Source organism: Equus asinus, chromosome 21 (assembly GCF_041296235.1).
Source record: "Equus asinus isolate D_3611 breed Donkey chromosome 21, EquAss-T2T_v2, whole genome shotgun sequence".
NCBI classification, from domain to species: Eukaryota; Metazoa; Chordata; class Mammalia; order Perissodactyla; family Equidae; genus Equus; species Equus asinus.
In genome coordinates this window covers 20,248,535-21,401,967 of record NC_091810.1, presented here as the reverse complement: position 1 = coordinate 21,401,967, position 1,153,433 = coordinate 20,248,535, and the positions used below count along the sequence as shown (strand labels likewise).

Genomic DNA, 1,153,433 nt, shown 5'->3' with positions numbered 1-1,153,433 from the left:
TGAGAGGAGCTTCCTGCACAGATCCTGTCATGACTTTAATGGAACCTATGTGTGTCATTCCCACACAGCCTGTTGAGTATTTTCCCCCGAGATATAGTGATTAAAATGAATGATTAGCTTGAATTAAAACACTCTACTCTTTGGTACTATCTGTTGGGAAACACTTGCTGATTCTAGCCTTGGTTTCCCTTATGAAATGATTAGACACTTCCTGAGGAGCCACTTCCCTGAGGAGACTGAAGTAATGGTGTCCTTTCACGATATAAAGCTCGTTAGGTATGTGGAAGAGCCCAGGGCATAAATTTGGAAAGGATCACCTTAGAGTTGTTAAAAGAAAATTTTCTACAGTTTACTGATCTAATAACTTTTATTCAGTAATTCATGAATGGGCAGCATCCAACCTAGATGATGGAAAGGAGTTCTGAGGAGCTGTACAAAGAGAGAGATTTTTTATAGACCAAAGTGAGCAGGAACAGAAAGTCATACTGGGCATTTGCTGATTGGTTAAATCAGGATTATTTTCCTTGTATGGAGCAAAGGGAAGTCTTGGAGCTGTGCTAGGTAACTTGTGCTGAGCAGGCAAGCCTGGTTGGTTAGCCGAGGCCTTCCTTTTCTGAGAGAGCTGAGCATAGAAACTTAGTTTTGGTTTGCTGACGTGGGACTTAGCATGAGCAACTCCATCTTGGACCTAATCTAGTTACTTTAATAGAGTCCTTTGTCTCTCAAATAGTCTTGGACTATGCAAATAGGGCAAGTCACTTAAGCATTTTGAGCCCTAATCTTGATATCTTTATGTTGAAGACAATACCTACTTTTCAGCAGTGTGGCAAGACTTTAGAACGTCTATCACAGCTTCACCGCTTACCAGTTCTGTGAATGCTGTTATGTTCTGGAATATATTGTGCCTCAATGTACTCATTTGTAAAGTGGGGAAAATATTATCTGCCTCACAGGATTTTTTGAGAAGTAAATGAGTTAATGCCTGCAAAGCACTTGTAATAGCATCTGTCACAAATGTTAGCTATTATTAATGCTTATTGAGTTTTTAGCACAGTGCTTGACACCTGGCAATCATTCAATCAATGGTAACTATTCTTAATACATTGTTGGGTATTATTGCTAGAAACAAAGAAAAATAAGGATTTATGGTGAGAGAGAATCAAGTAAATGAGCTATGAAGGTCTGCTCTTGCCTAAACCAACATACTGTTTGTGATAGTGGTTAGGCTGGGTGGAGAGCCATCAGTCAAAGCAGGAAGGATGAGGCAATGAAGAAACCTTTCAGTAGATATGTGAATAATTATAGTGAATTTGATGATGTTTTGGCTGGAGCCATAACTTGGCAATAATTGAGTACTCTCAAATAATGATATATACTTACCTTTACTGTTAACTGGTGGCATAAATTTCCACTCTAGATATTCTGCACATTTCTTTATCCAGTTGCAGGGTTAAACTAAATCAATAGAATCCTTCCATCCCATTCATTTCTAATCCAACCTGTGTTGCTACCACAAGTAGCAAAATAAATTTCTTTTCCTGTACCTCTAACTCACAAAGCAGGGAGAGAGGTATTTTGTGATAGATTGTTTAAATGAGGAAATGGAGATCTGGAGGTTAAGTGGTAGATTTAATGACAGTGATGCCTCTTGTGGCATATGATTTCATTTTCCAAAATGTATGCTTGGAAATAATCTCCTTGGATCTATACAACTAAATAGAAAATAAGCAAGATTATGAGACTATTATCTCCATATTAAAAATTAGAAAGCCGATGTTTGTCTATCTGATGTACACTCAGCCTAAACTGTAGTCAGCCATTCCAGCTCTCACTGCTATGTAGGGCAGCTTCTCTTACTATCAGTGTTAAACCTAGAGTATTCCCCCCGCATGGACTTTAATCTGACCCCTTCAAAATAAACTCCTGCTGGTCTTTCTTGAATTAGATGCTAACAGACCTAAGAAAATAATTCTGCCTGTTCTTGCTCATTCCCCTAAAGCTAACCATCCCTGAACATCTTCTGAGTTACTCTTTTCTCTAAATCAAACTTCCTCTCAATAGATATGAATCTATCTGTTATGAATTCTAGAACTTTCAACTCATCATCCTCCAAAAAAAAAAAAAACCCAGAAATTTATCTATTTCCCTGAGGGAAGAAAAGTATTAATTCATTCATTCAACTAGTATTGACTGAGGCCCAACAGTATCAGAATCTTTTCTGTGTATTTATATGCAGCCATGAACAAGAAAGATAAGATCCCTGATCTTAGGTAATTTGCATATTAGAGCAGAGGAAATAAGTGATAGTCAAGAAATTAAATAATTTTAAATTTTATTCAGCAATAGATTTCCTTTTTCCCTGTTTTTTTTAGGTGTACATCATTATATTTCAACTTCTGTGTAGACCAAGAAATAAATTTTGCATAAAGAAGATTTGAAAAATAAAAGTTTCCTGGAGCATTATATTACGTTGAATGGGGCAAGAAGTCTTCCTTGAGGAAGTTACCTTTGAATGACAGAAAAGGAGTCAGAGCCAGACAGTCAAAAATCTGGGGCAAGAGGGAGCCAAATAAAAGAAAAAGATAGTGCAAAGCAGGAGCCAGTCTGTTGTGTTCAAAGGATAAAGGAATTTCAGTAAATATGGACTAAATTGAACAAGGCAGAAAATGGGAAGAATGGAGTTAGAGACACAGGCAGAGACAGATTTTATGGGTCCTTCTAGTGTGTAGGGAAAGATTTGCATTTTATTCTAAATCCTAATGATATCTATTGGTTTCAAGCATGGAGGGAACTTGATCTGATATGCAGTTTTAAAAAGATTTCTTTGACTCGCTTTATGAACAATGGATTGTAGGAAAGCAAGAGTAGAGTTGGAAGAGTAGAAACTAGTGAGGGGTTATCCAGTAAACCAAAAGAAAACTATAATTTTCAAAGTAAGGTTGGTATAGGGGAAATTGAAAATAGATCAATTAAGGATAAGTTATTCAACTGCCAGAACTTGATGATGCATTGCCCTTTTTAGAATTGGGGTGTATGGTGACTGAAAGAGAATTACATGCTTCCTAGTTTGGGGATTTGAGTAACTGGGTGGATCTTATTGTCCTTACCTGAAAAATGAAAGACTCAGGGTAAAGCTGACAGTCTTGAGGCTGGGGTAAGAATAGATAGTTCTGTTTTCAAAAATTTACTTCCAGAGTTCACATTTTGCTTTAGGTGTGTTCTTACTCTAGAGCTCCCTTACAGTACAGGGGGACTATAGTCTCCCTTGGCATGAGCCCTTCTTTCTATTATATCAGTCTGAGGTTGTGGTTGGTTGTTTAGCAGTGATATGTAGAGAAAAAAATTGTATTCAGTGGAAAACTATGCATCCTCCTTCGGTTACCCTTCCTGGTTATCAGATTCTAGCTCTATTCACTGTCTTTGGGCTATTTTGTAAGTCTTTGCAAGTTGTAGGTAACTGATAGATTTTTAAATTCCTCTGTATCCAGTAGTGATTTTAATTAACTTCCTCTTTTCTGTGGAAAAAACAGTTTTGTCTCCATTTGCAATTCATTTTAATATTCCTTTACTCCATATGAATTTTTGCTCTTTTGACTTTCCCTTTGAATCAGAACATCTGCCTGGGTCCCTCATATCATATGAGTAAAATAAAATTTTTAACACATGTTCATTTTTATATCTGTATGAGAGTCATGGTTTTATCTTTTCCTGAAAGTTATCTGTTAACTCATGTCTCACCAACGTCTCATACTGCTCTCATGGTCAAATGAACCCCCATGCCTTTTTCACACGAACTACTGTCAAGTTGTTTCTCCCAAATCCTGTATTTAATAACATGACTTTAACACATTTCATTCCATATGACACCAATTCCCCTGAAAAATTCTGGACTCTTATGCGAAACAACTAGAGTCAATTTTGCCAATACAATTACAAATTCAAAAGTCAAATGATTCATATTATATCTCAGCACCAAGAACATTATGTCTTCCAGGTGGAAGGGAAAATTTCTTAGCTGTTCTAATCATCAATTTTTGAGCTTCTACAAGCCTTTTAGTAAAATTTCAGACACTGGTGCACAATAGAATTGGTTTGTCAATAATGAAAGATATCAATCAGTGTTTCCAAGCAAGTTCACATGTTGCCACTGTTCTCAGAAGTGTATGCGTTAGTGACTAAGGTTCTGAGAGATTGTAACTCATTAATTTTTAGAGGAAACCTACTGGAAGCTATATTTTAAAACTATCTTTCAAAAATGATTAGCTTCTGACTCATAAATTGGAGTGGTTCACTTTTTTTTTTTGTCTTTTCAAGGAAGAAGAAAACAGACTTCATTGACAAGGAAAAGTAAACATTGCATCTTGGCAAAAATGCAGTTTAAATATTTAGAATATTGTGATTCATTGTTTAATTAAGGTAATGATCTAATATTTCCAGACCAGTATCTGGGCAAGCTCTTTTCCTACTCATACAACATTAATTGATTATAGAGTATCACATTTGTTGTGTAAGTTATTAACATTTAAAATATTAAATCATGAACATTAAATAAGACACAATTAATTTACAAAGACTAAATTAATCTACCATTTATTTTGTGACACCTTTTAAAAATATTATGCCAAGCCTGCCAAATTTAAACAGCTATCTTCTAAAGTAATTTTTGAACATGACTATTTTAGAGAAGTTATAGATGAAAACAGAACTCTGATTGTAAAATGGGAATCTTAACAAGAATCATAGATTTAATAATGATATACCTAATGTACTTAGCTGTGAGAACCATGTACATAAATAGACTCATGAGATGTATCAGTGATCACCCATTTTGTTCTAACGTTATGATAATGCAAGCTCAGATGTTACACAAAACTTATGAGTTGAGGTGTATGATGATTGAAAGAGGAGAATTAGATGCTTCCTACTTTGAGGATTTGAGTAGCTGGCTGGACACTATTGTCCTTACCTGGAATAGGAAAGACTCGAGGTGAGAGAATCTTGGGGCTGGGATAAGAATGGGTAGTTCTGTTTTTAAAAATTTACTTCTAGAATTCACATTTTGTTTTAGGTGTGTTCTTACTCTAGTCTCCCTCACAGCACAGGGTGACCATAGTTTCTCTTGAACACGAGACTTTCTTTCTATGATATCAGTCTGAGGTTGTAATTGTTTGCTTAGCAGTCATGTGTAGAGAAAAAAATTGTATTCAGTGGAAAACTAAGCATCTTCTTTAGGTTATCATCTGAAAAATGCCTACTTTAAAAAATTTTAGTTAAACTTGCTTTTTCCAGAATGGCTCAATATTTTTGGTATATTTTAAACAATTCTAAAGCCAAATATTTCACTGGTCATTGAGAGATTATAAACTAGACGTGGGGAAATGGGGAGCTATCCTCATCAGACCTCTCATTTATACTTCCTCGTTTGTGAAAGAGAAAGTGTTTAGTTTCCGGAAACTTGGGGCTGCCTCCCCTCTTTATGTTAGACTACACTTTGAATTGACCTTAAATTCCATTCAAATAAAGCACCAAGCAATAAATGGATGTTTTCCTACTTCTATAAACTCTCTGCTTGAAGGAGAAATCCTTTGTAATATTATCCATTTTAGCACTAAAACCTACATTGTTCTGATGATTGTTGGTAGATATCAGAGAGGTGTCTTTGCCTTACAGGGGAGTTTTGTATGTCTTATAGGGTACAGTTCCAAGGTCAAAAGGAAAGTGATGGAACCCCATTTCTAATGTTTCTTAAGGACCCTTAATAATAAAGAATCACAACTCTCTTACCATGTTTGGTATCCTAGGAGGCATATTTCTCTTTATCCTGTATAAGAAATATTTTAAAAGGAGACAAACATCATTTCTAATCAAAGAGAGATTTTTCAAAGGATTTCTACAAAACTCAAATGTTCTTTCTCTTTGGAACGATACATGAGATCTATCTTCTAGAAAGGTGTACCCATGTCAAAACATGTGCTTCTTCGTTAAAGGAAAGAATGTCATGTTTGGTCATTCCTATTTGCTTTCCATGAAGAAAAGTTAAATCATTGCTTGGAGTGTCCAGAGTGTCTCGACCCCATAATGAATATTTTGTGGAGGATTTCTCACAATTGAAGATTGGACTGAGTGATGTCTAGTTTATGATTCTATTTCAATTATCTCTACCAAGCGTATTTTTAACCTGTCCCACCAATAGGGGTGATATAAGTTGACTAAAGTAACATAACAAAGATGTTATATTTGGAGTATTTGGGAAAAGGAAGGAATAAGAAGTTTTTTTCACGATTTTCTCTTTTGTTCCCAGCACCAGTCTCAAATTTTAGGACAGTCGATGGATGATGAAGAGGAGAGGAGAGAAAAGTGCTTGTTTCCCTAGAGGTCTCAGTCTTATTGCTCCTTTGGAAGAGAAGAGATATAGCTTATACAGACTAAATTTTGGGGACGATGACATGGAGGGTTTGTGCAAAGTAAATGTCTTGGTGCTACTATCAGAATACAATAGATGTTTGGTTTGTGACATTAGATATCTCTTATGTTTGTACGCCTTTTGCGAGGAAAGGCTAAATTTCAGCTTCCTTGTCGCCCAGCACATGGCCATAGGTCAATTACCGCTGATCTAAATTAACATTTTTAAGCAATATTTTTTATTGGCATTATTTAGAGCATAAGTAGTTAATTAGAACCAAAATATACTTAAAGATGGTTTGTAAATATAAAAAAAAAGGATTTTGACTATGTACCCTAAATATAGAACATACCTAATGAATGTATCCAAAAGTAATTTTAATCTTCACAGGAGTGAAGTGGCCCAGGGTTAATTTTAGCAATGAGAAAATTAGAACAAGTTGTATCCAAAGAGTATTGAAGAAATCATTGAATATCAGTGTTTTCGTCGAGATCGGTGTAGTTTTAATCAGTTTTCATTAGCGGATGAGACAGAGACCAAAAAAATCAAAGAATAATTATCAAAAGTATATATACCACATCTTTAAATTTTAACTGAACTGAGAAAACCTATACTTCTCAATAATTTCCCAAATGGCAATGCTAGGACATATTGAAATAACCCAATGTATTATAGGTACAATTCTTTATCTGAATAACTTAAATCCAGAAATCTTTGTTTATAAAACCCAGATTTCTTAGATCTTGTAACCTAATGATTTATTAATCTTTTAGAGAAAAGAGAGTAGAAAGTGACTTGCACCAAGATTCTCCATAATCTCCTCTCTAGCCGAACTGATATTGAATACAAAACCATGCATTTTAGAAGAATTTTTTAAATCTTTAAAAAAAGAGTCTCAATAGATCTTCACTGTTATCTGAAGAAGAAAAAATCAGTATGACTTTTTGGCAACATTTTCAAATTTCAATTTAGAACACTTTTTATCAACATTCTGAAATAAATTCTTTTTCTGTATCTTTTGGAAAATATGTTTCTAGTAACCAAACTGGGATCTATAATTCATTACCATAATTCCATCAGTGGACATCAATTGATTACGTTTTGCTGCTCAGGTTTGGAAAAGCTTACCTATTGTACTTTCCTCTCCTGTAATAGGAGTAATTAATATTTAAATAGTCTTTTAACTGTGCTGGAATATTATAGATGGCAAGGTACAAGAGGAAAATGAAGTTCAAAAGTATACGTGCCATAATAAAAGCACACTTTCATTAATAGTTCATATTTATTTCAAAAATAATAATAATAATTAATGATAATAAGTTGTCAGACAAGAATGAGGGTTAACCATGAAGTAATCTCAAACTGATTTTTTGGTAAATGACATTGCTTGAAGTATAAAAACTGGTATGTGTTGAAACATGAAACTCTGTAGGCAATCATTGATGATGACAGCATTCCTTATAACTTAGTAATTTTTAAAAATTATTATTTTAAAATACTTCTGTGCACCAAAAATATCAGTTTTATATTTTATCACTATTAAAAAAAAGTCTTTCTACTAGTTTTCCTTTGGGTTGTCATTTTTCCAGGGCCAGAAACTGTGACAAATTATCCAATTCCACAAAACCGAAGCTAGTCCACCGTCCTCTCTTCAATCGAAGGTACAATTCATCTATAACGTGTTCGCATTGTGTGTTTCATGTAGAGAAAGAAACTAATATGTGGTAAATGTGCTGCAGTTATTTTCTGTTTCTTCTTGTTTCTGCAGCAATAAAAGGAGAGAGAGAGTTAAACATTTATTTACTTGTCAGACTGGACAAAATTCTTCAAAAAGAAAAATTATATGCTACCTTAACCACTTTAGCAATTTTAGCAATCTAGAAGAAAAAAAATGATTGATTTCTGTTTAGCCACTTTATTTTTTTATTCTGTGGGTAGCACTGTATTTTTTTCCTAGACATTTCCCTCCCTCAAAATTAAGGTGTTATTTTAGAACCATTTTATAGTGTTTCTTGAAAAACTAAAGTTCTCTAGGAGACTGCCTATTCTGTACTTGAAATATACAAGCACTGGCTATGTCTGGAGGTTTGAGATAATGGGTACATTCTAAGTGCTTCTTAGTGAGTTGATATTCTTAAGCCTGTAAGATGCAGCTACAAAGAACATGTAAATGACTAATTCACTCTATAAGCCAGAGAGAGGAGAAATAATTATCTTTTTTGGCATTTATAAGGTATAACATTGTGTTCACCTTTAAAAAAAATCTATTAATCACATATAATTTGGAGAATAAAACACTAACTTTAGAAGCAGAACAAAGAAAAGGCACAGTGCCTCCCTTTTAAAGCATTCACTTCTCTAATGTGGAGAATAACTAAATCAAAAGAAAAACAAAATTTGGACACGAGCCGCAATATCTTTCATAGCTAGCAGTGGTGATGAGATGTTCCGGGGAGGGGTTCTTCTAGTTCAATGAGCCTCTTTGGGCCTACAGGAAAATGTCCTTTTCTGTAGACAATTTGCATTTTTCCATATTTTCAACAACCTATGGAATGTGGGTTCCTGGTGTTATCAAATGTCAGGCTTTATTAATTGGGCCATTTCCTACAGATTGCCATCTGCAAACACAACACATCTGCAACTGGGTCGACATTGTATTGATTAAATTATCTTGACTATTTTCCTCTTTAAACATGGAAGGTGAAGACTCAGATTTGTGGGAGTATCCAAATTCTAGATCAACATGATCCAACATATCATTTTCAAACTGACTATGAAATAGAATTGGTCATTGCTTTGTAACGTAGAATTTCAAATGCAAAACTATATTATCCATATGTACCAGTTTTCTTCAGTGAGGCAAAGAATAACAAATCATTTAAGTGTTCACATCAATAGTGTTAGTCTTATGTCAGGAGTAAGGAAACTCTGATCTGTAAGCCACAACCTATTTTCCTGTAACTTGTAAGCTAAGAATGGTTTTTACAATTTTTACAGGGTTGTTCCCCTCCCAAAAAGAACCCAAACAAACAGAAAAGAAAAGAATCTGTGACTGAGACTTTATGGTCCACAAAGCCTAAAATATTTACTATGTGGCCCTTTAAGAAGTTTGGCTGACCCTTGTTCTATCTGAAGGTATTTATAGACTCAAACCTACAAAGTGTTCTTTTGTAACTCTCTAATTTTCAGTGCCTATAGTTTTTGCAATAAGCTTGTAACCTATTACCCTTCTCTTGTTTTTGAGCTCTCCCTTTTGCGTTCATGTACATAATCATGTTCTTCGATAGTACACATTAAGAGGACTCTAAAATGACATGTGCCACGGGCACTAGAGAGGAGCGTGTTGTTTGTTCAAATGAATTTAAATACAATTAATATCTGCTCTTTGTTTTTCATTTCTCTATGTTTGTTAACTTAGTGATCTTCGTGATTTATTTCATTCATTCTAGCAAGCAAATATTAATAAACTATTTATGTACAGTGAATAAGATACAGCCCTTGATCTCATATGCTTGTAGATGATGATGAAGACAGAAAATTAAATAGGCATTACAACACGCTATTAACTATTCCATACTACTCTGTAACATAGAGTAGGTCATAGTAGAGAGACAAAATCAAATGGTGAATATTATGGAAGGTGTTTGGGAGACTTGCTCTCTGCATTCTGAAGGTCTGCTTGAAATTGTCAAAATGTCAGAGAAATATAGGGAGAGGAAGTTGCTTATGTAAAGTTCCAGGGGTAATAGAGAAATGATCCATTCTAGAGTAAAAATGATGTGTGCTTAATTGGAAAGTTGGCTGTTTATACCCAAATTTCTAGCTTCATGGAGCTTTAAACAGGGACAATGTGATTGTCATCCCAAAATTTTCAAGAAAATTTAAATAACTTTCTAGTAGTTGTGGCCCGTTATTACTTTAAACAAAGAGAGAGAGAGAGAAAGATAGTGGCAAAATATATTTTCATGACAGCTAATCTTTAGACCTTTTGAGGAGCCCTTTTAACTAGAAAGCAATTGTTCCATTTGAAAGTAAAGCTCACTGGCAGTGTCATTTTGAACTTATAAGCAATGTCAGTTTTCTTTTCTCAGGGAGTAAATGGTCAACCATGCAGGTCTTGGCAGTAACGAGGCACTTCAGACACGGTAACCTGGAGCCCAGAGTGGAATTTAATTTTTTTTTCAGTAGGTATAACTTTATTAACTTGAAAATGAAGGCTAAATATTTGGTTTCAGTTGGCTTACTCTAGCTGTGTTGTCCCATTCTGTAGCCACTTGCCACATATGACTATTTAAATTTAAATTAAGTTAAATTAAAAACTCGGTTCCTTAATCACACCAGCCACACTTTAAATGCTCAAAAGCTACAGGTGGCTAGTGGCTACTGTATTGGACAATGGAGATATAGGACATTTCCGTCATGACAGAAATTCCTATTGGAAAGGACTGACAATTGCATTAATCACAGTAAAGTCATATCTATTAAGTTCTCTAAATAGAAATTATTAGTCATATATCCATTCAGACAACTTGTTTTTGTAATTTCACTTTAAGGAATAAATCTTTAAACTTGAGTTCTTCTTGCTTTAACTAGATATGAACTCTTCCAAAGTTTTCTTCAAATGGGATCCAGATCATGCAAAGCAATTGTAACCCTATTTACCTCTCAATACTTAGATTTTAGGTGTATCTATTGAAGTTAACATAGATACAGAAAAGTACATGTAGCTCAGTAAATCATCTCAAAATGAACATACTCATGGACCCTCACCAAGGTTAAGAAATAGAACATCTTTTATCATAATTTTACTTATTGAGTAATAAGTAAAAATTTCATAGAGTAAATTTTGGGTTGTTCAAGAGATATTTAGACAATTTATAATTCATCAATTTCATTTTTCTTTCTTATTTTCCTCCTTCGTGATGTTCATAATTTTGGCCTCTTTTGTTAATTATACTAATTCTCCCCTTTCCCCAGCTTCACTTTGGAAATGTGGATGGAGTGGGTGGGGGAGGGGGATAACCAAGGGCCAAATAACCAAATTTGAGGTAACTATGGCCCATCATTTGGTGCTTTGACGGTCACTTTTTACTGGCATCCCGTATGCTGAAAATCTGAACCACACACTAAATGATAGTGGCCATATTATTATTTTTTTAGAGTAATCTTTTAATTGTAGTATAACAGTCATGTAGAAAAGTACACAGTTGGAAATTGATGACTTTTCACATCATTAAATATTCTTCCACATTAATTTTAAAAGGCTGCGTGATATCCTACCCATAGATGTACCATCGTTTAGATAACTGACTCCTATTGTAGGATTTTTGGCTTTTTTCTAGTCTTCTTACTCTGCCCTCCACAATGCTGCAAAGATGAATTTAACTATATTTAATATTTTGTGCTCATTTTCAAGTTTTCCTTAGAATAATATTCCTAGAGGCAGAATTTCTGGGTCAAAAGCCATATGCAGTTTTAAAAATAAACTTTTTAGAATAGTTATAAGTTTTTTAAAAAAATTGCTAAAGTACTACAGACAGTTCCTATATATCCCACACTAAGGGTCCCATATTATTAACATCTCACCATACTTTAGTACATTTGTCACAATTAATGGACAAATATCGAGACATTATTATTAACTAAGGTCCATACTTTGACCAGATTTCTTCAGTTTTTACCTAATGTCCTTTTCCTGTACCAGGATTCCATTCAGGGGACCACATTACACTTAGTTATCATGTTCCCTTGAGCTCTTCATAACTGTGATAGCTTCTCAGACTTTCCTTGTCTTTGATGACCTTGACAATTGTGAGGAATACTGGTCAGGCTTTCTGTAGACTACCTCTCAATTGGGGCAGTTCCTTTGTCTAATTTTTTTCTTTTTTTAATTGAGACATTATTGACTTAAACACTGTATTGATTTTAGGTGTACAGCATAATGATTTGATATATGTATATATACTGACACGGTTACCACAATAAGTTTAGTTAACATCCATCACCACACATAGTTACAAAGTTTTTTCTCTTGAGATGAGAGCTTTTAAGATCTACTTTCTTTTAGCAACTTTCAAATATACAATACAGTAATGTTAACTATAGCCACTATGCTGTGAATTACAGCCCCAGGACTTATTTATGTCATAACTGCATGTTTGTACCTTTTGACTTCCTTCACTCATTTCCCTTCCCCCTCCCCCCAACTTCTGGCAACCATCAGTCTTTTCTCTGTATCTGTGAGTTCAGCATTTTTTTTCTTTTAGATTCTACATATAAGTGAGATCATATAGTATTTATCTTTCTCTGTCTGACTTATTTAGCAATATGCCCTCAAGATACATCCATGTTGTTGTAAATGACAGGATTTCCTTCTTGTTTATGGCTGAATAATATTCATATGGATATATAGATATATAGATATATATCTCACATCTTCTTTATCCATCCATCTGTTGATGAGCCCTTAGGTTATTTCCATATCTTAACTATTGTGAATAATGCTACAATGAACATGGGAGTGCAGATACCTTTTCCACATCCTAGTTTCATTTCCTTTGGGTATATACCCAGAAGTGGAAGTGCTGGATCATACGGTAGTTCTATTTTTAATTTCCTGAGAATCCTCCATACTGTTTTCTATAGTGGCTGTGTAAATTTACAACTCCAAAAAGTGCACAAGGGGTCCTTTTTCTTCACATCCTCATCTATATTGTTTCTTGTCTTTCTTTGAATTCTATAGCTTTTCTATTTAAGAATATAAGGTTTGGTTAATATGGCTTTGAAGATAATTTCCAAATCTTATATCATAAAATGTATTAATAGATATATTATGTGATGTGGGAAACAATTGTATTTCATAGGATTGACACCTATGATTCAAATTTTGAAATACCTGTGTCCACTAACTCAGATACATAAGTGCTCCATAGCAAGTCCTCAATTAGCGAGGTATTAAAGATACACTACTGAATAGACGACCTCGTCCAAATTCATTTAGCTTTTTCATGTGTTTCTTTTTTGTTTAAGATTGGCACCTGAGCTAACAAGATTGTGGCCAATCTTTTTTTTTTTTTTTTTTTTTCTGCTTTATCTCCCCAAATCCCCCCTGGTACATAGTTGTATACCTTAGTTGCAGGTCTTTCTAGTTGTGGCATGTGGGACACCGCCTCAACGTGGCCTGACAAGCGGTGCCATGTCTGCGCCCAGGATCCGAAACAGCGAAGCCCTGAGTCACTGCAGTGGAGCGTGCGAACTTAACAACTTGGCCATGGGGCCGACCCCTCATATATTGTTTTCTGTTTTCTCTTGTATCTTAGGAATGACAAGATTCTATGTACCTGGTGAGGATGAGGTAATGAATATCTTTCCTTTTTTGAAAGCAGTATACTTTTGTTTCTAAGAAACTATATTTAAAATAAAATTTCACTGAGTAGGCCAGTTTTAATTATCAGGTGCTTAAGAGCAATGCTAGTTTAATAATTTCAAGTAAAAATTGATTGCAACTAATTTCTACAGATATTCATCATAGTTTAACTTATTGTAGACAAGGTATCCTTAACTGAGTATTCATAGAATCTTAGGATGAGCTTTAAAATACTTAAACTCTAAAATGGTATACAAAACCTTGTGGTTGAGTATATATTGGGATGGTCCATATATTTGATCATGTGGATTAATCTAATTATTTTTTGAATTTGTCCTTTTTGCTAGATCCCTGCTACCACTGCCCTAATTAAAGGCCTCAGCATCTCTTACTCAAACTCGTCTTTTGGATCATTGCTTGTCCTACTAAGCCCATCTCTTATGTGTCCATTAGAGAGCTCTAGCAGCTATTTAAAATACAAGGTGGAGATGAATAGAAGCATTTGACTTGGTTATCTTGTCAATTCCTTGTAGTGGCTCACATCTGAACTCTTTAGCAGGTAAACAAGGTTCACTGTTGTCTGATCCAGCTGGCAAAAGTCATCTCTTGCCTCTCTTCACTTTGAACCCAGAGTGTTCATACTTGTTGGAATGTTCTTTTTTATTCATTTCCACTTAGAGAACTCTATTTGTATTATATAATTTGTTTAGTTATTCCCTTCACAGGATGGATATGTTACTTTCATTTATGCTTCTCTATTACCTGGGCATATCACTGCCATTATAATTACCACAACGTACGTGTCTAACTTTAGGGGGTGTGTGTGTGTGTGCAAGATATGTTTCACTTGACAGTGATCTTGAAAGTAGAGTATATGATATTAATTTTTTTATCCTTAGCATCAAACACAGGGTCTGGGATACCAGAGGTACTCAATAAATATATGGCAAGTGAGTAAATGAATGAATGAAAAAAGAAAGATTTTCAGGTCTGGTGTTTAATTAAAAATAATTCATTTCAACTGGAACTTGTTTTCATATTTACCCACATTAAACACCTGATAATTTTAAGTAGGTTAATATAACTTCTGAAATTATAATAACTTTATTAACTTGCTTGGCAAACATTTTTATGTTAAGAACATGAAAACCATACAATTGTATCAGGCTGGACCACCGTCACCAATGTATTGACCACTCTTTCACCAGCAACTCTCTAACAATTTATTATATTTTAGACTAGCCATCTTTAAAGAGAGTGAAAACAGCCTCATCACCCTTCATACACTAGGTGGACCTTCTTCTTGCACTTCTGGGAAGTTTTTGAGAACTTGACTAGCTATTGATTCCCTCCTGAAGGGGATCCACCCAACTGTGGTGATATTTCTGATATCAGAGAGGGAAACAGCTGTTTTTGAATTGATGAAGCTAGTGGCTGAGACGGTTGCTCTTCGGGTATGACTCGTCTTCTTTGAGAACTCGAACAATGACAATCAAATACAGTAGACAAGCTTATGTCTATGTGTAAACTGATATGTGATTATCTTTTTCGTACACTCAAAGCCTTGTTTATTTTGACTATATTTTACGGATGCTGCTATCCACAGGGTTCAGAGAAGATGCTATATAATGTATCAACCTTGCCACCTCAGTAAAAAGAACTCATTTGCTCATCATATTGTACATATTGGGCCACATTTTCCCAGAGTGTGAATTTCTCCCTTCCAGGAAATTTCCTCCTTGGGAGAATCATTAACTCTTTCAGGGTACCAGCAAACCAGTTAGCAAGTCACCCCTTTAGTGAACTAAAATTTTAAATCCAGAAGGGAAAATGAGAATTCTGTATTCTATCTCCCTATCTTTGTATGGGGTCATCTCAATAAGGAACGACTAATGGTTTGATTTCTAGGGAGGAAATCCTGGATTCAAATCCTTTTTCCACAAGGTATAAATCTCCTCTGTGCCTCAGTTTCTTCATAGGTAAATAATATCTACCACAGAGGTTTATTGTGAGTATTAAACGCATTTATACATATTAAGTGATTAGAAGTTAAATACTAATAAGCCCTCAATAAGTCCTAGCTATTATATCACTGGTGTTATTATTATTGTCATTATTAATTTCATGAGCTTCAGAAAAAATTACACATTTGTCTTCCATGCTGTTGAGACCTGAGTGTCCCTCTAAAACCTGGTATTCTCTGAAACAGTAACTAACCCTGGGAAAATCCTGTTAGTGGAGAACAATTATGGCCATTGCCTTTTTTTAAAGTTCAAAAAAAAAAAAGAAGAGCAGTATAGATAATTCCACTTACACAGTTTTTTTCTTGTGTCATTCCATTCCACTTCTAAAACTTTATGTGTAAAGTTTTGTGTCTTTAGTCTCCTAGAGTAGTAAATTGTTTAAGCAAGAAAATAGCTGCATTGATAGGGTCCTGAATAGCTTATTGACATTTAGCTTTCTGGATGCAAATGCTGAGCTAAGACTTAGGGAAACTGTGTTCAAGATCAGCTCTGCCCCTTAGCAGGGCAACTCTGAACTACTCAGTGCCTCTACTTTTCAGATTCTTATCCATATCATTGGATTTAGTAGTCTGTGAGATGCCCACAAGAGATCTAATGTCCTGCTATCGATTCTGAAAGGAATAATGCTTTCAAGAATGGGGAATGGGTTCTGCTCTCAGTTCCTCAGGTAAACAAATTATTATGGTGTAATAAATTGTCAGTTTTACTTGCCACTGCAGAGATAAGCCATTGCAGCATTTCAGGCGGGGTATGGATTGTTTGGACAATACCACAGACCCACTGCTGGACTAGATCAAGTAGCCTATATAACAAACTAATAATACAAAATTTTATCAGAAGTGAGTTAGCCACATAGAGAATTGGCAGATGCAGCCAATATCAGCAAAGCTTAGCTTGGTAAACAGCGTTCCTAAAGGGATCACCTACTTGGCAATGCCATTGTCTCTGCAAGGTCGGTCTCTAGCTTTGAGAAACTCATTTCAGTACAACCAAGCTCTTTTATATTCAATATGTCTACCATCATTTGAGAAGAGCTTACACTATAACCTGTCATGTTCATCTCTGTGACTTTATAATATTTGGCACTTTCTGGTTCTTAAAACAAACACAATGTCAACAAGGTCATTTCTTCATACAGGAGGAAAAGGTCAGACTGTTGCCCAGATGTTGTTGGTGAATAGTGCCTCTGCTTCTAGCTTTTTAGTTTCCTGATATGCCTGTGTTTACCTTGAGAACCAAGACATGCTGGTTTAACCTCAAAGATTACTCTTATCCCTGCATCTCTTGGTTTGTTGTTACTTATGAGTAGAGACAGTAGAGTTATCTGAACCTCGTTTTTAAAATGGAACAGTATTTTGATTGTCCATTGACAAATTGATTATAGTGGAGCCGTGTCTGACTCAGCAATTAGGGTTTAAAGTCAGCGTTTAGGGTGAAAACCATGTCGAGTGAAAATTGCCTTTAGAAATCCATTAAGTTGGACATAAAGTGCAGTATAAATAGATTTGTGTATACAACTTTATGCAGTAAAATATATATATGAAAAATGCATACCTTTCAACTAGAATTGCACTCTGCATATACTGCAAGATAATCACATTGAGAGAGGTTCCCGGGAACTGATACCCATTGTAGGCACAGATAATTCTTGTCTTCCTGTTCATGACCCTTGTGATAATATCAGTATATGGAAGGGCAGGCAGTGTTATTCAGACTACTTAAATTCTTATTTCTCTCCTCTCTGTCGCCCCAAATGCGTACACTTCGAATATTGTGCATTCATTGCACAAATGATGTTGTTCCTCTGTAATTAAGGTTAGCTCTGTATTCATAGAGGGACGAGATAAGTGGAAAGATGTTTCAGTGATAGGCTGCTGCAGAAAATCAGTTTAAATTACTTTTTGAGACATCAAGGATCATTTACTAAGTCCCTATGTTATGGACTGAATGTTTGTGCGTCCCTCCAAATTCACGCTTTGAAACTCTAGCCTCTAGCCTCTAATGTGACGGTATTTGGAAATAGAGCCTTAGGGAAGAAATTAGGTTTAAATGAAGTCATGAGGGTGGGGCCCTTATGATGAGATTAGTGCCCTGATAAGAAGAAGAAGAGAGAGGAAAGTTCTCTCTCCTCATAAGCACATACCAAGGAAAAGTCAATTGAACACACAGCTAGAACATGGCCATCTGCAAATCAGGGAACCACTCTCAACAAGCACTGAATCTGCTGGCACCTTGATCTTGGACTTCCCAGCCTTCAGAACTGTGAGAAATAAATGTCTATTGTTTAAGCCACACAGTCAATGACACTTTGTTAGGGCAGCCTGCGCTGACTAAAACAACATATCATCTGCTTGATGCAGACTTTTTTAAACCAGGAAAAGAGTGTTGTTGACTGCATGTGAATGTAAACATGATGCATTGTAGAGATGGCATTACAAATCAGTGAAGAAAAAAATAGACTGGTAAATAAATAATCTGGAGACACTCTGTTATCCATATAGACAAAAATTAAATCCATACCTTTCAGATATACAAAAATCAATTGCATGTAGGTTAAATACTTAATTATGTAAAGCAAACATTAAAATTTTAGAAATCAAATGTAGGATAATTTTTTATAAACTCAAAATAGTGAAGGGTTTCTTTAATGAGATATGAAATTACAAACTTTGAGTAAAAAGAGTTGATATATTGGTCTACATTAAAATAAAAAAATGTCCCTTTCAACATAAAACAATACAGTCAGTCATAAACTGGGAGTAGATATTTGCTACATATATAAACGACATAGGATCAGTATTTCAAATTTGTAAAGAATTCCTACAAATTAGCACAATAAAGGACAATGACTAACAAGAAAATGGACAAAGGATTCAAGCAGGCTGTTTTCAGAAGAGACCAGACTAGCCTGATGGATAAATAATTGACAAAATGCTCAACTTCACTAGAAATTGGTGAAATGTATATGAAATAATGAGATAACATTTCACACCTATGAGATTGGTAAACATTTTAAATTCTTACAATACTAAGTGTTGATAAAGATGTCTAGAATGGGAAATTGTTAGAATATATTGTCATCTGTGTAGCTTGTTAAACCCAATTTGCAGAACAATTGGATAGTATCTATTCAGTAAAATTGTAGACATTTTCAAACTAGTGGTTCTGCTTCTAGTATGACCATGGGCACTCTGGGACCAGTTCAGCTGATCCCATCTCTTATCAACAGAGTGATTAGGAATTGCCTTTCAGAAAATGTGCAAAGTCACAAAGCCAGAGCATGCTCAGAAGAAGAAATCTTGACCTGATAGGACTGCAGAACCAAAAATCCTCCCCTCCAGCACAGAACCAAAGGACAAGGACACAACTGGAACTTGAAAGTCAGGCTCTTATCTGAAGTGAGCAGTCCCTCATTCAGGAAGATCTGGTGTTAAAATTCCTTCTCCACCTCATCATAAATGTTTAGAACCCTATCATGAAAGTTGAGAACCTCATCATAAATGCTTGAAGGCCATCAGTAAAAACCTATCCTGCCAGTATTTCCACGTGCCAACCTGTTCTCCCTAACTTTTTAAATTTTGCCCCAAATCCCGAATAAGGGAGACAGACCTGAGGGCACATGCCTCCTGTCTCCCAGCAGATCAATCTCACAGAATAAAGCTGATCTCTTTTCCCAAAGGCTGATGCCATAATTAATTGGCCATTTATGTGCATCAGGCAAGAGAACCCGAATTTTATGCAGTAACACTAGATGTGACTCAAGAAAAACTTCCTAATATATGAACAAGGAAACATATACAGACTTAATTATGGAGTTATTTATATTAAAAAAATTAAATATAGCACACATGTTTATTAGAAGGTCTTTCTCTTACTTGTTTTTTCATTTATTTACTTATTTATTTGGTTTACATAGTGTGCACATTTAATCACTTTAGGATCTCTAACATTATCTCATGTCCGTTAAATAAAAACAACAATGTTGGTCCTATTTAAATTACAAGGAAAAAAACCACTCTACACCAAGCTAGTATTTTACAAAACCAATAAACAGGTCGCAAGAGGTGGTAGTGGGGGGTGCACCCCTGAGCTAGTGGCTGGATAACAGGAGGAGCTGGGAGAGAGAAAGAAAAAGCTCTTTCAGACAGGAGTGGCTTGCATGTGGCATCCTCATCCAATAGAGCCCAATAATAGAGCTAAAGTGAATTAATCAGAACTACATGTATCAACATGCTAAATATCAGATGTTATGTCAAGAGAAAAGAACACATGTGATATGGTAAAAAAATAATGTTTATTGGGTGCTTATTCTGTGCTGGGAATATTGTAAATGTGATTTATATAATGTTTAAAGAAACATGGAAAATTTTGCTATATGTTGTTTAGGGCAAAATATTTTTGTAAATAAACAAAATATACATGATAATGGTAAGCACAAAATTTAGGAGAGGGAGCACCCGAAAGAGGGATGGTGGGGGCTGGAGGAGAGGAAGGAGATTTAGCAGCAGTTCACAGGAAGCTTCAGCTGTATCTGTAAAGATCTAGTCCTTAAAAGAAAAAGCTTTTCAAGAAAATATGGCAAAGTGAAGCTATGATGTGGTGAGTATATGAATATACATTACTTCTTTCCCTAGATAACTTTTGGTATATTTGGAATCTTCCAAATGTGTAGAAATTTGAAAATTTCCATTGCAGTTATTTTTGTAACGTATTAACTCAGCAGCTCTATGAAATGTATGACAACAACAGGGTAAATTACCCTATACTTAATAACTCCAGTGATAACAATGCGTAATATAAAAATTTGAACCCAAATTCGCCTTCATAAACTCTGCAGTAGCCACATGGTTAAGTTCAGGACTTTTATATTGATCAACATGGCTTTGAATATAAGTCAAAGATTAATGCTAGAGGAAAACACATCTGTGGGAAGGCTTAGTAAATTAAAAGGACTCAGATCATTTATAGATTCTTTGCATATTTACGTTTTTATTTGTTTATAGCAAAAAGAAATTAAGCTGCACAATAGAAGCATTAAGAAATATGCTTAGAACTTCCTTTTCAACAAAAAGAGCTATAAGCAAGCTAAGTCAAGTTGCATAGTGATTTTAAAATCAATAAAACTGAAACCATTCTCTCCATTTTCTTGAGTTTAGTTAGGACAGTTTGAGCTGCTTGATATGAATTTTCAGACTTAAACTGGAATACAGAGAATCAGTGGAGAATACATACAAAAAAATTAAGAGGTATCTTTTTAAAATTTTTCTGTTTTCTGTGGTTACATTTAGGTACCATCTTATGCAAAGAAAAAAGCAAATACTTAGAATGGAAAACAAAGATTTTTCAAATGTGAGAACTCACAATTTTATTAATTAAATAAGTATTAATTCAAGCAATAGTTCATGTATTGAGTACCTGCCCTATGCCACGTGTAGTTGGAAGTGCTGAGGAAAGAGCAGTGAAAAAAAGAGACAAGAAACCCTTGCCCTCATAGAGTTTATGTTCTGTGGGGGCAAGTGAGGAGTTTACTTTCTCATCATCTAGTGCCCATGTCCTCAGGCAGCCTACTAAAAGGTAATTGGGAATATTTGTGGCTTTAAAAAGAAAACAGAGGTCCACTGAATAGACTGTCTTTGGTACCTTAATGTAAGTTAAGAATTACAGAAAGAAAACACAAATTGGCTTTTCATGTTATATAAATAAAAATGTTTATAGTAATTTTACTGAGAATGATAGCCTCAAATGTTTTAAAGCCGAAGAAAAATAAATGGTCAAGTCTGCTTTTCAACTGTGCTAAGACTGCTTGTTGAACTATTTTTCTTTGCCAAGTCGATTTAGCTTATTACATGATTGATAGATTTCCTTATTCTTTCTTTTTTTTTCTGAAAGAGAAAATTATTGTCTTCATTCAGTAAGGAATCCAAAAAAAATTTAAAGCACTGTTTTATTCAACTGACTTTACTTTTTTATTAAGACCTTCTACAGGTGTCAGGCATGGATGCAGGATCTGTGTGTTCAGAGATGCACAGCCCCTCCTCTGAAGAGTCTGTGGTCTAACAGAGCCAACTGCCAATTGTCATGTAATGGGATAGGTGCTCTTACAGAAGTATAGACACAGCTCTGAGTAAGCAATTCCTTTCTACCTGAGGTTAGAGAAGCTTTTTAGTTGGATGTTATATTTTGTTGGGCCTTCAAAAATGAGTAATGAAGTGTAAGAGGGGCATGCCAAGCAGCTATTAACAATCCATGATTCATATTAATCATCCAATGCACTCACTGCTTCCATGTTTCATAACTTTTGCATGCCATTCATTCATTTGGTCATTCATTTATTCATTAATTTATGCCATCAAAGTTAGCATATTTATTACATGCCCCTTGTGAGCCATTTGCTAAGCAATGGTGAAAAGTATAAGAAAGATAGATGCTATGCTTACCTTCATTTTAGATGTCAGCACCGGTGGCTAGAGTTACATTCACATAAGCATTCCAATCCAAAGGTTTTTGAATTGTAAAGTATTTGAGTTATTATAGTTGGATGGGTAACTGTAATAGTTACCCATATATGTAGTTGGATGAGTTGGTTTTAAACGAAGTTACTTTTCTAAAGTAAACAAGAGCATTTGGAGGTTATATAATGTTTTGGATCATGGTATAGATCCTGATCAGAAAAGCAAATAAATAAAACAAAATTCTTCTGGAGCTTGATTTATATACTTGTCTCCACACCATCCAAATAATTTCCATACTACAAGTTTGGGGAGAACACGACACTATACAAAGCACTTTTAGATATGGCGTCTCATTTAGTCCTGACAGCATCCCTATGAATCACCAATATAGATTCCATGACTCTTTCAAAAACATAGGAATGTATGTAGCAGAATTCTAACTAGAATCCAGCATTCATTCCACATGCTCTAGTGCAGTTTGAGAAAGCTCTGGAATTCCTGGATGCCTCCCAGACTTCTTTTTTTCCTCTCTGATATATCTTTTTATTATTGTAAGACAACTTCTTATTCAGCTTTCCTTTAACTAGAGGGCAAGGGTTTTCTTTTTCTCTTGTAAAATAAGTAAAACAGTAGGGTAATATAGCTACAAATATAAAGTTTATACTTCCAAAATGTGGTAGATTTGGGCAACTATGAATGTAACCGTTTGTTTGTGTGGAAATATAGTTTCAATAAATTAGATTTAGTCACAAATGCAAAATTATATTTTTAAATATATTGATATTTCACTTCATCATATGATATAACCAAGTGCTGGAAAGGAAAACAAATTTGGGATTTCAAAAACCCACAAAAATTAGAATCTATCAGTGGTCCTAATTCTTCCTTCTTGGTGAATGCCACCCCTTTAGGATATTTACTTTTTTAAAATGACTAGACTTAAGGTGTATCAATGCAAAACATAAGTGAAGATTTCAGACAAACTTATTTTCCCCAGTGGAACATATGGGGAGTGGAGATCAAGGAAGCAGGGAGCCATTGATAAACGTTAGGTGGAGTTAGAGAGGGCCTTAATGTAACTTAAGGGAGATGGGCTTTTAAGAAAGCTCTGAACTCTGGTGAGTGGAAACAAAGTAATAGAGAACTGTGAGGAAGAGTCAACAATCATTTATTAAACTGTGTCTCTGTGAGAGCCAGGGCTTGGTGTTGTGTATCCAGTGCAGTTCTCAAGATTCTTGAGGTCTGGAAAAACATGATTTCATTGGATGAGGAGATAAGAAGAGCTAAAGAAGAGGTGGGAAAGAGAGCCTAAAAGGTGAAGTAGAAATTTGAAATTTAGAATATTATTGTTAATGCTAGACTATGGGCAACTTTTTGGAGAATGATTAGGACAAGAAAACACTTTTTGTTTCTTTAAGAAAAACTACTGTAAAGAAAAACATAACTGATAACAAACTCAGAGCTAAGCGTAACTCTTGGCATGCTATCCTCTTACCAGAAAAACCATAAATTGCAGGTAAGGGAGAGCAAAGATGCTAATCTTGTCAACTTCAAAATGCCACAGCAGCTGGCAAACACCAATAGTACCATGTATCATTTCAAGCAAACCCATCTTGACTGTCTGACCAGAGTATTCAATTTACGTCAGTGTTAGTTCTTTGCCCTAAGGGAACACCACACAAAGTGTTTTGTTTCCTTGTGACTGAAGAACAGATTTATTTCAACTTGCTTTTGTTGAGCATCTACTGTATGAAGAAAACAATATCTAGTCCATAAATCCTAGAGTTCTCCACAACCACAGCCAAAACCACTAGAGACTGCTGATGTTTCAATTTGGGGGAGTTATGGGGAATCAAGGAACCCACTTACAACACACCAATTGAAACAATGAATCTTTAGAAGAAAAATAACCCAGGCAGTAAAGGATTTCTGGAGCTAAGTTACTTGTTTTATTGATATATAATTTATATCTAGTGAAACGTATAGTTGAGTACTCTCTTCTTTGTGATTTTTTTTTCTTGAATTCCACAAAACCAAATTGCCCTGATCTTTCTCCTATATCTCTGTTCTTCCTCTGTCTTCATTGTGGATACCAATCACTTTACTAAATGTTGATATCCCTATGTCATCTGCAAAAATTTCTTTTTTCAGGTTACATATTCACCTTTTGCTATATTGCTTTCAGTAACCATTTGTATGCTCATTAGCACCACATCTGCATATCTAGACTGCATCTCCCAATTGCCCCATTCTTACATGTCCAATAAGCAATGGGACTTAGTGTGCCAATAAGAACTTTAAATTTGTCTCGTGCAAACTGAACTCATTGCCTCGCTCTGTCTACAAATATGCTTTTAATTATGGTTTTTTTTAAAGATTTTATTTTTTTCCTTTTTCTCCCTAAAGCCCCCTGCTACATAGTTGTATATTCTTCGTTGTGGGTCCTTCTAGTTGTGGCATGTGGGACGCTACCTCAGCGTGGTTTGATGAGCAGTGCTATGTCCGCGCCCAGGATTCAAACCAACGAAACACTGGGCCGCCTGCAGCGGAGCGCGCGAACTTAACCACTTGGCCACAGGGCCAGCCCCCTTTTAATTATGTTTTTATTGTTGGCAGTAGTACACGCTATTTAAAACAGTTCAAACAACTGAGCACCTTTGCGTGACAAAGGATGTGCCAAATATTACAGATTATGCTGTCCTGTTTTGGGGAAACTAATAGTTTAGCCATTTATAGAAGCCAAATGTGGCCATCCTTCTGTTGTTTTCCTTCTTCCTCAATGCACCCATGCAAAATCCCCCCAAATTCCATCTCCCCCTAAGCCATCATGGCCCCTCGATTCTTCCTCTGGAATCTCTCAAATCTGTCCTTTTCTTAAACCACTATTGTCTGAACCCTCACTTTCCTTCCAGGATTCCCACACAGAAAGAAGAGTGGTTAACAGATTCAAACTCTGTACCTTGGGCACAGAGGTAAGGGAGAGATGAACTCTGATTGGAGACTTTACTCATCAACCGTGTAACGAGTTTCTGTTAGGCATAAAACAAATCTATTAAAGTATCAGGGCATAAGTGTAATTGAACAATAAAGTGGATAATTCATTATGGGAAAATCTAAATAATATCTATTAAATTCATAAATTTTCCTTTTGTGAGTTAATTCTATACTAATCTTCTAAATAGACTGTTATTTGAATACTCATTTCTGATTCTCCTTGAATCCTGTCTCAGGCTTAGACTCCCCTGAGACTATTATTTTCCCGGTTTTAGGCTATTTTGGCAGAGACATTTTCCAGGCTGCCTTTTCCAGCTGCTGTTGTCTTATCTGTGTTTTTCTCTTGTTGATGCCCGCCTGCCCACAGGCCCAAATTGCAGTACTTGAAAATCTCTTCACCCTAGTTAGTATAAATTAAAGAGTTTGCTTTATTTGGCTTTTCAAGCCCACTGCATCACAAAAATCTGAGTTAACAGGAAGTTTGGAGGACATCTAGTTACATTTCTCAGCTAACTCTGGGATTGCTCTGAGCCCTATCTTTCTGTTAGCTCACATGACAAAAGAGGCAAAAATAGCTGAATGATGCAGCTGGAAATGTGTTTAAATCACCTAACTCCTCAAGGGCACTTGAAATAAGCCTCTACTTTCTCTGATGTTCTATTTCCCTGTTTGTTCATTTCCAGAGTTTCTTGTCTCATATCATTGTGGAGAGCGGTAAACTTAGTACCTCCTTCTGCATGTTCTCATGGAAGGGACAGGATTTTCACTCTTTCCTATTGGATAGAAAGCATCTGATCCCTGCCTTCTACCCCTCACATGTTTTCACTATTAGAAGAGGAATAATACTGGTGAGAATCATTCAGTGGTCCCTCTGAAGTTACTTTCATTGGTGTCCTCAGTCTCTTCTTGTCTTTACTCTTCATGATATCAACATACCTATAGATAGGCTTGATTCAATCTCATGTCCTTTCCTTTCCTGCTGATAGAGTCAGGCCAAAGTCTTCCAGGAAACTTCACATCCACTCCTCCAGAAAGAAATCCCAGGATTCTGGATTTGAGGGTAAAGAAAAAGCAGCAAGCCCAATTTTGGCCATGTTCCTAGGTGCATTCTCAAATACAGCTTTATAGGTAGTGAAGTTCCCATTTTGAAATAGGACACTATCTCCCTGTTACTCATTGTTTCATTTGAAGTGGGATTCCAGGGGAGTCTAAGCATCACTCCTCCCCTCCAGGTTTTGAACCAATGTGGCCTGTGGGAAGATAGGCAATGGAAGAAAGAGTGAGAGAGAGAAAGAGAAAGGGACAGAGAGAGAGAGAGAGAGAGGAGGCAATCAACCAAGGTAAAGATCCCTACATGCAACATTACATCAAACACATTAACCCATTTCAGGTTGGGACCCATGGATGCCATGTCCTCAATGGTTTATATTTATTTAATTACACTTATCTGAACAATAACTCCATGACAAGCCTTGTGCCAGGCACCAGAGATTCAACAATGAACACAAGAATACATTCCCTATTTTCATGGGGCTTGTATATTTATAACCTAAAAGGAAAAATAAATAAGTAATGTAGAAAGAGCTTTACAGTCAGCCAGATCTGAAACCAAATTCTGATTCCATAAGTTATTAACTATGGTAAAATATGTTTGGTTGGTTATTTTCTTAATTATTTAACATGATAGGTAGCCATGGACATTTTATGAGTACCATCTCCTGCTATAGAGTCAGAGCAGAATAGTAGGAAGAGCACTGGATTAGAAGTCAAAAGACTTGAGTGCTAAGTGAGGACCATGAACTATTTATCTTTTGCCTCTGTGAAGGTAATTACTTTTTCTGAAGCTTTCTTTCCTTGTCTACATTTTGGAGAAATTCACAGTACTCTGGTAAAGATCACAGGAGATCGTGAGAGTAAAAAACCAAGTCTTGGTGTACCCAGCTGTGTAATAAACATCACTACCATCTTCCTTCTCTCCACCAGCCCATTGTAATATTTAGTCCTCACCCCTCTTACCACAACTGCCATTGGAATCCTCTGGACTTTTCAGGAAAAGGGATAGAGCATAGAGATGTGATGCATAGAAGCCTCTAAGTGATTTTATATGGGTTGCTAATAGGGGGGGAAATAGAACCATTTTCCATAGGGAAAAGGTCTCGTGATGTCTTCTACTTCCATTCACATGCCTGATAATGTTTGTCTGTCCACAGCTTCTAAGATCATAAAATATAAGCTTTGCTGAGATTGTTAAGATACTTTTCAAACAGTAACTCATATTTAAACTAAATTTACCCAGTCTTTGCAGAATGCAGGGAGTGTAATTTCATTACCAAACTATTTGATATTCTAAATAAAAGAAGATATTTCTAACACGTGAATTGCTGACATTTGCCAATATATTTGCAAAGTGCCAGTGCACCCAGAGGGAATTTGTCTAAAAAGTTTCCACACAGTGTTCAAATAATGAATTCCTTGTGTGAGCAACTCTAAAACAGTTACTTTCAACTTGTAGGATCCCAAGGTTTTGCCTATCTGTTTTAACAAAAACTTCTTGATCCCCAATGTGGAGAGAGAAATATGTCTATTTCAACTGGAATTATTCATGATGCTCACCCAATTCATAATTCAAAAAGCCTATTGAGAAGCCTATACTTTCAGATATAATAGAACTTTATCTTAGGTATTTCATAATTAAGTTATAAAGATATATGCTTGTTCAGATCTTCCCTAGCACTCTTAAAATGATAGTTGTTGATAATTTTTTATATTCCAGACCTTGTTCTAGGGTCTGTGACATAATTTACTCCTCCCAATAATCCTCATTTTGAAGCTGAGGGAATGCTCACGTAATGAGTTAAGTTGGGTGACCCAAGGTCGCATGCGTGTAAAATAGCAGAAAGAAGGTAAAAATCCTAAATGCTAAGCTTTTTTTGCCCACTGTATCATGTTGCTAAGTATAACAACGGACCCCTAAGGCAAGTCAGACCTAGAGGTCAATTTAATTGTAAAAAATTCAATTCAACAAAACTATGTACAACTTACAATAATCTCTTTCCTCCACTCTCTGGATGCTCATTGATTCATTCTAAGAATTCTATCAGTACCCGTAATGTGCCAGGGAGATAAAGGATGCACCTGAGACACAGGTAAACAAAACTATGTTTGATCTTCAGCATTCACCATTCTTGCCCCAATCACTGGATAAACAGATATATTCCAAAATATGAATCACGTAGTATTAGTGAACATAAGGAGGCTACCTCTTGCTCTTTTAAATCACATTTTTATTAACTTTAGAGGGGTACTTTAAGGAAGTTTATTTCTTGTGGTGAAGAATATTTACAGCTCAGCAATTGCTTCATCCTCTCTTCAATATCTTCTTTATCTGTCAAATTCAAGCAAAAGTAAATTTACTCTGAAACTCTGTGGAATGACCCCATTTTTATCTGTTTGACTCTCTTTGTGTCTCTATTTATTCACTACCAATTAATCCATTCACCACCTGCCCATCTATAAATACATGCAATATATAAGTAGATATATTTATTTCCATATTTGCATAAGCAAGATTTGAAATGTTGTAAACAATATTAATAATTTTTAAGTGGAGGGACTATTGTTTTTCTTACTTTTTCATATTTTTATGATTATGATTATTTTTTACTCAAGTATTTTTACAAACGAGCTAGTTTTTCAAAAAATACATAAAAGCTATTTCTAAAAAATTCCTATAATATTTATTTTTAAAAAGTGTCATGGGTCCACACTACATGGATAAATACTTTAAAGATTAAAAAAATCAATTCAAAATTATTTTGAAATCTTTCTGAATTAATGACACATGTATAATGTACATTTCAGGTATAATACAAAAAATTCTTAAGATCTGAATGGACTATAAACTAGGTTAGATGTAGGTAGCATGTGCAAAACAAGACAAGTAAATAGAAAAAGTACAATCTAACACACCCCAAGTAGTACTATAGTTTTAAAATTTTTGTGTTGAGTTGAGATATTTTTTGTTATAATGAGCAAATATGTTCCACCAGTGGATTGAAATGATGTTCTACTAAATTAAAAACTAGGCTAGTACTCTAGCCTCTACTGAGGCTTTTGCTTAAGAGAGAAATCTTAAATAATTTCAGAAACCTTTTTCTCCCACTCAGAGTAATGCTGATTGTATAGATGTCAAAATAGTTCTTGTCAAGTTGAAAGGAATATCTACATATTTGTTCTTAATAATCCCTCCTATTTATCGAGCATTTGCTAAGTGCTAGGCACAATGCTTCACATTTTATTTTATTTATTTATTTATTTATTTATTTATTTATTTATTTATTTATTTATTGAGGAAGATTAGCCCTGAGCTAACATCTGCCGCCAATCCTCCTCTTTTTGCTGAGGAAGACTGGCCCTGAGCTAACATCTGTCATCCGTGCCCATATTCCTCTACTTTATATGTGGGACACCTACCATGGCATGGCTGACAAGGGGTGCCATGTCCACACCTGGGATCCATACAGGCGAACCCAGGCCACGGAAGAGGAATGGGCGAACTTAACGGCTGCGCCACTGGGCCAGCCCCCACAAGGCTTCACATTTTATAAGAACTCTCTCAATGTAATCTGGTCATCTACTCTACCATAGTGCATTCCCATTTTCAGATGAGGAAACAGATTTTAAGAGTTGTAAACTATTGATTTCGAATTATACAAACGTGAAAACTGAAGAGCAATCTGAAGCCAGTGTTTGCCCTAGCTCTAATCTAATCTCCTTTCAAAACAATGATAACTCTCTCCTAAGAGTCTATGATGGTTAAGTTTTGCATCAACTTGGCTAGCCTATGGAACCCAGTTGTCTGGCCAAACAAGATTCTAGATGTTGCTGTCAAGGTTTTTGTAGATGTGATTAACATCTCTAATCAGTTGTTTTTAAGTAAAGCAGATTACCCTTTTTTAGTGTGGGTGGGCCTCATCCAATTAGTTGAAGCCTCTACAAATAAAAATTGAGGTTTCCCAGGGAAGAAGGAATTCTGCTTTAAGATTGAAGCAGAAATCTTCACCGAGTTTGCAGTCTGCTAACCGGCCCTACAAACTTTAAACTCAAGACTATGGTGTCAACTTCTGTCTGAGTTCCCTGCCTGCTGGCCTATCCTATGACCTTCAGACTTGCCATCTTCCACAACTGCATGAGCCAATTCCTTAAATTTCTTAGAATACACACACACACACACACACATCCCTATTGGTTCTGTTTTTCTGGAGAACTTTAACTGTTATAGAGTTTATACGGTATTTTTTATTAAGGTAGCTTTTTTAACTTCCTCAAGGTATCATTTTACTAATTGGTCAAAAATGGTTAATCCGATTTTATTTATAGATGTCATATTTGTACAAAGTGTTGTCTCATTTATTTCTGTAATAATCACATGTAGTCACTTTTAATGAATGGTTACGAATGGGTAAAGGTATAGGAAATATCACTCTCCCCCATTGAAAACATATATTTCGTGCAATTTGGTTATACACTTCAAGCTAGCCTCTGAACAATTTTCCCAACTATTTTATTGCTAATTGAATTGTTACATATGTATTTAAGTTGTAATTTTTTTGAGCTTTGTAGTAATTTGTGCCAAATTATTGTAACAATAATTGATTGATACACTCTAAAATTTGGTTTTAAAATATGTGTGGGATATGTGGTGACAAAAAAAGTGTTGTTCACATTATCTTTCACTGTTTAAAAAAATTTTTGGAGGGGATATTGGCTTTTAACATTGTGTATTTTTCAAGCGTACATTATTATATTTCAGTTTCTGTATAGATTGCGCCTTGTTCACCAGCAATAGTCTGGTTTTTGTGTCACCATAGACATGTGACCCTTTACCCTTTTCTCCCTCCCTCCACCCCCTCTTCCTCTGGTAATCAGCAATCTATTCTCCTTATCCACGTGATTTGTATCTTCCATATATGAATGAAATCATATGGTATCTTTTGTTCTCTATCTGACTTATTTCACTTGGCATAATACTTTCCAGGCCGATTCATGTCATCACAAATGGCACGGTTTTGTCTTTTTTATGGCTGAGTAGTATTCCTTTGTATATATATATAGCACATATTCTTTATCCATTCACCCATTGATGGGCACTTGGGTTGCTTCCATGTCTTGGCTATTTTGACTAATGCTCAATGAACATAGGGTTCATAAATCTTTTTGAACTGTTGATTTCATATTCTATGTATAAATACCCAGAAGTGGAATAGCTTGATCATATGGTATTTCTATCTTTAGTTTATTAAGAAATCTCCATTCTGTTTTCTATAGTGGCTGTGCCAATTTGCATTCATATCAGCAGCTTATGAGGGTTCTTTCTTCTCCACGTCCACTCCAACACTTGTTATTTCTTGTGGTATTAATTATAGCCATTCTGATGGGTGTGAACTACTAATTGTAGTTTTGGTTTCCATTTTCCTAATAATTAGTGATGTTGAACATTTTTCCATGTGCCTGTTGCCTATCTGTATATCTTCTTTTGAAAAAATGTCTTTTTGCATCCTCTGCCTGTTTTTTGATCAGGTTGTTCATCTTTTTGAGTTTAGTTGTATGAGTTCTATATATATTTTTGAAATTAACCCTTTGTCAGATATATGATTTGCAAATATTTTCACCCAGTTGGTGGACTGTCTTTTTTCATTTTGTTGATGGTTTCCTTTGCTTTGAAGAAGCTCTTTAGTCTGATGGAGTCCCATTTCTTTATTTTTTCTTTTGTTTCCCTTGCCTGAGTATACATGGTATTTGAAAAGATACTGCTAAGCCCTATGTCAAAGAGCATACTGCCTATGTTTTGTTCTAGGAGTTTAATGGTTTCAGATCTTACATTCAAGTCTTTAATCCATTTTGAGTTAATTTTTGTGTATAGTGTAAGCTACTGGTATACTTTCATTCTTTTGCATGTGGCTGTCCAGTTTCCCCAACATCATTTATTGAATAGACTTTCCTTTCTCTATTGTATGTTCTTGGCTCCTTTGTTAAAGATTAGCTGTCCATAGGTGTATGATTTTATTTCTTGCCTCTCAATTCTATTCCACTGATCTGTGTATCTGTTTTTGTGCCAGTACCATGCTGTTTTGATTACTATAGCTTTGTAGTATATTTTGAAATCAGGGAGTGTGATACTTCCAGCTTTGTTCTTTTTTCTCAGAATTGTTTTGGCTATTTGGAGTCTTTTGTTGTTTCATATAGATTTTAGGATTCTTTGTTCTATTTCCATGAAGAATGTCATTGGGATTCTGCTTGGGATTGCCTTGAATCTGTAGATTGCTTTAGGTAATATGGATATTTTAACTATGTTTATTCTTCTAATCCATGAGCATGGAATGTCTCTCCATTTCCTTATGTCTTCTTCTATTTCTTTCTATAATGTCTTATAGCTTTCAGTGTATATTAGTATATATTATATACTATACTATATAGTGTATATAGTGTATATTACTTGATTCCATTTATTCCTAAGTATTTCATTATTTTTGTTGCGATTATAAATGGGATTGGATTCCTGACTTCTCTTTCTGCTAGTTCATTATTAGTGTATAAAAATGCAACTGGTTTTCATATGTTGATTTTGTATCCTGCAAACTTTACTGTAGAAAACTATTTCCAATATTTTTTTTGGTGGATTCTTTATGGTTTTCTATCTATAGAATCACGTCATCCACAAATGGTTTCACTTCTTCCTTTCCAGTCTGGATTCCTTTTATTTCTTTTTCTTGTTTAATTTCTCTAGCTAAAACTTCCAGTACTATGTTGAATAAGAGTGGTGAGAGTGGACAGCCTTGTCTCGTTCCTGTTCTCAGAGGGATGGCTTTCAGTTTTTCCTCGTGAGTGTGATGTTGGCTGTGGGTTTGCCATATATGGCCTTTATTATGTTGAGGTACTTTGATTCTATACCCATTTTGTTTAGAGATTTTATCATAAATGGGTGTTGGATCTCATCAAATTCTTTCTCTGCATTTATTTAGATGATGATGTGATTTTTATTCTTCATTTTGTTAATGTGGTATATCACATTGATTGATTTGCGGTTGTTGAAACATCCCTGCATCCTTGAAATAAATCCCACTTGATCGTGGTGTATGATCCTTTTAGTGTATTGTTGTTTTCGATTTGCTAATATTTTGTTGAGGATTTTTGCATCTTTGTCCATCAGCAATATTGGCCTGTAATTTTCCTTTTTTGTGTGTTGTCCTTGTCTGGTCTTGGTATCAGGACATGTTGGTCTCATAAAATGAGTTGGGAAACATCCTATCCTCTTCAATTTTTCAAAATAGTTTGAGAAGGATAGGAATTAAATCTTATTTGAATGTTGGGTAGAATTCACCAAGCTGTCTGGTCCTGGACTTTTGTTTTTTGGGAGGTTTTTGATTATTGTTTAAATCTCTTTACTTGTGATTTGTCTATTCAGATTCTCTATTTCTTATTGACTTAGTTTTGGAAGGTTGTATGAGTCTAAGAACTTATCCGCTTCTTCTAGGTTATCATCCAGTTTGTTGGCGTATATCTTTTCATAGTATTCTCTTATAATCCTTGGTATTTCTGTGGTGTCCATTGTAATTTCTCCTTTTTTATTTCTGATTTTATTTATTTGAATCTTCTCTTCTTTTTTCTTAGTGAGTCTGGTGAAGAGTTTGTCAGTTTTGTTTATCTTTTCAAAGAACCACCTCTTAGTTTCATTGATCCTTTCTATTGTTTTTTTAGTCTCTATTTTGTTTATTTCTTCTCTGATTTTTATTATTTCCTTCCTTCTACTGACTTTGGGCTTTGTTTTTCTTTTTCTAGTTCTTTTAGGTATAGGGTGAGCTTGTTTATTTGAGATTTTTCTTTTTTGTTGAGGTAGACCTGTATTGATATAGTTTCCCTCTTAGTACTGCTTTTGCTGCATCCTGTAAGTTTTGGTATGTTGTGTTTTTATTTTCATTTGTCTCTAGGTGCTTTTTGATTTTGTCTTGATTTCTTCATTGATACAACACTTGTTCAGTAATATGTTTCTTAATCTCCCCCTATTTGTCACTTTCTCTGCTTTTTGCTTATAGTTGATTTCTAGTTTCATAGCATTACAGTCAGAAAAGATGCTTAATATGATTTCAGTTTTCTTAAATTTATTTAGGCTTGCTTTGTTTCCCAACAGATGGTCTATTTTTGAGGATGTTCCATATGCACTTGAGAAGAACGTATATTCTGCTGTTTTTGGATGGAATGTTCTATATGTATCTATTAAGTCTAAGTCTGATGTTTCACTTAAAGTTACTGTTTCTTGTTGACTTTCTCTCTGGATGATCTATCCCATGATGTAAATGGAGTGTTAAGGTCCCCTACTACTATTGTGTTGCTGTCAATTTCTCCCTTTAGGTCTGTTAGTAGTTGCTTTATATACTTTGGTGCTCCTGTGCTAGGTGCATATATATTAATAAGTGTTATGTCTTCTGGATGGAATATCCTTTTTTTCATTATGCAACGACCATCTTTGTCTCTCATTATCTTTTTTATCTTGAAGTCTGCTTTGTCTGATATAAGTATGACTACACTCATTTTCTTTTGCTTGTCATTTGCCAGAAGTATCATCTTCCATCCCTTCAGCCTGAGCCTGTCTTTGTCTTTAGAGCTGAGATATGTTTCCTGGAGGCAGCATATTGTTGGCTCTTGTTTTTTAATCCATCTAGCCACTCTGTGTCTCTTGATTGGTGAATTCAAGCCATCTATATTTAGAGTGATTATTGATATATGAGGGCTTAATACTGCCATTTTGTCTTTTGTTTTCTGGTTTTTCTGTATTTTCATTCTTTCTTTTCCCTTGTATTTCTGTCTTTAATTTCAGTTTGGTGTTTTTCTGTGCTGGTTTTCTAAGTTTTCTCTTTAACTTGTGAATTTTTAAAGGCTGGGAGTAATAGAAATATCTACCACTGCCTCCCCATACCTATAGCATAATTTACTTCACTTTGAGCTCTACAATTTCAAAAATAAGCTAATTCATTTATAATCTAGTTCAGCATTTCCCAAACTTCATTATATGAATACCGCTTTACATGTTTGGCCATAAATATAGCCACCTATACTCTCATTTACTTAATATTTTAAAATCATGTCACATTTTATGCAAATAAACTTATATAAAGAATAAACTTTATCTCACTCTCATAAACGAAAATTCATAAAGATTTGCTGTAAATAAAAGGTAAGGATGAAAAATGAATATGAATGTAACAAATCAATGTAATTATGTTCTAGTAAATTACAGTTATCCATTAAGCACTCATAAAAGAGCTTGTTTGTTCTTTAACACTTCCATCTTTTCTACCTTACACTTTCTCACATGCCATGGCACCCCTCTGTTTGTTGGATTCTTATGCACATGCACTGCAGCCTTCATAATGAATACCAAAGAAGCTAAGAAGAGCAACTTCCTCAGCAAAGAGAAATTACTTTAGGAGATAAAAGTTAAAGTTAAAGAAGTTTTTTTTTTTGTCTTTCCCTTAGAAGAGACTCAATTTTTATTGCTTTGGTAGTGAGATTTTTAAGACTATTATTTTAAGAAGAAGCAAAATAATAAACACAAAAAGGTAAAAAAGTACTTATGATAGGAGGAGAAGTAACATGGGCTAGCAGGGGATATGATAATATTTGTTTCTCTGGAGTAGATACATCTTTGCTGTGGTGAGTGAATTTAGCAAGATTTAGTGCTCAGCTCTTGCCACATAGCCTAGTAAAGAAATGTGCAATAAACTGTTGTTGAATGAACACATAAAGCCTAAAAGACTCATCAGATGAGTTCGATTTTTACTTAATGAAGAATTTTATAATTTCCTTGTGTGAAATACTCCTAAACGAAATTATCCTGTTGAACACAAACAGACAGCCTAAAGAAAACCAAATTTGGTACTAAATTGTTTGTATATATGTGTAGTATATATAAAATTTATATAAAATTTTAAAGACAGGATTTCTCATGGATGAAATAAAAAAAATTTAAGTTGGGGGTCATCATTAATTAAAAGTTCTTGTAGTCTTACAGGAAAGGAGGAAGAGAGGCAAGGAGCAAGGGAAGAAGCAAGGAAAGAGGAACAGAAGGAAGAATAGAAGAAAGGAAAAGATGGGAGTAAGAGAAGAGAAAAACTATTCTTGTTTGTTAGACAGGCACATCTATATATAAATTAGATTAAGAACACTAATTATAATTCAAGGACATTCTTTCTCAAAACATGAAATATAAACCTTGATATAGTGGATGCTGGGAAGTTGATACAGGTGAAGTTGCATGGCTATAAGAAGATAATTTCTGAGGTAAATCTCTAAGGAATGATTTGTTTATGGTTTTAAATACCCTCATTAATGTATATAATTAAAAACATCGAGTTAGGGGCTGGCCTGGTGTCTCAGTGGTTAAGTTCACACGTTCCACTTCTTGGTGGCCTGGGGTTCGCCCAGGATCCTGGGTGCAGACATGGTATCACTTGGCAAAAAGCCATGCTGTGGTAGTCATCCCATGTATAAAGTAGAGGAAGATAGGCGTGGATGTTAGCTCAGGGCCAGTCTTCCTCAGCAAAAAAGAGGAGGATATGCAGTAGTTAGCTCAGGGCTAATCTTCCTCAAAAGAAAAATTGAGTTCTGGTGATGACTTTTAGATACAACATCAATAGCACAATCCGTGAAAGAAATTATTAATAAGCTGGACCTCATTAAAATTAAAAATTTATGCTCTGCAGAAGACAATGTCAAGAAAATAAGAAGAAAACCAAAGATTGGGAGAAAATATTTGAAAAAGATATATCTGATAAAGCACTATTACCCAAAATATACAAAGAACACTTAAAACTCAACAATAATACAAAAAAAACAATTAAAAATGGGCCAAAAACCTTAACAGACACCTCACCAAAGAAGATATACAGATGGTAAATAAGTATATGGAAAGATGGCCCACATCACGTCATCAGGAAAATCCAAATTAAAACAACAAGATACTAATATACAGCTATTACAATAATCAAAATCCAGAACACTGACAATGCCAAATGCTGGTGAGGCTGTGGAGCATCAGGAACTTTCATTCATTGCTGATAGGAATGCAACATGGTAGTGGCCCTTTGGAAGACAGCTTGGCAGTTTCTTACAAAAGTAAACATAGTCTTACCATATGATATAACAGTCAGGCTTATTAGTATTTACCCAAAGAAGTTGAAAACTTATGTCCACACAAAACCTGCACACGGATGTTTACAGTGTCTTTATTCACAATTGCCAACACTTGGAACTAATCAAGATGTCCTTCAGTAGTTGAATAGGTAAATAAACTGTAGTACACACAGACGGAGGAATATTAGTCATCACTAAAGAGATGAACTATCTATTAAGCCATGAAAAGATATGGAGGAATCCTAAATAGATATTACTAAGTGAAAGAAGCCAATCTGAAAAGGCTACATACTGTATGATTCTAACTTTATGATATTTCGGAAAAGACAAAACTATAGAGACAGTAAAAATATCAGTGGATGCCAGGGGTGGGAGTGGGGAGGAATGAATAGTTGGAGCACAGAGGATTCTTAAGGCAATGAAAATACTCTGTATAATACAGTAATGATATGCGTCATTATATATTTTTCCAAACCCACAAAATGTACAACACCCAGAGGGAATCGTAATGTAAACTATAGACTTTGGGTGATATAATGTGTCAGTGTGGGTTCATCAATTGTAACAAGTGTACCACTGGTAGGGAATGTTGATAGTCGGGGAGGCTTTGCCTGTGTGGGGGTGAGGCAATATGGGCAATCTTTGTATCTTCCTCTCAATTTTGCTGTGAACCTAAAATTTCTCTAAGAAAATGCGGTCTAAAAAAAAATGAGAGCCTTATAATTTGAACCACAACCTAATTTTTCGGTTGTGTTTTTATTCTAATTATTTGGGCCAAATGAAAACTAGGTTTGTTGACCTATTTACTACTTGGTAAGTACATAAATACTGACTTGATGTGTAGCATTTTGTCACGGGATAGAGGATGATAATCACTCTGCCTTCCCTTTGGGTCCTAAGCAATTGTGATATCAACATAAGGAGTCACGAAAAATGCAGCTGGTACCTGTGGCTCAAACAAGATTTCCTATACATACCTTCTGTGTTGCAAATATCCAGCATTCTCCATAGGAACCTATACATTTGCAGGTAGAGACTACACAGGCTTTAGACACTCTCTAACACAGACCACTCTACTTCCCATAAGGCAGAGGGCTCTTCCACTTGGGGATGAGATCTGTTCTCTCGGTTTCAGTTAGTCACATTTTATATGTCATGACAGCCCTCTTGTTAAATTTCTATGCATGTGCACTATAGCCCTGGCTTAGGAGGGAAATACAAATCCTGATCATAATCATTTTCTTAGTATTCGTCTGTGTTGCAGACATACTGAGGAAAAGTAGCATTCTTATTAAGCAAGGCTGGTTTCTACCAAGGATACAGATTTTCAAATCTGATTAAAGTCAAATATTTCCTCTCTTTGGATACCTTGAAAGAATCTTAGTAGGCCTTCAAAATGGGGAGATCAGTAGGGGATTTAGAGGGTTTGCTGTCTAGGTTCAAGTAGCTTAAGGCAGTTGTTTCAAGGTGTGGAACTAATTAGAACAGGATAGAGTTCATAATATAGTAGATTACTGTTGGTGATCACAGCAAGATGAGAGTTTTGAAGTGAATTTGACAAATGAGCTGTTTGTCCACATGAACAATCTTATGTCCCAATAGGAGAACTATTTGCCCAGAAGAACCAAGTATTTGTTTAGTTATATTGGTTTGTAGCAATTTACCCTAGAAAATAGAGAAGATATCTATTGGTTTACAATCTTGTGTTTCTGGGCAACATTACCCTGGAAAAAATGGTTAAGTTAGGTCAACAGAAGTGTCCTCAGTTCTCAGTCCTGTTAGTTAAGCTTTGTGGATACGGGTGGCTCCAATTCTCATAACTCTGAAATTTCTTCTCTAACCCTTACTGTTCCCAATCCGACAAAACATTTCTTTTTCTGTTGAGAGATGACTCTTTCCTTTGTAACAAGTTTCTTATCTTCTTCTTTGTGGTTATACTCACTTTACTCATTTGTCAAGTATAATTAAACTTAGATTGTGTCTTCTTACAGGATGGGGATAATGATGAATTTTTCTTTTTATCTCTACCTTTTAGACCAAAGCTCAACCAACTTTCCTCAAAGTTTTTCTATTGCACTTAAACTTGGTTACTTGTTTTGCTTCTCTGTGAGTCCCTTGTTTTGTAGTTATTTCATATTCCTAATCTGATCTTGCTTTAATACAACAAATGTTTCCTGAGCATCTATTTTATACCAAATATTATGTGAACTCAGATGCTCTAAACTTGAATTCCATTTGACTCACTTTGAGAGCTTTAAAAATAAAATACTAAGGAGCTTTAAAAAAGATACTGAGAGCGAGGTCAGCACCCAGGGTTTCTGATTTAAGTGATCTGGGGCATGGCCTCGTCATCAGGTTTTTTACATCTCCCCAATTTATTTTACCTTTCATCCAAGATTGAGACCATGTGCTAGCAGAGGAATCAGTGATGAAAAAGACACGTGGCTTCAGGGAGCTTAGTGGAGGAAGAAACACGTTAACAAATGCAATAATAATTGAATAAAGTTGTGATAAGTGCTATGAAGGAAAACTTCAGGGTGTGATGAGAGCTTCTAGCATAGTTACCTAAATTTCTTGTTAGGGATGTCAGAAGAAGATGCCCTGGGAAAGACACATTTAGGGTGAAACATGAAGGATGAATCAAAATTAACCAGATGATAAAGGAAAGAAAGAAGGAACATGCCTTGAGACTGAAAAGATCTTGATGATTTAAAGGATCAGAGAGAAGGCTAGTATGGGTGGAGTCTAGCGAATAAAGAACTGGTTGCAGTATAATGATCCTGGGTAAGTCAACAGGGGCTAAATCAGTCAGGGACTTGCAAGGCAGTGAATGATTTTTTACTTCATCCTAAGGTAATGGGAAGGCATTGAAGGTAGATACTTGATCTAAAAGTACTTTGGAAAGCTGCTACTAGCAGCAAACCATAGAAAGGATCAGTTTGGGGTAGGGGAGATGTGCAGGAGGGCCTGTGGGAGCTAGGATAAGAGGCTATTGCAGGCCAGGTGGCAAATCCCAAATTTAAACAAGAGCAGTAGAAATGGTGATGGAGACAAATGGAAAGATTTTAGATATTCTTTGGTGATGTAATCAACAGGACTTTTCAATGGCATGAATATGGCTATCTGTTAATAATTGAACAGATAGTGTCAACACCATTAATTCTATTAGCATTCCCATTCCATAATTATATCACTTTAGTTTTGTCTGTTCATGATGGGATTAGCATCCTCTTAAGAAGAGACCAGAGAGCTAGCACTCTCTCCTCCAGGAGAAGATTCAACAAAAAGTGGCCATCTGCAAACAGGAAGAGGGTTCTTACCAGGAATGAAATCCACCATCATGTTGATCTTGGACTTATAGTCTTCAGAACTGTGAGAAATAAATGTCTGTTGTTCAAGCATCCCAGTTATGATATTTTGTTATAATAAAAAAATGCTATGAGGATGAATTTTTTCAAACCTACATAAAATCACATCACTTTGCTGCTTAATATCCTTCAATCTTTGCTTATCTTCTTCTAAACTCATTGCTGTGCCATAAAGGTTGTAAATGGTTATGGGAGACCAACAATTTTCAGAGATTTACAAGGTAGACTCTGAAATGACCAGTTTTTATCTAGGACCTGCCAATTCCTGCCTGTGGTATCTGTAATAAGCTTTCTCTGCCTCAGTTTCCTCATTTTTTAAATGAAAATAATAATACTACCTAACATAGATGCCTGTTATGGTGGTTGAATGGATGAAATATATTGGTAGATTGAAAATTCTGAACACAGAGTTTGGCACAGGGTAAAGTCTCAAGAAATATTAGCTGCAGTGTCATTTTCATAATGTAGTAATGTAATGTAATGTTATTTTCATAATGACCTTGCCCCTGCCTCCTCTCCCATCACATGACTGTTCTCCAAGTTCATATATCATCTTATCTCTCCATTCCTGGAAGAAGTACACTTCTGTTATGCCTCTCATCCTTTGCAAATGTTCTTCTCTCTGCCTGGCATGCCCATTCTCCTAGAATGTACTTTTCCAAGCAGTTTAAATATAATTTCTTTGGAAAATCTGTCCTTAACCTTCCATGATTATGAGTCCCTGTCTAGAGCTGCACTGCCCAAAATGTCTTATTAACTGCTAAACTTATATATGAGAGAAATAATTTGTTAAATCCTTCCTCTAAAATGTTCATTCTGGCAAATTATCCACAGAGTATAGAGTCTTTCTTCATCTGAGTTCCTTAGAGGCAGAGCCTAAGGCAGAGATTTGGGTGCATTATGATTACAGTCATGAGTCACTAACAACAGGGATATGTTCTGAGAAATGCGTCATTAGGCAATTTTATTGTTGTACAAACATTGTAGAGTGTACTTACGCACTAGATGGTATAGCCTACTATACATGTAGGCTCTATGGAATAGCCTATTACACCTGGGTTACAAACGTGTACAACATATTACTTTACGGAATAGTGTAGGCAATTGTAACACAATGGTATTTGTGTATCTAAACATATCTAAACATAAAAAAGCACAGTAAAAATATGGTATAAAAGATTAAAAATAGTATGCCTGTATAGGGCACTCACCATGAATGGAGCTTGCAGGCTCGGGAAGTTGCTCTGGGTGAGTCAGTGAGTGAGTGGTGAGTGAACGTGAGGGCCTGGGACAGTACTGCCCACTATTGTGGACTATGAACACTGTCCACTTAGGCTGCACTAAATTTGTAAAAAACCTTTTTCTTTATTCAATAATAAATTAACCTTAACTTACCATAGCTTTTTTACTTTATAAACTTTTAACCTTTTTTTAACTTTTTGATTCTTGTAATAGCACTTAGCTTAAAACAAATACTGTACAGCTCTACAAAACCATTTTCTTTCTTTATATCCTTATTCTATAAGCTTTTTTCCTTTTAATATTTAAAAATTTTTACTTTTTAAACTTTTTTATTAAAAACTAAGACAGAAACACACACGTTAGCCTAGACCTACACAGAGTCAGGATCATCAATATCACTCTTTCTCCTCCCCATCTTGTCCCATTAGAAGGTCTTCAGGGGAAAAAACATTTATGGAACTGTCATCTCCTGTGATATAAGTGCCTTCTTCTAGAATACTTCCTGAAGGACCTGCCTGAGGCTCTTCTTGAGATGTCCCTCTTTTCAGAACTATGTCCATAGAGGTTTGTTGATTTATTTCTTTTTTTAATCATAAATTTGCTTGTAAGCAGATAATGCACCACAAATAGTTCTCTCTGTTAATGAAAATCTTTTGGTGTTGGGGTCCATGTTTTCAAACTTTTTAAGAAGCTTGTGGAGGTCTGAAAAGGCTTGTGCTAAGCTTTCATTGTGAATTTCTTGGAGTTTTTTTTTTCTCCTGCAGTTTCCTTTTCTCTTGCCTCTTCTTCAGCTATGTGCTCCTGTTGCAGTTCCGACAACTCTTCATCAGTCAGTTCCTCAGGAACCATCTCTAATGGTCAATATCAGCCTCATCCACACCCAGGCTCAAGTTGTTTGCCACAGCCTTGCTGATGGGTACAACCTCCTCATCCTTGGAAAATCCTTTGAAGTCATGGATGAACCTCTTGAGTGTCTTCTTCAAAGGCCATTCTTACTTTCCTTGGTGACATCACCCTAAGCCCAAGCAATGTTCTCGATGCAGTCATAGATGTTGTAATCTTTCCAGAATTGCACCAGTGTCTTCCTCAATTGCAGCAATAACCTGGGCAAAGCTCCTCCTCAGGTAGTAGGCCTTAAAAGCTGCTATAACTCCTTGATCCATTGGTTGGACCAAAGAGGTGATGTTTGGAGGGAGAAACACTGCTTTAATAAAAGATTAAGAGCACCCATAAAAAAAGGATGTTCAGGAGCATTATCAACAATAAGCACAATCTTGAAAGGTATGCTATTCTCTAAACAGTACTTCTCCATTTTGCTGGCATAGCAATTCAGGAGGGTGTCTTGGAAGAGAAACTGGGTCATCCATGACTGCTTATTGCTCCTATAATATATGGGCAGTGTGTGCTTATTGATATGCTTGAAAGCCCTGGGTTCTCACTGTGCCAGATCACAAAGGGTTTCAAATTATAGCTGCAACATTGCCCACAAGCAAGACTGTTCTCCAATCCTTAAAAGCTGTAAAACCTGGCATTAACTTGGCCTGCTTATGGATGAAAGTCTTTTCAGGCAACCGTTTCCAGAATAGGGAGTTTTCATCCATATTGAATATTTGCTCTGGCAAGTAATTTTCATCCACAATCAGATTATCTAGAATTTCCAAAAATGCTTCAGCTGCCTTCACATCAGCACTTGTAGCCTCACCACTCACTTTCACGTTATATAATGAATAACATTCTTGAATTGTTTAAACCACCCAGGGCTAGCAGTAAATTCAACATTATAGTTAGCTCCAGCCTTTTCTTTCAACTTCAGAAGCAAACGTTTTGCTTTGGCTGTGATCATCATGGTGTCGAGAGGGATACACTTCAGGTCATCAGAAGTTTCTCCATATCTGATATAGGCTATTCTCAAACTTTTGTAAATCTTGTTGCTTTCAGTGAAGCTGATCCTTTAACAGCTTTCATCACTTTGTTCTTGTTCTTCAAAATTTTAGCTATTGTGGAATGGGAGGTGCCTGACCAGCGAGAAATAACTATCACTGATTTTCCATCTTCAGAGTCCTTAATCACTTTAATTTCATTTCCTGATCAGTCACCTGATGTGGCTTCTTGCTGGCAACATTAACAGTGGATTTTGTATGCTTAACTGCCATGATGAACAAAACAACACAAGATTAAATCAAGCACAAGAGAAAATGATGCAATCAAGAGACACAGTAAACACAAGATGTATGAGGCTGCTGGTGGCATAACCCAGCATACTGTTTTACAATAAACATTTTTGTTATAAGTAGAGAGTACACTCTAAAATAATGATAAAAAGTATAGTATAGTATAGTAAATATGTAAGCCAGTAACATTCATTTTTACATTCTGAGTATTACTTGCAGGTCATCTGGAGAACGAATGCACTTATCTGAAAAGAGCATCTGGACAGAGCGCCAGACATCTATTAGAGCCTTTTAACTGGAGAGCATCTAAGCCCCTCCAATTTAATACCTTTATTTTACTGCCAAAGAAATGAACATCTAGAATGATTGAGTGATTTGTCCAGATCCAACTGTAAATTTATATCTGAGCTGGGACTAGAACCTAGTTCTTCTATTTTCTAAGCAGGGGAGCTCTTTCCATTATGGAAAAGAACGTCTACTTCTATTGAATTCCTATCAATGGATGGGACTGCATATCCATTTATTGATTGCCATGACTTTGCCCACACTCTGCATCCCTGAGGCATGCCGGCTGACCTAGTTGGAAGATACAGACTCTTATCATGACAAGGAAATGAACGACTTGATTTAAATGAGAGTTAAGCTCACAATGCACTTGAAGGATAGTTTTAACTTTTCATTCCAAGGTTAACACTAACCAGGTTAATGAGGTCAAAACTGCATTTGTTGGGTCAGAGAATGAAGTGGTGTTTAGAGGAAAAGAAAATTGTTTAAATTGACAAAAAGAGCTAATGATAATGAGGTGCTTAATGGTGTGATGGAGGAGAGAGACAGCAGTAACACTCTCTTAATGGAAGTTCAAATCGTTTTTGCTGAACTTTCTCCTAACTCTTTTGCTCTTGTGTTATGTATGATTTATCACAGCTAAAAACTCTGAGCACAGTGGATAAACCTGGATTTTGACATATACCTTCAGGCACTTTTTAATCAGTTTTGCGGTTTTGTTATGCACAAGATCCTTTTCCTTTTGGAAGTAAACATAAGTAGTACTCATTAGAAAGTACGGAGGGAAATGATATTAGTGGAAGAAAATAGTGGAAATGACAAATCCTAATTGTTGAGCAAATTATTAGATCCATTGAAATAAAAATAATCACTTTCATAAATCATTGCATTGGTGGGAGAAAATATCCAAAACCAAACAATATAATATTTTTTAGAAGAGTCTTATTGTGTCTTTCTTCTTCATAAAATGGAACAACCTATTGCTCATTCTCATCACCACCACCCCACCCACATGAATTTTTTCTTCTGACGGTGTTTCTTTTAAGAAACCAGCATCCCGTGGTATTTAAGTACTCCAGAATCAGGGGTGGGTTGAACTCCTGTCTGTGCCACATGCTACATGTTAGCTGTATGACTCTGAAGAAGTCACTTAATTTCTCTGACCCTCAATTTACCCTTTTATACATACATAGACCAAATCTGCATCTCAGTATTGTAATGAGGACTAAGTGGGTTAGTTCATGACAGTTCTTAGTACATAGAAAATTTCAACGGTTTTGAAAGAAAATAATTATTAATACTGATTTAAGTGTAAAGTGTAAAATAATACTGGTATTAGGAAAAATGGGTAAATTCTGCTTTAATCTTGGAGGGGCAAGAACTGTCTAATTATGAGTCAAAATCAAAAACAATAAGAGAAAAGACTTAAGTTACACTTTAAAATAAAAGAAATAAACTTTGCTTGGCAAAAATCAACATAATCAAAATTAAAACAAACCAACAAATGAAAAACTGACAAACTAGAAAAAATAATTCTTGTCAGGGAATATGTCTAGCCACATGCTTCATTCCCCTTTACTCAGTGCTTCCTCCCACATGCTTCCCTCTTCCCTCTTCTGTTTTCCAGGAACAGTCCTGTGCATTGTATTTTTCTCTTTCTTGAAAAAGGTTTTTACAAAACTACATTGGGAGCTATTTTATAAATGGCATACCTTTTTCCCTTGGCTCAATAAGTTTCCAGGAGTATGACCAATCTATGTCATAACTCCTAGTCATCAGGGATTGTATATCTTTCCTCTGATCCTGACCCATCCTTGCATAGAAATAAGACCTTTTTAGAGCTTTGACAAGCTTCTATTGGTTAAGTTTTAAAAACTAAATTCTTCATTTTCTGCTGTCTTTGGTATTTGAGCAACCAAAATCTGACATGATGAGGTGAAGAGCAGGTGTTAGATCTTGGGGGCAAAGTCAGCATATGATTATTTCAAAGGACAGCCTTGCATTGCATAAAAATGGTTGGAGGAAAAGGGAGATAAATCTTAAATATTTTTCCTGGAAGCCACAAGAATCCATATCTCTCCAGAAACGGAATTTCCTCCAATGAGAACCTAGACCAAATAGCCCCCAGGTTGGGTTCTAACAACTGTTTCCTTGATCTTGGTTGCTCATCTGTCATCTTCCTGCCTCATGGGATAACATTAATTGGGGGGTCAGCTTAAACACCAGTCAAATAACACTCGTATCCATCTCATTTTAACTTTCTTTTTTCAGTTTATCTTCCCATTTCAGATGTTCATTTACATTCATATTCCAGCATGACTGTCCCTTGAAATAATCATATGCTGCCTTTGACCCCAAGATCTAATGCCGCTCTTCACCTCATTATGTTGGATCTTGGTTGCCCAAATACCAAAGATGGTAAAAAATGAAGAATTTAGTTTTTGAAACATAACTAATATAAGCCCGTCAAATCTCTAAAAAGAACTTTGAGGGAGAATAGAGAGGAAAATAACATTTATTAACCATTTATTTGGTTAGGCAAATAAAAATATTATTTTAATGTGTAGAAAACTTTGTGAGAACATATTTTTCTATCCAATTTCCAGATTAAAAAACTCACAGGGGCCGACTCCATGGCCGATTGGTTAAGTTCGCACGCTCCGCTGTGGCGGCCCAGGGTTCGGATCCTGGGCGCGGACATGGCACTGCTCGTCAGGCCGCGAGGTGGCATCGCACATCCCACAACTAGAAGGACACGCAACTAAGATATACAACTGTGTGCAGGGGGGGTTGGGGGAAATAAAGCAGAAAAAAAAAAGATTGACAACCGTTGTTAGCTCAGGTGCCAATCTTTGAAAAAAAAACTCACAGAGATTAATTTGCTTGATTATGTAAATCAAATATTTATTGAGTTCCTATGATGTGCTAGGCATTCGTCTAGTTGATAGGAAAATATCAGAGAACCAAGCAAATAAAACTATCCTACTTCTGTAGAGTTGTAATATAGTGGAGAGAGGCACAATAAACATAATATTTACATATTTATTAATATTGTGTAGGGTGTAAATGTGGTATATGCTAAGAAAAAAAAAAAGGAAAACTTAGAATAGAATAAGGGAGTGGGGTGGGACCAGGTTGCAGTATTTAAAATGGTGGTCAGGAGAGAACTCAATGAAAGGTGAGACTTAAGCTAACACTTGAAGAAGGTGAGGGAGTAAGTCCTGTGACTGTGGGGAACATAATTACAGGCAGAATCCATCAGGAAAGAACAGGGTAGCACATTTGGGCATGGGTGGAGAGGCATGGGCAAGGAGGAGGATTTTGAGAATAGACTGTGGAGTGAGGGCGAGAATAAAAGCATAAACAGAGGTTAGAAATCAATTAGGTAAATTCTCCATGGCACATGGCAAGAAGGTAGCAAAATTGGAATTCAAATCAAGGTTTTCCTGACTCTCAGAATTCAAATCAAGGTTTTCCTGACTCTCAAACTCCAACTCTTTCCACAAGTTTGGATCATAAATTCATTATTGCTCTTCTGTGCCAAGGATTTTTCAGACTCAAGGTTTGTAGTGTTTGAGGTTGGGAAAGGATGGAAATACTTTCCCACCAGACTGAACCTGCCTCCTGATTCCTTTTCTCTTATCTTCCTGCACTCTTCTCCTTGTCTGGTTTGATTTGAAGGCTGGACTATAGAAGTCTCTGAAGTTGCTTCTAAATGTGTAAAAGATTATGCCACAAATAAGATCTTGAGTTCAATTATCTTAGTCCTTCCACTTCAATCTGTGCTTCAGATACCCGTCAAAAATGTCCCCACCCTGGAGCTGGCTTGTTTGCATAGCGATTAAGTTCGTGCTCCACTTTGGTGGCACAGGGTTTGTGGGTTCAGACCCTGGGCACAGACCTACACACTGCTCATCAAGCCATGCTGTGGTGGTGTCCCACATACAAAATAGAGGAAGATTGGCACAGATGTTAGCTCAGCGACAATCTTCCTCACCTCTCCCCCAAAAACAACCTCACTTGGCTCTATATAATTATGTTTTTATATTAAAGTGTTGAACTTTATTATCAATCCAATTGATTTTGTGGAGCCAAATCCAAAGATTTTTCCCAGTGAGAGAAAAACAATCTGACTGGTATCTGGATCACTTCTTTTATTTTCCTTCGTGTTATGAATTAATTTAAAGAGAGATATAGAAGATGTTCAGAAAGAAAGCATGAAACAATTAACTTCAGCAGAACATCTTTAATTATGGCATTAATTGTAATGGAGTTTTGACTGAATTCTAATATAGCTTAGATGTGAGAGTTTCCTAATAGGATATATTCAACAGAGGAATTCTTAGAGCTCATTCGTACTTATGATAGTAGGTGGTTCTTAACCTTTTTTGTATTTCATGGACCCATGGGCCACAGATTAAGAATCAACCCTAGGAGATAAGTTCTGGAGAGGCCACAAATGTCCTGTGCAGTTTGATATGAGCTCCCTGAAATTAGGTGAAAATTTCAAGTATGTATATACTCAGCATTTTGAGGGACAAAGTCCACAGATTTCATTAGTTTCTTGACCCCAAATAAGGTAAGAATCACAGACCAAATAGTTTCCTTATGAGACTGGTTTGTGAAAAATAGTATTTTAGATTTTTGTAGTAGTTCATGGTTTACAAAAGATCAATAGGTATTTTTCCTCAGTGTTCAAAGAATCCTGTTCAGATATTACATGCTAAGTCTTTTGGAGTGGGGCAAATTATAAGTAATATAAGAAAAACTTGGCTACTTAGAAGTTTTGTTGACACCGAAACGTTTATGTCAGTATGATTGGATTTCCTGAAATAGAAAACTAGACTCAAACAAGTTTAAAAACTGAAGATAATTGGCTCATATAACTGAAAACTGCAGAGATAAGGTTGCATTTAGGTGTGGTTTGATTAGAACTTTATTATGTCATTAGGGCTGCAGCTCAGCAATTATTTTGGCTTTGCCACCTCTGTGGGTCAACTTTGTCCCCAAGCTGGCTGCTTTTATGGAAGCAAATGGCCATAGCAGTTCCGTACATCATGTTGTCTCAGCACAGTGAAGAGTAAGAGAACTTCTTGATTGAAGCATTGCAATCAAGGCTGACCTAGTCAACCCTGAGATTCATTCTGTTGAGTTAGAATATTAGTTCACATGCCAACTAGTGAACTCAGTCGTCGTGGCCAGAGGGCACGATGTGTGCTGATTGGGTTGGCTTAGTCACATACTCTTCTGGAGGAGCTGAGAGTAGAGTCATCTTCCCTGAGGCCCCATGGACACCAATATGGAGAACTAGTGGTCCTGGAAAGGGGAGAAAAGGTGTGAATGCTGGGAAAGTGGGAAGGTGATCACTACCCTGAGACTGAGGGCACATGGAAAAGACAGAGTGTCAACAGCAAGGACATGGGACAAAATCCAGTGACATAAGTAGTAGGCAATTTAAAATGAGGAAACAGAAACCAGAGAGTTGGAATAGCAGCCTAAATGCATACAACTAGTAAGTGGGAGAACTGGAGCTCAAACCCAGAACTTCTAAAGCCAAATCTATTGCTCTTTCTAGTATATCCTATTACTTTTACAGAGAACGAAGTGCTTAGTGGATAATCGGGTTTAGCATAGCAACTTTGGCTGTATCTCTGAGAGTAAACTTCAGGGTAATGTATGGCACAGACCAAAGACAGCTGCTAATTTTTGTTTGAGTTCCACATAGAAAGAGAGTTCAGTGAATGGTATAGCTTTCACTTGCAGGGCATAGTAATGCTTCGGACTGCTCAGATGCGTTTCAGCCAAGACTGTCAAAGGTCTCTGGAGAGATGAATCATCTCCTACTCAATAATTGAGGAGCCAAAGGCAAAGGGTGGCAAATTATCCAAGCCACCCCTTAAGCTACCCAGATGGCCTTGGACGCCAGTGAGTGGTTTATGGTTCTTTTCTACTATAAATAAGTATACATACAGGAGCCTGAGAGTCCAAAGACCAAGGGTGACCTAGAGAACCTGTGATTAACTTTTCTGTGGCCAGAGAGAGAAAATGGAAAATTTCAGCAGCAAAGTAAATTTTTACTAACATATTGTTGAAAAGTACCCATGACTCATACCAGCAGATTGAGTTCTGCACTAGTTCAGGAAGAATATGACCTTGGGCATATTACTATTCCTCTCACTTTAAGATGAGGTGTCTGGACTAGACCACCAGAGAGACCCGTTTCAGCTTTAACAGCTTGTGTTCTCTGTTTTGGATCTCTGCTCCTATCTTCGCAACTGGGGTATGGAACAAATGATGATTCAAAGCCCAGTGAGCAGTTCAAGGGCATTAGATCCGTGCTTCTCATAGCTAATGTGCAAACAGATCACTCAGGAATCTTGTCAAAATGCAAGATTCATCGTCTGATTCATTGGGTTTGGGGGTGGGCCCAAGAGTCTGCATTCCTAACAAACTCCCTGTTGATACAGTGCTGCCCATTCCTAACTCATACTTTCACAATAGAAGTAGAAAGGATTTAGAGTTCAGTATGTTTCCAGCAAAATCCAACCGGAGAAAAGAACAGAAGATGAGGAAGGGGATGGAAAAAGTCATGACTCTGTCAATACAAAATCATAGCAGTTACAAGTCAAGTAAGAGTTGGGACCTATGGATTAAAAAACAGAACAAAACTGTACTTTGATTAAAGCATAAATCCAAACAAAAACATCTATAGGATTCAGTTAAATGAATTATGAATGTCTTCATAGCTGCTGTAATTATAGTTTATGAGGAGAAACACATCTGGTTCTCCTTTAATTGGCACAAATGTTTGAGAAATAAGAGGCAGATTTTAAAGGCTCCCGCCACTGGACAGATGAGGGCACTGAGGGTCAGAGGTTTTCTTTCATGAGTGACTTAGGGTTGTACTGCCAGTTAGAGATGTATTGGAACTTCCACCAGGATCCCTAATTCCTGATGCAGGACTGTTTCTATTACATGACGCTGCTCCTCAAACTAAGTCAATTCTTCCATGATCTACGTTTTTTCTTTTCTTTTTTTTTCTTTTTTGCTTTAATGGAATCGTTATATCCCTGCAATGAACTGCAAATCGTCTTCCTGTGAGTAATACCATGGTGATCTTGAAGCTCTTTGTGTTGGCACCCTTCATTTATCTTTCACCATAATTTCAGTAATGAGCATGAAAGGATCTGACAAAAAATCTTTGTGGAAATACCAACACAAGATCTAGCAGTGACTCATTTCACAAGCCATATTTTATTTCCCCTATTCTTGTTCCCTAGGTCACTGGTTCACAATGAACCAAGCCACAACCCTTGCTTCCTATGTTCCCTCTTGTATGGGTCTTGATAATAATAATTAGAGCTTAAAATAAATGCATATCCTAGAAGAATGGTCTATCCTTTATTCACCAGACTGCAGTATGATTCAAGATTCTCAATTTCTTCATCACCATTTTTATTCTGCACATCCTCTTTGTTCTCTGCAATGCTTTATTGAACCCTGTCAGGGTGAAAAGAAGCAGATAAGACAGGCAGCCAATCAGGAGCTAGGAAGTATGTACTATGTGATGCCACCTGGCTCTGGAGGAGAAGTGGGCTGCAAGCCTGGGCATTGCTCTATCTCTTCTTTCAGTAGATTGCAAAAGTACATTTGGTTACTTGTTGACTTATAATAAAATCACCCTTACCCCTTTAGGAAATAGGAAAGTCATGCTAGTGGCCATCTTCAGGTATCCTGGTTACCTATTCCAAGTCTATTTGATTCCAGGGGAATAATTTTTTGGTCCTTAAAAGCCATTATCATTATAAGTCATAGGAAGATGGTTGGTGGTTCTCAAACAGCTAAACTCCTTAAGTACATGTGTATTATTTAGCCCAATCCCTAACAATAACAGTAATAATAATGGTAATGATAAAAGCTAACATTTATTGAGATTTTACAATACCAATTATGTAGTTAAAAGTATTGTCTCAGTCTTCTCAGTGAAACTCTAAAGCAGTTATTATAATTCTTCTTCTTCATCATCATCATATTATTATTATCCCTTGTCTGTAGTTGAAAAATATCTCAGGGAGATTAAGTAACTTACCAAAAGTCGGATATTTATTAGATATGTAGCCAACATTGAAACACAGCTCCAAAAATCATGCTCTTAACTCCTATATTTTGGCTTCTTTGGTTTGAGCTTAGTATTGCTCATTGTATTAAATATCTTTCCTCATTCCAGGGACTCCCTGAGAACAAAGACCCTGACTGTCCTGTTCCCTGTAGTGGCACCAGCACTTAAAACAGTGCCTACCACATAGCAAAGACTTAACATCTAACTGGAGACAGAGGGAGAGGTTCTAAGACAAAGGGAAAGGAAAGAACAGAGCAAGAAAGGAACCAAGAAAACATGTGAAGTCTTGAATGGCAGGTTAAATTGTTTTTTGCTAGATCTGAACATTCCAGGAAGCTACTGAAGGGAGGAAAGAAAGAGAATATGATAATGATAATATCTGAGGAAAATTAAAATCAATCTGGCAATACTGTGGGCAAAACTTAATGCAATAATAGATTTAATGCAAAATGACATTCAATGAATATTTATTTAAAATCTGTCACCTTAATTGGGAGGATATCTCAGAATGCTTTATGTGTGATTATTAAGTTATATATATTAATAACATCAAGACATTTTGATTGATTTATTTTTTAAGAGAGTAGACAAATGTATGTCTTCTGTAGTTGCAATTTTTGTTTTAAAAATATAATTAGGATGAGAACTAAATAAAGCTATTTTATGCAACATAAAAGAAGTTTTATCATTTGATCAGAATAGTCTCTGCAAATACTTTATCTTTTATTTTTCATTTCTCTTTTCCTTCTTTCTTTCTCTCTCTTTTTGTTTTTTTGGTAAATGCTTCTAGTGTCAATGAAAAAGATGCTGACAAAAATATTACTGAATATAGTATTTAACAATACACATTATATATCATTAAATTATAATTGCTTCTTACCTCTCTGTTTCTCTTCCTCCTCAACTCTGAAATTCTAAGAACTGTTCTAGGGAAAAAAGAATTGGATTTACCATGACCCAAAGCAAAGGACAGTGAGCCTGTCTATAATGATCCAGGAGCTTGGAGAGGGGAATGGAGATAAAGGATACACACTTATGTATAAAACCGTTCTCTTTCTTATACCATTTAAATGTAATCTTTTATGTTAAATTCATCAGAGGGGGTAATATTAGCTTAGCTTCTCTCCATCTGGGAATGTGATTTCCAGCTGTGTTTTCATGACAAACTTTTATCACAGCCAACACTCCAGATGCCCTAAACATTTAAATGTAATGGGATTTGATCTGTATCAATTTTTAATAGTGTATTCCATATTGAATATTTAATTCCCCCCTCCTAAAAAACATTGGAATGTACTTCACCTTATCTGACTTTTTTTCTAAGCCACTGTTTTGACACACTGATAGAGGAAATTACTCATCATGCTTTCATTAACATGGATCTATACTCTGTTTTGATTACCACAACCAAGTGAAAGTTTTCATCAGTAAGCCTTGCTAACTGAAAATTTTTAAAGGCCTCCAAAAACCGTATGCATTCGACTGTAATTCTGAGCTACAAGCCACATACAAAGTCAGACTAAGATAATGCAATATAAAAAATGAAGAACTCGAGTTAGCTGGTGAGTTTGAGCTCGGAAGATACCTAGTTCTGCTAACTTAGGACAAATAGGACGTAATAGTTTGTATTTTGATTCAACTTAATCTTTCATAGTTCAACAAATTTTCATTGTTCTGAGTGCCAGGAACCCAGCAGTGAATGGAAAAGAAAACCCTGCCTGCCTAGAGCTTACGTTAATAGTATATCTTATCTAAGTATGATAGTGTATATCCTATAGGTACTTATAATTATATATATGTACTTACATACTTAAATATATTTATAAACTTATATATGCTTGTAAGTATAATAATATAATTATATATACTTAATACACTCCTGTGTGTGTATGATCAGTATAGAAAATTTGTACACACACACACACAAATTCCTTTAATCTAAAAATCTCCTTTGTGTCTTCAGAGGATTTTTGAAATGCAATTCTTAGTAGAAATACGATTTCCAAAACTAACTGTTGGAAAACAGATATTTTTCCCTCTCATTTGTCAGTTAGACAAAAGAGCTGTAGGGTTATGGGAAAGGGAAGGAAAGGAAGATTTGATGAAACTCTACAAGTGAACATAATTTGAGGAAACTCTCTTGGAGGCTTTATTAGATTTTTATTGCTGCTGCAACAAACTACCACAAATTTATTGCTTGGCAACAAGAGGAATCTATTCTCTTACAGTTCTGTAGATCAGAAGTTCTAAAATCAAGATGTTGGCAAGGCTGTGTCCCCACTGGAAACTCTAGGGGAGAATATATTTCCTTGCCTTTCCAGCTTCTGGAAGCCACCTGCTGTCCTTGGCTTGTGGTCCTTTCCTTATATCATACCAACCTGTGCTTCTGTGGTCAAATCTCCTGTGACGCTGTCCTTCCTGCCTCTTTCTTAGAAAGACCCTTGTGATTACATTGGGCCCACCCAGAGTATCCAGGATAATCTCTCAATCTCAAAATCCTTAACATAAGCACAAGTGCAAAGTCCCTGTTGTCATGTAAGGTGACATATTCACAGGTTTTGGGATTGAGACATGAACATCTTCGGAGGCCCATTATTCAACTTAGCACAGTCTGATGCATTCTATGAAATATTGAGTTTCTGACTTGAATATTTGCTTGTTTGTGTGGTGCAAGTTTGTAGGGATCAGGGATGCCATCTCTGGAGTTTCAGGCTCCCTAGGGCCTATAAAAACCTTTTTCAAACTACCCTTTGCTTGCATTGTTGCAGATGGCATTATGATCAGGGAAGAACTTCCTTGTTTTAGCATGAGCAGGGAGGCCATACCATTCATCAGTTAAAATCAACAGATGGTGTAACTTCTTTACTTTTGCCATTAGGAGTCATATCTCTATTTGTAAACACACACACACACACACACACATATATTTTTTTTTCTTAAAAATCTTTTCTATGTAGCCCTTACAGGTAGTGCTCCCAAATGAAATTTGTTAGGTTGCTTACATGTGGCCATCTTTTAGAATCAATTAGAATTGCCAGCATTATAGGAATTAATTGTAGTGTATTTTATATGGCACATTAACTTGTTACACAAGTTCTTGTGCTTTCTTGTTCTTATGTCAAAATTTATCGCCTCACTCGTCTGGGAGAATAAAATACATACAGAGTTACATTGTAACAAAGTTAGCTGCTTTTTAAAAGAACTTTAAGATTCTTCATTATGGATTTAGTTACATGAATGCCTCTTTGTCTTGACAACCCTAAAATATGACGAAAGTGAGTGGGAAAAGCTGGTGCTATATGGTTTCCCCTACGCCTACTTACATATCATGTTTACTGACATTCAATTTTAAATATTCAGAAAAATTTAAGACTGTTTTCCAGTGTTTTCTTTTTCCTGAGGAAGATTCTCCCTGAGCTAACATCTATGCCAATCTTCCTACTTTTTAGTGTGTGGGCCACCAGCACAGCACGGCTGCTAACAGAGCAGCATAGCTCTGCACCTGGGAACTGAACCTGGGCCACCGAAGCAGAGCATACTGAACTTAACCACTAAGCCTCCAAGGCTGGCCCCAGAGTGTTTTTGAAGAACATATTATGGGCTTATTAAAGTAAGGGCAAGATGGTATAGACCCATTTCTTCCTAAATTAAAAATTGTAAGTATAAGTAAATACAATTATAACCCTGGAAATAGCACATGAGGCAACCAAAGGAGATCTCTGAAAAGTGGTAAGAAGGTGAACTGATTAGGGACCCCAGGACTGGAGGATAAACACAGCCACAGAGTGTCTTATCACTCCCATCTGACAGAAGAGAGAGACCTAGATTCAGCATTTTCTGACCCCCAACCTAGGAAGAGATGGCAGCCCAGGTAGGCCCATTCTCCATGCAGACCGAACCAGAGCTCCATGGAAAACACAGAACTGGCAGGACTAGCAAGAGGATCTATTTGGAGGTCCACTAACAATAAACAACAAGGAAAATACTCTCCTTCTTATCAGACCTGAGACTCCTTCCTCTACAGAGAGATGCTAAAGCTGTTGATGGCATTTTCAAGAGAGACCACAATAAGCAGACCAGTTTGAGAAGCCTCCTTGTCACCATGGGCCTGAAATACCCTCTCCCAATGACACCAGGGCAAATGTGGGCACATCCCACCACCTGGTCCAGGAAGTACTCTCTATGTCTCCAAAGGTAGGGGTATCCTAACACAGCAAACTCCCAACAGGGATGCCTCCGGCAGGCCTGAGGCTTCCTGTCTGCACTGGGAGATGCCAGTGCAGGGAGACAGAACTGGCAGGAGGGACCCAGCCATGGAAGGAATCCTGACCCACAAGTCTCTTTTTCACTGTGGGCCTGAGATTTTCCTCTTCAACCCGGAGAAGAGACACTGGGGCACCTGGATGTGGAGGAGCACCAACAGAGGGATCCGAGCACAAAGAGGCATCTGGCCACAAACATCTTCTCTTCGTTGGACCTGGGAATCCTTTCCTTCCCCAGGAGATAACCAGTGGCCCCACCTGAGTAAGCCTCTTAGATTCCTCCTCAGGCACCAGCAAGAGCCAGTGGGTGCCCCAGGGGCAGCAGACCAAAATAACACTGCAACTGCTCTGAAAATTAAATTATTAAGGAACTCAGCCCATCAAGTAGACATGGACCAGTGTGTTACATCCAAACAAGGGAACTACTTGCTCACATGAAAGATTTAAATAGGGTCTAGAGTCTGCTAACACAATAGATAGTATGTCCAGGATACAACTGAAAAGCACCCATCATACTGGGAACTAAGAAAATGACAACTTGAATGAGAAAAGACAATCAATTGACAGACATGAACACTGAGTTGAATCACACGTTGGAATTATCTGATGAGGATTTTAAAGCAGCAGTCATAAAAATCCTCAACAATGAATTACAAAATCTCTGGAAACAAATGAAAAAAAATGGAAAATCTCACCATAAACATAGAATTTATTTTTTTAAAGAACCAAACGTAGATTATAAAAAGGAAAAATACAGTACTAGAAATAAAAAGCTCACTGGGTAGACTCGCTAGTGGAGAGGAGATGACAGAGGAAAGAATCAGTAAACATGAGGACAAATCAATAGAAATCGCCTAATTTGAAAAACAAAGAGGATAGACATAGGAAGCAGAAGCAGAGGAAGAGGAAGAAGAAGAAAAGAAGGAGGAGAAGAAGAATCAATCACTATAGTCCCTCATATCAATAAACTGAAAAGAAAAAAATCATATGATCCTATTAGTTGACAGAGAATAAGTATTTGACAAAATTCAACATCTACTCATATTAAAGACTCTCAGCAAGTTAGGAAAAGAGGGGAATTACCTCAACTTGATTAAGAGCAGCTAGCACCATACTTTTTTTTTAAGTTAATTTTTACTGAGTTTATGATAGTTTACAATCTTGTGAAATTTCAGTTGTACATTATTGTTTGTCAGTCATGTGTAGGTGCACCCCTTCACTTTTGTGCCCACCCTCCACTCCCTTTTCCCCTGGTAGCCACTAGTCTGTTCTCTTTGTCTACATGTTGAAATTCCTCATATGAGTGGAGTCATACAGAGATTGTCCTTCTCTATCTGGCTTATTTCACTTAACATAATTCCCTCAAGGTCTTTCCATGTTGTTGTGAATGGGATGATTTTATTCTTTTTATGGCTGAGTAGTATTCTATTGTACATATATACCATATCTTCTTTATCCAATCATCAGTTGATGGGCACATAGGTTGCTTCCGCGTCTTGGCTATCGTAAATAATGCTGCAATGAACATTGGGGTGCATGGGACTTTTGGAATTGCTGACTTCAAGCTTTTTGGATAGATACCCAAACAAAAAGTAACAAATGTTGGAGGGGTTGTGGAGAAAAAGGATCCCTCATACACTGCTGGTGGGAATGCAAATTGGTGCAGCCACTACGGAAAACAGTATGGAGGTTTCTTAAAAAATTAAAAATAGAAATACCATATGACCCAGCCAGCTAGCACCATACTGAATGGTGAAAGGCTGAATACTTTTCCCCTAAGATTGAGAACAAGCCAAGGATGTCCATTCTTACCACTCTTTTTCTTTTTCTTGGTTAGAAAGAGGGTCCTGAGCTAACTTCTGTGGCCAATCTTTTTGCTTGGGAAAGATTGTCCCTGAGCTAAAACCTTGCCAGTTTTCCTCTATTTTGTATGTGGGGCACCACCACAGCTTGACTTGATGAGCAGTGTGTAGGTCTGCACCCAGGATCCAAACCTGTGAACCCTGGGCCACTGAAGTAGGGCATGTGAACTTAACCACTACACTACCAGGCTGGGCCCCGTTCTCACCACTCTTATTCAATATATTGCTGGAGGTTCTAGTCACTACAACAGGGCTTAGACATCAGAAAGGGAGATATAAAAATACCCCTGTTGGCAGATGATGTGATTTTCTATGTAGAAAATCCCAAATGAATTAATAAGGGAGTTCAGCATAAAAGATCAACACGCCTAAATTAATGGAGAGACATTCTCTGTTCAAGGATTAGAAGACTCAACATAGTAAAGATGTCAGTTATCCCCAAGTTTTTCTATAAGCTTAATGTAATCATAACACATTTTTTTATAGGCATAGTTAAGGTTATTCTAAAATGTATGTGGAAAGGTACAGGTCCTGGAATAGCTAAGACAATCTTAACAAAGAAGACGATAATGGAAGGAGTCACTCTCCCTGATATTTAGGACTATTATATAACTACAGTATTTAAGACAGTGTGGTGTTGGCAGAGGGACTGACACATAGATCAATAGAACAGAATACAGAATTGAAAAGTAGACCCACACAAATACGCCCAGCTGACTTTTGACATACATGCAAGAACAAATCATTGGAGGTTGGATAGTCTTTTAAACAAATCTGGTTAGTGTAATTGCACAACCACAGAAAAAATAAACCTCAACCTAACTGTCACAACTTATACAGAAGTTAACAAAGAATGGATGGTGTACTTCAATGTAAAACACAAAATATAAATCTTTTTAGAAAAAATAGGAGAAAATATTTATGACTAGGCAAAGAATTCATAGACTTGGCAAAAATCACAGTCAATCAAAGGAAAAATTCATAAATTGCACCTCACTAAAATAAAAAGCTTTTCCTCTATCAAATTTCATATGATACACATGAAAAGACAAGCTATAGACAGGGCGAAAATATTTGCAAACCACATATCTGACACAGGACTAACATCTATAACATAAAAAAGAACCTTCAAAAGCTCAAAATTGAACCACAAGGAAACAATCAAGTAGAAAAGAAGACATCAAGAGATGTTTCACTGAAGAGAACATGCAGATGGCAAGGAAGAAATGAAAAGATGGTCAACATCATTAGCCATCAGGGAAATGCAAATTAATACCACAATGAAATATCACTACACACCTAATGGAATGGTTAAAATAAAAAAGTGACAACAACAAATGTTGGCAAGAATGCAGAGAAACTTGATCATTCATATATTGCTGATGGGAATGCAAAATGATACAGCCATTTTGGAAAATAGTTTCTCAGTTTCTTATAAAACTAGACATGTAATTATACAGTCCAACAATTGCACTCTTGGTGTTTATCCTAGAAAAATGAAAATTTATGTTCACAAAAAAGCCTGTACACAAATATTCATAGCAGCTTCATTTGTAATAGCCTCCAAACTGAAAATAATCTAAAAGTCCTTCAGCAGGTGAGTGGTTCAAAAAATCTGTGGTACGTACATTCCATAGAAAACTGCTTAGAATATGAAGGAAAGAGATCTTGCTCCAAATAACCAAATAACTTAGATGATTCTCCAGGGAATTATGCTGAATGAAAAAGGCCAATCCCAAAAGGTTATAAGATTACATACTATATGATTCTATTTATATAACATTTTTGAAATGACAGTAATTTTTAAATGGAAAAAAATTAATAGTTCCCAGGAGTTAGAAATGGAATGAGGAGAGGGACAGGAGGGAGAGAGGTGTAGTTATAAATGAGCAACACTGGGAATCCTTGTGGTAATGGAACCATTCTGGGTCTTGACTTTGGTGGTAGATACACAGATCTACATAAGTGATAAAATTATATAGAATTAAATATAAACATGAGTATAAGTAACACTGGGGAAATCTGAACAGGATTGGTGAATTGCATTGCTGTCAATAACCTGTGATATTCTACTATAGTTTTACTAAATGTTATTGTTGAGGGAAACCAGGTGTATAGGCAGAAAAATGGCCCTTTAAAATTTCCATGTCCTAAATCCTGGAACCTCTGAATATGTTCCCTTACATGACAAAAGGGACTTTGCTTATGTGATTAAGTTAAGGATCTTGAGATGGGAAGGTTATGCTGGATTATTTGGGTGCATCCAATGTAATCACAAGGGTCCTTATAAGGGAAAGAAGGAGCCCAAAGAGTCAGAGATCAGGATGTGATGATGGAAGCAGAGGTTGGAGTGATGCAATTACTGGCTCGGGCCATGAGCCAAGGAACGAGGGCAACCTCTAGAAGCTAGAAAAAAGAAGGAAACAGATTCTTCCCTAGAGCCTCCAGAAGGAACACAATCATGCCATCACTTTGATTTTAGCTCAGTGAAATGCGTTTTGGACTTCTGCCCTCCAGAATGATCAGGTAATAAATTTACGTTTCTTTAAGTCACCAAGTATGTGGTGTTACAGAAGCAATAGAAAATTAATATACTGGGTAAAGTACATATGTTCCTGTATCAGTCCTCTGTATTATTCCTTAAAACTTCATGTCAATCTACAGTTATCTGAATAAAATTTTCAATTGAAAATATTATTGGGGCCTGCCCAGTGGTGCAGCAGTTAAGAGCGCATGTTCCGCTTCGGCAGCCCGGGGTTCGCCAGTTGGGATCCCCGGTGCGGACATGGCACTGCTTGGCAAGCCATGCTGTGGTAGGCATTCCACGTATAAAGTAGAGGAAGAAGGGCATGGATGTTAGCTCAGGGCCAGTCTTCCTCAGCAAAAAGAGGAGGATTGGCAGTAGTTAGCTCAGGGCTAATCTTCCTCAAAAAAAAAAAAAAATTATGAAACTGATCCCTGATATGAGCAATGCTAATCTGAGTTGTCTCAAAGCACGAAATCAAGATGGAAAGATAATGAAGGGGAAGAAAAGAAATTTCTTCTCTTGTTTGATGATTTATGATAATATCTAAGCTTTTTTTTTTGGAAAAAATACTTATTAATGTCACTTTAACTTCCTTTCTATGGCACTTCCTATCTTCCTCCTTCTAGTACAGAACAGTGATAAAATGTGGGTTCTGGGGTTCCAATGCCTCAGTTAATATCTCAGCATCACACAAGGGCTGTGAAATCTTGGGCAAATTCCAGGTTTTTCCATTGTAAATTGGAAATAATAAGAGTATCTTCTTCAAAGGGCAGTCGTAAAAAATTATTTCTGGAAATGTAACTGTGGTATATTGGTACGTAGTTTTGTGTATTTTCCTAAATTCTCCACCAAGATCCCCTCAACCACTCTTTTTTGTCTAGCCCGTGAACCTCCAAAATTTATCTATCCCTGTAATAGAAGGCCTTTGAAACGGCTCTCAATGATCCTGCCTTCTGATATTCATGTCGTTTTGTAAACCGCCACCCTAGGGTGTGTGCCAGAGTTAGTGACTTGCATTTATTGAATAGAATACAGCAAAATAATGAGATGTCACTTCAAGTATTAGGTCCCAAAAAACTGGTGGCTTAAATCTTGAGTGCCCTCCCTCTGGATCTGTTCACCTGCTTGCTCTGCTAACTCAAGCTGCCATGACATGAGCTGCCCTGTGGAGAGGCCATGAGGCATGGAACTGAGAGCAGTCTTCAGCCAGAAGCCAGAGACCACGTGAAGTCCTCAGTCCATAAGGCATAGGGAACTGAATCCTGCCAAAAATCCTGTAAGCGAGCTTGGAAGGAGATCCTTCGCCCCTGGAGCGTTAGGATGAGGCAAGAGCCATGGCCTACCCCTTGATTGCAGCCTTGTGAGAAATCCTGAGCCAAAAGACTCAGCTGAACCACAGTGAGACTGCTGACCTACACAAACTGTAAGATATTACATGTTGTAAAGAAACAATCTGAATGAGTCACCTTTTTTCCTGTCTAGAAGCTGGAAGTGTCAAAAGCCTAATGAAGTGGCATGAGTAGGTGAATAAACACCTGGTAAAACTGCCAGAGTATTTTTTTAAGAAACTATTTATTAACCCAGATTGATCTATTTTTGGTGGAATTGTATTCAGAGTAACAAAATAAAATAAAATATTTTAGGTAAGGTCGATGATTCAGAGAGATGTGAGGAGTAAATAGAAAGATTGCTGTATATTTACAGGTCTGCCCAGGACAAGCCCCTTTAAGCCAGCTTTCTTCCCATTTTCTCCTTTTTTTTTTAAACTTCTGAAATAGATTTTTCAAGAGGATAAAGTACTTTTCCTTGTGTGTGGCAATAATGTCTGTATTGGGCATGGGGTGTGGGATGTTCCTGAAGCAAGAGCGATGGCTGCTGTAATTTTACAATGCATACTGGAGTTACATTATTTTCTCAGTGATGTAAAAATGTGCATTCTTTCATGTCATTGGCTATATAACAAGACTTGCCACTGAAATACCTATTGGCATTTGCTATAGTTATGTCCTTCCTCACCATCTTTGGGTACAGAATAAGGAGACATTTTTAGTTGTCTAAATTACTGTGATTCTGAGTCCTGATAGACCACTCCTGCCTCTCCAGCAACCCAAAGACTTAAGTTTGAGAGCCACGCAGGGACCACTCCATTCAGTGGAGTTCATTTTGATATCTACTTCCTTCCTAAAAAATTTTACAAAAAATAAAACGATATTATTCCATCAAAGATCCTTCTTTCTTTTCTGGTGTGGTTGCTGTAGCACTGATACCACTCAGCAAGGTCTCCCTTGAAAATAATAATGCCCACCAGTGCAGCAGAAGCCCCTGACTGCAAATACAGAGATGGAGATTCTGAAGAAGGCTTAAGCTAATCATAATTTGAGTTGCCATATAAATGTGGCTCTGTGCCAGTGGTAAGAAATATGCAAGCAATCAAAGACAGCCAGTCATTGGTTGGTCCTGTTCCCTCGTCTATTCTCAGTGTTTCTCTACAGCCCAGGCAAGTCCCTAGCCTCTCACCTCTTCCCTTCTTGGAATAATGCATTTGTTGGCTTAAGTCACTGGATGCCATCACGAAATTTTGTGGGTGAAAGAAAAGAGTGTCTAAGGGGAAACAATCATTTCTTAGCATTTATACAATTATCCTAAGAAGATATATACAAACATCATAAACAGCAAAGTGGGTAATTGCTAAGGGAATTTAGTAATAAAACATCTCCATAAAATATCTCCTATGGCATAGGCTTGGAACTGACACACTATCTTTTATGCCCATGTACCATTGGCCAAAGCAGATCACAGGGAGAGAGCAATCTAAAAACTGAATCTGGAGAACACAAGCTAAAACTCACTTTTCCTCCATATTTGATGGTTGGATTTATGGGAGTCTGAAATATTTGTACCATTGTATCAACTATTCACTGCCTACTTGCATGAACCATAGGGAAAGAAGAAAAAAATTGACAGTAGTGGCCAAAATGACATTTGAAATTATATACTAATTTTATTTATACCTTGTCACAGGTAAATGGGACTGCTTCCTCAAACTCCCAAATTTGATAGCAGCCTAAATGGGTAAAGAAAATTTTCTAAATTGCCTAATTTATTTTCGGTGCATAGTCCATAAACAAGAGGATCTGCGGTCTTGTTTGAACAGCATTTTCATTAAAGGTATTACATCACAAAAATAAAATGGTGTATCAATGATATTATGAAATTAACTGCAATTTAAAGCCAGTTAACTCTGTGAAGGCATTTTGTCAATGAAATTAATGAAAATGAAAACAGATCCAATGTAAGTTAATTAAAAATTATTCATAAAAACAGTAGTGCTATCTTCCTCTAATTTAATGTTATCATTACCATCATATTTACCTTAAAGATATAATCATACATAAATTGTTTGGAGAATCCTGTGCGCTCTTAGCAATGTGTATTATGAGGCAGTGGAAGATATTTATCCATTCAGACCAATGGACTGGTGAATCATATCCAACTTTATAGTCTCTACAAAATATTTTACAAATTGAATTTTGTCACCATCTTAATACCACATGAATGTGAAATGATTACCATTAATATAATAACAGCACATTAATATACAATGGATTAGAGACTTACTTACTGTTACAAATCTACAATTAATCTTAGAACCATTCATTTCTCCCCTTCTAGTCAGCCAGGGTATAATACAGATCCCATTGAAATGACACTGAATTTGAAAATCAATGTGGGAACTTAACTGCTCTGCCACCGGGCTGGCCCCTGCACTGATTATTTTATTTGCATGGTGCCTTCCATATATTAGGCTCTCAGTACTTCAGAGGTATACAGGGGCCGGCCCAGTGGCACAGCAAAGTTCGCACCTACCACTTCAGCAGCCCGGGGTTCGCAAGTTTGGATCCTGGGTGCAGAGCTATGCACTGCTTGTCAAACCATGCTGTGGTAGGCGTCCCACATATAAAGTAGAGGAAGATGGGCATGAATGTTAGTTCAGGGCCAGTCTTCCTCAGCAAAAAAAAGAGGAGGATTGGCAGCAGAGGATTGGCTCAGGGCTAATCTTCCTTAAAAAAAATTAAAAGTAGAAAACAAAGAGGTATACAGATCCACTGACTTTATTCCCTCCACACATTGCTAATTACGCGTAAGCTATATGACCTGTTCTTTCTACAAAGGCAATAATGGAAGAAACTGAATTTTTGCATAGTGTTGTGTTGGTCTTCAACCTTACTTCACTACTGGGAATCATTGTCAGGGATTCAGCAGAATTAAAATGTGTGTCCCATAGTAATTATTTATTGTCTGAATTAATGAATTCACAGCACAGGGCCTGTGAATTTCTTTTTTTATTTAGTTATTATTAATGTCTATCTATGATGTACAGTTTAACCCGTTTACTGTATGATTATGAATTTTGATGATGGAGAGTAGCAGGAAGATGCCAAAATAGAACTCATTTACAGTAACTGCCTCATGACTATACTCATGACTTTATTCTCATTAACACTAACCAATCTGACTTACAAAGATAAAAGTAACTGTTTCCATTTGCATACACTTTTTTAGCTCTCTTTCCCCCTTGATTTGTTGGTTGTGGTTCCATGTCCACAATAATTTATAGTTAATTTACAGGTCTTGTAGAGAAGTACCCGGGTGAAATCTCCACTCACAGAGACTTCAACTAGTCTCCTATGTACTCATCCAACAAAAGAAGAAGAAGAGAAAGTACTTAGAGATGTTGAGGTCAGGATTCTCTTATTTGATTTTTTCCAAAAGTACTCCACGTTATCTTTCACTCATCCAATATCTTATTGTTGACCCACTTATAAAGGTTGACAAATTTGAGTGACTATGCTGATGCATTGGAAAGCTTTAAAATGAAACAAAAAAGTAGATAGAACATTAAATTTTGAGGAGAAAATGGACAGTTCATTCTGTGTACTGGATGTTTTGAGGTAATTGGATAAATTTTTAAATTAGTAGGAGATTAACAATTAATTTTTGTCATTAAAGTGTTAGTCTAGTGGCCAAACAATTAGGATTTTTGGAGGCTCAATAAAACATCAACAACACAGAATATCCCAAAATATCAATGACTTTTGATTCTTTTTTCAATTTTTCATAGTTGTCCGTACTTGTCAATTCAGACACGGATGTACAAGTGCTTGAGAAACTTTGTGTCCTACATCGTTCAAATTCTTTCCTTTCCCTCTCCTATAAACCTAATTTCAGAAAACGTATTACTTACCCTGGCTTAGCATGAGATTAGACCCAATATCATTAAGACAGCTGTTTGTTGAACTAAAATAAACTTTGTAGAAATTACAGGTATAGATCCTCCAATTAAATTCCACTGTCTACAAATACTATACCTAGCAAGTAATATGATCAAAGAGAGATTTCCACCTGGTTTTGCCTTCTTCCAAATCAAAAGTATATAATTTATACCCTAAATATTTTAGGACCAGAAAGATGGGTACAGTATGCAAAAGGTTGGCTTGCTGGGTAAGATAATATTCTCAAATAGAGTTTTGTACTATTTGAGCAAATTCATTTCTGCGGAAAGTTGCTGTGGCATAATAATCTTGATAAATAAGCAGGTTGTGCTTGTACGACTTGATCTTCAGTCCCATCATTTTATTGCACGCTTCTCGTTCTAAACCGTGGCAGGGACCGTGCCTTACTTATCTTTGTATCCTATGCATTCAACAGTTCCTGGTATATAAAAGGAATCTAAATAACTTCTGTCTAAGAGTAAGTCTAATAGTCTTGTGTTACTTTCTAACTTATTTGACTGCTTTGTACCTAAAACGTTTCCTTGCTCCCAACTTACCTTTTGGCAGAATCCTAATTTGGTTCATTTCTGCTAGATTATGTGACTGGGAAAGATGGTGGATCTTTATCAACTTTAAGTGAATCATAAGTGAAATCGATTCTCTTTACTGTTGATTGGTTTGGGAATAAGCGTTTGACTATGTCATGGCCAATGAGCAAGGAAACAAATTGAACATGAGCAGTGGGGGGAGTGTGTCTGCGGAAGAGTTTCTGTAAATAAAGGGAGACAGAAATGAACCAGGCCTCTTTTTCCACCGGCATGGTTATGTATACATGCTATGTCTGGAACCAAGGCGTCTGATGGCTACTCTCACATGTTGACGATGGCAGAGCAGAAATTTTGCAGAACTTGAATGTGTGCCATTTTTAAGCTATTTAAATAAACAATTACAGAACTGACCTATCTGCAATTTCTATAAAATTCCTTATGATTAAATTAAAGTTCTTCATTCTTCAATTTTCTATGACATTGAGTGTGCCCAGTCATTCTAATTCGTTAGTTTCTGCTTTCCTCTGTGTCTAATGGTTTGTTTGTAGACATTTCTCAAAGTTTTCCTCTTGGTCCCTTATTTTCTGCAGGGGGTTCTTGGTGATTATATTTAGCTCACAGATTTACTTACTAACTCTATTTTGATAACTACTAAATCTTTGCTAACGTTTTGACTTCTCAACTTAGCTTCAGGCTCAAATTTCTACTTCTTATAAGACACTTTTGCTTGGGGTTTTTATAGATTTCTTCATATAAGAACTCATGATCTTTCCAGCTTCATCTTCTTGTCTTGGAGAGCAGCCTCCTGAGTATGTTGGCTCAAAATTTTACAGTTGTCTTTGGTTCCTTCTTCTTTTTCTCTTCACTTTCTCCAGGTAAGGAGCCACCAAATTCTGTAATTTTACCTCAACTGTTTCCTGAATCTATTTCAATTTCATAACTGCTGGTGCCAGCAAATGGGAGTTGCAGATTTGCACAGTATCTGGGGTAGAGCTATGATATAGTCTGAGATGAGTTTAGTTTTCTTGCTTTTGAAATTCAACTCTATTTTCTCAGATGTTTTTGAGGTCCATGAGGTATTCGGAAGTTTCTCTATAATGCACCTAGATTTGAATTACTTTTTGTTGTTTATGCTTGAAATGTGTTTTACATCCGGAATCATAAAATACAGTAGTCCTGTCTTATCCACAGGGAATATATTCCAAGATTCCCAGTGGATGACTGAAACCGTGGATAGTATCAAACCCTGTATAGACTATGTTTTTTCCTACACACACATAATTGTGATCAATTTTAATTTATAAATTAGGCAGAGTAAGAGATTAACAACAATAACTAATAATAAAATAGAACAATTACAACAATATACTGAAATAAAAGTTACCATAGATCTTAGCATACAATTTTTTTTCTTTCCTCATTAAGTCAAGAATTTTCATCTTTTCACTTAAAGGAAGCACTTTGTGGTTTCTCTTTGGCATATCACAATTGCCAGCATCACTACTCTTGTGCTTTGGGGCCATTATTAAGTATAATAAGGGCTACTTGAACACACGCACTACAACACTGTGACAATTGATCTGATAAACAGGACAACTATAAAGTGACTTAGGGCATAGATGGCATGGATTCCCTGGACAAAGGGATGATTCACTTCCCGGGTGGCAGGGAGTAGGACCGTATGAGATTTCATCATGCTACTCAGAATGGTGCACAATTTAAAACTTATGAATTGTTAATTTCTGGAATTTTCTTTTAATATTTTCAGACCTAAGTTGACTGGGGGTAACAAACTGTGGAGAGCGAAACTGCGGATAAGGGGGGACGACTGTACATATCTTTCATCGATTCCATAGCATTCTTGTAATATTTGCTCTTCAGATTCTTCTTCCCTTTCATTTTTTCTATTATTTTCTTTTTGAACAAGATGACATTTGACATTTTTTCCTTTCTACATACCACTGTTCGAGTATCAACTTAACATTTTTCTCACAGTAATTGCATTTTACTTAACTGAAGGAAATTTATAAAAACCTACCGCAAATGGAAATGTGGTATCAGGAGCCAAAATAGCAATAGCTCTGCCAGGCACTGCTCTAAGTATTTACATATGTTGACGCATTTTATCCTCACAACAGCCATTTGTGCCACTGTTGTTATTATCCCTGTTTTATAAATAAAGGAAATGTGGCACAGAGGGGTGAAATAACCTGTCTTTGGTCATCCAGCTCATAAATGGTAGAATCAGCATTTGATTCTGAAGCATAGGCTTCAGAATTTATTATTTTTAAATAGTACATTCAGTGGTTACACATCACACCATCCCAGTGTGTTCCTCCTTCAGGGTTCTCAGATATTTCTTTGTGAACTAAAAGAGATAATTTAGTACCAGAATTCAATCTTATTTAATTCAAAAAGTACAATTGAATGCATAGCAGTGAGCTAATGAAGAGGTTTGAAGAGAAATTGGCTCAATAAAAATAATTAAAAATACTACTCAACCATAAAAAGGAATAAAATCGTCCCATTCACAACAACATGGATGGACCTTGAGGGAATTATGTAAGTGATATAAGCCAGATAGAAAAGGGCAATCTCTGTATGACTCCACTCATGTGAGGAATTTCAACATGTGGACAAAGAGAACAGATTAGTGGCTACCAGGGGAAAGAGGGGGTGGGGAGTGGGCACAAAAGGTGAAGCGGTGCACCTACAACATGACTGACAGACAATAATGTACAACTGAAATTTCACAAGATTGTAACCTATCATTAACTCAATAAAAATTAACTTAAAAAATAAAAATAAATTAATTAAATAAATAAAATAAAAGTCTACATCTAAAGTGAGGAAAAGAGATAACTCCAGTTAATATATAGTTGTTTCTTTTTATCAGTGTTTTAGGATGTTTTCTGCTTTGGTGTCATTAGCACCCAAGCACACAGAAAGAGCAGCATCTCCTGCCCCTCCAGTTGGATTGTCCAACTCAATCGAGTAAGGAATACATTTTAGCACCTTTATATCTAAAATGTAAACATCATTGTGAAGTACAATTGAAGTGTACTTTTAAGCTTATTAAAAGTCCTGTGGATTGCTGAATCTGATAAGCGATGTTAACATGATGCTACGTTCTTCTTTGAAAATGCAAAATCATTTTCCTGCTTGGAGAAGGTGGAATGGGAGCCCCGGTTCACCTTTATATAATTTTTAGAAGATCAGGCACTTCTGCTTCTTCTATTCATAAGAGAGGTGGTAAGCTGATAGAAACAATTGCTTTTTATTTACTGGCCATTACAGTTGTAAAATACTGCAGACATGAGCCTAAATAAATCAGCTCCCCTCAGATGAATGTGCCTGAAAAGAAGCTTTCTGCCAAGGTTTCTTCACCTCGGCAGTATCTCTCTGGAGTACTCTTGCTTTGTCTTTGGCAGCTCTTCTGAATTTCTTTTGCTTTTAATTCTGAGTAATTCTCAATGAGAAGACAAACGGAGGCTCAGAAATTTAGAGTGGAAAGCGAATTTGGCGGTTTTATCAGTTAGGTCATCTGTATCAGGATTCTTTCTGCTGCAAGTAACAGAAAACATGATTCAAACTCACTTAAGTGGAAAGGGAATTAATGCTCTCTATAAATTAGTAGTCCATATATAAATCAAGCTTCAGGAAGGGCTTTACCTAGTGGTTCAACTTCTCATTAAGGACTGCACCACTTTCCATTGCTCCACTCTTTGTTTACAATATGTGTTTCATTCTCAGGTTCTTTATGGTTCCCCTCACAAGGAGTTGGAATGCATTGACTTACTTTAGTCAACCAAAATGTATTCCTTCATTTCGCAGTACAGCCAACACCACCCAAACTACATGGCTTCTCTTCAAATGGAGATTCACAACTCTGAAAGATGTGGGGAAAATAGATGCTGGGAAAGAAGCCAAAGAATATTTATATTATCAACCCCATTATTTTACAGATGAGAAAGAGACAACTCTGAACTACAAGATGGAGGAAAACCATCTATTCCACAACTAAATTTATGTGACCAGAAATAAATGTTAAATTTATTAAGCCAATGAGATGTCAAGGTTTATCCCTAACAGTAGGGAAATGCAGATTTTGTCCATTCAATCATCTTTTCAATATGCATTTTGAGTTTCAGTCATTGAGCTAGGTACTGGGGATGAACATACTCTCCAGCTCTCTCTCTTAGAGAATGCATGCTTTGACTCTTAATCTCTTTGATTTTTAGATTTCTGAGTGACTGACTGAGGTTTCTACTCAGCAAAATGGGAGCAATGAGGAATGTATGTGATGATGAAAGAAATCATTCACTGATTAGTTAGCTAGCCCATGCAGACATGGAGCTACAGCTCCATTTTCTCCTGGGCTGGGAACATTGCCACATTGCTTCTTACCCACTCCTTGAGGTAGTATAAAGAAGGCTTTTTTTTTTTTTTATGAAGATCAAAGTAGAATGGCGTCTTTTCAGACTGCGGACTCACCCTCAGGAAGATGTTAACTAGTATCTAAAGCTGTCAGCCCTTTTGCATGGAGCTCATTTACTCTATAATCTTTATTGAGGGTCTGTTGCACGTCAGGTGGTCTTCTGGGTAACTGAAGATGTAGTTAACAAAACAGACATATATGCCTGCCCTCATTGTATTTACATTAGAATGGTACAGAAAGAAAATCAGCAAATAAATAAAATATATAGTAGATCAAATGGTACGAGTGCTATGGAGAAAAATAAAGCAGGAGGGGGGAGAAGGAGGGTGGTATATGATAGATTTGTGTTATGGTTAAGAAGCTAAGTGACATAAATTTTCAGATTAATGTCTGGTTCAGTTGTATGATTCTAATTCTGGGACATAGTCTTCCTTAGTATGGGAACAGAGCCCAACGAAATGAGAGCTTAAGTGTTGGAATGTCTCTAGGTAACCTTGCTTCTTAAGAAGATACCTTCATGACTTCCTCCCTCTTCCTCTTCAAGTCTTTGTTAAGATGTCACTATTTCAAGCTGTGTGTGCTGACCAATTTATTTACAATGGTATTACCTGCTCACATGCTCCTCAGTCCCCTTCCCTCCTCCAGTTTTATTCCATACTGCTTATTACCTCCCCACATACTACATGATGTATACGTTTATTATGTTTCATGGATATTTTCTCTTTCTTCATATAAGTGTTAAAGTTTCACAAGACAGGGACTATTTGCCCCTTTTTATCATTGTATCCCCAGCATCTAGAACAAAGTAGGCACTCAGTAAATATTTGTGGAAGGAAGAGAAGGGAGAGACAGAGAGGCAGTAGAGTAGAACGGTCAGAGCACACATTTTGGAGATTGACAGTCTTGGTTCAAGTATGACCGTAGTCAGTTGATACAAGCTCTTTGTGCTTTGGTTTATTAACACTATAAAATGAAACTCAGTAATAATGTTTTCCTGAAAAAAATCATTGTAGGAATGACACATAATAAGTATGTAAAGCTCCTACCCTATTTCGTAACCTAAAGAAATAATAGATGCAGCTGTTGCTGTTGATGGCATTCTGCTAATGCTGTTTCATTATTTGACAGATATTCATTGGATCCCTAATAATGTACTAGGCACAGTGCTAGGCTAATGCTGACATCAGCAAATTGCCAGACCCTTTCCTCTGGCCCTATAGTACTGGAGCTCCATTCCCTGTTCCAGAGTTTTATTTCCAGTGTGGAATCTTCTAAAGCAGCGAATCTCAAATCTGGTTTTGAATTGCACGATCTTAGAGGATTTGTTAAATACAAAGACCCAGTGGGCTGGAGAGGCCCACCAGCAATTCTTACGGATCAGGTCTGGAAGGGAGAAGCGTGAGGTGTACTTTCAACATTCAACAGTTTAGGGAAGATCTGTTTGTAAAAGTAGGTGCTTTTAAAGACAGAGTTTTAGCAAACACTATCCTAAAATATATCTAACGATTGTCTTAAAATGGTCCCAGAAAGATACATTTTCACTCTGGTCTTGAATTTCTGAGATTCAACACTTATCAGAAACAAGGAATCAATCTTTAAGAAGACAAGAAGTGGTAACAGGGGGAGGTTTTTAAGGAGGCTATAGAGCAGGGAGAAGCAAGATATAGCCAACTTTCTAAACCCCTCAAATAGTATTTGATAAAAGATCACCTTCTTCTGACATTTATTGTAGGTCTAGTCTATTAGTGGACACAATTACACAACTGATCGCATTATTCTGGCCATATGTGTAACCTATTAGTGGTGACTACATCAACTTAGGCAACACAAATGATAGTGGGGTTCTAGTCATTCTGTTCAGAGGTATGGTCAATATAATTTTTCTTAACTTCCAAAAAAAAAAAAAGATCACCATCTTCTGTCTACCTGGGAGTTAACTATTGATGCTTTTCCCAATTTTTAGGGTTTTTTTTTTCCTCTCAATTAAAGGAAGGAATCTCTAGTCCCTGTGACATTGTGAAAAGAGTTTGGAAAATGCAAACCTTCCCGTTATCCCAAGTGGGAATGTTTCATGCTTAGGCAATTTGGCTCCAGGGCTGCAAAATACTTCCGGAAAGCCCTTCTGGAAAGCTCTTGAGTGCAATGGACCTGAAGGGTGTTGTCTTTACTTTTGATTTACTGGTCTTTGCACAAATCAGCCTTGGGGCAAAATATGTCATAGTCAACTTGGAGGTTTTGGCCTTAACTTTGGTCTCTGCTGAAATTCCACGTCAGAAGAGACTCAACAGGATATTTCTACTCAGTTAAGACTTTTATCTAGGAAAACTACCTTGTAGGAAATATTAGCTGAGAATTCTTTTTTTAATTATTATTTTAAGAAGAAATTATTTATGTAGCTAGCTAGTTAGCTATCTGCCTACCTACCTATAGATATTAATATTAAAGTTGGTTATCACCTGATGGGGGAATGTGGTAGTTGGGCACTCAGCTTCCTCAGAGGCAGGAAAGAGGTAATTTATGGATGGGACAAGTACCCATGAGTAGAAAAAAATAAATGAATATGAGGATTCTCTCTCCACAAAAGAAAATGAGAACTTTCAAAAGAAAGATGAAGATGACCCAGGTGATGAGGAAGTTAGGGAAACTGACTTGTAACGAGATTACAGAACCAAGACAAATCCCATAATTGAGAGAAAAAAGAATCTATGAAACAGAAATCTGGCTGACATTTAGAAGATAAAAGCAAAATGCCAGAAAGATAAAGAAAAATCTAATCATCGTCATCATGTGTGAAGGATTTGCTGATGATAAACGTGATGCCAGTTTGGAAAATGGTACATACGCTGGGAGATTATTACACTGTGGAGCTCCAATAATAAAGTTGTGCTGTATATCCAGAGATGAAATTACAGACCTACCATCTGTTTTCCTGGTGATTGGGATTCATTTGGACATTCCAGTTTATATTAATACTGCACATTTGCAAGATAAGAGTCAGTGGCTCCTGTCTGTTTCCACGGCCCACGCCAAATTATGCATGAGTACAGCTCAGTGTCCAGACAGAAAACTAGAAACGCTAACTTTGGCACTTTATTTGTTGTGTAGGTTTAGACCAATGGTTCTCAACTAATGGGCGTTTTTGTGCCACACAGGACATTTGGCAATGTACGGAGACATTTTGGTTTACACTACTTGGGGAGAGGGAGGTGCTACTGGCATATAGTATGTATGTGGCCGGGGGTGCTGCTAAACATCCTACAATGTTCAGGTCAGCTCCTCACAACAAAATATTATCTGGCCTAAAGTATCAATAATGTCAAGGTTGAGAACCCTGATTCAGACTAGTGGTTTAATTTTTCTGAGTCTTTTTCTCCCATCCTTATGTGAAAATAATTTCTTACAGGGTTAATGTAAAGAATTAATGAGATGACATATATACATTGCCTGAAAAGTGGTAGATGTTTACTGAATTTTGAATATGAACATTTAAAACTGTTTGTCTAGTTATAAAGTGATTCTAAAACCTGTGAAGTAGGATGGAATAGTTTTGAGTATGACAAATTGACTTCATATTATAAGTGACACTGAACGGCACCATTTGGGGGAGGAGAACTGTATATTTATTTTATGTATTTTATATCATTATATATTTATTTCCTACTCTGTACCATGGGCCAGAGCTTTATATAAGAAGGGTACATCAGGGGCTGGCCCCGTGGCTGAGTGGTTAAGTTCGCGCACTCCGCTTTGGTGGCCAGGAGTTTCGCTGGTTCAGACCCTGGGCGCGAACCTGGCACTGCTCATCAGGTCATGCTGAGGCGGCGTCCCACTTAGCACAACCAGAAGGACCCACAACTACAATACACAACACATGTACTAGTGGGCTCTGGGGAGAGGAAGAAGAAGAAGAAGAAGAAAAGAAAAAGATTGGCAACAGATATTAAGTCAGGTGCCAATCTTTAAAAAAAAAAAGAGAAGTGTACATCCATCTCCCATCACCCCTCAAATTATCAAATATGTATCAACAGTTTAACATAAGTAGATTTATATCATTGGAGAACATCACATTGTTTTTAATAAGCTAACATGTTCTACATATGTTGGAGAGAAGATGTATTTTCTAAAAGCTCTTTGGCCAAGGCAGCACTGTTTTTCAAAATCTCTTAAGATTCCATATTAAAGTAAGTTATTTGAAAATAGTTTGGGAAATGCTGAGGTGAAGGAAGGAAAGAAGGAGGACAGGAGAGAGAGTGAGAGAGAGAGAGAAAAAAAAATCTATATACAAATATATATATATATTTGTATCTCCCCTAGGTGAAATGATCAGGATCAAATGAAACCTTGTAACAGTAATTGTTGAGGCATAAGTACCTGTCATCAAGAGGGTGGACAGCCACGATCTGGAATAGGAAACAATGACAAGGTAGTGAGCGGATATTTGATCCAGAAGACCTAATGCAGACAGGTGCTTAAATTGCCCTCACCTTAACTATGTTGGCCTAATTGAATGAAACACTGAGAATTGGACTTGAAAATGCATTTATAGTCCGGAAAAGTTACTCATCACAGCTATAATATTCTTTTTTGTGACTCATATGCACATTCAGCCAAGCTGCTCTTTCTGGTCATATTCTGCAGTCTTGAAGTCTTTTCTCAAACTTGAGTCAGAGAAATCTGAAGGGATTGGAGTAGAGGAGGAAGTCTCCCACTCTGCTTAGTGCTTCTCAAACTTAGCTGCACATTGAAATCACTTGGGGATCAATAAACAGTACTGAAGCCAGTTTCTCTGCCCACCACCACCATCAGAGATTTTAATTTAATGACTCTGGGGCCAGACTCGGTACCAGAAGTTTTATATCACCCCAAGTAATTCTATGGGGCAACAACCTAGTTAATGCCTCACCAAGAATGCATAAAAATTAAAAAGCAAAGAGAGAAGACTCATCTCTCTCTCTCCTTTTGTAAGGCATGCTAAGAAGCCATGGGGACATCATGAACAAACTGGATGGGAGTAACTCCTGAATAAAAGTAGTCATAATGAAAACAAGAGCTAACATTTACTAAATACCTACCCCTTTCCAACTTTGTCAGTGTGCTTTACCTTCGGTAATCTATTGAAGTCCTCCAGCAACTCTGGGGCAGATTTTGCGACGCTCATTAGGGAGATCTGTTACCTGAACAGACAGGTTAACTAACTTGGCAAAGTCACTCAGTAAGAAGCACACCAGTTTCTGAGCTCGAAAAAACTAAAACTAAGCTCTTGGGTACACCAGAATCCGGTCTTGTTAGAAAAGTCTAGTGGTTCTTTATTCTGGATGAACACTAGAATTTCCTAGTGAACCTTAAAAAAAACTCATGCTGTTTTTTAGGGTAGTGAAAACATTGTGTGATATTTTAGTGGTAGATACTTGACAATATGCATTTGCCAAAACCCACATAAGTTTACAACTCAAACACTGAACCTTAATGTATGCCAACTTAAAAAATCAATTAGGAGATCAGGGAATCCCTAGATGGAAGGTAGACTAAAGAAATAATCTTTTATGAATGTGTACTTTCACTGAAGGAGATGGAGGGAAAAGGGCTGCACTAAGTAACTTTGGGATTGAGTAGAGACTAAAGACTACAGGCAACAGGAACTGCACATAAGAACTGCACTCTAGTTGAAGTTATTTTCTACAGAGGCACAGGGTAACAATTCTGAAACCACTATACATGTAAACTGAAGTTGAACAATGAAGTAAGTAGATGGTGAATGGTTGGAGCCAAGGTTCTCACTGCTGGAGGAGGAGGTTGTAGATAAGCAAGGGAAGAAGTCTAGAATGATTCATGGGGTAATGGATTAGAGTTGGAGACATCAGTGTGAACTCGTGTTTAGTTTAATATAGATACATGTGTATTTATTGGTTAGTAATATACAGGTATATTTTCTAGCTCTGTCCTCTGAGAGGGCCTAGAACCAACAACACCTTGGAAGCAATGGGCACACTAAGTTCCCAGATATTGCCTTCTAATCCCATTCTCCAACAAAGGGAACAAGGGCGTCTTGGAGAAGTGGTTGATTCTAAGACTGGGGCAGGGAATACGCAAGATGAAGCTAGATCTCCAAAAACAAAATGATAGGGGTATGTAAAGAGAACACAGAAGCCAAATAAAAGAGCTCTCAATAGCCAATCTTGCAACAACTTGAACAGCAAAATAAATAATATTGGAGTATAACACAGAGTATAAAGTAAATATCCAAGAGTTCAGACTGATATAAATAAACAATTGAATAAATAAATACATAGTAGAAAATAAACAAATCTCTTGATAGAAGAATTTCAAATAATTTATGGAGTTATTCTTCCCTCGAGGAAATGGAATATAACTACCTTCCCCATAAGTGTGGGCTGCACATAGTGACTTCCTTCTAAAAAGTGTGGTAGCAAAGGAGGAAGAAATTGTACTTTTACAGTGGAGAGATCTGATAAACATTACCTTAGCCAAATGACCAAGGCCAATATCAACAGTAATGTCATGTTGATGGCATGTCCTCTTGATATGATATGATGACAATGGCACTTTACCCCTGCAGTTTTTCTCCCAAAAACCCATAACATCAGTTCAATCATGAAAAAAATCAGACAAATCTCAGTTGAGGGACATTCTACAAAACACCTGACCAGTCCTCCTCAAAACCGTCAAAGTCATCAAAAACAAGAAAGTTTGAGAAACTGTCACAGCCAAGAGGATCCTAAGGAGACATGATCTGTAAATGTAATGTGGTATCCTAGATGGGATCCTGGGACAGAAAAAGGAGATCAGATACAAACTAAGAAAATCTCAATCAGGTATGGGCTTTAGTTAATAATCATGTATCAATTTTGATACGCTAATTATAACAAATTATCATATTAACGTTAGACAATATTAGAGGAAATTGGGTCTGGGGCAGATGGACAGTCTCTAAATTACCTTTGATACTTCTTGTAAATGCATAGCTATTCTAAATTTAAAAGTTACGGAGACAAACAAACAAAACAAAACACCTATGTCTTGGGAATACCTTTAGCGCCTCCGATTTAATTTGTCTAAGATGGATCTTGAGTACATGTATGTTTCAAAAAAGCCCAGGTGATTCTAATAAGAATCAAATGAGGATTGAAATCCATTGAATTAGACACTTCCATGGTACAACTTTTTCTTTCCAACAGGTCCTAAAATTTGCCTCTTAAGACCAGAGATCTACACTCTTCCCCATAGGTTCTTGCCACAAGTGATCAGTAAAAGCATCTCTTTTTTGGATCAAAGTTTTTGAAAATACAAGCCTGAGTGCTTTGATAAAACTCAGACAATATTTCTAAATTTAGTAGTATGACCTGATGTCAATTAGCAAAGAAATCATGTAATCTCTTAAATTAAAAAAAAATAAAATTTATTAACTGAGATTACAGTCTAGAAGTTTCATTCAATTCAAAGATGATGGTGCCTGAAAAGTGACAATTGAAATGACTGCCTGTTTAGTAACTTTAGCAAACTTCTTTTTTTCTGTGCACAAGTTTGGTTTTGAAATCACAGGAGATCAATATAAAAGACGGCAATTAAAAGGACAGAATCATAAACCTTTGAGATTATCCAGTCTAGTGATTTTCCTCTGTGCCACATATTTCTTGGGAGCCTTTCTTGGTTGTTTAGATGAGTTCTATAACTCCACTCTTCTTCAATCAGAGTAACTCCGATATAACCAATTTTATTTTTTCTGATGTTTCCACATAGTATTCTATTTAAGAAAAGACTTCTGTTGCTAAGAAAGAATTTAAAGCCACCAAACTAGTCCAGGTCCCTCAATTTGCAGATGAGGTATCTGAGGCCCAAAAGAGTCAAAGACACTTGGTTCTGATGTCCAGTTCTGTCTATAGTATACATGCAATGATGTCTAACCTTGTCTCAACATGAACATCAATGATGGCAGCAAATCCAAACCTTGTAAGGTCTTGTGTCTGGGGCTGTTTGATAACCAGACGAGCTCAGTTTATAAGCTCAAAAATATTCAAATGTGAACACTAAATTCTGTTATTTATGTCCATCTCTCTTCCTTCTCAGTATCATATATGTTGGCATTCCTTTTATTTTTCTTTTAAATTTTATTGTTTTTGAGGAAGATTGGCCCTGAGCTAAAACCTGTTGCCAATCCTCCTCTTTTTGCTTGAGGAAGATTGTTGCTGAGCTGACATCTTTGCCAATCTTCCTCTATTTTATGTGGAACGCCACCACAACATGGCTTGACGAGTGGTGTTATGTCCATGCCTGGGATCACAACCTGTGAACTCTGGGCGGCCAAAGCAGAGTGTGTGAACTTAATCACTATGCCTCTGGGCTGGCCCAGGCATTCCTTTTAAAGGGCAGGTTCCATTATGTTTCTTTGGCTTGACTTTCTGTTTCAATTGGATGTTGACCCTAATTGAAATAAGACACACCTATAAATATATGAATCCTGTATATCTGACTGTGCAGGTTCCCCCAGTAAAACACGGCCTGAAGTCTTTCTAGCATTGCCTGAGAATTGGTAGGGAGTGCTGAGCTCAGCTTATATTCTTCTTCAATAAAGGAAAGTCTTTTTACTACCACTTTTTAAGATCTCTGACTAGACCTAAGCCATTTGGTTTCAGAGTTGCCAAAATATATTGCTGAAAACTCTGGGTAAATGGCTTCTTAGAAATATTACCTATTCAACACAATAAAGTTTGAAGCTAATCAACTCCAATGAGATGATTCAACTCCTTACACTCAAGAACCCCCTTAGCTTTTTTTTTTTTTAAGGAAGATTAGCCCTGAGCTAACAGCTGTGCCCATCTTTCTCTACTTTATATGTGGGACACCTGCCTAACAAGCAGCGTGTAGATCCGCACCCAGGATCCGAACCAGCAAACGCTAGGCCTCCAGAACGGATTGCATGAACTTAGTCACTATGCCACTGGGCTGGCCCTGCCCTGAACTTAACTTTCAACAAACATACCAATGTACAAAGAGCTTTGGCCCGTCTGGTAGGTACACTTCTAAAAGCATTAGTGCTTGAAAAACGCTCAGCTACAAACACAGCCATGCTTTTGTTATTACCAGTTTCTGAATATGGCTGAGGAGAGAAAACACCACTGTTTTTTTTTAAAAAGCCTATAATAAGACAGAAGTATCAGATAGGATATGGCCCTGAGGTGACTTAACTGTATAACTCTTTCAAAAGTTCTCAAGACTGAATTACCGTTAGTCTTTGACTCAGCATTTTACAAGCTAATGCTAGAACATCTACTTTGGCTTTATTAAAAACCCTTGAGAGAACTGTAATTCTATTTATGGAAGTTTTTTAAGGAATTTAAAATTTCTGGAAAGAAAAATACTGGGTACTGTAAGTACATTTTGCTGAAAATGTCATTTAATTGACTCAACTGAGTTGAATTTAACTTAGAGGTAAAAATTAGTGGGAGAGTGGAGAGAAACAGCAATGCTTCATTGATTAGAAAATGTGTACCCACATGTGTGGGTTTCCTAGATAACTGAATCTTGCTCCCTTATGCATTTTTTAACCCCCATTATTTTGTAAGGACGTCTGCACACTTTCCTGCACAGAGGGCATTAATCATAATTATACCATTAATATGTTGAAGGCAGGCTCTCATCTCAAAATGTCTGGGTTCGAATTCTAGCTCCGTAACTTGCTAACTCTGTGACCATGGGCATATTACCTTCTCTGACCCTTAGAATTCTCATATATAAAATGGAAATAATAATAGTATACCTCTCTCACAGATTTGTTGTCAGGATTGGAATAAAATAATCCATGCAAATCACTTAGTGCCTGGTATATAGTATAAAAGAAATATGTAGTATTAGATGTTATTGCTCTTGCTATTTTTATGGTGATAATTTAATACACAGCCCAATTCTATCTTTACGTGCCTGTCAAACTGTCAGCTACTGCTTTTCTAGCATTTTCCACCATCCCCCTGCCACATATCCCTTCCCCAAACCCTTCTATTTTCTGCTCCTTATTTGCCATGGGTTGGAAAACTAGAGAAGTTCAATGATTATAATAAACTACTGAAGATTTAATAGACTCTAAGTAAGAGAGTTAAACCTTTAGCTTTAACATAGGAGTTTGGAGAAGGTCTTTTGGCTCTGCGTCACTTTTTATTTCAGATTTTGGGAATTTGTTATATGGAAGTTGCTGGAAATCTGATTTGTTGTTAAATGTGCATAAATTATACATATACAACTTAATTCTACATGCTTTCTCATTACATCATAGTCTGTACATTTTGTTTTAGCAATGTAAAACCAAGCCCCTCATTTTCTTTTAATATATAATAATTACTTATAGATTTATGACAACTGTCTTATACAGAATTAGCATATTTAGATTTTTGAGTAATATGACGAATAGAGGTAATTTTTCACATAAAATCAATATTCCAAAAACTCTTAAAATGACTTGACAAAACAGAGGAAAGACCTCGCACTAATTTCGTCATTCTAATACATGGATTATTGCTAGCTTTGTACATTCTCTTCTAGTTCTTATGCATAAACACACAAACTCACATAATTTTGATAAAAGAACATAAATTTATAAAAGCTAAAAATATCATGTTTTTCTCACCATATTTTTGTCTGAAAAACTTTCACGTGGACATTATAGATCTGAAAATAAAGGATTCTTCTCAATAATGAACTCAATACTTAGCCAACAAGGAAACCAAGATGTTCCCTTTCCAATGGATTTGTTAGTCAATTCCAGACAAAGAACAAAGCATAAGAAATACATATGCTAATTTATAGATGATAGTGGTAAATATTTCAAGTGAAAGCATTTTCAGAACCTTTTCTCTCCAATTATTCTCCTCTCTACTTGTGTATATTTTAACCACATATTGACCCAAATTATTCGATGAAAGACCAGAAAATCATTTTTCTTGAAGGTTATAAGCATCATACAGTATTTAATCAAACAGTGAAACAAGATTCTGGAAAGTGATTATAGTCGGTTAGCACATATACATATGTGGATTGGAACACTAGAAATTTAAATTGGGTCAAGAATTTTTTTTAATCTCATAGACTTCTTCCCTGGCCTGCTGAGAACTTTTTTTTCCCCAATGGTCATAGTTTATTGTCCCTGAGTTGGGAATTGGTTTGGCTTGGGTAATTGTGTTCAATAACGTTCTCTCTGAAATACTGGATGTTCTAGACTGAGCTAGAAATTCTCATATGTGTATAAAATGGAAAGAAAATGGGCCATACTGGTATTTTAGTGTTAGAGGTATATGTTTTTAAGAACAGGAGAGGGAGGAAGTCTCATTTCTTTTCAAATCTAGGGGCTTTCGTAAATAATTCATAGTTATTAAATGAAAATAATTTATATGAAAAATTATGAATGATTCAGAAGAGCTATTAGCCAAGGTTGCATCATATTATAATTAGCCATGTTTAAAATAAATAAATAAATAAATAAGCAAGCTCTAAACATTTTTTAGACATGATATCATTTATATTTGGAATATCATTTGTTCTTGATTTAAATATGTTTGTGTCTTTAACATTCAGTATAACAATAGGTGGGTAATACAGATCATCAATATGATCTGTAATTCCACAAATTGCCAATGTCTCTGCCATAAGTGTTCAAGAGTTTAGTGCAAGCACATTGAACAGTCATCACTATTCAAAGAGAAAAGCTGCAGCCCCTCCCTTTAGCGAATTTCTTCTTTAAATGGGCCATAAATCTGCTTTCTTCTTTCGATAATAAATGACATAAAGCCCACTTGTATCCCTGAAGCTCACATCAGTGATTCTCTAGTCCAGCTGAAAATGACTCTCTGGTTCACCATGATAAATCCATTAAGCAGGCATATTTCAGGTCACAACTTTCTGATAAAGTGAGTCCATGATGAAAATATAATTAGAGTTGAATTGTTCGGACTCCTGAGCCATCCATAAATATAAAATAGCTCCTTTTCATAGCTCCCAGTCCCCTACCTTTCCATATTGGAATTAACAGCTGCCATACAACCTACAAATGAAATATCCAATTTTTGATAACACCTATTCTTTTGGGCTCTGACCAAAGAAAGACTCCATTAAGCATCACCATTGGCTTGGCACTTACAAAGGCTAATTTGATCCTTTCTTCCAGGTCATTCTGCATCATCTCATCTCAGTCTTGATTTGGAGGTTACCAGAGGAATTAAAGGAATCAAACTAAAGTTTCTCTCCTTCACATTTTATTGTAGAAATAGTGGTTGCCAGCAGTGATATCACACATCTATCTCATGATTTCTTTCCATCCCAGGGACTTAATGATGCAGATTTTAATGAACTTTACTCTGTTGTAGCTTTTTGGCCATTGCTTTTATTTCCCATCTAACTTCTCTGCCTACCACTTCTTGGCATTCTTTATGTCAAGACCATTTTACATTCATTTATTATACATACAGTTTAGCTAGTGCCAGGATAGGGGCTCATCCAGAGATGGCAATACAAGCCATGACTGAAGCCCAGAGAATAAATGAAGTTACTGTGTTGGAGAAGATCACTGACTCTGGTTCTCAGTCTTAGAGACCAGCTAGGTACATGGAGCACAGTTAGGGGAAAATGCAGCCGGGGGAAATAATCAGGTGAAAACCTGGCATCAGGAAGGTGTGGCATGAGTGGTAACAAGCAAATCACGGAGACTGGGTTTGGAGGACAGACTTTTTAATTTAGATTCAGCCATGACAACTTTGTAGGAGACTGTAGTTTCTCAGAACATAGTGTCAAGATAGGATGTTAGGCATGAAATAAAATAAAAAAAGAGTGCCATGTGGGAGACTGGTTATAAAAATGATCACAATTATTTCTGCCTCCATGCTGTCTGCAGTGTGACTCTTCTTCACTTTTCCTTTAAAGAAGTAGAGTCCAGGGGCCTGTCCGGTGGCGCAGGGGTTAAGTTCCCACATTCTGCTTCGGCTGTCAGGAGTTTGCTGGTTTGGATCCTGGGTGTGGACCTCGGTACCTCTTGTCAAGCCATGCTATGGCAGGCATCCCACATAAAATGTAGAGGAAGATGGGCACAGATGTTAGCTCAGGGCTAATCTTTCTCAAAAAGAGAAAAAAAAAAAAAAAGAAGTAGAGTCCATTTCCCCATCTCTTGAATCTGGGCTGGCTTTGTGGCTTGGGACTTGATTTTGGAAACAGAATATGGCTGAAGTGACAGTGGGCCTGTTCTAAGCCTAAACATCAAAAGATCTTGCATCTTCCTGTTGCTTTCTTGGATCACTGCGTGTTATGAGGTGAACAAGTCCAGCATATCTTGCTGGAGAGTGAGGGACGATGTGGAGAAAGGGAAGCTGTCCTTGACCAAGTGGTCCTCAGCTGACCTGTAAGCTTATCCTGTAACCATCAGTAAATCTAACCAAAACTAGAAGAACCACCTATTCCAAATTTCCACCTTGCACAATCATACGCTTAATAAATTATGCCTTTTCTTATGTTTAATTAGTGGTCACTAAATTCTCTAGATATGAAGATGGTATTATAAATCAGTAGCTAATTGTTACAACTCTATTTACTGAAACAAAGATTGTACAGAGTTTAGATTCCATGTTAGAAGGCAAGATCCATTCAATATCACTAGGAGATCAAATTAATATTGACCAACCAAGATATTAGTGCAGAAGTTCATTTCTTTTTCCAGAGTATGAGACTGGTTCTAATTTTAGAATGGGAGCCACAGTTTAAAAGACACAATTCTTGACTCTAGAGCATGGAATAAATCATAGAGATTGTTACTGGAAGAAGTATTTTGAGAAAACCAAGTCAGTTAAACTACCCGCACTTATTAAACACTATATGACAGATCTCATCAAGATGACGGTGTAGGGAGACTCTGAACTCATCTCCTCCCACGAACACAACCAGGATACAACTATTTTTGGAAAAACTATTAAACACTATGTTTAGGAGTTAAATGGTTGAAACTTTTTCTCTGAGATTTTAAATACGAGTTAAGGATTTTGCTCATCAAAAATTTTTATAGAACAAAAGATAGCAAGTGTTGGCAAGGATGTGGAGAAATTGGAATGCTTGTACACCATCCTCGGGAATGTAAAATAGTGGAGCCACTATGGAAAATAGAATGGGTATTTAAATTTTAAATTTTTGTTGTTGTTGTTGTTGAGGAAGACAGGCCCCGAGCTAATCTTCCTCTTTTTGCTTTAGGAAGATTGTCGCTGAGCTAACATCTGTGCCAATTTTCCTTTATTTTGTATATGGAATGCTGCCATAACATGGCTTGGTGAAAGGTTTGTACGTCCACACCCAGGATCCGAACCCACAAAACCTGGGCCACTGAAGCAGAATGTGCAAACTTAACCACTATGCCATGGGGCCAGCCCCTAGAATGGGGATTTTTTTTTTAATTAAAAATATAACTACTATATGATCCATCAATCCCACTTCTGGGTATATGCAAAAGAATTGATATCAAGATCTTGAAGAGATATCTGAACTCCTGTGTTCATTGCAGTATTATTCACAATAGCCAAGATATAGAAACAACCTAAATGTTGATTGACAGATGAATGGATAAACAAAATATGATATATGCATAAGGTATATACAAACCATGTGGAATATTATTCAGTCTTAAAAAAGAAGGAAAGGCTGCTGTATGCCCGGCATTGATGAACCTGGAGGACATTATGCTAAGTGAAATAAGCCAGTCAAAAAAAGACAAATATAGCATGATTTTACATATATTGGGCATCTAAAATCGTCAACCTCATACAAAGAGAGAGTAGAATGGTGTTTGTCAGCAGAAGGGGAGAGAGGAAAATGGGGAGCTGCTGTTCAATTGGTATAAAGTTTCAATTATCCAAGATAAGTTCTAGAGTTCTGCTCTACAATATTTTGCTTGTAGTTAACAATAGCGCATTGTGCACTTAGAAATTTGTCAAGAGGGTAGATCTTATGTTAAGTGTTCTTACCATAATAAAAAAATTGCAAAAGAAGATCAATATGAACTAATATGATTTTCCGCTGACTTCTTTCCACATTAACTTAGATATATGAGATTTAACAATTGGAAATACTTTGCCATTAAATTTCAGAAGATAAAAGAGTCATAGAGATTATGTAGTACTGTTCTGTCATTTTGTAAATGTGACAAAACATCCTGATTATGTCTTATAAATAGTAAATGGTAAAACTTACTGTAACATTCACTCATTTCTCCTCATCTGGTCCTTTGCCTATAAGTCTAATGAGTTCTTTCAAAAGTTAAATTAGTAGAGAATATTTATCTCCAGGCCAAAGTAAAAACAGATATGGATTTAATTTTACACAAATTGTCTACCTTGAAATTTCTTCCCATCTTTCTTAGCCACTGTTATTATTGCTATTCCAATAGCATACACTATTGCTAAGACATTTTTCCCCTACAATATTTTTAAGAGCCTCGAGATCTATTGTCTACTAATTGGTAAGAAAGCCACAACTTAGATTAGTCTTGGGAAGAAAGAACTGAGTGAAATGCTGTTACAATTTTCATTTTCAACATAAAGAAGAGAAGGCTGATGGAGTAATTTAATAATGTTTCTCCAGGTCATGAAGAGTTTATACATTAGAACTGGTGACAACAGTTTGCTCATTTAGCACAGTCTTAGGCACAAAGAGGGTAAGAAAGGAAGTATGAGACTTGCTTAATGCTCCCTGATAACTTGTAAGTCAGTTAGTTGTGGCATGAAGACATAAACACAGGAAATAAGTATGCTATTGTCTTAGTTTGGGCTTCCATTAAAAAAAATACCATAGACCTGGTGGCTTAAACAACAAACATTTATTTATCACTGTTCTGGAGGCTGGGAAGTCCAAGATCAAAGTGCCGGCAGATCGCTGTCTGGTGAAGTCTGCTTCCTGGTTGCAGACAGTCATTTTCTCCTTGTATCTTCACATGGCGGAGAACAGTGAGAGAGGAAGTCAGCTCTCATGTCTCTTCTTTTTAGGTCATTAATCCCACTCATGAGGGCTCCACTGTCAAGACCTAATTTACTTTCCAAAGGCCCCACCTCCTAACTGAGGGGGTTTGGGGGTGGGTAGGATTTCAACATGAATTTTGAGGTGGACACAAACATTCCGTCAGTTACAGCTACTGCATATAGCTTTATATGTAGAAAATCTAAAATGCTTTATACAAACAAAAAATGCAATAAGACAACATAAGATTGATATGACCTAAAATGGCTTGGGAAATACTTTTTTAAAAAATGGGAGCTGAGCTTGAAGGAAAGTTGGAAAGGAACTGTAATTAAGGAATAAGTATCAGAACACGATTCCATTAGAAGGGAAAAGTAAATACAAAAGTTTAGTTTGTCACGGCTGAATTTTCAGTGACATAATAGGGAGATCCACTTGATTAGAGCAGTATAAGGAGAAATAAAGTCAAATTAGCCAGAATGGATAAGGTTAACAGGACTATTTCTATGCCAGTGTGACGAATTAGAATATTATTCTATAAGCAAACATAATCTGACCAAATGGACACTGTAAACAAAATTAATGTAGTCATTGGCAGACTAACAATTTCTCACCACCTCTAACATAGCCCAAACTTTACTGATATTTCAGTCATTAACTGTGGAAGACTGTGGCAGTTGTTTTTGCCAGCTACCCTCATCAAACCAAATCAATCTAAGTATGCTAACCCAATAGAGAGTCATGGCTCCACGGGTAACTGGCATATAGACTAGTCATACCATTTCCCACTGTGGACCATGATACTTGCCATGACAGAGAGAATTCCCTCTTCTAAAAGGCCCCTGGTGAAATTCCCTTAATTTGGACAAGCTCTCGTCTTTGTCGGCCTAGGGAAGCAGCCATCTCATTTTAGACTCTCCAGATATTTCATTGGCACTTCCATATATTTCACTGACCTGTCAGTTCTTTTTATTTTAAATGAGAGTTTTGCTTTTAACTCTAGCATTGCTTGTGATACAAAGGAGATACTCAAAGTGCTGAATAAATAAATGAGTGAATGAACTCTGTTGATGATGCTTTCATAAGAGGAGCTGCAAGTAGTAACAATGGGCTGAATGTAAGCTGCTTGAGGCTATTACTACTTCTGCATTTTCCTGGGCACTTAGGATATTGCTGCATAGATGGTAAGAGCTTATCTGATACTGGTTGAACTGAATAGGTTCAGTGACCATGGAATGTTAAAATGGAAGAAAATAAAATTCTGACCTTCTCCTTAAAGAGTTTTAAAAATAGTATTATGCACAGGAGCATCATTATATATTTGTCTGAATAAATTCCTATTATTAGGTAAGTGCTGAATAAATTATCTGAAGTATGTGAAGAAATATCATGGATATTTATCTCCTGACTATCTTTGTCTTAACTCTTTGAAACTCTCTGCATTAATTCATAAAACTGCAGGAACAACTTAGTGGAAAAATGCAGTTTTTGTTGAGATAAAGCCAAGCAAGCCCAGAGTTTTGTTGATAGTTGGCCTTCCTTGAATAGTCTCTCCACTCTGTGCCCTGCACATCTTATTGCTCTCTCTAGACTCATGAGTCAAATGTTCTAGGTGATTTGGGGTAGCAAATGACTCTCAGTTTCTGAGACTACTCAGGCGCAGCTGAGCCACCTTCTCACATTATGTCCCACAAGCCATAAGCCCCAGCCTACAAGTAACAATACCAAGCTAGGTTCACTATGCACCTGGCAGTTAATATTCACTCTTGATCTGAGAAGAGTGGTCAAATGATGTAAACAAAGAACAAAGCCTCCCCTGATAGCCCTGCGTGGCTTCTGCAATGATATATAATGATCACAACTGCCTGGTTTTTGTCAGACTTTTTGGAGGCCACATTACAAGCATTATCTTATAGTCGGGAGTATTAGTGTCACAGTTAAAAATGGCAGCTCAAGAGTTAGACTGTCATTAAAACTGGATTCCAACGTAGACCAGTTTTATGACCTTGGGCAAGTTATTTAAATCCTCAGTTTCTTTATCTCTATAATGAGTATAATAATAATATCAAGCAAATAGCATTGTTGTAGAGAAAGTGTCTGGCATATATTAAGCACACCATAAATACCAGCCAATCCTGTTTTTATAATTTAATCCCTAATTAAAATTAATAGGGCTTTAAAGGCAAAGAGGCTCAGGTTGCTGCTATTTTTGAAATTTGTGACCACTTTTTACACTGATAAGCACAGGCAATGGTCAGTGCTAGTTGTTTTGCATACTGTTACCAGCTCTGAATTAGACATGTACATGTTGCATGGTGTTATTAGAGTGAATATTTTAACCAGGCCACTGGATGTGCAAGTAGCGGATATTTACATTCAGCATCCATTCAAGTTGGTCATTGCCCATGTTGTACTGATTATTTCATAGTTCGAATAAGACATTAGTATCAAAGTACTTTTTGTTGTTACTGTTGTCATATGAGTAGAAACAGAAAAATTCAACAAACTTCAAAGGAATAAAAAGTTAGCGTGAAGGTAGTCATAGATAGGAAGCTTCAGAAACTGGCAATGCTAGGAATCAACTATTCTCTTCATTTGCTTCTCAGGACACACATAGATCCTTTCCATGGAGTTCTTTTCTCTTCTTGACACTCTACCTGCTTAGCAGCGCCTCAGAATTTTTCTTTTTTTTTCTTTTCTGGCCAGGAGTATTTTGTGTTCTCTCTTCTTCCTTCATGGCTTTCTCTTATTATTAATTGTTCTGATTTCTTTGTGTTTTTTAGTTCAGTCCTGAGGAGGTGATCATATCAGCCCACCTCGTTTCTTTTAGATGATGGCTAATCCGTAGGTGGCTCATCTTTTGTTACCTGCTCACCTCGGCTCTGTAGCTGAGGCCAAGGAGTGGGCTACATCACAAGATGCAAAACATGGCTCCCAAATATGAGGAGGAAGGGCGGGGCAGTTTCACCTAAAGTCTGTCTGGCTGGAGCAAGTGTGATGACATCTGTAGGTCGGTGATGATGCCCAGGGATGCCATGACTTAATTTTTTAGTTGTTTGACATTTTAGTAGTTTACTTATTGTGGCAGTTCTATTGAAGAGAATGATTGCTGACTCTTCTTGAGGCTTGGATATTAGAATCTAGAAAACAAATTGAATCAAGCTCTGTATAAATGGTCCAGTCAGAGGAAACATCAAAAGAGAATTTGAGCCATTTTTTTAAAAACACTGTTACATTCAGTGGAAAGAAAATATTGCTCCAAGAAAGTGCCTTTTAAGTCATAGTGGTACAGTGTCATTGCTATTTATGGTATGGTAAACAAAACAAAATAGACTGAACGCACAAAGAATTATTAGGATATGCCCTTAAATGCCACAATTTTCACCTGCATGTATATATTTCCTGATCATTAAAGAACGTTTTCAATTGTCCAGAAAGATTTAGCTGCAATCTTGTAGGGTGTCTAGAAGATGATTTTTCTTTGACCGTAGAAAAGAAATGCTGCTATAGTCATATGCGAAACACCATGCAATAATCAGTGGTTTGAAACATTAATAATGAACGCTAACGAAAGAAATATTGTTTAAACCATGGAAGAATGGGAACTGATTATTCCATTCCTGTATAGTTCCTTGGGCTATGCATAGCAATTTGTTAACAAATTTACTTCTTTATCTTTTTTTAGCTTTAAATAAACTATAGTCATCAAAGTGAATGTTTGGAATTCATCAGAATACTAAACTCCCCTCTTCCACTTGCCAGAATTCAGCAAGGCACCAAGACAGCCTCATGTTGTGAAGTTAATAAATGAATAAATAGCTCTATATTTTTCAAATATGCGTAGTTAGAAACATGTAGATTCCTTGCATATTTAAATACTATAGCTAAGGCCTAATGCCCCTGAAGCAGATGGAAGAAAATTATATGTTCTATTCACTGTGTCAAATTCTATAGCTCTTGGCCATCACTGACCCTATAGTGATGATTTTTTTTTACCCTTTTAGAATTTAATTTTCAATTATTCTAATGATAGTACTTTATAACATCAATATTTAAGATGAGCTTCCTTAGCGTCAAGGACTGACTTGAGTTGTGTCAGACTCAACACACACCCTTGGAAACCAGCACAGTGAGTAGAATCATTTACCTATTCAGATCACAGCTGATTATAGGTAATACTCAGTTGTTTAGTAGTTTTTGTGTTCCACACAGATATACAAAAATATGAGTTTACTTACACATATTAATTTTGAGAAAAATTAAAATTAACAACAAAGAGGCTTCAAACTAGTCTATTTTTATATCTTAACAACAAAGCTTTATGTACATTTCAACTTTCATCATAAATACTACCTTATTTAACATACACTTAGCATTTTGTCTGTTTTATTTGACTTTTTGGAAATGTTATTTTAATTTTTTGTTACCTAAACAAAAAATGTATTAAATTATTCTTAGTCTTTATACATCTGCTGGTTGAAATATGAAATATTTAAGGACTTTGAAATGTTTTAAGTAAAGAAAACATCTGGCCTGTGCCATAAGGATCACATGAGATCGCTGTGTGGTTATAGTGCTGGAGCAGCAAGGGCAGGGTTAGTGGGGTTAGCAAAGGCTGGAAGCATGAAGTACAGTCAAGAGGCTTTTTTCAGACATGATGTAGTTGAGGTTAGTTAGGGTTTGAAATAGAGTGAAGACTCATGAATAGGGAAGAAGTGAGGATTCTAAGTGTGTGTACAGAAAATTTAGCATAATTTGCTGATAGTTTGCATAGCATGACTGAAGGGCAGATAAAGATTGCAGACATCTCCAAGATTTCGGTTTAGGGGAATCTCATGCATCTCCCAGTAGGCATTAACCCCTAAACATGAGGTGTGTGTGTGTGTGTGTGTGTGTGTGTGTGTGTACATGACAAATGATGAAAAATATTACCATAGATAAATGCTTAGCTCTGTTAGTTGTTATGTTTAGACTCTGGTGCTTGGGGATCAAAGGAGAAGTGTGTGACTTGAGCTTGACTGAATTCAACAGGATATGCATAGTGTGGCCAATGCTCCATAAGGTGACCATTAACGAGTCACACTCTTGTGTGATCCTTTCTTTTGAGAGTGAGCAGAACCTGTGACATACTTGCTTCCAACTCTTAGGATATAGAGAAGGTGATGAGATGTCATTCCCATAGTAGTCATATATATAGGACCCTGAGCAGTGCAGACTAGAGTGAGATGTGAGATTACTGCCCTCCCTTGCTGGCTCTGAAAAAGGGAGCTGCCATGTTGTGAGAGGACCTGTGAGGGGGTCACATGGTGAGGATCTGTGAGTGGCCTCTGGGAGCTGAGAACAGCACCCAGCTGACAGCCAGCAAGAAAAGGGAGACCTCAGTTCCACAACTGAAAGGAAATGAATTCTGCCAGCAACCGCATGAGCTTGGGAAAGGACCCTAAGCTCCAATAAGGAATGCAGTCTAGCTAACACCTTGATTATAGCCTTGTGAGACACTGAACAGAGGATTAGTCTAAGCCATCGTTGGACTTCTGACCCATGGAAACTGTGAGATAATGTGTGTTGCTGTAAGCGACTAAATTTGTGGTAATTTGTTAGGTAGCAATAGGAAACCAATATAGATGGATGGAAAAAAGATGAGTATATTCTAGATGTGTGCAGCCACATGCACTAAGGTGCAGAGGTCAAAATAAAGTTGATTTATTCTCCATCTATTCCTATATTGAATAAGTATTTCCTGAGTGCCTACTGTAGGCTAGAGTCCTACCAGGAAACCAGTAGGGGAACTGAAGTTAAGACAGCTTAAGTAACTTGCCCAAGGTTACAAAGGAGAATTGTGTAAGAATACAAGAATTCTATGCAGCAAATGAAGCCATGCTTGTGTGACACCATGACCAGTAGGGTCTCTGAGTACTTGATCTGCCTCTGTGGGTACGTCTTGTTTTGAGTTGTTTCCTTCGCCTTACAGTTACAATTTTGTATAAGGTTAGCCTGAAAGCACTTATTTTTCTCTAGTGTTCAGGGATGCCCTAGAATAATTCAGGAATAAATAACTGGGATTATCTCTGGAAATATTTAGAGTTTTCTAAAGCAAAGTTATACCATTTCTCTGCTAAGTTTCCCAAAGTTTAGAGAAGAATGCTGAAAGTTGAAAAGAGAAATAGATCCTGAAGAAAAGAAGAAAGGGGAACTGAATCACCGTATTCACCTTACAACTGGAAAGTCTAAGTCCGTAAAATATTAAGAACTTGGAACTTTGGTCTCACTAAATTTGAAGCTGTTAAATTATTACTTCTTTCTGGGAATTCCTAGAAACATTTCTGAACTAGAACTGCTGCTCCTGCAGCTTTGTTCGTTTATAATTTTTATTTTATTTATTTTTTTGCATATAGTGCAAGAATAGGAAAGGACATTTGTTCAACTCAATATTTTGAACAAATGAAGAAGTATTTGTAAATAAAATAAAACCCCTTTAAAGAGGATACTGCTGGTGCTCTGCCCAGATCTCCTGAGATCCCTTTTTCTCTTAGGGTGCTTCCCTTGCCTGCCTTGTTTGCTTTGCTTCTAGGTTGCACCTGCACTTCTCTTAAGAAGCCTGCCCAGGGGTGGCTGGACTCCCTTTCCCCACGTGCTGCAGAGTTCCTGGGAGTTTTCAGCCTGCCTTCCCTACCCCCTTCCTCCAGCAGTGACTCTTAGTCAACGAACAACTGAAAGCCCAACCACCTTGCCTGGAGTTCGACAACTCAGAGTTTAGTTTATGCACCTGCGAGCACCTGCAGGAATAGACAGGGGAGCTCTGGAGAGGCATTCCCTGAAATCCTATCCTTGTTAGGCTTCCTTCCCTTTCCTGCTCTGCTTCCCTCCCTGCTCTGGTTCCCTACGGGTCTCCATTGGGAGCACTTCTGTAATCAATCACTTTCACCTGAATCCTAATCTCGAGGTCTGCTTCTAGAGTAGTTGACCTAAGACAACTTCTTTCCTGCTTCCTTAAACATAAACTTGGTTATCAATTCAGAATTACCAAAGTAATAGGTACAAAGAGAGATATTTAAAAATAGGTAGCTGACTTGTGTTTTTGTCACATTAATAACGTTTTTTCTAGATAACAAAAGTAGTGATATTAATTGCTGTTACAAATAAAATGAAGTAAATTAAATTATCCATAGCTGCTATTCATATCTTTGTAAATTTGCCCCAAAACTTCCCCCACCCCCATCTGCAGCCAAGACTAAATCTTTGAGTTTTTCTTAAAATGGTGATTCTAATCAACATACAGAATTACATCCTGCTTTGTTGTACAAAGATGGTTTAGTTAGTTAATATATTTTAAAATAAAAGCAACAACTTTCATGTTTTAAATTTTAAAAAAAGAAAGAAAAACCAATCAAAGGAATGAACAAGGTCAAGAGGTTAAAATAGAAGTTTCTCCTTTCCATTTTCACCTCCCAAATGTAATTACTGTTAAAAGCTTGGTAAAGATCATTCTAGATTTTATATGCACATGCACATGTGTGTGTGTGTACAAATATAATGAGTTTTTACATTCTCATTTTTTAGGAAATTTGTTTATACTACATGTACATTTCCACAACTTGCTTCCTTTAATCTAGGAACACATTACTGAACTATTCACATTAAAGCATGGAGCTCTACTTCAATTTTTGTACAGAAGAGGTGAATGCTATTTTTCCTGTTAAATAGTACTTCACTTCATAGCCTGGTGCATCTCTCTGTGAGTATGTAGGAATATTTCTTCCGTATGATAAAATCCTAGTAATGAACCTACTGATTAGTGAGAAATATTTAAGTCAGTATGTAACCAATTGCATTTAGAAAAATTTAGCCTCTCTTGAATGCACATTCCTGGTTTCTCGCAAATACCTCCCTTAACATTTCTGCTTCTTTCTCAAAATATTGTCTCTGTGTAATCGGATCGGGGTAGCTTATGCATCCTCAATTAAAATGCTGATTATTACAAACAAATTGCCCTATAACAAGTTGCACTAATATATATTCCAACTAACAGTTTATATCACTGGGTACATCAGCTTTTATATGTGTAAATAATACACCAGTTTGCCTTCAATTTCAAAGTTGTTTATCGTGTTATTTGCCATATAGGAGTTTAACTTGGTTCCTAAAAACTTCTGGATTTTAGCTGAATTGAATTCTAATATTATTTAATTTTATTTAATTCCTTTATCACCTGGTTTTCATTTCATTCTTGAAGAAGTACACTTTCTCCAAATATATTTTGGATGTTTTCTTCCAGTATTTTAATTTTTATTTTTGTTAAGTATCTTTTCTTGTAGTATTTTAAGTTTTATTTTCTACCTTTCGATCCTGAATTCATCTGGAATTTGTATACATCGGGGAGAGGGTTACAAGGTGGGCATCTAACATTTTTTCCCCACAAAATGGTAACCTATTGCAGACATTCATTGTATTGAATGGTCCATTCTCTACCTATTGATTTTGAATTATGTATTTTTCACATAAGAATATATATGTGTGTGGAAAGTACATATATAATTGTGGAAATTCATATGTATGTGTGTGTGCGTGCATGTGTGTGCGTGTGTCTATTCTGGGACTCTATTCTGTTTCCCTGATGTCTCATTTCCGCTTCAGTGCTATACTGATGTAATTGCTGCAGCTTCATGACGTGTTTCTCTATGTTGTTGAGCAAGATTTCAGTCATTATTCTGCCATTTCAAACTTTTTATAAGCAATCTCACACATTTATCTTTCCTTCCTGCTTCACTGGCTTTATGAAGTCCCAGTCCTTTTGGCAAAATCCTCATGATTTCTAGCTTGATAATCTGATTCTAAAATAAAAATATATTTGGAGATGTTTTGCAAACTCTAGGAGACATGCAAATGTAAACAGTGCATACCTTACAGGTAGTTGCATTTCTCATATAATTCTTACTCATCTTAGGTACAGGAGGGAAAAATGCAATTTTTGTATATTGTCTGTAACTATTTGTATTTGCCTCCTCCAATCCAATCTGCAAGTTAATAATAAAAAATTATCCAATACATATGTAATCTAAGACATTTTAAAATTGTTTATATTGCTTGAATATAAATCCCTACTCTCTCTCAAAGACTACTCTACCTCAAGCATCCCGGGGCTTTTTTCCTATAGGTAGTATCTGGGTACAAGAGGAGCAGGTGTTCATGCTTCCTCTTGCCATCCTTCTCTTACCTTGGCCTCTACAACAATGCCCTTTCTTCATCTTGGAGCTGTCAGCCCTGCTGGCATTAGGGAATATCTTTTGATAGTCAGCATCTTTTCTCTCAGTAGACAGGGTCATGTGATGCTTTCTGGCTACCTCAGCATCACTTGAGCTCTTGTGTTATCCACCCCCTTGATTGTCTGACTGTGAATCCCATTTAGCCTGCAGCCCTGAGAGCAGATCCTCTAAAGCCAACTCTTCTGCCCAACATCCCAGCCAAATGTTGAGCCTCTCTGGATATGCCTTTGCCGCATCAGACCCAAAGGCAACCCAGGAAATTAGCTGTCTGCAGCCTTCTGCTTTCATATCCCTGCCCTCCACTTGGATGTAGGAGCAACCTACAAGGCAGCCTCCTATCAGATTAATAAATTGGTGACAAGGCAAGAATCCCCTCCCTCTATGATTTCCCGAAATATGGAATGTGCTTTCTCAACTGGGACACCAACAACTGTTCAGGCACTCCATGCACTCTTCTTTCCTGGCCTTCTCTCCTTTGCACCACCTTAGTGGCAGTGAAAATTGTTTTCCTTGTACTTCCCTTCCATCTTTTGTTCCTTCTTCTGCAACTGACTTTAATGGGCAAGAAAAATATCTCCTTGACCGTTATTCAGATTGTATTCTGTGTAATGACATCCTTGGAGAAAACTATTGAATGCAGTGAGGATGGTGCTTCCTGGACTTGTGCTGCTTGGAGGCCTTGATCTCTACACAGTCAGGGAATTTGGCTATGAGTCCAGCTAGGTCAGTTGCACGAAGTTAAAAGAAGAGAGAAAATAATTTAGCAATCTCTTATGAGGACAATAGCCTGGTTTTCAAGGCTATTGTCCTATTGAATTTTAAAGTCAGTAGCCTTGTTTTCCTTTTGGCATTTCTTCTGGAGTAACTTCCATTGGGCAGACAAATACCTAGAAAATATTGGAAATAAGAGGAAAGCCAGGTGCTGTAAAAAGCGTAAGAGGAAAAATTAAACAATTTTTAAATGTTACCCTCGTTATTCATATAGAACATGTATGATGCAGTATTACTATGAGAAGGAGAACATCTTTCTCAAAGTCATTGTCACCAGAGCCTCAGGTTTGGTATATAGAAAAGGGTATAATAATGCCTCTTCTAACTCTTCACAGGATTTCAAAATGAGCCTGAAAATCAGTTTAAACTCTAAAGGGCCTGTACCATTAATAATATCTATAGTCACTTCCTCTTCCTTTTTGCATTTCATCTCAGAGACTGATTTTTAAACACAAATAAAGACAGCAATGGTGCAATTAAGATCAATTCATATTTCTGCAGCCAGTAGAGGTTAGAGAGTGGCAGGAAAAAAAGGAAATTTAACAGTTTTTGGAAAGTTGAATAACAGACATGGTACTTATAACTTTTCTTATATTACCTTGGTTAATATTCACAACACCCATCTCCATTTCACGGATGGGGAAACTGAGGCTCAGAGGAGTCTGGAAATTGTTCCAGCTCACAAACTATCAAGCAGCAAAGATAGACTTGAAATGCAGCCATGACGAGCTGCAAAACTATTCCTATTTCTGAGGCACTTTGTTCTACCAAGAGAACAAGTTTCAAAAAATTTAAAAAGGCACCTCCTTGCTTGTAAAGGGTTATGTGAATACGTCAGAGATGTGTGGGAATGAATGTCATGCTGCTCTGTGGTTCAGTGTCAGTGGTTTTTTTGCCATTTAAGTTCCTGTGGGTTTTGCCATAATAATTTCAAGGTGTTAGGTGTAAGAGTAACACAGTATGTTAGACTGTGTTTTACAAGAGTAAGATGTGCTGGTCTCTTAACTGTGTCTTACCGCTGCCAAACACCACATCTTCTAATCTTCCTGCCCTCATATATACACCATACCACAGTTTAAATTTCATGATGCCCATGTTCTCACTTTATTTTTTATTTAACCTTGGCTTAGATCTTAGTTATTTCCAGGAAAAAAAGTGACACGCATTTTAGGAATACCTAGATAGATTTAGGAATGATATATTGCACGTTCAGCCTCATTTAACATTCAACTTTACTTCCGATTTAATTCCGCTGTCACTTCCAAACACTTTGGGGTGACTAAGACTATGCAATTTGTGTGTTCATTTCACATTTTATATTGATCCTTCTGACCTTATGTATCATGCTTCATGTTTTTATTACATCTTATCAGACCCAATCTTATCATAGGATGTTTCATTTTCTTCTATAACTAAGATTTACTGTGCCCAAGGGTTCTCAAATTTTAGAGGCTATTTCATTTTAATTTTGTGTCATTTTTTGAAATGAGCTCCATAATATATACGTAGCTTTGCCTTGCCTCAAATTGAAGTTTGTCATTAATTTCCTTTCAAAACTGGGCCCAGCTTATCTGCCACCAGGTAAATGGTTACTTAAACAGTAAATTGGAATGTTTTATTTGTGTGCTAAAAGCAACACCTTTGTTGTCAAAAAAAAAAAATTCTAAGTACCGAAGGAAATAATGTTTTGATGTTAGCTGGGGTCATGTTCTTTAAATGAAGCAGAGATTTCATTTTTATTTTGAATTAATTATTATCAGGTTTTTTGGAGGACAAGCTTTTTCATTGGCTTCTGAACTCCTCTGAGCCAGAACATGGCTCTTCCAAAGTTTAGGAGTTGCTGAAATGAAGCTATTTATAGATTTAATAGATATATTTGTGGAATATTAAGACCGTTGTGGAAATAATTTCCAGTGAAGGTGCTACTTTTGAGCTAGCATAAGGAGCCATAGAGTCATCTGCTTTAAAAACAATGGAAGATTTTAAAAATAGATAAACCAGAAGGAGAAATAGTCTCGTTAACAACAAGCCTTTCCCCATTTGACCTCGAAATCCCATTCCTAGGAATTTGACCTAAAGAAATAATCAGAGACACAATGATGTATTAAGAAGAATGTTCATTGTGGACTTTTTTTATAATAGCAAAATCTTGAGAAAAAGTCAAAGTATCCAACAACAGGAAACTGAAAAAATATGGATTTTTCCATAATAAGCTCCACAGTCCTGAAAAATTATGAGTTTGATGATAAGAAATGACATAGGAAAACGTGCACAAAGTCAAGTTAAAAAATACAACATTGGGGCTGGCCCCGTGGCCGAGTGGTTAGGTTCGCGCGCTCCGCTGCAGGCGGCCCAGTGTTTCGTTGGTTCGAGTCCTGGGCGCGGACATGGCACTGCTCGTCAGACCACGCTGAGGCAGCGTCCCACATGCCACAACTGGAAGAACCCACAACGAAGAGTGCACAACTATGTACCGGGGGGCTTTGGGGAGAAAAAGGAAAAAATAAAATCTTTAAAAAAAAAAATACAACATAAAACAACAAAAGTAAAATCTGAAAAAACAATTAAAACTATATTTAAGATGCCAATTAAAAAAACCTATTTATTATTATACAGAGAACAAAAAGAGACAAAAACATCACCTCAAAATGATAGTAGTGGTGTAGAAAGGTTGGTAGAATTAGGGATTTTACTTTTTTGAATTTTTATAAAATTTTGGAAGAAATAATTTCTAATTTTTTAACAATGAGAAGTATATAGTAGGCACTTCCAAAAATCAAGATGACTCCGTTCTCCAGAATAGGGTTAATTCTTGGTTTAAAGTAAAAAGGACAGAAAACAAAAGGCTAAGAGGACACCAAAAGGTTGTAATATCACACCTCTATTCTTTACTCAAAATAATACTTATTTCATCCGTTTATGAGATTTCCCTCCACCCCACCACGCGCACACATTCTAACAGATCTGAATCTCTCTTTCCCTAAAGAGAATCAGATTGTGCCCACCATGGCACAGTCATTTGTGTCAGAGAGGTTAGGAATTTGGGAGTGTTAAACACTCATTCCATGGGTTAATAGATAAATAGTGGTGACATTCAATTGTTAGTTCATTTAAGGCTGCTCCAACAGGCAGGTCCTTCCCTGTACCTTGGCATCATTCATTGAACAGTGAAGTGGCGTTGTTTGTGAACCCAGAGTTCTTACAAACCATGAAAGTATTATTAATTGTATTTGCTACATAAAGTGAAATTTAAGTATTTAAGAAAAGTATACACAACTCCTGATGCAACTTCCTTGAGAAACTTTGTAAGTTCTAAGCCATTAACATTATTTTTCGGATCCAATCTTCCACCCCTCTCGGACCTCCCAGTCTCTTCCACTGCGCCTACTGGGACTCACTGTCCATCATCGGCAAACTTGCCTGTTGTGTCAACCACACTCACTCTAACTGCAATCTGCTGGCCCCTGAGCCTCTCTGCTTCCTCTGTAGCCCACTTCAGTGGTGGCTATTTTTCCTCCTACTTCTTTCAACTTCTGAAACTGGGATGAATATGCTCCTTGCCTCTAATTGACGCTAGACCATGTCGCCCTCTCTCAAAACTCCTGCTCCTCTTGCTTTTTTTGTTTGTTTGGTGAAGGGAATGCAATCTGTCTACAGCACCTGCTCCATCTCCACAATGTTTCATTGAAGACTTCAGCAGTTGCTCTTCATGCTTTTTCTCTCTCCTTTTCCAGTGTAGATTTCACGGCCCATCAGAATAAGCATTTCTTTGCACACATCTGCAATTCTCTTGCACCTTTCTTTCTCTGTTGTGCTCTCCTAGCAAGATCCCAACCTTCATTACAGCTAAATTTATACTTACTTCATGTCTACATCTGAGCGGTGAACAATTTGGCTGACTGATGCCATTTAAATTTCTACCCACGGATCTCAAATGGGTCCTTAGCTGTCTTATCACATTTTTCGGATGATTTCCTGCTGTCTCAGAGGACAAATTTATATCTTCTCTCTCCTCCTTCTCTGACTCACTTTGAAAGAGAAGTAGTCATTTCATCCCATATTCTATGTCACTTCCTCCACTTCTACCTCACTGTCTCTTTACCAAATCTGCCGATGCAGCTGCCTCCTCTTCTGTTATAATGGATGGCTTTCTCCTTGCCCCCAAGCAAAGCCAACATTAATACATTTCTCCTACCCCATTGTGCTTATTCACGGAAAGCCGTGGATTTTCACTCTTGACAACTTTTCTACTCCCATCAACATACAAACATAAAAAACTTGCTCTCATATTTAAAAATAAATACCATTTTAAGCCACATAACCCCTTCCAAATACTATCCCATTTCCCTGTGTTGTTTTATGATAAAGATCCTTAAAAATGTTGTCTCTACCTGCTATCTCTACCCAACTCGCCACTTCTTTGTTTCTCAGTCCCCTCCAGACAAGTTTTGGCCTTTCCCGCTCTACTAAAACCATTTTTGATCAGGTTAACAAATGAGGGTTTGGTTGGTTTTTTTAAAAGAGAATGGGAAAAAGTGTGACATGGAAACTTTGTTTTTAAATGGAGTCTGTCCAAAGGTCTCCTGAAACAATCCTTTCTTTTCCTTTTCCTATCATTGTGAAGAGAGAGTCAACATATTACAAAATTAATATTTTACTTGACCTTCTCAAGGCAAAGTAAATATGGGTGGCTGGTGCTCATTCGTTTTACGCCTTCAGTTTGGTGATAGCAATCCAGAGAGGACGATAGTGTACAATGTAAAAATTACTAAAATTTAAAATTTCCTATCACATTGACAATTTTTAGGCAGGGATTTCTGAATTTCAATTTTATTAGTAATTTATCCAGATTAAGAGATTCTATCTGCTGAGAGATGTTTCTTCCATCAGAAAATGATTAGCATATACAGTCTTCAGACTTAGTATTATGATTTCTTAGTCTTTTCATTTTTCTCTAAATCCTATGACTATGATCTTAACATTTGATGGTTATTAGTGTATAATTTACTGTGTCAGTTGTTTTGACATGGTTTTTTTTGTTAGGCAGCTAGGCTCAGTGAAACAACTAGATTTGGGCAGCTTGATTGTTTTCACTGGTTGATATGGTCGAATATGGCCTTTATCCAAACTTTAAATAACTGTACTATGAAAAGGCTTTAGGAATTAGCAGTACTGAGGCAATATCCTGAAGCGACGTGTATATTTATATTAATAACTTATTTCCCTATTGATTTGACATTTTTTCTTTATTCTTCGTATTGATGGTTGCCCACTAATTTTTAATCTTAGTTTTAAGAAGGCTCCATTTGTAAATGTATAACAGACATATATACATTTTTATTTAAAATATCAAAGACTATGATATTTCAACAACACTTTTATATCACCATTCATAGTTTCTTTTTTGTTTTTAGGATTATTTCGTTTTTAGTTTAAACATCTGTAGTTGCCAACTTAAGTTTTGACAAAAAACCTGGGCATAGAACTCATTTAATTTTGTTGCAATTTAAATGTGTGTGAATATTATTGGAAACTCAGTTATGAGTTATATTTAACACCATTTTCTCCTTTTGTGTATTATGAAAGTTTTTTTACAGCTTTGAATTATTTCACTTGATTGTAATTATTATTTACTTATTTTTTTCATTACTCATATTTGGAGAGTGAAAGCCCTTTTGAAATTAATTCCTTTGTTCTTTTACCACTATTTCCATATATATTTTAAGTCACCTTTATTTAATTAATGACCACAAATTGTACCATGTCCATTTTGAATTTTTATGCATCCTCAAAATTTCTCAGAGCTCTAGTTCTTTCATTGGTTATTAGTATACAAATTTTGATCTGAATAATAAGTATGTACATTACATTGTTTCCTATGAGCATTGGGAGCAGACCGGGTGACACAGAGGCTTCTAACAAATTTAGTGACAGAACAGGACAAAAAAATTACCTTTTTGTTGTTTTTGACAGCATGAGCCACATACACTTTTAATTTATCTAAACTTTACCAAGTCCTTTGGTCTTTTTTTCTCCTTTTTCTGAGCAAATTCTCTCTTTTCTCTTTTCTGTTATGTATGATCTGTATGTCTATGCTGTACATTGTCACATGTATTATGCCACAAAAAGTCATATTGCAACAAAGTACATGCTACAAGATAAGCAATGAAGTCTTATAATTTTAGAAAAAATAATTTCCACGACACAATTGAATCTTACTTAAGCCAGATAAAGTAATGTCATTAATAAGTAACTCATATACTAGAACATTTTAAAGTTCAGTAAAAGGAATCATGTGTGTAAAACTCCACAAGCAGGATATACGTGGGGATTGTCTAATAACTATGTAGTCTTTTAAACATTTTGTCTACCCTAATGACTAGGAGTTATTTTTATGGTATATATACCCAGATAATTGACTTTAAGCTATTAAAAGAAAAAAGTGAATAATGGCAGGGGTATGGTAAAACAGGGCCTTCAAACTGTGTTTGTAGCAGTGTGAATTGGTAAAATATTTTTCATAAACAACTAAGAAAAATATACCAAATCTTTAAAATTTACAAACTCTTTGGTTACTTTTGACAAAAATGCATATATTTTTATGTGGATAAAGTTAAGCAATAATTTGTCCTCAAGTTTTGTGTTCATGGAGGATTGCAATTATAAAATTGTATCTCCTGGCCTCAAGAGTAACCATGGGTCCAAGTTGTGTGAATTATACAACTTTACCTTCACTGGCTATGCTAATTTGTCCAGGGGATGGACATACAACCCAAGACAAATGCTGAAAGGTTTTTCATGCTGAAATAAGCACAGGACATTTATTTCTGTTCTGTGTAATGAGTTCTTAAAATGGGATCCTATAGTTCTTGCCACATGGAAATCATGAGAACAGGCAGCCTGAGAGGCAAAATCCAAAAGACGGCAAGAAGCAGTAAGAAAAGAAAGCAGTCCGAGGGCAGGGAGACAATGAAATGGAGACAGAAAAGTCTGATGGTGTTTTGTTTCTGAATCCAGTTTCACTCTGTTCTTTCTGCAGTGCAGTACATTAACCAATAAATTCTCATTTTTGTAGAAGCCAGCTCAGGTTGGGTTCATGTTCTCTTGAAACTGGAGTGTCCTGACTAATGCAGACTTATAAGGACTTACATGGTAATATTAAAACTACCCATAATAGAGAATTAAATATAAAAATCATGATGCAACATCTTAATAGAACATTATTACAGACAGCCTAAGAATACAATAAGAAAAATGTATACATATACTTAAAAAAGAAGGAAACATATTAAAAGATGAAAAATAGCTATCTTTGGGTGGTGAGATTAAAGGGAATTCATTTTTTGAAAGTTTTCAGGTTTTCTATCTTGTTTCATATTTTAGAGAGCATATTAAACTTGTTTGAAAAATAAACTTAGTAGACACAATATAAAACTTCTTAAATTATAATTTTTATTTTAATAAAGAGATTTCCTAAAGTAGCAACACAAAGGAGAATTCTCTGGAGGGAATAAATTCCTGGGCTCCACCCCCAGTCTACTGTGTCAGAAGCCCTGGAAATGGGGCCCACGGATCCGCATTCCTTCCAGGGTTCCAGAATGAGAACTTCTGGAACTAGACACACAGGTGGTATAATATGATGGCTGAGAGTGTTGGGTTGGGTATTTGACAGGCGTGGATTTTGAATTTCGGTTCTGCCTTTAGGAATTGTAACTGGATATTTGAAGAAGTTATTTGTTCCCTCTAAGCCTTGATTTTTTTGCCTCTAAAATGAGGCTAATCGTTTCAATTGTGAGGCTGGATGAAACAGTGCTTGTGTGGCGCTTAGCACAGCAATTAGGCATACTGTACCTGCTCAAAAATAATAAATTATTTAAAACAAAAAGAAAAAATAGAAGGTAAATAACAAGAACTAAAATAAAAAAAATAATAAATGTCATCACTAGTATTATTAACCTTGCATGATGATAATACAAATCAATAGAAAAAAGATTTAAAGTGCTCTAAGTTAATTTGTACACAATTTTAAGTTTCCTGCCATTGATGGGGAAAAATTCTCTATCATCTTCTGCTCTTTAGGGCATATTTCCAAATGGCATGATTTTCTGTCAGAAATCACTTCCACTTTTTGTTTTTAATTTCGGTAGAAAAGGGATTGAATTTCAGAAGTCACCATGGCTGTACTGCTCTAGAAAACAAAAACAAATAAACAAGAATCACCTTGAGTGTTGTTTGAAGGGAAGAAGACAGACAGAGATGATTAAGGTTGAATTAGCAGGAACATTTACTGTCAGCCCAGGTGCCTAAGTCAGGCTTGACCTCCATGAGAGGACAACAGCAAAACTTAGTGCAGGGAACTACAAGGAAATTTCTAGAGGTAGACAGGTAGCTTCACAGACAATCTAAATTCCAGCCAGCCTTTTACCTGGCAGGAAAATAAAAACAATAACAGGCAAACAAACCCTTGTTAAACCATCATAGGGATTTCTAAACTAGGTTTTGTATTTATAAGTAACAAATCAATAAAGTGTATTAATATCTGGTATGAAAAATTTAGAAGATACATATTGTAACTATTTAAAAACAGGATGATTGAATATATTTCTTCTTTTTCTAAAAGCATTATTTATTTGCTGCTCATCTCTTATTTTATGATTTTCCTCTCAGGAAGAAATAACACAATTTTCAAAATTCTTTGAAATTTACTTTTAAGTGGAGAATTGAGTCACGAGATTATATATTTATGGTTTTTATTTCAAAGATGGATTTTGAGGAGATGAAATTGGAGTCAGGGATATTAATTTGGAGGCTATTACGGTGTTTTGGGCAGACTAGTCTTGGTATGGGTGTGTTTGTAAATTTTTCTTTATTGAAATTATATTTTATGCAGGCTGAGTCAAACATGTAGAGTGCAGAGGGCATAATGTATTTAAATTATTTTCTTATCAATGTTAATTAGTCATTCTCAGTTCATGGGGAGAGGGATATGGTTCAGTTTTCTTTTATTTGTCTTTTTCCTACTGCTCTGCTAGCAGCAGCTAAAGCAGTGCCTGGCTTAGAGTAAGCTCTCAATAAATATGTCGGGCATTGGACCTAGGACTGCAATAAGATAATGTATACAATGGCAGAGCGAAGACACCTCCACCGTTTTCTTTCGGAAACAACTCAGACAACAAAAGATACTGAAAAGCAAACTAACAGACACCTGAACACCTCAAATCAAAATAATCACAAATTATTACTAGAGTGCCATGGGAAGAAAGTATCTGATGGGGTGCAAGAAGGCACTAAAAAGAATCATTGTTGCAGCAGAATGTAGCAAAAGCCAGCAAGGTACCAAGCTTCCAAATGCCAGCGCATACCCAGAGGCCAAAGCACCAATACAGTGTTTGTAACAGATCAAGCTGACAGCTTGATACACAGCTCACTGCAAAGCTTCCTGGTTTGGCACCTTGATACCATAGAAGTGCAGAGATTGGAGGGTGGCTTGAGTTGAATTATGTTGCACAAGTCACTTTTTGCTGTGAGTAGTCCCTGAGGTAAGGTCTAGAAGAAAGATTCAGAATTGTTAGGAGATGTGAAGCTGCAAATCTCTGAAAATTAGGGATAAACAAAGACTAACGTTCCTCTCTATATCTCTCTCTTTGTCTGTCTCTTTCTCTCTCTCACACACAGACACGTGTCATAAGGACATCCACTCTGAACCAGAGAGACATATTGCAGCTTAGACTTCTCTCCACTATAAAGTCCAGAAAATAGCTGGCCCAGGAAGGACTCATCTAATTCAAAGTAAACATTATTCCAAAAGGAACCAGCATATCTATGTAAAGATAAGGGGTGGGGTGGGGAAGAAGAGGAGGAATGGATCTAGAAAAGCAAAGAGCAAACAGAGAACACACATCAGAAAACTGTTGCCATGGACTGGATGAATATTGTGACCCAACTCATTGCCACGGATCCAAATAATTTAAAGAAATAATGGTAAGTTAAAAAAAAAATTGATGCAGAGATATGATTTCAAGTAAGAAATTATATTTATGCTCCAACAGAAACAGAAGAAAACTGAGTTGACAGAGCTCAGTAAGGAAGCGGAAGAGAGAAACAAAACCATCATATAAACAAAGACCCTACCCATAAAAGCAAAACAAAACCAAGCAAACAGAAACCTCAGGGACTTTTTAAAACACAATAAAAATATGGAAGGCAAGACAGATTAAAGAAAGTGAGCACATAGACTGGAAACTGATAATGAATTAATTAGAGTCATGTATGTGGATACTGAAAACAGACAAAGGAGTGTCAATATATGTTTAGCATCCTTGAATAAAAAAACTTCCCACCAAGATGGAAACTGAAAACATATTCTAAAGTTCCACTAAAGAATACATTCTAGAAATAAAAGATTTGAAACCACATCATGCCTCAAGAAAATTCAGTAAGGAATGGTTAAAAGTGAAACACAATCTAGTAAAGTTATGAATTTTAAAGCTAAGAATATAATTCTTTGGGCCTTCCAGCAAAAAGATCAAATAATTTGTAAGGGAGAAATATCAGGCTGGCCTTACAGTTTCCAACAATACACATCATTAGAAAACAGTGGAAGGATAAATGCACAATCCTCCAGGAAATAAAGTGTGAAAAAAATGTTATAACTAGACAAATTAAGATAGAAATGCAACAGCAGGTACTTTTGATCATGCAAGCAGTAGGAGAATATATTTTCTATAAATCCACCTTGAAGAAACCCTTAAAAGATAAACCGCAGTTGAACCCTGGTTGAATAGAGGCACTGTAACGAAAAGACAGAGGTGAGCCTAAAATCCAATTGCCTTTAAGAAAGAAATAACTCTTAGACTCACAGTTTCAGTATGTAATGTGAATAGAATGACAACGAAGACAAGATATAACTAGTAAAAATTCTGAGAAGAATTAGTTGTGTAAGAATATCAATTCATCTTTTATAATTAGAAGTCTAAATGTCTTGTTAATGGCTGATAATGAAAACGGTTGGGGTTTGAGTATAGTTGAAGGTGTAGCATAAGCATTAGAAGCACTAATAATTATAGCAGTACCTACTAAACTGGTGTTGGAGAAAAGGAATTGGAGATCTATCCATACATCATTGTTCCTAGCATTTACAAAATAGAAGATTAAGTATACGAAATAATGTTTCAAGTATAGAATAAATCATGAAAATGACACAAAACAGGAAAGTTTCCAAAGCATAGTAAGCTACTCAATCCACACACAACAAAGCCAAGAAATATACAGAACATAGAAAAAATAAAGCAATAAAAGACAGAACATAGCATAAAAGATGATGCAGAAATAAATATAAATCATATGTTTTTAATATAAATGAAATACACTTATTGAAAGAAAAGAGCCTCAGACTATTACAAAGCAAAAGCCAGGCAGTAATGTATATACGTGGTAAATCTAGAGCAGAAAGATTAAAAATAAAAGGACTGTAACAACATACTGAGCCCACACATGTAAAAAACAAGGTTTATGCTCCTTATATAGACAAGGATAAATCAGGGCAAAAAACATTGAATATGATAGAGAAGGTGTTGTGGGTTGAATTGTGTCTCCCTAGTAGACATATTCAAGTCCGAACCCCTGGTACCTGTGAATGGGACCTTATTTGTAAATAGGGTCTTGCAGATGTAATCAAGTTAAGATGACATCATACTGGATTAGGGTGGGCTCTAATCCAATGACTGGTGTTGTTATGAGAGAGAAATTTGGGCAAAGACACAACAGAGGGAAAACTGATATGAAGATGGGGGCGGAGATTGCAGTTACGCTGTCACAAGCCGAGGAACACCAGAGATTGCCAGCAACTGCCCGAAGTTAGAAAGAGGCCAAAAGCATCCTCCACAGAGTCTTTAGAGAAAGCAGAGCCTCGTTGACACCTTGATTTTGGATTTCTAAACTCCCAAATCAAAAGACAATAAATTAATTTTGTTCTAAATGACAAAGTTTGAGGTACTTTGTTACAGAAGCTCTAAGCAACTAATACACTATGGAAACAAAATTCCAGTTAATGTAGTTCATAAACAAAAAAGTACAGTGAATCAGTGGAAAATTAGACAAAACGCATTGGTCACAGGAGATAGTCATTTACTTATCTCAGGCCATGAAAGATCAAGTATACCTTTTGTACACAGAAAACTAAATGGCAAATTGGTGAAGTAGATGTAATTTAAATACATCAACACCTATACCTTGAAAGAGAATGTACGTAATTTTCCTGTGCCAATTAAATATTTATTAAAAGAATAAATTCCAAATATAGTAATATTATGGACAACCATATCTAATCCCAATGCAATGAAACTAGAAATTAAGATCAAAATTAGAAATCATGCCTGACCACTTGGTAAAATAAACTAGAGAGAGTAAGGGGGAGAGAGAATACATAGCATAGATAGATATAGATGGGTGGAGAGAAAGAGAGAGATCAGGTAAGCACATTATCTTAAATTTGGATCAGCAAAGAAATCAAAGTAAAAATTTCAGGTTATATAAAAAATAATGATAAAGGAATGTTACATAATGGAACTTATGACATGCAACTAAAAGAGTGCTCAGAGAAAAATATATAGGCTTAAACATATACATTGAAAACAAGTGGAATGAAAATCAATGGTTTGAATATGCAATTCAAAAGATAGAAAATTAATATATCCATGTGAATATTCCACTAAAGTCTATCTTTGGCCTAATGGACAAATATTATAACTTTCCATCGAAGTTGGGAAGAAAACAAGGATGTTCCCTCTCACAAATATATATGTGGCATTAGTAATTGGAAAGAAGAGGATAATATTATCACTATTTGGAAAATATATGTCATAACAGAAAAATGCAAGAAAATCAGGTGGGAACTTACTGTACCAAATAAGAGAACTCAGTATGATGACTGGTAACAAAATTAATATACAAAAATCAATAGCCTTGCTGCATACAAACAACTATATTTTAAGTGACAGAAGATATTCCATTTTAATGGAAATGGAAAGACACAATGCCTGTGAATAAACTAAAAATATTGGAGACATATTTATTGAAAAAGCTGTAAAAAGTTTTAGAGGACAATTGAGTAGAGAGAAAGGCATATTGATTCTGGATAGATAGACTCTATACAATGAAGATTTTAATTTGCCCTACATTAGTCTATAAGTTTAATGCAATTCCAATAAAAATGCCAACAGGATATTTTTCTCTCTGGAATTAGAGAATCAGACTCAAAATCACGTGGAAGACTAGTCATGTGATAATAGGTATAGAAATTCTAAAAAGAAGAGTAGAAAGATATGGGAATCAGTTCTCCCAATCATACTACAGATATTATCAAATTAACTAAATGTCAAATGCATTATTGGAACATAATAGAGTTCAGTTATAGACCAAAATACATAGGGTACTTTTTTATATTTCAAAAATGGAGTGTCTATCAAGGAGGAAAGGATAGATTATTTGATAAATGCCATGGAGAAAACTGAGTGAAATATAAAAAAGATATGAGTGAAAACATGAATGTACATGATGAAAACGTGGAAGCATTACAATTATTTTGGAGTGAGGCAGACTTTTCTTAGCATGCCTCAAGTCATAAAAACAATACCAAAAATTGATAAAGTCAACTATGTAAACATCTTGCCTTGGGGGGAAAACATCATAAGCAGTATCATAAGACAAGAGAGCAAACTAGGAAAAGATTTCCAATAAGTACCGTAATATAGCTAATAATCATTTTTACTACATGAAGGGCTTTTTATGTATCAGAAAACAAACCAATAGGAAAAAGTGGGCATAGGATAAAGAAAGTTTACAGAAAAATATAATAAAATAAAATATGGCTTTTAAATACTTGCAAAGATGCTAAGCTCTACTTATCACATAGAAATTTATATAAAAACTACATCAAGACACCATTTTTCACTTATCAATGGAGAGCGTAGAGAAAGAAACATTCTATTTTATTGTTGTAAGAGTCAAATTGCGAAACTGCGGAGGTCAGCTTGACAATAAATTGGATAATATGTGTCAAAACTTAAGATGTAGCTAGGTTTTGATTTAGAAAATTTACTTCTAGGCATTTTTTTCTTCACGTATCCTAAAATTTAATAGGTATACACAAAGGCATAAGTATGAGAATAGTCATTGAAACATTAGCTGCAATAGTCAGAAATACTCAACAATAGAAAACTGAATTCAGTATTATGATGTAGCTTGATTATGTCACCATGTGTTTGCTGGTGCAGGTTTAGGCTCTGTCTGGAAGAATTCACACGAAATGGGTAATAGTGCTTACCTATATGGAAGGAAACAGAAAAACAAACAAGTGGGGAAGAGAGTCTTACTTTCCCTATATGTGCATTTATAACTTTTGATGATATACCGGGTACATGTATTACCCATTCAAAAAATAAGTAGAAAAAATGGTAATGTAGGTGAAAGGGTTGTAGGAGGCCCTTCATAAATATTGTTTATACTAACTTATCCTTAGTATGAAGATTTTCTTCAAAACTTTAATGTTGCATTATTTTGCATGTTAGAATAGTTCCATTTAATTTTTAGAGGTTAATATATATATTGAATTGTTTGCTTACATGCGAGCTTCCAAACTATTTAGACTAAGTCAGAGCATAATCAGTTCTTCCACCATTGACTCAGTGACCTCTTTATGCTTACTAAGATATGATGAATTCAAGATGAAATTTTTTCTAAACTGCAGTTATCAATCACATGTCCTGCAGGCTTCCCTATTTATATTTGAAACAGAACGGTTGAACTCTCTCCATTTGCATAAGTCAGTTAATAAATCCTCCAGATATTTAATTTGTATGCAAGATATATCTATCTCAGAGGTTCTGATCTATGTTGATTTAATTTGATACTCTATTTCTTTATTTTAGGACAGTCTGAATATTTACTACAAAGTTTGTAGTTTCCATTAAAATTGCATCATAGGCCTTTTTGTTCACTCAACAAATATTTACTTAAGCTTGGGTGTTTGTGATATGGGTGATATTTGTATAGAAGATAGTGGAAGAGAGAATTACATGTAAATGTCATGTTCTGAAGTGCCTTATAAGCTTCTGATATTTTGATGTAATGTAACCGTTATGTTCAACTTACACTTACTGAATGGCACACATTGGAATATAAAAATAAGTGAGCCGTGGTCACCAGTAGTATAGTAGAGAGATATATGAATGATTATAATATAATGTGGCAAATGAATTTATAGAAAGGTTTACAGGAGGAAAAATGAAGAACATATACCCCAAAGTGGAGAGTGGAAAAGAGGGAATCTTGCTGGAGATGGTGACTCTGACTCTGAAGAGATGAATCGAACTTAATTAGGGCAAATACAGAGAATATGGCCTAGCAGTGGGGCACAAGTTTTGAATCTCAGAATCTAAAACTTTCTAGCTGCATGACCTTGGGCGAGTTATTTAGCCTCTTTGTTTAAAATGGTAGTTATAACAGTCCATGACTGTCATCGTTGATTGAGGATTAAATGAAATGTTTAGAACTGTACCTGGAGTGTACTAAGTGCAGTATAAATATAAGCTATTATTATTTTTATCATTAATTGGGGAAGAGGGGGAGGATAGGGAAAAGCCTCACAGACTAACAAATAATATGAAGGAGGACACAGAGGCAGGAAAAGAAACATAGCTCTGTTACAAGGTAAAGTTCAAAGGATGAATGACAAGAGATGATGCCAGAGATGTAAGCAGGCACCAAATCACGTGGCCTGGAATGTCATCCTTAGGCACTTGGAAATCACGCTTATGTGGGGACATTCTTTGCAGGGGGAATGTTGTGGAGAGGTGGGGGAGCCACGGGTACATGGATTCCACTTGAAACTAGGTTTTTATGGTTATCAGCAAAGAAGAGAACATCCGTGGTAGGGAGAAGATGATAAGTGAGAGAGCAAGAGCTAAGTGACATTATTCACTACCCCATTCTCCATTTTTTGAAATCCAGAGTCTCTCTTTAAACAGCTAAGTCTTTCAACTTGCTAAAATGTCAGCCCAGTTGCGCATTATGGAGAATAAGGAAGTCTAAGAGTCTCCCCTGACACATTGTGCATTCTCTCTGTTGATGTAAATGCTCCTTTAAATCACCCTTAAATTTCTCCTCCATTCCTGAGGAACTGGTTGGGAGCTGAAGCAGGCTATAATAATTTAATCTCTGCATAAATTCATAAAATGGAAGTGACAGGACAAAGTTTCACCCTACTATACTCTGAATGTTCACATCTCGTTTCTGGATACCACTGAATCTTTATCCTTTAAAAGAACATCAGATTCTTAAAAATCTAGTAATTTTCTTCTTATTTGATTGGTTGTGGCATTCTGAAGAGATTCAGGACATTTTCCATCTCTACTTTTACACATTTGAATTCTATATAGATGCTTTCAAGGTCTTAGTTGCTGAATCTGCATTGTTGAGATGAAATCATGAGCCTTTTGATTTAATGTGAGAGCTTCATTACTCTCAGCTGTGTCGTTTGGTGCCTGTATCCCTGCTGCCTGAAAATGCCATCAGGATTCATCAAAACAAACAAAATTCTCTTAAAATTTACTTTGTGTCTGAGAACAATAGGAAAAGTAACTGGAAGGGTACAAAGAACTCTTAAGAAGATACACAATGTAAGTGGGGATTAAATGAGAATAAACTATGTACATATGTTTCCTTTCAAAACTTTGTCTCATGCCAACATTTTGAACATTTTTGGTAAATTCAGAGAACAAACCCCCATTTCCTTCCCATAGAAGAAGAATTCAGATTAAAGATGCTTGCGTAGTTTTTTTTTTCTTTTAGTTTGTGTTTACTTTGTATTTCACAAAGTTGAAAGAGATGCTTATTCCTATGACATTCATATCTTTATTCTTATGTGCTCTCTACAGACAGATCAAATTTCGTATATCAGAGAAGATGGAACAAGCATCACTGTACTTCCGAAATCAGGCTTTGAAATACAAAAATACTATCTTACCCATAGCAAGATCTTACTGTTAAAGTACCTCAATGTAAAAAAAATATATGTATTTTTTGAGAGAGCCTGAGATATCACTTAAGTCTTATATTTTCCAAAGTGGGGATATATACCACTGGTGCTAGAGTAATACGATTAAATTATGTGGAAGCATAAGATAAGTTTCCTGTTTCAATTCCCTTTTGGTATGGATTACTTCATGGCAGTGGCATGTTGAAGCCGACTTGTAGGTGTCACAAGAGTTGATAGTGTGCATCTCCCTCATTCATGTTCATAACACCATCTTGGGAGCTTGGGGCCTTGTAGGAGTATCTACACCTCAGAAATGATGAAAGGAGTCACTCTTCTCCCTTGGGCCATTGTGAAGCATCAACCCAGCCCTCACCAGTGAAAAGGTAGGACTAAGTCCTCTTTGAGGACTGGGAGCTGAGGTGCTGAGCCTTCTGTACATGGGCAGACTCTCTGAACAGCATTTCCCTTTCGTTGTCTTTAATTTTAGAGTTGTCATTATCTTACACCAGGTGATACTGGTTTTGTCTTTACAGTAATGATATGAAGTGTCTTTCTGTAAATATGTTTATTTAAATCAATTCAATAAGAAGAATGAGCCCAGCTAAAAAAATGGTAATAATATAGATGGTATATAAATAAAGCAAAATCAGGAAAGTGGTACTGGTAACTCTAAACTTGGGGGCACACTGCTGTGGATAATTTTCTAGTATTTATTACTGTGCAGTCAATGGGTCTTAATTCCCAGTCACAATTTCTACCTGACACACTGGCCTGGAGGAGTCAGGTCAGGGTATTAAAGAAATTTGCCTGCTTTCTCTCTCTCTCTCTCTTTCATTTTCTCTCTTTCTTTGCTCTGGTGCAAGTTTCTCTGAAAACTAAAGTGGAGATTTCTCTTTTGTTGAGGCTGGCCCTCTCTTGAACGGTTCCGTTTCATCATTTGTGTTGATTCTGTAGTTGTCTACTTAGACATAAAACTCTTTCCTTCTGGTTCCTTGGTTAGATTCTGGATGTCTTCCCAGTGCTCGGGCTGTGAGGGCTGTGGGAAGGATTGATGGATGGGGAAGGGAGATATGTAAGAAACTTTGTAGCTTGAGAGGCTTTATCTGTGGCTTGTTTTCCTATTTGTTTGTGTGGAAAGGCAAGCAGATGGCACGGGGGTTGGAGACTAGACTGGCAAGTATACTGTCTCTATAATGTTGACTGTGATTGCCTCCTTTTGGCCATTTTATCGATCTCCAAGATATATAAACAAGACTAACTTCTTTCCATAACTCAAATCAACAGCTGATTTATATTGCACTATATAGTCTCTTACTGACATGAGCATCAGTAGCCTGAAGGAAATGTGCTATTTAATCCCTTTTCTGACTGTCGTTCTCTTCAAAGACAGTATTTCTGGGACGATATAGAGGTGAAATGTAAGAAGATGTGGAAAATAGCTTTAAAGTTTGTCAATGTTCAATATTTAGAACTCAGGAATTAGTTCTTTCTCCTTTCTGAAGACTTTTCTTCTTTGGTGTTTAGTCTCCTAGACAAGCCCAGAATGGAGACAAAATAATTTTAGAAGGACTGAAATAGAGGATAAGATCAAACCATTGTTGGACAGATTTTTAGAAAGCAGTAAATTGTGCTCAAACATTTCACCTTGATTTCCGTTTTCTCTTTATATAAAAAGAAATCTAGGTAGATAGGAGCTGAGTCACCATGCAGACATAAGACACTTTACATTATCTTTCAAAACCAGTCTCTATTGTACTGACAATTATGCATGTAGAAAATGCTCATGTTGCCTTTTGTCCTTGTTTAGCAGACAGCTGTTGTGTGTGTGCATGTGCATGTGTGTATATGTGACTGTGTGTGTATTACAGATACCATTTGCTTTTCCATTGTACCATTCCCTACAATCCTCTGTCTTTAACAAGAAAAACTTCTATTTCAAAATAAATATTTTATGATCAAAATTTTTTAAAAATATGAATGTGGAGAAATCATAAGTAGTCATAATTTTCAGAGACCCAATATTTTTTCTGAAGCATTATACAAAATTCATATGCTTGGATAAGATTTTTATTTAGGAAAGAAGGAATGGAGACCAAGCAAGAGGGAAAGAAAAAGGAAGGAATTAATACTTTATTGCTAGGATCATTAGATGTTACAACTTATTTCTGATCTTGTCCTGCATAACAACATATTGCTGAAAGGATATTAGGAAGTCATAGATTCCTCCTTTTACCGAAGAGGATACTGGCATCCAGAGCAGGAAGTGACTTGCCCAAGGCCACACAGCTCTGTATGGGCCTTGGACTGGAATCCAGTTTTCTCATGTTCTTTCCCTTTGGGCATTTTGCAACTCCTACATGTAAAACAAAAATTTAATGTGACCATAACAAACATCAGGTTGTGTTTGTTACTTAGTCATCAACAAAATGTATTCACTGTGAATATTTATCTACTAAGGCAGAAATTTATTCTTTTTTACTTTACAAACTTTTGCATAAATGAATGCCAGTCAGAACATATTTGTTAAAAGCTGCTTGCACTGACTCAGACACATATTAGATGTTTAAAGGAATTCATGCACTAGGGTTGCCTGTTGGCCCTTTAATTTATGGAGGAGTCATAGCAAGTGTGGACTTGAAGGGGCATTTCCAAACTGTGCTGGTGTGGGCCCATGTTCTCCATCTGTACATCTTTGAGAAGTGGACAAAAAGGAACTGAAGATGAGGTAGGTCTGAACAACATCTTTTCCCAGCCACTCACCACTTCTTCATGTAGCTACTTCTTTCCCAAGCGCAATTGTAATTCCCTTGGGACACCTTTTCTGACCAAACTAACACTTTCCTGTGCCTAAATCTGATGTATTGCAGTGAACTAGACTATAAATTCCTTGAGAATGCCCCAATACCCACTACAGCTCCTGACACAAGGTGAAGCTCAGGTAAGTGTTGACAAAATGATTATATCCAGACAACTCTCCCCAATATAAAACATTCCCATTTTCTGCCATCTTTTTGTCATTACCAAAGAGAGAGTGACATGCACTTCCAAGCTTGATTGCTCAGTATCCATTGTTTAATTAAATGATATAATTTTAAGGTACCTAAGATTCAAATCTTTGTTTGAATTATTATGCTGAATTTTTGCTTGTGCCTGACTGCATCAAGTAGAATTCAAAGCCCCAAGCTAACAGAAACACAGGTTCTAGTGCCACAAAAGCCTGTTTTGTTATTTAGGATCAGCTGCTTGTTCTCCCTGAGCTTCAGTTCCTTTACACGTATAACAGAAAAATTTGTTCTTTGCCTCATAACATTGGAGTGAAATACAACATGAGAATTTTATTAATAGCAACTAGTATGCATCAAGCTGTTACTCTCTACCAGTCACTGTTAGTTTCTTTACACATATCATCTCATTAATCCTCACAACAAAACATATTCCCAGGTTAAACAGAGCCAGGACTAAAACTGGAGCATTTTGAATCTAGATCTCACACTTCTAAACTACTGTCCAATACTGTTTGCCCTCAAATGGGATAAAATATGTAAGCATTTTGAAATATAGCAAAATGACACAAATATGAGGCCATGATGGTGCACATACTTCATGTTGCTGAAACAGATGCATAGCCTGAATCTTTAATTAAGCAAGAAAAGAGCTGAAATGGGGAAATCCAAAGAAATTCAGGAAATATATTCTCCCCACGGAAGGAGGAAGAAAAGTGGTCCAGAGACATATGTGAAGCAAGTGGCGTTGGGAGGTGCGATCGGCTCACAGAATTACATCCTCTGTTACTTACCTTGCTTTACTTAAGCTGGTTTCCTCAACCTAGAATTCCAGTCTCAAGCCCCCATTCTTCTGCTCTCCCGACATCCACCTTTCACTGCCTTCTCTAACCTGTTAGAAATCTTCTTGTCCTGGAAGGTTCAGTCCAAGAACCACCTCCCCCTGATTTCTCCTTAGGTTTCTGAATTACTGCCTTACAAACTAATAATTTCTTCTTCTCTGTTCCCACAACCCCCTTGCCTGTACCTCTATTTCAAGGTTTACTAGCTTTGGCTTTCTTGACAATTTGGACTAGACAATTCTTTGTAGTTGGGGACTGTTCTGCATTATAAGATGTTTAGCAGCATCTCTGGCTTCTAATCCTCGGATGCAATAGCACTCCCTTCCCTGGTAGTGACAATCAAAAATGTCTCCAGACATTGTTAAATATCCCCTGGGGAGCGAAATTTCCTCTAGTTCAAAGATACTGGTCTTTTAGCTATCTAACTCAGTTTTTAAGGGGAGCCCCATACCTGAGCAAATTGTGCCAGTTTTTACTTTGGAAAATATTCTTAACTATAACAGTGTTTCTCAAATTTTATAAGCATTAGAGTCACCTCCGGGGGGTGGGGGGGAGGTTGTTAAAACACAAATCGCTGGCTCCTTCCCCATTCTTCCCCAAATTTCTGATTCAGTAAGTTTGGGTTGGGTCCCAAGATGTTGCCTTTCTAACACATTTCAAATGATGTTCATGCTGCTGGTCTGGGGACCACATTTTGAGAATCACTGTCAATACCACTACACAGCATTTCTGCCTCAGCTTTTGCTGCTTAGATGCCCATTAGGCGGGACCATACTTTCTTTGTTCTTTCTCCTCACCCCTACTCTGTGCTTTGCACGTAGTAAGCCTTCATTGATTTGAACAAATAAATCAATGAATCAGAAAGTGCTTTGCAAAAGTTAAAGGGATTCACAGACATAGAGTGTCATTAGTAAGGTAATGGGATATGTGAGGTTTTGGGGTCAGGTGGAGAGGGTTCTGTTTCCAGAAGCATTTTGACAAGAGCACTAAATGGAATGCCTCCAGTGAATTTGAATTCTTTGTAAGTCAGACAAAGGGTTGCTGTAAATTATTCTGTTGTCATGGCATATCAAGGAAGTTGATGGATAAAAGGACATACTAATGAGACTCTAAGTGACAATATGAAATGGAATCAACGGTCTCTAAGAGACGTCTCTTGAATGCTGGGAAGGCATCTATTCTCATCATTGCCGATTATCAGGATCACTAAGCTTTTTAGGAGGTGCATTAACTTGAAAAAATCTTGTCCTTCTAGACCATAGCTGCCTGGATATTGGGAAGAAGAATGGTGAGAGACCATTTGGGGAGTGTAAAAACTGAGAAGAATTATTATTTTTCATGTTAGATTTTACTGTTATGCATTCTCTAGCCACGTTTATATTTTCTAAGCACTTTCATACCTCTTACCTTCTACAATCCCCATATAACTCCTTGAGGGTAAGTATGACAATGATTTTCCCCATGTTTTAAGTGAAAAAGAGAAACTGAGGCACAGTCTTTAATTAAGGGTAAAAGCAAACATAAATGAAACATAGCTATTTAAAAATAGATCTAAGGTGAGAAAATACATGTCTTGATTCTTAAAGAGGCATCTTTCTAAAAAGGCCACAGCGTGAACATCGAGTGCATCTTCATTTCTCAGTGAAATCACCCCTTCTTCGTTTGTTCCTCCTGTCTATTCATCAGGAACGTCCCTTCTAAAGAGGCTGGGCTCCTCTCGCCTGACTTCTCCAGGACTGCTTCCTTCCTCTTCAGGTCTTTGCTCAGATGTCATCTCTCCCAAAGGGCCGTTTCCGAGGTCTCTCTTTTAAGTTACACCCAATCCTCTCAGATATATCACCCTGTTTATTTCATTCATAGAGTTAAACACATTTGTTATTGGCTTCTGAATTTTTCTCTTTATTGTTGGTCTTCTTTCACTGGAATGGAAGCTCTTCAAGGGCAGGGGCATCCTTTGGCTTATCTACCCTACTGACGGCATCTTAGTGCAATGCTTCAACGTAACAGGCACTTAGTACACATTTGTTAAATGAATGGATTCATCCTCCTTTAATTAAGTTCCTGCCATAGGTCAGGCACCAATAATACTATTAAACACATTTGTTGTCTCTAAGAAGCTAATCCTTGATGCCTTGAGATCGTTTTCCAAGCGGGCCAATCTCTATTTTCCCCTTTCTGCACATTAGTCTTTTATTGGTCCTGCATTAATAATCTCGCAGCAGCTAAGAGATACCAATGACCAATAAGATCAGTTAATTTAATAAGAAGCAATAGAGCAAAATGATTAAGAGAATGGATGATGGAGCCAGATTGCCTGGGTCATTTCCTGGTTTTGCCATTTAATAACTGTGTGGCTTTGGATATGTTACTTAACCTCTCTGATCCTCAGCTTCCTGATCTGAAATGGAGATAATATCATCCATGTTTGTTCTAAGGACTTACTAACTTGATATATGTAAAGTGCTTAAATAGTGTCTCCTCTATACTAAGGATAATATGAATGTAAGTTATAATTTTTATATATGGCCACAGATGAGAGTTCCACTCAAAATCAGATTCCATATAAATCAGATTACTGAAATTCAGGAGATAACCCAAAAAAGTTGTGACTGCCATTGAGAAATATAAGGGATACAGGATGAGGATGTCTTAGACATATAAATGTTAAGCTAATATATTTTGCCTTTACTTTACCCTCAGACCCATTTAGATTACCTATTAAGAACATATTTCAATTCAAGGTAAACAGAATGAACTTAGGGAAATTAATAGCTTTTATAAGATGTCGTGTAATAAAGCATAAAGCCACTTTAATAAGTCTGTGCTGAAAAGGGTGATGTATGGTCCCATACATGCCAAGCATACCTTCATTTAAAGATAATGTTTCAGCACAGCTCCAACAGCCGAGGGAGGAATAAACAAAGAGAATATCAAAAGCACTGCCTTAGCCGCAATAGCATTTGGCTCAAAGGATTACACTGGAATCACTCAGTCACAACTGAACAGAGATGAAATCAAGTTAGGAATTCAGCATCTGAGGAGAAAGCAATTGAAAAGTTTAGGGAAAATGCACAGCAAGAAGACTGGTCAGTGTAAACCCTAATAATCCATACAAGCAAGAAATGATTCCATGTGAACAACCCCGTTTAAAAAAATAGCAAAAATTGTTTTGTATTTCCTTATTTTGTTAATGCATCACTTCTGTCATGTCAAAATGTTTGACATCTCTAACTAAAAATTAAGGATCCTGGAAAAAGATGATAATGCAATAATAATTTAGGTTACACAATACAATAAACATTGCATTTGAAATGTATATCTTCACATTAACCAGAAAATAAGTTTTCTAACCTTAATTTTACACACAAAGTATCTGTCTTTGGTTAAATGTTCCTCAAAACCTTTTCCAGCTTGTTAAAGAAGCCATCACACAATAACTTGAGCTATTTAATCTCGTTTATTTTCTCTTTATATAGCAGCCACTAACTGTTCCCACTATCTAATTTCCAGAACTTTCACAATTATTGCCACGAAGCATATCCATTCCACTACTCTGTTGTAATTTCGCCGCTTCTTCTTTCATTATACCGCTTGATCTCATTCCAACTCCTGTGCAATCCAGACTGTTAATCTGCATCTTTCAGGTGCTCTATTAACCTACAGATGACATTTTTCTCTCAGCTTCTTCTAGACTTCACCATCTACCCATTCAGGCTCTCAAATGTCATCTTCTCTTGCTCACTAAAAATCCCATACTTGCCACTTCTCCAGTAATTTAATCTAAAAGTATCCTAATTAATGGCTCTTCTGTATTTCCTTGTTTATTTTTTAATGGCAAAAATCTCACATTATAAGTTCTTTGCATGGAAAGATATCAAAGACCTAGTGTTAAAAAAAAAAAGGCAAGGCCAGCCCAGTGGCACAGCAGTTAAGCTCACATGTTCCACTTCAGTGACCCCGGGGTTTGCAGGTTTGGATCCTGGGTGCAGACTATGCACTGCTTGTCAAGCCATGCTGTGGCAGGCGTCCCATATGTAAAGTAGAGGAAGATGGGCATGGATGTTAGCTCAGGGCCAGGCTTCCTCAGCAAAAATGAGGAGGATTGGCAGCAGATGTTAGCTCAGGGCTAATCGTCCTCAAAAAAACAAAAAAGGCAAAGTGTTAAGACATTATGGAGAGTGTGATCCCATTTTCTTTAAAATAAAAAAGATATACTTTGTGCATAGAAAAACACTAAAGATTATATCAACCTACTCATTGATTATCTCTTAGGACTAAGATTTTAGGGAATTCTCAGTTTCTATATACTTTTTCTTTAATTATCAATATACACTGGTTTTATTATCAGAAGAAAAAAATACGTGTTTTTCTATTGCCAAAAAAATGTATCTATTTTACTGAAAGAAAGGAGATAACTGTGAGATATGTTATATGGGTTTAATGGTGATAACCATTTACCAATTATGTGTAAGATATAAGAGTAACAGAGTAGAAGGAAATGAGATAAGACTCAAACTTTAAGGTGCTTGACATTAACCTACACAATGCAATAAAAAGTCATAAAACCCTATTTATTTATTTACTCAAAAAATACTGGCGCTCTTTCTAGTCCATGTCAGGAACACTTCTTGGCATGGAGATGTCCTCTGAACTATCAAATCCTCATAATTTTGCAGTAACATTCTAGAGACAGCCTACCAACAAATGAATATACTATCCGGCAAAAATAAATGTTATGGAGAAATATAATTCAGGGTAAGAGGAGAGAGGGTAATAGAGTAGTGATGTTCAGATAGGGCATTAGAGAGGGCCTTCTCTGAGGAGGAGACATTTTAGCACAGATGTATGTGACATGTCTCTCTCAGAGAACAGCAAGGAAAGCACCAGTGCAAAGGCCCTGAGGCAGAACACATGAAGAGCCTTTGAAGTGCCCCGAGAACTAGTGTGGCTGCAGAGTGAAACTCAAGAGGCAGATGATGGGGAATGAAATCAGAGACATGGGGCAAGGTGGGAGATGAGTCATATAGGATCTTATAGATCAAGGTAAAAATTTTGAATTTTATAACAATTGTTACAGGAAGCTATGGAAAAGTTGAGGGAAATGGAGTGAAATAATCTTATTTACATTATAAAAGAATTACCTGGCTCTCATGAGGAGAATAGAGTTGGAGGTCAAGAAGGATGAAAAATGACCTGTTTGTTGAGAGATGATGGTTTAGGCCAGCAGTGGGCAAACTATGGCCTACAACCAAATCTAGCCCACTGACTGCTTTTGTTGTTTAGCTGAGAGCTAAGAATGGCTTTTACATTTTTAAATGGTTACATTTTAAATGGCTAAATAGGTGTCTCCATAATATCCTCGATCTTGCCTCTTGACCTACAAAGTTTAAGATATTTACCATCTAGCCCTTTGAGGAAAAGTTTGCCAACTTCTGGGTTAGACAACAATGCTAAGCCTTAGGTTCATGCAATTTAATAATTTATTATTTCTCTATATGAGTTTTATTCTAGAAAGGAGAGGGAGAGAAATTATAATTGACAGACGGAATGAAGGGCAGAATGTGGGGAAGAGTGAAGTAGTTGGATTCAGGATGTATTTTAAAAGCCAAGTGACAAGACTCACTTATAGATGGAATGTGATGTGTGAGAGGAGTCAAAGATGGCTCCAGGAGTTTTGATTTGAGTAAACTGGGTGGGTAATGATGCCAATTTCTGAGCTAGTAATGACGGGGAAGAACGAAGTTGGGCCAGGGTAGGGCGAATTGAGAGTATGTTGTTTTGAACATGTTAATTTTGGGATTCCTACTAGATATCCTTATGGAGATGTCTTCTGAATGCCAAGAATGTGATGCAAACAATATGTGCTATGGAATTTCAGAAGAGGGCTTGGGAAATGAGGGCTGCTGCATAGTGTAGTTGGTATATGAGTAAGACTGGTAATTATAAAGAAGACGGTAATAACAATGAATAATAATAAAACTTTAATCTATTTGAAGCATTATGCAAAGTACATGGCAGCCATGAGCGTGCACCTGACAGACCTCCAATTACAAGGAGCATAACTGATCAAGGGCCCCAGCTGAAATCCATTGCTGTGGTTCCACTGAAGCCACACTCACATGGATGACCCCCAGTGAAGCACGGAGCATGGCAGGGATTCTAAAGCAGATGGGACTTCTTTAATGGCTGACTGTGGCTCCAGGACACTCCCTCAGTCTTGCTGAAACTTTGTTAGACTGTTAAGGGCACTTGCACCCAACCTTCCTTCCAGAGTCAGACTTGCATCAGGGTCCAATGATTCCACTTTCCCAGGTCCCATCTCTTTATCTCTTACACCAGCATTTCCCCTAATTAAATCCTTGCAAGTTTAATCCCATCTGATTTCTGCTTCTGACACCCAAACTAAATCCAGTAACTGAAATCTATTATCTCATTTTAATCCATTAAAGACATTCAAACAACTCTTTAAAATGAGTTCTTTGTTATTCTCATAGTGGAGATCAGGAAGCTAAGGATTGAAGAGGTGAAAAGACTTTTATAGTTTTCAGCCTTTATTTTCACAAGATATTGAATGCCTGCTATTGTCAAAAACGAGATAGAGCTGAATTTCTAACTCTGAAGCATATGGTTGACCATTATGTTACAGTCATGATTCTCAGTTGGGGGCAATTTTCCCAGGGGATATTTAAAAATGCCTGGAAACATTGAAAATTGTCACAAGCGGGTGGGGGTGCTGCTGGCATCTGGTGGGTAGAGGCCAAGGATGCTACTAACCATCCTACAATGCACAAGACAGTCTCGTCAACAAAGGATTATTCAGCATCAAACAGCAACAGTACTGAGGCTGAAACACCATGCATGACACCAGTAGAATCTTATAGAGATAGAAAAGGAGGTAGATTCCCAATATTTATATGAGTAATAGGAGAAAGAGGACAGTGCCAATAGGAAAGTAAAAATAAATAAGTAAATAAGTTCTGTGTCTAAATAAGGAGGGAGTAGAAAAAATAATTTTAGTAAATTAAACGTTAAATGTCTACTGTGAAAAATCACACACTCTGCATGGCCAAGGAGAGTAGAAGCCAGAAAAAATAATTGGTTTGGCCTAATTTTTAAATCGGTAGACTTTTGCTGAGCAAATACCATTTGAACACTGCCTGGAAAAACAAAAATAGTTTACATATGTACATATTTGTATGCTTAGTTATGCGCCAGGAATTTATGCTAAGCATTTTACAAGATATATGCTATTATTGACCTCACTTTAAAGATTAGAAAACTGAGACTTTGATCTACAAAGTAGTTGAACCAGAGTGGAACCTAGAGACTTGTGCTCTAAAACTTTATTCTAAAAAGCCTGTAAGAGATGGAAATAAGTCACTTGTTAGTAAGAACATTCTTCAGATTTTAAGAGAGTTGTTAATAATTCACAAGCAGACATTTAGCTGATAACTATGCATTACTTTGATTTGTCTTTATACCACCATTTTCTTTCACTTATTTTTGTACACAATCACAGATACCTCTTGTACTTGAATGTAGGGTTTTATTAAAAACAAAAAAGCGATAAGAAACAAATCCCAGTAGTTTTCTTTATTTTGGCATTCATGTGTGTTGTATTTATTACATATGAATAATAATATACTACGGGTTAAGATGGTACTAAGTGTGGTAAAACCACACTATGCTCGTTAAATTTACTTTTTTGTGAAAAGATTTTGTACCACATAGACAATATGGATTGACAATTATTCTCATTTTCATTTGCAGATATCAGTTTGTTAATAACAACCTCACATTTAATTTATTACTTTTGTAGAGATATGCGTGTTATTGACTGAATCTGTGCTTAAGAGTTTCATGAAACCATCATTTTCTGCAGGAAACAGTTTTCCTAAAGGGTTCTAAAATTCTACTTTTCATAAAAATAAACAGTGGCTTTGTCATTTCTTGTTATAGTGTTTATATAGCATTTCCATTGTATAGGGAACTTAATGATCATTAATAGAGATATTTGCCAGGACTTTCCTGGAGAACTCAGGAGCCATTTGATAAAAATCAATATCAAGCAGTGAGGGAAATATTTTGATCATTTTCTTTCTGGATACATTTACCCCATTATGTTGGTGCTTATTTCTCTTTCATGAGTTTTACTGGATGTTGTGCAATTAAATCCTCATGCACATTTCTTGGAAAATACACACTGTTTATGTCTTTATATGTTTAGGCCCATGCAATTTATACATGTAATGTTTTTTTCAGACTATTTTTTTTCATTTTGGAGAAGAAATGGAAAGAAATGAAGACTGGCAAATTATACAAAGGGCAGAAAATGTTTTTTGGAAATTTCTACTATAGGCTATTTATTTATTTAGAAGTAGGCTAGATTGAAAATGAATATACTAATAACAATGGCTAAAATTTATTGAGCACTCTCTATGCTAAGCGTTTTGTCTTTACTGAGTCCTCACATTACATACCATAAGAAGTTGGTTCTAAATTTCCCATTTTACAGACAAGGAAAAAGATACATAATTAGGTTAAGTAACGTGTCCAGCTAGTAAGTGGCAGAGCTAGGTTACAAATTCAGGTGATTCAATTCCAGATGGGAAGATCTTGACCAAAAGAACTGCAAACAAGTTCATCCTTTGTGTACTGTGTCTCTCATTGAACCTCATACAGTGACCTTCACTTAGTAAACAAGTGGGCAGAATGACACACACACTAACTATGTGTAGCGAAGGATTCAGTTGACTGGGTTCTAGCCTAGAGGATTAGAAATTTTGGAGGACAATTAAGTCTGCCTCTTTGGGTCTAAGGAACTGCAACTGTAGAACTGAATGGGCTACATTATGTAATCTCTGAAGTCCTTCCTCACAAACTTAAAGATACTCCAAAGGAAAATGTCATAGGGTTCAGTCATTCTTCATGTCTCTTTTAGGTACATTCTGAATGCATAGATCTAAAGTTGGCCTTTGAAACAAAAGTGAAAAAAATGTGATGTATGAAGAGCTTCTCTTATAGATGGGGTGCTCTTCTGTGCCATCTTTTTAGAAGCACAGGAATAAAATTAGATATCTGCTCTGTTTGGGTCTCACATGGTTGACCTGATGCCAAAAGGATAAATTAAATGTCAGTTAACAGAGGCAAGGCCAATAAATTTAATTTATTCTCAAATAAACTATTCCTATTTCTTCATGATGTGTGTAAGGAGATTAGTGTCACAGAACGTGAATTAGGATGGCTACGGCAAAAAGTCAGATTTGTCACGTGAGAGAATCTTCATGTGCTGGATACATCGATCTGTATTATGGTGCAGCCACATTTTTACATAATCTTACTTTATGTATACATTTGAATAAGCAAAATTCCCCCAAATGAAAAGTAATTAGAATCTTGTCATTCAAAAATTGGTGATTCAAGTACACTGGAAAGTGACCATACCTTCCACATGGTGAAGCTAGTTTAGCTGGTAAAAAGAAATACCTGTCTTACTGCCTCACAATTAGCCTTGATTTATTTGCCATCATCTGGACCACATCCCTCTCTCATAAGGTGATAGTTTTGTCTCTCCTTCACTCAAAACATGAGCCCCTGATTCTACGTCTAGGGCTCTTTTATGAATATATCATGTTTTTTTTTTCATCTAACAAAGTACTAGTGTCCATCTATAAAGGAAATACCTTTGGATTCACGTATGTGAGCATGAAGCTTATGTGTGTAGGATTTAAATCAAACACCTGGCATAGTCCAAACTGACAACTTGCAATTTCTTTCGAGGCTGGTACAAGACATTACTTAAACTTGCAAATGATTATCTTAAAAGCCAAAATCTTACAGGTGAAAACTGAACTACAATGTGGATTCCTTTTTAGGCGTAATGGTGGATAAGCATGTTTCAAAATCACATAAAATTGTTTAGTAAGAAAGGAATCCCACAGGAAAATTCTTAGACAGTTCAACCTATCAGAAACTTTTCTTTGAGGGATGTGCATTTATCAAAGTATAGATGCTTCTATAGAAACTACATTCGCCTTCAAATGTAACTAATTAAAAAGAAAGTAGAGATTTAACTTGCTATTTTTTTCCATCTTCGATATTATTGGCATCAAAAAAATCATTCAGAATGCTCAGGAAAGTCGCTTTCCATGTTTCTTATGACTAAAAATAGTTTTTCAGCAATTGGACTAATCTCCGTTCTCTGAAACATTTGCCAGAACTCTGAGATGAAAAGAGAAACATTCTTATTGTGCTCCCATCCTGAGAGAGCAGCAGAGGCAAGATCTGAATCCAAAATTATTCATTTCAGCTTCAAACCTTTCTTGAAACCTTTTCCATGGCTGTGATGTGCAAGAAATAGCTAGAGAATTTTTATCTCCACCCCCTCAAGTAACAGAAATCATCTGTTGTCCCCCCTTTTTTTTTTTACAAACATGAAAAAGGGAAACTGTCCATGATGATTTGTGGAGAGTAGGTGTGTGTGAGATCTGCTATTTCCGTGCTTAGTTCAGAAGCTGATGTCACGATTGCTTCCTACACAACAATATGGGAAACCACATTAGCAGGAGGAATCCCAGTTGGCAAAATTGTTGGTTGTACCTGTTAAATAGACAGTGATTTGGAGGAGGAATTCTCAGGACACCTTAGAGAAATCAGTCAATGTTTTATTTAGAAATTAGAAGCTCCTAAAATGGGATTATATATTTCAAAAAGTCTTTAGGAAGTACAGTGTGTCACAACAGTGCGTTGTTATGCTATACCATTTTTTGTTATTACAGTCTTTTAACCGTATATAAGTGTTTGAACAGATACAAATACATTTATCAGGAAGTAAGAGCTTTATTGAATAGGAATGAATCTCAATTTAAAAATTAAATTCAACATTTCAGAAGTTGCCTTGAAAACAATTTGGGGTAGAAAATGGTGACTTTGAAGCTAGATTAGAAAATGATCACCTGAGATTCTGAGGGGATCCAAGATGACTGTGAGCATTACTTAGGTAGGGGGTTGTTTTATCATTATGGTATCAAGACTGAAATACCCACCCCCAACACCTGGTAATATACAGACTGAACTATTTGTATTAGTGTGAAAGCATCAGTGTCACTAGTTTGAACAACTCCAGGAGCACTATTCATCTATTCATTTATTCCATAAAGTACCATGGAATAAAGATGCTAGAAAGAAAGAGCAATTTGGAAAGACCATCTTGAGAGATTCTTCATTGATCAAAGATGTTGTCTACAAGGTATGCATTGAGATCAGTGTCATTTTGTCCTTGCTCTCATAACGCTTCTATGTAGATGTCTTTTCTCCTTTTTTCTACTGTATTAAGACATCAAAATGGACCTTCCAAGGTGTCACACTCCCCATCACTGTTCTTAATTGTCTCTTCTGAGAAAATTGGCATGTTGTTCTGACCCAGCCAGTTTACCTGTTGTAACAATAAGTTATCACTAAATTCAACTTCCAGGTTATTAGTCAGGTATTTCAAGTGTTGCCCAGTGGTTCCCTTGGAGGCCTTCCCTAGAAATGAACTTGGCCTGAATGTGGGAACTATTCACATTCCAAATATAGTGGTTTTCAAACTTTTTCTTGACTGAACAATCCTTTGTGCAAAGAAATATTTACAAAGATGCCCAGTAAATAAAATAAAGAAGAGCTGTTATTGCTGAGTTTGGGAGCCTGTCTTTTCCTTGCCTACATCCACCTGTTGCCTTTGCTTGTTCCATAGTCACTGAGGGAATTTCATTGATCATCTAGGGGTCTGCCATATCCGGTGGTAAAAACACTACTCAGACAAAATTTATTTCATTGTCTTTAACTGAATTTCTGGAGGTCTATTTTCAGTGTTGTTTGAAAATATTCCCTTCCCCACTCTAAAAATAATCTTTGATTCTAACTCATAATCTAAAACTAGCCCTATAATATTGATTTATACCTGTAGAACTGTATTATTCAAGAGTCTTTGGGTTGCAAGTGGTAGGAAACCCAACTCAATCTGACCTAATGGGGTTCTATTAGCTGACATAATTGAAAAGCTTAGGGGTAGCACCAAATTCAAGCACAACCGGCCTCCAAAATGCTAAGAAGATAGGCAATTCTATCTCTCTTTTCCTGTCATTACTTCTCTTTACTGATACTGGCTTTGTTTACAGGCATGCTTTCTTCATGTGATAGCCCCAAAATAGTCTTTAATATGCTTTTCTTTTCCAGTAATTCTAACACAGTTTTTGGAATTGTGATTTATTGAACCAGTTGTTTTTAATTGATCGACTTTATTTTTTTTTAGAGCAGTTTTAGGTTTACAGATAAATTGAGCAGAAAGTACAGAGTGTTCTCATATACTCTCCCTCCACACAGTTTCCCCTATTAACATCTTGCATTAATGTGGTAGATGTATTCTAATTGATGAACCAGTATTGATGTATCATTATTAGCTATTGTCCATAGTTTACATTAGGGTTCACTCTTTCTGTTATACAGTTGTATGGGTTTTCACAAAAGCACAGTGTCATGTATCCATCATTACAGTATCATACAGAATAGTTTAACCACCCCAAAATAGCCCTGTGCTCCACCTATTCATCCTCCCCTCCCTCCTGCTGAAAGTGGTAACAGGTGATTGCTTTGCTTTTCTCAGAATGGCGTATAGTTGGAATCATAGAGTATTTAACCTTTTCAGACGGCTTGCTTTCACTTAGTAGTATGTATTTAAGCTTCCTCCATGTCTTTTTGTGGCTTGATAGCTCATTTCTTTTTCTTTTTTTATTTTTTTTGCTGAATAATATTCCGCTGTATGAATATACCACAGTTTGTTTACGTTCAACTAGTGAAGGACATCTTGAATGATTCCAAGGTTTTAATAAGGTTACTATAAATGTTTCTGTTCAGGTTCTGTGTAGACACAAGTTTTCAAACTGGATAAATACCAAGGAGCATAATTGCTGGATCATATTATAAAGCTATGTTTAACTTTGTAAGGAGCTGCAAGATTGTTTTTCAAACTGGTCATACCATTTTGCATTCCCACCAGCAATGAATGAGATTTCCTATTGATCCACATCCTGGCCAGCATTTGTTGTTTTAGTGTTTGAGATTTTAGCCATTCTAAATGCATGTAGTGGTGTCTCATTGTTGTTTTAATTTGCAATGCCCTAATGAGATTGGGCTAGTTTTCATTAGTGTGCATCCGTGAACCAATCTCTGTAGTTAAAGGGATGGAATATGTTGGCTAGTCAGGTCTGCGCCTCAGGCCTATCACTCAAGCAGGGACCACAAAGAAAGGTAGTGATTTGCCATTACCAAATTCACAAAGGAGAAATGATTTGCAGTTATCGAAGAAAGAGAATTGGATGTATACTGATAAACACATCAGATATCCACAAAAAATTTATAAAACTTCCTGACAAAAATATCATAATTTTAGAAAGTGTTCATATTTAAATCATTCTCAGATGAAAAACGTGGTATATTTCAAAGGTCAGAAAAAGAGGTGGTATACATATGAATTAGAGATTGGAATAAGTGGCAGTGGGAATACTGAGCTCAATTTCTACAATTTAAAGAAAAGTAGAATAAAATAAATTTACTTTCAATATTAATTCTTTGTTGTGCATATTGATTCATGAGTATGTAAAGATCCTTCCTGTGTGAAACATATCACATAGTGGAGATGAAATAAACAATCCACTAGAGGTCTTTTACAATTTAAATTAAGCTATTATTCAATGTAATTACTAGTCTGAATGTTTTAAAGTTTCTCTAAATAAGAACTATGGAGGTTGTTTACCCTACAAGATGGTTTATTGCACAATTATGAATAATCAGCAATGACTGTAAGTTGATGATTATAGCATATGTTTTAGTTGAGAACATATTTTTGGCAATGAATATACAATGCCTATTAATTCAATCAAAGAGCTTTTTATATATCTTGATTCAATAAGTGTTGTTTGAAAATGAATGTATTGGTCAAGTAATAGGTCACCACTCTAAATCTAATTGATGAGTTTGAAGCTTGCAGTAGGAAGGAGTGAGCATGCATTAAATGTAAATAAATATTGGCACAAGTTAGTGATGTGACTTCTGGAGAAAATAAGGGAGTTAGTGTAAACATTTCACAGTTTTATAATGATATTTTACCATGATTGATTCAATCTTGGGATTGATCATTAGCAAAAGTATAAGCCATATGGCAACTGACATTTACAAATGTGCTTTTATCAGTCAGTTTTATCCATTGAGGACAACAATTTAAAAATTCAACATTCTGCAAGTTTTTTAATGCAGTGTTTGGAAGAATTCATTTGGTAATAACATAGTATTGAAAGATTCTACTGTGTAGAATCTTTGTAGTATGGAATAATAGTGTTGGAAAAGAATTTAAGTTGATGATAGACCATTTATTCCATTCAAAGACCTGTGTTTATTTCATCCAGAGTCCTGATAACATCAGCAGTTGGTGTTTTCTGGAAATGCACTGGGAAAAAATAGAAAATAAGAATATATTTAAGAAGAAATATATTTATATTTATAAATATAAATATATGTTTATAAATATATTTAAGAAAATAAGAATATATTTATATTTTAATATATCTTATTTAAGAAGATACAGATTTTTATACACCCTGTCACGCTGTTTTTACAACCTAAGTCAAATGGCCAAGGAATGATGGAGTTTGCTAAAAAGAGAAAATCCTATATATTTATACAAATTTAATTGATATCGGTCTTTTTAAAAAATATATTGAGATGATAGTATTTGAGAAGGAAAGTGACCAATTTAGCTACCCATTCCACTAAAACCTGTCACGGTAGCTATAGGTCTAGTCAGCTTGCCTTTGTATTTGAAAGGAGACAAGCTATTTTTGCTTCTATAACACAGATATAAGACAAAGGATCATATTTCTTGACTATGAATTGAAGAACTAAGTTTATTCATTCATTCAAGTGATTTAAGATTTAATCTAACTATGATTTAAGATACTTAACTATCAACTTCCAATAACGTTAGAATTTATCATAACATTCATTTCATTATCATTTTCATTATCATAACTATTGCTGTTGTCATCGTTATCATCATTTCATTTCCATAGCACTTTATAACAGTAAAGTGGCACACTGACCGAGATAATCAAATCAAACATGGTGCCATATTTTGGTCAAAAAATGTTTTTGGTTCTGAACTTACAGGAGGAGAGATTGAAATGAATGGATTGAAATAAATGGATTCAAAGATGGAATCTATCAGAGATATATAAAACTGCCAGAATAGTTCATTTGGATCACTGTGTTTTACTGTAGGTAGAACACTGGACTGAAGGTAGAAAAGTATGGCTTGATTACTAAATTATTTTCCAAAACGCACTTAGTCATTCTGAGTTTTTATTTCCTCAGCTTCAAACTCAGACAGCAAAGTAGAACTTTAAGTCAATACAAATACTTCGCTTATGTAGCCACTGTCTTTCAAAAAATAATTGAACCGTCTCAGTGGAATGTCACTTCACTTCTTCCTAATATCTTTATCACCTCTTCAGTTTCTGAAAGAGTTGCTAAGTCTCTACCCAGCTCTTTTCACTTTACTCTGGGTTATGCTTCTCTGTCCAGAGCAAGATCAAAATTTCTTCTTGGGTATTTTATTTTATAAGATTCCAGCTATGGAAAAAGAAAAACAAATATAAAAAGACTAATGAGATATTATCAGAATATTTTGTTAAAAATGTCTTCAATCAGAAATGTTTCTAGAAAAGAGTGCTCTTAAAACTTGCTGCTGGCATTTGCCCAGATTCATTTATTCAGCTTGGTCCAGAAAGGAGGGAGGTTGTTATTTTAAGAGCAAATATAGGGCTCAATATTTCATTTATTCAGAAGGGGGCACACTTGTGCTTTTAATAGCAGATGTATTCAGATTTGCTAGTACATGAAATTCATACATAACTTTTAGGAAATGACAGAACTATTCCTTTTTATCAGGGATTCTTAGAATATGTAAATATATACACCAATTTGATACTTCTTAATAGAGAATGACAGAACTCAACATGCAGATTTCTTTTGGCGGAGGGGCTTCTTTTTCTTTAGTTCAGTGTCTTATTAAGTTGAAACCTTTCTAATTTGGTCGCATTATTTTAAATGATCAGCTTTGCTGTTCATGAAGACTTCTATGACCATGAAAATAGCACACTTTTGACAACCTCTGATAAATTTTAGTTCAGTTTCTGAATTTTGGCAACCTTATGGCCTTAAAAAATGTTTTCCCCACTAATCTTCATTAATAGTCTGTCAACTTTTGTATGCCAAGATGACACTGGCACACATGGAGGAAGAAGACTTATGCAGTGAGGAATCTTTCCACTAGTAGGCTTAATTGTCCTGAGTCATAGTTGTCTTTTTCTGGGAACACAAGGTGGACCTTGGTATGGTGTTTGCCTAAGATTAGGAGTTCACGCTGAAGCTTTTACAAGTCATGCCTAACCCCCACAACTTTGACCTCAGTATTGGTATGCTCTACGTAATTTAAGTATTTGGTCAATAATGATAAAGCCCAAACAGTTTAAATCGTACAGGGATATCTGAGATAAATACAGAAAATATGAGACAATAGAATATAATTAACTTTTGCTTTCAAGTTTTCTTAAAAATTACCTTTGTTGTAAGCTATAAGACAAAGGGGAATGTCTTTGATATATAAAGAGCTTTTAAAAATGATGAAGAATATTTAAAATAATTCAGTGGAAAAATGGAGAAAAGTAAAAGATGGTCATTTGGCAATTTACAGTAAGAAGGATGATGGAAAATTATTATTATATATTTAATGTCTATAGGAGAATACACTTATTTTATATTGTCATCTGAAAAACTGCATGTTATACAACGAGATTGAGTTTTGGATCTGTGTGAATCACTAGGATTATTTTACTACTAATAAGTAATGTTGATTTACATTTGAATAAAAGAGTATATGTGTAAATGTCTATATACTTATACATAAACACATATTATAAAGTAAAAACATATATCTTTCATTTTTGTTGCAATCAAGACTTTTTAATTAAATATATCGAAAAAAAGAGAGAGAGTGAGATTTCTTAGCTTTGGGTTCCTCACTGAATATGAGCCATACTTAAGTAATCTCTCCCTCCTTTTCATTTCCCTGGGCTGGTATTTATCACCTCTCTCCTTCCTTCAACATATTCTCAATCTTCTGCCTTCACAAAATTTTCTGTCTAAGATGGATTATGTTGATGCAGGTGCAAATTAGAACTATCTCTCTAGATGATAATCTGGCAGTATATATCACCAATTTCAATGACTATAAACACTTAACTAGTCACTCAACATCTCTCTTAAGGAAGTAATTGGAGATTTTAAAGAGATAACTGTACAAAGATGTTTATTTTCACTAAAAGTAGTGAGCAGTTGGTAACCACATAAGTGCCCATCAAAGCGAATTAGTTAAGCAAATTGTGGTGAAATCCTTCAAACAAATATTTTGTAACCATTAATACTGTAAGAAGGATCTATACATGTTGATTAAAAAATTGTCCAAATCTTTTGGTAAATTGAAAAAGTAGATTAAAACAGAGATTATGGAGTGAATCTAATTATATAAGGGAGAAACATGTGATTATGCACATATAAAATAAATACCTGAACTACATACTTCAAAATTCTATTAGTAGTGATTTTCTTGACATGGCAGGATTACGTATGCTCTTTATACTCTATTTTATAACATCTGATATTTAAAAAAATATGTCCCTAACTTATATTCAGAAAATATAACAAAATTATTGCTAAAAAACAACTAATCTTAAACTGAAATTGCTTAAAGTTTAATGTTGAGAAAAACAGACTAAAAAATTTAACTTTGTGGTGACAGGAGAGATGAAGAGAATAGCAGCAAGAGAGATGAGAGCAAACAAGGAGGTAAGAATTTAAAGACACAGACTCTGGACAGTTTTCCACCATATGGTCCCAAATTTCCTCTAAACTCCTATAAAATGAGAATGTTGGATTACATGATCTCTAGGTTCCTTTCCAGTTTTGACTTTTGATAATTCCATGTATAGACATTAGTTTAGATCATGCATCTTGATCATCTGGATGTTGTCTTTTATCTTTGAGAGAAGGAACTAAAGATTCCCTGTAGATGAGAACTGACATGTTTGATAGCCATAAAATATAAGGCATTCATCTAAATCTTTTAAGTTACCTTATTAATGCATTAGAGGTTTCAAATATTTTCTCTTTTCCTATATGAAGGCATGAGGAGCAACCTCAGCTGAGGTTAAGGGAAAAGAGAAAAATTGTCGATAGGGGACATCATAGATTGAATCTTCCAGGATGCTTTCTGAAGGAGTTTGTCCATTAATGGGAAAAATTTGAAAGTCTTAGGGCACAAGCAAGGTGGTACATATGATCTAGATCAGTAACATTCCAGCTATTGGCTTATTTTGTCTTTTCCAACCAGGCTACAAGGTCCTTAAGGGAATGACAGTGTCATATGCATCATTGTCTCTCTCACCCTCAGCCTCCAGTACTTAGCACACTGTGGACTAAGTAAGTATTCAGTGACTGCTTATTGAAATAATAAATAAGTGAAAGATTGAATGCACAAGTTAGTGAATGATTCATTGGATGGGTGGTTAGATGGATAAGAAGATGTATGAGGTTGTTGTATACTAAATGTATCTAGTCACTAGTTAAGGCATTATCTTCTTGTGTGTTGCAAAGTCACTTTCTGCTCCAGAACTTCAGCTTCTTCACATGCAATATAAAAATACATAAATTCTAAGCTGTCTTTCAGTTTTATGATGAGAAGATTCTATAAATATATGTGTATAAGGCACTTTTTCTTATATATTTTCTTTTCTCTCATCACCCACAGCCAGCCCACTAGCCATTTCTTATGTATATATTGGATCAGAATACTTCCCCCCACTGCCACCATCCCAGTCTACACCACCATCACCTTTCACCCGAACCCCAGCAGTGCACCTAATTGGTTTCTCTGCAGTGTTACATTTGCTCCTACAGAGTCCATTCTTTACATACATGTTCCACAGAGTAGCATGTTTTTAAAAACAGCTTAGAGCATGTTACTCCCATGTTCAAAACCTTCCAAATTACTGATCATGACAATTTGAATAAAATGTGAATTTCTTAACCTGGGCTGTAAAGTCCTATATGATCCGGCTATTGTCTAACTCTCTCTTCTCATATTGTTCACCTCATTGTTTATAGCAGATCTTCCTGATAACTGGATGTAGTAAACTAACTCCCACCTTGGGGTTTTGTGGTTGCTCTTTCCTCTGTCTGGAAGTCTCCTGTCTTAGGACTGTGCATCCCTCCTACTTCCAATCATTCAGGATAAAGAGTAAATATTACCTAAGAAAATCTTTTCCTTTTCATCTTAGCTGTAGTATCTACAAGACACCCCCATTCCTTTATATCCCATGACCCTGTTTTATTATCTTTATGGTGCCATTGCCATCTCTGAACCACCTTGTTTATCTGGTTTCCTAGTTTGTGGTCTTTGTCCACTCTCACTCACATATAAGCTTGCAAGAGCAGGGGCGTGTTTTATCGTGTTAATTGCTCTATCCTTATTGGGTAGAGAACAGTGATAGACACATGGTACGTACTCAGGAAATATTTGTTGCATGTTAACAAGTAATTTTCCCTTCAGACATAACCAGTCTTAAATGAGAGTTTTTGACTGGGGCAATAATTCATATTTACCTCTGTGGATTTGTGTAATATCATTATGAAATGCTGCCAGATGTGTTATCTGCCTCACAGGGATTTAAGAATGTTATAAGGATTAAATGAAATAATGTGTGTGAAATTTACTTTGTTAAAGAAAAAAAACTATAGTAGTATTTATTATCACTATCTTGATTTCACAGATGAGGAACCTGGAGCCCCACTGGGGACATAACCACCCAGGTTACACATGTGAGCTCTTCTGTCTTCTGGAGAACATCACAAAGGTGCTTCTACATAATTGTTTTTTTTTCTTTTTCTTTTGGGCTGAACATCCTTTGCTAAGAGGTCATAAGAATCACAAGGATGTCTCCTGAAAATTAGGAAGGAGGAAATAATGCCATTCTTTAATGAGAAAGGGCATAGAGATCAGTAAACACAGCCAAAGGGAATATAAGAATGAAAAATTCAGGGCAGAATTTGGCCTACTGGCCCACATGATAAGGGAATAAACTACTTGTGATGTTTATTGTGAAGCTATAGAAAAGTTAATAGGTTTGTGAACAAATGTCCCAAACTCTCAGCTCAGGGTATGATTTCCCAATTCAAGAAACTTTTCTTCCCTGAGGGTAACAATTTTTACTCAGCTTTTGTGCAAAGAAACTGCCACTATTTCATATTTTCTTTTCTTTTCCTGTTTCCTTAATAAAAACATTCAGTATTACTTGGCAGAATCAAACCCTATTGTTTGATATCATGACACTTTCTTCCAGGCAGTGCAATATCTTGTCATTGGGAGTCATTGGTGCTAACCAGAGCAGTGTACGATACCAGGGAGTACGCTAGTCTATTGAGTTGTATCTCATATTCTTGTATAATTCACAAACCAGCTATTTAAAAGAATTCACTTTCAGAGTGATGTGATTTCATTTGCAGTAGACTTAAGTCATATTTCATTTTTAATTTGATATGTGCTCATTAAAAGCATAGATTCTCTTACTTGCTTTAAGGTCGTACAACGAGTAAGTGGAGGAACTAATTTCCCAGACTTCATCATTTGAATTTTTAAATCCTTCAGCATTTATAAGAGGACAAACATTATTTTTTCAGCTACATCATCAATTTTTGCCCAAATGAATATACCAATGTATTCTGAAGTTGTGTAGTTTTGATTTGCCATGATGTAGCAATGTAGCAACACCTTGAATTGGATTTAGGATTGGTTATTATGAATCCCCACAACTTGATCAAGTTCTAAGAGAGCTGTCCAGAGCTGAACTTCCACAGGGATGGCCACTGAGAGGGGAGGCATGAGAACAGACTCCTAGGCTCTGGATATTTGATTTTATGCATATGCGGTCCAAGCTTCTAATTGAAGAGTCCTAATTGTAGCTTCCTGGGAGAATTTGCTTTCCAGATTGCAAATACAAAGGTTCAAAGGAATCTGGCTCCATTTAAAAAGCCTGCATGAAAAAATAAGTAAAGTACCTTGAAATTGCCAGTGAAGAGGTCACCCCAAAGTCTATACAGTAAAAAGGATAAGCTTTAGAGGAAGAAAATGTGTTTTCTAATAAGGAAATATCCATTGTAGCTTCTTAAATACCGTTCATTCAGAGAAGGTAAATCAACAGGAATGAAAGACCTTGAACAAGACTCTGTTTCATGTCCATTTAAATAAGAATTTTATTCAATTTGTGGTAATATTAAATAAATTAAAATTTGTAGTGGTATTTCTTGTACCCAAATATGTGAAAATAAATTTTTATGTAATTTGTTATGGTTCATATTGAGGTGGCTCTGAAATTGTGAATACTCTCTAATACTTTTCTCTAAAATATTAGTATATTTATACTTATTTATTCTTAAACATTCAAATATTGTATTAAAATAATGTCCATATTATCATCTAGAAATTTAGAATATAATTTTCCAAGCTTGATTTTAATTCCAATTACATGAAAACTAAGAATATAAGATTATAATGCTTCTTTTAGATTTTGGGTTATTTTAAAAAAAAGCCATTCACCTGTTGAATCATTCAATAGATAAATATTGACACATTCTAAGTTTTGGTCACTTGGTTCCAGCCTCCATTAAATCTACAGTGTAGTGGAGGTAAGGTTAAGCAAACTGAGACTTAAAGTGCAGTCTAATAAGTGCTATGATCAGGTCAATGCAGCGTATAATAATCACACATTGCAGGATCCTCTTATTTGAACTCAGGGGGGTCAGAGAGTTTCGGGGAAAGTGACTTGGAAGTTGATACCTGATGTATTAGTAGAAGTCAGTCAAGCAAAAAGATGGAGAAAAATCCTTCAGTCACATCATATGTGATGGCATAGAGGCAAAAGAGGATTTCATGTTTTTGAAGAAGAAAGAGAAGTACGATGTGACTAAAAGTTGGAAATCTTGGAAGATGAAATAGTGATTGGGAATAATAAATAAGACTGAGGTGGTAAGACAGGATTGCATCATAGAAGTCCTTTTCATCATATTAAGCAATTTGACCTTCTTTCTAAGATCATTGGGATTCTTTGTCAGGTTTTAAATAAGGAAGCAGTCTGATCAGGTTCACATTTTAGAAAAGTCGTTTCAGTGTGAAGAAAAGATCATGGACATACGAGTGCAGCAAAACTAGAAGCTGAGGGACTCATCTGGAGTCTCCTATAGTGGTTCTCAGCCAAAGATGCTGGTGGCCTCCACTAGGATAGCACTAAGTGGGGATGGAGAGAAGTAACTGGAATCATCAGATTTTTAGAAGATTAAATGGACAGGGCTTCAGAGATGTTTGGAAGTAGAGGAGAGTGAGGGTGAGGGATGAAGGAAGCTAACTAGATTTCTGGGATCTGAAACAGTGTTGACTGCTTCCACTCCCAAAGGTAGAAAACACAGAATTTTGCAAGTGAAGGTGATGAGATCATATGGGGACATAGAACATTTTATGTTTCTGTAGGACTCCAGATGAGATGACTAGCAGAAATTTGGACCTATGAATTTTCAAACTCAGGAATGTGATCTGAGTTAGAGATGTAAATTTTGGAGTTTTCAGCAGGTAGATGATAATTGAACATATGGGAGTGGATAATAATACCCAGAGAAGATATCTAAAAGAGCAATTCTCAAACTTGGGAGTCAGATGAATTGCCCAGGAGACCTATAAAATTCAGAATCTTGGGTCCTAACTCCAGACTGTCTTATTGAGTAGGTGTAGGGTGTAGCTCAAATCTACATTTTTGACAAGTAGAGTCCCATCCTGTGGTTTTGGTATTGATGATCCTCTGATCGCACTTTGAAGTAAAAGGAGAAGATCTTGCATAGAAGGCTCAGTAGTGTCAGCACATAAGAGATGGGCCAAGGAAAAGGAACCCAGAAAGAAGGCTGTGAAGAAGTAACCAGAGATATTGAAGGAAAACCAGGAGAATCAAGTATCACAAATTCTATGGGAAGAGAGTGGGTACAAGAGAAGGAATGGTTGACAGGTCAAAAGTGTTGAGAGAGAAAGTAAAGAGGAAGGCTGAAATACACCCACTAGATATAACAAAAAGGAGGTCATAACAAAGTTGGCAAGAACAGTTTCAGTAGAAAAATGTGGGCTGAAGCCAGATTGCAGTGGGCTGAGGGTTGAATATGAGATGAGGATGAAGAGACATGAAGCAGAGAGGAAAATTTTTTAAAATAAGTGAGGCTTAGAAGGGAAGGAGGTTGCTCCAGCAGAATGTAGGGCGGAGTGTGAATATTTCAGGAAGGAAACAACTTGAGTAAAAGTCTAATTCCCACACCTGACATGCTCCACTTCTAATATTTTTGAAGTTTTTTTTAAACAGATTCATTGAAGTATAACTTACATATAAAATTCATCCATTTAAAGTATGCATTTCAATGGCTTTTAATGAAATTACAAAGTTGTGCAAACATCCACACCACAATCCAGTATTAAATAATTCCATTGCCCCAAAGATATCCCTCACACCAACTTACAGTTAACCCCCAGTCTCCCAGGCAAACACTAATGTACTTTCTGTCTCTATAGGTTTGCCTATTCTATATAACTCACATAATACATGGTTTTTTGTGTCTGGCTTGTTTGACTTATATTGTTGCTGAGGTTCACCCATGTTGTAGCATGCATTAGTATTTCATTCCTTTTTGTTGTTGAATTGTATTCCATTTATGGATATACCACCTATTGTATATCAATTCATAAGTTGACGGATATCTGGATCATTTCTACTTTTTGACTATCATTCATGAATGGTATTGCTACAAACATTCGCATACAAATATTTATGTTAATGTATGTTTTCATTTCTCTAGCATACTTATCTAGGAGTAGGATTGCTGGATTATGTGTTGTTTATGTTGAAATTTCTAAGAAACTACCAAACACTTTTCCAAAGTGGCTGCACTGTTTTATATTCCCACTCTCCCACCCCAGTCCTACTAAAGCTGATACTTTATTTACATTTATAACTGCATTCATTAGTTAGCCTAGAAGGAAAAATAAGCTGTGCTCCCTTCGGGTAGTGGGGAGCAAAGTAAGGTGCTGCCTTGTGTTTTGTGCCTTACGGTTACACCACAAACTATTGAAATATGTCTGAGTATCAGCCTGCCCCCTAGTGGTGGTCTAGATCCATGGGGCCACACTTGGAAATGAGTTTTTTCTAACCTTTCCATCATATGCTCTGCCACTCCACCTCTATCCTTTTTTTTTTGAAGCATAATTGACATGCAATATCCTATTAGTTCCAGGTGTACATCATAGCGATTTGATATTTATATAGATTATGAAATGATCACCACAAGTCTAGCTACCATCTGTAACCATACAAAGTTATTACAATATTATTGACTATATTCCCTCTGCTGTACGTTTCACCCTCATGACTTATTTGTCTTATAACTGGAAGTTTGTGCCTCTGAATGCCCTTCACCTAATTTCATCCACCCCTCAACTTCCCTCCTTTGCAGCAACCACCAGTTTTTATTCTGTATCTATGAGTCTGTTTGTGTTTCGTTTTCTTTGTTCGTTTGTTTTGTTTATTAGATTCCACATATAAGTGAAGATATACAGTAATTGTCTTTCCCTGACTTATTTCACTTAGCATAATACCCTCTAGGTCCATCCATATTGTTGAAAATGGCAAGATTTCATTCTTTTTTATGATGCAATACAGTGAAGCTTCTCCTTTCTCCTTTCATTTTCTTTTTTTAAAGATTGACACCTGAGCTAACAACAGTTGCCAGTCTTTTTTTTTTTTTTCTGCTTTATCTCCCCAAATCCCCTGGTACATAGTTGTATATCTTAGTTGCCGGTCCTTCTAGTTGTGGCATGTGGGATACCACCTCAACCTGGCCTGACGAGCGGTGCCATGTCCACGTCCAGGATCCAAACGAGCAAAACTCTGGGCCACTACAGCGGAGTGCGCGAACTTAACCACTCAGCCACGGGGCCGGCCTCTATCCTTTTTTGCAAATACATAAGAGCAGACAACTGGTTTAAATGCACCCAAACACATTTAGATGGTGCACTGTGGGTCCCAGTGGGGCAGGAAGATGGAAGTCTCCACATGCTGCTATTTGAGATTTCAACGTCTGCTTTCTTATCTCAAGCATCACCAGCTGGAGGATTTGGGAAAAATATTGAACTTCATTTAAACTCAGATTCCTCATCTTTACAATGAAGATTATAAAGACCTACTTTAGAGGGATGATGTGATGATTAAATGAGATCGTATATGTAAAGCAGCTAACAGTTCAGCTCAGAGTTAGCATTCAAGAAACAGCAGGTGTTCATATTTTATAATGATAAAATGATCAAGAGTGCGGTCAAATACTACGATGCACTTTCACTCATGAAATTTATTTGTTTCATCTGGTTCTTCCCATTTGCTCATACCCCATGTTAATGTTCTCTATTTCAGATCGAAACCTCTTTAAATTTAGAACTAGATGGTTTTTATTTGATGTGGATAAAAATCACAAATAGTAACAACAATAATGTCCTCCATCATTTTAGAGTAACAATATATCAGGACATTTTCTAAAATCTTCCTTATGAAAAATTTAACAGTAATAAAGTTTTCTGAGGTAGGCAAAGATCTCAGATGGTCTGTGTTGGAGAAAAGATTTTCAGCTGTCTCTTTCCCACTCCGGCCCCACATCTTGACTGTTGTGCTAGCCCTGCTGATGGGAATGACAATGTCAGTTACAGCTGGTTGATATTGAGAAGTACAAAAACTAGAAGAGCTCATGAAATGTGGCTCAGAATCGGTATCTCATGAACTTTTGTCGCTCTGGCAAAGAGAAGAGACAAGACCAGGAATGCCCTATATCTGATGATTATTACAATCAGCTATTCGGCAATTCAGGACAGTTGCATTCTCCTCCCACCTTACCCCAACACACACATACTACCCTTTTCCCTTTAATAGCTAAATTTTGCCCTGAAATAGCCAAAGATTACTTTCAACATTTTGTCCATGTGGATTAAATGCATAGGCTTTCTCCATTTATCTCTTAAAAATACTACAAACTATATTTGTTTGGGATTTATTCTCTGATGGCAGTTAAGTTGCTCATTTTACTGGGGTATTTTGTAATTTGAAAGAGAAGGTTCTGCCCTAAGCAGAAAGCAAGTCTCTAATATGGAAATTAGGTGCTGAGAGAGAACTGTTCACAAAACACATTGGACAGCGCATCATAGTGTTCAGACACACAATTCCTGCATGGAAAATAAGAAAGCATCTTCTTGACCAAATGTGATCAGCACTATCCAGGCTTACACCTCACATGCCTCACGGGGCCTGAATTCTCTTCAGTATTCAGTTATTTTGTGAGGGAAATGTGTAAATTAAAGAGGCAACAATCATGTTAACATATATGTTAGGCAACGAAATAGATGGCACTGATGCACGCAGTGTTACAAGTTGTATTTTCAACTTGGGTCCACATTTAGAAAATATTTCTACTATTTCCTTCAATGTCATCAATTTTAATGGCTTCCATTCCATCTAACTTTCAAGCTGTAAATATATTCTAGTATTTGAAAAGAAAATCAAAGTGATCCTTAAGGCCGGAGGCTGAAACTAGTTTGGTATGACAGCAAAATTAGTCTTCAGCCTATATGGTTCTAAATGCTCAATTCTAGGTCCCCAAATCCACACATAATTTAGCCGGAGTTCTTTAATTAATAGAAACCAATGTGAGAATGTTGATTTGTCTCATACGAGACAATTTTTTTAAAAAAAATCTGTAAGCAAGCATTTAAATATCAGGAGATGTCATATAAAAATCTTCATTTGGGCTTCTGATAAGTCAAGGATTTTGAAATGCTTTCTTAGACCTGAGTGGGACTGTGAACAGGCGATACACACTTATACTCTCCTGTTTGTCTGAGTGCCTCTGGACACTTCTGGCTTTTGCTTGATGTCAATGGTTATTTAATCTACTGAAACATTTTAATCCATCCTTCCCTGTAGAAAATTAAACCTAAATTTAGAGGGGCTTTTCTAATGCAATCCAAGGCAAAAGGTATAATTCATTTTAAAGTTAATTTTGGGACTAGCTTAGAAGTGTGTAGACAGTATGACAAACATTTATGTAATTTCCTATGCTACTGTAGAAATGATAATACATAAGAAATATTAATTACTCTATGTCAGATGCTGTGGTTTACATATATTATCTCATTTAATTCTCACAAAACACCATAAAGTAGGTGCTAAATGCTATTATAGTTTAACAACCTGAACCTTAGCGAACTATGTAGATTGCCCAAGGTCACAAAGCTTTCAAGGGGTTGATCTGAGAAAATTCTTTTTCTAAAACCCACATTATTAACCTCTTACTCTCTTACTCTGACACACGTATTTTAAACTACTTTTTAATGTATTTTTAAATGTTTTAACATTGTAAATATAGACACTTAAAATGTACAACTATATACATATGTATATTTATATAAATAAGGGTTTGTCCTCATACTGAATAAAGCGCTCCAGATAATCTCTGTCCCCCATGTCCCCTTTTAGGTCACAGAGGATCCTCTTTTTATGAATTGCCCATCAAAGGGGTCAGGGGTTGGGTAGCATTCTTCCCAGTATTTTTTCTTCCCTATTGTAAATGAATTATGTATACACCCTGAAGTAATTAGCAAAGACGCTGTTGTTCAGCTGAATTTTAAACTAATTAATCTGACCTAATTCCTGTCAAAAATAATTAGGATAAAATATGTCCTCCCTAAGCAACTCTTTCAAGCTAAGATGCTAAAGTGCGGTATCTCCTGTGTGTGCACTGTTCTAAAATTCAGAGGGCTATTTATTTAAGGATTTTAGAGGACATGCTAAAACGCTGCCTCATGAATTGCCACCTAGACATCACCTCTTCAGTTTTTACATCTGAATAAAAATGAGAAGCTAACTAACAACAGAGATTCTGACAAGAGCAATATCAATGACCCCTTAACCTATTGTGGTTTGCAATTAAAACTTAAAAACTAGTCTCAGCCTCTTTCAAAAGCCTTTCAAATGAAGATATGTGTCCCATTTCTCAGCCCATTCAATTTTCTTTTCTTTTTCTTTTTTTTTTTTAAAGATTGGCACCTGAACTAACAACTGTTGCCAATCTTCCTTTTTCTTTTTTCTTCTTCTCCCTGAAGACCCCAGTACACAGTTGTATATTCTAGTTGTAGAGCGCTGCCTCAGCATGGCCTGATGAGCGGTGCCATGTCCATGCTCAGGATCCGAACCAGTGAAACCCTGGGCCACCGAAGCGGAGGGCACGAACTCAACCACTCAACCACAGGGTCGGCCCCTCAATTTTCTTAATATAAAAGCTATTCAACTATCTTCTAACTTTCTCCCTCACTCCCTACCTGTCCCTTTCTAAGTTTTACATTTTAACGTCCTGAGGGACCTAATGAATTGGGGAAATATCTCATGTAATAACCAAATCCTAAGCTGTATGTTTCTAGGAAGGTAATTTAGGAAAAGTAAATAAGCAAGCTTTACCCACAGATGCAGTTCGTCGACAAGTTAAGAAGATCTCTGCTTGCAATGACTGTGGGTTGGAATAAGATGGTGTTTGCTATCAGTGGTTGCCTGGAGCCTTAACCCTGCCCTGTCATTCTACAACAGCCAATTCTGCATGTCCTCTAGCCTTGCTCTCTGGTATATTAAGGAGTTCTGGGGAGAGGAGAGCCCTGTAGCACATATAGATCACAGCGCCAAGCAGTTCAGAGTGAATAATTTCCTTATTAAACCTATGAACCCTTCATGTTTCATAGTCCCCTCCCTCCCCAACCCCTTTCCAAGTTAGTTTCTAGGCAACCAATAAGCACTGAATCACATTAAGCTCTTTATTTCAAGGCTGCAGTTCAGGATTTTGCTGCATATTTGTTGGCTCATTTATGGAGACTGCAGCATAAAATTCATTAATTCTGTTTAATCTTCAGTACTTCAGTGATTTGGTTCTAAACCACATTACCTGTATCTGTTTTTTGTGTTTAAATGTCCCCGGTGCTGTGATGCTATTTTATATGTTGATTATGCCAAAGGTTCTGTGAGCTCTAATTGGGAATCACAGAAGGAGAATTTCCACAATTAAGTTCTTGGTGATCATTAAAAATTTCAAAATCTCCCCTCTTGAATGGCTAACATGTCTATGGCTGACTTTTAATAAGAAAGACCATCCAGTTTAGGAATAGTCTGAAAATGTAACAAGCATTTGCAAAAGGTAGGATACTGTTTGCTTTAACAAATTAAGGTTTTGATGTGAAAGAGAGGCTTTTATTCCTTTATTGGTGTGAATTAAGGAATAGAGTTTGTAATTTCAAATTTTACCCAACACTATGTGAGAAGGAAGATTAATCTTTCAGCAGAACTATTCTCCGTTTTGAGTGTTGAATGTTTTGAGACATTCTCTCAAAAACTCTGAGCAACCCCTCGTGCTCTCTCTTTCTTCTCTTTCTCTCTCTCTCCCTCTCTCTCTTCTCTCTGTGTGTGCACATACATTTAGGTCCTCACAACAGAGCAAAACATAAATCAAATAATTTGTTCACTCTCTAGTTTCTTAAAACAACGTAGTCATCGACATCATCTGACATGACGTCCGTGTGGTCTCCCACGTGTCTCTTTCTTCCCCCTCTGCCAATTGGATGTCAGTAACCACCAAACCTGGGGCCAAATTAGATGTCTCTGCAGAGCCTCCATCACCAGTGACCGCATGAGAGCACTACCTCTTCAGACCTTGCAAGTAAAACTGCTATTAGTCTCTGAGAATTTGGGTGTTTGTGTTCCAACAGCTGATATTAGTTTAACTTATAAAAAGTTAAATCCCTTAGAAAGCCGCAATCCCTGTGATAGCATGACTTCAGTCAGTAGAACCACAAACACTCTCGAGTGCTGGCTACGCATCGTACACAGCAGTTTCCAAGGATTCAATGGTAATCAGGACAAGAGTGGGTGCTAACCCGATTCAGTTGTTAGTTGCAGGAAAAATAGACATAATTCAAACTATTGCAATGAATCCATTAATTATATGAATGTAAAGAAATGCAAAATAGAAATGGAGTGGCTATGGAGCACATAATACAGTAAGATCGAAACTACTCTAGTATTGACAAATATTATTTGTTTATTAATTATTATTTCCAAATGTTAGTTTGGACGCAAATGAGCCTGGATTTCACGTTACACTCAGGGAACTGAGTCCAGAGCAGACTGGTAGACTCAGTAGGTTAAACTGTTTCTTGAAATAGTTTGGTGTTTTTTTCCTATGAGCTATAAGGACACTTCGAAAACATTTCACTTAATCCTTCCTTCCACACATGAGGGGAAATGTCTTTTCCAAGCTAATAATACCATCTGCTTTAATAAATGGGATATTTAGTGTGTGCCAGGAACTATGCTATTCTCTATTTTGGACCAATATTTTTATTGTGAAATTTAGCATCCATAGAGATAAGTCTGCCATAGAAGATATATGGGTCAGTGAGTTATCACAAAAAGAAATCCATGTAATGCCTCTCAGGTCAAGAAATTAATAATTGCCTGCTCCCTACAGTTGCTAAACAGCTCACTCTAGTTCCTGCTGTTTTCCTCACTACCTCCTTACCCCTTAGAGTCACGACTATTACCTCACTTTTCTTTTTTTTTTTCTGCTTTATCTCCCCAAATCCCCCTATACACAGTTGCATATCTTAGTTGCAGGTCCTTCTAGTTGTGGGATGCGGGACGCCGCCTCAACGTGGCCTGATGAGCAGTGCCATGTCCGCGCCCAGGATCCGAACTCTGGGCCTCCACAGCGAAGCGCGCAAACTTAACCGCCAGCCATGGGGCCGACCCCTCTCATTTTTCTTTATAGTTTTAGTATATTCACATGCATACAAAAATGATGTTTTTTAAGTCTATTTTTAAGTTCAAATAAATGAAATCATAATAGTATGTATGCTTTTGTGTCTATCTTCTTTCACTCACCTCTGTATTTGTGATATTCATTCATGTTCTTGTTTGTAGCATTACTTGGGTCATTTTTATTCTATTCTAGAAATATGTTACACTTTACTCTACTGTATAAATATCCTAAATTGTACCCATTTTAGAATGAATGCATTTTGTTGTTTGACTGTTGTGGATAGTGCAGCTCTAAATTGTCTTGTACCTGTTTCTTGGCACAAGAGCATATGTTTCTATCTCCTAACTCTAAACTTTGTTTGGTGTTATATTATATCAGGTACTCATGCTTCTGTAGAATTAAAGATATTTTCTTTTGAAGAAAAAAGTTGGGGAGGACGGGCCAAGACAATGTAATAGAACCAGATATACTGAATTGGTTACGTGAATGCAGTCTCACAGATTTTTAGCTCAATATTTAATGGATTAAGCTGAGTTCCATCATGCATCATTGAAACAAATGAATAGAGAAAATAGATTATTACTGTCTTCTTTTAGGAATGTCATTATTCATTCTTTGCTTAACCTTTGGTAACATGGGTGAGATGCAGTGCTGCCTTCTTGCTCTAAAGTTTGGTTTTACCATTTTTATTGCATTATTTCTGTCCTTTTGTCGAGACAAGTTTTTCCGACATCATGGCATATGCTTTCCCTTTGACTGCAATGTTCTTATTGCAAAGCTTTGTGTGGCTGGCTCCTTTTCTTGTCATGATAGTTTCAACTCAAATCAGAAGTCTTCTCTGACCATCCTACCTGCCTCCAGTCACTCTCCATTACATTACCCTTTATAATTGCTTTTAGGGAATTCATCACTATCAATGGTTATCCTGTTTATGCTTTATTCTTATTTTTCTTTTCTGGTCCTTTCTTTCCCTGCCTTCCTGAAATATAAACACGAGAAATCTCATTTATTTTGTTGAGCAAGCTATCTTCAGTGTCTGGAACAATACCTGGTTCATAATAGCTGTTCAATAAACATCTAATGAATAAATGAAAGGAAGGACGGAGGGAGGAAGGACAAGGAATAAAGAGGCTATCCACATGATGCAAAAATTCTGTTATTCTGCATGACAGGGGTAAATGAGAGGAGGTTTGTGGACTCCGATCTCATAAGGAGTCTGCAAGCAATCCAAAATGTACCAAACCATTAAAGGTTAGAAAGAATCTGGGAGCCCAACATTTCCACACAGTGAGGCAGACTGAAAGCAACAAGAGAAACCAAAAGCTCAGGACAATGTGTGACCGTCATTCCAATTTTCTATATATATCTGTGCCAAGCTGTACTTGGGTTCCTAACTCTCTGACTAATGTTCATCTCAAAGCAAGAATCTGAATCAAAAGTGACCTCAGGGTTACCGGCCATGGAAACAGAGGAGGGAGAGTGTGGTCATTAGATGCTGTTGTCAAAGAACAAATGAGGGACAAAAAGAAGAAACCCAATAAGCAACAGTTTGGTATTCTCCCACATTCATTTGGAGGAAATTGGCTGACAGCCAAAGTTTAATGTGAGCAAGGCAATTGGGTAACCCTGGGAGAATGAATCGTCTCGGCAGGCTCTGCAAACTTGCTTGTGTCTATCACTATTGTAGTAACAGACACAAAGGGTCAATATTTACAAGGGTCCATAAGGAAGTGTGGTAAGGAGTGGTCCTCAGGAAATTACAGGGCAGTAAGGCTCACAGTAGAGGTATAAATTCCAGGAGTTGACCAAACTGTTAGCAAAAAAATAAACATATATTTGACACATAAAGAGAAGAGAGGCAAGTACTACTGTAGGTAGAGTCAATAGTAATAGCGTGTAATACTTGTGGTTATAGACAGGGAAAATGTTTAAATATCTGTAATGTCAAACTGCCGTATATTAACACTTAATAAAAAACGGTTTCTACTCATTTAAGCTGTTTCCCTTCCCCTCTAAGATGCCAACTTTAATTTTACCGTGTTAGTGAGCATGGGGAATGACTCATTTTGCAGACAAGTTGGCAAGAATATAAAGTAAGAAAAGGAGGGCATGAACTGTGTCCTATAGATAACAAATTCCTTTCCTAAAGTCATTGCTAAGGAAATAGTAAAATAGAACAACCCAGGAAGCCCAGGAAAATTATATGGGGGACTAGTCAATAGATTGCAGAGGGGAAAAAATGTGAGCATTTCTGAGCCAAAAAAAAAAAAAATGACTTTGATGTGATGACTATGACACCTAAATAGAGCAGAGAATCTGGGACAGCAATGCACGCCTCTCGTTTGTGAGAGCTCAAAGGGGGAGAGTTGCGCTGAGTAATTTTGCTTGGCAATGAACTTAATACTGTCCTCCTCTTCCCCCAAGTAAAACAAAATGCAAAATTAGTCTAGGTAACAGAGCTAGATCGTCTCCCTCCTAAAGCCGACTCAGCATTCCACAGCATTTCTATATCAAATTCCAAGAACTCTGATATAAAAAATTGAGTTCATTTTTCTTTTTTTTTTTTTAAGAAGATTAGCCTTGAGCTAACTACTGCCAGTCCTCCTCTTTTTGCTGAGGAACCCTGAGGTAACATCCAAGCCCATCTTCCTCTACTTTCTATGTGGGATGCCTACCACAGCATGGCGTGCCAAGCAGTGCCATGTCCGCACCCGGGATCCGAACCAGCGAACCCCTGGCTAGGGAGAAGCAGAACGTTCGAACTTTGCTGCGCCACTGGGCCAGCCCCCTGGAGTTCATTTTTCTACCTTGCCAGAAGAGCTTCAGCTTCTCATTTCTCTTACCTTGTGGTTCACATGGTGAGGAGGTCCTGGATAGGTTGTCCCTGAGGCCCTAAACAACCCAAAAGAGTGATAATGGCATCCCAACCCTGACCTCTGTCTGTCCTAAGAACTGCCAAGCCCAGTGGGCCTTGAGGACTTTTCTATTTCCCCATCAATTGCTAGGAACAAAGGTGTGATTCTTTCACCTGAGTGTCTCTCAAGGATCCCAAGTGTATGATTTCACTAAAGTAGCACAGGAAATCCTCAACGCTAAGAGAAGGAGAAGCCAGTCTTAGCACAACCCTATGAAACATTTATTATTTTTTAGTCTGGGGATAGGCAACATTGAATGAAAATTCAGAGTTCCGGCTTCACTTAGAGGTAGTTCAGGTCAGAGAATCATAGAATTTCAGAGTCAAAAGGAATATTCCTGACTCTCTACTGTAACCTCCTCATCTTCCCACTGAAGATATTATGGCCCAGGGAGGAGAAGTGACTTATGTAATTTATTCCTTCATGCGTTTGTGTAACATCTATTTACTGAGCGCCAACCACACATGTGCCAGGCACTTCATTGGTGGGTATACAGAAAAAGTAGTGACTAAGACTTGATTCTGGCCCTCAGGAACTTGCCATCAGTTGAGTAGTTAAGATGAGTAAACTGAGAACGGTAGGTATTGCCATAGCACAAAAGAGAACTGTACACAGTGGTTAAAAGTGCAGATTTTAGATTGAGGCTAATTCAAACACAACACCACTACTCACATATTGTATGGCCTTAGGCAATGAGTTCACTTCACTATACTTCAGCTTTGTTTTCCAGGAAATGTTGATAACGTTAGCATTTATCCTATAGAGTTGCTTGATGATTAAATGAGAAAATATGCATACAGTGTTTAGTAAAATATTTAGTAATTAGTAACTGATCAATACATGTATTAGTAGTAGTAGTTGTAGTAGAGTAGTAGTATCATTGTCATTATTGTTTGTATTATTGTATTATTATTGGAATCCAGACCTAGAAGTTTAAAAGAAAGCTTCCCAGCAGTGGGATGGATGAGTAGGTCATGACTGTATTAAAGTTTAGGAAGAGTGTTCTGGCAAAAGGAATTAAATTATTTTCTGGGATTCTGGTTCTGGTTTCCTGGACTTTATCTCTGACTTTTTTGAGGCTTTCTGAATGCCAGCTTTTGGCCTGGGCCATAACTGCACTACACACACAACTCTAGGGGTACCTCTCATGCTCATGATGATCCTAGAGTTCTCTCTCACGTGTTCCAGTAAATGGCAGTGAAGTTCATGAGGAAGGTGCAGCTCTTTCTAATTCACACAAAGGTGTTGTTTCAATTGATAGTGTGGCTTTCTGGGGTATTTGTTCTTACCAACTAACCCAAACATGATGACTGTATGAAAACATTGTGTATATCACAATATGTAATATAAATGTAAGTGGAAAATTTTATATCTTCCACTATAGGCTGTAAGTGCTATGAAGTCTGGGATGTATGAGTTATCTATTGCTGAACAACAAATCACTCCAAAACTTAGCGATTAGAACAATGGTAATTATTGAATCTGCAGTTTGTGCAGGGCTCAGTGGGGATGACTTGCTCTGCTCCATATAGTGCCAGCCGGGTAGTCTTGACTTGATGTCGGGGATCCACTTTCAAGATGGCTCACTCACATGGCTGGCAAGTTGGTGACAGCTGTTGATAGTGAACTCAGCCAAAACTGAGGGCCTCATTTCCTGCTGACTGCTTATTTGGGCTTCCTTACAGCATGGCTGCCTCAGGGCAGTCAGACTCTTTACACAGTAGCTTAGGGCTCCTATGTGAGTGTCACAACAGAACCAGGTAGAAACTGTGTGGTTTTTTTGATCTAGCTTCATAAGTAAAATAACATTAGTTCTGGTATAGTTGCAAGCCCATGTAGATTCGTGGAGACAGAAAATAGACCCTTACCTCTCTGTTGGAGAAATGTCAAAGTTACCTGATGAGAAGAGCTTGTGGGTGTGACCATAGTGAAACATACAATTTGCCAAAAATGCCATTCCTGTTTTGCCCACCACAGTGTCCAGCATAGTATCTGACACAACATTGGCACTTAATAAATATTTGCTCATTGAATGAATAAATTCAGTGAATGAAAATAAATGAATAAATCGATATTATTGCCCTAGCTCCTGCCCCTTTCCAAATTACACTCATTTTTAGTATAAAACTTGGCTCCTAGCTTGAAATTTACTCTTTAATCTGGGCATTTACATTTGTATGTCTACACTTGATATTGGAGCCTTCAACTCCTTTGGGAAATAAGGAAATGATTACAAAGAAAGATCAATAGGGCCTTTGAAGAGTAGTAATTTGAATAAATGAGGTGGAATTTGATGGTAAAGATTTATCAAGTCATCAAAGAATATTATAAGAGAGGAAAATAGTTCTGAAGGAGGAAAATAATTGATGATGAACCAGTGTGGTTGCGATGAAGGACACCATGTGATGACAAGGGATCCGGCAGCTTCTGGAGGAACAGCAGCCAAAAGAAGCATCAGCGGAACTATGTTTAATTAATGAACAGTAGCAGAAGAGGGTGCTCTAAAAAGATTAGAGATAGCAATTGAGGCTGCGCCTCCTGGGAATTATAGGATGACTGAAGTACTTCTGTGTGTGATGTGATTAAAATAATCAACGAGAATGTTGAACATCGAATCATGAATTTAAAAGATTTAGTGTTCCTATCTAAAGCTGTAGCAAGCATCAAACAGTAATTTCTGATTAATCTTGGAGTATGGGGAAGATCACCAATGTAATGTCTGTTTTCAGAAGTCATAGTGGAAATGTCTTATCCTTTGTCCCTAGCAATCTGATATATTATTGTCCATCAAGATTTTAGCTCTGTGCCCTTCTTGTAAAACTTATTCAGAGCTGAAAATTGCAACTTGAATTGCGTAACTTAGCATAAATTACAGATTGTAAATTTCTCCTCAGTACCGTCTATAGTTATCATTTTTAATGAAAATAAAGAAAAGACTTTGTCCAATCCTGTTAGTAAATGGAAAACCTTCAAAATTCAGAATAGAAAAAATAGAATGCTGCTGATTATGTCACTCTTGATCATTTCACCAATTTCAAGTGTTTCTTGGATTCTTCCAGAATGGCTGACATTTTCCCAACTTTGAGTGAAGTTAAGGGAAAAGGAATTTGCTTTCTTTATTTCCTTCTGACCATCCTTTTCTAAATTTTTGTTATAGGAGAAGAGTCACACAGAGATTTAGCTATTAGGCTTCTAAGTGTCACGAATTAATAAGAGAAAAGTATCATCTCCATATCTTTGGACTGGACCAATCTGCCTACTGTCATGGTGGAAATGACTGATAATTATATTATTGATTTTTTTTGTCCTTAGTTCACTTACTACAATAAATACATGATGTAGCTCAATGAGTTTGATGGAAAACATGCTTAAGTATGTGATGAAATTTCTATTTAGTTACGTATTAATTGTATAGGATTTGGACGTTGTAATGATATCACTGGCTTTAAATAATACTTACGGGGCCCAGCCTGTGGTGTAGCAGTTGAGTCGCACGCTCCCCTTCAGTGGCCCGGGGTCCACTGGTTAGGCTCCCGGGCTTTCCCTACGCAGTGCTTGTCAAGCCATGCTGTGGTAGGCATCCCACATATAAAATAGAGGAAGATGGGCACAGATGTTAGATCAGGGCCAATCTTCCTCAGCAAAAAGAGGAGGATTGGTGGCAGATGTTACTTCAGAGCTAATCTTCCTCTAAAAAAAAAAAGATACTTAGAATATTCTTCATTAGCTTCAGATTTGCTATGAGAGATTTAAAATATAATATGTTCTAAATTCAATGGCTGAGTAGTCAAAGAATTATTTAAAAGTTTTCTCATATACTTTAAATCATACTTGAATTGATGTTCTTGCTAAGTAGAAAGTTAATTCGTGTTTGTTGTGTATAAAGAAATTGGAATTCAAAAGTAAATGTATGTTTTCATTGGCATAATTCAGACTCTTGCATTAAGGTATTTGAAGCTGGCTGGGTCATGAGTTTAGTGGCGGAGATTCCAGATATGGTAAATATGGTAGACCCTTACAACATATCGAAACACTGCATACAAATACCCCTACTATCTCTTCAGAATGACACCAAACATTACCACATAGTTTGTGAAGGTGATCATATAAGAGGGACACAAAAATTCAGATGCAGCTGTGGCTACACAGTGAGACACTGACCCACCAATGTAAAGTTTCTCTTCTTTATTCTCACTAGCTCCTCACTTCCCACCACCACCATTGATTATAATCCTAATCATCACCTGTAACTAGATGTTTACTTGTGCATTAATGTGCTTACCATCTTTCTCCCTCACATGTATGGGAGTTCACTGATGGAAGACTGTGGGTAATTTGTGTTTCTCTCAATTCCCTGTGCTTAGTCCAGGGCATTACATATAGTAGGCACTTCAGTTAATTTTTATTAAAGGACTACAGCTGCCATTTTGGGAAAAGGATTTCTCATTTAACCATAATCAGAGAAGCACCAGGATCAGTCCCAAGCATAGATTTCAAGGCCTCAATTTGTACTCAAATGTATGTGAAGTCACCAGCCCTGCCTTCTCTCTGGTGACAGTCATATGAGTTTAATTTAGGATCTGTTCTCTTCATACCTGTCCCACAGAGATGTTGCTTCTTTAGGTAGGCTTCATATCTCAAGGTGACGCCCATGCTGAAAAGTCCTTGATAGAGTCTTGAGGCATCTGGTGGAAAAGTATGACTAAAATCTAGCAAAAAAAATAAAACCTAGCAAACCATCTCATCTTTCAGGTAGTGGCACATAAAGAGTAAAGAAAGAACATTTGGTTCTACCAGGCTGTCAGTCAAAAAGAAGGAAAATGGCTTTCTCTGTTCACTATTTTTCTTTCTTTAGAGACTTCTGACTAAGGTAAGACTAGCTGCACCATTGCTTGATTGTGAGTTACTTTTCATGCCCCTGTGCATGTCCTACAGCATCTGGTGTGGCACGTTGTCCATTGAAGGCCTTCAATAATGTCTGTTGACTTGATTCAGCAACTCTTTTTAGTCATTTGATGGCAGGTGGTGGTGGAGATGGAGGAAAAAAGGAGTAATGGAGTTAGAGTTTCCGCTGTGCAACCTTGAGGATTTCGTGCTGACAGTAGCACTTTTGAGCTCTGTAATCTTGGTTGAGTTGCTTGAACTCTCAAAATCTTAGTTTCTTCATTTACAATATAAGATTGTTGTGTTTGACAACATGATGGAATCTTTGCAAAACTCTTAGAACAGTGCCAGCAGAGTGTATGAGCATGTATACTCACCCTCCCACAAATAATAAATGCATATTTATTAGCAAATGCAAAATAAAATTTAACCCTCCAAAATAATCTCCTAAAACTTCACAAACTGTCAAAACCAATATGATCATAGTACACTAAACTGCCCCATGACTTTAACATAAAAAGGCCAAATATCAGATCTGGTTTGATCCGAGTCACAAGAAGGTTTACCAATGACATTAAGAGAAAGATCCAAATCAGAGCCCCTTGTTTCCTGTAATGCAGTCTTACTTATCCTGAATAGCACTGTGGAAAGACACTAGCCTATTTGGCAGCGCTCAGGACTTTGTCTTAAAAGGGTGCTTTAAAAATGTCTTTTTAGCAATACACATAACACGAGAGAAGGTGAGACTCTCACAAGCTTAGCAGGAGAAATATATCAGAAACTTTTTTTTCTAAATAAAGATCTTATTTTCATGGTGCCTGGTCTCTCTGACCTAAATTGCAGTAATTCAGTGTGTGTGAAATTACCTTTTCTAGGACGGGAAGATCATAGCAAAAAAAAGGGAAAAAAAATGATGAGAGAAAGAGAAAAGAATATACACTACAGGCAAAAGAACAGGCTGCCTGACAAAGAGGCTGGGACTAATAAGAAATGAAATAGTCATAACAAGGAGAACTTAGACAGGTAGCTACTAATAAGAAGGATGAGCAGTTATCTCCACTGGCAGCCACGTTTAGGGGGTCAGGAGGTCTTCTAAGAACCAAAATAAAATGATGTTGAGGCCAAAGAATGGCATCTAATTGAGTCCTCTATTTCTGGGGTTTGTTTTATTAAACTTTTTTATCACTCTCAAGTTCATGGTGATGGCAAAGCAGATTTATTTCTGTAATTAAATGGATTGTTATTTACCAGCAGAAATAAAGCTGGCATAAAAAACACACAATCAGTAACATGTTTCAGACTTTATGAATTATTACTTAGGGTTGATGAATGGGATCATTATTTCTTTCAGTACAGGTTGGCGAATTGTGTCTCAGGTCTGAATGCTGGAGGCAGATCAGTAAAGGCCAGTTACCAGTAATTCATGACCATTCATAGTTCTTGTTTTTCTCCCCCACCCCTTGGCTTTAGAATAAGTCATAAAAATATCACAAAATATAATCTTTTCATAGTGCTGTGGTCAGCACTTGAACAATGTGAGCTACAGTCATAATATTATCACTGGCAGGTGTTATATTGTGGGTTGGATTTTGTAAACCAGGATTTGATGTGTGGGAGCTTCCAGCTTGGTGTTAGAGCTCCACATGTTAAGGGTGGGTGGTATATGAACAGACAGGTTCTAGATGAGTCAGCCTGATACAAGCCTGGCATTTGTGTATGGTTGAGGAAACTTGTCGAAGAAAATAATGACTTGAAAACTCTAGTGCTCAAGGATCTCAGGATTATTACATCTAGAAGGATCTCTAATTGAGCTGAAAAGTATTATGAAATGGACTGCGGTCTTCATGGCAGGAAAGGGTGATCAAACAGAAGTGCTGGGTCCAGCAGCCACAATAAATCCCTGCTGAGGTTTTACAGTTCACGTACATCTTTGGAGGATATGTTTAAATGATACTGCTCATGAAATCTACCCAGATTGACCAAATTCAGCTTAAGGATGAAGGATAAAAAAACATTCAGTTTTCAGTTGGAAAAGTTTACTAAGCCTCTAGCAAATTGTGTGTAGAATAAGATCAAATATCTCTCTTCCTTTTTTGTAAGAGCTGTAAACCAGTGGGAGTAAGCCTTTTGAGCTTTATATACAAAGAAGAGTGAAGATAAGAACAGACTTGTTGCTAATACAGTAAATTTGCCAATATAATCTCCATATCAGTCAAGGTGGGTATGTATGTTTGTGCTGTGTTAAAAAATATCCTCCAAATCTCAGAGGCACAAAACAACAAATGTCTTTCTCAGGTTATATATCTGTCTTGGGTCAGTGGGAGTGTCTCCTTCTCATTGTCTTCACTAAGGGACAAAAGTTGATGGACCCTCCACTATTTGCAATATCATTTGTCACCTTCTCAGGTGCAAGGAAAGGTGAAGAATTGTGTGCCACCTCATAAAAACTCCTGCTCATCTGTTTTAAGTGCAAGCAAGTCACCTGCAGGCCCAACTTCAAGTACAATATGACGGTAAATCCAGAGTGAAGAAAAGTGGAAATACTTGGCAAACAGCCATAGTGACTACCACAGCTTGAGACTCATCTTTCCTTGACTAACAATGTTCCTCTGGAAATATATTTTACTATTGCCCATTCTTCCCCTTTTTCTCCCTTACTATTTGAAGTTATCCCAGAAAGCATCCCTCGATTGGATGAAAGCTATGGTTTCAGAAGCATTGAGTTTTGGTGTTAGAGAGATCTTAGAGAATATGAATATTTGATCCATCCTCTCATTATATAGATAAAATCAATGAAGACAATGTTACCTAGCTATGTTAAATTACTAACCTAACTGCACAAACTGAGTTAATGTCAAAGGCGAGTTCTGATTCTCAGTTGGCCTCTTTTTACCAATAACTGAGTAACTGAAGTTTTTGAAGAATTTCAACAGGGATTTCAATATTTTACATAAAAAGTAATGCATTTTCATTTTTTGTTTTTGCTAATGCGTCCCATATGTCTATATTCTAGCACTTACAAACCCTCTTTGGCATAAGATCATGAGAGCGGGACATTTGTATTTCATTAGCTATTACATTCCCAGTACGTAGAACAGTGTCTGGCACATAGAAGGTTGAATTAATATTTGTCAATTTTTCATTTGTTTGTTCTTTGCATATCCATTTACCCTGCTATCTAGTGAGGTTAAGAGGTGAAAATTGTTTTATTCGTTCGTGTAGGACTGGTGCTTAGCAAAATGCCTGAGGAACAGCATGTAGTTAAATTTTGTGATGAATGAATAAATGAAAGGAATAGTAAGATATTAGTTTGAGCTAATTATGAAGACTAGAGGACAAATCTCAATTACTGGAAAGGCTGAACTAAAATATATTTTTCAAAGAAATTTGATTTTATTTAAGTTCACATAAATGATAACAAAGCTAACAGTATCACCCAAAGTATTTCGTTTCCTGAAATTTATAGCTTACATGCAGAAATTTACTGCCTATCTGTGAAATGGAGTGACGTTCTTTTAGATTATCTAATAAATCTGCATTTAAAAAGTTTTTATCCTTAGCTCAGCTCTGAATTAGTTACCATAAGCATCATTTTAGATGTTTTTAAAGAATTTGTAATGTTTAACCAGATTGACCATCAGCTTGCAAATGTGCAGGTGGACGTGATTTGAATTTATTGGAGTTATCATATCAACACTTGTCTTTAAGCTGCTGATTCATACCTGCGTTGTATTCTTAAATATTTACTACAATTCCCTTTTCAGTATTCATTTTAGTTTCCAAGCATGTAAACTGCTCATCCCTTCTTCAGCAAAACATTCAGACTCTTAAGTCAAACAGCTCAAGTATTGGGTTGACATGTACACAAAAGATTAAAATATAAGTGCAAATCTCAAAGCAAAAACTCCCTTTGGATGAGTCTTCCCCACCCCTACCTCATTTTATTTACAATTTCTTTGATATCCAGTGGATTTTATGTGAAAACTCTAATTGTGTTTCCTGACCAGCCTGGTCCCTCTAGGGACATGTTGGTTTAGTATTATGGTGTACTGAGATTTGTGTGTGTGTGGTAGGATGGAGGGGGTGTGAGGAGGCAGGGTGATTTAGTACTTTTTATTTCCCAGTTGAGGAACATTAAAAATCAAAAGAGCTGATATAAAAGGCGCATGAGCTTGGCTTCCACGGGACTGCCTGGAGCAAATAGTGCTGTTAGCATCTATAACTAGAATGTGACAAGCTCCTCTCTCACCACCTTCGGAGAAGCAAACCTCAGCACTTTGACATATCCTAGGAGCAACCAACTCAACATTATATTATAGAGGCATGGATTTTTTTTTTTTTTACTGATGGTTTCATGAAGACCACCAAAGACCATCTATATCAGACACTCATAGTCAAACTTCATAAAAGCATCCAAATTTCCTTCCGATTTCCTCACTCTCTTACCTCACCTCTACACAAACAGTCCTTTTTTTCCCTTTCTCTGCAGCCTTTGTAGTCAGCCAAACTTGTTTCAGATTTCTTTACCTTACCTTCTCTCTCCTCCTCCAACACACACACACACACACACACACACACACACACACACACTGCCTGTTCTTATCTCAAACAAATTATTTCTGTCTTCTTCAGTAAGGATTCTTATCCTCACTCAACTCAGAAATATGAAAGATAGGTTCTTTCAGGAAGCAAGAGACACAGTCTATAACAAAGAAGGATTTTTTTTTCCCTCTCACTCATATGGGAATTGGTAATCTGTTCTGTGTCCAACTTTGTCCCGCACTTGAATTAACATATTCATTCATTTAGTCAACAAATATTTATTGAGTGGCTACAAGGGCCAGACATGTTTCAAAAGATGAGCTCAATATTTAACAACGATTTTCAAATTCATGATTTGTTTGACCAAAAATCATTCACGTCTTTCTCGGTAAATATTTACTGTGTGGTGATGGTCTCGGAGCGTTATCATAGGTGGTATCGGGAGGAGGAAAGAATGTTTATGATGCTAAGGAAAGGCAGCCAGTTGTCTTGGACCTATGCAATTGATAGGAGGAACTTTAGCGTAATAAAAAATAAAGCCTAAATGGCCACTTTTGCCATTGGATACTTATTTCTGGCCTGAAAGCAAAATTTTACAGTTTCAAGGGTGTCAAAGAGTAAATGAATGAAAGCATCAGACTAAATAGGAATTAACAGGAGGTCAGAGTTGGAATGGACCTAGAAGTTATATACTGTCCAAAGTGTTTATTTGAAGTTTGATAAAACTAAAGAGCACACAGAGAGAAGGCAATATTCCAAATCTTGATAAGACTTTCCACTTTTGGAACATGCAATCATGGCTTCTCTTTGGTTATTTAAAAATCTATTAGCAATATTATCAATCACTTTTCCAGGTTGAGCACAAATGTCAACTTTTTTTTTCAATAAAGCCTTCGCTCATCTTTCCCCACTGTCACAAAGCATTTTGAATATGATGGTACTTCAATTGTTATATTATATTATATATTATATATATTGTCAGCCTAGAACAAAAATATATGTTGCTGTTTGGCTTTATTCTTTTAAGCTGCCAAACGTTGAACACTTTATGTACTAGGTATTGGAACATTGTAATTTTATCCTTATAACTATCTTTTGATGTATGCATTTACATCTCCATTTTGGAGATGAGGAAACTGAGTCTTGAGTAATCTGGTAATTTGAACAAGATCATACAGCAAGTGGAGGCATCAGTAGTTAAACCTAACTTTTTCTAATGCCAAAATTTGTATGCTTTGTCATAATCTATACTTGTTTATACAATGACTGAGAAATGACTTGGAATTAGTATTTCATATATATGTCTATATACATACATACACAGAAATAATCATATACATACATATAAGTAACTATATATAATTGACATTAAATATTTATATGTAGAAAGATAGTTTATTAATATAAATACCTTGTATTAATTTGTTTAATCTTCACATATACTCTTCAGTTTCAAACGGGATGTTTGGTGGTCTTATCATTCTTTTTGGACATCCAGTAAATCTTCTTCCTAGACTTAGGGACACCACCTACCCTCTGAGGTGGAGCCTGCCTTCCACTCTTGCAGCCAGAACGTCCAAACACAAGCTTTCCCGGCTTACTTTTCAGCCAGGGGTTGGGCAGCTTGACTTTAGGTGTCATTCCTAGTGTTACAGTCACTGGCCTGGATTGCCAATATCCTAGAAGTTATGGAAGGCTCCTAACATTCTCTTAATAAGTCATGTTCTACTTAAATTAACCAGAAAAGTTTTCTGTGGTATGGACTTCGGAACCCCAAGCACATGGTATAGTGGAAGGAGCATAGACTTTGGTGTCAGAAAATCCTCTTACTTTCCTAAATCTCAGCGTTTAAAATTATGGAAATCGAGATAATAATAATTACCTCATAAGGTAAGAGTCAGAATTAAATGGTGTGACAACTGTAAAGTTTGAAGTGCTATATCCGGCAACAGAAATAGAGCTACATACAACCCCTACAACCCAAGGAATTCGTGAAAAAAAATTAAAATAAAAGATTCTTTAAAAATTTCCAGAGAAAATAAAAATTAAACACTGACTTTATTTGGAAAGCAATGGATTACAAATCTCTTTCTTTCTGACAAAATCTGCTTTCAGGAGAAGGTCTACCTTAGGACGCTATCCAGCACCTCCCAAGTAATTTTCTGTACTTCTAAAAGGTCGTTTCTTAGTCAATAGAATCATAGGGTAGAAATCAAGAATTAGGAGCATTTATTGAACATGAGGGCTGTACCGTAAGTTTTACATATGTTATTTCAATCAATCCCTAAATCTGGTATAAACTTGCTTAAAACCCCCATTTATGAGACTCCAAGAAGTAAAATTGTCTTGCTGAAGTTTGTAAATCTGGAAAACAAGGCTGTTCAAGGCACTATCTTCTGATTTAGGTCCAGAATCCTTTCTACCTTTGCCTATGATAATGAAATAGATATTTTGCTCCCACGTCTTTCCGTTGTTTGGTGAAGATATCAGCCTTGTCAAATTCCTGATAAGTCAAAAACAAGAAGCGGGTGCTATTTCACTGTGAAATACTGTACAGGTTCATCAGACTATTTACTAGTGCAGTAAACTCAATATAAGCCAAAGAGGAAAGGATCTTTCCTGTACATTTCAATTAAAAGTGAACCTTAAGTAGAAATGTTTTTGATACATGGAGTTTCCCTCTTTCACTATAGCTTCTTGTATTTTACTGACACTTTATTAGGCCCATATAAACACCATTTTACTCCTAACAGATAAGCAGATTAGCTTAAATCTCAACTCCTCCAATGTCTAGCTGTGTAACCCTGGGCAACTCATTTAAACTTTTTGTGCGTTGGTGTCCTCATCTGTAAAGTGGGGATAATGTCAGCAGAGACCTCATACAGCCGTTGTAAGAATTAAATACTACAAACACTTCTATATAGTACAAAATATCCACAAAGCACATAGTACTCAGATCATGTTAACTTGTATTCCTAGAAAGAAAGTATTACCTGCTTTCACAAATCATAATATAAGTGTTAAATATGTTTAATATATTTAATCATATTTATTTACATAAATTTATATTTTTATGTATTTGATATATTTAATCATATTCATTATATATAATACATAGATCTTACAAAAGGAAAAACAACCCTGTGGTGTAAACCATATAGGGCATCCATGGCATCCTTCTAGGGTCCACAATAAATTTGCTTCTCTGATTCATAAACTACGACTCTGATGGTAGGATCATTTGTCTCTCAGAGTACATGAGGTCTGTAGTCCGTCACCATCCAAAACAATTGGATCTTGTTAGAAAGCAGATTCCTAGGCCCCAACAAGACCTATCAAATTGGAATCCCTGGGATAAGGCTTAGCAATTTTCATTTTTCACAAGAACTCAGTGATTATTAGGTACACTTAAGTCTGAAATCTAAAGATTTTTTTCCCTGTTCTTGCTCTACCAGTTGCCTTGGGCAAGTCATATAGCCTTTCTGAGTCTTATGATTTGTTGAAAAAAAACTTTGGTCTTGGAGATGGAGAACCATAGTCTCTGCACATGGACAAATTTAGCCTCATTTTTATCATATGTAAAATGGAAATATTAACACCTGGTCAGCCTAACATACTGGTGTTATCAAGATAAAATTAGATAATAGAAGTGAGCAAAATTTGCAAACTCTAAGGCCTACAGAGATGAGAATATTTTTCTTTTCTGTAAAACAGAAGATAAAGATTTCACAAGTGTAACGTGAGGACAAATAAGATTATTTAGAAAGTGTTTTGAATGTTTTTCAAAGTTGGGTGTTTCCAAAAGGAGCATGTAACTTGGGTGAATTACTTCTAATCCTTTTAGGTTGTATTATTTTACGTGGGACGATGGCAATAATTCACTAAGTGGTTCAGAATTCTCAAATGAAGAATATTATAAATATCCTTATGTTTCCCTTATAATTATATCCATAATTACTAAATGCATAATAAACGGTATTTTTTGGTATAATTGCCTGTTAATGGCACTGCAATTTTTATGCAGACTGAATAAAGGACAACCTAAATGTTATTATAATTAATAATAGCTTGAGCTGATGAAATGATAAATTCTATTTGCACATTATTCTACCCTCTTCCTGCCTGAGCTTGGCACAGGGCTGGAAGATTGTGGGTTCATTTATCAAAATGAGATCCAACTCAGCAACTAATTCTAAAGTTCTCTAGAGCTAAAAACTATTTTCTCTTCTATTGTTCTGGAGATTTAACCAGATTACATAAATAATCCTCTAATTCTATTATTTATACCAGCAACTTGTCTCTTGATTCACAGAAGTCTTTTCTCTCAAAGTTACTGTTTGTGCGATGGATGGAATCACAAAAAGGCACTGAGATGCTCAGAAAATAGGAGCTGATGTCCTTACTACCTTGATATTATCAGCTTGGCCTCTAATTCCATACCCTTTGCTAATGCAAATGGTGAAGGATCCCAGGGCAACAAGGAAATTCAGGGTAAGAAAATCTCAGTTCACCCACCAGAATTCATCTGAGATACTAACTGTTGTTGGGGAACTAAATAGCACTAGGACATGAGAGTTAATAGCACCACACTTGTCACTTAATTCATGCTCACAAAAAATTATTTTATTTTTCTTTCCTTGAATTCGCTTTTCCCTCCCGTCCTCACCCTATTCCTTCTTTCTTTCCACTTCCTTTTTACATTCCACTCCTTCCTTTCCTCATTAGCAAGACAAATTCTAAATTGCATTCTCAGTACAAGTATGTATTCCCTTGGCTGAAAAGACATAATGACTTCAATTCACTACATGGTATAAATGATTGCTAGCAAATTCTTTTCAGAGGGAAGAATTTTTCAGGATATTTAGCAGGTGAAGGGGAAGTACAACTTGATTAGAAAGGCAACTTTAGAAGAAACACAAATAAATTCTTCCAGGCACTTTTCTTGCAAGAAGAGAATATTTTTTAAGTTGATGAGTGATTATAAGGTCTGTAACTCAAGTACACCTGGATTTATACTTTTTGATCCAAATTGTCATTACCTTTGGATCACCCTAGGAAGAAGTTCCAATGATATTTTCCAAATTAATTTATCGTATAAAAAAATTTAGGATGGCTGCCCATTTCTGGTGAATAGTGAGTTTTCCAGTTCTTAGTGGAAAACTATGCACAAAGACCTGGCTATGCCTTTCAATAAATGAAGGGAACACACTAATTTCTTAGCTCATCTCAGGATACTTGTCAGAACCATGAATGAAAGATCAGAGTTTTGCTCCATTCAGACACCAAATGTCACTTTATCCTCAGTGTCATATAGCCATGACACCTCGATCTCCACCTGCCTATCTTGACTTCAGCCAACAGATAATTGCTTATATTCAAGCCTAGGCATACAGTACACACTGGCATCCTGTTGGGAACCATACTCAGAGAGACAGTGTTAACAACTGCAACCTCTGGTTCCAATGTCGCTTTTTGTGTTTGTGTAATTCTTGACACCCATAATTGTAATTTTCGGAGTTAAGAATCCACAGCATAATTTATTAGGAGCCTTCTGTAGAGACACCTATAGATTGTGGGACAGACAAAAATAATGCATGTAAAGGAGAAGCATACTTGCGGGGCTCAACGTGCTGTTTGCTCTGTTTGTATTCAATTTATTGCTACTGGAAATTTCAAGAATATATTCTTCATGGCATACTTGAAATGAAATTATCTTAGCTGAATTCACCTTAACTAAAGCTTTGAAAATAGTTTAAACAAAACACTTGAAGGAAAAGTGGGGATGGGGCGCAGAATGTGTTCAAAAACTAAATGTCTCCATTAGAAGTTATAGCTACCTCACTCATCTTTTAGTATGCTGTAATCTGACCTAACAAAATGAAAAATAAATAATCTAATGAAATATTGCTAAACTTCTGTGGTTGTTAAATATAAATATGATTAATGAATACAAAGGACTTTCAAAGCACATTATATTTCACAGTTATTTATAATGGTAATAAAATAAAGATAATGAAAACATTGGATGATTGAATTTTTATTAATTGTAAGATTTTATAGTGTTTGCAGTTACTGTGTTTTGTTTTGTTTTTCTCAGAAACAGGTTCAAACCTCTAATTTATTTCATTAAATGCCAAATTTTGCAAAAGAACCTATGAACTCATCAGGATTTGCCTTCCATTAGAATTTTGTATATTTCTCAGAAATGAATTCCACTTAAAACTTTCTGATTAACACAATTATTTCTGAGTGTTCTTGGAAATAGTCTAATTTAATAATCTCTGCTTTAGAAAAGTGAGATTTGGAAAAATGAATAAAAGTAAAAAATGATTAACAGAGTTTAAAATAGGTTTGTTAGTTTATCTCAAAAAGGGTGGGAGATTGGACCATAGACTCAGAGTATGTAATAGAGGAAGAAGAGAAATATGGGAGTAGACATTATAACTATAAGAGTAAAACAGTTGTTAGAACCCATGGCCTGTGACTATTGTGGACCACAAGAAGGAGAATGGCAAAGTAGATCCGGGAGATGGGCCAGTTATATGTCCCAAATAAATCTGTTAAGCTGTATGTGCCCAGACTCTTACACCTCAGAACATTCTCATTCTTATTGGAGAAAATTATATTATTGGTTGGAAAAAAAATACACTTTACAGTGCTTATACTATGGGTATCTTTGCATTATTAGGAGTTGATGGTAGGGGTGGCATCAAAGCTAGACAGAGCAGAGAAGTGTTTGTGATAGGAAGGATGCTACCAGTTTAAAAGGCAATTGCCATGATAGAATTCTTAAATCATAACAAAGAACTCATTACTTTTTCCCTGCTGGACATTTGGTATTTCAAAAATGAACAGCTCTTACGTTTTTGCAATTACAGCAAGGTCTTCTCACGACTATCATGTCCTGGCTACTGACCAGTGCTCCAATGTCATCTGTTGTCACTTTCTGCCTTGCTTACTGCACTGCAGCTACAGTGTTCTTATATTAGTTTTTCTATGCTCCAATCTCTTTCCCAACACCTAGTTTCACATTTTACCTCAGATAGAAGCATCATTCTTCCTTCCTTCCTTCCTTCCTCCCTCACTGCCTCCTTCCCTTCTTTTCCCTTCCTTCCTTTCTCCTTCCTTCTTTTCTTTTTTTCCTCTTTCCCTTTGGTAATTAGTCCCCTTCTCACTTTCAGGTCCCTCCTGATATGTCACTTACTTAGAGATGCCTTCCTCATCTAAAATAGGTTTCCCACCTCATCTAAAATAGATTTCTCCATCTCACCCTCAGGTATTATCTCCCTAAATATCTCATTTTCATCTGAGATCTATTAAAATGAGAAATTATTTCTATTTATTGTGTACTTCTTTTTTCTCTCTCCTCTACTATAATGCAATTTCTGTGAAAACCAGAAAAGTTTCCATTTAATTCAAAGAGGAATTACCACTACATAGTAGACATTGAATATATAACTACTTGAAAAAAGAAAGTCATTGGATTAACAGCTAACATGGGAACCAAATCAATACAACATGCCATAGTTCTGTACTACTACAGTGACATCATGGGAGATCATGAGAAAATGTAGTATTAGTGAAAGAGTAAACCTTTATTTCCACATTAGTTCAGGGAATAAAATGTCTCTGGAAAGAAAATCAAACTTAACAAGAGAATGCTGTATCTATTGTTGTCTAGAAAGATTGATGAGAATGTAAAAGAGAAAAAACAATTACTTCTAGCAAAATTAACTTTGTTGGAAGAACTTTACTCCTTTTGGATTTTTCTGGAATTTCCACTTATGCCTAATGGGTATAACTGACTCAAGGTTACGTATCTTCTAGAAAATAGCCAAGCACTATTAAAATGAAAGATTTGAGGAGAAAGTGATCATAGCCAACATATTCTTCTTAAAGAAGAGCATATCTCTACAGTTTCTGAATTTGTTTCAAATTCACTGCTACATTTCTCTCACAGTATCAAATGGGGACTTTTTTTGGAAAACAATGGGTAATTTAAGAAAAAAAGAAAGCAAAGTTGGGAACTTGAACATGGAAGATTCTACTCTTCTGACACTAAAATAAAATTTGCCACTTTCACTTTCAGATAATAAAGGAAAAAACGGGAGGAATAAAAAATCAGATTGGTTATTTTGTACCATGATGATAAAGTTGTTATTTGCTAAATATTTGGTTCTTTAAAATGTATGTTAGTGCTTTCATGAACACAGAGTCTGATTCATTAGGAACATGTTATACGTTTCATCAAAAACAGAACTTTTCAATAAAATGCCTCCCTATAACATAGTATTATTCTTTTATTCTTATTAAATGTATTGACCTGATTCATCAGCTATGAGCTTTAAAAAATGATAATATGAGACCAAAATTAATCTCATACATAAAATAATTCTCCACAGCTCTAGTATTGCCATATGTTTTTAGGCTATTGATATTTACATATATCAGAATAATTAACTCAGAGACATGAATTCTTATGACTGTCTAAAAACATTTTGAGGGTGCATACTAAAGAGTTTCTATTTTTTTGAACTGCTCATGAATCATTTTAGTAAGTAAAACAAAAACGTAAACTACACATTTTCATTTGTTGCAATTTCCATAGAATCAATGGAACAAATACAGCTTTCTCTGTGAAGAGATCAACATGGTTTTCCTCCCAGATACTTCATTTTCTATTCTTAGATTTATATGTTTATATGTTTGAGTGTGTGTATGTGTATATGTAAATAAAAAGCATATACTCCCACTCAAATGTGGAAAGAATAAAATAGAGCTTCCTTATTTCTCCATAAATGAACGTCAGAAAAACTTCAACTTCCTAAGGGAAAGTAAATCATTATGAGGTGAATATTCAGTCACGTTACTATCAAGATTGTTGATCCCTTCTCAAAGGGTGTTCTATCAATCCCCTTCCCAATGTGTGTCTACTCTAGGTGCACAGAGATACCTGTCTATATTCATAGATCTGAGAAAGGGTCCACTGGTCCACATACTTTTTTCTTTCTGGCTTCAAATAAATTCTAGATGAGCCATAACGCATCTTAACTCTAGACTCTGAGTCTTGGCTTCACACTTTGCTTGACATGCTGTTGAAGCGTCTTGAGGGTGGTATAACTCATGATATGTTCAGAACACAGTGGTTCCCTTTCCCAGTAACTTGACTCCATCTTAGTTCTCAATGTTCTCAGCTTCAGATCTTCTGAGTCTCAGAAATGCCTGCCATCTAGCCTCTAGCTTAGACTACTCATGTCAAGGCATCTATCCCAGAGAGGTGTCAAGATGGCAGTGTAGGCAGACTCTGAACTCATCTCCTCCCACCACCACAACCAAGTTACAGCTATTTTTGCAAAAATTACTCCTAAGAGAGAACTGAAAACTGGATAAAAAGAACCCCTGCTACAAGGGATAGTCGTTACTGAGGTGGAAGAGGCAGAAATTCTTTTTTGGAGAGAAAAAAGCTACCTTCACAAGCCCTGGTGCTTCATGGCTGGCCAGGAGCAATCCTAAGGTGCACAGCCTTTCCTGGAGGAGTGGGTCACCTGAGCAGGAGAGTGTTACCACTATAAGTATCCTTTGGACTCATGACAACCTAGATGAGTCTCATAATGTCTGCCTTTGCTGGCTACTAACAACAAAGGGGAACAACACCAGAAAAGCTATTGGACGTAAGGGAAAAACAGCCAGCTTTTAAAGGGCCCATGCACAAATTCACCCGATTCAGAAAGCAACCTAAAATCACCAGAAAGAAAGGTGCAGAGTTCTTTGGTGAAAAGGGACTCACCTGATAGGCTCTGGGTGCATCTCAGTGAGAGGTGAGACCTCTCCAGGGACTGAGACATTTGCAGTAGTCATTATTGTGACATAGTACAGGTATGCTCACACAGACACTAGCATACACTATTGGAGTTCTTCCCCTGGCCTGTTAGCTCAAGGTCTACCCCACCCACTAGAGCACTAATTTAATTCAGCTCAGCCAGGACAGGCAGCCTGCACTAGAGACTGCCCCCACACAACAGCAAACCCTTGGGCAACTCGTAGTCCTGCATAAGCTGAGTGCCTGGATCCTCTGCGTTCTGGCAAGTGAGTCCACCTCTGCAAGGCAGGGAATATGAGAGTAGTAGGTGGAGTGTGGGGGGCCTCTGCAGGGGGACGACTCAGTCCACTTCAGTGGGTCAGGATTGCATGTGGGGAAAGACTGTATTGATGGTGCATGTGGCCCTGTGGGCAGTAGGACTTGTCAGCTGCAAAGACTTGTGCTTCTCAAACAGTGAAATAGGGGATCAGCCCCACCTTCCAAAGCCTGAAACAATTGGATGCTCCCATGCCTGGGGCCAGCCTTTCTCAGCTACAGTCCTGAGAGAGATGACAACAGCCTTGCAGGCCTGAGGCCTACAGCAGTTGTAAGCCCCTGAGCCTAGCGACTAGTCATGCTGGGGGCCAACTCACTTAACAGAAAAACTGAAATGGGAATGTGCTATTAGACCTTGCAGCTAACTGTGCTGTGGATCGCCATACCTGATAAAGTGGCTGAAGGCTCCATAGCAGTCACACACAGCTCAGAATTACAAGCAGCTGGCCAAGGGGACACCCTAGACTCCCTGCGCACCTGCAGCAAGAACAACCCTGCCCCAACAGAAGGACACACATAGTCCACACAGGGATCACTCCTGGAACATTTGGAACTGATGATGAGAGAGAAGCACACTGCTGGGCCTCATAAGTCATCTCTTACATAAGGCCTCTCTCCAAGATCAGAAAGTGTAGCTGATCCACCTCATACATAGATACAAGCACAGAGAAAGAAGCAAAATGAGGAGGCAAAGGAATATGTTCCAAATAAGGGAACAGGACAAAACCCCAGTAAAAGAGCTACATGAAACAGAAATAAACAATCTACTTGACAAAGAGTTCAAACCAAAGGTCATAAGGATGCTCAGTGATCTTGGGAGAAGAATGGATGAACTCAGTGAGAACATCAACAAAGAATTGGAAAATATGAAAAAGAATCAATCAGAAATGAAGAACACAGGGGCAGCCCCATGGCCAAATGGTTAAGTTCATGCACTCCACTTTAGCGGCCCAGGGTTTCACTGGTTCGGGTCCTGGGTGTGGACATGGCACTGCACATCAAGCCATGCTGAGGTGGCATTCTGCATAGTACAACAATAAGGATATATAACTAGAATATACAACTATGTACTGGGTGGCTCTGGGGAGAAGAAGAAGAAGAGAAAAAGAAGATTGGCAGATGTTATCTCAGGTGCCAATCTTAATGAAAAAAAGAAATGAAGGATACAATACTGGAAATGAAAAATTCACTAGAGAGATTCAATAACAGAGTAGATGATGCAGAAGAATGAATCAGTGAGCTGGATGAAAGACTAGAGGAAATCACCCAAGCTGAACAGATAAAAAAATTAAAAAGAATGAGAACAGTCTAAGGTACCTCTGGGACAACATCAAGCACACTAACGTTCATATTATAGGTGTCCCAGATGGAGAAGAGAGAGACGAAGGGGCAGAAAATCTATTTGAAGAAATAATAGCTGAAAACTTTCCTAACCTAAGGAAGGAAACAGGTCAAAGTACAGGAAGCACAGAGAGCACCAAATATGATAAACCTAAAGAGGCCCAAACCAAAACACATTATAATTAAAATATCAAAAAGTAAAAATAAAGAGAGAATCCTAAAAGCTGCAAGAGAAAGGTAACAAGTGACAAACAAAGGAAACCCCATCAGTCTATCAGCTGAGTTCTCCACAGAAACCTTACAAGCTAGAAGGGAGTGGAATGACATTCTTAAAGTGCCAAAAGAAAAAAACCTACAGCCAAGAATATTCTACCCAGCAAGGTAATCATTCAGAATGGAATGAGAGAGAAAGAGTTTACCAGATAAGCAAAAATTAAAAGAGTTTATCAGCAAGAAACCAGTTTTATAGGAATTCTAAAGGGATATATTTAAGTGGGAAAGAGAAGACCACAAATAGGAATAGGAAAATTATCAAAAAAAGAAAAAGCAATAACATCACCGGTAAATGAAAAAATACAGTAAAGATAGCAGATCAACTACCTACAAAGATAATATGAAGGTCAAAATACAAAAGTACTAAAATTACCTGTTTCAATGATAAGAGGGTAATGGATACTCACACACACAAATAGGTTATATATGATATAAAAAACCATAAAATATGGGAGGAGTAGAGCTTTTAGAAAGAGGTCAAACAATCAGATAATCAACTTAATACAGATTGCTATATATATAGGTTATTATATATGAACCTCATGGTAATCACCAACCAGAAACCCATAATAAATACAAAAAAATTAAGCAAAAGGAAGCCAAACATAACATTAAAGAAAGACATCAAACTACAAGGGAAGAGAGCAAGAGAAGAAGAAAGAAACAGAGAAGGAAGCCAAACATAATATTAAAGAAAGACATCAAGCTACAAGGGAAGAGAGCAAGAGAAGAAGAAAGAAACAGAGAAAAATTACTAAAACACTCAGAAAAAAGTAACAAAGTGGCAATAAACACATACTTATCAATAACAATTTTAAAAGTCAATGAACTAAATGCTCCAATCAAAATGCATAGGGTGGCCAATTGGATAAAAATCCAAGACCCATATATATGCTACATACAACAGATTTCAGACCTAAAGAAACAGAAACTGAAAGTGAGGGGATGGAAAAAGATACTCCATGGAAATGGCAATAAAAAGAAAGCTGGGGTAGCAATACTTATATAAGACAAAATGGACTTTAAAACAAAAACTGTAACAAGAGACAAAGAAGGGCACTACTTAATGATAAAAGGAACAATCCAATAAGAGGATGTAACACTTGTAAATATCTATGCACTCAACATAGGAGCACCTAAATATATAAAGCAATTATTAGCAGACATCAAAGGAGAAATAGACAGTAACATAATAATAGTAGGGGACTTTAACACTCCACTTACACCAATGCATAGATTATCCAAACAGAAGATCAATAAGGAAACATTGGCCTTAAATGACACATTAGACTAGATGGACTTAGTAGATATATACCAAACATTCTATCTCAAAACTGCAGAATACACATTCTTTTCAAGTGCACATGGAACATTCTCCAGAACTGATTACATATTAGGCTACAAAATAAACTCAATAAATTTAAGAAGATAGAAATCATACCAAGCATCTTTTCTGACCACAAATGTATGAAACTAGAAATAAACTACAGGAAGAAAATCAGAAAACCAGAAATATGTGGAGATTAAACAAAATACTACTGAACAATTATTGGGTCAATGAAGAAATCAAAGGAGAAATAAAAAAGTACACAGAGACAAATGAAAATGAAAATATGCCATGCCAAAATTTATGGGATACAACAAAAGTGGTTCTAATGGCGAATTTTATAGCAATACAGGCCTACCTCAACAAACAAGATAAATCCCAAACAATCTAACAGTGTACCTAAAGGAACTGGAAAAAGAAGAACAAACAAAGCCCAAAATCAGTCTGAAGGTAGGAAATAATAAATATCAGAGTAGAAATAAATGAAATAGAGACTTAAAAAACAATAGAAAAAGTCAATGAAACCAAGAGCTGGTTCTTTGACAAAATAAACAAAATTGACAAACCTTTAGCTACACTCACCAAATAAAAAAGAGAGAAGCCTCAAATAAATAAAATCAGAAATGAAAGAAGAGAAATTATAACAGACATCTCAAAAATACAAAAGATTATGAAAGAATACTATGAAAAAAGCTATATACTAACAAATTGGATAATCTAGAAGAAATGGATAAAGTTTTGGAATTATACAACCTTCCAAAACTGAATCAAGAAGAAATAGAGCATTTGAATAGACCAATCACCAGTAAAGAGATTGAAACAGGAATCAAAAACCTCCCAAAAAATGAAAGTCCAGGACTAGACAGTTTCCCTGTTGAATTCCACCAAACATTCAAAGAAGACAATACCTGTCCTTCTTAAACTCTTCCAAAAAGTGGAAGAGGAAGGGAAGCTCCCTAACTCATTCTATGAAGCCAAAATTACCCTTATAAGAAAAATTAGACAAAGACAACACAAAAAAAGAAAATTACAGGCCAATATCATTGATGAAACTTCATGCAAAAATCCTCAACTATCATACACCATGATCAAGTGGGATTTATTCCAGGAATGCAGGGATGGTTCAACATCTGGAAATCAGTCAACATGATACACCACATTAACAAAATGAAGAATAAAAATCACATGATCATCTCAATAGATGCAGAGAAATCACTTGACAAGATAGAGCATCTATTTATGATAAATGCTCTGAATAAAATGGGTATAGAAGGAAAGTAACTCAACATAATAAATGCCATATTTGACCAACCCACAGCTCATATCATTCTCAAGGGAGAAAAACTGAAAGCTATCCCTCTCATAACAGGAACAAGACAAGGAGGCCCACTTTCACCACTCTTATTTAACATAGGATTAGAGTCTTTGCCAGAGCAATCAATCAAGGAAAAGAAATAAAAGGGATCCAAATTGGAAAAGAAGAAATGAAACTGTCACTATTTGCAGATGACATGATTTTATATGTAGAAAACTCTAAAGAATCCACCAAAACACTTTTATAAATAATAAATGAATACTAAAGTTGCAGGATACAAAATCAACATACAAAAATCCTTGCATTTCTATACACTAACAATGAAGAAACAGAAAGAGAAGTTAAGAATACGGTCCTATTTACAATCGCAGTAAAAAGAATAGAATACCTAGGAATAAACTTAACCAAACAAGTGAAAGATCTGTACACTGAAAACTATAAAACATTGTATAGAAAGAAACTGAAGAAGACACAAAGAAATGCAAAAATATTCTGTGCTCTAGGATCGGAAGAATTAACATAGTTAAAATGTCCATACTTCCTAAAGCAATCTACAGATTCAATACAATTGCTATCAAAGTTCCTACAACATTGTTCACAGAAATAGAAAAACAATCCTAAAATTTACATGGAACAACAAAAGACCTCAAATAGCCAAAGGAATACTGAGAAAAAAGAGCAAAGCTGGAGGTTACACACCCTGATTTCAAAATATACTACAAAGTTATAGTAAACAAAACAGCATGATACTAGCACAAAAACAGATACACAGAACAATGGAACAGAATTGAGAGCCCAGAAATAAACCCACTCATCTTTGGACAGCTAATTTTCCACAAGGGAGCCAAAAACGTATAATGGAGAAAGGAAATTCTCTTCAATAAATGGTGTTGGGAAAGCGCACAGCCACATGCAAAAGAATGAAAGTAGACCATTATCTTACACCATACACAAAAATTAACTTAAAAGAGATTAAAGACCTAAATATAAGGCCTGAAACCACGAAACTTCAAGAAGAAAACATAGGCAGTATGCTCTTTGACTTTGGTCTTAGCAGCATATTTTCAAGTACCACATCTGACCAGGCAAGACAAACAACAGAAAAAAATAAACAAATGGGACTACATAAAACTTAAAACCTTCTGCACAGCAAAGGAAACCATCAACAAAACAAAAAGACAACCTAATAATTGGGAGACGATGTTTGAAAATCATACAACTCATAACGGGTTAATAGCCAAAATACATAAAGAACACATACATTTCAACAATGAAAAAACTAACAACCCAATTAAAAAATGGGCAAAAGATCTGAACAGACATTTCTCCAAAGAAGATAAAAGATGGCGAACAGGCTCGTGAAAGGATGTTCAACATCATTTATTATCAGGGAAATGCAAATCAAAAGTACAATGAGATATCCACCTCACTCCCAACAGAAAGGCTATAATTACCAAGACAAAAAATAGCAAACGTTGGAGAGGAACTCTCCTACACTGCTGATAGGTGTGCAAACTGGTACCACCACTATGTAAAGCAGCATGGAAACCGGAACTACCATGCCATCCAGCTATTCAACTGCTGTGTATTTATCCAAAGAACATGAACACATGAATGTGTGAAGAAACATGCACCTCTATATTCATTACAGCATTATTCACAATAGCCAAGACTTGGAATCAACCTAGGTGCCCATCAGAGGACAATTGGATAAAGATGTGGTGTATATACACAATGGAACACTACTTAGCCTTAAGAAATGATGAAACCCGGCCATTTATGACATTGATCCACCTTAAGGGTATTATGCTAAGTGAAATAAGTCAGAAGGAGAAAGTCAAATACTGTATGATCTCACTCATAAGTAGAAGATAACAATTACAGAGACAGAGATTGGATTGATGGTTACCAAAGGGAATGAGGGGAGAGAGGGAGGAGGGCAAAAGAGGTGATTAGGCACATGTGTGTAGTGATGAGTTGCAATTAGTCTTTGGGTGGTGAACATGATGTAATCTACACAGGAATCGAAATATAATGATGCACACCTGAAATTTATATAATGTTATAATCCAATGCTACTGCAATAAACAAGAAATATGTAGCATATTTTACCTATGTGATTTTTTATGATTATTTTTCCTGTCAGAAATTAACATTTTTCTTCAATAAATATTTTTTTTCCTTTTTTTTTTAAAGGCATCCATCCAAAGGCTACCTCTTGCCTTACCACAGTGGTCCCAGCCTCATGGCAAGCTTAGCTTTCAGTTCTCAGCTCTTCCACTGGAGGCATACCAGAACTTCCAGATCCTTCTCCCATCCTGTGCAGACCTGACACTATTTCACGGCTACTGCCTTCTTAGACATAGCAAGCCACTCTCTCTCCTCGGCTACAAATGACTGCTAGCAAATCTCTTTTTAGAGGGAGGAACTTTCAGGGTGTTTAGCAAGTGAAGGGGCATCATTACATGATTGAAAAATCAGGCCTCCAAAACAAGAGAATTTTGTGCGAACCTCTCTTCAAGAGAGAATTTTTTAAAGGTTATCTATAAGTGACTATGAGGCTGCTAACTAAAATACACCTAGTTCTTATATCTTTTAGTCTAACGCTGGCTTCTACCTTGTCGGTTACAAGATCCATTGGAATTTTGAAATTCTTATGTTGCTGACATAGTCAGGGTGTAAAGATAACTTTTCCCTATGGGAAAAAAGTAAGTCAACATTGAGACTTGAAGCCAAACAGTGACTGTGTTATTCCGGGCAGAACTTGACCTATTTTCACTTGAGATAATAAACTCCATGGCCAAACCTTTATGATAGAATGGATACAAAGAAAGAATTTGGCTTACCAGTAAGAAGAGGCGCTGGGGAAGTGTTTTAAAAATAGACATACAGAAAAAAAAAAAAAAAAGACATATAGTATCACGTATTGTGCTCGGTTTGGATAGAACAGGGGTCTTCTATTTACCATGGTTGGTCTGACTGGTCAATCAATGATAAAAATAATTTAAAGAGGGGAGTCATTTGAAAATGTTTAATATAGATGCACTATTTTAATTGTCATTCATTTTTCATTATTTTGAAGTAGGGCAATATTTTGTTGTCGTTGTTTATTGTTTTTGTTTTATTTTCAGCATGAGTTTGCTGACTAAAGGGCTATGTTCCTTATCTTGTATAAACTATACCCATAATGAATTGTCTTTTAAACCCAAGTTGTTTGTCTTTTTTAAGTGAGATGAGGATTCAATCATGTTTGCGAAACAATCCAAGAGTAGAAAGAATCCTCATAGATTTTACATTCCTCTGCCCAATCTTTTTTATTTCTGTTTTTCTATCCATAATTCGAAAACTTTTTTGCAACTTGCTTAAGTATTTTGAAACCACTAGGCATAGTTTTCAAAAGGACTGCTCTCTTTCCATGCTCATATTCCATTAGGTTGTATAAATAATGAAAGAAGTAATTAAAAAGTACACCTGGAAAAAAGGGCAGATTTGGGAAAAAAATTTTTCTTGGTAAGCATGCAACTTATTTGGTGGTAGCAGAAATGAGAAAATATGAGACCATAATTTAGTAGCCTTTAGTAGTCCTTGGGTGATGAATATAAGTTATAAGTTTTGCAAAGGAAATTGGGATTCTTAATTAATCCAATAGGTTAGTTAAGTGGAGACTAGTTAAAAGGGCTTCTACCATATTTACACACTTTTTCTTGGTATAGTAGTATCAATCATGCTTATATTATGTGTTTCTTTCCTCTTTTCTTTCAGCTTAGTCAAATTCAACAGCCTTCTGGAGCACCTGCTCATGGACACATACTCAACTGTGTTTTGGGAATACCAAGGTGAACGAAGACTTGACTGCACGCAATGAGGGTCTAAACGGGGGATAACAAACACTCATGCATATTTTATGTGTTAAATCCCACTGAGCACAAAAATTAGAAGTACACGGCTTCACCTGCTAGAAATAGGCTCCCATCTCATTTATTTTTATGTCAGTTGTTCTTCCAATACTTTATGTAATATATTACTGCATAATTTAGATCAAGACTTGAAGACATAAAAAAGCTGGATAAAAGTGTGTGTCCTCATCGCTAGTTAGTTACTGGTTTTTAAAATGTCCTTCCTCCAGTGTGAGGAGGGTTAAATTGAAATCCTTCTCAATCTCCTGAGATTTGATTCATATATGTATCTCTGAAGTACCGTGAGAAGGATGGCGTCCAGTGCTTTTGCAGGTGGTTTTTGACTCATGAACTGGTATATACCATATGCCCCGTTCATAACTTCTCAACTCTGGTAATGAGTAGATGTCATTATTTGACCTTCCAGAACTTCTGATCAATATTAGGCCAATATTATTTTCTCTCTGGTTTCCCTTTATCTTTTTTTAATTTAATTTTATTTATTTGGGGCTTTTTTGAGGACAATTAGCCCTAAGCCAACATCTACCGCCAATCCTCCTCTTTTTTTGCTGAGGAGGATTGGCCCTGAGCAAACATCTGTGCCCATCTTCCTGTATTTTATGTGTGGGATGCCTGCCACAGCATGGCTTGATAAGCAGTGCGAAGATCCGTGTCCAGATCCGAACCCGCCAACCCTGGGCTGCCAAACCTGAGCATGCGAGCTTAACCACTATACCACCAGGCTGGCCCTCCCTTAATTTTTAAAAAATGTATAGCAAACACAAAATAAATAATTACTTACTTGTTAACACAGTACAAATTATTTTTAAGGAAGACTACCTTCTAAGTCTTTGCAAGTAGGATCAATTTTATTATAAGTTTCAAAATTATGAAAATATTGCAGCATAAAACATTTCTTTCTACTGGTTCCTTTAACGATGAATTTATGTGGTTTTCAGGTCACTTTCCAAGCTCTTTCTGGTTTCAATTAAGATCTCATGGAATGTATACATTTTAAAAACATATATAAATGAATAGAAGACTTTGAATGGAAATTCAAATAACACTTTTTAGAATTATTTTTCTGCTTATACCCAGTATTTTTTATTCATCTTAATAAAATTGCTAGCCTAGTGCCTGCCACATGTTTAGCACTCAGAAAAGTTTATTGAATGAATGCATTTGAACTGAAATAACATAACTGCTTAGTTATGACTTCTCTTGTTTTGTGTTTTTTTTTACAAGATGTTTTCCATTTTTAAAGAGAGATTATAGAGAATTTTAGAAAGAGAAAGGTAATGCTAATAGGAGCCACAGCAATTATCTAGTCCACCTTCTCCAGTTTTCACATGAAACTGACACCCAAAGAAATTAAGTGATTTGACCAATGGCAAGTTAACTGACTTGAAACTTTTAGATGTATTACTGAGTCACGTAGTTTATTTGGTTCAAAGATTTGATTTAACAACACGTATTAAGTATGTGTAATGATGAAGGAATGCTAATAAGTGCTGAGCTTTAAAAAAAAATGAGAAGTGAAACACAAAATTCCTACCCACCAAAAGTTTGTAAACTGGTATTTTGGAACTATTGAAATTTGATTCTCAGGGTCAGGATTGCAGTCTGAGCTGGAGATTGATTTGAGAGTCATTAGCATCCAATTGTTATAACTGAAGGCATGTAGTGAATGAGATCACACAAGAAAAAGAAATAAAAGAAAAGAAATAATAGAACTAAGGCCAGAGTCCTGGTGGAGACATTTATAAGATGATACAAAGAGAGACAATGGGAAAAAAAAGACATAGGAGGAGAATCAGAAGATAATATTCTTATAAATCAGGAGACACAGAGAATCTTGTAGTGAGGGATGGGTGTATTCACATACATTGCAGAAAACCCAATTAGGATGAATACTTAAAAGGCTCCATTGAAATCAGAAATTCGGAATCACTGGAGATTCTTGCAAAAGTGCTTTTGCTACTAAGGGAGTAGCACATTAAGGGCCACAATGCAGATGGCAAAGGATTTTGAAAGGAAGAAAAGAGAAGGGAAGGAAGATATAAATCAAAGACCAACATTTTCCAGGATATGTTCTGCTAGCTTCATGGATTTTAATAGTTATTACTTGAAAAATATAAAGGAGAAGGTTGGGGCAGAGGTCAGTTTTGAAATATCTTGGGGAAACAATTCGAAAAGTTAATTTTGCTACAGGACTTCTCAGAAAATTTATCTGGCAAATGAGAATTGAGAATATCCACAAGAGAGTATGTTTGGTCATCTACTTTCTAAGAAAGAAAAAACACTTTTGGGGACTAATATTATACATTAGTCACTTGGGAGATTTTGTATTGGAATAAAAAGAAAAAGCCAAGATATTTAACACTAACAGAAAAAGGGAGAAGGAAAGGAAAGAGCAGGAAATTTAAAAAAAATTTTCCCCACCTTTATTGAGATATAATTGACATACAACGTTGATAAGTTTAAGATGCCCAATGTGGTGATTTGATCCATTTATAGGTTGTAAGTGGCTGCCACTATAGTATTAGCTAATGCCTCCATCACTTAACTATCATTTCTTTTTTGTGGTGAGAACATTAATATACTTTCTTAGCAATTTTAAAATATATTAAACAGTTTTATTAACTATAATCACCATGCTGTACATTAGATCCCCTGAACTTATTCATCTTGAAACTACAAGTTTGTATTCTTTGATCAACATCTCCCATTGCCACCACTCCACTGCCCCTGGTTACCACCATTCTAGTCTCTGTTTCTATGAATTTGGCTTATTTAGATTTCACGTATAAGTGATATCATACCGTATTTGTCTTTCTCTGACTTATTTCACTTAACGTAATGCCCTCAATGTCCATCCATGTGATAGACTGAAAGAAACCTTGTTTGAGTTGAGGTCTGAACCCCTTCTACTCCAGGATAAGTTTGATCAAATTTGAAAGCCAAAGTATTGAAACTTCAACACATTTAAAAGTTCAGTGTGAATAAAGCAATTCTGAAGTCAAGCACACACTCAAATACTGACAGAGCCAGGCAATAGAATTTCTATTCACTTTCATTTTCTTCACAAGGACATCAAGAAAAGATGCAACAAAGAAAAATCTAACAGAAAATCTTAAACCAAGTATAACTGCTAAGGTTGATTACAAGAAGAGAAAGCATGAAGAAAAGAAACATAGTAAGTAGTTTTTATCCAGCTTCATCGAGATATAACTGACATATAACATTGCATAAATTTAAGGTGTATAACATGTTGATACATGTATATATTGTGAAATGATTACCACCACAGCATTAGCTGACTCCTGAATCATGTCACATAATTTCCATTATTTTGTGTGTGTGGTGAGAACATAAAGATACACTCTCTTAGCAACTTTCAAGGATATAATATAGTATTATTAACTATAATCCCTATGCTGTACATTAGATCCTCAGAACTCATTCATCTTAGAACTGGAAGTTTGTACTTTTTGACTTACATCTCTCTTCCCCCTACCCCCTAACCGCTGGTAACCACCATTTGACTTTCTGTTTCTACAAGTTTGATTTTTTTATATTCAACATACAAATGAGATCATACAGTATTTGTCTTTCTGTGTCTGACTTATTTCATTTAGCATAATGCTCTCAAGGTCCATCCATGTTGTCACAAATCGCAGGCTGTTCTTCTTTCTCATGGCTAAATAATACATATACACCCCCATCTTCTTTATCCATTCACCTATTGGGGACACTTAGGTTTTTTTCCATATTTTGGCTATTGTGAATAATACTGGAATGAACATGAGAGTGCAGATATTTCTTCAAGATCCTGTTTTCATTTCCTTTGGAAATATACCCAGAAGTAGGGTCGCTGGATCATATGGTAGTTCTGTTTTTAATTTTTCAAGGAACTTCCATACAATTTTCGTTAGTGGCTGCACCAATTTACATTCCCACCAACAGTGCACAAGGGTTCCCTTTTCTCTACATCTTTGCCAACACTTGTTATCTCTTGTCTTTTTGATGATAGCCATTCTGACAGGTGTGAGGTTATATCTTGCTGTGTTCATTTGCATTTCCTTGATGATCAGTGATGTTGAGAACCTTTTCATGTACCTGTTGGTCATGTGTATGTCGTCCTTGGAAAAATTTAAGAAGATTGAAATTACATCAAGCATCTTTTCTGACCACAGTGGTATAAAATTAAATTAATTACAAGGAGAAAATTGGAAAATTCACAAATATGTGGAAATTAAACAACATACTACCGAACAACCAATAAGTCAAAGAAGAAATCAAAAGAGAAATCAAAAAATATTTTAAAACAAATGAAAATGAAAATACGACATACCCAAACTTACAGAATGTAGCAAAAGTAGTTTTAAGAGGGAAGTTTACAGTGATGAACGCCTACACTAAGAAAAATGATATCAAATAAACAACTTAACTTTACACCTCAAGGAATCAGAAAAAGAAGAACAAACTATGCCCAAAGTTAGTAGAAGGAAAGAAATAAAGATTAGAGCAGAAAAAAATGAAGTGGAGACTAAAAAGACAAAAGATGAAACTAAGAGCTAGTTTTTTGAAAAGATAAATAAAACAGACAAACACTTAGCTAGAATTATCAGGAAAAAAGAGAGAAGATTCAAATAAATAAAATTGTAAATGAAAGAGTTGACATTACAACTGATATCATACAAATGTAAAGGAACATAAGAAACTACTATGAAAGAATTATACACTAACAAATTGGACAAATTAGAAGAGATGAATAAATTCTCAGTAAGTACTTTTGCTAGTCTTATATTTCTGCTCATTTTCTGGCATTCTAAAATCTTATTTGCAAATTGTAATGTAAACTTTGTTAGAAAAATCTACTGCTTAACAAAGAAAACTTTGTTTTGTAGGTTTTTTTTTAATTCAGAAGGATTTTTCTGTTCGTGAGACTATTTTTACCTATATCAATTGAATGCTAAAGGGAGTGATCTTCCATCACTTGTCCCCGTCTCTGGAACATGGTTTGCTCTGTGGCTTGGCATTTTAGAGCTGTCCTTTTTACGCAAGTCTTGAATAAGCCATCTTCTCACATAATTTGACAGAAGCAAAATGGTACCCTCACCTAAAATGTCACCTGCACTAAATTGACGTTATGCTTGAAATTATAAGTATTACAATAATTCCCAAAGATCGCTCTCTATGTTTATGTCAGAAATGTTACTACATGATGGTATCTAATAGGATAAATTTATTTTATTAGGTTGGAATTTAATCCTTGTTAGAGAACAGCAAAGTATTATGAAAATTGGGCATAGGAAAGATAAATTTTGCTACAGTCCTTAAACATTAGAGCTAGAAAGGAAAATAGAGCTCATTGAATTCAGTGGTTAGTAAAATGAATTTAGAAGAATCTCCATTCCAGTACCATTGTGAAGGAAGGTAGTGAGCTAAATTAGTAGGATTCCTCGTTCTTCTATTTTCTTTCCCTCTATAATTCTTTCAGATTTCTTTTCACATTGTGGTCTTCCTTATTAGATGAAAAATTTATTTTAAAACTGATTTAATCTAAATATTTCATATTGAAAAGGTGGAAATTTAGTTTCTAAGGGATTAAATGATTTTTCCAAGGCCTAACTTTAGTAAAAGTTGTAACTGGAACTAGGACCATGGTTTCTTGTGTTTTAGTGCATTGTGCTTTTTATTTCACTTTTCTATCCTATTAAAGATCTAAGAACCCAATTGGAATACCATAATAGGACATAATGGCTTGAAAAAAAAATAGAAAGAATGAAAGAAACATGTCATAAAGAGGCTTGAAATCATCAATAATTATCCTTGCCTACTGACTTTTGCCTTCACATAATTCTTTCCCCAAATGTATGAGTATATTATGGATATTGGAAGTGATAAAGAATATAAATAATAAAATAAAATTTTTTCCAAAATCCATGGGGTTATTAATTGATCAAAGTTTCTCAACCTTAGCACTATTGACATTTTGGGCTGAAATTCTTTGTTGTTTGCTTTCCTGGCCGTATGTTTAGCAGCATCCCTGGTCTCAACCCACTAGATATCAAGAGAGAGCTCTGAGTCAGGACAATCAAAAACGTCTCCAGACAATCCCAAGTATACACTGCGGTGCAATATCACCCCTGATTGAGAACCACTGATCTAGATAATGTAGAATCCATACCAAAATTGAGACATATAACTGAAGATATCTTACCATATGTTAGTTATTGTGTGTGGACATTTGTTCCAAAATTTTAAGCAGTACAATGAGATATTTTAGAAATTCTAGGGAAAATAATTGGTACCGTAGGAAGTGAGGCAGGAGTGGGAGTCAAGGCTTAATGTAAAGTGGGCCACATGTGAGTTGACTATATGCTTGGTGGGTGTGGTGAGTCAACAAAAATATTTAATATTATAATCTAATAGAACTCAGTTCTTGCTAACTCCTTTATGTGGCTCCACAAGTAATGGACAGTAAAGAGTTAAATTTTTGTCTTTAATGTCTGGGCAAGAGGTCAAACTCTAGAGTTAAGCATGGTGATGGTGATGGGGTTCCTTAAACTTGCCACTTTCAGGACCAATGTCTTGACTGCCAATGCAAAGAGCCTGGTAACAACAGGAGAGAATAAAGCCAACAAGCAAAGAGGTAAAGGACAAATGCACTCTAAAAGACAAAAAGCCCCAAGACTTCTTTAAGCACCTAGTTCCAGCTATATCTGAAGCTATTCTTTCCCCTTGGACATCCAGCAACATGAGTCAACAAAATTATTATTTTTTTGCTTCATCTAGTTTGCGTTAGGTTTCTATCACTTACCATTGAAAGAGGTCTGCTGAGTACAGTGAATGTTTCCATTGAGAAAACACGGGCTATGAATTGTAAATGCAAAGAGATAGCAAAGTGACAGCTAAAGAGATGAAAGACCAACAGTGTAACAACAAAAAGCCCCTTGAACTTTAATGCAGCAATAATGAACAAATTATGAGTGAGTGTGTGAATTATCTTGCAAGCCTGTTCCTCAAGGACAAACAAGCCATCAGAGAAAAATGACCTCATAACAGATTGAAATAGAGACGATAATGGAGGAGGAAAATGTCCAGAATCAAACCAGAGTCTTTGTCCTTCTATTCACCTACTGTTTGCAACTTACAATAATGGAAGACCAATAATTCCACTCACCTGTTTAAGAACTATGTAATTCATTTATTCAACCAACATTTACAAATCATCATCGTAGAGGAAGGGGTTCTAACTAGATAAAGACCAAATCTCTGGACTTCAGTCTTTATCAGAAATTTCAGTCTAGGGAAGAAAGAAGCAGTTCAAGAAATCAAGCACAGTATAATAGCTATTGCAGTGTAGGCAAGCACAAAATGAAATGAGAAATTCATTATATTACTTGTGGCTTCTTCAACTGTAACTGACAGAAAAAAACAATTCAACTAGCTTAAGTAGGGAAAAAAAAACCTGCATGGGGGACGCATTCAGGAACAGCTGGACCCAGGAGTCCAAACCATGCTACCAGAACTCTATCTCCTTCTTTACCTCTTAGTTTTGTTTGCTTGTTAGTTTGCTTATTCTCAGAGAATGTCTTTCCACATTGTGGCAAAGAAGACTCTTGAGAGCTCTGGGTTAACGTTTTTAGAGGTCATGAGTACAAAGGTAAAAGTTACCTCTTTCCCAAATGACACTGATTGACTCTGCTTTAGTCTTCGGTCCATTTCTGGACCAATCTCTGTATCTAAGAGGATGTGCTTCAGCCTTGTCCATGTTCCACTTCTGCAGCTGGGTTCTGGGGCCATGAGACTGACAGGGGGTTGTATGACCACCACCGGGTTAGGATGAAAAACAAGATGATGCATTAGTGTAGAGGATTCGGTGTAATGACATAGGCGTGTTGAGGCAGAATTCACTAATGTTTATATATGCACAAATACTATCTACCATTTATTGAGTATTGATTATGTACCAGGCACTTACTAAGCAAGCTCTTGAATTTGATCTTCTCGTTTAATTTTCTCAAATTTTATGAGGTAAATATTACTCTCTGAAACTGCAAACAATGCTCAGTGAGGTTAAATAATTTACCCAACTAGCACGTGGCAGAGATTGGACTGAAACACAGGAAGAGTGCAACAAGAACTTGAATATTTAATATGACTTTGTACTTACGATGACCATACATCTCATTTTATGCCCCTTGTCCTGATATAATCATTAGTAGCATACCCTTCTACTTTAAAATATGTCCAGATTTAGACAATAAATTATATAATCACCATAACACTGCCTCCCTTGTGGATGTGTATGAACTCCCATATATTTTGTATGCATGTCTTTCATTCAAAATGATTTTAATAAACTTTATTTTAGGAGAAGACTTTCATATTTAAAGAGAAGTTGCAAATATATTACAGAGAGTTCTGATATACTGCACACCCAGTTTCTCTTATTATTAGCATCATAAATTAATTTGTCACAAGTAATGACCAATATTGATACCTTATTAACTAAAGTCCATACTTTATTCATATTTCTTTAGTTTTTACCTAATGTCATTTTTGTGTCCCAGGACCCCACCCAGGATACCACATTCTGTTTAATCATCATGTCTCCTTAGTCTTCTCTTGGCTGCGACAGTTTCTCAGGTTTTCCTTGTTTTTGATGACATTGTGACAGCTTTGAGACATACTGGTCAGATGTTTTGTAGAATGTCTCTCAATTGGGATTTCTCTGATGTTTTTCTCACAATTAGAATGGGGTTATGGTTTTTTGGGGAGGAAGACCACAGAGGTAAAGTGCCAAATTTATCACATCATATCAAGGGTATACACTGTCAACATGGTTTATCACTACTGATGTTAAACTTGATCACCTGGTTGCGGTAGTGTTTGACATGTTCCTCCACTGTAAAGTTACTCTTTCAAAATGGTTATTAACCTCTTCAAGGTATGTTTATGTCGAGAAAATGCACACTTTTTAAGTGTATGAGCCCATTACTTTTGATAGATATATTAACCCATCTAATCACTATCCCAATCAAAATGTAGAACATTTCCATTGTTGTTTTAACTTCTCTGAATTCAATCTTTTGATTTCATAGAATCCCTAAAGAATCCTTTCAGTTATCATTGTGTTGAAAGTGCCTCAATTCTAACAGATATATCGCATAATTTTTAAATTGCTCTGGAAATAAATAGCCAGGTTGTTCACTATACAGCTCCCCATACATCTTTCCTGAATGGAGTAACTAGGAAATGCAGCCTTACTCTCCCATGGACTTGAAACTTTCTCCCATAAGTAGAAACACGACAATGAACCTTGTCCCATAAGCAGAAACATGAGGATAAACAAATCTCCTAAGAAAGGTTTACCAAAAAACCACAAGGAACCAGCAGCTTCCTTCATACTACTGAGTCTGTAACAAGATGTGAAGAAGCCTGACATGACTTTGACAAATCTGGCATAGAGAAGACTATTTTGGATAAAATCATTTGGATAAAACCATCTTCTAAAGAGCAACGAGGTAAAGGAAGAGAATTAAATGGTACTTTATATTCAAAGATTTCTAAGAAAATAGTGGACCTGAAGTAGGAGTGAGACAGGAGTGATCTTAACATCTTAAGTAAGACTTCATCAACGTTGGAAAGAGACATTTCTAAAGTGCTTTTATCAATATCTTTTTGAAAGTGTTAGTTATAACATTAACCATAGTTAGATTTACGGGAAAATAGTGTTTTACAATAAGCAACACAAATATAAATGTAAAAGTTCATGAAGAGACATTATGCAAGTTTATATTTTATCAAAATTATAAAAATCATGGCATGTAATTAGAGCTGAAAGAAATGTTAAGACTCAGAGAGTCTTGAGCTTATAGATTATAAAAATGGATAAGAGAAGTGTTGAATAATTTGCCCAGATCATGGGATTTTTTTAATCTTTTATATCAACTTTATCAAGGAATAATTTAGATTAACAAAAATGCACAGATATTAAATATATAGATTGATGAATTTATAAATATATAAACTAGGCATAAAACTTTACATAATAAAAACCACCACAATCAAGATATAGAACATTTCCATCGCCCCAAAAAGTTCCCTTACATCTCTATTTCATCAATACACCCCCATTCCTAGACCCAGGCTGATCCGCTGTCACTATACATTAGTTTTGGCTTTTCCAGAAGTTCATATAAAAGGTGTCACATGGCACACATTCTTTTTTGTCTTTCTTTTACTTAGTATACTTAGTATAACATTTATGAGATTTATCTGTGTTACATTTATCAGTAGTTTGTTCCTTTTTATAGCTGAGTAGTGTTGCATTGTATGGATATACCACCATGTATTTGTCCTTTTGATGAGCATTTGGGTTGTTTTCATTTTACAGTTATTTTGAATAACACCACTATAAACATTTATACATAAATCTCTGTGGACATACATTTTTATTTTCTTGGGTGGAAGTGGAAATGTTGTATGGTAAGCTTATGTTTAATTTTATAAGAAACTGAGAAAGAGCTTTGTCATGTGGTTACACCATTTCACATTCTGCTAGCAGTGTATGAAAGTTCTAGTTCCTTTGCATCCTTGCTAACACTCGAAATGGTCAGTCTTTTTTTATTTTAACCATTCTAATAGGTAGCGGGATCTCACTGTGGTTTTTAATTTGCTTCTCTCTGATAACTAGTGGTGTTGAGCATCTTTTCATGTGCTTACTGCCTTCTGTATATCTTCTTTGCTAAACATATATATTCTTTATTCTCTGCGTGTGTATATTATATAATCTTATATACAATTCTTTATCAAATATGTTTTGTGCAATTTTTCCACTTCTGCTCCCTTCTCTTCTATTTTTTGAAAGAATCTGTTAAGATCGATATTTTTCCTTAAATTATTGATCAAATTCACCAGAGAAGCCATCTGGACGTGGAATTTTCTTTGTGGGAAGGATTTTTAATATATTATTTTATTTATCTTATTACAACAGCTTAATTCAGACATATTTTACTTATAAATTCCACCACTTTCAAGTGTACAATTTAATCATTTTTAGTAACTTTACCAAGTTGTGCTACCATTAACATAAATCAGTTTTAGAACATTGTAATTCCCCTAATGAGATTTCTCATGCCCATTTCCAGGTAATCCCCACTTCCACCACCAGCCCCAGGAAATCATGGGAAGGTTTTTAATCACAAAGGATATTTAACAGACATAAACCTTTTCAGATTTTCTCTTTCTTTTTGAGTCAGTCTTGATAAGTTGTGTCTTTCAATGAATTTGTTTCATTTAGTTGTCAATTTTTTTGATGTAACATTTTTCATGACATTTCCTTACTATCCTTTTCATGAGTCTAGGATCTAGAGTGATGTTTTTTCTTTTTGTATTGGTCATTTCTCTCTTGTTTCTTTTTCCTTAACCTGTCCAGCTAGACAGTTTCACTTTTACTGATCTTGACAAAGAACAGCTTTTGGTATTATTGATTTTTCTCTCTTTTTGCTCTATTTCATTGATTTATGTGCTTTATTCTTTCTTTCTGCTTACCGTGCATTTAATTTATTTTATTTTTCCAGTTTCCAATGCAAAGTTTAGATGATTGAATTAAATTTTTTTCTAATATAAGAATTTAAGCTATAAATATCTCCCTAAGATCTGCTTTAGCTAGACTCCACAAATTTTGACAGGCTGTTTTTCTTATCAGTCATTCAAAAATATTTTCTAATTTATCTGGATTTTTATTTTTTATTGCAGTAACAATAGTTTATAACATTATATAAATTTCAGATGTATATATTTATATTTCAACTTCTGTGCAGACTACATTGTGTTCACTACCCAAATTCTAGTTGCCATCTGTCACCCTACATATGTGCCTCTTTACCCTTTTCACCCTACCCCCATCCTCCTTCCCCTCTGGTAACCACCACTCTATTCTCTGTATCTATTTGTTTGTTTATCTTCCACATATGAGAGAAATCATAAAGTATTTGTCTTGCTCCATCTGATTTATTTTGCTTAGCATAATACCCTCAAGGTCCATCCACGTTGTTGCAAATGGCAAGATGTCCTCTTTTTTATGGCTGAGTAGTATTCCATGATATATGTATATATACACCACATCTTTATCCATTCATCTGTTGGTGAGTATTTAGGTTGTTTCCAAGTCTTGCCTATAGTGAATAATGCTTCAATGAACACAGAGGTGCATATATCTTTTTAGATTAGTGTTTTCATGTTCCTTGGATAAATACCCAGAAATGGAATAGCTGGATCCTATGGTAGTTCTATTTTTAACTTTTTGAGGAATCTCCATACTGTTTTCCATAGTGGCTGCACCAATTTACATTCCCATCAGCAGTGTTTGAGGGTTCTCTTTTCTCTACATCCTCACCAATGCTTGTTACTTCTTGTCCTTTTAACAATAGCCATTCTGAAGGGCATGAGGCAAAACCACAAACTCATTGTGATTGTTTTATTTGAATTGTGAGTTATTTGGAAGTGTGTTGCTTAATTTTCAAATATTAGGGGATTTTCCACATAGAATTTTGTTATTGATCTTTAATGCCATTGCTAACAGAATGAGTTCAATACTTTTGAATAGTATTGAGACTTGTTTATGGAACAATAGATGGTCTGTCTCGATCAATGTTTCATATTTCTTCAAGTTCATTGAACTTTTCTTTTTCAGTGTACAACTGCTGTTACACACATGCCACAAATTTCAGATAATGTATTTTTCAGCTCTAGACACTCCATTTGGTTCTTTTTATATTTGCCACTTCTCTCTTCATTGTGTTCGTGTTTCACTCAAATTTTTGAACATATTTACGCTAGCTGTTTATATTCATTTTCCATTGCTGTGTCACGAACTACCACAGATTTAGTGGCTTAAAACAACATTTTTATCTCACAGTTCTGTAAATACTCAGAAGTGTGGGCGGGCTTGGCTGGATTCTCTCCTGAGGCTCTCACAATGCTGAAGTCAAAGTATCAGCTAGGCTGGGCTGTTATCCGGAGTCTCTGGGCAAGAATCCACCTCCAGGTTTATTCAGGTTATTAGTAAAATTCAGTTCCTTGCAACTGTATGGCCGATGTCCCTGTCCTCTTTCTGCCTGTCATCCAGGGGCAAGCCAGCTGCTGGGGGCCACTCGTAGATCCTTCCATATGTCTTCCTCCCTCAGCAACAGAGAATGTCCTTCATGCAGAATCTCCCTCACACTTCGAAACTCTGACTTACTCTTTTTTTGCAAAGAAAAGTCACTGCATTTCAAGGACTTACGTGATTAGGTTATGCTCACCAGAACAACCTCTCTCAAAGCCAACTGATTAATAACCCTAATTACATCTGTAAAATACCTTTCACCATGTAATGTAATATGATCATGGGGTTATTTTAGAATTCTATCACACTGTTTTTTTGTGTTTGTCTGCTGATTCCAAAATCTGTCATTTCTGTATCTGTTTTTGTTGACTAGTTTTTCTCCTGCCTTTTCACATGCCTTATAATTTTTATTGGATTCTGTACAGCATAAATGTGACATGATTAAGTGTCTGCATTTCACTATCTTCCTCTAAAAAGTGTGGAATTTTGTGATGGCAGACATTAAGTTACTTGAAGGTCAGCTTGATCCTTTCAAGGTTTCTTTTTAAGACTTTTTAGGGTGAATGTTTACCCCTGCTATTAAAGTGTAACCTTTCTGGGTTTCTGCTAAATCCTCTGATGTTTCAACAAGATCTCTCCCCTCTGGAAAGTCAGAACTCCAAAGTCTCCCAACCCTGTGAGCTCTGTTACAGTTCCCCAATAGCTGTTATTTTCCTGCAGTCCCAGCTCCTCATCCTATGTTTTCAGTTTGGTATTGAGCCAAAACTCAAGGGACCCCCTTAATGATTTCTGGTCCTCTTTCTTTGTGTAGCTTCCTTCTTTCTTGTACTCTTCTTTGAAAATTACAGCCTCCTTAGCCTCCCTAAATTCTCATCTCTGTCTCCTCAAATTAGCCAATCTACCACACTCAGCTTGGGTCTGAAAAGTGGCACCAGGGAGAAAGTCAGGACATTCACTGGGCTCTCATCATTTGTTCTCTTTCATTGAGGATCACAGTCCAGAGCTGATAGTTGCCCAATGTCTTAAAAGAGTTGTTTAATATATTCTGTCTAATTTTCTAATGGTTGGCAGTGAGAGGGAAAGCCTGGGGCCAATTATTCTATCATGGCTAGAAGCAGAAGTCCTCAGTCAAGGTAGATTGGCTGAAATGAATGTCTACAAGAGCCTACCTCCTAACTTCTTCCTACAGAAAAGAAACTTGATCCAAGTTCTTATGCTGTTGCTTTTTTATTGGTGGCGGAGGGTTTCTGAGGGACTGAAGAATCAAAATCTTTATAGGATAAACAACTTGTATGGCTAAGATACTAGCATCAACTTGTGTTACATAATTTCAAAGCAGATATGACCATGAGAAATGGACCCACATCACAAAGAATCAAGGCCTGAAAAGAACATGAGCAATTACCCTAAGGAATATTGTTTGAATATTAAATGAAGTGTGGATATCAGACAACATGGTAGATAGTCTCAGAAGACATACTTAGACATTCCCAAAGGAGAACCATCCAATATTTTGAACACTTTAAAAATAGATCTATAATATCTCTGTTGACTGTGTTGAAAGACACAAAAGATCATTTGAATGGCCATGTTCAGGTACTGTGAAAATAGAGGAATTATAAAATAATCAAATCATACCTGCGTAGTTGGGCTAAAGGATACACTAAGTCATGTGCTCTTTAACGATGGGGATGTGGTGTGAGAAATGTGTTGTTAGGTGATTTCATCGTTGTGTGACCATCATAGAGCATAGTTACACAAACCTAGATGGTATAGCCTACTACACACCTAGGCTATATGGTACTTATCTTATGGGACCACTGTCGTATATGTGATCTGTCATTGACCAAAACATCATTATGCAGCACGTGACTGTACCATAGCGAAAGGGATACTTGGGCACCAGGAAGGAAAATATACCCTTGGCTCACTCCAAATGAGGTGTTGAACTTGAACTAGATTTGAGCAGCTGGTACACTTGGAAGTTTTAGGGTTTAAGGGTAGGGATCCATCTGGTTGCGAGCAGCAACTCAGTAAACTATAACAGGACAGGACACAGGGAAAGAGTCCTGACAAAGACAAGACAGCTTGTCCAGGGCTGTTAGGTATAGTAGATTTGTCCATAGCCACATGTAGCCCCAGATGGCTGATTGAGAACAGACACATCCTACCTCTTGTATGGAGTGTACACATGAGTGTGGGAAGGGACAGAAAGCAGATCTTAGACAAATGAGTCCCTGTGATTCACTGGACCTGCCCTCAACATGCTTCATCCAGGAGGAATAATTCTGGAAACACTCTGATGACAGTGATCAGTGTCCAATAAATGGACAGGCAATAGAATGTAGTAGTTAAAAGCATGGTTACTGAACTTAGACATGGGTATGAGCTCTGCTTCTGTATCAGCTAGATGGCAGAGTGGTTGAAACATAAACTTTGGAGATAGATTTCCTGGCTTCACATCTGAGCTCTGCTACTGCCTAGCTTTATGTCCTTGGCAAGTCTTCTAAAAACTCTGTGCCTCAATTTCTTCATGTGAAAAATAAGGGTGATAATAATAATACGTACCTTATATGTGTTGTGGATTAAATGGATCCTCAGTTTATGATGAGGATTAAATAAATCAACATGTGTAAACCATTAAAGCAGTACCTGGGATATAGTGTCAGATAAGCATAGCTATTATGATTATTTCTTGTGTAAAATTAGGGTAATAACAATAATAGGAACTCTTTTATAGGGTTGACACAAAGATTAAATGAGTCACTGCATATAAACAGCCCATTCTAGTGCCTAATAGACAGTAGGCACTCAATAAAACAGAATAAACCTCACACATTTGTCATGGTTGATTCAAGAAATCCATGAGGCTCAACTGGCAGGTTCAAATGCCTCTATTGCCCAGAGATAAGCAGGTCTGTAGAATACAAGGATATGATTCTTCCAAATAATAAAGCAAACTCTACTGCTTTGGAATTACTACTAGCTTTAAATAGATACACACTCTATATATCTAACACACATATACAAAAACCTATACTATTGCTACATTTTTTATCATGAGATGAACATATAAATTTTTTTTAAAGATTTTATTTTTTTCCTTTTTCTCCCCAAAGCCCCCCAGTACATAGTTGTATATTCTTTACTGTGGGTCATTCTAGTTGTGGCATGTGGGACACTGTCTCAGTGTGGTTTGATGATCCATGCCGTGTCCACGCCTAGGATTCGAACCCACAAAACACTGGGCCACCTGCAGCGGAGCGTGTGAACTTAACCACTCGGCCACGGGGCCAACCCCTGAACATATAAGTTTTTAAAAACAATTTAAAAATCTATCATTCATACTTAAACCTCTTAAGTTTTAATTTTAATTCCCACACAACTGGTCATTTGAAGTCACTGTCATTTGGAGCTTGATATCACGAGCTCAAGGTGTGGATTCCTGTCAAGAGCTAACTCTAAGACTACTGCATTCTATGCAGTAGAGTTCTAAACTTTCTACAGTACAGTCTCACGGGAATCTAAGAATCTTTAGCTATTTTGATTTTAATTATCTGCTTATCTTTAAGCAGGAACAATCTAAATTAGCATTCTCAATTTTGAGAGCCCCGACTCAAACAAATTACTTGCTTAAGCAAAGGATGAAATATGTTGGGCGACAAAATGGAATGTTCAGAAACAAATGCTTCAGGCCTTGCTGGATCCAGGGTCTCAGATGACCTCATCAGGGCTCTAATTTTCAATCTATGTCTTTGTTGTGCTTCCCTGTGTGGGTTGCTTTTATTCTCAGACAGGCTTTATTCATGTGGTGGAAAGACAGCTACCAGAAGCCCCTGTTTCTATCTTTATAGATAAGAAGTCAAGAAGAATAGATTTGTCTTTTTTAGGTATCAATATATCAAACCTAAGGCCCTTTACCTACCGTTGAACTCTTTAGCCTCAGCAGGGGAAGGGAGAGCTCAGTTCTGCCAACCCTGATGCATGCCCACACCTGAGTTTGGATGTGTGAGACATCAAGATTGACAGCTCTGTCTCAACTCATGGAGATTGAGAGGGGTTCTTTACCAAAGGAAAGGCTTATGATGTTACCGAAGGAACAGCAGGAACATTCCATCCCTTACCAGCTTAGGATGTGTACAAAATCAGAGTTTCTTTACGATGAGTTCAGGAAATAGATGCTGAATAAGTGACACAAGATGTCTGCTACAAATAAATATGACAGGAAAGTATAACAGATAGAATAAAATATCTTTTTACTTTCCCTCTCTCTCCAAGAAAAAGTTGACCTCCTCCACTCAGTAGTGCAATACAAATGTAAAATTGTGTAAAAAAGAAAAGCTGTGGAGGAGGACCTCCATGAAGGATGGACGAACAGCCAGAGTATGTTAGCAGCAGCAGCAGGAGTAGCAGCAGGTAGCTGGACAACTTTGTAAGTTACAAATTGGATTTAAACAGAGAGGGAGTTGGAAGAGGAGACATTATTTTCTGCAGAAGATGATGGGCGGAGGAAAACAACAAAGAAAATAAATAAAATTGAGATGATTAACAAAACACAATGCTAAGAATGTAAATTAGGACTGAGCCCTTAACTTAAGTTACACATTTTTTATTAATCTCTGGGTGAGAAAAGATTAATGACTACACAGAACCAAGCCTGTGAACACATTTTATAATGTATGATCTTTGTGCCTAAAACTAGATTCTTCTTTAATTAAATATGACACTAGAACAATAACTGGCCTAGTTTTAGATTAACCATTCTCAACACAAAGATTTTCCATTCATATAATCTCAAAAAAGCAAATACTCTGTCATCTATTAAGTTGCAGATCCTATGCACTGTGGCTAAAGATTTAAAGATGAATTAAGTACTATTTGTACTGGGTGTCTGTAGATTTTGCAAGCTCAGCATCACTTTCCTGTTTCTCTAATAACAGATCACGCATTTCATTCGGTTTAGGTGGTGTTAATGCCTAGCTTCTGACTATCCTCAACCAGACTATGGCAGTAGCCCCAGTTATTGATCCAGGAATGAACACTTGACTCAGGAAGAACCAATTAAAGCCTTCCTTTAGAGTTGATCAAGACCTTTGAGGTTCGAGTATTTCAATCTGATGCAATTTTTGTAAAACAAAATTATTTCAAAATCTACTAATTATCCTTTAAGTTCTAGAAACCGCATACTATGACTAAGAGGACAGCAATTTATCTGCCATTGTTTCTGCTCTGCCCACTTTATGTTTCAGTCACTGTCAAATAAACACAGTGGGGAATGGCAAAACCACTTCTGATTCATTCAACACATGAGCGCTTCTTGGGTACAAAACACCATTCTAAACATTGTCCAGGAGAAAAAGATAAATAATAATACCCAGCCCTTACCCTCAAGGATCTTACAACTTGGCAAGGGAATTAAGACACACACACAGATGACTGCAGTAAAAAGAAGATAATGATTGCTGCCAGATGTTTGGGGAGAATGAGCAGAGCAAAGAGAGAACACAGAATAACGCAACAATCAATAGTGAGCCAAGAAATATTTATTGAGCAATCACAAGTTGTGAAATGGAAATGGGAGAGTAGAAAATGGAGTGAGACATGGGCAGGCAAAAATCAGGTGACATTACTTGTTACCCAACTCTCCAAATAGTCTTTTTGTCACCAAGTTGCTAATAAATAGCCTTAAATTAAAAACTAAATAAGGATATAGCCTCTGTACAATAGAGCCCAAGATCCTGATGCTTAAATGCTAGGATCATAGTACTTATGTGAAGGATGCCTTCCTATTGCTTTGTCTCTTTTTCCTTTTCCAAATGAACTGATGCAACTTTAACAAGATATCTATTTCAGCTGCCCCACCCTTTTTGCGCCAGTGTATTAGAACAGGTGAATTAGAAGAGGATCCTTTTGCCTTCAAACAACAGAAAGAAAATACTATGTAATTGAAAAACTCCAGAGGCAATCTTTCAGGCATGACTGGATCCAGGAGTTCAAATGTTTTAATCAGGCCCTTATCTAGCTCTTCCCCCACCCTTCTGTCTCTTTTCCTTTTCCCCTCTCTTGTATCTCTTGTTCTGAGATTTAAATAGTTCCCTGTTCATGTGGAAGCTCCTGGTGCAGCTATAGGCTTATATCCTCATAGCTCCAGGATTGGCAGGAAGGATCGGGGTCCACCACAGTATAAGGTTATTCAAGGTGTGCACTTACGTAGCAGGGCATCACATCTAAGAGAGATTGATAATCACACTGTATACAAGGTAGATTAGTATATTAATTACAGCACTGTTTTCTTGAAGATGGCAGCAAAATGTTCTGTTCTTACAAAATCAGAATAGTATAATGTTTTCCAAAAGATATACATAAAGCATTTTGAGGAAGGGGCCCCTCTTTTTTGTTTCCAATTCACACACAGATTGTCTATTGAATAGCGTTGACTCTGTGTTACTACCCTAGTTACTGCTGTGAAAGTCTAGGGTTAGCCCTGGATGCCTCTGCTAAGTTCCATCTTTGAACTTATCACTATAGGCAGAAGGATCCCATGCTCTGACTATCCAGGCCTGAATTATAGAAAGTGTGATCTGTTCTCCCTAAGCCATAGTATTGAAACATGGAGCAGGGATACATCCAAAAAGAAATTGATGGACTAGGCTGTCCCTAGAAGGAAGAGGAACAGACGGTGAGCAAGGAAAAAAAAAACTCCTCTCTACCAAGAAGTGTTTGTAATGCTCTTTGCATATCAAGAAACTGGTCTCCTACATACAAAGCAACAGAGGATATTGGCATAAAAAGAGCGCCATGGCCAAAGGGATGTGGCCTATTTTTACAGAGGATTTGAGAGTTAATAGATAACTTGGCAAGCATCCAATTCCATCTCATCATTTTACAGATGGGGAAACTAAAACACAGACAGGGGAACAGAGGTGCCAAGCACACAGAGGAAGTTGGTAGCAGAGACAACCAATTGCCTGTCTTCTGACTTTTTGGGTTTTGTGTGTTTTGTTTGTTTGTTTGTTTTTTGTACAAAGACTTGTTTAGTACATTAACAACAACAACAAAAATTACAGTCTTGTTTCAGATTTCTCTCCACCCTCAAATCCGTATAATAGAGTTTGCTGCACTCCAAGAGAAAGCCTCAGCAAGAGTTGAGCTCGCCCTCTGAGTCCACTGTGGTGCCAAGGACAGTGACATTACCCTTTCTAATACAGAAATTAGGGCCACTTGTTGCTTTAATGGACCAAATTTGGGCTGGGCCTGCAACAGGGGACACCTTTGAAAACCACCTTCTTGATTGCACTGAAACCTGCTCTGGCATCCTGATTTTGCCCCCAAATATCCAGCCACAAAAAGAGAGAAAGGCGTCCTGGATCAATGCGGAGACTTCTACCTGCCCCTCTTCCTCCTACTATCACCTCTTTCCTGCTGTTTCCTCCCTGCGAAAACCTGTCACCAGCCCAGAAGCCTCTCCGAAAACGGGTAGGAGGGAGCCTTACACCTGTCAGCACCAGAGAAGAAAGTGCGCTCTGCAGAGTTCTCAGTTGTTCCATCTCTTGAGAGGAAAGGAAGAAAAGGGTCTAGTCTGAGGTTTCCGCCACAGACTTGCTGGAGAACCCAGTTAGTTCATCCGGCTCTGGCCCCGGTAACCCCTGAAGACCAAGGAAGCTCCTCCATGCCTAACGTTTCTTTTTGGGCGTGTTTCCCTACAGGCTAGCCCAGCGCCTGGCCCAGGAGAAGTCTCTGGGTAAAGATATTGTAAGTCATAAATCAGGCTCCTGTGTGTATGTGTGTTTTTCTTAGGAAAAACTGGCTCAGATGGATCAGCAGTGGAGACTGAGGTCTCCCTGCTCCCGTTCATCACTGGCTCCTTCACCTTGCTACTCCCTCGCATTCTCCCGAGGTGACAGTCGGGGCTCCGGACCTCAGGGTCGGGAGTAGTCGGCACCAGACATCCCCGCCCCATCCCGGGGCTGATGGCACCCTTGCCTAGACTGTGTGTGTGGATGCAGGCGGGAGAGCAAGAGGCTGCTACGGTGAGGAGCAAGAGCTCAGCCTTCGCCTGCGTCCTGCAATCCCTAGATCCCTGGGGACCGCGAAATTCCCAGTCAGAGGCACTCCCCCCAAGCAGCCCACCCACGCCCTCCCCCCTTTACCTCAGCACGCAGCCCCTCCCTGCGTGATGATGCAAACCGGTGGGGAGGGCGGGCGCTGGGAAGGGTGGGGAGAGACAAGAGCTAGCGAGGGAGGGAGGGAGTGGGAGGAGGAGGAGAGGGAGACGAACGACCATTTAAAGCGATAGCAATCCGTGCCCTCTCCCCAGTGCTGGGCTGTTGGAGAGCTCGAGCGGCAAGCCAGGGAGAGCGAGCGTGGCACGCCGGCTAGCGAACCCGAGAGCGCACGGCTCCCCAAGCTGGCAGGCGCCGCGGGACCCCCCACCCTCTCTGGCCGCCCCTCCCCGGGCTCCCCCACGCTCCGTGCCTGCAGGAGCCCCAGGACTTCCCCGGAGGAGCTCACCCCAAGGGGCCCGGACCCCGGCGAGCCCGCCACCGTCCCCTCCAGCGCCTCCGCCACCACCGCAGCAGCCGGAGCAGCATGGTCCAGCTGGGGAAGCTGCTCCGCGTCCTGACTTTGATGAAGTTCCCCTGCTGCGTGCTGGAGGTGCTCCTGTGTGCGCTGGCGGCGGCGGCGCGCGGCCAGGAGATGTACGCCCCGCACTCTATCCGGATCGAGGGGGACGTCACCCTCGGGGGGCTGTTCCCCGTGCACGCCAAGGGTCCCAGCGGAGTGCCCTGCGGCGACATCAAGAGGGAGAACGGGATCCACAGGCTGGAAGCGATGCTCTACGCCCTGGACCAGATCAACAGCGATCCCAACCTGCTGCCCAACGTGACGCTGGGCGCGCGGATCCTAGACACTTGTTCCAGGGACACTTACGCGCTCGAACAGTCGCTCACTTTCGTTCAGGCGCTTATCCAGAAGGACACCTCCGACGTGCGCTGCACCAACGGCGAGCCTCCGGTTTTCGTCAAGCCGGAGAAAGTAGTTGGAGTGATTGGGGCTTCCGGGAGTTCGGTCTCCATCATGGTAGCCAACATCCTGAGGCTTTTCCAGGTAGGGGGGCGCTCCCTCCGGGGCAGAGCGCGCCTTAGCTCCCCGCGCTCTTAATCCTAATGCTGGCTTGGCCTCTAGGGGTGCGGGGTCAGGTCAGCCTTAGCACATTTCCACCCTGGAGATCCTACCGAATCCCCCCTCCACCCGACCCGAGGAGGTATCTTCCCTGCTTGGTTCATTTCCCTTCCATCTCTCCCCTGTCCGCGCTCCACTCCATCCGGCTTGACATCCTGGATTTATGGCCCCATTTACAAGAAGCAATCTGCGAAAAACAAGGCGATGATTTAAATGAGTTTGCATTAGAGTGAAATATGGTCCGAAAACAGGCTTATAAAAGTGCCGGGGCTCCTGTGAAAGCCAGTTAGGCTCATGGAATACGAAAGATGAGAAGACTCCTCGAAACTCGGCATTTCCCAACTCCCCAGCTTCCCAGCCCCAAGGCACCCGGCAAGCCGCAGCTCCCTTGGAAAATTTCGGGAAGAGTTTAGGGAGGCACTTCTTAAACCGAAGGCTAGGTCTTCACCTGCATGTGGATGTTAATTGCCCATCTCTGGTTGGCTTTCCCGACCTGTAGCCTGTCTCCGAGAGGGCATGGGTCGGAAAGGCACGGGGACGCTCCCCAAGTAGGGAGATGCCATCCGCAGACGTGCCCCCCAGGCGATTTGCTCTAGGCAATTGTTTGCACCATTTAAATCGCATTTGCAGTCCGGCCACTGGCAGGAGCTGGGCGATCAGTTTTCTACTCCTGCCACTTCAGAGCCCAGAGATGAGCTCATGCTAACTGCGAAACAAAATCGCTTTCGCTGCTTTCTCCCTTCGCCTGTTCTTTCCCACGACCTCCCTAACGCAGCCCGCCAATCCCGGTCCTCGGCTCCGAGGACGATTCCCGAAGCCAGGCAAGAAGAAGCCTGGAAGGAGGCAGTGGGGTGCGCTGAGCAAGGCCGGGCGATCCTCCTGCTCTAGGCGCCGAAGGGCGATGAGGGAAATGGGAGGAAGGCGCGTCCGGGGCAGTTGAGCGGTGGGTTCTACCGCAGTGCTCTCTTGCCGCCCGCCCCCGCAGCCTCTGCCCGGTGGCTCTTGTGCTGCATTGGGTATAAATGGGTGGCTTTTGGGTCAAGAAATTGAGTTTCAGGGTCTGTGTGACTGTGGGTGGTTCCCTTCTCCTGGATTCTCCGTGTTTCTCTCTGTATGGCTCTTTCTCTCCTTCTTTCTCCCTACTCTGCTTTTTTTTTTTTTTCTATTTTTTTCTCCCCTTTTAATTTCTGCCTCTCTTCTCCCTCTCCACGTCCACCCCCAAGTTTTATGTTCGTCTCTATCTTGAGATGATCCTTTCCTCATGCACAGCTCTCTCCCTGCCTGGTGGTGCCCAAACCCAACCAATCCTTCCTCCAGATGTTAGGGCTGACTGGTGCCGTTATGCTCCCCATCTAAAGAATCGGCTCTGCGCAGGGGCTTTCCCTAAAGGTGTTGGGTTTCTGGAGGGGACTCCTTGTGGAATTCAAGCTGTCACCACATCAGCTAGCAGGAGTGTGAAGTTTGTGTTTGCACCAGAAGGAGGGGTGCCTGTTCAAGGCTGCAGTTTGGTTGGCCTCTCTGATCATCTGAGGATCCCTGACACCTCCTGAGAATGCCATCATGGAGATCCCTAGATGTTTGCAAACCCAAAAATGCTTTGGGGGCAGCCTTCACTCTGAGCTGATGCTTTCAGGAAGAGCCTGGGTTATCCTAAACAAAGCCCAGAAGTGCTTCTTTCATCTCTGAGCTTAAAGGTAGACAACCTGAGGGGGCAGTGCTGCAGGAGAGGGTGAGGTCAGAGATCACCTGGGAACCACTGGAGTGACTCTTAGCATTTTCCGGGAGCCCTGGGGGTTGAAGGCACATTTGGTGTTTCACATTTTTAAATTATTTTGCTGCCTGTTTCTCTCTTCACTCAAAGCATGGGTCGTGCTGCAGTTGGGCCTGTCTATCTGCAAAAGAGCGAAATGTTAAAGTCAAGAGAGGGATTGCAGACTAGGCTGAAGGACTTGTGTTTGCTGAAAAAGATACCAAAGGGAGCTGATTCTTCCTCTGATGTGTGAAGCCAAGCACTCGGGAGGGAAGAAAACGGCTTGCCTTAAGCTTAGTTCCCCCCATTCCCTGGCTGGGAAGGAAGGGAACCGAATGCCAGTGATAGCAGTGTGGGCTGAGACCAAAACCATTCAGAGAAAACACTGTCATTTTCCTCTAATTTGCAAATTGAAGCTATTCATGTTGGTTTGAACAGCTGAGGGAAGAAGAGCCCCCAGTTTTCACCTGCATTTATTGAGAAGAGGCTGGTAGTAGAAGGAGTGCACCAACTTGTAGCTTGTGCTGCAAGCTGGATATAACCATTGGTATGGGCATCCTGGGTAACCATTGCCCTTGTGGGAATATATGGATATATATAGAGAGAGAAAGAAAGAGAGAGAGAGAGAGAGGGATCTGTATATTCCAACAATCTCTTCCAGAAGGCTTTTTTTTGCATGTGAATTTAGATGCTCCTGGCAGGCAAGTCCAGTCCCTCATCTCCCAGCCTCTGTAAGCCTGCAGAATGAATAGAGAGAATAGTGGTACACAAGACTCATTGTTCAAAAGCACAAGCAATTTAGGGAGAAAGGAAAAGAACGGTAGGTGCATCTTCTCTGGGATTGCAGTATTCAGCTCAATTAAGATTGTCCTATATAAAAAGAAACTCCTCTAGATGATCGAATTCTTAGCTCTCCAGAGATCTGAGTTTTCTTTTCCCCGGTCCCTGTGGGTTGCTGTGGGGACCCTGCCAAACCTATCATTTGAGATAAAAATTTATGGTGAGATAAGCTTCTAAGCTGGGAGAAAGAATACTCCCGGACTTAAGTAGGGGGTGCCAAGCACTGGGGGGCAGGAAAGAGTAATGAGATAGTACTAGATGTAAGAAATGCTGCTGCCGCCAGCAAAGCCTAGAATGAAGTTCCTTCCTGAAAATTAGGACTTAGGCAAGAAGGAGTACTCAGATGTAAATTGTGTCTATGACTTTGAGTTTTCATTTGCCTGCTGGTGTACCAGAACAAAGATATGAGCTGAGCAAGTCCCTTCTCTCTCTCCTGTACATGCATGCTGAACTGGTTAGTAAGTAACATGTCAGAGGACAGGAATCGTATCCAGTGGGTCTTTCAAATCCAGGAATTTGAGGCTAATGAAATTAGCATGTGGCCAGGGCTCTGCCAACTGGAATTAAGTCATTGCAACTGCCCTGCATTGCATTTTCAGCCTCAAAGAAGCATCAGGGAGGAATTTCTGGAGATTTGTTTCTGAGCCTATACGAAATAATACTCTCCTAATGCTAAGAAAGATTAAATGTAAATTAATATTGACTATGAGTAACATATTTAAAAAATAATCACCGAGTGGGGATGGCTTAAAGTAGAGAGCTTATATAATATGGTATCCAAGGGATAAATCTCCCCTCATCACTGTTTTATGGGCTATAAGTAAGATATATTATAGTGGGAGGTAATGGGAATGTTTTTATTCAAGGATTCTCTGTTATTGACTTGAGAGCAAACACTCAGAGTATAAATTACTCTTGCTACGTCCTGACATTGAATGAACAATATTTCATGTGCAGTGACATGATCTAAGCTGTAGACTTGGAATGGAATGGCATCTTTTCCAGTTGTTTTGTTCCCTCAAAAGCAGCTAGATGGAAAAAGTGGTCAACCTGACCCATGTTGGAGCATATTGCAAATCTAAACCTGTGGATTTTGTACCATAAGGGAAATACATTGGTAAACTTGTGAGTGTTTTCCTTCTGTTATTGAAGCTTGAATATAATCTCCAACTTTGGGGGCAACATTTTATATATAAGTACTTAGTTTTCCTCCTTCTCTTTCTCTCTCCCTACCCCGCCATCTTACATTATTGCATAGAACTGGGCACATAGGATGGTATGGTTTTACTATCATGGGAAGTTTTTTAAAAAAACAACTCTAACCTACTCTTCTTAAAATTTCATAGTATAGGTGTTAGTGCCATTGGAATAGTCTCTATAACAATCTCTGCCTCCACATTTACTGTGTTTCAGGAAATTTACCTAACAGATGGTGAGTGGGCATTATTTAAAGGGGCAGTTTTTAACAGAGCAGAGAGGGAGGAATTGAGCCAGGCACATTCTCTATTTGAAGATACCTCCACGTGTATTTTTGTAGACATACCCATACAATTAGGATGTCTTTGGGCATCTTTCTCTTCAAGGATAATTGAAATAATGAGTGCCTTTTCTTCAGTTTCACAAACATTTAACAAATCATAAATGCTCCATTTCTTATGCATCTAAGTTGTGTCATAGATTTAAAAGACCAAAGCTGGATTACATAAAGTGCACTCTAGTCTCAATCCTACCATTAATTAGCTGTTACCCTAAATAAATAAGTCACTTAATTTTTCTAGGCCTCATTTTCCTCATCTGATTTTTTCATTTTAAAAAATGTAGTTTCCAGAAGTCTCTAATCTCTTTGTGTCAGTTTAGCTCGGAGAAAACCTGCTCTTATCAAAACTCTGTGACATTTTATTTCCAGCTCCCACTTTGAACTTTGAATGAGTTTGGGGAACTTTTTAAGGGCATTCTCACAGAGCTATCTTAGTCAATCCAGCTGATTTCCCATATTCAGACTTTTTTCCTCATTCTTTACCAGTGTGCTCCATAGTCATATATATCAAGGCTGGTGGTAAGGAAAGTGACCTCCTTGGTCAGCTTACCACGTGGTCATCAGACGCAAGGCAAGGGGTGAGAACTGTGGAGTTCACCGTAGCAGATATAACTTTCATTATCCAGTGTCTTGTTCCTTTTCATCTTGCAAAAACACCAGGCTTTTCTTTTGAAAAACTGCCAGAGAATGACATCCTGTCTCCTTCCAGGCCCCACGGGTGAGTCACCTAACTGAGCTCAGGCAAAGCAGGTGATTGGCTCAGGTAGAGGCATCTGACAAGGGCTGGGCCTATCAGAATCCTCCCCAAGACTTTTCTGGGGGCGAAAATTATCTCTTCCTTCTGAAATTTCTACAATGGAGAGATATCTCTCTCTGGGACTCCCAGTGGCCATCCAACAGAAGAAGAGACTTTCCATAGAATTCAGTCATGCAGAAATAAGCAGGGCTGAGTGAAGGAGAGAGAGCCAGAGCCCTGTTGATATTCTGGAGCTTCCAAATGAACTATATCTGAATCTAGCTGCATTCCTGAATTTCCAGCACTTGTTATTTTTGTAAAAAAAAATTCCTTTCACTCTTTTGAGCTTGTTTTCAGCCACGTGCAATTGAAAGCATCATGGCTAAAACAGCTGATTTCCAACATTAATGTAAGGTTTGCAGCATTCAATAAGTGGAAAATAATATATGATATCTTCTTTGCTATACTTATTTTATATGTGTGTGTGTATATATATATATATATATATATATATATATATACTTACTATTATATTTAAATATAATCCTTCCAGCCTAGGTTTAGGATATGCAAAACTTAACATCCTTCCCCACCGTTCCCAACATTTACTGTATTAGCTTTAAGCATTTGTGATCACATCTTTCTCATCTTGATGCAGTTGAGAGAGGGCAAAACAGCCTATAGGCCTCCTGTCTGGAAGCTTTAGAACCATGCTTGGTTCCTTTCATTAAAGCAAATCTTTTGTTGATGTCCCCAGGGCACAGATGCATTTTCATGGCATAATGGAGTACAAAGTACATTAAACTCCCGGGTCACTCTACAGTGAGCATGAAGCCCAGCTCTACTTCTCACCCCTCTTTACTTTCAGTTGACAAAAAAGAACAGTCACAAACACGTTTCCCCAGCAACTGAAAAGCATACATGATTACTATTTAGAGGATGTTTGTGCAACACATAGTCAGACTGATTAATTAATGGACCTTTGCCAGTTGGTACAGTAAGTATATATGTTTTATGCACTTAATAAGAAACGAACAGTAAAATCTTTTTTACAGATAAATGTTTAGCTGAGAAGAGTATTTTGCCAGCACACTTAATATTATTGTATTTCCACGTTTGTCAAGTAACCTCCTTTCAATTATATTTACTGCTAAATATTTCTGGAATCAAGTTATAATGTCAAAAATAAAATAATAAAGTTACAATGATATAGGACACATGTCTCATTTTATGAGAACAGAAATTCTAATTTATTTTCAATAACAGTAGTGACCACAATAATAATTTGAGTCCTTACTCTGAGGCACTCTATTATGTACTATAAATATTTCATATCATTTAGTTCTTACAATACAATACAAAGGGCATATTATCATCCCCACTGTACAGCTGAAGGAAGTGATTCTCATAGCCCAAAGTCACATATTTGGTAAGTGACAAAGTCTAGATTAAACTTAGATTTGTCTGGCAATAACCAGGTTGTTAACTACTATGCATATTGCCCAATTCTTGCACAAATGCAGAAATGCTTAAAATAATTATAAGTTTTCCTACCCTAAAATTGTAGTGGTTTAAAGATGTCAAAGTTGCTGATTGCTTTTACAGAAAAAAAAAATATTTTATTTTAGTTCTAAAACAAGATTAATTCTGTAGGTCCATAGAAATTTAAGCAGATAAATCCTTATCTCCAAATGAAGATGCTTGTTCCCCAGTATTCAACAGGTAGCCCTGTACACAGGCAATAAATATACAGTAGACTTTTCATTCAAATAAATGAGAAAAGATGTTTCTTCTTGTGCTCATTCAGTGCCCATCATTATGGATTATGGCTCTTCCTAAATTTTATTTGACTCACTCCACTCTTTCTACAAACCTCAAGTGGGGAAATCCATCACTCAGCTATATGTGCAAGGTGAGAGGACTCTATTAATACAATTGCTGAAAGTCAAGTTGACAGAGCACAGGAAATACATCCTAATAAATGCAGCTTTAATGTTTGTGTGGACTGTGGAGTGAGGGGTAGGAGAATTTTCAGTTTAATGGATTATTTTGCCTCTTGCTATAAAAGTGCTGCAGCTTAATAGTTTTATAATTGGTCATTTACAGAATTCTCTCTCTGGGTGCTTTGCTTTCTCCATTCTGCGGCTGCTGATTCTATCTCTTGTTCTTGATGGAAGGTAGCAACAAAGTCACTTCAAAGGAGTCAGCCTGCTTTTCTGCATTATTGTTTAGATGAAAATATTTCCATTTGTTAAAGTACCATTTAAACATTTTTGTCATGTTTTAGTTTTTCTGTTTTGCTGAGGAAAATTAGCCCTGAGCTAACATCTGTGCCCATCTTCCTCTACCTTATATGTGGGACGCCTGCCACAGCATGGCTAGATAGGTGGTGTGTAGGGTTGCACCTGGGATCCAAACCGATGAACCCTGAGCTGCCAAAGAGCACACGAACTTAACCACTATGCTACCAGGCCGGCCCCATAATCATGTTTTAGATTTGACTATGTTCTGAACGTATTAGCACAGGCAGACATAACGGTCAATGTTTTCTGAGAGAAAACATACTTTTATCAAAAGACCTATCAGAATTTTCATGTAGGGGTTAAGAATCAAATTCTGGAGTTAGACAGACCTGAATTTAATTCATACTCACCACTTACTATGTCTCGCCTTGATCAAACAGGTACCACACTTCAGATCAATTTCCTTATCTTTGAAATGGAAATAATAACAGTATACCTGTCTGATAGAGTAATTCTAAGTATTGCATAAAATATGCATGAAAATATTTTAGCATCACGTTTAGCGTGTGATGAGTGTTCAATACACTTAAAAGCTATTTTATTATTATTATGCTATCGTTAAATATGACTATTGCTTAAATGTCACTATTACTAAATTTGCTGTAAAATGACCATGATAATCCATGTTGGATTCCACTCTTCTTTGTTTCTTTTGTTTAAATGGAAAATACATATACAGAGAAAGAGAACAAACACTTTAGTGTTACTCTTCAGTGGGATGAGATTTTCCATGGCACCAATTAAAGTGAATCATGAATTCCGTGCACTTAAGATAACAGAGAGGCTAAGATCAGAGGGCTTTGAAGCTAACCAGCTCCAAGTTTGAATTCCATTGTACCTTTCTCTAGCTGCAGAAACTTTCAGAAGTTACTTAAACTTTCTGAGCTTTACTACTAGTTTATTCATCCATATGTTTTTCCAGAAATATTTATTATGCATCCACCTTGTGTACTGTTCTATGTGCTTGGACATACCATGAATAAAATAGGCAAGAGCTTTCCCTTTCTCTCTCTGTCTCTCCTGTGTCTTTCTTCCTTTCTCCTCTCTCCACTCTCTCTCTTCAGCTAACATTCCCTTGTGGAAACAGATGGATGTTTTAAATAAATCCTGCAGCATGTTGAAGTTGATGAGTGCTATGGGATAGAGAAGAATGTGAAGCACATTGAAGGGTGTTGGATAGGGAGCAGTGGAGGGATGTACAGGTGGGTTCTATTTTTAAATAGGATAGTCAAGGTGGATTTCATAAGGTGACATTTGAACAAAAACTTGAAGTGGGGGAGTTGTCAGAATGGATTAGGGGGAGACCACTCCTTGGGAGCAGGAATGACCAGTGCCGAAGGCAGAAACATGCCTGGCAGGTTGGAGGAATATCGAGGAGGGCACTATGGCTGAGTAAGTCAGTGGGGAGGAAGGTGTAGCAGGAAGGCTTGAGGTCAGAGATATGATGGGATAGATTGGGCAAGCCCTTGGAGGCCGTCACACACATGTTGTCTTTTGCTCTGAATGTAGGCAGCCAGTGGTAGGATTTTAGCAGAGATGTGACATGATTGGTCTCTTGTTTTAAAAGAATATCTCTGTGGTACTGAGGATAGAGAGAAAGCGTGGAGTCGGGGAGGATCTCAGGAGGCCAGCACAGGTGTCTACAAGATGGATGTTGTGGCCTGTGCCAGGATGTTAGCTGCAGATGTTCCGAGAAGTGAGTCGTCTGGAAGATTGTGACAGTGTTTCCCGGGGGACTGAAGGTGAAATGTGGAAGAAAGAAAGGGGACAAGAGTGAATCTGGGATTTGGAGCCTGGGCAAGTGGAAAGGTGAGGTTACTATCACCTGAGATGCAAAAGGCTTGGGGTGGAGCCTGTTTGGGGGATTAAAGATCAGTTTTGGAGATACAAGGTTTGAGATGTTTTCTTGACATCCTAGTAGAGATATTGAATACACAATTGGATATACAGCAGTTCTGAAGAAAGGTCTAGACTAGAGATATATTTTAATAAAATGGGGGTATTAAAAATAATTACATGGTAGTGCTATTTTAAAGATTAAATGATGTAATGTGATTAACATTGTGTGTTATCAAAATGTGTAATAACTATTAGCTAAAAATAATTATCTGAAATAAAAAAGAACCCTATAGTTTGTTTTTGCAGTAGAGGTGAACAAAATGATTTCACCACTTTTTTTGCTGAGGAAGGTTTGCCATGAGCTAACATCCATGCCAATCTTCTACTTTTTAGTGTGTGGGCTGCCAGCACAGCATAGCCTCTGAAAAGCGGTTTAGGTCTGCTCTGCACCTGGGGACCGAACCCGGGCCGCTGAAGCAGAGGGCACTGAATTTAACCACCAGGCCATGAGGGCTGGGGCATACAATTATTTTAATAGCACTTGTGACACCGTTATTTTAGTCAAGACACCATAACTACAAATATTTAAAATAAACATTTCAATCTCCTGCCTTTCAGTCTATTGTAGTTGTAACCGTATTTTGTAAGGTTTAAGTTAGTTGTGATAGGGTACTTCTTTAATTAGAAGTAATTCTGAACTATCTAGTTCAGTTCAATTTTATATATGTATATGTATATATATACAAGTATTATTTTGTGGCTCATCAAACTCATTTGGGAATTTGCATCATTGATAGACATGAGAGTTTAAGCAGTTACCCCAGTAACAATGCGCTTGTCTTATCATATCCTTATAGATACCTACTTTGAATGGTTTCACCAGACATTTCACATCTTCCATTCACTTTCCAATTGAAAACATGGCTGGGGAAATTTGATCTTACTGATTTTGAGCTCCCTTTAGGTATTTGCAAATCCTTAAACAGCCTGTGCAGCTTAACTAAAATTCTGTTCCTTATTCATTCAGCTACCAGATATTGGTCTAAGCGTGTACTTACACTAAAAATGCATGACGACGTTGTCTCTACACATCTATAATTTTATTTTAACACTATCATTATGTAAGCTGCATTTTAATTGTAATTATAACAAATTTTATATCAACACATATCCATTTCTAGTGTTCAGGGGGAAAGCAGCATGTAGTAAATTTTATCAAAATATAGCATCTGAAGAACAGAACAGAGGGTAATTGTGTAATTCTGTATTTACTATAATTAAGTTCAGTGCAGTTGGCATAATAGAATTAAGATAAAAAAAAACATTGAGGTACCATGGCTTCTCTCATAACACGCCCTTCTCACATCAGAGAGACCAGACTTAAGAGCTTTCTGTACAGAAATGGAGGAAAGAAGAGGCCAGAAGATGAATGACAGGCATGAGAAGGGTGGAACTCTGAGAAGTGACTTGAAAATGAAATATTGCTTTGGGGTTTGATAGGTGGGAAAAATCTACTAGTGTATATTCCTACTGAGACCACATATTCAGGAGCAGTTAAGCCTAATGTCAAAAATGCTGTCCACCTTCCTTATAAATAGGGACGTACTTCTACTCAAGTCTTTGCTTCCTGTTTCTTGATAATTGATTGAGATTATCACAAGAACTGTATCTATGAGCAAAGTACATTATTTTGAAATGATGGCCATTCTTCAACCTTACTCTCTCTTTCTCTCAGACTTATTTAAGTTTGGAGTGCAGGAGTGGGTCATGGGGAACAATTGCTGGAAATTTTTTATTTTCAAGAGGCAGTATAGCATAATGGTTAAGAATGTAGGCCCTGTTCATAGTTCAAATCCCTGCTTTTCACTTGCTAACCATATGAGCTTGGGCAATTTACCCGATTACCTGGGCCTCAGCATTCCTGTCTAAAAAAATGATGATAATAATATTCCATCCTCATAGAACTGTTTTCAAGGTTAAATGAGGTTTACCAATACCAAGTGCTTAATACAGTATCTAGAGCACAGTAAGGTCTATTTATTATTATTATTATTATTATTATTATTACTACCACCATCCAGGTGCTCTCTTTCCTATGCTTTGTTCTATTGTCCCATGCCCCCCATTCCCATATGTTTCTGTACAAGGATAGTGTTGTCAGGGAGCATTTGCTTCTGCTGGTATCTGACCCCTAGTCAGCAAGGTGGCTGGGCCAGGACACAGCATTCATTGCTGCTCATTGAAACTATCTCTGTTTTAAGAAGGAAAATTAGATGTTGAGGACAAGCAGGGTCAAGGAGAGGGAATTTTCTCTCTTCTTCACTCAGTGGAATAAGTGAAACATTCAAGCCTCAGAAGGAAAATCAGATAGAGCAAAATGCTTAATTTCATACTTTAGTTATTAAGAACAACTCAGAAAGACTAAATTTGAACTCACTTCGATCACATACTGAAAGTGGGATCTTAGGTGCTTATTGTAACTGTAAGCTTGAGTCTATACCTGAAAGAAAAGAATAATAATATTAGGACTTACCGCATAATATTGTTGTGAGTAGTAAATGGATAAATCCTTTTAAAACATTCAGCATGTTGTTTGACATATAGTAAGCACTTAATAAATTTCAGTTTCCATGACTACTATCACTACTAATATTATTAAGTAGTTGAGCAAATCTGAGACCCTTCCCTTTCTTAAATTGCACACAATCATTTGGGCAACCAGCTTACATTTATCAAGCATCACTTGTACGTAAAGCCTCATGAACCCAGAGATCCTTCAACTCTACGCCCCATCAGAGCCAGTTCTGGGGGGTGGAATCAATACCATCACCACCACTGTCATCATTGCTGTCACTGTCACTCAACTAACCATACTGAGCACTTTCTCTGTGCCAGACACCAAACTTAGCCCTGGATATGCATCGTATCGTTTTGTTTGCACACTCAGGGAGGAGACATTATTATCATCCCCAATATACACATAAAGATACTGAGGTGTTACAAAGATAAACAACTTGACCTACAGCAAGAGATGGAACCAGAAGAGTCAAACCCATGTCTCTCTGACCTCAAAAGCCCTTAAATATTATATACTACATCCTAGTGAGAATGTCTGCTTCCAGCCACTCTGGTAAGAGTGGAGAAGATTCTCAGGCCCCAGATTCCTTTATTCCCTGTGTGTCCCTAGCATTAATACTAGAGGAAGAGAAGGGCCTTCTTCAAAGACCAGTCAAAGGGAACCTACTCTCTTCACCCTTTCCTGAATCAATCAACCAATATTTTATTTCTTTCTTAAGAATGCCCACATGTTCCTTCTGTTACTCACCTTGACCTTTTAGTATGCTTACATTCTGTACATGACTCATCCACTCTGTTTAATGTTAATTTATTTGAGGTCAAGTATAGGGTCTTACTCATCCTGAAGCATAATTATCCCCTGTGGCATCTAACTCTACACTTTTCTTTTTGTAGGACTTGCAGATATTTATTTGTGTTTTATTCAATTGTGCTCATAAATTGTACATTAAGAGTTACACAGAAAATTCTTTCTTACAAGGAAAACCTTCTAAATAAATTTTTAGCTGGTTATTTTTTATAGAATTATTGTGGAGGTTATGGATCTTCAGGCAATTTTTTAAAATTAAGAACTTCATATTATTGTACTTTAACATATAATGATAAACCTGAATTTTCTCTATCAAAGCTATGAGGCTTCACTGGCTTTTAATTTAGCTCATTGATTGTGTGTTGTTGAATTTTCCATTTATACTGATATTATTTGATCATGGCAGGGGTGGGGCTGTGTGGGAAGTTGCATCTTAGAGCCATAAATTGGTTTTCTAGAAAGCTAACATAAATAACTAGAGTTCTTTCATATTTCTGCAGAACTCAACAATTGTTTTATTTTTATAATTCCATTCATTCAGGAAGTATAAACTATTTTTCAAAGTATTTATCCTAATTTGTTCATCTTCTTCCCCTTGGCCTTAATGGGAAGAGGGTAAGCTGTAAGAAAGAAAGTCATCCCTGAGTTTTGATTTTGTCTCTTCCCTATTAATATCAGCTAATGTCTTGAGTGCTTAGTAGGTGTAAGGCACCTTGCTGATGATTGCAAATGGATTGTGCCATTCAACCCTCTGCTAATCATACAGTAAAAATATGTATTATTATGATCCCCCATAATGCACACTTGGAACAGAGCCTCAGAAGTAGTTATTTGCTTGTTATAATACGGTAGAGGTAGGGCTCGAACTCAGGTCTGTTTGACTCCCAAATCAGTGATTTTTACCACTAAATGAAAGTTGTATAACCCTGTGAGAGTGGACTAGATAGTTTCTATAATTTCCTCTGCCCTAACTTTTATAATTGTTTATCTGATCGCAAGCTTAGAGGGGGTGAGGAAGGGTAGGGAGGAATTCAAGTCTATTGAATGGTAATTTCCTCAGATAAGTATGAGGTCTGTTTTACAATACCAATTCATTCATTCACTCAACATATATCGAATATCTACTATGTGCAAGGCATTTTAGGGCACATACATCATAGTAGAGTGAGCACTCCATTCATACTCTCCCACAGCAGTCAGAGAGGCCTTGGACTGGCTTGCCTAGTACAGGGAGGGGTTTGGTGCTGAGAGCCTAGCTTGTCCCACACTGACAAAACCAAGACATACTCGTATTAGTTTACAGGTATCTTCATGCTTGGTATAGTGGCACACGTGGGTCTTACTGTTTTTGTCTGGGGTTAATGATATAAAGGCTTTGGGTTTGGATTTGGAAAGTAGGCGCAATCATGGGCTTGCTGGTCCTACATATATGTGGACATCATGTATCATCAGCCTGTAGCTACTTGCCATCCCCCACTACTCCTGGCTTTTACCAATGAAACAAGTACCTTCTTATCTCTCCTATAAATAAGCTCTTGACAAAGGCACCAGGACCTAGCATCCCCAGTAAGGATGTTATTGGCTAAACCAATGGTTTTACAAATATGCTCACTAAATGACCCTTGAGGTAGATTGACATTCCACTGCTAAGAGTAGAAAATGGTGTTCCTTTGCAATTCATGGGAAAAAAATAGACTCCCAGATATACTTTCCTCAATTTAAAATTGATCATATATATATGAATAATTGTTATATATTTATTTGTTCATATATATGTAAACAATTTTAAATTGAGGGAATATATATGTATATTTAAAATTTGGCTTCTGATAGCAAGTAACAAATGAAATTATTAGCAGATCCATACACATGGCAGAGAAAGAGCTGATCAGATTTAACTCAATAGCTTGCTTTTTTTGTAGATTTGTAGTTATGATTTTCTATCTGCAGATATATTTGCTGAAGAAAATATTTCTCCCACTTTACCCAAAATTAAATTTGTTTAACACCAATACAACATGTGCCAAATGTCTTAGTACAGTTTCAGTCTTTAATAGCATCAGAAGTATGGAGTTGCAAACATGCAAAAGAAAATCACTTGGAAGTTTAATTATTTAGATTTCCCTTATACCTATTTACTTTTGTGAATTTTTGAGAAATAAATGTTTAATTGTATTTATCTGTTTCTGTCTCTCTGGTTGAAGATAGCAAACACTGAAACACAGTTAAAATTAAAAATGTATTATTCAAAATGATCAAAACTAAGTAAACAAACAAGAAATTCAGAGACTTAGGCTTTTGAAGCGTGCTTTTTTGTGAGTGTGCAGTTTCTTCTTCTGAAGGCATTAATCTTGAAGCTCTGCTAAGACTTTTGGGATAGCTGTTTAATGAGCAGCTACTTTGTGCCTCGGACTGCCCTATGCACTAGAGACTGGAGATTCGCACAATAATTATAACAGTAATATTACAAACAACAGATCTTCACAGACCTTCTTTGAAAGGAAGCAAAGTCCACTGGGAAAACAGACAAGCGAACCACACACTAAAAATGTCAATGATTCTCAAACATTAATGTGCTGAAGAATCATATGGCAGGCATGCTACCCAGGCCACTCCCTGGACCCCTTTTCCAGTTGGACAGATGTAAGGTCCTGGAAACTCTATTTTTGGTGAACACCTCCAGGAGAGTCTGAGATGGATGTTCTTGGTTGTCATCAACCTTTAGTGTGCGTCAGATTTGCCTGGGAGTCTTATTACAACACAAATTGCTGGGCTCCACCCCCAGAGTTTCTGGATTGATAGGTTTACAGTCGTAACCAGTCTCCAGGTGTTGCTGACATTGCTGGCCCAGGGACCAGACTTTGAGAACCACTTGTTTACAGAAGACACCTTCTGAAACTCTGCAGTGTGAGACAGTATGTGTCATGAATAAGACATGAACAGAGAACTGTAGGAGAGCAAAGGGGCTCTACCCTAAACTGGCCAAAAGTAACAATAGTAGCTAGAATTGATTGACCCAAGCAAGATTATAAGAACTTGTCCTGCCTTCACTCATTTGATCCTTTCAATAAGTTATGTAGGTGTTATTTAGTGTCCCCATTTTAGAGGGGAGTGCAGACAAGTTAATTAATTAGCCCAAGCCCTAAACCGGTAAGCAGAGTTAAGAATTCATATCTAGGAAGTCTGGTCCAGAACCCACACTCTATTCTGCTTGTAGAGAGGAGTAAAATGTTTTCAGTGAAGGCTTCCCAGAGGGACTGGCTTCTGAGTATAGACAGAAGGATGAGTGGACATCAATATATTATCCATTTTTTAATTTTTGGGAAGAGTAACAGGGCTTCCAGAGGGACCAGCCCTCCCCACACATCTACCCTAAGCAAGTCTGATTATCAGGGGTCTAGAACAGGAGTGTGGCTATGGGATACTGGGAAGGGTTCTAGAAACCTGAGGTTAGAATTCCGTATCTCTTAGTAATGAGTTTGGCTGAACTAATTGAAGGTGAATAAGGGTGCCTCACCTTACTTTTCATATGTAACAAGAAGTTTGGAGATAGTTTCATCGCGTTTATTCAGCTGCTGAAGATGTCAGTGAGGGCCTAGGTTCCTTCTGTCTTCCAGCTCCCACATCTCTAGCATTTTGCTGTGATTCCCATAGTTGCAAGCTGACTGCTAAATCTCTAACAGTGTTCTAACTATTCAGGCAGGAAGGAAGAAAAGAAAAGGAAAAAAAGTAATAAAAAACGAAAACAGCGTCTAAATCAGGGAGCAAATTATTTGCCAAAAATTGTCAGCAGACTTCCACTTAGATCTCAACAGCTGGGGCCATACACCTGCCGCCTTAGCCTCAGGATGTTGGAGTCTCCTAAACCAGGGCTCTCTGGTCATAAGGAGTAAGGAGAGAGTGGTTATGGATTAAGCAACTAGCAGTGCCTGCACAGATTTCCTCCCCTCTGTCCCAAACAAATACTCCCAAACTCCATTTCATTTCATATGTTTTACTTTAAAGAATGGTAGGGAAACATTACTTATCTGTAAATAGTCTCTCAGAAAGGGTACAATTATATAATTATACAACCCCCTAGAGAGCTTCTTTCTTCTAAAAACTCTTTGAAAACTGTTCAAGGTTGAGGACATTTTGATCTTAATTTAGTAACTTGCAGTTGATTATCCTGGAATGACATCCTCTCTCTGCAGGCTTTAGAAAATTCTGGAAGAAGTGGGCAGGGAAGTTGTACGGTACATATCTAAGCAATATGAATCTCTTTGAAATAAAATCCATTTAGGGACCAAAAGGCATTTCACGTCATTGCTGTGTTTTCCTTCTCTCTACATTTTCACAAAATTTCCTTTCCAAAATACCTTTGAACAAATCTGTTAGATATCAGCCATCCACTTCTCCTGTCTGAATTCTTTATTACTAAACATCCTTCAGCATACTGTCTCTTACTCCTCTTTGTCAAAAGCGTTTCTCTGGGTCCTCACCCCCCTATTCTCACCTCATATTTGGAAACATATCTCAAACTGAAGGAACAGTCTGCTATGACTTCTCCATAACTTGAAGAACCTACCTTTGTGCAAAAAAAGTAGAGTTACTGATTCACTTAAAAGGCAAGCAATACATGGAATGTTTCCGAGAATTAGAAAATAAGATAAAAAAAATAGAAGCACTGGAAGAAACTTGAGAGTTGATGCCATTCAAATATGTCATTTAAAACACAAGGCAACTGAGACCTAAAGAAAACATGAGTTAGTTAAAGAAATACTGGGCGATAAACCTTAAGCGTCAATAGTGTGACACATTGGAAGTTCATTTCTCACTCACAGTAGTTCAGTGTGGACTGGTGGTTTAGAGGTCGGTTTCCTGCTTAGTGGTTCAGGAACCCATCACGTTCAACATGTGGCTCTATATTTGTCTCAAAAGGGAAAGGAGGGAGGAAGTTGCAAACTCAATTATCAACTCATTATGCTTCAAAGAGAAACTCTTCATGTCACTTCTGGTCACATTCTTTGGGAAAGAGCCAACCGGTAATGGGGCCACACCCAGATGCAAGTGGAGATGGAGAATGTTGTCCCTGGCTGGGTTCTAGTTATGCCTCTACAACCTGGAGGAGCTAGCTAAAAAGTCTTTAGTCAATACTGGTCCTTTCTGCCAAAATGAGTGATTAGCTTAAGGACATGAAACGTGTGTGTGTGCGTGTGTGCGTGTGTATGTGTGTATACATATAGAGAGAGAATATATGTGTATCTTTCAAGACTTTTAAATGTGAGAGAGGTGCACACAAACACGGTGCAAGCATAAAATGTCTTTAATTGTTAGATCAAAGTGTAAAATGATTTTGTAACATTCTACTCAGCAATATAATAGCAGGATTCCTTATCACCTAATAAAAATCTGTCATAACTTTTAGTGGTTGAACAGCATTCCATTATTTATTTAACCAGTCCCCTACTGGTCAATATTTAGATTATCCTTTTCCTCTGTTTTGCTACTCTAAACAATAAGAGAAACATCCTTTTTCCTACGTCTTTGACCATTTATTCATTTATTTCCTTAGGATGGAGTTCTAAACTCAAATAGCTGCTTGTCAATTTGGATACATACTGACGTATTGTCTTCCAGAAAGGTTTTACCGCTCTGCTTTTCTACCCCCAATTTAGCATCCTGTGTTGTTCCTTACACTCTCGCCAATGCCAGTATTATCTTTTGTTTTAGTCTTTATCATTCTGATAAGTAAAATATGAAAAATTCTTTTAATTGTTTTTCTTTGATTAGTATTAAGGATGTTGAACATGTTTTCATATATTTATTGGCCATTGACAGTTTTTCTTCTTCTTGTTTTTTTTTTTAAAGATTTTTTTATCCCTTTTTCTCCCCAAAGCCCTCCGGTACATAGTTGTATATTCTTCGTTGTGGGTCCTTCTAGTTGTGGCATGTGGGACGCTGCCTCAGCGTGGTTTGATGAGCAGTGCCATGTCCGTGCCTAGGATTTGAACCAACGAAACCCTGGGCCGCCTGCAGCGGAGCGCGCGAACTTAACCACTCGGCCATGGGGCCGGCCCTGACAGTTCTTCTTTTTGACTTTAAGACCCTTACTCATTTTTCCTCATTGATTTATAACAACTTTTTAGGTACTAATGTGTTTATTTTGTCATATTGTTACAAGTGCAGTTTCTTTTAATTTACTAATTTTTATTTTATGTGTGTAGAACTTCTTTAACATTGTCAAGTCTATTCAAAAACCCTTAATGAACCCAGACATGAGGAAAGTCATCAGTCACTGTCTTAGATTTTATAATCAATTTATTCTCTTTTGGGCAGTCTGGAAATGTAAATCCTTATTTCATGTTACGGTTGGAAAGAATCTATCCTCTCTGAAAGGGATCATAGCCTCCATGATGCAGGAAAGGGAGAGTTTATAGGGTAGATGGGGTGTACAGAAGAAAAAGCCGTAAGTCACATTCCATTGATGGTTGCCTTATTCATAAAAATGACATTTGAGGTTGTATGCTTGCCATCAGATAAGCAAAATTAATTTTAGTACAAAATGCTTGTATTAGCAAGAACAGCCTAGGATAGCCTAGCAGCAAGAAGTGAGGTGTTATGGGCAGAGGAGATAACCTCTGTTCCCTCCAAAACAGCTAGGACTTTAAACTCTGGGACTCCTACTTGGGATGGCTTGATCCAATCAGCCTAGCTAGTATGTGTTGTCAGGTACAGTGAGTAGACTGGGAAGTCCAAGAGTTCATCCTTGGTGCCCTCTGGAAATGAGCAGAGAGTACTGTGTCAAGCAAAGGTGAGCAATCCATGGTCTGGAGACTTAGAGCTTCCCCTATAGTCCTTAAAGTCAGTGTGAGACAAAATGCCAATACAAATTGTATAGATGGCAGTTATCAATGAGCTGACATTTAGTCCTTTAAATGACCCAACATGTTTTTGCATTGCTCCATCCATTGGTAAATGGGCAAAGTCATTTGACAGATCTGTCTGGTACAATGAATGAACCTGACACTCACTTTTTGAAAAACTGAAATTGTATCCATTTGTCAAGAACAGTGGCTACTTGTTCTGCTTTATTCCCCCAGGTAGAACTAGATGACATTGTGGGCAGTAAGATGTTACCACATTTCACCCCTGGAGCTGTCTGAAAATTGAAGAGGCTGCCTCATCAGGTAGTGAGCTCCTTGTCACCGAGAATATTAAAGTAGATTTGTGTGATCAGCAAATTAGACTATTTATAATTTCTACAACTATTATCTTCACTAGGGTGTCCAAGTTATTCCGAAGAAATCCTAACAATATATTAGGATATTTTTCAATATTTTTGTTTGATTAGCCATCATCTTCTAGTTATAGCATCCATCACCATTTTGACCATTAAGATGTGTCCTTATTCTCTCTTGTAGCCTAGGTGGGTGGTCTTGGGCAAGTCTCTAACCTGCTTGGATACAATTTTCGTTTATATAAAATGGGAACAATGTTATATGCTTTGAAGGACTGCAGAAAGATAAGTGGTAATGTTTATAAAGTGTCTAGTGTATGGCCTTGCCTGTCATAGCTACTTGGATAATTGTAGATGTTGTTGATTTTATTTCTAATTTTATTTCCAAACATTATTCTTTATATCTGGAACTCTAAAATTTGTTCTGACAGTGGAGCACTTTCGTAACTCAGAAAGCTATTTGGAATCCTCCAATACTGTACGTATATACACCATTTCTATTCCTAGGTCATTTATATTAATGGAATAAATGATGCTTGATATGATGATTCCCAATTGATGAGAAACTATGAAGGTTGACTATACACCAGGAAATATGGGTGGATTTCCATGCCCAGTGCACATGTGGGAAAGGCATTATTTGCACATCATAAAGGAGATGATATGAAGCCCTAGTATCTTGAGGAGACTGGGTTGGGAGATGAGAGCACTCATCTCCTGTCATGTTTACCCCAGAACCCCCACAGGGTCTTTTAAGTTATGTAGCATGAATTCCCACCTTATACCCTTGTAGTTAGGAGTAAATTATGCCATATAACTAATATCTAGTGATAGTTAAAAAAAAATACCATTTATTTAATGTTTCCTTTGTGTTAAGCATTTTACTATCATAGCATATTGAGGGGTACTATATTGGAATGGTTAAGAGTATGTTTTCTTGAGCTAGGTAATCCTGGGTTGGAATCTTCAGGTAATCCTGGGTTGGGATCTTGCCTCCATTACCTCTTTTTAAATATTTTTCAGTTATATTGAGGTATAATTGACAAACAAAACTGTAAGATATTTAAAGTGTACATTGTGATTATTTGATACATATACATTGTGAAAGGATTCCCCACATTGAGTTGATTAACACTTCACATGTTTCCCTTTTTTCTTTTTGGTGAGAACAGTTAAGTTCTACTCTCTTAGTGAATTTCAGTTATACGATACAGTGTCATCAACTACAGTCACCATGGTATACATGAGATTCTCAGACCTTGTTCATCTTACAGCTGAAAGTTTGTACCCTTTTACTAACCTCTCCCTATTTCCCGCACCTCTCACCTCCTAGCAACCACTTTTCTACTCTCTGTTTCTATGAGTTCAACTTGTTTTTTCTTCCAGATTCTACTTATAAATGATACCATGCAGTTTTTATCTTTATCCATCCAACCTGTTTACTTAGCGTAATGCCGCCCAGGTTCATCTATGTTGCAAATGACAGAATTTCCTTCTTTTTTTCTTTTCTTGAGGAAGATTAGCCCTAAGCTAACATCTGTCCTCAATCTTCCTCTTTTTACTGAGGAAGACTGGCCCTGAGCTAACATCAGTGCCCGTCTTCCTCTACTTTATATGTGGGACACCTGCCACAGCATGTTTTGACAAGCAGTGCATCAGTCTGCACCCGGGATCCAAACCAGTGAATCCTGCGCCACTGAAGTGGAACCTGTGAACTTAACTGCTGTACCACCCAGCTGGCCCCTAGAATTTTCTTCTTTTTTAAGGCTGAATAATGCTCCATTACCTCTTAACTGAGTGACTTTTGGTATGTTGTTTGCACTTTCTACGCCACAGAAGGCTTTTTCCTTCTCTAAAAAAATATACTAACAGATTATTTTCTGATATGTGGAGTATTTGTTGAATCAACAAATGCTTAGTTGTGATAATAAATGTGACACTTTGCACTGTATTAACATTTACAGCATACCTCGTTTTATTGCACTGTGCTTAAATGTACTTCACAGATACTGTGTTTTTCACAAGACCCTCCACAGCAAAAAGATTACAACTCACTGAAGACACAGATGATGGTTAGCATTTTTTAGCAATAAAGTATTTTTTACTTAAGGTATGCACATTGTGTTTTTAGACATAATGCTATTGCACACCTAATGGACTTCAGTATAGTGTAAAACAGAACCTTTATATACACTGAGAAACCAAAAAATTTGTGCGACTCATTTTGTTGTGATATTTACTTTGTTGCAGTGATCCAGAACTGAACCTGCAGTGTCTTCAAGGTGTGCCTGTATTTTTACATTCCCTGTTAATTTTTACAACAAATTATGCAACCAGTAATAATAATACTAATAGTAATTTTGTAAAATGCTTAGTATGTGCCAGGCACTTTTCGTGTATTGTGTCGCTTGATCTGTAACACAAATGTTGACAGATGTCATCTTCCACATTTTTTTCCTTTAGAGGAAATTGAAGCTCAGCAAGATTGAGTAGTTTGCTCATGATATGAAGTCAGGTCTCCATCACTCCAAATATATCTTCTAACCACTCCCTGCTTATAATTCCACATCTGAATTTGGTTGTTGTTTTTACTTCCAAGCATCTGATCTGAAATCCCTTTCTTTATTTGGGGAATTTTCCACTTTGGGAATCTTGGTGAGAAACAGAGACTTCCTCCCACTATACAAGCTGAAAATACCGGATATGTTGTTTACACCCTTTCTCAGTCTCCATTACAGCTGGAAGACAGTCAGGCGACCTAGGGTTGGCCAATTACGCCCATGTCCTAGATTTTGAATTAGAAATAAATAACGTAAGAAGCAAGGACAGCACTGCCTGGATCAGCCTCCTGTATCCTGTTCCTGCTGGGTCGGCAAGGCAAGCTGGGACATATAACATCACTTTGGCACAGTTCTATAATTTCAATAGCATACCCTTGGTTTCTGGTTGTTTAGTCTGCTTGTAGTTGCTGAGACCTAACCAATAACCTCTCAAAAATTTTATTTTCTGCTCAGATCAGCCATATCTGGTTTGTGTTGCTTGCAAATAAGAACTTTTGTGATATACAATGGTAACCTACTTATCTAGTCAGATGTAACATATTCTTGTCAGGAGCAGAGGGCAAGAAAGCATCTGAACGTGGAGAAAAAGATCTAAGAAGGAAGCATTGAAGCCAATTCTGTTTGTGTTATAATTTTATCTACAGCTGCCTCTGTTTCACAGATCACATGCAAGTCCCTTCACCTATTACAGACAGGCGAGGTAAACCCAGGGCTGCCAACCCAGAGGCCCACTGAGATACACCATGGACAGTCTAGGATATGAAAGACTTCACTCAGTGTCTTTGTCACTTGACAATACATTGCTTCTTTCTTTGGGGAGCAGCTTCTTCTGTATGTGACAAGAGTATGCTTAACTAAGACATAAAAGGACACAGGTGAAAAATGCCAAAATTAACTACAGAAAAAAAACACAAGGATTTATATTTTCTCTTGTTTGACAGTGTAAGGACCCCATCATATAATATGAGTCATGGAAAGGAAAAGTGTGTATGACCCAGGGAATATGAATTTCCATGTGGCAATATGTCCTTAATCTATCATAATGGTGGTGAGGATGAAGATGATGATTATAGTATGAATAATGTTTATTGATAGTTCCTAGGTGAAACACGTATCATCCTAATGAACTGCTATCCCCACTACAACCCTGTGAGGTAGGCAATATTATTATTCCAGTATCTTCAAGGTTCAAAAAATTAAGGAACTTACCCTGGATAACAATTGGGTGGTAAAACCATGACTAGATAGCAGCCAGCTCTGCCTGAATTCCTAGCCTGTGATCTTAGCAATTGTATTGCATGATGCAGAGTCATTTAAGTGTTGCCAAAGCAATGAAATATGTACCTACTTCTGACAGATTCTAACTCAGAAGCACTGGGGTTATGTGCAGAGCCATTGAGTGGTGGAACTAAGATGTCTTTATAGACAATAGATAACATAAAGGAAGTTGTTTTAAACTATATTGGCGTATGGCACTACACTGTCATATCCATGGTTGGTTACCTACCAGTAACTCACTAGAATCCTAATCTGATCTCTAATCTCACTCATCTCTTATATAATATTTGACATAATTGAGGCAATTATCTTTGTTCTTTCCCACACACACAAACTGAATATCCAGAGCATGCTGACTATCTTGTGAATATGTTCCCTTAGTTATTCAAGTGCTGAGTAAGAGTGAGAGAGAAAAAAGACACAGGAATAAATATGTCAGCTTATGAAATACAGTCATCATCTTTGAATTTCATTCACAAAGCATTTTTACATATGGCTTATTATTTATATTCCGTTAGTATAATAACACTAATAATTATGGACCATTGACAAACATTTCACTTTCATTCACTTTCATTCTTAAATCACAAAAATAAGGTGAAAAGTGGAAAATCTACATATATCTTTTCATTGGTGGAATGAGGAGCTAACCTTAATGTCATTCTTTTAGCATTTCCTATTAAATTGTGCACTCTTTTCTTGGTGCATATGAGTGACTTCCGTTAGGGGAATTAACAGTTTTGAAGGCAAACCTAGAAGGGAAAAAATTGAAAACTTTTTGGTAATGGTAAAAAATTGACTTTACTTGACTGAAAAAAATTTTTCAAAAACTTCAACCACCATTTCCATGGTGAAAATCTTTCCACATATAGATATAACTTCCCACAACATTCTGGGAAATTTTATTAATAGAGAGTGCCGAATACACCTATTTCATTTTTCTCTGCATTTCCCACCCCCTTGCTACATTGACATTAAAGTCTGTAGTGGAATCACATAGTCTAGGAAATTGATATGACATTTGATCTATATTTCCAAAGTAAATTTTAGATGAGGATGGCAAAGTAAATTTTAGATGAAAGTCACATGAGGGAAAAAAGAAAATCTAGAAATCTTCTTTTGCTATCAAGCTACTAAAATAACAAAAGCAAATTTTATTTCTAGCTAATGAAATATCATTCCTTAGGTGATGTTATATTATGGCAGGAGAGAAATTTTTGCATCTACTCTCTCTATTCTAAAAATGCTCATGAGTGGGGACAAATGAACTGAATTAATTATTTTGGATACAAGTTGTAGTTTTTAGTAGCCATCCCTCTTAGTGAGTTTTCTGAAGTAAATGTAGGTTGCTTATCACCACTAAATATGCTATTGTATAGATTTACAATAAATACAGTCTAATATATGTATTTAAAATGATTTTTATAAATGTATCTATTCATCTAATTATTCTGCCTGAATAAATCAAAATGTGTTATACACTATGTTCATCCTCTATGGCTTAAAAAGGAAATAGATGTTCAAATTCATTCAAATATTTATTAAGTGTATATATAAGTGCCAAGTACTGTACCAGGTAGTAGAGATTTTTGTATCAGAGAAGGAAAATGCCCTTTGCTCCAGAACTGATATTACTGTAAGAGAAATACTGGGTCAAACTAAGTCAAATTGTTTCCTTGCTACAGAGCCTCTTAAAGAGTCTTGTGAATTATGAGTCTCTGAGAAGGAGATGTGGTGGACAGCAGGTCCCAAATTTGTCTGAAATGGATTCTTTCCTTCATGGACTTTTTCATAAGATTTCTGATCCATTGAACATGCTTTGAGATATGCTAGTATTCTGTAATGGCTAGTTAATTATACTCTGTTAAGCAACTATGTACTGAATCAATGATATTATTGCGGATTTTTTGGAGGATACAATGACATATAAAAGCACTGCAATTATAAGGGAGTCCAGTTTAGTTAGGAAGAGAAAACACAGAGTTATAATTTGATGTACAAAGAAATACTCACACACATACATATGTTTATACATAAAATACAATTTGCATGGTACACAATGTCTTCTAAAGAAAGTAAAGTTATTTTCAACTTGGGTGCTTCCAGTATGTCTCACAGAGAAGGTAGGATGTGAGTGGGTGAGATTTCAGTAAGTTTATTTGGCTTTGATTGTAGGATGAGATCAGTCATTTCAACCGGTCAGTTTGACCTTGATGGAACAACATTCTCTCTGGAGGGAATAGTATGATCAAACATACTGTGGCGGAGATTGCCAGATTGTAATATTCCAGTAGCTGGAAGGCTTTGAAACATCTGCTTTCTTCATGGTCTGGAAAGGCCAATCTCAAGGGAAATGCAAGTATAACAAACAGAGCCAATTCTCTTTGCTTTGCACACTGCTTTGATTCTGTAACATGCAAAAACATAGTCATCTGTTTAAGATCGTCTTTATCCAAGAGGGTTCTTAATAACAGGAGTGGAAAAGAAAGGCCTGTCTTTCTGTGTTTCTGCCCTCTGCTCATGAGTCAGACAAGATGCCGACATCACCCACCTTGTCACAGGTACCTAGAGGGGGATGTCAACACTCATTCTAGCGAAAGGTAATTCAAAGTCCAAAGAAGGACCCCAAAGATATGCTACAAGTTCTGTGTACTTTTATACCCGGTACAATAAAGATGTCACTTCAGTGGGCCCTTTCCCTAGAAATGCCAGTCTGGTTTTTCAGTGTGTGGCGGAACTTTAGAAATAAAACTGGGATAAGGGTGGAGAACAGTCTTAAAATTCTAGCTCCTCGAACAGGACCTAAGAAACAACAAATTTTCGATAATATTAACAACCATACTCATAATAACAACCATCAGAATATCTGCTCTTTTGTGCCAAAATACATTGCCACATTTATTTCTTCAGCTTCACAACTTGGACTCTATTATGATTTCTGTTTACATGTTAGGAAAGTGAGGCTCAGAGATGATAAGTCACTTGGCCAAGGTCACACAGCTAGTAAGAGGTAAATCTGCATTCTTTCTGTCAGATCCTACAGAACACAATTCAATTCTTTCAAAATATACTTCAGAACATTTGAATGAGTTTAAATAAATCCTCATAGTCAGACTGACCAGATCATTACATTAGGTTCAGCAAAGTGGAGAAATGGCATAATGATAGTTGGATAGTTAATACATGGATTTACTTCCATTGAATGATCTAAGTGATGTTTAGCTGATGGCTTCATGATTACAACCATTGACTAGAAATGGGCATATTTTGGTGTTTGGAATAAGATCTCACATCGAGTAAAATATGTATTTATTCCCAGACCAATATGATATGAGGAACAGATGACATTGAGATGCCATCTAAAAGTGCTCCTGTGTAGTTCATCATGTCAGTCCAGCTAATAATTTTTAAATGTTCACAGTTGATAATATATGCAGCCATAAAGAATATTTCTAATCAATGCAAATAATATTTTTCCTATGCTAAACCCAGAGTTAAATTATAACACACAGCATAAGATTAATGGGCCATTTTTTCATTGTCACTTTGTTAAATTACTTAGTTTGGAAACCACTCAGAAGGATGTGAATTGGAGCTGTGCTGAGCAGTTGGAATGAGATTTTGCCTTTGATGAAAGTAGTCCCCCCCGACCCCTACTTCTAGCTTCCTAGGAAAGAAGGATAAATTTCTTCTTTAAAAAGTCAAATATTTTTAAGCTGGCTCATGTAATATGTATGGAGGAATATTATGTCTTCTAAGCAAAGCCTATCTTGGCATATAAAATAACTTTACCTACTATTTAATAAAATGAACACCTATTTGGAGGTGAGGTCTTTTGCTGTTTGACTCCTGGATGACTTTTGTGCATATATTTTGCTTGAGACTAAGTTTGAACCCAATATATTATCCGTAATGCCATGTATCTAGCTGATATGCATATTCTAAAATGCAAGCTCCTTGAGGGTAGCACTGTGTCTACATCATGGGTGTAACCTGATGCTGAGCTAAGTGTCTAGTGTTTAGGAGATGCTCAATATGCTCATATGGTGAGCAAAGGTTGGCTTCCCCCTTTAAAGAGGCAGAGTATGCACACTTGTGTTCTGTGAACTGGGATTCTGGAATCTTGCTACCTCTCCTCTTGTTTTCCTGGAGAATAACTCTTCTTCTTTAAATACTTAATACCACTGTTGACTCCTTGAGATGGAATTTATTACCTCCCCACAAAGAGAACTTATGTGTCCCTCTGCTGTGCTCCACTGTTATATATATATGTGTGTATAGACTCTATTCCAACTGCTATCATATTGCATCATACTTATTTGTTTACTTAAGGTTTGCTTGATCAGAATGAATTCTTACTCTACACAAATTACTCTAACACCTACTAAGTGCTTATAAAATGCTTGCTGAATTGGATCACATTGTATTGATGATACATAGACAATAATATCCCTTTGTTCTTCTGACTTCCAGCTAAGAATTCAGCAGGAAACCAGCCCTAAAATTTTTGTACTTCACACTGTTGAACAGCTTCTTAAGTCATTGTGTATAAGAAGCAGTATTGCCTGGCCTAGTGGCTCCCAAAGGATGGTACCCAGACCAACACATCAGCATCACCTGGGAATTTGTCAGGAATGCAAATCCTTGGGCCCTACTCCAGACATACAGAATCAGACACTCTAGGGGTGGAGCCCAGTATCCATGTTTTAACAAGCCCTTCGTGCAATACTGATACATGGCTCAAGTTTGAGAACCACTGGCTTAGACCTACAGCTTAAGTTTTAGGCTTTGGAGTCTAAAGCTCAACTAAACCACTAGAGTGACCATGAGCAAGTTACTTCTGGTACCTGCTTACCAGCTTTGTGCCTTGCTTAGCTCATTGTGATAATTAAGTTAGATTAATGTATACAATGCATTCAGGAGAGTGACCAAAACATTGTATGTGTTCAATAAATTCTAGACATTACCATTATCACCATTCAGAGATTATGGACTTATCCTGAAGGCACTCTTCTAATAAATGCAATAATGTGGATTGTAACATCAGTGGCTTAGAAGAAGCATATCAAGAAGTTCATCAGACAGTGTCTCAGCAGGAAATCAGGGGTACACCAAAAAGGATAATTTGAGCAGAACATAGGGAAATAAAACACAGTGCAGCACCCTGGGTTTATTAAAAGCTTGGCTACCTTATCACTCTAGGCCTAGGATGGGAAGGAGAAGGGGGACATTGCTGGAGAGAGAAGGCCTCCCCATAGAAACTGTGACCCCCCTCATAGAAGCTGTACATTAGTTGAGCAGTCCAGCCAATCCTCAGCAACTTGGCAGAGAGGGAGCCAGAGGAATAAACATGCTGACTTCACTCTCCTCCTTCATTCCCTAACATCTCCTATTGGTCCTCTCCATTGGTGAAGCCAAAGAGAAGCCAGAGTAAGGAATCCTTAAGGCAGGCCATGCAAGCCATTCATAGCACAGAGTTGGATGGATAAAGGACCTGCAAGGGCAAATAGGATATATTTGCTACATGTAGTGAGCAAGCTGTAAAGTCACTCATCATTCTAACATAATTACCACTGTCGAAGCATGGAGGAACAAGTGGTTAGTTCTGACTTGGCAGATCCAAGAGGCTTCAGGGCAGAACTGGTATTTGAGTTGGGCTTTAAAAGAAGACTTGAATTTTAATGGAGAGTATGGAGTAAGAACTGGTGAAGAATCAAGAAAAAGGGAGAGATTCATTCCAAAAGAAGAAAAAACAATGGCATAAAGACAAGAAAAGCCAAGACGTGGTAGAAACAGCAAATATTCTATGTGCGAATAGAGCAGAGAATAAGTAAGTGAAGGCTGGAAGTTAAGAGGTCAGTATTTGAATAATATTAGAGTTCCCTCCTTTAACTTCAATTTGCACTTTCTACTCCAATCACCAAGGCTGGGAGAATAAAAGTGAACTTGACAGGAGTGAGGGCAATGGCAGCATGAAGAAAAGAGAGGAGAATAAGATTAGAAAAATTAGTAATACTTTTGGGAAGCTTTGGTGTGATCACAGAAAAGAGTGGGCAAGTGGTTGTGACAGGCATACAGGCTCAGCTCTTGACTATATGGCTTATATTGACTGCATGACTCAAGGTATTTAAACTCTCCAGTCTTCAGTCTACCAATCTGTGAAATGGGGATAAAATGTAGCTCCTCAAGGGTTGCTGTGAGTATCCAATGAGAAATGGAAGTAAAAGTTGAGTCCAGTAATGAGTTCTTAAAACACAAATAAGTAAAATAAAATAAACAAATGTGATGACAATGATGGTAAGAATAACAGCTAACATCTACTGAACACTTGTAATGTGCCCAATTCTGTGCTAGTTCTTTTGCTTATCTTTTCTCACTTAGCTTTCTCTCTGTCTATAGGCAAGAAACAATGGATGACTCAGTCATGAGGAAATTATCAGAGGGAACATGTACCAGAAAGTTAATTCTTAAATGAACCTGTCAGCCTTATAAAACAGGGCATCTAAAATGTGTGACAAAGACATTGGGCATAAAATACTCAATCAGACAACTTTTGATAAAGTGTTAACTTAATGAAGAGGCAAAAACAGGTTGGGGATTTGGGGAGGGTACCTGGTAATATTAGTATTGGTGTGGCGTGATGTCTCTTGAAAGTTCTATGGTCTCTGGAGGTCAAAAAAAAAAACCAGGAAAGGGTGAAAAGCTCTCTCTGAAAGCTCTTGGGGAAGCCAAGTTGCTAAGACCCCAAAAGGCAAAATCAGTCAGAGGCAAAGTTACTCATAGGCCTTTTAGAATGAGTTCATGAGAAATATTTACAATGATTGGATGCCAGAAAAAAGGAAAACACTGGCTTCATAAATGGTCATTTATTTTAGACAAACTGACTGATGATAGAAATAATGACAATATGATGGACTTTTGAGAGTTTCATTGACTAAACTGAGACTAAGGAGCATAAAGAGCAAGATGCTCATGCTTTCAATCAACTCACTTTGGAATTGAGCAAAGAGAGCACCTTAAATGTTACAGAACTTTATGCAAGATCACACAGTTGTTTAGTGATGTATTCGGGACATAAACCCATTCCTAAGATTCTCAGGCCAGTATTCTCTTAGAAGTCAAAGATTTGCTTGTTGAAAATAGCATGAACTTACTTCCAGGAAAGATGGCTGAGAACAAAACAATATGAGCAATAAGGGATACTGACGTAACAGCTAATTTAAGGATCCAAAATAGAGGTAAAAAGTAAAGCAATTATTGGTTAAAAGAAGGTGCGAATTCAGCTGGAAACGAGAGGATATGGTCAAACATGGCAATTTGAAAACAGTGAGTCATCAAAAGTAAAAGTTAAGGTTACCAACAGTTTGAGGGCCTGCAAGGGGGATTGTGTAGATTGAACAACAGCACCAGTTAAGAAGAAAATATGAGGCTGACGTGTGGACAGCAGCCTAGAAAGACAGGATCACAGAGAAGCCACATTAGTCTAAACTTATATTTCTGTACGTTTGAACTTACTGGAGAGCACTAAAGCGGTTGTTTTAAAAGCACGTGACTTAATTCAACCAGCTGGTGAAATAATACGAGGTAATTTTGCGTTTACCTTAATTTATGTCCATAAATCCTACTGCAAGGATGAACAAAGTCCGTAATCCTGATACTACTGTAAAGAATAGAGGGGCCGGCTCCGTGGCCGAGTGGTTAAGTCCGCATGCTCTGCTTCAGTGGCCCAGGGTTCGGATCCTGGGCGCGGACATGGAACTGCTCATTAGGCCATGTTGAGGCGGCGTCCCACATGCCACAACTAGAAGGACCCACAACTAAAATATACAACTATGTACTGGGGGGATTTGGGGAGAAAAAAGCAGGGAAAAAGAAAAAAGAAGATTGGCAACAGTTGTTAGCTCAGGTGCCAATCTTTAAAAAAAAAGAATAGAAAGATAACCTTTGCCTTGTGAAGGCAAGATAAAGATGAGGACACAGAAATTCATGGAGATAACAGTTTTGGAAATGTTATATTAACATTTATTAGCTGCTACAGTTTTGAAATATGATTATTTAAAGAAGGAGAAGTAGACTATTGATTTTTAAAAGGTAATGTGTTGGCTGAAAGAGAAGAGAATCTTGTAGAGACGTAAAATGTTCTTTTAAGGGCATATTTCAATGTCATTTCAAAAAATAAACACATTTCCCATAACAATGCAGTGAGGTTAATGGAATAATGCAGGTGAAAGCTCTTTGGTCCAACAGAGTTCCATCAGGGCAAGGTATTCTTGTTTAACACACCATGACCCAGACCTGTGAGTGCCAGAACGGTGGCTATTTTTATACAGTACAGTGCAACATTCACAGCATTTCTGGCCTTAGCACCAAGCAAGGCTGGTTCTGCTTGCATCCTCATGATCGCCTCCTCTGCTGGAACTGGATAACTCCCTCAGCTCCTAAACGGGGAAGTCATTTTCTCCATTCAATACAACTAACATTTATTCTCCAGACTGAGCCTTTCCAACTCTTAAAGCTCTAAAATAAATTATATGGAACATACTATATTTGTGTTTACTTTTGTTTAGGAGTTAGGTAAGGTGATTGATGTAATTAAACTTGAGTTGCATGACAGTTGCCAAAATAACTAAATAATCAGCAAACAATTTTTCTTTTAAAATCATACATATTATTAAGAAGATCCACCTAAGAGTCAAAAATATAAATAGGTATAAAATTCAATTGTTTGAGGAGAATTTTTCTTCCTACTACTTTAGCAATAAGCAGTTAGTAGGACAATTTGGGGGGGGAGGGTTTCAGCCTTTAACAAAACTTTTGTTTTAATTTGTGATTTTATGACACCTTTTGTGAAGCCTTTGGTAATGCGGCAAAATTAATGGATTTTTAACTTTGCATTGACTTGTACTTTCATTGTTTTTAATTTTTTTCTTCCAGCCTTAATCTTTAAAATCTCCATTTACTTTTTCATTTAGAAATAATTTGATTTTTCAGGATTACAATCTCACTGAAATCCTCTTAAGTTTCTATTTGTTGGGCTTTTCCTTAGACTACCTCTTCATTTTTGTCTAGTTAGTACATTTCTAATTTTCTATACATTTGATAAGAACTTTTCTATCTAAAGAACTCTTTATACTTTCCCCTTGGAGACAAGATTTATGGGGATTTCCTTGAGCTTAACTAGAAATAAAAACTAGTTCTTTTTTTTAATTTCAGTAACGTTGGGTTATAACATTATATAGCTTTTGGATGTACATCATAACGTATTTCGAATTCTGTGTAGATTACATCATGTTCACCACCCAAAAACTAATTATAGCCCATCCCCTCACATGTGAGCCTAATCACCCCTTTTTCCCTCCCCACCACTTCCCCCATGGTAACCACCAATCCATTCTCCGTTGCTATGTGTTTCTTTGTCGTTTTTATCTTCTACTTATGAGTGAAATCATATGGTGTTTGACTTTCTCCCTCTGACTTATTTCACTCAGCATAATACCCTCAAGGTCCATCCATGTTAACACAAATGGCCGGATTTCGTCATTTCTTATGGCTGAGTAGTAGTCCATCATGTATAAATACCACATCTTCTTTATCCATTCGTCCCTTGATGGGCACCTAGGTTGCTTCCACGTCTTGGCTATTGTATATAATGCCACAGTGAACATAGGGGTGCAGGTATCTTTATGTTTTCAAGTTCTTTGCATAAATACCCAGCAGTGAAATAGCTGGATCATATGGTAGATCTATCCTTAATTTTCTGAGGATACTCCAAACTGCTTTCCATAGTGGCTGTACCGGTTTGCACTGCCACCAGCAGTGAACAAGGGTTCCCTTCTCTCCACACCCTCTCCAACATTTGTTGTTTCCTGTCTTGTTAATTATAGCCATTCTGACCGGAGTGAGGTGATAGCTCATTGTAGTTTTGATTTGCATTTCCCCGATAGCTAATGATGTTGAGCATCTTTTCATATGCCTATAGGCCATCCGTATATCTTCTTTGGAGAAATCTCTGTTCAGATCTTTTTATATGAAAAGGTAAAGGCTTGATTACAAAGTGAGTTAACATTATATGTAGGTTTGAAATAACTTACGCACTTCAGCCAGACCACCCAGCTCTTAACCTCCAGAGTAGCATCTACCACAAGGCACATACTTTCAGTATATAGCATTGCCTTGCATTACTGCACACCCAAGGGAAATTGTTTTGTCTTCTAGCAAAAGGAATTAGCTTTTGCACATTTTCTTTTTAATGGCAGCTATCAAAAATGCAAGCTGAACGCTTGTATATAAGGACAGAAAAGGAAAATTTTTAGGCAGGTCCAACGTCTGGTTATACGTTTTGGTCACTTAGAGAGAAAGCTTAGACTCCAAAGGCCACATTCGTAGTTTTTTGGGCTATTTTAGTATGTCCCTCTAGTTTATAGATAAAAAGTTGAGTTTTAGAAATCCCAAGTTAAATTAGCTCAAAATCTAGAACTGAAATTTCACGGCCCCAAAGTCTTGGGCAATCTTGTTTTGTAAACTCTTGGTTACAGCTGTGGTATGCATTCTACTAGTTGCAAAATGCTCCAGTTAGTCTTCCAATGCTACTAAGAAAATATAAATTTATTGTGTCTAAAAGCATAACATGATTGACAACAAGATCTGCAAATTATCTAAGAGTTTGGAAAGCCACCCAAGAGGCATCTACCTGTTTCCTTCTGACCTTCTCATTGACTTCCTCAAGAATTATTATAATACAATAAGGTACACAGAATGTACTCTTGAGTTTATTGAACATAGACACACACACACACACACACACACAGACACATACACACACAGACACCAGTACACAGCTACTCTAGAGCCTAGAATTTTAAGTCAGAACTTTTTATGTGCTTCTGGACTAAGATGGACATGTATTTACTCGGCATGCTAATTAGAAACTCTATAAACAATTTAAAACCAGTTTCTTAAAATTCTGTTTTGAAGAAATGCTGTTAAATATTATCCTGAAGGGGTTCTACTCTGACTTTTCAAATTGATTTTTCTCCCTTTGCAGGTATAAACAGTTGGGGTCTTCTGTTTGTTTTTTATCTCTTACTGTAAAAATTTCTATCTTAAAAGCTGATTGCTTGCTGTGTCCTTAGCATGGATGACATGGTGACAATGATGATATTTCATCAATCTTGTTTTTGTTTAAGTTGAAAGGTTATACGATTCTACTATGTCTTGCAATAGTGCTAGATATTTTTATAATGCTTATAAATCTTCTGATTTTTTTTAGGTTTTTTAAGGCACTTAGACAAAATGGACTATATGCCTCAATTCATGTCAATTCATTTATCATCAGTGTGTATAGTCCCTTTACTTTCTAATATTTTATGATTTTTTTAGTCCTGACAGTCCTCTGCCAGATTTCCTTTCTTCCTCTCTATGTAGCACCGCTTGAGTCATTTAATATGCAGTCTCCTAATTCATCTTTCATTCTTATTTTAAACATATATTTTTGAAAAACTGATTGGATTGTTTTGTGTTTACTAATTTTTGCAAAGATAGTATTGACTACAAATCACATCCTATGTCCTAACTTTTCCCCTACAGAATTATAGTTTTAAAATTTATCTATGTTGCTTCATGTAAATTTATTTATTGCTTCTAGCCACTGTCTAATATTTCACCACATGTTAATACCATGTTTTGTTATCCACTGGTGATGAGTTCTTAGGTTGTTGTCAACACTTTACATCCATGATAAAGCATCGATAAATTCATCCAATGTGACCCCTTGAGGAACAGGGCAGAGTTTCTTTAAGGTTTACACTCAGAAATGGAACGGTTTAGGTAGAACTTGTATACATACATTATTTTGCAGATTACTCCACAGAATAGCTGAACCATTTACTTCTCATCAGCAGGACTTGAAATTTTTCTCTCACCATATCCTTAGCCACTGCATGATATTAATTTGCGTTTTAACTTTTGGAAAAGTGGCATGTGTAGATTCATACGTAATATTTGTTTCAATTCTTCACTTTCCTGATTCTAGTAGGATTGAGTCTTCATATACTTTTTTGCTCTTCATGTTTCCCATTCTGTGACTTGCCTACTCATGACCTCGACCCATTTTTCTATTTTGCCCTATGTCTTTATTTAGATTTTTATGAGTTCTTTTGTATTCAGATATGACTCCATTATTGATTTTTACATATTTTATATGTCTTCTGTCCATCATTTGTTTTTAACTCTGTGTCCTGTATTGTACATAAATCTCTCATTTTAATGTATTCAAATTCATCAGTTTTGTTTTATACAATACATGCTTCTGTTTTTTCTCCAAAGATCTATTTCATTCCTACCCTGAAATCACAAAGATATTCTCTTGTAGTTTTTTCTCATTCTCTCTAGATTTTACCCTTCAACTTTAGTCCTTAAACTATTGAATTTTAGTTTTATATATAGGGGATTGCATAATATAGTGGTTAGCAGAATGAGCTCTGAGGACAGGTTGTATGGGTTTAAGTTCCAGCTCTGCCACGTACTTTCTAGGCTACTCACTTTATTGTTTGTGCCTCGGTTTCTCACCTGTAATGTGAGGATGATAGTTTACGCCTCATAGGATTTTTTGTGAGGATTAAGTGAGCTATATAGAACTGAGCGCAACATAAGTGATATCATTAGGTCAGTATCCAATCTTTTATCTCTTTATGTAATGAGGCTGTTTCCCCAAAAGTTATAATTCAACTTTCTCCCCAGGACTATGATGCCAGTTTTTTGATGTGCCAACTTCCCACCTGTATATGGCTCTATTTCTGTGCTGCCTGTTTGGTTGTGTTTTCTTATTTGCCATTTCTTCTAACAGCATTACACTGTATTTATCCATCATGACTTCTCAATATATCTTAATGTCTCATAGGGTAACTTCTCTATCTTGGTCTTATTTTCCAAAACTGCCTTGGCTGTGTGGAGAACTTTATTCTTCCAGATATAGTTTAGAATCACTTTTTAATGCTTTTCCTCAAAAAAAAAAGGCTTAGATTTTTGTTGGAAGTGTATTTAATTTACAGATGAATATAAGGGTATTGATACTATTAGAATATTAAGTCATCTAGTCAGTAGCTGTGGTGTGTATTTCTTTTACTCATGGGTCCTCTACTAGAGAGCTGAAGTTTTCACTGTGACAATTTTCTGCATTATTTATTAGGTGAAGCAGTATATTCTCTATATGTTTTGTTGCTATTGCAAGTGTATCTTATATTCTATCTGGTTATCGATGCTATTGGCGAATACAATTGATTTTGGTGTATTAGTTTTTTTATAGACACTTTGTTGAGTTCTTTTCTTAAATTTAATAGCTCGTTGGTTTTCCTGGATTTCCAAATAAATAAATAATCAAAACAATCTATAAGTATTACATTTGTCTATATTCTTCTAAACCTTCTCTCTCTCCATCTCTCTCAATACACATTGTTTTATTTTGGCCAGTTCCAATAGATCATGTTAAGAGGAATCAATAATATTGGAAATCTTGAACTTGCTTCTCTCCTTAAAGGAAAATGCTAATGTTTTTTAAAAAATTACTAATATGATCATTTTCATTAGTGTATATGTGTGCCATGTATTTTTGGTATATAGTTTTTCAAGGAAAGATAATTCTTTTTAATTTTTATTTATTTATTGAGGAAGATTAGCCCTGAGCTAACATCTACTGCCAATCCTCCTCTTTTTTCTGAGGAAAGCTTGCCCTGAGCTAACATCTGTGCCCATCTTCCTCTACTTTGTATGTGGGACGCCTACCACAGCGTGGCTTGCCAAGCGGTGCCATGTCCGCCCCTGGGATCTGAGCTGGCATACCCCGGGCCACCGAAGCGAAACGTGCTAACTTAACCACTGCGCCAGCAGGCTGGCCTGCAAAGATAATTCTTATCTGGGCCAATTTCATAAAATTTACTTCACGCATTCGGTTTTGAACTTCATCAGGTCCTTTTTATACCCTACATTTAATAAAATGATCATACAATTTTCTTTATTTAATATAGTGAATCACATTGATTGATTTTCTGATATTTAACTAATCTTGTATTCTCTGGGATAAACCCACTTGACCACATTATATTATTATGTAAGTTAGCTTTTACTGCATTACAAACCACTTTGAAACTGAGTGACTTAAAATAGCAATCACTTGGCAATTTGGGACTAAATTCATCTAGGCAACTTTTTCCTTCTGGTTTCAACTGGGCTCATTCATACAGTTTCAGTCAGCTGGTTTATCAGCTGAGTGAGAGCTGGTCAAAAAAGGCCTCACTCACATGTTTAATGGTTGGCTTGGGCAATGGCAACGGCTGTTCCACTAGTCTTCAGAACCTAGTAGCCTAGTCCATGGCAACTGAGAGGTTAAACTCTTTTGCAGTTGTCTCATTATCTAGAGCAAATTGTGTGCCAAAGTTCAGAGTCAGTGATGAAGTGGGTGACCTAGGAACAAGGATGCAAGAAGGGAATTATGCCATCATTTTTATAACATCCTATCACAATATTTTTAATACAGTTTAAAATTCTATAGAATAATATATTCAGTTTTTGGCTTCTATTTTATAAGGGAGACTTGACTGTAATTTTTTTATATTGCTCCTATTTAGTATGATGCTTTTCTTCCACTCCAACCCTATCATTCTAGCTTGGGGTACTTACATGGATTGAGAGGAATAGAAATGAATGCTGAGTCTAAAATCTCATATTCTTGGACAAGTGGTTCTCACCATGCCCTGAGGATGTTCCGAAGGCTCTGCTCCCACAGTGGACTCTTGAACCCATACGTACACCAAGCCTTTTCAAGGGATGTAATACACAGTACATCTGATTTATTCCTTGCTAGCATTTTTCCCTCTGTTTTCAGGTACTGTACAAGAAACTGAAATTCACTGAACAGTATCGTTAGGGTTAAAAGAAAGGTTTCTCCTAATGTGTATTAGGTTTTTACTTTGATTTATTTTTTATAATCAATAGCTACTAAAAGTGGACTAAAGATGTGCATACTTCTTGTATTGTGTACTTTTTTGTTTAATCAAAAAGTAGTATGTGCTTGAAAAAATAAAAATGCGGACAAAATAAGAAGAGAAAACTCCATCACCTCAGTCTCCCACCCCCACAAAGAAAACTACTATAAAGTTAAGAGATCAATTTTAAAATATTTACAAGATGAAAATGATTCTAAAAGTCCTTGGGGACATTTGACCATTGAAGGGTTATCTTGAAGAAGGTGAGTAAGTTTGATCTCCAATCCAAAAGTTATTGGCAAGAAGTAGAAGTGGTGCTCTAACAACATGGTCTCAAATCAAAAGCTATAGTTAGAACTAAAGAAAAAGTTAGAATCATTGAGTTCAATTTCACATTTTTCGTCTGAGAAACCTGAAAATCATGAATCATTGAAGGATCTCTAATTACTTCTAGGTAATTCCAGAATCTATTTTCCCCTTGTTTGATGATGATGAAGAATGGAGTTAGAGAGAGGACTGAGAAGGAATAAGGCCATTTTCTAATAAGGAATCGTGGAGAGATGAAGGTTATTCCTTTTATAATTTCCTGGAAGATAGAGTTCTTCTGGAATGGGTGTCTCAGAGGGAAATAGAGGACATTATCTAGAAAGTAACATCAATCCACTTCCAGTTAATCTCTTCTGGGCAAACCGATCTTTAACTTCATTTGCATTAAAGAGTATTTGAAATTATGAAATGATTTTGTCTTCTCAGGTCAGTTTCTTTTAGCTGTGTGGGTTTGTTCTCTTTCTATCCCTCCCTCCTCCTGTATCTTCCTCTCTCCTTCCTCTCTCCTTTGACCCCTTTCTATTAGTGAATTGGAAAGAGAATTACTTTACATATGCTAAACTGTGCCACATATTCCTTATAGATGCTAAACTATGCAACAGCAAAACCCCAAAATATGAATAATATTTTCTAAAGAAGACAATAACTAAGAACATTACAGCAGCAGAATCTTGGGAAAGTGGAAGGAACTTTTGGGTACTTTCTGTCTTAAAAGTAAATTCTAAGCTCTCTTTTCTAATTCAGGGATGCTAGTTGAGCATTTATTTTGTTTCCAAAAGAACATCAGCTTACACGGTTCTTTTACAAGGTTATCTTCATCTTTGGAAATTAGTGATGATGAACAGAATATGACATACTTAGGTGGTGTCTTCTTTTTTACTCACAGGTTCAATGCACTTCAGTTTACAGCCTTGACCTGTTTAATTCTCCAACAAGCCTGAGAGGGAACAAAGGGGCAGATGTTCTTTCTCTCATTTCACAGATGAGGAAACTGAGGTTCAAAGAGGTTAAATGATTCAGCCAAGGTCATTGTTTAAGGTGATGCTAAAGCCAGGAATAGCACCCCTATCCTCTTGTCCTCTCTCATGTGATTCTCTACCCATTGGTCTGCTCTGACTTCAAAAATGCACTGCACCTGTCCTCACTCAGTCCCTGAAATATCCTTTTATTAGGACACTAAGACAATGACAAGACTGACCAGACACAAAGAATGCTGTAAAAAAGGACCAGTTTTTTTTGTTGACTCTGTCCCATAAAATTCCATAGTCATACTGCATGAGAAACATGAGACATCCATTAAGATCATGTTCCCATTAGTTCTAGCTAGAACTAGATTTTGCAGAAATTAAAGATACATCTTGTGCCCTGACAGCTAAAATGAGTGCCTCGGGAGTCAGAGATGCATTGCTGCTCAGGTAAGTCAAGAATGCCCTTTGCTAATTGTTTCTCCTCCATTTCTTAGAGAATTTAAATGCATGATCGGCACCATATATTATACTTTCATACTATTCATCATCCATCTTGCACATATTTGCAGGAAAGGAAGTTGCCCAAGTCATTAAATCCTCCTATGATTCAAAATCTTATGACCTTAGGTGGCAGCCTAGCAAGTAGCTTACTAGATGCATTAAATCATCCTTGTTACAGACATCCAAGAACATGACCTCTGACTTACCAAGCTGGCTCTTCATGAAATGAAAATGGAACTGAGAGATTAGGGAAAATTTTTGAAAGCATCTGGCTCTTATAGTCATCTAATGAGGGTCCTCATTTCTAGTTGCTAAACCTGCCCTTTGATTGGTGGTTACTCCCAAATCAGTGATAATAAAACTGTCCAACTCTTTGGAGATATTTTTCTCTCTGTTTCCTATCCCTCAAGTACTGGGTAAAGCAAACCACCCATTTGGCCTATTATTTTATGTCAATTACTATTCAGGGATAAGTTAAATCTTCTTCTATGAGCTCCTTCAGGAAAAAACTGAGGTCTTGTTTTCACTGACTTTCAGGCAGATAGCACAGCCCTTGGCACACATTAAGTACTCAAGAATGTGAGTTAGATGGGTGGATGGATTGTGTCTTGCAACACGTGAACAACTAAACTAATATGGTGATTTTTTTCCATATGCAAAGAGGAAATGACCTCGGTCAAGGAAATAAATGCCTAGCACATATGCCACCACTTTTCCCTTCTATGTGCATTTCAGTACTTGCTAATCCATCATGACATTCTTTTCCTTTGGGTCTATTCATGACCTCAGGATCCTTATGTACAGGATAAACCATCCTTTACTTTTTATTTGAGTTGGGACACAGGAAGAATCCTATTTTCCACTCATGAAAACAGCTTATTTTTATGTAAAAGTATAAATTTGTAGAATAGGAAAAATAGTTTTCAAGAAGTGACCTGGTATAGACTTCAGGAAGAAAATATATGTCTAATTTATTATAGAAATTTGGTTTAGTCACTCTGCTTCCTCCCTCAAAAGTCATTATTAATTTTAAATAGCATATGGGGCCAAGATATAGCTAAACAAACTATAAAACTTGCAGAACAGAGTGCTTCTAGTTATGATCTCTTCATGGCCTGATCCTCCAGGATTGTATGTACATAGAGAGATAATATCACCTTCCTTATAGGGAAATTGGGCTGGAGGAAGAGATAGACAGAGAGGTACAATGGATAATTCTAGGCTGGCATACTCATCAAGAAGCAGTACATGAAAAATAATTTCTGGTAAGTAGGGTAAATGGACAATGAGAAATGGAGAGGGTTGGTATTGAGTAGACTTATCACTGGTCCATGGTTATTCCAATGTACCAATTTAGCAATGAATTAGTCAGAGTGATCAATGCTAGATGCTATAATAAACACTCCTTAGATCCAAGTGTCTTCACTCATTAAATGTTTATTTCTGATGTCAGAGACTAATGTGGATCAAGTAGTTCTTTCTTAGCAGACTGCCTTGAAGTAGTGAATCGTGAACCCAAGCCCCTTCCATCTTGTGATGTTGTCTTAAATAAATGACCTCCTAAATTACAGAAGAAGGGAACATGGGCAATAATGTATAAGGTCTCCTGGCTAGGCCTGGAAGTGGTGGACCCATATCCTTTTGGTCAGAATGAAAAAATATGACCTCCACCTAGCCACACGGAAGCCTGGAAAAGGTTAACTGTTCTGTGTGTCTAGCAAGAGAAAAATAAAATGCATCTCACCGTCTCAGGCACAGTTGAAGATTGGTGACCTGTGACAGAGGACAACATTTGCAGATGGTGATGTGGGAAGATTGAGGAAGACTGATTTCTTAATCATTGAGGAGCACTGTCCCATCTAACTGAGTTCTGAATGGTGATAAAATACATCATCCACTGAAAACTAACAATCTAGCTTGCATGCTAGATAGCAGGAATTATAGTCTTATCATTTATTTAATAGACCAACAAATATTTACATCTACCAAGCACTGTGCTGGCAACTGTACCCTACCGTGCTTCCTTCCTGGGCCCTGGATGATTTCCAGTATTTGGTATCAGGATCCGAGCAATTTCCTTGATGTGACCTTAGCCATCTTGTAGCCCTCTTGCAGGAGCCGCTAATCAGCCTTGACCAAAAGCAAAGGAAAGGGGGAAGATTTACTGCCAAGCTTATCAGAAAGCGCCTCCTAAAATCTGGCATTTTTCTGGCTACTTTCTAATAATTCCTTCTTTCTTCACATTTCTTAGCCTACTGAACACTATAATCAAATTCTCCTTCTGCTTTCTTTTTGCCAAAATATACAACTACATTTTCTTCAGCCTTTTCCTTAAACAATAATTCTTTTATTTATAATAAGGCCACATATTCAAAAATCACATAATCTAAAAAGATAAATGATGCATATTCCTTCTGGGATTTTTGTCCCCTCATCCAACTAATTTTAGAATGTTACACTCTTTCTTAACAACTTTTATTAATCTCTTATGTGTCCATCATAAGTTTTTTTGTGGACATAGGCAAATGCACATATGTATGTTTCAAAGATTATTGTATCATGAATTCAAAGAAGCAAGAAACTGGAAAAAGTTATTAGGGGGTCCTGAACACCCTAATTCCAATGGGAGTGTGTGGGGGTTTCCTCATACTGTCGCTGACTAGTTACCCAGAGGAACACGAGTATGGGTTTGGATATTTTTAATTGTTTTTCCAAATTGTTCTTTTTCCTTTTGTTCTGTTAAGGAGATGTAATCACCAACTACCCTAAACCAGACCAAGCCTTACCATGAGAGCTACACCTATGACTTTTGCCTGATTTTTAATGCTAAGATGTCTCCAGGAGGAGCTTAGGCCTTATGACCGTAACCTACAGTGTATGTGGAAGCATGATTTCCAACTGAGTCTGCACAAGCGAATACCCACCTCTCCCTTTTGAATGTTCATTCCCCATCCAAAATAAATGTCTCTGCTTCCCTTTGTTTGGCTGTGCTATGACTCTGGGAATGATTCCTCATGGCCTTCTATTTGCTGCAAGTATACAACTTCCTTTCGGTGCACAGTCTGATTTAACTCGCCAGGAGGGAACCCACTTTGGTTTCAGTAACACCACCACCAAGCAATTCACCAATACCACCTGCATGTTCTACAATTCAACTCAGTTCTGACACTGTCTACCTGGAGGCATCATCAGATTCTATGTTGAAGGCTTAGTCCCACAAGACTGCACTCCCGCCTATTTTGGAGGTCAGTCACCAAATCCAGATTGTCACTGTGCTTCTGACCCACAGGCTATAAATCAAAAGTTCCAAGATCCCCTATATGGGTTTGATTAATTTGCTAAAGAAGATTGCAGAACTCACAGAGACATTTTACTTGCTAGATTAACTGGTTTATTGTAAAAGGATGTAACTCAGGAGTAAGCAGATGGAAGAGATGTATAGGGCAAGGTATGAAGAAAAGGCATAGAGCATCCATGCCCTCTCCAGGTGCCAGCTCTCCCTGGATCTCCAGATGTTCACCAATGAATGCTCTCTGAACCTTGTCCTTTTGAGGTTTTATGGAAGCTTCATTACAAAGACACGATTGATTAAATCATTCGCCATCGGTGATGGAATTCAACCTTCAGGCCCTCTCGCCTCCCCTGAGGTCAGGGGATAGAACTGAAAATTCTAACCCTCTAATCACATGGTTCTCTCCACTGGCAACCAGCCCCCATTCTTAGGTTCAGTCCAAAGGTCACCTTGTTACTGTAACAAAAGACATTATTATTGCTGTCCTCACTTAGGAAATCTCAAATTGTTTTTTTACAGTGAGGTAACATGGGTTCATAGGGTTTTAGGAGCTGTGTGCCATAAATGGGGATGAAGACCAAATATGTATTTCCTATTATAAATTACAATATCTCAGTTATCTTAGCAAATGTTTGTACCACCCTAAACAGGTGGTAGTCACCAGGGAAAATAACCTAATAACCAATCTTTGCTATTTACTTTTTAAGTCAGATTTAAGAAGGAATTTTTTTTTATGGCTAATGAAAACTTCTGCTTTAGCTCTTGACTATTTCTACTCCTTATTTCTTTTTTAAATTTAAGTTAGTTTTGAAAATTGTTTTTAAGTTTTTTAAGGTTAGAACAAAACCTTCCAAGGTTTAGAAAAAAAAATACCTTTCCTAAAAGCAAGATTATTTCAGACTTAGTGAAATGGGTATGATGCTAGGGAACATGTGACAGTCATGCATACAAATTTTTTGAAATGGTTTACATTATGTCAGCTATGTTTAAGTCCAGCAATGAGCAAAAAACCAAAACCTAATAATGAAGGCAACTTTGTAGATTGATGGCACTAGATTATTAAATAGGATGCCAGTTTAAACCAATTTTTGCCCTAAATAATCTGAAGAATACTGGTTTCTTGGTCATTCTAATTAGTCAGACAGCCATCTGAGTATTTAGTGCCTTCACTACCATGTTACAATTTTTGAATATCACTTATACTTCCATGGGGCATTAGTTGATGCTAAGTGAAAGAAAAACAAAAGGTTTTTGGAATAAAATAAATTTGAGAAATGCTTGATTTGATAAAATTAAGCATGTTTCTTGACCAGAGGACTTCTAGGATGTGGAGTAAGCTATACTGTGCCCTGTGAATCTCCATGTTAAGTAGAGTTTGGTGTGAAGTGTTTTTAAACTTCATTTGGCTATACAAACCTTTGTCGGTGGGACATTTTGAAGGACTTTAGTTTCCTACAACTTTGGAAAATGCTGTTCTAGTCTCAGTTATGCTGTTGAAATCTGAGCATTTGGAAGGAGGCCCATAGACAACCTCATCCAATTTCCAACACAGAAATCTACACTCTAGCTGTGCTATAAGCTTACTTGGCTGTGGATGAATATTTTGATAACAAAATGCTCACTACCCATAAATCAGCTCATTCTATAGTTGGAATGCCCTTCTGTTAGGAAGTTTTAACTTTTTAAGTGCCTTTTACTATTAGAAAATGTTAACTTGTAAAATTTTGTCTATCAGACCTAGATCTGACCTCTGCATTAAGATAAATCCTACTCAAGTAAAAGAATCTTTACTTTTCAAGGGCAATTTGTACCTAAAATCAAAACCAAAAACACTTAAACTAACCTATAAATAGTAACCAATTATATGTCAATTATGTCTCAATAAAACTGGAAAATAACTAATGACCAAAGATTAGTTGGAAATAATTTAAATAATAGTTTCGATTTGAAAATTACATTGAAATGTTGTCCTTAAATATAACTAGTAAATTTTCTCTTGTGTCTAATAAAAGTTAAGCTAAATTTTAATTATGTGTAATTGCTAGAATGAAAAACAGAATTATCTGTGGTTTTGAGTGATTATTCCAACAAAACTGGATTATAGCACAGTACCATACCATGCCCTTCATTGCACATTCAATATTAGCAGCTCAATCAACAGGATAATTCCGGTAAAAATTCCTCCAAGGAGTTCATCAATTTTCCTGAGAACTTATTTTAATTATTTGATATCCAAATAAATATCTTTTAAAGCCCTTAGTGTCCCTTTCTCTCCTCAGTTAGCTATAAATTATTGCCAGATCTCTGATATTATTTGTAGTGGCTTTATGATATTCTACCTGCAAGATTTAGAATCTTACTTTGCAGTTTATTTGAATTTTATTTCTATTATATATATGGTTTACATGGCATTATGTTTATATCATGCATCCATCAGTGAGTAATTGAAGGAAACAAGACAGGTAGGTTATCAACTTAGAGGGGATGGTGTCTATGGGCAACTTAAAATCATGAGGATGAGGATAATGTATACTTGGATGACAAGAAACCCGTGTTATATGAAAATAGGTATAATAAACTCTCCAAATCTTATCTTCTCTATTCCTACCTTCCTCCAGTCCTTAAGTCTTGAGTCTTTAGTTCTTGAGTAGTTAGTTCTCTAGTCAATACTGAATTCTTAACTATTTGCAGGCCACCTCACCACCTCCCTATTTCTAGGTCCAAGTTTGATGAACCTTTATTTGTGAAGTGGTGATTCTAGTCAAGTAGGAAGGTGGTTCCATTCAAGGGTTAAAGTTTCAGTAGTTTCAGTAGTAAGGGTAGGGATGGGGTGCTCTCAATCAGTACAATCTTCTGCCCAACACTTCTTCTTATCGACTTCTTGCAATAGAAAGATAGATAACCAGACTGAATGAGTGAGTCCACAACTATGACTAACAATTGACTTCTCAATCTGGGCTTCCTGGGCATGCCATCCTGCTTCTCAAAAATAGTCTGCCAGATGAAATCTCAATTACTTAGCTTGGCATTCAAGATACTGCATATTCTAAACCCCCCAAATCCATGTCTAGTCCTACTCCTCACTTCTTTCTTTCACACACTGAATATCCATTCACCTGAACTACATTCAGTTATCTGGAGCACAACTTCTGTTTCTTCTTTTATGTTCCAATGTATCATTGTTTCCTCTGCCTAGAAAGTGCCTTCAAGTTCTTCATGGTCCTAAATCCCACCTGGCCTTTACTTTACTACCTTTACTACATGGCCTTAAGAAAATGTTATCCCTTCCAGGATTAATAAGTCAATCAATCAAGAAACCATTAATAGGTTCATAGGTTGCTTCAGTGAAGTTCTCCCTCTCAATCCAAACAAAGTCAACTTTATTAATAGGAGCTATAGTGCTCTCTTAGAAATGTATTTTAACTCACTTATTTGACTTAGTGCTATCTAAAATGATAGTATAATATTCTTCATTGTGTTGTTTTTTTCATGTTTTAATGTCCCTATGACAGTATCAGCTCCTTAAAGCCTTAAAGTATATGTTATCCACTTTTTCAACCCCCTAGTATCCTGCCTCATTTTACACTTAGTGGGTTTTCAATAAATTTGACTTTGACATTTCAGAGAATGAAGGAAACTTCCCCTACTTCTACCCATCTTTATTCAAGACAAGTGTGGGCACGTTTTCTTTGTACAACATTATTCCTTTGTAGCAGCTCAGCAGATGTATTTGACAGAAATGCAAGAAAAAATTCTCCATGTTTCAAGACCTAAGCCAGTATGCACAGTGATATGCAGTACTTATTCAGCATCGTGAATATATTCTTAAACATATACAAGGGAGAACTGAAATTTTATGATTTTGTGATGAATCACATGCAAAATAGTTATCAATATTTTTAAATAACTTTTCAGAGCGCAATTCTTTTCAAAGTTTTATTTTTTATTCCCCTGAATATAACAATTATTTCACAATTAAGAGGAACCAAATTTTAAAGTTTTTGTTTGTTTGTTTATTTGTTTTATTCCATATTGTATCTTATCATGTCGGCGCTGCTTTTACTTATATTCTGTAGCAGTCTATATGCACGTTTTAAAAATCTCATATATAAAAACTGAATTTTACTGTCACCTGGATGGAAGATATGAAGAAATGTGATTCATGAAAATGTTTCTAATTTCCTGATTTTAAAATAGGAAGCACTTTCTCAATGTTCATCCCCTCACACAGTCATCAAGTTTCCTACTTTAACAAAAGTCACTTGGTTCTATGCATGCCAATGAACTTGAATGTTAAATTTACTAGTTCATGCTAATGTATTCTCTGCTAAATTTGGGAAATTTCTTTCTGTGTATCCATTCATATTTCATCATTCATCAAGGTGGTATAAGTGCTTGGGTGAGCTTGACCTAAAGGCATCCAAATTCATGGAAATGAATGTGAAAATGGGACAATAGAATTAAATATCACAACTAATGGGCTTGATGTTCCTATTTCATTCTTCACCCAAACGTGTTAAAAGTAGATTTTTTAGCTAAGTTTCAGTTCTATAAATAGTTCAGCCAGCAGCAGAATTATTCCTGAAACAGCCTGTCTTTCAACTCAGCCCATCAGCTTCAGCCTATATGTATAAAGGCAAAGTCAGACCTTGATTTGGTTTTTCTCTGTTCCAGTCAGCAGTGTAGACAGCAAACAGGAACCCAGTTTCAGAAGAGTTCTGGGTATAGACCCAGAGTAAATTTTTAGTGTGGCAATGTTGTTTATGTTAGGATCAACAAAATTTATTGATCCAGTCATTCATTTATTCGTTCATACAAAGTCCTGTTTTCATTCGCTCAGCACATTTCCTGAATACTTACCATGTACCAAATACTGAAGCTACAATGTTGAGCAAACCAGACATAGCCAATGCAGTCATGGATCTTAGATTTTAGAACTCACAACAGGACCTGAAGTGCCCATTGGAAGAAGAGATTCATGCATTAATTAAATAATCACACAAATATATGTGAAATGAATAATAAACATATGATGTATGAGAGTGGGTAAAAAAAGACCAATATTTTCAGGAGTTCCAAGAAAGACTTCCCTGTGGCAGTGCCATTTGAACTGAGGTCCGAGGGATGCATTAACCAAACAATGGCAGTGATGGGGGGGTCAGAGAAATGAGCAATGCAGGGAGATGAAACTTTGTTAATTAATTAATTTATTCATTCAGAACTTACTATGTGTCTATACTATTCCGAGCCCTGAGATGTAAGAGGAAAAGAATGATTCCAAAAAGCTGGGGTGGCGGCTGGGTAGAGATAGGGAATTTTGCAACGTGAGGCTGATTCAAGGTAACCGCTGTAAGTAACCCTTAGAATTTTTCCCAATTCAGACATAGTTGTCTCCTTTTGACTGAGCAGGTGGCATTGCGGATACTCTTAATGACTCTATTCAGGAGAATCCCAGCTATGCCAATGATTAGTTATGTCACCTCAGGCAGATTACTTAACAATTTATGCCTCAGTTTTCGCATCTGTCAAATGGTAAGGTTAAGTACCTACCATATGGGGTTTGGTAAGGAATTGATACGCGTTTAGGACTATGTCCAGCCCACGGTCTCTACATAAATATTATCTACTGTAGTTATAGGGTATTTTTGCCCATAGTTTGCCAAATTAGAAGTAAATTGAAGACAGTAAATGTAAGTAAATAATGGTGAATGTTGACATCGGACTTATTCAATGCAAATTGCAAGTGATAAATAAAAATTTCCATACAAGGTTAAAATTCAGATAGGGATACAAGGAAAATGTTGAAAGATGCAAAAATGACAATATAAATGGATTAAAATAGATACATTATAAAGTGACACCTAGGAAAACTGGAAATCAATGAAGTTTTGTTAATTGCTATATTTTGGAAAGGGGTGATGGGTGTTTGCAATAAACTTAGATGAAAAGATTTTTAAAAATGATTCCCTGGCAACACACAGGCACAAACAAATGCTCATGGTTTCGTGGCTTGGGCTGAAGCATTTCTCAAACGTCCTTGAAAGTTCCCAAGGACAGTCTTTCCTCAGGAAAGTATTTCTTCTGTGAGTAAATAATGTTCTTGCCTAGAAATGAAATGCAGTAATATATTACATTGCAACGGAACTGATAGCTAGACTGGCAGCAGAAGTTCAGGGAAAAAATGTCACATTGCAACCTAGAGTTTGAGGCTCTGTATCCAAACTTCCATAACTTCTTAAGGGATGCCCTTCGTATTAAGTCAAAATAGTCCAGAAAAGAATTTTGACTATTCTTTGCTTAGCCATTAGAGGGATTTATTCGGAATTATTATTGTATCCTGAAAGTCCTGCCTTAAATGTTTTATGGTTTAGCTGCACAATTGATAAGCTATGGTTTCTCTTCACTATAAAAAGACTACTGTTAAGGAGTCCTATAGCAATGACATTTAAAATATATGCTTGCTTTTGAAGAAAGCTTCACACCTTCCAAGGTGCTTTATATATGCATCCCTATGAGACAGATAGAACAAGTCCTGTCAACGGTATTTTACAGAGGAGGAAATGGAGGCTGTAATGAAAAGCTGCTGGCTCAAGGTCATTCAGTGAGTTACAGCAGGACTGCATCACAGGTATACTCCAAGTTCAGCAGGGAAGCCGGCAGGGAAAGTGTAAGCCTTCAGTTCATCTTTACACAACTATCTTTTTGTGTAAATTTGTCATTTATGCAAAATGAAGTGCATTGGGTACCTAGTACCTCCCTCATATTACTTGGAGTATAGCAAGGGATTTAGGCTGGACGTATACTACCCCGATGAAAATAACTCAAACTGTTCTCAGGGCTGATCACATTGGCTTTAGAATCTGAATTCCAGCTCCATCCCTTACTTGAAACAAGTTACTTAACTTCTTGGAGCCTGTTTCTTCTTTCATCAAATGGCATTTTTAATAGCTTATATGTTTATTCATTCATTCATTCACTCAACAAAGCACCTACTACATGTCAAGCACTCTGCTAAGAGTGGTTAAACTTCTCTAGAAAGCCAGAAGGCATCTTTCAGTGGATAGCCGAGGTCAGGACAGGTTAGAGTTGAGACTTCAGTTGACCTTAGGAGAAGATGAAAGACTCAGATGACAGGAAAAAGAGAAAGCACTATTCCACAGGTCATTGAGGTAGGCCTGGAGACATTTGAAGTGATGATATGTTGTGACTTTTGACGCACCACACTTCCAGTCTCAGTTTTCACATCTTGAAAATGGGAATAATTATCAAACATGCCTCACAGAGTTCGCTTGGTGAGAATTCAATGAGGATTAAATAAGCGTGGAAAGTGGCATAGAAATTTAACTTATTATATATGAGTGTGTGTATAAATAAAATCAATCTCCATAACCTCTCTCTATACCATGATTACAGCACTTTAATTTTTTAACTGAGTCTGGACATGGTCTCGGAACTTTATTCAGCCAATGTGTCAGGCATCCCTTACCCTTTCAATTTGTTGGAAATTCTTGCTCCTCTGCTATAATGTAATCTAATTATAATTTTGGTTCTTTAGGTATGTGGGCATAAACAGAGAGAAGCTTAAAGAAATCTATTTCCAACTTTTAATTCAAAAATATAGAAAACCATTCTTTTATTGTCATTTTACCTTTGAATACATTGATGAACTACTTTTTCCTCTGCACTCAGGCAAAAGAGATTCTGAAGAAAACATTTTAAAAATTTAATTTCATATATAATATAACAAGAGTCTCTCCCTCCTGGATTTCAATGTATGCTAACTCTCATCTTTGGGGGAATATTATAGATAAAGGTAATTTTTAGAAGATTCCAAATTATTTAATTCCTGATATTATATTTAGCCATAATAAGAGATAAAGCTTTTACTAAAACGTCCATCTTTTCTCTTCTTGTACCTTAACTTATTCATAGAGGACTTGTGGCTGTTCCACTTTGACTTTCTCAACCAGTTGAGTTGCTAAAATCAGAAGTGAATCTTAGTTTCTGCAGATTTCGTCTAGCCAAATGAAATTGTGATTATTCATCAAATGTTTACCATGCCTTTTTAAAAAAATATTTTTAAAAATATATGATCTTATTTGCTCACGTTGCTGGGAATTTTTACATAAATATGTGTTTATTTACTTAAAACAGTTTTAGGTCCACAGTAAAATTGTGCAGAAGGTACAGAGATTTCCCATACACCTGCTGCCCCCACACACACATAGCCTCATCCATCATCAACATGCCCCACCAGAGCAGTACATTTGTTACAATCGATAAACTTACACTGTTACATCATTATCACCCAGAATCCCTAGTTTACGTTAGGGTTCACTCTTGGTGTTGTGCATTCTATGGGTTTGGACAAACTTATAATGACATGTATCCAACATTATAGTATCATACAGAGTAGTTTCACTGCCCTAAGAATCCTTTATTTTCTGCCTATTCTTCCCTCCCTCCCCACTAATCCCTGTTACCACTGATCTTTTTACTATCTCCATGATTTTGCCTTTTCCATGATGTTATATAGTAGGAATTATACAGTATGTAGCTTTTTCAGATTGGCTCCTTTCACTTACTAATATGCATTTAAGTTCCCTCCATGCCTTTTCATATCACACACTTTTCTTGTTTATTTTAAATGTATTCATACTCTTCATTATTTACAGAAGATATTTGAAATTGCTAAACTATACTTAGTGAAATAGCAATAATAAATTTTTATCAATCCTCAAATCAAGAAAAGTAGACAGGATGACTTTCCTCACTAATTTGTAGGATAACGTCTCTACAGATCAAATCAAAGTAGTTTACTACAGCCTTTCATGAGTTGCCAAGTTTAATGGCCAATTTATTTCATTCACTCTAGTACTCACGATTCCCATCACTTGAGGCTGGGCCTACTTCTCCCTTTGGGTTCCCAGTCTTTCCCACGCTGCTGATATGCATTGCCCTATTTCTGAGAAGCAGCTTCTGTAAAAGCTTGTTACATTTCATTTTTCATTTCATTTTGCCTGATTGGATCCAGACATGGTCTCAGAATCATACATTCTCAAGAATATCATCAGCATGTTTCTAGCCAATAGGAAGAGCATAATCTAAAGATACTTCTTAGCTGATGGAAGCTTTAGAAAAGTCTGAAGAGGCAGATAATTTTAAAATAGCAGCATATAACTTCAGGAGAGTGGCTGACATTTCCATGTGAACCAGCATGAAAATTACTTCCAAAGGCATCCATCACCTTAGCGTGGAGGAGTCTGTTCCTTCAGCAAGTGTATTAGCCCATGCTGCACCCTTACTTGGGCTTATCTGTGTGGTTCAGTTCTAGCTCCCAGCAGGAACAAGCTGCTGAGAGGCAACTTGTTTGGCTTGGGATCCTGCCCAATGTGAAAAGTTTGCAGGTGGAATCAGAAAGAGCAGCTGCAGGAGGAAAGATGGGGGTAGATGACAGCTAATGATTCAGAAAGCAATTTGCATGAGAGCCTTCTGCTTAACAGGAGGCAGCCTGTGCCTGGGCAATGGTTTACCATCCACTGCCAAGCTGGTTTATACACCCTGAGTCCTCATTCAGTCAATACCTGTGTCCTGAGGGAATGCCCAACCAACAGCTTCTCCTTACCTGTATTAGCATGACCTGCCCTCTAGAATTTCAAATAGCTTTGCATTTATTAGAACACATGTATTTATTTTATTCTGAGGCTCAGGATGCCCAGTCCCTCACAAACTGGTGTAACAACAAATGTTTAAGTACAAATCCAATGCCGTCTAATATTTGTTGACAGCTTACTGTGTACCAGGCTTTGCACTGTGTGCTTTGCATACTGTATCTTATTTAATAACAGACCTCCGAAGTGTGTGTTTAAGTTTCCTGCCAAAGACTCTGTATGCAAGGAACGACAGCCAGAGAAGACTAAAGTCTTATTTATTAATAGTGAGCCAGTCCCTGTTACCTCCTTTTAGAATTCTAAATGAGGCCCTTTGCCTTCTCTCCCTCCCTTGCCCCCAAATCGCAGATGCCTAGATCACAGGACAAGCCTAAGCTAACATGCTTTATTCTCTAAATCAAAGGCTGAGATACTGGAACACGCTGAGTGACATATTTGTCACTTTCCAATGCAATAACTCTACTCACTGCTCAACAGATGTTTTGATTATTGACCAAGAACATTAGTAATTCTTCTTCCAGGAATAGGAGGGAGGGGTAAGGCATCACATCTCCTGTTCCCTCCCAAACATGAGAAGGTGAAGCATATTGGGAGAGAAGTGTATCTCTTTATACCATGTTTTATTCCCTGTTTTATAGATGTGCAAACAGAAGATTGGAGAGGCTGAGTAACTTGTCCATGTCACCTAGCTTCTGCCTTTAACTTTTCTATTATTTGCTTCTCCTTCCTCACCTGCCAATTTGCCTTTTATACTGATGTCCTGAGAAACGGACCACAGTTCAAGATAGAAACTAACCACCGTAAATAAGATTGAAATGAACTTAGATTTCCATTAGCTAAGATAGTCACTTGTGTCTTTTAAGAGAAGTCTTCCACATTTTTAGCAGCCATGAGTAACCAATGATGTCCTTCAATTGATAAAATAGATAAGAATTCTCCAAGTATACTACTCCATAGAAGAATCATATATTTCTTTAAGCCCTGTCTATGCTTCTGAAGTCTAGATTCGAAATTAAATAGGTTTCTGTTTTTCATAAAGGAAATGAATATGGGATTTCACTTTGTAAATTTATCAACCTTTTTTTTTTCCCTAGCTACAAACAGTGACTATTGTTTAGTTGTCGGACATGGTAGAAACATCCGTATCCTGCAGAAAATGATAAATTTTAGGACCTCTAGCATGCATGTAGCTCAGAACTATAACAAGAGACTGAGGAAGACTAACATTCTAGAAAGTAAGTTACAAATCAATACTGAAATAGAGCTTAACTCATAATTCATTTGGAAAGAAGCTCAGAACATGATTGCCACTTATTTACTATTCTGCTCAAAGATGATGGAAACACTGTTGAAGCATGGTATTCTGACTGCCATTGGAATGGTCGAATTTCAAACAGCAGTGCATTAGATGTGCTCAAATGGGTAAAGAATGCTGAATAATTAAGTGAAGAGGAAATAGGAGACATGCATTCTAATCTTCTCTTGGCAACTGACAGGAATAATGTTGATTTTAAGCCCATCACACAATCATTTACTGCCTTGGTTTTCTCACCTACAAAATGAGGGAATGACTGTAGTTCTCTAACAATCCTTGGTGATTTTTAGTTCTATGATTCTAGAAGTATCTTGATTTAATACAATCTGAGGATTTATGCCTAAACTCTAGCAAGAAGAAAAATGTTCTTTTATTTCTAAAATGGACTTGACATTGCATTAACATAGCAAATGAAATCTTTTGAGAATTGTTCAAAGAATCACCAATTTAGAATTCATCTCCACTGTTGGTTTTTATTGTCTTTTTAAGTTTTACTGGATCTGTAATAGGTTTTCCCCCCTGCACCTGGACTGGCAGACTGGGTGTTTGGAGAAATACATCAACATTTATTTTAGATACTGTGTTATCAGAGCCAACTCTGTGATCTTTGCTCTGTCTATAAATTATTTATTTAATTTGATGAGTTTTTCCTGGATTCATAGAATTTCCTTTTGTCATGATGTTTCTTCCCATTTATAGGTCTGTAAATACAGCTGATTAAACTGCTCTAATGACTGAACACATTGTCAGCTCTTTTGTGAGAAGGACGCTAGCCGTTTTCCTGTTCGTAGGCCTACTATATTTTCATTCATTTGCTTTTTTTCTGTTCACCCATCACAGTAGTGACTGTGGAGTAAACAATGATACTTAATGCTTATTTAAATTGGAGTCAGAAAACTTGAACTTTTCCTGACTTTTTAAATTTACCAGCTTCAAGGCAATGTACAACTCTCTTCCTTTCTCTGAATCTTGTTTCACCTTCTATATGGGAGTAATTATGCATACCACACAACATGGTAAACATGAAATAAATTCTTCCCATCTGCTACCATGATGGGGAAAATACTTGGACTGATTTTTACCTGATTTGGAGGTGCATGTTTGTAGTGGTCTATTTGCAAATATTGACTACATGCTATACAGTGGGACACTCTGAAGGCATCTCAAAGAAGTAGACAAGTATCTCCCAGAGCATCGACAAATAAAATAAAGTGAGAAGCATTTTGACTTTTCATCAGGAGAGAAATGATCTATGATATTAGTGTTTCTCAACTTCGACTATACATTAAAATCTCCTGGGGAGCTTTTAAAAATCTTGAAGTCTAGGCTGTAATTTATGCCACTTAAACATAAATTTCTGGGAGTTGGACTGAGGCATTGGTATATTTTAAGGTTTGCAGAATCTGATGGTCAATTTTATGTGTCAACTTGACTGCATCATGGGGTTCCCAGATGTTTGGCTAAACATTATTTCTGGGTGGGTCTGTGAGGGTGTTTCTGGGTAAGATTCCCATTTGAATCTGTAGATGGAATAAAGCAGATTGCCCTCCCCAAAATAGGTGGGCCTCATTTAATCTGTTAAGGGCCTGAATAGAAGAAAAAGGCAGAGGAAGGGAGAGTTCGCTCTCTGTGCCTGAGTGCTTGAGCTGGGACATCGGTGTTCTCCCGCTCTTAGACTGTGACTCACACCATCCATCCTCTCCTTCTCAGAGCTACGCCACCAGCCTTCCTGGGTCGGCAGCTTATATTTTATATATATATTTACTTTATAATATATATTTAATATTAATTGCATATATTAAAGTAATTGCATATATTACCTGTTATACATATATATATAAAATTATACATATCTCCTATTGGTTCTGTTTCTCTGGACACTCCTGACTAATATTCAGGATGATTCCAATACTCAGTAAAGATTAAGAACTGCTGTCTATGTTAAAATACTGTGCCTGAAGTATCACAAAAGTGGATGCTCTGATAGGGTAGGTCTGCCGCTTACATGGGCAACTCTATGAAAATGAGTAGCAATGTGGATCTTTTTCTTTTTAAATAGTGGCCAATCATATATATGAAAACACTCTGGGAGGCTACAAGACACTAATTAACGGATCTTCTAGTATGTTAGCATTAAAACTCACTTCCAAAACATTACTCAGTAGAAGGGATTCTGAGCCTGTAATATGGAAACCTCCACACCTGGATCATCTAGAGGTATGTAGGGAAGACCCCAAAACTGTTGAGATTTTCAGAGAACCCTTGTAACCCTTTTGGGGGTCGTGATATCAGGACTCATTGGTCCTTGGGTCTAGTTTTGTAATCTTAGGAGGGACTCACAGTTATACAGGAAGTTTGACATCTGAGACTTCTTTTCAGCTAGAAGTGGAAAAGACAAATGTCTTTCACTGAAGCAAGAAATAGAGGTGTAAATGGGAAAGACCGAGTCAGGAAAGAGAAAAGCAAAAGTAATCCATTTATAGAAGACTTGCTCTTGGGGCAAGCCCTAGACATATAATCATCTATATTTCCTATTTCAGGTTACATTGTATGCTTTGCTATATGGAAATATTTAACAATTTGCCTTCCACATATTTTAAATTCCATTAAAGAGATTCACTTCTGCTCATCTTTTGTTCCGTGAGATCCCAGTCACTTAACACAGTCCCAACCCCGGTATTTGTTGAATGAATGAATGAGTCAATGAATAAATGAACATGACCTCCAACTCATTACCCTTCCCAAATCAATTACCTGCTTTATACCATAAGTGAGAAGATTATGCTGTCATCTTGTTAGGTCTCAAAGCGAAATATGATCTCGATTTTAGAATTTGAGGTCATCTCTTCTATCAACTCACCCAATGTAAGAATTTGCTCTATCAACCCAGGTTCTGGTCATCTAGGCTCAGTGTGATCACTTCCAATGACATGAATGCTCTACTGGTGAGTGAAGTCATCCTGTATGTGAACAGCTGTTATCTCTATAAGGGGCTTCCTTGTGTCTGCCTCCCTGAAGTATCCCACCCATTAGTCTTAGCTTGACCTGATGGAACTACAGAGAAAAATATTTCAATTTTAAATATGCATCTTAGCACTTTAGGTATTTGTAGCCATTATCACACCACTGAAGTCTTCTTTCCTTCGGGACAAACATCCAATATTTTTTCCTATTAATCCTTGAAAGTGTATCTAGGCCCTTCACCATCTTAAACTGCCAGTGTTTGCACTTGCTTTTGTTTTAAAACATTGCTCCAAAAATGGTAGTGCTCAGAAGTGGATCTAGTGCTCCTGACCTGGATCACAATAGGACAACACACACACACAAAAGGGAAACTATATTTCTATTAGGTGTAATTCTTATATCATAAAATCTACACATGCTCATTTCAAATACATATGGAATAGTATAAAAATATAAATATTTTATGTTAGAATATAGATGTAGAGTAGTATAAAAAAAGAACACCAAAATCATTTAAAATAACCCTTTACCCAAAGAAAAGCCCTTTCAGATTCTTTCAGATCTGTTCATCTGTTTGCTTTTTTCTCTCCCTATATTGTGTCTGTGTTCATTTGTGTAAACATCACACAAACACATATGCAAACGTGGTTTTACCTAAATAAAGATAGAGTATTTTAAACCTGTGTTTTAAAATATAAGTACTGCACATTATTATATGGCTATAAATTTAGTTCTACATTAAAGTTTGCAAACTTTTGGCTAATGGGTAAATTCAGCCCATACACATTTTACTTCCCCCCTGGGCCTGCACAACATTTGGAAAGCCTGCATCTTTTGCAGCTTCTCTGGGACAATCTTGTAACATGGGTGCACAGCCGTACATTGATGTGGTGGAAGCTGAATGGCATGGGTTACCTTTACACTGGGCCTTTGCTCCTCAATGGGCTTAGTCATCAGTGTTGCCTGTTTTTTACGAAAAACCTATAAGAACAGCCCCTCTAGGGTTGAGTTTGCATTTCCTGAACATCATCATTTTAACAGCTATAGAACTATATGGAATGGATGTACTATAATTCATTTCATAAATCCCCTTTTGGTGAACTTAATGTTGGTTCTATGTTTCTCCTGTTGTAAATAGTGTAACAAAAATCTTTGTGGAGTGTGATCACCCTCTTGCTTGATGATCTTATGACAAACTTCTGTTCTAGATGTGGAATCACTGGGCCAAAATAGACTTAGAGCTTTTATAACCCGGGTTAATCTTTGAAACATCATCAGGCCCACAAAAACAGCCAGTGTTTTTCATTTGCACTGTGTTAAGCAATAACTTGACCAGTTCATTTGTAAAAACAAATTAAAAAGATAGAATTGTTCAAAAAGTATAGTAATTAAATCAATATTTTATTGTAGAAAAATGGTAAATACAGAAAAATGTGAAAGAAAAAATAAACATACATGTATTTCCAGAACTTTGAGATATTATCTTTTCAATTTTTGCATTTTTCCCATTTATATATGCATATATATTTATATACACATATATATTTATACGCACTGATATTTTATGCACACGTGTAATAACGTTAAGATAGACTATTCATCTAATTTGTATTACATTATCACCTAACATTATGTCATGATATTTCTTGTATGATTTAATATTTTTCACTTGGATAATTTACATGTTCCTTAATATTCCAACATATGGGATCACTTATTTAAATAAACCCCTATTGTTGGACACACAAATTGTTTCTAAGTTTTTCTTTTTACAAATAATGTTCTACTTAATGCCATTGAACATAGATTTCTGTGACTTCTTCTAGTTACATCCTTAGAACAAATTTCTAATATGTAATCACTAGGTCAAAAATCCAACTTGTACTCATTCAGACAATTTTTTAAAAAGTCTAAATTCGGACTTTCGCATTGACAATTGTATCAATTATGTTTGTTTTACTTGTTTTGCTCTTTTATTTTTACCCTGTTGATAGATAGATATTTATTTTAATTTCATACATCCCTCATTGATCTTGTTGTCTCCCGTCTCTGCCTCTGCTAAACGCTTTTGCACAGTTTTGGCATTAACTGGGAATTTTGCCAAAGAGTCAATTCCAATTTCCTCAGATTGTTGCTCAGCACTGCCCCCTCCTCAGGTACTGAAAGATGCAATTCTAATGATTTGTTAACATTTGTTAGTATAGGTAAGATTAAGCCCCACAATTTTCCTGTGAGAACTTACTATTTGGGGTTGATTTCACTGGAATATCACAACACTACTTGCACAGTGAAGCTGTATCGCTATTCCGTATGTGCATCACAGCATATGAGGAAGCAAAATCTGTGAAAGGATTTAAATATGAAAATAATTATGTAAATGATAAATATTATTTATTATTAAGTATAATTAATAGTTGTCAAGCAGATCCTTTTCTGCCAAATTGCCACATACCTTTCAGAGTGAATGCTTGTAATTAGTGATATTTCGATGGGGAAAAATGAGTTTTTCTGAACTTTTCCATCATAGCCCAGATATTCGCAGGCAAACAACTTGATAGAATCAATGAAAGCTTGGTTAAGCAGGTGACAATCTCTTTTTGCCCTCCAATCTTTCACTAAATGGCTTTTCCATGGATTGCAATCATTGAAAGGTTGTAATTGTAGCCTTCTGCTATATTTACCATTAGAAAATTTCCTTTAAAATGGAGCATGCTGCGCTAATAAGTAGGGGGTTTGTTGGCACTTGTTTGTCATTCACAATGATTAGTTTCCCCCATATTAAAACTGGTGCATAAAATGCCAGTTATAGTATTTTAAAGTAATTTTTCTATCTGCCTTTCCTGTTAGAAGCCTTGTTTAGGTGTTTGGTTAATGTCTTGCACCACCTAGCCTCTGCTAGAAACTGAAAGAGCTGCATAGGACACCCACAGCCCACTGAGAAAGCTGAGAATACATTGGAAAGAGATACTGTTATTGGCAGCACTATCAATCTGTTCTATTCAGTGTGATATTGTTATTATAGCACATGCTGAGTTGTCAATAAAAATCAGAGTCAAAGCATTCAGTGTAGTTTAAGGAGGTGTGGTAAAGGGGTCATTTCAGTTATATGAAGATGGTGCATCTGGTTGGCAAGACGGCCCATTGTCATCTTTAATAAAGCACAGAGCTTCTGTTCTCCTTCCTTGTCCCCATTACTAATCTGTTTAGGTCTCCATGCCTTCCTGACCACCTCCCCCATCTTACCAGCTGCTCGTCTCTGTACTTGTTTTGGAATATCTGCTGGAGACGGCAGTGAGAGCACAGGGCCTGATCTCTGAAAAAGTGAATCAGTCTCTTAGGACCTACACAGAATAAAATGAGAATCAGGAAACTAGTGAAAGGGTATATGAGCTAAAATTGAATAATTATACCATGGTATCCTGTTTATAAAGATGATACATCAGACTTCCTGCCACATTATCACCAGCAGGTGTGCCGTTTTTTTTCCAGGGAAGAGAGAATAGATTTATGTCAATCTATTCATGCTTGGGATTCACAATGCACATTGTCTATAATTGTGAGCTAGAACCAGGGGAGGATACCAGTGGAGTATTTGGCGTCAGCAAGGTGGATTGGAACAGAAAATGCACTCCATATCTGGCTGTGTTTACAAAGAGAGGCTTGTTAAAATGAGCATCTACAAGAAGATAAATATTGATTTGAATCGTAAGTGGCCATAGGGAAGGTGGAAGGTGCTGTTAGGGTGATTGGGGGGCTGTTGGAGGGTATTTGAGTCCTAGATCATTCTAGCTTCAGCTGGGAACAATTCTCTCCCCTAAAGATAATCCACTCTTACTCAACCTTTTTAAAAGGCAGGCCCCTACAAATATGGTGTCTGGAGTAATCTCATTTTCTCCAACCCCTGTGTGGCTGTGGAATGAAATAAAGCTAATGTGCAGGCAAACAAAGGGTAGTGAAAATGACGAGCTCTGGAGTGAGACAGAACTGCATTAAAATCCCAACCCTACCATTTACTTAGTTATGTAAATTGAACAAGTTCCTTAAATTCTCTGAACTGCAGTTGTCTTGTCTGTAAGGTAGAAATACAGTCACTCCTTGCTGAGTTATTCTATGCATTATAAATAATATATGTCAAAGCCCTAGCATAGCACTGACATAAAACAGATACTCAAAGTGATGACTATTACTATAACTAAGGAAAAATACTCTATCCAATGTAGGCAGTCCTAAAGTAAAACAATATATAATAAAAACTTATTCAAAAGAACTTATAAGTAGGCAAGGGTTCCACTGATTACATGACTATATCCTGTGGCTAGGTCTCAGTACATCAGTTCATGTCCAAGGAGATTCTCAAAGCGTAGTATAGACAACTCATCTCCAATTAATGTCATCATAAGAACTAAACCTTTGTAATTCTTTGGTTTCGAAGTGTTTTATTTTTCAACCTTAATGATGCGTTAGAGTACTTCTTAGTTTAGCTTTTACTGAATTATGAATGCTATCGTTTTATGTCTAAGATACATAGTCAGTCACTCAATGCAGGTGGGGAAAAAATAAACACTTTAGACTGGCTGACTCTGGCTTGCTGGGGTTTTGGTCTCAGTACACAGATTAAGTGGTGGAGTCAGTAAAGCTGATGGGTTGGTCATTTCTAAATGTACTAGGATTAGATCAAGGTGCTAATGTCCAACTGCATATACCCCTTCAGACGGTCTTTTTGGCTTGAATGTAAGGACATTTCTTCATCTGTATTCTAGAGAAGATATTAGCTCGGCTGTCACAAGTGAAAACTGTGAAGTTGTTAAAGGGCACTCAGCGTTTCCCTCTTGGTCACTTCTCTCACCCTCAGGAGTAGCCTCAAATGCTAACTCCCATCAGTTATCGGGATGCTCCCTATAATGATCCAGGCTTCATATCCACGTACAATGCTCACTGCTTTATATATATATATATATATATATATATATATATATATATATATATATATATATAAACTCAATTTTCTAGCTCTTCTCTCCTTCAAACAGCTATCAGATCCTTTCTGCATTAGGTAAAAACGATATTAACCACTTCAATCAGGAAGGGCAAAACAGCATCATCTTGAGTGTCCGTTTTGAATGATTGGTAGTGGCTGCCCAAGTACTGAGTTAAGAAAAATTTCAAGGCTCTGTCTAGCCTTGGTGGGGAAGAATGCCATGATTGATTAGCAATGTCTGCCTTGGGTGAAAGAAGAAAGAAGAGAAATAGGATGAGTGACATGGGACTGAAAGGATGGTGATTCTAAGGCTCACTTAATTTCCTTGCTCTTTATAACTTTCTTGGAGACAAGGATAATGTTTCCACCTTCCATCATGTTGCTGCCCTGTTCATTTCCAAATCATTCATTTATTCCTTCAATCCTCCATTTGTTCCTTCTGAGTTCTCCCTGACTCAGAAACTTCACACCCTCTGTTTCCTCAGCCTGGATGCTCTGCTGAGCTTCTCATACTCCAAAGTGGCCTCTGCAGGGTGGCCTCCTGTTTATTCTAATTCCCCCAGATTATGGCATGTTGCAACATCCTTCTCTTTTATGCTATCGAATCTATATGAATTTGTAATTATTCGTTGGAATGTTTACTTGTGTGTTTATCATTTCCCTCACTGAACTCTGAACTCTGTGTACTCAAGAATCATCTCTCTCTTTTGACCAGCCATCCTGTACCCAGCACATACATCTTGGAGAGAGTAGACATTTAATACATATTTGTTGAAACAATGAATGCACTAAACTTTGGAGATTCAAAGTTAATAAAACAAGGATCCTGCCTTCAAAGAACTCATATTCTAGTGAAGAAGAAAGTTGATTAAGTAAATGATTATCATGCAGTTGATAAATGAAATACAGGTATAAGGGATTATCACTGCTGAGTGAGGGAACAGGTGTTGGGGAAGCATCCCACAGGTGATGTTAAGATTGGGTTTTGAAGAATAAGAGCAAAAGTGGACCTCAATAAAATTACTAATTAAGAAAAATCAAATCATGTAACTGTGCCATCTTTTTTAATGATATATTCCACCGTTAAAGTTTTTTTTAAATCAAATGCCAGATACATTGACATATACCTGTAGTATTGCCCTAAAACATTTTAAAAGAAATATAATGGATATCTTGCCTACAGAGGGCACAATTAGGCTTTTCTCTCAAGGATATTCTTGGCCTTAACCCTTTATCCTGCTTTCTACTTGATTTATCTGCTAATTGTTCTGACTCAGTGGCCTTGATGGAAGCTCTCTGTCCGTTTGCTAAAGAGTCAGTGGGGATTATGTGAGCAGGAGTTTTCTGGAATTTTAATCATAAAATGGCTCAAGCATCTCCAACAGTTAGGGGACGTGTGGTAATAGTGGAATAATTTTGAGGAGTGAGATTGCATTTGTCTTTTTAGATTTTAATATACGACTTGGGGATAATAAAGGAAAAATCGTTACTAGTACAGCAAGGGATATTTAAAATAAAAGATGGTTTTAGATACACCACTAACTTTCTTACATCTTCAGTGATAAATTGTTAGGTATTATACAGATGGTAGCAGGAGCTAACATGCCCCTTTGCAATTGAAGAGTTTCTAGAAATAAGCTGGAGTTTTTTGGCTTGATCTTTTTTTTAATAAGTGAAGAGGAAAGAAGGAAGCAACGGATAAATTCAGTTCATGAGTTGAGGTGAATTAAACTCCGCCTCAACTTATAAGGTGGAGTTTAATAAAATATAGGAAAGAAGGCTGAAAGGCAGCAGTCATTAAAGGAAAAAAAATGGCTTTTATAATTACATTATAGCACCTTAGAGAGCTGTAGTGCCTTGCGTAGGGCTCGGAAATTTCTCCAAAACATGTTCCTTCACCTTGACTCAACCATGTGCAGAGAAGAGCTTCCTTGTTGTGTTGGTAAAGCAGGATCATATCTGGGCTTTAATTAGATCCAAACACCATTGCAGTTCTGTGTGAACTAGTATGTCATATATAGATAGAAGCAGAAACAGTGTTTAATCAAATGAGTGCTGCTTAATTTAAGATGAAAGCTATCCAATAAATCTTAAATTAAAGTGGAAGAATTTATGCAAATCAATGCCATCTTCAGCCCCTATTTTCTTTGGACTACAGGAGGCTGCTGGTGTAAAATGTGGCTTGCAACTTGCTTAAGTTCAAACTAAAATAGGAGCAAGGGGAAACAAAGTAACTGCAAGATCAAACCGGAAGTGTTAGTTCTCTTCTCAAAAGAATGAAGATCAATTCTGTGTCTGAAACCTGTTTTGTAATCAAACAGGCCTCATTTTACCAACTTTGTCTTTTTAGGAAAAAATGGCAATAAACAAAAGTTTTGTCAGTCATTCTCAAACTCAGGTATCAAATTGTGCCAAAGTCATACTCAAGAAAGATTAAGCCAGAATAGTCACTATTTTATTAGTCAATATAAATGGCAAGAAACATTGACTTACAAACTTTTTTAACTAAGTGATTATATAGAGAAAGAGCTGATAGGATTAGGGTGAAAAGTTAAATAAGCCCAAGATCGGGGCTAAATGGGGCAAGCTAAGGAGTTTTCAGAGCTAAGGCAGGACAAATGAGTGGCTGGCAAACTCACTCTCTGTGTATGGGAAGGAACATTCTTCTTCTTCTTCTTCTTTTTTTTAAAGATTAGCACCTGAGCTAACAACTGTGGCCAGTCTTTTTTTTTATTCTTAAAGATTGGCACCTGAGCTAACAACTGTTGCCAAACTTTTTTTTTTGTTTTTTCTGCTTTATCTCCCCAAATCCCTCCTGGTACATAGTTGTATATCTTAGTTGCAGGTCCTTCTAGTTGTGGCATGTGGGATGCTGCCTCAACGTGACCTGATGAGCGGTGCCATGTCCGCGCCCAGGATCTGAACCAGCGAAACCGTGGGCCGCCGCAGCGGAGCACACAAACTTAACCACTCGGCCACAGGGCCGGCCCCAGAACATTCTTCTTGTCTGTCATTAGGCACAATGGGCCATTCTATCAAAGCCAGGATGGGCTTGACCACTGATATGTCCTAGCTTGACTTTAATGTATTACTCTTTCATTCACTAGGATGCAAGATCTTAAAGCTTCTAGAGTGGTGTCTAGGACATAAGAAACACTCAAATATCTGTTTAATGAATGAATGAATGGACCATAAGAAGGTTTATTTGCTAAGAGACATGCAGTGATATTTGTTCATTCCTTTCTTTTTCATTTATCATTCAACAAGTATTTTTTGACTATCTGTTCCATGTCAGGACTGTGCTGGGCAGGGATACAATAGTAAGCTACAACAGCAACTGCCCCCTGCCCTCTTGGAATTTAATTGAATTGGGAGAAACCAATACTGAAAAAGAAAACTAACCAGTGATTATGTGATTACAGTCTGAGTTTGGTCCATATTAAAGATTGTGGTACTTATCTTAAAATTAATATGAAGATGTGGAAGGATTTTAAGTATATAGGAGTACTTGTAGGTCTCTGCAGGGAGGCCTGACTGGATATGTCTTTGGAAGAGATTTGACTGACTGTAGGTGTGAAGAACAGATTTGGAGGAGGAAAGAGTGGATGTAGACATCACTAGGTTGTTGCAATGCAGGTGAGAGATAATGTAGTCTAGATGAGGGTGGTGAAAACAAAATTGAGAGATACACAGATTAGAGATAAATTTAGAAGGGAGAGATCAATAGTACTCAGTGAAGCTTGGATTTAGTTGTAGGTTTTCAAAGGCTCCTAGATTTCTGCCTCACACGATGTTTACATCATGATCTGAGAAAAAGGAATATTGAAAGATGACCAACTTTTTTAGGGTAGAAGTGTTGATATCATTGGTTTTATCTTACATGTGTTGAGTTTGACGATTGTTTGAGATGCCTCAAACTTTGAAGATATTGAGTAGGTAATTGGATATATTATGGGTATAGATCTGAGATTGCTCTGAAGATAAAAATTGAGTCTTTGATATACAGATGAAACTAAAGTTGTGGTCATGGATAAGATTACTAAGGAAAAAACAAAAGGGCCAAGGGCTGTAATTTGATGGGCTCCAACAATTAATAGCTGAACTACAGAAGTTAAGCTTGCAAATGAATATTAGAGAGAGTAATTGAGAAATAGGAAAAAAAATAGAAAACTGGAAGAATGTGGTGTGAAAGATACCAAGAGGAAAGTGTGTTTCTTGAAAGAGGGAGATGTCAGCAATATAATAAACATATAAGAGGTCAAGAAGATGAAGTAAAATTCCTATTGGATTTGGGGTGTCATTTAAGACCTTAGTGATAGCTATTTGATTCAGTAATAAGTCTAGAAACCAGATAGAGTGAATGGGAAGTAAGTAAAGGGAGTCAGTAAACAGAGAGGAGGAAGGTTCTTATATTAGTCAGGATTCTCATTATTTTACCTTGGATCAAAAGAGAAATTAAAATATAAGGATACAGAAGGTATCTCAAAAACCCAAGGGCAAGGCTGCAGCCACATCTCAGGAACTTACAGGATCCAGGGAGAGGGGCATACTTAGAGACCAGGAAATCCTGTCTCCATTTCTTTAATACTCTCTCTGCATATCTGCCTCACTCCTACACTGAATTTCGTTGCCTCTTTGTGCACAAGACAGAAAGTAGAAACTACTGTCACTTACGCGTTTACTCCTCCTTTCAGAATAACAACCAGACTGACACTGGAAACTCTCAGCCCTACTCCCAAGTTCCCCAGGACTCATTATCATTGGCTCAGCTGGGTCACACCCGATTACCTGCAGCTAGAGGGCATGGCGCAAGTACTGCTGTGCACACCGTAACCATGCAGATAGAGGACAGGGAGAGTCAGGTCCAATGAAAGGTTATCAGGCAGACATGTCTATATTTGCCTGCTGTGGTGAAGAACTTTTCAGAATTTGTTCCAAAGGCCCATTGCATCAGAATTGCTGGGTGTGCTTTCTAAAAATGACAGCTATCAGAATCTTATTCAAGATCTGCTCCAACAGAACCTCTCCAAGTGAAGCCCTGGCATCTTCACTTCTAACAGGTCCCTTGGATGGCTGTTAATTCACACTAAAGTTTAGGAATCAGTGCTCTGGAAGAAAAATCTTGGTTTTAGTGATTATCCACCACCTTCAGATATCACACTTTCTTAAAACCTCCACTTGTGTCACATCTGTTTCAAACCTGTGGCACTAATCTGGAATTTGAACTCTGAATTACCTTTTTCCCATGTGTGGAAAAGCTCCAAGCTGAATCTATTAGGAATGTGGAAGACGTATCTATAGTCAAACTTTCTGAAAATAGTTTGAACTGTTCATAGCTGAATGTGATATTGAGCATAGAGGCTTTATATCCCTTGTATAATTTTTTCTATGCCATATGTAATATTAATAGACAGACTTCCCGTCACAAAGTTGGCAATACTGTAAGCAAGTTTCTTTTCTATGTTCTTGTCCATCTACTAGGCCTTAAAAGTTTGCCCACTTCCATCTCTTTCATGTGTCCTTACTCAGCCTCTTTGAATATGTCGTACCAAAGAATCCATACCCACCCTTTCTGCATACTTTCTATTTGAAATATAGCTAAAAGAATAGTTTCAACTAATTTAGGCCAATTAAACTGCTTTGTGGCAGTTTCCTTTATGTTTCCTCCACTGATTTAGAGCGTCATTCCTTAAAAAACACTTAACCTTGACGTTCTTGCCCCTGAGTAGAATTAAATTGAATATGTCAATAGACTAATCACCCTTCTTCAAGGTTCTCAGCGCACATTAGCATTTTAAAAATTCTGAGAATCTCAGTAATATGCAAACCTGTCCCCCTTTGGTTCACTGATCATCCCATAAACTTATTTAACCTTACATCAAATCCCCCCCGTCAAAGCACTAACTAACACTCCTAGAAAATACATTAAACATAGCTGATTTGGAGAAGTAGAACTTGATCCACATCATTCTTCCAGTTAGAGGGAATGTTTTTGGTAGTAGAATGAAAGAGAAATTGGTAGAGACAATTGAATGATCCCTTTTTCTTGATTCCACAAAATGAGTAAGACTGATTATGTCCTTAAACGTGCAGCATCCACATCGCACGGTGCTTACACTTTATGCTGTAATTAAATATAAAGTAAAAGTTATAGAGTGAATATTAAGTTTATTGAGTAGCTGAGTGATAGTTTTATCTGTTTTTTACAAAGAGAATCTATTTATTTACATTTACATTGCAGAAATATGGCAATGATCCAAGAAAAATGTGAAATTAAACTTGTAATCTCCCACCTGAAGAGATCCATTATTAACATTTTAATATATATTCTCTGTGCCAGGTTTTTATTTATTGCCTCTCAGCTCTGGATTCATCCCTTTTACCTGCTTTGTGAAAATAGATATGAGTCCTTGGCCCGCTGATGCTAGTGTGATATTGGGCTTTACTAATAGATGGCGCTGGATGGACATTACAGAAGGAAAGGTTTTTCTTCCTGGTTCAGGTGTGCCTGCTTGAAAGGCTCCTGCAGCACCTGTGACATTCCTAGTACCCAGCTTGGCAATGCATGCAATTTCTCTAGCAGTTAGGGTTTCTCCAGCACCCAGCTCGTGCAGCTCTGAGGGCTTCCTCAATGTCCTCCTGCTCCCACAGTGCACACGACTTCTCTCCTAGCTGGGTTCCACGGTACAAGGCAGCCAACAGCTTCCCCTACCATCTCCTACCAAGAACTTTTTGTAGTGAAGTGCCTCCAGTAAGAAACCTCCCATGAATAGCTTTCCCTGGAACCCTAAAAAGTGGATTTCCAGCAAGTTACAGAGGGCATATTTCCAAAAAGTTCCACCATGAGGCACCCCGCAACTTCTCTACCAACCAGTGAGCCATGGTCCTGCTCTCTCCAACTAGGTTTGAACCTCAGCCCTGTGGGTGGGGACGGGGGCTTCTTTCTCAGCTGGATGGTTGGTGGCTATTCCTTAGCTCTTCTATTTCTATATATTTTAGGGTTCCCTTTACTTGTCACTAACCATTCCCTCACTTTTCCAATGCCCTGTCATAGATAATAGTTTTTTCCTTAAACTTTCCATACTCAAATTACTATGTGGTTTTTTCCTTTAATTATTATTAGAATAATAACTAAGTTCCCTAATTTAGTATTGGTTTATGCATTATTGCTTTAATTTTAAAAAGAATCATGAACCACTTTGTTTTACAACAGTCTATGAGTTTCTACGTCATTATTTTAGTGTTGCATAGTAGTCCATATGGTAGCAGATACTTCATTTCTTTCTACTATCCCCTATTGTTAGATGTATATACTGTTTTCACTTTTCAAAATTGTACACAATGCTCTGATGAACATCTTTCTTCGCATCCTCTACTCACATCCATGATTATTTCCTAGCAATTAACTCTTAGTCACTTAGACATTTTACTCAGCGGCAACTGATGAATACAACACATAAAGTGCTTTATATATTTCCAGGGGGGGTATTGAACAGATCATTTAGTGGTATAATGAAACATCAGGAAAAAGTGAGTCTTCTGCAAAACTTTCATAGCAGGATTCTGAGAAATCCTTCATGTAACATAAGAACTAAAACTAGATATGAGATTGAGCCATTAAATATCAATTATCATAAATCATTTCTAGCTGCTTCTCTGATTAAATGTTTTCCTTGTGTTTTACAATTGGGGAATGCACCTCATCCAATGAGTGGTAAGTGGGAAAGGAGTAAATTATTCAGAACATCTTGGTTGTTCTCAGAAGGGAGAGCTTTGAGAAAGCAAGGTGTTAACCTAAATATCTTAAACAGGTTAGGCTTGGCTGATTTCTTGCACTTACAGAAAAGAATCTCTGTAGCTTCAGCTGGAAACCCTGGCTCAGTGGTTGTTTTCCTGACCTGACTGCATCCCTGGTATAAACAGTCTCAGATATTGAGCTAAATGTACTTGAACTGCTGAGGATCTTTCAGGTTTTTTGAACCAACAAGGGAATGATCATTGAAAACTCTCTCCTACCAGGAAGTACACGGGGACAGTCCCTTCGAGAACCAGGCATGCTTCAGAGACCACTCCTGAAAGTGGTCGTCTTAATTCAGTGTTTGCTCTGATTTGCTCAGATATTTTCTGAATGAACTGGTGGAAATACTAGTATTTGGTGAGCCATTTGGTGGTTTGCAAGTGAAGCTGTGCAAATTTCAGAATGAGGAGATAATCACAGTATAATTATAAAAATAGACATACACATGGCATCATTGTTGTCATGGTCATTATCATCAACAAAGCAATCACTATCACTTATTGAACACCTACTGTGTAGACAACAAGCCTCTTATTCAGGGATTAGTTTAGTTAATCTTCACAAAGCTCTTAATAAGTAAGTACCAGCAATATCCCCATTTTACAGAAAAGGACACTGAGGAAGAGAAAAGTTAAGAATTTGTCTGTGATTACACAGTTATCCATCTGTTCAGCCAGTGCACAAATTGGGCCATCTGACTCCAAGATCAGGTGAGTACAGTGGCCTGAGTATTATGCTTTACTGTTCCCCCATATTTAGGAGCTAGAAGAAATTGAATAGCGGAACTTAAAGAGACTCTTCCTCCACCTCATTCAACTTGTTTCATCTTTCATTTCAGTGAAGTCTCTGAGAGACTTAATGTATCATGTAGTATTATCAAGTAACTGCATTTTCCCTTTAATTGACCATTTTGAACTGAATTGCTTGGATTTATCAGATGTTTTATAGTGCAATGTGGTCTATAGAGGCTAGCTAATATCAACGCCTTTTCCACCATCACCACACCTGACAAATAAAGTTCATATGTATGACATTCTATCATGTGCTTATCCAGAATTAATATGTGAAGCTGCCTAAGTAAAAATCTGTAGTTTTTGCACAGTTTCTTCCAGGTCACCTGTAACTCCATTCCTTTGTGTCCCACTTGCCCCACGGTCTGCAGTTAAGGACCTAAAGTCTAGAGAAATTGAGAAAGATGCATTGGCTTGACAGATCTATCTTGAGCACCAGTTAAGTGCAAAGAGCTGGATCACTGTGGTAGGCTTGTAGGGGATTTAAAAATAATAAGACAGCCTAGGAGAGACAGGCATCAGCACCATTGACAAAAATCACTTCAATCACAAGGGAGTGAAGAAAGGAGGGAGGCGGGCAGAGGAACATGTCAGCAGCGAGGGCTGAGTGTGGCCCATCTCAAGTTTCTTAGTTGGAATTCTGCTGTTTGAATTTAGGCCACTACTGGGAAATTCCCTACTGTGAAAGTTTTGCTTAGTGTTAAAAAGTCTGACAAAAAATGAAGGGAACTCTAAGCGATAGGAGATAGAACAAGTAGCAAATCATAAAGTTGCGTCTAATCAATAGGGAAGGCCAATGCAACCTCCCAATCCCCAAATCTATTGGTATCCCATAATATTATAGAATCCCAATCAGGCCACTTGCTGTTTACTTATTAATAGGCAGCTTGGCATAAAATCACAATAACTCAGTGTGTAAACTAAACTTTCCCACCTCGTGTTTGAATTTATAACTAAAATAATTACTGCTAGGATGCTATACATTTTGTTATTTTTTTGCTGAAATGTTATACAGGATCACAAAATCACATGATGCTCAAGGGAACTCAATAAATATTTAACGCACCTCTTGATTCTAGAGATGAGGAAACTCTAGCTCAAATAAGAAAAGTGACTTGATCCGTACTCAACCAAAAAATCTATAAAGGAGTTATAATCAAAATAATGCACTTGTCCTAGCTCCTAATTTGTGATCCATCCACCTCACCATCAATAAATAAATCTTATTCTTCAAACACAGAATATTTTGGTTTGACTTCATAGGGTAATATTTAAAAAAAAACTGAGTGATGGAACAAATAATAGTAAAAATTAAGTAAATCTGGGATTTTTTTTTAACCATAGTTATTCCATTGTTATTTTGGGCTTGGAGCAATAAATTGATAGCACATTTAAATGGAAAGGATATCTTTTCCTTTACAAATCTTTAGATTCTGCATGTGTCATGAAAAATGTAAGTAAGCCTTACAATAGTGAGCTGTATGCAATTAATTTCTATTCTGTGTCAAAAAGTTCCATGATAGGCAATTAATGCATAAAACACCAGCAATTGCTCCCCTAAGGGCTGCATTGCCAGATGAAATTACAGATCTCAAATTCCATCATTATCCTAGTATTTATTTTTCGTTTATGTGGTCTAGAGAATATATAATCTTAAATTGAATATTTACCTAACAGGCTAAGAATCTCTTCTGGTTTCTGCCCCTTTCAAATCTATAACAAAATATTTAGTTGTGAACATTAATGTGTCACTCATGTCCTGGGGGTACTCCTGCTTACTATTTTGGCAACATGGGACACTTACAAAATGATATTTATATGCCACACGGGGTAAACTGGAGGGGATCTAAATGGAGCTTGGTAAAAATTGTATATCCTTTTTTGTATTGTTAATAAAAATAAAACAACTATGATATAAATAAAAATAAACATAAACAACTATAATAAAAATATAAAGTATTTGGGAAGATATTAAATACTTAACTTACATAAAATTTTAAAACAACTTTTTCATATTTTTTAATGAGAAATTTGTGCTTGCTTCCACAAATGTAAGTTTTTCTATCAGATCTTATACTCTAAGTGGTAACTACAATTCCAATTAAGATGTTTTAATAGTATTATCTTCCAATTTTTGATAATCACATTCGACAAGAAAGTTTTAATCATTTTCCAACCATTCAAAAATTTATGAGTTGATCTTTTTCAAAGAATCCAGTTTCTCTTTTCTTTTCTTCTCATGCAAAAAAGTCATTAAAATACCTTCTGACAATATGAATGAGACTGAATTCAATCCAAGTTTGTTGCTGCTTTTACAAGGATGTCACAATAGTGATGGTAGAAGGCACTAGCTGTTAGAGCCCCCACATCCACTCGCATTCATCTCATCTCTACATGAAGACAGAAACATGGAGCAACTACCTAAAACCATGCTGACCCATTCTTCCTGAACTTCCACTCCTGACCTGCTGTACCTATGCCCTGGAACATGAGTTCTTCCAGCAATCCTAGCAATCTCTGTTCACTCTGAGAATTGGCATACTCTGTAGCTGGCTGTTGCAGAAATCGATGCCCACTTGGTTAAGTGGTGAGCAAACTGTGATGGATCCATTGGTGCAGCATTTTTCATTGTGCCTGCCACCCGTGACTACTTTTGACCCTCTATCAAACTCTCTCTCTTGAGTCACCTTCCTGAAAGACCCCAAAGAGGCTCCTCATGGCTGAATGTGAATGGCTCCAGGGTTGTTGTAACCCAGGCTTCACCTGGCAGCCCCAAAGGTTGAGTGGATCATTATCTCATGTTCCGCTTATAAACATTAGATTCACAACTCTGTATCTAAGCAGATTGGTTGGAATCCTCTGCTTTAGGTATATGACTTAAAATAGCCTGGAAGAACTTTGAAAGTAATACCAAAAATGATAAACTTCTCTATTTCATCTTTTCTTTATCTAGACTAAACCTGCAGCCTCACAGGAACTGAAAACAGACTTTTCATACTGAAAACATGCATTTATTCTTTGTCTTTCATTTAAGACAGTCAGCATGAAGGTAACACACTTTGAACAAAATAGAGCAATACGAGTTAGCTCGGTGCTTGCCTCAGTCAGAATTGTTTATGGAGAGATATTGATGTTGATAAGCAAAATAGACAAACTTTTTTTTTAACCTCTAATTTCTTGACTTAATTCTATTATTTGAATGATTTTGAGTTGATTTAGACACACGAACATTTAAATAAGTTCCAAAATGCAATCTAAAGTCAAATAGAGAGTTTTTCAAGTGGTCCTGATGTGGAAATAATGGTTTCATTCCCGGTAGACTGTGGTCTCTCCAGTCATTCATTCATACCTATATTCATGTATTCACTCGTTTACACATGTATCATTATTCATGAAGTATTTGTTAATGTGGGCTCTATACCTGGTATCAATCTAGGTGCTTGGTGCTCATGAGGGATACTAATCTGTATTTATCTTTTTATGGAGTCCCTTGTTTTCCCCTGATTTTGATATCAGCATAATACTGGTTTCATAGAATGAGTTAGGAGGTATTTCCTCCTCTTCCATTTTCTGGACTTTGTGTAGAATTGGTATTAATTCTGTCTTAAATAGTTAGTAGAATTTACCAATGAAGTCTTCTGGCTTAGAGTTTTTATTGTGAAAAGATTTTCACCACAAACTTGATTTCTTTAATAGATATAGGTCCATTCAGGTTTCCTATTTCTTTAGTGAGCTTGGCAACTTGTGTCTTTCATCTAAGGTGTCAATTTATTGGTGAAAATGTATTCATAATATTCCTTTATTATCCTTTTAATATCTGTAGAATCTGTGGTTGTATACCTCTCTCATTTCTATTATTGTTAATTTGTGTCTTTTTTTCCTGATCAGTGTGACTAGAAGTTTATCAATTTTATTGATGTTTTCAAAAAATCAATATTTAATCTGATGGATTTTATGTATTTTTGTTTTCTTTATTATTGATTTCAGTCTGATCTTTATTATTCTCTTTCTTCAGCTGATTTTGGGTATAATTTTCTCGTTTTGTTTTCTATCCTCTTAATGTGGAAGCTGAGGTCATTGATTTGAGATCTTTCTTCTTTTTCCAATATAGGCATTTACTGCTAGAAATTTCTTCTTAAGTACTGCATTAATGGCATTCCACAAATACTGATGGGTTGTGTTTCCTTGACATTTAGTTCAAAATAGATTTTAATTTCCCTTTTGATTTCTTCTTGGAGCCATAGATTATTTAGAAGTATGTTAAAGTTTACAAATATTTGGAGATTTTTTTTGCAGAGACCTTTCTGTTATTGATATCTAATTTGTGCAACCTGAATGCTTTTAAATATCTTTAGGCTTGTTTTATGGCCCAGAATATGACCTCTATTGATAAATGTTCCAAGTGCACTTCATTATGTGTACATGTGTGTGCATGTGTAATTCCACTACTGTCGGATAGAGAGCTCTATAAATGTCAACTAAGTCAAGTTAGTTAATAGTGTTGTAACAATCTAATATATCCTTACTGATTTTTCTATCTACTTATCCTTTCAGTTATTTTCCTTCATGGTTTTTGTAGCTCTTTGTTGTTGTTGTTTTGCGTAGACATTTAGGCCTTTATGTCCTCTTGATAAATTGATTGCTTTATCACTATACAATGATCTTTTTTATCCCTGGTAATACTGTGTGCTCTGAAGTCCATTTTGGCTGGTCTTAATATAACACCTCAGCTCTCTTTTACCCATGATTATTGATATCATTAGGTTTACAACTATCATCTCGCTATGTTTTCTATTGCTTAACTCTATTCTTTATCTTAGATTTCCAATATTCTTGAATTTTGTTCTGAGATGAAGTTATGTTACATGAAATAGTTTCATTCTTTCTGGTCTCACTTTTAGGTGTTGTTAGGAAGGACCTGAGTCGTATTTAGTGTAGGGCTAATTATTCCACACAACCACAACAAGACCCTTCTGAGCCCTCTACCCCATGTCCTGTGAATTATGAGGTTTTCTTGTCGGGGTTGTGGGCATTGGCACTATTCGAGGCCCTGTGTGCACCAGGCTCTGGTACCTCTAATCTTTTTGAACTGTTCTCTTCTTGCTTTCTGGTGGTTTCTTCACATGCATGCACTAATCATTACTCTGCTAAATGCTTGAGGAGGCCCCTTGCAGATCTCTGGAGTTCTTTCTGAATGCAGCTCTCTCCTTTCTGATTTTCTGTCCTAACACCTCTAGCAGCCTGGATCTCTCCCCCAGGCTCCGTCTCCTCAATTCAAGGAGGCTGCCAGGCTCTGCCTTCTTTCCCTCCCTGCATTGTGGCCTGCACTCTATCAATGCTGTAAGTGTAGGCAATCGTAGGGCCCACCTCATTTGTTTCCTATCTCTTAGGATCACTGACCTTCATTGCCTCATACCCAGTTTCTTGAAAATTTGCTTCATACGTTTTGTCTTTTTGGTTCTTTTTAGTGTTTCAGGTAGGAGGGTAAATCTAGTTCTCATTATTCTATTTTAGCTCGAATCACGAGTATGTGAGCATACAAAATTGGATTAATGGTACCATATGACTTTCCTTCCTACATTACTCTATTACCAACATCCTCATGGTTAAAATGAAGTTTCACAGTCCCTGTGGATTTCCTCAATGTAGTCATGATGCGAAATTGCAATGGCAATGGATAATTGACTGCACAATACAACATCTGTTTTAATGAAATAAAGAAGATTCCATTTCTACATTGTATTAGTGAGAGTAACGTGAGCTGCTATAACAACAAATCTGTATTTGTTAGTGACTTAACATATGTTAGTGACTTACCATAAAAAACAAAGGTTTCTTTCTTGTTCACATAATAATCTAACATGGTGTTTCTGATTTCCTGAGGGCTTTTCTTCATGAAATGAACCAGGGATCCGGCTTCTTCTATGTCCCAACTCTACCATTTCCTAAGGCCTCAAAGCCTTTGGTCTATAGCTGGAAGACAGAGAAGAGGCTATCGAAGGCTCTGTTCTTAATCACCTCAACCCGGAAGTGACATTCATTACCTCCATTGGCAAGATCTGGATGCAGGAGGTGTTGGGACACACAGCCCTGGCAAGCCGACATCTGACAACTTTACTCAAAGGAAGGCAAGCAAACTCCTTGGTGAATTCCTCGCCATCTCTTGACAAACATAAGGATATTTGCGGCCTTTGCCCTCCTTCTAAAATGTATGTTTCATTTTTTTCCCCATCCCTCCATCTCTGATCATGGACAGCAGTGTAAACATTTCTTTAGTGTTGCATCCACTCAGGCTGTCAAGGGAGACCTCTTCTTTTGCACAACAAGAGCAGCCCACTAGCTGTCTTTTTATAGCGCATTTCTCACATTTGGATCAAAACCGTACGTTGCATCTTGCCAGGTGACTGCTGAATAATCTCAAAACTGTGGTGTTCCTATGAAAGGAACAGATGATTAGCTTCCGAGGCATTTGTGCTACAGGATTGCTCTGCTCCCTTTAACCAGGTGGGTTATAGTACCTACTGGAGTTTTTCAGGCTTTGTAGACTGCTCCCTCGATTCGCATGAAGAAACCATAGACTGAATAGGTTGGTTGTGAGGATTAAATGAGATATTTTATGTAAAGCACTAAGCATGGTCTCAGGCACATATAAAAAGCAATTCATAATTGAGGCTTTTGTAATTATTAATTAAAGATAGGATATTAAGCAAAAATTTAAGTATCCTTTTTGTGGAGGGAAATAATATATTGAAAAATTAAAACGTAGTATTTTCTGCAACTAACTTCCAATAAAGTTTCAATGGGTGCTTGCTGTCTGATTAATTAAGAGAATAGATTTCCCCCTCACTTTACCATGTAGATAACACCTGAATAAGGTCTGAATACCTGTACGTGAATCCACTCTTAGGATTTTACCACACCATAAGAGACAGGAAAGTATATTAATAAAGAGCTTTCATTCTAAACTCAGAGCTCAAAGCCCAGCTCCATTACTTACCAACTGTGTGAACGTGAGCAGCCTCTTTTTTTGAATCTGTGCAATTGAGCTTGTAATATTCCTTCACAGTGACATTATGGTGGGAATGAGATAATATATATAAAGCACCTAGCAGAAGACAAGGCATATAGCAAGTGCCTAATAAATGTTATCATAATCAATGAAATCATAAAGAAGAGGCAGTATAAATTAGTAGACAGAATATTGGGATTAGAGTTAGATGACATTTACATGCATGTTTTGTTACTTTTAATCTTGCTGAGTTTCAGTCTCCTCATCTATTCAATGGGGCTAATAATAATCTCTTCACAGAGCTGACATAGTGATTATAAGGTCTGTGAAAGTATATCGAACCTTACCTAGAATCTTTAAAATGCTAAATACATGTTAAAATTCTATCCTCTTATTTGCGGTGTCTGTGGCCCTAGGCAAGTTGATCTTCCTGCCACATCAATATGCCTTCTACTTGGCTTGTTATAGTTAATACTAAAAAGAATAACTTCAAGGGGCCAGCCCAGTGGCACAGCAGTTAAGTGCGCACGTTCCGCTTCTCAGCGGCCCGGGGTTCGCTGGTTCAGATCCCGGGCGCGGACATGGCACTGCTTGGCACACCGTGCTGTGGTGGGCAGCCCACATATAAAGTAGAGGAAGATGGGCACGGATGTTAGCTCAGGGCCAGGCTTTCTCAGCAAAAAAAAGGAGGACTGGCAGTAGTTCGCTCAGGGCTAATCTTCCTCAAAATAAATAAATAACTTCAAGCAACTGTAAAGAATAGTACTATATATAACATTATTATTTAAGAGCAGAATGACATCTTTTTCATGAAAGATTTGACCATTGGAATTATGAAGGAAGACCATCGCTGGATTTGTGTGGCGACGTTTCAGAAACACATGGTATGGCATGGATTGCTTTCATCACAAAGTAGGAACATATTAATATCTATGATTTTATAAGCCCTACCCCAGGTTAATTTTAAGATCATTTGTAAAGACTAATTCCATTTGGAAATGTAGTACCCTGCTAGAAGATCTTTTATGACAAAAATTTTAAAAAGCATAAAAATAAATTCAGAAACAGTTAAAACTAGTCTATGCCATTGAAGACCTTATTCCCAGGCAGGCCAGGTCTGAGGTCCACAGTCAAAAGGATTTTAGTTGGTAAATAATGCTGCGGTGAGTATTGGTGGGAGTGCTCCCTGTTTACCCTCTTCTGGGAAAGTGCTGGTGGGCACTCTGTCCTGACGTGGTTTCTAATTCAGATTAGACAATTATATCATTTTAGAGAAGCACTGCTACTCTCAGATGCTTCTCTCTGAGGCCTTGGATAAACTCAGGCACTGTAAGGTTTTATTTTTTTACACGAGGAGGAAAATCTGAGAGCTTTCTATGGCATCTTGTGCTCTTTCTCATGTTCTCCTATGTGGATGCCCTTCCTCTGTCTTATGTCACTTCCTTAATTCTAAGAATTCTTCAAAGGTAACCTCCAAGTCCATCTCTTCTCTGGAAAATGCCCTGCTCAGTACTGCTTACACAGATCTCTCTTCTTTCTGAACCCCTTGAAATATGATTCATATCTTTCAGTTGACCATTAAATCGCAGAATTTCTTTCATGCTATTTAGATATGTTATTATGTCTTATTCAAGCAGCCCAGGAGCCAAGGAACCCTATTTGAAGGGAAAGGCTAATACTGGAAGGCAGGCATTGATTATATCTTAAATTACAATTTACAACCCTGTGGTACTGAACACATTGGCTAAGCGAGTATAAATTCAATTAAAATGACATGCAATGGTGGCTTTACAAAGATGCTGTTAAGAATAACATCAAACTGAATATCTAAAAATAGCCAGATGACTATTTATACGCATAGATATAGTGCAAGGGTTTGCCCGCTAGGATTGTATTTTCCAGGGGAGGTCATTTCAGATTCCTTAAGTGACCCTACGAGCATCTTTTTAAGATTTCCTTTGGACCCTAGTGTTATATCTTGGAACTGCCACCATGTGCAATCCTAAAATTTTCCATAAAGGTTCATTCTTGCTTTTATTTCACAAGCTGTTTCCATTTAGTTAAAATTAATCTCTTGGCTACAGGAATATCTCTCAGGACTCAGAGCTTTCCATTCTCGATTAAGGTCTCTAACCTGCCAGCTTGCTGAGGGCATTGAGCTCAGAACATAGCTGGATGTGAGCGGAAGCCCAATGTGATGCGTGACATTGCTTCATTTCAAAATGGGTGTTCCCTGAGGGCTGCATCTAACATATGCACAAAAGTCTCCCTTTGTACTTGCATTTCCAAATGTAAGCGCTGTTCTTTGGTGTCCCATAGGCAGCACATCCTCCATAGGATATTTTTAAATTGTAATGCACCTCCGCGTAGATTATTTTTACTGGTTTCTCTGTGTGTCTCAAGTTAAAGCATTGTTTCTGGCCTATCTCTTGTCCACTCCTGTTTACTTGAGTACCAGAGCACAGTAGGCAGACATATTTCCTTGTACCCTATTGCCCTGTCCTCAGAGGACCCAATTTAACAGAAAAGAAGATTCATTTCCAGATATTTACCACACAAGTGAGGCCATCAGTGTTTCATCCACTCATTCAATGTACTAGGCATTGAGGAAAGACAATGAACTAGAGGGGTGTAATCTCTGTCTGCATGCAGCTTACCATCCAGAGAGGAAGAATTAAGCAAATAGGTATGCACTAATTATAGAAGACAGCTGGATGCATTTTACAAAGGCCAAGGGTAGGTTGTTATGATAAGACATAGAACGGAGAATGTGAGCTCACTTTGTTTAGAAGCAGGTTGTCAGGGGGCAACGGGTAGACTTTTTCTTATAACTTTATTGATATAGAATTTATATACAATACATTATACATATTTAAAGTATACAAAATAGTATGAATTTTGCCATACGTATACACCCACAAAGCTGTTTTCACAATCAAAACACTGAATATGTTATCACCCCCGATGTTTTCTCTTGCCCCTTTGCAATCCTTCCTTCTCTCTCTGTCTGACTCACTACCTATTAGTTTACATTTTCCAGAATTTTATAAAAATGGCATCACTCTCTTTTTGTTGGTGTGACTTATTTTACTCGGCACGATGATTTTGAAATCCACCCATGTTGTTTCATCTATCAATTGTTTCCTCCATTTATTTACTTATTTATTTATTGCTGAATAGTATTCCACTGTAAGAACATACCATAATTTATTTATTTGTTTACGTACTGATGGGAATTTGGGTTGTTTCTAGTCTTGTCTATTAGAAATAAAGCTGCTATGGGGGCCGGCTCTGTGGCCGAGTGGTTAAGTTCGCACGCTCCGCTGCGGCGGCCCAGGGTTCAGATCCTGGGCGCGGACATGGCACTGCTCATCAGGCTATGTTGAGGTGGCATCCCGCATCCCACAACTAGAAGGACCTGCAACTAAGATATACAGCTGTGTACAGGGTGGGGGGGTGGGGAGAAAAAGCAGGAAAAAAAAAAAAGATTGGCAATAGTTGTTAGCCCAGGTGCCAATCTGAAAAAAAAAAAAAAAAGCTGCTATGAATACTTTATCTACAGGTCTGTGTGGACATTATACTTTCATTTTTCCTCAGTAAGTATCTAGGAGTGGAATTGCAAGGACATCATATCAGGACTTTTGATTGATGCGCGAAGTTGAAGCATGCATAGAAATGGATCTTTGAAGAAGGAAAGTTGGGACATCTGGTGGTCCCTTCCCAACTGGATAGCTATATAGAGCTCAAAAAGATACCTCAACTTTAGCAAGCTTTGAGTCTCAGTTCTTGATCTTCTCTTTCAAATGTAGTCCCCAGTCAGTATTCTTTAGTTCAGTGAACAGTACCACCATCTGCATGGTTGGGCAACACCTAAAGCTGGCCTTGACACCTGCCCCTTTTTCACTCCCTTTATTTTATTTGTCTTTGTGTCCTACAGTTTTCCCTCATGCAAATCTCTACCTTTCCACTGCCAGTGCCCTAGTATAGGCTACTGTGATCTGCCACTTGGACCACTGGGGCAGCATCCTCACTGGGTCCCCTATCCCTTAATCTGCACTTGTCATCCATTATCTGCCGTTAAGACCAAATGACCTTCAAAACTGTAAATCTGAGTAAATCACTCCACAGATTATACCTTTTCATGCCCCCTCCATAATATTTGAATAAAGCCCAAAATCTTTACCCTGGTGTACACAATCTGCATATCCATGTGCCTGTTTAATGTGCACTCTAGCACAATGACTCAATTTTATTTTATTCTCCTGTTCCATTTTAAGTTTCACCTGTAATGAGCTTTATTCAGGTCATCAAGTTTTCCAAGTTCTTTCTTACCTCTGGAACTTTGCACTGTCAATGTCCTTGTCTTTCTTCCCATTTATTTGTCTAACTCTAACTTTCTTGCTTAGTTGTTAGTGCCGTCAAGTCAATTCGAACTCCTGGAGACCCTGGTGTGGCAGAGTGGAACCCTGCCCAGTCTTTTTGGGCCATCCTCTCACCTTCCAGCTACAGACAATGCTCCACTGCTTTTCATAGGGTTTTCATGGCCAATTTTTTTGAAAGTGGGTAGCCACTTCTTTCTTTGTCTGTCTTAGTCTGGAAGCTCTGTTGAAACCTGTTCACCATGGGTGACCCTGCCGGATTTGACATACTGGTGGCATAGCTTTCAGCATCACAGCAGCACGTTGCTGCCACAGTATGACAACTGAAAGACAGGAGGTGTGGTTCCTTGACAGGGAAACGTACCTGGGCCATGGTAGTGAGAGCACGGAATCTTAACCACTAAACCACCAAGGCTGGCTAACTCTTACTTAACCAACATAAATATCATTTTCCCTGGTAAGCTCACATCTAGGTAAAATAACTTTTTCAGCCCAGTACTCTATACCAGTCTTAAGCTATTACGATGGCCAAGATTCTGGTTGGCCTCCCTAATTAAAGCAGTGCCTAACTCATTACTGTTGCATCCCTAATACTTAGCACAGCAGCACATCTTGAACGAATTAAGTCCTCTAACACATTTGATCACTGAATAAATGGCTATGACAGGGATCTAGACCTTATATGACAGATGCTTTACAAATATTTCGCAAGGGAACCTGAGATAAATTAAATTCAAGAAAGGTTTCCCAATAACCAATATGGATGTCACCAATTTCATAAACTAAGATTCATAATTTTGCTTATAAGAGAGGCCCTCCAGCTCTCATTCAAGATCTATTTTATACTTACTTTATACAGCTCTAGTAAATTCAGTTGCTAGGTTTCTTATACAAGAGCCTATTAGAAGCAGAAAATCCAAGGGTAGAAGAAAATTAATGTAGATGAGTGTAGGCACACACAGAGCAACAAAGAGTGCAGATATTGAAAATATGAAATTATAATTCAAAACCTCAGTAGTCTAGGGCAATTTTGTCCAGGGTCATATGTACTAATGGCATCATTTGTTTAAAGTAGAGGCAAATTTTGATGTTACTAATTAAAATGCTGATCTGATCAGGCCACTGATAATGATAGGAGCTTGATTGTGTTCTGTGTGCCAAAATCAAAGCTAAGCTCTTTCTATGCATTATCTCATTAATTCTTCTAAAGACTCTACAAAATAGGTGTTGATATATTATACAGAGGAGGAAAGGAAAGCTAGGAGAGGTTAAATATCTTGGCCTTGGTTACATAACTTTTAGTCATGACTCTAGGTGGCTTAGTCTAAGTAATCAAGAAAAGATTAAACTATGTCCTTTTTACTTTGTTTAAAGAAACAGTAAATTTTAAAAGAATTTAATCAAAAATAGAGTTTTTTCTTTAAATTTTGGATTCTCTATCAGGGTGTGTGACTTGTCTAAAATAGTACTTAAGGTAAAAGCATTTATTTTTCAATCATGTCAAATAAATGAAGTTTTTCTGTAAATGCTTTCCAATGTTCACATTACATTTCATGATTATCTGTGAGACTATGAAAAGACTAGCAAACAATGTTTCCTAAAAGTGGCAAGAGCATGATGCTAATACTAGACAATGTATTACCCCATATGGGCTCATTAAGGGGCCCAGTTATCATCTTTTGTGGCAAAGAACATATATCCTTCAAATGAATCCGTAGTCTTTTTTAATAAGAAGTATCAGAAGTGTAAATAGAATCTATCACCAGATCCATTTAGACTCAATTTATCTTTATGACTATATGTGTTATGGATCATCAGCGCATGATTGTACAGACCCCATCAACGCTCATTTTCCTTATGGCAAGTTTAAAATGTGATGTCTCTACTAGGAGATTAATTATTTTTCACACTTGAGAGTGATCGACTCTTACATTCCTAAACACGTTTTGCTCAAAGTAATTAACTCTAGTACTACATTAGGCAAACATCTACTCCCAAGATCTCTCTTTTAAGGAGTGCTTAGCTCCAGGCAGTGACTCAAGGTCAGCCTACCCCTAATCCATTCCTCTGCTCTCTCCAGCCTCTTCATGCTGGCTAACTCTCAACCTCCCCTCTTTTTGATATCTTTCATTCTCCTGGATTTAAGAAAGGCTCAAAGAATTCTCTATGGTCCAGATATAGGCTTACCCTCTGAAGCCATGACCTCCCCTGAGCACTTTGGAAGCCCACTGAGCATGGTGTATAACCAACACTCCTCACCAGTGCAAAGCAGCATCTCTCAACATTTCCTGTGTTCTCACTGTTGATTCATCTTCCCCCAGAAAACCAGAAGGATTAATATCCTCATGCTTTTATTCCCATTTTAATTTGTAATTACCAAAAGTACTAGCATCCAGGAGCTTTAAATATTCAGGTTTTATCCCCCAAACCTCTTACATCTCTTACTCTGACATACTCTATCATCTCGTTCCAATCCCTCACTCCTCAAATAGTTTCTGTGTATCCTTTGGAGTATATAGTTTGGCATTACCAAAATTCCCAATCTTCAATATTTTCTCTTAATGTTTCCTTCATCTTCTGGCTTGAATAATAAACTGACTTCTCCTGATGACGCAGCTTCCCTTATAGTCCCCTAAGGAAAGGACACCTTTTCCTCCTCCCTGCTACTGATTGCAGAGCTTAGAGACTAGATTGACATTCTCATTCTCCCTCATTGCTGATTCCAAGACATTTATCCTAATTAAAAAAAAAAAAAACTCGTCTTGTTTGAAGTAAATGTCAACAAACTGTACTATCCTGGTTGTCATAATCATCTATTAAATCTCATTCATGTCTCCTCATTTCCTGAATATTTTGCTTGCAGCCTTCTGTCTTTCTGTCACTATTCTTCTCATTATTTTTGGAGATTTCAAAAGTCATTGGATCATCTGCCCCAAATCCCCTTCTCTCAATTCCTTGGCCTCTGCACACTTGGTGATCTTCTCTTTCACCCTACTTCAGTCACTCATTCCTTTGGACATATCCTAGAACTTGTCATTATCAATAAGAATGCTATTTTCAAAATCTTAGTTGCTAGCATTTCATATTCTCACAGCTACCTCCCATCTTTCCATATCACACAAATAATCTCACTCTTACAGTTTTCTCAATCCCTTTCAGATCTCCAATAACCCCCATTCAAGTCAATTCCCCCTTACCCAGTTTAATTACTACAATCCTTGTCATAATCACTTCTTTCCTCATACTTTCAACTCCTTTGCCCCTTTTCCATCTGTTCCACTCACCTGGCAACCCCATTCTAACTCTCCTCCTATGAAACTCCTGAACCTCAACAGTAGAATATGGTTTGAGAAAAATGCACACGTGTTCTGACTGGTCTCACACTAGTGTCTCAATGGACCTCCACACTGAACAGAAGTCCTACTCCATATCGTACATCAATCCTACCTTCTCCTTTCAACTTAAATGTCCAGCCCACCCATCCTTTTTTTTTTTTTTTTAACTCTCAGTGATTCTACTTCATTCTTCACTGAAAAATAATGTGGACACAACCAGAAAAGAACTGCCTTATCTTCCCACTACTAAATCTCCTAACCCACTTGCATCTTGCCATGGCTGGTGTCTCCTTGTTCCTAAATAGGGCCAACCATCCACTGTGTTCTGTGTTCTTCCCCTCTGTCCCACTTCAGCACTTTGCTTGTGCAGTTATTTCCCATTTCTCACTGTCAGTTTACTGCTAAATGAGTCATCCCAGCTCAACTATCAGTCTCCACTGGATTGTCCCCATTGGAATACAAACGTGCTGTATGATATATCCCATCTAAAAAAAAAGAAACAAACAGAAACCTAACTAGAAACTTCATATAGGTATGGTCCCATATCTCTTTGTCTCTTTATAGCAAAACTCCTCAAAAAATGTGTCCAAACTCCTTCAACTCCCAGTCTTTCCTCACTTCATTCTGAATGAGCATTCACCTCCACATCTTCAACTTGCCAACATTTCGTAGTCAATTGTCATTCACCATCTGATGCACCTTCTTAAAATTCTCTGAGCTAAATCTCCCTTAGCACTTATTTTGCTGTATTATTATTATTTGTCAACTCCCACAGAACTTTGGGGACATTAAGACTACGTCATATTTGTTTCTGTGTCTGCATAGTCTTGCACAATCTCAGTATGTAGTAAATGCTGAACAAATTTTCACTGAATAAATGCATGACAATATAAAATAAGTTCTCCTGTTGTTAGTGATATCTATAAAAATGATGTTTATAAACACCTGATCCAAGAATTAAGGAATAAGAGAACATGAGAAAGTGAAGAGAGCAGTATGTTAGAATTGGTCAAAAAGATGGAAAAATAGGCTCAAATAGATGATGAAAGGGAAAAAATAGCTAGAACTATAAAGATAAAACCTGAAGAATGTGAATATATTAAAACATCCCTCACTAGTCACTGAGGACAAAAATAATACTAAAATGGCTAGTAATAATAACATATATTTATACCCATCCCGTTGGCACATTTATTGCAAATGAGAAGAGGTTAAACATGATAAGGTTCAATTAGTACAAGTAATTTGAGTAGGGTCACATGACTAGTAATGTCAAGTTTGGGATTCAAACCCAGAACTGACTAGAATTTTTGCTCTTAACCACAGTCCCATACTGCAGCATGAATTATATTCCCAAAGCAGTGCAGGGGGATAGTTCCAGGTTTCATCAAAAAGACTAACAACCCCATAAAAGGACAAACTGGAGAGGATTTCTTCCTTGGGGGGAAAAAAAAGAACGAATGCTGTAATCATTTTACTTTTTAAATTTTAGCTGCTTACTTGTCTCCAGCTATTATCAATCATGAAGCGATTGTCTGGAAGTATACTTCAAGGTTAAATGCAGGGGGAAAACAGGCTTCCTCTCTGGAAAACTGCCAAAGGACTCATGCTCATTTCGTTCCCCTGCAGTATGTAATTGCAGCTTTTATAAATAAGATTTAAAAGAGCCTTCATAGTCTATGGGAGCCCTTATTTTCTTTGGGGATGGTTTTCAGGTGGCCAGTGTTCTGCAAAGTGGGTATAGCTGCTGCTTCAGCATAAACATAAAGCCTTGCAATTTTGCCAGGAGAGAAGTAAGTTATTTGCCAAAATAGGGCCATGTAGAAAACTCCGAAGTTGAAAGCTCTTAAGAACTTTTATTGACTTATATTCCCACTTTCTTGAGCTCAGCAATACCTAATACCTACTTTATAATTTAAAACAACATCTGTGTAATAGTACTGATGGAATCCAGATGTTTCTGGAGCTATATTGTGCACAAATGAAATATATCCCTCCTAATGATTTACAACAACATAAAGTGGAGAATAAGAGTGGTACTCCTAATATTAAATTTCATCCACATACACATTGTAGCATTTCTGAAATCAGGGTATAGCTTTACAACTGTTGTGGTTCATGTTTAATTGGTAGCATTTTTTCCTTTCCGATGTAAAAGAATGGGTGGGGTCCTAATTTCAATAAAATAAACAGTAATATTAGGAATATTCTTGGTATGAATAACAAAACATAAGCTTATTTTTTAAAATCCATTGTGCACATCAGATTTGTCAAATTGAATTTCTACTGAAGTTTTCTCGCCTTTACAAATGTTTGTTTTTGACATGTCAGTGCCTTCAAGCATCCACCTTCATTCTACCACTTAATTTCTGTAGAAGCCCATCTATGTTTGCCGCCTCCATGTTCTCACCGCTGACTCCCCAGCCCCACCTGCACTTCCTCATATAGTACTTAAATGAAGCTGCTCTTTTTAAGGGCAGTAGTAGCTTTTTAGTCACCAAATGTAAAAGCCTCTTGGTAGCTTTTGACACTACTGAGTATCCTCTCCTCTTCAAACTTTCTCTTGTCTCTCATGGTGATTTGCCGAACTTTCCCAACATATCTGGTCCATTCTTCGCTGACTCTACTTCCTCCAAGCGCCTCCATAGTATAGACGTGTCGTAAGATTCAGTCTTCAACTCTCTGCTCTTCACCCGAAAATCAACAAACATCCCATGTTCATATGTATTGTCTATGCAAACAATCCTGAAAGATTTGTTTCTATCACTTGTCTCTCTTGAGCCCTGGTCTCTGATGACCATTTTCACATGCTTTTTTTTGCTTTATATGAGCTAAAAATCAAACTCGTTATGCCTTTTTTACACCAGCTGCTCTTCCAGACTTCTTGGTATCAAACAGTAACACTATCATCAATCTTCTTGTCTCGTAGCTATGTTCAATAACTCATTGTCAATTTTGATTGTCTTTTTTCCCTTTCTTTTGATCTTATGTCAGACTATCCATTTGGTGTCATGGATGCTTTCTTCCAAATGTCTATTTTATCTGCCTTTCATTTTCTGTTTTCATTGGTAACACTCTGGCCCAAATCCATGCTTCTGACCAATTCATCATTGAGGGATATTTGAGTAACAGAGAAGCAACATGGAGCTCCCCATGCTTGACCATTACTAGCCAGCCTGTGCACTCCTTGAGGTCAGAGCCGAAGCTCCATGTTTAGCATGAGTCACTTGATACCATTTGTCTAATTGAATTGAATTGTGAAAAACCTGAAAACCCACAAAGAGTGAGGATAACTGGGAGACAGGGAGAATGATGTTGGTATTGCAGTCAGATACCAAGAAGTCTGGAGGGTGAGGTGATGTGAAAGAATCAGAATGAGTTTGACTTTAGGTTCAGATGAAAGCAGGAAAAACGTTGTCATCAGACAATGGTCTTGAGTCACAGAAGAATTGGACCCTAAACTCTGCAAGAAATTCACCCCTCGCTCTTGTTTTCTCAGCCCTGCTAAAACCATTTCCTTTTTAATTTCTAGATGCCAAATGTGATTGTTTAAAATATCAGTGTGTTTCTGCTCCAAGCCCTTTCAGGCTTTCAGACAACTTTAAAGATATTTTGAGACAAGTTTATGAAAAAAGCTCTATATTTGTAGTAAAAGACATGAGGTTTCACTGTCAGTCACAAGCTAAATATTTAATGTTATTTCAGCTGAGCCTCTTTTAATGTTTTTCCAGCTTTATTGAGATATAATTGACAAATAAAAATTGTATATATTTAAGGGGTACAACATGATGTTTTGATATACATAAATATTGTGAAATGATTACTACAATCAAGCTAATTAACACTTCCATCACCTCACATACTGATCTTTTTTTAATGGTGAGTATGCTTAAGATCTACTCTCAGCAAATTTCAAGTATACAATAGCATTATTATTAGCTATAGTCACCATGCTGTACATTAAGTACATCCTAACTGAAACTTATTCATCTTATAACTGAAAGTTTGTACCCTTTGACCAATGTCTTCCCAATTCTCCCATCCCTCAGCATCTGGTAACCACCATTCTGTCCTATGTTGTTATGAATTTGACTAATTTAGATTCCAAAAATAAGTGAGATCACACAGTATTTGTCTTTTTGTGCTTTCCTTATTTCACTTAGTATGACGTCCTTCAGATTCATCCATGTTGTTGCAAGTGGCAGGATTTTATTCTTTTTTAAGGCTAAATAATATTCCATTCTATGTATATATATATATATATATATACCACATTTTGTCAACTTCATTTAATTTATCTTTAAAATGGAGATGATAAAGCACACCATATCTACTTTGTAAGGTTGCTGTAAAGATCTCAGTTAATATATGTAAAAATATTAATCTGATTTCTAATTTCACTTTTTCTACTTCAGAACCCTATCCCATGAGAACTGTCAAGCAGAGAAATTATTTATTGTTTATTGAACAATTTGTTCTTCATTTTTTTACCTCTTCTTCAAGACCCACATGAAAACACACAATGCTGACATGTTTTCTTTAAATTAGCATCCAAGCCAATGATTATTAACCTCTCCCCTCCTTTCTTCCACAGATATTTCCGATGTCCCTCTACCCTTGGCTTCATAAATACCCCAATTCAGTTATGAACGAACTCTTATCTAGGTGGCATTGGATGAAGTGAGCTGATAAATTAGTTCATATTAAACATCAGTGGATGACTGCCAAAATGATCCCCCAAGAGATATATTCGCACGAACATTTCTTTTTGTTTAAAGGCAATATATTAAAGAGAATGATTGATAAATTTACGAATCTAAATGTCAAAAATTGGCCCATTTCAAAAAAATTTTAAAAATGTCATTTCTAATTGTAGCATAATATTCCATTATATGGAATTAATTCCATTTTATAAAACCTAATAGTCAGAAAGAAGGGGACATTTCTGACTTTTACATAGTATTTCATTGTATGAAGTTATTTCCATTTTATAAAACTTGAGTTCAGAAAGGGGGATTGGTTAAATGAATTCCTTATAATGGAATACTATTTAGTCAGTAGAAATTATGATGCATATCTACGTTGACTTGGAAAGATGTTTGTGAATATTATTAAATCCATAAATTGTTTATCTAATATGATCTTTGTGTTGTCTATGTATATGTGCTTGTGTTTATCTAAAAATATATGCATAAACATTTTAATAATTGTTATTTAAAGTGATCAAATTAGTTTTAATGATTATTTTTTCTCTGAATTTTCAGATTTTCATGTAATACTCAAAGTCATAATATTTAAATTAAGTTAAACATCATGTAAATGCCATAGGAATGTTTTGCTAATGAGGGAAGAGATTTCATACATGATGACAGGAGGGCATAGGAAATATTTAGAGGGAGTGATTTTACCTATTTTAACATATCCCAATGATTTACTTATTCAGTCATCTGCTATTTTTTGAGCATCTGCTATATACTGGGAACTGTGCTAGGAAATGGAGAAATAAATGAGCAAACAGTTGCTTTTCCTACTTTTGTGCATCCCATTGTTTAATCGAGGAGACCAATATAAATCAAATTATTATACAATGTACAAGCACAGATAGTAAGAGTTATAAGAGAAACGTAAGAGAGCTTCTATCTCCTATTTATAGCTCTCAAAAACAAGGATGGGATGTGTGTTTAAAGAAGGCCTCATTAACAAAGGGGTATTTTGGCTGAGATCAGAGGGATATGAGTAGGCATTGACTGATGGAGAGAAAGAAGAAGACTCTTCCCAATGGTGGGAGCCCCCTGTAAAAGACCCTGGGTGGGAAGGAGCATGCCACTTGTCACTTGAGAGGAACTGATTGAAAGCCGATGTGGTTGAAGCACAGAGAGGACAGGAGAAAGCTGCTGGAGAACAACCCTGGTTGTCTTTGTCGTGATGCCTTTGGCTTATAGACAGCATCTTCTTGCCTTTAATTTCTTTAGCAGCACCTTTTACTTTCACTTCCTACCTGCACCTGATAGCTCACATACGTGCTCTAAGGAGATTCCTTTTAAACTTAAAATCCTAGGCTCTTCTTAATTTTCCTCAATCCAATTTCTCCGTGTGAACAAGCACTTTTCAGTGCTTTCTGGGGAAGAAGTGAGCACTGTTCTGCTTGCATCAGTCAAAGTGTCTACTCATAATGAACAGGTGGGGGAAGGAAGTTAAGCAACTCTTCAGCATATCCACAAATAGGTCACCCTCAAGTTGAGAAACACTGTCCATACTGAATAGAAATAGTGTTTTGATTATCCACGTCACTGCACCCTACCATTTGCACCAAGGTGATCTGAAAGATTTTCAAACCTGAGAGGAGAATTATTTTGTGGGAATGTTTTAGACAGAATGCAAATATCATTGGTGGATATATTAAATATTCTTTAGGTTCTCCTCCAGCCCAGGTTCTTGTGATAGTAAGAAGAATTTACTGCGATTCTACCAGTACATACCAGATTCAGGGAATTGTTTATATTTCTAGAATTTATTTCATATATTTTGATGGCATCATTTTAATCTCCTCCCCTTTCAGACCACATAATTCGAGGAGGTAGGAGGTGAAAGAGTTGTGACAATATAATCCTCTTTCATAATTGGTTGTCCTCTTTAGCAGATCAAAATAGGATAAGCTTAAATAGGAAGAGAAAGGTGTAAGGATGCAAGGTTGGACCAGTAACATGGAGACCTCCTAAGCTGGGGCTTTTCTGGGGGCTCCAACTATAAGGCATCATAGTTTTTGCAGTTTGCCTTTTGTGCAATGAATACATATTCTTAGAGAGCAGAGATGGATTTTACTAACTGGTAAACTTTCCAAAGATCGATCATTAGCTTTGATTCAATCAAGAGTTCATACAACTCTTTCCCTATCTTCTTATCCTCACCCTGCAGAGACACTTCTAATATCGAAACCCCTGTTTAAGTTCAATATATGTGAGAAATCAGTGCATCTATTAGAAAGTTCCAAACTTTGGCATAATGAAACATGGATCAAAGAGAAGGGTGACATTCTTAAAGTCAGATACAGAAACTGTGGCAGTAACAGATCAATGAGGCAAGAAAGTTTCTGTAATTGCTAATAAACAAAATAGATGGAGCCCAGATATTGTGGTGAGAGTAGGAGTTTTGGAGTAGAGGTGGGGGGTGTAAACTTTGGCCTTGCCATTTATAATTTATGTCACTCTTGGCCATGAGGCTTAATCTCTTTCATCTTCAGGTGTCTCACCCATAAGGAGGAATAATAATAACTTACAAAATTATGAGGAGGATTAGAGATGATTAAATGATATCGAGTATGTGGTTTCTTGTAGCAAAGCGGCTGAGGGAATTTACTTGCTCTCAACCAGTATTAGTAACCACGATAGGCATTGCTTTCACTTGCTAAACTTTAATAAGACCTTGATAAGCTCTCCCTGATTTCCTGTAATTAAGCGACTCTATTGTTACACACAAATGTTATCTCACTTCATTTACAGAAGTCGAAATGAGTTTGTGTAACTATACATTATAAATTATCATTTTTATCAGTCTTCATTGAAAGGAATATAGTTTTTTGGAGTATCTTCATAATCAATTAAGACGGACAGTGTTAGATACTGAAGTAGAACAAACGTAAAAGAAAAACTCTTATGTCCTATGTAAAGTGTGGGATGTCAGTGCGTTACCTCAGTGCCAGGCTTGGGGCCAGGCAGACATGGGTTGGGATCCCCATTCTGCCACTTCACACAGTGGTTCTCCAACCTGGCTGCATATCAGAAGCCCCCACGAGTGTCCCACCCCAGGCCAGTTAAATCAGTACCTGAGCAGGGAAGTGGGGAGGGTAAGGAGATTTGGGCATTGATGCTTGTTAAAAAACAAAAACAAAAACAAACTCATAGCAGCCAAGTTGAGAATTTAATAACTATTTGAGTTAGAGCATTTATTTACCCTCTCTGATACCTAGTGTAATAAAGCTCTACAGACTGGGTAGATCAAATACCAGAAATTGATTGTCTCCCATTCTGGAAGCCAGAACTCTGAACCCAAGGTGTTGGCAGGCAGGACCAGACTCCTTTGAAGAGGGAAGAATCCATTCCATGCTTTTCTCGTGACTTCTGGTAACCTTAGGCATTCCTTAGCTTTTAGAAGGCCATTGTCTTTTCCCTGTATCTCTTCAATCTTCCTCCTTCTGCGCATGTCTGTCTCTGTGTCCAAATTTCCCTGTCTTATAAGCATGCCAGTCGTATTGGATTAGCCCACCTTAATGACCTCATTTTATCTTGGTTACCTCTGTATAAACCCTGTTTCTAAATAAGGTCACATTCTGGTGTATTGGGAGTCAGGACTTCAAATATCTTTTTGAGGGTATACAATTCAACTCATAACACTTAACACTTAGTATATATGTTTGGAAAATGGAGATAATAACCACATCTCTTTCATTTGTGTTGTTCAGAGAATGAAGTGGTATCATTAGAATGCTTGATGCAATATCCAGCTAAAAATAAGCAATTTGTATGTATGATCCTGTATATCAAGATCATTTATTGTGATATTTTGTTCTCATTGTTATTTATTTTGTCCTCCCTTATTTTTCTCTTCTCTATTTAAAGAAATAGGCAAGAATTTGGGATTTCTCTGGCTCAGGGGAGGTTTTTATTGCAAGGACAGAAATAGAAACTGACTGAAGACAATTCTCCTCCCTATCTTTTGAGGCATCGTGAAAAGTGTCCCAGAGCAGAAAGCCCAATCCTGCTACACAGTCTGCACATTCACCAAGAAACAACTGCTGTTAGGTGGGATATGGGCCCACGTTGCCAAATTTTCTCCAGTACACCAGAAATCCACTTTGCAGTGAAATCTACCAAAAATTAAATATTGGCAACTAATCCTGTCTCTTTTCAACTCAAATGTCAATGACGTCATGTTGGTAGCTTGAAATTGGCCTGGGTGGAGGTATTTATACCAGTGAAATCAGCAAAAACTACAAATCAGAGGTTTTGGTTTTTGTTTTGCTTTTGGTTTCTGGTGAGCCAATAGTTAAAGCTTCAAGCATACTCCTTTTTTGGTGTTATTGTTTTTGTTGTTTAATTTCTGAAATTTGTAGTTTTAAAAGTTGACCCCATCGGCACAGGCTACATAGTATGTCATAAGAATTCTATACCTCCTCCTGACTAAAGTAGATCATTTTATATAAGTGTGCCCCCTTGGCAGTTCAGAGAAATATTTGTACTATACAATCTGTTTTCGTCCTCAAAATAGCCATGGGTGGTAGTCACTTATCTTCATTGTATAGATGAAGACACTAACTACTCAGAGAGGTTTTTAAACTTCCTGAGGTCAAACATTTAGTGAATGGTGAGTGAATTTGTGAATATAGACTTGAATCCAAGACTTCTAAAAACTCTCCGTCCAGTGTTCTGCCTGCTGTGGCTCATTTCGCATTTAGGAGATTTTAAAGAGCAATGGGAATGTCATAGATTGTGAGACCTGTATTTCTGACCTGGCACAGTAGGTCATGAAAGAATGAATGAATGGGTTGGGGAAAGGCACGTTCATCCATTCTTGAGAGCTCGTGGAAATCTCCGCAACATCATCATGGTTTCATCCTGACCACTCCATCTCAGAAAGCTGACAATTTCAACCCATACCCAGGGCTGAGCCCTACAAAGACAGAGGGTAGCGGTGGTTGGTTGGGGACACAGCAGGTCTCCATCACCAAACAGACTTGACACATTGTGTTTTTCTAGAGCGTAAATGACTTACCAGGAAATAGCTAAGGATTTGGGGTTCTTTTGACTCAGAGGAGGTTTTTATTGCAGGGACAAGAAGTAGAAGCTGACTGAAGACAGTTCTCCTCTCTGCCTTTTGAGGCATCATGAAACGTGTCCCAGAACAGAAAGCCTAATCCTGCTACACATCCTGCACACTCACTAGGAAACAACTGCTGTTACTTTGAGTACTGGATGTGACTGGAATTGTCAACTCTTGTTTCCTCAGTGCCACCTTCAGAACTCGTGAAGGAGAAATGCTTGTGTCCTTTCCTAAGAAGCGGAAGCAAGTTTCTCCTGCCTGAGGTGTGAAGGAGCACAACAGACACAACAGACGCTCCCCCTGCATCCCCCAAGCCTCAGAAGAGAACTAGGCTAGAAGTACCTTCTTTTGTAAAGTTACAACTCTAGATAGATCTTCCAAAGAGAAATTTCCTCTGTTCCACCTAGTTCCTGGCCAAAATGACTCACGACGTCTCCAAGCTCAGAAAGCCAGCCTCCTCCTCTGAAACCAGCTCCAAGACTTTCCCTTCTGATCTACGGCTGGAACTAATGTCTCAATGACCATAGTAACCCATCAAACCAGAGTTTGCTAGTCCTCCTAGCTACATCACTGTGTTCAAACTCACTATTTTGTCTTCAGAGTTAATTGCTTGGAACTAAAAAAAACCAAACATCAAAAATAGCAATAAAATGCTTTGCTAATTGGTCCTATTAAATTGGATATATAAAACACATTAGCTTAAAAACTATAAGTATCAACAAAAGCAAAGTCAAAAATTTGGTTGACTTTTTAGCTTTTTCATTATTTTGAAACAATTATGAACTTACAGAAGTTTAGAAGAACTTTTCCTGAACCATTTGAGAACGAATTTGCCTACCTAATGCCCATCATCCCTGAATAGTTTAGCGTGCATTTCTTACAGATAAGACATTCCCCCTAAAAACCTCAATACAACCATCAAAACCAACAGATTGACATCGCTGCATTACTGCTGTCTAATCCTCAGACCCAATTCAAATTTTACCATTGTTCCAAAGGGGTCCTTTATAGGAAAAATCTCTATGTCAGGATCATGCATTACAAAATGTTTAACTTTGGTACACTTTAGCCAGCAGCTATTGTACATGTTTACATGAGTGTATGTTTAGCCCCAAATTCTACGTTTTTTCTTGGTACACATTTCAATTTATCCATTCATTCCTTCACTTCATTGATATAAAGTAGGTTAAGAAACCCTGTAAAGCAATGAAAGGAAAATGTTACATTGAATAAAATAAAAGTAGCAGCACATACATCAAACTCTACAGCATTCGTCACAGGTATTTTACTAAAACTAAAAGTAAAACATAGAAGTATGGATAATTTTTAAAGGACAGTTTTTTATTGTATTTATTTTAATGTACAAATAATAATACCAACTAATATTTATTGAGCATTGTTCTAAGCTCTTTGCAATGTATTACCTCATTTAATCCTCACACAACCTAACTGGTAGGCGTTATTGTTATTATCTCTGTTTCACAGCTGAGATATCTGAGTGTCTATTTGTCATCATCTCCAGCTAAATTTGTAAAAGGGAGATCTGTCGCATCAGCACAAACTTCAGAGAGATGTGCGACTTCTAATAAATGGTGTTTTTTCACCTCACTGATGTCAGAACACGCAGTGTCATCTCTTTTGAAGTGTCTGGCATCCCGGGGCAGAAAGACACTCCATTTATAAAAAGCCTTCTGTGACTTTTCTCTGAACTAGACTTTGAATACACAGACCCTTCCTCAAATTTCTGCAGTCCTGGCATTTTCCATATTGAGAGACTTCTGATTTTCCATGTCCTTAAGTCTGATAGAAAGCAGGAGATGCAGGTGAGGAAGGGAAAAAAAGTGTCCTTCTTGCAGGGTCGACCAGAACTATATTATAAAGCATACCTTGTGAGGTCCCTCACCTCCACTTGCTTTCGGTCCAGCGCCATCCCTAGCATGCCCTAGGTATCATTGGTTGGTATGTGCTGGTTTGAATTTTCTGGGAGGTGGATGCTGAGATGACGATAGTAGTGCAAAAGGTTTATTGTAGAGGAATGTGTGGGAGGAAAAGTGAGGAAGCAAGACTGGGCAGAGGGAGACATTAAACCATAGTTTAGATCTAAGGAACCCCCTGCTAGCCCAACAGGCAGCTCTGGAGCGCAGGCGGTCCCCTAGAAGCATCTTGTGTCCCGCAGAAATGGTTAGGCCCTTGTACCACAACCTTGCTCAGTGATTGGCCTCAAAATAGCTTGACCTCAACTCAAAAGCTGACGGGGATCCTGAGGAAGCTAACAGCAAGGCTATTAGCTAATCATACTCCTTGCAGCTAGGCAGCAAGTCACTTCTTGAGGGGAAATCTCAGTGTCAGGTTTCTGTATCTGCAACAGGGTGATGTATTTATGGGACATTTCAGGGGGAACTAGAACTGGAAGTATAGCCAAGTAATACGGGAGTTAGTTTGATTTCTCTGTATAGTGGCTATGGCACTTTGAGCCTTATTTTCTGCTGTAAAATGGGAACATAATGTGTATCAACTCTAAAGAGGACTGGTAAGAAAAAAATGAGGTAATTAATCTGCAGGTGCTATTCTGGGATATACAAATGCTTTGAATTTTTATGATCATTGTTTTATTATTATTTCAAAACTGCATTCATTCATTCATTAAACAACTCTTAATTGTGGACCTACTATACAATATGTTCCTTTTTAGTGCAGAAATTATGGAAGTGAAATAATAGGGCAAAGTCCTATTCACAAGGAGTAAGCTTCCCAATGGGAAAAAAATAGTCCATAAAAATTATAAATATATAACATATCAGGTGATGGTAAGTGCCAAGGCAGAAATAAAGCAAGGTAAGGGGGAAAGAATAAGAGTTTCATGTTATATATGATAGTCAAGGAAGAGCTTACAGATTCAGTGATATTTGAGCCCCATAGGAAGAAAGTGAACATGAGTCATGAGACTATTTGGGAAAGGAACTGTTATACAGAGAGAATAGCAGATGCAAAGGCCCTGAGGTGGGAATGTGCCTAGAATATTCAAGGAACAGCAAGGATTCAAATGTGGTTGGAATGAACGAGCAGAGGGAGTGTGGAGGAGATGAAGTCAGAGAGGTGGTGAAGGTGCAGATTAGATGGAGCCTTAGCAACCAGAGTAAGGACTTGGGTTTTGATTGACAAGAAGGGGAGCCATTGTAGGAATCTGAGCGGAGTTGGGCATGATTCAAAAGGCTGATGTGCTAAGAATAGATTGTATGAGAGGAGGAACTAAAGAGCGAGACCAATTACGTGACCCCTACAATTCAGGAGAGATGATGGTAGCTCAGACCAGAGCACAAACTTTAAATTTTAAAAGAAGTGATTGGATTCTGGCCATGTGTTTAATGTAAAGTCAACAATGTTTACTGATGGAGAAGATGTAAACCATGAATGTAAAAGAGGGGCAAGGACAACTCCATAAAGTTTTAACCCTGCACAACAGAAAGAATAGCCATTTGCAGAGATAGAAAAGATGATATGAATAGCATATTTGAAGGACCATTGAGGAAGGATCAGGAGCTCAGTTTGGGACAAAATTGGAGATGCTCTATTAGTCATTCTAGTAGAAATGTTGAATAAGCAATTGAGTGAAAGGGCTCTGCAGAGCAATTTGGGAGCTGCCAGGCTAAAGATAGTATTTAATGCCTGGAGAATGCAACTGTTGAGGTTATCAAGGGAGTGAGCCTGGGTTGAAAATAGAAGTAATCCAACGACTGAGCCTTGGACCTCAGCATTTAGCAGTCTGTAAGATAAGGAGGAATCTGGCATATTGAAGGATGCTGAAAAAGAGCCTCCTCTGAAGTAGGAATAGAACAAGAGAAAGTGGTGTCCTGGAAATCAACTAAAAGTGGTATTTGAAGGAAGAGGGAGTAATCAACTGTGTTAAGAGCTGCTGCTGCACCAAGTAAGACTGGGACTGAGAATGGCTCATCAGCTGTATCATAGTGAGGTTATTTTGTGACCATCACAGAACTCACAAAAGTGGAAAATAGGGGGAGAAACCTGATTGAAAGGTGTTTTTTTAGAAAAGAAGAATTAGGAATCATGTAGAGAAGTTATTCAAGGAGTTATACTGGAAAGGGGAAAGGGAAAAGAGGAGTTTTACATTCATTGAAATGTGAATGCTTGGAGATGAGTAGGCGCAATGAGAAAATATGTGGTGAATCTCTGATTTCTTCTGTTTTTCTCAAGCAAAAATTCATGAGCAGAGAATGGGGGGTGGATGAGGTACTTGAGATTTGAGAAGAAAAGAGAAATAGTCCAAATAAAATCTCCCAGAAGATCTGAAATCCTAGCCTGAAAGATCTCAAGGCAACAGCTTTAATTATAGTTCCTCTTTGAAAGAAGATTCTACCAAGAGAATTTCAAGGAGTAGAATGTCAATTTCAACTTGATTTCCAATTCTCTCACTTTCTAGCTGTGTCAGATTTGGAAAATGACCTCACCTCTTTAGGCCTCTGTTTCCTTGTGTATAACATGTAGGAATTAGACAAAATCAGGGCTTTCACATTTCTTTGACCACAACTCTCCATAAGACATTTTTTATCATGACCCACTAAAGACACACGCTGATGTACACACCTGTATTTGCAAAACCAAAGTTTAAAAAGCAGTGTTTAGCTTTCCTATATATGATGCTTTCTTATATTTTCTATTCTGTGCTAATCTATTTTGTCCTATGTGTTTTAGTTTAGTTTTTTGTTTGTTCGTTTGTTTATTCTTAAGCCTGGCTAATCTGACAGTGAAATAGGTTTCACAACCCACTAATGGGTCATAATACACAGTTTGAAAAGTACGGTTTCTAAAGATACTCCCTTGGGTGCCTCCTAATCTGTAATTATGACATTGTGTGAGCTTTTAGAGAGAATATGAGGGATAAAGTAATCTGGATCACAGCAAGCATATTAAGACTATGTGGTCAGAAACTGGAACTGGACTATAGGCTGATTTTGTTTAAAAAAAATTAGTTACCAAGATTTTAAAATGGAGTAATTCTACAATTTAGATTTCTAACTCTAAATTAGAAACACCAGAAGAATTGGCATGCCTTTCCTTAGTCCCTCCTTGAGTTCTCTCCCTAAGCTTGACTTACTTACCCTTCATTCAGGGCACTACCCTTAACACACAGGCATGTGAGTTTGCAACCCCTGCCGTAGTTTAAGAACAATATTGGGGCTGGTCCAGTGGCATAGTTGTTAAGTTCGCCCAATCCACTTCAGAAGCCCAGGGTTCGTGGGTTCAGGTATCAGGTGGGGACCTATGCACCGCTCATCAAGCCTTGCTGTGGTGGCATCCCACATACAAAGTAGAGGAAAATTGGCACAGATATTAGCTCATTGACAATCCTCCTCAAGCAGAAACAGGACTATTGGCAACAGATGGTAGCTCAGGGCCAGTCTTCCTCACCAAAAAAAAGAAAGAACAATACCAATTCAGGCATCTCCTTAACTAAATTTCAGTAAGTACACATTTACTAAGCACTAAAATATGCCCAGGTAATTATGCTAGAAGTTGTATAGGAAAGAGGAACTTTTAAGTGAATTCCTTCAGAGAGATTACAGTCCACTTAAAATATTTTAATAGGGGCCGGCCTAGTCGTGCAGCAGTCAAACTCGTATGTTCTGCTTCAGCAGCCCAGGGTCCACCAGTTCGGATCCCAGGTGCAGATATGGCACTGCTCATCAAGCCATGCTATGACAAGCATTCCACATATAAAGTAGAAGAGGATGGGCACAGATGTTAGCTAAAGGCCAGTCTTCCTCAGCAAAAAGAGGAGGATTGGCAGCAGATGTTAGTTCAGGGCTGATCTTTCTCAAAAAAAAAAAAAATTTCAATAAAAGCATAGACTTCCTATAGATAAACTAGAAATAAGGCACCTACCTGAAACTTAGATGCCAGAAAAATAAAACTGACTCTAAGTAGGGAGGCCACACATCTCACTTTTCCGAGGACCTTCTCAGTTTGTACCTACTGTTCAAGTGTAATTTCTAGTAATAACACCCTTTTCCCTCTTAAAAGTCCTGGTTTAGGCAACAATTTATATGGTCATTGTAACTACAGATTAATATTTTTATTTTCTTTTGGGGGCACTAACTCTGAAATCAGTAGTTGCGGATTTGGTCTCTCTTTTGAGCAGTTGGCCAAAGGAACTTTCCTTATGATCACCATCAGTTCTCCATTTATGTCCCATCTTCTAAAAATTTGAGGTCCTAAGTTTATTAATTTACCGACATTCTCATCCTCATGTCCCTTGGGTTAACTCTTCCACTTATAAGTGTGTTGAAACAAAATCTACTATCCCCACCACCATAGACATAGTGAGCTGAGTTATAATACTATTTAAAAGGATACTGGTAACAGCAGGAGTCAGTTCGAGCATGAGATCGCCTTAGCCTTTCAGGGATCAGTCCTTTTACCTTATGCGTCCTCTTTGTCCCTTTCAAAGGTAGATAATCTAGCCCCTAGAATGCTGTGCAGAAGCTGGGGCTATGATGTGGAGGGACTATGACCGAATTTACAGTGCCTGGCTGGGCAATGGCTACTCAGAATGACTCCTGGCCATTTATTCATTGATCTATCCAAGCAGCAGGATACATTTCCTCCTCCCATTGTTGACAAGCCAGGAAGCAGTAGTGAAACCAACTGTTGGCTGAACAGGAGGCTACAGGGAAGGTCGGAAGTTAGCTTCTGTTGTTTGCTGCTTTAGCTAGCATCATAGCAAGCAAGGGAGATTAGAGTTAAGTTTACCAAAAACAAGTGTGCTTTTAGTCTACAATTTACCCTTCTTCCTTACCTTGTGTTGAGATACTTCTCCCATACCTATAGCATCAGATGCTAAGTAGGTGTGTGTGTGTGTGTGTGTGTGTGTGTGTGTGCGTGTGTGTGTGCACATGCGTATGTTTTCTTATGGGATGAATGATTGAAATAGATCTTTAAGATAATTCTATTCTATGATGCATTACTATACCCTCCTAATATGTTCTCCTCTCCAATGTCAGGGGTCGCAGAAAGATGAGGCATCTGAATTTAAATTCAGCAATACCAACCCACCATTAAGTGGAGAGAAGCAACCAACCCACAAACAAAAGCAAAGTCAAGCAAAGGAAGCAACAAACCAATCATAAATATGATTAAAAAAACAATTCAATGTTTATTTTCTATATTGTGGGTGAGTACCTTGGTAGATTTTACTAGAATGAACCAAGGTAATAGACTGACAGAGGAGATATTAACTTCACTGAAATATGTGGACATTGCCAAATTCTGGGCTCAAGTACAATTTTGGTGAGTCAAAGAGTTATTATGAGTTCTTGGAAAAGTGTCTTTTAATGTAGTCCTACCTGATACTATTTTGGCCAATGATTGAGTGATTCCAGGAAGATAAAATACTTTTGTCTAAAAATAAACTGAGAAAATAAAGTTCTTCTCTCATCCTATGTTATTAAACTTATTAGGTTTTAGTTTAAAGGCCCCAGGGGAGCAAGAATTGAAGTGGGTTGATGGTGGCTTCCCAAGGTATGTCCATGTCCTAACCCCCAGAACCTGTGAATGTGACATTATTTGGAGAAAGGATCTTTACAGACATAATTAAGCTCTCAAGATGAAATCATCTTAGGTTATCTAGATGGGCCCTAAATCCAATGACAACTATATTTATAAGAGAAAGGCAGAGGGAGGTTTGACATCACCAGCAGAAGAGACACACAGAGAATAGGAGGCCAGGTAAAGATGGAGGCAGAGATGGAGTGATGTAGCCACAAGCCAAGGAACTCCCGGAACCACGAGAAGTGGGAGGAGTCAAGGAAGCATTCTGCCTCAGAGGCACTCGAAAAAATGTGGCCCTGTCAACACCTTGATTTTGGACTTCTGGCCTTCAGAACTGTGAGAGAATAAATCTCTATTGTCTTAAGGCACCAAGTTTTCGGTATTTTTTTGTGGCTGCAAGAGTCGGAAACTACTACAGCAAGGGCAATGAGAATTATTGTTTTGGTCCTTTTCTCCCCTATTTGATCCAACAATTAAATTGGTATTGGGTACTGATCTCCATTGTTTTCCAGAATAATTTTCTGCAAGCAGAGACATTATTTAGTCAGATGAATGCTGAGTTAGGTAAAACTGCAACAAAAGGCTGTTTTATCTACCTCTTTCCCTGATAGGAGTGATTTGGGGAGAGGATGACTTATCTGCTTGGTTTCCATTAGAGAAGAACAGAGTAGCATGGCAGGAAATGAAAAGACCTCTTAGAACATTTTTCCTTATTAAAAATAATGGGAAAGACACTGTTAACAAGTGGAAACTTATTAACCTAGAGTTCATGCGTCTGTAATGCATTCATTTAGTGTTGTTCTTGCAAGTTGGGAAGGTAGGCTTCCAAATACTTCCAGAATAATTATTCATCCTTTATAGTGGCTTAAAATAAAGGAGGCCCTAGAGAGAAGACGTACGGATGTTCACACAGCTATTTTTTTCTTCTACCCAGGTTCTCATAGGAAGAGGTTGCTGGGAGAGTGTGTTCATGCTTCAGAGTAGCCTCTCAGCCAAGTAGTAAGTGAGGAGATAAAAACGGATTATTTCAACATACCTACTACATTCTTGAAAAACACTTTCAATTGATTAGTAAGTATCTGCACTAAAATATCTCCCAGTAAAATCAACCAAAAAGATTCGCCGTATGACATAAAATTTCCTAACAGCAAATTTCCTAATGTTTTCTATTAATGATAATAAGGAAAGGAATCTAAACATTAGCAAGGGAGTACTTTCTACAGTGGTACATGTCAGTAGTCATGATCTCAAGTCACGCTATGTTCAATAGACATTCAAGGCAAGAAGAACTGCCTGGACCGTCCTGAGAGCTAAGGTTTTCCTGCCAATGAGTAGAGGAGGACACCTGATGTCTCTGATGTTCACCAGGCGCCTCAGAAACTTAGCGGCAAATGTATCAACAGCCATATTCTTTGCAAACTTTCTGATCCAACAAAAACATTTCCCAGACTAATGGTTATCATGGTGATGAATGCAGATTTGTCTACAAGGATGTTCATATCAGTGATATTTATTAATAGCTAAAAAGTCAAATAATTTAATGTCCCAATGTAGAAATTAAATAATTGCCCACCAAGATCACAGAATACTCAACAGCAATTGTAAAGGATTACAAGGATCTATACTTATTGAGATATTGAAAGGGAAAATTGCAAAGCATTATTTACTGCATCATCTCATTAATGTTTAAAAATATGCAAGTGCAGAAAGTAGACTAGAAAGTTAGATTCTAGATTATGTATGATTATGAGTCTGGCCAATTTTGAGTGATTGCCACCTTTTTCTTTTTGTCCAGTATATATTGATGTGCATGTGGCTCTGGGAGTGGTAGCATGTTCCACTTCAAAAAGACATGAGAATGAAACACACAATTATTCATTCTTGTTGAAACAACCCTGAATCTCAGCAAGGCTTCTTTTGTTTGGCATTCAGCTTCTAGCATTTCAGAATTAATGCTTTGTCAGGCCAAATGTTGAAAAGGAATATATTTTGCTAACTTCAACTCATAATAAGTTATTTATTTCTCTGAGTTCTAATGAAGAAGAAGCCTTGGGAAGGAAAAGCAAATACAACTCTTACCTGAATAATCAGATCACAGTATTAATGGTTTATTCAATTATACTTAATACTTTTGGGGTCACAGACCCTTAGAGAATCTGATGAAATCTAACGATCTTTTCTCTAGCAAAATGCACATACACAAAATTTTGTATACAATTTTGAGGAGAAGGTGATGTTCATGAACTGTTTGAAGCCCACCACAAATGATCTCCTGAGTTCAGGTCAGGAACTCCTAGACTAAATAATCTTTAAGATCCTTTCTAGTTTTGTTCTTCCAAACCAAGAAAAGTCTCAGTATTGTATCTCTACCTGTCTATGGCACTAATCCCTTCTTCTTTGTCTTCCCACCAAATCCTTATAGTATAAGAAAAAACTGAATGGAAGTTCTTCTTACTTATTTCACACTCAGGAAACTTGGATCTGTAGCTCCACCTGAGTGGGATCCAGCTAACTAACTTATGAACGAGACCGATTCTCCACATGTGAGAACTTCTATGTTTGTTTATAAGTATGTATTATATGTGTGGCATATATATATATATATATATATATATATATATATATATATATATATGTGTGTGTGTGTGTGGCATATATATATATATAAACATACATATGTGACTAAATACTTTAAATACCATGCAGGGCAAGCAAACACATACCCAACATTTAATAACATGTTCAAAATTTTCTTAGGCACTCATATACAAGTTAGAGAGACAAGTTAGGAAAACTCACCCACCAGGCCCTCAGTGAGCTTCCCTGCTGGAGAAAGAAAAGAGAACTTGTTTATTACTCCAAGGAAATAAGAGAACAGGGAAAGAAAAGTGTGAAGCTGGAGAGATAGGGAAAGTCTGTAGATTGGGGGAGATGACCCCTCTCCAGTGTAAACTGGTGAAATTATTGAAGTTACAAAATGCTAAATTAGGAGGGGATTTTTCCCTGATGCAAAGCCTTGAAGGAGTTAGTCTTTATCTTTAGCCTACCTTGGGGCAGAACTAAGTTAGAGAGAATGGATACAGAGGTGAAAAGAGGGAGTCCTAGCAAGAATTTTCAGAAATGTGTAGAGGCTGTGGAATGGAATTCATTTAAAGTTTCACCAAAACTCTGAAGGATCTTGAGAGCTGACTGACTTCTGTATTGTATATTTTTAATATTTAAGTTATAAATGTTTGATTCATTTATAATTCAGATGTGTTCTTTCAGAGAAAAATATCTTGGCTTTAAGAACTCAAATATAGTTATATGCACAGTCTAAATTTAGGCATATTATGTAATTCACCACAACTTCTGGGCTTTCTTTGCTGTGGGTGTTTTTCTCCAGGAGTTGAAGGTGAAGAAGGGACTTGAAAGAAAACAATGGAATCTCCCCACCCCTGCTCAAAATTGTTTAAACGAAGCTGCAGAAGTGTCCTTGGTTCTTCTTGTAAATAATTGTCAAAATCTAGAGGCTGGTGTTGGCTCAGGCCTGTCCACCTTAAGTGTAAAAATTGCCCTGCAGGGTAATTGAGTAGTATCCTACCATATCCCTTCACTGGGGGACGTCATCTCCCTCACAGGGGATTCTCTGGCTGCTCAGTCACTCTCAAATTGATAGCCCCTGATTCTGGTTGTTCTAGCTTGCAGGAGAGGACCACTCAGTTTCTATTGAAATCACATTTTGGTCTGTCAGCATGGATGGCACAAGAAAGTCAGTGGGGAGAAAACAGGATATAGAATACCAAAAATAACTGTAAGACATATAGAACTTTTTTCTCTAATTTTACTTTTTTTTTTGAGGAAGATTATCCCTGAGTTAACATCTGCTGCCAATTCTCCCCTTTTTGCTGAGGAAGATTGGTCCTGAGCTAACATCTGTACCTGTCTTCCTCCATTTTATATGTGGGACATCTCCACAGAATGGCTTGATAAGCAGTGTGCAGGTCTGTGCCCAGGATCCAAACTGAAGAACCCCAGGCCGCTGAAGCGGAGTGCGTGAACCTAACTGCTGTGACACTGGGCTGTCCCCTTTAATTGTACTTTTTAAATTATCACGTAATAAAACTGACTTTGTTGTACAATTCTATGAATTTTAACACAAGTATAGATTCATGGAAACATCACCACAATCAGGATACAGAACAGTTCTGTTCTATCCCCGCCCAAAAGAACTCCCTCGTGTTATTCCTGTTATAGTCAGATTTTCACCCAGCTGAGAACCTCTGGCAACCATTGATCTATTCTCCATCACTATAGTCTTGTCCTTTGGAGAATGTTATATACATGGAACCATACAGTAAGAAACTGGCATGTTTCCCTCAGCATGCTCTTGACATTGATCCACATTGTTGTGTGTATTTATAGCTCATTCTCTAGTATTGCTGAGTAGTATTCTACTGTAAGGATATACCACAGTTTGTTTCTTCATTCACTGAATAAAGGACATTTGGGTGGTTTCCAATTTTGGAATGTTACAGATGAAACTATTAGGAACATTCACATACAGGATTCTGTGTGAATGTACATTTTCATTTTTCTAGAGTAAATACCCAGCAATGGAATTGTTCGCCTTGACTTTTTTGGGGAAAAAAGTGTAATGGGTAAAGATATTGTCTGAGTATCTCGAAGTATTCAATCCTCTCCACTTTCCCTTTAGAAATCCTATTTTTATTAACTTTTACCTTTGTGCTCAATATGCAAAAAATGAAGGATTGCAACAAGATAGACCATAAAATTCAGGCACAATCACAAAACAATAAAAAGTCACACATATCTCTGACTATCCAAGAATGTTTGGGGAGAAAATGTGCCAAGCTAATTATTGCAGGGGGGATCAGTAAAAAAGGAATAATTTTAATGAATAGTAAATAGTTCAGTTTCAAAAAAATGGTAAATAGTTTTATTTTCAAGAAAAAATTAGGCCTGATATTTTCAACCTGGAGGAGAGAAGGAACTCTCATAAACCCACTGAGGAGAATTTCTAGGGTTTCTGGATTAGGAATCCTTATGCTGGGCAGCAGGAAGGCTTACTTTACTTAGAAAGTTGATTTTTTTAAGAGTAATAAAGGGAAGCATCAATGACACTTGTGAATTAGATGTTTACTGAGGGTCTCTTTATTATTTATCATAGATTTCATACATAAAATGAACTCAAGCTTTATTAAGAAGACAAATTTCATGTTTTGCTAGAGCATGACAAACTTGTAAATTATTGTGGGATATTTCTGTTTTCTGGCTTGACATTGAACAACGCAGTTCATCTACAAGTTAAACATTGAAGAGCCCTACTTTTACAAAATTCCTACTTATAGACGTAAGGGCATTACACGTTTTTCTACAATCCTACCCTCAAGTGACATCTTATTTCCTTTTTTATTTACTTTTTAGTTTTCTGAGTGCCAAAAAGTTGATAGATTTCACTAAAGAGGTCATCCCATTTCGTTCATAAAACAACCAAAATACCCCTTGCTTGGTTTGTTTGCTTCTGTCTTCCTCAGACAAAGAGCTTAGACCAGGCATAGGACACTGACAGGTGGCCACTTCCGTGGAATAACCTGAAGGAAAAATCAAAGCTCAGCTGCTGAAGAGTATTTCTCCCACTGCTCTACCACATTTGGTAGTTGGGGACTTTTAGGCGTTCTTTGAATTAAGACACTGTGTCCTGTTAGCTCCTGTTAAAATATACGTAGATTCCTTGGTACATCATCGTGGAGACAGTAGAGCCTCATGGTTAAGAAGGTGAACTGTAAAGTCAAGAGCTAAATGGATGTAACTATATTATTATTATTATTACCTTTATCATTTCACCAATTAATATCTATCTCATGACAAAAAGCAGAGCACAAAAGAGTTGGGGAGAAAAAATAATTCATCAGTGAAGCTGAAGCGTCTTTCATTGATAATCCTGCTGTCTAATATGTATCCCCCAACACTTTTGAAAGCTGATGCATTATAATGATAGTCCTTACTCAGGATTACATAGATTTCATTCCATCAACATTTGTTAGACTCATTAGTAATCTAGTTTTTCATTAGTTATTGATTGCCAGGTATTTCATAGTAATCCCAGCAAAAGGTGCCATATCTATACTGCAGAAATTAATTTGCTTTTTCTTCATGAATCTTTTATTCCCCTCCCCCGCCCCACCACACACACACCTGCTGTGAACAATGTAGAAGAATTTGTCTTAACATGACTTATATCTGCTTCTGTCTTTTGGTGAAACAAATGTTCTTCTGGATATCACAGTCACCCTGAATGGATTTTTTCAGCCTTTCTGAAGGGAAATTGTCAGGCCACCCTTCAGGCACATTGTCACATCTTAATGATGGTTATGAGGTCAGAGCTTGCCCGAAAAGGAAGTCCAACAAAAGTGAGGTCATAGACTGTTGAGAAGCTGTTACTGGAGTAGAATTAAAACTTTTCCCATTGGGACATAGTAAGTAGGCTGCTGACTTAATGTATATCATTACGATGGGTATGCATGTGCCAGAATAGTTTGTGTATATGGTTAGAGTGGAAAAGCAGTCCATTTCAGTTCCTCACCTATTTTCCTCAGGTGCAGACAGCTCACGGAGGTTGAAGCCACTGCTGTAGGAAAGGCTCACACCTCTCTGTATTTCTGTCATTCGTCATATTTTCAATGTATCATTTCCAACCATTTTCACAAGCATTATGTTATTTAATCTCCACAACACACTTGTAGGCATGCTTTATAGATCCCATGTTATGGATAAAGAAGCTGAGGCTCCAAGGGGTTGAATGACTTTCCCGATGTCACATGGCTAATATGAGGGAGACCCTGGATGTGAATCTGTTTTCTGACTGAACTCCATTTCTCTTTTCACTATTGCATAGCTGCTGGTGCTGAAGTGGTGAGAAAGGGATGCAGGCAGATGTAATTTGGTCTATAGGTACCAAGGGCATGTTGCTAACTCTGGGAATGGGCTTGACTACAAAGGAGATAAATTATAAAGATATGTATGGTACCTTAATATTTTCCTAGAATAATGTGTAAGAAGACCTTGCCCAACAACGTTAGTGAGACTCAAATTCACCGTTTGAAGGCTGTCAAAGCTCCGAGCAACTCCGCCATATGCATTAACTTAGTTCCTGAAATGTATTCGTTTTTTCCCTAACTTATTATGATCACCCTCTTGAGGTTCATACCTGGCTTCTGCCTCGTATCCTGACTTGTTATTTCATGATCTTGGAATTAAACCATGGTGATTTTCTAAACTCTCTCTGCCTCTTCCCCTCTGAGCCCTCTCTCTGGAATAGACTCTTGCTGTTTTTCACTTGGCTAATTTCTGCTTGTTCATTAAAATGCCATTTTTCCTGGAAATCTTCCCTGGCTTCACCTACGTTTGAGAGTACTGGCTCCTCTTCTGAGTTCCACAGCCATTCCTTGCATATTTCCATCTTAGCATTCATCAGCCCTCTGTCATTCACTCTTTCTTCTCTCCCATGAGTGAATGAGTTGCCGGATGGGAAGTACTATGCCCTTCTATCTCCATACCTTCAATTCTCAGCATAGTTCCTGTTACTTAGTAAGCACTTAATGTTAAATGAATGAATGAATAAATTATGTGTTTTTCCAAAATTTGATCCTGGCCTCTGTTATTCAATTCAATCTTCACCCATTCAACAATTGTTCTGAATCCTGCCCTTCTCTCTTAAACTTTTTCTCTTCTAGTTCATTTTCCCATCTGTTTCTTCTCTTCCTTTCCTTTCAATTCTCTTCCCTTTTATCTCTCTCCCCATTTTCCCTCCTCCCTTCTAGACTTTTATTTTGCCTTACAGACAAGTGTTTCCTGGGCACTCACTATGAGGCAGGAACAGATATGACTTCCAAGAGAAAAATGATGAAAACTGCAGACAATTTCCACACATTCAGGATGCTAACATTCTAGTGGTGGGGGAGGCAGACAACAAACAAGCAGTAAATAAATATAGTTTTAGAACTTGTTTGTGCTGCAAAAAAAAAAGTGATACATTCATGGAAAGTAGCTGACACTACTTTAAACAAGGTAGTCAAAGAAGACTCCTCTAAGACAGGGCCATTTGAGTTGAGACATGAATGAGTTGAGTCAGGAGTGAGATTGAGGTGTTCAAGGAGCCGACAGGAAGGGAGCAGAAGTCTATTGAGGTGAAGTTTGAGAGCTCTTCTAGGCTAGATCATTCTAGATACTTGTAGCCACTATGTTCTAAATGCAATGGGAAGCCTGTAGAGAGATTTGACAAAAAAGTAGCACAATCAGATTATCATATTTAAAAGATCACAGTGGCTGCTCTAGGAAGAATGGAGTATTAAGACCCAATGCTGGAAGATTCTGGAGGCAAGGAAACGGAGGGTGGCTATGGACATGGTCCAGGGGAGACCTGACAGTGGTTTGGGCCAGGTTGGTAGCGACGTAGGTGGAGATCATCTCTTTGACACCGTTGCTCCTTTCCAAAAGAACAATGTATCCTTACAGGAGAAACTCAGGCCCACAGACCTAGACTCTTTTCCTGCATGAATTGTCCCTCAGAACCAGTCTGGCACTTAGGGAAGCTGCAACTCCAGCTTTCTCAGGTCATCATGGACCACTCAAGAATTAACAACTGGAGTTGTTGGGTGGCCATCAGGAGTTCCAGCAGGCACCAGATGGACCCAATGTTCTCCAAGAATGCTGTTCAATCACTAAGGGAATTATTTTTCTTAAAGCACTACATTTATTTTCCTACTGACTGAGTCTCATAATGACAGGTCTTAATGTTATCTTTGTAATTATTAACTCTAAAAGCTTAGAAAATCAACACTTCTCAACTCCAGCTTAGGCATACACTGGAAAATGTGCTTACCAGTTTTTCCATACCAGAACTTCATGATATTTCATATCGTTTTTTTTTTCCCAATTTCACATGACAGCACTAGAGATTAAGGTCTTGAAATTTAATTTTTATTTGTAAATCTTCCAAACAGCATGTACTCATCCTGTGCCAAATTTTCATTTGGACTGTAAGTTCCAAATCATTTATATTTTCTGTCTTTGAATTGCAAACCACCGTGAAAGTTGGAATTTATTCACTCCATATACACCAAAGATAAGATTATTCTTAGGACATGTAAATAAATGTTCCTAAAGCCATGTTTCCCAAAGGCTCAAGTGGATTCTTGAGATATTAATAGGAATTGTCAAATAAAGCTCCTGATTTCCTACCACATTTTAATAGTAGTTTAAACAAAATATTTTCTGTAGGATGGAATTTTTTAAATCTTTCAGAATGCAAATGTGTTCCCTAAGTGGACAGGGGTGGGTAGAATGTACCACATTTCTCAGAGTAAATTGACAAGAGATTTTTCTTTTACACAAAGCTTCTAGAAGTAGTGGTCTGTAGAATACACATCAAGAGATCCCATTTGAGGGCATTTCTATGTTCAAAAAATAGTGTGAAAGGTTATTCTTTGATCCAAAAGAAATAATATTCCTTCATTCTTTCATATACTGCATGTATTTTAACACATTGGCTAATGCTGTTAGCACTACTTAGATCAACATAGGACAGTAAATCTATGAAATCTGGAATTTTTAAAGGCTACTCTCAGCTTGCAAGTGAGAAAACTCAGAGCCAATTAGAGTTAGGTGAATGGCCTACGGTGACGTTGCTGGTTAGGGGAGGGACCCAGTATTCTATTTCTGATTCTGTACTTTTAATTGCTATGTTCATGGCTACCATAGATGAATGGAAAATCTACTCCTATCCCAGACTTCTTTCCTCTTCTCAGAACCCCTCTTCCTTTTTCCAAATTCTCATTATGGACCATACAACTATGAACAGCCATGATGACAAGTACATAAGATATCTGAATCTAGGACCAAGAAGTGTTGACAGAGAAACTGACCAAACCTAAGAAGCCAAGAATGAATGTGGGTAAAGGAAAGTTCCAACTTTTGGGTTTGAACAGTCGATAGCTCATATGACGTGAAGAGTGTTATTGGTTAGAAGGATGTAGGAGTCTTAATTGATCACTCACTCAACATGAATCATCAGTGTAACAGAGCTGTGAAAAGAGCTAATGTCTTCTTGGAATCCATGAACAGAAATATTGTTTCCAGAGTAAAAGAGGAAGACTCATACATGCTAACAAGTCTTCTCCTGGAACATTGGCTAAACATTCAGAAATGTCAAGAGTAATTGCTTCCATTTGTCTTCAGAACTCCTCTTCCCTAAGTTGCTCTGATTCTGTGAGTTCCAAGAGCACACCATGCCAGCTGACTCTATTTCCTCTCAGAATTGCCTATACCCCTCCATTCGTAAAAGGCTATTTCTAACAGAGCTGTTTGTACCAATTATTTATGCAAATAGGGGCTTCCTGTGGACTTTCCTGGATGCTAGATATAAGTAGCCTTCCCAGCTTCCCCTTTTACCTTGAATTACATGAAAACTGAAGGTGGGTGGTAGGATTCTAGATATGATAGTTATTTTGCCAAAATCTCTGAATGATGCTGGTCCTCTAGTCAAATATTTTAGTCCATTGCTTCATTAATACTTAAAAGTTCCATGAAAAGAAAATAAAAAATTAAAAGCAAACAAGCAAACAAACAAATCTAATGGTACAACTTCATGGACTCTTTCAGGGGGCCCAGAAGATGAGTATCATTTTACTTTTCAAGGACCATAAATTCTGGATTGGAAAACTGTAATTAAGAATTATATATAAATAAAAAAGAAACCTTTTTGTTCATTTTTTTCCTTAGTGAAACACCAGCATCCAAGGCATTTAAAAGATACTACTATTATCTCTGTTTTCAAAGTTACTAGTGGGGAACATAGACATGTTAATAAACATTTGGTTTCCATTATTTTGCCACTTATGGGGAAACTGGAAGAGGGTTCCAAGATAAGGGAACAGAAAGATAGAAAGGAGGTATCGTTGCAGAACCAGAAGTTGTGGGAGGAGAGGAGTGTAGCCACAGACTGAGAGGTACGATGGTTTTGAAAATGGGCGTTTGTCAAGAAAAATTGCTCTTAGTGTTCCGCCTCTGCCTGTCTGTTGTGCTGTGTACTCTTTGACAGGATTTACTACTATTAGATAACTCAATTCAACAAGTATTTATTGAGTCTCTACATACGCCAGACCATGCGTTGATTATCTGGAGTCTGCAAAGATAAATATTTAAACTGGAACCACTTACAGTCAAGTGTAAGAGATGCAATATATATACAAATAACTGAAATGCCTTGTAGAAATGGACATGGTTCACAAAAATAGGAACAAATTGCCTTTGGGGGCTCATAAGTAATGTCACCTTTCATATCAATAAAGCTGCCAACAGGGAACAGAATCCAATTTGGATGATTAAAAAAACTTTAATGAAGGAACTATTTATAGAGGTGTGGATAGGTTCAAAGGAACTAACAAGGGATGCTGAGGTTGCGGAGGCTAGCAATCACGGGAAGCTGTTAGCCCTAGATGGGCCAGGAGAGAAAATAGTTTACTCAAGCCCAGTAAGGGACTGAAGCATGGAGGAGAGCTGCCCCACAGGAGCTGTAATCATCAAGAAAAGCAACCACTGCCAGAAAACACGGCATCCAACAAGGAGAAAGTGAGGAAGAAATACCTCCAACTCGCTCTCTTCCCACCCTCTTATTTCTTGCTGCTACATCCCATTGGCCAATCCAAACTCAAGGTCAGCTGATGTGGGAGGCAGGATAATGCAGTCAATGGGGTCAGCCTCCCGGAATACAGATCAGGGCGGGTAAAGATAGAAGAGAGATCTAAGAATGAGGGAGCAAATAAAATCTCCTTGTCAGAGGTATCAAAAAGGAGTAGGGCACATAACGATACAAGCCTTGGAGCATAGATGACATGGTTTACATCAGGGGGTGCATTCTGAGGGGTCTGAACAGACTGAGAAGAAGCAAGGAAGTGGAAAATCAAAGACGAAAACTCAGATTTGACTAATACATGGCTAATGCATGCCATAAAATATATGGCATGTGTTAAGAAAGCGGTCTTGAGGGGGACATGGAGGAAAACCTTAGATGCCTAGCTGGGTGATTTGTACTGTGGTTGGTAGTCAAATGGTTTTGACTCAAAAAGAATAGCATGTAGGAACAAGTAATCTAATGTCAGAAAGGACTTTGGAGGTGTAGAGACTCTAAGCAAAGTAACCAGTCAGGAGCACATTGCAGTGTTCAAAGTAAGCAATTATTTGTTCCTAAAAGAATGTTGGCAGTGGGGAGGAAGCAGGAAATTATGGTTCTAGGCGCTATAGGCTTTAGCAATGGATTAGACATGGAAGGAAATATAAAAATAAAGACTTTGAACCTGGGTAATCTGTGTTATATTGTAGCACAAGAAAGGAAGTCAGCAATAAGTAGAACTGAGAGAGGAAGTGATGAATTCATTTTCAGCTACTTGTGCTGGGAGGAGAAGATTTGGGAGTGGATTATGGATGAAAGTTGTAGATTTGAGAGTCAACTGCATGGAGATGATGGCTGCCTACTTGTGAATAGGGTTGCCAAGAATAGAAAATAATAATAGGTTTATTAGCGGAAATTCAATGAATAACACCTTAGATGTGATTATATAAAGAGTTTAGTACAAGATGTAGAAAGGGATATTTTGAGGTAAGGGAAGAAATGGAGAACATACTGCACCATTAGAATCATGGAAAGAAGCATTTTTGAGGTAAAATATTTCAAAAGAGAATTAGGACTGAGAAAAGACTGTTGGATTCTAATTACATAAATTAGTCTTCCGCAGACTTTGATGGCCAAGGAGCAGCATGAATGGAGACCATATGCAGAGAGGCAGCAGGGGAAGAATGTGCGGTTTTTTTTTTCTCTGACAGAGGAAATCTGAGCATGTTTGCAGGGAAAGGGGAATTAATTCGCTTATTCTCATATGTTCTGTCTGGTTTTGTATAAATGAAACAGTATTTGTTGTCCTTAAAAAACTTTAGTAACAATATGCTAAGAGTCCACGGGATGGAGACGCTACTTTCTAAAGTGACCCAATGAGTAATTTAGGCAGAAAGATATAGCACTTTTTTTCTGTTAAAACTTTTCAAAGGAACATTTCAAAGAATGTTAGTAGGACATTCATCCTGGACATGTTAATTTTTTCCTTTAATCTAAAATATCACAGTTTTTTGGTTGTTTTTTAAGATAATTTACTCTTGCTATTACAATTTCTAGTTTTGTGGACCTTAGCCAGTGATAGTAACATAAAATAGTTTTGCTATCTTTTATATAGTCATATCCCCTAGTCATATGATGGGTGCTTAAAAATAATTTTTAGTGTTTTTCTGAAGTCATCTATGGTGAAATTGTATATTCAGATAGCTGGGTTAAGTTGGGTTTTGTATTTCTGTGTTTAAAAGGAGATTTTATTTAAGGATGTGCCACTGCTATTTCTGATTCTCCTCACCCAGAGCACACAGGTTACACGCCCCCTCATCGTGACATTAAAGACGGTCACAGCAGTTGCTTTGGCTAATAAAAAGTAAGTAGAAGTAATATACTTAACAGTTAGTGTACAGTTCACCATGCTCTCTTCTCCTCCTTTGGTAAATCCTGGTTGGCATTACAAAAGGACAGAGATTCGCTTATCCTGGAATCCTGCATGGTCCCAAAGAGCACAGTCTCTCTCAGCCAACCTCATGTTCTTCATGAGATATATGTGCAAATAAAATTTGTTGCTATAAGCAGACATCATCAACCTTTTTCTGAAAAGGACAGGATAATAAATATTTTTGGCCTTCCGAGTCATATGGTCTCTGTCACAACTACTCAACTCTGCCATTGTAGTGCAAAAGCAGTCATAGACAATAAGTAAATAAACAAGAATGACCCCTATGTTCATCGCAGCATTATTCACAATAGCCAAGACTTGGAAGCAACCTAGGTGCTCATCAAGGGATGAATGGATAAAGAAGATGTGGTGTATATACACAATGGAATACTACTTAGCCGTAAGAAATGATAAATCCAACTATATGTGACAACATGGATGGACATTGAGGGTATCAAGCTAAGTGAAATAAGTCAGAGGGAGAATGTCAAATACTATATGCTCTCACTCATAAGTAGAAGATAAAAACAACAACAAACAAACACAAAGCAACAAAGATTGGATTGGTGGTTACCAGAGGGCCCCTGGGTGAAAGGGGTGATTAGGCATATGTGTGTGGGGATGGATTGTAATTAGTCTTTGGGTGGTGAACATGATATAATCTACACAGAAATTTAAATATAAATGAATGTTATTGCAAGAAAAATAAAATAAAATAAATGAGCATGGTTGTGTTCCAACAGAATTTTACTTATAAAAGCAAGTAGCAGCCAGTTTCAGCCCATGGGCCATGCGTTATTGCTTTAAGCCACTGAGTGGTTGGGGTTGTTATGGCAGCATAACCTAGCATACACTGTCTGATATAACCACTACTACACTTTGCAAAGGGAGTTGGTTTGAGAGCTGAAGAGATGTAATGGCAATTTGTGCTCCTCTATGAGAATGTTTGTGAAAATTGGACCATGTAAAATTGATTTGGGTTCAAATCTTTATCTAATCTCATGGAATCATATCAGGAATCAAAGGAATAAGGACATAAAATCTACTTAGGACAGCTATTTAAGAAAAAGTGGGCCAAACATTTAGAGATTTTCCTCAAAATTGAGGATGCAGGGAAAATCACTGAAAGAAAGCCTCTTTGAGAGAGAAATAGTACCCAGAGAGGAGGTTATGTCTAAGCAAAAATCCATGGGAAGAGGTTTCTGACTTCTTCCATATCACTTAAACCCTAATACAAATGAAAATTGAGTTTGAATTATAATTATTGAGGTTTAGAAATTGGCAAAAGTAGGCTTCTGGGACATTAGTAATGTTCTATTTCTTTAGTTCAGTGCCACTGGCATAGATGTGCTCACTTTGTAAAAATGCATCCAGCTATGTATCTGCAACATGTGTCCTTTCCTGTGTGTGTGTTGTATTTCAACAAATTTTTTTGTAACTAATTATTTAAAGAATTGTCAGAGAGGAGAAAATTTCCCCCTACCCTTCTTGGTTCTTTTGGCTGGCCTAATAATTAAATTGACACAAGACAGATTATCAAGAGAAAAAAACAAATTTAATTTGTGGATATGGAGGTCCCATTAGATATGAGACCCAAAGTAGGCAGCTTTTATACTTTTTAAACAAATAAAACATAAATTTATAAGGAATTGATAAGACAAAGAAACTTAGACTTAGGTACTAATTGGTGAAGACACTAAGCAGAGTTTGGAGATCAGGATGTCTCTGTACCTCTCGGTTCAGGGAGGGTGCCTTTCATATGAAAGATTTATTTCCTGCTTTCAGGGAGCCAAAGGATGGTTAGAGTGTCCTTTTGTACCAGCTGTTTCTTAGGTAACTTTAATGCAAAATAACCAGTATGCCAAAGTGACATATTTTGGGATGGCCTGCCCTGAGCCCCAACAGAACTAAAGTGAGGGAAACCATTTCTGAAATGTTACATAATCAATGCACAATCTGGTTTTAAGGGTGATTTGTAAAGCGTGATTGTCACGTCAGTTAACTTCAGCTTTCCATAAAACAGTCAACGGCTCTCTGGGCAAGGCTGTATTTGTGAGTAGGCTCCTGAACTCCCTCATTGTCTAAGAAAGTGCTTCTCTTAGTAAACTTCACAACTATGAGAAATCTCTTTGGTGAGAAAAGTCACTAAATTTTCTTCTCCCATTAGCGGTGAGGGCCATCTCAGCCAAATTTATTACATCCCTCACATTTTCTGTCTCAAAGGCAGAGGGTATCTTCCTTCCTCCAGCCTTTATGTCTTATCTCCTGTCTGTCATTCATGTGGCTGATTTCCTGTGCAAATAGAAGCTTGAGCCAAGGATTCCTTGTGGGAGCTGAGAGGGTCTTATTCACCAGAATCAAATCTCTGGCAAACAAATCCAGGGAAGAGGAGAGCACAGAGGCAGTCTGGAAGGAATACTCTCCACCCAGTTCCCTGACCTAAGATCTAAATCCAGATGAAATGCTTCAGAATGAAAAATGATCATGTGCCTGCAACATAATAAGAACTTGTGGTTAAAAAACAAAAACAGATTTGTTAATAATTTTAGAATCTTGTTTTTAATTATTATTCTTTTTAGCTCATTATGTGACAGTAAAAATTGAATAGGCGTATGCTTAATTCATTATTCTATAGATCTTTTGTTCTCCTGCTTCATTTTTTTTCACTTTAAGCTGATTTTATTAGCTATATTGGACAATTAATATTTTCTTGGTTAGGTCCTATGACTGAGGTTGCCTTTCTATAGGGATAATTTATTTTATGTTCTTTTAATAGAAACTTAGGCTTAATATTTTAATATTTTAAGTGAATATGATTACTATATTTAAAATAAAAGGTATATTAATTTTGTTTTCAAATTAAACTTCAGAACACAATATGGCTTGTTCTACACTGGTTTCATTACATGCCACATGAACATAGTAGAGTGGCTTACATGATGCTTTTCAAGGTTTGTTCTCTCTTATGTTAAAGTTTTTATAAGCATTTTTTCATCAACATGAATGCAGCTGCAACAATAATGATATAGGGTTTAACATTTTGTAAAGCATATTCTGAGCTTCCCAAGTGTATTAGGAAAAGCATGGACAAGAAATGGAGTCCATTAGAATTACATGTAATTTCCATCTCTACCACTTGTTTGCTCTGTGATTTGGAATAACTTAATTTCTATGAACCTCAGTTTCCTTATCTGTATAATGGGTACAAATTCCTGCCTCACATAGTATTGTCTGAATTAAATGGGATAATAGACAATCAATAAATGGTCATGTTTCTTGTGTTTCAAAAATTTTATCTCATTTGGGTTGCACAACAGCTCCATCGGGAGGTGATTGTTTCAGTCCAAATCTTTAACAGCAATCCTCAAATCTTAGTGGATTACAACTACAGACATATGCCAAATATATCAGCAGATGTGGACTGAATGATGCATTTCCATATCTTTTCTCTTTCTGGTGCTTAGGCTCAAGAGTTGACCACTGTTTGGGACAGCATTCTCACGGAGTGGGAAAAGCAAGAGACAGATCAAACTTCTACTTGAACATGGCCTATGGCACCCCTAGTCACATTCTGTTGGCCAGAGTGGGACACATGATAGAGCCTAACAGTGGTGCAGGAACGTGTACCCTGACTGTACACAGTCCTTCAACACGGGCTTCAATATGTCAATGGAGAGGAAAAGGGGAAACGATGATTGGAGATAATGTAATATACCTCAATGGTATTGCTGATCAGAGGACACTCAGTGAAGTAACGGCTTTTTTCAGAAAGTTCTAGTCAGGTGATGGGGGTGACTTACACCCTAGCCTTCCAACATCACCCAAAATGAAGTAAAAAGTTAAAGTAATAAAAGTTTTTTAAAAAAACTATTAGGGAATTTATATTCATGCAAAAGCTTTCTAAAGGCTGTTTCTGTATGTTGGTGAATATGGTATAGTTTGGGGGGCATACATATATTAATTTTATGTATGTCTAATTTATAGATGAGCTAGTTAATTATGAACTTATTTGTATATCAAGACCAAATGAAAAACATATCTATTCGTAAACTGGAAAATAGGCTCTTCCTACATATAAAAAACAACGTTTTTCAGAGTTTAAAATATATTAAGGTTAACTTTTAAATTGAGTTGAAAAAAGAGTAAGTTACAGATAAATTGAGTTACTAGAATGGTTTCACTTTTTAAAACTGAATTAAGGGCTTTGAAATTAATTTATTTTTGAACAAAATGCGCTCTGTGTAAGTTTTGTTTATTAATTTGTCTTTGGACTGACTCTTTTGAATGAAAAACAAAGTTATTTTAAAACCTTACTTTCACATGTATAGCCCTGCATCAAACTTTTTTCTCTGTAATAAACATGAATTATACACCACCTGCAGCTGGAAGCTCCACCTGCCCATTGATTCACATTGCATGGAGTTAAGATATTTAGTTTATTTTAATCTTTAATTACATACTTTTGATTAATGGTAGACATAATCTTAAGTTATAGCCTCGAAATTCCACTTTAATTAATGGGAAACCTTCTGGACAATTTGAGAGACTTCCTTACATATCTATTGTTTTATGTAAAAAGAAATCAGAACTATGAAGACAAATAATTCTATTTGAAGACTGAATCATTAAGAATTATGAAGGAAGGCTAATACCTTGAGATTGTAGTGGTTAGGAACACAGGCCCTGAATCAGACAGACCTGCCTCATTTCTAACCTCACTCCACAAATGTCTATATTTTTACTTGAGGAAGTTCGCATAGGATTTATTAGACTCATGTTCCTCATCTGAAAAATAAGATAATGATAGGGTTGCTCTGATAATTAAATTAGGACTAATGTGCCTAGCAGATAGTGTTACTCATTAAAGCATAGCTTATATGTTATGCACCATTAAACAGATTACATGATATTCAAACATACAGATTACTGACAAAGAATCACTAATATACACATGTAAGATAGTTAAATATATTTTGAATGCATAAATGAAAGCACTATTGAATACCTACTTTATCCCAAGCACTCTGCTACCCCCTGGGAATATAGAGATGTGCAAAAACTGGAACAGTCCCTAGCCTAATGGTAGAGTTATCAAGAATTACAGTGCTCTGCAATGAACGTATGCCATAGACCACTGCAGCACAATGATTTAACATTTTTGGGTGGTCCTCAGAGGATCATACTACATAAAACTCTGAGAGATTGCTAGGAAACTACTATGAATTTTACTCACTCTAAGGCTCATACGTGGCAATGAGTCACTGAGCTAGTGAGTGAGTCTAGGTCTATGTCAAGCACATGTTTCAGTTTTGCTTTATTTTGCAATTTTAGCTAAGTGCTGAGTGATTGTTACTACAGTAGTAATTAATGCAATGTAGTACTGTAATAGTGATATAATGCAATGATACATCTATCCCTGTTAATAATCTTCCCCTTAAATGTAGCAGCTTAAAGCAACAACAAACCTTTATTATTAATATTATTTCATCCAGTTTCTATGAGTCAGGACTAATTAGAGCTGTTTAACTGACTCAAGGTCTCTCATGAGGTTTTGTCAAGATGACAACCTGGGCTGAAGGCTCAGCTGGAACTGGAAGATCCACTTCTTAGATGGCGCGTTCACATGTCTAGCAAGTTAGCACCGGTGATAGGAGACAGGCCTGAATTCCTTGTTATATGGACCACCCCGTGGGGAAGCTTGACTGTCTTTACATCAAGGCATTCCCCCAGGATGAATGATCCCAAAGGGTTCAATGCAGAAGCCACATACACTTTTATGACCTAACCTTAAAAGTCACTCTCCATCATTTATGCAATACCTCATGGTTATAAAGGTCAAGCCGTATGCAGTGAAGGAAGTGACTAAATAGGAGAATTGATAACAGAAGGTGAGAATAATTGGGCCAATCTTACAGACTCGCTATTATAGTAAAAATAAAAATAAGAATTACATGTATATAGTGCACTGAGATGAACTGGAAGGATTTGAAACTATACAGATGAGGTTTGGTGAAAATATTTATTTTTTTATATTTTATATAACTTCGGCTAGAATTATAAAAGTAACAAGACAAATATGAAACATTGAATTAGATAAAACTTTTAAATAAAATCTGTTTAAGTTATTATTAATGAGAAACTTGAACTTCCCTTTGAGAACAAAACTATTTTTAGGAACTAGTTCTATACTTTGAAATGGTTATATGAAATTTCTGATCAAGACTTTTTTATTTTGATACCTTTAAATTCTTGAAAAGCATCTTTAACAAGAAATTTCATTCACCTAAGTAGATAATGAAAGAACTAAAATAATTTTATACCCACTTAAAAATTATATCGTTACGTTTAAAGATTTTAACAGCTTTCTTTTCAACTTATTGTGATAATGTGAATGGACTCCAATCAAATATTTTCCATGTCAAGTGCTTCCAAATAACGATGAAATTCTAATTTACAAAATGCACTGCGTTGTTGGATTAGGGACCCTACAGCAACCTCAGATGCCCATAAAAAACAATCAGATAAATGCCTCTAAAAAACACATCAGACAGTGGACAGATGAATCAATATGTAAGGGGACTTAGAGTTCAGGCTTCTGGCTGGGGTTGTGGACACCAAGAGCCCCTGATTACAATCCCCATGCACAGTGCCCTCTACAGATTGCACTTTGGCTGTGTGCCAGGCTCTGTGAGACGCTTGATACTGCACTGTGCCCATATGATGAAGCCCACATTCTGCAGCCAGCCGGCTGTTGAGATAGAGGTCCGGGTGGTAGCTCATGTCAAGTCAACACATGATGGAACAGCAGATGCTAGATATTTTTCACCATTTTCACTGCCAGTAAGGACTGTGGGCTTTACCGTTTCACTCAGTAGTTTCTCTCGGGACTACCTTCTGCAGAAGCCTGAAGACCTCTACATACAAATGTAGGTGACTATCCCAGTGGCTCTGTCCAACTAGACGTTGGTTGACTCCACTTCCACCCTCAAGCACACGGGATCTCTATTTCTTGCCAAACCTACAACTCATTCATAGCACATGAGTAACGTATTTTAAGAATCTGATAAATGAATTTCATCCTATAATCTAACCCTGGCATCTTCAAAGTTCAGAAAGCATCTCAAAGTTTTCAGCAATACTTATTGCATTTTATGAATGAACTTATATTTAATAGTAATGTATGCAAATTTGGATATTTGCTGATGTATTAAGATGTGCTTCTTGAGAACATTTTATGCAGTGTTGTTCTAACTTGGCTGATCGTGAAACTCACCTAGGAAGGTTTGTTTGTATGATTTAAAAATACTGATGATTAGGTAGGCATTGTTAGTTATGACTCTTGTAATACCAAGTATCAATAATTCAATTTAAGTTAAAATTCCAGGATTACTTCAGATATAGAAAATCCAGGGGCACCAAAAATGACATCAGCATATTCACTGGCACTCCACATTTCTCTCTGCTGGCTCTATTTGTTGGCAGCAGCAGACTTATTTCCTGTCTTCATACTAGGCTTAGCATATACAGAGTGCCTCTTTCCTAACAGTTTTATCAAAAGGCTCAGTACGGAATCTCATTGCCCTCTTGCTGAGCCAAGCAATGTGGTCAATGGAGAGGAATGCTTTGACTGGCCAGAACTGTACCACGTGCCTACTCATGTAGCAAAGGGTATAGAGCCAATTCCATTCAAACAATGTCACTGAGATACTGGAGAGGCATGACTCCTCAAAGGAAAAATGGGATGCTATCATCAGAAGGGGAAATTGGCAACCCTCCTACCCTCCCCACCCCCAAATCCGTTATAACTGTTAACCTGAATTTCAAAGGAGTGGGGCTTTGAAATTTATTTATTTATTTTTGTGTGAGAAAGATTGGCCCTGAGCTAACATCTGTGCCAATGTTCCTCTATTTTTTTATGTGGGATGCTGCCACAGTGTGGCTTGACGAGCAGTAGTAGGTCTGCCCCCAGGATCCCAACCTGTGAACCCTTCACCACCGAAGCAGAGTGCGCACACTTAATCACTACACCACTGGCTGGCCCCCTTAAATCCTTATTTTGAAAGAGTTCCCCAGGAGTTTAGGAACCCTGGTCTACTGTATGTCATAGTCTTTATCATTGCTGCATAGATAGGATAACAGATAGAAAACTAATTGGATCGTTAATCCTTAATGAAACTCAGTATATATCCTGAGCTTCAAATTCACACCAATTAGATCACCAGAAAGTGTATGAAGAACATGTCTCCGTTTGCCATGAACTGCAGTCTAAGAAATCCAAAGTGTCATTCAGCGCGAATGTCCACTGGAAAAATTCCTGTTAATATCATTTCTTGATGACTTGATGTGCTTCTTTCCATGAGATCATGGAGATTGTTTATCTGATTGTCTTTGCCTTTTTACTCTGGATGCAAGGAGGTGCAAAGGAAAAGCTGTTGTTTTGCCATGGTAATAATAGTAGTCTTTGTGGCTATTATATCTTTTCTCTCCTTCATGACTTTGTTATTCAGTGTCTAATTTTACAATAATAATGTGAGCCACACTAGATTGTGTTGGGATGAGAAATTAGAAAATTTTTATTAAATTAATTTTCATAATTAGAAACCTAATTCATAAAAATGTAACATTACATATAGTCATCCATGTGTGTATGAGTAAATAAGTCAATATATATATATACTTGTTGTTAGTGCCTTGGGCTCAATTCCAACTCCTGAAACCCTGTGTACAGAAGAAGGGAAGCCTGACTGGTCTTCTTGGGCCATCCTTTCACTTTCTGGTGCTATATCAGACAATGCTCCGCTGCTAATCGTAGTGTTTTCATGGCCAATATTTTCAGCAGTGGGTGCTCACGTCCTTCTTCCTAGTCTGTGTTAGTCTGGAAGCTACACTGAAACCTATCCACCATGAGTGACCCTGCTCATATTTGGAATAGTGGTGGCATAGCTTTCAGTACCACAGCAACACACACCTGCCACAGTATGACAATTCACAGAAGGACAGACAGGTGGTGTGGTTCGCTCACCGGAAAATGAAACCGGGCCGCGGTGGTAAGAGTGCTGAATCTTAACCACTAGACCACCAGGGCTGGGATATATATATAAATATAAGAGGTGGCTGTCTTTCAAAATAGTTGACGAATAATACTGATAATAAGATAAATGTAAATAACTTGGAACAATACAGAATATTTCAAGGAGTATAAAAGTGTCTGTTTATTAAGAATAATAGCAAAACGTGACAGGCAACTTGATAGAATTAATTTGGCTATTATTTTTGGATAGATTGAATATACTGATCAGAGGTATTTCTACTTGGGTCTCTAGCTTAAACCATATTTTTTAAATGATTAGTGACAGTGTAGCTAATGAAGAGAAAGCTAAGAACTGGGGTTGGTGACCTTCTCTTGACTTTTGACCCTGCCATTTAATAGTTCCTGTGTGTCCCTCAGCAAGTTCCTTTGGCCCTTTGAGCTTCTGTTTCCCCATCAATCAAATGGAAATGATAGCTACACCTAATCTGTAGGGTGGTTGTAAAGATTAAGTAGAAGAGTTTATCTAAAATGATGGAAATATCAATGCAAATATTAGTTATTGATATTATTGGCCTTGGAGGTCCTCCTTGTACCACTAACTCTTCCACAGTACATATTATATCCCCAAAATAGAGATAATACTTGTTATCTTGCTAACTCCCAGAGATTCAGAGAAGGCTACTGGCAAAAATCTCTCAATATTTGGAACCATTCAAAGTCTCTAAGCACAAATTATCTCACACTCTCTTTATTTTCCCAATTCCCGGCTGCTGCACCTGGGCCTGGAAGCAGCCTCATGGCCTAAAATGAAAAGTTCTGAATTACAAACTCCTGTTTGAGTTTGCTGTGCCCTGGGAAATCTGGCTTGTATTTTCCTTTTATTATTATATGTTATTTACGAAAGAATTTTATGTTATCTGATGCCACAGGAAAAGTTCAAGTTCACCCATAGATGTTACTTTCTTGAGGCAGAAAACACTAAGTATGCGACTTACAGTAGTTAGCAGCAGCTTCAAATTAAATCCAACCTGAAACTGCACACAGGTTTGACAGACTTCAGTGTTGAAAAATAGGCCATTCACCCATTAACTGACTGTTGTCACCAAGGACATTTGGTCCTTGGCCCAACTGTCCCTGCAGAACTAGGAACACAAGAAATGTTCAAAATACTCCCTCTTTTCCTGTCCTGCATTGAAATTAATGTAAATAATAATCTTTTCAAAGCCAAAAGTCCCAACATCTGACAAGGAAATGAAAGATCGTACAGACGTGCCTTCTGTTGTAGAAAGATGGAACATTGTTCATTTGGATGGTATCTATAAACAACAATGAGAATGCAAATGTTTTAAAATAAGCTATACTTCTGCCTTTTTATGAGGGTCACTTACAATGGATGGATTCTCTTCTTGTGACAAGGTATCTCTTTGATCCAGGAGTTATAGAGCTAATTGGCTCTGAAGCATCTAGGAAATACTTGGTGCACCAGTGGAAGCTGTCTTTCCAATAGTCTATTGTTTTTGTTAAGAATGGCCTTCTTAGACTGTTGTTGATTCAAGTTCATCTTTTGTTTAGGGCCTGGTCCTTAAGGAATCACTTGGTATTCAAAGCAAACACTCTTAACTGATGGGGACTCTGAGGACAACTTGCATCATCATGGGAGGCCTTTAGACACTTACTACAATGGCTTGCCAAATGTGTTTACATTTAATTAAGCAAATTCTCCTCAACCAGGAGAAAGTTGCTAAATAAGAAACTCAATTGTTTGGAAATCTGCATCCCTTCCAACAGACAAACAAAAAGAAACAAAACTGAAATACCGTTTTGTTAGAGGGAAATGGTTTGCAAAGAAAGAAAAAACCTTCTGGATGATGATTTGTGTTTCCCTCAAATGCAAGTTTGTGTCTACAATTTTAAATGAAGTACTCAGTTGTTTTCCCCTCATTTTAGGGCTAGTAGTGGCCTTCAGAGCTTGAGTAGATGTACCCTCTGGTCGCCTCTATGATCCTAGTCTGCTCTTCCTCTCCTCTTCCTCCCACCCTTACTTCCCCCTTTCCTTACCCCCTTTCTTCCTTCCTTCTTTCCTTTCTTGGAATGAGCTTAGAACAAATGAATAGGATTCAAATTCTGCCTGTGCCACTTATTAATAGCTTGAATTTAAACAAAACACCTGACTTCTTTCAAACTCAAGTTTTCTTATCTGAAATGTGCAGGTGACAATAACAACTAACTCAAAAAACTTATGTGCAAATTGGATGAAATAATGAATATGAAAAGACCTTCTCCAAGACTGTGTCTTTGTTATTAGAGTCTAGTGACTTCTTTAAAGAAATAATTTCAATATTCACTTATTCTTGCTGTCATGAAGACCTTTATTTATCCCAAGGCAAATAGATTCTGCTTTATTCAGTTAAGCCAGTTTCCTACCATTCTATCCTCAGAAATAAAGCAACTGGTGCCTAAACTCCTCCTCATCCTTTTCCCTCAGTTTTATTAGGGTTTATCATGTCATAGTGATAATAATATCTGTGTCGCCGTATCTTTGCCATTTTGATAGCCGATATTGAGCATTTACTGTGTAGTAAGCATTGAACTACATAATATAATTAATTCCTCCAACAACTGTGACACAGGAACAATAGATAAAACCACTTTAGAAATGAGGGAATTGGAGTTTGAGGAAGAACTTGCCCAAGGTCATACAGCTGGTAAGTGGTAGAGCCAGGTTCAAACCCAGTTTTGTTTGCCTGATGCTGTGCACACTGCCTGCCTGCACTTGTTAGAAATGATTGTCCTCTTTTGGACACTGTACACAGGTTAGTCATAAGAGAAAGAGTTCTTAACTGAGGGTCCATGGGTTTCTAGGACATCCTTTGCATGGGCTTTGGGAATCTGAGAAATCTCTGGAATTGAATACAACATGTTATAGTAGGTGAGAAGCTTACAGATTCTCAAATTGGACTCCAAAATGCTAGGACTCAAGAAGAAACTCTAAATGACATCTGGCAACTGTGATTTTTATCAAAGGGAATCCTTTCCCTAGACTCAGCTTTGAAAACAGCTGTCTTTCCAACTACACCTGCAAACCCAGACCTGCAGCGTGGGGTGGAGAGCGGGAAAGCAGCAATAAGGCTCATTCTCCTTTGCAAGGGACTTACTGGGCAAGATTATGGATATTTGAGAACATGGAACTGCCAGAAAAAGAAAAAAAATTTCCCTGTGACATTGAACAGTCAGGAAAATGATTGCAGATTGCAGAAGTAGAGCCAGGGGAGCAGGGTCTTCCAGACCCGTCAAATCACATGGTTGATACCAGATTAAAGAAAAAAAGTGGAGTGGATACAGGTCAGGACTTTAGAGGCATAATGCTTCAGTTGGTGTCCTGTTTCCCCTTCTAGTTAACTCTACAATTGATGAAAATGGTAACCTATCACCTTCGTTCTCCAAGCTGACACAATGATGAGCAAGAGAGGATAATAACCATAACTAATTTGTAGGATTGTTTTGTGAATTAAATGAGATGATTTATACATATGCCTAGAACGCTACCTGGTACATATATTAATGATAGCAATAATAATAATTATTATTAATGTGGACATAATTGAAACCCTGTATATAAAAGAACTATCCATAAATACAGAAAAATAAACTTTATTACCATTAGTTATTTGTAAATCTCTGCTCTGACATTCTTAGTGCCATGTTTTCTTGTTAAAAGCATTTGTAGGTTGTTCCATTACATATATTAATTTTTATTTTTATTTGCTTATTTTTTGGTGAAAAAGGTTGGTCCTCAGCTAACACCTGTGCCAATCTTCCTCTACTTTGTATGTGGGATGCCGCCACAGCATGGCTTGAGGAGCAGTGTGTAGGACCACTCGTGGGATCCAAACCCATGAACCCCAGGCCACCAAAGCGGAGCATGCAAACCTAACCACTACAACACTGGGCTGACCCTAAATACCTTGATTTTTAAGTGAGTGTTTTATATTTCTTCGGTGGCATATCTCCACCGTGAGGTGGTTTTTTTTGGCCATTTTTAGTCTTTGTTTGCATTTTCCCCCAGTTTAATGCAGAGAACAGAGCCAGGGTAATCTCCTGTTTTTCATTTACATAGCTATCACTCAATGCTAGTGGTTTTAGCAGTGCAAAATCTGTTTTATCTAAAATGGAATCCATTTAATAACACCGTGAACTTATTCCCATAATTGACTAACAATTGAAAGCAAACCTAGAAACAGAGAAGACAGAGTTCCCTATACTGAGAGCCAGGTGTATGATAATGGGAGTCTCTTTTCTTAAGTCTTGAAGGATTAAAAAGAGATTTTAATGTAAAGTGAATTTGTAATAGAAACAGTAGGAAAGGTATCATTTTATATTTGAGCTTCTACAAAAGCTCTAGGAAAGAGCAGATCAGCCATTTGGGTGTACCTGGCTCATTTTTATTCCGTCTTTTGTCTGGCAAAGGAGAGTTCCTAGAAGAGAGCTTTCTTCCAAACTAAAGCTTTTGAATTAATCGCACAAAGAGGTTAAATGGCTGAAGCAGATTAACCCTGCCTCTGAGTTTTTTCTTGGACTGCATTTTCTTTCCCTGCCACTAGAGTACTTTAGCACCCTCTTCGTTTCCAAATGGGGCTGCAGAAAACTCTACTTTCCCTAGAGGTCAAATGCATTGAGTGCCCAGGAAAATAAATGTACATGATTGAAGCTGGTCAAGCAAATACAATAGGAAGTAGTGAGAGCCATGGTCAACTTGAGACAGCATGGTCTATCTAAAGGGGACGTCTCAGCTCTCAGCTCCAATTCTTTGTTGTCTGATGCTTGGATTTTTTTTTTTTTTTTTAGGAAGGTTGGCCCTGAGCTAACATCTGCTGCCAATCCTCCTCTGTTATTTTTTTGCTGAGGAAGATTGGCCCTGAGCTAACATCTGTGCCCATCTTCCTATACTTCATATGTGGGATGCCTGCCACAGCATGGCTTGCCAAGCTGTGTGTAGGTCCAGACCCATGATCCAAACCGGCGGGCTGCTGAAGCAGAACATGCGAGCTTAACCACTGCGCAACTGGGCTGGCCCCCTGATGCTTGGATTTTAAGAGGATGTGAGAACCAGGAGTTTTATCTGAAATCTCATCATTAGAAAAAACAGTCCTTTATTATTCCAAACACATATAAAAGGAGAAGATAGTATTTAATGAAATTACATATACATATCACTGAGCTTCAGAATTTATCAGTTTGAGGCCTTTCTTCTCTCTCTCCCCCTTGCCTTGACTGTTTTGAAGCAAGCTCTAGATATCGTATTACTTCATCTGTAATAATTTCAGTAGATTTCTCTAAATGCCGGGGACTTTTTTAAAAAACATAATCAAAACATCATAATCCCTAACATCATCAAGCATGTAGTCAGTGTTCAAATTTTCCCAGTATTTTCATAATTTTCTCTAATGTTTTAAATATGTATCTATTTTTATTTTTTCCCTCTCTTTTAAGAGTTTGCTTTAGGTGAGAGCTAAATAAAAGCAATACGTTGCAATTGGTTGCTATGACTTTTAAGTAAGTCTTTTATTTTTTAACCTATTAATACACGCTTCCTTTTCTTATTTATTATTTTACTTGCAATGAATTTGTGGAAGAAACTGCATTGTGTTTCCTGAGTATTTTCTCACTCTTTGGGTTTTGCTCCTTGTGGTGTTAATGTATTTGTCTCTTCTTTGAATTTTCAGTATATTGATAATCATATATAAAAGTTTAATCAAATTCTGGTAGTTTCCCCCGTCCCCCAAGAATATGTGTACAACCATCGTGATTTTGTATACTTCTGTTTGGATCCATATGAGGTCTGGATGCCTGTCCTTCAGTGATATTACGTCCCTGATAATCACTGCCTAAATCTATTAATTTACTAGGGGATTAAAACAAGCAAACAAACAAAAAAAACCTTGGGGTGCGATCATCCCAAGCTAATGGCTCTGCTGTAGACTTTCTTGCTTGCCTTGAACTTGGAGAGGGAGTAGACACAGTTTGGCTCCGTGTGATTAAACTGGAGAAATTAGCATATCTTTGAAACATTTAATATTAGCTAACATTTTACTTTATTTACTGTGTTCTACCTCAAGTCACTTAGATGTTTATTGAATACTTATCTTTATCCTCGCCTTTACTGTAAGCTCCTTAAGGAGAGGATCTGTATCACTTTCAACCATTGTATCCCCAACATCTAGAAGCAACATCTGAAATGTTAGAGTAGATTCTCAATAAATATTTGATAGGTAGGTGGATGGATTTGAGAGTGAATGTGTGATTCAATGAATAAATGGATTAATGCATGCTATTCCAATCTATGATAGTCCAATACTATGCTTTCAGTCTATTAGAGAACACAGATAAGTAAACAATGTTTCAGTTATCTCTTTCTGCACAACAAATTAACAGAAAAACTTAGCAGCTTAAAGCAACAAAAAATTATCTTATAGTTTCTATGGGTAAGGAATTCAGGAGAAGCTTAACTCGGTGGTTCTGGCTTAGGGTCTCTCCGGATGTGGTAATTAAGATGGTGGCTGGGGCTGTAGTCATCTAAAGGCTTGACTGGAGCTGGAGGATACACTTCCAACATGGCTCCGTCCTGTAGCTGTTGGCAGAAAGCCTCATTTCCCCACCAGCTATGGGGAGAAGCCGTCGATTCCTTGACGTATGGACAGCTCCATACAGCTGCTTGAGTATCCTTCCAACATGGCCACTGACTTCTCCCAGAGCGATCTAAGAGCAAGAAGGAGGCCACAGTGCCTTTTCTGATTTAGTCTCAGATGTCACACACTGTCACTTTTGCCCTAATCTATTCATTAGCAATGAGTCACTAATTCCAACCCACACATGATGATTAGGCTATACCTTTTAAAGAAAGTGTGATAGGATTTTTGGACATATTTTAAACTACCACAAGTAGTAATCACCATGAAGTGATTACAATCATTGCAACAGGAATTGAGGATAATGTCATAGCCTTAGAGGCCCAAAAGTAACTATATGGGAGGTAACGACACACCCAAGGTCTGTCTTTAATAGTCATATTTCCCCTAATTGACGTGGGTAAGATGTGTTATCTAGACAGGCTTTGCTAGTGATTTTCTACCTGTTGTGCATTACAATCACATGGGAAATTCCTAAAAATACTGATGCCTTGGCCTGTCCTCCAGAGATCCCGACTTATTTGGTTTTCAGTGAGGCTCCATTACGAGAATTTTTTAAAAAACTGCCCATTTGGTCTAGTTTGCAACCCGAGTTGAGACCATTGACCTAGAGAAGTACTATGAGCTATGATTTGTCTTTGTTCTTCCTGACTGCTTAGTTAATGCTGGTTGAACAAGCATGAGTGGAGATAAAATGAAAAGTTACATGGTCACCTCTTATCTATTATCCTAGTAGATTTGCTCATTAGGTCCCTCGGTTCCAAGCACCCGAGCCGCAGGAAAGTTAAACAAAAGGAGGGACGATTTTCTGGAAGGATGAAGGATAGCCCACAAAGTTGATGACGTGCTATCCAACATACATGTGAACCACCTAATTTTAAATTTCTAGTAGCCATGTTTTAAAAAAAGGGAAAACAAACAGGTAAGATTTTAATAATATATGTTGTTTAACTGATGAAAGTAAATAGTCTTCTTTTTCTGTATTCTCCTCAATATTTCTGATATTTGATGTGTGCGGGTCTTTCCCACACCAAGCAATTCTCCAACACACTAACCGCTTGGAATTAGCATAGACCCCACAGTTTAAGGGGTCAGTCCCACAAGACTGCTGTATCCCCCTCTCCCCGACTTTAGACATCAATTTCAAGTCTATTTGTCACCTGTGCTTCTAACTAAAAGACTAAATCAGAGATTTCCAGAACCCTCTCCTCAGATTTGATAATTTGCTAAAGTGGCTCACCGAACTCAGGAAAACAGTTTGCTAAATTACCATACCAGTTTATTATAAAGGCATACAACTCAGCAACAGCCAGATGGAAGAGATGTGTAGGTAAGGGTGGGTAAGAGGTATGGAACTTCCATGCACTCACCAGATTTGCCACCTTCCCAGCACCATCCTGTGTTCAGCAATCCAGAAGTTCTCCAAACCCTGTGGTTCAGGGATTTCCATGAAGGCTTCATCTCATAGGCATGATTGACTAAACCGTTGGGTGTTAGTGATTGAACTCACTCTGTAGTCCGTCTCCCCTGCCAGGGGATGAAGACAGTGGGAGACTGAAAGTTCCAACCCTCTAATTACATGGTTGGTTCCTCTGGCAACCAGCCCCCATGGGAAGTTATCCAGGAGTCCCCTCCTTAACTTAAATGAGGTGTGGTTGAAAGGGGCTTATTGTAAATAACAAATGACTGGCTTTTCACCTTTATCACTCTTATCACTTAGGAAATTCCAAGGGTTTTAGGAGTTCTCTCCCAGGAATGGAGATGAAAACCAAATATATATTTCTTTTTATAAATCATAATATCAAAATCAAATATTTCCAAAGTATTATTTCAACATATAATCAATATAATAAATTGTTAAGAAGATATTTACTTTTTTTTGTATACAAAGTCCTTTAAATCAAGAGTATATTTTATATTTACAGAACAACTAAATTCATACCAGCCACATTTCATGCCAGTTTATTTGGGAAGTGATTCCAGAAAGTCGGAATAAGTGAAAGGGTAGAATTACAGAGAAAGTGGCAAAGACGCATTACCAAGTTGGCCATCCCTACAGGTCTCTGGTGTTTGACCTTCTGAGGAAACATTTAAATATGTCTGAGAACTGTGTACCTGGGGATGAAAGGAGAAAAGTTTTATCATCACTGTTTGGACAAGGGTGGCCTCGTTGCATTCTGGGTTGCTCATGCCTGCCAGCCAAGCAGGTTCCACTGGGGTCCGTTACAGCAATATCTTGAGCCTGCACCACATGCTTTGGGTAGGAAGTGAGTGGGGATGTGGTGCAGGCCCAAGGCTAGGTGAGGGCAGCTAGTCAGAGCCGAGAGGAAGTAGTTGCTGCAGCAGTGGTGGAGTAGGGGGAGGACTGAGATGCTCTGAGTGGCACAGGAGATGTCCCGTAGTAGGTAGTGCCAATTCTATGAGAGGTTAATGTGTTATTTAAAAAATAAATTTTGTGGGGGCCAGCCCAGTGGTACAGGGATTAAGTTCACACATTCCACTTCGGCGGCCCAGTGTTCTCCAGTTCAGATCCCAGATGCAGACCTGTGCACTGCTTGTCAAGCCATGCTGTGGCAGGTGTCCCACATATAAAGAAGAGGAAGATGGACACAGATGTTAGCTCAGGGCCAGTCTTCCTCAGCAAAAAAGAGGAGGATTAGTGACAGATGTTAGCTCAGGGCTAATCTTCTTCAATAAATAAGTAAATAAATAAATAAATTTTGTGAATTTAAAATTGTGGCAATGTGTTGCTTGACTTGCCACAACTTCTAATATAGCATACTACAGTGTATTGTGAGATTTTCAACAGTGAACTATAGCATGCAGCATTGAAAATGTTTACTTGTCCAAGAAACACTTTTGGTGAGGTGTATCTTGTAAGACTAATGTATCATGTATCACATTTTAGGAAGAAATGCTATACATCTTTGCTACTCAAAGTGTGTTCCATGGAGCAGCAGGTGCAGCAGGCATTTATATATGTTTCCTAAATGCCACTGGGAACATACAATGGAGATAGAGAATTCATCAATGTAAGGGCCATACCTGGAGCTTTTTAGAAAGCAGAATCTCAGGCCCACCTGAGACCCACTAAGTGAGAATGTGTACTTTAACAAGATCCCCAGTGATTTATCTGCACGCTGAAGTTGCAAAAGCACTGCACTGCACCATGATTTACTCCATTAAATGGTTTGTTTAAGATGCTGTCGTGATCATTAGTTCACTGTATAAAATAGATATATTTCTAAAAAGTGAATCATAACCAAGATGTTCAATCAAATGCACCATGGGAGATCTCACTACTTGGAACAGTATTTCTCAAATTATGTATCAGACATTTGACTTTAATTTTCAAATGCACACTCCTGGGGCCCACCTCATACTTACCAAAATCTTAATTTCTGAGGCTAGATTCCAGAAGCCTAAATTTTAAAAAACTACCTACATAATTATTATACTCATTAAAGTTTGAGAACCACAATTCAAAAGGATGAATTGTGAAATCTATTGTATAAAGCTTCCTTTTATAAGCTGAATACAACACAATAAATATCGTCCTGATGATCTTGTATGTAAATGTGGAATTTTAGTTTTTTTTACAAACAAATGTGTGACCCTTAAGTTGATGAATTTTGTTTCCCTTATATATTCTCAGTGGCATTTATACAATGTATATAAATGCAGGTGTTGTCCAACTGACTCAAGAATATGTTCCTATAATATGCAGTCGAGCACTTCTCTCTTAATGGAGGAGAAGCCATTGATTTGACCTGATTCTTTCTTTTTTTTCCCTGGGGTGGGAATAGGTGTAGCCTGCTCATAATTGTCCACTTAGTGCGTCAAAAAAGAAATTTAAATGAATGAACTTTAAGTTACACTAGACTTTGAGTGATGGAAGTGCCTTTTTTACCAAGAAAAGGTCAGTGATGTGGTAATTGCTAGAGAATCGAGAAGCTCAACATCCAGAAACACTGTGGGGCATCATTTTCACATCTCGGTTCTGCACGGTATCAGTCAGGAGGAAGAATATTTCTGACGAATGAATTAACAGGGTAAACCTTGTCTAGGAAGTCTTAGAGCAAACCTTGGCTTAAAAGATGTTAAGACAAAGTATGTTTCAATGTCTTAACTTTTCTTTTCCTTTTTACATGTTAATGTGATCAGTGAACATGTGTGGAATGTCTACCATTCACTATATATTGTATTGGTAGCATTTAGCACTGCTTGGCACTAGGTGTGACCTCACGACTGCCAAAGGTATTGCCACACAAGGGACTTTCATATAGAAATAAATTACACACCATACTGATTACATAGTCAATCAAAGGTACTAAGATCTAAAAGAAAACTATAAAAAGGATATACGAAGTATATGTATTATATGGAGATGTCATTGACCACTGTCCCAGCTCAAATAGCTTCAGTCTTGTTGGGCTCTGCAGCAGCCAGGACGGACTTATTCAACAGATACGATAGACACTATGCCTCAGGTCCACAGTATTTCTAGGGACCCAAGAGCATGTTTTAATTTCTTTTAAAAACAGAAGGAAAAACTGAACTTTTAGGTTGAAGAAAGTGTTTGAATATATAATATTAATACATTAATCTTTATTCCAATGCAGTTATAATTTTTAATATTTTGTGTGGAAGAAGAGGCCCATGAAAGCAAAAATGCCTTGAGCCCATGAAGGTCATCATGCAGCCTCGGCAGCAGAAACAGGAGGCTTCCCCACCGCTACCCAACTAGGTGTCCAAGGCTCTCTTCTTCTTTTCTTGGCTTAAGACTGCCTCTGAAGGATTGTGTGTTAGGGTCCTAGGGCTGCTGGAACAAAGTACCACAAACTAAGTGGCTCAAAGCAACAGAAACTTGTTCTCTCACAGCTCTGCAGGGTAGAAGTCTGACATCAAGGTGTCGGGAGAGCTGGTTACTTCTGAGAGACAATCTGTTCACTGACTCTCTCCTAGCTTCTGGTGATGACCCACAATCCTTGGTGTTCCTCGGCTTGCAGCTGCATCACTTCAATCTCTGTCTCTGTTATCACATGGCATTCTCCTTCTGTGTCTCTGCCCAAATTTCCTCCTTATATAAGGGAACCAGTCATATTGGATTAGAGTCCACCTTAATGACCTCATCCTAACTTGATTAAATCTGCAAAGATCCTATTTCCAAATAAGGTCATGTTCGCAGCTACTGGGAGTTAAGACTTCAGTGTATTTTTTGGAGGGACACACACATCATTTACATGGGGTAATTAGCAGGGGACCAAACAAAATGGGTGGTATCACTCCTGAGGGCAGACAGGCCAGAGGCTGATTATAGAGTCTTCATGGGGTTGTTGATGACGGAGGCCTAGCATGTTCTCTTCTGGAAGGTTCTGTGATCTTCCAGCAATGGAGGCTCCAGACTAGGACTTTTTCCCAGGGCAGCTGGCCCGCTCCCTGCTGAACAATTTGTTCAAATAACCCTGATAACCTCTCTCCTCCAGTCTCTGTTTAGTTCTGGGGAAATTTTACTGCCTCCTCTTATTTTTTTCAGGGGTGATCTCTCCTCGAATCTCTCTTTTGTCCTCCTTACAACAGATCTATTTAACTCAAAGGCTGCAACTTTAGTAATGGAAAAAATGGTTCCCTCTTATCTAGGTCAGGGAAGGCTTACTGTTTAAACCTTCCCCAGGAGGGAGGGTTAATATACACCATCCTACTATGCAGCAAAGGTAAAGAAACTGACCCAAACCAACCAAACCGAATGCAATCATTGTGTTTCCAAAGTAAAGCAAACCAATCACATACCCCTTGACAACAGCATCATGCCACATAGGAGGGAAAAGTTAATTTTTCCTAAGAGGGAAGATGGTGAACATAGATGGCCTCATAGACGAGGTGGTGTTTGAAATGAGCCTTCATGGAAAAATAAGAGATTACTGGACACAGAGAGAGAACTGTTGGGGAAAGTGGGTGGGGAGAGCATTCCAGGCAGGGACTATAGCATGAATAAAGACCCAGAGTGTGACATGTTCACAAATAGCAGTTCAATGTGGCTACAGGTCTAGAGTGTGTATGTGGGGAGAACAAGAGTTGAGCCTGGAAAAGGCTAACTATTTTTTAGGAGTAATTTTATTGTGAATCTAAATGGAGGATTATCGAAAGTCTCTCCTTAGAACTACCTCTGCCACAGGAAACTCACAATATGAGATTGACATTATAATGCAGAAGCTCATAAGTAAAAGTAGGAGTGTGTTAGTTTTCCATGACCACTGTAACTAATTACCACAAACTTATTGGCTTGGAACAGCATAAATTTCATTTTATGGTTCTGGAGGTCAGAAGTCAAATTAATCCCATTTAGCTAAATCAGGATGTTGGCAGAGCTGTGTTCCTTTCTGGAGCCTCAAGAGAAGAATCAGTTTTCTTGCCTTTTCCAACTTCTAGAGACGGCCCCCATTCCTTGGATCATGCTCCCCCTTCTGTCTTCAAAGCAAACAATAGCCACTCCAGACTTCCTCACGTTGCATCACTCTTTTTTTTTTTTTTTAAGAGCTCGAGGGGCTTTTATTGACCTGTCCAACCAAATATTAGCATAATTAGATATTTCTTGCATTGCCCCCAGCCTTCCCTTTGGAGGAATTGCCTTTTTTCTTTTTTAATTGAGGTAACATTGGTTTATAACATTAAATAATTTTCAGATGTACATCATTATGTTTTTGATTTCTGTGTAGATTACATCATGTTCACCACCCAAAGACTAATTACAGTCCATCACCACACACATGTGCCCAGTCACTCCTTCCACCCTCCTCCCTCTCCCTTTCCTCTCTGGTAACCACCAATTCAATCTTTGCCTCTATGTGTTTATTTGTTGTTGTTTTTATTTTCTATTTATTAATGAGATCCTAGGCATTTGACTTTCTCCCTCTGATTTATGTCACTTAGCATAATACCCACAAGGTCCATTCATGCTGTGGCAAAGGGCAAGATTTCATCCTGTTTTATGGCTGAGTAGTATTCCATTGTTTATATATACCACATCTTCTTTATCCATTCATCCCTTGATAGGCAGCTAGGTTGCTTCCAAGTCTTGGCTATTGTGAATAATGCTGCAATGAACATATATATATATATAGGAATAAATTTAACCAAAGAGGTGAAAGACCTGTACACTGAAAAGTACAAAACATCATTGAGAGAAACTGAAGAAGACACAAAGAAATGGAAAGATATTCTGTGCTCTTGGATTGGAAGAATTAACATAGTTAAAATGTTTTTATGTCATAAAGCAATCTACAGATTCAATGTAATCCCTATCAAAGTTCAAATGATGTTTATCACAGAAATGGGACAAAGAATCCTAAAATTTATGTGGAACAGCAAAAGACCCTGAATATCCAAAGGAATCCTGAGGAAAAAGAACAAAGCTGGAGGTATCACACTCCGTGATTTCAAAATATACTACAAAGCTAGAGTAACCAAAACAGCATGGTACTGGCACAAAAACAGACACACAGATCAATGGAACAGAATTGAGAGCCAAGAAATAAACCTATATATCTATGGACAGCTACTTTTTGACAAGGGAGCCAAGAACATGCAATGGAGAAAGGAAAGTCTCTTCAACAAATGGTGTTGGGAAAACTGGATATCCACGTGTGAAAGAATGAAAGTAGGCCATTATCTTACACCATACACAAAAATTAACTCAAAATGTATTAAAGACTTGAATTTAAGACCTGATACCATGAAACTTCGAGAAGGAAAAATAGGCAGTAGGCTCTTCAACATCGGTCTTAGCAGCAGATTTTCAAGTACCATGTCTGACCGGGTAATAGAAACAATAGAAAAAATAAACAAATGGGACTACACCAAACTAAAAAGCTTCTGCACAGCAAGGGAAACCATCAACCAAACAAAAAGACAACCTAACCATTGGGAGAAGATAGTTGCTAACCATGTATGTGAGAAGGGGCTAATATCCAAAATATATAAAGAACTCATTCGTCTCAATGACAAAATAACTAACAACCCAACTAAAAATTGGGCAAAAGATCTGAACAGATATTTCTCCAAAGAAGATATACAGATGGCCAACAGGCACATGAAAAGATCTTCAACGTCACTAATTATTAGGGAAATGCAAATCAAAGCTACAAAGAGATATACCTCATGCTCATCAGAATGACTGTAATTAACAAGACAGAAACAATAAGTGTTGGAGAGTATGTAGAGAGAAGGGAACTCTCATACATTTCTAGTGGGAGTGCAAACTAGTGCAGCCTCTATGGAAAACAACATGGCAATTCCTCAAAAAATTAAGAATAGAACTACCATATGATCCAGCTGTTCCACTCCTGGGTATTTATCCAAAGAATGTGAAAACACGAATGTGTAAATATATATGCATTACTCTCAACACTCTCTCTCTTCTGCCTCCCTTTTCCACTTAGTAGGGCCCTTGTGATTACATTGGGCCACCAGAACCATTTAGGATAATCTCCTCATTTCAAAGTCATCTGATTAGCAACCTTAATCCCATATTAATTCCCCCTTGCCATGTAATAGACATATCCACAGTTTCCAGATATTAGGGCCTGAACACCTGTGGGAGAGGGGCATTACTGTGCCTACCACAAGGAGGTAGTAAAATAGAGACTTAAGGCCAACACATCTCTTCCATGCGAAGAAGTTAAAGGATAGTTCATTTTAGGATTTAATATATAGCAGGAGTGGGTGACAGTAGAAGTTCCCTATTTATACAGAGCTGGAGGTAGATGTTGAGAAGTGTCTTAAAATATGACATCCCCAGGACTCCTCTCAATCATCTCTGTAAAGGCTGGGACACCTACTCCCTGAGTCCTGCATTTGAGCACATGCGTACATTTTAAGAATTGGATTACCGGTACACTCCTCTGTCCTCCCTTTCTCTCTCTTGTATCTTCCCTGGTTTTTCCACTTGTGGCCTTCTTACATGTGTGGTTTGCTCAGCCTACATCTTATTTTAACATCAGCCTCTTGTGCTCCTTTAGAAGCCTCATTACCCAAACATCTAGTTAGAAAAGATTAGCAAGTGACCATGACTGAGAGGATGGCATTTGCAACATCTTCATTTAAAAAGCAAATCCCACTCTGCACCAGGGACCTACCATTTAGTTACAAGTAGTAGGAGTCTCCAGAATCAGAATTAATGCACTGATGTATTTATATCCCTTATAGCTCATGACACCTACCTTGCAAAGCCTTACATGGCTAAGAGAATGCAGCTAGGTGACTACCTGTGACTATTTATCATCCCCCAACCCCCTGCTAATGACTAAATGTCAGCTTCTCAGGGCAGATCACCTACTTTATACCATAAGCAAAAGGAGGTGGAAGCAGATGAAATGGATATGGCACTGTCATATCAGTCATATCAGAGAGCATGATGGGACTTGACATAACCCGGTAATTTGGGGAACATGACTCATGCAGCCTCACTGAGACAAGCTGAATTCTACGATAGGCAGCAGCTGAGGTTGTTACCTATCAGGACCACCTCCAAGTTTTCCAGCACCTTCTGGCCAGTAGTAGGACCAGGAGTGATGACTCAGTACTTGACAGATCTATACTGTTTAGAAGAAATACCATCACATAGATGGCTTTAGTCTTCACAGTCAAAGGAGGATGACTGAATCCTGAATAACATGCCTATATATTAGGTCCCTATCCCTTACTCCTGCTTATAAATCTACTGAGACAAGAGGATTCATGACATTGAAAGTTCAGGGCTGTTCTAACCCTGGGAGTTTTCTTTGCTTTTGAAAAGGACGTTTTTGAAAAGGAGGTTAAATTTGCCTTTAATAAAGCACTTTGGAATATTTATCACCATGGCACCTATGTAAAAAAGAAACATCCTCTTGGCACTCAGGAGAGGGGAGAAAAAAATGCTCCTTTGTGAAAATGCATGCCCAGAAATTATGCTTACACAAGAATAATCGCTGATGATACCAACTTGCCCTTCATTCAGCGAAACAACTAACGCAATGGCTGCTAATAAGGCACAATTGTTGAGTCACTACTCCTTGACTGTATCTCACCAGAAAATATGGGATTTGATTGCAACGTTTCTGGATTGAATTCCAAAGCTGCCCAAGTTAACGTATTTGACCCCAATTTACCTTTCCAGCTTGATTTACTTCTGCTCCATTACCAAACTCCTGGTATTTGCAAGTTGACTCATCTTCCCCCAGCACGTCTTGGGCTTTCAAAACTCCCTGCCTTGGCTCATACTGTGCCTTCTCTCTAAATGCCCTCCCCATTTTGTTCTGACCCCTTAGAACACATAGCCTTCCAGGATCAGCACAAATCCCACCTCTTCTGTGAAGCCATTCCTGATCCCCATCATCTATCTCGTGGGAGAGCTTTTCATCTGTGGAAATCACAGCACTTAACATCCACTCTCTTTTCCCAGGTACGTACACCCTGCCTTTATCAGTTGATATCAGGGACTACGAACTGTTGGTCCACAGTATTAACCTATCCCTCAGACATTTCGTGACATCCATACAGTATTTTAGAATTGGGATATCTTAAAAATCTAGATCTCTGGACCCTCAAAAAATTATAACACCTGGCAACTTGAGCCTGTCTTTAAAGTGGCAGCAGTTGGCTCAACTGACTGGCAGCCATTGTCTATACATAGGAATATATTCTTCAATTTGCTAAAGATCACACTATTCCCTCTTAATGATATCAAGGCAGCTTTACTTATTTATATTCTGTTGTTATTATCTCTCTGAAGACTTTACAGTAGCCCACACACTTGCCTTTAACCTTTTTGTATTTCTTTTATTTATTGTTCTGTCTCCCTACCATTCGCTCTCCACATAGAAGCTGAAATGATATTTTAAAAAGGAAAAAACAGAATGACGAAAAGCACATAAGAGGTTATCATCACTCCATTAATTAGCCCCCTGCCCCCGATGACTTTCCACTGAATTTAGAGAAATTCCATATTCCTCTGATAGCCCTCCCCACCTGAGACCCCGTTCTCCGTTGCTCATTACATGTCACCCACGTTGTCCTTCCTCCTCGTCCTTGCACATGCCGAGTTGCTCACTCCATACACATTTGCTTTTCTTCCAAATCTTTTTCTTTCAATTTTATTGAGATATAATTGACATACAGCACTGTATAAGTTTAAGATGTACAGCATAGTGACTTGACTTACATATATTGTGAAATGATTACCACAAGTTTAGTTGACCTCCATCATCTCATATAAACACAAAAAAATAGATATATTTTTCCCTTGTGATGAGAACCTTTAGGATCTACTCTCTTAGTAACTTTCAAATACACCATATGGCAGTGTTAACTATAGTCATCGTGTTGTACATGACATCCCAAGTCCTTACATATCTTATAACTGGAAGTGTGTACCCTTTGATCACCTTCATCCAATTCCCTCAGCCCATTCCCCACCTCTGCTCCGGTAACCACAAATCCGATCTCTTTTTCTATTTTGTTTGTTTGCTTGCTTGTTTGTTTGTTTTTATATTCCACAAATCAGTGAGATAACACAGTATTTTCTTTTCTAGGTCTGACTTATTTCACTTAACATAAGGCCCTCTGGGTCCATCCATATTGTTGCAAATGGCAGGATTTTCTTCTTTTTCATAGCTGAATTCCATTTTCTTTATGCTGCATTTTTTTTTATCCACTCATTTGTCTGTTGATGGACACTTAGGTTGTTTCCATGTCTCAGCTATTATAAACAATTCTACAATGAAGATGGGGGTGCATATATCTTTTTGAATAGTTATTTCATTTCCTTTAGATATATACCCAAAAGTGGTTGCTGGATCATATGGTAATTCAATTTTTAATCTTTTGAGGAATCTCCACGTTGTTTTTCATAGTGGCTGCGTCAATTTACATTCCCAGCAGTGCATGAGGGTTCACTTTTCTCCACAACCTTGACAGCATTTGTTATCACTTGTCATTTTGATGTTGGCCATTCTAACAGGCATGAGATAATATCTCATTATGGTTTTGATTTGCTTTTTCTTAAGGATTAGTGATGTTGAAGCTTTTCTTCCAAATCTTTGCATGGCTCATTCCTTCCCATTGTTTAGGTCTTAGGATTATCTGACTACCTCATTATAAAGTCACCCTCATTCTTCCTCCCAAATCATATTTGCCCCATTATCCTATCTTATTTTCTTCTACTGTTTATCTAACACAATCCTATTTATGTATTTGAATACTTGTTTTCCCTATTTCCTTCTACTAAAACGTAAACTCCAGGAGGGCAGAAACTGCATTTGTCTCATTCACTGCTGTTTTCCTGGTGTCTAGCATAGAGCAGAGCAAACATGGGTGGACAACAATTACAAAGTCAGCTTACTAAACATTTGTGCCTGCCTAACTCCTGGCTTATAATGTCACATAATAGATATTTGTGCTTCTTCTGCCCAATGAGTTTGTGAGTATCTGGTAAGTGGACAACCGTATTTACTAGTTTTTTGAAAACACTAAAAGTACAAAGCAGTTAGCTCTTCATAGACATTTAGTAGATATTTGACATAATGTTTATAGATTGATTCAAGAGTGGATTTAAAAGGCCAGGATGAGGAAATGCGTTAATTATGTTAGTTTTAAAACTTTCAGATAATAACCGCTTTAGCTCAAAAATAGTAAATTCAGACTTCCACCTCAAGATAAAAGATAAAATAATAGGTCCCAGATTTAAGCTCTTGCCTGAAACAACCATTTTTTTAAAAAACAGACAAACTATATGAAATAATGCTTTTTAAGACACCGAAAATCAGGTGACTAAGGACAGAGATTCCTGAGGGATGTTAAACAAGCAAGGTGTGATACCTATGATTGTGTCAGCTTACTGCACAAATAAATGAGTGGAAAGATGCTCAAAGAATTAGTCATTAGGGAAATTCAAATTGAAACCACCATGAAATACCACAACACACCAATTACAGTTGTTAAAATGAATAAGACTGACTATACCAAGTGTATGCTTTGATACAGAGAAACAGGAAGTGCTAGGCAGAGGTATAATAATATAGTCATTTCAGAAAACAGTTTGGTAGTTTCTCAAAAAGTAGTCACTCAGGAGAAAATGAAATTCTTATACACTGCTGGTGGGAATGTAAAATTACAACCTCTGTGGAGAACAGTATGGTGGTTCCTCCAAACATTGAAGACAGAATTACTACATGATTCATCAGTTCCACTTCTGGGTATAAATGCCAAAGAATTGAAAGCCAGAACTCACGTATTTGTATACCAATGTCGATAGAAGCACTATTCACAATAGCCGAAAGTGGAAACAATTCAAATATCCATTGACAGATGAGTGAATAAACAAAATGTGGTGGGTGAAATTCTGACGTGTGCTGCAGCATGGATGAACTTTGAAGCATTATGTTAAGTGAAATAAACTAGACACAAAAGAACAAATATTGTACGATTCTAGTTATATAAGGTCCCTGGAGTAGTCAAATTTATAGAGAAAGCAAGCAGAATGGTGGTTTCCAGGGCCTGGGGTGAAGGAATGGGAGGTATTTTTAATGGTTGCAGAGTTTCAGTTTGAGAAGATGAAAAAGTTCTCGAGATAGATGGTGGTGGGTTGCAAAACAACAGCGTACTTAATACCCCTGAACTATATACTTAAAAATGGTTAAAATGGTAAATTTTATGTTATGTATATTTCATCACAGTAAAAATAGGTTAGATATTCACTTACAATATGATCCAGCCATTCCATTCCTACGTTTTTACTCAAGAGAAAAGACAGCGGACATCTACACAAAGACTTGTACATGAATGTTCATAGCAGTTGTATTCGTAATAGGCAAATACTAGGGATTATCCAAATATCCATCAACAGGTAAATGGATCAGCCAATTGTGGTATATTTATACAACAAAATAATGGTTAGCAATAAAAATGAACAAACTATGAAGGCACACACCAACACTAATGAATATTAAAGTAATTATGGTGAGTGAAATAAGTCTGGTGTACACTATGATGCCTTTTATATAAAACTTTAGAAAATGCAATCTAATCTAAAGTGACAGAAAGCAGATCAATGATGGTCTACAGAGTTTTGTGTGTGGTGTGTGTGTGTTGCTGGGAGGTGAGAGCGACAGCAAGATAGGGTGGGGTAGAGGGATTCCAAAGAGCCATTAGGAAACTTTTGGAGGTGATGGATATGTTCATTATCTTGATTCTTCTGGTGATTTTTTTAATAGATATAGACATGTCAAAGTTCATCAAATTGAATACTTTAAATATGTGAAGTTTATTGTATGTCAATTACACCTAAATAAAGAGTGTTAAAAATAGTAAGTCTGAAGCCGGCCCTGTGGCCAAGTGGTTAAGTTTGCAAGCTCCACTTTGGCGGCCCAAGGTTCTCTGATTTGGATCCTGAGCGCAGACCTACACACCACTCATCAAGCCAGACTGTGGCAGCATCCCACATAGAAGAACTGGTATGACTTACAACTAGGATATACAACTATGTACTGGGGCTTGGGGAGAAAAAAAAAGAGAAAGATTGGCAACAGATGTTAGCTCAGGACCAATCTTCCTCACCAAAAAACGAAACAAAACAAAACAAAAAAACACCACACAAAACAATAAGTCTAACACAATAGTAATTTAACAATATCGGCATGTATAGGCTGGCCTTCTGATCCAAAAGCCATTGTTATTTACCAAGGGCACAAGCCAAGACCTGGCTCATATTCACAGTAATTTGATCAAATGGATCCTGGAAATCATTGACTTTAAGAGATGGAATGTATTTGGTGTCCATGCATCTTAATGAAAATTAATGGTAATGATTTGGAATTTAATAGATTCCTTGCAGTCTTATTGAAATTTAGTAGAAAATGATATAGTGTAATTTGAAATCAATTTAAATTATCCAAATGAATAATTAATATGTCTGACATAAAATTGTCTAGCATCTATTATTTAAAAGCAAATGATTCAGAATCAGACTTACCAAAATCTCTAGCTCTCTTGAAGGGTAATGTTAAAGCATCCTCTGCCTCTCTTGGCCCTCCTGACAATTCTTGAAATAGTAGAAAGAGTAGACTTTGTTATACTTGTTGAAAACATATGTGTGTAGTAAGAAAGCCCTTATGTTGTATGACACTTGTATAAGGCATATTCATAAACACTATCACATTATTCCCTAGGTAGAAAATATATATAGTTTATTTATGAAATATATACCAATGTCCTCATTTTAAAGATTCAAAAATTTCAGTATTTGACCATTAAACTCAGGATAAAAAAATCAATCCCTGCATCCATCGTGTCTCTTCTCATTTTTTGCACTCTGGCATGCTTGCCTTCTTTAGCTTCCTTCAAAATGCTACATTTCCTCCCACCTAAGACTCCCTGGATGCTTTTCCCTGGACTTAGTTTGCATGTACTTTCATGTCCTTAGAGTGAACTTCCTCAAATTCCCCTGAAATCTGGACCCTCATTTAGAATGTTACTCCAAACCCTTTTTCTTGATAGATCGCTAATACTGTGTTAGCCATGCATTAATGTGTTAATGTTAACATGTTAATATATGACTTTATTTAATTTCTGTCTTCCCAGTAGACCGTATGCTCTGTTTCCATTTTGCTCACTAATTTATCCCTACTGTATAGCAAATGGCCTAGCACAAATAGGCATTTAGTAAATTTATAATGAAAATAAACAAATAAATCAACAGAGAAGTCAGTGACATGGCCAAGGAAGCACAGCTGAGAACACTAACACAATCTTCTGACCTGTGCTCTCTCCATTAACCCACCTAGCCTCTAGCATTGACCAGGCATTGAGGGAAATGATAATCAATGCTTCTATGTCTCAGGGAAGGATTTGCAAATGAATATTACATTTGAAGCATCTGATCTCCTAAAATATGTAAAAGACATCTCACATAGATGTCAGCCGATATGGGAGTTAATTTGGTAAGCCAGCTTGTGGAACAATATGTTCTTATAATTTAAATGATGATTTTGCTTTCTAAAATGTTATGTAGGCCTTCTGCTAGAGAGGAATGTGGAATGTATACTTCATCCTCAAATGCATGACTGATTAAGTAGCTGTGGGAAAATGTGGCTTTCAGCCCAAACTGTGCTTATGTGCTCTGGAATTTATCCTGTGAGTTTCCAGTTAGATATGAGTAGTACAGGTAGGCAACTGTATAATAATTCCTTTCAATTTCATAAGGTTGTATGAGGAAAGGAGACAACAGACACAAAGCACTTAAGAGAGTAAAACCTAGTAAGTGCTCAATTAATGGTCATTATTATTATTACTCTCATGCTTAGGAGAAAGCTAGAAATAAACTGTGGCCATGCCTAGGCACCATTCAAAGGGCTTGTGGTTTGAACCTTTCATATAATAGTCATGTTCAATTTGACTGTTCACATCTTGTTCTCCCTTAAACTGAAGAACCGTACAACAAGATATAGGAAGTGGCCCAGGGTAGGCTAAGGGGAAGGTTTTCTCTTGGGTAAGATTCTACCAGGTTCCTTGAATGATCCCATTCTATCATTGCCCATTTGTTCCTAAATTAGGCTCATTATCCAAATCACTTGGGGAACATTTTGGAAAAAAAAGATTTTCTGACCCCATCTCCAGAAGTTTGATAGGTCTCTGATGGGGATTAGAAATCTGTGTTTATCAAAAGCTACCCCAGGTGATTCTGATAATCAACCAATTTTGGGAAGAACAATTAAGCCACTGAAATATTTGGCTTATATTTGAATGATCAGAAAAGAACCATCCCCAAAGCATCGACTGGGCAAATAACTCTCACCAGTAGAAGCATCACTATGGATTTACAGGTCTTCTAGAATAAAGCATAATAATAATAATAAAACTTGAATATTATGGCTTCCTTTCAGACTTTAGTAGACATGTAATTTGAGGACTGTGAGTCCATTACAAATTATGCTCTTTCCTTAGCTGCAGCAAGTATAAACTCAGGGACCGGGAACAGATGTTTGCGATGAAGGGCAGTAGGGAGTCAAATGATGTGTGCACAGTGACCAAAGCAGTTACAGGTTGACCGGCTAAACCCATTTCAGCTGGACACAGTTGGGGTCTGTACGGATTCCCTATTCTCTCCTAGCTCAGGAGGGAAAGTGTTGTGATGGTGGCTGGGGGACAGTGTGGCAGTGCGGAGGGAGATCTCAGACTTCCAGAAAAGATAAGCCCCTGGAGAAAAGGAAAGGAGCCAGAGGATACAGGCCTGGACGAGTTCAGCTTGTACAGAGAACATGACTTCACCAGGGTTGATCTTTGCTGGGTTCTTGGTGAGGCCTGTGGGTATGGGGTTGGCCAGGACTGGAAGAGCAGGCGGAGGTGTGGGTCTTAGCAGGGACTCCCTCTTTGAGACTGAGCAGCTGCACCCTCTGTGGGACCGTGGGTTTGCCATGTGGCAGGAGGGCAAGGGCTTCTTGTGGATAGAAGATTCCTCTTTGATAACAGAGATGGGTAGTTCCTGAGACCCCAGAGCTGGGAACTACTGAAATGGCTGCAGAAAAGAAATGGAGGCGGAAAAAGCCACATTAGGGTTTCTTACTCAGTTAGGAAAGAGGGCATTTCAGGTACTTTAGCCAGCAACATAGAAATAATCCCAGTTGAAATAAAATGTAGTCACATTAAGGTAGGGAAAGTGTGAAAGGCACAGAGGGAAATAGAGAACAGAAAATGTTATTTCAAGGCCTGTACGAAGAGCTGCGTAAGGAGGCTGCTGCCTGCAGGAAACAACCTGAATGGCGTTTTCCCTTTTAGATATAATTTAAAAGGAGATATCAGACCGTAACAAGGATCCACCTTCCCCTGAACCCATAGAATGCGAAAGTGAGGAAGTCTCAAGGACGCGGGGACATTCGAGAGACCAGTCCCACAGCCACCTTCTCAGCCCCTTTGTCCTGGAAATATTCACAAATTCTTTCAGCCCACCTAAGACACAGATGTGGCTTAAGTGTGCATTTGTATTTTCTTTTCTTAATTATTTATTTATTTACTTATTTCTTGCTTGAGGACGATTGTCCCTGAGCTAACATCTGTGCCCATCTTCCTCTATTTTGTATGTGGGGACGCCACCACGGTGTGGCTTGATGAGTGGTCTGTAGGTCCATGCCTGGGATCCAAACCCACAAACCCTGGGCCACCAAAGTGGGGTGTCTGAACTTAACCACTACGCTACCAGGCCGGCTTCTGCATTAGTCTTTTCTGTTTGCTAACATTTTATTGAGCATATACTATGTGTTGGGCTCTGTTGCTAAAGTTACGACTTTCTAGGGGAGGAAAAATAATTTTTCCCTCTACCCTTCTGAGTTATTAGCTGAGACCTCTGTAATAAAAAAACAGATTAACAAGAAAAAAAAAACAGAAGTTTGTTAACATGCACACTTCATGTAGATGTGTGAAATACCCAAGAAAAGTGAGTAACTCTCAAAGAAGTGGCTTTAGAATTCAGGATTAAACGCCATCTTAATAGGGAAAGAGGAGAAGGGATGTATCTCTCTTGGGGACAGTAAATGATCCTTAGGGAAGATGAAAGAGTGCTTAGAAGAAGAGATGGGAGGTGTGACAGTTTGTGACAAAGTTTGTGTGTGATCTTCACTTCTAGTCTCTTCTTCTGTGATAAGAGTCAATCCTCCCTGGTTGATGAAACCCCTGGAGAGAGGATTTATGACGACTGAGTTCCTTTTGGAGGATTTATCTTTAGGTGGTTAAGGGGAATTCAACGAAAGCTTTCCCTGCTTTTGCTGTTTTTCAAGTGCCTACAGGTGAAAATAATCTATACACCAAAGTGACATATTTTGGGGTGGTGTGTCCTGAACTCCTACAGTCGTATTTTGGGGTAGCATGTTCTTCTACTCTTCAACTTGCATCGTTTTGCTTATTCTTACAACTAATGATAGTGTTTTTATTCTTCCCATTTTACAAATGAGGAGACTGAGACTAAGAGATGAATTACGGTCAGGGAGCCAGAGAAGAACAGAACCAGGACGTAAGTCTAGATCTACCAAACTCCAAACCAGTTGATTGGATAGCCTATGCAATAGAGGGTATTGTACTATGATTTATGAGACGTGTAATAAATATCCCTGAAAAGGGGAGATAAAGAAGAGGCTGAAAACTGAGTTGTGGCCATTGACTTGGAGTAGGGTTGAGAAGAAAAGGAAAAAGTAAGAAACACACTACAGCACAATTACATTAAACTGTAATTTCCATGGCTAATTTTATATGTGGGTCTGAATTTACTTTACTTGCTTTGTGGGGTGAGAATGTGCCTCATGTTACTTGACCATGGCCTGAATGATAATTTTGAAAATGAGAAGAGCTCTGGAGGTCATAATCTTCAGAATAGCATCCAGACAACCAAGCTCAGAGAGGTTTATGGAATCTCTAACTTGTACATCTAATTCATTAAAAATGCCTTTTGGGAGAGGGGAGAAGATGGAGTATAATCCAATTAGAGTACAATGAAAAGCTAATTGAACTCTAAAATAGACATTTTATTTGGGTGATTTTTTTGCTTTAAAATCTTATATACTTTAATTTCACTGAATGACTAAAAAGGGTTTCTTATTTAATACAGAAATTACACTAAACTTCATTTTCTTTGTTAGTGCCCCACAATTTTGCAGTTTAAATCACTGTTCTTCTAAAGACTTGGGAAAATCTTTATGGCTTTATGGCTTTTTAGCACACTAAATAGCAGTTATACACTCAGTCACAAATTGTGAATAAGATTCAGGCAAATCATGAACTATTCTGTGTTTCAAATTGCTCCATCTACAAATGGATCTGGCCACAGTGGTTCCTGGAATTTATGAAATGGATAGGGCATGACAGAAAGAGTAGTCTGCCTTGAGTCTCAGATTTCTCCATCTATGACTACTCTAAGCACCATGACCCCTGAATTATCTGAAATAAAAGATGGCAGGGCAGCATGGATAATCAGTAGAAGAATGGCTTAGGGTGTTGGAATGTTTATTAGTGTTTCTAACGATGCTTCACCAAGTACCTAGGAATACATTTGGCCTTGGGTGAATTCCTAGAAATATTTCAAGGGCTGTATGAGTTTGTCCCAAACCAGAAGGAAAGATATCAATGTTTTCCTTGTCGTTTACTAGCTGACTCAATTGATGGGCTGCTCATGGGCTTTCCATTGCCTTCATTTAGAACATTATGCTTATCAGGTTGGAAGAAACATATCCTATACATTGTGAAGTTATGAAGGAGTCAGGGTACCAGATTGCATGGGTTTAGAACCTGGTTTCGTCACTCACTGGCAGCGTATCTTTGGCCAAATTACTTAAACTGCTTGTGTCTCAGTTTCCTCATCTTAAAAACAGGAATAATGACACTACATCCTGGGCTTGTTTTAAGAATTAAGAAAATTTAATGTACATAAAAGTTTTAGAATAGTACCTGGCACACAGGAAGTACTAGATAATCATTAGCTGTTTTACTTTTCACAGCTTAATTGGAATTGAGATGCCTTTCTACAGAGATAAAATATTTTTCCACACCTCTTGAAGAACTGAAAAGAACTTTAAACATACCTTGTCTGATTGAATGAAGGAACCAACAAGCATGCGGTGTATTTGATATTGTGCTAAATGCCTGTAGGAACAGGGAAAATATATTTGGTACAGATATTTTAATTTCCTCAAGAAATAGAACCTGTTACTGCAACAACAGCTGCACGTCTGCTCAAATGAGTCATAAAATAAAGGGAGAATCGTCATAGAGACCACAAAGGGGAACTTATACAATAAGCAGATTTCCAAGTTTCTAGTTATTAAATAATAAACTGAGACCTCATAAACATGGAAATATATTCTAAACATAAAGTACTCAAACTCTACTATACTAATTTAACTAGCTTAATTGCTTTCCGTATTAAAGGGATAGCCACTTTTTTTCAGCTTGCCACTCTTTTCTTCTATGGTGAATAATAGTAAATAGTATCATTTCAGTCAATAAAAAAGGCATTCAAACTAATAAAAGTTTTCTTTTCATGTATGGAAATGCCTCTGTTGATGAAATCTGGGTTAATCCCCGCAGCTTCACCATAGTTGATGCCTAGTGCCCCTACAACATTGTTGAGAATATATTATTTGTTTTAAATCTTAAACTCTCTGGAATCATATTTAGGAAAGATCTTTGCTTAAACAGCTTCCACTCTATAACCAGCCAAGAAAGGAGACTCCAAGGTACTCATTAGCACACAGCCTTACCGGTCAGTCTTTTTAAGAATCTGGACCCTGGGGCCGGCCCCATGGCCTATTAAAGTTCAGTTTGTTCCACTTCAGCTGCCCAGGTTCAGTTCCTAGGCACAGACCTACACCACTCCTCAGTGGCCGTGCTGTGGCAGTTACTCACATACAAAACAGAGGATGATTGGCACAGATGTTAGCTCAGAGCAAATCTTCCTCAGTCAAAAAAAAAATACAATCTGGATCCTCCCTCTACCCCCAAATCCTTGTTATCCTGCAAACTATTGACAGATTTGCCCAATTCTCCTTTCCTTTTCTTTTGGCACTGAACTCAAAACAGATTTTATCAACAGATGAGCGAAAACAGAAGCAAAGCTTGTGGACTGAACTGCTGCCCAAGAAAATCCTAAGCTTTGAGGGCCAGAGCTCACAGATAGGGAGGGAGAAGCTTTATAGAGTGAGGAGCTAGGAAAATACTCACCTGGTTACAGGACCTAGGATACCCTTCCCAAAAGGCTACCTACGTCTATAATTAACTACTATTAATGATAATGACTTGGCTAATGTTTGTTTAAGCCTAGAGCCTACCATGCAATGATAAATTTGTTACAAGCACAATATTCTATACAATTTTCTCATCAGTAAAACAACTGATACAATTATTATTTTTTACTGATGAGGAAGCTGAGGCTTAGGGAATTTTAATAACTGGCTCAAGGGGGTTGTTGACAGATCATAAGGTGATTAATAAAGACGCAAACCCTTTTTTTTTCTCATACCAACACCCATGTTCTTAACCTTTATGCCAGTGGTTCTCAAAATGGGGTCCCCAGTGGGCTGCAACAGCATTTCCTGGGAATTAGAAACGCAAATTCTCAGGCTCCATTCCCAGCCTGCTGAATTAGAAACTCTGGGGCTGGGCCCCAGCCTTCTGTGTCTCAACAAGTTCTCCAGGTGATTCTGATGCATGCTAAAGTTTGAGAACCACTACTTTATGCCACACTGCTTCGTGCTAAAAGGTTTTCTTTTCTCTTAGTTCAAGTATCAGAAAAATGACCTCATAAACCCAGCTAAGTTTTGCTGGGTTTCTTATAGGCCTGTGATTGTGGAATTTGCATGGTTACTTTGAAGAAAGAACAAGTTGTCAAGAAAAACTTGTGGAAAACCCAGGACTTTTGAATTTTACAAGTTCCTGTCATGCTGTAGCATGATACTTAGATCTTAACCACACAGGAAGGCAGATGATGTGGAGAAAATTGGCTTAGTCTTAAACAAGAAAGTGTTTTTTATGTTTTGTGACAAGTATTATTTGGATTAGGAAATTCCATTTATGTCTTTATTTCTCTAATGAAGTGCACTGAAGTAAAAAGTAAGCTTTATCCTGAGCATTTGTGACAGTTTCTTCCCTTTCAAGGGATTAGAGCAATGCATATGGTAATAAATCTGTAGCAGCATCATTTTGCCTGCAAAGATGACAATACAGAAAATGCAGGTTACATGTATAATATTGGATGTGCCATGATAGGAGAAAGCAAGACACACAGTTTCCACCCAGGAACTGTCAATCAATACAAAGTTGAAATTCACTTGAATTATTCTGGCACAGTAACAGAAAAAACACTTTGAGAATTCCTGGATAAACTAGAGTCTGTTCTACTGACTATGGATTTGATCTGTTGTTGCTAATCTATCTTTCATGGCTAAAAATGGCTGTCGTGAATAAGTAAACTGGTTATTTCTTATGTTATTCAACGTTTTGGAATGTTTATGAGAAGAAAAGCATATTCGTCTTGTCTGGTCCTGTTCGTGACATTTTTAAAACAATGATTTTACCAAGTTCAGGAATGCCAGTCTTGTTTGTTTACTGCATCTCCTGTACCAGGCACATAGCAATTGCTTAATAAATGTCTGTTGGATGAGAGGATGATGCTTCTCTCACTAGCGCAGCTTTTCTCTAGCTCACTGCCCTTGTGTTCTCATGAGACCAGTATACCCTTTCCATGGCCACATTCCAAGACTGTTAGTTTATAAAGCTTATTTATTTGAACTTCAAGTTTAGTGAATCATCTAATTTTAGCATTGGGAGAAAGCTCAGAAATATTCTAGTTCCAGCCTCTCTACATCATGGCTGAATACTGATGACTCTTTCAACCCTTCTTCTAATAGAAACCTCACTGTTTCTGCGTGAAGTGTGTTTCATGATTTGACTTTCTTTTCTGCCTCCCTAAAATCTTAACCTTATTGCTTAGTGATATTGTCTGGGTCCCAAGCATCACTGTGGTCCCTTGCTACTTAAAGGATTGTCCTGGGACCAGCAGCATGGTTCTCACCTGGCGGTATGTTAGAAATCCAGACACTCAGGAACATTCCAAACCACTAACTCAGAATCATCATATCAAAAATCATCAATTTCATGAAATAATCTCTTCTGCACTCTTTAATATACTCTTAATTCTATCCAGAGTATTTTTCATCTTGGATATTATGGTTTTCCTTTCTAGAATTTCTATTTACATCTTTTTTTTTCAATCTTCCAAGTCTCTAATTAACATGTACAATCTTTCTTCCAGGTTCTTAAACGTATGAAATACAGTTTATTGTAATTATATAATTATACACCTCTCTTCATTAGAGAAATACAGACATAAATGGCATTTCTTAATCCAAATAATACCTGTGACAAAACAAATAATACTTGTCACAAATTAAAATAACTGTTTAATGTTCTGCTGTATTAATTCTGTTATTTATGTCATTCCTTGTTTGATTTCAATTGATTGATTTTCCTCCTCAATCACTATAGGTCATATTTTCCTTATTTTTGCATGCCTGGTAATTTTTGTCCCACTTGTTTATTTGTGATTTTGTTGCCTTTGCTTTGGTGTCAAATCCAAAAGATCACCTCCAAGACTGATGTCAAGGAGCTTACCCCCGTGTTTTCTTCTAGGAGTTTTGTGGTTTCAGATCTTATGTTCAAGTCTTTAATCCATTTTGAGTGGATTTTTATGTGTATTGTAAGAGAGTGGTCCAGTTTCACTCTTTTGCACGTGGCTGTCGTTTCCCCAACACCATTTATGGAAGAGACTATTCTTTCCCCGTTGTATATTCTTGGCTCCTTTGTCCTAAATTAATTGACCAGATATGTGTGGGTTTGTTTCTGGGCTCCCTACTCTGTTCCATTAATCTGTGCATCTATGTTTATGCCAATATCATACTATTTTAATTACTATAGCTTTGTAATACAGGTTGAAATCAGGAAATCTGATGCCTCCATGCATGTTCTTCTTTCTCAAGATTGCTTTGGCTGTTTGGGGTCTTTTGTGGTTCCATGCAAATTTTAGAAGTGTTTGTTCTATTCTGTGAAAAATGCCATCAGCATTTTGATAGAGACTGCATTGGATCTTTAGATAGCTTTGGTAGTATGGACATTTTAACAATATTAATTTTCCAATCTACGGGCATGGAATGTCTTTCAATTTATTTATGTCTTCTTCAATTTCTGTCTTCAATGTCTTGTAGTTTTCAGTGTATAGGTCTTCCACCTCCTGGTTAACTTTATTCCTAGGGTTTTTTTTTGTTTTTTGATGCAATTGTAAATGGGACTGTTTTCTTAATTTCTCTTTCTGATAGTTCATTTTTAGTGTATAAAAACTCAATTGATTTTTGTATACTGACTTTGTATCCAGCAACTTTACTGAAATTATTTATTAGTTCTAACAATTTTTTGGTAGAGTCTAGAGTTTTCTATATATAATATAATGTCATCTACAAATAGAGACAGTTTTACTCCTGCTTTCCAATTTGGATGCCTTTTATTTCTTTCTCTTGCCTAATTGCTCTGCTTAGGGCTTCCAGAACTATGTTAAATAAAAGAGGTGAGAACGGACATCTTTATCTTCTTCCTGATCTTAGAGGAAAGACTTTCAGCTTTTCAATGTTGAGTTTAATGTTAGCTTTGGGATTGTCATGTATACCCTTTACCTGGTAATTTTTGATTGACTATCAAAAATTGTGAATTCATCTTGTTAGGTGCTGGATATTTTTATATTTTTCAAAATATTCTTGCGCTTTGTTCTAGGATGTACTTAAGTTACTCGAAGCCAGTTTGATCCTTTCTCATCTTTCTTTTAAGTTTTGACAGGTGGCACCAGATTGGTGTTAAGGAAAGAGTTAATTTTTGCTCCACTGCTGAGGAAACCCTCTTCTGAATACTCTGTCTGATGCCCACGAATTGTGAGCTTTTCCAATTTGGCTAGTGGGGACAGGAACTAGCTGTGAGAGCTGCTATTATCCTCTCAAATACTTTCAAGTGGTTCTTTTTTTGGCTTCAGGGAGTGATCTCACACTGGGGAACGCTGAGAAGATCTTCAGACTTCTCTTTCTTCTATGGTACTCTGTCCCAGGAACACTAGAAGCCTTTGTCCCCCTGACTCTCAGCCCCATCTCCTCACTTCATTTAGTCTTGTGGGCTCTCTTTACATTTGCCCTCTGTGTCACAGCTTAGAAGCTCTTTCCATCCAGTAAGCTGGGACAATCACAGGACTCCCCTCATTTACTTCCTCTCTCTCCAAGTTCACTGTCTTTCATTGCCTGATGTCCAAAGTCCTAGAAAAAAGTCCTTTTCAGATATTTTTTTCTAGCTTTCAATTGCTTCAGGTGAAAGTGTAACTGGCACAATCCAGTGTCTGTTACTCTATCTTGGCCAGAAGCAGAAATTCTGCATTTTAAAATTAGAAGCACTGCTCTTCCAGGTGACATCTCTCCTGCCTTCCCCGGACCTTTTCTTCTTTAGCCTGAACATCCCCAGATGATGCATTGGTGTTCTTCTGGCATGATCCCTAGGCCTTTGTGCATCTTTTCTTTCAAATTAAAGAATGCTCAGCCACATCACCTCATTCAGTGTCCTACAGTTGTTTTTCAGAATCCAAGTGTAAACTTTTGCATTTATGTATTGATTAGTTGTCATCTCATTTGCTTTAGTTCATCATTCAAAGCAGTCAATACCTTTTGAATAAATATGCCATTATCTTATTTTAGAAATTACTTCCAATTCCATTATGTCTGAAAATACAATAGGTAGCTGACTCCTATCATCATCCAAGTCACTGATAAAAATATTGAGCAGAGTCATGCAGGGGACATTCCTCTGAGTTCTTCCATACTGACATTGACCCATTAATCAATATTTTGCATATAGTCATTTAACCAAATCACCAATCCACCATTTCTGTTTGTTTATAGAGATTTCTTGAATCTTTACCAAAAACCTTAACTGTATTCAGAAATACTTTGTGGTTCAGTGCATAAATATGTAGATTGAATGAAATTGCTGATGGTAATTGTCTCCTGAAAGTGGGATGAGAGATGATCTGTATTTTTTAATATTTATTGTCATTGAGTATTTTTTCCATGAGAATATATTTTTATAATATGAGAAAAAATATATATATAATACTTCAGTTTCACTAACTGAGACTGGCCAATTTCTATTGTAAGATCTCAAAAATTCCCAGAGTGGATATCACCTGGTAAAGGTCATTCATGCTCATGAAAATCCTGATTTCTTCCCTGAACATGCATTGATATTTATTTTGCTCAGTCCACTTTTTAGGTTGTTAATTATTATTATTATTATTATTACTATTATTTTTTGACAAAAGTTTTTGAGATGAAATCCGTTGAAGCATTTTATTTCCATTCTGTTGATATTTATTATTGAGTCGCTGTCACAAAGGCCTATTTTTCTTTCTCTTTCTTGTTTTTAGTGTAGAAGCTCACCTTCATACAAAGAGGGGAAATTTCTTAAAAGCTATTCGCAAGTGTGATTGTGATCACTAATGCTATGTGTTAGTGTGGGAAAAGGTGGTGTGCTTTTGATGTGTAGCCTGCCCTTATTCATGACTGTGAAATGTTGTTAGGGTGAGTTTTATAAGTTGTTATGACTGTTAATACCAGCTTTAATAAATTGCATAAAATCTCCATTATATAATATCAAAACATATACAGTCTAATCAGACATTTGACAGACAGCCTTCCATGTGAAGTTCCTTCTACCTTGTGGTCTTGGCATCTTATAGGACTTCTTGCTGAATCCTCTGAATTTGCGTGAGCAATAAGCAAAGACAGAATACAAGGAGTGTCAAATTTCCATCTTACATGGAAGAGAGACTGGAACTCCCTTCTTTAAGGCCATGAGGAAGACAGAAGACCCAATATAATATCTGGCCAGATTTGATGACAGGAGAGCAGCCTTTTGTGGTTGGCCTTACTGTTTTGAACATGTTCAAGCACACTGCTAAGAGTTTCTAACAAGTTTATATTCATTGGTTATATTTGCCTGCCTCCATCCATTACTGTTTCTAGAAGTTGATAAAGAAGGCTTACATTATGAATGTATAAGTGGTCCCTTTTGTTTAGTATTTGACATGAATCCCTTACAGTTGGAGAGCTGTTGCATGGTGGAGTGCTGTGTTCACAGCTCTGGAATTCTACTCAAAGGTGGTTTAATCCTTAGTAATAACAGACCTCACTATATGGCAGACCCATTGTTTAAAGAACATCCTTGCAGGGACTTTTGGGTCAGCATTATCACAAACTTGAGTGATCTTTCAGAGTATCTTTATTGATTCCAGGGATGATTTTGCTCTCAAAAGTCTCTATCTTTATTCTGGAAATTTCTATGAGACCTCAAATTCCCAATTCTACTAATATAATTCAGATCCTTGGTGCTTAATTATATTTCTTTTAACTGCACTTTCTTGATGATAAGTATTGGCAGTGTGAAGATCTGATGTTAAATAACTTCCTCTGATGTGAACATAATGCTCCTTATTCTGAGTTCAACACCACCATGAAGTGGAACACAGTGAAATTTGTGCATCGAGTTCTTGGAATATTAAAGTTCTCTAAAAAGTTTGATTTCCTATATTTTTAATTATCGCTGACTTACATTGTCAAGCATAAGAGATAAGTAAAGTAACAAAATATAGTGAGAGTTTTCCCCTCCAGGTCCAAGCATAACTGAGTGATTGCCTTTTTATATGTCAGCACACATAACTCAGAGTGAGGGTAGCATCTGACATGAGAGAACTGAATAGATTTTTCACTCTTGTTAGTTGTGATTTTGTCTATACTGAGGTGTACACACAAAATCAATACTTTGTCATTAAAATCAATGTCTGAAGTGTTCACATTAAATAATAGTTAATTGAAATTTATGATAAATTGATGTTTATATTTTTATTTTCATGACAAAAGGAGGTACAGGGCATCATGTTTTTTTTAAAAAAAAAGAAGCATTGGGGTATATTAGCTTAATTGTAAGCAAGTGAGTTTTACAGGTTTAGAAAAGCAACCTTTACTTCCCCTCCATGCTTTGTGTACAATTTTTTTCCCTTAAGAATTCTATTCCTCAGATAGATAAAGGAATGTGCATTTCTGGAAGTGAAAGAAGTGAAATGTCATAGTGTTATTACTCAGGGATTAAATAAACATTAAAATCTTGAAATGAAGAATCACACTCATCCATCTCGATTCGTTCTTCCCACACTTATTCATTAAACAGGGATTTGTTGGGAGTTCGCTATGTTCCTGGCCTCTTGAATAAGGCCACCACTTGAAATAAATGGTGAGCCAAACCACACAATATCATTGTTCTCTTGTAGCATGTAATAAAAACAATGAGAGAGGCAGCTATTAATAAAATAATACCCCAAAAGAAATGTAGAATTGCATCCTGAAAAATGTGTTATGGAGGAAACGATCATGGTTCTATAGTTCTGTGAAAAATCATGCAAAAGAAATCTGACATAGGCTGGGGATTTAAGGTCTCTTCCCGTTTTCAGAGTTTATTTGAGCTGAGAGCCAAGTAATAAGTAAAGAGTTAAATAAGGGTATGTGGAAGACAGGTTGAGGGAGTGCCCCATGAGATGCCTGTACAGAAATTCTGTCAGGGAGGGACCATGGCTTCTTCAACAAATGAACATGAACCTAGTTCAGTATATGAGGAAGTAGACACAGAAAATAGAGATCACACCATACAGAAGAGTTTGGTCTTTACCCTGGAGCACAGCCATTGAAGAGTGTAATTAGGGAAATAGCATAGCTCTATTTGAGATTTGATAATACATCTCCTGCTGCTGGGTGGTAATGAATTGGAGCAGGAGTAAGATTGGAAGGATACAAGGCTATGAGGAGATCCATGTTAAGTGATATGTACAATGGGAAGTCTCTTCATGCTCCACACTTTCATAACTAGGAAGTTTTCCACGGACTTCACCTCTGTGACCTTTTGTGAAATGTAAGACTCCTCTGTTTTAATGAAGGAGAAAGAAAACTAATACAAAAATCTGCTCTAAACCAAAAGTCTTTTGTGCATCAAACTGTTCAATGTCAACCTTGCAAATGTATCATGAGGGAATCCCATTCTACTCATGAAGAAATCAAGCTGTACAAAGCTTCAGTGACTCTCAAAGTCACACAGCTTCTCAGCATGGGAACAAAATTTAAATCCATGATAGTTTACCTTTCCTCCCTTGTTTTATCCAAATAGTCATCTCAGAATCCTCTGTTAATGTAAATATTTCAATAGAGATCAATGACCTAGTAGATTATTTAATAAAATCTAATGAGGTTCTGGAAAATAAATCCATCTATTTCTTTTCAGAGGTACAGTTAAGAACCTCAGAGGCAAATTAAATGATGAGCTATACAACTGCAGGGGGGAAAAGCAACAAAAGTTCATTCCAGTTTATTATCCAGGTGATTTGTACAGCAATGTTTTGTATTGAATATTGCTTGTGTAATGCGGTCATCTGCCAGAATTGGGAATTGCATATATAGTCACGCACTGCATAATAATGTTTCAGTCAATGATGGACTGCATATACAATGGAGGTCCCATAAGATTAGTACCATCTAGCTAGATGTGTAGTAGGCTATACCATCCAAGTTTGTATAAGTCTATGATGTTCTGACAGTGACAAAATTGCCTAATGATGCATTTCTCAGAATGTATCCCTGTCATTAAGTGACAGCTGTATTGAGAAGCACCCATAGTGTCTTGTTGTGACAGTAGGATTCAACTTATAAATGCCTCCTCCTTTCCCCATAGTATTTGATTCATCACCAATTAGATGCCAGTTAAAAGAAACTTTCAGTTGCTTTGAAATTAGAATTTTATTTGTCTTATATATGGCTAAATGTGTTCACATGTGAAAGCTCCCTGGGAAAGTGTGGGTAAAAGTATTAGAACTTTATTTTGCCTTATTTTTAAAAGTTCATATAAATGTATAAAATACATACATTCATACATACATACACCCACACACATGATTTCTTAGAGTTTGGAGATCACTGCATTAATTTAAGGTAAAAATCTGATGGGTATTTGGAATTGAGGAAACATGCGGTTTACAATACAAGGTGTACAGAATCAAAGAATTCATCTTGTAGAGGAAAGTTGGTTATAAAACATCCTTTAAACTTTACAAAAATACTCAAACTCTTTACTCATTCGATCTTCACCCCAACCCTGTGAGACTGATCAGTTAATAGAAATTAATAGTTGGCTTGAATTTGCAGGTGGTTCATCTCCAATGAGTAGAAGAATATAAATTCCTGCTCAACTGGACAGGATAGTGGACTTCCCAATGAATTGTAAGGGCAAATAATTATGATCCTGAATCCAAATGGAAACCTATGAGAACCTCACTCCCTTTTCTGTCCCTCTGGTAGCATTTCTCCAGTCTGAAGAGAATTTAGCTGCTGAATATATAAGCAATTGAGTTCTGGATGAGTTTTTCCTTTTAACTGAAACTACTGCTGAAGGAAATCCTTTGAAAAATTGGTCCAACCCCACTTGACTGTAAAGTGTCCAAAGGAATTAGGCAACCATGAAGCTTTCTCCTTTTCTCCCACCTCCCATGCCCGTAATTTAAAAGATTGTTTCAGTCTTTTTAGAGATTCAAATGAAGTCAGCAACTCAAAATGCCTTTTAAGGTGCAAGAGCATTTCTTGTATTCTGCAATAGTTCCTATTGATTTCAACCAGAACAACAGTTTTAGAAGGATTCAGCACAGGAAGGCTGATCCTGAAAACAGGAGGAGAGGCTTATCTGCCAGATCAACCTGTAATCTCTACATCAATGGGAAACTTTATCTAATAGTTTAGAAACTAAACAAATCTAATCTAATGAACTTGTTTAGCTGTAAAAGATATTTATGCGAATTAATTTTTAATTCTTTGTGCTGGAAGGCGAGATGATGCTTCCCTCTCCTTCACAGAAGCGCAGTCAGAGTCTTAACCTAGAAAATTAATATATCATGTTAGGGAAAAGTCATCTCATTGCTTTAGAAATTCTCTTTTTTTCTTATACTTTGCTCCAGGGGTCTAATTTTGGAGTTTCCAAGTTACAGAGAAATTACATATTTGGACTAAGAACGTATTTATGAATGAAGGCTTATTTGCCTTTGAGTTTGATTGCCTTGATTTTTAATCTGGGAAATTCATTACCTAAGAGATATCACGTGGTCAAAACTATTTATCCATCCTGTTCAGTCCTCTGCTTAACCCCACCTCCCAACAAAAGTTTCATGTAATAGTTTATTCATTTGAATCTTTGAGAATTGTCCAATCATAGGCATTTAAAAACAATTAATTTTATACATTGATTTTTTCTTCTATTTTTATTAGTTTAATTGACGTATAATTTGCATAAAAAATCACCAACTTAAGTGTACAATTCTGTAAAGTTTGAAAATCTAAATTACCACTAGAATCAAAATATAGAAATTTGACATCATTCCCCAAAATTTCTTTGTGTTCTTCTCCCTTTAAATTCAGTCCGCTCTCCCACCCACAGATCCTAGCAACCACTGGTCGCTTTCTATTGCTACAGTTTCGCCTTCTCCATAAATGAAATCAAATAGTATACAATCTTTGTGTCTGGTTTCTTTCATTCGTTTTAATGCTTTGGATATCCATCCATGTTACTGCAAGTATCAGAAGATTGTTTCTTTGTATCACTGAGTAATGTTACATTGTTTAGATATACCATGGTTTGTGTATTCCCTAGTTGATGGGCATTTGGATTCTTTCCAGTTTGGGGCTATTAAGAATAAAGCCGTTACAAACACTTTTGGACAAGTCTTTCAGTGGACATATGTCATATTTTCTCTTGGGTAAATACCCACTAGTGTATTGCTGGATTTTATAATAAGTGTATGTTTTAGTTTATAAGAAACTGCTAAACTGTTTTCCAAAGGGGCTGTATCATTTTGTATTCCAACCAGCATTATGTAAGTATACCGATTTGCTCCATATGCTCAACAATGCTTGCTTTTTTTCTTTCTAATTTTAGTCATTCTAGTTGGTGTCTGGTGGTATTTCATTGTGTTTTTAACTCATATTTTCCTAAGGTTTAATTATGTTGAGAATGTTTTCATGTGCTTATTTGCCATTCAGATACAGTAGTCCCCTCTTACTAGTGGGGGACACATTCTGAGACTTCCAGTGAATGTGTGAAACTGTGGATAGTACCAAACCCTGTATACTATGTTTTTTTGTATACATATATATTTGAGGTGCAACAGCAAAACTCAGATGGATTTCTTTTTCCTTCTTCACTATTTCATGGATATAAGATTCGTTCTCACTGTAGATCTTAGCACCTCAGCATATGATTATTTTTTCTTTATTAAGTTGAGAACCTTCACCTTTCACTTAAAAGGAAGCACTTTATGGCTTCTCTTTGGCATATCCGAATTGCAGCGTCACTTCTCTTGTGCTTTGGGGCCATTACTAACTAAAATAAGGGTCATTTGAACACAAGCACTGTGATATTCTGACAGTCAATCTGATAACTGAGATGGCTACTAAGTGCCAAAAAGGTGGGTAGCATATACAGCATGGACACGCTGGACAAAGGGGTGATTCATATCCTGGACGGGATGAAGCAGGATGGCACAAGATTTCATCGTGCTACTTAGAATGACCTGCAATTTAATATTTATGAATTGCTTATTTCTAGAATTTTCCATAATATTTTCAGACCATGGTTGACTGCACATAACTGAAACCACGGAAAGTGAAACCGCTGGTAAGGGGAGACCGCTGGTAAGGGGAGACTACGTATCCTTTTACTGTCTCCGTTGTTTAACCTTCTCCAGAATCATTTAGTTGGAATTATACAGTATGTAGCCTTTTCAGATTGGCTTATTTCATCTAGTAATATTCAATTAAGTTTCCCCCATATCTTATCATGACTTGATCGCTCATTTCTTTCTGGCCTTGAATAATATTCTATTGTCTGGGTGTACCATAATTTATTTATCCATTCACCTACTGAAGGACATCTTGGTTGTTTCCGAGTTTTGGCAGTTATGGATAAAGCTGCTATAAACATTCTTGTCCTGGTTTTATGTGTGCATAAATTTTCAACTTTTTTGGGTAAATAGCAAGGAGTGTAACTGCTGGATCATATGGTAAGAGTATGTTTAGTTTTGTAAGAAACTGCCAAACTCCTTCTGAAGTGCCCCTAGCATTTTGTATTCCCATTAGCAATGAATGAGTGTTTCCATTGCTCCACCTCTTGCCAGCATTGGGTGTTGTCAGTTTCCCAGATTTTGGTCACACACCAGTAGATGTGTAGTGATATCTCATTCACATCTTCTTTATCCATTCATCTATTGATGAACATAAATTGTTTCCATATCTTGGTTATTGTGAATAATGCTGCAATGAACATAGGAGTGCAGATATCTCTTCAATATCCTGTTTTAATTTCCTTTGGATATACACCCAGAAGTGGCTGATTATATGGTAGTTCTAATGGTAGTTCTATTTTTAATTTTTTGAGGAACCTTTGTACTATTATCCATGGTAGCTGCACCAATTTACCTTCCCACCAAAAGTTCACAAGCATTCCCTTTCCTCCACTTCCTCAACACTTATCTCTTGTCTTTTTGATGATAGTGGTTCTAACAATTGTGAGTGATATCACATTGTGGTTTCGATTTGCATTTCCCTGATGATTAGTGATGCTGGAACCTTTACATGTAGCTGATGGCCATTTAGACATCTTTGGAAATATGTCTATTCAGTTCCTCTGTCCATTTTTTATTTGGATTGTTTGGGGTTTTTTGTTATTGAGCTGTATGAGTTCTTTACATATTTTTCATATTAACCCCTTATCAGATATGTGATTTACAAATATTTTCTCCCATTCTCTAGGTTATCTTTTTATTTTGTGGATGGTTTCCTTTGCTGTGCTGAAGCTTTTTAGTTTGATGTAGTCCCACTAGTTTATTTTTGGTTTTGTTGCCTTTGCTTTTGGTGTCAAGTCCAAAAATATTTGCAAAGACTGATGTCAGGGAGTTTACCACTCATGCTTTCCTCTAGGAGTTTTAGGTTTTCAAGTCTTACATTTAAGACTTTAATCTGTTTTGAGTTGATTTTTGTGTTTAGGGTAAGATAGTGGTCCAGTTTCATTCTTTTGCATGTGACTATCCAATTTTCCCAACACCATTTATTGAAGAGACCCTCCTTTACCCATAACAATTGACCATAGATGTGTGGGTTTATTTCTGGGCTCTCTATTCTGTTCCATTGATCAATGTCTGTTTTTATGCTAATTTTATACAGTTTTGATTACTCTAGCCTTGTAACACTGTTTGGAATCAGGAAAAGTGATGTCTTCAGGTTTGTTCTTCTTTCTCAAGATTGCTTTGGCTGTTAGCGATTTTTTTGTGGATCATACAAATTTTAGGATTGTTCTATTTCTGTGAAAAGTGCATTGGAATTTTGATAGGGATTGCAATGCGTCTTCAGATTGCTTTGGGTAGTATGGCCATTTTAATTATATTATTTCTTCCAATCTATGAGCATGGAATATCTTCCCATTTATTTGTGTCTTCTTCAGTCTCTTTCATCAATGTCTTACAGTTTTCAGTGTACAGATCACTCTCATCCTTGACTAAATTTATTCCTAGGTATTTTATTCTTCTTCTTCTTCTTCTTTTTTTTTTTTTTTTTTGAGGAAGATTAGCCCTGAGTTAACATCTGCTGCCAATCCTCCTCTTTTTGCTGAGGAAGACTGGCCCTGAGCTAACATCCGTGCCCATCTTCCTCTACTTTTTATGTGGGATGCCTACCACAGCATGGCTTGCCAAGCGGTGCTATGTCTGCACCCAGGATCTGAACCGGCAAACCCCAGGCCACCGAAGCAGAATGTGCGCACTTAACCACTGTGCCACTGGGCTGGCCCCTTTTATTCTTTTTGATCTAATTGTAAATGAGATTATTTTCTCAGTATCTCTTTCTAGTTCATTATTATTGCATAGAAACACAACTGATTTTTTGTACTGATACTGTATACTGCAAATTTTCTGAATTTCCGTATTAGTTCTATCAGGTTTTTAGTGGAGTCATTAGGGCTTTCTATATATAGTATCATGTCATCTGCAAAGAGAGAGAGTTTTATTTCTTCCTTTATGATTTGAATGCCTTTTATTTCTTTTTCTTGCCTAATTGCTCTGGCTAGGACATTCAGTACTATGTTGAATAAAAGTGGCAAAAGTGGGCATCCTTGTCTTGTTCCTTATCTGAGAGGAAAAGCTTTCAGCTTTTCACCATTGAGTATGACGTTAGCTGTGGGGTTGTCATATATGACCTTTATTATGTTGAGGTTTGTTTGGAGTTTTTAATCATGAACGGATGTTGAATTTTGTCAAATGCTTTTTCTGTATCTATTGAGAGAGTCATGTGATTTTTATCCTTCTTTTTGGTACTGTGGTATATGGCATTGATTGATTTGTGGATGTTAAACCATTCTTCCATTCCTGGAATAAATCCTACTTGGTCATGGTATGTAATCCTTTTAATATAATGTTGAATTCAATTTGCTAATATTTTGCTGGGGATTTTTGCATCTGTGTTCATCAGGGATATGGGCCTGTAATTTTTTTTTTCTTGTGGCGTCCTTGTCTGGTTTTGGTATCGGGGTAATGTTGGCCCAGTTTGTTTGTTTTCTTACTTTCGAGTTTTAAGAGTTCATTCTATAGTTTGGATAACAGTCCTTTATCAGATGTGGATTTTTTTTTTTTTGCGAGTATTTTTTTCCCTGCCTATGGCTTATTGTCTCATTCTCTTGACATAATCTTTCACAAAGCAGAAGTTTTTTTAACTTTAATGAAGTCCAGCTGGTCAATTATTTCTTTCATGGATCATGCCTTTGATACCGAATCTAAAAAATTATCACCATACTCATTCATCTAGTTTTTCTAGATGTTGCCTTCTAAGAATTTTATAGTTTTGCATTTTACATTTAGGTCTGTGATCAACTTTGATTAAAATTTTGTGACATTGTAAAGACTTTGTCTAGATTCCTTTTTTTTTTTCTTTTTTGCATTTGGATGCCTAGTTGTTCCAGTACCATTTCTTGAAAAGACTATCTTTGCCTCATTGTGTTGCCTATGCTCCTTTGTCAACGATAGGTTTACTGTACTTAATTGGTGTATTTCTGGGCCTTCTTGGCCCTCTGTTCCGTTCCATTTATCTGTTTCTCCTTTCACCATTCCATGCTGTGTTGATTGCTGTCACTTTATAGTTTGTCTTCAACTCAAGTAGCATTAGTCCTCCAACTTTGTTCTTCTCCTTCAATATGGTGTTGGCTCTGCTGGGTCTTTTGCCTCTCCATACAAACTTCAGAATCAGTTTGTCAACATCCCAAAATAACTTGCTGAGATTTTGATTAGAATTGCATTGAATCTATAGATCAATTTGGAAAGAACTGGCATCTTGACAATATTGAGCCTTCCTATCTATGAACATGGATTATCTCTCCATTTATTTAGTTCTTCGATTTCCTTCAACAGAGTTTCATGGTTTTCCTCAGATAGATTTTGTACATATTTTATTAGATTAATACCTATTTTATTTTTTGCGGTGCTAGTATAAACGATATTGTGTTTTTAATTTCAAATTCCACTTGTTCATTGCTAGCATATGGGAAAGCGATTGACTTTTGTATATTAACCTTGGATCCTGCAAACTTTCTATAATTGCTTATTAGTTTCATGAGGGTTTTTTTTTTTTTTTATCATTTCTCTTGGATTTCTACCCAGATGATATGGCATCTGTGAACAGAGACCATCTTATTTCTTCCTTCCCAATCTGTATAATTTTTACTTCCTTTTCTTCTCTTATCGCATTACCCAGAAATTCCAGCATGATGGTAAAAAGGAGTGGCGATAGGGGACATCCTTGCCTTGTACCTGATCTTAATAAGAATGCTTCAAATTTCTCATGATTAAGTGTAATATTAGTTATAGGGTTTTTGTGGGTATTCCTCATCAAGTCGAAGAAGTTCTCCTCTATTCCTAGTTTACTGAAAGTTTTTATAATGAATGGGTGTTGGATTCTGTTGAATGCTTTTTCTGCATCTATTGACATGTTCATGTGATTTTTCTTTTTTAGCGTATTTACTTGGTGGATTATGTTAATTGACTTTTAAATGTTCAACCAGCCTTGCATACCTGAGGTAAATTCCACTTGTCATGATGTATAATTGTTGAATTTGATTTGCTAACGTTTTGTCGAGGATTTTGCATTTGTATTCATGACAGCCCTTAGTGTATTAATTATAGTTGTTTTAAATTCCTTGTCTGATCATTCCAACATCACTGCCATGTCTGGTTCTGATGCTTGCTCTGTCTCTTCAAATTGTGTTTTCTTCATCTTGGTATGACCTGTAATTTTTTTCTTGATTGTTGGACATGATGTAGTGGGTAAAAGGAACTACCGTAAATAAGTTGTTAGTAATGTGGTGGTGAGGTGAGGGGGGAGAGGAAGCAATCTATAGTCCTATGACTCGATCTCATTATTTTAGGGTTTATTTATTTTATTTTGTTTTTAGATGTAGGGATCTTCAGGGTGTCTATTCTTGAGTGAGTTTGGTAGTTTGTCCATTTAATCTGTTTTCTGAGCTGTTGGCATAAAGGTGTTCATATTTCCTTCTTATACTTATTTTATTGAGATATAATTCATAAAGCATGAAATTCACTCTTTTAAAGTTTGTAATTCAGTGGATTTTTTTTGTATATCTCGTTACTCTTGTAATGTCTGTAGAAGCTATACTAACCATTTATTAAAGTAAAATATTGGCTATTTCTGTCTTCTTTATTTTTTCCCTGTTCAGTCTGGCTTGAGGTATATCAATTTTATTGATCTTCTCAAAGAACAAGCTTTACTTTCATTAATTTTCTCTATTTAAATTCATTGATTTCTGATCTTTTTTACTATTTTCTTCCTACTTTTTTTGAGGGGGAAGGGTGACTGTTTCTTTTTTTTCTTTCTAATTTCCTCAGGTGGAAACTTAGATCTGTATTTAATACTTGTCTTCTTTTCTAATATAAGTGTTTAATGCTATAACAATTTTCCCTCTAAGCATTCATTTATCTGCATGTATCCCACAAATTTGCCAATACTGTGTTTTTATTTTCATTTAATTTAAGGGATTTTTTAATTCCTCTTGCGAGATCTTGGTCGGCCTTAGTATCTTTTTAGAAGTGTGCTGTTTAATTTCCAAATAGTTGAGTGTTTTCTAATTATCTCTTTCTTTTTTGTTCTAATTTAATTCTTATGTTTTCAGAGTACATACTTTGTTTGACTTCAATCTTTTCAAATATACTGAGATCATTTTGTGTTAAACATTCAGTTACCTTTTGAAGAAGTTTAAACAACAAAAAACAAATCTTTTAAATTTCCTCTCACATTTACCATTTCTAGCACTCTTTATTCCTTAGTGTATATCCAAATTTCCATATGGTATCTTTTTATTCTGTCTGGAGGACTGTCTTTAATGTTTTTTGAAGTTCAGCCCTGGAGAATGAAATCTCTCAAATTTAATATGTCTAAAAAAGTCTTTGTTTTGCCATTAGTTTAGAAAGATATTTTTACTGGGTGTAAAATCTGCCCTGTCTCTCCAATTTATGTGTTTTAAAGATTTCACTCAGTAACCACCTTGTTTGCATTGTTTCTGAAGAGAAATCTACTGTCAGTATTATTTTTGTTTTTCTGCACATAATGTACTTTTTTCTTATTGCTGCTTTAACAATTTTCTTTTTATCAACAGTTTTCAGCAATTTCCTGATGATATACTTTTTTTTCCTCTTTGTTTATTCTGCTTTGCATTCATTCAGTTTCTCGGATCTCTGTTTTATAGTTTAGATCAAACAAAAAATATTTGATTTTTTTCAATTTTTTTTCTTGCCCCCACTCCCATCTCCACTTATGAACCTCCAATTACCAACATCTAGACTGCTTGATATTTTCCCACTGCTCACTAATACTCTGTTTACTTTTTTCAAACCCTTTTTTCTCTTACCATTTAATTTTGGATAGTTTCTATTACTATGTGTTCATTTTCATTAATCTCCTCGTGTGCTTTTAATTCCATCCAGCATCTTTTTCATTTTAGATATTGTAATTTTTATGTGTAGAAGTTTCAGCTGGATGTTTTTCTTATTACTTCATTTCTTTCATGGCATGGGCATGCTTTCCTCTACCATCTTGAATATATGGAGAATACTTATAATAGGTCTTTCTTTGTATTTACAACAGGTCCTTACCTGTCTTCTAGAATTTGTTTCAGTTGATTTTTTCCTCCTAGTTTTGGGTCAAGGCTTTCCTTGTTTTTTTATTTTTGTTTTTTAAAATTTTCGTTGGATGTTGGACAGTGTGTATTTTATGTTGTTGGTTGCTGAATTTGTTGTTGTATTCATTTGTGGAGGATTTTGTTCTGCTGCACAATAAAGTTACTTGAAAGCAGTTTGACTCTTCTGAGGTTTGCTTTTAAGCTTTATTAGGTCAAGTCCCATGTAGCCTTAGTTTAGAGCTCATCTGGCCTCTCTGCTAAAGCAATACCTTTCTGAGGATGCTACTTGATGCCCTGTGCAGGCGGGAACGCAAGTTATCCTCAGTTCTATTATAGGCTTTGAATATTTTCCGGTCTACTCCTTCCCTGTACTTTCCACAGCCTTGCTAATTTCCCCACATACATAGACAGATCATTATGTGGCAAAAGACTCTAAGAGACTCCTTTGTGGTTTTCAAATCTTTCTCTCTGTGTAGCTCCCTCCTTTTCAATGCCAACTTCTCTCTTTTCTTTCCTTAAATTGCTAGCCATCTCGGGTTCCTTAAAGCCCAAATTCTGATTCTTCAACTCAGAAAGCCCACTGGCCTCTGGTTAGGTTTCTCCTCCCTGTGCTATGTCCTAGAATCTCTCTCTAGGCAATGACATGGGGTGATTACAGCACTCATCTAATTTCTTTTTTATCTCTCGGGGATCACTGTTCTCTTCCTGCCTGTTATCCAATGTAGCTATATGAATACAGATGTACATATGTGTTATATATATGCATGTGCATATTCAGGTACAGTAATGTGCTGCATAATAACATTTGGGTCAATGATGGACTGCTTATAGGACAGTGGTCCCATAAGATTAGTATCATATATGATAGGTGTGCAGTAGGCTATCCCATCTAGATTTGTGTAAGTACACTCTGTGATGTTTGCACAATGACAAAATCGCCTAATAATGCATTTCTATGAATGAGTATCTGTCGCTAAGCAATGCATGGCCGTATATTCACACATATTTATGCAAATTATATAAATATATAGTAGTTTTCCTATTGTTTAAGGTGGGCATATAAAGTATAAATCTGGTCTCTTTCATCTCATCACAATCCAAAAGTAGAAGTTCAGTTATTGGTTTTGTATTAATCTTTTTTTTTTGCCTTTTGTGGCTTTTTATTTGTTTGTTTTTTGCTTAGACCAAATACAAATCTTCTATAATCTTTGAGTGATGTTTTAATTCATTCTCTAGGGTTCTAGTTAATGTACCAAGCAATATATTGGGATTTCCTTCCTTCCTTCCATCTTCCCTTTCTGCCTTCCCTCCCTCCCTTCCTCCCTTCCTTCCTTCTAGGGAGGGTCATTGCTTGTCATTAGCTATTTCTCAAAACTGTTTTTTTATACCAATAACTACTCTTAGGTTGCCAACCAAGCTGGGTGCATCCTTATTAAAATCATTTCTTTTATAGGTGAAGCACCATTTTTTTGAATTTGTGCTAATGATCTCTTTTATGCATTAAAATCAAGAACTTATATGTATTCTGCATTTGCACACACTCCACACCCATTGTCCTCTCATTATTGATCAGGAGAATCATTAGACTTTGTTAAATAAAGCCCCACTGCTACTCATCTTGGAGTAAATATGTCCAGTTGTTCAAGTGAGAAGCAGCTCAGGAGTAGATCTGCTTTTGAAGGGAAATAGGAAGATGACTGCTTGTTTCCTTGAGGTCTATTTACCACTTCAACTCAATAATTATGGAGTCTCCAAAGAAAACTTTGTGTGTACAACATTACCTATATTTATTAGGTAATGTTAGGTATTTATTTATTAGGTATACCATCCTCATTTACTTAAAATCTTGCACTTCTTTTCAAATAGTGGGATAACAGAGAAAAGTTTTAATTATTTTCCTATGCAAATCAGTATAATATTTTATCACATCATTAATTTGATAAATTACATTCATTGTTATATTACATTAATATTATAATTTAGTCCTTGATTTTACTATAGACCTCATAGATGTTCTTATTAGTTATAAGATTCTGAAAATGTCATTTCATTTTTCTTATCTGATTTAATTTTCTAAATCATTCTGAAGTACAATTAAACATACCAATTTGGACTTTGTAGGGGAAGTCTGTATAAATGTGATGTGAATTAATGAAAATATTAAAGGAAATTCAATTAGGTTAATTTTAAGAGCATTTGGTGTGAAAAGCTAGGCTGACTATGTAAGTGTTGTCTGTGATAGATCCCTAGGAACTTGTTTGAATTAGTAGATTGGAATGATTTTCAATTAACATATGGGTTGTTTCTATGCAAATAAAGGTTTCTCAAGTGCTTAAGGGGATGTTTGAAAAGATCATTTAATTATAAGAGTTGTGAGATTACCTCTGAAATGTGCTTACCCCTGTATTTATACATATCTTTGGTTTTATAGATGACCCTTCATTTCAAGTAACCTATTCTAAATTAGTATAGTACGAAGTAATGCAGAAGTTATCTCTAGGTGGTAGGAATATGGATGATCTAAATTTTTTTCTTTAGATGTTATTTTACTCTCATTTTTATATGTTTAATAACCTTTTCCCCAAAGAATTAATCTCATCCACATTGCAGATAAAAATGCCCAAGAGCTTCCTTCCTTCCTTTCTTTCTTCTTTTATTTTTTATTTTTTTGGTAAGAAAGATTGGCCCTGAGCTAACATCTGTTGCCAATCTTCCTCTTTTTTTTCTCTCCCCAAAGCCCCAGTACACAGTTGTATATCCTAGTTGTAGATCATTCTAGTTCTTCTATGTGAGATGCTGCCATGGCATGACGTGATGAGTGGTGTGTAGGTCCGCGCCTAGGATCTGAACTGGAGAACCCCAGGCCGCCAAAGCGGAGCATGCAAACTTAATCACTCAGCCACAGGGCCAGCCCCAAGAGCTTCCTTTCTAACAAACCAAATATTTTCTTTTTCATAATTGAATTGTGGTAAGTGATAACATTTGCAAAGGAAAAAAATATAGTGATATTTCTAGAGAATGTATGACCTGCAACATACGTGGTTTAGATTACTAGAATGTTTGAGTTAGATGAAGTGACCTCTAAAATCTTTTCCAATGTGAATTTTCCAGTTGGAGAAATTGAGGTTCATCAAGATTTTAGGATGAGCAATGTAGTTTAATGCTTCACTGTGCCATGATTTAGCACCTCCTCATATGTTAGGATGACCTCCATCTCTACTGCACACTCTCTCTCTATTGCTTAATTCCTTATTAGTTGATTGACCTGCTCAGGCAAGTGAATAATACATAGTAAGGCCATGGATTCATCAAGTATCTAGATATGATGTGTTTTGTATAATATGTGCCTTTCAGTTCCTGGATATTCTATTAGTGTTTGGCCAGTTCCCCCTCTGTGACTTAAATTTCCTGAGGATATTTTCATAGCCTCATTTGAATCAGTGTCAATCACTCAGACTTTAACTTTTATGAGCATAAACATGAAGCATTCTACATTTTGTAAATTCAGATGCCCTTTTATTGAAATCTAAAAGCCGAGCTTTATGGCCTTTGTGAGGTGATTGACCAGATCAAATTTTCTTTCTTTAGGCTACCTATAGTTGTGGGTAGCTGGCTCTACAAAAATCTATAAACTTATTCTAGAAAGTGTCAACTAAACAATTTTCTATTTACATATTTATATACTATGCATTTTACAACTGAAAATGTTCAACACAAACATTGTATTAAAGCTTTCTCTTCCATATTAACTAGTTAATTTGGAAGATCACATTGATTAATATTAAATTTTTAGGTTTGGGAACAGTTAGTTTAATTTTCTTCCACTGAGTTTTTTATTTTTTGTGTCTTTATGCTTCTGGGTGCTGAGGGCACTGAAGTTTTGATTGTTGGCAATGCCACCATTTATTGGTTAGAGTTTATCTTAATTTATTAGCATTTCAGTAATAAATATATTTAAGTATAAAAATGTGAATCCATACAGGACTAAGAGACTGAGGTTTTGATTTTGAACATTCCAAAGCACAAGTTTCCGTAGTAATGAGCCAGATCTAAAAAGCACTATAGTCTACCTCTTTTTACACTATCCCTCCTTCTCCTTCATTCCCCACCATTGTTTAATTCACAGATTATTATAACTGGGAAGATGTGTAGAAAGCTTTCTGTTCAATCTTTTCACTACAAGATAAGAAAAAGGACATCTCTAAAGATTCAGAGATTTGCCTATATTAGCTCTGTTGATCATTACTACTACTGTATCTTCCACAGAAGATGGTAAGAGTTCTTGAAAGGTAACTTAAAACTTCCTAAAACGGTTTGGTTTCCATTCTTACAAAGGGCTAGAGGGGACACGTGCTGGGAGAAATCCAACCACAATTCCTTCCCTGTGTGCTGTAACTGTCTGAGGGGAAAAGAAGGAGGAAAGGCAGCTTCGAAGAAGATGGATCAAAGCTGCTTAGGGGGTCCTTCCCACTTGGACTTTATTTCTGTCCTTTAGAGTTAATACCTTTAAATGATTGGCCAGACTCTTAGGTTCATAGTTACAAGAGTATCTCCTTTAGTGTATTTAGCTGATGTACCTGTGGCAGAAAGAAATCAGTGTCTAGCAAAATTCAGGCTCCCTCTGCTGTAGTTTGCTATAAAGCCATTGGAAAAGGCTGTGCAGCAGGGTCCTGTCTTTACAGGTGCCACCACTGCCATCATCCTTGCATTTGGGTGGAGTTATATGACTAGTTTTCACCAACTGAGTAAGATGAGAAAGGAAATATCATTGCGGGGGCAAAATGGTGAGAAACACATATACCTTCTCTATCTTTCTCTACCTTCACTTTCTCTCTTTATTGACTGGGATGCAGAGGAATCTGTGGCCACAGGAGTCACCAATCTACACAACTGAAGGCATTTTGGAGAATAGAGCTGCCCATGAATCAGGAACATCCTTGATGAATTCTTACAAGAATGATAAATAAATCTTTGTTATGTTAAGCTACTCCAGTTTTGGTGTTTATTTAATATAGCCACCAACATTACAGTGACTCAGATGACTTTTCATATTAATCATGTCAAATAAAAATAACATGCTTATTCGTTTTACTGCATGGATATGTTTCCCTATGTCTATAAATGAAGAAATAGCCTTATTTTGGTTGTGAAGAGTAAGAAAGAAAAAAATGTTATGGGGAAAGATAAAGGTGGTGTCTTTGAAGCATATGTTTATCTTTATAAGGTATATCATTGTTTATCTCTCATGCAATTTCCCCATCCCACATGAAATGTATCATCCCTTTTCACAGTGCCTACTGTCACACTGGGTGACTGATTTATAGAACACATTGCCATTGAATCCATAAGTCTTCTCCCAAGCTATTTCCATGACTGTAATATAATGCCCTTTAAGCTTTATTTGGAATTCACTGTCGTGTTAGTACAGATATTTTGTGATGTGCTTTCATCAAAATAATAAGATTTATATGTGAGGCAGACTCCTGAAAATCGTGTCCCTCATGTTAGGACTTGGGGTGTGTAAGATAAATCTCATAAGGCTGTGTATGAAAATCCAACATAATATGGATGTATTCCTTTTATACTGGTTGAATTGTTCTTAGGTATTTGCAGGGTGGCTGTTGGTTAGAAAAAATGGCAAAAATAATATTCCTAACTAACAATAATAATAGCCAGCATTTTATGAGCCTTTCCTATGTGTCAGATACATTCAAAGTTTGTAACATATATTAACTCCTTTAATCCTTATAGAAAATATACGAGATAGGTTACTAACATTACCCTCATTTACGGATGAATACAGAAAGGACAGAGATTTTAGGTAGCTTGTCTAAGTTTCCACAGAAAGCAAGCTGGTGTTCAAACTTGGAGTTGATCGTTGTTATCCACTGCACTACTATACCTCCCAATTAAGACCTGGGAATTGTGTAGGAAAGAGTGAAAGTTTTAGATCTCAGTCTTTCTTTACTGGAATAACTAGGTGTACACATGAACTAGACACTTCAATATGGAAAATGATAAAGCATAGATTTAATGGGAAATAGTGACATTTGATCTGGGTGGTAGATGGGCTAAACAAGATTTGACAGAGAAACAGACGAACAGGAATTAACATATTGAGCCCTTTGCATATTCAATCTCAATACTCTCTCCTCCCCAAAAGGCATTCAGCAAAATAGTTTTTCTCGTTGAGTTTTAAAGCAAGGCAGCTGAAACTCAAGGAAGTTAAGTAACTTTCTCATCAAACTAAGAGTAAATGTAAGAGCTGGGATTTGAACTTGGCTCTTTGAATACAAAATAGCAGCCTCCCCCCATTATTGTCTATTAAGCATGCTCAAAGGATCTTCCAGGAAGGAGAATGGTAAGGAAACTCTTATGGAAATTAACATGGTGAGAATCAAGTATCTTGGATTGTTCAGAGTACAAGAATCTTAGAAGATGAGGGAGAAACGGCATGGAAATCAGGAGGTGGGTAGTTAATGGACAGGAGAAAGTATTATATTAATAGCAGTTAACATATTGTTTATGTTCAGTGGACATGAAGGAAACATTGTACTGCTCTAGGCCAAGAGTAGAGCTGCAATTGAATTTGAAAGCCCTCATCTACAAATGAAGGAAGAAATGAAGAGCCAAGAAAAAAGAGGAATTTCATTCTAAAAAAAGAGAGTCAGAATAAAATAACCAAGAAATATAGTACCTACTATATGTGCAACATTAAGCTAAGGTTTAGAATAAGTACAAAGAAATATAAATTGTAGTTTCTGCAATTCAGTACCTTTAATTGTGCCAATGAAATCTAGAGTGTTTGCCATTTTGAAGAAATGTGGCCCAGATAATGGGTCAACCCAAGGCATAATTTGATAATGACAACGAGCAATAGAGAATTTCACGTAAAATGTTGACTTTTAACATACTTGTCTAATTCTGTCTTCTCACATCTAAATTCAATTAAATTACTAATCTATGTAAAAATGGAGATAATCTATGTCAATATTAGATGGTTGTCATCAACGAACTTAAAAATTTGGGTAATTTCTTTCAGACATAGTGCATAAAAGGTTGAATTTCACCAAGTGTTTATTTCATCTATGCCTCTTCATAGAAGAATAGCTTTATCAGAGGAATAGCTTATGCTTGGCAATGTCCCTAGAAGAACTATACCAAAACTTCTAATTGAAAGAAGTAATGATTGTCCGAGGGACCATCTGATTCCTACTGGTGTTTTGGGGACTCAGGATAAACACCAGAAAGCCACACTGAGCAAAGAACACTTAGAAGCATTTGTTTCCTGTCTCCCCTTCACAAAGTAGCACAAACAGACAGTCCAGCTGGCTGCCGTTTTGTTCTAAACATACCCACTATTGCCTGTCTTAAACATACTCCCTGACGCATGAGTATGTATGTGGCCCAGCCCTCTCCAGCCAAGACTCATTGGTCTAGAGAGTAACACATCACTAATCCAAGGGCAATGAAGACCTAATTAAAGCTTAGTATACAAGGTTTACTGAATCAAGGATTACTTTAATTTATCAGATCCATTCATATCCATTCATTTTTCTTCTGTCAAGAATTTGATCTCAGAGATTGTTGTTCCATCTTGGTGAACGTTGGGTTGGTGGCCATGCTGGACCATAAGCCTAATGAGCAAGCAGGTGAAGCTGGTGGTTAGAGAAAGGATGGGATTGACATGCAGGAACAGCAAGAATAAAACACCAGCTGCACCTCAGAGGCAGTAGATTCCTCAGTTCCTGACATATCCTAATTCCTTCCCACAAAGTTCATTCTCCAAGAATTCTGTAATATTCCATATACCTTAAAATAATTCCTTTTCTGTGTGAGATAGTTTGGGTAGCCTTATGATCCTTGCAACCAAAAGTGCGTTGGTTAAAACATGTCAACTGAGCAAAGAAACTGGTTGGCATGTAGGTGAACCTTCCTGCTTCGACAGCCCCCAGATTGTTCTTATTCACTTAAGTGCTGGATTACTTGCGAAATAACACAAGAATTTTAAAAATTACCTTTTATTCCTCATCTGGGTCTGCAGTTTTTGAATAAGAACCTAGATGACTTCTATCAGAAGCTCTACCTATTAGGTAAGACAACAAAAGCTGCTATAATAGGTGAATCTGGAAGACTCTGTGACTTGACACAATGGAAGTTTGTTTCTTATTCTTGTAGAGTAAAAAGCGGTGGATGTGTAGAGTGGGAGCCTCCGACCCACCCGGTCATTCAGGGGCCTAAGCTGGCAGAGGACCTGCCATTTTAATGCATGACTCCCGAAAATACTCTGATCGTTGGCAGGCAGCTAAGAGACAAGGGGAAGAGAGAAGTGGGAGGCTAGAAAGAAGCCTCCATGGTTCGAGTCTGGAAAGGTCATATATTACTTGTGTCCAGAGTTCATTGGCCAGAATTTAATTGTAAGGTCATACCTGATTGGAAATAAGCCTGAGGAATATAGTCCAGTTGTGTGCCTGGAAGGAAAGGAAAAAAGTTTGGTGAACAACCAACCAGTTTGTGCCATGATATCTCAACTCCTAGTATTAGATTACCTTAAAATACCCCCTCTGTTAAATGGAAATATAATACTGATCATATAAATATATTATGAATATACTATCTTTCAGTTAAAATAAAGGTGCAACTTAACCCACACCCCAGCATATTCAGAACAGCTGCCACCCTATGGTGTAGTTATTACAAGAAATAGGAGAACATTTTAGATATCTTTTAATGAGTGGTGTATAAAGATATTGCATCTATGATGCTGAAGCAAGAAGTCTTTATGACAAACCTTCTGAGACTAGGAGATTCCATGGAAATTAAAAACAGATTCAGACGTGTTTTTAAAATACTTAGAGGTAATTACTGATAAAATAAATGCAAAACGTGCATCTTTCTAAATCACGGTGGAATAACTGAGCAAAGAAAAAAGATAGCTGTATAGGCCTACGGTCTGTTCTGGTACAACACATGCTTCTACAGTGTGAATTAACCCATATGTTATTTGTAAACAGGATAATGATGTCAGCATAATATGGAAGTCTCATTGACTTATACACTTTTTTCCCCAACCCATTAAGTTTTTTTGCCACGAAGTAATAGGAGTTAAACACAAAGTACACTAACCCAGCTTACTGCAGTGAATTATGGAGCAGTATTCTAATGTCCAAGATACCCATACACTCCACCATCTTCTATGAGGACCACTTTTGACTATTTGCTCTACCAATAGTGTTTTGTGCCGTATTGCTCACTGTGGTTTATTTATATTGGAAATGTGTCTTTTTTTTAAAAAAAATGAGGTGGTATTTTTATGAAGATTATCTTTGTGAGTGAGATACAGAGTTGTAGTTGTACAGGTTTTGAATGCTCTGCCCTCAAACCTATTTTTCTCATAAACCCTATTATTTTTATTGATGTTGCAGAATGCGAAATTCTCAGAACTGCATATATTACATTACAGAAGATATACCTCTCTATTCAGTTCTAAGTGTCAAAAACCCAATCGAAACTACCTCAAAGAAAATGAAAATGTATTAAATCATATAACATTTAACGCTCAGGGGTTTTGCTGGCTTCAAGCACACCTGAAGCCATGACGAAGAAATAGTTTTTAGATATTCATCTTTTTCTTCATCTCTTAGTTCGCCTTTTCTCAATGGGTTTTCGTTTGAATGCAGGCTTTCTCTACAGGGCAATTAAGAGGGTATTTTCAGACTAAGGCTCATTCTCACGGTGTCATGATATTTATCAGTCTGGAATACTTTGCAGGAAAGAAATGGTATAGTCAAATGGGTTGATTAAAGAGACTTTGAAAAGGAAGCTATTTGAGAGTTTCAGGCAGGTTAAGAGACAGTTAGAAGGGATAATGAGGCACTCCGTGCTGGCATGGAGAATGGCTGCACTCCTAGGCTGAAGGAATAGGTGGAAGGACAGGTTACTAAGCCAGAGAGTACCGCAGCTATAAGAGAGGGACACTGCGCTGGAACTGAGGCCTTCAGTAGAAAAACACAGCCACTGGCAAACTGCAGCCCAGAAGGAGAGAACTGGGAGAACAGATGCTCCAACCTCTCTTCCTTCATTCTCTTTCATCTACTAGTGCCCCCATTGGCCAAACCCAACTGAGTGTAAAAGAATCCAGTTAATGCATGCCCTGGCGGTCAGCTCCCAAGGGTACGGAGCGAGCTGGGAGTTAAGTATTAAGGGAAAAATGGAGAATATCCAACATGCCCAATTTAACTACTTGAGTAAAAAGGTAGTTTTTCTTCCTGCTATTACATGTGATTTTTAGGGAAATTTCTCATTGGCCCTACGTGGACCATTCATCCACACATGGTGGCCAGGGACATTTGGTGTTCTGCTTGTATAACTCCGTCAGTGTGGGTGTCTGGATAGAGTGATTAACAACCCAGCCAAGAGTGCATAAATGGGGGAGAAGTTTTAAAAAAAACGCTTTCATGGATTCAAGAAGCTGCAAAAGTATGAGAACAACATGGTGGACCCTGTGTCTGGTTTTGAGACACAAACTTTCCCCTACTGGTGACTTAGCCCAGTAGATTCCAAGTACTTTGCACTCACACCAATCAGATGATTCCCTTTTCCACATAGAAGGAGGAGGAATAAGTACCGATGCTGAAACAGCACATATTAAACACAGTATTTTCCTTTGGGAAGATGAGCTAAGTTTCCTTTCGGGAAATGCATGAAACCATGATGAAGGAAGAGAATACCTCCTCACACTTCAGAACATATTTATAACCTCAAAGTTATTATTATATCCACAAAATACATGACCATTTTATAAATGTTTTATAACCATTTCCACTTTGGACTAGAGTATTTCAGTCTTATAAAGAGCCAAAAAAGAGTTGATGGAAATGAAATAGGTGGCATTTTTCTGGCACTGTTGGGATAACTTTTAACACCTCTCAAAGGAACATTTAAGACTAAGAGATCCAACTGGTTTCATCCAGACAAAACTTCCAGGTTCTGCCTCTCTCATTAAGGAGGAAAAATACTCTAGCCATTCCAGAGGTGAGGAAACACTTTGTTCTACTTTCTAAACATTCTTACTGAGCTTTCTTTGTGTTTTCTCATCAACTAGTGGGATAGTCTAATGACTTACTATCTTTGCATTAGAGTGAACAATGCCTAAGAGAGAAATTAAAAACTGTTGTTCCTCACACTGAGAATAGAGAGAAGTGTCACAAAAGGAACCATAAAACAGGAAAGAATCTTCTAGTAACGCTAGGTCCTTTGTAATAAGTATGTAAAATATTTACTGAGTCAGAGTCACATCAAATTTACTTTCTTGACAATTATTGCATTATCTTTTACATCAATCAGTGACTAAAGAAAATGCTACTACAAATAAGCTGATTTGTGAAGCTATTGTCGAATTCCTGTGGGAGTGAATTCTATTTGGTTATGTTAAACCTATAGTAGCATTACTAATGATTTATGATAATACTTAATATTTATTCAATATCCTTAATCTCAGAGAACTGTCTACCCAAAAAAAAGATACTTGAGTAAAGTGTTAAATTCAGTCCCATTGTTACCATGACAACTACAAGGCATGGAAGAAGTCTGTCTTCCCCTTTCATGGATAAATTCACATTTTGTCTCAGTATTTCCTTCTCCTGGTAGTCCTAGATCACTCTAAATGACAGTAAGATGCTCAGTTCCTATATCACGGAGAGATTTTTCCATGGGAATAACCTGCCGCATCTCTTGCATGCGGGTAGGGTGTACACGTATGATCCCTTCCCCTCATGCTCCATTAACGATCCCAAGCTCTCACAGTAGAACTGGAAAGGACAGCTGTCATAGACAGGGTTCTGTGAGCCCAAGAACCCTTCACAATTTTTGGTAAGTTATCGTCTGTATGTTCATTTAGCTGCTGATTTATGTCATATCTAAACTCTTCCCCTCAAGTTACTGAAGTTGTAAGATGTCCCCAGCACTCTGTGTCTAGAAGCTCTGTGAAAGGATATTGATGCTCTTAAGATTCTAAAATCTGTTTCTTTATTTGAGGGATTGCTATTTTCCTGAATCATTCCTCCCTGGCTAAAGTCTAAATTTAGATCATGATACTGCGCACTCCTCAATGTTCATGCTGTCCTATTGCTTTCGTAGAGGACCTGTAAGAAGGATTTAAGGGTCAGAAGTGGGGATCGATGCCCCTCTATTAAGTAAACTTTCAGGTAGTTTATTTAGTGAGAATGAGATATATTTTCATCTGATACTAGGGACTACAGAAAATCTTTTCATTTTATATTTTTTTTGTTTCCATGTTAACAGATGGTCAAGTGCAACTATTTTTATATTAATGACAAATATTCAAAATACATGACAATGAGATAAGGATCCTGGCAGATTGATACGGTGATAACATAGTTAAATGAATCCAAGGTATGAAGAATACACTTTGAAAACTTTACCTCTTATATCTCAGAATGATTCCTCTTTGTGGCACCCCGTTTCCTTATCAAAATGGGTGGTAATTAGCTAATGGTAATACAGTTTGAAAACAATGGTTCATGTACTCGAGTAAATCCTTGGAGCTGGAAGGAATTCATAAAGAGAGTCTGATTAATCCCCTTGTTTCAAGGCAGCACTGTGCTTTAGTATTACAGTCAAGTAGGATGTCTTCTTTTTTATTTGAAGGAAAGAAACAGTTGTAATCTTCCTTTAATAGTTGATTTCAAGAAATCTTTGATTCCCAAATGACGTTTGGGTAGACTAAGCATTTATTGGAGTAAAAGAAACAAGGCTATGCTTATCCAACATAAAGAACTTATTTCTGTTGATGAGTTCTGTCAAACTTATGTTAGTCCATTATAAACAGTTCATGTGGAGATGTCCAGGTTTGACAGGTTATTGGGACTTTCCTTTTGTAAGCATTTATTGAGCTTTTACTAGGTTTAGGATGTATTAGGTAATTCTAATTAAGGCGAAGAAGATGCGCTCATGGTTTCCTGGCCCTCATGTACAAAGGACTGGAGAATTAGATGTGTCCTACCTTAGACAAGTGCTATGGGAGTGTCTTGAGGGGGGTGGAAAGGAAATGTCATTGAGATCAAACACTCCATAAATGTTCGTTCCCTTTTTTAAAATTTTTTTTTATCACAAAGATGTAAATAAGAATACAAATTGTGGATGTTTAAAGATCACTAGACAGTGTTGACATGTAAAAGTACTGACAGACTTTCAGGCAGCACATATGGTAAGAGGAGAATGATAAGGATAAAGATATTTTTGGTGTCGTATTTATTATTAAGAGTAGCAACAGGGCTGGCCCCATGGCCAAGTGGTTAAGTTCAGCGTGCTCTGCTTTGGTGGCCCAAATTCATGGGTTCAGATCCCAGGCACAGACTTATACCACTCATCAGCCATGCTGTGGTGGCAACCCACAGAAAAAAATAGAAGAAGATTGGCACAGATGTTAGCTCAGGGCTAATCATCTTCAGCCAAAAAAACTGATTTATTAAAAAAAATGAGTAGCAGCAACACAAATCTGAGAGTTTCCAATGTACTAAAATGAATTCTAAGCATTTTACACGCATTGACTCATTCAGTCCTCAATATAACACCGTGGAGTTGGTTCTGTCATTATCCCAATTTTGTAGCCAAAGGAAAATGAGGCTTAGAAGTTGAAATACTTGCCTAAAGTTGCACTAGTGGTGAGTGGTAGAGCTCACATTCAGATCCAGTAAATCCTGTAAACATTAGCATAGAGTTAAATTAATTTTGCTTCAATCGTAAGAAAGGGAGAGGTTACCAATAGGAGCTGAGTGGAAACATTCTTCGTGGGCTGTGGCGTGTAAAACACTGCTCTCAGATCTGTGTGATGTAGAGAGCACTAGTCAAAGTGTGATCCATAGACTTCTTCCAATTGTGTTTGTTACTATTATGTGGCAATATAAATACAAAATTTAAGAATCAGCACTTCAAAACTTTCATGACAATGTGACAGTGATTTTATGTCTGTTGAATCTAATAACTGAAAAAATCAGGCTTGTATTTTACTCTTTTTTTCTTTTTATATTTCTAGGACTTTATTTTTAGTGTGTTCTATAATTAATGATCAATAACAGATTGGAAAATTTAAAACGAAGACAAAAGACCCTGATATTTTACTGTAGATAGTTTGAGAACCACCAATGTTGAAGAAAGAACATCCGGTTTCTATTTATTTCAATTATCTCTTCAATGGGTTTAGTATCTATTTCGTAAGATTGTTGCCAAATTTAAAAGCAGGAGCATATTAGCTGGCATCTAGCACTGTGGTTAGCACGTGGTCGATTTTCAAAGCCAGCTAAACGTGTGACCCTAAGAATAAAAACCTAGCGTTGCTTAACAGCGTTTACATTGCCTCTCTCTCCAGTGAGCATTTTGATCTGAGGAAGAGGACTGAAGCAGAACCTCTTTTTCTGGCAGGTCCTCCTTCAGCTAGTCTGCTTTTGTAATTTGATCCTAGGGGAAAGAGGCAAATGAGATGAAAAAGGCTCACATCAAGGGATTTATGCAAAAAAGAATTTGCAAAGAATTTGGAGTCTGGGTGGACTCAGATCAATCCTCTGCAGTAGTTTACAGTGGAAACTGATGCTTTAGAATGATGACTTGGGCACTCAGAGAGTTACAACTGTTCAAGGTAAGGCCCTGGTGCTCAGTGCCGGGAACCTCCCCACCAAAGGCAGTCAGGGAAGGACGTTGAGCAACAAGGAGGCAGCGTTAGCTGCTGCCTTCAGGGATTTCCACCTGCTGTGCTGTTTTGCCATGTTCATCTTTGAAGCCTTCTTCTCCATAACTTCTGTGCCTCTGAGGCCCCTTCTCTATCCTCCTTCAACTCCACCTGGATAGTTTCCTCTTGATTGCTTTTCCCTCTACAAAACTTCCTGCTTCTAAGACCTGAATTTCCACATTTTTCATAGAATATTCTAGAAAGGGTCATAGAGTATTCTGGGCCAAATGCCAACCTATTTCAACAATCCTCTGTGCCACATGCTGGGAAGGTAAAATTTTCCCTTCCCTGTTTCAATGACTTTTTCTTTTCTGGCCATATCCGTCCATCCCAGATTCTGAAACCTTGATGAAAGTAATCACATCTAGGCTTTTAAAGTAAAAACAAACGAACAAACAAAAAAAAAACTTTACTAAATGAATGAGTGCTTTGCAAAGATTTACTTTGTACATGCTATATACAAGCCACTCTGCTGGCTACAGGGAGAGTACAAATATGTGTCACTTAGTTAATATTTATTGGGAATGTCACTGTAATACACATTAGGAATAATCCTAAAGCATATACAAATATACAAATTTACACAGAGTAAGACAAAATACAAATAGAAGTTCTGTTGTTTTCTTCTTGCACTCCAGTGGGCCATCTGGAACCCTCTTTAGGTAATTGTATGCCACTCTAACGACTAATGGTTAAAGGTGAGATCATGCAGGTATTAGGTAAATACATCACAAAGCAGAAAATTATGCATCATAAAACTTTCAGATGAAATGACATGGAGTGATAGACGGGAGCTGTTATTTCAAACTGAATGGATTCTAAGCATTTGTTTCACAGCACTCTCTATACATCCAGCTCTGGGCATTAAAAAAACAAGTTAACATGACAATATAGTGCAACAATTAACAGCACAGGTCAGCAAACTTTTTCTAGAAAGGACCTGATAGTAAATATTTTAGGCTTTGCAGGCCATATTGTCTTGGTCACAACCATCTCAACTCTGCTATCAGAAGTGAGAAAGAATGCAGCCACAGGCAATACTTACACAACTGGGCCTGGCTGTGTACCAGGACTGCCAGTGGGCTGTAGCTTGCTAAGCCCTGATTAAGAGTCTAGGCCTTGGAATCACACTGGGTGGTAATGTGCCAGTGATGTAAACTCTGAGCGTTGGTTTCCTCAGTGAAATCCCAGTGGGCATCACCAAGGAACTAGTTAGAAATGCAGAATGCCAGGCCCTCCCCATGATCTATAGATTTAGAATCTGCATTTTAACAAGCCCCTCAAGGTATTTGTTTCCACATTCTAGCTGGAGAAGCACTGGGGTGGATAATGGTGATGGCGACAGTGCCTATTACATAGGCTTGTTCTGTTGTGTGGTTAATTGAGATGATATTCTTAAAGTACTGACTGTAAGGCTAGGACTAAGATAATCACTCTCTCAATTTTTTCTCACCCATGCCTGTGTTAGGATTTCTCAGAGAGCTCAGAGTCTGGTGAGATTTAGGTAGACTAATTTGATGAAATTGACCTTGAATGATGAGTAGGATTTTGTCATGGAGTGAGAAGGGCTGTAGCGTACTAGGGTCACTGCAGATGGTTTAAGCAGTAAGTCATAGCTGTACACTCAATAATGAATTAGTCAATGGTTTTGTGAAATCAAGTAGTAGGAGAAAGAGAGACTTACCTCCTGTTGGCGTTTTCTTAATCCTTTTGGAATCCTGAGGATTTTCTTCATTGTTCGGCTGTGGTAATTAGAGTTAGTAGACATTATCAGAATGGGATAACGGCCATCTCTGAAGTGAAAAAGTTATAGAGATGTATTATCCTGTTTGAGAAACTTTTGCTTTAAAGACTTAAACCAACAAAAGTATTCTTAGTTAATCAGAATTTAAGTAAAGGTAAATGTTGCATTCTTTTAATATTTGTTATATGATTTCTAATAGTAGTAATAAAGTGAATTATGTTTTCTATATTAATTTAACCTTCTGATTTATGTTAAAGTAATAGTGCAAACCATCACTTAAATAACTCTTTTTCCTAGAGGTACACATTTTATAAAGACTTTTACATTCTTAGTTTACTGCTACGCAAGTGTGTGAGGGAACGTAATGTGACAGAGTCACTTTACCTTCTGTGTCTGTTTTGTCAGCTGTTAAATGAGAATAATGCCTGTTCTTCTACAGATTTGTGAGGACAGATGATAAAGGTCACCAGGCTCTTTGAGAGAATGGCACTGTATAAATCCAATATAGCATTAAAATTGAAATATCTTATTTCAACCTTCTAAGCAGGCAGCAGTGACTATTAGAAGCAAAAATGGAGAATTGTCTAAATGACTGGTGAGTTTGAAACAGTTCACATTTTTTCTTTAAAAAGTTAATCCAAGTTGACTTGCGATGTCTGGGTAGATGATTAAACATTACACCTAGTAGGCATTTAGTCAATGTTTGAGTGAAAGTACCAAGGAAATCGCTGTGAGTGGGCAGGAGGAGAATCTAACTGGCCTAGAGAGCTGGATTAGGATAAATCAGCATGTGACTGTGGGGTAGTTTAGCGGGATGCTAGAACAGGAGTTTGGAAATACATGTTGAATAGAGACTCTGGAAAGTTTAACTTACAAAAAAGTCATGACAATTATGTTATTGTTACTTAATGGTTTTGATGACTCTACCCATGTTGGGACGTTGTCAGAATTTCAGGTGGTCATATACATGAGAGAACATTGCGTAATTCCTGATACCGAGCAAGTGCTCAAAACACGTTTATTCATTTGTTCTTACGGCTGGCAAGTCTGATGCCAGAGTTCATTTAATGAATGGCGTGTATGTGAAACAGAGTTACGAATCTCCTTAATATGGCCACCCTCATTCCTTCTACCCATTACAGGCAAGCTTGTAAAAACAATAGCTCAGCCACATCTCTAAACAGTCCTGTTATCATCTGTTTTATGGTGTCTCTATTTCTTCCCCTCCCTCTCATTCCACAAATTTCTTCAAACTGCATTTTTCTCCACAAAACTTCAAAAAATGTGGTCACCAATGACTCTTGTGTTTTTAAGGTCAAAAGACATTTTTTTGGGAGCCTAATTGTATTGTCACTCAGCGTTTTTGACACTGCTAAATATTTTTCTCTTCACAAAATACTTTTGCTTTGGACTCTGTTAAACCTCTGTCACATTTGGTCCTCTGTCTCTTCACTATGTACACTTTGCCTTGGAAATATTCACAGTCATAAAGTTATTGACCAACTATCCTATGACAAGTCCAAAATGTAGACCTTTCAGTCAGGTTTTCATTCTGAGCTTCACACTGATAGGCAATACTACTTACTTGGCATCTTTTCTTAGCTATTTCATAGGCAACTGAAATTAACAAGTACAATCTAAATTCCTGAATATAGCATGATACTCTTTGTTATATTCCACACTCTCCTAGGACTATAATATTCCATTTTAGCTGATAAGGTATCATTTGAGCATGCTGAGGGAATGTATCATGCCAAAATCTGGAGGGTGAGTATTGCAGGCAGAACCATCAGCAAACCAAGCAGTATTGAGTTGGGAATGTGTTTGGATGTTCGTGGAGCATCCTCCAGTACAACTGGAGAAGAATTAGTGATTTTAGAGAGGGAGGAGGTGATGTCAATGCCATAAGTTTTTTCAGATCATCATAGGGAATCCAGATTCTTCTCTGGGTGAGATGGGAGCCGTGGGTGGGTTTTAAGCAGAGGAGTGACATAATTTTGCTGAGATTTAAAGCAGATCCTTTGGCCTACCTGGAGTAAAACCCCAGGGGAACAAGGGCTGAAAAAGGGAAACCAGAGAGGAGTATATGAAACAGTCTAGGCAAGATGTAATGGCAACTTAGTATAAGATGGTCATTCTCAAGGTTGGATCCCGGAGCAACACTGACATGACCTGGGTCCCACCCCAGACTTTCTGAATTAGAGACTCTAGAGGTAGATGGGGCCCAAAAATCTGTATTGTATCACGCCTTCCAGGTAGGGTGCTGATGCTCACCATGTTTCAGAACCACTACTCTTGGAGGCTAATAGCTCTGCAAGCTGTGAAGAGTGGTCAGATTCCTGTATGTTGAAGCTAAAGCTAATTGGGTTGACTGATGGTTTTACAGGAGGTATGCATGAGAAAAGGGTAATAGTGAGGGTTTTGAATTAAGAGACTGGTGGAATCAAGTCACTACATGCTGAGAGAAGATCCTGGGAGGAGCAGTTGGAACGGGGATCACTTTAGTGCTCGATATATTCGTTTCCATGTGTTTATTAGGCTTGCAAGTGGAGACGTTGAGCAGGCAATTGGATATTCAGGTCCGGAGTGCTGTTCCTCTTCAACAAATCTAAGTTGTTATGTGGAGACTGATAGATTGCTATTCTGAATTTTTTTTATTCAGTAAGTGAAACTAGAGGAGGACCCATAGAGATTAAAGATCTATCTAAGGCAGCATTTTTTAAATTAGCTCAAAAAGAAAAGTGACTTCTCAGATTTTTCCCAAGACTCATTTCTTCAACTTGTCATATGCTGTAGATCACCTAATAGAATCTCTTAAATGACTAAGTACATTTTAATGAGCCCAGAAATTAAAATTATTCCCTTATTACTTTGAAAGACAAAGGTGTCATGAGCATTTCATATCCTCAGGTAGTACTCTATATATGATTTAACAGCTTGCTGAGGGGCTGGGTTGCTTTAGAAGTTCATAGAGTGGCACTTTTATGGAGGTACTACCAAGGATCCTAATAGTCTGTGAAATCTGTTTTACATAGGACCTTTTCAGAATCTGCTAAGCCTAATTTGCACCAATCAATTTAATTTTGAACTGCCCAGGCTCAAAGTTATATTCGCTGCTGATACATCATTTCTTCTTTTATAAAATTCAGATACCTGGGGCTGGCCCCACGGCCAAGTGGTTAAGTTTGTGTGCTTCACTTTGGCGGTCCAGGGTTTCGCTGGTACAGGTCCTGGGTGCGGACATGGCACTGCTCATCGGGCCATGCTGAGGCGGCGTCCCACACAGCAGAACCAGAGGGATCTACAACTAGAGTATATGACTATGTACTTGGGGGCTTTGGGGAGAAGAAGAAGAAGCAAAAAAAAAAAAGATTGGTAACAGATGTTAGCTTAGGTGCCAATCTTTAAAAGAAAATTCAGATACCTGAATTGTATATTATGTTATCCAATTTCCCTTTGTTTGAAGTATAATAGATTTTCCTTCTATTTAAAGAATCAAATGTTTATTATTTTTCAACTAACAACGTGCCTGCATTTATAATGGCATAATTAGTTTTATCTAGACCTGCTATAGAATTAAGAATCTAAAGTACTGGCATTATTCTCCACCTAGTTGCAAGCAAGAGTAGTGGCATAGTTCTGTCCTGAATTATGGTTTTGCAATATTTTGACGCTCCAGAGTTCAGTAGGGGCAAACTTAGGGGAAAGTGTTGGACACTAGAATAAACTATAGGGCTCCTTGTTCTAGGTGTCTTGGAAAGTGAACAAAGGTTTGTTCAGTTCAACTAACTTTTTTGCCGAATACCTAAGTAGGAGTTGAGTGGTTGGCATCGTAGGTGGTAAACATTAAGTTAAAAATCCTTGGAGGGCTTCAGCAGCTCCTTTAAGCCTCTTACTGAGGACATATGTACTAGCCGAAACATCTACCTCCTAATCTGAATGTGGAACCTACTGAACACCCTGAAACATGGATCTTGTTCAGCTGTTTGAAGTCATTAAAGGCTATTCAAACCCAACAGAAATGTAGCATACTTTAAAAATGGAAATGTTTAAATCAGCTATAAAAACAATATGTGATATGCATAATTAATAAAATAAAGCACGTGCTAAAAATTGTTAGGAAAAACTCTGAGCTATAATGACTTGACTTTGCATGGGTAATGATAAATTTCCTTCCTGGTTGAAGATTTGTTAAAATTGTTGCTTTGACAAAAGACCTGCTGATCCTAACGTGTTTAATAATTGTCAGTGGCGTGTGCTCATGGATGTTCATGGTAGCTGGTTATCCTGATGTGTTCTGAAACTGTGTTTCAATGTGTCCTATAATATTTTCATTCACATTCAGCTTAGCTCAGAGCTGCTTCAACTTGACATTAGCTGCTTGGACATGCAGGTGGCATTCTGGTTCATGTGTTGCAGAGAAGATCGCTTCCATGCTGCTGGGCTGGCTCTGTTCGCTGACTCTGTCCTGTCACTCAGTGTGCTGTGAGACTCAGAAGTGGCGTTTGTGAAAACGCGTCAGGTGATGGATGTGTTTTCCATGCCTCCTCTGCAGTCTCCTCTGCTTCTCGGGACATGCAAAGGCTCAGTTTCAAGTTTAGATGGAAATGTGAACAAGGGCTATAGAAGGAGTGTTTTGTTTCAAAGTGAGATATCAAGATGCTAATCTCTGCTGCTTTAGGTGGAAGGTGTGGTTGAGCACCGACAATGGGCTGTGGAAATTTTCTGCTGTTTCACAAACATCAAAATACCCAAATGTCAGATGAGTTTTAAAATAGTGATATACTATTAATAATAAATCTTCAAAAACAGAGAGTGGTATCTTATATTGGATTCCTTACAAACTCTCCCACAATGCAAGACTCTCTCTTGATTTATTTATTTAAAGAAACAAAGCAGTGTTTAGAGAATACACTGCAGCCTGAAATTACTTGAGTCAATGTTCATTTTGGATGCTTATGGAGATTATATACCAAAAACAAAAGTTAGAAAGAAAACTTAAAATAGATTTGGTATATACTCATGAAAATATTACCCCCAATTACAGGTATTTGGTATCATTCTAAGCATATCTTCAAATTCACTTTACAAAGTAGTAAATTGTTATCCTGTAGAAATCATGATTATACATTTATGGGGCAAATATAAAAAATGATGCATTCTAACATTATGGAGTTTTGTGTTTCAGTGTGAGATAAAATTTTCAGGAATAGTATTATAGTCAAATTGAATAAAGATCATATTTCAACAACATGGAAGAAAGATAATTTACTTCAGAAAAATGTATTACAGCACATGCTGTAGTGAAGATAAAGTGGCTAATGTTGAAAGCATAAATAAATATTTAATGTAAAGTAAAATTGTTTCGTGAATCTTGGGCAGGGAAGTAGTAAATGTATAAATAAATCTATAGATAGACATACAATAAAAAATATATATTTACGTATATTTTTGTATGATATATATTTCAAAACACAACTTTAGCTAAATAAATATTATAAATAAGAATCTGACTACTTCATATATAGTGTGCATGTGCATGCATGTGTGTCCGTAGTGTATATAGTTGACGTGGCTAAACATAGTTTGTTTTATTTTATTAAATTTGAGCTCAAAAGGAAAAGAGAATACCAGTTTAAAGTTTGGGTGATTTCTTTTTTGGCACAGATGGTGTTTCCTTATGCTCTCCACATTTCATCTATCAGTATATGTAGTTTACACTGCTGTGTTCCTTTTTGAAAATACTCGTGTCCCTTGGGAGGACAAACATAGACCGGGTTATCCTTAAAAGCAATGTGTTTTCTTCACTGTTCAACATTCAATTGAACAGTGAATATGTTAGTTTTGGCTGGTCTGGTTAGTAAGGGGATACATGATATTTTTGGAGAAAAATAAGGAATTGAAACTAAGTATTAGCTTGGCCACTGTAGAGTTTGGGTCCATCACTATTGCTGTTATACTCTCTTCAAGTGTTAAATGAGAATGAAAATCCAAGCTCTAATTACCACTGTTATTAGGAAAATACAAATAGATATACAATTATAGAATCTTAGAAATGTAAGAAACCCTACCAGACCATCTAGACCAATCCTGTCCAAACATCTTCAACATTCCTGACATGTAGTTGGCAAGACATCTTCCTTACTATTTCCAGTGTTGAGGAACCTACCTCCTGAGCATCCTGTTTATTAGACAAACCTTTACATTGAGTGAATGCATCCTTCTTTTTAACTTCAAGTAATTGGTTCTAATTATGCTCACTAGGGTCATGCTAAGTCTGCAGAATCAATGTCTCACATTTTGCAGCTGCTTGCATTTTGAATTTACCTCAAATGACCATCCCAAGTGGCTCTATATCAGGATAAATAAATATGTGTGTGTATAAATCTATATGTGTTTATAAATGTATATCTTTAAAACACAAGTTAATATTCTTCTTTTTAACCACAAGTCAGTCACACTACGTTGGATTTTAGCATTCAGGAGTTTTGTTAAAGTAGAGGAATACAGGAGAACATTGCATTTCAAGAAGGCAAAGCGAGGGCCATATAAAAGGAAGGAAAATATTTCCTGAGGAATATTTCACACACTTTGTCTTGGTTTTCTAATACCCTGGTGACTTCTGTGCAGATAGCTGTTGATATGAAGGTCTAGTGGTTGGGGCCTGGATGTTATTCTGCTCTTCAGCACTTTGTTCATTTTCCAAAAGAAGAAGCTCCCAAGAATTCTAGCCAGCCAGAACAGAAAGTGCAAGTCTTTACCACATAAAGTAAAAGTATATGTAATGGGTACATATGTACTTATATGATACATATTTTAAATATACAACTTTAGTTAAATGAATATTATAAACAGAAATCTAACGGTTTCACATATGTGTATATATATACACAGTGTACATGTGCATAGTGTATATAGTTGAGGCGGCTAAACACGTTTTGTTTTATTTTTTGTTTGTTTGTTCATTTCTGTCAGTGAACCGAAGGAAATAGAAGGTTTGTCTTGTTTTCGTCCTTTCTTATCATACTTGTGTAAGAAAAAGATAAAATAATAGGAACAGCAAAGGTCCGGGCTCAAGAACTCAAAAGTGTAGCTTTGCTTCACGCAGAAGCCACTCTCTGGCTGTTGACTGTGGTCAAATGAAGGAGCCCATGCTACTATTTCTGCAGCTAAGCAGGATTTTAGTCAGTGTAGCTGCCGTTTTGGCGCTTCCTTCTGAAAGTAAATAAGGACATGAAACAGACACATTTCCTGGAAAAGGCGATGAGTGCTAAATAAAGACAGACATTACAGGAGACCAAAATGAAAGTACATACAAAAAAGTGGAAAACTCTCACTTTTAAGTTTAGGAATCATTAAAAAATATAACTCCAAAATATCTGATTGATAGTCATGCCTTTTCTTATGATTAAGAGATCTGTTTAATGATTAAGTGATTTAGTTTGTCAAGAGAGATATTCTAAGTTTGCTAGATGAAATAACCTTCCTGAGAGATTAACCTCTGTGGAACATATCCTTCCCCTCCTCCAAGTAAACAGTTCTCTTAATTTCATTAAGCTTTTGGATACAACTAATGATTATATCTGATGTATGCCAAGCTCTCTGCTAAGTGATTGTATATTTCTATTCTGGAATAGACTCAATTTTCTCACCCTAACTAAAAAATGATTTATAGCTATCATGACCTTGATAAGTTGATTTACAGAATCAAAATTTTAAACACTATTATAAGGCAATACTCTATTCCAAAGCCCTGAGTATAGAGATGGAAAAGATTAAATGAGTGAATGAATGATCTCAGAGCTAAAAGCTCCCGAGGGAAGATGTTTTATAGATGCAATACAAGGACTCTGTAGCATTAGGGTTTCTAAATTAATCTCTTTTTCTTTAACATACAAATGATACTTTGCCTACCTATTTCAAAGGTTGTGGAAATTAAATGATTATATAAATGTGAAATGACTATTAGTATTGGTATGAAAACACTCTACTATTTGGCCAACATTGGCTAATACTTATAAGAGAGACAACATGGGTTAGTGGGCAAAACACTGGAATAAACTGTTAGTTTTGCAGTCAGTCAAGTCTGGGTTCTCTACTGCTTAATAGCTATACATCCTTGAGCAAAGTAATTAGCATCTCTGACCCTCACTTTTCATATCTATTAAAAGAATGGCAACCCCTAGTTAACAGTCATACTAGGAAAATTACCGTGGAGCATCTAGCAATAAACCTGTGGGTGATCCATAAAGCTTAACTGTTATTGCCATTGCTCAGTCCCGTCGCCAAGGGTTCAGCACCCTTTCCCTGTTCCTGGGGCATAGACCTGGGCTACCCTACCAAGGGGACTCCTGCTGGAGGAAACAGTCAGTCTTTCCTTTCTTCATGATCGCCAAAGTCTATAAAGTGTGTGGCACTGATTGCCAAGAGGGATCTTGACTCAAATATACCTTGAAGGAGAAGCTAAGAAAATTTTCAAAACATCTGTAACTAGGAATCTAACGTGGATTATGACATCAAGAATTTGAGATTTATATGGAATTAAAAATTGGCAAAAATGGTGCATTGATTGTAAATGGATATTTACCTAGAATAAGTTTCTTGTGCTTTGTGTAAATGACTACAATTGTGCCAGTGATAATAGAGACAGCAATCCTCTAGAAGTGTGGCCTCAGAAAATTCATGGCTACAGTCTGCATATTTAAAAATTAAATGTAGGTTATTGAATGAATCCCTTTGTTCATTTTTTCCACATCTGAAAGTCACCAAATCCACAGTGGATCCCACAGGTTTACTGATTTCTCATTCCATAGGAACACCACTGGTGCCAGTAGGCATGCTAAAAACAGGTGGTTCATGTGACAAACCCCCCCATTGCCCCATTATTCTGATCCAAAGATTGAAGGATTGGAAATTACTTCTTAAAGCAACGTGTAGAGCATGGAGCAGTGGTTTTAAAAAGAACTTAAGACTTTTCTAAAAGCTCTAAATTTATTATTTGGTGAAGAGGACATCCTGAGAAGATATATTTCAGTGTGCACATATACCTGCCCTTTCTCTTAAAAGCAACAACCTATACAGTGGCTAATTTCTTATTGCTCTAGCTCAGAAAGAAAAGGCCAGCTTTCCCCTAACCAAAAGCAAATGTCAATTACAAAAATTGTGTGTGCTCTTTTCATTACTTTTGGTTTAACCTCCCAGTTTTCTAATGGTTTTAGTAAAAAGTGTATCTTTTGGGAAATTCTAACTTCCCTTGCTAGAGTTACTTTATTTCAAAGTATTCACCCAGTGCCTAACAGAATTCAATAGAACTAGGGATAGCATAAAATCTATAGGAGAGAAAATAAGATAAAGAAATATTATAAATAAAACGTCAAATCATAAAATCAATGAGAAAGGTATATAAAAGTATAGACTTACGATATTATGTAATTTTATTTCAGTATGTACAAATTAATTGATGCAAATTCTTTAGCTCTGCAGAAGGGTAGAGGAATTTTACGGGTTTATAGGTATCCAAAGGATTTATTTGTGGGTCCAGCAGTGACCTGACCAAAAGACCTATGATGAAGCAACCAATGAATTTGTTAAATGTTGACAACTAAAGGCACTTTCTTGGGACTTAAATATCCTCTAAGTTTTTCCAGTGACATAAAGAGATACCACAGCAGGTAGCGGGAGCACAAGACATCATTTCTACCATTTCATAAAAGAGGTTTATTATTTTCATCAAACACAACAAATAAAATACCTTATGAATGACTACAGAGCACATTATGAAGTGCCTCCTGGTGCGATTACACTCGTCCATTTTGAACATTTCCCTTTGCTACAGGCATCAAGAAATGACCTTTTTGGCAGCATCTGCTCCCTTTTGGATTTGCGCTCTCATCCAGAATCCCATTATCTCATTAAATCATTTATGTGCAAGAGGGAATATGTGGTAGTGAACAGCAAAATCTCACAGTTTGTTTTTTATATGTTCTGCCTTTTTAACAAACACGTTTGGAGTAAAACTTGTATAAATAACAATTAAAGTCAAGCATTTAATGTCAGGAATGAGTCTTTTTGACAGAATTGTACAGACTGAGTTTAAAAATGCAGAATAGTTTTGGAAACTCTGAATGGTGTAGTAGCTGCTTAGTACTTTATGTGAAGTTTTTGCTTTAGCACATTGTTAGCAAACTCTTTCCTTGATAAAACTGATAATATTGCAATTATCAAACTCTAAGGAGTCACACGGTGTCACTTTGCTACCTGGAACTGCATTTTTCTCATTTGTAAAATGGAAGAATGTGTTGAATAAAAAAAGTTTCTTTTAAGCCATAAAATAAAGGAATTGATAATATGTTAGATCAGATCAGAATCTAGCTCGAAGTTCCTGAATCAACTTTTTCCATGGCTAATTAGCCACCTTTAGGGCCGACCTTCTGAGTAAATATAGTTACTTATTTGATCTTAAATTAGACACATTTGTTGTTCTACTCACAATGTTAAGAGCAAAGGTTTTAGTTATAATACCTTGGTTTAATCTGGGATCCACTACTACCTGGTTTCGTGTTTTTGGACAATTGACAATCACTTTGTACCTCTGTTTGTTTTTCCATAAAATGGTTCATTGGAAGATTTACGTAAGATAATCTATGTTATCTGACCTTTAGTGAGCATTCAAACACTAGGTCCTATTGTTTACTCTTTGTGTTGATGTCTTCGGTTGCAACAATCTTCTTCAAATATGGGCTCATAAATCACTTGGGATCCCACAGTATCTTCAAGGGATCTGATAACTACTGTGCCTGAGTCAAAGGGCTGTTAACATTTGTAACAAAGGTGGCAGTCATGTTTACAAAAGCCCTACTAGAATATTTGGAGCTGACCAAAAGGTGGGCCCTCTCCTACTGTCTCCCAATATTAAGCTTCAAAGAAATTACTTAAATTTTAAACTCTGGTTTAGGAGGGATGCATAGAATATGGCCAGTCACTCTCCTTCCCTTGGAGACTTCATGCAATTAAAATATTTTAAATTTTCTAGTGAGGCAACTAAAGCCCTGTTTGGTTAATTGACTTTCCAAAGTTACACAGACAGACAATAACAGAGAAGGTAAATATTACTGGGTTGATGGCACGGGCCTATGTGCGCCTAATTGTTTCTGTGTGTGTTGGGAAAAAAGAGGAAACTCTTACACTCTTTGTTAAAGTTTTGCTTTTTAAAATTTAAGATATTAGAACTAGGTAGAGAATTTTATGTGAAGTTTCAAGGAACCCCTATGGAGTACCTACTGTTGTTGTAGATGTTATCACCTATGTTATCCCATTTAAAGCAATATGATTAGTGACTAGCAACCAGAGAACAAGCTGTTAGCCAAAATGTAAGAGTTAGAAAACTATATTTGCGGGATAAAATTGTGCTGTATACTAATTAGACAGTTTATTTTACCACCTTTCTGTCTTGTTATTGAATTCTTTAACCATTATTTTTCATTCATTTATTCATTCAACAATTTATTGAATGTGCACTGAGCACTATTCTAGATGCCAGAGATACAGCAGGAAATAGTTTAAATAAGTTCGTTGCCCTCAAAGAACGTTCATTCCAGTGGAAGAGACAGCTTAAATAAATACTAGATGACTAATTTAATGTCAGATAGTAAAAGATAGCTCTGAAGACAAGTAAAACAGGCTAAGAAAAGCACAATTCTTAAAACAAAGAACAAGAGTGGCAGGTTATTCTGTTCAATTCTCTACATCCAACCTAGATAATTGACCATACAAACTATTTCATGCATGCCAGGATTATGTCAGATTATGGCATAATATCTTTTCACATAGGAAATGGCTTTTGCTCAAGAAGGATGACCCCAGAACAAGGAGACACTTAGGAAATCTTCCAGGCCATTCTTTTTTCTTTTTGTTTTTTTTTGGTGAGGAAGATTAGCCCTGAGCTAACATCTGCCACCAATCCTCTTCTTTTTGCTGAGAAAGATTGTCCCTGAGGTAACATCTGTGCCCATCTTCCTCTATTTTATATGTGGGACGCCTGCCACACCGTGGCTTGACAAGCACTGCATAGATCCACACCTGGAATCCAAACCTGCGAACTCTGGGCCACCAAAGAGGAGCACACGAACTTTAACCACTACGCCACCAGGTCAGCCACTTCCAGGCTATTCTTAATTTAGGGATAGAAAGCTAATAATTAATTTGATCAAGACCAAAGAGGTAGGTAATGGCAGAACTGGGCTTAAAATATGTCACCTATCTCCCAGATATAATATTCTTTTCCCCACACCAGATGGACTCCCATCTGGGCTATACTTTTGCCTAAGCTTAATTATCACATGGAAATACTTTAAATAGATTTTGTAGGCAATATAATTAAAACTTTAGACTACAGAGTTTACATTTTGGCTCTGCTACTTCTTAGCTGTGTAAATTGGGGCAAAACAATTAACCTTGCTGAGCTTCCATTTCCTAATTTGCAAAATGGGAATAATAAAATATATTAGACATACTATAAATTTTGGAAATTAAATGAGTTCGTACATGTAAATCACTTTGTGCAAAACCTAGTATAGAATAAATGTTAAAAAATTATTAGACCTTTATTTAATCAAGGGCCTCTAATTAATAAATACATTAGAGTATTTAGCATATAGGGGACATTTGTTTACGTTTGATGAATAAAATAGAAAAGTGGTACTTCAGTGGGGACCTGAAAAAAATATATATTTATGTTTTAAATCTGGAGAGTCTGCCCCATCTCTGTTGCTTTGATTTCTTGTCCATCCCCTGTGATATGTTCTTGAGTTGCTGTAGCGGAATCTTTTTCTCTAGCGTTCATTTACAGTAATGCTTAACCTAGTAAATGTAAGGGAGTGATTTGCTGAAAGTACACGGGGTTTTCCCTCTCAATGTACTTCAAGAAATTAATTGATTGTCCCTAAACCTCTCCAAAGAAGGTACATAACTTTAATTATCTGACAGATGGAGAAATGGAAGAAATGAGTCCCCAGATTCTGTTCTTTTGCTCAGATTACTAAGTGGAATCACTTCATCTATAAACTCATTAATTTCATACATCCTACTTTCTTTTTCAATGCACCCATCAGTGAGGAATTTATCATCAAGTTGATGACCTTCCTTTAATAAACTTTCAAGTTTAATGTCTATCCTTTTGCTCTTTCTCTCATTGCTTTGAATATGTTTTTTTGTTTGTTTTTTTTTTTTGCACAATAAGAACTCATTCACACCGAGTGCACACATCCTGGGGAGCCTGGGACTTTGGGAGATGCAAGACAACACTCTTTTCTGCTGATTGCTGGAAAATTAGTTAATATTTTCTACTTTATCTGTGATAAACATTTTTCACATTTTATATAGAATATATTCTATATTATATACATGAAATACAGAGATGAGATAAAAATGCAAAATGTCATAAAGAATGGGACCAACATTTTGATTTCAAAAGGACTCTTTTGTATCCAGTTAGCTATATTTCTTTTTGGCTGTTGGTTAAATTTCTTGACCAACTTTTCTTTTGATCCTCTAAGTTGCTCAATTTCTCAAGGAAAAGTAGCAGATATTAAAAATTCAAATTACTAGTAAAAGAAGGCTTACTTAAAAGAATAAATAGTGTATAATTCCTTTTATACAAAGCTCTGGAATAAGCAAAACTGGAAAAAAATCAGAATAATGGCATTCTGGGGCTTTAGGTGGAGGATTATTAATGTTGGTGTGATTGTAATGTTATATATCTCTTGGATCACATGAGCATATGCATTTGTCAAAACTCAATGTCACTTAAGATTTGTGCTTTCCAATGTATATGAATTTTACTTAAATTTTTAAAATATTGAACACTAATTATATACAGTTTGAAATATTTAAAAGAAAGTGTACTGATGTTTATAGGTTGCTCTGACATGCATTAAAGTAACTTAGATTGATATATGGATAGACGGATGAGTTTGTGATAAGCAATCTAATAAAATGCTAATAGTAGAATCTAGATAGTGGATATACAGGTGTTTACTGTGAAATTTTTTAAACTTTGCTGTATGTTTGAAAATGTCCATCATAAAATGTTGGGGATGTGTGGAATAAAACTGGAGAATAAGGGACTTACAAGGGGTTGGATTTCAAGAGGACTTTGGATTCATAAGCTATCTATTCCAATTGTTCATTGAACTTAAAAAATTGCTTGATAACGGAAATGGAGATTTTTAGATTTTTGGCTGCTTGGCAAAAAACCCACTCATTTATGTTTAGGGACTTCTAAGCCATGTGAGTCTTCCTTGAAGGCAAAGCCAAACTTCTGTTAACGAAGCCCAAAGAGCTTCCCTTGCAGTTTGGTTGAAGACCCTTACAGTTTGACGACATGAGCTCAAGGCTCAGCCAATCAGACTCATTCAATTCTAGGCTTTGAGTTGCGAGTTCACGAATCAAAAACACAGTGCTGAGAACTCATTTTTAGCAGCAACAACCAGTTTCCAAGGATAGTTGTGGCCATAGTGATAGGCAGCTGTGTCCTACCTATGCTGGTGTAAGATGTTGTTTACAGATATCGTTAGCATTCCTCATGGGATAGATCTATGCAATAATTTTGACATAGTTCTGACAGTTCATTTTCTAAACTCTGCTTACTGGCTTTCCTGGCATTTCTGAAAGTACTTAATATCCTATGCCCTTTGAGAACATATGTGTGTGCTACATGTAGGGGTGTGTGAATGTATGTGTGTATATATGTGTGTGCATATATATAATACACATTTTATACACATGTATATACATATGTAATATAAATAGTAAAAATATAGATATACTATATGTACTTTATAGATATAAAGTCTTTGTGTGTATATACATACACACACAAATATATGCTGTATTGCTTCTATTACTTGAAACTAAGAATCTTGAAAATAATATATTAAATGTACAGTTACATAATCAGTTGTCTTTTTGGATCTATTACAAGTATCTTCTCTATAAACTTCTTCTATCATAACTACAAAAATACTCTGGTCTTTCCTGTCCTAAGGGTCCTTCAAGCCAGCTGGCTCCTTAAGGTTCTATTGTGTACCAACCCCACTGGCCAACGTCAATTGGATGTACTATAGTGCAACTCTGATGCTAACCACCTGGAGATAGCACAGATGCCATAAGTTAAAAGCTCAGTTTTCCACAAGACTGCCTTTACTTCACATGTCAACAGCACCTGAAGGGCCTCCAGATCACTCATGCTTCTGATGTACTTGCTATAAATTTGAGGGTTCCCGTACACCCTTTAGGTTTGATAATTTTCTAGGATGCTTACAGAAATCCAAACAGTGCTATATTAAAATTACAGTTTTATTATAAAGGATACAGATAGGGTGAGGTCTTAGAAGGGAACCCAGAATTTCTATGCTCTCTTCCATAGAGTCAGGGTGCATCACCCTCCAGGCACATCGACATGTTCACCAACTAGGAAGCTCCACTGAGGCTTGATTTCCAGAATTTTTATTGGGATTTCATTGCATACGCAGGATTAACTAAATCATTGGCCACGTGACTAACTCAATCTTAGTCTCCACCAGGAGATTGAAATGGTCCAGAGTTCCAATGCTCTCATCACATGCTTGGGACTTTCTGTTGTCCAACCTCCATTCGGAAGCTGTCTAGGGCCTGCCATGAGTGATTTCATTAGCATAACAAATATACTCTTATCATTTAAGGAATGTCAACGATTTTAATGCTTTTGCTAGGAACCAGGGACAAAGATGAGATATATTCTTTACTATACTACAGATACCTTCTAGCATGTAGTTGGGAAATGAAGGTAAAAATAAGTGAATATTAACAGTGGAATTATCGTGTACCCTCCTTTCACCTCTCCTTCCCTCTGAATTGTAACTGGTGAATAAGAAACACAGAAGGCCTAAATGTGGAGCAAGTGAGGATACAATATGAATCTGGGGCCGAATTTAGTATTCTCACACCTTCTCCCTTGTTTTGAAGCTACCCATGCTTGCAGGGCAAAACCAACTCTATCATTTACCCAGTAACAGGTAAGAAGATGGAAAATGGTAGATAGATATGCCCTAGATGTTCAGAACCCTATCCCCCTCACTGCTTAGTTTGGTAATGGTGGTAAACATTACGCCTACACCTACACATGCCTAAGAGGATGTGAAACAACCAGAAGTAGGTTACTGCTGTGTTTTTCAATGTAATAACAAACTACCCTGGCAAAAAGTATGAATCTTTGGATGCTAGTCTATTTTTGCAATTGGATTCACTGCTCCTATAACCTCGGCCTGAAAGAAGTATTATATGGAGGACTATAAATAGTCCCTAAAACATCTCTTTATTCTATGAAGTGGTATCCAAGTGTCCTCCACTCAATGAAACCTTGAGAACAGCAATGAACTCATCCACTAATAATTAAGTGTCAGTAGAGTGGTTGGTATGAAATATAAAAGAATTAGGATTGTTAAAAATGGATAATGGACTAAAGCATCTCCCATCCACTTTATTAGATATTACGAATAAATAGAATACTCTCCCCTGCTTCCCTTCTTTCAACATGGAGCTTGATCTCTATATTCTTGACACTGCTAAAAATTTCTTTGAGAGGTCATCAGAACTTCCCAACTGGAAAATTCCATAGCCTGATCTCACACGTCAAAATCCTTGACTCCTCTGCCACATTTAACATTCACAACCACCTCTTCCTTAATGGAACTTTTTCTCTTTTAATTATTACTCGGCATTGTTTGAATTTGCCATACCTATGACTTGTAGAAGTTGATAGGGAGCCATTGAATCTCTTTGAGGGATAGATAACTGATGAAAACTCCATACATTCTATATTCTCAGCTATTATACACCAAAGACAAACATTAAAATGGCAAAGGGACAAAAGCAAAATAAAGACTGAAGCGTGTGGATTCTTTGTTTGCAAAGCAGTTGTTAATTTACAAAATTGAAACTGATTACCCAGAATGATTTTTAAATTCTTTACAGAATTCCCTTATTTCCCCAGTAGCAGCTGTTTCTGTCTTCTAGTGATTCAACTTTGTGTGTCATGAATGTTGAAATGATATGCCAGGGAATGTAATCCATAGCACTTTGAATGACTTGACAAATGAATTAACTATTTCAAATCTAGTATATAGTTATTTGTTGGGTCCTTTTCATGTTATAACAATAACAGGAAAACCTACATCTGTAAATCCAGAAGCATAGGTTAGCCTACCTTGAAAATCTATCTCACTGTTCATAACACATAACACAATTTCTTGGATTAGCTGGTAGTTTCCAGGGTCACTTTTAAGCTACCAAACAAATGAAGATGACGTCATTAAGAAATGTCTACCAACCCTAAAATTTAGAATCATATATGAATTTTTTTCTCACCTATGAATTAATTTCCAACATGATATGTCCCATATATCTATGTAAACAGAAAGGAAGACATTAGCTAAAGAAGAACTTCAAGGTGAAATGATGTGTCCTTAAGTTTTGGTTTTACTCTTCAGTAAGACTATAATTATACCTCTGGTGGAGAAAGCTGTTAGGAAATGTTTTTAGGTGTCATTAAAAAAAAATCTAAGATGAGTAATAACCATAAGATGGATTTCATTTGTTTGTACTCCAAGAAGGTGCCACAATCTGTTTGGGCTCCTTAGGGTGATGAGCTATGCATATGATGCATTTTCCATTTAAGGAAGAGATGAGACTTGGTATGCATACGTGTTAGATGAACAATGCTTTATTTCTCCCATTGATAAATAGTATACAGGCACAAGCATACTTAAATAGCTGTGAAATATACTTCTTGATGCTCATGGGCCTTTTTTTATTCCAGGTCTTATTACCAAGTCTAGTATTATCTTTTTAATTATCCTTAACTGCTATTAGACTATGAATTTCTTAAGGCCAGACCTGATCTTATTTGTGCTTGAACTTGTTTTACAGCTAATGTTCTTTTATAGTAATAGTTCAGTAACTCTTATGATTGAATGAATGAATGAATGCATGCACATGGAGTGAAGAAACACATTGGGTGCAGGGAAGTTTACAGATTGCAAGTTTACAATTGCAAAAGAAAAAATATTCTTACTTTCTCTGCAGAAGGTCATAGCCACTGACTCAAATCTTCAGTGTAGATATAAAAATGCAACAGAAAAATGAGACAGAGTTAAAGAACCTAAACTTTTATAACATGCTGACTTCATGAACTTTCATATTTTTGTGTACTTCTTGTTTCTTTTAGATGACTGTTGAAATATCAGCAACATCGTGTATTGGGGACAATGTACTTGGTAATATGGGAATGTCTCTCTGGGATTTAAGTTCAGGCACTTCCTGAAACTGTGTTAATTGGCACTCCTGAAGTTTTAAAGAGCTTGATGCAGCTTCCCAAGGGGATCACTGCTTTCTTCTCCCATGGAAAGAAAACTGTACGAAGGGAAGATGTTGCTATTCAAAATAAACAAAAATAAGATAGTTTTTCATAAGCAGAAACCACCAACCTAAACCAAAGTCTAACATCCCTGGCACAGTTTAATGTTAATGAGTGCAGTGTGGAATAGTGAAAAAAGCATGAGACTTGAATTTAGATGAGCTTTAAAATTCCAGCTTTATCATTATTTGGAAATGTGATTTCTCTCATTGAAGAAAAATTTACATACAGAGAAATTCTCAGATCTTAAAAGTACAATTGCATGAGTTTTGATAAATGTCTATAGCCACATAACCATTTTTCCTATCAAAGTAGAGAAACACTACTCCCATCAAGATAGGAACATCTCCATCAACTCAAAAAACTTCTTTGTGTCCTCTTCTGACCAATCCCTACCCCAAATGCAAATCATGTTTGGTTTTCTTTTTTACAATAATTTTGTTTTGCCTGTTCTTGAAATATATATAAAGGTAATAATATACTATGTACCCTTTTGTATCTGGCTTATTTTGCTTGACATATGTTTTGGAGACTTATCTGTATTGTTATGTGCATTAGTAGTTTGTTCCTTTCCATTACTGAGTCATAACCCATCTCACATATATACCACTATTTGTTTACCCATTCTGCGGTTGATGGACGTTTATGCTATTTCTAGCTTTGGGTTATTGTGAAAAAAGCCATTGTGAACATTCCTGGACAAGTCTTTTTGTGGACAATGTTTTCATTTCTTTTGGGTAGATACAAGTGGAATTACTAGACCATAGGGTTAACTTTATATTTAACTTTATAAAAAAAATCATCCATCACTCTTGTCCAAAGTAGTTGTACCATTTTTTATTGTGATAAACAATGAATGAGAGTCCCAATTGCTCCATAGCTTCTGCAACATTTGATGTTACCAGTCTTTTTAATTTTAGCTTTGTTAGTGGTGTTAGTATTTGTATTTCTTTCAGTTTTAATTTGCATTTCTCTGTTTGAAGACTTCTGGATATTAATGTAGCCTACCAGCTTTCTTATGTTTACTATTTGCATGATTTATCTGTTTCTATTTCTTACTGTACCTTTAGATTTAAAGTTCATGTCTTGTAGACAGCATATACTTGCCTTATTATTTTGTACTTAGTTCAGTTGAGCATTAAGTACAGTTATATGTAATATAATCATGGATATGGCTGACTCTACCATCTTCTTATTAGTATATTTATTCTATATATTTTTTTAATTTCCACTTTCCTCCACCTTCTTGTGGATCAATTAAACATTTGTTGGATTGTTTTCATGGCATTTGGCTACAACTTTTTGTGGGTGTTTTTTCGTGATTTTTCTATGAACAGCAATCTGCATCCTTAATTTATCACAGTCCATTTAGAGACAGTATTGTATGACTTCACATAAAATGTAAAAGACTTATAAAATTATAAATTCATTTAACTTGCCCCATCCTTTGTGATATTTTTTGTCAACTATTTTATATCTACATATATTACATATCCCATACACCAATGTTAACATTTTTGCGTTAAACATTCAGTTATCTTTTCAAACAACTAAGTAAAAATAAACTTTATTTACTCACATATGTACCATTCCTGTTTCTGTCCACTCCTTGTTGCTTTCAGTCTGAAAAAACTTGTTTTGGCATTTCTTGTATGCAGTTCTGCTGCCAACCAACTGTCTTAGCTTTCATTTGATAATGTTTTGTTTTGGTTGTTGTTGCTGTTGTTTGTGTGTTTGTTTTGTCTTCCTGTGGAGTTCTTTTTTCTGAATGTGGAATTTCACATAAAAGCTTTTGTTCAGCACTTTAACAATGTTGTTCCATTGTCCTCTGGCTGCCATTGTTTCAGATGAAAAGTCAATGTGCCTTCAACTCTGTTCATTTGTATATAATGTGCTATTTTTCTCTAGCTGCTTTCAAGATTTTCTTTTTATTTTTGATTTTCAGAATTTTAAATATGATGTGCCCAGGTGCGATTTCCTTTATATTTATCTTGCTTGTCATTTGTTGAGCTTCCTGGATCTGTAAGTTAAAGTGTTTTCCTTAAATTGGAGAATATTTAGCTAGTATTTCTTCCAATATATTTTTCTATGCCATTCTCTCTCTCCTTTCTTTCTGAAACTCTAATTTTGTACGTGCTTGACTGTTTTTGGTCTGGTTGCTATAGGCTTTTGAGTTACAACATTGGGTTCTTGTGTTTGCTAACTTCTCCTTATCTTCTCTTATCTTCACTTCCATAGTCTAGTGTCTTTCCCCTTTTCTTATGTTTATAACATTATGCAGACTGGTGGCTTCTTCAACTGTTATTTATTCCCTTCCTTCCAAGAATCCTCCCTCTCTATTTTCTAGGCATTCTGGTAGCCTTAACTTCCATTTTCCGACATCTCTAGCTGTTCTTCAGTGTAAATTGGGTAGTATCATTAGATGATAAAATGTATCAACAAATGGTCTCAACCAGTGTAGTTCTTTTCTTTCAGTGGTGTAACATTCTCCAGTTTCTATCTGGTTTGGGTCACTCTCTAGTATAGTCAAATAGTTTTTTCCTTAATATTGTGACCAGATGTTATAATTGTTATCTGTGGAGGCTTTAGTCCAACACGAGCTACTCTGCCACCACTGGAATAGTATTTTTGAAAAATCAAAATCTCTGTGCCTCAGCTTTGTCATCTGACAAATCCTTAACAATGCTCAATGGTTAAATTATATAATTCTGTTGCAATTAATGTTATTATGCATGTCTTTCCTGAGATGACTTGTTAACCTAGAGACTGAACTTTTCAATTGCTGTACCTCCTTAACTAACCTCACTTTAATTCAGCCTTTTGTGATCTCCTAGGGCTTTTTCTCTTCATGTCCTTGCCATTATCATGGATACTTTAAACATTGTAGGCATATCCCTTTTAATGAAAGGAAATGGATTCTTGAACATCCCATTGCAGCTGAACCAACCTTATAAGAGTCATTATGACTTAGTCCTTCTGGAGATTAGTTGCTGACTACTCTAATTACTAACACGTGCTGTGCAATTAGCCTATTAGCCCATATCTTTATTCTCTTAACTTTCTGAAAGTGCTTTTGTGGGGGAAATGGTTAAACTCAGAGCATAATTCTCCTATACTTGATGCCTGCCAGCTCAAGCTTCATTCAGCTTTACACTTTCACAAGTAAAATAATCCCATGTTTACTTATCCTTTGAAAGAAAATCAAATCACTTGTTGAGACTGAAAAGACCTTCAGCCAGGAAAAAAAACGACATTAATAAATCAAAGAGAAGTCAAGACCAAGTTTAGGAAATTTTTTTTAAAAAACCAAAAACCAAAAAACAGATTAGAGAGACAAAGTTTTAAATAGAGGCAAGTCCATTATTGCTTGTAAGCATTCAGGGCCTTGGAGCACCAATGGCCTATCTCTCTTGAGTCTGTGATGAGCAGTCCTATAACAAACCATTTCTCTAGGGGGCAAGCATAAACTAGGTAAGCCTTTCCCTTCACATTCAGCTTTCTATTCTGTGCCTCCTTAACCAAATATGTACAAACATTTAATTGTCTAGCTTTTTCACACCATGCCTATGTGATGATCCTTAGTTTTGGATTTTTTTTTTTATTTTCTTTTTTCTGAGAGGTGGCTATCATTATAATTAGGTCTGAGAATCCAGAGCTCACCAAATCCAAATTGTTTGTGGCTGGTGTTTTCAATATGTCCAGTCATTGAACCATTGTGATTTCTGAATTCCAACATTGGTTCTTATCTTTGTCTAACTCACAGATTCTTCTGTCTCCATGCTATGGACTGAATTGTGTCCCCTCAGAATTCATATGTTGAAGCTCCAACCCCAAGGTGATAGCATTTGGAGATGGGGCCTTTGGAAGGTAATTCATGTTAGATGAGGACATGTGTGTAGGGCCTTCTTGATGGGATTAGTGTTCTCATAAGAAGAGACACCAGAGAGCTTGTTCTCTCTCTCTCTCTGCCAAGGAAGGACATAGTGAGGTTACTGTCTGCAAGCCAGATAGAGAACTCTCACCAGAACTAAAATATGTTGGCATCTGATCTGGGACTTCTAGCCTCCAGAACTGTGAGAAAATAAATTTCTGTTGCTTAAGCCACCCAGTCTACGGTGTTTTGTTATGGTAGCCTGAGCTGACTAATACACTCCATTTTCATAATCTGGTTGCTTATCAAATTTATTCCTTTTATAAAATGTTATTCTGTCAATCAGGTTCCATTGATCAGTACTGTAGAAACAACTTCCAAATCTTGGTGACTTAACATCACGATGCTACAGGATTTATTTCTTGCCCATCCAATGCATGTAAACTGGGATGAAAGGCATTTAGAAGGGATTAATATAGACAGAATATTTTACCATCCTTTAGGTTCTAAGAAGGTTGGTTGCCGATTACCAAGGAATTGGTCATTTTTCTGATGACTGGTTATGCCAGCATTATTTTCTAGATAATGTAAAATATAATAACAGGGAGATACACAGACACAGGGCAAAGGCAAACTCAGGCTGTATTTCTGCAAAACCTACTCCCTAAATCATTATATTGACTCATTTAACACTTGCTTGCATGTAGTTGCTTATTGTTAGCAAAATATTTTGTGTTTTATTTTTATAATAAATAATAATTGCTAGACTTTTTTTTTGCTAAACATTTTTGGATTATGTCTTGTTTCATCCCTGACATTCAGCAACCAACCATATTGTTGTTATCTGCCATGAGCATCAATATATTCATTATGTGTCATCGTGCCCAGTGAAAAACATTAATTCATTTAATCCTTACAACAACCCTATGAAATAGGAACTGTTATATTCACTGCTTTACAGATGGAGCATCTGGACTCACAAAATGAAGCAATTTTTACAAAGTTAAACAGGTAAAAATTGATATATCTAAGATTCAAAGCTATGTCTGGTCCAGAGTCCAGAACTTTAATCAATGTAATATAATATATGATACGATTGATATAATGTAATATAATATAATATAAATTTATATGACATTATTCATGTTCAATACATTGTTGTAAGTGCATAACATGTTTTCATTTAATAATGTATGGTTTCACAGTCTGTTCCCTGAACATGAGGACATTGCCTTATTCTCCTCGAATAATAGACACAAAAAAGTCCAGTAAATACATATATATTTCATTTTACTCAGGGCCAAATTTCTGAAATATCCAGATGTGAGATCCTAACATATTGTTTGTCACCTTAATATTCTTCATCATAACGTAGCAATGAAAATAAAATGGCTAACATGTATAGAAAGTGAAGACTCTTCTTAGTTTAGGATACTCAAGAAATGAACTGTTGGCCTAGAATAAGTTACCAAATTTGTCCTAGGGCTTTGGTTTTCTAGAATGAATGGAAATCACTGACATCCTACATCTGTAACCACCTATCCAGCTGCAAAGTTTAAAGACTTGGTGGCAGCCTTGCCTACTCTGAAGTCTGACTACTGGCTCTTAACCCTCTTCCACATCTTGCAGCACAATTGGTTGCAACGTGACCAAGTCATATTTTAGCAAGTTTCCTATGTCCCTTTCATAGAAGTTTTGTTGATTTGTTTTAGAAGTGCTAGATCTTTCTCCATGGTTTTCAGTGGTTTTCCTGCCTAGTTTAATAGACTAAGTTAATCAGACATCTACAGTGGTAGGGACCAATAATCTCTGTCTTAAATTTTTCCAAGATTTCTATTGTGAAAATTAGTTTCTTCCTTATTTATTTAAATTTTTTGTGAGATCTTGGAAATGTTGATAATTCTCATTCATTGATTCTCTCAGCTACCACATCTACTTTACCTTCACTTTCTTTGTTGGCTTTGAATTCCTTCAAGTATTTTGTGCAATGAGTGGAATTGTAAAGTTAGGATAAAAATTTAGAATGGAGTGTGGGGAATAAACTTAAATGATTTTCTTTATACAGTATTTGAAACATTTTTAAATAGAAGATTTGGTCAATATTAAGTGTGCTTAGTAATATTTAAAAACCATTATTATAAATATTATTCTATTCAATAATAATATTGGAATAACTTGAATTTGCTTTCAATTGTCCCCATTTGCAATCTATATTGGTATTTATTGGTATTTTTTTCTCATAATTCAAATTACATGGTACAATTCTGCCTGGAAAATCATTAACTTCTCAAAAAGTCTATTTGGAAAATGTGCATAGGTTTTCTGTTGCCCACTCAGCTAATTCCTACTTAATTCAGTTCATTTGCTTCTTTGTTTATTCATTCATTCTACTAATGTTCACCAAGTGACATGCCTTTATATGAAAAATGGCAATTTATATCTAAAATAAAAGTATTAGGTGTTTTCTTGAAAATTCCAATTTCCGAGAAAATTAAATTAGAAGAGAAATTGGAGAAGGTCAGTAACAACTTTAATAAAGTAATTAAGATTTTTTTCTTCTTTTTGTTCTTTATTGGAACCATTCTGCTTCCTTATTGACCCCACTCATGGTCCAATTCTTTTTTCATCAAATGCCTGAGTTTTCAAACTTCTTGGACATTGCTATGTTAGGCAGCTACCAAAAAAAATCCAAATGTGGGTGATAATTTTCAAGAAAACAAAGCTCTAAATGAATGGGATGCCTGTGCATTTCCAAGAATGGGGCAGCAATCAACAAATGAATAATGGCAACAGCTGAGTTGGAACAAACACGGGATGCTCCAGCTGAAGCAAAGGCTACAATTGGATTAATTTGGCACTAGGTCCATTTTAGTTCTGGCGTTTGGACCACATTTGATTTCTGCTAGTGACCTAGTTCCACCTGCATTTGTCACTGTTGTTTTCAGATGCTTGACAAACTATTTGTGGGGTGAAGTTGGAATGGTGATCTGGACTAAAGCAAACACATATTGTGTTTTCTATTTACCCGTGTACTAAATGGCTTTGAGGAGACAGATTGTGTATGTCTGACAGGTGAGTAAGTTGCCCAGTATTGCCTGCCCAAGACAATATCCAACAAATGACAAGAGAAAATCACTCCATTCACTGAACAAATGATTTGATGTCTGGTGCAATGTCAGGTGGTATGCTAGGGATATAATGCTGACCAAAACAAACCATCAGTAAGGCACCGAGCTAGAAAAGAGGTACCCTTTGAAACTCACGTAGGGCCCGTGGGGCTATGATATACAGAGTAAGGGACAGGATAGCATGAGTTGAGACTGGTGGGATAGGACAGGCTTAGATCATGCAGCATTTGTTTTCTTTTGTTAAACAAATTATTACTGGGCACCCATTAGAATAGAGATACTCTCCCAGGCACTGAGCAGACAGTGGAGAATATAACATACATACGTGGTTCCTATTCATTCTGGAGTATGTAATCTAGTTCTTGTACCAGTTAGATAGATGCCTGGTGCCTAACAGGAGTTTGATAAATATTTGCTGAGTGAATATTTATGTAATGGATTCTATAGAAAAGTCTCTACCAGTTTTCTCAAGTGGTCCTGTCCCATAAATCTATTATATGGTTGAACATTCTTTATTTTTTTATTTCTTATTTTTTTGAGGAAGATTAGCCCTGAGCTAACTACTGCCAATCCTCCTCTTTTTGCTGAGGAAGACCGGCCCTGAGCTTACATCCATGCCCATCTTCCTGTACTTTATACGTGGGATGCCTACCACAGCATGGCTTTTGCCAAGCGGTGCCATGTCTGTACCCAAGATCCAAACCTGTGAACCCCAGACCACCAAGAAGCAGAACATGTGAACTTAACCGCCTCACCACCGGGCCAGCCCTGGATGAACATTCTTTAAAGAAGCTTGAGAAGGGAGCTTCTCAAGGATAACAAGCATGACAATTACCATGTACTTTATCATGAGTGATGTAACAAAGATGTGTACCGGACAGGACATTTGCCACAGCAGAGTCCAACCCTGGAAAAACAGTGAAATAACACTGATCATACATAAATATGATGAAACAGATGCTGAGTTCAAAGTTCCAGTAGAGCCAGTGGCTTTGAGGTTTTACGTTTTAAGGAGAGATTCCTGTGAAATCAGTTGTCAGTGAAGTTTAGTTCATAATACACTTAATTGCAAATAGATTGGCAAGAATTGTTTGCAAAAAGTTAACAGTTCTTTGGAGGGTTTCAAATGAGAAAGGGTAGTCATGTTTACTATGCTACATAAAGGTCAGCAAAGATGGGAACTAAAGACTTAAAAACTAGATTTGGTAAATTAGGAATGACTTGGCCTTTTACTATGCTAGTTGAAGTGGTGAGATATCGCCAAAGACTCAATTTCAGAGAATTGCGATAAAAGACAAAGAAGGAAATAGGACAGGTGTATAAGTCACTGTCACAAGATGTTTGACAGTGAAAGCAAGGTGGGCAGAGAGAACAACAGTTTGAGTACAGGTAGAAAAGGGATACATGTGAGCCTTTAGGGGAAAGTAAATTTTCCAATTGTTATTCATGGTACTAAACAGTAGGGTTGTGCCATTTTCAGTGGAGGTGGTATTTGTGCTATGATTGGGGCTGGTTTAACTTTATAAGTGCTGCTTGAGATGGTGTTCAGCAAACCATGCAACCTAGAGTCTTCTACAATCTGTGTTTCAGAGTAAAAATAGACTGTCAGCAGCCATGTAAGGGAAATGTATTAAGCTCTGTCTGATTGCAGGAAGCGATATGGTCAGGTGGCCTTAGGTAATGGGGGTTACAAAGGAGTCAGGCTCATGTATGGTCAGGTTCTGCAGAGAACTGGAATGTTACTGATTCATTATGAAGTAGAGACCCACTACTGTGGCTCTGAGGAACCAATGATTTTGTATTCCATTGGAAGCAGGTGTTTGCTTGTACTGTGACTTTCCTGCCCCTTGGACACAGCCATCCTTTTCTCTTTTTGCAAGGAAAGATTGGCCCTGAGCTAATGTCTGTTGCCAATCTTCTTGGTTTTTCCTCCCCAAAACCCCAGGGTGTGGTTGTATATCCTAGTTGTAAGTCCTTCTAGTTCTCCTATGTGAGCTTCTGCCACAGCATGGCAACTGACAGACAGTTGGTGTGGTTCTGCAACTGGGAAGTTAATCCTGGCTGATGAAGTGGTGAAAGAGCCCAACTTTAACCATGAGGTCATCAGACGAACACAATCACTCTTATTTTCTGCTTTTTTCTTCGCCTCTTGTCTCTTTGAGATCTCTGCTAATCGTTGTACTCTTTTACTCTGTGTCTAGAGTTCAACATAATACGTGAGGAAAGGTTGGTGCTGTCAGTCCCTATCCATTATGAACTAGCCCCATTTAATTTATTATGTCAGGCAGATTAGAGGCGACTGCACTCTTATAGCTACTTTGGACAAGGAGGTGGCTTCCTGGTCCCATCCAGTATGACCAAAAAACTAGAATCACATGCCACCAAAAAAGGCCACTTCTGTGGAGGGAACATCCAGGGTTGTTTTTCTCAGAAGAAGGTCTCAAACATGTCCAGTACTTTGTTTCAATGCAGATAGTTTCCCAAGTTTCTACAATGTGATAAGATTCAACATAGTAGCAGAATTCATAAGCAGATTTGTGTCAGAGGTTGCATGCTATTGGAGATTTCATAATGTATTTTTGTCCCAAGAGTAAAGTTAAGTTTTTTTTTAATTTAGAAAATTCTCTCAGGGATTAAGTGATGAAAGTCTGGGTAGAAGGAGCCCTCAGGCAAATGTCAATGGCCAAGCACTGAACACAAGAGAGGCTGATATGGAATGAGAAGGAAGCTACGCTCTTCTTTTCCTTTCCCATCTTACCTTTTCCTTTTGCCGAGACACAGATGCGTTCACTTTTGCTTGACCATAATGTCTAATTTGAACCAGAACTCAGCAGAAAGGTTGAATTCAAGGAAGTGGTTACTCTGAAACTTCATCAGCAAGAAAAGCTCTGGGGAAAAATAAATGTAAGAAACATCAGAGGCCAAATACTATTCTTTCTTTTAACTTTGTACTATTTATGTGGTGTTAATGTTGTTATAAAGCTATTGATTTCACCAAATCCTCTGCCATCTCTGATGCATGTCTTGTGTTTCTCCCTCCACTCTACCAAACTGTGGTCCACAATGTGAGTTTAAATTAAATCTCAAAAGTTTTTGGTTATTTTGTTAGCTAATTTCTTGATTTTCCATAGGAAAAAGAATCATTGCTAATAAACCTTCTGACCAGGAATGGGCAAACAATGGCCCAAATATGGTGCTGCTTAGCAGGAAGATTCTCTAACATTCTCATCTGCTGTTCCAGTTCAGCATGCAGGAGTTGAACTCTTTTCCATTTCATCTGCTGTATTCAATTTTACATGCTAAAAATAAAGGCTTGATATACAAATGAGTCAATTCACTTGCCAGTAAAAGGAAACTTCCATCTGTATATTTCTTTGATTTTTTTTGAAATAGTAAGCAGGTAATACGAATTTAGAGAAAAGCAATACCATTGCAAGCAATTATTACATTTTCCCCATTCTACCCACCGTTGTGAAGAGCATGTCTGTGATTCCATTATAAACGCAATCTTCTCATCTAGAATTGATTCTTGTTTTTTTATGTTTTTATCTCCCACTTTTAAATTAAATCTGTTTAGCTTTCCTTAAATTAGATGAGCAAAAATCAAAGCCAAATTGTTCTATCTACAAATATACTTCAATGCTTCTCTGACTGTAAATAGCAATATTTTAGAAAAAAATTGTATGGGACATGAGGTTTTTCCACCCTAGAGACTAAATCTGATTATTTATTTTAAACATTAAAGCTATAAAACTTCAATTCATTCACTGTGGAAAATCATTTAGTGGCCAAGTACTTTAACATATTACTTAAATCTCCAACAGGTTTTGATTATGGTGAAAACTTTTAAAGACTTTAATGCCAGATGTTCAACCAATTCATATTATATGAGTATTGATTATGTATTATTCCTTATAGGAAACTATAATGTAAAATATAACACTGATTTGCATAAATGAATAAGAAACATGCCAAAAATCTCACAAATGCGTAAAGTGAAGTTAATTATATTAGCTTACGTGGCTTCAGGTTAACCACTGCAATTAGATTCTTGCTAAAGGCACCCTCCCATTTCACTGAGTCCTTTGGCATTCATTTCAGTTCATAAAACATTAACAGATCACCTACTAAGTGCCAGATGCTAGGTTGAAAGTGCTAGAATGAATAAGATATATAGAAATATTTGTTGAATAGTCTGGAGGAGACAAGGACATGTAAATAAGCAGCAACATGGTATGACAAAATCTACAGGAGAAGTGTTTACATGGTGAAAGTGAACACAGATGAGGTACATTCAACACAGCATGAGTCGGGGGAGTCCTGGAAAGACTCTTCCAGAAGATGATGTCTGAGATCCATGTTGCAGTACAAATAGTGAGCCTGGAGAAGAAAGGATGGGAGGATGAGTGGGGGTTGGGATGAGGAGAAGAACTGTATTTCAAGTTGGTGCAGTAGCTTGAGTAGAGGCATGGGATGGAGAAACGGCCTGGTATAGAGGGAACCACATGCATCAGAGGTTAAAGTAAAGGCAGGGAGTGACATGGAGATAGACTACAGTGGTTGATCATAGGCCCCTCATGGAGGGCCTTTTTCCTCCTGCTTACGTGCTGAGCCTACCCAGGGATGGGTCACCAAAATAGGGTTTTAAAGTAGAGAAGATACATAGCCTGACATGCATTTCAATTGGTTACTTCAGGATATGAGGTGATGAAATGGATAGAAAGTAGGCAAGACTGGAAGCTGGAGTTGCTCTAAATGTTATGTTGCAGAAGTCCAGGCAGGAAGTTATGAGGGCGTGGTGATACCAGGAATAGATCAAAGGGGACCACATCAAGATGATTTACAAAGTAAGATCAGCAAGACTTAGTATTTGATTCAAGATAGGGAGGGGAGGGAGAACGGTAGAAAGTATCAGGCGCTCATTTCTAACATGAGCGGTTCAGAGATGGCTTTGTCTCTAACTGATAGATTTGGAGGAGCAGAGGTTCAGTTTAAAGAATCAGTTAGTTATGACTGTATCTGTGATTAATGTTGGATAATAAGGTAAACTCAGTATTGAATTATTGCCATATATTTTCACCTGTATTTTTCTTCAGAGTATTTCCAGGCCTTTTTGCTTATTTTTGGTTTATTTTTAACTTTTGATTACAATACGCATGCAGAAAAGGGCACGTGTCATAGCAACATCATTGTTTTTACTTTGTGAAAAACTTACAGGGCTGTAAACTTAAGATTGGTACACAGCTCCAATTTTTTCTTCTCAAGTGAACTCACGTATGTAAACAGCACCTTGGATCAGGAAGCAGAATATATTACCAGCCATCCAGAAAGCCCCATTTGAGGATCTTTTAAAGTTAAGCCTAAGATTGAACTTCGGTAAAAATTATATTTCTCAGCCTACTCAGCATTTTTGGCAAGGGGCAAAACTGATGAAGTTGAAATTTAAGTTGACAGGAGCGCAAAAGGCAGGAGATTTATCAATGCTGTTAATACTGTATGTGGCAAAGATCAGATCTCAAAGAAAGCAAGAACTTTCTTTCTTTCAATTAGTCCACAAACTGACAATAGTAGGGACCTGGTTAGCCATTTTTGTGCAGGAGATGTGCTACTCCTTAATAGTTTTCCAGTTGAGATTTCATATTTTATCATTTTTAAAATGCATTTTTTTCATATTTTTATGTCTCTGACGTTGAGATGTAGCGTAAACTGATGCTGAATTATAGCCACCATCAGCCTGCTGTGTGGCAGCTCTCACTCAGTCGTCTTTGCCCCCAAGATCTTGTACCTGGTCTCAGCTATGGCTCTCATCACCTCGGTTGAGTTATGTGTGTTGCTGGTGCTGCACATGTTGCCTTATACTAAGCAGTGCCACCAAAGGCAGAGGAAATTGTCCCATCCCTCAGAATAAAAGAAAGAGATGTCAAAGTCTCAAGTGACTGTGTGACTGATTCAGCAGGACTGCTGGTCACACATCAAACAATAGGAATACAACTTCCTGCTGACTTTGAACAGACGCTCCTTCACTTCCAGTGGCCTGCGACTCAGTAGAGGAGGAGACAAACCCCAGCTTGGTCAGGAAGACAGTGCTCGCATCAAAACTTACAAATGAGCTTGGATGAAAATTCTGTAGAAAATAATGGAGCACAGACATTGATGGTTCCCAGGGGGAAAAGTGATCGAGAGAAGCTGGATCCTGAAGGTGAAGTTTTAGGAATACTGTAACCACTTCATTTTTTTTTAATAGTATAGAGCACACATAAAAAATTACATGATTAAAATGTTTGTCTCAATAAATATAAAAGAATTCTTTATATGAATGCAAGAGAATTCTAAATAAGAACACAATGTGGGATAGTTTAAATTGTAGTGTTTTAAGTTGTTTTATTGTTTTTATTTTGGTGGTATGTTCAATAATTGTACATCTTACAATGGACAGTGTCAGTATCTTCACCTCCAACTCATGAGGCATCACCAGAATCCTACGCAAGCCCTCAATAGTATGTTGGTCCATGATGATGGCAAAAGGCAAAATAGCAATTGACATTTGAGGACTTACTATTCATCTGGTATTCTAATAAATGATTTGCATGTATCTTTTAATGCTAACATCTCTATAAATTATCTTATTATCCTCATTTTACACGTCAAGTAACTTGCCAAATATTTGACAAATCTTCAGTGTCACACTCGGATTTTGAACCCTCATCTGTCTTGTTCCAAATGCCCTGAATTTAGTTACTATGCATGTTGCCACTTAGACAGTAAATACCAGAATCTTTTCTAATCAGCTGTGTCATAGCAAATGTGAGCGTCCAACCTAGTGGAAAGAAAAGCTTAAAACTTTGGGAAAAAATTCAGAAAGTCAAAGAATTTTATAGCACTTGGGCTGCTCTAGCTCAGATGTGAACGTCTCACTGGAGGGGGAACTCACCTCTGGCTGCCTAACATTCTGATGGTTTAATGAGCAACAAGGTCATCACACAAAAGCTGCTCATTCTGAAGATGTCCAGTTCCTTCACATACTTCACTCCAAAGCCTACTTTGTTGATAATAATAGTTAATAATAATACAGACAACATTCTACTAAAACCTATTTCCCAGTGTGTGGCTAGGGTTTCTATGCTCTGGTTTATACGTTCACATTTAGTGGCCCCAGATAAACTTCGGAGCTTTGTTCTAAAACTCAGCATAATAAAGTTTTTATAATAAATATTATATAAATAAAATTTATCAATTTATTTTATATAAATAAAATAAAATCTAATGTGCATACCTAGAAAATGCAGTCTCCTTCTGCAAAGGAGCGGAAAGATTTCTCCTCTTTCCTCTAATAAGTCCAAAAAGAGGATCAGTCAAGCTAATTAATCTGTTGTTTTGTATCAGCAAAAAAGGTCAATTGATAAAACTCCCCAACCTCCCCTGCAAATTACCTAGTTCTATGGTTGGAATCATCACAGAACTGGTGTCCTTGGCAATGTTTAAACTCTGCAGTTTCGGGAATCACAGAGTGTATTGCTAATTGAAACCAATTGTGAGTATAAGACCAAGGATCTGGGGAAAAAGTCAGAATCAGGCTTGGAGGAAGTCCTATCAGTTTCCAAGGACTGTCTCCGGATGGTGTCTTTTCCTGGCTAATCTCAGGTCCAGCTGGAAACCATGCCTCTCTCCAGCCCATGTTTCGCCCTCTCCTGGTGGTGGCACGCTGTCTCCTCTTGCTTCTCTGTAAGTGGCTGTTCGTGAGGAGGTTGGATGAGGTGTGAAAGCCAGCATTTTGTGAGCACTTGCTGTGTGCCAAGCACTGAAAGAAGGTGATTTGAGCGCATCATCTTTGTTATTCTGTGATTTAGTCTCCTCATCCCAATCTACAAGTGTGGATTCTAAGTCACAGAGACGCTATGTCATTTATCCCAGGTCATAGAGCAAGGACATGGCCCAAGGGTGCCTTGAACCTAACTCTCTCAGGCTCCCAAGCACTTAATTTTAACCACCATATTGTATTTGATGAAGTGTGGACTTCAGGACAGTCCTGGTTCATAGCCTGCTTCAGCTTCTCACTATGCTTCTTTGTGCAAGTTTCTTAACTGTTCTATGCTACAATTTCCATATCTGTAAAACTAGCAACAACAGCCTTACGAAAGTTTTATAAGGAACGTTCAAGACCACACACGCCAGGCAACTGAACCAGTGTCTGAAACATCCTAGGTGGGTAGGACATGTTAGCTTCTCTCCCAAGGCCCATTTCTCCTGTGTAGTTCCCCAAAGAAACTTATCATCTTTAGAGCTAAGACATTTTGGCACCTCATGCCAACAACGAGTTTATAGATGGATGATAAGAATATTTCCAAGTCTTTTTCTCATGTTAGGGTCTCTGAAAGGCTGATGGACGATAAGCCTATGTCTGTTTTCCAACCCTAGGGAAGGGCTAATCTGTGACAAATGTCATTCTTTCCTGGAGATTGCTATGGAATATTGTTCAAGGCAGGTAGCCAAAACATTGTCATTCAGGTCACCTAATTAAATGATGCCTGCCCTGACTATTCCTGGGGACAGCTCAGAAGGGATTGCAAAATGCCTATCCCATCCCAGATAAATTCCTGATTATTCTGAATGAATGGAAAGTTGGTAAGAGAGAACTTTAATCAATAAATGTACATGTGTCAGAGGGTTGAAATGAACCTTTCAACTTCCTAGAACCATCTAGCTCTTGCAAATTAATAACCTGGGTGTTACTTCATTTAGATACAAAACAGGGACCAAGAAATTATCTCATTTGTACATTGTCTTTCCAGTGTCTCATCATAGCCACTGTGAATACTTAGGTTCTTCCAGAGAACTATTATGCAATGCTTCTGGCAACAAAACTGCAGACTTTACAAGTAAGGATTAAAAGATGTTATAAGTCATGAGGTTTGTTCTTCTAGATTTATCAGCATATTCCAAGGGTACATTCCTCTTTGTTTGATAGGGATCCTCAAAGACTGTACTGAGAGAGTGTGGTGATGGTGGCAAAAACCATTCCTCCCTTTCAGAACTGGTAGCTGTTCTCTTGGCGACCACTGGAACAATTGTCTAATTGGTCACTTTACTCTAGGGGCTGCCAGTTTTGCCATAAGCTGAAAATCTAAATCACAACATCTGAGGTGCAACTAACATTGATGCAAGACTTTATGATGTGCCTGGCACCATTCTAGACGCTTGACTTTTATATCTGCTCACTGAATACATACAACATCTCATCATGCCCTTATGTAGATGAGGAAACTGAAGCACAGAGAGACTCAGGGGATAAGTGGAAAAGCCATAACTCGGCATCCAGGTGGTCTGGCTCAGCAGCTAAAATCCTTAACCACTGTCTCTTACTATCCTGTTTATACCCTTATTTAAAAAGCGATCTGCCATTGTATTTGTAAAGCAGTGATATGGTTACTTTGTCACTAAAAGAAGACAACAGCTTTTGAAGCAAATAGTAAAGGGTTGACTTGGAATAATTCAACTACAGTTATTGTCCTTCGCCGACTTTGGTCACTGGGAGCAAAATCTAAACCTTCTCTTTTCAGATGAGCCTCTATTTTATTTCTTCCCTTTAAAAAATGTCAAGGTTTATTTTGCTGTAAAATAACTTCATCAATACAACACAATACTCATAGTTTGAGTAACTTTTGAAAAAGAAATTGGGCAATAAATGAGTGTTCAAAATTTCCATTGCTTGTCATTGTGGAAATAGATAATTCGCTTATCCAGCAATATTTGACCACTTGCTATATAACTTTAGGCCTTGAACCCAAATTGGAGAATAAAGCTTTGGCTCAGGCATTTTATTTTTTGCATGTGAGGGAGTAAGAAGGAATTAGGAGTAGATGGGATAGCAGTGAAGATGACCACTGCCTTTATCACATACCAGGCAACCTGATCAACTCTGGAGATACAGAGAGAAGCAAATCCCTGGCCTGAAAGAGCTTGCAATCCGGTTGAGGAGGTGGAAGAACACCACAACAGGCCTGTAAGGAAAAGAATCATAGTGTTCAATTTGGTGCTGTGTTGAGCATTTCCACTGGGATCTCCACCATCATCTGGAATCTTCCACACTCAGATGTGGAAGAAACAAGTTTAAGTCAACATGCCTGATCTTTTCCCTTTCCCTTTCGTTTCTAACAGTATCTGAAAAGAGGAAATAACGACACAGTTCTTGCTCCAAGAGGCCCTTGGAATCAGTAAAATTCTAAACCAAGTCTTTTACCTTCTGTTCTTTTCTTTAAAATCGTGTAATAACCCACTTGTATCTATGACTCTAGGGACCACTTAAGAAAACACCATTTCCCTGTGTAACTGGCTCTAGGTGAAGGTGACATTTTATTTCTTCTTCAGTGGCTTAAGCTATACCCTAAAGATATAGTCCTTCCAGTTGTTAGAAGACCTTAAATTGAGTCCAATGCCCACCACCAATTGTCCTCATTTTCCCCCAATCAGTTCTTCAATCATTTCAGATCACAAAGAAGAAAAGATACAGTATTTCAAACAAGAAATCCTAGTTTAAAAACCCGAATTACACCCTTCCAACTGTGTGAAGTTGGGCAAATATTTGGTCTCTCTAAGCCTCAGGGATGTCATTGTGAACTAGAACATCAGAAACCACTTACATGTTTGCACTAAAGAGTGCATGAGTTTTCTTGAAAAACCAGGCTCATAGAACTTACCCAGGAAATAGTCCTTTCCTTCTTTTTCTCCTAAAGTTAAAACCCTGTTTCCTGCCATCTGCAAACCTGTAGGACCATGCTGATGCATCTTCAGATCCCAGAAGGACTTGGGCCTCATAAAAAACATTAATATGTATAGGAAAGACACTTAACTATCACCATGGATGACAAAAATAGAAGAAAATTTTCTGTCAAAGGGAAAAATATTCTCTTCCTGCTTAATTATCTATAAAAACTCAGAGAGGACTTCATCACCATTAAACCTTTTTGAAATAAAGAATACACTTTAATCTAGTCCATCTTTTTGCCCTCTCCCACAAAAAATAAATTAGAGGAAACAAGAGGGTTTTCTTTTTTTTTTTTAGGCAGAGTATCCCTGAGCTAACATCAGCTACCAATCCTCCTCTTTTTGCTGAGGAAGACTGGCCCTGAGCGAACATCTGTGCCCATCTTCCTCTACTTTATATGTGGGACGCCTACCACAGCATGGCGTGCCAAGCAGTGCCATGCCCACACCTGGGATCTGAACAAGCAAACCATGGGCCACCGAAGCAGAACGTGGGCACTTAACTGCTGTGCCACCGGGAAGCCCCACAAGAGGGTTTTTTTGATATAGCATCAAATGATATTGTATGTGGTTAATTTGGGTATTGGACCAAGTCAATCCTTCCAATTTTTGTAAAAAAATAAACAAGAGGATGAAGAAAAACTGATTCCTCCTTTCTAACAGTGAGGTAAAAAAATCTCATCTTTCCAAGTGGTTTCTGTGATGCACTACTTGATGATAATAAGCCAGTGCCTTTGGAAACTTCCGAGAGATAGTTTCTGGCTTTTTAAATCCTAAAACACTGAAAATAAAACAGTAAATGAGTTTTTTTTTTTTTTAAATCACAAGAACGTCAATATACCCGCCTCCCCAAATCTTTGCACATCTACACTGCATCCTACCTAGGAGATTACACTTACGCCTTGGAAGTTTAACATTTATAATCATATTTTGGCTTGCCTTAAAACAATAATTAATCTCTCTTTTCTCCTCTTTTAAATAACTAGGAGCATTCCAATTTCTCTGCTTTAATACCTAGCAACAACTTTCCTACAGAATCTCGTTAAAAAAAGTTAGTTGAATTTCCCAGCTCTTCTCTGTCATTTATCCCTTATTAGAAATTCTGTGTGTGTGTGTGTGTGTGTGTGTGTGTGTGTGTGTAAAATGTTTGGCCAATTGGATCATTGTGGCATTCCAATGCTATATATCCTTTTGTTTAACATCCTCCCAGATTTTCTGTAAAATTCCCTAGTATTGTTTTCCCATATGATACGTTCACATTTTAAGGGATGGGTTTTGTCCATAATTTCTTTTTACTTCCCCAGAACCTTTCAAAACTAGTCTCTTTAGAAGCATCACATGATGACTTTACTGAACACGTTCTACTTGAAATCTTATATCTGCTAGGTATCAATAAGCTATTCTTGCCTGGCGACAGCAGTCTATGGTGCCTTCCTGAGATTTCACACACATGATTAGACTAGTGGTGCATGTGCCTTGGAAACCTCTCAAAGGGTTGGCTAAAAGGAAACAGTTAACTCTCAAATATACACTTTGCAGTTTTTACCATTATTAGATATTTGAGGTACAAAGTGAATGTTTTGGATGGATCATTTGAAATGCACTTTAACAAAATCTGGGACTGAATATTTCCTTGTAGTCTCTCATGTTACGCCAAATCCTGTATATTAAAGGATTAGCCTAATTGCTTCCCTGAGCTTTTCTTCTGTTCCTGTTAGAATCAGGAATTAGGTGTCTAAACACAAACACAGTTTCATTATTTTATAGATGAATTCAGATTAGATTTATTCCAAGTAGAACAAAATCAGGTCAACATCTTAGAAGATGACTTCAGCTCACATTTCAAAATTATGGATGCTTCTGATTTACATAGCTCATTTCCTCCCATTGTAAAATGTGTTTACATGACATTTGTCTTGCTTTGATTTAATACGTTTTTTCCTTGTAAGGCTTTCTGGAGAGGACAATCTTTCATTAAGGTAGCAAATGGAAAGATTTTTTCCCCCCAGTCCTGCAAATAAATCCCAGGAGATTGAGAGATAAAATAAGCAAGCACAAAAAGTCTCTGATAATATTGAAGAACACTGAAGACTTTGAGATATTTGGCTTTGGAGGAAAATCGGAAGAAAAGGGTAACCAAATCACTCGGGCTGCAAAAAGCTGATATACACAGTGACTGAAAGAAATATTCGTATACCAGAAAGCCTAAAACAAAAACAAAACCCCTGAGTCAAGAATGGAAAAGTCGAGATTTTGTATAGGAGACTAAATTCTGCATATCTAAGATCTCAAGCTCCCAAATCCACACTTGAATGTAGTTGTCAAACTCCACCTTAATTTACATTACATGATTAGGAAGTAAAAAGCTGGAACGATTTGTGGTGTTCATAAATATAGTCATATATTTAAATATATAAATATTACAAATATATCATAAATATAGTCAATATTAATTTTAATCTTTCCCAGAGTATTGCACAACTTACTTCTCTTGCTATAGAAGTGGCTAATACCCTTAGGTACCAAACATTTTCTATCAGGCATTTATAGTTTTGTGGGAACCTGGTAAGATCTGTGCAATAATCAACCCCATGAGCAAATTATACAAGTTTATACTAGCATTCTACCGCATGTATTTAGATGTATTGCAAAAAAAGTTATACTTCACATTAAATACACAAACATTTTCAACAACACGCTTGGACTAAAGGTCATTTCTCATGTCTAACACCAACCAAAATCTCAAATCCATAAACTACTTGAATCAAAAGTATTTGGTCCATAACATTAAAAACTCTCATAACATTGAACATGACTGCAGCCAGTTTTACACTTAGGCCACAATATGGTTACATTTATACATTTCTAGAGTAATAGTTTTTATTTGTTAGGACGGTTGGAATTATAAAAGTCAAGTAAAATAGAATCGTAAATTGTCACCAAGCTCTGTCATAGCTTATGTGCCATCTACCATGCCCCCATTAACAGTCTGCAATTACTGAATCGTAACACTCATCACACTTTGTTACTGTGACTTTTTTCCTTCTCTGTCCAAATCCAGAGATTAAGCCCCTTAGCCATCCCATGTTCCAAGCCCTAGCAAGGTTCCTGACACATACCGATCTCAATAAATATTTATTGAGTTAAACTATAGGTAAAAAAATTTTATCATAATGCCCTTCTTCTACTAACGGTAACATTCATTTGAACGTTTGAATGTAGCTCAAGAGCTCAATATAACCTATAGCTGTTTTCATTAAAAGGAAGTGACTAAATGACCACGAGTCCCAGCCACACTTATAGAAGGCAGGACTATTTGACTTTTGCTATAATTTTAGATTTTCTGTGTGATTTTTCCATCCATTCATCCATTCATCCATTTTAAAGAATTATTTTTATGGTATTTTGCCTGTCAGATAGTATATTTCTTCATGAATGTGTGAATACCTTCTTAAAGCCATTATGATTTACTCTTTCTCAAACCTATGCCCCATTCTAGTGTAAAGTGCTGTCTTAGTCCATTCAAGCTACTATAACAAAAATGCCATAGACTAGATTGTTTCTTTCTTTATATTTTTTCATCTTTTTTATTTCTCAGTTTTGGGAGCTGAGAATTCTAAGATCGCGGTGCTGGCAGATTTGGTGTGTGGTAAGGGCTGCTTGCTTGTTCACGGACGGCCGTCACCTCACGTGGTGGAAGGGTCAAGGGAGCTCTGTAGGGTCTCTTTTATAAGAGCACTAATAACATTCATCATGGCTCTGCCTTCATGGCCTAATCATCTCCCAAAGGCCTGAACTCCTAATACTATCACATTGGGGTTTTGATGTCAACATATGACTTTTGGTAAGGGACACAAACATTCATTCTATAGAAAGTATCGAATTCAGGCATGGATTCAACTTCCCAGAGATTCTTACAACAAAGACTCCAAAGTGATCCACTCTTCTTCCTCCTTCTGATTCTTTTCTATGTCCCACCCGGTCTCAGTGAAAGAATAATTCATCCCAAATAGCAACTGAGCATGCACTGAATATCTAAGGGCACCTACAGCTACCATTATGTGAAGACTCATGAGGGAGCAGAGGTGGAATTTATGGCTAATGCTGAAGACAAGACCAATATGTAGTAACCAAACCTAAGCTTGTGTCATGAGTGTCGTGAGTGGCTGTGGGTGTACATGGCTGGGAGGTGAGTTTTGGCATCCCATTTGCAAACATCTTGGCAGATGTTTCTGCAGTATGATCTTATATTTACTAAATTTTGCCCAAACATATAGTTCCTTATTGTGACTAAAGTAGTAAAAATCTATAAAGAACAAATTACAGAAATTTTGAAGACTAACTAATGATTTAAAATGCGCTGAATACTGTATGTAATAAATACATAAGTTGTCAAAACAGATTAAAAAAAGAAACTCTTATTCTGAAAGATAAAAATGACTAGCAAGACATATATAAGAATTAATCAAAATATTAGTATCTGTGTTTTAATATGATTAGCTCTTCAACCTGTAGAAACTTATTTTATAAAACTACATATTTCACCTCGATGACTTTTACAGAAATTGGTGATAAAATGCTTTGAAAACTGTGGCTAACTGACCTATACAGTAATTATCTAATTTATATTCTAGTTTGAAAATACTTGTGAGCAAAAGCTATTTCAGTGCTAAAACTTTAAATTAGTGAAAATAGTGAGAACATTTCCTGCATCTAACACATGTCATTCAGCAAACATCTGTCAGGGTAGATACCTGCCATTAGGTGTAAATTACCTTTCAATAATACTAGTTAGCTTTTAATTCTAAGATAAATCAAATAGCGAAATCAACTAATAAGCTCTCAGAAAGGATTTTATCGTGGGAAAGGGCATCTGCTTAACCTCGAATATCAGCAGTGGAAACAACTTGGTAGCTATAAACAAAACATTCCTGGGAATTTTGGAAAAGTTTCCATTGTCACTGTTGACACACAAATGGAAATTACACACCCATGCTCAAAGTGAAATTGGTAAATCAGAATCACTATAATCAGAAACATCTCATCCAGGGCCCGCCCGGTGGCGCAGCGGTTAAGCGCGCATGTTTCCCTTTGGCAGCCTGGGGTTCTCTGGTTCAGATCCTGGGTGCGGACATGGCACCACTTGGCACGCCACGCTGTGGTAGGCATCCAACATATGAAGTGGAGGAAGATGGGTATGGATGTTAGCTCAGGGTCAGCCTTCCTCAGCAAAAAGAGGCAGATTGGCAGCAGTTAGCGCAGGGATAATCTTCCTCAAAAAAAAAAAAAAAAAAAAGGAAAGAAAGAAAGAGCTCATCCTTGAATATGTCAGTAATGAGTGCACGATTCCCACAAATGATTTGCCCGTTATTGTGTTCATCTCCTTCTTCTTCCTCTTCTATTAAAAATTTACTTCATTTATCATTACAATAATTTTTAAACATGTTCTGTTCTCTTTTCTGGCTGTTCAGATGAGGATGACCAACGACGTAGGGAAGCTGGCACATTTGAATGGTGGTGCCAATCAATTACCCTAACTGAATGGCTGTCATGTGCTCTTCTTAAGGAAGTGGGATGCTTTGTTGTTCTGGAACATACAACATTAGGGATAATCTTTCTGATTAACTCACTACCCACTCCAATGGGGGCTTCTCAATAATTCTATCATCAGCTTTGGGGGTCAATGATTCCTTAGTATTGACTGACGTCTCCCTTTGCTTCATCAATAAAACCTTTCTTGGCCACTCAAATCTTGTCTGGTGTTTGGTCCTTTGGTCTAGTCATCAGTTCCTGCAGATCAGTTTGCTATCTTGCCCCACTGCCCCTGAGTTTGGGGTCTCTATTTTACTCAATTCTATTTTGAGTATATTCCTGGTCCATTTGTTATGGAAAGTTTGGTCTCTGAACACAGTGCCAATCTGAATAACAAGAACAGAGTCTTGGATGAAAAGGAAAAAACAGCATTACTTGCTTTGCCAGGAAGAGGGAGTGAGCAAGGGCTAGTGTCTTAAGAATTGCTGGCTCCCCATTAAGAGGTGGGTAAAGGATTTTAAACGTTTGCTGCTTGTAGTGACAGGGGGAGCCTGTTAGCTTGCTCGTCAGCATTTTCCCCCAGGCTGCATTTGGCCTTGTGAGGCTGTTAGCAGGGAGGAGGGTGACAAGATAAGGAATTCCACAGGTGGATGTCTCTGGTCCTCTGTCTCCATGGTAGATTCCAGCACCTGGAAGGTGAGGAGTTGGGGCTTGGGAAGCTTTACTTTCTTCATATTCTCTGTACATCAGTTTTCCTGTAATAAACTTCAAGGACCTATAATTAACCAAAACTTTAGTGTAAGCCCAGCGTGAGGCCACCTGGGCTTTAACAATTTGTAACTTTTATTTGATTGTAAAGCTCAGGGAGTCAAAGGTTAAAGGAACAGATATTTACATATGAGCCTAACTAAAGAAGCAGTGGAAGGGGATGAGTGCTTTTGCTGTTAACCCCATATATGCTAAGTTTAATGCAGGTGAACCAACATCAGGGCCAGTATTAAGTAAAAGCCTATAACACATTCAAAATGGATTGTATCCTGGACCCAATCCTATTCTCGAATGTCTTGCCCTTATCTTGACCTGTTGCCTATTCTTATCTAGCAATTTTGCAGCGTCTGTTTTTCCCCTTTCTCCACCCCCTCAATCTGGTACTGCTTATCCCCTGGTGGAATACGTAAACACTTCTGATGGAGCTGCCATGGATATGATTGTTTTTATGGTGTTTGAAGGGGGTAATTGAAACAAAAGATATTATTAAATCAGACGTTATAAACTCTGATCAGTAACAGTACTCACTAATTCTGGCAATATTGTGATTGAAGAAGCATCCTAATTTCAGGAAAGTTAAAATGTGAAGTATAGAATGCTTAGATTTGAAGAAATATGCTAGTGCAGGGCCTTTTACTTCTAAGGACAAGGTAGATAACCTAGAAATATATGGAAAAATCTAGACTTGGGGTGGGGTTAGAAACAAGATTTGGAACCTGTTTAATCCAGAATAATTTTGATTAAAATTATCTAATAATTGATAATATATTCATTACTTTGCCAAGGTAGATACAAACAAAATTTAGCTCTTTTTCAGTTTCTCGGATCGCCAACTACTCTTTTCCTTAAAAACAGAGAGGTGATTCAGTTATTTATTAATAGACCCACTTCTTTCCAGGGTTCTTCCCCCAAAATGAACAACTTTTGTGAAGAGAAAGAAAATAGGTCCAAAAGAAAGATAATATTTTAAGATAATAATTAAATATACCCAGATTACAGCCCCACAGACTAATCTAATGATGCCTTTTGTATCTGAAACATACTGTGCTAGCCTAAAATTAATATTCTTTCTTACTTCTAACATGTCCTTTACTTTTGGTTTCATCTCACTCCTTGCAAATGTGTTTTGTTCCCTTGGGTTTCCATAGAGCATGTGTAGAATAAAGATTGCCCATTGTGGGAAAAATTAATCTGAGATTTGAAAAAAAAATCTCTTCGGTTAACAGATTTTTAGAGCTTGCATACAAATGACTAAAGATAAGAAGGTTATAACATCTCCATAATCTATTATGAGCTAAAGTCTCCTACTGAGTCTGGGCTGTATAAATATTCCCACCACCAGCTACACATTTGCTTATTTTCTGCCTTTTGAACACTGGCACTCATTTATCTCTGAGTGCCCTGTTGGGCTGCATTCAACGTGCTGACATGACAGCTTTTAGTTAGCCTTATAAAGGGTGTTCTGCAAAACGGCTGTTTCGCATCTCTCCATACCATATTAGAGACACGTTGGCAGTGAAAATATTTTTTCAGTGAGCTCTTCTTTTTTTTTTTGTTCACATTTTCTGTTGCTGTTTTAGTTGCCCTCATCTTCGTGACTGCTTCCTTCTCAGGGCAGTGGAGCAGCTAACAACAGAATCCCCTACACATCTGTTTTGAGGGTGAGAGGCTTGCCTTGCTTATGTTGATAGAAATGGGATTTATCCATGAAAATTGACAACTGAATTGTCACCTTACCCTCAGGTGGTTTCCTAACTATAATTTGTTCTGTGCAGTGTCAGGAAATAGAATAATAGAAAAACGGAATCACTTTTACTGCTCCAAAGCAAACAGGATCAGGACAGCTTGGGAGCCAAGGAAAGTCACACTGGAAATAGCTGAAAGGTGCCGGCCGGTTGTGAAGATGTGCTGTCTGGGAAGGTTACTCAGGTGGTTCAAATTGCTTCTAGCCTTAAGTGAACTTGACTAATTTTGGATTCAGTGATTTCTATCCCCAAATAGGCTGCTGCTCTGGTACTTTGTTAAGATTTGAAATTACCTTTCTGAAAGTGCCATCTATTATCGTAACTGTACTCAAACTCCCATTTTTAAGTAGTCAATGGAGGTCAAATATTCAACATTCAGACAGAGGGCAATGAATTGAAAATCACCCCGAATGTTTTAATTGCCATGCTCTAACCAGCATAGTTTATTTTAAATGGCTGTGGTTAACCACTGGTCACATATGAAACCCCGATAGTTTGTTGACTTTGACAGGGGTATGGTTTGGTGGTTGAAACAATGATTAGGCTTGGAAATGCCTGGGCATCTTGCTTGTCAGTGTTCTGTTTCATATGTAATCTTTTACTGTTTCTGGGACCATGTGGAATTTGGAGGGGAACTGAGTTAATTAAAAGAATCTTTAATTCACAAAAAGTTAAACATCCCAAGATAAAAGGCATTGTCTTTTAAAAGATCATTTGGGCTACCCCCGCCACCATTGTCTCTCTTTCTCCCTCTTCTATCTTTCTTTCCCTCTGTCCTTCTTTCACTTTATCCTCTGTTCATCTTTTCATTTTCCACTGTCAGCATATCTCTGTCTCTTTCTCACCTCTATGACCTTCCTCCGTGTTTTCATAGGGCCAGGAAACTTGTAGTTTGTTTAAAAAAATGCACTTGGACATCATCTCTATGAGATATTGGGAGCAAGACGCACAAAGATGCCTTTAAACAGGTTGAGTAAAGTTCATCTTAAAAGGAGTTCCTCACTTCACTAAAAAGTGATGTCAGTTGTGAAATTATCCAACACTCTGGCATTCTACTGGGAAGGTGTAAGAAGGTATTTGGAGAGATAGTCTTCTATTTGCATTTCTAGAGAGTAGTCACGTTTACTACATATTTACAAGGACATCTTTCTGTCCCTTAAATGCCTGAAGAGCCATCACATCTCTTTGTGTCCCTGACATCTTCAGCAGGATGGCTCCAGAAAAATGTTCAGTGAACGGAACTGATCAAAATAGGATCAGACCAGTCAATGTGGGTAGATACACCATCGCTACAAGGAAAATAGATCAGTGCATCTAAGTCCAATGACAGTGCTGTATCTTCTCTTACAAAGTAGACAATGTTTCAGCATCCCTCTTCCCTATCACCAGTAACTGTTACATTCAAGGAAGCTGTCATCTATTCCAATGTTAGTAATCTTGAGAAAAGCTTCCAGTTAGATTATTCCTTAGGATGTATAAAGGTTTTTAGTTTTATTTTTCTTAATACTAACTAGGAAGATATATCCTTTAGTTATATATACTATATATAGTATTTATGATTAGTAATATATACAGTATAGTAATAGTAAATGTTACTTGTACTGCACACACATGCACACATACATAAATGGGATATGTATAAATAGTATATTTCAAAACCTAAGAGAAACTAGCTTGGAATTTTCTCACATTTTTGTTACTTCCAATATTGTTTACCTAACCCAAATGACTAGTTTTCAAATTTGGAAAGATTTAGGTGAATTCTCTATTAGCAGTGGAGAAGTCAAAGCTCCTTAATATGCTTATTGATTTTACTGTGGTAATAGATTAAGATCAGAATGAGAGGTGAACTCTTTTCTCTGAGACATCATAGCGCCAGGCTGGGTAAATAGGATTCTTTTAAGTAGGAAGCACACACAATATAATTTTAGAGAGATAAAGGTGAAAAATGGCTAAGAGAAGACTAGAAGAGTTCAAAAGTAAATATATGTATGGAGTCCTTTGCTTTAAAAACATCTAGTAGATGTAAAACGAAATGACAGCTATTAGATAGAAATTAGAAGAAGTTCTTTACCTGGCATAATAGTTCTTCCACTTTCCAGAAAATAATTAAACTATTGATCTCCTTGAGTCCATTTAAAATCCGATTGTGACTTTTTTTTCAGAGTATATTCTTTCAATGTAAGAAATGAAATGCATCTTTATAGCTTTACTTGACATTTTAGCTGGGAAAGTATCTTTCATTCTTTCTACTTTATTTTCTATGTATGAATATAAACATGACTTATGTCTGACTGATGGAAACCAGACACCTAACACCCATAGCTCGCTGCTCCAGGATGCATGGACTGATCATAGTCACATTTGGAACTCTCATGGGTTCTTCATCTGGGATGATGGTCTGTAACTATAGGTGTTTTCTTGTCCTTGGCAGCAGAGAAATCAAGAATTGTAACTTAATTGATCAAAGTGGGGTAGGTTAAGGGAGCTATCTTTCCAACCCGTGGAGGAACATTATCGCTAAAAAGAACCCAGGAACCTGAATAAACTATCACAAAGTTACCTTTATGCTGAGGTTGTGAGAACAACTTTTTCGAATGAATATTAAACTTGCCCACATTAAAAACATTTAAAAAGAGTCTTAGATGACAGAAAGTTGAATAGTTTTAATGAAATTTCATTGATGATCATAGCAGAAGAATTGGAAAGTTATAAAGGCCATGCAGTTAGAAGCACATCAATTTAGTGCCTGGAATGTTTTCATGTAAATAGGAGTACTGTTTGGGGGTCATTATAGATAATCCTAATGGAAGCGTACTCCCAACATCATTTATCACCTGTGGTTAATATATTGGCTAATATCCTTTTAGCAAATTCTAGGCCATTGACTTTGTCTTCTTTGGCTTGCACACAATTGTTTTAAAGGTTGATTTAATCAGACCTAACTTATCACTTGTATCTGCTTACCAGTTCCCTGGCCTAGAGATGTACATGGCCAACTCTCATCCATCCTTCAAGATTGTGGCAGTGATGGCTGCTCTTTCTCTATTCCTTCTTCTTTAGTAGTAGACCTCAGTTTTATTGGGGCAACAATGTACATGGCTAAAAGACTACATTTTTCAAAAATCTTTTCTTGCAACTAGGTGTGACCATGTGACTATTTTGGATAACTATATTTAGGTGGATATGATGTGTGCAAAGCTTGGAAGGTACTTTGGAAGGACTTCACTCACTGGAAAATGTGCCCCTTTCTTGTTTCTACATCTTCCATCTTGCTGCTTGGAATGAGTCCATTATTGCTGGACCTCCAGCAGCATCTGGCACTCTGAGTGACATTGAGGATGGACTTGACATGGTAGGATGGTAAAGCAGAGAAACACAAAGAACCTGAGTCCCTGGGGACCATGAGACTGCTCTGCCAGCTCTGGAATGTTTACCTATCAACTTATTTTAAGCAAAGGAGAAGTAAACATATATTTAAGCAACTGCTATTTTGAGTTGTCTATTTTTACAACCAAACCAATTCATGATTGGTATTGCTTAAAAATCAAAATGAGTCTTTCTTATTTTGAAATGTAATATACAGATGAACTGAACACTTTGAACAGTATAGAATTTTGGAAATATCACCATAGGACCTAGTCAAAATATGTGACTCTAGTCATTTCTCAGTAACATTACGGCAACGAGACTTTTGGTAAATTGTTTTTCCTAAGTATTGTTTTCCTTCTGTAAAAGTAGAATATGACTCCATAGCACCAATATCCCATCCTTGACCATTTGAGATACCTTGTCCTTGCAATCTGGCATCTAAAGCATAAGATCAGGAAGAGGACAAAATTCCCAAATCCAGCCAATACTTGCCACCAATAGGAATCCATGCATTATGGAGGGGATTAGCAACTCCATCTCAAAATCTTTCCTGAGGCAACCCTGTTAAAATACAGCTAGTGGTGCTGCCACTGATGACATTCTCTCTCCTCCTCAATCTCCACAGGAAGCAGTCAACCTAAAATGTAATTACATTTGAAAAAATATGCAATCATGGTAATTGGAAGATGATATGGTGGCAGGTGATGTGATAGCAGAAGTTGCAAGATATAGGGAAGGAATATTAAAAATGGTAAATTCTAAAGCAAATCAATATTTCCGACAATGTTCAATAAAGAGAACCCACCAGGCTACTTCAATCTAAAAAGGATCTTGGAAATTTTGCAGGAGGTAATTTCTCACACGCATATGTAACCAAGGAACGATCTACTGAGTCCAGGTCCCAAACTCTGCAACTAAAATAGAGATGGATGTGTCCTGGCCATTGAAAGACATGAGTGCAGAAACCAGTACAACCTCTACTGGCTTACAGTTTACAGTTCTGTTTAACATAAATTCAAATATTTCATAACAATCATATCAAGACCTATTAACCCTGGAACTTACCCAACATTTTGGACATCTGGCTAAGGCTTTATTCTTACAAAAGCTTTCCCATTTGTTTTTCCTTTTCTATTCTTCTATGTCCCCCCAGGAACTTGGATGAAAGACTGAGTGAGAAAAATAGACAAATGTTCAGCTTTGCTTCTTCCAGCAATCCCTGTGATCTGCAGGCAGGGAGATCCTCATTAACAAAGTGAGGAAATTCCTTATTCCCCCTGCCAACAGGGAATAGCCTCCTTCAGACACCAAATGAAACCATGAAAACCTTTTGCCGCAGAGATCTTATTGAAGAATCAATGACACTTTCTCTAATTGAATCATTGTTGAGTGATGTTGGTATTCCAGTAAAGGAGCCTCTTCACTAGTTATTACATTGGAGATTTTTGAGACTTAGTAACTCTTACGATTTCTGTTTCTGTTTATGTATCACCTAACTATTCCTCCAAGAGTGCAATAATGGGTGTTAGAATGATTTTGTATTCTTTATTAGTCTCTAAGAGTAATCATTATAATAGGAGAAGAAACAAAATAAATTTAGATAGGTGTTAATTCTACTTTATCATCTTGCCCTATCCTTTTCTCTAGCTGTAAATCAAGTGAAATTGTAGATTCTACCCACAAGCCATACAAGTTTCTCTATTTTCTTCTAAATAACCCCATGTCTTAGCTACTCTACACATTTGTTTTTACCATTCTCTTCCCTGGGAAAGGCTTTCTTTTGCTCCTTTTCTGAGGATATCTGCCTCCTGTCTTCTGATGAGCTTAAACAACAACTCTTGGTCATATCTTCTCCAAACTTCCAGTTTTAAATAGTTGTTTTATCCTCAATGAGCTTTCAGTATTTGATTTAGACCAGTTTCCCCCACCAAAGTGGTTTCTGGGGAACAATAATCATATAAAACTAAAATAAATATACTGGGGGCAAAAGGATTGTGAACCAAATACACTTTGTAAAAGCCGCATATTATGTCCCTACTTTTGGTGATAACAATGCATGAATGCACCCATGGAGTTATTTATGCATTCCTTAAATAATTATTTGATACCCACAAGCATATCAAACTCATATTAATTGGAAATGGTGCCTACATAGTTGCCACGGAACGGACATATTTACTTGTCTGCCAAATAATCATTTACTTACCTGTCTTCTTCCCTGCCAAGAGAATCCAGATTTTTTTTCTGGTAATAAGAAACCCATCCTCAAAGGTTGAAGCATAAGCCAATCATGGCAATCTTGTTTATTCTTGCTAGCGTTTAGAGTAGGGATGATAATGTGATGCAGTTCCGGCCAACGAGATGTAAGGAAAATATGGTGTGGAATGGAACATTTCATAAAAAAAAAAAAAATTTCCTCTTTGATCAAAAGCCATGTGGATAATAAGAGAAAGCCTTTGTCTACCAGACCCCTTCCTTCCTCTTTTTAATGATGTCATGTGAAGCATGATGCATAGAGCACCAGTACCCACTTTATGAAGCCAAGCCAAAGGCTAAGAGAACTTCAGAGAAACAAACTACATCTAGACTTATTTTGTGATTTTTATTCTCTCAGTCACTATTAAGTGAACAACATGTTACTTACAGCCAAAAGTATCCTCAATATGATTTTTCAAGGACTAATAAAACTCCAACATTTGTATAAGCTTACAAGGTACATGGTGTGATCTGATAAGATACATAACAGAAAACTTAGACATAGTTTCTTTTCTCAAGGAGTCTGATAGCATACAAACAATAGAAATATAGGAAGGAGAAGAAAGCTGAATAACAAGCAGCAGAGTGATGAGGAGCAAGAAGCGATGACCCGTTGCTTAGCTGGAGAGAATCAGGGCAAATTTCCCAAAGCAGTTTGCATATAATCAATCTGGATAGTGAAGAAGTCCTAGGATTTAAATAAGCAAAGATATGAAGCAGGTACTTGAGGCCTATAGAAAAACAAGACAAGCCCACAGAGAGGTAAATATGTTTGTCCTATAGAAAGAAGGCTGGTGACAGCTTGGTGGCACAGTGGTTAATTTGGCACGTTGTGCTTCCGTGGCCCGGGGTCCGCCAGTTCAGATCCCAGCTGTGGACATGGCACTGCTTGTCAAGCCATGCTGTGGTAGGCGTCCCAAATATAAAGTAGAGGAAGATGGGCACGGATGGTAGATCAGGGCCAGTCTTCCTCAGCAAAAAGAGGAGGATTGGCTTCAGATCCTAGCTCAGGGCTAATCTTCAACCAAAAAAATTAAATAAATAAAAGAATGAAGGCTGGTCTTATAAATTTGGTTACAGATATACTTTGGAGTAACGGAAATGGTTTTTGTGTGTGCCTTAGGAATTTTTGAAGACTTTAAAATGCTAATTTATACTTAGTTCAAATTTTACCTTCTGCCTTATCTATAGTACCACCCTAAGTCATTCTCTCATTAAACTATTTTGTTTTCTTCATGGTATCTGTCTATCAGTATTTATGTGTGTGTATGCATGTGCATGTATGTATGTATTTGTATATTAGATGGTCATGTGCTCTAAAACTGGTCTATCTCATTAATTACTATATCTGCATTTCCTGAATTTTACAGATTAAAAAAATGCTAGACGTACATTACTGGTATAGTATTAAATTATCTGAATTAAATAATAAATAATTATTTACTGTGCAGAAATTTTAGGAATCATTCTTTTTGTATTAATAAATAGCCTCTAAATGCTTATTTACTTAGAATATAAAATAAACAGCGTAGCTTTCCTTTTTTTTATAACGGAGAAAAAGTAAATAAGGAGTTTTCGTTAAGTAAGCCTCTTTCAGGGAATCAAAGGATCAGCACAGATTTCACTTCACCTTCTGGAACATCTACATCTGTAGTCTTATACAATGAGAATTAACCTGCAGCCCTGCCAGACCCCAAAAGTGGATTCTGAATCATGAAATGAGGATTGCATCATGTTCAGTAACATTCCTGTTAAGTGCACTTTACTGTGCTCTTTTTGAAAACTGGAATTCACATAGAGCATAATGCGTAGTTTGCTACACTATTCAATTAACTATAACACTCCATTTTCAACCATCCTGAATAATCAAGATTTTTTGACTGTAGCACACTTACAAAGGTGGCAATGGTCCTCGGAGGGAAAATAAGTTTGGATTTAATTTCGTCCTCTCCTGAAAAAGTCTTTCTTCACTGTAAAAATTTCCTGGCTGTGTCCATGTAAAGCACTAAGCATGTCAGCAGCATTGTCATTGCACAGTCTACTGGGAGACCGGCTGACTGAAGGGGTCTGCGAAACACATCAAGCTTTGATAACTGGGAAAGACAGGCAAGTGGAAAGGAAAATATATAAAGTATTGCAAATATGTAAAATATGTAAAGTATAAAGAGAGTCTACAAGATATTAAAAAATCTCCTTTCGTTTTCACTTTGTGACCATGGTGTTATGACTGCAATTGTCCTTTTGCACAGACAAACCTCTAGATCAGTGGTTCTCAACAGCGGCAATTTTGCACAGCCTCCTCACTCTCTGGCACACACATACAAGGGGATAAGAGGATACTTTGCATTGTCTGCAGTCATTTTTGACTGTGATAACTGTGGAATTGCTACTGGCATCTAGTGACAGAGGTCAGGAATGCCATTAAACATCCTACACTGCACAGGATGGCCCGTCTCCCCAACACCACAAAGAATTTTCTGACTCCAGATGTCAACAGTACCAAGGTTGAGAAACCCTGCTCTACAGAGATTTGACATTAATATTACTAATGGAACACCTCAGAATGTCAGCCTTTAGTGTTTGGCAAACCAAACCTCTAGGCATGAGACTCTGGCCATGGGGGCCTGAAAGAGACCTAAGATCATTTCTAACAAATATGAGAAATGTTAAAAGAAATACCAGGGCCAGCCCCGTGGCCCAGTGATTAAGTTCGCTCACTCCGCTTTGGTGGCCTAGGTTTTCGCTGGTTCAGATCCTGGGCGCAGACCTAGCACCTCTCATCATGCCATGCTGAGGTGGCATCCTGCATAGCATAACTGAAAAAAAGAGCCTACAACTAAAATATACAGCTTTGTACTGGGGGGCTTTGGGGAGAAGAAGAGAAAAAAAGAAGTACTTTGGTTACTTTTTATTTCTTAATATGTGATTGTTTAGAGAGATACTAGACAGAGATAATTCACAGACATGTAGGATTAAGCAGGACCATGAAAGGTCATAAAAATCATTTCCTCCTTTTTCTTCTCCCTATTCCTCTAGCAAAGTGTATGCCAATGATTTTGGTGGTGCCATGTTGGGAGGGAAATTATACTTTGTACTTAGTCATTTTCTTCCGTGGAGACATGGTGGAAGCATTTCTCCAATCTACAGAAAGCCTCACAGAGACTATTTACAAGCTACACACACATGACAACCCCTCTCACACTTTTAACTAGGATGCCTGTCTAAGCAAATAGCTCTGGACAGCACAGCACTGCACGTGAGCGTGGCACGTAAGATTTTCATTTTGTAGATGTCCCACCTTTGCCCTGTGATGTAGCTTGGGCTCACATGACTAACCTCATTTTGTGGATAGAGAAGTAATCCTGGAGAGTTTGTCTAGCTTGATGGGAGCTACGTGTATTGTTGCTGCTTTGGCTGCTATTAACCACCTAAAAGCCTCAGCTTTCTCCTGATTTTCTGTTTCATAAGAAATGAGGCGAGACAAGTTCTGTGTGACATTTTATCTCCAGCTCTGCTCCTAACATTTGCCAACTATGAGATGGGTGAGATATTTAGGTTGCCCCACCTTTGCCTGGAAAAATCATTGCCGTCATTTTCATCATCATCAGTAACCACAGACTTATGTTGTTTCCTCTCAGACATTTCAGTAAGAAAAATATTTCTTTTGTCTACGGATTTGGACATTACCTTCATCTTGCATCTCACTTGTTCATGTTGGTCTAGATCAGGTCATGTGATTCCCTTTAAGTCAATCCTGTGGCAAAAGGAATCTTGTGTTTGTTCTGATTGGCCAACTCACAATACATGTGCCAACATTTAGATCCTTAAGTACAATCATCTCTACCTAGACCATAGGAACTCAGAGATGAGGAAGGCAAAACAGTGAATATTTATGACAATAATTTTTGTACCTATTACAGGTTGTCACAAAAATTCATGCGATTATATGTAAACTACTGCATATCCCTAAACCCAGTATATAGAGATTGAATAAAACAATAATAAGAAAAATAACAAATAGCATTCTTTGAACTAGGTATTATACGAATTTGAATTGCAATTCATGCACAAAACTACTTGGTTCTGAAGAAAATGGTTATTACCACTCACGGAATATTGAAGGTATTTTGTATTATGCAATTTAAGAAATGAAAGGCAAAGAGAAAAAGAGTTGCAATACTTGATGATAATCTCTGTTATGAGTAATTTAAAGTTGAGTGAAACTCCAGGTTTTAAACTAATTCAAAATTATTAGTCATTCCTCAGTACTTTGAAACAAATAAATACCAGCAAAAATCAGAATTGCAGCCCAACAATCCTAATATGAGCAGAGATGTTATCTGAGGAAGAGATAAGTACAAATCGAAGTGAGTGATGCTTCAAAGAGTGAGCCTGAAAGTATTATTCAATCATTTTCCCTTTTTTGGGATCCATATCAATAAAGCTTAATAAGAACTATGAGTGAAACTACTGCTAACTGTGAACTTAATAATGCCCCACTGGGAGTTCATTAATATCTCAACAGGTACACCGAAGCATTATCTTAATTGCATGTGATACTTCCAAAAATTGCGTTTTACAAGTTTTGTGGAAATTGCCCTCTGGAACAACTGTTAGTACATTTTGTATTGCCTTTCCTAGCTGTGCAAATTCCCCAGGAACATGGGACTTTGCAACTCATTCACCTTTCCAAAAATAAGAAGTTCCCAGGTGACTGATTTTGTCATAGGCACAAAGGGGAAGAAGCTCAAAATGCATGAAACCAATTTCAGATCTTTCATTTTTTCCTGAATAAGTGAAATGGTTCCTTTCTTTTTATAAATTTTTAGGAATTTACTTTGATGAAAACCAAGTGTGTGTTGGAGTAGTGGTGGCAATTTGGATTTTTTAAATATTTACATTAATGTGGCCCACATCTGGACTTTGATCTTCATTGTGTCTGATGTTGACACTAAGATGATGCCTAAAGAAATAAATGTGTTTCCAAGCCCATGGAATCCCTTTGCCTAGTAGCATTCGACTTTGTAGTGATTATGGGATAAAGTTAAATCTAGAATTCAATCTTGTCAACACTTGGAAAGTGAAAATGCATCACACTTTCATAATATTTTATTTTTTTGGTATTAGAAATAGAATTATTTTCTCTAGATTTTAAAAATATATTCCTTCTTTTCCTTTATTTTTTTCCTATTTTTATTTGATAATGGCAATGTTAACATGAAATAAAGGAATTTAATGAGAACTAAAGGCCCAGGACCCTAAACACTGTATCCTCCTTGCATCTAACTGCTAAGCCTGGTTCTGGAGGACAGAAAAGCTGAGGAGACAGCAGGGCAGAATCACTCTGTTTAAAATGATACATCCAAGTGTGTCCTGCAGGGTTAGACTGAACTCTGGGCACTGTGGTATATGTTGCCTGGAGTTGTTGGGTCTAAGGAAAAACAGAGTGGGCAGTCTCCCTAATGATTCCCTGGGTCCCTTTACCTTTGAACTGCCATCCAGTGTCAGCTTGTCCAACATTCCAATGGTGAGGAAGAAACTCCCAGGGAAAAATGTGCCAAGGAAAAGAAAGGGAGAAGAAAGAGTGTTTGTTCCCCTGCCTAAACCTACCCATCACAGCCCCACGCAGGACAGGGATAACGTGCAAGTTCTGTGGGGCCCTCTGGCAGCACCAACCATGCGATGGGGAACTTTGTTCTCTTAGGATTACTCCATTCATTCATTTACTGGCTTATCATTCCTTCAAAAAATACTTTCCGGTTCTTATCCTATTCCCAGTGCAGGCTATCCAATGGAGATGAAATGATGAACAAAGTCCTTGCCCTCCATGAGGGTAAGTACTCTCCAGAAAAGGAGAGAACGATAAACAGACAATTATACAGATAATGTTCAATGAGAGTTGTGACATTTGTTACCAAAGAAAACTACCATGTTCCAGAAGAACTCATCAATTGACCTTCGTATAAACTAGTGCTTGTAGGGCAAACGTTGGAGAGGTTAGGAGAGGGCCTTGTGCGCCTCCTAGTGATTAGTGTGTGCCACTAATTAGATATAATTTAATTTTTGATTACTTTTTCAGTCCACCGGAAGAATTGTCTCCACAATCACTTGTATTAGTGAGGTATGAATATTGATGACTTGAATGTTTTTACAAGGTGTAGAGAATGTTATTTAAATGTCCATTTTAATTACTCTTGAAATTAATTTCCCCCCAGCTTTGTTTCTCTTAGATTTATGTGAATTCTTAGAACCTTAAATGTGCATAAATATTTTAAAGGTTAAATTAGGGACTAAATGAATTGGGCTTATTTTTATATTTTAAGAATAAGATATGAGCTTGGGAAATATTACATCTGATGACCTGAAGAATGATGGTTTTTATTCTGTTTGCTTTTCAATATTTAAAAAGGGTCAGGAAAGTTGACTTCTACATAAATTTTAAATGATGACTTTGAGATGTGGAAACTGCTCTGTCACAAAGACTTAATTACATATACTTAAAATTCATTTTCCATCTTGTGATCATTGTCACCTGATTCATACCTGGGGAGAAATAATTGGAAAAACTGAGGACATATTTTTTAAAATTTTATTGAGGTCGTAATAGTTTATAACATTGTGAAATTTCAGTTGTACATGATTATTTGTGAGTCACCATGTATATGTGCCCCTTTACCTCTTATGCCCACCCTCTAACCTGCTTCCCCTCTGGTGATCACTGACCTGTTCTCTTTGTCCATATGTTTATCTTCCACGTATGAGTGAAATCATATGGTGTTTATCTTTCTTTGCCTGGCTTGTCTCACTTAACATAATACCCTCAAGTTCCATCCATGTTGTTGCAAATGGGACGATTTTGTCTTTTTTATGGCTGAGTAGAGTTCAATTATATATATATATATATATATATATATATATATATATATATATATACACCATATCTTCTTTATCCATTCATCAGTTGATGAGTACTGGGGTTGCTTTCACATCTTGGCTCTTGTGGATAATGCTGCAATGAACATAGGGGTGCATAAGTCTCTTAGAATTTTTGATTTCAAGTTCTTTGGAAAATACCCAGTAGTGGAATAGCTGGGTCATATGGTATTTCTATTTTTAATTTTTTGAGAGATCTTCACACTGTTTTCTGTAGTGGCTACAACAGTTTGCATTCCCACCAGCAGTGTATGAGGGTTCCCTTTTCTCCACATCCTCTCCAACATTTTTTGGTTTTTGTTTTGGTAATTATAGCCAATATAACAGGTGTATGGTGATATCTCATTGTAGCTTTTTTTTTTTTTGCTTTTTTCTCCCCAAATCCCCCCAGTACATAGTTGTATGTTTGTAGTTGTGGGTCCTTCTAGTTGTGGCATGTGGGATGTCACCTCAACATGGCCTGATGAGTGGTGCCATGTCCATGCCCAGGAGCCAAACTGGTGAAACCCCGGGCCACTGAAGCAGAGCTCGCAAACGTAACCCCTCAGCCACGGGGCTGGCCTCTCTTTGTAGTTTTGATTTGCATTTCCCTGATGAGTGGTAATGTTATGCATCTTTTCATGTGCTATTGGCCATCTATATATCTTCTTTGAAAACAATGTCTGTTCATATCCTCTGACCATTTTTTGATCAAATTGTTTTGTTGTTGAATTGTACGTGTTCTTCATATATTTTGGAGATTAATTCCTTCTTGGTTGCATGGTTTGTAAATATTTTCTCCCAGTTGGTGGGTTGTCTTTTCATTTCATTCATGGTTTCCTTTGCCTTGCAGAAGTTCTTCAGTCTAATGAAGTCAGATTTGTTTATCTTTTCTTTTGTTTCCCTTGCCTGAGTAGACGTGGTGTTCTACAAGATCCTTCTAAGACTGATGTCAAAGAGAGTACTGTCTATATTTTCTTCCAGGAGATTTATGGTTTCACGCCTTACCTTCAAGTCTTTAATCCATTTTGAGTGTAAGCTACTGGTATACTTTCATTCTTTTGCATGTGGCTGTCCAATTTCCCCAACATCATTTATTGAAGAGACTTTCCTTTCTCCATTGTATGTTCTTGGCTCCTTTGTTAAAGATTAGCTGTCCATAGGTGTGTGATTTTATTTCTGAGCTCTCAATTCTGTTCCATTGATCTGTGTGTCTGCTTTTGTGCCAGCACCATGCTGTTTTGATTAGTATAGCTTTGTGGAATATTTTTAAGTCACGGATTATGAAGCCTCCAGCTTTGTTCTTTTTTTCTCAGGATTGCTTTAGCTATTTGGGGTCTTTTGTTGCCCCACGTGAATTTTATGATTCTTTGTTCTATTTCCGTGAAGAATGTCATTGGGATTCTGATTGGAATTGTATTGAATCTGTAGATTACTTTAGATAGTATGGACATTTTAACTATGTTTATTCTTCCAATCCACGAGCATAGAATACCTTTTCTTTTCTTTATGTCATCAAAAATTTCTCTCAATAGTGTCTTATAGTTTTCTTTGTATAGGTCTTTCACCTCCTTGGTTAAATTTACTCCTAGACGTTTTGTTCTTTTTGTCCAATTGTAAATGGGATTGTATTCTTGAGTTCTCTTTGTGTTACTTTGTTATTACAGTATAGAAGTGCAACTTACTTTTGTAAGTTGATTTTGTACCCTGCAACTTTGCTGTAGTTGTTAATTACTTCTAATAGTTTCCCAATGGATTCTTTGTGGCTTTCTATATATAAAATCATGCTGTCTGCAAATAATGAGCGTTTCACTTCTTCATTGTCCATTTGGGGAGGTTTTATTTCTTTTTCTTGCCTAATTGCTCTGGTCAAAACCTCCAGTATTACGTTGAATAGGAGCGGTGAGAGTGGACACCCTTGTCTTGTTTTTGTCCTCAGAGGTATGGCTTTCTGTTTTTCCCCATGAGTATGATGTTGGCTGTGTATTTGTCATATATGGCCTTTATTGTGTTGAGGTACTTTCCTTCTGTACTCATTTTATTGAGAGCTTTTATCATAAATCGATGTTGGATCTTGTAAAATGCTTTCTCTGTATCTATTGAGATGATAGTGTGGTTTTTATTCCCCATTTTGTTAATGTGGTGTATCACCTTTATTGATTTGCAGATGTTGAACCATCCTTGCATTTCTGGTGTAAATCCCACTTGATCATGGAGTATGAGCCTTTCGAAGTATTGCTGTATTTGATTTGATTTGCCAATATTTTGTTGAGGATTTTTGCATCTGTGTTTATCAGTGATGTTGGCCTGTAATTTTCCTACTTTGTGTTGTGCTTGTCTGGCTTTGGGATTAGGGTGATGTTGGCCTTGTAAAATGTGTTAGGAAGTGTTCCATCTTCTTCAGTTTTTTGGAATAGTTTGAGAAGGATAGGTATTAAATCTTTGAATATTTGTTAGAATTCTCCAGAGAAGCCATCTGGTCCTTGACTTCTATTTCGGGGGAGGTTTTTGATTACCGTTTCAGTTTCTTTACTTCTGATTGGTCTATTCAGATTCTCTCTTTCTTCCTGCTTTAGTTTGGGGAGGTTGTATGAGTCTAAGAATTTATCCATTTCTTCTAGATTGTCCAATTTGTTGACATATAGTTTTTCATAGTATTCTCTTATAATCCTTTGTATTTCTGTGATATCCACTGTAATTTCTGCTCTCTCATTTCTAATTTTATTTATTTGAGACTTCTCTCTTTTTTTCTTAGTGAGTCTGGCTAAGAGTTTGTCAATTTTGTTTATCTTCTCAAAGAACTTGCTCTTAGTTTCATTGATCCTTTCTGCTGTTTTCTCAGTTTCAGTTTTATTTATTTCTGCTCTTATTTTCATTATCTCCCTCCTTTTGCTGACTTCGGACTTTGTTTATTCTTCTGTTTCTAGTTATGTTAGGTGTAGCTTAAGGTTGCTTATTTGAGATTTTTCTTGTTTGTTAAAGTAGGCCTGAATTGCTATGAATTTCCCTATTATGACCACTTTTGCTACATCTCCTATGGGTTGGTATGGTATATTTTCATTTTCATTCATCTCCAGATATTTTTTGATTTCTCCTTTAATTTCTTCAATGATCCATTGGTTGTTCAGTAGCATGTTGCTTAGCCTCCACATTTGTCCCTTTCTCAGCTTTTTTCTTGTGGTTGATTTCTAGTTTCACAGCATTATGGTCAGAAAAGATGCTTAGTATGATTTTAATCTTCTTAAATTTGTTGAGGCTTGCCTTGTTTCCCAACATATCATCTATCTTTGAGAATGTTCCTTGTGCACTTAGGAAGAATGTGTATTCTCCTGATTTTGGATGGAGTGTTCTATACATATCTATTAAGTCCATCTGGTCTAGTTTTTCATTTAGTTCCACTATTTCTTTGTTGACTTTCTGTCTGGTTGATCTATCCATTGATGACAGTGGGGTGTTATGATCCCCTGCTATTATTGTATTGCTGTTATTATCTCCTTTTAGGTCAATTAATATTTGCTTTATGTACTTGGGTGCTCCTGTGTTGGGTACATATATATTTATAAGTGTTACGTCCTCTTGGTGGAGTTTCCCTTTTATCATTGCATACTACCCCTCTTTGTCTCTTATTGTCTTGTTTATCTTGAAGTCTACCTTGTCTGATATAAATATGTTAACATCTGCTTTCTTTTGTTTGTCATTACCTTGGAGTATTGTCTTCCATCCCTTCAGTCTGAGCCTGTGTTTATCTTTAGAGCTGAGATGTGTTTCCTGGAGGCAGCATATCATTGGTTCTTGTTTTTTAATCCATCCAGCCACTCTGCCTCTTTTGAATGGGGAATTCAATACATTTCCGTTTAGAGTGACTATTGATATATAAGGGCTTAATGCTACTATTTTATCATTTATTTTCTGGTTGTTCTGTATTTCCCTTGTTTCTCATCCCATGTATTTTAGACTGCCAGTTCAGGTTGATGGCTCTTTATGCTGGTTTGCTCAGCTTTCTATTTATTTATCATTTGTGTCTCTGTTCTGATTTCTTGTTTAGTGTTTACTGTCTCATAAATGAGATATCCCATTTTCTTATAGCTTCTTATTCCCTTAGTTTAAGGTTCCATCCTTCTCCTCTTCCCCTTCTAAGTTATTATCATCACAACTTGTTCTGTTTTGTGTTGTGAATTTGTGGTTAAAACGAAGTTATTACATTTATTCTTGGTGTTTTCCTTCCCTTTATCGTTAATATTATAAATAAGTGTTTGCTAATCTGTTCTGATAGAGAGTTGCAATTTTCTGATTTTGTCTGCCTATTTATCTCCTTCCTCAAGGCTTTGTAAATCTTTTTTTTTTTTTTTTTTTCAGGTATGAGGAACTTCTTGATCATATCTTGTAGGGGCATTCTTGTACTGATGAACTCCCTCAACTTTTGTTTATCTGGGAAAGTTTTTACTTCTCCATTGTAGCTGAAAGATATTTTCACTGGATAGAGTATTCCTGGCTGAAAGTTTTTGTCTTTCAGAATTTTGAGCATATCATTCCATTCTCTCCTGGCCTGTAAGGTTTCTGCTGAGAAATCCCCTGAAAGCCTGATAGAGATTCCTTTGTAGGTTATTTTCTTCTGCCTCGCTGCCCTTAATATTTTTTCTTTGTCATTGACTTTTGCTAGTTTTACTAATATGTGCCTTGTAGAAGGTCTTACATTGATGTAGTTAGGAGTTCTATTAGCTTCTTTTACTTGTAATTCCAGCTCCTTCCCCAGGTTTGTGAAGTTCTCAGCTGTTATTTCTTTGAAGAAGTGCCCTGTTCCTTTCTCTCTCCCTTCTCCCTCTAAAATACCTATAATCCTTATGTTGCATTTCCTAATTGAGTCAGCTACTTCTCTCAGAATTTCTTCTTCATTTCTTTTTTGTCTTAGTTCTCTCTCCTCCACCTGAAACATTTCTATATTCTTATCTTCTAAATTGCTAATTCTATCCTCCATAATATCAGCTCTGTTATGTAAGGACTCCAGATTTTTCTTTGTCTTTATCTCATTCGTTGTTTTCCACCTCCAACATTTCTGATTTGTTTTTCTTTATAGTTTCAATCTCTTTTGTGAAGAATTCTCTCGGTTCATTAATTTCATTCTTGATTTCATTGAACTGTCTTTCTGAGTTCTCTTGTAACTCTTTGAGTTTTTTATGGTAATTATTTTGAATTCTGTTATTTAGATTATAGATTTCTGTGCCTTCCGGATTGATTTCTGGGTGTTTGTCTTTTCCCTTCTGGTCTAGAGTATTAATAGACTTCTTCCTACTATTTGATGGGATGGATTTGTGCCTTAACATAGTAATAGTTCCGGTTGCAGATTCTACCTCCCACCACTGGGGGGGAGGGACAGGAGCTGTGTATTCTGAACTGGCCACAATCCCTGTCAGCTGTGCCTTTCTGAGCCTTGGCCACTCCTTTGGACTACAGTGGCAGTGTGGGCTCTCCCACTGAATGGGAAAGCAATCACATGGGGGTTCAGGGCTGCCACTGTCTATTCTCACAGTCCCACCAGGATATATTTCTCACTTTGGGGCTGCAGCAATTCTCTCAGCATTAGTGGCAGCCAGGCACTCATTTGCCCAGGTGTGCAGATTGACCACCATCTTCTCCTAGGTTGCACCAGCTGTTGTGCTTGGTGGGTGGAAACTTGAGGAGACTTTGCGAGAAAGAAACTTGGTGGAAGGAGATGCTCTTCCAGCTACTTGAAGACATTCATAGTATTATGAATTCTAGCTAAGACTATATTTTGGCAAAATGAAATTTTAACTGATAATCTTAAATCTTCATTTGATTATAGATTTCTCAAGATAAGACATTAGAATAAATAGTAATGCATTTTAAATGCTGACTGTTGAGAAATAGGAAAAAGGAAAACTGTTTTCACCACTATCTTTCTTGTTTCCCTGGAAATTCTAGCTGATGTTAATTAGAAAAGAAAACTAAATAAATCCTTATATTATGACTTGCTTACCTGCATATTCCAAGAAAATAAACTGAAAGTTATTAGAACTAATAAGAATTTTAAGAAGGATGTAAGCCCAAAGTAAATATACAAAAATTAATAGATTCCTATATACTAGCAATAAATAGAAAATAAAATGAAAAATTTATATCATTCATAATGCAATAAAAATAATAATTATCCAGAAATAAAGTTAATAACAGGTATCTAGAAATAAAGTTAATAATGTGCAAGGCCTATATGGAGACAATTGTAAAATTTTACTAAGAGAAAAGAAAGAACAACAAAATAGATGAAAATAGATATTTTCTCCTAGAGAAAAAGAAAATATTGTAAATAGATCAATTATTCACAAATTAATTTACAAATATAATGTAATTCTCATCAAATCATAATGGAACTTTATTGTGAACTTGAAATTATGCTAAAGTTAAGCTGGAAAATTAAACACATGTGATTACACAAGGTCATTTTTAAAGTAATAGTTATGAAGAGAGAATATGTTCCAACTAATATAACCCTAAAATACTCTAAGTTTATAAGAACTAAAATAGTAAAACAGTGGCCCAAGACTTGGAAGACAGAGAAGTGGAATAGTAGAAAATACACCCCAAAGACCCAAGGGTATTTAAGAATTTAGTATATTACAAGGAATGGTCTTCCTATCACCAAAGAATGAGTATTTAATATACGGTGCTGGGGCAATTAGTTAACCATTTGGAAGAAAAAAAAATATTGATTGTTGGTCTACCTTATATAACAACCCCCAGTAATTTCTGCATATGGAAATATTTAGATGTAAACCTCATATATTTCTGTCAATTTGGTGGGAAGAGGTGCTTGAACAGTATTCTAAGAAAATACTCCTGAATGTCTACAAAGGGTTGAATTAGCTCTGAGAAATTTTGTTTAACTTTTAATGATAGTGAAAACTTGAAAAATCTGTAAGCATTTAACAATGAAGATTAGATTTAGGTTAGATATAGCTCAGCAGAGTATTATGCAACCAGAGAAAGAGAGAAAGAGAAATGAAAGGGGAAGGAGGGGAGGGGAGGGAGGGTGAGATTAAGACTCATATTTTCATAATTAATAATAGATATGTGCATATCCACATGCACACACAAATATGATAGAGATATAACAAAATCTTAACAGGGATAAAGGCATTAAAGTTGTTTTCTTGTTTTTGTTTCTCTATTTTTCATAAAGACTATAAAAGTACAAACTCTTTATCAACAAATAGAGTAGGGTATAGATATTTTTAATCTTATTTGATTATCATCAACAAAACCATGTTTGTGTGATAGGCAAATTTTTTGTGAGTAAAATTTACTAAAATATAATTTTTACAGTAAAATATAATTTAAAAATTAAGATGAAAATGTATTCCTATGATAAAGATTAAAAGTGTTTTAGTTTCTTAAATTGGAGAGAGGACGGCTCAAAGAGAGATGGAATATCTATTTTTATATAGCTGAAGTGTTATTACACTAAATCGTCTTCATCAAAAGATCAGTTCTGGGGCCAGCCTGGTGGTGCAGCAGTTAAGTTCACATGTTCCACTTCAGCAGCCCAGAGTTTGTCAGTTCAGGTCCTGGGTGCAGACCTATGCACCACTTGTCAAGCCATGCTGTGGTAGGCGTCCCACATATAAAGTAGAGGAAGATGGGCACAGATGTTACCTCAGGGCCAGTCTTCCTCAGCAAAAAGAGGAGGATTGGTGGCAGATGTTAGCTGAGGGCTAAACCTCCTCAAAAAAAAAAAAAAAAAAAGATCAGTTCTGTATTTCCATAGAAGACTGGCAAGAGGGGAGGATTTCAAAAGCAGAAAGAGAAAGTATACCTAGATATCAAGGAGAGTGTGGAAGGTAATCAGCAAAAATGACCAATAATAATTTAGTCAGTTATAGGTACCAGTCATAACACACACTTCAAAATAATTACTATGAAGGCTTACACATCAGTTTAAAAACAAGTAACTAAATATACAGCATGATAGCTAAATAAGTATGTGGCATCATAATTCATAGGTTACATAAATTCTTGCAGTTGTTCGTCTCCCATTGCTAGGAAGGATGTCCTTATGTAGCCATATCTTTATCTCAGAAATAATATCCGTTTGGTCTTTCATTCCTTGTGCTAGAATCATTATATGCATAGTGTAGAAATAAGTACCATTGAACATAGGTTGTGTGCATGATCCTAAAGGGACATATGAGTCTTAAGCCAGAAGATATTTCTTATTTATGATGGAAGGGATAGACCACAGATAGCAACCATTTTTAAAGGGTGCATAGTAGCTAGGAAAGAAATCTGCTTCACCTGGATTTTCATTATTCAAGTTTAGGACACAGTTTAAAACATGCATTTGCATTGGGGGCACTTCACAATTCTCATGTTCTACAGCAACTGTGTAAATGCGAATTCAACTGGAGGGCTGGATGTATCTTTATTAGCACTATTCAAAAGTAGAAAGGGATTTTGGCAGTGAAGATATCTGTGCAACGGCACAAGGCTTTTACATTTCCACAAGTTGCAATTGATGGAAATGTATTGACGTGGTTGGCTTCTTTCCTTTATATTTCTTTTAAGAAAATTCTCTCTCTCTCTCTTTCCCCTCCCTATCCCCCCCCACTTTATTTTTCTGCCCAAAGCTTTTATTCAGTTGCTGTTTTCTTTACCTAAAATTTATAACCTCAGAACTATAAATGAAACATAGGGAGCTCATTGTTTTAAGATATTTGTATGAGCTTTAACAAGGCATTTAAATAAAAATGTTTGAATAACAGTCTGAGAGTGATCAAAAAATAACTGGCTCTACAGTCAGTGCTGTGGACAGAAATTGGCCTGGACTCCAATAATCTGCCCTTCCTTGTTTTATGCTTATTATTAAAATATCTTAGCAACAATTCAGCAAAGTATCACAGTTAGGACTTCAGAAGTTCACACTCGGCAGCTTCAGGTTTGAGTACTGCTATCTTGCAACTTTGTGAATTGAAGCAAGGTCTTATTCTACTTCCAAGCCTCAATTTTCTCTTTTGTAAAATGAATTAATAATGGTATGGTATAGTATAGTGAAGAATGTTTACTAATGGTTAGATAAGGTAATGTATATGAAACTTTTAGAACATGACTGGCACGTAATAAGGAGTTGGATAAATAGTAGGTATTATTTCTAAAGCAATAATGATAAGAATATGCAAAAATATTTTCATGCCTTAGGACAATGAGGAGAATGTCTGTGATAATGTATCACAGAGAACTTGGGAAGTCAAACGTGGAGAATAGGTAAGCTTAGTAAGGAAACATATGGTGTTCTCTATTTGGATTATCATTACTCCCATGTATTAAGAAACCACTCTGTCACAGGTATCATGCTAAGTAATGCACATTTGTTATTCTTACCCCTCAAAACCACCTTTTAATAATGATGCAACCAACTCATTGAGATGAAATAACTTCACCAAAGTAAACACTAGTGAAAAGAAACATTAGGCTTTGATTCCATATCTTGTCAATACCAAATCCCATTTTATTTCCACTACACCTCACTCCCCCTGTAATGGAGGAGTTGCTCAAGTAAAGACCCATGAGGAGACTGAGGCTTTCTCACAATGGCTTTGGGCTTTGAGTCAGGGACAGAAATCCCACCCCCAGTGTTCACAGAGCAGAACTGTGTCAGGGATGGGCTGCATGGAAGATGGTGGGCCATCGACTGTCAGGGCTACATGACTTGATTCTAATGCTGACCTGGAAAAGTTGGTGGAGAAATGAGCTTTACAGAGGTGGTAACCAGCTTCAAACAATGGTAAATGGGTATACTTTAGGCAAACTGCACTGGAAGGAGAGAAATGGGTTAATATCAAATAGAATTTTCAGGGCTCAAAGAGTCAACTCGCTGTTAGGCTTGGTCTGAGCAAAGATCAAAACTGGCCTTGAGATACTTGAGAAATCCTTATGATAAAGGAGAAGTAAGTCCTGGGAGAGTGTGCAAGCATAATTTTGTAGGAATTAATCACTCTTGTAGGTAGACTAATTGCACCAATCACAGCCTACTGCATGCTAGTGTTAGGAGAAAGAACTAGGGGGTAGTACGTTGTAAAAGCGACTAGCATAGAGGTCCTGAAGTTACGCCATAAGCCAGGATCCTCATTTATGGCTATTTCAGGCCTTCCCTAGGGTATTTAGAACCCTAGGCAAACATTGTTTGCAGGGCCTCTTTCCGTATACATAATTTGATTTAGCTAAAATATGTATCTCAGGACTACTCTGGCAGCCTAAACTCATATGATCCTAAGAAATGAATACTATGCCAGCCAAGGGGTACAACCTTCTTGTTAGGCTGCCCTCCTGGAACCAGGGTCCCGCTATGGGGCCCTAGGATGATTCCTTTAGGCAGAAGTTCTAGGGCTCCTTGGGACATCTGATTGATCCCATGTGAAGTAGAGGGTCGGAGAGTTCTCTAAAGGGGAAAAATGGGAATCAGAGGCAGAGAGCTCCACCCAGACAGGACTGCCAGCCCTCTCCCACCTCCCAAAGGGGAACTGAGAAAAGTTTGAAGAAGGCCCTCCAAAGTGCAAAGACTTTGGGGTGAGGTGAAAACACAAACAAAACATAAACCCCTTTGCCTGGGTCTAAAGGTGTTACTGAGCTACCTCCTAACATTCTCGTGAAGAATAAGTGAAACAATGTATGAGGCTTGCTTAGATATTCCCCAAATCACAGATGATCATCTCTCAATAAATTTTAGATGGCTAATGACATCCACCAACATTCACGAGCTGCATCAACTAAACCAATCTCTATATACACTCCAGTTAGGCTGTTGTGTTTTCATTTCTATTAGTTTGTGAGAAGTAAAGCCTGTTTCAAAAAGTTAGCCAGAATGGTTATGAATTCTTTTCTCCTAATCATGATGACCCATGTAATTTCCATGCCATCCTCATTCCCTCTCCCAAGAAGAGAACATAAAAAGGCAGAAGCACAAAAGTGGGTGCTTCTGTGCTGTCAAGAAGTGGTTGGTTGCCTTTAGGATCTATAGTTACATAGTGGTGTTTGGCAAAACATGCATCCTCTTTGGAGCTCAAGCCCTGTATCTTGAGTAAACTGTCATAAGTGTAAATGAGTCTCTCGCATCTTGATGGTGTGCTCTCATGTGGTGCTTTCTTGTCTTTTCAGATCCCCCAGATTAGTTATGCATCAACGGCACCTGAGTTAAGTGACGACCGGCGCTATGACTTCTTCTCTCGCGTGGTCCCACCCGATTCCTTCCAAGCCCAGGCTATGGTAGACATTGTAAAGGCCCTAGGCTGGAATTACGTGTCTACTCTCGCATCTGAAGGAAGTTATGGAGAGAAAGGTGTGGAATCCTTCACGCAGATTTCCAAAGAGGCAGGTAGGAAGAGACTGCACTGGTCAAGATGACTCTCTTCAAACGTCGGTGGCTTGTAGGGTTCTTTTCAATCTTTATTAAACCAACGCTATAGATAATCACTGTTACTCTACTCTCACATTCCCCATTGCCTGTGAAGTAAATCTGGAAAGTCTTCATTTATAACACTTTGTTATTTTTGAAGAGAATATTTTCAAAAGTGTGAAACTGAAGTCCCTAAAAGGACTAGTGGAAGAAACGGAGAGAAGAAAATATGTACTCAAATTTATATCTTACTTCTGTGTAATGGATGATGGTGTAGATTACAGCCTGTATGTGAAAATCTGAGAAAATGTGGCTAAATGTGCATGCAGGCTCTTCCTCTCTGCCCCTCTCCAAAATGGAGAGAATTGTTTAAAATTATGAGAACCCAATCACAGTGGCACTTTGCTTTCAAGAGGAATGGCGGTGATAGTTCTGAATAACTTGGCCAAAACAAATAAATTATCCAGGCAGTAGAATGTGTATAGACAAATATTCTTTGAAATTTTAGATTATTTTTAGAAAGACAGTTCTATTAAGTAGCACGTGGAGAAGATTCTTTTATGTTTGTTTGTTTAGCTCAAAATGGAAGTAATGGGTCCAAATATTCAGCCAGCTGGCTTTCGTTGGGCAGATTTTGAAAAATGAGACAAAATCTTCACACTTAGAAATCCTGACAATAATATTCAGTCTTCTCCATGTGGAAATGCTGGATATAGTAAACTTATGTTTAAAAAAATTCATGCTTGGATATTCCTGTAAAGTTCTTACGCTGAAGTCATGTCCTCAGTTTTGGTTGTAAGAATTTCATCTAATCCAAATTGTTATTGACCAGAAAAGTTAACCATCTGTAAAGGCAAATACACAAGCAGAGCAGTAGAAACAGAGGTCCATTTCATAAGGAGAGATGTCATAAATCCTGAAGACATGGCTTTAAGTATTTGGCTGTCAGACTATGGATATACTCAGACATATAATGCTTCATTATATAGATGGTATGTCTGCACCTGGCCACTGAAAGAAGGGAGACAAGACTTGCTTGTCAATCCCACGATTTTAACTCGGTGCCTCATCATTAGCTCTAATTTCAAAAACTCACTGGAGAGCTATGTCCTTCTTATACTCTTCCTTCTGACTGAAATACTCTTGCTCTTAACACCTTTGACTAGATAGCTCCTAATCATTGACAGATCTTATCCTATGTTCAACCAAATATAAACACAATACTTTCTTGGCTCTGTTGACTTGGCTTGTGTTTCTAGTATCTTCTCCCACAGCACTTATCACATGTTTGTATGATTTGTTGTTGTTTTCTCTCTTGTCCCCTAGACTCTAAGAGCAGATCATGTGTGTCTCATTCACTACTGTAGTCCCAGCTGCTATGTTTCTAAGCGAAACTTTTCTAGTATAATTCAGTTAGCAACTTGCCGTTTAGGAAAGAAATCTTAACTTTGGGCTTGTGTCATGCATGCTGTGATTTATAGGACTCATTAACAATTGACTTCATGAATCTCCAAAGAAATACCTAACATTTTTGATAACTATGTTTTTATTTCTTTCTTTGTTTCTTTGTCGCCTTCTTTGACCAAAATAATGCTAGAGGCTGACTTAGAGAAATATCTAAAATATGACCATGGAAACCAATGTGTAAGGCAAGACGAGGAGAAAATATGGGTAAAATAGTAAGCTAAATCTCAGAGATACAGTTCAGATACCAGCTTGCTCTACATAGTGGCTCCAAGCAGGTCTCAAATTTAATGCTGGACTTTGTACTGGACAAAGCAAAGGACACTACCCATTTTGATACAAAATTTGCAGTGTTCATAGGTCAAAATCATAGTGATTGTTTAGTAAAAGACAGGATCAAGGCAAATGTTTTCTTTAGTCTTTTGTACAAGACTATATTCTATAGACAGATTGGTAGTTTTATATGGTTGTGTATTCCTGGTATCACTTGATGAAAAATTAAAATATATTATCAGAGTTGGGGCCAGCCTGGTGGCAACAGCAGTTAAGTTCACACGATCCACTTCTTGGCAGCCTGGGTTCGCCCGTTCGGATCCCGGGTGCAGACATGGCACCACTTGGCAAAAGCCATGCTGTGGTAGGCGTCCCATGTATAAAGTAGAGGAAGATGGGCATGGATGTTAGCTCAGGGCCAGTTTTTCTCAGCACAAAGAGAAAGATTGGCAATAGTTAGCTCAGGGCTAATCTTCCTCAAAATAAAATATATATATATATATATATATATAATCAGAGTCTACTATATAATGAATCTGCAAAAAGGAAACATCCTTGTAATATGGTCTGAACTCCCCAGCTCATAATTTTAGCTAATCATACATTGAAATAACTTTGCTCAAAAGTAAAGATTGTATCATTGACAGCCATTTTGGATGAAATCTTTTGATTTAAGACCCTTTGAATTTGGGGATGACAATAATTAAAAAGCCAGCTGCAGAAATGCCAGAAAACATTGAGGGTTCAAGTAATGTCTCATCGATCAGTTCTTCTTCTTCTTCTATAAATATTGTGATATTTGACATGCATTTATATAATAAGTTTCATTGGATCCATAGCATATGTGCAACTAATTTAAGTGAATTCACTTACGTGCTTAGCAAACACCCATATCCCCAACCCTCTAAAAAAAAAGAAAACAAAAGGAAGCAGGTAAAATTACAATTTAAATGGTAGGTAGTATGTCTACTCGCTCAGTGTGTATATTACTTATAGAAAACCTGAGATGGGAAACATGATTCTGTTGTTTGTTCAATCCGTTTCACTTTTGTGAGCCTCTCATAATGTGAGCATCCTGCTCCCCCAAAGGTAATTCCAGTACATAGAGATACATATTCATATGCTACCACCTCTAAGAAGAAGTCAACTGCTTTCTCTGATGTTCAATCAAAGAAACAGCAATGTGTTCTAATTCAGAAACATAGAAAAGAAAACAAAAATTTGCTTTATTTGAATTTCCTGGAAGTACATATCTTAGGGATTTTTTAAGGGTAATTTTAAATGTTCACTTGTTTCCCTTGCCTGATCACTCTAGAACCTGATCCTCAAGAAAGAGACAAGTCCACCTGTACGTGTAGTAGAGGGGGTGTGACGCAGAGACAAGTAAGCACTATGGGGTCAGAAAGATGTGGATTTGATAGCAGACTCTATTACTTCCATGCTGTAACACTTTTAACACAGGATTTAACTTTTCAAGCCTCAGATTCCTCACGTAGAGAATGAGATTAATGATGCCTGCTTCCTCAGGTTGGTAAAACAAATAAGATCATGTATAGGCAAGTGCTTAAAACCCAACAGTACCCGGCTATTAGTGCATCACACCAGTTCCCTATAAATCAGCAGAGTTATTGCTTGAGTTTGAAAATAACCCGAGTGATAGATGACATTTACTTTTAGTTATAACTACAAGGCTATTTAAATATAAATATAAATATAATTATATAAAGTATATAATATAATCATGTGCCACATAATGTTTTGGTCAATGATGAACCGCATATATGATGGTGTGCCCATAAGATTATAATGGAGCTGAAAATTCCTACCACCTAGTAGCAATAGCCATCATAATGTCATAGCACAACGCATCAGTCACGTGTTTGCAGTAATGCTGGTGTAAACAAACCTACTATGCTATCAGACATATAAAATTATAGCACATACAATTATGTACAGTACATAATACTTGATGATAGACAGCTATGTTTTTACTATGAATTTACTATACTATAAGGCTAGACCATCTAGGATTGTGTAACTACACTCTATGATGTTCACACAACAATGAAATCTCCTAACAACAACTTTATCAGAACGTAACCCCACTGTTAAATGACACATGACTGTGTATATAATTATATATTATATACATATATATAACAGCTAAGTTGCTATTCTTGCTAATATGCTTTCACCATATAAAAAGAACAGGAAGTGAGCTATTCATGTTGTCCTATGTATGTGGTGTGTGTGAGTGAGAGAGAGAGGCTGAGAGAGTTTTAGAGAGAGCACAAGCTCAATGATGTTATTTCCATTCACTGCTGGCTGGCTTGAAAGAGTTATTTCCATTCTTGCTGACCAGTTTGACTTGGAAGATTATGATTCCTCTCCTTTTTAAATGTCTATAAGAGTTTCACCCTTTTAGAATACTTTAGTCCCCAAATTTACGTTAGACTCAAGTCCTCAGGCAGAGGCTACTTGTAAAAACAGAGCCTTAAGTATCTCTACCAGGCACATAGTCATAGAACATGCATGAGCTCTCCTTTATCGTACTCTAATAGAACAAATCAAGGCAGCGATGTCAGAGGAAAGAAGCCACCCTTCAACAGGGGGCCATGTCATTTGTCTGCAACATGGAAGCCTAGACACAGTCTCTCTAAGCTTTCAAAGAAAACCTCAGTAATTCTTCTCTCATGTAAAGTCATGGGACATTGAAATATGCATGGATGCTGCTCCTTGTTGAACTTGCAGAGAGGACTGTAACATGATTTTCTCAGATGATTAGATTTTTGTGAAATAGTTATATTTGCATAAATTTCCCTGTTTATTTGAATGGATGCACACGCAATATCAACAAAAGCAATTTATTGCTTAATATCGCAGAGTATGAGAGAATATTCACTCCCAACATGCTTTAAAATTCAGGTCAACATAATAAGCTAAATAGCCTAAATGAGACATACAGACTCGTCTTTCTAAGTGAGGGTAAAAGTAAATACTTATGATAGCATCTGGCGCTAGTATATTCCAGATCTTTTGAACCAAATTTGATTCAAAAACTGTAGAAGTAAGGACATCATATATGACTCATAGTTTGCAGGACAATTTTCGGGAGAATCCCATGAGTATGGCTTCACAATATGACACAGATAAGGAATGATTTGTTACTGCCATGGTATCCTGATACATGTCAACTTTTTAAAATCTAAAAGAACATTTCAGTTATTTTTGTATTTCATGTGAATCACTTAATACAGTTATTTCAGTTGTTCTTATAAAGTAATTATCATTAATATTCAGATAAACTCTAGAATTTCTGTGTATTTAATACTTTATCTTGGCCTAGATATTCTTTCTTAGAATAATTAGGTGAAGAATTAATTGACTATTATTAACTATCATTCAGCCTTTAGTTTTTTAGACCTTGGGAACTAGTTGGATTTGCTCATTATGGGATTCTATAGCACCGTGCCCCTCTCTCCTTCAAAGATGCAATGTTCCCTTTCATTGTATGCATTGATCGTCAATCTTCTTCACCTTATTGTAAGCTTCAAGAGGTCAAGGACTTTGTCTTGTGGCTCTATCACCTAGCGTAATTTTTGGCATGTAGCAGGCATTCAATGAATATTAAGGGGAGAGAATATTAAGGGAAGGAGAGAAAGAAGGGAGAACTGTATTTTCTTTTCCTTTAAGAAAAAAGAAAATATGTAAAAGAAGCTTATGTGATATTTAATTTTGCTTGTGGGCCACAAAAAATTATATCCTAGATCTGTTTGATGTGGTTTATTACAGTTGTCCTCTCTCTGAATCTACCCCATTCTTCCCTCTTACCATCCCCGCACAAACTTACAGCAGTATGATGCAACAAGGCTGTAATTTCCAACACAGTCGTCTATGTTGAATTTGAGGATTTTCCCATTTTTTTGTCTCTGTCTCTCTCATGGTGAATATGGAAAACTCTGAGACATTTTAATAATTAGTTAAAGTGTTTCCTTTATGAAATATTCAGTGGTCCCAATTTGCACACAGATATTAAACATTCAAGGACGTGACGTCAAAACACGGAGTCACAAGAATGCTCATGATATCATTTATCTATAATTGTGCTTAAAACTAAATTGTAAGTTCCTCAAGAAGAGGCTTTATATTTTATTTTGTTTTTTGAAACCTCAGTGGTTAGTGCAAAATTTTAGGTTTTAACCCATACTCGATTTGTTAGCAATTCTTGAGTACATCCCTTATCCTCATCATCATTATAGTTACTTTAGTTCTGTGACCCATTTTATTCACCTTGATTCATAGCTACAGTCATCTATGCCTCCAGATTAGCCTCTTCAATATAGTATCCATTCAGCTATGATGATAGTCTTTCTAAAATACAAATAAAACTATTTCATTTGTTGTCCCTGGCTTCACTTTCTCCAGAGGATTAAGTAAAAGATGTCTAGCATGGAAGAAAATGTCCTTTCTGATCTGGTGTCTGCTTTAATCATGAGTCTCACTCCCATGCTATCCCTATCCTCTAATTCCCACCTCAGGCCCTCATATACACACTCTTTGCGCCATCACATTCAATCTTCTGTGGGTATCAGAATGTCCTGTGTTTTTGCAAATGCTTTGCTTTCTGCCTGGACTGACAGCTAACTCCAATTTATTTTTTCAAAACTTAACACCTTGGAAAAACCTATCGCTCACTTTGTGTTCCTTCGTGGTCCTATTTTGGATTCCAGTTTGTTTGTGTGTTTGTCCTTTTTACCAGCACAACATTTTTAAGTCCATCTCCACGAATCAATTCGTGGATAATGACCAATTGCACAAGTCTGGATGAGAGAACAAGCCTGCATATCACTGTAGAGCTGAAAAAGTGATATGTTCACGTCCCAACCTCCATTAAGGCTAGGACACAGTCATATAACCCAATATCTTGGCTAATCAGATGTACCCACCAAAGACGAATCAAGAGCTAGAGACACAAAGAAGCAGGAGCAATTGAAATCCATCTTGTTGACAGAGCAATAGTAATATCCATTTTCCAGGGGGAGGTGTGGTATCCTGCAGGTGTTGGCTCACTGGTACAATCTCCTAGTTCCTGTTTCCAGGAGTAACAGCAGCAGGACCTCAGCTAGCTTGGGTCTGTGGCTTTTTTGGGCATGGGGCTTTAATTCTGACAGCCTAGTCATTCTTTGTTTCAGCTCATTTTCTGATTTTGGTTCCCTGGCCTCCCAGTGATTCTGTGAATTATTCAGCATAATTTAAATAAATTATTTTCCTGATTAATCTCGATAGACTTTAGTTAGATTGTTTGGCTTCAGCCTCCATTAGTGTAATTGAGAATGTTCTTCTATGATTCCATAAACCCTTGTGTATAACTCTATCATAGAATTTGTTGCATATCATTGTAATCTGTCTAATTATCTTCTCCACTAGAATGTAAGTTTATTGAGGACAGGCACTGTGTTGTATTTAACCTTCAACATTCTATTCCCAAGATAATCTCCAACTAGATTAGGCTCATTAAATGCATGTTAACTTTTAAAATGGTTTATTAATGATATAAGTGATGATGACCCCAAGGTGTAGTTGATACAGTGAAACTGTTGGAGGTTTTTCCGCTTCTGACTTTCTAAAGTAATCATTGATCTGTTGTAATAAACAGACTTTTTAGAAGAAAAAAATGAGATAAGAAATCTGGTGATATGCCTTACACTCACGTGATGTATGTCTAGGTACTTTTTTTGTGTCAGATACTGTTCCAGATATGATAAATAATAATTATAGCAGTAACAACAACAAGACATAAATAATCTCTGCTGTCTAAGAGTAGAAATACGTAAGTAGAGCAGTGAGCACAGCCTCATTGGGGCATGCTGCAAGGGAGGACTCTGGAAGAAGGTAGATACCTAACTAAGCCCCAAAGGTAAGTACGAGTTAGCTAGACAAGGCTGATCTAAATGGGGTGGTGAATAATATTTTAGGGAGAGAAAATCACGTTAAAAACCCAAAATAAGGGGCCAGCCAAGTGGCACAGCAGCTAAGTTCGCATGTTCTGCTTCAGTGGCCTGGGGTTCCCTGGTTCGGATCCCAGGTGTAGACCTACACACCACTTGTCAAGCCATGCCATGGTAGGCATCCCACATACAAAGTTGAGGAAGATGGACATGGATGTTAACTCAGGGCCAGTCTTCCTCAGCAAAAAGAGGAGGATTGGCAGTATTCGTTACCTCTGGGGTAATCTCCCTAAAAAACAAATTAAAAAAAAAACCAAATAAAATTGGTTAATGGTAATTTTTTTTTTTAGATTGGCCCAAAGTTAACACCTCTTGCCAATCTTCCTCTTTTTTCCCCCAAACCTCCAGTAGATAGTTGCATATCCTTGTTATAAGTTCTTCTAGTTCTTCTATGTGGGATGCTGCCACAGCATGGCTTGATGAGCTATGTGTAGGTCCACGCCCAGGATCCAAACTGCAGAACCCTGTGCCACCAAAGCAGAGTGTGCGAACTTAACCACACAGTCATGGGGCTGGCCCCAGTTATCTGAATTTTTAAATGGCATAAAAGAAATAGCATTGCTTTGAGAAATTTTATGACTCTTGAATTACTGTGGTGTAAAGTGCTCTTCCACACAACATGAGAGCTATTGCCAAAAATGCTCTGGTTTTTGAGCCAAGAGCTTCTGGTTCTGGGCTTAACTCCTGCAGTAACTTGGGAGCCAGCATAATGCTTCTTTGGGTTGCAAAGTCATCACATATTTATTGAGAAAATTAGTCTCTCTTGGTTCAGACAATTCTCAGATGCATATCATCCTGATTGCAAAGGATGGGATTCTCCCAGGCAATAGACTGTCATTGTTGATATGGGACTAGAAATAGATGATGACGGAGTGTTTTTGCTGCATGAAGAAATAGAAGTGGAAAAGGATATCTCAGCAATTCCTTCTCATCTCTTCCCCTTGCCTTCATTTCAGCTAAGCAACATGGAGGAATCTGAAAAGATCTAAAGATAAAGTGAATTACTCCCTTACTCGCCTACTTGGGTGTGACTACCAAACGTCTCATGTGCTAAGGAGAGAAAGGACATGTGATTCTAGCATTGAGGTTTAAGATGTAGTAAAAAGGAACATAGATCATTTTTAAATATAGGGATAGAGACTCAAATATAGAGAATTCTATTGAATAATAGAATTTCTTGGTGAGTTTGGAGGGAGGAAGAACATCGTTGTTCTGAGATAGCTTACTTTGGAAAGTAACCATGCTTTTGTAATAATATCACTACAACTACTAAACTTTAGAGGTAGAAGGTTTGACTTACTTTCTCTATTTAATGACACTGCATTCAGGCTTCAAGTGAAGCTATCTTTTCCAAGTCTTTACAAAAATGTTCACTGAAAGATACTCCTAGTTTTGAATCTCATAGGTTTTCATGGATGTCAGCAAGAGAGAGAAAATTTCAGTAGAAAAAAATTGGAAAGAATATTAATTAGCTTATAAAACTGGAGAGAATTATAGAGAACTAAGTTCAAGTGTTTATGGGGCATGCCTATGTTTTGGTTGTGGGACAGTGGGACACTTTGATTTTGAGTCCTGCTAAGGCTGGCCCAGTGAGGAAGAGGTATTTCCCAATGTAATTTTGGTGCCCTAACCAAAAATTGGGGTAGTCACAGTTTAAAACTTGCCATCTTTTTGATTGCCATTGTCAGATGCTTCCCAGTGTTCCACTCCACTGGAATAGGCAAGTAAAGGGAAGGGGGTCTGAACTATGCCCACACAGGAAAATGCAATATTCATCAAAACAGAGGCAAGGAGGTAGGCATTGGAATCAGTCAAAGGGACAATTCTGAAGAAAAGGCAAATACTCCAATCCAAGAAACATTAATATTTAGTTGCTTGCAAAATATCTATTTACTGGACTTCAAATGCTTTCTAAATTGTTTTGTAGTTTGAACAACTTGATGAGTATAAGTGTATCCTCTTTGTGAGACTTGTACAAAGGGATCTGTTTTCCTTTTATTTGGCAAATGGATCCCTGCTGTTAAATCTTTCAAGAGATTATAGGAAATTCTACAAAGCCCCACATCAATTGCATTATCACTTTCAGGCAAACTGAAGGACAGATGGTCAAAATCTCTGACAGTAAGGTGGTAATAGTAGCCATCCTAAACACATACAGCATTGACTGACTTTGCAAGACTTTGACCTTGTGTATCGCCAAATTTGCCTAGTTCCAATTTTCACATTTCTTGTTACTCTTTTAGCTGTATGTCTTAAATAGCAAGCCCTTAAAACATATTTCCAATAGTCATTAGATATTATTCCATTGCATTAATATTTTAGAGTTGACATTTGGCTTTTTAGGTAGGTATTACTGGAATGTCAGTATATTCTATAAGACATAGTATATGGATGTCCTTTCGGAAACTAGTATATAGGTTACAACATAGGCTTTTACATACAAGGAAAAATATTAAATTTGAAGTCGTCATAAGAATGCTAAAGGTCTTAAGAGAAAAATTAGAGGCATATTAGAAGGGTTTAAAAATAAAAGAATACTTACTAAAAATGTCTGTGTACAAAAAAGCTTTATTTTTCCTAGGGTGTTAGTGACACTTTGGATTTAACTAAATTTTAAAAATCAACAATACAGCCACATTCCTTGTATATTTCTTATCAAAGATGATAAAGTCTCCTGGGAAAGATGAAGTTGTCAGAACTACAACTACAGAAATTTTGATGAACAATTATTAGTTATATACAAGTATGCTGTTTTCAAAGTCTTAATGCCAGGGGGTACAAAATCTGTAGGGTACGGAAATTATAGACTCTTCTACTCAAATATTTTTTGGCATAAAGGTGCTTAATACTTGGTTCTATATCAGGATCATGAGTGTTATTTTCTAAAAACCTGCGTATAGTGATGTACTTAGTACCTATTCCGCTCTTCATACTTTTGATTAACTAATGTAAATTTTATTTTCAGTTTCTTCTTATCAGTTCTTTGTTCAACAGTAACCAGAGAGTAATTGACATAGGAAGTATAAGTTAGAATAGTTTACATTAGACTCTCAGATTGCATCCTGCCCTAGGGTTTATATCACTTGTCTGTTAGGATCCTACTATATTTTTTCCCAGCTTTATTGAGATATAACTGGCATATAATATTATGTAAGTTTAAGGTGTACAATGTGATAATTTGATATACATATATTTAAAAATAATTACCATGGTAGGATTAGTTATCATGTACCTGACATAATTACCATTTCTTTCTTGTGATGAGAACATTTAAGATCTACTCTATTAGCAACTTTCAAGTATGCAATACAGTATTGTGAACTAGAATCACCATGCTGTATCTTAGAACCCCAGAATTTGTTCATGTTATAACTGAAAGTTTGTACCTTTGACAAGCATCTCCTCTTTACCCAAAACCCCCAGCACCTGGCAAATACCATTCTACTCTGTTTATTTGAATTTGGCTTTTTTAGATTCTACATATAAGTGAGATCATACAGTATTTGTCTTTCTCTGTCTGACATTTCACTTAGCATAATTCCCTCAACATTCATTCATGTTGTTGCAAATGGCAGGATTTTCTTCTTTCTCATGGTTGAATAATAGTCCATTGTGTGTGTGTGTATATATATATTTATCACACATGATAACACCTATATATCTCATTTTCTTTATCTGTCCATCCGTAGATGGACAGTTAGGGTGTTTTCTTATTTTAGCTATTGTGAATGAACCTGGAAATCTCTTCAAGATTTTATTTTCTTTGAATATATACCCAGAAGTGTAATTGCTGGATCCTATGGTAGTTCTACTTCTAATTTTTAATAACCTCCATAGTATTTTCCATAGTGGTTGTACCAATTTACTTTCCCACCAACAGTGCACAAGGGTTCCTTTTTCACATCCTTGCCAACATTTGTTATCTCTGTCTTTTTGATAATAGCCATTCTAACAAGTGTGACATATCTCACTATAGTTTTGATGTGCACTTCCCTGATGGTTATTAGTGATATTGAGCACCTTTTCATGTACCCGTTGTCCATTTGTATGTCTTCTTTGGAAAAAATCTCCTATCAGTTCCTCTGCCTATTTTTCAATCAGACTTTGTTTTTTTGCTATTGAGTTGTATGAGTTGCTTATATATTTTGGATATTACCCTCTTATTGATATATGATTTACAAATATTTTCTCCCATTCTTTAGGTTGCATTTTCATTTTGTTGATTGTTTCTTTGCTGTGCTGAAATTTTTTACTTGATGTTGCCCCACATTTATTTTTGCTTTTGTTGCTTGTGTTTTTGATGTCATATCCAAAAAAATCATTGCCAAGACCAATGCCAAGGAGTATTTTTCCTATGTTTTCTTCTGGGAATTTTCAGTTCAGGTCTTATGTTTCATCTATTAGTCTTTAATCTATTGTGAGTTAATTTTTGTGAGTAGTGTAAGACAGGGGTCCAATTTCATTAATCTGCACTGATTATTCAATTTCCCCAACAGCATTTATTGAAGAGATTTTCCCTTCTGCATTGAGTATTCTTGGCTCACTTGTCAAATATTAGTTGACTGTTTAGGTAAGGGTTTATTTCTGGGCTCTCAATTCTGTTCCATAGGTCTATTTTATGCCAGTACCGTATTGTTTTAGTAACTACACTTCATAATATAGTTTGAAATCAGAAAGTGTGAAGTCTCCAGCTTTATTCTTTTTTCTCGGGATTGCTTAGGCTACTCAGGGTCTCTGTGATTCCAGAGGAATTTTAGAATTTTTTTTACATTTCTGTGAAAAATGCCATTGGAATTTTATTAGGGATTGCATTGACTCTATACACGTGTTTGGGTAGTATGGACATTTTAACAATATTAATTCTTTTGGTCCATGAACATGGGGGTATGTTTCATTTTTGTGTGTTTTCTTCAGTTTCTTTCATCAATGTCCTATAGTTTTCAGTATATAGACTTTCACCTTGATTAAATTTAGCCCTAAATATTTTATCATTTTGGATTCTATTATGAACGGGATTGTGTTCTTTCTTTCTTTTTCAGATATTTTGTTTGTGTGGAAAAACACAGCCAATTTCTGTATATTCATTTTGTACCTTACAACCTGACTGAATTTGTTTATTAGTTCTCTCAGTTTTTCTGGTAGAGTCTTGAGGATTTTCTATATATAATATCATAACATCTATACACATAGACATTTTACTTTTCCTGTCCTGACTTGGAGATCTTTTGTTTCTTTTTATTACCTGATTGCTCTGGCCAGGATTTCCAATACTATGTTGAATAGGAGTGGTGAGAATGGGCACACTTGTCTTGTTCCTGATCTTAGAGGAAAGGCTTTCAAGCTTTCACCATTGAGTATGATGTTAGCTGTGGGTTTGTCATATGTGGCCTTTGTCATGTTGAGGTTATGTTCCTTCTATACCCAATTTTTTTAGAGGTTTTTTTTTTTTCATTGTGAAAGGGTACTATAATTTTTTCAGATGGTTTCTTTACATTTGTTGAGGTGATTACGTGATTTTTTTTATTGCAGTAACATTGGATTATAAAAATATATAGCTTTCAGATGTACATCGTAATATATTTCGAATTCTGTGTAGTTACATCATGTTCACCACCCGGGAACTAATTATAGTCCATCATCACACACGTGAGCCAAATTACCCCTTCCCTACTTCCCCTTCCCCTTGGTAACCACCAATCCAATCTTTGTTGCTATATGTTTGTTTCTCATTGTTATCTTCTACTTATGAGTGAGATCATATGGTATTTGACTTTCTCCCTCTGACATTTCATTTAGCATAATACCCTCAAGGTCCATCCATGTTGTCGCAAATGGCCAGATTTCATAATTGCTTTTGGCTGAGTACTATTCCATTGTGTATATAAACCACATCTTCTTTACCATTCATCCCTTGATGGGCACCTAGGTTGCTTCCAAGTCTTGGCTATTGTGTATAATGCTGCAATGAACATAGGGATGCATGTATCTTTGAGCATTTGTGTTTTCAAGTTCTTTGGACAAATACCTAGCAGTGGAATAGCTGGATCATATGGTAGATCTATTCTTAATTTTCTGAGGATGCTCCACACTGCTTTCCATAGAGGCTGCACAAGTTTGCACTCCCATCAGCAGTGTATGAGGGTCCCTTCTCTCTACATCCTCTCCAACACTTGTTGTTTCCTGTCTTGTTAATTATAGCCATTCTGATGGGAGTGAGGTGATATCTCATTGTAGTTTTGATTTGCATTTCCCTGATAGCTAATGATGTTGAGCATCTTTTCATGTGCCTGTTGGCCATCGGTATATCTTCTTTGGAGAAATCTCTGTTCAGATCTTTTGACTAGTTTTTAACTGGGTTGTTGGTTTTTTTGGTGTTGAGATATATGAAGTCTTTGTATATTTTGGATATTAACCTTTTATCTGATATATGGTTTGAAAATATCTTCTCTCAATTGTTAGGTTGTCTTTTCGTTTTGTTGATGGTTTCCTTTGCTATGCAGAAGCTTTTTAGTTTGAGGTAGTCCCGTGTGTTCATTTTTTCTTTTGTTTCCCTTGCCCAGTCAGACATGGTACTTGAAAACATGCTGCTCAGACCGATGTCAAAGAGGGTGCTGCCTATGTTTTCTTCTAGAGGTTTCAGGGTTTCGGGTCTTACATTTAAGTCTTTAATCCATTTTGAGTTGATTTTTGTGCATGGTGTAAGGGAATGGTCTACTTTCACTCTTTTGCATGTGGCTGTCCAGTTTTCCCAACGGCACTTATTGAAGAGATTCTCCTTTCTCCATTGTATGCTTTTGGTTCCCTCGTCAAATATTAGCTCTCCATAAATGTGTGGGTTTATTTCTGGGCTCTCGACTCTGTTTCATTGATCTATGTGTCTGTTTTTGTGGCAGTACCATGCTGTTTTGGTTACTATGGTTTTGTAGTATACTTTGAAATCAGGGCATCTGATACCTCCAGCTTTTTTCTTTTTACTCAGGAATCCTTTGGCTATTCGGGGTGATTTGTTGTTCCATGTAAATTTTAGGATTCTTTGTTCTATTTCTGTGAAAAATGTTGTTGGAAATTTGATAAGGATTGTGTTCAGTCTGTAGAAACATAAGCGATTTTTGTATGTTGATTTTTTATCCTGCGACTTGACTGTATTCATTTATTATTTCTAAAAGATTTTTTACTGGATTCTTTAGGGTTTTCTGTATATAAAATCATGTCGTCTGCAAAGAGTGGCAGTTTCCCTTCTTCTTTTCTAATACGGATCCATTTTATTTTTTTTCTTGCCTGATTACTCTGTCTAGGACTTCCAACACTATGTTAAATAAGAGTAGTGTCAGTGGGCATCCTTTTCTGGTTCCTGTTCTTAGAGGGATAGCTTTCAGGTTTTCTCCATGGAGAATGATATTTGATGTGGGTTTGTCATATATGGCCTTTATTATGTTGAGGTATTTTCCTTTGATACCCATTTTATTTCGAGTTTTTATCATAAATGGATGCGGTATCTTGTCAAATGCTTTCTCTGCACCTATTGAGATGATCATGTAATTTTTATTCTTCATTTTGTTAATGTGGTGTATCACGTTGATAGATTTGTGGATGTTGAACCATCCCTGCATCTGTAGAATGAAACCCACTTGATCATGATGCATGATCTTTTTAATGTATTGTTGTATTTGATTTGCTAGTATTTTGTTGAGGATTTTTGCATTGATGTTCATCAGTGATATTGGCCTGTAATTTTCTTTTTTTGTGTTGTCCTTGTCTGGTTTTGGTATCAGGATAATGTTGGCTTCATAGAATGAGTTAGGAAGCCTCCCCTCCGCTTCAATTTTTTGGAAGAGTTTGAGTAGGATAGGTAGTAAGTCTTCTTTGAATGTTTGGTAGAATTCACCAGGGAAGCCATCTGATCCTGGACTTTTATTTTTTGGGAGGTTTTTGATTGCTGCTTCGATCTCCTTACTGATGATTGATCTATTCAAATTCTCTGCTTCTTCTTGGTCCAGTTTTGGAAGCTTGTATGTTTCTAAGAATTTATCCAGTTCTTCTAGATTATCCAATTTGTTGGCGTATAGCTTTTCATAGTATTCTCTTATTATCTTTTGTATTTCTGAGGTGTCTCTTATAATCTCTCCTCTTCCATTTCTGATTTTATTTATTTGAGCCTCCTCTCTTTTTTTCTTGGTGAGTCTAGCTAAGGGTTTGTCAATTTTGTTTATCTTTTCAAAGAACCCGCTCTTGGTTTCATTAATTTTTTGTATTTTTTTTTAGTCTTTATTTCTGCTCTGATTTTTATTATTTCCTTCCTTCTGCTGATTTGGGGCTTTGTTTGTTGTTCTTTTTCCAGTACCTTTAGATGCACTTTTAGATTGTCTATTTGGGATTTTTCTTCTTTGTTGAGGTAGGCCTGAATTGCTATAAACTTCCCTCTTAGAACCACTTTTGCTGTATCCCACAGATTTTGGCATGTCGCATTTTCATTTTCATTTGTCTGTAGGAATTTTTTTATTTCTTCTTTGATTTCTTCACTGACCCAATCGTTGTTCAGTAGCATTTTCTTTAATCTCCACATTTTTGTGGCTTTTCTGGTTTTCTTCCTGTTGTTGATTTCTAGTTTCATACCTCTGTGGTCAGAAAAGATGCATGGTATTATTCATTCTTCTTAAATTTATTAAGACTTGTTTTGTGGCTTAATATGTGACCAATCCTGGAGAATGTTCCATGTGCATTTCAAAAGAATGTGTATTCTGTGGTTTTTGGATGGAATGTTCTATATATATCTACTAAGTCCATCTGATCTAATGTGTCCTTTAAGGCCAGTGTTTCCTTATTGATCTTCTGTTTGGATGATCTATCCATTGGTGTAAGTGGAATGTTAAAGTCTCCTACTATTATTATGTTATTGTCTATTTCTCCTTTTATGTCTGTTAATAATTGCTTCATATATTTATGTGCTTCTTTGTCAGGTGTATAGATATTTACAAGTCTTATATTTTCTTATTGAATTGTTTCCTTTATCATTATGTAGTGCCCGTCTTTGTCTCTTGTTACAGTTTTGGTTTTAAACTCTATTTTGTCTGATATAAGTATCGCTACCTCCACTTTCTTTTCTTTGCCATTTTCATGGAATATCTTTTTCCATCCTTTCACTTTCAGTTTGTGAGTGTCTTTAGGTCCGAAGTGTGGCTCTTGTATGCAGCATATACATGGGTCTTGTTTTTTTATCCAATTGGCCACTCTGTGGCATTTGATTGGAGCATTCAGTCCATTGACGTTTAAAGTAGCTATTGATAAATATGCATTTATCGCCATTTTGTTACTTTTTTTTTCTGAGTGTTTTAGTAGTTCTTCTCTGTTCCTTTCTTTTTCTCTTGCTCTCTTCCCTTGTGGTTTGATGGCTGTCTTTAGTAATATGTTTGATTTCTTTTGTCTTACATTTTTGCTTACTTATTATAGGTTTCTGATTTGTGATTAACATTAGGATCTTATTTAATATTCTATGTATATTACAGTCTATATCGAGTTGATAGACTCTTTAGCTTGACCTCTTTCTGAAAGGTCTACTTTTTCACAAAGCTCTACTTTTTCACTCCCTCCCTCCCACATTTTATGTTTTTCAAATCATAGTCTCTTATATAGTGTGTGTCTGTCCATTACCCTCTTATCATTGAGAGGTGATTTTAGTACATTTGTCTTTTACCCTTCATATTATCTTCACAGGTGGTTGATCTGCTCCCTTTATTATATTTTTACCTTTACAAGTGATTTTATTGCCTGTTTTTTTTTTGATAATTTTTTTATCTCTATTTGTGGTCAGTGCTTTCCTAATTAAATAAGTCCCTTCAGCATTTCTTGTAGAATTGGTTTCTTGGTGATAAACTCCTTTAATTTTTGCTTATCTGGGAAGCTCATTATCTCTCCTTATATTCTAAACGACAACCTTGATGGATAGCGTATTCTTAGCTATAGGTTTTTTCCTTTTAGCACTTTAAATATGTCATGCCATTCTCTGCTTGCCTGTAGGGTCTCAGCTGAGAAGTCTGCTGATAGCCTTATGGGCTTTCCTTTGTATGTCACTTGTGGCCTTTCTCTTGCTGCTTTTAGGATTCTCTGTTTATCTTTAGACATTTTAATTAATATGTCTTGGCATTCACTGTATTCTTAAGCTCCATAATTTCTGTTTGATTATTTCTTGATTTATATCTTTTTGTTAAACTTTTCGTTTGGATGATGTATTGTTTTCTTGATTTCCTGCATTGTCTTTTTGAGGTTCCTCAAAATAGCCATTTTGAATTCTTTATTGGGTAAATGTCAGATCTCCATGTCTTTGGGATTGCTGGTAGTCTCCCTTGTGCTTTCCCAAGAGTGGAGTTAAGCTCAAGTTTGTGGTTTCTCCCTGGCCCATAGACTCATGTTGACTTTCTGTGCATGTTCACTAGATGCGTGCCAAAGCTCATGCTCGCCACTGTCAGGAGTTTGCATACAAAGCCAGCTTTGGAGCAGTGTATGGGTGAGGTACATGGAGCACTGGGGGAGTCTGTGAGCCATTTAAGGGGATCTGTGGACAAAGTGTCCCCAGGGTCTCTTGAGTGGGCTTCTAGATGGAGTCTGTGACACAATTGGGATCTATATCCCTCTAATGCCCTCTGAGAGTCCTGTCTACCTCTCTCCCAGCCTCTTCCTACCCCCCCATCAGGAACCTCATGACTTAGTACTCTGGATGAGATGAGATAGAAATTGGTCTCTTTGGCAATGTCCCACACAGATGGGGAAGATGAGTACACGTTCTCATGCTCTCATTTTCCCCCTGTAAGAAATCTCGGGTAGAGAAGGTCTTACTTGGTACTGAATTGTGCCTACCCTCTTCGATGCATCAAAACTAATATTTTCTTTTGCTTCACTGGTGTACTGGAACTTTTGTACTGAAAACCCAAACTTCCACAAGGGCATCTTGTCTATGGGTGATTGTCTAAGACAGTGTTCTCCAGGGTCTTGTGGACCATAGCCAAGAGGGGTGGGAGCCAATTCATGTGCCACTGCAGGGTCCATGTCTGAGTGCTGTATACCTATTACCCAATATATTGGGTGGGTGACACACAATCTGGGTCCCTTGACCTATATTGCTAGATGTCACACCTCCCACAAAGACACTTTTATCTGTGGATGGATGACAAATTATTGTTATTAATGAGGGCTACAATGAGGGAGGTTTTATTCAGCCATGTCGCTGAGGTCACTTTTCCCACTATATATATATTTTTTTAAAGATTTTATTTTTTTCCTTTTTCTTCCCAAAGCCCCCTGGTGCATAGTTGTATATTCTTCATTGTGGGTCCTTCTAGTTGTGGCATGTGGGATGCTGCCTCAGCGTAGTTTGATGAGCAGTGCCATGTCTGCGCCCAGGATTGGAACCAACAAAACACCGGGCTGCCTGCAGCAGAGTTCGCGAACTTAACCACTCAGCCATTGGGCCAGCCCCTTCCCACTATATTTTTAAAGAATAGAATATGAGTTATACTTGGGAATACTAAATCTAAATTAGAAGGGAAAATATAGAACAACCACATTTGGTAATGAAAATAAATATGTTAACCAACTAATTGCCTTTTTAAAGAATTGGACCGGTTCAACTTCAACATATTTCACTGATGTTCTATATATTTCGCTAAATCAATATAAGGCACTCACCCAAATGGTAATAGTCTATCCCAAACATTTCTAAACTACTAAATAAAATCTCTTTCTGAGAAGTCAGACAGAAGAGCAGATGGAATATGCTTGTTGGAGACTAAGCATTAATGGTGAAGATTACTGAGTCAAGATCACAGGATGGTAAGAATGAGGAGGAAGGCCCGGGGGCATAGCATAATCAGGAGATGATGGTCCCTTGTTAGAGACTTTTCTCTACAAGTTTTTTTTGGATTACAGTATTTTCCAAGGTGCTCCCCTAATACTATTGAGCAAATATAGTTTCCATTTTCCTATACAGGGTGGACTAAGGTTTGACTGTAGCTTATTTTCTCTGAACAAATTCACTCAAACTTAGATTACTGCATTCATATTAGAGTAATGTCTTTGGCTGGCAATCTGGATCAATAGCATAAGACACTTCTACCCAGCTGTCTGATTCACTGTTGGACTGGCTTTTGGCTGCTAATTATTATTTGCTACTTGGCTTGTGTCTACTCCTTATACAGAGGGATCTCATTTTCATATCTATTATGTGAAAACATAAAAACTTCTTTACAGTTGTGTGTACAGAAAACAATTTGAGAATTAAAGTCAGTCTCTTAAGTATAAAATGCATGACTTAGTTCATAGTGAAATAATGAGTACATACATTTTTTTTATCATGATCTTGTCTTATGCCCTAGAAGGGCAAAACTGGTATCAGGAGTTGGGATAGTGGAATTTATAATTATTTTGGAAGATATTCTTAGTCAATGTGGTTTTATTGTTGTTTTATTCAATTGTTTAATCTTTATTAGACGTTTAAATCATTTGATCAAAAAATTTTGAGAATTACCAGAAAAGAAAAGAAAAAAAAGAGTTTAAGGAATATAAACCAACTCTGGGTACTTAAGGAAAAAAAAAAGGAATTCTTTAGAAGATTATGAGGCAGCTAAAGGAATTAGAAGACAGACCAAATAATTAAGCTTAGAATAGACAAGAAAAAACGCTACTCTAATAACCCAGGCAGCAGGAAATGAAAAACTGTCTCTTCAGGGACACAAATAAGATGAATCAGCTCCAACTCCATTTAGACTTTTAACTCTGTCCTCCAACTCAGAATCCAGAGAGAAAGCATGTCATTGCTCTGCCATTGATCATGTGCCCATCCCTTGACAGTTGATTAACAATTCTACCAAACTGCTTTTTGGAACTATTATAGACATCTAAGATAAACATCAGATCCTAACATCCAAACAGTAAGGGGTAAGTGGCGCTGGTGACAAATGTATACTGCCAAATGTGATACAGTAGATTTTCTTCTCAATCCGTGTCCTGTCTTTCCATGCATATTTGAAGGAAAAGGAAGAATTAATAGCAATGTAAACTGTTCCAGCTGAACATTTAACAGAACAGTTGCAGTTCTGTTAAATTTCTGAAATAAAAGTATTTTTCTTTTTATTCTTTTTTCTCTTTAAACAAGTCCTCAAAAGAAAGCATCATGACTCTCAACACTTGTAGAAGTTTCTCCAAACTACGAGCTTTCTAAAGAGAAAGGGAATGCAATTTTTGAAGATTTATTTCTACGACCAGATTTAGTAAGGGCTAGATTTCACTCATCGAGTGATCCAATTAGGTCTATTTTACCTCATAAATTAAGATATAAAAATGAGAGTAGAGGGGAAATTTATCACCACTTACTAGAAAATTCTATGGTATCTGAGTACTCATTCTAACAACAGAGGGTCAAGAGGAGCAATTTTACATGATGAGAATGGCTTTTGCTCCTTTGTTCTGAGCAGTTTAGACAAAGAAATGCTATTTCATTTTTTAACAATCCCAGAATTTCTCTAAGCCAACATCTGTGGCTATGAGTTTTTGATTATAGGAGTAAACAGGCCTTCCTTGAAATGTGGAAGTGGCAGTACACAGGCCTTGTTCCTGCAATCTTCCCTGCAGGGGCATGAGTTTAATAAGGTGGCTGAGCAGTCTGTGTTGAAGCCCAGGAGAAATGAGACTTCTTGAGAAAGAAAATGACAGGAACCCATTGCCTGCTGAACAGGGATGAGGAGCTTCTGGTTGTGTTTGTCATGGCACCTAATGAAACACTTCACGAACTGTGCAGGAGACAATTGTGACAGAAAAGTTTTTAGTAGAACTAGCTTTATAGAGCCTGCCATTAGTTGTTCAGTTGGGAAAATGTTAACTCTGTGAAAGAGGAGTATTTAACACATCTATCCACTTTTCCAAGATATGAATAATCACAAGGATGTTAAGTATAGAACTGAAAGGCAATTACTTAGGTGTAGGTTGTTATTCTAAACAATGTTATTATTCGAAACAAAGTTCAATGAGTAGGCTAAACAGAGAAAGAGGATTGAAGACACTTCATTCTGCTTTAAATCCATTTTCCCTTCTCTCAGCTTATGTTTGACCATTTGGTTAGTTTCCCTTGTCCTTTATTTTCCTTGAACAAGCCAGTCACCAAACACCAAACATTGTCTCCTTCTAGGTTTTTATTCAACTAGTTTCCTCTGCCTGGAAATCCCAAGTTAAGTTGCCTGGTAGACCCCTCCCTTAGCGAAGTTTCTTCAATATGTTCTTTTCTCCTGATCTCCACTGCTGTGTATTGTTCCTAGAACTTAGACATATATATCTGTGGCAATACTTATTTTATTTTGTCACTCTTATGACATGAAAGATTATGAACTCAAGGGCAGCTACGGATATTAAAATGGTAAAGGGGAGCTGACAATTCTTGGACAGTTCCCCCAGTCCAGGTGCTAGCCAGAGCTTATAACACAGTCCTATGGAAATATTAAATATTGAATATTAAATAAACACTTGTTTATGTAGTAAAATTCTGGTATCTAAAATCCATAAATCTACTTGCCCTTTTCATTCAAGTCTTTCTATGAATCTCACCTCTCCAGACAGCCTTCCATGCCACTCTGTATACTACCAGTGACAAGCTGCTATGGGAATCTGGTGGAGAAACACATATTCTTTAATTTCGTAAGATTGATTTAGCTGTGAGTTTATGATGGATTAGAAAACTAATACAATGTTAACACTAGATTTAAGATTGTAACATTAGTGATTTTCTTTTTTTCAGTAATGTTGAGTTTTTTAAATAAGACAATCTAATTATGTTTTAAAAATGAAGCTTAAGCTACTTCTACCCATAGATTAAAAGATTTGTTTTATGCATTTAATTCATGAAGGAGATTGTCATAGATTTGTGTGTGTGTGTGAGAGAGAAAGATTAGTATTAAAATAGAGAGACAACTAATATATGGTTAGAACCAGAAAATAGTTGGTTCTATTGAGTTGGGAGATCAAAAATGAGTATTTTTCCTAAATTAAGAAGAGCTATGTTAACGTGAGAAACAATAAACCACTAAGTTTCAGGTGAAATACATATTCCATAGGGCAGAACTACTACCTGGTTCAAAATAAATTTGCTTTAGCTTTTGCAGGATTTGAGGTCTGTGTAGATTCATCAGAGAAGGGAACGAGAGGGCTAATACTAACTTTCTTTTTCTTATATTCTTTCAAATTGGATGGGATCAATCTCGGAGAAAGACCAAACTTCATTCTAGGTTTTTGGAGGAAGACAAAGATTACCACCAGAAGATGGGCGAATACTCAGTACTGGCATTCATTCTTGCCTCCTTCCCCCTCTTCCTTCTTCTTTCCATTTTTTCATCCTCTTCCCAAACATCGATAGAACACCTGAATATTCCTGTTTCACAATGGTGAAGAGCATAATTGGAAGTCAGACATATCTACGTTTAAAAGTTCTCTCTACCCTTTATAGAACTGTGTGAGTCACTTATCCTCATAAAGCTTCCATTTCCTTGTTTATAAAACAGAAATAAATTTCCTTAATGCCTTTTGTGTGAAACAAATGAGATAATCCAATGCATAAAATTGTTTACCACGGTACCCATTGTAAATACTCTATGAACATTAGCTGCTGTAATGATTATTACTCTAATGATAATCATCATCATCATCCTTCTTTTCTTACTATTTCTATTTTTGATTTATTCAACAAATGTTTATTGAGTGTCACTGGTTGTCAAGCACAATTCTTGATGCCAGAGGTGAACAAGATACATCTAGACCTTTCCTGTATGTTCTAGAGAGACAAGCGGATAGTAAACAAATAGCCATATAATATTGGGTATATGTCAGTGAAAAGCCAATACAAAGTCCTTTCATTTTTTTTTCTCATGCATAATTATTTTTATGAATCTCAAATTGAAATTCACGACTTCATTATTGCAAATGTGGAAAATGAACCACAGTAGTAAGAGCAGTTCTGGTGACTTTGTAACCGATAAAAGTCACAGATACTTTCATATCACAGTACAGCTATTGCAGATACTGCAAAATATCATTTACATGGACATCACTACTTTTAAATGATGAGAGTTATTTGATACAAAAATTAACGTTGTTAAAGTCCCTTCATTTTTTATACTGACATTATGGTAGGGAACTAGATGGTTTGAAACAGGATGGATGGCGATGAAATGGTGACAAATGCTTGGTTGTGTTTTCAAGGGGGAGCCAGGAGAATTTGTGAATTACTTAGCAGTGGCATGTGAGTGACATTCAGTATGACTCAGAGGTTTTCGTTGCGAACAACTAATTGGATGGTGATTATTTTTACTGAAGTGTGGGGAGCAGGTTTGGGGAGTGGAGTGGAAATTAAGAACCTTATTTTGTTCACACAAAATTTGAAATACCTACAATATACCCAAGTGGAAAGGCTGAGTGGGCATTTGGATGTAAAAATCTAGAACTAAGAGGAGAAGTCCATGATGGAGATTAATTTTGAGGATTCGCAAGTGTATAAATGGTACATAATGCTATGAGATGGGATGTAATCACTTTAACAGAGAAGATGTCAGAGGATTGAGCCAACAGAATATTTAGAAGTCTAGATTCAGAGACGGATCCAGCAAGATGAACTAAGAAGTGCCTGAATAGGTGGCAAGAAAACCAGGAAGCATTGTGTCCCATAGATGAAGTTTAAAAAGTGTTTCAAGAAGCAGGGATGATGAACTGAAAATCAAGTAAGATGAAGTCTAAGAATAGATCATTAGATTGAGCAACATGGAGGCATCAATGGCTTTGAAAGAGACATTTTGGTGGGATGGTGAGGCCAAAACCTTAGTAGAGTGAGTTCAAGAAAGAATTGGAGGAGAGGAATTGGACCAAATGAGTAGAAAACTGAATGGGGGGATCCTAACAGAGATGAGAGGGGCAGCTGTCAGAGCTATGTGGGGTCTGGGAAGGCATTCTCAGGAAATTTTTTCTTACATTCACCCACCATTCTCTTACTCCCATTTTTCTTCTTCCCCCTCTTCTAATTCTTCCCACTCCTTTCACCCCTATTCTTCTTCTTTTTTCTCATCTTCCTCTCCCTCCAATTTGCTGCTGCTCAGCACTATATTGGATTAAGGATACAAATATAAAACTACCCAGGCCTGTCTCTCAAAAAGCTCATTATCTAGGTCCAGACTATGTAAATGGTGTAACAGAGTTTATTGCTCTGGGACAGGCTCACAGAGGTGTCAGCAGAGGTGGCTAGACAGGGTCCCCAAATGTTGCAGCCAGGGCATTTGTTTCAATATTGAGGAATGCTTGCTTCCTGAGTTCTAGTTAAATGGGAATGTAAAAGAATCTTGCTCAGAGAGTGTAACCAGCAGCTCTTCCTTTCTCTTGAAGAAAACAAGTACAGAACTCAAAAAAGAGAGACAGATTTTCATTTCATTTACTCATTCACCAAATATTTTTGAGTAATCAGTGGTAAATAGTCGTTGTCCTCATGGAGTTTACACTAGTAAGCGACGACAGTAAACAATAAGCAAATAAAGCAAAGGAAGGGGAGATAGTGAAGGAAGTGTGTGTTGGATGTTATTTTACATAGGATGGTTGAGAAAGCATCTCTGAGAAGGAGATATTTTCACAGAGAGATGAATGAACTGAGGGACTGAGCAGGTGAAGATTTGGGAAAAATTTTTCTGGGCAGAAGGAACAGCGATGTCCAAAAAGCTTGAGGTAGGAATGTCTTATTACCTTCAAAGGAAGACTCTCATAGTGTGGAATGATTTCGTTGAAATCATGCCTATGTCATTGTTTAAAAAGTTCTTTTTATCCCTTTTTAAGATGTTTATAGAATCTTTGAAACAAGAGTCTAATTCTTGGGGCTCTCATATAACATTCCTTCCAATGCACAAGTCATCTTGACAGCTATCAAATGGCTTCCTTATAGCTGCTGTGGTAAGAATTCAACCGGCCACCTCTCAGATCATCCACTTTCTTGTTTATCAGAAATTAAAATCCCAACCTAGACTCAAAATTAGCCTCCTTATAGCTCTGGATGCTAGTAGTGATGATGAAACAAAAAATTCCAAAGTTTTCCTCAAAGCTGTACTTCTACAGTCAAAGACAGCACCTACATCCCAAGCCATCTCATGCGACATCCCTAATTCTGTCTCCAGCATCACCAGGAATGGAGTCACATTTTCATCTCCCCCTTCCAAGTCCCATTAGTTGCTAGACCACATCCTCTTCCATTGATGTTGCCACAAGAATCAGATAGAATTTTTCATCGCAAGCAACAAAAAAGAACTATCACTAATTTGAATATAAAGAAAAGTATTAGACTCAACAGGAGTGAAGTAGCTGATAAGAACCTGAAAGTGTTAGTAAAAGTCTCCCACTTTTTACTGGCCCTGCTATAAGAATGAATAAATTCAAACCTATCTTCAGTCCTTGTAACACTTGACTCTGAGGCAAAATCTAGGAGAGAGAGTCCAGTTGGGCCCACTGGGTCCCTTGCCCGTCACCAGGAGATAGCAATGTAATATGAGACCAAACTGAAAAAAGAAAAGAAAAGCAAAGAAAGAAAAAGGAATTTTTAGGAGTTGTATCATTCCCATAGAGGGAAGATAGACATCTGTATTTATTGCCCCACCAGCACTATACGTTGTCCCATAGAGATATCAAGGTGCTTTTAGAGATGGGGAGTGAATCAAGCAGACAAACATTACTTACGTCCACTTTAGATTTTCTTTATTCCCCACTGGCAATACTGAGATAGCATTTCCAGGTTTCTGTTTCCATTCTTTGCACCTTCCTCACCATCCCCAACTCTGTTGTCTGATGAACCACCCACCCCATGGCACGTCCCAGCAACTGCATTTCTTGCTTATATATCTTCAATGTTTCCAGAATTAAGTGTACTATGCAGGGCAATTGTAAGCTGGATTTGTTTCTAGAGGGTCAATCTCTGGTTCCCTAGTGGTACTATGTATGACCGGGGAAGAAAAATTAGAGAGAAAAAAACTGAAACTATCAGAGTAATTTAGAATCAAGTGTTTTATTTCCTACGGTCCATTCACTTTACTGTTTGAGAATACAAATATATTTTAATGTATATTTTTAATTGGACCATGCTTGGTTTACATTTTTGATTCAAAATTCTACAATATTTTCCATAATGGATTTATGATACACCAGAGGGGAAGAAAATCTTCCACTAACATAGGTAACATTGAAATTGCAGTGTATACTGAATAATTTCAATATAGTTTGCTTAGTAAATTCAATGCCCACAAAGCTTTTCAAAATACAAGGACTTAAATACTTGCTATCATGACATCAGGGAAAAAATTATTGGTTACCACAATTCTCCTCAGGAAATTTTACTTAACATATATTAGTGATAAACTCTTTTAAAGTTCTATTTAAATGTTTAAAACTTCAGTTGAGCTACCTGGCTTTCCATATTTACATTCTAATACCAACACTTGTATTATTTATTTGTCATTGCCAATTAATTTTTCATTCTCGATGAACTTTCTCAGTAATTACAAATTGTATTTTCTTTTAAAGTAGTTTTAAATTCTCAAATATTTGGAAATATATTCTTACTATGTCAAAGAGGAAAACTTGACAATCAATATGAATGTTAACTTTTCTTTATGTTACTATTATTTATAATATGTTATCTGGAAAGTTCATTGATTTGGCTAAGGGTTATCATTATCCATTCTAGAATTAGAGACACCGGGGCAGAGACATTTTGTATAATTTTATACTTAGCATTCTCTCCACACTCAGAGCAAAGTACCAGAGTTGTTCTTTAAACTGTGAACTTATTTCCTGTAAGAAAAGGAGCTATCCTTGTGTTTAAATAGGGAAATATTTTTCTTGTATTTCTAATAGTGGCATAGGTGAATTCTTGTCCCTATTTTTATGCCGGTAACATTGTAATATTTTTCAGGACAGGGGAATTATGTACCTAATAGCCTAAACAAGCATTTTGGATAATAACCATTGATGCACTTCAGTTGCTAGAATTGTCCTCCACATTAGCTGATGAATGAATAATCCAGTAGTTAACAGGAGATGTCTTCTCTAGGATGAAAAATTGGTGTGACCCCTCCCTTGCCCCACCCCAGCCTCTGCCTCCACCCAAATTAGGAAATTGTTTTAGTGTCACGTGCCCTCAATTTCATTCCAAGGCAGCCTGAAGCCACAGTAAGAGACCTGGGACTCTAGCCCAGAAACACAGACTCTTAGCCTTCTATTCTAACCACTAAACCATGCACACTGAATCCCTGCATTTTCTAAACCAATTCCAGGGCAGCTGCTTATTAACAAACAGATGTCACTCGATGGCACTGACATCCATCAGAGAAAATGATTCTGCTTGAGTCAGTCTCTGGGCACTGCAAAAGTCACTACTGTAATCATTGTCCCAGGATTCCTGCTTACTGCTTTATTAATAATAAATGCCCATGTTGCCTTGGCATTTATCTGGCTTTAGGAAGTGAATAAAATTGTACTATTTGTGTTTAAATGAAGTGTCTTGTAAATCATGACAACCTTTGTATTTTATTATATTTCAGTTATTATGAAATAAGGTAAGCTTTGCCCAGCTGGATGGGATGGAAGCTCATTATACCTTGAATAAAATGATAAAAGATAGAATAGTATTTTAATAACACAGACAACATGGCTTTTTGCATTTAAATATTCACTAATCTATTGGTAATGGAGCCTTAAGAATGTGATTATGTTTTCAATCAATCAAATATTTCCTTATCAGCACTCTAAGCAAAAATACTGTAGCAGCTGCTCTTTTATTAGTCCCCAAATAAGAAACACCATCCCTAATAAGTGTAATTTGCATTAGCCAAGCACAGTAAGCATTCAGTTTTGAAACTGTTTGGTTTCTTATGCAGCCTGTGACATGCTATTTCTAATCAGCATACCATGACGATAGCTTCCCTTTTCCTAGCCCAACGTAGATTGAAGATCAACATAGTTTTGTGCACATCCCTACATGTGCCTTTGCAGAGTGCCATTTTGTGGTGAGTTGAGTCTTTTGGTTGCATGGAACAGGTTGATTCTTACTAGCTTAAGGGAAATGTTGAATGTATTGAAAGGATATCTGCCTATGTCACAGCATTCAGGGCAGACTAGAATAAGCAGCATCTGAAAAGATAAGATCGAAATATATCAGACCCATTAGTAATGGGTTCTCAAGAATCTTCTTTCTAGACTCCTACAATTTTATTCCATTGACACTAACAGTGTCTCTGTCTCATTTTTTTTTTTTTAAAGCAAGCTCCTGAGAGAATCTGGCCCAATTAAAGTCTGATACTCACTCTTAGCTCAGGCTCCTGGTGGCAGTTCTGAGGGGAGGGGAGATCATTGTGAGCTAAGCAGTCAAACCAAGGATGCCTCTTGTAATCTGCCCCTTTAGTTTCTCAGCATATATGCACACTTTCTTTTCATATAAAAACACTTAGCACAGTGCCTGGTACTTTGTAAATGTGCCATTGTTTCCATTAATATTTTAGTAATTTTTATATAATTTTCATTGTTGTCATTATTCACTCCATTCAAATATGTTCCTGTTAATGTGATCCAAATATCCCATACAACACTAAACATTTATTTGCCTTTTTTCCAGTGTGAGAAAATATGTGGTTATTTGCAGACATTGCATTCAGAAGTGATGACATGGAATAACTACCTGGGGGTAATGGCCAACTTCTTCATGGTAGGATTTCACCTTGTCCTGATATTCAGCATACAGTGAAAAATCTCCAATCTAATCACCTCTACATTACCCATATAAAATAAAAGATGAAAAGAGTGAGAATAGAAAAGGGAAAGTGTCTGCGTTCTTATATGTGCATGGGAATGCACACGTACTTTTTTTTTTGTCTAGAGATGTACATGTATTCAGAGGCTTTATAAACCACCCATACAGCATGTCTTGTATTCAGGACTTCACCCTCACCCCACCTCTGCCAGGACACATTCTACTTTCCCTTTGATTGATGTTTCACCTAGTTCTATTTATTTGCCTAGAGTTTAAGTCAATCAAAGCTTTCCTTCTTTAGAGAGTCTTACCTATATAGGGATGGGATTATTTTCTGGAGGACTTTCTCTCTGGGAATGGAAGTACACAAGCACCATAGAGTTTTCCCTGGTTTCCATCCTATACCACAGGGCATCCATTTTGTAGAAGTACCTTTGTGTCTGTTAATAAAGATTACTCATTTCAATAAACACTATGACTAGCTCTTTGCCCACCTAATCACCTGGTGTTATGAAGACCCAAGGTAGCCAGTTGGCATTCTCAGCTTCAATTCAGTGGTTCTATCCTGGGGCTGCTTAGTGGAAGCATTATTCACATGAATCCTTAAACTTTCAGACCAATAAAAAAAAAAGCACCGAAACTTGGATGTGGGATAGTGTCGAGTACTGTGAAAGTTATATCATCACATGAGCTCTAGAGCAACGTTAACTGAACTTTGACAGTTGAATAAGGCAGTAGCAGATAGCAATGAAGGTCGGTAGAATCTCAGCTGCAGGTTAGCTTCATCTTACATAACAGTTTTGACTCCTGCACCATTGTTACGTGTGTATTGTCCTTCGGAAGAGGCTCCACTGTTGTTCATCCCCTTATGACGCAAATGTGGTAGACAGCGTTCTTGGGGCAGTGATTAGCCCATTTTGACAACTAAATAGGAGAGTAGAGATGTTTCTTCGCCAATCATTAAACTATTGTGCCAGTCCAATCTAAATACTAAGGATCTAAATACGAATGGGATGGTGGTTCCCCCAAGGAGCTCAGAGTCTGATAGGAACGAATACACTTTTAACACCTGGTAAAATATTAAAAATAGAGGGATATAACAGACAATGGTTTTCAACCTGTAGTCTGCATCAGAATCACCTAAATGACTTGTTAAAATGCATATTACTAGGCCCCATCCCTAAAGTTTCTGATTCAGTAGGTTTGGGGTAGAGCCTGAGAATCTGTATTTCTACTGAGGACTAAACTTTGGGAACCAGTGACACAAGACCCTATGAAGGAATGATGGAGATCTGTTCTCTCAAACCCTGGCAGTGATTAGAGAAGCAAATCAGTTGTTAGGTTTCTTAAATATAAAAGGCGGATTTTAGCTATTTAAGTAGAAACAGGATATTAAGTGGATATTGAGTGGTTCATGGGGAATCACCTTGGAGGTCAATATTCCAGGAACGGGGACCAAACCACACCATGCAAGTAGCCTGGTGACTAACTAGTTAACAAGACCTGAACAAGGGATACTTGTACAAGTTCAGAACTGCCAGGGACATCACTTTGCTGCAGTGGTGACTGTGCCAACATCAATGCTGCTTCTTAAAACTGCTCTCATCCCTGAAGGCCAGATTGTTTTCCCCACTCTCGGATTCCACATGGGGGCTTCTTCCTCAACTTGTTTAATTTTGAAGCAAATTGTCACAGAATTGAATCTGATGGGTGGATCCTTGTCATATACTTAAACATTAAATGCTAAGGAAGCTGGGGAAGTGACACTAACATTGACATATCTTTATACATAGTAAGGTTATTCAAAAGGGACTGAGAATACAGAAAACATGTCCACTGCAGGGAGTTTTTACAGACATTTGGCTGCTTCCACTCAGAAGAAAAGGATAAGTGTAGTCTGTCTTATGGACTGGGAGAAGATGTGAGAAAAAGATTGAGCTACAAAGAAGAGCCTTAATGAGACCTACACGGCCCTTTATGATTTGGCTTCAACATGCATTTCTAGCCTCATCTTGCCTTTCCTTTTCTCCTGGTTGTTAAGCTCCAGACGTGCTAGCTGTCCTTCAGAGTTTCGTATATGCTGAAGCATGTCTTATATAATGTTGTGCCCTGCTCCTGGAGCATTTGTCCTTTATTTTTGCCTGGTTAATGCTCAGCTCTCAGCTCAATTTTCACCTCCTTTTGGAGACCCTCCCTGACCTGCCTCATGCCATAACAAAGTCCCACAGACTGGGTGCTTAAACAACAGAAATATATTGCCTCACCATTCTGGAGGCTGGAAGTCTGAAATCAAGGTGTTGGCAGGGGTGGTTCCTTCTAAGGGCTGTGAGGGAAGGCTTTATTCCAGGCCTCTCTCTGTGGGTTTTCCCTGCTTCTCTTCACACTGTCTTCCCTCTGTGGGTGTCTGTCTCTGTGTCCAGATTTCTCTTTGTTGTAAGGTTACCAGTCGTATTGGATTAGCACCCACCCTAATGATGCCATTTTAACTTGATTACCTCTACAAAGATCCTATCTCCAAATAATGTCACATTCTGAGAGACTAGGGGTTAGGACTCCAAGATATCTTTATTTGGGGGACACTATTCAACCTGTAACAATAGGTTTCACAGCACCATAGATTTCTAATTTTAGAATATATTACACTTATAACGTTACTGTTAATCTATGCAGTGATGTGCTTGTCTATCCCAGCAACTCCATCACACTCCCTAAGGAAACAGGGTCAGCACCTTGGAGGTGCCAGTGTCTATGTGTTAAACAAACAAAATGCAAGAGCCCCGCATACCAGTCTAAGTCAGTTGGTCTTGGTTATGTGGGCCACAAGATACAGGGGCATGACGTTGAGAGCTCTGATTTAGAAAATGGGAACACCACCCCCTCCCTAAACACCAACACCAAGTAAATGCCAAGTGCATCACATGTTGATGGGCGAGGGTTATGTGCAGTCAGGAAAGCTTCACAGTTTAAAGCACTTTCTCTACAGCTTCCCTTAGTAAAATAATACATCAGCAAGGAAGTAAAAACAGCGTGCAGTGTTCCCAGTGCACTTATACCCTGGCTGCAGAAGCAGGTTTAGAATACATTCTCACTAGATATATGTGTGTATTTCAGCACTTATGTGAGTAAAGGACTTCCTTGCTGGTATTTGAAATTGTCAGTGTGTTCCATTTCTACATACATGCTTTTAGCACAGGATTTTCAAAATAATACAATGTCAGTAAGAGAGAAGTTGTTAAATTTCCCAAAGGGACATATGAGATGCTTTCTGGGCCTTGAAAGTGTAGGTCTCTACTTTCTTCTTTTTTTAACTTATAAAATTGAGAACTAAATCTTGGGGGGGTGGGGAATTAGCAAAGTGATGTGATAGATACCTAAAATTATCAAATAAAATAGCTGTATTCACATTCCCCTATCATTTAAACATTAGCTACAGTCTTTCTAAAGATAAAGAAATGAACTAGATGATTTTCCAGTCATCTTTCTGTGATTCTGTGGCCCTAACTCAGACAACAGCAATTTCAATAATTTTTGCTGATTTTCAAGAGCTGAGCTAGTCTATTTCTTCTTGCTAGAAGCTTTCAAAACAATGCTCACATCTTCTGCAGCTCACAATCCCCAAGACATCAGTGAAAGTCAATACATAGTCTTCTACCACACATTATGTGATATAATGTTACGTATTTATCCCAAAATTGCATCATTGGCCTATAAACTTAATTTCTGATGTTATATTTTGGGAAAGAGTGAGTTCTGGGTATTTGGTAACATAATAATAAACATTTGGAGTTCTACTTGAAAACTGATACTTCTTTTGAAGGATTACACCCAATGGTACCATTAGACTGAATTTTAAATAACTGAGGTATGTGGTAAACTATGAATTTTTAATAGACATACATTGATTCTCTAATAGATGCAGATACCATGCTCTATGTCAGTCCCACCCTTAAGAAAATAATTATTTGCTAGGGATAAATATATACATATCTATGCTATAATAGTAATAATAATAATAAATACACACATATACATATGTATGTACATATATATACAGATATATATATAATGTTATCATCAGAACAGTCTTATAAGCTAGATACTATTAATTTCCCCATCTTCTGGATGAAGCTACTGAGGTATAGTAACTTGTCCAAGTTCACAGAGCTAGGAAGTGACAGAGCCAATATTTGAACACTATCAGCTGGTTTGGCTTCCTATCTCCTGTCTTAATCACTATGCCTCCCAAAAGTGTGACTAAATACCTCAGGACTAAAGCCAACTACATTTAAATTATCATCAAATTCTTTTTCCCTTATTACTCAGAATCTTCTTGGATTCAACAACTTCTTTCCTTTTCTGCTGCCACTACCCTGGTCCAGATTAATGCAATGTCTCACATTACATTGGACCACAGCTGCTTTCTCCATCTCCTCGCTGACTCCTATCTATCTTCCATATGGCAGCCATAAAGGTCTTGTACAGTGCATTGCATACATCATTCTTCCCTAAGTCTCTCCAGTGGTCTACCATTTCTTATTAGATGAGGACCAAAATCCTCAACATGTTTTCAAGGTTCTAAATTATCTGGCTACTGCCTAGCTTAACACAGTGTCTTGTGCCCCTGTCTATGTTGCTTTTTTTGTTGTCCCAGCCATACTGGCCTTTTCTGTTGCTCAAACATGCTAAGATGCTCTAGATTTGTGATTAAACACATCTCATTCCCTTTGTCTAAGTTACTCCCTCCATCTTCCCCCAGTACGCTCTCCCTGGCGTTTGCCAAGAAATTCCTACCTATTCCTCACAGCTTGACTTAAATTTCACTACCCTATGGATGTCTGACTTCTTCTCCCAAACTGAGACACATCTCCCTTTAACCAGTTCACATAGAAATCTCTATTCCTCTGTTTGTCTTTATCCCCATTGCTATTAAACCTTTTAGTTTTTGGTCTTTGATTGTCTTTTTCCTCTAAAATGCAAACTCATGAGAATAAGAATATTTTTCTGTTTATTTCCTGCTGTTTATTTCCTTTCTGCCCAGCAAAAAAATTTGTGTCATTGAATTTCTGTTGAATGACCAGAGTAAGAGAAATATTTCTATTGAGGCAGAAAGGGAAGCAGCATTGAGAAGGTGGCATTTAATCTCTACCTTGAAGAGAGACTAGGATCTAAATAAGATTAGGGGTGGGAGTCGAGGAGAAGTCTTTCCAGATGGCAGAAATCACATGCAAATCTTAATGATGGGAAAACATAGTGTTTTTTAGGTGGTGAATAGTGTAGATTTATTCAAACACAGGATGAAAAATGTGGAGCATCAGAAGATGATTTTGAAAAGTTAGGCTCGGTTAAAATTGGCGAGCCAAGACTCGTACATTTATTCTCTAAATAATGAGAAATCACTAAATATTTGAAGAATGGGAGTGATAATACAGTGGTTTAGGAGGAATTATTGGGCAAGAGTGTACTTAACATTTAGTGTTTTAGAATCAAACATGTTAGGTTTCAAGCCCAGCTCTCATCATTACGTGCTGTTTGACCTTGGAAATTATACTTAAACCCTGTATTAGTTAGGGAAATGCTTTTTATATCAAACAAATCTTGAAGTTTCAGTAGCTCAATGCAATGAAAGTCTATTGCTAGCTGTTGTTCAATATGGAAGCCTTGGTCGTAGTCTTTAATCTTTGTTCCTTGTATCTTGTGGTTCTACAATCCCCCTAAATCTTTGGAATTTTCTCTGTTCAGTTGGTAAATAGGGAATGAACTAGGGGAGAAGATCTATGTGCTTCTTAAAAGCTCTAGCCTTACCTTCTGTGGGTGAATACTTGTCACATGGCCATGCATGGATGCAAAGGGTTCTGGGAAATATAATTTTTGGCTGGATATCTGCCTCTCAGGACAAATTTACACTATGGAAAGAGGAGTCTGAAATTTGTGTAGACAGTCAGCCAATTTGTTACATATTCTAAGTCACAACTTCCTTTTCAGTAAAATGAGAATGGCAACAGTAGCTTACATATAGATATATAAGGAGGAATAATGATATGAGAAATGTGCCCGCATAGTGTCAAGAACATAAGTGATCCACTTCTTTGGATTAAGAAAAGAGAAAATTAGGGACTAAACACCAATGAAGAAAGTAAAAAGGAAAGGGATGGAAAGAAACCAAGAAAAGTGTGTGTTAAACTTGGTTCTAAATTGATGTTTTCAGCTTTGCTTTTGGAACATGTGTTTAAACTCTGGAGAACTTGAATGAAAATGACAACTTTCCCACATTCAGCTAGAGACAGCTCTGCCAGGCAGCCAACAGCTGCTCCCAGCAGTCCTATTCTATGCAAATGTCGTAGTCCTTCATCTATCAAGCTAGCACAGTACACTATTCAAAGATTGCTGTGATTTTATAATCTTTAATAATTTTACATTCTGAGTTATTTATTTTTTGAGATTGGCTGACACTGCTGTAGTGTCTCAATGAAACAAACATTATTGGATTTTGCTTGTAGTGTGGAAGAGTTTATTATATCACTTCTTAATTTAGTGCTTAACACAGTGTACTGAACAAATATGAAAACAATTTAATGGTGGTTAACAACTTGAAATTTCATATTTTACCAATAAATGTCAGCAAAAGTAAAACAAAAATCCTGCCAGTGAAGTCAGCACAAAACCGTTGGAAGTAAAAGTGATATCTTCATTGTTGGCTAATCTTTGTTTATCTTTATCTATCTATTTATCCATCCACATTCATACATTTGGAAGAGCTTATACTTGAATTATTAGATAGATTCTTTTCTATATAATTTCTGATTTTGACTTTGGCTTGACTAAAATAATACCATGTGCTATGGAAAACTTAAAGAGAGATGGATTTGTATTTGCAGATCAGGTCAAAAAAATCAAATAAATCCACAAAAAAGGATGAGAAAATTGTATATGAAGTATGTGATACTTCATATATAATTTTCTCATCCTTTCATCTTTATCCTTTCAGAGAAGAAAATAAATGCAAATTGACCTGCTAAATTTACCTGCAAACACTGAATAATACCCTCTTCTTTTAAAGAGTTATTAAATATTAACATTTTAAGGACTCCTAGAAAAATAAGATAAATAATAAAAATGACCCTCTCAGGAGCCCAAACTGGAAACCTTACAGTTGTTTTCCATTCATGTCTCTTCCTTGTTTCTTTGAGCTATTTTAATGATCAAGGCTTTAAGTTAATTGTATCTTGGTCACACCCCATCCTTCTGTCCTCACACTCCATCTTTATTGGTGTCCTTACCTCAACTATTATAATAGCCAATTTGCCCAAACAGAGTTCCCATTTACACTTGTGACTGAATGAATCATCTTCATTCATGCCACTCAAAGTTCTGTGACTCACTGTTACCTACAGAAGCTAACCTTGTGAACAATCTTTACTCTTGTCCCTAACTTTTCAACCAGACCATTCAGAGAAATAAAAGTTTTAGCCAGAGTGAGATTGTCACTCCTCTCCACAGGGACCCAAAGTTTTCCTGAACTCCTTTGTTTGCTTATTCTGTTCTCCTGCTCCTTGACTTCTAATCCCTACGAGTCAGAATCCAACCACTTCTTCAAGTACTGGGGAATCAGTATTGGAAAAAGTATATAGATTCTTAAACTGGATCCCCAGAATTATGATCTCAAAGTTGCTTTTTTTTAAACAAAACATTGAATAGACTGTTTAAAATTGTGCAGCCTTGGCTTTCTCATTGTTAAAATAGGCCCCTAAATGCATAGCCTTCAGGGCTCTTTGAGGTTGAAATATTAAGGTGGAAGTAACATCTCTTCCCTCTGAACAATCATGGCACTTTCTATGTTTTCCTAAAATGGCAGGTACCACTTTATATTTACTTTACTTTTACACACTGGTCTTATCTCTACTACCTGAACATGACCTGTTTGAAGATATAGTAATTATGTTTAAGTTATCTTGGTATCTCTTTCACTCCCACATTTAATGACAGAAAGACCAGTATCTGATTCATCTAGGTTTCCAGTTTATGTGAGTTTATATCCAAGATTGTGCTTATTAGCTAAAATAAATAGAAGGAAGGAGAGAAGGAAGGAAGGAAAGAAGGAAGGAATGAAGGAAGGAAGGAAGTGTAGGGGAGGAAGACATTTCCTCTTCCCAAATGTGGGTTCGTCTGGCTGGAGAACGAATTAAATTCACATGAGACAGAATAGCGAGAGAAAATTAAACAAAGCTTTATGAGGAACCATGGCCCGGGGCCTTTCTTCCCGAAAGAAGAAAGGGCACAGAAGAAGTGGGGTGCACAGAGCGGTTATATACCCCCAAACAGGGTGTTTCACATATGATTGAAATGTCCCTCCCACAATAGTCACAAGATTGCCCTGTGGACACAGAGTTTGATGGACACAGCAGGTAGTGGGTCTGCTATCTCAGAGGGCGTAGCAGGAGGCAAGTCTATTGTCTTAAGCTGGGTGGTCACAGGTGAGCTAAGCAATCAGTTCCTAGCCTGAGGAAAGATGCTTAATCCTTAAAGAAATTCCACTGTTGGGAGGGGGAGGGAAGTTAGTTACAGGAGGTTACCAGACAAGCACAATAAAATGCAGATTTAAGTCCTTGCCTTTGGCATTGATTAAGAGTTTCTGGAGAGAAGGTCATCTCCTTTCTTCTTCCTGGTACAGAGAGGGGGGCACCTTTTACAGACAGAGATTTACCTTACAAATGTAAATGTGTCCTAACAAAGGGCAAGTTCCATTCCTCAGAGCCTCCTTCCCTGTCCCAGTTTATCAAAAGCAATCAGCCTCAAATAATCCTTATGCCAAAGAGACATATCTTGGGGTGGCCAATTTCAGGTCCCTACAGAAGAAAAGAAGGAAGGAAGGAAGAAAATAATGCTGTTTTTGTTTTTAAGTCTTGAGAAATGTGGACATTTAATGTTTTTAATACTGCTACTTATTAAACCACTTGTCTTAATGTATGCTCTTAGGACCCCAGAGTGATACTTTTCTTATCATTGCTTATAATTCTCTATTACTTAATTAAGTCCTCAAGTTCAATTAAATCCTATCACAAATGAAAATACCTTTAAAATAGAATTCTTCATTCCAATAGTAATGTCCTTTTCCTCCCAGAAATAACTCCTTTTACATCTTGTTCAAAATATACAGTCCTGTGTTAAATGTTAAAGTAGCTTGCTTTTTTGCTTAATTTCTTTCTTGCTTCTGTTCAGGGTTGCTCATTAATTACCTTCCTTATTAGCAGATGACTCTTTAATGAATTTAACATTTTGATTAAGCATATCTTTCAGCTGATGGGAAAGCAAGGCTTCTTAGAGAATAATTTCTCTGTGTTTTATTGAAACCAAAGTTACATCATGGCATCAGAAAGTCTAGACAGAATGTCTGAGAACACTTACAGTTAATTGAAATTACTCTAAAGGCAACACCTCTGATGTGCTGCGCGAAAACCAAGATAAAAATTGCTTTAGAAACCTTCTTCTTTTTAGTCTTCTTCAATGCCTTATTTCCACCATTCTCTTCCTGACTTGTTACACATTATTTATTTTACATTGTATCACTACATTTTGCCCTCTTTTCTGCACTTTGAATGGCCCAATGATCTTGCTCTTCTGTTAGGTACATCACATTCATGTGGATCACTGTCTACATGTGAGCTGTATAATGAGAATAGCTCAGTGCTTAGCCCTTATGCTCACCCCAGCGCCAGCTCTGATTCCTCTCTTCTAAGCCTTTAGTTCTGTACAGGCATATAAGCTAAATATAATGGCTAGGTTCAAGAATCAGCCCATGAGGCAGGAATTGCACATTGCTGAAATCATCCCTGAGAATTCCATACAAAAAGACAAAATTTGCAGATGGACATATCTTTCAATTGGTCTAACACAGTTGGGTCTTTCCCTTCACTTTGAAACAGGTTATCTATTTCTTCAATTGAACACCAAATAACTGTGTTAAGTTTTTTTCAGGGATGTTATGTAAAAAACATAGTGTCTTGATACTCTAGAATCTATCTTAGTATAGTTCAAACTCACTGTGCACAGAAGCAGTTGGTATCTCAAGTCTACAAAGGGCATGTCATATTCATGTCTCCCTCAATCCCCAAGCCCCATCAACAGTCACACAAAACATTAACCACAGGGGATGAGCAAGTGGAAGTGTTACTGAGCAAGGGCTCTCCATCTTATGCGCACAGAAGCCAACTCTGTGGTACACCAGTCTTTGAGAGAAGAAGCAGTTTATTACGCAATTGATTGGTAAGGAGACAGAAGGAAAGGCTCTCAACTCTGTCTCCCTGATCCAAGGTATAGGGTAAGGTTTTAAGGGATCAGGGAGGGCAGGCAGAATGAGTTTCCATTGGCAGATCAAAATTTTCTCTTCTGTGCATGCTTCTGTCTGGCTCTCCATCCCTGAAAAATAGCCTTAACATTCTGTTGTTAAGATGAGGTCAGCACAGTAAGCAAGGGTAAAGTTGTTATGTAGATTTAAGTCATTGCCTTCTCTACTGATGAAAGTTTCTAGAGATTTAGTCACCCTCTGGCACAGAGAGGAAAGCACTCTTACAAATGGAGATTTTTCTTATAAATGTAAATTTCGCTTACAAATGGATAACTTCCACTAGGTTTTCAGAGCTTTCCCTATATCTGCTGTTTCTTAAAAATCATCAACCTCAAATAATTCTTTTACCAAAGAGGCATATTTTGGGGTGGCAGATTTTTTTCCTGGACCTGTGGTTAAAGAAGTATCAGCAATATTTAATTTTCACCCTCTCCCAATCATTTTTGTTTGTTTCTAAGAATACACCTTTAATTTATGCAAGCAACTCTCCTGTATCTGAAAAGTAATGACTAGATCCAGGTTTTCTATTTGGACAGTCACAGCTTGCCTATGTATTGCTTTTTTCTGAGATTGCCGCTGTTAGAGTACAGAGATCAACCACTGGTTCACTTTTCTACTCTATAATTTAGACTCAAAATAGCCACTTCAGTTGAAGAAGACTCGTGTTCCTCGAAAAATGTTGTTGGTTTTATGTACTTGTTTAACTGAAGTGGTAACAATACAATAGTTGGTAACAATTGTTGGTGGAACTGTTCTTCCCTACAGACACCATGTCACTTGCCTCTGCCTGGCTCAGCTGGTGACTTTGGGGTTATAATAAATCTAGTACTGAATAAGAACTCTAAGGCTCATCTTAAACTTTATACATGGCTGTGTCATATTTAAGGGAAAACAGGTTTATCTAGGGATTAGGTTCGCTTTGTGCAGAAAGAACCAAGTAATAGAGGAAAATACACCCTTTATTTGCTTTTTTTCTTTACACAAAAAAATGAAAGTTGAAGAAATCTTCTGAACCTTATTCCCTACTCAGAGTTTCCCTACACATTAGCATATTAATGGCTCTGAGAAGTCCTGAATAGAAACTCTTTAAGTTGGTTAACAAGGCAATTTCCAAACTTAATTGCCTTTGGAATTCCTTTCCTCCTAGTTTTATTTTTTTTTGTCTTTTTTTAACCTCCTATAAATTAACATCTTCTGACTCTCATAGAACACAGTTTGAGAAATGATGGTCTAGAAACAACGAAAAAATTAATCAATATTTTAAATTTTTATTGTGGTGAAAAATGCATAACATAAAATTTACCACCTTAATCCTTTCTAAGTGTACAGTTCAGCATTGTTAAGTATATTTACATTGTTGCGCAAACGATCTCCAGAACTTTTTGACCTCGCAAAATTGAGTCTATACCCATTCAACAATTCCCCATATCCCCTTCCCCCAGCCCCTGGCAATCACCATTCTACTCTTTGTTTATATGCATTTGATTAATCTAGGTATCTCATATAAGTAGAATCACACAATACTTGTCTTTTTGCAATTGACTTATTTCACTTAGCATAATGTACTCAAAGTTCATTCATGTTGTAACCTGTATCAGAAATTCCTTCTTTTTTTAAGGACGGATAATATTCCACTGTATGTATAGACTACACTTGGTTTATCCATTCATTCCTCAATGGACACTTGGGTTGGTTGCTTCCACTTCTTGGCTATTGTGAATAGTGCTGCTATGAACAATGTTGTGCAGATCTCTCTTCAAGATCCTGCTTTCAGTCTTTTTGGAATTTAAATTCCAGAAGTGAGGTTGCTGGATCATATTGTTGTTCTATTTTTAATTTTTTTGAGGAATTGCCATACTGTTTTCTATAGTAGCTGCACCATTGTACAATCCCACCAATATTGCACAAGGACTCTAATTTCTCCTCATCCTTATCAATACTTGGTACTTTCTGGTTGTTTTGCTGTTGTTGTTTTTTAATTTTTTCATAGTAACTATACTAGTGGGTGTAAGGGGATATCCTATGATGTTTTTAATTTACACTTCCCTAATGATTAATGATGTTTAGCATCTTTTCACAAGCTTGTTGGTCATTTGTATTGATATACAAATGTCAATTTGTTGGAGAAATGTCTATTCAAGTCCTTTGCCCATTTTAAAAATTGAGTTCTTTTCTCGTTCTTGTTGTTGAGTTGTGGGACTTCTTTACATATTCTGGATGTTAACCCCTTATCAGATATGTGATTTGCAAATATTTTCTCCCATTCTGTAGGCTATATTTTCACTCTGTTGATTGTGCTCTGTGACACACAGAGGTTTTAAATTTTGATGAAGTCCAATTTGTCTATTTTCACTTTTTTCCCCAGCTTTGGCATCATATCTAGGAAATCCTTGTCAAATCAAATGTCATGAACCTTTCACCTAGATTTTCTTCTAAGAGTTTTATAATTTTGGGTCTTGTGTTTAGGACTTGATACATTTTGAGTTAATTATATGTGTGTTATAAGGTAAAGATCAAATTTCATTCTTTTGCATGTGGATATCCAGTTTTCTCAACACCACTTTTTGGACATAACCAATTGATTTTAAAGCAAATTGTCATAGAAATTAGTTTGCAGCAACTTGCTGGTAGTAAACCAGACTGGAATCTGGTGACCACCACTTTTCTTTCAAAATGCTTATAAATTCTCTACTTGTTAATTTGTACTAGAATCTTGGACAGAATTGACATTTAACAGCTTCTGTGTCACTTTCTGCAAAGAAAATAATGCAATCACCATGCATTATGTTCTTACTGTGTGTAAGAGGCTTATATCTCTTATGTATTTTACTTTTCATAATAACCTAGTGCTTCCCAGACAACGGTCTGTGGCTCTGCACTACACTGGGTACGTAAGAGTACAGGCTAGGTCAGTGTACCACAGGACAAGTTTAAACTGACCCCATTTTATCAACAGAATCTTAAAGTTTCCTTGCAGAGGCAGCAAGCCAGAAACTGCAAGTCATGTCATTGGAGCATGTGCAGAGGAGAAAATTTTAACCTGAAATAATATCCAGAACCAAAGATTCTCCATCCATGGAACCAAAGGACCAGGACAAGACTGGAACTCGAAAGCCAGACTCTTCAGAAACGAGGGGTTTATTCTCTAGGAAGATCCTTTCCATAAATGTTTAAAGACTTCCAACTGAAACCTGCCCCACCAGCACTTCTGTGTATTAGTCTGTTCCCCCTAACCTCTTAAATTTCACTCAAACTCTGGATCCAGGAGATAACTTTGAGAAACTTCCCCCTGTCTCTTTGCCAAATGACCTTGCAATAAAACTTTTTCTTGTCTCAAAAGCTGGTGCCATAGTTTTGACTTTCTATGCTCATCAGGCAATGGGCCTTCTTACTTGGTAACAGTGGCACTCAGGATGACCTATTTTTTAATGTCCTCCAGCAACTGAAATGTAGTTCAGACACATGACACAGTCACCTCTAGCAGGTGTAATTCTCTCTCATCACAGCTTCTAATTTGAAGAGTTGGAGTTCAAATCCAGAGCCCCAAATTCCGACCTGAAAGTTCATGCTCTTTTTCTAATAGACTCCAAAGCAAGTTAAGGATTTTCCAGATACTTCTTTTAGCAAAAAAACGCTTTAGCGATAGTTGACAAGCTTACATCTTCCATTACCCTTAAGTCTGTCTTCTATGCCAGTCATAGAGTAAAAAAATGTTCAATATGACTAGGAATCTGCAGCTAACACCTTTTGGCTCTTACCACTTTTATTGAACTTTTCCATCATATTTGTTACCCCTGAGTTTTGAAATTTTAAGCCAGTTCATTTTATCCTTAATGCATCTACTACTTGTCCTCCGTTTCTACAAGTCATTTTTTTTGAATAGGACAAAACATTCCCATGATCATTTTTTAAAAATGAGTTCCATTCAGCAAAGTCTTGATGATTGCTGGGATTATTTTCTCCTCTGTTACTGTCTCAGTCTCTACTTATTATCTGTGTTTTGGGTATGGATATACAATCATAGAAGATCTTAAATCTTATTTCAAAATTTATTTTCAATCTTCCATTATAAATTACCATAAAGCTCTTAAACTAATACTCTTTCCTTCTTGCCACTCCTGGTGGCCTCCATAATGATTGGACATGCATCCTGCATTTATCATGCTATGGTCCCTCCATACATTTTTTCAGGTTTAATTTAGAGGCCGCTCAATTGCATTTGTCTCTCTTCGGTATAGATCCATTCTTCCCAGTCTTTAAGTGCTCTATTTTCCTATCTGAGAACCCATAGTTTTGGAATCTTAGCCAAGATTTAGAAATCCAGATGCCATTTTTTTTTTTTATCTTAACTGCCTGGACAATTGTTAATATCCTCTATTCTCATGTTTCTTAAAAAGTGTTGAAAGTAGCAATGAAAGCAAAACTCTATGTTTAATAAGCTGGGCCCTGCCATTTCTTAAAGAGGAAATATGTTTCACCCCAGCTTTAAAAATAATATTGAATTACACAAAACGAGAAAATATGTAGGAATTTAGTCTAATACGTATACGTGTATATAAATTCAATTAGCAATGGCCTTGGTACAATGTCAGTCTGTTATTTTCTTTTCCAAGTTCATGGCTAAAGAGTAGCACAGGTCAAAATTAGTGTGGTCTTGTTCCACTTATAACTGTTTTCTCCTTTGACATCATTTTTTTGCACGTACTCCATCGTCCTTGTTCTTACAAACCTTCAGCATTCAAGTTCAGAGAATTATGTAGGTAATAAAAAAAAAACTCCTCTCAGAATTTACTGATAATGCAAAAAATAACTATTTAAGTAAAAGAACATCCTAATATCTTTTAACCTTTAGAAAGCCTCAAGCTTTTCACTATTTAATGTGCCATTATCCAAGCATTTTATAAAATTGACTACCCTATAATTAGCTGTTTTGTGTAGTTTGCAGATTCTCCTCTGTTTGGTATTTTTTCTGATACCTCTTAAACGTTATTGCTTCAATAGAAATCTTTTGGAAAGGATTGCTTTGTTTTTGTGTGTTTTATTTATTTATTTATTCATTTCATTTTTTACCTTTTGTTCCCCAATAATAAAGGAAGAGAGACTGCAGGGAAGAAAAAAAAAGAAGATGAAGTTATAACACAATAAACTCAGCAGTTTAGGTTCTGCTCTTAGCTCTTGTTGAACATCAGGTTGAGAAACAGCACCAACTCCTTCAAAGTGACTTTGTATGTTTCAGTTCATCCCCCTAAATCCTCAAGTAGGAAAGGTTCAATTAATTTTAACAAGCATTTCTTTTGAAGAAAAATCTTCCCTAATCTCACCAATAGTAAAAAGCCATGTCAAGGGTAAAAGTCGATGGGAATTCTTTCATTGAAAATGTCTTCCATAATTGAAGTCAACAGGGAAATGGACTATTTTATGCAATAAGATATGATTTTCTGTAGCAGATTTTGTTGTGACTCTACTATGTACTAGGTATTAAGTATGGGGTGAAGGAGAAAATGTTAAAAAGATGAAATAGATAGAGATATTGAACTTTTAGTGGTTTTCAAGCAGAATATAGTAAGCTTATCACGTTAGGGTGAGTATAGCAGAATACAATAGTGGGGGTGACTCTCAAACAGGCTGGGTGTCAAAACAAATTATAAAATTAAAAAACAATATGTTCTTGTGGGAAAGAGGAATGAGTAAGTGGAATACTAAGGATTTTTAAGACAGTGAAAATGCTCTTATACCATAGTGATGGATACACGTCACTATATATTTGGCCAAACCCAGAGAACACCAAGAATGAACCCTAAGGTAAATGATGGACTTTGAATGATTATGATGTGTCAGTGTAAATTCATCAGTTGTAAGAAATGTAGCACTCGGATGGGGGATGTTGGTAATAGGGGAGGTTACGCATGTGTGGGAACCGGGTGTATAAGGGAAAACTTTGTACCTTCTCCTCAATTTTGCTGCCAGCCTAAACCTACTCTAACAAAGTAGGCTTAATTTAAAAAAAAACAATCAATAAAAATGATAGGCTTAGCTCAGTGGGGAAAGTATGGGTAATACAATTCATCTGAATCTTGGTAAATTCTAACCAGTCAAATAGAGCTATTAAAATGTTTCAATAACTTCACATATATATATATGTGTGTGTGTGTGTGTGTGTGTATTCATATTCTTGCCCTTGCCTTGTTCCAAGAGATTCTGATTCACTAATTCTAGATTGTTCCTGAGTATCCATATATTTGAAAGTTCCACACTTATATCCAATGAGCATTCTAGGATAAGTGTCAATGTCATCGTCAATAACATCAAGGACTCCACATGAAAGAAGAACCCATAATTAAGTCCTATCTATTATACTACCTAGTTGTGTAGCAGAAAGAAAAATATTTCATGCCTTTAACTCTTGATGCCTTGTCTTTTAATAAGAATAGGGAAAGCAGCGATACATGGAAAACTCTTGTCAGTGGTATGGCACAAAATAAGTGCCCACTAAATATTAATTTCTGTTTTTACCATTGTTTTAGTTGTGGTTGCTGTAGGTGTTGTTAACAAAACAGACTATCATAAATGGTACTCCAGATGTGTGGACACACACACAGTGTTGTAAAAACTCAAAGAAACAAAACAATTCATGTTGGAGACATTAAAGAAGTCTTTAAAGAAGAAAAATTTAAGTTGAAACTTAAGAGATTGCATTAAGACGAACAGATAGAAAAATAATACTTTGAAGACAAAGTATATTTAGTCCTGAATGCCATGTTCAGAAATGTGGCCCTGATGGAAGATACCACTTAAAGAAAGGGACATCTGTCAATGGATGAATGAATAAAGAAGATGTGCTATATCTATACAATGGAATATTATTCAGCCATGAGAAAGAATGAAATCCTGACATTTTGACAGCATAGATGACCTTGAGGACATTACACTAAGTGAGAAAAGTAAGACAAAGAGAGATGAATACTGCATGCTATCACTTATACTAGGAGTCTAAAGAGATCTTGTAAAACAGAGAGTAAAGTGATGGTTATAAGGGGTGGGGGATGGGGGAGTGGAGACAGGTTGTTTAAGGGTAAAAACATCCAACTAGCTGATAAATAAATCCTGGAGATCTACTACAAAATATGGTGAATATAGATGACAATTTTTCCTACCACATAATTATGTGAAGTGATAGAGGTGCTAAGAATGGCAATCATATCATAATATATAAATGTATCGAATCAACATGTTCTAGAACTCAAATTTACACAATGTTATATGTCAAATATATTTCAATAAAAAATAATTTCACACACATACAAAAGAAATAAAATAAACATATATGGCAAAAAAAAATGACATCGAATTTGTGTTTTGGAATGATTGATCTTATGACAGTGGGTTTGATGATTCAAGAGGAGAGAGAGAGCATATGAGAGACCAGAGACAGAAAGAACCATTTTGTTAGGTACATAATGTACAATATAGTGCACTTTTCTAGCAGAAAGCACAGCTTTATATGGAAAATAATCTATTCCCTTCTCTGAAAAAGTAAAAAACTTGTGAGTATAATCTCCATATATCCTGTGCTAGAGAACTACCCCTACTGTGATCTGTCTGTTTGTAGAGCTCCTTGTAATAGCTATATTAATCAATTTTACGTACCAGTTTCCAAGATAGAACTGCTTTTATTGTTTTTCTAAATAAAAAGCAGTATATTTCAATTGTAATATATATATTATGACAGATATATATTTATATTTTTATAACAGAAAAATATATACTAGAGAAAGTAAAATATATTAATTATTCCACTGCTCAATGATAAATACTATCAACATTGTGGTATATAGATACATTCTGGTATAGTTTTTTTTCTGTTTTCTCTCTTCCTATGTGCATCTTTTTCTGTATTTTGTAACTATTTTCTGTTATTTTTTCCACTCAATGCTTCATGGTACCTTTCTGTATAAATAAATTAGAACTACATCATCATTTTTAATGACTGTATGGTATTCTATCACATGAACTCTAATATATTTAAGCAAACTGTTATTCATGAATATTTATATATTCAAATACTTTTGCCTTTACAAACCATGTTATGATGTATACCTCTTACATTATTCATTTGAGAGTCTTATTCTGTCTTGGTGTCTCTGTTGTTTATCCATTTCAATTTTACTCTCATGTTTATGATTTTTGATAACCTATGCTTTCCCAATTGTCAGTAATAGTAATAACAATCTGAAGAATAAGAATATTGAACATTTACTGTGTATTGGTCACTATACTGAGTATTTTACACATTCTGTAATTTTTTTTAAATTAAGAGAAATTTTTTACAGTCACTTTAGATTCACAGCAAAATTGAGAGGAAGGTATAAAGATTTCCTATATACCCCCTCTCCCACACACGCATAGCCTCCCCACCCAATTATCAACGTCCTGCACCAGGATGGTACATTTGTTACAACTGATGAAACTACGTTGACACATCATAATCACCCAAAGTCCATAGTTTACATTAGGCTTCACTTTTGGTGGTGTACATTTTGTGGGTTTGGACAAATGTGTAATGATATATATCCATCATTAAGGTATTATACAGAGTATTTTTCTGCCTTAAAAATACTCTGTGTTTCACCTCATCATCCCTACCCCCAACCCCAACTCCTCAACCACTGATCTGCTTATTGTCTCTACAGTTTTGCTTTCTCTAGAATGTCGTATGGTTGGAAACATACTGTATGAGCCCTTTCATATTGGCTTCTTTCACCTAGTAATATACATTTAAGTTTCCTCCATGTCTTTTCATGGCCTGATAGCTCACTTCTTTTCATCACTGAATAATATTCCATTATCTGGATGTACCACAGTTTATTTATACATTCATCTATTGACGGGAATCTTGATTGCTTCCAAGTTTGGCAGTTATGAATAAAGCTTCTGTGAACATCTGTGTACAGGATTTAGTGTGAACATAAGTTTTCAACTCCTTTGGGTAAATAGCAAGGAGCACAATAGCAGGATCAGATTGTAAGAATTTTTTTAGTTTTGTAAGAAACCACCAAAACATCTTAGAAAGTGGTTGTACCATTTTGAATTCCCATCAGCAATGAATGAGCGCTCCTTTTGCTCTGCATTTGGTGCTTTCAGTGTTAGGAATTTGGCCATTCTAGTAGGTGCATAGTGGTATCTCATTGTTGTTTTAATTTGCATTTCCCTGATGACAAGTGATGAGGAGCATCGTTTTAGATGTTTATTTTCCATTACCATATCTTATTTGATGAAATGCCTGTCAGGTCTTTGGCCCATTTTTTGATCAGATTGTTTGTTTTCTTATTGTTGACTTTTAAGAATTCTTTGTATAATTTGGATAATAGTCCTTTATCAGATGTGTCTTTTGCAAATATTTTATGCCAGTTTGTGGCTTGTCTCCTCATTCTCTTGAACACATTATGTAATTTCATCACCCAAGAGTGATATGAGTTAAGTGGCATTAACAGCATTTTACGGGTGGGGAAACAGAGGCTTTGAAAGTCAAAATAACTTGCCCAAGATGATATATTTAGTAAGTGCTGACATCAATACCTACACCCCACAGTCTCTAGCCTTAATTACTAAGTCATGCTATAAACAAGGAAAAGAAAGCAGCTTGTACTTTTATCCTCTGATATTCACTTCTTCCAAAATAGACCTCAACACCTTCACAGGGAGTTTGGAAGAACTAGTTTTATGCCACAGTGCCACTGCATGTAGGAAGTTGAGAAATGATTTTTGTTTTCTGGCCTTGCTTGTATTATTTATTATTATGTCCAGAAGTTCATGTGAGCCTGCTAGCTGATTAAAAACCTCAGGGAAGAGCATGACATCTATGCCCAAAAGAATATAATCATTTTGGCCAGGTTTCCTCAATTTTCAGGTGAATGCTACTATATAACTCTATTTGGACATAAGACATAGATTTCTGTGACTATTTTGCAGCTAACCAATGTGGGTGAGTTGATTAGAAAGCAGTGATGTTCAATATGAGATGCTGTCTAGGTTCCATTATTCAAGGAGCTCTCAAGGTGTGGTCCCCAGAGCAACAATATCGCCTGATGTTCTGTGAGAAATGCAAATTCCTGGGCTTCACATCTTACCTAGTAACTCAGAAACTCTGGGGATGGGGTTTAACAATCTGTTTCAACAAACTCTCTAGGAGATTCTGATACGTGCGAACATGTGAGATCCAGTGTATTATGGTTTATGTAGCCAACTGGCAACATCTGCTCTTAAAAATGCCAAATCATGTCAGTGCTTACATTTCTGGGGCCAGATCCAAATACTTTACCAGGAAATTGAGCAAACTGTGTTTGTGTGTTCAATTTTGGCCTGCCCTTTGCCATTCATCTTCAGGTGGAAGTGACATGGACTTCTGTCTAAGCAAAAATATGAGGCAAGATCTTAATTTTCCTAACAAAATGTCAATTTTGCCACGGGCATGTCTGGTTGTTCTAGCAGACGTGTGTCTTCCAGCAAGAGGAGACAAAGCTTGTTCTAGTCATCCTGCAGTGGGCTGGCTCTTGAAACAACTGCTACTCAGAACATTCTAGAAACCTTCCTACATCCATTCGAAAGAAACAGTGTAATGAACTAATAATCATCCGTATTTCAAATTTTGTTTTGTTTTTGGCTTTTTGCTCTAACCCTCTATCAATTTAAATCAACAAAAAGTTGAGTGCTTGGCACACGTGCATAGCTATTTTTTTCCTTAAGAATTTCAAGTACAGACCTGTATGCTTTTCTTCTAGAATTGATTAAAAAGTGTTACATATGAACATTAATATTCCTTAGGTAAGTATCCAGGCAATAAATCTTGTTTAAAGTTTACTGCCAGGAAAATATTGTATTGATTACCTTGGTGTCAATCCCAGTTGTTCATTAGACAAACTATTCCGTGTGTGCTTTCCATGCTGCTCTCTGATTCCCTTTGGTACACTTATTATCTTGTATTGTCATTACCTGCTTATCTTTCTAGTCCTCCATAAATTTCTCCAGGGAAGGGCTGTGATGTAGGCCTTGTTGTAGTTTCAAGGCCTGGTACAATAACTGGCACAGAGTTGATTATAATATATAATTAAGTGCTATACAGTGTGAGGCAGATTCCTCTTTCAGGAGTTCAGAAGAAAGGCAAACCCAGGAGGATTAGAGTTTTCTGGGGAAGGTTTATAGAGAAGGAAAGACATGGCACCGTCATTGACTGACTGCTCTTGCAGGAGCATAGAGAAGGACTGTACAGGAGATGTCTGCAACGGGCCAAGGGATGCGTGTGGAATAGGGAATGAGGAAAGGGACTTGTTTTGGTAGTAAGATGGAAGGTCAGCATTACCAGCGTGAGAAAGAGCCGAAAATGTAGGAGAAAACTTTATGGCTGATAAAATAGCAAGTGTGGATCCAGAGAGCTCTGTGAGAGAGCATGTGATATAATTTGTAATTAAAATTTCAGTCTGACAATAATACTCTAGGTCAAGTGTTGGCAAACTATGGTCTGCAGGCCAAATCCAGCTTGCAGTGTGCGTTTGTATGGCCCTTAAGGGAAGAAGTTTTTATGTTTTTACATTTTTAAAGAGTTAGGAAAAATAAAGTACAACAGTGTGACCTTTTATGCCCTTCAAAGCCTAAAATATTTACTATCTGACTATTTACGTTTCCTGGTCCCTGAAGGTGAAAAAGATGAATATTAATGAGTAAAGATAGTGGAATAAAGGGTTTACCTGAGTGTGGAAGGGTAGGAAAGACTGGGGGGTGGGCAGTCGTTTCTGCCTCGCCCATGTAATGGTCTCACGGTTTTCTTTGGTGGGCACATTTCTCTCACGTGATGATTTTGGGACGCAGGCTCCTTTCTTCCTGTGGCCCTGACCTTCTACAGAATCTCATCATCATTGCATCCCAATAGCGAAAAGAGAAATACAGGGACAGAGAGACACATTTGCTTCTTTAAAAACTTTCGTTTTTAAGTCACCGGCATCTCTTTTCATTTGCTTGCTATTGACGATAGATGGCCGTGCAGCCTCATCTAGAAATGGATGTTTTGGAGTCATACTTCCTGGCTGAGCAGCCCCTTCCCAGTCATAGCTCTATGCTATGGCCACTAACTCTGTGCTGGCCATTTCCGCCAGAGGGAGCGGGGAGTGGGGCAATTACCTTGGCTGGGAGATGATTGTTTCTCGTAACAGCAAAACCAGAAGCCACATAGATCAACTCTCTATATATTTGAATATATTTTTTAAAGATATGTATATGTATGAAGAAATATATTTTTGAAAATATATACATAAAAATTTTAAAAATATAGGGCCAGCCCAGTGGTGCAGCAGTTAATTTTGCATGTTCTGCTTCAGCGGCCCTGGGTTTGCCGGTTTGGATCCCAGGTGCGGACCTACACACAGCTTATCAAGCCATGCTGTGGCAGAGTCCCACATATAAAATAGAGGAAGATGGGTATGTTGTTAGCTTAGGGCCAGTCTTCCTCAGCAAAAAGAGGAGGATTGGTGGCAGAAGTTAGCTTAGGGCTAATCTTCCTCAAAAAAAAATAAAAATACATATATGGATATATATACATATATACATATGTACCTATGTTCACACACACATATGTACACACGTATATATGAGAAGACAATGAATCACGGGGTTTGGAGACGAACAGCCTGGATCTCTCCTGCTTTCTACTTTCTGGGTTTCCCTACTTTCTTCTACAACTGGCTCTCCTACATTCCAGTTGTAATATTGAGCAAAGTGTTATCCTTTATAATGTACTTTTATTTTCTCATCTATCAAATGAGAGTTATCTGGCTGTTGGCTTTGTAGTGAGAATTAATGCTGTGAAGTTCTTAGCTCATCACTTGGCATATAGTAAATGCTCAGTAAAATCTGTCTGCTGTTGCTGCTGCTATCACTGTTAGTGCTGTTATATGCCTAAAATATTCCAAAAAATGTTTATGGGGTTTCACAACAGTCGACGATGGTTAGATGGAAGAAAGACACGAAGCATGAAGACCTCAACCTTTTGTCTTATATGATGAGATAAGGGACCCATGGAAGATGGGACGAGTTAGTTTGCACGGTAAATTTAAAATATGTGCCCACTAGCAAGGCAAAGACAGTAATAAAAATAATTCTTGTCACCTATATTCTTCTCAGGGATTCGGGAATTTAATGGTCACAAATCAAACATAAAGCATCATAGAAATGTCACATTGCAGAACTAAGGGATAAAAAGTGATTGCTCCAGCACTCTATTGGAATAACTAAACATTGCCTCTTTTGCTAAGACTATTGCGTTGCATATCACACACACACGCATACATACACAGACACACATTCCCCAAACATACAAACAACTTTCATAGTAAGAAAATTGTTCTTTTCTGACAGGTTGTCGAACACTGCAGAGTCCTCATGTCTGCATTGGTTCTGTCTCATTGCCTAAGCTGGGAGTCATGGTCATGATGTGATTATATTCTTGTCAAGTAACACCTCCATTGCCGCTATTTGCAAATATCTACTCTGTGTGCTTTCTTCCTTTCTTTTTCTTTTTATTTTTTTGCTGAGGAAGATTGGCCCTGAGCTATCATCTGTGCCAATCTTCCCCTATTTTGTATGTGGGACGCTGCCACAGACTGGCTTGACGAGCAGTGTGTATGTCCACACCCAGGATCTGAACCGGCAACACCCAGGTGCTGAAGGGGAGTGTTTGAACTTAACCACTATACCACTGGGCTGGCCCTTCTGTGTGCTTTCTTAATAGTCTTGTGTAGAATGCACAGTTTTAGAAGCATGTTGATTGACCAGAGTAGAGCAGGCATTTTGAGCTTATTTCACATTAGTGAGCCTGGTTATTCCTTGACCAACTTAAGACCATCAGTTATTTATTCTCCACATACAGCGTCTCTTCTGGTAACGTTCCCAAACAGATGTTTAGTTAAAAATAAAGACTCAGAAGCAGATTTCAAAATAAATATGTGCTGGTTTTAGACACATAGGCTTCCTGGGCCTATTTTTAAAGCCAAGGGAGATTCTAAAGTGTCTTGTTTGCTCCGACTTGCAAGCAACATCTGACAGCCCTTGATCCCGTCCCTCTTCCTTCCTGAACAACTTGCTTTACTCTATTAAGTTGTTCATAGAGAGCTCAACTCACATGAACACAGTGCTTAGTTTCTGCTAGTTCTTCCGATTTCTGGTGTGGGGCAAGGACCACCATTTTGCAAGTTCCTTACTGTTCTGTTGCTGCCTCTCCCGAAAGCAGTTTACTGCTGGGTTTTTTTTCACCGTGGGATCCCCTAGGCGGAGCACATGGGCATAGCTGAGTCCTCAGTCAACACATGCCATTGACTTGAGTATTCTGTTAGACTTGGGGAAGACCAGGAACAGCCACTGGCTCACCCCAGCCAGAGGTAAGGCAGGCATCCTACACAAGCTGCACCAGTATATGAGAAATCTATTTCCCATCATCCCCAAACCATGACTTCACCACATAAAAAATGATTTAAATGCTTCTGAACTCATCTCCTACAGCTCTAACAACTTGCACTATTACCCACTCACCTCCTCTGAAATAGCCATACCCTCTGGCCCTCAACATACACACATATACATGACCCTTCCTTTATTTCTTCACCAAGCAGTCATTGACTGCATGCTATATGCTAATCTTTTGCTGTTGTGGTGAACAAAAATATGCATGCAATATTTTTTTACTTGATTTAGATGAGTTATTGCTTTAGAGGCCATGGGGTTCTATAATATTAGCCATGGCAATGAGAGGAGAAAGCAGTCCTTCCATATAATCATACCAACCTTGAAGTGGAGTATGTTGATATTCAACCCACAGTCAACACTTGCCCTGTGAGCCCCTGCCCCTTGTCCCATCCTTCACTCCTTTGTAGTAAGTGTGTACACGTCCATATCTTTACTTTGTGTTGAAGGGCATTCTGGATCTTATTCAACTTTGTGAGAATCCTTCTACATCTAGTTAAAACTTCATCTTATACATAACTCTGCTCAATAGCTATTTGTTAATGAGTTAAGAAATCATCCTTGTAGAAATTTCACTCCTAGCTGTTTGCACTAAAGAAATGAAGGCTTATGTTAATACAAAAATCTTCACATGTGTTCACTGCAGCATTTTTCATAATCATAAAAACTGGAAATAACTCAAATGTCCATCAATGGGTAAATAAATAAGCAAATTGTGGTACAACTATATATTGGAATACTAGCCAGCCATAAAAAGGAACAAAATATTGATAAAAGGCACAACTTGGATGAATCTGAATGGCATTATGCTGGGTGAAACAAGTCAATCTCAAAAGGTTACCCACTGTTTGATACTGTTTATATGACATTCTTGAAAGGACAAGACTATAGTGATGGAGAACAGGTCAGTTGTTGCCAGAGGTTAGCAATGAGCGTAGAATTTGACTTTAAAGCACAAAGAAGATTTTTTGGGGGGGTGATAAAGCTGTTCTAATGGTGGTCGTGATTATACAAATTTATAAATGGGCTAAAATTCATTTAATGGGACATTAAAAATGTCAATTTCACCATATATTGATTTAAAAAATAAATTAAAAAGTCACCTCTTGTGAACTCATACACCACGTTAATCTCCCTTACCGGGTTCCATCACATCTAAACTTTAGATCAGCGTTCTGAAATCTGACTGATTATCCAAAACATCCGGCCTCTCGTTAACAGTACAGACCCTCAGAACCCACTGTTGAGGACATGGATTCGATAGATCTGGCTGAAGGCTAAGAATCTGTACTATAACAACAGCCTAGGTGATTCTGGGGATTAAGAAAGTTTGAGAAACTGCTCTTGGTCAGTGGTTCCAAACTTCAGTGAACACCAGAATCAATTGAGAAGACCTAGTAAGGTCTGGAATGGGGTCCACAAATTGGAATTATTGGCAAGGACCCCAGGAGAATTTAATTCAAGTGATCCATGGGACAGACTTTGAGAAATGCTACTCTAAACTAGCTAAACACTATCAAATAAGTGTTCAACTCAACTGACTCTTTTGTGTCCACTCAGTAATTCCGGACGTCCTTGATTAGCCTCTTCTCCCAGTCTCCAGCATAAGTATTTTGTACGGTACCAGCCCCCACAAATTCTCTATCCCACTCAGTAGTTAGTTGAACTTTGCCTTAGTCACCTAGAAAAACAGTATTTTTAGATGAGCTCCCCTTCAGCTTTCTGTTCTTATACTTAACAAAAATGGAATTGCATCTAATTCCATCCCTTTTCCAGGGCCTGAAGAAGGGGTGTGTCTTATCTTCTATGTATCTCTGCCTCTGTGCTCTTGATCTGAGTGTCTCTGGACCCTCTGTTTTCTCTCTCCCGCATTTCCAATTTCTCCCCTCTGGACCAGCTCCTTCCGTACAACTCATGAATATGCTCGTCACCTCCATCTTATATTATCAATTCTCTTTGACCCAGAATATCCTTTTATTGGTCATCCTTTCCATTTTTCTTCACAGCCAGACTCCTCAAGTAGATAATCTCTGATTACAGTTTCTACTCAGTGCCTGCCTTTCACCTTCCAACCCACGGTAATCAGGCTTTTATCTCCGACCTAGCACTGAGATGTCACAGGTAAAACTTGCCAATAACCTCATGGGTACCTAACCCTCTGCACCCATCTAGTCTTCATCTCACTGGGTCTTGCTGAGTCCTCCTTTCTTATTAAAAAGTTATATCTTTTCTGTTCTTCTCCTAATTTTCTGACCATTTATTCTAGGTTTCCTTTCCCAGCTCGTAACTATTTATGCTTCAATGTTTGCATTATCCAGGGGTCTGTTCTGGGTGCTCATTTCCTTTTCACTGAATTATTTTTTTTTTCTCTGGGAAATCTCTTCCATGCCCGTGACTTCAACTACCACCTATAGGCTCATGAGACCTGTAAACTGTGCCTCTCGTTAAGATTCTAGGCCTGGAATTAATAGGTGCTCAGTAAATGTTTGATTAGAGGATAAATGGGTGACTGCATGGATGGAGAAATAATGGAATTAATAGCTAAGAACTAGAGAAATACCACAGCAAAAGAAAGTAGGTCACTGATGTCTGATGTGTGGGTTTGTTTATAGGCAGAGATAGACATTAAGTAGTTTATTCACTCTTGATAGTCCTTTTGTCAGCACTTAGGGATAATCAGAGTATCAAATTGTGTTTTGCTTAGAAGTTCCTTCATGGAACATGGAGCCACTTTGAGAAGGCCAAGGATTCAGTGGATGTCTCATTGCCTGTTTCTTCTGAGGATCTGATTTCTACTGTGCAAATTAAATAAGCAAAGCTCTGAATTAATGGAGTAATGAAAGAAAATACATGGGCACCATGTCTTTGAAGCATCCATGATGGCTAAGATGTTTTGTGACATACTTATTCCTATCCATTCTATGTATGTCTCGCTCTCTCTCTCACTCTTTCTTATCCTCACTCCCTCTTGATCTCATTCTCTCTTTCTTGCTCTCTCTTTCTCATTCACTCACGTAGACCTAAGGACAGAGGTTAGGGTAATTTACCCAACTGAGTGGCAATATTTTCAGAAGGATCTTAAAATATAACTCAAGCTACTACAAAACCATAGGAATGTTGCACACAAATAAACAACCAGATATCAGACAGCTGAGAACTGGAAGAAATTTCAGCACCAAGGTCACTGAGACATCGACTGTTAGTATGGATCCAAACTCAGGACCTTGGGCTGCCAGCAGGTATCTTGATTACTTCAGGTTTAAAAATTATAACCCACTGGCTCCAGAAAGCACTAAACACAGTGCCTAATACAAAATAGACACTCAAATATGTCAGTTACGTTCTCCTCCATTCATTTTCAACAAGAGATGCTCTCTCTGCTTTAGATGTCCTCCAGTAAGCCAAATATTTCATTTCTATCAATTAACAGAAAATACATTTTTTGTATAAAATATACTTTCTGTCCATTTATGTCACTTTTCCCCTTCCAATCCATGGTTTCCAGTTTACTCATCTATACAATCACCAAACTTTTCCAGAGTCTGTACACAGGACCACCCCTTGTCTTTTGCTGACTCCTGACAGGCTACCATTTCTGAGTCTTTGTTTCTTCCACTTTGAAATAGGGATGTGTGACTATCCCATCGAAAGAAGACCCCTAGTGCCTTCCTCTTACAGCCACCAACATGGCATGGGAGTGAAGAGCATACACTGGAGTCAGAAGGCCTGGAGGCAAATCCTGGCTCTACCTAATTTCAGCCAAATTACTTACCCTCTGGATGACTCAAGGTCCGGCTCTATTAAACCTCTCATAGGGTTGTTGTGAGGGTAAAAAGAGCTCATAGGAGTAAAGTGTTTAGTACAGTTTCTGGCAGAAAATATATGTTAAGTGTTTGTTCTTTTTATGGTTATAGTCACAGCACTTATTACTTTCTGAAATTATCTTGCTCAATTATCATATTATAGTCTATCTCACCCTTCTAGAATAAAAGAGGATCCAATGGAAGGGGGAAAGATCCATGTTCCATCTTTCCTTGTTCACTGCCAGATCCCCAGAGGCTTGAACAGGGCTTAGCATTCTTCATGTTTTTTCGTTGAATGAATGAATGAGTGATGTATGCAATCAGTCATTCAATCCTCAATACTTGGCCTAGCACATTGTACATTGTATGTTATCAAAATAGGTTTGATGATGATAAAACGCAAATATCATTCACGGTTTTTTAAAAACAAAAGTCATGCAGGCATTGCATAGTCAGAAAATTGAGAACTATAATTGCTCTCTGAATTGTGTGAATTGTTCGAGAAGAATTCTGACCTCCCCCCATGCTTTAGTGAGCCAGTGCGGCTGACTCTGTCTCACTTGATTTACTTTGGTGGCTTCCTTTGGATGGGAGCTATGAAAATAAATTACAAGAAAATCCCCTACCATGTACCCCAATTCAAAGAAAGTTCTTCACAGGTTTATTTCTAGAAAGGAAAATAAATTGATGTTTGTCTTAACTTCAGGATCTGGGCTGAATTTTTCTTGTCATTTAAGTACGCTGCATGCAAGTTGTAGAAAAAGAGAAAATTGGGACTTTGGAATTATATGCAGTTGGTGTGCTGAGGGCCATGGGGTTAAATTGGCTCAAAAGCTGCTTTGTTTTAGTGAGTTATCCAGGAAACTCGTTAAAGCAGGGAGATGTGGAACTTTTGAGATTGGATTTTATTAAATAATGGGGGGAAAAGAAAAGGTATAAAATACATGACAGCGAATATTAAAGAGTTAAAGGGGCTATGGGGAGACTGTGAATCTGGTAGTCCATTCTAGAAGTCTATACTGAGATACTAGGATAAAAAGTATCTATAAAAGCTAAATACATAGTGACCAAAATTTGCTAAAGTTACTTTTCTGCAATGGCTTCCCATTCTAATATTGGGCAAAATAAAATGTCTAAGATTTTCAAGGCGTGTTGCATTAGTCAGTGTTCTCCAGAGAAACAGAACCAGTAGAATGTGCATATATATACAGAAGTCTGGCAAGCCAAAAATTTATGGAGTAAGTCAGCAGACTGGAGACCCAGGGAAGGGCCAGTGTTGCAATTCAAGTCCAAAGCCATCTGGCAGAGTTTCCTCTTGCTTTCAAGAAGTAGTCTTTTGCTGTTTTCAGATCTTCGACTGACTGAATGAGGCCCACTCACATTATGAAAGGCAATCTACTTAACGCAAAGATGACCTATTAAATGTTAATTTCACCCCAAAACACCCTCACAGAAGCATCCAGAATAATGTTTCACCACATATCTGGGAACCACGGCCCAGACAAGTCGACACATAAAATTAACCATCACACTTAACCATCACACACATAAATGCTGTTCCCTCTGCTTGTAATGCCCTTCCACTCACACATGGCCTGGAAAATCTCTTCCCATATTTTCAGTCGCAGTTTAAGTGGCATTTCCTTAGTGGAGATGTTCCTGACCTCTAGTTTCAATGAGGCCTACTTATTAGCACCCTTGCCTCAAGCTCCCTGATTTCTTTCATTATACTTGTTGCAATTACATAGTTTGGCATATTTGTAATTACAAATTTGTTTTCTGTATTCATTAGTTTAATGTCTCTTTTCCCTTTTAATTTGGATACTGCATGAGTTGAGGGACCTGACTCATTGTGTTTACTCCGTGTCAGTACACATGGTAGCTTCCCAATGAATATTGAATAAATAAACAAACAAATGAATGGAGCTTCTGATAATTGAAAAAACGTTCATTTTCCATATTAAGCTTAGAAATCCAAAGCATTCTTTGAATCAGGGACAATTTGAAACACTTTAATACACTTTTTGCTATCAAAGGTAGACATTTCTTGAGTTAACAGAGGTCTTAGATCTTGACTAGACACTTGCTCAAAAATGCATATTCTTAGCCACCATGTCCCATGTGATTCAGTAGGTTAAACTGTGAAGCTAGAGGATTTTGTTTTGTAAATGTGCCCCAGTGACTCTGATGCTTCTGGTTAACAAATCAGCAACTGGGAGCTCCATATGTTAGACCAAACTTTGACCTAAGTCAGGACTCCCACCTCTGGTGATGAGAGCTCATCGTCTGCTGATGTTGTTTGCGCCTCATTGACACTCAGTTCTAGACTAACTGCTGACTCAAATAACATTCTTTCAAATAATTAAAGACATCTTTCTTCTCCACTGTTCCTTCAGGTTCAAAATAAAAATGCATAATTCTCTCAATGATAATTACTCCTTTCTAGACACTTGGCCTTCTCCGATGCCTTTAGTCCTTTCAGATGTGGTAACTCCAAGGCTGGGATTATTAAATTCAAACAATACTCTTTTCCCCGGTATATTCCTAGTGCAGAAAGATGATTAATTCTTCAAGATAATGTAGTCACATTCATGCAGACCTCTGTTCAATTGTTTTTCTGAATTTCTTCTATTTTACTCATTCATAATCAATTTGTATTTTTGAAACCTCAATCAAGTTTTAAATTTTGAGAATTCTTGCTTCTAACTGAGTTACTATCTCAAGGAGCAAATACTTTCCACCTCAAGATCTTTTCCAGTTTAGCCAGAAACAGCTTCAACTTTCTTGTGTTATGATATCTCTTATTGACCAGTTGATGGAATGTATAGTTAATACAGTATGTAAAAAGCCAAACCAACTCAAGTAAGCAAGAAAAAATCAAAAATAAAACAGGACCGTGGGATGAGGTCCATTTCTCCTTTCTGGAACCCCAGTAAGGTTGAATGAAAATACGGTAAAAGTTAAGGATTAAGTGGGACCAGTTGGGTAGTCTAGTCAGTGAGTAACATAAGATTGGAAAAATAGATAGATATCAGGTGGTGGAAGCTGGATATTTAAATTTTATCTTGGAAGTAGTGGAGATCCAAGAGCTGTTGATAAATTTTCATCAGAAGATCTGCAGAATCAGCTTTTAAAGAAGACTAACGTAGCTGAGGAATAAAAGATGAAATGGAAGAAAAAAGATGAAATGGAAGGAAAAAGATGGAAGACAGATGCACCAGTTAAAAGGAGGTAGAAAGGGTCAGACTATATACAGAAAGACACAGATGAATCTTCCAGATATGATGTTGAGCAAAAGAAGCCAAACACAAAGGGGTAATAATATTCTATGATTCCTTTTATATGAAATTAAAAATTAGGCAAAACTAATTTATAGTGATAGAATTCAGTAGTTACTTTTGGATGGAGGTAATGACTGAGAGGCTTCTGGGTGCTGATAGCCTTCTATGTCCTGATCCAGGATGTAAAAACTCATATAGATCTACAATTTAGTTATGTATACTTTACAATATGTATGTTGTACCTCAAAAGAAACCCAAAAGTGGGGTAGGGTAGAACGGAGGCAACGGAACTGGGATGCCAGAAAAAATTCTCTCCACAATGCATCTTTCAGAAAAAAATAAGTCTAGTAGAATGCATAACAGGGTATGACCTCTCTGTTGTTTAAGTGCACTGTATATGCAAGACTCATTGTGGTAAACAGTCTCCAAAGACGGCTGCCATCAACCCCTCCCCTCCTGTAAGTTCGTAGGGTCTGTGTGCCTCCCCTTGAATCTGGGCTGCCCTTGTGACTTGCTTTCCTCCATAAAATGTGTAGGAAATGGCACCGTGACAATTCCAGGACTAGCCACTAAGATGCCTGGGAGCCTCCGCTTTCTTTTCTGGAAATCCAGCCATCATGCTGTAAAAAAGCTTGAGTTAGACTGCCGAAGGCTGAGACATCGTGTGGACAGACAGAGCTCTGAATGACCAGATGTGTGAGTGAGGTATTCATGGATCTTCCAGTTCAGCTGCTAACGGAAGGCAACTGAGGGAGTGTCATGGGCTGATGCCACGTGGAGCAGAAGAACCGCTGAACCAATCTTCCCCTGAATTCTTGACCCATGAGAGAAAGTACGTTTGTTGTTTTAAGCTCCTAAGCTTTCGAGTAGCGTGTTACACAGCAATAGATAACTGCAACAGTTGTCTTCTCCTGTACACCCTCTGTCTCAACAGAGGATGGAAGGATTTTGCCTCCCAGGGGACGTTTGTCAATGTCTGGAGATATTTTTAATTGTCACAACTGGAGAGGCTGCTACTGACTTCTAGTGGGGAGAGACCAGGGGCATTGTCGAACATCCTCACTGCACAGAATAGCCCCCACAACAAAGAATTATCCTGCCCCAAATGTTTATATTGCCAATGTTGAGAAACCCTGATATAGAACAATGACTCCTAACTTAGGTAGTGCCCAGGAATTCTTCTCCAAAGCCGTATTTCCTAAACTTTCCTGATAATATTTATTACAAGATTCATGCTATACATATGAAATCTTAAAATCACCCCAGACTTTCAGAATCAGAATCTCCAGAGAAGAAGCTTGGGAAGTTATATTTTTACTTTCATGGAAGTTTGAAAAACACTGCCTTAGCCCAGAGTTTCTCAAATTTTAATGTGCATAGAAATAATCTGGGCATCTTATTAAGTTGTAAATTCTGATTCACCTCGACTGGAGTGAAGCTCAAACTTCTGATTTCTAACAAGCTCCCAGGTGATGCCCAAGCATTGCTTCTTGGACCACACTTTGCATAGCAAGACTCTAGCGCAATGATTCTCAAACTTTAGCATGCATCAGAATCACCTAGAAGGCACAGATGTGCTGTGGCTCACCCCCAGAGTGTGACTCTCCAGGTATGGAATGGGGCTCGAGAATTTGTATTTCCGGTAAGTTCCTACATTATGTTAATGCTACTAGTCCGGGAATCACACTTTGAGAACCAATGTCCTAGATTATTGTTTTGCACAGCTAAACGTACATAAAAATTTATCTCAGGTGACTGCAAAAGCTGGAGGTTCTCAGACCTTTCCTCACCATATTTCTTCCTTCAGTCTGCGTTGGAAACCAAGTAATTTGCATTTTAATAAATTTCCTCACCTAGGGTGATTCCGACATTAATGGGTTAGGATCACACTTTATCAAACACTGTCCTGGGGGACCGTGTAGACTATCTAGAGTTTGAGGGAAGGGCGTGGGTAGTTTGGAAAAACACATTTAAGTTTATAATTGCTTTAATTTGCTACTAATTGTCATCTTGAATTTATTTTGAAATATCAAATAATATTAAGGGAGTAGAGGAGATTTTATGCTTCTCAAAGTTGGCCATAGGTCATATACTAGAACCAGAGTAACGCTCTCTTCCTGGGTCAGTCACTCAGTTCTTTGCAAGTCCATACGTTTACATCCTTTGTAGCAGCTATAGGTTGGAGGCTGCTGCCAATTTAGAGACAAGACCTTAATAGCAGTGACCACAGTTAAACTTTCTAGAACTTTTGCTCTGGAGGCATTATGTAAATACTTCCCAAATGTTATCTAACGTAATACACTATATAAACCCTTCATAAGCAGGACCTATTGTCCCCAGTGCAGAGATGGGGAAATTAAGGCATACCAAGTTTAAAATGCTTGCCTAAGATCGTATAGCTAGTTAATATCAAAGTCAGAATTTTCACCTTGTCTGACGGATAATTGATAGATGGATAAGAGATAAAATAAGGGCATCTGTATTTAAATACGACTTGTTTTTAAAAAACAAGAAGAATTCTTATTTAAGGCAATGGTTCAGACGCAGTAAAGGAAATATTTGGGAATGAGATTTAATATATCGCCTCAACAGGATGTGGCAATCACTGAAGTTTTTACTATTTTCTACTATTAGTTACATTGCCTTTTTTTTTAACCTTATTATAACTTTAATATATTTTTCTTACCCTTCTGTTGGGATCTGCGGCTTTTGGTCCTATACATTCTCTACTAGTGTTTTTCGACTTGTTGACATGGTTAGTTAAGAACTTTTACAGGCATTTTGCCTCAAATCAGATGTAATTTTCAGGGTTACCTTGTTCTCCACTCTATCATCTAGGTGGGAGATTTATGTTTTCCCTGTCATCTGTTATCTTCTTTCAGTAAATACCTGCATTCCCGTAAAGCTTCAAGCAGCCTTTTGCTCTCGCTCTTCCTCAATTTCCTGCTCCCAGGTCAAACGTACAGAATATTTTAAAACAACAGCACACATACTAAGTTTCTTTTGCTGCTTTTAAAATGTCACTCCTGATTCTCAACTCACTTGAAGATGGAATCACCTGTCTTAAACACAGCCCAGACCTAGTGAGTGAAAAGTCTCCAGAGAGGAAGTTTAGAAACCTGCTTTTTACCTTATGGAAATTTGAGCTTCTGTATTAACCTCTATTTTCACAATCTGGACTTTGAGCTACAGCTGTTTAGAGGGCCACTGGCATTTTAGAAACTGATTCTTATTGAAGTCTTCTTTCAAGATGTGTTTGTTTTCTGGGGTCCATACTTTTTTTAAAAAAAAACTTATGAACATTCTGAGTATATTAGACATCATATCATGTACAAAAATATTTTGTACTCATATACACAGGAAATAGATGCTCACGTGTGTCCATGTCCTTACCACTGTACATTTGGATATTCGATGTGAGATTGAGTCCCAGCTGAGCAGGAAAGACCTGCTGGGAAAGATGAAATTAAACTGTGGTAAGAGAACATAGGTAATTGTGAGAGGACAGGCGTTTGGTTTTTTTGTGTGTGTGTGAGGAAGATTGTCACTGAGCTAACACCTCTGCCCATCTTCCTCTATTTTGTATGTGGGATGCTGCCACAGCATGGCTTGACAAGCAGTGCTAGGTCCACACCTGGGATCTCAACCTGCAAACCCTGGGTCATGGAAGTGGTGTGCATGAACTTAACCACTACCCCTTGAGGCCCCTCTGGGGCAGGCTTTTTAACATTTAGAGGAAGCTGGATTATAATATTTGCGAATGGAGAGTATTTCAAACTGTTTGGGTTGTGAATAATAGGAAAGAAGAAAATTCAAACTCATTTATGCAATATAGGAAATGTATTGCTTCAGTGAAAGGAGAAGTTCAGATGTGCGACACAGGTCAGGCCTTGTTTGCTCAGGACTCTTGCCCTGTTTCCCTAGCTCACCATTCCGCCACATGGCAACCTCATCCTCAGACCAGAGAACATGGTTCTGGCATGTCTAGGCCTCATGTCAGTATTTGAAGTTCAGAGGAGGAGAGATGATCTCTTCCAACGGTTCTCTCTTAGGAGCAAGGAAATCCCTTTTTCAATGACCTAAGCCTGAACCCATTAAATTTTATTGCCAATATTGGGTCACCTGATAATTGTTTAACCAATCCTTTCAGTAGGGAAAATTTCATGAAATCTATTTGTTTAACACTGCATCCCTGAGTCCATCCTTAGCCTAATCAGGTCTGGATGTTAGGTCAGCTCTCTCTGGAGGATAGAGACTACCTCGTAAGAAAGGATGGACACACATGAAAACGCTGGAGAAATGTGTGCTGGGTGGGTAAATAACCACTCTAGGAATAGGAAGAACGACCTGGCCGAGTGTTAGAAGTGTTCTTCACTACACCAAATGTCACATTCTGACTTCTCCATTCTGAATACTGGACAATCTGTTGCTTTTTAACAAAAATGAAAAAATACTGGACCCAATGTTGTGCTAATTGTAGAGTAGTATTTTTTGTTTTTTCCACTTGGAAATGTGTGCATTAATAATTACTCGTATTAAAAATAGCTTTGTAAGAGGAAAAAGATGTGACATTTATATTCTGGGTCAATATGTTGGGGATTTCTGAGCTGTTTTTCATTGGTAAGTAAGTAATTCAGTGAAAACTAAAAAGTTTGGCTCCAGATAAGTAAATAATTAATAATCTTGCTTTCTGGGTGATTTATTTAAGTATTATTTCTAAAAATAAGGAAAGAAAGAGGATAGCAATGTGGAAGGGTCACTAAGTATGTTCTGTACATTTAGATTGAATCATGAGAATATGAAGACTAGGGTTTTAGACTCCCAACAATGTCAGTTTATCTCTGCTTTTTCATGATGTAAGATACGTGTTCCCAGACATCATGTATTATCTTTATAAATTGATGTCAATGTTCATACAAACTGAGTCAATTGGTCTTGGTTTTCATAATATATTAATAATAATTTAGAAGAGGCTGAAGATCTGGAGACTTTTGGGTTATGGATGTGCATTAGATTTAGTGTCATCACTTTCTTGTGCACGTTATAATTTCAAGTTAATCATTTGGGAAAGATCTTTGGGTAGGACCATAAAATTGTTCACTTCAACTCCGTAGCTAGGTCAACCAAGTAACATACACTCCTGGTGGCATCAGGGAATGGAAAGTCTGCCTTCAAGGGCTATCCTTAGTTCAGAGGCACATAATTCATCCAGAAACATACACAAAGTGGGATTGTTAAGCTGTGTTATTTTTGTTTAATACTCTTACATCATGTTTCCTTTTGAAATTGCTTTCCAATATCAAGACTCATTGACTTTAATATTCTCTCAGATGCTAAATCTCTATTTGAGGATGGATTCAATATTTGAAAATACAACAAAGCCATTCCGTGTAGTGTGTGGTCAGTTACGTGAACGTGGTGACCCACTGTGGGGAGGTAGAGAAGGCAAAATCAAGATATGAATACAGAGTAACAATCATAATTTTCACGTACGGCAGATAAACTTGTTGTGAAGATGATTTTTAAAAAAGGATATACATTGATAATCTTCTCATTTTAACCACATCAGAGAAAGACTCATTTGAAGGGCTTAAATTTTTATGTTTATTTAAACACACTGGTTAAAATAGAAATGAATAGAATTGTTTATGTGTCCTTAAGTCATTCTTAAATTTCCCCCGGGTACCTCAGTGTATTAGACGTGCTTGTCTTTGTTCATGACATTGTATCAGTACTCTAGTTCTAACTCAAATGTACGCTGAAGTCTTATAATAGAGAAAGGAGCCTCTGACATGGTGGTTATTGGCATGACATGGTGAATAGGGATGGAAATGCACTTGATTCTATGTTTCTTAGTCTTTTTGCTTCTATTTTTTCTTTTTCACTGCCTCTTCCTGGCCACTTCTTTGCTCATTAGATCTATCATTAGAAGGCAAATAGGGAAATGAAAAGGTAATGAAACTTAAATCTGCTAATTTTGCAACTTGTTAGCAGTTCCTATTAAACGTTCAGTGGGAGAAGACGCTATCATTATTAGCTGAAAGGAAGCTTAGGGAAAATCTATGGAATTTATTTATCTGTTACTAATTCATTAATAATTGATCATTAAATTAAGCCAACCAATTTATTGCACAACTAAATTATATCAAATGTGCTTTTCCTTTGCTCATGGTTAAAAAATCTTCTGGAAAAGAAATCAAGTATTGTATATTTAATAAAACAAATTTAATAAAGCAAGGTCCATGACCTCACAAAGTCAACCTCCTTTATTTTCTGGGGTGTGTCACAGTGCTAATAATGGCTACATTGAATCATTCTGGACAAGGAAAAAAATAATCCTGTTGTTTCGAGGTGCAAGACAGGAGAGTCTATCTATATATCTGCTAAACCTTTGCAAGAAAAGCAAAAAGAGAGATAGTATCTGAGAAAATTCAGAGGTGTGGGTAGATTTCAGGACCCAGCTTGTGACAGAGCGACTATAATTGGTTTAAAGAAACAAGGCTATGTAAAGGAAATTGGAAGCCCTTTCAGCCTCCTTTTATCATTTGATGTGCTGTAATGGATGCTTGCTTCCAACAGCTGGCTTTGTAATAGAATCAGAATCCCCTGGTTCTGAGGGATGCTTAAGTGGAGGGGATGCAAGAGAAGGATTTTGGTTGAAAATAAGGACAAGATATCCATGTAAAATGAAGTAAGAGTTTTCGTTAAAGATAATTTGCATATGGACTGTTTGGATGGAGAGAAGGTCATAGCAATGAAGAAAGCTGACCTAAGAAATTAAATGTAACTTGAAAGAGAAATAGAAGAAAATAAAAGGGAACAAAAGCTTCACTAGGGAGCATGCTGAGGATGAAGGAACACATTTATCACTGCTCAAGTGAACTGCTCTGACCCCGCTTTCTAACAGCTGTCTGCATTAGAGACATGGAACGGTGGTTCTCAACCTTGGCTGAACTTTGGAACTACCTGAGGAGTTTGAATATATACTAATGCCTAGTTCCCACTCCTAGAGATGCTGAGTTCATCGATCTAGGGCAGGGCTTGTGCGTCAGGAGTTTCTAAAGTGGCCCAGGAGATTTTAATATATAGCAAAGCTTGCCAACTACTGCTCTGGAGTATGAAGAAGTCATTTAATGCTTTCCTTTCCATCTACAGGCTCACTTTTTATATCCTGTCCATCACCCTATCCCCTCCATATACATCATTTCAGTTACAACAGAAACATAAATAAAATGATAAAATATCCCAACATCCAAGCCGTGTAAGCAAATTCTTTTTTTTTATTGAGGTCATAATAGTTTATAACATTGTGAATTTCACTTGTGCATCATTATTTGTCAGTACCATATACATGTGCCCCTTCACCCCTTGTGCCCATCCGCCAACCTCCTTCCCCTCTGGTAACCACTAATCTGTTCTCTGTGTCGTTGTGTTAATCTTCCATACAGTGAAATCACACGTTAGTTGTCTTTCTCTGTCTGGCTTATTTTGCTTAACATAATACCTTCAAGGTCCACCCATGTTGTTGCAAATGGGACGATTTTGTCTTTCTTTATGACTGAGTAGTATTCTGATGTATATATATATATCACGTCTTCTTTATCCAATCATCTGTTGATGGGCACTTGGGTTGCTTCCACATCTTCGCTATTGTAAATAATGCTGCAATGAACATAGGCGTGCACACGTGTCTTGGAATTGTTGATTTCAAATTCTTTGGATAAATACCCAGTAGTGGGATAGCTGGGTCATATCGTATTTCTATTTTTAATATTTTGATAAATCTCCATACTGTTTTCCATAGTGGCTGCGCTGGTTTGCATTCCCACAAGCAGTGTATGAGGGTTCCCTTTGCTCCACATCCTCTCCAAAATTTGTTATTTTTTGTCTTGGTGATTATAGCCATTCTAACAGGTGTGACGTTCAACATCACTAATCATCAGGGAAATGCAAATCAAAGCAAAGTCTTTATAACAGCATTTCCATCCTTTCTCCTTGACTTCAGCTTTGGACACTGAATGTGTAGGATGTTAAACTCTGTAATAGGAAACAGGAGAATTACAGTAGATATTTAACATTTTTAAGACACTCACAGCATAAATTTCAGAATATGTTGCCATCTTTCCAAATCACACTGGCTTTGCTATATTGTTTGAAACATGATGAAAATGGCACATACTATCTTTCAGATGCCTCTGCAATTATCATCACAAAAATGGGATTTATTTACTCAAAGCTGTTCCTTTTTAAAAGAAATATCTGAAGCACAAAGGAGGAATGTTATTAAATAAGTCATTTAGGTATACTGAGCCTTCTACATTTAGTACAGCTGCCTTAAAGTCAAATGTGGCAAGCTAAGTTGAGAAGGGCTTAGGAAAAGGCATTGGTACTTTGACAACAGCACATTCAGCCACAATTACTCCTCAGAATCAGAGAGGATAAACATATCCCGGCCCCCCCAACCCCAATTTGATCTCTCTACAAAGATTCATTCATTTGTGTATTCATTCATTCACTTACTCATTTACTCAATGTTTTCTCAAATGTCAGTGATACTAGAAGAAAGAACAAAATAGACACTGCCCTGACCTTCACTAGAATTAACATCTTCCTAAATGGTGGCTGGTGATAAGGAGACACAAAGAATGTGAATTCAGTGCAGTAGCCTGGAGGCTGGAGTGGTCTAGAGCTACAGTTCTCAAGTTGGCATTGCTAGCTTGCACTTGCTTGTGTGCGACCTTGGGCAAGTTATTGAGCTTCTCTCAGCCTCAGTTTTCTCATCTGTCAGGTACATATTTATTTACCAATTCATTTATTCGGGCACCGTACCAAGTGATGAAGTGCAGAAGGGCGCAAGACAGGAGGGAGCCTTGCTCACGGGAAATATTTTTTACACAGCACCTACTGCAATAAATTCTAGCTGTCATTATTTTATCATCACAGCACTGTATTGGGTTCTGTGGGGGATTCAGCACATCAAGGATGATTACTGTTACATCTGATGATAGTTCTACAAATCAAGTTGTTTTATTTTATTTTATTTAACCAAATTGTGGCATCACTCCATACAGAAGAGCATGTGTGTCTTTTCTAGCGGCACTCAGGATCTGGATGTAAGAGCAAAGATAAGGAACATTTGGCATGATCCTGAATGGAAATTTTCTAGATAGATATATAAGTGATCAAGTGATTCAAGGATTCAGCACGAGCGTGTAATTTCCATTAAGTGTACTTTCCACAAGTCCAGGTATCTTGTCTAAACTATTTAGTGTATTCCCAGGGAAAAGTAATACTCAGCAAACACTAAGAAGTCTAGAATTAATTGAGTGAATGAATGAATCAATAAAGGATCTAAGCTGGATAGATAAAGGAATAAGGACATGAGAAAAGGGGACCCACAGAGTGAGTGAAAATAGAGAAGTCAAAAATCCTGAATCAGTGTGCTCTGGTGAGGGAATGTGAGAGCTGGAAGTAAAGGAGGTCACTGCCAGAGGGCCAGGCATTTGTTTAAAGCTTTAAAGCATGGCACAATTCAGAGAGTGTCAAGAGCCAAGCAGAGATGGCACTACAGCAGGTATAGCTAATGTAGAATGTACAGAAAAAGCATATGTAACTAAGGAGCTTCCTGTTGACTAGGTAGCTCAAAGGCATGTGAAAGTTATCCAGGGGTGAGGGCTTAAGGTTGCAGAGGAAGAGTATGAACCAGATGTAAGGTGTTCAAGGAATGTAGAGCTGACCAGGTTAGCCAAGAACCACAATACAGGGCAGAAGATGAGGTGGGTGAAAGCAGAGGAAGGTATAGCTGGTTGGCATGAGCCTCAAAGGATAATTTTTGGTTTTGTTTTTTACCTGAGGGTAGAGGAGCAATAGTTTGCATCTGGCAGGAGAGATGCTCATCTAAACTCTCAGGGACAAGGGGTGAGAAGAGTGAAGATGAGGAATGAAAAGACCCTGACACAAAATCTTTTAAGCAAGATAGACTCACAACACGTACTAACTCATTACCATCCTTGCAGAGAGGATGTTTAAAGCATAATTAAATGTTTCCTTTTAATCTACTTAGGAGCCTAATCTTCATCAGCTGTTCACAGTCAGATCACAATAAATTACCTCTTTGCATTCAACTATTGCCACGTTCTTCAAGGTAATTGGAAGTGGCTTGGGTACTGAGTCAAGGAATCCCAGCTAAGGAACTTCACACAGAGCTGGCAAAAGTATTATCAGCTTAAACAAATGGAGGATTTACTCAGTTCTCATCTATTAGCTGCAGCGGCTTCACAGCCATTAGAAATGTACGTGAAGAAGCCTTCTCACCACTTTCTTATGAAACCATAGTGTGCCATTCAGCATACAAATGAGGCTTGGGGTATCTTTGCAGGATTTATTATCTTGAAAGTAGAGCCTTAATATATATTTTTTTAAACTGATAAGCTTTAGGGAGTGCAAGGATGTGGAAGCATAGGACCAAGTATTACAGAAGGAATGTGTTTTTAAGAATCAAGTCAAGAACAGAAATGCTGGAAGCACCACGGATGGGATTTTAATGGCATTTTACTTCTAATTTAAGATCAAACTCTCTCCAGAAATATAGAAAATATTCATGAAATGTCCTATGAAAGAAAATATCTCGAAATCTCAGCATCAAAGTGGAAACTAAAGACAATACTCACCATGAAAGCCTTCTGTGATCATTCTGCCCTCTGCTCACGTGCTCCAGGCATATGATGTGACAAAACGAAATGATACAGCCATAGGGACAATTAGGCATATGTTGTGTATTGGGTTTTTTAGGAATTATAATGTTCTGTTTTGTGCCTTTTAAAGTTGAAACTGATGTTGCATTGCTGGAAGCCTGGTGTGATGAATAATTGAATAAATAAGAAATAAAATAGGGGCTACACAATATTAGAAATGAAAACCACTCTCTTATTAAATGGAGAAGCATCTACCTCTAAATCATGGAAAGTAATGTTATCCACCAGTTTTATTCCCAAGTGAAAAGACAACTCCTCAAATAAATGAATGAATAAGCCACTAGGTGTTTATTATTGTGTTTATTACTGAGGTGTTCAGACTTTTTCACAGTATAGTATTAAGCCTGAATAAGAAAAAATACTTTTCTTCTTCATGTTTGGTTAAAATACCTCACTTTTGATTAAAATATATGTACGATTTGACCAAGTTTTCTAAAAGGCAAATGCAAAAGGGTGAATTCTGGACAAATTCCAATGTTGTTTTGCAAACCATGGCACGCAACGAGAATATCTGAGGTGCTTTGTCACATCTGAAGAAGCTCCGATTGGACTTCCAAATTAGATTCCTTACAGGTAAGGCCCCGTCCCTCTCAGATTCTGATGTAGGTGGGAAGAGAACCATTGAGAGAAATTGGATTTAGTGATGGTCATCTTGGGTTCCTGAGTGGGAGTTCTGGAGCCTTGAACCCTTAATTGGTAAAGCTTTGCTTTGGTTCATACCAGGTAGAATGAGATAAACCCATCACCTATTGAGTTTCAGCGGATAGGATCTATTTTGAGGATTGAATTTTACATATACCTATAAAAAGAGCCCCAAAATTCCCAGTATTCCAAATTAGCCTCTGTACTCCCAGAAAAAGAAAAGCCACCCCAAAGAAGAAAAGCCTTCATTGTGCATGTCAACCTAGGAATAGCTATAAAAGGCAAGGATGAGCAAGAATTCATTTCGAATTTCAGACTTCACATTGGATTTAATAGCACAAATTATTAATGAGGAGTGTAAGAGAGCCAGCTCTTTTCCATGACCCCTCTGCTGCATTTCACATCACTAATCATGGCTACTTTCATTAAAAATTTCCCAGTCTTGACTTCCTTGATTCAGTGTTCTTCAATCCCTCTGGCTCTATAACCATTTTTTGGCTGGCTGTTTTGTTTTGTTTTGGTTTTGGCTGGCACCTCTTCTTTCCCAATTAACAAATGTCATTCCCTTAGGCTCAACTCTTTCTTTAAATAGGATCCACTATTACAGTCATGCGCATCCCCTCCTAAAGTACTTCCCTAGTCCTAACTTCAGTGAGTCCCAAATTCTATGCAATTTCCAGTTGAAGAATCATGTTTGTATGTCAAACAACGGAATTAATCAACCCTTTCTAAATGAAGCTCAGTTTTCTAAACTCCTCTTTAGCATCTGTCATTCTCTTGGATCTTTGTTGTTTTTTTGCACTGAAATTTAGATTCTCTTCTGCTTTTTCATTTCCACTCAATGCTAGGAAAACTGAAATATCTACCTGGTTTCCCTGATTCTTCTCCCTTCTGTTCTGTTCTGTTCTGTTTTCTCTTCTCTTCTCTTTTCTTTCTCTCTCGTCTTTCTGTCTGTCTCTCTTTCTGTCTCTCCATTCATTCACTCAGTATTTATGCATCCATTCATTCATCCATCCATCCACCTATTCCATAGATATTTATTAAGTGCCAGCTATGTTTCAGACATGCTAGTTTTCAGAAAAATAATGAAGAACAAAACAAAACAAAACAAGAAGAGAGAAAGAGTCCAGCCTGTATGGGACTTTAAAGACTAAAGATTAGTGCAATAATCACACAAATATATAATGTCAAACTTTGATGAGCACTAGGAAAGAAACCTCCATAATACTGTGTAATCTATAACTGGATAATCAGATCTCCTAAGAGTGCAGGAAAGGATGAAGGAAGATATTTCTGAGAAAGATACCTCCCAGCTGAAAGAAAAGGAGAACTTAGCTAAAGCTGAGTACAAACAAGAAAAGAACACTGTAAAGTTTTATTTACAATTTTATTCATCCATTCATCTACCAACTAATAACCAATTATTTGAGTGAATATTTTGTGTCTGGTGCTGACTAAAAATTAGAGATTTAATGGTAAGCAATACTTTCAACAATTCAACAGATATTTACCACATGTCCATTATTGCCTGGCATTGACAAGATACTGCATGTTGAGTTTCCATTCCTCAAGCACACATTTGTACATACCCCTGCAAAGACACTCACCTTTCCTCTGATGAAGATCTTACAGAGTCTTCATTGTATATCCAAACCAAATTTTCCAGAAGAGCCTTCTTGGGCTACCCTAATCATACCATATTTGATTACTCAAATCCAAATTTTTTTTTCAGTTAAGTAAATCAGTTTATGATCCTTCATGACACACATTAACTCAGTCTTTGTGCTTTTTCTCTTGGTGTATTTCCTTGCCCTGGAAACTCTGCCCTCCAAGAGACAGTGTAGCTGAGTGGAAGGAGCAAGAGCAGTGGAAGCAGATGCAACTTAAATCCTAGCTGAAGCAGTAAGTGATATTGAATCTGCAGTGAGTTCTCTCACCCGTTGCGCAGCAAGCCAATCTCTGACACGGGTGTGGTGGAAGAAAGCAGGCATTTTATTATCAACAGCACTGAGCAAGGAGAGAGGGCAGCTAACGCTGAAATCCCAAACTCCCTGAAAAGCTAAAAGTAAAGGTTTTTATTTGAGGTTTTAGGTGGAGGTGGGGAAACATATGACCTTGTTGATCAGAGCTTTCCCACCAACCTGTGTTTGGCCTTGAGACTACTTGCAGAGAGGAGGGAGCCCATGACCTTGCTGGTCAGCAGCTTTCCCACCAGCCTGTAGCTCCTTGGTGGGGAGGAAGAGGAGATAATTAATCCAGGTGGTTATCCTTGGCCATTTCTCTCTAGGGAGGATAGTGGATTCTGGAGCCAGGAAGCCAGGGAGTAAGTGGGGAATGAGTGTTTTTGGTTTTAACCCCATATATGCTGGGTTTAATGTAGGGAAACTGATATCAGGGCTGGTATCATAAGTAGTCGTGAAACATCAACTTAGTGACATAAGCTCTCTGATTCCATTTTTATCATCTCCAAAAATGGAGAAGATAATAAGCTTGCCAAGTTATTGTTCATGTTATCTAGGACTAAGTAGAAAGACTGGCACATAGTACATGTCCAGTGAATGGAGTTGGGGGGTGAGGAGGCTGTTAGTAGCATCATTGCAGCTATGACTACTGTGGCATTACAAAACTTCACTCAAACCTTTTAACTATTTGGAGGCCCTTTCAGGTTTTCACCATCCTGATCCTGCTCCATTTTTATATGCTTACTTCCCAATGCTGTCACTGAGCTCCAAGTGAGATATTTACTGGCTAGTTCTGTCAATTCCTGCTCAAGGCAACAAAGACTCCTTTAGATACCAGCTAAAAAAGTCAGAAGCAAAATTCTGAGAGCATTCTCTTCTAGAAGACAAAGAAAGAAGGTATTTCTCTGTCATCTTGATAGCAAAATTGAATTTGAACAGTTTTATCCAAATATTCCTCTACAAGATTGGTGTTAATCATGCTTTTCTTTCTTTTAAACATTTATGGAACTTATCATTCATTTATCTCAGGATAACAGTATTGAGTAGTAGAATCATACAACTTTGGAGGTAGAAAGGCCCTTGGAAATCATCTACTTCAATCTCTTAATGTTACAGGTAGAATAAAAATGAAGCCCATGGATGTTAAGTGACTTGATCATAGTTATGCAACTACTATATGTGCCTTAATATACAGTTGGATTCTCTGGGACATAGGTTATGAAACAGAGATGTGTGTGCGAGAGGTTTATTGGGGAGAACTCTTGGGAACACCTGTGAGGGGGTGGATGGATCAGGAGGGCAGAGGAAGAGATTGAACACCCATGCAGCCACAACAAAGACCTTAAATGATCCCACAGTGGACTCTGGGCTGGGCTGGCCCTTCAGAGTTGTCCTTCCTTGAGGCACAAGGACAAGTCACCAGATGAGCTGCACCTGGGAAGAGGGCTTGATCTTGGACAAGGGTAATTCTAGGAGAGACATCAGCTGCCAACACTCCTAGCAGCTGGTGGAATGAGGGTCTTGATCCTGAGGGGGATCTAGGCAGCTCCCTACAGCATCCACCACACAGGATGAGGCTAATTTCATAAAAATTATCTCCCCATAAAGAGGGGCAAAGAGCCTTATATTTGATTCCTTACTAATCGTCTCATTTCTGAGTGGTATTTAGAATACTTTATTTTAAACAAAAAGTACTATTTAAAGAAGGTACACTTGCCTGAAAACCTAATTCAACGTTAGTTTTGGATGCTCATAGAGGTCATCTGAACTGATCAGCAAAAAAGGAGGAAAAGAAACTTAATTAAATGATGATGCTTGGGGACAGGACCCCACAATTAAAGCATCACATACCTTTAAACCGAGTTTTTGAAAGTCATCTACAAGGCAATACAATGAATATACATGTTGCAAATATTCACCTACAGGAAAGTGAGAAAATAGTTCATCATTTCTAATAACAGACTGATAATTGGATTAAAAAAACATTGTTTCTCAAATTCTTAATTCAACAAATATTTATTGAGCCCGTGTCTGTCCCAGGTGATATTCCAGGTGATTGAGATTCAGCAGCAAACCAAATCAAGTCCCTGCCCTGAGGATCTCACCTCTTACAAATCATTCTATTGTCTTCTCACGTCTTTCCCCGGGTTGTAGATTTCTGGAGGATGGAGCTACATTCCATTTTTATTTATATCTCTCATGCCTAGCTTTGTGCCTGGCATATCAATATTTGCTGAATGAAACAAGTAACAAACTCTTCTACACATGTAAACAAGCACTTGAACTTCAAACTTCACACCTCTAAATATTTAACTGCCCAACAAATATTTCATCTCGAGCCAGATTTCAGAGATCTCATAAATCTTCCTGAGGTGGACTAGAAGGAAAGGCAACTCTGACAGGTCTGAAAAATACACACAGAAGAAAAGAGTATGATTTTCTAGTCACTGGAAAAATAATCTTGGCTTTGATTTTTTTGTTCTCATTTTCTTGGCATAGTTACTCAGACACCTACAGACTTTTCCTGAGAAGGTTGCAGGGTTGTAACATTGGTTCTTTATACACTCTGGGATTTTTCCGACATTAGTGTTCAGAAAGAACTAGAAGCCTCATTTGCAAATAACAATATGACCCCATTTAAACCTCTTTCAAAGTGAGAAAATACATTTTCTATGTTTCATGAAATTATATATTTTTTTATTTTAAAAAGTGACCTTCACAAAAATTGTCAAATAATTTAACAAGGTGGTAACATATTTCTTCACATAAGAACATGACTTAGGGAGTTTCCTAAAAAATACTGTTCCCTCAAGATTTATCCCCTGAAACTCTGGTTTAGAAAATCTGGGGCAAGACCTTATATTCTGGCATATCTGAGCATATAAATGGTTTAATATCTTGGAAAGAATAGAGATTTTGGAGTCAAAAGTGAAGTCTGTGTGTCCTGACTCTGACACTTACTTCATGCCTCTGGGCAAAACCTTCTGCTTCTCTGTGCTTCAGTTTCCTCATATGTTTGAAGTTATATTGAAAATAAATCTTCTTTCTACCCTCAGAGGGTCGTTAATGTGTATTTAAAATGAGTATGCATAACAGTGTCTAAACCTTAAAGGCTAGGCAGATGTCCTTGTGAATGAAATTTTTAAGAATTAGACATTTTGTCCCTCTTAGTCACTACCTTCAACACAGCCTTTGGAAAATTAGGCAAAGCTCAACTTTCCACCATGTGAATGCTTGGTGTCTCCTGGGGCATTCCAATCCAGTTGGCTCTCTTTGGAAAACCCTCCTGGCAAAGACATCTCATGTCAGAGGACAAGAATAAGAATTATCATATATTCACCATTGGAAAAAAACACTATAGCTTTATCTCTAGGTAAAAGTTTTTAAATACCCTGATCTTTTAAAACTAATAAAGTCAATGTTTTCCAAGCTCTGTTTTTATTTCCAAGGCATTTTGGAAATGCCTTGGAAATTACCTCTTTTCCCTAATCCTTTCACTTCGCAGGAACATACGTGATTGAACAGGTGGTTTTACGCCTAAACTTTTGTGATTTACAAGCTAGGGAAAGCAAAGGGTGTGAATTTTCATATAAAACATCTTTGCATTGTTATCATATGTTAGCATAATTATGTAAGCAATGAGAGTGCTCTACTGTTAATTGGTAGGGAGCGTGTGTGTGTTTGTGTGTGCATGTGCTAATGTGCATGCGCGCACTTGTGTCTATGATAGGCTTTGAGTGGAGAATTTTTTTTTTTTTTTTTTTTTTAAAGATTTTTATTTTTTCCTTTTTCTCCCCAAAGCCCCCCGGTACATAGTTGTGTATTCTTCGTTGTGGGTTCCTCTAGTTGTGGCATGTGGGACGCTGCCTCAGCGTGGTCTGACGAGCAGTGCCATGTCCGCGCCCAGGATTCGAACCGACGAAACACTGGGCCGCCTGCAGCGGAGCGCGCGAACTTAACCACTCGGCCACGGGGCCAGCCCCTGAGTGGAGAATTTTTAATAGAGTTCGTAATTTTTATTTCCTCAAAAAATAAAAACACACCTAAACACATGACAGAATATTTTAATGCTATCTGTCAACACTCTGAAGAGATGAGATTGTCTTAGTTCTACATAACACATAAAAATTGGAGATTGCTATAGAGGCTTATTTAAAATTGCAAACTAACACATCTTTTGCGGCCACGTCCTTATACATGCAGGTTGCTAATAACACTGCTCTCATTCTCCCTGAAGATACCTCAATTAATGCTTCTCTATTAATGCAGACATTTATCAGCAAATGTTTCTGTTACTCAAGTTGAAAGTGCACATCTGAGGAATGTTTAGGGTTTTTTTTAGTGTGTGTGTATGTTTTGTCCTCCTTGCTGGTGTTGCTTTCATTGGAAACACAAGTAACCCAGCTGACAGCTTTATGGATGATGTTGCATGTGCCAATATTAAATTCTGCTACATCAATGCATTTTAGGGTATTTGTGTAAGTGCGGGCATTCCTGTAACCAGCTAAACGGAAAGTTTCCTTGGAATTTATGTAAGCACATCATTTAGTTTTGCATCTTGAGGAAATGGATTCCTTTCTTCAGGCTGAACTGGTAAACTTCTAAGGTCATTTGTCTACTTAACTGTTGCTGAAATTGAAAGAAAGGGAAAAAGAAACAAAAAGGCAAAATGCCTTTCTTAAGAGAAGAGAACTAATTTGAAAGAGGAGTAAGGGATTATGATGTTCAGATTGAGAAAGGAAGTGGTGGGTACCATAGGATTGCAAATGGGCCACCAGGGAGCCTGCCAATGCGACTCAGGCAAATTCCAATTTTGCTCCACTAGAGTATTGACTTAAAGGTGTGCTGACTGACCTAATTCCCACTCATCTAGCAGGGTATGGAGTTGTCATTGTTTCCTTGTGGCTTCCCGGCTGTCCTCTTCAGCTTTATTACCTACAACTGATTTTTCCATTCTGGTTCAGGTTCTTACTATAGACTTTTTAAATGGAAATGATTATCCAAACCTAAAATCTGAAGAAAAAATTTACAAATCATTAAGGCTATTATGCTCTTTATTTCATTTAAGAGACATTTCAATAATGGTGAAGAAAATTTTGAGAAGAGCTGTCACCCATAGTCCTTGATTCATGCTTTACTAAGTTTTTCTTGCCTGCACATACATATATATCCTAGTTGCAAAAGCAGTATGTGCACACTGTGAAATCTTTAAAATTCCTATAAGAAAGTACCTATAAGATATAAATATTTTATAATATAAAAGTCATGTTTAATATGTTAGAATTTCTAAACTCAGAAATAACCACTGTTCGTACGTACACAGGGATATATATGTACGTGCATACGTATGTATGTATGTTCTCTCTCAAAAATAAAACTCTACATCTTGTAATTTTGTGATTTTCTTTTATCATTTCCGGTACTATGTTCACCCTCCCGTATCTTTATTGATGTGGGCTCAGTGAGCCGAGGAGTCGAAAGAAAGATTTCTTGGACTCTCAAGGTCTAGTAGTGCTCTTTTATTCAGATAATAGCGTGGGGACGGGAGCCATGGGCAGTGAAGAGCTGCAGGCATGGGAACAGGACCCATGCACAGTGAAGAGCCGCAAGCATGGGGGCAGGACTCCTGGGCAGTGAAGGGCTGCAATGTTTTGAGGGTAGGGTTAAATTTATAAGGCATAGGTATGTGAGTTATTTTTGCAAGACAAAAGAAAGATCATGTAAAAAGGTCATTAAAATGGTATCAGTACAGGTGGGTTCTGGTTATCAGGTGGTCGAATAATTTTGGAAACTTTGGATAGGAATCAGGCCAGGACGTCCTATACTTCCCTGAGGATGATATAGATGGGCATGTAGGCCAGGATGCCTTCGGCGTCTCTCCCTGGGGCAGGCTTGATCCACATCACTTATTATTCAGGATTTTGATTCTTTTAAGTTTGGGATTTTAGTACACTATAGTATTACATTTATTATATGGCTTTATCAAGATATATTTAGCCAACCCTTGTTGAATGACAAGGTTCTATCCTACTGTGAGCATGTACTGACTGGAATATGACTAACACTGTAGCAATCAATCTTATAGCTAAAAATCCCTGATTATTTCCTTAGTAAAAATTCCCAGAAGTTCAATTGTTGGTTAAAAAGCATGTATAATTTAAATATTTGATATATATTTTCAGATTCCTACAGAACGCTCTTACTCACAGTCAAAATAGTACAGGTCATACAGTTTTGTTGATCATTATCAATATTTTCCAGGACTAAAAATGTCTTAGGCAATACAAGATATTGCCTTAATTAACATTACTTTGATTTCTAGAGAAATTAAAAATGCTTCATATATTTATTTTCCATTTGCACTTTTTCTTTTGTGAATTGTCCATGCCTATATTTTACTTTTATTTCTAATTTTTAAAATAAAAGTAACTTTGCTTTTCTGATTATGTAAATAATATGTATTCGCTGTGGAAGAGGATCAGATGGTATATGAAATTTTAAGGGAAAAAAGGTAACTGTATCAATTTTCAGTTTCTATCCATTCATTGGTATAAAGTGACGCAGAATTTTTAGTGCATTTCCTGATTATTTGGGAAGGTTGAGCATCTTTTCAGATGTTTTTTAGCTATTTGAATTTGCTCTTCTGTTAATTGCCTATTCATACTCTCTATCTACATTTCTATTGTGGTGTTTGTCTTTTCATGTCAATTTGTGAGCTTCCCTTTAAAATTATAGATATTGATTGTGCCATATGTTTTGCAAATATTTTTCAAAATTACCTTTTGGCTCTTAACATTGTATTTTCTATTTTTACCATTAAAAGAAATTAGTGGTGTTTGTGCTAATGATTATATGATATTTTTCCATTAGTGGTATGACTCATATTGTATTTTGCCCATTAAACGTATGTATATGGTCACATGGGGCTTTTTTTCCCATTTAAACTCTTTAATCCTTCTGAAGTTAATTATTGCGTACAGATTGAGAGGAAACATTATATTTTTCCAGCGCTTGTATTTCTCTAAATCTAGTTTGTTCATATAATGTCTCATGGTTTCTTCTTTGATTTATGTTATTCTTCTTTCATTCACTCATCCATTTATTCATTAATTTATTGAACACTGTAACTTGGGGATCTTTTCCAATCAGAATATATAGAAACGATATAATATCTGCATATGGAATAAATTTATTTACTTGGTCACCTATTAATGGTTATTTTCATATTTTGACTTTGTAACAGTGCTACAGTGAATGTATTTGTTCATATGTAATTTTATACATGTATGAATTGGTCTGCATAATTGAAACTGTTGAATGTGCATTTTTTATTTAAAAGATATTTTCTTCACAGCTGGAGGAGGAGGTTACAGATAAGCAATGGGAGGAGGCTGAATTACATATAGAAATGTTTATAGATGTTGGTATGTACATGAGTTAGCGGACATACATATTTTCTTGCTCCGTTAGTGTCAGCTGAGAGGATCTAGAAGCAACTACATCTCAGTAGCAACAAGCACAGCTGGCACCCAGGTCTTGGTTTCGATACTATTCTCCAAGAAATGGAACCAGGACTCCTTGGAGAGATGGCCAACTTTATGAGTAAGGCAGGAAATATGCAAAATGAGCCTGGGATATCTTATAGTTTCAGAAAGTAAAGAAATGTTCAAAGAGGAAAAAAGCCATAGTGATTGAAGTACATCAAAAAAGCACAGGAACGAACTGAAAGAGTTCTCAATGGCCAAGGCTGGAAACATTTGAGCAAGAACATAAATACAGTAAAAATAAATATCCAGGAGTTCATACTGATATAAATAAATGACTTAATAAATAAAGAAATGGGAGAGAATAGGTGAATTTCCCATACTAAAGAATTCCAGATAATTTCTGTAGATATTTAGTCTTCAAGGAGTTAGAGTATTATTCTTCATTCCTCAAATGTGAACGCACTTAGTGACATCCTTTGAAAGAGTACAGCATGGAAAGTGGCAGGGTAACTTTATAGTGGAGAAATCCAACAAACACTGCCCCTATCAGGTGATCCAAGTGAACATCCATAGTGACAGTCATGTTGATAGTACATACTCCGGATATGCCATCATGAGAATGGCACTTTAGTTCTGTTGTCTTTCTCCCAAAAACACATACTGAGGATAATCATGAGAAATACGCCGGACAAATCCCAATTAAAGGACACTCTACAGAATGCCTGACCAGTACTGTGAAAAACTGCCACAGTCATCAAAAGCAAGGAAGGTTTGAGAAACTGTCATAGCCAAGAGGAGCCCTAGGCAGCATGACAACTACCTGTAAAAGTGTTACCTGGATGCATCTGGAACAGAAAAAAGACATTAGGCAAAAAAAGGAAATCTTAATAATGTATGGACTTTCATTAATAATAATGTATTAATATTGGTTCATGGTTTGTGACAAATGTGCCATGCTAATGTTAGATATTAATAATGGGGGAAACTGGCTGTGAGACCTCTGCAATTGTCTTCACAATTTTTCTGTTAATCTAAAACTCTAAAATAAAGATTCTTTAAAGAAAATAGACATTGTGCAATCACCCTCCATTGAGGTTACATGTGTTTTAACCAGGAGTGTAAGAGATGTTTCCTTTACAAAATATTTAGCAGATATTTTGTATTTTGCTACTCTGATAGGTTAAAGATAGAATCTCAGCATAGTTTTGTTTTTTATTTTTCTTCTTATAAGTGAAGTTGAATAGCTGTTCAGATCTTTAAAAAATATTTATATCATTTTCTGTCAACCCTCAATCATATCCTTTGCTTATTTGTCCATTGGTTTGTTTTTTTCTTTGATTTGTAGGGCCATGCAGCAAATAATTTTCCACTCTATTACTTATTTTTTGACTTTGTTGTTTCCTGATATGTAGAAATATTTGATTTCTGTTTAGTTGGTTTAGTCAATCTATTCTTAGTGGTTTCTGCATTTTATATCGTAAGGACTTCCTATTCCGAGGTTATTTAAACAATTTTCCACACTTTCATCTAATACTTTTATAGTGTCTTGCACTTATTTTTGCTTACTCTTTCTACTGATATTATTATTCATTTTATTTTTCTTTATTTTTTTCTGTTTAACATGTTTCCTTCCTTCTATTTTCCTTTGCTTTATATATTTTCCTACATAGGTTGAGTTCTCTTTTTTCTCAAGTGATTTGGAGAAGATGCATCCTATTTTCAAATTTCTTATTAATTACCTATAAGATTAAAAACAAAATCTTTCTTTAAAAGCAGTCTTCCCTAGGGCCATCCTGGTGGCGTAGTGCTTAAATTCGCACACTCTGCCTCAGCCACCTGGGATTCGAAGGTTCGGATCCCGGGTGCAGACCTAGCACTGCTGGTCAAGCCACACTGTGGTGGCGTCCCACATAAAATAGAGGAAGATCGGCACAGATGTAAGCTGAGTGACAATCTTCCTCACAAACAAAACAAAACAACGAAGAAAAAAAGAAGTATTCCTTGAAGTTATATTTATGAATCGTTACCAAGACATGACGTTATTTCTGAATGCCTCTTTTTCCAAGGGTGGGAGGCAGAATTTCAAGCTGTTTCTCCCTAAGATTTCTGTCCCCAGATTATTTAATCAAACAATAATCTAGGTAGTGCTGTTGAAGAGATTTTCCAGATGTCATGAGATGATATTAAAATAGGGAGATTATCCTAGATTATCTGAGTAGGTCCTGTGTAATCACAGGAGCCCTTAAAAGTAGAAGAGGAAAGCGGAGGAGTTAGTTAGAGAGATGTATTTGGAAGGAGAGGGAAGATGAGGCAAAAGGAAAGGTTAGAGAGATTTGAAGAATGAGAAGGACTCAACCTGCCATAGCTGGTTTTGAAGAAAGAGGAACGGGTTCATAAGCTAAGAAATGAATGTAGCTCAAGATGCTGAGAATGATCCACAGCTGACACCAGCAAGGAAACAGGACCTGAGTCCTACAATCATATAGAACTTAATTCTGCCAACAGGCTGAGTGACTTGAAGCAGATTCATCTTCAGAGCCCACAGAAAGGAACCCTGCTGACAACTTAATTTCAGCCTGTGAGACTCGAAATGGAGAAACTAGGTGAGCCTACCAGTCTTCTGACCTACAGAACTGAGAGATAATAAACACATACTGTTTTGAGCCATTAAATTTTTGATAGTTTCCTGTGGCAGCAGTGGAAAACTAATACAGCAGGCAATGATATTAGCTCATCCTCAATTTCCCCTTACACACCATCCTATCCTAGATTTGTTGGTGTGATCTTGAGATTTGCATTACATTTCACGTGTTAATTAGCATTAATTTTATCTTTAAATTATTTCTTTATTCAATTCCAGTGTTTCAGTAATTTTATGCAGTTTTCTCAGTACTTGAATTTGTAAGAATATTTATCTCTTGCCATCAACATAAATGACAGCATATCTGGATAGTGAATTCGTAATCACACATTTTCTTTCTCATATTTTTATTCACATTACTAAACTAATGTTGGAGAGGAGACAACGTATTTTTTTTCTTTTACCTATGCTATTTTTCTATTTAGATATTTGTTCTCAAAATTCACATGTTGACTGAATTGTATGTGACTTTTTTTTGCTGTTGATCTTGCCAATTAATTGATGAGATCTTTGCATTTGTACTCAGAAGATTTTTCTATATTAGACTTTAAGCATTGTTTGATTTCTTTCCATTCTTATCTTTGAGGATTGATAGTTATTTCAGTTGTTGTTTTGTTCTATTATCTATATTACAATTTCATAACTCTTATTTTATTTACCTTTTCTTCCCTCCTCCCCCTGAGCACTAGAACAGTTCTTAAGCTTTTATGCCTTAACATTACCACATTGTTTTTTTTTTTTTCACTGTTTCTGTGGCTACTTTTAGTTCTGCAATGGCATCAGTAGATTTTGTCTTCTAGTTCCTCCTTCTTTTCATTTCTGTTTTATATCTAATTTTATTGCAATCATGCAGCATATTTTCTCTAATATTCTTTTTTTTCCCCTCAAGAAATTTTTTTCAAAAATAAGCTCTCTTTCTCCCTTTTGAGTTGTATGTTCTCTGTTTTTAATAGAAACTTTTCATGTTTTACTTTGGATATTTTCTGTTTATTCATCTGTACATAAGGAAGTCTACTCTGGCTTGATCTTTTCTACAAACATGGTGAGAAAATTCCCTTAGCCTATCATTGTCCATAAGGAGATTCTTGAAATTTTCTTGTTGAACCTTAATCTGGCTTGCTGGATAATAGAAATATATGTGGCCATTCTCAGAATTTTCCAGGTAGAAGGCTGTGAGGAGGAAGCTACAGCTGCAGGCTGCTGTGCAGAGGAATTTGATTTCTTCATGGTTTCTTCTTTGTGTTGTTGAAGTGGCTGTATCATCTAAGCTTTTTACCTTTTCCACCTGGTCCCCATTTCTTTTATGCAATATTTCTACTCATGATCTCTTTCCTATTGCTTTTATCTGTTATCTCAGGGATTATCCCAAATATTTATTGGATGTCTCTTTGCTATCTTTTCTGCCTTTGATCATCCTAGGGAAGCTACATTCAAAAGCTGTTGTTCTAGAATAGGAAACTTATTTCCAAGGCAGTGGTCCTTGTAGATTTCATAGCTAACCTTGGTGTCCTGTATTTTATTTCCTATTTAAGAAATATAAAAGTAGAAGAGAGCATAGTGGAGGGTATTCACTGAGAAAATTATATTTCTTCAAATTAGTTCTCCAAACCACTACTCCTAGCAAAATTTCCAAACTTTGAGGATAAACTTGGCACATACTTTCATTTCCAGCATTTATGGAGGATCTTTTCTCTCTTTACATTTCTTTGATCATGTTTATAAAGTTTTGATAGGATGATAGTTATGTGTTTTGTCGAGTATGTGTATAGCGGTGGTGGGGCAGGTCAGACAAAGAGTTAGACACACATCACTAAGTTACCATCCATTCCCAAATACCAAACATTTCATAAATCCCATATTCAGTAGTTTTGCTCATTGTGTTGTGGCTTTGTGTTGTGCCTCATATATTTCATATGTATACTAAAAATTATTAATGTTTTTCTTTAGTTTTGATAATTATGTTATAGCTATTTAATATAAAATTCAGTTATCTTGTGTACCATAATATACTAAACTATTTCCTGGCTGACACATTTTGGTTGTTTACTCTTTGCTGTCATAGAAATTATTGGAATGAATGTTTTAATTTTAATGTTTGTTTTGACTTTTTTATTATTATATATTTCTAGGAAGAGTAGGATTAATGTGTTGCAGAGTATGGACTTTATCTTCAAATTCTTCACTCATAGTTTTCAAATTGCTTTTCTAAAGGTTTATACCAATTTACAACATTTTCAGTAATATGTGACTATATCATTTTCTACTCAAACTTAGCAGCATTGAGTATAATTTCTTCTATATTATAAATGAATTAATTAACTAGAAATAGACACATGCAAGTTGCCAAAGTGGTTATTTTCTTGGTGTATTATGACTCTGCTTGTACATTAAGTGCATATAGAATAATTTTAAAGAATTAATACACATATTTACTTTTCTCATTTACAAGATAGTTATGTCCCATAAACTATTTTAAGGAAGACTCTGAATTCCTGGAACTCAAACACTAGTCTGCTTATGGTACCTGAAATATCAGTCTCACCTGATAATCCACTTGTAATGACTGTTTATGTGGGTCTTTATGAGAATAAAAAAATCAGTTGCCAGCAGTTTAGAAGGTTGATATCATGCCCTCAGATTTTCATGGACTTTTGTGAAATAAAGAGCATCAGTGCCTTCCATTGGTAAGGTATTATTCTCAATTCCGGCTTCAAAAAAATGACTTTCACTTAATTAGTCAGTAAATATTTACTGTATACCTATTATATGATGGGTCCTAAGAGTCATCAAATATATAAAGAACATGAATTTCAGAGCAAAAATTGTATTGGTTTTCTACCACTCTGTCACAAGTCACTGTAAATTTAGCAACATAAAACAACACACATTTATTATCTCATGGTCACTATAGGTCAGAAGCTGCAACTTGGCAATCATGGTTTCAGCCTGGCTCGAGTCTCATCTGAGGCTTGACTGTGCAAGAGTCCACTTCTAAGCTCATTTAGGTCGCTGGCAGAATTCATTTCCTTGTGATTGTGTGACTGAGTGCCCTGGCTTTTAACTTGCTGTCGACTGAAGTCCCCCCTAGGTCCTAGAGGCCTCCCACAGTTCCCTGCCATGTTGCCTTCTCTATGGTTGTAGCTTCTTCAGGGTCAGCAGAAGAGTCTCTCTCACTCCCATCTGCTAAGATGGAGTCTTATGTAATATAACATAATCACAGGAGTGATATCTCATTAACTTTGCCATATTCAATTGGTTAAAAGCAAGTCACAAGGTCTACCTGCACTCAAGGGGAGGGGATTATGTAAGAATATGGATCATTGAATCACCTTAGGGCATATCTACAGCAGAAAGTAATCAGAAAAGTCTGAATTTTCTATTTGAAATTGTATAAAACAAGCATCCTGCCCTGTTCTTCATTATGTTCAATTGATTTCCTCATTTATCTACTTTGCTGTTGTGAAAGTCTTCGTGCTGTGTTACACTCTATAGTCTGCTCCTAGGGAATTTGCATGATAATAAAACTCTGTTTCAAGGCTTTTCATTATTTCACTGCAAACATTTGTTTCAGGATCAAATCATACAAAGCCTAAGAGTGGCATTGCTTTAATTTGTTCCCAAAAATAAATTTCACTTACCATTAAACATATTCAAAAGTCATTCTCAAGGGCATTCTGATTTAGTTAATGCTTGCTGGAGGTTAAAGAGTTAACCAGAGAACAGAAGAAAATAGATTTCAACTGGAATATCTGGTATGGTTTTTATTTAAATTATTTTAATATTAATTAAGGTATCTCTTGCAATATTTAGCCTGTTTAACTATAAAAGTCTTACTTAGTCATGTATTAATCATTTTCTATATAGATATAATTTATTCTTGGATTATTTTTTCCATTTGTAATTTTACCACTTATATGAATCCATGGGAAATCACAAGGATTCAATTCATGTTGAATGATTGTTCATAGGTCAGCATTTAGAAAATAAAGGACAATCATTTATTCTAGAATAATTGGGCAACTGTTACAACATGGTTATTAGAGTTCTAGCAGATAATAGAGTAATTGTTGCCTCTGGAATGCCTACTCTACTGTATTTGACGTCCCTTTTTAAATTAATTCACTGTGTTGTCCCATAGAAGGCGGAAGCATTGAGTTCACTGAGACCTAGAATTGTGTCCTATGCCCTCCTCTTTCACTACAACTTTGGGTAAAATACTTAAACTTTCTCTCCTTTGATTTTCTCATCTGCGAAATAGGAATAATACACTACCTTCCTCGTGTGGCTGGTATTTCTCTTAAAATAAAATCACAAACATAAAATACCTATCACAGTAAAAAAACACACAGTAAGAACTCAACAAATGGGAGTTACTTTTTAAATTACAGTTATCCCTAAAAGGCATAGAGGGGCAGCATTACTGCCATGTATTGGTTAGCATCAGAACCAAATTGTGAGAGGAATTTTTCTGGCTTCATATTGGATAAGATACTTTTGGTTGCAAGTGACAGAAATATAACTCATAAAAAGAGAGAAATAGGCGACATAATGGCTCAGGTGATTCAAAAGTCCAAGATGGTTCCTAGCTTTAGGGATAGGTGGACCTTTGGGTTCAAGCACTTTGTCAGAATTAAGTCTCTTCCACTGTCTTGTGTCTACTTGAATATGAAAATCATTCAGTCGCCGCCTCTCTCAAAGTGAGCAGAAAGGTATCCCTTCCCAATTTGTTTCAACAAAATATCTGTGATTAGCTCTAATGTTACCACCTTATGTCTTGAACACTTAACTGAGCCTATAAATGTGACGAGGTGAATTTAATGCTAGGATTGCCCAACCCCAGCACGTATGCACGAGGCCAACCCGAAGTGAGGCAAATGGACTGAGAATGGATGAAGGCAAGTGCTGGTATCATGAGGTGGGGAGGATAAATGCTAGATATTATATCAATAAAACAGCAGATGTTCGATAATGCTGTATGTAAGGTAAAGGCCCATGTATGTATAAGTTATAGCTTTTTGGTAGTAAGAAATAGATGCTGATTTTGGCTAACACTAACAAAACACAAATTCATCTGATGGATGGAAGATCAGAAATAAAATCCAAGAAAATAAATGAGGGAACAGGATTCAGGAATTTCAGGACACAGCATTTTCAGGAATTCAATCTTGGGCCCTTGCTTAGGAAACATCTGAGAATTTTCCCCAAATTTGTTTGAAAGAAGAATTAAATTTTAGGGCAAGAGGGAATGATTTGCCTAGTTTAGTTATGTCTCCACCCTTTGCACAGGAGTGGGGAGAATTGTGAGGGTACCTTGTACAGCAGTCCTACTAATAATGTGTCCAGTAGGAGAGCGGTAGCTTCCCAAATCAAAATCTGAGGAGCTATTACCAATAGAAGTGGAACTGGATGTTTAACAGGCAAGAATAACAGGGCTCTGAAACCATGTTCTCCATTCTCATGGTACAGTCCCTTCCAAAAGAAGTTTAGCAAATTTGCAATCAAATGTTCCGGGTTTTAACCATGGCTCTACTTTCAAGTATGTGATATTGAACATATAACTCAATATTTCCATTCCTTGCCTTTCTCAATGTGAATAATATTGGTACCTACATTTTAGGTGTCTAGAGTGGGAAAGGATAGTAGCTTTGATAATGATATGATGAAGATGTGGTCACCCACCAGCTGAATGGATGAGGTGTAAATAGTTTTATCAATAATTTGACAAATATTGACATAGTAATGAATGTGTATTTTTACACAAAAAGGTAAATCCAGCTTTTTTTTTTTAAAGATTTCATGGCATCATGCAGTGGAAACAATCACGGAGCGAGAATAGGTAGATTTGAGTACTTTTCCTCATGTCCACTGTGATTGACTGTATGACCATTTAAAAGAAGTCACTTCATCTTCCTGACCTTAGATAAGGAGTAGTATGGATCTTGAGTTTACCTTCCAATATCAACATTCATGAGGAGAAAACAGACAAAAGAGAGAGACAAGAAATGTTACTCTACAGAAATATTTTTATCTTTGGATAGCTTTTTGAGCATTTACTATGCAGCAGGCACTGATTTAAGCATTTGCCTGTATTAATTCATCTAATCCTCACAATGATTCTATAATGAAGATAAAAAGGTAATGAAGAGGTATGCTCTTTCATTATTTCCTTGTTATAGCTGGGGAAACCAAGGCATAGAGAGTTAAGAAACTTGTCCAAGATCGTACATCTAGGAATGGCAGAGTTAGGATTCAAACCCAAGTGCTGCATGAGTATTTTGTTAAAGTATCTCTCATCTACATATGAAGATACTAGTCGTTTATCCATTATCCTGTTTAGTAGACTCAATAGGAGTTTGAAAAATGCTGAGACAGTTTGAATATTGTGCAAAAAAATTTGAAGAGTAGCTGGATTTTAATGGGAAGTATGCTTCTGAAGAAGAAAAATGACAGTCAGAGAGACAGAAAACAAATGAGCTTCCCATCCCCAACTCAGCTCACCCTAGAAAATTTTTTCTGGTTGACAGATATTTAATGCTTTTTATGTTTATGGACTTTATGGATCAGCAATTTCTCATCTTCTACTTGAACCCTTATGCAGGGAAAAAATAACTTATGCAAGTAGATTAGATTAATAGTGAGATAAATATATGTTCACAAATGTTTTAGAATAGAAACAAATAGAATGTTATACACAACACTTGGAAGGAATTAAAAACCAAAATAGCAAAGACACCATGGAGATGCTTATCACTTTGAAGGAATATGTATTTTAAGAGTAAGAAAGATCATATAGTGCTGGCTTTCATACCATCTGTCAAGGGTCAAGGGTAAAAGTTACTTGAATTCTAGTCATCTGATTATGTACCAGCAACTGTTCCTTAGTGTTCAGCTCTGAGTGGAAGTTCAATTTTTCTTTTAGTAGGAAAGGCATTTGGTGTAACTTTGATTCTTTTCTTGCAAATGTCCAGGATTCCTCTGAAGTCAATGAGAGCAGCGTGGAAGGTATGGAGAACCTCAGACATGGATTAGAGGTTGGATATGGGCCAGCAACTTGAAGAAGATTTCAAAGAGATTTCATTTGTATAAGAACAGATTTTTTTTCTGAACAGCATTTGTGAGTTGACAACAATCTGGAAAGGCTTAAAATCTGATGTGTTAAGAAATTTTTGCAAATAGCATTAAGCATGCCACAGGGAAGAAATAATGGAGCGAATCAGGGCTGTGAATGTGAGAGTATTTCTGGGAAGCAGCTATTGCACATGACCCTTTTCATATATTTATGAATCTCGTAGAGGAGGAATAGTGATATAAGCCATTACCACTTCAATTGGACTGCAAGAAACAGCATTCACACCCACCCATCCATTCACTTATTCACAGAAGCACTGAAAAACTGCTCACCCAAAAGGCTTAAACTCTTAAACTTGGAGCTATTACAAATAGTGTGTGTGTGTGTGTGTGTGTGTGTGTTATGGGGAGGAAGGTGGGGGGTAGGAAGACAGCAGAGGAATAAAAGAGGGCCCTGTTGGGCAACTCTATTTGGTGCAGATGTCACCCCCCCACCCCGCTGCCTTGAGAGGCTCTGAGAGCGAGCCCTGGGCACTGAATTAGGCATTTGCCATGTGAGTTGGTGATTCCTAGACTCTAGTCAGTTTTCTTTTTGCACACATAATCCATCCAAAGGACATGTGCCCCACAAAGATTATTTGAGTAAACTCAATACCCAATCAAAAGATGTCTAATAGTACGATGTCAGCACTTAAATGTTTTTCTTTAGGATTTTATCAAATTGGCCATCTCCAACATATGAACAGATGGCATTCTAAAATATTTTTATCTGAAATCTTTTTTTTTAATTGAGAGTGTGTATATGCATATCTCTTTATTTTTTTCCCCAGAACACTTTCTATATTGGTCAAGTTCCAAGCTAACCAATATAAACATCTTTGCTGGGATGTTCCTGGGCAGGATGTGATGGACCTGTAGAGACAGATTGCTATAACAATGATAACGACAACCATCATAACACCTGACATTGGCCTAATACTTACTATGTGGGAGGCACTGATCTGAGGACTTTCCGTGCACTGATATTTTTAATCCTCGCAACATCTCTATGAGATAGATTTGTTGTTGTTAGTGCCATCAAGGTGATTCTGACTCCTAACGACCCTAAGTACAGCAGAACAGAACCCTGCCCCATCTTTTTGCACCATCCTCTCACCTTCCAGTGCTGTATCAGACAATGCTCCACTGCTATGCATAGGGTTTTCATGGCCACTTTTTTTGGGAAGTGGGTGGCCAAGTTCTTGTTCCTAGTCTGTCTGAGTCTGGAAGCTCCTCTGAAAACCCTACCACGAAAGTTTTCAGAGATCCCCACCATGGGTGACCCTGCTGGTATTTGAAATACTGGTGGCATAGCTTTCATGATCACATCAACACAAAGCCACCACACTATGACAACTGAGGTGGGTGGTGTGGTTCCCTGACATCTGGGCCGCAGCAATGAGAGTGCCGAATCTTAACCGCTAGACCACCAGAGCTGGCCATGAGACAGATATGGTTATCTATTTTCAGATGAGGAAACTAAGGCATTTAGTGTTTGAGTAACTGCCCAAGGACCCCAGTTAGGAAGAGGCAGTTCTCGATGTAACCAGGCAGTCCAACTCTAAATCTGCCTCCTTGACTACTGCCTTTCAGGGGCACAGTGCTGCAGTTCAACAATTATTAAGACCCAGTTCATGCTGGGCACTGGACTAGGTGCACATGATACAAAGGAATCCCGGCTCGTGGGAGCTGCTGGACGAGAGGGATGGGAAGAAATAAGTAGACACAGTGTGCTAAACAGATGTATATCAAAGATAATCAAGTAGGACAGAGAAATAAGTGATTAACTCATTGAGAGGAAGCATGAAAGGATAGGTTCTACAGATGCTGTAACATCTGAGATGCCTTCTGATGTACGAGTAGCAGCTTTGACAAACGACGGGAAGGGATGGCACAGAAGGGAGAAATAGCACATGTGCACTGTACAGGGGCAGGAAACAGCTCTCTCCTGTGTATGGGAAGACTCTCTTCCAGCATCTCTTCTCACTTAGATCTTGTAAAAAAATCAAATTCACAGTGTTCGCTCTGGATTGACTCAAAACGTAAATCAATTTTTCCCAAAACATAGGTCAAATTTTCAAAGTCAGACTGAGCTTTTCTTTCTTTTTTTTTTCTTATTTTATGAATCCTTAATTTTTTAAAGGCTTCTTTTTTTTGGAGCAGTTTAAGGAAGGTACAGAGATTGACAGAAAACTACAGAGATCTCCCATTTACCCCCTGCCTCCACACATGCATAGCCTTCCCCATTATCAACATCCCCCACCATAGTGGTACATTTGTTGATAATTATCACCCAGAGTCCATAGTTTACTTTAGGGTTCACTCTTGGTCTTGTACGTTCTATGTGTTTGGACAAATATGTAACGACGTGTATCTTTCATTACAGACTGAGTTGGGACAGAGAGATAATACAAAACAGGAGGATAGACTGAGCATCTGAGACGCTATATGGAAGTAGGAGAAAATGAACTGAAGTATCCGATGATAGGCGGAGAAATGTTAAAAGGGGAAAATTTTTCTTGGGGTCAGATTGTATGGCAGAGATGTAAAGTCAATCAACATCCTTTCGAACTTCTTGCAATTCTTGAGAGATAGATGAAGGGCTCTTGCAGTAAACAATGAAAGACTGTTTAATATTTGGGGCATTGTGCTTTGTAAACTTTAGTTAAATTAGCTGCACAACAACCTGATTGCAGTAGCTACTTTTATTAGCAACATTTTGCAGATGAAGTTTACACAATTGCTAAAAAGCAGAGCTAAATCCTAACTCAGGTCTGATAGACTCAATTTTGCATTGCTTAAGATGAATTTTCAGGTCCCCTGACAGTCTTATTATGCTCCCTTCTTGGTGGCTTCCTTCTGTGGATCTGCAGATGATAGTGAAGAATGGATCTTTTTGGACACTTATGAGTATCCTAATGGGAATGCCCAGTAAATCAAGAGCCTGTCTGAATAAGGATTCTTTTTTATTTCATGACTAGAAAGAGAGAGATTTTAAAATAGTTCTTTGTGTTGAATGAATTTAAAGCTGTTACCAAGTTTTGGTTTGGACTTTTTTTTTTTTTTTTGCTTCAAAAGCTGATTATATGTTCTTAAAATAAAGAATAGAAAATATATGTCCTAGTTTAGACTTCTGAAAAACTTTATAATTGAAGTTACAGAATTACATTTTGAATCAAGAAAGCCCAATTTACTTAATCTGCTTACTGCAGCTTTCCAAGATAAGATTTATCAGAAGGCCAAAGTCTTCCTGACTACTGGCAAGTTCTTCTAAATGGGCACTTTGATTCATTAGGATCCTTTCACCGATTAAACATCAGTGACTAATCCTCTAATATAGTTGGAAGTAACCCCTGCTCTAATTGTTGGAAAATGCAGGACTAAGAGTGCAGCGAATAATATGAAGTTATGATTATGATATTAGATTGTACCAGCTATTGTAACTGAGGTTTCTTAAAGCCTTGCAGTTTCTTTAATCTGAGCAGGAAAAATGAAAATCTGTAATAGCTATTTTGCAAGACTATATTTGCACCCACTATGAGCAATATAGCAATAGGCATTTATTGACTGTCCACTATGTCTGAGACTCTGTGCTGGAGGAACCAGTGTCGGATGACTGCGACTTTTCTATTTAGTTTTTGCACAGACCATGACTTTTGAACAGGAAAGAACCCTTCTTTTAAAAATGGCTCTAAACTCCAGTGAGTAAACCCAATTACTGAATCCCCATGGAGTTTCTAGGTTGGAAGGGAGGCCATCCAATCCATCTGCTCCCCAACGATTGTTGAATACCTTCTCATCTGCAGCATTCCTTCTGAGTGGCTGCCTCGTCTTTTCTTGAAACCTTCCCACCATAAATCATTTGCTCTATCCTGAAGCAGCTCATAGCATTTTCAAGTAGTTTGGAAAACTAAGTTTTCTTCCCACAACTTCTACCCATTGGTCCTAATTTTAATTACCCCATACTTTAATGCCTTTAACACAGTTTTAGATGTTTAAAATATAAACTTTTATAAAAGTCAAAGAAAAGGAATTCTTAAGCAAATTGTAATAGGGTTTCAGAAGATGAAATTATGTCCCGTATTTACCTAGAAACAATGCTTCAATAAAATACTGAAAAATATGGTAACTTTCAAAAATGAAAACAAAATTAGATCTTTTAACTTAGATTCTGAGGTTCACTAGAAAATCTGTACCCGCCCTTAATTGTTACCTTCACTTGGGGAAAGGATAGTGGTTAATGTGGATTCCAACTTCATGGTTTGAATTTCCATCTCTACCACTTACCAGCAGCAGCACTTTTGGCAAGTTCCTTACCTGTCTGGTCCTCAATTTCCTAACCAGTAATAGCACCCACATAATAGGATTGTTGTGTGGTAGTGATAAGATAATGTTCATAAATACTTAGCAATGGGCCTGGCCCATAAAAACACATAAAATCTTCATTCAACACATGTCCATTGATGGAACATGTATCAGGTATCTAAGGAGTGATTCTACATATAACACTGGGTAATAAACCTTTCTAGAAAAATATAAGATTACACTTTCCATGTATTTTTTTCTGGCAACACCAAAAGAAAATAGTTTCTTTATGTTTTGGGGAAGCAGTCATTAGTTTACAAAACGCTAGTTGCAAAACACTTTCATTGAGGGGTAATTTGTTAACATAACACTAAAGATAAGGGAAAGATTTGTGACATTTTTCCAGCATCTACTCTCCATTAGAGATGATGCTTTGCTTTCTTACTTAGTATTCCTCACTGGTGCCAGATCAAAGATTCCTTCATTAAACTCATTAAAGTTGTTTTCTTTGACCCATTTTAGGACTGGCCTCTGCAATCTGACCTTCATCTATCTTTTTTATTGTCTGTAATGAGACTGAGCCCTTTATAATATTTATTTATGTCACCTATCGGTAGATCCATTTTGATACCTAATTATTATCTAAGCACCTCCCTCGTTAAAATAAAGTTTCCGATCTTGAAGTTGGAAAACCAGGTTGTAAAGATCTTCTCTTTAAATCTATATTACCTTGCTAGTTAACACTAATCAACAAGACAATAAACAGCAGGAACAGCCAGTGCTTTCCTTCCTTTCTATTTACATGTGGATGTCCTGAGTATTTCTACATAGTCCTTCATGCATTGTGCCTCTGCAATTTTCTGCTCCTGTAAATAGCATTTTTCAGCTCTTGGTACATAAGCCAAGTTGCTCATTGTATCTGGTACAGCATTTTCCGTGCATGAGTGGGTGCAAAGTCTTTTGCTTCTTAAGCTTCTCTGAAGAGATCTATTTAGCCTAGTAACTTGGCCATCACCTATATAGATGAGGAACTGATGAGCACCTTTGCACTTCCCATCATGCTCAAATATTGACTGGGCTTTGTCTCCAACCCTTAAGGACTGTGATGCAGAGTTACACCAACACCTGCAGCCATTTGACCTAAGCCACCAAGCAGCTCTTTCACGGTGAGTGGCAGCACATTCTTCATCATGCATTTCTGTCTTGCTTCTCTATTTAACACATCACAGAAAAGATGCAAATGCATTCAACTCACAACGAAAAACATCCTATTTTTGAGCTGCCTACACAGATAATATTCATCATTTCTAAACTAGATGCAAAGTATATAACATACACATAATTTGTTCTTCACCCATAATTAAGTCTATCTTGAGTTTACTTTTTCTTTGAAAGAAAAAATGCAACCTGTGAAGAAAATGTTTGATAGAATTATAATGCATAAATTGGATCAATACAGCAAAGGCATGATTTACTGGGTGCCTAGGATGTACCAAACAGTGTTCTAGATCTTTTAAGTGTTTGTCTCATTTTATCTTTACCACAGATGTGGACAAATATAGTGTTTTCTCTTTTTGCAAAAGAAGGACGTGTGATAGATTGACTGTGGTCTTAATTTTTCACGCCTTCCTATATCCATGGCCTGTGCAATGTGACTTGAAGCAACTCTTATCAAGAGATAGAGTTTTTTCCCACTGCTCGAATGTGGGCTGCCCTTGTGATTTGCTTTGACTATCAGAATGTGGTGGAAATAGACAATATGCCAGTTTCTAATGTGGCTATCAAAAGGCCTTGCCTCCTTTTGCTTTCTGTCTTTGAACTCTGCCCAGATGTCATGACAACAAGCCTTGGTTGGCTTTGTGGATGATAAGATATCCAAGAGCCAGACAACCAACAGACACATGAGTGATACCTTTCCTAGAACACTCAGCTCCAGCCTCTGACCCAGCTGACTACTGACCTATGATCCAGCCCTAAAAGATCAGCTGAACCTGACCCAGATCAGAAAAACCACCTGTAGATTCCTGAGCAACAATAAATCCATGCTCTTTCCAACTGCTGTCTAATAGCTGTCCCATATGGGGGGACTCTTCCTTTTATTTACTCTTCCTTCTTCGGTCACCCAGTGCACTGATGCTGTTAATAAATAAAGGAAAGAAATTATTAAATGTTTCTTGATATTCAGTTCCATGAGGACCAACATAAATTCATTTAATCCTCAACGAATTTCAGAGGAAAGTATCTGATCTCCATTCACAAATGAGGAACCTGAAGGTCGGAAGAGGCACCTTGCACCGTCACTCAGACATCAAGTGGCAGTGCCATAATTTGAGCATAAGACTAAAACTGATGCTCTTCCCTTTTTGATATGTCTCTTGTCCCCCATCCCTTTCTGCTGTTGATGTTTAGCGGTTGTGTTAAAAAACCCTCAACTTCAAGCATCCTTACTATTAGATGCTCTGGGAATCCTACAAAATGTCTGGTGGATGTTACTCTTTTTTCTTTCCCTTGCATTTGAGCCTACCCCAGGTGGAAATAAAAACACAAAACTCCATTTCTTCCCTTCAAAATCAAACCCTACAGCATTAAGGGATATATTGCACACACTGTAGGAATGGATCAAAATGATATCAGTAACAGCACTCTTCAAATTATGTGAACATAATTCTGAATAGCCCTTCTCATTGCAGCACAAGTCTTATCCAACTCCTTTGCCACCCTCCCTTATCTCAACTCCCACTCTTCACCCTCTTGCTCACCATGCCCTGGCCACACTTACTTCCTTGTAGTTCCTCAGTTGTGCTGCTTTACGTTCATCAATTTGCCATTCCCTCTGCCTGGGAATAAAGCCAATCTTTGTGGGGCTGATGCTTCTTGTCACTCAAGTCAAAGTCCAAACCACCTTCTCAAGGAAGCCTTCCCTGTTTAAAATTGACCCTCCAAAACTACTCTCTACCACTTTACATTGTTTTATTTTCTTCAGATAAGTTGTCACCATCTGACATTATCTAATGAACTTAATTTTTATCTTCGGCCTAATAACTCCATTAGGGCAGGGTTCTTTTCTGCTTTATTCACTGCTTCATCTTCATTGCTTACAGTCAGGCTTGGCACAAAGGGGAAACTCACTCAAATTAGTTGAAGGAATTGTCTAAAGCATTTTGAGTTATTCAATGGCAACATAGGAATTTGCTGAATATTACCCGTGTTTCTAATGAGATACGGTAAAAACACCTTGGGCTTTGAAGAAACATCTGACCTGTTGGTTACTATCTAGGAGGCTGTGGAAAGTTGCTTCTTATTGAGGCCATAGTTTGCTCATCTATAAAGTATAACTAACTCTACCTACCTTATGGAGTGATTGTCAGTATGAAATGAGGACCTTGTATCAGGTATGTAGCACAGTTACCCAGAATATAACAGGCTCTCAATAAAATAAGTTTTCTCCTATCACTTTCTCTTCTCGTTCCTGTCCAAATTCAAGCCAAACAACTACCTGAATAAAGGTTTGTGTGGACAAACTTTTTCTCAAAGGGCCATAGAACTTCTGTTACAGCTACTCAAGTCTGCTGTTGTAATACAAAAACAGCCATAGTCTATACCTAAATGGATGGACATGGCTGTTTCAACAAAACTTTATTTATAAAAACAGGCAACTGCCCTGTGGGCCATAGTTTGCTGAACCCCTGATCTAGAGTCTGACTACGTTACTGGCTGTCAAATCAATTTTGCCATTATTCTAGCTTCCTACTTCTTTGGCTTGATTTCCAAATTCTGTGGAGCTCAACTGGGCTGAGCCTACCGGAGATTTAACCTTCTATTTCAACTCAGCTCTCCTCTCCATTCCTACCCCTTACAGTTCCTACAGACGCTCCTAACCGTCCATAACTCACCACTGTCTTTTAAGAACAAAATTTCAGGGGCTGAGCACTATGGGTGGAGGGAGGCAGTTTTGTTTGGGAAATTTTCCTGAAGACTATCAAAGGATACTGCTCATTTCACTGGATTTCTGAAAGTGAAGGTCTGGGAACAAGAAACATAGGGGTTAAGGCTTTGTGCTACTTCTTTCAGCATCAGGGTTTTCTCTCAAGGCTTTAATTCACAAGTTAGTTCTGCCCTTCTGAAATCAGGGCACCACGCGCTGTACCAAGTGGTCTGGCTGTAAGTCTTGATCACATTTTCAACTATTTTTGGCTGCAAGCAATCCCCCTATTTTAACAAGCATGCTAAGAGTAAAGGCACTCTATCATTTCATCGATTAATTCTCCATCCCCTACTAGACATAATATCCAACGATAGCAGATAGCCATCTCCCTAGTGGATTTCCATCGAATATCCAGGGGTTAGGAGTGCCAGCAATCTTTTAGTGTGTGTGTTTTTTGTTTTTGTTTTTGTTTTTTTCTTGTGGTTTGATTTCATTCTGGTTTGGCAATCTATTAGAGACAGTGGAGTCCGATCTAGGTGGTGTGGGATTGAAATTGATTCAATGTGGTGGTGGGAGGCCTCTTTAAATGTGTATATATATATATAATTAGGTACAAGACATTGCAAGGACTTGTATCAGTGAGAGTCCCTGAACTAAAGCTTCATTAACTTTGCACTGCATCATACTCATCTAGGGATACATTAGAAATCTGTGGATGTAGGGCAGAGGTCACACCATCCTATACCTGGAGGGGCTGAGCCAGTAATGTGAGGACACCATATACGTTAAGTGCATACACACTCAAGGAGTGAGTGGAGGGACACTGTCACTCAGAGAAGGCAAAGCTTTTCTAAAGAAGGCAGCTGCTCTTCCTCTCCAGCTTACTGTGGTCATGCAGCAATGAGCTCCCCAATGGCACAGCTTGCAATTTTTTAAAGCATCTAGACATAGGGTATTTTTTAAACAAGAAAGCTCCCAATTTTAATATGCACCCAATAAACATGTCTATTGGGAGTAAATTCAGCTCACTGAAATAGTTCGTGACCTCTAGAATAGTTTTTATGTTTGCAAGAAGATATTTAAAGTAGTTTGAAATATGAATGAGGGAATTATGTAGCTACTAACATATAGTTACATTATATTGTTGGCATATATTGAAGGTCCAGCTTGTCAGAAGAACCATGTATTTCACTCAGCCCTCAAATATGAAATGTGGATCAGCAACCCAAATCTCCCAGTGTTTACAATGATAGAGGATTTTAAAATTCTGTTTGGTTTCTTCACTGCTTTTCAGGAAAATTTCCATCTTTCTCCTGACTACTTCGTTCTTTACTTGCTCCCTTGGCTTGTCTCTCACTTGGCTCTTAGCACAGTGCTTAGCACATAAATAAGCAACCAGTATGTGGTCGTTGAAGTAATTGAGTAGGTAAAATGTAATTTAGCCAAAGTTTGCTGTAACATGGACCTTCCTTGCTTGATCTCAAATTTAGGAGAGCCTTAGTCAAAGGTCAATATAGCACATGACTTCATTGATCAAAAATGCTTGATTTTGATTTCTACGTGGATTGTGAATGCATGGTCTACATGGATTACAAACATCTAAATAGTAATAACAGTGGTACTAGTAGTCATAATAATAATAACAATAGTTAATGCTTATATATGCTCTATGCACTGTTTTGTGTTTTATACACGTTAATTCATTTAATACTCATGATTGGCATTGTTATCTACAGAAGAACTTAATTTTTAAAGTTTAAATTAGGAATTTTTAAAAATTGTGAAATAATTGAATAAGAGCATCCCACAAACCTGAGGTCAAGCAAGGAAAAGGAAAACTTACAGGAAAGACAACTTACTTTTGTGTTAAATAAATTTAATCAAGATACATCAGTTTCCCACTATGAGCTAGCCACCCAGCTAAACGCCAGCCTACATACTTGAGTGAGCTAGTGAGTGAAGGCGGGAACAGATGAGAATCTGGTCCTGAATTTCCAAAACCATTCCCATCTTCTATCAGCATGAAAAATGGGAGACTGAGGAAGCTGGTTGTCCTTCAGTTTTGCCAACTAAGTCACATGGTTCATCTAAACAGCTTTCCAGGGCACCTCTCCAGATTTCTATTCATGCACAGATGTGTGTTGGTTGTTAGGACGTTTCAGAGATCTGCCAGCTTTTGAGGGTCCCAGCTCTGTCATCACACCCAAGGAGCAAGTTTCTCAGCAATACTGGCATACAGTGACAATAGCTACACCTGTTTTCCCTGTATCCCCTGCTGAAATTCTTGGTTTTCACCTGTGTAAGTTTTTTATAGCATCAATAAAATGGGATGGAAACAACATCTTTATCTCTGAGAAAACTGAACAGGCACTGGTACCACCAACTGAGCCGTTAACTTATAACCCCTTTTTGTGCTCGATCTTTTTATCTGATTCCCTGCAGGATATATCTTAGCATCAGGAGAAGATTAAACAAAGATGTCAACTTAAATAATGATTCTCTGACTGGCTAGAGCTAAATGGTCCAGAGAAATAGCGCATGCTGTTTACTCCCCAGGGAGCCCAGGGGCTCACAAGATGGGATCTCTTACAGGGTGTGCACCTCAAATTAGATGACTGTGGTTGAGTACAATGTGGCGAAAGAACCTATTTAGTTCATTAGGAAATGATCAGATTTAGAATGGCCTTTCTCATCTTTAAAATGACAGAGTTGGACTAGAGGATGAGCAAGATCCCTTCCAGCATAATGCAGTGTATCTTTCTTTGTGAAATTTGAAGTGCTCACATTCGAATTATGCCTTGCCTTATGCAACAGACTGTTTGAATGTCGTTGCCATTTTTTTTTTTTTTTTTTGCAATTTCAGCTAATTGTGTTGCACATGTGAATGTGATAGCAAGTTAGTGAGTATTGTTCAAGTGATGGAAATGTTAATGTTGCTAGGGCCTTTAGACTCAAAATCTATATTTTGGAATTTTTCGAGTTTTTCTTAGAACTGGGTGCTACCACATACCATCTAGGTTTCAGATGCAGGGGACCTGATCCATTTTGAAATTGTTTTTATGCGAACTCATCTCTCGTACCTCTTTGTATTCCAGGTTTGTGTGTTAAGTGTCTCTCCATTTGTTAATTGTGCCTTTCTATTTGTTTCTTTCAGTGTTGACATAACTCATTTTCCCTTATGGCTGTACAATATAGTTTTGGACTTTGCTATTGGAATTTTGCAGCCAAAAAAGAAATGTGGAGTCCTAAAATGGTATAGATTAAAAATCCGTTAAAGACACCCTATTACAGCTTTCTCACTTGTCAAATGATAAAAATTTAGTTCAGAAATATTAATTGGTTTTCTTAAGGCAATGTTTTCCAAATATTTTCATAGCAACACACAAATGGAAGATAATATTATGTGTATGACAAACTGGGGTAAGCTTTTGAGGCTGTTAGTGGCTACAGCTGACCAGCCCATGGGCGCCAGTGACTATCGAACTTTTCTGGCCTTCCTGAAGGCTGAGAGATTAAGATCTAAGCACATTTTTCACTCATTATGGCACATCCCATAATATGCCATTTGCAAAGTTCTGGCCTAAATTCAACTGGCATCAGAACTGCCAGTAGCCTAGTCTCCATTGGCTTAAGGTAAAATGGCATTTATTGCTTCGTGCAACATAGGTAAAGTTGAGGATTGATGCAATAAGTGAAATTTCACTTGAAATATCTCCATTCCTTTGTTTAAATTGTCTCCAGTCTCCCTCTACTTTGACTCCATTTTCAGGAGGTTGATAATCTCATGATGGCAAAATGGTTTCAGCAATTCCAGATTTTTCAGACTCCTTGGCTAAAATCCTACAAGAATGAGAAACTCCTTCCCAGGATTCCAATAGAAACTCTTCTGACATCTCATTGGTTCTGAAAGGAACATGAACCCATCCTAAACCTGTCAAGGTCCTCAGGAGAATGTAATTCACTGATTGCCTCAAGCTAAAGTCATGCGCTTTACTTTTGAGTCAGTGTGAGGCTAAATAAAACAGGAAAAAGGCAACTCCCCAAAGTAAAACTACAGTTACCAAAAGAAGGGAGAACGGATAGCTGGTAAAAATACCAGATGTTCTCTATATTCTAAAATCTACGTTTTCTGATCTCTGTATCACTATGATTTTTTTATTATGTTGTAATCAGGAAGATATGAAAACACACAAAAAAATGACTAAGTGGAAGTCCAGAACTGAAAAATGCAAAATTTAAAGTCACAAATTTATTAGACGGAATTAACAGCATGTTGCACATAGCAAATCCTTTGATCAGTGAGCTTGAGGAAAGGTAAATAGGAATCATCTAACTGAAGCTCAGATTGATTAAAAAAACTGAACAAAACCTCAATAACCTGTGGGATAGCATCAAGCAGCGTAACATATTCTACTTGGAGATCCAAAAGGGGAGGAGAGGTAAACAAACACAGAAAATATATTAGAATAAATAATGGCAAAAATGTATTAAAAATGGTGAAAAACAATAACTTTGAGATCAAAGAAGCTTACTGAATAATAATAAAATAATAAAAAGAAAACCATATCTAGGCATATCATAATCACGTTGATGAAAACCAAAAAAAATGAGGCTTTTTGAAAGTAGACAGAGAGAATAGAGATATTAGAAAAACAAAAAGAGGGAAAAATGATAAGCAATGCCTGACTTATTGCGAGAAAAAACGAAACATCCTTAAAATGCTGAATTGGAAAAGAAGAAAAGAAAAAAGATTCTATATTCAGGGAAAATATCTGTGATGGTTAATTTTTTGCTTCAGCTTGACTGGGCTAAGCTGGTAGCTTGTGAAACATTATTTCTAGGTGTGTCTGTGAGGGTGTTTCTGGAAGAGATTAGCATTTGAATCAGTAAGCTGGGTGAAGAATATCCTTCTCACTAATGTGGAGGGGCATCATACAATCCATTGAGGACCTAAATAGAACAAAAAAGTCAGAGGAAGGGAGAATTTGCTTTCTCCTTGAGCCGAGACATCCATCCATCTTCTCCTGTCCTTGAGCAGTAGTGCTCCTGGTCCTCAGGCCTCTGTACTTGGACTGAGGCTTGCGGTCCCTTGGTTCCCAGGCCTTCAGGTTTGGACTGGAACTACAACACTAGCTTTCCTGGATCTCCAGTGTGCTGGTAGCACATCATGGCACTTCTCAGTCTCCGTGAGTGTGTAAACCAATCCCTCAAAATAAAACTCTTTCTATATACCTATATCTATAGATATGTAGACATCCTGTTTGTTCTGTTTCTCTAGAGTACCCAGGCTAATACAATAGCCTTCAAAATTAAGATGAAATAAACACTTTCTCAAATATGAAAGTTGAGAGATTAATCTCAACAAAACTGCACTAGAGGAAATGATAAAGGAAATTCTATAAGCATAAGGAGAATGATAACTAATGGAAATTTGGATGTTTGGAAAGGAATGAAGAACACTAGAAGTGTAAATACATGGGTAAATTTAAATCATTATTTTTTTCTGATTTTAAGTTCTTTAAATTACAATTACCTATTCAAGGAAAAAAATCCCCAATATATTTGGGGGCTTATCATGTATAAGGAAATAAAAATTGTAGTGTTAGTAAATGGAATTGTTGTATATTTCTTAAGTTGAAAACGCCTTTTGAAATAGCATCAAAATAATTAATAGTAAATTGAACAAAATATGTATGTGATTTTACCCTAAAATTTTTAAGACTTTGCTGAGAGAGATTAAAGAAAATATTAAGCAACTGGAGAAATAGAACTTGTTCATAGTTAGAAAGACTTAATATTACTAATTTGTCTTTGAGTGTATCTTTAACAAAGATACATGAGATTCCTCATGAGAACTGAACTTGATCTCAAAACAGAGTATATGATCCAAGATTAGCATATTGCATCTGCCTGGGAAGTAGCATAAATTCCTGGTGACCCAGATTAGCATATTGCATCTGCCTGGGAAATAGTATAAATTCCTGGTGGGAACCCTTAACTTTGGGCTTCCCTTTGTGAGTTGAATCCTATATGTTGACATAGTTCTTGCAGGAGCCCTAGAAACTATCATCTATGAAGTTGTTACAAGAGATATTGGCCCCTGTGTGCATAGGGCTTCTAAGGAAGGTGGACCTCAAATCCATAGTGGGGATCATGTCTCCTCTCACCTCAGCTGTCATCACTTGGTAGATCAAAGACAATAATTCCTGGATGGCTATTTAGACAGGTAAAGTGCTACTTCAATTTAGCAGGAATATCTGACTCTACCTAACTGCCTAGTTCTTATTAAATCCTTCTGAGTAGACTGATACCAGGTATGGCCTATTTGGGCTTTACAAGTCTGAGTAAGACATGAATAGAAGGCTCCCTCATAGACATCTCTCTGTCAATTCTCCAATTGATCTATAGATTCAATGCAATCCCAATCAAACTACCCACAGGATTTTCATGTAGAGATTTTAAATCTAATTCTAAAATTTATACAAGTGATGTAGAACAGCCAATAGCCAAAACAATCTTAAAAAAGAATATGATGGAAGGATTTACAACACCAGATTTCAAAACCTACAGTAATAGCTACAGTAATCAAGACAATATCGCACTGGCATAAGAATAGAGAAATAAATCAGTGCAATATAATAGAGAATCCAGAAATAGATCCACACATGTAAACTGATTTTCTACAATGGCACCAAGGTAATTCAATAGAGTTAGGAAAGTTTTTTCAACCTACGTTTCTTGAGCAACTGTATATATTTTTAAAGAAATGGACCTCAACCTTTACCTCTTAATATATGTAATCAGAATCGTAAATATAATTGTAAAAGTTAGACTATCAAGCTTTTAGAAAAAGAACACATAAGAGTATATATGTATGATCTTAGGGTAAGCAAGGATTTCCTAGGACATAAAAAGCACTAATTATAAAAGAAAAAATTGGTAAATTGGACTTTGTCAAGACTAAAACTTCTGCTCACCAGAAAGGTAAGTCACAAACTAGGAGGACAAACATAAATATATATATTCATTTGTGTATATATAAAACCTCATATAGGTGGTGTTTTATATACAAAGAATGCCTACAAATTAGTAATAAAAAGACAAATAATCCAATGAGAAAAGGTCATAGACTTAATGAAAACTTCACAAAAGAAAATAGGCAAAAAGGAAATAAGCATTTGAAAAAGGACTCAATGTCATTTATCGTCAAGGAAATTCCAAATAAAACTGTAATGAGATGCCACCTTATAGCCACTAGAACGACTAAAATGAAAACTAAAAGTAAAAAAAACAAAAAAGCTCATGAAAAAAACTGACAATATCAATGTTATCCACAAACTAGAACTCTCGTATATTACTGATTGAAGTGTAAAATGGTGCAGCCATTTCAGAAATATGTTTAGTAGTTTCTTCTAAAATTAAACACACACTTGAGATGTAACCCAGCATTTCACTCATAGTTTTTATTTAAAAAAAAATGAAAGCATATGTCCACTTAAAGAGTCACTAGAAGTGACTCACATATTCATTAAGAGCAAAAAGGATAATAAGAATTGTGCTATATTCATACAATGGAATACTATTCAGCAATAGAACGGAATGAATTACCAACACATACCAGTGTGGATGGATCTTGAAAACACGTCGGATAAAGGAAGACACACACAAAAGAGAGCATACTGAATAATTTCATTTCTATGACGTTCTTGAGTAGTCAAAGCTAATATGTGGTGATGAAAATGAGAACAGTGCTTGCCTTTGGAGGAGATAGGTTAACCGGAAAAGGAATGTTTTGGAGTGATAAAAATCCTCTTTGTCTTTTGTTGGTGGTTACACATTTGTCAAAGCTTGTTGAACCTTACACTTGAAATATGTACAATTTATGACATGTAAATGATTCCTCAATTAAAAAAGAAGTTATTGGGTATGAAATTAACCTGTATGGGTTAATTTTATCCAGCATAATAAGGTGGTTTTGAGTTTTGGCTCCATGTTAAATGTTTAACTTCAAATAATAAATCTATCACTTTCTCTAGGAGACCTCGAAAGAGTGATACAAACTCTTTATGCTTCAGATATGCCATTTGTAAATCACTTATAGAAGAGATTTATTTTGAAGATTAAATGAGACAAAAAGTGCTTAGTACCTGAGGCATAGGAGGTCATCAGTACAGGTAGTTGCTTCTCTTATTGTTTTTATTATCACCTTTACCATCATTCATAAGTGGATATCAGATGGAGAACACAGTAGTTTATTAAACACTAAACATATTAAAAATCCAGGAGAAAAAAATAGAGAGTCATAGCTACAGATATTTATATCAATCTCAAGCATAGGTGTTTACTCTGGAATTCACATATGGTCTTGTAGAAGTCTGTGATGTGACTTCACGGAGCTATATGTTAAATGCACGTGTATATTTATATGTACATTGTTGGGGATGGAAGTTCCATAGCTTTCTTGAGATTCTCAAAGAAATTTGTGACCTCCCGAAAGAGATTAATTATATGTATTGATGAAATTATCTTTCATGACGTACTTTTGTTCCAAGCAGTTGCCTAGCTCTTGAAAGTGAAAGCAATAGAATTCCAGAGCGCATATGTAAAAGTTAGTCTGCCATCTGTAGATCTCCTTGTATTCTTTTCTTGGGCTTTGTTTAGCTTTCATAATTTCCCCTTATTTCTTGGAGTGAAGTTAAATGAGGACGGAGAAGGGAGTATTTCTCAATATTATTTCAGATAGGATAATTTTGTGTGTTATCAGCCAGATACCTAGAGGCAATTAGGAAATGTAGATAGGAAGCATTTTGAAAGCTTATCTTCGAAACCACACTGTTGTGTGATTTTAAAAATTAAATATGAGTTAATAACATAGAAACTGACTCTGACAAGGGAAATAAAATTAGATTTAGAGGTAAAAAAGAGCATGACTAAACAAATCAGTTTTTAATCACCAAAATGAAACATGTTGGCATAGACAAGCCACCACATTAGAATAGGGTTGTTTCCTGAATCTGCCGTGTGAAAAATCTGTGGAAATATACAAGGATTGATGTTTCTGTATTTTTAATACTATAGTTATAGCCGTGTGTGAGAGAGATCAAAAATGACATAAACAAAAGAGAGACGTGTATCTCTGTCTCACTAATGTCTGGGTGGCTCTGTCTGCAAGTAACCAGGGGCCCAAACTAATTCTATCTTCTCTATCATGCCAAAGGCATTAATCTCACCTGCAAGAATCAAGATGGCACACTACCATGTCTGCATTCCAACAAGGAAAGAGGAAATGGGAAGGAAAGAGAACACTTCCTATCAGGCATGGCAGGAAGTTGTAGGCATCCTTATGCTCATATCTCATGGCCAGACGTTAGTTGCATTATTCTTTTTGACTAAGTGCTTAACTAAATATTACATAGAAAGAGGGAACATTATATATTGATGGAACAACATATCTAAAAGTAGATATCCTAAAGAATCAAAGCTACAAAGAACAAAAACAAAATGAAACTCGGAAGATTCCTTTTCCTTTATGTAATTTCTTTCAAAGGATTATATTATTCCTTGTAATTGGTAATGACCCTTATTGGGAGCCAGAGCATATATTTTTTTTCTTTTCTATTTTGGTAGGAAGTAGGTAAAAGAGTAAACTTATTTTATAATATCAGTTAACTGCTAATGAATAAATTAAACAAACAAACAAACATTCCTGTAAAAAACTAAACACTCACCAATCTTTAAATATTTAAAAATAATTGGCAGACTAGAAAAAAAACTTTCAAACCCTTGCATGATAGGCACTTGAGAAGTTTTGAGTAATTCTAGTTCATTTATGAATGCATTAGATAATGTACTTGATTACAAAGGAGAGCAAGCAGCTTAAGGGAAGCTTAAGAGAAAGAGGGATGGAGAGAGAACAGAAGTACGGAGTAAAGGTGGAAGATGACAATGGTGGACAGGTTGAATTGGGTTAGATTAAGTCCCTTCTAAAGCTGAGTAAACAGTTTGGATATTATTCTGTAGGCGTTCGGGAGACATAAGGTGAATGTTATGTAATTAGGTCTTCACTAATGATGTATTGAAAACGATGTAGCCATAGTTGATGTGGTTCAACAAGGGGCTACTAAAAGTGTGAAGAACCAGGAAAAACTCTAATGCTTTCAAAGCAGGAGAAAGGGGAGCGGTTCATTTACTGAGAAAAGTGTACTGGGCTGGAGTCAAGAAAATGAAGTTATTCTCTCAGACGCCTGACCTTAAATCCATTATTTTATAGGGTTTCAGTGTTACTCTGAGGGTATTGTTATCTTCACAGAGATAGCATGGGAATGTAATGAAAATGCATGAAAAAAATACCAAACGCCATTCAAATCCCATTCTTGAATAATGTGAATCAATGCTATGATATCACTATTATAGAGCAATAGTAGATAATAACACTAAAGTACTGTGCTGGGCTATTAGGATCCTTGTATTTTAATTGTGATACTGGTGAGACACAGAATCTTTATAGGCCACTATTTGGTTCAGATGGTGGCAGTGTAAAAATATCCAAAGCACAATGGCCACTATGCAGTTTGGTTGCAAGACATTCAATCCTTTCAGTGAACTCAACCTGTATGTCCAATCCTGTAAAATGTCCTGCAAATATAGTGACTCCCTCAAAATATCCCCTGGCTACTAGAATTTAGGCCTTTAAGTCCCTTATATGCATTAAAACTCGTATGGATAACCTGTCATTGAGAACAAATTATCAAAGAAAGTTATTACTATTCCATTTCTGCTGCTAGAAGTGAGAGGCCCAAAATGGATGAATAAACTCCATTAGCTAGAGGACAAAGCCTTTTTTCCCATTATCAGAAGTAATATATTTCAGCTGGGGGTGGGGATATAGGGAATCCACTCTCTACCCTCCCCTTCCAAAGAAAATCCATGAGAAATGGAAGATATCTGACTTAATTTCATATTAAATTATAACTCTTTCCTGTGTTGGCCTGTGATAGTGAAAGAGGGAAGAGCAGATTCCAGACAAGAAACCAAAAAGAAATAGAATTCTTCATACAGAGGCAAGTGCATTAACTCCAAGCTCCCCTGTGCTATAAGGCTAGTTTAAGATGGTTCTGATGTTGGCAGTAGAAATGGCTGCCTTGAAGAGGACAAGTTTTATTTCTCTGCTCACCTCTTATCCCCAATGCCCTTGAGTCCTTTTGGATGGTGAACTCTACAACTTCTCAGGAGACGTTCCAAAATAGAATGGTCTGCCCTGGACTGAGAAACGTTGATGGTCCATTGATTGTCTAGCGTGGGAATTCTTATCCTTTTGGGGGGCTTACCCTCCTTGAGAATCTGATAGATGCTACATCACATAGTTTGCAAAATGTTTGGCTAAAGGATAAGGTTAGATATTGTTTGACCTACCCACGTTATTTAAATGAAATTGAATTCTTTGTCAACATTGAACACTTGGGAGATTTCCTGCAAATATCGAGATTTCTGATTTTCCCTGAAAAAAAGAGAAAGTCATCTCCACTGGAATAGTACAGGCATGGCCACAACTGGCTAAAGCTGAGTGGTAGATTGCCATTTGATAAGGCATGCATTCCTCATTTCAGATACTGCCCACCACTCTTTATTTTAAAATACCAACTTAATTCATTTATATAAATCCCTTGTTAACTTACGCTGACCTAGGTAGATATTTTAGTTTATGATCTCTTGCTTATAGCTCCATCCACAGTAAATAACAATAACAATGATGATATTCAAACTTATATAGTATTCAGCATTTGCCAGTTGTTGTTCTAAGCATTTTACACATTTAAGTTCATTAATCTTCATGGCATCCCTACGAGTAAGTGCTATTTCTATTCCCACTTTACAGCTGAGGAAACTCAGGCACAGAGAAGTCAACGGACCCACCCAAGGTTGCAGTGCTAGGTTGTGGTGGAGTAAGGATTCAGGCGTGGGCATTTACACTCCAGAGGTGGCGCTGTAAACTATCCTCAATGAGCTCTCAAGCTTATGTCCGTGGACTTTGCTCACCATTTCAGACTATATCGAGGAAACTTTCCTCTTCAAGGGACCCACAAAGATTTCCTGGTCACTGGGTTAAAGTCCTCTCAGAGAATGCTTTAGAAATGCTCACTTCAAGTTCATCATGAAATAGATATTCATGGAAACTGAAAATTGAGTTGTTTCATCATCCTATTGTGTGATGATTGATTAAATCAGAATGTAAAAGCTGAAATTATTTAGCATTTATGTAATTCAACAAATGATGGCTGCATAAGTATTGCTTAGAAAGGATGACGAACAGTGAGTTAGTGCTGCCGAATGCAAGGAACACAGCTCTGCACACTGTGAACCTCTGTGGGATGCGATCCATGTGGATGTCTGCACAGCCTTCTCTCCTGTCCCAGGAAGCCACCTAGGTCTGGGAGTGCAAAGAGTAGAGTGTCCCTTCCTTATGCATCAGGATTACGGTGTCGGGCTCTTGGGCACCATTGTTTCACAGCCTGTGTCAGCAAGGCTATATAAGGAGCAGGGCCAGCTTCATGGGCATGCCACCCGTGCAGTCCCACAGGGCTCCATGCTTAGAAAAGGCCCTTTGCTTGGCTTAAAGCTCTGCTGATGCCATCTGGAAAGTATTTCTTTTTTGATGAAGGGCCCCCATTATGATTTTGCATTGGGCCTCACAAATTACATAGGCCTTCTTGATCACGAGGGAGCATACCTTAGGGTGGAGCTCCTTGAGGGCAGGGAACTTTTTCTGTTCTATTTCCTGGGCCTCCCACACCCAGAACTGTGTGCCCCACATTGTAAGCCCTCAGTAAGCATTTCTTAAAGACTGTTAAGAGTACAGGCTCTAGGGCAGCAAGCTTTTTCTGTAAAGGGCCAGATAGTAAATACTTTTGGCTTTTCCAGCCATATGCTCTCTTTTGCAATTACTCAACTCTGCCATTCTAATGCAGAAGCAGCTATGACAATAGAGGAAGGAATGAGCTTGGCTGTGTCCCAATAAAACTTTTTCTAGATACATAGGGAGTGGGCTGGATTTGGCCAACAGGCAGTAGTTTTCTGATCCTTTCTCTAATGTCAGACTGCACAGATTCAAGCTCTGACTATACCATTTACTCTGTGACTTTGGGCAGGTTGCTTAACTTCTCTGAGCTTCAGTTTATTTTTCTGTAAAACTGAGATAATAGAAGTACTTCCTCATGGGGTGGTTTGTGAGGATTAAATGAGATAGTGCATAAAAGACACCTAGTACAGCTTAACATAAGGTAACTCCTTGCAATACTGTAGATATTCTATAATCATTACCGTCAACTGCTTGACTTTCAGAGCTTTACACATTGTGCAGATGATAAACACATACGAGACAATTTCATCAAATGCTTTCCTGGATCAGTCTTGAGGGAGGAGCAGATATTCTGGTAAATATCCCAAGTAAACAACCCTTCTCCACTTTCCTTTGCAAATCTTCAGGATAAGGAAGTAATGGCTTTGGTGTTCATAGAGGATCCATGTTCACTGGAACTAGTCAACCAGGAGGCAAAAGACCCCACTTATTCTCTTTAAAGGATCTTTGAAGAGATCTGTCTTTGAACTTCAGTTTCTCATCCATAAAATGAAGGAGTTGCACTAGAATAATGTCCAAGGTTCTTTTTAAATTAGAGAAGTCCCAAAATGTAGATATTAAATGCTTAGACTCTGGAACTATGTCTGGTTTTAAATTCTGCATTTGCTTGTCTCTAGCTTGTGATGTTCAGTTGAGTCTCAGAGGGGCCACTTCCTTTCCAGCTCCTAGAGTAAATGGTCTACCCACTTCCTTCTCAGCTGTTGGCTTCCTCATGCATACAATTAGGAATCAACACATTACTTTGACAATCCAAACTTTTGACGACTTTGAATTAGAACTGATGTGTTACAAAAGGGCACCCAGAAATATTCCCATTTTAATTATATGCTTTAGCAACACTGTTTATTTGCTTCAATATTTTCAGATAAGAACAAAAATCAATTTTGGCCTAAAAACGATCATTCAACTCATTCAAGGTATTTAAACCATATACCTTTTTTAAAAATAAAGGATGATGGAGAGAAATTGGTTGGGTGAAATTTCTAGCAGTACTAGCTTCCTTTCTGCCTCGTAGACAATGTTGATGAGAGCTGTGTAACTTTCATATAGTTAACAAAGGCTCTATCTGGATTCCACAAGGCACACCAACCAGCCATAGAAAGTCATCCCCAACTGGATTACTGTGAGAGCCTCCTAAGGGCTTTCTGTGTTTCCTCTCTTGCTTCCCTACAGTCTGCTTCTCCAGGGAGCTGCACAAGTCATCGTATAAAACTGTAAATCAAACCATGCCACTGCCCTGATTAAATTGCTCCATTAGCGCTTAGATAGAATGCACATCTCTCACCAGGTCCCAGGCCTGATACAGATGTTCTTGCCTGCTCCCCTCTGTCCTCATTCAGCGACTGGCCTGTTCTCTATTCTTCCAACGCACCCTGCTTACCCCCTTCCTGAGCCACTACCTGGCTAGTTTCTCTATTTACAGCATTTGCCCAGAGTTTTGCATGCCTGTCTCCTTGTTACTCTTTAGGGATCAGCTCAAACTTCAGATAACACGTATTACTCTAGGAAATTCTCTATTGTATTCATTAGTGTATGGTTTCCCCTGTTTGAAGGAAATCACTATTAACTAGGAGATTGTCTTATTCAGTCCAGTTCCTAGAACACTGCCTGATGCATGTAAGGTATTCAATAAATACATATTTATTGAGTTAATAGATGAATAAGAAAGATTTCTTTTTGTAGTTGGTATGGAGGAACATGTTTAAAAAGAGGAATTGCTTGCCTGCTCACCATTTTATCCTTCTAGTATCAGAGAAAATGCTGGATGGTGACTGCAGTGCTCTGCGGTTTTCTGTAGTTATGCTGGTAAGAAACTCTGGGAGTTTGTATAGTGAGGTGACCCCTTTGAGGTAGTACGGTGGTTATTTTATCTGTGAAACTGTAGACTTCCCATACACACACTCTCAAATAAAATAAGGGGCATTCAGTCCCTGAAAAAGGATGTTCAGTCACCATTTACTAAACACCCACTATATCTCAAGGAATATTCTAGGCCTTGGAAATGGAAAGATGAATACGCATGGCACTTCTCTTTGAGGAATTTATCATCTAGTAGAAGAGAGAGGCAGTTCAAGAAATAAGTTGCGATTTGATAAACTTTACCGTGGAGACTACAAAAAATTTCTGAGAGGACCTAAGAGCAATTAAGTTTCCCAAGAGTCTTTGAGAAGCCTTGACTAGGTAGCTAGGTCTCCAAAGGTGAGTAGAGTTTGCCAGGCAGAAAAGAGGAGAATGCCATTTCAGACAGAAGGATCTGCTTAAGCAAAGGCTCAGAAGTGTGAATGTGGGTTATACGTGGAATTCTCTCTCCCATTCGGAGTAAAGAAGGGCACCCCTCAATTAATCCTCAGATTCTTTCTTTTTTGGGATCCCAATCAAGGGAGGCTTGTAAGGTAGGGGCAGATTTGCTTGAGAGACCTTATAAGATTTTCGATGGAGGGCCTCTCTGCTAGCAAGTATGTGTTTCTAGAAGACCATATCCCTCTTATTACATCTTTGTCTGCACGTTGGCCATTGTATCCCGCAATCTCACTCATAAAGGCATTCTCTGGGGATAATTGGAACGCTCAGGATCAAAAAATTATTTCTGATAAAGAGCAACCTAATGTTTTAAGTAGCAGAGGTAATCTCTCTGAGTGCCCAGTAATATCTGCTTACCCTGTGCCAAAGAACTGTGGAAGCTTGATACCTTATAAAGATGGAGCTACCTAGAGAGCAAAGCTGATTTTGATGTAATTTAACTTCTGCTCCTTTGTCTTTCTCCCACAAGCATATTATAAGCATTGGGTCACGAGTATAGTTTTCTCACATCTATTATATGCATTTATTTATTCACATCCAACTGACCTTGGGTAGAAACCTAGCAATAGCAAGTAAATTTTATTCCTAACTCATAATTACCTAGGGTAATCACTGCTTTTGCAAAACTGTTCCTATTTATGGCTCAGGCCTTCAGCATCTCACGTGTTCCCCTGTAGCCTCTTCCATAAATCCCATCACCATCATGTGGACTTTTATTTAAGTTTTATTCATTGGCCCTCATAAGAAATTCCAATAGTGAATGGTTCATGTCTGTGAAATTTGTATTCTCTGTCTCCACTTCTTTTCCTAATTGAGTGACAGGCCATAAGAAATTGCAGGGGATATTTTCCGGGCAACTTCTTCTCACTCTTTCATACTTATGAGTTTCCAGCGATTGAGTCATCCATAAGCACTTTATTTAATTCTTAAACTCCAACCCTAAAAGTGATGTAGTATTTGCATCATATTTTTTCAAGTTCAGGCAACTCATGCCCAGAGAAATACGATAGTTCACAAATCACATCCAATGGGTGCCTTAGTTGCCTGAATCCAAATTGCATTATTACTCACTATGCTCCATGTTTCCTTGCCAGCTTCCTTCTCTAAGCTTAAAACTTATTCTCTTTCTCTGTCTTCTCATTGCCCTATTTCTTAGCTAGCTCTCTTTCTTCTCACTCCATTTGTATCATATCTTCTAGGGTTATTGGAGATTGCTTAAAAGTAGAGTATAGCGACAAGGAAAGGGTGATCAGGTTGAGAAAGTCGACTTTATGCCGAAATTAAAAAACCTGAAGCACTTTGATCTAAGTAGGTAATATTACCAAAAAAAGCAGACAGGGTATGAGAACAGTAAGAGCAAGGGCAGCTGGAGGGTACACATCCTTGTTAAAAAGGAAGCTGCTATTTAGCCCTGGACAAATGCGACTACTGTGGCTAAATCCTCTGATTGTCCAAGGAAAGCCAGAAATCCAGATTCTTATGAGAAAGTTCCATTTTTTTTTATATGGTGGCCACTAATTTAAATATTTTAAAACAAGGTGTAAAGAAAAGGTTTTTGCAGGCTAAGTTTGAACCAGGGGCCACTAGTTTACCTCCTGAGTTTAAACTGTAGGCCTAGGGATGTTTGCCACGATCCATCATATCCTTATATCCTTTTGATTTATTTCAAGGAAATCTGTGTTGTAAACTCTAAGTGCATTCTTACCACCCTAATAGCTTGTAAAGAATCAGAAGGAAAGGAAGATGACAAAGGTAGTTGGAGGAAGGTGGTTGTGGTGATCATGTACACAGGTGCTGGAAGAACAGAAAGGAAAGGATATGTAAATGTGGCAATCCAAGCTGAGTGTGGGAAAACCCAAGGGTTTTATAAAACTACTTTATGAGAGTCATTTAAGGTATGTGTGAAAAGTGTGTGCACCCTGCAGTAAGTTCCAAATGAATGCACTGGCCTTGGTCTACTGCTGGGTTGGAGTCAAATGGAGCAGTCAGAGCTGACAGTGTAAATGATCTGTTTGTGGTCACAGCCTTTCATACACTCGTTTGGAATCTTCTATCTCTTTTCTGCTAGAGCATTTGGCCGGAAAGCCAGCGCTGGTTCATCAGAATTCTAAAGCTCACATTCACTGCTTGATGGCCATTTTTAAGGAATGTTACTTAATTTGTGAAGTATAGGTCTTGAAAATAAGCCATATAGAGGAGCCGTATGCCTCATATGATGGTTGTAAACAAAGTGGATATGATAGAGAAAGGTTGTGGGCCACAAATCTGTGGGGAAGTTGTTGGGGGGCGGTGTTCGATAGCACTGTTCCTTCATAGCTTTACATGGAAAATGTTCTGGTCAGTGATTTTGATTCCCAGCAGTCACAGAACATTAGCTCCCACAAAGGCCTCTTGAGATCCTCTGGTGTGTTCATCTCATTTTGCTGGTGAAGAGCTGAGACTCAAAGAGATTAAATGAGTTGCGGAGAATCTGGTTCTCTGCATTCCCAAGGCTGTGGTCAAGTGCATGCTCTGGTTATAAATATCGTAAGCATTGGAGACATGGAGACTAAAATTCAGACTCAACCAGTTACTAGTTAAGTGACTTCTTGGAGTTAAAAATGCACTCTTCTATGACCTGAGGATCTCTCTGAAGACTGTGTGAATAAATGAAAAGCACTTAACATCAAGTGTGTGTCAAAAACATATTAAGGGGTCGACCCATGGCCAAGAGGTTAAATTTGCATGCTCCACTGCAGCGGCCCAGGGTTTCACCGGTTCAGATCCTGGGTGCAGACATGGCACTGCTCAGTCAGGCCACGCTGAGGCGGAGTCCCACATACCACAACTAGAATATACAACTATGTACTGGGTGGATTTGGGGAGAAAAAGCAGAAAAAAAATAAGAAGATTGGCAACAGTTGTTAGCTCAGGTGCTGATCTTAAAAAAAAAAAATTAAGCCCATCCCTTTGGGTTCAGCATCCTCACCTGTGAAATGATGGTAGCTCAAATGAGCAAATGTATTTAAAGCAGCTTGCATTAAACCTACGACTGAGTTGATAGGCAATGAATGTTTAGTTGATTATTAGTTAATCTTTAATAAGTTTGTTTATTTTCATTGGATCTGTAAGCATCTTTTGCAATGGGGATATGCGTTTAGTGATTGGTGGAGAGGCAAATACTTAAACTTAACTTTCAAATCACTAGAACACTTCTTAGCAGGCACCTTTTCTGGGTGAGTGGGCAACTGGATATTTGCGAATTCTTTCCCAAAAACTAGGGCCACATTCAAATTTATCCAATGGTAGAAAAGACGTCAGAAACAACACAGCCCAACTCCCTCCCTACCAGCCTGTAATGTTCTAACTCTGGACATATTTTGAATGGAAACCTTTTCAGTACAGGCTTTTTGTCTGATTTGACTTTAAATTAAGGGCAAAAATTTGAAGAAAATATCCATTTATGTAATTTACTTATTTGAAAAACAGGCACAATGCTTACTATGTGCCAGGCCCTTTTTCTAACAGCTTTACAGATCATAGCTCATAACAATCCTATGAGATGGATATTATTAGTATTCATATTTTACCATCAGTGGCAAAGAAAGGTTACTAACTTTGTTTTTCTGTCATGAAGGAAAGCAATTTCATGACCTTAAGAGAGGGCTATGGGAGAGGTCATGATTCCCCCATCTAAAGCTATTTGGTCCAAGAGAAAGGGACAAGATTTAAAGTTACATGCACAAGAATGCAAATAAAGGCACTGGAGAGAGAGAACATTTCCAGCACAGGTTCTACCAAGTCTGGCGCTGTGCAAAATGCTTTCTGGACGTGTGGAGGACAGGCAGAGTTTAAGGAGGCTGATCGGAAAATGTCCTCTCATTTCCTGTTCTGTTAGAGCTGCGCTTTGCTTTCTTTCTGCCTCGGTACAAAGCGTGCCAGGCTACCTCTCTTTCTTCCTTTCTAAGCTTGCTGAACTCTCTTCTTTTCCATTTTCCAAAGATGGCCCTGCTGAGCGAGTGCAAGTCTTTTGATGGCATTATCTCCTAATCCTCCTAAATGCTCTGGGAGGCCAGGTGGGGTTGCAGGAAAGGGTATCTGGCCATCTGATGCTTCTTTGAGACTGTTCATGTTCAGCAAGACAGTGGTCCGTGCTGGGCATGGGGCTATGTCTTCCTCCTGACTCCGGGGGAGCTGTGTGATTCCCTGAGCCCACAGCGCCTCCATCTCCAGAACAGTGAAGTCAAAAAATAGTTTAAAAAAAAGTGAGAAAAAAGCTCTGATATTCCTCACCATGATGAAATGACCAAATGAAGGTGTGATAGGCATAATAATACACTAGAAGAAAAAGAAATACTATTTTATTGTTCACCGGAAAAAAGTCTAAAGTACAGGTTAAAGCTAGTGCTATTAAAACTCACTTTTTCTGGCTAGAAATTGAAGCATTCAGTATAGCAAAGTATTACTTTTCAAAAGAAAGCATTTAGTTTGAACACATCATGCTTGACAATCACCTAAATTACTGCATGAAATTACAAGGACTGGTCCTGAAAAATAAAATCATGTCACAGAACGTGGAATTTCTCAGTGTAGGTAGAGGTGGCTGGAAATTGCTTTTTTCAAGGCAGCCTAAGTGACATCAGAAAGGATTGTTTGTGTGTGACCAGAGCTGTACCCAGAAATTACATGCAACAAACAAATTTCTGTGAATTAGCAATGCTTGAACACAGTTGTTACTCACCCTTGAAACCTTATATAGGGAAAACAACGCACCTCTTTACTTATTTATTTTATAACCAAACAAAATGAGTTCTATTTTATTTTTCAACACAGCAAAAAATATTCAGCTTGGGATTTTTGGTATAAATTCCATGTAACAGAAATATGTGTTTGTTTTATGACAAGCTAAACAGAAACTATGCATTGTATCACATTTCAAGTTGTGGAATCTACTTGAACCTATAATCATAGAATCATATTTGTGTTTTAAACTTGGATGCCTCATTTTTTCAATATAGGTAACTAAACAAGTATTCTAACATAACTTTTCATTTTATAGTTAAATGTAACTTTAATTTATTTTACATCCACTGGACTGGCCCTTTGACTTTGGGATTGCCAGGAGGCCCCTGCAGTATTTTGATAGGCAATTTATTTAATTTTGTAATAGGGGTTGGTAGTTTTCCGTAGAGAGTGGGGGTGTTTGCTGATATTGTTCTCTGGTGCATATATCTGTTGTTTCAGGAAACTCATCGTAACAGTTACTGTGCATTTGGAATTTGTGGTTAACTGTCTTTTCTTTGAGTCAAAAAATCAAAAAGAAGTTGGAAATTACTTCTTTGTGAAAAATTGAAATGCGCTGATTGATACTGATTACGGGAAGTTTTAAAAGCTCCAAGGTGAAGTTGTTATATATTTTGATAACTATTGATTAGGCCCAATTCACTATCTTTGGTTGGCAAGGAGAAAAGAAACCTAAAACTTTTTTTTCTCTATTAGCCAAAAAATCGGATAAGAGGAAGAGTATTCTATCTCCCTTTGTGAAATCATGCTGTTACCACAACACCTTCTTGAAATATTGTTGATCTACTGGAATGGATTAATGAGAAAATTGTATCAATTGGCATTCTAAAGAGGAGCTGGAGGCAGGATGTTAGGATTGTTCTTTTGTGATAGTTTAGTTTTGCAGACACAGGGAAAGATGGGAGGAGACACCCACTTAGTTACTGTTATACACTCCCTTGCTGCTTGTCATTAGTCCCAACAGAGAGACCCGATAATGACTCCATATCTCTTAAATGTCTCCAGCACTAAATTCAGAATCAAGGTAGTGTTAAAATATAATTTTTCAAGAAAGGTAAAATCACGATTCTCATACAGATAAAAAATGAACCCATTAAAATTTTTAACTAATTATTAATAAAGGAACTGGGGAGATGTTATAACAGGTTCAGAAGAGAATCCAAAGAACAGACACATTTATAGATCAGGAATATTGAACTATACTTGCAAATGGATTGAAAATTGGCTCACGGTGGGGGTGGGGGAGTGTAGTCAATTGAACCTCCACCAGACAGAATATATTTGCATGTCTTCAGACAAGAATTATCTCCCATTGCTATCAGTTATCTACACCTCACAGAGCTATAAAATAGCTCAAAGTCAACGAAAGGACAGAGCCCCCAAAGAATCAGAATCAGATAAACTAGAAGGAAGGGTGTTCTCTAAACAAGGCGTACTGTTCCATGGAAGCACACGGTTTGCACTACCTTGTTGGTACAGACTCATCATTCATGCTGCTCATGAAAATGAATCCTACAATTTAAAACAAAAGCTTTCCAACGTAAACAGAAGGGACTTGAACTAGAAAACCAAAATGGACACTCCCATGTTCTTTCCTGCCTCAAGCCTCATCAGAGAAATTCCAGAACCATGACTTTGCTGACTTGTTTTTCAAACTTTGGGTGCTCAATCAACCCTTTCTGTGAGTTAGAACCAGCTGGGGAGCTTTAAAAAGTCTGACGCCTAGACCCAACCCCCGAGATCTAGTTTAATTGTTCTGGGTTTACCTCCTGCATCTTATATTGTTAGAGCTCCTTTGGTAATTCGAATATGAGTGCTGAGAACTACTGCACTAAAGAGCTAGGTACGCTTCTCAGCCACTTCTGTGATGACTTAGCCAAGGCTGCAAAACCAAAGGCCTTTGTGGGCCAGGCTGATGGATGTAAATACATGAAGACCCTGCTCCTCCGGCTCATTCAAATTAAAGCTGATTTTTCTACTGGCTAAGGCAGATAGGGGTGTGAGCAAATTCAGTCTCTGAACTGCCATTTCATGATCCAAGATCTCTTCCTGTCTCTTTAACTAGGGACACCTTCTCACTTCTCTCATTCTAACCCTTTCTCCCCCCCCCCCAAATCTTTTGCTTATTAACTCCTATACCTCCCTTACATTAATATTTCTCAAACTTCACCAAGCATCAGAATCACATGGAGGGCTTTCCAAAATGCACCTACTGCTGGGTCCCACCCCCAGACTTCCGAATCCAGGAGGTGCAGGGTAAGGCCAGAGAATTTACATTTCTAACAAGTTCCCAAGTGATGCTGATGTTGCTCATCTGGGACCACAACTTTGAGAACTACTGATTTAAACCTTAGCTTGTTGTCATTTCTTCTTTGATGGTTTTGATAACAGATTAGCTCTCCACTAGAGTCTACCTAGATTGGACCTCATTGAAGACAAAGATGGACTTTTATGTGCCATAGTATCTTGAGCATTTATATTGAATGATGGACAGATAAGTATTGAATCTTGTATAAACTTTTTTCTTATTAAGCATTCAGCTTAAAATGTAAATTTTTTTGGCACCTCCCCATTTTCTTCGAATTAATTTTTCTTAATTCACAATGTATTATGTTGCCTCCTAGCCACCCAGAGATCTTCTATGTGACATCTCAGCTTGACTTAAGAATGGATCCCTCTCCAAATTCTTTGTCTTCAAGTGAGGTTCGAGAACCAGCAGCTTCAGCATAACCTGGAGCTTGTTAGAAATGCAGATTCTCGGGCTCCACCCTGGACTCAATGAATCAGAATCATATGTTAACAAGGTCCCTTGCTGATTCCTCTGCACTTTAAAGTTCAAGACTCACTCTTCTTTCCACCAGGCTGAATGCATCTTCAGTCTATCCCGTCTTTGTATTAAGAAAAAAAAATCACTTGAGATAGATGCTTCCCGTTTTCTCAGGGCCTTCTTGAGCTGAGTGCCTATAGAGTCTTATCAACACATTTGTGTTGCACTCTTGACAGCTGATAACTGCTTCCTGTATCCTTCCTGGGAGATCAGCGTTTCTGTTTTAACAAGGTCTTTTCAAGTCCCATCGGAAAGAATTAAGGAAACAAAAATGTTAGATTTTGTGACAGATTGATGGAGGAGAAAGACCTATCAGGGAGTTTTAAATCATACACATATTTTATTGAAGAAATCCATTTCTGTGTGGTTAGGATACAATCACTTATTCTTACATTCCATCTTCATCTTATTTGTCAGTTGTCATCGTTTTGGTCTTTCTTCCCCTTCTCTTTCCTCTCTCGCCTCTATGACCCTTCTGCCTCTTGCTCTCATATTCTTAGGCATTTGTGCAACGTTATTTTGAAATGTATACCATCTTATTTTGATTCTCAACTTCCATATGATGCAAGTCAAAGAACGTGAAGGCTCATTTTCCAAATGAGTAACTGAGACTAGAATAAAGCAGGCTTCTGAAGCCCAATCCAGTGATCTTTCCTCTATTAATGGTTTGATCTAAGCTCCCTATGAGTCACTGCTGAGCGTGTGTCCTCATGAAATAGGGCTGTATAGGAATGCGTCTTTTAAGTGATTACAGAAGACTATATACTGCCACAAATCTTTCTCATTTTAACTAATACTTCTTAAAAGAAATACATGTATAAAATTGTCCCTTTATTGTAAAAACATTATCTTGATCTAAGAGAAAATGAATAACCTCTAAATTTTAGTATCTAAATTTTAGTATCGCCCTTCCAAAATTGTGACTTCCAACCCCAACCCAGTTAATTGCAAAAGGCTAATTTTTTAAATTCTCCCTTGATACCCCACCTAGATACACAGTGGCTGCTCAAAAAAGCATTGCGTGACAGTCTCCTCTATACAGGAGCCTCTTTAAGATACAGGCAGGACTTAGTCTTTCGTGTACTCTCTATGCCTGACCCAGCCTAGTACTTAGTACTAGTGCATGCTCCATAACTATATTAAATAAATATCGTTGCAGGATCAATGGCTAATATAGAGGACTAGAATACACTCTTAGAATTCTAATTGTGAGGTTCTTTATGGCGTAATTTTTAGACTATCCCAAACCAAGAGTGATGCCAGATGACCACTAACTCATCTTTTCAATCGAGTGAAATACACCCCTAGTTAGGGATCAGTCACACCTAAGTTTACTTCACCCTTTTTTGTCTGGTTGTTTGTTTATCTGTTGTACTGTGAGAAACATATGCACAGTATCATGTATAGAAAAATGCTTTGTTGGCACAGTGCTATAACAGATTAGTTGTTATTGTTGTTATCATTATGCTCAATGACAGTTGGTTTATTGTAAAAGCCCAACCATTTCCCAATTTAGAGTTAGGTTTTGTTACACAGGTTGGTTATCTTGAACTTGAACCAATTAAAAGCAATGTCATAATTGGTAGTTAATCCAGTCAAAGAAAGGATGCTTAATATACCATATGACCAAACTCATTATTGATGCTTTGTTATCTGCTTTATCCTTGTGTTTGGGTTCTCCAGAGAAACAGAACCAATTTGATTTAATAGATAATTCATAAACGTATAAATTATATAAATGTTATAATATATATAAATTTTTTTGTATATATAAAAAGAAATTTATTATAAGAAATTTCCTCACATGATTACGGAGGCTGAGAAGTCCCATGATCTCCCTTGCAAGCTGGAGGCTCAGAAAAGCTGGCCGTATAGTTTCAGTCCAAGTCCAAAGGCCTGAGAAGGAGGGGAGCAGATGGTGTAAGTCCCAGTCTGAGTCTGAGGGAGGAGAAGAACAGTGTCCCAGCTAAAGGAGTCCGGCTTCTTCTCTGTTTTTTTCTATTCAGACCCTCAATGGATTGGAGGAGGCCCATCTACACAGGGCTTGCTGGGGAGGGCAATCTGCTGTATGGAGTCCACTGATTCAAATGTTAATCTCATCCAGAGGTATTCTCACAGACACACCCAGAAATAATGTTTACTCTGGGCACCCCATAGTCCAGTCAACTTGGCGCATAAAGGTAACCATCACAATGCTAGAGTCCAGTTTTAACCTCAAATTTTCTTTCTCACAAAGAATTTATCCCTCCATAATAAGTGATTTCTACAATGTTGGATTTCATGGACCCGATGGTTTTTTAAGAAAACAAAAATGTGTGAGTCAACATAAGATTGCCGATGCTTTATTTTGCCAAGTAAGACCATTAAAAAAAATCCTTTTCTATGTTCTATCCACGTAATTTAATAAAAGAGGGAGTGCCTCTTATTGGCCATATTTGATCAGGATGGCCATTCTAAACCAATCAATGGTGGCCTGCGGTAGAGGCTCATATGGCATGGATCTGGCTGTCTTGACCTACATCTATACATTAAGAAGAAATGATTGTTCCTGTACATTACGAATATTTTCATTGCATTGTCTGTGTTGTTACAGTTTCCTTTTAATAAGATATGTTATAAAGGAAGAGGATGATAGAGAATCAGATGAAAACTAAAGAAAATGGACAGGAAGGTGTACTATTGGCATGTTTTACATTTTCAAAGGCATTAGCTAAGAAAGATGGTTGTGGCACCCATTTGTTATATTTTGAATGTATTCCTTCCTTGGGTCATTATGAGACTAAGTAATAATTGATGAGTTTTCAAGATATTAAGAATTTTAAGTCATATATTATTGCTGAGGACAAATACTTCTTGCTTTAATATCTTGTCTTTTCAATATTTGCCTTTCAATTGCTGTTGAATATCATTTTGATTCTTAAATTACATTTACAGTAGCATTTCTATATTATGGGGAGTTTGATTTAGCTAGCATAAAAAATTCTTAGCAGTGATAAAGTGCATAAAAGCTCTATTTAATATACACTTAAAACTATAAAGCTGTATTTAATAGAAGATGCCTTCAAGCAATTTCTGAACACAAAATCTTAATTTATTAAGCATTAATGTTGAGTCCTCAGTTTTATTTTGTCTTTGACTTTACTTTTATCATGGGTAAACTAATATAAACTAAAAATAAAAATTCAATAAAGTCCAAACTCTATGATTTGTCTTATTTGAGCAAATCAGTGCTCAGATAAATGAAAATGTATATTTAATTAACAACTGAATAGTAGGCTTATATTTTAAAAATGATGTCATTGTTTTATTCATCTTGTTAAGCTACTTGAGAGAAAAGACCATCTTGTGTCTTCTACTGTTCTTTCCACCTATTCATTGATTATTTAATGTGTCAATTTTTTGATTCATTTATTCATTGAGCTGATGAACATTCATTGAGCACCTATTTACGCTAGGTATTTACTTGGTGTTAAGGACATACTGATGAGTAAGATGTGATTCCTGCTATCAGGCACTCACTATCCACTTGGTAAGACAAGTACATAAGCAAGTTCAGAAAGTATGGCAAAAGCTATGATAAAGTATAGGATTGAAAAGCCTGAGGTATAACACTGTGCTTGGGATACAGGGAATCTTCAGGTCTTTGCTGATTGGATTAGATAAAAACTGAGTCATTTCAAAGCAAATAAGAAACATCAAACACAATTATCACTTAGTTTTTCAGTAGGCCTGAGATTAGAAATTTCAATATTATCGAAACCTCATTGTTTTGGTCTCAGGGGAAAATGATGTCAGGTACGATATAGATGATTTCTGTAGTTCCTTTTCAAACTAAGAATTTATGATTCTAATACCCACTTTGGTATAAATATTAAATATTGTATGATAATGCTTTAGTTTTTAAATATAGGTAAGAAAACATTATAGTATAGATTTCCTTATAACTGAGTTGAAATCAGGGATGTGTTGAGGTTCATCAAATATTGGAGTGATTTGTCAAGGTAAAGGTATAAAATCATATTATCTGCAAGCCTTAAATCCTAAGCAAATCTCCATTTATTCTAAATATTATGGATGTGGGCATACCTGGATCACTTTCAGTGTAATTGGAGTAAGCAAATTTTGGCATGGCCACATTACCCACATCTCCTCTTACTTCAGCCATCATCCCTACTGGAGGAAGTCTGGATAAAAATATCTGTTGCAAAGGGTGCTCCTCCTTTCCCTCTCTGTACTACTGATTGCATAAGGAGTGGACATTTGACCAAACGATATGATACAGTACGAGAGACAGAGCCAGTTAGCCTTGGTGTTGGCTCTAAGAATTGGCACCAAGCCACCAGTGTATGTGTAAAAACTAAAGTCATGAGGGAGCAGAAACCATGAGAAAGCAGAGAAAACTCTCTGTGAAGAGTAGAGTACAACAGATGAGTGGAGGTAACAAAGAAAGAGATCAAGCAGCCCTAATGTTAAAGTGTAGGTGAGGAGTAGCTGCCTGAGGCCTTCATGCCTTTTCAGCTCCATTTCCATAAAACCCAGCTGAACACTGTTTCCAGGGTGTGCATGCTTCTGAAGGACACCATACATATCTGGTGTGTGTGTTTGTGAGTGTGTGTGAAAAAGAAAGCTTGAGTTGGTTTATGTTAATTGAAACCAAGAGAACCCTTACTCTGAAATACTGGTTGAGTCTTGGTTATAAATTTTCCTGCTAGGAGCCAGCTTTGCCAAGCATATGGCTATATTTGGACTGTTCCTGCTGGTTCTGAAAACAGTGGCCCAGGCCCTTCTCTATAAACTCTCACCATGGGCTGGGTGTGAGGAAGGGAGATTGGTGACTGCAGGGGAACACTGCCAGCCTGAGGTTCTTCCAAGATCTGGGACATGTTCTCATCAAAAATGGAAATGCTTGCTTTGTTAAAATAAAAGCTAAATTATTGTTTAATTGGAAAGGCAGAAATATTTAGCATTTTATATCCTCATTAATCATAAAAGGGCTTACCTATTCTTTATTCTTAGGGGCAAAGTTGAGTCTATCTATACTAGCAAAAGTCAGTAAAAGGTAGCATGTTGAGTTAGTACATCAGGACCAGTTGGAAAGTCCTTGGTACTGTCTGAGGATGGTATAGCTGCATTCAAATAAGACTTTTTGCAACATTTGGCATATAATGCTCCCTGGGTATCAGTTTCATCATTTGGTAAGTGCAATTTCTACTTGGAATTGTAACAATAATTGCATTGTATAATTGTTAAATGAGTGAACTCTGGAACCAGTCTCCTAGCTTCAAATCCTGGCTCCTCTACTGATTAGCTGAGTGACCATAGGCTACATACATGATGTATGCGACAAATTTATGCTTCAGCTTATGTATCTGCAAAATTGAAATAACAGTGGTACATATTTATAGGCTGTCATGAGAAGTAAATATGATAAAACATATAATCTACTGATACAAAGCCTGTTATATAGTACGAGGCACATAGGCACATAGTAAGAGTCAGAGGAGTGTTTACGGTAAGTGTTTACTATTATGAAGTGCTTTGTAAATTCTACAGCACTGTACATACGTGGTGATGTTCAAAGAAAGGTTTCAGGAGGAACAAAATGATGTATTTTGAGTTAATCTTCAAAGCACCTATAATTGACAGCTTGCTAATGGTTTAGTCTGCAATATCTATCTCCTTATATAAAGACCAGTTAAGTAGAAATGGTGTAGAAATTAGCTCTCCTGTGGGACTGAGCAGGTGTATGGAAAAGCTTTTATCGCCATTGTCGACTTACAGCTAAGGAGAATGTGGTCGCTTCTGGGGAGTTTCACTTGGCACCTCTCACGGACACTAAATTTACTCTGAAAAGAAAAAAGAAAAAGCATCTGTTCTTTTTGTGCCAGCAGAGGAGACAATGGTTCTTTTTGGCAGCCTCAAATTTGCTTAAGCTCTTTTTCCTCCCCCAGGCAGGTAAGGGGTAAGATAATTGATGAGGCTGTCTGCTTCCAAGCACTCGGGTGTTTCCAGAACAAGTGTGAAACATTGGGAAAAACATTTGTTTGAAAATGTAGTTTTTAAAAGAAAACAAGGCAGAAATCTCCAGATTCTTTTTTTAATTTATCATTTTATTCTATGTAAATCTAATTCTTTTTGCATTTCTAAAACAAGTATTTTATATGACTTTGTGATCAAATCAAGAATATTTGATATAACCTCCTTCCACGCTTCCTGCCTTTTCTGTCTCACTAGTGAGGCAGGTTGTTTCTATATTATTAAGTATGAGAAACCTCAATGCATTGTGATTTTTCTCCTGTATCCCCTTTTCTTAGAAAGGTTTCTGTGTCATAAGTCCTGATGGATGGAGCAATACTTGCAAATCTATTTCCATGATCATTTATCTGTAGCCAGACATTTTCTTTTTGGAACTTCATGAGATTCCTTATACTGAAGTTTTCCTAAGAAAGTTGGAGATTTTTTTTTAGGTATTCTTTAAACTTTGCCACTCTAAATGAGAATATCTGACCAGCAGCATCAGAATCAGCATCACCTGGTTTATAGAAATGCAGAATTTTGGGCACCACCCCAAACCTACTGAATGAGAATCTGCATTTTTAAAACATACCTATGCAATTCCTATGACCATTAAAATTTGAGAAGAGCTACATTAAAACATAAGAATTCCATCTTCCCTCTGCTTTCAAGATGTGTCTCTTTAAGCCAGAATGATGGACTAGATCAATATTTCCAAAATTAAATTTCACAATGTGTTACAAGAAAAATGGTGTATTAGTTTCATATTTGCTGCTATAACAAATTGCCTTAAAATTAGTGGCTTGAAACAATACAAAACAAAACGTATTGTCCTATAGAACTGGAGGCCCAAAGTCCAAAATAGGTCTCATTGGTCTAAAATCAAGGTGTCTATAAGGCTTTATTCCTTCTAGAGTCTTGTGAAGAATTCATTCCTTTTATTTTCCAGGTTCTAGAGGCTGACCTCATTTCTTGGCTTAAGGCCATCTTACATTTTCAAAGCAAGTAGTGTAGCATCATTGAATCTCTCTCAGACTCTGACTCTTCTGCTTCCCTCTTTCACTTATAATGACCCTTGTGATTACTATGGGCGTGCTGGATAATCGAGGATAATCTCCCCATCTCAAGGTCGGCTGATTAGTAAACTTAATTTCATCTGCAGCCTTAATTTTCCCTTGCTATAAAGCGTAACATAATCAGCATTTCTGAAGATTAAGGATTGGGCATCTTTGGGGTATCATTGTTCTGCCTACACAAATAGGATCTGTGACCTAATAGACTTGGGCAACATTGATTAAAAATAATTAAGAAGGTGACTTTTCTGCAGAACTTCTTGAGTCTTTAATATATTAAAGTCACATTATGAAACACTGAGAATGAGAAATACTGTGCACAAGTCTCCATATGTATTTGGCCACAGTACTCTTTTATTAACATCTCCCAGAAGAGGGGATTTCATTTGGGAAATGTGGACCAGAAGAATTTACATCCTTCCTTTCCATTGTATCCAAGGATTAAGCAACACACAATGGAGCCCTGGGCTTGGAGATTTAGGGCTGAGTTTTCATCATTGCACCTAATCTTAAATTACTTTAAATTGTAGGCAGATTGCTTTACTCTTCTGTTTCTATTCTGATTGGTTTATTGGGAAACCGATATTCTTATCTTGAACCTGCCACTTACTGATTATGTGGCCTTGATTTTACTCTCTCTAATTCCAAGTTCTGAGTTGTGGGAAAAGTTGAGAACATGGGTCCTAGACTCAGAGGCCTGGGTTATAAGGCTAACACTGCAGCTGTGTAACCCAGAAAAAGATATTTAACCTCTTTGTGCTTCCGTTTTCACATCTGTTAAATGAAGGCAAGAACTGTCGACCTCATAAAATTGTGAATTTAAATTAGATAATGCACATAAAATACTTGATGCAAAGCCTGGTGCACACTAAGTACTCAGTACAAGTTTGGAGGGGTTTCTTTTTTGGATATTATTATTATTATTTATAGAAAATAAGTATAAACACCAAAGATCTGTGCAAACAAATAAACAGTGTGAGAAGGGTAAACCTCGTTCCTCATGGGGATGTTGATTTAATGGATATGAAAGAGTACTTTTGACTCTAAAAATTTGAACAAATTCTAAGTTAAGATTTACTGTTAAATGCAAACCAGGGAGAAGAGTTTGCAGAGGCATTTGGTTGGATAAATAGAAGTTGAGTTTCAAGACTTGGAGGCATTCTATGGCAGAAGTACTTTGATCAAGAGTATCATTTCAGATGAAGAGCTACACAAATGTAGCCCGCTGGAGCCAAATCACTGAGAGAGTCTTCAAAGTTCTACGCATGGACTTTTACTGGTAGTTAAAAAGTTCACAAAGAAGACTTATTGACACATAAAAATCTTCAGAAAGTTTCCTTAAAGAAATAAATGGGGTTCCTGACCTGATATTTTATTTTAAAATGCTAATAAAACCAATTTTATATGAAAGCTGATTCCAGCAACATATTAATCAAACCAATTCAGGAGATTAGGACTTGTAATTAAAAGTGCTGTCTATACCTTTGTAAAGTGACAATTCAGATATAAGTGGAACTGCAGTGTCATATCTTTCCTGAGAGAGAAAAACATAATCGGGAATCTTAATTTGTCTCTATTGCAGCCTAATAACTCAATTAAGTTGTGATAGAAAAATGAGCTTTGAAGGAAATTGAGAGAAACACACTAATTTCCTCAGGTTTAATTAGCTACGTAGAAATCACAATACTCATAATCACTGATACATATAGCTACAAAATGCTGATTGCCAAAGTACTAGAGTGTTTGGCTTCATGAGTGAGAGGTGTGTGGAGTATGGTGTGTGTGTGATGTGTGTGTGTGATACATATGTGTGTGGTATGTGTAGGGGGTGTGTGCACGTATGGTATGTGTGTGTGGTGCATTTGTGGTGTGTGTGGCCTGTGATGTGTGTGGTGTGGTGTGTGTGTGTGGAGCATGTCTGTGTGACGTGTGTGGTATGTGTAATGGTGTGTTTGTGAAATGTGTGTGTTGTATGTGCAGTTTCTCTTGGATCTGCACACTAGTCAGAGGGCAGATACTAACAGTCAAAATGGACAGACAAATTACAAAACATCAGCGCTACGTCATGTAATTAATAGGATGGAATATGTCACCTGTTTTGAAAAGGGACATCTAGTTTGGGAAAGGTTGGACCTGGTGAACTACAATTTGTGACCCCGTCTGCCTCTTTATTCCAATCTAGCTGTAATCAGCTCTCAGTAGAGCACCGTTAGCTTTTCATGTTCTAACTCAGGTTTACTGCAAGTCATGGCCATTTTTAAATTCTGTTTATCATGACATCATAAGATATTTGCGCTATATAATTAAACCTAGTTTTGAAATCAGGCTTCATTTACCTCCTGGCTCATCTTGGGCAAATCACTTTCACACTTTTTCCTCCATTTATGAAACAAAACTATTATTTACCACAGGGGCACACTTCACCCATTTGACTCTCACAGTAAATCAGTTTCAACAACTGCTTCCTCTACGGGACGAAATTATTTTCAATAATAATCATGAAATGAATTAATAATAACAATGTGAAAAAAGAAATGCAAGTGTAAAAATCTTATTTCATTGCATTTCATATGTACATTCGTATTTATAATAAAATTATAAATAAATAAATAGAAATGGAAATTACAGTATTGGATAGGAAAATGGTAAGAGATAAATTTTAGATATGCTATTTTTTTTTAAAAAGAGGAAAAATGTATGCCTCCATATTGATTGGCCTGTTGCAGTAACAAATAATAACATCACAGTTTCTATTTGGAGGCTTTTACTTCTGTAAATTTGTCAATTATTTTGTAAAAGTCAATCTTTGTATATGCATGTTCAATAGACAACTTGGCCTTAATTGCCAATCTGTATTTGTTCAAAGTTGATTAAAGAACACTTACTAATTTTATTTCAAAAAGTTTTTTTTCACAAGATGCAATAGATATACAAATAGGAAAACTCTTAAAGATAAGCATAAGTTTGGCCAAAATTTGTGAAAATCTTATTTCATCATAAATTGCACAAATTGCCATAACACCCGTGTCTTTATTTCTTTGGGATTGAATTTTGACATGTCTCCGCATTGGGAAATTTCCTAAAATATCTTTGTCAAAATATTGTTCTTAAAAATCTATCATATTTTGTAACACCTTCTGAAGTTTTCTTTTTTCTGCAAAATTAAATAAAACGGTGACTGATACTGATCATTGACATTAATCCATTGTTTTAGAATAATTAACTGAACTGAAGTATTTAGGGTTATGTTTTTCCATCCTTACAATCACTGTGCTATCCTTGATTATTGTAAATGTACTGTTTAGATGAAAGAATATGCAGTACTACAGGAGTTGGAGGCGTGAAATATGCCTGACGTGAGCCAGAATGACTCATAACTGTTATGAACTTACTCTTGAAATGAGTGTGTGTAACTAAATCTGCATTTTCAGAGGCCCACTATGTAATTTGGGATTCTCTGAGTTCACTTCCATGTAGAATATAAAGTTTGTTAAAGGATAAGCAATAAAAATGGTGCTGATTTGAAGGTTATGTATTTATTATTAAGACTCAGCAATAACCATAGCAATTGTCTAGAACTTGGACCAGGGGGTCAATGAATTGACCTTCAGGCAGAATTTGTCCAACTGCCTATTTTAATAATTTTTTTTGAAATGACGATTTTTTTACATATCGTCTAAGGAAGTTGGCTGCTCTCATGCTACAACAAAGTTGAGTAGCTGCAGCAGAGACTGTGTGGCTTGTAAAGTCTAAAATATTTACTATCTGGCCCTTTACAGAAAAACTTCACTCACTCCTGACTTAGATCAATACAAGATTTTTGAGAGAAGAATATTTTTTACCTGTTCTTCTTTAGAATTTCCATCCTATGGTTCTAATAAAAAGCAGAAAGTTTCAGTTTGTTTTTTTTAATTCCCTACAATGCACTTTATTTTGCCTGGCCATTCCCGCTCCCCTCCGCCATATGCCTCTGATTCCATTTATAGTGTTATCGCATGATCTTATAGAATGGAGATCATACATGAGTACCAAATAGGGTCTAATGCACAGTAAATCTTCCATGATTGTCAGTGTGCTTTCTCTTCCAAGAACACAGAACCATAGATTATAAGAGGAGGTGGTCCAAAAACATACAGATATTAGAAGAACTGGGGGTAAAATCTTGTATGGCGTGGTGTGCAGACCCTCACAACATCCATGTATACCCCAGAGGGCCAAGCTGGACTGAGTGTATATTCTAGGGCCTGCTGAAATTTCAGATTCCTCTACTTTCCAGATAGTACTTTGCCTTTTTTGATTGCAGTGTGCTGTCAATCCCCTATTGATAAGACAGCTCTAACTTTGGTCTGAGAGGAAAAGAGTGTTGTTGATTCTTTATGAACGCTCACCTTTCTAGTTGCCATCTTTCCTTAAGGGATTTTCTTCTTCCAAGGTATCTCCTAGAGTAATCCCTGAAGTCTAAGGGTGATTTTAGTGTGGATAAAGCTTTTAAAGCATAAGTCCATATAGTGTCTTTAGTATGTAACATGGGTTGAGTCCACACCATATATGAATATAGCAAATCACTTTAGATGTTGGTGAACATGTGTGTTCTTTTGATTCCTTTAACTCACAACATTGTCAAAAAGGTAGTAATCCAGATCTGATCTTAATCTCTAATTAAGGTATTTGAATGAGACAAAATGTGTACCTTACCCTCTAGGGAAGGAAATTTGCCAGAGCTAGCTTGATGCTCAGAGCTCACATAATCACCAAGGTGATTGCTTAGTTCAACCTAAATTAAAACTCATATTCATTGTTACAAGATTACGTGTATTTTCTTAATATTTTGCATTAAATATTTAACATCTGGTTGATTAGACTGTATTTTGTGTAATCACATTTCAAGACGTAATTTGTCATTTGTCGGGCCAAACAGTAGACCTCAGGTTCATGTCATTGCTGACTTATTATACTCTGGGTAGAAATCATGTGATGTCTACACATATTCATTCTATCACATTCTTTCCTTGTAGATGGTGCTCTGAGACTAGCCTGGAACTCAGTTTATCAGAAGCAATAGATTTGCAGGCCCAGCAGTTTTGAAAGCATTGGTTTTATTTTTAAGCATGGTACATAGCCTTCTAATTAATTTTTATTTCATTTACTCAATTTCAATAACTCTTTGAAAATGCAAAGAAAATGATGCCCTATCCTGTCTTATTCTTTTTTTGTGTGGCTCAAAATATAAAGCCTTAAAAACTGGTCTTGTTTTATTTAATCACTCATGTCTCTTTCTAGGATTTGAGGATATTTGCATGCATGTCTCTTCTTCTCTTCTTTCAAGACTTGCAAATGGTTGATCAAATTTACAGTGAGGGCATTAAAGGGGTGATTTTATTTATTTCTCTTTTGAAAATACTCTGAGAACAAAAACTCTTTCATTTCTATTATCAAATCACACTAAAAATGAATATGTCACAAAAGACAAGTATGTTTGCAAAAATGGTGAGAAAAAATGTCATCTTGGTTTAATACTAACAGTTAGCATCTTCTTAGAACAGGACTTCAGCTTTATCAGGTGCAGCTTTGGGTAAATCACTTGGGAGAAGATTGTAGTAGCATCTGTTTCCTGATTCCCAGACAGAGAGCTTGCACCCTCTCCAGAATCAGCATAGCTGATGCTGTGGAAGGAGTTGAATAAGGCTGATTTTCAGACTAATCCTGTCAGTAAGCCCATGTCTAATTTGCAAATGATACACTAACCTGTCTGGAGACATATACTGCAATAAACTCTTCAAACTCTTAAGTGACCTAAGAAGTCAGAAAGTTTTGAATTCCCAAACTTGATGATCCATATTATGACTTGACTTGTGGGAATTCTCTAACAGAAAGAGGGTGAGCAAGACTTCTCCAAGGGCAGACCAGTAAATCGAAAGACGGGGGGATCTACTCCAAAGGTCGTATTCAATCCAATACTCTTGGAAAACTCAATGAACACTTTGCTTCTTACTGTTAACAATTCATTCAATCTCCTGGGACCTGGGATGCATTTACAAAAAGCCACCTGCTTTAGTCACATAGATGAGGACTTTGATGTTAACCAGCATTTTTGTTTTCCTACTGTGCTTAAAGAAGCATCAGCTGGCAGAAAGCCTTAAACACTACACTTCTCAGTGAGCAAGGGGAAGAATTTCTCTGAGCTTGTTAAAAATGGTGAGGGTATCATATTTGCAAAGCCACTAAATGTGGGATTCAGTCATTTCTACTTCTTTGGTTTGGGACATTGACACTGATAAGTAGCAAAGTTTCTTTAACAATAATAAAGGCCCAAATTTTTAAAAAATGGCTTTTATTGATATGTGTACTCTTTTAAGTCTTAAGAGAATAATAGTTTGCTGCAGTACTGACATATTTTGGCAGAGACACTAAAGGGAAGAAGGAAGAGAGCTGCAGAAAAAGACTGAAAAATAGCACAATTCTTAAAGTTAAATTTAATTTATCTTTTAGCATGCAGAGGTCACTATTTCAATGACAACTATTTATATTATACAATTCTAATTTTGATATCCAGTATGGCAAACTGTTATCCAACTTGATAGTGTTAATTGTATGAAAGTGGTGCTTTCTTTATATTTCTTTACAAAGTTGAATTCTATGTATTTATACATTCCATTAACCATGCAGAAGAAGCCTAGAGATCAGAGTACGAATTATCCCCTTCCTATTGACAGGATGAAGACTGAATCATTTTTGTCCTCTAAGGCAAGAAATATATGCTTGTTTTTTGGAGAGGGTGAGTTAAAATATCTAGCACTGATTCATTCAATTAAAAAATACTATTACAAAAGAGTTAACAAAAATGTTCACTTCACCATAACCTAGAAGTTCACAGGGTTACAAGCATTCCATTGATTCTGTTTTATTGATTCATTGAGAGAAATGTGATGGAGGAGAGAGTACGGAGTGGGAGGTGGGGGAAATCTCATCAGAATTCCTGAGTGCTGGTAGGGAAATAGCTCTGGTTTGAGGGTCAGGGGTTCTCAACTTTTGTCTTTAGCTGTGTAGTGTTTGAAAAATCAACTTTAGCTATGTAGTGTTGGGCAAATCAGCTGAATTTCCAAGCTTCTGTCCCCTCATCTATAAAACGGACCAGTACCTCCACCTCTCCCCACCTGTGGTGGTACTCGGTGGTGTTCCAATAAGAAAGAAGGAATTAAAAAAGCTTTGGAATACTGCTTTTATGAAAGAACCAATGAAGCATGACATAAATAACTTATTAATTTATTCAGGGAAAATAATAGTATGGAGGTGATTTTTAAAATTACTCTAGTATAGTACTGCAAGAAGTGCACACACAAATTACTAGAGAATTCAGAAAGGTAAGAGTATATCTTTAGAACCACTGCCCCAGAAATATAATAAAACAGTTTTTCTATATATATGTATGCCTGCCCTACACTCCCATTGAATTTAAATTCTCTGAATGAATTCCCACACAGACATGATATCCTATTATCCCCTAATTTTCAAGATTTAAAATGAATCATAAAATAGGCCTGCTCCATTTCCCCCACACAATCCAAGTGAGAATTGACTAAATGCAAACAGTAGTCTGGAAATATCCATTTTAGACTCCGGAGTTGACCTCCTTTTTATTGTCCAGGGATGCATAGTGGGACATCCTCACAGAGTTGCTGCTTGGAGACAAGTGACAACTGATTCAAACTGCCGAGGCTACTCAAGCCACAGGGAAAACCAGTGGCCGTGAAAAATCAGCCAATTTCTTAGTCTCATTCAGGGAAAGAAACAGCTTGCCTTCCAAAGGCTTCCTGAATCAGAGCACATTCTTGATTAACCCACTCACGACCTGCCAAGATACCAGCTGTTGAGAATAACTTGATGCTCTGTGTTGGGATTTTGGTTGTAAGCTAAACTTGGAGCATTCACAGAGGCCATCACAGTTTTGAAAGGAAATTAAAAAGGAAAGTTGCCTTATTAGTATGGATCCCCATGTGAGTGAGTAGGATGTTTGTCTTTTACGTTGATTTCTATATCCCCAGCAACTAAGAGAGTGCTTGAGACATGGCAGATGCTTAGTAAATATTTTTTTGAATGAAATGAATGTAAGGATGTAAAAATAACCAAGAAAGTAACTTGCAGTGCAACATCACCAGCTGAAAGAATATCAAATCAGAAATTTAAAGAAACCCAACAATTTCGGAGCAACAGCTCTGAAGCTGAGTTAGTCGGTCACTTTCCATTCTAGACCATGGGCACCATCTTTAAAATGGGAGGGTTGTAAGAAGAGGTATTTCAGTGCTTAGGTTCTAAGATCAAGTCAGCTAGAATAAACATGGCACTGTTCAAGGTTGCTTTAGCCTCAACATCTCCCAAAGTATGATGCAAATTCTTCTCAAGTAGAAGGACGCCCCTGAAATTCCTGAACACGCTTAACTGAGATTCATTGTCCAACGTTTCTTGACTGAAAGATATGATGGATTAACCTTTTATTAGCATGTGCAGATAGCGCATGAGCTTTGTTCTCAATGAGAGTCATGGTTCACACTGGCAGGGACACATCAGAAAGTTTTTCACCCAAGTATACAGTTTCTTTTGGTTTGTCTTACAAAGTCTTGTACAATTCAACCCCAACCCCACCTGTCTAACTACTGCTCTTTCTTATACTTTGCTGCAGGCAAGCTCATCTCTCCATGCTCTTCCAAATGCTATTTACATTCTGGCTGCTGAGTATTTTCTTGAGGTGTTTACCTGTCCTTGCTTCTCGCCTTTCTCCTTTCCTTTCTCTTCCCTCTCAATCCAGAAGGGAATATGAATATGTCAAAGATTATGCAGAGAGTTAGTGGCTAAGAAAAATCAAGAACCCTGAACTCCAAACTTCCAACAAATGTGCCTCCATCACCAAAATCTTTGTTCACCCCTCCTCCAACCCTGGGTACTGTTTCTAATTTCCATGTGACTACTTTACTCTCTTCCACTTTGTCTCCCTCTCCCACACAACTGTCTTGCCCACAAATCCATGCAGGTGCCAATCAGTCCCTTCTCCCAGCATCCCCTACTACAGTCATGATTCCTGGGCTCTCTTCTGCTTTGTACATTTCCTGAAATGTTTTACATTCTCAGGAATTTTCTCTCCCTTCTATATGGGGCTGTAAATTCTTTAAAGGCAAAGATAAATTAAGATTGTGTTCAACTGCAAGTAGAGAAAACTGACTGCTGGTAGTTAGATAAAAAGGCGGTTTGTTTTCTTGCATATCAGGAAGTCCATAGGTAAGTGGTCGCTGGCACTATTTCTTCTGCTCATTCACGTGTGACATCAGGGACTCTCGATCTTTCTATCTTTCTGGTTTACCATTTTCAGTGTATTGATTTTCATCATTTTGCTTGTGGCCCAATGGTGCCAAGAAGACAGTAGGAGCTCTATACATAGCATCCACAAGGCTGGAGGAAGTGAGGTGCCAGCCTCTTTCTTTCTCTCTCTCTCCTGAAAAGAGCAAGTTTTTCCATAACTGTCTCCAGCAAACCCCTATATGTTTCATGGACAACATGGTCATTCCTACCGTGAAAAAAGGCTGGGAGATTGGAGAGCAGAATTGACCCCTTTGTCTGTGATCAGTGACAGGCTCTTGCTTGGGACTGGACTTCTCACCACCCTGAGCAAAACCAGGAATCTATTAGCAAAGCAGGAAGGGAGAACAGAGGGTTGGACAATCTTATGCAAAATGTCTTTTCCAGTTTGACCTCTCTCTTTCCTGCATTAAGTATCCTTCTACTCACTCCCTACACAGATGTGAAATGTCCCATCTGACACTGAATTTCTTCCATAAAGCCCTTGGTGATTCCTCTAACAAGACGTATGTCCATCTTTTTCTGCTTATATAATATTTGTCCTCCTCTCCCCTTGATTTGTGAGGTACATGAGCACAAGAGTGCTATCTTGTTGTTTAGCATGAAGAATGGGAAGGATGAAAACCCTAGTACTCCTCTGACATTAAATTCGTGACTTGGGGTGAGTTTCTGAACTTCAGAATTCCTCCATTTTCTCCTGTCCAAATGGAAATGTTAGCAACCCTGCCTCAGGGTTGTATGACCATTGAATATGTCAATAGATAATAAAGCACTTAGAGGGGTATCTGACACACACATGGAACTTAGTGATTGCCAATCCTTCTACTATGATTAACATGATCTCTGCTACACTCTCTGGACCTCAGCTTCCTATTCATAACAGAGAATTGGAAAAGGTCATTTCTAAGGCTCTTTCTACTGTTTTCATATATTATTCCTTTAAAAAAATCTTAGCTTTTACATAATAGAATCTTGATAAATATTTGCTAAATTGAATTGGCATGTCTAAATAATAGACCAAATCATCAGTAGAACTGAATTGTGTATAAGCTGTGACAGGATTGAGTTGCAAACTTTAAGTGCTTTCCTACTGCAACTGCTTATTAGATGGAAAAGAATCTATAATCACTTGAGGGAGAAAAGTATTTTTAATGGAAACAATCTGTGGTCTGACTCCTGAAGCTCCTCTTGCTGTTATAGATTGCCAGCTACACAGGCAGATAGAAAACTGACCAGTTTTCAGCTCCAAATAGAGAAGCAGATTGATTTCTGGGACTCTGAAATTCTTTCCGTTACCTCAGTGGCTTGTATCTCCTCAAGCTGCTGACAGTGGGCTTTCTCAGTCAAAGCTGAGATGTCATGAAAGGAGTTGTCCTGTCTGTGACATGCCTCTTCATCTGCAACATTTATGATGGTACTGTCTAATTTTTCCTACCTGTTTGCTCCCCATAGAGCTTTGAATTAATTGATAGTTGCAATGCCGACTGGCACTGTCAAACTCGAATTAGTTTTCACACACAAATGAAATGCCCCTCAAAAGTTAGATTCTTAAGCTCTTGATGTTGAACCAATATTTTCTCAAATATAAGTTGCTCATGTACTGTAGTGACCAAATAATACCAGAGATGTAACAGGTAAGCTGAATCCACTGTGAGGGAGTCAGCTGGAACACAAACCATAGAAAGTTTGCATTCAATAGGGCAGTAGCTTGGCGTAAAAAATGGCTATGTCTCAGAAGAGAATATAGTTTGCTGAGTTATCACCATTATTGAGAAATAAGTTAACTGGTAACTGAACACCAGGTGTGTGTGTGCATGTATGTGTGTGTGTCTGTGTGTGTGTGTGTGGACCACTCCATTCCTTGCTGGCAGACACATGAGACCCACATTATTTTCTCACAATGACATATTTCTGGCATGACATGCTTAGTCTGAATTGAATGCTCAAGTTGAAGTCATCTGTGTACACTCTATGTAAATGTTTAAACCTGTTGCATTCTTTTATGGATCTAAGGCAAAAGAAGTGACTATCTTTCCAGCAGTTACCACTCAAGACTTCCAAGAGCAGAAGATGAAAACAACATGTTTATCTCTTATTCTTTGTTTTCCAATCTTCTTTTCTTTTTATATTTTAACTTTATGAACGTGTTTATTCCCATTACCACGTTAATAGCCCATTTGTCTCTTCTCTTGAGTTGTTGATTTTGCTCACCTGTGGGCAGTTCGCTTCTCAATTCTGCAATCATGAAACTCCACGCGTTGGTTCCCCTAGTAAGCACTGGGTGAGCCCTAAATCTGTGAGGGCAGAGCGCCCCTCCGCTAATCACATCGCCAAATGAGTTTGCTCTCATTTGCTTAACTACTCAGCTGTAATTGAATCCTGATGGGAAACTGGGTTCCCATCTAGAATTATTCCCTTTCTCCTGCCGAGAAGGTGGTGAAGTAGCCATTTCTTCTCTCCAGCAGCCCCAGGATGGTTTACAGATGGTCTCATCCCTCCAGACTCCGTGATGATTTCCAGACTTGGAGGAATTATGGCCTTGAGACTGTAGTCGCCTTTACCCAGGGATGTTTTTCCTGTTACTCTCTCTTTGCATCATTGTAAACTTTATAACAAAGCATAATGGCCCATCCCTTCCTTCCTTCTCCCTATCTCACCATCCTGAGAGCCCCCTAAAAAGTTTGGCTAGAATATGTATGCATGAATCCTACTTCCACCTGAGCTGGCTGCACCAATTTGGGGAGCCCAAGTGAGTATTTCTCAAAATATGCTCCCCTGGCCTCACAGCATGGTCCCCAGACCGGATGTCCCTCAATTTGGATTTTTCTGACACCTTCTTGTGATTTAGATGAAGGTTATGGATTTTGAGGAAGAATAAAACATAAATGAGCTTCCCTTATCATCATATTATCAGGGGGCACATGAAATCAACATGACTTATCAACAGTGATGTTAACTTAGTGATCCAGTTAAAGTCATGTCTGCAAGGTTTCTCTGCTGTTAAGTTACTCGTTTTCCTTTCACAATTCTTCAGAAGCAAGTCACTAAGTCCAGCCTACACTTAAGGGTAAAGGAATTAATCTCCACTTCTTCAAAGAAAGTATCAAAGGAATTGTAGGCATATGTTAAAACTGCCACAATAACGAGTAAATATTTTGGGGGAGATACTTTTAAGCCATACAAATGTTCAGTGTCTCCTTATAGTTTGCCACGCTAAGTTTAGCCTACATCAGCGGATCTCACGTGAAGCAATCATTACTACGATGTTCTGTTGGGGAGATTCCATTTCCCTCATTCCTTGCACGTTTATTCTTTGTAATTGTCCTGAGGGAAGATTCCTCCTTTCTCTTTTATTTATTTAGTGGTTTATTTCTATCAGTATGGATTCATAAGTGTGTATTGTATTCTTTGGGTAATCATTCCATATCATCACTATTTATTTTATCATTCATGTTGTTCTAGTTTTGTTCATTAGACTCTCTTTCAGGTGGCTCCTGTGTTGTTTAGACATACCTCCATAGTTCTTTTCTTTTCCTGTGTGTACTTCTTACTTTCCGACACTGTGGGCTCATCTTGTATACGCACTGCCCCAGCCTTAGAATAAGCATTTTTCCAAAGAGATTTGTTTTTTTTTTTTTTCTGGAAAACGGTATTTTAAAACCAACATCTGGGCACTAGGTGTGCTGGTTCCGTGAGGTGTCATTGCTTCTAGGCTCTCTCTGTGGAGAAAGCTAGGATATATATGTATGTGTACTAACCCATGGACGCAAGCATCTCTCTCTCTCTCTAAAGCATGAGTTTACACCGAGATTTCTGACTCCATCTAGCACCACACAGTTCATTCTAGCTTTTCTCTTTTGCTTACGTATAAATTCTTTCTCTGACAGTGAGACACCTGGCTCCCATTATCTACAATTTATTTACTGTTTTGTTCAACTCAAGTATGGAAAGCAGTTCCAGAATTGCTAACTCACATCCCCGTGAAACATCTACAAATCAGAGCACCATTTTATGTATAGTTCTTTTTTCTTTAGACTTAGCATTTCCAGTCAAAGCGCTATGTTTTAAGTTACTCAGGTCAACTTCTTTTCCTCTCATCTTCTTCAGTGAAATTTCCTTATATGGCTTGTAATACAGTTCGGTTCATTTGTCACAGTATGTATTCCATTTTAGAATCCTCTGATATCCTGGTTTATTTTTTAAAATTTGCATACAGTAAAGTCCAATTATGTGGTGTGTTGTGAAAGGTTTCAACAAGTGTATGGAGCACTGTGTCTACCACTATGGTACCATGCAGAGCATTTCCGTTACCCCAAATTCCCTCCGTAGTCACCCCTCCTCCATCTCTCAACTGCTGCTATCCACCAATCTACTTTACAGCGCTATGGTTTTGCTTTTTCAAGAATATCATATGAATAGAATTATAGAATATGTAGTCTTTTTGGTTTGGCTCTTTTTACTAAACAAAATGAATTTAAGATTTATTAGTGTTCTTCCGTGAATCGGTAGTTCCTTTTTGCTGCTGAGTAGTATTCTATTGTATGGATGTACCACAGTTGGTTTATCCATTGGCCTATTGATAGTTGTCTTAGCTGTTTTCATTTTTAATGATTATGAATAAAGTTGCTATAAACACTTGTGCTCACATTCATGTGAACGTAAGTTTTCAATTCACTGGGATAAATACGTAGGGTTTGAACTCCTGGTTGATATGTTAACTCTATGTTTAGCATTAGTGCCAAACTGTTTTCCAAAGCGGCTATAGCATTGTGCATTCCCACCGGCAATGAAGGAGCATTCTTATTGCCCTGCATCTTCTCAAGCATTTGGTATTTTTAGTTTTTTGTTTTTTGAGGGTTTTTTTGGGTAACCTATTTTAATAGGTATGTAGTGATATATTGCTGTGGCTTTAATTAGCATTTCCCTAATGACTGCTGTTGAGCATCTTTTCATGTGCTTATTTGCCATCTCTACATCTTTTTTGTAGGTGTTTATTAGATGTTTTGCCTAGTTTGAGTTGTGTTTTTTTTTTAATCACTGAGTTTAAGAGTTCTTTATATATTCTGGGTACAAGTCATTTTTTAGATATATGATTTTCTCCAAGTCTCTGACTTAAGTTTTCATTTTCTTAATAGTATCTTTCATAAAACAGAAGTTTTAAATTTTAATAAAATCTAATTAATCAGTTTTTTCTTTATGGATTGTGCTTTTGATGTCATATCCAAAAACTCATTGCCAAACCTAAGGTCACATAGATTACCCCTTTGTTTTCTTATAAAAGTTTTCTGGTTTCATATTTTGCACTTGGGTCTATCATCCATTTGGCGTTACTTTTTGTATACCTCATGAGGTATTTGTTAAGATTCATTATTTCTGTGTGTGTATATTAGATATCCAATTGTTTCAGCCTCATTTGTTGAAAAGACCATCATTTTTCCATTCATTGCCTCCGCATCCTTGTCAACCATCAGTTGATTATGCTTGTGTCAGGCTATTCCTGGACCTCCTTTCTCTTCCATTGATCTAAGAGTCTATCCTTTTACCAGCCCCACACTGTCTTGATTACTGTAGCTTGGACTTGGGTAGTGAGTTCTCCAGTTTTGTTCTCCTTTTTCCAAGGTGTTTTGACTATTCTACTTCCTTTGGCTCTCTGTATAAATATTAGAATTAGCTGCTGATATATACAAAAAAAAATCTTGCTGAGATTTTGATTGAGATTACATTGAATCTATAGATAAAATTGGCAAGAATTTATTTAAAAGTTTTCTGATTTTTCAGCCATGTTTTATAGTTTTCAGCTTATGGATTCTATACATATTTTGGTAGATATATAAGCACCACATTTTTGGGTGATACTGTTAATGGCACTGTTTTTAGTTTAAAATTCCAATTGTTCATTGCTGATATATAGGTATATGATTGACTTCTTTATTTTTTGGGTAAAAATCCTATATAAAATCCTGCAAGCTTGCATAACTCACTTTTTAGTTCTAGGAGATTTTTTATAGTTTTTTGGGGCATTTCTATGTAGAGACAATCCTGTCATCTGCAAATAGAGACACTTTTACTTTTTTCCTTTGCAATTTGTATGCCTTTTGTTTCTTTTTCTTTCCTCATTCCTCTGAGAAGGATGTCCAGTACAATGTTGAATAGGAGTGGTAAGAGAGTAGAAGCTTGCCTTGTCATTTCTTAATATTAAGTGTGATGCTTATTGTAGGTTTTTTGTAGATGCCTCTTTTAGGCTAAGGAAATTCTTCTCTAATCCTACTTTATAGTTTCTATCATGAATATATATTGAATTTTGTTAAGTGCTTTTTCTGCGTGTATGGAGATGATCATATTTTTTTTTCTTATTTAGTCTGATAATATGTGAATTGTAATGAGTGATTTTCAAATAATGAATCAGCCTTGCATTCCTTTCATGAAATCCACTTGGTTAATATGTATTATCCTTTGTTTGTATTGCTGTGTTTATTTATTTATTTTTTTTTAGGATTTTTGCAAGTATGTTCATGAATGGTATTGGTCTTTCTTTTTCCTTTTCTTAATATCTTTGCCTGATTTGGGTATTAGGGTAATACTGACTTTATGAAATGAGTTATTTTCTCTGCTCTTCTATTTTCTGGAAGAGATTGCACAGATTATATTTTATTTCTTCATTAACTGGTAGAATTTATTGGTGAAGCCATCTGAGCCTAGATCTTTCTTTTTGGAAGTTTTTTTAAAACTGTAATTTGGTATCTTTGTATATATAGGACTATTCAGGTTATGGAGTCTTCATTCAGTTTTGGTAATTTGTGTCTTTCAAGGGATTCTTCCACTTCATTTAAATTTCTGAATTTATTGGCATGAAGTTGTTTATAGTATTCTCTTCTTTCTCTTATTTCTTAAAATAGAAGCTTAAGCTGCTGATTTTGGATATTTCTAATTTTTGAATATAAGCACTTAATGATATGTAATGCCCTCTAAGCGCCACTTTAACTGTAATCTATACATTTTGATACGTTGCATTTTCACTTTCATGTAGCTAGAAATATTTTTAAATTTTCCTTGACACTTCTTCTTTGATCCAAATGTTATTTAGAATACTAATTCAGGAGCTACTCTTCAGTAACAGGTGGAATAGTGGGGAGTACATCGGTTGCTTAGTAAACTGCTGAAAATTTCCCTATCTTGAAATTCATAATGTCAATTAATATCATAACAGCTTTGAGAGGTCTTTAGTAAATGAGTCTATTTATCTCTTTAATCCCCTTCTTTTCTAACATAAAACGGGCAATACTAATTATCTTACAAGGTTTTTAAGGTGAGATAACACACGAGAAACACAACTGTGGCTTGGGCACATAGTACATGGTCAATAAAAATTTGTTACTCTGATTTATAATAGTTGTTGTTGTTGTTGTTGTTCTTTTATTTTTAGATTTATCCCATTGGCTCTGAGTTTTAAAAGTTGGGAAGGGTATGAAAGGGAAATAAAGTCCAGGGAATACAAACTCTAGAAAACTCTCAGAGTTAAACATGAGCTTTACCTGTTCCAGTTTTGGGTTTTTTATTGTAGTTTATTTATCGTAGTTTTCTTGTAGTATATTACATTCATTTTAAAAACCTTCTCTCACCTACATGGTCAAACTAAACCTACCTACCCAGAATCAATATCTTTTGTCTCCCTGGGCATAATTAGCATAATTAGCAAGTGCATTACAAAGAGAATGAGGCTATGCAATACCATGGAAGGTGCCCCACATATGAACAACTGCTCAAGACTCAGCATAACATCTTAAGCCTTCCTCATTCAGCAACATCACCAAGGAAGTGCTGTGCCCTGAGAATTCAAAATTTCCTCCTCCCCAATTACTTTCCTTTGTTCCTTTGGTATCTTTGCAGGAACTTTATTGACACTCTGCTTTCTTTTCTTAAACAGGTGGGCTCTGCATTGCCCAGTCCGTGAGAATCCCCCAAGAGCGCAAAGACAGGACCATTGACTTTGATAGAATTATCAAACAGCTCCTGGATACCCCCAACTCCAGGGCCGTCGTGATTTTTGCCAACGATGAGGATATAAAGTAAGGATGACTGATGAAATTCATTAATGTGCATGTTGCAGCAGAAAGATCAGGATACTGGCAGAGAAAGGGGAAAAGATAGAGAAGAATCAAATCTATAATTATATAGTGACAAAGCATGTACAAGCTTTCTACCCCACATACGTGGGTAGAGAGAACCACGGAAGCCACAGCATTTTGCTGGCATGTATTTCCCCTCTATTAGCAAAATAAATGTATTCAACTACTTATAAAAAGAGAAAACCACTAGACCTTTTAAAGATTCTTTTATTAAAAATGTATCCAAATGTAATAGACTTTTATCCAGAGAATTGTTCCTCTTAATGTAAAAGAAAAATGTCTTATAATTCTGTCTGTATTGCTGGTGCTTTAGACTCAATATGTTCAAAACCAAGCTCGTCATACCTTTACATTCTCCAATTCACTTTCTCCTCTCTCTTTGCTTACCTTGATCCTCCTTGGAGTCAAAAATCTGATTGTAAGCTTGACTTCCTTTTTTGCCTCATTCTTTACATTCTTGGCTAAGCCATGTAGAGCTAACCTTCGAAATGTTTCTAGAACACAAATAGGCTCTGTTTTCTTTTCTGACCACTACTACCCCTGTCCAGAATCTTTATTTATTATTATATTTTAGAATAAATCGTTATTGCACCTAATTAAAAACTCAAAAACTATAAAAAGATCTAGGTGAAAAAATAGTTCCATCCATCCCGTCCCCTAGCTGAGAGTTCTCCTTTCCAGATGCAGTGGCTAATTACGAGTTTCTTGTATGTGCTTCTAGAGACAATTTGTAAATTTTGGCACAAATGGTAGCATACTATGTGCCCATCTTGTTCTGCTCCCTGTTTGCCTCTACTTACCATTTTGTCATGGAGGTCTCTGAGTTCAATACCTACAGATTTACTCAGTCTTTTTAATAGCCGAGCAGAATTTCATTTTATATCTGTACTGTAAATTACCCAACTGCTTCTTTATTGATTGACATTTGTTTGATTTTAGCCTTTCACAATTATAAATAATGTTGCAGTAAACTTTCTTTTCCACAAATCTGTGCCTAAATATAAATATGCAAATATATAATATTAATACATAATTTGTGGATATATAATATTAATATAATCCAAATATAGAATATTATACAAGTATATAATTTTAGATATTTATTTTATAAGTATTTATAACAAATTCCTAGAAAAGAAGTTTCCAAGACAAAGAAGTGTCCTTTCTTAAAAAAAGACGGAAACTGTCTTTCAAAGAGATTGTATTAGTTTATGCCTTCGCTGATGTGAAAAAGCTGTGTGGGTTTTTAAAATCGTTGTCTTATACTTCAAAATAATATGTCATTTAACTTGAAGGTGACTATCTTTTATTAGGGTAATGTTGAAGGGTCCAGGCCATTATTATATCCTGCTTGGATATTGCACTGTCACCATCACCAGCTTCCCTGTGCTGTCTCTCCCCTCTGCACATATCCTATATGCTGACTCTGAATCCCCCATCTTCCCAGTATTAAGATCTGATTGTGCGTGCCAGAACTGTTAAATGCAATGCTATTAAACCTGAAGTTGGGATACTTGTGGCTTTTTTGCTACTTAAATGAGCACTGTTTCACCTTGGGCAAGCCACTCCCCACCCCATCCCACTTCCTAACTTCTTAAGGCCTCAATTCTCCCATCAACATAATGAAACCCTTCTGAGGTCTTGATGATCTGGCCTTGTCCTACCTTTCTAGTCTTATTTCAGTCCATGCTTCCTCACGTTTTGTGTACTACATCACCGGGGCCATTTGTATTTCCTCCCTCCTAGGTCTTTGGACGTTCTTTTCCATCTAGCTGGAATGCTTCTCCTCCTCTACTTCATCATCCCAAACCGTCTCTGGAGTTGCTCTCCGAGGGAAGATTTCTCTAAGCAAAGTAGCTTTGGCAAGCTCTCCATGATAACTCAATTTCATAGTTTACGTCACTGCTGTAATTTTACATCGTTTGATCATTTAATTAGTGTCCGTATTCTCCATTAGACTGTATGCTTCAATAGGACAGAGATGATGCCTCTTTTGATTTTCTTTTATATTCTCAATCCCTACCACAGTGCTCAGTACATAGTAGATGCTCAATGAATGGCAGTGAATGAATGAATGAGTGAAATGTCTAGTCTAATGCTCACTATTTAATAATTTAAGTACAGGCTTCTCTCTCTGAACTTCATCGTGCTTTAAAATGTGATCCTAGTTTAGCCTTTAGACCACCCCTCCCCTCACCCAGTTCTCCACCTGAAATGCATGACTCTGGTCCTCCGACATGTCCTAATCCCTCCTCCATCACGGCCTTCGCTCGTGGTTTTCTCGTCTTCTCTACTGTTGAAATTGTGTCTGTTCTTCAAGGTCTATTTCAAACGTGCCCTTCTCCTTGAAACTGTTCTGATCACCCCTGTAAATGTATTATTTCTCTCCTGGCAAAATGAAGCTAATCCTAGGGCAGTTTTCTCCTACATTCTGTGTTTTAGTATTTTAAGAGATTTTGTTTTCAAAATATTACTCGACTTTTTGCTCCAGTTGTTTTTCAACTCTAATACCCTTTTTAACCATCCCACAAATCTTTTCCATATTTTCTGAACATGTAATACATTATAAGGTGTGGCTTCGTGCTTATGTTTGGATACATTGTACATGGCACTTAAAAGATTTATTGCAAATAGCTATGGTGACTAATCAGTTATCATTCTCTTGACTTGCAGGTAGTGTGAAGTTTCATTTGGGATGTGAAAGTGTATATAATCTGATCAATAGCTATGCTCGTTCTTTTTGCATTGAGGTTTGTTTGTGTGTTGGATATTATTGTATTCTGTGATTCATGGAAGTGACAGCAGTAATAGAGCACAGAAATAAAAGTCAAGTGCATATATAAATTTCTTCCAAAGCATGATCTTAAACACACTGATGTCTGAAGAGTACTGATAATCTATGATGTTCTATTTCTTTTTTCAGAAGATTTACACTGTAGATGAGAAATTTTGAGATTTCTTAGAACATTAACTTCAAATACTTTGTCAGAGAAAAGCAGTGAGAAGAGAGTAATATCTAGATTTTGAAGCTAAGTGCTAAATCTGTCATGGACACTGGTAATTTGGATTTTAGACCAGTGGATTTTTTTCTGAGATACTTTATTCTGACTATAGAGGTAATACATGGCTATTGTAAACCCATTGGAAAATATGGAAAAGATTTTGTTGTTTCTTTTTAATAAAAGGAACCCTTAAGTTTACTCTGCACCCTGATTATATAGAAAAATTAAAGGTAGAGAGAATAATCAGAAACAACAATTTTAAATAATTTCTGATAAAACTTGTAATCTCAACACTCAGAGATAAACAAAAACACAAGTAAAGTTTTTGTTTAATGTTCAAAATCATTTTTTTCTAAACATACATAAGTTTTCCCTAAAAGAATCAGGATTACATAGAGTTTTATATCCTACTTTTTGCAATTCACATTTTACTTTTCATACCATAAGCATTTATAAATGGTTTAATCTTATTTATCTTACTAAATACATTCATACTTTGACACAGACATATTAAAGTGAGCATTTACTTTTTGCATTTATGTCAGTTTTGCCTTTCTTTCCTCGTTTTACTTGGCTTCTCCCCACCATTTTCATCCTCTTGATACCTCATCAGCACTTTCTCAAGAAACTGTTATTGTGAACAATGAATTGCATATTATCCTTATTTTTCTGTGTTCTCATATGACTTTATACTTTCAACTTTATATATCTCATGTAACTTTATAAAGTATATATATACTTTTATACATATACTTTATATGTATATGTATATATACATATATTCAGGCAATTTTTGGCCATCTTTCATTGTATAAGAATTAAATAATCTTGTGAAGTGTTTTTTTTCATTTTGACTCTTCTTTTTCAACAATACCTTGTGGAAATCAAACTAAGTCTGCTTTAATTGCTCTCTAATCCATCCTTTGGATGCACTGTTGTTTCAATAACCAGCTCCCTATTGCTCTGCATTGAGGTCATCTCCAGGAATGAACAGACGTTTTTGACAGCATGTTTGATCATTTCCTTTGGGTAGGTTAGTACAAGTGGTATCTCTAAGTCAAGAGCATAAATAATTGACTGTGTTCGTTTTTATGAAAACAGTAAACGTACATATTTAAAAAAACAAAATATAACTAAAACACTGTCAATGCAAAACATTAGTCTCCTGTCCCATCCCCCATGCTCTCTGGTCCTGTTCTCTTTGAGCACTTAGCTTAATTCCTTAAGGTATTTCTTCTGATCTTATCTGCACAATGTGCCTTTACTGCAACTTGGTAATGATTAATTTTAAATATTATCTATTAATTCATCTTAGGTAAAATTTGGCTCATTTACACGTCCCCTGTCTTCCCTACATCGTTCTGTCAGATTTTTATTTAATAAAAATCAGAGTTTACATTATTATTATTATATAAATATTATATACTACAGCTTCAAGTATTTCTTCTATGATATGATATGATTTTGGGAGGAAAACTTTTTCTTTTTCATTGAGTTAATATGACAAATTATTTACTTGCATAGTTATCTTTAATATTTCTATTATTAATGTCATAGGTCTATCATTTTTTCCCATACGCTCATAGAGAAAATAATCTGTGAATTCCATTATTTTCCTGGGCACTTACCTCCTGAAATCTCCATCTTTCTACTTTATAGACTAGTCTCTATCATTTTAAGAAATTTTTTCTTTCTGTTCTGTCTCTTTCATTTTTATTCCTGGTGTATTTTCCTCATTTTGCTGGAGCACACCCTCCAATACTTTTCAAAAAAAAGGTTAAATTAAAGGAAAACATTTTTGTGTTCCATGCCTAAAAATACTCTTATTCTGCCTCTACACTTAATTAGTAGTTGGGAATGTAAGGTGTGGCCTCATATTTATTTTTAAATACCTCACACTTGGCACATCGATGATTTACAGCAAATAGCTATGGTGACTAATGAGTTACAGGAGTCCTAGCTTGCAGCGAGTTTGAAGTTCTAATTTTGGATGGAAAATTTTGTAAGATCCACTGGACATATATGCTAATTCTATTTGTATCAAGATTCTTTGTGTGTTGAATATTAGAATTCTAGATTATAAATAATTTTTCTTCACAATTTTGGAGGCATCGCTCCATCATCCATCATCTCTGTTTTTTGCTCTAGAGAGGTTGGTGATATTCTGCTTCTTACTTCTCTCCATGTGTCCAGATTGTCTCTCAGAAACTTTTAGGATATTGTCATTTTTTCCAAAAGTCTTAGATTTTGTGACTTGCTTGATTTTTTGCTATTATTTTGCTAAGTCAGCCTCTTCAATCTGGAAACTCACACTTTCAATTTCTTGGATTTTTCTTCATTAAAAAATATTATCTAAAAAATTATTTTCCCTGTAGACTTGGCCTGGAAATGCTATTAGTTCGATGTAGGCATTCTTGGGTTTATTCCTTAAGATACTTAATCTTTTTCTGTGTATGTTCTACCGTTTTGTTGTTTTGCTTTCTGGAGAATTTTCTTCACTTTCTTCATTATCTCTCCTTACATAATTTTAATTTCATATTTTTCATAACTAAAAGCTATTTCTTGTTGGTTTCTATCATGTTCTTGATCGTAGAGATGATAATTATCATTTAATTGTAGTGTTTTTTTGTGTGTGTGTGTATTTTCTCTGCCCCACCCCACACCAGTTTCCTTTTCCTTGTTAATTTATGTAGTTTCTATTTTACTTTGGAAATTTTCTGCAATTATGAGTGATTTCTGGCAGTTCTTATTTGAGAAAGACACTACAGTATTCCATGTACATGGGCAGAGCTTGTCAACTGATAGGGCTCTCAGTGGACTGGTTAGGCATCCAATTGGCCATTCCATTAGAGGATCTCTCTATGTTAATATGTAGGATCTTTTTCCTGGGGTGGTTCAGATTTTTCCAGAAAAGCTGTTTTCTGCTTGGAGCAACACACCCTTCGTCTCCAGCATTCCATAAGCAGAAGTGTAAATTTCCTAGAGGGTCTTCTTACCATTTCAACTCTTACGGTAACTTTAACTTCTTCCTGCACCCCATCCCTTACCAGCACACTCATATTTAATTCACCATCTCTAATCCACAACCTTCTGCTGTTTGGGTGTTCACAATATCAGAACTTATTTCTTAAAATTTTATTAGAAAATTACCATTCCATTTCTTGCCTGGAAGAAAGAGAAGGAAATCTGGGGTATTGCCATGTCATATACAATCTTTCAACCAATCCTCCTATGTTTACCCATGCACCTCGGTGCTACCTGCCACCTCCAAGTCCTGAGAGGCAAACAAACCACTTCTCCTGTGGTATTACCACCAAAGGAGTTTTAATTGTAGCTTTCTCTGTTCTTTAGATGCAATTACCTCTTATCTATCCCCTGTCCTTCCCAAAACATTACTGTAGTAACTTTTCCATGAGTAACTAGCTTCTCTTTTTCTTTCTTTTATTTGCCCTTCTTATTAATATACTATTTTTATTTATAAATACAGGTTGTATACTTTTCAAGCTTAATATGGAGTTCTGTTCATTTTAATAAATAATTTAAGGACTTTCATTTAGACTGAGATATTGCTTTCCAGAAACGATACATACCACCAGCAGTGAATGAACAGTGCTCATTTCTCCGGCCCCCTGCCAAAACTCACAACACAAAATAAAGCAAAATAAACATTTTGGCCAATACAAGAAGTGAATATGACATCTTGCTCTAATTTACATTTTCCTCCTTTCTAATGTATGTGAATGACTAGCTTATTGGTCATTTATATTTCTCCTTTTATCTTTGACTTTTAATAATTCTTTGCCTGTTGTCTTCAAGCTAATTTGATGATTTTTGTTACTAGTTTACAAAATTTCTTTATAAATTAAGGATACAAATCCTTTGGCTTACTTTTTCGCCATCGATTATATTTTGAGAAATAGTAGTTTGCTTTTCTTCTGCTTGATTCCTAATATGTAAGTGTTCAACAGCTGCTCTTTATCATTAATATACCTTTTCTTGTTCCTTTCCACAGGCAGATCCTTGCAGCAGCCAAAAGAGCTGACCAAGTGGGTCATTTTCTTTGGGTGGGATCAGACAGCTGGGGATCCAAAATAAATCCACTGCACCAGCATGAAGATATTGCAGAAGGAGCCATCACCATTCAGCCCAAGCGAGCAACCGTGGAAGGTATGAGTTTTGTCAGTAGTGTGACATGCTAAGACAGTGATTGGTACTATGTAGGGTGGCTAAAGCATGTGTCTCTTTGAGGGTTTGTTGTTTTTACGTAATTTATGTGGGATAGCTTTAAACTTGTGGCCGTGCAATACACATATCTGGTCTGTTCGTTTAGTTGCTATTCCTCTTTTGAAGAGATCATGTTATTTTCATAATAATATCAGGATTCGCATATATTCTTTTTTCATTATGCCGCAGGAGCTTTCTGAGAGAAGAGCGTTACCATTAATAAGAAGTGAAATAATAATACAATCCAAGCGTATGTAAGTGAGCTGCAGTTTCTGAGAGATTATTTGCCTTTGTAACTTATCCATTATTTCCCCAGCAGGGTAACTACGGGGATTGTTTCCCCCATTGTCTCTTGGAGTCTCTTTCAGCCCAGGGAAGCCAAGATCACACAGCACACTGCCCCTCTCAGGCACCCCTTCACCTTGGCTTCCTGGGTCTCGTTTGTTCTTGCTCTCCTCGTCTTTCTCCTGCCTTCCTAAATTGACACTCCTTCCTTTCACGTTGCCTTTCTTGCTGCTACAAAGACTCTTTGCGAAGTAGAAGGAGGAGAGGGCGTTTATTGGCATCCTTCTGATCTAACAAAAGTTGCTGATTATAATTTATGTTCTCCTTTAATTTGAAAAGAAAAGTCATTTCTAAAAGAAGCCACCGGAAAGGAAAGGAACTCCTCCACTGGTGTCCTGTTTTGTATTCCTTTTCTGATGGGCTGGTTCTCCAAAGATTTCCTAAAACATGCTTTGAACATTAAACAGAACTCTATCCTCTCACTCAAAAAAAGATCAAATATTTGCATTTCTTTCCATTCTGTCTCCACTACTGTCTAATTAATTATTCTCCCCAGAAGGCTGCCTGGCCCATGTAAGCCTTTTTAAACAAGCCAAGTTGTGGTTTGTCCCTTTCTATGTTATCTGGGGGAGATAAGATCCCACAAGTCACCCATGTGTTCAGTGGGAGGCTTTGAATTAATTTCATTCCCCAATACATGTCTGGAGAAGATTCCTATTTTACAATGCAGATCAATACATTTGCGGATGGGTTGTAAAAATGAAAGGCAGCGTTTTAACTATCTCTACTTGTTTCACTCAAAAATTTGAGTATGTACTGTGTGCCTGCTCTGTGCTGAGTTGAAAAAACAAGATGAGGACAAAATCCTTGCCCTCAAACTGCGCAGAACTGAGTGAAAGTGTTAGAAAATAGCCAACGACTTTGTAACTTAAGAATCAGCATAAGCGCTGTATGGAATACATGCCACGGGGCACAAAGGAGATGCTGTGGATGGTGGTGGTGATGTTGTGACTGGGGAAGACTCCCTAGAGGAGGGGAAACATGAAGTGATGACTTGGAGCTCATCAGGCAGACAGGGAGAAGAAGAGCCCTCCTCCCAACATAGGAGATGGGAACAGAAGAGTCAAGGAGAAGGGCACATGGGCCAATTGCAAATAGTTTGTTGTGCAGCACAGTCCTTCATTGTAGCCATCTTAAAGTTCTTCCAGTTCTTTAAGAATGTTCCCATTTACAGGACATTGGGAAAGCGCATCTTTCTCCCAGGGTACCATTCACTACACTATTTGCCTCCTTGACCCCTTTCTACCCTTTGGGTCTCTGCTTAGATATTAATTTTCCTTGGGAGCCATGTGACCATTCTACCCCAGCCAAGTCTGAGATAGGAGCTATTTTCTATTGCGTCTACAGCATCCTATATATCCCCTACCGTGTAGAACTCTGTACATGTCGCTATCTGGAAATGTATCTGTTATGCACCATTGTACCCGCAGCACCTACAACTTGGCCTGGATATGGCAGGTGCTCAAACATATTTTTAAATGGTTGGATGTTTGAATGGATGGGGGAAACACAGATCACATAAGGGCCTGGCACAAAATATGGCTGAGAAGTGGGCCAGAGTTAGACTGTGAAGTTTCTTGGAAACTACACTAAGGAATTTGTACTTTATTCTGAAAGTCTAAATAGCATCTGATGATGCAAGTGGGATGTGATTAGAGGGGTTCAGAAAGTTCACTCAGGTGACTCTATGGAGAGGTGAAGTGTAAGAGTTGGGTGAGAATCAAAGCAAAGCAACACATGACGGGATCTACTAAGGTCCTCTCTTCTTAAGCTGCAGACGCCGTAAAGACATGAAAGCCCATACTCCATGGTTACTAGCCCCAGTTTCAAGATATTTTAGGAAATTACTCAGTATCTCAAACATTTTATAAATTCTGGAAACAAAAAATACTTTTTTCATGTGTATTTAGGGATTCACAGAGTTATTCAATCAGACACAAAACCACATCCTGATTGTACTGGAAAAACACATGGTCCCCAACAATGAAATGGGGGAGAAATGTTCTTATCAATAAAAATATTACTGGAATGTGATGGAACAGCAACTCTTCATGTAAAATTCTTCATTTCTGCCCAGATAAAATATTAGGATTTTCTTTTGGCTTTTCAGAAATGTTGTGACTTCTCTCTAGCTATATTGCTTTCTATATTACTATAAAGAGCATCCAAGAATTATTCACTAACATAGAAGATGGAACATCAAGATTGTGGGTATGCATTTACAGTGTCACACTCATAAGAAAGTGAAAAAAGAAATGCGTTCAATTGCACCAAGTTTTCTGAACAAAGCTATAAAATATATCAAGTGAAACTATAAATGGAGCATATTCTATATGAGCAAGTAAGTTTTCCTCTCTTGTCTAAATTTTTTCTTTTTCCTTTTTGGTGGATGTTCCATATGGACTCTACTGGGGTGGAACATCCTCTAAATATTCATAATACTGCTACATCCCTGTATCTTTGACTGTGTTGTAAAATGTTGTGCCTACAAATGTAAACAGGAAAAAAACATCAATAATCAATATTTTTTCTTTAGATCCGTATTTTGAACATGTTCAGCAAACATCTGAATTTTTGGCTGGTCTTCTCTGTATCTACATGAACAATTAACAATAAATTATTTTAGGTCAAAGTGCTAGCGAGTACACATAAAAGTAGTATTCATCTTCTTTTATCTTGTATCTGTATTTATTCTCCATTTATAGAAAACAGGACCTGAGTATTTTCTAGCTAAGAGTGTCATTTTCTTCCCTCTTTCAATTTGATGATGATAGGAACTGTGCCCGGGAAAGGTCAACAGTGGACTGTGGGCCCGCTGGCTGCCCAGTGTTCACAGGAGATCTCAGAATGTCTCCAGAACTTGGCAGCACTCCTCTGGCTCCTGAGCCAAAACACTTCTGTAATTTTTAGTTTCTCTGCATTGTCTAATGAGCCAAGGGATCCCTGGCATTTTTCTCTCTGCTGTTGCCCCAGTAACTAGGATTCTCAATCATCCTCTCCAGCCCCCAACAAGTCCACAGAGCAAAAAATGCCCAACTCGTCTCCAACTCTTTGCTCTCCAAAGTGCTCTGCTTCTGTGAGAGTGGGGTGTCCTGTGCATCCTCTAATTATAGCCAGCAAGGATCATGGACCAGCATCTTTTCATCTCTGCCATAATCATTAACACTAAGGAGTTAGTGTAATGAAGGGTGGATTTTCAAAGCTAACTATAATGACTCTGACTATTGGCGACGATTTTCAAATGGGTCTATAGAACAGCTTGGTTCCTGAATTAAATCTGTGATATATGTAGGAAAATACAAAAAGTGTTCTGAACATGGCATTAAAAAGTTGGTTATTTCATACTTTTTTTACTCAAGATTAAAATGAATTCTTTCTTTATTTTTCCTAAAACCAGAAAGATCAAAGCTATGAAAAGCTGAACTAAAATGTTTATGGCTCCAATTTAGATATGCCCTACTTTTCCCTTCCTTGATAACCTGGAATGTTCCACACATGTCACAAGGTTTTGCGAGGTGAATGGGAGAAAAGGCCAAGAAAGAAATATTGCCTTGAACCACTATGGTATTACTAAGCAATATATATGCCTTTCAGACCTATAACCTTGTTTAAGAAGAGAACAGTTAGGATGTTGCATGTTCAATATCATGTCAATTTCTTTCATGAGTCTTTCATAAATGTTTATAAACTCTGGCAGGGTATCAGGCACTGATTTAAACATTGAGAGATATATCAGGTAACAATCTAAACCAGGTCCCTGCTCTCATGGAGTTGCTATCTTAATGTGAAAGTGACAGGTGATAAAGTAGAGTACACAAAAGAAAATATGATATTAAGATAATTACTATAAAGCACATTTCCTTAAAGACCAGCTTGTAAATTACAGAGATGCATCGGAAGAAGAAGAGAGATCAGGCAGCCAGGATATAATGCAGATCAAAATAAAGATTGGGAGGATGACGATGCGGGCCAGTAGCTCAAGCTTCAATAGCATTTTCTAGATTCCTAGAGCATATTCATATTAGATATTTTCACTGCCTAAAATCCACCAAAGTCTCCCATTTCCCTATTTCTTATTGATCTGGAAAATAATTATTTTTCAAGGTAGATCAAATCATTAATATTTTTAAAAGACTTCCTGCTTTTCCCAGGAAGAGTTAGTCTACCCTGCAAAACCAAACTCATTGCTCCCCTGGTCCAAAATGTGCCACGTGCCCGCTTGAGAGTGAACACCAATCATACTCAACATGTTCACGTGCAGCACCCACACTAGAACCTGAACCTCGAGGGCGGTGCCCACAGCCTGTGGGGTCCCTGTGGTTGTCCATCTTTATTTCTGCACCCTTGGCATTTACTAGAGGACCTAGCACATAGTAAGTTCTAAAAAAGATGAATTTATCTTTTCTGTCTATTATATCTGAATGTATCTATAATACCTGAATATGCAAAGGATTGCATATTTACGTGAATTTGAAGTTTTTCTCAGGATAAGGAAATATTCATTCAAAATAGTTTAGAGGCCAGCCCAGTGGTGCAGCAGTTGAGTTGTGCGCTCCACTTTGGTGACCCAGGGTTCACCAGTTCAGATCCTGGGTGAGGACCTATGCATTGCTCATCAAGCCATGCTGTGGCAGGTGTCCCACATATGGCACAGATGTTACCTCAGGGTCAATCTTCCTCAGCAAAAATAAGGATTGGCGGTGGATGTTAGGTCAGGGTTAATCTTCCTAAAAGAAAAAAAAAAGGAAAATAAAAGAAAGAACATGATATCAAAAAGGTTTATCTCTTTGACCTTTTATTCTAAGACATTTAGTAGAAAGATGCACATAACTCTCCAATTCAGGATCTCACCAAAAATGTCAAAAGTGGGTTTGCACAATTTTCCTTTTACTTTCCTTTGGAATACCTCTGACCTTCTTTGTTCATCTTGTCTTTCTTTTCAAATCTGGAGAGACTTCCTGTGGAGGCCTGGCATGCTGGCTCAATTAGGTGATTTGTTGAGATGTTACAAACATGCAAGGCAAGCTCAGCTCTGACTCCACAGAAAATAGAAAGTGCAGACAAGGCTGCCTCCATTTGTCTCAGACATTCCAAGGTGAACTTCCTTTCCAGCCTGTACTGCTTCTGCTAATAGGACGGACTGAGGAAGGGAGGGCGCACAGATCGCAGGGTGAGAAGAATATCTGTGTGAAGAATAACACCATCTTATTTTTAATTTTGTGATGTTTAAAGTGGAGATTATTGGCCTTGAGCAATGGGTAAGAAATGAAAACAGAAAAATTTGCTACCTAGATACCTAAGGAGATCTGAGAACAATTAACTTTGAGTTGCTTTCTATGTATAAAGTCCCAAATTTTGAGCCATTCTCTCTCCTGTCTTACAGGATAGATGCTCTCTTAACTGACTTCACTTAACTGGTCACCAATCATTTCCTAAACAGCAAATACATAAACCAACAAGAAAATATCCATTCTGTTTGCAAGATATACTGTCTGATGCCCCTGTGCACTGAACACTCACAGCTAATAATCTGGTCTCTAGTGTGTCCCACTGATTGAATTTTTGGCTACCAAGAACTAGCTATTCTAAATCTATTTACTCCAGTAATATATGTTACCATAATTATTTAACGAAATCAAAAATTATATAAACTAGTGAAGTAAATAGAGAGAGAGAGAGTAAAAGAGAGAGAGAGAGGCTATTTCAAAGAAAATAAATTTGAATTCTTTGGAGAGATTTGGTAAAAGTTTGTCACAGTTAGTCGTGGGTAGCACAATAGTAAATTTTGCAAAGAAATCATAAACACTAGAAAAATAGTGCACTTAGATTAACTTACTTTGAGTTTCCATTTCACTTTAAAGACCACAAAACTGAATTTTATTATAGTTGATTTCTTTTCAGGATTATGAGAGAGGGGCCAATTGGACAAGGCATATTCACAAAAAAATACCTTGCTCCCACATCAGAAAATTGACAAGTCACTCTCTCCTTCTCTCTCTATATGTGTGTATGCATGTGTGTGTGGCTTTTGAGTCAAAAGATTTAATGCATTTATGTATTTTTAATAATTCGTTGCTAAGATAGAAATTTTTGATTAACTGATCAATTTTGGGTCCCAATCATATTTAATTATAAAGTTTCCAATATACTTTCATTCCGGCTTTCCCTTTCTAGGGCTTCATTTTCTCACCTGTAGATGAAAGGTTTCAACTAGATTACCCCTAAGGTCTCTTCTAGGAGGAACATTCTAGGAAGGATTATCTGTTATGTCGGCCTACCCAGCATCCATTCCCTCCTCTTATTACAGCCCCCACATTTTCACCTGGGGAACCCCACAATCTACTGTCAGACACTGTGGTTCAGGTGAGGCTCATTCAAACCCTTTGCTCTGGGAGCAGGCAAAGAGCTCATATCACACTCCTGGCCAGAATGAAGATTGTTTCAGAGCTAGGACATGACCCAAGGCAGACCATGGTTGTGTTATCTAATCCCTAAAGCTTTACTACAACATTCAAGAAAGACACACTCTCTCTCTCAAAGTTACTAAGTTGAAAGAGTATGAACTCAGAGCTTCTGGAGTCCACTTTCATAAAGAGAGTCTGCATGAAAACATCAGAGACCTGAATGCTGAAGAGGAAAACATCAAATCCAAAGACAGCGCTGACCTTCCTGAGCCCTCCTGAAGCTGAAGTCTGGATCTGGACTTCTCATCTCTACAAACTTACAGACTCCTGTTTCTGCCACTTGTAACAAATAACTTAATAAATATGGTTGAAAATTAGGATCTCCTTCTAGGCATTTCTTTCGACCTTTTGTCTTATCTGCATTACATCATTTCCATGTGCTATTTACCTCACAGAGACGTCCCTCTCTTGCTTTTTCTCTCTTCTTTCTCCCTCTCCCATGAAATGTATACATCCTTCAGGCCCCACCATAAGGCTCATGTACCCTTTGAAGCATTCCTGCCCTCATCACCTCAGCCTCGTTCCTAATCTCATCCTCTCAGGCATACAGAGTCTAGTCTGCTTATGAAGTAGTTTCACATATAATCACTTATTATATTTATACATCAGGGGAATACTAACTAGAATTGAAGTGACAGATTTAGATATACCTAGGAAATGCAAATGAACTGTCAGATCACCCTCCAGAAAGGTAATTGTTTGAGAATTGACAAAACCTTAAGAGAGAACTCCTTCTAAAGAAAGGATGACAATATGAGCCTGAATTCATACATGAATTCCATAGGGTACAGGCAGATTATTCATAAAAATGGATCTTAGTCAAAACAGACTAAGCTACACTGTGATAACAAATAAACTCTCAACAGACTAACACAACAAACAAATGTTGCTTGTCCATGTAAAATCTGCAGTGGCTCCAGAGACATTCCAGGACAGTTGGCCTCTATATATTTGTTCAGCTTTCTAGGCTGTTTCTCTTTTATGGTGCCTGGATATCAATGCATTCTGTGTGACATTCCAAAAAAGAGAGTGGCAGATTCACATACAGTTCTTAAATGCTTTTATCTGGAAAGGATGCACATTATTTCTACTTCCATTTCATTGGCCAAAGCAAGTCAAAGCAAGTTTTCTCTTCAAGGGAGCTTGTGCATGGCAAAAAAGGTGAGCCGAATATTGGTGAACCTAATTCATGTCTACCTTAAGCTCCAATTGACTAAAGCCTTTGTCAGCTTTTAGGACACTAACAGCAATGCTTTGGAACTTTCTAACAGTGCAACATGTGAAGAGAGTGATATTCTCCCCTACTTTGCCCTAGACATCTGAACAGCTTTGACACCAGGAGTAGTGCCTTGGCAGCAATGCAAAAGCTGGGGATTTCAGTGTCAGTAAAAAACATGGTGTTTGGCAGAGCCCTGGCAGTGCCACTGTGCCCAGAAGATGCCCAGAGGTAAACAGTGATTCCTAGAAAATAGGAAGTTACTCAGTAGGCTTGCTCATGAGAACAAATGCGTATGACACCCTTAAGTAGATGCTCTGCATGAGCCATGTGGAAAGTGTCTGTGAGGCTTTGGAGGACGTAGACAACATGATGCCACTTAGTCCTGCAAGCAACTTTCGACTGTTCACCCAACAGCCATTCTTTCACACTTCTTTTTGGTTAGCAGAAGCCGCCTCCTGCTATGAAGTTTGAAAATGTCAAATTCTCAGTTAGCGTAACTTCCCTGGAGTTGAGGATGAGCAGATGACTTAATCCCAACCACTGGGACCCATGAGGACATTTTCTGAAGGAGCTTCTTGGAAATATTTTCCTCCCTTGGAAAAAAAGAGTCATGTTGCTGAAGCATCTACATGACTTGTTAGCCAATCCAGGACACCAGAAGTAAAAGATGGAGTAAAATGAGATTGTCCCAGGCAAACCAAGGTATGTGGCCACCTTTCCCACCAGAAGGAAAACCTCTGCCTTCCTCTTTTCCTATCTGTGTCATGTTATCTTGTGAGGACAGGACACTTGGAGCTATTGCAGTCATCTTAGCAATTAAGGGAGAGAAGGCCAACAACAGAGGAAAGCAGAGAAGACATATGGAAAAGCCTGGGCCCATAATGATTTGCTTAAATTGTTGAACCAATCCTGGAACCATCTACCTCAGAATTTCGTCTTATGTGAGAAAGATTGCCATTTATCTTTAAGCCACTCTCAACCTAGATATTTTGTTACATGTAGCCTAAGATATCCTTAATGATATATCCATCTTATTCACGTCTGTATACCCAGCACTTAAATAATGCCTGTAAAATTATAGGCTCTCAAAAAATATTTGTTGAATGAATGGAATTTACAAAATAATGCTATTTTTAAGACTTCTTTTTTAGAAGTTTAGATTTTGAGTTTACAACAAAATTGAGAGAGAGAGAGATTTCCCACATACCCCTTAACCCACACATGAATAGCATCTCCTATTATTAACGTCACTCACCAGAGTGGTACTTTTTTTTTTTTTACCAAGGATGAGCCTACATTGACACATCATAGTCACCCAAAGTCCATAGTTTACGTTAGGATTCACTCTTGGTATTCTACATTCTATGGGTTGGGGCAAATGTATAATGAAATGTATTCATCATTAAAAGATAATACAGAGTATATTCACTGCCATAAAAATCCTCTGTGCTATGCGTGTATTCATCTCCACCACCACCCAGGGCTGTGAGAGAAAATCTGTTTCATGTCTCTTGTCTAGACTTTGATGATTTTCAGGAAATCTTCGGTGTTCCTTGGCTTGCCTTCATCTTCACCTGATATTCTCCCTATGCATTCTCCCTGTCTCTCTGGCCCAATTTTCCCTTTGTATAAGAATAATAGTTATATTGGATTAGGGCCCACCCTATAAACCTCAACTTAACTAAGTACATCTGTAATGGCCCTATTTCCAAATAAGGTCACATTTGAGGTACTAGAGGTTAGGACTTCAACATACAAATTTTGATGGGGACTCAGATCAACACATAACACTCAGTCTTTGTGGATTGTCTCTATTCTAGTGCACTCCTTCAACACTTGACCAGGCTCTTTACAATTCTACCTTAGCCTTCATTTACTGCTTATGCTGAGCCTAGAGATTAGCCAAAGAAGAGAGGTTATGAGCTCCTCAGGTCTTTTCTGAGCATCCATCCTGCCCTAGGTATGTGTTGGCAGAGTTGAATGTCCTAATTTCCCAAAGAAACTCTCTTTTCAGATTTTCCTCCTAGACTTTAGGCTGTCTATTGTGTGTTTCAATCATAATCTTTTGCTCCAGGTGGTTTGTGTTTTTCATTCACCTTTCACCTTATAATGTTTGTCAACAGTGCTTGCCTCTTTTCCACTCTGAATGAGTTCCAACTTAGGCAAAACAGAGACAAATATGTCGATCTGTTTTTTTTTGTTGTTGTTTTTGGTGAGGAATACTTGCCCTGAACTAACAGCTATTGCCAATCTTCCTCTTTTTGCTTGAAGAAGATTGTCTCTGAGCTAAGATCTGTGCCAATATTCCTCTATCTTGTATGCGGGATGCCACTACAGCATGGCTTGATCAACAGTGTGTAGGTCTGCACCAGGGATCCAAACCTGTGAATCCCAGGCTGCTGAAGTAAAGCGTGCAAACCTAACCACTACACCACTGTGTCAGCACCACAAGTATGTTGTTTTAATCCTCAGGTCATCTCAGGAAGGTTAGAATACAGAAACGTAACACTTTTCTAATGAAGTCTGCTCTGCTATCTCCCAAGAAGCAAGTACTAGGGTCTCACCCTTGGAACATGGGCTGTAGTCTTCAGGTTTTCTCATTGAGATAGAGAGGTGGTGGAATAAAAGCAAATAAAAATGCCACAAAGCTTTCCTACCGTTTTCAAGTTGCTTTTTTCTTGATTCAGCATTCACTTGGTTACTGTAAATCTTTTACTGTTTTCCAGAGTTCTAACAAAATTTGTTTTGACATTTTCTGATTGCTTTTTTAATATTTCTGTGGAAGGAAAGACTTTGGAGCTGCAATTTTGATGACATCACTCTTGGCAAGTGCTATAAAGTAAGAAAAAGTAGAGCAAATAAGAGTGATCATCAATGGTGATTGGGGTGTTGCAGTTTTAAATAGAATGGCCAGAGTAGGCTTCATTGAGAAGGTGACTTTTGACAAATAATTTAAAGAAGTGAAGGGACTATCCAAGTATATATCTGGAGAAGAATGTTAGGAGCATAGAAAGCAGTGCAAAGGTCCTGGGGCAAGAGCATGCCTGGGGTATGTGAGGAACAAGGAATCTGATTGGGCTGGAACAGGGTGAGAAATAAAGAGATTAAGCCAAGAGGTAATGGGAGAGTCAGATCACAAAGGACCTTGCAGGCCATTGTAAAGACTTCGTAATTTATTATAAGTAACGTAGAAGGCCTTTGCAGAGTTTGAGCACAGGAATAACACAATCACTTCTACATATTAAAGGACAATATTGGCTGTTAGGTTGAATATAGAGGAACAAGGATGAAGTCTAAGAGACTGGATGTGATGCTATTACAATAATCTAGGTGAGAGATGAGAGTAGGGTGAATCAGAGTGGTAGTAGTGAAGATAATGAGAAGTGTTTGGATTTAAAATATAATTTGAAAATAAAGCCAATAGGATTTAGGACAGAAAAAAAGAAAAGTCAAGAATTATTGCGAAGTTCTTTACTTGAGTGTTATCAGCTGAGATGGGGAAAGCTGTCAGTAAAGCAGGTTTTAGGAGAACAAACAACAATGTCAACTTGGGATGTACGGAAATGGAGATATTATTAGACATTCCAAGTAGAGATATGAAGTAGGCAATTAGGAATATGAATCACGAATTTTAGAGAGGCTTCTAGAAACAAAATTTAATTTCATGGAGTCATTGAAATATATGTGGTATTTAAAGAAGTATTATGGAGAATAATAGAGGACCAAAGGGTGATTGATAGAACATTCTGACATTGAGAGGCTGGGAAGAGAAGAAATTAGATTGACCAGTGAGGTAGGATAAAAATGACATGATTTCTTGGAACCTAGGTCAAGAAAATGTTTCAGAGTGGAGGGATTTCATCAAAATACTGCTGCTTAGTCAGGTAGAAGTACTGAGAATTGACAGTTGAGTTTGCCAATGTGGAGTTCATTGGTGGGTTTTGACAAGTTGTTACATTTGAGTGGCGTTTTTCAAAAGCCTGCTTGAAGTAAGTTTAAGAGTATTGGAGAAGTGTGTCTATAGTTAATAAATATCATCCCCCAGAACTCCCACAAAACTCTCCCCCATTTTTATACCACAGACCTTGAGGAAGGAGGATGTGGTCACCTATATCTTGTGAGTACCTTCAAAGGATGTGCCGTTGGAAATGGCAAAAGGACATAAACATATAGGACAGATAATAATCCTGTTTCCAGAATATCGAGCTAATTTTGCATATAAAGTCATGTCACAACATATAGACAGAGGAAAACCCTGGGAGGAACTTAACAAGGCAGGTATTTACTGTCTTAACGACATGATGAGTTTAGTTGTAGGCATTTGTTTCATATAGTTGTGCTTATTTGTATTTTGGCATACAGAAAATGTGTGTGTGTGTGTGTATGTATGATATAATCCCCACCAACTATATTGCTAGATACCGAGACAGTGGATTTGGATAGGGAGCTAATCAACATCAGTTCTTGTGTTGTGTCACCAACTAGCTAGGGTGCTAAGTAGGTATGGGAAAATATGTTTTCTGCCACTCCAGTTTTCTTATATAGAAAATTGAGTGGGTAGGATTAAAGGATTATTGAGAATGTTTATAATCCTAGTGTTCTCTGGTTATCTATTGCCAAAAAAAGTGTGTGTGTGTTTGTGTGTGTGTGATGTAGACAAAAAGAACTAGAAACACTGCTCTCAAGAAGAACAGGTAAGAGAATAAAGAGATGAAATCAAAATTATAGTGAAGCCTGGGAACAGGAGTAAAATAGATTGCAAAAATTTTTGAAGATACCCATCTTGTTTTTTTCCAAGTAGAGGGCACATAGAAAACAATGAAATTGTTAGAGGAGAGGTTGAAGAAGAAGAAAAACAAGAAAGGGAACCAGGGAGAGGTGAAGTCTAAAATCGGAAGCTGAAAGAAAGGAAAAAATACACAAATTAAGTAAGAAGGGAGGGAAAACTCACAAAGATCTCACCACGTTGAAAAGCCCTATCCTTGAAATGGACCTGTCCAAAACTACTTTTCTTCTCTTTTCAGAACAATGGCTATTTATTTCCTTACCACAAGGAAAAGGAAACAGTTTTTATCTGTTTTCCCCGTTTAGGAGAGTGTTGACTTGGTCCATTGCCCGGAAGAAGGCAGTTAAATAGAGACTGAGACAGAGGCTTCCCTTCTTTGCCAGCAGTAGGTCCTCAAACAGGATGACCACGAACTTACCTATGGGCTGTGAAGAGCTGCACCTAGGGCAGTTCAAAAGTGTAATTAGCTTGGACTGAGTGTGAACAGTAAGAAGCCCTTGAAACTATCAAATGCAGGGCTGACTATGAAAGCAAAGCAGTAGTGAGAATTTAAAGGGCCATTAAGTTAACCAAATGGATGTCTGGAAGAAAAATCGTTTATAAAAATGGAGAGGTTGAAGGGGCTTCGTTAATGTTCTTTAGCAAAAGTTAGATGCTTGTTAATCTCTCCTCATTTGGATAAGAGGGAAAAAAAACCCTCTGGATCAGAAATGGGGTTTTTCAGGCTCAGTATACTCATGATATTAGGTGTGTGCTCTTAGGTTAATTGGACTTTTAAAGTTAAAATATCTGCTTCTAATTTTAAATGGAATTTTTTCCTCAGTCCATTGTAAAAGAGGATATTTTGCACACTGTTTCCTGAGCCCTCAGTCTAGTGTGCTATTTGTAATTTGACTCAGAAAATTACCTACCTAACCCCTAATGCTCCATCCTCTTTAATGTTGCAAAAAGAGCTGAGGGCTTTTTCTTAAAATTCACAATTCAGATAAAAAAGTATCAGTTTGTCTTGTTGGATTTTAGGAGGTTTTGGCACAAGACATTGGGTGTTCCCAACCTGTGTGAGTTTTTGAAGTCCCTTCATTTAACATATCTTCAACAAACTCTAGTTGAGTACAGCCCACAAATTCTGATAGGTTCTAGGAATAAGAGATAAGATACCATCCCTATATTAAAGGAACTCATGGTGTATTTGAGGAATAAGACAAAAAATATCAGACCATAATAATGTCAGAGGATGAATTATGATAATAGAGATAAGCCCAGGGCGTTGTGTGAAAACTGATAGGTAGAGGCATTAACTGACAATAGTAGGTGAGAGTAGAGTTAATCCTTAAAAAACTAATAGTAGTTGATTATTAAATAAGGAGTGGAGGGGTTCCATTTAGTGAGGACAGCATTAAGAAAGGGCCAAAAGTAGCAAACGGTATGTCAATATGTGAGAACAAACTAGGGTGTGTGGAGGACTTGAGATGAGTGATAGAGAGATTGGCAGAGACCAAATCAAAAACAGCATCCCTGGGGCTGACCCAGTAGTGCAGCCATTAAGTTCACACATTCAGCTTCGGTGGCCTGGGGTTCACTGCTTCAGATCCAGGGTGCTGACCTACCCATCTCTTAGCAAGCCATGCTGTGGCAGCATCCCACATATAAAGTGGAGGAGGATGGGCACAGACGTCAGCTCAGGGCCACTCTTCCTCAGCAAAAAGAGGAGGATGGGCACAGATGTTAGCTCAGGGCTAATCTTCCTCAAAAAAAATGAAAAGAAACAGAAACAGCCCCCTTGACATGATATCTTGAAGACCTGTAGCAAAATGGACCGATCTGAACCTTTGGAATATTGATTCTAGAGCAGAGATTAGTTTTTCTTAGATTTCTAATGGACCCCAGAATTTATCCTAAGAAAACCAGAATGCCTATGGTGGAGCAAAAGTGTCCAAAACTGACTTGCTATTTAAAAGGATTTAGGCCCAGCCAGCTTGAAGCTGCTAGTAAATTTTACAAAAAGACAACAAACTTCCTTAACTTATCCTGGCTACAGAAAAAATTGAACTATAATACACCATTCTTGTTTTCTTACTGTTCTTTAGATGCATTTCCTGATTTAAAAACTGATTTAGTTCTCATATTCTGTTTCCTTGTTTTTTATTTTAATTTTATTTTTAAACCTTTTTATTGGAGTATAATTTGCATAGATTAGAATATGTAAATCTTAAATACACTACTCAGTGACTTTTTACATATTTGTACACTGAAGTAACCACTACACAATTCAAGACATAAGATAGTTCCATCACACTAGACAAATTCTCTTGCGTCCATTTCCTGTCACCAATCCTCTCATCCTCAAGGAGGTTAATGCCGTCTTCTCTTTGACTTCATACAAGTAGAATTATTTGTTTTTCTCACAGTCGATCAGTTTTGTCTATTTTTGAACTTCCTAGAATTGTACATGAGGTATGGAATCATGCAGAGTGTGTGTGCATGTGAGTGTGTGTCTGATTTCTTTCACTTGATGTAATGTTTTAGAAGTGGATCCTTACTATTCCATACAACAGTAGTTTCTTCTTTTCATTGATATGTAATATTCCATTGTGTGAACACACCACAATGTGTTTATTCATTGATACATCATAAGCATTTGTTTTATGGTGCTCTGCCCATGTAATTTCTGACACTTTGGATTCCAAGCTGAAAGACTGTCTAAGACACAAATATCCCTGTTATCTTTTATTACTTCTTGAATAACATGTCTTACTGGGTAAACTCATATTCTTATAGATTTTTCAGCTACCATACCATTTTAACAAAGTTTCCTGGTGCTTTTTTCAATCATCTTATATCTGACTGCCATTGAGCCCTCTTAGTGAGCTTCAGATGCAGTCATAAAGAAAAATCACAAAGAAAAGCAATAGATATATAAGGATGGAAGGCAGTGGGGAAGTCAGAGAATGCAGAACAATATGGCTATATAATGCAGGGAGTGTTAGAAGAGAATTATTTATGATCTAAACCTGAGTTGTCACACAAATATTATAGAGTTCATGAGGTTCTGAGATTAATGATGATACCAACAGTTTTTAAATTTGGACGAGATTTCTATTTGTAGTTCTGCCCATAAACTTAATTGCCTCATGACCTGTGTGTATACATAGCAATATATGTTAAGTAGTGAGTTCAATTATTTGGTCAGTTTGATGAATATAGAAACCAACCTCTGACCAGTCCCCAAAACTAGAGTGATTAATCATACAATTTTCTTTCTTAGGAAACAAATAACATTTTTGTGATTTACAATCTCTCTGCTATATTTTTCTTCTGTCTTTACACAACAAATCATAGTGGGATAGAATTTCTCTTTTCCTATTTTGGTACATAGTTTAACACTCGGGTTTGTAGCAGTTGTTTTTCTAAATCAAATACCAGTTTGCGAAAAGCCAATCACTCTGACACTGACATTTAGAGCACTAATTTATTCCAACCTCAGGGAATTTGCTTTTTAGGAATAAATTGAGCATTAAAAATTTCTGTCTGATGTTTTTAAAAGGTTTTATGGAATTTCTTGTATATAAGCCAAGTGATGCACAGCATGTTGACACTTATCCAATACTTTTCGGTAGCATGGGATTCCCAAAAATGTTCTTGTCTTGAATTGATTGTTTCAACTATTAACATCATTCTGCAGATGCTGGTGACTTATGCTATGGTTAGGTTATATCTGGCCTCCATCTGTCAATGTCAATGTGAATTGCCTCCAGCAAATTAGTGTTTGATTCCAAGAAATACCCAAGAATATTAAGGGCATAGTCAATAGTGAAATAAAAACAGTATTCCCTTGAAATTAGCTGTGTAAGTAATAAAGAAAAGGAGTATATGGAGGTTTCGGGGTTTTTTCCCCTCTATGGATAGGACGATTAGATAATTATTTGGAACCATTTGCCATAATGATGATGATGGTGATGATGATGATTATAACAAGAGTGATGTTACTGGTGAACTTCTGTTAAAAACTTGTGATATGCCAGGTATGATGAAATGCAATCTTGAAAGTAAGAACTGTTTTTATCCACATCTTGTAGAAGAAAAAATGTTTGCTTAGATTGGATAGCTTGCCCAAGGTTACACCATATAGTATCTGCTGAAACTGGGATTTTCCCACAAGACCCAACTTTTTCCTAACACTTTTTTCTTAACCACTATTTTATACTCTATTTAGTGAAGGGGGGATTTACCAGTTGGTGTATAAAATTTATCATTGTATTTGAAAATAGGAGCTTTGGAAAGTGCTGAAAGTGTCCTTTGGATGTTAGGAATGTGCCCATTTTAATGGCTCCATCATCTTAGACTGAGTTCTTTAGAAACAGAGCTTAAGTCAGGGATTCTGATACTTACTTTTCCTGAGGGAGTGCTCACAGGAGAAAGGAGTGAGGAAAGCAGGGTAGGACAGGGGAAGGCACTAAGTAAGGACATGGCCACCACTGGAATCTAGATTCAGCCTGATCTCATGGAAATCTCTGGAGCATGAATTAGCCCAGAGAACTGGTCCCACTACAAAGCAAGAGGGATGGACATTTGCATTCCAGGATCAATCACTTACTAGCTTCAGGCTGCCCCTAAGAAGGAGGTATAAATAACTTCATGGACGCAGCTTCTGTTTAGCAAAGGAGAAGGGAATGAGCTGTGGATTATTAGCAACCTATCACGTATCTTAGTCCATTTGAGCTGCTATAGCAGAATACCATCGATTGGCTGGCTTATGAACAACAGACATTTATTTCTTAGAATTTTGGATCCTGGAAGTCCAAGACCAAGGCACTGGCAAGTTTGGTGTCTGGTGAGGGCCCACTTCTTCACAGTTGACCATCTTTTTGCTATGTCCTCACATGGAGGAAGGGGTGAGGGAGTTCTCTGGGGTTTTTTTTTTAATAAAGGAGCTAATCTCATCCCTCCCCAAGTCCCCACCTAGAAATACCATCACATTGTGCATTAGGATTTAACATATAAAAATTTGAGGGGACACAAATATTCAGTCTACAGCATGATACATTGTGAATCCTTTATAGGAGTAAGAGAGGGCAAGACACAATAGCTGTTTTCTTACTTTGAAGAGTTGGTCTTGACTATCCCAAACTACTAAATTCCCCTAACACTTTACTGACATAGCAGGACTGTCAATCTTTGTAATGTGTGTTTCTCACGATCTGGTGCACGTCTTCTTACTAAGTCATCTGGAGTACTTGCCGCTTATTGCTCAACATGTCTGATTAACATATCATTAGTATAGTGACCTCATTTTATTTTAGATAGAATGTTGACAATGTTGAAATATACTGTGGCTGAGGGTCAGAAAATTATCATAACCCTGGGCAATATTAATGTATACTGTTGTCCCTCACATGTGAAAGCAGACTGCTTTTGACACTCTTTCCTTTTAGGTGTTAGGGGATTAAAAAACAAACGAATTTCCCAGATCAGTAGCCACATACCACGTACCAGTTTTATTAATCTGCTCTAATATGACAGTCACATCAGAGGCAACAGCTGCAATTTGAACTACAACTTGGTTTAGTTTTTGCAGCAGTCAACTGTCATCTGCCCTGATTATGCTGGTTTTGCAAGGGCCAAACAAGTAAAACGAAAGGAGATATGATGGGTATTGTCACCTTTGCATCCTTTAAATCTTTAAGGGTGGCATTAATCTCTCATGCCCCTCCCCAGAGGCAGGACAGTTCCTTCCAATTATATATTAGGAACCACCACTACCACGTGGGTTTACAGACCACACGTGAGACAAACCTGGGCCAAGACTCCATTTATTACCTGATCCATAGCTCCTATTTTCATGTATTTCAGGAGAATGGTCGTCACGGCGGTGCTTTCCCTCCCTTCCTGGGTATGAGCTTCAACTCAAACCCTGTATAAAAGGAGCCCTTGAGAAATCTAGTTACTCCCCTTTCCCTTGTTTTTGAAGTAAGCAGCATCGGTTCCTTTAAGGAAGAAGCAGGAGAATCACTTCTCTCTTCATTTATAATATTGCAGGGTCCTACCCACGGGAAATTGGCGTTTCCTTCAGTCAGTGAGTTCTGAGTCTAGAAACTGGGCAAAAGATCATGACGTTTTGTTAGGACAGCTGACTCGAGCCCGGTTTTCTGTAACAATGTCTGCTGCTATCAGTCGCAATTCATGAAGAACACCCTCTGTTGACCTTCTCAGTGAGTATAGATTCCTCTCAGCAGCATATTCCTTGTCACCAGGGTAAAGGGAGTGTCCTCCAGGCTCCCTTGAGGAACATGGTCGGTCACTGGGTTTCCTGGTCTTAGCAGACACATTCTAGCAAGTCTTTTTTTCTCTGAGGATCTTTCTCTCTGCTTCCACTCTCTGCTACTGCATTTTGGCGTCTCGACTTCCAAGAGCCATGCCAACACTGTAAGCATCAATCCCTAGAATCTTTGTCAAGGTGTTAAATATGGAGTCCTAGGTGAGTACCCCATGTCAGCAAATTCTCTCTGGCCCAGCTTTATATTCTAGCCCCTTCTCCCTTGACCCAGCCAGCACCCTGAGGATCTGCTTCCAAATATACTCTCCTAGCTCCTAATAGTATATATCAGCTGGGTCTTGCTTTTCCAACATACAATTCCTCTCCTCACTTAGCAGACCAGAATTTCCCCCGTCAGGCTACCTAGTTATTTTCCCAGTGACCAGGAAGGGAGGAGAAGAGGATTCAATGCTTGAAGGAAACCAAGTATTGTCTTGTAGGCCATCTGCCTCATTCTATGCCTTTTCAGAATCCTCCAGAATTCTGTATATTCAATACTATGAATCTACATAGTATTGAAATAACCATTCTAATCAAATGTGATTTATTTCAGAAGAGCATTTCTACAAGAATCTCCACATATTGAATCATTTAAATATTGGTAGCATTAAAAAAAGTAATAGAGATACTTTTATTCTTCCAAATAATATAGCAATGAAAACTTTGGGGGTTTCTGGGCTTTCTCTCTACTTCATTAGTCTAGAAAATAAACTACCCCTTCTATTCTCCCAAAAGCATGAGCGCCACCTGATTCTTAGTAAAGTGAAAAGAGCTTTGGACTTAGATTTAAGTGACAACTACAGTAATTAAGGGTGCCGCAACTGTTGAACAACAATAGGCAAAAAAAAAAAAGGTCACTTTTTTTGAATAGGAAACAACAGCTAATAAAGTGATTTCATACAAGGAAGCCTACTTAAAAATTCAGATGGTAATTATTGGATAGGAGTCTCCTTTCTGTCAGTGTTGGTCTAATTTTGTCTTGAGAACTTATTAGATGTAACTGCAAGTAAGTTATTATTATATTCTTTTTAACTGCAGATAGTGACACATCATAGTAAGTGACTAGCATTTTTCCTTTAAAGAGCTTAAAGTTAAAGGTGTTTCCGGGTGACATTTTTTTTAGTTAATGTCCATATCATTAGATAATGAGGTTTGACTGAGCACTGTGTATCAAGGAAGAAAGGAAGAGATGTTGAGGAGAAGTAAAGACATTTAGGGGCAGAGACTGACACTGAGTTCTGGAAGATAGGGTGACTGATGGAGGTTGAGAGAGCAAGGTCAGGGGCCAGGAGGCATGGAGGATAGCTACTGATGGGCAGATGGAGAGAGATACTGAGAGAGAGAGAGATGCATGAAGGAAGAAAGAGAGAGAGAAAGAGAAAGACAGAAAATAAAGAGACATGGAGACAGACAGATGGAAAAGTAAAGACAAGCTCCAGGACTGTGCTCAAAGTGGTGTGAGGTGGGAATTGGAGGTAGAGGAAAGACGGGTGTGTGTATGTACGCATTGAAAGAGGGAGGAACTTTTCTAGGTGAATATACCTTATACACCCAGTCACAGACCAATATAATCAACAAAGGCAAACCACTAGCATGGAGAAACAATGCAATTTATTTTTATCGTTAATGTCAAACCCAGTCCTTCCTGGCTAATGTGAAACAATTTGGGAGGCTGAGATCGTATGAATCTTCCCTCTCGTGCAGTTGCCTTGCTGTATGAGACGCTCCTTTAGCTCGGTCCTGCTGCTTCACAGTGGTCTTCAGAGGTGGCACTGCTGCTGTTTCCCAGGCAAGAGGGATCCAGTCCCCCATTAGGCAGAGAGATGGGTTCCTCCAGGCAGCTTTACAGGAACAATACTCCTGTGATCACCTGTATTTGTGGAGGGAGGGGAATTGGAAAGTATTAGGTTAGTAGTTTTTCTTACCCTCCTTATGGTAAAAACCTGCTTGTTGGAGTTTTTTAGTTTAATGTTCATAGATGGAAAGCGCCTGGCACATAGTAAATACTCAGATGGTATTTTTATTGTTGCAGGTACCACCACTGTCACCATATTACACCATGTTTATCCCTGCAACTACTTGCCTCCACCCACGCATTCACCCATCCTTCTAACCTAACCGTCCTTTATTTCTCTGTGCATTTGCACATCTTTCTGAGCATCCTTTGTCTCTCTCTTCTCTGTCTCTCTGGCTGGTGTGCCAGCATGTATCTTTGTACACACACTCAGAAAATAGCATTTGAAATACACTTTACACATTCCATATTGGGAAATTTTTGCCATTTCTTTCACTTTCTCTGAAGGGGAAATATTTTTCCTTCTTTTCTATAATCTGTATTATGTTTGATTTGGGACATGAAAGTCACTGAGAAGAAAGGTATCAGATTTTGGCTCCTTCTCACCTGAGGTCAAAAGAGCCCCCTGCCTGACTTGACCTGCTTCCTCTCCGGCCCAAATATAGCCTCTTTCTCTCTGGATTACTGAGCTCTAGACACGCTGGCCATCCCCAAAGATTGCAGCTATTTCCTGGTTCCAGTAGAGCTTGTCTTCATAGTTACACATTTGTTTTTTGGCATTGGTTTACAGTGTTCCCTTCGACTTCAATGTTTCTCTCAGCTCTTTTGCCCACCCCTCCTTGTTATAATTTCTTAAAGGGATCTATATGCTTTCTTCACCACAATTATTACAGTTGCACTTAAATATCTGTTTGCATAAATATTTGTTAGATGTCTGTCTGTGTCCCTAGAATTTAAGCTTCATGAAAGCACATATGGCATTTCACTTGTTCACTCTTGGCATGGTGCCTGGCTCATAATAGTGCTTAAAAAACTGTCGAAGAAATTATTTGGTAATTAATTAAAATGCTTTTCTTTACCAGCCAATATCTCTGGACCTAGGACTAATCCTGACCATGCCTATGAATACATTGTTGTTTTTTTAAAAAAAAATTATTTATTTTTAAATTTTTTTTATTGTGGTAACATTGGTTTATAACATTATATGAATTTCGGATGTACATCGTTATATTTCGCTTCCTGTGTAGATTGAATCATGTTCATAACCCAAAGATTAATTACAATACATCACCATATACATGCACCTCATCACCCCTTTTGCCCTCTTCCCTCCCTACTTCAACTCTAAGCACCAATCCCATCTATCTCTCTATTTGTTGTTTTTATCTTCTGTTTATGAGTGAGATCATATGGTAATTGACTTTCTCCCTCTGACTTATTTCGCATAATACCCTCAAGGTCCATCTATGTTGTCACAAATAGCCAGATTTCATCCATTTTTTTATGGCTGAGTGGTATTCTATTGTGCATATATACCATATTGTCTTTATCCGTTCGTCCCTTGATGGGCACCGAGGTTGCTTCCAAGTCTTGACTATTGTGAATAATGCTGCAGTGAACATAGGGGTGCATATATCTTTAAGCATTCGTGTTTTCATGTTCTTTGGTATATAACCAGCAGTGGAATAGCTGGATCGTATGGTAATTCTATTCTTAATTTTTTGAGGAACCTGCATATTGTTTTCCATAGTGGCTAAACGAGTTTACACTCCCGCCAGCTGTGTATGAGAGTTCCCTTCTCTCTAAATCCTCTCCAACACTTCTTTCCTTTCTTTTTAATTATAGTCATTCTGATGTGCATGAGGTGATATCTCATTGTAGTTTTGCTTTGCATTTCCCTGATAATTAGTGATATTGAACATCTTTTCACGTGCCTGTTGGTCATCTGTATATGCTCTTTGGAGAAATGTCTGTTTAGATCTTTTGCCCATTTTTTAATTGGGTTGTTAGTTTTTTTGGTGTTGAGATGTATGAGTGCTTTATATATTTTGGATATTAACCCCTTATCAGATACGTGGTTTGAAAATATCTTCCCCCAATTGTTACTTGTCTTTTTGTTTTGTTGATGGTTTCCTCTGCTGTGCAGAAGATTTTTAGTTTGAAGTAGTCCTATTCGTTTATATTTTCTATTGTTTCCCTTGCTGGGTCAGACATGGTACTTGAAAATATGCTGCTCAGACCGATGTCAAAGAGTGTATTGCCTATGTTGTCTTCTAGAAGTTTCATGGTTTCAGGTCTTATATTCAGGTCTTTAATCCATTTTGAGTTAATTTTTGTATATGGTGTCTACTTTCATTCTTTTTGCGTTTGGCTGTCCAGTTTTCCCAACATCATTTATTGAAAAGACTCTCCTTTCTCCATTGTGTGTGCTTGGCTCCCTTGTGGAAAATTGATTGTTCATAGATGTGTGGGTTTATTTCTGGGCTCTCAGTTCTGTTCCATTGATCTGTGTGTCTGTTTTTGTTCCATTACCATGCTGTTTTGATTACGATATCTTTGTAGTATGTTTTGAAATCAGAGAGTGTGATGCCTCCAGCTTTGTTCTTTTCTCTCAGGATTCCTTTAGCTATTAGTGATCTTTCATTGTTCCATATAAATTTTAGGATTCTTGTTCTATTTCTGTGAAAAATGTCATTGGAACTTTGATAGGGATGGTATTGAATCTGTAGGCTGCTTTAGGAAGTATGGACATTTTATCCATGCTAGTTCTTCCAATCCAACAGCACGGAATATCTTTCCATTTCTTTGTGTCTTCTTTAATTTTTTTCAAAAATGTTTTGCAGTTGTTTTTTGTTTTTTGTTTTGAGAAAGATTAGCCCTGAGCTAACTACTGCCAATCCTCCTCATTTTTCTGAGGAAGACTGGCCCTGAGTTAATATCCATGCCCATCTTCCTCTACTTTACACGTGGGATGCCAACCACAGCATGGCTTTTGCCAAGCAGTGCCATGTCCACAGCTGGGATCCGAACAAGCAAACCCCGGGCTGCCAAGAAGCAGAACTGCAAACTTAACCGTTGCACCACCAGGCCAGCCCCTGTTTTACAGTTTTCAGTGTACAGGTCTTTCACCTCTTTGGTTTAGATTATTCCTAGTCATTTTATTCTTTTTGTTGCAATTGTAAATGGGATTGCATTCTTAATTTCTCTTTCTGATACTTTGTTGTTAATGTATAGAAACACAACTGATTTTTATATGTTGATTTTGTATCCTGCAACTTTACTGTATTCATTTATTATTTCTAAAAATTTTTTGGTGGATTCTTTAGGATTTTCTATATATGAAATCATGTCATCTGCAGTGACAGTTTCACTTCTTCCTTTCCAGTTTGGATCTGTTTTACTACTTTTTCTTGCCTGATTTTTCTGGCTAGGACTTCTAATACTATGTTAAATAAGAGTGGTGAAAGTGGGCATCCTTGTCTCTTTCCAGTTCTTAGAGGGATAGCTTTCAGTTTCTCTCCATCGACAATGATATCAACTGTGGGTTTGTCATATATGGCCTTTATTACATTGAGGTGCTTTCCTTCTATACCCATTATAGTCAGAGTTTTTATCATAAATGGATTCTACATCTTGTCAAATGCTTTCTCTGCATCTATCGAGATGATCATGTGATTTTTATTCTTTGTTTTGTTAATGTGGTGTATCACATTGATTGATTTGTGGATGTTGAACCATCCCTGCATCCCTGGAATAAATCCCACTTGATCATTGTGTATGATTTTTTGCTTATTTGTTTATTTTTGGTGAGGATGATTGGCCCTGTGCTAACAGCTGTTGCCAATCTTCCTCTTTGTGCTTGAGGAAGATTATCCCTGAGCTAACATCTTCCTCTTATTTCTGTGTGGGACAACACCACAAGCGTGGCTTGATGAGCAATGCATAGGTCTGCACCCAGCATCTGAACCCAAGAACCCTGGGCCATCAAAGTGGCATACACAAACTTATCTACTATGCTACTGGGCTGAGCCCTGTATGATCTTTTTAATGTCTTGTTGTATTTGACTTGCAGTATTTTATTGAGGATTTTTGCATCAATGTTCATCAATGCTATTGGCCTGTAATTTTCTTTTATTGTGTTGTCCTTGTCTGGTTTTGTTATTAGGGTAATGTTGGCCTCATAGAATGAGTTAGGAAGCTTCCTCCTGTCTTCAATTTTTGGAAGATTTTGAGAAGGATAAGTATTAAGTCTTGTTTCAATGTTTGTTAGAATTCACCAGGGAAGCTGTCTGGTCCTGGACTTTTATTTTTTGGGGAGGTTTTTGATTACTGTTTTGATCTCCTTACTGGTGATTGGTCTATTCAAATTCTCTATTTCTTCTTGATTCAGTTTGGGAAGGTTGTATGATTCTTAGACTTTATCCTTTTCTTCTAGATTATCCAATTTGTTTCCGTATAGGTTTTCATAGTATTCTGTTATAATCATTTATATTTCTGAGGTGTCCATTGTAATTTCTCCTCTTCCATTTCTGACTTTATGTATTTGAATGTTCTCTCTTTTTTTCTTGGTGAGTCTAGCTAAAGGTTTGTCAATTTTGTTTATCTTTTCAAAGAATGAGCTCTTGGTTTCACTGATTTTTTTCTATTGTTTTTTTAGTCTCTATTTCATTTATTTCTGCTCTGATTTTTATTATTTCCATCCTTCTGCTGATTGTGGGCTTTGCTTGTTCTTTTTCCAGTTCCTTTAGGTGCACTGTTGGATTGTTTATTTGAGATTTTTCTTGTTTGTTGAAGTAGGCCTGTATTGCTATAAACTTACCTCTTAGAACCACATCTGCTGTACCCAATAAATTTTGGCATTTTGTATTTTCATTTTCATTTGTCTCCAGGTATTTTTTATTTTTCCCTTGATTTCTTCATTGACCCAATCGTTCAGTAGCATTTTGTTTAATGTCCTCATCTTTGTGGCTTTTCTGATTTTCTTCCTGTAGTTGATTTCTAGTTTCACATTGCTGTTGTCAGAAAAGATTCTTGGTATTATTTCAGTCTTCTTAAATTTACTGAGATTTCTTTTGTGACCTAATATGTGGTCTATCCTGTAGAATATTCCATATGCATTTAAAAAGAAGGTGTCTTCTGTGATTTTTGTATGGGATGTTCTGTATGTATGTACTAAGTCCATCTGGTCTAATGTGTCAGTTAAGGCCAATGTTTCCTTCTTGATCTTCTGTTTGGGTGATCTCTCCATTGGTGTAAGTGGAATGTTAAAGTCTCCTACTATTATTGTGTTGCTGTCTATTTCTCCTTTTATGTCTGCTAATAATCTCCTTACATGTTTAGGTGCTCCTAACTTGGGTCCATAGATATTTACAAGTGTTATATCCTCTTGTTGCACTGATCCCTTTGTCATTATGTAGTGCCCTTTGTCTCTTGTTACAGTTTTTGTTTCGAAGTCTGTTTCCTCTGATATAGGTTTTGCTACTCCAGCTTTCTTTTCATTGCCATTTGCATGGAGTATCTTTTTCTATCCCTTTACTTTCAGTTTATGAGTGTCTTTAGGTCTGAAATGTGTCTCTTTTTGCAGCATATATATGGGTCTTTTTTATCCAATAAGCCACCCTATGCCTTTTGATTGGAGCATTTAGTTCATTGACATTTAAACTAGCTTTTTGTAAGAATGTACTTATTGCCATTTTGTCCCTTTTTTTCTGGGTGTTTTAGTAGTTCTTCTCTGTTGCTTTCTTCTTCTCTTGCTCTCTTCCCTTGTGGTTTGATGGCTTTCTTTAGTATTATGTTTGGGTTCCTTTCTCTTAATTTCTTGTGTATTTATTATAGGTTTCTGGGTTTTGATTACCATGAGGTTCATATATAATAACCTACATATATAGGAATCTATATTAAGTTGATGGTCTTTTTAGTTTGACCTCTTGCTAAAGTCTCTTCTCTTTTACTCTCCTCCTCCCACATTTTATGTTTTTGATATCACATATAACCTCTTTTTTTGTGCATATGCATCCATTACCCTTTTATCATGGATACAGATAATGTTAGAGCTTTTGTCTTTTGACCTTCGCATTAGCTTCATACGTGGTGGATCTGCTACTTTACTGTATATTTGCCTTTACTAGTGATTTTCTTGTTTTGTTTTGAGATAATTTTCTTATTCCTATTTGTGATCTTCTCTTTTCCACTTAAATAAATCCATTTAGCATTTCTGTTAGGGCTGTTTTCTTGGCGATAAACCCCTTTAGATTTTGCTTCTCTGGAAAACTCTTTATCTCTCCTTCTATTCTGAATGACAACCTTGAAGGATAGAGTATTCTTAGCTGTAGATTTTTTCCTTTCAGCACTTTAATTATACTGTTCCACTCCCTTCTAGCCTATAAGGTTTCTGCTGAGAAGTCACCTTACAGCCTTATGGAGTTTCCTTTGCATGTAACTTGTTGCCTTTCTCTTGTGACTTTCAGGATTCTCTCTTTATCTTTAATTCTTGACATTTTAATTATAATGTGTCTTGGTGTGGGCTGCTTTGGCTTTATCTTGCTTGATGCTCTCTCTTCTTCCTGTACCTAGATGTCTGTTTCCTTCCTTTGGTTAGGAAATTTGTCAGCTATTATTTCTTCAAATAGATTTTATGTCCCTTTATCTCTCTCTCCTCCTTCTGGGTCACCTATAATATGGATGTTAGTGTGCTTGATGTTGTTGCAGAGGTCCCTTAGACTGTCCTCATTCTTTTTAATTCTTCTTTCTTTTATCTGTTCAGCTTGGGCAATTTCCTCTAGTCTTTTGTCCAGCTCACTGGTCTGTTCTTCTATATCATCTACTCTGCTATTGAGCCCCTCTAGTGAATTTTTCATTTCCAGTATTGTATTCTTCATTTCTGATGGGTTCTTTTTTATATTTTCAATTCTTTGTTGAAGTTCCCACTGAGTTCATCCATTCTTCTCCCAAGATCAGTGAGCACACTTGTGACTATTAGTTTGTACTCTTTGTCAGGTAGATTGTTTATCTCTGTTTCATTTAGTTCCTTTTCTGAAGTTTTGTCCTGTTACCTTACTTGGAACATATTCTTTTGTCTCCTCATTTTGCCTCTTTCTCTGTGCTAATATCTATGTATTAGTTAGGTCATCTACATCTCCTGATCTTCGAAATGCCTTATGAGGTCAAGCAGTGTGCTTCCCTCTTGTCACCAGGTCCAAATGTTCCAGGAGTGTCCCCTGTGTGAGCTACATGTGTCCTTCCATTGTGGTGGGGTTGCTCTTGCTGCGGGTACATGGGGAGGCTAGGCTGTACCTCTGCTGGGCTGGTTGTAATGCTCAGCTGTGTGTTGCTGCTATGGTCCCTTCAGTCACTTTATCGTATGTGGGGACCCCCAACATAGTTGGCATCAAGATCTAATAGCACATTCCTATTGCAGTTTTTCTATTAAGTGAGTAGGCCCCAACAGTGGCTGGTTGCTAGGCTCAGGGACTTACAATTGCTGTAGGCCTCCAGCCTACAAGGCTGTTGTCAGCTCTCTCGGGATTGCAACTGTGTGGGACCAGCCCCAGGCCCAGGAGCACCCAATTGTTTCAGGTTTGGAAGATGGGGCTGATCCCCTATGTGGCTGTTTGACAAGCACAGGTCTGCTGCAGCTGACAAGCCCCACTTCCCACAGGGCCACACACCTGATCAACACAGCCTGGCCCCATGCACATGCCCTGACCCACGGAAGCAGAGCCAGTTTCCCCACTGCAGAGGCCCAACACACTGCACCAATGCAGACCTGGCCCTCATGCATGCCCTGCCCTACAGAGGTGGATCCATTCACCCAGCTGCAGATGTTCCAGGCACCCCACCTATGTGGGCCCACAAGTTGCCTGAGGCCTTGCTGTTGAGTGAGGCCAGTCCCTAGGGAGGGTTGCCTGCCCTGGCTGAGCTGGATTGAATCAGTGCTCTAGTGGGTAGGGCAGACCTCTGAGCTCACAGACCAGGGAAAGAACTCCAAAGGCATCTGCCAGTGTCTGTGTCACCACACCTGTACTAGGTCACAATAATGGCTGAAGACAATGTCTCACTCCCTGGGGAGGTAGTCCCTGCCTGGCAGAGAGGTCTCAACTCTCACCAAGATGTGCCCAGAGCCTATCAAGTGAGTCTCTTTTCACCAAAGGACTGTGTACCTTTCTTTCTGGTGATTTTAGGTTACTTTCCAAAATGGGTGAATTTGTGCATGGGCCCTTTAAGAACACAAGGTTTTCCCCTTATGTCTGATAGCTTTTGGGGGAGTATTCCTCGTTGTAGTTAATAGCCAGCAAAGCCACATATTATGACACTTGTTTCATTTGTGCTAAGTCCAAAAGCTGCTTGAAGTGGTAACACTTCCCTGCTTAGATTCCCCACTCCTCCATGGACGGATTCATACCTTAGGATTATTCCTGGCCAGCCATGAAGCACCACAGCTAGAAGGTGGCTTTTTCTCTCCAGAAATGAATTTCTGCCTCTTCCACCTCAGTCCGTACTGTCCATTGTTGTGGGAGTTCTTTTCTTCCAGTTTCCTGTTCTCTCTCAGGAGTAATTGTTCCCAGAGTAGTTGTAAGTTTGTTGTGTCCATGGGAGGAGGTGAGTTCAAAGTCTACCTACAGCACCATCTTGACACTATCAATCTGAATTCAAAGTTAGTTGCTCAAATTGTATATTTCAAAATAAGAATAAGCTCATCAAGGAAAAGAATCCTTCTATTGAGTATTTTAAAGATTGGCTCAGAGTTAATACCCATGAATTTACTTCTTCATTGACAGACCTCAAGTGTACACTTCCTCAATATTATTTTACCAATAGAAAATTCTGGTAGTTCCCCCCTGCTTCCTATGAGAAAAAAAGAGAGGGAGGGAGGGAAGGAAAGAGAGAGGGGAAGAAAGAAAGAGAGAGAGAGACAGAAAGAAAGAAAGAAAGAGAGAGAGAAAGAAAGAAAAGACAACAGTATTGTAGATCTTTTTTCTCAGTTTGAACATGATTCAATAATGCAAAATTCTCTTGGGTCTACAAGGAAAAATTTATTATAAACTTCAAGATAACATATTCATATTTATATTTATTTATATATTTAAAATATAACCTCAAAAATCTTCTTGCTATTCCTTGTAGAAAATATTCCTACAATCAAAATATAGTTGGACGTCTCTATTTTTCACACCAAGCTTTAATCTCCATAGAAACTTATTAAAAATATAAAGATGCCCAAGCCCTATAACCTGAGATTCTGATTGGCCATATCTAATGGGATGTCACAGTATTTGCATTTGTAACAAATCCCTCAGGTGACCCTGATGTGTAACCCACACTGACACTAAACTCACATCTAATTCCAGAAGCAACCATTTACTGAGCATCTGCTTTGAGCTGAACACTATTCTAAATAATATGTAAGAACTTTTTAAATCCTACAAGAAACTTAGGAAAAGGTAAGTGATGTCTTCTCCATTTTGTAGATGGGGAAAGCAAGGCTTTAAGGGGTTGTGGTTTCCATCAGGGCTATTAGCTACCAGGCGCCAAAGACAGGATTTGAACTTGGGTCTCTCAAGTGCTAACACCGATGCTATGCTGACAGCCCTTTTCACCTTGACCCCTCTCTGTGCCCTACGTGTAGACGTGATGCCTGGAGCTGCCGTCTTTCATCTGTTAGTCAATAAATCAACATGGTAAAGATAACTGAGCAGAAATTTAATATAAACCTGGGTCTCTAATGACATTGTTGAACCTCAACACTGGCCCTAGACTTCATGCTATCAGAATACTTATTAGGAAAGAAAAATACACCCTATCTGTTTATGTTCCTGTTAGTCATTAATTCTATTAGTTTTAGCTAAACGCATTCCTCTCTGACATGAATTTTGCTAGGTGTAGCAAACTACATGGTAAATCTCTCACAGATCAGGTTTATTGTTTATTCCTACAGCGCCTAGAACTGAGCTTTTCATATGATAGAAACACAGGGAAGTTTTTGTGGGGATGCATATGTGTGATGTCTGTTTTGATGTTTCAGCATGTTTACCTGCTCTTCTACTGGGCCTGTTAGTCTCTTTGCAGATGCTCTTCCTTCTGAACATAAATTAAAGTTCTCTGAGAGTTAGCTTTGATAAAGAACCTGAAATAAAACCAGATTCCAGGCCCCCTTATATTTATAACCTGGCCTGTGTTAAGGATGTTGGCTCTGTGACATTACTATTAATCATAACCTTCCTTCTGTCACAAAAGACATCATCAAAGTATCCAAACCAAGGCCACGAGTCACTCGAGGAACATTCTGATGACAAATTCTCTCCTAGACGTTGCTACTTTGCTACACTTCCACTAGGATAGAAACAGGTTCCCAAGGCATTCATTCTAACTGGGACAGCTAGACTGAAAACTGCTCCATCCATCATTCAACAAGCAGGCCCCTTCAACCATGCCTCACCGTAAGTTGCTTTACTCTGCCACGCACTTGCATTGGATCTTGGTGAAGTAGCTTGACCCATGATGGGGAAGACTGCATCACCAGTAATTGAGAAATTGCAGCTTGATTTATTCTTTCTGACTGAGTGTGTGCAGCCACCTACCACTTGGCTGCTCTTCTCCTTGCCTTGCTTTGATCAATTGAGACAGGATTTTCAGAATAAAGCTAAGTGAATCAATTAGACCATAGTTTTTGAAAGGGTGATATGGACATCATCAACGAAGTGATTTTAGGTGTACACAAATGAACATTTAAGATTTTTAATAGTCACGAATTTTAATATAGTTTAAAAATATATCTAGCACATCACATCTATGATTTCGTGGATACTCAGTAGTCTTGTGTGGGTACATAGATGTGTGTTTATGTTTCTCTTGAACATGTGTTTACATATGTGTAAGAATGCATATGTATACATGCATGTACAGTCATCTGTTGCTTAACGACAGGGATACTTTCTGAAAATTGTGTCATTAGGCGATTTCATCATTGTGCGAACATCACAGAGTGTACTTACACAAACCTAGATGGTATAGCTTACTGCATACCTAGGCTATATGGTACCAATCTTATGGGACCACTGTCATTTACATGGTCCATTATTGACTGAAATGTTTTTATGTGGTATATGACTGTTTACACACATGTAAATGTATGTAACCATTTCTCTTTAAAATATGCTTAAGTAAAAAGTGTTTTGTTTTAGAGAAATAAATTATTTATTCAATGGTACAGATGACATATGGATTTAGCAAAAATTTTGAAGGCGATGCATGAATGACTAGTGTTTGGGAAACACTGTAAAGTACCAATTACTGAACTCTAAGAACGTCACTAGGAGAAAGAAATGTAATTATGCCATGCAGAAGATAATGCTAACATTACCCAATCACAGAGGTCAAGACATGGAGAATCCACTTCCGATAGCTGGAATCCTTCCTAAATGAATTCAAAAGGTCTCATAAATTTTACTTCAGAATCAGCTTGGCAACTATATATTGAATTCCTACTATTTGTAAGACTTTGTCTTAGTTTTTTAGAGGTACAAAAATGTCTAAGATACACGATGTTTTCAATGCTTCTATAAGGGTATAAGGAAGGACCTTGCACGAAACCCGCCAATGACTTCTCTCCAACTTGAAAGAAGACCTAAGTTTCTGACCTCTTTATAAGTGCTACAAGCTGACCTTCAGCCTCATCTCCTAGCCTTCTGCAATCTGTCCTTTGTACTAGCCATGCTGGCTTCCTTTTCTTTCCTCCATTATTCCATGTTTGTTCCCACCTTAGAATCTGGAGACAAGATGGTCCTTCTACCTGGAATATTCTTTCTTTTATTTCCATGGGGCTGACCAGGAAAAGGTCATTTATCTCTTACCTAAATGACCTCTTCAGAGAGGGCCTTCCTGAATACTTCATCTGAAGAGACTCCTTCTACCCCAGGCCCAGGAAAAAGCTTACTCTCTATCTTATTTATTTTGTTGATCTTCATCACAACTCTTACCACTATCAGAAAATTACCTTATATATTCACTTACTTATTATCTGTCTTCCCCAGAAGAAAATAAATTGAACAAGATCAGGGACCATGTCTCTCTAAGTTAACACTATCTTCTCTCTGAACTACAATGTAAAAAACAAGATCTGGTACACATTAGATACTCAATGCATATTTTTAAAGGAATGAATACAAAGCAGCCATGATGTTTCATGGCCAAACTACAAAAACTTTATGTAGTGAAGTGAGCATGGCTGATGAGAAAATATTTTATGATGGAGAAGGAACTTGGCAGAATTTTGACAGGAAGAGATAGAAGAATGGGGAATTTTCTTGAAAAGGAGAATCACATGATCAAAAGTGTGGGTGAAAGAATGAGACAAATTGGGGGAGATTCTGAAAATGCAGCAGGAGCAGGGACTCCGAGTGGACACTCCATCGGTTAAGTTAATGTGTTAAGAGCCAAAATATCACCCTCTGAAAGCAAGATACATTTTTTCCTCCTGTAGATATCCAACCAATCTCTACGAGACAGCAGCATGGATTCTATAGCCAGAAGTCCCAGAAGACCTGCAGCTTGAATTGTAGATGTGTTGACTTCATTATTCCACATCCTTCCAGGTGCTTTTGCTGTGTTACAGAGCAAGGTCCCTCATGTTGTAGTCCAGTGTTATGCCTCGTAATTCTTGTATGGCATAGAGAGGTCTCTTCTCTCACTGAGCCTCAGTTTCCCCATATGTAAAAAGTACAGAGTTAGCTCTCTAAGGTCTCCATTAGCTCTGGCATTCAAGAACTAAGGAAGAATCAAGGAATTAAATGTTAGGAATGTTTTGTGAATGTTCTCCTGCAGTACAACACTGACAAGCAGACCAACACAAAGCAATCTCATTGGGTGTGTCTGGAAAAGGATGTTAAAAATTAAAGGAGGTAAGAAATGATGGTGCCTCAGACTAGGGTGGTAGCGGAGGTAATGGCGAAAAGTGGTCAGATTGTAGATATAGTTCAAAGGGTATCCAATAGTAATTTTCCTTTTGACTAGCGTAGACTTCACATCCTTGCATCACTAAGTAAAATAACGGTGACTCAATGACACGATCAAAGTGAAGGTCAACCCAGTTGTCCCATGTGTTACTGCTGCTGAGTTTACACATTTGTTTGGAGCTCACATAGCCCCTTCCCACTCATTATATAATTTGGTTTTCCCAACAACTTTGTGTGGGGGGAGGAGATGAGGAGGATACACAGTTCATCTAATTTATAGGGAAAGAAATAGAACTGAGATCACCTGTGGTTAATAGTGAGGATTGGACTTGAATTGCAGCCTCCTGTTTCCATACAGTCTCTTGGGACAGAGGAGGCTAAGCTATGGTCAGACAATCCCTCTTGAGACAGACGATAAACTATCTTCACTGTATCAAATAGTCTGTCTAAGTAGCATAAGTAAGCTTTGAAATCATAGATTTATTTCTTTGTCTAATTCCCCTCGGGGTCATATATGAATCTATAAGCCAATCAATAACAACCAAGTCTTGAAAGCTCTTTTTCTCCAATTAAGAAGATATTTCCCTCATACAAATCTTATGTGGTAAGCAGCTATGGATGCTACTTAAGGAGTCTGAACAGCATTTCATGACTACATGGAGAACATTTGCCTTTTGAATTACACAATCATGGATGCTTTATGAAAATGTCTGCATTACCTGGGATCACAGGTCCACAGGTATTAAAACTAGCAAACTCTCTCCATTTGATATCATGATTGTAGAAATAACAATTAGTCATTGTCAACTGAACAAATCTATTGAAATCAGCAAATTCTCTCTGTTTGATTTCATGATCATAGAAATAAATTTGGCCTATAAGCTTGTCCTTCTACCAGCTGAACCCTGCACTTGCCCTTATTTCATAAAGGGATATTCCTCTCCAGGCCAGAAAAGCTCCTAACTTATTCCATCACCCTATAATATTATCTTTTCACATCTATCTCTTTCAAAAAAACATCAGAATTTACAAAATAACATTTTAAAAATAAAAAAACCCTCAAGCCACAGAAAATGGTATTTGATAATTTGATAATACAAATTACATCATAAGGGTCATATCTCAAACATGTACTGGTCAGGGATGTGTTAAATAGTTGAAATCTCTCTAAAGAAAAGCTCTGGAGAAATCTATTTCATCTTTTATGAATTGCCAAAGTGACAGTGTTTGTTCAAAGGCCACTTGGGTAACATGGAGACCTTTAATGGATTAGAAAGCAATCAAAAGGACAAAGATCAAGGCAGTTAGTAGGTGCCAGCTCTCATGCTCCGTTTCTAGCTTGCCACCTTTTTCCTTTCTTAAGCAGGCTTGAGTCATGTGGGGAATATATCTTTTCAGGAAGTATAGTAATTGACCACAGGGTCTAAGCTTTCAGATGAAATGAGCATTTCCATAAATACAGTGTCTTAAAAAGTTTGCTGGTCTCTGATAGAATCTGTAACACCCCCCGTTGAGTGAGGAGAATGTTAGTTTCCAAAAGACACTCTCAGAATTTCAGTGGCCTCCTGGAGCCTCTAAGCTCCAGCCCCTTTAGGCTTTTAGAATCATCTGGAACAATAGTTAAGCAGACAATGCCTAGAAAATTACCATGCCTGAGGCACAGTGTCCATGTTTTAAAGGAATTGACTTAAAGGAGAAATGAGCTACTTCATGGCAAAGAGAAGTCAGTCATATCTCAGTAAGGATGGGCTAGGTGAATTGATGAATTTTGCTGAATACTCCCTAGGTATTCGGTAGAATGAACTGTAGGGCTCTTTTTCCTAAACAACTGGGTAGTTCAAGTTGGCTCAGCTACCTCAAAGAACATATTCTACCAAGAATGAAATGACTCCAGTGACTGCTGACTGTTTGTTTCCATTTGCACAGCAGCAGAGGAAAAATATAAGCCAGAAAGCAAGACATTTTTAGCTCTAAAGATCATTAACCAAGAGTCTGGATCCTTGTGAAGCTGAGAAATAACTTTCCGAAAGATAATTTTAAATATTCAGGGAAAAGGTAATATGATTATATTTCTTCTAACATTCAAACATTTAAGACACTTTTATGTTGAATAAGTTGGCCTCAAGTTACAGGCACTAGGACAGTTTTTTATCTTTCTTCTATAAAATAAGAAGCTCCTTCTCAGTAAGAATGGTGTCATATTCATCTCTTTTGAATGCCTTACAGTGTCCAGAGTCAGTGCCTTCATGAATATACTACATTTTTCATAAAAGTCTGTTAATGTACTTTCATATTTCCTCCTAGTTAGAAGGAGGGCATTTCCAGAAGCGAGACCTCTTGCCTTCAACCATGATAATATCTCAGCTTTAGGTCAATCACTTATGCTGTATTATTCAGGAAAAAGGGAAAAATAAACATCCATGATGATCAACAGAACTACTAACTGCCAATCTCTGATCAAGAGTTTTAGCGAAATCAAAATTCTGTTGTAAAATCCAACCTGAATTGTCTTTGCAGTGAGCTCTGACAGCTCAAGGATGGGAGTTGTGCACCTGTATCAAGACTCACAGGGTGGTGAGAGCTGATATTTACTGCCTCCTCTGTGTGTCCCTGGTACCAGCAGAGGCAGACTGAAGCTCCCACAGCTTTCTAAGCTAAGAAAAAACATAACCGCAACTAAAGGTTGGAAATGGAGGAAGATCACACAGACAGATGCTTCTCTTTGTTCTTAAGCATTGTTAACTTTGGCACAACTTCTGGCTTGGGGAAGAGAGTTTTAGAGAAGAATGACTTGCTTAAAAGATACGTTGTATCTCTGAGTGAAAGCCAAAGGCCATAGTCAACTGATGGTACAGGAGAGAACATTTCCTCAGATTTGAGAACACTTCCAGAGATTCCATTAGGGGGTGAAAATGCAGTGGATCTAGTTTCAAGCAACGATGAACTGTCACTTAAACGAGACTGTGTGTCTGTGCATGGGTTGTGGAGATAATATTACAAATGATGGTAAAATTCAGGTCATTTTTTTCCTTGTTTATTTAGCAAATGTTTATTCAACACTTGCTATGGGCTAGGCCATTGCAAAGGCTCATAAAATAGTGTCTCTCTCTTACAGGAGCTTACAATCTAGTAGATGGGGGTAAACTTTTGTAAGCAGTGTGGTCTGCATATTGATTAGATCAGCATAACTGCTTTAGCCAAAAGTTTGGGTCTTTTTGGCTCCATTCCACTCAAAGAGCACTTGGCAGAGGCCAAAAGATTTGTCTCTCCCAGCACTGAACTAATTGTCTAATTTAGAAGGCCAACATTTGAGTGTTTACTATGAATTTGACAAGGCTTTTGGATAGGACCTCATATGGAGGGAACTAAAACTTAGAGGAAGTTTAGTAACCTGCTCAAGTTTGCATAGCAAGTTACAAAAAGAGCTGGGATTCAAACCCAGGCTTTCGGAGTCAAGAACCAATGCTCTGAACCATTAATCTCTTTCCTCTGTTATTGATGAGTCAAGGCTATGTACACAGAATGTAAATTTAAAATTATAGATTGTATTGATAGGAGGATCATTCAGGAAAAGTAGATCATAAAAAAAAGCAGGCACCATGCTTTCCTAAGCAATAAACAGATGTGAATATGGGATGTAAGAGAAACAGCATTCCTTTATTACACCCCATTGTCCTGAATTCATAGCCCCCCAACTCAATTTCCTGCAGAGCCTGTGTCCTACCTCCCTGAGAGGCACAGGAATCAATTGTTTGGTTTAAGTGACATTGCAATGACTCAGTGACCCAAAGATGATATTTTCTCTGACTCCCTTGCATGGTGATTTTCAAAACAAACTATGAGTTTTATTCACTCTAACTTCGGTTGCTTTTCTTAGATGGGCCCTCAATCCAGACCTCTACATTTGCCAACAAACAACGAAAGTGTCTAGGTCCTAGATTCTTTACTATCTCCACAGGGTGTAAAGGATGCAGTCTGCATACTGCTCATCCATCCGTCCAAGTCCGAGTCTATGGTAGACATCATCACAACTTTTACATTTGGCATGAGAGACGTAATTTTGTTTTCTACCTCAAGAGTTTATTGAGGGCAGAACCTGTCTGCTTGAGTCCGTCCGCCCTATACTAGTGATTCCCAACCTTTATCCCACCACAAAATTACCTGCAAGAATGTTAAGTTAAAGCAGATTCCTGGGCTCCACTCCCTAGTACCCAACTCAGTATGTCTGAGCTGGGACCAAAGAATTTCTATTTCTAACAAGTTCCCAGGTGATGGTGATGCTACTGGGCCAAGTACCACACTTTGAGACCCATTGCTGTTTAATTGGTAATGCTGTGGTTGAGATCATGGGCTCCAGAGCCAAATTGCCGGCTTAAATGCCAGCCCCGCCACTTATGAGGTCTGTGGCTTTAGACAAGTTATTAAACTTCTGGGTGCCTGCAATTCCTCATACGCAAAATGTGATGAGAGTAATGTCCCCCATGGGGTTATTGTAAGGATTAAGTGAGCTCAAGTATATTAAGTTCTTAAAACAGAACTAGAACTTAGTAGGTTGATTAAAATGTGTTGGCTAATATTATTTATTCATTGTGGTTCTTGTAATTGCAGGTACTCAAATGCTCAGTTTATTGAAATTAACACCCAGAATTATAATAATGTATCTGACAGGTGGCCTCTTTAAGCAGCAGGCGGCACTAAGATGTAAGAGGTTACAGCAGTTTACAGCTCTTTTAGGAGGCCATTTTTAGTTGCAATATTTCTTCATAGACTGTATTACCAACTGTTTGGGTTTTTTGATTATCAAATTGATGCATGTACAGAGGTAGACTATTGCAGAGTTATCGATGCTCAGAAGAAAAACCTAACACTTGTCATACAAAAGACAGAAAGAAAGACTGAATCTTCTTCAGCATTGCCTCTCGTTAAAGGTAGAGCAGGATGCTTCTTTTCCGAAACACTGGGAGAGCTTTGAAACAATTGTGTTGTCACTAGACCATGGCTTGGTTTTATGACTGGCATTTCTCATGAGGATGATTGAAGTCTGTCATCCGAATTACTTGTCTCTTTTCATTATTCATTCACGTGTCCACAGTCATGCAGTTGCCGTGATACTCCTTCTGAGCCCCTCAGCTACAAATTGCATACAGCACACAGGGAATGAGAGACTTAGGAATTTGGCGCTCTGATGCAGAGGCCACACCTAAAGGGTTAACTATTTGTCTGAACCTAAAATCAGACCACTCAAATCATCAAAGCTTTCTTTGCTCTGACTTTTCAGGTCATTCATTTACACACACACACACACACACACACACACACACACACACATATATACACACATAAGTTTAGCTGTATATTTACCAAATCATGTTTATTGATAAGAAATATGCATAAAATGGGGAGAGATGAAAAAAATCCAATGAAAAACACAATAATGTGTAATTATTGTGGAGAGAAATCGATCTACTATAAAAATAGCATTTAAATTTTCCATTATAAATCAAGTCTGAACTTGATCTGAACTCATACTGTATGGGGTTTCCTATAAAGTAACGATAATGTTTTCCACTTTTGACTTGTGGAATATGTCTCAGGTCTTCATGATTATTCTGACTTTCTGATGACCAACAGAATTTTTTTGCAACCTATTTTATGCAGAGTGTCTCACACATAATAAGTGCTTGAATAAATGTCAGCAGTTCGATCATAGCATAGGGCTAGCCACTCTGCCGGGTGAAGATCAACGCTGCTTTCAGCTCTTACCAATTTTTCATTCCTGTAGTCATTGAGTGAAGTTGACACTGGCAGGAGGCTGGGGTAAGATATGTTCATCCACAGAGCATCTCAAAAAGTAAATCAAGTTCAATTTGGACAAAGATGTTTTTAAATCTTAAAAATGTTGCTGTATTAATGTAAGGTATAGTTGCAGCTTTCAGGCAGAGTGTAAAGACATTGTGATTAGCAATATCCTTTCAGAGAAGTAAGTATAAACTATGAATCAAACCATACAGCTCTCCCCCAAATAGATTGACCACATATTGCAGGAGCTACAAATTAAGAGGTAGCCACTAATCTAGCCATTTATGTACCTAGCAGACATGCAGCAGACTCTCATTATGTTTTATTTGAATTACATAATGGTGACAATAGTTGAGAGAGAACATGCTTATAATACCATTTTTGTCATCCATGGTCTGTGTGCCTGGGTGATTTCAATACTGTGGAAGCACCAATTTCAGATTTTAAGAACATGTTTGTCTGCAACTCGTCTATACCCTATTAACTCTGATGTGTTCCAGTGTGACCTGTAGCAATTCTAATAACCTATCTTTGTTTTCTGAATGGTGGATTTTGTGAATTTCAAGAGCCATCAGAAGGTCTTTATGTTTTCAGTCTGTGTGGAAGCTAGATGACATGACTCTCTTCTTTAGAACTAAGCCAACAGTTGAAATACTAACAAAAAGCCCATGAATTTCATTGAGATTGCTTGTTTGATTTCTCCAGTGAATCATTTCCTTGTGAGAAAAATCATATTCTGTGGGGATTCTAGGAAAACAATTACTCCCAGGAATGTCTAGATACAACTGCAATGGTGTGGGAGAAAATTTCTCCTCTGGAAATGCGTAACCATAAGATTCATATTTTCCTTCTTCTCCCTATTCTTGTCCTATTAGTAAGTGAGCAATAAAAGCAGCCCCTGGTAAATGTATTACCAAGGAGCTCAGGGCACAGTAAATATTCCCTTTTAAAAAATATCCTTTCCAATTCTTTGTGATTTCATTAGCTATCAGCATCCTTTATATCTAGTCTGATGCTTTCTACTAAGATGGGAATTCTAAGTGAGGTCTGGCACCAGAAAGACCGTAAGTCTAAAACATGAAATCTTAAACCTGTATGACAACGCCTAACACCTACCTTGAGACTTTCGACTTCAGCTCAGATCTAGTGAGATGTCATGCTATACCTAGACTCTCTCAGAGAAACCAGACAGATAAAATGGTCAGGCAGATGGCTTACGGAGGAAAAACACTGTATTAAAAATAAACAGGACATCCATCAGGGAAAAATGCCCTTGAGGAACTTTTAGTGTTTTAAGCTTCTCCAAGTTTTCAATCAATCCAGGTCACTTAGCGAAATCAATAAAATGTCATCCCAGTTCCAAAGAAGCCTTCGAGTGTGTTTGGAGAGAAGGATGGCTCTGAAATTTAAATGGAGTGTTGTTGCTACAGTGAGATCACAACACTTAAAAATATTTCAAGGCTGCTTCTTACAATGCTTGAGTTTAAGATAACTTGCCTATGTTAAGTTGATGGTCTCTTGAGTTTGAACTCTTTCTAAAAGCTCTACTCTTTTATTCTTCTCCTCTTACATTTTCTGTTTTTGATATCATATCTAACTTCCGTGTGTCTGTTACCCTCTTATCATGGAAATGGATAATTTTAATACTTTTGTCTGTTGACCTTCATATTATCTTTGTAGGTGGTTGATCTACTAACTTTACTGTATTTTTGGCTCTACCAGTGATTTTATTGGTTTTTTAAAAATAATTTTCATACTCCCATTTGTAGTCTTCTCTTTCCCATTTAAATGAACACTACTCAGCCATAAGAAATCATGAAATCGGGCCATTTGTGACAACATGGATGGACCTTGAGGGTATTATGCTGAATGAAATAAGTCAGAGGGAGAAAGTCAAATACCATATGATCTCATTCATAAGTAGAAGATAAAAACAATAACAAACAATCACATAGAGACAGAGATTGGATCGGTGTTTACCAGAGGGGAAGCGGGGAGGGAGGAGGACAAAGAGGTGATTAGGCACATGTGTGGTGAGGGATTGTAATTAGACTTTGCCTGGTGAACATGATGTAATCTCCACAGTAATCAAGATACAATGTTGTACACCTGAAATTTATATAATATTCTAAACCTATGTCACTACAATAAAAAATAAAAGAAAATAATAACAACAACAAAAAAGATGACATGACTATATCTCTGTCGCACCTTCCATTTTCTCGTGTAAATGGGTACTTGGCATTTACTGTACAGCCATAGATTAATCCAAAGGTGGATCTTTTGGATCACTTTTGGAACCATTCTTTGCTCACCTGCAACATTTGCAGATACGCCAACAAGATTTGCTTGGTAATGAATCATTTTAACTCGGGAAATATTCTTTCCAATGCCACAAATTAAATTCGGTGTAAATCTTCCTATTATTGACCCATCCAGATTGAACCCACGCAATGAGTTCTTCTTCTAAGTAAGTATGCCAATTACAGCATGTTTTTGCCATAGTCTTTTGGAGATCTGTAGTATCCAAGCATCCCCACAGCTCATTTTGTTCAAGGATTTCCACAAATCTACCTTTGACCAAATGTGAACCAAACATAGAGGAAAAAAACAAAAAAACAACACTTCTTCCTATCTTCACCATTTCTATCTCCAATCCCACTCTTTTCAGGCATCCTAGGGTATAAATCTTTTTTTTTTTTACTTATTTTATTGAGTTCAGATTGGTTTATAGCATTGTATAATTTCAGGTGTACATTATTATATTTCAGTTTCTGTGTAGACTGCATCGTATTCGCCACCAACAGTCCAATCTTTATCCGTCAGCATATACATGTGCCCCTTTACCCCTTTTGCCCTCCCCTCACCTCTTTCCCTGCTGGTAACCACCAGTCTGTCCTCCTTATCACTGTGTTTGTTTGTTTATCTTCCACATATGAGTGAAATCATATAGCATTTTTCTTTCTCTGTCTGACTTATTTCACTTAGCATAATGCCCTCAAGGTCCAGCCATGTTGTAGCAAATGGCATAATTTTACCTTTTTTACAGCTCAGTAGTATGCCATTGTATTATAGACCACATCTTCTTTATCCATTATCTATTCATGGTCACTTGGGTTGCTTCCACATCTTGGCTGTTGTGAATAATGCTGCGATGAACATAGGGGTAGGTTAGAAATCTTAATCTGAGTCTTATTTACCCCTTCTCCAATACGTTACTGGTTACAAAGTCCTCAAAGTGCTTCTTTGATATTGTGCCTTGGATTTATTCTTTCCTCTCCTTTTCTTCTATGTTAATCCTAATATTATAGCCAATAATTACCGTGGGTTTATAGAAAAGCATTGTGCTGAATGCTATTCATACACATTTGCATTTAATCTTTATAAAAAACTCTGGAAGGCCGTTATTCTTATTTTACAGAGGAGGAAATTGAGGATCTGATTGATCAAGTGACCTTGTCATAAGATCACCTTGATAGTAAATCTGTACAAGTCTGAGTGATGGTAACAGGCTTCTACCTGGCCTCCTGGGCTCCCCATCCGCAGCCTCTAATCTAACCTTCAGGCAATCAGTCTTTCAAGCAGTGACTTCTATCAGCCTGATTAATCTCTTGCTTAAGAACTTACTTTTTTTCTTCTGTTTCAGTTAAATACCTACTCCATCTGGCATTCTAGGCCATATTACCAGGGACTCCATTTTATATGTGGAGACTTAGATCCCCATTATTTGCTGTTGCTAATCCTTTTCTCCAACTGAATCAGTCTTCTTATCGACATGTCCCAACCAAACAAGGATCGCCATTTTCACTCTCACCTCTAGTTCATCCCTTCTTTTTCTTTCCTACAGCTAATGTCTTCCTTATATTTGTTCTTCCACAAATTTGGAGGAACAAATTATATTTGTTCACATATTCCTGAAATATCTTTTCTTCCATATTTTCCTCAAGTCCCTGTTAAATGCTCATACCATCCTTGAACATTCCTTATTCAGTTAGTCTCTCTATTAATTAGTGTAATGATAGCTTCTCAAACAAATGTATAAAGTTGCAAATATAATAAAAGCACATATCCATGATTAGCAGGTGGCTTTCATCCACACAGTGATTCTAGAACCCAGACTCCTATTATCACATGGCTCCTCTATCCCTCAGAAGGTGGTCTTCATATAACAGCAACATCAGCATTACTTGGGAACTTATTAGAGATGCAAATTATAAGGCTGTATCCCAGACGTACTGAATCAGAAACTATGAGGACAGGTCCCAGAAATCTGTGTTTGTACAAGCCCTCCAGGTAATTCTAATGCACACTAAAGTCTGCAAATCACTACCCTACAGCCTCATAGTCATCTACATCCAGCCTGTGGAAATTCAGAGAATGTGGACGAGAACCACGTGCTTCTTAAAAGCATTGTCCCCAAAGTGATGCACATCACTTCCATTCATATCTTACTGGCGAGTGCTAATTAAATGATCATGCCTAATGCAAGGGAGATGTGAAATGAGGTCCCTGTAGTCCTCATTTCAGTAATATATAGATAGACAAATGTGAGCACGGTCCTTTTAGGAAACCGTCTTCCATCCCCTGGTTTTCATAAAGTATGCTTTAGAATGCAGTCTGACAGGTTCTTAAAGTCAATTTCAATGCTTCTGTCAGCTCAGTTTCTCAGAATGAACATTTTTATTCCTTTTTCCTCTTCGTTGTAGTTCGATTTTCTTCGTCATTTTACTTGGTTACAGCTTGACGTAAATGTCTTTCTCTATTCATTAAGCGACTGGCCACTGCAAACCTTCAGTTGCAGGTTGCTGTAACATGTCAGCTTATTTTCTATCAGTGTAAAGTGGCCCAGCCGATGGGCTTGTCATGCAGAACTCAGGACACAATGGCTAGCTGTTCCTCAAGCACAGTGTGAATGTTTCTAATTTTGAATTTGTCTTCTCCGCATGTATTCTGCACTGACATTCTTTGGCACTCAAGTCATGAAAGTATTCACGAACAGGAGGGGATATTTTTTAGCTCAAGGTATCAAAGTTGATGAAGTGCAATGTCCCTGTGTGCCCTAGTTCTGTGCAACTTAGCAAGTCAAGTTCATTACCTTGACTGCACTCAGACCCTATGGAACACTTGACAGTATAGAGAGTGACCAAATCATTTATGGAACCAGATACATTACTCATCCCTCAATATAAAACAATGTTTCATTTTCCCTATAGTAAGATTCAAAAACGTTTATTTTTGGCCAATTATATATATAATTGTTAAGGATGTAGATGAAATAGTCAAATATCTATTTATACACTTTACTAATTTCATTCTATACACATTTTTAATTCATATAAAAATGGCATAGTTTAGAATTATCCTTCTTTTTCTTTTTGTAAAATAATTATGTTGAAATATTTCATAAGAATCTTCAAGTCCAATTCCTTTGTCATCTCTAGAGCTACTTTTTGAATTATCTTGTAGTTTTCCCGAGCATATTATCTTGACTTCCACTTATCTTCTTGGAAACACAGCCCTTATTCAATCTGCGTAAGAGGCCATAGCTGAAATTGTTGATCCTAGTACAAGTACACAATCACAAAACAGAAGGGCAATGTTATTTCGTATTGTCTAAAGTTTACTTCATTCTTTAAATGTTCATGGTGTTCCTCTACAGTGTAGCTGGGTACTGTATTGTTTTCTAAAAAGACTTAGAAGAGGTTACTTTTAAGTAACCTCTTACTTGCTAATAACCTCTTGCTAATACTTAGCGCTTTTAGCTCATATCGCTAAATAATCCATAACTATGTGTTACATTTCTTTACCCCAAACTAGCATTGGTTGAGATTGTTACAGGTTAAAGACTTCCCTGACGGTGTTCTCATATTCCAAACAAAGTAGACCAGAAAATGCCTAGTGATATGAACAATTTTGTATGGATTCAATTATAAGCAAACTGTCTCTGGTAAAAGGCATAAAAGTAAAAGAGAATCTATGATCAAATGATAAAGTTTGAGGGGTAATTTCTGAGGTCTGTAGGACATCAGATTAAATTCTTATCATTGAAGACGCATGATTTTATTTATTCTTGTATCGACCCTGTGAGATGGGCATTTGTCTTCCTGTTTGTCATGAGGAGACTGAAACTCTGAAACTTAAGTGATTTGCACAGAATTCCCGTTCAGTAAAGAATGAAACCAGGATTCAAACCCAGGTTGGTCTCTCTCTAAGACCCATGCTATCTTCTCATAGAAAGGAGATCTTAATGCAAACAAACTCCTTGTTTCTGGCAGAGAAAAGTGATGTTTCCCCCAAACGTTATTGGACATCAGAGCAGATAGAGGACATTTGTCTTGTGTCACAGAAAGCTCAAAACATGCCGGGGACTACAGGCTGTCTTCTCACTACCTGTAGGTTCCTTTTCCCCAACATTCACTTGGTGCCTTATAAAATGACCCAGCGCCCCACCATCATAAATATAATATCTTTATATTCTTGCAACCCTACTGAAGCTGTGACTCACATGGTCCAACTAGGCAAAAATAAATAACAAGGAATTTTATTCTTTTTACACATTGTCCTTAAAGAAGACACGGAGATGCAGTTTATGAAGTTCTATGGCACTACTGCCAGCCCGGGTGTTCTAGTGGTTACGATTTAGTGCTCTCACTGCCACAGTCCAGATTCCTTTCCAGGTCAGGAAACCACACGGCTGTCTGTCGGTTGTCATACTTATGGCAGCCATGTGTTGCTGTGATTCTGAAAGCTATGCCACCTGTATTTCAAATACCAGCAGGGTCACCGATGGTGGACAGGTTTCAGTGGAGCCTCCAGACTAAGATAGACTAGGAAGAAGTGGCTACCCACTTCTGAAGAAACTGACCATGACATCCTATGACCAGCAGTGGAGCATTGTCTGAGATAGTCCTAGAAGGTGAGATAATGGTGCAAAAAGAATTGGCAGGGTTCCCATGTACACAGGGTCACTAGGAGTCGCAATAGACTTGATGGCACTAACAGCAATGACACTACCCTCTCTCCATTCTTGCCAGTATTTTTTCACCCCAAACACTTTAGAACTTCTTAAATACAAAAATTTTTCCAAGATTCCCCTTCCTACCCGGCACCATAAGACTTTCATTTCTCCTCTGACATTTTCAACCTGAAGTCTCCATCTTACAGTCCCTATAGACATGTTCTCTTTTCCAAGGTGCTACAAAAATATTGAGACAATATTTAAAAGCTAGAGATTTCCCATAATATCTGAATATCTGGCATCTTTTAAAATAAAATCAGAAAGTCTTGCTACGCTGCCTGTTTTCTTGGCTAGTGACTGTTACAGCCGAATAGCTTCCTGCAGCAGAGAATACCATCTTCGGTCAGGGCATGCATCCTCCCCACCCCCAGTGCATCACAGTCCTTGTCTTTTATGGTCCTTCTGATGTTCAAGTGCACTGGTCACCATGTATCCTAGCTTTTGCACGCTCATTTTTCCCCATAGTAAGGAAACCTTTCTCTGTGTTCATGTCTTTACCAAAAGGGCGAAATTGAAAGACTGACCAAGAGGATTGCAGGTAATAAGAAAATTGGTTATTCGTGGCTATAAAAAATTATTGCTTTGAATCCAATAAGGCAATACTCAGACTGGTTAACTCATGTCAGTTACCTGCCGGGCCCCTGTAGGCATGTGAAATTATGACCACAATATAGATCTACATAATGTTTTCTACATCCCTCCCCGCTCTCTCCTTCTCCTTTACTCAAGTCCTCCTTCCATCTATTGTAAAGTTACATATTACGACAACTCTTCTCAGAGGGTTGGAAGTTGAAAATCAGATTAGCCATTTAGGGATGCTATTTGGAGAGCTAGGGGAAAGGGACAAATCTCTCAAGACCCCCCAGGAGTAAAAGGAAGAGAACTTTCAGATGTGGGGGATTATGATTCTAGAGCCCAAGTGATGGTAAGGCAAGAAAGGACAGACTTCAGGTTATTACCAGAAGTCTAGTTAATTAGGTTCACAAGCAAGAATGCACAGATTGAGTCCCAAGAGGTTGCTACCTACAGTCATTTGACTAGTAACAAATATTCTTAAAAGTTGAAGGAATTTAATGATCATGTGGACCAGAGTTTCCTAAGTATCTTTCATAGACCACCACTGTTGAAAAACTCTACTGAAAGGATTCCATGGCCAAACAACTTTGGAAAATTATTTATGTATGTTACTATCTTTTTCTGGAAGATTCACAATGTATTTTCATACTACAAAGGCTCTGAGAGGTCCTGCAATAAAGAAACCAATTTAACTTTAACCCAACGCTTCCAAAATTTATTTCACTATGAAACTCTTCTTTGCAAATAACAATTTTTAACTTCCTATGGAATTAATGTTGCACTTATGCCTTTCATGATAAGCTTCTCTACTGAATACAGATTATTTTTATAGGTGCCGCCTCTTTTATCATATTTTTTTATTTATAAGCCTGTCCTTTCCTATATTGTGCAAGTGCTTTATAAACTTGAACTTAGAGAATTTCCTTAGGTCTGTATATTTTATTTTAAAGTGACTTTGCCTTTACCATTTTACAGGGTGTGTATGCATGTGCATGTGGCAGTTTTATACTAAAGTATTCCTTTCTACTAGACACTCCCTAAAAATAACTGAATGTCTCTATCTAGGGAACGTACATTTCTGTTCTTTGACTTTCTTTTTTGTAAACCAATTTCCTTAAGTTGACTTTGCATCCTCATAAATCACTTTAGCACATGGCACATGATGGGCATGAAGAAAATGTGGAACTATACTGAGCAGATTGTAAATTTCGTAATAAGCAAGGCACTTACTCTCGTGGTTCTTGTTATTTTCCCATTATTTGCCATTTCTTCTTTTTTCAGAATTCAGTCTCGAACAGGGATTCTCCGTGAGGTTTCTTCTAACCACTGAGAAGTGAGTTAGTCAGGAAGGCAAGTAAAGTCGTTATTAGTTGCCGAGCTTTGGGGCAGACATGAATTGACAGCAGAAATGTGATGGTTGATAGGAAACTGTTTTACCATGATTAATGTTCCACTCTGATACTGGGGAAAACTCATTTTTATCCTGAAATTTCAATTGCCCAATGCTGGCAAGCATGAGGATGCCTTTGTATTTGTTTGCATTCGTGTGCGCGCGTGTGTGTGTGTGTGTGTGTGTCGAGAAAGAGAGAGAGAGAGAGAGAGAGATAATAGATTAATGAATGAATGTTAAGTCTTTGGCTCAACTTGCATGTGTTTATTCACAAGTCATTTTTATCAGGGAAGAGAGTGATATCAGCAAATATTCAGAAAATAAGACCTGAAATCTACATTTAAAAAGTCTTCATGTATTTAGAGTATTTGAAAAAAAAAAGGAAATTAAAATTAGTAAAAACTCATAAAAATATACAAATATGCTCTCTAGGGAAATAAGACAGAGTGGATGTTGTGAACCGCGCTTTAATACATACGGTAAAAAAATATTCGAGATTCCCATCAAAATTATAATTTTGTCAATTGCTTCCAAAGTTCTACAAAGCAGTATTTTTTGTCATACATACTAAATATTTCACTACCATTGCTCCTCGCCGACATCTTTATTATTCAGTTCCTTTGTTTAGCTCAACTGTAGGAATTCCAGTCCATTCATGACAAATAATATTCTAGCCGAACGGGGTTGAATAAACCATTTCTCCACATAAATGAGTAAAGGTGTGACTGCATTGCAGGCTATGCGGGCTATTTTAACCAATCTGTGATGTTTCCTGGTGGGATAAAATGTCATGGGATGTCATGACGACTTGCATACCTAGAAGTATGTAGGCTGATTATGGATAAATCATCATCAAAATGTGATAAACAAAATTCATTCATAACGCACTGGATGGAACTAAATCACTAGTCCCCAGAGATTTTCTTTTCTTGTTTTTTTGAATTTTCCTTTCTCATAAGATCCTGTATTTTGAAATATCAGACAGTCTCTGCATTCACGTTTAAAGACGGCCTCATCCTGGGCATCCCAGGAGAAAATGGGACAGCTCCCAGGTCTAGGAACTAATGGATATTTTCTCCTGGCTGCTGATACATACCTTCCCTGAAATGGGTTCTCAAAAACTTATGTTCATGGAAGGAGAAAATATTTGGATAGATATTACTTATATAGAGCCCTAGGGTCCAGAGTTAATTTAAATTCAGAACCATAGAATTGGAGAAGATTTACGGAGGATTTCTGTTGGCTCTAAGGCTTAAGGAGGCTCTGGTCAATGTTCATGCATCAGGCACACATCAGACCAGTGTTGGACAACTAGGTTATTCAAGCCTAAAGTCTCAGCTTTGATAGTCGTATTATATTGCAACACTTTCGTAGTTCATACTGATCTGGGAGCTGAAAGGGTAAAGTTAGAATTGGAAAGTGGTATCACGCCACTGTATTTGAAATACCTTTTTAAAACAGTACATTTTTTTGGGGTCATTTGTAACAGCATTATTAATGTGATGGGGACACGGATGAGTGAAAGTTGAAACTGTATCTGATCAGCAGTCCAGTAGGAGGCGAGGAACAAAGTAATGATAATTATTTTGGACAATTTTTAAACACAGCATAGCAGGTTCCCATCATTAACGATATGTTCTAATTTTTAACAGTCTACTGTCAGAAATTAAAGAGTTTAAATATATGTGTAACTTTTGTCAAAAAACAACATGGGGCAAAATGACCATGTTTGAAAATAATTGAAGTTGAATGTTGAAAATATTGAAGTGAGATGTAAAATTTTTAAGAAAAATTGGGAAAATATTTCTTTTTTTCCACAACCAATTATTTTAAATTCAATGTAATTCCTACGTGGACTGCCTCTCATGTGCTCGGTTACACATCTGGTCTAATTAATAGACATTGGTGATAGTCACAGCTATTGATCTATCACAACTCCTCTTTAGGTGTCAAATTCATTGAAAAAAATAACTAATTAGTGTTTCTTTAAAACTTCTTTGTCGGTAATATGAATAATAACCCTAAACATATACTTCCAAGTTTAAGTGTGGTGTAACAGAAACATGTGTTAGTTCAGATATCAAGTCTACTGTTTGCTACTTGTGTAACATTAGTCAAGTCACTTCATTCGGAGCTTCTATTTCCTATATTTGAACATAGTGGTAGTGATACAGTATGTCTCGCAGAGTCATTGTGATATTTAAATAACTTGTACCCAAAGGTGAAAAAGCACATCTGCTATGTGACCGTAATTCCATGAAGTGTCCTGCGCTAACTCTTGAGGAGGTTATGACATCACAGGAGGCCACCAGAGAAGATGGAGATCAAGATAAACAAAGGTAGAGAAAAATGTACTTTATTTGCCACTTGGACCAGCATGACAAAAAGAGCAAGGTGTTCAGTGCAATGAACACTATTAAATAACCAAAATGGTGGGAGACCTTAGGAAATCCAACCACCCTCTAAACTTTCTCCTTGTTTGTATAGTAAACTTTCCTCATAATCCCCTCAAACCAGAAGACCAACTACATCTCCTGATGTTAACTTACAAGGCATATTTTTCTCTACATTAAATTAACAGAGGGTGTATAATGAGCATCTCCTTCTCCCCTCTACATCCATTCCCTCTTTCTCTGTAACAGCACCTCTGTTTTTCTCTGGAAAACCATCCCTGAAAAGTAATCAATAGCACTAAGTGGTGTCTGGCCTGCTCCTCTGTATCTTTACACTTAAACATATAGTAAAATCTAACATAGATTTAGATTGTATGTATATTTTTGAACTATGTATATCATTTGTGCGTGCTTTTTCTCATTCAACATTATTTATCAGGGATACATTATGTTCCAGAGATTTAGTTTATCTTAATTCGCTTAGTTTCAGTTTATTTATTTTAATTATTGCTTATGATTATACCTCCCCTTATCGGAAGGACATTTATTATTATTTATGCCTCCCCTTATTAGAAAGACATTTAGTATATTCTCAAATTTTTCTTCTTACCACTTAAAAAGATGATACACATTTTTGTGTACACATGTGAGAGTTTCTCTAGAGTAATTCACATAAAAGGGAGTAACTGGGGCTCACCCAATATGGGCACCCTCCACCTAATTGATGTCAAGTGAACTGTCAACTGATTCATCCCACCAAAAGCCAACGAAAGTTCTGCTTATTCTGTATGCTCACCAACACTTGACACTATTAGATTTTTACATTTTTATGAATATGATGGACAAAATTATTACTATCTTGCATTGCCCTGATTATTAGCATACTTTTCATGTTTATTTGTCATTCTAATTTTCTCTTCTGCAAACTGACAGTTCATATTCTTTGCTGATTTTTCTGTTGATGGATTTCCCACTCATGATTGGAAAGAGTTATTCTCCGATCGTTAAATGTTGGGTTCTACATGTCTTGAGGATAAAGCTTGTTAATTGTATCACTCAAACTTTCTTTACCCTTAAAAGATATCAATCTGTTTAATCTGTATGTTTCTGAGAAAAGTGTATTAAAATATCCTACCATGATTATCTGTGTATGTGTGTGTGTGATCCGATCACTTTTACCAGAGAGAGAGATTGATTTCCTTGTTCTCTGTGGTGAGTTTTTCCTTTCATAATATTTTAATGCCTTCTTTACTCTTGTTAAGGATTTTTGCTTTACATTCTTTTTTGTCTCATATGTAGGCTTTTTCAGTTTTATTGATCCATCTCTCAATATTTTTGTTTGTTATTATGTTTAAGGTAGGTCTCCTGTAGGCAATGGCTATCTAGATTTCTAAAAATTCATTGCAGGACCTCTGTCCTTTTAGTAGTGAGTTTGTGTTCTCTTTATTGTGATTATTTGGATTTATTTCTACTACCGTCTTTTGTGTTTTCTATACTATACAATTTTTATTTGCCTTTTTCTCCCTTTCTCCTCCTATTGAATTAAACTTTTTTTTCCATTCCTTTTTCTTCCCTCTATTAGGAAGCTATACAATTTATTTCTCCTTCTTCACTGGTTCTGCTGAATTTATAACATTCACTTTTGACTGAAAAACTTCAAATTGGTTGGTGTATCATTTCTTCTCTCAAAGAATACTAAATTTTTTGAAGGCTGTAAACTTGCTTACCTAATGCCACACTCCATGGTTATGTCCACTTTTGTTAAATCCAGTGCTTATAAACCCCTTAATACTTGAGTTATGCAGAGGCGATGTGTTATTTGTATTAACCCACATGAGAACAAATTTCCTTGCTCGTCATTTCTTTTTGCATCCTATTTGCTCATCTGCTTCCCTCTCCTTTCTTCTGGAGTATAGCTTTCAGAATTTATTTCTATAAAGGTACATGAGTAGTAATCTTTGTCCAAACTTTCCCTTATTTTGCCCATATTCTTGATGAACAGTTTAGTTAGGTGTGGAAATACGAAATAACAGTTGATATTTTTTCCTCTCAGCACCTTTGAAGGTATTATTCCACAGTTTTCTGGCTTTTCTATTGCTGGTGATTGGTTTGCTGCCCAATTCTTTTTCGTTTTAAAGTAATCTGCTGTTCTTTCTGATTGTTTTCAAGGCACCCTCTACCCCCACTTTTTTCCTGGAGTGATTTCTCTATGGTAAAGATGTATGTCATTTGTGTGTATGAACTGGTGTTTTCTTTTAAATGTAAATTGATATATTACATAAAGTCAAAACAAATCTCAACCATTTTGTCTTTGAATATTGACTCTCCACTCTTCTCTAATTTTTATTTTGGAAGTCCTCCACCATTTCTCCATCTCCATGCTTGGTAACATCCCTTTCATTTTCTCCTCTGTTCATCTCTTTGTGCTAAATTCTGTGAAATTTTCTCAACCTGTCTTCTAGTTCACTTATCATCTGTTGGTCTGTACCTAATCTGATATTTAAACCTTGATTATGGGTTACTTTATTCAAATAAATTTTATTTTCTATATTTGCCATTTCAGATAACTTGATTTTCCCCCTTTAATCTATCTGTCTTGGTCCCCTGTAGTGCTCTGAATTTTTGTGATAGTGTCTATATTTTCTTCTACCTCCTTAGTAGTTTAAACACAGTATATTATAGCCTCTTTTACATGGCTTTCTTACCTGATTCATAGGGGACACTAGCAGAGTGAATTTAGACTACAAAATAGAGTATCGTGCAAGCTTGAGATGTTTTTCTTTTGTTATTTTCTGGACTGGAGAGGCCTAATTGCTTTGTTTTACTGTAACAAAGGGGACTACCTTTCCTGAGGACTAGCTTTATGCTGAGGTCTTGTTGCTTTCTATGGGCCCAAAGTCATACTTCCATTCCCAAGAGGACTTTAACAGCCAATAGCCCATACTCATTATGGCCTATATCTGGGCACCGCTACCTTCTCTGCCTCTGTCCTCTGGCCTCTGTGGCATTATAGTTCTGTCTTGAATTTTCCTCTGTATTCTTGACTCCTGGGCTCTTTCTTTCGACTCTCTCAAATTCATCTCTGTGTCTAAAAAATGTTAAATTTTGTGTCATCCACACTTTCTAAGTGTCTATTTTTAATGACCATCGGAAAGTTAGTATTTCCTTAATCTATCATAAAATAGAAGTATAGTTCTTTCCACTGTCTTTATAATTTTTGATTAAAGATCGTCCTTAATTAAGATTTAAGAAATAAATTTGGGAAATAGTATTTTCTTAATCATTTTTGATGTTAACTATGATTGACAATTATCTAAAATTGCTCCCCTTATTTTTCTATAAGTGCACACCATTCAATAACCCTAAATCTTTATTTGGTATTGAATGTACCTAAATCTTTATTTGGTATTATTTGGTACTGAAGGTTTTCGCAGTGTCTCAGATCTTCCATTTGCAACATCATTTCTCACTCTATAAAAAGGACGAGAAGATTGAGAAAGCTATGTGAGAGATGGCTGCATGGGTTCTGAATCACAATAACTAGAAATTTCTGTATAATATATAGCATCACTCAACTCTTTTATCATTTGAGTCTTTCTCCTAAAAATAATATATTAGCAAAAGCCATGGATAATTGAGATTTCTATTTAATCAAAATAAATTTTAATAGAAACTGGTCAGATAAGTTGTAATGTTTGGTTATGTTATACTTCTTAGTAAGTTGTTTTAATTAATCTTACAATTATCTTGGAAGTACATTTTCTTCCTCTTAATATGAATCTTCCTAAAGATTCTTACAGGAATATAATAAAAGCATGTTCTAAGTGGCTTACAGGTTTCTTCTGCAATTGTGCTGCTTAAGGTTTCCCTGGGGTTGGTCTATCTTTTTTGTATTGTGTGCCTCTATTCTTACTCCAAGGCTATCGATGTTTTTCTTCTATATACTTTCTAGACAAGAATCCTAAAATCCTGTTGAAGAAGGGTCAGGAATATAATGTATTATTCTTTTCCCCTTCATAGTGCTGTTTTTTTCTATTTTTTCAGCATGTACAAAATCATTACTATATATCCAATGATATTTGTTGCCCATAGTTCATCTTGAAAATGGATTTTAGTATCACTGGGTTCTTTTTTGGAGGGCATTTTTATTTGTAAGAACGGTAATGGCCTAAAAATTGAATGCAACAAAATGAACTTACTTTATATTCTAATTTCATTGCTGAAATATATTAGGAATTCCTGACAAGATGCTAGAAAGATGTTTTTAGTAGAATATGAATATTATTTACCCTCACTCTTTTTCTCTTGTGTTTTCTTTATACCAAGTTGAACTCCTGCAGGAGAACAGGGGTGGGATGGGGAGAAGACCCTGAATAATAACCATATCTGATTCCAAAAAAAAAACAACTCCAGTATCTTCTCACAAGACCCAAGTATATTTTAACACTGCAGTGTGGAATGGTTGCACTAAAAGAGAGGAAAAAGGAAAATGGTAGTGCTCACAGTTGAAAAAATTCTGAAAAGAGTCTGGATAGTAAATCCCCTTGTCGTCTTTGTTAACCATCTAGATGGGGCCCTGTGGAGAGTTAATCCAAACAGTCGTCCAAAACCTCACATTCTACATTATTCCCTCTGCCATAATTGTTCTCCAAACTTGACCATTAAGGGAAAACGAATGTCAATCCTCAAAACAAAAAACAAACACAAAAACTCCAGAGATGTAAACAATGAATAATATAAGAATCATAAAAAGGCTTAAGAGAATCCAAGAAATAATGTCTACTTGGAGAAAAGAGAAGTGTAAGAGACGCACATAATGTACAAGACCATTACATCTTTAGAAAATACCTGGGTGGTCTTATCTTCCTGGAGATTGGCTTAGAAAGACTAAGAAGACATTGCTGGGAGTTTTGCTCCCTGGGATATAACAGTAAGATTGCCAGGCTACAACTTATAATTATGCCACCAATTTAAAAAATGGGGGCTGGCCTGGTGGCGTAGCGGTTAAGTTCTGTGCTCCACTTCAGCAACCCGGAGTTTGCTGGTTTGGATCCCCGGTGTGGACCTATGCACCACTTATCAAGCTATCTGTGACAGCCGTCCCACATATAAAATAGAGGAAGATGAGCATAGATGTTAGCTCAGGGCCACTTTTCTTCAACAAAAAGAGGATTGACGGCATATGTTAGCTCAGGGCTAATCTTCCTCAAAAAAAAAAAAAATGGAGCGATTTGCAAAGCTCCAATGATATGTGGTTATATTTTCTTAACACCTCACAAACTGAGCCACAATTTTTCTTTATATAGAACTTATTTTTTATGTTTTTTTTTAATTTCAGTAGTTAATTTCCTAGAGATTGTGAGTTGGCAACATGTAAAATGGCATCCATATAATAGTTTTGTTGGTAGTAATGGATAATTTACTTTACATAATTCTTTTCTTTTCTATTCAAAATGTAACTCATTCCTTTGATTGCTTTAGCACTTTCTGTTGAAAATAGGGATTACCTATTTCCCACTTTGTTTTATGGTATTCCTCAGGGAGTTGAACAATTTAGTTGAGAGAACGTGGGCCTTAACAGCAAACTAGCCAGATTTAGATCAAATGACTAAAAAATTCTCTGAGCCTGGTGCTCCTAATTTGTAACTGTGTGATGATAATAAGCACCACAATTTGGATATAGAAGGATCAGATGGGCAGTGCACAGGCCAGAACTGCTCTTGGTGTAGAAGTCCCTTAACTTGCCAGCCTCATGCTGTCAGGGACTGTATTTATTCTCTATCCCCATTTTATCGCCAACATCAAACACAATGCTTAGCACAGAATAGCAGTCTGGTAAAAATGTGTTGAATGAAAACATGAATGATAACAATCAGTGTTTTCCATACTCATTCCAAATTCATCTATCTGATCTCACTACTTTTGAAAAATTCTGCTAAGTTCCAATCATCTTTAATTCTCACTTATTTTGACTTATCTGTCCTAGCGTTCCCCCTCCATGTTGCACAGTGCCACTGGAAAGATCTTTCTAAAGAACATACATAAGCAAGTTACACATTGATCTTAAGGGAAAGTCCACATTTCTCACCTAGCTTCAGGATCCGATCTGGCACAGCTCTCATATCATAGTCCAATCTCCTCTTTCACCATAAGCTTCTGCAAGCTCTATTTTCCACTACGCTGAAAGTACCCAGAACCTGGTAAAATGCCCCAAGCTATGTTATATTAGTTAAGGTATATCCTAAGCTGCTGTAACAAATAGACTCCAGAATGAGGTGGCTTAAACAAGGTAGGCATTTATTACTCTGTGTACAGGGTAGAGGTAAGTAGGTGGGATGGGTGACTCTGATGTAGTCAGCCTGTGTCTTCCATGTCTGGGTGGTTCTCATGCTCAGTCAGGAAGAAGGAGGAAAGAGGTCCAGGCAAGGCAGACATGCATGCGTTCCCTTCCAGAGTGGCGGTCTTCACTTCACATTCTCTAGGCCAGAACTTTGTCATTTGGCCACAGCCAAGTAGGGGAAGCTGGGAAATGTAATTTTTAGTAGGCAGTCATGTCTATAGCTAAAACGTGGGAATCTTGTTATTAAAGTAGGGGGAATGAATGTCAGAGTACAATTAGCAGTTATTGTCCTATGAGTTTTCATAATTCCCTCTGACATCTTTGTTTTCTCTGAATAACGTTGTCGATTCATTTTGTTGTTTTTTCCACTGAAGTCTAGAGTTTTTGAGGACAGGAAATATGTTTCATTCATTATTATATCACTAATGCTGATCATAGTCCCTGATAAATAGTAGACACTCAATTAATATTTGTTCAATGAATCAACAACCCCAGGATTAAGACAGATCTCTTAGAGTTATGTGTTAAAATAGCATATTTGTTTAAATAGCAAAACTGTGCTCTGGTTTACAGTTTGTTTCCTCCCGTTCTCTCTGTCTTCACTCTGAATGAACCGAGGGTCCTATAGGTAAAGGAAATAGCTGAGAAGATATGAGCATTCCTCATAGGAAGTTTCTCTGGGAAAAATAAGAGGAAGGCAAGTTTTGGTTACAGCCACTCTGCCTGGCATAGTCTATGGGATGACTGCATAATGTATGAGATGAATTCCGTCAAAACCCCTACTTTCCTGGGTTAAAAAAAAATTTCCAATTAGCTGTCTCAGATAACTAAAAGGTTTTTTGGCATCTGAAGCCAAAACTTAAATACCTGATGCTGAGAGAATTTTTTTCTCCAAATTAGTTAATTAAAAGTCCTTTAATAAGTATCCCAATGTCCATCAGCGTCAACTGTGGATGTAACATCTCCCTAGACCTATTCCTCATATCCATAAACCCTTGAGGCTTGGGTGATTTGGGTCCAGGTTGAAGGAATGGAAAGGGTTAGGGATGTCTCCAGAAAGATCCAGAAACTGAAGGACAAACAGAATGTCTGCAAATATGACCAGAAACAATTCCCCTTGCTCTGTTCCTTCACCCCATACCTTTCCTCATAGAAGGAATCGTGTGCATCAGCATTAGGGTTGGCACTTGAGCTAATATGTTTGGTCTCAGAAAAATTGAAACCAGAGCTCACATTTCCTCTTCCATTCCTCAGGCAGTGGTGAGGTAGTATGCCTTACATGTGTTAGAAGATGTTCTAAAATTAATTTTTAAAAAGAGTTTCTGAAATTCAGGACTCAATAAACTAACCTACGCTTAAATAGCCCCAAGTCTGGAATTTGATTTCAGAAGCCTGATTCATTGGCTATTGGTATATGCTCCTGACCCGAACAAGAGCAGAATTTCTAAGTAAAACACCATTTTGAATATTTTTTCTTCATTCAGCGCCCCTTAAATATTCAGTGAGCATCTACTGTAGGTCACTTTGTGGGCTACAGTTCTAGGACAATGCAACTCAAAATCTGTAGTAAAGGACTATTTTAAAAATAATAATTTAATCTATTGCAGACCAAAACTTCTGTAAAATCGGATAAAAATGTAACCATGGCACATTGCTATGAAAGCTTTTAAAAGCTGACAATTTCTGAAGCCATCTCACTGTGGCCCCCAGTACCAAGCATTCTGCAGACCACACTTGGTGACCACTGATCTAGAAGACATAAAAAGAAATCCTCTCAAGTTGCTTACGACTTGGTCAGATACTTAGGCTTAATTAATTCATAACTAAAGTAGGTGATAATTGTAATAAATGGTTTATAACACTTGACCTAAGATGAAAGAAGACATCAAAATAGAGACTGGTTATGCTAGATGTGATCAGTAGTAATAGCTAATAATTCTTGATTGCTTATGATGTACTAGGGGCTATACTAAGTACTTTTTGCATGTATCAAGTCATTTCTTTGTCAGCAATGCACAAGGGGGTAGATGCTATTGGTAACCCAATATCATAGAAAGGAGATAGACATCTCTCCATCTCTGTCTGTCTATGAACTTCTCTGTTTCTCTCTCTGTCTGTACCTGTCCCACACTGCCCCCTTTCTCTGTCTCTCTCTCTCTCCCTCCCTCTCTCTCTCCCTTCTTCTCTCTCTCTGTCTCCCTCTCCTTCTCTCTCTCTCTCATAAACACACATACACATACTGATAATTAGCAGATCTGGGATTTGCACCCAGGTCGATCTGTCTGACTCAAACAAACAGCCTATGGGCTTAACCTCTTTGCTATAATGCTTTGAAGGAATAACTGAATTTCGAAAAGGGAAGAAGCTTCTAACAGACTTAGTAAACAGAATGAGCCAAGGTATGATCAGTGAGTTAGTGGCCTCGGTTGGTGTAGATCAGTGTTCTGGAACAGAGGACCCTGAGCATATAGTTGGAGATAATCTCAAAGAAGTAGGAGATGCTCCAGAGGGAGGGAGAAGTGTTTGAATCCGCTAGAGGAGGGGCAGATGTGGAGAGATGTCAGAGTTAGAAGGAAGAGTTATCCAGTTAGATATCCTGTGGCTGTAGCTAAGGGCCTCCTCACTATAGAAGCTATGAAAGTACAGGAAAGGTGGGCAGGAGTGTGGGCACTGTTGGAGGAAGGAGCTACTGCTAACTAGGTAAGGGATAACTAGGCAAAGAGGAGTGGTTTTGGGGAGAAGGCAGTGCTCCCATTAGGGTTTGCTGGGTTTCAAATGTTAAGTAAGGGAATCATGCAAAGATGCACTCATGGATTTGCTCAAACTCCTAATACATGTAGGACACTCCTGGGTGCTGGAAATATTCGTCTTGTGTCCTCAGGTTGCATACAAGCTAATGACATGCAGGAAACATTGGAAAATTCAGATGTGGAGTCCAAAGCAAAGTTTGATCTTTACAGCTAAGCAGGCTTTAGAACCAGAATTGTAGAAAGTGGCCTGCATGCATAAAACAGGTCCCCAACTAGCCTTGGGGCTACAAGCGTACAGAACACTTTGTAGTCCTTAATTGTGTGCATTCACTTTGCACACCGTTTAGACTCTAATATTTCAACAATTAATCACCTTTCGCACATGTAGCAGGATGACTCAGAATAAAAGCTCCCAAGAGGTAGCAGGTATTTTCAAATTCTGCACTTTGGGACAAAACAGGTAACTGTTGATATCTGTAATTTTCATCAGGGAGAATGAATATTCCATCATTTTATTTTAGGTCATGTTATATCTTACCACAGCAATGTTGACCTGCAGCCGATTTTATATACTGTGTGTATGAGAGGAATGTGTTGAAGGAGCAGACAGAGGGGAGGAAAGGAAACAGCCAGCAGAAAACATTTTTTTTTTTTTTTTAATTTTCACAGGAAACGTGTCCTTGGCAGCGGAGGACAGTTAGGAGATATTTTCTCTTTTTATTTAATATATTTTTCTTGCAAAAAGGAAATGCTTGTATAATGTACCACTAAGCCAACATAATTCAAATTGCGTTTGGAAAGCATAATTAGAGCAGCATATTTGAAATCTTTCTGGAATTTGGAATTATGACCCAGCCATTTTAGAAATGTGAAGGCACTCAAACTGTTTTATTCTCTCTCAAGGACACTCCGCATAAAGTCTCATAGGTCAAAGCTGCCACTATCTGCCTAATACTTTAATTATTTGTGGTCCCTTATCTTGGTTACCACTGATACCTGGCTTCCTAAATCCTGTTTGCCAAGTTTTTCTTTCAGAATCACAAGTTGCTTTTATGCTTGGTACACAGAAGTTGGATAGCTAATTTTTCAGAACTGCCTAATTTGGTTAGCCCGAGATTATTTGTGATATTATCCCAAATGATATTAGTTTGGCTAATTTTATTTCTGTACACATGAGCATAAAAAGAAATCAGATTATGTGGATGCTTAGACTAAGCTTTAATCCCCCATATAGTGTCTGCTAGGTCGACCTTCTTTATCAGTATTCTTCAGTTAATCTCCAGTTTCTGTTAAACTACATTAATAAACATAGCACCAGGAAGCCAGTCCTTTACAAGAAAAGTCCAGAGCATCTTTGCTTAAGCTCTTCTTTATTATTCACACTCTGATTTCTCCTTGTTTTAAGGTAGAATTCTTGTGTGCACAAATGGGTCTCTGTTATGGAGGGATGAAGAGAAAGAAAACAAAATGGCAGCTCTCCCCCCTTGTCTTTGAGTTTGTGACACAAAACGTCTGCTCTGAGTCTTCTACTTTAACAGTTTTGGAATGTGGCACATGTCTTTGGGATATTATATTCTGAAGCAGCCCCACTGTTTAGTAGAACTTTCTGCCGTGATGAAATGGTCTCTCTCTGTGCTGTGCCATATGGTAGCCACCAGCCAAGTGTGACTATAGAACACTTGAAATGCTGCTTATGTGACTGAGGAACTGAATTTTTTATTTTAAGTAGCTTAAAGTGAAATAGCCGCATGTGCGCAGTGGCTGTGATGTCAAGGGAGTGCAGTTCTGAAGAATGGTCATCTCAGTGGCATGTTCTTTGGGAGTGGTAGCATGGTATAGTGGGAATCTACCCTCTTCCATTTTTATCTCTGGGTCCTTGGGCATGTCACATACACCTCTGAACCTCAGTTTCCCCACTAGAAAATATCTAAGTAAAAACACTTCCTTGCATGAGGCATTAATAAGATATAACATGGGTGAAACAGGCTTTCTTAAGGTCCAGCACTTGTACACACTCTGTAAATGTTAGCTAAAAAAGGAGGCCAGCCTCAGTGGCCTAGTGGTTAAGCTTGGGATGCTCCACTTTGGTGGCCTGGGTTTGGTTCCTGGGTTCAGACCTATACCACTTGTCTCTCAGCAGCCATGCTGTGGTGGTGGCTCACATATGAAAAAAGGAAGATTTGCAGTGGATGTCAGCTCAGGGAAAATCTTCCTCAGCAGAAAAATAGCATAAAATGAAATAAAAACGAGACCATGAGATAGAGGACTTGAGTTAAACTTGAACAGCTGTATTTGCGATAGTGAACTAATGACTTAAGATTTCTGTGTTTGTTACCTCATTTGTAAAATGAGATGATAATTCCTGCCCTGACTATTTGAGGGGATGTCCAAGTTCTAAAATTGTTACCTCCTAAGTGTTTCTTGAGTTTGTTTCTTTTCCTCCTTCCTGCTACCACTGCCTCATCTCTCTGTGGATGGCAGAGCAGCCTCCTCTGAGCTCCTCCTCTGCACTCTCCTCAGATATGGACTGTCTATCATGACTTGAGTTTTGAAATTTCACCACTGTATTCTTCATCATCTAAAGTATTAAGTTCATACCCTTCCAAATGGCAACCAAGAACAAACCATGAACTGGCTCACACTTAAACATCCATTCATTTACGCCTCCTTCTCCAAGTTTAATCTCAGGCTTCCCCTCAGATTCTTGTCATTCCCCTATCACACGTCATGTGTCCTGCTGTTTCTCACCTCCACGGCTTTGCTCTCCCTGTGCCTGCAATGTCCTCTTTCTCTCCACCTCCTTTCCAGCCCACTCCTGGGTTGACTAATTCTTCATATGACCCCTGCTTCCTCCCCTCCCTCCCCACCCCTATTTTTAGATTGACTTCTCATTATTTTAGCACTCAACTCAAGCAAGACAATTTAGCAAAAAACCCCTGACCACATCTTCTCTTAGCCTCACACGCAATTCAGGCTGTGTCGCTATTGTCTTCCAGAAGAAGATCTCATTCACTGAACACGTCAATGTTCTGTTTCTCTCTCTGTTTTCCCCACTGGACCAAAATCTACTGGAAAGAAATGCTCAAGTCTCACTTGCCTATGTAACCCAGATATCTGTTAATTATAGCTCAGAAAGTTTTACTGACGAGATGAGATTGTCCCAGAGATCCCGTGAAATAACGTGAAATAAAGCATTTTCAAAATGGCAAAGCACTCCAAAGATATAAGGTGGTACTCTTTTAATTAAACTGTCCTGCTGACTTGGTGTCTGTATCATGCTGACCAGCAAAGAGCTCACAGCCCCTGGTTCTAGCTGTTGGGATGTTTCTCACCATGTGGGCCAGACAATTCCATTTCAAACAAGATGTTTCCTCTCCCCTCTGATTCCCACTTGCTAGTTCATGGACCATTGCTGCAGGCACTCTGCTGACGGTCCACTCTTATAAACACTGTAATCCTCAGACCAGGTTGTTCTCCTAACAAATGCCATGCACATATTTCCCCCCTCCTATGCAAAATGGCTTTGAGTTGCTTAAGGAAAATGTAAGGAAGCATTTCAAATGAGCCAGGAATTCCCGATACCCTGAGATGGGATGGTTGCCAATCTAAATAGATTCTTCCTGAGAATACATGCAATGAAGACTTCAGCCACCTTTGGGCTGCAGTTAGGCAGTTTCATGGACACTCGAGTCCAGAGGTTTGTAATGTATGGCTCTCAGAACAAATCTGACCCAATTCTCTGTAGACTTACATTTATGTAAATAAAATTTTGGGGTTTTTTTTTTTTACTTTTTTATTTTGTTTTTGGTGAGGAGGATTGGCCCTGAGCTAATATTTATGCCAATCTTCCTTTATTTTGTATGTGGGATGCTGCCACAGCATGACTTGATGAGCGGTGTGTAGGTCCACAGCTGGGATCTGAACCTGTGAACCCCCCACTGCCAAAGAGGAGCACGTGAACTTAACTACTACACCACCAGGCCAGCCTCTGTAAATAAAGTTTTATTGGAACACAGCCACATCCATTTGCCTATGGATTGCCTATGGTTGCTTTCACCCTACAATAGTAGTTAATAATAGTTAAGTAGTTGAGCTGGAGACTACCTGGCTTGGAAGGCCTAAATCTTTACTATGTGGCCCTTTACAGAAAAAATTTTCTGACCTCTGTATAAAGCAGAGTTTATTTTTTTTCCTTAAGTTTAATTTTCCAGTTTTACTGAGATATAATTGACATGCAGATCTGTATAAGTTTAAGGCATACACATAATGATTTAACTTACACATATTGTGAAATGATTACCATAATAAGATTAATTAACATCTATAGTCTCATATATATCCAAAAAAAAGAAAAAGTGAAAACGTTATTTTTCATTGTGATGAAAACTTAGGATTTACTGTCTTAACAACCTTCACATACACCATAAGGGGTGTTAACTATTGTCATCATGTTGTACATTTCATCCCTAGTACTTATTTATCTTATAACTGGAAGTTTGTACCTTTGACCACCTTCATCGAATTCTCCCTACCCCCAAAATTTGGTAACCACGAACCTAATCTCTTTTGCCATGAATTCTTTCTTTTTTTTTCTTTCTTTGTTTGTTTGTTTGTTTCTTTCTTTCTTTTTCTTTCTCTATCTCCTTCTTTCTTCTTTTATTATTCTAAATATAAGTGAGAATACATGGTATTTGTTTGATTTATTTTACTTAGCATAATGCCCTCAATGTCTATCTATTGAGTTACAAATGGCAGGATTTCCTTCTTTTTTACGGCTGAATGATAGTCCATTATATATATATATATATGTATATGTACCACAACTTCTTTATCCATTCGTCTATCCATGGACACTTAGGTTGTTTCCATGTCTTGGCTACTATAAATAATGCTGGTATGAACATAGTGATACAGATATCTCTTTGACATAGTGTTTTCATTTCCTGTGGATATGTTTTCAGAAGTGTTTTTGCTGGATCATATGGTAGTTCAGTTTTTAATTTTTTGGTGAAACTCCATATTGTTTTCCACAGTGGCTGTACCACCTTACAATCCCACCAACAGTGCACGAGTGTTCTCTTTTCTCCATATCCTTGCCAGCATTGGTTATCTCTTGTCTTTTTGATAACAGCTGTTCTAACAGGTGTGAGGTGCTATCTCATCGTAGGTTTTGACTTGCATTTCCCTTATGATTAGTGATGTCAAGTACCTTTTCATGTGCCTGTTGGCTATTCGTATATCTCCTTTGGAAAAATGTCTATTCGGGTCCTTTGCCCATTTTTTAATCTGATTATTTGTCTTTCTGCTATTGAGTTCTTTACATATTTTAGATATTAATTCTTTACTGAATATATCATTTGCAAATTATTTTTCCCATTCTGTAGGTTGTTTTTCATTTTGTTGATCATTTCTTTTGCCAGACAGAAGTGTTTTAGTTTGATGTAGCCTCACTTGTTTATTTTTTATTTTCTTGCTTGTGCTTTAGGTGCAATATCCATAAACGTTATTGCCAAGATCCATGTCAAAAAGCTTTTTTCCTGTGTTTTCTTCTAGGAATTTTATGGTTTCTGGTCTTAAATTTAAGTCTTTAATCCATTTTGAGTTAATTTTTGTGAGTGATGTAAGATAGGGGTCTCATTTCATTCTTTTACAAGTAAATATCCAATTTTCCCAGCACCATTTATTGAAGAGACTGTCTTTTCTTGACGGAGTATTCTTGGCTCCGTTGTTAAATATTAGCTGACCGTATATGCATGGGTTTGTTTCTGGGTTTTTGATTCTGTTCCATTGGTCTATGTGTCTGTTTTTATGCCAGTATCATACTGTTTTGATTATTATAGCTTTATAATATACCTTGAAATCAGGAAGTGTAATGCCCTACACTTTGTTCTTCTTTCTCAGGATTGCTTTAGCTATTCAGGATCTTTGCAATTCCACATAAATTTTAGGATTTTTTTCCACTTCTGTAAAAAGTGCCATTGGACTCTTGATATGGATTGCATTGACTCTATAGATGCCTTTGGATAGTATGGATATTTTAACAAGGTTAACTATTCCAATCCATGAACATGGGGTACTTTTCCATTTGTTTTTGTCTTCTTCAATTTATTTCATCCATGTCTTGTAGTTTTCAGTGTAGAGATCTGTAAACTCCTTGGTTAAATTTATTCCTAAGTATTTTATTGTTTTTGATTCTATTATAAATGGGATCACTTTCTTTATTCCCTTTTCAGATAATTCATTGTTAGTATATAGTCAGTTTCCTATTTTTATCCTTTGACTGAAAGTTCGGGTTAACTAATATATGTGGACTGGCAGCATGGCCATAAAGTGTTGAGCACAGCCTGTGGCATCTGTAAGAACTGAGTTTAGATTTGAACCTTTTCAACGTACTAGCTCTATGCGTTTGGGCAAATTACTTTGTTTCTCTGAACCCGAATTTTCTTATTTGTAAAATGTTGTTAGGATTAAAGAAGATCACATTTTGATAAAGCACTTAGGACAGTGCCTGGCATCTAGAGACCACTCCAAGAGTAGCAATGACGAGAATGGTGGTGGAGAAGGTGGCACAGAAGGAGGAGGAAGAGAGCTAGGAGGAGGGGGAGGAAGAAACTGGTGTGGGCAAAACACCACTTGGGGTGATAGAAAGAAATACTAAAACCAGAATGTGCTGGGGTTGAAAAAACATTAAAGGGACCTCAGATGTTGGAATCCCTGCTACGCTTGTGTGTTTGAAGACAGTGCTTGCATCCCCTGCAAGATGTGAGCTAGGTCTTTTGATGAAAGATATGGTCCAATTCTTTAAGCAGCTACTCTAAGAGACCAAATAGAAATACTTACATAACAAGAAATTATATAAGAAGAGTTAAAAATACTGAATAGTAGTTGTGTTAATAGAACACAAAAATCTTGCATTTAGAGTCTCAAAGACATCAGAAGTTGCTACTTAAGTTAACTAACAGTGCTAAAATTTCTTTGCAAAAAATCTCTGATCTTTCTGTATATCTGTGGAGGCTAAAATGGTGGTTCTTAGTTACATGGAATGACTATTGCTTTCATTTCCCACCTACTTTTATCTAGAAGCTCTATTTTTATCTAGAAGTCACCTATTTTTATCTAGGAGCCCTCCTCCCCCATTGCAATCTGTGTAGTTTTAGTGGAGCTAACTGTAATCTCAATTCAAGGCAAAAGCACACGATGTCAAGACTAAGCATTGCACACAGCCTCCTGGTGACTGGGTGTGGAATGGCTGCACAACCCAGATAGAGCCAATAGACATAGATTTCTAGAGAAAGAGATTCTCCCTTATATCTTCTAGTCCTGATACTTGCAAGGTTGGAGAGGTTGGAGTTGTCATCACCGTCTTGCTACCATGTGAAGTTCAAATCTGAGACTTCAGAATAAAAGTTAAAGACGAAAAATAGAGAGAAATTGATCCGTTTTGATATTTTGTGCTCTGAATCCCCCAAGCCTGGAAGTAAGTGGCCACTGGGACATGTAAGCTTACATAAAGCAAAATTTTTTGTTTGCTTAAGTCAGACCAGAATAGATTCTCTACTCCTCGAAGAAAGAAGTCCCAAGTATTACAGCAGTCACTGGAGTTAAGGGGTCCTCTGCCACCCAGATGGATCAACTGCTAAGAAGAGCCTCTCCCTCCTGTGTTTTTGTTTATAGATAATGTCATGTTAGAATCCATTCCATGTTAGAATCCTGTTTGTGATGAAAAGGACAGTTAATATTTTAAAGGCATTTAAAAGCAGGTTGTATATTTGAATAATATTATATTAGCTGACATTAACTAAATATTAATATAATAAAATATAACATATTGTAATGATTCTGAGCACCATTCCACTGTGTGGGTTTTTTCCCGTACCACCAAGCAATTCTCGGACATTAGCAAGGTGTCCTACAATTTAACTCAATTGTGACACTATCTACATGGAGATAGCATCAGATCTCACAGCTGATGGGGCGAATCCCACAAGACTGCCCCTCACTCCAGATGCCAATCTGAAGTCCAGGTTGTCAACCTGAGCTTCTGACTGATCGGAGGTTTCAATGACCCCCTCCTTGGGTTCGACTAATTGGCTAGAGCGGCTCACAGAACTCAGAGAAATATTTTGCTTACTATATTTCTAGTTTATTATAAAAAGACAAAACTCAGGAACAACTAGACGGAAGAGATGCACGGGGCAAGGTATGGGGAAAGGGCACACAGCGTGTATGCTTTCTGGGCATGCCACTGTCTCCAAATATCCACGTGTTCTCTAACCCAGAAGCTCTCTGAACTCCATCCTTTGAGTTTTTATGGAAGCTTCATTACTTAGTCATGATAGATTAAATCATGAGACATTGGCTATCAATTCAACTTCTAGCCCTTCTCCCCTCCGTGGAGGTCAGGGGTGGTGGTACTGGAAGTTCCAAGCTTCTAATCACGTGATTGATTCTCCTGGCAACCGGCCGCCATCTTTAGGTGTTTTCCAAAAGTCACCTCATTAACATAAGAAGACACTTTTACTTCTTCCATCACTAAGGAAATGCCAGTGGTTTTAGGAGCTCTATGCCAGGGAAAGGAATGAAGACCAAATATGTACTTCTTATTATAAATCGCAATATCACATATTGCAATATAACACAATGTAATATATTAACTAATAATAACTAAACTTCTATTTTTATTGTGAAAATTATACAAAGTCAAAAATGGAGAGAAGAGTGCAATAAGTTCCCATATATAAATCACCAGCTCTCAACAATTATCAGGATTTTGCCATATTTGATTCATCTGTCTTCTTTCTTCCTTACTTAATCATTTCAAAGAAATTTGAAACATCACACCTTTTCTCTCTTAAATGTTTCACTATGCTCCTCTAAGAAGTACAAATGTTCTCTAACATAACTGCAATGCTATTCTTACATCTAACAGAAATAATATCCAGTTCATTATCAAATTTCACTGATTGGCTAAAAAATATTTTTGTAACCTGGCTTTTGAATAAATTATATTTATGAAACACATATTATGTGTGAGTCATCTTCTGGGCATTTTACATGTGTTTTCATCACAACCTCTGAAGATTAGAGATGTTTGATCACTTGCCTAAGAACTGTGAAACTAAATATCCTAAGCCATAGACATCTAACAATACCAACTCCTTTATTTTCCTGAACCTTTATTAGTAAATTTCTTCTTTTTAAATTTCTAAAAAATTACAAGAATGAGATTATTTTGTTTCTCTTATGTGGGATGCCACGAAAGCATGGCTTGATGAGTAGTGTGTGGGTCCACACCCAGGATTCAAACCAGTGAACCCTGGACCATGGAAGTAGAATGCACGAACTTAACCACTACACCACTGGGTCAGCCCCCCTCTTCCATATTTTTGCTTCTCCTTTTGGTGTGAAGTTGACCAAATGTTTTATAAATCTGCAAAATATACAAGGATGTTAATTTTCAGGAGGAAAGCTACCCTTGTTGGAGATTTAAAATTTAAAGCAAACCATTTTGGGGAATATATTTTACATATGTTCCTTTTGCACCTAGGAATGTAAGGTCTCCCTACATCCTTGTTTGGCATCTCCTGGTTGGTCCCTTCTTGCTTCCTGTATCTTTAGTCTCACAGGGCACAGTGTTTCCATAAAGTCTGAATTTTTCCTTACCTGCTTCCTAACTGCAAACTCAGACACTACTGCTTTCCCTTCTGTCATCTCCCTGGGTCTCCAATACTCCAAACCTTCTTGCCCTTGTTTCTTTTCCACCGACAGAAGACTCTGTGCAAAGGCAGCTTGCACCTAATTTTTGTTCCCACTCTTGCTCTAAATAATATTTCAAAACTAATCAAAGCGATTTGAGAAACAAGCAGGGAAAGTTGGCATGACTTGGAATGTGGGAGCCCACATTCATCTTTTAAAAAACATGAATGCTGGTAATACTTTAAGAGAAATAAAGAATTGTTCAGAGAAGTCTTGGATGTGTCCCACGTGAATGCAGGCAATGGTTTGAATGACCTAGTTTGGACTCAGCCTTAAGAAGTTTTAACATTCCTCTGTGGAAGACCTGTGCTGCTGAGGTTAGGAGGTTAGTTTGGAACAAGATCCAAAGAGAAAATGTGTAAGCTGTACATTATGTTCTGTTCAGAACACATTATATTCTGTTCAGAAGATATTTCATGTCACATAGGCATCAACTAGAGTTGAAATATTGATGGATTAATTTCCTGATCGAGTATGAATTAGTACATCATCAGGTTGATTCTGTGCATATTTGTTCTCTCCCAACCTCTCTGTTCCTTCTTCTCTGGCTTGGGATGCAGCCCACATCGACAGCATGAACACCTGCTTTATAAATCAGTGAATTATTAACTGTTTGACTCTGATGTGTTGCACCACAGTGAGGAAGAAGGAGGGGGTAAGGACCACAGACCCAGTCTAGCCTGCCTAGGTGGTGATATTCAATCTTTCAAGGCCTGCTCAACCTTGAACCTACCAACTTACCTGAAGGTAGCAGAGATGAACATAGCTAAAGGAGTGTGTCCTCTGCCCTGTTCCAGCTTAGGAAGATTCAGCACTGAGGGTCAGAATTTCACTATGCCCCACTGGAACTACTCAGCCAGATCCATTTCTGCTTATTCTGTTTATGTTATCCTTTCCAGTACATAACACTGGGGAACTGGTGTTATCCCATTGTAAAGTCCAAAGTCTCTGTGAAAGCTTTCTGTTAAGAAATGTGAAAGGAAGGATGTGTTTTCTGAGGTCATAACATAAGGTGTGCAAAATGGTAAATTATAATAGAGGAGGTATAAGGTAATAGAAAAACTCAAATATGAAAGCAGAAGTAATTCATCATTTCTCTCCCTTAGCTCTGGCCAATGGAAAGCACAGAGCCAATTTTACTTTCCCCACATACATTTCTGTGTTGTGTCTATTGACTTCACTGGCTTCATTCTATTATTTAATATATAGATATAGATACTCAATTTTATTACTCAAAATATTATATCTTTCATTTTTTATATGTTTTATCACTTCATTTACAGTATGTGGGGCTCTGGGAGCATGCAGATCTGGACAGGAATCCAGGTTTTTCTACGCAAAAGCTACGCAAATTTGGACAGATTCATTCCTAATTCATTCCTTCTTTTACCTGTTCATGACTTATTCTGCCAATGTTTATTGAGTGATAACTAAGTCCTACATAATGTACAAATAATGGGGTTACAGTGGTGAACAAAACTAATTAAGGTCTTCGTTCTTGGAGTTTATGGTCCATTGGGGGAGGCATTAATCCAACAATCATACACAGGGGTTTATAAAGATAAACTGAGATAAGTTCCCTAGAAAAAAGAAAAAGAAGTGATAAATCACTTGGTTTTGTGAGAAGATATATCCAAAGAACCTGACCACATTGAAGTATTGGACAACTTGATCTCTTCGAGCCTTCATTTCTTTATCCACAAAGTAGAAATAATAATAGTAAATACAAAATAGGTTTGTCTTGAGGATTAAATGTGAAATCATAGATAAAGCGCTTAGAATAGTGCCTGGAAAAGACTAGGGTCTCATTAATTTAAATATTCACTGCTATTGTGTTTTATTACATTCTGTTAATATCATCCTAAAACAATAATAATGAGATAGACAGATATTTTAGAGTTGGAGGAAACTTTAAGATTATCCTGTTGAGAATAAGTGGACTTCAGAGGTTGGCAAACATTCAAACACTGCAGTGTTTTATGAATGTGCATTTATTTCTAGGATGATAATCCATAGGTTATATCAAAATCTTTTAAGTCTATAACTCAAAAAATAAGTTAAAAATCATTAAACATAATATTCTTCACCAGATGGATAAGAAAACCAAGAGTTGTTCTTCAATAACGTTTTATGAACTTCTCCATAATGAACCTTCATCTCGCTTTCTCTTTTCAAAGCATTTTTTTCTGGTTATCTTATGGCTTCTTTTGCTGTTGTAAACTGGATTTTTATTGGGATTTCTATAGTGTTTTACTGATATACGTGAAAGTTGTTATTTCTGTACCAAGTTGTCGATATTTACCACGTGCTCGTGTGACCCCTTATTGCCTCTAGATTATCACGGGCTTTCTATGCATATAGGTATATTGGAGACAAAACATGATGATTTTGTCTCTTCCTTTCTAATCCATATGTCTCATTTCTTTTCCTTCTTTTGTTGTGTTAGAGAAGCTCTCCATCGTGGTGCAGAAGAGGGCAGTGATGGTGTGTATCTTTACCTTATTCCTGAACTTTACTGGAAACCCTCCTCCAACCATTGGGATTTTATTATTACAAGCTACAAAAACCATTTCTGGCTTCTTAAGGAGAATGTAAACTCTACAGGGCAGAGATTTTCATCTGTTTTGTTCACTAATGTTTGAGTTAACTCTGAACAATGAGTGGCACATAGAAGACACTCAATAAAGGTTGTTTAGTGAAAATGGGAACAAAAAGCAAGAGCAGAGGTTGATATCAAAAAATAAGTTAATCTGAGAGTGGGTGTTTGTGTATCGTTCTTCGTTAGTTTGGAAGTGAGCAACCTAAAATGACATGTGATGAAAGTTGCAGACCCCCTCAGTTACATTAAAGAAGCCCTTGAAGAGGGTGGGATTTCGTTAAGTCTAAGTAACTAAACTACAATGCACAATCTCTATTCACCCAAGAACTTGGGAGAGGGACATTCACTCTTCACTTCACACATATTCCATGTTAACACACCGATTGCCCTGCCCTTACCACCCACAGACCGTGACTTCAAGGAAAGGAACTTGACTGGGATTTCTAACCATGCCGAGTCAGCAATGTGTTTGCATTGACTTTTCTTGTGCTACTCATGAGTAGTCTTGAATATCAGAACCACCCAGACCCAGTAGCAAGACACCTGCCCCACCCCGCCCCCCGCCACCACCAATTTCAGAGTGAAGCTATTGGTTACCAACACGTTGATTCTGAAGAAAATATCATATCCTCCTTTTTCAGGGCTTTTCATGAAAAATGGTTTAAGGTGTTTCTTTTAGATATATTAAAAAGCTGAGTGCTTACAACTGCTGGCACATTTCCTGACACCTAAGAGGTGCTCAAACTGATGAATAAGTGGCTGTGTTTCTTCTTCTATCTGGCTTTTTGGTTGGTTTGTAGAACTGTGGTAGTTGAGGGGACATAGGGAAAATAGAAATGGGTGTGAAGATGATTCATAGAGGAGTGGAAACTACAAACCATGTGATCTAAATAGATAAAAAAGAAAATGAACTTTTATACCGTTCTCATGTTATTAGGAAATAATATCTTGTGTATATAATCATACAAAAAGGGGCACAAATTCAGTTACTGTTTATATAGGTACTTTTCTATTAAATTTTTTGCAGAGTAGTATTTACCTATCAAACAAGATGCTCTGAATCCCAAGAAACTTTAGTAGATAATTTTGAGATACACCATCAAGAAGCAGTTCAGTGTGAAATATCATAGATTCCTCCAGAGACCACTTCAACTAATCTTTTGGTTTTCTTCACTACATTGAAGAGCAAAGATATACAAACAGAAACATATTTGCGTTTAAGTCATCCAAATATTAACCCAATGAAATATACATATGTATGCCCATACCACAGTGGGAATAGACGAAGTCTACTTCAAGATTCATTTTAATTAACCTTAATGTTTATCTTTGTAAGTGGAAATTTAATTTCCCTAGTCTCTCTTTAGCCATGTGAAGTTTATTTTTTATGTCTAAGCATATTAATAATTCTCACTAGGAATAAACTTAAATCTAGAGATTTTAATCTAAGTGTAAAAATGAGCTTTTTATGACATTATAGGCCAAAACACTAATTATACATTTATATCCATTTGAGGATATTATGAAATAAACATATGAATCTAAAAAAAATCCATGAACTTTCGGAATATTTTATTTTGTTGAAGATCTAAACTAGTGCTGTCCAATAAAAATACAGTGCAAACATATACATAATTTTATATTTTCTAGTACTAATAAAAATAAAATGAAATAGGTGAAAATAACTTTAATTATATATTTTATTTAACCCAATATATCTAAAATAGTTTCATCTCAACATGCAATCAATATAAGAAATTATTAATGAACTATTTTACTTTCTTTTTTCTCATAGTAAGTATTCAAAGTCCTGGATGTATTTCCCATTTAGAGCACATCTAAGTTGGCTCAGCCACATTTCCTTTGCTCAGTAGCCACATGTGCCTGGTGACGACCAAGGTGGGCAGTGCGGGTGTATGCCTAGTCAAGGAACAGCTAAACTGGAGCTGCCCTGCAGGTCAGCAGCAGCATTTAGGAGGGTGGCACCTTGGCTCATCAAAACTTTTGATTGCCCCTCCCTTCTTTCTCTCTTTCATCCAGTAAGTGTCAGAAACTTAAGTAATGTGCTATGGAGATCAAATTTCTTACAAATATATTTTGAACAATACATCTAACTAATAATAATAACAATAAAAAGGCCTTTCTCTTTCCTGTGTAAACTTCTTTTGAATGGAACCTATTTCATCTGTAAAACCTCCAAATAATATTCAGCGCTCACATTTCCTCTTGGGGCTAAAGGAAGAAGTTAAAGCCTCCCTTTAAAAAATGCAAACAATACCTTAAAAATCCTTTCACCTCAAAATAAAGGAAAACACATTTCCAGGAAACTAAATTATGTTCTATTTGACCATGTAGAATATGACTTTTATTTATTTAAAAACAGATTTTTTTTGAAAGGAATGTGTTAGACATGTTGATAAAAAAGCACTTATTTGTGGTCAAGGTATACTGCTGCTCCTTGATTCATACAAAATATGTTCAGCTATTATCATTAAGGTTTCTTGAATCTTATTTCTACCTATATGTTTATATACAGAAGTGTCAAGGAGTAGATTTAACTGGCATGAATTAAATTACATGTGCTTGGCAATGGAAATTAGAAAAATAATTTAAAGTAAGTTCAATATATTTTTCATGAATACTCTTCCACATGCACACAAATGCACTGCAGACATGAACAAATTATTCATAGCATCTTTGTTGCCAAAATCCAGACATTGGAAGCATCTTAATTATCCATCAGTAATAGAAAGAATAAAGATGCTGAGACACATTCATATCCTGGAAACCATAAAACAATGAGAATGAATGAACTGTAATGGGATGCATCAATAGGATTGACTGTTCATATTGAAACAAAATGTTAACCAAAAGATGCAAAGCACAAAGTATATCCAGTATGATTTCATTTATATTAAGTTCAAAATATTAGACTATACTGTTTAGTGGTGTGTACTTGTGATAAACTATGGAGAAAAATGTGGAACTGATTATCCTAAAAACCAGGAAATTGATTACCTAGTGAGAGGCAGGAAATGTGATGGTAAAGGGATAGCTTCTGGGGGCTAGCAGTGTTCTCTTTCTTGACCTGGTTCTTGGTTGCATGGATCCTTGCTTTATAATTATTCATTCTACTATGCAACTAGGTTTTGCATACTTTTCTTTATGTGTATTATACAGTTAAAATGGTTTTGTGTGTATGCATATTTGCTCCCCTAAATTTCATTTCATTTATTTCAGACTACTGTGTCTCCTATCACACTATTAGCTTTCTTCTACATTTCGGGTTGTATAGGGATTTGGTAAATGTATCAACTAAGTCTTCCTTCAACAAGTTGTTGATTAAAACCATGAAAAGACCAGGACTGGGTTGAAGTCCCTATAGCACACTACTTAGATACCTCTCATTAGATTGTAGAAATAGTAGTAATATTAGTATCAGTAATGGTCATTATAACAATAATCAGATGGTAAAATTTCCTCAGCTTGGACACTCTATGTATATTTTACATATGTGATTTTATATAATGTTACAGATCATTATTATTGTAACTCCTTTCCTAGTCATTATTGTTATCCCCATCTTGGAGGTAAATAAACCCAGCCTCAGAAAATTTAAATAACATGCCCAAGATCACACAGCTATGAAGGAATAGAACCAGAATGTAAACCCAGATTTGTCCGATTCCAAAAACTGTGCTCCTTTCTCTCTCCTGTCTTGCCTTCTTCCTGTGTTTTGAAGCATTATTCAACAACGATCTTTAGTTCAGTCAGCTGTAAATCCACCTGCTCAGGGCTCTCCAAATGATAGGCTCCCACAGCACTTCTCTGGTTTCTTCACAGCATCTGTAAAAGACAGTAATGAAATAAACAGGTCCAGTGAGGTCATGAAAAGTGTTCCAGATTTTTTTGTTTGCTCATCTAGCCTGGTCACAGAAAGAGTAACTTGATGTCACCTTGTTTTTAAGACATGTTAGCTCTTTCTCAGTGATCAATAAATTCTTTCATTAAATATGTTCACCTACCATTTGTTATATAAGTACATAGAAAATTCCCAGAGAATAGCATCAAGGTTTCCTATAGTTCATCTTCCTTCGCCGTCTCCTTTTTAAAATAGAGAAAAAAAATTTCTGTCTGAGATCTTATGGTACCACTCTAATTCTTGCAATTCTCACTGATTTCTGTCTTCCTTCAGTCCTACCAGCAAGGTCATTCTATAACTTGCTTGGGCCTGAATTTGAACTCGTTAAAAGTGACAAGATGCCCTCTTGCTCTATCCTCATCTAGTTGGAGATTTAGTTCTCATTTTATATTTTTTCTTCTTTTTTCCACTTTAAGTATAATTTTCTTTGAAAATAGGGTAGTCATTTGTTTTCATAATAAATTTAAAATAACTTTTCTTGCTTGTCTTTCTTCTCTTCCAAGTCTAGTATAGAATTTAACTTCAGATAACATCTCTTCTCCACGTTTTTCCACTCCCCCCCCCAAATTAAACCCAAAGTATCATGGTTCCTTTTGATTTATGATTCTCATCTCTGAGAGGGCCCATCTTGTCAAAATTATATAAAAGTCATCAGTGAGACTCAAGTAATCTTGGGGGGAATTTTTGGATAAAAAGAAGAATTTCCCAGTAATAACTTTAAAAATAATCCTTATAACCATGTATTGGGTTTAATATAATCTACATTTACAAGCTGTCATGGAATGAAAGTGCAACCACACAAACTAAAAAGATGAATCTGAGGAGAGATGTGTGGGGTAGTGAAAGAAACCTATCTCTTTAACTTACTTGCTATTTTGTTTTTACTTTCTTTAAAAAATATATTTTACAAACTGAAAAGGACAACTGTTGAATCCTTACCAGTTAACCTATCCTAAAATTCAATACATTTTCATCTTTTGCATTTTGATTAACAAATTGGAGACTTTCTGATTTATCTACATTTTACTATGTTTATTGTTATTATTTTGGCATGAATGTCTATATGAAGCTTTTGGAAATGCATGAACAGTGTCTCATGCTATATATTTGTTTTTGGTATCATCAAGACCAAAAATTAGTAGTTGTTTAAGAAACATGTTTTGGATGAATGAGTGGATAGATGTACAAAAAGAACTCAGGTTATGGGGCCGGCCCGGTGGCGCAGCGGTTAAGTTCGCACGTTCCGCTTCTTGGCGGCCCCGGGTTCGCTGGTTCGGATCCCGGGTGCGGACATGGCACTGCTTGGCAGCCATGCTGTGGTAGGCGTCCCACGTATAAACTAGAGGAAGATGGGCACGGATGTTAGCTCAGAGCCAGGCTTCCTCAACAAAAAGAGGAGGACTGGCAGTAGTTAGCTGAGGGCTAATCTTCCTTGAAACAAAAAAAACCAAAAAACAAAAGAAGAACTCAGTTTAGCGGTCTGTCTATTTCATGAGAAATGCCCAAGTCACCTTGTGTGTGTCATCTGACGCCAGTGGCACCACTTTTCCTTTCTAGGAGCTACTGTGCTTAACATAGCTACTTCTTCATTTTAAATGATTTTTTTTTTAAAGATTTTATTTTTTCCTTTTTCTCCCCAAAGCCCCCCAGTACATAGTTGTATATTCTTCGTTGTGGGTCCTTCTAGTTGTAGCATGTGGGACGCTGCCTCAGCGTGGTTTGATGAGCAGTGCCATGTCCGTGCCCAGGATTCAAACCAACGAAACACTGGGCCGCCTGCAGCGGAGCGCACAGACTTAACCACTCGGCCACGGGGCCAGCCCCAGCTACTTCTTCATTTTAAAGCACTACTCCTAGTTTATTGTGTCAGCTTGTTTTTCCTGTATATATAAAAAATAGTTTGGGGTCACAAAGTAGAAGAAGTTCATGGACTCTAAATTATTCCCATTCCCTATAAACTATAGGATATGGGTTCTTAGAAAAGAAAGGGGGAAAACACAGAATCCCCATGAGTTTGTCTCATGAATCTTCCTAGAATGTGTCTATACCCACAGGCTTCATTTCCTTACCACCCACATATTCATCATTTGATTTCAAAATTAAAACACCAGTTTTCTCTGATTATAAAAACTATTCATTCTTATTGTTAACAATTTAAAGAGTCTTGAAACTGTGAAGAAGTAACTAAACCAAAAAAAGAGGTATAAAGAGGAAACTAAAGCTCATCCCCCGGGGAAGTTTACCATATGGAAATTTTGGTTACTCTCCTTCCAGGCACCCTAATATCCATACATAACTTAAGGAACACTGTGTCATACCCTACACACTATTTCTATATTTATTTTTCAATATGATTAAAAGAAAACCCTATAATTCAGTGAAGCAAATACCATACATCCACTTAAAGCCATCATGAAGAGTTGTTTCACTTTATATCACTGGTTCTCACCCAACAGTGATTTCACCCCACAGTAGACATTTGGCAACGTCTGGAGACATTTATTTGTCACAATTTGGCATGGGGGAGGGGAATCCTACTGGCATCCAGTGGGTAGAAACCAAGGATGCTGCTATACAATACACAGGACGGTCCCCCACAACAAAGAATTATCTGGCGACAGTATCAATAGTGCTGAGGTTGAGAAAACCTACTTTAAAGTGACTCAAAACTTCTGGAACATACCCAAGTTACAGTTGACCCAGGTGATGAGGAAACTTCCTACCTTTAACTTTAGAGAAAGTTAAAGAAAATGAGAAGATTCTGTGAAGCATGACCATTGCCTTCTAAAAATGTTCAGGATTACCATGTGGGAATCAATTTAAATTTAAAATGACTACATATTCAGAAATCTTAAATTGGGTGGTTCAGCCCATAAGTACATTTTAATATCTTTTCTGAAAGTGAGAAACAGCCTAGGATATAAGGTCCACAATCATTTCAATTCATTAATATTTACTGAGTTCCTACTATGTGCTAACCACATTCTTGGCAATTGGCAATGAAGAGTTTATGGGTTTTATGGGACAAAGCGTTCGAAATCAGGCAAATCATGAAAGTTAGAGGTAACATGGCAGCACAATTATATTTATACTTTGTTTTCTTTAAGAGTAGAACCAAGATGAATAGAAATTATAGAACAACAGACTTTAGCTTACTAAAATAAGCTTATAGGAACGAGCTCTTATAGGAAGAGCTTCCCAAAGCTTATATATCTGTCTGAGAACACAAGAGCCTAACCCCAAAATACGTCAAGTTTCTTTTGATTGTATATATTTATGGAGAAATTTGATAGTCTATGGGTGGGAAAATTTGAAAGGAAATTTTATCGTCGAGTGGAGAATTGGAAAAGGTGACCCTGAGATCTTTCTAGGACTGGCTGTGTATTTTTGTGGGGCCCAATGCAAAATAAAATTGTGAAGATCCTGTTCAAAAATTATTAAGAATTTCAAGATGGTGACATAAGAGCATTAAATCAAAGTATAGGGGACTTCTAAACTTAAAGTCCTCTGTGAGTCTCAGGTTGCATGCCAACCAAGATGACCCTGGATCTTACTGAGTGATGGCATTCTGCAAGTGTGCTTTGATCTCTTTCTATTTTCCTAACAATTCTCCCTCTATATCCATTGATGGCTCCTTTGTTTCTCTTTGACATCCTTAAATACGGGTATTTTTTGTGGCTCATCTCTTTATGTACTATTCTCCTTTCTTTATATATTTTTCTCTCTTTTTTAAAATTTATCCTTTTTCTCAGTTCCAAGCATTTCATGCATTTGTTTGACTTCTGAATCTATAGCTTTACACTTCATAGCATTTTCCTTCATGGTTCAACCATCACCTAAAGCTCGGTGATTTGGAAATCGCACCATTTTTCTATTTTAAAAAATGAAAATAAAAATAAAAAAATCATTTCCTCCAGCCTTTCTTGAATCCACCCTCAACTTTCTTCCTCAAACTCTAGATCCAATGACCAAGTCTCTTTTTTTCTCCCTTGAGATCCTTGTTTTCAATCTACCCTTGACTCTAGTCCTCATGCTGATTATTAGTGAACCGCTGCTGTAATTGAGAAGCTCATAGCCAAACCATGAGCACAGGGTCTAGAGCCCGAGAATCTGGATGAAATCTCATGTCCTCCAGTAATTATAGAATGCTTTGTCCATCTCCACGGGCAAATGACCCATGCTATCTCTGCTTCGCTTTTCTCATCTGAAAAAATGAGGGTAGTGTAGTTCCATTTCAGGTATGTGGAAGGTTAAAATAGGCTTTTCATTTTAACCACTTAGAACATAGAAATAGCAAATGTTCAATAATGTTAATTTTTGGTTTTTTTGTGGGGTTTTTTTGTGAGGAAGATTGGCCCTGAGCTAACATCTGTTGCCAATCTTCCTCTTTTTGCTTGAGGAGGCTTGTCATTGAGCTAACATCTGTGCCAATCTTCCTCTATTTTGTATGTGGGGTGCCGCCACAGCATGGCTTAATGAACGGTGTGTAGGTCCATGCCCAGGATCTGAACCCATGAACCCCAGGCCAGCAAAATGGAGCATGCAAGCTTAACCATTACACCACCAGGCCAGCCCCAATTGTTAGAATTTTTATCATAGCTTTGCAATGTCTCTTTGTTTAGTGCTTTTCAATTCAGGTTGAATTGTTAAGAGTATGAGATTTCAAGTAAACAGACTAGGACTAAAAATAGTGTGTCTACCTTTTCCATTGAGTAACCTTGAAAGAGGCATCTTCTCTGACATTATGTATGGACATGTTAGTTACTGCATTTCAAGGTTTTATAAAAATTATGGTAGACCACATACATGAATGCTTCTATCACGGTGTCACTCAACAGATAGGAACACTGCTCCCAGTCTTGCTAGTATGTTCTTCCTCAAGTACTTCTCTTATCATGGTATCTATTCTTAAGAACCAACCCTCAATGACTTCACAATGCCCATAGATAATATCCAAACTCCTTGTACTTAAGACCCTCCACAAGCTGGCTCCATCATACCTTTACATAAGGTCTCCTTTTCGTAAAGCATCTATTGTACTCAAATTGGTCTATTCATTACCTAGAAACACACATAATACGACCACCTCACCCCTCTATTCTTTCTATTATCCTCCTCTCTCTTTAGTCCTTCCCATCTATATGAGCTCTACATTTTCAAAGCTGAACTCAGATCACAGCTCCACCATGGTATAAATGCACATAACTCCAGCCTAGAATTCTTCTCCATCCCCTAAAATCCTGTAACATCTATAGAGTGCCTTTGAAATTCTTATATGGCTTTGCTCTCTTATTTCTTAGTGCATTGTGGTTAAGAGCTTACCCTTTAGAATCAGGCAGATTGTGTTCAGGTTACACTCATTAGGCATGAGCCTTTGGGAAAGTTATTTACACTATATAACTTTCACTTTACCCATTCACCAAATGGGGATAATAATGATGGTTAGCTCATAGGATGCTTGTGAGGATTGAAATAACACATTCTTAGCTCAGTATAATGATTAAATTTTTTCAATAAATATTTTTCGGTATTGCTGTTATCATTATTGTTTGTATTTTCTTATCTACCCCCAAAGACTGAAAGTGCCTTGCGGGCAGGGGTTGTGTATCATATATTTTCATAATCTCCCTACCAAGGGACTGCTTGCTTTAATTAATTTCTGCTGTGATTAATTGCTCTATCATGCCATTTTCTGATTTCATCCAAGACACTTGAAATTTAGATGACAAAGAAGCAATTCCTGGTGACTAAAATGAGATTCTTTCTTTGGATATTGTCACTGACCTAGGTAGCAAGCATAGGCTCTGCCAACAACTGTCACAAAATTCTCCTCTGGCACTCAGTTTGCTGCCTGTTCCTTGGAGGAAGAAAACTTTGTCAGTAGGGCTACTGGTGCAAACAGCACTGACCACATTTTCTTGTTGGAAACATCATGTTCAAGACAAGACCATATTCATTATGTGGCTGTATGGTTTGAATACCAAATCCATCCTATTGCTCAAGCTGAAATTCAGAGCATGAAGCTCTCCCACCAACAGTGTTCCACGTTGAGAGGAAAAACAAGGATTTCTGTGTCTGAACCAAATGGCAACAAATTGAATTTGTATTCTTGTAACACAAATTACCTAGAAAAAATTGAAAGAAAAAAACAAAACATTGGTCATCATTCTGGACATTTTCATATACATTGATTATAATATCACTGCTCTGAAAATCTTTTCTGATCTCCCTTCTCCAGAGCCAGGAATGTTTGCTTCTTCCTGTGAAAATGTCTATCTTCTCATCTATATAACTTCTGAGACTCTCTCCCTTTTGTTAAAATTATCTGTGTGCATCCTACTTCTTGTCAATCTCCTCGAGCAAGATCCATATCTGACTTATCCCCACATCGATATGAGTTACAACCCTTATGGTTGCCAATCAATGGCAGACAAACCCATTGGGATTTGTCTAAGCATAAAAGAGGGGGGATGATTTATTGCAAATAAAGAGATGTCTTATAGAACCCAATGGAAAGTAACATATCCAGGTCTTAGAAACTACTTGGAACCAGGTACTTGAGCCCTGTATAAAATGTAAGACACTTTTTTTTTTTCCATGTCTCTTCTCTCTTGTATCAACTCATTCTTCTTTGCCAATGCAAACCAAATTTTTCTCTTCTGAGTCTACATTGCTACTATCAGCAACTCCTGAGTTTACAACTCTACTATTAAAGTGAGCAGTCTGGGTTGAGAGTGAAGTTTCATTACAGTCATGAGCTGCATAATGATGTTTTGGTGAATGATGGACTGAGTATACAGATAATCCTATGAGATTATAAGGGAGCTAAAAAATTCCTATTGCCTGGTGACACTATCCTAGCCATTGTAATGGTGTAGCACAATGCATTACTCATATGTTTGTGGTGATGTTGGTGTAAACAAACCTACTGCACTGCCAGTTGTATAAAAGTATAGCACATACAATTATGTACAGTACATAATACTTGATAATGATAAATGACTATCTTACTGGTTTATGTTATATTCATTATACTATACTTTTTATTGTTATTTTAGAGAATATCTTTTCTAGCTGTAAAAAAGGTTTACTGTAAAACAGTATGCCATGTTATGCTGGCAGCAGCCTCATAGATCTTTTGTTTACTGCCTCTCTTGGTCGCATCATTTTCTCTTGTGCTTGATTTAATCTCATATTGTTTTGTTCATCATGGCTCCTAAGCATACAAAATCCACTAATAATGTTACCAGTAAGATGCCATGTCGAGTGATTGACCTGGAAAGAAATTAAAAGTGATGAAGGACTACAAAGGTGGAAAATCAGTGACAGTTATTTCTCACCAGTCAGGCATGTCTCATTCCACCATAGTTACGATCTTGAAGAACAAGAACAAAGTGATGGAAGCTGTTAAAGGATCTGCTTCATTGACAGCAATGAGACTAACAAAAATTCAAGAAGGGCCTATATTAGACATGGAGAAACTTCTAATGACCTGGATTGAAGACCAGACACAGACGCGTATCCCTCTCACCGCGACAACAAGCAGAACCAAAGCAAAAAATTTGTTTGCGATGTTTAAAGGAAAGACTGGATGCAACTATGATGTTGAATGCACAGCTAGCTCTGGGTTGTTCAAATGATGCAAGAATCGTTATTCATTACATAATATGAAAGCGAGTGGTGAGTCTTCGAGTGCTGATGTGAAGGCAGCTAAAGAATTTTTGTAAACTCCAGATAAGCTCATTGTGGAGGAAAATTACTTGCCAGAGCAAATATTCAATATGGATGAAAATTCCCTATTCTGGAAACCAATGCCTGAAAGGACTTTCATCCATAAGGAGGCCAAGTCAATGTCAAGTTTCAAGGCTTTTAAGGACAGGATAACATTCTTGCTTAGGGACAGTGTTCAGGCTACAAATTAAAATTCTTTGGAATCTGGCACAGTGAGAACCTCAGGGCCTTCAAGCATATCAATAAGCACACGCCACCAGTGTACTGCAGGAGAATTAAGAAGTCATGGATGACCCAGCTTCTCTTCCAAGATGCCCTCCTGAATTTCTATGCCAGCAAAATGGAGAAGTACTGTTTGGAGAATAGCATACCTTTCAAGATTGTTCTTATTGTTAATAATACTCCCAGACATCTTCCTTTCATTGGTGATCTTCATTCCAATACCAAAGTGGTGTTTCTCCCTCCAGACACCACCTCTTTGATCCAACCAATGGATCAGGGACTTATAGTGGCTTTCAAGGCCTACTGCATAAGGAGGACCTTTGCCCAGGTTATTGCTGCAACTGAGGAAGACACTGAGAAGACACTGCTGCAATTCTGGAAGGATTACAACATCCATGGCTGCATCAAGAGCCTTGCTTGGGCTTGGGGTGATGTCACCAAGGAGTGTATGCATGGCATCTGGAAGAAGACACTCAAGAGGTTCATCCATGAATTCAAAGGATTTGCTGTGGATGAGGAGGTTACAAAAGTCAACAAGGCTGTGGTTGAGATGGCAAACAACTTTGACCTGGGTGTGGATGAGGATGACATTGAGGAGCTCCTAGAGATGGTTCCTGAGGAAGTGACTAATGAGGAGATGTTGGAATTGGAACAGGAACTCACAGCTAATGAAAAGACAAGAGAAAACGCAACTGTAGGAGAAGAAAAAGAAGAATCGCCCCCCCCCACCCCCGAGAAAATTACAGTGAGGGATTTGCAGAAGCTTTTGCAGAACTCAACAAACTCCTTAAAAAGTTTGAAAACATGGATCCCAACACCAAAATGTTTTCATCAATAGAGAGGAATGTTCATAATGCATTATCAGTTTACGAGCAAATCTATGATGAGAAAAAGGAACAAACTAAGCAAACCACCATGGACATATTTCTGAAAAGAGCGATGCTTCCTCAAGAAGTTCTTCAGTAAGTATTGCAGAAGATGGCATTTGTTATCACAAGAGAAGACATTTCCATGTGTGTTATTGCTCCTGAAGACCTTCCAGTGGGACAAGATGTGAAAATAGAAGACGATGATATTGATGATGACCTGAACCTGTGTAGGCCTAGGCTACTGTATGTTTTCATCTTAGTTTTCAACAAAAAAATTTGAAAATAGGTAAAAGAAATTTAATAGAAAACAAAGCTTATAGAAAAAATATTTTTACACAGCTATACAACGTGTTGGTGTTTTAAGCTAAGCGTTAGTACAAAAGAGTCAAAAAGTTAAAAAAATTAAAAGTTTATAAAGTTAAATGTTACAGTAAGCTAAGTTTAATTTATTATTGAAGAAAGAAAAATGTATTTTTATAAATTTGGTGCAACCTAAGCATGGTGTTTATAAAGTGTACAGTATTGTACAGTAATGTCCTAGAACTTCACATTCTCTCACCACTCACTCACTCACTCACCCAGAGCAAATTCCAGTCCTGCAAGCTGCATTCATGGTAAATGCCCTACACAGGTGCACCATTTTTTATCTTTCACATCATATTTTTACTGTACCTTTTCTATGTTTAGATGTGTTTAGATACACGAATACTTACTATTGTGTTACAATTGCCTGTAATATTCAGTACAATAACTTGCTATACAGGTTTGTAGTCAAGGAGCAATAGGCTACACCATAGAGCCTATGTGTGTAGTAGGCTAAACCAACTAGGTTTGTGTGGGAACACTCTATGATGTTCACACAATGACAAATCACCTAACGATGCATTTCTCAGACTGTATTCCTACCATTAAATGATTCATAACTGTATTTCTGATTTCAGGGTCCCCAGGAAGGAGATTTGATTGACTTAGATTGGGTTAGGTGCTCTCCTCCAACTCAGCCAGTCAACATCTAGCACAACCGTATCAATGTGTAATTGGATTCCTAGAAAATAGGATATAGTTGCTCAAAAACAGAAGAGAGAAGAGTTCAGAACAAATAGTCTTTCCTATTACAGCACCTCACACAATGTCTCCACCTCAGAAATATCATGGTAACTTGGGTGGTAAAAGAAATGATCTGAATTTGCTTCTTGATCTTGTTCCTTACATGAAGACATTTATTTACATGAGACATCTATTCTCAGCTTGTTTTTACACTTCTGAACGTATGATGTCTTCATTAATGTGTCAAATAATACATGAAGAAATGGTATACGTCAAAATAACATGCTTTAGTATTTGCTGGAATAGGGATCGAAAAGCCGGGATGTTAGTTTTAGTCAAACCTGAAAATATCCCAAAATGAAAGCGACTTTTGTCATGAAATTATTAGATGATATTTTAAATATTAATTTAAGCTTTTTTCAGTCCCCCAAAGTTTGTCTTCTTTTGATTTATATTTCCATGGGAATTGAAATAGTAAATGTTCACACACTTAGAACACTGGCATTATTGTTTTTCAAGGTTTTCGTTGCCCTTTTTCCCCTGAACTTTTATTTTTCTCTCAGATCTGCATAACTAATGTCCTTCCTTCAAAATGCTAGTTAATATTTTTCACTCAGTCTCTAGGCAGTGGCTGAATCTGTGATTAGGAAGAAAATGAAATGTCATTTTGGTAAAATTCCTTCTGGATTGTTATAGATGTTTGATTATATAAGTTTAGGTGTTGAGCTCACTGAAAACTTCTGGCTGCTGAGACATTTTTAGATCAGAGTACAAAATGAAGATGGTAACCAGGCAACGTGGTTCTTCTACGGTTATTAAAAATAAAACGTGAAGCTTCCACGATGCAGAATAATTCTCTGACAAGTTTGTCTGGCTTTCACTTGTTCTTGTCTAGAAAAATAGGTAAGTTCCATTTGTTGAACTGTCAATACTTTCTATGGGTTAAATTCATTATTTTGTAAGATTCAATTGTTGGAAAATTATATACACAAATGAATATAATCATGATAATTTAGTATGATTCAAAATTCTCAAACATTTCTGCACAAAAAATTATATATTACAAATGCTCATAAAATTCACTATGGAAACATAAGTCTGACCCTACATTCATTAGGATAATATCAAGCTTGAGTAAACATGTGTATCCTCTATACATAGCAAAATATTATTAATTAAAATTTTTGAAAGCTTTCATATAGTGAATAACAATTTTCAAAGAATGGCACTGAGATGCAGTCAATTGTGGGCAACACACTTCCATCCTTATTTGATGTTTCAGAAGACATTGGAGCTTGTGATATTATCTGAGTAATCATGATACACACAGCAAGAATAGATATGTTCAAGTCAAGGGACGTTAACTTAGCATCATGATTTTTATATTCATTGTTACTGGAGAGGAAAGAAAGATACGGAAATTTGGGATATCTTAGAAAAATAACAGTATAGATGGAGGAAAGGGAAGGTGAGGAAAGCACGAGGGCAGGAAAGCAAGAAATTATAGTAATGACAGTAAAACACCCAGCCCAAGAGTAATGCCATAACCAGTGTGAATGATGGGTGCTCCTGAGGCAGGCCCTATACCAGAGTTCTACACAGAACACTTAACCAGCTAAGGCAGGGTTCAAGTTGGGCATCATAATGAAGGCGAGGTAGAAGCAAGGAGAGCAGGAGCCTTCCACCACACCCTGATCCATCACCTTTTCCACACTCAGCCTGAGGCCTCCTGGTAGAGAGCTCCTTCAAGTCTCACCTCCAAAAGCATCCACTAGAGGGATGGCATCTTATCTTCCATCTCTGCTGACCTGTGCATCCTGAGCTGCCCCAAAGCAACATATATTCAGTCTATTAAGCTCACATGGCTGCACATGGCATAGGATAACAATAAAGGGCTTTCAAGGATGGAAGGTGGTTACTTTATAGGGTCTCAAACTGGTATTAAAACTGCATACATTAACAAGAGGAAAGGAACCTGCATTTACTCAGCAACTTTAAGATATTAGTTGGTTTAGCCTTAAAATTTTAAATCTTAACATTCATCTGTTAGGTAGATCCTACTACCCTCCTTAGATAGATGAGGAAACAGAGGGGCCATTTTAAATATCTTTTGGAATAAGTGAATGAATGAACGAAAAGATCAATAAGCAAACAAATACACAGTTCAACAACAAAACACAAACAACAGAAACCTAAGTGATCACCTTAACATAAGATAAGTTACATAAAATAGCTAGGGCCACCAATTGACCAAGTGGTTAAGTTTGCACACTCTGCTTCAGTGGCCCAGGGTTTCACCGGTTCAGATGCTGGGCACAGACCTAGCACTGCTCATCAAGCCATGCTGAGGTGGTGTCCCACATAGCAGAGCCAGAAGGACCTACAGCTAGAATATACAACTATGTACTTGGGGCACTTTGGGAGAAGAAGAAGAAGCAATAAAAGAAGATTGGCAACAGATGTTAGCTCAGGTGCCTGTCCACACAAATAATCCACAACCAATCTATAAACGAAAATTTGGGTGAGTTTATTCTGAGCCAAAATGTGAGGACCATGGCCCAGGGCCTTCCTTCCCTGAGGAAGGAAGAGCACCAAAGAGGTGGGGTGGACAGAGCGGTTATATACCCTCAAAGAGCATGTTTCACATATGATTGAAATGTCCCTTTTACAGTAGTCATGAGACTGCTTAGTCAGTACAGCAACTGATGGACACAGCAGGTAGTAGGTCTGCTGTCTTGGTGGATACAGCAGGGTGGCAGCCCTGTTGTCTCAGGCTGGGTGGTCACAGGTGAGCTCAGCAATCAGTTCCCAGCCTAGGGAAAGATGCTCATCCTTAAGGAAATGCCAGTGTGGGGGGAAGATGCACCTTTATCTTAAGGGCATTTGTTCTTACCATAGGAAATGCTTAAAGAGGATATGGCTTTGTCATGTACTGCAATATATCCTATTGCTTGCCATTTCTATTTGTCATGCCAATCTTTAAAAATAAAATAAAACTAAATTAAATTGAAATAAACTAGCTAGTTTGTTGGCAGAGCCAGGATTCAAACTCAGGTCCCTCTGACTCCAAAGCCAGGATCTTGATAGCTGAATATTTCATGCATTGCCCCTAATGTTAAAGTGCAATTTCCTAAAATTCCTCTTGTCTCTTTCTCACCTTACACGTGTGTCTGTGTTCATTTTCTTTTAATTTAGTTAATATTTATACTCTTACTATGTGCTATACATTGTTCTAAACACTGCATATGTTCTCACATGGAAGCCTCACAACAATCCTGTCAAGAAGATATTATAATCACCCCATTCTACAGATTGAGAAACTTAAACTGGTTAGGTCATTTGCTCAAGGTCATCTAGCTAGCAAGTCACAAAGCTAGGAAGTGAACCCTAGACTTCTAGTTTCAGAGTCTGCTTTTAACCATTTTAACAAACTATCAGTTTAACATGTAGTTTTTATACCCATATTCATTCCAATCTAAGTATATTCAGATTTCATAAAATGCCCTTCTGTTTCCTAGGCAGTTTAAAGGAATGAAAAATGGCAGGCATTCTAGCATTATATAATATGCAACGGCCCTTTGGAGGCATTTTGTGGAATAACATTGCAATCATTATTCCCTCTACCTCATTCATAAACACTTCCCATGAGATTTTTGTTCTTTGTGGAATAATTTCCATTGCAATAATTCTTATTTGTTTTCTCAAAAATAATGGCTGGTTTCCACCACTCTCATCAGTAGATACAGCCAGCAAATTTGTGGGTGCTTCTGCAAGCCTAGATTTGTCCCACTAGATCAGTAATGATCTTCGTGCCAAACTGATTTACATCTCCAACTTCAATAAATGTTTACAGGAACTTGAATTGGGAAGGCGGAGACAAGTAGAACAGTCTTTGTCCATGAGGAACTTAAAGTTTTGAGAGAGAGGCAGACAAGGGACTGACCATCCACAGAACGGCACAAGTGCAGGCAGGGCCACTGCAGAGAGTATCGGGGACCACCACGCACAGCACTGGAACCCACTGCAGACATCCTGCAGCAGGTGGCCTCAAACTAAGGGTGAGGGATCCCCAGTTCCTACAACTGTGCAGAATTCACCCTATCGTGGAAACTGGAGACCCCAAATTCACTTACTATGGTTAAATCCATGCAATGCTTCTCAATAGTTCTTGTGGGTTAATACAATGTTAAATTTCTTACCTGGATGCAATTTGATCACTATCCGGTTATATTGGAGGAGGTCATCAAGAGGACATGACCTCCTCCGATTGACCCTCAAGCTGGACTCACAATCAGAGGCTCCTCATTCACTCCCCTGTCTTTGGAATGTGGGCTCTGCCCACAGTTCCCACAGTGAGGGCCATTTTCAAGGTAGCTTTAAGAGGGTAAGGTGGTGTTGAGGACATCTAGATGGTATGCGTGACTGAAATCTCTTAAGGCATCTATATAAACTTTTAAGTTTCTGGTGAGTGGGCCCAGTGATCTACTCCTCTTGCACACACCTGAGACAAGCCTCATAAGTTCCCTCGCTTATTTAACCTGTCACCTGCCAATCTGAGTGGTCTGCACCTTTCTTCCTTCTCTCTTTGCCTTCTGTATTCGGGGGGGCAGTTTCAGACTTTACCCAGGAAATTCTCAAGTTTGCAAACCAACAATTATCCAACCAGTGGCTATTTGCTTATTATTAAAAGGGCAGTATGTCCCTAGTGACTTGAAATGCTACCTTTATTCTCTATTATATGAAATTCCCATGTGCAATGGGGTCTGTTTCTGGACTTTCTATTCTATTCCAGTGGGCCATCAATCTCCTTATTCTTGTGTCAGGACTACTTTTTTGAATCATAGAGAATTCACAATCTGTTGTTCCAATCTCTCACCTGGTAGGATTTGCCCTCCTCTTCCTCACTCTCCTGCCTCAACACCCCCAAACACTCAGGCACACAGGCTCTTCTTTTTCAAAGTTCTCCTCATTCTTATATTTTTTCCATATGAACTTTAAAAGCAGCTAGTCTTGCTCTAGGAAAAGAAAATGTTAATATTTTTAATAGGATGACATAAAATTTAAAAATTAGCCTCAAGGCAACAGACATAAGGGAAGCTTTAAAATTCTACTGAAAGACAAAAGTCAACCTGATTCAATGGGAAGATACACTTGTTCTTGGATAGGTTTTTTTTTTTTCTTTTGTAGCTATTTTAATTGTGGCCTTCTCTCCCACTACACCTTTTCAGTGATTGAGTTTGTGTGTATGAAGAGAGATGATTTCTTTGCATCAGTTTTATACCATGCTGTTTTCCCAGCTTCCCCATGCTTTTAGTAGCTTTTTCAAGGATATATTCCTCAGGGCCTAAGATAGTATTTCTCATTTCAGTGGAGTTTGCGTATCACTCAAGTTGCAGCAAAGGTGTTAGAGGAAGAGAGATGCATGTCTCGGTGGTGACGCTGAGCCCAGTGTCTGCCATGACAACCACGCACATCTCACAAATGAGAAAAGAGGCCCAGGTTGAAACTGTCAGAGGTGGTGGGGACATACTGGGAGCAGATGAGCTCAGGCCTACCTGAGAGGAATCCACTTGGGAATGGACGCTGTGTTCTCAGATTTTTCTAACTTTACAAGTGAAGCCAGAAATCTGGACTTACAAGTGAAATCTCCTGATGTTTAAAATAGTTTTAAAACTACTCTGGGGCGAAATAGCGGGGACAAGTCCATAGGTCAAATGTATTCCACAAGTCCTCAGTTTGCAACAGCTGAGCAACAAATGTTATTCTTCAGAGAAGCTGCAGAAAGGTACACACAAGAATAGGGTTTTTGCTTATTATGAGTGTATTTGTTTCCTGGGGTGCCATAACAAATAGCCACAAACTTGTGACTTAAAACAACAGAAACATATTCTCTTACAGCTCTGGAATCCACAATTAAGGTGTTGACAGGGCCATGCTTCCTCTGGAGGCTCAAGGGAAGGGTCCTTCCTTCCTCCTCCAGCTTCTGGTGGCTCCAAGTCATTCCTTGGCTTGTGGCTGCATCACTTCAGTCTCTGCCTCCATCTTCACATGACTTTCTTCATAGCCTCTTCTCCTTGTGTGTCTCTCCTCTGTGAGTCCCTTATAAAGATACTTGTCATTTGGATTTAGGCACCATGCAGCTAATCCAGGATGATATCATCTCAAGATCCTCAACTAGGTTTGCAATGTACTTTCTTCCCCTCCCCCCTCGCCCTCTTTCTCTCATTGCCTCTCTCTCTGTCCCCATGTGTCTTTTCTCCTCTTCTTTTTATTCATCAGTTCATTCATCTATTCTGTTAGAATCGCATCCCTATTATGTACCAGGAGCTGTGTGTTTCTGAATCATGAGCACATCCTTCCTGAGTCAGAGGCAGACCAGGAAGAGCTAAGAGCCTCTCCTTTACTGGCCAGGGAATGAAGCCTCAGGTGCTCCCTGCCATTTAGGCTGACAGAGATGTTCTAACTTGCAATACATGACCTATGTGAATAAGGCAGCAATCAGGGCTACTGGTCACTTTCTGAGGCTGTGTGAAACTCCGTTAGTATCTGTCAGCCTGCCTTCACCCCAGCAGAGCAGGCAGCTGTGTCCTCTGACCCCCTCTTAACACTGATAGCTTTCCTTTCATATCACACACTTGTGAGAGCTTTCTTCCTTCTCAGCTGGAAAGGTCACCTCCCAAACATACCTCCCGGGATGAATTATGTGTCTATTGATTTGCACACTCTTGTCTCAACCACAAATTTCAGTAGGCGTTTGAGCATCACCCCAGACAAAAGAGGAGAGAACCAGAGAAGTGTAGTCTAATGCCAGCTGAAACTCTGCTCATTATTTTGATTTTTTTCTAAATTTACTTCCAAGATTATAGGAATATTGTTCAACATGTACTCAGTGGGAATTTGCTTTAGAATCACTTGTGGATTAATTTCTGAAATTAAAATCATCTGTCCAACAAAAGGAATAATTAATACTAGGAATTTCATCAGCTCCACATAAAAGAATGACCTTTCTCCTTAAGGTAATTCTTATTCTGTTTTCTGTGAACTGAAAGCCTAGTCTTGGTGTCTTGGGTTACATTTAAAAATTGTTAATTTAACTAATAATAAAGTGATATGTGTTTAGATCACTTTTCTTCTGAGCTCTAGGAGGAATGAGAAGAAAATCTCAATTCTGTGACACACGCAGACACACACATACCCCTATGTACATATATTATTAGATTAGATTATTAGAGTTATTCTAATTTTGGCTTCTATTCCTGACTCTGTTGCACCTTGGTGACTGTACATCTTATATTAAATACCCTGTTCCTTAAAAAAAGATAGCAATAACCACTAAGCTGCATAAACAGTAATGACAGGCCAAGCGTGATGGGTCAGTCACTGCGGCCAGAGGGGAAGCTTTGGACCACCTCGTATCAGAAGCTCCTTGTCTGTCAATAAAGCAGAGCTGGGGTGTGTGCCTAACCCAAAGGACTGCGGAGGACATTCCAAGGCATTGTGAGTACATGGCTACAGCAAGGTCTCTTCTAAAAACTTGAGTATCTCACGGACAATTTTAATCTTTGTGAATGAGAATGGATAGAGGGAATCTGTAAGACAGTTTATCTTTTGTCACAGCCCAGCTAAAGAGAAATACACCAATTGTTAGTTCCTAAGAGAAATCTGACTCAGCTAAGGTGAAGTAAATCAGCAAGGATTCACTAAATCGAATGACATCTATTTGACCTCTGCTTCTGCTTCTTTGATTTGTCTGAGAGGAGCTCTGTTTTCTGAAAATGGCTTTTGCCCCAGCACTGTCAGCCTCTGTTGCCAGTTTTATACCATTTTGATTGACTCACCCATTCCAACACCTGACCATGTAATTGTTTTGCTCTTCCACGTGTTGAAACACCGAGTTGCCTAGTGGAATTGATGGCTGATGTAGTAATTTGGTGATGGGGCCTCTAGTTGAGAGAGAGGAGAGCTGGTGTGGTAAGTGGGCTGCAGCAATGCTCCATAGCTGTGGTTCTCAATCTTTGGTGGATACGAGAATCTCCTGGGGAACTTAGGAAAAAACAAAATCCAGGGCTGACTTACCTCACTGAGCTACATCTCTATTTTTTCAATCATCTGTCCAGATTGTTGTGATATCCACCAAAATGTTTGAATCACTGCTTTATGGTATGGAAGGCAAAAACAAGGGTCTAGAATCAGGCTCATGTGGGTCCAAATTCCTCTCTGAGCCTTGTTTCTACTTGTAAAGTGAGGATATGATTAGTACCTGCTTCCTAAGATTTATGTTACACAATGAGACAATGGATACAAAATGCTTATTATTTTTCTAATTGTAACTATTAGTGCAACTTTTTATTGGACCAAGTAGAAATCTGCCTGACATCAGGATTTTTGACAACTACTTGGAAGACTAACTTATTCATATTGATCTATTCATTCATTGGATAAATGTTTATGCCACTGGTTTATTAGAATTTTAGTAGCAATATGAGATTACATGTACATAGAAGATGGTCCATTCATATTTGTTGATTTTGAAGACTAGTGGTCCTGGGATATTTGGTAATGCTGGAAGGACTTCACTATTCCTGAGGCCCAGCACATGCTGTTCCATCTGGAAAAATGTCCAACTTCTGCCCCTCCCCCACTCCCCATTAAAACCTGTTTTTCCCTTTTCTCATCCATGTATCTACTCCCTCCAGGAAGCCCTCTGATTCCGAGACAGTTCTCTCCCCCTCTGTGCTCCCCAAGCACCACGTACCCTTCCTGCACGGAAACCATCATTGCGGTAATTTTATACTTATTTAAATGATACTTTTTAAGTCTACCTTTCCCACCAGCCTGGCTATAAATCCCACGAGGGGCCACATGGGTTTTAATCCCAAAATTTTCGAGTGCAGAGAATAGTGCCTGTCACAGAGTAAATGCTCAGTAAATATTTAATGGATGAACATGTTTATTGAACAACCAACTGTTAATATTTTACTTGATCAGACACAATGCTGAGGACTTTACAAATAATAACTCGCTTAACCCTCACAACAACTCTATTAGGTAGGTAATAAGATTAACCCTATTCTATAGGTGAGGAAACTGAGACACAGAATAGCTGAGTAACCTGCTCAAGGTCATACAGGTAGAAAGTGGCAAAGCTGGGTTCAAGCCCACGCATTGGAACTCATGTCTATGTTCACCACTACACTCTGTGGCTTCCCTAATGACAGGAAGAGAGTGCGGATCTCATACAGGCTGGCAGTTCAAGTCTCTAGGAAACCACTCAAAAGCAAGTATATGCTATCTTAGTACCTGGCCTAGGGCTCTGGGTTTGCCCTTTAGGGCATGTGGAGCTTCAGAAGTGGTAGAGAAGACACAGAGCTGTTTCAGGTTAGCTTCATAGAAACACTGAGTCACAGCACCAGCGTTGAAGTTCTGAGGTAGGGAGCCCCGAGTGATAACAGGAGACCCAGGTGAGGACTTCAGTCTTTGGAAGCTGCAAAGGGGCCAGTGCAACTATGCTCAGGGCTGCATAGATAGAGTGAGCACACCAGGAAAATTCATGGACAGGTAATAGAGCATGCTCTGCCTGCCCCGGGCTATCTGCAGGCTATGGGATGGCAAGGTAGGGCTCCTGTCATACCCAGCAGGGTACTAAGCAAGTCTCAACTACAGAAGCAAAGTGAAAACCCTCTCATCTGACCAAGGCAAAAATTGGAGGATGAGAGAGTGACAATACTGAGACCCTAGCAAGTTGGGCTGGAACGGCTGAAATCCCACCTGTCGAAGTTCAGGATTTGCTCTGGAGTCCCGCTTTGCAGAGTATGACCACCAGGAGTATCCTCTGGGCCTTGTTAAAAATGCAGGATTTGCCTTAGAACCCTGCTTCTTAAGGGCTGGGCGGCATGAACACCACCTGGGGCTTGTTAAAAATGCAGCATCTTTGGTTCCACCCCCGACCTCCTGAATCGAAATCTGCATTATATGAGATCTCTAGGAAAGTCATATATAAATGCATTTGGGAAGCGAGAACAGCGCTCAGCCTATAGGTGAGGGTGGCCAGCAGCCCCACTGTAAGAAGGAGGAAGCTGGGAAGCAGCCAGATATGTTAGTGAAAAGGTCAGAGGATTTGCTAGGAAAGTCCATGCCTCGTCCACTTCCTGGCACAGTGCACGAAGACAGCCTCTGTAGTGCTTACATTCTTTCCACAAATCTGTTGGTTCTCACTTAGAAGAGAGGGGAGAGGAAGTGGCTGCTGCTTTCCCTTCCTTTTCTTCTCTTCCAAATGTTCCACAGTTACCTACCTTCACGTTCTCCAGCTGCAAACTAGTCCTTCCTTCATCAACATGCTTTTGCCTTCCCGGCAGACACAGGTTGAAGAGAGAGGCTTTTGGAAGCAACAGACTTTCTCAATGATGACGTTTCCTCTAAATATATTTTCTTCTGAGCTGCGGAATGTATTTATCTGTGTTACAAATTGAGCCATTTGAGTAGTTTCTACTATGAGTTTGGCTCTGGGTTCAGATCTGTGGCATGTGGCTGAAGAATTTGTTTCTGAAGCCCTTTGTGTTCTGTTGAGGATGCTACTTCCTTAAGAGGGCCTTGTTGTTTGGCTGTTGCACAGAGAAGGGCTCAGGGTGCTGCAATAATGAATGAGTGTTTCAGTTGTCTGTGGCTTCATAGCAGACCACCTCAAATGTAGCAGCATAAAAGAAAAATCAGGGGCCAGACCTGTGGCATAGTGATGAACTTCAATGTGCTCCGCTTTGGTGGCCTGGGTTTGTGGGTTCAGATCCCAGGCGTGGACCCACACCACTCATCAGCCATGCTGTTGCAGCTACCCACATGTAAAGTGGAGGAAGACTGGCAATAGATGTTAGCTCAGGGCTAATCTTCCTCAGCAAAAATAAAAAGACAAATCACCACACTTCTGCAATTGGGGCTGGTATCAGCTAAGTGATTCTACTGCAATCAGGTGAGGGGCTGGAATGAGCAAAAAGAGTTTGCTGAGAGGCTGGGTCTGGCTGGGCTCCTCTTTCCACATGACCTCAGATCCCTCAGTCAAACCTCTCAGAACATGGCAGCTGGATTCCAAGAATAAGAATTCCACAAGGACGAGCCACAGTGGCACGGGGTTTCCCAGCCTCTGCTTGCCCTGTACCTGCCACTGTCCCATGGATAAAGACGCAATATGTAAAAGGGGACTATGCGAGGGTGTGAAGCCCAGGAAGCATGGTCCATCACAGGCCACCAATGTCACAATCTACCACTGTTGATCTGGGTTTTTTTTTTTGCGGGCAAAGATAGAGAGAAAAGTGAAAGATCGCTAGTCAACATGTGTGAATGGCTATGTGTGTACTTAACCAAGTGTGTACAGGTAGTGATCTTAAAAACATGGAGGACTCATCTCTCTTTCCCCCAAAGTTTCCCCTTTATTTAGGAATATTATATTATTCTACTGAACAGTCATGTGGAGGCAGGGATGAGGGGGAACAGTGAGGCAGGAGGAGGACTTGCAGCCAGACAGATTAATCAGTCAATATTGATACCAGAATGAGATCAGATGCTACAGCCAGGATACTCTCCAGTCAGTTAAGGCAGTGGCTAGAAAAGGGTAGTTGGCTGGGTACCTGGTGAGGACTATCATGTTCTGACAACAGCCTGGAAAATGACCTAAGAGATGAAGAATATTATTTTTATTTTCCCTAAAATGCTTTGTAGTCTCCTTTGCTTTATAGCTTTCTTTTTCCTTCTTTTTTTTCTTTCACTCTGTCTTGTTATTTCCAAATTTCTATTTATAGTAGGCTCACTCTATGTCCACAATGTCAGACTATGAATTCCATGCTGGGAACGTAGTGGTGAATAAAATTAACCCGACATGCTCTTCTCACACAGTTTATGGTCTGAAGCTAATTTTTTTTTAATGGCCTTAAAGTTAAGGAAAAACTTTGAATAATTTAATGTGAAAGCAAGTCCATCTTTTTCTATGATTCTTGACCTTAAAGTTTGTAAGTTTATAAAATCTTCCCACTGCCACAAACAAGACACTGTGAGGGAAGGAGGTGGTGTCATCTTTGCTTTTACAGATAGATGAAAGGAAGACTAGAAAGGTTAAGTGTGTACTTGCTCCTGTTTCCACGACATAGTGACATTAGTGGAGCTGGTATGATTCAAGCCCAGGTCTTGTGATACTGCGTCCACCTTGATTCTGATTCTCACAAGACCTTATGGCTTCATTGGAACAATGCTGCACCATGCTAATGAGGTAGCTAGAGATTTCCTGGGGACCTGGCCTCTTGGATCTCTGTTCATCTCACACTGTTTGTGAACAGCATTGAGTTTATGTTCAGCTCGGTTTACCTATGGCTCTTCGAAAACTTCCATTTTGACTAGAAGGCCAATTCCATAATGGAGCATTACTAAATGAAAGAGGTCTTAAAATGATATTCACAGGTCAGTAGCTCATGGTTAGGGGATGCAGAATATGACGTAACGATTGACCTTGGGCACATTATTATTTCATCTAAGGCTCTATTTCTCACTGGCAAAATGGGAATGATAATAACTACCACATAAGTAGTTGAGATGAGTAGAAGAATCTATGTAAAGCACACAGTCTGGTCCATAGTAAGCACCGGAATTATCAATTATTATCTTGATCATGATGATGGTGATGCTTTGTCCCTGATCTGGCTTACTGGAGATGCAAGACATATTGTGATCATCGTGTCATCCCTAAGGTCTCTAATGCAGATTTCATTGTGAAAATGTCATTTATAGGCCACACATCTGTCTGACAGATTGAACTAGAGATTTAGCCATATGTCAGCATTAAAATATTTTTTTCTGTTGATAATTTTTTTAATTGTTTGATTGACACAAAAGAGCATGCAGTCTGCTGAAACAAAGAAAAACCATCACTGGTGTTTTATTGCCAAATGTTCCAGCAGTGCCGACAAGCCATGACCTTTTCACTTAACTCTCTTTAGGGTTTGATGCCTACTTTACATCCCGCACACTTGAAAACAACAGAAGAAACGTGTGGTTTGCCGAATACTGGGAAGAAAACTTCAACTGCAAGCTGACGATTAGTGGGTCAAAGAAAGAAGACACAGATCGCAAATGCACAGGTAATTTCACTCTTGTTGTCCTTCTCCTGTCACTCTGCATGACCAGCATTGAAATGTCTGTGTAGCTGACAGAAGGAAGCTTGGCTGGAGACGAATTGAAAAAGTAAATTGAATTTTACTGGATTGCTCGGAAAATGGAACAGGAGCATAAGTCTTGCAGGACAAGAGAAGTACAGACAAGATTATATTCTTTTCTGCCCGTCCATCTAGCAGTAATTGACATTTTCATTGATTCTTTGAATCCAAAAGGTTTCATGTTGCTTTGAATGCTCTCCCTGGTAAATATTAGTTCATGTTGCAACCAGGAGTATGAAGTCATTTTCGCATGGACAGAAATTCTGACAAATTCCATCTCAGTACTGGATTTAACTGTTACCGTGGACAACATTTTTGATTAAGGAAATAAAGTATTGGGTTTAGAGTAATGAGAATTCCAATTAATTTTCATAATGTCCAAGTTAATGAGTCAACTGCTATTTAAAATATGCTTAAAAATACTCACTTAGCCTCATCTGTGACTTTGCACAAGTGTTCCAAATGAAAAACACTTGTGTGTATGACATGTATATGTATTTATAAATATATGAAGCAGTCAGAAGGCAAAAATCACATATTTATTCATTGATTCATTCACAAATACTTCCTGAACAACTCCTTTCTGCTAAGCTCTGTGCTAGACATTCGCAATCTGGTGGTGAAGAAATCAGGTAAGGACTCTGCTTTCATGCTGACTCAAGTATAATGGACGAATATCAACATTATTCTTGTGCTCTCTCTATGAATGCACAATTGTAAACTTCAATAACTATTCTGAGGGCTATAAAGACACATAACCAAGGAATATTACTCATGTGGGAGGCAGAAGCTATCTCAAAAGACCTCCTTGAAGGATAAGTAGGCATTGACCGGTTAGGGCAGGAGAAGGACAGATTGAAGAATTTCTGATAGAATAATGTGGTGAAGGGCTTGTAGCAGGAGGAATTATGGTGCCTTTTAAGATGTGAAAATCAGGAAAATGTGACTGAATTACAGAGAATAGGACAAATGTGTGAGCTGAGGCTGCAAGTGTAAGATATGGACCAGGAATAAACCACGTTGGGACATATGTGGAATGTGGTCTTTATCCAAGAGTCCTGGAAATCATGGGAAGGTGTTATACAAGAGTGTGACATGATTTACCATCTGATCACCTAGCCCTCTATTTAACAGGATTCCCCAATTCTATACTTCGGTAGCTTTCAATTTTTGTAATGATGACCTTGAAGTACCACAAAACCTAAAATATCTTCTGTATAATCAAGAAAAGCACGTTCATGTTGGACACAATTCCTGTGTTTATCTTTGCAGTATAGCTCTTTGAATATTGGTCATCCAGGTATTAAATCTGGACGATCAGATACACCCATTCGAAAAGCATCTATCAATTAGCAATAACGCATGTAAACCATGATACTAAAAACACCGTGAATGGTGAGGATGCTTCAGTTTAGGCCTTTTCCTCAAGGAGTTTTCTGTGAAGTAGAGAGAAGATATAAACAGAGATGTGAGGAAAAACAATGAGACAAAATCAATATGATGCATAATTGAATATATAACTCAGTTAACTAGAATATCAGATTAACCACATTCTCCAGACCATGGTGTGTAGCAACAGAGTTTTCAGAAATGTGATCCTTCTAATGTTGGGGGAAAAGGAAAGAATTAATTCAATGTTGACTAGACCTATATGACACAAAGCTTTCAACTGGAAACTGAAAAAATTAGTTTGACATCTGGATAATTTGTCTATATGACAAGGAACATCCAAGTGTACTAGAAGCATCTAAATGATTGATGACAGTTCTTTCTGACGTTTGATGTTCTATAGTGTGTCTAGGAGGTGGAATGGATTGTCTGATGGCCATTAGGATTGTTCTGTCTAAGGCCAGCCTCCAGTCTTTTTCTATGCTCCAACACAGGCTGTTTTATCCGTAGTCACATGATAGTGCTGATCATCGAGAATTTGGGGTTAAAAAAAACAAGTAAGCTCCTTATCCAAACTACCACATTTCAGAAATGGAAATAGAAGTGTTTGTGTTTTCATATCATGCTCCTTCCATGTAAAACAAAAATCTATGATCATATTTATTAAATTGTCTGTGGCTCCAAATTATTTGTATGTTTTCTCCTCTTTCTTTCCTTCCTTACCATTTCTACTGTAGCAAGATGTGCCATATTGAGTGGAGGTAAATATGGTACCCCCATCGTTGTGTCTCTTGCTCTTACCATCACTGTTTGTGAGAACATGTGTGGTCATGTGTTTGTTTTTCTTTCTTTTACTTCCTTTTCCAAATCTAACTAAACTTGTATTTTGCTTTGCAAGTATTCCCAATATACTCTTTAAAATATCTTGACATTTAAGTACATCTCAACTTGGAAGTGGAGAAATGGGAGAAAAGTCATGCTGAGATTTGCTGGACTGGAGGGAAAGAAGTGATAAAGAAACGTGACAGATTGAGTTGTATTAATGAGAGTTCTTGAAACTGTGGTGAGAAATTAACTTTTAATGAGGGAAAAGAAAGCATGGGAGAAGGAAGCATTGATGGGCTTAAGGATATGGATGATATAAGGGAAATCTGCGTTGGTAACCAGAATTTGAAATGTTAAAAGAATGGGCACATTAGGAAGAAGCGACCAGAAAGGAGGCAGGCTGAGTAGTGTGGCATCGCAGATAGTGCAGACAGTGGATATGTTGATCTGAGGACTGAAGAAAGCAGCCCACTTCACAGATCTCTCTCTCTCTGACTGAGCTCTGCTAAAGAGTAAGAACATCTTTAAATATTTATTCCTAGGATTCAGGTACAAGTTAAAAGGAAAACTTTGTTTCTGGGCAGTATAGCCTCTTAAGTCATAACGAGCTACTTATTATATATATTAGCTCCAAGTAGATCATCATTGAATCAATTACCTGGCCAGACAAGTTCTGAAGATGAGGCATGGGACTCATACCATTTGGAGAGAGCAAACTTCTGCAGTCAGGGGATAATAGTGAGTTCTAAAAACCCAAGATGGGAAAAAGTCATGGAAGGAAGAGTAATTGTTAAAGAAAAAATATTTATTATTAAACATGAAATAAACTGTGTAGACTTCATAATTTAACTTGGGGCCATATGTGCACGGATTCTTATAGAAACTTACCTGAACAACCATGTAATTCTTATTTCTATAAGTTATCCATGTGCATTAAAAATCACCTTCAAACAGAAAATGCTATTACATTCTTCAGTATTTAAAGAACATTTCAATTTTCCAAGGTCTCTCAACCCTGAGAGCTAGACACTCTTCATCCCACCTTCCCTGGTTGTTGTCTATATTGATATAGATTAAGGCTTGCCAGAGACCCATCCTGCTCATGGATTATCTTGCTGCCATCCCACAAGAGGACACGCAGTTGAGCCAGTTTATTGGTGGTGTAAGCTTTCACAGAAAACACAAACTCTACTTGACAGGTACTCATGCCATTCATGCTACTTCACAGTAGAGCTACATTTTCTCATGGAGACAGTGCTAGCTGCATAGACAATAAAGTAAGCCCTTCTAGCCAGTTCACCATAGACTGCTTGGGTTTGTGGGCAGAAAGATCAGATGTGATTTTCTCAGGTTATGTTTATGCTCCCTCACCCCCACCCCACCGGCTGAGTGTGTTCACCCTTAACACTTGCCAGTATATCACTAACATAAAGACCAGTTTACAATATGATCTCTTTGGGAATAGCATGTTCTTGTGGAGATACCCAGGTCAAGGAAAGAAGGGAAGTACACAGGGGAAGTGATGTCTCTGAAAAAGAGATTGAGGCCTTCTTAGAGTCAGGAAAATCATTCTACCAAAGTGGTTAAGAAACCAGCAGTTTTGGCATGAAAGAGACCTGAGTTTGTGTTCAGGGCTATCCCTGAAGACCCCTGTAGGAGATTGGGCAACACTATTTAACCTCTCAAAGCCTTTCCTCATCTTTGAAATGGGGATAATAAACTTTATTTACATCTAAAGTTGTGGGCATTAAATTAGATGATTCATGTTATCTAAAGAAGATCTGAAACGATACTGATATCTAGTAAGAGCTCAGTAATGGTGATGGTTATCTGGTGTTCTGGGCTGAATGCAGTTGCCTGTGAGGGTTTCATGAAGATCATATTGTCTTATGTCAGTCCTGTGGAAAATCAAGATATATATAAAATTCTAACAGGAAAATAAAGCCAGAGATTTGAATAGGCACCTAAGTGTAGAGAGGAGATTTTCACTGGGATGCTCACTACACAGTGAATTATTGAGGTATCAAAAAGCTTGTAGACAGATGTAACTTTATACTATGAATGGAATATGAAGCTCAAGGCTTGAGGAATGTCAGCACCATAATGTAGAGTGTGTGTCCAAGCATCATCGGGCCTTGGACTTGCCGAACACTCCATGTCCCAACTTTTGTACCATTTTATCCCCACTGTTCTGTATCCTCATGTGGTTAGTAGCATCCCCAAGGTCTTTGCTCCTAAACCCATTCTTTAAACTCAGAAGGAAGTTCTGCGAATCTGAATGTGCTTGCCTATGGCAGCCCATAAAAATTATCACTCTGTCATATCTTATGGCTTACACAGAACATTTGTCTAACCACATTCCTGTTCTGCCAAATGCCACTTTGTGAACACTGACTCATCAGAGTTACCTCTTTGAGGCAAAGAAGGAACTTGGCATTTAGAAATCCATCATCCCGTGAAGGGGCAATTTGACTTTCAGAGATTTGTTTTCCTTTTGAGATGACAGAGAATGAATAAATTTGTGACAGTTTCTTTAGTAAAAAGCCATTGTATTCCATTACTACTGCTTTCAAGTCACACCATAAGCAAATTCAGTTTTGACTTGAGCCCCTAATCAACCAGTGTTGACTGTGGAAAGATATCAGGGCCTAAAAAGCATACTCTGGTGAATGTGCACATTTGGGGAGGTCAGAATCCTTAAGCTTTGTTTTTCTTTACACGTCACTTCTCAAAGCTAATAGTTTAAGTAAAGGTCACTTTCTTGGTAGGGCCAAAAAAGCTGTTGAGAAATGCCGTTAGTGAATAAACCATGTATTTCCCAAGTCTTTTATTCTCACCTGGCACCCAGGCCCATCAGAGCATATATAATTTGTTAACAAGAATATCAAGACAAAGGACTGACACTTAAGTAAGTCAAATGCTTTGACAATATACGTGCAGAAAGAATTTATGACTATACTAATTGGTTTTCCTTGTCATTTTATTACTCTATCCTGAATTGACCTTTAATTGTTATATAGATGTTGTATTGCGGCACCTAATTTATCCAGCATGATTGAGAAATCCACTTCATAATGTTATGGATAAATAACGTCTAACCCTTTGGTGCTGTAAGACTTTTTGAAGCCCTTTTGGTGAGAAGCAATGTAAAATGCATTTTTACACCTTTCTGCTCTCTAAACAGAGGTTTGATGCAGATTAATTATGATTGAATCTACCTGGAGCATCCATTATGGGATCATGTGCTAATATGGTTCTTTGTTAAATTTTTGATTCTCTGACTCATCTCTAGAGATTAAAATCTTGATTGACATTTCTCTTGCTACCTTCACTCTTAAATCTTCTTGTGCCTCCCTCCTCAGTGGCTGGTTTCTATCTGTGCAGGAGCTGGAAGCATATGAGCTAAATTATTAAGCACCTTCATTTGTTCATTCATTCATTCATTTAAAAACAAACGTTGAACAAGTATTAAATGTCTCAGAATGTTCACAGCAAAGCTAAGGTATATAACTCGGTGGATCTAGCACAGCATTTTATAACAACTATTTGGGTGAATTTACTAATAGAATTTAGCTAGATGAAATACTAATTAATATAATAATTATACTATATATATAATTATAGTATTAATTATGCTAATTAACATCGTATCCCCAAATTAAAATTATCTGTATGTCATATCAGAAGCCCTCACTGTTCTTAGAAAACTTCTTTAAATTCTTTTCAGAACAAGACTATTGAATAAAAATCCTATGTCCTTAAAAGATGATTGTTTTTAGACATTGGGTTCCCAAATATAATAGTCAAAAAAGAGGCTTTAGTGTAACATTAAATCATTAAATGTCATACTAATTCCATGGTTTTGCTTTTAATTCCCTTATATATGAACATTTGTCTTCTTGTATTATTTTAAAATCAATAGTTATCTTTTTAAAGGAATTTAAAACCAAAAAAATAGCTTCCGTTCAATGGGCAGGGTATCTCCAGCTATGTCAGTTATTCCACTCGATAAATTTGAGAGAAAGTAAGCAAGATGATGACAGTGCTTGATTCTGAGAGCAATAATTAGTGTAGTCTTTCCCATGGTTATCTATTGTAACAGGTACAACTCTGGTGCCACAAAACCACTAGTGCAAAAAATATAACTTGCGATAGTTTTCTATAACTTTGCATTATTTTCAAGACTCCATTCCAGTGGTTTGTAAAAATTTAACTGGTCTTTTTAGAGTCCTTCATTCCACCTCATCAATGGAGTTGAACTTTAGCTACAGAGGGCTTTTCTAAGATCCGGATATTGGAGTTATTTGTGAGGTCCCTTTGCTCCGGGCTTTTGGCATCTGTCTCTGAGTTCTTAATGTCCACGAATCTATCTCCAGGCATCTCCCTTGTCTATGCCAGCACTTTGTAGTGGAGGTGTGAAGGTGACTGCAGCTTGGCCTCAGGGCTCCTCCAGGTTCAGCTCTGATTTTGATACCTCCATGGCCCTCCTGTGACCCTAGTTGGGGAGGTGGCAGTCTCGGACCCTTTCTAGGGGCATACACCAGCATTTAACTTTCACACATCCCCTCAGCCTCTCCTTTCTCATCTTCCATTCCTGGATGTCTCTACTAGAGGCTGGGGGAGGAGACTAACTTAGATCCAATCACATTCTTCCAATTCTTTTGTCTGTGGCATACACTGTAAGTCCTGAATCCGTCAGGACTCCGACTTTGAAACTCAAAGCCTGGTACTAACCACATGATACTGACTTTTAAAACTCAAAAGTTAACCTTTTTTTTCCCCTCTGTTTTCCTGTGCTCCGTTATAAACTTCCTAAAAGCAATGAATAAGAACACTGTACCTTCCAAGGCTGAGGGATAGAGCCCCAAGATTATATACATATATACATTCACGGAGGTTTTCTATATATATAAGCAGAGGTTTTTTGTATATATAAAAAATGAATGACACATTCATTCATGTAACATATTAATATACAAGAATGTTACCATCCAACACTATATTAGCACAACTAAAGTAGAAGAGTCATGGACGGCAGGCCAGGTCCTTATCTTTACTAAGTAGTGCAAACCACCTCTAAAATCATAAAGCTCATTTTCCCAAATCTTGACCAGATACCCAAGGCAGGGGCTGGCTGTGTTTAGCCTTCTGAAATAGATGTTTATAGATGGACCTTGCAATAGATGAATTCTTCTTTCTACCACCAACTCTACAAAGCATAAAAATTAGCCTCTACTGCATACCAGTTTTCTTCAGGCCACGTTCCCTCAAATTCCTCTTGCCATACAGCACACCAAGGCATCTGCAGGGACTGTGTTTAATTTTGTGCAGAATCAAGCCAGGCAGTGGAACACTAAGTTGAAAGCCCAGGGGTATCCAGGCAAAACTGGCTCCATAAATGCTAAAAGCCATAATTATTTGAGCTATGTGTCATTTCTTTCTCGTTAACTCCAACAGGCAATGGCTTTAAAAATGAGAGTTATGGCCTTTCCATATTTGGAAAGTCTGTCAGGCTCGGCAGTTAATGAGAAGGAATTCCCAAACTAAGGGAATTAATGCATATGTGTCTTCTCAGCAACAGTCCTTGTAAACAAATTGCCTCTTATAAGCAATATAAGTATCATAAATTGGATGCTTAGAGTCATTTTAGTAGGCATAAGGAAGGGCCGTTGAATGACTTATCAAGTATCATCAAGCAAGTTCGAATGGAATATAGCTTTCCTTCTAGCAAAGAAGGTTTTCTTTTCTTCTTCTTCTTTTCTCTCTTCCAAAGAGAAATATGGATACTAAAGGCATTTTAGGTTTTTACAGCATGTGCAGTGTCATATTCATTTTTATACAGAATAAAAATGTGCTCACATATACAAACCCAGATAAACATTGTCTGGAGCTACTCCTGACTTTGTCTCACTGTTTCCAGCAACAGTAGATCCAGGTATGTGGATGAACACATGAGGAGGCTTCCCATTTCCTCCTCCCCAAATAGCAGACAGGTTTCTGGGTGCAGACAGCTCTGTGCTGGCGTTAAGCATGGCCTCTACTATGTAGAAACACGGTGGTCAAGCTGCCCGCTGAAATCACACTAGTTGACTCAGGAAAGAATTAAGACTTGAGGAGTCAAGTTGCCTAGGTTTGAACCCCAGCTCTTCCACTTACTGTATCATCGTGGGCAAGTTACTTAAGCATTCTCAGCTGCTTCTTTCCTCGTCTGTACAATGGGGAAAGCAATAGTCCCTACCATGTGGGATGTTCACAAGCATTAGATAGAAGAGTACCCAGTGGGTGTAGTGACTGCTCAATGGGTTTAGGTGCCATCATTGTGATGGTGGTTGGAGGTGACTGATGCGGCCTTTAGTCTTCGTAAAGAACAACAAAAATAAAACTCCTCCAGGGCTTAAATCACCTGCCCTTCCTTTACTTTCATCCAGCCTTGTTCTTCCTTTACCTGATGTGTCCTTTACATTTTATAGTGCTATGTACATATCAATACACTCTTATGTGTTCATATCATCTAATTTGATCATATCAACTTTGTGAAATAGACAAGGCAGATGTCATTCCTCTTTTACAGATTGAAACGACGCAAGACTGAACTTTGGAAAAATTCTGTAACTTATCTGAGAGCATGCTTGCTAATGAGAAAAATATAATAATCCCAACAACAAATGACATACATTAATTTTCTCATACATTCTGTCCCTCATTTATTCACTTAACAAATGTGTGTTGAGCAGCAGCCCTGGGCCAGTGCTTATGCTGGACGTGAGAACACAGGCATGGTTTTTGTTTTCAGGGAACTTATGTTCCAGTATGGGAAGCAGTCAGAAAGCCACAGCAGATAAATAATTACAAATTGTGATTAGTGCTGTGAGAGACAATTAAGAAGCAAGACTAGAAAACAACAGGCGGGGCCGGCCCGGTGGCGCAGCAGTTAAATTCACACATTTCGCTTCGGCGGCCTGGGGTTCGCTGGTTTGGATCCCGGGTGTGGACATGGCACCACTTGGCAAGCCATGCTGTGGTAGGTGTCCCACATATAAAGTAGAGGAAGATGGGCACGGATGTTAGCTCAAGGCCAGTCTTCCTCAGCGAAAAGAGGAGGATTGGCAGCAATTAGCTCAGGGCTAATCTTCCTCAAGGAAAAAAACAGAAAACAACAGGAAAGAATTGTTCTAGGAAAATAGAATCAGCAGAAATGATGACCACAGCCCTGATTGTCCGTGAGGGGTTATTATTCCCATTGTACAGATGAGGAATCGTGGCTCAGATGGATCAACCAAATGAGAAATGCAGCTTATTTCTCCCTATGCTCTCTCTCCTCTGATGCCTAGTTGCCATCCAAGAGCAATGTAAATAGGCCCTTTCTCCTTTTGGGGTAACTTCATGATTTTGTTTATATAGCAATTTCCTCACTCTGTGACACCCAGCCACATAAGGGCTCTTAGGAGAACATATTTGATAATGATCCTAGATTGATCCCTTTGGTCCCTACTTAGAAACAGCTGCAGTGGTGAAGCGAGTTGACCTCATTTCTTCTCTCCTCTCCTGAACTCAAAATAGGGCAGTATTTTCTAGTTTAGGCTGAAACTTTGTTATATTCATGAAAAGCTAGTAGCTTGTAGGAAAGAGAAAAGTCATAGGACTCAAACTCCTTTTCTCATAGGCAGCATAATTAGACAACAGGGAATTGCAGCCAGCACTCTAAAATTCTCTCTGAGTGCATCTCATCCCCATGGGACACCCTGTCCTTTTAGGGTGGGGCAAACAGGCCAGCAGCCTTATGGAAGCAGATGGTGGAGACTGAAGTAATGAGAAACCGAGGCAGCACAAAGCCGTACCTGTAGGAAAAGCACACTATGTTGGAGGGGCGGTTATAAATGGAGCTCCCAAAGTGGTCTGATGCTCGGGCAGAAGTGGGCAATTTACTATGGAAGGAAAATGTTGAATCACAAGATGCTATTGCTTTTTCATTTGAGAAAAATGCAACTGTCACAAGCAGGTTTCAGGCAAATTTGTAACAAATGGCTACATTTTCAAAATAAATTTTTTGAAAAACACAAAAAAAAAAAAAGAAAAAGAAAACTCAGCCAAGAGCCAAGCTAAAGCAGTTCCCCTTCGTGGATACAAGTGCACGAAAATCTTTAGGACGAATAGTTATTGGACTTCAGATGTCTGACAGCCTGGCTGCTAACATGACTACATAAATCATGCCTCCAGCACAGACTAGACTTCAACAGATTCTCTCTTTCCTTGGACAAGTTTTGATATTGCAGAAGCGTTATTGAATTTCAAGAAGTGCTCAAAACCTAAATTGATGGTATTTTTAGCAGGCGAAACTAATTCTGTTCCCCTCACTATTTAAGACATTTCAGTGACCATACACTGTTAATAGGAAGAAGGCTGAAAATCTCAGTGTGGTCTCTAGGGCCCCTGTGGCAGGACCTCATCTCACACTGCTGTGGCTCTGACTTTCTTTTAGTTCTGTAAGGCACCTGGATTCTCCCTACCACAGGGCCTTTGTACATGCTGTTCTCGCTGCCTGGAATTCTCTTTCCTCAATACAACTTTTGATTAGTTAACACTCAATCACCTTTTGCATCTCAGTGTCACCTCTTTCGGAAAGCCTCTACTCGTGCTCCCACCATGATCTAGGTCAGGTTCTTTGCTCTCTGTTCCCCCTCCTTCCTTCCTTCTGAACTGCATTTGCCTTTGTTTGTGATGCTGTCCTCACCAGTGTGAGCATGTGGTGAATGTTTCTTTCCTGTACTCAGCTGCAAGCTCGGTGAAACCAGGCACTCGCTTCTCTGTCGTTGCCTTTCTTCACAACCCCAGCCCCAGCTCAGGTTGGGCATAGAGTAGGAGTTTAACAAATAATTGTTGAGGAGTTAATTTTACTCTCCACACTTAAGACAAAAATCTGCTTTGCATAAAACATTTCAGTGCAATTGATCAAACTGGGAGAGAGGGGGCAGGCGCTGTGCACCTGTGTTGGCCTGAAGGCGCCCGACTTGCTGTGTTTCCAAGCGCCGAAGCAGAGTCTCATTCGGAGAATCAGCCTGGGCGAATGGATGGAATCAAGGCTTGGGAGGATTTATTGGGCTGCATATGTTAAATGTTTCATAAGCCCGTTACGTTGTTTTTTGGAAGACACAGAAAGAAAATAGCAAGATCTGCATTTATTTGAGTTGCCAAGTGTGCCATTTTAAGTAAAAAGGTGAAAACACCCAAATCAAATAAACTATAATATATAAGCCATTCCTTTCTTAAGGAAAAAAACAGGAACAGAGGACTAAGGAACACGTCAGCCTCCCAGCTTTGACCATATCCTTCCCTCTATTGATTATGTTATTTTCATAACTGAAGAATTGCTGCATTTTTTATGTTATAAGGAAGAAATTAGATCCAGAGCTAAAACCACAGTAATAAAAATAATAAAATAGCCAATGCTTATTACGTACTTTCTTAAGTGACAGTCTCTCGTCTTACAAACAAGTAGGTAAATACAAATCTAAATGAACAAAAACTTTAGTTTTCTTCAAGTCTTACACTTACGATTAATCAGAGCATCTTTTAAAAGATGATTACAAGTAATATTTATTGTATGCTTGCCATGTGCCAGCCTCTAGCTTAAGCACTTTACAGAGATGATAATGACCCTCATAATGGGTTTTACAGTTTTATCCTCAGTTTTCAGTTGAGGAAAATGAAACACATTTTAACTCTTTTAATCCTCACAACAACCCTCTGAGATAGCTGTTATTTTCACTGTTGTGTGAACGCAGAAACGGAAGCACAGGAAGGCACAGCGACTTGCCCAAGGTCATGTGGTCCACAGAGGCAGCTAAAGCTCAGGGAGCTTGTTACACCACGTGCTCATGGTCACTCAGTCAGAAAGTGGCAGAGCCAGAATGCAAAGGCAGGACTGGCCAACTCCAAAGCTTGCGTAGCTATTTGTTTGTTTTTTCTGTTCTAAGCTGTCCTCCTAGGGAGAGACACATCATAGTGAAAAAAGGGCAACGCTGGAACATGTATGATCCAGCCCCAGTCCCTACTATGGCACTTAAGAAAAGCAATGGAGAGTCATGTGTGACCACAGGCTCTTGCTCTTTTGGACATCTGCCTTAAACTCAGGTGTTTGAGAGGAGCTCTGTACCATAGGTTTGTCTGCTATTGAGTTGACCCACCAAGGGAGTGTCTCTGCCGTTCAGTGATTGAGTTTCTCTTCTACCCATAGGTAGGGAAAGGTCATGGCCGGAAGAAAAGTCCTTGAAAGAGGGGTAATAATGTAATAAATTCGGACATGTGTTCCCCTAGGACTTTCCTTCCCTTCCCCTGGGGAAGCCTATCGGTTATTCATCTGTGTCTAACTCTCTTCTGATTTTAACACCAGAGTGTGTGTTCTTTTATTAAAATAATGAATCACATCTCATTGGCTCCGTTGTTCGGTAGCACTCATGGGAAGGAAGAATTCCTGGCGACATCCCTGGGATTTGTGATGGTCTTGTCATTCATAGGAAGGAGACCTTTGCATACCACTTTATAGTCCTCGAGAAAACTTACAATGCTAGTGTGGGCAGAACCCCAAATTCTGCAAATCCTCTAACCCTAGCATGGTGGTATAAGAAATTCAGATACCTTTTAATTTTTTTTTAATTTTATAGGTTGTAAGCACTGTACTTAATGTTCATTTTCTTGATGATTTTAAGTGTTATATGATACTCCAGTGATTGGCTATGCCATCACTTGCTGAATCTTTACTTACATTGCTCCCAATGTTTGCGGATGTATACAACACGCATTAGGAAATATCCTAAGACTTCTTGGTTTTTCCTTCTTCTAGATTTCTTTCTTAAGATGAATTCTAGAAGTCACTAAATGGAGTAGGAAAGACTGAGGACTTTGAAGCCAAGTCGCCTTAAATTAGTTTCCATTCCTGCCCCCTACTAGCTATGAAGCCTAGCATAAATGACACTGCATCTTTGTGTCCTGTTTTCTCCTTTGTAAAATGTAGACCATACTCACAACCTGATAGAGTTTTGGTTTGTTTTATGTTTTAAGAAGCAGCGCTAAATGAGTTAACACAGGTAAAGTTAATACATATTGCATGATCCTATTTATGTGAAATTCTAGAATAGGCAAAACTAACATGATGTTGGATTTCAGATAAAGTTGTGATGTGCTTCGTACAATGCCTACACATAGGAAGCATTTGGTAAAAACAGTAAGATACACATTACCTGTTTTTATCATCACAGACTTAGAGTGTAAATATTTTTGGACAATTGAAATGTATGGCCAAATTGTTTTCTGAAAGGACTTACACTAATTTATTCAGCTACTGGCAAAACTACCCAAATGTTACCTCTGGTTTGATTTGCATGCCTTGGAAAACTTGCAAGATTGAATATTTTTTTCCATATGTTTGTGTATTGATTCATCTTTTTTTATGAGATGCACTTTAGAGTCTTTAAATTGTTTTAATATCCCCTGTGTCATTTGATCATCCCTACAACTCAGCAGAATTGGCAGAGCTGATAATATTTATAGTCTATTGAAGAGAAAGATAAAAGCAAAGTTCTTAAAGCTTTGTTAAATGGCTTGCCCAAAAGAGTCTAGCGGAGCTGGCATTTCAACGGAAGCATTTTGCTTTACTCTTGTAAACTATGATCCATAAAAGTGGTACCTCCTGGCCACTTTAAAAAAGGGTTAACACTACATTTAAAAAACGAAACATAGACAATGCCTGCCTAACTTTTCACTATAAAAAGTGTAAGCGCTTAGGAGAATATGATTTAAATATCTTATAATCTGCTTCCTTTAGCTCATTTGGAAACCACTAAAGAGACTTTATGTTCTGACTCCTTGAAAGATGTGTTAAATGACAAGAATGAACTGCGAATTAGAACTTGGAGGTAGTTGTTGTCTTGTAAAGTATAATTTAACGGCTGCAGGCAATATGATAATTTTAAAATAAATGATATAATTTCACTGTCATTCAGGCATTGACCCTGTGGTGTATTGGACTGTTATGCCAGTTCTCCGGTAGAAAATTTGCATAGCCTGGGATGCTCAGCTTCTAGGATGCTTGGCAATGGAGGCTAATAGATACAAATGGCCAATAGGCACGTGAAAAAATGCACACCCTCAGAGAAATGAAAATTAACACCACAGTGAGACTCTACTACACACAGATAACCTTGAAAAAGATTGATAACATCAAACGTTGGAGAAGATATGGAGAATTCTGTACTTTTATACATTGCTGTCAGAATGTAAAATTGTACAACTGCTTTGCAACTTTTTTAAAAGTTATACTTACATGAGCCTATGATACAGCAATTCTTACTCCTAAGTATTTACCCAAGAGAAATGAAAACATACATCCATAAAAACCTTGTGCAGAAACGTTCAGGGGGCCGGCCCGTGGATGAGTGGTTAAGTTCGCACGCTCCGCTTCAGCAGCCCAGGGTTTTGCCAGTTCGAATCCTAGGGGCAGACATGGCACTGCTCATCAAGCCATTCTGAGGTGGTGTCCCACATGCCACAACTAGAAGGACTCACAACTAGAAATACACAACTATGTACCTGGGCTTGTGGGGAGAAAAAGGAAAAATAAAATCTTTAAAAAAAATAAATAAATGTTCATGGCAGCTTTATTCATAATTGTACTCTTACGGGACAATCCTCTACGTCCTAGTCCTAGTGTCTGTCTACAGTCCTAGGATCTTTGGTTTCTGCTTATCTTGAGAGTGGAGGCACTGGTTATCTTTTCAACATGTTTTTATAGCAAATAGCCTTGGAAGATTCAGCTAGTATATCCCCACAGAGCATAGGTAAGATGTGTTTACTGGTTACTGTAATAAAGACAAAATCTCCCTCTGATGAGATATGTTTGCTTGAAGCCCTTTACAAAAGATTCCGGTTCCCTAAGCTCAGAGTTTGAAAGCTGTAAGGTAAACCCACTGTGTGTGCAGCAGCCACATAGACTGCTCTGTGTCACCCCCATGGGGTTGGGAGAGCGGTAGGGAGGAGAGCCTGAGCAAACATGATGATTGTGCTGCCTGTTGTACCTGGCTCTGACCCAGTGGTCTCACATCTTCAGCCGGTATCTATGAAACTGTGGTGGCCTAACCTGTCACATGTAGGGTAAGATCTTAGACCCTTCATAGGTCTTGACAAGCCCCAAACTGGACATAGCCCAGATGTCCATAAAAGGAAAAATGGATAATTGAACTCAAATATATCCATTCAATGGAATAATACTTAGCAATAAAAAAGGAATGAATTGTGGATACATGCGATAAAATTGATAAGCCTAAAAAATATTATTCTGAGTGAAAGAAGTCAGATACAAAAAAGTACATATTGCATGATCCTATTTATATGAAATTCTAGAATAGGCAAAACTAATGTATGATGTTGGATTGCAGATCAATAGTTGCTTCTTAGTGGAGGAAGGAGGGTTGCTTATGAAGGAGTACAGGAAAACTTTCTGGGATGATGAAAATGTTCTGTGTGTTGCTATGTATTTGTCAAAACTTATTGACCGGATCACTTCTGATCTAGCCTTTCCCTATATGCAGAACACACTCCATTAGAAATATTCAGTCTTGAATATTGTCTTGGGAGTCAAACAGCTGGGATTCAACTCTTGACTAGCCACCTGCTATCTGTGTAACTTTGGTTTATTTAAATTAAACCTTCGTTTCCTGACCTCTAAAATGGCACTAGTAATATCAGTATCTTCCTCATAGAGTGATTATGAGGATTAAATGAGATAATGCATGTAAAGTGCTGACAGTGGTTTTGGAGTATGGAAAACACTGAATGAGTGTTAGCTGTTGTTCGTTCGTTACAGTACTCTCTATGAATACCGGACAACTTGAACTAGTATTGTGAGAAATAAAAGATGTATTTGAACCAATGTAGAAATAAACCCTCCATTGCAGAGAAGGAATAAGCATTCAAATGCAAACAACAAAGGCTTAAATCTCTGACACAATGCTTGTATTCGCCCCATCCTGAGAAGAAGCCTCATGGGCCGTGAAGCTGGGGTTAGAGGGCTGACTTTGCTTCGAGTAGCATGGCCTCCCAGATACTCCAAAGGGCCCTGAACAAGCCTCAAAGCAGAATTGCTAAACCTGAGACTCATGCATTAAGCCAGAACTGATTTAAGGGGAATAAAGTGGTACCAGGTGGATTACACCTTCTGGTTTCCCGTAGAAACCATTCTAAAGAAAGGCACGTCCTCTTTAGGCCTCAGGATGCCAAAAGATTTAAATTAAAATCACCCAATATTAGCTCTTAATTGGAGCTAATAAAACACGAACAAAAATCTCACCATGAAAGAAAGCCAACAGAAACAAAGATAATATACATAATCCACCAACAACTCTGGTTTTTAAAAATAATTAAAAGCAATGTATTTAGAGCAAAACTATTTATAAAATAAAATAGAAGAATACTAATATTTTATGTGTGGGATTCTAAAAAAAATATGTGCAATCAACAAAAGGCCATCAAGAATGACAAAATGTTTAATGGATGGGTTGAAAAACAGATTATATACAGCCAAAGAGAGAACGTGTGAACCAGAACATGGATCTGAAAGAAAATGCAGCACAGGATGATAAAAAGATAGTAAATATTGAAGAATATGGAGGATAAAGAGAGAAAATGTAACATTCATCAGCAAAGTCCCAGGACTAAATAGTGAGAATGGAGAGAAGGGAGTTTAGAGAGAAAATCTCTGAGAATTTTCCAGAAGTGAAGAAAGACGACAATCCATAGATGAGGAAACATGAAATATGTCAAACAGGATAAAACATCAAGAAGGAAAGGGGAGAAGAGGAGAAGAGAGGGGGAAAGAAATGTCCTTCTGCACACAATTGTGGTTAAAATGCATAATACCAAAGACAGAGAATATCTTACAATGGCCAGGTAACAGTCTCAACTTCCAGTTCTCTGGGACCATCTTTGAGTGCTTCAGTGTAAACATTCCTGCCTTGGCAATGGAGACCTCTAAACAAGCAGAAATCAAGTGTGCGACCATGGAAAACATTATGTTTACAAGGGAGTCATTTGCTGTAATAGAGATAGGAGCCTATTCCTGGTTCCACTCCTTCCTCCCAGACCTCAGTATTCTGAGGGAGAGACAGCATGACACACTGGTTCTTGGTTGAGAGAACATACTTCCTCTTGTGGGATATTACAATGTGCTGTCTACCAGCTGGCATGCTGAGTCTTTAATAAACTACTAGGTCATTTTCTTATACCACAGCTTTTAGATGGATGGGTATTTGGTAAGACTAGTGAATCCTGTCATATTGCCTTGTTATGTTGCTGTAAAAGGAGTTTTTTTGGTGAAAAATGGGTGATGTTATAAAATGAGACATAAGTAGGCCCATGGGTGATGGGTCCAAGTATGTTTTCGAATCTCTTCTGATGAGCAGTTTTATTCCAGGTCTATTGTAGATAAAAGATACTTATGCCAAATTTATTGAAATAACTGAGAGATATTCCTAAAGTATGTTAAGCATCTACCTAAGGCTTATATGAAATAGTATTGGAAATAGAATTTTGTCTGTATTGAAAAAAACTTCTCTCATCCTATCACATCTGTGCATTTTGAGGTATATCTTCAAGTGAGAGAAGCAGCAGAATTCCATTGCAACTACATTTATTCTATAGATCAATTTGAAGAAAATGGACGTTTTAGTAATATTGAGGCTTTCACTCAATCCGTGTACGTAGTGTGCCTCTCTATTTATTTAAATCTTTCATTTCTTTCAATAATTTTTATTGTATAGGTTTTGTATATATTTTTGTTGAATTTAACCCTAAGTATTCTGTATTTTTATACTGCTGTGAGATAGTATCTTTATAATTTTTTTCCAGATTTTAATGCTGGCATATTGAAATAAAATTGACCTTTGTATATAGACCTTGGACGCTCCAGACTTGCTGTGCTCACTCATTAGTTATAGTAGGTTATAGTGGTTATACAGTGTCTTAGGATTTTCTATATAGATGATCATGATATCTATGACTTGGTACTTTCTAATCTCAATGCATTTTGTTTATTTTTCTTGTTTTATTGCATTGATTAGGACTTCCAATATAATGTTAAGTAGAAGTAACAACGAAAGTACCTTATGTTATTCCCAATTTTAGAGTAAAACAGTCTGTGCCAGTGAATATGATCACAGCTGTAGGTTTTTGCAAATGTTGTAGATGTTCTTTATAAGGTTGAAGAAGTTCCTTTCTATTCTTAGTTTGCTGAGCTTTGTTATCCTGAATGGATGAATTCTGTCAAGTGCTATTTCTGCATCTATTGAGATGATCATACGATTTTTAGTTTTAAGTTAATATTATGAATTATATTGACCATTTTTCAAATATTAAATCAAGCTTGCAATACTAGGATAAATCTTGCTTGATCATGATGTAATATCTTTTTGATATATTAATACATTAATTTGCTAATATTTTTAAGGAATTTTACAACTATTTTTATCACAAATATTGGTTTGTTGTAGTGTCTTTTTTTTGGTATTGGTATCAGATTAATGTTGGCATCAAAAAATGAGTTGGCAAATATACCCACCTGTTCTACTCTCTGGAGGAGCTTGTTCAGAGTTATGTTATTGCGTCTTTTTGAAATGTTTAGTAGAATGCACAAGTGAAGTCATCTCAGACGAGATCTTTTGAGGATGGTTTTTATAAATATGTTTACTTTATTAACATGTACAGGATATTAAAATTTATGTATTTGTTCTTGAATGAGCCTTGGTAGTTTGTCTTTCAAAAAATTTGACTGTTTCATGTAAATTATTTAATTTATTGGCAGAAAGTTGCTCATGATATCACCTTATTATTTGTTTAGTATCTATAGCATCTGTAGTGATATCTCCTGCTTCAATCCTGTATCTTCTTTCTTTCTTGATTAGCTTATCTAGAGATTTATCAATTTAATTAATCTTATAAAAATACCTTTTAGTTTCCTTGATTTTCTTTATTATTTTCTCTGTCATTGATTATACTATTACCTTTATTTCCCTCTTTCTGGTTACTTTGGGTTTTGTTTCTTCTCTTTTTCTCTAGTTTCCTAAGAAAAAGGCTTAAATCAGAGTTCAGCAATGTTTTTCTGTAAAGGACTAGATAGTAAATATTTTATGCTTTGTGGTCACATACAACCTCTATTTTATATTCTTTGATTTTTGTTTTGTTTTTTTAAATGTTTTTAAAATTTGAAAAAGCATTTACAGTTTGTAGGCCATACAAAAACATGCCATGGGCTGTAGTTTGCCTACCCATGGCTTAGGTCATTGATTTGAGGCCTTCCTTCATTTTTTAGATATGTAAGCATCTAATGCTGTAAATTTCCCTGTTTTTATTATCAAAATTTCTGCAATGCAACTAAAGCAACTCTGAATTCTGTCATGTTCTTCTGAAGATTATTATGTTTTCTAGACCCGGTAGGGAGCAGACAATCCTCACTATGAACACTGCCATCCAAACCATCCTCACCATGTACCTAGATTATCTAACATCATTAAATAGAGAATTTGATCCCATTTTAGAGCATCAATTCATAGATGATACCAGTTTTATTGTCTTCTACATCTCTAAACTCATAATTTTTATTGCCTATATCATTTATTTCTCTCTAAAATTGCATCTTACTCGGCCTTATGTTTTTACTTATAGATGATCCATTTCTATCTGTCTGCCTGCCTGCCTCCCCTCCTTCCTCTCTTCCTTCCTTTCACAGTGACCATGATATTCTAATTAAATTCTTTGTGTCTTTGCATAGCCAACCCTGGGCTAGGAACAATTAGGGAAACTTTGCAGGGAGATGGGCATCAGTGAAGACCTCTGTAATTAAATAACATTTAAGCTAAACTTGGGAGTAGCAGTTAGCCAGAGCAAGAGTGTTCCCAGTAGAAGAGATAGGAAATTTAGAAAATACTTGGAATCTATTTTTTAAAAAAACTGTCATTGAGTGTGGGATATAATGAGAAAGAAAAGTGGGTTCTAAGATGTGACTGGAGGGAGCCAGATCTTGCTGGGCCTTACAGACCGTTTTAAGGTCCTAGATTTCAACCTAAGTGAAACAGGCAACTGGTGAGGAGTTTTAATCAGGGGAGCAACATGATCTGGCCTGCAATCTGAAATGCAATTTGAATATGATAATCTGGCTGTTGTATGACAATTGTATTGGAGGGGTGCTAGAACGAATACTGTAAGATCAATGAGGAGCCCATGCATTAGTCCAGGTGACACACGATGATGACTTGGCATAGGACAATGGCTGTGGAGATGGAGGGAAGGATACAAATTTAGTAGGTATGTTAGGATCAACATCTTGTACTTTGGTCATTGGTTGAATATGAGGAATGAAGGCAGTCACTCCCCCATTCTGGTTTACGTAGCTGGATGTACCAGTCAGAGTTCAAAAGAAAATGATGGCTTATTCAAACTAGATTATTTAAAGAGAATTTCATAAAGAGACTATGTGCAAAGCTGTCAGAAGAGGTTTTTTTTTTTTTTTTTTTGATGAAGAAGATTGTCCCTGAGCTAACATCTGGGCCGATCTTCCTCTATTTTGTATGTGGAACACCGCCATAGCATGGCTTGATGAGTACTGTGTAGGTCCCCACCTGGGATCTGAACCCATGAACCCCGGGCTACCAAAGTGGAGCACACGAACTTAACCACTATGCCACTGGGCCAGCCCCCAGAAGAGTTTTTCAACAAGCCAACAAAGGATAGTGCAGTGCATCTGGTCTGGTAACACAGAGAACCATTATCAGTCCTGGCCTGAAAGGGTAAGCAGATGGAGTGGTTACCAGAAACCTGAGAGAATAAATGTTAGGAGAGGCTAATTGACAGGGAGGGTACCAGACCAATAACTTACAGAACCAAACCATCCCCTTGCCCTCAGTCTCCTGCCTGTGCCTCCCATTGGCCAAACCAACTGGATGTCAAAAGGCAGGAGAGCTGTTTGATTCTGTTCATCAAAGTGAGCTTCTCAGGGCACAGAGGTTGGTGCTGAGTGCATCTGGGGATACAAACAACATATCCAGTGTGGAAGTTCCAAGGTGTTCAAATGGGCAAGATCTGGAAGGTGGGGAGGACAAGAGTTTATTTAGTTTTAAACATATTTAGTTCAATATACTAGTAAAACATCCAACTAGAAGGGTTAAGAAGGTAATTTTATGTATATGTCTAGAACTCTGAAGTCTGTGCTGGAGGTACAAAGTACGTATATGTCAATAGGTGATAATTATGGTCATTGGAATAAATATGACTGTCGGGAAAGAGTGAGTGGGAGTAGAAAGGAAACGTGGACCTCAAACCTGAGATTGGTATTATAATGAGAAGAGTGAATACTGTTGGAAATTCTCCACGGGTCTCTAATGTTTCTGCATGTCTTCAAGCAGAGACACTGACTGCTTTTGTTCTAGACTATCTTTTCATGGAAATTTGAAGCAACATATATATGCTTATGCTCTGGTTACTGCTATCTCTGTGAATAATAAAGCCCTTTGTCTCTAACCTGGGAGTCTCATGTCTTCTGCCAACATCCATGTAACTGTCAGGCCAACTTGTAGGCTTGAAGATATGCTAAAACCTCAGATCCTTCACAGTTTCTTGACAAATGAGTCAAGACCTACAGGAGGTGAGGAGTTTTTTTACAATGGGAGAAATAAATTAGAGGATGTCAGTCATACTGGGGAGTAAGAAGGGTACTGAGATACATGGGTCCTTAAGGAAAAAAAATTATCTCCACTTAGACCCACAGGACTTTATTGTTCTCAGTGAACACTCAGTTCCAGGGTGTTCTCAGGAACTATCCAGGTTTTCGTTAGGGAAGTTTTTGAAAACTGGGATCCAGTTGTATTGAGGGTTGATCAATGTGAATTAGGAGTTCCAGAGAGCACAGTCAAAGGATGTGTGAAGATGGGAGTAGCTGGTGGTTGAACAAGGGAGAAGAAGGCATATGGAGGTGAGAGCTTGGCAAATAAAGGATCATCAGAGAGAGCTTTCCAGCGGGCAGTGTCCAAGAAAGCTTAGATGGGAAGCATGAAGGATTTAGTTCTAAGAATGTTCTGGAAGAGGGTGATCACTTGAGCCTATGAAGATTCAGCTGAGCTTTGGAACTGAACTAAACAACGAATCCTAGAAGTTGTAAGGTCAATTTTGACCTTTATTTTGGTAGTCTATTTCTGACTGGGGGCTCGGAGGCATTGGAATTGATACAAGGTTCCTCACAGTATCTAGGCGCACGAAAAATATTATCAGTTCCTCTTTCATAGTGACTACCTTTTTATAGATGAAGAAATAAGCTTAGAGAGGTTATATAACTTTACAAATAGAATACATGCAGAGGCAGAATTTCAACTCAGGTTTGTCTAATACCAGCCTCCATGCTCCTAACTCTTATGCGGTAGTTGGGATGAATACAGGAGAGATGGAAATGTCATCACATGTTGGCTTCAAAATGTTGAGATTTTGAAGGACTTTTTCCCAATTAAATCATACCGGCAACATATGTTTTACACTAAGCCTGGATTTCAAGACTTTGAGTCAAGAACCTCCCCAGCACCGCTCTACAGAGGAAGTTCTGCTCCAGCTCCACCTCATCACCTTCCACCGCTAGCATGGATTTGGCTAGTTGCTTCTCAGACAAATTATCAAGTGTGTTCTGACTAGTGAACTGTCAGTTTCAACCTTCTGGTTAGCAGATGTTTAGGATTTTTTTCCTGGCTAGGTTATCTGTTCTGTTTTTCTTAACACAGGTGGAACGTGACATTCCTAAGAAGTACAGTACATTCAGAACCTCTGAGTTGAGAATCATATCGACTTTATTTCTTATCACTTATGAATATTGTCAGGGCTCAATATGAAGAAACCTATCTATTTTATTTTTGAATAATCATAACTAAACGGCCAAAAGTGTATGTTAAGAGGTTTGTGTACATATATGTGTTTTTGTTTGGCATAAAATTAATCTTGACCACAAAATAAGCCAACAGGATATTTTTATCATCTTTATTTGAATAAATTAATTGAAACCATTGAAAGCAGTAATAAGTAGAGTCTTCAGCTACATAGGAACCCAGTTTGAGAAAAAGATCCCTAATGTCAGGGTTTGGTGTGCTGCTATTTTCTCTCTGCCTGCAATCATCTGGTCACCTGAATTAAATTCTGCGTTTCAGCCAGCAGCTATCCAGGGTGAAAGACTGTAACCTTTCCTTTCTACCCTTTTACAGAAGCTACTTGCTCGTCATTTTATTCCCTTTCCAGGATATTCATTCATCCTTCATCCTTCATTAAACACACATTTACTGGTGTTCTCTGCATTCCAGGCCCTCCTTCGGGTTCTGGGCATATAGCAATGTATAAGACTCAAACTTGCCTCTGGAGAGTTCAGAGTACATGTACATGTATTTTTCCTTTTTATTTACAGTCACTATAACTGGATACAGAGCTCAAATGGAGTTAAACAATGGCTTTTTCTTTGTATGTAACTTTTCATTGGACTGATGATTCTGAGAAGTCATTTCAAACCCTCCAGTGGGATGAATGCCCTTATGCCTTTTCTCTGTGTCTCAGAGGCAAAGAGTCACGATGTCAGTGAGATGAATCATTCCTCCCCCACAATATGCCTACCTTGCTTCAAGTAAGTGACATTAGACCATGGGAATCTGATGACACGCCCATATGCCATAACATCTGCAACATGTGTGCCCTTGGTAAATACCTGGGAAGGAGAATCATTCTATAAGACCTGAGATGAGAGATGAAAGCTCTGCATTTCAACAGCAGCATTTGAGTGGCATTGTGGAAAGTAACAGCATGAAAGGGTTTTGTGTTTATATCTGCATGCCTTGTCTCTAGTAGGGTGTCTGGCACATAGTAGGTGTCACTTAAATGCAACTCACTTCATCTCCTCTGCTGCCTTCCTGCCTATTCCCTTTTTTCTTCATCCCAATATTCTTCTTTTGGTTCTTTTGCCTGTTTTTCTTGCTCCTCTTCTCCCTTCTTCACCTTCTCCCTTTCTACTCTGACTTCTCTTCTTTTTCTTTCTCTTCATGCTCTTTCTTTTTTTGGTTTTTTTTTTGTTTGTTTGTTTTTTCAAAGATTGGCACCTGGGCTAATAACTGTTGCCAATCTTTTTTTTTTTTTCTGCTTTATCGCCCCAACCCCTCCCCCCCCCCCGTACACAGTTGTATATCTTAGTTGCACGTCCTTCTAGCTGTGGGGTGTGGGACGCCGCCTCAACGTGGCCTGACGAGCGGTGCCATGTCTGCGCCCAGGATCCGAACCCTGGGCTGCCGCAGAGGAGCTCACAAACTTAACCACTCGGCCACGGAGCTGGCCCCTTCATGCTCTTTCTTTTTTGTCTCCTTCTTTGACTTTTGTTTTCGTAAACATCATGTGATCTATCAAACAAACCCCAAAGCAGAGAGAATAGTATAATGAATACCCAGGTATCCATCACCAAACCTCAACAGTAGTCAATACATGGCCAATTTATTTTCACATATACCCCACAGGTTTTTCTCTTGCCACTGACCAATTTAAAGTAAACCCCAACATTTAATTTTTCTAAATACTTCAGTACACATCTCTAAGAGATAAGTGCTCTTAAAAATGTATAACATACACACACACGAAAAAACCACAATAGTTTCTTATCCAATAGTCTCTCTCTTCTCTCATGAATGTCTGTACTGTTGGTTTGTTCACATGTGGATCTGAAAGCCCACGCACCACATCTTTTGATATATCTAAGTCTTTTTTTAAAGTTAAAAATGTTCCTCTCAATTCTTTCTACTTCTCGCCATTTTTTTGATGAAGAAAACAACTTATTACTATTTCTGTAGAATTTCTCACATTTGGATTTTGCTCTTTACATCTCTGCAACATTGACTTACATGTTTCTCTATTTTCTGTATTTCTTGTAAATTAGTCAATAGGTCCAGAAGCTTGATCAGGTTTAGGTTGGTCTCTCTCTTCCTCTTCTCGTCTGTCTCTTTGTCTCTCTCTTTTTCTTTCTTTGTCTGTGTATCCGTCTGTTTATTTGACAGAATATTTACACAGTGGTACTGTACATTTACTATTGCATCATATCAGAAGACAGATAAAATCTATTTTTTATTTTGTGTTATGTTAAGATCATAAGTGAGAATGGATAGGGGGCTGGCCCTGTGGCGGAGTGGTTAAGTTCATGTGCTCTGCTTTGGCGGCCCAGGATTTGCTGGTTTGGATACTGGGCACTGCTTATCAAGCCATGCTGTGGCAGCGTCCCACATAGAAGAACTAGAATGACTTGCAACTAGGGTACACAATCATGTACTGGGGCTTTGGGGAGAAAATTAAAAAAAGAAGAGAAAAAGAAGAACATTGGCAACAAATGCTAGCTCAGGGCCAATCTTCCTCACCAAAAAGAAGTGAGAATGGATATATTGCAAAATAGAATATATTGGGGGCAAAGGAGCTAAGTTGACATTTTTATTTTTACTCTGAAAATTTGTGTTTTTTGTGAAGTTTTTAGTTTTACATGCCCTCTCTGTCTCACCCACACATATACAATGTGATTTTCTAAATTAAAAAAAAATTGCTAATGTCTAGAGCAAAAGGAGGAGGAGGAACAAGAAAAAGATTAAGCAGGTGCCCTGGTGTTGTCACCCTGATCTGTTGACTATAAAATTCCCATCACCCGTTTCACCTCATGGTTTAGCAGCTGTTGATGGTGATTACACAGGTCATGATTTCCTCTGGTATCTACATGCATTTTTTAATAAATTCATTAATTAATATTCTGAAAGTTCAACCTGAATACAATTCCTGGAATGGCATAAACAGAATTTCAGAGGGCAGAACCCCATTACTGAAGGAACTCTGACTGAAGAATGGGTTAAGGGGATAGATGTCTACAGCAGTATTTTTCTTGTTTTTTTTTTTTTTGCTGAGGAAGATCTGCCCTGAGCTAACATCTGCTGCCAATCTTCCTCTATTTTTTGCTTGAGGAAGATTAGCCCTGAGCTACATGTGTACCAATCTTCCTCTATTTTGTATGTGGGTCACTGCCACAGCATGACTGACAAGTGATGTAGGCCCGTGCCTGGGGTTCCGAACCTGTAAACCCGGGCAGCCGAAGCAGAGCACATCAAACTTAACCACTACAGCATGGGGCCAGCCCCAGTTTTTTGTTTATTTTTTTTAATCTTTAAGTTGTTTCTGGAAAGAATGCTTCATCAATGATTTTACAGTTTACAAAGAAAAAGCAACCAAAACTATATAAAGAGAAATTTAGCTTAAGAAATCAAAGGGGAGAAAATCCATGTGAGGAATTGAAATTGAATGTTTACACTTTAAGAAATCACATCTTTGCTTGTTCGCTGTAGCAGGTTTTCTCGTTTCTTATGAGTTTCAGGAGCGGTGTTCTTACCTTTGCTGAATTGGCTGGTGTTACCTACAACAGACTGTTGTTGGAAGTGAAGTCCTTGGTTGAGTCTCTCGGACCTTTCCCATCCATTTGGGGTGTGCGAGCCTTAGGGCTGAGACACTCCTCCCCTTCAATCCAGTGCTGTGTGTGCATTGTACAAAAACTACCCCCTCCTCGCCCTGCCCCACCACACTCACCTTGGCTTCCTGCATATAGCTTTATTTGCACTTACCTGGAAATTGAAAATGCAATTGCAGAAGAAAACTCAGCTTTAAGTGACAACTAAGTAGCTCTCCAGCATGGAAAATGGTTAGAAATGAGGGTTTATGGGTAACCATTGTTTTTCTCCCTTGCTAGATCTCTTTTTAAATCAATGACAGAGTACTCAATGTGTATCCGCCGCAGAACCTTAGGATGTTACTGATTTAATTTCAATCAAATTTTGGTCGTCTAAGGTTGGGAACTTCTCTGGCATTTTTGCTTTGTGTTCTTTGCTCTTCTGCCAGCATTTCAGTGATTTCTCTGGACATTAACTTTGCCACTCGAGGAGAGGTCAAGAAGAATATAATGGTGGTTGTCAAAACCACCTATTTCTTCCTTGCAGGAAACTCACTGAAACATTCAATGGGGATAAGAGGGTGTCAAAAAGATGGCTAGCGTGAACTTAGGGATTATTTGTGACTGTAAACTAAAGTGGTAAACGACAAGAATTAAAGGGGAAAAATCCCAGTGCATCTCTTCCCATGTGTAGATGTGGAAGGAACCATTTTGCTAATTGTTTATAATGGATAGTAAAGTAACAGAGGCAGGAAATAGACGGCAAATGGAAAAGACAATAGTACTAACCCAGGAGAGTGTTGTGAGGGTTAAAAATTAAACCATGGAAAGTGCTTAACACAGAGCCTGGTGCACAGAAAGTATGCAAGAAACACACACACGCTGCCTGTGGCACTATGACCTTGAACCCATCATTCTTTTCAGGAGTTGCTCATCCCATTCAATTCTCAGCCTCATCTAAAAATAGAGGCACAACAACACTGAAGACTTTTTGGCTCAGTCCAGACCTTCTGACTTTCCTTCTGCTGATCTTTCTTGCAAGCCATGGGTTTTTACTCTAAGGGTCTATAAATGGGGTCACCATAAAAGGGCAACATAGATTCTATAAACATAGAATCTTACCTTCCCATTAACATTCTTCTTACAAAGAGAAATGGATACCCATGAGGGAAAACAAAAATTATCCAGTAAACTGAGTTGTTTATTTATTTTTAAATTATAGAAGAAACTGCAGTAGCATCCTAATGAGGCTTGCTGGGTAACTGTCGCATTTTTCAGAACCCTGTAACATTTTCTAGCACTCCAGGATATCCACCCTGCTGTCCCCGCATCCTCTTTACCCAGAATCTAGCAGTTTTGTCACCACCAAAATATGCCCTGATGCTATTTTCAAAGTTCCTGTGACGTATTCTTTTCCTGTTTATTAGGGTATTTGTCATTTGCAGTAGGTCCAAGCTTTATTATTTTGGTTAATTACATACCAGACTACGCTAGACTTCAGCCTCAAGAAATACTTTAGTTTGAGGCTTTACATTCAATCAAATAAATTTGTGTAAGGCAAGGTTTAAAAGCATGGTCAGCACAAGCATGCAGAACTTCAGAGAGGTCTTCCCAAAGCAAATAACTTCAATTAATATTCAAAGTCAAAATAAAATCACAATTTTTTACTTAGAAACATATGGTAAGCATTGAGGCAATTGTTCCCACGTGCTGAAGCTTTCTGCTGTGTTTTTCAGTCTGCGTTAGCAAACCTCTGTTTTTTTTCCTGCCTACTCCCCACCTCATCTCTTTCGTTTAGTTTCCCCCATTCAAATAGGATTGTTTATATCAATAATTTGAAATCCATATTTTTTTTGCATTTTCTATGTCTTCTGTTCCACTAATAGTTTATTTACGCATATTAACCAAGGCACATATTCTGAGAGAGCAGTGTATTAAAACAGGCAAGCTAAGCATGTCTTTCAAAGAGAAGCCCTTCCCAGCAGAATGAACACTAGAAATTCTGGTAGTGAAAGAGTTTATGGATTATTCTGGCATACTGCTGCTGAAAGCGTATTCAACAGAAAGTTGAAAGAGTGTGCATTTTGGAGATAAATACTGGCCTCCTTGTATAAAAATGACAATGGAGCAGAAAATCAGGAGAATTTAAAAGGTAAGCTTCTTTGCATGCTGGAGAAGAAAAGATAATCTTAGGAGTTTTCCTCATTTTATCTAAACATCAGACCTATTCTGGGAAACATGATGAAAAAGATGAACTTCATCCAAGAAAAGAATATAACAACATCTCAGTTAATCAGAAAGATTGAAAGAATGTGCTGAGAATTAGTTAAAAAAGGATTTTTTTTACTTCAATCTATGTTGTTAAAAATGTTTCTTAAAACTGCATTTCACGTTTTTGGGGAAGGAGAGCATGCCTAACGCCAGTCCCTCAGGATGTTGTAAAGTGGTACATGAATAAGAAGTCTAGTGTTGGCGCCAGCCTGGTGGTGTAATGGTTAAGTTCACACACTCTGCTTTGGCAGCCCGGGGTTCATAGGCCCGATTCCTGAGTGCAGACCTAGCACTGCTCATCAAGCTACGCTGTGGTGGCGTCCCACATAAAATAGAGGATGGTCAGCACTGGTGTTAGCTCAGCGACTATCTTCCTCAAGCAAAAAGAGGAAGATTGACTGCAGATGTTAGCTCAGGGCCAATCTTCTTCACAAAAGAAGAAGAAGAAGAAGAAACAGAAGAAGAAGTGTAGTGTTCAAATAAACCTGGAAAATATTGAGTATCAAGTTTTAGTTAAGCGGATAAACCATTTAATGTGTCACATGGAAATAAAAAGCCAATGTGGAGTGATTGCAGGCTTGGTTAACTCACACCACAATTGCATTTTCACATCCCTACCACATTTTTATTCTGCTGTCGTGTGTATGCTGTGTAATTTCCTCAGGACCGCAAAATGACTAGAGTAATTGCAGGGTGTGTATGAGGGGTGCTTTTGATACAAACAAATACATACATCTCTTTTTAAGAGCAAATAAACTTTCTCAGGCATTCCCCAGCAAAGTCTTTTCTTACATCTCATTGGCTAGAATTGTGTCCCATGCGTGTTCCTAAATCTGCCCTTGCAGAGGAAATTGAATTGGCTTAGGGAAATCAGGATGACTCAGCGAGGCTCAAGGGAGGTCCAGACACTCTCACTTCCGCCTATGGCCCCCAATATCTGAAGAGAACTGGGTTTCAGTTAGAGGAGGAGGGGAGCGGTAGTCAATGAGTAACCAGAGACTCTGAAGTTGGCAAAAAGTTGTGTCAGCCACACTAGGGAAAACAAAGGTAAACTTTTTTTTTTTTTGAGGAAGATTAGCCCTGAGCTAACATCCACCACCAATCCTCCTCTTTTTGCTGAGGAAGATTGGCCCTGAGCTAGCATCCGTGCCTATCGTCCTTTACTTTATATGTGGGATGCCTGCCCCAGGATGGCTTGATAAGTGGTACATAGGTCTGCACCCAGGATCCAAACTGGCGAACCCTGGGCCACTGACGCAGAGCGTGCCAACTTAACTGCTGCACAACCGGGCTTCCGCCCCGGTTTTTTTTTAATGAATTTACCACTCCTCATTTTCTTGATATAAGGCTACATTTTTCAAGATCTGATAGTCTCAAAGGTTGATTTGTGCCTTAAGAGCATTTAATGTGCCAATGTATCTCAGAGCCTTCAATGTACTAATGTACCTGGTGACTTTTCAAGAAAAGGATAAAGCCACAATGTTCCACAAATAATGAAGTATTTCCTTATTTAAAATGTTGCAATTATTTTTCAGGGCATTCTTCCTAGGATGAATGTCTTTATGAATGCAATTTAGAAACTGCTCTCCTGAATTATTAGTGAGAACCTGTTTCATAGTACATATTTTATAATGGTCATAAGGCCCTCAAGATTGCCTTTTTTAAGTACTATAAAAAATAAGAGAAACGTGTAAAGTAACAGGTTATAAAACTAATATTAGAAAATGAATTGCCTTATAAATAAGTATAGTAAAATGTTGATGTAAGAATCTAGTTGGGGGGCTGGCCCCGTGGCCGAGTGGTTAAGTCCGTGCGCTCCGCTGCAGGCGGCCCAGTGTTTCGTTGGTTCGAATCCTGGGCACGGACATGGCACTGCTCATCAAACCACGCTGAGGCAGCATCCCACATGCCACAACTAGAAGGACCCACAACGAAGAATACACAACTATGTACTGGGGGGCTTTGGGGAGAAAAAGGAAAAAATAAAAATCTTTAAAAAAAAAAAAGAATCTAGTTGGTAGGTTCACTGTAAAGCTCTTTCAAGCTTGTACGATGTTTAAAGTTTTTCATGATAGAAAGTTAAAAAATAATAAAACAACCACAACAAAACAAAGAATAGCTTTTATGTAGGCAACCAAAAGCCAGTGAGAAATATATAGAAAAGATAACTGTATTCATAATAGCAAAAATAAGCAAAATAGCTAGTTTAACTTTCCAAGAAACACTCAAAGCCTGTGTGAGAAGAACTTTAAAACACGATTGAAGAAAGCAAAGTAGACTCGGGGAAATGGAAAGACAGAGAGGAAGACGACTTTGCAAAAATTTCTGTCCTAGTTTATTTATCAACACAACATAATCCTAATAAAGGTACCATCAAGTTGTGTATTTTTCCTTTTCTCAAACTAGATAAGTGGTTAATAAAGTTCATTTCAGTAAATAAACAAAAATAACCAGGAGAATTTGAAAAAAATGAATAATATGGTGGGAGAGGGGCTAATTCGAGCAGTTATTAAAGTATGGTACAAAGCCTTTAGAATTGAAACTCTAGTGTTGGTACAATAGACAAACCAAAGAATGAAACAGATTTTAAGAATCCAGAAATAGACTTAATTACATATGGGAATTCAGGATATCATAAAGGCAGCACCTCAAATCAGTGAGAGAAGGTGAACTGTTGTGTGTAATGATAACGGGATAGCTATATGGAGAAAGATAAAATTTTGATTCATTTCCCACACTGCACACCAGAATACATTCGAAGCGGATCAAATATCTAACTTTAAAAAATAAAATTATACAAGTACTAGAGGAAAATGTAAATGGAATCTTCTGTACTCTGGGAGTGGGGACATTTTTGCCAACCATAATTGAAAATCTAGAAGCAATAAGAAAAAATGAAATTGATAAATTTTTTTAAAAAAACAACTTTTTTAAATCAAATATAATTTTATTTGGAAATAGATACCCCCAAAACAGTGAAAAAAAAAATGGCAAACTGGGAAAAATATTTGCAACTTAATCTGAAAGTGTTAATATGTTTAATTAATTAAAAAACTTTTAAAGGTAGAGAAGAAAAGGACCAACATTTTATAAAAATTGGCTAGATTATAAACGGTTTGCAGGAAAACCAATACAATGGCTTTTTACCATATGAAACATGTTCAACCTCCCTTATAATGAGAAAGATGCAGGGGCTGGCCTGGTGGTGCAGCAGTTAATTTCGCACGTTCTGCTTCAGCGGCCCGGGGTTCACTGGTATCCAGATCCAGGGTGTGGACATGGCACCTCTTGGCAAGCCATGCTGTGGTAGGCATCCCACATATAAAGTGGAGGAAGATGGGCACGGATGTTAGCTCAGGGCCAGTCTTCCTCAGCAAAAAGAGGAGGATTGGCAGCAAATGTTAGCTCAGGGCTAATCTTCCTCAAAAAAAGAAAAAAAGGAAAAGAAAGAAAGAAAGATGCAAATAAAAATACACTCTGGTGGCATTATTCACATATCTGATTCATGAAAATCCAAATTTGACAATATACTAGATAGGTCAAGTTGTATAGAAGCGAACACTCCCATCCTTTGCTAGTGAGACGGCAAAATAGTGCAACCCCACTAGGGGAATTCACTGACACATGGCAAAATGTCTATGAATTTACCCTTGAACAAAGCAATCTCGCTTCTCAGAATCTATCACCAAAATATTCAGACAATAATTGAAAAACACAAATACGCACAAGACTATTCATTACACTACACTTTTTAGCCTGTTAGACATGATTGCTATTGTCAGAATGCTATCTGTACATTATGGAATAAAGCAAACAAATAATCATAATGGTATCATTAAGAACCAGGATTTTCCTCATGAGAGAAAGGAGGTAGAGATTAAGAGTGTGGAAGTTAAGTAAAAATCCTATACTCCTGAATTTGAATTGGAGGTAGAATGTAAATTCATGATGAATTTTATCTTTTTCCAAAAATAAAAGAGAAAATCTTGCTCTGAAAAGGCCTTGATTCAATGACAAGCTGTGAGCATAAGGTTGATTGTGTTTAAATTAGATACACATAAAACACAGAAGTAGCTGCCATAGGAGATGTTAATGTGTGCTCTGAAAAGGAAAAATACAAATTCAAGTAAACTTGAGAAATTCCAAATTTCCTTCTTGGAGATTATACTTTATGTTATAATGTGAAATGCTCTGAAAAAGTCTCAGTAAAGAAATCTAAAAATATTTAATGCAGTGGTTGTCAAGAACCCTTTGTTTTGCTGTGAAAGTGAAATTTAATCTGTGGAAAATTATTTGTTGTAGAGGAACAAGAGGCCTAAAGAGAGCTCCTGGTATCATGTACTTAATGACTGCATAGTTTAATACAAGTATTATTTAGGATCTACTGGACACTAAATGCTGTGTTTAGCGTTGGGGATATAAGGGGAATAAAAGAAAAGAAAAAAGTCTGGGAAATCAACTGGTAGAGCATTAAAATATAGTGCTATTGTTGATTTTGTGATAAAGATTTGAAAGTTCTATAAAAATCTTTGTGATTGTGGAGCTAAAGGTAGGCAACCATTGGATTGTGCCATAGAGAGAGAATTAAGTTGTCATTGGGGAAAAGCAAGGAGGAAAGACATTTCTGGCAAAATAAAGAGCATGAGCAAAGATAGCTTAACATTAGAATTGATGGTGTAATCAGGAAAAAATAGCCATACCTGTCTGGAACAAAAACATTATAGGAAAGAGGTGTCACAGGGTCAATGTAGTGAGAGGAATGTGGGCTTTAGCATCTGACAAGCCTGAGCTCTCATCATTGCTCTACCTATAAATGATCTTGGGAAGCTTATTTAATCTCTATAAGGCTCAGCTTTCCCATCTGTATAATGAGGATAAATAGCACTTAGCTCACAAAGTGAGGATGAAATAAAAATAATGTATGCAAAGCTTTCACCACAGTGGAGGGCACTTCATCAATGTCAGTTCTTATTGTTATCAGGAAGATGAGGGCAAAATGATGAACACTCTCAGTTGTCAGGGGAAAGGATTTGTATTTTATTTTGTAGACAATGGAGAGTCATTGAAGAATTCTGAGCATGAGGGTGAGGCATTCAGCTCTGCAGTTTGGAAAGATGCATATGGAGGAATGACTAGATAGAAGGAGACCTCCAGTATTGCATCCTGATGGAAGATGGGAAGGGCACAAATAGGATGTTGGTAGTGTGGCCAAAACTGTTCCATGTTTCAGGGGTAGAATTGATAGAATTTAGCTATTCATTAGATATATGTATGTGAGAGTGGGGAGTGAGACAGAGGAAAGAATCAAAAATGATACCCAGCCTGAGCATGTGAGTTGCCAGTAATACCAGCAATCGAGCCAGGCAACACAGAAGACGGAGTAGGTAAGTAGAAGTACTGATGAGTTCAGGCACGGAATTTAGTTTGTTTTCCATCATTTTCCTTTTGGCTCACCACCTTTCTAGAGTAAGGGAGTTTTGAAGATTTGAATATGGCAGCCCAGCTTCTAATCCCAGCCGTCCCTTGATTCTATGGGACCACTATATTTTGAATAGTATGTTGACTTCTTGCAAAAGCTATCATTGTGATTCATAGATTATGGCTTCTATAGTTTGTCTAATATATTGAAAGTTTAGTGTAATATGCTTCAAAGTCAAATACCAAAAACTATCAAAACAACCTAACGTGATAGCCAATTGTGGATATGTGGTTTGCACCATTCAACTCCTCAAAGCCTTGCTTCTTTAAGGATAGTTGAAGCTAAATGGAAATTTAGACATTCTACTCAACACCAATCTTTGTGTGTGTGTGTTTCTTGTTTTAATGTGCAGGACAGGAGAGAATTGGGAAAGATTCCAACTATGAACAGGAGGGTAAAGTTCAGTTTGTGATTGACGCGGTCTATGCTATGGCGCATGCCCTTCATCACATGAACAAGGATCTCTGTGCTGACTACCGGGGTGTCTGTCCAGAGATGGAGCAGGCTGGGGGCAAGAAGTTGTTGAAGTACATCCGCAACGTTAATTTCAACGGTGAGTCTCCGAACACCTGTGCTTTTTGGAATCCTAAGTATTGACATTCTTTGTTTCATAAGTTATGCATTTGGATTATTATTTAGTCTTGAGTATGTGTCAAAACCTGGTTGATTATATAATTTTAAATGACTGAATCAATATATGAATGAGTAGTGAGTGAGTGAACAATTGAATAAATTAATATTTGGGGGTTATAATTTGTCTTATTTTTCTTAAAATAGAGGAGTATTTGCACAAAGGCAATTCTCCCTCAGCAAATCTAAGTAGTAATAGGAGGGGCTAAGGGGAAAGGGAGGAGACGGTTGCTCTAGGTACCCAAGTTAATTGAAGTAATGATCGTAATTTGCCATACCACCCATATTTCAGATTGCAAACATTTCTCAAAGTATAAAACTGGGTTAGACATTAATTAGTTACCTAAAAGAGGTGGGCATAGATAGGTGGGAAAATGAGTAAGTAGGGTAGAAGGCAGGAGGGAGGAGTACCACTTCTCTGATAACAACTTTTGTATGGTCTTGACTCTTACAACAGTTTCATGCTTCACATACCAAAAACTAAACAAACAATTAAAATAAACCTGAATAAGGGTTGTGTTAGGGTTCACTGGAGAGACAGAACCAATAGGGTATATACAGATATAAAGAAGAGGAGATTTATTATAGGAATTGGCTCACGTGATTATGGAGGCAGGGAAGTCCCACCGTCTTCTGTCTGAAGAACCAGAAAGTCAGTGTTGTAATTCAGTCCAAGCGCCAAGGCCTAAGAATCAGAATCAGAGGGCTCCTGGTCTAAGTCCTGATAGGAGTCCAAAATCCCAACAACCAAGAGCGCTAATGTCTGAGGGCAGGAGAAGATGGATGTCTCAGCTCAAGCAGAGCGAATTCACCCTTTCTCAGCTTTTTGGTTCTAGTCAGGCCCTCAAGAGACCGGATTATGCCCACCCACACTGGGGAAAGACTATCTGCTTTATTCAGTTCCGTAGTTCAAATGCCAGTCTCTTCCAGGAACACCCTCACAGACACACACAGAAATAAGGTTTTACAGCTATCCCCAGTCAAGACGATACATAAAATTAACCATCACGTGGGTGTAACACAAAATTCATGCAGAAAATAATAAATAAACCTATTTTACAAATGAATACCATAACCACACTGAAGGGGTTGAGGGATAAAAAAAGTGAATGCAAGTAATTTTGGAAGATAGTATTTGATTATATATTATAAGACTAAAGACAAAAATAACTGTACACAGATATTGTACAATAGCTAGTAAATTTGTGGGACTCTTTACAATTATGAAAATAATTTATGTACATAAAAGGACTGAGAGAATAATCAAACATATTGTGGGTGATGAAAGCCAGGTTTCTCACTGTCAGGGAAAGAAATTACAAATAAGAACAGGAGAAAGCTAGAATGAACCTTGTTATGTTGTGTTAGAAGTTATCAGCATAAACTCATGGCTTTTAATATACACGCAGATGGTAGACACAGAAATAAATATGTGTATGTTATATATGTATACATATCTTTACTGCCTAGTTCTGTCCACTGAGAGGGCCTAGGAGCAATGACACCCGGGTAGAAATGACTATACCTAGCGCCCACATCTTATTTATAAATCCCATTGAACTAGGGCTCCCTAGAGAAACTACTGATTCAAGGGCCAGGCAGGGCAGGGAAAGTATAAGATGAGTCTGAAACTTCACGTTGTGCCGGAAAGGAAGAAAGTGCTCAAAAACTGATGGGGTCATGTTGAAAGCGCACAGGAACCAACTTGAAGGAGATCCCACTGGCCAATTCTGGGACAATAATGGATTAAACTCGTAAAATAAAACAAACATCACTAAGTTCATACTGATATAAATAAATAATTGAATTGAATACATAAATGTAGGAGAACGGGCAGCAGAATGAAATGACGGAAAGATGGAAGTATGAAATCACCGTTTTTCAAAGACCTCAGTAATAATTGTCTTAGGCAAGCATCATCAATGGATGCTAAAATTATTGGTCTAAAGTGTAATGAGAAGCAAGATATTTGCATAGTCTCAAAGTATCTTCTGTCAAGAAACATTAATTACAAAGGGGAAAAGAGTAGCTTTGAAGTGTAAAAACCTGGAAGATAACACCTTAGCCAAAGGATCAAGGTTAACATCACCAGTAATAAGACTAATTGACATCAAGCATCTCTTGATAAGATACCCTGGGAAGGTTACAACTCACTTCTGAGGTCTTATTGCCAACAATATATAACCTCAACCTAATCATAATGAAACGTGAGACAAATCCAAATCAAAGGACATTTTACAAAATAACTGGCTAGTACTCTTCAAAAGTGCCAAGTCATGAGAAAAGACAGACTGTGGAATTGTCCCAGACTGGAAGAAACTAAGGAGATATTACTATTAAAGGCAATGTGAGAACATTGATTGAGCCTGTATCAGAAAAAGGACCTTAATGGGACAATGGAGGAACTTTAATAAAATTTTCAGATTAGCATTAAAGAGTATTATATCAATTTTAATTTCCTGGTTTAGATAATTATATTATGCTTTAAAAAGTCTTGTCTGCTTGAAAATAATAATCCATTTAAACATACACTATTGTACAAGTCATTCAGGAGTTACCCAGTACGTGGATGAAGATGAACCACATCCAGTTTTGAAATCTACAGTTTCCTAGTTAAAGTGGAGGCAAAAATGACTGTCTATAAAAGGAGAAAATAGTTCAACTACGAATTATCTTTTTTTATAGTTTCTTTCTGATCTTACAGAATCTCCTAAAACATGTAACTAATTTTCCCGGAACCAACACATATAGATTTCATTTACCCAACACTAAATTACACATGCTGGGATCAGTTTTTAGGCTGTGTATTCTAGTCCATGGATACGCATGACCATTCTTACACTAGTCACAAAAAAATTCATCTTGAGAATGTTCTTCGTGATTCTCCCCTAAGACTTCTTCTAGGTAATGTTTCAAGATTCATTTTGTTAAGATGGCTCGTCACCAATGAGCCAGAGTTGCTGAACTTCTGACTGTACACTGTGCTTATGTTTATCAAATGATTACTATGTGCTAGAAACTATGCTAAGTACTTTATGCGTGTTGACTTAATATGTAAAACACCAAATAGTTTAGATACTATTACCGTCCCTGTTCTTTATAGGTAAGGAAGCTGATTCACAGAGAAATTAAGAATCATGATGTTTAAAGCCACACAGCTCGGTAGTCATGATGGTATACTTGGTACCTAGGGCACCTAACTCCATGAATGTTCCCTTTACTGTTATTCTTTAAGAATCTGCGAGAAAGGACTGACTGCATCATTCTACTGTTCCACCTTAGAACGGAGGCTCTGTGGAAGTTCACAGGCACGGCCAATTGTTTCTCTCTCTTTGTCATCATTGCAATCATGCTCTGTGGTGACCATAGTCTTCTTTTCTCTGAGGACATTTTTTCTGCCGTATGGACAGACTTCTGTCATAAGGAGACTTCTGGCTCCTGGGACACTGTGATAGTGGTTGATGGTAGGCTCAATAGTTTTATAAAGCAGAGAACCTGTACTAGATTTTTTTTTTTTAAGACATTCTTTTTCTTTGAGGAAGATTAGCCCTGAGCTAACATCTACAGCCAATCCTCCTCTTTTTTGCTGAGGAAGACTGGCCCTGAGATAACACCTGTGCCCATCTTCCTCTACTTTGTATGTGGGATGCATGTCACAGCGCGGCTCAACAAGCAGTGCATAGGTCTGCACCTGGGATCCAAACTGGCGAACCCCAGGCCACCAAAGTGGAACGTGCAAACTTAACCACTTCGCCACCAGGCCGGCCCCAAGCCTGTACTAGATTTAACTAGTAGATTCCGTGTCACTTACAGTGAGCAACTATTAGAGTGAAAAGAAAGTTGACATTTTTTACTCAATTTCCTGATTTTTTGATACAGAAATCAAATCCTAGAGAGAAGAAAATATTTGTCTTAAGACTTCGCAGCTAGCAATTGATGAAGACAGATCTAGAAGCCAAGTTTCTTTCTAGTCCATTGTGAAAAATTTAGCCTTTCTTTTGCATGTTTTAGGAGGATTTTGATTTTTCTTTGTCTCAATAACCTTAATTGTGCTCTTCTGTTACTTTAGTACAAACTTTTCTGTACCCGTGGGAGTTTTGTTCCAGACCAGTAGAGTACAATTTAATAACTCTGACCTTCACATTTACCAAAGCATCAATTTAGAAAATAGTAATAGAATGCCCCTAAACGTATTGCTACAGCTTCACCAAGTACTTAACCTCCTCCTAAGCACCAAAAGAAAAAATGGCTGATTTTGTCTTCATCACTTCTGGTCATTTTATCCTGCATCCCAAATGAATGCAATGACCTGAGCTGAAATTTGTTTCGGTTATCTCTGTGTTGGCCCATCCAACCAGATGTCAATACTTATAGAAGTAAATTTAACAAATTTGTTGTCTTGGATACAAAATCTGAGAGACTTGCTGTATAATGAAATATTTACTCTGAAGTCTGTCTGTACCTAGATTTACTAGCTTCCAGAAAAAAAGTTGGGTTCATGTTTGTTTTGTAAAGATGGCACATAGCATGTGCTTTCCTTGAAACATGAAGTTGGCTTTCCTTCATCGAAAGGTGAGATCTATTCCCTCTCCTTGAATCTGAACGAGCCTGTGACCAATGTGGAAGTGATACTATGTAACTTTTAAGGTATAAAAAGTAATAGGGCTTCTGCCCGGTTCTTGTGGGACATTTGTATGATGAACACAGCCACCGTGTTGGGAGGAAGCCAAGAAGCCTAACAGACAGGCCACACGTGGATCTTGCAGCCACAGCCCCAGCTGAGGCCCCAGCCGATAGTCAGCATCAACTGTCAGACAACTGAGCTGCGAGCTGCCCTGGCTGACATGAGAGGACCAGAGAGGTGCTGTCCTTGCCGAGTCCTGCTCAAAACACAACATACAGGTTGTCATTGTTTTGTGCACTAACTTTTAGGGTGATTTGTTGAGTAGCCATAGGTAACTGGAACACAAATCAATGCAGCATTTCTGGAATCTGTGCATGGGGTGCCAAAATGGGAGAGAAAACTTGTAAATACTTTGATGCAGAGGATGGTTTTGTCATCTGGGCAATCTAGATCCCAAATCCTTCTCTGTTCAGGAAGAAAGGAATATCATTAAGATACTCTCACCCGGTACGGATTTCAGACTCAGGAACATTCTGTCATCCCTCCTCCGCGCTCAGTGTCCCGTCTTGCTGTTTCCTTGGCCTTAGCGTCCTTGCGCCCTGGCCTTGAAATCTCGTGGACATCTCTGCTGGTGATGGCTTCTCCTTTGATAACTTCCGTCTCTACTCCTCACTTCTTTGACTTTGTTTTTTAAATATAGAGTTCATTGAATACAATCTCTCTTTTCCTCTTTCAAGAAGTTCAGGGGTTCTGTTAAAAAGGAGTGTTGAAAAAAATTGGAAATAATAAGCCTGTTGCATTATAGAATCCATCGAAAAGGTCAAAGCCACACAATACACTATTACAAGTCATCACTTAGATAAAGTATTCAACTCTTCTGCCTTAATTTTTTTTTAAGCATGAACTTTAATGAGAATGGAAAGGGCATGACAAGAATCATTTCTCCTAACAAAGATTGTAAAAAGGGACAAAGATTAGGCAGTGTGTCCCATTCTGATGAATATTTAGCTCGTGAGCTTGAGATCCTTTGTAGCCCCAGGCCTTCAATATTATTCCTCTCAAAGACTATGAAAAACTCAAGTCATATTATTTAATAACTAGAAGCTGTAGAATTATAGCAAAGCACAACATGAATCCTAGTATCCAATATGATAGAAAAGAAAGGTGAGTATCTGAATATTAATGTCTTCCTGCAAAATGATAGGATTCTTATTTTCTTGCTAATAACATGTAAAATCCAGATTCATTTCTTTTCCTTATATACTTGGAAAGCTTGCTGAAAGCGGAAAGCCAATATTAAAAACCTTTTGTTATTATTGATGTTGGGTTTTTTCTCTCCCTATTTGGGAAGGCTTGTGTCGATTTCCATACAGAGAAAGCTTACGAGATTCCTATTGTTATAGAGCGAGTGCCTTTGTGGGCTGTGGGGATGGTGTCTAGGTAAAGCATAAGAGAAACAAATTGAAATGGTGCCCTTGGCCACACACAGATTTAGGCACTGACTCAAGTAGGTGGGACCAAAGCAACATTGCTCATAGATCAGTGCTCATTCCAGAGTGGGTTATAGCCTGCTGTTTAGAAAATAAAAACTCTTTACACTGATGGAGAAATTTAAATTAGATACCAGTTAGGAGAGACAACTTTCATGCAGGAGAAAAGATTGGAGATCTGAAGGCATGCGTTCTGGTTCTGATATATCAGCAAATAAAACAATGATAAAAATAGAAACTATAAAAAATCCATACCACCTATTGAACATTTATTATATAAAAGGCAAGGAACTAAGTGCTTTATGTACATTTTTACATTTGATCCTCACTCAAAGTCTATGAGATAGGTATTATTAGTGACAATCAGAAGTAGAGGGAAGTTGAATGATTTGATAAAAGTCACACATATAGTAAGTGGTAAACCTGCAATTTAAACCCATTCTAGGAGATTCCAAAGCGAGTTACTAAGCACTATTCTAGTTTAATTAGCTGAGTGGCCCTGGGGCAGTGACTTCCCTACTCTGAACCTAAGTATACTTCCTCACCTGTAAAATCAGGAAGTTTGATGTTCTGTGTCTCCCCCCAAAATTACCTATATTTAGTGGCTTAAACAACACAAATTTACTATTTTATAGTTCTGTAGTCTGGAAGTCTGACACAGGTCACACTGAGATTTAGTTAAGGTGAAGGCAGGGCTGGTTCCTTCTGGAGGTTCTGGGGAAATACTTTTCCTTGCCTTTTCTAGCTTCTGAAGGCTGCCTGCACTCCTTGGCTGGTGGCCTCTTCCTCACGTCAGTCCAACTTCTTGTTTTCATCATCACATCTCCTCCTTCCTCCTATGACTCCTGCTGCCTCTCACTTCTAAGGACCGTTATGATCAGGGTGGGCCCACCCAGCTTCTCCAGGAGAATCTTCCCCATCTCATGTCATTAATCACATACACAAAATCTCGTTTGCCATGGATGGTGGCATTCACAGGTTCTGGAGATTCGGGCATGGACATGTTTGGGGAGCTATTATTCAGCCTGCCACAAACTCTGATTTTTTTCATTTTTAATACCAGAAGTGTCACAAAATCCTGCACCCAACAGTTGTAGGATGGTGTGGAGTTCTTTAGCTGCCCTATATCCTGTCTATAATGTTGGACCATCTCTTGCACCAGAGGTAACTTTCAGCACAAGATTGCAACTCTGTATGCCTCTTGTGAGCCAAAATATTGTCTCTCTTTCTAGACTTTTTTCCTAACTTCATTCTTGTGTTGAGTGATCATTTGTGTGGGGCCACTCTCAGCATCACACCTGCTTTCTTAAGTGTATCTATCCTTTTTTTACTGTTTTTGGCATACTCTCTCCTGTCCAGTTAGCACGCCATATTTTTTCCTTCATCCATGTCGTTATTGCAAATATCATGTTGCCCCAATTCAGTAGAAGCTAATGACTTTGCTAACCAAATGCAGAGCTCTGCCACCACTGGTGTCTTAATTTTTAATGAGAATTCTCAAAAATGCTTCATGCTCTTTACCTAGGACTAACCCTGCCCCTCCCCCGAAAATAGCAAACTTCTGTCCTCAGTGATTCTATTTCAGCTGGTAAGTGATCTGTCAACTTCCTTGTAAAATACAGGAAATTGAGCATTGTTTTCTGCTGGGAATATTGACCTGGTATTAACCTTTAGGCAGAGCACATACCATCACATACCCTGAGACCAATGGTATTTTTCCTGTTTTCAAGCCATCATGAGAAAAATAGCACTCAGTTACCAAACTTTTGGTAATTCTTTTGCAACTGTTACTGAAAATAACCAAAGCTCACATCTTCCATTCTCTGAATATGGTTTACCAATTATTCCATGTGGTTAATAGTAAGGAAATTTTCACTCATATTCAACTTTCAACTTACGTATATATATATATATATATATATATAATCAGAAGTATATATACACAGACAGAGAGAGAGAGAATATATACGTTCCCCCAAAATGCATTAGTCTTTTTAAATTGACTTCAATGTCTAATTGTCCCCCAAAATTGGTTTCATCTTAAGATGGATATTTTAAATAAGAACCAAGAGGGAGATTGAGAAAGAAACCAGTATTTATTAAACATTTACCAGACACACTGCTAAGCATTTTAGACTGGTTATTATATAAAGTAAATTAGAATTAATCAGCAAAAAAAATTTCTCGATGCAGTCAATATCCAAGGCCATATTTAAGTGAATTTTTGTGCTTGTTTGCTCGTTTGTTTTTTTTAATTCTGTTGCATTCCCCTTTTAAAACTTATTTGTTTATTTATTGTTTATTATTTTTGAAATGATTCTCTACTGACCAAAATTTAGTGTTAGGTAGAAACTAAAATGATAATAATAATAATAATAAAACATAAGGCTGTTCCTGGAAAATAATGAATTTAATTTTTATTCCTCACAAAGGGGGAAAGAGTAGGATAACATATTAAGAAATAGCGAGCAATTGAACTTTTCAAAGGAAGAGGCAGCTTGTCTTCTACCTTCTATAATTAGCATCCGCAGGCCATATGAGGACTTGCCCCATGAGTTTCAGGGACCATTTTGGGGGAACCTATTAAACAATGGGGTTATCTACTAGCTACCTTGCTCATCGCAGGTTTCCAGACTGTCACCCATGCATAAGAGATAGATGGAATCTTTTTAACTCTAAAATCTGTCATTTTCTTGCTTTCCTCAGGTAGCGCTGGCACCCCAGTAATGTTTAATAAGAATGGGGATGCACCTGGGCGTTATGACATCTTTCAGTACCAGATGACAAACACCACCAACCCTGGTTACCGTCTGATTGGACAGTGGACAGATGAACTTCAGCTCAACGTGAGTTCTAATTGTTCCTCTTCCTTTGCTTGTGTGGTGAATAAACAAACTTTTAGTTTGCTCAATTAGGCAAATGTTTCTTGTCTATATGTTTGTGTGTGTACACAAGTGAACATGCAACTTGTTGCAGGCGTGAGCAAGGACTGATAATCAATAACATAGCAGTGATAGTGATGATGATGATGATGTTAGGAAATGTATTCTGAGTTTATACCAGACATTGTACTCAGCACCTATGTGCATGATCTCATTTAATCTGATGCTCAAATTGCTTAACAAACAAGGTACCAGCTAATACTTTAATAATTTCACAAGATCCTTCTCTTGGTCAGACTTTTCTTCCTTCCTTCATTCTTTATCTGGTGGTGTGTTTTATTATTTTTTTTTAAATGCATTTTAGTGCATCACTTAAGTTTAACTGAGATTCTGTAAAATGTGACCTTGAGTAAGCAGCAGCTTCCTTGTGCAAGGGGATGTAAAAGTTCACCAGCCAGAGACCCTCGGGGGCTCCTCTGTAGTCGGATATACTTAGGTTTATTTAACTTGCTGTTTGAAAAACAACCTCCTGCCAGAAAACCTCCTTCAGGATGAAGGAGTTTGGATGGGATTTATCATAGACTTTGGGCTGAGCTGGGTGGTTCTAGGCAGGTTTAGGGAAGGAAGGGCCAGTTTCGGGTTGGGCCCTCTTAGGAAGCGGTAGCAATTTGATGAGTGTATGTCTTGAAGATTTTTATCTGGGACATGGGAGGATAAAAGCTAAGCAAGAGGTGTCACTAACAAAGAAAACAGTAGGCACTTATGTGAACTGGAAAAGAGAGATGTTTAGCAATTTTTGAGGTTGCAGAATATTCTTGTTTCTGTCTAGTTTAAGATATGGTAGCAGAGTGGCCTTACTTTTGTCTTGTTCCACCACAGTCATGGAGTGGCCTTGTGTGATGATTATTTTTGTTATGCAGAAGTTATTTACGTTCTGTTTGGAACTTACCTGCCTAGATATTAGCTGACAGCTGTAGGGACATTTTTTGTTCTTTTTTTCTTTTCTTAAGATTTCAGGTTCAACATTCAATAGTGTGCTTCTAGTAACACTTACAATTTGGAATTATTTGGAATTATTGTTAGTTAGTGAGTATGCTAGTCTTCCCAGGGAGTGAAGAACATGGGCCAGGACACCTCCACCCTGGCTGGCCCAGCACAGCTGGAGCTCAGCATACCATGGCTGCCCTGCTTTTCCTCTCCTCTGGGTGGGATGGGGGTGCTTAAATAAGCCAGGATCAGCCTGGTGCATGGGGTCCTGAAGCCTGGGGAGACAAGTTGGAGAAGCAGGGTTGCTGCTGGGCCTCTTCTGCGGAGATGTGCTGGGTGGGGTTACACTCCAAGAGGATCTGCAGCAGGTCCCTCCCTGTGGCATTGAGCTTAGGTACAATGTTCACCAGAGATACTGTGGCTGGGCATATTGGGTAGGGCTGACAAATTGGGTAGAGCTTCCCAGGACCACAAATATAACTTGAATTTATAGCATATACAAACACGATTATCTTTTATCCAGCAGGTTCCACCATTACTCTGGATTCCCCAGAGGAATAGAACCAATAACATAGAAAAATAGACAAATAATAAAAAATTAGCTCATGGGGTTATGAATGCTGAGAAGTGCAACTGGCAAACTGGAAACCTATGAGAGCCAATGGTGTAAGTTCCAGCCTGAGGCTGAAGGCAGAAGAAGACTGATGTCCCAGCTCAAAGATAGGCAGAGAGAGAGGGTTCTCTCTCACTCAGCCTCTTTGTTCTATTCAGGCCTTCAGTGGATTAGTTGAGGCCCACCCACATTGCGGAGATCAATCTGCTTTACTTAGTTTACCAATTCAAACGTTCATCTCATCCAGAGACACCCTCGCAGACACACCCAGAATAATGTTTAACCAAATATATGGGCACCCCATGGCCCAGTCAAGTTGACGTATAAAATGAACCATCACAGGCTCTATCCCAGAAAATTTCTTCTAATGTTTATTCCAAAGGTGAAAATTATGCCATTGGCTTTTATCAGCTTATGCCTTACGATACACTTTGGAAATCACTGAGAGCAAGGCTTCTTGAGAGTGAAATAGAGAATTGATGTCTTGGGGGTAGTGGGGTATAGGTCATGGTTTCTAAGAAGAGACAATTATGCAAAAAGCAGGGGGTGGTGAAGCCACCATTGGCCAATTACCTCATTTCACATTGCCCTGCCTGCCTCTGCTTCTACCTGTCCAGTTCTCCTTCTCCTGAGGTCCACCATCCAAGTGAGCTGACAAAAAGATTGGGCCCAATGGATTGTGATCTGGCATCCAAGAATGGATGGAGCCGGACAGCAAGGGCCAGGCTTGGCTGAGATGAAGACTGAGGGGTAAAACCAAAGAAGCAGCTAAAATTACCCTGAACTTAAGGCACAATAAACTTGCAAGCAAACAGAGAAAATGAAAGCAAAATGAACAAAACCCAATAGGTAAACCCAAGGGGTAGTAATCTAAAGCAAAATCAAAGCAGCATAACCTGGCTAACATACCCAAAGCATGCCTTTTTTTGGATGTTGTTTCTGTGACACGAAGAAGGGTCAGCCAGAAGTAACGGTAGAGAGTCAAGGTCTGTGGTATACATGTGAAGTGCTCAGGGCCTATTGTAAGACCCAGGAGATTGTATTGATGTATTCAGCTGTTGTAGCATAACCCCTGCACCAATGTTAAATTTCTGGCATGTGTAATTTGTCCATGTACACAAGAACTCCCAACCAACCTTTACCAACTTTAGATATTACTTGGGAGTTCTTAAGTCTACTATTTTTAAGAACCAACATCAACACGGATTTTATTTTTCTTTCTTTGGTTTGTAATTATCCTTCATAAGAATTGTATTTGATTAGCCATTTGACGAGTGTTTTCTTTTAAGTATCTCTCATGTGATAAGCATTGAGCTCAGGAGCTGTGTGGACGTTAGCAACACAAGATTAGGAAGTCTGCTTGGTGTGGGAGGGGTCAACCTGAGAACCTCTATTTACTGTTCTTAAATATATGAGAGAAAAAATGAAATGGATATCAGTCTGAAACTCAGAAAAGAGTTTTGGTCTATAGCTCTAAAAAGAAGGAAGCTGTTAACCTATAAATGGCCTTTACATCCATTAAAGAGAGAGAAAAGAGAAAAGCAGAGAACCCAAAGCCTTGAAAACCTCATAGAAAATGATACGATTCCATTCCAACTACTCCAAATAGCTCCCAATTAAAAATATTCTTTGCCTGGAAAGTTGGCATTTATGGTTAAATGCCAACCAAATCATTTGGAGTTTTGTTTGTGGAAGGTAGATCAGGGGTTGCGTGCTTGACTTGGTGTTAAGTGGGAACATATTTGATTCTACTTTTTCATGCTGAGAGTGGTGTGTTAGGAAGAGCAGACAGGACACCTGAGTTCTCAGGTGGATCCAGTAGTTTATGCTTGGTGTTACATGCAACCAAAAGTCTGAATGACTGATCCGGGAACAGGGCCATTTTCAGAATGGTGAGAGGCTGGGTTAATTCAATTTAGGGTGGCAGCTGGGATAACTGGCCTCAATAGGAGGTTATCCTGTTGATGCCTTTTATGGGCTCCTAAGGATATTGTTAAATTGAATTTGAATCAAAAGAAAAGAGAAAAGGGCAGGTAAATACAGTACCCAGAGTCACTCCAGCCCCTCACCCGGAGATCCAGGGCCACAGTGCAGGTAGCCTGTCCCGTGGTTGGTATCCTATCCAACCTTACCCTGTTCATGATGTTCCTTTTGCTCTAATCATTCTGATTCAGTTAAAATTTCTGTGAGAGTGGAATTTGGGCAAACTTAGTTTTGTAGATTTGCTTTCTTCTAGTCAAGGGAACAAAACAAAGCATTACAAGTGACAAGTCTACTTCTCCTCATTTACAAAGACTCGGGAGTACTCTTTCAATCCCCAGTCAGATCATCTCTAGCAAATGAAATTTTCAGGAGAGCTTTCTCTGTGGTCAGTAATTGCAAATGAGTTTCTGAGCCGTGCAATCAGAGCTTTCGGTTCTCAGAATCCCAGTGCTGTAGACGAGACTGCTTTGCCGTTCTATATCCAAGCCTCCAGAATTTAGGTGTCTAGGAGTGCTCTGTCTGTTACGGAATGTCATCTTGTCCCCTTACAACTAGAGTACTAGCGCTGGGCTCTGTCTCCTTTGTGGGCTAAGAGATGATTTGCTATTAGGATATTTCCACACAAACAGGAGTTAATCGAAAGGTAATCATAAAAAGCAAAGCCATTTACCCTCCCAATTGCAACCCCAAGGGAAATAACCCTGACTTATTTTCTCAGGTTTGTATTCTACTATGCGGAGATTCCATAAGACATTATTCCTGGTGGAGAAGCAGGAGATGGGATAATGCAACAAATATACATTGATTATCTGCAGTGTGTCAGGCAGGATGGTAGCTAATGGAGAGGCTAGGATAACGAGGTCAGGTTCCTGCAATCGTAGTTCACAGACTAGGATAAGGGTCTATAATAGACACGATGCATTTAAAGGGCTTAGGCACTGACTTATATTTGAACTGGATTTTGAAGGATAAATAGTGGTTCCCAAGATGGAGAAGAGAAAAAAAAAATGCTTTAGAATAAACAACGCAGTACTATTTGAAAATTGAGATAGGAGAATGTGTCAGAAAAAAGGCGAGAAATGAAATGTAGATGAGTTAAAAAATTCTAAATTTCTGATATGAAGTAAATGCTATATATGTAATGTGTGTTAGCAACGAAGGTGATTTTTGTCATCTTTCATTTATTTGCAATTCGTAGGAGATTTAGATATGCCTAAATGTTAATGTTTCAAATAACTGAAATTCCTTAAAATACCAAAATGTTAATGAAAGTTAAAAAAAAAAGGAACTATTCTTAATAGGCAGCTTCCTACAGTGACTCACACACTCTTAAATAGAAGACTCTGAAGGAATATTACTTAACCTTTTCTGGAGCCTCAATCATCTGCCGTTCTGTAGGATAGCCCAGTTTTGTGACTTTCTGAGGTATGTGGGGATTGTTAGCTTTTTAAGTGATTTGTTCCCTGTTGAACTTACCTTCTAACTAGAGACTGAAAGCTCCTGGAAGGTAGAATCCATGTTTTCGTCATTATTTTATATACCTATCTAGCACAGTACCTGGCACACAGTAGGCATTTAGGTTTTTTTCATTAGTATATAAAACCATGTAAAATGAACACGAACTCTATTTAAAGGTGGACATCATCTGAAGCAAGCAGCCACACTTCATCCTTCTGAGAAGAGGGCCCAAGTTTCCTTTAAACTGTGTGGTTTGCCCTGGATAGTTCCCAAGTCCAGGGGCGGGGCCTGATTCAGCCTAGGCCAATCACTATGGCCGTGGTGATGAGGCTGGGTGCCAAACTACGCCTGTCCAATCAGAACGATTCACGGACCATCTGATGGCTTATCTGGGACAGTAACACACTCTTCTTGGAAGTGAGTGTGGCCTCAGGAGCCACAGGAGGCGTCTGGAGGCCACTGTGGAGGAATTCTGGCAAAGAAGAGTTGAAACTCGGAGAGACACGCTAAGTCTAGGTCATATTGTTTGAGGTGTAGGAAACCTTTATTGGAAACCATTTATAATTTTGTCTGGATTGTTCAGTTATCAATAAATTGAGGCAATTTAAGTATGATACTTTTCACTTACAATCTTATTCACTGTTGCAATCAAAAAGGAAAAAAACGAAATTTGTTTTTGTTTTAATATGCCTAGATTGGAAAAGAAAAAATATCCACCCACCTTCAATAAGCAGACTTTTTTCACATTTCATTAAACTGAAGTGATTAAAAATTAATTTAAAAAGTTATGATTTTGTTAAATATTGAATCTTTCACACTGGTTGGAATTTTGGCTCTCACAGGCATTGAAAGACAGAAAAAGTGTGGTTGATTGCCAAAATCACTGTTTAATCAAATTATATATCCCAAAATCAATACTTATTCTTGCCTGTAAAACTACTAATCACTCTATTGTTTCATAATTGCAACAGTAAAAATGTTTTAAAAGTCTATTCACACACATAATTGGCAATGTATTATATAAGAATGGGGTAATGGATAGCCATAATCAAAGCAATGTTGACAAGGAGAAAAATACATAAGTTGTCAAAATCTAGTACTTCTTCAGCTTCAAGTTGAAGGCTTCTTTTATGGAATCACCTTCCTGCTCATCATAATTAATGGCTCTTCTCTTATAATTTATAGCTTTGTTGTCGATGATGGGGACTACAGGCTTTGAAGCTGACCTGATTAAATGGATCTGAGTCTCGGCTCCACCACTTGCTAGCTATAAAGCAGAATTACAATAGTACCAATTTCATAAGGTTATTGTTAGAATTAAACGTAGTAATATATGTAACACACTCAAAACAGTGCCTGGCACATAGTAAATATTCAATGAATGTTGGCCACAACAGCAAGAACCTTAATAATAATTTAATATCCTTAGTTCAGTAGATCATCTATAACTGCTAAAAATGTCAGTTTCTAGTGCTTAACTAGATTATTTTTCTTTATACCCCAGCACCCAGCATAATGCTTAGCATATAAAAATGGCTTGTTCTGTATTAATTAGATGAATAGATGAGCAGACAAGCAGTTGAATTATATTCTAAATTTCTTAGGGACAGGGCTTGTCATTTTTGATTTAGAATTCCCAGTGCCTGTTCGATGAACGGATGCGAGGATTTATCCAGAATCTACTGCAGTCAGCAATTCCATATGATTCAAGGATTCGTTCAGGATCTCTCTTTACCAGACAGGTTCCCCAAGAATTTTATAAGTGGTCTGTAGGCTGGTTCAAATTGCAAAGATAGACTGTTTTAGTCCCTGATTGACAGGGCAAGTCAGGAAAAAAGGAGGAGCAGGTTTTAGTATTGTTCCAGTTGATGTGTAGTTTTAGAAACCTACCAGTCTGCTTGCGAACATGGAGTGGGGTTACTATTCTTGAGAGATCCGGTGGGGGTCATTGGCTACTTTTGTGTTAGTGAAAGTGGATTAATAAGCAAACCTTTGAAGCTGGTTCCATCTGCCACCTGCCTCTCTACTCTTTAATGCCGCATTAGGGGAAGAGTCAAAACAGCGAAAGATTTAAGATTAGGTGGATCTGGATTATAACCATGGCCCTGCGCAGTTACTAGATCTGTGAACCAGGACAAGGAAGGCGTCTCTGGCAAGACGGCATTTAACCTGAGACCAGAGGGACAAGAGTTATTTCCACTTGTCAGTGTCTGAATATGTGATATTTTACAAAGCTTCTTTACAAATCCAAAACAGTAAGTACTGCTTTCCAATTTTCAACCAAACTGAGATGAGAGATCCCAAACTGAATACAGACTGTAAATGTGTTTAAAAAGTTAATCACTTGCCAGTATTTTAAGAATTGAGAAATTTCATAAAAATAACTACATCTCTGGCTTCTCCTTTAAAAATCAGAAGATCTTGCAATAATGTTCTCTTATCCCATACAGCAACAGCTAGGTGGATCTAAATAGCAGCTTCCCGTTTCAGACAGGGTGTGTGTTCTCCAAGTGACCACAGACTCCACTGTTCCCCACTGTCTCACACCCAGGAACTCCACTCCCTTGGCTAATCGCCCTTACACCCATAGGCAGTACATTTCATTTACCTAATCTAGATTTAGAGTAGATTCTAATTTATTTCCACTAATTTGGTTTGAGGATATGCTTGGCTTTTTATTTATGATCTCTGGAAATTGGTTTTTAAAAAGTAAACAATAACATCTCAATAGCATTAATGACCCAAAACAACCATTAAGTATGTAATAATGGTTTCTTTAAAGGGTCAATAAATGCAGCCTGCAAGAGAGAGCTGCCTTAGTACAGACAATGCCTTTGTTTGGAAATATGTATTTGTACATATTCTGAAATGTATTGAAAGTGAAAGAAACAGAGTCACCCTTGTATTGTCAGCATTTCTTCTAGTAATCAATGATGTATAACCGTGTTCTGTCTATGAATGTCTGGAAGATTAATAGAATTTATAATTATCAATATGACTCCACAAACATGGACATTAAAGAAGACTAAAGCTTCATAATTTCTTGTTTGCATCGTAGGCATTCAAGCAAATCACTTCATGTTTATTAATATACAACTACATTCTGTGCGGAAATTGTGTAGTTTCATTACTAGCTGCGTTTTGGGCTCAAGCAAAATACATATGACAGAAGAAATAATAAGAAGGATGAGTTTAGACATCTCAACTATTATAACAGGGACTCTCACCAGGTGTTGCCGATCCAAAATTATAAAAGGAAAGAGATGTGTTTATGTATACTCTGCCTAACTTTTTTCCCTGGGAAGCCATAACTTCTAGAATGACCTGATTATGTTAAAATTAAAATATAGCAATTAGATTTGAAGTGTTTTCAGACTCCTGGGGGATAGCCTTGTAAAGTACAATGGCGTCAGAAGGCCTGATTGAGTCCTGCCTTTGCCACTTGTTGCTTGAGCAAATCATTTAGCAATCCTGAACCATGGATCCCTTATGTATTTAAAATAAAGTCAAGTCAAGCAAAATAGCTTCTTCACAAAGACACTTGGAGAGTGAATTGAGACAATTTCCCTGATATAAGAAAGCATATGAGATTTCTGGTCATGTTTCTCGTGTTAGTTTCCTATGCTGCTGTAAATAATTAACAGAAATTTAGCGACTTAAAGCAATAAATGTATTATCTTCCAGTTCTGGAGGTCACATATCCAGCACAGATCTCACTGGGCTAAAATTAAGTATCACCAGGGCTGTGTTTCTTGGTGGAGGCTCTGGGAGAGAGTCTGTTTCCTGCTCATTCAGGTTGTTGCCAGCATTTTTCCTTGTAGCTATGGGACTGAGGTCTCCGTTTCTTTGCTAACTAGCAGCTGTGAGTTGATCCCACCTTGATGCACTGGCTCGTGTCTCCCTTCCTCCATCCTCAAAACCATCAATGGCAGGTCGAGTCCCTCTCGTGCTTCCAACCTCTCCTGCCTCCTCTTCCAGTCACATCTCTCTCATTGACTCTTCTGCCTTTCTCTTTCACTTTGAAGGGCCAATGTGATTATATTGGGACCAACCAGAGTAATCTAGTATAATCTTCCTGTTTTAAAATCTGTAACATTATTCTGTCTGTGAAGTTCCTTTTGCCATATAATGTAATATTTTCACAGGTTCAAGAAATTAGGAAATGGAAATCTTTGTGGGGCGGATGGGGAGAGAGAGGGTAGAGAAAATTATTTCGCCTAACCACAGTTCTTTACTGCATAACTCTGTTTTTCTATGAAGTCTATAACATCCATGTTACATTATTCTTTTGTGTGTGTGTGTGAGGAAGATTGTCACTGAGCTAACATCTGTGCCAATCTCCTTCCGTTTTATGTGGGATGCTGCCGCAGCGTGGCTTGAGGAGAGGCTCTGGGTCCATATCTGGGATCGGGATCCGAACTTGTGAACCGTGGGCCACCAAAGCAGAGTGTGCAAAACTAGCCTCTATGCCACCAGGCTGGCCCCTCTATTATTCTTAAATAGAGTTAGTAGAGTTGTGTAAACAGAAAGGAGTTTTATGCATTTCTGTATACTTAATCACCTTTGGTATCAAATTGAGCTAATCTGTTTGATTGATAAATGTTCTAATCACATTTCTGGAAAAGTATGGGGAAGAACCCTGAATTAATGATAAGCAAACAGAATCCCCCTCAAGTGAAGAAACAGGATTAAGGATGAACAAGAAGAGTAAGTGATGCCAACATCACAGGAGAAGTAGATGAGGTCCCAGAGAGAGCTCTGTTGACCTCCAACTTTTTCTTAGGCTCCTGCAGATAACCTGACCCCACCTGCTGAAATTAAATGAAACTCCCATGGGGCTAGTGAGAGATGAGGCTCCACCTTATCTTAACCCATATTTCTTTTTTCATTTGTAGTGGGATAATATTTTAATCATGCTAACTGATGTTTCTCAATCACCCTACCCCCAACGAATTAATTTTTTAATTCCTATTAATTCTTAATCTAAAAGATTAATTATTTTAATCTTTTATTCCAATTTTAGCCCCTAAAATTCCTGACCATTTTGTTCTGATTGCATTAGTTCTCTTTAAATGACAAAGCAGATATGCAGTGAAAGACAATAGATTGGCAGTTCCTCAAAAAGCTAAACGTAAAGTGGCCATATAAACTAGCAATTCCCTTCCTAGGTATATACCTAACTCTGATACTCTCTGGTCTGTGAAAGGCCATGAAGCAGTAGAATATAGTAGTTAATAGCTTGGAATTTGGGGTGTTGACTGCCAACTCCCTGACAAACCTGCCAACATAGTTCTTTATCCTTTCCTGCAATGTTGATCCTTTACTGCAACAAGGGAGACCACCACCTTGAAAGAGTCTTAGTAGCCTGAGGTCAAGGGCAGATATTTTTATGATTTGGGGCTCTGTATTAAGGTACTTCTTTCAGTGGGGGAGGCTTTATCAGAATTCGGCAAAGTCTGTGATATTATGGTTTTGGATTCGTGGGCCCAGCAAGGAGGGTTACTTTTTGAGTAAATCATCATTTGATTAGAGGGTTTGGGCCAATTGAGTGATAAGTGATCCTGCAAAAGGACTATTTACCCTTATGGAAATTTATTTTCCTGAGACTAGAGTGATCTGTTGTTCAAGTAGATGAATTTTTAGGAAGTTCCTAAAATAAACATAAAAATATTTGTAACTTTACCTTTCTGAGCAACAGTTTCTCAAATTATAAAATCATGATCAAGGTAGACAGTTTTAGTTTGCTTCATCCTATTAAGCTGGGTGGCTGGCGAGTTGTTCTGAGGAGATGAACCAGGCTAGAATCTTTTAGTCTATAATAAACTGCCTGTGTGCAGAGTCATCCTAAATGGAGTTCTTTGATACCCAGTAAGAGACTGTTTGGTGGCATCACTTCTAGCCACATTCAGGGATAATTCTTGCTTGAATGTCATAGGCCATGGTGAAAGGTCAAACTTATGTGCTGTTTCTGCTCTCCCTATCCTTCAGAACCAAAATAACACAAGCACCGAGCTGTATGTCATCCCAACCTACTCCAATTGCTTAAGTAAGCCAGCCCCATAATTGATGCTGTTAAAGTCTTCCTCAGTTTACATTACAGTGTCTATGTCCTAAGTAGGAGCCTTAGTCTGAGAAAGTTCATTTACCTGGTTGCTGTGCCTGAAAGCCCCCTCCCTCAGTTTTCTCAGGTAATCACTTCCATTCCTAGGGAGGTTTGGCTTGTGCCATATTTCTCTCTAGCGTTTGATGTGGCATCATGTCTACAACTGTTACCGGCTAGGTAACGTGGGGCCACACAAGAGGGGCCAAATAAAAACTGGAACACAAGGCTTATGACAAGGAAAGAGTTTTTATTTCGGGTGATGTCAGCAGCGAGATGAGAATGAGCCTTCAAATTTATCTCATCTCATCTCCAAAAGATAGGACCCCAGGGGCTTTACAGGTTGCAAGGAGTGTGGCTGCTTGTAGGGAGAGGGGAGTCTGTGACTTTACAGGTCAGTGCTTTCCCACTAGCCTGTATTCAACCCTATAAGGCTTCTTACAGGGAGGAGGATGATAAGGGAGTCTGCAGGTGGCTGTCCTTGGTTGTCTGCCTCCGTGGGGGATGATGGATTCTGGTGTCAGAAAGCCAAGAAGTAAGCAGGGAAAGGAGATGAGTGTTTTGATTTTAGCCCCATAAATGCTGGGTTTAATGTAGGGGAACTGACATCAGGGCCAGTATCGCAAACAGCTTCTCCAAAAAATCAACAGTTTGGAGTAGTAAACCCTCCTACCCAAAATCTAAATGAGCAAAGTCCCTTTCCAGCCCTCAGTTGTGCATATTCATAAATGTGTTTCCCATGCCTGGGAACAGGTTCTGGCTGGTCTTTCCACAGCTGCACAGCTGATTTCCCATTGTTAAGAATAAAAGTGGCTTCAATGAGTTTTTGACCCTAAAGCTTATCTTCTGTCATTTGATTGATTATGAAGCCCAATGAGAAATCTCTGTCCTTGGAAAATGGCATGAAAAGAGTATAGGAGTGGTGGCCTTCCAGCAATACCCTTTGTCTTACATCTTGGAATTACCTCACCTGCCTTCCAAACACAGCTCTCTGGACAACCTCCTCAACACACACTCAACTATTCAGATGTAGGGGACGTTTTAAATTGCCTTACTTAACAGTCCTCCCAAATATGACAGTGAGAAAGAGGTAACAAGCTCAGAACAAGGAAGACAGAAAAGATGTGGTGAGAAAATACAAAGAAGTCAAAATTTCTCATAAATAACAAAGCCATTCATGATTTATTGTGTGGTGATGTTGTAACAGAGCCTTCACAATGACTGAATAGGACAGGAGGGCCTCTATCTTAGCAGGGAACATGACGCCTGCCATTTGAAATCAGACTCAGAAAGTCAGCTTTAACACATTGATGGATATGCATTAGAAAGGTAAGTGGCTTTTTGAAATTGCCCTGAAATCGTTTATGCTTCAATAAGAAGCTAGCATTGAAGTTTGTAAATAGTCGGTTACATGATTTGTGCGCATATTTCCTGATAGCGAAATTTTTTCCATTAAAGGTATAGATCACTTTGGTCATAAATGCCAGTTTACAGGATTCAATCAAGAGTGCCAGATTAGAATGTCAGGAGTCTGGCGAGAAGGGGTGGAACCACAGCTCTTCTCTCTCATCATTGTTACTGTTACACAAATGAGTGTCATGGCCACTTTAGGTGATTGCCTATAATGAAAGGAGGTTTGAGAAGAAGACTAACTGATTTGCCTTGTAGTCATTACCTTACAACATTGTGGCAAAACTGTTGGAGGCAAAACTATCCTGGATGCCTTTCAAATTTCGCTGTCAAGCATCTTATTAGGCACATCCAGTATTGTGAGCAATTTATAGTGCAGTATTCAGGACTTAGGGACTCCTGCTGAAATGCCTTTTCTTACTCGTCTTGCCTCTATATTTAAATTTGTTTTTAGAAATATCTGGAGCTAAAATGGCTGATTAGATTATTTTAAGACAGAATATATTACTGATTCTTCTGTGTCACTTTTTCTGAGTCAAGTCTGCTTTTTTCTACCTTAATTCTCCTTTCTGAAAAATGGAGAGGCATTAGTATGTCAATGTTAACAGGTGTATGCTGACAAAGGTCATTTATGAGAGGCAACGTGGCCTCATGTCAAAAAGCATGGGCTGTGGAGGCAGGCTGCCTTGTATTAAATCTTGAGCTTCACCACTTACTAGCACTACCACTGAGCTTCCTTCACCTCACTTAACTTGCCTCACTTGCCTGATCTGTGAAACGGGACTAATAATGGTACCTACCCCATAAGATTGCTGTGAGGATTAACTACATGAAAAGTGATTAGGACGATGCCTGGTACAATAAGTATTTACAAGGACTACTGTTATAGTTATTGCAGCTTTTCTTAAAACATAAATTGAGCTTGTCATTCTTCTGTGCCAGACCTTCCCACTGTTTTCCCCTTCCTCCTGGATCAGGGTGGGCACTCCTCCTAGTTCTTGCCTTCTCCCCTGGTAGCCTGTGCCCCACGCCTCACTCCTGTGCTCCTGTCACACAGGCCTGCCTGAAGTGTCTTGTTCTCTTGGACATTTCTATATCCTGTCACATCACTTGAAACACCATAGTCCACCACTGAACTGAACACTCTCCCCTGAACATATTCCAACTTCTTTGGGAAGACCCTACATCCAGCATTTCATCTTTCTTTTCCTTCCGAGTGGGACTATCCCTCTCCCTGTGGCAACTTCATTTCTCTAACCATCTCCATGAAGTTCGCAGTGGCACTGGACCTCCCAGGGCCCAGTACAGTATTAGGCACCAAAATGATACTTAAGAATGAAATTGTGAGGTGGTAAAATATTGAAAACTTGGCTCTCCTCTCTGGTACCAAATTCCTTTTGTTCAGAGAGCTCTGTAATTGCAATGTAGAGAGAAGGGTCGTTATTGGAGCTGACAGAAGCACCTCTGGCCTAAGTGCAGAGAATGCACTGAACAGAGCAAGATGCCCAGCTGCCCAGAGCCGTGCATCCCTCCGAGCTTCAGAGCACAAGCTCACCCCTGGGGAGTGCTGAGAGGGGACAGGAAGTCTCTGGAGACAGGACTAAGGAAGCATTAACCACCCCTCTCCCAGCCCTCCCAGCTCTGGTGTATATATCAAACATCTTACCTTTTTAACTCCCTAATGGCAGCTGGCTTCCAGAATGAATAGGTGGAGACCAATTACTATCCAAGATGGTTATTTTCAAAAAGACATCCATGGGGCATGTGGCTGGAGGGAACCCATTTAGCTGTGTTAGCTAACTTCTTTAAGAATGAACCCTCCAACGAGGACATGGCTTTGAGGCTATTGTTAGCCTGTCTCTCATTTTGATTGTTTCTTTCTAAGATGTGTATCTTCATTACTTCTGTTTTCTTCCTCTTCGTTGTGATTAACACAAAGAAAAATCATCATATATTCCTTTTTAAAATATGCCTTTTGAAATCTACTTTGAATGTTTTTGAATCCCTTCTTCTAGCCATTTCTCATGGGATTGCTAATTTCCCTCTCTCCCTGCAAAGCCTGTATCTTCCAATTAGAAAGTAAAATCACATACAAATATATTCCGCAGACCTTGGTACATATCAATTTCTCATCTAGAGCATGGCATAAAAGGGACTCTGATGTCCACTTGTTAAGTTGCAGTCTTTGTCTTTAATCACGACCCCTTGTTCCTTCCCCTGGAAGAGCAAGTTAGAAGGGTCAGAATAGTTAGTTGCCTTCATTAATGTGAAAATACAGCTTTCCAACTTGAAATGTGAACTTGGCTGTCCTTGTTTATCTGTTGTGTTTGAACTTCCCTTGCAGTTATTTTCCTCTGCGCAGCTCACCGACCCTCACACTGACAGCACTTTTCAGTAACCATGAATTTGCAAGCTTGGTCTTTCCCAAGCCAACTGGAGAGTAATCTAGGGAATTACTGGACTGTTGAAAGAGCAGATGTTTCTGCTGCCATAGGTGGAAGTCTTCACAGATAAGCACTGGGCTCTGTTTCATCAGCTTTCATGCTATGGGCAAGGTACTGACTGGGTAATTGCTTATGGCATTAAAAGTTTATGTTGGCCAACCTACCAAGTAGACATTTATTTTTCAGTTGTGAGATGAATGGGGCATTTGAAAAGAAAGTGGAGAGAAAGAACATGGGAATTACCCGTAAATATCTTTGCTAGAGCTCTTCCTTTTGCCAGGAGGGTTTATTACAAGTATTTACTAACTAGTAAAGTCTGGGGACCAACCAATCAGTATAGTCACCAGCCCTTGCTGGACTAGAGTCCCGAGAGCCCCCTACTGTGTTAACCCATAAGTTGCTGTATCACAGGCTGGCCCAGGGTATCCCAGGGGAAGGTTGAGGATGCAGAGCAGTGGGAGCACTGAAGGGAGGGGGGCAGTCCTACTCACCAACTTGCAGGAGGGCATTTTACTATTTTAACAATTCACAGGGTCATTCCTGTGTATATGACTGCTTACTAGCGATGTTTCTGCCCACCTCCCCTAGGCATGCAATTGTCTACACATCTTTGCAGGGGTAGATTAACTGTCACTCTCTCTGCAGAATCTCCCCTAATCCCCAACTGATTCCAATTCAATGTCCCCATAACACTGTAACTATGGCTTTATGATACTTAAAGTCATATGCTAAGGATCAGAAGACAGTTACATCATGGAGGAGAAACGAATATGGCCTCTGGTGTGCAGTTAACCTCATTGGGCCCCAGTGTACCCATGTGTAAAGCGGAGACAAGTGTACTGTCCTAGTCTACATTTCCCCAAAGGCAGATTGTGAGACAAAGTCTGGAGGCAAGCATTTGGGAGATGATCCCAGCAAACACGTAAGGGGCTAGGCAAGTGAGACAAGAAAGGGAAAGGGCCCAGTTTGGAGTGTGTTGACAAACAAGTTATCATTGTGGGTGCCTGGAGCTAAATTCCACTGGAGACTCTGAGCAGTGTCTAGAACAGTCTCAGAATTGTGACAAGAATGCTGAAGGTCTTATCTACAACTCCCATGTCTCACAGGTTGAGGGCTGCTCCTTGGGTGTTACCTCCTCAGCTCTTCCATTTAAAAATGGCCAGAAAACAGCCTAAGGCAGGGTGACACAGAATGCCATGCCATCGTGTTGGGGAGTAATCAGCATGTACTGGAACAACCCACAAGGGGACCTCTGACATGGGCCAAGGAGATATGAGTGGAGCATGGGCAACACTGGCTACAAATACCTCGTTATCAGTTTCTGAGATAATGTATGCAAAGGAACCAGCTCCATGTCTATCCATAGGACCTTCTCAATAGAGATTGGATTAATAATAAGCAATACTAGGTAACATGTTTGATTACCTACTACATGCCACTTACTAGGCTATGTGCTGACTTGTTTAACTCTCACAGCTAACTTACTAGGTAGTGCTACTTTTATTTCCACTTTATAGATGAGGAACTCAAGGTCTCCAATAATGTTATTGGCCAAGGTTACATAGGTCATAGATGGGAGTGATAAATAAACCCAGGCAGTCTGGCTCCATAGTCCCCACTCATGACCACTATGTATAATGCCTCTCTATGAGTAAAAAGAAAAAAAATTGACTGAAAAGATCTTTAGATTCACATGAACATTAACTAACTCTAGCCCTTATTTTTACTTTGCCACTCAGGCAATTTATATGACCCCAGGAACAGGCCTTCAGGATGAAGGACTTGACACTTTTCTTGCTTTAGAACTGGCCCATACATTTGCAGGACACAATGGATACTGTGCTTGTCAGACACAGATGCCACCATTAGTCAAGAGCATTTACTGAAGGTTTCCTGTGTAAAGAGCTTTGTTCTCAGAGCTGTTGGGAGTCGCGGAGGAAGTGGGAGAGACAGTCTCATCCATCACCAAGTCTAACCGGATAGTACAAATGCCCAGAATTACCTACCTAAGTGGCAGAAATGAAATTAAGCATGCAAAACTCAGCCAGTCCCCTCAAGGTAACCGAGTCTGATTCTTCTTCCTCCCCTGCAATGTGTTTCCAGGTTCCAGCTGGTGAAAATTCAGATTTAGAATAACATAATAAAAAAAAAATGTCACAAGGGGAGTGGTGTGTGGAAATGGAAGAGACCAAACTCCCCATTTATGACAGGAAAAGTGGGTTATATACAAACACACCTCAGAGTAACTGGAATCAAATTGGGCTTTGGGTTTAGAGCTGTGTTGACGATGGCTTGACCATTCTGAGATTAAACTCCAAAGTATGAAACTGGCCCCGTAATATCCTCCTCACCGATAAGTTGCAAGGTTAACTCAAAAGCAAACTGGCAGAATGACGGTCCATAGATGTTATTTTTTTCTTTCCTTGCTTGCACTTTGGGGTTGAAATTTCTTGTGAGCATTGCAGACTTGTTGCTAGTAGGAGATAGGGGATGTTAACGTACAACTTAGAATTGTGAGTTTCAAACTTTGCCATATATTCAGATCGCTGACACAAATGTTGCAAGGGAGATAACCAGGGGCCACCAGCACCTCCAAAATTCTAATTCAGATGAAACAACATTGTTTGGTGCTAGAGGTAATTCTGATGTGGATGACATGCAGACCATGCTTTGGAAAAACTGGTCCACAGTCCATACTTACGGAGGGATCATGATTGAGTTGCATACAATTAATATAATGATCAAATAAAGTGCTTCCCGTGGAAATACAAAATGCGTTGGAAAGGATACAAAATGTATTTGAAAATGGGAGTATATCAGGGTCCAGAATGGTTATCTAGATGGGAATAATGTAAGAGTGTGTGAGTGAGTTGAGTGGACAGGAGTGGGAGCATCAGGATACAAGATGCATCAGTCTTCATATTTTCCAAAGCAAGTTCAAATTCATCCTTTAACTTGATGCAAATGGTAGGAAGCTAGTAAGATAGACTTGGAGTTGAATCCCAGATTTGTCAAACAATGGCTATAAGGCCTTGAACAACTTATATGGCCTCTCTGGGCCTCAGTTTTCTCAGTTGAGAAAGGTGGAATAATACGAGGTAGTAGGGTTGTTTTAAGTATTAATGCTACTTCTTACCACTATGTGACTGAGCCCTCAATACATTTTAGAATGATTTGGTACAGGGAACCTGTCTCAGGGAGGGAAAAGGACCCATGTTTATTACTGTGCAGATACTGAATCTGCACAATGCCTGTGCAAGGTTCTTAGAGAACATGGAGGAAGTATTCTTAAAGTGGCTGCCCTGAGTATCTGTCTGCAGCCATGCAAACTGCCCCGCTGTGAGCTAGAGAAAGAATTGAAGGTGTGAATGCACTTCAGAGGTCAAAGCATTTTGCTAATTAGAAATCAGGATTTCACAACATGGCAGGCAAGTCGGGTTCTATAAACCCAGGGAGTTTAACTAAATGTGTCTTAATCTCATAGACACTGCTCTAGACAAAGAATCTGTCACTTGATTGCTTCCAGGTGAACTCACATGACCTGAAGAAAAGTAGCAACCTTGGCTAACTGCAAATGAGGGGAGAAATTGACATGTAGGTAAACAGTTCCCATTAAAGTGCCAGCAATTTCACTCTACCTGGGGGAACTGGGGAAGGTCATGACAAGTCAATATGTGAATTAGGTTCTGAAAGAAGACAGTGCCAGGAGGTACCAATAGTCAAAGCATCGTGAAGTGCCCCATGATTTGGGAGAAAGGCAGTGATATTAGATGCTGGAGGATGCAAAGGAGGTAATGCTATGTATAGCCTGACTCTGGGGTCCAACTGTAAAAGACCCTCTATTCCAAATTAGGGCAACTGGATTCTTTTCTGAGAGAAATTTGATCATAAGAGGTTTTTGTAGAAGTTTAAGTGAGAAAATGAGCAGCCTCTACTAGTGAGAAGTTAAGCAAGGAGCTCTCAGAACTGTTCTCAGAAAAACTTAAGGATGTAGTTCCTCTGATTCTGAGGATTCATGTGCTCTGTTGTGTCATGTGATGATTTTTTAAGTAAGTGACATTAAGAGAATATTGAGGAGAGAAGGGGAAGTACTAACATTTATTTTATGCCTGCTATGTGTCAGACTTCCTATTGAGAATTTACTTATATTATCGCATTCAAAGTTCCTAAAAACTTGAGTAGGTAATTCTTGAATTCCAATTTTTCAAAAAGAGAATGAAAAAGAAGAAAATGAATAACATGACTCTCTTCCCAGAATATTCATTGATTCATCTATTCATCCAATCGATGTGTGTTGAATGCCTATTATGTGCCAAGCAGTATTCTAAATACTGAGGATTCAACCTTGAACAAGAAGGAATATAGAAATATAGATTTCTGCTCAGATGGAGCATAACATTCAAGTGCAGAAGATGGCAATAAATTGGTAAATAAATAAAGAAATAGCCGTAGGTGCTATATGGAACATAAAATAGGGTGGTGTGATACAGAGGGCTACTTTGGATTGGATGGCAAAGCCTCTTTGTGGAGGTAACTGTTGAGCTGACGTGGGAGTAACAAGAAGCCATGCATACTGATCTGTTGACAGAATGGACTTGGTAGAAGGAAAAGAAAGCAATAGAGGAACAGAGCCTTCGAGGAGAGAGGACCCTCATGTGTCCTGGGAACTGAAAAGAGCCACTGGTTTGGTGGAAGGTGAACAATAGTTAGAGGGACAGGTGACCAAGTCAGTGGTAGGCAAGGGCCAATGAATCTTGGGCCTTGGGAAGAGTTTGGATTTTCTTCAGAGTCCAATGGGAAGCCATTCAAGGATTGTAATTAGAGAAGCGATATGATCTGAGTTATATCTATGGTTTTGGAACTGAGCTTGAGTTGTAGGGGGCAAGAGCAGACAGGAAGCGAGTTAGGCCAGTTGGTTTTATTATTCTAGGTGAGAGGGATGGTTTCTAAAGTCTTCAACTGGAAATCCTGAAGAGCAGAAGGATCTTTTAGCATTCTCTCTCTCTGTAGATAGATAAATATAAATATATTAGTGTATGCTTATATGTATACATATATATTTATGTATGTGTGTATATATAAATTATATGTGGACTACTATACTGCTATTTAGGAATGTTATAAAACACACAAAATAGATGTAAAAATTTGCTAAAGAGGTAAGATACATTTTAAATAATTTATTGCATTAAAAGAAAAAAATTGCTCTAAAATCTTACTAGTAAAAGCATCATTAATATTTTAGTGAGGGTACTATATTTGACTGAGCTTTGCTATTTTTTAAGAAAGCAAATGTTTGGTTTAACACCTTCTGATACAAAAATTCAAAGATATGGCTCTAAAATCAGTTTATTTCCAGAATGTGTTTGAATAGTTGTTACAACTGAGACAGCACCTCATGAAGGAGTAATATGTAAACATAAAATAAAGGCTTATGATACGATGCATTACTAACAAGAGTGAGCAATCTTTATCTCCAATTATCTTCCTGATATATTTGATTTATTTTTTTTGGTGGACTTTGTCAGATCTAATTGGATCAGGATATTTTATACCCTTTAATGGCTCTGAAGAAGGAATAAGAGAACTGACAGTTCTGCCATTTTCTTAATGTCACTTGGGCCAGTGGTAATATTCTTTTCTTCAATCCAAGATTCCATACAATCCATTTGTGCATACAGTGAGGATTACTTTACACTGGATAATAGCAATACACTGTAAGTGAAATACGTGAGTACATGGCAGTCCCCATAATGTGGGAAAATATGTCTCTTCCAGGGCCCAGAGCTGGAAGGATCATAGAGTGAAGATTGCATACTCTAAACCTCTGGTTATCAAGACAAGTAAAGGGAGGCCCAGAGAGGCGACATGTCGTACATGGTGTACATTGTCCACGCATTCCTTCCTTCAGTTATGTACCAGTCACTGTTCTCAGAACGGGGATGCATTAGAAACAAAACAGAAAAAAAAATTCCCAATATTAGTATGTTTGTACAATTTCTCTATAACTCTGCTTTTCTGATTTCTAATGTTGGGAAATTTAGGATTATAGAACCTTCTAACTTCTTGAGATGGTGCCTCTAAAATGGCTCTGAGTTCTCCTCGCCTCCTGGATTCGTGCTCTTGTGTGCTCTTCCCTGCCTGTGTCAGCCAAAGCTAGTGATTCACTTCTAACAGATAAAATAGGCAAAGGTGGGGGAATGTTCATTTCTGAGCTGAGGTTACATAAAGACTGTGGCATCTGTCTTGGGTGCTCTCTTTCACTCTCTCACTTACTTGCTCTGAGAGAAGTTAGCTGCTAGGTTGTGAGTTGCACTATGAAGAGACCCACATGGCAAGGAACTGAGGCCTCCCACTGACAGGAGAGAACTGAGGCCCTGAGACCAACAACAGTGGGAAACTGTATCCTGCCAACAACTACATAGTGAACTTGTAAATGGCCCATCCCCCATTTGAGCCTTGAGATGAGACTCAGTCCCAGTCGACACCTTGGCCGTAGTAATATAAGAGACCCTGAGCCACTGGACCCAATTAAGCTGTGTCTGGATTTCTACCCCACAGCATATGTGAGAAAATAAATGTTTGTTCTTTTAAGTCAAGAAGTATTGGGGTAATTTGTTATGTGGCAGTAGATAACTAATACTCCTTCTTTTCCTTATGTTCAACATTTTTTTAAATGCACACACTATCAGGAGAGTTAGAATTTATCAATGAAATGTTTCTTAATGAGAGTCTCAACTTACCCACTGAGAGTGCTCTAGGCGTATCAATTAGATATATCTAGCTCAGGAAATAGGTAGGATAGCATGATAGGGGAGCCTGGTTCTAAAATTGTAAGTCCTTAAGTTTTGGGGAGATAGATCTGCTCATAACGCTTGATGTGTCTTTTAGATTGTGCCTACCTGCTCCTGTTTGAATAAGTTGGAAAAAATAATTTCAAGGAATTTAAAAACAAAAGATTTTAAACTTGAACTCAAAGCAAGGGTAAACATCAAATTATTCCAAAGTATCAGAAAGTACTTAAGGAAGTTTAGAAATTGGTTCATTTAATAGATGTGACAGCAGCCTTTGTTTTCCCAGAGAAACTTATTGCTGTCTTAATTTTTGCTTTTTCAGAGATTACAGAAAATATGTCTTTTTAGTAGTAATTTCGTATAGCTTGTCTCTTGGCACAATACCGAGAGAATTTTTGATGCCACTGTATAGGAGGTTAGTGGCATGGATTATTAACCTGTATTCACAAACTCTGCTTACATGTAAAAGTGAAACTGACAATTGGAAGTACTTAAATATTTATTTTTTCCAGCAATTCACAGGTAAGCGATAGTAGAAGCTGTAAGTTGAGGCACTTTTAATGTGTTAAGACATGAGCGGATGTATAAGTAAGTTCATATATATATAAACAGATATGGGTATGTGATCAAATCCTCCAGAAATAGACACCAAATCTCATAGAAGTTGAGCATATACTGTAAAGTTTTGGAGTCCAGGGACTAGGCAAGAATATGGCTTTTAAATGCTGCTTCTTGAACTGACTCTGACCTAAAAACTTGTTTCACTCTGTTCTAAGGAAGTGCAAGTGAAATATCGTAAGATTTTTCGTAATTTTAAATTTATCTGATTAACTTTATTCTGGGATTTCTTTTTCCTGTTTTGTTTGTGAGTATTTTAGTTTTCTTGCTTTTTAAAGGATGGCGGTGATGGTGGTGGTGGTGGTGGTGGTGGTGATAGAAATTAGGAGGATGATTTTGTTTGTTTTTATGTCCTTGGCAAAATAAAAGGTTGGTTGTCTTGTTTCAGACTCCTCTCCCCACTGTTTGTTGTTGTTCCACATTCTGGAAACCACTGATCTGGAAAAGTCTTTATTTTTCTTTTAGAAGAAAGCACTACGTAGTAGACAAATGGAGTTAGAGTGCGTATCACATAACACTGCTCAGATGCATGGAGACAGCGACAATATCGCCAATACCAACCTTAACTGCCACGACTAGTAGTAATTGTTAACCCTTACCAATTGTTTACCTTGTGCAGGTGCTTCAAGTCCTTGACCTGCTTAAACTCATTTAACAACTCTGTGAAGTGGGTACTAATACCATCCTCACTGTGTGGAAGTATCTCCACAGATACATTTTTTAAAACTTACTTGACTGTGGTCCATAGCAAGAAAGACATTTCACATCTAAACCCAAATGCACACACACAAACACACACAAAGAGAAATATTTTCTATTCGATTTTATTTTTTTGAAAGACTTAGTTGTGAACTAATAAATGCCGTCTGGTTCCTTCTGTCACTTTCCCTCCTCCTCCGCCACTACCATCATCTGTGGAATATCTCGATATAACATAACTTGCTTTACTTTACATAGTTTAACATCCACAACAAACTTTTAATGTACACGTTGTTATTTCTGTTTTACAAATGGAGCTCTACGAATGGAAACAATTAATTTAAATCCTCTCCTAGTACTTTGCAGCTAACAGGAGGCAGAATGAGGATTTGAACCCAGATATGTCAGTTACAAAATACTAGCTCTCCCCATTCTGCATTATAAAGCCGTGGCAAACATGACATCCATCCATAAGGCTGATTCTTTGGGTGACTGTGTAAGTTGCTGTGTATCGTTCCTGTGATTTATCCAGCTATTTAGGTAGAATGCACAGTAGCTCCAGAATTGTCTGATTGTATGTGTGTGTGTGTATGTTATTATTATTATTAATGTGATATATAATAATATATATTATTCCCTATAATATTATAAATGAATTCTATATGTACACACATACATATATCTTCCCTATAATATTAATGGGGCAAAATATGCTGAAATCCATCCCAACCAAAGATTCTCAAATGATTGTAACAGAAAAAGATATCAGTTGAACAATAAAAACAAGTTTAGATAACTAAACACCTAAATAAAACTAAATAAACTAAATAAACAGATCTAAAAAAATTTAGATTAAATAAAACTGAATAAATTCAATATATGGAGTTTATACATAAAACATAATGAAAAATATAATGAAAATTCATTGTATTCATTTTTTTCTTTTTTCTGAACCATTTTCTTTCCCAGTGTTTTTACCTTGGTGTCACATAGTTATCTTGCACTTAAACTTCACTTAAAAATAAAGTTATAGCATAGAAAATACATGCTTCAGGGAAAAATACAGGCTACACACAAGAGCACTCTGACACATGGGAGTAGAGTAAGTGTTGCAGGTGCTGAAGATTCAGAAGATTCTCTCTCTTTAAACCTCCCCCTTGGAATACATAAGCAAAGCTACATTTTGGGTCCATCCTAACGTGGCATGCACTTCAAATTTTCTCTCTGTGATATTCTCCAACTAGAAACTGAATTGTTGAAGAAATGGTTGTATTCATCTTAGCCTCAAACTATAATTTAAAATATCACTTGTAGCACATTCATTTAGTGGGTTTTGGGTGGAAAAAAAATATTACCGTCTCCCAACCCCACTCTAATCAAAGAAATAGTTTGAAAAGTGGCATTAATAATTTTTGAAAGTAAGTGTTTTATACATGAGGGTCATTGGACTCTCTCTATTTTGTTTGTTTGAAAAGTCTCATTAAAAATGTTTTTAAAAATCACAAAAGGGGGCTGGACAGGTGGCCCAGCGGTTAAGTGCGCACATTCCGCTTCGGCGGCCCGGGGTTTGCCAGTTCGGATCTCAGGTGCGGACATGGCACCACTTGGCAAGCCATGCTGTGGCAGGCGTCCCACATGTAAAGTGGAGGAAGATGGGCACGGATGTTAGCTCAGGGCCAGTATTCCTCAGCAAAAAGAGAAGGATTGCTAGCAGATGTTAGCTCAGGGCTAATCGTCCTCAAAAAAAAATAAATAAATAAAAATCACAAACGGGTCCAGACCCGTGGCCTAGTGGTTAAGTTCAGTATGTTCCACTTTGGGGGTCAGGGTTCCAGGGTTTGGATGCCTGGCATGGATCTATACCACTCGTCAGCCATGCTGTGGCAGGTGTCCCACATAGAGGAAGATGGGCACAGATGTTAGATCAGGGCTAATCTTTCCCGGTAAAAAAAAAAAACAATCACAATACCCAAAGTTGCTACACATATGGTACTCAATGTATCTTCCTGGTAGCTGTGTAAAGTATGGACAGCTATTTCAGAAATAAATTTGACAATATGTTTAAACACCATAAAGATACACATACTCTTGTAACCGCACAGCCTCACTCCTTGAAGTCTAAAGTAAAGAAATAATCTAGAACAAAAGAAAAACAAACAAAAAATCATATTATTATTTTATTTATTTATTTTAATTAATTAATTTATTTGTTTTCGGATGTACATCATATTTCGAATTCTGTGTACATTATACCATGTTCACCACCCGAAAACTAATTATAGTCCATCTCCTCACAAGTGAACTAATCGCCCCTTTTGCCCTCCCCCGCCCCTTCCCCTATGGTAACCACCAGTCCAATCTCCAATGCTATGTGTTTTTTTTGTCATTGTTTGTATCTTCTACTTGTGAGTGAGATCATATAGTATTTGACTTTCTCCCTCTGACTTATTTCACTCAGTATAATACCCTCAAGGTCCATCCATGTTGTCACAAATGACCGGATTTCATCATTTCTTATGGCTGAGTAGTAGTCCATTGTGTATAAATACCACATCTTCTTTATCCATTCGTCCCTTGATGGGCACCTAGGTTGCTTCCAAGACTCAGCTATTGTGTATAATGCTGCAATGAACATAGGGGTGCAGGTATCTTTATGCCTTTGTGTTTTCAAGTTCTTTGGATAAATACCCAGCAGTGGAATAGCTGGATCATATGGTAGATCTATTCTTAATTTTCTGAGGATACTCCATACTGCTTTCCATAGTGGCTGCACCAGTTTGCACTGCCACCAGCAGTGAACAAGGGTTCCCTTCTCTCCACATCCTCTCCAACACTTGTTGTTTCCTGTCTTGTTAATTATAGCCATTCTGACTGGAGTGAAGTGATACCTCATTATTTAAAATAAGAAAAATCTGGAAACAAAACACTCTACTTTAAAAATAAGTAAGCAAATTACATTTTACCTGAATGGAATATGTTTTGATGGCTTAAAATGTAAGTATGTAGACATGTAAGATCACTCTGATGTAATAATAAAAATCGCCTCCTCACTATCTAAACTTCCTAAGGATAGAGCCTGTCTATTTTTGGTTTTCATTATATATGCAAAGTCAACCAAATGTCTTAGCTTATATTAGGTGCCCAATTAAAATGTATCAGATGACTGAGTGAATAATTGTGTAACAATGATGTATGCAGGTAAACAAGGACTGGAGAAAAATATGGAAAGATGCCAAGAGATGATTTGTTAGGGATTTGTTAGGGTCTTGGAATGCTGGATGAATGAATTATTTTACATATTTTGATTTCTTTTGCTTTTATAGTTTCATTTGTGCAATAAAACATTACAATATAGCAAAATTAATAGACCTTTGGCCTTTAAAATTTAGTTTCTCTGGTTTATCTTTTGCATAAAATGTTTGTTGACTGTGCATATGGCATTGCCCTGGGTTCCCAGGAAGAAAGCCGTGGGACTGTCGTCCCTCCACCTCTCACTGATAAGGTGAAGGAGCTGAACTTCTAAGCCCCACATTTCTTTCCAGCTTTCAAAATGACCGATGCTGCTGTGAGAGCCTGCTTCCAGTCACCAGCAGAAAGCATAATGAGCACAGGTCCTGGGGTTGGACACCAGCTCTTCTACATAATAGCTGTACGACTTTGGGCAAATCATTTTCTCCTCTTTGAATCTGTTTCCTCATTTGACAAGAAAGACAATAATAAGGATTAAATATGATAAAGCATGGAAACACAAAATATACTACTTAGTACCTTGTGGGTATTCACTAAGTGCCTGAATGATAAGCAGTCTTTCATAAAGATTAATATTTAAAGGAAGATGCCCCTTTTCCAGAAAACCTCTTGAGGTGCCCTGGGCCACCTGGCTAGGATCCTGGCACTAAGACAGCAACAGTGGGGAACATAGATATAGATCATATCATCTTTCTTCTTTAGCTTGTTGATATGGTGGATTACATTGATTGATTTCCTAATGTTGAACTAGCCTTGCATATCTAGAATAAATCCCACTTAGTTATGATGTATAATTCTTTTTATGTCTTGTTATATTTAATTTGCTAATATTTTGTTGAGGATTTTGCATTAAGTTAAAGAGATATCAGCGGGGCTGGCCCGGTGGCGCAGCAGTTAAGTTCGCATGTTCCACTTCTTGGTGGCCCGGGGTTTCCTGGTTTGAATCCCGGGTGCGGACATGGCACCACTTGGCACACTATGCTGTGGCAGGCGTCCCACATATAAAGTAGAGGAAGATAGGCACTGATGTTAGCTCAGGGCCAGTCTTCCTGAGCAAAAAGAGGAGGATTGGTGGCAGTAGTTAGCTCAGGGCTAATCTTCCTCAAAAAGAAAAAAAAAAAAAGAGAGAGATTGGTCTGTGGTTTTTGTTTTATGCACTGTCTTTGCTGGGTTTTGGTATCAGAATAATATTAAATTTATAAAATGAGTTGGGAAGTGTTTCCTTCTCTTCTGTTTTCTAGAAGAGATTGGATAAAGTTAGTGTTAATTCTTACTTAGATGTCTGATAGAATTGTTCAGTGAAGCCATCTGGGCATGGAGATTTCTTTTTCAGAGGATTTTAATCTACAGATCCAATTTATTTGATGGTTATAGGACTATCCAGATTGTCTATTTCATCTTGATTGAGTTTAGGTTGTTTAGAGTTTTCAAGGAATCAGTCTGTTTCTTTTAAGTTGCTGAATTTAGGAATATAAAGTTGTTGGTTGTATTCAAACAAATTATTGTTCTAATGATCACAACATCTGTAGTAATAAATGTTATTTATTTCCTGACGTTGGTGACTTGTGTCTTGTCTTTATTTTCATCAGCTTACTAGAAGTTTATCAATTTTATTGATTTTTTGAAGTTATCTTTCTGTTTCATCAATTTTTTTTTTCTGTAGATTCCCTATTTTCAGTTTCATTGATGTCTGCTCTTATTATTTCCTTCCTTCTGCTTGCTTTGGGTTTATTTTGTTCTTTTTTCAGGTTTTTTGAGGCAGGAATTTAGGTCATTGATTTGAGAACTTCCCTCATTTCTAAAGTAAGCATTCAGTGTTATGAATCTCCTTCTCAACAGCACCTTAGCTCTGTCCCACAGATTTTGTATGTCATGTTCATGTCCATTTGCTTCTATATTTCAAAACTTTCTTTGAGATTTCCGCTTTAACCTATGAATTATTTAGACATGTGTTGGTTAATTATTTTTTTTTAAGATTTTTTATTTTTTTCCTTTTTCTCCCCAAAGCCCCCCGTTACATAGTTGTATATTCTTCGTTGTGGGTCCACCTAGTTGTGGCATGTGGGACGCTGCCTCAGCGTGGTTTGGTGAGCAGTGCCATGTCCGCGCCCAGGATTCGAACCAACGAAACACTGGGCCGCCTGCAGCGGAGCCCGCGAACTTAACCACTCAGCCACGGGGCCAGCCCCTTGTGTTGGTTAATTTTTACATATTTAGAGATTTTCCTGTTGTCTTTCTGTTATTGATTTCTAATTTGATTCCACTGGTGTTCTAGAACACTGTGTGATTTCAATTCTTTTAAATGTTTTGAGATTTGTTTATGGTCTATCTTGGTGAATATTCTGTGGACACTTAAAAAAAGGTGTGTTTTTCTCTTGTTGGGTAGAGTGTTCTATTCATGTCGATTAAATCCTACTAGTTGACTACATTGTTCATATCTTAAATATCCTTGCTGATTTTTGGTCTAGTTTCTTAACCAGTTGACAGAGAAGAGTTAACGTCCCCAGCTATAATTTTAGATTTGTCTATAACACTCTTCAGCTTTATCAGTTTTTGTTTGATGTATTTCGAGGCTCTGTTTTTTGATGAGTACGTGTTTAAGATCATTATGTCTTCCTGGTGGATTGATCCTTTTATCATTATTATAACATTCTTCTTTGTCTCCAGTAATTGTCTTTACTCTGAAGTCTACTTTATCAGATATTAATTTAGCCATTCTTGCTTTTTAAAAAATTGCTGTTTGTGTGGTATATCATTTTCCATGCTTTTCTTCCAATCTACCTATATAGTTGAATTTGGACTTTCTTTTAAGCAGCTTATATTTTGTCATATTTTTTTATATCCATTCTGCCAATTTCTGTCTTTTGATTGGCATATTTAGACCATTTACATTTGGGATAATTACTGATATATTAGTGCTGCACTTTGCCATTTTATTACTTGTTTTCAGTTTGTTTTCTCTAGTTCTTGTTCTTTCATTTCTCTTTTCTTATCTCCCTTTGGGTTACTTAAGCATTTTTGAGAATTCCATCTTGATTTAGTTGTAGTGTTTTTGAGTGTATCTCTTTGTATATTTTTCATAGTGGTTGTTCAGGGTGTTAAAATACACATACCCGACATAACATTTTTCTGGAATAAACAGTTAACCACTTTAAGGGAAGTTTGGAAACCTCACTTCCATTTATGTCCCTTTACCTTCCCAACTTGTAAATATCATTGTATTTAGTATTAGGCAGTGTTAGAATTTTTGTTTTAATATCAAATATTATTTAGGAGATTTATACGGAAAACTAAAGACTTCGTATATACCCATAATTCTGCCCTATCTGTTGTTACTTTTTTCCTGATGCTCCAAGAGTCCTTCTTTTATCATTTCCTTTCTGTTTGCAGAACTTCTTTTCAAGTAGATCTACTAGAAACAAATTATTTTTGTTTCTTTGTTATTTATTTTCTTCACCTGAGAAAGTTTCTCTTTCTCCTTCATTCTTAAGGGTAGTTTCACTGGATATAGAATTCACCTTTGACAGTTTTCCCCTTTCAGCACTTGAAAAGTATCATCCTTCTGACCTTCATGGTTTCCAGGAGAAATCTACTGTCATTCACATTGGTATTCTCTGATAGGTAAGGCTGCTTTCAAGATTTTTTCTTTGTCTTTAGTTTTCAGAAGTTTAATTAGGATATGTCTTGGCATGCGTTTCTTTGGGTTTATTCTGTCTGGAGTTAGTTCAACTTCTGGAGTCTGTACATTTGTGACTTTTATCGAAATTGGAAAGTTTTCATCCACTATTTATTCTAATGCTCTTTAGCCTCATTCTATTTCTCCTCTCCTTCTGGGACTCAGATAAAAATATTGGCTCTTTTATTATTATCCCACCAGTGACTGAGGCCTTGTTCATTTTTTTTTGCAGTCTATTGTTTATCTGTTGCTTGTCAAATTAGGTAAATTCTTGTACTATGTCCTCAAGTTTACTGAGTCTATCTTCTGCCATCTCCATTCTTCTGAGCTCATCCAGTGAGCAATTTTTTATTATTATTATTGTAACTTTAAGTTCTATCATGTCCATTTGTTTTTCTTTTTTTTGTAATTTTCTATTTTCCTTGATGAGATTTTTTTCATTTGTTTCAAGAGAATCTGTAGTTGATTATTGAATCATTTTTGTGATGGCGACTTTAAAATCTTTGTCAGATAATTCCAACATCCGGTTCATCTCAGTGTTGGCATTAGTTGGTAGTCTTTTCTCATTCAAGTTATTATTTTCTTGGGTTTTTGGCATAATGGGTGATTTTCACTTGTATCCTGGACACTTTGTTTGCTGTATCAGGAGACTGTAGGTCCTGCTTGAATCTCTTTTGGCAGGCAGGCAGTCACTGTGTTAAGGTTTAGCATGTGGATCTTGGCCTACTTCTGTGAACTGCGGTTCCAATGCCAATTTAATTTTTGCAGTCTTTGCAATGTTATTTTGGTCTGTGTGGTTTGTCAGGTGCTACTTGGGCTCCCATTGGTCCCTGACGCTGCTGCCTGAGGGAGTACAAGAGCTTTCTCCAGGCCAGGTGCCAGGTGTCTTGGTGGAGGAGGCGTATGGTCAGATCCCCCTACTGCTCCACCCGCCTGCTGGTTTCTCTGGCTCTGGGAGGAAGGAGGAGAGTCTTGGATCTGCAGGGAGAAAAAGCCTCCTCAAACCAGGCTGCTTGCTGTGTCTGGGTCCCTCCTTCACCCACCCCCGTGTCTCTGGATGGGGAAAAATTGTCTCGGGCCTGTAGGGACAAAGAGGCTTCCCTGACCAAACCCTTGCTACAGCTGGGTCCCCCTTCCTGGTTCAGGCTGCCCTGCCTCCCTCAGTATCTCTCCAGGAGAGAGGAGAAGCTCAACCCCAGCAAGGACGGAGAATGTTTCCCCTGGCTGCCTATTTCTGGTGGGACTCCCAATAGATCTTCTTTGCCAGTGGGATCAGATTCCCCTGATGTTGTCAGAGGCACTCCCGTTTTCCCTGGAGGAGGACTAAGCTTGTTTGAAGTGTCTTTTATTGCTGGGTTGTGAGTCAAGAAGCACCGGGTCTGGGTCACATTCTGTTAGACGAGGGATGCAGGACGCCCTGCCGCTGTGCTGCTCTTCCAGCCCTGGGCTCGAAACCTCATCGCCTCCCTCTCGCCACCTTTCAGAGTTCTCCTTTGGTTGTTTCTTGTGCCATTTCCAGATTTGATAGTTGTGCTTAGTAGGGGAGAGCAAGGAAAAATGGATCTATGTCAGCTTGTCTGGAGAGGAAGTATAAAATACATTTTTTATTGCCATCTTTTCTTATATGAAGTAATGCCCAAATGTTTATTGTGAAGCTTATCTTGCATCCCTCTTATCAGTAGGGGAATGTGGAAGCTTCTGGGGAGGACTTATAGGTAGGTTTGCCACTATGACGCTTAACCCTGGAATCAAAGTTTAGTACAACGAAAATATCTCCCCACAGATCATTTATTAATTGCAGAAAAACAGTAAGAGCAAAAACAATATCTACGCAGTGGAGAAACCCAACAACATCTTGACTGAGTGATCGTTAATGCCATCAACAAAGGCGGGTGGGTACCATGCGCCTCTGGAGATGACACATTGAGAAGGAATATGTCATCCCCTGTGTGGTATTCTGGTCAGGAATGCTTAACCAGAATCTCACCATGAGGACACATCAGAAATACTCAAAATGAGGGACATCTATTTAAAAAGAAAACCGGCCTACATTCTTCAAAAATGACAATGTTATGAAAGACGTCAGTGTAGAATTTCTTGATTTAGTAACTTTCCTGTGGTTATGTAAGAGAATGTCCTCGTGCTTAGGAAATAGGCAACTGAAGTATAAAGGGATACACAGAGAGAGAGAAAGAGTAAGAGAGAAAGGCTGTGATTTAAAAAAACTGTAACAGAATGTTACAAATTGAGGAAAGAGTATATGAAGTTTTCTGGATTATTCTTGCAACCTTTACATAAGTTTGACAGTGTGGTGCAGGCTAGTTTCAGTCATATGTGGAATTTATATCACCTCAATAGATAAACAGTGAGGTGCATCAGAGGTGTCCAGACACATGAGGCCAAAAGTAAAAATATTGGCCAGGTTCTCACACTCTGTTGGAAACCACACATAGGCCTCTCATGGCGCATAAACCCCCACGTGAGGTTCTGGTATGCCTCGTGAATCCCTCGCTCTTCCCAGGTGGTTTTGATCTTAGATTTCTCTCCATGTAGCCACTATCTATACAATGTTATCTATTTCAGGGTTTGGCTAGATTTATCTTTTTCTCTCGAGTCATGTTTTCTTGCAGATTACACGGTAGCGCTTTCAGTTTACAGAATGTGGCTACATGTTTCATCTCATGTCATTTTCTTTTGTGTCCTTTTAAAGAAAAGATGGAAGACTCGGGTTGGGTATATATTTGAGCCTTCTGTGTATAATTAAAGGAAGATAATATCACCCCCACGGTAGCTCTTATGTCTCTAAGGAAAGAGCACGGATTTGAAGTCGGTCATTGAATCCTGGATTTAAATTCTATCTCTTCCATTTATTAGCTCTGTGGCCTGGGCAAGTGTTTAACCTGGCTGAGCCGCAGTTTCCTCGTGTGCATAAGGCAAGTACTAATGCCCACAACATAGAGTGATTGTCCTAGCTAAATATAATATACCTAAAATTATTGCATATGTTAGGAACTCATTACTTGTTGTTAATACTATTTATTAGTAGTAGTAGTATTGTTCTAATTAGAAGCGTGGGCTCTGAGATCTGAATGTCTGGGTTTGAATCTTGCCTCTGCTGTTTCACCTGGTTGACCTTGGGCTGATGGGCATGATGAGCAGTTCATGACTCAGTGTACTCAGAACACTTTGCACGGTGTGTGTAGCTTGCAGTACATACTCAAGGATTGCTATTATCTAATGGGAACTCCATTTATGAAAGTGTAGATCTAGAAGGCATTTGAGACAGCTAGCTCAACAGCTTTCAAACTTTTCATTTTAGCAGTAGAAGCCTTTTTCCTTTCCAAATAGAAAAATGATACAGAATTCCACCGTATGAAGGAGACCTGCTCTGATTGACATAGATAGGGTGAGGCCAGAGCCCCACCCTCTCTGGCAACCTTGGCTGTATCCTTCCACTGAGGGGGCAGGGGCTGCAGGACCACTATGCTCTGCGTACCTACCGGTGCATGACAAATGTGACCAAAAACAATAACAATCATTGATTTTGCCCCTGAGTCTGGGGTTGACTAGGCTCAGCGAGACAGTTCTGACTCAGATTCTGCCAGGCAGCTGCAGTAGGTGGTGGCTGGGGCTGAGGGATCTTGACGGCATCTTTGCCCCTTATTTGGGTCTGGGCTGGAAGATCTGGGGCGCCCGGGGCATCTTTCACTCTTTGTGAGGTCTCAGGATGTGATCCGTCCACATGGCAGCCTCAAGATCTCTGGGCTTCTTATGTGGCCCCGAAGGCTCCCAGAGAGAGTGTCCCACCAGACACTAGAAGAAGCTGCTGGCCTTGTCCATGCTAGCTTTAGGAGTCACCTGGACCTTCCACAATGTTCTATTCCCTCCAAGTCACAAAGACACACCCAGTTTCAAAGGAAGGTGGCACAGACACTGCCTCTTGATGGTCCATGAATTTGCAAATCTGTTATAAACCCCTCCGCCTTGTAATCGAGAGATCCTGTTTTGGAGATTACTGAGAGAGTAAAAGCCTTTATACTCTCATTATGTACGTGATGATGCTAATACTGCTGACATCAGAAAAGCTGATAGGTAACAAGAGATTCTCTCTAGCAGGCGCTGCTTTAAACACTTGACATATTAAGTCTTACGAAGCCTATGAGAGTAGGTACTTATTTTCAAAGGAGGAAACTGAGTCAGAGAGCAAGAATGCCCAAGATTACACAGATAGTAAAGGTAGAGTTAGGAATTGAAGCTCAATCTTGACCACTCCTAAGATAAAGCTGTTAAGGCTGAGAAAGCAGCCATTCAGTCAAAATCAGACAGTGTATTGTAGAGTTGGGCCTAGACGCCATGCTTTCCCACTTCCCCACACCACACACTCTTTCATCTCTACCTCTCACATTATTCTTTATAAGCTATTTTTACAAACCTGTTTTGACAAACTCAGGTGAGATGTCCCCTTAAATTCAATATGAAGCTCATAGGAGCTCTTGTCTGTTTGGTTTTAAGCCTCCTTTCAGTCCACAGTATATTAAATATTCTATTGCATCAAATGCACAGTATTCATATATCAGCCGTCATCCGAGTTGGAAGGAAATCACTTTTCTTTTGAGACAGATTGAAGGTGTCATCCCCTTCGATGGTAATAAGAGTTTGGAGTTGGCATTCGCTTCCCTCTGCAATGCCATAAGCTCTCGCTTTCCTTATTTGGAATTCCAAATGCAGCCTTGCTGCCAGAAGGCCAGTTTTCTCCAACTTGGTCTGCAGAAAAAGATCTTGAGGGAGAATTGAGCCTGCCCTTATCCAATCACCCAAATCCTAAGGGCTTGGCTGTCCAGAGGCCTGAAGGGAATTCCGTTTGATACTGGATGATGTTCATTAAATTGGTCTAACTCATGAAGACTAGGAATCCAACTGTGGTGGATTTGATTATTACTGTTCAAATCTTCATTCCCATCCCTTACCCCTTTGGGCAGATATACTTCCCTTTCCCACTGACAGGTTGGGCACGTGACTTGCTTTGGTCAGGGACCGCTAAGTGTAATGGAGCAGAGGCATGGTTTGGCTTATGCCTCCACGCCTGAAATTCACAATGAGAAAAACATGCCTTGAGGATCCCCTGGTACAAAGAGAATGAGGAAAACATGGATCAGTCTGAGACTCAACCCGCATCCAAGTCCAGCCATCCTGCGTCATGAAGTGGCGTTGCCCAGCTAAGCCCAACCTACCTCAGCCAAATCAGTCAGCCTGCAGAGCTGGAAGAGAGAAAAGTTTGTCCTTGTAAGCCACTGAGGATTTTAGGCCTTTTGTTTTACAGCATTAATGAAGCAAAAGATACCTAAGGTAACAACTATTATTTATTGACTATATAGTTGTGATATTGTGATTTATAGTAAGAAATATATACTTGGTCTTCGCCCCTTTTCTGGCACAGAGTTCCCAAAGCCCTTGGAATTTCCTAAGCAAGGAGAGCAATAATGATGTCTTTTGTTATGTTAATTAGGTGACTTTTCAGTCCCATCCCACAACCTCCAGAGAAGGGGGAGGAGAGAGGCGCTGGAGAGCAAATCCAATCACTGGATCTAATCAATGGCCAATGATTTAATCACTTGTGCCTATGTAATGGAATCTCCATAACTTGCAGGTTGGTGAACACATGGAGGTGCTGTGAGAGTGGCCTTCTTGGAGGACATGGAAGCTCCATGTCCTTTCCCCGTACCTTGCCCTATGTACCTCTTCCATCTGGCTGTTCCTGAGTTAATCTTGTTATAATAAATAGGTAATAGAGCCAGTAAAATGTTTCTCTGAGTTCTGTGAGCCATTCTGGCAAATTAATCACACGTGAGGAAGTCTTGGGATCCTCAGACCTATAGCCTTTTGGTCAGACAGAAGTCCAGGTAATGACCTGGACTTGTGATTGGCACCCAAAGCGGGTGGGAGGTGGAGTTTTTTTGGACTGAGTCCTTCAGCTGTGGAGCTCTCTCCCGGTAGATAATATCAGAAGTGAATTGAATTGTAGGACACACGAGTGGTGTCACAGAATTGCTTGGTGGTATGGGGAAACCCCTCCTCACGTTGGAACTAGTGTGTCAGAATTTTAATAGTGTTGACTATTTTTTAATTATTGTTATTAAGTACCTAAGATGTGGTGTCACCCACTGAGTACATTTTATGCACTAACTCTCTTAATTCTAAAACAAGCCTATAAAGTAGATAATATCATTATCTCCATTTTTAGAGTCTTAGAGAGGCCTTTGCCTTTGATGAAAATGATTAGAATAATTCATCAGAACTTACCCTTTTGAACAAGGCACCAAAGTGGATTTTGGAAATCCTTATTAAGATCAGAAAAGCCACATGCTTCTGAAATTCTTGGGGAATACTGACAGCTTCTGCTTTTTAAGAATAGATCTTGGCAAAGTCGGGCTGGAAACCACTATCATTGGCGTAGCTGGTAAGAGCAGTGACCAAGGCTGCCAATTATTGACTACTTGTGTCAGATTTTGTGTTCTGATCATATCAGTTAATCCAAAATAGCCATCTAAGGTTGCTACTAGTTTGATTCCCCCATATTACAGACAAGTGAAGTTCAGAGAGGTTGAGTAATGTACTTAAAGTCACACAGCTTGTAGGTGAGTAAATTAGAATTCAAATAAAGTACCTCACTTCTTATCTATTATGTTAAGCTACTTATACCTATTTCTTTGCTGCATCATTTACCACCTTGTTCACAACCATTTTCTTTGTAGAGATATTATATTTCATATTTGAATGATTTTAACAATTTTTTAGAATTTTTCCTTGAACAAATATTTACGAAGACTATAATATGTGCCAGTCACAGTGCAATGGAATGGAATTCCATTGGAAAGAACTTGGGACCAGATCTCAGAAAACCTAGGTTCAATTGCCATAGGATCATAGAATATCAGGGTAGAATGGGCTTTATATGGAACTTTCAGTTGAGCTTTCTGTCCTGTGAAACTTGTCATTTGATGGGTAATGCAGCATTACACGGTGATAAAGAGCACTTGACTTTGGAGTCAAACAAAATTGGGCATAAGTTCTGGCTCTGCTGCCTGCTACAGATGAGCTTGGGCAAGTGATGTCACCCTCTCTATCTTTATCTATACCATCTTAAGAGTAGAGTTTACTTCCCTCTGTTGCAGAAAGAATCAAGAGTGAAAATATATTAAAGCCCTTAGGTCAACGAATGCCCCCAATAAACTATCAATAAATCATATAACAACAATCACTATTATAAGAAATTATGTCCAGTCCGCCCACCATCTTGTTCATTCTCATTTGGATAGATTCTCCTTTGAAGACGTTACTTTTAAAAACGTCACAGAATTGAACACCTTCTAGCTGACTTTCAACCCTAGGTGGCTATATGCAGGCCCCTAATCAAGTCTATTCCTCTCCCTGGGCCTCAGTTCCTTGACATTAAAATGAGACATTTCAATTAGATCAACTTTTGGTTCCTTCTAGAAATAAGACAAAACCAACTAACAAACCAAAAGGCATGACTCAAGGATGAATAATCTGAGTAAATGTTAATTCTCATATTTGTGTATCTATGTCTGAACAGCTGAATTCTCCTAATTGGCCCTATGTGACAAGTTCACCATTATCTCTGTCCCATGGATTGTCCCATGTCCTGAGAGGTACAGAGGAAATATATGGTATGTTGGCATTTTTCCAGGAAAATACTTCTCTCCTGGTCAGTAAATAGCTATTGCTACCAAGTAGGTGAACATATTGGTTGTAATAAAACTAAAACAAAACACAAGATCTTTTGGTTTGTTTTGTGGTCGTTGTCTTTGTTGTTTGAATATTCATCAACATCCATTTTAGTTCTAAGGAAACACTTTAAGCGTGATAAATCTCATTTTACGAATGAAGGAACTCTGAAAGTCTACGTAACTAGATGATTCCCATTCAGTATTAGAGTAAATTGTGACTTGTGATTCTCAGTTTAAACTTCGGACTCACTTCTGTGCCCATACAATAGACTTAGTAATAACTAATATATGTAATTTGTTCTGTAGGCTGTAACTGTTCCTGTCACAATGTTGTGTCTAATTAGCATCAGAGGGAGTGTCTAGAAAGGAGGGCAGGAGAAAACCCTGCAGAGTGATAGTCTTGCTTCTCCAGGGACGAGCAAATGCCTCATATCAGTATTTTTGACAAAATCAAACAGCCTAAAGAATTCTGAAATTTATCAGCAAATGAACAATGCCCAAGAAAAGACAGAGACCAGAGAATGTTTATCTACCTTACTTGCCTCTACCATGGGCCCCCTACCTAGCTTCTCAGTGCCATAGGAACAAATAGAAGGTATGGCTCTTTCTTCCGTGACAGTCGCCTGCCCACCAAGAGAAAAAAAATTATTTCCCAGGGTGTGCTCGAGACATCCCTGCATGCCACATCAAATGTGATTTATTTCAGTTCTTTTGACTTCCGGAATTATTCCAGACAAATCACTTCCGCACCATTTGGCACATCTCTGGTTATTATTCCTTTTCCTTTTTTTTAAAATAAACTGTGCTGGAAATATCTTTTAATCATCCACTACAGTGTGGATCCCCCACTTGGTGGAACATCGCATACAACCTCTGTATATGGTGCTCACACAGTGTATTCAAGACGGTTATTTCTATGTGTTAGAAGGGATTGGAAATGGCCTGTTTGTCATTGTTTGCTCAATCCTCTGAAGTCAATTGCTAATTATAAGAGCTTGTAACTTTAGGGACTTAGCCGATGAATCCAATTGAACTGTCAGCTTTTTCAGGCTAGACTGGATATATAAAGAATCTCCATCCTAATTGCTTTAATTAATGAATGCAGAGATAAGGCAACCCATAGAGAGAAATGCTGCAACATCTTTGCAGCACTATTGCCACACATGGTAAACAGACTAGCAGTAATCTGTTCTTGATGGGCACTTGGAATATCAATTGCGCACTTCTCTGGGACACCCACCATGTACGTAATGTGTGGGACTATAAACAAAGTGTCTGACGTGTCTTCAACTCTGAAAGGGCTTAGAATTTCATTGAGAAACAAGTCTCAAATGTATGAAACAAGTTGAGAATAAATAAAAATTTTGCGTTAAAATAATTCTAGAGAAAGGAGGTATCATTTTTGGAGCAGGGTTGCATCACAGGGACTTTACAGCCACAGGCAAGTGGAAGGGCACATAAGGAGAGACCAGGGCCCCCTGAACGGACCAGATGGTTCAACCACTCTCCTTGAAATTGCCAAGTTCTCCCTTCCTTCTGTCTTTGTGCTTGTTCTTCCCTTTGTGTAGAATGTTCTTGCCTCTGCTCTTCAAATGGCTGCCTCCTTCTCTTTAGTTAGATCTGAGCTCTAAAATTTCCCCGGAGGGTCATCTCTCCATCGCTGTATCCAAAGGGACACACCCTCCCTCTCATACCTCCTATCTTTTATCAGGCAGCCCTCATTGCCATGTTTATAATCACCTCTCCTAGGATGTGAGCTCCTATGACCTGAGACCTGATGTTTGCCCATCATTGAGTCACAAATGCCTGACAGATTGTGGGCATTTAAAAAACATTAGTTGAATAAATAATTTTTCAGATAGGGATATCTTATTGTAAGCAGCAGAAATTAACTCGGGTTAATTTAAGCAAAGGGGAATTAAATGTAATTTTCTCTGGTGAGGTTGGAGAACCAAGCTTGGAAACAGGCAGGAAACAGTCCAGGCTAGAGGACTGGGAAGCAGGAAGCACAGTGGAGGGCTTACAACAGGGAGCATCTGGGCAGGACACAGCTGTTGGGATCAGTAAACACCAACCGCATCTCATGTCTTTGGACACTCACAGAATTTTCGTTTCCATATAGAGAAAGATGAGCAAATTAGAATCAAACTAAGTCCTCAGAGGAAGCAGCTACAACATTGCGTATCTGTCTTATAGGGAAAGCCACTTCCGGGAAAGCGCTTGCTATATATACTCCAAAGATCAGTCAGGCGAAAGGGACCCCCATGGTTCTGAGAAGGTGTGTGAGTTAACTGAGGCCAATTCACCTCTCAGCAGATAAAAGCTGAGGCCGAGTGCTCTCTTAATGCGTAGTCCAGTTGGAGAACTGCTGTGGCTCCACCAACTTGAGTTACTCCGGACAGAGGGAGTTAACTTGCATCGATTATTCCTTGATAGTTCGTTTCAATTGAGAAAGCACTAGACTGTTCTAGTTGTTTTGATTCTTCAAAATATTGCCCACTTTCAGACTTCAGCGTATTTTATTTCTCTTTTAAAGAATTCATCGTGTAGAATGTGGGGTTTGGTTTTTATTTCAAACAAGGTGGAATTCTTAATGCATTTATGTCTCAATTTGGTCTGAAAAGGTATACAGTTCCTGGTTAGCACTTGCTTGCTCAACACTTATTTCTGTTCTTCAGGTAACAGCATCTTGATTTTTTTCTTTGGGCGATCACTCCAGTTCCCATATCATTCCAAGAATAGATTTGTATCTGACAGCGGGAAAAGACCGTGTGTATTATTTTCTTACCTAGAGGACTAAAAACCATAGCAATATTTTGAATATCTAGGCACTGAAACTGCAGTCTGGGTTTTTTCCTTTTCAGACACTTGTCAAGTAATTAATCCTGGTAATCCAGTGAACAGAAGTGGTAAGGGTTGTGGCTGTGTGAGGCCATCAAACCGGAATATGTGGGCCAGCCTAGAGTCATAAAATAGCATTACAAGTGGAAACCACATTTGTAATTAGCCCTGTGGGACAAATGTGAAGGAAGTGAGAATTAAACTAGAGAGTGAGAAAGAACAGTTGAGATATTTGGAGAGAAGGAAGCGATCTCTGCCATGAGTTATATTTCTTTCAATGTTACTTCAAGTGATATTTGATCCTTATATTTAAATGTGGACACAAATAATTACAAATATTTATATGCTATTTATCCATTGAAGAATATTAGTATATAATTTTATATGTATATACATATGTACACGTGGATACACACATGCATCTGTATGTGTATGCATATTCTGTAACATATGTAATTAAATATGTATGTGTAAATATTTATAAATATATTTTGTTACATATTTAATTATAAAAAGGGGTTAATTGCTGGTATGGTACACTAAATACTCAAATAATTTTCTTACGGCTGTTTATTTTTGTTAATGAGCGTAATCATGGTGAGGCTGGAGTGTATTTCTAGGGATATTCTTAGCCATCTATGTTTGGCCAGTTTATATTTTAGCAGACTGAAAAGTTGTTTTTGGAAAAGTGGTTCACATGGCATTTCCTCTGAGAGAATTAAAGGATAGAAAAATGAAACAAGAAGTTCAGAATTTAGAAAAACCTTGGAAAGGCGTGAATAATGTGAAATTAGAGTCAGCTCAGAGTATTTTCACGTGTTCACCATGCATTTATGGAGCTCTTGCGCAGGCCCGGCCCCATCCCACTTGGCAGTGTGTCTGGATTGGCATGCCACGCCTGTACGAGGCAGTCCTTTGGACCTTTCTGTTCCACATTAGGGGTATCCAACCTGTGCTCTGATAAGCCACTTTTTGTTGGCCTTTGACTCTAATCCCTCTGGGAAGAAGTGTATTCACCCACGTTAATTAAGCCCAGAAAATGATGGTCGTAAGGTCAACCTAGTAGCAATCTTTCTTTAATAGCACTTCAGAAAGCCTTGACAGAGAAGGCAACCACAATTCATTTCCTCTGAGAACAAGGCTTACATTTCGGCTGGAGAGATTTTCTTTAATATTAAGAAGGACATTCCAAACCTAAGCATCAGAGGATAAAAACGAACAGGGGAGAGGAAGGATATGGAATCACCAATGAGGACTTGAAAAGCCAGAACCCTGGTTCTACCTGTTTAGTTCCGTATTGTCTCGGGAGAGGAGAGGTAGACTAGACCTCTTTTTTGTATATGAGTCCATCCGCACCTGCAAACTCTGAAAGTAAGCCAGTCACCTGTAATATAATATTTATTGTTTCTTTTTTTAACCAATAAATATGTCTTAAATCAAATACTTCTTGTTTACATTGATTTTTGAGATTTTGATTGCTTTTTCCTCTTCTTTCTCTATGAATTAGAGCTCTAAATTCTCCTTTTGGTAGCCCTTACCCTTTTCCCTCTAGAAGGATAATTTACGAGCTCCGTCATCCTGGCCATCTCGTACCATCTTGGACTTTATAATTTTTTTTCCCTCTGAACATACAGTTTGAACATCCAAGCTCCCCAGACAGTGTCCTGTGCAGCCACAGGTGACTCTTTAAATCCTTGCCTTTGTTTCTCATCAGGATTGTCTCTGCCTGTTACACAGAGAGCTCCCTCAGGAAGGCAGGATGGTGTTGGCCTAAATTACAGCTGTATTCTCGATGCCTGTTACAGTCTCGGGAGCATAAAAGGTGCTCACAGCAGATTGAATGCATGGATGAACAAATAAGGAACTGAATAATGTTTGCTGGGGACCCTTGTAGCCAATGTCCTTTAGAAACAAATTAATTCAATGCACATATAGTCAGACTTCTCCCCTTGCAGGCAACAAAAAATGAGTCCGGGTAGATACGGTAAAATAAAGGATGTTATCGAAGGAAATGGGTTAGCTCAGGGATAGTTAAGGATAGTCAGGTCAAATTGGTCCTGCTGCCTGTTTTTATACAGCCCACAAGCTAAGAATAATTTTTACATTTACAAATAGTGGAAAGAATCAAAATAAGAACAATATTTTATGATGTGAAAATTATATGAAATTCAAATTTCAGGATCCCTAAATAAAAGTTTTATTGCAACCCGTCATGCTCACTTGTTTACGTATTTTCTGTGGCTACGTTTGCTCTGCAAAAGCAGAGTGGGATAGCTGTGACTAAGACCGTATGGCCTGCAAAGCCCAAAATATTTACTACTGGACCCTTTACAGAAAAATGTTGCCGATCCCCAAGTTAGCTCATGGAATCCAAGTTGGGCAACCAGAACTTAGAGAATTCAGAAACCAGGTTACGTGCCCACCCCTTGACTGCAGGGATGAGGATGGAGGGAACCTTGATTAATGTCCCCATCTTACAGAAACTTAGCACAAAGAGCAGATGTCCACTATAGAACTTGAACAGCGATGCCAACAAAGAATCTTAGCGGAGCCTGTTCCCTTCTCCTTCCAAAGAGAAACAGAAGCTGTTTGCTACCTGTTTACATTCAGAGGCTGCTGAGCGGTGGTGGGTACGCACTGGACGCTGTGACCTCTTATCATTAAGATTGAGTGGACTCTTCATTCCCGAGTGCATTCTTATTCATCAGAAGTGTCAACTTCCATTTCTTCAGCTGCATTTCGCCCCAGATGATCGCACTAGTGATGCACCATCTCATGCTAAAGTAGCTGAGCACAGGGACGTCTTTTTAAGATTTATTTTGACGTTTCCCGTCTAGTTCCAGAATTGTTGTAAATCACCTTTTAAGGAAGCTAAACTAGAGATGTCTAAATGAGACTACAGAGGACTTAGTGCTTGTCTGAAGAGGTGAAAGAAGGTGGCATTGGGAAAAATGGGGCTTCTTGGCATCATATCTTCAGTGTGTGTCCAGCCTCCACTCTTAGGAGTAATTGCCATGAAATTAAAAAGCACTAGTCAGCAACCATGGGCAACAGTTTTCTGTGCAAAAACCATTTTACTTTTGTTGTTATGGGAGGCTCATGTTAAGCAGAATAAGAAGATACAGGTAATTCCCAAACCCCAAAAATTTGAAATTCAGTTTTATTAAAAAAAGTTCGATGTTGATAGAAAGACAAGAGGTTGGTAAATTCCCTTCCAGTGTGAGGGTCAGTTTCTCTGAAACAAATGCAACTTCTGTAGAGCCCGTGAGGCGTAGTTACAGAGAATGAGCCTGTGTGTGTGTCTGCGGGGGTGTGTGTGTTTGTGCGTCTTCTATATAATGATGTAAAATTTTTGGCGTTTTCCCACGGCCTTGACGTGAACGTGCTTTGACTCAACTTTTATTTCCCCTGTTTCCAAGTTCTAGAGGAAGGGAAAGAGTTTAAGAATCTTTTTCGGGAGAAAGTGGATATGGGGGTGGGGCAAGGGAGTTGTTGATTTTGTGTTTTTGTTTTGTCTTGTGAGCTGAGGAGAGCCTTCTGGGAGTTTGAGGAATTGGTGCAAGGGTTTTGTGGGTGTTCTTCCTGCAAGACAAGGAGATAAAATGCAGTCAATTTCTCTTAAAAAGCCCTCAGCTGATTCTGAGGAAAACATTTTTACCCATCCTGGAGCATAGTTGGGAGAGGCCCCGGCAGCTGCTGCTTTGAGACGAAGCTAAGACAGACATTCTTGAGGAGGGTGGTGAAGAAGTGGGAGGGGGTGGCATGTGATGGGCCAGTCTGCACTCTGAGGATGCCCTTCTGCCTCCCAAACACTAGATGTGGTCGCCGTGTTTAAAAACTTCATCAATGCGGCAAAGGCAGGGATGCTAATTAAGTGTTTTTAGCATAATCGAAAATCAATTTTAATTGTCCCAAATGGAACTATTGTTTACAGTTACAGATGGCTGCCAGGCAGTACCTGGAGAAAATAAATGAGTCCAGGGAGTAGGGAATTGCTTTCAATTCCTAGGAGTATTGCAGGGAAGGCATTAGAGAATTCAGTCGAGGAAGGTTGTTGCACAGAAAACAGATTACCCATAAGTCTGCAAAATGCTGTTTTTCCATTAGGACTGTGCAGTCCGTGGTGTCATCAGTTTCCACATTCTCACCACCCTCCTGGTGTTTCCATAGGAGGAATGAGCCCGCAGAATAGCCGCTACCACATAGATTAAAAACAACACCAGAAACAGCCACCACAACCTCCCCAAGCACCATCCAGTTAAAATCGCTTGTATGTGTATACCCAGGGCTTTCTCTCCTCTAAGACAACTTCTAGTATCTCCTGGGCTGCGTCTTCCTTTAGAAGAGTGAGAAGGATGCTCATGTACCCTGCACCTGGGTTCACAAATTGTTAACCCTTCCTTCTGTTACTGAGCTGAAGACCACACTCAATCTTCAGGGCGTACCTCAAGGACCAACTCGCACCTGATCCCATTGCTGGGTGTTCCCTTTTGCTTCTCTGAATTTCCAGGGCAAAACAGATCTTTCTTTTACTGCTCTTTGTCTTTCCTACCTATAGTTATTTGCATATTAATCTTATCTTTCAAGTAGTCTAAAATTCTTCGAGAGTAATGCTTCATTTTAGTAAAGAGCGAAGCCCAGCTCTTCACTTTTGATGGTGCCCCTTGAGTGACTGACTTAATCCATCTCCACAGCTGTAAGATGGGGGTAATGATAGTGTCTGGGCTAAGTGATAATGATTTACTGCAAATGAAGCTTCTAGCAAAAGCTTTGGGATATAGTTTGAACTCAAAGATGACAGCTGCTAATACTATTTTTTATTATCTTCCTGTCTCTTTTCTTGGAAGAAATAATCAGAGCACATCGCATACAAAAAGTATGTAATTCTCCTATTGAAAAATCCCAGGGAGGGACAGAAATGAGAAGCTGGAGGGGGCCGGCCCTGTGGCTGAGTGATTAAGTTCATACGCTCCGGCAGCCTGGGGTTTCACTGGTTCGGATCCTGGGCGCAGACATGGCGCCGTTCATCAGGCCACATTGAGTCGCGTCCCACACGCCACAACTAAAAGGACTCACAACTAAAATATACAACTATGTGCTGGGGGGATTTGGGGAGAAAAAGCAGAAAAAAAAAGATTGGCAACAGCTGTTAGCTCGGGTGCAAATCTTAAAAAAAAAAATGAGAGGTTGGAGATGGAACCACCCTCTAGGTAACTCTGTATGGGTTGGCTTAAGGCAGTAATTATAAGGATCCCTGGCAACAGAACTACCTGAAGTGCTTGTTAATATCACAGATTCCTATTGAGTCAGAATCCCTGCAATAGGATCCCAAAATATCTGCATCTTTAATAAGTTTCCCAGGTGATTCTGATGAAAGCTAAATTTTGAGAGTTTTGGTCAAAGGAAAATGGTCAACCCCAGATTTGCTAAGTGGTGAAACCCAGATGCAGGCTCTGATATGCCAATAAGGGTGTTTCACTTACTTTCTCATCAAAGGGGCCTTGGCTGAGATGGGTGCAACCAGTGAGCATCCCGCTCCTGCTGCTCTCCACTCCGGCGAGGATAAACGATTTCTCAGACAGTCTCTTGAAGCTCTAGGGCACTGCTCCTGGGACTCCCTGTAAGAACTAGAAGGCCATCTCATTTGCAGAATTTCATAATTAACATAAATTATTGCACGGTGCAATCTAAGTCCAGGGGGAGCCTGACTTTGGTCTAAGCATGTCCAATGATTGCAGGAGCCACCTTGACCCTTCGCCCACTGTGCTGTTCAGTGGGATACTTTCTCTAAGACACAGCACTTGATTTTATTCTCCAGAGTGCTTTTCAATGAGACTTTGCTCGGATTTTAATATCTCCAGAACTTAATTGGTATTTGGGAGTTAGCTAGATTCTTTCTTTTTCTGAATTCAAATTAGGAATCTTAAATCACAGAGGATATAGTGTATCAAACACACCTGGGTTTGAATTTTGTGTTTGCGTGACCTTAGGCAAGTTATTCAACCTTTTTGACCCTCAGTTTCCCCATGTGTAAAATGAAGGTACTGATGAATACCTCAAAGGGTGTTGGGAGAATTAAAAATACATGAGAAGCACCTATTACACTTGCAAAGTGCTCCAGAGATGTTAGTTTCTGTTACTTTGAAACACAAGTGCAGGGGGCCGGCCCCGTGGCCGAGTGGTTAAGTTCGCTTGCTCTGCTTCCACAGCCCAGGGTTTCATTGGTTCGGATCCTGAGTACGGACATAGCACCACCTATCAGGCCACGCTGAGGCGGCATCCCACATAGCAGAGCCAGAAGGACCACAACTACAATATACAACTATGTACCGGGGGCCTCTGGGGAGAAGAAGGGAAAAAAAGATCTTTGGCGACAGATGTTAGCTCAGGTGCCAATCTTAAAAAAAAAGAAAAAAAGAAACGTGTGCAGCATTGGATGGAGAGGAAAAAGGAAACACATTTTCTCTTAACTAAGGATTTCTCAACTTCAGGACTATTGACATTTTTGAGCCGGATAATTCTTTGTGTGTGTGTTGGGAGGTGAGGGCGACCGGGAGCTCTCCTGTGCATTGTAGGAGGTTTAGCAGCATCCCTGGCCGCTACCCACTAGATACCAGTGGTACCCTCTCCCTCAATTGTGACAATGAAAATGTCTCCAGACTTTGTCAAATGTCCCCTGGGGGGCAAAAATCATCCCACTGAGAACCACCGTCCTAGCTCTTTGCTTGTAATTTTTTAAGGCATTAAATGGTAAAATAAAACTATGAAATCAAAGCTTGCCAATATTTTAACAAACTAGCATCAAAAGGGAAACTAAAGCAATCCCTAGCAATGATGGTTATCCTTTGTGAAAATTCCCTAGCCTTGTGAAGCGGAAGTCTCATGGGCTATTAGGATGTAGCAGAGGAATGCCGACCTATCACCTGTAGCTCTCACAGGTGACGGATGATTTAGCCACAGCAGAATGTTAGATTGTCGGCCTTGAAAGTCCATAACCTCAGACTTGCTTATGTTCTGGATCTTACTGAACTAGGGCTGGATGTCTCTTGTTGCATCAACTAGGGGGTGATGACTCTTGCATTAGGCAGATATAAAAATTAGATGGTTAGTTCCAGTTCCTTCATATGTAAAGAGAAATGGAATGGTGAAGAGTACCTTCATTCAAGTTGGTCTGACCAGCACAGTTGATTCCTAAAACAATTGCAGGAGAAGACGTTATGGAATTGACACGGTGAGCAAGCAATGGGAAGAGAGGCCGGGCTGAAGCACTGGGGGGGCGGCTACATAGGCTCTGAGAGCCTGATGTCTCCCCAACCATAGGGATGTGTACCAGGGAGGCACTTGCGAGTTCTGTGATGGAGATTGCCGACATTTACCTCAGCCATCTCACTCTTTCTTTGCTTCCATTGGTGACCAAGCCTCCTCCTTAGTAATATAGCATTTCAACATTTTTTCACTGAGGTTTAATTACTATCTGCATTGAGATGACTTTAGGAATCTCTCTAGGAGTCTAACAGATGTTGTTTTTATAGGAGAACCTAAATTCCAGATCCTGGGAGGCACATCTCTGTAGACATCATCCACCACCCACCACCTAGAATATCATTCTCTCTGTTACGGAGCACACTGATCCTGACCAACATTCCTTTCATTAGTGGGGCCATGGCAGCTTTCTTACGCTGTAACTCTCTTGGCATCATGGTCACAGGACATGACAAGACAGGAGACAGTAGACAAGTCGTCTTGTTTTCAGTGCCATGGAGTCAACTCAGACTCATAGTGACCCTGTGTACAGCAGATGGGTACCCTCTCCATTCTTTCTGTGCCATCCTCTCACATTCTGGCGCTATAGCAGACACTGCTCCACTGGTGTTGTTAGGGTTTTCATGACCAATTTTTCTGGAAGTGGGTGGCCAGGTCCTTCTTCCTAATCTGTCTTAGTCTGGAAGCCCCTCTGAAACCCGTCCACCATGGTGACCCTGCTGGTATTTGAAATACTGGTGGCATAGCTTTCAGCATCACAGCAACATGCAGCCACCACAGTATGACAACTGACAGACAGTGGTGTGGTTCCCTGACAAGGAACAAACCTGGGCCACAGTGGTGAGAGCACCAAATCTTAACCACTAGACTGCCAGGACTGGCGAATGGCTAAGTTAGGGCTGCATAAATCACTCTGAGACCCCAACTGTCCCGTTTCCTTTCCTGTTGGTTAAATTGAGACGGAAGCTCAGAGTATTTTATTGTTTGTTTGTATTTTAATTTCACAGAAGTTGCTTTGTCCTTGCTTTACACATAGTTAGTAAATATTAATAAACATTTATTGAGTGGAGAATGAATGTTATTTGTATAAATAAGTGAATGCTTGATATTATTGTTATAACAGTAGTTATTATGTATTGCTACTAGCTGCTGGTTATTTTTAGGGTTTATATGAGCCAGGCATTAACACTTTGCATGGATTATCCTAATTCATCCCCGTCATGGTTCAATAAAGTCAGAATTTCTTTTTTCCGCAGATTTTAAAGTACATAGTTGTCCCAAGCATACCCAGCTGACATGTGACACAGATGGGATCTGAACTGCTACCCAAAGTGCCTATTTAGGGAGGCTCACGACCCCAGCAGCTAAGCCCCACGAGAGCACAGCTGTCGTGTGATCCTTTCTTCAGCAAGATGTTCAATGTCTTGAACCCAGATGGCCTTGTCAGCATTTCCAAGGTGTCAGGGAATTCTTACTCTGCCAATGAAGTTCTTCAAACTCACTCCCAGGATGCAGGCAGCTCCAAGTTAATGCCATTTGATGGCTCCTGTGTAAATTGCATCAGAAGGCATCACAGAAAAAGCTTCCTCCCTCTGCCTGGCAGGGCTAGAGTGCTCCCTGTCACCTTATGTAATTCAGGCGCCATGGGCTTGAAACACGAGTGTAAAAAGGTGCCAGCCACAGTGCTCCTTCCTCGCTTCCTGGGAAAAGGTTGCACGTCTAAGATTTCTCTTTCTGATTTTACCTTGTTCCTGTCACTAAGCCATTAACTCATTGATAAGAAAATGGGAAGAAAAATACCTCTGAACTGGCTGGATGTTTCGAACGTCAAAATTATAATACCACAGCTGCCTGCTCTGGTTTCCTGTAGCTTATGTTTTGGTTAAAAGCCCAACACCAGCCAATCAAACTCTGAGGAGCCAGGCGAATTTAAAGTCATGGCTGCCCAAGTAGAAATTAGTAAGATGATTATAAGTAAATGGAAAATAAGTTTCATTTTCCATCTCTAAACATAGGTTAATGAAATAAGTCCTTAATTTTCCTTTGTGAAAATTAGACCTCTGATTATTGTAAGATTTAGCTGGCTATTTTTTAACATTAGCCCTTTTTAAAAAAATCTTTTAAGGAACTCATTCATAACTCTCATTTGTGTAGTGATTTTGAGCACTTTTCCATCTATTAATCCATTTAATTAAATCTTCACAGGAACTTTGCTAAGGAGATATTATTCTCAACCCAATTTTGCATTTGAGGAAACTGAGGAGGTCTGGAGAGATGAAGTGACCTGCTCAGCTAGAAAATGATAGCGTGAAAATTTCAACCCAGTTTCCTCTCACCGTATATTTACTACTCTTGACGCAACCAAGCCGCTTCTCAGTAGAGCTTAAAAATGTTTACCTAGGCTAGTAAAGCTAATATTTAGCCACTATACTTCCCTTCCTTCTGAAAATCTACATGTTCATTATAATATAGGCTGAGTCTGATGTTAACTTTAATATATCCAATTCAGATAACAGCTTTCATTTATTCTTGGTCAGAGGTCAGAGAGGTCATAGATAACTCCAAATAACCAGTGAAGCAAAATTATGATGACTTCTTGATTATCTAGGAATGAATTTACCGTTTTGTGTCTGAGTAATGTTAGGTATCTGTATTTGCCGGTCAAGCTACCATAATGAAATGCCATAAGATGGGTAGCTTAAACAACGGAAATTTATTTCTCAAAGTTCCGGAAGCTCGGAAGTCCAGGATCACTGTGCTTGCCCATTCACTTCCTGGTGAGAGCCCTCTTCCTGCTTTGCCCACAGTCATCTCCGTGCTGTGTCCTCGCATGGCAGAGAGAGCTCCTGTGCCTCTACTTCTTTTTATAAGGTCACTAATCCCATCACAAGGGCCCCACCCTCATCGAAACCTAATTACCTCCCAAAGGCCCCATCCCCAAATATCATCACATTGAGGGTTGGGGCTTCAACATAGAAATTTTAGGGGAACACCATTCAGTCCATAGCAGCGCCTGAGATCTATTCATCACTAATGGTTACCTCTAGCAGTTAAAAAATTATCCTGAAACTTAGCGGCTCAAAATAAGATAAACTTATCTTGCTCATGAATCTGTAATTTGGGCAGGGTTTGGTGGAGATAGCTCATCTCTGCTCTGCTTTTCACCAGCTGGGGCAGTTCAAGGCTCACAGTAGAATCATCTGAAGCCTCCTTTACTCACTTGGCTGGTAGTTGATTCTGGCTGTTGGCTGGGGGCCTCACTTCTACTCTGTGTGGGCCTTTTCATGTGATCTATCTGTGGGCTAGGTTGTGATTCCTAACAGTATGGTTGTTGGTTGCTAAAAGCAAGCATTCTAAGAATGAGAGCAAGAGAAACAGGTGGAAGCTCTTGTCCAAGGACTCAGCCTTGGAAAAAAGCCTAGCTTCATTTCCACCATACTCTATTGGCTGGAGCAGTCCCAAGCCTCCCCAGCTCCAGGTCCAAGAAGAAAGAACATAGATCTCACCTCTTGATGGAGGAGATGTTAGTCATTTCATTAGAGGAATGTGTGAGATGGGTCATGTTTGGAACACATCTTCCTGTAAGAACTTGGTAATCTGATTGTCTATGGTTGCTAGAACCCTGGAGAAAGGGCAAGAACACAAGGAGGAGGCAGGCAAGTTCTTGTTGAATTAACAGGTTTAAGAGCCACGTTTGTGGTCGGCTAGGTAGGCATGTGGTTTAGGCACATCAGAGCCCATTTTTCCTTTATTAATCCTCCAACTTCTTGTCTTCCTTTCATCACCGAGTTCTTCTAAGTTCTGTCTTCTTTATATCCCAAATTCAAATGACTCTCTGGATGTGAAAAAACACTGCCATGGGACTCTCAAAATTTGTCCATCAAAATAAAACACATCTAGAGCCCAGAATTAATGGAGACTGACCCCAAGGCAAGTTCATGTTCCATGGATTATTTCCCTTTTATTTCTCAGGGGAGTTCATGGTGTGGAAAACACATCTCCTGGGACCCATTTCATATCCTGCCCTTGTCTGAGCCTCATGCTGCTGTTACATAGACAATTGAGCTGTAATTGTAGCATTCAGATTCCCATTTAAAATAGATTCCATTCCCTGGGGGAAATCATCCAAATGGCCTACTTTCCTGAGTGGGACATCAGAAATGCTCCTGTCAGCTCATAGTATTATGCGTAATTGTGAAGGAAGGTCTAGTTTTCACATATTTCCTCCGCTTGCCTGCAATATGTTTAAAACTTGGGGATTTCCCTTCCTAATATATCCCGGATTCTCTCTATTTTCCTTTGATAGCTATACCCCTCCCAATTCTGAGTAGTGGGTGGATTCTGACCCAGGTTTCATTTTTCCTAATGAGAAGAATAGGAGGTGAGGGAGTCAAATTGATAACAGTATGATTATCCAATTGTTGTGGATGAAAGTATGAGGCCTTAGACGCAGATGTGTAAGAAATTATTTTTGAATGAGTAAACTTACATACTTAGAGTTGGAGTGCCCATTCCACTGGGTGGTGGGACCTGATGTCCACAGTTGCTGTCATATTAGCCGGTGGGTGGATTGGGCAAATATTGGGGAATAAAGACTTAGACAAATAGAGTGATAGAAGGAGGAATGATTCCAGGAAATATATCCTGACTTTGAGGAAAATAAGGATAACTATGGGCGGTATCTCAGCGTAGGGTTCTGGGATTGGGCAATGATGCTATTCCGAGGCAATAAGCTGCATGTGTCTCTGGAAAAGCACTTCTTCTTCCATCTTGCTCCCACAGAGGTTGCCAAGACTCCAGTGGGCTAGATGGAGTTCAGCTTGGGCCCTAAGTGAATTGAGATGATGCTCTAAATCACTGTCCACTATTTCTCAAAGGTAGTCCATGGGCCATATGTATCACAGTCCTCTGGTGTTATTATTCAAAATGTAGTTTGTTGGTCCCAGTCACAATGAACTGAATCAAAATCTTTGGCAATGGGAAACTGAATTTTTAAGAAGAGTCTTGGAAAATTCTTCTGCATTAAAGTTTGAGAGCCCTTTTTTCTTGGAATTCCAGAGTCTAGTCAGAGCCTGGCTCATAGTAGTCACAAAATAATTATTGCAATGAATAAATTAGATCTCCAGTGTTTAGCCTAGTTCCTGACACAGGGGTAACGTTCAGTTAATGTTTGTTGAGTGAATGTTTAAGACATCTTCTGGTTCATAAGAGGCACTTTTGAATGAAAGAATCCATCTATGCAGTCAACTAGCTAGCCGTCCACTCACACATCCGTCTAACTTTTGGGTTTTCACATCGCAGTGAGGCACTGAAAAAAGAGTCAGTAACATGAATTGGAACTGGAGAACAAGGAGCTAGGTTACTAGAACCGGGATGCAAAGCAGGGAGGGAGCAGAGGAATTAGGTAGAAACTCGACCTCAACTAGGGCCCTGCGTGTCCATTGCCTAAATAGCCAGGGCAGTCACTGAATCAGCAGAATGTGTCTTTATAGATTTGCATTTGCACTGAGGTGGGGGTGGGAAGAAATGCTGGAGCTGCTGGGGGTGGGTGGTGCTGGGTTGGAGTGACATCAAGGTAGGAAAATGGGCCAGATGTCAAGGTCACCCAGAATGTTCACGGTAGGGGCAGTAGGTGAGGTGGAATGAGCAGTGGGAGTAGGTCCTAGAATAGACTTCTTTTCTGTGAAAGTTCATCTGACCCACTGCCCTCATGCAGCTTTCCAAGGGTCTCTCCAAAAGCCTCTGGTAATGTGCTACCGCATGGATTCAAGTTTAATGATACAAGAAAAAAGGGTGGGGCAATGGCAGCCAAGAGGATAAAGAACATCTCTAATGTTGTTGCCTACTGCTTAAACTCACGCTCCCACGCGGATCTGGAGGTGGGATAAAATCGAAGGCCTCTTCTGACCTGGAGAGCAGAACTTATATAGAGGCTGCACCCAGGAAGCTCACAGCTGAAAATGAAGTCACATTTTTCCCCAATACATTTTTTCCCCCGTTGTAATTGTAATCCATGCTTATTCTGGGAAATTTTAAAAACAGAGAAAGCAGCTTTTAAAATAACCCCTGATTCCACCTCAATGTGCAGTTTGGCCTTTTTTTTTTTTTTTACTCAGTCTGCTTCCTGTATCCTTTCTACATAGTTATTGTCATTCTGTATGTATGGTTTCCGGTCCTGCTATTTTGTTTTATTTGACTTTACATAATAATCTGCTATTATGTGTTTCTGATAAACAGTATGACAGAGCTTTAGAGCATGGATGCTGGGAATCAGGAAAATCTAGGTTAGCATATAAACCCACTATGGCCTCTGTAACCTTGGCTTCGTCTTCCATCCTCTAGCCTCAGTTTCCTGTCTGTAAAATAAGTGTAAGCAGCCCCTTCCACTGGGTGGTTGTGAGCCTTACTTGAGATTGTGTAGATAGAGCCCGTCATACAGTGCCTGATATATGATAACTACCTGATAATGTTTCCAATAGGAAAAACAAAGAATTTTAATGGCTGCATTATAGTTTATCTTAAGATATGTCAAAACCCTACTGCCAGTTAAACCTCTGCAGCAATGTACACCTGCATTTCATGGATTCTTATGCATTTAGTGTGTTGTTACTGCCAATAAGAGAAAACTAGCTCAAACTTCCTTAAGCAAAAAGAGATGGATTTATTGACTCGTGTAATGAAACTATGGGACAGCTAGAGATGGGTTCTTTTCAAAATTACTGGAATCTAGGATTCCATCATCTTCAGGCTTTTGTCTTCATTTTTCATCTCTTTTCTCATTCACAAGACCAGCTTCTCTGAGTCTGCAGACATGGTCACTAGCAGCCGCAGGCTGACATCCTGACAACCTCATGAGAAGGGAGGAAAAAAGCCTTTCCCTATGTAGCTTGAGATTGAGTGTGCGTATAGGGGATACAGAAGGAGATCTCCGTCCTGCTGTGAGTCACATGTCTATTTGCTATGGCCAGTTACGTGACTGGCTGGGCATGTGTCATGTGTCATGGCCCAGCACCTCAAGGGGTAGCAGAAAGCTGTGATTGGCTCCTTCTTCCAGGGATGAAATGATACAACCCAAGCCAATAAACCTAAGGATTATTTCCTTAGGATAGAGTCTCAAGAATGGAATTATTGGATCAGGGTCATTAACATTATAGAGACTCTTGTCATATACATGTTGCCCAATTTTCTTGCTCATGATATTTTCACCAACTTCCCATGGTTCCCATGGCTTGGTTTCTAGCCCACTGTTGATATGGTGCCTGGCCCTCCAAACGCCTCTGCCTGTTGCTGAGGATTGACCTGCCTACTTTAACATGTTGCTCCTACTCTCCATCTTCAGTGTCTAATCAAACTCTTGATCCCGGTACTCTACCCAGCCCTGTCCTTGGGATGTCAAATTCCAGCATTACAAGAAAAATTATGGAAAAATTCTCAAAAGCCTTAACCTAAGGAATAAATAGGCTGCTTTTTAAAATCAGGAGACCACAATGATGTGAGGTCCTTGAGGGCAACTATCATAGCTGATTCACCCCTATGCCCACGGTCCTGAGGAGCAAGCCAGGCTCCCAGCACGCCATGCGGCCTCACAAAAGGGCTCTCACAATCTGGAGGAAGCCACAGTCCTGATGGAAGAGCAAACTTTCCTGATATTTATCGAGTGTCTGTTTAGTGATTGACTGCCATCTTCCACTCTGCCTGGTTGAAATCAATAGGAGACTTAATGAAGTGAAAATGAAATCAATATTTAATTCCCACAGGTAAGAGATACTTCCATGGCCTATGCTCAACTGCCAACTTTCCCCAATTCCAAAGGGTAATGAGAGCTGGGCCATCTCAGCCTCACAGTCAAGACTTATACCTGTAATTTCTTCTCTAGCCATTCACCGTATTCCCACTATGTGTCAGGTGTTATGAGTACATTTTTACCACATCCACACAATGACCCAAACAAGTGATTTATCAACTGACTATTAAATATATGGCATATAAGGTGCTAAATACCTTAAATATACTATCTCATTTAAGCCTCACTACCACACTTTGAGATATATGTTATTGTCTGATTCCACAGATGAGGAAACAAAGGCACACAGACATGAAGAAACACACCCTGTTAGAATATTGCAGAGCCACAATTTGAACCCAAGTCTGGCTAATTCCACATCTCGGGTGTTTAACCACTGTACTTCATGTCCTCCCATTTTACAGATGAAGAAACCGAGGCTCAGAAATGACACTGCACATCACACATAGCTAGGAAATGGATCCCTGTGCTTCACTTCACCTTCAAAATTTCCTTTGAAGAACAAATTAAATGTCAGTTGTCCCCTCTGTCCCGATTGTTTTGGAGCTACAATGAGCAAGGCACTGTGCTCGATCCTGAAGAGAGTATAAAGTTGAAGACATTCCTTACAGAACTTACATTCTAGTTGGCATCAATATGACAAGCAAAAACAAAACACAGTATGTGGGAGTCCAGACGTGGCTGGGGTGATGAAGTCATTAAGCTACCTTTGGCTGCAAGCAGCAGAAATGCCTGACTCAGACTGACTTAAACTGTAGGAAATGAATTTCCTTATAAATGGATGTAAAGACCATTGGCAGGGTGGTTTGGGGGTCGGTTCATTCAGCATCTCAACATTGTAAGGATGCAGATACAGGTTCTTTCCCTCTTTCCACTCTTTCATCCTTCTTTTGTCATTTGTCCTCAAGTTAACCTCCTTCATTGTTACGGGTTAATTGTGGAGTATCAGATGTTACATTCAGAAATGACCATGAGCTGAGGACCAAATACAATCTCTTCCTATGTGTCTATTTTTTAATAGTGAGAAAACCTTTTCCTGACGTTCTCTGCAGACCCCAGGGTGTCTTCGATCAGAAGTGCATAATAGCCATCCCCCAAACTATTAGTGTCTCAAGAAATGGGTCAACCATGACTGACTTAGGGGACCCATGGCACAGGGCAGAGGCAACTGGAGGAGGATGGATAGCTGAAAAAAAAAGCAGGATTCCATTTGAAAAAAGGCAGGCGAAAGTTTAAAGAGCACTGTGAAAGTTATGAAGAGTATTGCTTTGGTAATAAATCTGAGAAAGTCACAAAGTAGTTCTGAGATGACCACTACTGGGTATGGGAGTGGCTTAGAAGTCATAGGAAGCCCAAGGGAAGCTCAGGGCCATAAGGACAAGAAGTACTTCTGACATAGAAGTACTCAGCTGGACTCACTTGGACTTTTGGGTCTTAATTGGACTCACCTGAACCTTGGGGACTTACCTGGAATACTTCAAATGAGAACTCTACCATTTACTGCCTGTGTGATCTTGGGAAAATCACTTAACTTCCATGCGTTCTTATTTTCTTGCCTGCATATTAAGAGTCTCTGTAGGTGTTGAAGATTTGTACTCTCCACTCTCCACGCCCAGGGAGACCAACACTAAATATCTCTCTAAGCATCCAAGAGGGCAGGAGACATCCACTGGGAAATTTTTCTCAATAAAGATGTTGTATAAGGTTGTCCAAACTACAGGGGGCTAAAAGGGATTTAAATCCAGCCCATTTTTCACTTGCCAGGCTATGAAACTCGGCAGATGCTTGTGTCACCCTGAGGAAGGTACGATCTACAAGGACATCATGCACTGGCCAAGCCACAAGTTCTGGGATCTGCATCTGCACAGGGCAGTGATATCTTGTAAAAATCTGCACCAGGTTAGCAGCATCCCTGGTCCTCAAGATGCTCAAGGCGAGGAACTGGTGCTTCTCTGCTGGGGCTTCTTGGGAGACAGTGTGTAGGCCTGGTAGGCACGTGTTTCTAATTCTTCTTTCAGCCCAGAACTTAGTACTAAAAGGGCATGGTGGCTAAGAGCATGGGCTGAGGAAGCAGAATTCCTGGGCTTGTTTCCCCACGTCTGCTTCTTTGTTGTTGTCTTACTTTGTGCTTCTGAGCCAAGGGTTTGAGTACAGGTAGCTTTTTGGTAGATGATCCCGGGAAGCATGGTGAGGTGGTAGGGAACAAAGGAAAGTCAGTAATAGTTACCACTGTTGGCAACTGGGGCTTCATCCTACCAGGGACTGTCTGAAGGGCTTTGTAGGACACAACCCACAATTGTCTTACCAAGAAACAAAAACAGATATTTTATCCAATCACTCCTATTTCTCATTAGATAAAGGTTGATCCTGGGGACCTGTGGTAGCCAGCCAAAAAGATAACTCAAATTATCCTTGTCCTCTGGTATTTGTGCCCTTGGGTAGTCTTCCCACATGTATCAGGACTGATCTGTGTGACCAGTAGAATATGGCAGAGTGATGAGATATCACTTTGAGGCTAGATTCTTAAAGACATGATGTCCTCTGCCTTGTTTCCTGTCTTGCGTCACTCACTTGGGGAAAGCCAGCTGCCACTCAGGAAGCCCAGTGCAGAGGCTCTTGTGGCTCCTGCTGGTTTCCTGCCCACAGCCATTTCAGTCAGTGATCTTGGAAGTGGATCCTCCAGCCGCAGTCAAACCGCCAGATGACCGTAGCCCTGACCAACACCTAGATCCAGTCTCATGAAAGAATCTGAGACCATCCCTCTAAGCTTCTTCCAGATTCCTGACCCTCAGAAATTGGGCGGGATAATAAGTGTTTGTTGTTTTAGATTGCTAAGCGTAGGCTAGTTTGCTATGAACAATGGATAACTCATGCATGGTTAACTTCTCACTACTGCTGAGCTGTCTCTTGCATGGGCCTGGCAAGTTCCTGTGGCCAGAAAAAGCAAGAGGCGCACAGGTGGCTAAGGAGGGAATTTTATAGCGTACAGTGCAACTATTCCTCAAAGCTGCAGGTGACCCCTGGTGGAGGTGTAAGGGAGGACCTGGCCGTGCCAGCTGTGCTAACTTGAGCATGAAGGGTCACGTCTCTGAGCTTCAGTTTTCTCTCCTTTTTGCCCACTCCCCTTCTCCACTTCCCTATTTCTCTCTCCTCTTCTTTCCTGCCCTCTGTTTATTTCTTGATGGATTGATTTTTGAAAGCATCTACCTTCTTGACTGAAACTAGGGTTCTTGACTTTCAGCTCAGGCTAACTCTGAAGGAACATATGCAGACTGGCAATGAATCTTTGACCCTGATAGACACTGTCTTAGGAATTGAGTGTCTGATTCTGTGGCTTGAGGCAAACATCAGGCTCTACCATAGCAGATTCATGAGACTTGAGAAGATGAATACCTCTCCAAAAAAATTAGATAAATAAATAAATGAAAGGCAAATGGGTTGGTTTAATTTTAACCACAGTCTCAATGCAAAAGTCCACAGGCACTTGTTTTTCATGTTGCGTTTCCCAAAATAGTTGTCATATGACTCAGACTTCAGGTCGGTTCCAGAAAATTTGTTGGAGGCCTGATATGCACGGGCCCTGTGCTAGCAGAGGTGATGCCATGAAGACAGAAAGTGTAAGCTTACTCCCCTCTGGAATGCAGGCTGGTGGGGAAGAGGGCCCATGGATGGAGAATGTTCGTGGAAATGCTTCAACCAAGCATGTAGATGTCCATCTTTAGGAGAAAAAGTCTATTGCTTGTGACAGAATCTTAGAGGCCCCCAAAAGTATAAGAACGATTAATCTAGGCTGGTATGTCTGCAGTTTGGATCAACATGGTAGAAAACAGAGCTTCAGAGAAGTTTATTTCCAGAATAGTCTTGGCAAGATGAAAACAGTATTTTCTGCCCAGTAGCAATATCTAAAATTTAACTGGGTTTAAGCTTATCATCTATTTGTTTCTGCTGGTTCCATGACTAAAACAGGAGTTTCTGCATATATTTTAAGGCATTTTGATTTACAGGCTTTTTCTGTGGCCCACTTTGGCTCTTGCTGCCCCTGGGCTAGGAGCAACCATGCTAGGCTGGAGAAACGGTATCAGCAAATGCTTTCTCTCTCCCCAGGCTGAAAAACATCGAGGTTTAATTTAATCAGCTCTGTTGGTTGGTAAAAGCATATAAGCATGTTGGCATTTTTGAAGTATTAGTGAAATTATATTCAAATCAGTAAATATTACTGGGTGCCAGCTACACATCAGATTCAAAGCTGATATACCAATACACTGGTCCACAGCAACCAAAAAAACCACATAATGCAAACAATGTACAATTAAACAGCAGAGGGTTTTGAGGATTCAGAAGGAATATCGGCTGTCGCAGGAGCATTACTTCTGAGGGATCTTGCTTTTCTTTTGTTTTTGTTCTTTTTCTAAAACAATCAAATGAATAAATGCCAGATCAACCTGAGTTACTAAGCGGGTTATCAGAACAAGGACTTGGCAGATCGGATGCGATTTTATGCTTGACTGCAGCTAGTAAAAGAAAAACGGAATTTCTGCTGCACTGTGCCTTTGTGTTTCGGAGAGGAACTCACACAGCCTCCACCCCTGAATTAACCGTCCCCTCGCCAAATGATGCAAAATGTGGTTCCTCTTCGTGGACCTCTAAAATTAACTTTCAGATGGTTGGTTCTTGTAGATGAGATCTGGGATTCTGAATACCCAGAGGCCATAGAACATGTCTGTTGAGGTGATTGATTGAGCCCAGATCAGCAGAGAACAGGGGGCACAATAGCTGGGTAGACCACACCCATCTCCACCAAGCCCTCATCCCAACATTTATTCCCCGGTCTCTGTCAGGGTTTTATGTAAGTTTCTGAAAAAATTGTCCCTAGAGCAGACAGTAGGCGTAATTCCATGATAAAGAAAATGTGCTTTTCACCTTAGAATCAGGAAGTTCTTCTAAATGCTTTGCTGAAGTTCTCCTTGCTTTCTTTAAAGCCAGTCCCTCATCTCATCAGTCACTGACAACCTGGTAAAGGCAGACCACGGAATGTAGAAAGAGAGCTTAAATGCTTCACATACTGGGGTTCCTTCAGCTTTAAGAGTTTATTAGAATTGTAAATGACATTGGCAATGAGTTGAATTTCAAAGATGGCTCATCTTACTTAGTCTTTGAAATATCTTGTGTGTCTCTGTGGCACTCTAAAGAAATACTCTGTGTGTTCTTTCCTTTCCTGGCTTTCATCAATGTGATAAGGACAACTAGCAATTTAGACAGCATTCTCATATCTTATCAGATTTGCTTCTCTTAATAACTTGGCAAAATGGATTTTCTTATTATAGCCCTATTTTTAAAAGGGAACTATCTGTAGTCAAAAGGCAAACAAAACAGGTGATAGCAAAGATGTGGAGAAATTGGAACCCACATACATTGCTGGTGGGAACGTAAACTGGAGCAATTGCTTTAGAAAATAGTTTGGCATTTTCTCAAAAGGTTAAAAATGGGGTTACCAGATGACCTAGCAACTCCACTCCTAAGTACGTCCTCAAGAGAATTAAAAATATATGTTTACACAAAAGCTTGTACATGAGTGTTCATAGTTCCATTGCTCATAATAGCCAAAACGTGGAAACAACTCAATTGTCATCAACTGATGAGTGGATAAATATGTGTGGTATATCCATTCAATGGAATATCATTTGACAATAAAAAAAGGAATGAAGTACTGATGTATGCTACAATTATGATGAAAATTGAAAGCGTTATGCTAAGTAGAAGAAGCTAGACATGCCCATACACAAAAAACACATATTGCATGATTCCATTCATATGAAATGTTCAGAACAGGCAAATCCATAGAGACAGAAAGTAGAATAATGATCACCAGGAAGGAGGTGAAAAGAGAATGGGGAGTGACTGCTAATGGATATGGGGTTTCCTTGGGGTGATGAAAATGTTCTAGAATTAGTTAGTAGTTATGGTGGATACAAATTTGTGAGTATTATTAAAAGCCACTGAGTTGTATACTTGAAAATGGTGAATTTTATGACAGGTGACATGTGAGTTACAAAAAAAGTATGAGAAAAAAATGAGGAAATAAGATCACTGAGAAATCATTTAACTTATCCAGCAAGTGATGCTCATTGGCAGAAGAGTGGATTATTAAAAATTTGCAGCATATTCACACAGTAGAAAATTATATAGCAGTGAAAATGAAACAACTATGGCTACAGGCAAGGACGTGGATGAATCATAGAAATGTAATATTCAGATGGAAAGAAAAAACAAATTGAAGAAAAAATACAGAGATTGTCCAATATGTTAATAAAGCTTGAAAATAAATTCACTGATACGTTTGTAAGAAAAAAATACATACTTAAAATGAAATCAAGGTTTAGTCCTTACAGTGATGTGGGGTCAGGGAAAGATAGGCGTCTGGCAATATTCTGGTTCTTAAGTGGCAAGTATGCTAGAGGTCAAGATTTATCATGCTTCATGGTATATTGTACATATTCTTTTGTATGCAAATATTATATGATATTCGGTCGAACCATATGAAATTACAATTTTTCTTGGTCAAAAATAATCAAATAGCAGCAATTTTATACTATTCAAACTCTTTAATAAAAGTCCATAGGAGAATGAGGATTTGGACTCAAACTTTCTGACACTAAATTTAACTCGGTGCATAGTTTTTGAGGCCAAATTTTGTACCAGGCTCTGTTAGCCTCTGATGTAGTAATATTGACATTAGCAAGAGCAGTTACCTTTTATTAGATGTTTATGATATTCCAGGCACTGTGTAAATCTTCACAGCATCTATGATTCATACTTTAAGGAGAAAATTATGAGTTAGTTTTAAGAACTTACCCGAACTGACTTACAGAGTGCTAGTTCCTGTGTCTTTTCCACTGTCCCACATAGAAATACTGGCTCCAATTTCAAAAAGATTTCTCTTCATTTTTACTGTGACCACCTTAGTCCAAGCCACCGCCATTTTTTCTCTGGGCTGCTGCAAGTCTCCGGTGTTCCCTGGCTGCCCCTTTGTCCTGCCTTCAATCATCTAGCATGAAATCTGGCTTCCTTACTTATATCTACAAGGTTGCGTTAGCTCCCTAGGCCTGCCACAGCAAAGGACCACCTACTGAGGGTCTTAAAATAACAGCAGAAATTGATTCTCTCCCAGGTCTAGGGGCTAGAAGTCCTAAGTCAAGGTGTTGGAGGGCTGTGCTCCCTCTGAGCCTCTGGTTAGAGGGCTTCCTTGCCTCTTCTTAACTTCTATTGGTAGCTGGAAATCCTGAGCATTCCTTGGCTTGCGGCTGCATCATTCCAATCTCTGCCTCTCTGTCATCACATGACATTCTCCCTGTGTATCTGTCTCTGTGTCTGTTTTCTTTTCTTATAAGGATACCAGTCATGTTGGAACAGGCCTCACCCTAATGGAGTATGACCTCATGCTACGTTGATTACCTTTGCAAAGACCTTATTTCCAAATAAGGTCACATTCTGGGGTACTGGAGGTTAGGACTTCAACATATCTTTATGGAAGACAAAGGTCTTTCAGAACCTGTCAAGCTATCTATCACCCAGTGCCTGTCTCCCACTATGCTACTGCACCAATCTTTCAGTTCCTGGAGCATCCAAGTTCATTTCTACCACAGGGTCTTTGCACATGCTGCTTTCAGCTTGGAATATACTCCATTGACCTTCCTACAATATGCTCCTTCTTTGTCTTTAGGTCTTAGCTTTAAATAACATCTCCTGTAAGATGTGTTTCCTATCCAATCCTCTCTTAACCAGGCCCTTATCCCTCTTTATTCTTCTCTTTCTCTTTATTCTCTGATAGTTTCCTTGAGAGCAATTTGTAGATAGTCACAATTAAGTTATAAATTTAAAAAATTTGTAAATATTTCACTATTCGCTTGCTTATTTTCTGCTCCTCATCTTCCTCCCCCTAAATATAAACTCTTCAAAGGGGAGGAATCTTGATTGTCTGGTTCTCAATTGCAGCACAGTGCTAGGCACACAGTAAGTGTCCTGAGTTTTTGTTTGAATGAATAAATGAACAAATGGGTGAAGGAGTAAACCAGAAGCAAATATGGCGGGTCTTCTCTGAAACACACATCTCTATCAGGAAGTCAGTTTTCCATAAAGGGTTCAGAGCAGAGAGGTTAAAATGAGACAGACCTGTCAATTCTACCACTTACCATATGACCTTGACTTGACTTCTCTAAGTCTCTGTTATGTTGTCTAGTAAACTGGGTTGCTCATAGTCCCTGCTTGGCTCAATAAATGGAGAGGAGGGACCTGGGTGGTAGTGGAGGCGACAGTGGAAGGATAGTTTGGGAATTTAGCGAAAAGCAGGGATGGAAATTGGGGCCGGCCAGGAAGTTCCCAAAGGAGCAATCCTGTCTCCCTCAGCTCATTTGCCTGCTCTGAAAAAACCTAGAGGGTGACATTATCCTGAGGCCACTTCCTGTGTGCTTTTCACTTTCCCCGGCACATTCAACTAATTGCTTTGGCCACAATTTTGCCACCAGGCTGCAGGCCTGGGAACCTGCCCATTTCAGATAATAGTTCAGATCCTTGAAGCAAGAAGACAGCAGTGCCGGAATTGGGAAAGACCTGAACTTTTGATTTCGTGGAGGAAAATTTTAGTAAGAGGCTGTGAGGGGAGAATTGGCCATATTTGATAGAAAAAGAGAATTCTGTGGATGAACCTTTAGGAAGCAGTAAAACAACACCCAAATCCGTAGCCATGGTGAACACTTGCCGCAAGGGACGGGGGACAAAATACAGGCCTGGGGATGGCGCTGCACTTGAGTTGGCTTGAAATAACAGGCACGGATTCATCCCGGGGCTTATGCTGAGCCAGGAAAAGCTGAGTCCCAGTGTGCTCTTTGGCGAGACGTTAGATTTTCCTTAAATCAGAGCTTTTCACTATTAAAAACCAATTGTAGGAATTCTACACTTATATCCAGAAGAGAGCTAGACATGACGGTCTTAGTTAATTACGGCCAGGTCGGAGCAGATTCAGTGTTTGATGTCCAGAGAAGAAAGACTACAGATAGAATCCCACTTCTGTCACATGTAAAACCAGAGAGCACGTGTACGCTTGGGCATGAATCAAACGGAAAGGGCCCTGGATTTGAAATCAGACCTGCCTCTCACTTATCCGGTGGGATGTCCTGGACAGTTACCAACCTAACTAAGCCCCATATTTCTTCTGTAAATCAAAGATTATAATTGCTCCAAGAATCTCTGCAAGTGGCAACCTCCGACACCTTCCAAGTCTTAACTCATGGTTCCCTGTTCCTCTAGGTCTCTGTGTGTCTCCTATTCTAACACGCATGATTTGTTGTTATTGTTCTTTCCTCTAGACAGAGTTTCTCTCTGTGTTTCATGACTGCCCCTTAAGAGTATTTCTGACCTTTTTTTCCTAATTGTGCTCTCCCTTCGCCATGATTTTTTTTTTTTTTGAGGAAGATTAGCCCTGAGTTAACATCTGCCACCAATCCTCCTCTTTTGCTGAGGAAGATTAGCCCTGAGCTAACATCTGTGCCCATCTTCCTCTACTTTATATGTGGGACACCTGCCACAGGATGGCTTGCTAACCAATGCGTAGGTCCACTCCCAGGTTCCAAATCAGCTAACTCCAGTCCACCGAGACAGAGCGCATGAACTTAACCACTACACCACCGGGCCAGCTCCTCCATGATATTTTAATACCACAGATATTCTGTATATCAGTTTATGTACTATGGTCCTTTGGAGGACCATAAAACATTGTAAGATATAATAATTTTTTGTCTCCCAGAACCTGTTCTTACCCCCTTGGGGACAATATTGCTCCTGTTGAGAATGCATGCCCTAGATTATAGGTTATAGGTTAGCAAAAAGTACAGTATCCTTAGCACATACCACAGGAGAAATACCGGATGATATGTACTGGATAGGCAGACAGGTGAATCAATTGTTGGATGCGGATTAACTGAGAACAATATAAAGAAATTGCCTAGTCTTATGCCTGCTACATAGTAAGAAGGGAATTACATATTTGCTCCCACTGCTGAAAACCGATCTGAACCTTCCAACAGCATTGATCAAAAATCACGTCAGATCTTTATTTCTATGTTTTGATCTCTAACCCTACGGTCGACACATTGAGGGCATATGTTAATTGCCTACTGCTGTGTATCACCTACATGGCTGTAAACTGTTTAATGCGTGAATACAGGAAAGGAAGAATTAAAATGTAGAGCTCAACTCATCCTTGGCTGGAGCTACTCCAAGAGTCTAATGATCTCTCCACTAGTGAGGGAGTGGAGCGTGCACGATAGGTTTGCTCATAAGCACCATTTCCATCTCACCAGAGTGATTTCTTTCCGCTCCCTGGAAGCCCTCTGCAGGCAGAGGAGAAAGCAATCTGGCGCATTAAAGTAACAGTATATTCAACTCACTCTGTAACCAGAAAGTTTTGGGGACCAGAATGCTATTGCTTTGCTAAAAGAGAACTTTGCCCCTGGATTTGGACATAAGAATGAGGACCAGCACCTTGAATCTATGGTATTAGAAGTCAGGAGCAGGGATAATTTGAGGTGGAGGGACAGTGTTTGGGCGTGAGAACCAGGGAGCTTGGACTATTCTGTTTCCTAATCTGGGTGCTAATTATACGGATGTGCTTACCTTGTGATCATTCACAGCTGTACATTTACAATTTGTGCATTTTTCTACATGTGCACTATAATTCAATTAAAAGACAGAACAATGAAGCCAAGGAGTGAAGTCGGAGCCTTCTGAGGGTCAGTCGCTTAGGCAAGTCACTTTTCTTCTCTGGGCTTCAGCTTCCTTCTTTGTAAAACAGAGAGAATACTAGCACTGAGCTCACAGGTTTGCTGTGAGGATTGAATGAAATATAGTGTCCAAATCACTTAGCGTGACGTCTGGTTCATGGATTATTAATTATTAATTAGTTCTTATTCATTATCATTATTCAGTTAGCTCAAATTTGTTAAGACCATACCAAAAGTGTCAACCACTGTTAATTCATGTCTAAATGCAGAAACAGGGTACGATGAGGACTTTGTCTGCCCCAACATTTCAACAAGGAAATTTTCAAAAGCACAGAAAAACTGAAAGAGTGATACAGTGGACTCTCATAGACTTACCATGCAACGTTTTACTAGGTTTCCTTTATCGTGTGTCCATCCACCTATCTATCCCTCAGACCATAGCTGGGCCTTTCGTTCCAGAGACCTGACCATGGCCCCGGGATGGAGACGGCTAAGGGAAACTTAGTAAGGAAAACAAGAGCACAGGACCAGGAAGACGTCCCCGCTGAATTGACCTGAATGGTGCTGCCTCCTGTTGAATATTTCAAGTTTTCATATTCACACCTCTCAAAGTCCATAGACAAAAGATCTTGCTGCGGGAAATGGAGGTAGTATAGCTTCAGGGCTACTGTGTCCTACACAAAAGCAAGTGAAAAACAAAGCCTTCCGGTGACCTTGGATTGGCCAAGAGCACTTGCAGAAGGAGATGTAAATTCTTCCCAAGAGCTTCTGAATTCATGAATTAACACTGACCTTGAATTAGTCATATTTTCCACTGAATGGATACTGAAAAGACTAGAGTTATTTTTCTCTTATGGACATACTGAGTTTCTATATTCTAATTTTTCTGTAATGACTATGGATCATTTGTACCACAACAGCATTTGTTTGGGTTCCTACTTTAATAAATTGTGGTTCTGCTCTAATGAACAAAAACAAATAATTTGAAATTGGCCCATTAATTATTTGCATGTAAATGCCTCTGTTAGAGTAACTTAATGAGCCATTGAAAAACATTACTCTATTTACTAAGCAACTCTTTGGGTGGGTCCAGTGAGAGGTTTTGTTTTGTTTGAAAGCAAGGAGGCACCGGGAAACAAAAACAGATTGAATCTTAGGAATCTGACTTCTCCTGAATCCACAAGCTTAAGGCAGAAAGGGAGGGCTCAATAACAATTTGATTAATTGAAGCGTTAATTAATGAACCTGTCCTATACCAAGTGGATGAGAAAGCCCCTGGGAGAGTGGCCTTCCTCAGCATGGCCACCCACAGGGTGAATTTTTAATAACTCAGACAGCGTTTGCCAAACTTTGTTGCACATAATAATCAACAAGGGTACTTCAAAAAGTTTCAGTAACCAGGCCTCATCTCTTAAAGTAATTAATTAAATCAGAAATTCTAAGGGAGGACCCCCGGTATCAGTATTTTTTTTTGTGAGATATAATTGACATATGACATTATATTAGTTTCAGGTGTACAATAGGATTTGGTATTTGTGTATATTACAAAATGACCACCACAATAAGTCATTTGTCAACATACAGAGTTACAAAAGACTTTTTTTTTCTTGTGATGAGAACTTTTAAGCTTTATTCTCTTAATAACTTTCAATACAGTGTTGTTATCTATAATCACCATGCTGTGCATCACATCGCTGGGAATTATTTATTTCATAACTGGAAGTTTCTACCTTTTGACCCCCTTCACCCATTTCCTCCAGCCCCCAGCCCCCGCCCCTGGCAACTACAAATCTGTTCTCTAAGTTTTAGGGGTTTTTTGCGTTTTTTTCAGATTCTACACATAAGTGAGATCATACGCTATTTGTCTCTCTCTCTCTGATTTATTTCACTTAGCATAATGCCCTTAAGGTCCATCCATGGTGTCAGGCATTAGTATTTTTTAAAGACCCCTAGATGGTTCTGATGTGTAGCAAAGTTTGTCAAACACTGGCCTAGGAAATGATCCTCCTGCTCTGTCCGCTCCCCCATGTACCCAAAGAAAAAAATAACCAAATGAAATAACAAAAGCAAATAAACAAATACAGGCATAAACTCCCCTCTAGCCACATGTAAATTGCAAGAAGTGTCATTCCTTTGGCTTTTGAAAATACAATTGATTTGCACTAAGGTGACTCATGTGGCTAACTGGAGATCCTTTCCCAAAGGGCTAGTTTGGAAAAGAGAAAGGTCAGACTGTAGATTCCAGAAGGAAGCCTGAGGAAGGCAGAATGGTGGAGCTGGGTGGGGGAAAGAGGGATGGGTGGGGAATGTGGTGGGAGGGTGGCAAGGACAAGAGAATAAAGCAGAATTAAAGATGTGTGTCAAGTTTGGATCCTAAATGATTCCAGCCAGCATGGCCAGAACTCTAGTGCATGTCTGAGAAAAATATTCTGAGAGAAATCCAGCCTATATTTAAATGGAAAACCTAAGGCAAAAAACCACTTCCAGAAATAGGAAAAATGTGTTTTCTGGGGAGAGCAGGAAGCAAGGCCATCTGTTACTCAATTTAAGAGAACTCTTTGGTTCTTCTCTCAACCTTGACCACTAAGAATTACCTCTCATTTGTCCAGCTCAATTTAAATCACCTCTGGACACTACATCAAAGAAGGAAAGCTGCAGAGGTCAAGACCAGGCGGGCAGGCGGGCATCTGGCTTGTCAGTGTGTCACCTTTCTGGGGACCACGAACCTCACCCTTCTGGTTTTGGAATGGAAACCAATATTTGAACCTTTGTAAAGTTAAAGTGAAGCTTAAACGAAATCATGGCTGCAAGCACGTCTCAGTGTCTGGAACTTTGTAGGGCTCAACACATTAAGGCGATTGTTACTATCCAGTCAACTTGTGTGGGATGTCTTACTCAGTTTCTCCAAAGTTTGCTTTGTGAGCAGAGTGGAGAGAGAGTACGTACGCATCCTTTGGCAGAGCTTTGGGGTATGGCAGTGGCATGCTGGACCTCACCCTTACCATCTCATGCCACCTCATGAGAGCTCATACATTTTTAGGGGATTTTCAAGTTAGTTTTTAAAGAACCATTATTAAAATTCAATGACATAAGCTTACAATTAAGTAAATTAAATTAAAATCAAAAGCAATAAATACTCAGAGCTCAACTTCCTAATTATTTGACTATATTTTACTATTATCTCTGTACTTGAGGTTATTTACATCTATTGCATCTGCGTAGTGAAAATACTATGTAATTGTATGCTATGCCACCTCATCCATCACCTTGGCAACTTGATATCCGCCATGGTGAGTATTTATAGCATGGAAATCATCAAATACTACAAATCAAGGCTTTTATTTCCCTCAGAGTGCTGGCTGTAAACACTTACAGCACACCTGCAGGGTAGGGCTGCTGTATGGGGAGAGAAGGACACAATGGGTGCAGTTGAAGCACCGTAATTATTATTATTAGGAAGGACAACTATGAGTGAGAATTTGGAAGAAGAGTTTCCCAAAAGTTGCTCAGAATGCCAAGTGGGGAGAAAAAACTTCTCTCAGTTTCTTATTCAAAAAAGGCAAGACTCTGGGAAAAGAAAGCCAACGACTAACTGTGAAATCCATGCTCTACTTTCAAATGGCAAAATCGGTTCTGTTTTCGCGAGCGACAGTGATGCCAGGATTTTGAAATTGCATGGGGAAATCCAAGAAGACCGACTTTCCCAATCCTGAGACTTGATCTTGCAGAAGAGAGAATTCTTGATCATAAATTTTTAGTGTTCGCATTTTTAAATTTAATTTCTAAAGGAAATGTCTTCAAATGGGCCAAACAACCAGAAGGTATTGAAAATTCTGAAGTGAACATATCTGCCATCTGTCTAATACCCCACACCACCAGTATCACAACTGCTCTTTTTATATATCCTTTGTTTCTTTTTTGCATATCCAAGTAAATATAAATATGTTTCATTGTTGTTTTTTACCACTATCCCTCTCTCCCATACTATACAAAATAATACATCATACACTCACTGGCTTTTTTCCCCATTAATAATAGATTTTGGTTATCTTCCCATATGACTGCATAGAGAGCTCCTCCATTTTTTGAAAATAATAGCTGAAGAGTGTTCCATTCTATGAATGGGCTCTAATTTATTTAATCAGTCATTTAGTCAGTGGACCCCCAGGTTTGTCCAATCTTTTGCTATTTCACAGCGCTGCTATGAATAACTTTTTATAATGTTAGCCACATGAGTGCCTGCTTGCCCGCAGCCCAGCAAACTGAATGAGTGATCAAAGTTTTGGATTTTGCTAATCTGACAGCTGAACAATGGGATTTAATTTGTATTTCACTTCCCCTGAGTGACACTGAGCTTTTATCATATGTTTAGAAGTCATTCCCATTTCTTTCCTTTTTTTTTTAATGAGCTATCTGTTTATATCCTTTGCTCATTTTCCTATGTGGAGGTTGTTTCATTTCATTTTAAAGCCCGCAAACATCATCTCAGAAGCCTCCTAGGATGGAACCATGACTAGGGGCCAGCCCAGTGGCACAGCGGTTAAGTTCGTGTGCTCCACTTCGGCAGCCCAGGATTCGCTAGTTTGGATCCCAGGTGTGGACCTACCTACTGCTTATCAAACCACACCGTGGCAGGCATCCCACATATAAAGTAGAGGAAGATTGGCCCTGAGCTAACATCTGTGCCAATCTTCTTCAGCAAAAAGAAGAGGATTGGCAGTAGATGTTAGCTCAGGGCTAATCTTCCACAAAAGGAAAAAAAAAAACAAAAAGAAAGCCCACAACTGGTGAGAGCTACTTCTTGTTGCCATCCAATCATTACTAAGCTCTCAAGTAGCTGGGGGCAATCATAATGTGATGTGATGCAAACAAGTGAGCTAATGGGAAAATGAGAGGCAGGTCCATCCCTGAAATGTTTGTCCACCAAACACAACACCCAAAACTCCATTTGAATGAAATTACTGCCCAGAGCCAAAGACTACAAGGTAAAAACCAACCTCCAAACTCAGGTCTGGTCCCTCCTTCTTGCCTCCTCTCTCTCTTTCTCTTGCTCTCTCTCTCTCTCTCACTGCTTTCACCATGATGGGGCCTCCCCATCTTGCCTGAGCAAACTGCTTCCTCTCTCTCCACTCTTTTCTTTGCTTCCTTTACTTTGCCAGGAATGATCTGGGTCTCTCAGCAAACTCCTACACTCTGGTGCTTGGTCGATACCTGTGATATGCTGGTGAGACCACCAGGTCTGGAGTTGGGTGGTACCGACTCAAATCCTAGCTCCCTCACTTACAACCTCCTTCAGCCGAATCAACTTCATCCTTAACTCCTCTAAGCCCTGGGCCCCTGCTCAAGAAAATGCGGAAGCAGTGTTGCCTAGTGGCTAAGAGAGTGGCTTTTAGAGTTAGTTAGATCAGGATTAGAATCCCTGCTCATCTTCTTCCTAGCTACGGTTAGTTAACTGGGTAAATTACTTAATGACTCTGGACCTGTTATCGCATTTGTAAAATGGGAAACAATTCATGAATCTCTCATATTTCTGCATGTTTTGAGAACAGCTGAATTCAGCTTTTGTTCCAGAATATTTTGCTTCGGAATAATTTTTTCAAGGATATTTATATAGTGGACGCTGTGGAGAATAGAGATAAGTTTCTCCTTATAAAGTGGAGGACAGATTTACTTTCTCTCCAGGGTGATAAAAATAACGTCTCTGTCCATGTCAAAGCTTGGATAGGTTTGGACGCAGGCCCTATGAGATACTGGGGTTCCCTTTACTCAAGCTGCTTCACTTGTAATGCGGTCCACAGCATGTACAGGATCCATCTGGCCCTGTGGGAACTCCCACATCTGCCTATGCTAAGTGAGGCTTGGGAAATCAGCACAAGTGGTGTCACTCTGGCTATTGCTATTAAATGTGAGTAGTAAACTGTCCTTTTTCTCTGACCCAGGGGTTGCACATCTCCTGCCAGCATCCATGAGGCCGTGGTAGGCTAACTCCTTAGAATATAAGTGGAGTTAGATCCCAGAAGCTTTACACTTCTTGACATTGACTTGATAGATTTTTTGTAATCATTAAATGTAATTATGTGTAAAGCACATATGACAATGCCTATGCCTAGTCTATAATAGTTAGACAGTAAGTGGGAGCTAGAATTAGTTTAGTTTTGCTTTGTTTTTTTGGTGAAGAAGATTGGCTCTGACCTAACATCTGTTGCCCATCTTCCTCTTTTTTTGCTTGAGGATTGTCACTGAGCTAACATCTGTGGCAATCGTCCCGTATTTTGTATGTGGGACACCACCACAACATGGTCTTATGAGTGGTGTGTAGGTCCATGTCCAGGATCCAAACCTGTGAACCCTGGGCCACTGAAGCAGAGCACATGAACCCAACCACCACGCCACCAGGCTGGCCTCTAGAATTAATATCTTTCTTCTTCTTCTTTTTATTTTTAATTCATTTTTTGGTGAGGAAGATTGGCCCTGAACTAACATCTGTGTCCAATATTGCTCTTCTTTTTTTCTCCCCAAAGCCCCAGGACATAATTGTACATCCTAGTTGTAAGTCATTCCAGTTCTCCTATGTGGGATGCCACTGTAGCATGGCTTGATGAGCAGTGTGAGCAATGTGTACGTCTGTGCTCAGGATCCAAACTGGCAAACCCCGGGCTGCCAAAGCAGAGGACACGAACTTACCCACTCAGCCACGGAGCAGGTCCCCCTCTTCTTCTTCTTTTGATTATTTTATTGCCTCCCTCAGAGGATTGATGTGGGCTTAAGGTGAATGACATTAGCACAGTGTGTAGCCCATGGAAGGCTCTCAGGCAGGAGGTGATTTCTTTTCATACATTTATCATATTTTGCAGAGACTATGAAAACAAGAAGGGACCACAGACCCGCTTCTAAGGTAAATTAACTTCTCAAGCTATTTTCCAGAACTTGGCTAAAGGAGGGTGACCCCATGGGGTGGGGACAAGGGCTTCATACTTCAGTGCAGCTTTCTAGGACCCTACCTTCCACCCAAAACTACTCTGAACCGCGCAAGGTAGAGTCTTGCCATATCCAGGGACAGACTTTGGTCCTGTGTTCTAATTCCATACTAATACTTCTCTTGGGGAACAATATATATAATCTTTGAACCTAAAGCTTTCATTGAAGAATAGCTGATAGATATTGGTCTTCCTGGTTCTTGAACTAAATTTCATTCAACAAAATCATGTCTTAATGGGGGAGGAAGCACTTTGTGGCCAGGCATCCCTGATCACTTAGTTGCATTCACTCCCCAATATTCTTTTGAAAAATATTCCCTGTGTTTGCTGCAGGACGGGCTTTTGCTACGCACTAGTTATGGCGGTGAATGAAATAGACTTGGTCACTATCCTTAGGGAGCTTACAGTCGAGCAAAGAAGACAGCAATAAATGAGTAACATACAAATAAATCACAGTGCTATTAATTGGGCTAATTAATTGGGCTAAATAACCCACTCCCAAACCTCAGCAGCCTAGCATAATAAAAGTTTATTTCTCTCTATGTCACAGTGAAGTGTGGCTGGACAGTGGGGACTGGGGTTGGTGTGGGGATGGGAGGGTGTCTTGGGCTCCATTCTGTCTTTCAAGGGCCTAGACTCTTTCCATCAGTCAGTACTGCCATTTTTAGGGCCTCTTCCCTTCTTTGTATTCAGCAGGCAGCGAAAAGGCAGGACAGTGGAGGGGAAGATTTTATGGGCAGTTTGCCAGCGGCGCACACAACTTCTGCTTGTAGGGTAAATACGAGGGAGGCTCAGACAGGTGGTCAGCTGGGTGCCTAGAAGAGTCTTTAGTTGTTTAGTTGTCTTCTGCCACAAGGGAGACGGTAGTGAACAACAGGATGGTTAGGGACAGCACCACCCAGGAAGTGACTTTGGTTAGGAATGTAGGTTCTGGGGTCGGACTGCCTGGGTCTCCTTCTGGCTCCGCCACTTGCCAGCTGGGGGCCTCGGGTATAGTGACCCAGTCTCTCTATGCTCACTCTTCTCAGCTATAAAATGTGGATGACGGTAATAGAGTGGTTGTGAGAAATCAAATGGAATAACCAATGCATTCCATAAATAACCTTTAGTGCAGGGTCTGACTGGTTTATTCTAAGTACATCAGCACAGTTAAGTTATTATCATGGTTGTCATTAGTAACGACAAGGCAAGACCTCAAAGAATTAGAATTTTAAACCAGTGTGGCAGAAGACACTATGGTCTAACTCTTTGTTACCACACCCTCCACGCCCGCCTCAGTGTGTCATTTCACCCGGACCTTTGCTCACCGGCGTTGGAGTAGCTGGCGCTTTCTTACCTTCCTGATTATATCAGGTCCCCCATGCCTGCCTCCTCACCAGGACTCTGACGGAGTAGACACATGGTTTTAACTTGAACTCAAATTTTGTGAATAGCTGTGTTGCCTTTGTCTCTTATCAATTGATGTGTTCAACTAGCTTTTCTCCGGAGTTCCTTTTAGTCTTAACACTCTAGATAGCTTTTAATGGAAGATTAAAACATTATTATGACTGCCTGGATTCCAGATCTCGCATTTGGCAGTAGGAATCTTGAATTGGCAGATATTTTCACTTACAGGCACTTATATTCAAGGCAGACACTTACAGTTAAGGAGCAGAACCATTACTCGTCACAGTGGAGCAAGTAGCAGCCCCTAAAGGCGTTAGTCTGCTAACTTTTCCCTTCTGTGCTTTTCCCTTCCCTACACTGTGTAGCTGTCCTACTATGGAGTGAGAAGCCCGCCCTACCCACCTACTTAAAAGACACACTTTGCATGATGGGCCAGGGCATTGTTAAACTTAAAAAAAAATTAATTTCTAAGTGAAAAGTGTAAAGGAGAATCAGCATTTTAGATGATTAATGTAGATTAAACTCTATGTTTGAATTATTTTCGCCTCTAGTAAGTAGGGTTCAAGAGGCATAATATTTGTTACAAACACCTGTTGCAATACTTCATGGGAAGTGCCTAACAGAGTGCCTGGCATATAGTGAGCACCGAGTCGATGCTACTGTAATTAGTTATGGTTTTGGTATTCGTTTGACTGATCTTCATGGGTTGTCTATTTTATGCCAGCCATTGTTCAAGCTGATAAGGACGCAATGGTGAACACTGTCCCTGCGCTCACTGAACTTGCCACTGGTAGAGGGAACAGATGATAACCAAATGCTCTCTCGCGTACAATATCAAACTGCATCTGTGATAATGACTGTTGCTCTCAGTCCACTGTGCTATCAGTCTCATTTCACTGAAATGGGAGATTAGGAATGGCTTCCTTGAAGAAGTGACCTGGGAACTGAGGACTGAAGGATGGAACAGGAGCTAGCCTGGGCAAGGGGAAGAAAAGCAATCCATCAGAGGGAGCAGAATTTGCTCGAAGGTCTCAGATAAGCGTCAGCCTTTGAAGAAGGCTAAGGGGATTGTGACGTGGGATGAGGCCAAAGAGCAGGTCTTGAAGGCCACAGTGAGAGTTATGGTCTTTCACTTCAGAGCAATGAAAACCCGTTTAAGGGTTTTAAGCAGAGAAGAGTAGGGATGATATGACTAGAATAGATTTGACTTTTGAGAAGATCACTGTATCTGGAGGGTGGAGATGAGCGGATGTGTGTTGACCAGAGTGAAGGTTCTTCTAAGGGTCTAGGGTTTCATGAGAAATGAAGAGAGCTCAATCTCTGCGGGATAAAAGTAAAGAATGAGAAATGTAGGTGGCTATGTACCACCTGCATGATAGGCTCTTCGAAGTTAAAATGGATGGGACTTGGTGATGGATTACAGAAGATGAGAAGGAAGGAGGAAGTGTTGAGAGAGACTCTCCAAGGATTCTGATTTCCTAAACTGTGGATAGTCATGCCATTCCCAAAGACAGTGCCAGATCTTAGGACAAAGATCATGAAGTAGTTTCGAAGTTTGAGGTTATATTTTGTAATTAATATTAATTTAAAATTATAGTTAGAATGGCAATATTTGTCAATTAAAAAATGTAATAAGGAAGAAAGAAAAGGAAAATAAATTACCATGTATTCATCACCTCCTATGTATTCGGTACTTTCAATTTATCTTGGTTCATTTTTCTAGTAACCTTCTAAGGCACACATGTCCACACTGATCGAATTGGCAAAATGTTCTGAAAGATTTAGTGACTGGCCTGAGAACACACAACTAATGATTAGCAAAATATGTGTTTGGTCTCAGTTTCTATCAAAATCAAATCAACTGGAAGCTTTTCAACACAAAATATTTTCTCTGTACCCACTTTATGTTGGTTTTATGAGGGACAGCATGGGACTCCAGCCCTCAGGAAATTTCTTTTAGGGAGATACTGGTTATAATTCCACAGTGGAGGTTTAAACGAGATGCCCTGGGCCTATAGAGGATGAGCTTTGAGATTGCTCTGTGCCTTCTGGAGATGAGAAACTCTGAACTGAGTCAGAGAAAGAGATTCACTTTGGCCAGCGTCAAGGATACGCAGAGGGACAGATGTGGCCTGGCCTCTATGGGATGATAGAGTCATCAAATGGAGTTGGAGAAAAAGGAGAGAGGGTGAAGCAAGAGGGTGTGTAAAGACATATTACAGCTACTGGAACTCTTTGATGTCTTTAGAAACCTAAGTTTGCCCATGAAACAGTAACTGAAAATCAAATTAAATGTACTTGGTAATAGTAAAAGACTTACGTTCATTAACAATCTTAAAATAATTTACAGTTAGAATTATAAAAAAGAATTCTGAGCCAGTCCTGATGGCCTACTGGTTAAAGTTCAGCATGCTCCACTTTGGTGACCCAGGTTGGGTTCCCAGGCATGGAACCACACCACTCATCTGTCAGTAGCCGCACTGTGGCAGCAGCTCACACAGAAGAACTAGAAGGACCTACAACTAGAATACACAACTATGTACTGGGGCTTTGGGGGGTAAAAAAAGAGGAAGATTGACAACAGGTGTTAGCTCAGCGAATCTTTCCTAGCAAAAAAAAAACAAAAAAACAAAAAACTGAACAAGGGCATACATAGGCAAAGCTCCTTTTTGTTCCCTTAAGTCTGTCATTTCCAAATAAAACAGCTCTTTTTTATATCTGAGCATAACCTCAGAGGGTCATAGAGTTGGAGGAGGAGGGGACCAATCTGTAGAAATAAACAGGATAAAAATTTAATGATTGACGTTTTGAACCCCTTGGAGCTTTTTTTTTTTTTTTTTCATCTTGTCTCTCCTGGAAAACACACAAACACACACACAGACACGTGACAATTAATATAAGCTACGCAGTTAGTGAAGATGTTTTCACAAATCCATTAAAACATGCTTTAGAAACTGGCAATGGTATTTGCCTCCACGGAAGTTATCGGCAAGAATCAAAACAAAGCTAACTTTTCATGGGATGTGATTATGCACTTCTTGAATTTTCAGAAGATACTTTGAAGTCCGTTGTTTTTGTGGCCTGAAAGCCCCAAGATGTAAATAGAAAGATTGTAGACTCAAACACTTAATACCTGAGCCTGAGTTCCCTCGTTCACAAAGAGCACGCACTAATTCTTACCTTGTGAGGTTTTTAACAAGGATTAGTGACAGTATGTCTTAATACCTGGCACAGAGTGGCTGCTCAATGATAATAATTCTCCTATTGAAGAGGAAAAGCCTTTTTTGATTGGTTGTAGCTAAATAAAGCATTTTTTGGCTAAGTTTTAGGTCTGAAGAGGTTTTGTTAGTAAAAATACTGATCTGGTATTCAAGAAGGAAAAAAAAAGAAAGACCCCCAGCATTGATGTAGTGCTTCTGGGCCTTCAGAGAATTCCACAATTCCAGCACAATTATCCCTGTGAGAGGGAAGAGAACAAAATAATAATAACGATAATAGTAATAATAGTAAATATGCATTATTATGCTAGGAAAGGCTTATTTTTGTGACCCAGGCCTAAGCTAATTTCATTTTCATCTCTTATATGTAATAAGAAAATTAGGGGTTGATATTTTTCTCTGGATTGTGTTGCCTAAATGTTATTGACACAGTCCTGGCATTAAACTATTATCATTTTCAAGCCCTGGATTAAGAAACTAATTACAAGGCTTTAATAGTTGAATCCTAGCTGCTAAGTCTTATGAATATTGTAGTACTGTCTACAAGGCTGAATAATTATTTGATCTGTTGACATGGTAACTGTTTTGCAAAAGCAATCTGTAAGGTTGTATTCAATCTTCAGAGCAGTCCGCAAGAATTGTGTTCAACTATGGCCATTGCAAGCTGGGAAGCTTGTTATTAAAAGAGTGCCCAGAAAACTGGTTAATTTTCCTGGGAGAAGATGTCAGTTAACCGTAATAGAATGATTTTGGTGCTGATTTTGTTTAATCAAACATCATGAAATAATTGAACTCTGAACAAATGGCTTATTATAGAAATGTGCAGGTTGGCAAGAAAGGCTGGAGAGTGCATTTCAATAAAGCATATATGCGAACGGTTACTTTTTTCATTAAAATGGGCAATTGCTGCGGGGCCTGGGGCTCAGGCCATGGTTTAGCTGTGGGGCCCTTACAGAGCTGCTTGATTTCTCATCCGAGATCAAGTCAGAAGCTCCGATGGGGGAGCACTTTCAGGTTTGAAGGGAAGGGGGCCTTTGCTTCTTATTTGTCACCTCTCAGGGCTGGAGAAGGACAAAACCCAAAGTTTGTGCCCAGTATTTGTTCACAGACATCTTACACGTTATCCCGGCTTCCACGGTCCCCAGAAGCATCTTTCAAAACATAATTTAACCAACTGTTCCAAACCTCTGGCTGCACGTAAGAATCATATGGGGAGTTTTTATAATATACTGATGTCTGGGCCCCATCTCTGGCCAATTAAACCAGAGCCCCTCTGGGTGGGTCCTCAACTTAAATATATTTCAAAGCTCCCAGCATATCCTGGCCAGAGGACCCTGCTTTAAGCCATCAGCCACTCCACTGGATTATTTCGCTCTCCTCTGCAAAGGTGAGTGAACACAAAGGATTAGATTGTCAAATCTGACTTGCACAAGTTGGTGACCTGACCCAATGTTTTAGTTAGCCCAGGCTGACTAACGGAACACCACAGACGGGGTAGCATCAACAATAGACATTTATTTCCTCACATCTATGGAGGCTGGCAGTCTAAGATCAAGATGCCATCAGGGTTGGTTTCTGGTGAGGCCTTGCCTCCTGGTTTGTAGATGGCTGCCTTCTTGCTGTGTCCTCACGTGGCCTCTCCTCTGTGTGTGCACACTCCTGGTGACTCCTCACTCTCACAAGGACACCTGTCCTATCTGATTAGGGCCTCGCCCTTATGAGCTCATTTAATCTTAAAAATCTCCTTTAAGGCCCTATCACCAAATACAGTCACATTGATGGGTCAGGCCTTCAATATATGAATTTGGGGAGGACACTATTTAGGCCATAACAACCAGTGACAAACTTTAGTCCTGTTTCCAGAGTTACAAATAATTGTGAGACACAGACAAAGCAGGGAACGGTCTGGAAGTATCAATACCACTCCCCGGGGCCTGCCTGCCTCAGGTCACACTTTGGCCCAGGGTAATAAATTAGGTCTGTGAGCAATGTCTGTGTCTACGAACAAAAAAGAGAGTTGTTTTGGTCATGAAACATCATTATTTTAAACGTAGATAGATACACAGCTTACATGATGTTTTCCAGGGAATCATACCCTGTAAATTGATACACTCCAGGTTTGTTGACCATAACAATCCCAGACAAACAAATTGTATCCTGCTAAAAACATTCCACTTCCACAGATAAGAAGCCTCAAGCTAGCATATACCATTTGGTTGCCAGGAGGTCTGTTGCTAGTAAAAGGAAATTGGACCAAGCAACTGTTCTTCTCTGTTTCTGGAAGATGCTCCCACATTCACCCTCCCCCTCCCGCACCCCATAAAGGAAGAGAATGAATTGAAAACCTGCTTCTAACCATACCCTTCCCAATGGGCCATGTGACAGTCCTGAGGTGAGCTCGTTCTTCCTCTTCACTCTCATGTAGAGTGGTGTTACCCTCACCACTAAACTCTGGACACACTCTCTGACTTTTCTTCCTCTAACACTTTGCTGTTAAAGTGTGATCTCCAGACCTGCACCATCCCCTGGGAGCTTGTTAAAAATGAAGACTCTCAAGCTCCCCCAAAGCTGACTGAATCAGAATCTATCTTTTCACAAGATTCCCCGGGGGATTTGTTTGCACATTCAAGTTTGAGAAGCACTGTTCTAAGACTTCCCTGCCAAATCTTCCCTGCCTCAGGGCCTTTGCACCTGCCCTGTTACTTCCCATGCTATGTCCTCACTTTTCAGATCACAGCTTAAAAATCACCTCTTCAGCCTCTCTTGCCTTCTGTTTAAAAGAGTTGCCCCCATGTTATTTTGCATTCACACGTTATTTATTTCCTACTTAATACTTCTTACAATATGTACTTCATTCATTTGTTGTATTGTTGTTGCTTTGGCTGCCTCGCCACTTCTAAGCTCCTTGAGGTTGGAAGTCATATCCAACTTGTTTAGCAGTTGTCTCCTAATGAACATCACTTGGTGCATACTGAGTGGCCTGGAAATAGTTGTTGAACCAAAGTGAGCCAACTGAATTTCCATGGTCTGGTGCCTCACTGTGTCTCTAACATTATCCTCTTTCTTCCTTGCTTGCGCTTGACTTAAACTGCTTGCAGCCCCTCATCTTCATCACCATCCCTGAAGGCAGTGCTTTCATGCTTTCTTATGTTTTCTCAAACTGCTCGCTCTTCGTGACTGCTTTTTCCCCACCTGCCCTACTAAAGAACTTATATTTATCTTCAGAGTCTCTGCTCCAATATCCTAGAAAAGGCAGCTTAAGGACCAATGGGCCACAACTGTATTTTGAATTATATTGGATTTTAGTGAGATTTACACGCAAATTTCTACCATGACACCAAAATCCCATAGAGGGAGAGGAAATTGTGGTTTCTCCCATCTTATTGTCGTTGCTTAATGTAGTGCATGGAACACAGGAACTGCTCAGTAAATGGCCTTTGAATTATGAGACAAGAGAAATACAAGAGGGTGTCAGGAGGATGGTATAAGGACCACCTGCGTCTACTTCAAAATCTTGACAGGAAAGATCCTTCCTGGACATCATAGTCTCTATTTTCATGTATGTACTTTTCGTGATGAAAAAGTATTTTCACACCCCTTGAGTCTTCCAGCAGTCCTGAAAAGATAAGCTGAATCAAAGAAAGACTTCATTTGTCTCACTTTCCTTAGATAACCCAGCTTCTCGATGTAAAAATAAGCAAGTATGCTGTCTCAGTCCATTCAGGCTGTTAGAACCAAATACCAGAGACCATGTGGCCCATAACAACAGAAACTGATTTCTCACAGTTCTGGAGGCGCCTAAGTCCGAAGTCAAGGAGCTCACAGATTGGGCGTCTGGTGAGGCCTGCAGCCTGGTTCACAGAGGGCCATTTTCTCACTGTGTCCTAACTGGTAAGGGAACTCTCGGGGATCCCTGTATAAGGGCGTTAACCCCATTCACGAGGGCTCCACTCTTATGACCGAATCCCTTCCCAAAGGCCCCACCTCCTAATTCCATCACAATTGGCATTAGGCTTCAACATAGGAATTTGGGAGGGGGACACAAACTTTCAGTCCCCCATAGCACGTGCTGTCTAGTTTAGAGGCCGCTTCTCTCTTAGCTCTGTGGACGTATAAATTTGTGAGACAGTAGACTCCATTTCTTAAGCAGTCTAACTGAAGGTTTTATATACGTGTGGGGATAAACGTCAGTGCACATACACCTCTACAGCCTTCTGCAGACCTCCTTAGACATGGGACAGAATTCAGTGACAGTAAGTGGCTACTTACTTAGATGCGGTATGAAGGCCATCAAAAGGCCACTTGCCAAATACGTCACTCCCACATCCCCTGAGCTGGCAGTGGAGCCTGAAATCCCAACTATTTGCGTTGTTTCCCCAGATTAATGTGGAGATGTCTCTTAAAGAGATGATTGTCCAGTTCATCATTGGACAGGACATGCTTTAACAACAATATTATTGGCATGCTCAGTTTGTAGCGAGCAGTAACCCACTTCCCCATAATATGCAGGCTGGCTTTTTAGTTTGAGTGGCCATGTGTTCACAAGGAGGACGCATTTGGCTCAGTCTTGCTAACCTGAGTCAAGGAGACGATGCGACAGTCAGCAGGGGCTGCACAGACAAAGGCGTGGAGGCAGTGAGCAAGAGAAAACTAAAAGCTGCATGAAACAATAGTTTGTTCTTCTTATCATGAAAACATTAGAAGACAGAAATAAAAATACTTATTTTAATTAAATATTAAAATACTTTCTTTAAAACACTCTCGTATGTACAATCATATTTGATTCTCCTATAACTCCATTTTGCTGGTGAGGAAATTAAGCCCCACAGAAGACCAAGATGATCCAGCTAGTCTTCTGAGAGTTGACAACCCAGTTCATGTTCTGGGACTTTCCATGACCCCACAGGTTACACTAGCCCTAACAGGGACAAGATCTGAAAGGCAGTGCTAGAATCCTAATCAGAGTATTAGTTAACCCATCATGACACTGTTTTCCACAGTGTTATTGGAGGGATACATATTCTGCAGGATGTTGAGGTAACAGATGTTACAGGAGGGGAAAGAATGATTCGTTCTGTACTCCACTGAATTGGAAAGCACTGGCTTAAATCAAGGCACAGTCTCTTCTAAATAGCAAAACTTCTCAGGGTCTTCAATCAACAAATATGCATCATGGCTCCCCTGCATGGCAATACTGAATAGTGTGGTTTCCTACATTCCAAAGACCATATTGCAGGGCTAGTATTCATCAGAATGAAATGTGGGTAACTATCCTAAATGATCTGTATACAAACAGTTTCTACCCTTTAGTTCAGAAAAGGGAAGCAAGAGATTCAGAAGCTTAAAAAAATGGAAAGGAGGGAAAAGAGGGGAAAAAAAACAGAAAGAAAATCAAAAGCCCTTTTGTCTCGTCGTAACCTGGCTGATCGGCATTCTTCCTCGCTTACCTGGCAGAGAGCGCCACTCACCCGAGGTGAGTGGGAGAAAAGCAATTTGCAGGTTGTCTGAGTGTGAAAACCTGCGATGAATGGCTGAGCTGCTTAGAAAAGGAGATTTAGTAGCAGTCATCTGAGGACTTGCATTGTTCTTGCTTGTATAGTTTGTCATATTTAAAGCAGGTCAACGTTGGGAGGCTCACACAAAAGGGAGGAATGAAGGGCGTTCAGGAGCACTAAAAGAAGACATTTTTCTCCTAAGGATTTTATCCCTTTACGTCCTGATCCCAGGAGTTCTTTCTTGGGATAGAATCTGCTCAGGTTCCATTCCATCTTTTAGGCTCTGAGGGGTTTAAAAAAGTACATAGTGGCCCCAGTTTTCAAAGGATAAGTAGAAGAGGTAGGAGAATCGTACAGGTAAAATGCTAAGAGATTTCAACAGAGGGCAAGGGCATTTATGCCTTGGAGGCATTGGGGAAGATTTGGGGCTGTTGAGCTAGTTGTTGAAGAATTAGGGGAAAAGCACGACAGCTAAAAGGACAAGGGTAAAGGAAATAATGCAAAAAGGGGATTGCAGACTATTAAAGGGAAGCATAAGCAGGGCCATTAGCTAGAAGAGCGAAGGGTATTTGGGGTGTGGAGGTAGATGAGGCTGGAGTCTGCTTTGGAGTGACTTCAATGCTAAAACGAGGTATCTGCACTGTGTCATGTAGGCAGTGGATTTTAAGCCAGAGTAAAGTAGAGCCACACTTGCCAGGAAGGCACTCTGTCAACTCCAAGACATTGGCCACTGTGAGCGAATCTTCCAAGCATAGGGGTGAACAGAAGGAAACAAAGTGGATGTGATCTCCCGAAGCGGAGGAAGATGATGGATCAAGAAGCAAACATCCAGATGTTTAATTTCAGATAGTAACCACAACGAAGAAAAATAAAACAGTAAAAGAATAAGAAATGAAAGGGAAGACCTAAAGTCAGAGACAGCTATCAAGAAGACACAGGGATGATAACTTTAATAGATCAATGTCTTTGGGGACAAAGAGAAAAGGGGTTTATGGAAGAAGATTGGGACAAACTTTGTTATTTTTGGAGGGGAGCAAAGTGGAGAGGGGTGTCAGAGATGACACTGTAGTGACTAATAGTAATTTCAGTAGACGTAACTCATTAAGCTTTGACTATGTGTCAGCAATGTGTTTCCCATGCACTGATTATCTCAGTAAGTCTAGGAGGTAGTCATTACTGTCTTCACTGCATAGATTAAAAAATTAAGCTTCAGAGAGCTTAGATGATTTGGCCAAGGTCACTCTGCTAAGATTTGTGTCCATATCCACCGGAGCCCAATGCTGATGTTATTTTCTTTTTTAAAGATTTTCTTTTTTTCCTTTTTCTCCTCAAAGCCCCCCAGTACATAGCTGTATAGTCTTAGTTGTGGGTCCTTCTAGTTGTGGCATGTGGCATATCCCACCTCAGCACAGCTTGATGAGCGGTACCATGTCCTCACCCAGGATTCAAACCAACAAAACACTGGGCCACCTGCAGCAGAGGATGAGAACTTAACCACTCAGCCACGGGGCCGGCCACCCAATGCTGATGTTATCAACTCCTTTGGTATGTGAGGGTGTGTAGGGAGGTCTAGAGAAAAGGAAGGAAGGTGACACGTTCAGTTTTAGATGATAGAGTATAAAATGCCACTATGGCATTGATTGCTGGTGATATTTGGCTGGAAGAATCAGACCTCAAGAGAGATAGAAGGACCAAGAATGGCTGTCTTAAAGTTCTTTGCATAGATTGAGTTGATCTTTGGAACCATAAAATATTCTAATAAAAACTAATAATTATGGGGCTGGCCTAGTGCGCAGCAGTTAAGTTCACATGTTCTGCTTCGGTGGCCCAGGGTTTGCCAGTTCGGATCCCGGGAGAGGACATGGCACCGCTTGGCAAGCCATGCTGTGGTAGGCGTCCCGCATACAAAGTAGAGGAAGATGGCACAGATGTTAGCTCAGGGCCAGTCTTCCTCAGCAAAAAGAGGAGGATTGGCAGCAGATGTTAGCTCAGGGCTAATCTTCCTCAAAAAAAAACCAAAACCTAATAATTATTAGGGAGCTACGATGTCTCAGGCACCATGCTAGTTCCTGACACATGTTATTTCATTTAGTCTTCATAACAAATAAGCTTAGGAAGCTGGCACTTGGATTGTCTACTTGCTTTTGGTCATGCGGTCTGGAGGTGATGAAGCCAGTCTGTAAATCCAGGAAAGTCTCACTTCCTAGCTCATGCTCTATTTTGCCCTGTAACTAAGCTGACCAATGGAAAAAGTAGAGGGTTCAGAGAATAGTCAGGGACCTATTAAAATCAACTTTTGTCCCTGGATACAGATTGCACATGACTTGTTTTTCTCCCTCTCCGTGGTGTGTTAATTGTGTTCATTTTCCCTCTACCTGGCAATTCAGTGCATCATATTTAATTCCCTTTCTCCTCTCAAGAAAATGCCAAGGACATTTCAGTGGTTAACTTTTATTCTATAGATATGTATTAAATGACTGGAGAATGGATGAGACTCACATAAGTCATTATGGATTCTTTCATCAAGTGTAATTATTGTTAAGCTGAAATTTTGGCTGGGGAAAAGACACTTCTAGAGGAGGGGTCAGTCTTTTCTTTTCTTCATGCTGTCGTTCACCTATTCAATCTGACAATGCTCTCGAGGCCCCTCCCAGATAATAAGTTTGCAACCGTGAATGAAGCGGACCGAAGCTCTGGTCTCATGGAGCTTACACGTCAGTTAGGAGACAGACTTCAATGAAATCATATATTTGCATAATTACAAATTGTGTTAAGTTTTTTATAGAGGGCTCTTTGAGATTTTCTAAAATGATGACCTAATCCATTGGGATAGGGACTTCCTGAGCAAGGGGCTAGAGAACTGAAGAGCTGTTGGGCAGCATAGTGTAGTACAAAAGCCACTGAGGGACAGGAAGCTTCATGGAACTCGAAGCCAGGAGAGTGAAGCCAGTTGATGTGCATTCCTGCAGACGATGCAGGAGCATCTGGGAGGTCTAAGAGCAAGGAGAAGTCATCGGAGAGATTAAGCAAAAAGGTGACAAAATTAGATCTCCATGCTAAAGGGTCTGTCTGGCTATGGTGCAGATAATGGGATTAGGAAAAGGCCAGTAGGAAAGGGAGGTGAAGACCCCCGAAAGGAAGCACTTGCAGAGCAGGTGTGGTCTCAAAGTTGAGAAAAGAGGCTTTCTCTCTCTAAGACACTCATCTTTTTTTCCTGGCAATTAAAACAGAGTCTATTACACAGTAAGCTTACTTAGTAAATATACTTTGTGGGATGAAATAATTAACCTACCTGATTGCAAGAGATAGGAGTTGTTGATAACTTAGATGTGGGGGGCAAAGGGAAAGGAATGTGTCAAAGATGACACAACTTCTGGTTTATGGAGAGAGAAGCCTGCCATGCACTAGAGCTTTGTCCTTCTGTTTTCTTTGCACCTGAGTCGGTCAAGATTTTCTGTAAAGGGCCGGATAGTAAATAGTTTAGGCTTTGTGGGCCCTGCATTCACAACTACTCAGTTCTGCCATTGTAGCCTAAGATTGGCCATAGATGACATGTAATTGAATGAACGATGTTCCAATAAAACTTTATTTGTTGACAAAACTATTCAGTGGGCAGGATTTGGCTCACGGGCCATAGTTTGCCAATCCCTGGTGCGGATCATGAATTCAGTTTTGGACAAGTTTAATTTGATGTATTTTTGAGACATCCTTGTGAATATATTTACATTATAAATTATTCTTAAATCCAGGCTTTAAAAAAACTACTTTCAAATGCATTTAGTATTTAGAACAAGATTAAATATCTAATCTTTGACTGGCAAGCTTTTAGGGAACTGTGTCCCCCGAGGGGGAATAAATAAGAGATTTTTTGTAGTTGGCATGCAAATTGTGAGGAGATGGCTCCTCTAGTGGCAGCATTGTTTCAGAAAGAGACAGCTAACTAGTGTCAGCACTTGTGCATAGTATGGCCACCTGAGTATATGGTACTTTTTAAAAGGCATCAACATTGTAAAAAATTGGAGATTCCACAGAGGACTTTTTTCTGATTCATCTGGAAAAATAAATTGAAGTTCTAAAACTGAGTAAAGGCAACCCTTTTTAGTTAGAGATATAGACAAGTTTCATAAAGAAAGAGAAACCTAGATTTACTCTAGAGGCAAACTGTTGAGTTAGTCTGGGAACTTTTCATTAGGTAAATTTAAAACGAGAACCCTCCCATTGGCCCTTATATTTGAGGGAAATGCAAGCATTGAAACAGTAAATGCAGATCATTTAGGCAGTGTTCTTATGAAATCTGTTGTCAATGTACAAGTTAACATATGTGGATGTATAATTTAATGTGCTCCTTTAGACTTGGTTGTTTTGGGGGCGGAGATGTTTCTTACTCCCACCCACTTCATCCGTTTACTTCCTACGCTTGGCCTCTGTCGGCATTTTCTGTTATTTGGTCAATGACGTTATGAAACAAATCCAGAGAGCTTCCTGATTGTGCGAATTTGTAATTCTACTACAGCTTCATGCTTTCCCATTAAAGCATAAGAGACTATAACTGAGCCTTTGATTCAGACTTTTAATGAGAGGCAGTGCCTCACAAGGTCAAGAATAGAAGCCCAGAGAAGGAAATCTGGAGTCACTGGGTTCTCTAAACAGCACACAGATCTTCTAGGTCCCAGCCCTTCAGAGAGCTTAGTTCAATGCTTCCCAAACTCGTCTGTAAGGCATCTGGGGAGCTGTAAACACACTGATGTCTACTTGGAATTTTTAGAAGATGCTCAAGTGATTCAAACGTGCAGACAAGTTGGGAACCACTGGCTTAATTCAAAACAAAGTCTCAGTAACTGTGCAAAGTTGTCCACATGTTGGACCTACAGAGGCTTTGTAGTGAGATGAAGCTCTGAACCCCTCCACGAATCCCCAGGACCTACCTTAGTTAAAAGCCAATCCTAATAATTCTGTGTATGACACTTTTTTCCTAGAGTACATAAAAAAGGATGATTTCTATAATTACAAATTTTGAATAAGTAGAATCTGAATTAATGTGTGTTTTTATTGTAATATAGCAGTCCCCAAATTCTGTTTCATAGTCTAATCATGCTGCCTCAGCTTTAAAAATAGGAGCTAGTCTTTTTTAAGCATAGAGATGGTACAGAATTCCACGTGAAGCTCTTGCTAGCCACTCCACCTTACCCCCACACACACACCAGAACCGAAACCTGGCTCTTTTCTAGGACTAAAAATTCAATATTCCTGTGTATTTTTCCTAAAAAGCTTTTTCCATAAATCAGACAGGGCAAATGTATTTTAATGAACAAATGGTGTTTTAATTAGAAAGTTCTTTTTAAATTAGCTCATTCTATTAAGATTTTAATAAGTAAAAATAGTATTGCAGAGAATTATGCAATGAAAGCACCAGCCAGCTTGGTTTACAGAGTAAGCTTTGGAAATATGCAAGTAGAATTTCACCAAAGAAATTATCCCTGGAGTGACAAAATTCTCTTTCAGATAGCAAATTTCCGTGTGGAGCAAGAACAGATCTAGATAAAAATGGATGCACCAGTGTTTATAAAAATTCTATCTCTGTTTGATGTCTGCATTTGGCAGTAGGTCAGCAACTAATTTGGTTTTATTTTAAAATTCTAGTAATTATAAGGTCTGCACATTCCCTGTGGAGTAGCTCTCTCTGCTGCTGGAACCAGACCCCAATTTTTCTTTGCCAGACACTTGTGCTAGAGAACTATGGCTGACAGGTGCTTTTTCATTGTTTTTTCTGAGCCAGAGGCAATGGAGTCACAGCTGACTTTCTGAGTTCAGGACTTTACCACCCTTTTTCCTGAGCATTTTCAGGAGACAAAGCCAAGTGTTTCTGATCATGCGTGATTTGAAAGTCCCCTTTCCTTCAGAGCAACCTACTGTCCATGTAAGAAATTGAATTACTGGCTAATTGTCTAACAGACTCAGAAGGTCTGCACACACCAGATGCAGAAGCAAGAAAGAATGTATTAATTAGATGTTTGACTGCAAGTAGTAGACTACCCACAAAGACCTGGTTAACCATTAAGGAGAGTTTATCTTCTTTTTTTGAAATTCAGGGGTAAAGTGGTACTAGTGTTGGTTAATTTGGTGACATAATTATGCCATTAAAGAAACAAATTATTTTCATCTGTCTTTTTTTTTTGCTATCCTCAGCATACTGGCTTTGTTCCTTAGGCTTGTCTCTTTATGGTTGCAAAATGACTGTTGCAACTCCATACATTGTGTTTGCATACATCAAAGTTCGAAGACTGCAGAGAACATATCCCTTCTTTGTGTCTCTTTTTTGAGAATGAAGAACACTTTCCTAGGACTCGACCACGGGCTTATTTTTGCTTTCATTGGCCATGACTGCATAATTTTCTCTTTCCTGAAACATTGGTTCGCCTATCCACATAATCTGTGTGCCATGCGTGGTGTTAATTGATGGTACTAGCTATAAATTCTGTTCTCTTCCCAAGAGCAGGGGTCTCAATCGCCCTTCCCCACGACCCTGCTACTGAGCAGATCCTGTATCCAGTAACCATAAACTTTGGGCATCCAGGAGGAAAATGCATCCCTGGCAGGGAATTTAGAACTATATCTTCTAAAGAAGATGATGTTAACATCCTGGCCTTGTCCCTAATCTTTCTGTACCTCAACTTTGGCTTTCTAGCTAACTGAAATACAGATTTATTGCAGAGTTCAGAATAAACTTGAAATTTGCCTTCCTACTAGCCTTCTGGCAAAGTAAATTAACATTACTGTTGATTTTTCATAGCCCTCAATTATTATTCTCTTGTAAATGTGTGCCCATGGGCATTTGCAGCTGTTTCTTCTTATGAAACAAGGCACTAAGTTTACCTCGATGGATATAGATATACACAAATCATATGTGTCACTTTAACAAACTTGTCACATATTGGAGCTTTTAAAAGGCAGTTGGTAGCTTCATAGAACACAGATTATATTTTCAATAATGATTTTTGTTGGCAAAGCAAGTAAATTAGACTTTTGTTCATTTGGACCAAGAGGCGACTTTGTTGGTCTAATATATACAATTAAATTGAGTTGAAATCTACGTTAAATGAAAATTGAAAACAAATTAAGTAATCAGTCAAGGTAATGTTTGTAGTTACGGCTCTTGTATATACTTGGATAAGCTGAGGAAAAGAAGCTCTTCAGCATTGCTGGGCATTTTGTTTTATTCCAAGGGAAAAAAAATAGTGAGCTGACAACATTTGAAGTTGGCTATAAAATATTACATATAATAATAATTTTATTTTATATTTGTGTGAGCCCTACATTTATAGATCAAGTTTAATCATATGGCATGTTAGTATCCACTAGTGTTGGAATCAGGTAATCACAAGTTTGGCTAATGAAATTTATTTATAGTTTTTGTTGTTGTTGTTAATCTTTCTTACTAACCATGAGTAGGACCTTTTAATTGGACATTTGGAAACATTTGTATTAACAATGGCAATTTTTTAGGTTCCTACTTCTTGAAATTTGACATTTATAAAGTTAATGCATATCTTTTTCTCTCTTGTTACAAATTATTTCCTTAATTTTATGGCTTTGGGATGGCTGCCAGTGACTTAACTGCCTCAAAAACGATGATGTTGAGAAAGAAATGATCATATTTTATATTTAGTTAGATTTATTGGTGCTGACTTGGGTTTTGTGCTCAGGCAAGTGAGTTCACAAGAGTCATCTTAAGATTCTTGGGTCTTGGGTTAAAGTTTAAATTAAACCATTAGAAGGTTGGGATATTTTATGAAGTCTAATCCCTGAGCCAATCTTTTTTCAGAGTCAACTACATTTGATTTAGATATTGAATGTAGTACTCGTTCAAGTTTTGATGGAAGTATCACACCCTGCTATACATTGCATCCTGTTTTAACACAGCACTGACATTTCAATGAGCAATAAATTAGTTTTATTTCCACTATCTCTTAAAATTATACATATGAAAAAGTATTGGACTCTCTAGTATCTTTCTGACCTATTTTTTGATTCAAGTGTATTAAAAATTCAACTAACTAGGTATGGGGAATATCAGCCAAATTTGATCACTGGAATTTATTTTGTAAATTAATTTGCTAAGTATATCTTTTGCATCGCGTAGATCCTGAAATTATTCATTCAGGACATATATTTTTCAGGACTCTTGGTTGCAAGTAGTAGAAATACAATTCAAAGTATTTCAGCATAGCAGAATTTACTGGTTTACATAATAGCACAGCCTAGGGAATTCCTGCTTCAGGCATAGCCATATCTAGGAGCTCAAACAGGCTCATCAGTAATCTTTCTCTTCACTACTCCTCTCTGCTTTCCTTTATGCTGGCTTCTTTCTCTGACAAACTCCTTCCTTCTAGTAGCCGTGAGCACCAGCGTCCTTACATCTGGAAACTGCAAATCCGACAAAAACAAAGATTTTTATTCCGTGTAAACTCAATAAAAGTCATGAAATTAAATTCCATACTATTTCATAATGATCCCACCCATGACCCAATCTCTGTGGCTAGGAGGTTGGAATGTACCAGTGGTTGACAAAGTGTGGTACCTAGAGAATCCCCAGCAATATTACCTGAGATTGTGTTAGAAATACAGTACATATTTTCAGGTCCCATCCCAGACACAGTGAATCAGAAAATCTGAGAGTAGGGCCCAGCGTACTGGGTAGTACAAGCCTTCCAAGTGACTCTGATGCACACTCAAGCTTGAGAACGACTGCGATATGCTGATTGACCAAGCCTGGGTCATGTGTGCAACTCCAGAGCTTCAGTGTAAGTTCTATCCCACAGAAAGAACACAGAAAAAAAGTCTGAGGACCCAATACCCAGAAAGAGTAAGAATAGATGCTGTGCCAGCAAAGATGAGAGATATCCACTACCACGAGATTTCAGCCCAATAATAAAGTTTTTCTTTGTTTCTAATACCAGGATTTCTCACACCACTTTAATTATGAATTCACCTCCAGAAAACCAATATTCTAATTAAGCAAAAACACTTTCATCCTTCTCTAGGATATAGTGTTTTAGCTTAAATGTCATCACCAGATAGGTAATGGCCCATCTTTAGAGGTTTCCAGACCATCTTATTTTCTTATGAAATGCTTCCTGATCTCTTAGGATGTAACCTACTACAATTGAAGCCTTCAGTAATGAACCTTATTGCGCCTCTTTGATAAATAGTAGAATAGTTCACTTTGCTTCAAAATTTCTCAATAAACATGGCAGTGACAACTACAGAATTTCAGGGAAGATGGTCAGCACTGCAATATCATCCAAAATAACTTTAAAACAATTTTTTAAAAAATGCCTAATAAAGGAGATGAATGGAGCTTTTCATATACTTAAGATTTTTCTTTGTTTTTAACTTGACTTGGTACATTTGCACTTATTATCCAGGAGAAGGTAGTAGAGAGCATGTCAGTATTTCGTAATTTAGCTAATCTTAAGAGTCCTCTGGGCACTTGTTAAAAATATGGACCCAAAGGCTCTTTTTCAAGGTATTCTTGTCTAGGGTCTAGGGTGGGAATAGAGAATCTGTATTTTGAGGAGTTGCCACAGGGAATTCTTAGAATCAGGCGTGTGAGGAATACAGTCTACAGTGATGAGGAGGAAAGACGCTGCAGTGAAATGGTGGGGAGTCAGATCTTGGTTGTAGCTCCTACTAGCTGGGGGTAAGTTACTTAACCTGGTCCAATGTCAAACACTGCTATGATTACTGTTTGTTGTTATTGTTCTTTTTCTTTTCTCTTGAGTAATCTTCCTGTTTGTACCTTCTTATTTCTTATGCTGCAGATAGAGGACATGCAGTGGGGTAAAGGACTCCGGGAGATCCCGGCCTCAGTGTGTACACTGCCATGCAAGCCTGGCCAAAGAAAGAAGACGCAAAAGGGAACTCCTTGCTGCTGGACCTGTGAGCCTTGCGATGGCTACCAGTACCAGTTTGATGAGATGACGTGCCAGCATTGCCCCTATGATCAGCGGCCCAATGAAAACCGAACTGGCTGCCAGGATATCCCCATCATCAAACTGGAGTGGCATTCCCCCTGGGCAGTTATCCCTGTCTTCCTAGCAATGTTGGGGATCATTGCCACCATCTTTGTTATGGCGACTTTCATCCGCTACAACGACACACCCATCGTCCGGGCATCCGGGCGGGAACTGAGTTATGTTTTATTGACAGGCATCTTTCTTTGCTACATCATCACTTTCCTGATGATAGCCAAACCTGATGTGGCAGTGTGTTCTTTCCGGAGAGTTTTCTTGGGCTTGGGCATGTGCATCAGTTATGCAGCCCTCTTGACAAAAACCAATCGGATTTATCGCATATTTGAACAGGGCAAGAAATCAGTGACAGCTCCCAGACTCATAAGTCCAACATCACAGCTGGCAATCACCTCCAGTTTAATATCAGTTCAGCTTCTAGGTGTTTTCATTTGGTTTGGTGTCGATCCACCCAACATCATCATAGACTATGATGAACATAAGACAATGAACCCTGAGCAGGCCAGGGGAGTTCTCAAATGTGACATTACAGATCTCCAAATCATTTGCTCCTTGGGATATAGCATTCTTCTCATGGTCACATGTACTGTGTATGCCATCAAGACTCGGGGTGTCCCAGAGAATTTTAATGAAGCTAAGCCCATTGGATTCACTATGTACACAACATGTATAGTATGGCTTGCCTTCATTCCAATTTTTTTTGGCACTGCGCAGTCAGCGGAAAAGGTAAGTGAAAATTCACACCACACCACGTTTCAAAAATGTGTTCATTTTTGTAAATATTGAAACCAACTTGATTGTGTAGAGTGAGAAGTTCTATATATGCAGAATGGTATTCCCAAGAGTAGAGAAATCCTGGATTAATAGGCATCCATGCTATAGAAGTCTAAAAGCAACAGTGAACTGTGCTACATTTATTCCAGTGGAAGCCAACCAAAGTTAGCCTTCTGAAGTTAATTTATCATAGAATTATTCAATGTAGCAAGAGCTTTTCCAGTATAAAATTATCTAATCTATCTAAATTAAACTTTCATGTTCATTCATTTCCCACTCTCTGTATTTACACACGTATTTCTTTGAGATAGGAAAAGAGGGCCACAGTGCCTTATCCTCCAGGATAAGGATGGTCGTTACTAGCTCTCTCTCTCTTCTTAGTGGCTATGTAGGCTGTGTCTGTGGACTGGATCTTGTATATGAGCTATACAGCATATTAGAGTTGCCCAATTGCACATATGTGTGTGTCTATGTACATATATATATATATATATATATATATAGAAAGAAAGAAAGAAAGGAAACCAGATGGGTGACTTCAAGAGAGATTTAGTTATCATTCCACCCCAGGCTCCCTACAGCTAGATGTACATTAATCACATCAAGTGATGCAGAGTGATCCCCGAGACTCAACTTTCCAGCAGAAGGAGGAACAGTAGGTAGGAAAGCACGTGTCAGCAAGCTGTGAAAGTTCAGTTTTCAAACTTAGTGGGCCCTAATATGTTAATCCTAGATATGGTTAGTGTACATGCTCCCCCAATATAGTTATAAGTTTTTATGACTCTGTAAATTAGTCAGCCCTAATGCGTTGATTCTTAATGAAGTTAATATATGTCTAGCTGTAGGTCTGACATGCATGCAAATTAGGCAATGCTAAGGTGTTGTTCTAGACATGATTCGTATACATCTGACTTCCATACTCACCCCATCTGGCTATCGTTTTGTGTATATGCAAATTGGGGAATCCTGATACGTTCATCTTAATAAGATGTGGTTTCTTTCACTTGATGAAGGCGGCTCTGACACGTTGGGACAGCTCAAACCAGAACTGGGACCTAGAGTCCTAAGTGGAACACTCTACAGGACAGAACACAGCTGTAGCTTGATGAGAAGTTAAGACATTGGGGGTCCAGCCTAATGCCATGTTACTTTGGAGAAGTCTCAAATATTCAGGGACTTCGTGCCCTAAATGGGGAAAACAAGGATTGAAACAGGAATGTCTACAAATCTGCAAATTTATGTTTCTAGAAATTAGTTGAATCTGATTTTTTTATTGTAACTTCTGTTCTTTGTATAATAATATAAAGGATTTGGCTGGTTTCCTAACTAAAAATGTGTCTTTTATCTAAATTGTTTGACTCAGAAGCTATAAGTTTGGACTGTGTTTAAAAAAAAAAAAGTGAATATCTCATGAAAGCACGAAGAATTCTAAAACCAAGCACAAGTGAACAGTTCCAGATTATGGTGTTAGTCATAAAATGTCTTAGAGGAAATTCTTCTAAAATATATGCTCAATGAGCATAGTATGTTTCCAACTGTATGTTTCAAATTCATAATTCATATTTACTGTCTGTGAAACCAACTTGATTTTCATTTTATTGCTTCTATCTATCCCTGGGCCAAGGGAATGGTAAAATATGAGTTAGGGTAGTGAAATGCAATAGAGAGGAGAAGAAAAACAGTTCTCCAAATGTATGCTGGTAAGTTGATAATCATTGAACTTTTTATGGGGAATGACATGCGTCCTCCAAACCTATGGAGGTAATAGTTATTTTGTTCTTAAAACAAACACAGTTCCCCATACAACAGGTTAAAACATTAAGTTCCTATAAATTTATTCTTGAGGACTATAAAAGGCAGGAATAATTGCTGTTGTTTTATAGATGAACCTTGTTGTAATGCATATTTGACAATATATGTCTCTCTTATTTCATTTGTCATTTCTAGCCATTTCTAGTCGTGACTGTGAATCTTTTCAATAAAGTCAGGGGTATAATTTACTCGTCGAAAAACCTGAAAGTGATGCAAGCTTTCAGGAATTGAATTCACTGATTCTAGTTGTTCTGGAAGACATTGTGCCGGTAGGAGTGAACTGTAGGGAAACTTCAGCTGTCTTCAAACAGGGTGCTTTGTAGCTCGGAGTATAGAAGACACATGTTACTCTTTGTAGACTCTCAATGGGTTATGATGTTTTACGTGGTTGATAGGCACAATTAAAGATACTGAATTGCCAAATGGGAACAGTGAATTGTCATATGAAAATGCATACACCCTAATGATAGACATATGGCTAGAGAAGCATGAGTGATCAATTAAAAATATTTTACGTATGTGAAACCATGGAACTTAAATTGCAGAAGGCGGCAAATTGCCAAAGGCACCAGAGAAATCTCAACAAGAGGCATTATTGCCAAGATAGCAACATATAGAATCATAGCCCTTCCATTTTTGTTTAGATTTAACAGTTTAAATGTTTCAAGTGTAAGAATGCCATTGTAACAGAAAACATACAACAAAAAGATTAGGCAGTGAGTTCAGTAATAACTATTTACTGTTTCAGGAAATTGAATTCATTTTGATTACACAGGGATATCTGTGAAGTTTCTCATCAGCTGACTTCATTAGCACAGCATAAAATATGAGAAATGTTTCTTATTTTCCTGCAAAACGTCAAACCCCATGAAGTTTGCTTTTGTTAGGGAGGGTGCAGGAGATTCTCGCTATCTCGTTTTATCACTGTTAACCCTGTGACTTCCAGAGTGAAGATCTTGCAATGTGGCCAGGATGGAAGAGGTAAACTTTAGCCATAAGAGAATGATTCTAGGTTTTAGGACTGATATTTAGGCGACTGTAATGATTCAAGGAAACACTGCAAATGGGAAAGCAATAGCACAGTAAGCGCTAGCTGGCCTAATGAAGTGTGGTAACATCCCATTGTCATCCACTGGCACTGTGTGGTAGAGGACTAGATTGTTTTCCATGAAAAACAAAGACTTGACTTGTGGATGCATCTATACAGGGAGTTGTGCATGAAGCTGGGAAAGAAGCATACTCCAGGTGGGGAAGATAAAGGTTACCCCATCAGAATCTGAGAAACTCCATAGATGCTATGTTCATCCAGAGTTTTTTAGCCAGTTCTTGTCTGGAGAACTTTCTAAATAAGCCAGCATATTTATTTATTGTACATGTAGCTTTGTACCCCTTGGCTCTGCAAATGGAAAGTAGACTTTAGTATAAAAGCAATGAGATCAGTGGGCCTCAGAGGTCTTCCCCTCTGTGCATCTGTATTTGTTTGGTTAGGAGGATGGTGAGAGAGGAGAAAGAAAAGGATTGAGGCATTTGCTGGTCAGAGAAAAATGCTGGAAAAAGAATAATGGCTTGAAGAAATGACTATGTCTTCTACAATGGCACCCGTGGGTCACTCTTCTCACAGAACAGATCGAGGGTGGGTTACAACACTTAAAAAAAGGGATGATTTGGTTTAGATTGAAGCATTATTCCTCTGAATAATTAGGGCTACAGAACTAGGACTACTGTTGGCAATCTCTGAACCAGCTCAGGGTCCTTAACTCAGTGGTTCTCAAAGTTGTGTCTATGAAAATGCCCACAGGAATTTGTTTTAAGAAATATTGCATTTTTGCCCTTCCCAACTGGTTCAGTAGGGCTGGAATGGGGCCTAGAGCTCTAGATTTTTTAACAAGCATGCTGGAAAAATGTCAGTGGAAACCAAGCATGATTCTTAAAACTGCCTACACATTTTCTTTCCGATCCGCAGAAGACGTCCTATAAATATTTCCTCAATTTTTAATTTCAGAGCCTTTGGGAATAAATTAATTCTCATCCCAAGCATATTGGAGGTCCCAAGATCAAGGAACCAGGAGATCAGAAAGACACTACCCAGGATCAAAGACAAAGTCTAAAATCAGAAGGTCTGAATGAAATGCCAACTCCAAGGTTCTGGGCCAGAGAACTTAAAAGCCAGGACAAAGGCACTGGCCCTGGGACCAGAGATAGCAAGAGGACAGGCTGATAGCATTGTTTCCCAGAAGTATTTCTTGAAGGGCTAGGACTATAGGCCATGACCTTTTGATCTTCCCCATGTAGCAGATAGCTCCCCAGAATCTGAACACAAAGCAAAACCAGCCTAGGACCAATAGGAGGATCAGAAATATTTAGCAGGTGGGTAGATATTCTCCGATCCATGCCCAAGGCAGACATCACTAATCAATCATGGCATGCTTCCCCTGAACACAAGAATGGTCTTGAAATTCTTATCAACACAGTTTTCAGGCAACCCCTACCAATAAATCAGAACTGGAATGAATTTGAAACCCATGTGCTGCTTCTGATTTAGTATTGGGCTTCCACAAATGACCATTGATATTTCTTCTCATCCAGCTGTTTCTGGTTGTTGCGTGAAAGCCAATGAATAGCTTTCATTAAGATTAATCCACTTAAAGGTAAAGAATAGTCAGGGAAATGGGGGTGTGCTTTCATTAGTCTTTATTTGGTCTCTGATTACACATCTTTGTTTTTTAATTACCAAATGCTGTACAGAAAGGCACAGTCCTAGTTCTCTTAGGGCCTAATATATTAGTTTATGCTTCTGTGCTGTTTGATTTGATTAAAATTTTCTCATGGTCTTTCAGTAGTTGAACTAACAATGGAGAGGCACCTGCTATGCCTCTAGTACTCTGTGAAGGACTATGATGCAGAGTCCTTGTCTGTCAGGAACTCACAAGCCAATAGGTTGACCAATAGGTTGACCAATAGGTCAACACGGAACTTCAAAGAAACAATGAAAGGGTGAGGCATGCTACAATCGTCACACAAAGAATGAAGGTTGGGCACACAGAGAAGGGAACAACACTGAAGCTTCAGAGAAAATGTGACAAGTATATTGAAGTTACTGAGCAGAGAAAGTGATACGACAATCCAGTAAGAAATGATATCACGTGTAAAAACGTAGAGAGGCGGTGTTTTCAACACATGGCACGTGGAGTGAGGAGACAGATTACACTTACGTGACTATGACTCTTGCAAAAATGAGAGCGTGTAATAATAAAATTCAATAAAACCTCATTCTATGAGCAAGTTTTGAAACAAAGTGATTCCAATGTTACATTCTCAAATTAAACTTTTGGCAGGAATCGCATCTTTTCAAAGTGGTAAGCCAAGTTAATTTTAAATAGTATAGCTTGTACGATGAAATACCTGCTATCCTTTCTCAGGGTGAATATTCCCTTATGCACATGTTGAATTATGCATGGTCTTCCCTTGATGAGATTCCACTCCGCTCTGGTTTCGTGGGCCTGGACTCTGCAGCAGACGTAATGATGCAGTGAGGAGTAGCGAAGCCAAACTGTGCAGGACAGCGTTTGGACTTTCTCTTTGAAGCTATGGAGATCCAACAAAAGTTCATGAATGTAGGAGGAATGTGAGAACAGGCTATTTTGAATGGGAATTCCAGGGATGTTCTTGAGGATGAGCAAATGTGAAGCAGCTAGATGTAAAAGAAACTGGTTAAGTAGTGATTGCAATAGATTGACAAAAGATGGCACTGGTTTTGAAGAAAGCCTGAGGGACTAGAAAAGATAGAGCAGGTTTGAAAGCTGTTTTGAACGTTGTGAACATTAAAAGAATAAGTGAGTAGACTATGCCTTATCTTTCCTTTTGTGTTGTTGCTTTATTACTGAAATAGATACTTACAGATTATTTTCTCTTTTGGATTTTACAAGTAACATTGTCCACTGTTAAATCTTTTTTCAAATAGCAACTAAATGAGGAAAGAAATACACTGTTATTGCATCCTCTAGAGGCAATCATTGTCAACAGTATGACAACTCTACTTCTAGATCTATAAATACGCACAAATTCACACACAGACACAAACATATTTTAAAGCAAAACCCCATATTTTCCCTTCTGGAATGCTTAATAAGAACTTTCACCTTGCTATCTAAACACAGTGGACAGGAATGTCCCCATGTACAATTTATGCCGAGGCCGTATGTGCACCCATGCTGAGCTGGGCATGCGCACCTAGAGTTGAGGGCTTGCTTCTGTTGTTTAGTTTTGTCTGTTTGAATTAACACCAGAAGCAAATGAAACCATCTCCTTTTTGCTTCCTACTGTGACCTTGGTGATAACTGAGCTTCTTTCCGAACAGCCCTCTAAAACCTGCTGTTTGCGCGCCTGGCATTAGCCAACGGCTTGGGTAGCATAGTCCTCTGTTGTCCCCTCATGATGCATCGGCTAATTTCTGCTGCAGTCACCTACGATAATTTGAGCCTTTACTGTCTTAGTCCCTTCCTTTAGCCAGAATAGCTAGTTCAGCAGGTAAAAGCCAAGAGCCTGTGTAAAACTGAGCTGAGCTAGAACTAAGAAGGAAATCCTCACTATGCTAAAACAAAGGCCCCAACCATTCAAGATTTGAACAGAGAGGCACTTGAGAAAAAATTCCTGCTAAAAGGGAAGACCCAACAAGAGATCTTGAATCTGTCCCCCAGGGAGTGGTCCCTGAAGTCTGCTTTTCTCATTAGGTGTCTTCCACTTTGCGACCTCAGCCACCAAAAGACCCAGCCACAGAACCAGGCCTTACCTTTCTAACTGGTACCAGGATAATAAGGCAAATCTCTGTTCCTTAGCATTTCTAGAGCATCAGAGACCACTTAATTTTAGAAAGAACTTCTCTCAAAGCACAAGAAAGTATAACAGAACATAGTCTGATGTGAGCATTCAAGGGTCTGCCAAATCCACCTTCGAGGTCTTGAGCTCCCCATACTATAGGTCATTATACTGGCCCAACTAGGATTTCTTTTCCATCCCAGTTGCCCCCTGGTCCTGGAAGCTGGTCTGTTGGCCATTCTCCCTGCCCCATCATCCTATAGTATCAGAAACCTCATCATTGTACATCTTGGATGTGATGTTTAACCTCTTTGGTTCTAAGTTCTTTCATCTCCACAATGGGTGTAATTATTACTACACCTGGGTTTTAAGAGAAAATGAGATCTTTAACTTGCTGAGCACAACATTTAAAAGACATGCTATCAGGTGCTGATAACTGTGTGGAACAATTGGAACTCTCCTACACTGCTGGTGGGAATGTAAAAATTGGTGCAATCACTTTGGAAAACAGTTTAGTAGTATTGGTTCACAAATTGGCCCCCGTACATGGAGGGCAAGGAGAGACCGAAGAAAGATGCAGACCACTCCAGATTGGTAGATGGCAAGGAACTTACTTACAAGGCTTGTCTTGGGTGGCCACAAGACAGGTAGATCTTTGAACCCACCTGCCAGAATTTTAAAAGCTTGTAGAGAGGCCTTAACTCACATATACCATCCAGATGGTCTCAACACCACCTTACCCTCTTGAGACTATTCCTTTAAAATGGCTCCCACTGTGGGAATGGTGAGCAGAATGTATATTCCAAGGACAGGAGACAGGGTGAGGAGCCTCTGGTTGCTTAGGTCTAGCTCTGGGGTCAACTGATAGTCACATCCTCTCTATGACCTCCTCCAACAAACAGGCTCTTAACAAGTTAAGTATGCGCCTACCATACTACTCTAGCCATTCTTCTTATGTCTTCACCCAAGAGAAATGAAAAAATATGTCCATACAAAGACTTGCACATTTCTTTTTCTGTAGCTTTATTTTTAATAGTCCAAAACTGGGAACAGCCTAATGCCCATCAACAGGGGCATGGATAAACAAATTGGTGTCCATCCATAAAATGGAATACTACTCTGCAATAAAAAAGCAATGAACTATTGATATATCCAATAGCAAGGATAAAAAAGAGTGTATACTGTATAATTCCATTTATAGCAAATTCTTTTAAAAATTCAAATTAATCTATAGTGATAGGAAGCAGATCAGTTGTTGGCTAGGGATGGGAGGATGAAGATTTACTAAGGAGCACAAGGTAATTTGAAGGGTAATGTATGTGTTCACTCTCTTGATTACAGTGTTGGATACAGAAGTATCCTTATATCAAAACTGATCAAATTGTATACTTCAAATATCTGCAATTTATTGTCTATCAATTATACGTCAATAAAGCCATAAAATATCTCATTGCATCCAAACTCTTCCTCTCCTTTTCCTCCTCTTTCTTGAGACTTCATCAATTGCTCTTCTACCTGTTGACCTATCTGCACAGTATTGAAACTGGAAATTGCATCCATAATGAAACTAGAATTGTATAAATGAATTAGAGTATAGAGAGAGCTTCAGACACTCTCTGCATGTGGTAAATACTCAGTAAGAGAACTATATCCTTCTACCCTAGGTTCTCCTTAGCAAAAATTTCTGTGTAGGTCAAGGCAGGCAGCTCAGCCGAAGGTAAAATAGTCATGTATTTGGGGAAACCATAAGTAGAGGCTATAGTATAGATTAGGGGGATGACAAGAGCTAACTCTGGAGAGGTGGGTATAGAGGAGAAATCTTGGAGAACCATGTATGCTTTTTAGGCAAGTAGAGTGGTTGTGCTTCAAGGACCTTTAGGACAGAGGTATGACGTGTTGAATACATTTTAGAAATATTATTCCTTGCTTATCAGTGATGGTTTGCATGATAGTTGTGATATTGTGATTTATAATAAACAAATATTTGGTTTCATCAGGCACAGAGCTCCTAAAACCCTTGGAATTTCCTAAGTGATGAGAGCAATAGAGGTATCTTTTGTTATGTTAATGAGGTGACTTTTGGACTGCATCTAAGAATGGAAGCTTGTTGCCAGGAGAACCACCCATGTGATTAGAGGGTAGGAAATTTCAGTCTCACCCCCTTGGTCTCTGGGCAGAGGAGAGGAGGTGGAGGTTGAATCAACTGCCAATGGCCAATGATTTAATCAATCACTCCCATGTAATGAAGCCTCCATACAAAACACAAAAAGATGAAGTTCAGAGAGCTTCTGGTTGGTGAACATATGGAGATTTGGGGAGAGTGGTAGGCTCAGAGAGTATGGAAGCTCTGCACCCTTTCCTCATATCTTACCCTGTGCATCTTTTCCATCTGGCTGTGCCTGAGATACAGTCTTTTATAGTAAACCAATAATCTAGTAGGTAAAATGTTTCTTCCATAGCTGGTAGGTCAGAAGCTCAGATGACAACCTGGGCCTGCAACTGGCATCTGAAGACAGGGAAGGGGACAGCCTTGTGAGACTGAGTTCTTAACCTATGGAATCTGGTGCTATCTCGCAGGGTAGATAGTGTCGGAATTGAGTTGAACTGTAGGACACCCAGCAGGTGTCAGGACATTGCTTGGCAGTGTGGGGAAAAACCCTCACACATCATAATTGGATGCAGAACGTTTTGAAGTTAAGATGTGAAACTCTACCCTGAGGAGACAGACTGTGGTTACCGCTGATGATTTAATTGGACTTTCCTTATATGCAAATTTTAGATAGTATACAACCTGAGGGAGGAGGAAGAATGAGAAGTCTCTTGGGGGAAAAGCTTAGATGAGAGCCAGTAGCCAGCTGTGAACCCCACCCTCTTCCCTATCAGCAAAGGGGCCAGCAAACCTCCCATATCAAAGAACTTTAGATGTGACCTAGGGATTACAAATCTGCTCTCTTGCCTGCTCTGTAGGATGGTTGCTGGGGAAGAGACTTTGGAACACTGGCTCCAGTCTACATCTTCCTTCCCCAAGTTAAGAGAAAGGCCTACAGGTGAGACTGCAGCACAATAGTAGTTGATATATATCATGAATATCAGTAAGAGTTGGTTTTGAACAGTGCCCATATACTGTACTAGAAATACTGTGTTTACACAGTCTCCTTTGTTTTGGGCGTTCTCAGTGTGTTGCCACCAGTCTGGTTTCTTCCAAGAATAATGGATTGCTGACTCTTGAACTGCAAGAAGTTCCTAATGAGTACAGCTGTCTTCAGCTGATTGGCATGTGGGTCTTGAGAATCAGAGTGTATGCCATCTGCTGTGGAGCTATGCACCCTCAGATGGCCCAGCTTGTTAACCCATGCCTTTAGTACCTCTCTGCCCCAGCTCAGCACTGGATTTAGCTCTGCAAGTCTGACTGGGTTTGGCACTAAAGCCACTAGGGAGTCAGTGTATTGGGAAGTGAGCAGCATCAAATAAATAATAATCCAATTACAGACTTCAAGGAGGGCTCATGTGGAATTTGTCAACTCTGAACAAAAGTCACATTTTCCCATTTCAGTCTCATGTACATGAAAATGTTAGGGAAGGGGAGAGGAGACAAATAGTCAATAGAGGAATTGTAGGGGATGGTTGAGAGTGCGCTGTGGCAAGAAATGTAAAGGACAAGTGAATGCCACTCAATTAGTGACTCCTTGAGATTCTCGAAAGTCTCTGTACATCTGTACATAGACCTGAAGGAGGAACCTCAGGCACAGTGGATCATCACTAAAAATCTGTTGGTGGACAACTGAAGGACTGAAACAAAAAGTCCCAGGGCCAGCCCAATGGCCTAATCATTTAGTTCGGCATGCTCTGCTTCAGCCGCCCAGGTTCAGTTACCAGGTGCAGACCTACACTACTTGTCAGCAACCATGCTGTGCCAATGACTCACATACAAAATAGAGGAAAATTGGCACAGATGTGAACTCAGGGAGAATCTTCCTCAAGCAAAAAGAGGAAGATTGGCAACAGACGTTAGCTCAGGATGAATCTTGCAAGTGCCATTTTCTTTCTTGTATTGTAGGCTCCCTAATCTTCACTTTGAACTTTGATGTGATCTTCCTTTTCTGATTTATCACTTGCAAGAAGCTAGTAATCTTTCCAAAGAGGCTTGATTTATATATAAGAAGTCTGTTGTTCACACCTGGGAGATTCTGGCTAACAGACTCAAAGTCCCAGATCAGTTTGTAATGACTGGGTTTTAGCGTCCAAGACCACATATTTAGGTTGGCTAAATCTGCCTTCCAATTCTATCAATTCCATTGTGTTTCTCTGGTAACCTTCTCAGTGCCATGTCAAAGTGACCGGGTTGGGATGCGATGGCCAAATTGCATTGTTGATGAGGCAAGGGCTGCTGCCTGGTGCTGGACCAAACACCAGAAGAATGGGGTGCTTACTTTTAACCCAGCAATCAGATCATTATCTCTTTGTTTAATGTCCTAGACCTTGAGGTGTAGAAGTATCTTGGACATTTTTTCTTTTTTAAGAAACTTAACTGAGAGGCAAGGAACCACCCAGATGTTTCTAATTTGTATAGTGAAATTTAATTTAATTTTAATCCCTTTTTCCCAGAATCCTTGCTAGGTAGACAGGGGAAGGGGTGTTTTATAAGACCTTCGCACTTTTGTGTTAGTTTCTGAGTTCGCACACTGCCTAGTTAGATCATAATGGGGAATGGGCTCCGAATCTTCAGGTTTTCCACTGTTGTTGAAAACGTGGCACCAAAGCTACTAAACAACAAACAGAGGCAAACTACTGACAGAGGAATTGAACTGACAACTCTAGGAATGCCTGTGTCAGATAAGGAGACTTCACCCTGTGATTGCAGGGTTGAGAGCTATGTGGATGATGAGTAAGCGAGCTCATTAAATTTTAGATCCTAATAAAAGCCTTCGGGAAATGGAAGGGACTACCATTTCATTTTGTCATAGAGATCCAGTTTCCCACCACAGCCATTAGGAAAACAAAATGTGAAGAAATGATTCCTTAATGGTGATGCTGGCGATCAGTCTGCCCAATAGAGAGGCACTGGTGTCTGTAAGGGGTCCTCAGGTGCCTAAAATTGAAAATTGTCCCTCTAACGCCCCATTCAGCTTTATGTTCCAATTGATTGCTTGGCTTATAACCAAGCAACCAGATGGTATTTTGATCCATTGCTCCCATCGCACAGGTCTAAAAAAAACGGGTTAGTAGATGTCCTGAAATAGCACATATGTAAGGTTTCGTTCCCCATAATGACACTATCTTTTTTCCTCCAGTGCCTACCCACCCTGAGCTAGCTATTGTAGAAGAGAGTGTTTTAAAATAGTTTCCTTTTCTTTTAGAATGGTACTGTTATTTAACAATTGATTTTTAAGCGCCTGTGACATGTCAGACCCTGAGACCCCAACAACTGGGGATCATATCACTCTCTTTTTAAAAAATTCCTCCAGTAGTTTTCTGTTGATATTATTATTATTACTATTCCCTCCCTGTCGTCATCAGAATTAGAATAGTATTTAAATTGTTCCTTAGAGTCTATGAGACTTAGTTCAAGGGTCACAAACTATGGCTTATGGGTCAAATCAACCAGCTGCTTGTTTTTATAAATAAAGTTTTATTGGAATAGTCAGATTCATTCATTGACATACTGCCTATGTCTGCTTTCATGCTACATGGGCAGAGTTGAGTAGCCGTGGCAGAGCTGTATGGCCTGCAAAGCCAAAAATATTTATAATCTGGATCTTTATCAAAAAAGCTTGCTGTCACTGCCTTAGATGGTCTGGTACCTTCCTATCTTTCTGACCCTCGTTCCCTATGTTTCCCATGCTCCTTGTCTTCCCTTCAGTCTTGCTAATAAGATATTTGCCCTTGAACACACTGAGACTGTTTCCTTCCCAGGACCTTTGCACAGGATGTGCTGTCTCTCTGGGATGCTGTCACCCACAACTTCTCATGCTGACTCTTTCTCATCATTCAGATCTCAGCTTACAGACTCATATCAGAGGGTCTTTTAACTCTCCTCCATCCACACTGAAGTTATCTTCATGCTAGTTACATTCTGTCTCTTCCTAGCATTCATTAGTAACTGATGAATTAGTTATTATTTTGAACGGTTATTATTTAGTTCATGTGCTTTTTGCCTGCATTGCCTCATGAATACAAGTACCCGAAATGCAAGCACTTTGTTCCTCTGGATCGTCTCTGGATCCCTGAGGCCCTGAACTGTGATTGGCATGTTGTAAGTGCTCAATAAATCTCTGGGGGTTGAATGAATGGATGAATGAATGAATGAATCTGTTTTGGAGTAAGGCACAGCCCTTGCTCTCAATAAACTGTTTAGAAGTGGAGAAATCCATGGAAACCAATATCTGTGAAAAGTGCTAACATATAAAATCATAGGAAAGTAGCAAGAAATGAGAAAGATTGGTCTTGCTGGAGGAGTATGTCCATGAAGACTGCACAGACAAGACAAAGCTTCAAGGAAGACCAGATGTTGTTAGACAGATAAGGTCTTTCTAAACTGAAGGAATTGATTGTGAAAGTTATTTACTGAAATTGATTACTAATGAGTATACAAAGATGTGCAATCTCACAAGTGATTTTCAATTTTTAGGATAGCAAAGATGAAGAAAAAAATCCAATAATACATATGATGGTGAGGGCGTGGGAAAGTGGATATTCTTTTGAACTGCAAATGGATGTCTAAACTGACCAAATCTTAATGAAGGTAATTTTACACTGTGTGACAAAAGCCTCTAGAATGCCTTTTGACCCAGTATTTCCATTTTTAGGAGTTAGGGATAACAAAGAAATTGGAAACATTCCCAAAGTTGGAGGTACCAGAATATTCATCACAATCTAAATGTCTAGCCAAAGGGAAGTAGTTAAATGCATTATAGAACTTTCATACAATGTACTACCTGAGATTATTAAAGATGATGGTGCAAGTTACAGAGCTTGAAATACCAATCAGTAAACATTCTCTATGTATCAATCACTAGGTTGAACAATTTACTTTTATTATTTCAAAAGCTTCAAATCAAACACTAAATAGGTACTAATGTCCATGCATTCACAGATGAGGAAACAGAGATTTATAGAGGGTAAGTGACTTTCCCAAGGTCCCAGAGCCAGGAAGGGACAAAGAAAGTTGCTGCTCAAACCCTGTCTCACATAATCACCACACTCTGGAATACAGACAGTAGCAATAGAAATGGTCATTTCAGTTACCCTGGAAAAATTACTTGACCTTGCTGTGCCTTGATTTCCTTAGTTGTAAAATGAGAGTGATAACAGTATTTATCTCATAAGAGTTTCATGAGGATAAATGAGTTAATTCATTATTTCTATGTGTACGTATACATATACGCATTCCATATATATGAAACACACACACACACACATACCCCGCACTGTTGTGTATGCTGAGGAAGCAGCAGGAAGCAAACGAGATAAATTTCTCAGTCTACATTGCAATGGAGGGAAAGTAGATTTTAAATAAGCAGATGGAAAATATAGAAAATGTCAGACTGTGGCAAGTAATATGGAAAAAAGTAACAGGGAGAGGAAATGCCAGGATGGGGGAGAAAGTGTTTGCAATTTTGAATGGGTGCTCAGAGAAGACCTCACTGAGAAGATGACCTTAGAGCAAAGATGTAAAGAAGCAAACCGTGAGGAGATGTGAGAGAAGAGCATTCCAGGTAGAGGTAACAGCAGGTGCAAAGGCCCCAAGGCAGAAGTATGCCAGAAATGTTTGAGAAATAACAAAGAGGGCAGGATAAGTAAGGAGGCACACAGTAGGAGGTGAGCATGGAAGGACAGGGAACAGGGCATCAGTTCACGTGGAACCAGCTTGGATAAGACGGGAAGCCTTTGGAGGGCTTTGTGTGCAGGCAAAATTATCTGACTTAGATTTAGAAAGGATCAATCTGACATGCATTTATTTCATGTAAAGTACTCAAAGCAGTGCCTGGTACACATTAAGTGCTCAATAAAATTTAGATATTTTCATTTGTGTATTAGCACCGTCATCTTCTAGCTCAAGTATATTTTCCAAAATTTCTTCAGGGCTAGTATGTATTTTAAAAGAATAAGACAAACTACATCTTTTCTCATCCCCTTATACACCAGTGTATATGCCATTTCCCCACTGCTGGACTGAAGACAGTTTGTGCTAGAAAATACAAGGAAACTGAATTCTTGCACCACGCTGTCCTGGGGCTCAGCCTAGGAATAGCTGAACCCAAGTAGACCTGAGCAGGCTGGTGACTTCATTCCTGGGACCAGGCACTGGGGCTGCCACCGGTAATGATGCAATAATGTAAATGCAGCATCTAGAAAGAACATGGAAGGCCTTTTAATACACACGCATCTCTCAGGCTGATTCAACAATAACAATTTTGCATTTAAAATACGATTTTGATGAGATCATTGCTTCTGGCAACTGCCCCACAGGATTTCTCCTTTGGTATTTTTAAAGTACAGCTTAATCAGGTAGCAGGTAGTGAAAGAAAGGTCACATATTCATAGCCTTATTCCCTTATAATTCCTGTGATTTTCTGTATTTATCCAGTGTGCTGTTTTTGACAGTATCCAATATCAAATATTCATTCCTTCATCCCACAAATATTTATTGAAAGCCTTCTATGTGCCAGGTATTTTTCCGGGTCTTAGGCATAGAACAGAGAACCAGACAAATCCCTGCTCTCATGGAGATAATATTCTGGTAGAAAATGAGACAACACATAAATAAACAAATAGATAATGATAGGAAGAAATGGGGGAAATAAGCGAGGGTCTGGAATAGACCTTGCAGGGGCTCTTGTTCTAGATGGGGGTGATCAGGGAGGGCTGGTCACGCGGGGGGTGATCAAGCAGAAAACTGCATGAAATGAGATAGCAGAGGGAATAGCATGGGCAAAGGCGCTCAGAGAGTATGATTGGCTTGAGAAATAGAAGCTGGAGTGTAGAGGATGGAGGTAGACAATGGAATCAGGGAGAGAAGCAGAGGATGTTCATGTATGGCTTTAGAACTCATTCTAAGCCAGATGGGGGACAATGGGAGGCGTTAGAGCCCGTCTGATGTTTTAGAAAGACCACTTGGACTGCTTGTAAGGAGAAAACTAGATGGGCAAGAGAAGAGCCGGAGAGGCCAGATGGAAGTTTCATAAGCACGTACATACTTGACAAAGCTTTTGAAAATATATCCTTGATACAATCCATGGGAAAAAAAGTGATTTACTCACAAAACAAGCATCACACATTCCTACCTTTAGAGAACCCGTTTTATCAGTTCAGTTAGGTACACAAGGTTCGACAACTTCTCTGAAGTAGGCAAATCCTATGGGCAAGGTCCCAGGGCTACGGACCCAATTTTTTTTCTCCTTTCTTCTGAAAAGATGTGGGTATTTCAGGTCCCACCCACCTGCCCAGTGGCCATCTGAGATAGTTCCCAGACAGCAAATGAGCCTCCCAGGTTTTCCTTCTCCCTAATTCTTTTAGCTCATTTTGCATAGCATCTTGATGCATCACATGCCATGAATCAGGACCACAAAGTAGGGCTATGTGGATTGTATCCTGCACAATGCCAGGGGCTGCTATTTACATAGACTATGATGAGAATGCCACTCCATGGAGCTTGTACAGTGTGTTGCCTGCACAACTGTACCCCGTAGCCTGCCACTGTGCTAGGCACTTAGAATAGAGATGACCAAGACGTATCTTTTCAGTTCATTGAGAGCCTAGGTTATAGTGATTACCCTTGTCTTGGCTTTCAAATGAGTCATTTGTTTATCAACAGATTTTACATAAATACGGAAGTGGCTAGGCTGTCAGCAGGGTGCATTTCCAAAAAGGCAAAACCTCCAAACCTGTCTCCTAGACAGCCCTCTGGCCGTATTCATTCTGGAAACCCATCAGAAGCAGTTCAGATCAAAGCAGGTAACTGAGGTGAGCTGCAGCAAGAGCTAATTTGAGATTCCAGACGCATCCCTGAGCACCATCTGGGCCTTTGCTGAAACATCTGCAGGCTCTCTGCAAGGCTCAGGGCCCCCTCACCGGGAGTAAGATGAGATATGCGGTCTAGGAGAAACCAGCAGATGGCGAGTTGCCTGAGCTCTTACGGGGTTAAAAGTGTCAACGCAACATCATTGTAGAAAGAGGGGTAAAGTCGCCTTCTATTCCCTGACCTTCCCTTCCGTGCGTGTGTGTGTGTGTGTGTGTGTGTTTCTGATGTGGTCCACATTTTCTCATCTTATGTCCTCTGACACCTTCTGTTGCAAAGAAATGATCGATTCAATCAATCAGTTGATTGATGGAATGAATCATTGATTCATTCCATCAATATGTATTTAGGAATATCGACTTTGTGCCTGGTACTGTCTAGGCCATGGGGACAGTGAAGAAAATTGACAAGATTAGTGCTTTCATGAAACTTACATTCTAGTGAGAGAAAACAATCAGCAAATAATTCCAGATGGTCCTCTGTGCTCTGAAGAAACTACAACAGGTAAACGGGAATAGAGAGTGGCTGGAGAGAGTGATGCTACTTCAGATTTGTTAGCCATGGAAGGCTTCCTTGAGGAGGTGATATTTAATCTGAATCATGATGAAAGGATCCTGAGGGCAAAGCTAATCTGTCAAACTCATTCACACTAAGGTACCAGATACTTCCGTCTCTCCTTCCTCTCCCTGTTCCTTCTTTTGTTCTTTTTTTTGGTCAAATGCTTGCTGAGCATCTACTTTCTGGGATAAAAGAGTTAAGGAATCAAATTTTCTGTTCTCATGGAACTTTCATTGTAGTGCAGGAGACAGATATCAAATTAATTAGCAAACGAGCATGTAATATATTAATTGCTTAAACGCTGCTGTGATATGATGGATGCAGAGAGGGAGGGTGGTCAGGGAAGGCCTCTGAGGGGGGTGACATTTGAGCCGAGAATAAAGCAGGGGAAGGAGCTATGAATATCTAGGGGTGGAGGGTGGGGAGGAGTGCCCCAGGCTGAACGACAAGCAGATGCAAGGAGGGGCACTGACGCAGGGGCATGGCTGTCAAGAGGAAAAGCAGAGCAAGGAGGCTCGTGTGTCTGCAGTGGAGACAGCAGGAAGGGGTCCAAGAGGGGGCAAGAACCAGATCATTGAATGCAGAATGAGCCATGATGAGGGATTTCAATTTTATTACACATTTTATGGGAAGTCATTGGAAGATTTAGAGCAAGGGACTAACATGATTTGACTTCCATTTTAAAAAGACAAGCTGGCTATTGTGTGGAGAACAGACTCCAGGGGTAAAGGTGGAAGCAGGAAGACAAATTAGGGCACAATTGTTGTAATCTAGGCAAGAGATGATGGTAGATTGGGCTGGAGGAATACTGCTAGAGGTGTTGAAAAGTGATTTAACCAGAGAGATGAGAAAATGAGCTAGACAGATTTGATGATTGACTTTATATGTTGCATGAACAAAACAGAGAAATCCACATGACTCCACGGTTGTTGGTATAAACAGCTGGGTGGAGGGCAATGCCATTTACTAAAATGGAAGTGACTAAGGGAAGGGCAGGTTTGATAAGGGGAGGGGCAATTTTTGACATTAGCTTTGAGATGCCTATGAAAGATGGTGAAGATGTTAGCTAGGAATTGGATATATAATTCTGGAATTCAGGAAAGATGCTGGGAGTTACCAGGTTACCAATGAGACTTTAAACTTTGAGACTCAATGAGAACATTTGGCATGATTGTAGACAGAAAAGTCAGAGAAATGATCTTGGGGATGCTCTAATATTTAGAACTTGGCAAGACGAGGAGGAGGTAGTAAAGAAGCCTCACAAGAAATCCAGGTAGAAAGGAAGAGAACCGTCTCCCAAAGACTGAGGGAAGAAGGTTTGGGAGGAGGAGAGAATGATCAAATGCTCCTGAGAAGTTGAGTAAGATGCAGACCAAGCCTTGACCATCAGATTCAGCAATGGGGTCATCACTGGAGACTTTGGAGAGTGGTTTGATGGAGTGGCAGGGGGGGAAGCTTGATTAGAGTAGGTCTAGGAGAGAATGAGAGGAGAGAAAGTTGCATCCGTGAGCACAGTAAAGGCTTTCAAGGAGTTTTGTTGTAATGATTCCATAAAAAATTCAAGTATGGGGCCAGTCCAGTGATATAGTGATTAATTTTGGCATGCTCTGCTTTGCCATCTGGGTTTGGTTCCTGGGAGCGGACCTACACCACTCTTTGGCAGCCATGCTGTGGCAGTGACCCGCATACGAAATAGGGGAAGATTGGCCACAGATGTTAACTCAAGGTGAATCTTCCTCCAAAACAAAAATCGAAGTGTAGCTGTAAAGACTCAAGTGGCAGGTGGAGGAGGCTACAGGTTCAAGGGAGAGTGTCTTTAAATATTTGCATGATGAAGACAATGATCTTGTAGAGAGAGGAAACAAATGCAGAAGAGTGAGGGGACTATTATCAGAGTGATGTGCTTGTTGTTTTCTTATTTGTTTTTTACAATGTTTTAAAAATATAAAAACCATTCTTGGCTTCCAGGCCATACAAAAACAAGCTACATGTACAGAGCAGATTGGGCCCATGGACCGCAGTTTGCTGACCCCCACAGTCCAGTGCACTGTTAAATTCTCTCCCTTGACTAGAATTGGATATACTTGTTTTCACACATCAATTTCTGGGACTGTTGTGTATGTGGAGGGTATGATGACTCCATCCATTAGGTGGTATAGACAATAAAGCTTCTGGTCCAGGATCCCTTTTGTTCTTGGTGTGGCTCAGTTTTTGTTGTTGTGGTTTGTTTCCATGAAGATGAGATTTTAAAGTAACTTATTTATTGGAACCATGGATGACATTAGAAGTTATAATTGCAACTTTCAACAAATAGATCCTATAGCGATGGCAGATACCAGGAAGGGAGGAAAGCTGGGACAGGAAGCAACACAGTCCCCAATTGACCAGGACACATAACAGAAGAGGGAAAGGGGAAGTGTTGGGATGAACAACAGTTTCCTTATTTTATCTCAGACAGCAAGTCTCTCCCTTCCTTATCCACCTCTGACTCCCCATAACAGACAGACAGGGAAGGAGAGCTTCATTCTCAGCAAGACCAGAGAACAAACTCCCCTTGACTATAGGATGCAGGTATTTGAGCCTTGTTAAGCCATGAAATTTGCATGCAGAGCAGAACCTTCTCTGGATCTCAGGATTCTGTTCTTTCGTTAGCAATATCTAACATATTGCCAATGAGGAACCCAGAGCAGGGGAACTTAATGAGAAGGAGCAGTGACCACAAAATGCTTGTGTTGATGTTGGTGTCAAGACTTGTATTAGTCAGTATAGGCCAGGATATGATGCAGTAAGAGGCAACTCCTCATATCCCAGCGGCTGGTGACAAAGTAAAGTTTGGTGAAGTTTAGGCAACCTTTCTCTATCTTCTAGCTATGCTATCTGGAACACACACTTCAAAGGCTGTAGTAGCAGGGGAGGGGTGAGAGAATGTCTGGGTGATGCAGGGGAATACATGGATGTTTGATAAGCATTATCTCTGCCACAGCATATGCTGTCACCAACAGCCTGTCCTTTAATAACACAGGTTCACTCAGCTTACATAACCCACCATTGATCCAACATTCTTTCCAGTAAAGACACAATGTCCTAAACCCCTACAATAGTGGAAAGAAATTTTCTTTAAAATGTTTTTATCGGTTGCCATAAAAGGGGTCTCTTGCTCTTGAACTTTGATGACAAGAGTCTTAAAGTTGTCCTTCATAAAACATTAAATCACCTAGGACTTTTTAATCCTTGGAACAATTGCAAAATTAATTTCAAAAATTGTGACCTTTGCTCAATAGGCTGAAAATCCTATTGGCAATTCTGCATTTAATGAGGTACACTTCAAAGTGGGCTAGAGACAGATGCTTCTTGACAGGGCAGAGGGTATCTATCTTCATGATGAAAAAATAAGCGCTTGCATCAATAGTGAAATAGTCAATAATTGACTTTGGTGGATTAAAAATGGAGCAGTGATGACTTGAAAAATGAATTTGTCTTTCCAGAAGGACTCTAGGCTTGAATATAACGAAGATATCTAGAGTTAATGAGAGTGAAGGGCAAGGATGCAGGGACTTCATTTGTTTCTTCTAAGTCTTCATATATGCCTCTTGGAAGAGAATCCCCTCTCACATGATATTTGAACTGAAAGAACTGTGTATGTAATCAGGCTCGGTCCTTTTACTCTACAGATCTGAGAAAAGAGACTCAGATTTGAAGGGACCTGCCTAGGGGCCCATCATCAATGGAAGCATCAATTTCATTTAATGGGATACATGTAAATTATGTCTCCCACAATGCACTGAGAGTACCTCAATATCTTTACATGTGGGCTTTTTAATTATTTTTAGAAGTCTTTCTTGAATTTTTTTATTATAAAATTAATGTTTTCCATACAAAATTAAACACTGGGAATTTTAAATATTCTTTTGTTCTTTTTTTTTTTTAATGTGAAACTGAAAAGTGTTTACTTCATACTGGTTATTGTATGAGAAGAATAAGTTCAGAGCATCACTTGATGATATATTATGGACATCTGTTTGAACTTTAGTTCTGGTGTCCTGGGTGAATGATGAGAAATCCTGGACCTCAAAACGTTAGCATTCCGTTTCTGCATTAACACCTCATGTGAGAGTTTTAGTTGTGAGAGCTTGTCTCTGTTCTTATATCCAGAGGTTGACATAGGGACATCTGTGCCTGCTTCAGTATCAAAAGAAAGATGCAGGCTCAGTGACCAGCAAAGCGTTGCATAACAAAGCAGTCTTTATGTGACTGTGAAAGTGTTTTACAGGCTCAGGAAGGATGGACTGTCAGAAGGACAGATAAGAACAACTGACACAGAATCTTGGTCTCCCAAGGATCAGATGGATTAGGTGGCAACTTGAACCTATGCAGCCCTAGGTAAGGTTGTCACGTACCTACTGGTGTTTCAGGAGCGCACAGTTGGGCGCTGGGTTTTCAGATCCTGAAGTACTTGGTGTGGGGATTTCTAGTGAGGATATAAAGGTTGTTGAGACCTTTTGAAAGTCACTCTGTTTTCACTGATAGAGTGGAATATTCCATTAGCTATCATCACCTTAGCAACAATTTAAGTAAACAGGTCATTTAGCATCGTTCATGCAAAATATCTGGAAAACTGAAGTTTTTACTGAAGCTACTGAACTGCCCAGAAGTATTGCCATCATAGTGATACAAAATTGCTGTCTCCAGGAAAGGAATCCACTTTCACAGCTAAATTGTTCAAAAGGCCCACAATGGTACCATGATTTTTATGCTTCTTATTGTTTTTTTTTTTTCCAGTGGATACTTAAAAATCAATTTATTTTTATTCTGGTGTGTACCAAGGGTATAGTGTTTGTTAGGATGAAAAAGCAATTTTAATTTAGTGGGAAATGGATTTTCTTTATCACAGAGAAATGTAGAATAGATGAGAGACACACTAAATAAAATTCTCATTCTCGATCCCAGGGGTTGAGGTGGCGAGATGGAGCTGGCAGAAGGACAAGTTTAGATTTTGATAATTCGGTTTGAATTTCTCCTTGGAGCTCTTAGCTGTCAATAAAAGCTCTTGGTAAGCAATACGAGTGACCTAGTTTTGCCTGTCCTGTTGAACTGGGTGTTCCAAAGCAACAGAGCACAGTGATTAGAGTTGAAGGACCAGGGTTCAGGTCTCTCTCTGCCACTGTCTACCTGTGTGGCCTAAGCAATCATTTTCTCTTCTCTGGGCATCAGTTTCCCCATCCATAAAATGGATTTCATATCATCATAAGTCTATGATTCTTAAGTTAGCTGTGAAAATGTCTTAGAATTTGCCCATATCATCTCAACCAAAGTTTTTGTTTACAATTGACTATAGATTATAGTGTCTCTGGGAAAATTCATGTTTTTAAACTAAATTATGAATAGATCCATTCATTTCAAAAGCTATATCTGAAATTTCTTGTCTATAGTTATTTCATTGCCATTTCATGTACTATTTCAGCCAATTCATGTGCTATTTCCTTATTACAGTTATTTTTGGGTGTGTGTGTGTGTGGGTGTGTGTGTGTATGAGAGAGAGAGAAGCAACCCATCTTCACCAAAGCAACCTCATTCATATCCCTCTTTGCCATCTTTCTGTGATCCAGCCACACTGACTGTAATCCCCAATACTTGCCATGTTTTGAGCTGCCACAGGGTCTTTGCACATGTTAAAAATCATAGACACATTCAAATTACATTATACTTGTTGCAGCTACCTCAAAATATCATTTATCCTCATCATTACTTTGAAGTTATGCTGGCTATTAAACCCACTGCCGTGATCTTATTATTTAAGACATTAGTAGAGAAGTGTGTGTATATATATTTAATGTCACACTTTTTAAAAGCATTTTAATAACTGTATTTTAATGTATCTGTCTTCGTTTGTAATGCTATGTCTTATTCTATGCATCTAAAGGCAATATTCTAAGAAGATTATTTCCCCAGACTGTGAAAAGTTTCCCCAGACTTCCACAGGTTTTCCCGGTCTGCCAAAGAGAAACTTGGTACCCAAAAGCTTAAGAACATCTATATTAGACCATATGTTTAGGAGAGCAAGGGCTGTATCTAGCTTTGTATATCAAACTTCTTAGCAGACTACAGGTGCTGAATAAATATACGTTGAGTGAATAAATGCAAAACTAGAAGGCTAAAGAAGATGTCTTCATTCAGGGATCTAGTTACTTAATATAATCTGCAGAAGTTTGTCTTGGAGAAAAGGTACATCAAGTCTTGTAGCTAATTAAAATGATTTAGGCTGCAAAGAACAGAAATCTGACTCACGTTGGCATGAATGCCAAGGAGATGTGTGCTTATGAAGTCCATAGCTGGCCAGGCTTCAGGTACTGTGTGGTCAGTGTCTCCCTGACTCACTAAGAACCTGAACTCAGGTTCTTTCCCCGTCTTGCTTCTGCTGTCTGCAGTCAAGCTCACAAGATGCTGCCAGTAGCAACTGGGGCCATGTGCTTCTTTGTTTCTGTCCAGCAAGAAAGAGAGAGACCTTCATTCTCAGTCATGGGAAATATACTCTTCCCTTCAGTATTGTGGAATCAAATTGGAATTAATGCCATTGCCTGGGCCAATAGTAGCTGCCAAGGTAAAGCCACATGTTGATTGGTTAAGACTGATCAGCATCCATCTCAGCAGTTGAGGTGGCACAGATTAAAAAATAAACAAACAATAATCCATACTAGCAATAGGAAGGGAGAAATGTTGGGCAGGCAACCAGCAGAGTGAACAACACACATCTCTTCAGGGAGGCTCATCAGAGCACACATATTAACCAGAAGAAAATGTCATTCTATCTTTGTTCAACACTTACCTTTGGAAGAGAAGATAAGGGTGGAGCAAATGTATAAAAGGATAATGTTTATAAGCAGCCCTGCTTCTGATGCCTTGAGAGAGGAATTTCACACAAGAACATGCAGAGGAAGTGGGAGCATCCGCCTCTCCTGAATAACTGCCCACTTCTCCCCGAGGGATCAGGTGGCACACTGTGACTCAGGCTTTACACACTGCAGAAGAAAGGATACAAAATGAACACCAAAATTTAACACAATTCTTTTCTGTTTTGTCATATTTTATTCTTCATATTCATTCAGTATCCATCTCTCCGATTACCATCTACAGAAGAGATGAAAAAGAAAGAAGTGAAAAGTCAGAATGGTCTCCCTGTAATTACTTACAGATTCGTATGCCTCTCAGCAGAAGGAGAGATGCTATCTCACAGAGGTAACAATTCACGACTCCAGCACTGTCCCTTGTGTCCCCGCTTTCCGCATCAGGGACTACTCATGCGTAATTAGCCTTCCATTGATTTCCTGAAATTTTAGCTCTTGAAATAGAAATCTTTATGAAGATGCAATTGTGGTTAATTTGCCCACTACTGTTTCATAATAAAGAAAGTTATTTCAGAAGAAATTACTTCTTTATAAGTTAGAATTCTCGAAAGTAGGCTGGTAGTCAATGTGGAATTCCTTGAAGCTTGCAAGTTTTGTTCTTTGATGTTTCTGGTAGAAAATCAGGGTATTCTACCATCACTATCATCTCTGAGTAATTATTCTAGCCACTGTACTATTCCCAGAGGCTTCCTGGCATTTGGATGTGAGTTGTTAAGTTTTAAAAGTTGTGGGTCACTCTGATAAGCTGAAAGAAATTCTGTCTAGTTAGAAGCATCATTGAATATTGCACTAAAGCCCGATACGTGCCTTCCAATCAAACTTGTTTGTCTTCAGTTGGTTCAACAGAGCTTAGGTTTCTTTCCCAAAGACCTGGACATACACATGGTCAAGTGCAAATCTTTATTCATGTAATGAAAAAAAATCGATCTGTCAAGTCAGCACTCTAATATACATGCCTGAGGCTGCCTTTTGTAACTGAGACAAAGGAAGGTTAGCACTGGTTGACATGGGGTGTTACTTATTGGAAGTCGTTGTTCTTCTTTGTTTGTTTGTTTTCCTAAGTGCCCTCAGACCCAAAATTTCTACTACTTTATGATATATGTCATAGAAGTGGAGACCCCTAATAGGCCAGAAATGGCACTAGAATTCCAAAAGCTATCCTTCTAGGTTTTGTTACCTCCTAGAGAAAAATTATGCAAGTGAGTTAAATTTCCAGAATAGCAGATTATAGAGGTGCTATTATTCTCATGGCACTGTCACCTACAAATGCACTATATAACTTATATACTTATTTTATTAATTGTTTGTCTTCTCCTTTAGAGTTGAAGGTCTAGAATGGTAGAATTTTTGTCTGTTTTCCCAATACTATCGTCTTTGTCATTGGTGTCAATCAAGTAGGAAGATGGGAAGCAAGTTAATTTGATACTATTGAAAAAAAATCCAACTTTGCAAGTAATTTTAAAGAAATGTTAATGAACTCATGTTAACAATTTTATTATGTAACTCATAACATTGTTAATGTGGGCACCAGGCAGATGCTAAAACCAAATCAAAGGAGAAATCAAAGAATCACAAATTTATGTGGAATACAGAAAAGTTGAAATGAATGTACAAGTAGACACAAAATTGGCTTTTGCCTTGGCGTGAGGGTAGAGAGTCAATTAGACTCTTGGACATGCTGGACAAGATTTATCTATTTGTCTACAGTCAAGAAGTATTTTGCATTACTATGGGTTAACTACAAGTTACACAGTTGTAAAATAGCTCAAAGGCAATGAAAGTCCAGATCAGATAACATAGAAGGAATTGTTCTAAAAAATGCATAGTTTTCCATTGGAGACATCAATAATCATTTCACTTATTCCCAGTTTTCTTACAATCTTTCCCTCTTTTGACCAAAAATAATCTCAAAAAAGATTATTCTTGATTATAAAATGACTGGTCTCATTAAGCTTGGCCTGGTAATTTACATAGGTCCAACATGTTAATTTACTATGTAAGAAAACTTAAATTTGCCTTGCTGGAAATTTTCATAAAGAATCTCAAATTGGACTTTAAAAAATCTATCATTTGCCATTCTGAGGCTAGGAGGCCAACTCTAAGAAATTTTACCAGATTTCCCCTGCAGTATCTGTAAATTTGGGTAAGTGTCTCTTTTTCTCGAGTTTCCTAACTTATTCCAATATTCTTGGCCTGCCAGAAAGTGACATTCCTTACTGCCTGTAATGCTGAGACCCCATAAAGCCAGGTACCATGCCAGTTTTCTTGTGAGGGCTCCAGAGAAGTCAATCTTACTTCCTTAAATGTGGCTTGCCATCCCTGATTAAATGAACGTCATCCTCAAATATGATATACAAGACAAGACTTTGGTTGCATAGCCATTTCCCAATATATTTCGGTAAAAAAAGGGGATAGACTCTTATTGAATCTATGCAAAGAACTGTGCAGTCATGTAAAGTAAGGAGATTCAATAAAAGTTTCTAAATTGGGGGTGGGAGAGTCAGTGAAAAAGTGAAAATCAGACATAATTCGCAAATGCTTCATTTCAGTTTACAAAAGCAGAGCCTGCCACATTGTTATGAGTTACAGATAGCTTAAGAAGAAAGAAAAGAGCCTCCTTATCTATTCAAAGAATAGGACATTAGGCCAACATCAACAATCTTGCAAACAAATAACAAATACAGTTTCTCTCATTAGTTCATTCAGTACTAGGTAATTAATTCTTGTTTCATTTGGACTTTTGGGTAGCTGTCCCATGACGCCTCCTGCTTTTTGATTTAAAAGAGTTCTGGAAATCCCGGGATGGTTTTAAAGTTGTCCAAATGATGCCATCCAAGTCTGATACAGTCCTTTTCCTTAGGGCTCGGAGAGGATCTGTAGCCGATTGCAAAGCCTTCAGCAAAGAGTCAGAGGAAAACAAAAGCTATCTGTGGATGACAGCAACTTACAATGCCTGTGGTTAATTTATTACTGGCCATTTTCAAATGTGAAAGGTCTGATGAGAGTTCATATCAAGAATAATGCAACTGACAAGGAAATTTGGTTGTTTCTGTGGCATGCAAAAACAAGATAATGTAAGGGAGCAAAACAATTCCTCTACCCTCTAGGTCTTTCTGGCTGATCTACAAATTAAACTGACATGAGATGGAATAACAAGAGAAAAGCAAACAAAGCTTTATAACCTGTATACAGGGGAGAAACTCAGGAAAACTGAGCAACTTGCCAGAATGGCTGAGGTCACCACCTTAAAAACCATCTTCAGTTAAAGACAAAGGAGGATGTTGGGGATGGGAGAGTCAGTTATGGGAGATTACCAGAAAAAGCCCAGTAAACAAGAGTAAGGTTATTATGTAGATAAAAGTCCTTGCCTTCTGCATTGATAAGAGTTTCTAGAGATAAGGTCATCCCCCTTCTCGCTGCTACAGAGAGGGAGAAATCTTTACAGATGGAGATTTCCCTTACAAATGTACATGTCTCTTACAAAGGCTAACTTCTACTTGGTTTTCAATGCTTCTCTCCACGTCTGCAGTTTCTTAAAAATAACAAGCCCACAATAATTCTCACGCCAAAGAGACACATCTTGAGGTGGCAAATTCTGCTCCCTACAAAAACAAAGCCAATTGAAAAATGTTTTAGACAAAATGTCTCTAAAAATAATGACTAAGGTTATCTGAAGAAGAGAGTGGATGCTACATATCATTTGAATGAATGAATATAATTTTTACAGAGGGAAAAAATGTTGATATATGACATAATAATTCTGAGACACAATATACATAGGACACAAATGGCATACTAAGCATATGGCCAGAATGTCAAGTAAAGAGATTAAGTAAGCCTGGAACAGGCCCTAGATAATTGCGCTTTATAAAACTCCATTGGTAAGGCTGATGTGCATCCCTAATTGAAATCCATTATAGTAGAAATGATAGATTTAAATAAAAGAAGGGAGATTGTGGCCAAGTAAGCATTTTAAATAGTGACTGAAATTACAGATGATAACACTATACCAGGCATTGGCAAACTTTTTCTGTAAAAGGTCAGTTAGTAAGTCTTTTAGGCTGATGGGGTATGAGGTCTCTGTCACAACTACTCAGCTCTGCTGTTGTAGGACAAAAGCAACCATAAACCAGATGTCAACTAGTGGGCTTATTTGTGGTCCAGTAAAACTTTCTGTACAGAAACAGGCAGTGGGCCATAATGGGCCTTGAGCCATTGTTGACCCATGCCGGCTTATACTGTTGTTGCCTCCCACCATCAGAGAAAGCACAACCAGGATCTCAGAAATAGAACATATGCACAGAGAGAACACTGACAGGTCTCTAGGAACTTCCCATAAATGATATAATTTCTGAATATTTATAGTAATAGCATTTACTTTACATAAATTTAATCTAAGGAAGGCTCAGCAACTGTTTCAATCTGGCTTTTCCCAGGCAACTCATAAATAGTAACATAGGAAATAAACCTAATTATTTCTAGTTCCTCTCTTTTTATAAGGTGAAAGAACAAATCTTTGTGATTCCAGGTGCCCTCTGTGAAATCTCAGATAATTTTAGGTGCAAAAGATATCCTGAAAGTTTTATTATTTTTTCCTACATTAGAATCTCATTTGGGGGAAGTGAAAAAAAAAAATGTCACAGGTGATTTGGATTCTTGATAAAGGTGTGACAATAAAACACAAGAATAAGCATTAAAGGCAATACAATTGTAAAGAAACTTAACTTTTCTATAAATGAGGAATCTTTGCTTGTTTTCTTTTTAAAAATCAAGGGCATAATAAAGTCAACATGAAGCATAGGAGGTTATCTGGTAAAATGACATCTTTTTTAGCCTGACAGATGGCACAGAAAAAAGGAATAACCCTTCATATTGCAGCTGAAGTCATTAATCAGTAAATGAAGAAAATAAGCCCATCAAAACTGAAGAAGCTTTGCTAATATTTTAACACATTTGATAGCTTTTCAGATTCAGGTAATATAAACCAAGGCAAATAAATTGAACTCTCCAAGTTGTGTCCATCATTATCCTCTTTCATATTCTGGAACAAACTGAGACTTTATTTTAGGACAGATCTCAGGGGGTCTGCAAGGTCAGAACAAAGTTTATACTTTTACTAAGATGTTATTAATTAGCAATGTTTTCATCTTTGTTATCTTCACACAAATCTTTATATAAGCATAGTGCAAATGGCTCTTTTTAAATTTCCAACATAGTAAATTTTGATGGTTAGAACCTACAAATAAAAAACCTCCTTGGAGTCCTCAGTAAGTTTTAAGAATGTAAGAGTGTAAGGTTTGTAAAGAGCATAAAGTTTAGCGTGTAAAGGAGACAAAAACAGCACCAAAAAAATTCTGACTGCCCGCAGCCTTAGGACAAACTACTCTTTTCCTTGAACAGCACAGAAGAAGATAAACAGTTTTATCCCACTGAAACTTTTGGTTCTAAGTATAGAACCAAAACTCAATACTTGTATTGAGATATAACACTTATATCTCAAACACATGTATTAATTATAACTTTTAAGCAAAGTAAATAGCCATTATTTCACAGAAAGCTGGAGGGGTGGATAATTGAGGACTGCTTGTAACACACCAGCAGTTCAACAAACACACGGAGTTCAGAAGCACACAACTTTTACTGCCCTACATGCCTTTCATACAACTTCTCCAGGTGGCAAAAATGAACAGGTCCATTGTCCAATGTCTAAGTAAGGAGCAAAAGTACAAGTTAACAATACACTGGTGTCTCTTAGTTCAGAATGATCTAGATACCCAAAACTACGGGGAAGCAGGGAAATGGCAATTGAGCTGGTGAGGGAAGCAGGGTCCGTAAATGAAACAATGCAGGAAGAAGTAACAGCACACCTGTAGGCAGGTGGAGATGATCTAGCAGACAGGGAGGAATTGATGCTGCAGGGCAGGAGGCGGAGATTACTGCAACTATATTCTTCAGTAGGTGAGAGTAGACAAGCCCTTGATAGAGCACGAGTGGAAGAGTTGATTGAACTGAGGACAGACAGACAGCGCATCCATGTCACTAGGAGAGAAGCAGAGTGCATGGGCGCAGGCGTGGGTAGGTGGGCAAATGTGGGGTTTGAAGCTGGTGGAAGTCTCTTTCTGATGGCTTTTATTACTTGAAATAGAAAGCAAGGTCATCAAATGAGTATGAAGGCCAGGGTGGAGGTGTTGACATTTTAGGGAGAGGGGACAATGTATGGAACAGTTACCTAGAGTTGGAACATCTGCAGCAGAGTTGGGTAACAGCAGGAGCCCACGTGCCGTTAGTAGTGGTGAATGTAAAGTGAAACCAGCCAACCCGGGGGATCCACCTGGAGAAACACTCCTTCAACAAGGGGAAACTAAAACAAGTGATCCCAGGAAGGGATTATGTTCTGAGTGTGGCTGTCCTGTATATACCTGGGGCTCATCCCAAAGAGATCCCCAGTCCTTTAATGCTGGTTCCTGGTTGACTTGGTTTTACTTAAATAAAACTTAAAAGATTCAATTATTGCTGTCCTATGCTTGATGTTTATGTTTTAACTTTTTGGAAAGAGGGGTGGTTATTTAGCAAGTAAGTCTGAGCAGCTATTTTATTGGATGTGAGGCGCTTGGAAGAATCCTTGGCTAACTGCCTTGCGCTAAAAGTAGCTGGGATTTTAGATCTAAAATAGTGTAGGATTTTAATCCCTAGTGATGGCAGTTATATCCAGGAATGCTTTCTTTAAAAATGTGCAAAGCTATTCATGAATTGTCTACTGAACAAAGAATTAGCCATAATAGAGATGCTGTACAAAGTAATTTGGACCCCCCAACACCAGTGTACATGACAGTCCATTACTAGAAATTTCCAACAGCCCTGCTGACATCGGTTTCGGTCTAATCAAATGAAGCAATTACCCTGCAGATGAAAAAACCAGAGTGTATTGTCTTAATCTCTCCAATGTCATAAGAAATTTCATTTATGTTCTCATTTCTATTAAAATGAGTGGCTATGGCCGTGAAACTACTACTTAGAATTAAATGACCTGCTATGTATTTGGGGGTGATTTTTAGTTTTCAGTGGGTAATTGGCCTAGGAAAAAGAAGTACACCAGAAAAGTGCAAGTCAGCTGTCGCAAAGGTGGCAGATGGATTAGGTACAAGACACGTACCAAATCTTGGGATTTTGTTTCTTATTTTCACGATTCAGGCCATTACACTGGCCTGTTTCCATTGTCCCTGTAGAAATCTAAATTCTATTGTTCCGCAGCCTTCAGATAATCCCCAAGGCCACATGTTCTTAGAGGTGAAAGATTTTTGTTTTTGTTTTTCAGTTTTTCCTGTAGTCATCATGCTATGCACTGGAGGGGAAGATTATAAACAACAGGATATAGTTAGCTGAAATGGTACTTGGACCATCCTGGTCTGACCAACTCAAAAACAAATATCAATAAAAAAGATATTTAATGTATAGTAATAGTTTTTTATTCCCTAGGCACTGCTGAGTCACTGGAGTACTATCAACCCTCAAATATTTAGACAACATTTGTTTGCAAAGCAATATTAGAGCATATGTGGAAAGGACTTGTGCGTTTCCTCACGGATAATTTTCACGTTAATTCTACAAATGTGCATGAGTATTTCGAACCTTGCGCATGGTACTTAAGCCTGACGAGCCTCATATTCCTCATCTATTAAGTGGAGATGCTAGTAGTACTTGCCTTCTTGGATTGTCGTGAGGATTAAATGAATTAATCCACCCAAATTCCTTGGAACAGTGCCTGGCCAATAGTGAGTGCTATTAATCCCTATAGAAAACTGTTGCCTTATTGTGTCCAGGGGCCTATAATTTGGTAGAGAGGGTGGATGTGAGAACAGTGAGCTATGACACGTAGATGAATGAGCTACGTGTGGTGAGGAGGAAATAGGGAATTTAGGAAGGAAACGTGAGGGTGCAGAAAGCCCTTTAGGGAAGAAGAAATGGCCTTTGATTAAGTCCTTCTGACAAAATGTATCTCCGATCCCTCTGCTTTTCTTGTCTCCACTGCTGCCAGCTGAATCCAAACCGCCACCCTTCCTCGCCCCTGCGACAACCTCTGAACTGGGTTCTCTACTTCCATCCTTAATCTCATCCTCTCTTCTCCACAAAAGAGTGAGTGTGATCTTCTTTTAATGCAGAAGATTAAGTTTTTACACAATTAAGATTTTTCGGTGGCTTCTCTTTGAACCCAATATTCTATGTCGAAAATCTAGAATTTTAAAGACTGCAAGGACCCACATGTTATGGTCCTGACCTCTTTTCTAACCAAATTCACCCAGTGTCTTGTCACATACTCTACACTCCTCCTCTCCAAGCTTTCTCTTTCTGTTCTTGAAACACGTGGTGTTTATTCTCTATTATACTTTAACTACTTCTGTACTGCTTCCTGATGAGTACAGAACACTCTTTCTTCAGTACTGCTCACACCTCTGGTCTGAACACAAAGGCCACCTCCTTAGAGAAGCCCTCCATGACTGTGCTATGGAGAGTGGCTCTTCTTCCACAGTCATTGCCTCCCAGGTCACTGTAGATCCCATTGTTCTGTTTAGTCAGCTCCGTAGTATTCATCAATGAATGAAATTGGGGTTGCTTATGTGAACTCTGTGACCACCTGATTCAATTAGCACCTCTATAACAGGCCCACTCGAATTATCCTTGCTCAGGAGACCGCTGTATCAAACTGGAACAGCAGAGCATTAGTTTGCAAATGTCAAACTAGAGATACACAATCCTCATGAAGAATATTGGTGGAAGAGCTTTGGACGAAAAGGCAGTAGCCCAGAATTTTAATCCTAACTTTTGTTTCCTTAAAGTCCCTTGACCTCTCTTAGATTCACTCCATTATCTGTATGGCTTTGCTAGATGCTTTTTTATACTGTTTTGAAGGTCTCGGGTTGTAATTCTGTACTTGTGGTACTAGTGACACAGCTTGGTACAGCGGTTAGAGAGTAGCCTTGCAGTTAAGAGCATGGACTTCACGACCAGACTTCAAAGATCCCAGTACTAGCTCACCACTGTTGGGGTATATGCCCTTAGTCAGGTTTCTCTAACCTCTCAGTGTGTCAATTTCTTCATCTGTAAAGTGGGCATGAAAACAATAGTAACTACTTTCTTGAGTTTGTTTTCAGAATTAAATTGACATGATATTTATAAAGCACTTAAAACCATAGAACAATATGCATTTCACATGCCAGGCCCTGAGCTAAGATGTGCAGAAGTCAAGATGTGTCTCTGATTCTGAGAAGACACTCTAGGCTGAAACTCCTGGGAGCTGTTGAAATAAGTGTAGGTCTGGATATAGAGCAACTGGCTAAGTTCAAGAGGATCACGGGAAAACTAAGTTCTAACTCAGAGAGGAAATGGGATCCATTTAACTCGGTGAAGATAAGACCGCTGAAGAGACATAATAGCTGTCTGAAAATATACAGTGGGCTGTCATGGAGTAGAAGCTCAAACTTGCGTGTGTGACATCAAAGGGCAGAATTAAAATGAAGGGTAGAAGGGATTTTGGATGGATGACTACTACAGATTTGTGGAATAGCCATTTAGATTGGTTAATATCTGAGAAGACTTAGATTTAGAGGAGAGAAAGTCATTTATTTGGGCGCCAAGGAAGAATTCTTAAAGACAACTTCAGTAAAACAGCGTGAATTTGAATTAGTTTGTGGAGAGGGCCAATTAGATTCAGGAAAAGATCCATTGCTTATCTTTAAGGAAGCAGAATTTCATTTCTCTCAAATATGCACAGTAACTTGAACCAATTACTCTTTCAGAGCAAATTAATGAGCTGCTTTAATGAACAGATAATATGAACATATAATTATCAGCAACATGAATATATAATTAGTGTTTCTAAGTCTTTTTTAACATATTTATGCGATGTAAAGACCTTAAAAACAATCTCCCAATGTATTTACCCTTTCAGTTTGCCTAGGAAACACTTTTTATGAGCCGAGTTAAATTTTGCCCATTTCGCTTAGTATGAATGAATGTGGATTTGGAATTGGTGACTGCACATTATTACGGTTTCACTAAGGTAGTAAAGGTATATATAATATAAGTGTCTGGTTTATTTTATCAATAAAAGATTTGTTCCACTATTGTCCTCAAACTGCTAGATAGGACTTAGTCTATGCATTCAAGCTTCCAACCATAACATACATATGTCATGAATATTTCAACAAAATTAAATTATAGCTGACAAAACGTTTGTAAAGGCAGCTAGATTTTAGCTCAGATGGTGACTGGGCATTTGATGAACACTCTAAATAAGTGGCATTATTCATCCCTGATACTCAGAAAATACACATAAGGCAGCCACTTCTTCCAGGGCAGGGAAGTCGAGAAGAAAATGTCCGCCTTTTCTCAATGTACAAACAGAGTTTCTGTTTTTCTCCAGAAGTTGCAGAATGTTTACTTTTTCCTTTAACAAGGGAAAACATCTTTCAGCATTCTTCCAAACACATATGACCTGTGAGAGGGAAAGTAGATGATCCGGGCCTGAGTTTCCTCTCTAAGGCACCTTCTAACGAGCATCTTGGGATAACAGGAGCTAAACTAGTTCAGAGACAATGATATTCAGACTCAGTTTATGACATCACGCTTCATGTTTTGATATTTTGACTGATCTGCATACTATCCTAACAAGTCCTGGTACAGGGAAAGTGTGGGAAAACTTACTTTGCTATTAGAAGTTCTGATAATATGGATGTTTCACTTGTGGAAAACCTTCATTAAAAAATGAACTAGTTGATCAATTAATTTAAATAAAGTGCCTGAATCATAGAAGTACATCTCAGTGAATTTTTTTTTTTTTAAAGATTTTATTTTTTCCTTTTTCTCCCCAAAGCCCCCCGGTACATAGTTGTATATTCTTCGTTGTGGGTCCTTCTAGTTGTGGCATGTGGGACACTGCCTCAGCGTGGTTCGATGAGCAGTGCAATGTCCGCGCCCAGGATTCGAACCAACGAAACACTGGGCCGCCTGCAGCGGAGCGCGCGAACTTAACCACTCAGCCACGGGGCCAGCCCCCATCTCAGTGAATTTTTACAAGATGAACACGCTGACGTAACCAGCACCCAAATTAATAATCAGAGCATTGCTAGGATCCCAGAAGTCCTCATTGCTCCTCCTTTCTGTCACTGACTCCTTGTAGGTTTGGGGTGACGGCAGAAATTGAAAAAGCCAGTTGAAACTAAGCTAAGTATCTACAGTCTTGGACCACAACTCAGACTGAGAATAAATGACCAAGTTCAAGAGGAATATCTCTTTCTGTCCCTTTACTTCCAACTTTCCGTGCCCTTGCATTTAAAGGATATAGCTGAGCTTTATTTTATAATGTGATGGGGCCAGCGTAATCTCTTATTTTGAGTTCACTTTGAGTTTGTCATTTTTGATCAATCCGAAGGAAAGCAAGAAAGAAACAGAAAACAAATATATATTTTTTTCACTTCCCTCTCTTGCATTAACCTGTTATACATGCTTTTAGTTACCCCAACAATTATACCAGGCTTTGTTGAATTAAAATCTGATAGGAATTCTTACTTTTACCCTTTTTCTGATAATTCCAGTGTCTCGGAATAGAAATTTCATGAACTCTCTTCCTTATTTATATGCCTCTGTTGTCATGTATCTTATACCCCAGAAGTCAGTACTATTGTATAATAGATTTAAGATTCATTTACGTGTACCCTCTTATTCATTCTTTGATCCTTCATTTCTTCTTGACTCTCTTAATTGTGATGTGAACTTGATTTCTTTCTGCCTGTGTCACACCCATCCGACAGTTCATTTTTCGTTGGGAAATTTAGTTCCACTCTAAAGACAACATTTTATGGTCTTTGACTTACATTTTTCCCTTTGGAAGTAATGTGTCTTTTTTTTTCCATCTGACTATTTTCAAGATTTCATTTTTTGTTTTCATCAGGTTTTTTTTTTTTTTTTTTTTTGAGGAAGACTGGCCCTGAGCTAACATCGGTGCCATCTTCCTCTGCTTTATATGTGGGATGCCTGCCACAGCATGGCTTGACAAGAGGTGTGTGTGTCCGCAACTGGGATCAGAAGCAGTGAACCCTGGGCTGCCGAAGCAGAAAGTGGGAACTTAACCGCTGCGCCACTGGGCCAGCCCCTGTTTCATCAGCTTTTTGTATGTATGTGTGTGTGCATATGTGTCTATCCATCCTGCCATAGGGGTTTGTAGCACTTTTTAAATCTGTGTCAATCTTTCACTATCTTTTATCAGTTTTGGAATTTCTCAGCCGTTATCTACGTATATGTTACTTCTTCCCATTCTCACCTTCAATCTGTACTGAGACTCTAAGTTTAAGTAACTTGGAATGTCTTAATGCATCCCTTATTTTCCATAATTTTCTTTTTCATTATTTTCTTCTAACGAATCCAATTCATCCCTCCTGTCTTGAGCACTGTCCTAATCTGCCATTAAACCTATGCAGTCAATTCTGAATTTATTGCCATCTTTTTCAATCCTGTTACCTTGAATACCCAATATTTATTGCCTGCTGAATATTATATAGGAGAAATTGTACAGATAATTTGAGATAGTAGATAACATGTTTTCCCCAGAGAAGACTGACTTTTGCTTCTAAGCAAGGCTGAGCTGATCCCTATGGGGCTGGTTTCTTTCCAGATAGTCCTTATTCCTACCTTACGGCCCTGTGAAGTCTCAAACCAAAGCCTGGGTGTATCTGAGGTTTTCCAGAATAAGCACACAGCTCTTGGGAAAATACAAAATAGAAAAGGAGGAAAAAGCAAAGAAACTTCCCAGAATACCAGGGTTACTTCTGATTTTTTTCCTTCTCACTTGGAATCTTCTCCCTATGATTCTTCTCTGCCTTTCAACTTTCCAATGCCTTCAAGCAGGTTAGATAAATAGATAGGTGATAGACAGAGAGAGAGAGATGATGGATAAATATATTTTTATTTTTTTCAGTTTTTCTAGTTGTCCTCAGTGTAAGGGTGGATCTGAAGTACCTAGTATGCCGTTAGCAGAAGTGGCTTGAAAGGCAATGTTTAAGGATGCTTTATTTAGATACTGCTTTAAGTTCAAACAAAAAAGTTTACTTTCTAAGTAGAAAATGCAGCATCTCATGCTAACAGACTTTATTGCTGGCAACATTTTGCACAAATTTTTGAAACTTCTAAAATGAAAGCATACAGCTCTTTCACTAAATGCTCCCATACACCAAAAGAAAAGTTTTCTTTACAGCTAAGAATATTTTCAAGTACATAAATTTATGGTTTGTGTGCTTGTTACACCTAAAATAGAGTATCCTTGAAACTTTAAATCTCAAGATGCTAACTCAGAATGTATGTTGCATCTGATTAAGCTAATACGTTGATGATTTCATTCGCTGCTGAAAACTTTCAATAAATCTATCAGGACCCAGCTGTTTTGCCCATCCTCCACACAGATATCCTCATGACTCCAGCCACACTGAGCTTTTCTGCTGTAACCATCTAGCCCTCATCAGGACCCCGTGTTTATTTTCTGTATGTTTTTCTTTCTTTATTAAATGTGTATATTGTGGTTTCTCCTGTGTATTTATAATAAACTTAAGGAGTAGGTAAGACATATAAAAGGACCTCAGAATTCTTTTGATCAGAACAGTGGAAACCCCTAAAGTTACTAATTAAAAGCACTGATTAATTTAGAAACCCTGCCTTAGTCAATAGGTTTTCTTCAGTTTTATTGTCATAATTAACAACTTCAGGAAGAAAAACCTAAAGGATGTCTTAATGAATTGAGAGATTGGCTTTTGGAGGGGAAGAAGATTATCAGTTCCGAATTAATATATAGATTCAATGTAATTCTGATGAGTTACAATGGAACTAGATAAACTGAATCTAAAGGTAATCTGGGAGAAAAAATAAATAATGAAAACAAGTCTAGAGAAGTAGTTTTTGTGACTTACCATATCACCTGGGAAGATATATATGCAAGCTAACATAATTAAAATGCTGTGGTATTGTTGTAAGTTTGGATAAATAGCTCAATGGAACATAATAGAGTACAGAAAAAGGCTTATAAAATGGGGAAATTTGGTTTATAGTAAAAGTGTCATTGCAAATCAGGAAGTTAAGATGTTCTGCTCAGTGCATAACGTGAGGTGAGCTGGCCATCCATTAAAGAAAGAAAATATATTGCAACCCATACTTCATGTTTTGCATGTTTGAAAAATATTGGAACGAGAAAAACTTTCTAAGAAAAACAACAACCCCAAAACGCTAAGCAAAAGATTGACAGAAAGGACAAAAATATTGTTAGCAAACAAAAGAAACAAAATAATATAAAGAATTCCTGCAAGTAAGGAAAACAACATAAATCAAGGGGAGGAAATAAATGGAATAGAAAATAATGCCGTGACAGAGTGGAAAAGGTTGATAAAGTCTTATGAACAAAGTGACAGCAAAAGCAGCAAAACACTCGGCATCTTCCCCGCGATAGGGACGAGTCTCGGGGAGTCTCTGCAACAAACTCCAACTGTTGACTCTTTATTAAAGAATAAGGATTTGTTTTTACGTAAAGCAAAACCATTTCAATTCAGTAATCAACAGCTCCGGACAGTGGGGCAGAGGTGGGGAGGCAGGGTCCAAATGTTGTATTAAGAGGGCTAGTCCTGGACTGTCGTGCCTGCGTGAATCTTTAGACCCACGCAAGATCTTTTAATCCCTCTTGTGCTTTGGCGTCCTCATATGCAAAGTGGGACGGAGGGGTGAGAATATCTACAGCACACAATTGTTGAAATGAAGAAGAGATAATGCTTATTAGCTCAGTGGCAAGCAGACAGCAACTGCGTAACAACTGCTGGCCCATATAATTATTACTTTCATTCTGTCTTTCATTTTATTTAGAGCCAAGAATCAAAGCTCATCTCTGCAGGAAGGAGCTGGGGGTAATTTTGAGTAAATCACTTAACCTTTCCAGCCTCACTTTCTTCACTTGTAAAATGGAGAAATAATAGTATCTACATAGGAGGTTTGCGTGATCATTAAATGACTTGATATTTAGGAAACGCTTTCACCTTTGGAACTTGTATGGCATATATTAAGTCCAATTTAACTATTTGTTAAAAGAAAAATACTGGGTCTAGCCAGCCAAAAATACCTATATGAATCAAAGCTGTGTACTTACATGGCGAAAGGAACATTTACGAAATGTGACCACTTTCAAAGTGGTCAGAGAAAAGATTGGAGAGAGGAGCAATTTTTTTCCCTTTAATTAATGTAGGTCCAAGTAGTTTATTTTCTGTTGCCAACTGTGACTTTAAAGAACCCAAATATATATCACAAATAGAGTAAGAGCAGATTCTATTGCATTGAGTCTGGAAGAACATTCTTTTAAAAAGTCTGTTTTGACTGTAACCCGGAGTCTCCTGCATGACTAGCCAACGCAAGGCTACATCTCTTTCCAGGAGCTGTCAGGGAACGCTCACTCCACTCCCTCATCGAGGAGAGCATACCTTGAAAGGTGCCAATTACAGTGGGCTGGACATGTCAACAGCCACTTCCTGATAATAACGCAGAAAAGCCATTTTAAGGTCCAATTCTCTTGACCATGGGCACTGATCTGCAAGCAAAATTACCACTTATGGTCCCTGAGGAGAATGCAAATCTGTATTGGATATTGCTTTATCGTTAGAGGTCCAGGGATCAAAAAAAAGGAACAATAAAGTGGTCATATATTTTTCTTTTGATCATAATGCTAGAGAGCACAATGATAGACACAGACAGGACAGAGGCAGAAGGAAGCCCAGATGTACAGGAAATGAGACACGCTTATTTTAGTCTGCCCACTTTGCAAATATGTGTCACGGAATGCTGTCGTCCTTAATGAAGGTAATTAAATGTAATCTGAAGACAAGTTTCTCCTCTCTAGTGGTGACACAGCCCCTGCTAACAATTTAGGTTATCAACATAATGTGAAGACTAAATTGGCCCTAATAGATGAAATTGAGGAATTGGGACATTACTCAAATGTCAGGTGTCAATAAAAGTCTAAATTGGACATGCAATGGTTCTGAGTCAGCTTGTGGGCACGTTCGAAGAAGGCGTAAATGGGTGGATTTCAGAAAATTGTCAGCTTTTGCATAGAAAGATTTTCCTGGTCTCAGGAGGTTGAGTAAAGATCAAAAGCAAGATATCAAGGGCCTATGCACTAAACAGTCTGACTCAGGGGAGATAGATTATTTTTGGAACAGGTTGAAAGTTTTAGAGGTGACTTCAAAAGCTGCTGTAAAAGGGTCCGTCCTGCAAGGATCATTGTCAACTGCTGTGTTGTCCATGTCTTCTGAGCAAGAGAGCTAAAACATGGAAGTCATCCATGGATTTCTTATCCGGGAGGCAACTCTGTCTATGGAACATGTGCCTACTTATGGCCGATTCGGTGTATAGAGCAGTTATTCGAAGCAGATTTAAATAACACAATTTCTTACCTGAAAGTACTTCCTCAGAACAAATGGCCTGGAGTCCTAGACTAATGCTTGCCAACGCCTGGCGTTTTGTAGTCTCTCGGCATTTTACGCCTTATATTCTAAGTTCACCTTCCTCGGCGTTCATCAGATCTAGCCTTGGTTGTCCACGATGAGTGAGACCGATGTTGGCAAAATGTTTCAGCAGTCCAGCGCCATTTTTCTTAAAATTCTGCCTTTGCCTTCTTTTAGAAATGGCAGCCAACTGAATACAGGCCACAAAGACCCCACTACTTCTCAGACTTTCTTCATCCAAGCCTCATTGCCCATCGCCATTCCATGCCTGGCTTCCAGGGGGAGCTGAGAATTCACCACCAGTATGAAGAAGTGGAAAAGGAGAGAGAACTTTCTCTCTCATTAATAGTGTTTCAGGACTGAAAAAAAAATATCTCTACAAAAATTTTGCTTCTAGAGTGCCAGATTTAGCAAGTAAAAATACAGGAAACCTAGTTAAATTTGAATATTAGATCAACTATGAATCATTTTTAGCATAAAATATGCATTATTTTGGATGTACTCATATTAAAAATGCATCTGTCATTTATCTGGAATGTAAATTTAACTAGGTGCCCTCTATTTCATCTGGCAACTCTATTTGGTCAGTTGAATACAACGCCTTTTGGGGAAAGAAGGTTATGTTTCAGGATTTTAGGTAAAGTATTAAGTGACTGTCTCGACAAACCATTATAACTTAAAACCATGGTTTATTTTCAGAAACAGAGCTGCAGGAAATGAGTAGAATGGCAGTACTCTCGGTTTATATTCACAGCATACCAGGCTGTGTGCCTGTATTGGGCCCATCACCAACATTATATATGTGGCACACATAAATATACATATGTGGCTTTATTTCTGAAATGACTTTTATATGCTGGTGGAAAAATGCAGCGTGTTACATTTCTCTATTTTTATATCGGTTATAGAGTACAGAAATTGCTTTAAAATGACCCAAATTGTAAACTACCATTTAGCAACTCTTATTTGAGAAAAGCGGATTCCATCTCCTTGCCTGTTATGTTACAGCAGCCTTATGCAGAATTTCAATAGCGTACCTCTGTTTTCTTTCCAGTGGTGGAGCAGACCTTGTCATAAAATTACCAAAACTAATATTCATGCCTCAAGAGAGTGGGGAGAACAACCCGTCTTAAACGAGGAGGTGAATAATTAATTTCAAGATTGTCACAGTTCTAACCCAACACAGATTTTTATCTTCTCTTTATACCGTGGAAAAGAGGGATGCATTTTCCCACCCCCATGGTGAATTCATATCTATTTTTATGGGCTGTAATATCTCCCTAATTGAACATAAATATGAGGGATCTGGGAATGATTGGAACTTGGCAAACATAAGTGAAATGACAGACTCCTTATAATGACATTCATTTGAAATGAGGAGCGACACGTTACATTCCAAAGTGACCAAATCCCCATTTAGCAATAACCATAAATGCATGCTGTGGAGAGTCGCGAATTTAATGGGCTCAAAAGTAAAGCCATCCTTGTTTTAGGAATTATGACGGAGCCAATGGTTTCCATGGCTACCGTTTACTCTAATTGTGATACATTAGTAGCAACAAGAATTGGATGGCTCAAGTCATTTCATTAATTAAACACGAGCTTGGACTCTGCCAAAAGAAATATAGATGAAATTAGCATCCTCCGGAATGCACCTGTAAAATGTGTGTTGTATTAATCCTGTCAGCTGAGGGCGAGGGCAAGCTGTAGTGCTTGTATATCCTAAACATGTCTTTCTTACCTATATCCCGTTACAGGACTCTCTTTATAATTTATTTTTAAAATGCATTCTCAAATCAAATACAACAGCGCTGATCAATGAAACATGGTTTTTTGTTGCTGTTCAGACCGGGAAAATATGTGAAATTTCACATGGAGGGAGGTGGTAGCTCACAGCAATTACAGAAAATGATGAAACCACAGAGTCTGCGCTAACACACTGAGCTCCTGAAAATAGAAGTTTATAATGGAAAAGCTGACACAGGCATAACCATGGCAGCCCAGCTATGCTTTGACATCATTGAAAGCCTGGTGGGCTTTTCCCCAAGAGAAGCAAGAACGTGGTAGATTGATTGAAATAAAATAGGAAGGGCTTGTTAAATTCTGCTTATGAAGCTGGGGAAATCCTGGAAGAACAGCTCTTTCTTCATCACACTTTTTAAGTGTATCTCTACATCCGTTATCTCTCTTAATGTTCTCTTTCCTGGAAAGAAGGCATTGTGTCTTCCATTTTTCAGATGAGAGAACTAAGGCTTGGAGAAGTACAATGGTTCACCCTAAATCACCAAGCCAGGGCCATTCTTTTCCTGAAGACTGTAGAGCAGAGCTTCATAAATAGCTCAGGGATGGATTTTAGGGTGTCAGGTTGTTCAGTCATTCAACAAACATACTTATTAACCATCTGTGCTGTGGTAGGCATGTGAGATAAAAAGATGAGCAAAATCTAGCCATGAAACTTCCTTTCCTATATTGTCCTGGCTATGCCATGTTGCCCTTTCTTTCAAAATGAAGCAGACCATCTTTGAACAAATCTGCTGCATGCTCATACATTCCACAAATATCAATTGAATGGATACAGTGAGTGAGGGGTACAACAATAAGTGAAATAGACATGGCCCTTGTTTTCAAGAACTGTGGTCAGGTAGAGAAGGTAGCTATTCTTTATGTAATCCCACAAATAAGTGGGATATTGCAACGATGATAAGTGCTATGCAGAGGGAAGCCGTGCTAAGGGGCATAGAATAGGGCGAAGTTGATCTAGTTTCAAGCAAGGATGGAGCTGAAATCTGAAAGAAGACATAGCCAGGGTTCAGTAAGAGAGGCAGAGCCACTAGGCGGTTGTGGGAGTTGGCAAAGCAGTGTCTGTAAGACTGTTATCCCGGCATTTGGTGCTGGAACTTGAAGCCCACAGGGCAGGCAGTTGAGAAGGGAAGAAGGATTTAAAATTGGGGAGAACAAAGACAAGCTGGAACCTATTAGGGCTGACTGAAACCTGTGTCAATGTTTGCTGCCTCTGACCTTGATGGTGTGTCATGGAGCTAAACACACACCCACACATCTGCCCGTGAGTCAAAGAAGCTGAAGGAGGATCCAGGAGAAAGTGGGGCAGTTGCAGCCTCAGGAGACAAGAACTAAGAAATAGCAGTGCTTCACTTCTGTCCCCCAGATCTCATGCAAGAAGCTCTCTTGTGACCTACCTTACCTTCACTGGAAACATCCAGGGAGGGCAAATCTGGGAAATGCAGGTCAGCCTAGCCAAGCTGACACCTTAAAAAGTCATGACACTAGAAGAAGAGGTAATGACTTGCTCAAGGCCCTGGTGTGGAGGATGGCATGTGACTATTGAGGAACTGAAAGAGACAAGTATGAAGAATCCAAGAGGGACCGGGACCATTTGCTCTGAAAAGTGATTTCGTTTATCAATCTTCTATTTTCATTGAAGCTTTAGGAGAATGAGCCCTGCTTCAGATACCTTACTTTCTGCTGCTACAAATAAAATACTACAATTACTAAAGTGCTGTCTTGGAATCCTTTCAGCACAGTTTTTGTAAAGCTGGGACAAGGTGGAATGGAATCAAAACTCATTCATGCTGAATGATACCAAATTCATGTTCACCAAATGCGCATACTGAAAGAATGAAGTTTGACTTTTGTTCCAGTGAGTTTGGCTGATGAGCTCCACCTGTTCTCTTGCTAACGCCAGAGCAAGCCGACCATCTGTCTTGAAGCATCTCCTACACCCAGGGCATGCTCAGGAGGGGAAACAAGCATGATATAGGGGCTCAGCCCTCAAGGCAGTATAATCTTACCAGCTTGATCAGATGTGTGTGAGTGAAACTATTCAACAGGAAGCGTACAGCATGTATGACAGAAGAAGCTACATGATCTGCAAGTCCAGAGGAAGGCAAGAGGGCCCTACCTGATGGGCAGGAGATGATTCTATAGAGAAAACAAGTGAAAGCCAAATTACCTGGAAGAGCAATGTACAAAATTTCCTAGGTAGGAAGGTTCAGCTTCAATCAAGAACCTGGTTTGGCTAGAGTTCTGGGGAGCAGAGGAGGTTGACTTTGTCAAACTGTCTTATGGGACCATGGAAGGAGCATCCACTGGCAATATCAGATCGGAATTAGAATCTTGACACAAGTCACTAAAGCCCTTTGAGCTTCAGCCCTTTATAATATAGAGGTAATAATGTCTATCTGATAAAGTTGTTGTAAGAATTAGATATAACAATGAACCAAACAAAGTCTATAGTCTGAGAGGTTACATTCAACAAAGATGTAGAAAGTGAGCAGATGACGAGTGCTATGAAGAAAAAGAATTTTCTTCATAATAGCATTATGAAGAGGGTTGAGGGATCAGAGTGGGGTTGTAGCTATTTCGTATATGGGATGAGGAAGGCCTCTCTGAGAAGAAGCCATCTTAGCGTGAGGCAAACCACGTGGACATCAGGGATTAAGGATCTGAAGTAGGACTCTACAGAGGAAATCATAATTATACCTACTTAATACATTCAAACTGCGAAACTACAGATCATTTACGTTGTCTTTGGAATAAATAAAGCAATTACACTTGGGTGTGAGCACTCTAGTAGCTGATAATGTAGGAATTTCTAATAACCCTTTCTAACAAAACCTGTACATTAAGTTCAGTGTACATAATGTTTCCCAGACACTACAAAACTTTAATGTATGGAAAGTGCTAGAGCAGTTTATGGGCTCTACAAATTTAGCTATTAATATAATTACCTGTACTAACTGTGATATAATCTCCGGTTGGAGTTGTTACAAGGGCTTAATGAGATAATGTATGGAACTACCTAAGTCAGTGTCTGAATAGTTGCAGGGGCTCAGCAAACATTAACGTATCTTAGAAATCTTGGTGTGGATGAGGCTAGTGAAACTCTTCTGGCTGTTCCACTTTGTCTTTTCCAAGTTTGAACTTCACCTGGCTGGCAACCTTAGAGAGATTTGAGCAGGAAAGGAAAGCAAAGCTTTTGGAAAGCCAATTTATATGTATCAATGCATACAGTGGACAATGGGAGCAAGTCCAGGACAGAGAAACTCTTTAGAAACCTCTAGGAGCCGTCATATTGTGATGAGGCTCCGCTCTGAGATGGTGCCTTTGGAATGTTGAGTCAAATGCATGTGAGGAGGCTTTCAAAGAAATAATAAACAAGATTTGCTGGAGAAAGCAGGAATGAGAAGAAAACCAAAGTTCTAAGTCTGGAGTGAAAGAGAAAATGAGGAAATTCTAGCAAAAAGTAGGACAACTAGTAGAGGGGCTAGAATTTTTTTAAAAATCGCTGAATTTTGCAGCTGAACAAGCCCTTATAAATCATTTACTTCTTTTGTAGAAGGGGAACTGAGGCTCAGAAATGACCAGCTAAGGGTTACACAACTCACGGGGTAAAGAACTAAGAACAGGAAGATGTCCTCTGCCGGCTTTTGCTCTGACTTCCATCCGGGTTGCCTTTATCAGTTTGGCTTGAAGTGAAGATGGGACATAAGTGGAAATGTGCCATAGACAGTTCAGATGCTAGGACTTCCAAAGACAGGCTGAAGCTGGAGAATGGCCTTTACATCAGGGCATTTTGCTGACCATATCAGCAATAGAAAGTAGAGAAAAGGAGTGGGGGCAAAGACACAGAATCAAAAGAGAACAAGAAGTGGCCCAAGAAGGAAGAAGGTACGCAGGTTACACATTGTCCTTACAGCTGAGGAAAAGATGGGTCCAAGAACATGGGAAGCATGGTGGGAGGCATCATTGAACTATTTTCTAGGGTGAAGGGGAGCTGTTTTGGGACGGTAGTAGGTACAGAGGCCAGACAGCAAGAGGTAAAAGGTAAAGGTATCAGGGGATGGTTTCTCTGGGCAGCAACCCCTAGTGGGAGGCTCCTCCAATCTGAGCCCTGGTCCCTTCCTCCCAGGGCCTTATTTTGACAGTGTGGCTCACTCCGTGGTACTTGGTGGAAACTCGCCATTCTACTTGGTAGGAAATATCAGTTCTACGGGGTAAGCCAATAAAATGGATCCTCTGGAATGAAATGTCCAGAAGGTAACTGGAGTTACTGGGCCAGATGCTGGCAGGTCCTCTGTCAGCTCTAAAATCATCATAGGGGCAGCCTTGGTCAGAGGACTGTATTAGCTTGCTAGGGCTACTGTGACAGAGGATCACAGACTGGGTAGCTTAAACAACAGAAATGTATTGCCTCACAGTTCTAGAGGCTGGAATTCTGAAATCCAGGTGTTATCAGGGTTGGTTCCTTCTGAGGGCTGTGAGGAAGAACCTGTTCCAGGCCTCTCCCCTAGCTTCTGGTGGTTTGCTGACAATCTTTGACATTCCTCACAGTAGCAATACTCCAACCACTGCTTCCATCTTCACGTGGTATTCCCTTTGTATGCAGGCCTGTGTCCAAATTACCCCTTCTTATAAGGGCAGTGGTTACATTGGATTAGAGGCCTACCCTGCTCCAGTGTGACCTCAACTTAACCAATTACATCTGCAATGACCCTATTTCTAAATAAGGTCACATTTGCGGGAGTGGTGTTTGAACACATGCATTTTGAGGGGGAAGACACAATTCAACCCATTAGAAGGACCAAATGCTCTGTCCTGTCAGGACCTAACATTACCATGGTCTTACAGTAGCCCTGCTCCAAAAGCCTACGCAAGCACCTCCTTTCATTTTTCACTTTCTAGAAACTCTGAAATAATGACTACGTTGCCTTCATTTGACTGGCTTGAATGGGTCGGTAGTCAGGGAGGGGAGAAGGATCATTGGACTGCATACCCACCTCGACTATTATCAGGCTGTTCAGCTTTGAGTAAGTCTTGGACCCCTCTGCCTCCTCGTCTATAAATTAGAAATTCGTGCTTCCAAGTCAGAATATGGTGGTTCAAATCAAAAAAATGCAGAAAGAGATTGGAAAAGTTATGAAGCACACTCAGTGTTATTTTTATCACTTAGAGTTTATAAATACAAAACCAAGAAGAAACCTAGTCCTTTTTCTTCTTTCTCTTATTGATCAGCATATGTTTGAAATCAAGCACATGCCTTAGGTGGCAAATTAGTCTCAAAAATGTTACCTGAAGTACAAATTAACACTCCAGCTTTCTGGGCTTGTAGAACAGAGATCATGTCCTCTGTTTCAAATGTTCTTGTTAGCTTATTAAAGTTAGATATCTTAGGAAATAATTATTCTCTATTGGAAGAGTAGCATCTCATATTCATAAGGACAAAATGAAATTTTCCTTTGTAGGTATAGAAAGGTCAGCGTGACAGATATTTGCATAGTGTTAAACCACAAAATCACCGTTAGTCAGAGTTGCAAGCTTGTTGCTGTAGCTTGCTGGAAAATGCTTAAATTTATATCTCAAAGTCTGTGTTCCCTACAGGATGAGTTTTCTAGGGTTGCCATAACAAAGTACCACAGCCTTGGGAGCAGAAACAACAGAATTTTATTTTCTGATAGTTCTGGGGGCTGCAAGTTGAAGATCACAGTGCTGGGTTGGTTTCCTCTGAGGCCTCCCTTCCTGGCTTACAGATGGCTGTCTTCTCCCTCTGTCTTCATGGGGTCTTCCCTCTGCGTGTGCACATGTCTATCTCCAAATGTTCTCTTCTTATAAGGACACTAGTCATTGTATTGGATGAAAGCTCACCCTAATGACCTCATTTTAACTTAAGTACCTCTTTAAAGACCTTATCTCCAGATACAGTCACGTTCTGAGGTACTAAGTGTTAGGACTTCAACATACGAATTTTAGGGGACACAGTTCAGCTCATAACACTTCGTTCTCTGACCACTCCAAATGCATGTCCTTCCCGCATGCAAAGCTATCTACCATTTTACTTTCGAACCCCAAAGCAGAGCTCCCAAGGTTTTCATTAAAATGCAGGCAATTTTTCCCTGAAATATCAAGATATTTAGGGTCATGTTTCTTCCTCTTAAAATAGGTGGCGTATATTATAGATATTAGCTAGTTTATTCAACACTCATTTCCTGAGGGCCTACTGTATTTCCAGCCTGGAGACTGCACCAGCATTTTCAGTGCTCTAATAGCCTCCAGTATATTGCACAGTGTGTCCAGGCCATGACTTCAGAAAGATCTGGAACATTTCTCCTTCACCTCTGCATCTTTAGTGCCTGGCATTTAGCACTCATTACAGACTGGTCCCCTTCCTTCTTTCAGTTACCTATTAAAAGTTATTTTGGATATCAATATTTCAACGTGTTGAGGTAAAGAAAGTGTTGGTCTAGAAGTCCTGGTCCTATTCTGCATTACCAACAACCCCACTTGCCTTAGTTTCTTCATTTTAAAATAATGTGATTTGGACCAGAAATCTCCAAGGGCACTTCCAAGTCAATAATTCTGTGTCTAACTCAGGCTTGGGGAGTCAGAGGGGCCTTCTTGGAGGAGGAGGCATTTGAGATTCATCGCCAAGTGTGAGTGAGAGTTGGTTGAGGGGCATTTTGGGCAGTGGAAGGATCAGAAGTGACAGCAATCCTAGTTTGCTCCCAGAATTTGACCCGAGTCCCAGCTGCCATGTTGGTATTTGAACCCAAGCATGCTCACCTCCAGGAACATGCAGAGGCATAGTCAGACTACACAGCGACTGCCTAGTTGTGTGTGACCACTGACGCCTTAGACTACCGGCCTTTAGGTAATGGTGCTCTTTTGTTTTGTTCACCCCCTACTGCTAAGCTGTTCAGAGTAGGCATAAGGATAAATATTCCACAACTCTATCTACCCTATCCCTCAAAGTTGCAATAAAAAAAACGACAGGGTGATTCTAGTACGCTAGTAGATAATATTATTTATATAAAGACTCTACTAAGGAAGGAAGTAACTTGATTATCACAGCTTAAAATTCATGAGCTTTGGGATAGCTGTTTTTATTATTTAACATCAGGTTTACCAGATCGATGAAATTGTCTAAGAAACTGATCTTGAAGTGAGATTTTACTGAAATCCACAGTACTATATGACCAAAGCAGAGAGCTAGACTTGTATATAAGCTTGGGCTGCCATAACAAAATACCATAGACTAGGTGACTTAGCAGATATTTATTTTCTCACAGTTCTGGAGGTTGGAATTCTAAGATCAAGGTGCCGACAGGGATGGTTTCTGGTAAGATCTCTCTTCCTGGCTTGCAGATACCATCTTCTTGCTGTGTCCTTATGTAGCCTTTCGTCTGTGTGCACATGGAGAGAGAGAGCTGTCTGGCATCTCTTCCTTTTCTTATAAAGACACCAGTCCTATTTGATTAGGGTCCACCCTTAAGACTTTATTTAACCTTAATTACTTCCTTGAAGGCCCTCTCTCCAAATATAGCCACACTGAGGGGTAGAGTTTCAACATGTGAATTTGGAGGGGGACACAATTCAGTCCATAACAAGTTCACACAGAGCCTTAAGCATTGCTTTATTATACTAAGTATCACATGGACCAGGTAACCAAAGCTTGCCACCTGAACTCTAAAATTGTATCTCAAAAGCTAGTACAATTCTGAAAAGATAACCAAGTTCCTTAATTATGTCTCAAAGATGTGAAAATTATTCTACATTTCTTTTTTTTTTTTCCCCTCTCAGCCTAGTGCATTTTAAAATAGATTTGAAACCCAGGAAATTAGCACCTTCAATTTATTCCCAGAACAGACAGCTAATAAGTAGAGAAAATTAAAAATTTTCAGCCAGCTCATTTTCGTGTTTTATAACACATACCACTTTGGTTTTGGAGTAGTTTAATTTGAATTAATCATTAGGCTCTCTTCAGAGTTAGAAATGAGGTGGTATTTAAAGAAAGTTATACTGTTAGTATAGTCCGAAGCCGAAAATTTAGCCTGAGGTGCACAGTCAGTCATACATAAGCTTGAATCTCTGCATAGTTTTGGCTTCAAAATTTCAGATGACAAGGATGATTTCCAAGCTCAAGGTTAAATAATTTGAGGGTCAGGGGAGACTCATGAAAACGAGCCCCTTTAAGAACACAGATTAAAGGACTGGAGAATAAGACCTTCCACCTGCTCTGTGAAGCTAAGGCATCTTCCCTGAGATGTTTGATCAGACACAAAGAAGTGTGACAATAGGATCCGCTGAGCTGCCTTAATATTTTTCGCACATGGTCAATGTTGTACAAATTTACAAAAGACTGTTCATTGTCAAATCAGGGTTTCAGGGGTGACCTGCCTCTCTGTGGAGCTCACCCACCACACTGACAGCGCTGACAGATGTGCGTGCTTCTGATCAGACACAGGAAAGATAATGAGAGGAGAGGGACTGCAACTATCACAAAACTCACCCTCTCTCATTTCGCTGAAGGCTTTAGAAATCACTTGAAGCTGGAAGGCGAGTTTGGCTTACGATTCATTAGAAGGTGCCCTCATCCTGCCTCTCTGCTTTGGTAAGCTGACCTCTGTTTCCACTAGGAACATTTGACATCAGCAAAGCCAAGTAATCTCTTTATAGGAGGAAAGTACAACACTTTATCAAGAATGGTTAAGCACATGTCACATTTCTGAATTCATAGACATACAAGTTTGGGAGAAAACTATTGACCCTCAGGGAGTAGCTGCATATTCAACATTATTTGATGTATGTTACATAGTTCTGAATCTCTGTCCGATCATCTTTGTTGCTGCCAAATGTCCAGTACAATAGGTAAAAGAGGAATTCTTTATTTAATGGTGATGTGACTTCTCCATAAATGCCAAATATAATCATCACTGCGACCCTTGGATGTTATAAAACGGGAAATGACCCTGAAGCCTTCATTTCAGTGCCCTCTGGATCCATGGTTGGTTTCATAGCCGACTGCTTGCCAAGCGTTCTGGCCACGGGTCTGAGACCATTAGTCTTTTCAGCTATGGAGACCAGACAGCAGGGATACAGCTGGCCCCTCCAGTGACACACTGCAGCATAGAAGGTGGGTGTGCTCTTCTGCACCAGTCACCAGTGGGCAGTCGGCCGGCTGGGACCCATTTGTGCCCTGTGATCCTCACCTGTGGGGAAAGTCTGTTTCTGCCACAAGTCTCTGGCTTTGTACACGACAAAGATTCCAACAGAGGAATGCTTGGTGCCTCAGGTAGAAGTAGCCTGCATTGGGGAGAATGGAGAATCCCGGCTGAGAATGCTTGTTTCAATGGAACCATCCCAACAGAATGGGACTCCTGGTGGAATCTGAGGTCTCTGCATTTGGATAGACTCTAGATGTTAGGAATTTCACCTACTTTTTCCCTCTCTTTCATGTTATTCACACATTCATCCAATAGGATATTCACTAGGTTCTGGGACCACAATGATGAATAAGCCAGAGAAGCAACTGCCTTCATGAAGCTTTCAGTATAATGATAGAATTAGACAGGGTTTCTCAACTTTGGCGCTATTGACATTTTGTGCTAGATAATTCTTTGTTAGGGGTGGGAAGGGGTAGAATTGTCTTGAGAATTTTAGGATATTTAGCAACATCCCTGGCCTCTACCCACTAGATGCCAGTGGCAACCCCCTTCCCTGGTTGTGACAACCAAAAATGTCTCCAGACCTTGCCAAATACCCCCCAGGTGGGGGTAGGAGCAAGATTGCCTCTGGTTGAACTAGTCTAAATCATAAGGAAACTAACAAATACAATACATATGTGTGTGTATCTTTAAATCATAAGTATCACAAAAGAAACAAATGTGGCAATAGCTGAGAGAGAAATTCATAGAATGAGATTTAATTTAGATTAGAAGGTTAGGGACAGTGTCTTTAAGGAGGTGATATTTAATTTGAGACCTAAAGAGAGATAACAGTGAATACAGGAGTGTTCCAGAAAGAGCAACGAGCAGTGCACAGACCTTGCAGGGGGCAGAGCTTGATCCATTCATGGAACTAAAGCAGGCCAGTGTGAGTGGAGGGTCTAGAGGCAGCCAAAGGTCACATCATGGAAGGCCTTGGGGACTGTGATGGGCATATGGATTTTATTATAAGTGTGGTGGGAAGGCTTTGGAGAATTTGAAACAAGGAAGAGATATGACTTGACTCAACATTTTAAAAGATTTCCCCCAATGGTGTAGAAAATATATTTGGCAGGGATGGGATGGGATAAAGGATAAGTCAGCATTGTTTTTCTCTTTCTATTGTGTGAAGTTCCTCTGCCTGTTTGACTTATGGTAGGTGCTTAAAGGAGGTACAAAGTAAAGGAACAGAGGACCAAGGACAACAGAAAGAATCTCATCAACACGGGAAAATTAATTTGCAGCAAAACTTGATTTTATATTCCATTATTTAGAAAGAAATGATGGCGGTGCAAAATCAAAATGGCTAAGTGATGAGATCCATGTGAATATTGCTTTGGGGGCTATTTTCCAAAGTGTACAATGGGTTCAAAATAGAATGTATTAAACATGTATTAAGACAGCAAAACCTTATGCCAATGACAGAAAAAATTCTCTCAAGTGGTAGTTATGGACAAAATTGTTTTAATTATTGTTATCAAGAACAATAATATTAACTTTGTTAAAAAAAATTCAACGGAGTAAATTTTAAAGATCTTATTGGCTTTATTCAACAATTCGTGAATCAGGCAGCCTCCAGTCTAGCAGATAGAAAGGAGCTCCGAGGATCTGCACAAAATGAAAGACTTTTCTAGGCAGAAGGGAGTGGGAACAAGGAAGTCATAATGGCAAAACAGCAGGTTGGTTATTGCTCAGTTAATTTCCTTCAGTGGAGGGCAGGGGTCTGTCAGGCAGATTCCCTAATTGACTGGTTTGACTGGGTTAAGACTCATTTTTGGGAGAGCCAAAACTGTGATTAAATTAAGCCTCGGATTGGTGATGTGAAGCTTAACATAAGCAACTCCATTTGGGGCCTGCTTTATGGTTTTTAACAATTTCTTCCTTTTGATCAGATTCCCAGCCTCACTGAGACAGGTGATCAAAATTTAAGGCATTGGCGCTACTCCCAGCTGCCACTCTGGAATTTTTCTCAGTTTTTTTGCTGAGTCTCTATGGTATTCACATGCCATGATATCATTTTGCCAAATCTCTTTGTAGTATTCATAGGTTACAGGATCAGGTTCACATTCTTTAAGTCATTCTTTTTATCCTGTTTTTGATGTTCTAGTCTTAGTGAGATAATTTGCTTGATCGTTAGTGTCTGAGAACGTGTATTTAAAAGTTTTTGAAGAATACAGTGCGCCAGGGAGATTACTATGGTTATTATAAGCAGAATCATGCACGTCAGAGCTATGGTCCCCAAGACCCAAACCAATCAGAATCAAGTACATCAAATAAAGACCCCACTGAAGGAGTCACTTCTTTTAGCCAATAGCCCAGAAGTGCCCATCCAAGTGCAGCAAGTGGGGTCGGCCACAGCACAAATGCTTCTTAGCTCAGCTAAAAGCTAATCAAGGGCTATCCTATTATCAAGAACAGCTTTGGCCAGGGATTCTGAGGATTTTCGTTGGGCAGCTATTGCTTTAGCAGCAGATTCTGCAATATTGTCAAGACTTGAGAGATTCCTCATCATAGCCTCCTTTGCACTTACTTCTGGGCAGCAGAGTAGGGATCTGCTGGCAGAAGCAAATTTTGGATCACAAATGCCTCCTAGGAGTTCCTGTTTTGTGGTTCAAAAATGGAAGGGTGAAAGCCGTAGAGGCCAGTAAAATTTGAGGGTCTGTAGACTGCACAGGCAGTTTTATTCTGATTACCCTTACCTTGTGTCCCTTTCCTTGTACAGAGTCTGGATGCGAGGTTCCCTGGGTTTGGGGTCATTAACCAGAGACAGGCAAATGGTCCCCCAGAGTTAGAGAGCCTGACATGATAGAGCGGGCTGAGTCTGTTCCAGAGAAACTGAGGCATTGGAAATCAGGGAGAACTTTGTGACAAGTAGAACTATAAAATCACCAGCATCGTGGCAAATCCAATAGTCATTAAGAGGTTAGAGGTTAGATTACCCTCCTTTGCAAAGGCCTACGGTGTCTGAACAACAGCATGATCTTTCCAGGCCAGAGCAAGGCAAAAGGTGAACAAAAGAATCATGAAGACCTTCATGGTGTACAAAGTAGGAAAAGGATGGTCAGAGAGGGAAGGAGGAATGAGAAGAAATGTTTTTTGATTTGACATCCTCAGAGGAAGCCATCTTCCTCAATGTTGGTTTCTTCTCTTCCTAGTCAATATGATTTTGAGATCTCCAGCATTTGCACAGGACCAGACATCAGGCAGAGCCTTCTTCAGTTGAACCAAAGGTTCAACAACTTGTAATTTGGCAGTAGAGTCAGTTGTCAAGTGTACTTGGTAGGGTCCTTTCCATGAATCTCATTTTAGGAAAAGCATCAAAGTAAAATAATAACTGCCTTAAAGGGCAAAAGATTTACAAATGCCCATGGTTAAAGATCTGATGAGAGTTCATTATAATGGAATTTACAGGGAAATTTTGTTATTTCCATGATATACAACGTTTTAAGATAATAACTGGAAATATGACTGATAATATTATACAAGGACATACCAGATTTCTAGGTATTTCATACAATTTTAAAATGCTTATATTAATAGTATGCATCCATACACATATAACCTAAGAAGGTTTAGCATTACTTTTTATTTCATAATGCTACCTATATAATTTAAAATATCCAATAAACCTAATTATTTTAACATTTTACAAGGTGAAAGAAAAACCCTTTGACATTTTCTAATAACGCTCCAGAAAATCTCAAAGTCAGTTTGAGGTCAAAAAGACTCTATTTAGAATTTGATTTGGGGAAAACATCAAATGGTTTGAAAATTTGACTAAATAGTATTACAGATTATCATGAAGTAATACTTCAATATCTATTTAACCGAAATGACAAAAGGAAATGTTAAAGGCAAATACAGAAGGTTACATAGCTGTGAACAAAGTTTCTCTCTTTTAATATTGAGAAGACTGGGTTTTCTTAAGTAATCAAAGACCTGATAAAGACAACAGGAAGCACATTATTTTGGTAGGATACAAAATCTTTGCTCTCCAGGCAGATTACTTAAAAGGTAGGAAACATTCACAATCTCTTACCAAAAGCAGACCCAAAGGCCAAGAAAACTTTGTCCTTTTAACAGAGAGAAAACTAAATTCTAATTTTGTGCCAGTGTTTTTTGATATTAAAACTCAATTTTTAAAAACTTAAATCCATTCCAGTCTTAGCCAGCTTGACCATGCATAATGTTCCTTTCCCAGGACTTGTTTTCCACAAACTTACAACTTTTTTATATCCATTCAGATTTTGTTGTATTTGTTTTTTCAGGGTGGAATTAACTTTCCTTATTTACTTTTAATACACAGTTTTCTTTCATTCTTATTCTTTATAAGTAGTTTTAACTACATATATTGATTAGAATTGTAAACACTTAGAGTCTTTCATTCCTGGTGTATACTAAGAAGTAAGCAATTGCAAACTGTCTCTTACGCTAGCATTCTGTGTACTGACAAATTTATAAATACATTTTATAATTTCTAGAAGTATGTTGTTCATAGTAAATGTTTCACTGGAACACAAAACGTTTTTACTAATTGAGCCAAATATCTATAGTTCTTCAGTAAAAGAAAGCCAAAAGTAGATAAACCTATGTTTAGTAATTAATGTTTTAGTATTTTATCTTATTTGGAAATAATCTAGATATTCAATGAATATCAATTCTTCAGTTTATCTCAGTATAACTTTAAGGTTTCAAGTTACCAAAAAGATTTTGGAAATTATTTTTTGACATACCATAAAGCAAAATTGTTGTTGGAAAGTTCATTTATAAATTTTTATCATACTTCATCTATTTAATTTACTTGTTCCTAACAATTATGTTTAGATTACTCAAGAAAATTTCATGAGACATTAAAGAGCTAACCATTGTCTTAAGTTATCTTTCTTGCTGAAAAATTCTGTAACAGAGATAACATGAGCTTATTTGACTTTTGTTTAACTTAGGTCAAACAAAAGTATTATATTTAATGCTGATAACTCTAAAGACATTCCTACTTTATTTAAACCAACAAATTTAAACTAGCTTTGGTTTACCAAAGATTATCCTAGATCACAGGGAATTGAAAAGCATTTGGGTTAGTTTTTATATTTCTGAGAGTATACTTAATGTGTATTGTGCTTGTTTGTCTTTAATCCAATTAAATAGAGCTCTTTACAAATTAATTTTGGAAATACTATCAGGAAGTAGAAAAATATCACACATCGATAACATATATATACATACAGACAGATGCAAACAGAGATCTTACAGCTTTTATTTTAAAATTTTAGCCATGAGATGAGTCTAATAATGCAAAACTCACTAGCTTATTAAAAAAATACAACACTTGGAGCCAAATTGTGCATCTGGCAGATGGAATAAGTTAAGGTTACCTACTTAGATGGCTTAAATTTTTCACTAATATTTCTGGTGAAGATTTTTTAGATTCTTCTTTTGTTTCTTGTAAAAATTATCTTGGTTCCTAGAGGAAACCAGGTAGATCATTTGCATCTCTAAAGGCACAGAGAAAGAATGTAAATTCCACCAAGAAGGATTTTTGTTCCCTAGGGCCAGATCTTTTACAATATCTACAAGCCTTTTGGGATAAATAGGGGAGGTTTTGGGATTGATAAAAAGGATAGGTGGGCTTTGAATTGCTTCTACAACTGCATTTTTGTTCTTGAAAAGACTCATTTATAAGACAAGAAGAGTTATTTTTTTTTATTGAGTTATTGATAGGTTACAATCTTGTGAAATTTCAGTTGTACATTAATGTTTGTCAGTCATGTTGTAGGTGCGCCATTTCACCCTTTGTGCCCACCCCCCACCCCACCTTTCCCCTGGTATCCACTAAACTGTTCTTAGTCCATAATTTTAAATTCCTCATATGAGTGGAGTCATACACAGATTATCTTTCTCTTGCTGGCTTATTTCACTTAACATAATTCTCTCAAGGTCCATCCATGTTATTGCAAATGGAATGATTTTGTTCTGTTTTGCAGCTGAGTAGTATTCCATTGTATATATGTACCACATCTTCTTTATCCATTTGTCTGTTGCTGGACACTTAGGTTGCTTCCACATCTTGGCTATTGTAAACAGTGCTGCAATAAACATTGGGGTGCATAGGACTTTTGGGATTGCTGACTTCAAGCTCTTTGGATAAATACCCAGTAGTGGGATGGCTGGATCGTATGGTAGTTCTATTTTTAATTTTTTGAGGAATCTCCATACTGCTTTCCATAGTGGCTGCACCAGTTTGCATTCCCACCAGCAGTGTATGAGGGTTCCTTTTTCTCCGCAACCTCTCCAACATTTGTTGCTATTAGTTTTAGATATTTTTGTCATTCTAACGGATGTAAGGTGATATCTTAGTGTAGTTTTGATTTGCATTTCCCTGATGATCAGCGATGATGAGCATCTTTTCATGTGCCTATTGGCCATCAGTATATCTTCTTTGGAGAAATGTCTGTTCATGTCTCCTGCCCATTTTTTGATTGGGTTGTTTGATGTTTTGTTGTTGAGTTGCGAGAGTTCTTTATATGTTATGGATATTAAACCTTTGTCAGATATATGACTTGCAAATATTTTTTCCCAGTTAGTGGGTTGTTTTTTTGTTTCAATCCTGTTTTCATTTGCCTTGAAGAGGCTATTTAATCTGATGAAGTCCCATTTGTTTATTCGTTCTATTGTTTCCCTTCTCTGAGAAGGCATGGTGTCCAAAAAGATCCTTTTAATACTGATGTCAAAGAGTGTACTGCCTATGTTTTCTTCCAGAAGCCTTATGGTTTCAGGTCTCACCTTTAGGTCTTTAATCCATTTTGAGTTTATTTTGGTGAATGGTGAAAAAGAATGGTCAATTTTCATTCTTTTACATGTGGCTTTCCAGTTTTCCCAGCACCATTTGTTGAAAAGACTTTCTTTTCTCCATTGTATGCTCTCAGCTCCTTTGTCAAAGATAAGCTGTCCATAGATGTGTGGTTTTATTTCTGGGCTTTCAATTCTGTTCCATTGATCTGTGCACCTGTTTTTGTACCAGTACCATGCTGTTTTGATTACTGTAGCTTTGTAGTATGTTTTGAAGTCAGGGATTGTGATGCCTCCCATTTTGTTCTTTTTTCGCAGGATTGCTTTAGAAATTCGGGGTCTTTTGTTGCCCCATATGAATTTTAGGATTCTTTGTTCTAATTCTGTAAAGAATGTCATTGGGATTCTGATTGGGATGGTGTTGAATCTGTAGATTGCTTTAGGTAGAATGGACATTTTAACTATGTTTATTCTTCCAATCCATGTACATGGAATGTCTTTCCATCTCCTTATGTCGTCATCCAATTCTCTTAGAAAGGCCTTGTAATTTTCATTATATAGGTCCTTCACTTCCTTAGTTAAATTTACCCCAAGGTATTTTATTCTTTTTGTTGCGATTGTGAATGGTATTGTATTCTTGAGTTCTTTTTCTGTTGGTTCATTACTTGAGTATAGAAATGCTACTGATTTATACAAATTGATTTTATACCCTGCAACTTTGCTGTAGTTGTTGATTACTTCTAACAGTTTTCCAATGGATTCTTTGGGGTTTTCTATATATAAGATCATGTCGTCTGCAAACAGCGAGAGTTTCACTTCTTCCGTCCCTATTTGGATTCCTTTTATTCCTTTTTCTTGCCTGATTGCTCTGGCCAGGACCTCCAGTACTATGTTAAATAAGAGTGGTGATAGAGGGCATCCTTGTCTCATTCCTGTTTTCAGGGGGATGGGGTTCAGTTTTTGCCTATTGAGTATGATGTTGGCTATGGGTTTGTCATATATGGCCTTTATTATGTTGAGGTAGTTTCCTTCTATGGCCATTTTGTTCAGAGTTTTTATCATAAATGGCTGTTGGATCTTGTCAAATGCCTTCTCTGCATCTATTGAGATGATCATGTGGTTTTTATTCCTCAGTTTGTTGATGTGGTGTATCACGTTGATTGATTTGCGGACGTTGACCCAAGGAAGAGTTATTTTTAATTTTGCAGATAATTGGGTTGCAATCTGAATGACATCAAGGATCTGACCCACCCAATGAACTACGTTATCTTCAGTTTGTTTCTTTTTATAAGGGTGAGAATCTTCAACAAAGATGGAAATCAAGTGATTCTTATGTTATAGATTGAGAGCTGCCTGTCTTTGGAATGTTTTTCTTTCCCTCTGGGTATGTAGTTTTATTTTAGCTTAGGGGAGAAGGCCTAAATAAATCCTTTCAAATATCTTGTCATGTTTCAGCTGGGACAAATAGTAAATATTCCTGGCAATACTGAACAACCCCTTGAACACAAGAGATGTCCCCAAAGAGACGCAAAAGATACTGCTCTCCCAAAGATAGCTCAAAGAAAGAAAGACTTAGATGGTTCCTTTGAGAGCTGGCAACAGTCGGTAGGACCTCAGCTGCAAATGAGATGCAACTCACGTTTCTGTCTGGCTAACCTGATAATTGCCAAATAAAGTTCTCAGGAATACAAAAAAGGACAAACAAGAAGGCAATATCTGTCCCTAGGAGAGAAAGTATCATAATCAAGGAGTCTGGATTTTTTTTGTTTTTCATATTACTCAAATTTTAGGGGTCTGGATTTAGAAAGGAAAGGACAATGTGAAATTTTACCTTCCTCTCTCAACTGGGCACCCTGGTAGGGATTCTTACCCTTTGCAGGCTTCTGCCAGTTTTCACAAAATCCCATCTCAGGCTCTGGAGTAAGTGGGGTTTAAAGTAGAGAGTGTAGCCCAGGTATCTGCCAGAATTTGGCAAGGTTTTCCATTAATTTTAATTTTACTTTCCCCTTGGCCATTTAAGGGAATAACTGGCAACAGTTTATAGGAGAATCCCCCAGAGTCCCACCAGCCCTGGGAGGGGTTGCTTAAGGGGGCTTTCCTTAGAGGGTAGATATGGGGGCATCTGTAAGGCCACTAATTTGGCCAAGTTTTGTGTATGACCTTGTAGTCTCTTCAGAGTGGAAAGACAATTCAGATAGAGGATTAGTAGGTTGTGAGTACTTGCATAAAGAAGGATAGAGAGGAGTAGTAGGAGTTGTGTCAATCTTATAGTCTTTTGTTTTAGGTACCTCTTGTGTCTTTAACTTTTCATCAGCCTTTAGGAGGCTTTGGCATGTCAATTGAAATAGGATCCCATTCTGTTTGTTTGATTTGGGAGCCCTTGCTTTTAAGTGCACTTCTTAAATGAATGATGTTGTCTAATCGAAATGCTCCCCATAATGGCCGTTGTAATTCTAAATTGTCTTAGTAAGATTTTTGCCATTTTGTAGATAGCTATAGCTTCTAGGACCACAGTTCTTAGATATGAAATAAGCAGTTAGGCCAAAAGGGAGCATGCTCAGTTCTTTGGAACTTGAGGATCTCATTTCTTCAGCTAAGCCTTGAGTCTCTAAGGGCCACATTAATACCTAAGAGACTTGTGCTGCTTGATTGGGGATTGTGTGTTGGTTTGCAGTGTACCTTGATGCATAAAACATTTCTTTTAGGTTGATGGGTGACCTAGTGTGAATCTAACCCATTCCGTGACCAACTAATCCTAGCATGGGAGTCTTAGAGTTAGGTGGCAAGTGCTCTAACACCTTTTAAGAGCCAACCTTTGCAGCTTTGGCTTTTGGGATTCCCATTAACAGTAGATCTATTATTCCTTTACCTCACATGCACATTAACAGAAGCCAACAGTAACCAGGAAAATAGAACTATAGACACCAACAGTAACCAAAGAGATGGTACTATGGAATGACCAAGAGAAGGCCTTAGGTGCACACCACCAGTGGTTCCCTAAGTGGAACTGTGGCCTGAACCAGCAGACTCCAAGAAACGGGGACTGCGAACTAACCAAGGTCTAAGCACTGGAGCTCTATTAGAGCCTCTTGTCTTTCTAGACTGACCTATTAACCCTGGAATGGAAAGCCAATTATATTGGGAGTTCAATGTAGAGAGAGTAGAGCTCAGATCTGAGAGAAACTACCCACAGACCTTGGACAGGGTGAGAAAGACAGAGAATTCAGAGGGTTTCCAGGTACCAACACCTATGTTTCTCATTGCTCCCAAAGTGGTCAGAAGTCTCCTTCAGACTCCATCACTGAAAAAATTCAACTGAGTAAATTTTAAAGATCTTACTGACTTTATTCAACAATTTATGGATCAGGCAGCATCCAAACTAGCAGACAGAAAGGAGTTCCAAGGAGCTGTACAAAAATGAAAGACTTTTACAGGCAGAATGGAACAAGAACAAGGAAGTCATACTAGGGCAAAAAGCAGGTTGGTTATTGCAAGGTTAATTCCCTTCAGGGGAGGGCAGGGGTCTCTCAGGCAGATGACCTACTCGTGCTGATAGGCAATTCCTGATTGACTAGTTTAAGATTCATTCTTGGGAAGGCCGAAATTGTAATTAAATCTTAGTTTGGTGATGTTAAACTTAGCATAAGCAACTCCATTTTCAGCTTGTTTTCTTGTTTTTAACAGCTTCTGACATGTAAATATCATGTTTTACCTCCTACATATCTCTCAAATTTATCTATTCTTTTTGAGCACCATCAGTCTACAGTCTATTCCCCATCCTTGACTTAGTAACGAAAGTTTGCATTAAAATAGTTTAAACATTTTTTAAAGAAAAGTTAGTGAATCTTTTAAAAATTAGTGATAGAGCAAGAAAGTCCTGCGATGGAACAATTTTACTTCTTAATATCACATATAGCATTGATATACAATCTTGAGTTTTACAGAATGACCCTAAGAATCATAAACAGAAAATAGGATTATCCTTTGACTGAAACAGAATCAAAATGGAACAGCATCCTGATTGATCACCCAGAAAGATGGATTCAAGCAGAAATTCATCCACAAACATGGACTGATGCCTACCATGAGGAAGGTACATAGGTTCTAGGATACGATGGGATCAAAATCTAGAATGGTCCAGGCAAATGCAAGAGCAGAAGAGACATGCATTCATGTAATGATCACATGACTAAAATGTGAATTTGAGGACAAGTGCTGCAAAGCTTTCCCGGAGACAGGACATTTTGCTAACGATGACATACACTAATATGGCACTTACTTTGAGCCAGGAACTATTCATAATTACTCTATTACTCACTTAATACTCATAACAACCTGACAATGTAGGTATTATTATTATCCTCATTTTATAGATGAGGCAAGTGAGGACTTAGAGAGGTTTAGAAACTTGTCCAAAGATACATAGCTAACAAGTGTTGGAGGTAAGATTTGAAATCAGGCACGTATGTACCAGAGTCTATATATTGTGTGTGTGTGTGTGTGTGTGTGTGTGTGTAAGGAAGATTGTCCCTGAGCTAACATCTGTGTCAGTCTTCCTCTATTTTGTATATGGGATGCTGCCACAGCGTGGCTTGATGAGTGGTGTGTGGGTCCACACCCGGGATCCAAACCCGCGAACCCAGGGCTACCAAAGTGGAGCAAGTGAACTTAACCACTATGCTACCAGGCTGGCCCCCACGGTCTATATCTTAACCATTAAATTATACTGTTGCAAATTGAGAGAACAGGACAGAAGGGAAGAAGCTGCGACTGAAAGACCAGTGAGGCTGGTTTGCAGAACAGAGTGTGTGTGGGAAGGAGGGAGGAACAGAACTGGGATTACTGCAGTTCTAAGTACTGAAGCCCCTTCTGATCCTCCACTACTCCTGACAGCTTCTAGAAACCAGACCAAACGAGTTTCATCTAGTCTGCTATGCACAATAGCCTACGAGAAGATGTGAACATCAATGATCATTTTGGAATTTTTTGTTCTTTTCCTACGAGGCATTCCTATCGCTTTATTCTTTGTATGTACCACGTTATTTATCAATAAGACCCTTTCAAGCTAACTTTTTATTCTTAATTATTTTTTTGTTTCTTTTGTTGCAGCTCCTTCTCATCAACTTAATTACATTCCAATAAATAGGGCTGTTTCTTAATTAGTAACGTCCTACTCCTTGACCTTGGAGTGTATGTATAACAATAGACATCACCAGCAGCCTAAGAGAAATATCCCAATTTGTCTTGTTATGCTTACTTTTTGTTCACCAAGATGCTGTTATCAATTTAGTATTCAAAATGCATTGTAGAGTTCATTTCGTCTGGAATAAAATCAGATATGTGAAAACTTCAACTTTGTGCTTAGCACGTGGTATCATACCCAAACGTCCATTTCCTGTTTTGCTTCCTTCCATTTGTAGAGTGACATTTGAATGACTTGGTTGATCATGTCATAGTCTTCTAAAAGAAGCAGTAGTTTCAGCTCGCATCTATGTAACTGCCCTTATTCTATACCAAGCCGTCTGCCAAAACTTCACAACTATCTACCACCAACAACTGCTTATACTCAACCAAATTGTCACATATCATCTTATTCTTTTCTGGGTCAATGAGGAACCTATTTTCTAAATAAGCAGCAACAAAAACATCAATTCTTGGGGCTGGCCCAGTGGCATAATGGTTAAGTTCACATGTTCTGCTTCGGTGGCCCGAGGTTCACTGGTTCGGATCCCAGGTGCGAACCTATGCATGGCTCATCAAGACATGCTGTGGTGGCATCCCACATATAAAGCAGAGGAAGATGAGCACAGATGTTAGCTCAGGGCCAATCATCCTCAGCAAAAAGAGGAAGATTGGCAGCAGATGTTAGCTCAGGGCTAATCTTCCTCAAAAAAAAAATCAAGTCTTCTTCCCATTGCAAAATGAAAGAAGACGCTATTAAACACATTGTCAAATTTTCACTAAGGGTGAGAATGGTTGGGATTCAATTTTGCACCTTTTTTCTTCAAAAAGATCTTCATATCTTTCAGGGTTACTGGTAAATTGTCCAGATTTTGAATATTCTACCTACAAAAATAAATAGTTTATAAAAATACAAAAAATATCTTCAAGAGCATAATCTAATACGCTTATAATATGGGTAGGTGGGACTAATCACAGGTGTTCATTAATCAGCACCACCCAATAGAATTTTCTGTGGTGATGGAAATATCCACATTGCCGATTATGGTAGCCATAGCCTCATGTGGTGATTGAGCACTTGAAATGTGATTATTGGAAGTTAGGAATGAAATACTTAATTTTAATTAAATTAAATTAAATTTAAATAGTGCATCTGGCTAGCTCTACCATATAGAAAGCACAGCTACAGATAAGTTTCCTGGAATAAAAGTGAGAGTAAAAAGGCATGAATTTGTGACTCGTTGAAAAACTGGCAGTTAAGTAGATGAGACTTGAAAATCCTGAAAAGTGAACTCAGCATATGTACGTGGAGTAAATCTCTGCAATGACTAAAGAAAACTTTGACTGAAGTCAAGCAGAACTTGAAGGATGTTAAACATCGTGTCAATTTCATCAAGAACTTTGAGACATGGGGCTGTCACATCAACCTAACTCTTTAATGAAATGGCATCTTTAATTAACTTTTCTAGATGATATCGTCACTAGTGTTTAAGATGAAATTCATTATTTCTTAAGTGAAAGCTATAGCCTGCCCTGCTGCCTTTACGTGTAGCATCTTCAGTAGATAATTATTTTGATCCTTGTTGGAAGTTGTTCATACTGACCTAAGGCCCAAAGTCCTCTGTGTAACAGCATCCTGATCCAAAGCCAGACTTTCTGTATGAGCTAATTCTTTCTGTTACCAAAAGGACATCTGACTTATTCATTATTCCAAAAATATGCTATGTTATCACAATCAGTAAATTTTAGAATGGGGACTTCTTCAAAATCGGTTTATGGCGAGTCTTAACTGTAGGTTGTTCATCTTGATGCATGCTTAATTTTTGCCTGAAATACCCTTTCTTATCTTGTCCACTTGGCTACTTCTATGCACCCTTCAAGATTTAACTTGAGCCTCGCTTATGTCATAACATCTTTTTTTGTCCCCCTTCCCAGGTCCTAGACTTTCCCTCAATTGGGATAAGATGAGAGAAATGCAGGGGTGACTGTTCTTGTCTCTCTCCATTACTGCACTTCAGCTAAATGAAGATAGGGACTCTGTCCTAATCATCGTTGTTTTCCTGAGAGTTTAATGGTGCCCGGACATAGTAAACACTGTAAATGTTGGTAAACTAATACATATTCATTATAGAAGTTATGAGAACAGTGGGCTAAGAACATTTCCCTGAAACCATGGCAGAACAATTCCAATTTTCAGGTGTCATTGAAGGCAATAAGCAGACATCTGCTTCTTTATACCAGGACAGCAACTGGAGAGATAGACCACACAGGTTCTTATAAATATTCTTCAGGAGTTTTATCTTTAAAAAATATGCACTAGATCCTTAGCATTCAAGATAAAGATGTTGAGATGCTTGAGAGAATCCCTTAATCACAGATACCCCGTTAGCATAGAGTATGTCCTCACACAGTAGATGTGTGTAGATGCAGAGAGAACCCCAGGTTCATGGTGATATGAGTACTAGGTCATCGGCTCAGCTCATGCACTTACTGACCAACTGACTGATTGTGTACAAACATCTCAGTGCCCAGGGTTCGCCACTGATCCAAGGCAGAATGCCAAGCCCCACTCCAGATTGCAGACCTGTCAGGGTTTCTGGCAAATCATGAAAACATTAAGCATCCTACGTATTAAAACCAATGGTTTCTATAAGATATAATAATTTCCTCAAAGAGCATACTTGAGTATGGAAAAAGCTCTGAACTTAGTGGTCATGGTGTAACAGACAATATTCCAGATGAACTGAGGCATCCTAAGCTTTTAGTTCATTTTTCTCAGATGGTCTCAAAAGAGTGGTTAGCAGAAATGCATGTGTCAGGAGGATGCAGAGATTAGGAAGAGGAATATTTGCAAGTGTGCCCTCTCCAAACGAGAAGATCTAAACTGTTAAAAGAGATGTCTTAGAAGGTGTCTTGAACAGGATATGTCCCCTTAGAAAAAATTGATCACATTCAGTCAGCCATTTAGTCAAGGAATATGTGGCTTTCCATTGTTGAGTAGCTGTCCATTCTGAAGTGCTAAGCACCACCGCCTACTAAAAACACAGTCAGACCTGAAGCCCATCTAAAGTTCTAAAGGAAACTAATGGAAAAATAGAACTTGGTTTACAGAAAGTCTCTTGGGCATGGCTTTGCAGGAGCATGCCACCTGCAAAGAGTTAAAGAGGAGGAACACCTGGATTTTGAAATGTTTTTAGTGCCATCGAGTCGATTCCAACTCCTAGCAACCCTGTGTACAGGAGAGCAGAACCCTGCCTGGTCTTTTTGCACCATCCTCTTTCCTTCTGGTGCTATGGCAGACAGTGCTTTGCTGCTGTTCATAGGGCTTTCATGGCCAATTTTTTTTGGAAGTGGGTGGCCAAGTCCTTCTTCCTAGTCTGTCTTAGTCTGGAAGCTCCACTGAAACCTGCCCACCATGGCTGACCCTGTTGGTACTTGAAATACTGATGGCATAGCTTTCAGCATCATAGCAACATGCAGCCACCACAGTATGACAACTGACAGATGGGCGGCGTGGTTCCCTGATGGGGAAATGAATCAGGGCCGTGGTGGTGAGGGCGCCAAATCTTAACCACTAGACCACCAGGGCTGACTTGAACGTAACTTGAAGTGATCTGACACAAATGTACCTAACTGGGGATGCCCTCGTGGCAGACCACTTGCTGTGGTGACAAGGTTGGTCAACCTGAACAACAGAGTTGCCCTGTCACCACAGCATGTGGACCTGATACAGAAGTGACAGCAACAGCGAGTACAACATTAGCCATGAAACTCAAAAGCACAGACTGACAGGTTGTTTTTCTGCACAGCCTGTCCCATAGGAGCCCTCACGGTACTTTTTAGTCACGGGCAGCAGTCACAGATCCTGATCTGTCAATTCTGACATTGACCTCAGCAGACTTGAAAAGCTACGTTTGCCCACTACAGGCACTGCAGTGTCCAGGTACTGAGTGTCCCCTTGAGCAAATCTCGATAAACTCTCTGGCACGTCCAAGAGAACTGAGACACAGAGTAAGAAACCAAGACAAAGAAAATCCCCCTGAAAGAGTATTCATTTCTGAGTTCAACAATTATCTTCCTCCTTCATTTCCATGCTTCCTCACTCTAATGGGCCCACACCCTTTTGGCAAAAGGTAAAGTCAAGTTCCAGAATCATGAATTAATCTTTGCATAGATTAGTCTGCCTTTGAAGTGTCTGGGAACTCATTCAATGATGGAGGAATAGAGGCTCCACAAAATGCAGGGACTTCACCATTAGGAAATGGAATAGCAACTGCTCAATTTTCTTCAATTATTTTCAGGTCATAATGCATTTTGACACCAATTAATTTAATCGATACTCAGAATAGCTCTCTAAGGTAGACATCATTATCTTTTTCAGAGGAGGAAGCTAAAGCTCAGACTAAAAGATTTGCCTGAGATCACAACTTGAAGATAATAGAGGTGGGACACATTTCTAAGAACTCCAGTGGATGCCTGAAACTGTGGCTAGTACAAAACTCTATGTTTTTCCTATACAAACACATTTGAGGTGCGATAGCAAAACTAGCATGAATTTATTTTTCCCTCTTCACAATTTTATGGAGAGAAGATTCGTTGTTACCATAGATCTTAGCAACCTCAGCATATGATTTTTTTCTGTTGTAAGTCAAGAATTTTCACCTTTTCACTTAAAGGAAGCACTTTACATCTTCTCTTTGGCTTATCCGAATTGTCAGCATCATCACTACTCTTGTACTTTGGGGCCATTATTAAGTAAAATAAGGGTTACTTGAAGACAAGCACTGTGATGCCACGACAATTGATCTGATAACCAAGATGGCTACTACATGAATAATGAGTGGGTAGCACATACAGCATGGACATGCTAGACGAAGGGATGATTCTTGTCCAAGGCAGGACGGCACAAGATTTCATCATTCTCCTCAGAATGATGCGTAATTTAAAACTTCTGAGTTGTTTATTTCTGGAATTTTCCATTTAATATTTTTGCATTGCAGGTAAATAAAACTGCACATAAAGTGGGACTACTGTATTTTTTTTTTTGAGGAAGATTAGCCCTGAGCTTAGTGCTGCCAATCCTCTTTTCGCTGAGGAAGACTGGCCCTGAGCTAACATCCATGCCCATCTTCCTCTACTTTTTCTTATATGTGGGACGCCTACCACAGCATGGCTTGCCAAACGGTGCCATGTTCACACCGTGGATCCGAACCGGCGAACCTGGGCCGCCAAAGCAGAACGTGAGCACTTAACCTCTGTGTCACTGGGCCTTCCCCGGGACTACTGTAGTTTAAATTTGTTCCTTCTCGCCATTCCTTTAGCTCTCATTAAATAGGTCTAGCACCAGTTTTTGCTTGTTTAGAAACTCTAGAAGCCTTCTAATTCATTTCTGTCAATCTCCTCTCCCTACTCCCACCCATGGGTCACACTGTGGCCAGACTCATCTTGCCCAAGCTGCGCTTCAGTCTTTCCTACAACTGTATTGCAAGAATTACTTTTACAAATGCCCTGTGAGCACAAGGCTCACTGAACTGCTGATGAGTTCAGTGAATACTCTCTATAGTTTGTGTTCTTCTTCCTTCCCAAAGAAGTGTTCTTTGTTAAGTGCTATCATCCTTCAAGGCGCAGCTCAATGCCACCACCTTCTTTAAGCCTAAGCAAGCTTACTTGACTACTTCTCCTTCCTTTAAACTAATACAGCACTATATTTTCTTTAATGATGATGAAGATATATATAAAACAAAGAGAAATACCCTAGTCTTTACCGTATTTGGGATTAATTTTGAAAAATGTGGCCACTTGTGTAACCATCGTCTACATCAAGATATAGATTTCCATCATCCAGAAAATTTCCTTTTCTCCTTTCCAGTTAGTACTCATTTTCAGGTAACTATTATTCTGACTCCATCATCACGGATTAGTTCTACCTGCTCTTGAGCATCATATAAATGAAATTATACAGTGCATACTCTTTTGCGTCCAGGTTATTTTACTCAAAATTGTTTTGAGATTCAATCTTGTCATTGTGTATATATCTATATCTATATCTATATATAGATATAGATATATAGATAGATAGATCTGAACTTCTAGAACACTTTGTTACCACATCTTATAAGAAATCCTTGCCTTCCTTTACTGTTTTTGTCCAGCTCCTAACAAATAACCTCTTATGGACAGAGTTTGCAACCAATTTATCTTCTGTCTCCCACAATGTCTACACAGGGTTTTACATATAGTTAACGCACAGTACATATCTATTGGATTTGATTGAACAAATGCTCGATTCCTTTCTTGGGTCGCCAGATGACTTGAGAGGGAAAGATCAAATGTAAGCAGGACAGCGTGTCCTGTGTGAAATTCCATGCCACTAGGAAAGGTATTTTATAGAGGTGATGGATTTATTGTTGATGAATAAATGAAAAGCAGTAGGATATATTGGAGTACATGAGGAAGCCATTGGTTTAAAAGTAATTTGGTCTGACCTTGTTTTTCCAGAAAGGCCTGACGTGGCCTGTAGAGCATGCATTGTACATCTGCTCCACACATTTACAGTATCCCAAAGCCAAGAATGATACCCTTGAAGATAGGGATGTTGCCTCCCCCATATCAGCATTTCTTTAAGGGTAAGCATTTCTTCCTGGAAACTAAGGATTAATTACTGACCTGCTTTAACTCATCCTGTGACCACTGACCTACTGACCACCAACTTGCTGTGCTCACCTGTGCGCGTCGACCTGCTGTGCTAGCAAAGCATCTCGTGACAGCGGTAAAGAGATATTCCTATCATATATGATGTATATTCTGTGTTCTAAGATGGTATATAACCACTCTGCACACCCCACTTCTTTGGCATACTTCCTTCATTGGGGAAAGAAGCCCCCACACTAAATCCTCAGACCTGGCTCATATAATAAATTCACCCCAATTTCGATTTATAGACTGATTATGGATTATTTGTGGTAACATCACATTATGTAAAGAAGAAGGCAAAATAATGTCTAGAGAATCTTATTATATTTGTGAGAATTAATAGCAAAGACTCAATCCCTTGTGTAGTGAAATTCTGCATTTTGACATGACCACAGGCCTAGAATAGGTTACCATGCCCTGGATTCTGTGAATTTTATGACTATAGATTCTGAACTAAAATGTCAAAAATTCTACTTGTTCTTGAATAATGGAATGTGATGAAGTTAAAGAATTCAAAGTCTGAATGCCAGTCAAGCAAATATTTAGAAGGAAAACATATTCTGTTTGCCCTTTTTTAGTTTATGTATAAAGTGAATCTGAAGGGAGGCTGAGAGATTATTTATAGCACTAGCTAGAGCCTGGTACTTCAAGCTTCTAAAGTCTTAGAACTGGGTGCCAATCTAAAGGGTCACAGAAAACTGGAGAAATTACACAAAAGCTGCAAAGCTTTCTGAAGTAATGGCATGTATTTTTATGAAGAAAGGCTATAATACTTTGTCTCCAAGCTGAAGTTAGCACAATATAATGCAATGTCAAGACATCTGCCTTTCAACTAAGTCACAACAACGACTACCACAAGATGTCTGCCTCTGATAGCCTCTTTTTCTATTCACAAACCACCTTAGACTCAGGAGAGGAATCATAGTTATAGAGCAACTGTTCAAAAGCAGAGTTTTAGAGACTCCGGAATGACAGAGAAGGAAGTTTCTGCTGAGTCTTTGTAGTGATTGTTGTCAAGACTGCGGTTGAGTCTACATAAAATGAATAATTTACTCAGTTAATCATTGACCAATTTAGTCAGTGAAAAGGTAAGTTACCAACAGTGACTGTTTGCAAACGAAGCAGTAAACCCAATTCCTTCCTGCTTCTTCCTAAAACTCTTTTAGATCAGAACATTCTTGCACTAATTACTTCTGTGGTATTACTTCCTGACCCTTTACCATGGCGGTAATAAGTTGTCTGGAATTTGATTGTGAGACCAATTATCTGTTGGAACTAGAAGGAAAAGATAGAAGAGGAATTATAGTCAGAAAAGAGAACTGAGAATATTAATCAAAGAGTTCAAATATGTCCTGGGTTGAGCCCCAAGTCTTATCATATAATAAACTAAAGAGAGAAACAGGTAAAGAATTAAAACCATGAAACAACTAGAAGCACTTACAGCTGAGTGTTATCTGATCTTGCTAGAGGGAAGGGCTTCCCAGGGCAGTGGTTCTCAACCCTGACTGGGGGCTAAAATCATCTGGGGAGCTTTTGAGACATCTTGATGTCCAGGTAGGACACCAGACTCATCAAATCAGGACACCTGGGGGAAAGGGATCCAAGCATCAGTAGTTTTCAGAGCTCCCAGGTGATTCCAATATGTAAACAAAGTTGAGAATCACTGCTCTCAATGTAATAAAAATGGTAAAAAAAAAAATAACATTCAATGATTTGACTACGTAAAAACATGAAAATTCTGATAACACTACAAACAAAAACAAATAATAAAAACCGGGAAAATATCAGCAACATGTATAAAACACAAGGTGTTCATGTCAATACATAAAGAACCTTTATAAATTTATAAGAAAATATTTTTGGCACTGTCCTTTTCTTCACTTTCTATGTGCCCGCACTCTCCTACCGTGAAATCAAGATGGGGAAAAAAGTCATTAAAAAATCAACATCTTCCAGAACAGGTCAGCATGTAGATACCTCTAACTCTTTCTATTTCCTACTGCCTAGCTCTTCTACATCTAAAGGTTCTTATAATATAAATCTACAAACCAAAACAGCCATATCTTGGAAACTATTTTTCCCCACCTTTACGGAGATATAATTGACATATAATATTGTGTAAGTTTAAGGTGTATAATATGACAATTTGCTACACATATTTATGGGGAAATGATTAACCCAATAGGGTTAGTTGGAACTGTTAACAAGGAACCTAACTAATTCAGGGCTTTTCAGACTTTAATGTGCATAGGAATAACCTGGAGATCCTCTTAAATGTAGGTTTGGGCCTAAGAAACCGTATTCCAAGCAAACTCCCAGAAAATACTGACACAATTGGTCCTGGGACCACATTTTGAGTAGCTAGTACTTGGTCAACTTTCAAAATTTTAGAGAAGGTTAGAGCTAATTTTCGCCTTTTGTCTCCCTAAGGATCTCAAAAAACTGGATGGGGGAGATATGTAAGACGTAACTTAGGTCTGAGTACCTATAAATCTCGTAGACAAGAGCAAGTTTTGCAGCTATTCTCAATCTCATGCAAACAAATGAAATATTTAGGGTTAAAATCAGTGTTTGAGTAGTTGCCTACTTTCATAACGCATTGTCTGGAAAGTGAAAAGTTCAAGTTGCTTTTGTAGAAGAAGATCTTTAGTCGAGTGAATCTGAATATTTGATGGCCGCCATGAAAGGTACAGGATCAAGGGCCTACATGAACCATGTGAGTTCCATGTGGACCCTGAACAGGACTGTGCTTACCAACCTAAGTAAATATTGAAGTACTTTTTTGGGGTAATTGAGGCCTGCAGCTCAATCTCATTTAGATTCAATAGTTGGACAGCTCAACTGAATAATCACTTCTTAACTATCATATTGATTCCCCACGGCCAAGCATAGCGCATATTACAAGGTAGGCATTCAATAAATATTTGATGAATAAATGAGTGGGAGAAATCTCACAATACCCAAGTGGCATAAGGAAGGCAAAGATTATCAACCTATTTTACAGATGATGAATGAAGCTGAAGTCCCAAAAAAGTTACTCCATCCAGAGTCAGAGAGCACAGCACTCTGTGTGTGCCCAAAGACTTGATGATTTAGTGATAGAAAAGCAGACTGCTTTAGTCAAAGGACCAATGGGACCCTGAAGTCTCCAGACCCCTTAGTAGGGTTCTCCTTGACTTTTATCAGTCTAGTGTTTCACTCACATCACGTCCTGGGTGATTGTTCAAAATTCAGATTCTGGGACTCCCTACCCGGGATTCTAAGATCTGAATCGAGTCATTCTGTTTGACAGTCACTCCACAGAGACAGCAGCAGAGATGGACTAGATACCAGAGCTCTGGTTTCAATTTCAGCTTCTATCATTTATTTCCCGTTTGATCTTAAGCACATTTTTTATCCTTCTGGAGAACTGGTTGCAAACTCTAGTGTCCACAGGCACTGGGCAGAGAGCATGATGAAGAAAACAGGGCAGTAATGGGAGATAGGGCACAGCAGGACTGTGACAAACTGAAGTACTCATGTCCTGCTTAAGGAGAGTCATCCCCACCTAACTCTAGAAAATAATATCCAGGCCTTGAGATTTTTAGGGAGAAATTAGAAATTCAGAGTTTTACGTGAGCATTTGGGACTTTTAAATGTTAGTAATTCATTCAGAATCTTTTAAACACACTGTATGCTGCTCTTTGGGTCAAGAGCTATCCACTGGCTACCAGTTTATGGACTTTCTCTTGAAGCCTTGCTTTTTTTTCTTTCTTTTTAACTGTCAAATGAGGCTAATAACACTTCCCATGCAGGATTGTGTGGCAGGGGTCAGAGATAATGTAAGTGAAAAACACTTTATAAATCATAAAGCATGCAAGTAAGAGGTTGTTAATATCATTATCTTCAACATAATCATTGTACCCCAGTATCTAAGGGTTCTACATGTTGAGGGGGAGAGAAAGGGCTATTTCTTTTTAAAGTCCATGTGTCCGCTGACAGTAGGGGCAGTATGTGTCTTCCCCTATCTTCTCTTTCCTGTGTAAGAAGTAACTGGACAATCATCTAAAGGACAGGGCCATTCCATGGTCATGTTTTTCTACATCTGGCCTTGAAGAGAAAATTTTCAGACTGTATATATATCAATTATAACCACTGTCATGGTTCTAAAGTTCACTTAAGTACGTGTGATTGCTGAGATACCAACAGAGCACAAGAGAGAAGAGAGAGGAAGCTACAGACGTGCATGAACATGTTTCTATGACTACAGATCGTCCACTAACATAATTTGCAGAAACAGTTCGTTTTAATAGCACAGACCTAATCCTTCAGTCGTCTCCTGGTCGCCACTTGATATATATTATGTCAGAGAGTAACACAATTTTTCTTTATTCCTTCTGTCAAGTTATCTAAATAATTCAATTGCCTTCCAGACCATTTCCCAGAATATTAAAAGATACAGAATCTGAGGGACAATTATTTGTTCCTCCTTATTCCTAAGTCTCTATTCCTCACCACACTCAATATTGTAACATGGTATCTGACTTCCCAATCTTTGAAGGGATAGCTCCTGGAACGCCAGCTGGGCAAAATGAGACAGCGACCATTTATCCTGATAATTGACTATGGAAACTTCTTTGGTCTCAACTATCTGGACTTTTCCAGTTCACTCTTTTAGGCCCATGTTATTTGGAAAATTGCCCCCACTTTGCCAATCTCTAAGTAGCCTATTTAATTTTGTTGGTTTACAGGGAAAATTGTTTCTTTTTTCCAGAGGAATTCACATTGGCCTCTTTCTTCTTTCTGGGTCAGGTCCAGAGGGTGGAAACCTCTGCTTGGTCCTTGCTGAGTTCCCCACCATCAACTTCCTGCCTGAATTTCCATTCAGACTCACAGGGCTGCCTTCCTAGCCTCATTCTCACAGGCACACCTTTCTGCAGAAACCCTGTTCAGCTTGTGGATTCAACCTGGAAGTGGGAGATGAAAGGGAGCAAGGTTCCACATGCCTAAGGCTGAGTCCTCCCTAGCTCTGGCCTTCCTTGCTCATTCTGCGCAAAGGAGCCTGCATCACATTAGGCAGAAGTAATAACTCAGGCCTTGCCTGGAGATTCACTGACTTCCCTGTACCTCACAACTTCCCGAACTGAGACAGATGGATAAAAGAAACTATACAAAGTTAACTCCAAAGAAATTGAATTCCCCACTGCCAACCCCTGGAAAAAGGACATAAAAATTTAAAAGTCTACATTCTCTATCTTCTAGACCCATGAAACCTAATTGACAAGCTGAATCTCTATAACAGGGTCGTTAAGACATGAAATCTTAACTTGGCTCCCAGAGTGCAATGTTGAAGAAGCAGCAGTGGTTCTGCGCGCTGCTGGGAGGGAGAATTGAAAATGAGCCCTTGTGGACCTGTTTATGACTGAGCTATCAGCCCTTGCATTTAGCCTCTGCAGGTGGTAATCTTCCCCAATCTGACCCCAATTTTCTTTTCGGTGTCCAAAACCTCCTGCTATTTAGGAGTGCATTGAGACAGAATTTATCATACCCAGTGTCTGCATAAATAAGCTATTTTATTTTGTCATTGCCTGGGGAGCATCTTGTTTTAAATCGGAGGGTCTTTTTGCTAACACCTCATAAACGTGTTTAAAGATCTTTATGAATATCACATCTCTTTATTTTTATTTCTCTCTTGGTTTTGGACTTAAATCTAATGAGCAGGTTCCCAATCTAATGAAAAAAGAAAAGACTTTGTGTCACTGCAGGGTCCATGTGCCAGAGCTGTCACACTGGTTGCTTTTTCCTTCTTCAGATGTGTTTGCTTGGGTGGGCCACAGTCGATTTTCAAGTCATCACAGGGCAGTTAATCCTGTCAGATTCAATATCCAACTTCTTGATGGGCCCTGTTGGTGTCATGCAGTGCATGTGGGGCCAAAGACATGCTTGTAATTTTTTGTCAATAGCCTTATCCTGGTTTCCCATGCCTGACAAAGCCAGTCACATATGTTTCTTTCTATTTCATGATTTCTTTTGGCTGGGTTAGAGGAAGAGTATGTATATGTGTGTATATATCAGAAGTGGAAGGGTGGGCTTAGAATTTCTGATGATAGTGAATGGTTCTGGACTGAATACTCTTTTCTGGTCAAAAAAGTCACTTCCTAGTCTAAAGCAGCATAATTCCACAGGTGAGCTGCTCAATTAATCATGGTGGCATTTCCTCAGGGAGTCATATGAAGTCTCTGTTCTTGAATTCATTCTCAAAGGCTGGGATAGGGCCTAAGTCCCAGTACTGCATTACTAGCGTATGGTTTTAGAGGTGATCTGAGTCAACGCCAAAGTGCTGTCCATTTGCATCCCTCTTTTGTCTTAATGTTTCCTTGACATTTCATTTTCTTTACCCATAGTTAGTGCTCAATGAGATTTGCTAAATGGATGGATGGATGATTACATAGATGGAGGTGAAGAAGAACCCAAGTAGGTGTGATGAAGTGAATGTGATACACTACACTAACAAAGAGGAATGAAAACCACATGATTATCTCAATAGATGCAGAGAAAGCATTTGACAAGATCCAACATCCATTTATGATAAAAACTTGCAATAAAATGGGTATAGAAGGAAAGTACCTCAACATAATAAAGGCCATATATGACAAACCCACAGCCACCAATATACTCAATGGGAAAAAACTGAAAGCCATCCCTCTGAGAACAGGAACAAGATAAGGGTGCCCACACTCACCACTCTTATTCAACATAGTACTGGAGGTTTGGGCCAGAGCAATTAGGCAAGAGAAAGGAACAAAATGTATCCAAACTGGAAGGGAAGAAATGAAACTCTCACTGTTTGCAGATGACATGATTCTATATATAGAAAAGAATGTGAAGAATCCACCAGAAAACTAAAAGAAATAATCAACAACTACAGCAAAGTTGCAGGGTACAAAATCAACTTACAAAAATCAGTTGCATTTTTATACTCTAACAACAAACTAGCAGAAAGAGAACTCAAGAATACAATCCCATTTACAATTGCAACGAAAATATTAAAATATCTAGGAATAAATTTAATCAAGGAGGTGAAAGAGCTACACACTGAAAACAGTAAGACATTGTTGAAATAAATCAACGATGGCATAAAGAAATGGAAAGATATTCTTCTGCATGGATTGGAGGAAAAAACATAGTTAAAATGTCCATTTTTACCTAAAGCAATCTACAGATTCAATGCAATCCCAATCAGAATCCCAATGACATTCTTCACAGAAATAGAACAAAGAATCCTAAAATTTATGTGGAATAACAAAAGACCCCAAATAGCAAAGGAAATCCTGAGAAAAAAGAACAAAGCTGGAGGCATCACTATCCCCGGATTCAAAATATGCTAAAAAGCTATAGTGATCAAAACAGCATGGTACTGACACAAAAAACAGATACACAGATCACTGGAACACAATTGAAAGCCCAGAAATAAAACCACACATCTATGGATGGCTAATCTTCGACAAAGGAACTGCAGGTATACAATGGAGAAAGGAAAGTCTCTTCAATAAATGGTGTTGGAAAAACTGGACAGCCACATGCAAAAGAATGAAAGTAGACCATTATCTTACACCATAGATAAAACTTAACTCAAAATGGATTCATTGAAAACGTGAAGGTAAGACCTGAAACCACAAAACTCCCTGAAGAAAATATAGGCAGCACACTCTTTGATATCAGTCTTAGAAGGATCTTTTCAAATACCATGTCTACTCAGGCAAGAGAAACAAAAGAAAAAGTAAACAAATGTGACTTCATCAGACTAAACAACTTCTTCAAGGCAAAGGAAACCATGAGCAAAACAAAAAGACTTCCCACCAACTGGGAGAAAATATTTGCAAATCATATATCTGACAAGGGGTGAATCTCCAAAATATATAAAGAACTTATACAACTCAACAACAAAAATAGTAAACCCTTTGATCAAAAAATGGGTAGAGGATAGTAACAGATATTTTTCCAATGAAGATATACAGATGGCCAACAGGCACATGAAAAGATGTTCAATGTCGCTAATCATCAGGGAAATGCAAATCAAAACGACAATGAGATATCATCTTATTCCTGTTAGAATGGCTATAATTACCCAGACAAAAAAACAACAAATGTTGGAGATGATGTGGAGAAAAGAGCACATTATACATTGCTGGTGGGAATGTAAACTGGTGCAGCCACTATGGAAAACAGTATGGAGATTTCTCAAAGAAATTAAAAATAGAAATACCATACAACCCAGTTATCTCACTACTGGGTATTTATCCGAAGAACTCGAGATGAACAATTCAAAGAGGCTTATGCGCCCTTATGATCATTGCATCATTATTCACAATAGCCAAGAAGGGGAAGCAACCCAAGTGCCCAATAACTGAGGAGTGGATAAAGAAGATGTGGTATGTATACACATTGTGTATGCATACACAATGGAATACTATTCAGCCATAAAAAAGACAAAATCGTCCCATTTGCAACAACATGGATAAAACTTGAGGATATTATGTTAAGTGAAATAAGCTAGACTGAGAAAGACAAACACTATATGATTTCATTCATATGTAGAAGATAGACACATGGACAAAGAGAACGTATTAGTGGTTACCAGAGAGGGAGGGTGTTAGGGGGTAAGCATAAGGAGTAAAGGGGCACATATATATAGGGACTGACAAATAATAATGTACAACTGAAATTTCACAATGTTATAAACTATTATGACCTCAATAAAATAACTTTTAAAAAATCACTCTCTGCATTGTAGAAGGAGCTACAGTGAAAATGGACACTACTTAGGAGTCTTTGAGATGAGAAATGATGATGGCAGTTGAGATGGAATTAAGTAGGCAGAAGTGGATTTGGAATCAATAGACATGACATAGCATGGGATGAAGGTGGAGAGGGGAAAGGGAAGATGGCAAGACCATCATTGGGTTGAACAGATGAACTTGCTATTGAAGGAGTTGGGGCAGACCAATGAAGAAATGGGTTTGGGAGGTAGCAGGAAGGGGGACAAATCAAAAGTATCCAACTGTAGTTTGAGACTTGACCCGTGTCCATGATTAATATTATATGTATTGCTTTTCATTATTTATAATTAAAAATCATACATCTCAGGAGATACAGGAAAAAAGCATTTGACAAAATTCAAAATCCATTTGTGATTAAACTTCTCAACAAAGTGGGTGTAGAGGGAATGTACCTCAACAAAATAAAGGCCATATGTGACAAGCCCACAGATTACATCATGCTCAATGATGAAAAGCTGAAGCTTTTCCTCTAAGATCAGGAACAAGACAAGAATGCCCACTTTCACCACATTTACACAATATAGTGTTGGAAGTCATAGCCAGAGCAATTAGGCAAGGACAAAAATAAAGGGCATCCAAATTGGAAAGGAAGAAGTAAAACAGTGGCTTTTTGTAGATGACATGATATTATATATAGAAAACCTAATGACTCCAACAGAAACTACTAGAACTAATAAAAGTCAATTTTACCAAAGGAGGCTAAAGACCTGTATCCTGAAAACTACAAGACATTAATGAAAGAAATCGAAGAAGTCACAAATAAATGGGAAGATATTCCATGCTTGTGAATTGGAAGAATTAAGATTGTTAAATGTCCACACTACCCAAAATGATCTACATATTCAATGCAATCACTGTCAAGATTCCAATGACATTTTTCACAGAAATAGAGAAAACAACCTTAAAATTTGCATGGAACTACAAAAGACCGCTAATAGTCAAAGCAATCTTGAGAAAGAAGAAAAAAGCTGGAGGCATCAAGTGTCCTGATTTCCAACTATATTACAATGCTATAGAAATCAAAATAGTATGCTATTGGCATAAAAACAGACACACAGATCAGTGGAATAGAATACATGCCAGAAATAAACCAACCCATATAGAATCACTTAACATACGACGAAGGAGCCAAGAATACACAGTGGGGAAATGACAGTCTCTTCAAGAAATGGTGTTGGGAAAACTGGACAGCCACATGCAAAAGAATGAAACTGGACTATCTTACACCACACACAAAAATTAACTCAAAATAGATTAAAGACTTGAACATAAAACCTGAAATCGTAAAACTTCTAGAAGAAAACATGGGCAGTAATCTTCTTTACATAGGTCTTGGTGATGATTTTTTGAATCTGACACGAAAAGCAAGGGCAATAAAAGAAAAAACAAACAAGTTGGTCTACAAACTAAAAAGATTCTGCACAGAAAAGGAAACCATCAACAAAATGAAAAGGCAACCTACCAAATGGAAGAAAATATTTGCAAATCATATATCTGATAAGGAGTTAATATCCAAAATATATAAAGAAATCATACAACTCAATAGCAAGAAAGCGGTCTGATTAAAAAATGGGCAGAATATCTGAACAGATATTTTTCCAAAGAAGACATACAGGTGACCAACAGTTAAGGGAAAAGGTCCTCACCATCACTAATCATCAAGGAAATGCAAATCAAAACTATAATATAATATCACATCACACCTGTTAGAATGGGTATTATCAAAAAGGCAAGTAATAACAAGAGTTGTTGAGGACATAAAGAAAAGGGATCCCTAGTGCATTGTTGGTGAGAACGTAAATTGATGCGGCCACTATGGAAAACAGTATGGAGGTTCTTCATATGATCCAGAAATTCCGCTTCTGGGTATTTGCCCAAAGAAAATGAAAACACCAACTGGAAAAGATATATAGACTCCCATGTTCATAGCATCATTGTTTACAATAGCCAAGATATGGAAACAAACGAAGTGTCCATCGATGGATGCATAGATAAAGAAAATATGGGGGATATATATATGCAATACTATTAGCCATAAAAAATATGAAATCTTACCATCTGCAACGACATGGATGGATCTTGTGGGTATTATGCTCAGTGAAATAAGTCAGAAAGACAAATACTGTATGATCTCACTTATGTGTTGAATCTAAAAAAAATAAATAAATTAGCTCATAGATACAGAGAACAGTTTGGTGGTTACCAGAGGTGGGGGTTGGGAAGGGGATCAAAAGTTACAACCTTCTAGTTATAAAATAAATCCGTCATGGGGGTGTAATATGCAGCATGGTGACTATAGTTAATAATACTGTATTGCATATTCGAAAATTGCTAAGAGAAACGATCTTAAAAGTTCTCATCACAAGAAACCAATATTTTTTGTAACTATGTCAGGTGATAGATGTTAACTAGACTTATTGTGGTGATCATTTCACAATATATACCAATATTGAATCATTATGTTGTATACCTGAAACTAATAATGTTATATGTTAATTATACCTCAATTTAAAAAAAAAGATAAAATAAAAATAGAAATATGCCAAAAATATCATATGTGTTGCTTTTTATTTATTTAGACCTACAAATAGAGAATTTCAGCAAGAGGAGAGTCATTCGGCTTTAGCAGCCCTCTTGGCCTCACCACCATTTTATGACAATGCCCCAATTGCTCAATAGCCAGCCAGAAATAACAAGACAAAGCTTATTTGTATGGCAGGATCTCCAAAGCAAAGAGTAATCTTTCTCTATCCTTTGAGTCCAAGTGCTTTTGGAGCTCTCAAAGGAAGTTCTGAGAAAGAAAGAAGTGAGAGACTCCTTTAACATTTTGTTTTCATGTGGCCATGATTTTAAATTATTAACTATGTGTAACTTTCATTTCTGATCTTTTTGATAGGAAAAATAGTTGTTTTGTCACAGTTGGGGGTAGAAAGGGGGAAAAACTTAATTGTCTCAGAAAAGAAGCACTTAGAGATGTGGGACACAGTAAGGATGGAGAAGAGGTTGATTGCTTGCAGTAGCTGGGGCGGAGGTTTCTGTGAAGCTATCAAAAGGTCTTCAGATTCAGCTCAACTAAGCTTTCTACAAAGTGTGCTTTCTCCCAAGGGGACAGGCTTAGTGACACTAAAAAAATAGGTCTCCTGGGCGTTGGTGAAAGCCACCGTGTGATGTTCACAGACAACTAGATTCAATCCAGCGGGGCTTGCCCAGACTCATACCAGCGTCCCCTACAATTCAAAGTCCGAGTGGCCTGGGCCTTTGGTTGGGGACACAAACTGAAGCAGGCACTTATTCTTTTCATTCCGGCCACTTGGTGATGTGTGTCTGCCTCATAGTGCCGAGTGCACTCCACAAGGAAAATGACTGCCATGGATGGAATGGATCCTCTTCAAGTTACTACGTGTTTCATTTGACTAAGGTGGTAAAACAAACCTTTTTGTTTAAGTTTTCAAAAAAGACCAATTTCCTGCCTTCATGTGGATGGTGGGGGTTCGTTTTGTTTTGCTAAGTGGTTCAAGGCAGCAGAAATATATGAACAAAGTGGATGTAAAGACATTGCAGTATCAACCCCCTCCTCCCTGGCGACCTTGCTTACTTGCATGAAATGACTATTTTTACACTATCACATTTTTAGCAGAGTCAATTTATCTTTCTTTGGGGGAGGTGAAGAGAATTGCCATTTAGGTAAAAAATGCTTGTTGACTGAATCCGACTGTCCACCATCCTCCCAAAACTTTCCTTAATTATATAATAAGGCCTATGTAATTTTCCACACAAATGTAATTCTACTACTGGTGAAAAAAAAAATGGAGAATGGGGGGGGGATACTCCAACAAGGAGAGATGTTCCAAGCCAATATGAATTCTGTAATAATTGTTAATTTCATAGTGGTGGTAATAGATTGTTATTTTTATAATAATTATAGCACATCATTATCTAGGCTTCAAATGGAAAATTTGAGGACTTAATTACAGGGTGAGTTATTTGTTTTTGTGTACTTTCCTACATTATTTTGATTTGAATGCTTACGTCTGCATATCCAGCTTATTCCGTAAAGAGAGGACACCTTTTATCCTGCATAAGGAAAATATGGTAATTTGAAAAATGTTTTAATGGCATTCTGAAGCCAATGACATTAAGTAACATTAGTGTTTCTCAAGACCTTGCTTGCTCTAAGCACATGAGCTATGAAATAAAGACACTCCCAGATGAGGATTCTGGCTCTGCCATCCTCGGCTCTATGCCCTTGAATAAGGATGCGCCTTCTCAGCCTCCCTCTCTTATCTGACCTCTTGTGCTAATAATAGTACCCATTTGCACATCTCTTAAGGTGTACAGGGATTAAGCGGGACACGTGTATAAAGCACTGAGCAAAGAGCCTACTATTGTTGCTATACTGAAAAGGTGACAGTTCTTCACATCAGGCCATATGGAACTTTCTAAGTAATTCCTTCTACTAGTAAAAAAAGTCTCTCTTTCACCTTGCAGGAGGCATTCTCTTTGTCACCTGTTGAGACTCTGACTCTAATTCAGTTTCAGATGTGTAAAATTATTAATTACTATAGCACTGTCTGTGCAGTGTGGGATTTATTTCTGTCTCACAGAGAGTCAGCAGAGGTCATTTTCTAAGAATAAATTGAGAAAATTCAAAGTCAATGGTAATATTTATCCTCATCAGAAAAAGAGAGTCAGGGCCTGGCCCGGTGGCACAGCAATTAAGTTCGCACATTCCACTTTGGCGGCCCTGGGTTTGCCGGTTCAGATCCCGGGTGCGGACCTATGCACAGCTTGACAAGCCACTCTGTGGCAGGTGTCCTACATATAAAGTAGAGGAAGATGGGCACAGATGTGAGCTCAGGGCCAGTCTTCCTCAGCAAAAAGAGGAGGGTTGGTGGAAGATGTTAGCTCAGGGCTAATCTTCCTAAAAAAAAAAGAGAGAGTCAGAGGATCCTTAAAACATTATAACAAGGATGCTAATGAAAATAGTCTTCTGATCCCACCTCAGCTCACCACTCTGGCTGTAGTTCCTATTTTTTGAAAGAAAATGGAGGAGAGAAAGCAGCTTCTTTCTCATTCAACACATGAAACTTAAAAAGCCCAGGATGTTCATACAGCTCGAGGCTGCTCCTGATAAATGACAGGATCCCACAGTTCCGGGACCCCAAGGGTTTCTTTTTCCTTCTTAGAATTTAGCTTCAGCATCTGAAAAAGAGAAACCTAGTCATGGGCCTTGTGCTGGGAAAGCAATTAAAGCCACAGCTTAAACGGGGAGTGAGAGAAGGAAGGGTGGCTGTCTTTTGGTCCTCCCAAAAACAATCCTACTGCTTTGACTTCCAAATGCATCCTGCAAGCTTGTTTGCGTTCACTTGCATTGTCTATGAATTGCCAATTTATTTGTTTGCAGCATCAGCCTATCTGCTCTTGCAGCGAGGTGAAAATACGATGATTATTTATAGGCTTCTTAATGCCTGTTTTGCTGGACCCGAGAGGTGAATTTTGTGAAGGCGGGTGACCTGGCAGAGCTCCGGTTCTGGAATTGCGGAGGCTGGTGGAGGGGAGAGCTATTTACATACATCTCATTAGACGTCCTCAGGAAAGAATCCCCAGTCCTGGCCCTGTGCAAAGAATTGCTGTTTGGGTCCATGGAGAGAATTTCAACCGAGGACATTTGGTCCAACGAGGTGCTCACTCTGTGTGTCTGCAACTGGGAATATGCTGGGCCAGGGGGTTTTGAGATAACAGTCCAACCCTTTATTTTACAGAAGCAGCAGCAATTGAGAGACAGGAGGAGGCTAAACAGTAAGTGGTCATATGGCAAGTTCATAGCAGAAGCAAAGCTCCTGCCAGTAGAAGAGTAGAGGTGGGGAGGAGAATTGCCTTCCTCTGACCAAGCACACCTGCATGGAATGTGGCACAACCTACAGGCCCCTGCCTATGATGGTCAGTATTTGGAATATCATGTCTGCCTTCTCCTGCCTCACATCCCTATGGAATTGGACAAGATCCTAATAGGACATGTTGACCAACATTTGGGGAAAAAATAGAATGTAAAATCCTGATGTGATGTACATTTTCCAGAGCCAGGAGAGGTCTAGGCCAGGGTATCAACTCGGTGAATGGCAGCTGACTTGTTCTGAATATATATAAATAGAGAAAGAAACAGAAAAAAAATAACTCATCTACAAGGTAGGGCCAGGGCTCTAAGACCAGTGCTGCTTCCATGTGCTGGTGGCTCTAACACTGTCCCCGCCCCCTTCCTTAAATCATCCTGAAGTGACATTGCCTCTGTCTTCCCTCATTCTCTGCCAGGAAACTCAGAATCATCTCTAATGCTCGTAGCTAGTAGCTGTCCTACCTCTTCAAACCATCTCCTCCCTTCCTCTATTTCACTGTCGTCTGCTCTTTTTCTCCAAGCTCATATATTTATGGGAAGCCCCTTGAAAATATCTTTGAAAAAAACCTTTGTGGAGATAGAGGGGACACATAAATAAGTTACAGGGTAATTAATACTGTCAGGATGCCGCACAACTTGCACTTCAGTCTGTCCTTTCAACAAACTTGCCTGCTCAACATAATACTGATAAAGCAAGTGTAACTAGCTTCCTCTATCGCTCTCACATCTTTTGGGTGACACCTTTAGCCCTCATGCGATCTCTACAGTTAAAGCGTCACCAGCTGCAATCAGTGTTTCTACCTTAATCTGTCTTTTCCTTATGAATGAATGGGCTTAGAAACTTTTTTTTCCCTTAAATTAATAAGATCTCCAACAGAGGGAATCAGAAGCCGTCTTTCTTGGATTCGTTACAGGTGTGGCACAGTTTTGTAAAGAACACTTCTATTTCATTATTTTGGCTTGTTTCCAGTCCAGCGAAGAGGTTGAGACCTGGGCTTTGGAAGTAGGAAGCCCTGGGTTTGAATCTGGGCTCCTCCATCAACCAGCTATGTGAGCTTGGCCGCACCTTCTGAGTCTAGAGGTCTCATCTGAGGAAAAGTGAATAGCCTGAGATTGATAGTGTGGCGCTGAAATGAGCTAATGTATAAATCACATTACACAGAGCACAGTGCCTGGCTCATAGTAAATGCTCAAACCTTCCAGCCATGAATTATTTATTGTTCCTATGAAATATTGTCCATTACTTTACTCCCAGTTCTATATTAGAAAGTAATCCTGCAAGGTGGCCCACACTTTTGTTCTATTTGTGGTAATCTCTTCTATTCAAGAAGACTGGAAATTGACCTCCTTTTCCTACCTTTATGTCTCCCCTTTCCTCTTCAGTGTAATAGGAAGTCAAGGGACTTACCTAAGGACCCTCTTACCAATTACCTCCATTGTCCCTCATTCCAATTCTGTCAATTGACCCATTTAAACAAAATAGTTTGGGTAAAGTCAAGCCCAGCTCGTGACCATTCATCCGCAAAGACATCCACAGTAAGTTATTTCAAAATAAAGTAGAAAAAATTGTAGATTGATGCTAAAATTTCACAAAAAATAAAGTAGTTTTGCTTCGCCTCGTTGGCAAAAAGACTTACATGAGACATATAGCTAAATTTGATGCAAAAGAGCAGGAAATCTTATGCAAAATCCCCAAAGCTGGGAAGACCAAGGCTATTCCTTCAGCTTCTCTAATGACTCACCCCCATATTTGCTGGAAGTTTCTTTCCCAATGTTCCAAAGAGTAAATCTCACAGACCCACATCTGCAGCGTCACCAGTGAAGCCCTAGCCACGTTCACTTCCTTCCCTTTTGAATGCTCAAAGCTTTGGCCTCTGCAGACTAAATTGGGTCATCTCTTCTCTGTTTGTAATCCTTGCAGCAGGGCATGAGCAGTGGGGACGCCAGCTTTAATAGGTAAGAGGAGGGAGAGATTGTGATTCCCCCTGAATGATAATAATAATAACAATAGCTTTTGTTTACTGACCATTTTCTAAATGCCAAGTGCTGAATTCAGCCTTTCATCTGTATTATTTCAGTTATTTCACAACCAACAATCCTATGATGGTTATCCTCACACCTATTTACAATGAGGAAACAGGTTCAAAGAAATTAAGTCAATTGACCACGGCCCAACAGCAATAGAGTCTAGAGCAGGGTGAAAGGTAGCAGGGCATACTTAGTGGAAATCAGAGAGCTGGCTGAAAAAGAATAACGGCCTCACTTTTCTGGACACTTTGGGGGTGGTTTGCTGGGTATGGCTGTTCCAAATCAAGGGAAGGATGGTTTGATTACTTAAATTGATTTTCCATCAATGATTTCTATCAGCCTTTATTTATTAAGCACCTATTATTTACAAGGTAGTTTCTTCATAAAATTGGAGAATGGCCTGAGTAACAGATCAAGATCATCTAATATTCTTTACAGAATATCAGAGTTAGAAGAAACCTGACATCATCTTGGTCAGCTACTTTTAAAATATAGTCAAAGGGCCATCAGTCTAGAAATTATAGACACTGTTTATAAATGCAAAATTCCAGGTCTCATTCCAGACCTGCTGAGCAAAAGAGGCTAGAAGGGAGTCTTCATTTTTATTTTAGCTCCTGAATAACTTGTATGCATGAAGATTTAACAACCACCATTGTGGACCAACCCTTTCACATTACAGATAGGGATACTAAGTCTAGTAAGGAGAAAGATATGTCACCCAGCATTCCCCATTCATGAGAATCAGAAGCATACTTTAAGATTAAATTGAACAAATATGACGGAATTGTTCTCAGGGTGACTGTGTGGGCAAGTGCTAATGATAAGCCCATGGACATTACATGCAATGCTTTGTACATCCATTTTCCTACATCGTATTGGCTCAAAGGTCCAAAGCTATTAACTCTTAACCTAAGAATAAGATGAAGAATGCAGCTCTATCCTTTGGAGTGACTGGAGGGAGAATTGGTGTAGGATTAAAAGTATGAAATCAGCCCAAAACATGCAAATTAAAACCATCGTGAGATACTACCACACACCCACTAGAATGGCTAAAATTTAAGACTGACAATCTCAAATATTGGCAAGAACACGGAGCAAGTAGAACACTCATGCATTGCTATGGGGTATGCAGAATTGTTCAGCCGCTTTAGTAAACAGTTTGGCAGTTTCTTATAAAATTAAATAATATCAATGAGCAATTCCACACCTAGGTATTTACTCATGGGGAATGAAAACATGTCCACACAAAGTTGTACATAGATGTTCACAGCCTCCTTATGCATGATCACCAAAAACAGTAAACAGCCCAAATGTTCATCAACTAGTGAATGGGTAAACAAATGGTATTATATCCATACAATGGAATTCTAATCTGTAATAAAAAGAACAAGCTACTGATACATACAAGAACATGCATGAATCTCAAAAGCATTATGCTAAATAAAAGAAGCCAGACACTGAAACAGCACACTGCTTTATTCCATTTATATGAAATTATAGAAAAGGAAAAACTGTAGTGATAAAAAAGCAAATCAGTGTTTGCCAGGGTGTAGGGAGAGAGAATGACTGCAAAGAGGCATGGAGGAACTTTCTTAGGATGATGGAAATATTCTATATCATGACTGAAGTGGTAGTTACATGACCATATACATTCACCCAAACTCATCCACTTGTGCACTTAAAATTAGTGAATTTTATTGTGTGTAATTATACCTCAATGGAGTTGACCGAAAGGAGAAGGAGGAGGAAGAGAAGCAAAAGGAAGGAGGGAAAGGAGGGAGGGAAGGTTCTGGACTGAATGTTTGTGCTGTTCCCCAAATTCATATGTTGAAGTGCTAACCCTCCGTGTGCTGATATTTGAAGATGGGCCCTTTGGCAGGAAATCAGGGATAGATGAGTTCATGAGGGTTGGGCCTTCATGACGAGATTAGTGCCCTAAATGTAGAGACACCAGAAAGCTTGCTGTGTCTGCATGCACACAAACAAGAGGACATGTGTGCACACAGTGAGATGGCAGCCACCTGCAAGGCAAGAGACGAGGTCTAAGAATGAAACCTACATGCCAGCACCTTGACTTTGGACTTCCAGCCTCCAGAACTGTGGGAAATAAACTTCTGTTTTTTATGCCACCCAAGCTATGGTATTTTGTTATGGCATTCCAAGCTGACAAAGAAAGAAGGAAGGAAAGGGAGGAGAGCAGATAGGAAAGAATAGGGAAGGAATGAAGGGGAGGAGAGAGGTGAGGAGGGAAGAGAAATCAATCCTGGCGATGCCATGTTCATGAAGACCCAATGGTTTGCGTTAGCCCCTAGACTGACTGTATTAGTTTCCTAGAGTTGCCAAATTATCCAAAACTTGGTGGCTTAAAACAACAATAATGTATTCTTTCACAGTTCTGGAAGCCAGAAGTCCTAAATCAAGATGTTGACAGGATTGGTTCCTTCTAGAGGCTCTGGGGAGTGTCTGTTCCATGCCTCCCCTCTAGCTTCCGGTGGCTGCCAGCAATCTTTGACTTCCTTGGCTTGTGGATATATCACTTCAACCTCTGCTTTCACATTCACGGCATGTTCTCCTCTGTGTCTTCTCTTCTCTTCTAAGGACACTTGTCATTTGATTTAGAACTACCGCTAATCTAAGATATTCTCATCTTGAGATCTTTAATGGTAACATTGGCAAAGACCCTTTTTCCATATAGGGTCACTTTCAAAGTTTTCTAATGTATATTTATTTGGGGCTGGAACACAGTTCAATCCACTGCACTGGCCAACTTCCAAATGGTTTTTTGGTTGGTTTGAGAATGCACCTTTATGCCTTGGGGCCTCATCGAAAACGGCAGTGCCCACTTGGTGGGATGTAGGAGTGAAACTTCTCCCTTATTATCATCCCAATTTAAGCTTGCCAGTTGTCATGGCTGTTACATACTGAGGGTTTCATAACAGGAAATAGACTAGGAAGAAACTTCTGCTTCCCAAAGCACCATATGGGTTCTAACTGGAGGAACAACTTCTCACCCTGAATAGAAATCTGCTAATCCTTGCCCTCTTCAGAAGGTTTGGGCATGTGGAAAAGTCTAAAAATAAATGCATTTGTTTTCCTGGTTTCTCTATAAGACAGATCTGGGTTCTACCACTTACATGCTATGCAACTATATGCGTGTTGCATAAAGAACCTTGACTTACAATCCATACTATGAGAATGATAACAATATTTCAGAAGATTACAAGTGACAACAATGTAAAAGTTATTAGCACCATGCTTGGCATAGGATAGCAACTCAAAGAAAGATTATTTGATGGTTCTCCAGTACACAGGTATGTGTCTTTACTTTAGATTCTGTTTTGATCCTGCCCATAAATTAAAATGTGTGTGTGTATAATTAAATGTGCATTTCCTAGGAAATACAAAATGACACGTACAAAGTATGTGGTGGCAGACAGAGAAAAAGCAGTGTTTTATGTGCCCCGTGGCAGGCAGGTTATACTCCATCTCTCTGAACATCAGCGTTCATTTATATTTGAGTCAAGCTACTTGATGCTTCCACTTAAAAATGAGAAAATCACCGCCTACTTCAGGAATGTCATTTGAAAAGTGAGGCATAAAAAAAAAAAATGGTCAAGAAGAGGTCCTAGAAAAACAAATGAAATAATTGGGGCTTTCAGATTGTGCCTTAAAACATCAGGATATCCTTATCAACGGAAGTAGTATTAGATTACCTAAAATGGGCATAATTCTCCAGCAATTGAGCTGGTAAGTGTCTACAATGACTAATGCCTCTTGAACACTCATGCTATGCAAACGTAAGTATTTACTTTGAGTGAAGTACAAAGATACTTTGAAATAGAGGAAAATCTACAGTGTTTTATACAAACCAATGTGGCTAACCAAGTAATGATTGCCAAAGGAGAGCAAGGTTGTGCTTTAGAAAGTAAAGCCTGTGTCCACGCTTTCTACATACAGAGACAATGACCAGAATACAGTACTGTAGAATCTATAACTCCCTTACAGAGGTAGTGTTATTCTGGAGTTCTCCCATTCTAATATCACTGCAGTTCCCCAAATGAGAAAAATGTTAAGAAAGGAGCAAAGAAAATAGCTATAATTGGGGAAAAGTAAGGTATTCAAGGAATAGTGATTATTTGGGTCGCCTTTGTGGTGTCAGAACACTTTGGGTAGAAAATCATGGAAATTACACATGTATTTTCAGACATAAACCCAAATATAACCATCTGGGCAAGATTCATTTGGATGCGTGTATGTTGCTGTTTACCTAGTCCTCAGAAGAAGAAAAGTACTAAAGCAGCTACAACATGCTTTTAGAAGAGGAGAAAGGATTTCACTTGATGTCAGTCTCCATAGAGGAAGGGCAAAGCTGTGAAATATCAAGGCAAAGAAAAAAAGATAAGAATTTTATTCCATTCTTTTTCAAATAGACTTTTAGTGAATGTCCAGCACTTTGCTAGTCTTTAATGTAAGAGGACGGACTTTTGGAATGAATAACATATGCTTCAGAAAGCCATAAAGTCCAGTGTCATGCTGGCTGGGAGGGGAGAGGAGACAGATACGTAAACTATTAATTGTACTAATTATAGTAGAGGGAACACCTTACTCCACCTAGGAAAGCAGGAAAACTTGGCGTTAGCTGGTCCTTGAAGACCATCCCTGATCAGTGAGAGCAGGAGCACTGGGCTCAGTATACAGACCAGGCAGTTACAACAAACACTCATTTCTTCAGGCATCTTTCCAAGTAAACCGATGCATGAGAAACCATTCTGCTCCAGGGTCTGTGTCTCCATGCTTGCTAGATCATCAAAGATTTGAACCAGAGAATAATGACTGAGCCAATGCTGTTAAGGATGAAAAACACTATTTCTGATATGTTTCTCTATAATTCCCAAGTTCATGTGTATCAAAAGATATTCCTTATGACTGCATGAGGGAAGAATGGGTGTATACATACACACACACACACACACACACACACACACACACATATATATATCCATCCATCCATATAAACACATCCTAAAATTTAAATGAATCTCTGAAATGTTAAGCCTTACCAGGTCTCATGGTGAATTTTATAAACGTAGTTCCATAAATTCCTAATGAATTTAGACAATACAGTATTAAGACCCTCAATAAATGCTCACTATATGTCTTTCACAAGAGAATATTCTAAAAAGGAGGGGAGGGAAAACATTTGATTGTCTGAGACTTGAACTGTTTGGTTTTGGGAAATGAAGCTTGGCTCCGTTGCCATGATTTGGTATCCTTTTGCTTAGAGCAAAGTTAGCAACAATTTTGGCTTACTTCGTCTTATCTTGTCAAGTCATTCAATCTGCGACATTCAATAAAAGCTAGCCACAGCAAGAGTTTCCAGCAGCAGGAATGTATGAAATACAGTGAAACTGACTCACAGTCAATTTTTAGAGAGTCAGCTGATGTAAGGGAAGTTAATGATGCCCTCTGTGATGAATGCTGCATAGACAGTTTAAAGGGAATATTTTTGGGGGAAAAAGGATTCTATAAACAGTATTAACATATCTTTGGAAAATCCATATCATCGTTTATAATACAGTCCACAGAATGGCAAACACCAAATAAAATGAAATCATCAGTTTCTACTCAATTTGTCTTTGAATTCTTCCAGGAATTTCCCATTCATTTTTTGTTTACATGCATTTCAGCTTTTTCCTTTTGTTGTTTTTTTAATCTATGAAAATATAATTAGGTATGAAAGTTTTTAAAAGGTTAACACTAACACTTTATGTAAATATAATATCGGGGGTATTTGCCGTCAAACATTTCTTTGCATTTTAGCAAAGATTTTAAAATGTCTGCAAATCAAAATTTTTAAAATAGTCCAAGTAATTTCTGTTCTTCCACCAGTAAGTGAATACTCCTTTGTCTAAATTGCTCACATTTCTGTCTAGCTGTCTCCATTCAAGACCTGCTCTGATTCAAACCAAACGAGGTGAACATTTACCATAACTTGCTGAATCTTGGCAATTTTCCCCATGAGCAAAAATAAGTATTTTGCTTCCCCATCATTTTCAGTATACTCGTTTACCCAGGTTTTCATGGATGCAAACAAATGAGAAAACATTGCAATTTGGAGGACATATTATTTTACAGAAATATACGTTATAGCTATGGGATCCTAGGAGGGAGAAAGAGGGATCCATTGGATTAAAATAGAGGGCCCAACATTCATTTAAAGGCATCTTTTGTGACTCCAATATTGCCAGTTTGTAACTATTGTAAAGCAATCGCATATGTAATGTCCCATAGCACCAAGCCTGGTGCAAAGTAGAATATCAGTAGATAGGAATTCTCCTCACAGAGTATAAAATACATCCTGTCTGGAAAGAAAGTGATCATCTATTGGAAGCCCCATCTGTTTACACATGATGCACACCATTATGTAAGTGAGACACTTGTTTTGTTTAATGTTGATAGAGGGCCTATAAACAGATTGGTTCATTGCTTATAAACCTATAAAATTGATCAAAACCTGTTTGGCTCCATAGTGATAAGATCTCACTGAGACAGGAACCAAGTGTATATTGTCAACATTTTGAGAGGTGTTTTCAAACAGAGTAAGTATTTCCTTTTTCCAAATCCTGCCTTGAAGGCTTCCATTTCGTAATCCCTCACTGGGTGTTTGGTACTGGGGTCATAGAAATATTTCCTAGTGGCATATTATTCCCAGTGGCAAGTTATTTCAAGGAATGAGGGTAAGAGAAGTATTAGCATCTTCTTTCTAATCTAGAGAGAAAATTGCAATTTTGATCACCTAAAAGGAATATAGATAAAAACAATCACATGTCACAGCAGAAGTATTAAATAAAACCTTATGGTTTAATTTTTGACAAAAAGATTTTGTGTCAGTGTATCACTCCTAGATAATTTTCCAATTACAAAGGTAAACTGTACTTTTATAATGATGAGATCTAGTGGTCACCCCCTTAACCATGTGATCAAGCAGCATCACCAGTAGCAGGACAGCCTGACAGGATGCACTCAGGTGCCTACAACATCACCTTGAAGTTCCTGACAAATACATTTAACCTGAATTTATTCACGAGAAAACAGACAAATCAGAATATGGGTCATTTTATGAGATACTGGCATAGGCCTAGGATCTTCCAAAAAGTCAATGTCTTAAAAAGCAATAAAATGTGACAGATCTGTATGTTGAAAACTACAAAATATCGCTGAAAGAAATTAAGGTAGACCTAAATAAGTGGAGGGTAGACACTGTTGATGGATTGGGATACTCAAATACTCAATATTGTTAAGATGTCAATTCTCATCAAATTATCCTATAAATTCAATCCAATGCCAATCAAATTCTAAAAAAGTTTTTTACAGAAATTAGTGAGTTGATTCTAAAATTCATATGGAAATGCAAAGAACATAGAACAGCTAAAACAACTCTGAAAAAGAACAAAGTTGGGGGGATAACACCATCTGATTTAAAAAATTATTGGAGAGGGGATGTCATCATCATGACAGCATGAGAGGATTCCTTGTCTCTCCTCTTCAATCTATAGAACATAGCATCCATAACCCAACAAATGCTACACTGCCCAACACATCAGGACTCTGGAGAAATCCACACTTTGGTACATAAGAAGGTGGGTGGATTGGACCACATAGAAGAAGGTAAATGGAGGATCAGCAGAGGCAGAGCCCAGGACCCTGGATCCCTGGCTGCAGTGACTGAGCAGCCACCCCCATCCCCAGAGAACTTGGTGGGGAGCAGTGGAGGCACATATGCAACTCCGGCCAGCCAGCCAGCCACCCATGGCAGCATATGTGACCATGGGAAGTGGAGCAGACTCCATAATCCTGGGCCCCTGGCAGTAGCTCAGAGCCTGTTAGTAGGGACAGTGGTATGCACCAGAACCCTACGTTCCAACTTCAGCAGTGCCTATGGCCACCAGGTAACAAACAACACCTGAGATGGCACCACATGAACCCAGTTCTCTCCCCGCCCCAACCCCTGCCATGGTGGCAGAGCTGACTCAGGTGATCCTGGATGCCACTGAGCTGTCAGCCATCCTTTTGCCCCTGGCAGCAAAGCCAGTGATCACAGCAATGCCATCAACAGCAAGGCATCAGTGACCCCCAGAGGCACAGGCAGCAATGACAAAAGTACTGGCAACACTCCAAAGGGAGGCCATGGAAGGTGGAACATGCAGGTCCTCAAATATAGCCAGAGGCAGCTCAGGTAGGAAAACCCCAAAACTGGCAATATGGCACCACCTACTGAAAAGTGAAAGAAAGACTTCTAATCTCCAAGCCATTGAAAACTTGGAATGAAAACAAATAAAACTATACCCAAATAAGAAATGTCTTTTCTATGAAAAACTCACTGGCAGAGGAATAAATCAGCACGTACCACAAAAGGCCCTTGTAACATGGCATCAGAAGAAGAAAAGAACAATTCTCCACAAATCAAACAGAAAGTCGGGGAAGATTGTCATCTTCACTTATGTGGTGAAACTTGGCAATTTCTTAAAAAGTTAATCATGTACCTACTATAGGGCCAGGCCTTTCCTCTCCTAGGTATTTACTCAAAATAAAAAGACAAAATGCGGTCATACAAAGTATTGTATATGATGCTTGTAACAGACTTATTTGTAACAGTCAAAACTGGAATCAACTCAAATGTCCATTGACAGATGAATGGTTAAATAAACGTGGTACATCCATCCAATGGAATACTACTCAGCAATAAAAAGGAATTTACTATTGATAAATTCAACAATATGGTTGAATCTCAAATAATTATGCTGAATTAAAGAAGCTTGACAGAAAAGGGTACATATTGTATGATCCTATTTATGTAAAACTTTAGAAAATAGAAATTAACTTAAAGTGACAAAAAGCAAATCGGTGGTTGCTGGGGATGGGGTGGGGAGCAGTAAAGGGGAAGGATTAGAAAGGGGCAAAAGGGAACTTTTGGAAGGGATGCACAAGTTCACTATTTTGATTGTAGTGATGATTTCCCTGGTGTAGTATACATGTGTCACAATGTCAAATTTTACTCTTTAAATGTGTGCTGTTTATTGTTTGTATCAACAACGCTATTTAAAAAACAAAGGCAGAGAGATTGCTGTAGTTTATAAAAATATAAATAGACATAACCAAATGCAATGCATGAACCTTGACTGAATTTTGGATTGGAGAAAAATCATATGAGACTTTTCTGAGAAAAACGGGGGAACTTGACGTTGTCTTATACATTAGATGATATTATGGAATTATTGTTAAATTTCTTAGATGTGATAACAGTATGGTGATTATGGAGTAAAATGTCCATTTCCTTAAGTGATGCACACAGAAATAAAAAAGAATGAAATATCATAATGTATTTGACTTTAAAATTGTTTCGCAAAAAGACAAAGAGAAAACAATTGAGGTGGGATATTAATAAGCGGTGGATCTCAACGAGAACCGTACAGATGTTCTTTGCCCTGCTTCAAAGTTTCTGAAAACTTGAAGGTTTTTAAGATAAAATTTTGGCGAAAATGTATCTGGATGTGAAAAAGGGGGAAGTTTCATTTCATAGATAGTCAGTAGAAGTGGAGAAACCAGTTCTGGGGAGAGGAGAGGATACGTTTTGTGTGAAACATGCTGACTTTTCTCAGCACATGCTGTTCATATTGTAGAGTTCTCTGTCCGTCTTTGAGGGATATGCTACAAAAGGAGTTAGAGAACGAATTGTGTTAAGAAAGTTCTTGATTTTCATTGGACCTGAGATGCCCCTGAGAGTTCTAAGAGATATGCCAGGTCTCAGGTTGCCTTCCGGGAAGCCCAAGTGCACGTTTATTAGGGAGTGCCCCGATTATCAGTACCAACGAGTAGAAGAGAAAGAAGTAGGATGGGACCAAGGGAGACACTGGGCCATGATGCAGCCCCAGCAAGGTCTCAGCTGATGCCCTTCAGAGCTGTCCCCTCCTGGGGCAAGGGACTGAGCCTTCATACCCCAGCATCTCCCAGGGATTGTTTGCAGGCTGCCCCAAGGAACAGGGAGGAACCTTAAGCAATGTGAGTCTCTTTAGCCAAGGTGGTTGGCAATGAGGGCCACCAGCTGAGAGCTGTGGGCTTCTGACCTCACCAGCATCTGGGGGAATAAATCCCTCAGTCCTGGGGGGAATCCTGCTGGGTGGTGCAGCAGGACAATAACATTCTGCTTTTTGTGGTTCTTTTACACGTTTTTAAAACTTTTTGTACAAGTCGTGCATGACTAATTGCTTATAATGCTTATAAAATAATTGGCATGTAATCATCATCACTTTTATATGTTGTGAGCAAACTAATTATTTCAAAACTCTAATTTTCTTCAGATCATGGCTTAACATTCTTCAATTCATGGCATGCTATGGCGACTATCCGTTTTATAAAAAATACGTATATATATTGTTAGCTTGAGAAGGTGATAGACACGTGTTTCTGAGGTTCAAAGGTGAAGACAACAATACATTGTCACAAATATATTTAAAAATGGCGTCGTCCAAATTACGCGCTATTGAGTGGAAGATGGGAAACTAGAATTCACGTTTTCTGACACCTGAGTCCAATGACCTCGTCCCTACACCATTAATGTATCTGTTAGCCCTCAGTTGTAAGACAAATGGCCTCCCTCTTCTGACCACAAGGACAAGGAACTGTCCTGAAACATCTCTAATGAATGTAAAGCCTGCACTACAGCTTCATAGTGGAAGTTGCATGGGATAGTTCATTATTAAACACCCTATAATCAGCCAGCCAAACCTCCCAGAAAGATGAGTAAATGGTCACTTTCTTCACATTTCCCAACCCAAGCAGAGTCTCCTCTCCTCTAGTCAACTCATACCCTCAAGGCCTTGACAGGTGGGGTTCTTTCCTTTCAGGCCACTCCCAAGACAGCCTCTCTTCTGTGGTCATTGAAGAAAAAGTCCCCTTTTGTCCTCTTCCTAATATCCTTGGTTGACTTTCCCCAGGGTGCCAGGTCTTGGTCTCTGTTCTCTGGTACCAGTAGTCCAAGTTTCAGATCCATTCCATAGGCCCATAATGGGATCAGACCTTTCCCAGCGCGGGGCTCGGTCTTTCAATGTATCTTTTCGTGCATTCTCAGGCACCAAGAATCTCTGCCTAGAGAGACATTGCCAAATGCCCTTTATGTATTCCATCTTACGTATGAGCTAAAGAGCTGGAAAGTGGATGGAGAGAGAATGAGACCTGTCCTACCATACAAAGAAAAAACAAAGATACGGGGACGTTCAATGTTTACTTGAAAATCAAAGAATTCCAATTTACCTTCCTGAGGAGGTTAAATGGCGCCTCCTCCTCTATGCCTTGTTTCCTTGGTCTACTCTTGACCTTCTCAAATTGGTCAGTCACCGTATCATAAACACATGTCAGCAGAACCATCAGACATGGCAGCCTGTTTATTCTTCAGACAATATTTACATTCCATTTGCGTATTCCTTAATTTTCATCCTTTTTTTCCTACCTGCTTAAGCACCCCTTTTATCATTTAGGGCATCTGCCTGGGGGTAAGTGTGTGCACTGTTGGGGCAAGGTAGCCACGCTGCGTGCTCTTGACAAGAAGCTGGATTTGGCAAGTGTCGATCACATGCACAGGGTGTTTGCTCATTATTCGTAGTAAGGAATATGGACTTCACTATGAAACACACTTGCACAAATATGCAATCTCTGATAAAGAATGGGAATTTTCTGTCAGTTCCCTTTAGAAATACTTAGAGCTGTTTGTTTTTCTAAGCACCGGCAATTAAAGTGTTAGAGAATGAAAAATTAAACAGTTCTATGGTCTGCTCTTTTATTAAATACACTTCTTAGTTAAATCTGAATATCAATGTAGTAGAATGAGCTTTGAGTCAAAAGACCTCAACCTCTCAGCTTTGTCCCTGATTACTATGACCCAGCACAATTCACGTGACTTCTCTGAAAATTCAGGATTCTGACTTAATATTCTCTAAGTGTATTCACTCTAAGAACCAACATCTACCACAAATGTGTTTACAGCTCAAAAAGACAGTCAGTTTTATTCACTAGGATGCTTATATTTGTACCTTACTTTAGAATTATTTTTTAACTGCTATCTTTCTTCCTTAATTCAAAAATATTTTTTGAATTCCTCATTTGTAACAAGTATACACCTGCCATCATAAAACTTAAATTCTAGTGGAAGACTAAGAGTTGAGGTAAATGAGTCTGTGATTATGTTGGGCATTTCTGACTATAATATGCACTCAGGATAAAAAGATCAGGCTGCTATGAGAGAGCACCATGGAAGGAGCAAATTCAAGTTGGTGGAGCAGTGGGTGGTCTGAAAAATTTTATCAGAGAAAGTGCATGACAGTTGAACCTCAAAGATGAGTTAGGAGTTAGCTGGGTGAAGAACACAGGCAAAAAACCATCCTGGGCAGAGTGAATGGTGTGTGCTAAGTCCCTTTGACAGAAATGTTGGAGCACTCAAGAATGCCAGTGTAGATGCATCATATTCTAGAGAGGTTACTGAGGAAGTTGGAAATATAGCCAGGCCAGAAACTGTAAGACAATGGGAAGTCTCTGGAAGAAGTTTTACAGGGGACCAAGTGATCTGATTTGCTTTTTTTATGAAGATCATTCTGGTTACTCTTGCTTAGAGGCAGACAAAAACGGATGAAGTGAAACCACTTAGGATGCTTCTAGAGCACCCCAGGAACAATGCGCCGGTGTACCATCATCATCATAGCTACCACTTGACAACCTCCAAATGATAACCACTGCTCTCTGTACTTAGGTAGGTGTATTAACGGGTTAAACATATTTAAGACTAGGGCAGGGGCCGTGGAAAGAAAAGGGAATGGCTTCCAGAAATATTTTACAGATAATACTAGCCAACTGGGTAACAGACTGGATATGAAGAGTAAAGCGTGAGGGAACTGAAAGTATTAAAGAATAAACTCCTAAAGTTCCAATTTCCTCAACCAGGTAGAGGGAAGTAACAGTTCCTGAGGAAGAAAATTAGTACAGAGACAGGTTTTACAGGGAAAGCTCCATTTTCAACTTTATTTGAGATAGCTGTTTGTCTCAGCAGCCCTCTGAGGCTGGCGAAGACCATGATCTCTCCGTTAAAGAGGATAAACATCTACTTGCATATAAATGAGAATAACTTTCGCAGAACCTTTTTCCACAGGGCACTCTGATGTGTGGGCCTGAAATCTTTGTAGACATCACTGAGTACACTATGGGGAAGACCTTTCATGTCTTATCTACCTTTCCATAAATAATGTATGGTGATTCCATAAACCAAGACTGAACAGAGAATTTGTCTTTGAAATTATTTTTTAAGACTCATTCATCCATTTTTCTTAGAATTATATCAAAGTTAGACATGGTTTTATTTCAAGAGTCAGATGAAACAATAGAATTTTGTTTAAGAATTTTTTCTTAAATTATAAGGACTCTATACATGTCAGGAGACAGCAATGCACTCACATGCTTCTTACTTAACCATTTTATGGATCTCTTTTGCAATTTCTAAAGAAAGTAGTTTTTTTTTTGTTTTTTGTTTTTGTTTTTTTGCTAAGGATGGGTTAGGAATTCCAAATAGGAATAAATGCAAGGTAGAGGCTTGGAGAGAAAATCTTAATCATAAAAGTAAATGATGGCGAAGGACTGGCTTTGGGTGTTTCTGGCTGGCTTAGGATCAGAGCTCATTAGGGTTGGGGGAGCTGAAGCTGGTGTAAATATGTGTGTCCTAGCAGTCCAGTAGAGGGCCCGGGATCCACCTGTGCTGATACCAATTCAAATCCCTTGCAAAGTGTTTTAGCCAGTCTACCCTTGCTTGGGGAGGGGCAGAAACAGTTTTTTGGGAGAGCTTAAACCCATTTTGCGGTGTGTACAGTGTTGAAGTGATTTAAGACAATACTACCCTGGGGTTTGCATGAAAGGAGGTAGAATGTAAAAAATGATCCCTTGGTTTCTCTCTTACTTCTTCCCACCCAATCCATCCGCACATCCTTTCATTCTTCCTGGTGTCTCTCTCATCTGTCCCCTTCTGCTCTCTTCATTGCTATCACCCTAGTCTGAGCCATTGAACTTCCTAAAGAAGGTGGATTTTTTAAGTGATATTTATTGACGATTCTGAAAAACTCCAGGAGGGATCAGAATTGCAAAAACAAAGTGCATATATGGTCTCAGTTAAGTCAAAGTCAGCAGCTTTTTGTCAAAAAAAAAAATTCAAAGCCTGAACTCCTCACTGAGTTGTCATGGCAACCATTTCATTTTCTATTGTGAGGAGACAATTAGGTGCTAACCCCGGTGTTAGCCCAAGCCTTTGAAAGAAAAGCTCTCATCCTTCCAAAAAAGGGCAGGGTTGTTGACTTTCATTGTTGCTTCAGGCTCTAAAGGAGTCATTATTGATAATTATGCTTTATTGTTTGGTGAACACGTGAAAGAAGGGTTAGGAAATATAGGTGGCAGCCCCCAGGACAACACAGTCCATTCCCCCTTTGGGCCAGTTCAGCAAGTACTCTGTACGAGGAATGCAAATCCACAAGAGCATCACACTCGTTTTCCTTCCCATCAGGTACCCTTCTGACTATTTTCTGGGATAACACCAAAGGCTTCAAATGCCATCTCTCTCTTTGTGTGCCCAAGATTTCCTTCCTTAACATTATCAGTTAAGTCCCTGGTATTTGCCACTCTATGAACAGCAGTGGAGCATCGTCTGAATCAGCGCCAGAAGGTGAGAGAATGGTGCAAAATGACCAGGCAAGGTTCTACTCTGCTGTGCACACAGGTGCTAGAAGTTGGAAACGACGTGACGGCACTAACAACATTTGCCACCCACAGTGCTAGGCACTGGGGATAGAACAGTGAGCTAAATAGACATGCTTCCTGGTGGGGGAGACACATACTAATCACACATGCACAAATGTTAAAATATGAATCATTATCATTGCTTTGAGAGCTCATAACAGGATGATATTACCTAGTCTCGGTTAGAAAAGTCTTGGCTAAGGAAGTGGAGACCTGAAGAATTAATAAAACAAGATAGATAGGGTGGGGGGAACACTACAGAGAAAGGGGAAAGCACATGCAAAGGTCCTGTGGCAGAAAAGAGCTTGGCAGACAAAGGACGTGAAGGAGGCCAGTGAGGCCGGGGGGAACGTCATGAGCTATGAGATGGAGATAAGTAAGTGGCTTCCAATTTTCCTTAGATTTATCAAATGAGTGAAAAGCATTTGATTCATCAAACATATATTGAACTTGTTCCCTGTACCAAGCACGAGGCTCAACGATAAATTAAAGATGGACTCTGCCTTTGATTTGCTTACCTCTAAATACTCTCTCCCTCCCTGACTCCTACAAAATATTTTGGTTCTGTCCCTATTATGTGAGACAACTCGTCTGCATATTTTATCGTCTCTGTTTATTAGCTCTGAGTGCCATGGCTGGGCCAGAGGAGTGCCCAGTTCAGGGCTGGAAAAGAAGGGAAGACAACAAAATTGCTAGAGGAAAAAGTATCTGGAAAAATGGGAAGAAATTATCATTGTTCAGAGCCAAAGACCCGCTGGCCATGGTTACGTTATTTGGTGCTACGCAGACATAAATGTCACCAGCACAGCCCTTCGGCCTGACTGTCGAGTTTAACAAGTATGACCACTTACAAGTCATCGCCCCCTTGCCACTGCTCTGTGAGGTGGATGCCACCATCTGCCTCATCTTGTAAGTATCTGTATCCAGGCGCAGACAGGCTAAGTGAGGTGCTCAAGATCCCACCATCGCTAGCCAGCGGCAGAGCCTGCGTCTGAATCCAGGACTCCTGACTCCAACTCTAGGGCCTGTCAGACGTTTGATTGCACTTGGCTGCACAATATATATTTCCTAGGTTGTATTTATTAATTTGTTCAGCTGCTGTGAATTGAGCACACACTGTGTTCCGGGAGCTATCTACAGAAAGTCAAAAGCTATGTCCCCGCCCTTATAGGGAGGGTCCAGTGAGGGGATACTTAGTAAATAAACACTCGGGTGATTAGTCACAAACTGAGATTAATGTAATAAAGGGAAATAATATGTTCTATGAGCAAGCAAGAGGAAGGGCGTAATTTATATTTGAGAGTCAGAGAAGCTCTCCCTGAGGAAAGGAGACTGATGCTTGAAAGACAGGTAGGTAACCAGGTGAAGAAGAGTGGGAGGAGCATCTAAGGCAGAGGAACAGCATGTGCAAAATCCTTGAGGATGCATGGAATATTGTGCATTTGAAGGACTTGGAGAAGGTGAGGGAAGCCAGAAGGGGAACTCTGGAGAGTTCCTTGGTCCATATTAAGGATTTTATCTTCAACCAAAGTGTGATGAGAAGTTGAACATTAAATGTAGCAGGACAGCTGGAGCCCCCAATACTATTGTCCTCAGTATTAAGTTTTGAAGAGAAATGAGACTGGAAAAAACCTCTCAGGTCTGACAAGGAGTCTAGAAAGGTTTAGAGGGCAGACCCAGAGGAGAGGATGGTGGAGGCCAGCCTCCAGGCTCTCGAGAGTGAATGGGTAGGAAATAGCACTTTTTAGATCCTGGATCCAAGACCTTGGAAAGAAAAGTAACGGAAAATGGATCTCACGATGGCAAGATCAAAACCATGAGCCGCTCAGCCCTTGCTCCTGGGCCACACCCCCTCTCTCATTTTCTCTCTCTTGGCAGGGCAGGTGGTATTTCCCAGCCAATCTCAGAGCCCTCACTGTTCCATCTAGAGGTGCAGGCTGAGCAACTATTTGTCTAAAATTTTCTGTGCAGTCTCATTGCAGTTGCTTTCTCCTTCTGAGCTTAAACTATTGCACAGCTGAAGACCTTGTGACAAGTCAGTGCACTGTCATCCCTGGATGGGCAATGCAGCCAGCCTAGATCCCAGCTGTTGACATGATTTTTCCATCTGCCAGCGGCATTGCTTGGCACATTGACTCACGAGGGGCCACAGCACACTACGCAGTCAGGACAGAGGGTAGGCGGCCTGCCACCGTCCACATACACATCGCACACTGGTGGCCGTGGGAAGGCAGGGAAGCAACGACGAGACAGGGAAGAGTGTGAGCTAACGCAAGGAGAAGGGGAGAATTTGAAGGGCAGGAAGGGAGCTATCATAGCTCAGCAGCAAGATGGGAAAGATACGGTACAAAAGGACCAGAGGAAGACCGACAAAAGTAACGTCCAGGACTAATAAAAGGAAAGCAAACACTGGATGATTACAATTATCGAAAACTGTCAAAGTTCATCACAAAGCCATTGTCGATGGCTCTGAAAACTGAGATAAGAACACAGCTTCTTTTTGTAAGAGTTTGACATTGTCTTCTTGTCACTGACACTCTCGGATCCAGTTTCAATGACCACTTTACAAGTCCAACTTAAAACATGTTGAATGTGTTCAAGAACTGCAAAGATTCTCTCTTTCTTTTCGCCATTAATTTGACATCAATATTTTTATTTGATTCCTGTCTTTTTCTGCTCACTAGTACTATAAAGATGACTTTAAAAGTTGGCAAGATTAGACAGCTTTGCACTTATATAAATGGAATATTTCAAATGACAACTTCAGAAACGAACACTTTAAGTGAAGCCTTTTTTTTTTTTTTTAATGCCCTGGTTGACTTGCGAAGCAATACAGAACTTCATCATATATTATCTGCTATATTCCCCAGTGAGTACAAGCCAGCATTTTCACATTACAAGACAGAATCTAACATTGCCTCCTACTAAAGGCTGTTAGGTTCAGTCTGGATGAATGTGGCTGAGGATTCAAAGGGAGCCAATGGCATCTGGCAGAAGAGAGTCTCCCCAGGCTGCCTGGGGGAAAGTGCTTTCCTTTTGTATGTAAACTCGCTGCAAGGCAGAGACCTAACATTCATGGGGCTCTCAAACCAGCAGGAATGGGAAATAACCTTTTAGATAACACAACAGAGCAAATAGTGCCAGTGCTGGCTATATAAAAGAGGAAAGCTTCTACCTTGCAGGCGGAGGGGGAAAAATCTTGAAATCACAATTGAGGGATCAGAGGGCTGGGAGAGGAAACAAATTCTGCGTTTCAGTGTGTTTAGGCTGTGCTTGTATACGCCCAGCAAAATCAGAAGGGACTTGCCTGGAAGAATCGGCTTCAAGATGGCCTACAGCTTGTTAGGATGGCGTGGGAAGTGAAACACTGAACTTCCCAGGGACGTGGTCAATTGGAATAGACACAGCATCTCTCTGATTACACTATTCGGGAATAGACGCAGCATCAGGCTTCCAGGCAGGGGAGCGAAGAACTGAGATGTGAGTGATTTCAAGCATGACGTAATCACTTATCTCATGCTCCAGAAGCTGATTCGCATTCACCTGGAGTGCTTGTCTTATGTCCATCCAAACAAATAAGGTGATTGTGTGTGGACTTAATATCATGTCTGCCTGCGGATACTAAATGAGGAAAACAAAACACGGTAAAACTAGGTCTTGTCCAGTAGTCATCCAGTTGCCTCCATTATTTATAATTCTATGCCAGATGCCTGTCCACAGAGGTTGCCCCATATTATTTGGTGTGTGTATGCGTTTATGTGCATGCATATCATCTATCTATCTATCTATCTATTTATATATCAGCTATTCAAGGACAGCAGGTCTAAGTAGAATAGCATGAAAATCATCTGCGGAAGATGGAGCCGTCTGCTCTAAGAAAGACACTTGCATTTCCTGAGCACCCTCTCATATCCAGACACTATGCTACCTGTCACACATAATTTCCTTTAATTTTCGAAACAGTGAGAAGGCCTCTGTAGTAGTGGTAGAGTGAGGTAGGGTTTTGTATCAGACACTCTGGTAACAAATTGCTGGGATTTGAATTTTCACTCAATCACTTGCCCGAAGTCTTCAACCAACAATCCCAGGTCAGGATTTGAAATGAGTTCTAACTACAAAGATCTCGTTCTTTCCATGCTTCTAGAAGACGAGAGTCGCCTCCCCCCCAAAAAGAAATGTTTTTCCCCCTTCATTATATTGAATCCTTTTATCATCATGTATTATTTTCTAACTAAGCAAAAGCCCTCAGTATGGTGACCCTCTGGATGATGGAGGACGTCCTAGTTGCAAACATACTGTCCGGTTCCCAGCCATGTGTCGTTAATTATTTCTCAAAAATATGCTTATTCTAATTAGGAAGCCAGGGGTGCAGGCAGTAAGGATAGAAAACATTTGTCTTGATGGCCAGGACTTTCATTTCAATTTAGTCATAGGACTGTCCCAAACATTTGTCAGATAATAACATACGCTTCCTCTTTATTGTGACTACCGCAGACACATTTTTCATTTTTATTACACAGACGTTGGGATGTCATGAGAATTATGAAACTTCTTCCACCCCACCTTAAGACTCCATGGAAGCCTTCCTGTCTCAATTCTCAACTGTCACTTTGAAAGGCACAAAATTGGTTATTTCTCATAAAAGTCAATGACAGATAAAATAGGGGTATGAGTATACTTTCAAACCAAATAGAAGGAAACGTAATGAGATGTCTTTCCCTAAAAGAGAGTGTTATTCAGTGGATTCCACAAAAAAGATCATCATTTCAAAATGTATTAAGATTATATGGAAAAGAACATAGACAACAAGCTATTTTATGTTATAGCCAATAAATAAATCACTGATACTAACGCCCCGAGTGAGCTCTTGCTACAGGCTGGGTGCCCTCCTGCGTATTTTACAGTGGTCAACTCTTTGACTCCAACAACCTTATAAGAGAGGTATTATTATTATTTCCGCTCTAGAAATGAGGAAACAGGTACACAAATAATAGCAAAAAGATAATAACAATATTAATAAATTATAAATAATAGCCTTTCTTAAAACAATGTTGAATGACAAGGATATTTATTGTACGTTATACTTTCATCAAGTGTAGAACTTTTTGTTCAACCAGAATTTAATAAATATACACTGTGTCAGACATCACGTTAATTATCCAGTCGGTTCTGCTAATGTGACATATGTGTTCTTAAAAATCATCATACTATGCAAAATTATGCAATAAAAAACACAAGACTTATGGAAAAAATTTAGTTAGGGAAACAGCAATCAAAAACATCATCAGTGGGGCCGAGCTGGTTGTGCAGTGGCTAAGTTCGTGCACATTGCTTCAGTGGCCCCGGGTTGATGGGTTCTGATCTTAGGTGCAGGCCTACACACTGCTCATCAAGCCATGCCGTGGCTGCACCCTGCATACAAAATAGAGGAAGATTGGCACAGATGTTAGCTCAGGGACAATCTTCCTCACCACACACACACACACACAAAAATGAGTGACATTTAAAAAAAAAGATAAGAATCTAATAAAGATGGTAGCATGGTTTTACACATGTTAAATGGCTAAGAAATGCATAAATATTACAATAAATATTGCTCTTTACCTTAAACTAAAAGACCTTAAGTTTGCTTGTGAAAGCAGGTGCCAGAAGTGTCATTGCTTGTGATTTGTCATGAAATTGTGGAAGGGGGAAGCAGGCAGATGTCTAAGGCATTGGCATGTGTGTGCATATTCCCACATGGCTCAGTTCAGCTGGGTGTGGTTCACTGTGCTCATCTAGCATTTGTTGCGGAAGAGATCACACATTTGCAAACGTGAACTTTGTGTTATACTCAAATTGTTCCCTAATATATCAATCTTTCATTTGGGTGAATTTGCATTTTCAAAGCATTCGTTGTAGCACAAGTGACTGTACTCTCCTAAGACCTGGTTAAATGCTATTTGCAGCTGCTTCTTGTGAAAGGGCCAACAGGGGAATTGTCTCGCCTGTGGAGATGGGGAATGCTTTATGTAGAAGAGGCCACTGGATTGAGCATCGAACATAAACAGGGTGACAGAGGCACAGCAGGTGAGCAAAGGACATGCCAAGAGGAGGGGAAAGCAGAGCACAGTCTACCCTGTGAGATAAAGGGTGTGGTGAGTGGTTGACGCATTACGTATGAGTTGATTCTTGATTGTCTTCCTCTTACTACTAGAATGTAGCTCCCTGATGACAGCCTATCATCTTCACAATGGTGTGCCCAGTGCCTGGGTCACTGCAGTGTAGTATCTCAGGGAAAGGAGTGAATGGATAAGTGGATGAATGCACAAATAGTGGAAAAGTAGGTATCTCTCACATAGCCTATCTACAAAATATAACTAAGGATGAATTTACAGCATGTGGTCATGAGTTATTATGTCTTACATCAGTGGTTGGACATGACCGCTAAATAGCCCCAGAACATTTTTTCTAATTGAATTTTTATATAGATAAAGGTGGCAATTCATTAGTATAAATATATTCTTAGTTCGTTTTTATAGTATTTACTTACTATTAAAGACATCATTAGTAATGATGAGACTATTTTGATGAACCCAAAACTCTGAAATTAGATTTTTCCTGATTGTTCTAGTTTTATATCTATGTACCCTGTGAACTTTTCTTTTTATTCTTTGGACAGTACTGCGACTACTCAGACTTTCAAAGTTTAAAACCTGTCACTATTATAACTATTAGCAGCTTGCCTTGAAATCTCTCAAAATAGTCTTCAATTAAACCGATTCTGCGACTTACATAGAAGAGTTGGAAAATTTCAAAGTTTGCTCATGAGCACTATCTAGCAACTTTTCAAATTTCTTAGTATCCTAGCAATTGAAAGTTAGACTAGGGGAACTCAACTAACCTAAGCGCTACACCAACTTACAAAGCAAAAATGGCACGTCATGATATGCATTCACATTTTAGCTGATGATGGACTTTTAGGCCAAGATGAGAAAATATATGGAGCAGATTTAGCTGGGCTTTGCATGGCATTGAATTACATATACACCTGTGTACTCTAATAGTGTACATGTTGGTACGTTTCAATCAGACAAGATATGAATAGGCCTGTTTTTTTAGACACTACAATTTAGTTAATAAGATATATGTAAAAAGTTTAAAATATATGAAAGTGGTTACAGAGGAAGCCTTATCTTAACATCCACACCCCACCAACCTAACCTGGCAGAATACAAGTATTAGCAGCTAACGTGTCATAGGTACTTATTTCCCAGGCATTCTGCTAAGCACTTTTCATATATTAACTAATCAGTCATTAAAAGCTACCATACGAGGTAGGAACTATTATTAACTTTATTTTGCAAACAAAGAAACAGAGAGACAGAGAGAATAGCTATATTCAAGGATTTCATACGTCAGATGTTAAGAAAACTACTGTTCTAGAAAGTGCTACAAAGGTCTTTGCCGGCTTGACTCTGAATTCCTTGCCTAAATACTCTTTAGTTATATAAACTGAGTTATACATAGTGGGTATTAGAAAAGCCATATTCAAGCAAAAAGCAGAAACTGGATTCTGGAAATTCATTTAGGTTGATGATAAAATTAAGGCTTAATTATCAAAATACATGGAAATTCCAAGGCGGTCTGTATCCTTCCCACAGGCCTGGGCTATGGAAGATGGACCACGGTGGGGAGACGTCTCTCCCTGGAGATGATCCTCAGATGGCTAGAATGGGAGGATGGGCCGCTGAAGGCCAGCCCCAGGGAGAGGCTTGATCTCAGTAAAACTATGTGTGCAAGGACCCCTGTGCTTGGATGAAAGGGACCAATAACGATCACCTATGCCTTTACGTCTCTACAGAAACTGTAAGAAAGATAAGATAAAATGGCGTGAAATACCCAAGATTAAATGGAGTAATCTATTTTACAATCAGCATCAGGTAAAACAGGAACAGCCACAAGACTGAAAATAGATACGTTTCAATGTGCTAAAAGAATGTACTAAGGGAGTTGCTAGGATGAAAACTGCGAGCCGAAAGGTGAGCCTCCTACCCAGGGTCAAAGAGACAGTAACTTAGTTCCCCTCCTGGAACTTGGTGGGGTTGGAGCCCTGTGGACCAATACCTTTGGGATTCCTGTAGTCTGGAGCCTTCATATCTTTATACCTATAGATTTATTTAAAAATACTTTTGTAGTATTGCTAGGTCCTATCCTAAGCTCTTTACAAATATTAACACATTTAATTGTCAAGACAACCTTATGAAGTAGGTACTGATACTGTCATCTCCATTTACAAATGCAGAAGCTGAGGCACAGAAAGGAAAGGCAATTTGCCCAAGGTCACAGAACTAGTAAATGAGAATTGAGGTCAGATAGACTAGCCCTAAATGCCTCATTCTTAACCACTATGCTCTATGTAAAGGGGATTTGGGGGAGTAGGAGTCTGGTCAGTGACATTCATGTTGGTTTCACATATTTCTGATGTGTCACCAGAGACCGCAAAGTTTGCAAAATAAAATATCAGAGTCTTAATGGGCTCTAGTTTAAGAACAATGAAATTAAACACTCCATAAAATGAACGTCATAGCTTTTGGAGTCTTCAATTGCTAAGTAGTCTTTGTTAGAGAAAAATATATATGTATATACACACACACATCTGCATATATACATATATACGCATGTACACATATATAATTTACAGTTATATGTAAATAAGAAACAAAACCAAAAACTATTAATGGTTTCTTCAACTGCAATATTTACTCATGAGCAGAAAAGCAGAAACAAAACCTTAGATCCCGTGGATCAGCTTATACCCCTGTCTTTCTTGGTCTGGTTAAACCACGGTTTTCAAAGCCCTCATTAGTAGGATGACGGCAGTGACCATGAGTGAAGGAAGCAACATTGCCTGGGTGCATAAAGCCCTGTGACCATGGTAAGCCTTTCCCGAGCAGTGTGGGTTAGCAGGGTAGAATGGAGTTGAAAGTCTAAAGGTATTCTAGTAGGAAAAGTTGAACTTTTAAAATATGGTCTAATTCGCAACCAAGAGAATCATTAATTCAATATTGTTTTGTCTTTCTAGCTTACCTTCATTATATATTTTACAGTTAGCAGTTGGCAGCTGCTTTAAACCACTCAGAGACATACACATTCAAGTTAATGTTTGCTGGAAAGCTGTGATCTTTCCAGATGAGATGACCAAGTCTCTTTTAATTTCTTCACCGGGGCCTCAGAATTATCCAGGCAGCCAATAGGTCTGATGGGAATGCTTATATATTTAGAGAAAGGCTGCTTGATCACTGAGTGATAGGTAGGAAAAAGGTGTCCATTGTACAAACACAGGAGCTCAACCATCGTGTTTATTAAGTGCCTACTGCTTGCTAGCATTCCGACACAATGATGTACCACGGTCACATGTTCCTGCCTTTCTTGAACTTTCTGCCCAGTCAAGGAGACAGATGGTCAGATGATCAGGATAGTGGGTGTCTAATTACAAATGGAGACAAATGGTCTGAAGAAAATAGTTTTTCACAAGTGTGTAAGTAAATAAGCCATCCTAGACTTGAAGCTGTGGGTGAGGACAGCCTGGGATGGATGGTCTAAGAAGCAGAAGAGGAACATTCCATACAAGGAAAACAAGAATAAAGGAAAAATCGCCTGTGTGCACATATAAAGTTTTTGTGGTTGAAAGAGCACAGCATCGTCAAGACCTGAGGGAGCGCCCATATGGATGGCGTCCTGGGGAGCCGTGGGGGGGAAGTGGTGGAAAATTAGTCTGAAAAAGTATGCAGGGGGCAGGCCACATGGGGCCTTGTAGAATTCATTAAAAATGGGGATTTTGTCCTGAGATCAATGGGAAGGAATAGTTGTGGAAAACCATGATCAAATATGTTCAAGGAACTTGGGTTTCCACTGACATAAAAGGCCATGGCAGCTAGTCACTCGGGTGTTTTTTTTTTTAATGTAATTGAAATTTATTTGTCTGTCTACCTACCTGTTTATTTATTTATTAATTTATTCCCAGCTTTATCGAGGTATGATTGCACATATTTAGGTTTATATACGTGATTTTTTTAAGGTGTAAAACATGATGATTTAGTATATGTATGCATTGTGAAATGATTACCACAATCAAGTTAATTAAGACATCTATCATCTCACATTTAATCCAGCCTTTAGAACACAAGCAAAACCCAATATACCTAAATGTATGGTGGCTCTAGATCATGACAGGGCACTTCATAAATGCCACTGGACCAAGGCCAGTTGTCTGATCTTACTGATCTTACAATTCCCCACACCCTTCAACCTTCATCTTTTCAGTTTAGGCAAGGCAATGATTTAACACACGAACAGTAAGTGAGTGGTTGCTCTACTGATTTCTCAAGGAAGCAAAAGGAGACAAGGACAGCAAGGAGGGCACCATCCAAACTACAAATAACACACTGTCAGAATGAGGTTTTGCATCCTATTAGTAATTTGTTGATGTTAAGAGACTGGACAAGGCGACATCACTAGATCTTGGTCCCTTGCCATTGGTGTTTTGTAAATCAAAATTAAGCAAGAAGAACTTACTTTCTAGGGAAACTCAAAGCACTACTTTGTAGGTATGGTGAGGGTGCACCCTTTAAAACAACAATGCAAAAAGAGACATATATTGACATAACGACTTCTCAAATAAGGTCCCACAGTAACTGTGTAGCAAGAGATCATGTAGTGTTGATTGTTTTGTGTATGTATGGGGGAGAAAAAATAACTACCCTTTACTCAAGATTACACATTTCTATGATCTTCGTGTCTTTACATTCAGTTGCCATTCTGACTAAAGGTCCTTCAGATCTGATTAAAGGTCCACCCTGAACTTCTATGTGGGAGACTTTTCCAGGGCAAGCACGCACATGGATTCACCCAATGGCATTCAGTCAATAAATATACACATCAGCTAGCCAATAAATCTGCACAGTCATTGTGTCTTCCTTTTTTTATCAGAAGGATCTGGAGATTGCTATGCTTTCTCCCCTACCCATAGTCCTTCTTGACATTGCATTAAGTGTTCAGACTCCCTCTGCAGTCATTTTATTTGTAATAGTGTCTTGTGTGTTGTGTCTCCTAGCTCTACATACAAACCACCACGCTTACAATCTCCATGAACCTAAGTGCATCAGTGGCGCTGGGGATGCTGTACATGCCGAAAGTGTACATCATCATTTTCCACCCTGAACTCAATGTGCAGAAACGGAAGCGAAGCTTCAAGGCGGTAGTCACAGCAGCCACCATGTCATCGCGGCTGTCACACAAACCCAGTGACAGACCCAACGGTGAGGCAAAGACAGAACTCTGTGAAAACGTAGACCCAAACAGTAAGTAACTCTCCTTTCCTTTCATCTTCCCATCTTGCATCAGTAAGCTCCGCGAGATATGGTGTGAGCTTGCCTTTCTTTGAAAAAGTACCATGACTATGATTGTCTTGGATAATGGGTTGCCTTGGTGAATGCTAACCTTTGCTCTTAAGAGTTTGCCTCATTCTTGCCACCATTTTCTTTTTGCTGTCTGTCAGAAAGAAGCTTTTAGAGGTTCTGCTTCAGAGTTGTGAAGTCTCCCCCTTGCCTCGCTTCTTGTCCTTTTGTACCAACCCCTCCAATTGGCATAAACAAGCTGTCAGGTTGTGAGGTAACTTTCATGACCCCTTCCTGTTAGGGGAACAACTTCCTGTTAGGGAAACTTCAACACTTGATTGATTGTAGCAGTAAGAATGAAATTGGGATGTTTAAAAACCTTGGAAGCACAACTTTTTTCCACTGCAACACGAAAGTGGAAAAAGTTATGATTCTTTACTAAGCAAGGCTTCTAGAAACAAAAACATAAAATATTGAATAAAGCTGGCAAACTTTCATCCAAGTATACTGGCCCAGACACTTCTATGCTAATGGCATCGCCACATGGGAAAAACATGTACCACACCACTGCAGAGGAGTGAAAGACATTCCATGAAAGACATAAGCGTAGGGGCGGGATTAAGGATATATCAGATTTGATACGCTACATGGCATATCTGCAACCTGTGGTTTGCCTTGAGTCGCCCCTGCAAAGACCCCAAAGAAGATGGGCATACAGACACCACTTTTTTTAAAAAGAAAAAGACATTTAATCAGAGGCTAAATGCATAGAATTCCCAATTGCTGATTTTACTAACACTATTGTGGTAAGAGTGAATTTCAGACTAAAAATGTGACTTCTAGGATTTATTTTCCAGGAATATTTTGACCAGTTCCATATAGAATGAGGCAGATTGAAGTGTTCCTGATGCTTCCTGTTTTTAAAGTAAAGGAGGATTCAGGTTGTCCATTAAGTCATTCAAGACACATTATTTTTCAATTATGAGCTGAATTTGCTGTAGCCAAAGGCTTATTGCCAAGCAGAAAGTGCCTATTCTAAATACTCTGAGGTAATCCTTTATGCTTTGCAAGTAAGAGAGAGATCTTCAAAAACCAGGAGGCAACTGAGTTTGATCCTGACAAATATTGTGCAAAGATCCATGGTCTTAGCCCTTCTCCACATTTCTAAGTAGTCAGTTGAGTGAATATTGTGAAACACTTTAAGAATATGTAGACAAGTTAACAGAGACTTATTAACAACATCATGGGCTTCACTTTGACTTCTCAATAGAAGACATTCTCGGACAAGTTGAAAGGCAGGAGAAGGAGCTCACGGAGAGAAGAGAGAAACAGAATGGATACACAGGATCTGTTCTTGTGTCTTCAGAACAGATGGTCACTGAGAGGAGGGGAAGTGAATGGTGAATTGCTATGGTATTCATTGTCATGTAGGAAGAGGCTTTGGGTTGAGACAGACCTGGGTTCAAATCCAAGCCACTCCTCTTACCAGCTGTATGGCTTTGAGAGTCATTGAGCTTTTCTGAATCTCAGTGTTTTGATGTAAAAAATGGAGATAATAATGTCCATGTCATAAGATAAGTGTGTCATAAATTATCATGCATGTAGAAAATAGTGTCAATTAAATTTTAATTTCCTTCTATTCCTGAAAAGGCAAAAAGATTTGCCTAAAAGTTATATAGATATGATGGTATGTTTAAAAGCGTACTAAACACGATGAGGTAGACGGAAGTGATTCACAAAAAGAAATATTTCCATGAACATACTTATGCGTCTATTTATATGTATATCTGTATTGATAAATATACGTACATAGTTATACTTCCATGGAATTTTATTCTAGGGCCCCTTGTCATATTTGCAGTTCACAAAACCCTTATCCTGGAGACATTCTAGTAACAGTTTAATATTTATATCTAAACACAAACACATACACACATACACACGCAAATTTCACTAGCTATGCCCCAAATCAACAACCAGGAAATAACATCAAAAGTCTGTATGTATTTTAAAAAAAAGACCAAATTAGAAGTTTTGAATTTGGACAATTAATTCAATACTATGCTAATTATTAAGAATAATTAGCTTTCAAACAACATTTCACTGTTATTAACTTTTAGTGATTAGGGTCTATCCTTGTTGAGGCTGTTTGGGGTATGATAATGGCTGTTAAATTGCTAATATCAACACTAACACTAATACTAATACACAGCCTCCTTTTCAAATAGCCATTATGCAGAAGGCTTTGTGTGGACGCTCTCTCTTACTCCTCACAGTAACTCTGTAGAATGGGGAGTATTATTCTCATTTTACTTAAGAAACCTAAGCTTAGCGAGATTAAGTGATATTACCAAAGTCACACATTTAGTTAGCATCAGAGGTTGGACTGAAACCCAGGTCTGACTCCCAGATCCCTGCTTCTTTCTCTTTGCTTCTGTGTTTCTTAGAACATGAGTGGCATGTTACAACGCCAATGCAGAAATTGGTCTTTGGGCTTGCTCATTTGCTAATGCAGCTTGCATTTAAAGAATATAATGATGTATGGTGCTTTGAAATGTGTTATTGCTTGCTTTGTTGTCTACAAAGACAGGAATAAACTGAACTCAAAGAAGGCTGCCCAGGTAGAGGCCTCATCTTACTAACTCAAAAATCCAAGTGTCTTATTACCTGTGTCAATCACAATTATTCCATTTGGAATGCATTTGGTGCCTTTCCCTTGAAAAAGTTTTACTGGGTTTTGTCATTGTTGTTTTGGGGTCTACACAGAGCAAAGATAAACAGTTCGGGAAAAAATAAAACCAAATATAGCCTTTGCGTCACAGATAGTCCAAAAACTTTTAAAAAATTGTTTGTTCTTTCGGTTTTGTGTAGACACTTTCTAAAACACCATACATAATTTGAGTGGATATTTGCTGAACCATAGGAGGAGATTCATGTACCTCCAAACATTGGGGTTTCTGATGGCCCAGCTCTCAAAGATCCTGAAGAGGAATCAAAAGACCTTATCTGCACAAAATCTGTCCAATAGAACTTTCTGCAATGATGGAAATGTTCTCTACCTGTGCTGTGCAGTACAGTAACCACTAGCCACATATGGCTATTGGGCGCTTGAAATATGGCTGCTTAGCTGAGGAAGTATGCTTACCATTTTACTCCATTTTAAATAATTTAAATTTAAATGGCCATCTGTGACTGTGGCTACTATATTGGACTGCAGAGCTCTAGAAATTAATATATCTTAATAGCAACGATTTCATATTAGGACACTCAGGCTGAGCCCGTATTGGAAATGCTTCCCAAAGTTTTAACAATGATGCTGATCTGGGATAAAGTCAACCCAAAGGAAGGAAACATTTAAGATGAGACAAAAATGCAAACAAGTAGGTGTTTAAAATGATCTAATGAAGTCACTAATATGGAAATAGTGGTATTATAGATGACAATTATATTTGGAAAACCAGTCTGTAACAATGCAAAAATGTATGAATGTAGGAAAGAGCAGTAATAAAAAATTCAATTAATGAAAAGTGACAGAAAGACTATTCCGATGGGAGGAAACATTATTATTATATTCTATTTAATACCAAATATAGCTCAAATCATCTCAAATTTCTGAACTTTGGTAACAGACAAATTATTTGCTAAAATTAAGCTATGTGGTTAAAAAGAAACAAACAGAAGCACAGATCATGCACTTGGGAAAGGAATGTGTCTTTCCAAAAGGGAAATTCCATGCGCTATCCTCTGAGGGAGGGTATCGGGGAGGAAACCGAGTATATAGTATAAGCTACAAAGTAAATAATGAAACAGAAATGTCCCCTTATTCATTGTTGCTCTAAACACTCAGTCTCAATGTATTTCAATCCTCAGTGTTTTCGTTTTTAACAGCTCTGCTCCATCACTGCAGTTTGCCATCTGGTGCATGCATGCTTCTACTCATCCAGCTGCACACTGCAACGACATGTCCACATAAAACGAATTTGCTTGTTGGCTTAATAAGGGCAGAAATTAAAACTGCCCAAGCATTGCCTGATTTTTCCCCAAGAAGTTCAATTTTCCTCTTAGGTTGCTTCTCCAGTTAAGATGCCATTGTTTGAAAGGAAAACCTCTTTCTGTATGGAACAAATGAAAAGCAAATCTCAAAATTTTAATGTATCTGTGCACTACAAACATGTTGGATGTTCAGAGTTGAGCCAATGCTTGTTCATTTCTGAACTCAGATTGGAAAACAGCAGCGGGTATAGAGGTATAGCTCAGCCACTTAATGAAGGGTTTTTTTTATACAAACAAAATTTCTGTTGCTAGAGGATCGGAAGACCCTGACCTAATTTGGATAGCTTTAGATCTGGCCACAATGATGCCTTCTCAACAATTTTTTCTGCGAAGGGCACCTCAAGCTTTGGTTCTTGAATGTGTGTCCTGAATTTGGCATGTTTTCCTGAGCTTTCTATTACTGATTTTGCAGATATATGTTCATGGCAAAGATGTAGATGCCAGATAAACAGGAGGATTGGGTATGCTTGGGGACTGACTTACTGATGGCCACCAGGCCCCTTTTCCAGTTGGATGGATAATGGTACCTGAGGCAGCATGGCTTTTGGGGGATGTGTGGGTAAGAACTGCTGCCTTCCTCACTTGGACTGGTCAGAACCAGAAGATGCTCTGTGAATTATCCTCTGGTCAGATGCTCTCCTTATAGAGGATCATGATGAATAATGATGAGCATCCCTAAGCTACCTTTGTCCTAAACTACCATCCATTTTCTAAACCAATGCCCCCAGACAGTGCAGAGAAACTCCCCAAAAATCTGGACTGGTTACAGAAAGTTTGTTCTGGAAGGCCAGTAGCAACTAGAGATGTCAGGCATGTGGACAGCTTGGGAAAGACCCGTTTTGCAGGTGGGAATGCATAACTGATAAATGACCCTGAAATAGAGGCTGGACTTACACTATGTGAAAGACTAGTTTAAGCCAATGAGCACACTGTATGGTGAAGCACACTTTAGAAGAACAATAACTTGCACCTAAAACAGAAAATCTAAAATAAGATATTTTAAATATAAGTGTACATTCTGATGCTATTTTTCTTTTACTACCATTTTTGCATCTACTGTAAGGAAAATATATAAATAAAAACTTGGTCTGTTCTCAAAGAAGGCAAGTATTACATAAAATAGTAGAACTGCCGAGATAAAGAGGTATTTCATTAAAAAAAAACAAAAAAAACTCCAAGACTCAAACTGCTAGAAAATGGATGTGGGTGTCAAATTCTATACAAGTAACAATGCCTAGAAAATTCTGGAACACTCTCCCACGCTGTGTTAATTTGCCGTGGTTTTTTGTTTTGTTTTGCTTTTTCATTTGTTTGGATCCCTAACATTCTGAACATTACGTTGTTTGTTTCATCCTTCTGGACTAACCTCGCAGGCTGGTCACCATAACTGTACTAGGCTGAGAAAAAAGGGATGGCAACAGGAAGAAAAGGATGCTCTGATCAGATAGACACATTACTTTGGGGCTGGTTCCCTCAACTACTCCAGCTCAAACGAGTAAACCCATCTGCCTAAAACCAAGAGGCGCCAGTACTCCCATGTTCAGAGGTACCTGAATTTTGGTGAACTGGTCTACCAAAAGACTATCAAACCCACTGAAAGAGTGGGAATAAAGTCTATGGTCTCTATCGCAGCCTCTTCTCCAAAAGGAAAAAAAAAGAATAAAAAGGAATATTGTGTGCACATTTATTTTATCCGTACCTATATATTTACTTTTCCTGTAGACTGCATACCACCAGTAAGAAAGAGTGTACAAAAGTCTGTTACTTGGTACACTATTCCACCAACAGTATAGCTTTTGCCTGCTTTCCAAAAGGTAAGAAACAATCTAATTTTTATTTATTTGTGTGTTGTCTCCACTGAGAATTAAAAATGTTTTCATGAAAACTCTGCATGATTACCTGTAAATCTATTCACATGAAGAAACGTGTTTTCAAAGATGAGCTGTTTGTTAAGCGTAGTGCAGACAGCTGTTAAGGGTCACGTGCCTGGTTTATTCTCTGGAGAACATGTGTATAGCGTGTGCACGTTTGTCTTTCCGGAACAAGTAGTCAATGGTGGCAGAATTGGTGCTGGCCATTCTGGTACATAGTTTACTTTAAAAATACCAGTGATGAGAGATTATTTTTAAATGGATGTTTTCACATTCTGGTTTTAGAAGGCAATGTGGAAAACTTATAAGGAGAGAAGGGGGACGTTTTACAAGCCTAGTAAAAATGTTTTTTCTGGTTCATTTATTAAATATTTCTAATAAATAATATCATTTTTTTTATTAAATGTCATTCCAAGAAATGTGTTCATTCAAAAAACAATGAACGGCCTTCCCATCTTAAACCCAAAATGACCTTGGATCCTTCTTTTCAGCAAAGAAAGAGAAAGTGTTTGCTGGCTCTGCTTGATAATGTGTTGAAGATGGTTTGTGGCTCATAGTTCTGCCTTAGAGAAACACTGAACCAAGTTCAGTCATTTCACAGAACAGGGAACAGTTCAATGAAAGGCCACAAGAGTCAGAGATGAGTTTCAACATTATTCAAACCCAAGAATTACCAATAAATACCAAGAGTATTCAAACTAATAGCTTAGAAGAAATAGTGGATTGGGAGGAGTGTGAACTAGACACAAGAATGGACTGGCATAAGAATTCTAATTGATTTGCCATTGATGCCTACAGATTACCTGGGGCTCTCACTAAACGATATAAAGTTATGAAAGAATAATATTAATATTATTATTATCATCTCCCTGTTTCAGCCTAAGAAATATAATATAGTGGAAAACAACACTTGCTTTGGCAAACATCTTTGTACAGCTGGGAACAGGGCATTCCAAACTGTGGGAAAATAAACAGTAGAAAACATGGAGGGGAGTTATTAAAATCATGCAGTTGCTTTGAATAAAAGATTCCCTTTGATTTCCTCCGGACCTCCTATTGTGCTTATAAAGTAGATAAAAAAACCTATCTCTAGAGTGACTCCAAGAGAGAGAAAGCAGAGAGGTCACATTGGGTTTGGGGGTGGGGGTAGAAATATTGCTTCATAATGTGGGCTAGTCTCACTTTCCTATGTTGCTAACATGGATCTTTTTATCACATCTTTGCTGTGTTTCTTTCCATCTTTGTTTTTGTAATAGTATTCTGAGTACAAATAATATCTCGCTCTTTCCGTATCCATTTAGCACTGTAACACAGGACAAGAGTACTTTCAAGGAGTAATTATGTTTCCTGTTGATTTTAGACGGATGCCAGCAACAGAGTCTTTAATTTTGGATGTATTGTTCACATGGTTATTTCCTTTTCCCATATCAACATGATCTGTCCTAGTTTTTAAATAGACCATTCTTTTCTCCCCATGAATATATAACTGTATTCCAGTGACATCTCAAGTTTTTGCAGTACAGTGCTTGTCAAAACACTGCAGCTCATCACTTTAATAGTCCTTTTACATGCAACTGCCTGAGAATAAATGAGAAGGAATTTTCCCTGGGTAAAAATGATAGATTTAATCTCAACCCATTAAATATTCTCTTTAGCTCCATTCTAAGTTGATACCTCTTGGTTTAAAGGGTGTAAAAAGAATATGTAAGTCAATCTTTCAGTTAAAAAATTACTTTCAGGATGTGCTGTTTAGAAATAAACTTAAACTTTTTGCTAGGATTGTCTTGTTTCAAAGATTTTTATTAGGTGCTTTCCCTTTCTGCCAGTGTTAAGGTGTCTTGACAACTTAATGAGAAACATCTCATACAGCTCCTTGAAAAATAATAAGAATAGAAGTTGGTCTAAGTCACATGTATTCAAAGAAGGAAGGGGTTTACCTTGTTCAGGTTACGATGAGACTGGAAAGCTTGGAAGAACAGTGAAAGAAGGTGCTAAATGTATGTTCGAATCCACTTCTACATGGTTGTTTTCAAGAGACGAAACAGTAAAGAAAAACCCATAGATTCAAGAGTGAATGTTTGTAGTACTACTCAAATAAAACTTCGATTTCAGCCACCGTGCCCCAATGGTGGCACACTATATAGAGCAAATCATTCTGCTTGTGGGGGTTGAAGGAGGCAGGTTCAAATTCAAACAAAACAGAATGTAACCTGCTTTGAAAATGCCTTCCATATACTGCCTGCTGTTAAGAGCATTCTCCTTTGACAAACATGATAGGCCGGACATTGGCTGAGTCAACACTGCCTACAACTTTTGTTTGAATGTTGAGAAATTTTAAAACTCCGCAGAGTGTTATCAATTTAATGACGTGCACTTTACAATGCAATTAAGCAACAAAAGTGCAATTAATCTGGCATTGTCATCAGGTCAGGAAAGCAAGTTGTTTTGTTAGGAGGTAAATTTTCACACCACAGGATGGAGTTCTCATTAAAAAACTTTAAGAGTCTAACTCAGCCTTGCAAATATGGACATTTAACAGTGGAGTCATTTTTTTACAAGATATCTGCTTCTGAGAAAGTACATTGGTTGTAATATTGTTGCCATTTCACTAATGTATTAAATGATGTTGTAAAAAAATTGGTAATCTCTTGTTTGTTAAAATTACTATAATGAGGTTATTTCACATTTTCAAGCTTTCTAGAACTGTGCGATCCAAGGTTTTCTGTCATTTTGAGACTCTCCCTCCTCTGTAACATTCAATGTGATGTCTCGGAGTTAACTGGAGACTCCCTCAATGTAAAAACTATTTTGAAGCACTCTATAAGTATAGCATAGCAAAGAATATATGTTATCTGACCTTTGACATGAATCGCCTTAGAAATAACTGCAGCTATAAATCTTTTTGGCATATTTCTTTCTGCCTAAAAGATCTGCGAAATACCATCATTTCTCTTATCAGGGGTTGATATCTCAGCATCCTCAGAAACCAATTAATATTTGCCATCTCAGTTCTGCAACTTCAGTTCAACTTAAAGAAGGGGATAACAGTTCCCGTGGCAGGATTTCTACTATTTCTTAGCATAAAAGAAACATACACATCATGCCCCAAAGTCATGAAAACCATGCCAAGGTTTACATTTATGCATGTCACCACCACATCTGGGTAGGATTTATGAACTGCAAGAGTATTCTGAAGTTGGGTCAATCAAAGAAACATTTATCAAGCACCTCTCCTATGGGTCAGCCCTGAACTTACTAGGAATGAGGGACAGAAGTGGACAGAAGTGGACAATATCATCAGGGAGCCCAGATCTGATGGAAGGCTTGAAGGTAAGCAATTATAATTCAGAGTGACAGGGGCTCTTAGAAGAGATCTGTACCAAGTGCTACCAAGCTACATGTGGAGAACATCACCCAGGAGGTTGTGTCTGAGTTGGTCTTAGCAGATGAAGGAGTCTAGGCAGCCGCAAAGACAAGACACTCAAGGCAGGAAACAAGTATGCACAAAGAACCTGGAGTACAGAAGAATGTGGTATGTCTTGGGACTATAAAGCAGTTCGGTGAAGCTGAAGTGTTGTGTTTTGAGGCAAACGGTTTCAGGAGATGACACATAGGAAGCAGCCAGGGCGTAAAGGGAACTAGTTGCCTTTATCTCTGTGCCTTTAGCAGAGGGCCTGACTAATACTAGGTTCTCAGAGACTACACACGGGATGACTGCAGTGCAATACCTCACAGACCAAAGGCACCTAGCCTTCCCTAGAACGTAGTACCTACACAGTGAATATCAAATAAGTAATTATTTATTAATAATAAAAAAAATCAAGTCTACAGCCTCAGCAAGTGGAATTATATTCTCCCAGATAAAATTTCCAGGGTCACAAAGACTGCCCTGAAAAGGCAATTTTTGACCCTGATGTCACAGATTTCAAAACTACGATGTAGTTTTTATGTACAACCTTAAAACTGACAGCCAGTGCCACATCCGCACTTGCGTAATGTCTCTTTTGATGAGCTAAACCCATGTGTAAAACCAAGACAATGTTATGCTGATCTCTCCTTTCATGGACCAAGAGCATCTATACTGCTTTTCTTTCAAAGGGCATGTGAACTTCAAAGTTACCATTGGAAAGAGATCCTACGCACTTGCTTTAAATGGTTATATAGCTTCTAATTTGATAAAAACATAAACAACCACTTCGGTGGTTTTCTGATTGTTAAGTGCATTTTCTTAGAGACTGGCATTCAAGACAGATTTTGTCTTTTAGGCCCCAAGTTTGCATTTGAAAAGAAAACAGCGTGTGCCCTAAAACAAGGTCAGTTAATCTCTACAATCTTTCTTCCTCCCAATTACTGTGAATGAGCATCTTCTCAGAACTCAAGTGACCGTGACTCTCCTTTCTGCCTACTAAAGACCTGTCTCAGCTTCGCAGATTTTTTTTTTCGGCTGTACAATGGAACTTGGATGCATTTTAAATTAACTTTCTCTAGGAATCAAAGGTAATCATTATTTCTCTTTATGATCCCCATGAATATTCTCATTATTTTTTTTTTCTTTTCAAGTTTAAGATTAGTTTTGAATTCTCTTTGCATCTCTGCCCTCTTTCAGAGTAACCTCTGAGGACCCAAGCTTGTGCAAAGAGGATGGAGGAAAGTCTCCAAAGTCTGTTCTTACTGAGCTGGCCCAAACACTTAGAAGAATATGACCGGAATCAGCAATCCCACTTTCTGTAAGTGTTGGTCCGAGTATTGGTTATGACCTTGTGTGTGCTGTTGCTTTTCTCTGGCAAGAATAAGGAAAACTAGGCCAGGGTCCTAACCTTGGCTCTGATACTTGAGGTAGAATAAGCCTAACCACCTCATGGACCTCTGTGATAGTGGATAAGCTGTGTCCTATTTGATCTTCACTTTCTTCTTATGAAAGACCAAGGCAGCTTTCTTTGATGGGACACCATGGAGATGGCATGCAATCATATAAAGAAAGACCCTCCTTTATAAAGGGCTGTGCATATATAAGGTAGCATTGTTAGTCCCTGCTCATCTCTCTGTTTTATCTGGCTTTCCGTTCTCCTCTTTTTTTGTGGTTACATTTTTTGTCTACGATAAACCATCAGAGTTGGAAGGGATGATATCTAGACTGCCAGTGAAGTCAGGCAGCCTTTTCTTTAGGTACAGCAAGCTCTGTTTTGGAGATGGGTCACTGTGGTCTTTTGATGGTTCATTAATAGTCTTTTGGCTTGGCAAAATTGACAGAGAAGGCTATCAGTCACTCGGCAAGGCTGCTGTGAGACACGTAGTCTCATACCACCTGATATATGAACCACTCCATGTGATTAACTTCGACAGGTAACTCCAGGCCAGCTGGCAAGCTGAAGAGCATTTTAAGTACAAATAAATAGTTCCAGGGTATGTCTTGAGTGATAGAATAATGACTGAGTGGAACAGAGTCCCTTAATCTTTGCTTGTGAAAACACTTTGGTTTCCTTTCAAGGCCGGGATACTTTAACAAAACCTCCCAGAGATATTTGTTGATGCTTTGGAGTTTGGTATTTACTAAGCTTATACCAAATATAGAACTGCCTGGGAGGGCCAGGCTCATGCATCTCAGTCATCGAAGGACCTAGCATAGTGCTTTACAACAGTTTAATAATAATAACAACAATAATATCAGTGATGATGATAATAATGGCATCATATCATCTCTATTGCTACAGACATACAAAGTGCTCAACCATCCACTGAGACAGATCTTATTGTCCCCACTTGACATGAGAAAACTGAAACTCAGAGCAGTGAAGTAACTTCCCAGTGACACCCACCAATGAGTGGCATGTGGGTCTCCTGTCCAGAGTCCTTTCTAATAAGCTTTTCTGAAATTGAATGGAATAGGACAAAACATTTCAGTATACATAGTCTATCTAATCATTATTTATTATTTTCCTCAGTTGATTCTAGAGGCCCTCAACGTCCTGAAGATGAGATAGGCCCTCCAGGGCTTCAAGGCAGAAATTATAGACTGATTTCAGGGCTATTTTGGAATGAGATGTGCCCTCTTTTTTTTCCTTTATGGTACTGCAAATAATAAGACTCCTTGTGTAATTTCACCTCCGCTTGGATTCTTTTGGTGGTCTGAAAAATTGAAGACTGTAGGTCCTGCCTCAAAGAACATGGCCTTCTAGAGCTGGAAATGTTTAACTTTTAAGACTTCATTGCAATTCATAGTATAATGTACTCAAGGCCTACTGGTCAGCCTGGGCTAAGTGTAGCCTGTTCAGAATTACAATCACAAGTCATCACATATTGACAGCTACGAGCAGATTCCACCTCTGCATCAGGTGATCGAGTTTGGCATGGGAACCTAAGCGGAGTAAATTAAACTCAAAAGAGTATTTACTGGCATTAAAAATGGCACTTCCCTGGCACACAGATGTGAAAAGCTAATTCCCACCACAGCTTCATCACCTGCTCTGTCTCTCTCTGCTTTTGCCATAGCAAAGCTCTGTAAAGAAACTGGCCACCAGGGTCATTATCATCTGTGTTAGCTGAAAATTTGATTAAGCTGGCCTCCTAGGGCTAGCATGAAACATGCTCGATTTTCGTTCTGAGAACTTAATTCCTCTTTCCCTCTTTTCGTCATGTTTGCAAATTTCATTTGCATTTTAATTTCCTGTGGTTTGCCAAAGTCCAGACTGAGACTTGAGCTGTTGTTTCCATTCAGGTGAAAAGTGCAAACACACCTGACCACCTGCACTGGCGTACAGTCCAGCGATTTGCCAAGGCAAGTGTCTTTTTGCATCCTTCTAAGCATCCTGAGGAAGCTTTGCTACCTAGCCCACCAATGAATTTAATGAATGGAGAAGGCCCTGTCCAGGTTCCAGGACGAGCTTAGTCCTGGTGGTGCTCATCGAATACCAGCAATGTCCTCTCAATATTCCAAAATAAGGAGAAATTACACTAAAAAAGTCTTGAGACTTTGGCCCATTAGAGCATTTTCCAGGGGCTTCATTTAGGAAAGACATCAATGCCACCAAATGAGGGAGAGGTCCCTACTGTGATCTACTGGGATACAACCTTAAGAAAGCCAGTCTCTTTTTGGGTATTGGATTTTCAGTGTGTTCTGAGTCAAGTTGCCGGTTCAGTAACATCAATGGGGGCTCCTATCCGACTCCCATCTAAAGGAAAATAAAGTGAAATAGGGGATCAACGGGTGAGACTCTATCATTCCTGCCAAGCAGGCAAAATGCTGACTCTTTAGAAAAGATCACCTCTCTGTGCCTCAGTTTCCTTGTCTGTAACATACAACCTCACATGGTGGTTGTGAGGACTAAAAAGCAAAGCCCTTAGAATAGAGTTTGTCACAGTAGCTGTTCAAATGTTAGCCATCAGTGTTGCTATTACGTCACCTAAAGTTAATATATTTTTCTGTTTGTCTTTCCTCTAGGAAAGAATTTGGAGATTCCAATCTGATCCTCTTCCATGTGATCTCTTGTACCCATTCTCTTTCTGTATCATACACAATAAAGTTTGAGAATTTCAAGTAATCTGTCTGCCTCTGACTTTTGTCTGGAAAAACCTGCAGAGTCTTCAGATCGAAATATCAATATATCGCTTGTCTTGTCTTCAACCTATTTAGTATTGATCATTTTTGCAGCAATGATGCCTTAAAGCCAAAATTTCACTGCGCTATCAAAGGAGCCACCTGGGAAAGCACATTTAAACACAATTAGCTTTCCTTTCATTTCATAACACGGCACATTTTTCCTGACTTTAGGCATAAATACATTCAACATGGTCACCATCGTGGCGATGTTTACATTAAATTATGACTAGCTTTTAGTACCCAGCTATTTAAGGTAATAACTAGAATCAATTTTAAAATCCTATTTATGGAAGAAAATTTGCCAAGAAGAACTCTTCTGATATTCATTTCAGCTTACACTTCAGTCTAATTCAAAGGCTTTGTTCCCTACCGTGGTGCTCATCAAGGTGTCACCTGCATTTAACCATCTTCCCCACGGATTCTGATGTACATCCAGGTTTGGGAACTGTTTTTTAAACCTGTCTGATAATCAACACATGCAATATGGTGTTGATGTGATGGAGATCACTTACACAGCAGAGTGTTTTCCAGGATATTAAAAAGACTGTTTTAAAAAAAATATTCAGATTTATCTCACCAGTGGCATCCACCATGTTCCCAGGAAGTCATCTTTAGCTGTCTGCTGGCGCTGTGAGAAGCTATTTCAAGGTCTCCTCTCAAGAGACTCTTCCAGACTGGTGTTGCAGACTAATAAAGAGGAAGCTAATTGCTGAGGTCTATTATTGGAGTGGAAAACATAGCACCGTCTTTGTTTAAGGCTGAATCTCCATGACAACGTCAGATAAAAAGCTGGGTTAATGTTTCTGTTCCCTGCACTCAGTGGGCCACAGGTCATGGCCTTTTGTAAGTAAAGTGTGCCGATACATTCTTATGCAATCATTCCAAGCTACTCAGGAGGGCAACTCTGAATTTATTTAGCCCTGAAGTCTTCAAAGAGACTCCTATTTTTAAATCTTCATCAATGCCTTTCTGCCCAATCAGGTAGTGAAAATTGTCAGGATAACCATTGCTTCAATTACCATTGCTGTTAAAAATTGGCTGTAATCTGATGGCAAGGCAGCCTGCTCCTGAGGGTGCTGGAGTGTGCACTCCTAGGTGCTAAATGCAGCTTTGCCCTGCTCTGGACTGTGATGTGGGTGCACTGCTTACTTTCTGTGTGTTAGGGTTGTTATTAGGATTAAATTAGTTAGTGCTTACCATATGTTTAACTACAATGCTTGGTATACAATATAATGCTCAGTAATTAGCTGTGACTCTTACTACGAATCTCACCAACTGAGCTATAGCTGCTCAGTTCATATGGTAGCCACCAGCCACATATGGCTCTTTAAATTTAAGTTTAATTAGAATGAAATAAAATTAAAAATTTTGTTCCTCAGTTGCACTAGCCACATTCCTAATGCTCCATGGGTACATATAGCTAGTGACTGCCATATTGGACTGCAAAGCTATATAATATTGCCATCATCACAAAATGTTCTACCAGATAATGCAGAGCCATTGCCTAGAGAAAGTCAACAGGAGGATAAGAACTTCCTTACACAAGGGACAGCTTTCGTTCTTAGCACTCTCCATTGATGGTGAGAATAGTCTGCAGGTTCTCTCTGAGAGTGTGGGGGCCCATTTCCTGCGTGGCACCTAGCAAAAGATGGAAAGATGGTTTACATTGTGGAGTGTGCAGTGAATTTTGTGACCTAAAAAAAAATTGTTTTCCAGAAATGCTTTTCTCTCAGCTTGGAAGATTCCTCTCATTTCTTTCATACATTATTTGCAATGCTCTATATTTATTAATTCAATGGTTGCACGTAAAAGCAGGTAAGGCGGCAACTTTGTAGTCATTACATGTCTTGTAGATCCCTGTAGCTGGCAGAGAGGACAATTTATTAATCACCACCCAAATTGAAGCAATGTACGTATTCATTCGGCAAACCGGTGTTGTTCCACAGCAGAAAAGCCAAGTTAAATATTCAAGGATGTGAACACAGTCTTCACCCGGTCTCCAGCAGCACAGTTCCAGGCACTTTTCACCCGTGATCGGCCAATTTTGGAATTCGGATGTCGGCTGGAAAGTGCTTGGTCCTTTTCCTCAAATTGATGTGTCTCATCTGTCCTCTGTGTGGTTAGACCCTGACGCGATTGCCTGGCAGGTGCTTTGTGAATGTTTGAGGGTGAGGGAAAAATACAGGTGAAAAGCAGAAGATGTCTACCATTTTCAACCAGCAGAAGTTTTATGTGAATCCTAAACAGTCAGTGATGCTGTGCATTGTCTGGTGGAGCCTCTGCTATCAATTTACATTTTGGGAGAACTTTTACTGTAAAGCTCGCACGGAAGGCTGGGAACAAGGACCGGTGTAAGATACTTCATCCCAGACCAGCTCTGCCAAGCTGGCTGAGGACACTACAGCTGAAGGGAAGTCTCTCCCCGCATCTCGGATGCTCGTTCCTGAACTCAAGCCGTAAAATGGTCGGAGGAGGGAGGGGAAGGGAAGAACTGTCTCAATTTGTAAACTTGCATACAAGTTACACATTTTTTTTTAAGGACAAAACCAATTGATTATATTGATCACTAAATGTTGTCTATAAAACACTATCAATGAATCTATATGCTGGAAGTGCAGAAAAAGATCAAAAGAAAAATCCACACAATTTTTTTAAAACTACATCATCATCAATTAACTGTGACATCAGCCTGCCCTTCTACAACATGTTATAGTTTTGTTGTGTCATGTGCTTGCACATATGGCACCTCCCGTTTTCTTCAGGGCATCACGCTGAGGTAGCTGGTGTCATCCTCACCTATAGAGGGACAAACGACAACTCAGGGGGTTATGAAAATCGTCCAAGGTGTGAGTGACAGAAGTAGCTTTAGAAACCCTTCTGATCCCATTATACACCAATGACTCTTCATGAAGGAGCCGCAATATTTATAGACTAACAAGTTCATTTTTAAGCCAAGGACAAAAAAAAAAATCCCTCATTATAAAAGATTCAGATTTATAACGCAGTCTGGAAGAAACATTTTTTTCCTTCTATCTGTAGATGATCACCAGCAATGAGGAGCCACTGATCACCTTCTCTACGGGAAGGAAAACAGCTCAAGCCAGATTGGAGAACAAAGATAGATGGCTATAGATGAAGGAGTGAATTCTTAATAGCAGATGATGACTTATGCTGTATATCTCTCCAGGCCAGGAGGCTGGCATGGCTGAGGGGAGGGCCCAGGAGTCTGCCTGGCACTGCTTTTAGCCCTCTCCTTTCAACGCAGTTACCACGCGGGTTATAAAGGCATTGCATACGCTCAATTTAAATCCAGGCTTCTTCTTTTTAAGCAGATAACCTTGTGAGGATTACTAAAGAGGTTAAATCAAGTCTGAAAAGAGAAAAGTTTATTTCCTTTGTCTACTAGTCTTCTTTTTAATGGAGCCTGACCCCAAACGAACTAACATGATTTGTGGAGCGTTTACTCTTGTTAGAGACTGGGCATATAAAGCTGAGACACAAGAAGCTGCAGCTCCTCCAGAAGTTTACATCCAAAGGAGAAGACAACTCCTTGTCAGACACGTTGCATGGATGCATAATACGAGTTTGTGTGGAGGGCTGAAAGTAGGCATTTCCTCCCATGAGGTGGCAGGGGACGTTCCAGTGACTTAAAGAATGAGGCAATATGAGGGAGGGTGTTCCAGACAGAGGGATCATTGTAAGTCAAGTCAAAGTGAATGAAATGGTGGCAACATTATGAGCAGCAGTGCTGGGTAGCAGATTGAGTACTTCCTACACACCAGCCACTATTCCAAGTACTTAACATGTATTAATCTATTTAACCATAATCACCTTATCAGATATGCATCATTAAACCCATTTTACAGATGAGGACAGTGAGGCACAGAGATTTTAAGTCATATTTCCAAAGTCACACAGCTAATAAGTAGAGGATCTTGCCTGCAAGCTCAGCTGTCTGGCCCCAGTGGCCATGCTTCTAACTGCTGTAGTGCCTTCCAGTGATAGGTACATGGTGCGTTTGAGGAAGATCCATTTTCCAGTAGAGCTAGACCACGGGACTTCTCAGTCATAGTACTACTGACATTTGGGGCTGGACAATTCTTTGTTTCAGAGGGCTGTCCTGTGCATTGTAGAATGTTTAGCAGCGTCCTTGCCCTCTACCCACTAGATGCCAATAGCACCACTATCCTGCAATTGTGCACATCAAAAATGTCTCTAGGTATCGCCAAATGCTCCCTGGAGGCGCAATTGCCCCAGTGGAAAACCACTGGACAAGCATATGACACGTGAGGCTGGAGAAAAGCAGAGAAATACATTAGAACTCAACTGTGAATATCCTCACATTCCATTCTGAAGGCTGTGGGAATGTAGCCAGTAGAAAGCAAGGTGCCACTTGGGGTTTAGTAACTGAGGAGCAGCAGAAAAGCTGTTGCAGAAGCATTAGGACGGGAGGTGCTGTGAGAGACAACACACACTTCTGAGCTCTCAGGAACAGGATGTATTCTCAGACTTTCTAGACGGTATGTTCAAAAGCCCTAAAGCTAAAGGTAGCAAAGGATAATCTATAAGAACAGTGCAAAAGTTCAGGCAACCACTTCACCCAGTTGTCCCTGGAATGCAGCCAATCCCTGACTTGAAAGCTCAAAACTCAGAATTGCATTTCGGGTAAAAAAAACTTCTGGATCTGGGAAAAAACTGACCACCTAGTTTTCTTAAGAAGATCTAAGAAGAATCTAATTCATGTCATGTCATTGTGTAAGTGTGTAAGTGTGGAGATAGTTCTGTCAACTTTGGAAAGGCCATTTCTGCAGAAATATTTACTGGACACTTGGCAACCATGGAAAAAAATGGAAGTATTCTCCCCGTAAGTTTCTAAATGGACAAAATTTCAAGCCAAGGGGATATGTGTTCAGAGCAGCTCTTTTGTAAACAGGAAAAAAGGTCTGTGTACTTTCTAAATATTCAACAGTAAACATGTTACTTTTGTAAAACAAAAGGTGGTTTTAAGATGACCTAATTCAGAACTGTACCTCAGATGGCAAATAAACACCGACCTACTTGTACAATTCCATCCATTCTTCAAACACCAGCTTTCTTCTTTTCTATTACCTGTTTTGGCTTCTAGTGAGTTCTTTACCATGTCATTGGGAAGGATCAGAAAGGAATATTTTCTTAGCCTTCTTTATAAGATTTCCATGACCTTTTTGAATCTAGTGCAGCTGCAAGCTTCTAACCAACTTCATAGTTTCAAAGATGGAATTCTCTTAAGAAGAATAGCTTGATTGCTTACAAAGTTATCTGATCCCAGAAGAAGCAAACAATGCTTTGCTGACAGAAAGCCAGCCTAGGGTCAGAGTCAAGACCTTTGGAATCAGACGTGGCATCACTCTGAGACAAACATCTCCCCATCTCAGCTGCCACATCTGGCAACACAGGGATTTGAATACCCTCATTAACCAGGTTCTTTCAAGACTGGGTGAGGTGGCACAAGCTAAGGTCCCGGGATGTGGTCTGGTGCGTGGCTGTCATTCCGTAATTGATATCCCTTCCCATCCGGCATTGAAGAGAGTCATTCAGGACTTTTGGGAGATCAGACCTACCTTGGAACCCCTTGGGGACTCTTCTTGTGTTCAGAGAAGGAAATGATCTGCCTTCAACAAGAACACACCCTGGCCACTTGGTGAACCTCCCTCAACTCAAGGCAGAATCCTGCCCTCTCAACCCATCTCACAGTGTTCTCAGTGACACTGGGGGGCCTAAGGGGCTGGAATTGTAGGAGCCAAGCCTCTCAGCATCAGCAGCTCTCCTGGGAATAACATCAGGCCCTCAGCTTGCATTGTAGTGGGAAAAATACGTGCTAGAGAACATTGTCTGCAACACTTTGTTTTAGAAAAGATCCTCAAACAGAAGGCTTAAGTCTAGATCAGGCATTTGACTAATGATTTGAAATTTTAAACAGCTGGAGGTTTTTCAAGCTTCACAGTTTGTATTTGAAGAAGATTGCTAAGCTTTTAGATTCTTCACAAATAGTAAATAGATTTAGTCATAAATATCCCGTAATATATGCTTTGTTCCTTTTATTCAGAGGCAAGTTGCAATTTCTGATTAAACATGATAAATCGTTATACAGCAGCCATTGGATACAGCAGCCAAGAAATGAGGTTTCCGCACTGACGAAAGGCATGTAAAGACATCGAACCCCAAACATCTGCCAAGCGTTGTTGGAAAAGAGGGCATTGAGCAATGTCTTGTGGCATTTCACGGACAGCAAACAGCTGGCGTGAATGTAAGCAGTTTTAAGATGTCAGGAAGAAGTTCAGATCGTAGGATTAGGTGACCAGCCTCATCTCATAGGTGGCTCCTTCTTTCCTTTCAGCAGTAAAAACGCTCTCTTCTTCTCCAAGACAGACGGTAGCAGAACAGAAAGCAAGCAGTCAGAAGTGCAATCGACAAAATCCTAAGAGGGCAACCAAAAGGAAGCATTTTCTCCTCTTTCTTCCGGGGAACAGGAACATGAAATTATTTGGACTGTTTGGGGACTGCTGTTACCGGGCATGGTGTTGGCACCAGCAGCAGCCCACGATGCGCTTGGGTCTGTGCAATAGTAGGAGCTTTGGCAGAACAACAGATGGGACCTTTGCTGGCATGCTGCCCAGCCTCTCCCAGAAGGTGCTTTTTGTTCTCAGTGCCGTTGATTCTCCTTGGCCGTGGGAGGCCTGGGTTCGGGAGCTCATACAGAAGATGCATGTGGTTGACTATGTTTCATGCCATCCCTCTGGCCTCAATAAGAGGTGGAGGAGGAGTGTAATTAAACTGGTGGCAGGAGCTTCATTCAGAAAACACCCTCTTAGCCTAAAGAATGGATGGATTAGTTAACAGGGATTCCTAACAGAAGAATTAGGAAGAAGAATTCGCTAGAATTATTTGGAAACCAAACACCGAGTTGAACAGAACCCAGTATTATTTATGCAATTCAGCCCTGCTAATTGTCATCTCCAATTAGGCATTTTCAGATGCTAAGCTCCCGATGATGAGAGCTGTTTTTTCCTTCTTGCCATTGTATCTTCACCACCTCGCACCGTCCCCGGCCCATGGTAGATGGACAATCCACTTTGTGAGCTAACATATAAAGTACGATGGGAGTTGCCATGCATCTATTTTCCACTAACGTTATTTTAACCACATGGATTCGATAGAAGAAACGGATATGATGAGAGGAGGAAGAGAAAGAAAGACAAATTATTCTTCTTACTTTGCCTGTTCAATCTAGAGCCAGGCCTCCACTCCTAGGGGAAAGTGAAGCCTCAGCAAAAATGCATAGAGAATCCGAGTAAGTGATTCTGGATTCTTCAGCTTCTGCAGTCCCGGGCCTTAGCAATTAATGAATAGTTTAAGGCAGTGCTTCTCAAATTTTTATCCATATGATCACCCAAGGATCTTGTTAAAATGCAGGCATGGATTCAGTAGATTGCTTAGACTCTGCATTTCTAACAAGCTCCTGGGTGCTGACCATGGTGCTGGTCTTTGACCACACTCTGGATAATGTAAGGGATTTTGAATTTGACCATGCCCAATTTTTGCCATGCAAGCTGACTTTAAAACCTAACCCCTCTGAAAGATGTGAGTCCACTAGACTCCAGCATTTTAATCTAACCTCACAGAGTCACTGTATAATTAAATAGTGAATGTGAAAACTTGGCATAATTCAATTGGCTATTGTTATCTGTGTTTCTGTCTGAGTAGAACACATAAAAATATGGCAAGTTGTAATTTCACTTACAAGGTGTTTTAGGTTATTTTTGCAAGTAAGATGGTTTAAAGCACTTAGAATAATAAAAATATAAATAATAAAATATTCAAGCCCCATTTGCACTGTCATATATACTGATCTTAATTATGGACTGCAGATTTTCATCTAATTGCTAACAGTAAGTCAGCACTTGAATAATTAGGAGGAGGAAGGGGTGCGACTTATCATCGTTGGAACAGTCTCGGAGTACAAAAACCCTTTTGTTTTTCAAATGTCACTATGACATTTCAAAAAAAATTCAAAAGAAAAATAGTAATAACAAAACTAATGCAAATATTAGTCCAATATTGAAGTCTAGTAAATGAGGCCTAGATGATCACCGACTGGAATACAGATGCTCTGATTCTGTGGTTCTCAGCGCCGGCTGCCCATCGAATCATCTGGAGCCCTTTTAACCTGCACCCATGCCTGGGCCCCACCACACAGGCTTCTATGTCATTACATTAGGATGGGGTCCAGGCAACTGTAGTTTAAATACCTCCCTGGGTGAATCTAATGGCAGCCAAGGCTGAGAACCCTTGCTCTAATGCAGATTCTCAACTCTGGTTCCACAGCAGCAGCAGCAGCATCACCTGGGAACTTATTAAAAATCTAGAGTCTTTGGGCACCCCACAGACCTGCTGAGTCAGAAACTCTGGGGTTGGGGCCTATCAATCTCTGCTTTCAGAAGACCTCCAGGTGAGTCTGATGCATGCTACTGGAAGTTCTTTCTTGGAAAGGATGAGGGTCCTTGTCAATGTTTTTACCCAGAGACTCTTTGGAGGGGCCATCAAAAGATCTCATGTTGAGACTTTGCGGTTGGATAGCCTACAACCTAAGCTGTGGTGTTAATTCTAGTGTTGGCTCTGCTACCTCCACTCTGGAAGTCTCAGCAATGGAAGGAATCTTAAGGTCATTTTGTTGAAGATGTAATTGTCACTATGCCATCCCAAAAATGTGATCAGGTTTAATGCACCTGAATGCCTCTACTGATAGGGTACTTAGCACCATCTGACTTAATCCTTTCCATCTTCAGACGCTGACTAGGTACAGACTCCTTACTAAGTGTTTTACAAAGATGGCTCATTTATGCTTGACAATGACCCCTGAGGTAGATGTCATAATTTGCGTTTGACCCCTACAGAAACTGAGGTTTAGAGAGTTTTGACAACTTGCCAAGTTGTGTGGTTTCTTATAAAGTTTACACCAGGTTCTTTGTCTTGAGGCCATATAGAGAATTCATTTTCAGAAATAGTAACCTGTAAGCTGTTGTTAAGAAAACCAGACTGTCACTTTACATTCTTTTGTCTCCAAAATAAAAACCCCTTGTTCCTCACAGCCACTATCCAGCCCCTTCATCATCCCTGCTGGGTCCTATTGATCAGCATCCCAAATAGCAAGAATATTGAAGGTCGTTTATGCATTCCACCTATCAGAAGAGTGTTTTTTCATGTCTTGGCACATGTAAAAAATGATAATACTGGTAAGGCACACTTGGTAGACTGGAGAGGATTTTGGGGGAATCTCTGTAAGGCTTGCTGAAGACAATGTTTTTTATAAGTACATTACCAAATAATCAAAAGTTTTAGAGACACAACTGAATATTGAATTTGTATCAAACTTCACAACCTAATATTTTGAGTTCTTTTCCTGAAAACTTGGGCTTGCTTCCATGAACAGATATGTCAATTCACTTACATGCATGAAATGCTACAAACAATTCTTGGTCAAGAGATTTCAATGATGATCTCTTCAAATTATTGATAGAGAACATAGAAGAAAAACTATGAGTAAATGATAAAAAGTTTAAAAGTATTTTTATAATAATTCAGAAATGTATAACAGTTGAATTTATATTTAAAGAAACCAATAGATTCTCCTTTATTGAAAAACATAATAATGAAATATGTTGTGATCATGTAAATGGATTTTGAATCCAATTCAAGTTTTTTTTTTTCTCTCAAGTGTTTTAAATAATGATGATGCTTTAATTTACTAACATGCATGTGCTGTTAGAGCAGTTACTATGCGGCTAGATACGTTGCCACTAAAAGGGTGCATCAGCCATAAATGGACAAGTCTCCAATATATATGTGAACACAAATGTACGAGGTCACCATCTGGATGTGGACCTGCTAGGAGGCCTACCCAGCCATCTTTCCCTGCCATCTCCAACTGCCTGGCTTTCTGGACACATCAAGAGTGAAACATACTTTGTGCTCTATGGGGCTCTTGTCCACCATGGGCAGTGGTACACACTACACTGAGCCTCACATCCAGGTGGGAGAGCATCTCATTGGTCATGCTCCAAGGGTTAGGTCTCATTTCATCATACCCTTCACCTACAGGAACACTGAGACAAGTCACCAGCTCCTTCTCTGTTCAAGAAGACTTCAAGGGAGCTCTAGACCCAAGACAACGTTCCTGGTGGCTAGATATGATTGACCTCAAGCTTTGACTAGCTGGCCTAAGGTTTAAAGAGATAAGTATCTCAACACTCTGCATTACTGAAGCCCAAGATGGCAGCACGTTAACCAACAGTCCTACCTATGTCATCCTTGAACATCAAGAATGCTTTTCTTAAAGTGGCTCAGGAGAAATCCACCGGGGAAAAACATCTGAACGTACTTCCTCGATGCAAATGATGATGCTGAGTGGTTTATTCTATGGTCACTCATTTCAACTATCTTCAGTCCTAAAAGGACAGCTACTAATGTCCTGTCCCACAATTGGTATCTGAACAAAGAACTGTCTGAATCCCACCTGCACCAAAATGACCTGAGCCTTTTATGAAAAGTCCAGAACCATGGATCCACTCAAATTCAAAAAACTGAGTCCAACTGGGGACACAGATGATCAAACAATAGCTAATAGATAGGAAACTGAAACTTGAAAAAACTGTGAACAAGAAGTACAGGAAACTATGAAATTTATCTATGGAGATCAAGAGCAGGTTTCCTAAGACAGATCTGCTTGAAGGACGTGTGGGCATTGGTGAAGACAAAGTGGTGGGAAAGCCAACTAGGCAAAGAGAAGAACATGTCAAAGGCCTTGTTGTAGAAGCACAGACAATATGAAAGACTGAATGAAGGCCAGTGTAACTAGATGGAAATGAACCAGGGGAAGTGTGGGTCAAGATAAAACCCGGGAAATAAATGTCAAGCCACACAGATATTTGTAGAACAAATTAGAAAATTTTGCCTTTATTCTAGAAGCAATGGGGAATCATTGAAGACTGGTAATCAAAGGAGATGAAAAAATAAAAAACATGACTTGATTTACATTTTTTAAAAGAAATTTACTCCAGCAGGTGTGTGGAGCAACAGCCATATGTAAACATGAGGAATTCAGCTTGGAGACATTTCATTAGTTGAGGTGATGATGTTGGCTTTGACTACAGAGGTGGTAGTGGAGGTGCGGAGAAATGAGCAGAGACAAACAATATTTCAAAGGTAAAACCAACCTGAATTGGCAATGGATTGGCTTTCAACTCCATCTGTCCACCCATGAGAAATCTCACTGCCTTGGGCTGCAGTGCTCACCTACAATCATTGACTTCTGGGGCCTCAGACATGGAAACACAAAGCAGATGCTTCCATCTTTACAGAGCTGTAGTTGATTTTCTTCAGCTGACTTTGTTCTTGATCATTTATCTGTACTATGGAGTGGAGGGCAATTTCTCTAGTGCACAAAGCCAACTATTTTGAGATCTTTATGAACATATGTCTATGTCTATCTGTATATATTATAGGTATGACCCTACGCGGAAAGTCAAAAGTAGTATGTGAGGGATTTAAATCAGCTACAAAATTTAGAGGGAACAGTCCTCAAAATTTCTCCCAGTTGTGATACCAATTGCAAGTTTGGGGGATTAGCAAAACCACCCTCAGATTTGATAATTTGCTAGAAAGACTCACAGAACTCACCGTTGGACTCATAGTAACTTATTATGGGTATAGACTTGGCCTTGTCTAGATGTGAGAGCACTCAGCTTGGGGAAGGACATTGCTTTCCTATGTTCCTATCCCACCTTTTGTATTATTATTTGTATTATTGTAGATTAAAATCAGCCAAGAGAGGAAGCGCATAGGACAGAGTACAGGAGAAGTGCCAAACATGGAGCTTTGTCATCTTCTCCCGTGGAGTCAGGAGGCATTAATTTCCCAACACTGATGTATGACAATACACGCAGAGTATTGCCAACTAAGGAAGCTCACTCCAGCCTCACTGCTCAGAGTTTTTATTGGGGCTCCATTGTATCTGCCTGATTGATGGATGGATGAATTGCCCATGTGATTGAACTCAGTCTCCAGGTCCACTGACACTGCATGACCCAAAGCCCCACCTTCCATCACCTTGCTACCCGCTGGCTAGCCCGAGGTGCCCAGGCAAGCAGAGCAGACAAAACTTCATCCCAGGAGCCAAGAGCAAAAGGTCAGATCTCTTTTTGCATAAGGTTAAATTCATTACTACATAACAGGCCAATAACATCAAACATTGATGATTTATGTGACTAGCAGTAGAAATGGAATTAAAGTCAATATTGCACTGAAACGGCAGTACAGGCTTGTAAAAATATGCTATTTTTCTTATAAAAATGAATCGAGGTTAGATTCCACCTTGCCCAGAACTAATTTTGTACGTCTTAGAAAGCTTCTTCTAAAAATATCTCTATCTGTTCTCCCTTGCTGGCCTCAAAATCCTACTTCCTATGGTCAACTTAGGGAAAAAATGTGGTTTTTGAAATTGCCTAAAAGGCAAGTTGGTCTCCATTTTCGCATTTTGATCTTTCTCCAAATTCTGAGTTTCTTCGTTCAGTTATTTCTCACCAATTGAATCAGTTAATGGACCAGATTCGAAGGTCTTCCCTTCGTATATCTAAGGAAAAACCACAAGGAAACTGAGAGGCAAGACAGTTTCCTGTGGAGCACAACTACTGCATATATTTCGCCATTCAATAAAATTGAGTGGTTTCCATGGCGACTGACACTTGACATAATGCGTAAGTGAGGGTGTGATAATCAAGAACAACATGTTAAGTTGGCGTTGTCGCTGATTTGCCATCTATTATTTTTTTTAATTGAAGATGTTTATTTTAAAGGAAGATAAAAACATTATTTACAAGACACCAGCAGATGGTGGAGCCACTATGGTCACCAGAAATTTCCAAAATCACTTAGGCCAAATGCCTCTATAGAATTCCCACGAGTTGATTTGACACTTTCGGTCTCTGCCACAGAAATTCTGTCTTTTTTATCTTTTCTGTTCCTTACAGGCTGTCTGTCTGAGACAGAACCATTGTACGTGGCTTCTGCCTGTGGTCTCGGGGGCCCTACCCTCCTGGTTCGCCTCTCCTCCGCTTAACTTCCTCCTTTGTGGAGTTCAGTCTCTGTAGCACCACACTAGAACTTCTCACTGTGAAGATTTCAATTTTTGTTATTTTCCACGCTCCATAAAGCTAGCTTTTTATTGACTTCCAAATTCAGAAAATGGAAATTTGGGGTGTTTACAAAAATGGGAATCTCATGGAGCACTCGTCTTGGTTAATTTGACATAATTATAGGATTTTACAGGACAGAGCCAGTTTCTTCTCTGTCATTTTATTTGCCTCACCAAATCTCTGATTTTTTTAATTTCAAATCCAACAACACATATCTAGTTTCTGTTGCAGTGGTTTTTTTGTTTCTTTCTTTGTTTTTTAATTTTAAGAATATGCATTCATGTATATCATTGTCAAGAATGAGACTTTTTTTTAAGTAAATTGATTTAAGGTTGATATGCAGAAAGCAGTGAATAAATAACAGTATAGATAGTAAGCAAATATGGCAAAAAATCAAAAAGCTGGTAGAATGGCTGATTATACAGAAAGCATAGAGTGCTATAGGGGCAAAGAAGAAAAGGACTTAATTCTGCCAGGGGAAATCAGGGGATGCTTCCGGGGAGAGGTGACACCAGATGTGTATCTCAAAGACCGACTAGAAGTTGACAGGGTGGAAGGGCACAGTCTGTTGGAAAAGACAGAGGGAAAGGAGCTAAGAACACTTCATTGAAGTTCATAGATACAGGGATAGGAAGTTGAGAGAGTTTGGAGAGCTACCCCAAACTTCCTTCATGGGGGAAAGGAATTTGTCTGGAAGGACAGACATATCTGAGATGGAAACTGAGGTCGGCAGTGGAGGCTGGAAACCATTCACCTGTGATGGCATCCTGTGGTTGGATAATATCCGCCCCCAGCAACATGGCATGGACCCAAGAAAGTCCCTGGGGTGAGACGTGGTTTAGTTTGGGGTTAGGTGTGAGTTAGATGTGTCTTTATTTCTCATTAAAAAATTACATATAATTTATATATCAATATAAAGAATATAAACATATAAATATTATATATAAAATACATGTCATATCTAATTTTCAAATTGTGTGTGTGTGTATCCAGCTTACAAACCATGTTGTAAAAGTGGCACAGGGTCCCCAGGAAGTGGCCCAAGGAGGGAGGGGTGGGGGCAGCTCCCCTCTGGATCAACCAGAGCCCCTTCTCCTTCATTGTCGTGAATTTGGGGTTCCCAAGTAGGATTCATTCGGGTTTGGATTCCAAATAATTTTGAAAACTTCTGCTTTCTATAAGCAGCTCAATGTTTTTCAAACTCCCTGCATTGGTTTAAGCAACTTCAGTCGGAAGGTTCTCCCCTTGATTTCTGAGCCCTCTTTCTCCATAGCAGGCAGCTGGCATCCACAGAGGACAGTCAGTGTGGCAGTGCAGATGGATCATCAGGCTTCCCTGGGTCCCACTGCCACTCCCCATCTTCCAGCCTTGGGAAGCCTATTAGCTGCCCCCTCAGCCTGAGCCACACTCCCTTTCTCCTGTGACCTGTGGGTGTTCTAAGATTTCAGGCAGGCCCTGGAATGGCACCTCTGGAATCTACGTGCTGACCCCCCCATACTGCAGTGTAAGAATCATACAATTGCATTCATTCTAAGTTGAGTTTATATTTTTAAAGAGGCTCAGTGCATCTCCTCATAAAGTACATTAACTATATCCATAATCATCCTCATTATCTGGGCAAAAGAATGCATGATGTGAAAGATCTGAAGCTATTTTTTGTTTAAAAAATAACTGTCAAACTTGAAAACCCCACAGGATCCATTTTTGCTGCCTCAAAAGGTTTTGCACAAAGTGCAGCCCTGTCACTTACAAACACAGTAATCGCTGGGGATTACCAGTCATTTTCATTACAGGTAATTTCAGGGTGCCCTGTTTTGCCTCATCACTCACGTTCCTGGGCCCTTGCCAGACGGTGCCACAAGGAGTAGATCAGGAAGCCAAGCAGAACCCCAGACTCACAGGATAAAACTGAGGCTTAACTGAAAAATCTGGGCCAGACAGTGTCCAGCTAAGTAACGACAGGGTGGAGGAAGGGTGGGGTTTTGGTCTTACCTAAATAAGTGACACATACCAGAAGATTCTCGGCTCTTCCTTCCCTTGGCTCAGGCTTTTGTTCGACTGTGTAGGATATATTGGTCCAGACTCATCAGCATAGGGGACAAAACCCTTAAAAAATTTTGCCCTGGTCTCATGTCTCCCAATCCCCAATGTCATAATTTGCACCCGTTCATACTGAACAATATCGAGCCCCTCACATGTACCCCTCTCTCCGCCAAGAACCTTCCCCTTGTCGTCTCAACCTCAGCCTTCTGTTGGCCTCAGTCCTCTACTTATCATCACCTTTTCTGAGCCTTTCTCTGACTGGAACTCCCCTTCCACTCACCCCCTTACCCTTGTACCTGCCTCTCTCACACTTTTTTGTGGCTGCTCAGTTTCATTTATTCACACAATCCATCTTTGGTGAGTGGTTCCCAAGTGTCAGGTGCAGCGGTATCCACGATAAAGCCTCACCCATGTGGAGCTTATGTTTTAGTGGAAAAGAAAGGCAAATAAAGGATACATTTGCAGAAAATCATTAGGCATTGTGCAGAGATAGAGTGTGGCTGGGGGTTGTCATTTTAGATAAAATGTCCCTGAGGAGGTGACATTTGAGATGAGACTGGATGATGAGAAAGCACAAACCACACGAAGGTCTCTGGGGAGCCCTTGAAGGCAGCAAGTGGAGAGTGAGCATATAGCAAGTGCAAAGGCCCTGAAGTAGGTGTAAATTTGGCATACATGAGAATGGCAAAAAGGCTAGTGTGATGAATGAGCAGGAGAGTAGAAGGGAATGAGGTCAGAGCTGCAGGTAGGAGTAGAGCATGTGGCAGTCTGGTCTCTATTCTAAGGGTGTCATCAAGAGTGTAATGTGACCTGAACGACCTCTGACTCTCTGTCTAGAACAAGATTTCTCAGAGACAAAATGCCTCAGAGACACAGAAGGCACTCAGGAAACATTCTGTTCAGTCACTGAATAGACCACTGATGGGCCAAGATTCCCTTTCTGAGTTCTATTGCAGCCTCACCTGTGTGTTACACACCTGGGGCCATCATCGCCCTCACTGGTGACTATGAAATCTCAGTGCCTCTCAAAGATCAATCCCATCTAAATGGATATATCTGTGAAGAGCAGAAACTGACAAGTCATTTAAAAACTTTAATATGTTATTAAAACGGCAAGAACAAAAACAGCCCATGCTCTTCCTGCTCTTTCGGCACCTCCTTGAGCTGCATAATGACTAACTAACCCAACAGGAGCATGAGAATGTTGCAAGCCTTTGGCAGTTAGTGACTTTCTTAAAATGAGCATTTCTGTCATTATGACCGAGCCCCAGGAGACTGCACTGTCCCCACAGCTCCTCTGCCTTCACATACGGGTTATCTGGGACAGGCCCAGTCTCCCCAAGCCGTGCAGGCCTTTCTGCCCTCTACGCTAGGGACGGGAGACAGGAGCACCGGACCCATGGGGCCCTGGGTGCCACCTTTTACTACCTGGATGCCACCTTTTACTACCTGGATGCGGCATTGGGCGAGTTAACCTCTCCAGGCCTCAATTTTCACATCTATAAAATGAAACAAATGAAAGACATCTTTCTCACAGAGTGTGTGTGTGTGTGCACGTGTGGTGTGCGTATTATAAGAAGCAATACTTATGGAGTGTTTAGACTTGATACCATTGATTAGGTACACTGTGCTGGAGCCCCAAACTGGTGACCCCCTGGGCTGCATAAAGGCCTGTTTTGTTGTGACAAGACCCCCCCCCCCACCTTGTTCTCTCTCCCTCCCGCTCACCCTTCCTCTCTCCTTGTCCCTCCCTCTCACTCTACTTTTCTTTCCCTTCCTCTCCCTTCTTGCATGCCAGTAGGAACAAGTATCCTTTCACTTAATAACACACCCCACTGACCCCCATTTTCTTAAATCTAGCCGGAGTTTAGTATTCATTACCTTCCTGGTTGCTGGAAGAGAGAAACATAAACCAGGTAGCTTAACACAACAGAAATGTATTCTCTCAGGGTTGTGGAGGCCGGAAATCTGAAGCCGAGGTGTCTGCAGGGCTGTGCTCCCTCCAGAGCCCCCAGAGGAGGAGGCTTCCTTGCATCTTCCAGCCTCTGGTGGCCTCAGGCATCTCTCGGTTGTGGAACCATAAGTTCAGTCTCTGCCTCCATCTTCACGAGGCCTTCCCTCTGTGTGTCTGCCTGTGTCCACATTTTCCTCTTCTCCTAAGGACATCAGTCACATTGGATTAGGGCCCATCCTAATGACCCAACTAACCTTGATTATATCTGTGAAGACCCTGTTTCTAATAAGCTCACATTCATAGGCATTGGGAGTTAGGACTTCAATATCTTTGTGGGGGGACACAATTCAACCCATAACAGTCTCCTGTGGAACCCCAGATGGTTATTAAGAGTCTAGAGGTCTGGAACAGTTACAAGTGTGAATTCCGGCTCGACCTCTGATCTCTATGGTGGCCTTGAACAGGTTACCTGATATGAATGTAGTTTTCTCGTATGTAAAATAGGAAAAATAGTACATAACTCAGAGAATAGCTCAGACATTAGTGCCAAATAAAGTTCTTAGAATAATGCGTGTTAAGGGCATACTGATTATTAAAACTGTTAGATAAAGAAAGCTATCAAAATGTACTCTATCCTCTGGCCATGTGGGTAGCACAGGCCACAGATGCTGTTTCCTTGGCAGTGGTTTCGAGTTTGCCTAGAGCCATCGCCCCCACCAGTGCATGGGCCCTGGGAGGTAAATGTATGCACTCAGTAAAAAAGCTGATCTGGATAAAAAGAGGGGTATTTCTAAAAACCATCCCCAACGTCTCTTTTTTTCCTGGAATTAAGCAGAGGTAGTCTCTGCTTTCAGTCTTATGAGGCCGAACTGCAAGGCAGGTGAAATCCATCTCAGCTACACGTGCATTTCCATGTTTCTGAATCCCATTTCAATGAGCATGTATTGCCAAGGTTGTCTAGTGAATACGCCAGGATGCAAAACACAACACCACTGATCGGTGCCATCCAGAAGGCCTGGAATTATTCTGAACGCTTCGTTAAACATCAGACTGGGGAGATGCCTGCCCAGGATTTCTTTAAACATGTGTAGCAAAGAATAGAGAACTGAGGAAACAATTTTGGTATCTCAAACCAAAGTAGTTTTAATTGTGTGCACCAACAAGGCCAGGAGTGATACACAGAACTTGACAGTGATGTAAACTTCTAGAAATTTCTGTAACGCCTAGCTATATTCGATGTTGAGTCTGCGGGCCAGCAGCAGTAGCATCATCTGGGGCTTGTTAGAAATGCATTAACTTAGGCTCCATCCCGGATTAACTGAGTCAGAATCTACATTCTAACAAGATCTCCAGGTGACTCCCAGGCACATTATAGCTGGAAAAGTGCTCTTTGGCACCAATCTGCTCTCCCAACCTGCCTCGTGCTGACTTGTGTGTGCATGTGTCTACACAGCAGCCTGGTTGTACCAGACAAGGGCCACTGATACATAATTCCCTCTCTGCAGAAACTCCTCTGCTGAAGAGCTGGTTGGATCCTGACAGGCTATGACTAAGTCCATTTATTCCTAAGTCCAAAGAGACACCATCACAAGCCACAGCTAAGATCACCCACTGGTGGCAATGGTATTGAGGAACTTCTGAACTGAAACCTGGCTATGTTCCCACCTACGAAGATTTGCAGGTGGAAAATGCTAAATCAGTCTTGTTCCCGGGCCAATGGCAAATGAACAACCACCCAGCTGGTGGCCTCTCCTCCCAGCCAAAGTGGCGGCTGAACCTAGGCTACACCTTGCCAAAAACATGGCATCCATGGTTCTCCAAAGACCATAGACATGCCTTTCCATTTCAGAGAGAAATGGACCGTTTCTCTCACCTTCTGCTTCTGTGGATTTTAAAGGGGTTCTCACTGAGTGGCCACACAGGGAATTTTGCAACCCTAGCTCCCAATATCTGAGTCGAGGTTGAGCTGGTTAGTGAAAAGTCAAAGCTCTTCACATCTAATCTGTTGAGATTGGATGATTTTTCCATTGATTAAGCTGATACTCTCACTGTTGTAGAGCTTTAAATAAATGCCCCTACAAACATGGGCCACCTAAAAATTAGAGGTAGTCTGATTTCCAACATGCTGCTCCCTTGCTCCACTCCATTGGGAAAATAATTTGCTTTCATCAAACCCAGTTTATGGTAAGTAAATGGATGTCAAATATTACCCCCGTTCCAACTGTAGTCTTTCTCAGGATTGTATCAGTATAACAGGTACATTTAGAATTTAAACCCCAATAGCCAGCTGAGTCATCTCTTTCTCACCCACCATACTCACTATCCATCGATCCCCGTGCCTTTAAATGAATCTACTTTTTACTTGTTTGTTCTGTTTCATTGTCAGTCCTGCAGTTTCCATTCTGCATTTTTCTTACTGATTTATACAATGTTTTTGAAAGAAAAGTTAGCAAATTTAAAACATGTTTATAAGGAGATCGTTTCTTTAAAAAGTTTCTTGTAAGCTGAAAGAAAGAGTGCATTTGGGGGAGAGAAGTTATACAACAAATCTCTGCCTAAGGGAATTAGCAAAATATTGCACACTCTTCCTTTGAAATCCTTTGGGGGAGTGTCTGAGAGATTCTGAATATAAATAAATTGCTTCAGCTGTAAGTATCACTTATGACCCAACTGCTTTTTGCAGCAGTAAATACTTTCTTAGATATAGGAGTCTCGTGGAAAGCCATTATATAATTTACTGAAGTAGTTAAGCGGCTGTATCTGTTGAGTGATTACAGCACATTAAATATCATCAATATCCATTTCCAAGGAGCCCTCCTTGGGTTCTGAGAGCCTGATGCACCACGTATTCAACATCAGTATGACCTGCACTCAGAGACGGTCTTGCACGCTGTTCAACTTAAGGGACTGTCACAAGAAAATACCATATTCTCTGTAGGGATAATGACTTAGTTGACCAAGATTAAATCAGAATGATTAAAAGTCACTGCCAGGCCATAAAATCTTTCAGAGCAAGGAGAATATTTGCTTTATCTCTGAATTAAAATGGGGTGATGGCTGATGAGAAAGATGGAGGCAACGTGATGATCAGCTGGACTCCCTGCGAGGTCCCCAGGGGAAGTATGTTTTCAAAGACTTCTAAAACTGCAGGGGAACAGGATTATTTACTCTTAGCTGGGTCTTTATCACCAGCCCTTATGTTAAAACTGAGGTTAAAGCACATGGAAAGTTCCTTTTGTCAAAGCTAGAGGTGAGGGAAGCACAAAAGAGTGAGGTGTTTCTTCTACGACCTGTGATGGAACTGTCCATCCTGTGCAGTAGCCCCTGGTCCAGTTTCTCTAGTCCACATGGAGGAAACAAGAGAAGCCAAAGAGAGGGGAAGATGGCTCTGGGCTTCTGTGTCTAGGTTATGGGGAAGAGGAAAATTGGAACTGCCACACTCCCAGAGCATCGTGATCTTTCTAATAACCTCTGGAAGCTCCACCCTTTGAGTCTGTGGTTCTGTGCAATGTCCAGAAATGGTCCCAATCTTCTTTGGGAGCTGGAGAACATTGAGATGGGGTGAAGAGGAGCCTAGGGATGCTCACAGAGGTCAAACCAATAGCTAGGTGCTCAATAAATGCTTCCTGTCAATCTGAATAAAATCCAAGTAGCTCCAACACCACACGACCCTCAGAGCACCTGTTTCTGTAGAAAGGAGGCTGAAGAGGTGCCTTCACCTGCCCGAGGCAGAACAGGCAATACCACGTTGTGGCTTCACTTGCAAAGTGAAACACCGCACATGCCAAAGGTGGGGAATGCAGGTGAAGAACGGCCCAGAACAGAGAGATGCAGTCCCTTAGGAAGCAAACCTGAACTCAGGAACCCCTTCTGGCTCCAAAAGGAGTTTACAAAGGAATGTATCACACAATTCCTATTAAATGGGTAGCACTTCTCTTGTAATTAAAATAATTTAGTCTTAAACCATGTCTCCAACTGTGTCTCTGACAAAGACAAAGCAATGGAGGAGACAGCAGGGGACAAACGAATGCTTCTCAGGGTCTGATATCATCTCAATGGCAGCTGTGCAGTAAATGTTCACTAAGTGCCAGGGTCCACTAAGTGCTTTACTTATAGCTTCCTCAGAACCACTGAGTGAGTAGGTGCTATCATTTATTCCCGTTGAACAGTTAAGTAAACTGAAGCACAGAGAAGTTAACCAGGCTGCCCAAGGTCACACTGTAAGTGGCAGAGGAGGGATTTAGACTCCCATAGTCGGTCTCCAGAGTCTCATTCATTAACACTCCATTCATATACATTACACATATACAGAGAGAAGTCAGACATAACTAAAAGTTTGCAAATTCAACCTTCTTTTACTTTTTATAATCATTTGTTTCTCTCCGATGCCCTCTTCCCCTCTCACTGTATTTTGTCTCTGTGTGTGTATGTCCTTTCTTCTTTTGCTCATTTCCTCCTTCTCCTACAAAGAGCTTTCAGGAACTCAACAGCCCTCCCCTGGCCAGATCCCCCTCCACAGTGTCATTCCTCCCCCAGTGATTCCTGACTGGTGTCCTCCCTTGCACCACCCAGGCCCTCCCCTTCCAAGGAACTCATCACGTGTCCTGGATACAGGAGTACCTGAGAGAACCCAACATCTAGTTCAAAGGTCTGGAGCTTTGGCCAATCGAGAGCTTTTTAATAGGCTGTGGCAGATGTTTTCCTAGTTCACAGACACATGGGATGGACATGTCCACACCTGTTTGCATCCTGCTAATGGTACCCAAGCTGTCACCTTCTTATGACCCATTCTAAAATGCCTGCTCCTTCAGCCAGCAGCTCCCCACCTCCTTCCATAACTCCCTGAGGGCTAGGGTACTTTTATTGCCTTCATTCCATTTTTTCTGCCCACAGGAAAAATAATAGTTTTCAGAATGTGGATGAGGGTCTCTAAATTGACCATTATCCTATATGATTTCCAGCAAAAGTGGCACCAATGTTTAGCACTTTACATGTCAACATCTCAAAGCCTGGGACATATATTAAGAAGTGGAAAGCATCCGTAGGCTTTTAGGAAAAGGAAATATATGGCACGGACAGAGCAGTGATTGCCTGAGTTTGCTCACAGAGTGCCACAGAGGATGCAGAAATGGAATAATATAAACAGTGCCGGTTCAACCTGAATACATAGTATAGTTCATTTGGACATCCCAAACCCATGGGTTGAATGACGCTGCTGATTGATTTTATTTTTGTGGGTGATTCTGTTCAGAAATTGATATTTGGGCTGAAAAGTAAGTGGATTCATTGAAACTGATTCTAGTAACACTCTGATTAAGTAGTGAGCAAAGAAAGTCGGGTGCTTGAAGTTTATTGAATTTTCTGGTTGACTCGGGGGTTACCTGATAACCTCGCTTTGTTACATTTCTTGCAGTGGAAATTCTTATCTTCAAAAATATATCACTCACTCTGTTTACTTGGCAAAGCGTGCCAAGCATCATTTAATCTGTTCTTGTTCTGAAAGTGCCTCAAGTTCATTTTTCTGACCATTGGCGCTAACTATAGAAAGACTGTAGGTGTGGAAGGCTAGAATACTGAATGTCTTCCTGGGATTCTCTTTATTTCCTGAAAATGAATTATTCCCTTTTTCCATCGTCTTTTTCCAAATGGTGATTGGTGACCCATTTCTTCCTCCCCATCTAAAAAGTGGATGAATTATAGATGGGTCAATTTTTGTTTTCATGTTGAAATCAAATAATGGATAGAAAATACTTCCAAAATTTTGACCTCAAAAAAAATAATTGAAATCAAACCAATTTCTTTGCCAGTAGACAGAATCACAGCACGACCCTCTTGCTGACTGCAGTTTTGGAAAGGTGAAGTCAGGTTGATTGGAAAATTCTACATGTGGTCATAGAAGGTCTGGAAACTACTAGTGCATTTTTTTCCCCCTCGGAGACCAAAAAGAGTGAGCCATTCAGCCATAGGGTTTTTATATTACAGATGTCTCAATCCATCACTTGACGGAATTGGTCTTTAGAGAAGCAATGAATATATTGTTCAAATGCAGAAATTATAACAAGCTAAATGGAAACCTGGACTGAAATACAAAGGCTCAAGAAAAATCAATTCCTGTCCCATTGAAAACAGATATGTCCTTATTTCTGTAGCTTGCCAGGTACAATGGCCCATCAGCAACAGGAAGGGAGAGGCTTCAGTGCTGGGCAGAAATGAGATTCTATTTCCAGGTGTGAGCTTTTCCAGAGGCTGGGAGGAAGGAGAAGAGTATTCAGGACATCAGATTCAACCCAGAATGCTTACTATGGCCAGAACTCTGCTCTCCGCTTTCCAAACCCATTACTACATTTTCTCAGTTCTCACTCACTGTGGCATCAGAGGTATGCTAGAGAAAGCCAGCAGAAAGGACTTCATGTGTTGTCAAGCCCTGCTCACTCATTTTCTCTACTCTCCTGTTTTACAATATTTCCATTTTCTAAGATGAACTGAATAAACAAGAGCAAAGTCTCCTATTAAAATAAGAGGTTCATAGTCGTTCAGACTTGGGCTCTGGAGTTAGATGGCCTGACTCGGTTAGCTCTGTGGTCTTGGGAGTTATACCTCACCTCTCTGTGCCTCTCGTTTCCCAGCTGCAAAATAGGGAGAATGAAAGCATCTTCACAGATCATTGATCTGTCTATAACGCTTGGTGCCATGTCTGAGCATAGGAACAGCCCTTTAAATGTTAACGATTGCTATTATTAAGCAAACTATCTTTAATCAGCCATTTCAAGTTATCCCCTCTCTTTCCAATTTCTAAAGAACCATGAGACTTGCCCAACTTCATCTCATACTTCCTTCCTGTCCCACCACAAGCGCAGCTGGGCTAGGGCAGAGGGATATTGTGCTGAGAGACCAAAGAAATGATCCGGGGACTGCAAATGAGACATAGAGGTTTATTGGGCCTTCCATACAGGGAGCATGTCCAGTGGCAGCCACCTGGACGGAAGTGTGCACCTGCAACTGCACCCCAAGAGGATCTTGCTTAAGTAGGCAGAGGAACAAATGCTGCTTGCTTGCCAAAGGGCTGTCTTTGGTATGACCAGCATTCCCAGGAACAGTAACTCACATGGAGGGGCTCCGTGTCCTTCTAAGACGTGATGTTCTTCACATGAGATAAGGGAGGATCTGGGCCGGCCAGGCCCAGATCATTTACAAATCTGAGTAGCTGGGCTACCTGCCCAGAAGGGAGCCAGAAGGACACATGGTTGCAATGGGCCTGGGGGTTTCTGCTGAGCAAGCAAGGCCCAGGCCCTACACCTCCTCTGTCGATTTTTCTCGCAATAGACAAAAAAATCTTAATAACTAATTGACTGATCATCATAAGGGGCAGGGAGTTAACAAAAGAGAAGGCCTTGGAATGAGGCAACACTGAAAAGAGAGGAGGAATTCTCTCAAGCCTCCGGGAGAGTTCAGACCTGAGAACGTGGCATTAACGGAATGTAGCCAACAAAGAGAAAATGATTAACTTAGCCATCAGGGAGTTGGAAATTGAGACAGCGTACCAAGAATGTGGTTGGGAATAAAAACAGCTAGAAGTCACCCTGACACAAGACCGGGGGAGGATGCTTGAAGAAGGACCTTCTGCCAAGTCAACAGTCTGGACTTCCTAGTTGGGAGCTGATTGACTGATTGGCATCTATAGCTGTTCCAGGAAACAACTCCCCAAGCAGAAAGAAGGTCATGTGGGACTGACTAATCCCAAGTGACTGTCTTTAGAGCAGCAGAGTCTTGGTGACAATTTTGCTAAGTTGGCGACCTTGGCATGTATGTAAGTAGCTGAGGTTTTCTAACAGGTTAGAAGTTCTTGGAGGTCTGGGGTGACACCTTATATATTTGTGCGCCCATCACAGCCCTAGAACCTGGAGTGGAATATGGCTCGTGTTGGGAATTTGGTCAACATTTATTGACTGATTACTATTTCACTCCTCTCTCCCAATGAGACCAGTAGTTGTGCTGGGAATGGTGTGACTATTATGATGGTTTGAAGTGACATATCCCAGGGAACAGTATCGATCTCAGGGAATAGTAACTGTTTGGAAGTACTTGTCAGAAAAAAGAGTACAATTCTCCTTAGCAACACAATAATCCAGATTTTTTCCAAGACAGCCATGATATTAAGAATCTTCCATGTTGTTGTCACCAAAAATAATGGAAGTTTCCCAGAAATTAAAATATTTCTTTAGCCCAACTATCATCTGAAGACCCACTCTGATTCTCTGAAGTGATACGAAAAATCTACCTTCTAGTACTCTTGTATTTTCTTTGCAAAAATATAGTCCCCTTACATACGATAACATAGACTCAGAAAGCTCCTCCCCAAGGAGCTAAGGGTTTGCACTGGAGATTGAGTTTAGAGTTTAAAACTCTCTAGTACATAGTAGAAAAACTGACATTTTGAAGTCACATCAATTTCATGTTTAAATGATATCCTGTGAAAGGAATTCATCCTATGAAACAGAGGTCACCAGCTGAGCTTAGATATGATCATTCTTGTGAATTCCATCATCTTGTGCAGATGACTAGCTTTCAGTGATGATAATTATGATGGTCGAGAAGTAATGGAGATGGAGGTGTTGGTGGTAGTAGTGGTGGTGGTGAGGGTGATGACAGTTGTATCTTCTCAAGTGTCTAGCCTTGTGCCAAACACATTACATACATTATCACACTGAATCCTCCCAATATCACTATTATCACCATCCTGATTTTTGTAAATAATTTAAAGGCAAGGAAATTGAGGCTTAGACATCTCTCACAAGATCACAGCTTATAGAGCAAAGCTGGTATGTAAATCCAGAGTCTGACATGAGAGGCCTCTCCTTCACTGCAGCTCATATCACCTCCCACATCAGTGACTTAGGTGATACCATCTTTCCCTTCCTTTGGGGAATGCAAAGCCTGGACAATCTTCACCTTTTTTTTAATAATCTTTTCTCTGAATGTGAAGAGCAGACAGTTATCACATTGTCTGTTTCAGATCTCCCCTCCAAGCCTAAACACTGCCTTACTTTTCAAAGTGTCTGTCCTGCACAGGTTTCCTTGGGGCAAAGGAGGACAATGCTGAACAATGGAACATCACCTGCCGGGCTTTGCTGTCAGGGCATATGGCTGCCTATAGGAGCGTTTCTCAGCCTCTTGGAATCCAAGTATCCATGATGCCAATTCAGTCGCTGAGACATCCTGAGCACTTCACTGGATTCACTGCCTCCTGCAACAAGCTGAACATTCACAAAATTGGAGGATGGAATTCCAAGAAGGAAATTAAGGATGATAGGTGCTGAAAATAAAAGGAAATATAGCAATAGAGATTTAGGAACAAGAAGTTCCTGACTTCTTGGAACTTACTGTCCCGCCCTGCCTGGCACATAGTAGACACTTAGAAAACATTTGTTGAATAAGAAATATCTGTCAACCGTGACATTAGCGCCACCTCTCTTAGCCCCTGCTTTCTCAAAAAGCATAGTCTGAAAAAGGTGGGGCTATCTGAGATGACATTGGGTGTATTCCTTAGTCCCTCTAAGCCTCAGATATCCTTTGGTAAAGTAGGGATAATATTGGTACCCGCCTCATAAGCTTGCTGGAAGGATTGAAAGGGTTTGTGAATATAAAGTGCTTAGCAGAGTTTCTAGCACATTTTAAATGTTCAACAAATGCTACTACATTCAGAGTACAAGTACTCTTTTATGCCTCACCAGGATCCATATGTTTCTTAACTTCTGGGAAAGAAGAATTAGCAAGAGAAAAAAAATTTTAATGTGCCATCATCTCAGCAATTTTGATTGCTTCCTAAGGATTCACCTCACACAGGTTTTGAACAAATTGTGTAAATTAGACGACGCTTTGGGATGCAACACGTTCTTTGGGGTGTTGGGTACATGAATGCTTCCTGGAAAACATGGAATTGGGAGTGATCACTGCTAAGTCTGTTTGATAACCAACCTGGGTAGTGTGGACCCAATGTACATATACATTCGTACGTCCCAGCTGTGCATGGAGAGCTCAGGTATCAGTATTTTTGATAGAGTCAACTCGGTAGTTGCCCTAGTCTTCACTTTGCTTTGTCAATGCAGACACAGCTCAGTTCTTAACTCAAAAAATGAGTAGTGAATAAATAGAAAATAACCAGCTTCTGCTAATCTAACTGACATTCTTATGAAACTCAGCAGTAGATATCCAATTTATTAAATCAAAATGGATAAAAGCAATATATAAATAAATGTACATTTACAATCTCCAGTAATTGATTTTGCAAATAATATAACAGTGCCACAGCGAGGGTTCCCTGAGTCAGTGGTGACCAGTTCCAGTATTGCACAAAGATGACATGGATTGTCTGTAGGAGTAGCAGCAGCCATTGATTATATGCACAAGTCTGTCTGTACAATAAAAAACTGTCATTTTTGCTATAATAGAAACTGCCAAACCCCTACATCCCCCTTTGGCTCCAGGTGAATAATACAACCTCTCAAATCACAAGATTTCAATATCACACTTTGCAGAGATGAAACCGCAGCTAATGATGGCAGTGTGACTGGGTGGAAGTGGAAGCATGTTGACAATGACTTGACAGATTCCTTTTTCAACGAACAGATAAAATACACCAGCTGCTCTGGCAACTCCTTAATTCTCCTCAAGGAAAGTTGGCACTCTAACAGTGTCTAAAGCCAAACAACTAATTTAGTTTAGTTTTACAGGCAGCCTGACCTTCGGCTCTGGAAGGACCTCTTTCTTCCAAAAGAAGAGTTTATGCACACATAATGAGTCAATGTTATGTGCACGAGTGAAGTTTCCAAATGCATCCAGAAGGAAGGATGCTAAACCATACTGAGTTAAATTATACCAAACCCCATTCTAAGTGTCTTACATACATTAACTCCTTCAATCCTCATAACAACCCTAGAGATTGGTGCTATTGTGTCCATTTTTCAGATGAGGAAACTGAGGCACAGAGAGACAGAGTAACCTGCCCAAGGTCATACAGCTGAGTGGTGGCTATCCTTGTGTTTCTGTCTGTCTATCTTTTCCCCCTGCTCTGCCTTTTACTCTGGCGACTATTTTGATGATCACTCTTGAATTAGGACCATTAGGGTCCTACACCAGGCCACAGAAAGTATCGCAATTCATTTTCATCTCTTCTTGGAGATACCAGACTGCTTGAGGATATTGCTTCTTGGTGGCAGATGCCATGAGACTAAGGTACGGCTAGTTCTCAGCAAAGTTTGAAGTGTAAATTTTGCTTTGGAGATGAGGGGTTTCAAACTTTGTATCATGAAGGTTTTCACACATTCAGAAAAATAGAAAGAGTAGCAACAATTGTGACCATGTTGCCAATATTTGTTTAATCTGCATCTATGTATGTTTGCCTTGAACCATTTTAAAATTAACTACAATCATCAAGAGACTTTACTCCAAAATATTTTAGCTTATCACAAAATGCAGACATTCTCCAATATTATCATCAGCCTCATATCTGACCAAGTTCACAGTAATTCTCTAATATCATTTAACACCCAGTCCGCTGTCTCGTATCTTCAGAGTCTCTTTATCTCTCCTGAGAGAAGGCAATGCTTCTGCTTCCTCAATCCAGTTTCTCCAGACCCAGTGCCCTTAATCCAGCTAAATTCTCCCTTCCACAAGACCCTGCTGAATTCTAGCGAGAGCAATTCCAGTCTCCTGTCAGAATCTCTCAAGGTACACGGCAAGTGGTCTGACCCTGAGTACAGAGAGGAACAGGCAGTGCGGACAAGTCCATTAGACATCACCATGGCAAACAGCTTACATTTAAGGAAAGATTGTAAGCCATCGATTTGAAATTAGGAATTTGATAAATATCCCTAGGGATTGTTAAGTAGTCTTAAACTCCTCGAACCTAAAATATGCACGGAAGGGCCGATATCAATCCATTCTATTCAAAGTAGCAGATTGGTGATGTGTGTGAGAAAAGGAGAGGAGAGAAAGCACCTCTATAGAGAATACTGAAGGTGGAAAATATGGAACCGTTATGAGCCTAGTGTGGTTGATCACAGACTGTGTTGCTCTGAGTGGTCATGGGAGCCTGGAGTTGCAGAACAGGCTTGCTTATATTAGACCCCGGCCGTAGCCAATTTCTGGTGTACTCCTCCAGTTCCTCCAATAGAAGCCGCTGTCTCTGCTCGGGCCTGGAATGGGTAGGGGTCTGTTGCATCCATCTTTTATCTGAATACAAAGTTTCTTTTCTCTTCCATCAACTAATAGTTATGATTACTCCTGATCATTCTCTGTGATAAACAAGAAGCTTTTCTGCTTCCTCTGACTGGGTGACGAGAAGAATTGTCCAATAGTGGTGAAGATCATAGGACTTTCCCACTGCAGGAAACAGATGGGCACAGGGCCACCAGCTCCCTCACTGCTTTGCATCTATCTCAGAAAGGAGGAGAAAAATTCTTGGCAGAAAGCAGAGTCCAAGGCAGAGGTTTTAGGGGATATCAGATGGAGAAGTGAGCAGGATCCTTGTCATCAGCTCCAACTAGTCCCACACCAGGGACCTGTCTTTCACCCATTACGTCATTTATTTATTCATGTTAATGTCAGGCAGCGTTGTAAGTCCTGTGGATGCCATGGTGATCAAGACAGGATGTGTAGAGTTTACATTCCCAATGAGAGGTGAGTTAATAAATTGAAATATAAATAAATTTTAAAGCTTTAGGGAGTGATAGTGATATGTGATAAAAATAAAAAGCTGCAGTGGGGTAGAGTGCATTGGGACTTGGCGAGTGCTATTTTACACACAGGGTCAAGGAAGGCCTCTCCAAGAGATGACAAGTAAATTGAAATCTGAAGAGGGAGAAGAACTCCCCTTCAGAATCCTCTGAGGAGAGAACATTCCAGAACCCAGGTTATCTCTAGTCAGAGGGCAGTTCTGCCACCACAGCATTTTTCCTCTCCTGTCTACACTTCTGACATGGGTTTTATGGAGAAGTAACTCTCTCTAGATGACCTTTGGAGTCTGACTCAGAATTCTTCCCTGCTCCCTTCTTTCATTTCTGCATTTTCACACTCTTTAGCAGTGTTCCTTTGAATAAATCAATGTCTAAGACGTCACACACACGTGCGTGCATGCACACACACACACACACACACACAGAAGAACTTGAGTTAGAACAGACAGAAAAGGTAGCAAGTATTGATTATCCTTCCCATCCAGGGCACGGCATTTATATTTTCACTTCTACCCACCACTGCACATAAGTGATCATTCTTTGTTTGAGGGAAACTGAACCTCTGTAGATGGCGCGCCCAGCTGGCTTCCATCCAGGGATTGCAGGCTGTTCAGAGGACAAGACCAAGCGTGTTGACAGAACCCTAACAGACCAGGTCAGACAGTTACCTGGCAGGCACTATCTACTTCCTACTCTTCACAGACATCACCAGTCCACCTGTGGCTGTCCCCCTCTGGGGCCTGACATGATGATTTATCTACTTTAAAAGCCAAACTCATAAAACAGATAATTAGACATATTTAATTTTTAAAGCTACTTCCACTCTAATGTTAGAAAAAATTTCTCCTCGGCTTCCAGTGGTGCTGTCAACATATAAATGCTTCAGGAGACATTTTAGGAGGCTGTTTATTACATGTCATAGGTATACCTGGTGAGGGAAGAAATGAAGGACTCAATGAAACTCTCAGGGCCTTTTTCCAGGGAAAGTCTGGAAAAAATGATCATCTTATAAGGAATAATGTGTCAGAATCTATAATAGCGTTTTTATTCAGTTTGGGGCCATTCTAACAACAACAAAGTGACACAGACAAATGAGAGGAGTGCGTGGTCTGAGTCGCGCCTTAGAAGCCTCTTCAGGAGCCAAAGTCACATGGCTACTCAGGTCTGAAAAATCGTTATTGGCATCTGCTTATATTTTCTCAAGCAGTTTGTTGTTAAATTTTTTTAAAGATTGGCACCTGGGCTAACAACTGTTGCCAATCTTTTCTTTTTTTTCTTCTTTATCTCCCCAAATCCCCCCCTGTGCATAGTTGTATATCTTAGTTGCAGGTCCTTCTAGTTGTGGGATGTGGGACCCCGCCTCAACATGGCCTGACAAGCGGTGCCATGTCCGCACCCAGGATCCGAACCCTGGGCCGCCACAGCAGAGTGCGCGAACTTAACCACTCGGCCACGGAGCCGGCCCCTAAAATTTTTTTAAGTTAATTGCCTCTCAATATAAAAATATGGGAACATTATAGAAAATTTAGTTAAAATAGAGTAAAATGAGTATAATTCCACCACCCTAATAGAAGTTCATGAATCATTTCTCCCAACTCTTTATTTTGAAGAGTTTAAAATCTGCCAATATGTTGAAATGAGTAATATCCACTCACGTAAAACACCACTCGTGACATTTTGCTACATTCGCTTTCTCTCTACATATATGTGCTTTTTCCCCATGAACTGTTTAAAAACAAGTTGCAGACATTATGACACTACTATCTCTAAATACTTCGGCGTGCATCTCCCAAGAACAATGACCCTGTCCTACAAAACTTCAATATCATTTCACACCCAATAAATTTAATATTGATGACTATACAATCAAAATTCGGATGTTCTCAATTTCCCCAAATAGCGGTTATCTTTTTGAAAATCTATGGTCCAATCAAGAATCACACATTCATTTAGTGTTTTTATCTATTTAGTCTCCTTTAATCTAAAACAATCCCCAAACTTATTTTTGTCCTTTATGATAATTGATAAATTTGAAAAGTCCACCAGCTTTCTTGGAGGTTTTAATAATTTAATCAATTTTCTTTCAGAGTTTTCAGTGCATAGGTTTAATTACAGAGTAATTACAATTTTGTAACCTGTTTTTTGTACTAAACATTATTAATCCTATAGCATAAGAGTTTCCCATCTTTATCCATAGTCATAACAACAGCTACCCTTGATAGATTTAAAATGTCCCATCAAAAAAATGCTTTCGAATTTATTTAATCACCTTCTAATGTTGGACATTTAGGTTCTTTAAAATTATAAATAATATTGTCCATCTTCAGGAACCTCTTTAGGCATACAACTTTGTCCTTTTTATTTTTTTAACATTCCTAATATATTTTTTCCAAATATAAATTGTTTTCCTAATATTAATTCATAGGATTTACTATTTTATTTTTTTAAGTTGCTTATGCATTTAAAAAAACAAAAAAAACCTTGGGGCTGGCCCCGTGGCTGAGTGGTTAAGTTCGCCCGCTCTGCTGTAGGCGGCCCAGTTTCGTTGGTTTGAGTCCTGGGCGCGGACATGGCACTGCTCATCAAACCATGCTGAGGCAGAGTCCCACATGCCACAACTAGAAGAATCCACAACGAAGAATATACAACCATGTACCGGGGGGCTTTGGGGAGAAAAAGGAAATAATAAAATCTTTAAAAAAAAAAAAAACTTGAAATTCATTGTTGTTTAATTTTAATTTCTTTGCTTATGAAGATTTGCTATTGTTAAATAAATGAACAAATTAACATACAAAATTAATAAGAAGAAAAAAGGAACTTTCCATCACCACAAAGTTCTAATGTTGAGATTGACATATCAGGTTCCGATCTGAGTGTGAGCTGGTCAGCTTCACACACACAGAAGCCTATGTATGAGATGAGACTGCTATATTCTCAAGCTTTACGCTCAATGCCCAATTCAGCCACAGGGTAATCTGGTCTATTAGACTGAGAACTTCTTTAGGACAGGGACATGTCTTATTTCATCTGTATCCCCAGCAACCAGTGTTTGACACTTGTACACACTTGCTCTGCATTTGCTTTAAAGTGACACTTTAGCTGACTTCTATTATCTGTAGTAGATTCCAATCCTTCCATCTTCCAAAGCCAGAATCCCAAAATATATAGTCCATGGGATGCTCCAGCCATCTTTATTCCTGGACAGAGCTTCAGTTCTCAAGCCCTGTCTTTTGCCTACCAGCTTAAGCTGAGTTGGATTCCAAGAAAGGAAGGCAAGTTAAGGTTCCTTCATCTCTTTTCTTTGCCTAAGCCAGAAGTCTTCTCTGGTTTCCTCTCCTTTGAGCCCATGGGGTTGTTTGAGATCTGCAGCCACAATAAGAGTCAACTGAACTGCACTGAACAGAACTTGACTGTCATGTCACACACACCCCCTCCCAAATTAAAAAATACACAACAGGCTCTGGCCACAAAGATCCTTCTCCATGACAGTGGCCCGAAAGGCTCTTGCCCATGTTCTCATCCCCAAGAGAGCACCGTGTTAGTGAGAGCAATGATGACTCTATGAGATGCTTCCTCATCTAGAACCCCACTGTAGTACTATCTTGGACTTCCACTTACCACAAACACCATCCTAATCATTCCATCAACTCCTAGCTGATCTCCTTTCCTGCAAGCTCTGCCCTACCTCCACCCCATTTCCAATTCCATCCTCCAGGCTACTGTTGGAACACTCTCTCCTTCTTTCAAATATTGGTGAAATTCTCACAGTTCATCCTAACATCCAGAACCCCATATGTAGCATAAAATTCCCTTGGTAATCTGAGATTAACCTCCCAAGCTATCTCTTCCAACAATCTTTCTTCTCTGCATGAACCCTTATTCACCAAACTCTTCAAACTTTTTCCTATTCTCTCCAAGCCCCCAGCCTTTCCACGGAATATGCCTTTCCCAATGCGGCACCCTCCGCTTGCAATGTTCTTCAGTGCCTGTGCCCCCAGTACCTGGGTGCCCAGGCAGGGAATGTCTATAATTCACTGCTCACAACAAAGTTCCATGTTCCTTCCAGTTAGAAATCTTTTCTGAGTTCCTCAGGCAAGATTTTTCATCCCTTCCTCCAGGCACAGTTTGTGGTGGCACCTTCTGCCAGTGTTGGAATTCTTCATGCCTACTGTCCTTTCTGCTCCCTCTCTCTGTTCCAGCCATCCTGGCTTTGCGGGTGCCAGCCTTAGGGCTTTGCAGCTGCTATTCACTCTATGATCCAAGTATTTGCATGGCTTCTCTCTCATCTCTTTCAAGTCTCTACTCAGATGTCATCCTCTCTGAACCTTAACTGCCACCCTTCCTAGGACAACAACCTCATCCTAATCCCTCTCTTGCCCCTTGGTCAGCATTTTTCATAGTATTTGGGATCACCTGACATCATCACAGAGTTTACCCGTGTTATTTGCAGGTTCCCTATTTGCAAACTCACCCACTCACTAAAATTGATTCAGATACTCCAAAACCAGGATTTGTGGCATTTTTGCAGTCATTTTCGGATCTATGCAGAGCAGTGAAATACTTGAGTCACTCGATGCACAGATTTTCAGCCGAAGTCAAATAAGGCGATGCTCTGCCTTCTTGTCTCAGCTCTCATAGGTAAACAAACGTGCTTTTTGAAGTCTATTTCATACCTGTTTTGCATTTCTGTGCCTTTTGTTGGTGATTTTGCTGTTTAAAATAGCCCTCACACAGGCTGCTGCAGTCCTGTCTGGTGTTCTTAAGTTCAGGAAGGCTGGGATGTGCCTTACAGAAAAAAATGCATGTGTTCGAAAAGCTTCGTTCAGGCATGAGTTATAGTGCTGTTGGCCATGAGTACAGTGGTAACCATCAACAATATATATTAAATAAGGTGTCTTTAAAAAGAGACATACATAACTCACACGGTTATGTCTTGATTGGTTGATGAAAATGTTGTGGCCAGAGACTTACAGGAACCTAGCCCTGCATTTACCCTAGGAGCCATGTCTCAGTGTTCACTAAGTCAGTGTTTGTGGCAACTTTACTGAAGATAACAACAATGAATAACAAGAATTGGCTGTGTTCACTCTTTTAAAAATGATCTCTCTCCCCTCAGTAGCGTGTGAACTCCATAAAAGCAAGGACTGTATTGCATTGTAGCATGGCTATATCTCTCCTGCCTCAAACAGTGTCTGACACATAGCAGGTGCTCAATAAATGTGTCAGATTGCACAAACCAGGAGCTGTTCAAGGATAGAGACTATTTCCCCTACCTTTGTGCCACTAGTTTTTAAGCAAGCTACTAGCACACTGTGAACTCTTAGTAAGAGTTGAAGAAATGAATGACGGAGTGAATGAATGGAGTGTGCATCCTCTACCTCAAAACAGCAAGGCCTGGATGTTAGCTAGGGCTTTTTATCCAGGAACACTAAGAACTACTCTGCGACTATTTTATCACTCTTGCCTTATGTGTACCGTTATCCTTAAGACAGACTTTGATGCACAGCTTCAATCTTGGATGCATCATTGCTCTGAATCCATAATATGCTTCAGAATGCTCGCATCCATAATATATTGAAATTGCAAAATACACAAAGGCTTTTCAATGCCCAGGCAAAGTGCATAACAAGAAAAAGAGAAAGTCTTTGATGCAGTAATTTAGAGCATCTTTTTTTCCCCACGGCAAAACATATACAGCCTCAATCAAATTACCCAGATTTAACTTGGCCAAGCTTAAAGATGTTTCAAAACAGAGACTGTCTATTTGCTTCAAATACATCTTCTAAGAATCATATAAACCTCTGCTTGATGCTTTACATCTTAAAGTACAAATTAGATTTTTTAAAGAAACACGAGAATGTTCACTGACTGTTTTCATGGCAGAATTAAAAATTGATTTCTCAATTTTAGCCAGGTTGTTTTGGATCTCCTTTGATGCAGATGGGGAGAAAAGAATGCCGTGGTTTAAAAGTTACAAATGAAATCTGAGGAGTTTTATAACAACAGTTAGCTTTATATACAATAGCACCAAGGGGGACACCGAGAAAAAAAATTTTTTTAAAAGATTTGCACCTGAGCTAACAATTGTTGCCAATCTTCTTTTTTTTCTTTCTGCTTTTTCTCCCCAAATCCCCCCAGTACATAATTGTATATTTTAGTTGTGGGTCCTTCTAGTTGTGGCATGTGGGACGCCACCTCAACATGGCCTGATGAGTGGCGCCATGTCTGTGCCCAGGATCCGAACCAGCGAAACCCTGAGCTGCCGTAGCAGAGCGCGCAAACTTAACCACGCAGCCACGGGGCCGGCCCCTCGAGAAAAGTTTTTTTAAAAGAGAGGATAAAGCCTAGAGTTCCCATGTATTTTTTGTGCTCTATTTTTCTCCTGAGATCCTCCTAGAGCTGACAATGACTTCAGAGAAAAGTCCCTTTATAATAAGTAATCCCTTCGATACATATTGAACACTCACTATGTATTACACACTTCCTAGGCACTAGGAAAAAATGGTTTCTTCCATCCTGACACTTTCAGTGTTAACTTTGCAGACACACATGAGAAATAAATGATTCACCCTGGTTGTGTTAAGTATGGCAAAAGGAAAGGAGAGAGGCCAGGAGAGAGCAGAGCAGGGACGCCTAACTTTTGAGAAGTGGGATCAGGAAAGGCCCTGGAGAAAGTGACTTTGGGAAGCTACAAAGGAAGCAAAGAGCAGGAGGTAACCAGTTAAGAATAAAAGGTAGCGGGTGGTGCAGCAGTTAAGTGCGCACGTTCTGTTTCTTGGCTGCCTGGGGTTCACTGGTTCGTATCCCAGGTGCGGACATGGCACCACTTGGCATGCCATGCTGTGGCAGGCGTCCCACATATAAAGTAGAGGAAGATGGGCATGGATGTTAGCTCAGGGCCAGTCTTCCTCAGCGAAAAGAGGAGGATTGGCAGCAGTTAGCTCAGGGCTAATCTTCCGAAAAAGAAAAGAATAAAAGGTAGTTAACATTGTAGGGGGGGAACAGCAGGTGTGAAGATTCAGCTTCAAAAGCATCGATGCTCCCCTGTGGCCTCTCAAATACCATTTCCTTAAGTTAGCGTTCAAGGCCTTTTACAAGAGCCTCCATTGGGAAGCTAAATACTGTAGGAATTATGTCCTGTTCAACACTCTGTTTCCAGTATCTTGAATTTAGTATGGCAGCATGCATATTTATTAAAGTGATTATCTCACCCCTCCTGCCCTGCCATCCTTGAGTTCCAGCACTTTCTGGCTCCCCTCCCTATGCACCTGGTTGGAAACAGTATGCTTTCATATCACCCTGCCCTCTTCCTACATCTTCTTGTTCTTCATCCAGATCAAATGCCCATTTCACTGAGAAGGCTTCCCAGGTGTAGTACAGTACATCGCTGTCCAAGACAAAGTTAATCAGCCCTTGTAAGATCTCTTTAAGCACTTATCACAGGTGCTGTAACCATGTCCCCCACTATAACAACAAGGACGACATTGGACTCATTTCTTTGTCCCTGGTAAGAATGAGACAAGCCCTTCACACGTTTTTTCTAGGGTTTCCTAGGCCGCTACTTCCCCATTCTCTTGAATTGGAGTACCATTGTCTGCAAATATGGTAGACTGCTCCACAGAGTTTATACCCCACCATCCACTGAACTATCTCCTTCATCCAGTGTTGGTGAAGGAGGCCAATTTTCTTTGGGGTTTCCTCTCAATGTGAGTCTGGCCTATGATTTCATGCTTTATCCTTATCATGTCAAGTAGAGAAAAACCAAAGAAAGCCAACCCCTTGCTGATGGTACATGGCAGACCTATATAAATGTTGTTAAATTACCTGAATATGCAATGAATGGGAAGTGAACAACGTGCAGACTTCCCATCCTGTTTTGCATGGTTGGCATGTGTTAGAGTGACCGGCATTTAATAGGTGTTAAACAATATTGTCTTAGATGGATGGTTGGATAAATGGACAGAGATTCAGATTTTGGAGTTTTTGCAACTGGATTAGTATTAATGGTGATTTGGAATCCTGACTGGTTTGACTGATTGATTGTCTTTTTCACTCTGGCCAAGTTCTTTGTGTCTGGAAGTCCAGCTAACTAACACAAGGGCAAATAGTCTAATGTTCTTCTGTTAGATTGTTATGGCAAGGAGGGGAGAGGGTGAGCGAGATGTGGAAAAGTCTGAATTGCTTTAGTTCAGAGTTGAACCTGCATAAGTGTGAATGCCTCACGTTTTGGTAATCACGTTCTTCATTCTTGTCTGGTTTTGCATCTTTTTGGCTAAGCAATATGCTACTCTTGGATGCTAGTCAATTAAAAAAAAGATTTAGGAGAAATCATTACAAAATAATTTTTTTTTGTTTTACAAAATATAGGAAGTTTACTGGCATTTTGGAAATCCCGAATGAGAACTAACAGATGAAAGTGACATCTATTCTTTTGCCATAAAGTGATGGGTTAACGGCAATTTACTGATGAAACGATCAGGCAGGAAACAGGTCATTCACCACAGAAGTAATTACTAAAAGTATGTCCTTTTGTTTTAGTAACTGCAAACCATAATAGGAAGAATCCCTCCCACTGAAATACTTATAACTAAACAACAACTGTGAATGGTGGTCGGCAGGACAGCAGTGGTCAGTGGGGAGGGGGAAGCACAGATCACACTTGCAATGGGTTCACAGAAAAGTTCGTTTGGACAAAGTATCATCAGGGAATAAATGAGTTATTCCAGAGTTTGGTAAGCTTTACAAATGACAAAATTAACAGGCAGGATCAAGATTGAAGAAATAACCAAATATATTTCCAAAAGTATCTTCTTGTATAGTGCAAAGCCATCCACCAAAAAAAGGGAGGATGCTATACAATCAAACAAACTTGGAAAACAGTGCAAACAGTAGCACAGAGGTGCAAACCGACAGCCTCGAGACTGTCTGGCCTCTGACTTCTTTCCTTTGACTTGCTAAATGTTTTAATATGATTTTGAACCTTTTACTAAAAACAGGTATTCCTAATGCCTAGAATAGAGTCCAACACAAAATATGTCTCAATAAATAAAAAGTGAATTTTGAAATGAAACTTCAAATGAATGAAAAATTAAATTTTACATAAAAATACAGAAGTCCAACTCCTCTTCCAAAAAATTGACTATCTCACAAAATTGAGGTACCAGCCCACAATGATGATGCTGTTTAGATGTGGCAGTGGTGTCTTATCCACCATGGTCCATATGGTTCCATAACATCTTACCCTTAACCCATGTCTCTTATTTATATTACATGCCCAGACCCTGAGGAAACTTCCCTCTTAAAGAATAACAAAGCACATAGTTATATTAAAGGGCTTGAGGAGTCCTACACATGTCCATGTGCACATGTGAAAAAGGGTCTCAGGTACCTATCTAGAAATGAAATTTCTGAGTCGATGATACACATATTTTCAGCTTTTCTAGATATTTCTAAATGGCTCTCCCATGTGATTGTACCCATTTACATTCCTATCAGGGTGAGCTAAGAAATCCCATTTCTTCACAGCCTCACCAACACGTGGTATCAGTACACTTTTTATTGAGTAATGGTATGGGCATGAAATGCTATCTTATGCTTATTTTAATTTGCATTTTTCTAATTGATGAGGTTGAACTTTTTTCACTTGTTTGCTGTTCTTCATCTACAAATTACCTTTCAATATCTTTAATCTGTTTTTTAAAAGATTAGATTGTGTTTTATTCATTAATTTGCATAAGTTAAACATTTTTCAGATATCATTCCTTTGTCAGTTAAGCATATTGCAAATAATGTCTCCTAATCTATATCTTTGTCATTTAACTTTATAAGTGATGTTGTTTTTCAGATACCATTTACTCTAGCATTGTTTGTTATTGAAAACAGTTAGAAAGTTGGGTCCATCAATCAGAAAAGAGTTACAGAAACTTTCTGTTTATACAAGCAACTATGGTATAAAGTTTACTATGACATAGTAACTATGATTACCAAATCAACATAAAGAAATCTTAAATCCACAATGTTATATAAAAACAGGTTGCAAATGGATATGCACAGAATGATACCATTTTTGTACAATTTAAAACACAAAGCAATACTATCTGTAGTTTATGGGCAACATCACGTGCAGTGGCAGCACGAAATCATGCTGGGAAGGGCGCATCCCAGCATCAGAACGGTAGTTTCAGTGGGATGAGGTGGAGGGATGCAGGCGGGATGGGGAAGTGGGGAAGGCGTTCACTGGGTGGATGGAGGGGAGCTGAAGCAAAGACGTCAGTAGATTGACATGTGTTCTACTCCGGGCTGGGATATATTATTGTTTTTACCTTATGTGGCTGCTTGAATCACTTCATTTACACACTCATACATATATCCAGCTGTACACACACACATTTAATTTTTTCTAAAATAGCTCAGGAAAACACATGGCATAACGTCAATGAACTATTCCTGATTTTTTAAAAAATAAAGACATTTAATATGGGGTAAGGAAGACTTCTATTTTATTTATTCAGTATTTCCCATAATTCAATGTATCTTATCATATTCATGAGTTTTTTTTCTTTTGCATTTTTTTCCTCTTTTCTTAACTTCCTGTAATCTGGGTTGCAGGTGTTCCACAGAAAACGCTTTGAGAAATGAAATTTTTGTGGGACAAAAATTCTCAGAGAAAATTAAAGAGAAAACAACTAGTTGACTGAAGTTATCAAATAGAGTTTGATTTTGACAAAACACAAAGAATCAGTTAGAATGTCTGACTGCTTTTAAGAAGCGAAGGCACTTTAGTAATTCAGTGCCCGCAACACTGCCGCGTTGTCAACATCAGTTCTTCAAGGTCCCTTACTTTGGGAACTACTGACAAAGATAACTTTAAAAATTCAAGAGGGACCATGCGTATAATCCTATTGTTCCTAAAACTTACAACTTTAAAGGGAAAAATTTTTTAGCTATTTTAAAATAAAAGTATATTTCCTTAGCAAGCATTTCACTGCACAACTATTTTGAACTAAGCAATTTTCTTTACTAGGCTATACACTACATTTCTATTCAAATAAATAGAATTATCAGACACCATAGGCACTTATTTTATTTACTCATAAGGCAGGAATGGTTTAAAAATAAACATAATATATCGGACATTGCTCTGAAAAATACCTAAATTGCCATTCTAGGACCTGCACAACTCCATGATCATTTTGCTGCAATGTCCTTAAGCTATTCTGCAGAGTAAGCATGCACTGAGGCTAATCATTTTTGCAGAACTTTGTAATTTACAAAACATTTATGCATTAGGTTACCAGATGAGAAATTGGGATATTTCGTACATTCACGCCATTAACAGCCCACAGGGTGACAATTATTCTACCCATTTTACAAAGGCCCAGAGAAGTTCCGTGTCATGGGACTGGTCTGGGTCACACTTCAAGTAAGCGATAGAGCTGAATCAGAATCTGAGTCAGGTGAGTTCAAATGCAGCATGATCTTCCCAGCATGGGATGGAGAGGAAGTATAGAGTCAAACGTCAGCCTAACTGAGGACCACTAGGCCCGCTGAGCCCCAGTGGGATCATAAACAGCATCTCAAGGCTATTCGAGAACTTAAGAAGATAAACCAGGTCAAGCATCAGTGAATTTTCATTATTATTATCATTTCTATTTTTAAAAACATAACTCCATTTTGCTTATAGTTTAATGCAAACCAATGCTCCGCTTTATAATTCAAGAATATTTTCAAACTGACATATTCTTTTGGCAAAGACTCTTCCTGTGTAATTGGGGTTTTAAAGAAACCTGTTTGGGGAATTTCAAATATGTTTTGCTTTTTTTCACAAGACAGTTATGCTGGTATAGAAAACAATTTTAATTAATCACACAATAGAGATAGTCTCAGATATTTAGGTGAGTATAAGCCTGCGAGTTTTTTGTTTGTTTATTCCTCCCTTTGTCCTGAGGATAATTAATATGTTGGTACTTGACAGGGCATGCTGTAACTATTTCTTGCAACTGTCAGCCAGGGTTTTCTAGCTATGACACTGTAAATAGACTTCAGAGTAAAAAAACCATCTTAGAAAGTTTTCCTCCTTGTTCTCAAACCAAGCATATCATTGAAGACAATAAAGGCTGTGATAACAATGGGAACCTTCTTAGAAGCCTCGGGCATTACTGAAGCCCTGCATTTACTGAGTGAGAATGCATCAAGACCAGTCGCATGGTCAGATTTGCCATGAGACCCTCAATTTCATGTAATTCTGTTTTTCCTCTAATTTTAGTTAATATATGCAATATGATTTAATTGAGGAATGAGTCTTCATATCAGAATTTGCTGAAGGAGAGTTCAAATTTTTAACCCAGACAAGAAGAGCAATCCTTCTGTATAGTGTACGTGTGCATATATGCATCTGTAACACGCTGGCTGCATTACTCAAAGTTCAGATACCAACTCTTTCTCTCTATGTTATTGTGGCTTCTCCGTTCCTCTAAATTCACACATAAATCCCTACATAAGAGTTCTGGAAGAATTCTTGCTACTGGTTCCTGTTAAATGAACAATACTATTTAGAATCTAAGAACAGTAAGTAAAATAAGCCATTGGTAAATGCTACATGACAGTTACTTTTTGTCTAACAGAAGCTGATGCAAAACTACTAAGATTTAATGAGTAAAGAACATGTCACATGACAGCAATTGCACTGCTTGGTATTGAGAACTAGAACATAGAGTAGAGTCATACCCAGGGATCTTGGCACTTTTGTTTCCAGCATGAGGACAGGAAAGGGTCTGATTTGTTCATCAGCTGCTCATCGGTGCCTAGCCTTGTGTCTAGCATGTGGTAGGCAATTGACATGTGTACTGAATGAGTGAGTGTATGAGTGAGTGAAGGCGAGTCCTGAAATCACTGTACCAAATAGAAAAATAGTGTATTCTATATTTAAGGAAAAAAACACAAGTAGGTTGTGCATGCTGAGACTCCTGGCAGATTGAAGTGAGCTTCAAACCTTGATGGAAATAGATCTGCAAATCACCATTTACAACTTACTGATGACAACAATGTAAAAGTCAGTCTACAGCAATTTGATTGTGTAAATCAGAACTGAAGAAGGCATGCTGGTTGACCTAATCTGTAGTCAACCTAAATTAATTCCAATGATCTAGGACAGACTTTTCCCAAGCAAAGGCCATTTATTATTAGAATGTTTTGGAGAAGATCACACAATGAAATAAACTGCAACATGGGGAGCCCTTTAAGCTTAGAGTTGGCTAATTAGGAAGCGTGCCATCCACTGATAAATTTACTAAGATTACAACCCATAAAGAGGGAGGCTGGAGACATTTCGGAATAGGGAACCCAGATGGTTTGAGAATTGCCAGGCACTGCAGATTTTAGGAGACAAAACCTTACAAACAGTCAGAGGACTCCAAGTGATTTGCATATCCCTCGGCAGAGTATTGGAGCATCATCCCATCTTGACTTTGTACCCAGGTCATCTCAGATCTAATTCTGCTTCTACCTTTGCAAATAGGGTCATTGCCACAACTGACTCTTTCACATTTTTCTTTCAGGCCCTGCTGCAAAAAAGAAGTATGTCAGTTATAATAACCTGGTTATCTAACGTGTTCCATTCCATGGAACCACGGAGGAAGAAGACCCTCAGTTATCTCGTCACCTAACCTGGCATAGGACTCTTTTGGTCCTGCCCGCTATCCATCACTGGAGGAGCATCCCCAGCCAGGAGACCAATGTTAGAGGATCCAAGTGTCCTACACAGCTGCTTTATGAAATATTCTTACTTTATCTTGGCTTAATAAGTCACTGGCATCAGCACTGCCAACTCGGCTGCAATTTTGGACCTTCCCTTCCAAAGGGAGTGTTGAGACTCAAGTCCCACCCCGGCTCTTTGGAATGAACCACTGAGAGCCTCAGTGAGCGTTTTGGGGCTGACCTGTCTTTCTACGTACGTACTTCCAGGCTGCAAGGTTTTGACATTTTCTGTACAGTTTGTGAGGACTTTTGCACTTTGCCATCCGATGTTGTACCTCGGTTCACTGTTTGCTTTTGAATGCCCTGTTTTCATAGAGCCCTATTCTCTCAGACAGTGGAATATTTGGGAACATTTTAAAACAATTCAAATTTTAAAAAGATTTTGGCAATCTAAAAAAAAATTAAAACCACATATGTACATGACTGTATAATTATGATTATAATACCACTGCAAATCATGTTGTTTTTTTTAAGACAAAAAAGATGTTTAAAGACCAAAAACTGTGCTGAGAAAGTATGCCCTACCTATCGTCCATATATGATAGGTCACACGGAAGGATGGTATTGGCTGAACTGAATAGAGGTCTTGATTTTTGGAATGCATGCCAGTAATGTATTTTACAGTATATGTTAATAATTTATGTTCAATATTTGTATTTGTGTTCTCTTTTGTTATTTTAATTAGGGTATATGGATATTTTGCAATAATTTTAATAACGATTAAGCTATTTGAAGAAAAGAATATGGATTTTTCATGTCTTGAGGTTTTGTTCACGCCCCCCTATGACTGACCAGTGTGATAAGGACTTTAAAACAAAGCATGTATGTTTTTTACTGTTTGTAATAAGTACTTTCGTTAATCTTGCTGCTTATGTGCCAATTTAGTGGAAAAACACCCTTGCTGAAAAATTCCCCCTTTCCATTCTCTTTCAACTCTGTGATATTGTCCAAGAATGTATCAATAAAATACTTTGGTTAACTTTTTTATTTCCTGTAATATTTTCAGTTGTTTATCCCCTTTTAGTTAAAGTTTATTTTATAAAATCTTAAGTGAGGGAACAATGCAGATAACCAAACTTGTGAAAGGAACAAGGCTTAGAGCACAACTAAGGCAGTATCTGAAATGCGTGTTATAAACCCAGGGGTGCTAAATTCTCTCATAGAACAGGAGCCATCACAAAGCCCATGCATTTTGTTTCTTCACAAGTGAAGTTGAAACCCAACAACCCTCAACATTTACTCAGCAATGTATCTATCAAAAATAGCAAAAGTGCCAGAGGCAAGAGAAAATAAGGAAGAAACACTAGATTCAATAAGCAGCTGTCTGGGAGCTAGTTAGTCAAAAGATTAACATCTCTGCACAGCTCAGCCAAATGACTTAAGTAAAGATAACTACTGTAAAGCATTTGTCTATATATGCCAACAAATATGGTGGCCATGCTGATGGCGAGGTTAAGACTTGGGTTCCCCAAATTCAAAAGTAGGAAATACCCTCATGGATCAACTCACAGTAACTTGAGTGTCAAGAGCACGAAAGAGTGTCTATTTGCAGAGGGTGACATTGGGTCTTAGCACTCAGGACTGGACTTAAAATCCATTTAAACGGATTTGAATGACCCACTGATCTAATTGTGACTAATCTTCTGCTGTGAGTAATAAAACCCACCCCTGAAGAATCAAACCCTTTGGCGTCCACTAGCCTGTTCCTGCTCTCCCTCAGTCCCTTGGCCCAGGCAATGGGTGTGCAAAGACCAGAAAACTTATTTCTATATCAGACTGAGAAAAACTAATGCATCTCCTACTTTTGCCTATCCCTTAAACACTCTTTAAATAATAGATCATGGGGGAAAAATGAAGATTACAGCAGAAATGAGTTTTGGATTATCTACATTTTCAAATTGTGGAACCAAACAAGCTAGTATAAAACCTGGTCCCTCCTTGCCAGCTGTCTTTGGGGAAGTTACAGAAACATTCTGAATCCTCCATTTCCTCAACTGGTACCCATCTCATAGAATTAGGAGTACTCAGGGAGAAAATCCATGCAAAGGTCTTAGAATAGTGCTTGGCACTTGGTTAACCTGCCATATGTATTAGCTATCACAACCACCACTACTACTACTAGTGGCATCAGCACCATCATGATTGTTACATTGCGTCTTAAAATAAAGTGTGCATGGGGCCAGCCCCATGGCCGAGTGGTTAAGCTCCACACGCTCTGTTTCGGCGGCCCAGGTTCACAGGTTTGGATCCTGGGCACAGACCTACTCCACTCACCAGCCATGCTGTGGTGACACCCCACATACAAAATAGAGGAAGATTGGCACAGATGGTAGCTTAGGGCGAAGCTTCCTTACGAAAAAAAAAAAAAAAACATAAAAAATAAAGTGTGCAGTGCTTTCTCATTCCAGACGTGGAAACAGAATCTGTAAAACATCACATGGGCAAGTCGGGCTGCCTCTGGCCATGTAGTATAAATTATTTCTTTCACAAGAAGTTCCATAAGAGCTGTCCCAATTATTCAAATGTATAACCAAGGGTGCAGGGGAAACAACAAAAGCAAAGCCATTTAGGATTGGAAAGAGCTACTGCCAAAGACCTTTGCTCTGCCGTTGGATCCTCGGGATAGAATTGGCATAACAGTGATCAGGATAATGACAAGGATAAAAGCTAAAGCTTCTATAGCACTACATACAAGGCACTATCATTTATATACATTACATACCATATATACCTTATGCATATTATATGTATTACAATGTATATATTATATACATGAACTTAGTTAATCCTCAAAATGCAGTTCTAACCATTTTCCACAACCCCCATCACCAACGCAGTCGGTGAGTTAAAGTGGGTCTGTAGCCATAGGGCAGACATATATGAAAGCATTACGCATAGCAGGCAGCATAACGAATGCCGCTCCCCTCCAACCACTCAGGTCTCCTTTCTCTTCCTCAAATACCCCAAGCACATCCCCCTCTATTCTCTTGCCTCCCACTCTTTCCCCAAATATCTGCATGACTCCACTTCCTCCCACATTTCCAGTTTCTTCTTAACCATCATGATATCAGAGGTCTTTTGGGACCATGTCTAACAGGGCAGTCTCCTACCCCACAACACAGTGAACCCATTACCCCACTTTAGTTTTCTTTACAACAGTTATCATTATCTGACACCATGCATTTGGTTCCTTGTTTTTCAGTCCTTTCTGTAATAAAATCTAGGAGATAAGATATTCTCCATTTTTCTCACTGTAATATCCCAGCACTTGAACAGTGCCTGATGAGGAATAGGTACCCCATAAACATGTGTAGAGGAATCAGTGAAAGACAGAATGAGTGAATGAAGTTCTAGAGAGACGAATATGGAAGGAGGGCTGGAGGAGCCTGTGCCGGTGGTTCTAGCAGGTTCTGTGTCAACAGGGACTGGAGCTGTTTCTTTAAGGACAGATAAGACTCAGGTAATGAAGAGAAGAGAAATGAGAGATGTGAACACTTACACTCAACCTCAGCAGTAAAGGAGAGAGCTACTTCTCTTGGATGGAGTTTCTTTTCATCAGATGGTGCAGCAGTCTTCTCAGGAAGTGAAGTGGGAACTTGATATGGATAGTTGTATATTCTAGATCAGAAACTCTCATCCGAAGGAAGAAGGGAGGAGACAAGAAGATGCTGTAGCAGGAAGGCACCAGATTCACACTCAGAGTGCTGAGCTCCACCGCTTATCAGCTGTGGAGTCTCAGGCAATCTGGGCACCCCTGGGATCCTTCAGGGGTCATCTTTCCAGTGGGAACAGGACATGGATTCCAGTCTTTTCATGCATCAGGCCACACTGTGTGAACTTGTTCCAGAATATGAACTTGTTCCAGAATATTAATTTCATGATCAAAATATGTTAAGCAAGAGTGAACACAATAACCTAAAACAGTGTTGGAGGTGGGGCTGGGGCCCGAGTCAGGAAGGGGAATCACTTCTTCGCTGCCAACGTGACCAGCTCAGCCTAAGGCCTCCAGCAGCGCTTTTGGCAGCGTCTGTCTCACATGGACAAATCAATAGGCTCCGATAGCCTAAAGTCTCTCAATCCTTCTGCCAGTTGCTGCTGCTATATTATTTCTGATTTTACATTTTTCCCCTATAAATTCCTTTTGTAAAATTTACTTTATCATGTCCTCTCTCGACAGTGTGTTTAGATCCTGATATTCACATCTATCCTCTACCCTTCCGACAGCCATGGTGGTGATAGGCCTTCTTTACCAGTCCTTAGCCATGGGAGTGATAACATTCTGGAAGATGATAGAGCCTAGGGGAGCGCCGCGGAGGATTCTGCCAGAGACCCATGGCTAGGCTGACTTTGGTGCGTTAATCAGCATCAGGTAGACATAGGTGGTCATTACTCTGTTAGAAACCCCCAAAACCACAGACACACTCATCCTGTGTTATTTTTTCTTGCCCAATAAAAAAGAAGAAATGAGCCAAAGCAAAGAACATCAGTCATGCCTTGTCAAAATCAAAAATCATGCCTCTCCGCGGTGCTTCTCTGACTCTCCATCACATAGAGAAGTCAGACCAATGATGCTCTCAGTTCACAAACCGTGAATGGCTTCTGAGGCTGGCTTTTCTTCTTTTCTCTAAGTGTTGATAAGACATTGGCCTGATAGCCTTCACTGGAATCCTACCAGGGAACCAAATCAAGTTCATAAATTACTCCTAAGGTCCTCCCCCTTTGAAGTTCTGGCCATGTTGTGCGACCTCCAGACTCTGACATGCTCCCATTCTGTAGGACTCCTCAAAGGGAGAGGGGGAGGACAGGGCATGTCTCAGAACTACAGGATAGCCCTGGTATCATCACATCCCAAACTCATCAACAAGGCCTGGGATCACGCATTGGTTGCTGACCCTGACTTTGACTTCATGGATTTATTTGGATTGGCCAATGCATAAGGTTAGTAACGGTCAAAGAGGTATTGCAAGTCAAGCACCTAAGTTGTTCAGAACACCTGTGCCTCTCATTCACATGGCCTGCCTTGCGTCTGCCTTCCCTTGACCTCAAACATTCACTGCTTCATGTTTCACATGCCCATGTGTTATTCTGCTTTCTCCTGCTCCAAGCTTTTCCGTTTTGAGAGAAGTCCATAAATCAATCAATAGAGAGAAGGTGGAGGCAAGATGCAAATTCTGATTTCTTTCCAATAACTTTTTGCTTATACAAATACTAATCAGACTTTAATGCACCTAAGAATCACCTGGGGATTTTGTACAGATTCTGACTCAGCAGGGAAAACCCAAGGCTCTGCGCGTCTCATAAACTCCCTGGGGATGATCATGCTGCTGGTGCCTGAACTGGAGTTTGGTTCTTGACCCTGATTATACTACATTAGGTTCACCAAGGGCTTTAAAATATACCCAGAGCCAGACCCCACTCCAGAGACTCCATTTAATCAGGTAAAGCCCGGGTAACTTTTTTTTCCACAAGCTTCCCAGGTGATTTTCACCAGTAGGATGGAAGATTAATGTTCTAATCTAATGGGTCTCAAGACTTAGTGAGTATCAGAATTTCCTGGAGGGCTTATCAACACACAAAATGCTGAGCACCACCTTTGCGTTTAATTCAATAGGTCCAGGGTGGGGGCTGAGAATTTGCATTTCTAACAATTTCCCCATTGGTGCTGATGCACTTGGTCCAGGGATCATATTTAGACCAGAGAACCACTGGTCTAATCCAAAGAACCAAATTATTCTTCCTACATTCCACCTTTGTACAAGACAAAGGTTAAAACAAACAAGCAAAAGACACTTTTATCAGCTCTAACCCATTTTGCAAACCTCTACTCATTCTGGACTTTAGGCTTCAGACACTATTCTTGTACGTCCCTGTCACTATTTCGCACTGGTCTGCATTTGCCCTTCCTTCCAGCTTTTGCATGAATTGGTTGAAACCTAACTCACTGGAAAGTTTGCTAAGTACCTATATTTGTCTCTTTAAATCATTTTTCTCTTTTTTCCTAGGTCATGACCAGTGATTCAGAATTCTACTCCTAAGTGCCTTCCCTGGCACTTGAGTCTGCCATCTTCCTATTTCTGGTCTTGGGTTCATTACTATATTTTGACTTTTTGAAATCTGTCTTTCCAAAGCATCATCTGTCCACTTGGCTATGTGCAGGCTGTTACCTGCCGGCTCAAGAGTTCAGATGACATTGGTGCTTCCTCCCAAGCTTCCTCCTCCCCAGGTCTTCCTGCTGGTCCGAATTGGATTCAGAAAAGCAATTCTTTTCTTTCCATTGGCCCTTGGGCGTTGTAACAGGCAGAGGTAGGGCATTCAATCCACAAATGATTCGAGCCGTTACCGTACACCAGGCACTGTTCTGAGTTCCTGGGGACACACCAGTTAGGTAAGAAGCCGAATCCCTGGTTCTTGAGAAGCTTGCATGCTAGAGGATGTGCCAAGCATTTCTCAGATGCTGCACTTTCATCCAGAGGGGATTTCTTCAGGATGCACAAGGATGCACAGCCAGATTCACTGCGGGACACTCCAACCCAAAGCTATACTTTCTTCACTGCATTCCTTCTCTCCCTCCACTGCCCCCTCATTTCTACTTGGAAAATTTGGCATCCCAACTCTTTATTTTGCTTGCTGTTGCTTTATGTTTTACTGTCCTGTGTGTTCCAAGAGGACACGGAGATCTAAGCAGGCAGATCCTCACCCATGTACACACCTGGTTCCGTAGTTGAGAAATTGCATTTGCCTCTCAACTGCAGGAAACTTTCCACTACAAGAAAAGGAAATCCTAGGGAGCAATTATTCTAACTTTGAGTCAGCAAGCCAGCTAGCGACATCCATTGTTAGAGTAATTGGCACATTTTTTACCTTCTCCTTCAGACAAACAGGGCTCTCCAGCAAGTTCTGCATCTGGCTGCTGAGCTGGACAATGATGGAGTCCATCTTGGTAACTGTCATCCTCTCAGGAACATTTACCACTAGAGAAACTGGGTCAGGCAGATCACCCTGGTCCTTGAGCCAAGGTGACAGCACTGCCCTTGCTGCTACCCAGACACTCTGTGCCCAGAGCTGGCAAATTCTTCAGGCACTTGACATGGCTCAGCACTGTGTTACGCAAATCATGTTCATCTCATTTAATCTTGATGAAAACTCTGTGTGGGAGGGATTAATATTGTCCTCATTTTAAAGAGTAGTAAAAGGAAAAGACAGAGCAGCAGAATAATTTCTCTACTGTCTTGCAATTGATAAGTGACAAAGCTGGAATCTAAACCCAGATCTCATTGACTCTAGACCCAATAGTATTAAATGCTAAATTATAATGCCCAGAACACGATTTCTTGTTCATCTAAGAATAGCATTACAATCACCGTAAATGAAATAATAAATCCATAACCAGAGTGAAATAAGATTTTTGCAAGATAAGTGGGCAATGCATAATAATAATTATAATAAGATAGACTATTAAACAGTATTAAAAGCGATTCAGAAAACCGAATGTTATAGAAAAATGCTCATATGATTATTTTCAAGATGATTCCAGCTACACGCACACACGTATGCATGCCAAGATAAAGCTTGAAAGAAATATACAAAATGAGTTATGCACTTATGAATTATTTTTGCTCAATTTTTTTCCTGTTCTTTTTGTTTCCTTTGTAAAGAGCCTGCACTATATTTATAAACAGAGGGGAAAGTTAGTTTTAAAATCATGCTATGGATTTCTGCTAAGATGGTCAACTAACACAGCATGATTCTGGCTCCCTGCTTGAAATCACCTCTGGATACAAACTCTCCAACAGCTCTTTTGGGCCCTACATTAGAATCTCCCAGGGGGCTTTTGAAAAATACTGACCCACAGGCTCCACCCCAGACTAATTAAAACAGAAATTTTGGCGGGAGACCTAGACATTGATGTATTTTTAAATCTCCCCACAACATGGTTTTGAGAGAAAAATGGATACCAAGGATTAAGACTTGCATGGATACTAACAATTAGGAATGAGGAACCATGCCCACCCACCACAGCACTCACCTCCCACCCATCCCCAGCACACACTACCGAACAGAGAAGCCAATATCCCAATGGGCCAGAGTAAGGCCCCAGAAATAGAGTTATGCATATGAATCTCTGTCATTGACAGAGTGAAAAAAGCACTATTCATGTGAAAAAATTTTGGAATACTTGCTCATATTAAATACAAAATAATCAATTCCAGATGGATTAAGGAGATAAATGTCAAAAGGAGAAAAGACATTTAAAAGAAAATATAGAAGAATATCTTTCTGACCTTAGGTATTGGGAATGGTTTCTTAAAGAAGACAGAAAGAAGGCTAACCATCAAAGGAATAACAATTTTGATTACATTAAAATTAAGACTACTGTTCATCAAGAGATACTTTAAAGAAAGTGGAAGTAAAACTACAATCTGTAAGAAGATATTGGCAATACGTACACATTAATTAATACACAAGAATTAGTAGAAATATATATTAGGAATAAATGTACATATGTACATCGAATATATATTAGGAATATGTATATATGGAATAGACACATATGTAAATAAAATGTTATATATATATCCTATAAGTCAGTAAGATAAAGACAAACAACTCAACACTAAAAAGAACAGACAAACAGACATTTCACAGAAGAGGAAACTGTATGAAAAGTAAACATGAAGAGATGCTCAATTTCATTAATCATCAGAGAAAAGCAAATCGAGACAAAATGAGAGAGCATTTCACTCTCCAGCCCATTCAATTGGCAATGTCGGAAAAATGTGAGTAAAAGCACTCTCACATATTGCTGATTTGAGTATTAACTGTCACTACCACTTGAGTAAACAATCTCCACTTCATAAAGTTGAACATCCGTATTTCTTCTGAGCCAGCAGCTCTACAGCTCAGCGTTGACCCAAGAAGCATGTTTTCACAGGTGCCCCAGGAGACGCGTAGAGGATGTTTACAGTAGCTCTGTTCACAATTTTAAAAACCGGGAAATACCCCAAATACCCCAACAAATACCCATTGATGGAAAAATGGACAAATAAACCACAGTCTGGTCACACAGTGGAATATTGTGCAGCAGTGAAATAGATAAAATCCCTTAGACAAATCTTAACAACACAACATTGGGTGAAAAAAGCAAGTCCTAGAAGATTATCTAAAAATTCAGAATCGTGTTACCTCTAGGGGGACTCAGGGGAATGAGATACGGAAGAAAGACACAGGTAGAAGTGAATTACTGGTAATGTTGAGTTCTTGGGCTGGGTGCAGGTTAGCAAGTGCTCACTGTATTATGTTATTCAACACAAAGAAGGGCACGCATGGGCCAATAATGATGGCGCTTCATGTATCAAGGATGATGACTGCCTCAAGTGCCTTTATGGCTACACACAAAATATGTATGCAATAATCTCAACTAAGATCCCAATCTCCTACTACCCATTTAGAAATGACGTGATTATTGTGCTTCTTTGATTATTTGCTGAGCCACACTCTTACAAGCGACTTCAGCTTTAGCAAAGCTCCATCTTATTCACTGTCTCGTATCATCAGGTCTGCAACTCTGTTAGATGGGTAGTTCTATTCCCACTTGACAGAAGAGGAAACTGATGAGTAACAAAGCTAATTAAGACAATTGCACCAGCCTTACTGCTAGCAAGGATTAGAGCCAAAGCTTGAATCTAGACCTTGCAAGTCAAAATGAAGCTCTTTTTTTGGGGTTGGCCTGGTGGCATAGCAGTTGAGTTCATAGGCTCTCTGCAGCCCAGGGGTTCACCGGTTCAGATCCTGGGTGCAGACCTATGCACCGCTTATCAAGCCACACTGTAGCAAACGTCCCAAATGCAAAGTAGAGGAAGATGGGACAGATGTTGGCTCACAGCCAATCTTCCTCAGCAAAGAAGAGGAGGATTGGTGGCAGATGTTAGCTCAGGGCTAATTGTACTCAAAATAAATAAATAAATAAAGCTCTCTTTCTATGGCGCCCTAGAACCTCTGTAGGCAGGGCTGGAAGGAATCTGTGTTCACTTATGAAAGAGACACAGAGCCAGCAGGTCAAGGATGTGCAGACTACCAGGATCCCTTTTGCCTCTAGTGTTATTTCCACTCTCATGGTCAAGAATCCATGAGCAGTGAAAGCCATAGCCTTTCTCCATGGAAGAGAGAAAGTTATGCCCCTTTCTAAGCCTCTGACCTTGGTTTCACTAGCCTAATGTTCTGCTAGGTCCCACTTAGAAACATGAACCTGTGCTTTTATCTGGAAATGCCTAAAAAATTATCACACATCTGGCTGCTGAAGGTACCTCATGTCCACAGGAACAACCCATCATAGACAAACAAAAGATCTAGGAACCACCCATTTTTATGAAGATCAAACTTCTCAGTTGACAATGACAAGGGTGACCAGCCATCCCAGTTTTGCCTGGGACTTTCCTCGTTTTAGCAGTGAAAGTCCAGCTTATTCGGAAACCCCTCAATCCCAGGACTGAGATGGCTGGTCCCACCACGCTGACCCACTCAGTCATCTCATTCTGATATTATTGGCCTCCTACTTCTTCTCTCTTGAATGGAAAAAACTTCTAGAATATAGGTCAAAATAAAGCCCCAGGGTTTCACATCAGGACACATCTGGACATGTCTGTCTCTGTGGAAGGAACTTGGCAGAGCTGTGTATAAATCTTTCTCAAAGTTTCCTTAACGCTTCTCATGTTCCTACTCTCATTTATGGTTTCTCCAGCTAAAGGCTCTCATTGCACATTAAGAATGACTTGTATGACTCACTCGGATGTACATACACTTATTTTCAACAAAATCTTCTAGACCAAAGTTCTGACATTTGAAGAACCGGAATATCAATATTACTGAACCCTAGAATTACAAATGGCTCATTTCCTCACTCTCTTTGGGTAGAGACTCAAAAGTGAGAAAGACAAATGATAAGTGAGTAAGAATTCCCCCACGTTGTCACATCAGGAGAGGAAGGCCACACCAGCCCCAGCTCATCAGCAATGTAGAGGAAGTAGTTTAAATATTAATTTGCCAAGTCTGTTGCTTTGCATTTTATCTAGACAAGCAGATCAATTACACTAATGGAGGTAATCGACATCCAGGAAGACCTGACAGTTGAGGTGAACTTGGTCTAAAACAGATTCAAGTGGCCCCAATAGGATTTAATTTTTTTTTATATTACGGTCACAAACTGTTCCTTGTGATGGTGTTTTTAGAGGGAGAAAACTGTATGTGGTATATCTCAAAGAAGATGAATTACAAGAAGGAAGGTGTAATACCAGCCCTCAGCCTCCACCAGGCACTGTGCAGTCGATTTCTCTAGTGTACAGGTTCTCAAACTTGAAGGAGCATCAGAACCCCCTTGGAAGGCTTGTTTAAAGGCATATTGGTGAGCACACTTTCAGGGGCTTTGATTTAGAAGCAATGGAATGAAACCTGAGAATCTGTGTTTCCAGCCATTTCCCATTGGTGATGCTGCTCAGGAAGGATCATTCATTGAGAACAGTGCTCTAGAAGGCCCCCAGATAAAAGGTGGGGGAGGAACGTAGGGAAGCAATGTCCCTCCCCAAGCTCGCCAGTCTCACATCCAGACAAGCCCAACTCTATACCTCTGAAGGGAAATTGAGAGAGCTGCACATAAGTCTTTCTCAAAGATTCCTTAATACTTACTAACACGGGTTTCTACCCATCTATTGGAAGTGGTACCCGGAAGATGCTCTCAGCTCCCAAGCTGTGATAGTCAGAGTTATGTGATAAAGCAAATACAGCAAAACATAGATTATTGAATTTAGGTAGGAGTATATGGAAGTTCACTGTATAATTTTTCCACTTTTGTATGCTTCAAAATTTAATACTAAATTTTTTTTAAAAATCTAACTTCCAACGTGCTGTTTTTCAGTTGGATTTGAGATTACACTAAACTCCTTAATTTTAAATGTATTGTACTTCCCTCTAGTATTTTTAAAGGGATTACATAAATTAAATAATGTATGCCTGACACACATAAAAATGTGTAAAAATTTTTTAAATTTTTGTGTGTGTGACTTTCCTCCTCACATTCACAAAATGGCTGCTGCACCTCCAGGCATTACACCATGCTCTAGGCAGTAAAATTGAAAAAGCTACAGACCACTGCCTGAGGCTCTGTGTTTTCATTCAGGAACTGAAACCCTTCTCCAAGAGTTTTTACCATTTTTTGGCCACAAACATGTCACTCAGGCCCCTCTGAAAGGTGGGCTCTTCATCATATAGAGTAGAGGAGAGGCGTATGTTACTGAGAATGCATCTTGACTGAGAACACAGTTCTTTCAAACTAATGTTCCAGGAGATGTCATATAAAATCTTCCTACTTCTAACAACTTCGTTCACCTGGAGGGTTATAACTATTTAGGACATAAAATCACTACCATCAATAAGACAAATCTCCAAATAATATCAAGTTCTGGAAAACCTGCTCTAAACCTTACAAGGAAGGGTAACGAGAGACTCGTGTGCTGATTCTGAGGGAAATCGCCTCGTTGAGAATGCCACACAGCTGTCTTTGAAGGCTATTCAATGTATGCAGTCCTGAGAGGTGCTTAACTGAAGCTCAACATGGGAAAATAGCAAGGCTGGCGAGGGCTACCCCGATCCATGTCTCATAGATCATTAGGCTGTTCCAGAAGGCTGTTGGCTCTCTGGGTAACAGCCACTGTCCTCACAGTCACTCCCACTCTGGATTGTATTTTAAGGCAAATTGTCTACTCAGCCTCTGTTGCTAACACACGAGGAATCACAATGAGATGCTCCATTTCAGGCTGCAATTTCTGTGCCAGACTGTTTTGGAGTAGAACCGAGCACAGCTCTAATTCTGCCCCTCCTTGCTTTATTCCATTCTAATCTGCTTTATATCAAAATTAAAATTTGGTGTAATTTCAAATTGTGGCGATATGTTTCCATCCAAAACGGAGGCAGAACTAATCAAAGATACACTAAAGAAAGTGTACCGTCATCCTCGTCAAATCAGATGCCTATACGTTTCACCAGGCTTTGCCCAGATCACCTACTGATGGAAAAGATTTTTAAGTTTCTTTTACTGATTTGTGTTCTCTATTCCCCTTTATTAACTACCTAGCTAGACTTTCTGACAGCCCTTCAAAATCAAAACAGAAGCCATGGAATCGCTTCCCCAGTTCAGCCCACTCGGCAAACCACTGAAGTAGAAAAACACGAAGGTACCACGATGCTTCTGTTTCTCTATTGCCAAGCTCAATGCCCAGGCTCACATCCAGGCATCCCCTCCAAGCTGCACGTTCCATCCTGGAAAGCCCGCGAATGCAGAGGGACTCCAGCTGCATAATGATCATCAGGAAAAGTGGAAAAAGTGTTGGCACTGTTAACCCACTAGGTGTGACAGATACTGCAGAATTCTTCTCTCAAATCCCTTCCGTACTTCTTCTAAATGGAGGAGTGGAAAAGCTGAAAGACACGTTTCGCAGATGCCTTTGCAACTAAGATTCGGGATGCAAATTAGTTTTCACTATTTAAACGTGCACACACAAGATTTAGAAGTACAGCGGGTAATAAAAACTAATCAGCTAGAAGAAGGCAAGAAAAGAGGGAAAAAATGGTTAAACAAATAGAAAACAACTAGTAAGATAGTTGGTTTAAACCTAACTAAACCGGGAATGGTGTTAAATGTAAACAAGTTAAGTATGCCAATTAAAAGACAAAGACTGTCACTTGTTGCTTTTTGTCATTAAGAAAAACTTTAAATTCCTTACAGGAGACATTATTTGAAGACAGGGCACAGAAAGCCCGTTAAATGAAAGGAGAGTGTAGCATAATGGTAGCCACAAAGCTATTGCGTCCTAACTTCTGAATCTATAAATGTGACCTTCCTTGGAAAAAGAGTCTTTGCAGATGTGAGTAAACTAAGGAGTTTGAGATGGAGAGATTATCCTGGGTTATCTGAGCGAGCCCTAAATGCCATCACATGTATCCTTATAAGAGGGAGGCTGAGGGACGTTTGATACACACAGACAAGGAGAGAGCCATGTGATCGAGGGGACAGCGACTGGAGCAGTGCAGCCACAAGCCGAGGAATGCTGGCAACCACCAGGAGCCGGGAGGCAAGGAAGGGATTCCCCCCAGAGCCTCGGAAGGGAGCGCAGCCCTGCTGACACCCTGTGATTTCAGACTTCGGGGCTTGAGAACTATGAGACAATAAATTTTGTTGTTTTAAGCCACCAAATATGTAGTAATTTGTTACAGCTGCTCCAGGAAACAAATACAAATGGAGACGGAGAACGATATACCTTGCAAAACCAACCCAAAATAAAGCTGGTATAATCATACCGAAATCTCCAGTATTGCTTCTTGCTTTAGAGGGGATATTTCATAGCAGGAAAAGGACAAGAAAATGCAGCTAACTTTCTGCCCCATTTGCCCTTTCTCCTGGAAAGAAAGGTCACGGAACCATGGAACTGTGAAATTTTCTTTAAGCAGCTTTCCAGCATCCATTTTTCTTCCTGGGTGCCAAGGGCCAGGCTTCATAGTAGCAGAGGACACTCACCATTCTGATGACTTTCTTCCTGCATCCTAGTGATAATGAGGGAGAGATCTTATGCTCCTAACTCCAGTGGTGACCCCAGAGGGAGGAGCAAGATTACTGGCTCTTTATTCTCACAGAACAGAACCATCCTCATTTTGCTGGGCTGATGCTTACTTTTATTACGAGGAGGGCTCTTTAAGAAGAGGAATACGCACTTTCAATATAAAATTGCTGGGTCTCCTCCCCTAGCCTAGGAAGAAGTCATGGAAGTGAGGGCCCCCCCCCTGCAGTTTGTTAGCTCACCTTGAGAGAACCATTCTTGGGGCACAGTCCAGAACCACAACTCCAGCCCTGCTGACAAGTCTGTGAGCCCTAAACCCCTGGATTAAATCACTTCCTGCCAAAATACCTAGAGGGATTTCTGCACTGAAGCCTGACTGACACATCCTTAAAAACCACGCCCCCTCCCCAAGCCCCAGCCTCTCTTTCTGCCAGTCAAAGAACACTGCCATTTTTACCATTCTAGGCACCCGAAGATGAACTATTTGATTGTACTTTGCTTACCTGAGGCAAACAGGCTACTTTCCATTCTGTCTGTCATTTCACTGCACCAGGCACCTTTAATCCAAAGTTCTTCAAACACCTTCCCCTGGGAGTTGGGTTATTGAGAGGAACCTATGTTGTGCTTCTAAAGCAGATGATGCGAGCTTCTCCCCAAGGAATTCTATCATGTTCTACCCCATTAATACAGTCACAAAATCTGCACCAGGAAAACCCCAGAGATGATGTTGTCAACTGTATCAGACTGCAGGCTCTGTGCACGTGAATAGTACTGATAATGATACAACTTGAGTGCATAATCACTAAATAGCCACAGAGTGGAGTCCAAGCAGGACAGCAGACACTGAAATACATGAGCCAGTGTGGACTTAATCTCACTTCCTACCAGGGAAGAGGAGGGGAGTCTAGACACACACATCTTTTTTTTCTTTCTTTTCTTTCTTTTCTTTCTTTTTTTTTTTTGGTGAGGAAGATTGGCCCTGAGCTAGCTCTGTTTAATGTCTGGTGTCAATTTCCCTCTTTTTGCTTAAGGAAGATTGTTGCTGATCTAACATCTGCAAATCCTCCTCTATTTTGTAAGTGGCATGCTGTCACAGGATGGCTTGATGAGCATGGCTTAATGTAGGTCCATGTCTGGGATCCGAACCCACAAATCCCAGACCACTGAAGCAGAGCACAGGAACTTAACCACGATGCCATCGGGCTGGCCCCCTGGACATGCATATCTTTAATGAACAATATCTAAAGTCATGTAAGCCTGGATCCTTCCATGGAATAAGTCGAGGTATGTACTATGTTTCTTTCCCGTCAAATATGTGCCAGGGATCTTTCTGAAAGACACACATGAACCCCTCCTTTGCAATATGTGTTTGTCTCAGTCTGTTTGGGCTGCTATAACCAAAATCCCATAGACTAGGTAGGCTACAAGGAATGCAAGTGTATTTTTCACAGCGCTGGAGGCTGGAAAGTCCAAGATCAAGGCGCCAGTGGTTTTGGTGTCTGGTGGGGGCCCGCTTCCTGGTTCATAGATGGTCATCGTCTTGCTGTGTCCTCACAAGCAAAAGGGGCAAGGGAGCTCTCTGGGGTCTCTTTTATAAGACACTAATCCCATTCATGAGGACTCCACCCTCAGGACCTAATCACTTCCCAAAGGCCCCACCTCTAAATACCATCACATTGGGAGTTAGAATTTCACACATGAATTCTGGGGAGACAGAGACATTCAGTCTATAGCAGTGTCATTGTTATTTCCCTGAGGACAGTGTGTCATCTTATTTTGCCCTGTCATGAAATCATGATTCCTAGCACCATAAAAAGTGCATGAGAAGGCTCAACACATACCTATTGAATGAATAATTCAAATCAACATAACAGTGGTCCCCCGCCAAGTGGCTTTATAGTCCACGCCTAGCAATTATCAGCCATTCACAACTTAGTGCTAATTAGAGAATAATAGTCTGTCAGAATTTATGGTCCTTTTGGAGACCACTCAGGTCCCTGCAGTGGAAACTTGAAACAGGACCCCATGATTTCAGATGGGTGGTCACCCAGAGAGTATACAGGCACTTCCGGCCCGGGCCTGAAGGAGTGGGTACTTCCTGAGTCAGCTTATTTCATTCTCACAGGATTCAACTTGTAAAGGCAGTGGGGTAAAACAACGGATAATTTAACAGCTGGCACCAGAGACTTTGATAGGGATGTAACCGTGTCTGTTCACGCAAATTTCGGTACTGTGGATTGAATGTTTGTGCCTCCCCCAAATTCATACTTGAAATCGAATCCCCAGGGTGATGGTATCATGAGATGGGACCTTGGGGAGAGGATTAGATCATGAGGGTGGATCCCTCATGAATGAGATTAGTATTCTTATAAAAGAGACCCCACAGAGACCCCTCTCCCCTTCCAACATGTGAGCATACAGCAAGAAAATGGCTGTCTATGAACCAGGAAGAGGGTTCTCATCAGACACTGAATCAGTCAACACCTTGATCTTGGACTTCCCAGCCTCCAGAACTGTAAGAAACAAATGTTTGTTGTTTATGGTTTACCCAGACTGTGGTATCCTTGTTACAGCAGCCCAAAGGGACTAAGACACTTGGTAAGTCCCTTATGTGAGTAAGGTGAGATTCTGTGAAGAGGAGCTGGTGGGAACAGAGACAGAAAAAGACACAGCTAGACAGTTCCATGTGGAAGAGAAAAAGGAGAGAGAAAGGGGGAATAGGAAAGAAAAGAATGCTTGCTGAGCAACTGGGTGGGGTACTGGATCCTGAGATGTGGAAGTGACTGAGGAACAGTTAAAAATAGGAATATATTTAACGCTAAACTTTAAGTATTTTTTAAGTGCCGTGGCTTAATTCTCTTCATAGTTCCAAATCTTCAGTCAAGTCCTTTATGAATACAAAAGCCCCAAAGTGAGTTGTCTGGGACCATATAGGAGGCAGCACACAAATTTGAGGAGAACATTGTTTCCACAGGCAGGGGAACAGGCTTTCAACAACCTGAATTGTCAGGAAAATTTTAGTTGCTGTATGGGTCACATTTAAAAGTTACATTCTAAACTAAAATCTACCTTATTATAACATCTCCTGCTGGTCCCGGTTCTTCCCTCTGGGCACACACTGGTCAGACTACACTCTCTGACCTGTGGTCGCCCGGCAAATGATCTTCTCTCTCCAGGCCAAGCCGTCCTCTCTCAGCAGAGACTCAGCTTGGTCTCTGCCACTCAGAGTGCTCTCCAGCAAGCAAGCTCCAGTTTGTCAATTTTCCTCTTAAAGCACAAGAAAGAGAACCAAAGAAAACACTGCAGAAGTAGCTGATCAGGTCTGTGAGTACCGAGGACATCTCAGATAATATTTATATTTGACCTGTCACCACACTGACGCACGAACATTAGTGGACCAACAGTGACTTGAAACCCCCCTTTTCCTGCTCAGTGGGCTGCTTCTAAATGACGCCCTCCACTCGCATTCCTGGACTTGGTGGTCGGAGTTTTCTTTGGACCTATACTCACGAAATTGCACTCATCCCTCTTAAATTTAACCTTTCTAGACTAGACCCATTCTTCCCACCAGTTGAAATTATTTTAGAATCTAATTCTTGCATCTATATTTTTACAATTCCTTCCAAATTTATCTAAAAATTTGTGGCTCATGAAATCTCTGACTTTACTCAGGACCCTGTGACACATAAAGAACATCCCATAAAGTTAAACAGTGAATCGTGGACAGAATGATGCAGCTGACTTCCATATTTGCCTCTATTTCCTGTCACTCTGAGCTGCCTCTGAGGGCCGGCACCCCCAGAAGACTCTGGAAACCCACAGTGCATTCAGGCCTCAGACTTGCCAGCAGTGTGCCAGTGTGGAAAGTATCTGAAGCTCCCCAGGGATTAGCACAGTGCTTGCATGGAGAGAATACTCAAACAGCCACCAAACTGATGCTCCATATATGCCTCTATTTCCAGCCTCCTGGACAATTAGCAGGACTGGTGCATGAATCAAGTTTAACATTATCTCCACCCCAAGACGATTCCCTATCGTGCATGAAGAGACGAAGTAAGCACGATTATTCCCAACAAGTCCTTTCCTTCTGCTCACTCAGAAGCCTCGTGGATTTTGCCCCATTGGTTTCTTGGCATCCAGAACTTTAACTCAGCATTCTGCCATTGTCAGGTAGGGTCTTTGGGAATTTGTGATACAGAATCTGAAAAATCAAAAGAAAGTGACAGAACTGGAAAGGCAGGGAGAAGAGGACAGGAGGCATCAGGCCAGCCCCTGGAGAGGAGATGATGGGGTTTGGAAAGAAAGGAGCAGAGGGATTTGGGGTGTGAGGGAAACACATGGAAAATTAAAGGAAATTCTAAGAACTAATGCAATGGACTGCTTCCTTCTTTCGTGGTAATTTAGAAACTCAGGTGAAAAATTTAAATGATTTTGGAATAATCTTCTGATTCTTGGACCATACTTTCTTGACCAAGGGAGTCCTCTTGAACTATACCATGTGAGTCCCTAGCTTTTTTATCTCCCTCTTTCGGAATGCCTACATTTCCATCTCAACATATGATAGAAGAAAAGTGTTCACATCTTTGCTGTTCCATTTGTTAATCTGACCAAGAAAATTGCTAAAGAAGACAGGAGAAATGGGTTTGTAGTTGAACAGTTGCAGTGTCTCAAACTAATTGAATGAAAGAGAAAACCAAACAGGCCACTGCCTTCTTGGTGTAATTGCATTTTAAGGGGATCTAAAAGATTCCATGTCCAAAAAAATGTTACCTCAATGGCCAGCCACCTGTCTCCAATTCCCTCCTTTTGAATATATAATTTGGATTAAGGCATCATCCTAAAGTAACCTTATTGGGAAAATGAGCATTTCCAGGGATCTACCACGTGCCCAACACTTTACATTTGTTACGTCATTTCTTCCTCATGACAATCCTGCAGGCATTTGTTTGAAAACTATACTGACTGTTACTGGTGGAATTACGTCCTCCAAAAGATCTATTGGCGTCCTGACCTCCAGTACTTCAGAATGAGACCCTATTTTGAAATATCATTGCTGAAGATGTAATTAGTTAAGATGAGGTCATACTGGAGTAGGACGGGCCCTGATCCAATAAGACTGGTGTCCCTGTAAGAAGAGGGAAATTGGGGCACAGACACAGAGGAAGAAGATGGACATGTGATGAGGACGTCAGAGACTGGAGTGACGCCTCTACCAGCCAAGGAACACCAAACCCCAGCCAACCCCACAACCTAGAAGGGACAAGGAAGGATTTCCCCCTACAGGTCCCAGAAGGAGCACAGCCCTGCCGAAATCTTGACTTCAGACTTCCGGGCCCTAGAACCCAGAGGGGATAAGTGTCCATTGTTTTAAGCCACCGAGTTTGTGGTTCTTTGTGACGTACAGCAGCCAGAGGGAACTAACACGATTACTGAGAGCTCAGGTTCTAAACCCGCCAGAGCTGGGCTTCACCCCAGCTTTGCCACTACTGGTGTGACGTTGGGTACAACACTTCAAGCTTAGTAACCCTCAAGTTTCCTCATCTGTAAGATGCAGACAATGGTATCTTTAAATGAATTAAATGGAAATCTTTGTGCTCTGCTTATCCTAAATCCTTGCATCTAGTGAGCAATTTAATAAATTTAGTAAATGCCATTTAATAAATGGCATCTTTGGCTGGGATCATCCTAACGATCAGCATTTCTTCCCCCTGTGAATGAAGAAACTAAGGAAGAGGCTAAAAACCATGTCCGGGGCAGAACTGGAGTTCAAAATGAGGTCTGCCTGACTTCAAAGAGCATGTCAGATTCTGACACAACCTTTAGCGGAGAGATTACCTTTGCTCAAGAATGTGGCGTGCTCTGAGGAGCTGTACAGTGAGAGGCAAAGCGTTGAACGTGAGGGACGAGGAGACATGGACTTACACCCAGGGTGCCTGCTGGTTGGAAGCCTCTCTAAGGCAGTCGGGGAAACCAGGATTGCTAAGATCACAGCTTTGTTCTGTCCACGAAAATAATCCATAACCAATATATAAATGAAAATTTGGGTGAGTTTATTCTGAGCTGAAATCTGAGGACCATGGCCCAGGGCCTTTCTTCCCAAAGGAAGAAAGGGCACCAAAGAAGTGAGGTGCACAGAGTGGTTATATACCCCCAAGCAGGACGTTTCACATATGATTGAAATGTCCCTCCCACAATAGTCACAAGATTGCCCTGTCGGCACAGCGCTTGATGGACACAGCAGGTAGTGGGTCGGCTCCCTCAGAGGGCGTAGCAGGAGGCAAGTCTATTGTCTCAAGCTGGGCGGCCACAGGTGAGCGCAGCAATCAGTTCCTAGCCTAAGAAAAGATGCTTAATCCTTAAGGAGATGCCAACGTTGGGAGGGGGAGGGAAGTTGCACCTTTATCTCAAGGTCCTTTGTTCTTGCCATAGGGAATGTCTAAAGCAGATATGCAATGCATGCTCAACGGCCACGGTCAGGCCCTTTTGGAAAGACAAGGTCAGGCCGAATTAGGTTTATACCAAATGGCTTCCTCATATTCTCCAATATATCCTATTGCTTGCCATTTTTATTTGTCAGTTCTCTCAACTCCACAGCGCTGGTCCTTGGCTGTTCCCCACCGCCAGCCCGGAGCTCATGTTAACACTGTCACTTCTTTCCAGAGACCATATTTCACCCTTTCAACGTGACCGAGTTCCTTGAAGGGATCCAATGCCACAAAAGCCTTCTTGTTCCTTGGCAAGTCCAGTGGGCTGGCTTCCTCTCACTCCTGTGCACAGAGTCGCTGCCTGTGGCCGTGCCCCAGGCAAAGAGAGGAGACTCTTAGGGCCAGCGAGAAATCGCGGACCAGACACACTCTCCCAGACTGTGGTCACCTTGGCTTCACACGCAAAAGCCATCTCGGTCCCTGAGCAGGAGCGCCAGTAATGACACTCAGGCAATGATAAAAGTTAGATACAATCTAACAATATCTTAAAAAGCTAGATAATTGAGTTTCATAAATATCATCACATAGATTCTGGATGTATCATATTTAATTTGAAGCAGGGATGAGTTAAAAGGAGAAGAGACTAAGGACAGGGAAATAAAAGTTTTCTACAATAAATATTCAAGACCTCTGTCTGGCCCAACCCCCACATTATATGCATTTTCCATAGAAGAAAAGTCAGGCTCAGACAGAAACCAATTCTGCCTCTGTCACTAATAAATTGTGTGTCCCTAAACCCGGGCCCTACACAACTAGTTAATGACAAACCACATCCAAGAATCAGTCTCCTGCCTCCCCCGTCAGTGCATCTGTATCCTTCTAATAGCAGAAGATTGTACATAAAATGAACATATGCAGCAAAAAGAAAACAATTTAGAAATTGCATCGGTAAGCATCAGATTTTTAGACTCCCGGTCTCTGTTCTCTCCTTAATCCTAGTTTAGTCAATGGGATTTTGTGTTTACCTGGGAGGAGGTTTTGCTCTAATGAATACTGAATTCCTTTAGTTGCAATCCTTGCAAAGCTATCCACACAGGTTTTTAAAAAGTAGAACAATTTAATCTCTCCCTTTTATACCATAAATACCAGTTAATGCAATTTCCGAGGTAAACTTTAAATTTTACCTTCCACATGCTTTGATATGGGGAGTACCAGTAGGCTGGGAGAGTAGGCGATATCATATTAGGACATCCCCCAAAAAGGTAAAAGCAGGGAGCCCACAGATCACACAATTCCACAGAAATACAACAAGCTATTTACCGGATGACTAAATTTGCACCTAAGTTCAAGGACAGTTGAGCTAAATTAAAAGAAAAATAGCTTTAAAAACCTGACAACTTCTTACTTACATTAAAAAAGGAAAAAGAAGAAAACAACCTTCTCAAAGTTGCCTATTACAGAAGAGGTTTAGAATTTAAACGCGAATAAATCTTTTATGACAGACCAGAGGCATGGCTCTCTCTCCAGACTCCACTGGAGCTTGCCGCCTAATATCTTAAGGCAAAATGTGCTCCCTTGTCTACTTTTGTTCTTTTCCTTTTTTCCCTCTCCCTTGGACACTTCTTTTCTGTGTACAGAATGCTGCGGGTCCTACGCAGGGCTCTCTGAAGAGACCTAGCAGGGCTCTGCGTGCATTGTATGCGTGCCTCTCACTTCTGGCACAGTCTACCCTAACAGCCGCGATTTCTCCTGTGTCTCACAGAACACAATGTGATGCACTGAGGTGCCGAAACCACCAAGTACCAGACATATCTGCAAGTCCCCGCTGGGATGGAGGCGGCGGAACCTGGATCAATGAATCCAGGAGTCATGAGGCACAGCAGTGGTAGGAAGACATCTTTGAACTTCACACTTGCCTGACACAGTGACAAACATGCCAGGAGGCACCTCTGTGGGGCCACTTTGAAAGCAAAGAGAATAATGTGAAAGTAATATGAGTTGAGGCAACGTGGATAGAAGAGCGAGGCGTGGACCCAGAATACTGGGCCCTAGATTCAGAGCACGCATTTCCCCACTTACTCAGTGATGAGGATCAAGCCTGCCGGAGGGAGAAGCCCAAGGTGCCCTGCCCTACATACTGATCTATATCATCCTCTAGGAAGCATGAGATGTCCTGACTTAATCTGATCTGATTCCTACCTAAAATTATAGGACCACTCAATAACCAGACCCCACCTGCACTGATACCATTTTAATGATTTTTTTCATGATTTTTCCTTTGTCTTGTAAAGAAATAACTCGCATACGTATGCCTTATAAATTTAACCTGACCCTCAACACACAGCAGCTCTTACTTCCCATGGGCCTTGTCCCCATGCCTGGAGCTCCTTACTGTCCGTGGGTCCTGTCCCCATACCTGCAGCTCTTACTGCCCATGGGTCCTGTTCCCATGCTACTCCATGCTATTCTCTGAATAAAAGAGCACTACTGCCAGACCTTGAGAGTCCAAGAAATCTTTCTGTAGACTCCTCAACTCACCGAGCCTGCATCACTGAACATCATAGGAACTCAGGCAAGCTCCTTCCTCTCCATGATTCATTTAAAACGGGGAAAGGCCATACCTAGCCCAAGAGGTTTCTGAAGAATTATATAAAATACTTCAAATGAGAAGACAGGCATAGCTTACTCAACAGGTGTTTGCTGATCCTGATTCTCTATCACTTGAATTCTGGCCAGTTAAGGATGGTATAAACCATTGAGCTAAATAAAATCTCAGATGGAAACTCAACACTCTGATTCATTTCTTCTGTGAGTATGGACAAAGGCATTTTCACACTCCAAGGGGATTTGGAGTAGTGGGAAGAAGAGAGAAGGAAAAGGTAGGGAGAGGTGGGAAGATGAAGAAGTAAGAGGTCATTGAAATTGGATATTCTAGAAGATGAGCAGCAACAGCATGTTCAATCAAATGAACTGAGCACTTGCTGCATGCACCAGGTTTGAATTTAGCAATGGGGAGACACACATGAATAAATGATCATTTCTATCCTCAAAACATCTATAGCCTTGTGTTGGAAGCAAATGCACCAACAGTAATCATATAATGTGATAAAACTAAAAGCATGGTCAAAGGCTTGAGGAAACACAGACAGGGTGTAACGGATTCTTCCTGGAGGCAGGAACATAGTACAATGTGCAAAGAGGAGGTGATGCTTGAGCTGAAGTTTGAAGATTAAATAAGAGCACACCAGGGGAGAAAGAGGAAGAAAGGCATGCTGTATAGACAGAATAAACGGCCCCTCCCCAGATGTCCACATCCTAATCCTCAGAACCTGCAAATATGTTACTTTACTTGGAAAAGGGACGTGGCAAATTTAATTAAGGCTACAGACCTTAAAATAGAGAGATTACCTTGGATTATCTGGGTGGGCCCAATCTAATCACAATAGCCTTTAAAACCAGAGAATTTTTCTCTGGCTGGACTCCAAGAGATGGGAGAGAAGAGGAAGTTGGATGGACTCCAAAGTAGGGACTCAAGCCACCATTGCTGGAGGGGGCCCAGAGGGAAGCATAAGAAGGAAAGTGGGCAGCCTCTAGGAGCAAAGACTGGCCCCCTGCTGACAGCCAGCAAAGAAATGGAGACCTCAGTACTACAAATGCAAAGAAATGAGTTTGGCCAACAACTTGAAAGAGCTTGGAAGTGATTCACTCCCAGAGCTGCTGCAAAGGAATGCATCCCTTCCAACACCTTGATTTCAGCCTGGGAGGCCCTAAGCCTAGGACCCAGTTGTGGCATACTATATCCAGGCTTCTAACCTACAGAACTGTGAGATGACAAATTTGCGTAGTTTTAAGGCACTAAATTTATGATAATTTGTTACAGGAGCAACGCAAAAGTTAATATGCATGCTTAGCAAAAGATATAGAAGAATAAATGCATGGAGTCATGAGAAAGCAGGATACGGCTCTGTATACAAGGGATGTTTGGGGAACTCCTGGGGATAAGGCAAGAACCACAAGCAGCAGCTTGGTGAAAACTGTATCCAATGTAGCCAGACTGTAGGCAGAAGGGAGACTTGGGAGGCTTTGGAGCAGAGGAATGGCAGGTATGATGTGGGAAGGGTAGGTAGAAAGTTAATACATTCCTAAATTCAACAGAATTCATAAATAACAAAGGCCCTCTTATTTTTAAAACAATCTTCACAGTAGTTTGCATTTTGATTCAAATGAGGTTGGCATCGTCTGAATATCCAGGAAATTTCTCTTTGAGATTTTATTTTAGAGCCAATTTTGGAACTGCAGTCATTTACATACACAAACATAAAAGCTTGGGATTTTTCATTCACCTCCTAGGATGACCTCATTCAGCTTTCAAAGGCATCCATATAAACACGAAGGATATTCTTTAAGGCTCTGACCTGGCTTCTCAGCTACATTCATCAATACTGACCACTCCTTTATTTTCAAAATACTCTTTTTCTCTTAGTTTCTGTGATATAGTAATCTCCTAGATTTCTTCCTACCTTTCTGTTGATCGTTCTGACTTTTTTCTATAAATTCATTTTCCTTTACCCAGCCCACAAATGTGAGATTTAATCAAGGCCTGGTCTGAGAGCCTCTGCTCTCCTCATTCAACTATACTATGTTCCTAAGTTATTATATCTATTATTACCTATCATTATCATCCAATTGAGACCCCTCCTCTAAGTTTCAGAACTAATATATCCAAATACATATGTCATATTTCTTTTTGGATCTCTCAAAGACATCTCAAACTCAACACGTCCAAAACCAAACTCATCAATAACAAACCTATGTGGTCTTCCTCCGATGTTCTCTCTCTCTGTGAATGCTTCCACCAACTACAAGCTAGAACCCCAGCATCATTCTTGGTAACTTCCTTTTCCTCACCCCCTCATCCAATTCCAGACTTTCTCTTCTGCCTGAAGTCCCACCAAAAGCTAACCTCAAGGTTTCCTTGCACACTAGCAAAAGAACAGCAAGCACTGCTTAGCATAAAGACTGATGAATAAAGAAGTCATGAGTCATTTCAAATAGCCACCCCCTACTGTAGATACTAGAAAAACTGACCTAAATAAATTGGGGGAGGAGAGACTATGGCTTTAAGATCCATTTGTCACTGTAATCATTACCCCTTAAGTTTATTTCTTTGGGTGCGGTCAGATGCCAGACCTCAGGGGACTCTACAGGGATGGCAAGACATTTGGGGAGCTCAACAAGAATCATGAGGACCATAAGCTTTGATCCTACTTTGATTGTGTATAATATGTTTTTAATTAAGAGTAATGAAATATTTAACTAAGTGGCATGTGGTTGAGAGGGCCATTTTTAGCCTCTATCCATCTCTGAGAAGCCAGACAGACAGAAGTTAAGACAAGGCCTTAGTGTTTTTGAATAGAGACCCCTTTTAGAACCACCAAGTAAAAACCAATCCATTTTCTGAGTAGAGCCTCATCTTTACAGCAAAAGTGCTACTATCTACCTTACTAATTAGACTTAGTTCTGAACATCATCTGGTTGCTTCTAATAACTGATCCACCTCCACAAGACTCATAACTGCCAAATGGTAGACTTAGAGGCTCCCTGGAAAAGGCTATTGTATAATCAGTGCTGTAACAGCCAAGAGAGGTGCAGCACCATCCAGATTGTAGCAGACTTCCACACTTCAATACCATTTCCAGACCACTGGATTGGTTAGTACCTTCCATCAATACTTGGAGACACACTTTAAGGTAAATTAAATATGGAGGGGTCTGTCTAGACGGATGCAATGAAAATGACTCATGAACAGATAACCAAATAGGATTCATAAGCAGGTCACCTGAATGAATAGCTGAAAAAATAATGGATGTATTTCTTGAAAAACAGAAGATTAAAGGGATTGTAGCTGAAGATTGGATCTGCTTTGAGTCTCTTTTTTTAGAGCTTTAAGTAGTAGAATTAGGATGGATGGATTGAAGCCATAGGAAAGCAGAAGGAAGATTTGCTGATTGGGATATGTGAGAATGGAGAAGACTGCCCTGGAAGGGAGCCATCTCTCAATTATGAGCTGTGTTCAAGCTTGTCAGAAAGCCACTTGATTAATTCAGATAGACACTCAGAAAATATTTACTGAGTGCCTACTGTATAACAGCACATCAGAGAGACATGAAGGTATGAGATGGGTCTTTGGGCTAGAAGATCCTCAATGTCTCTCCTAAAACTGAGTTTCTATAATTCCATAGCCCTATCATTAGGTTCAAATATCAAAATGCAACTTAACGTTCTCAGGCACATGGTCTCAAAAAGATATTTGTTGTACGTTGCTTCTACTATCATATGTACCTTAGAAATGACAAGGAGAGATTAAGAGGGACAGAAGAGGATATAAAAACTCCAGGTTAGTTCTGAGCCTTCTTCATGTTAGAAAAGTAGTTCTCTGCCCCCATCTACTACAGGGTACGAAAAAGATCCAGGAGATTTCACAGGCTGAGGGCCAGATCCTGAGAAGGAAACTGTCTGCAAAACTCCTCCATTGGAGCCATTCCACACAGTTTCTAGCTTCATGACTGGGTTTACGTTGGGAATACTGGGACCCCCAGTGCAAGTCCCTGGATTTCCTCTCAAGGTTGGTATTCCAGTCATGCCTTCTTTTCACAGGACCTCTCCACTCAATTTCTTTAGATCCCGGGCTCTCTTCCAAGACATATGGGCTCTTAAATATAATTTTTGATCATGTCTTATTCTTTTTTTCCCCTCAGCAGCAGATCCTGAGAAAATAATAAGAGGATTAATAGTTTATTTGGGAGGAAATCCACTAGTGGATGGAGAAGAAAGACAGAGAAGAACAGGTGGATAACAGAGGACATGTCATCAATAAAGTTACCTCTGGAAGTAACTAGAACATAACCTCACCAGGAAACTCTGAGACCCAATATAGAATTGTGCCCCGAAATTATCCCAGCAGAGAGGCAAGGAAGTCACCATCATTTATTTGTTCGGGGCTGGTCTCAGAAGGCATTTATTTTCTGGTGCTTCTGTCTGCCATACACAAAAGCAGAATGGGCTTGACCACTAGAGAAAATTCCTTGCAGAGAGAAGCAGATGCTGGCAGCTGAAGTCAGCCAGAGGATGGTACAATGACAGGGCCCAGAGAATATGGGCAGATCACCAGTACCTTCTGCTACAGGGTGCTACATTTAGAGGCAACACTCCATTCTGCCATCATCTTAGCTGGTTTACAGAGGTGAAGATGTGTTGCAACTATATATATGTTCTACTACCAGAAATAACTTCCTGCTTTATAATATAGACATTCAACAATCCATACTGATAAACTTTCATAGGAATTGAAAGGAATACAATAGTTGTGGACAATAAAAATAAAATAAAAAAGAAAGAAAATGGGAGAGAAGGCTTCAAAGATTGAGATTTCTTCTCCAAACCCATTCCTACTACACCCATCCTTTATGGTACCCTTTCAGGTATAAAATATTAAAATTCTTATTTTATTCATCTGTATATAGGTCATTTGGACTGATTTTTGGGATATGTGTTTACAGGATCAGAGGCGTTTCACTGACTTGCTTGCTTTGGGTTTATAGATACAAATGATGGAGTTCAACAACAAAAACGCATGTGGAGACAAGCAGGATTGTCCAATAAATGAGCCCAGGGTCTTTCTCTGGGTTGCTTGGCAACAAGCTCTCTGAGATGTTGCCTCTCCCACCTCACCTGGAGGGGCCACAGCCAAAGCTAATTTCCCACAGGATTGTGGCCTCACAGGATGGGCTTCCCTGCTACGGGATATTTTGACCTAGGTTTCCAGGTGCTGAGCAGCTGGTGTCTCCTAGAACTTGCCTAAATATCTGGCACCTATGCTTCCACTGCAGTCCAAGCAATTTGGTGGTCTTTGGCTCTACGAGACCACTCTTATTCTTGGTCCATTAAAGGAGACAGCAACAGGCAGTAGGATCTTTCTGCTTTTGCACAGCCATGTGGCATATCCAGCCGTACTCTGGCCCAACCATGCCTTTCTGGAGAATGTTGAGGGACCAGAAGGCCCATGTAAACTACCAGCCTTCTGCCCACAAATCCAGCTTGTACCAAGTGACTCTCACTGGTGTCCACGCCAGTCGTTTCACAGGACGATGAAAAACAAAATATTATAAATAAAACCTCAGCTGAGTTCCCAATAAATTACAGTAAGAAAGAGGGCATAGCCCTCCAAAATCAATTAGCAGAGAAGGTAAGAGCATCTCAATGAAACTGTATCTCAATCTCTTGTTTTAATCTACACCATGTGGGTGGGAGAGACACAGCAAGCACGGATAAATCAATGTGAAGATTCTTAAATTTGACACCTACAAGCAATGTGAGTTCGCTATGTCTTCACCATTCCTTTCATTGCAAAGAGGGCACTGAGTCATTTTAAGGAACAGCTGGGACTGTAAAAATAAAGTAAAAGAGAAAATGGGAGAGAGCCTTCAAAGAGTGAGATTTCTTCTCCAAACCCATCCCTACAACACCCACCCTGGCTTTCCTTGGCTTTCCACCAACAAAAGATAGCTTACAGCAGAAATGATCTTATGCACAGTCACCACCAATGGATGGACAAATGAGCACATCTGGCACGGTGTTTTCTGTACATTATAATGTTGCAGAACTTAAAGGAGGACTTTTGCAGCTGTATTTTCTTTCTATTGAAATATTTCCCTCCATGTGAGGCTAGCTATTCTAAACAAAAAATAGGAGCTAGTCAAGATAAGTAAGAAGACTAGAAAGAACAAGACATTCAACACTTACCTACCAAGCACCTGGTCTTTGCCGGGCACTATGGATAGGACCACAGCAGAGCCATATTGCCTGCCTGAGAGCAGCTCAGACTGTGATGGAGGAGGCAGGGGAAGAGAAAAGAGTCCTCCATAAACACATCAAAAGTGGAGACAGCAAAGATTTACACAGCGCCTTTTCCTTAGCAGGTACTGGGTGCCTCCATATGCTACATCTTGTTTAGTCCTCAAAACAAGCTTGCAGGTAGGCAATCGTATTCCCATTTTACAGATGAAAAAAGCTAAGGCTTAGAAAAGCAAAACTAATCTCTAGAAGATAAATTGTAACCAAATGTGGTAAGAACTGTGACAGAGGTATAGGTGCCTAGACAGACAGAAGCCCTCCGGGGGAGTCCGGACGACACACCACAGGGACTGAATTAGAAGTTGGAGATGCCATGGTGAGAAGACATGCATTAGATGGAAAAGCAAGAACATGCATTCAGGGAAGAGACAATAGCATGTACAAAGTCATGAGTTATGAGAGGATGTGGTGTGTTCTGGGAACAATGAAAAATTTGGTGATGTTAAATATCAGGCAGCAGGTGGGGAAATAAGCTGGGACTAGAATGTGGAGGGGCATACATCCACAGCTAAACACCTGAGGTGTTCTGCAGACAGTGGGGATGCTAAAGACTTGTAATCAGGAGTGTGACAAGCTAAAACAAGCCATCAGAGTACCCCGCTGCTTACACAAGACTTATAGAGCAGAATCATTAACAACAGGGACAAAATATCAGCCACCTAGGAGTGAAGGAATGATGCCTTCCTGAATTTGAAATGAACATCCACAAGATACTATCACTAAGCATCTATTACGTGCCGGGCTTTGGTGCATATGTAGAGATCTTTTTTCTTTTGATGTGATCCTGTGACTCCCTAAAGAGATTTTGCTACAACTAGATAGCAAAGGTTTAGCTTTCTGAAATCTCCATTCCTAGACAGTAGTACAGGCTGCAAGATATAGTTGGAGATAGGAGATTAAGGGGCTCAGAGGTTTGGGCTACTATCTTATCTCAGCAGGTGCATCACGCCTGACAAAGTCCCCTGCATATGATGATATTTGATAAAATAACTTTACTAGGTTAAGCCTCACTAATTTACACCATTTGTGGAATGGTCTGTGTAAATAAACAAAGCACCAAATTATGAAGACAGAGTTACATTCTCAAAATCAGATTTTCTCCAGGTAAGTGTCATAGGATGCCAGTCCTGGAGATTGTCTGCAAAACAACAATGGCAGCAACAATGAGGATGAGCATGAGGCTTGTTCCAATCATCTATTCCTGTGTAACAAAAGACCCCCAAATTATTCCCAACTAGCTTAAAATATTAACTATTTTATTATCTCTCATGATCGTGTGGGTCTATTAAGACAGGGCTCAACTGGCCAATTATTCTGCTCCACATGGCATCAACTAGGGTCACTTGTTGATATTCCCTTGGCATCTGGGCTGGTCTGTAAGGTCTAGGCTGATTTCCCTAACACCTGATACCTTAATGGGGATGGCTGGAAGACTGGGCTCAGCCAAGTCACCCTCTGTCTTCAAGTAGTCTTAGGGCCTATTAATGGGATTTCTCCAGCAGGGGAGTTGAATTTGTTATATGGTGTCTCAGGATTTCAAGAGACCATGGTGGAAACTGCTGTTTGTTAATGATTATGTCCAAAACTGCCATAATGTCATTGACACCATATTCTACTGGTCAAAGAACTCCCAGGCCAGCCCAGATCCAAGAAGTATGAGGGCAGACACCACCTTGTGATGGGAGATTCATCTCCATGTACAAGCAGAGAAGGAATTGACAATGCTTCTTAGAGACAAGCTACCATGATGGTGGCAATGATGGTTGCTGATCTTGGTGTCATTTGAAGGCAGCATTTACCTGACAAACCTTTTCAATGAAAGGCCAGATAGCAAATATTTTAGGCTTTGTAAGCCATATATAATCTATGGCATATTCTTCTTTGTTTCTAAAAACCTATTCAAAACAACCCACAGACTGGCTTGGCCCTGGGGCAGTAGTTTGCCAACACCTGTTCTTGGGGAGTTCTGTGGCCAAATGTACTTGTGCGCCTGCGTGCTCTATTTCTTTTCAGAGCTTCATAGCACACATTAACACAGTGAAGGCTCTGAAAAGTCCTAATTAAAGAAAGATGTTTAATATCACATTTTACAAAGTTACATTAATTTTTTCCACCTAAAACCTATTTAGAAAACATGCCTCTATGGCATATGACATTAGACTGCGACCAAGAAGTAGATGTAGGATCTAAAGATTTTGTTTAATTAACAGATTTAAAATATTGATTTCTATAAAATGTTAGTTGGAAATAAGCAACGAATTCTCCAAAGTATCCAAAAATATTTTGTTCTTCTGAGTAGCTTAAGCCTCCCCTTTCTAGTGCTATTTTAAGCCTATATGCGTTTAAAGAATGTCTGTTGTCCTAAATTATAAAATTGTATTCCAGTACATGTCTAAAAGCTCACAGTTTGAAGGTTAGAGAAATTTAACTCAATAAGCCAACGCTAGTACGTCAGTAGAACATTGTCAAAAGAGTGTAGGACTTGGACTCGGGGCCTCTGAATTGTGTTAAAGTGCTGTCACTTAATAGCTGTGGAATTTAAAATAAGTGACTCAGTTTCTCCAACTTCTGGTTCCCCGTATGTTAGAAAAAAGGAGGCCATTTACCTCCCAAGATTGTCGTGAGGACTGCAGGGGACGAGAGGGCACATGTGGGAATGTTTCACAAATTCCTCAGTCTTATGCAAAAGAAAGTTTCCACCATTCTACGGAAACAGCATCGTCAATAAGAGCGGTATCTTGTGTTAGGTGACATCTAACTTATTACGTGCTTTTTTTCTCTTATGGGGGGTCAGAGGTAGAACTGGGTGGTATCCTGGATCAGCCTGCCTAGCTGATCCTGGCTTCCAGTCTGTGTGACACTGGGTGATATTCTTAACCTCTCTGAGCCTTGACTGTCTCTTCTGGCGAAGGACAACAAGCTACCTACTTCATGGGGTTGTGACAGGGATTCAGAAGGTAGGAATATAAAGTGTTTTAGTACCCAGTCTACTAGAAGATAAGTAGACACTAAGTGTAAGTATTATCATCATTAAAATTAGTAATTATTAATGACCCTACTATAGGAATCAACCAACTTTAGATTCTAAGACTGATTTTCATATTTTGTCCAAAATTATTTGATTGATAATAGATATCAATAATAATAATATCGCTAGTTAATACTTACATAGTGCTTACTATATTTCTAGGCTCTGGTCTGGGAGATTTATATACACTAGATCACTTATTCTTACAACGACCCTGAAAGGTAGGTACTGTCATTACCCCACTGATGCACAGAAATGCTAAGTGATTTGCCTGTAGTCACACAGATGGTTAGCAGTGGACCTTGTATGCCAACTCTGGAAATCGGTTTCCAAAGTGAAGATTTTCAACCACTATGCTACATCATTTCTGAAATAAGAAAGATTGGGAAGAGAAGGTGAGAGTTAGGTGCCCCAAAGAAGAGAGACACTGTCAGGAATGTTTAGCCAGCAGAAAAGAGCAGAATCAGTCCACAGCATTTCATGTTCTTGTGTAGGACAAGTCGTCACACCATGGGATTTCCTTCTCAATGCACAAGAAGCACATAACATTACCTGTAGACAGAGTGTCAGAGACAATGGATTCCCTGGAAAACATGAAGCCCTGTCTAAAAGATTTAACATCTTTAAAATATCTCGCCAACCTCTGAAGTTTTAACAAAAGTCAATGCAGCAGAAAGAACCTGAGACTAAAACAAAATGTGACATGACCCACTTGGGATACTAGGTATATGGGTACATTGCAGTTATCGTGACAGGCTTTGTGCACCCAGGGTAGCTTATTTACTCTCCCAAGCTGGCATTTTCCAGCAACCCATCACACGTACTAGATAAACCACATCCCAGTAGATCTCATTATAGACCCCCTGAGAGTAAATTTTAACTCTCTCCAATAATTGCCTTAGGAAAACAGGGTTAGGAAGCTAAATCTGTAAAGGATGGTCTATCTGAAATGCATTCGTTTATTTGATAAATATTTACTGAGTGTCTGCTATCAGTCAGGCATTGCTCCAGGCACTGGAGATACATTGGCAAACAAGACAGAAAGAGACTCTAACCTCAATGCATTTACATTCTTATGGAGAAGGTTGGGCAAAACCAAACAAGTTAATTTCAGACAATGAGAAGGAAAAATAAGGCTATATACAAAACGGTGGTATAACGAAGTGAGGCCTTTTGAAAACATGGTTGCATCAGTTAGCTATTGCTGTGTAACAAAGCACCCCAAAATATACTGACTTAAAATAGCAAGTATTTATCTTCATATAGTGGCTTAAAATAGCAACTAATATTTCTCATGAATTGAGGGGTAAGTTAAGTAGTTCTGCTGATCTGAACTTGACGTGACTGATCTTGGTTTGGCTCACTCATGAATAAGTAGTCAGGTGGGAGATCAGCTTGTGACTAGCCAGCATAGAATGGCTTCAACTCATATGTCTGGACATTGGCTGTCAGCTTGGATGATGAGATGACTGGGTCATGTGCCTCTCATCATCCAGCAGGCTAACCTGGGCTTGTTTATATGGTGGGGACAGGATTCCAAAAGAGCAAGAGAAGCATGCAAGGCCACTAGAAGCCTGTAACTAATTCACTGGAACTTTGGTTGCATACTATTGGTCAAATAAGTTTACATGGCCAGCCCAGATTTAAAGTGAGGTTCAAGGTGAGACTCCACTTCTTGCAGAAAGAGGCTGCAAAGTCATATTGCAAAAGGCAGAGATACAAAGAGAACTGAAGACTAGGCACGTGTTTGCCATAAATCTACCACAATAATTAAAATAGGCCTTTCTGGGAGAGTGACATTTGAGCTGATGCTTGAATGATGAGAAGAGTCAGATGTACAAAGAGCTGTTCTAGCAGAGTGAGGTTGAGTGCAAATGTATGAGTGCACTTGTGGTTGGCCACATGAAATATACTCATGCCTATGCATGTATGCATGTATAAGTAAACACATGCATGCACATAGCATGATAAATATGAATGGAACATTCTGCCAGTGAACATGCCTGTGTACCTCTTCCCCCACCTTCTCTCTTTCAACACAGGAACATTCAAACATCAACAGAAACATATGACTTGATACACCCCATTCTCACAACTTCGTGTGCATAAGAACCACCTTTACAGCATTTAAAAAATATAGATCTCAGAGCCTCCTCCCTAGAAATTCTGATCCAGAGGATCTGGGGTAGGACCCAGAAATCTGCAATTTAGCAAGGACATCTAGTAATTCTGGAGCAGCTCTTCTGTATCTAATAAATTAAGAACCAATGTTTAACTTTTCTTGAGTTTTAGATTATCTACACTTTTCTCCCTCCTCAGATAACAGATGCCTGATTTTGTCTAATTTACGTTACCAATCTATACTGTCTGGTCCTTCCTTTTTCTAAAGATAATAAATTGAATGTGGACCAGCTGATAAGGAAAAATAGAAATGGATGTGTAGAGCAAGAAAGAAAAACCTCAAGATAACGCATGCAGTTCCCCGTTGCTCATTGAAGTAAGAAATTTTTAGCTCTTCCTGCCACCAGGGTGTTCTGCCATATGCCCAGCTGGGTGAGCAGTGCGGGATAGATTGCCGAGAGACCGAAGAAAAGACCTGGAGACAGAGAATGAGACATATAGATTTATTGGGAGTCACTTACAGAGAAGGTCCAGTGGTGGCCGGCTGCACAGGCAATGTGCACCCGCTGCCGCCCCATGAGAGAAGCTTGCTTAAGTAGCAGAGGAACAAAGGCTGTGTGCTTGCCCAGGTGGTTTCTTCCTATATGATCTGCATTCCAAGCATCAGAGGCCCCCTGGAGGGCCTCTGTGTTCCCTCAGACCGCGAGGGTCTCTGTGCCAACTCTCCCACAAGAAAAGAGCAAGGTTGGCCAAGCCCATAACTGTTATCATCATGAGTGCCGGTGTGTAGCCCAGACAAGGAGATTCAAGGTCACATGATTTAAAGGGCAAATAGGCTAGTGCCCCTACACATGGAGACCATAACCCAGGGGTGTATGTCTTCAAATATCAAGTCATGAACTGTAAAATCATTCTTCAGAGAGTTTCTCAACACTGCCTACACACCAGAACAATCTTTAAAACAAAACAAAACGTAAATGAACAATTAGTTAATCTGGAGGCATGGAACCCAGGCTTAAGTCTTTGATTTTTAAAACTCCCATACAATTGTGATGTACCATAAAGACTGAGATCCACTGAGTTAAAGGATCAAACTGGAAATTTTAAAAGCAACACAAAACACCTGCTGGAGTGGAGTATTGGGGTAATTAGCACCATGTGCAAACATATAGGTACATTTAAGGAGAGTCTAGACTCCTGGCTCAGGGCTCAAATTCCCACTGGGCAATCAATTCTTTCATTGCCTACCAGTCAAGTCTCAAAAAACATGTCCTGCAAAAAGCATGGGATAATAAATCCACTTAGCGGGTAGTGTAATCACTTCATTAACTTGGAAACTGCCATAAAACATAATTTACTTTTTAAAAGTAAATATGACATTGAGATGTGATTATCCTATAGGGACCAGTTCTTATTATTTGATTTTAAAATGTCACTTTATTTTGTTTAAGGGAGAAGAAAAATCACCCTATTAAAATCCACTATACTACTTCAAAAAGATATCCATACAATTAGCCAAATTCATCACAAATAGTACACAGTACAGGCAACATAAATTTGGGAGGCTGACAGACCTCAATTTGGATTCCATCTCAATGGTATGTATGATTTGGGGCACGTTTCTTTCTGAGCCACTCATCCCCCATCAGCAAAATGTCATCATAATGCTGACTCCACAGGCTGATGCAGGAATAGGTCAGAGAAGTCAGAAAACTTTTTCTGTAAAGGGCCAGACAGTAAATATTTTAGGCTTTGTGGATCAGATGATTTCTGTCACATCTATTTGACTCCGCCATTGTAACCCCAAACAGCCACAGACAATACACAACAAGCATGAGCTTGGCTGTTTCCCAATTAAACTTTACCAGGATGGGACGCAGGTCATTGTTTGTTGACCCTTGACCTAGAGAATATCAGTTAAGCACTTAGCGTAATTCTGGACAGACATAAGCTCAATAAATGGTAACCAGCACCATGGCTCACGAAACACCATTATCAGGAAGATGGTAACAATGGTAATAATGATAATACTGCTACTATTGTTACCACCAACATTGTCAGAGCTGACAATCAAGAGGCATGGAATCCTGTTCTACTTCTGACACTAACCATCTGTGATTTGGAGTCAAGCTACTTCCCTCTCTGGACACTAACTTCAAAGGATGATGTCACCAGAGCACATCCAGCATTCCTTCCTGGACTATGAACATCGTCTATACATCAATCCATTAGAATTCACTAACATTTTCAACACTTTCAACTTCATCTCTTGTCTTCCCTCTTCCTACGAGAAACAGCAAAGAACCTGGTTGGTTGAGGGGAAATTTCTCAGAGATAAGATGGAGGAACACCTTTTCTCCTGAGATGATAAGGCTCTGCCAAAACATTTTCAGGTACAAGCCTCCTCCAACCTCTGTAGTTATTTGGAATTTGACTGCAGCTGTCAAAATGGATAGGTTCCAACACATCATAGGATTTGATTTTCATCATAGGTTTTAATAAGGACATTATAATTGGGTAAAGATAAGGCACTCCCTCAAGAAGACTGGGTAAGGTGTATTCACAGACAATTTAAAAGATGTCTCACTACCACATATCAATATCATTCACAAGTTAAAGCCAGAGTTAACAGCTACTGAGTTATGACAAAGAATGTAATGAGTTCAGTTTTTTCAGAGCAGAAGCATTGATGTAGTATTGCTAGAAAAAATTTCTAACCACAATCTACAAGAAGAATACCATTTATATAATACAATGAGTCTTAAAGTCTGGGTCCCAGACCAGCAGCATCAACAAAACCTTAGGTTTTGCAGAAATGCAGAAACTGAGGTCCTCATCCCAGAGCTACGGTGTCAGAAACTAGGCAAGGAGCCCAGCAGTCTGCATTGGAACAAGCTGTCCAGGTGATCCCGAGGCATACTAAAATTTGAGAACCACTGATTTAAGTGACACAGTGTTACTGGGTGTGGCCCCCATGCATCTAAGCAGAGTTTCATAACAGGCAATTGTTGTTTTCCTGTGGGTCCTCCCTCCTCCCCTTTTTTGGGGTAGTCATGCCATGATTTTCCTTTGGATATCCACCCAATTCCCCCTTGCATATGGTCCTGAAGAGCTTGCCCACCAAAGTCCTCTGTTCTCTTGTAGCCAAGGAGTGAACACATAACCCACACTGGGCCAGAGTCTCTTTTCTCCTGGGAGCTTGGATTTTGAGTGAAGCAAGAGATTTAGAGTGGCTTCATCTCAACAGCTGGACCCCAACGACCGTGTCCTCTCATTCCTGCTTACCAGCCCTGAGAGCTTCCAGGATCCTGTCCTCTACAAGTTCTGGTAATTCAGCATTTCCCTCCATCATATGAGCCACCTGTATCCTTCCATAATAAAGTCCTTTTTTTTCCTTTCCCAAAAACCTCCAGGCTTGGATGCTGCTCCTCACAACCACAGAATAATTAACAAAGATGTTTCAATTTCATAAAAGGACTAAGTGCCTGAACAGTGAAGGCTGTTGCTAAGCTGTCCAACAAGACCAATCTACAGGAAGAACATACACATATTGACCAGAACAAACCCCAGCATCGGAGATGCAGGGAGGTGGAGGCCAACAGCAAATCTGAGCAGCATAAAGGGATGGAGGCCAAAGCAGATGGTAGGAGAGCTGAGCCCAGGAAAAGCACTGTGAGGATGGCTCCAGGTGGAGAAGCTGCCACAAGCTCCCTTGCTAGCCAGTGGCTAGGGGATGTGGTTCCCCCAGTCTCCTCACTTAGGGAAAGTGACAAGTACCTATGTTAGGACCAGTCATTTAGGACTCATTACGTTGCCTGTAGCCAAGTTCCCAGTTCCAACTGACTTAAATGACAAAGGGAACTATCTGTTCACATAATCATAAAGCCCTGAGCCTGGGCAGGATTCAGGTCAATCGGAGGTTTACGATAGTTTGGGAATCATGGCTCAATCTTCCTAAAATTCTTTCAATATTTCCCTCCTTTCTCAGTCTGGGTTCTCTCAGCAGCTCCTGGGTTAAATCCTTCCACATTCATATATAAGGGAAGAAAGAATGTTCCTCTACTCTCCTCAAATGTTGAACTTCAATGAGCAAAGAGCTAATTCTAAATTAGTAACAGTGGCAGAGGACTTGGGTCAGTCCCACTCAAATGGGAAGAGGATGGGTAAATGCTGGAGGACAGCTGCTTGCTCCGTGCATGCGGGTTGGGGGATTTAAGCTGCAAAGCACCTTAAAAAAGATTGCTAATGACTAAGAATGTGTTGGGCAAGAATGAACAGGTGGATATTGGGGTGTTAGTGGTGGAGGTGGTTGGTAGGGTTGTTGAAGACTTTTCAAGCTGCATCTGGTGTAGACATTGATGAACTTGGGCTGGGGTCAGTTAATATTTTCCGCTGAGGGCCAGATAATAAATATTGTAGGTTTTGTGGCCCAGAAGGTTTCTATTGCATCTAATCTACTCCGCTGTTATAGCGCAAAAGAAGCCACACATAGTATGTAAATGAACAGGTGAGGCAATGTTGCAGTAATACTTAATTTACCAAAACAGTGGTGGGTTGGATTTGGCCACTGGCTGTAATTTGCCAACTGCTGAACTGGAGGACCAAACCTTCTATTTTGCCACAGTCAGTAATAGCAGGTGAGTAGAAGCACCATAAACCAGCACCCACTCTGTCTCTTGTCAGCATCCAAAGTTCCTGGGCATTTGCCTAAACACTTCTTCACTGAAGACCTACGTTACAAATGATGGCCTCCATTTTTATTTGCCTCAATATATGCCATCCTGGAACTGTTCAGAAGTGTGATAACAAAGGGTCATCCTTGTTTATCTTGGCGAGTCAGGAGTACTCTAGTTCATGGTATACTAGACCAACACTGAATACAAAGAGCAAACACGTGGCATTTAACCTGGGCACGTCCTGTTCTTGGCAGTTTCCCTGAGCCTATCCTTTGGCCACCACCCCACGCCTCCTCTATCCAGCTGCTGTGTGAATGGACACTTCAATTTGTCTCATCCACTACCACCTCCAACTAAACATGCCCCAAACCAAACTCTTCATCTTTCTGCCAAAACTGACTCCCCATCCTACCATCCTGTTTTCAGCCCCATTCTTACTGTTATTCCATGTCCTCTTGGCTCTTGGCCTCCTTCTCCATGTCCCTCCACTTTTAATCAGCCACCTGGCCCTGTTGAGTTTTCCTTTATAACTTCACTATAATTACCCCCTTCTTTCTAGTCCCAGGGCTATCACTCTAGTTCTGGCCTATAATTACTCCACACCTTTACTATTATAATTAGCCTCCTCACAATTCTCTTCCTTTTCAGTTTTCCCTTTCCCAATCATCCTCCCTCTTAACAATCCCGGTTAATAGAGTACTTTCGCCATATCATGCCCCCCTTCTTGTTGATCTAGGGAAAGCTACAGGATCAACACTGCTGAGTACAGTTCAAATCCCCTAAAACACTTGTGTTGGCTTCTGGCTGTTGAGTCAGGGGCCACAATAGTGACATCCTGGTCCCTTTAATCCAATTCTAGACTTTGCTGCTCACAGGTGGACCTGTTTTCTCACTACTTTCCTCATCGATGAATCACCTCCACTATCAACTTTAGAACCATTTTGACCATCACATTTTTCCAGCCTCCTCGGGTACTTGGGTCTCAAAAACTCTTTTCCCTCAGTCTCATTCCAATCAGTTACTAGGTCTTACCAGTTATAAAACTTAAAAATTCATCCCCTCCGTCCTTTCCGTTTCGTAAGACCCACTACGACCATTCACTTTGATTACTGCCATAACCTCCTGTTTCCTTGTTTGTTCTCAGTCTTCATCCAATCTATTTTCTCACTAAAGCCAGAGTGATTTTAAGACAAAAATCTGATCGAGTCACGTCCCTAGTTAAAAACTTGGAGCGGCTTTCCGTTGCCTTCTACATTGGTTCTCAACTCTGGATCAATATTAGAATGATCTGGGGTTTTAAAAAAATATGACGCCAGGTAAGAAAACCTGAACTGTAATTGAGGGATTGCTGGAGGCTCAGTGGAAAGTACGAAGAGCTGAAAAACCTCAGGGGACCCATTCATATGAGCCCACACAATATTGTGAGATTTACCTTCAGGAACTTGGCCAGGTTCTCACAGTAAATATCGGAGACAAATCCCCTCAGGCTTCTGGCAGGAGGAGAAGAAAAGGAGCCATTTTGAAATATGCCAGAGCACCTTGCTTTCTTAAAAAGTCTGTCCTCAGGGGAAGCTAATTACCCACAGTCTAGCCTGTTGGGTATTATCAAAGCCTAGTTGATCTGGGGAGAGAAATACTGAACTCCAGCCCATTCTAACCAGGCTGTCCCACGTAAGGGGGAGAAAAAACAAATTCTCGTGAAGTTCATAGTCCAGAGGCAAAGGCTCACTAAAGACAAAGATCTAGTCACAGAACTATAGGATGTGGCCCCTCCCCCACCTCTCAACACCACGCTACTATAGGTGTAATTGCCACAGTTCCTATTACCTGGTACATCATATCTGGCTATCAAGAAAACACTACAAGGCATACCCAAAGGCAAAAAACACAATTTGAAGAGACAGAGCAAGCAACAGAAGCAAAAATGGCAGGGATGTTGGAATTATCAGAACAGGAATATAAAACAACTATGATGAATATGCTAAGGGCCATAATAGATAAAGTACACAGCCTGTAAGAACAGATGGTAATGTAAGCAGAGAGACGGAAATCCTAAGAAAGACTCAAAAAAGAATGCTAGAGATAAAAAACACTGATAGAAATGAAGAATGCCTTTGATGGGTTTATTAGAGGACTGGACACAGCTGAGGAGAGAACCTCTGAGCTAGAGGACAGAGCAATAGGATACTTGAAAACTTTTGCTTTTTGGCAAAGACAACTAAGACTGAAAAAAACAACCAGAACAGAATATCCCAAGACTATAGGACAATTACAAAATGTGAAACATATGTATAATGGGAATACCAGAAGGAGAAAAAAAGAGAGAAAGGAACAGAAGAAATATTTGAAACAATAATGAGTGGGAATTTCCCCAAATTAATGTCAGACACCAACCATAGACCTAGGAAGCTTAGAGAACACTAAACAGGACAGAAGCAAAAAAAAAAAAAAAGAAAAAAAAGGAAACCCTACAGCTAGGTAGATATCATCTTCAAACTGTGGAAAATGAAAGATGAAAACATTCTGAAAGAAGCCAGAGGGAGAAGAAACAACTTTACCTTTAGAAGAACAAAGAAGCACACTCGACTTCTCCTTAGAAGTCAGGTGAGCAAGAAGAGAATGGAGTGAAATATTCAAAGTGTTGAAAGCCAAAAACACCAAGCTAGAACTCTGTGCCCTGGGAAATTATCCTTCAAAAGTGAAGGAAAAATAAAGGCTTTCTTAGACAAACAAAAATTGAGGGACTTTGTTGCTAGTAGACCTATCTTGCAAGAAACATTATAAGAAGTTCTTTAGAGAGAAGAAAAGTAACATAGGTCAAAAGTTCAGGTCTATATAAAGAGATAATGAGCCTCTAAGGAACAAGTAAAGGTAAAATAAAAACTTATTTTTCTTTTCTTAGTTCATCTAATAGGTACAGTTTGTTCAAAATAATAATATCAACCACTGTGTTTGACTATGCATGATTATGTATGTATCTTATTACCTGTATATCCTTTTGTATGCTTGTGTATAAGTGAAATGAATGACAGCAACAATCCAAGGGACAGGAGGGAGGAATTAGTATTATTTTTGTTATCAGAAGGTACTCACACTCACTGTGAAGTGGTATAGTGTTATTTGAAAGTGGACTTTGATTAGCTGCAAAGGTACTTTGAAACTCTAGAGCAACCACTAAAAAAAGTAAAACATGAAAGATGACCAATATGCTAAGAAGGGAGAGAAAATGGAATCATATAAGATGCTCAATTAAAACCAAAAAAGACAAAAAAAGAGTGGAAGACAAAAATAGGAACAAAGAATAGGGCAACAAATAGAAAACAGTAATGAATATGGTAGATATAATCCAGCTATAGCAGTAATCACTTTGAATGTCAATGGTCTAAATGCACCAATGAAAAGACAGAGATTGTCAGAGTGGATCAAAAAACATGATCCAACTATATGTTGTCTATAAGAAACCCATTTTCTTTTTCTCTTCTTTTCTTTTTCCAGTTTTATTGAGATATAATTGACATACATCACCATATAAGTTTAAAGTGTACAGCATAATGCTTTGAATTACATATATTGTGAAATGATTAACGCAATAAGTTTAGTTAGCATCGTCATCTCAGATAGATACAATAGAAAGAAAAACCAAAAAAAGAAAAAAAATTTGTTTCCTTGAGATAAGAACTCTTACAATTTATTCTCTTTACAACTTTCCTATATATCATACAGCAGTGTCAGTGACAGTCATCCTGGTGCACATTACATCCCTAGTACTTATTTATCTTATTAGTGCAGGTTTGCATCTTTTGATGCGCTTCCTCCATTTCCCCCTCCGCACCTCTGGTAACTGCAAGTCTGCTCTCTTTTTCTATGAGTTTGTTGTTTGTTTTTAAGATTCCACATATAAGTGAGACCATACAGTGTTTGTCTTTCTCTGCTGACTTATCTCACTCAGCATAATGCCCTCAAGGTCCATCTATATTGTCACAAATGGCAGGATTTCCTCATTTTTATGGCTGAATAATATTCCATTGTATATAGATACCACAACGTCTTTATCCATTCATCCATCAATGGACACTTAGGTTATTTCCATTTCTTGGCTATTGTAAATAATGCTGCCACAAACATGGGGGTACAAATATCTTTTTGAGTTAGTGTTTTCATTTCCTTTTGACATATTCTCAGAAGTGGAATTGCTAGATCATATGGCAGTTCTATTTTCAATTTCTTGAGGATCCTTTACACTATTTTCTATGGTGGCAGCACCAATTTACAATCCTACCAAGGGTGCACAGGGTTCCCTTTTCTCCACATCCTCGCCAGCATTTGTTATCTCTAGTCCTTTTGATGATGGACTTTCTAACAGGCATCAGGTGACAGCTCATTGTGGAAACCAGCTTTAAATATAAAGACATCTATAGATTAAAAATAAGTCTTTTGTACACTTTGCCCAATTTTCCCCAATGGTAACACTAATGTATAATATCACCAGAATATTGACACGCACCTTATTCAGATTTCCCGTTTTGCTTGTCCTTGTGTGTGTGTGTGTGTGTGTGCGTGTGTGTTCCATTCTATACTATTTTATCCCCTCTGTAGGTTTGTGTACCCACCACCACAGCTGCGACACTGACCAGTTGTAACACCAAAAGGATCCAGTTGCCCTTTGAGATTAGTAGTTGGCAGGGATTAGGGACTGGGGTTGGGGACACAGGAGGGAGTCGGCATGTCTAAAAAGTACTCCAGGTGATTCTGATACTACTCACCAAAGGTATAAAGACACCGACTTAGCTAACTCCCACTCATGCTCCAATACTCAGCTTACTCAGGTTCAACTCACTTCCAGATTCTGGGATTCATTCCCCGTAATGCGATCCCATAGCAACCTCACTTTTTAAAAACACTCTGTACACTTATAATTTTTGTCCAGTCTCTGTCTTTCCTGAATAAACGATCTACAAACAGTATCCTTAGTGCTAAACCTGCCCCGCCCCAAAAACTCTCCAGGGAAGAAGGCAGATGCAAACCCTGGGCTGTCTGAATCTAAAGCAGGCGTAGTAACTCTGATGCAACACCACACTGCCAGGCTCTGAGCAGACATTGGCAATATTCCCCAAGTCATCTCTCAATTCATATTCTAGTCTGCTTTTTTCAATTTTGTCAGCACTCTTCATTCCATACCCTGAAGTCTTTGCTGGCTTGAGGAACTTATATCAACTGCTCATAACTCTTATAGTATATGCTACATGCTTTTCCCACATACACATATTTACATATACCTTATATTTATATGAATGTATGTGCGTGTGTACGTTTAATCTGGGAAATGAATATACTGAGACCATGGAACTGTCCATAGTTCCATATCATTTTCCTTTTAAAATTTTCCTCAGTAAAATATTACTCAGCTTGTAAAAATATCTTTTCATGGCTTGCATCCTTCACAGCGTAAATAATCTGCCCTACTCTAACCATAGTCACACTCCTTCTTCCCTTCCCTTTGTAGTTCAAATAGCTGAAAAGATAAGGAGTTTCATGAGTGTCCTGCAGCAAGCTGACTTAAAGGGCCTTTCAAGACACAAGTAGCAGAGGTGGGACCCAGACAAGTGGAAATGCCACCAGACCAGCTCATCTTTCGCTAATTTGGACTCCAAACCGGGTTTAAAGGAAGGATCTCTCTCTCTCATACAGCTCCATGTTTCCGCAGACTCATAGCTAAGGTGAATCTCGATGTTCTGATTACTGTTTTGTTTGTCGTCCTCCATAGGTCCCCTCTGCCACTGTGGATGATCCACGCAATGGGAGAAAGAAGGAAAGGATAAAATACTCTAATCCAGTGGTTCTCAAACCTGCGTGTGCATCAGTGTCACCTGGAGCGTTGGTTACATTTACACACTGGGCCCCACTTTCAGAATGTCTGATGCAGTATGTCTTGAATCCTGCTACCTTGCTAAGGTGGCTTATTTATTGTAGTCTTTACTTTTTTGAAATACAAAATTGTGTCATCTGCAAATAACAATAGTTGTATTCCTTTCTTTCCAATCTGTATGGCTTTAATTTGTTTTTCTTGGTTTTGAGCTGATTAGATCCTTCAGTACGTTGTTTAGTAAAAGTAGTGAGAGTGGGGAGCCTTATTTGTTTCTGATCTTAGGGGAAGGATTCAGTTTTCTGTCATTAAAAAATCATATTAGAGGGGGTGGTGCATTGGCATAATGGTTAAGTTTATGTGCTCTGCTTTGGTGGCCTGGGGTTCACAGGTTCGGATCCTGGGCGCAGACCTAGCACCATTCATCAAGCCATGCTGTGGCAGCGTCCCACATAAAGTAGAGGAAGATTGGCACAAATGTTAGCTCAGGGACAATCTTTAAAAACAATCATGTTAACTGTGGTCTTTTCATAGGTACCATTTATCAGTTTGAAGAACTTCCCTTCTAAATTCATTGAGAATTTTTTCTCGTATCATTCATGGTGTTAGAGTTCTTCAAGTGCTCCTTCTGCATGCATTGACGTGATTGTGTATTTTTTTCTCTGTTCTACCAATAAAGTATATTACGTTAATTGATTTTCAAATCTTAAAACAGCCTGCATTCCTGAGATAAACTCATTTGGTCATGGTGTACAGTCCTTTTTATATATTTCTAGATTTGATTTACTAATTTTGTTAAGAATTTATGGTCTATGTTCATGAGGGATATTGGTCTATAGTTTTCTTTTCTTGTAATGTCTTTGGCTTTGGTATCATGGTAACATTGGCATCACGAAATGATTTGAGAAGTGTTCCCTCCTTCTCTTTTTTCTGGAAAAGTTTGTACAGGATTAGGATTCTTCCTCAAGAAAGAAAAAAATGTTCGATAAAGTTCAACAGGAAAGCCCTCTGGGCTTAGACTTTTAATTGTGAAAAGATTTTTTTAAAAAAAATTTAAGCAATATCTTTGTTATGGGTAAATTCAGATTTTCTATTTTTTTCTTGAGACATTTTTGGTAATTGGTATCTTTCTAGGAATTTGTCTATTTTGTCTAAATTGTCTAATTTGTTAGTATCAACTTTTTCTTAACCTTTCCTTATCATCCTATTAATTTCTGTAGGGTTGAAAGTAATGTCCTGATTTCATTATAATTTTGATGATTGTGCTTTCTCTCCTTTGTCCTGAGAAGAACAGAGACTGTCGAGAAGTTGTAATAACCCAGATGAGAAAAGAAGTGATGCTGAAGTCAGCCAATGGAGAGGACATGGAGACCTACGGATATAAGAAAGACTTCAGGACAAGAATAGTCAGCACTTAGAGAGGACTCACACTGGAGGGGAGAGAGAGGGAAGGGGCAAAGGTGGTTCCCAAATTACTGGGTTGGCTCTCTGGGCAGATGGTGATGCCATTTCACTAACCTCTGGACCCTAAAAGAGGAAGTCAATTTGAGGGCAGATATCAAGTTGTTTTTGCATTCAAAATGCAAATATCTTATCAGAAAAAAGTAACAAATTAACACAAATTTGCAGAGTAAACCAGCATTTTTTCTTTGGGGAGCAAGTGATGACAACATTATAATAGATTAGTGTAGAGGACATCCTGGAGGGACAGCAAATCTCCAAGACACCTGTGGGTATCAAGGTGTGTGCCTGCCCCTAGCAGCCTTTCCTCCATCTCCATTGCTGACACTCAGTTTGCGGCATTTTACATTACTCCTTTGTGGGACAGCTTATTCTATCCTTCATAGAAGGACACAAAGCACTAAGACCAAGTCACACCCAGGTAATATTTATCACCATGGAAAACGCCATCATATTAACCATGCTTTTAATTTTCTGTATTCGCCTGCTTTGACCTCTGGGGTCTTGCTGACCCTGGAGAGACTGCCCCTCCCAGAGTTAGACAATTCCCAGAGACAGCAAACAACTGGCCTGCAAGCTTGCTTTCTATATGCACAGCAACCAGTCCAGAGCCCACACCCACCACTTCCTTTATCTGCCTCTCACACTCCAGGCCACTCTCCGCCTGCCCTGACCCCCCAGGGCAGGAACCAGACAACTAGGGACAGCTCCTAGACTCTAGGGTCCACTGAAATTATTCAAACTAGCCCATCCTAATCCTGCTTACCCTGCCTCACCCATTCCTTCCCACAAAAAAAACACAATAAAGGCTCTTGCACACATTTTTCCCCACTCCCTCTGCCTCCTGACTTATTCCTCCAGTACTCCCTGTGTGGACCCCCATGGCAGCATGATGTGCACCTCCACCCCTTGTGGGATCTGAGAGTAACCAACTGTGTTTTCAATGGCTGTCATCTCCTGATCTATTTGCCTTGCCTTACCTAAATAAAAATAAAACCTGTATTTTACAACAATCAATGAGCAATCTCTCCCCCACTGTGGGAATAAATTAGGTCTCTGCGTGCCTGAGGCACAGAGGAATATGCCTGTCCATATTCAGGGCCATTTTTCCCTCCCTTACTAACTCCCACCAAGGCTGCATCCTGGAGCTTCTAAATAAAATGGTCCTCACAACAGCAGAGTGAAAATGACCTTTAGAGGAGTGATTGGGACCTAATTATCCGTGTCAAACCCCAGAGAGTATTAGGAGATTAATTACAGAAAAGGCACCCTCTGGCCATGTTTGCTGGATTGAGTCTCATCCTTCTCTCTCAGTGGGGCAGGAACAAGTGTGGACACAGGAGCTTATCCCCCTGTCACTGTGCTGCTCACCTGCCTCACCCAGGTATTGGTAACGTGTTCAGTGAGGTCACATCACAAAACACACAAGTACAAGTGTGTGTATTGGGGCCTGAGGGAGAGTGGGGGAGGCACTGTGAACAGTGCAGGTGATCCGATTCCTTCTGATCCGGTCAATGAGCATAAACGTCCCAATGTAAGGGTGAGAGGAGAGCATTTATCTGCTAAATCCACCATCAGTTACATGTCCTGCATGCCTCTCATGGTGCAAATACATGTATCTCACACGCTAAGTGAAATGTGTTTGAAAATTACAGTCTATATTTATCACATGAGGATCCCTCACCTTTATCTGTTGAGGAAGCAAAGACTCATTGATCAGGGGTAATGCTGCAGGAAAATATTGGCTAAGAGTAACTTCTTTAGAGATAGCATATTATGAGCAATTAAAAAAAATCAAGGGTAATTTTGGCTATCCTGCACGTGCACCTTTCAACTGACTTTAGACCTAATCTTGAAGCAAGACTAGACTTTGTTCTTGGCACTCACCCCGGGCGAGAGACTAGGCACGACAGAATACAAACGAGTGTGTAGGCTGTGTGCCTGCTAAGCTTGTTACTCATTTGGGCAGAGACTTGAACAAGTAAAGCAAAACTAGTCAAAATCTAGAGTAAACGTCAAGTGAGAGAACTATCCAATATATGTTATCCCAATTGAATTTTGATATACAGATTTCCACAAGAGAGGGAATAAAGGCAATTTATTATAAATAAGGTGAAATTTTATTATAATTTTTATATATTTATTATAAATTTATTATAAATTTATTAGAATTTATTATAAAAAAGTAATAACCGTAAAGGGAATCCCAGCCTTGTGAAATCTGAGGGAAGACAAAGAGAATATCTGAGAAGTAGGTCTCTCTGCCCACTTTCTTCGGGGCTGCAAACTAGAGAAAGGACAGGGAAATGCACCAGCTTCCATGAAAACTGGAAGTGTGCAGACATGACGGCCCTGCAAAAACCCTTCTGGGCGCTCTAGAGAAATACTTGCCAATGTGCGTGAAGAATCACCTCCATTGTCCCTACAGCTTTGCGAATATGTGAACACAGCCAAATCCCACCAGGGGGTGGATGGAGAAACACAACCTAGAGTGGGGAGTAGTCGGTAAGGACAATGAATTTGAATGACTTGGAACAACGTGGCAAGAGATCAACAAATATGGTTGAGTGAAAAAAGCAAATTAGGGAATGATACACATCATACAATGCCATTTATGTGACCTAAAATAGACATAGAATAATGCCGTATATTATTCAGTTAATAATATGCAAGAGAGGTTTATGTATTTTAAAAGACTGGAAGCAATATGACAATTACCAACAAAGGCTAATTTCAGATAGAACTATGAATGCTATCTTCTGTTTCATACTTTTCAAATTTCTTCTCCATCAATCAAAACTCTATCCTTCCCTAATGAAAAAATGTAATTAAATTTTGAAAGCACAAAGCATAGCTGGAGGCCAGTGGGGAGGACAATTTGACTGGAAAACCATGGAGAAGATACTAAAAGATGGGGTCAAAAAGATAAATTGGCGTTTGGCTGTGGAAGCCTTTAAATGCAAGGTTAAGAAGTTTAGACTTCATCCTCTGCCCACTGGGAAGCATCACTTGTTTCTGGATGGAGAACATCATGGATCAAAAGGACAAATCGATATCCCTTCTTCACCCCTACCTCTCAAAGGGTATCTTTTCGCCATCATCTCTAACTTCATAGAACTCTGAGGGGTTTAGATGCCAGGCAAGAACTTTATAGATATGTTCTCTCCTCTCCAAGGGAGTTACTGTTTAAGAAACAATTTAGATGCTTAAGACTTTGAAAGACACTTTAAGAACTGACCCCTTCCTCTCGTGGCTCACCCTTACTCCGTAGCATGAACGCTCTTAAAAGGCACTTGGAGAAGATGATGCTTTTTCAAGTGTAAGTACCAGCATGTTTAGCCATCAGCAGGGAAAAGCGCGATCATATTTCTCTCATCTCTGTGGCCTCCCACATCCTGCCTTTCAAAGTGGAAGTGAGCAATGAACCCTGTGGTGAAAGGAACAAAACAATTATGAATAGGATGACTGGAAAAAAAAAATCAGCTAGCATCCTTCCTAAAAGCCCAGGCTGCTGCTGAGTTCGGCTACACTGAGCAGTGAAAAGCTACAAGACAGACCCAGTTGGATTTCCAGGATTCGACATGTGCCATGTGCACACGACTTAGTCCCAAAGCACATTACAGAGAGAAATAAATGGATGGTTTATAGGAAAGTGTTAAACCTGAAATGCCGTCAACCAGAAGGAAGTGTCTGCTAAATGTTTCCTCTTCTTTCAGAACTAAAACAGCCCCATCCTTGACTCTCTCTTCTTTGTGCCTCTTCCAAACTTTTGCTCAAAATGGTCAAAGAAAGCATCATAAGAAAACAGCCTAGAGTAAGAAGCCTAAGACAAAATAAAAAGCAAGCATTAAAAGTGAGAGAAGGAAGGAAAACATCCTGTAGTCGAGTACCTGCTAATTGCCTGACCACATTCCAGGGATTCTCAAAGCAGATGGTTTTCCATCTTCACCGTCATTATTGATCATTCATTCTTCTACCACTTGTATGAAGTGCCTACTACAAGGCAGGCCCTGTTGTGAGCACTGGGGACCAGCAGCAAGGCCGACAAGATCCCTGCCCTCACTGAGCTGGCGTTCCAGTGGGGGTAACAGAGAAGTGGATACGCACCATCCTGGGAAACACGCTTCAGAGGAGAGGAGGTGGTATCCCGAGTGTAAGTAACTTGCCTAAAGTTCCTAGCTATTAACCCCTCACGACGATTCCTCTTGCCATCTGGAGAGGACCACATCAGCCCACAGTAAAGACACTTCAAAGAGGCCACTGTTTTCTGCTCCTTTAGTAGAGTTGTTGCACAGCAGCCCTCCATCTTATAAAGAGAAGGAAGCGTTGTTGGAGGAGCCAGGAGGCAGCTTATTCTTTGAACCTGAGTGAAATACAAAATATTGTCACCAGAGGGCAAGTTGGCTTATGTCTTTTTTAAAAGGAAAGACAATTCTACACTCTTGGAAACAGAAAGGCCTTGAACAGGCCTATATTTACGATATAATTCTCATTTTTACTGAAACTACATGCAGAACTATGACTGGTAACTGGTATCCTACACATCTCTTACCAAGACTTACGTAAAGCTCAGAAGTCAAGTGACAGCGTGCAGCCTCTTTCCATCAAAACCACAGGTGTGTTGGTTCCTCACACATAATTTTAATAATCAGGACGATAATGCATTAGGCTGAATGGAAATCCAATTTTTGTCATTCATCTCCTTGTCTGCCTGAGGAATGCCCACTGTTCGTTCGGGGCTCAGCTCACCCTCCTCTCCGCAGCCTTTCCTGTCTCCTCTTCCCTGAGGGTCTTGCTCTCTCTCACAAGCTGTGTGCACTGTGGGCAGCTGTCACTCACAGTGCAGTCAAGGCTTGAAATAATCATGTCCAGAGATCGAGCATCCATCTGTGCCTGGCGTTTCTCACCTGCTGACTCTTCTATTAGTCACCACCACCCTGCAAATAGGGAATGAAGACTTCCCTTCTTGACACATGGAGCAAACTGGAGCCCAGAGTGGTGGGGAGGCTACAGCCCTGTCATCGAGCTACTAGGATGGTTGTCTGTTCACAGGTGTTTGTACTGGACTGTACACAGCTGGAGGGCAGGGATCACCAACACAACCCCAGGGCCCAATATTCTGACTGGAATAAGTTGCGTGCTCTGTAAATACAAGTGTGAACAAAAGCTCTAAGAATGCTCATAATACATCCTTTCAGGGTTGTGGTGAGGATGAAATGCCATGACGTATGGGAAGTGCCTGGTTGAGGCCTGACACAGAGCAGATGCTTAAGAACTTCTAATTATTGTGATAAGTGTTGTCTTGGTCTCATGATAGCATGTTGGTCAGCTTTTAACCTAAAATTCAAGTTTCTCGGGGCTGGCCTGGTGGTGTAGTGGTTAAGTTTCTGTGCTCCACTTTGGCAACCTGGGGTTCAGATGCAGACCTACACACCACTCATCAAGCCATGCTGTGGTGGCATCCCACATACAAAATAGAGGAAGATTGGCACAGATGTTAGCTCAGAGTCAATCTTCCTCACCAAGAAAAATTCAAATTTCTCTGCAAGATCTGATCTCTGCCTAAATCTCCAGCTCTGTCTTTTTGCCTTACCCCAACTCCCAGGCCACACTAGTCACATTTCTGCTCCTCCAGTGTGCCATGCTGGTCCTGCTTCAGGAGCTTACTGCTTGCTCTTCCCATAGCCAGGGACACTATTTTCTAGCTCCCCATGGACATCACTTCTCATCCTTTCAGTCTCATTTTAGCTGTAACTTCCTCAGAGAAACCTTTTCTGGCAACCCTGGAGTGTCCGCTCCACGTCTCCTGCCCTGTCTCAACCCCCGTTTCCCTCCTTCATGATACTGAGTTGTTTGCGATTCTTTGGTCCATCTGTTGACTTTTTTTTCCTCTCTCTCTCCTTCATCTAGAAGATTCACGAGGGATGGGTCCCTGTCTGCTTGCATGCACCATTGCAGGCCAATACTTTACACACAGTAGGCCATCATAAATGTTTTTTCAGTTGGAAGGACGGATGCATAGATAAAAGAACAAATAATTACAAACGTGGAAACTTGAAGCTTGGGAAATAAAAGGGAACCTGAGAAAAGAATGAATGGTGTTGTAGGTTGAATTGTGTTCCTCAAGATGGCACGTTGAAGTCGTAACCCCAGGGACCTTGAATGTGACCTTATTTGGAAACAGGGCCTTTGCAGATGTAATCAGGTTAAGATGAGTCATTAGGATGAGCACTAATCCAACAAGATTGCTGTCCCTATACGGAGACGGAAATCTGAACACAGACGCGTACGGGGAGGAGAACGCCGTGTGAAGGCACAGACACAGAGGGAAGAGGGCCATGTGGAGCTCTGCTGCTGCAAGCCAAGAAACACCTGGGGCGACCAGAAGTCTGATCCTCCCCTGGAGCCTTCGCAGGGAGCACGGCCCTGCTAACACTTTGACTCCAGACTTCTAGGGTCCACTACTGTGAGAGAATACATTTCTTGTTTTAAGCCTCTCTGTCTGTGGTACTTTGCTACTGCAGCCCTAGGAAACTAGTACGGGTGGCCTAAATGTTGTAGGAAGATACACACATGTTTGGAATCAAACACACCAGGTTTGAGCTGAAGCTGTGATAGTGCATGATGGCTTCTGCTGTTATCAACGCACAATGACACCCTCTCTTAGAAAAAAAAAAATCTGACATTTTTTTCCCTGCCCCCAAACTCCAATTTAAGAAGCAACAGAGCTCTAAGAGCCAGGATAACAGAGAACTTTCCTTCTACAGCAATGATGACCTCTGCTGACATCCATCCTTGTGGCTGGGTGTGGTGGGGACTCAGGCAGGCTCCTCGCCCCTGTCTCTGACTCTGGGCTTCCCCAGCTCTCCAGCCAGCTCTGCTAAGACTGTGTGGGCTCCTCTCAACCCCTGAGTGCCATGCCAGGCCTCGGTGTTTCTTGGACCAGAGGGATCTAAGGAGCTCCAGTTTAACACTTAAAAGACTTAGCACTGAAGCCTGCTCTTTCACCAAAGTCCTGGTCCCGTCGCCAGCAGCTAAGCCTGTTCCTCTGTGAAGTTGGCTCAGTTATCTTACCCATTAGTCCCCATTTGCCACATTGATAATTTATCTGGACTCTAATGTGTCACAGTACCCCATGAGCAGGAGGCAGTAGAACTTAGGGTCACATCTTGAAGACAGAGAGACCAACATTCAACCCCAAGCTCTGCTCAGTTAACTTCCCCGGACCACATTTGTCCTCCTCTGTAAATGGAAATAGGATTCACTTCAGAGAGCTGCTATGAGAGAGTAAACAAGCCCTGAGTATGGCTCATGACCAAGACCTGACACTGCCATCCTATTGTTCGCTTGCCAGGCTTCCTAACGCCTCTGAAATGTCAGCCCGAGAGCACAGAAATATTTATTTCCAGGTTCCATATAAGGAGACATCAAGTGCTGAGCATTGGGCATTAGCATAGCTCAGATTTGGCTGAATATAGAACACAAGTACTCCTCTGATTTGTGAGATGAAAGGAGAGTCAGAACAGAATCTCCACTCAAGTACTGTTCTCGACTTTCCCAGATTCAAATATGAGGCCTGCACTCTGCAAAACATCTTAAACCTTACAATGAAAAAAAGAACAAAGCTGTCAAATCTGAAAAAATATGACATTCTGCACAATGCACCATCTTTGGCAGAGGAGGCACAGTAGTTTTCAAGGCAAAGGATCTGGGTGCCATTTTTGGTGCTGGTCTGTAATGGCTGACCACCAAGCAATGGAAACAACAATGCAGTATTTACTGAGCCAGTCCCTGTTCTCAGCACCTCCTACAAATCGACTCTTCAACTTCTCATAACACCTCTATGAGATTGATTTTATTTGTCCCCATTATATGGATGAGGAAAGTGAGGCACAATCTACATGATTCCAGAGTCCTTGCTCTTAACCACCACCAACTCTGCTTCCCTAACAACAACTAGAAATTTTGGGGAACCTACCTTGTACCATGCTGGATACTTACCTCCTCAAGGTAAGCTATGAGAGGATACCACCAACCTGTCTGAGAAGTTCAAGGTGACGCTCAAAAGCATATATTTTACACTGTTTTGCAAGCCATCAAGTTTTTTTTACAAATACTATTACTGTAAGGACAATTGGAAATATTAACAAGAATTACTGGAGTCTCCAACAGACAACTCTGCAATGTTTTGAGCACACCCCCCTGAGTTATTTCATTGCCTTTCATTGCCCTTGAGCTACATTACAACGCTGTAAGTTTTAAATAAATGATGGTACTGCAAATCAAATTGGATCTGCAGACTTAAAAATAAATTCCTTGCTAGAGGTTCAGTTGACTTCACCCCTTTTCCTATGGGGGAAAAAATCAGTTTGGTGTCCATTTGCACACTCATTTCAATCTTCTTTTATTCCACATAAATTTATACTTCTTAGCCTTCTCTTGTGAGCCTGTTATAACAACTGTCTGGTTCACTCGTTAGTAATGAATTAAGTAAAATCTTTAACAGTGCTCATTTTATATCTGTCTGAGCGTCACAATTCTACTTTTACATGTATATAAATTATCCTTTAACACGATTTTTTATTTCTATGAAAGAATTTTTAAAACTCACTTTTTTTGGCTTACTAATTTTGTACGCACATGAGTCATCAACAGCTCATGAGGACCCAAACTTCCCTTTGCATGACGTTCAACCACCTTTGTCTTAGTGAATGAAAACCAGTAGAATGCATCCCTTTATTTACTTTCACATGCTGCTGACATGCATTGTATAATATCACAGAGTTGTTGCACCCTGGGTTTAAAAAATGTGGGCCAATCTGCCGAGACATGGAGATTTCTGTGAGAATGCAGAAACATATTAACAGTAAACAGGCTTTATCCTACAAATCTAAACAAAAAGAAACTCAGTGTCACTGTCAGGACAGATGGCACAGGTTTCAGTCACCAACAGGTTTCAGGACTGTCATCAAGTGAATCTTCACTGACTGGCTGGAGAAAAACAATCTAAGAGAACAAACCCTCCACTCTGCTCACAAGATGGCCAGATGAGATATTGAAAACAAATCCTCTAATAAAACACAGCTTGAGATAGAAGAACGAGGAAAGTGAAATGGATGAGTCTGTGCTATCAGCAGATAGCTGATAAACCCAGAGAGAGAAGGGCAAAATTCAGAAGAGATATTCCACAAAAAATCAACTTGGAAATGGAAAAATAGAATTGAAAGCCAGAGTGGTAATAATCTGGCCTAGCAAGACAACAAATAGGAGGAAGAGAGGAGATGAACTTGGTTGAAAAAAAAATACAATCCAAGGAGATGGTTATATGATCTATTTTACTTGCAAGGGATATTCAAGACCAAAGCTATTTTAGGAAGGCTTTAGAAAAGACACATGTTTTACCCCTTTCATTGCTTTAAAATGGGAGGCCCAATAAAGGAACTAAAAGTATGCATATCATCAAACAAATACACATTGTGGGCCTTTCTAAAAGACAACTAGCAAGATTATGGGGGGGACTGGCATTGGCCACCCCAAGATATGCCTCTTTGGCATGAGGATTATTTGGGGCTGGTTACTTTCAATAAACTGCAGACAAGAAGGAGGCTCTGAGGAGTGGAACTTGCTTGCCCTTTGTTAGGAGACATTTACATTGTAAAGGAAATCTCCATCTGTAAAGATATCTCCCTCTGTACCAGGAAGAAGGGGGAATGACTTTATCTCTAGAAACTCTTAATCAATGGGGAAGGCAAGGACTTAAATCTGCATTTGTTTGTTGTGCTTGTCTGGTGACCCCCTGTAACTGACTCCCCCCACCCCCAACATCCTCCTTTGTCTTTAGCTGAATATGATAGTTAAGATGGGGGCTTCAGCCATTTTGGCGAGTTGCTCAGCTTGCCTGAGCCTCTCCCATGTATACATGTTATAAGGCTATGTTTAATTTTCTCCTGTTATTCTGTCTCATGTGAATTTAATTCGTTCTCCAGCCAGACGAACCCAGAGAGGGTAGAGGAAATGTCTTCCTCCCCTACAGTCAAAATCAATGTCATTAAATAGAAGGGTTGGAGGGCAATTGAAGGTGAATAGAAATTAAAGCAGGGGTCTTGAGTCTTGCCTGTGCAGTGGAAACAGAGGAGGAGCTTCCAAAATACTAATGCCTGAGTTCACACCCAGAGATTTGAATTTCACTAGTCTGGCATACACTTGATGTTGGGTTTTCTTAAAAGATTTCTTTTTTTTTTTAAGACCTTGCCCTCAGATGTTTTTTTTTTCTTTCTGCTTTCTCCTCCCCAAATCCCCCCAGTATATAGTTGTATATTTTAGTTGTGGGAAAGATTTCTAGATGAATCTATTATGCAGCCGAGAGTCAAGACTGTTAAAGCAGTGGTTGTCAAACTTTAGCATGCACCAAAATCACTACCATAGATACTCGGTCACATCTCCAGAGTTTCTGATGCAGTAGATGTGGCGTTGGATTTCAGGGTTTGATTTCTAACAAGTTCTCAGGTGATGCTGATGCTGGTGGTCCAAAGGACTACATTTTGAGAACACTGGACTAAAAGAGGTAACAACCAAATACAATGTAGGAAATTTGATCTGATCCTGATTTTAAAACAAACACAAAAAAGGATTTCACAGGGACTATTGGGGAAATTTGAAGGTAAATTGGAAATTAAATATTATTATGGGATTTTTCATCTTCTTAGGTTGTGCTGATGGTATTGGGTGATGAAGAAGTATGCCCTTATTCTGAATGCTGGAGTAGGTAACTAGTGTTTCCCAAATTTTTAACTGCAGGACTAATTTTTAACTATTCTCTAGAACTCAACTGGGCAACACTACATTGCAATATAATTTAACACTTCTGTCATTTGACTTAGGGCTATCTGCTTTATACTTCCTCCAAGGACACTCCATTTCTCAAGTCTGAGATGTCTGTCAAGTTCACTTTTTAATTATGAATACCTACCACACATACATGATACTTACTTATTGTTCTTGAGTATAACTCATCACCTATGCTCTTGAGTATATCTTAACACCTACCAGATGCCCCTGAGCAGAAGAGAAACTCAATTATTTTAAAACTAGCATACAATTCTTTAACTCTAAAAACTGCAATTAATATAGAAAACAAATCTGTTCATACTTCAGTAGAAAGAGGACTTAATTGACATGAGATTTTTTTTCCCTGAAACCTCATATAAAATTTTTCTAATTTTGCATTATTAATGGGAGCATAAAGCTGTCTAAGCTTTCATAAATTCTGAAGCATGTCAGTAACAAAATCTGTCATATCCTGGAAACAATAGACCAACAACTAATCCTCCCAAAATGTGCCCCTGAAAAGTCATGCTTTATTTTATTACTTGAGGACCCAAAAACCTGTCCAATATTAATGTCAGCTCTGCATATTTTCTCTGTCCCTGTCAAGTCCTATCAATGCTACTTTCGTTTTCGATTTCCCATCCCTCTGCCCTAGTCTAAGCATTTATTAGCTTTCATTGAAATTTCTTCCACTTAACTAGGCTACTGGTCTCCAATCTCGCCTCCAGCCTTTCAATCCACCTACACACTACTGCCAGAGTGCTATTTCTAGACAAGGATTGGCAAACTATGGCCTGTGGACCTAATCCAAAATTTTGTCTCTCATTTTTTTAAATAAAGTTTTATTGGAACACAGTCACATTCATTTATTTACATATTGTCAATGGCTGCTTTCATGCTCTACTGGCAGAGTTAAGTAGCAACAGAGCCCATAAGATCTACAACCTTGAAAATATTTACTATCTTGGCCTTTATGGAAAAGTTTGCAGATCCCTGTTTTAAACCCTTGCTACACAAAGTGTGATTCAGGGACCGGTAGCTGATATCAGCATCATCTGAAAACTTGGTAGACTAGCAAATTATCAATCCCACGATAGGACTCCTGAATCAAATTACATATTTTAATAAAACCCATAGTAGATTTGCATGGGCAGTAATGTAGCACAAGCCTTATCTTAAAGTACACATCTGGTCATATCACCCCTCTGTTCAAAAAGTCTTCTGAAACTTCCCTTAACTGATACCTGTAAAAAGTATGATAGGCATGTGTGTGCCAATTAGCTTTATTTTACACCTACAGACAAACTCAACATATGAAGAGCCTAATTAGGAAGTCACATTCCAGGGGTCAGCACAGAAAGTGCTTCAAATGTCTTTATCTAAATTGGCATAAAAGGTTTGCTAAGTGGCACAAGGGATGATAGCATGAACTTTTCTTAGTGAAAGGAGCAGAGCCTGAACTCATGGGTGGCTGGAAAGATGGACTTCTGCCCTCGATGAACAATATTTAGGGACCTGGGGAGCCTGGTGGCCTTACACTTCGGAGTAGTATCCTAAGTTAGGATGATCTATTTGGTCCTTTGTCCCTCCCCTTTTATGGAGAATTCTTGTCACCTAATCCAACCACAAGCCCAGCGGATCAAGCCATGAAAGTATTGGTGCTTCTGCTCAGAGTGCTTGACAAAGTGGCTACTTCATTGAGCTTGAGGAAATGGCTATTCCTTCTTGCATCTGCCTACCGACATTGTGCAAGTGACATATTCTCTTGGGACTCGCTGTCACTAAACCATGCTCTTTGGCAGCAAAGTTGTGGGAGAGGAGACTAGCCACCCCCTGCATTTAATTATAGGGGACAATTAGATATTTATCAAAATAAAATGACAATCGAGTGGCTCAAGTGGTTTAGGTAGCCTTGCAACAGGTTCCCTGTGGGCTTCTGCCCAGACACACTAGATACACCATGTCCCCATCCTGTTGTTAAATGATAAATTTCATAAAAAATAGAATCAAGGCCAGCCCCGGTGGCCTAGCAGTTAAGTTCAGCACACTCTGCTTCGGGGGCCCAGCTTGGGTTCCCGAGCCCAGACCTACCCCACTCTGTTAGTGGCCATGCTGAACTGATGGCTCACATATTAAAAGTAGAGAAAGACTGGCACAAATGTTAGCTCACCGCAAATCTTCCTCAGCAAAAAGCAAGTAGAATCATGACTCTTCCTTTTAAGCAGATATAAGATGAAGATATGTTAAAGGTTATATTTAATCCATTATTAATGAGGGGATTGGTAAGATATTACAACACGTTTGAAACAGAAATGAAAGAAGCATACATTCATAGGGAGTAAGGAAATGTCGAAGTGAATTTACAAATAGATGCAAGGGGTGGGGAGAGAAGTCAATTAATCCCCCACTAGACAGAATTTATTTGCATGTACATAGACAAGAATTATTTTGCATTACTATTAGTTACAATTTACTGAGTTGCAAAATAGCTCAAAGGCAATGGAAAGCTTGAATTATCCAGCCTGGAAAGTTATATGCATAGTTTTCCGTCGGATCCCCCTAGCACTCTTTTCCGCTTACTCCAAATTTCCTTTCCTGTGGAGACTTGTTCATCTCCCCAGGGCAACATCAGGGAGCAAGTCATGGGTCCCGATTCTTCACAGGCTCCACAGGCCCCTATTTTCTCTTTTCTCTGGGGGAATCTCTCATCTTAGCTTGGCAGCATCTCTCTTGGTCACGCATAATTTTTTCTAGAACTTGGCCTTAGCAAATTTATAAAAGGTCCAAAGGGAAAAGACTGGCATGTGCATATGCTATTGTTTCAGTAACCTAAACTCTCTTGAAGCAAAAAGAGTTGAACAAAAGGTCTGCAAAGAATGGGGTCTGCAGGGAAGGAAAACACAAACTAACGTCCCAATAAATTATCTAGCCGCACTGAGATGTCTGTGGAAGAAAGACAACTGGGAGCCGTTCTTACTAGAATCTACCTAACATCTTTACCCTTCAGCATCCTTCGTCCCTATTGACCAATATAATCAATAGTCAGAGAGGGATATAAGGAGACCTACTTCAATGGCTCAACATGATATATTCATTCTGACCTGACGACCCAAGAATAACTGAGCTTCTGCAATTTTCATAAACACAAGCCTCACCTTGAACCTTAGATCCAGTCATAAGTCCCGGCTCTTTGTTTCCTACCTCATGCCCTACAAATTCCTTCAAAACTCAAATGTCACTATTGAATAGGGGTGGAAGTGTGCCTGCCTTCCTCCAGCTAGTAGGATTGCTCTCCATATACAGTGCATTCTTGTGAAGGGGTTCTGGGTCCTGTTGCAGCCTTACCTGATATTACTCTCCCAGTGAACCTGAACTATCCACCCCTTGCTGGCCCCCAATGGTCCCAAGTTGCTCCCTTTTTGCAGAGCTCCACTTTGCACACCATGCTAGATTACCCTCAGCCAGATACATGTTGAAGCTGCCATCCATGTCCATTCATGTGATGGCAGGATGTGGTGCTCTCTATCAAGTCCTATGTGGGACCACCTGCCACTTCTTTCCCTCTCTCCATCCCCTTCTATCTCTGCCACAGGGGCCTAATTCCTCAAGGTCAGCTCCTCATCAGTCAGCCTTTCCATTTTCAGCAATGCTGCTGAGAACTGACATAAGCTAAATTGTACATAATTCTGAGGTCCTTCTTCAGTGGTCAACATTACCAATGGAAGGTTTGAAGTAGGTGTTTGCCACTCACCTATAACCTCATTATGGAGGTGCAACAAAAATGAGTCTCAGGTAAAACTTTGCCATATCCACACATTTTAAGCAAAAGTTTATTAGCAAATAGGCCAAACTAATTCATACAGCTGTTCTATAAACTCCTGCAGCCCCAGCTCACTGTCCTTTTAGAGGCTTTGACTACTGGGTTTCCAGAAGTTCTACTAGAAGCAGATATGACAATCTCCCGGAGATAAGATGAGTGCACGTAAAGTCAGCATCAGCACCCAAAATCCCCTGAGACTGGACCCAGGACATTCTTCACGCGTTCCCTAAGGATTCAGATTGGAGGCCCCACTAGATGGTTTTTAAGGGAATTTAACAACATGTACAAATGTAGAAAGAATAGTTATCAGTCCCTATATACCCATTGCCAACAATCATTAGTATTTTGCCAATTTCATCTTATCTATCCTCCCAGGTAGTTTTTTGTTTTGTTTTTTATTTTTGCCATCTTTTTTTATTTTGTTTTTGGTGGAAGATGTGGCCAGAGTTTTCAAAAGCAAGTCCCAGATATAGTATCATTTTACCTGTAAGTACTTAAACACATAGCTCTAACAGATTATGGACTTAAAGAAAATCTAACCACAATACCATTCTTACACCTAACAAATAATATTTCTTTAATATAATCTAATTCCCAGTTTATGTTCAGATTGCCTTAAATGTCTCAAAGATACATTTTTATAGCTCATTTGTTTGAATGAGAATTCAAACCATCCTCACTTATATTCTTCCGCCCTGTCTTTGCAAGGTTGGGACTGCATATATATATGTGTATATGTATGTGTGTGTATATATATATATATCTCCAAAATGTGTACTTTATTTAAGTTCTGTTATTTTCAGAAATGAGAGTTCATTTCTGTCAATTATTATGCTGATTAAGCAATTAATTTCCCCACTAAACTCATTTATTAGGCTAATCGGCAAAATGTCTGGGTTACTCGGCAATAAAGAGAGTTGCAGCCCTTGCAGTAGACACCTTTAGAGTTGAGCTCTTGTAGTACCGATGCTAGCTGACCATCCTAGAGTGTAAATCCCTAATTGGAATGCTGGCGATACCTACTATGTTCTTTACACTAACTTGCACACAGTGAATATCAAGGTTTCTCCAAAGTATTTCCAAGAAAATCACAGATGTCATAAGATGCATCATGGTGTATGTAGTTTCCTTTGCCATCAACCCACCTGACTTTGTCTAGATGTGAAAGTCAATAGCGAAGAGATGGAAAGTGACCAGCGGCCAAGGTAGAACCCGCGTTCCTCTGCTGGGAGAGCGGAGAAGGAAGAGGCTCCTCTGAGCCGGCTGAGGGCCTCTGCAGAGGGTCCTCATTTCGATTCCCTCACCAGGTAAGGCAAGAACTAGCATCTCCATCATAGGCACAGGGAAACTCAGACTCGGGGAAGTTAAGAAACTTGCCCAGTGCCTGTAGCCACCAGTAAATCAAGTTCTGCCTGACTCGAAATTCCTTGCACTTAACTGTGGTGCGTGGAAAGGAGAAGGGAAGAAAGGTCGTTTCTGCGATGGCGAGGATGAGTAAAGGCTGCACCACTTCACATCAGACAACCCACAGTGACCATGGTGCCTGTGCCTGCTCTTCATTTCATCCTCAACTACTGACCACATGTACAAGAACAGCGGAAAATCTCATAGGTGAATGCTGAGGTGTAGAAACAATCATGTATCAGAAATACCCCAGCAACAGAGGCACAGCAGGCTGCTGGGAATTATCTGACTCCTCTAAAGACTGCCTGAAAAAAGCGAGTCCTTCCAAAAAACTCTGAAACCACGAATTTTCTAGAAAATTGTTCACATCCCTGAAGTGTAAGGAACGTGACACGAGAAAGCTTGCAGATCAAAAAGGAGACTACTGACATTTATGGAGCTCAGTGCCACACACTTTGTTGACCTTACACGTGCAGCTCGACTCAGGCCTCCCAACAGCCCTGTTGAGTAGATGCTATTTTCAAATAGGATTTCTTCTCCCATTTTACAGATGGGGAAAGGCATGTCAGGAGGTTAAATAGCCCCAAATCACTTAGCCAATGGGTGCTAGAACAGGGTTTTAGATTTATGAACATGAAAGTATTCAGCTCATTTATCTTTCCTGAACTTCAAAACAGATTGGACTTCAACTCACGAGCAGGGGAAGGGTGTTCCCCAAACCCTAACCCTCTGAGTCTCCGTGTGGCCTGCCCTATCTTGATTTCAGATCTGCTCTCCTTTTCTGCTGACTCCCTTCTCTCACACAGAAATTGTTGAGGGTCTGAACCTACATCAGGCCACCGATTCAATCTCATGCCTGGTTTAATCTTATTCAAACTGAAAACTCCTGTGTTTTTTTTCCCCTTCACTGCTTCTACTGACAGACAGAGGCAGCGTTGTAGCTATTCCAACCAATAATTTGAAAGTCAAAAAAATATGTAACAACTGTTTCTCAACAGAGCAGTGTTCTTTTTGAGGACACCAAAATAGTCATCCAAAAAACAAGTTAATCCGTCGGAGTTTTCTTGATGTCTTAATAATTGGTGTTTTTTCCCTCTGCGAAAGTGTGTAATGAGCGTAAACTGTCAATAATTAATTACAAGAGAAAAAAGCTCAAATACCATTGTGCAGTCATTGTATAGAGCTGATTTCCCTCCATTAACATGGCACTGGCATTAGAAGAAGTAGTAAAAGATTTATGTACTTCATCTCCGTTATTGCAATTAGTTCTGTTCAACCACGCTGCACCTCTGTGAGGCACCAGAAGGCCAGTTGCTAAAAAGGTTGAATCTCCAGCCAAACACTGAGACAGTATGTTTAACTGAAGAGTTAAAAGCATAATCATTCTACCAACAAATTTTTATTAAGCCCTTGCTTAGTGCCAGTTTCTATGTTGGGAGCTCATTTATCCAAATATTTAAAGAGTGCCCACTATGAGCCAGGCACTGTTACAGGCCTTAGGGATAGAGAGGTTCCTGTGTCATAAGGAAGCTGGCTGGCCTTTGTTCCCAGTTCCTGGGAGGGAACCCCTCTGAACCCCTGGAATTTCCCAAGTCATAGAGATGTCCTTGTTATTCATGCTGAGCTCCTTAGACGACACCTGACTTTATGATAATGAGGTGACTTGTGGTGGGCCCCTAGGTAGTTTAAGCCAATAAGGTGACTCAGGGTGGGGGTGATTAGAGGATTGGGGCTTTGAGCCGTGTGATATCAGCCAACGTCTGGGAAGAAGAGAGGAGTTAGAGATTGAGTTCAATCTCGTAGCCAGTGATTCAATTCATCATGCCTACAGGAAAAAGCCCTAATAAAAACTCCAGATACTGAAGCTCGGTATTGTCACACATTGATGTGCTGGGAGGGTGATTTGTCCCTAAGGACGTGGACCTTCTCAGGTCACTAAGGGATGGAACCCTCTCAGACCTCACCTGTGTGTCTCTTCTTCTCACTGGTTCTAATTTGTATCTGGTCACTCTAGTAAAACTGTAAGACTAAGTAAACCACTTTCCTGAGTTCTGTGAATCATTAGAGAATGCCTAAGGAGGTAGTGGGAACCCCCAAATTTGTAGCCAGCTGGTCAGAAGAGAGGGTGACCCTCTTAGGGACCTCCCAACTTGCAGCTGGTGTCTGAAATGGGGGCAGTTTTGAGAGGACTGTACCCTTAACCAGTGAATTTGGCCTAACTCAGGGAAGTTGGTGTCAGGAATCATTGGAGAAGTGAACCAGAAAAAGACCTTGTCTTTGTGGAACTTGTACTCTAGCGGACAAAGAAGGTAGACAATAAGCATGTAAAGAAGTAATCAGGACTCCAGCAAGGGAGAAGTGACATGAAGGTTAGACAGGCTGATGCGATGGAGAGGGACTGGCTGGAGGAAGAGAGACTGTGTGGTCAGGGAAGGCCATACTCACTTCCGAGTTGAGACTCAAAGATGAAAGAGGAAAACTGGCAAGCAAGGAGACGTGGCCTCGCCCTTCTTTGATGATCACGAAGTAGGACAATCCAGAAAAAGCAAGTCAAAATCAGTTACAGAAAAATTCTGCTTTCTGAAAGAGCTACTCTTAAAAAGTTGACCATAAGGTGAATTTTCTGCTACTAGAGTTCCATTTTTCCCATTGATTTCCATTATAAAATCATGGACAAGGTGTCATGGAAGATCTATGTGGACAATGATAGGCTAGACACGCCAAAGAAACTTGAAGTCAGAATCACATTGCAGATGAAAAAAGGGTATTAACAGCTCTCAAGAAGCCCTTTCCTAATCAATTCATTCTAGCTCGACTACAGTCTGGCCCAGTGATTCTCAAACTTTAATATGCATATGAATTAACTGAGACTCTTGTTAAAGAAAAGATTCTGATTCGCTGGGCTGAGATTCTGCATTTCTCATACGCTCCCAGGGGATGCTGACGCCACTGGTCTGGAGTAATGAAACCCTAGCCTAGCCCTGTCCAGTAGAAAGAAAATGTGAATCACAAAACCAAGCCAAATATATCATTTTAAATTTTCTGGTAGCCATTAAAAATCAAAGTTAAAAGGATGTGTTGGAATATAATATTTTATTTATCCCAATATATCCAAAGTATTATTTCAAAATCAACATAAAAATAGTAATAAGGTATTTTCCATCTTGTTTTTGTACTAAGTCTACAGAACCCAGTGTGCGTTTTACACTTATAGTATATCTCAATTTGAAGCAGCCACATTTCAAGTGCTCAGGTGCCATCTATGGCTAGTGGCTACCACATTGGTCAGTGTGGCTGTATTAGAGTACAATTCCAGCTAGCAGTGAGAAGTTTTAGAACTAAGAAATTACAATCGTAATCTAAGCCTCAGGCTACTATTGTCGAAGCAACTCAATTTTAGTGTTTTACTTCCTATAAGAAACCTTTAGGACTATGTAACAATTATGCTATCTCTCTAGCATCATTTGTAAACTGATTTCCACCTTATTTATTCATGTGTATGTGAATTATATATGTCATATATACGATAAGCGATATCTATCTATCCATCTATCTATCTATATCAGAACAGCAGCTGCTATTCAAAGGACTGTCATGGTAGTTTCTTGCCGGTACGAAGTAGGAATTTTCACAGATGTTTCCTCTAAGCAGGGTAGCTGGACACAGGAAATGGATTTTTTCCTCCACCTGAATTCTGCTGATTGCTAGTCTACATTAACAAAAGTCAGCAGGTGATCACTCAAATGACCTAGCTTCCCAGTAATGCTGTTAGCATCTTTCATCCAAGTCTCTCCAGCACATTAGGAGCACAGCTAAAGCTCTGAAATGCCTTGTAACTCAAATAGCCCCAATTTACAAACAAACTGATAAGCAGCCATTGGCCGAATGATTTGTTTCTAATCTCAAGACCTAGTCTAGCAGATTGGGAATCAGAAGCCATTGCTTTGGGCACCGTCCACCATTACTCTGCCCTCCTTTGGACACTGCATTTTCTCCCTTGAATTGATTTTTCTAAGTCACCTAAAGCAATGGTCTGCTGAAGAATGATGTTGGCAAAAAGGAAGAAAATGAGCTGTTATGATCATTAAAATGATTTTTTTCAGATAAATCATAGTTGGAAGTAGATATCTTTGCACCCTGGGAATTATCGATTACTCCAACAAGGGAAAATAGGTTACAATCCATGGTAATTAGACCTGGGCCAAAATAGTAATAACATGTTTTTATAGATAGAGAGAAAACAGGTTTTTTACTGGATTGTCAGGGGCAATTATAACAGGGTGGGAGAAAATCTCCAATAGCATAGACAGGTGTCATTTACCCAGGAACCAGGTAGGCGCTGGTATTCTTTAGTGCCTGCTTTTTCACTGACAGTGTTGTTCACAGAGGCCGTTGGTTGGTTTCAGGCACATAGATATTTTTATTATTAACTCTTAACCATTTTGAGCACTCACCTTGCTAGCCACTACAATGAGAATTTCCATATACGTTATCATTGAATCCTCATAATAGTCCTAGAAAGTGCAAACTTTTATTAGCCCCATTTTCTGGCTGAGGGGGGATAATTAACTTGTCCATGATGACAGATACAAAGCATGAGAAACAGCATTTGAACCCGGGTCCATCTGACTCCAGATTTACTGTGCTGTTAACCACTAGTCAATACCTTTTTGGTTCTGAAAAGCCCTAACGGTTTAAAATAAATTTTTCCATATAATAAGCCATAACCTGACCCTTGAAATTTCCACCTCTTGGTACTAGCTCAGCATTTTGGGTCCAAATAAAACCAATTTACTCCTTGCCTGATTTATGTCTGGGGACACCTGTGCTTTCTCTGAGGCCGCTCTTCCCTAAACTACCAAATCCTAGGTTCCTTTCACCACCCTTCACATCTCATGGGTCCCAATCCCTTTGCCATGTCAAGAACTCATCTTCTATCACTTTCTATAGGGTTCAAATTACTTTTGAATCCTTCTTTTATATACTCTGCTAGCCACTGTGGTGGGTTGGAGGAAGAAGTTGAAATTATGGTAGAATTATTTGTAGGTATTATGTAATCATAGACACCATTAGGTAGCAATGCATTATGGGTAGAGTTGCTCATTTGGGAAACTATAGTATTTGTGTTCTTCAACCTCCCTCCTACCAAGAGAAAATCTCTGATAGTAGATTCTCTGGCTGAATAAATTCATGAATGGTACCAATAAGGAACAGAAAAAAAAAGAATATCAACTCACAGGACAACGGAAAGGCTAGTGTAGTAGAGGGCAACAATGGCCATTGAGCTCCATCCCTCCCTGTATCCTTGTTCTTTGCAACCTATATTTGCAGCTCTTCCAATCAAAAGACGGTGTCTATTTACATTCACCTCGAATATGGGCTGGTATTGTGACTGCTTGTAGCCAAAACAATGAGGCAGAAATAACATTGTGCCAGTTCTGAGACTAAGCCTAAAGAAGCTTGAAAGCTTTTGCTCAGTCTATTAGAAACCTGCCCAGCTGCCATGTGAAAACTTCAGGCTAACCTGCTAGAGTATGAGAGACTACTTGGAATAGAGATGAGCTGTCATCATTGAGGGCATCTGAGATGAGTCAACCCCAGCCAACGCAACCATTGACCACAGGCACATATGTGAGATCAACTAAGACCAGAATAACTACTCAGCTAAGGCCAGCCAAAATTGCCAATCTGCAGAGTCATGAACCAAATAAATAGATGTTCTTTTAAAGCCATTAAATTTTAGGCTGGTTTGTTACACATAAAAGCTAACCAATACACCATGACTGCAGCTAACGTATAATATCCTCAAAGAACTATATGCAATATTAATAAATATATAATAAAAAATGAAGTAGAACAATAATTGGAAAATAAACATCACAAACATTCTTTTGTTTTAATAATATATGACTGGTGTTTTTACTTTTGTGTGCAAATATCTGAGAAAATGGAAACAACAAACCACAGGGACCAAGAGGGAGAATAATTTTTTTTTTAAAGACCATGAAAACGGCCATGGATCAATGCATTATCTCAATAAATCATGCCAGTTAATATACATTCTTACATTTAAGAGGGTTCAAACAAGTGGACATTTCTCTAGTATTTATTGACACAAAGACATCCTATTCCGCCATATTCTCACTCTGCCCTCTTGTCTCGGTCAGTTATTTAAAGCCAAGAAGTTCTTAACAAAAAAGAAGTATCGAAGATCTTATGATAAACTGTAACCTTTCCTTTTGTCCTCATTAACAGATGTTAAGTTTTGACACCTATCACTCTTGGAAATTCTCTGGTGGGTCTTCAAGATTCGTGTTCCAACTGTTCTGAAGGCTGTTCTGAATCTCTTTTGTATGTAATATTCACTACACTGGTTTCCCAAACTGAAAAATCTAAATTAGGGAATGCCAATGGACTCAGTTATTATAAATTAATTACTGGTGTAGATAGAACTTTTATCATCACATTATGGATTCAGAGGAACTCAATTCCCAGTTGTATCTTCCAAGAGTCAATGTGTTTCATGCACTTGTCAATCTTGCAGAGTTGTAAGATGACATAGTGGCAGTATGAATGTAAGAATGGCAGGGGATATTAATCAGAAATTGAGCCAATTTAGTGTGTAATTGGCTAAGCTGTAATGATTTGGTAATAGGCATTGGAAAATTTTAATTTGTACATTATTAACAGAATGTTTGTTGCGGGCACTGTAGTTGTATTGGTTAGATCAGGAACTCTCTAATTCGACCATCTGAGTGGGAATACTGATCTCACCACTTATTAGTAGTCTGCCGGTGGACGAGTTCATTGATATCTCTATGCCTGAGTTTCCACACCTCAACAGTGGTGATAATAATACTTCTCTAAGGATTAAGATGAGGATTAAATGATTTCTTTGACTCTAATATGCTAGAGGCACTACTATTGTATATACCAGTAGGGAAAAAAAATTGAGTAACCTACTGATTTTGTAGGAGTTAAGTGTGAGGGGGAAAGAAGGATATCTTAGAATTGATTACATTTAGTAATATTTGCAAAGTACATAGTAAGTGTTATAGAAGTGTTTGCTAAAACAAACAAACAAATATCTGCAGTGTTTCCTCTATTTGATCAATGTTCATACTCTGTTTAAAAAGAAAAGTCATGGAATTCTCCCAAGCCTGTGTTGGAAAGTTATTTTATATAAAGTGCCATAAATATGAACAAAGAGAAGATTACAAAAACTTCTTATGTTTCTAGAATTTATCCTACACTGAAATCAAAGTTATTAATAAGAATTGTAATAAAACTATAAAACCACTAAAACAACATTATTCCGTTGTTTTCCTGAAAACAACTTGAGGCCCTAAGTGACTGTGGTGCTTACTGCTGGAACACAGGCTCGAGAGAGTGTGGCATCCTTTACAGTAGGGCCTGCTGACAGAGAGCATTTGCCCACCACTTTTCTCTACTCAAACAGTCCTGGGAAATCTCTTTTTGAAAGCTAATATATCATTTGTCCTTCAGCGGGAACAAAGACACAGTTTTCTGATTAAATCCAGCTCTATTATTTTTTTTTTCATCTCATCACAAAAGTTAAAAAATCAGATTGGCATGTCTTGACACTAATACCATTTGAATACAACACAAACATGGACTCTGATGCATGTTGGTAGTCAGGAGATGGTCATCCAGGCAGCCAAGAATATGCTCATTTTTTAAAGAACATAATAACAACTAAAGCCAAAAGTTAAAATCTATATTATCTATCTATCTACCTACCTATCTATCTCTCTTATACCTATCTATCATCTATTTATCTATCTTCTAGACCTCAAGCATATGTCCTTGGAGCCATGATACTTTAGCAGTTCATGAAAACCAATCTGAGAAGCACGATGACATTGGAAAGAGAGAAGGCTTTGGAATCAAACCTTGGGATGACCACTTCCTACTAGAGATGGGGACAAGCCGCCTAACTGTCTCAGTTTTAGCTCTTCCTTTTTACAACACAGAGATAACAAAGATGAGTATTAGCAGTTCTTAGGAAGCAGTATTCAATATCCCTTAAGAACTTGGAAATAAATAAGTTGGCCTTTAAGTGATAAACTGAAAAATGGGTGCAACGTGGACGAAAGTAGATAAATTAAAAGTGATAGTAATTGCATACCTAACTAATCACAGTTCCTTTCCCAGCTTCCAGGGACAAAAGAGAAAAGGAGCAACTTCAGTAGTCATTGTGCAGTGATTCTCCACCCACCAACTCACTGAATGAGCACATGGCACTGAGTGAGAGTTAGGTGACAGGCTCGAAGTCGCCCGATCCCACAATTAGTGTCAGTTTCCGCTTGTTTTCATATTACCTGGCCCCAAAGGTGAATCAATAACTCTATCTGGTACTTGTATGCAGAAACATAATCGGTTCCAATATTCCTGGGAAAATGAGCTGTTGGACTAATAGAGAGATTCTATGTCAACCTCCAGCACTGTATATGTGTGTTATATTTTACAAACGACTTAAGGCATATCCAAGAGGATTTGACAATAGTGCTTCCTTTTAAATGGAAGAACTTAACCTTCACCTAAGATGTGCCTCTGGCATAACTAACGAAAGGAAATGCCTGTTAGAAAAAGGTGGTCAGTTCTGGAACGGAGAGCCAGGAATGCTCACAGAGCCTTACACTGTCTCAGGGACTCGACCTCAGCCTGACTGTCTGATGGCGGCCTCCCTCTCTTAAGGAGAGCCTGCATCAGGTACTGTCTTAGCCCAGAACCTTAGCCGCTGCAATCACGTACCTTGTTCCGCCTACGGGTCTCAGCCTTCACTTTTGGAAGGAGGTGAAGCAGCCTTCCAAATAAATTGGTTTCACAGGTAGGCGTCTACAGGGAACGATCCCTGGTTCCCTCTTGTGAGTTAATTTACATATCATTGTTGTGATCTTGTTTAAACTGAGATTATACCTTGAGAGATGGAGTCCCTCCAGGGGTAGAGGAAATCCACTTTTCAAGTTCGTGAGACTGAGTGCCCAATGCAGGGCGGTAAAAAAAGCAGCAAGACGATCTTTCAAGCATATTCAGGAGGCAGCTGGCTACAGGCTGTGGCGTCACAGGGAGCTAGATTCAAATCCTGGCTTCAACATTATCCGCATGACATTGGGCAACTGTTTAACCTGTCTAGTGCTAGACCTCCTCATCTGTAAAATATGGGCGATAGTAAATAACCGGGTTGTAGTACATATTAAATGTAACAAAGCTTGTAAGGTGCTAATCACAATATATGTCGCATAGTGAGAACTCGAAAAATCTTAGCACGTGGTAGTGCTGGAATGACTAACCTCTCCCTGCCACATTTTCACTGCGATAGTAACTTCTTTTCTTTCTTATTTTAATTTCTACAAAACCACTGGGAGTAATAATTATAATCTAATAAAGTTCCTATCACAGTACCTGGCACATACCAGCTGCTCAATAAATTGTAACTCTTTTACAATGGTAATACAGTACTCAGATGATTAATCTTATCAACCAAAGATGCATGCATCCTCCTCCTACTCTCTCTGAGAATAAGCCTCAGTGAAATGAGGATAAATTTTATGCTAATTACCATAACGCACTTCTCACCTAAAGGCAGCAACATTCATTCTATCCAGGACCCTGGCCAGACTTGTTCTTTCAATTAGCATTGTAGATATTGGACTTGAATTCAATAAGGATTGGAAAGCAATAGTAGATCCATAGACTCCTGGAGCAGACGGAGGTGACTCCAAAGTAAGCATCTCCATGGAGGAAGGAATATCTGTTGAGTATTCCTCGCACGCCTGGGGCTGCGTCATCTCATCCATTCCTCCCAGCACAGACTGAAATAGATAATATGATTTTACCTGTTTCATGGATAAGGAAATTGAGGCTATGAGAGCTCAAGTAATCTGTTTAGAGTCACATGTAAAGGGTCAATACATGAACCCAAGGCTGTCTGTGTCAAAGGCCCATGCAATGGCGAGGGGACTGTCACGCCACATTGTCCTTTCCTTATAGAAATATTCCCATTTAGTTTGTTTGAACTTCAGTTTCTTCTCTAACATTATGGGAATGGAAGAGACAAGAGCAGGGATCTTTTAGCCCCATGGTTCTATGAGGCTCTGAAAAGATATGATATGACTAATGTCAAATATTTCGTGCATTCCTCACTGCCATAGATCAAGCAATTTATAAGGACGTGAAACAAACATTTCAGAAGCTAAATTGAAATCAAAAAGGCTTGGAGTCTGTCCTGTTAGGACAGGCTGAAAAGATTAAGGCTTTTATGGCTGAGGTCTACACAGTCATGAACCATTATGATTTTCTAAATTCTGGCATATCTATACACGCATGACAGGGGGCGTTTTAGAGAATAAAATGAAGACTTTGCACTGTGGAGAGTAAAGTGCACAATGCTATCTCACTTGGAAACACAGGGATAATCCTTCATGTACTAAATTCCCACTACATGCCAGGACACGCTAGGTGCTTTGTGTAGACAGCTTCGTTAGTTCTCATAACCTGAGAAGAAGACTTCATATGCATTTTATGGTTGGGAAAATTGAGGCTCATGACCAGTCAACATCTTGCCTAAGATGACAGAGCAAACAAATGGTAAAGTCTGGATTTGAGCCCAGGTTTCTAATATTCAGTTCTATACTGATACCGGCTGGAGGGGTTTAGATTAGCATTCTTCAGTGTGTTCCTATTAGTAGGGGTTAGATTTTTTTTTTAAAGTTTGGAAAAATCTGGGTTAAATGAAATAAGATAGGCTTTCTCCTTGTGGAATTTATCAGAAGTTTTGTTAAATTTGAGAAGAGGAACAGAGCATGTACCTTTTCCCAGATGGAATTTGTTTTTCAAGGGAAATTTCTTTGACTATTGTGAACTATAGAAGTTGGGAGAAGCACTGCCTAGATACAGTCCCAGATGAAATATTTACTATGGCTACATAGAGAAATTATACAATATCAGGGGGAATGAAAACCAGCAATGAATATCTAGCTTTTGGTCCAACACTGAGACATATGGTAGTGCTTTTCCAACCAGAGGATGTTCTTGATGGAATGAGTGGTCTTATCTTTCTTTCTTTTTTTTTTGGTGAGGAAGACTGGCCCTGAACTAACATCTGTGCCAATCTCCCTCCATTTTGGATGTGGGTTGCCACCACAGCATGACTTGATGAGCGGTGTGTAGGTCCACAACTGGGATCTGAACCCCGGAACCCAAGGCCACCAAAGCAGAGCATGCGGACTTAACCATCATGCTACTGGGCCAGCCCCAGGAGTGGTCTTTTCTTAACATGTAACATTTAAAGTGTATGATTTTGTTTTTCTTCAGTCCTTACGTATAAAAATATCATTTGTTTGGTGGTCATGATGGAGGGAGTCTTCAAAATTTTTTTTTAATTTTAGATAATGCCATGTGTTGATAAGTACGTGGGAAAATGAGAAATCACAGAGTGGTGTGAGTATTAATCTATACAACCATTTAGACAGCAAGTTGGTGATTTCTAATTGAATTTCACTTCTAGATAAACAGCCTAGAGAAGATCTTACAAATGTGCACAGGGAGATCTGTGCAAGTATTTTCATTACACAATGTTTGAAACAGTGAAAAAATTGGAAATAATTTAATTGTCCATAATGAGGAGAAAGTTAAACAAGATTATTCATAAATTTAATCTCATATGGCAACAAATTAATGAGGTACATGTATCCACATAAATTAATCTCAAAAATGCAATATTAACAAGAAAGAGCAAGTTGCATAAAGAACCATACCATTTATATAATCTTTAAATTATGTAAACTATTATGCAAAATAATGAATATATTATGCAAAATAATACTATATATTGTGAAAATATATTTGTATGTAGTAAAAGTATAAAAATGTACTCTATGTAATATATGAAACCTATAAAATTTGCATAATTTTATATATAATTGATAGTCACTAACCTTAAATAGGTTATACCTAGGGGGAAAAAGTGAAAAAGAATGGAAAGAATAAATTTTAGCTGCATTATAAAGTTTTATTTCTTAAAGAAAAATAGCTCTAAAGAAAATATGATAAAATAGTGATATAACAGCTTAGGGGTGGGTGGTACATGTCTTCTTTGATTTACTCTTATGTATGTTTGAACTATTTTTTTTTTTTTTTTGGTGGATAAGATTGGCCCTAAGCTAACATATATTGCCAATTGTCTTCCTTTTGCTTGAGGAAGATTATCGCTGAGCTAACATCTATGCCAATCTTCCTCTATTTTGTATGTGAGATGCTGCCACAGCATGGCTTGATGAGTGGTGTGTAGGTCCATGCCCAGCATCTGAACCCATAAACCCCAGGCCACCGAAGTGGAGCACATGAACTTAACCACTATTCTACCAGGCCAGCCCCGTGTGTTAATATTTTTAATACAAGCAAGGCAAAAAATATTTCTTGAACTTAAAAGTCCTACCATGATAATCAATGTGCTGGCTCATGAACAGAATTAAAATTATTTTTTAAAAAAATAATTAAAACCTTCTCTTTTATTCTTAGAAATTAATTTATTCTGTAGGTGAGGGAGGATTTATTTTCCATCCTTTATTTATGAAGAATTACAAAAGAGATACAGCTCAAGTACTGACTTAAGAGATGACAAAATGAAAAATGTATGGATCTTAGGATAGATAAAATATGGTAAATTTGGTATTTTTAAAGCATTTTAAATAGTTATTAGGTGTAAGGAACCATTCAGAAATTGCCCCAAGATGGTATTTTTGATTGACACAACTTATGACTTGATAATATAACCACATAATATATTGGCTGAGATTTTTCTTTTACATCCCAGGGTGTGTAAAGTCTATTATAAATACCTAACATGACAAGATTGCCTCCAGAATGTATTCATTCCATCAGGGATGCGCTTTTTTATAGTTTTACATAGTCCGTTGGTCACATTTTCTAACCTGTTGGCTCTGTGTTCTACTCTCATCTCAGCAATTTCACATTTATGTAGGTTTGGATTGAAGTTATGGTATGAGATACATCATCACTGGCTTTAAAAACAAAAGATCAATAACAGCTCAGCTGTCAGCCCCATTGTTAAAGCAGTCCCTATCTATCATTCTGCAGCATATAGCAGCAGACTGTGTAATTACAATTCTTCATAGCTCTACAAACTTCCTCTGACATCAACATGATTATTTCCTGGGAAGCTATAACTTTAAGCAATTCTCTGAACTTCAAACTGCACAAATCAGCAACTTGGATTCCAGATTCGAAGTGTCAGCAAATCATCTTTCAAAAATGGATATTTCCTGGAACACTTGATTTAAAAAAAGAAAGCCATGTGGTTCTCCAAAATCTTCACAGGCCTGTGTGATTTTTTTTTTTAACACCAGGCTCTCTGCTTACTTAAAAAGATTTCTAAAATTTCAAATGGCACCGAGAAGAATAGCCAGAGAAATAACAGCTATGCTTTACTTAATGAAAATCTAAATTTTCAAGATTTATAAAAATAAGGAGATGCTCAAGTACAAAAGGAGATTTCACTTTATAAAGAGTTTTAATTACTTGTTTTAATGAGAAACACTTGTAGTGAATTTAAATGCAATGTGACTTTTTGGGAAGTCTTCTAGCTGATCTTGGGATCCCCTCATAACCTAAATTTAGTCAGCCTAATGCTCTTTTCTAAAATGATAACATAGTGTGAATCAATGGGCTTAAAATCCTCCACACAAATATGGTACACAGTTCTTCCATCTTTAGCAGACTAGCCTGGAATAGACCAATTCTTCCACTGAAAACAAGTAGAAGTTCTGGAGAAAATATTTTTTTACATATATTTGAAGATATTGACAAGCAGCCAAGCCAGTGAGCACTTGAGGTGTCAAGATCTGCAGACAAGGGGAGTATGGAGGTGATCCTGACATTGGAGACAGCTTCTAGCCTCACGGCGTTTGCCAATTCAGTTTGGCAGCCTACAAATTGATAAAGAATGGAGTAGCAGATACCAGTAGGGGCATAGAGATACCAGATAACAATAATAGGCATAAACCAGTAGCCGAGAGGCTGAAACTGGACATTAGGTAATCTCAGAGGGCTGGAGAACAAAAATTGGGGTTTAGGGGCCACCAATAACAAGGGGTCTGGGTAAACATCTCCGGCTGTCAGTTGGTTGTCTGAAGGGGTACACCGAAGAAGTAAGGGCTAAACAGGAACAGAGTAACACTCACAGAGACTGAAACCCAGCTGAAATTAACTCAACTCCAAACTACGTTAAGGTCGTTTGTCTCCAGCTCCACCAACTGCTAGAAGAAAAATTAAATGTCATCTCGAAGAGGACATCATCAGATCATTGAATTATCTCTGCAATTCTCCACACACAATATTTGATACTCAATGAAATTTTTGAAAAATTATATCACTCAACTTACCAGGAGTTGAGACTAAACATCCAAAAAAAAAAAAAACTAGGAAAGAAAAGCCAATGGCTAAAAATAAAATAAGACTCATAAGAGATTCAGATTTTGGAGCTGAGAGATTTTAAAATAACTGTTAGTCTGAAAAGTTAGAAGATATAAGAAATTTCAGGAAATAATTGGAACTTATTAAAAAGAATCAAATGGAAATCCTAAAGCTGAACAATACAATAACTGGAATTAGAAAGTTAACAAAGCTGAAGACAGAACTGTAAATTGGGAGATTCGTCAGTAGAAAATACTAAGATTAAAGCACAGAGAGATTTAAAAAAAAGATGAAAAGACAATAAAAGACATATGGGATTCAGTGAAAAGGTATAATATATATGTAATTAGAGTTCCCAGAAAGAGGGAAGTGAGTGAATGTGGCAGAAACAGTATTCAAAGAGATATTGACAGAGAATTTTCCAAAATGGAAGAAAGACATCAAGCCACAAATTCAAGAATCACTACAATCACCCAGCTAGTCAAAGATGTAGAAAACGACACCTTGGGACCTCATAGTAAAAATATTGAAAACAAAAGAAAAAAAGAAAAATCTTAAGACTCCCATCCCTAGTACATTGTCTTCAAGGGAACAAAAAGAAAGACAATTGAATTCTCAACAGAAAGAATAGAAGCCAGAAGACAATGGAAAATGTTCAAAGCGGTGAAAGAAAATAACTGCCAAACTAGAATTTCATACCCCAGTAAACATCCTCCAAAAATAGAGGAAATAAAGATATTTTCAAACAGTGAAAAGGAGGGACTTTCTCCCTAGCAAACCCACGCTAAGAGAAATACTTAACGAGTTTCTTCTAACGAGAAGGCAAGAAGAAATAAAAATATGCGGACAAATCTAAAAAGACTGACTATATAAAACTACTATAATATGTGGCATTTATTGTATATACAAAATCAAAATGTGTAACAATAACAGAGAAAGCAAGAGGTGATTAAATGACTTTAAAATACTATAAGGTCCTTACATTTTTCATGTAAATAGTAAACATACCAATTTATATACTTTAATGAGACAAGTATACATCTCATATTCTCTAGAGCTATTACTAAAAAAAAATAGCAAAAATGTATAATACGCTAGTGAGGGAAATAGGTAAAATAATAAAAAACCTACTTGAGTAATACAAAAAAGAAAAAGGAATATAGAATATGTGGCAAACATTGAAAATAGATAGTAAAATTGTAGGTTTCCATTAAATGTGTCAGTACTTAAATGTAGATAAATTAAATAGTTAAAAGACAAATATCGCCAGACTGAATAATGATATTGATTTGAAAAATTAAACAGCTCTGAGTTTTTAGAATAGACATATGATAAACATAAGGATGTGGAAAGGTTGAAAACAAAAGTATGGAAATAATTTATTACACAAAACTAACTGCTATAGACTGAACTGTATCCCCACAAAATTCATATATTGACGTCCCAACCACCAGTGTGACTGTATTTGGAGACAGAGCTTTTAGGAAGCGATTAAGGTTAAATGAGGTCATAAGGGTGGAATACTAATCTGACAGTATTGGTGGCCTCATGAGACGAGGAACACAGTGATCTCTCGCTCTTGCCACGTGCGCGCACCAAGGAAACCTCATGTGAGGACGCAGTGAGAAGGCGGTCGTCCACAACAGAAGGAGAGCGTTCTCACCAAACACGAATTGTGATGGCACCTTGATCTTGGACTTCCAGTCTGCACAGCTGTGAGAAAATAAAATTGTGGTGTTTAAGCCACCCTGTCTGTCGTATTTTGTTATGGCGCCCTCAGCCGACTAAGATACTGACAAAAATAAGTCTGATGCATTTACTCTGATATCAGACAAATTAGACTTTAAGACAAGAAACAATCACTAGAGCAAATATGGAATAGTCTATAATGATAAAAGACTCAATCACTAGGAAGGTCAAACGGTTTTCTTTGCAGAGATGACATACCTCAAAATATGTAAAACAAAAATTGACAGAACTAAAACGAGAAACGGACAAATCTCCGATCACGGAAGGACGTTTTGATATACCTCTCTGGGTAACTGATAGAATATGGAGAAAAATGTAAGACATAGATTTGAGCAATACAATTAATAAAATTGACCTAGTTGACATGGAAAAATACTGTACTGAAAATTGCAGAACATATTTTTTTTCAAGAACACAGAAAATATTTATTAAAATTGACCATACATTATGCCAAAAAGAAAATCACAACAAATTTTAAAGAATTGAAGTCCTACAGAAGGGTTTCTTAGTTACCATAAAACTGAACTAGAAATCAATAATAAAAAGATAACTAGAATATCCCCAAATATGGAAATTAATCACTTCTAAAATTATGCACTACCTGAGAAATCAAATGGAAATTAGAAAATATTTTTAATTCAATGACAAAAATGTGACTTACCATAAGTTGTGTGATTCAACTAAGGCCATGGTCTAAGAAATATTTATAACCCTAAATGAGTATATTAAAAAAACAAAAAGGAGTGATTGGGGCTGGTTTGGTAGCATGGTGGTTAAGTGCACACTTTCCACTTTGGCGGCCTGGGGTTCGCCGGTTTGGATCCCAGGTGCGGACCTATGCACCAATTATTAAACTGTGCTGTGGCAGGCATCCCACATATAAAAAATAGAGGAAGATGGGCATGGACATTAGCTCAGGGCCAGTCTTCCTCAGCAAAAAGAGGAGGATTGGTGGCATGTTAGCTCAGAGCTAAACTTCCTCAAAAAAAAAAAAAAAGAAAAGTTATTGAAAATTTGACAGCTGAGCATTCATTTCAAGAAATAACAAAGAAACAGCAAGTGAAAGTCAATAAATTAAAATGGAGGATATAATAGATTAAAAAGGAGTAATTGATGAAATAGAAAATGAAAGTACCATAGAGAGTATGAACAAAGTCAAAGCTTTGTTCTTTGCAAAGACTTGTAAAACTGTTAACCATGGGAAGATTGATTGTGAAAAAGGATGAAAGAACGAAGTACCAATATCTTACATTAGAAGGGAGAGATAACTACAGATCGTACAGATATTACAAAGATAATTACAAATAATTTTGAAAATTATGCATTTAGGATAAATTTGCACATTTGGATTAAAAGCCAAAATGTTAGAAAAAATTAAATTTACTAAAATTGACACAAGAAAAAATAGACAATCTGAGTAGAATGAACCTAGAACAGAGCTTAAATCAGGAAATTAAAAAAAAAAATCTTGCCAGAAAGAAAGCTTCAGAGTCAAATGGCTCCTTCATTGGAAAAGTTACTTCATTGACCAAAATGTGGCTATCCACCAAAAACCTGTAAGAAGCTTCATGGTTAATGAAGAAATATTTGCACCTTCCTTTGTAAGATTGGAAAAGAAATAGGGATATTTGATATCATCACTTTTAGTTAACATTGTTATTTGAAATATAGTACAGAAAATAAAATAAATAAATGGATTAAAAATGGGAAGGATAAAATGGCTATTACAGGAAATATTTTAAATATTAGACTTACAAATTTGGAAACAAGTGGCAGCTGCTTGATTTGGAAACTCTCTATACTTTACCATAAAAGATGTTAAAATCAAGACTAGCACAAACCACACATGAGCTTTGTCTTCAATTTTCCTAGAAAACAGAGAGCTTAATTATTAGCATAATTAGCTGTGAGTAGAGAAGAAAAGAAATCCAACAGTCACCCCTCTTCCTCGCCACTGCAAGGTTGTGGATGTAGAGAGCAATCGTACAGGACAGTGGGGAGCTTAGACAAAATTCAGGTTGAAGGTACTCCCACTGGCCGAATCTGGGATAATTTGAGCACCAAAATAACTAAAAACAGTAATAAATTACAATCAATGAAAGATTTGGAATCTTTAATCCATAATCATGCTACCTAGATAGATAAATGTATAAATAAAAAGGAAGGAGAAAGGATCGCTCTTTCATGCACTGGAATGCTGAGCACCGACTGGTAAATAAGAGAATCTTAGAATTGAAAAATCATCAATTTGCAGCTTTTATAGAAAAGTCTGATTCAGGCAAGAGGCCCCAATGGGTTCTAAAACTAGTGGAAATTTTTGACAAGGAAAAGAATACTTGGATGGTCTTAAAGTGTCTCCCCAAAGAATGCTTAGTATTTGAAAGGAAAAAATAGAAACTGTCCAGTGGAGAAGGTGGATTCCTCGACAATGTGAGCAAATCGAACATCACCAGCAAGAGGCAGATGACACCACATGCCTCCAGATGTGACTCTCAGAGAACTCAACTTCTCTCATATAATCTGAATCTAATCATGAGAAAACATCAGATTACCCAAAATGAGAAATCTCTATTACAGAAAATAGAAACTATATCCTTTAAAAAAAGTCAATATCATAAAAGACGAATGCTAAAAAAAAATATGCTCATTAGAAGAGACTAGAGACATGGATGCAAAACGTATTCCCGATATTAGACTGGATCTTGTGATGGAGGAAGATAAGTGCTGTAAATAACCTGGTTGAGTTAATTGACAAAATTGGAATCATTTGGTAAAGTAAAATATTTTATCAATGTTCAATTGACTAAAGTTGATAATTATATTGTGGTTATGTAAGATAACAATTCCTACTCTTAGGAAACACACACTGAAGTCTTCAGGGGAAAATGGCCATTATGCATGCAACTTATCCTCAATTTGACTAGAAAAAAATACTGTATTCATATACCAAGAGAGAGAGAGAAATAGAGAAAATTTTCAAGCAAATAAGATAAAGTGTTAATAAGAGATGAATCCAAGTAAGGAGCATTATGGGTGTTCTTTGCATGCTTATTATTGCAAATCTGAAATTATTTCAACTAAAAAGTTTAAAAGGTCATTGTCTGTAGACGATAGGCATGTAGACCTAGAAATTTTTATAGATTCTACAAATATTGATTTATTAATAATTGAATACATATGCTTACATACACAGAAATACACCTACAGATACAGATACAGATATATATATATATATATATATCTATATATACACACACACACACACCCCACTACATAAACAGAAACCTAATGTTGAGGGAAAGAATACATATACACTCACACATCCCTTCATGACAGGGACACATTCTGAGAAACACGTCATTAGGCGATTTTGTCTTTGTACAAACATCGTAGAGTGTACTTACACAAACCTAGATGGCATAGCCTACTACACACCTAGACTTTATGGTACTAATCTTATGAGACTACTGTCATAGATGTGGTCCATTGTTGACCGAAACATTGTTACATGACAAATGACTGTCCAGTAAATCAATAAAGTATCCTACACTCAGTAGGAACGAATCTCGCAAACAGAACATTGAATGAAAGACTCCAAGCACAGCAGAGTTCATAACGTAAGTTTTACATTTACAAAGAGTTGACACTAATATATGGCATTAGAAATCAGGATAGTGGTTATCCTCAGGGAACAGGAGGTTAGTGAAAAGGTGAGGGTGTATGTAGAATTTCTGGACTGCTGGTTAGTTCTACTTCTTTATTAGGATGGACGTCACATGAATACACTTCTTGTCTTACAATTCCTCAGTCTGTACATTCATGAATTCTATTTTTGCTATGCCTCAATAAAAGTATATATATATATATATATATATACACACACACACATGTGTGTAAAAACGTCTGTATTTCCACCAAATACAGTCTAATATGACTGTTAGAGTCAGCTCCGAGCAACTTTTGCTGTATTAAATGAACCCACAAATCTCAGTGGCTTACAACAGCAAACCGTCTTTCTCATTCATGTATATGCTGGTTGTGGGCTGCCTTTTGATATGATACATGTCTGAAAAAGCAATGGCAGGATCATAGAATGGCTCTTAACATTCCACTCCGATTTGGAATATCTCACTTCTTGCTCATGTTCCACTGGCCAAAACAATTCTTGTGGACAAGCCTGGTGTCAATGAAATGGGTCACACACAGGGAAGGACACCAGGAGCAATGTCTCACAGGGACCTCCTGTAGTCATCTTGCCCTGACTACAGCAGCAGCCTCATCTGCACCTAATGCTTTAAGCTCCATTAACAATGAGTTATTTATGATTCTCTATACTCACTCTATCTCTGAGCTCCAAACCTTTGCTCACTTCATCTCCTTGGTCTGGAATGCCCTACTACTCCACTTTCTAACCTGGCTAAATCCTATCTAGGGTTCTTTAAGTCTTAGTTCAGATAGTTCAATGCATGATATTCAAATTATTTAAAACCTGATGTGCCGTGGAGAAAGATGCACCATCATGGATGTATCTGTAAACAACAGGTAAGCCTAACAAGGAGTAGTAAATAACATTTCTGGGCTTCCCCACCTCCATGAAACTTCCATTGACCACTTCAGGACAATTAGCTGCCCCTACTCCAGAAAGATTCTCTGTATATCTATCTCTATCACTGAACATGCCTGAGTGTTCTGCAATTTCTGATTACAACCTTGTCACTCCCACTAGACTATGGGCCACGTAAGCATAAAGATACTGTTTCGCCATGCACTGTTTCTCCAGTACATAGCAGATGCCCAAAAAGTATTGATTGAATTACTGCCTGTTTCAGTTTACTGTTGATTTTGGGCAAAGCATGTGATATGTGGAAGGCAAAGGTGACAATTGTATTCCCAATACTAGCCTCTATGATTTCTAATTTATTAATTTCTCACTTTCTTAAAGCACCATTCTTTTAAAGTCATGCTATTTTATACAAGAGTCTGGGTCTAGCGGGCACATCAATCTGTGAAATAGCATAGAAGTTCACTGCGCACAAATTAATAGATTACAGATACTTTTGAAACGTAGAAGGTAGTTGCTCAGCAAACGTGGTTCTAAGATGCAGAGATGTCTCGTCTGGTAGCACCCACACCATACAGCTAGCTGCTAAGAAAAATTGTTCAGACGAGAATATTTAAAACAGATAACATAGTAAGTGTGGATATAGGAAGGCACTGAGTATTAAATGGATGATAAATGACCAATATAAATATTTATCTCAACTCTCCTTAGAGAGTTAGTGAATCATTTATGTTTTCCAATATATCTTCCTACTTTTGCCCCTTAAGATCACGGAGAAATGATCTTTGCAAAAATACCACTGCACACATCTTGATGAAGGCATTAAAAATTGTTTATCACAGCCACCCTAATTATGCAGTCTGACTTTTTCAAGTAGTTCTGATAAAACTAATGGATGGTGAAATGTCTTGGCTGCCCATGCTGACACTGCCTCCGGAAATGCCTCGCGGCGCTCACTTCTGAGAAATGGAGACGCTCCTCACCTTCTTGTCCCACCTACCGCAGGAAATGCCCGTTACTTTTCTCACTCCATCCTCGTGACTTGACTACTTCTCTTTCTTCTGTGTGTGACACTTCATTTATGCAGTATCCCTGCTTACTTGTTTAGGCATCTAAAAGTAAGCATACTTACTGTGTTAAGACTTTTATGTTCCCTTCAACTTGTTTTTCTCAACTAATCTCCTTGAGTTCTGAGGGTGCCTTAGAGTCAAATGATTGACAACAATGTGAAAAACATTAATGCTTAATATTGAGAGCTTTCTATGTGCTACAGGCTGTGCTAAGTGCTTTAAACGTACGGAGACCCATTCACAGCTCGCAGTGACTCTGTACGGTTAGGGCTCCTACAAACCCCAATGGCGGATGAGGAGACAGACTTGGAGATGTTAAGTCACGGACCTGGAGTCATCCAGCTAGCAAATGAACATGCAAGGATTAGATTTTGGTTCTGAAATCAGAATTTGTCTTCTTATCTACAACTCAATAATGCCTTTCGATTCTTTTAAGAGAATTCCTGAGTAAAAATCTCTAGGGACTCACTTAAATAAATTAAGAACACGAATGTCTAACAGTGCTACCGCATGTCAATTTGCGCAAGAGAACGATCTAGTGGCTGAGGATGGACGTGGCATTTATTGCAGGATAATTTACCCACCATTTATTGAAGCCCTTCATGAATAAGACTTTTTTGTCCTTTTTTCAGTCTTATAAATTCCCTGAAATCTAGGAAAGATACTTGTAAGTCAGAAATTGCTTGTGTTAAGTACATTTTTCCTATCCCTTCAACCTCCTCCAGCCAAGCTTCCTGTTCCTGGGTTTAGTACTTCCACTAGGAGGCCCAATTTTGCCTTTAGGTATTCTCTGAGCTTTGATCCTATCTCCAGTCAGCCTGGAAGATGAAAAAAACCTAGATCTTTCCGTGATCTAGGAAAGATCACATAACTTCCCCAGCTGGCAAATAATTTCTCATATGCAGATGGTTCTAGAAAATTGTAGGAAACAAATAGTTCCCTTGACAAGATTAATCATTCCCCTAGGAAAATTATTTCCACTATTAATTTAGTTTGCAAAATATATTTTGAGAAGCAACAAAAGAAGCTAGAGCCCAGTGCTTTGTAAATAAACAAATTTTAAATAAAAAGAGTAGGAATTAATAATCTTGGCTATTCTAACTGTGCACCAGGTACTTGCTAGAGATCTTTGCATGCATTGTCTCATTTAATCCTTGCTACAACCCCTTGCTAAAGTAGGAGCTTTTAATGTACTATATTTATTTATTACTGATTTCTTAAATTCAAGGTTCATACTTGTTTATTCCGAATGTTGCCTCCTTAAATATATCCCATTGTTTTAGCTATTTGAGAACATTTTGGATTCTGACATCTTTCTCATTCTGAGCATTAAGTCAAAATTTTTGTCATTATCGTCTCTCTCTCTCTCATGTGTGTGTATAATTTTTAGGGGGCCTAACAAAGCCCTATTTGTTTTTAAAACAAAGATAAAGGGCATTCTGCTCCTATTATTGATGTAGTAAGTAGATTCTTGCCTTAAACACCGCTTTTATACAAAGCCATCCCAGAAGAACTTGGAATACAAAGTAGTGGAAAACCAGAGCAGCGTTTTGAAAGTATTAAAGGTATTCTATGTAAGACCACCTGGACTTCGCAAGAGACACATTCCTCAGAACATCCTAACAGTTGAAAAATGTTTTCACATTCTGTTTTTAAGCACATAGGCCGTTTCTGGTTTTCTTTCGGGGTCATTATGACTAATACCAAAAGGAATAATAATGTCAAAAAATCTATCTGTCCATTTCCAACTCACATTCTAACTCAGGATATAGCGGTCTGCATGGAATCAGAACATCAGTGCTGTCAAATATATGGCATTCAGCTAACCTTAAAGAAAACTGTCACTTTCTAACACAGAGATTCTTACGCCTCAATGCATAGAGAGCCTTTGAAGGATATATGAAATATGGAATTCTGTGTCAAAGAATGTGCAGATGTGCATTTGAGGGGAGATAGTGTTCACGATTTTTACTTAATTCTCAGGGACACAAAAGAGATTATAAACCACTCTTTTCTTTTTTTCCCCAGCTTTATTCAGGTATAATCAACATATAACATTGCGTAACTTTAAGGTATACTCATGTTGATTTGATACACTTACGTATCACAAAATGATTGCCACCATAGCACGAGCTCACACCTCCATCACGTCACACAATTACCATTTCTTTTTTGTGGTGAGAACATTTAAGACCTACTCACTCACCAGCTTTCACGTATATAATGCAGTGTCATTAGCTATAACCACAATGCTGTACATTAGATCCCCACAGCTTTTCATCTTATAAGTGGAAGTCTGTACCCTTCAACCAAGATCTTCCCATTTCCTCCACCCTCAGCCCTGGTACCCACCATTCTACTCTCTGTAAACCGCTATTCTTCAAGGAAAGGGTAGAGATCAGGATTCTCATAATGCCACCATTAATTAATTTTTCTTCTACTTCATATACATGCATAGGCAGAGAAAAGATCTCTGTCCATTTATTCCTATAAACTTGGATGATGTACTAAGTTATTAGAAAATACTGGATAATTGATAGATGGTCATCTGTACTGTCTTCAAACAGAAAAGTTAATGTGCTGTAATAGAAAATTCATCACGGGGGTAGGGAAATAACATACCCTGAGCACCCATTTTATGAAGGGCCTGGTCTCAGGCACACTAGCAACTGTTATCTAATTTTAGTATTACAATCACCAAGTGAGATTAGCTATATTCCCATTTTACAAAAAGGGAAATTGAGACTGCAGAGGTGAAACCTTGATTCTAAGTCATAGAGCTGTGAGTTGCCAAAATGAGATTCGAATTACAGACTGCTTCTAAATAAGTGAAAGGAAACCTTCACTGCATATGAGTACTATCTGAACCACTTTTAAAGGAAACATGGACTAGGGGGAACATAGACTGTCATTCAGGAACAATCACTACATTGATTGACAGGGCCATTAACCTGTAAGTAGCAATTTGAAGAACATAAGGAGGAGCCTTTATCTCAAATCCCCTCTCTCAAAAGGTAAGCACTGATGAATATTTGAGAGAAAAAAAGGAAAATATTTATATCATTTAAAATTACAGATTGCCAGTAAAATAACTAAAAATAAAAAAATGAAAAAAAGATGAACTACCAAATCAGAAAAAAGCGGAGGTAGTACAAATGAGCTATATCCTCATTGAGTTAGTTAAGGTATGAGTAGCAAAAATCCCAAAGTTAAACTGGCTGAAAAAATTAATAGGCAAAAGAAAAGAAAAGCCTGTATCAGAAAGCCCCAAAGTGGCATCATTAGAGATGCAGTAGGAATTCTAAGAAACAATTCTTATAAACAGTTCTATGCTAATTAATTTGAAAACACAAAATGAACATGCTTCCAGAAAAATTCAATTTAACAAACCTGAATCAGGAAGGAAAAAATGACCTGAACAGTCTTATATCTGTCACAAAAATTCAACAAATATTTAAACATTCTCACCAAAAGAAAAAAAAAATAGCAGGCCCAGATATGTTCGTAAGCAAGTTTTGATGGAATTCTGGTCTGGTAATTTCAACGTATGTATGTTTTTTCAGAGAATAAAAAGAGGGAACACTATCAATTATTTTTGTTAGTATGATCTTTTTAAAAAACCACTTTATTGTGGCATGATTGACATGTAAAAATCTGTACATATTTAGTGTATAGAACTTGATGAGTTTTGAGATTATACACCCATGAAACCATCACCACAATCTGTCACAAACATATCTATCATCCCAAAAATTTCCTCCCACCCTTTTTATTTATTATTATTATTATTTTGTGATAAGAACACTTAACATAAGGTCTACCCTCTTAACAAAACTTAAGTATACAATATCGTACTGCAAGCTATATGTTCTATGCTATAGAGTAGACAGTACAGTAAATAGAATAAGTAGATCTCTATGACTTATTCATCTTGTATAACTGAACTTTGAAACTTTCAACTAATATCTCCCCATTCTCCCCTTCTCTCGGGCCCTGGCAACTACCATTTTACTCTTTGCTTCTATGAGTTTTACTATTTTAGATTTCTCCCATAAGTAGTATCGTGTAGCATTTGTCTTTCTGTGTCTGGCTTATTTCACTTAGCATAATTACCTCCACATTCATCCATGTTATCACAAATGGCAGGCTTTCCTTCTTTTTAAGGGCTGAATAGCATTCTGTTGTATACACATTTTCTTCATTCGTTCATCCATTGATGGACATTTAGGTTACTTCCATGTTTGGGGTGTTATAAACAATGCTGCAGAGAACATGGGAGTGCAGGTATCTCTTTGAGATCTTGATTTCAGTTCCTCTGGATATATACACAGAAATGAGATAGCTGGATCATATGGTAATTCTGTTTTTATTTTTTGAGGAAACATCATAAAGTTTTCCATAGTGCCTGGACCAATTTGCATTCCCACTAACAATGTACAAAAGTTCCCTTTTTCCTGTATCCTCACCAGCACTTGTTTCCTGTTTGTTTGGTTGGTTTTTTATAATAGCCATCCCAACAGGTGTGGGATGATATTTCATTGTGGTTTTGATTTGCGATCAGTAATAGAAGAGGAGACATTATAACTGATGCTATGAAAATAAAAAAGGTCATAAGGGACAATTGGAATTATTATACACAAATAAATTGCATAACCTAGAAGAAATGGATAAATTTCTAGAAATGTACAACCTACCAAGACCAAATCAAGAAAAATTACAAAAGCATGAGGAGGCCAATAACAAATAAGAAGATTGAATTGGTAATAAAAAATTCCCAACGAAGAAAAGCCAAGACAAGATAGCTTCACAGATTAATTCTACCAAACATTTAAAGAGGAATTAACACCAATTCTTCTTCAAGTTTTTTCAAAACATAGAAGAAGAGAAAACACTTCCAAACTCAATTTATGAGGCCAGAATCACCTTCATACCAAAGCCAGATAAAGATGCCACAGAAAAGAAAACTACAGGCCTGTATCCTTGATGAACATAGACACAAAAATTCTTATCAAAATATTAGCAAACTGAATTCAACAGCACATAATCCAACACCATGATCAAGTATAATCTTGCTTATAAAACCAGTCCTGTGTAACAAGATGAAGGAAGATTATAGGCCAACCTCGTTCATGAATATGTTACAAAAATCTTTTTTTTTTTAATTGGCAAGAATGAACCAAACATTGTCTATGAAAAGTTAATATAGCAGAACCAAGTGGGGCTTACCAAAGGGATGCAAGGTGAGTTTACTGTTAAAATATCTATTAATCAAATGTACCCTATCAACAAAGTAAAGGATAACACCCACATAAGCATCTCAATAGAAGAAAACAAAAGGCATTCAATAAAACTCAACATCTGTTTATGATAAAAAGGAAAAACAAATCAAAAATCTCTCATTACACCAAAAATAGAAGGGAACTTAATCTGCTAAAAGTTAACAACATTAAAAATAAGTCTACAGCAAAACTTAAATTTATTTCATTCTATGAAATCTAAGGTACCATTTATTATAAGATGCACTATAAAGAAAGAAAAAAATACTACCAAACTATGATAATCACTAACTGTAAGTCTTATGATACTTTCAGAGCTGTTGAAACATGAAGAATCATATGCTTTACAATCCACATCTATGGTAGCTGTGAAATATTAAAAGCATTCTCTTAAAACCAGGACTATGATAAGGATGCCCACTACACCTCTTCTATTCTTTATCCTAGTGAAGGGCTTGGTAGTGGGTAGAATAGTGTCTCGCTAAAATTCATTTCCACTTGGAATCTCAGAATGGGATCTTATTTGGAAATAGGGTCTTTGGAGATGTAATTAATTAAGGATCTTGATAAGAAATCATGCTGGATTTAGAGTGCCAGTAAATCCAATGACTGGTGTCCCCATAAGGAGAGGAGAGAACACAGAGAGACACAGGAAAGCCAAGTGAAGACAGAGGCAAAGATTGGAGTTATGCCACCACCAGTCAAGGAGCACTGGGGCCACCAGATACTGCAAGAGGCAGGGAAGCGCTCTTCTCAAGAGTCCTCAGAGGCAGCAAGACCCTACTTACACATGACTGCCCGCCTCCAGACTGTGAGAAAATAAGTTTCTATTGTTTTGAGCCACTCAGATTGTGGTGATTTGCTATGGCACCTATAGGAAACTAATACAGTCCTTTAATGCACTTGCAATAAGACAAGAAAATACGTAAAAGATATAAAAATTGGAAAGAATCAGATTATTACTCACATATCATGACTATATGGGAAACAAACAAAATTATGAAAAAAATTTATTTAAAGAGTGAGTTTGGCAGGGTTGCTGGATATAAAATTAATATACCAAAATCAATTACATATTTATAAAATAGCCAAAAAATGTTTAAAAAGTGCATTATGTGACATTGTTTTTAAAGATACCATTTGTAATAGCAATAAAGTTATATAAACAATGTAGGAATAAATATAAACTATATTTTCTTGGAGAAAACTATAAAACTTTATTCAAAGTTTAAATAAGTAGTAAGATGAATCATGCTTATAGACAAGAAGACACACTATTGGCAAGATCAAAACTCCCCCTAAACTGATAAGTGAATTAAATTAAATTCAAATGAAAATCATATCAGGGTTCTTTCCGAGACTTGACATGCTGATTCTAAAATTTATATGGAAGAGCAAAGGGCCGAGAATAGCCAAGTTATTCCTGAAGAGGAAGGTTGGGTCAGAGAAGAAGGGGCTCGTCTTAATTGATGATAAACTCATTATAAAACCAGTGTAATTAAGACAGTGTAGAACCAGCACAAGGACAGACAAATAGACCAGCACGATAGAAGTAGAGAGTCCACAAACAGGTCCATGCATATATTCAAACAGAAAAGGTGCAAAATTGAGAGCAAGCATTTAGAAAGATTTATAGCAATCTAAAACTGCCACAACATCCAAATACATGCTTTCATAAGTATAGGTCCATGATAGAATGGAAATTAAAGCAAAGCAAACAGAAAACTGGTCCTTCACTATTTTCTTAAGAATACTTAAGATAACAAAATTATAATTTAAAAGTAATCCTGAGTAATCAGGCAAGACACACCAAAATAGACTGAACATTGCAAGTCAAAACGAGCAAAGCTGGATGACAACCAGACCGGTTCTGAATAACTGGGTCAGCTTAGAGAAGGATTCAGAGGTCAGAGTGGATTCCAGACAAACTGAAGCCTGATGTTCAGGATTGGATTTGTGCCCTTACAATCAACTCACACTGTGAAACACGAACACGGAGTCACTTGACACTCTGAGACCCCACTGTGGAAAAGCCAGTTATCATGCTGTAACAATGCCCCAGACATGCACCATATGCTGCACAGCTCCAGGGAAATCAGTGCATATTCATAGATTCATAGAGTATTAAGGCTGGAAGGGATCCCACAAGCTATGGAGCTTTATTCTACCATTTTTACAGCAAAGAGACAAACACTGTGAAGTTGAACAACTAACCCCAAGAACATGGATGGCCTGGTGAGACTAGGTGAAACTGGGACCTCAGTTTCCTAAGACATAAGAAGCTTCTGTTGCAGTTTGAAGAAAACAGTCCCCAAAGCAGGCAGCCCCACATACCCAACGTGAAACAAGACTGTCAACAGTCATAAAGGACCCGGAACCTTACTGTGCATAACCATCAAGTCTGAGGGGATTGTCTCTGCATCTGGGGAAAACATCACCAACCCCAGTCCATGCACAGAGTCCCCATCTTCAAATTCAGTGTGGGTTCTTGAGTCAGATTGTCTTGGAGGTGATGAACCAGGCTGCAGTGAACCTGCTCCTGCCCAGCAGATTAGATCAGCTTCTCTCATAAGATTTCACAACACGGTTGTAGAGGCCTATGCACTCAGGGTCTCAGGCCACTCCTTTGATCAATTACGGTCCTTCCTTATCTCTTTCCTGTGGTGGCAGTCAGAAGACAGACCAAGAGAACTAGGAAACCAAACCCAGCAAAGCCACACTGCTGAGAAAAGTCATTCTCTAAAATGTAAATAGCTAGTCTTAATAGCAAAGGTAAAGCATTTAACAGGTTGCAACATCTTTAAAATCCATTAGATATGTATTTTTTAAACCCATTTGATCTTCACACAAATAGTCTGAAGTAAGGGTTATCATTTCTATTTTACAGATGAGGAAACTAATGTTCGTAGCTAGTACGTACTGTAACTAGCATTTGAACTTAGAAATCTTATTCTGAATTGAGAGTACTTGCTACTATGACACATACCCCCCATTAGAAGATCCCAGAAGCAATTCATAGGAATACAAACCTGGAAACCACCATATTTTAGTCACTGTGATGGGGGAACAATAGTTAGACAGACAACAGCTTACATTGCAGAATGTGCTTATAAGTAATGAGGGTTTCTGAGCCTTTGGGTGTGCCTAGACTCTCATGTCTTTGGTAAGATCAAAAAATATTGTAAGAAAAAAAGGCACAAATTCTTACTACAATTTTCTATAGTCCTAGAAGATACAGCTAATAGGCAAGCTCCAAAAGGCGATGTTGATGTGGACACTAGAAACTATGTGAGACCAAAAGAAATGTTATGGGGCAAGTAGATGGTAGAACAAGTAATTTGGTTACTTTTTTGTCCTTTTAGCCACAACTTTTACCATGCAACTTGAGGCTCCTCCCAAAGGAGAGAGAATGTACCTCCACCCCTTGAGTTGGAACTTGCTGTATGACTTGCTTTGGCCAATGCAACACTAGCAGATGTGACTCAAGCAGGAGCTTGATATGTGCAGTGGGGAGGTGTAATGGCAGAAGCACAAGAGGACTTGAGAAGATCTTTCAACAGGTAGTAAATGCCCCTTCAGATCAATCTCCAGAAAGAACTCATGAGCAATTCTGAGCCCAATGCACGGGGAGGAGCAAATCCATTAGAATGGGCCCACCTGAGCCCAGCTTAGATTAGACAGTTTACAGTCCACCTATAGGCCCATGAAAACAATGTTCATTGTCGTATGCCACTGAGTTTCAGGATGGTATTTTATGCAGCATTATTGTGGCAAGACTTAACTGAAACAAGGAATAATAGTGTTCAATGATGAACTGTGGGGAGAAGGAAGTAAGGACATCATGTCCAACTAGCTTAAGTAAAAATTAAAAAGTACACAGGTTTGTACATTGCTGGTAGAATATAAAATGCTGTAGACATTCTGGAAAACAATTTGATAATGTCTCTAAGAAATCAAATGTGCAACTACTATACAATCCAGAAACTGAACTCTTTTGCATTTATCCAGAGAAATGAAAACTTATGTTCACACAAAAACCCACATACAAATTTGTCCAGCAGCTTTATTCATAATAGCCAAAAACTGGAAATGGCCTGGATGCCCTTCAGCAGGTGACTGGTTAAACAAATGATGGTACAGTCGCATGGTGGAATACTATTCAGCAATGAAAAAGAGCAAGCTGTGGACATATACAAGTTGGATGAATTTTCATAAAATTATGCTGAGTAAAAAGAGACAATCTCAGAAAGGTTACAAACTATATGATCCCATTTATGTCATATTTTGAAAAGAGAAAACTAGAGAAATGAAGAACAGGTTAGAGGTTGCCAGGGTCAAGGACAGGTGGGGGAAAGGGCTAGAGAGGTAGGTGTGGCTGTAAAAGGACAATACAAGGGATCCTTGTGGTGATGAGACTGTTCTGTATCTTAACTGTATGAACACCAATATCCTGGTTGTGACATCCTACCGTAGTTTTACAACCATTGGGAGAAAGTGGGTAAGGTTTAAACAGATCTTATAACTGCAAGTTGATCTACAATTATCTCAAAATATAAACTTTAATTTTAAAAAAGTCTATAAGTGTACCAACTTCAGACATAATAGAATCTAGAGATTCAGTGAGTATAATTAAAATACCTTCTCTCTCCTTGGCCTTGCTTCCATTCTGAGGCATGGCCACTTGTCATCCAGGAACTTCACTTCTTCACCTGGAGGCAGATGGCACAGGGGCCAAGTGTAGACTCTGGAGTGAGAAAGACCTGGGTTAGAAGCCTGGTTTCACCATCTACCAACTGGGTGATTTCGGGCAAGTGACTAAATGTCTCTGTGCCAAATTTCCTCAGCTGTAAAATGAGGGCAGAACTAGCACCAGGCCTCCAGGCTTTTATGGCAGAGGGAAGTAATAAATAAATAATTCCTGTTAAAAACACAGAACAGGGGCCAACCCCGTGGCCAAGTGGTTAAGTTCGTGCACTCTGCTTCAGAAGCCCAGAGTTCACCAGTTTGGATCTTGGGTGTGGACCTAGCACCATTCATCAAGCCACGCTGTGGCAGCATCCCACATAGAAGAACTAGAATGGCTTACAACTAGGATACACAACTATGTACTGAGGCTTTGGGGAGAAAAAAAAAAGGAAGATTGGCAACAGATGTTAGCTCAGGGCCAATCTACCTCACCAAAAAAAAAAAATGGGAAAAAGAAGAAACAGAACAGTTTCTGGCCCTTAGGAAGCTCTTTTGTGTTGTAATCTGTAATATGGAAGTACCACGTTATTTAGCCAGGTTGAGAGATCAATTGAGAGAGAAAAGTTTACCGTGCTCTGAGACCTACTCAATGCCACTTCCTTGTGCACACTGCCCACACAACAGCTATCATATTTTAATGTCATTTTCTTCATGTTTGCCTGACTTCTCAAATTCGTAGTGAGAAGCCGTAAGAAGGGTTGTCATTCTCTGTAGTCCAAGTACCGAGTATCATAGTAGATCAACATAGAGACTTAATGCATAATTGCTAAACATTCATTTGTAATGGCAGCAGCATCTCAACAAGACTTTTCTACCATCATCCAAACTAGGTATACTGTAAAAGACATTCTAGCATCTCTTTTCTTCTTTAAGTCTTACTAATCTTCTTCCTTAAAAAAGTTTCATGATTTCTCTCAAACCAAGCAGAGTGAATGTTAACGTTCCTTGGCAGCACTTGATAACCTCCACAGTATTCCAAAAAGAAAAGGAAATTTTCGCTCTTAAATACCTTTTGACAGGTGACTTCACATACACCTCCACAGCGGTCCTTGCGACATCTTGTTCCTGCTCAAAGGGCAGTGCTGGGTCAGAGAGAGGCAAAGTAGCTGTCTGATTCACTGTGTCCCTTGTGGCCAGTTCACTGGTCCTGTGCAGGCATGCATTTCCGGATTGTCTTATTACTGTCACATTTGAAAGTTACTTTAAAAAATACATTTGTACTTTGTGACTATGAAAAAAATCCTGTTTTTTGCAGACAAGTTGGACAATAAAATACAGAAAAAAGTTTCAACTGCATAAACTCTCCTTGCTAACAGTTTGCTGTTTGTTCCCCTCTAGTCTAAAGGAATAGTTGTTTGTTTAACTTGAGCTTGTTTTTTAATTTTTTTTTTTTAACTCATTTGCTGTTTGTGCATGAGGTAAGGGATTTTCTTTCCATGGCTGGGGATAAGATGTCTATTTTCAGTCTCTGGGCTGGGAAGTCACGGACCCACAGTCTTCCCAGAGATGTAAACTCTGGTTTATCTCCAGGTTCGAATCGAGAGAACGGTCTTGGGTACTACTGGTTAAGGCAAACCCACAGCTCTTGGGGGAAGCGCTCTTCTCCTAGTGGGTTTGGCTCCACTGACGTTTCCAAGGGGGAGCAGCTGTAACTCAGCTACACTCCCGATGCACGCTCACTTCCGTTAGTGGCAAACGGGACTGAATCCAGATTCAGAACAAACCTGTGGCTGAGACTTTTTTAAAAGCAAGTATCACAGTGAGATTTTGCCCCTCTTGGGAAGAGGAAGCAGCTGATAATCATGTGTGTTTCAGCCATTTGGGCACCACACTTTTTCAAGGAAACCAGTCTTGCCCATTCTCTAAAATAAGTAGTGCCACACATTCTGAAAAGGACAAACGCCCCTCAGACCTAAGAGGGTCTCATTTGCAGGAGCGTCGAGGCTGCTTATGGCTCAACTTGAGCCTCTGTTACGGTATTAAGAAATGAATTATTTTTTCTTAGGATTGTTTACGGGTCTATTAGTAGAGAGGTTTCAGCTTTCTCCAGGGAATGTTTTCAGTGACACAAATTCAAGCCCTGACCATCTTCTCAGCAGCCCCTGAGTATGAACATGGCAGAGGCGAGCATCGTTGCTGATGTTGAATAATTAGGTGGTTTCCAGTGGGGCTGGGTGTAAACAATCTATACTGGACTAGGAAAGAGAATTAAGCTAGGCAGGCAAAGACATGGAAAGGTTACTCCTGTGTGTAAGAAGGGTTTACTCTTTTTTTTCCTTCTTTTTTTGAGGAAGCTTAGCCCTGACCTAACATGCCACCAATCCTCCTCTTTTTGCAGAGGAAGACTGACCCTGAGCTAACATCAGTGCCCATCTTCCTCTATTTTGTATGTGGGACGCCTACAACAGCATGGCTTGACAAACAGTGTATAGGTCTGAACCCAGGATCCAAACCGGCAAACCTCCAGCCACCAAAGCAGACCATGCGAACTTAAATTCTATGCCACCGGGCTGGCCCCAAAGAAGGGTCTACTCTTGAAGCCTCATAATAACCCCTAGAAGTACACGCTGGGTCAGAACTCGGCCATTATGCTGGAGGATGGAAGGAAAGAAAAGTGAGCAAAAGAGAAGGATGGCAGCATTTACTCTACTCGTGCACACAAGGCACTGTGCTAGGATTTGTTGGTCGCCTTAGCCCTCTGCCCCTTAAACAGTATGGAGGGAAGCGATAGAGAATAGCACTTCATAGCTTGAGATTTGAGGTTAGAAAGAGCCGGATTTGAGTCCAAATTCTGCCTTTGGCTACCCGTGTGACCTTAGGCAATGACCCGAGTAGTGTATGTTGCAGTTTCTTCATCTATAAAGTAGGCATTCTATGAGTACTTCCCTCTCACAGAGCTTTTATGAAGATGGCTGAGACACGCCAGGCAGAGCACTTAGCACAGTGCTTGGGAGTCGTAGGAGATCTTTCTAGATTTTAGTTATTATGACTATCCCTACTTTAGAAATGAAGACCCCAGTCTCGGAGAGATTAAATGACTTGATCTGGACACACCCCAAGTCCTTGATCTTATGTGCTCGCAAAAGTTAAGCCTTTTTATTGAAGCCAAATCATGCCGTAACCTTGCAGCCTACTTCTCCCAAGTCTCACTTGGATGCTTACTTACAGATACCGTTTGGAAGCTGCAGCCTTCCGATCTTGTTCCTACTTGTTTTACACCATAACAGAAGGCTTTCCATTGAAGGCTTTGCATTCAGAGGAAGAATTTACCTGTGTAAGGTAGCCTGTTATTCCAAACTGCTGCTGTCTTTTTGTCGTCTGCTCTTGTCATTCAAACATGGGCCAAAACTTCCAGCTCCACATCCTCTGTAATGGTGATTAGTTTTCCTTCCACATCCTCATGTCTTCAAAATGTTGGGCAGAAGGAGCTCCACAGCGCATCTCTAGAGACCAACTTCCTTCTGGTGCGACATCAAGTTTTATCACCTATTTTACAAGTGAGTAAACAGATTTGAGAGTTTAGGAGTCTATGTCGTATTCATGGAGAGTGAGTGAGCCAGTACCCTTTCGTTCAGACTTTATTAAAGGACTAGATTTTTTTTTTTAAGTAAAGGAGTAAAAGCACTAGTCAATATTCCTTTCTTGGGAATAACATCTAACAGAAAAAGACATCCGGTAGCTAGTGTTTGAGTAGGCACCATGCTACATGCTGAGACAGATACAAAGATGTGCAAGAGATGGGCTCCTGACCTCAAAGAGGTGATCACACAGTCTGGGGAAATGGTGATTACTTGGTTTTGACGGTTCTTCACAAGCCAAGGTAATATATCTCGAATAGTTAAAGAGTCCAGGTATTGTAAGAGTGAGAGAATGTCCCTTACAATGTCCTGCTGTCCCTTGGTCTCTTTCCAGAATGAAGCACTGTGGGGTGAAGGAGCCGTGGATTGATCAGCAGGTGCTTGTAAATTGTGTGAGTGAAGACCAGCTCTCCCCTGGCCCTTTGTAGACACTTTTATGTCATGATCTCTGCAAGAAAAATAATTCAGGTGAGGAATGAATGGACACAGTCCGTGGACATTTCCACTGTAGTCCTCTGAGTTGTAGCGGTAAGGTTATATAACCTCATGTATATTAGCTCCTCGTCCTCGGCCTGCAGAAAGGGAACCTGGGGCAAAGCTGCCAAAGTCTCTGCTGAGGACCAGAGTGGTGCCTGTTAGGGGGAGCAGTGCAACTTAACGCTCAAATGTTTATGGCGGGCACATGCACTCCCCAGGTCTCACATAATTCACAATTCTCCATTCAAAATTAAATTTTGTTGTTGAATAATAACTTAACAACAATAATAATTAATAATTAAATAAAATAGGAGAGAAATACATTTATCTTCCCAGAGCATAAATTTATAACCATTATATTGGTTTTTTTCTTCTTTTTTTTCTTTTTTGAGGAAGATTAGCCCTGAGCTAACTGCTGCCAATCCTCCTCTTTTCGCTGAGGAAGACTGGCCCTGAGCTAACATCCATGCCCATCTTCCTCTACTTTATATGTGGGATGCCTACCACAGCATGGCGTGCCAAACGGTGCCATGTCTGCACCCGGGATCTGAACCAGCGAACCCTGGCTGCTGAGAAGCGGAACGTGCGCTCTTAACCGCTGCACCACTGGGCCAGCCCCTTATAGCTATATTTTCCACTGTTAAGATTAATACTACCACATAGATGACATAGTTATTTCATATAAAGACCGTTTTATTTTAGCAGTCACTGCTGTTAAAACTTAAGCATTATATCACTTGCAGAATATTCTGTGCACATAAACCACAGTATGGTAAACAGAATTCTAGCAAAGGAGAATGAGTTCTTTTCATTTCAAGAGCTCAGGTGGTACACCCATGAGATAACATTAACATGGTTTACACTTTCTGTGGGTTGACAGCTTTGAAGTTTTGGAATTACATTAAAAAAAATAAATTTAGGGATATGTCTTATTTCAAATTTGGGGCATAAAGCTAATTTCAAACATGTATCATTCATATCTTCAAAAAAAGCCACCCCACTGTAATGAGGATTTGGTTTGAAAGTGAGGTCACAAATTTGAGTATCCAGAGCGATCTTAAGAAAAACATAAAACACGAATGCTCCTGGGTGCCACCTCGGGTGTGTGTCCAGGGGAGAGGGCCAACCATCTCCTCCAGAGTCCAAACCAGGGAGGCTGAAGACCGCAGTCACCCACCCATTGAAGACCCTAAATGACATGACCCCAGGTTGAATGGGCTCCTTTCTAGACTCTTGTCCCCAAGCTACTCTGTGCTCCAGATGGGTCAGTCTGATGTAACTGCCTCCCAAACGTTCCCTATTTGCTCACCACACTGCACCTGTGATGCCCTTTCTCCTCTCTAAATGTCTGCCACCTTTCAAGACCCTGGGTGCAAGTCCCGCTGAAGATTAACCATCCTCAGTTCACACCAATCTTACCCATTCCAGTCTTTTGGTACTGGAGCATACTTTGTCTCACCAGTATTTTGGCCTTTCTGGCATATTGAATAGGTAAGCAAATTAATAAATTTCCCTAATAAATCAAAGTAGTTGTATCTGGTTCTGTGCAGAGCTAATCAATATAGGATCACAAGAGCTCACTGATCAATTTTCAAGTGTACCATGAGGCAGTGATGTCACATAGATAGTTTGAAATCAGCCAGGTTGGGAATATTTATACACAGAAATAGGTAAGTGCTACAGATCAAGGATCCTTTCTCCTCCAAAATAGTGCTGGTTGAAAAATATATGAAAGCATGCCATCATTTACAGACAGTAAGTTTAAGGACTTTACAGTCTGACTCTCCATGTTTGAACCCCTCTTGACCACTAACTAGCTATGTGACCGTATGCAAGTGAAATGGTTAAATCCCTCTATGCTTCAGTGTCCTTGTCTGTCAAATGGAGACATCAAGAGTCGGCATTACAGGATTGAAGAGAAGACAAAATCAAACATCCATGCGGTGTGGTTGCTGGGCGCCTGGCACAGTGTATATAATTCAACAAGTGTCAACTGTTATTATAACTGTTATTATCATTATTATGACTTTTTAGTGGGGAACAAGAGAGGAAGAAATATTTAAAACTACAGTCAGTGTGAACTGAATGTACTTTAGGCAGTTTTCATTGACATATATTTTAAAAAAGAAAATTCAGCAAACATCAATTCAATAAAACCCTGAGATATTTTTCAAGAGTAAAAGCCGGGTTTGCTATACAACACAATACACAATTTGCTATACAACACAACACGCAATGTTGCTATACAACACAACACGCAATGTTGCTATACAACACAATACACAAAATACAATACATAAGAGGATGGGAAATAATATTGAAAACTTATATCTAGATACCAGTAGCACAATCCACCAGTTGTGTGACATTTGGCAAGTTTGCTTAATCTACGAGACTCAACTTTCTCATCTATAAGATGAGGATAAAAACACTTGCTTGTAGCATTATAGGGAGCATTCTGTGCATTATGTGGAAAAAGTGGTTGGCACAGTGCCTGGCTCATTGTGGGTGCCTGGTCATGGTTAATTTCCTTCCCTCCGTGTTCCTTCTGTAGGAAAATAAAGAAGGCCTACATGTCAGGTAAGCTGCTTTGTGAATTTTTCATAAATCTTTTCTCGTCATTATTTGTCCTTAGGTCCTGATTTCAACTAGATTTGTTTTTCAGCACCAAGAGGTAAAATGTGAAAGAAATATGATCATTATTATTAACGACTAAGATCTCAAAGCAGAAGACTGATGTTACCAATAACAGAAAATTGGAAAGTCCGGAGGGTGAGCTGGCTTGGGGGGAATGATGATGAATTTGGCTTCAGACATACTAAGTTTGGGAGAAGAGGGCCCTCTGGTCCAGGCAACTGGAAGCATAGGGAGGGAATTTAGGAGAAGAGTGAGAGTTGAAAACGTAGATTTGCAAGGCACTGTCAAAGGATAGCTAATACCAGGTGGGTGGAGGAAGGTGGAAGATGAAACGCCAAAGGAGAATCAGAGAGGACAGGAAACTGTGGCCGCTGAAGCATACACATCCCCTTAGAAAGGGGAGGTAGGAGAGGAGAAACTGCTTAAGCAAGGATCAAAGGCAGGGTCGACGAAAATAATCTATAACCAATCTATAAATTAAAATTTGGGTGAGTTTATTCTGACCCAAAATGTGAGAACCATGGCCTGCGCCCTTTCTTCCCAAGGAAGAAAGGGCACAAAAGAAGTCGGGTGTACAGAATGGTTATATACCCTCCAAGAGGATGTTTCACATATGATTGAAATGTCCCTTTTACAATAGTATGAGACTGCTCTGTCAGCACAGTGGTTGATGGACACAGCAGGTAGTAGGTCTGCTATCTCAGTGGACACAGCAGGGTGGCAGGTCTGTTTTCTTGAGCTGGGTGGTCACAGGGTGGGTGCAGCACTCAGTTCCTAGCCTGGGGAGAGATGCTTATCCTTAAGTAAACGTCAATGTGGGGGAAGTTGCACCTTTACCTTAAGGGCATTTGTTCTTGCCATAGTAAATTTTTTAAGCAGATATATGATGCATGCTCAATGGCCATGTCAGGTCCTTTTAGAAAAACAAAGTCAGGCCGAATTAGGTTTACACCAAAGGGCTTCCTCATATACTCCAATATATGCTATTGCTTGCCATTTCTATTTGTCAGCCGATATGGAGAATTAAGAGAACCCCTGCCTGGGAGAGTGGGTGTAGCATGGATGTATGTCTGCACGTGCACAGGTCTGCACCTGAGGGTCTACTAATTTAAAATACTTGGGGATGGGGCTCTGTACCTGGAATTTTAAAGGAGGAGTTGGCAAGCTTTTTCCATACAGTCAAACATTCTGTAAATATGTAAGACTTTGCAGGCTACCTGATTTCTGCCACAACAACTCAACTCTGCTGTTACAGGGCAAAAGCAGCTACAAAAAATACATAAATGAAAGGCTGTGGACTTGTTCCAATAAAACTTTATTTAGCAAATCAGGCAGCCCTCTGGATTTGACCCCGGGGCTCTAATTTGCCAACCCCTCTTTTAAAGGATGGTGAGAGCCATGAAAATAGAAAAGTTCTATGACATCAGGGGCCACATCTGCTTGGTCCCTACATATCCCCAAGTGTCGTGTCTAACAAGAAACTTGGCACAACCCAGTATGTACTTTAAATTGAGGGTTTACTCACATGGAGAAGTGTTCTAAAGCACATTTTCACTATGGTATAAAGGACCTGCAAATAGCTTTCTTTGAAAAGCTCAGGCACCCATTCGTTTTCACTGGCACCAAAACATCGAGCTGAAAGACTGAAGCCGAGAGAGTGGAATTACAGATGCAGCCAGAAGAGATCTAAGGAGGGGCAAAGGAAGTTTTCTGGCAACGCTGCACTAACACCAAGTACTCGATTGCCCATTTCAAGATACTTTATGGGGTCTCGGGCACGAAAACACATAAAAATGCAAGAGATATCACAGTCACAGTGCTGTCTGCCAGCCCCAAATCCTGGATCCTGAGTTTCCTTCAGATAAAGAAATCTTTGGAACCACCCTCTCCCCAGCCACTCACTGTGCCTCAGAAGATGGCATTTCCATCACATCTCAGCAAGACATACGGAGGTGTTAACCACTCAGCAAGAACCAAACTCTTCTGAGAGAGCTAATTTGATTAATATACACAGCTCATGTTGTAGTGGCCTAATAGAAAATGTAATGACATCATGCACTGGATTCTAGAGGGAATGCATTGTCTTCATAGGGCAAGATGATCTTGGTCCACGATGGGTCCTGCTCTTCTCCCTGCAGAGGCAGAGAGGAGTAACTGCGTAAGCTCACTTACAGGGAACGTGAGGGAGCTCTTCTTTAGCCCCTAGGTTGGATTTAGATTCTGACCCTTTGGAAAGACCTCTACTTACTGATTTATTTAAGCTCTTAATCATGAAGTTTCATGTGTTTTGCAATTTGCAAGCCCCTAGTCCTCACTTTCAGGTTTATTGCTACTAAACTCTCAGCTTGAAAACATTCCATTTCAGGAGTCAGTGTGCATGTCCTCTGCCAGGGGCTGTTGGCTGGAAGCTGAGTTTTCTGCTAGATCTGAGAATTCACTCCTCCATCACCCTTACATGCAGTTCTTGCTCACCTGGACGAGGTATGGGGTCACCACCTTTGTGCCGCTTATCTGACAAGCTCGAATAAATAATAGATGTTGAGAACTTGTGCCCTGAGTCTCTCTCTGGCTCGCTTTCACTTCCCTGCTGAGCTCAGCTGGCTGGGCACCAGACAGTCTCTGGGCTCTGTTAGTTGTTCAAAGGCTGTATCTTAGTCACCTTTCTACCCCAGGGCCTGGCACTCAAAGTGCTGACTGCAGCACCCTGGAGACTAGAGCCAACCCTCAGGCTCCTCTCCCCGGGGCCCACTTAGCTGCCCCTCAGTTCCATTTCAATAGTGCTTCTAGGAAGAAAGTATCTCCAATCTAAGTAAGAAAGAAAAAAAAAAGTTTTTAGTATTATCAAGAAACAAAATGTTCACATAAACAAACTTCCAAATTAGAAGTCCTGAAACATCTCCAAGATGAGGCCAGATTTCTTTTACTTACAGCCTTAGATTCTCTTCTCTACCCCCACAATAAGTCATCGCAGCCCCTTGCCCAGGCAGTAATAGTAGTTTATTGCAGGAAAGAAGTTTGCTGGATGGATGGAGAGGCAAACAGGACAGGGAAAAGAAGGGAAAACAAATAAGGAAGTATACCATTCTCCTAGATCCTCTTTTCTTTGAGAGCCACCATTTACGTTAGCACGTTAAGAGTTCTTCTAGGTCCTGCAGTAAAGCTCTCTATTAAGCTAAGTGTAACCCAGCATTTCTCAAATTCACTTGCCCTTACAAACTAGCCATCGTGTAACTTTTGGTTAACCCCTTGGAACTAGCGTTCAGGTGGTATATTTTAGAAATTGCTGATTTCCATATTCTTTTCCTCATTCATGACAACTTTCTCTCCATTATTCTACCAGGAAGAGATTCGGAGAGGGAAGGTGGTATAAAGAAGAATGTAATAAAAACAAACAAAAAAGTTTTGTGTTTCCCAAAGAAACACACATACATAGTGCATCAAGTAGACAGCCACGTGGTGAGAAGGAGGCAACAAGTGGCCGCAAAGTGTGGACTCGGGCCCTAGAGCTCTGGCTGAAATCAACGCCCCATTCAGATTCTGTTTCTTCAGAACTTCAGGGCCAATTTTTTTGTCCTGGGATGCTTGTTAGTCCTGGAAACACTTAGATTTGGTTCTCACACTGCACTCTCATTTTGTCTTTCAAGCAAACTAAATACTAATTGGTTTTTCAAATGCTAATCAATAAACAACTTTATTTTTCCCCAACAATTCAAACCAAGTACAGTGTGAAAATTGCAGGCCAATTGCCTCTGTGCGACTGGGGAGAAATCAATTTCAGGCTCTTTCCGAAACAAGCTGGTGTTTATATTCCTCGATTAGCATTAGTGTACCCTTTTCTAAATGTCTACATTTGCTTCTGCATAACTACCGCTGCCTCCTCCAAAGTCAGGGACTAGAGTCTCAGTGTTCTCAAAGGATTTTTGACCTGCCAAAGGGATGTCATGCCCCCACTACAGATCATTCTTACTCAAATGCAAAATCAATGCACTTCATCCAGAAGAAACCCGTGAACAAGTTGAAAACCTGAAATTAGGTTGAGATTTCAAGGTACTAGATAGACAGTTCTAGAAAATTGTGTCTATAGGTATCCATGGAGCACAGGAATTAATTGGAAAGGCCAGTATATCAATAGATAACTTTCAATGGCTTATGTTAATGATGTGGTGTCCTGTGAGATAAGTCAAAGCGGCAGTGATAAAATTAGCAAATCGTCTGTGTGTGTGTGTGGGTGTGTGTTTCAGTTTGAGAAGATATGACAGTCATTCCTGAATATTTTAAGTACTATACTTGGAATAGGTCACTTTTGTATTCATAAATCCTCAATGGGCAGAGTTTGCAAGGAAAATGCCTAGATTGTTTGCTATTCTGATTTTGCCACTTTTGAGTTAAATCCATATTTTAGATTTCAGTCACCTGCCTTGCCCACCTCTTTAGTGTAGGGTTTTGAACAAAGAGCATATGTAGTTCCTTCATTCTGCAAAAATGGAGATTTATTTTTCCATCACACTCATGTCAGTTTTTGTTTTGTTTTCCTGTTAATCTCATTTAAACATAAATTAATTCAACATCAATATTTCCAGGAAGATAAACCATAAAATCATATTGCTTTACCAATGCCAAATTAACACAGAACTCTGCCTTCTACTTGAGCATACACTTGAAATACAAAATCACAAATATTCATTTTATGCAAACATGCCTAAATTGTTGTGTATCCAAATGGAAGTCATTGCTCAAGAACAAAAAGCAGTTATATTGACAGTTGTCAGATTTATCTGCTAATTTCAACCCCAGTGAAGGCCAAGAAAATGCCCTTAATGTTACCTTCTTTATTATTTCATTATATTAAAAACATTTATATTTATGATAGTAATTAAAAAATAAAGAAGCTCTGATGACTCTCACATAGTTCAAAACTCTCCAAAATGTTTTTCCAACCAACCACTTCAGTCCTAATTCCCACGACTCTTCCTTGCCTTTTCATTTTGTATTAGAAACACATTGTACCACATTTGCTTCCATCACAACAAAGTATATACTCAATAAATATCAGAAAAGATCTCTCTCTATATAGATATTAATATATATTGAACCACAAGTTCATACATTGGATAAAAGACAGTGGGCACTAGGATGGCAGCATAGCAGACTCCAGGTAGTGTCATTATCTGGGTTTAGACATATATCTGTGATGGTCATGAAATAGTCACAGTAAAGTGCTGCCACCAGACAGAATGATAATTAGTACATCGCATGTTTCCTGGTGCTCAGGCTTTTGCCCAGTGAGGGGGAACACATTTGTAGCTCAGATCCAATCTCAGCTTACCCTTTCCACCACAATAAATGGCCACGTAACCATTCCCTTGTAGTGGGTGTCTTGCACAACTCACAAATTGTCTTGAAAGAGAAGCCATTTCTGTGGAATATGTACCTAAGCAGCAGGTACTTTGCAGCATTCAGCTGGAAAAAAGCAAACCCTGTCTAGCAATAACAACTGAGTAGAGTACATGCTTATAATGAGTTATGACACATTATCTGGACACACTCTTTCTCCAAACGCAGGTGTCTGAAAGAGCAGTGTGGGAGACCTGTGGCCACTCAAGGGAAACTCAATAAAAGTTTAGTTAACAACTTAAAAAAAAAAAAAAAAAAAAAAAAAAGAATGGTGTGATGTGACAGCAGACTAATCGGAGAATGTCAACAATAGAAAATAAAGGGAAATCTAAATCCAATCAAGGTAGCTCCGATCAGTCTCTGATGAAGGTTTCCACCATCTCTTACTGAGGAGTAAATTGTAAATGTGTCATTTGGTGAAGGGATAAGTAATTGTCATATTGTATAACGACTCATACATAGTTGATTCTATAGCAAGAATTCAGCCATTTACAACTAGTCCTTTGATTATCTTCATAAAGTCTCAGGGTTAACGTGGTGAACCTCCAATATGATCATTAGAACTCAGATTCTGGTGGCTACACTGGGAACATTATTTTTACTTCTCACTAAAAGATGCCTTAACATGCTCATGAAGGAAAAGCAAAGTGTCATTATGACAAAAATGTACTGTTCTACGGGAAACGAATGTTTGGGCAGCAAAAAGAATTCTTTCAAATGTCCAGAATACTGCCCACTGAAGAGAAAGCATGTGATTCATCTCAGGACTAGCACAGGGGCTTGCAAACTGCAAATGCTCACTCTATATCAGAATGAATACATATTTACACGTGCGACATATTTCAGGCACAAAGCACTAATAAAACTGAGCAACTGCTCACCTGGTGTTTAGCATCAGCTGGTGCACAGGACCAGCATTGTCTTTGCAGGCTCTTTCATGCCGTAAGACAGAGCACACTGATTTATGGCCATTTCTAGGTGTTCACCCTTTTTCACGTCCTGAAAAGAAAACCTACTTTCCCCTTTAAATTCGTCTCTACTTGTAGTAGTCAGCTAGGGCTGCCATAACAGAATACCACAGATTGAGTGGCTTAAGCATCAGAAATTTATTTTCTCATGGTTCCGGAGACTGGAAGTCCAAGATCAGGCATTGGCCAGGCTGGCTTCTGGTGAGACCTCTCTCCTTGACTCGTAGACAACCCCCTTCTCACTGTGTCCTCACATAGCTTTTTTCTCTGAGGCGCTCTTGGTGTCTCTTCCTCTTCTGATAAGGACACCCTAAAAACTTCATCTTTATGACTTCATTTAACCTTAATTACCTACATAAAGACCCTTATCTTCAAATACAGTTACATCGGGGGCCGGCCCAGTGGCGCAGCAGTTAAGTGGGTGCATTCCGCTTCAGCGGCCCAGGGTTCACCAGTTCACATCCTGGGTATGGACATGGCACTGCTTGGCACGCCCTGCTGTGGCAGGCGTCCCAAGTATAAAGTAGAGGAAGATGGGCATGGATTTTAGCTCAGGGCCAGTCTTCCTCAGCGAAAAGAGGAGGATTGGCAGCAGTTAGCTCAGGGCTAATCTTCCTCAAAAAAAAAAAAAAATACAGTCACATTGGGGTAAAGGTTTCAATATACAAATTTTGGGGGGACAAAATTCAATTCATAACACTATTCTCAGTGCAAAACTAATAACATCAAGAAACCATGTAGAGATAAGGCTTCTATTATGTAATTATTATTTAACTCTGCTTTTTATAAAAATACTTACAGAGATGACATTCAAAATATTTAATAAGAAATACAGCCTGGGCCTTGATCAATCAGAATAGATGCTGGAGCAAGGTTTTGGAGGCCCCAGTGGTGCTGGATCATGGCGGAGAGGCAGGAGCATTGGACCTTTTGGGCTAGTTGTAACAGTATAGAAACATTTCAATATACTAAAGACCAGTGTGCTTCTTCCGGTCCAGAGGGCTTTGTTATCATCATTTACTTTAAAAGGGAAGATCTTTCCCTGTTTCTTTTATGTTCTTAGTGACATGATAATTTAACTCATAAAATAACCAAAGTATGATCATGTAGATGGGAGGACAGTTCTGGCATCCTTCAGTTCTTTAATATTTATACATGTATTTGTACTCCAGAGCTGCTGAACTTTTACTTTCCTTCTGCCACTTTCCTGTCATGATTAGAATGCAACAAAAAGGAGCCAGCTCTACAAATAACCCTGAAACGTCAAATGGAAGCAACAGAAATAACGTGAGCAAGGTAGAGTGTTCCCCCTGTTACAGGGCTCCAGCATCTCTTAATTTTGAAATATTCATCTGTGTTCTGATCTACTTTGTGCTTTTATTGAGACCAACATTTTTCATGTCTCCTCAACTCTATTATATCCTTATGAATACATTTTTTAAGGTCACATTTGCTTAAGTTGAGTGCTTTGTAACGCAGAGAGCTTCTGTATCTTCTCACCAAGGCAACCATATCCTAACTAACCCTGCTTGGTTGACTTCATCATTGTTGATCTGATGTCCTCATACTCCATCCCTTAAGTGCCTCCTACAATGCCATATTTCTTCAGTATTGACTACCTGAGATCCTTGGGAGGTGACTTGATAAATGGTAAGCTGAGAAGCTAAGTGGACTGCACCTGAATTGTCATTCTGCCATTTTCCGGGACTGTGATCTGGAACACCAAACAATGTGACAATTACTTCTAGTCCCCATGTCCATGGGACATGGCATTAAGTAAGACAAGTAAGTTTCTTGCCCTTGTGGAATTGAAATTCTAGTAGCATTTCTAATCTTAGACACATTACTAAGCCCCATTGCACTTTAATTTCTGCAGCTGCAAAATGAGGTGAAGATTTGCAGGTCTTCTCACCAAGACTATGTACATAAATATTCTCTAACATTGTATTTTTATACTTACACTTTTGCATTTAGATCATTAATCTGATCATTTTTTTCCAGACCCACTTATAGGGTGTGAGAAATGGATTGAAGTTGTATTTAGTCAATGATTTCATGCCACACTAGAAAGGTCTGGAATTTGGATTGAGCATGATGGTTTTTCAAGTGATCAATAAAATGTTCAAAATCCCTCTTTTCCAAAACTCATGAGTTTGGAACTGTATTCATGAGTCCTGGCAGGAAAACAAAACACATACGGGTCACTCAATAGAGAGGATTGAATACAGGGAATTAGTTATAATGATCTTTAGAAGAGATGAAAAAACACACATGGACAGAGGTAGTGAGACAGAATAGGGACGGGACTCTGCCCCTCATCTTTAGTCACCAGGTCAGTACCTCCCAGCCCAGCTATTTTTGAAGTGAAGATAAGCAACCTTCCAACATCAAAACTGTCCCCAAGCAGTCAACCCTGACTCCTGCATGCTCACGAAGCCTCGAGATGACACTATACGACTTTCCTGGGGCACAGTAGTGAGCAACACCACCAAGTTGGACCTACTGGGCAGATGCAGGGACGGCAACCCCTACCAGGCAGGCGAAGACGACACCACCAGGAAGAGGAAAACAGAACACCTCCAGAGGAGGGGAATCATGATGCCAGTCTGCTCTCTTCACCGCATAAAAGCCCCAGGGAGCCAGCCAGAAAGCCGCTTCTCCTATGCTATCTCCCTAGTGCTTGAGCATAAGCCCCAAGATACACTTGTCTGAGATTTTGGTGGGCCTCTTGTCAATTTCTGTTACACAACAAGCCTAAGAGCTTAGGGTGGGTATCAGTAACAAGCCAGAGATCAGCATCTGGAGGAAGCCACTACTCCTTCTAGGACTGGAGGGAGAGGGGACAGTGTTAAAGATGCCCAGGAGAGGGTGCCTCCAGTGGAAACAGAAATTACACTAGAACTTTCTGGGAGGCACTGACCCACAAATGGAGCAGCAGGCTGGCAGGAGCTGGAAAGACGTGTCTGCAGCAGCTGTTGCTGGAAGAGCCACTCTAAGCAGTGAGAGAAGGAAAAACAGCCCAGCTTCTTCCTTCCTCCTGTCCTCCAATACCCTGCCCGTGTGGATCGTCATTGAAGGCAAGTCAGCAATAAAGTTAGAAATGTGTTTTGAAGGATCAGGTCCCCTTTAATGAAAAGAGGGAGATGAGCAAGGAAAGGATCTGAGGAAAAACAAACAAATGACCAGGTCAGAAACCAATTGAGGATTAAGACAAAGGAGAGTGACAGATGGAGATCAGAATGTTAAATTTATTACTAAGGAAGCTCCTGGGAGAATATGGCTCTAATCCGTGGACAAATGTGTTCCCTGTTATTGCCCTGAATTAGATGGAGTCCCTTCCCTGTACCGGGCTGAGCTGGGCAGCCAAAGGCCGCCTCTCAGAGGTGTGCATCTCGTTTTGTTGATGAAATGTACATTAGTCAGAAGGAGATGTTTCATATAGCTCCTTTCTAATGAACGGAAATTAATTCACTCTCTTTGCCAATATCACAGGAATCACCTTTGGGAAATTGCAAGTATAAATTGACTAGACATTCAATCACAGGTTATGATGTCTGTCAAATCAAGGTAAAGTACAACCAAAAGATTTTCCTTAGAAATAAGAGCAAATTATGCAATAATTTTTAAAAAGGCTTGTTTGACTTTGTGTTCCTATGGTGACTGGGGGGAGATGTTCAGACGCAACAATTTCTTGAGGCTGTACTAGAGAAGTGCATTTAATAGTGAAAGCAAAGAGGGCCTTTCCGGGGATTCATATTATAAGCTTCAACTCCAGGTTATGGTCAATGGGAAGTGAAATGGTCAAAGCAGTACTTTTGAAAGAATAAGCTGGTGGAGGTGTGGAGAAGGCATTGAACGGGGGGGAAATGGGGGTCAAGGGGCTGGTCAGTGGATGAAGAGTAATGTGGACACGAAATGTACAGGCTTGACAAGGGGGTGCCTCAAGGGAGCTTCAGTTCTTCTTGCTTCTCATGGAGCCATTTGTTCTTCATGGTTCTTGAATGCACCATTCATGTTGTCACTTTATTCTGGGATCACACATCATTCATACTGCTGTCCTCCACTCTCCAAACCCATGTTAATTAACCATACCGTTCCTTTCAGAGAACAGGACACAGCCTCACCATGCGACTCCACAGAGTATTCCAGAAACTACTCTTACCCAGTCATATCAGCAACTATCTAGCAATATAAATTTTAGCACCCCACTGCCACCCAGGTGTGCTTTCTTTCTCAAGTGACACCTTTGACTCACCTTATTTAACACTCAGTTTCTTCTTAACAAAAGTTGGGTATGATAATAGCTACCTAATAGTTGTTAAAGTCTTAAATGAGATAAAGGGTGTGATGTCCCTAGTGCCAGGCCAACCAAGTAGGAGACATTCAAAAAAAGGATGTCATCCTCATTATTAGGGTTGAAGCCTATTGACACAGGAAGTAGATAAGTGTCAGTGCCTTTGCTTTTCCCATCTTCTTCACCTGATCTACTTTCTCCTTTCTTTAAGGTCAAGTTCAAATTTGGTTCAAATTGCCCCCAAACTGTATCATGGTGGATCGGTTTACATGCATGTGTCTTGGACCAGCTGGGGAATCCCTGAGAGTTTGGTTTCATAACCTATCTCTGTATCCCACTTTATAGGCACACTGTACATGCTCAACAGGCTGTTTAAGTAGTGAAAGCCTGCAGGTGGGTGGTGAGTGAACTCCCAGCACGGAATCTAGGAACTGCAGCCATGATTTATGTGTAAAGGTTTTACAAGATAACGTGTGCAGGGTGCTCACCACTGAGCATGGCGACCAGTGAGCATTCCAGAAGCAGTAGCTACGTAGGCTTAATTAGAAGTTGCCACCCTAGTGCTGCCACCATTGCAGGGGCCAACCTAACACTTTTTCCCTACTAAATACAGATGAGCTACTCCTATTCCCTCAGGCTGGGTAAGCATTCTGAAAGCTTCAAGGAGACCAGAAGGAGGTCTAGACTGGGGCGCTCTTCCTTCCAGTCGTCCTCACAAAAGAGCCACCCAACCGGGGGCTTTCTACAGGGAGCTATGGCTGAAAGTTATAAATGTGCAGATCCTGGGAAGCAAGGCTCTTCTCACAAAATTTCCTTTACTCTATGTTCCAATGAGCATGTACATTTTTTTTTAAGTAAAGCAAACCCATTATATATCAAAGTTACTGGGCTCTTTGTTGGTTTGTTTATTTGCTTGCTTATTTGCTTACTTAAACGTTCTGCCATACAGATGAGAGTTGCTGTAAGATGACCACATACAGTAGCCCAAGACTGGATGGAATTCAGCCAATCAGGAAAGAAATTAGACAGTGGCATAAGAAAGTAGGTAACTAGATAGATAGATAGATAGATAGATAGATAGATAGATAGATAGATCTCAAGGGTCTCAGTATGAGTCCCATACTTTGGAAAGTGATGGTGCAGCAGAAAGAAGAGGCAAAGAAACTGGATAGTTACCCCAGTACCACCAGTACTAATGCACAGTTCCACCTCACTCAGGAACTCTCTCTTTGGACCTCAGGTTCTCCAGCATAAAATAAAGTATGTAGAGTTATTACGCAGTTTCCCATTAAGGATAGGTAAAAACCTATTGTATTCATCATGTTTCAGTTCTCCAAGGCAGAGAAGTAGAAATGCAACACCAGTCCCGAAAAATTTATTTCTCATATGCATGGAACACTAACGTCAGTAACAGTAGAAGATACAGTGCCATCTTTTATTTTAATTGCTCGGTCCCAGCCCTTCTGTAAGCAGTAGTGGACCCACCAGACTTTAAAAGGAACAATACCAGACCCAATATAAGATGGCAGTGAGGACTCTCTGTATCATTTGATCATCTGTGCTCAAGAATAAGTATTATCCTGCTAGGAAAACAGACTTATCTTGTAGACATTGGGCTAAATTGCAGGAGAAAAACTCTTCATTTATACTTTACCAATAATAATTAAATTCAGGTTTAAAATCCCAAAGGCAGCTCCCAAAGAAATGTGTTTGTTAGATGTTAGATTTCAGCAATACAAGATAATAGATGATGTTCATTTGGTCCCATGTCACAAGGGCCCAGATTTTAATTAAAAGTGATGTTTTCAATAGGTTTAACATACAATTTCTCCCTGATCACAAAGGTGGGCACAAACCAGTGGTCTCAAATCAGTGTGGTGCATTTCTCTAAGGCACAGTCATTAAAGGCAATGCTTGTCACTGAAGCGAGATGGTCATAAATATGCGGATAACACACACTCCCTCCCCAGGTGGGTCCAGTCTCATGGCCTTCTCACGGTAAAGGCAGGTCTGGGACAGGGTACAAAGCAGGGTTATATTTATGCAGGTGAAGGGATGGATCCACAGGTCTATTTTGTTTGAGGCTGCAGCTTTAGCTTTGATCAAGCCTTCTGGGAACTAAATGGGTGAATGATGGGTCGTGCTTATAAAAGAAGATGAAACAGTCACTTAGTCTTTGATATAAATCAAAAGGTGAAGCACAGGATGGCTCTGGCCCCTGAAAGAGAGGTGGGAAATAAACTTTTGCCCTTTGAACACTGGACAGACCAACCCCAAACAAAATGATCTTTCTTTCTTCTTATATTCCCAGAAATCTTTTCAGGGACACTTGTTGATAATCTTCTGTGCACAGGTAGAAAGGAACTAACAACTCCAAAGGAGGTGTGCAATTTTCTGGAATTTTAAAGATGAGGAAGGAGGAAGTCCTAGTGGGCACATGTTGTTGTTAGCAGCCTATGCTTCCTTTCATTTTGAGAACCATGCCACCCTCTCTCCATACAATAAAGTTCTGATGGTGCTAACAGAGCACTGCCCACATCCCACCCACAATCACCAAACCTTTCCTAATTGGTCAAAGAATTGTATGTGGACCTCCTGAACTGGCAAATCATATTTCTGCCCCCTCCAGTGATGGCAATTTGTTCAAGGTCTGGACAGCACAGCCAACAGAGTTCTTCTTCCATAGGTTTAATATGCAAATGTTTGAAGAAAGAAGTTGTCTGTATCAGTCAGCTTAGGTTCAGTTATGCTGCTGTAACAAACCAAATTTCAATGACTTTCAACAACCAAAGTTTTTTTCTTGCTCCAAATTTGATGTCAATGAAGTGAAGAAGTGTAATTCCCCCACAGAGAGAAGAGCTATAAATCATATGGCCAAACTTGGTATCAATGGATCAGGAGGTATCTGATCCTCCCACAACAAATGCTGTGAGTACGTGTTACATGTATTTTATTAACATCTGCTGGGGAAAATAAGCTACAAGGATATAAATACAGAACTATTAACAGCCATGTTACCCACTGGGAGAGAAACTGTCTATCAAATATGGTTTTAGTGGAGCAGTCAGTCACAAAATACTGCAGCTACACAGCCCCAGGAAAAACACGTGGTCCAGGCATAGCCAGGTACGGTTGGCCATCCCTTTGGTAACAGTGATCGGATCTGATGGGCAGATAATTCAAGTAGGGTCAATCAGCGCTTCCCCAGGACAGATTCACAGATAACAGAGAAGAGATTCCTTCCCTTTCCTATAGGATTTCTAGGCTGGAAGACATGATTTCTGGGATATTGGATGCCATCTAACCTGCCTTGTAAGGAAAATCTATCTTTAGAGTAAAGCCAAATAGGGACAAATGAGAGTGAGAGAGAAAGAGGTAGAGAGAGACAAGCAGAGAGAAAGAGATGGGAGTCCATGACCTGAGTATCTTCAATCTCAGCTCCAGTCTTACTTACTATTCCAGCTTGCCTGCTATTGTTCACTAAATTTCTTCCTTGCATCCTGTAAGCTCTCTTTCCCAGGCAACAAGTTATTAAACATTCTCTCCTCTCTCTCTCCCACCCCTCTGTTGTCGATTTTTTTAAGCTGGCTGGTTTGAGAGAGCTCTAACTAATATAAAAATTAGGTTTGGGGGGCTGGCCCCGTGGCCGAGTGGTTAAGTTCGTGCGCTCCGCTGCAGGCAGCCCAGTGTTTCGTTGGTTCGAATCCTGGGCGCGGACATGGCACTGCTCATCAGACCACGCTGAGGCAGCGTCCCACATGCCACAACTAGAAGAACCCACAACGAAGAATATACAACTATGTACCGGGGGGCTTTGGGGAGAAAAAGGAAATAATAAAATCTTTTAAAAAAAAAATTAGGTTTGGGGGAGGTTAAAAGGTTGATATAGGATACACTCCATAACCTGACATACAGGGTCCATGCTGAAACTGATCCTACTGCCTTTCCAGGCTCATCTCCTGACGTCCTAGCCCGTTGCTCAATACCCACATGGAAGCACTGGCTTTCCCCCAAACATTTTCTACTTCCTCTCAATATCAGGCCTCTGTATATACCATTTCCAGTCCTTTGGGACAGTTCTGTTTCCCAGGAGAGTGTTCTGGAGAGAGGAAATGGCACATATAAAAGCCACCTTTGCATAACTCCTATACCACCTTGGCATCTGGGTTTCAGCTTAGATATAACTTGCAGCAGGACCAGGAAGTTGCCTCTGGCACCCAAGGACTGCACAAGCTTTATCTCCTGTGCACTCGCGTGCCTTCATGCTTACCTCCTATTTTAACACGTATCACTCTTATCTGTAATTATGTGTTAACTTACTTTCTCCACCAATAAACAAGGACTGTGTTACATTCATCTGTATATATCTAACGATAGTGCCTGACAAAAGATCTCAAATATTCGTTCAATAAATGAATGTCAAATATCCCTACCTAGAAAATGACATATCTGGATCTAGAACCTGTGAGTTCTAAGAAGTGAATACTTTCCTTGATACCTTTTCATAGTAACGTATTTACAAATGCCTCCAAAGTATATTAAGCACCCTAAAGTTTAACATTGCCAAATTGCATCCTGTGCCCTGGACCCATTTTCTGATTTTCAAAAAGTGACCTGAAGATGCAGGAAGGTCTGAAAATAGGTAAACATCATGGTAAAGCTACTCACCGATGGCAGGTATGCTCCTACAGCTCACACTCTAGCCCTTGCTGGCATGACTCCTGTCTATAGAGAACAACACTTCCAAGATGTCCTCGCCATGAGTTATGCAGGTGACCCAGGTTCAGCCAGGCCGACACACACCCCCGTGAGACTTGGAGCTAATTATGAGCAGTACAGGAGGAGGCCACATGCTGAGAGAGTGGAGCTTCTGCCGAGCATGATGGAAGGTCTATGGTGCTTCTGGGGGCAGCCCAGGAGAAAGTCCCCAACGTTACTGGTACCAAGTGACATGAAGGGCAGGAGTAGGGTTTCATCCCTGCTATGATTGGGCATTTTTCCTGGTCACATGCTCTTGGTTATGTAGCTCTAAGCCTAGTTCCTGGTCCTTCTGGAAATTCTCTAAACTACCTAATGCTCTGTGATAATTTTCTTTCTGCTTAACCAGCATAAGTAGATTCTGTTATCTGCAGGAACCTTGATCTTCCTAATCACTTTTCACAAAATAGCCTTAACCTGACTACCCACAGAGTTTAACCATGAAGTGTTGTAATCTGTCCTGAAATAACAGTGTTTCTGGAGATGAGAAAATCAGGCTTTGGGGAACTATACCAACCCACATGATGTCATGTTGAGTAAGGCAGAACTATTTTAATGAGGCACTAAGGTGACGGTTCCCATCACAAGTTATGCATCACCAAGAAAAAGATTTACAGGATGCATTATTTCTATTATGTTTTCTGCAAGGAAACGTTTTTCCCCCTGAATTATTATATAGTATGCTCCCCTGAATATTTGTTTTTGAAGGAATGATTTGAAATCAACATTAGTGAATAAAATAAACAGATGGGGAGATTTATACTATGAGGGGCAGAGTATTAAATTACATCTGAGTTAACATGAATGAATAGAGAATGTCAACATTCTTGAGTCAGAGCTCGGAGGCATTCATCTCACTTCTCAGAGAATGTGGGCAAATGCATATTTATGGCTTCTCTGAGGATTCTAGATTATTTAAATTTGTCTAATTTGGAGCTTCCTTTTACTTCTTAACATATGCTATTTATTTCAGGACCCTGACAACAGCCCTTTGGTTAAGAATTAATGCCTTAAATAGCAGTCTTTACACAGGTTAAAATAAAAAATAGGCACTTACCTACTTAATTTAGTTTTATGCTTCAACAAATTTCAAATACATCCTTTCATATTTTTTACTGCATCATAGCGGCAGGATGCTTTTTTTAAAAAAAGTCTTGCTTGTTTTAACGTTAGATAGTTGATCAATCTTCACCTGAGTTTTACTCTAGCTGAGAAGGACTAATCGAAGAAATGAGCTGACTGTTGCACTATTTGGAAGTAAATATTTAAATCTAGGGTAAATTATGAACATCTAGGATTTCTAGGCCCTCCTGTTTCCGAATGGATGGGTTTTTATGCACAGTAAGCCCTTGCTCTTTTGTTACTTGGCAATGTGTCCACAGGTGTGACATGAGGAATTGTAAAGGGGGAAACACCTTAGCGATCAGCTGGGCTAAGCTGCTCTTTTCACAGATTAGAATCTCAATACCACAGAAGGGGGAAAAGTCATCTAACTAAAGTCACATATGGGCAGGCAGCAGGTTCTTGTCCCTCTGTGCAACGAATTCCAAGGACAGACACTCAACGTCCTCATCTCTCCATCCCAGGCATTTTCTTTCCCTTCCAGGGTCCTTATGACCACCTTGTCTCTTCACACTCCTTCCTATTTCCTCTAAAATTTTGCCGAGGAGAGTAAGGAAGCCAATGACCTCACCCATCATGGAACTAGACATCATTGCCAAAGCTGCGCTCAGGTTTTGGGCCTGGTTTTTCTCATGAAGGCAGATATTTTCATCTGTTTTTTTCTCTGCTATTTTCCCAGCACCTAGAAGTGTGCTTATTACTGAATAAATACTGAATGAAGGACTGAATTATTGCATGAATTAGTGAATAAAGAATAAATGAATGAATGAATGGGTAGATGAATGAACAAAGCAGAACCAGATAGATTAAGGTAGGAATAAAGGATCCACATACAACCTGGTAAAGCCCTCCAGGCACTAAGCCCAGCCACCTCTAATAGAAGGGAGATGGCCAAGGGCCAGGCCAGATCTGCCCCAAGAACAGACAGAAAGGTCAGCAGAGCAGGTTGAGAGTGGGGTCTAATTTCCCCAGTTAGCATCCTCTTCCCCTTATGGTTATCAATTTTCTCCCTTTGCAGAGAAAACAATCCGAACAACTCATTCAATTCACCTCCTTGTAGCAGACGCTGATAAACTCTAGAAGCAAAAGGATGAGCTAGACATACTTCCTGGACTGGAGGAGCTTCCCACATGGGGAGGAGCTGAGATCCAGAGCAGAATACCTGCGCTCTGATGTTATAAGGACGATGCCCTCAGTCCATTTAAGATATGGCAAGGAATAAATATATCTAGCCAGAAGTGCAAGGGGTGGGGAGGGGAAGGGAAAAGAGATGAAAATCAAAGTAGGGTTAGAGAAAAAGAAGCAATATCCAATATGGACCTTGAGAGATGAGTAGAAGTTTATGAGAAGGACAAGAAAAGGCAGAAAGCCGTCCAGGCAGAGGGAACTGCTTGAACCAAGCCACAGACACATGCTCCACACACCTGGCCCTGGCCCTCTGTCAGTTCCTCTGCCTGGCACTAGTCTCGTGGAGTGGCATCATTCTCCAGCTAGCTGCCGAAAGCTGAAAGCCAGGATCTGTCACTATTACCCCTTTCCTGTCACTCTTTCTCTATCATCATGTCAGGTCAACTTTAATTTCTGAATCAATCTCTAAACATGTCACCTCTCTCCATGTCTCTCAGCGTTCTGGGCCGGCCTTGCTACCCTGACCTCAAGTGGCTTTCTGCAGAGGTTTCGTTACTGCTCTCCCTCATCCACTCGGGCCTTCTTCCAATTCATACTGCAGTGAAATGATCTCTTTTAAAATGAACGATTAATCAAGCATTTCCCAGTTTAAACATTTCAGTGATGTTATGGACTGAATCATGACCCTTCCAAATTGATAAGTTGAAGCCCTTCGCCTCAATGTGACAGTATGTGGAGACAGGGCCTTCAGGGAGGGAATTAAGGTTAAATGAGGTCATAAAGGTGGGTGTCCATATAATAAGAGGAATATGACTGGTATCCATATAGTGAAAGGAAAAGACCAAGAGTGCACACGCACAGAAGAAGGGCCATGTAAGGACACAGCAAGAACATGGCCATCAGCAAACCAAGGAGATTGGCCTCAGGAGAAAACAGCCCTGAAGGCACCTTGATCTTGGACCTCCAGGCTCCAGAACTATAAGAAAATAAACGTCTGCTGTTTAAGCCCCCCAGTCTGTGGTATCTGTTATGGCAGCCCTAGCAGACTAATACAAATAGCCTCTCACGTTTCTTGTCCAAACTTATGTGACGTCCAAACTCCTTAACATGGCCAAGAGGGCCCTCGGTGCTCTGACCCACAGCTGGGTCTCCTGCATCACCTCGTACCACAATCTCCTCCCTCTTTGCCCTCCAGAGATCGTAGCCCTTTCCATTCCCTTCTGCATTCCTGACTTTGCTGGCTGGGTCAGCTCCCCCAGTTATAGGTCGTCAGCACTATGTTCCATTGAACAGGGTGGCAATTTGATTATTGTCTGTTTCCTCCACTGGTGTGCAAACTTCATCACAGCAGGAACCACACCTGTTTCATGCCTTGGCATGAACTCGCTGCTCAAATATTTGCAGGATGAATAAATAAATAGGTATACATTAGTCCAGTTTAATCAATGGAGAATAGGTTGGTTGGCTAGAGCGTAGGACTAGGGGAATGGCTGGAAATGAGAATAGATGTCTATGGTTGTCGCCTGGCTAAACACTATTGGCAAAAATTCAGAAGTATGACAATGCCAAGTGTCACAGAGAGTAAAGTGACATAGCATTTCTTTAACATTCCTGGTGAGAGTATCAGCTGGTATAACCACTTTGAAAAGATGTCTTGGCTTTATCTTCTAAAGTAAGTTTTCCAACCAGGGGTGATTTTGCCACCCCACCCTCAGGAATATTTGGCAATGTCTAAAATAATTTTTGGTTGTCACAACTGGGGTGTGGATTCTACTAACATCTAGTGGGTAGGGGCCAAGGAAGCTGCTAAATCTCCTACACTGCACAAGAGAGCCCCCACAAGAAAGAATTATCTGGATCAAAATTCCAATAGTGCCAAGTTTGAGAAACACTGTACTAAAGTAGAATAGTCATAAATCGTAGGACATAGCAATTTCACACCTATATAAATACCCAACACATGCTTAGACATTTATAGGAGGAGACATTACAAACTGTTTATAGCAGCACTGCTCACAAGAGAAAAAGCTAGAACTAGGTCAAATGCCCATCAACAGGAGAATAAACCATGGCATATTCACCCAACAGAATATTATACAGCACTCAAAATGAATGGACTAAAATGGTATATAACAAACTGGATGAAGCTTAGCAACATAATATTAAGTGAGAAAAATGTAATTATCCTTTTTTATAAAGTTAAAGCCAGTTAGAAGTATACTTTATACTTTTAGAAGCATATAAAAATCTATTTTATAGAGGTGTATAGAGAGGCATTGAAACTATCAAAAAACAAAGCAAAGGATTGATGAACACAAGATTTAGGATGGTAGTTTTTCAGTTGGTAAATAACGAGTGGATGTGGTGGGGTGGGAAGTCTCATCGGGTAGCGTAGGTTAAGGTGCTAGCTTTTTCTTGAGGTGGTAGGTTTGTAGGTGCTTACTATAGTATTAAAAATGATTAACCAATTAAATAAATAAAAAGCAGACCTTGAATAGATTAACGATAAGAGTGTGTTGTGAGTCAAAGAATGAGATTAAATCAATTCCATGCAACTGACGACCAATTTAAAAGGAGAAAATTTCCTCATATAGACTGGAGTTCTTATAGAATGCTCTGAAAGCCTGCCTTGCTAGAAGGAAGAGGCCTTTTATATGTTTTAAATTGGTCCTTTGCCCATGATGTTGTTGAGAAAGAGCATCTGCTTCTAAAATAACATAAATAAAAAGTTTGGAAACGTTGCAGTGAGAAGTCACTGAGTGTTTCAGAAAGGAGACTGCAATATCATAAGATCTCTGACATGAAAAATCACATACTATAGAAAGGAAGCTCCTCTTAGTGATGCTCACATTTCAAAGAAGAGGGCAATACTAGGCTGCAAAGAGGGGACTCACAAATGGTATAAATCCAAAAATCAATGACAAGAAGGAAAGGGGAAGAAGATACTTTAAGGTACCTCCACCCCACTCACAGCAAGGAAGTAAAAAAAGACTGGAAGAGCCAGTTATATTCATATAATCAATTCCACAGGAGTGCAGTGCTTTAAAATATCAACACATACAGAAGTTAGAAGCCAGCCTACCTCCTTGTCCCCTTTCTTTCCTTTCAAAAGTCATTATGGTTGAAGCCTGTGTGACGTAGCTGGCCACAGTGAGAAAGATGGTGTCCCAGAAGGTCTGAGAGACTGGTTCCAAGAAGGAAAATTGAGCAAATAAAACACAGAAGATAATGACAGCAGGTTTCCCTCTGGTGGTGAAGGAGTTACAAACACAGAAAGGGCAAAAACTGGAATGAACACTCTGGAGTTAGATTGGAGTTGGAGTAATAATAATACATGGTTTGATAGATTAGATAGATGGATAGATTGATAGACAAACAGATAGGGCAATAAATATACATGTAAGTGTGGGTATACACTCACGTATACATGTATTTCTTAGCTCTGTCCACAATAAGAGCCTTGAAGCCCTAATTTGAAGGACCTTCTCCAAAATGACTGTCCTATACGCTAAAAAAAGCTTCAAGGAAAAACTGAGGAACTGTTCCAGACTGAAGGAGACTAAAAGAGCATGACAGCTATATGCAATACGTGACCCAGTATCAGAATCTTGGGCTAAAAAGGACGTTACTGAGATATTTGGCAATATTTGCATGAAATCTTTGGATTGTATTTTAGGAACGTAGCAATGTCCATTTCCTGATTTTGATGACTATTCTATGATAGTTCCATAAGCAAGGAGAATATCTTTGTTTGTAGGAAATTTGTGTTGAAGTATTCGGGCATACAGGAGTATTACATATGTAGCTTATTCTCAATGGTTCAAAAGAAAAATATTTGTAGTTTTCTTTACATTTTTCTCTTAGATTGAAATTATTTCCAAATAATAAAGATTCACAAATTCTAGTAAAAAAATCACATGAAACTTGAAAGGAAACAATGTTTGAGCAGCAAAATTGTGATATTTGGGTGTTTAAGAACAGAATGGTTATAATGCAGACACACAGGAGGAAAAACAAATAGGTTATTAGGGAAGTTTTTTCACAAAATAGGAACAGGAAATTAAATGAAGTTTGGGTACAGGAAGGAAATTTTTGTTAGAAGCCTGGTGTCTCCCATCTTGTTTTAAGGAAATAGAGGAAAATGGTCATTGAATTGCCGTGGATTTGTTTATATAGAACAGTAATGGTATGAACAGCAACCTATGGAAAAAGCCAGAACTGAGGACTAGATGTGGTTTGTTGAGGGATCTGTAACCACAAACATCTTAGACTAATACTCAAAGACACCAAGACAATTTATCAGTTAATTGGGAAGAGTTCGACAGGAGACTTGGAAAATAGAAGCAAACTAGACCACCAACTGATATTTTTACATCTAACTAATTGTTCTCTCTTCATAGAGTTTACCTAAAGAGAATCCATTAATAATGCTGAGAGCTGTTATTTCTTTCTATAATCAACTTCCTAGGGGCAGATGATTCCTGTAAAATTAGGGAGGAAAAAGATGAAATTACATACTCTCTTCTTCCAAATAAACAATCAGAAAACTCCAGAAATGATTATCCCTTACAAATAACACTTAAAGACAAACATAACTCATATTTATCAAAAGTCTACTTTGAGGGCCGGCCCCAGGGCCTAGTGGTTAAGTTCAGTGAGCTCCATCCACTTCGGTGGCCCAGGTTCAGTTCCTAGGCACAGACCTACACCACTCATTGGTGACCACACTGTGGTGGCAACCCACATACAAAATAGAGGATGGTTGGCACAGATGTTGGCTTAGGACAAATCTTCCCCAAGCAAAAAAAGAGGAAGATTGGCAACAGATGTTAACTCAGAGTGAACCTCCCTCAGCCAAAAAAAAGTCTACTTTATGGCAGACACATTCTATAAATCATCTTATTTAGTACTTTTGACAGTGATGGAAAGTGGGTATTATCCTCCTTCTTGTTAAAATGAAGGAAGGAGGCCCAGAGAGGCTCAGTGACTAGAGCCACACAGCTGAATGGGAGTAGCGATTTGTGGTCAGTCTTATCTTGAACCTCACTAATCCTTATATGTAAACCTTGTAACCCAGATATCTCCAATCCTGTATTATAGATGAGAAAACCAGTTTTAATCCATGCATAGTTTAAAGTCTTGTATTCTTTTCACTTATTTAAATTTTTTTTATTTAGTAATATCTGAGGTTTCCAATATCATTTCCGTCATATGATCAATAATAATAAGGTAGCTACAACATAAATATTTGAAAAGTAATTTGCAGTTTATAAACACTTTCATGAACGCTTAATTTTCATCTTCTCAACAGCTGCAGAGAAAGATATTTTTTCTCTTAATTTTATAAGTGTGGACACTGAAGGCCCGTGTAGTTAAGGGAAAAGCTCACATCACACGGTGACAGTCATGACTGGAATCTGGACCAGAAGCAGTTGATGATGTTATGTAGGCAAAAATTTCAGTTTAATTTATTATTAAAGTAAGTCCTATGGCACAGGTCCATTGGTGTGGGCAAAAGACCAGGACAGTGATGCTGACAAGACGGGCATGAATAGTGATTGACTAGCGTTTTTGGATGTAGATGTTTAGTGGGTCTTCATTTGGGAGAGAAATGATGTATTAGAGATGTAAGGACATCCAGAAGATCAGTTGCCAAGGAATACACCTAAGAGGTTCCATGCTGGGCTGTCCAATGGCCATGGGCTTATTCTGTTGGTCCAATAAATCTGCCTCTGGGGCCGGCCAAGAAGAGAGCTTGCTTGCAAAGGATCATAAATGAAAGAAAACCACTTCTGAATCTCCTCCCTTCCCTCTGCATGCTCTGTTGGCGAGCTCTGGAAAACACTCTGCATTGACGGCCTGCTGCTTGGACAAGAACAGCACCACGTGCAAACATGCCAGGCAAATGCTCTGTGGCTGGCACACGCAGCCCAGGACCATCTGCTAAGATGGCTTCCAGCCTGCTGAGAAGAGAGTGAGCTAGTTCCCCAGAGGCAAAGAAGCTAAAAATGAGCTTGTGAAGTCTTTGTCAAACTAAATCTAATAACTCGTCTCCCAATCTTCCTAAACAAAGAATAATGAATTGTACTTTGCTACATCAGTCTTTTGAATTTCAGACCCCTCTACACTCTGCTGAGAGAATTTTTGTGCTGTAATAAGCCAGTTTGACTTCTGACTGCTAGTGAGCGAATGGCCTATATAAGCTCTATGAAAGCTGGGCACCATCTTTCCTTTCCATCACATGTGTAGGGTAGTATCCAGCACATAGTAGCTGTTTAATAAACCGTGATAGGTTAATGAATATCTTGTGATCACTTAATACAGCAGAAGATAACGTCACTCTGGATGATCAATACCTAGTCTGTTTCAAACTAAATATCTTAACTTCAAAAAGATACAGGTAAGAATTGGTAGTAGTGCTAAGATTTCTTTCAACTCAGTACTTTTTCCCTCAGCTTTAGAGAATGCAGTCTTTACCTAAGTATTTTTGGTAGGAATGAAGATGACTACCAGGCATCCAAATTATTTTTCTAAATTTGAAGAATCGCAAAATAGTGGAAGGTGGGAGTTGGGATATGGAAGGGATGGGACAGTGCATGGTAAAGACACAAGAATTAAGGTAGCCAGTTAGATGTCCCTAAAAAGGAGTTTGAATATTAAAGGAGCAACACAAATACCCAGCTACAGCAAAGATATCTTCAAGGTGATAGCAGCTGGCAGCAGGAGTTTCAAAAATCTTGTGATGACACAGCCATGAATGTCTGGTGGTAGATAAAGATCAGTGGAGAGGATGCCAGCAATAGCATTGTGAGTGAATTAATGAAGACTGTTCGCTTAGAGAGACCACATGCATACCTGTTTTCCTAGCATATCTTGGTTCTGGACTGTTTTGCAAAACTTCCCTCCCATTGATTCTGTATACTATCCAATAGCCTTCTAGGAGATGCCTTTTCAGAGTCATTCAATCAAAGCTGATTTCATTGATTTGCAAATTAGAACCTACTTTGGTGGGAGAAATATTGCCAACAGACAGTTAGAGTTGCCTGGTTTCCTATGGGGTGAATGCTTTGGAGAGGAAAGCTGTGGTATTTAGGGCTGGAGAAAGCTTGACCTGACAGCCTGGCAGCATGAGAAAGAATCAGACATGGGATGCAGTAACTTCTTCACTTGTGCCTGAACTCTGATGACTTTGACACACTGCCCAAATACATCACTCATTTATTCTTTCCTCAACAGCTATTAATTGAGTACCTGCTGTGTGCTGGGAGCTGTGCTAGATGCTGAAGATGTGATAACAAGGTAGATGAGGCCCAAGCCTTCATAGGTTAAAAATATGGGTCCTGAGATCCAGCTGCCTGGGCTTGAATACTGGTATTATCACTTCCAGCTATGAGATCCTAGGCCATTGTTTCATCTGTACAACAGCATTAATAGCATCTGCCACATACAGTTGTTGTCTAAATACATTTAAGCTTCACAGGTAAAGCCCTTAGAACAGTTTTTCATATGAAAGAAGCACTCAGTCACTGTTAGTAGTGGTTCCTGTTGTCAATTTGATTATTAGCAGAATGTTTGATGAATATTAGACACAGAAAAGGCAACAAAGAAATATCATACATTTGAAAAGTGTTGTAAGAAAGGATATGCAGAATAATGTCAAAAAGATGCACGTTGAAAAGAAAAACATAGCAAAAAAACATTGAAAAGGATATCCAGAAAACCACTGAAAAGAAAAATCTAGAAAATTCATCCCAAAGCAAGCGATGTCTAAGCTAAGACCTGAAAGATGAATGGGAAACCCCTAGTTTGAGTGGCAATGGTCAAGGCAGGAGGGAACAGAATGTACAAAGGGCCAGCTGGTCAAAAGGGCACAGCAGATTGAAGAGAATGAACTATCTTCAAAATGGCTAAAGTAAAGGCAACATTGTGAGTGAGGTGGTGGGGTAGGGAGAGGGAACAGTGGGCGATGGAGCTGGCAGGCACACAGGAGCTAAAACATGAAGAGTCGTGTTGAAGATCATGCCCAAGAGCCATGACAGTCACTCAAGAATTTTAAGCAGAGGAGAGTTATGATCAGATTTGCATTTAAGCAAGAACATAGTGGACACAGTCTGGAGAATAGTTGGGAGGCCCTTGGAGACAGCAATTAAACTAGTGTTTTGGTAATAGAGTTGACATGTTGGTGTGGGGGAAATATTGGGGATTTCGTTGATGAGAAGTGATAGGTGTTTAAGATACATATGGGGAGTGGAGTAAAGAGAACTCAATGATCTATTCAAAGTGAGAAAAGAACGGGAAAAGGAGGAATCTCAAATAAGAGCCCAGATTCCCTCATCGACCATAAGGTAGGAAGTGGTGTCACTGGAATATGAAAGCAGAGCGAAGGAGTAGATTCTGGGTGAAGGAAAATAGGAGGTAAATTTATTTATTTGGTGACACATTGACCTTCAGTTGCCTCAGGGACATCTAGGTGGATATTTCCAGTAGGCTTTTGTGGGAATCAAGACAAGGAGAGAAATCTTTTTGAAGTGAATGCCAATAGCAGATAGAGAATTAAAGACTATATTCAAGGATAATGTGTTGATTGAGAAGACAGCCTAGAACAGAACCCAGAAGGGTAACCATCACTTAAGTGTTGGTCAGAGACTGTGCAAAAGAGAGGGAAGGAGCAGGCAGAGGATTAGGAGGGAGCCAAGAAAAAGCAGCAACATGGAATGCAAAAAGAAGAGATTTTAGAAAGAAGTCATCAAGGCTAGAGAATGCCATAGAACATTCAAACAAGTTTAGGGATGGAAATTATCAATTGATAGAGTGGTAGCCAGTTAGAAGACTAGTTGCGGTGATAACATAGCACACCAGTTTAAATGGTGTTTAGGCAAAAGCCAGATTAGTAATGGGTTGAGGAGGAGTAACTCCAAGATGAGGAAGTAAAACAAAGAATATTGACAATGCTTTCACGCATTTGGGCTGGAAAGAATGGGAAAGATACAATAGAACCTGAAGGAGAGATTGGGATGGAAGAAAGACAGCAGAGATGTGATTTGTCCCTCTTTTTCTGATGGCCTATTCTTTGATGAAAAATATACTTCTGGCCAAGTCCAGCTGTTGCTCAAAGACATTGTATAAGCTACGTTCAAACATAGTTTGAAGGCCACGTGGAAAAATCAAATCTAGCTCTGGCCCACAGTGATCGTCTGGAATACATCATGATCTTGCAGACCCGGGAACTTTTGATTCATATACATAACCAAATGTTTTTAAGGTCCTTAGGCACTTATTTTGTTAATTTTAGCACAAATGATCTATTGGAACAACCATCTACAAGTTTCCTGAGTTTATACTTCTTTTATATTTCTGTCATAATTTTGACAATGGGATGCCAAAGTATCTGATTATAAAATATCTATTTTGATGATTTTTGTGACATTTGACATATTAGTTATTTTTCCTCATGATCCCCATGTTTGAATTTTGTTTTATTATTTGTGTGTGTGTGTTTCAATATTTTGAAACCAGATGTTTCATTTTATAGTTTGATTAACTCCAGGTTCTGGGAATAATTAGATATCTAATGATACAGGTGTAATAATAATGTAATTTAAAATTATTTTTCATTGATTAAATACAGCAATGGTGATGCCTTTAAGAGAGATTAAATTAATGAAATCTGTTCAAATTTATTACAAAAAGGAGATTTCTAAGAAGTAAAAAAATAAGTTAAGACTTTACCATCTGGGAGTTTACTTAAAAATTAACAACTTTTGGCATATTTATCAAGGTAATCAGCTAGATCAATTACTGTTTTTTTCAAAACGGCAGCAGATGACTTCTAAGTACATCTCACGAACAGATTTAACCTCAGACAGTGTAAATCTGAGAAGCCCTCTCTGTTAGTGAACATGACACTAGCTTAGAAGGCCCAGTGTTGGGACAATGAGTCCTTTTTGAGGTCACTGTAGAGAAAGGACCTTGGAAGTTTCCCTTTATAAATTCAATGAGGAAGGCACACTCTCGCTCACCACCCCTTTTGGGCTAGGGCTTTAAAAAGCTTGAATGCACTTTTTAGTTACTGAAAATGTTTAAGCACTATTGCAAACAGTAACAAATAAGTTTTCAAAAAAGAACATCTTAATTGATAAACAAAATAGAATAAAAAGTTAATTGTCGACTCTAGGTAGAGAGTATATAGATAGTCATTGTAAAATTCTTTCAATTGCACTGTATGTCCAAAAATTTTCAAAATAAAATGTTGGAAAAACGTATGAAGTTTGTAAAAAGTTTAAATATGATTGTTAAAATAGGAAGGTAACCAATGGCAAAATAAAAATATATCATTAAAATTCCAAATTGGCAGAGAATAAAAAGTATTTATCAATCTTATGAATGCAAAGTCACAGAAAAGAAAGAAAAGAATAGTATGTAATAGAGATAGAATATGGAGGGAATAAGACAATATAGCACAATAATGTTGAATGGCTACATCCTTTTATTAAAGACAAAATAATAGCTAGCTATATGATGCCTATAATAAATAAAACCAAAGTGTAAGGAAAAGTTTAATACAATAACGAAAAAGCAAAGAAAATGAAAAGAAGTATCTGCTATAATTCTACAAAAACAAGAAGTATTTAAATATGTGACTTTCCCTTGAATCCAGACCAAGAGGGAATGATTCTCTTTGCCTTTATGCGTGTTTCACTGTCACTTTTTTTTCTTTTTGAAGCAAGTTAGGAATCAAGTTGAGTAAGATGCCAAGCAGTAACTTAAAAGGCTGAAGTTAAAAGTGTTGATTTGCACTCTAGTGAATTTTATGTGCTTTTCTCTCTGGAGTAGAGTTTCCTTTCTCTGCATCCGTTACTTCAAAGCATTGCACCAGAAGTCTCAAAGGAAACAATACACTAGATTTTCATTTCTTAAATGACTTTTGACTCTGGATTTCGGATGTTAACAGCTTACATACCTATAGCACACTGATTTACCAAGTACTCAATCCTCCTAACAACCTAGAAGATTGGGATAATCCCAAATTATCAGACACCAAAACAACCAGATGGAAAGTGGAGGACCCAGCCAAGCAGTTCCTTTG

General features: G+C 38.4%; 1 protein-coding gene across 7 annotated transcripts; it reads left to right on the top strand.

The window, feature by feature from the left end:
• The first annotated feature begins 201,460 nt into the window (after nucleotides 1-201,460).
• GRM7 (glutamate metabotropic receptor 7) lies at nucleotides 201,461-1,023,977 on the top strand. Of its 7 annotated transcripts, XM_070492758.1 has the most exons (15): nucleotides 201,558-202,350; nucleotides 459,235-459,451; nucleotides 607,175-607,316; nucleotides 614,391-614,545; nucleotides 713,864-714,004; nucleotides 748,913-749,113; nucleotides 758,011-758,150; nucleotides 851,546-852,481; nucleotides 965,473-965,719; nucleotides 971,531-971,622; nucleotides 975,945-975,992; nucleotides 976,091-976,176; nucleotides 976,286-976,406; nucleotides 978,395-978,454; nucleotides 979,118-979,217. In XM_070492758.1, the coding sequence occupies exons 1-10, from the start codon at nucleotides 201,832-201,834 to the stop codon at nucleotides 971,599-971,601; spliced, it is 2,769 nt and encodes a 922-aa protein (XP_070348859.1). In that variant the 5' UTR covers nucleotides 201,558-201,831; the 3' UTR covers nucleotides 971,602-971,622; nucleotides 975,945-975,992; nucleotides 976,091-976,176; nucleotides 976,286-976,406; nucleotides 978,395-978,454; nucleotides 979,118-979,217. The 7 variants fall into 7 exon arrangements, with proteins under 7 accessions (XP_044610834.1, XP_070348859.1, XP_070348858.1 ...); XM_070492757.1 differs by lacking the exon at nucleotides 971,531-971,622; XM_044754898.2 differs by lacking the exons at nucleotides 975,945-975,992; nucleotides 976,091-976,176; nucleotides 976,286-976,406; nucleotides 978,395-978,454; nucleotides 979,118-979,217 and adding an exon at nucleotides 1,022,793-1,023,974.
• The last annotated feature ends 129,456 nt before the right edge of the window (nucleotides 1,023,978-1,153,433 follow it).

What these genes read in the sequence shown, in the direction of transcription:
- GRM7 (XM_070492757.1), top strand. Translation starts at nt 201,832, where the DNA reads ATGGTCCAGCTGGGGAAGCTGCTCCGCGTCCTGACTTTGATGAAGTTC. An exon ending in GCAGATTTCCAAAGAGGCAG is followed by an intron (nt 459,452 to 607,174) that starts GTAGGAAGAGAC and finishes TTTCTTAAACAG; the next exon opens with GTGGGCTCTGCATTGCCCAG. An exon ending in CAAGCGAGCAACCGTGGAAG is followed by an intron (nt 614,546 to 713,863) that starts GTATGAGTTTTG and finishes AACTCTCTTTAG; the next exon opens with GGTTTGATGCCTACTTTACA.